The sequence below is a fragment of the Canis lupus genome, chromosome 36 (assembly GCF_011100685.1).
Source record: "Canis lupus familiaris isolate Mischka breed German Shepherd chromosome 36, alternate assembly UU_Cfam_GSD_1.0, whole genome shotgun sequence".
Classification (NCBI taxonomy): Eukaryota; Metazoa; Chordata; class Mammalia; order Carnivora; family Canidae; genus Canis; species Canis lupus.
In genome coordinates this window covers 12,252,003-13,165,297 of record NC_049257.1, presented here as the reverse complement: position 1 = coordinate 13,165,297, position 913,295 = coordinate 12,252,003, and the positions used below count along the sequence as shown (strand labels likewise).

Genomic DNA, 913,295 nt, shown 5'->3' with positions numbered 1-913,295 from the left:
CAGAGCCGATTCTTTTAGTGGTTTTGTCTTTTATTTACACTGTACAACTTGGGGACAAGACCTTCATCTTTACTGATATTATATGAATATATATCAAGCCCCTCAAATTATTTTAAAATGAAATTAGGCTGAAGGGACCAGAAGAACTGGTTACAGGTATGGACATGAGGGTCAAGTCCATTCAGAGACCACACACGAGGTCCTTGCAGAACTGCTGGAAGAGCACAAAGCTTGGATCAGAGCATCTAACCCACTGGTAGCAAAGAGGTGTCCGACCGGATACAGCCCACTTCGTAACAGGTTTCGTTTTAAGGTTAGGAGGGATACATTTTTTCCTAGTACTAAAGCCTGAAATGAAATTTCTCTAGGAAATTGAATTCAGAAACTTCAAAACTCTCAAAACAATCCTACCATACACACATAGTAAGTTTTGAACCCATAGCTTTTCTAGTACTTCCAGCAGATGCCCAGAAGTAGGTTATAGGATAGGAAGTGTCTGTCAGCAAGGAGCTGAGAGCCTGGGCCAAGCAGTTAGGGTAATGGGACAGTTGAAAGGCAGGAGTGCACTATATATCCTTTAGGCCATCCTCCACCACTGTTTCTCTTAAGCCAAGCTTTTGATTAAAGAGGACATGCAGCAATGCAGTGTTGCGATTCTGTCCACTGGCAAGAACCTAAACTTCACTGAACATATATTTGGTATTATCTATTTGGACAGATTCATATGCCTTGACCAATGGGTGGATTCACAACCTGTAAGTAAAATCTCTGTATCTAAATACATTAAAAAACTGTTCTGCATCCAGTGTGCTTCTATAGTGGTAAACAATATATTGTCCTTATGTGAACAAAATGGTTTTCTGTATTTGTGCCTGGGTGGCTCAGTTAGCTAAGCATCCAAATCTTGATCTCAGGTCAGGTCTTGATCTCAGGTCAGGTCTTGATCTCAGGGTCATGAGTTTAAGCCCCATGCTGGGCATGGAGCCTACTTAAAATTAAACAACTTTTAGAGACACCTATAAATTGTATGTGGTGAAATTTTACTTTTCTACAAAAAAAAAAAAGCATCCTTGTAAAGTTCCCTCTGTGTTCCATATCATGTGCTAGTGGTACACGTGGTGGATGGCCACCTCATCTTCATGTCTGAGCAGGGTGAGGTGGTAGTCCTTAGTGGAAGACCCAAGAATTCCCTTAAAAAAAAAATAGTCCTATGTACAATGATCGTAGCATGTAAAAATTTCACACTAGTATTTTTCAATCACACATTTCAATAATTCACCCATGGTCTATTTAGTTTTAAGCAGTATACCTCCTGGGTGAACCCTCCAAGTTAAATTACAGAATGGTGAATATGAGCCCATTCACATTGGAGGATTTCTGCCAAAAATTAGGATTTGCATTTGACAGTAAATGATCTTAGGTTGTCTTTTTTTCTTGGACGTATATTTGGTAAGAAGCTTTTGCTTAGTGAAGCCCATTTACATTGTGATAGTAAAATCATATGATCAATTTAAGAGAAAATTGTTCTCGATTCCCTAATAGCCGAGAACATGCTTCTAGCTCATCCAAACATGGCTTTATAAAGATTCCACTTAAAGGGAACTCAGATACACCTCGGTTTTTCTGAGGCACATATTTATTGTCAAATATGTTAGGCAATCCTAGCTAACAACTCTGACTCTCACCAGGATATTAAAGGGGAAGGTGTGCCATGGTGGGTGATACTAGAACATTCCCCCTCGGGGCCAGAATGTTCCAGCCTAGAACCACAGCAATGCTTTCCAGGGTTCTAAGATTCAAGAGGCTTATTACTAAGCCTAACAGCCATAAACAAGTCGCTTCGTAGTGATAATTTCCATTGTGTAGCTGCATGAGCTAAAAATTTGAATGTCATGAGTTTGATTATAAGCGAGTGGATTTTTGTTTTGTTTTTTAAGATTTGTACATGAGAGACACACAGAGAGAGGCAGAGACAGGTAGAGGGAGAAGCAGGTTCCTGTGGGGAGCCTGAGATGAGATTCCATCCCAGGACCATGACCTGAGCTAAAGGCAGATGCTTAACCACTGAGCCACCCAGGTGCCTGTGAGTATAATCTTTAAGCTGATGCAGTCTGCCTGGAGTTTGGGCTTGGGCTGTGCACTCTCAGGAATAATAACATTTTGGTGCAGACAGTGAGAACACATGTTGAAAGTGATGAAGTGGCTGACGTCCTCAGTATATCAGTTAACACCCAAACCACCACAAAAAAGGGAGTGGAGGCTGCACTCCACTGAAAAAGACAAGGCATAATAAATAGTCAAAAATATCTGTTTGCAAAATGTCCCAGGGGTTGACTCGGTGACATTTTGCAATGGGAAAAAATGCACGGTCAGAGGACAGCGATGTCCTTTTAGCTGCTGTCTTGTACATTGCCTACCAAACCTAGCCAGGGAGGTTGGGAATCTAAGAACAGCGAAGAAAAATTCACACAATTAGATTATCAGCCACTGTGCATCGTGTGCCAAACCAGCGGATGTGGTTTTTAATCGAGCATCCCCAGGTGAAAAAGCTAAGAGATACATAAAAATTGCTCCTACATGAGTTATAGCATACAAAACATCATTAGCTGAAGTTTATTGAGCCCATATAATTTAGCTCATAACTCATCAAAGGGCAGGGAATGTTATTAAAAGTTACAATCTTCTGCTATTGTTATTTGAATTTGCTACAGAATGATAAAGGGCAGTAATGGAACAATCATTCCTACAGTGTGTTTATCCCTCCTGTAGAAAACTGGCTTGAGAAGCCAAGACTTGTAATTTGTCACAGAGGAAGCTGGCCTATTGTCTACATAGAAATATTCAGTAAAATAGCAAGCACATAATCTGGGAGGAGGTGGAGGCTAGAGTGCTTCTTTACAAAACGGTCTAGACAGTACTCTGGGCCACGCTTCACCCTGATGAGCAATTTGCTACCGAACAATTCTGGCACCACTTACATGTTTTAAGTCACAAAGTTCAAAATGAACAGTGATCAGGGTAAGGATGCACACACTCAGATTTTCCACACACCTCAGTCTTTTTTCTCCTTTCTCCAAACTCTGTGGGATTCTGAAAAAGGAAACAAGAGCATCAGAACAAAGGGAGGAAGGAAGAAGAGGCACACTGAAATGCCAGCACTGTTCATGCATGTTATCAGGAAAGCCTGAATCCAGATCCAGGGCTATTTTCCTGTGCTCTAGAACACTGTATGAAGTGTGGCCACCTGTGTTATCCAGTCTGACTCACACAGATCTGTGGTGATGTTTATACGTACACGGAGTAACAAGGTAAGATCTAATCCTTACTGTGGGTTGTAGCCAGTAAGTTTGAAAGCCACTGCTTTAAGCCCTTTTGAATGTTTTTTTTATTAGCAAAGTGACTGCTTTTGGCTGCAAGGCCAAGCACTTTTCATCAACTCATTTAATCTTAAACAGCTCTGTTGGTTGGGTTTTAACGCCCCACGTTAAACATGAGAGAACTAAGCCTTGGAAGGCCGAAGGTGCCCAAGGTAGCACAGTAAGTGTCAACCATGAGGCAGGAACTTGAATGAAGGTAAACCTCGTTCTAAAGCCCACACTCACAATCATAGACGACCTCCCTATATGATATAGGACACATGTTACCACACGTTTTCTCTGGACCAGGTGCTCAACCAAAGACTTCCTACCTCACTTTGTTGAAGCCTCTCAACGCCTCTGGGAAATTGGTTTCATTATCTGCAGGTTATAGATGAGGAAATAGTGGTACAGAGATATGAAGTAACTTCTCCAAGGTAGGCCAGCCAGAGCATTTCCACGTTACCCGAGAGAGCTGCCCCTCTCAGGGCAAATCCAGATTTTGTGGGGCCTGAAATTAATACAGTTTGGAGTAGGAAACTGGGCACAAAGTTATTCCTGACAAGTTAGGTACTGAGTCTTGCAAGGGGCCCTGCCCCTTATTCCTGGTAACTCCGCCACTGAGTGACAAATGTTACACTTGCTTTTCATTTTGTGATTTGTATTACAACTTCTGTGTTCGTCAGTCTTTTGTGATGTGGCTTCCAAATCCAGGAAAGTAAGTAATTTTTCCAAGATCAAAGAATGAAAGAGTTGTTTGAGAAGGGATGGTTTCAGTCGGATTCCTTTAAGTGCCTTTAACAAAATAAAGGAATCCAAACAACAACAAAAATAAACCAATTACATTCCTTAGTAATAAAATATAAAACCAAAATAGCTTCTGCTCAGGCTTCGTTGCTGTCTGTGTGACCTCACCCAGGTTGTATTTCACTCTGTGACCCATTTTTACATTGAGGGGGATTAATTAGTTGATCATTAACTTGCTTCCAATGTGAACATTCTAGGGGCCTAATTGAGAGGAGGAATGAATAAAGCGGTTGCTACTTGGCTGTACTGGTCCATCCATTCAGCTGTAACAGTTGAGCTGTTGGTGAATTGGGTTTTAGAAATTCTAATCAGTTAATTAGGATCCTTTGTTCTAGCAAAGAGTTGTACAGGGAGAGTCAGGACCAACCTACTTGAAGTTAAAAAGATGGATATGTTCATTAGCTTGATGGTAGTGATTATTGCACAATCTATATGTATATTGGTTGTACACCAGGTTGTACACCTTAAAATATTTAAAATATTTCTGGGGCTACACCCTAACCACACAGTACTTCAACAGGAGCCATTCCACCAAGCTCGCTCTTTTCCCATAGAGCTCCTATTGGAGAGGCAGGAAGTGTGTCCAGGAAAGGAGAGGCAAGGAGGGAGACACCTGACCAACCATCCTACCCATTCACACTGCCATAGGTGGGTAAAAGCAGGCACAGCGTCCCTGTTGACTCAGAAATTACATATTCCTATCATTTCTAGCATTTCTGTTTTGTAAATAGTTAATAATTAAAACTATTAAAAATAGTTGACATTATTTTTTTTAATTTTTATTTATTTATGATAGTCACATAGAGAGAGAGAGAGGCAGAGACATAGGCAGAGGGAGAAGCAGGCTCCATGCACCGGGAGCCCGACGTGGGATTCGATCCCGGGTCTCCAGGATTGCGCCCTGGGCCAAAGGCAGGCGCTAAACCGCTGCGCCACCCAGGGATCCCAATAGTTGACATTATTAAAAATAGTAAACAGAGTAACTAACTTATTTTAAGTGCTTTTCATATGTATTACCTCTGAGTCTTATTACAACTATGCAAAGCAGGGATGCCTGTGTTCAAAATACAGATAAAGGAAATGAAGTTCAGAGTTCAAAAACTTATCCAAGATCAACAGCTAGTAAAAGGCAGTACTGGAATTTGAATCCACGTGTATCTGCCTGCTATGCCAATCGTCTCCCAGTTAAATCTGCATTTTCCCTATATTATACTGTTTTGTTTTTTTTTTATTGCCTTCTAACCAGCCAATAGGATATAAGCTTTTTACAGGAGTAGTTGTAAAGGAAACTTGGTAATGTCTGGTACAGACTCTTATTCAACATGTGTTGGAAAGTAAAATATAACTGGCAAGAAAAAAATATCCATTAGGAGACATACATTGTTAAAAACCAATGACTGCAATCAGACCAGCAAAGAAGCCAGACATAAAAATTGCAAATGGTAGTCACAGGATGATCAAGAAAAGGACAGTCTGGCAGGGTAGTAGCATTTTCAGCTGTTTCTGTGTTGGCAGCCTTTCAAACCCACACAACTACTAAATGCATTAGTATAACGAAGACTGTGATAACAGTACAGTCAGCTGTGTAAGATGAATTTAAAAGTGACAGATAAGTAGACTTGAAGTAGCAAATTGCTGAAAAGATCAGTTGAGAACCGTGAAACAGAATGATGCTTCAGTGTGGGTTAAAAGAGAAAGGGTTGACATGTCCATCACTAGAGTCACCTTGGGGATCAGTCAATTATTTCTTCCACTTCTCAGTACCAGCATGGCATAGAATAAGGTTCAGTAGTTGAACCTTACCTTGTTGAAGTATCACCTGGACAATGCTCACTTCCATAAAATTCGTCTTTGCCTCTAAATCCTTTCTGTTCTCATTTTGTATAGCTCTTTGCCCTCCATCAGGAAGATAGGAGACTTGTATGTTAAGCACTGATATAATGCTGGCCTCTATCTGGTAAACCCTGTACATTTCAGGAAGTAGGCTGGTGTTGCCTCTTAAAAAGAGTATCATCAAAGTCTGCTCCATTATTGCAAGGAGACTTAGCGATTGGTCATTGAGCTTCAGAATATTTTACAGCACAGCAATCTAGACAACCAAATCAATTAGACACTTAGAAAGCTGAACCATGGAAATAAGAGCCCTGTGACTATTCTATTAACAGCCATATTTGTAAGACTTAGAGAACTCGTGCAATAATTGAATGCTATAATTATACAATTCCCTCAAATTTAGACTTATTGAACATGTTTTTTAAAATCACAGGATTTCAGAGGTCAGTTGTTCTAATCTCCTGCAATCTTTCTTAGGACATAGGCTTCCTAACTCCTAGCCTTGTGTTTTTTTTTGTACTATGCATAGAAAGAAATTCCCTTACTATTAAAAAAGAAATATCATACAAATAGGAGAACAGTTTTTTGAGTGAGACCAATGTTTGTGCTTCTGAAGATTTTAATCTTAGAATATATTCAATGCAGATGATCCCAAAGATACCATCCAGAGAGACAATAGGTCAGGAATAACCATATTGAGTACACAGGAGGTATTTGATATGTAAACAATGTTTCATCAAATCACCTTGAAACCCTTAGCTGCAGAAAAATGATTATTTTTCTGACAATGACTGATCCAGGGAAGCTTATCTACTCCTGTGTTCTCTGCAGAAGACAGGTAAGGCTCCATATTCATTCTTTGTCCTTGAGTTTGCAATTGATGTCTATGAGGTGGCTGTATTTGGAAAGTCAACCTCAATCGAGCCCTCTGACCAAAGCCCATTCACAATGAGGAAGGAGAAAGAGGCACTCAACGATGAGGACTTTGTCTTCAAATACATTCTTAAAAGAGCACATTTTCTCCACCTAGCTCAAAACAAGAGGATAGAGGTGTAGTTTAATAATTTTTATAGCTTCTTATGTGAATATGGAACCTTATAATACCTTGTATTGGTCTTAAGAAAATACAAACAGTCCCTGGTCTCCAGAAAAAAAAAAGAAAGAAATCTTATGTACAGATTGAGTTCTTTCTCCTTTCCCAATGCTACCGTCTACCAAGACCTACTTGCTGTCCTGGGACTAGAGTTAGAGTGCTGAGGGTCTGGTCTCTAAGTTGTCTGGTTCCCCAGCACCTCCATGATCTCTTCTTTTCCTGTACTCAACTTCAACCACACCCAACTTCCTTGTTGCTCTTTTAACCAGCACGCACTGCTTTAGTTATTTCTTTGCAGACAGGCTTCTGCCAGTTCTCCTTGGCTGATTCCCTAATTAATGAGTCAACCAAGGGATCCCTGGGTGGCGCAGTGGTTTGGCGCCTGCCTTTGGCCCAGGGCGCGATCCTGGAGACCCGGGATCGAATCCCACGTCGGGCTCCCGGTGCATGGAGCCTGCTTCTCCCTCTGCCTGTGTCTCTGCCTCTCTCTCTCTCTCTCTCTCTGTGTGACTCTCATAAATAAATAAAAATTAAAAAAAAAAAAAAATGAGTCAACCAAGAAATCAAAAAAGGAAATCCAAAAACACATGGAGACAAATGAAAATGAAAATACAAAGTTCCAAAATCTTTGAGATGTAGCAAAAGTGGTTCTAAGAGGGATGTTTATAAGCCCTACCTCAAGAAGTAAAAAAAAAATTCAAACAACCTGGCCTTATACTGAAAGGAGCTAGAAAAAAAAAAAAAATCAAGAGAAACCAAAACCAGTGGAGGAAGGACATAGTAAAGATTAGAGCAGAAATAAACGACATAGAAACTAAAAAAATAGATAAGATCAATGAAACAACGAATTCGTTCTTTGAAAAGATCAACAAAACTAATACACCTTTAGCTGAACTCCTAGAGTGAGAGGACTCAAAATCAGAAATGAAAGAGAAGAAATAACTGACACCAGAGAAATACAAAGAATTATAAAAGAGTATTCTGAAAAATTACATGCCAACAAATTAGACAACCTAGAAGTGGGTTCATCCCTAGAAAATATAACCTACCAAAACTGAAGCAGGAAGAAATAGAACATTTGAATGGACCAATTTCCAGCAAGGAAATTGAATTAGTAATTTTAAAAACTCCCAGTAAAAGTCCAGGACCAAATGGCTTCACAGGTGAATTCTACCGAGCATTTTTTTAAATAAATTAATTTGTTTATTGGTGTTCAATTTACCAACATACAGAATAACACCCAGTGCTCATCCCGCAAGTGTCCCCCTCAGTGCCCGTCACCCATTCACCCCCACCCCCCGCCCTCCTCCCCTTCCACCACCCCTAGTTCGTTTCCCAGAGTTAGGAGTCTTTATGTTCTGTCTCCCTTTCTGATATTTCCCACACATTTCTTCTCCCTTCCCTTATATAAAAAAGAGTTAATACCCATTTTTCTCAGACTATTCTAAACAATCGAAGCAGAAGGAAAGCTTCCAAATTCATTCTCTGAGGACAGCATTACCCTGGTACCAAAACCAGATAAAGACTACAAAGAAAAAAAAGAGAGAGAGAGAGAGAGAGAGAGAGAGAGAGAACTACAGGCCACTATCTTTGATGAACATAAATGCAAAAATCCTCAACAAAATAGTAAACCAAACCAAAGCCTTAAAAAAAAAAAAAATCATTCACCACAATCAAGTTGAATTATTTCTGGGATGCAACAGTGATTCAGTTTTTGCAAATCAATCAGTGTGGTTCATCACATCAATGAAAGGATAAACCATATAATCATTTCAATAGATGCAGGAAAAGCTTTTGACAAAGTGCAACATATATTCATGACAAACACCCTGAAAAAATAGGTTTAGAGGGAACATATCTCAATATAATAAAGGCTATATGTGAAAAACCCACAGATAAAATCATACTCAATGATGAAAAACTGAAACCTTTTTCAGTTGTCCACTTTTTCAGAATGGCCACTCTTACCAGTTCTATAACATAGTACTGGGAGTCCTAGCCACAGTAATCAGGCAACAAAAAGAAATAAAAGGCATCCAAATTGGCAAGGAAGAAGTAAAACTTTAAATATTTGCAGATGCTATGATGTTATATTTTTAAATTTTTAAAAAAGATTTTACTTTATTTATTCATGAGAGACACAGAGACACAGGCAGAGGGAGAAGCAGCCTCCTGCAGGGAGCCCAATAAGGAACTCAATCCTGGCACCCCAGGATCACACCCTGAGTCATAGGCAGATGCTCAACCACTGAGCCACTCAGGCATCCCACTATGATGCTCTATTTAGAAAACCCTAAAGACTCCACCGAAATATTACTAGAACAGATAAGTGAATTCAGTAAAGTTACAGGATACAAAAACCAATATATAGAAATCCATTGCATTTCTATATACTAATAGAGTAGCAGAAAAAGAAATTATGAAAACAATCTTATTTACAACTGCACCAAAATAAAATACCTAGGAATAAACTTAACCTCTGGGAAATGAACTAGGGGTGGTGGAAGGGGAAGAGTGTGGGGGGTGGGGGTGACAGGGTGGCGGGCACTGAGGTGGGCACTTGACGGGATGAGCACTGGGTGTTCTTCTGTATGTTGGCAAATTGAACACCAATAAAAAATAAATTTATTATTTAAAAAAAGGAATAAACTTAACCAAAGGGGTAGAAGACTGGTATTCTGAAAACTATAAAACATTAATGAAAGAAATTGAAGATGACACAAATAAATGTAAAGACATTTCACGGTCATGGGTTAGGAGAACAAATATAGTTAAGATGACCATACTACCCAAAACAATCTACAGATTTAATGCAATATATGTCAAAATACCAGCAGCATTTTTCACAGAACTAGAACAAAAAAAAATCCTAAAGTTTGTATGGAACCATAAAAGACCCCAAATAGCCAAAGAAAGCTTAAGAAAAAAGAACAAAACTGGAGGTTTCACAATTCCAGACTTCAAGTTGTAGTACAAAGCTGTAATAATCAAAATAGTATGATAATAGCACAAAAATAGATCAATGGAGAATAGAGAGGTTATTTACAAATAAAAAATATTTAATTGACCATATAATCAAATAAGTATGATTATATGGTCAAATTATCTTTAACAAAGGAAGCAAGGATATGCAATGGGAAAAGTCTCTTCAATGAACAGTGTGGGGAAAACTGGACAGCTACAATGCAAAAGGATAAAATTGGACTTCTTACACCATACAAAAACAATGAACTCAAAATGGATTAAATACCTAAATGTGAGACCTGAAACCATAAAGATCCTAGAAGAGAGCACAGGAGTAATTTTTTTGACCTCAGCAGTGACAACATTTTTCTAAATGTTTCCTCAGGTGAGGGAAGCAAAAGCAAAAATAAACCATTGAGGTTACATCAAAATTAATAGTTTCTATACAGAAAAGGGAACAATCAACAAAGCAGTTTATTAGATGGGAGAAGACCTTTGCAATGGACAAATCCAATAAAGGGTTAGTAAAAATTTATAAAGAATTTATACAACACCCAAAAAATCCCCAAACAATCCAATTTAAAAATGGTTGAAGATATGAACAAACCTTTCTCCAAAGATGACATACAGATAGCCAACAGACATATGAAAAAGTTCTCAACATCATTCATCAGAGAAATGCAAATCACAACCACAAAGAGATATCACCTCATACCTGTCAGAATGGCCAAAATAAAAAACCAAGAAACCACAAGTGTTGGCAGGGAGCCCTCAAGCACTGTTGATGGGAATGGAAACCACTGTAGTCACTGTGGAAGACAGTCTGGAGGTTTGTCAAAAAAAAAAAAAAAAAAAAAAAGAATTACCTTATGAGCCAATGATTCTACTGGGTATTTACCCAAAGAAAATGAAAACACTCATTTGAAGATATACGTACCCCTATGTTTATAACAGCATTATTTACAATAGCCAAGATATGGAAGCAGCCCAAATACACATTGATTAGCGAATAATAAAGAAGATGTGGTATCTGTGTGTGTGTGTGCACGCATATATATATAATGAAATATTACTTAGTAAATATTACTCATAAAAATAATGAAATCTTGTCATTTGCAACAACATGGATAGATCTAGAGCATAACACAAAATGAAATAAGGCGGTCAGAGAAAGAAATACTGTATGATTTCACTCGTATGTGGGATTTAAGAAAACAAGTGCACAAGGAAAAAAGAATAGACAAATATAGAGAACAAGCTTATGGTTATGAGAGAGGGGGTAGGTGGAAAGATGGGTGAAATATGTGAGGAGTACACTTATGATAAACACTGAGCGATGTATCACACACACACACACACACACACACACACACACACACACACACACACACACACACACACGAGGGACCAGATAGAAAAGAGTAGGAGAGGTGGAGATGTGCCAAAAACAGGAACCCGGCCCCTGATGTGGAGTCCTCCTTCGGTAAGGAGAGTCTCATCTGCCCAGGTGCCCATTAACATCTGGCTTTGAAAATCAATGTGGCTTAACTCTGGGAGAGCCAGAGAGCTACAGGAAGCGAGACTCTGCTCTTAAAGCACCAGTGCCCTATATCACTCATACTGAGACCAAACACAGAGGAAGCAGTTTGAAAAGCACTTAAGTTCTACATGAGGGAGATCTATTGACTAACATTAGGGCATGTTCTGAAAGAGCAGAAGTTGGTTTTATCTGAGAATGGAAGTGCTGGCAGGTGCTAGCCTGACTGACAAAGGGCAGGCTATTTTCCTGCCCTTTGTCAACCAAGCTAGCACTTCTCAACCTGCCCTACAGACCCCCAAAGAAGTGCCTGTCTTGCCACACCTGGTGGGCAGACTCAGATGTGAGTGGCATCACCTCAAAGCAAATACCACCTGCCACATCGGTCAGGCAGCCCCAGTGGGGTTGGCAAGCTTCCAAAGTGACTCCAGTTCTTGGGAGAAGGGGAGCCAGCCTCACCCAGCAGCACCCCTGCAGTAGCTACAGCAGGACCTCTCAGCTATAGCTGAGATAGCTGCACTGGGAGCTAACTTCTCTGACCCACCAGCAAGCCCAAAGGAACTAAGAGCCAGGCCTCTCAGCCAACTGCTCTGGGGGCCGGCACTACCAACCACTACACCCAAGGAAGCCGTGATCAGTCATTGCAGGCAGCAAGCGTTGATGGCCATGCCTACCCATCAGCATACCCCCAGCAGCTACAGCTTTGCATCTCAGTAGGCCACACTGAGGTGCAAGCTCCACCCACTAGTATGCCTTTAGTAGTCACAACTGGTCATATAGCCCCACCCACCAGTGCACTGCAGCATACCTGTCCCAGTCGTAACAAAAGGGCCCATTGCAAAGGTGCCTGGATGGCTCAGTGGTTGAGCATCTGCCTTTGGCTCAGGGATCAAATTCCACATCAGACTCCCTGCAGGGAGCCTGCTTCTCCCTCTCCCTGGGTCTGCCTCTCTCTGTGTGTCTCATGAATAAATCTTAAAAAGGGAGGGCATGCAACTCACACAGGAAGCACCCTTAGACCACCTGAATCTGATGATCAGGAGGGATTATGCTACTGGGTCCCACAGGACACCTTCTTTGTAAGACCACTGCTTTCAAGACTAGGAATAGTAGCTTACCTACCCAATACATAGAAAAAAATAGAATCTGACAACATGAAAATACAGAGCCATATGTTCCAAATCAAACAAGAGAAAATCCCAGAAAAAAATTAAATGAAACAGAGCTAAGCAATCACCTTAAAAGAATTTAAAGCAATGGTCATCAAGATTCTCACCAGACTTGAGAAAAATGGATGAACTCAGGGAGAACTTGAAAAAAAAGATAGGAAATATAAAAAAAGAACCAAAGATGAAGAATACAATAAGTGAAATGAAAAATACACTATAGGGCATAAATAGCAGATTAGAAGAAAAGAGTCAGTGGTCTGGAAAGAGGATAGTGAAAAGCAACCAAGCTGAACAGCAAAAAGAAACAATTTTAAAAATAAGGATAGAAAAAAAAATAAGGATAGATTAAGGGACCACTAGGACAAAAAATGTACTAACATTCTATTATTTCTTCCAGAAGGAGAAAAGAGAGAAAGGGGCAGAAAACTTATTTGAAGAAATAACGCCTGAAAACTTTCCCAACCTGGACAAGAAAACAGACATCCAGGACAAGAAATCACAGAGAACCCCAAACCCAAGAAGATCCACACCAAGACACATAATAAAGTATCAGAAATTAAAGATAAGGTTAGAATCTTGAAAAGCAAATAGTTACATACAAAGGAAACCCTATAAACCCTATCAGCAGATTTTTGAACAGAAACTTTGCAGGCCAGAAGAGTAGAATATAATCAAAGTGCTGCAGAAAAAACCTACAACAAAGAATACTCTCCCTGATAAGGTTATCACTCAGGATTGAAAGAGATATAGAGTTTCCCAGACAAGCAGAAGTTATAGGAGTTCATCACCATTAAACTAGCCTCATAAAATTTAAGTGACTTCTTTAAGCAGAAAACGAAAGGCTGTAACAAGAAGTAAGGAAAATTATGGAAGAAAAATATTTCAGCTCTAAAAACAAACAGTAAAGGTAGTAGGTCAATCACTTACAAAGCTAGTATGAACATTAAAAGCCAAAAGTAGTAAAAATAAATTAAAAATTTAGTTAAAGCATACGCCAAATGAAAACATGTAAAATAGGAAACCATAAACATTAAATGTGGAGAGGGAAGAATAAAAATGTAATTATTTTTTTAAATTTTTTTTAAATTTATTATTTTTTAAAGATTTTATTTATTCATAAGAAACAGAGAGAGAAAGAGAGAGAGAGAGAGAGGCAGAGACACAGGCAGAGGGAGAAGCAGGCTCCATGCAGGGAGCCTGATGCAGGACTCGATCCCAGGACTGCAGGATCATGCCCTGAGCCAAAGGCAGGTGCTAAACTGCTGAGCCACCCAGGGATCCCCTAAAAATGTAATTCCTTTAGAATACATTTGAACTTAAGTAACCATCAACTTAATATAGACTGCTATATACATAGAATTTTACCTAGGAACATCATGGTGACCACAAAACAAAACCTATACTAGATACAGAAAAAAGAAAAAAAATCCAAGTATAACACTAAAGAAAGTCACCAATCACAAGGGCAAGAGAGCAAGAGACAAAAAGGAACAGAGAACTAGAAAACAAGTCACAATGGCAATAAGAACATACCTGTCAATAATTACTTTAAATCTAAATGGTCTAAATGCTCCAGTTAAAGACACAGGGTGACTGCATGAATAAACAAAAACCAAAACCATTTTCATGCTATTTACAAGGGAGTCACTTCAGACCTAAAGACACATGGGCGTAAACGAAAGAGATGGAAAAAAAAGACATTTCACAAAAATGGAAGCAAAAAACCCACTGGGGTAGCATTAAACAAAATAGACTTTAAAACAAAGACCGTGGGGGAGCCCCGGTGGCTCAGCAGTTTAGTGCCGCCTTCGGCCAGGGGTGTGATCCTGGAGACCGGGGATCGAGTCCCACATTGGGACAATGGATACATCATCCAGACAGAAAATCAATGAGGAAAGAGTGGCTTTAAATGACACATTAGACCACACAGGTTTAACAAATATATATTGAACATTCCATCTCAAAACAGCAGAACCCACATTCTTTTCAAGCGTACAAGGAATATTCTCCAAGACAGATCACATTAGGCCACGAAACAAGTCTCAGTACATTTAAGAAGATTGAAATGATTTCAAGCATCTTTTCTGGTCACACCAGTATAAAACTAGAAATCAATTACAAGAAGGAAACTGGAAAAAACACAGAAAAGTTAAATAACTTGCTACCAAATACCAATGGGTCAATAAAGAAATCAAAGAGGAAATAAAAAAGACCTCAAGACAAATAAAAATGGAAAAAATAGTTCAAAATCTTTGGGATGCAGTAAGAACAGTTCTATAAGAGAAATTTATTAACAATACAGGCTGACCTCAAGAAACAAGAAAACTCTCAAACAACCTAATCTTACCCCTAAAGGAATTAGATAAAAAGAATAAATAAAACCCAAAGTGGATAGGAGAAAGACATAATAAAGAGTAGAATGGAAATAAAATAGTTTCATTGATCTTTTCTACTTTATAGTCTCTAAGATCTTGTGTGAAAATAAAATTGTTAAACGTTTAGTCAGACTCATCAAGGGAAAAGGAGAAAGGACTCAAAATCAGAAATGAAAGGGGAGAAGTTACTACTGACACCACAAAAATGCAAAGAATTATAAGAGATTACTAAGAAAAATTATATGCCAGACAATTTATCAGAAATGGATAAATTCCTAGAAACATACAATCTTCCAAACTGAATCGAGAATAGAAAATCTGAACAGACTAATTATTAGTAACAACACTAAGTCATTCATCAAAAACCTCCCAGCATGGGACACCTGGGTGGCTCAACGATTGAGCATCTGCCTTCAGCTCAGGGCATGATTCCAGGGTCCTGGGATTAAGTCCCTCATCAGGCTCCCCCCAGGGAACCTGCTTCTCCCTCTGCCTATGTCTCTGCCTCTCTCTCTCTTTCTGTCTCTCATGAATAAATAAATAAGATCTTAAAAAAAAACTCCCAGCAAAAAGTCCAGGACCAGATGGCTTCACAGGTATATTAATCAAATATATAAAGAGCTAATACATATACTTATCAAACTGTTCCAAAACGTAGAAGAGGAAGGAAATCTTCCAAATTTTATGAAATTTGGAATTACCCAATTACCCTAATACTAAAATCACACAAGGACATCACAAAGAAAGCAAATACATATTAATATTCCAGATGAATACTATTAAATGCAACAATCCTCAACAAAATATTTGCAAACAAATTCAAAAATACCTTAAAAGAATCATTCACCACAATCAAGTGGGATTTTTTTCCCCAGGGAATCAAGGGTGGAACAACATCCACAAATCTGTCAACATAATACATCACATTAACAAATTGAAAGATAAATATCATATGAGCATCACAAGATATGCAGCAAAAGCACTTGATGAAGTATAACATCTATTTATGAAAATAACAGTCAACACAGTGGGTTTAAAGGATATATATCAAAACATAAGAAAGGCCATATATGACAAACACACAACTAACACATACCCAATGATAAAAAAATTTCCTGGCTTTTCTCTAAAACTAAGAATGAACAAGGATGTCCAATCTTGCCAGACTTTTCCAGCACTGGAAGTCCTGCCCACAGAAATCAGACAAGTAAGAGACAAAACCCACCTAAATTGGTAAGGAAAAAGTAAAACTTCACTATTTCCAGATGACATGATACTGTATGTAGAAAACCCTAAAATCCCATCAAAATCTTAGTTATTCCATCAAAATAACTATATTAAGGATAAATCCCAGGATACAGGATCCAAAATTAATATACAGAAACCTATTATGTTTCTATATATTAATAACAAACTAGAAGAGAACTTAAGAAAATCCCATTTACGAATGCATCAAAAATAATATCTAGGACCAAACTGAACCAAGATGCTGAAAGAACTATACTGTGAAAACTATAAAATACTGATGAAAGAAACTGAAGATGACGCAAATAAATGGAAAGATATATTATGCTCATGGATTGGAACCATTAATAGTGTTAATGACCATACTATCCGAAGCAATCTACAGATTCAATGGAATCTCTATCAAAATACCAATGATATTTTTCACAAAACGAGAACAAATTATCATAAAGTTTGTATAGAACCACAAAAGACCCCAAATGGCAGAAGCAATCTTAAGAAGAACAAAGTAGGAAGTGACACAATCCCAAACTTCAAACTACACACAAAGTTATAGTAATCAAAATAGTATGGTACTGGCACAAAAAAATAGACATGTAGATCAATGGAATAGAAGAGAGAACGTAGAAATAAACCCACACTTATTTGATCAATTTACAATAAAAAGACAAGAGTATACAATGGGGGCATAGATAGTCTCTTCAACAAATGGTGCTGGGATAGCTACATGCAAAAGAATGAAACTGGACCACTTTCTTACATCATACACAAAAATAAACTCCAAATGGATTAAAGAACTAAATGTAAGACCCCAGATCATAAAACTCCTTTTAAAAAAAATCATAACCAGCAAACTCCTGGACCTTTGCCCGGCAAAAGTTTTCCAGGTCAGTCTCCTCAAGCAAGGGCAGCAAAAGCTGGACAAACAGGCAAATAACTACTGGAACTACATGAAACCAAAAAGCTTTTTTGCATAATGAGGGACAAAACAACAAAGGCAACAAAACACAAAGGCAACCTACGAGTGGAAGAAAATGTTTGCAAATGATATATCCAAAAAATGGTAAATATCCAAAATATATTAAAAACTCTTACAACTCAATACCAAACACTCAAATTTAAAAATGGGCAGAGAACTGAATAGACATTTTCCCAAAGAAGACAGACGGATGACCAATAGATATATAAAAAGGTACTCAACATCACTAATCAGTGAAATGCAAATCAAAACCACAATATTACTTTGCAGCAGTCAGAATGGTTAGTATCAAAAAAAAAAAAAAAGAATGGTTAGTATCAAAAAGACAAAAAATAACATGTGTTAGCATTGATAAAGACAAAAGGGAACCCTTGTACAATATTGGTGGCAATATGAATTGGTACAGTAGATATAAAAAAACAGTATGGAGCTTCTTGAACAAATTAAAAATAGAAATACCAAAGGAACAAATATTTCCACATCTTAGTATTTACTTGAAGGAAACAAAAGCACTAATTCAAAAAGAGGATTAGAAGAATAAATATTGTGAAAATGTCTATGCTTCCCAGAGTAATTTACACATTCAATGCAATCCCTATCAAAATACCATGGACTTTCTTCACAGAGTTGGAACAAATAATCCTAAGATGTGTATGGAACCAGAGAAGACCTCAAATAACCAGAGGAAAGTTGAAAAAGAAAACCAAAGCTGGGGGCATCACAATGCTGACTTCAAGTTGTATTACAAAGCTGTGATCAAGACAACATGGTACTGGCACAAAAACAGACACATGGATCAATGGAACAGAACAGAGAAACCAGAAATGGACCCTCAACTCTATGGTCAACTCATCTTCAACAAAGCAGGAAAGAAGATCCAATGGAAAAAGGATAAGCTCTTCAATAAATGGTGTTGGGAAAATTGGACAGCCACACGCAGAAAAATGAAACTGGACTATTCTCTTACATCATACACACACACACACACACACACACACACACACACACACACAAACTCCGAATGGTTGAAAGGTTTAAATGTGAGACAAGAATCCATCAAAATCCTAGGGGAGAACACAGGCAACACCCTTTTTGAACTAGGCCACAGCAACTTCTTGCAAGACCCATCTATGAAGTCAAGGAAAACAAAAGAAAAAATTAACTATTGGCACTTCATCTAGATAAAAAGCTTCTGCACAGCAAAGGAAACAGTCAACAAAACTTAAACAACCTACTGAATGGGAGAAGATATTTGCAAGTGACATATCATATAGAGGGCTAGTATCCAAGATCTATAAAGAACTTGTCAAATTCAATATCCTAGAAACAAATAATCCAGTCAGGAAATGGGCAGAAAACATGAACAGACATTTCTCCAAAGAAGACATACACATGGCCAACAAGCACATAAGAAAATGCTCCGCGTCGCTTGGCATCAGGGAAATACAAATCAAAACCACAATGAGATATCACTTTACACCAGTGAGAATGGAGAAAATTAACAAGACAGGAAACAACAAATGTTGGCGAGGATGTAGAGAAGGGGAAACCTTCTTGCACTGTTGGTGGGAATGTGAACTGGTGCAGCCACTCTGGAAAACAGTGTGGAGGTTCCTCAAGAAGTTAAAAATAGAGCTACCCTACAACCCAGCAATTGCACTACTGGGTATTTACCCCAAAGATACAGATGTAGTGAAACAATGGGACACCTGCACCCCAATGTTCAGCGCAGCAATGTCCACAATAGCCAAACTGTGGAAGGAGCCACGATGTCCTTCAACAGATGATTGAAAAAAGAAGATGTGGTCTATATATACAATGGAATATTACTCAACCATCATAAAGGATGAATACCTACCATTTACATTGACGTGGATGGAACTGGAGGGTATTATGCTGAGTGAAATAAGTCAAACAGAGAAAGACAATTATCATATGGTTTCATTCATATGTGGAATATAAGAAATAGTGAAAGGGACCATAAGGGAAAGGGAGAAACTGAATGGCAAAAAATTAGAGAGGAGATAAACCATGATAGACTCCTAACTCTGGGAAACAAAGGGTTGTAGAAGGGGAGATGGGGGGCGGATATGGTAACTAGGTGACAGGCATTAAGGAGGGCACATGATGAGAGGAACACTGGGTGTTATACTATATGCTGGCAAATCGAATTTAAATAAAATTTAAAACCCCACTAATTCAAAAAGATATATGGAGCCTATGTTTATTGCAGCATTATTTACAACAGCCAAGATTTCAAGTCAACCTAAGAGTTCATCAATAGATGAATCAAGAAGGTATGATACACACAGGACTATTAATCGGCCATAAAAAATAACATCTTGCCATTTGCAGCCATATAGATGGACCTAGAGAGTTATCATGCTAGGTAAAATAAGTCAGACTAAGAAAGACAAATGCCATATGATTTCAGCTATATGTGGAATCTAAAAAAAAAAACAAAACATCCACGTTGAAGCAAATGGTGGGTATTTGTCATTTCTAATAGCTGAGTAATATTCCATTGTATACATAAACCACATCTTCTTTATCCATTCATCTTTCGTTGGACACCGAGGCTCCTTCCACAGTTTGGCTATCGTGGCCATTGCTGCTATAAACATTGGGGTGCAGGTGTCCCGGCATTTCACTGCAACTGTATCATTTGCTTCAACGTGGATGGAACTGGAGGGTATTATGCTCAGTGAAGTAAGTCAGTCGGAGAAGGACAAACATATGTTCTCATTCATTTGGGGAATATAAATAATAGTGAAAGGGAATAGAAGGGAAGGGAGAAGAAATGTGTGGGAAATATCAGAAAGGGAGACAGAACGTAAAGACTGCTAACTCTGGGAAACGAACTAGGGGTGGTAGAAGGGGAGGAGGGTGGGGAGTGGGAGTGAATGGGTGACGGGCACTGGGGGTTATTCTGTATGTTAGTAAATTGAACACCAATAAAAAATTAAAAAAAAAACAAACCAGAAACAGTCTCATAAATGCAAGAAGAAAATGGTGATTTCCAGGTGGAAGGGTGGTGAGAGTTTAGATGAAACAGGTGAAGGAGATAAGAGGTACAAACTTCCAGTTACAAAATAAAGAAGTCACAGAGATGAAATGTACAATATAATGTAATAAATATTTTAGTAACTTTTTATGGTGAATAGATGGTAACTGCACTTATGTAGGTGAGCACTGTGTAGTATTTAGAATTGTTGATCATGGTGTTGTACTCCTGAAACTAGTATACTATTGTATGCCAACTTACTTCAATAAAAGTAAAATAAACCAGTCTACTTGAAGAATAAAAAAACTTGTAACATTTTGAAATCCAAAAGTTCACTACAATTTTTTAAAAAAGAAATTAGTTTCAAAGAATAATAGGGAATCAGCTATTTGTTTTCAAAACTAGAAAATGAAGGAAAAATAAAATCAAGCATTTATTGTGCATCTTTTTTTAAATTTATTTTTATTTATTTATGAGAGAGAGAGAGAGAGGCAGAGACACAGGGAGAGGGAGAAGCAGGCTCCATGCTGGGAGCCCCACACGGGACTCGATCCCAGGACTCCAGGATCGTGCCCTGGGCCAAAGGCAGGCGCGAAACCGCTGAGCCACCCAGGGATCCCTTATTGTGCATCTCTTATATGAACTGTACTACTGGATAGCCAGTAGAGGAAGGGTCTCTTTATAAACCTATTCCAATAAATAAAAGAAAAAATTGCAACTTCAAATAAATTAGTGGATCTAGGGCATGTGTATCAATGGCTGCTGACATCTCAAAAAGAGAGACAACAGATATTATGTTTCCTTTGAGAAAACATAAAGCTGCCTACAGTCTTGCCAAAGAGATCAAATAGGAGTTTGATCAAGCCCTTGGATCTAGCTGACAATTTCAGGAAATATCAAGGACATGAAAATACATGGAGCCACACCAGGAATATGAAATCAGAAAAATCCAGACTGCATGAAACTTTGTATGTCACATGGCCTGAATTCCTCAACAGATAAGTTATCAGCAAATGAAAGGGATAGAAGAGGAGCCTATAATTTAAGAGCCATTTACTTTAATTATCAATTTTTTCTAAGAGGCAAAGCTAAAATACAAATGTTTAGGTTAGGTAAGTATGTCGGAACAATATTATTTTCAAAAATATATTAAAAATAAAACCTAGTGGTTTGAAAGGCAACTGGACTATAAAGAAAATCCATGTATTAACCCTAGAACATCCACCAAATGGGTGGGAAACTTCTGGAAATCTAACTAGGATGAGTGGTGCCAGTCAGCACCTTTTTTTTTTTTTTTTTTTTTTTAACATTCCCCCTCCATCTTGATAGTGCAGATGGGAGCAGAGTCCAAGCACTTCAGTTAGCCTGCTAGGGCCACTCCAGCAAGTCCCAGGCCTCTAGCCCACATCAGCTCCATCCAACCCAACCATTTTGCCAAGCATGGCATGCCCCAATAACTCCTGGCCCACACCTAATGCAACTCCAGTTGTCCTGCCAGTGGCTCCAGGGCAATGCACACTGGGACAACTCCAGCCCATACCTGCTTCAGTCCCAGCTATCCTCCCAAGATAACTCTGATGTGGCACAGCATGGCCCAAGAGCCCCTGTTCTTCACTGACCCAGCTTCCTAGCCATAGTAGCCAAGGTATGGCACACTGGGATCTCTACACCTGCTCCAGCCACCCTGCCAGTGTTGCCCTGAAGCAGTGCACCCTGGCCTGTGCTACAGCCATCCATCAAGGAGTCCCTGGCACAACACATACCGGGACACCCCAGCTGATGTACACCCTACTCCAAGTTGTCCCATTAAGGTGGTTCTGGTGCAATGCACACCAGAACCACTGGCCCACACATACTCCAGCCACAGCTATCCTGACAAATTGGCTGTGACACAACAAGTCCTGGGAACTCCATGACCTATACTCCTGTTACTCCAGTCAGCCTGCAAAAGCTGTCAATCACATGCAGTCTACACAGGATACACTACTACACAAGGCCACTCCTTCAAGATTGGGAGAGCTGGCTTTTCTGCCTAATTTATAGAAAAAAAAAAAAAAAAAACCACACACACACAAAGTCAAACAAACTGAGTAGACAGAGGAATATGTTCCAAGAGAAAAAAGAACAAGATAAAACCCCAGGGGGAAAAAGAAAACCCTAATGGAAATAAGTAATTTATCTGGTAAAGAGTTCAAAGTAAGAATCATAAAAATGTTTATCAAACTCAGGAGAAGAATGGAGAAGCACAGTTGAGAACTTCAACAAAGAGTTGAAAGAAAGAACCAATGAAGGGATGTAAGTTGATGCAGCCACTGTGGAAAATAGAACGGAAGTTTCTAAAAAAAATTAAAAATAGAAATACCATATGAGGGCAGCCCTGATGGCGCAGCAGTTTAGCGCTGCTTGCATCCCAGGGCGTGATCCTGGAGACCCTGGATCGAGTCCCACGTCGGGCTCTCTGTATGATGCCTGCTTCTCCTAACCTCTGCCTGTGTCTCTGCCTCTAAATAAATAAATAAAATCTTTTAAAAAAAGAAATACCATATGATCCAGTCATTCCATGACTGGGTATTTATCCCCCACCCCAAATGAAACACTAATTCAGAAAGATATTTGCATTCCTATGTTTATTGCAGCATTATTTGCAATAGCCAAGGAATGGAAGCAAACAGTGTTCACTGATAGATGAGTGAATAAAGAAAATGTGATACACACACACACACACACACTGAACTATTACTTGGCCATAAAAAAGAATGAGATCTCACCATTTACAACAATATGGGATGGACCTAAAGGGTATTAAGTTAAGTAAGTCAGACAGAGAAAGACAAATATGATTTCACTTAAATGCGCAATCTAAAAAAACCAAACTAATGAAAAGCAGAAACCCATAAATACAGAGAACTTATGGTTGCCAGAGGGGAGGGGTATAGGGGGATAGGAAACATGGATGAAAAGGAGTGGGAGGTACAGGCTTCCAGTTATGGAATGAACAAGTTATGGGAATCTGATAGGGCAGTTGTGAATATTTTCTCCCATACATTGCCTTTCAGTTCTGTTGCGGTTTCCTTTGCTGTGCAAAAGTTTTTTATCCTAATGATGTCCCAGTCATTCTTTTGCTTTGGTTTTCCTGGTTTTTGGAGTCATGTCTAGCAAGAAGTTGCTATGGCTGAGGTCTAAGAGGTTGCTGCCTATGATCTCTTCTAGCATTTTGCTGGATTCCTGTTGCAGAGTTAGGTCTTTTATCCATTTTGAGTTTATTTTTGTGTATGGTGTAAGAAAGTGATCCAGTTTCATTCTTCTGCATGTGGCTGTTCAATTTTTCCCAACACCATTTGTTGAAGAGGCTGTCTTTTTTCCGTTGGATCTTCTTTCCTACTTTGTCAAATATTAGTTGACCATAGAGTTGAGGATCTATTTCTGGGTTCTCTATTCTGTTCCATTGACCTTTGTGTTTTTGGCCAGTGCCATACGGTCTTGATCATTACAGCTTTGTAATACAGCTTGAAGTCTGGAATTGTGACATCTCTAGCTTTAGTTTTCTTTTTAAACACAGAATACACTTTCTGCTGTCCATGGAATGTTCTCTCCAGGGTAGATCATATGTTAGACTGTAAAGCTAGTCTCTATAAATCCAGAAAGACTGAAATCCTATCAAGCGGCTTTTCCAACCAAACAATATGAAACTAGAAACCAATTTTTTAAAAAACATAGAAAAACATGAACATGTGGAAACTACACATATATTTCTAAACAACCAATGGGTCAATGAAGAAATAAAAGAGAATTAAAAATATCTTAAGACAAATAAAAATGAAAACACAAAGAATATGTGATATACATATGTACAATGGAACATTATCCACCCATAAAAAAGAATAAAATCTTGCCATTTGCAACATGGATAGAGTTAGAGGACATAATGCTAAGGGAAATAAGTCAGAGAAATAAACACTGTATCATCTCACTCATATGTGGAATTTAAGAAACAAAATAAATGAGCAAAAGAAAAGAGACACAACCACAAAAACAGACTCTTAACTACAAAGAGCAAATGGATGGTTACTGGGGAAGAAGGGGGATGTGCGTTGAAGGATGCATAGAATAGGGGATTGGAATTAAACAGCACATTTATCATGAAGAAATGAAATAAAATAACAAAATAAGGAGAAAACTTGCACTTGCATTACTTACAACCAATGCAAATATTTTGACAAAAGAAGCATGAAGTCAAATTTTAATTAATTCAGAATATATTTAGAATTTCTTCAGATAGGGGCCCTTGGGTGGCTCAGTTGGTTAAGTGGCTGCCTTTGGTTCAAGTCACGGTCTCGGGATCCTACGATCCACCCCTGCATTGGGCTCCCTGCTCAGCAGGGAATCTGCTTTTCCCTCTCCCTATGTGCACACATACTCTCTCTTTCAAATAAATAAATATTAAATAAAATATTAAAGTTTTTCAGATAGAGAAATATTTATGCAGTTGATGGAATGATGAGGAGCTCTGCATAGCACAATTTCAAAAAAGTTTGAGAATTAAATGGAGATATGATCTATGCACAGTTTAACACATAATAAATGTAATTTATAAAAAAAGAAATATACTTGGCACTAATAAGTTTACTGGAGCCCCCAAATAAGCATGTATGTGTTATTTTTAAAAAAGAAAATTAAAGCACAAACTCCCAAAAATCAATGGGACATAGGAAAAGCAATGTATAAGAGGAAAGTGTATAATTAGATAGATCTAATTAAAGAATCATGAAAAATCCCAAGTAAACAATCTAACTTTACACCTAAAGGAACTAGAAGAAGAGCAAACAAAGCCCAAAGTTAAAAGAAGGAAATCATACAGATCCGATTGGAAATTAATATCATAGAGACTAAACAACAATAGAAAAGACCAACTCTTAGTAAAGATAAATGAAATTGAAAAATCTTTAGGTGGTGGGTTCATAAACAAAGAGCAAGGGCAGCCTGGGTGGCTCAGCAGTTTAGCGCTGCCTTCAGTCCAGGCATGATCCTGGAGTCCTGGGATCGAGTCCCACATCAGGCTCCCTGCGTGGAGCCTGCTTCTCCCTCTGCCTGTGTCTCTGCTTCTCTTTCTGTGTGTGTTTCTCATAAATAAATAAAATCTTTTTTAAAAATGCAGAGCAAAGGCCCAAATAAATAGAATCATAATGAAAGAAATCTTACAACTGATACCACAGAAATACCGAGAATCATTAAAGATTACCAAGAGCAATAACCTCTCAACAAATTGGATAGCCCAGAGGAAATGGAAGTCTTCGGAGGTGAATTCCACCAAACATTTAAAGAAGAGTTACTCCCTATGCTCAAATTACAATGGACAATGGACTCTTAATAATGTGAGGGTAAGGGGCACAAAGCCCTTATCTTTTGACACTCTAAAAACTTAACTACTAATAGTCTACTGTTGACTGGAAGCCTTACTGATACCATAAAGTCAACATGTATTTTGTATGTTATATGTATTATCTATTATATTCTTACAGTACTAGAGAAAAGAGAATATTAAAATCTTAAGGAAGAGAAAATACATTTACTGTACAATACAGTGCAAGGAAGCACCCCACACACCCTTATCCCCACATGGTTAGGAAAGCTGGATCCTGGAGTGACCTCCACTCCTTACTTCTCTATCCAGAGGAATGAGGCAGACTTCCTTGCAAGCAAAGTCTGGGGGAAAGGCAGAGAACAGGGGAAGGAAGAATGCCTTTGTCCATCTCTCTGGGTCACTGATTCCACCTGCCCTCCTTTCTGTGGCTCTAACAGTTTTTGCTTATGGAAATGCTGGCGAGCAGTGAGCAGCTAGTTCCCCAGCAGTATTAGCTCCCTGCGGAGAGGACTTTCAGCACCACTGACAGCACCCCTGTCCCTGTCCGCTCTGTGGCTCAGGCTCCTGCCTGGTGTTGTCTTGACCCCAGTGTTGTCTTGAACCTCTCACCTTGGGGGCAAGTTTCTCATTCTGTGGTCCTTGACCAGCGACTGGCCCTGACACTTTGGCAAAAATCCTCCTCAGAGCCAGTTTCCTTGCATCTTTCAGTTCAAGATCTCAATTAACCAAGCTTTGCACACCTGTGAGTACCCTGCTGTTCCAACCTTCCCCACATCTTTCTTCCTTAATAGGTCTAGTTATTCGGCAATTTCTATCTGTTCAATCATAATGTAAAACATGTGTTAAAAGCAAAAATCCACATGTAAGTGGATTAGTGCAGGTTAAACCCATGTTGTTCAAGGGTCAGCTATACTCCAAAAAATTGAAGAGGAAGGAATGCTTCTGAACTCATTTTTATACAGTGAACACTATACAGATGCTAAACTCAGACAGGGGCACACCACACAACAACAACAAAAAACAAAACAAAACAAAAAAATAAAAACAAAACTACAGGCCAATATCTCTGATAAACATAAAGGCAAAAATCTTTAGCAATATCAGCAAACTGGATTCACAGCACATAAAAGGATGATCAACTGGGATTTATCTCATGGATGCAAGGACAGTCTGACATCAGCAAATCAATCAAGATTCACCACATTAACACAATGAAGGTTAAAAACTCATGATCATCTCAATAGATGCAGAAAAAGTATATGAAAAAATTCAACATCCTTTTATGACAAACTCATCGGGTCAGTGCAACACTATTAACATAATAAAGTCCACTATGACAAACTCACAGCTAACATCAGACTCAGTGGTGAAAAGCTGCAAACTTTTCCTCTAAGATCAAGAACAAAACTGTACAAAGGAACAGTGCCTACTTTTGTGACTTTTATTCAAAACAATATTAGAAGTCCTAGCCAGACCAATTAAACAAGAAAAGACATCCAAATTGGAAAGGAAGAAGTAAAACACTTCCTGTTTACACAGGACATGATCCTACACATAAAAATCCCTAAGGAGGGATCCCTGGGTGGCGCAGCGGTTTGGCGCCTGCCTTTGGCCCAGGGCACGATCCTGAAGACCCAGGATCGAATCCCACATCAGGCTCCCGGTGCATGGAGCCTGCTTCTCCCTCTGCCTGTGTCTCTGCCTCTCTCTCTCTGTGTGACTATCATAAATAAATAAAAATTTATAAAAAAAAAAAAAATCCCTAAGGACTCCACCAAAATGCTGTTAGCATAAATGAATTCTGTATAGTTGCAAGATACAAAATTTACATACAGAAATAAGTTGCATTTCTATAAACTAATAATGAACGATTAGAAAGAAATTAAAACAATTCCATTTATAATTATATCAAAAAGAATAAAATATGTAAGGAAATGAAAGATCTACACTTTGAAATCTAGAAGACAAATAAATGGAAAAATATTACATTCTCATGGATTGAATTAATATCACAAAATCCACACTCAAAATCCACACTACCCAAAACAACCTACAAATTCAATGCAATCTCTGTCAAAACACCAATTTTTTTTTTTTTTTTTTTTTTTTTTTTTTTTTTTTTTTTTTTTTTTTTTTTTTTTTACACAAAACTGGAACAAATAATTTTTAAGTTTGTATGGAGCCACAAAAGACTCTGAATAGCCATAGGAATCTTGAAAAAAAAGGAAAGAGCTGGGGTATCACATTCCCTGATTTCAAAACTATATTACAAAGCTATAGTAATAAAAAGAACAGTATGGTACTGGTACAAAAACAGCCACATAGATGGATGGAAACTGGAAATAAACTCACACTTATTTGGTCAATTAATCTATAACAAAGGAGGCAAGAATATACAATGATGAAAACAGTCTTTTCAACCAATAGTGCTGGGAAAACTGGACAATTATATGCAACAGAATAAAACTGGACCATTATCTTACACCATATACACAAATAAATCCAAAATGGATTAAAGGCTCTGAATGTAAGACAAGCGATTAAACTCCTAGATGAAAACATAGGCAGTAAGCTATTTGACATTAGTCTTAGCAGGATTTTTTTTTTAACCAGTCCCCTCAGGCAAGGGCAATAAAAGTTAAAACAAATGAATTATATCAGTCTAAAAAGCTTTTGCACAGCAAAGGAAACCATCAACAAAACAAAAATGCAACCTATTGAATTGAGAGAAGATATTTGCAAATCCTACCAAAATAAGGGGTAATATCCAAATTACAAAGAGAACACATGCAACTCAAGAGCTAAAACACAAACAACCCAATTTTTAAAAAATGGGCAGAAAACTTAGACTTTTTTTTTTAGATTTTATTTATTTATTCATGAGAGACAGAGACAGAGAGAGGCAGAGACACAGGCAGAGGGAGAAGCAGGGTCCATGCCAGGAGCCCAATGTGGAGCTCAATCCCAGGACTCCAGGATCACACCCTGAGCGGAAGGCAGATGCTTAACCACTGAGCCACCCAGGCATCCCTTAAATAGACTTTTTATAAAAGATTTTGTTTATTTGACAGAGAGCACAAGCAGAGGGAGTAGCAGGCAGAGGGAGAGGGAGAAACTCCCCACTGAGCAGAGAGCCTGATGTGAAGCATCAATCCCAAGACCCTGGGATCATGACCTGAGCCAAAGGCAGATGCTTAACTGACTGAGCTACCAAGTCACCCCAAATCGACGTTTTTCAAAAAAAGACATACAAAGGCCAAGAGGCACATGAAAAGATGCTCGACATCACTAATCATCAGGAAAATGCAAATCAAAACCACAACGAGATATTTCCTCATTTCTGTGAGAATGGCTAGTATCAAAACAACAAAAATACCAAGTTTGAGTGAGGTTGTGGGAGAGAGGGAATGCTTATATCTTGGTGGGAATATAAATTAGTGTAGCCAGTATGGAAAACCATATGGAAGTTGAGGTTGGGCAAGATAAATAAAGGTGATTAAGAGGTACAAACTTCCATTTATAAAATAAGTAATTATGGGGTTGTAATAGACAGCTTAAGGAATATAGTCAATAACAATATAACTTCGTATGATGATAGTAACTAGACCTACTGTGGAGATTATTTTATAATGTATAAAAATATCTAATTACTGGGCAGCCCTGGTGGCTCAGCAGTTTAGCACCACCTTCAATCCAGGATGTGATCCTGGAGACCCAGGATTGAGTCCCACATTGGGCTCCCTGCATGGAGCCTGCTTCTCCCTCTGCCTGTGTCTCTGCCCCTCTCCCTCTCCCCCTCTCCCCCTCTCTCCCTCTCTCCCTCTCTCCCTCTGTCTCTCATGAATAAATAAATAAAATCTTTTTAAAAATATCTAATTACTAGGATAAGGAGATATTATGTCAATTATACTTTAATTTTAAAAACGAATTTGCAAATCAACCCATCTACCCACCACTCCTAATTTCCCTTACTCTGCTACTTTTTTCTTTTCCCAAAGCCGGTATCAACTTTCTAACACTTTATAAAATATACTTATGTCTGGTATGTAGTCTCTCATTCTGTTCCCCAGGGTTAGAGATCTTTGTTTTGTTTACGGATATATGTAAACTCCCAGCATAGTAATCACAATATTTTAGTGTCTTAGTAAATACCAGTTGAAGAATAAATGATTTCTTAAGGAAAAACATGTAAAAAGCTATGAAACAGCAGCAATAGTTCAGAAAAATCTGACCAAGAGACCTGCCTTCTGAAACTTTATTTTTCTTTTTTACTCAGCCTGAAATCTCACCAATTATGAGTTTGACTTAAGTGATGTCTTCTTTTAAAATGCGAATACTATAGTAGTGGTGCTAAGAACTCAGTTACTAATGCATTATTGTGAATTGATTTGAGTTCATCACTCCCTTTCAATCTCTAATGGAGAACAGCTTCCTGATGACACACAGAGAGGGTAGAGGAAGCTAGGACATTTTGGAACACAGACCACACTAGGGAGTGTGGAAATCCTGGGTTAGAGTCAGAGTAGGGTGGCTTACAGCACCATAGCTCAGCCTGAGGTATGGGAATGGCAATGCCACATTTACATAGTAATGCTTAGTTCTGTAATGATCTTTTCAAAATCCCTCCAAAAAAGCTTGTTTAGATCAATAACTGCCTCATTAAATTGATTACATCTGTTGGCCAAGTATAACCTAATTCCCAAAATGCCCATCAGAAACTTGTTTAAAGGAGTAAATGGGAACAGGGATGGGCTTTTGGTTTCCCAGATCTCTCAACGTGACTTTTGCCAGGAAACTGAAAGCGCTTATCAGATTTGCTTCATCTAGAAAGAATGGTTCTATGTTTCCCTTTGCAAGTCTCTACAGGCCAGTCAATCTGATGAACTATCCAGATTTCACCGCCCAACACTGTGACAGTTCCATGATTTATTGGCCACCATGAATAATGCCAGTATTACAACACACACAAACATCACTTTATAGCTATTTTATGATTGTTGGATTGTTGATGGTCAAGCTGTTTTCATCCCTTGGTGTCCAGAGATTTCAGACCCATTCAAAGACCTGAACCAAACAACTTTGGGATAATGATGAGATGCTGTGTAGGGTTGGCATGAGCAGTGGTTCATTGAAGAGCTCAGGCTTAAAAGTTTTTGGCCATTAAAGTTATTCATAATCTATATGGCAGCAGAAGCTTAATGATATCATTTTCCTCCTATCCTTCCTGGAACCCAAATGACTATCTGTAACATCATTTGAGGTGTGTGAGAAAACAAGGGAAAGAGAATAGGATGAGAGTGATTCCAAATAACCTCCTTCTCCATCTTAAGGTACAAGAAAAAGAACTAAGCCCAAAGTTAGCATAAGAGGAAAAAATAAAAGTTAGAGTAGAAATAAATGAAATAAAGAAATGTAATAAAAGATTGACCAAACTAAGGGCTGGTTCTTTGGAAACAAATATAAAATTGACACACACTTAGACTAACCATAGAAAAAAAATAGAGGAAACAAATCAATAAAATTATAAATGAAAAAGGGATGAAATAACAGACACCACAGAAATAAGGATCATAAGAGGGTACTATGCACAATTCCATGCCTACAAACTGGACAACCTAGTAAAAATGGAAAATACATAACCTATTAAGATTAGAACAGGAAGAAATAGAAAATTTGAAGACATCACTTACTAGTAATAAGACTAAATAATATAAAAAATCTCCCAGCAGGGGCACTTGGGTAGCTCAGTTGGTTAAGTGTCCAACACCTGATCTCAGCTCAGGTATTAATCTCAGGTTCATGAGTTCAAGCCCCACATTGCGCTTCACATGGGGCATGGACCCTACTTTTAAAAAAATCTCCCAGCAAAGAGAAGCCCAGAGTAGATGGCTTCACTAGTACATTTCCCCAAATATTTAATGAAAAAATTAACACCATCCTTCTCAAACTCTTTCAAAAAATCTTAGAGAAGGGAAGAGTCCTCAATCCACTTTACAAAGCCAGCATGATCCTGATACCAAACCCAGATAAGGATACTACTACAAAAGAAAATTAGAGGCCAATATCATTGATGAATATAGATGCAAAAATTCCCCCCAAAATACTAGGAAGCCAAATTTGGCAGCATATTTAAAGGATCATTTACCATGATTAAGTGGAATTTATCCCTGAGATGCAGGAATGGTTCAACATATGCAATATGCAAAAATCAATGTGATTCATCATATTAATAGAATGAAAGAACCATATAATCATCTCAATAGATGCAGAAAAAACATTTGACAAAATTCAACATTCATTCATGATAAAACACTTAACAAATTAAGCATAGAAGGAACATCTCAACATAATAATGGTCACATATGACAAGCCTGTAGCTAACGTCACACTCATTGATGCCAGTTTGAAAGCATTTTCTCTTAGATCAGGAATAAGAGAAGGGTGACTTCTCTCACCACTCCTATTCAACACTGTATTGTAAGTCCTAGCTTGCACGACAGGGAAAGGATTAAAAAAAGCATCAAAATTGAAAAGTAGTAAAATTGTTTTTGTGTGATGATGACATGATTTTATATGTAGAAAATCCTCAAGACTCAACCAAAAAACTGTTAGAACTAATCAATAAAATCAGTAATATTGCAGGATACAAAATTAAAATACAAAAGTCAAGAGTGTTTCTATAACAATAAATTTTCTGAAAAGAGGGGTACCTGGGTATCTCAGTCATTTAAGTGGCTGCCTTCAGCTCAGGTCACGATCCCAGGGTCCTGGGATCGAGCCCTGTATGGGACTCCCTGCCCTGTGAGGAGTCTGCTTGTCCCACTCCCTCTGCTGCTGACCCTGCTTGCGCGCGCGCACTCTCTCAAATAAATAAAATCTTTTAAAAATTTTCTGAAAAGGAAATAAAGAAATCAATTCCATTTACAATAGCATAAAAACAGTAAGATGCTTAGGAATAATTTTAACCAAGGAAGTGAAAGATCTCTACTTTGAAAACCACAAGATATTGATGAAAGAAATTGAAGATGATACAAATAACTGGAAACGTATGTTTACAAATAAGAGTATTATTAAGACACACCCAAAGCCATCTATAGAATCAATGCAACACTCAAGATTTAAATGGCATTTTTACAGAAATTGAAAAAATACACCTAAAGTTTATATGGAATTTTAGGAAAAGATTCTGAAAAGCTAAAGAAATTCTGAGAGAGAAGAACAAAGCAAGAGGCATCATAATTCTTTTTTCATGCTATACTGTAAAGCTATAGGAATTAAATCAGTATAGTATTAGCAAAACAAACAAACGACCCAAAACAGAAAGGCCAATGGAACAGAATTGAGAACCCAGAAATAAACCCTAGCATATAGGTCAACTAATATATGACAAAGGAGCCAAGAATACTCAATGGAGAAGACAATCTCTTTAATAAATGGTACTGAGAAAATTGGACATTCACATATAAAATAATGAAACTTGACTTACTGCTCACAAAAATTATCCACAACTGGGTTAAAAAGTTAAACATAAGACCAAAGTCATGAAATTCCTAGAAGAAAACAAAAGGAAAGAGCTCCCTGGGTTTTTAAAGTAATTTTTTGAAAATCACCCCTAAAGCCCAACCAGAAAAATAGAAAATTATTAAAGTGGGACTACATCAAACTACAAAGCTCTGTACAGCAAAAACAAAGTAAAAAGACAACATACAGAATGGGAAAACATATTTGCAAATCATATCTGATAAAGGGTTAATATCCAAAACACATAAAGAACTCATACACTAGATTACAAAAAATAATAATAAATTAGAAAATGGGCAAAGGGAGGTAGGATCAAGGTGGCAGAATAGGAAGATCCTGAGCTCACGTCCTTGTGTGAACATACCAAGGCCACAATTATACACAGAGCAATTCGAAGAATGACCTAAAGACTAGCAGAATAACTCTTCCACAGCTACAGATATATAGAAAAATCCATATGAAAAGAGTAAGGGGGTAAAGATTCCATCTTTCAGGACTCATACTACCCATGTGGTGACTCATGAATGGGAGAGATATCTCAGGTGTGGAGGTCCCTTCTAAGGAGTGATGATTTCAAGCCCCACATAAGGCACACCAGCTTTGGGGACCTACATCAGGAAGATAAGCCCCATAACATCTCGCTTTGAAAACTAGTAGTGCTTACCTCCACGAGAGCTGAAGGCCTATAGGAGACAGAGACTCCACTCTTGAGGAGCCTGACAAATTCACTCCTTCAGAGATCCAACACAGAGACATCAGTTTGGAATGCATCTAACCCATACATGAAAGAGATATATTGGATAATTTGACAGAATGTGCCAGAGGGGCAGAGATCTGTAGGAAATTTCTCTGGGAATGGAGATTCTGCTGGCTTCCATTTTTTAAACACTTCTTCTACTTGCTGGCCTGGCACTGGGGGGGGGGCACCATTTCTAACACCCTCCATCTACCTTGCTACCACCACTTGCCCCTCTCTGGCATTCCCCTGTGGACTATCCAGTCTAACACATCTGCCCCAGCAGGCACCTATCCAAAGCAGCTCCCACCCTCCTGTACCTGGCAGATGGCCTTGGTCTGGATTAAGGTCCTGCCATAGAAGCTCCTGCCTGAGGGTTATGCCAGCTTTGTCCACTAGCACACCTAGAATAGTGACAGCCAACCACACTCATGACTATCCTTGCCCACCAGTGCACCTGCAGCAGAGCCAGCTGGGCCTCTTAGCCAGCTGTACCAGGGGCCAGCTTCACACACCAATGTACCCACAATAGTCATGGTTGGGCAAAGAGCCAGCTAGGCTGGGGGCTGTCCCACCCACCAGCATACCTGCAGTAGTCATGGCCCAGTCACAACAGGATGGTGCACACAGTCCACATCTCGTACATCCCTGGAGTTCCTGGTCCCTTGACCAGGGGATATTGTGTTTCTGTGCTATGGGACACAATCTGTATAAGACTACTCCTTCAAGATTGGGAGATGTAGCTGATATACCTAATACATAGAAACAAATATAGAGATTCAGACACAATGAAAAGAGAAAGGAATATGTACCAAACAAAAGAATAAGACAAAACCTCAGTAAAAAACTCAATGAAGTAGGAATAAACAATTTACCTGATAAGAAGTTCAAAGTAATGGTCATAAAGATGATCACTGAAGAATGGATAAATGTAGTGAGATCCTCAATAAACAAATAGAAAATATGAAAAAGAACTAATCAGAGCAGAAGAATACAGTAACTGAAATGAAAAATACATCAGAAAGAATCAACAATAGATTAGAAAATACAGAAGAATGGGTCAGCAGTCTGGATACAGGGTCATGAAAATTACCCAAGCTGAGAAGCAAAAATAATAATAATTTTAAAAAATTTAAAGGGGTCTTTGGGAAAAAATTAAGCATATAAGCATTAGTAACATAAAGGTCCCAAAAGGAGAAAAGAGAGAGAAAGGAACAAGAAGCATATTTGAAGAAATAATAGCTGAAAACTTATCTAACCTGGGGAAGGAAACAGACACCCAGGTCCAGGAAGAACACAGAACTACAAACAAGAATTCCATGAGGTCCATACCAGGAGAATAAGTAAAATGTCAAAAATTAAAGATAAAAAGACAGAATATTAAGAGTAGCAAGAGAAAAGCAAATAGTCACATACAAGGGAACACTCATAAGGGTATCAGAGGATTCTTCAGCAGAAACTGCAGGCCTAGAGAGTGTGGCATGATATATTCAAAATGCTGAAAGGAAAAACATAAAACCCAGAACTATACCTAGCAAAATTAACATTCAGAATTGAAGAAAAGATAGTTTCCCAGACAAGTGGAAGTTAAAGGAGTTCATCACTAAACCAGTCTCATAAGAAATGCTAAAAGGATTTCTTTAAGCAAAAAATAGTCATTATGAGAAAAATAATTATGAAAGAAAAAATTTCACTTGTAAAAGTTATGGTAAAGGTAGCTGATCAACCATTTATAGAGCTAGTATAAAGGTTAAATTACAAAAGTAGTAAAAAATCAACTAACTCTACAATAATCAATTAAAAGGGACATAAAATAAAGAAATGTAAAATATGATGTCAAAAATATAAAATGTAAAATATATATATATATAAAATGTAGGATGGCAGAAGTAAAAATATAGTGCTTTTAGAATGTATTTGAACTTAAGCATCAACATAAAATAGTCTACTATATACATAGGATGTTAAATATGAACTGCATAGCAACCACAAACCAAATGTCTACAATATATGCATAAAACAAAAAATAGGAAAGAATTTAAACATAACACCAAAGGAAGTCATCATTTCACAAGGGTGGAGATCAAGAAGAGAAAGGAACAGAGAAGAGCTATAAACAGTAGAAAACAATTAACAAAATCACAGTAAGTATATACCTAAATAAATGTACATGGACTAGACATATTTGCTGCATATAAGAGACTCACTTTAGATCTAAAGAGACCTACAGACTGAAAGTGAAGAGATGGAAAAATATATCTTATGCAAATGGAAAGAAAAGCTGGGGTAGTAACATTAAACAAAATTTATTTTTATTTTTAAAAATATTTTATTTAATTTCAATTTGCCAACCTATAGTATAACACCCCATGCTCATCCCATCATGTAACAAAATGTATTTTAAAACAACACTGTAACAAGACACAAAGAAGGAATTATATAATGATAAAGGGATCAATCCAACAAGAGGCTATAACAACTGTAAATATCTATGCACCCCTTAAGAGCAGCTAAATACTTAAAGCAAATATTAACAGACACAAAAGGAGAAATTTATAGTACTAATAGCAGGAAATTATAATACTTTACTTATATCAATGCATATAGATAGATCATCTATATAGAAAACCAACAAGAAATTGGGACCTTAAATAACACATTAGACCAGGGGATCATTAAGATATATATAGAACATTCCATCTGAAAACAGCACAATGCACATTCTTTACAAATGCACATAGAACATTCTCCAGGACAGTTCACATGGTAGGTCATAAAATATGTTTTAATAAATTCAAGGAGAATGAACCCCTATCAAGCATCTTTTCCAACCCCACCTGTATGAAACTAGAATTACAAGAAAAAACAACAACAACAACAACAACCTGGAAAATAGCTCCCCCCCCCCCCCGCCAAAACATGTGGAAGCCAAACAGCATGCTGCTAAACAACGAATGGTCAATGAAGAAATCAAAGAGAAAATTTTTAAAAATACCTTGGGACAAGTGAAAATGGAAACTAACTTTCCAAAATGTATAGGATACAGCAAAAGTAGTTCTAGTTTCTAGTGATATAGGCCTGCTTCAAGAAATAAGAAAAATCTCAGGCAATCTAAAGGTATACCTAAAGGAACCAGAAAAAGCAGAACAAAGTACAAAGTTAGTACTGTGAAGGAAATAATAAAGATCAGAGCAGAAACAAATGAAATAGAGACTAAAACAACAATTAAAAAGATCAATAAAATCAAAAGCTGGTTCTTTGAAAGAAATAAATTAGATAAACCTTTAGCCAGACTCATCAAGAAAAAAAGGGAGGGGTTGGGGGCTCAAAATCAGAAAAGAAATGGGAAGTTACAACCAATACAATACAAGAGATTATGAGACAATTACGAAAAATTATATGGTAAAAAATTGGACAACCTAGAAGAAATAGGTAAATTCGTTTAAAAATACCATCTTCTAGACTGAATCATGAACAAACTGAAAATTTGAGCAGACATTAATGGGATTGAGTCAATGATCAAAAGTTTCTCAGCAAAAGTCCAGAGCCAGATGGCCTCAGAATCGAATTCTACCAAACATTTAAAAAAGAGTTTTTGGGACGCCTAGGTGGTGCAGTGGTTTAGCGCCTCCCTTCAGCCCAGGGCGTGATCCTGGAGTCCCGGGATCGAGTCCCACATCGGGCTCCCTGCATGGAGCCTGCTTCTCCCTCTGCCTGTGTCTCTGTCTCTCTGTCTCTCATGAATAAATAAAATCTTTAAAAAATAAGAGTTAATACCTATCCTTCCCTATTCCAAAAAATTGAAAAGGAAAAAATGCTTCCAAATTTTAGGAGGTCAGCATTATCCTGATACCAAAACCAGACAAAGACGCTACAAACAACAACAACAACAACAACAACAAAAAAAGGGAAAATTACAGGCCAATATCCCTGATGAACATACATAAACCAAAACCCAACAAAAAAATCCCCCCAAACCAAACTCATCAACAAGATTAGATTGCTTACTACCAGAGGCAAAGGGTGGAGAGAGAGAATTGGAAGGAGGTGGTCAAAAGCTACAAACCTCGGGGTAGAAGATAAAGAAGTACTAGGGACATAACATACATACAACATGATGAGTATAGCTAATGTTGCTGTATGATATGCAGGGAAATTAAGAGTAGATCCTAAGGGTGCTCATCACAAAGAAAATTTCTGTTCTTCTCTTTTTATTCTATCTAGAGGAGAGGATCATAAAAGCCTGTGCTGTAATCATTGCACGGTATATGTGAATCATCATGCTATACAATTTGAGCCTTATGCAGGGTGGGAGGTCCATTATTTTTCAGTAAAAGTGGAAAACAGCTGAAGGAATTAAAGAAAAGTAGTAGTGTATTTTTGGTGGGGGGACAAAGTGGTTCATATTAAAAATATTGAATTCACTGAGATGAATAACATAGGAAGATGATTTTTTTTAATAAAAAATGTTTACTCTTCATCTGAGATAGACTATTCATGATCAGGAAGGTTTGTCCAGCCACCCACCCCCACCCCATCTAGAAATGAAATTCTTTTGTGCATTCCTAGAGCTACCTTTCTACTCTCATTTAGCAAAGCACCTTCATCATTCATCCCTGCGAGCTTTAAAGAAAGGAAGACAAAGCAGATGAGGCAAGGTCTCAGTTTCCTTCACAAAATGAACCAAATGTTTTCTCTTCTGAAGCAAGAGCCCAATGAGTTGTCATTAGTTGGTAGCACTGATGTGGGGATTAGGCGACTTCGCATAGTCTCAAGCGTTTACAAAATGGGTTAATGTGAATGAACATTACATTTCTCTGTTGCCAAATGCCTTCAGGGATGTGAAAATGAATAGTCTGGGTGAAAACTGGGAAAATATCTAAGATAAATGCTTCTCTTTGATTGAACAGGGACAGGATGTAAGAGCCCTAATGTGCTATAGTTTGGAAGGGCTTCTGGAGAAGAGCCAGGTCTTTAAAAATTAAGTATATGTTCAGCTTTATGGTAAACTTTGTAAGTACTTATGCCACTGGGTATCACAGAAGGAAAGTTGAATTAGAAGGCCTAGTAAACAACACATGCGCAAAACAAAAAAACAAAAAAAAGAAAGAAAAAGATAAAGAGTAAAGTTTTCTCTTAATTTTTCTGACCCACAAAATGCCCTGGGTTCATCGGACTATTTCCTGAAGAATTTCTTTATTCCATACACTTTCCTTGATACTACTTACATGGTATAGCTGCTGTGCAATGGTTTTGTACTACTAAAAAGTCACAAAACCCAATCTATAATGAAAACCACAAAAGCCCACAACTCAGAAAGGAACCATATAGATTTCCACATATAGTAGTTTTTCTGAAAAGTGAACACATAAATAGCACATTTCTAAACTTTATCAAATGGTAAACTAACTGGATGATAGTGAAATGTTGCTTTTTAGTGAGTGCATTGAGCCTTTTGTCTTGGACAATCCTAAACAGGGAACTTCATTTCTATCTTATTCCTGCAATTGTAGCTTAGAAGTAGGCTTTTTTAAAAAAAATTTATTTATTCATGAGACACACACACACACACACACACACACACACACACACACACAGAGAGAGAGAGAGAGAGAGAGAGAGAGAGAGAGAGAGAGGCAGAGACACAGGCAGAGGGAGAAGCGGGCTCCATGCGGGGAGCCCGACGTGGGACTCAGTCCCGGGTCTCCAGGATCGCACCCTGGGCTGAAGGCGGCGCTAACTGCTGCGCAACCCGGGCTGCCTGAGGTTTATGTATCTACCCTAGTCAATATGTATATATATATTTTTGCTTATATTACAAAGTGTGTAGCCAGTAATTATTTTTAAAATGGCACCCAAACTGAGTGCCAAGAATCCCTGATGCTTAAAAAGAAACTAATATAGAGAACATTAGGAAATACAGAACATCTAGCCAGCCAGCCTCTCCATTTTACTAAAAAGAACATAGTACTCTGGATTTTTGGATTCGACTAAAAGAAGAGGAAAAGAGAAAATTCGAAACTGGACACGCTGCACTATTGACCTGCTTATCTGTTCAAGGTGTCCTGCTGGAATTCCACACGAACAGAAGCCAGACACCTGCTTTCTCGTCCACAACCTCAATTACCAACACAGAACTGGAGCAAACTTTGAATAGGGTATAGATTCTGTGCATAGTCAGCAATCACGTTTTTCTCGAGCACACTATGGGCTACCCTACACAAGCTGGCACCCAACAAAGATTTGTGCGGAAGAGAAGGAATGGAAAAAGCAGAGTGATTGTCAAACTAAGTTCTTTAAAAAAAAAAAAATCTGTCTTTTCCCCTCATTTCTTCACTCTTGAAAATAACGGATACATTATAATACCTGAAAGCTTAGACTCAGGAGAACATTCAGACTGAAGTAATACATTTGAGGAATGGGATGTTCCAGTCACACCTGTTTATGTTTGAAGAGGGCTGGGCCCAGCGAGATGAGGCTCACTGCCCACGTCCCACACAGCTGGGGAAGACAGGCCCAAGCCTAGAACTCAAGGAAGTTTACCCCCAGGCTCATGCTCTTCCCCCCCCTCCACCCCCCACCCCCACCGTGAAGCTGCCCAAGGCCAGGGTGGCTGTCTTAACTAGATGATTCCTCCCCTAGTGCTAGTGTCGCAATGACTTGCTGGCCTCCTGTAAATGCTAAGTCACCTGAGGCATTAGTAAAGGGAACACCTCAATTCTAAGATGTGTAGCCATACATCCTGTGAGCCCGGATTCTTCTAGAGTCTTCAACTGCCAGGCCGCTGAGTGGACCCAACTCGAACACTAGACCCTCATCAGTTTATGTTGGGCCTGCTTTTTTGTCGCGGATTACATGGTAAACTTTTTTTCTGCTTTTCCAGCTTCGCTGAAATATAGTTGGCAAATAAAAATTGTATATACTTAAGGTGTGCAGCTTCACGTTTTGATAGATGTATACACTGTGAAATAATCAACACAGCAAGTTTTTATGGTGGCTTATAATTTCAGAAGGTTCAACCCCAAAAAAGAAAATACCTTGTTAATTACCATTGATTCCAAGAGGACAGCGCTAAAGTAGCAAAAGAAAGAAACCGTTTACTAGGCACATTTTCATATGGAGAAAGTTTATTTTTTTCCTGTGGAAGCTCAGGTATGCCTATTTAGCATACTAGGTTTTTGAGGTGGCAGTTAATGTAGTAGCATGTGTCAGCCATTGTATGTGCGACAGAGAATGGAGCACATGTAAATGGGACCTTAAGGAAGTTTCTAATTCCAAGTCCAATAAATGGACTTCTAAGTCCATTTATGTATGGACTGGGATCCAGAGAAAAGGCAAAGCAATGCACCTAAGTCTAAATATGCATGACCGGTGGCAAAGTGATGTTCAGCTGTCTTTTTGGTATCCATGCAGCCAGTTGAACCATGTAGATATTTCACACAACTTAAAAAAAAAAAAAAAAAAAAACATGGAAGGTATCCATTTCCTCTAAAGCCTGTCACTTCTGGTCATTTTCATTTGCTGAGTGGGTAGGATTCTTTTTTATTTTGGGGGGGTGTAGGATTCTTAAGCAGCTTTACCTTCTGTATTAGTTTGGTAGGGTGGCCATAAACCACAAACTGGTAGCTTAAACAGAAGAAACCCATTTCCTCACAGTTCTGGAAGTCCTAGATTAAGGTGTCATCAGGGTGGGGGCCTTCTGAGGGCTACGGGCAATGTCTGTTCCATGCTGCTCTCCTAGCTGCTGGTGGCTCGCTGGCCATAGTTGCCATTCCTTGGCTGCTGCTCAACACTCCACTCTTCTTCGCAGCTTACAGCCATGTAAGGATATTCTGGTAGATGACACTTGAGTATTGACAATGAGGGCAGGTTCTGGGTGACATCCTTGTGAAAGCTACTTTCCTTCCATTTCCTGTACCCCTGCCCTCTCCTGGAACATGGACGTGGTTGTGAGCCAGCCTCCACCTACACAGGAGGGCAATCCTTTGGGCAGTGGTTCTCAGACTTTATACTTTCTTATACTTTCTTCTGTACATTCTTAAAAATTATGGAGGACTCCAAGGAGCTTTTATTTATGTGGGTCATATCTATTAATAATTATCATTTGAAATGAAAAGAGCCTTTAAAAATATTTCCAAACAATGAACCCATTACATGTTACCATAAAGAACATTTTTAAAGATAAAGTTAAAAGAACTCTCTGAAAAGTATTGCATTGTTCCATATTTTTGTAAAGCTCTTTAAAGTTTGACAATAGAAGACAGACTCTCAGGTCTGCTTTTGCATTTAATTTGTTGTAATATTACATACATGTCGTGTAACCTGTGGAATACTTCACTATAGCCTCATGACAAAATGAAAAAAAGACAAAACCACCTCAATATTCTCCTAAAAAATTATTTTAATCTTGTCAATTCTTGAAAGGGTCTCAGAGACTGCTTTAGAGGCCTCAGACCAGACATTGACAATGACTCACTAATGAGGACAAAAATGGAGGACTAGGGTCCCAGTGTGACCACATGGAACAGAGCCCTGTAATCCCACACACCCTAACCACCTACCCACATAGATCTTCGTGCAAAGGACAAATAAGTCTTCTATCTTAAGCCACTGTGCTTCCATCTCCAATGAAGCCAACACGCTATTAAGACAATCATTTGACTGGCAGGATTGTTTTCCTTAAAACAGAGTTAACAGTGAAGTGATATTTCTCGTACCAAGTGTGAACTAAAAGTGGGAAACAAACTGTAGACTCAGAGAGCCTCTACTTTCAAGATAAATGGGAGAAAGTGCATCTCCCTACAGAGCTTACAAAGATTTCCAGGTTTTCAGATCCAAAATGTGTCTGTTTTACTTTGACCCGCTTTGTTCACTTAGGACACTTGCTGGCCCCAGCAGGTAATGAGGCGGTAGAGAGCCAGTGGGAACTTTGTGGTAGGAAAGTGATCAGAACAATGCTTCAGGAACATCAATCTGAAGGTCCTGGGAAAAATGAACTGGAGAGGAGAGAGGCTAGCAATAGGAGAGCCAGGTGGCCCACTGAAGGCTACCATAAGATTCCAGGAGAATTAATGAGCAGTCTGGATTAGGTCCAGGGAGGAGGGTCGGAGGAAGGGGGTGCATTAAATGTATTCACGCCTGAACCTCGGTTACCTACACTGTACTGGTTATAGAGAACCATGGACCAGAGCACAGCCCGACTCTCCACCCAGACTATTCTTTATTACGACTTGTTTTCAGAACACTGCCTGCTGGTTTGCACCTGGCAGAAACATGAAGTGTCCCTCTAAGTCTTTTCCAAGGCTGCCCAAAGCTAGACCCCATAATTCATTCCCCAGAGCCTAATGACGCACTACGGCAACCCATTCCCCCATGTCAAGGAAATCTGAAGCAGAGAGCATGTCTGGCCACGTTTCACCTGTCAGCAGGTGGCAAAGAAAAAGTCGCTCCCTCCGGGCTGTCTGAGTTATAATCCCACCAAAACGTTTTGCTGACCAGTCCTGGGGAAGGAGCAAGGGGACCACCACCCTGGGGGGTGGCCCTTACCTGTATCCAGGATGGTTTTTATTTTTTTGTTTTGTTTTGTTTTTGTTTTTGTTTTCAGGATGGTTTTTAGAACTTATCCTACCTACTCTTTCCTGAAAGCTAGAATGAAATAGGAGAAAGGTTATGTGCCCAACAACAGCAAGAATAGCAACAGCCTACATACATAGATCGTTTATAAATGTGCCAGGTACACATTTCTGGTTTTGGGATACATTAGGTTGTTTAATTCCTATAACAATTTAAGACCGGTCTTAATATCATCCCGTGTTACCAATGAAGAAACAGAGGCACAGAATGTTGAATGACTTGCCAAGCTCATAGGTCTAATGACCTGAGAAGCTTGTATTCAAACCAGGTCGTCTGTCTCCAAAAGCCTGTAGCCTTAACCATATGTTGGTTTGCACACAGCAGCCCTCTTGAGAGCTTCCCTGGATATAATCTGGAACCAGCCCCCATATGCAAGAGGTCAGGGAGCAACCAAAGAGGCAGGCCACCCCAGGTTGGTAGGTAGCAGTTTTAATAAGCAAAGAGAGGGCAGCCCAGGTGGCTCAGCAGTTTAGCACCTGCCTTCAGCCCAGGGCCTGATCCTAAAGACCCACATCCGGCTCCCTGCATGGAGCCTGCTTCTCCCTCTGCCTGTGTCTGTCTGTCTGTCTGTCTCGCTCTCTCCTTCCCCCCGTGTGTGTGTGTCTCTCATGAATAAATAAATAAAATCTTAAAAAAAAATAATAAGCAAAGAAAACCTACAGAGAAGGCTTATCTTGGGAAGCCACAAAATGAAGGGCTCTCCACACCCGCCTGCTAAATCTTAGAAGTTACCTTAACTGGGATCAGTCAAGCATACCGTGCAGGTGTTTTTAACACCACGTCACTATCTCTAAGGTATGTCCTGGGAGCAGCCTCTGAGAACAGGAAAGGCAAGCCGAACGCACGTTCCAAGGACAGGGGAGGGAGAAGCACCTTTAGCTCACATGTCAACTGGAGGTCACGTCTTTGATGACCTCCAACACCGTAGCATTTTATCATCTCAAATACAGTGCCAAGGGCTCAAGCCTGAGTTGTGGAGGATGGCAGTTCCCAAGAATATGAGCAAAAGAGAAGGCAAGGAGGGCTTGATATTCAAAGCGCTTGATATCCAAGCAAACAGAACTGGAGGAAAAAGAAAATCAATTGGATTCGATCCATTGTGCCAAGGAGAGGACGGAATAAAAAACAAGTCTAGAGTGATGAGTCTGGAGCACTGGATAATCGGTTTGGAATCCAATCAAGAGCTTTCATTTATAACCTGCTGAAGAGCAGAGAGATGTGACCCTGGTTCTAGGTTACCACGGAGCTTCTAATCACACATCAGTCAAAGAAAAATTTGTCAGCGGGGCCAACGTCTTGGCGCATTCACAGTCCTACCTGCGTGTCTGAGGAAGCCGGCAAAGCCCTCTACTCTCTCGCCGTCAGGCGCTGACTGATGGCCAGGGTCCTGGAGTCTCCAGGTTTTATCAGTTGATAGGGTCGAATTTGGCACAGCTGGCCAAGGGCCATCCATGTGTTTTCCTTCTGGAATGACTGTGGGTTCCTATTTGCTGCATCCAAGGTTATGTCCTTTGTAATCAGGCCAGTTTTCTACTTCTTCTGAAAATACCAACTCAAATCTTACTATGCGATGCCTTTTCTCCTGCAATAGGCAGAGTGCCCTTCCTGGGGTTTTCATAGCACCTTGACCATAGATTTACTTATTAAACTGCTTTGTAATTGATTGTCTATATTTTTTCTTCCATCAGATTATGAGCCTAAGACCGGAACTGTGCCTCTTCCATCTTTGGGCCTCTGCACTGAGTAGAGTGGCCTGACACATGGCAGGCTCTATGGTTGATGAAGGAAAACAAAAGGATGGAAAGTGAAAAGAGGCAGAGAATGATGAGAGCACCTTTATAATATGGTTCAAGGTGTCCTGAGAATAACACTCCTATCGCCCCAGATCTCCTTTCTGGTGCTGCCTCCGTATGTGATGTTCTACCATAATCAAGGAGTTGGAAAAATGCAAATAGCTTTGGGAAAATAATTAATTCTTCATCAGCCCATAGCTATTAGTATGGGATGGGATGATTTTTAAGAAGGTGAGTTTCAGGGAAGAAAGAGCCTGGGGAAGATGAGGTTGTTGATGGGACCCACAACGGGTCATCCCAAGCAGAAAGGAAAAAGCCAGAGATATTGAGTGTCTCTGCTGGTAAAAGAGGGAAGGGTAAAGGTAGGGGGGTAGGGAGACTTCAGAAAAATGTCCTTACATAATTGTCCCCAGAACTAGTAGCCCAGAAGGGGAAAATATGATTATCCTGCATATCTCCTTGATGTATTTTGGAATCCTGGTGCTTATTTCAGTATCAAGCTTATGTGTAGATATCACAGTTATATCAACTAGTCTAATTTCTCTTGGCAACGTGGGACTCAATGAGCCAAACTGTTCAAGTATATAATTCAGTGCTTTCAAGGCCAAAGCAAATGCTGCATATTTAGCATTCTTTTTTTTTTTTTTTTTTTTTTTTCGGAATAAACTAACTGATCAAGCCACTGGATGAACCACATTTCCTTTTCACAGCCAATCCCACATAATGTGATGATGTTCCAGCCCCCCAATGGTAGTTTAATCTGGAATTGGTTGTGCTGATTTGGTGGCTTCTTAAGCATTTTAAGAGACCTCCATGACTGTATTAGACCCAGGAAAACAAGCCACGCTGAGCTGCTGTGAACTGTGGATGTGAGGCTCATTTCTGCGGGGACTCTAGTCGTCCTGCTCCTAACCACCAGCTCCCTTCCTCTGTCATTTGCTCCCCCCTGCCTACCTTCGGGGTCATTTACTCTTCTAAAGCCACCTGCTCCTCCTTGCCTTTGAGTCCCCAGGTGCCAGCTCTCTAAGACTTGACCTTGGGAACTGCCAACTCAGAGCTGGGATGCCTTTTCCCAGCTGCAGCAAAAGCCATTTCAAAAAGCAGGGAGAGAGCTGGGCTTCTCATATTTTCCTTGCTGGATGTGTTTGTGGCTGCAAAAACCAATTACGGAAGCTCAGCTGTAAGAAATGAAATGTATTTAGTCACAGGTAAAGTTCATGAACACGTTATTAGCTGCAGAATGTGTGTGGTGGCATCTTTTACAAATGAATGCATATCCTAGATCCTGCTCCTTTTACAAATAAGCCATCTCCAGAGCGATATTGATGGCAAAAACAGAAGCAAGTCTAATGGCCAGGCAGCCTCAAAGCTGCTCAGAATAACGAGCTATGGCACACAGCACTTTATCTTCATCAGATTTCCCCCCCTGCTTGTTTAAAGCATCTGAAATGCCCATATTCCTCTGGGATCAAAGAGGCTTGCAAGTCCTGCAGGACAAACTCTTCCCTCCACACTTTTTTGTTAACATTTGAGGCTGTTTCACCAAGAGAAATTGTTGCATAGAGAGAAGTCAGGAGGCAGATGAAGGCACATATGGATGGCATTTTGGCTCTACCAGCACCATTTTTGAGAATGACTATACCCTCCCTTCCAACTGGCCAAAAACCATTTGGGAAACAAAGGACAAACCAACAGATTTAGTTGGCCTGTTCCCACTACATAAGACCTTTGGTGAAAATGAATTTTTAATTGAGAGAGCAATTTGCGTTTGGTGGTTTGTGGTTCCATAGAGATCTGAAACCTGGAAGACCACCCAGTATCAGATGTTATTCTAGGTGAAAAGGGAAAGCTTTCTAGAACCACAGATCTGAAAAGACCCTGGAGAGGCCTTGAGAAGTCAGGCTTTCCAGGCTGTTGGTTTATTGTTCAAGCCATTAGATGAAAGGTATTTGTGTGATTCACTTGGATCTTTGATCCATGGACTCTGCTGTAGTTGGTTTGCCTCCCAACAGGAGGACTGACTTCCAGGCAAGGCACTGGCTTCCACTGCCAGCTCCCTTATCAATATTGCTGGCTGGGTGGCACCAGGTTAATCCTACAATATTTCCTAACTGCTTATAATGCTCCTTTGTTCTTTACTTTCCACTTGGAGCCACAAAGGGGTAAAAAAAAAAAGAGTCTGAAGGAGGTCTAAACTTGAAGAAAACAGAATTTGTTATGAAACCTTGCAAATGCTTTGAGATCTCTGTCCCTCTCAGCTCTTCTCCCTTTTGGCCAATGACCTAATTGCTTCCTTTACTGGGGGGGAAAGAAGTCCTCAGTGTCTGTTTTCTTGTTTTCCTCCTGGTTTTTTCAAAATTCCATCTCTGTATGAATCCTCTTCTCCTTTTTTTACGGTCTCAGATGGTGTCTTGCTTTCCCAGACTAATTAGCCAACCTGAATTCATAAACCCATACACTCCTCTTCTTCTCCTCAGTAACTGTTCTTTTACAGTTCCCCTTCCCCAAGCATCTTCAATTTTGATTTCTGCCTTGGCTCCCTTTCTCAGCTGCCTGCAGATAGGCACACACCTGTGCCTGGGAAGATTTCCTAAGCCACTCTGCTAATCTGCTTCTGCTTCTCCCTACCAAGACTCTTGGCCAAATGCCACCCAGTGTCTAGTAATAGGAACTCTAATAACAAGAAATGATAAATGACATTTGAGTGCCTACACTGTATCAATCGATTTACATACACTATCTTTTAGCCTCACAAAAACCCAATAAGGTGGCTATTGTTACCACAATTATCTCTGTTTTAAAGATGGGGAAATTGGGATGTCTGGGTGGTTCGGTGGCTGAGCGCCTCCCTTTGGCCCAGGGTGTGATCCTGGAGTCCCAGGATCGAGTCCCATATCGGGCTCCCTGCATGGAGCCTGCTTCTCCCTCTGCCTGTGTCTCTACCTCTCTCCTCTCTCTGTCTCTCATGAATAAATAAATAATATTTAAAAAATAAAATAAAGATGGGAAAATGGAGGCAGAAAGGAGTTAAGCAGCTTCCACAAGATCCCACAGTAAACTTAGAGCAGAGATAGGACTGAAATCTGGGGCGTCTGGTCTGCAGTCAGGCCTTGTTCTGCAGTCAGGCCTCCCAGCATTCTGGATCCATATGCAAGAAGTGCATGACCTCAAAAGAGAGGAGTCCACTGACATTATCAATTTTTCATATTCATCGACCTTTCTGAAGTATCTGATAGGGTTGATCTTTGGTACCCATCTTCCTTCTCATCATTAACCTCTCCTTTGGCTTCTTACAGCACCATACTCTCGTGGTTCTTATCCATTCTCTCTCATCACACTTTCTGTCTTCTTTGACAGCTGCATTTTCTTCTCTTAATGCATATGAGCGTGGCCTGAGTTTCAGTCACTGAGACGTGGCCTCTCTCAATATATAGTCTCTCATATCGTGCCTGATTCAGTTGTATCATCTGCCATTGAGCTTACTCCTACAGTTCCGGCCCCACTGTCTATCCTGGCTCCAGGCTTGCATCTCCAACTGCATGGTGAACTTTTTTTTCTAGATTACTTCACTTACACTTCAAATTCAGTATGAGTTAGTATACATGAATCATATCTTCCCCAGATTGCTAGAATATTGTTCTCCTCTGTCCTCCATCTCTGCTTTAGTTCAATGGTACTTGTCCAGTAAGCTAGCTTAAAATGTGAATGGCAAGCCTGAAGACTCCCTCATTGTCACCATTCAGCATGATCTAATCAAAATCAGTCTCTTTAGTTCTTTCCTGATTCTCAGAACTTTCTTCGCTATTCCACTCCCTGTCTACCGCCAGCACCTAAGTAGAGGCCCTTATTAGCTAATGCTTGGCCTATAGCGGAAGTCACTATCTGACCTTCTTGCCTCTCTTGCTGACCCCAATCTATATGGCTGGCTGCCAAAATATCATCAGTCTAAAACATTACTTCCATCACCATATTACCCTGCTCATAAATCTGAAGGAGCTTCCTATGAGCAAAACCCAAACTCATTAGCCTGGCATCTAATGCCCTCTCTAATCTGACCACAATTTATCTTTCCAGCTCTCTGTCCTCTAGTCCAGGTGGGCTCTTGCCCATACCTAAACATTTCAGCTCACTCTTGTGTCCACACCATTGCTCTCTGTGCGTGGGATAACACCCTCGTCTTCTCCACAGACTACTTACTTTTCAGGATCTAGCTTCAGTTCTCATTTCTTCAATCAATATGTTATGACCACATCCCCTAGATATGATCTCCTTCCTCTGAATTCTATAGTAATGATCATACCAACAATTCAGTACTTAGCATTTCCTGCCTATATTTTCATTTGATATGTATTTCCTCTTCAACTATATATATATATATATATACATATATATTTAAAAAATATATATATACATATTTAAACACACTGAGCAGTTGTTAAAGTCTGGGCACTATATTAGGTGTTTTAAAGTCGCCACATTGGGGCAGCACCAGTGGCACAGCGGTTTAGTGCCACCTGCAGCCCGGGGTGTGATCCTGGAGACCTGGGATCGAGTCCCATGTTGGGCTCCTTGCATGGAGCCTGCTTCTCCCTCTGCCTGTGTCTCTGCCTCTCTCTCTCTCTCTCTCTCTCTCTCTGTGCCTCTATGAATAAATAAATAAAATCTTAAAAAAAAATAAAGTCGCCACATTTTAACAACAGTCTTGAGAAGTAGGTATTTTATCTGTATTTTATAGATAAGGCAATTGAGTCTCTGAGAGGTTAATTGGCTAAGGATGTTGCTAACACAAATCCAAACAGAGATATTATCCAGGGAGCGTGACCCTAGGGCTTATTCTTTTTCTGCTGTTCCACATCATGTCCTTTCAACTGCTTGATGGCAACAATCCAATTTTATATCTCCCAGTCCACCCCCTGGTATCCACCACAACCCTTGAATCATAGCATTCAAAATATTGCTATTTGAAAGATGTGCTGCCAAAAAATAATAATTTCTTAACATAAAAAGACATTAATAAAATTTGTAGGAAAATTATAAAGTGGAAATTTTATTGTCATACTGCAAAGAATAAGTTACTGCAGGAATATGGGGGGGAACAAAATTTAATTAATTAATTAATTATTTATTTATTTCAATGTGGGACTTGAACTCACTACCCTGAGATCAAAAGTCAGATGTTTAACCTATTGAGGTACCCAGGAGTCTCCCCAGTTTTTTAAATTTAAATTTTATTTAGTTATATATAAATTCATTTATATAAATGCCCCCAAAAATATTTTAAAAATTTCAAAAGAGCACTGTCTGGGTTGGGTTTTAGGGAAACAGATTCTTAGAGATTTAAGAAAGCAAATCTACTGGGGAGAGCTCTGGTTGTCTACATCAGTGGGAGAATGAAGGAAACCAGGTTGCGCAGGGGAAAAAGCTGAACAGGGATGCAGAGAGCAGTGTTATCAGCTGAACAGCACATCAGCTTAGCTGAAAACACAATCTCATGACCATGAGGAGTCTTGGAGCTGAGGTCTTGTTTCAAATTTGTCCTGCCTTGAGGTAAGGGGGCCGGTGTTTATAACTCTCTCTCCCCACCAGTTTCATTAAAGCAGGCTGTCCAGACCAGCTGAGGCAATTTCCAGAATGGGACTCAACACTGCTGGCAGTTGGGGACATGAGAGCCTCTCCTATGAAGAAGAATCTGGTGGCACATCACAGCATCCACTACAGATACCAAGGATGGTAGATAGATGATAGATGGATAGATAGATAGATAGATAGATAGATAGATAGATAGATAGATAGATGATAGACCCATGTTCCCCAGGCACCAAGTTACCTCCTACAGAGGTAACCAATGTTAATCACTTCCTTTTGTATCTTTCAAGAGATGTTTCATAATATTTAAGCAAACACAGCTATTATTTTTTTAAATGATTTTATTTACTTGAGAGAGCGAGAGACAGTGAGAGAGATCATGAAAGGGGGGAGGTGGGTGCAGAGGGAGAAGGAGAAGCAGACTCCCCACTGAGCAGGGAGCCCAACCTGTGGCAGGATCTCGGGACCCTGGGATTATGACTTCAGCCAAAGGCTGACGCTTAACTGACTGAGCCACCCAGGTGCCCAACAAATAGGTAAAATTTTTCTCCTTTTTACAAAAACAAATGGTAGCATACTATATGGGTTATTCTGCTCTTGCTCTTTTCACTTAAAATACATTGGCTTTCATTTATGCCAGTTTTTAAAGGAAGCTTCTTCATTTTTTTAAGGCAGCATTTCATGTGGATGCATAATGATTTATTTAACCCATTTCCTACTGATAAATACATAGGTTGTTTCCAATCACTTGTTATTACAAACACGGCTGTAATGAATAACTTTGTATTTGTCTTACTTCATTCACTGGTGAGTATATAGGTACAATAAATTCCTAAAGGTAAGATTGCTGGTTCACAAGAGTTGTAGACCCTACAATTTTGATCCATCTGGCCAAACTGCCTTCCATGGAGTTTGGCACTGTATGAGAATGCCTATTTCCTCATACCCTCATCGACACAAAGCATTATCAAATTCCTTAACCTTTGCATATCTGATAGGCAAAACAATGGCATATCACCATAAGTTTGCATTTATTTAATTTTTATAGCATTTAGATGGCTCTTAGTATGTGCCAGATATTATCAGCATTTTACAAATATCATCATATAGAATATCATCACTTCCCTAAGAGGTAGGTTATACTATTCCCAATTTATTGATATGAAAACTGAGACACACTGAAGTTAGGTAATTGCACATGGTCATACAACCAGTAAGAGGTGGAACCAGAATTAGAAACACCATTAGAAATTTTGGCTCTAGAGTTCTTTTATTATGAGCGTGGTTGAGGAGCGTCTGGGTGGCTCAGTCGGTTAAGCATCCTACTCTTGATTTTGGCTCAGGTCATGATCTCAGAGACATGAGATCAAGTCCCAGGGTCGGGCACTGGGCATGGAGCTTGCTTAAGATTCTCTCTGTCCCTCACCCTTTGACTCTCCCCCACTACCATGCTCTCTTTCTGAAAAAAAACAAAAAAACAAAAAAGCAAAAAATAGTGAGGTTGAATATCTTGTCATATGCTTAATTTGGATTTTTTTTTCTGTGAATTCTCTATGTCTTTGTTCAGTCTTTTAAAAAAAAACAATGAATTCATTATTCATTCCCAAATATGTAAATTAATTAAATTAGTTAATTTATTAGTAATAAATTAGCTATTCACCCCCAAAATATGAAATACTGTAAAAAACACTATGATCAGATTGAATAAAAATATTTAATGGCTTAACAAAATATTTAAAATACAAGGATATTTTATATGCTTTATTAACTATATTCTGATAAAGCCAGTTACCATATAGATGGCGTAGTTTGATCCCCAAATCTACATACTCTCCCATATTTTGATACCTGTGTATCAATAGAATAAAGCTATGTAAGTACTGGAAGATGTGCATAAAATATTAACAGTCATTATCCCTACATGGTAGTATTGTCACTGGTTTTATTTTTCTATTTTTATTTTTTAAATATATTATTTATTTATTCATGAGAGATACAGAGAGAGAGGCAGAGACACAGGCAGAGGGAGAAGCAGGCTCCAGGCAGGGAGCCCGTTGTGGGACTCGATCCCGGGACTCCAGGATCAGGCCCTGGGCAGAAGGTGGCACTAAACTGCTGAGCCACCCGGGCTTCCCTTGTCACTGGTTTTAATTTTCTACTGTGTGCGTCTGTATATTTTCTTAAGTTTTAACATTAATACACATTATTTTTGTAAAGTCTGAAACTTGATTTTTTTTTTACCGAAAAATGAAATATGAAAAAAAAAGCCGACAGTCTAATTATTTGGCACCCAAATCCTGGCAGCAGTTATACAGCAGGCCTCCTCATTACCTGTCACACTCACCCAGCTTTCTGGCAGATTCTAGAAAATATATGGTTTTCCTTGAGTAGAGTCCTCCAGACTCTGGCAGCTGAAGGATCTCCGTCACTGTCCTGTCTTCTGGAGGCTTCTGTCTAATTGCCTGGAGCAGGGTGGGGTGGCTTATTCCCCTTCTAGGGTCCCCGTTTGCCATCAGGCCCAGGGTTGTAGCCTCATTTCCCCTATAGGTTTCTGCAGCTCCTCATTTCCAAGAATTCCTCACAGAATAGTTCTTAGGAGAACAGGATATTCTTTTTCTTCCCTGTTTTCCCCTCACTGGTCTTTGTCTACTTGAGAGACAGGAACATTTCTTTGACTAAAAACCTGTCAATTTTGCTTTTCAGCTCCTTCAAAGGGTAATTTTTTACCCATTAGTTTTTTTATGCGTGGATTTTAAGAGAATTCCTTTGAGTTTTTGTTGTCCTTTTACCAGTTGATGTGGAGACACAAGCTATCATTATAAAGCCTCTTAAGAAATTAAAACCATTTTTCTGAAACAATCTCTATAAACAAACCCCAAGACTTGTGTTTTGCATCTCAGGCAGGAATTCTCTTTGATTAAATACTTCATTTGTCAGCTTCTGAGGCTGAAGAGAAGTTTGCTGGTGTTTTGGTTATATTTCAAATTTTGGGAGGAGTGGCATGAAAGCGCTTGCAGTGTGCATTTTTTTTTTTTTGGTTTGATTTTTGCTTCAGTTTTGTGGTATTCTTTATTGATGATCCTACAGATGCGGCTATTTCCATAAAGGTTTGGGCAATTGTAGCACCACTAAAAGAAAAGAACTGTCTAAAAAAGAAACTAGACAAAACAAAATGCAATCCCTCAAACCATTAATTTCAACTTCTCTCAGTAATTTGGGGTTGAGGTGATATTCAGAGTCAAAGCCTATCATTTTGTTCTAAGTGTATTATGCTCCTTCCTCCTGTTAAGTTTCTATATCCAATTCCCCAGCGAGTTCTTAAAGCAAGTGCTGTATTGATTAGGTTTTTATACCAAGTCCACCACTAGTCTGAGATAAAGCTGACCTCGCTGATAAAACCGGATACTTCTTTTTGTTTCAGAACCAGGGTCAATCCTAGAAAAAAAATATCAAGCAGGCAGATTGTTATTTTCTTGTCTCCTCTTTTGGCCCTTGCTTGGGGTCCCCAGCAATAAATCTCAAACATCGTTTTGCCTTGGAAGACTCCTAAAGCAAACACTGCTGACAGGCTGCATTTTGTCTGGCAGAAATATTTTGTGAAGCCTGTATGTTTAATAATTGGTAAATGTCATACCTTTTGTGTGTGTAGTGAGAACGCTTGAAATCTACTCTCAGCAAATTTCAAATATACTATATATTGTTATTATCTATAGACACTATGCTACACAATTAGGTCTCTAGAACATATTCATCTTGAAACTGAAATGATCAATGTCACTATTTTTCACATTCTACCTCTGTTCCTAGGAGTGTCATCTTTTTCTTTCTTCTTCTTTCTTTCTTCTTTGTTTCTTTCTTTCTTTTTTTTTAAGATTCCATGTATAAATGAGACCATGCTGTGTTTGCCTTTCTAGGTCCAGCTTATTTCACTTAGAACCTGTCTTCCATGTTCATCTACATTGTTGAAAAGGACAGAATTTCCTTCTTTTTTTAGACGAAATAATAATCCATTGCGTATTTTCTTCATTTATCTGTTGAGGGACCCAGATTATTTCTGTATCTTGGTTTCTGGGAATAATGCTGCACTGAATAATGGGGGTGCAAATATTTCTTCAAGATAGCAATTTTATTTCTCTCAGATACACACCCACAGGTGGGATTGCTGGATTCAATTTTTAATATTCAATTTTTAATGTTTTGGGGAACCTCAATAATGTTTTCCGTAACTGCTACACAAATTTACATTTCCACCAAGAGTGCACACATGTTCCTTTTCTCCACACTCTTGTCAACACAAGTTATCTTTCAACTTTTTGATGATAGCTATCCTAACAGGTGTGATATGAAACCTCATTGTGGTTTTTATATGTATTTGCCTAATGATTAGTGATGTTGAGTGACTTTTTATAAACTGATTGACCATTTATAAGTCAATTTTGGAAAAATGTATATTCAAGTCCTTTGCCTATTTTTGAACCTGATTGTTTTTGTGCTATTGAGTTGTATGTTACTTACGTGTTTTGAATACTAACTCCTTATCAGATATATGATTTGCAAATATTTTCTCTGATTCCATAGGTTTCCATTCCATTCATTCATTATTTCCTTTGCTGATCAGAAACTTTTTAGTTTGATGTACCCCCACTTATTTATTTTTGCTTTTGTGGCCTGTGCTTTTGCTGCCAATCCCAAAAAACTATTGCAAGGCTAATGTCACGGAGCTTTTCCCCTATGTTTTGTTTTAGGATTTTTATGGTTTCAGGTAATTAAGTCTTTAATCCATTTTGAGTTGACTTTTGCATATGGTATAAGACAACGGTCCGGTTTCATTCTTTTGCATGTGACTATCCAGTTTTCCCAACACCATTTATTGAAGACACCTTTGGTGTATTTGTGGAGAATTCATCATATACACTTGGATTTATTTCTAGGCTATTTTGTTTCAATGGTATGTGTGGCTGTTTTTATGCCAGTACTATATTGTTCTGATTATTATAGTTTTGTAATATAATTTGAAGTTAGGAAGTGCCAGTACTATATTGTTCTGATTATTATAGTTTTGTAATATAATTTGAAGTTAGGAAGTGTAATGACTCTAGCTGTGTTCTTTCTCAAGATTGCTTTAGGTATTTGGGGTCTTTTGTGGTTCCTTGTGGATTTTAGGATTGTTTGTTCTGGTTTTTTAAATATTTTATTTATTTATTTATTTATTTATTTATTTATTTATTTATTTATTTATTTATTAAGAGAGAGTATGAGCAGGGGCGGTGGGAGGAGCAGAGAGGGAGGGGAAAAGAATATCAAGCAGACTCTACCTTGAGTGCAGAGCCTGACATGGGGCTCAATGTGGGGCTCCATCTCAGGTGCATGAGATCATGACCTGAGCCAAAACCAAGAGTTGGGTGCTCAATGGCTGAACCATCTAGATGCCCCAGTTTGTTCTGTTCCTGTGAAAAATATCACTGGAATTTTGACAGGGATTGCAATGAATATTTAGATCCCTTTGGGAAGAATGGACGTTTCAACAACTTAGTTCTTCCATTCCGTGAATGTGGGCTATCTTTCCATTTATTTGTGTCGTCTTCAATTTCTTTCATCAGTGTTTTATAGTTTTCAGTGTATAGATCTTTCATTTCCTTGGTCAAATTTATTCCTAAGTATTTTATTTTATTTTTTTGATCCTATTGTAAATGGGATTGTTTTCTTAACATATTTTTTGGATATTTCACTGCTACTGTAGCGAAATGTAACTGTTTTTGCATGTTGATTTTGTATCTTGCAACTTTATGGAATTCATTTATTAATAGTTTCATTTATTATTTATAAATAAATGTTACATTTATTAACATGTTTTAACAGGGTTTTTTTGGTAGATTCTTTAGAGAATGCTATATATAAGGTCATGCCACCTGCAAAAAGACAGTTTTATATCTTTCTTTTTTAAAGATTTTTATTTATTTATTTTAAGATTTATTTGTTTATTTATTCAGAGAGGGAGAGAGAGGGAGAGACACAGGCAGAGGGAGAAGCAGGCTCCCTGCAGGGAGCCCGACGTGGGACTCGATCCCAGGTCTCCAGCATCACACCCCAGGCTGCAGGCGGCACTAAACCGCTGTGCCACCGGGGCTGCCCTATATCTTCCTTTCTGAGAAGGATAAATTTTATTCCTTTATGTTGTCTAATAGCCCTGACTAGGACTTCTAGTACAATGTTGAATAGGAGTGGGTACACATGTCTTGTTTCTGATCTTGAAGGAAAAGCTTTTAACATTTCACCATTGAGTATGGTGTCAGATGTTGGCTTGTCATATATCATCATTATTTGAGGTCTCTTCTATATCCATTTCGTTGGAATTTTTTTTATCATGAAAGGATGTTGTATTTTGTTAAATGCTTTTACTGAATTTATTAAAATAATCATATGAGCTTTATCTTTTATTCTATTAAGGTGGTGTATCATATTTACTGAGTTGCATACATTGAACCATCGTTGCATCTTAAGAATAAATTCCACTTATCATGGTATATGATCCTTTTATTGTGCTGTTGAATTCAGTTTGCTGGTATTTTGCTAAGGATTTTTGCCTCTGTGTTCATCAAGGATATTGGCCTATAATTTTTTTTCTTACAGGGTCCCTGTCTGGCTTTAGTATCAGAGTAATGTTGGCCTTATAAAATGAGTTTGGAAGTGTCTCCCTCCTCTTAAATTTTTAAGAAGAGTTTAAACTAAATACTAAATAAATACTAAATACTAAAGGATTAGTATTAATTCTTCTTTAAATGTTTGATAGATTTCCCCATGAAATGATCTGGCCTAGAATTTTCTTTGTTGGGAGATTTTGATTACTAATTCAATCTTTTTACTTGTTATTAGTTTATAGTCCAAATTTGTGTTTCTTCATGATTCAGTCCTGTTTGGTTGGTATGTTTCTAGGAATTTATCCATCTCTTTTAGGTTTTCTAATATGTTGGAACTGTTCTAAGTACTGACTTATGATCTTAGTTTTTCTGTGGTATAGTTGTAATGTCTTCTGTTTTATTTCTGATTTTATTTGAGTCTTCTCTCCTTTTTTATGGTTAGTCTAGCTAAAGGTTTGTCAGTTTTATTTATCTTTTCAAAACTCAACTCTTAGTTTTATTGATATTTTCTATTGTCTTTCTAATCTTTATTTCATTTATTTCTCATTTTTGTTATTTCCTTCCTTCTACTTACTAACTTTGGGCTTAGATTGTTCTTATTTTTCTCCTAAAGGTGCCATGTTAGGTTGTTTGAGATCTTTCTTTTTTCTTATTTTAAGCATTTATCACTATAAACTTCTCTCTTAGAACTGCTTTTGCTGCATCTCTTAAGTTTCGGTACATTGTGTTTCCATTTTTGTTTGTCTCAAGATATTTTTAAATATCCCCTCCGATATCTTCTCTGACCCATTGGTTGTTTGGAAATGTATTGTTCAATATCCACATATTTGTGACTTTTCCATGTTTCTTCTTGTTATTGATTTCTAGTTTCATAGTATTGTGGTGGGAAAAGATATGTGATATGATTTCAATTGAGTTTCTTAACTTTGTAATGAGGCCTAATGTGTGTTCTATCCTGAAGAATATTCCATGTGCAGTTGAAAAAAACCTATATTCTGCTGCTGGTCTGCAGGGTATGTGCTAAGAAATCTGCTAGTAGTCTTATGAGGGATTCTCTTTTATATGATAAGCTTCTCCTCTCTCACTTTCAAATTCTTTGATTTTTTTTTAAAAAGGGGTTTTATTTATTTATTCATGAGAGACATACAGAGAGAGAGGCAGGGATATGGGCAGAGGGAGAGGCAGGTTTCCTGAGGGGAGCCCGATGTGGGACTTGATCCCAAGATACTGGGATCATGACCTGAGCTGAAGGTAGACATTCAACCACTGAGCCACCCAGGTACCCCTGTCTTTGATTTTTGACAGTGCTATTATAAGTATCGTGATGAAGTCTTTTGGTTTAACTTGATTGGAGACCTTTGAGCTTCACATACCTGGCTGTTGACATCTTTTCTCAGATCTTGGAAGTTCTTAGTCATTGTTTTGTTAAACAAGCTATCTTTCCCTCTCTGTCTCTCTTCTCCTTATGAGACTTCCATAATGTGACTATGGTTTGGTTTGATTGTCCTGGAAGTCATACAGGGTTTCTTCATTCCTTTTCATTCTTTTTCTTTTTTGCTCCCCCGACTAGATAATCTTAAATGACCTGTTTTAGAGCTCACTGATTCTTTCTTCTGCCTGACTGGGTTTCCTACTAAAGCTCTCAATTGTTTGTTTTTTGTTTTTTGTTTTTGTTTTTTTTAGTTCACTCATTGTATTCTCCAGCTCCAAAATTTCTATTTGGTTCTTTTTTTTTCTGTTTGTTGAACTTCTCATTTGTTCTTATATTGTTTTTCTGATTTTGTTACATTGTTTATCCATGTTCCTTTGTGGTTCTCTGAGCTTCTTTAGAATAATTATTTTGAATTCCTGGTTGGGAAATTCATAGATCTCCATTTTTTTTTTTGTGGTTACTGGAAGTTTACCTTTGGGTGGTGTCACATTTTTCTGATTCTTTGTAATCTCTGTAGACTTGCTTAGGAGTTGGCACATTTGAAGCAGCCGTCACCTTTTCTAGACTTTATAAGTGACATTGGTAAGGAAAGATCTTCATTTGTAAGTAGGGACATGCTGGAACATGCTATGGCCCTCTACTGGGGTGGGGTATCAAGTGTTGGGGCCTGTGGTTGGTCTGGATCTGCAGGGAAATGGTGGGTTGTTGGCTCAGCTGGCTCAGCTAGGATCCATGATATCAACAAATACAGTCCTTCTTGGCAAGAGCTGCAGGGTGTTCCCAGTGGATGCAAGAACTGTTGGGGTCCTCAGCAGCACCTCCAGGTTTCATGCCATGGAACCAGAGTTGGTGGTGCCAGTTGGTGGTAGCCAGAGCTGGTGGTGCATATAATGAACTGTGGGAGCCGGTTTCAGGTGCTTGTGGGGTGGCAGGGTGGCAACAGACACATGCACAGTAGCAAGGGCAGTGGCCAGTGGCAGGGACTGAAGCCAAGTATGGATGCAGCAGGGCCCTAGCCTGTTGTATACTCAAGCGGCTGCAAGCACTAACCATGTGTGCATGCATGGCAGTGAGGGCCAGTGATGGGAGTTGGGCTGGTTTTGGCATGCAGGTGGGAGGCTTCATTGTTTAGCTGCAGGCACCTGCGGCAGTACAGGCCAGTGACAAGAGTCTGGGCTGGCTCCAGCTACCAAAGGAGCTTCATGGTCCCAACCCGGCTTTGTGTACACACATAGTTGCAGAAGCCATGGCTAGTGTGGGTAGGGTTGCTGTGCTGGATCCTGTGCCTAGACTGTCCAGAGTGGTGTTGACTGGGGTGGAGAGCAAGGAGGAACTCAGGCAGCAAGAGTCTGCAAACACAAAAGGCTATGGGGCCTTCAGCAGTGAAAGCTGCAAGGAGTCTGCAGCAGCTGTGTTGATTGTTGGTTTCCTCAGCAGCAGAAGCTGTTGGGATCCTCTGTAGAGCAGTCTGCTGAGCTCTCTGACAGGATCCTCTGTGATGAAAGCTGGGAGTCACAGCATCCCTGAGTGCTGTTGGGAATCGCAGCAGTGAAGGCTGCGGGGTCCTTGGCAAAGCCAGCCACTTGGGGCTGTGGTCGCTCTCGCCAAGTGGTTGACATTGGTAGCTCCTGCTCTTCCTCTTTGTTCCTAGACATTTCTAGATGTCTCAGCTATGCCAATCTCCAGATGGGGTGAGACCGAAGCGGGTCCTTCCTTATAGTGCTTCAAATGCTGGGCAAGTGGTTGCTCACTCTACTTTTCTTTTCCCAGTGAGGGGAGTTCTGTCTTGGTGCTAAGCTGTGCCAGCCTAGAGGATGGGCAGATGCAGGCAAAATGACTTTTACCCCTTTTATGTGACAGTTGGAGGAACCAGGGTGGGGTCTCCTACTGTGCCACATCGGTGATGTCACTTGGGCTCACCTCTGTAGGGAGGGCGTGTGCTCTTACTCTATTTTACTACATCTCCACCACTCCTTATTGCATCATACTTTTTCCTTTTATGTCACTCATTTATGCAGCTTTCACCATTTTTGTAGGCATTTGAGTCTTTGTTTCCTTCCTTGAAGCAAAAAACTGATGAAGACTTAACTAAGGTGTGGTTCTTAAACTTTAACATGTATCAAAACCATCTGAAGAATCTGTAAAAGCGCGGGTGGCTGGGCTCCAGCCCCATTTTGTAGGTCTGAGGCAGGTCTGAGAATTTGCATTTCAATAAATTCTTAGATGATGCAGATACTGGGACCACACTTTGAGAACCACAGCTTTAAAGTGTTATTTCTCTGAGTGGTATCTATATCTTCATTCATTCCCTCATTCATTTGCGTGTTCAATATTTATTACAAAGTGCTTTGCTTTATATTGAAGATTCATTAGTGATCAAATATATATAGTTCTCATTTTGATAATCAGGCAAAATTTTTAAATTTTATTCACACTGTACACAGGTATATAATTACAGATGTGATAGTGCTGTGACGAGTATTCAGAATGGCTTCCTTAAGGAATGACAAGAAGCAATCTATAGAGGACAAGTAGGACTTGGCCAGACAGATTAGGGAGGAGAGAGGAGCTTTCTAGGTCATTGGAAGAGCATGTGTAAAGCCAGGCAAAGCCGCCTTGCAGATCTAAATGATAAACCTCTGATGGGGGTTTCAGAGACTGTGGGAAATATTTCAGTTTGGGATACTTCCCAGTCATCATTCCAAGGAACCAGGTGCCTATTCTGATGACTTCTGAGGCTGATTGTTTCCAAAACTGCAGAGTATGGAGCCAGGAGAGAGGGAGATGTCCATCCTGGCAATCTCACCTGTCAGCTCTAATGAAGTGGGCCGCATAAAGGAGCAGTGGCAAAAGTTATTTTGAAATCCTGTACTGGGGGGAAATCCCAGTGGCATGTTGGCAACTCATTCCAATTTCTCTCTATTCCAATTTCTGGGCCTGTGAGCATTGCTAGATAAAAAAAGTTAAAAAGATACCAACTGGAAGCTCAGATCATCAAAATTTCAGGCTCAGTCAGCTGTGCCTCTGCCTTGGCTAATCAGTCCTTTTATTCCTCATTGCATAAGCTGTCCATGCCACAGTTGTCCCTCATACCTCCAGGTCTTATCCCGGCCCACTTACCTGTGGCTGCTGACCTCCCACATCACCTGTGGATTCTCCTTCTGTGCCACCTGAAAGCATTTGGTTTTATTTCCTTGGCTTTATAATTCTTTCTTCTTATTCTCAGATGTCGAAATGTAAAAGCATTTGTTTTTGTTTGCCTTCTGTCTTTCCTTTTCTCTTTTTGCCAAAATCTACAAATAAGAATGCCTTCTATTTAAAAAAATATTTTCCTCTGTATTTCTTCTCAAATTTCTTCATTTTTTTCTATTTATACCATACACTTCATCTACAAATAAGAATATCTAAATCAGCTCTCCAAGCCTTTGTTTTCACTTTTTCCTTTGAGAAAGTGGAAGGTTTTCGATGTTGGCAACCACTGTTGTCAAAAGGCTGATTTGCTTTCTGCCTCTTCATTATTCCTCAAAGATTGTCTTACGTATTTGTTTTCTAATACAGCAGTAGCATGAAATGTTCTCTGAGGTTGCTTTTAGTTCTGAAATATTATAATTACAAGAAATTTGCTCCTCTTCCATATAAATTGTAATTGAATTCCCAGCTTTTAATAAATTAGTTTTGATTATTTTCATAGCATCATTAAAAAAAGAATATGCCTTTCACTCACATTTTATGGCTTCTCTCCTACCTTGCAAATTAATTGCATCAATGCTACTATACTAGCCAACTTCTTTTTATGTGACTTTATTTTGGACTCTTTTAAAAAATATATTTATTTATTCATGAGAGACACACACACACACACACAGAGGCAGAGACGCAGGCAGAGAGAAGCAGGCTCCATGCAGAGAGCCTGATGCGGGACTTGATCCTGGGACTCCAGGATCACGCCCTGGGCCGAAGGCAGGTGCTCAACTGCTGAGCCACCCAGGCATCCCTCTTTTGGACTCTTTAAGTGGGTACCTAATAATATGTCCTTTCCTAAATGTGTATCATACACACTGATTTTATTTATTTATTGATTGATTGATTGATTGATTTTTATTTAGAAAGATTTTATTTGAGAGAGACAGCATGTACACACAAATGGGGGGAAGGACGGGAGAGGGATAAGCAGACTCCCTGCTAAGCAGAGAGCCCCACGTGGTGCTCCATCCCAGGATCCCGAGATCATGACCTGAGCTGAAGACAGACACATAGCTGTAGCTGGCTGAGCCACCCAAGAGCCCCCACACTATTTTACATATTTAAATTTGGAGGTTATTTTGTTCCCATTTTTCTCAAAGTGGTGGAATCTTTATGCTATCTTTCTTGTATGCAGAAAGCCTAACCGAGTTTCAAATTACTTCCTTCTTACACATCTTTCGGGTATGTGCATGCATTTTGCAGATACAATCTTGTGCCCTTCCCAGTTCATACCTCTGCAATCTCTTTCCAATACAGATCTCTTGGATCTTCTGGTATCTGACTGATAATCCAAAACTTTACCCAGGAACAAATTCCCTAGATTCTTCTTTTCCTAATATACCATTTGGTGTAGATGCAAATCTGTCTCTAGTTTCCTTGTATTCAATAAACTTTTCTCTCTCTGGTCAGATATGACATTTGCCATTTTCTTTGTATTGAATAGCATTGGCAATTTTGAACTTCCTTACCCTGTTTGTAATATTTTTTCCAGTTTAGTTATTTTTATTTATTTGGCCAAGATTTCCTTTGACCTCACTCATTTCTTTTGGCTCCTTGGTTTCAACTTCAAGTTCTGAGGGTGCCCTTATTCCCTTCTCTTATATTTGAATTTCTTTTATAGTTTGTCTTATTATTTTCATTTACTGTGATATATTTCTCAATATTCTTGCCTTTTCTTCTCCCTCTGCCCAAGGATTTCAAGGATTGCCCAATAGCAAAGGTGTCATTATTCTCTGATAACTTATAATGCACTCATATAATTTTAAATTCTATTGCTGATAATTTTTATGTTGAACATGTTTTAATTCCTATTTCTTGAATTGCTCAAAACACACAAAAAATAAAGATCTTTGACACTTGTCTAGATAGGCTAAGGAATTTAGCAAATTTTAATTTCCCCTCATCTTTTTAAAAAAATACATTGTGGTGTTATAATACCTGACTTTCATTCAGATTATTTTCAAATCATTATTAACTTAGTAATGCATCTTAATTTTTATTTTTAAAATATGTGTTTAGTTATAACAATTATCTTACTTAATCCTTTGTTTAAATACTTTCAATGCTAACTGTTTGGATTTTTCCAGTCCTGAGTTCAATATTTGTATTCATCTCTAGATCAACTCAAATATATCTTTAACTTTATCAGAGAAATTCAGTCAAAATACCTAGGAATCTTGTATTGTTGATGATTTTTTCTAAGAAAGACAACTTGAATATGAATAGATTTTTGAAGGTAGACTTTTTCACCTTGAAAAGTCTGTTAAGTAGAAAGGGCACAGATGTTCACCGATGTGTTAACTCTATAGAGATCCATCAATATAATAAAATTTTATATTATTTTTTAAAAAAGAAAGAAATGAAAAGCTCTTCATACATAATGTGAAAAGATCTCCAAGTTATAACACTGATAAAATGAAAATGTCATGGTACATTCTATGTCCATGTTCACGATAGCACTATTCACAATAGCTAACAGGTGGAAGCAACCCAAGTATCCATCCCGGGATAAATGGATAAACAAAATGTGGCATATACATACAACAGAATATTATTCATCCTTAAAAGGAAGAAAATTCTGACATATTCTACAGCATGGATGAACCTTGAGGAACAGTATGCTAAATGAAATAAGCCAGTCACAAAGAAACAAATGTTGATTCTATTTAGTTAGAGTAGTCAAATTCATAGAAACAGAAAGTACAATGGTAGTTACTGGGGCCTAGAGGAAGGGGAAATGAGAAGTTGTTGTTTAATGGGTCCAGAGTTTCAGTTTTATAAGATGAAAAGTTCTGGAGAGTGGTTGCACAATAATGAGAATGCACCTAACACTATTAAACGATATACTTAGAAATTGGCAAAGATGGTAAATGTTATGTCATATGTTTTTACCACAATAAAGAAAATATGGTACAGATCATAGAACCTTTGAGGTTAAAAAAATGGGTCAGAAAATTTAGATACATTTGTAATTGTCTATGTACAAACAATATAGTATACATAGGAATGTGCCAATAGAGTTATAAGTGGGTAGAGGTTTGGAACAGACAGACGTGGGAATCAGCCTTAAGGGGGCTATTTTTCACTAGATATTTAAAAAAATCTTCTCTTTTTCAACCATGAGAATGCATTACAGATTCATTGAAAACAAACCAAACCAAAACAGTGAATAGGTAACATTGACATTTATGGTCCCCAAATCAATCTCCCACTTTTTAGTAGAAGAGCCTGTGTATCTGATGGAGAAGGAACCCCCCCCCCCACCTTGGAAGCCCCATTCTCAGTGTTCAAAATGTTTATTTTTACTGATAAAGCCTGTTTACTGGCTGTGGTATTTAGAATAATGGCAACCACTCCCCTCAAAGACATCCTCATCCTGATATCTGGAACCTGTGAATATGTTACTGTACATGGTAAAGGAGAATTAAGGTTACTAATCAGCTGACTTTAAGATAGGGAGATTATTATGGATTATCTGGTGGGTTCACCATTATCACAAAGGCTCTCAAAGGGGGAAGAGAAAGGCAGGAGAGGAAATTAGAGTGATGCAATGCAATGTCAGAAAGACTCTACCTACTGTTGCTGGCTTTGAAGAAGGAGGCAGGAGGCCATAGTCCAAGGATGCAGGGAGTCTCTAGAAGCTGGAAGAGGCAAAGAGACAAATGCTGAAGAAATGCAGATTTCCCAACACCTTGATTTTAGCCCAATGAGACCTGGGTAGAACTTCTGACCTACAGAACTGTGATGTAATAAATTTGTATTGTTTTATTCTGCTAAGTTTCTGATCATTTGTTACAGCACTAGTGGGATATAGTGATTATGGAGTGGGCTGAGGCAGCAACTGGGAACAAAATAATCAAACTTGAATAGTTTCTCTAAAAATCTCAGTATTTATTCATTTTCTGAATTAAATTTGAATAAAGATGGAAAAGAAAATACCCCATGGATATTGGCACATCATCATCTCTTTAATTAGGAAAGGACCAAAATCAGAATGATTCTTACTTTAAAAGTAACATATTTTTTATTTTCCTAATTGTGGGATCCCTCTTTTCCTTCAACCATCAAATTAAAAAAAAAAAAACCCGAAACTATCATTACTAATCAGAAAATAGAAAATACAAAAAAACCAAAAACCATTCTTGAAATTAAACACAAATCAAGACATGCCTATGCAGGGATTTTTTTCCCCCACAAATGTAGCTATTTTGGAATTTTTCCTTGGTGTCTGGCACAAAGCTTTAACTCCAAAAATGACCATATCAAGTAGGAATGATGAGTGTCCCCATTTCATAGATGATAATCTCGAGATTAAAATAGCTGAAATTTTTTTTTTCAAGCTAATCAGTCTGAATCTATGCCTGTTGACACAAAGGCCCATTTTCTTCAATCACCAAGGTTCCCTGCTCTCATGTTGTGCTTCCATTCCTCCTGGTTATCCTCAGGAGCCCTGCCCTTTATACATTCCTCTGTAGCCCTTGACCTCTCCCTAGGAAATATTCCTTATCCATAGACTTCATATTATCCTCTTCCCTCACACTCTGTCTTTCAAATAATTGAACCCTATTTTTCTAGTATCATCTCTGCTCTTTACTACTTTCATTGTAGATTTTAATATACTATTATACTTTTAGTGTCCGTGTGTGTATGTGTGTGCGTGTGCGTTATATGGCCTTTTTTAAGGCTAATTGTTTCAAATAATTCTGTGTTTGAGCTTCTTCTCTCTATCTAATCTCTTGATTCATAGAAACACATAAGAAAACATGAAGTACAGGCACACCTAGGACATATTGCAGATTTACTTCCATCCACTGCAATAAAGTGAATATTGCAATAAAGCAAGTCAAATAGATGTTTTGGCTTCCCAGGACGTATAAAAGTTATGTATATACTGTATTGTAGGCTATCTTCCTTTCATGATTTCTCTGTAGCATGTAATGTTGTTTGATAGCATTTTACCCATAGTAGAATTTCTTTCAAACTTAGAATCAATCCTCTCAAACCCTGACATTGCTTTATCAACTAAGTTTGTGTAATATTCTAAGTCCTTTGTTGCAATTTCTACAATCTTCGCAGCATCTTCACCAGGAGTAGATTCCATCTCAAGAAATCGCTCTCTTTGCTCATCCATAGGAAGCAAGTCCTCATCTGTTCAAGATTTATCATGACCTTGCAGCAATCCTGTCCATCCTCAGGCTATACTTCTAGTTCTCTTGCTATAACTACCACATCTGCAGTTATTTCCTTCACGGAAGTCTTGAATCTGTCAAAGTCATCCATGGGGGTTGGAATAAACTTCTTCCAAACTGTTGTCAATGTTGATATTTTTGACTGTTTCCTGTGAATCCTTCATACACTTCACGACATCTAGAATGGTAAAGTTTCCTAGAAGGGTTTTAATTTACTTTGCCCAGATCCATCAGAGGAATCACTATATATGGAAGCCACAGCTTATGAAATGTATTTCTCACATTATTATTTCTTACAAATAATAAAACTCAATAGTTGAATTAACTCCTTGACCCTTGGGCCGTAGAACGGATGTCATCTTAATAGGTATGAAAAGCACACTAATCTCATTGTCTTTCTCCTTTAAAGCTTGTGGATGACCAAGTACCTTGTCAGAGCAATAATATTTTGAAAGCATCTTCTTTTCTTAACAGTAGTTCTCAATTGTAGGCTTAAAATATTCAGTAAACCATGTTGTAAATGGATGCGCTGTCATCTAGGCTTTGTTATTCTAGCTGCAGAGCACAGGCAAAGTCGATTTAGCATAATTCTTAAGAGCCCTCAGATTCTCCAGCTGGTAAGTGAGCATTGGCTTTAATGTAATGTTACCAGGTGCTAACAAGAGAGTCAGCATATCCTTTGAAGCTTTGAATCCAGGCCTTGGCTTTCCCTCTCTAGTTATGGAAAGTCCTAGATGGCATCTTCTAACAGAAGGCTGTTTTGTCTACATTGAAAATCTGTTGTTTGGTGTAGCTAGTTTCTTTAATTATCTCAGCTGGATCTCCTGGAATACTTGCTGCTTCACATTGCAGTTATGTTATAGAGCTGGCTTCCTTCCTTAGACCTCATGAACCAACTCTTCTAGCTTCTAACTTTTCTTCTGCAGGTGGCCCACCTTTCTCAGCCTTGAGAGAATTGAAGAGAGTTAGGGCTTTGCTCTGGATTAGGCTTGGTTTATGGGATTGTGGTGGCTGGTTTGCTTCTCTATCCAAACCGCTAACACTTCTTCCATATCAGCAATAAGGCTGTTTCACTTTCTTATCATTCATGTGTTCACTGGAGTAGCCCTTTTAATTTCCTTCAAGAACTTTTCCTTTGCATTCACAACTCGGTATAAGAGGCTTAGCTTTGGGCCTGTGACTGCTTTCAACGCGCCTTCTTTACCAAGCGTAATCATTTCTAACTTTTGATTTAAAATGTGAGACACCGAACTTTTCCTTTCACTTGAACACTTAGAGGCCCCTGTAGGGTTATCAACTGGCCTAATTTCAATATTGCTGTGTTTTAGGGACCAGAGAAGCCTGAGGACAGGGAGAGAGACAGGGGACTTCCCAGTGCGTGGGGCACTCAGAACACACAAAACATCTAGCAATCAGATCGGCTGTCTTCTAAGGGTGTGGTTTGCAGTGCCTCCAAACCAATACAGCAGTAACACCACTGATCACACATCACCATACCAAATACAGTGATAATGGAAAAGCTTGAAAAATTGTGAGAATTACCAAAATGTGACACAGAGATACGAAGTGAGCAAATGCTGTTGGAAAAGTGGTGCCGTAGGGTTGACTTGATCTATACAGGGCCGCCACACACCTTCAATGTGTAAAACAAGGCAATATCTGCAAAGCACAGTAAAGCAAGGAAATTTCCACAAGTGCTTTCGAATTTTTTCTTTTGTTTTCTATGAAAGATTTCCCTTCCCTCCTTCAAATCCATGACACCTTTTCACTTCTTCTAGGTTTAAATTCTATGGAAGACCGCTCTGTCAGTGCAGCAGGTTGGGAAGGGTTGGCTCCCTGGCCTTCTAGAAGCATGGAGACTCTCTGGCAGACCTTGACTTGCAAGGACTATCCAGTGCCGACTCTGACAGATGTGATCTAACACAGCTCTCCTGGACCTACCAAGGGTCGTCTACTGCTTCCTCCTCTTCTCATTCATAGAAGACCACTCGTCCTTTCATATTAGAAGTTGTCTGAACATTTACTCTTGAATTTTCTCTGACAGTTCAAGTGGAAGCATGGCAAATACAGTCTCCAGAGTGCATTATGCCACGAAGCTTCCTGTTTCTACCCGATTGAAGCCTGATCACATGTGACAGTGTCATCTACCACAAGTCTACGTTTACCATGTTCTCATTGCACGATAGGGCATCTCTCCCTGTATGGGGAAAGAAGTGTCCCCAAGGATCCTATCGACGTGCACACACGTGTGCGCTGCTTCACTCTCCATAATAGGACTTACGTCCTTGAGGTCAGGAGCCACGCAGGACAAGAGGGGTGGGGAATAGTGTCTCTCACTCCCTCTGCTGCCCTCTCACCCTCCCGTACAGACCAGCCACTCTGTCTCACATGGTGAAGCCCCTCACCTGGGCTTTGTCTAGCAGAAAAACCTTTCAGTGTTGGATTGTTGATATTTGTTTCCAGTTTTCAGGGCTGCCACAATGCATTGTGACCTTTTATTGCTATTGCAGGGGGAAATGGGAAGGTGCCTCGGTGCCACCATCACGACCCCGAGGTTGGCACCACAGAGGTGTCTTTGCTGTTTGATGCTTCTGGTTTCTGTCCTCAGCTGGAGCCCTCGTCTTCATGGACCTCATTTCCATCCCAGGCTTCCTGCTCTATTTTCCTTTGCTTTCCTCTTCTTTACTTCTCTCCTTTTCTTTTTGAACCTCACCCACGCGATGTGCTCCCACAGCGCTGGAGACTGTGTGTTCCGTTAGGTAAATGCGTTCGGTCACTGCTTGTCCTCTTTAATTGCAAGCCTTTGAGGCTGGCGCTGCTTGCCCGTCCCCCGTTTGGGGCCTTGAGCACTTTGCTTATATATGGTCCCCCTTTCATCCTAAAGGCTGCACGTGATGCTCCTCCCAGGAGGCCCTGCTCAGCCTTTTCTCCATCCTACCATGCTTTTCCTGACTATAGCTTGTACTCAGATGATTTATTGAGCTTCATCTGTAATATGTCTTTGATTCCCTTCTACTCACTGAGAACCTTCTGTGTCCCTAAATGAAAAGCACTTGGCAGGCAGTTAACCTTATCTTCCTTTGCCACAGTTCTATTTCATGCTTGTATCAATGAAACCAACTCCTAAACTGTCTGCTATTTTTACTGAAACCATCCATATGTCACAATCTCTTCTTAACAAGTCATAGAATCATTGATCCTTAGGGTTGAAAAGGGCCTTAAAAGTAACTCTGTTATATATGATGACATGAGGATAGCATGACAGAAAATTAAAGTCATGATGTGAAACCATATACACAATGTGGCCTTTGTGTGTGTGTACATAGGTGTGCTGTGTGTGTGTCCTGGGAAGGTACATATCACAGTGTGAACAGGGTTATCTTTGGGTAGTAGGATTACCATTGCTTTTAATCTTTCTTACACTAACCCACATTTTCCAAATTTTCTTTATTCAGCAATGCTAGATGTGATGGGAAATACTAGAGAATTGCCTTAAAAATTCCAAGGGGAGGGATCCCTGGGTGGTGCAGCGGTTTGGCGCCTGCCTTTGGCCCAGGGCGCGATCCTGGAGACCCGGGATCGAATCCCACATCGGGCTCCTGGTGCATGGAGCCTGCTTCTCCCTCTGCCTGTGTCTCTGCCTCTCTCTCTCTCTGTGTGACTATCATAAAATAAATAAAAATTAAAAAAAAAATTCCAAGGGGAAAAATCTTCAGACTCAAATTCTATACTGATGCTATTAATCGTCAATAGTAAGCTACAATAGCAACATTTTAGAAATGAAAATACTAAAAAATTTAGCTTCGATTTGTCCTTTCTAGGAAGCTCAGTGAAAATGACTAATTACAAAACAAGGGAATAAGACAATGAAGAAGACGTGGATGTAGGAAACAAAACACCCCCCAAACCCCCCCACCCCAAATTTGAAGAAATTCCTAGGATAACAGACATTCTAACAGTCAGAGGAAGTAATCCCCTTAGAAAGGAACAGGCTGAGAGAGCTCTTTTGCCTTTAGGAGAAATAAAGAAGAAATTAGCTCTCACAGGTCCCTAGAGGTCAGTTTCAAAAGACGGCGGCGTTATCCACACATTCATTCACTCAATACCTATTTATTTAGCACCTATTAGTGCCATTGCTATGCTAAGTGCTGAGGACACAATGGTGAAGCAAAAAATCTTGTTTTTATGTAGCCATTAAGAAGACAAGGGCGGAGTGCCTGGTTGAGCCTCTGCCTTTGGCCCAGGTTGCGATCCAGGGGTCCCAGGATGGAGTCCCACATCAGGTGCCCGCAGGGAGCCTGCTTCTCCCTCTGCCTCTCTCCCTGTGTCTCTCATGAATAAATAAACAAAATCTTAAAAAAAAAAAAAAAAAGAAGAAGAAGAAGAAGAAGAAGAAGACGACAACGGCTACCATCTCCTTTAATTTCCCCCTCCAGCCCCACTTTATAAATGACATCTTTGCCCTTGTAAGTTAGGAAGCCAAGTCTGCAGCGTTTGCATACCTTGCTCCTGGCTGCCGATTAGCAAGTGCCAGGGCTGGGATTCAGATGTGGACTCGAAGCCTGCGCTTTCTTTGCTCAAAGCAGAGTTTTTTTCTTCAGGGGGAGAAAACGTCTTTGCCAAGAAACCTGCTTTCTTAGAATTGTATGCTTAGCAAAACTGGTGAGGAAAATAATCTTGAAAACTCTCCTGGCTGGCCATTTGGTGGATGATGTGTCTGGCTACACCCGCACCTGATGGTCTGTGACAACCCACTCTGTGCAGATGGACGCTGAGCAGATGATGCTGCAGCAGGCCTCCCGCCTCCCGGCCCGCAGCGCACTTCCCAAAGTGTCTGCTCAGCATAACTGCAAATTGAAAATAAACTTGTAAACCATTGTCAGTGATGTAGCTCAAAGACTTTATGTGCTGAAGTGTCTTTAAAGTTGTTTTTCATTACAGCCTGCCCTTTTTCGATGGGCAGGATTCATTTTCTCCTCTTTAAGTGTGCTCGGTGAGGGGAAAACGGATCTTGAAAGGGAGACTTGGGTCTGATTTCCTGGTGCCGTGTGTGAAATGCATCCTATTCTTGGGAGCTGGGACCATTTCTTTCTCTCCCCTCCCTGTCTCACAAAGCTTCTCCAAAAGTCTATCACGCTCAGGCAAGCTGCTCCAAGGTACTCAAACTCTGTGCTCACCAGGGGACAGTTGCTGGGACCCCACGGCCAGTGCCAAGGCAGGTTACGGAACCTAGGTTATGAGCCCCTAAGCCCTCCTCAGCTCTGGCTGACCCAGTGGTTTTAGGTTTTGACTCTGAAACCAGGACTTCCTGGGTTCTAATCCTAGCTCATCTCTAACTAGCTCTGGGACCTTAGATAAGCTACATAATCTCCCTGTGCTTTGGCTTTCTGTAGAGTAGGAAATATTATTAACAGTCTCTTCTTTTATAGGATTTTAACAGGAACTAAGTGAGGCATTCTGTGTATAGATTATATACATAAATATACTATATCAATGCCTGGCAAAAGGTGTGAGCGATTGGAAATTATTTCCTCCCCAAGGACTTCTTTTCACCATGCCTTCCTGTCCTTAAAATAATTTGCTCCCAGATCTCAACACAAGATCCCCTCCCAGAGGCCAGTATGATCTGTTTGCTTTTTGAATCCAGAATCAAGGACCTGTAATCAGTTTTCCTCCCCAGTCTGTTCTCCCTAGGTCAGATCCTGTGTCCGGTCAGGGGGTGGGAATTCCTGTCCCCTCTAAGTCCTTGGAGCCGGACTAAGACTCAAATTGACAAGAAGACAGAGTCACAGGAGAAAATAAGATGTAATCGCTTATGTATGAGGAATCCACACAGACATGGAATTTCTAAGGGCCATCAGGCAAATGAGGTATCTGTGTCATCCTGAGCCAAGGGAAAGGGGGTCGGAGTCTGGGACTTTAAGGAAAGGAACGCACTTCACAGGGTGCTAAGAGCAGGTGTTTGGCAATCGGACGTTTGCCCTGCGTCCCGATGGGCCACTCAGATCGAAGCATCCCTGCTAATAACCCTTCTGAGAAGGACACCCTCTTGATTCTTCTATGTGGTGAAGGCAGGAGCAAAGGTTTCCCTTGAGCCCGGAGGGTCTTGGCTGCCTGTGGCCCAGAATCATCTTCATGCCGAAGAGGCCCATCGTGGGGCGGCCTGGCCTGGGCTTCTCGAGTCTCTGCAGGGCAAGCAGGCAGAGAAACATCTGGTGGATGTTTGCAGGTGCCTCGCCTCAGGTAGGCTTCCTCTCCGGTCGTGCACATCCTTAGCCGCCTCTGGCCCACCCGAGCCTGGGTGCCTGCCCCTGTCTCCCCACGGCTACTCTCCCTCCAGCACTGTGCCTGCTGACTCCGAACACCCGTGTCAAGGAGTCCTGCAAGAACTGGTGACTTTCTCAAAGTCTGACACTCTTAAGAGGTGTGAAATGGCTAAACCAGGTTTCAAACAGGGAAATGCTTGCTCTGAACCCCAGAATATGTAACGAGGGCTCTGTACCAGCCGTAAAGGCTCTTCCATCTCCAGCCTCACCCCTCACCAACCTGCTCTGGGCGCCTCCAGGGCGAGCTCAGGACCCCGGGGCTTCCCCCACTGGTAAATGAGACGAGCCTCCCTCTGTCCTGCCTGCCGCGACCCTTCAAAGGCTCGGAGAACCAAAGCCAACGCAACGTGTGGAGGGAAAGAAAGCCTGCCCTTCCCGTAAAGATTGGCGCTCCCCCACCTGCACCCCGATGTTCGTAGCAGCAGTGTCCACAATAGCCAAACTGTGGAAGGAGCCTCGGTGTCCATCGACAGACGAATGGATAAAGAAGCTGTGGTCTATGTACACACTGGAATATTCCTTGGCCATCAGAAACGACAAATACCCACCATTTGCTTCGACGTGGATGGACCTGGAGGGTATGATGCTGAGTGAAGTAAGTCAGTCGGAGAAGGACAAACATTATATGGTCTCATTCATTTGGGGAATATAAAAAATAGTGAAAGGGATTAAAGGGGAAAGGAGAGAAAATGAGTGGGAAATATCAGAAAGGGAGACAGAACATGAGAGACTCCTAACTCTGGGAAACGAACTAGGGGTGGTGGAAGGGGAGGTGGGCGGGGCATGGGGGTGACTGGGTGACGGGCACTGAGGGGGGCACCTGATGGGATGAGCACTGGGTGTTATTCTGTATGTTGGCAAATTGAACACACTAGGCCCATCTGTATCTCCCGCCCCTTCTCCTTCCTCCCCTCCCCGCACCCACCCACCCTGGTGGCCCTTCCCTCCTTATCCCTCTCCAAGGCACAGAATACTCTGCTAAAAACTGGCAAAAGTAGGAGAATCACTGCATGCTGGAAGGTCAGTTCATGGCTGTGCCTCTTTTCACTTGTTTCTTCCTTTCTCCTGGCTTGAATACTCAATACCGCGACTCTCCATCAGTCACGAGGGGAGGCCCTGCCCCCTTGCTCCATGTCTCCTCTCTGTGCAGCTGCCCTGGTTGGCTGCCCCAGGGCCCACTGCTTCCAAGTAGACCTGGCCACCATCTGCTGTCCTCGTGATTTGCCTGCACTTGCTTCTCTCTCTTCATCGTGGTCGGTGTGCCCAGGGTCTCAGTCCAACTGTGCACGGGGTAGAGACTCAGCCCTTACTCTTTGTCTCTCTGCTTCTCCCTTGTGGCTACTGGGCTATGGCAGCTGCTGTAGTTGGGGCTTGGTTGCTTAAGCAACAGCACTTAGGAGCGCCCTGGGTGGCTCAGTCAGTTAAGTGTCTGCCTTCGGCCCAGGTCTTGACCCCAGGGTCCTGGGATGGAGCCCCTGGTCATGCTCCCTGCTTGGCCAAGACCCTACTTCTCCTCCCTCTGCTTGTGCTCTCTTTCTCTCTCTCTCTGTCAAATAAATAAATAAAATCTTTGAAAAAATACCCCACAGGATTTAGGAACAAATGTCCTTTAAAAATATTGTTCTGTTTCTTTTCTTCCTTTCTTTAGTTCGATTGTCAAATATACTTTTTACTGCTGTCTCTTTCTCCCTCCGGATCTGGTGGGTGTTTCTTAGTTGTATTTTGCATGAAGTCAATTGACGTTTATTAGCTTAGAACAAGGTTGCAATGAACCCCTTTAGTTTTTACTTCCTAGGACCCGTTCATGCTCCAGCTGAAGACAGTTACCCAGTTTATGTCTGGGAAGCTGCCCTTTCCCTATCCTCCATTCATGTTCTTTGGATTGAGCTCCCATCCTCTGGGGCAGGTGGCTCAGATCTGGGCAATCAGGGCACTGTTTTGTCCTGGCCACAGTGCTTGTTTCAGGGATCAGAAACCAATGATACCTTTTCTGGCACTGTTAAGGAATGTTCTTTTCCACTGGACTTGTGATGGGAGGATGTGATGTGGGACCTTCCTGCATCCATCTTCAGTCACAAGGGGACAGCCTGCCTGAAAACAGAGCTGGTATGCGGGGATGTGTTAAGCGATGGATGGAAAGATACCTGGAGAATAAGCTACACGGGACAAAGTATCCCCACAGCCAGCTCCACCCTTGAACTTTTCTTTTTTAAGATTAAAAAAAAAAATTCATGAGAGACACAGAGAGAGAGGCAGAGACATAGGCAGGGGGAGAAGCAGGCTCCCTGCAGGGAACCCCATGTGGGACTCGATCCTGGGATCCAAGGAAGGTAGACGCTCAACCGATGAGCCACCCAGGTGTCCCTGAACTTTTCATTTAAACCTAGTAAACTCTCTCTTTTTAACTCTCATTTGAATGAGATTGTCTCTCACTTAAAATGGGAAAATGTGCCTACTAAAGAGAAGGAGTTTAGTTCCAAGATCTCTCCTTCAGTTTGCCAGAGTTTCCGTCATTCAGAGTTGGGGCCCATACCCAGTTCTTCATAAAATGGTGTTATGATTTCTTCAGATATTGTTCCTTGTGCTTTTATCTTCCCTAGGGTATTGCTAATGAGGCAGAATTTGAGTGTTCCTCTTTAGATCCATATTTTCAGACCAGACTTTGGCCTCTTCAATTTAGGCCTGGGATCCATGTTGAGTTCATTTTTGTGTACAGTGTGGGGTAACAGTCTAAAATCATTTTTGGGACAGCCCTGGTGGCTCAGCGGTTTAGCCCCGCCTTCAGTCCAGGGTGTGATCCTGGAGACCCGGGATCGAGTCTCATGTCATGTTCCCTGCATGGAGCCTGCTTCTCCCTCTGCCTGTGCCTCTGCCTCTCCTGCCCGCCCCCCCCATGTCTCTCATGAATGGATAAATAAAATATTTTTAAAAATTAAAAAAAGATTAAAAAAAATAAAATCATTTTTGTTGCTTGAGAGTATCCTCCTGGGGCAGATCGTTTGTTTAAAAAGACTTTTCCTCCTATTGACTTGGCACTGATGTTGAATATTCATGGACCATAAATGTAAGGATTTTTGAACCTTCAGTTCCATTGGTATATGTTTCTATCCTTACACTAGTACCGCACCCATCATCTTGACTTGCTTTTTAGTAGGTTTGGGAATTGAATGATGTAAATTCTCTGGGTTTTTCCTTCACAATTATCTTGGCTACTCTGGGTTCTTTGCATTTCTGTATAAATCTTAGGATCAAATTGTCAGAAAAAAAAAGCCTGCTAGGATTTGGAATATTGAATTTTCTAATCCATGTACATGGAATGTCTTTCCATTTATTTAGATCATCTTTATCTCAGAAATTCATTGAAGTTCTCAGGGTATAGAACTTGCACTTCTTTTGTTAAATTTATTCCTAAGTATTTCATTCTTTCTGATACCGCTGTAAATGAATTGTTTTTAAAATTCTATTTTTGAATTGTTCCAACCTTATATCTTCTAAACTTATTAAGAGAAGACAAAAAATGTATATAGGTTGTTAGTGGTCTTCATTTCTTTCTGTAGAATCTCCTTAACATCTGGTGCCATTTCCTGTCATCCAGAAGGACTTTAGTATTCTTATAAGGCAGAACTGCTAGCAACATGTCTCAGTCTTTGTTTATCTAGACATGTTTTTATTTTGTCTTCATTTTTGAAGAATAGTTTTGCTGGACATAGATTTACTGACTTTTTCTTTTCTTTCTTTTTTTTTTTTTTTTTAATTTTGAATGTTACTGTAGTACTACCTTCTGGTCTCTACTGTTTCAGGTAAGAAGTCAGCCATTAATAACACAGCTACTCCAAGAACTCCCTGTTGAGGTTCTAGATCATCTCTGGTCACAGTAACCTCCCCAAGTAGAATTGCAACTTCAGGCTACTGGAGCTCCTGACTGCCTTGGCAGAGCTGCTGATGACCAATACTGCTACTTTATTGATAGCATAAGGAAACATAGGTTTTCACTTTCTGCTCCAAATCAAGTCCATTCCCTCCAGCAGTAAAGCTCTTCTTTTCATGGCTACCCTCGCCCTGGCAAAGTTAACTTACTGACTGAGCCTGGGGGAGGAGAGGAATGAATGGGAATCACCCCAGGCAACGAAGACTCCCTTGTGTTCTTAAATAGAGTTCTAGCAGCTTTTTAATGAATAAACATTACTCAATGAGTTGTTTGCCTTAAGTCCATTTCTAGAACCCTGAAATGGATGTTTATGAAAATTTGAGCCAGTTTTAGAGTTGTAATTTTGGGGAGAGGATTTGCCAACCTCTTCACTCTCCCATAAGCACTTGTTTGGTGATTTGAGCTGCTACAATAATATGTACTTATACATATATTCTTATCTTTTATTTTCTTTGATCATTTTTAAATCAATAGGAAATGCCTGTTGGTCAAAATCTTTCTGTTGTAATTGTGTAAAAGCTTTAAAAGTTTGGTAATTCTCTATAATCCACTCACCGTAACACTAACCATACTAAAGAGAAAATTGCCTGATTAATGATCCTTAACCTTCACCGGTAAGGTCCACTTTGGTAAGGGCTAGGTCTTCTTTGTTCATCAGCTATATTCCTAGGACCGAGTACAATCTGATGTATTACAAGGTACTTAGATTTATTTGTAAATATTTGCTAAGTAAACAAGTAAATTTCCCCTACTGTTCTTCATCTTATGTTGGTGACGTTGTGCTGAGGTAACAGGGAAGGGTCTAGAAAATGTAGAAGGCATTTTAACTAGAATTCTATAGCTAAATAATTAGTCACTGGGGTCTTCTTTGTTTAGGAAAGCACTGCTCTGCCCTCAAAATGAGTGATCATTTAGCTTATTTTGGTGAACCCTACACTTGTTTTTGAAGGCACTTAGCAGGTAGCCTTGGTTTTAGGAAGAAAATATAACAGCATGGGAAAATTAGGACTTGGAATTTTGATTTGCCTGTCAATAATTGGTTGAATGTCATCTCTGGAAATCCATTTCCTCATTTAAAGTGAGAAAACTGGACTATATTTTATTGGTTTGTGAACATGACTGAGCAGAAGAATCACCCATTAAAATTGTCCCAACTTTAGAATTTCCAGGGTTAAGGTGTGGTAACTTATTTTTAAAAGCTTCAATGATAAGGGTTTTTGTTTTGTTTTGTTTTTGTTTTTTGGTGTGTGTGTGTATGTGTGTGCTTGTAGTTACCTAAGCTGGCAAATGGATGGCATTTGAGAATCGCTGGATTCTCTGCAACTCTCTTCGGACTATGTACCCAGGGTGATCCCAAACCTCTGTAGGGAGGGGAAGTCTTTGAAGATGTAATTCACTCAGGCAGCAAAATAAAAGACAGGTTCTGGCTTGTTTTTATGGAGTCATACAAAAACTTTGGTTGCATGTGAAATGGGAATTGCATAAAGGGCGCTTGTATCTTTTTTGGCTACTTGACAATTGATATAGGTAGAGAACTGCTAATTATCTAATAAGCGAGGCTGGCAGGGTATTTTGATCACTTTTCCCTTTCTGAAACTGCAAGTGACTGTCTGCAACTATCTCTGTCATTTCTCATCCTTTAAGAAAGCAACCCTTCCCAGCATGAGTTTATTTTAAAATAAATTGAATAAGACTTTACAGGAAAAGGGGGTACATTGGGCCCTGTGCACAGGTCTCTTTTTCTTGACCTATTCCACAGTCTGTTTTCCTGGGAATAAAATGAAATAAACTTTGAGAAAAGTGTGGCAGGTAACTGCCTCGACTATTAATGTTTTTGCTCAAGCATAAGCATTTGATTCCTTTTTATCTGTAAGAAATAAAGAGCTACCTAGGTCCCTAGGAGGAAAGCTGAGATCAATGTGATGGTCTAAAATGCTGTGCTCTCTGTGTTGCTAGAAGAGAATGCTTTCTTTAGATGCCAAAACCCAGTATTTGCTGAATTAGATTTTCACCAGGCAAACCTAAGTGTGTGGTAGAATGACTGCTCCCAAAAGTACCAGAGATATGCTCTGTTTAGGGAAGTACACAGCCTGTATTTCCCTGTCCATGGATCCTAGTGAACTGGGTGCTTTTTCTAAAAGGTAGAAATTCTATCTTGAAAGAAGAAAATAATAAATAATTTTAATATACAATTTCCCAGTGATTTTGTCTTCTTGGAACAAAACCACTTTGTTTGACAGAAATGTTTGATCGTGGTAGTCATGTTGATTAAATTGTAATATGTGCCCTAGCAGAAATGTAATCTATCTACTAAAAATAATATATACAAAGAGAGGAACAACATATAAAATGTTTATAGCTTTACATAGTAAAAATAAGATTCAAGAAAGTATGGAAAATAGTTAATATGGAGAAAGAAACAGGAAAATTATTTGAAGGAAATATATAGAGTAACTGTATTAGAATAGTGGAATTTTTTTTCTTTTTCATACTTTCTGTAAGGTGGTTTAAAAAAATTAAAATATAATGATAGCTAATTAAAAATGAATGCTGGGGTGCCTGGGTGAATCAGTTGATTGGGTGTCCTACTCTCGGTTTTGGCTGAAGTCATCATCTCAGGGTCATGAGCTTGAGCCCTGCATCAGGTTCTGCACTCAGTGCAGTCTGAGATTCTTTCTCCCTTCCCTCTCCTTTTGCTTCTGCTTCTCTCCCTCTCTCTTAAGTAAATAAGTAAATAAATAAAAGCTTTAAAAAATGAGTGCTAATTGAATGAAGATCATCTAATGGTCTGAGCCCCTCTTCCACTCTGAGTTCCATCTCCTCACATACCCCTTCAATCAAAAACAACAACAACAACAACAAATGGAGGGAACAAGTGCTCATGTATGGGAAAAAGAGTTAGGGGGCTGAGTTATCTCAAACTGAATATGGGTCTGACTGTCCCAGGTTTAGGTTATTTAGGGGTGATGGACCACTAACCTACATCTAGACTATTGTACTAAGTATGAGAGCATCTATATTACAAAGGGTGTTGACCACTTATGCTGGCAAGAAGGAACGCTGACAAATGAATGCTGAAAACATTGCTCCATCTGCTCCCTCAATCTTGCACTTAAGTGGCCATCTATACCTAACCCAATCTCCACTGCCACTACGTTGAATACCCCCATTACCACCACGAACTCTGCATCAGAACCTTTCGGTTACATCTATATTCCACAGCAGCTGCTTTCTAATACTATTCTTCAGCCAAATGAACTTTCAAGGCATTTTTCTCTTCTGTCTTTGCTCACACCATTCTATCTGGTGTGTCTGCACTCTTCTTTTTCTTTTTAAGATTTTATTTATTTATTTATTCATGAGAGAGAGACACACACAGAGAGAGGCAGAGACACAGGCAGAGGGAGAAGCAGGCTCCATGCAGGGAGCCCGATGTGGGACTCGATCCCGGGTCTCCAGGATCGCGCCCCGGGCTGAAGGCGGCACCAAACCGCTGCGCCACTGGGGCTGCCCTGCACTCTTCTTTGATAAGCTTTTAGCCATCCTTCTTTATTTAGCTTAGATGTCACCTATTCTACAGCACTTACCACAAAGCTTCCACAGAGTGATGTGCTTTCTCAGCTACGCTTTCAATATATTCTTTTCATACCTCTGTTGCATTAATAATCACATTATATCATCAGGATTTACTTCCAATATTTCTTCCCTCTGTACCTACACACTCAACTCATCTGAGAGAGTAACCTTGCCTTATTAATTTTGGCATACCCCTACTTAGTAATTTTTGACACACATTGAATAACAATAAATATTTACTGAGTGAAAAAACAACCATTTATCAGTTACTATATGAATGAGTGAATGAATCAATGAGCTGTTAACAATCCTTTTCCAGAATAGAATAGGAACCTCTGCAAATCTGCTCCTCGATGAAAACAATGAGAATATTGGAAAAACTGTCAACTGTCACAATAAACTTTTGGAACTCTCTAAGTAAACTAAAGGTTTACAACAATCTGAGGGTTTATTTAAGAAATATGATTGGATCTTTATAGGAACAGTGAGGTTTGTGGGATTTTAATTTGCCAATTTCATCCACCTCTTCCTAACTCTGTAGTAGTATTGAAAAATGGCATCCCCACAACTATGGTAACTATGGAAACCAGCAGCTTACAAGCCACTGGAAGAGATGTGATGGAATACCCTCAATACCCCATTACCAAAGAATTGTCACTATTTAACCAGACAACTCACCGAGGGGCTCCATTTTCAGGGCTTGCCTTTATTGAACCTGACACAGTTCTCACTCTGTAAAAAGAGTCCTAGCCACAGAGCATTTGTCAAATACAATCAGTGGCAACTGTTTAACATTGCAGCTGCCTGAGACAATGTTACCAGTTGGGAATAATAAGACATGACCAAATTTTTATAATGAAAACCTGGAGATTGAGATATCCATAGGAGACTTTGAAAAGTTCTGGCATATTCCTGGAATTCTAAAGAGTCACACACATACCAGACTATGCACATACCCAGGAATGACCTAAGAAGGTCTGATGGTCATAATTCTGGCTAACTTGGAAGCTCTGTATATACAGGGAGTAAAGACTAGGGTGGAGTTGCAACTGCTTGTCAGAGCATTTAAAACATGCATGCTCCCACATCCCCCCTACACAGCCCCTCTACAAAGAATGGAAAACACATTGATTCAAGGCATTTAAAGACATCTCTATCCAGTTGCTAGCTGGTTGCTAACCTCACTGATTAGAGACTTCAGTGGCCACACATGATAAAGAATATAGATTTAATAAAGTCACTCCAGGAAAGCCAGTAAACAAACAGTTAACAACCACCATAAGAGACAGCAGTAATAATAGACCCTGGGGAGGGGACAGAAATTGAATATCTGGAATTCACAAATTGTATTATTTAAAATGTCCAGTTTTCAACATAAAAAGAACATGCAAAAAAACAGGAACCCATTTAGAGGAACAAAACAGTCAATAGAAACTGTCCCTAAGGAAGCCATGTTGAATTTACTAGATAAAGACTTTAAACTAGCTATGATAAATACATTAAAAAAACTAAAAGTAACTATATCTAAAAAAGGAAGCAAAAATATGGGAATAATGCTTCACCACATAGATAGTATTAATAGAGTAATTATGAATAAGAACCAAATAGAAATTGTTTTTAAGAGTACATGAAATATTTTCCAGGATAAGCAAAATACTTGGCTATTAAACACAAATGACATAAATTTAAAATAAATGAAATATTTCAAAGTATATTTGTCAACCACAATGCAGTTTAGTTGGAAACCAACAATAGAAAGATATTGAAAATCTTCAAATATTTGAAAATAAAATAATACTCTTTCAAATAATATAGGAGTCAAAGAAAAATCACGGAAGATGTTAAAAATATTTTGAACTAAATGAAAACAAAACCAAAACATATCAAAATTTATGCAATACACCTAATGCAGTGATTTAAGAAAAATATGTAACCCACAGAAGCCTATATTTGAAAAGAAGGAAGGTGTAAAATAAATAATCCAACCTTCACCAAAACAACAACAACAACAGACAACCAGCACCTTAAAAAGATAAAATGAAGCAAATAAACAAAACTAAACAATAAGCAGAAGGGTGGAAATAAACCAGACCAGGGTGGAAATCAATAAAATAGGGAAATAAAAGCAATAGGGGAAAAAAAAAATCAATGAAGCCAAACCTGGTTCTTTGTAAAGATCAATAAAATTGATAAGCCTTTATTTAGATTGAGAAAAAAAGAAGACACAAATTTCCAAAATCAAGAATAAAAGAAGGAACACCGCTATCAAGACTGCAGGAATTAAAAGGGATTGTAGGGAAGAATATGAAGAATTCAGGTAAATGTGGTATATCCATAAAATAGAGTGTTTATCCAAACACAAAAGAGTGAAGTTCTTGTATGTGCTACAACGTGGATGAACCTTGAAAGCATTACACTAAGCCAAAGAAGCGAAACACCAAAGGTAACATACTTTATAGTTGTATTTATGCAAAATGTCCAGAATAGGTAAATCCATAGAAATAGAAAACACAGCAGTAGTTTCCAGGGGCTGAAGGGACGAGAATGGAATGTGACTGCTGATGGATATGGGGCCTCTTTTTGGGGTGATGTAATGTTCTGAAATTCAATAGTATTGATCAACATACAACTATGAGAATATACTGAAGGCCCTAAATTGTACATTTTAAAAGAACCAACTTTATTGTACATGAATTATTTGTTAATAAAGAAAAAATATACATGGCTATAACAGAAAACTGATTAGGAAAATGATTTTCCCATACCTCTACGCCCCAAAAAAGATGCCCATGGTTTTCAATTTGCTTCTCTCGAGTTCATTTTCTGCACAGCACTCCAGATGGTTAAAACTTAACTCAAGCCATGTTATTGCCCTCCTCAAAACCCTTTGAAGGTTCTCCAAGTGTGATCTGTGGCCCACTTGGGATTCTTATTAACATTGTAGATTCCTAAACAGATTTCTTATTAAAAATACAGATTGCTAAAAGCTTATAATCTCTGTTAGAATCTTTATTTTTCAAAAGTCTTCTCTTTCAGTTTTCACACTTGGAAAAATTTAAGAACCACCAAATTTGATTTCAATCTAAACTAATTTGGCTTCCAGGGATTTGTATGATTCGGTTCTCCCTCCCATTCCAGAATTATCTCTAATTCCACCTCCAGCTCACCATTTTTCATCCACATCAGGTATCTTTCATTTCCTCGTATGGTTCATAGACAATTTATAAGCAAATGGCCATGGCTGTGTTCCAGTAAAACTTTATTTATAAAACAGGTGGTGGGTCCTATTTTGCTGACCTCTACTCTAATGAATAAAGATGTGATATTTCAAAAACAGGGCATAGAATAAATCACCTTCTGAAAAGTAGCCAAAAACTCAGTTTTAAATATTTGTATATTATTAGCTTGAAATTTGTCTCCTTTAATTAATTTAATTTAATATACACTCTGTAAGAGTAAAGATTGAGTTTACTTTGTTCAGTAGTATATTCCCTGCTCCTAGTGCAGTGCTCAGTATATATTTATTGAATTAATGAATGAGTTAAAGAACATATACTATCAGTACTGTTGTAAGAATTGGCTCTAAAATTATGAACAAGGGGAAACTAGAAAGTATAAGGGCAAGGATTTTTTGAATGTTTTGTTTATTGCTATTTTCCCAGTGATAAGAACGGTCATGGTACATAATAGGTGCTCAATCAAAATTTGTTAAATAAATGCAAAACTGACTGAATAAATGAATAAAGGTGGATGCAATCTTTGCCTTTATGGAACTCTGGGGGGAAATAGAGATAAATCAATGGATAATTACCATGAAGTTGGATGACCATCAGATTTAAAAAGACAGGGTACATTGAAAGCAAATAGAGTATAGCTCAGAGTTAGTGGAGAGGGGTGTCTAAGAAGGCTTTTAGAATGATGGTCTTCTGAGCTGAGGATGAAAGATTGGGAGCAATTATCCAGATGAAGAGGTGGAAAAATAGCAGAAGGAAGAGGGAAGAAGAGAGGCTCAAGCAGAGAGGATAACGTTAAAAAGCCCAGAGACAAGCGAGGGAATGTATGGAGTGTAGCCAGAGCACAGAGAAGTGAGAAATAATGCTTGAGAGGAAAACAGGTTCTGGTAAACTTATTTCTAAAGGTATTTAACCTTCATTCTGCAGCCATAGGGAACCTTTGGGTTGGGATGAAATAATACGATCAGATCTGTGTTACAAAGATTACATAAGAAGAAGCTTAAGGGAAAAAAGAAAGGATGAAGGGACAAAATGATAATTATTTTCTAATAGCTAAAGGAAATCCAGTGACCTATCCAGGAAGGGAATCGGTGGCTTAGGAATGAATGAGCTCCCTGTATCTGAAGTAAAGCAAAGTGGGATGAGTACTCATCTGAACTGAAATTTGTTGAATTAGGACATAGAAGCCTCTTCTGGCATTCTTAGATTTTATGATTTATGACCTTTATCCTATCAATCTTAAAGGATGAAATAAATTAAAAGAAAAATTAGAATAGGGGAAAATTAATTTTATTTTGAGATCTGTTTGAGACTTAGGAATTTTCCTTGAGATAACAGAAAATTTAGTTAATTTAGTTATTTATTAAGTGCTTACTGAGTACCTTCTTTGTCTGACTCTGTTTTGGGTGTTGAACATACAATATGGACACAGCAGACACCATCCCTGCCTTTATGGAGACCATGGTCTGGAAGGGGATGTAGATTAGAATCAAATAAGGCTAGTTCCCAGATTTCCAACTTGAACTAGAGCTAATAGGCCCAATTTTAGAGGTGGGAAAATTGGAAAGGACCAGATTTGGGGAGAAGATAAATAATGTCTGCAAAGTCTAAGGTTGGTAATCATTGTTTTGATCCATTCTAAAGGAGCTAATCTACTCTTTAAACATGAAAGGCAATGACCCAGGAAATCCTCTTCTTATAATAATAGATTGACAGTAGGTGGTATTTGTGACTTCAGCATTATATTTGGTGAAACTTCTATTTAGAGAGACTATATGGTCTAATCAAATGAATTTGTGAAGGATTTTGTATTTTGAGGAGCCCTACCACTCTCATACTATGGTTGTCCATACCTGCATGCTTTTTTTTTTGCATGCTTTTTTTGAGTTATGAAGGGGCAATAAAGAATATCAATCACTAGCATTTGACTTGAGTCTTGAAGGTTGAGTAAAATGGAGGTATAGGGTGGGGAAATCACCCCAGACCACGGAGTAGCTACCTTGATATAGGAGAGAAGACTTTATTTTTAATTTAAATTCAATTAGTCAATAGGGGAGAAGACTTTAAACAAGCCCTTGTTGAACATTTCTGTAAAGTTAAGTGACAGATGCCTTCACCCTAGTTGGGCAATTGCTGAATGGTCTGGAGATTTCAAACCATATCCAGTTGCCCATGCATAGCTGTGAATACAGACTGCATATGGCTGCTGATTCAGGATAGGGGGCTGGGACAGGTTTGCTAGCTTATAGCTTTTCAGCAAATTTTATTGCCCATGGTGCAATCTGCTTTTCTTAATTTCATAGAAATATAGTTTAACTCTAAATTATTAAAGCTATTTAGAGTTTTGTATAATTTTCCATTTGTTTGAAGAAATGAAAGTATCAGTGCATAATATAAGTGATACTTACTGGTTTTGGGTTGGGGTTGGGGCTCAAACACAATTTACATTGCAATAAGAATGGATTTAGTATTTGAGAGACTTAAATGTACAGAACTACATACCCATTAGTACGTTTCTTTTCTGGTTAATAGACACTAATCAATCATATTCTAATCCATTAGGTTTATTCATGAAAGAATAAAATGCTGATTCCATGGAGCAAAAATGCTGGCTTGGAGATCATGGGATCACAAGTTCTTCTATAGTGAACTAGTTCCCACTAAATCATCCAGGAATTAGAAATTCTAAGAAGCATATCTTGATTTTAAACAGCAAGGAAGATTGGGCTGTCAGGAATATTCAACAATCCACTCCTAAATGTGTAAACACTTGGTACTAACATTGTGTCTGATTTCTGGTTAGCCCTCAGGAAATACATACTGAATTAATAGTTGAATGAATGAATGAATGAATATGCCTCCATGGACTTCCATCAACATTCTACCATCTACCCAAGAGTAATAAAGCAAAATGATAGCTTTCTCAACTGAAATTGATCTTATAGTTTATTAGAAACCTAATGTGTATCTTTTAATTTTGCTTTTGAGTTTTATTTTAAGATTTTATTTATTTATTTATGAGAGACACACAGAGAAGCAGAGACATAGGCAGAGAGAGAAGCAGATTCCATGCAGGGAGCCTGATGTGGGACTCGATCCCAGGTCTCCAGGATCACACCCTGGGCCGAAGGCAGGTGCTCAACCACTGAGCCACCAAGGCTTCCCTTGAGTTTGATCTTAAAGCTAGTCTTTAAAGCGAGTTTGCCTTAGGTTGTGCCTGTCTTCCAATGTGGAGAGAAGAGTATCTAATGATCGCTTTTCCACTGAAAAGGTTTCACTTAATCCACGCCTGTGGAAATCCAAGCAAGTCCAACCTCTGGGATTTAGTTATAACACACCTGCAAAACTTAATGTAAAAGACTGTAGCATTTCTGGTCCAGGTATCAGAACCAACTGAGAATAATTATAAAGCTGAAGTAAGGAAAGGAAAAGAAACTAGCAAAAAAGGAACCTGATATATAAGAAAATGTGAATTGATAAATATCATCTTAGAAAAAAGCACAGAGGGGCAACCAGGGTGGCTCAGTGGTTTAGCGCCGCCTTCAGCCCAGGGCGTGATCCTGGAGACCCAGGATCGAAGCCCGTGTCAGGCTCCCTGCATGGAGCCTGCTTCTCCCTCTGCCTGTGTCTCTGCCTCTCTCTCTCTCTTTCTCTCATGAATAAATAAATACAATATTTAAAAAAAAAGAAAGAAAAAAGCACAGATTGACAACTGCCTCTGCGGACTCCCCCCGTTTGAAACTTCTCTACCTAGAAAAAAATTTGATGAAAAGTGGCTTGAAATCTCTGATACCTAGATACTTTTCACAATGGCAAAAGCAAAGTAACATTGGTCAACATAATCTGAAAACAGGTGTTTTCTTCATCTTCACCTCACTCTGAATTACTGTTTTCTGTTCTCTTACTTACTTTCCTTCCTTCCTGCTGCTCCTTGTTCACGGTCCGTTTCAGAAGTTCTTACTGTCTCTATTGCTGACTCTCTTCCTTTGTTACTGGAGTCATTTTCTCCTCCTTCCATTTGCCTTGAAAATAAAAAAAAGCATGTGCAAAGCCTTTGCAAAGTGCGCTCTGTGTTCTTATTGAAAAACATTTATTTCGTTTGTGGCTACATCTGATGTAGGTTACTTCTAGATTCAAAGTAGAGGTACAACCCTCCCTCAGGATCCTGTAGACAACCTTGCTCATGGCAGTTAGAAGCATTCCTGGATGAGGATTTCTGCCAGAAAAATCCAGTTCTCTTTGTTTTGCCATTTAATATTAAGTAATTCTGATAGGTGTCCTAAACTTATTATTATTTTTTTTACTTTTGCCTAGATTTTGAAATTGTTATATCCGCTATTTACACAGTCTTTGGGCGGCAAATTTGGATTCTGGATCTCTTTTGTTTTGTGCTGATTTTCCAGACTTGTTTGTTACTTCAAGCATGGACTGTCCATTTGGCCTTGGGTATATTGCTAATATGACCTTTAATGTGTATATACTTGAAAGCCAGAGTTTCCCCCTCTTTTGTTTTAAAAATTGTGAATGGTATGGAGAGCAGTAGGATATAATGGAAAAAGCATATGAACTCCAGTCAAAAGATCTGGGGACTGAATACTATCCTTCTGGTTATCAACTGACAATTTCTCCAGCTCCTATATTCCTCAACCTCAAAATGGTGCCAACAATATATGCTGGATTCCTCTATGGGAGGGACCCCCTAGTTTCTGGTATCATGCCAAAAAAGCTTCCTTTCTCTCACCCTGATCATCGTTTCTCCACAAGAGGTCAGATTACTAATCTGAATGGTCATATTCTATGATGATGATTAGTCACATTTATGCCTATGGGGGAGGGTCACTATTTGTGGACAGATGACATATGGGTTTCTCTCTCTGCTGCTTTCCTTCTGTTTCTCTTGTGTCCATGATCTGGTAGCAGTTCTGTAGCCTGCTCATGCATCCTTCCTCTCTCCTCTCTGTGGGCTATGCAGTCTTCCTACCTTAAGCTTGTGTGTGATTGGTGGAAAAGATGAAGCCATCTCTCTTTCACCAGGACCTAAACTAGGAGTTCCAACTTGTGTGTGTGTGTTTTTGTTTTGTTTTGTTTCTACAGCGAGAGCAAGCAAGCAAGCAAGTGAGAGCATGAGGTGGGAGGGGGGCAAAGAGAGGAGAGGGAGAAGCAGGCTCCCTGCTATTCAGGGAGTCTGATGTAGGCCTCGATTCCAGGATCCTGGGATCATGATCCCAGCCAAAGGCAGATCCTTAACTGACTAAGCCACCTAGGTGTCCTGAATGCCAACTTGATTTTAAGATAGAATCCTTTATTGGGCTAACAGGCACTGCGTCAGCAAAATAATAGTGTGATATTTTAAGTAGATTGTTCTGCCTCTCATTGTTTTTGTTTCTTGGGTGTGTATTGCTTCCTCTAGGACCTTAACCTTCTCCCATAAGGTCTTAGAGGAAATATATACGAGAAGGAAAAAGAAAGAGTTTTTAACCCAAGACGGCACTAGAAACTCAAACCTCACCTTAATCCTTCATACCTTTTAAGAAGTTTTTCTGAAGATTTAGAGGCGATATGTGAAAGCCTTTGGTATGGTCCATAATAGATGCTTAATGAATGCTAGTATCTCCATCGAGAATCTAGCCTTGAATCTCGATTCAAGAGTATCGGCGTGGTCTGAGAGCTTATCAGAAAATCAGAACCTTGGCTGTACCCTGAACTACTAATCAGCATTTTAACAAGATTCTCAGGTAATTACTAGGCACATTACAACCTGGGAAACATTGCTGTAGAGTGTATGTGTCCCTCATGCTGTTCCCTGTGCCCCCAGGCTCCTGTTTGCTCCCACAGCCGTGCTGCTTCCAGCTTGGATTGCCTGTAGGAACCGAGGAGCATATTGTTACAAATGGCATGCTTTCCAAGTTAACTCACATACTTCTGTCGATAAAGTTTGAAGAGAAACCTGTAGTTGTGAAGTTCTCTTTTCCTAAAGGAAATGTGGAGTAGCATATGTTGAAGAGACCAACAGATGCAGAAATAGAGCTTGTCTGAGTGTGGTTTGAGACCGGTGTGGAGACAAACCCCCCAGTGCAGAGAGGGCTTGCCTTTTTAATGAGCTAGCCAGTGATGGATGCCTCTCCAGAGGATCCTTTGCTTCCAAGAGGGGAAAAAAGTATAATTGAACTTATAGATTGTTCTTTCTACTTTACAGAAACGTAGTGTGTGAGCTCTGAAGAAGTTCTGTTAAAAGTTCCTCTTGAGCTGAGCTAGACTCAGAGAGAGGGGTTATAGATTTTTGACTTGCACCTTCTTACTACTATGCATTAGATTTGGATATTATCCAATCAATCAAGAATTTATTTTTAAATTCTGGAATTTTTACCTGTGTTTTCACATTAATTATTATTATTATTATTATTTTTTAACTATTTCCTTAAGCTTTTTTTTTTTTCTTTTGTCTTCTACTCTCTTCCTTTCCGGGTTTTTCCTTTTCTTTGTACTAAATTGTCAGAATAGGTTATCTGAAGAAACTTTTTCTAAACATTAAGCATTATATATGACGACTAGTAAGTGAAATGCAAATCATGTAAAATAGAAGTTTGGAAAGAGATCAGTGACTGCCAGGGACTGGAGAAAGGGGCTGATTATAAAGGGGCAGAAGAATTTGGGAGGTGATGGAACTGCTCTTTATCTGGATTATGGTGGCAGATCATCCCAAATGTATCATTTGTCAAAACTCATAGAACTGTACACTTAAAAGGGGTGAATGTTAAAGTGCTTAAATTATAACTCAAGCAAAGTGGTGGTGGTGGGGGTAGTTCTAATCTGAAAACAAATTGTAATAATTACACAGGTCAGGGTGATGGGGGTTGGGGTATATGTTCTTACTTTCAGAAGTAGCGGGCTGAGCTGGTTATAGACACATACTTTAGAGCCAGAGTGCCTGAGCTCACTCTGTAAGTCACACAATTCTCTGTTGCCTCAGTTTCCTAATCTGTCAATTGAGATAACAGTAACACTATCTCATGGGGCTACTGTTAGGATTTAACAACAGACCAGAGGAATGGACACTGAAAATTTAAGGCTTTGTAATGGGAGAAAGTCTCTGGTGTGTTCTTTTCCCTCACCTCTCTCTTGGTGAGGTTATCCTTGTCTCTGCTGAAAAATAGTCTTCATCACAAAACCCCCACACGTACCACTGTCCAGACTGCCATATCAAGCAGCCACTGCTGAGTAAACGCTCTGGAATAAACCTTAGAGAGAGAATAAATCACCTTTCACGTCATGCTCCCCCCAGGTGAGGACTGAGGTCATTGCAAGAGGCATAACAAATAGTCGACATAATGTACCAAACTAATAGATTCTATAAGGAAAACTAAATGGAAAATTTTTCTTGAGTGCGAGGCACCTCTGGCTGAAGAGACAGTGGAGCTGGTGTTATTATAGATGTAGTTGAATCAATAATACTTTTTCATTCATTTCTTTTTCATTTCACAAAAATGCCTATTTTAACCAGCAAAGAGGTAAGGAGATATTATCAAGGGCAATTTTTCATGCTCACATGGATTATATTCTGGGACACATCGTTCTTCTAAATAGCCCCATTTTTTTTTCTCTCAGAAATGTATTCAATTCTCTTCCAGCATTGTGAATTTATCTGGAAAGCTTTGACAATCAATTAAGTAAATGAGAAAATAGAATGCTTGTAATTATGATAATCAAGCTATATGAAACCCACCCTCTTAGGTCTAATACCCACACATCTTTAAGCAATATATTAATTAAGCTTTGGATAATTGTTACAATTAGAATCAAGTTTTTATAATTTTTTAAAATCACCCAGAGAGAAAAAGGAAATATTTAAAAATATATGCAGCTGTTGGTTTTTGACACAATTCATCATCATGACTACATTGTCATTCTCCTGGCTGCATGGGAACAATTCCAGTACTCTTTATTGATGTGACTTCTCACTTACAATTGGAGGAAATTTGTATGTAACACCTTTGTCAGATGTCTCTCTGTTTCTCTAAGTCAAAGGTTGAAAAATTTTTCCTGTTAAGGACCAAATGATAAATACTTCAAGCTTGTGGGCTAACAGGGAAAATTGAAGATATAGAAATGTACTGAAATAACAAGAAACAGATTTCCATGGTTTCTGTATTAATGAAATTAAAATATGATAAAATAAGCATATATATATATAGCAAGAAACAGATTTCTATAGTTTGTATTAATGAAATTAAAATATAATAAAATAATAAGTATATACATATATATGCAATACACATCCATTGAGAAGAGTAGAATTCTTACCGTGGGGAAAACATGTTGCTTAGTTGGGGTTCAATGTTAGTGTCTCCCCTCGTGGAATCTTCACAAATATTCATCCTGAAACCACCCTTAGCCTGTGGGCAGCAGGTTAGACGTGGTTTGCAGAAGGTAGTTTGCCCGCCCCCAGCAGCATTCTCGACTTTTGTGTGCCCGAGAATCACCTAACCACCAGCTTGTTGAAATATATTGGGAAGCCACACCCTCAAGTTTCTGGTAGGTTCCAAGAATTTGCATTTCTAACCAATTCCGACTCAGTGCTGATGCTTCTGGTCTAAGACTGTGCTTTTACAACATTGCTCGAGATGTTGGTCCTTCAAAAGAGTCACTCTGAATATAAATCTATAGGTTTTATGTTTTCATTGTTAACTCATGTATTTGAGCTCACCTATTGGACTTAACTTTTTGAACTCTGAGGTACAGCAGTAGTAAATCTGGTTAAATTTCCATTAAAAAGCGAAGACCTATTTAAGCTAATGCAGGGTTGATAACAGGAACTTTTGTCTCTTAAATAGCTATTAGTCCCTTGCTTACAAAGTCAGGCATCAGCAATCAGCATCTATTTGTCTGCCGTAAAGAATGCCTGAATAGCATTTTTCCAGTCTGAGCAAAGTTTTAAAATAGTATGCCAACATTCTAAAGGATATATATGGATGACTCATAAGAATGGCAGTTTTGCTTTGACCTTAATATGTCCTAATTCACCAAACGCATTATCAATATAATGCTCTCTGAATTGGAAGAAGTTGCCATGTTCAACCCATAGGATTTAAAACAGAGGCTTTCCTGAGGCTGCCAAGGGGCAAGGGAGATATCGGTTTCCTAAATCTTGGAGCAGCCCATGATCTACTGGACCAAACCATCCCTAAGTTGACTGTTAAGCTGCAGTGGGGCTCTCGGGATGAGCTCTGAACGATGTGAGCTCTAATCAATGTTGAGGTTGTGGAGAAGGTTAATGATAACAGGGCACTGGCTAATTTTAATGATCACATTTCACCAAAGAGATTTTTTTTTCATAAAAGAAGCAAACTGGAAAATATCTTCTCCTTCTGTTTATTTGTCCCAATGGTTTTTAAAAAATCAGCTTTATGGAACCATAATCTTCCTCGTGACAGATGGGCTTATACATTGGCATCGTGCTTTCAATCGACAGTTTACAATTCAAGAGGAAGGTGAAGAAACTGAATGTAAAGACATCTTCAGCATCTATTTGTCATTTTTCAGTTTTATAACATTGATACAAAAAATAGTATTCTGATTAGCAGCTTGATTGGCAACCCATGTAACCCTAAATAGTACTACAAACCTGGAGAGTGCACTTTTACAGACAATTACGTTTGGCGAAATAGTATGTACAATTCTGACAAATAAATACATAAATAAACAATCATTCATATATAACGATATACCTAAATGTCAATTATCATCAACAAGCGTTTCTAGTAAATTACTTCTTTCATTCACAAGTTACTTTGTTGCTTATAAAAACTATCCTCACCTTTACAGAAGAAATGACATAATCAATTCCCCCCACTAAACCCACATATTAGGAAAGGTAGAAAAGGAATCCCAGAAGCTTTATGTAAATGTTCCATTGTCTTTTGATAGAAGAGATTTTTGATTGAAAAACTTCTTTCTTAGCTTCTCTGTCAGGAGTTTGTTTCCCCTGTATCATCACACAAAGGGTTCTAGAATTTGATCCAAATCGAAAATGATCTTCATTTTTTGATTCTGGTTATTTAAAAATATGATATTATGTATTGAAACTGGCATTTGGTCCGATATAAGAAGACCCAAAGCCTTGCAAACTAGCCAGCAAAGATCAAACTTTTTTCCAAAAATAAATTTTAAAAAGAAATTCTAAGAATACAGACACTAATTATTGATACATTTTGTTATCCAATGCATAATGAACAAAACAGGTAGGGGGACAATCAGAAGGTTTTTATAAAAATTATCTGAACGACTCCTGGTACAATACTGTCTGAAACATTATTTTATATAAGAGAAATGAAAATACATTTAAAAATGGCTTAAATAATTGAAACCATAGTTTGGCCAGTGTCATAAAATTAAGAAAAGTAGAAAATTAGAGCTTTTTTCCTGATCACGTTACTTAAACTTTTTTTTTTTTTTGAACATTCAAAAAATGAAGGGCAAACATGCTTTTGGCTATTGAAACACTGGACAAATGGCTTTGCCTCACCAAGCTCCATGCAGAAGAAAATGTACATAACAAGCAGATTCTAACTATACGTACGGGGAGAAGGAAAAAAATGCCTTTAAAATATATACATATGGTCTTTGATGAATATTTACATGTTTGTCACATGGGCACTACCTACCATAAAAAAGTTAGGAAATAGTTCTTTAAGACATATGATTCTCCAATTTTTGCTCCTTTTAAAGATTAGGGCTCTATAATGTACACGCATACACACACACAAAACAATTCATAGATGTACATATGTGATGTTTATAATGTGCAATCCCTTGACACGAAGGTGGCTTGACTGAGTATCAGGTAAATGCAAGATGGTAGTTAGTATAAGACAGAGGCTTGATTCAGCTACGTGGTGGAATCGCGAACCAAGTACAGAGTCATGAGACTTTTCCAATGACTGGAACTCACAGCAGTTGAGGGTTGGGGGTGAGAGAGGGGCTCACCTTGTGTTGATCCATCTCTCCCCAGGCTACCTAATGCTGTTTTCCAATCAAACTCGGCAGTCCAGCTGACTGTTTGATGAAGATGTACTGAAGGACAGGAAGACCTGTCTCATATTGCATTCTTTTGGACTGGGGATAAGAGACCCAGTGTCGTCAAGAAATAGGCCATGACTTCCATTTGTTCATTTTGTTTACTTGTTTGCTATCAACTTCTAGGGGGAGCTTCTAAAAGTTAGATTGAAAGAGATTAAAAGTTATATTCTTTCAGTTGCAGGGCTGTCTTTGAATGAAAACAAACAAGTTTTTTAATGAGCAGAAGCTGTGCAGTGTGTGGGTTTGCTGAATGCCTATTCTTCTGATAGAGGGGGACTAGCTCTACCGGCCTCAAAGTTCTTATTGAGAATTCAGATCAATGTTTCCTGAGATCTAAGTTGATGGGATATTACACATTTTGCAAAGCATGTGATTCAATTATTGTAACTTACTTCCAACCAGAGGCTCCTCCCCGAGGAAAGGCAGCTGCCTTCACTTTCAGCACCCTGGGAAATCAAGGCAATGCACAGAAGTAAAAACTGATTCATTGAAACCGGAAGAAATGATAGAGAAATTGAAGCTTCTCCAAACACCTAAGATATCCAGGGAAAAAGTCAAAGTCTTAGGAGAATCGGATGCACGAATACTTTGTATTCGATCTTTATTTTGGCATAAATTATATTTAAGGTGATGTTACTACTACTGATGATCATGATTGTAATTAATTATTTTAGCATTTGTTATAACGCATGACATACTGCATTAGCACCTTGTAAACTAAGGATCTCAAAATACTTAGCAAATGCAATTTGCTCTCACAGCACCTGTGAGGTAGGTGTTTTTTCCATCTATTTTATAAATGAGAATACTGAAGCATAGCAAGGTTAAGATGCATGCCCACATGACCCAACAAGTGTGATGGTATCAAGAGAAACTGATTCCAAACTTCTCCACTCTTCCTTCCTGTGGACCTTAGTCACAGAGCTTCCAGAACACCTCCCAATAGCATTGCTGCTAGAGGTACTTGGATGTTTCAGATGTTACAATATTACTGTAGGGCTAAAGCACTCAATGACATTGGTATCCATTGAAAGATGATCTCACATGCTTTGCAAATACGTGGGAGGGGCATCTGATATGACTGCTAAGTTTGTCTATGTTAATTATAATGTATATGTAAATTTGCATCTTCTCCGTGTAATTTATTGTTTTTCTGCCCTCCTGACTTTTTTTCTACACATGTGCCTTCCTGAGCCAGAAACTGTAAAATGCACTTAGCAACACCCTATGGAGGGAAGCAGGTGAGATTACATTTGGCAAAATCTCCTTGGAGGCACCAGGTAATGTTTGTTCTGAAAGAACAACAACAACAACAACAAAAACCCCAAAAAACCCCTCTTGTTTATTTTGTTAAGTAGCATTTTATATACATTCCACCGGATGACCAGTTTTAATCCTTGGATGAGCAAGCAGAGTTGTCTTCCAAACATACAGAATATTTGATTTTCAAGTTTAAATTTCGATTTATTTAGCTGTAGCCTCCCTGCCAGGCCTAAGTTCATTTCTTGGTGGAACCGCAAATACTGTACACATTACATGGCAATAGATGTAAAAATTCAATGTAACAGCACACATAATATTAATAATCACATTGAGTGTGTCTTCCTGACTGTGCATTATTTCTGAAAAAGAGTTATTTACTTTTATTTTTGCAGAGATGATATGAAGACATTACTGTGAGTCTTGGTTTCCCAGAACCAGATTTTTATCTCAGATGCACAGTATGTAAATCCTAGCAGTTGTTAGGATGTTGCTTTTTGAGATAAATGCAGTGCCTCAGGACCTGAGCATGAAATCTGGCCCTTCTAACTCATGTATTGTTTCTATGACCAGAGCCTAACACTTAGAAATTGGTAATCCAAGAAAGAAACTAGGAGAGGGAAGAAAAAACTTTACAAAACCCCTACGCCAGTTCATTTCCCCTGGTGACACCAGTAAAATACCAACACACTAGGCCCCATTTCTTAAAAAAGAAAAGAAGTGTATTTACATCGGTAAAAATCCTAACATCTGAGATGTTTCTTGCTTGACATGTCATTCCAGATTCTGTGCATTTCTTCTGGAGAGATCTGATGCACGGTGATAACTCGGCGATACCTACACAAACTGTAGGCCATTTTCCAGTGATTGAAGCCACTGTTCTGGAAAGGATGTATGCCCAGTTTTCGAAGACAGAGTCCCACGTATACATCTTCAAGGTGAAGCAGCCTTGTATGGAGTGAGGTCTTATAGATGAGCTCAGCTACATCAGCTGAAAAGATATAGCCAGTCCCCGAACAGAACGGTGGGTAGTTACTGTCAGGGTACAAATCCCTGGGCATGTACCACTTGCTGCGGACGTCCCGGATCGGCCCTCCGTTGATGACATAGCCAGTAAAATACCTTCTTCTTGGCTTGGTGGAGGGTTTTAGTAGCTTATAAATCAGGTTGTCCATGTTGACAAAAATGTCACTGTCGGTTTTCATGACATACTTGGCTTTTGAACAAAAAGTGGCCACCCATCTCATTCCCATTAATGTTTTGAGGGTAAGGTTATGGTAGGAGTCGATGAAGTCCTCCACGATAATGTCGTGGAAGATCTGGCTCTCCTGCTCCACCATCTGATTCAGAACGGGATCGGCGTTCTTGCCCAGGAGGAAGAGCGTGGCTATCTTGATACCTTTGAAGTTGTTCTCGTCCCCCCACGTCTCTCGGATTGCCTGGCGGGCATCGAATTCTTTGTGGGTGGTGCTGATGAGGATAACCAGGAAAGGAATGCTTTTCTCACATTTGTTGGGCTCATTTATGAGGAATTCAAAAGAATGTGGGTTTATAGGTCGAGTTCTTATGTTGCCAAAGGTGAAGTTTTTCCTGGCAACTGTTAGGTGGCTGAATGGCTTGGAGCCAGTGTAGGAGGAAGTGGGACGAGTTATACTCAGATACCAGAGGGCGCTGGCCCAGCACACAACTGTCAAAACATATAGACAGGAGACCTTTGAAGCCATTGTCTTGAGAGCACGTCTATTCCAAATACCGAAGAATATGCCTTCTTGGCATTAGTTTGTTTTCATCTTGCAAAGGCAGCATATTACTGATAAATCTTAAAGTTCGATAAAGGAGTGTGAGTACGGGATTGTCCATGGGTCTTAGTGGCGGTCTGGCATCTCCGCATTCCCTCTACTTTCTTCCAAACCCGATGGAAGGTTCCATGTCTCATAAATCTTCCTCTAAACTCTGCAAAATCAATAAAGTACAGTTGTGATTCAGATTTATTTAGTCACCTTACATCCTCAAATAAACAATAAGGGTGTTAGAATTACCCACGATGACTAAAATCATAAATGTATTCATTCACTTCCACCACTACTGAAAACTTGCTGACACCGCCATCCTCCCTTTCCTCCCCTGGACAGAAGTGATTTATGTATATTTGTGCCAAATTAACAAGTCTTAGATTATAAACTCTGGAAGAACATGGAGTAAACTGAACATTGGTAATTAAAAAAGAGTTTCCCCTCTTCACAAAAGGACCTCTTTGCTGTAAAATACCTTCTGACACCACAGGCTTCTTTCAAGCACAGGGCCTCCTACCTCTTCTCCATGCTTCTAAGTCTGAGCGTTTGTTCGCTCGATTCTGATGAAGTCGGTTCTCAACATCCCTCTGCTTTCTCTAGCCCTGAATTTGAAAACGTGTGCATGCGCGCTGGAAAAATCTTCGCTCAAATGGTCTCTCTGGGCTCTGACTTACAAGTAATTCCGTACTTTTTCTCACTTTTTCTTAATTTTGGCTCTCACACATGTTAGTCCCTAATTCTTAGTTTCCTAGGAGGCCTCAGATGAAGAAGAGCCTTACCCTCGGGCATGGACACCAGCACCCAAGTGTCTTTTCAGACAGCTGGCAGCATTCATTTTGGAGGCGATCTAAATGGCATCGCTTTTTGTGGTTTTCAACAATTCATCCTGATGTTCCTTTGATGAAATTAAGCTCGCCCCTTTCAATTCTTTTAAAGTAAACTGCAGGAATATAGTAAGAGACACAATTGAGCTTGGGGCCACAGATCCAATGAAGATGGACAGAACCCTTTAATTGGTGTTCAAATTAAAAAGCTGTTCTCCAGAACTCTAATCCTTTCTAGGACTTGAGCCGCTCTCATGCCAGTAAAAAAATTTATGCCAGGGTACGACGTCCATTCATGTTAAAAATTGTCTCTTCCTCCCCAGTTAGAGCAAAATGCGGTAGCCCTGGAAGCCAGAGATAGTAGATAATGGGTAGCAACTTTAACAAAGTCTGCTTCAAAGAAAACTACGGGCTTGAACAGAGAGAGACTGTGTTGAAAAAACTTAACTGGGATTATAGATTGAATATCAGGCTTCCAAGCCAGATACTCATAATGAAATGAAGAGACATGATGGACAATAGCAGAGATAATACACATCCTCTTGTCAAAGCCAAGAGCTGACTGTGAATATATGATCCATATGAGACCAGCAATAACTCAGTGTGGTTACGGTCCTAACTAAATGAATATTAGAATGGCTTCAAGCAGCATGACTCTAGGCATAGCCAGGCCTTCATCCAATCCATAACTCAATAATAAGCTCCAGTATCCTTGGCTCCTGAAGGAAATGTCCGCTCTAAGGTGCAGCATGGCTGATAAAAGGGACGTGATGTGCAACAAGCTTTGAAACTTTAAATAGCAAGCGAAATGAAGTGAGAAGCCAGCCATAGAGTTCAGAAAAGGGTTTCTCAACTTGGGATATACAGACAGCGGCTCCATTTGAATGCCAAAGGGATGTGAGTGAGTCTCAAGATGGTATTAGAAACCAAATTCTCTCTGTCATTGTTCTAGATGCTTATAAGCCTATCGTTAACCATCACAGAACCTTTGTCACTTTTCATACTTTCCTGCTAAATTAGGAAAGTCATCTTGTTACTAAGCTGGTGTACCAAAAGTGGGGACTGGAAGAGGCACCTCTCAGGTTCTCTTCTCGAGACCCTACTCACATGCGTGCATGTGAAGTATTGGATAAATGGAAGTAGAGCCCGTACTCCTCCTCGTCTAGGAGGAAAGACTTCATGGAAACAAAACAGAGAGATGAAAAATTTCATCACAAGGCCACTGGAGTACACAGAAGATGAGAGCTGGTGGACAGGGCATGGGCGAAGCAGGTCGTGTGGGCTACACAGTGCAACTCCACAGAGTGCCATTCCTTTTTTTTTTTTAAATATTTTATTTATTTATTCATGAGAGACACACAGAGAGAAGCAGAGACACAGGCAGAAGGAGAAGCAGATTCCATGCAGGGAGCCCAGTGTTGGGACTCGATCCCGAGACCCCAGGATCAGGGGGCTCAACCGCTGAGCCACCCAGGTGCCCTGGAGTGCCCATTCCCTTAGACTGTGGTGGGAATCGTACTCCCCCATCCTACCCAGAGTGAAACAATGAGGCTGCCTTGGGGAAGGTGCCATGCAAAAGTTTTCTAAGCTGAACCTTCAAGGGCAAGTAAGAATGATCTGGATGAGAGCCAGACATTTGAGGCAGAGGGATCAGCATATGCGAAGACAGGAAATGAGAAGCACGTTGTGTGCCAGGACTACCAACAGTGGAGGAAGAGAAGAGGATGGGGTGCTGGGGAGGAGGGTGGTGATGGTGCAGTTTCCAGCTCTTGAGATAAGCTGGGGTGAGTGGTGCTTAGAAAGTGTTCTGAGCTGAATAGCTTGGCACCCATCTTTGCAATCCAAAGGGTGTTAAGGGAGGATTTCACCTTCACCAAATCCTGTCCACTGATTTTGGTGGCAATTTCTTTTTCATATTCAGGATTTCTTTCTCCCATAGTTCTATGCCCCAGAGGAATAAGTGAAAAATTGTTTTCTCTGATACCTTTCTGTGTGGTTTTCTGGGGGAAAGGACTCCATAGCAACAGGTATTGGGGGATTTAGAAAGAGCTAAACGAGGGAGAAATATAAGAGAAATAGGTGAGCACGTAAGTTTATGTATTCAGAAACACTTTTCATAGAAGAATGAGCATTCTCTCGTGGACAGCTTAACAAACCCGACACTTCTTCCGTTGTTATTACAGGTCTCACTTCAAAACGTGTGTAGTACGCCAGGCGCTGGTCCATGCGCTGTGCGCTCCAGGGCCTGCATTTTAGAGAGCTTCACCCCTTACGGTGTTACAGGAGGGGTACTGTCTCCATTTTACAGTTGAGAAGACGGAAAATCAAGAGATATTAAGTAGGATGCTCAGGATCACACAGCTAGGGAGTGAGTGACTAAGCGAGCCCTCATCTCGAGCTTCCCAAGGCCTGTGAGGACCGCACGGGAGGGCCCAGGGTGGCAGAGGAACACATGCTGCTACACTCCCTGCGAGCTGTACCTTTGTTGTCTTAGGTGTGTGTCCACTGCTGGAATTTTTGCCTGGTCCATTCTGGTTGGTTACCCACCGCAAGACACCAGTTCTGTGGGGCTCCCTGATCGTCAGAAAATGATGACCTGCAAAGAGCAGATTCAAGCTGGGAGCGGGGGAGAGCTGCAGCAGTTGAGGAGGTTCAGGGACACTTTGCAGTTCCCGGCCTCTGAAATCCTGAAACACGCACATGCACTCACACTCACACACACAATCACTCCTTCTACTGACTTTTTTTTTTTTTTTTCCAGACACGAGGACAAAAGTAAGCACGGTACTATTACATCTCGGTCACCAGTAAACACAAGGTATCACCAATAAAAACAGAAGATTTGAAATGGGAAAAAGAACCAGCCTAGAATCTGAAGCAAGGCCAAGGATAACGCGTAGCAATGGCAAGGGGCACCAAAAAACAGCCTTTGCGTGTACAACAGCACAGGTTTCTCAGGTGGCCAGACAAACACAAAAAGTTGCCTCTGGAACACAAAGAGCAATGTGAGCAAAGATGAGAGAGAACAGTGATGCTGCTTGTAACTCGAAAGCGTGATTTACGTATGCTGCTTGAAGTAGTCAGTGATGGGCCAGACATCCATGCTTTATTCCTTGAGTAATTCTATTTTTTTTAAAATTTTTTTTTATTTATTTATGATAGTCACAGAGAGAGAGAGAGAGAGAGAGAGAGAGAGAAAGGCAGAGACACAGGCAGAGGGAGAAGCAGGCTCCATGCACCGGGAGCCCAACATGGGACTCGATCCGGGGTCTCCTTGAGTAATTCTAACTTGCTGTGTGGCTTTCTGTGCCTCGGTAGCCTTAAGGATGAAATAAGGGGAAAAATAACATCTCTATTATCTCTGGCGACATTATAGGTATTAGTGATCATCACCAGCCCTCTGAGTTTCTGGGGGAAATGCTGCTGTACAGGCAGATAGTATGATGTAAAGAACAGGTTCTAATGGGGATGAGGGGTTTATGTCAGTTTATCAGTTCTTGATTTGGGGGTCCAGGGCACATAGGTCTATCGATTCTTCTAAATAGGATTGTGGTCAGTTTTTTGGTGTAGGGAATACACTACAGATTTCCTGCTAGAGAGTTCTGTTCTCTTTCTGGAAAACACAAAGGCAAAGGTCCACTAAAGAGCAAAGAAAATGTCAGCTGAAAAGTTCTAGGGAGGGAGCTGAATGTCACAAAGCAAAATCCTCTGGAGGGTTCTTTCCGTTTCATGAAATTTAAAAGAGTCCCATTTAACAGACTCGTTAATGTACTAAAATACAAAGTTGCTCACAGAGCATCTGTCATTCCTTTTAGTGGCCTGACTACAACCACAGACGCCTCCGATGACACATTCACTTGTCATCCATTAAATACAAATCCCTCCCAATAGAAATATTCCTCTCCTCCACTTGAAAGATTTCCTCCCCAGGGGCTTCCTGGATTGCAGATTACCTTGTTCACAGAACCCTTCAGTAGCTAGCTATCCACCTTCACCTTTCAGCAAGTTAATGGGGCAAAATTTTCAATTTAAGGAGCACAGGTTTCTCCCAGAAATCACATCGCACAATCTGGTATTTTGAGTCATTTATTTTTTAAAAGGCCCCTACATTTGCCCAAATTCTTTTCTCATATGTCTCAAAGTAAATCCAGCAGCAAGTGGGTAGAACCGTGTATAGTTTGGGTGTCAAGCTCATGTCCTTCTCCATCATGGCTCAGGCATGTACAAGTCAGTACTGGCTTCCTACGCTCCAGATGCCACTGGGTTGGCTTGGCAGTCATACGAGCTTTCCTCACCCATGGCCAAGGCTGCACAGGCCCCCTCTGCTCCCTGGGGTCACAAGGAATATAGTACCTCCAAGTTTTGATTGCTCTTGGATTTTCAAATCTACTTCATTTGTCCATCAGAGATGCCCTGAACGCCTGTGAGAGACACCAGGCACTGCTCTACAGTCTGGTAAGACAGATGGGGGCTTACTTTCTAGGAACTGTAGGCAGAAGATAAACGTACAATAAATGAATACAAAAATAGTTTCAGGTAGCGATAAGTGATGTATGCAAGTCGGGCAATGGGATAGAGGCTGAGTCAAGCGGGAAGGGAGCAACTGTAGATGAATTGGTCACTCTCCGAAGGGGTGACACTTAAGCCCTGTGATCTCCAGTCTAGTCATTGCATCTTTTACCAATGTTTTGGTTCTTTGCTTGCCTCCTTGGGATTAAAGCTTCATCAGGAGCATCTTTTGGTTTTTGATCTCTGCTCCTGTCTTGTCTTTGGGTAAATACCTACTAGTATAATTGCTGAATCGTAGGGTAAATCTATTTTTAACTTTTTAAAGAACCGCCATACTGTTCTCCAGAGTGGCTGCACTGGTTGGCATTCCCACCAACCATGCAAGAGGGTTCCCCTTCCTCCACATCCTCATCAATATCTGTTGTTCCTTGTATTGTTTCACAAATCTGAAGTCTGGAAGTCTGAGAAGATGTTGGCAGGGTGGTTCCTTCTAAGAGCTGTGCATGAGAATCTATCCCCTATTTTTCTACTTTTCTCCTAACTTCTGGTGATTTGCTGGCAATCTCTGGCACTCCTGGATTATAGATGCATCAATTAGATCTCTGGATTCATGTTTAGACAGCATTTTCCCTTCCCTGTGGGTATCTGCGTATCCAATATTCCCTTTTTATAAGGACAGAGTCAGATTAGATATGGGCTTACCCTAATGACTTCATTGCAATTTGATTACTTCTGTAAAGATCCTATTTCCAAAGAAGGTCCCATTGTGACGGATTGGGGGTTAGGACGTGAACATGTCTTTTGGGGGAGGAGGATACAATTTCATCCATAACATCTACTTTCCTGGATAGCAACAAAATGAAATACTTGGCTCCCCAATACTTCATTTCTTCACATTTTATTTTCTTGATTTGAGCAGGTTAAGTCTTGGATTTGGGGAAACCAGCTTTTAAAGGATGAAAAATGTGTAATTAGGATTCAAAGAAGAAAGAAACATGAATGTGTAAAAGGACACAAAGTATGGCTTATTTTTAGGATGAAAAAAAAACCTAGTTCATTTTTTTTTTTAGTAAGACCACATGAAGAACATGGCATAGTTTTATTTTTTAAAGATTTTATTTATTTATTCAGGAGAGACACACAGAGAGAGGTAAAGACGTAGGAAGAGGGAGAAGCAGGCTCCCCCTGGGAAGCCTGATAAGGGACTCGATCCCAGGACCTGGGGATCATGATCTTGCCTTTGCTCAACCACTGAACCACCCAGACATCAGGCGTGGCATAGGTTTAAACAGTCCTGTGCCTCTGCCACTTTCTCTTTCCTTTGAGATATCTCTCTCCACCCACACAAAATCGACCCTAACTATTTGGGAAAGTTGAGGTAGGAGGGTGGCAATTTTCCCAAAGATTGGGGTCAACAATTTGTGAGACACTAACTTGGTTTGAGAATAAGGACGATTCTCCAGTGTCACCTCAAAACTACCAGCATTCCTATTATCCAGAAACAATTCTGAATATTCAGAGACCATATGGCACTACAAAAGTGGTGTGAACGTTAAAATCCATGTAGTGACTTTATAACGTGGTACAAAAGACAGTTGAAAAAAAAGTAACCCAATCTTAACCAGTTGAGAGAGGAATAAAAGGAAGACAGAAATTCAGAAAAATAAAATAAAGAAAAGAGAAGGCAGGGAGAGAAAGGGCTAACCACTCATGTTTATGAAAAGCTCTTGTAATGGATGAGAAGCGCACTGTACAGCCCATCATGATATCGGGGAGGGGAAGAGAGATCCTGTCTGAAAAATGTTTTGATCTCAAATGACTTTCCTCAGAGCTGGTGTATGAGTGAAATCAAAGAATCTTCATTCTGTGGGGAAATACAAGAACTCAGACCGCAACAGAACTAATTGATAAACGAGCCCCAAAGGCCAGAGATTCTTCTCGGCTGCATTAATTTGGCAAATGGTTATCCTGATGCCCAACCTCCTCCCTTCCTCTCGCTCTTGTAATTATGCTCTAAATAAGCACAGGAGAGGAAGAAATAAAGCACTATTAACACTAGATAATGGTCCTTGAAGGAAGAATTTCATAAACCATTATGTTATACAGCTTGCTAACTTATTATCTCTCCGAATCACAGAGGGCTGGCTTTCTCTCCTGGCCTTTCTTTGAAGTGAGCTGCCGTGGCTGTGGAAGGCTTTGTGCCCCCAGAAGCTGAAATCCCTGAATGCTCATAGGAGTAAGCGTTCTGACTCCGCTGGCTCCGAAAGACAAAGAGCTAATTTGAGCCTTTAAAAAATTTAATTATGAATCCTTTCAGAGACCCCGTAATTGAACTCGCCCAACAGATCATTTGCAACACAGAAGTGGCGGAAAGCAAAAGGGGAATATTCATCATGATTGGGCAGTTGAAATCATTTCCCTCCCAAATCTGGAAGAGATGATTTGAACCTTTCTCCTTTTAGTTCAATACACCTTGAAATTTATTGAAAAGGTCTTTATAAATTCCTGCACTCAGAAGAATGGGGCCAACTTGAAAGAGGAGTGGGCAGGATGAGGATGTCTTTGTGTGGGCTTAGGGCTCTTGCTATTCTGAAAGCCACACTCTATTTCATTGCAGAAAAAGTGCACTTCAAATTAGCGGAGAAGATTATAGCTTTCTTCAAATCAATGTGTTGCCCTAGTTCTAGAATTCAGAGAATTTTTAAACATCGCTACAATCCTCTCAGGGAAAAATGAAAATGAGGATGTCTCATTATTTTAAATAAATGCTTGGCTTCCTTTGCAGTGATGGATATGGTGCCTTGACGGCCATATATGAGACACATTTTTAAAGATGGGCAGAGCTATCACTTATTTAATCATGGGAGCCTGGGAGCCTGGCGGTGTAGTCGGGCCGTGGGTAGGGCTTCTCTGCTGGGAAAGAAACGCCAGGATGTTTTATTACAGATGTGGAAGAGGATGAGAGGAAAGACATCCTACTCATAGAAACAGCAGCTGGGAGAACTTAAAAATGATGAGCTATGCGATACCAAAAAGAGTATTCATTTGGCCCATTATTTTGGGGAGGGGAAGCCGATATAAATGGATCTTATTAGAAATCAGGAAGATGTTGGTGGGTTGCCATCTAAAATTTACAGCATCTAAGGAGATATTTCTTAGCCCATCACAGAGAGGTGCTATTTTAGGTCATATTTCAAAGAATGATATTAGTACCATGAGGGAACTGATGACATCATATGGAAGAGAACTTGCAATTTTTATTTTTCCTTTCATTTCCTTTTCTAATGTCAATCCCCCTTTATACCATATCAATTTATCAATACATAATAGAAATAATTTTGTGTAGTTGCTGTCGATGGAAATTATCTCGTAGGCAATCTTACGGCACTGGAAGAGCTGGATAAAACTTTCAGCTGTTTAGTCATCTGCTCTGGACTCTGTGCATCCCTCTACCTTTGTTTCTCCATCTATAAAATGAGAATGACAGCATCTGGACATACTTTGCAGGGTCACTGGATAGATCAGCTAAGATACCGTGTTTGAAAATACCTTGTAGGTTATATACCGCTACATGAATGAAGAGTATTATCGTTATTAATATAAATATGTTTTCTTTTTTTTTTTTATGATAAGCACACAGTGAGAGAGAGAGAGAGGCAGAGACACAGGCAGAGGGAGAAGCAGGCTCCATGCACCGGGAGCCCGACGTGGGATTCGATCCTGGGTCTCCAGGATCGCGCCCTGGGCCAAAGGCAGGCGCTAAACCGCTGCGCCACCCAGGGATCCCTATCGTTATTAATATAAACACGATAAATAAAAGACAAATCTAGAGAGGATCACCTTTAAAATGTTTCGCAAGTACCAGTCAATACATCTTTTTTTAAAAATTTTATTTATTTATGAGACACAGAGAGAGAGAGAGGCAGAGACACAGGCAGAGGGAGAAGCAGGCTCCATGCAGGAAGCCCGATGTGGGACTCGATCCCGGGTCTCCAGGATCACACCCTGGGCTGAAGGCGGCGCTAAACCGCTGAGCCACTTGGGCTGCTCCACAAGTTAATACATCTTGACTGACTGGTACTAAAGCAGATTTCTTACTTGGCTGATACTCAAAAGGGGGGAAAAAAAAACTTGGCAGTTGACTGTTTTCATAAGAAGATTCAATTTCATTTTATAATGTGTATATTAAGAGGTCTTGCACTTCTGTGAGAAAGGGGTACACAAACTAGAGGAAATATTATGATTATTATCAACACTGATATGATGAAGAACTAGATTTTTTTCTAATATAACTTTAGAATATAAAAAAATCTACCAGGTTTAGATATCTCTCTGAGCAGCACTGACATAGCCATCATTAATGTTTTTTTTTTTTTTAAGACTTTTTAAATTTATTCATGAGAGACATAGAGAGAGAGGCAGAGACATAGGCAAAGGGAGAAGCAGACTCCCCACAGGGAGCCTGATGTAGGACTCGACCCCAGGACCCTCGGACCATGACCTGAGCCAAAGGCAGACGCTCAACCACTGAGCCATCCAGGTGTCCCTCACCATTAACATTCTGTGTACATACTAAGTCTGAACCGGCTATCCCATGATTATTTTTGAGATATTTAAGACAAAGCCAAGTCAAGATTTATCATTTTCCTTCATAGACTGGTCTAGGTTGTAACAGAACCTATCCGTAATATAATATTACATGGCATATGGTCATCTCATCACTTAGCCAAGAGACTTCTCAATTTCCACACTAGTATCAGCGTTGTGAATTGCTCTAGAAATGTACGCAAATGAAAGCCTGAGTGACAAGGAGTTTTGTTTGGCAGAGTAGCTTTATAACCACACCCTTTTGTTTCTGAAATCTGTGATCTTGCGTATAATTTTCTCAAATTAGTACCTACTGGCTGGTCAGGTGAAAAATACTGCCCTTGGTTGCCATTCCCATCCTCGGTCACCCATGTTGGCTCTTCACAGTCCTTACCTCATTCAATCCCCAGCATCGCTCCCCACAAGCTATTTACCAAACACTTGCTCAGTTTCACCACATCAGATACTATTTGGGGCTAGAGATTTACCCTCTTATACATCCCCCCCTTTTTTTTACAACTTCCTTTTTGCTTAAGATTCTTATTTCTCCAATGGTTAGAGGCCCAGGCTGCCACTGTTCATTCTCCTGGAGCCTTGAACTCTTCACCACAATGCACCCTACATAGCTCTTGAATCTGTTTGAGGCTACACTGGACTCCTCTCACTTGGATTCCACGGGCAGGGCTGAACGCCTCTGAGACTCCATTCTCGTTCCCGTCTCACTGCACCATTCCCTCTTCCCCACCGCATCAGCTCTCCGCAATCATCTGCCATCTTTATTCTTACTCCTGAGTCTTTACATTTTGTGGGGTAAGGTCTCATTGTCAAAGAGACTGAGACAACCTGGTCTCCTGGACAAAGCACAGGATTGACTGTCAACAGAAAAAGATGCAAGTGGTAGTACTGCCATGAAGGCTCTTTGGAAACACTTTCCTCCTCAAAAATTTCTCTTAGTTTCAAAATTGCATTAACTTTCACTGATCAGAAACTCCTCACCCCTCCATGATTCCTCAACCCACGTGACGGACGGCTCATCTCTGCAGTATCTGGCATTTCCAGTCTTTCCATTCCCATTGGCTCTCTTGTCTCTGGAAGGGCTTTGAAAAATGATGGGAATAACAGTAACAAAACCTCTTCACCCTGGCATCGTTTTCAATTATTGTCATATTTTTCTCTTTCATTTCATATCCTGAGCCCCTAAAGAAGGGCTCTCTCATGCTTTTCTCTATTTCCCCACCTAGTAACTCTTGCGATCTATCCACATGGAACATGACACCATTCTGAGTAAAGCTGTGAGACCTGCCCTGACACACTTAGGCACCCTCTTCTTCCAACTCTTGCCCAGGGTTCCTCCTCACTGCATCCTCATGTTTCTCTGCTCACATTTCTGGTGGTCTTTGAGGTTTCTTCTCGTCACCTCTCCTCTTCCTGCTCTTCTCATTTTCCACACTGGCACTCAGCCCTCCCTCCAGTCTCATTAGCATGGAGAACTAGCTCTCTTGCAAAAGGCTTCTGCTGTCAGCTTTCTAGCAGTGTTCACTGGAAAGGTGGGTCAGGGACCCATGAACTTGCCATCCTTTCCCATTTTCAGCACAGTTCTCTCTCAGGGTAAAAATGTAAGTTTATACCAAAGCAGAGGGATATTTGCTTTTTCTTTTCCCTGTAGAAAATAGACGTCAGAACACGTGTTTAAGTCCAAGTTCTTAAGCTGGAAAGTTTGAATCGGAGGCAAACCCTAACAGGTGTAGAGGACAGGTTTGCTAACGACAGCACAAGGTAAAAAATGATTTTGTGCTTTTGTTCACCTACACATACGAGAGTTCCACTCTTCTTTATGTTGGAGATGTTAGGCTGTTTCTGAAACTGTTAAAATGTTGTAAAGTCCCTTTCAAAGCATATTTTTACTTGGCCCATTAGAGATGAGTTTCCGTGAAATTCTGAGGCTACTTTTTACTTTTAAGACTGCATTTTAATAGTCATTTTTTTCCAGTAACTCCTAGACAGATGGTACAGGTGACTTTTTAAAGAGATATCAAGCTATTTGCTTTCCCTTTCCCTTATTATATTATTTGAAAACCATCAGACAGTTTGAGTTCTATAAAAGTAGAATTTAGGAAAGGTCTGTAAGTATAATTGGAAACAGGTCAGTTGTGGAAGGAAATAGACTTTTTGTTTTAAACACATAAGCCATAAAAATGTAAAACCATCAGAAAATAGAGGAAGAAAATCTTGTCATTATTCTCTATCATACGTCTACAGTCAAGAGTGTAGCTACTCCCATGATGAACCCCCACGTCTACAGCCTATGGACAAGGACATGAAAGGGGTCTTCAGAAGGTTCTTGGGGGGAAAAGATGGACTATAGGATGTGGGACTGAGGGGAGAGTAAATAAATTAATATTCTGGATTGCCTAAAAAAAAAAAAAAGTGCAACCGTTTTTATGACCGGATAGACTAGCATAGCATTTCATTTTTCAAATTTGTTAAATCAAGATTATGACATTAATTATTTTGAAATAATGTTTTAAACAATAGTTTCTATTTAATACTATTTGCTAGGACTATATAAAATGCCTTACAAATCACTATTTGTACATGTAATTTATATATTTAGAGGACACATCATTGCTTCTCTGCCTCTACTCACACTTAGGATGTTCTCTATAATTTATGTAGAATCTCAGTAACAATTATAAGAAATAGGCATCCTTGTTCCCATTTTATAAAAGAGGAAACTGAGGCCCAAAGAGTAAACAACTTACCCCTGTGTCACACAGCTAGCGAGTGATTCAATCTGGATGCAGTGATGCCAGGTGGCTTAGTTGGTTAAGCCTCTGGATCTTGATTTTGGCTCAGGTCATGATCTCAGGGTCCTGGGACTAAGCTGTGTCAGGCCTTATGCTCAGCAGGGAGTCTGCTTCTCTCTCTCTCCCTTTCCCTCTGTCCCTTCCCCAGCTCCCACATGTGATCTCTCTCTCTCTCTCTCTAAAATAAATCAAATAAATCTTAAAAAAAAAAAACCCAAACATGGATATGAACTGTAATGTGGTTCTATATGCCATATCATACATTTCACTTTTTACATCAGTCAGATTAAAACATTTTTTTTTCTCCTACTTCCAAGGAATAATGTGAACATAGGGAAAATGAACTCACAACTGCTGTGCATCTCACCATGGCTCAAGGGTCTTTCTGGCCCTGAGATCTTTAGTTCCACAATGTAAATATGTAGTTATTGTTTTTTAATGAGAACTTGAGAAAGGATGAAGGATTCAACTCCATTCATAAAGCTACTCCCTTCACAATATTCAGATGTCTAGAAAACCATACCAGTAATGATTCTTAAAGCTCAAACAATTCTAGGTCAAAAGGAAACAGTTGATCTTAAGGGATATTTTAACTCAGCTTTGAAGGTCAGATGAACTACTCATCTCTACCATAATAAAGCAGTCATTCTATCTTGGGCTGAGTATAAGACTTGGCATCTGAGGCTCTGGCACTTACTAGCTATGTGATTGGAGTCAAGTATAATTCTCCATTTAGGGAAGATTTGGTAGTTTAGCTATTTCAATCTATTTCTATTCCAATTCCCTTTTAGCTTTTCTTCCAGGAAAAGGGCCAGTTGTAAAAGAAGCTCAAGTCCAAAACTGAATTTCCCAGGTCCCTTTACAACTTGGATAAAGGCATATGACCTAGTTTCCACCAATCAGATGCCTCTGGGCAAGACACAGATGATGGACTGAGCCACATAAGATGGCAGCTGCTTTCCAGTGATTTGGACTGACTGGAAAACACATGGAGTGACAAAGGTGTCTGGTATTGCTCGAACAGCTGTGATAGAATTTTCATTCTCCAGATGTGACATCATAGGTGTGAGTAGAGGCAGTGGAAGCAATGCTGTGCCCCCTAAGACAGCTCCAACGAATTGTCAAGCACTGTTTGGGCTGCACTCTTACGGGCAAGCTACTCTGGTTGGTTAGTAACCACATGGGGGTCTTGCCTCCCAGAGATTCCACGAGCTACTTAATGCCTTTCCATAAATTTCTTTCTCTTTTGCCTGGTAAAATGGCTTCTGTTTTTGGTAATTAAAAACCCCAAACCATACTATTCTCTCTACTTCTTTAGGTATAAAATGAAACGATGATAATCTAATTTTCAGGTTGGTTGTGAGATACATATAAAGTGGCATATAAATTTGTTATTATAAATTGCTGGACATTTAAACATTGTTTGAGTGAACTACCTACCACCATAAAACGATGTGTCCCTGCTATATTCATCTTGGAAAATGCTATATAGCATTGCCCATGTAAGGAGCAGCCTTTTGAATGAGGATCACATTTGAAAACTCTATTTTCTCTCTCAAAGCTATCTAAAAATGTATGGCATGTGTCTCTTGGCTGGATGTCACATGGCCCTGTTGTTGTGATCTTGCTCAGGACAAGATGCCCTGGATGACAACTGAATATCTCTTTTAGGAAACTCTTGTGTACCTTTTTTCTAGGTGAATTCACTGAAAACCATGCAGCCTTCATTTAAAAATAGGCCACCATAAATACACTCTCAAAAATTGCTGAAAATTCATTTGCTTTTTTTGTGATGTGTTAATTTTACCTATATAATTACACATGGTATCATACAGGTGCCTACTCCTAAGTCTGAAGACATGCTGACAACTCATTATTCTCTGTTCTTTTTTTCTTTGGAAAGGAGGATTATTATTATTTTTTAAAATTTTCTTTATTTGAGAAAGAGGGAAAGAGAGACTGCACACATGCAGAATGGGGAGGAGCAGAGGGGAGAGACAGTCTCAAGCAGAACCCTGCAGAACATGAAGCCCGCAAGAGGGCTTGATCTCCTGATCCCAACATCACAGGCTAAGCCAAAACCAAGAGCCAGATGCCTAACTGACTGAGCCATCCAGGAGCCCCTGGGAGGGAGGATAACTGAGAACCAGTATGCTTTTGTTTGCATTTACTCATTCATTATATTCGACAATCCCATGATTAAAATTTATAAATGTTACAATAAATACACAAACTAAAATGCAAATTCACTACCTCTAAGGAGCTTAGAGTTATATTAACTATAATCTATGTGGAAAGAAATAAGGAACAAATAGAGTTACGGTACTATTACTGAAATAGTTCATTTTTGATGTAGATGACTGGGTTACCTTCATGTAAGAAACAAATTTTGACTTGGATCTCAAATTTTAAAAACCGAATAGATAAATCTCACTAGGAGAAAAATTGGTTGTGGGGAAGAGACATTCAATGGTAAGAGAAAAGCATCTGCAAAGAAACAAAGATGTTAAATTGATTTACTTGGGGAATAGGGAGCTGTTTGGTATGGCACAGTGTTGCATTAATGATAGAATGTAGTTGAAATTAAGTAGGTGGAGGTAGTCGTTGCTCATGAACTCATTTTTCTTTCTCCACCACACTTTCATCATTTCTTCACTTTCAAAATACTTTCATAACTTTACCACTGATCACAATTTGGGTTGATTGTTTATGTCCTATGGAAAGACCCCTCAATCACTAGGCTGGTTTCCTCATTGCTTTTAACTGTGTCTATTTGATAAACTGTAACCTATATAAGGACAAAGATTTTCCCTGACTTTATCACCATTTTTACTACTTTTATTATTATTTCTATCTTTATCACTATGTTTAAGTATAATAGCACGGTGCAGGAGATACTGTACTTGATAAACGAATAACTGTTTGAGTGAATAGTTTCCGGATAGATAGCCATCAACAGTTAACCTGTCATCCAATAAGATGGCATCAACAAGAGAACTTGTTGAGGGCTCTCGAGAGCTGAGATATCATAGATAAGTGGACTGTATTCCAAAGCAAGCATTTATGTGATGTGCTAGAAGGATACATCAAAAGGTGTTGTGTAGTCTGAGTGTAAATCTTCTCTCATGTCTGGCCATTTTTTTTTTACTATGCCATTCATGCCAAACCTCTGTCTCTGATTGAATTCCTGAACTCATGACTTTGTTGTAATGATTCTAGATTAAAAATAATTTTTCTGGATAAAAGATATATCTGTGAATGACAATAAACACACACACACAAACACACACGTGCAACTAGCCTGGCATTAATAAAAGAGAAATTCAGAAAACATAATAGAGAATCTGAACTTTTCTGGGGTGAATATTTTTAAAAATTTTCCACAAGTTGTCAACTGTCAAATCCTTGAATTACTCTTTCCTGAATGTCTTTCTGAACCAATTTTTTATAAATTATCTGGCTTGCTGTTATGGTGGGTCATTTGTGATTACATCCATCTTGTCCAGTTACAGCAGTAACATGTGTAAATTGGATCTCTAAGGAGTGATAAAGTGATGCAAATAGTGCTTTTCACCTTGGGTTACCATAGCCACAGTCATTATTTGCAATAGCAACTGTACTGTGTTCTTCTATGAAATCTCCTAACAAGATGCTTTACCTCATGTCAATTCCAAGCTACTGATAAGAGTTTAAACATCGAAAAGTTTGGAGCCAGCATAACTTCACTGCTAAAAATGCCCTTCCAGGAAATTACCTTCAGAGCTATTATTAGGTTGGTTTTTGTATGCTTTGAGATTCTTTACAGTGGCCATATGTTGCCAGATTCAACAGGCAAATATGCATTTTGGGGTAACAGGAATGGGGCAAAGAATAACCTCTAATAACCAAAGTATTTTCAAGGCATGAAGTGCAATGGTAAAAATGATCTCCTTGGTTCCTGGGTATGTGTCAGTCCCAGGAGACTATTAGAGAAGTGCCAATGCTTCTGGGTGCCTGGGGAGCTCTAGGGCACGGCTCCTGAAGCAATTGTCAGAAATCAGGATTATTATTTATCTTCCAGTTGGGTCTGAAAGCTAAACAAACAAGTAAAAGCCCAATAGGAGTAATGTATTCATGTGGTATGAAAGAGGTTTTTCTTTTTTTCTTTTTTTTTAAATTTTATTTATTTATTTATTTATGATAGTCAGAGAGAGAGAGAGAGAGAGAGAGGCAGAGACATAGGCAGAGGGAGAAGCAGGCTCCATGCACCGGGAGCCCGACGTGGGATTCGATCCTGGGTCTCCAGGATCACGCCCTGGGCCAAAGGCAGGCGCCAAACCGCTGCGCCACCCAGGGATCCCCGAAAGAGGTTTTTCAAAGTACTGCCTTGTCACCAGACTGTATTCCAATATACTTACTACTTTGGGTTGTGAGATGCTAATGGGCAGAAACACTGGGTTAAATGAAATTTTCACATTAATTTACTGCAGGACTGCTCAGAGCCTTTAATACGATCTATTCCTTTGAGAATCTCAAGACAGACATAAAATGGCTCACTAAACTTTGTTTATACTAAATGCTTTCTAGCAGCACAGTTCAAGATGCTGTGTGCTATCGGACAATTAAGACGCTCTGTGACTTCCCTTTTGGAATTGTAAATGACTGTCATCACATTATTGTTACTGCATTTTTTGTTTCTTAAAAAAGAGGTCTAAAGAAAGGCAGACTGGTCACAGCCTTTTGGTTACTTTATGGGGTGAGCATAATCCTATTAGAGTATCTATTTTTAAAGATTCTTGTAAGCCTAGTATCTTATAACTCTTAATTTTTCTAACTTTTCTCTTTCTAACACTGTATTTTAAGGCCATATTGCTTTTGAGAAAGCTTTTGTTTTACTTGGACAAAAAAGATACATACTCAACACCCTCCCCAAAAAAGGTACATACACAAGACAGAAAATTTAGGGGATCAAAATAAACAAGAAAAGAAAACCCACCCATAATTCTATCAACCAGATACAAGGACTGTTGACAAATAGATCTTTTCTTTATTCATATCTTATATTTTTAATTATAAACATAGGATCGTGTTGTAATGACCTTTTCATGCAGGTTTTTTTTTTTAGCATCATCAACAGCTTTGCATGCCATTACCTACCCTCACTTTGCTTTCAATTACTACTGTATTTCATTTATGTAAATCATCCCTCCACTGCCAGATATTTTAGTCTAACAGACTTCCTGTGTTTCCCAAATTTTTTTCTGTGAGCATTCTCAGAGACTCCAGGCATGTGAATATTAGAAGAGATGACAGTGTTCTCGGTTCCATAAGCCCTGTCCTAGAAACTTCACATGTCTCAATTGTGGTGTCAGGGAACAGAGGCGCCAACAATGATCTGCTGACTGGAGTCCCTGAAACCATACTCATAGTGCTGCTGATAGACATAACTTCCCAACCTGGCTCATTAATCTGTAACTACAACTTATTCCCAGGCTGCTAATATTTCAGAGGAACGATACAAGCAATCAAAACCTGCAATTTATGGGTCAAATCCACAGAACAGTTCTAAGTCAACCTTTCTGGCTCTTGGGATGAGAATAGTATAGCATCTGGGGGCTTTTCTGATGGCAGCACGAAACGGTTCCATGTTTTGTTTGAAGTCTTCCAGATTATTTATCCCGAGGCTCATTCTATAATGAATGCTCATATCACTTACACAATACACAGTATCGTCAGCACAATAAGGGCAGTTATTAAGAGGCCGAAATTAGCACAACCTGGTAGTCTGTTTGATGAGCCAACTCCAATCATGATTTGAGCTATCAAGTATTGAGAATACCTATCTGGAGATTGTTCATCAAAGTTCTTCTGGGCATCAGGTCAGGTATGACATGAGGGAGCCTGTTGGACTAGATTTCTCTGGTCTAAGGAGAGTTCCACACCATGTTGTAAGGATTGAGATCTTGATTGTCATTCATCCTAGTTGCCCTTACTGTGAAGCATCTTGAAGTAATATTTCATAGAAAGGAAGTCAAATTGGACTAGAAAAACTTTGGCTATCTCTATGTGTCAAATAATTGTGAAAAGCAAAACCAAAAAAAAAAAAAGATAAGAAAAGCAAAACCAAAACAAAACCAAAAACCAAGAGGCAATTGTATTTTAAAGGAAATATGGCATAATATGGAAACATATTATAGTCATTAAAATGACTTTAATCTATTAGCCTTCCATCTTTATTTATTGTGGTTTACCATATTTTCCCCTCTCTCTGAGATACGCTATTGGCAGCAAATCGAGAATCTCAAAATCTGTACTTACTGAAATGATTTGGATTTTTTTTTTCTTGTATTTTTGTCTGGGGCATTTTACTTTCCTAATTAGGAACATGGCTTCAGTGGCTACTGGCTAAAAAGCATCCAGGTATTGCTTCTCACCCCCAGTTAGGAAAAAGGGGGAGGCTGGAACAGGCCTTTGAGCCTCATTAGACGGCTGATACATTTCATTTGTACATTTTGCAGAAGCTGCTCAGACAAGTGTGGCAATGCCACTGTGGCCAGGTTTGCTAATTGGGGAATGTGAAAGAATATCCATATAATCTCAATATCTTTGGGGAATTTGCCAAATTGGAGGTTTAATCCCATTGTTTTTCTTATCCTAAAGGCACAGGAAGGCACTATCTCAAATTTCTGGTCTCCCTTCAGATACGAATGTGGCTCACAATGATCAGATGCCATATGTGAATGAACCACAAAAGCCAATCTTCCTTCTGATGGGTGAAGACCTAGAGCCTATCCATACTGAGTTATGAGACTGGATGGAGGAGATGGCTCCAGAGAGGCTTCCTAAAAAACCTTTAAATCTTTAAAAACCTTTTATTTTGGGACGCCTGGGTAGCTTAGCAGTTGAGCATCTGCCTTTGGCTCAGGTTGTGCTCCCAGGGTCCTGGGATCAAGTCCCACATCGGGCTCCCCTCAGGGAGCCTGCTTCTCCTTCTGCCTGTGTCTCTGCCTCTCTCTCTGTGCCTCTCATGAATAAATAAATAAAATCTTAAAATAAAATAAAAACATTGTTTTAAATATGAGAAATAGCAATGGATCAGGACAGAGGGCAGCTACACTTGTGGTGAGTACAGCATAATGTAGGAACTTGTTGAATCATGTGTTGTACACCTGAAATGAATGTAACACTGTGGAGCCACTTTTTAAAAACATGTTTTTTAAAAAAAGCTATTCGAGGTGGTTTTCAGTATTACACAGGTACGTTTATCAAGTTGTCATTCCAGTGAAATGTGTGACAGCACGTAAGGCAGCAGCAGTTTCTTTGCTTGCCTGAAAAGGATGTCAGTGTGTTGATAAGCACGATTGGTGTACAAATGTCGTCACAGCACCTTATAAGGACAATGTCTCCAGAGTGATTAGCCATTTGTAACCAAAGTAAAAGAACCAGTGGAATCCAAAGCTAGAACTTGGGTCTCTGATCTCAAAAAGAGACTTGTTATCTTCTGGAAAGAGAACACACTGTGCCTTTTAGACAAGCCAAGGTTAAGCTGGTCTTTTTCTCCACCTTCCTATGAGACATGTACACTAAGCAGACAATTATTCAGACAGGGCTGGCTATTTTCTAAAGAAAAATCTAGGCTTCGTTTGGGTACCATCGTTTTTGACTTCAAGTTTAGTTTTCTACTGGGGGCACGAATGTTTACACGGAAGACAGTGTCATGCACTCAGCCTTCATACAAAGGTACAAAGTGGAGGTTCCTTTTAGTCTGAGTCTATTTAAAGATCCTATGACCCACAAGAATACCATTGCCCTGACCCAGTTCTTTTTTATTTTTGAATTCTGACCTGGGTTAGAGTGCTTCTGAAATGGAGATCAATATACCATATTTTGTTCAGAAAAGTTCTCTTTTTAGTTAATAATTACCACAGAATTAACCCTTCACTGATACAGAAGTCCAACATTGAGCTTGATTTTGTTAAAAATTCTGATTTCATCCTTACTCCTTACAGGTTTTTTAAAAAGATTTTATTCATTTATTCATGAGACACAGAGACAGAGAAGCAGAGACACAGGCAGAGGGAGAAGCAGGCTCCATGCAGGGACCCAATGTGGGACTTAATCTGGGACACCAGGATCATGCCATGGGTGGAAGGCAGGTGCTGAACCGCTGAGCCATCATGATTAAAACTCATCCTTACAGTTTTAATTTCAATGTTGGAAGTAGTCTTAAGAATCATCTACCCCAGGGATCAATCACAGCATTTTGGATACAGATGTTTCTTAGGAGCTATAGGAAGAGACTTTTTAGAATTTCCCTTGGGAATTTGTACTAGGATCTGATCATATTCACTTAAAGATATCATTTTTCATGTACAGATCTGCTATTCCTATAATTTCAGCACATATCTTCCAGTGTTACCCTGGGACTTGGTGGGAGATGGTCAAATCAATTTCTTTTATAGTATTTACATGAAGACAGATCAGAACTTTCAGCTTTCCTTTCTCCATATTAAGACATGTCCTTTTCAAAAAAAAAAAAAAAAAAAGACATGTCCTTTTCAATGGTGGCACAAAAAAGTTTATATCCCACATAGTCATTCCATTTATTGTTCCAGTGTCACCTTTCAATGAGGAAATCAGAAAATAGCAACCTTTGGGTATGGTTTTTACCTGACTCATTGGTGCTGACACATCGTCAGGATCTTTCTGAATTTTGTTTAAAGAACTGAATTTCTCTGAGAGCCTCGATGTTTGATCTGCAAGGGTCATTGGTCCCTCTATTTTTGTTTCTGTTAAATTAATTTCCTAGTCTGGGAGTTTTGAGCTCATAACCTCTGCAAGGAGACACAGCCATCTGCCATGTAGCTTAGCCTCTGAGCTGTGGGGCTTAGAGGAAGCTATATTTCAAGGACAAGGAAGCCAAGGAAGGAAAGGGGGACATGCTTATTTTCAGTTTTCACGGACAACAGTGGGAGTGAATCTAAACTCTGGCAGGAGACTGCGTTAGGTGCCAAACTGCGACCGTCATTTGCATAATGTATAATCTAAGGTGTTGATTCATCTCTGATAGACGGGCATGTTTAGTGAGGGGAGGCAAAATTACACATCGCCCCTCTGCTGCCCCTTAAGAAACCAATCACATTCCTTCTCTCCATCAACTCAGCAGAGGCAGAGACCTTTCTGCTCCACTGAACTTGCTTCTTGTCTCTACTTAGCAAATTGACTGATGGCACTGGCTCTTCCCCTGCTGCCACCTCTGATGCTGCTAAGTGCAGCTGCTCCCCCCACTCTCACAAAGGAAAGAAACTGATGATGTCAATGGTGACTGGTTGGTTTGGGGTGTGTTTTTTTAACTTCATTTTTGTAAAATTGCATCCCATCCCTTGATAGGACATACCCTTTGAAGACTGTGGAGGATCATATAGCTTGCAGAGCAGTGTGCTATTAAAATTGAACCACGTTAATGTAATTGCAGAGTCACTTGATTTTAATATGCTGTTTCTTGAAGGTGGGTCTTTGGCACAGAATTTTGGTTTTAGAGACTGGACATATAACTGCATGTTTACGAGAAGCATCGAATGTCTTTTCCAACAAATGGATCCTGTCATTTTAATAAAATCCTTAACATTAAGTAGTTAGTGCAATTTTTTCTTCCACTCTTGGTCCTCCCAGAGAATGTACTAAGCAACACCATTCCTGTACAGTGGGCACAGCAGCAAAGTTAAGACAGTGTTGTAATTTCTATTTTAAAATACAGTGATCAGAAGGGAGACTCCCACAACTTTGACTTTTGCAATATTGTTTTTTTTAAAGATTTTATTTATTTGTTTGTTTATTTATTCACGAGAGACACAGAGGCAGAGACATAGGCAGAAGGAGAAGCAGGCTCCCTCCCCTTGGGGAGCCCGATGCAGAACTCGATCCCATGACCCTGGGATCACCACCTGAGCTAAAGGCAGATGCTCAACCACGGAGCCACCCAGGTGTCCCTGCAACATTGTCTTAGCTGATATTGTTTAGTACACTCTCTGGGAGGACCAAGGGTAGGACCTTTCTACATCCCTCTTACTATACACTTTTCTTTTCTTTTTAAAAAACGATTTATTTATTTTAGAAAGAGAGAGTGTGTATGCATGTGTGGTGGGGGTGGGGCAAAGGGTGAGAGTCTCATGCATTCTCCCTGCTGACCATGGAGCCTGAAGCTGGGGCCCAATCCCATGACTCTGTGGTCATGACCCGAGTCCAAATCAAGGGTTGGATGCCTAACCAGCTGAGACACCCAGGTGCCTCACCATGAACTTTTTCTAAACATTAACATGAATGTTTGTTATAAACATCTTCTGACAACATTCTTTCCAATTCTCAATCATCCTCCTTTTTAGCAATGAAGAAACTGGGGCCTATAGTACCTAAGAGATTTTTTCCCATTCTTTTTGGTCAAACCACATAAAATTTCCACCACCATGTAGCTTAAAAATAGTTGAACTCAGTTCTGCAGCTTCATATGGCTCAACCCAACAGCTACCGGGGAGATCCAGGATTCAGCTGAGTCAGCCAGGGTCAAAGGCAGCCTTCCCTCCACCAACTGTGATGCTGCCTTATTTGTTTATATTCTGTGTTGTTACGAGAACATAGCTTTGTATGCATTACATACTCAAAGTATGTGGCTAATAAATATCTACTGTTTGGCTTTTTTAAAAGTGGATTTAGGGGAAGCACCATAGAGCCATGTTTTGTAACCAGTTAGTATACTATTAGATCTCAGTTTTTATTGTTTAAATCTGGGTGGTTATAAAGGACTGTCAGGGGCAGCCCTGGTGGCACAGCTGTTTACCGCTGCCTGCAGCCTGGGGTGTGATCCTGGAGACCCAGGATCGAGTCCCACATCAGGCTTCCTGTATGGAGTCCGCTTCTCCCTCTGCCTGTGTCTCTGCCCCTCTCTGTCTCTATGAATAAATACAATCTTTAAAAAAAATAAAGGACTGTCAGATACTCTCTCTTGAATCATTAATTCCTGTACTCTCTACATATGGTACAAGTTTCCTAACATCCAAATAGTGTCCAAAGAGTGACGGGCTCTTCTCAGAACAGGTGAAATCTTGCATCTCTGAACTCTCTTTCTCCTGTGATTTCTCCTGCCAGCAAGGCTTAGCAATTTCACAGCTCTTATGAAATGACTGAGAAAGCATTTAGATAATTTGCCTTCAAAATATCCCTCCCCTTTCTTTCTCACTCTATTAACGTCTCCTTCCACACTTTAATCCCTTTCCCTACAGCACTTTATCTCTTCTAGAGATAATACTCTAATTTTCGGGCCACAGGTGTTTAGCTCAAATCCTTGTATTGACCATTTTAAGAACATATCTGCACATTTTGGAAGAACCCAGGTGTTTTTCATATTGGGTATGTCCAAAAGATATGAATTTTGAGAGCAAATCAATGACTGCACAATTTATAGTGTAATTACATAGTAATTACTCAATTTGCTGGTGAACACTGACTCTTCTCCATGGGTTTTAAACAGATGTCACAGCAGATGCACTTCATTTAAAGGAGAATTTCTATTAACTGCAGCAGTAGTTGGGCTTATTATTGTCAGTAGTGCTGAATTAAATTGGTAAGAGAGGGCACTGTTGAAAACTATTAGGGAATATGACTCAGGAGAAGGACAGGAATTGTTACACACGGGAGTCTTCCCATGAGTAAGTGTATCAAATATAGTGTCAGTCTTTCAAAGGATTGATGAATATTGGGCTTTAGGGTTATGTGACAGTTATTTATAGTAATAACTGAGTTTTGTACAGAATTTTCTAGTGTGCAAGCTTATTTCTACCCACGTTATCTCATTTGATTATCACTGGAATTCAGGATGTAGGTATGAGTGTCCTGAGGCTCAGAGGTCACCCAGATTCTTACGGGTGTGTGTGTAGTGGAGCCCAAACCCATGCCCGGGCTGCCTGGCTCCCAAGCCACTTCTCTTTTCATCACACCATGCTGCCTCTTCAAGCCAAGAGTCAGTGCAGTCAACAAATCAATTAGGTGGTGCATGTGTCTTTAATCAAATTGACGTCTTGATTTGTTAATTTAAAATCAAAGCAATCGAATCTCTTGTTTGTGAAAATAAAGGTTAAGAAGTGCTTGTTTACTTTTCCTTCAAACCCTTGGTTTTAGTGGTATATATTTTCAAACAGCTACAGTTTGAAAACAACTTTTTGTGCAACAAAGGAGACTGCTAGATGTGCACCAGCCTTTTCAACTAAAGCCAGGTATATCTAGGAAAATCACTACCGGCAGCATCTTCTTCAGATGTGTAGAACAACATGCCCATATTGATACGGACGGTATAAAACTATGGGTAAGTTGGAAATCAACGAATATACAAACTCCTCAGTTGAAAGAAATCTTGATAGCATTTCACCGAAGGTTGGGAATCACTTGCATATGTTTATGCTCTTCCTTTCTGACCAAAATGTTTATTTATTTGCTTTTAAGTGACTTGATCCCTACTCCACCCCATTCCAGTTTCATATATGTCCTCATCCAAATCCAGGCAGTGGTAGGTTTGGCCAAGGGCCTGCTTACTACTGACCCCGCTCCCTGCTCTGTAAAAAAAGCCTGGCCTTGGTGAGGCTTGTCATTCAGGGGGCTGCTCAAGAGGCAAGGGCTCCAGAGAATTTCCTTTGGCTTAGTCCTTGGCTGCATTTCCCTGGGGCAAGACTTCCAGGTGGTGATTGATGAGAACAACAGAGAGAAAGGATCTGGTTGTTTGTCAACATGATTCCCACTCAAATGCAGAGCTTGGCTGGAAAAATCATTTTCTCTCTCTCTCTCTCTCTCTCTCTATATATATATATATATATATACACACATAAATCATCAGCGCTCTCTAGAGATTTCTTTCCCATATCCTTACCTCCTCAAAGACTCTGCAGGCCCTAGCTAACCTGTAGCCCTTTCTCCTACCTTTCCCATTTTCTCACCTAAAGGAGCTGGCTGTCCTGCTGTGCTCTCTCCTTGCTCACCCCTCACACCACTCACCTCTTCCTTTCTCCTGCTTGGGATGTCTACCTCCCTTCGGAACACTAACCTTCCTACATCTTCTCTTTCTATTTCCTGTTCTCTCTTGCCTTCCTCCCTCAAGGCTGAGGATGGTCCTCCCAGACCCACTCAGTCAATGGATGAGTCTCAGCTGGGGGAGTGGTGGCCATGAGGCTAGTGGAGAAGGAAACAAAGGAGGAGGAAAGGCGCAAATGAGACTTGTGTAGAGTGGGGATCATGAAGGGGAGGTCAGAGGCCTCTGCAGCCTAAAAGTGAAACTAATCAAGTGGGGTAAGACTTGGTTCTTCCGTTCTGCTCCAACTTTATACATAACACTTTGTATATCTGTTACATTAGAAATCTAATATGAATGTGATATAAATAAATTAATATTAGAAATATCTTAATCAGCGCAGCCCAGGTGGCTCAGCGGTTTAGTGATGGCTTCAGCCCAGGGGCGGGATCCTGGAGTCCCGGGATCGAGTCCCACGTCGGGCTCCCTGCATGGAGCCTGCTCCCTCTGCCTGTGTCTCTGCCTCTCTCTCTGTGTCTCTCATGAATAAATTAAAAAATTTAAAAAAAAGAAATATTTTAATCAATGATATGAGAAATAATTTCTGCAAAATGTCTGATATAATGAGTGAACTATAGTAGAGATACTAGATAAAAGATGGTTATTATATTATTGTTTTTTAAGACCTAAAGTGACTCAAATAAATGAACTGGGTTCAAACCACGGAGCAAAATCTAGTTTTGATAAACACAGCACTATGTCCTTCGCAAAAGGTTCTCTACATTATAATATACAGATTGTGGTGGTCAGTTGTGAGGTATGTCACAGAAAATGTATAATAATAGTCACCAAGCGCTGAAATTTGTGTATGATTTTGGAGACAGGAGAGTACAAATGTAAAGACCTGGATTCCACTCATAGGCATGTATTAGTCTAGAAACATTCTGTAATCTCTATAGGTCGCTGTTTCCTAACCTGCAAAATGAAGATGCTCCAGAGAATCAACCATTCACAGTTGTTCTTCGCTCAAATGGGATCATATGTGCAAAGCTCATGGCACAGTGCTTATTTAGCACATAGTTGACACTCAGTAAGGGCTGTGCATTATTGGGTTTCAGTTTTAAAAATTAGAGATTTAAGTTTATCCTTGTAAAAATACTGATTTTGCTCACTTGCCCTCTGATTAACTTTCCTAAAAAAGAAAGAGTCAAGGCTCATAACCCATTGGGAATGTGTGACCCATGAGAAATTTATCTCTTATGTAGATTGTGACAAGAAAAATATTAGGAGTCACTACACTATGGAATATCAGAACAAAAGTATTAGAACCCACTAAAGTGGGTTTCTTACCAACTGTATGATCTCTGCTTATTTCTGGCCATTTCAAATGCCCATAGGCCATTTTTCCACAGGGTTACATTAATTGATTTATAAGTCCATTTATCATAAGCTAGACTTATTTCACTAGGGTATCAGGGATATTTTGTGCTTTTAGGAAAGGTACAAGAAGCCATTTGGGGGATCTCATGTAGATTTTTTCAGTGTAGAAAGATTTTTTGACCATATCATATTATAGGGCATTTTCTAAATAAATGCCTTATTACTTTATGGTTTATGCTAATTCATTTGACCAACATCTATAGAGTACCCCCTACTTTCCTGCTCTGTCCTAGGTGTCAGGGAGCCAAAGATGTGTTACACATGTCACAGCCTGGTGAGAGAGCATGGCGCCTTGCACACAGCTGAATAAATATTTGCTGAAGCGACTGGAAAATATGTCCTTACTTAATCAAACTCAGAGAGCTAAGAACAAGCTAGCCTAGGAGGAAAGGGAAGGGACAAGTACTCTGGATAGCCACATGTTTGCTGCCTGGAAAAGTCTTTATTGTGCTTTAAGATCTCTCTGTGCTATCTCTCCAGGGCTCAGTAGAATTTACTGAGAATACTTGTCCCCAAATCCCAGGACAGAGCACTGTGAGGTGGCCAACCCTACCCCCAACTCCTGCCCTTAGGACTTCTCTTTTTCACTCTTTTCAACCAAACATTGTATAATGTTCTGGTTTCCATCCTAGTCTGCTCAGTGGCTGAAGCACAGCTCGGGAAGGCCTTTGGTTATAGTGCATCCAAGGCCAGAAACAAACACAGCATCAGAAAAGCAAACTTGGGCAGCTGCCATGCAATGAAGGGAAACTGCCATTCTGTGGCCAGAGAGAGAGCAGGGGTGAGTGTCATTTGCAGAGAGCATGCCTGGCTCCCTGCTCCTCAGCCCTCCACTATGCACAGCTGGAACTACTTAGCTCCATCTTGTTCATTCCGTCTCAGCTCGGTGCCAGTCTAGGCCAGTCCACTTCCCTAAAGGCTCCTAAGGTCACAAGGCAAGTCAACTACAAAGTCTGCATTCAAACCCAGGCTATCTGACTCCCAGGTTCACACTGTAAACCACAATATAAGTTGTATTCCCAGCACCTAGTTCAGGGCCTGGGAAATAGTCACTCTGTCTGGTTTTCCTTTTTTTTTTTTTTTCAATATTATTCAGCTTTATTTATTTTATTTTTTTTAAATTTTTATTTATTTACGATAATCACACACAGAGAGACAGAGAGAGAGGCAGAGACATAGGCAGAGGGAGAAGCAGGCTCCATGCACTGGTAGCCCGATGTGGGATTCGATCCCAGGTCTCCAGAATCGTGCCCTGGGCCAAAGGCAGGCGCTAAACCACTGCGCCACCCAGGGATCCCTGGTTTTCCTTTTTACTTTAATGTTTTTGTGATGGTTAATTTTACAGGTCAACTTGGCTGGGCCCTGGTACCCAGATATGTGATCAAACATTATGCTGGCTGTTCCTGTGAGGGTGTTTTAGATGAGATTTACATTTATGCCAGTGGACTTTGGGGAAAGCAGATTTGTCTGTAATGTGGTGGGGGATGGGACGGGGTAGGGCTCCTCCAACTAGATGAAAGCCTGAATAGAACAAAAGGTGCATCTTCCCTGAGCAAGAGGGAGTTCTCCAGCAGACAATTTCAGACTTCATCTGCACTGCCTGCTACTTCTGGTTTTCCGGTAGAATGCCTGGGGATTCCAACTGTAATTCTTTCCTGGGCCTACATCCTGCTGGCCTCCCCTCTTAGATTTCAGACTCACCAAGCTTACACAGTCCTTAAAATAAAATCCTCTTATATATACACCTCTCTTTTCCTTTCAGTCTAAGTCCCCCCCACCTTTTTTTTTTGAGGAAGAGAAAGTGGTAGTGGGGGAAGGGCAAAGAGGGAGAGAGGGGATCTTAAGCAGACTCCACGCCCAGTGCAGAGCCCAATGTAGGGCCTAATTTCCCGACCCTGAGATCATGACCTGAGCAGAAATCAAGAGTCAGATGCTTAACCACTGAGGCACCCAGGTACCCCTTGCTTATTTTCTAAGCAAATTTTTCCTGCCCATGGCCTAAGGTGCTAGCCATATGCCAATAACTCTTAAATTTACACTCTAGCTCAGATATACTTATGAAACTCTGGACCCAAATATCCAACCATATACTTGGCATGTGTTCTTGGATTTCTGAGGAGCATCTGACTGTTGCATGTACAAAGGTAAATTCATCATCTTGCAATCCTGATCCTCTTTCAGGGTTGCCTATCTCTCTTCAATGTTTCCACAACCAGGTGAAAGACCTGGAGCCATTCTGAACAGTGCTCTCTTCTATATCTCACACCTAATCCATCACCAATTCCTGCCAGTGTCACTGCAGAAACTTTTCCTATCTTTACTTCCCTCCATCCCCACTACTACTGCCTGACCTCTCTGTGGGTATTCTTAGTTTGGTCCTACAGTCTTTCCAAGTAGTCCACATGTGCATTCTCTGTTTCCCTCCAATCTTTTTTTTTCTTCATAGCCACAGTGATCTTTCTAAAAGACATAGCTGATCATGTCATTCTATGCTACAACCTGTTTGAAACCATTTCAGTGACTTTCTACTGCACTTACGAAGAGAATCAGTTCTTAGATGACTACAAGGTGGTTCCCAAGGCTTAAATGATCTCATTCTGCAGTGTTTCCTCCTCGCTCTCTATATTCCTGCTACTCTTAGTCTTTTTCAAGTCTATTTTTTTAAAAGATTTTATTTATTTATTCATGAGAGACACACGGACACACACACACACAGAGAAAGAGAGAGAGAGCGAGAGAGGCAGAGACACAGGCAGAGGGAGAAGCAGGCTCCATGCAGGGAGCCCGACATGGGACTTGATCCCGGGTCTCCAGAATCATGCCCTGGGCTGAAGGCAGGCGCCAAACCACTGAGCCACCCAGGGATCCCTCTTTTTCAAGTCTTTAAAAATGCTTCCTCACATCACTGGTCCTTTGCACACACTGTTTGTATTTTTAAAAATGTGGAACATTATTCCCAGCCTATCAACTCTCAGGTTAGGAGTCATTGTGAAGAGAAATTGTGTTCCATATACCTTTCCCTCAGTCTGCTCAGATTTTTTGTTATATAATCTTATATTATTTACCTAAACCAATACAAATAATAATAGCTAAGATTTATTGAATGTTTATCAAGTTCAAGTGTCAAGCATCATGCTTGACATTTTATTTAAATATTATGTAATTAAAAAGTACAAAAACTGAGAAGCAAGTAATATTCTTCTTCTTTTCTAAAGATGAGGAACCTGAGAACCTGGGTGGGAAGCTGAGTGCTTCTTCAGTAGTGTGAAGACTTGGTGGGTACTTGGTCTCCCACTGGACTGTGTACTTGGAGTGAGATGAGGCCAGGTCTGTTATTGATCAGCACTGTGAGAAGACTGCATGGCATATAGAATGCATTTCATTCTACACTCTAGTTACCTATGAGATAATTTATGAAAGTCCTTACAGTTGCTTGCAAATGAGAAAATGGCATTCCCAATGGTAGAGATGTTTCAGAGTACCCTCCACTCTTCATTTTGTTGACCATCTGCTCCATTTCTAATAAGGCAGCTATTTAGTTTAATTTTTCTCACAGTGAAGGATGATTGTTTTTTGTCCCAGTCCTTCTAGGGCTTCTAAAACAGAGGGAGTCACACACACATAGACTCATGCTTACAAACATGCACACACTGTGTTAGGTAAGCCTATATAGTTGCTATAACAAATAAACACTAAATATCTGAGCCTTGTTGATAGTTATTTCTTATTTGTGTAACGACCTAATGGGGGTGTTCCCACTTGGCCAGATAGCTTTCCACCTGGTCATCTAGGAGCCTGGCTCCTCCCATCCTTGAGGACCCGAGACAGCATCAGGGGAGATTAAGCAGGGAGAAGGCACACCTACTTCCTTAAAATCCTGGTCCCTAAATGAAGCACATCATTTCCATTCATATTCCATGTGAGAAAGTCACCATGTGGTCATACCCAATTCTAAAGAAGAAAAGGAAATGCTGTATAGTTATATGCCCAGGAAGAAAAGAGAGAAAATATATCTGAGTGAGTCAGCAGCCATCTTCACCCTAGCTCCATCCCTATAATACAAAGCAGAAACATGCTTTAAGATTAGTACAAAGTGCCCTGGCAGATGGGAAGATGGGAGCTTAATATTAATATTAATTTTAATGGTGAATATCATAAAGACCAGTGGGGGAGAGGATTTTGAGTGGATCTTAAAGGAAAGGTAAGTCCTCAATAGAAAGAGATCCTAATGGTTTTAACTGAGACCAGTGCCAAAAATGGTGATGTCAGAGGCCAGGATAGAATGGGGGTATGAGAGAAATATATGCCTGTGCCTTGGTCTCTGTGTATATAACTCAGAATCAAGTAGAAATTATTTTTTAAAGATTATTTATTTATTTATTCATAGACAGAGAGAGAGAGAGAGGCAGAGACACAGGCAGAGGGAGAAGCAGGCTCCAAGCAGGGAGCCCGATGTGGGACTCGATCCCGGGTCTCCAGGATCACACCCCAGGCTGCAGGCGGTGCCAAACCGCTGCGCCACCAGGGCTGCCCAGAAATTATTTTAATAATCTCTTTTTCCTGGTTTTCCTCTACTCCTTCTATAAGTAATTAAATAACAAACAGAATTACCTCCCTCCACCATGAGGATCTTATCCCTAATGTGAAAATATGAAATAATTAGAGGGTGTGCTGTGTAAGAACTTTAATGTAACGGGAAACTTCTATTTTCAAGACTGTGCTAATTATACAGGATGAGGCTGAACAAAGGGAAGATGTACAATTAGCAGAGCACAACTTATTACAACCAGCTCCATTTAGAGGCTCTTCTGAATCTAGATACGTAATAATTGAAGAGTGATGCAGTATATATCTTTTAGAGCACAACTCTGGAGATCATAGAAATGCAAGGCTGGGCTACTTTAGATATGACTGTGGTGATGGTATAGGGACACTTTCACACTCTAGTCTAAGTAGCAGAGAGGAAAGAGAAGGGTCTTTGGAGGGGAAAGACTCCCACCCCTTCCTTGGTCTTCACTCATTGGCTGGATGATTGTAACCTTTCAAGGCTACTTTCTCATGTATGGGGATAATACTACATATGAAAACACTTAGCACTGAGCCTATTTTAACGACCCTGTTTTTATTTTAGATCCATCTCCCTTCCTTTCTCCTGCTTTTCTTTTTCTTAAACAGGATTTCATTCACCTCAATAAAAAATCCTTAAGACTTTAAGAACTGTACAAGAATGACTCTAATATCAGCTGGATGTATTTCCTCTAAATCTACCAAACTTCAATAAAGGCAGTTATAATATCTGGGGCTCTATCTGAGCAGTGTCAAGGATAAAGAAATACCTTAGTTGTCAAATCCCAGGAGGGCTGACTCAGCTCTTCTTTTCTTCCAAAGAAGATAAACTGCATCTCCGGCAATTTGCTTTTTGCTAAGGGGTTTTTGTTTTGTTTTCGAACAAGATCTTCAGTGCAAAAGACAATCTCTCATACATATACATTAAAGGAGCTATGATGAGTCCCATGAAAGTTTGGGCTTTTCCCTAGATTCTGTTGCCAGAATATTAGAAATTGATATGAAAAGCTGAGAGCTTAAAAATCACACAATATTACATATGATTCAATTGCAAAATGCCGTGGGCTTCCCATCCCAGGCCTCAGCTCAGCCATGAATGGCCTATACACTCAAGTGCATCTTCCAATTGACTGAAAAGATAGAGGCCTCAGCTCCTGAGAGGGCATTAGGATTGCATTATCATATCAATAGCCCACATGCAAAGTTCTTGATAAAAACGATCATAATCCAGAGGCAAGAGATAAACTATGAGAGTTTGATTTGTGTAAACAAATCAAAAGCATTTAAAGTCAGCTACTTAATCTATCTCCAAGCATTGCCAGGAATATAAATATCAGAACGGCTTTAGAGATACAACAGGCAAGAGTTGAGAGAGTAGAAGGAACTCTAAAGATTATTTGCTACTTCTTCCTGACTTACTCTAATCCACCCATATTGACCTTCTTTCAATTCTGTGAACTAGCCATGCTCAAAGCCTCTTGTCTTAAAGTCTCTATAAATCATCTTTCTGCCTCTTTAGAAATGCCTCTTGTAATAGTCAGGATTGTCCCTGTTAAGCTACGTTAACAAAAAGCTTCCATATCTCTGTGGCTTAAGACATTAAAGTTTGTTGTTTGCTCATGCTACATGCTTGCTCATGCTACATGCATGTCCAGTGTGGGCTGGCTGAGGTGGCTTTGTTCTCTGGGGTCACACAAGTCCCAGGTGAAGGGAGCCACCACATCTTGGATCACATCCCTGGTCAGAATGCCACAGGGACAGGGACAGGGAGCTAGAGTAACATTAATTAGATGCTCCAGCATGGAAGAGACACATACTGTTCCCATGCACAAGTGATTGGCCAGACCAAATCCCATGACCCCTGGAATCTCCTGGGGAATGAGGAAGTGCAATCATGTCACAGGCCTGGAAAGGGGAGGCACTGGGAGCAGCCCTCTCGCCTCCCACACCTGTCCTGACTACCTTCTAAAGCCAGGTCTAGCTCTTCACTGTCTGAGCATTCCTTTTATTTTTCCATAGTGCTTATCACAATTTGCAATTATATTATTTGCTAATTTCCTGCTATTGTTCTAATCTTTTTCTTCCATTGAACTATAAGGCTCCTCAGAGGAAGGACTGCAATGGCAGGCTCATTCGATGGAAGAGTTCCCCTACATGGTCACTCTGCCTAGTATATTGAAATACCAGATATATTTGTCTTGAGTTTGGGGAATCCTTATGGTGTTAATGTCACATCTCTTAGTCAGTATCCTTTTTGGCTGTGTGCTGGTGCCTCTCACTCTTTATCAGAGGATCCTCTCCCTGCATTAACAGCCGAGGCTAAGGCTAAGACAAACTCCGTATTCCTTCAAATGCTGTTATGAAGCGAACTGGAAAACTATCCATTAAAATCTCATAGAAATCCCCAAAGGTGGTAGACCCCAACACACCCAGTGCCAATTGCTGTAAGTTTTGTAAATAATGAAAAGAAGAAAGGAATTCAGTGAACTGGCATTTTGTTGAATTTGCTTTAGGCAGATGACTTTGCAGGGAATAAGCTTAAAGCTACCCCCCCACCCCCACTCACAGTATCTCATGGTCAAACTGAGGCTAGCATTTAGTCTGAAATCTAGTCTGAAATCTAGTCTGAAATTCAGGCAGTCTGAAATCATGCACAAGGAAACTGTAATTATCATCCCAAAGCACAGAGGTGATGGTGGAAGAGAGAAAAGTATGATTCAAGTCTCCTGGTGCCAGTGTGGGGCTTCTTTCCCTGAGTCACACTCCAGGAAGTCTGCAATCATTTCTATAGACTTATTAGCACTCTATTTAGGGCAACAAGCATGGAAAGGAATATTCTGAGTATTTGTCTTGAGTTTTATCACTTTAAATAAAAATATTTTAACGATTACTTGTTATTTTGGACACTTTTTATAACTATTCCATCATTTTCTATATAAAAAGACTATTATTTTCAAGTGAAATAAGAAATAATTGAAGCACAATTGCCTGTGGGACAAGGTTATTTCGGCAAAGAAGTTTCAAGAATCAATTAGCTATAGCCTTGGAGAAATGGATTTTTAAATAGGCATTGTCTCAGGTCACCTAAGGCATATATTTAGTTCCCCGTTTCGTCTTAAAAGAGGCCACCACTAAAATCAGTCAAAGGTTTTGTAGGCACTTGTAAATATGAATTTTTTTAAAAGGCCATTCTTTTTTTAGCTTTCATTTTTTTTTCTCCCAGATCATACAAGAACAGGGGTTACTTCATGGCTCATGGCAAGGGTAATCACATGGTAGAGCACATAAACAGAAACGAAAGCCCCAAACCACACTTTTCTCTCTCCTCATTAGTCCTTAGATGTTGATTTCTGCTTTTATAGAATTGCTGGTATTTTCCCCCAGGGATGGACTGCATAATTGAGCAATGCCTTCTCTTACCTGTTGGGCCAAGCCTGCTGTGGACCTCTTCTTAATGCAGGTGCAGGGCGCGAGGCATTGTCTCTGTTCGTCTGATTGCGGGGAGTTGTGCCAGGAGAAGCTGCTGCTTAGCAAACCGCAGGATCCTGTGTAGATAGCCCGAGGGGAGAAAACTTTAGAAACGATGGAGATTAATCAGCCTCTGAGAAATGCAAACCAAGTTCTCCCCCTTAAAAGCCAAAAGGCTTGTATGTAGGCTCTAAGTACAATACACAGAATGGTGTCTGGGTGAGCACTGAACACAGGTGGATCAAATGAGAAAAATATGAATAAATGAACAAAGGGAGGTTTAGAGCTGGTCCTAGGATGGCAGCCCAGACACCTACAAGCCCAGGCGAGTGGCACAGATGAGGGGCAGGCCAGGGGTGGGTCAACAGGGAATGGCGGGGCTGTGGAAGGGTTCGGGGCGGGGGGAAGGAGAAGGACTTCAGGGGGCCAGGGACTCAGCTACTTAGTGGCAGAGCTGTGGCTTGTGAGCTCAAGCACCTGACCTTTTGCCCACAACCTTTCACGCTCACGGTGACCCCTGAGACTGGCTGAATCTGAGCAGATCTTTAAATGACACACTGGAGGCCAGTTAGAAGCGGCCTCCAGTTGACTTGAGTCTTGGGTCTCAAGCTTTATACCAAGAGGCATAATTTTCTGTTCTCACTGTTCATGTCCTGGGATGAGGTCTGGGTAAAGCTGGGTGACTAAAATAGAATGGTCCCTCCTAGGAAATCATACTCTGATTGTAGGTGTGTTTGGGGTAGTGTTTAAGTGGTGTGGCCAGATGTGAAGAATGGCAGTGCTGGGGGTATGGGCAGAAGCATGAGGGGGTCCCCCCAATCCACCTGCTGGCTCCTGTTGCTGCTAAAAGGCTGCTCTGTCTATACAAGAGGCAATGTTGTGTGGCGGCTAAGCGTAGGGGATGGGCTGTAATACAGACTCAGCTGCTTACCGTGCCTTAAGCCCTCTAGGTCACATGTATAAAACAGTGATACCACTCCCTGAATCACAGAGGTGTACTGAGGTGTAAATGAATCAATACAGAGAAAATGCCTAGAGCGGTATTTGCACAAGGTAGGTGCTCAGTAAATGTTAGTACCTGTAACACATACCAACATTTCTTGAATGCCTAACATACACTAACTTGCCTACATTTATTATCCGTAAGCATCACCACAAGCCCCTTCATCTGATATTATTATCTTCATTTTAATAAAGAGTAAACCATGACCTTAAGAGACAGTCTCTGGTCTAACATCCCCCTGGTAGGTAGCGGAGCCAGTGTTTGGAACTAGGTCTAGCCATTTTTTTAACCCACCTCTCCAGTGCCTTGCCAGGTTCAACTGAAAATACTATGCAGATCTTTGAAGGGAAAGAAAGCCAGCTTTGGTCAAACACCAAAACCTTATCAAAGGAGTCCTAAAGCAACCAATCAAAAGCATTGGAATGCTTGATAAAATCTGCCTTATATAAAAACGTACTGTTTAGAATGGGAGTGTATCACGTGACTGGGAGTAAGACAGGAGAGTGTGTGGTCAATTTTTAGTGTGCATAAACTCTCATGCTTAACTTTATTTTTTTTTTAATTTTTATTTATTTATAATAGTCATACAGAGAGAGAGAGGCAGAGACATAGGCAGAGGGAGAAGCAGGCTCCATGCACCGGGAGCCCGACGTGGGATTCAATCCCAGGTCTCCAGGATCGCGCCCTGGGCCAAAGGCAGGCGCTAAACCGCTGCACCACCCAGGGTTCCCTCATGCTTAACTTTAAAATGCTATGCCCTTAACAGATGAATAGTGGTAAACCTGGGGGCACTTGGCTGGTTCAGTCAGTAGAGCATGAGACTCTTGATCTCAGGGTCATGAGTTTGAGCCCCACATTGGGGGTAGAAATTATATAAATAAAACATAAGAAAAATAGTGATATATCAAATTCCATGGAGGTAGCTCTTAGGAATTAAAACACATAGTGGGTATTGACATTGGGAAAATAACACCTGAAGATTTTACTTTAGCATCTTAAAAAAAATTCCTTATTTGTATAAAATGAATCTTTTTTTTTTTTAATAAAGACTTTATTTATTCACGAGAGACAGAGAGAGAGAGAGAGGCAGACACAGGCAGAGGGAGAAGCAGGCCCCATGCAGGGAGCCTGATATGGGACTAGATCCTGGGACTCCAGGATCACGCCCTGGCCCAAAGGCAGGCGCTAAACCGCTGAGCCACCCAGGGATCCCCCAAATGAATATTTTCTGTACAGAAAAAGAACGGAATAAAACATAAGTATTTACTGAAGTATATGAAGTGTTAATATGAAGCATCTTATGTAAAACATTACTGAAGAAAAGGAAGCAAGGAATAAAGGAAATGAGCAGTTACTGACGGCTAACATGAGCCAGATCCAATGCCAGGTAACTTTGTATACAATTTAGCATTTACTGAGTGAAAAATGACCAAACCAGGTCCAAAATAGGTGTGGAAAATGTATATATGGTCAACTCAATTTTCCATGGGCAGATATTTGCATTCATACATCTCAAAGCTTACTGGGATATAACTCTTTATCTTGACCACTTATTTAGTTTTTTTTTTTGGACATATACATAAAATATAAATATAATTAACTTTAGCCAAGCAAGGGCAGAGAGGGAAGCTGTCCATTCAACCAAAATATTAAATTATCATAGGTGCTAGGAAAATATAAATAGGAAACACGTAGATGCAAATAGGATGAATGTAACATTACCCTAAGGGATAAGATCTATTTTCAGCAATAATATAGAAAGTAGGAAAGTACTATACAAGGCAAGATGAAAAATATAAGCCACTTTCTTCCATCTGATTTCTAAAATATAATTTTAGTGTTTAAGTTTAGGCATAGCAACTTTACAGAATTTAAAAAGCATCCACATCCAAATGTTGGTTTTGGAATACAAAACAATATTTCAAAGTCAAATAGAAATGAATTTGTTCATTATCTACTCTTTTGGATAATTGCCATTATTGCTATTTCTCCTTGGGCAGATAATTGAAAATTGACTATATAAATTGTGTTTTTCTGGAGAAATTGCCTAGACTAAAAATTTGTCACTCACCTCTTAATCTAAGTTACAATTTTACCAGGCCTAAAAATATAGCTACGCTAGTACATTATTTTATTATATCTCATTAATATCTTCCCTTCTTTTTAGCTTTACATGGCAAAAAAGAATTCTGGGGATGCTTGGCTGGCTCAGTCGGTAGAGTGTGCAACTCTCAGTCTCTTGTTCTGTGGACAAGTTGTGAGTTCAAGCCCCAAAATGGGTGTGGAGCCTACTTAAAAAAAAAAAAAAAAAAAAAAAGAAAATTCTGTCCATGCCATTTTTGTCTGAAGAATCACATTTGCTTTGTATGTCTCCACATGAGAGTTAGCTAGCAAGTATTTTATGACAAAATAGGACAAAGTAGGTAGATACTATCTGGATATGAGGCTCTGTCTCCCCAGATTTGCTGCAGCCCTCTTTGCAGCAATGAAGAGATTTGCACAGTGAATCTCTAACGTCAACATCTGGCCACATGTGATCCTGGTTTGTGCGTGGTCTGTCTGTAACCAAGGACTTGAATAAAGACTGACAGAAGAAAGTTGCCTATTAACTTACCAAGGTAAGTTCTGTGAGTTGTTCGGAAACCAGCTGGAGGTAAGAGGTGATCTAATTAGTTAACGAATTTAGGAGTCAGAACAGGGTTCTCATTCTCTAAGTTTCAATGATCATGAACTTAATTTTCCATTTCTCTTCTCACAGGCTGGATTTCTGGGAAACAGACCTTGAGACTCTGAGATATCCGTGCAGGAAGTTTAATGGGGTGTGTTCTGGGGACTAACACCCGTGCCATGATGAGAAGGGAAGGAAGAAAGGGTGGGAGAGGTTGAGCTGTGATGCAGTCACGAGGAGGCCTGAGCCCACTGTGAGGCAGCGCTGGAGCAGGGATGGGTCCATGTGTGCCACCGCCAGCTTGGATACTGTAACTCCCGCAGGCTAGGTCTTCCCTATTCTACACAGAGTACTATTCTAATCCCAGGATTTCTAGCCCTGCTGCGTTGTCAGTGATCTTTTTTGTTGCCTTTCTGAAAGGGGCAATTGAGCTCCCTTAGAATCAGAACAAACCCTACGAGACACTATTCCCTGGTATGACCGCCAGAGCCTAAGTGACAGGGTTGTCAAAGGAGCAAGCACTGACAATGATCCAACATCTGGGATAAAATACTTAGAAAAAAAAAAAACAACTGAAATGATTTGGTTTAAAAGTACTTCCATTTCTTTATACGTAAACATGGTCATTCATGCTAATAAAGTAGAATGATAAAAACTGTGGCATGTCTTTGTTTAATGAAGTCATTAAATATTTCTGGAGGCAGTTCAGGATGTATACCATAAGGTGGGAAAAGATTTTAAGTGTATTAACCAAGCCACACGAAGAATTTCAATTAAAAGCATTCCAGCTTTTTTTTTTTTTTTTTTTTTTTGCATTCCAGCTTTTTAAAAATGGTTACTTTCTAGGAAAGATGAACTAAGCCAATTTCTTTTCGCAAATACCAACATCATTAGGAAACTCAGAGAGTAGTGTGAGAGACTTCACCATTGGCTGAGGTAGCAGAAAGTTTCAGGGGGACCATTCTGTACAAGGCTGCATATCTATTGAAGTTTTTTCTTCTTCTAGAGTCCTTTACCAGAAAAAGATAATAGGGAGACACAAGATTTGACAAGCAGAGACAGATTATACAGAAACTCTTCTCAGCTTTGCCCCTACATCCTACACTAAATCTTGGTGCTGCAGATTTTGCAAAACACCACTTAGACATCTGATTTAGGAAAGAACAATAGACTTCAAATGGAGGAGAACTTGTCATGATATTAGTGCATAAGGCTAGAATTTTGAAACTCAATAAGAAAAGTGTGGATGATTCAAAAATTCAGTGATTAAAAAGTGACTCAGTATCGACTATCTCTATTGCATCGTCTATCATGCTTCTGTAACAGGCATCAAAGCAGAGAGGAAGGGAGGTTTCCGAAAACCGTTCTTTCATGACATAAAATCACTGGGCACAAACTCCATCTTACACATCACAACTTAAGCACAGAGCCTTGTACCTGGTAGGAGCTCAGTCTCTCTCAATACCTTGATCTTAAAAAAAAAAAACAACCCACAAAAACCTTGATCTTAGATGAACTGATAAAATACAGCTACGGCTACACTGTGGATTCTAGAATCAGCTTCTTAATTCCTCTCCTGTAATACCTACTGTTTCACTCAACAAAACTACTTTGAGTATTTTCTATTATTATGGTATTCTACTAGGAGCTGGAAATACAAAAGAACTCATATCCTTCTTGAGAAAAATAAAAAAGTCAGATAACAAAGTATAGTAACAGAGATACTGAAGTATAGAAGATAGATGCTGAACAGTGTGTGTGGGTGTGTGTGTGCGCGCGTGTGCACGCATAGGCCTTGGTGTGTGATCAAATGCATTTTTCTCTTGAATGACGTGTTCAGAATACTGAAAATTAAGAGCAATAGCTCTACTAGTTCGGACTGAAAAATATGAATGCAATTAATGTTTCTGTTAATCAAACAGGGGATATTGTGAGGATAAAGGAATTTAGCACGGAGCCCCAAATTACATGGCCTGTTTTTTCTGATTTTAAGCTGAAATGCATGTGAGCCAGTCTTTTACCAGTTCAACAATATTTTTATTTTCCTTTTAAGAGCAATTCGCATACTAGGTCTTGGGTATTTAAAGAAGAATAAAGAAAATCCAAGTTTGTTTTCAAAGTCTTATTAAGTAAGAAATTCCAAAATTTGGCACACTATGAGCTTTTCAAAAGTTTGATATAACTTCATGATACTTTTCAGGAATCTCAAATGTCCTAGTGTATGTTTACTTTAAAAAGTTTAGCTGTATAGATGAGTTACTCCACAAATGATTCTGGTACAACATGAATTTACCTTTAAAAGAAGCAAACCGAGAAGAACAGAATAGATCCTTGTTTAAGTTTGGCTGTCAAACCTTTTAGCTACAGTTTTTTCTCTGCCTTTATGGATGCCAAAGCTGATTCTGAAAATTAAGACCATTCCAAAGTTTACCCGCAAAGAAATTCTGCACAGCTTGCATATTGACTGAGTCAACTACTGCCTTGCTGGATTTTTTCAGGTCATGCTCCACATATCTTGCAAATACTGTTATAATAAATCATGCCATGTAAGCTCATGGAATTTGAACATGATTGCTGGTTTTGAACATGACTGATTTGAACATGACTGCCTGCAGCCAGTTAGTTCCAGTGCGAATTGAATGTGACCCATCTGTGGGTAGTTGCTTTGCTTTTTTCTTCTTTTTCTAGAGGCATTTTATTCTAGATCAGTCTTTTTAGGAATGGATACAGCATCTGTCACTAGAGATAATGGGTGAAAGAATAGGCCAGTTTCTGCACAAATACATCACCACTATTAAAAAAAAAAAAACAGCAAACAAAACCAACAGTCTAAAATGCATGTTCTATAGACAATCAAAGCAGCAACAGCACCTCTTAATTCAAAGGGTAGCATCTTGACTTGACATGTAGGTGGAAAGTGATCTTCCTCCTGATTTAAGAGGTTCCCGACCATACCCAGGCACATGTAGTGCAGATGCCAGCAACCATATTGACCAGAGAGAGTCATGACAGAGAACCTATAGCAGCTTCTGCAGAGGGTGGGGACTTACAGAGAGGTCACTTTTGCTCTTAATGGGTCATCCTGAATGGAGATTTCTATATTCTAAGATCAGCAAGACTTGCTGAAGTTGTGGCATGGCAAGCAACAGGTCTAGGGTGGGAGGAGTCATTTTTTCTTCTGAAACATAAAGCTCTTCTCTTACCCTAGGTTTGATGGGTACTTAGATGTGCAAAAACAAAACAAAACCAAAAAACACAAAAACCCACACATCTGTTACTTCCAAATTGGGCACATTTTCCTCAGCAGACCTTCCAAAAGAATGAGGATTTAAACCCGCCCCTGTGAAAGTGTCCACACTTTGGCTAACTGGTAAAAGAGATCTGTTTAGAGATGTCAGGGAAACAGAACTCATGTTAAAAAACACAAGTCTTCTTATTTGGAAAACAAAAATAGGTGAAGCCTATAGATTAATGATCTCATAGAAGGACTAAATTTGAATGTCAGACACCTAAAAAATAGGAGAAATAGGAGAAAGCTTACAATTTTCACTACAACTATGCTACATGAATGCGGTTTTATTCTAGTACTTTGATTAATGCTAGTTTTTTTTTTAAGTTTTAATATCCATAATGCCCTGCTCCCTAAAGGTCCTGGAAGCCACCTACACCTCATGCCCTTGACAGCAATATCACCTGGGCTGCTTACTGTTGTTCTTTTGCCTTGAACTTTGATATTTAGGCAGCCCACTCTGTCACTGAGAACAGGGTGGGCGAGCTACACCCTCATGTTTTCTTCTTGTGTTACTGTTTTTGCCCAATTTTCTTTTCAAGGAGGAAGCTATACATTTTAACTGGACAGATAGAGGAAAAGAAACTATTTTTCTCCAAAGATAACAATCAACGACCTTTGGCAATATGTGCAGAGCTCTCTGGAATTCTATTTAAAAATTATCTGATAAACTGCCTTTGGATCTATGTGTTATTTTCTTTGTGTGGGGCAAGAAGTGGGACCTACTGAGCTTAGCAATTTTAGCTGGATGTTACTTAAACTGTAGGCAATAAACAAATATGTGCTGTGTAGTACACAGATAGCTGGAATGATCAATGTTACAGTTGAAAGTTACATGAAGAATCACCTGGTTCTCCCTGTATTCATTACACTTAGTGCAATAGTAGCTAGCCCCAAAGATACGGTACCTTATGTAGTCCATCTATTCCTTCCATTAAACACCTCTCAGGGTGGTTCCTAAAAACCAATCCGTTCATTTTTCTCTTTCAATGAAAACTAAAAAAGAAATTTTGAGAAAAGTCACAAATCACGGCAACTGTGCATGTACTCCTTGTAATACATTTCCCCTGGAAAAGAATGGTAGTAAGTACCAAAAGGACTTGTGAAATATGCCTTTAAGGCTTCATATGCTTTAAAGCAAAAAAGTTCTTTCACAGGCTAAATGCTTGCCTAGAACTGCCCACTACTCCAGGATCGTGACACATATGATGGAATGAGGGTGTAAACAGGTCACTCTGAGTGTACTTTTTTTCAGAAAAGGTATTCCTTGGGGGAGTTTTGGTTAAATGAACTGTATATGCTTTCATTTCTCAAGCTTTTGAGCAGGAAGCGAATGAAGCTAACTACACAGGTTTAACTCTGTGTAGTTAGCTACCTGCTAAAGGTCAAAGAGCTGAGTGAGCTGCCATAAAACCCCCCTCTCCTCACCTGGCCCCCACACTCCCTGGACAAGGTCCTGCCAGGGGCACAGACATCAGCTCATTGTCTTCTCTTCCTTACCTGGAAGACGCAGTACCTGAAATTATGCAGAATCAAACAACGTGTATTCCAAAACCAATAGAGCTAAGTACATTGTGAGGTCTCTAGGATGAGAAAACACCACATATGCCCACACTATATCCCCACCACAGCAACCGTTTTTATTTTTGTAAAGCAATTATCAACTTATGTATAAGTGATTACAGTATTTGAGATCCAAGATCCTTGGAAAATCTGATGTTGCAATCAAAACGTAATTGAGCTATTTTGGAATAGAAAGCCTATTTGCTCTTCAAAACACATAAATATCTAAAAATTAAGTGATGACCCATTTAGAACAGTGTTGCTTCACTGCAATCTTTTAAGGATTCGTTTTAAATGAACTTCCCTGCTTGATGGAGTTTCTATAGTCTGATGCTGTTAGTTCCCAACCTGAGGGGTGTGTGTGTGTGTGTGTGTGTGTGTGTGTGTGTGTGTGTAGGGGGTGGATGGACACGTGGGCAGCAATGATGAATTAATTTCCTCATGTGATCTGATCTGAAAATCCATCTGCACACCAATCATTGCAGCCTAAATAAATCATGTCTTGTACATGTATGTACTATTATTTTTTTCAAATGTGTACATATGACTCAGTGATGAGAAAAATGTGAGTTCATTTTAAAGTGTCGACTTCACTGTAGATTTTTGTTATTCCCATTTTTCAATCCGTGGATTATAAAGTCACAGCAATTACTTATGGGCAGTCACAACATTATAACTGTTAAGAAGTTCTTCTTGGGGGGAATCCCTGGGTGGCTCAGCAGTTGAGTGCCTGCCTTCGGCCCAGGGTGTGATCCTGGAGTCTGGGGATCGAGTCCCACATCAGGCTCCCTGCATGGAGCCTGCTTCTCCCTCTGCCTGTGTCTCTGTGTCTCTCATGAATAAATAAATCTTAAAAAAAAAAAAGAAGTTCTTCTTGGATTGGATGCACTGTAGTAATGTATTTCAAGAGTTGCTGATAAAATAGTTATAATAGGGACTTACTAGAGATAGCTAATATATGGGGATATGATAGATATAATTGAATTTCAACTATGAATGAGTCCCATTAGAAGAATCATTAAACCATTTGGTTATATTAAGTTTAAATGTTTAAACCTAACCCCCAAATCAAACAAGAAACAGTTAATAGCCATTACCTCTACGGACAGAAGTGGAATGGTGGGAGCAGACTGTGCAAAGGCAAAATTTACTCTATTCTCTATACCCCTAAATTGCTTCCATGGTTTACAACCGATATGGATTCAACTATTTATATATATTTTTTTAAAGATTTTATTTACTTATTCATAGAGACACAGAGAGAGAATGAGAGGCAGAGACACAGGCAGAGGGAGAAGCAGGCTCCACGCAGAGAGCCCGACGTGGGACTCGATCCATTGTCTCCAGGATCACACCCCGGGCTGCAGGCGGCCCCAAACCGCTGCGCCACCGGGGCTGCCCCAACTATTTATATTTTAAAAAAATATTAAAAACATCCACACATAATGAAATTAGCAGTCTCTTTGAAACCCAGTGAGGTGCTGGCTCCTGTGTGCCTCTCATACACCCATTCTTTTCCATTAGGCTCACGTTAGAAGACTGAGAATTTTTTCTCATTCTTCATCACTTGGGAGGCTTCTCCCAACTTGAGAGTCATGTTCATCAAGGTACTGGGCTGCACACTTTACACGAAGTCAGAGCTCACACTGAGGGCTACAGGGCAAGCTATGTCAACACATCCGCGTGTTTGGGGGCTACAGCACTACAGAAAATTCCCATCCAACGGTGTCTTATGGTCTATGGGTGCAGAGAGAAAAAGGATTATTGATGCTTGCCACCAAATGTGTTGGGATGCTCCTGGAAGAATTTATAAAATCTCACTTTGTTCTATACCAGGAGGGGACTACAACTGGCTATTCCATAGTGTCTTCTCATGATAACCCTATGAGAGCTGGTATTTGGTGTCAGGGACACATAAGGATCATGTGATATTTAATGCATGTACTCAAAAAGCTGTAGCAAATTCCATGCAACACTTGCTAATATGGCAAATTAATCTAAAATACTTTAAAGTCTGTCCAAAAAAATGCTGTCATGCTGAATTACCCCAGGTTAAGTATTGTCATGTTGTATTATGGCATGACATTCAGGTGGCTCATTGTAGCAAATAAAAACATTTATATCCTTTAGGGAGATTTCATGGAAAGCAGACTGTTATTTTTTTCTAAGAACTATAGTCCAATTTTAGAAATGCATATGTGAAATGGATAAAACATCACAAATATAAGATTTCAGTTTTTTTTTTTTTAATGCGTAAGCTAGACCTTTAAATTTTAAGTAGAGTCTTGGGGAAGTGAATTATTTAAATCTAAGGTTCACATTTTCTCTTCTGTCACCCACGTCTACAATGACTTTCCTTACTCATTCAAAGGGAGGACAAACAAGACGGGGTGATTTTCCTAATTGATGGCTTTTTTGATTTAGGACCAATATATACCAACTGGTTTTGTTTTCACTATTGTCCTTAAGACTTAATCAGAGCCTCAGGCCCTGATCTTTGTAGAAGAGTATTGAAAAACATATAATATAACATAGTACAATATTATATAGTATAATATAAATTATATATTATAGTTTTATTCTCTACTCTTTCCATTCTCTCCATAAGTCATATATATTTTAATATATAATATAATATTTTAATATTATAATATTATATTATATTTTAATATTATATTTTAATATATATTTTAATATATAAGTCATATATATTTTAAGATATATAATTACATACATAATATTATTACATCATTTTATATATATATAAAATATATATATTTATATATATATAAATATATATATATATATAATCATATAATCTAATCATGTGTTGCCAAGGAGCCAGCACACCAACTCCCTACTCATATGTTGGCTGTTTCACCTTTCTCCCTTTAAATTTCTGTTATATAGAAATAACTTGCAATGAATAAATGTGAGTGGCTCTTTTGAGTCAGCTTTTCACGTACGGTTTCTAAATTCAGGTCCAGGGCATGCCTCCTTCCTGCAGATGCTCTCTCTAGACTCCAACACTCACAGCTCGGTGAGCTGAGGGCCTCTAGATTAGGACATAAAAGGTGTGCACCCCAGTTCTTCCTGGTGTGTGAGGGCTCATCAGGCACAGGTCTCATTCACACAATTGCCCAAACCCATGCGCAAAGACCAGGATCAACAGATTCCTTTGGTTCCTCAACAGAAGCCACTCTTTTGTGAGGGTGAAAAGAAGAGTTATTTAAAGTTGTCTCCAGAGGGTTTTTCAATATTAAGGAATAATTCCAAAGTTTCAAAGATAAGGGTGAGGCAGGGAAGCTGAGTTGCAGATGATACTTTTAGCGTATTTATTGCTTTCATTTTACTTGGGACTTTTACTTGCATATTTATACATTTTGTTTTGCTTTTCCTCCATTGAGAAAGTTTAGGGGAAGAGTTTGAATGAGAGTGGGGTGACAGTGGGTTCTGGGGGAGGATGATACAGGTGGTAGTTTTCCCTTCCTAAACATTTGATTTAATGGTTAAAAAAACAAAGGCTCTAGAGGTTGTTTAATCATGGGATTCCAAACTTTAGAAGGCGCCACCTAAGGGGCCCCGTGTGGCTCAGTGTGTTAAGTGTCTGCCTTCAGCTCAGGTCATGATCTTAGGGTCCTGGGATCCAGCCTGTGTCTGGCTCCCTGCTCAGCTGGGAGTCTGCCTCTACCTCTCCCTCTATCTGAGCCCGCCCCACCTTGCTCATACTCTCAAATAAATAAACAAAATATTAAGAAAAAAAGAAGGCACCACACAAGAATGCTCACTGCTGACTATCCTTGGAGCTGCTTGCATGTCCCATATTTTTACTCCTGGGACCCCTTTCTCAATGACTTTATGTACATGAAATCAAATAATGGGAAAAATTAGTTGGACTGAAATAGAGCTAATAATGAAATGCTATCATTCCCTCAGCATGCTATTTTTATATTCATTCAACAAATGTCTAATGAGAATAGATATATGTCAGGCAGTATTCTTGGTACCTGGAATACATCAGTGCACAAAACAGATAAAAATCCCTCCTCTGGGGAAGCTTATTTTTTAGGGGGAGGATCTAAATGTATATATACTTTGTGTGTGCATGTATGTGTGTGTATACATACATATGTATGTATATAATTCATCAATAGAATTCATTTATTCATTTATTGAAATCAGAAATTTTATTAAAACTAGGAACCTTTGTCTGTGGGTCTTGTACACATCTCATATTTCATAAAGTAATTAGATTGCCCTTTAACATTTGCTTTAAACTTTCCCCCTCATTTCTTAATGAGAATACAATCTCTTCACAGCTTGACAAGAGCAAGCACCAGACACAAGGAATATAAAACCACAAAGAAGCATTTAGACTGTTCTAGAAAGCTAAAAGCAGGTTCAAAACTAAAAGCAGGTGTAGTGATTTGGTTTGAAACAATTTTTCAAACTCTCTCTTTACATCTGATGGACAATCATTTTTAGCAAAAGCTAGTGAAGTAAAAAAAACCCTCAAAATATTAATTTTTCTTGGGTTTCTGAAACTGACGGCTTGTTTTCAAGAGTTGATTTTGATACATTTCATCAACATTGAGACAAATGCTTGGATGTAGGCTTCTTTTAATCTGATAATGACCCATTCACAGATGAAACGACTGGAGTCAAGATGCAGTATCAAGCACCATATTTAGGAAATGGTATCTATGGCAACATAAATTAAAGTGTATTCATTGAAATCATAGGATTAGAAAGCACTTTGAAAAACGTCTTCACACAGGAAAGTCAATGAAGAGATGAAAACTCACTTGGCATTCAAAAATATTTATCGAAGCCCTACTATGGATCAGATATTGTATTATATATAGGAATGACTAAATCGTGGGTCATATTCTCAAGAAATCAAAGCTAACAACAGCAAAGTCAGAAATACGATGAACTAAGTATAACCCAGTATAACGTCATAATGATGGGATATTTGAGGGGATGTAAAAAAGTTGACAAAACTGTCCTCCATTTCATGGCCTCTCAAAAATGTTCCTTAAGTCTTCCCCCTACCTTGCTAGAGAAAAAACTTTATTTTTACTAATGCCTACTTAATGTCTAGTGTAACGCACCATGTTCATTTCTGTTTTACCCTGTTTTCATATCTAATTAGTATTTCCCTAATGAGGCCTTTCGTATGTTTTAAAATTTAAAAAATTGTTATGCTAAAGTAAGAATATTTTAATTGTTGAATTTACTCATATGCCATCTCTTTCCAATAAAGATTTCAGGGACAGGGATCCCTGGGTGGCGCAGCGGTTTGGCGCCTGCCTTTGGCCCAGGGCGCGATCCTGGAGACCCGGGATCGAATCCCACGTCGGGCTCCCAGTGCATGGGGCCTGCTTCTCCCTCTGCCTATGTCTCTGCCTCTCTCTCTCTCTCTCTCTCTCTGTGTGACTATCATAAATAAAAAAAAAAAAAAAGAAAAAAAAGAAAAAAAAAGAAAAAAAAGAAAAAAAAAGAAAAAAAAGATTTCAGGGACATAAAGCAGAAGATATAATTATAAGGCAAATACAAAAGAAATGGAAAAAGAGACCCAAGCTATAAACAACCATGAAGTAAACCATAAGAGTTATTGTTACTAAGAGCTGGAGATCTTTTTTAGATTTGTATTTGGCTTCCTGGCAGCCAGTGCAAAAATGAGCAATGTGTCAAGTTGGTTACATAAATTTTTTTTAACTATGAAAGTAATAAACATACCAGTTTATCAGGGGAGATATTATTATTATTATTTTTGACATTAAACTCTTTTACATGGAGAGTGCAGATTAAATGTATAATGGCACTATCCAAATGTTGAAACCTATCTCAAATGACCAGTTAAAATCAGGCTCTGCCTCTCTCTCTGTGTCTCTCATAAATAAATAAATAAAATCTTTAAAAAAAAAACAAAAACAAAACAAAAAACACTTTTTCACCCGGCAGTAGAGATATGTGCATGGTTGATGATTCAAGGGTAACTCTCTCTTAAAAAAAAAAAAAAAAAAAAAAACCAAAACCAAAAAACCAAAACCGAACAAACAACTTGTAAAACCTTGGAAACCTGGTTTTCTGTTTGTTTGTTTGTTTTTTTTTTTTTTTTTTTACTATTTTATTTACTTATTTGAGAGAGAGGACAAATGGGGGAAGAGGTAGAGAGACAAGCAAACTCAATGCCAGGCTCCATAGGGGCTCGGTCACAGGACCCTGAGATCATGACCTAAGCCTATGTCAGACACTTAACCAACTAAGCCACCCAGGTGCCCAAGAAAGCTGGTTTCCTATAATACTAACGGTGGATGGTGGATGGTGGATGGATGGTCTCCAAGCTTTGGAATTTAAGTCAACCAGTGGTAGGATTGCCAGTTTACTGTTAGAGGTGTGAAAACAAAGCAGCATAGATCTCTGCTTGTTCAGAATATGGGAGCACTGCATCCTAGCACAGAAATGAATGAAAAAAAATCAGGATTTTCCTTAGATACAGTATTGGACTGATTCTAAGTCTTGGATAAAAATCCCAAATACTACCATAGAAAAGAAAAGCATTTAATGGAGGAGTTATTTTTAAGGCAGATATAAAATAACCAATTATTTTTGTTAATTCAGGCAAATAAAAGGGCCATTCTCCCCACAGAGCAATGATGACTCTAAGCAGGACAGTCAACCCACAGGCAAAAGAGAATTGTTCCTGGCTTTTTATTTTCCCTAATTAAAATTTCAAAGGGTGTATTGGTGTTACAATGGTCTTAGAATATTCTTCCATATGTTTCTGTTCTAAAGCAATATATCGAATTGTTTCTACCTTTCCTTGTCATTTTGGATTTCTTTTAATGATTTTTTAAAATTAAATTTTTTATTCTGAGGCGACTACATACAGTTTTAACTTTTAATAATTTTTTAATTCCCTTAACTACGTATCGGCTATATAGGTTCTTGGGAAAATACAAATCATAGTGTGCCAATGGAATTTTAATCTAAATAATCAAAAAGCCAAAGAAAGGAAGGCTGAGTTTCATAGTAGAAACCTATCTGGGCTGTCCTGGTGCTCACGGAGACTGCCTGGTAACCAGGTTACGACTCCTCCTTAATCCCTTATTCTTTGTTCAGAACGCATTGTTTTCGATCAGAAAGTAAGTACTTGAGTACCTGAGGCTCTGAAATTTATTTTACATCAATCCATATATAATTTCAAAGGTGGAAAAGGAAAGCTATTTCTTTTTTATCTTGATATTGGTAATTGGAGATCTGTGTGACTGTTTACCTTCCATCTTCCATGGAGGCAGTGAGATTAAAGTGAGGTGAGAAATAGCTTAGTCTTTGATCATTTGACTTTATGGAATTGGGTGACCAGGATGAAAGTCACCCGTTTATCACATTAGTGCATTCCAACTTAAGCATTTTAAAAGCGGGGAATAAAAGGACTTGTTCAATAAGTAGCATGTTAGAAAAACAGGGACAATGAAGTTGATTTGACCTTTCAGTTACAACAAAGGGGTTTTACTCTTTTATGGATAAATTTTGAGGTGTAGGTAAATAACCAATACACAGCAAACAAAGCTTTCTGGTTTTTGTTTCTGTTTTTTGTTTTTGTCTGTTGGTTCATCTAGAGAAGGGTCAAAATCCTAACCTATTAATAAACTGGATGCCTGCTAAATGAGGGAATTTTCACCATCTAGTTTGTTTATTAAATGCTCCGGTTAATGTTACACAAAGTACAACAAAGGAGCTGGCACTCTTGCTACGCTTTTTTACGCAATGGTGATTCAACAGAAAGAATTTTATTCTTTTACATTATGAACTAAGGCAACGTGTTCCAGAGAGTGTGTTTCTTTATTAAAAACATCAACTTCAACCAGACTTATTTGAATAAGACATATATTCATTAGACTCACCGTAAGGTTTTAGTTTATTCAATGATAATAAAGCTGAAAAATAATTGAGTTGGACTAGTGTTAATCACAGGAGAACACATTTTTGTTTCAAACAACATTAGCAATATTTCTAAGCAGTTAGAGACAGAGCTCCAGAATGTAGAAGGACCCAGAAGACTGGGGCTATAAGCTGCAAAAAGTGTGTAATATCCCTGCTGAAGTCTCCATCCTCCTAAAATACCTAGAGAAATTAAAAATTTCTCCTTTTTGGAAAAAATCCCATTTGAACAGTGGGCTGGTTTTGAAGTAAAAAGTGTATCAGTTGACAGGTACAGTTTCAGGTCAAGGAGGGAATGAACAGATTGTATTTAAAAAGGGAGGAGTTCAGGGGATTTATATAAAGATACAGTCTATAGAGCCTGTGAAATCCTCCCATTTGAAAAAAGGGCGAGTGACTCTCCATTATTCACATGTTTGCTAAGCCCCTAGGGCTAGCTACCATGCAGGTCAAACATCGCATTGGGGGCTGAATTTTTCATTTCTGAAAACAAAAATGATGCAATATGTCTGTTTTATCCTCTGAGTCTGCAAAACATTGATCTCCCTCTCTCTCTCTCTTATTTGTATTTGGGAAATTCTACTTTGCACCTTGCTTTTACAGTTAGTCTGCCCCGACATGCCTTGCCTCCACAACTAGACTGGAAGAAAAGAAGCCAGATGAATCATCTTCCCTGTAGCAGACAAGGTTCATTCCTACCTGGTCCTCATTGTTTTCTGACTCTTCCTCAGAGACAGGATTTCGCTCTGGTCTGTACCCTTCTAGCGCTCCAGGAAGGGCAGACACCGGCCCCGGCTGAGTCATACTGACCTAAGCTGCTCAGTGGTGGCCTCGTTCCCTCTGTCAGTGATGGGGTTAGGCAGGGGCATTTGCCTCAGTTCTGGTCATGAGACTTGCCAGGAGGTCTGCTGAGGGTTTCTGGGAAACGTTCCTTCACTCTGAGAGAAAGGCATCTAGTGGTGTGTCCACGTGCCACGCTTGCACCTGCGAGCTAGCACTATATTGTGACTGTGAGCAGTAGAGGGGGAGTGGAGAGATGGAAGGAAAGGGAATCTGGATTTTTAAAAAAAAATTTAAAAAAATATTTTACTTATTTATTTCAGAGAGAGAGAGAAATTATGAGCAGGAGGAGGGACAGAGGGAGAAGGAAGCCCCCATTGAGGACACTGGGATCATGACCTGAGCCGAAGGCAGACTCACAGCCAACTGAGCCACCCAGGTATCCCAGGTGCCTTGATTCTGATGGACTTGGTTACTTGACCAGTCCTGGGCTTACCTGATGTACACACTTGTGGTTATTGGAGATAATAAATTCCCTGAAAGCACCTTAACTGATACATCTGTATCAGCTACACAAGTGGGTAGTCAGCTTCATTTCTTTCCCTTCCACATCTTCCAATTCTATGACTACCCATCATCTCTCTCTCTATCCATCTATCTATCTACCTGTCGATCATCTAAATTCTGTCCTCTCTTCGTTTTGTTCCTAAATATCTTTCTTGTGGGCTCTTACAATAATCTCTAATTGACCTCTCTGTCTGCAGCCTTGGTCTCTGGAAACACCCGGCAGACTGTCATCACTCTGATCTCTCTACAAGGGAAACTAAATCCCATTATTCTTCTACTTAAATTCTTCAATAGTGTCCCACTATTAGGAATAGTGACTACAAGTCCAAACTATTTTCATATTTACAAGATGTTCTATATTCTGGTTCTCGACAAGTTTTCTATTCATTTCAGGTACTGTGCAACTGGCTCCTACTCATCCTTCAAGACCTAGCTAAAAAGAAAGAAAGTCCCCTCTGAGCTATTGCCGACCCTTCTGCCCCTTTGTGGCATCTCAGTCTTTTACAGGTGATTTAACCAATACTTGTCTCACAGTATTCCTTGCATTTGTTTGCATGTCTGTCTTCTTCAGTAAACCACAAACTTCTTGAAGCCAGGGGCCATGTCTTATTTTTCTGAATCTCTAATGCTCAATACAGTGATTTGTGCATACTAGGTACTTAATAAGTATATTGTGATTGATTCTAGAAAGAGGCCTATGGTGCAAAGCTGGGAAATTTAAACTCAGAAGAGCTTAAGTTTCAGTACAAGAAATGTATATAGCGTCTCTGCTGTCTATACCTTGGGCTAATAATGACTATGTAACGATATGGGGGAGATCAATATTACAACCAGGATCCCATCAAAAAGATTAAATTATTTTTGTTGTTTTTCTTCCTTTTTTTTTTTTTTGATTTGCATTTGTTTTGGAAAATCATTCAGGAAGTAGTGATAAGTGGTCTCTCAGAAGTCATAAATTGCTAAATAATGATCAAAGTATGAATTGTTCAATAGTTCAATCCATAAAGAAGTAGTTACTGCCTGTCCATTGCATGCTAAATTTTTAAAAATATTTTTTCTTTTTAGGAGCATCTCAAATGACTGTCAATCTTTGTGAATTCTTTTGAGAAACACATAAATACAAGATCCAATGATCTAAAGGTCAAAAAATGTAATTTTTATCCTCATTTACAAGGAGAAAATATGATTTTGGTTAAGGGTGTATTCATATGTTCATAAAAATATGGCAGCCTTGATCCTTGCCCACTTTATGTGGAGATATTTTATGGCGTTTCCTGTAATTCACAAAATGGATTCCTTATAGGACCCTCTGGACACATGTGCTTTGCATTAGAGGTCTGATCAAATGATTATATTGACTGCAAAATCAAGTGGGGAAATATAATTCTACCAAAATTCCTTCATGTTCACCCTTCAGAGACAGTCTGTGTAAATCCAGACAAGCAGACATATTGAAGCCAGATTTTGGATTTATAAGACTGCTCTGAGTTTGAGATCTGCCAAATTGTGACTTGGAAAAGCCACTCAGCTTTTTGAGAGTCCCATTTCTTTTCCACATGTAAAAAATGACAGAACCACCTACATTAGGAATTTTTTTCAGTAAGATAAGAAATGAGAAAAAGGCACATAACCAGAGAAGATGAACTACTGGTTAAAGCATGGTCCCCAGAGCAAAGCTGCCTGGATGTGAATCCTACTACTCACTGGCTGTGTGCCCTTTGTTGAATTCCCTACCCTCTCTGTGCTTTCATTTTTTCCCACGTGTAAATGGGGATGACAATAATGTCTACCTATAGGGTTGTCACGAGGATTAAATGTGCTAATGTTTGTAAAACACTTAGAACACTGCCTGGCACCTAAGAAGTGCTAAGTGTTTAGCAGATACACAGTAATTTGTATTCATCTCCTGACACAGTTCTGGCAAATAAAAATCTTTGTATTTATACCATATCTACATAAAAGGGCAAGTAGAAGAAAAAAATGTAATAATGTAACTAGAAGAAGAGGGAGGCACCTTGTTTAAGACCTTAATTAGGTCAATATGAACAGTAATTTCAAAGCTTTGGCTGGGCATTTTTGTAGTTGAGGGAACAGCCATTAAAATTTTTAAAAAAAAATCACTATTTTAAATAATTCCTGATAGAACAAGGATTGGCATAATTAGGAAAAGGAGGAGCAAGAGGTTGATGGAAGAAGCTAACCAGGCTTTGTACAACAACATTGACATGAACCCCATTCTGAGGAGGGGTGGAAAAGATGGAATCTTTCAGGCAGAGAAATGCTTTGCTTTCTTTGTATTAATTTCAAAGTCCTACCTCTGAGTGCGTGCTTGGGAAGTATGCAGTTGTATGGATTACGGCTGTGCTGGGGATAGTAGTGAAGATGAGTGGTCCCACAGCTTCCTGTTCAAGATTCAGAATAGGAAAGCATGGTCCAGGCTTCCCAGGTGGAGAGATCTCTAAAGGAGCCCGACTCACAGTACTTATCCTGACCTAGCAGGCCAGTAGACAGAGACTATCCAAGTCTACTCTAATTGTCCTCACTGAGCTCCAGTGGAATGCTAGTCTAGACTGAACAACTCAGCCCTGGGAAAAGATTCCTTCAGAAAAAGGCACTAAAACCTCAAGTGGATAGAATTAGATTTCCCAAAAGTTGGGTTGAAATGTTCTTAGCAGATGTGCAAAGTAGTGGTAGGCAAACCTGAGTTCTGCAGAGCAAGACTGGGAACTTGAGTGTATCTTCAAGGGGATTGCAGTGAAAGGATTAATTTCTTCTGGAGCTTTTATTGTAATAGAGGATAGTCTGGTGAAGTATATTTTAAAGAAATCTCTGCCTCTTTTGTGATTTTCTTTACCTGCTGGTAAGCCACAGAGAAGTCTGAACTACTTCTTCATTCTTGCATGGTTGTGGTTATGTTGTGTAGAAAAAAAAGGAATAAGGTGAAGAAGTGGGCCTGTCCTGCCTTCACCATTCTGTTTGCCTTTGTGTAGATTTGATAACATCATTTCAAGGTGCCTGAGACTATAGTTTCCACACTGTAACCACTAGACACAGAACAACTGCCTATCCAAGGTAGAGCTGGGAGCTGTGGGAGGAGCAGGGGATATAAAGAAGCAATGGAGAGGGATGGAAAACTCTGGAGGCATCTATGACATTTCTCTTCCCCAACTTCTGATGTTGAGGTAATATATTTATTATTACCCAATAGTAAATATGGCAGTTTGCTTTGACAATACCCTTTCAATAATAATGGTCATTATAAACTCAACACCCAAAAACAAATAATCCAATTAAAAATATGGGCAGAAGACACAAATAGACATTTTTCTACAGAAGACATCCGGATGGACAACAGACACAAGGAAAGATACTCAACATCACTAATCATCAGGGAAATGCAAACCAAAACCACGCTGAGATATTGCTTCACACCTGTCAAAATGCCTGTAACAAAAAACACAAGAAATAACAAGTATTGGTGAGGATGTGAAGAAAAAGGAACCCTCACGCGCTGTTGATGGGAATGCAAGCTAGTGTAGCACTGTGGACAACAGTACGGATGTTCCTCAAAAAAGTAAAATAGAGTTATCATATAATCCAGTAATTTGACTACTGGGTATTTACCCAAATAATATGGAAACACTAATTTGAAAAGCTGTATGTACCCCTATGCTTATTGCAATATTACTTAACAATAGTCAAGATGTGGAAGCAGCCCAGTTGGGATATAGGAATATATAAAGGAGATGTCGTATATACACACACTGGAGTATTTATTACTCAGTCATAAAATAGAATGAAATCTTGCCATTTGCAATGACATGGATGGATCTAAAGGGTATAATGCTAAGTGAAATAAGTCAGAGAAAGACAAATATCATGATTTCACTCATTTGTGGAATTGAAGAAACAAAACAAACAAAGAGGAAAAGAGACAAAAAACCAGACACTTAAATATAGAGAACAAACTGGTGGTTGCCAGATGGGAGGTGAGTGGGGGGCATGGATGAGATAGGGAGGGGGATTAAGAGTACACTTGTGATGAGCACTCTGATGAGTAATGCATAGAATTGTTGAATCACTATATGGTACACAGAAACTAATATAACATTGTACGTTAACTATACTGGAATTAAAAAAATAATAATGATTATTGTTGTAATCATCATCATTATTATATTAGAATCTGTCATTATTGAGCTCTTATGTGCCAGGCATTGTGCTGAAGACTTTATTTACATTCTTTCATTAATCCTTAAAACAATCCTATAAAGCTGGGGCACCCAGGTGGCTCAGTGGTTGAACATCTGCCTTCAGCTCAGGTCATGACCTTGGGGTCCTGGGATCGAGTCCCACATCGAGCCCCCACAGGACTGACATGGTCTGTGTCAGAAGAGCCCTGATATCATTTCAAGTCATTTGTACACTTAGACTCTGGCACTGACAAGGAAGCATTTGACCCTCAGGAGGAAATATATACAATAATATGATATGAGCTGGACTGGGTAGGATGTTGTCATAAAATACTAATTTTTCTCACTTTATTTCCCCCAATCTGTTCTATTGGTTCTCCCTTTCCCTCCCTTGATCATTGTCTTGAGTTCTTCCTATAGACTTTCTCATCACTGTGAGGCACTAGGAGAGCTTCATTTCCAAGTTATTGGAAGATCAGGTGTCATCTAAATCAAAATTGCAAATGCTTATCCAATCTAAAGAAACTATTTTCCAGCTCAGGCCTGGCAGGTCATGGATGGCAGGGGTGGTGGCATGGCCTTTGGTTCACGGTGCTATCTTACTCTCCTCTCCTTGGCACCCTGCTCACTGTACTCCCCCTGGCTGCACAGGGGAGGGATGAGAGGAAGACAGCAAGGTCTCACCTGCATGGGGCTACTGGAAAACGGCATCAGTATTCTTTGCAGTGGCAGATGCCCAAATGCTGGCCCTGTGGCTCAGTGTCAAGTTGAGGATTTCTTCAAGTCTCTGCCTATCACCCCATTCCTCAACACCTGGACCTCCTAGTACAGCACTCTTTACTGATAGAGGTGATTCCCTCTCCAGTTGACTTCCTTTCAGTTCCTGATCTTTGGGCTAAGAAGGCTGCCCTGCTCTCAAAGAACCTCCTGGGAAAGATTCTTTAAAAATGGCTCTAGCTGGGATCCCCGGGTGGCTCAGAGGTTTAGTGCCACCTTCGGCCCAGGGTGTGATCATGGAGACCCGGGATCGAGTCCCACATTGGGCTCCCTGCATGGAACCTGCTTCTCCCTCTGCCTTTGTCTCTGCCTCTCTCTCTATGTGTCTCTCATGAACAAGTAAATAAAATCTTAAAAAACACTTACTTAAAAACATGGCTTTAGCTAAGCAGTATTTAGCAACATGCCATGTTCTGGAATAGGGATGGAGCAAGGGATCTCAGAATCAAGTTTTCTATACCTTGGCATGTTTTGCATGAAATATGATGGTACATGATTCCTAATGGGCTTTGAAGCCTCAGCAGAGACTCAAGACCAAAAAAAAAGTGTTATTGCAAGAGAAATATGACTAGATATATAGGACCAGGAAGTTTTCATTTGATTTAGCTGGTAGAAACTACCTCCTAGTTTTAGCGTTAAGGCAATTTTTCTCACCTTCTCTATTCACTTTGCTCACTGAGAAAATAAGGACCTTGTTTGTTGCATTAAATTTCAACAGAGCTATCATTTTTAGTACCTCCTCTATGTGTATTTCTTGATAGAAGCCTCACAGCAGCCCTGTATGCTGGGTGTTCTTCTATTCGCATGCCAGATGAGGACATGGGGGGCAGACGGCTGGCTGATGGTAACAGAATGGGGCAAACTGAGATTTCACTCCTTGCTCATTCCAAAACCTGTGCTTTTCTCAATATTCTTCATTGCATAGTCCCAGCTGAATTTAGGTAGCATGGTGATGATGGCCTTCTGACTGACCAAAATATGGACTGGCCAAGCCATAATTATGGCTCAATGATTTCTTAATTCTAGTTAATTAAAATGTAAAACCTGATTCTCAGCCTTACTTACACATTTGAATCATGCGGGGAGCTTAAAAAAAAAAAAAAAGATATGCCTGAGACTAATCCCCAACCATGAAAATAGAATCTCTGGGGCTGGAAATGGGCTTATATGTGTATTGTGCCCAAGCTCTCCAGGTGTTTCTAATTGTGGCCAGGGCTGAGAACCACCCATTTACACAAAGAGATAAGTGTATGTCTGGGTTGTAGGTGAGAATCATGGTCTTTAAGAAAGTAGACAGTAGGTTTGAAAAGGAAATATTAGTAGATACTTCTATATAATCAACAGGGAAGTTACAAAACAGTGCAAGCTTGATAGTTCAGTTATAAATACTCCATGTTCCTGTGGAATAGGAACTCTACAGTAATAGATGTGATGAAGAAATGAAGATACATTTGCTTTATCTATTAGTGCTTGCCACTTATTTCAAGTTACCATTTAATTTACTGAAATACATACAATCTGAGAGAAGACCAAAAACAGAGAAGGAAGATTTTTCTGGCGACAGTCTGAGATCATATTATTAAATAAGTCCTGAACAAGGTTAGGGAGAAGGCAGCCAACATAGAAAATGAGCAGGCGAGAGGCACCTGGGTGGCTCAGTGGGTTAAGCATCTGCCTTCAGCTCAGGCCATGATCCAGGGTCCTGGGATTGAGCCACCCATTGGGCTCCCTGCTCAGTGGAATGCCTGCTTCTCCCTCTGCCACTCTCCCTGTTCGTGCACTCTCTCTCTCTCTCTACCAAAACAAGAAATAAAATCTTAAAGAAAAAGAAAATGAGCAGGTTAACTACCAAAACACCATTCCTTTAAAGAGAATCAAATAATGCTGTGGAGCTTAATTACCATTTCCCCATTTATTACTATTCCATTTGATCCTTGTACATTCCCAGGAGGAAGTGATGCTATTACTCTTGTGTAACAGGTAAGGATCCTGAGATTCTGTGTATGAACAACTTACCCAAGGGCGGGGGGGCTTAAACCCAGGTTTCCTGGCTGCAAATTGTCCCTTTCCACTACTTCACACTGACGGGAATGATATGGATTCAACGAATCTTTCGTGATATCAAAGCCGATCCAAATTCACAGAGTGAGAGGCAGACCTGCCATTTGCATCTGTGTTGATTTAATAGCTATAGTGATTCAGAAAAGCTGACTAGTGAGAATGATTGGAAATGAGCAGTGGAAATTGCTTTCAATGTAGCACCCATGAATCAATGGTTCTTGCTGATTTGAACAGTTGGGGAAAGTTTACTGATATAAAATCGGAAAAGCAGTTGTAGAAAAGCCCTAAGGGTGAACAGTGCTTTGTCAACGTTCACAGAGGGCTTTTGACTTCTCATTTGATTTCATGAAGAGTGAGCTGAGTGAAAAAGAATACTGCTCCCTAAAGCAGAACACCCCAGCAAGAAGGAATTTGGGGTTTGGCCACCAAATTCATAAGGAAATCCTTACATGAATAATTCTAGATCCAAGCACTCCTGTTAAATGCTCAGCAAAGCATGACATTCAATTATTTTATGCATTTTGTTCCAATTAGCTACTTGATTTATTCCAGCAATAGAAAATAAGATATTTCTAATATGACCTAGACCAGTGCATTATGGTGTCCATCACTAAAAATTACACTGTTTATTTAGAATTCAGAATTCACATGCCTTCTTAACTGCAACACAACTTGAATGCAATGTATGTGACCTCTTTCTAGAAAACCTAAAATGGGTCTTGTCTACGGGGTTGCTGTGTCACTGTCACCTGAAATCTGAAAATAAGGGCTAGGGAGAGTAAAGGCTGCCCCTGGGATGACAAAAAGCCCTTTTTGTGATCTGCTTCTAAGCTGATTCTTTATATCAATCTATGCATCTGGCGGTTCGCTCTCTGTTCTATGCCCCACGATCCTGACCATCTTCCCATGAATTTCTCACTTGACCTTTTAGGTCAGATCTGGTCTTCTGACTCTGAATCCCCCTTCAGTTATGAAATTCTTAACTTTGACTTATATAATGACTATTTGAAATAGGGGACTATTACTGAAAGCAGAATTAGCACTTACTTTTAGGTAAGGCCAATTATATATTGTTTAAATGCATTGGCTTCTCTACAGCCACCAATTTATGTTGATCCTGTGATATAAGTCAGAAGTCCACATCTATGAATGGGCAGACTAATATACGTGGATGGTTTCAATGCTTTTTGAATAATGTCTTTAAATATTGTATTTTAAAACATGCTTACTGTTTTATGTTTTAAAAAAGCCAACTTTAAAATACCATAAAAATACAAAGTCCTCATTCACTCCGAGCACTAATTATAACAAAAGTGTGGTCTTTTCTGGTCTTATCATTGTACAGACATGGTTTTCATGTTGTCATAATAATATTTTGCCATATTATGCTTGGGATAGTGTGTGCTCTCCTTTTTAATATAGCACTGTTTTACAGAGGCTTTCTAAATATTTATATAGTCCAGATATCCACCATTTTTGCCATAGACTTTATCATATTAAAGTTCCAAAGTTTGTTTATCACACCCTAATTGTTGAGCATTTGGATTGTTTCCAGTTATGGTAGCTGTAAACATCTTTGCAGAAGAAGGCTTAAAAGATATTTTCTTTAGATAATACCCCAAGATGAGGATTCTAGCTCAAAGGGCACGATCATTTTATTTAGCTCTTGCAGTGCCAGAATGTGCTCTAAAAATAACATATTAATTAACAGTGCCACTGACAAGGTAAGAGGGCATCTCCATTCTTTTTTATCTTCATGAATGTTTATACTATCATGAAAAAAGTGACATGGCCTCAGATCCCTACCAAAAGAATAAAAAAGATTTTCTGCAGCCAAGTGCACCCACAGGACTCCTCAGAGGCACATAGGTTTCCTTGCGGTTGGCCATCAATCTGCTGACCACTCGGCCTCGTGCCCTTGTTGGGTTTTACCTGACCTGCTGGAATTCAGTACTCTGGGCACAGCCTGGGAACAGAAGCGGGAGCAATGGTTTGGAGTTTGTGAAGGAAACAAGCTAGATAAGGTGGCTTAGAATCCTCCCAGCTTCAAATCCCTCATGCCATCTATGTCCTACTCATTTACAGCTATCACTGCGGCTTCCTCCCCAGATCCACCTTCCTACTGTGGCCATTGCAAATTGTCATGCTTATTTCTGCTTTATGCAGTCATAAGCCCTGGCTTCTGCCAGAGGTTACTGGCCTAGAAAAACTGCTTTTAAATCTAATAATATGGGTGTTGTCCTCAAGACAAAGGAAGTTAATGACCACAGCAACTTTGCTGAATTCCACTTCACCTGACTACAGGACTTGGCATTTGAAACCAAGATTAGCTAGAAGGGCACATTGCCTCTTTGACCTCTATTCCTTCCTTGCCCAGAGTCGCTGGGGAGCCACGTGGACAGGATCAGAATTTCTTTCCCCTCTCCTCCACCCATGCTAAATAGTCACCTTGTTCTTCCTTATTATTTGCTCTTAAAGGCATCAGCCCTCTTGGACAGGAAAAAAACAAAAAAAACAAAAAAAAAAACAACCAACTAGCTTCATGATAAGAAAATGTGTGGAAAATGACTATACTTTTTTTTTTCTTTCAGATTCCAGAAAAATAACTGCTACTCTGCTGGTAGAAGCATCACATAGTGACTCAGAGTCAGGTGTTAGATGGAGGTGGGAAGGGAATATAATGGATCTTGCACCTCATTTGGCTCAAGGAGATAATAATTGCATGGACTCTCAGCTTTATCGTCTTCTCCCTCCCCATCATCAGTTGTAGTTGACACAGAGATAAACAGGAAAATGTTCCCTGATGGGCCATAAATATTGGGCAGTAGCTTTTTCCTCCATATACTCCTGTTGAGTCTGATAATTAAACCTCATTGAGAGGGGTATTACATTTTATTTTTGTACTCTCTTTAATCTTTCTAAATATTTTTCCTTTTCTTCCAAACTTTACTTGTTTGGTATGAGATTGAGGGCATAACAGAAAGCAGAAGTGGTCAGGTTAAAATTGTCTACCTTATTCCCCCATGAGTGCAGAACTGCAGTAGAAAGCCTACTTTCTTGTTCTCTGTTGACCCACCATAAACTAAACATCCCACCAGACTCTATACCCATACGGGAGAATTCTCCAGTAATCAGATGAATCATGCAGTCAGAAGGTATGTCTAGCATTTAACCTAAAATGTTGATTTCTATAACATATTCTTAATACTCTCTCTTTATTCTTACTATTACAATAACTTCATGGCAATATATTTTTTAAAGATTTTATTTATTTATTTATTTATTTATTTATTTATTTATTTATTCATTCATTCATTCATTCATTCATTCATGAGAGACACACAGAAGAGGCAGAGACATAGGCAGAGGCAGAGGGAGAAGCAGGCTCCATGCAGGAAGCCCGATACGGGACTTGAACCTGGGTCTCCAGGATCACACCCTGGGCCGAAGGCAGACGCTCGACCGCTGAGCCACCCAGACGTCCCACTTCATGGCAATATTAATATTGTTTTCAAAGGGACTTTGATAGATTATATAATTTTACTCATTCAGTTTATAGAAGGTTTCACAAACAGTTCCAGAATTTAAAAATTATATTTAGAAAAAAAAATACTTGCATACTTCTCTACTGAGAATCTTAAAGTACACGCTCTGTTAAAATCACGTGGCCTCTAGGAGTTGAGAAGGGCACATAATTCTTTTATTTATGGAGTAATTGAGATCACACACCACATTCATTTGGATAAGCAGATTTCTTCATTGTGTTGTTGTATTTAAAAGTCTAGAGCTGATCGTGTTTATTTTTTATTTTAAGTAGGCTCCTTGCCCAATGTGACCCTGAGCCCAAGAGTCGCATGCTCTACCAACTGAGCCATCCAGGTACCCCTAGAGTTGATCATGTTTAGAAAGGATTAGAAAAGGATGATTAGAAAGGATTTTTGTAAGGTGGTATATGTTCACTATTTTGCTGGAATATTCAGGGTTGTGCCCCGTCTTACCAGACAAATGCTGACATTTCTTGACGTTTACTTAGAAGATGCCATGACTTGCCTCCTGGCCCTTTTGCCGGGTCTTGGAGTTCCCCACATCTACACTCCTGGGCCTTTTAAATGAGCCATGCAGGATCCTTGGGTGGCTCAGCAGTTTAGCGCCTGCCTTTGGCTTAAGGCGTGATCCTGGAGACCCAGGATCGAGTCCCACATCGGGCTCCCTGCATGGAGCCTGCTTCTGCCTCTGCCTGTGTCTCTGCCTCTCTCTCTCTGTGTCTCTCATGAATGAATAAATAAAATCTTAAAAAAAAAAAAGAGCCATGCACATCTACCCAGACACATGTAGGGATGTCAAACAACATCACTAGGGGCATCACACTTCCTCTTCAGAATTTCTCCCAGCCACCTTCACTTGCTTGTTCTGCTGGTGCTCTCTCATTGTGCCAGCTTCTTACTCAAGCCTGGAATCTGGGTTCCTATTCTCCACCCAGGCCCAGCATCATGTGGAAGTAAATTAACACTGGAGCTTGAGCTGAAATCTTTTAGATTTTTAAGATACTTTGTATTTTCATCTTCTTTTTTGGTTCCTGAAGCTTTGTGCACAGATCTTAACTTTCAGGGGAATGACAGTGTGCCTTATTAAATGGAGTGTTGTACTCATCTGGGCAGACCTTAATTTGAAATAGAAACAAGAGACAAATCCCTAGCTTTAGGAAAGAGCTTTGTAAAGAAACTAAAAAGATTTTGCCAGAGGAGAGAGGGTGCCACTGAATCTTCCAGGAGGAGTCACTGCCTAAAACATTTTGAAAAATATTATTCTTTGCTTGATCCTTCAGATTGTCACACAGTCGTACTATTTCTTTAGCCCTAAATGTAACATTATAGAATCCTGAGCACCAGAAATACTAACACGGCCTTAGTAGGGCTTGTTTACATTCATTTATTACAGATGACTGACAAAGTTTCTTATGTTCATTTATTGAGGGCTCTTAAAAAAAAAAAAAAAACTTTTGTGTGTATAACTTTGTTTATTCTGAGACATTTTCTTCATTGACTATATGCTTGACCAGGTAGGCTCTGAGCTCATTCTGATATTGTATTCCTCTGATTCCAAATGTGTGTGTGTTTAATTTTTTAAATTAAGGTGAAATCCACATAACATAAAATTAACCGATTTGAAGCAAACTATTCAGTGGCACTTAGAACATGTAAGTGTGGGGGATCCCTGGGTGGCTCGGCGGTTTGGCCCAGGGCGCGATGCTGGAGTCCCGGGATCTAGTCCCGTGTCGGGCTCCCTGCGTGGAGGCTACTTCTCCCTCTGCCTGTGTCTCTGCCTCTCTCTCTCTCTCTCTCTATGTCTATCATGAATAAATAAATAAATCTTAAAAAAAAAACAAAAACATGTAAGTGTTGGGCAGACCCAGTGGCTCAGTGGTTTAGCGCCGCCTTCAGCCCAGGGTGTCATCCTGGAGACCTGGGATCGAGTCCCATGTCAGGCTCCCAGCATGGAGCCTGCTTCTCTCTCTCTCTCTCTCTCTGTATCTCTAGTAAATAAATAAAAAAATCTTAAAAAAAAAAAGAACATGTAAGTGTTGTGCACCACCAACCCTACTGACTTCCAAAATATTTTCATCACTCCAAGAGGAAACCTGGTACCCATTAGACAGTCATTCTCCATTTCACTTCCCTCCAGCCCAGAAACCAGCAATTGGCTTTCTGTTTCCATGGAATTACCTATTCTGGATATTACATATAAGTGGAATTCATACAAGATGTGACCATCTGTGTTTGGCTTCTCTCACTTAGCATAATGTTTCTGAGGCTCATCCACATTATAGCACGTGTCAGTACTTCATTTCCTCATGTGTTTTTACTAGCATAAGACTCTAATTCTTCTTTCCAGACATGACTTGCAAGAATAAATGCAAAGATAATAATCCAAAGGGTCATGTTTCATATTTAACTTCTAGAAAGAAGTACTATGGAATACATAGGTTTACCCAAGATTGGTAGGATGCTTCCCTCCATCACATGGCATCCCCATTTGTTGGGACATTCTTGGTGTTACTGAGAGAAATGAATAGCCTACAGACTGTTGGAGATCTTCGGCTTTGAAATTCTTTTATTTGAAAGAACCTCCTTTCATGGTCTTTAGCTCTGTGATTTACATATAAGAATAGACCAGCTTTTGTGGGTAATGTTGCTGCCTTTTGGTATATTCTGCTCATGACCATACAGCGATACCTCCTACAGTCACTCAGGCTGCCTGTCCAGTAGAGCTAACACCTGCACAGCTGAAATCAACTTAGAGTCTATCACTGAAACTTCAGCATGGATCACTTATCTGGTTTCAAAAAAAAAATGGCATTTTGGTAGTGTCAGGAAACAATTCCAGGGGACAACTGTGCTTCCAAAATACAGCAATCTAGTCAATGAGTAGGGCTTTGCCAACAAAGTATGCATCTGTGAGAGTATGTCGAAATGGGCTAACAAAAAGATGTAAAAGAGTCCCTAGAAGCTTTATGAGCTGAGTACTGTTGCTGGAACTGAATGCCTAGTTGGAAGTGCTTGGCAATGGACAGCTGTGTATAGATGTCATCATAATAGCTGCCTTCTTTTTGTTAGCGAGTTCTTAAATTTTAGTGGACCTTGCAGAATACAAAATGCTTTTCTTAGAGCATGATTACTACAGTTGATTGTTGAAAGCAGCACTCTTAACCTTTTCGATGCCAATATACACATGGGAAGTAATATTTCAGCAGCACACTGGGGACAATGATCAAAGCTGATCATGTGTGGAGATGACTGGACCAGAGATTCTGGACATTGTGGGCCCCACGAGCCACCCCTAGGGCCAAAATTCAGCATCTCAACACACCAGCTTGAAGACTCTAATCTAAAACATTGTGTGCAATGCAATATGGTCCATAAGTATTTGTCATTCAAGATTCTGTTAGTCACAGAAAATCTGTGTTTGCAAAAACTGCTTTGAAATCCTGATTCACTGTCTTGGGGTACTGTCTTGAATATGGTGGAGGTAACAGAGCAAACATAAAGAAAATAAATTCTTGTGTTGTTTTCTTGAACCTGTTTGAAACTTGCCTGAGATTTTTGAACCATGCAGCAAGATAGACCTTGGTAGTTAGCAATCAAATAATTTTCCTAACATTCACACTGTATTTTGATAGAAAGTTTTAAATGTTGAATGTTTTTAGGATATGTGATATTCAGAGAAAGGGACTACGTATGTGGTAAATCTTTTAATAGTTTCCCACAATTCTCTGAACAGATGGATAGGACTCTATCATCCAGTGATTACTCTGAAATTAATAACAGTTATGGGTTTGAGTGGCACTCTGAGAACAATACAATATGGGATGCTCCAGTTCTTACTGTTCTTTTTGATCGTTGTTTTCAAAACAGACATTCAGATTTGGCCTTGCCTGCTAAGCACTGAGCCACAGAGTCCCTGAAGGCCTGAAATGACCAGTGCCTACAAATTAGGGAGAGGTACTGGCAGCCCCTCAGAAACGCAAACCAAGAAGTTTATATCGCAACAGTCATTCTCAGTGTAGTACCTTTGATCAATAAACACCAAAGAGTGAAAAAAAATGCTTATTGATCAGAGCTAACTGCATCAGAAAAACAGGATATGACTATGGATGTATTTTATGCAAGGCAGAGCCTTCCGACAATAGAAAGAAAATGCACCTATATCATAGCAGATATCTTAAAGAAATCTGTTGATCTTAAAATATTTACCAGCCTGAAACATTTCCTCTACCTTCCTGATGAGAGCCTGCCATTCCCTTCTCATCAGGCAGGTCATTAAATTCAGATTATTTGCACATGGCAAGCAATTCTGAGTGGCTCCAAATGCCTTTCTTCTGCTATGTGGCTTGTTTCAAAAGCTTGAAAAAATGTGTAGATGGAGGGGACGGTGGAAGGATGGAGGGAGGAAGAGAAACATGAAGTGGACATGCTATCCAAACAGTTCACTATGTCTGACGTGAATAGATGAAAAAAGTGAATGAATGAAAAAGCATTTCTGCCTCATAAACTCCTCTTAATGCTTACTATGCCTGAAAGCCCAGAAAAGCGAATGTCAGATCTGGGGTGTGGACAGGGGTCTCCTAATTCTAAGGTCAGGGCCTTTCTTTTACTCCAGGTTAATTTCCATGGAGAGATGGTTGGGGGGAAAATGGTGTGGAGTGTTCCCACAAAACACTCCCTCATATGGTCTCCATCTCAGATTCCCTCAGCATTCACAGCGATGTTCACGTGACTGACATAAGTGCTCAAAGATGGGAGAGAGAGCAGCCAGGTTTGGAGGTGCCAAGAGTGAGCACAGGGGTCACAAAGGTCTCTGTGAAGGTCACAGAACGTCTTAGATGCTTGTGTCTGCATGTGTGTGCATGTGGGGGCACACTTGCATAATTATCTGTTTCTCTAGTTACCTAATAAATTTTCTGACACTCTTTTTGTACTCTGGTTTCTTTCATTTGATTACAGACCCCTGATGGGTAAAGACTCTGTTAATGGTCTCTCTTGGGTCTTTTGACAGAGCAAAAAGACTAGACTAGACTACTTACAGAGCTCTGTATGCGGCGAAAGCACATTTCCTATTATTGTCTGATTTACATAAAGACATTGCTGGTCATGCAAAGTAATTGGTTGTGTAGAAATTGGTAATACACGCAGTATTATTTCTTCACATATTTGTATACGGAGGCACCTGTTTAAGTTTCATGAGATCCCCATGAATAGCATTTAATTAAAAAATCCCAGTGTTACACAATCTCATTGCAGTATAGATAGCAAGAAATTTGGGAAATCTTCAAAATATGCTACTTAAAAATTCTTTTTGTTACAACATTGCTTTTACCAGAGTTAGAGATCACCCACTGGAGGAGAGGTCCTTCCTAAAAATTTATGAAATAATTCTACCTAATAGTATATCTTGCAGTCTTCCTTTGAATTTGGTTATCTTTCTACTTATGTATTTTGATAATTTTAGACTCCATGCCACTTGTTTATATAAAGCTGGGGTTTCATAAGCTAATTAAAATAATTGTTTTATGATTCATATGTTGCAAATTTACCATAGAAAATCCAGAAATTATAGAAAAGTGTAAGAAAGAAAGAAGTATCATCTATATAGTTCAGGGATATCCACTATGACTGTTTTGAGTGCTTTGCCCTACCGTCTGATTCCCATAAGCATAAGCACATACAATTTTTCTTTTTCTTCCTCTCTCAATCTGTGTGGGCATGTGTCTATATACTTTCAAAAATACATTGCAATTACACTCTTTAATAGTTTCTGTTTTTATATAACATTTTACCCTAAGCATTTCATAATTTTTTGTAAACACACCTTTTACTGTATAAAAATATGACATCATTTATATGCATTAAAATTTAATTTCATAATGTGCACATTTAACTAGCTTAAAATTTTTGTTTCCAATAACTAAATAATTTCCTTATTCACAAATGTTTGCATCTATATTTATCTTGCTTGTTATACACTTCTAGAACACAGAATATTGGGTAAAAAAGGCAGAAAGCCTTTTTAGAGAAGGTTAAATTACTACAAATTGTGCATGGGAATGATTATCCAAAGTAAACTCATCAGCATTAAACATTATCATTTAAAAATTAGTGCTTCTGCTCTGAGAGGCAAATGATAATATCCTATCGCTATTTTAATTTGCATTCCTTTGATTGTTAGTGAGTTTGATTTTTAATAAGTTTATTAATATAATTAAGAAAATCCAGTTCATTAGCTTAAGTTTTAAGAATAAACACAGGGAAGCTACAGAAGCCAATATCCAAAGGATAGTGGTCTCTCCAGGTTCATACAGAAAGATAAAGCTCTGAGGTGCCTGGGGGCTCGGTCAGTTAAGGGTCTGCCTCATGATTTCAGCTTAGATCATGATCTCAGGGTCATGGGGTTGAGACCTGCAGAGGGATCCCCACTCAGTGAGAAGTCTGCTTGAGAGTCTCTCTCTCCCTCTGTCTCTGCCCTTTCCCTTGCTTGCGCTTGCTCTCTCAATAAATAAATAAAATCTTAAAAAAAAAAGAAAGATAAAACTCTTAGAATGACAACAGAAAGGGAAAAATTGTTCTTCAATCTTACATGTTTTCAATAACATTCTCATTTTGATATGGGTCATAGATGCTTTCCCAGGTAAAGACATAAGAAAGGGAAGGGGCTTTGGCTCCTTAATCAATATTTATTCTGATGCTCACTAACAGTAAATACTCAAATGATGATTACTATAGAATTGGGTCATACAGTTAGTTTATTGTAACCCAGCATTCTTGAACCAAAGAGAAATTACCTTCTCAGTGACTATATCATCACCTGTTTAACAGCCAAAGGATACTTCAACAAATAAGTGAGCATTAGATTGAAAAAGATCCTATAAGTTTGGGCACAGAGAGTATTCTTTCAAATACTTTGAAAAACCGGGACATCATTTCAGTTGGAATATCTGAAGCATGGATCTTTGATTTGAGCACTCAGAATAACAAGCTATCAGTTTAATCTTTCAATTAATGCATTAGCAATATATCCAAGTATGGAGTTAGGCCTCCCCTTGTCTAGGTCAGAAGAATATTCTCCAGATTCGTAGATGACAGGAATGAATGACCCGTTAGCATTGGTTATGGTTGTTCCCATGCTGTTTTACTTAGGAGCTAGCTAACAAGTATGCAACACAGAGATGAGAAATCAAAATACATGTGATTGAATGTGGCTCCACTACCTTTTGGAATTCTGTCCAGAAACACAAGTATAGTACTTGGGCAGCCTATGTGGAGTAAGAAATCTGTCAAAAGAGCCTAGAATTATGTGCTCACTGACTTTTGCAACATTAGCCTGGGGAGAGTAAGCTAGAATTTATGGTCTGACCACTACCACATAGGCAATGTCTTGCTTTGCTACAGTTAATTTTTTTCCTTCTATTTTCACTTATCATTAGGCCAGCAGAAGGCCCCAAACCTAACATGCCTGCTACTTGTGACTTCTCTTCTTTTATGCATCTTTTATGAGGTGCTTTGTAGAGGTGATCTAGTTTATAGAAGACCATTTAGAAGTGCCAGTCATGGAGACAAATTCCTGAGCTATAAACATAACATTGTGAAAACAATAGGAAATTAGGGCAAAGGAAACTTGATGTTAATGTTTCCCTTAAAAAATAGTATACACAAACATATACATAGATGACAGGATATTTGTGTTTATACCTTGGAATATAATATATGCAGTGTTAAAAGTTGCTTCTAAATTACCCAGTTCTACAATTCATGCTCAGTATGCAAAACTATTGCTCTAAGAGCTAACAGATTGATTAATCAATTAATAATTAATCTTAAAAATATTTGAGTTAATATTTGCTGATAGACCCATTCATTCATTCATCAGCACAACAAACATTTACTGATTCTCTCCTCAAAGTAATACATTATGCCATGGTGAATAGATAGGTGAATAAGGTATTTTCTTTTTCCTAAGAAGCACATAGAGATTTTTGATGACAGTTATTTAGAGGTTCCAGATCTTCCCTGCCTAACGGGTTAAGAGAATATTTTCTTTTGGCTGGGGGGAAACTCCGCATTTAGGGAATTGGGAAACATTTGGGTAGCTCTATTAAATGATAATTACCTCTTGACAGGTATCCATAAAGTTTAATCAGTGTCGCTGCATATGTTTAGATGAGCTTGAAAAGAGGAACATACTTGGTATGTTATGCATTTGAAAGTGCTAAAATATTTAGGAGATTAATAAGGAAACATAAAACTGGAGTGACCTTTAATCTTGTAATTGGGAACTGAAATACATATGCACCTAATCAAAGGGCCCTGTGCTGCGTATCTAAAAGTCAGGAACATTACTGATTCATTGGGTTTCCAAAATAGAGACTGCATGTTTGAGAGAGCATTTCTACAAGCTATAGCCATGTAAGATAAGGTGATAATGTATAGCAAGCAGTTAAAAACAAGGCTTTCCAGGTACACAGGCTTGAGTTCAAATTCTGAGTCAGTCATTTATCAATAGTGTGACCTGGCACTGGATCTCACCTAAACTTGCAATTTCCTTGTTCATAAAATGAGGAGAATGATAACACTCACTTTACAGAGTTGTTATGAGAATTAAATTAGATAATGTATAGAAAGCCTTAGGGACACGGCCCGGAATTGAGCAAGTGCTTAATTAATCACAATATTGTCAGAAAAAAATATCAACATGATTTTCTTTTCAGGTCATGTCTCAAAATAACCAATTTAAGAGCACTTCAATATATTTCACTAGTCTGTGCTTCTCAACTATGTAATTTGGGAGGTTACTTTGTAGCTCACCAATGAAGCAACATGATTATGCAGTTTACCAACTAGTGTCTGGGATTAAACTTCTTTTGGTTCCCTCAGTCAGCCATTAATGGGCTAGTGTAAATAGAAATATCCTTTTGCTTCAATAAAAATTTAATAATAAAATGTAGCATAACTTGCATTTGGTAAGTTATTGGTAATGACCTGATAAGCAACCCATGAGCAGAACCATTTATCTCCAGTTTGTATTTAATTATTAGTTAGTGAATTGATGACCAGGTTCTGATTAAGATTGCCTTGCCAAATTCCAATATGTGTGAGAGGGGACTCCCACATGAACACTGAACTCTAGAATTATCCTTGGGCATACTCCCCATCCCAGTTTAGTCCCTTTTCATTCCCTCTACTGTGTGCAGGAGAAGAGTTCTAAGGAGAGAACCTGTAGAAAATGGCCACACAGAACCATGTTAGTCATCTTTGCTGACAAGTCAAGCACACACGAAAGAATATATTTAAACAGCAGATAGGGAGGCGATTGATTCACAGCATGTAGCAGTTTCAATTTTTCAGCACTGGAGTCGCCTGGCTGTTAAACACATGCATATTCAGGACTGGATGGAAAAAGTAAAAAGGGAGAAAATAACTCTTCAAGAGTTTCCAGTGTATGTCAGGTACTGTGAAGACACTTTCACATGGTGCCATACTTCATCTTCACACAAAATCTCAGAATGCATTATTAGCCCATATTTTTAAGTCAGGAAACCCTGCCCAAAGAACATAAGTAAAATGCCTGCCCCAGGTCATGGAGCCAGCAAGATGTGGAGCTGTAATGTGAATAAAGAGCTGACCACAAAGCCTATCCTTCTTGTACTATGCTACACTGAAGGAATCATTTCACTTTTCTGAGAAGATTGATCAGTTCTTAATAAGTGTTTATTGAACACCTAGCTGCTGCCATGGGTGGGGCTAGGGCAAGGCACCGTGATGTCACTGTGAGAAGCAGAGTTAGACTTCAAGGAGTTAATCATTTCTCTGATAGCTTAAATTTTCTATATCCATTTACAATACACAGAATTCACAGAGTACTTAATGGTCTCATTAAAAGGGGACACCAATGTAAAAAAAAAACTATAAACCTTTTAGGGGAAAATACAAAAGAAAAACTTTGTGACCTTGGTTTAGGCAAAAATTTCTTAGGTTTAGTACCAATAGCATGATCCATGAAAGAAAAAAGGTGATAAATTGGACTTTATCAATATATATAAATTGTGCTCTGAGAAAGACACTGCTAAAAGAATGAAAAGACCAGCTGCACTCAGGGAGAAATTATCTGCCAGCCACACATCTGAGAGATGACTTGTATCAAGAATATCTAAAAAACTCTTAAAATGCAACAGCAACCCAATTAAAAAATGAACAAAAGATCTGAATGGACATTTTGCCGAAGAGGATATACAAATGGCAGCTAAGTACATGAAAGGATACTCAATCTCATTAGTCTTTAAGAAAACGAAGATTAAACCCACAATGAGCTATTGCTATATACCTATTAGGATGGCTACAATAAACACTAAACAAAACAAAAATGCAGACAAAACAACTGGCAATACCAAGCGAAGAGGAGAATATAGACCCACTGGAACTTTCATGCACTGCTGGTGTAGATGCAAAATGTTAACAGCCACTCTGATTCATTTGGTAAGATGATCCAGAAATTCCACTTCTAGATATTTCAGATGAAGTAAAAGCCTGTATTTGCAAAAACAAAAAACAGAAAACACCAAAAAACCCCTAACCTTGAATATATCATTCATACCTGGTCAAATCTGGCAACAACCCAACGTCCCTCAGCTAAGGAATAAACAAATGGTGGCACATTTATATAATGAAATACTACTCAGCAATAAAAAAGGAATAAATAATTGACAAATGTGAGAATGCATATCAATACATATCATGTATAATGTATTTGGATGAATCTCAAATGCAATGTGCTAAGCAAAAGAAGACAGATTCAAAATGCTCTATGCTGTATAATTCCATTCATCTAGTATTCTGGAAATGAGAAAATTACAGAGACAGAGTAGTTCTGTTCTCTGTTAAGGATGGGCGGAGAGTTTAACTAAAAAGGGGGTAGCATAATGGATTTTTTTGGTGACTAGGATGATGGAACTATCCCACGTCTAAATTGTGGTGGTGGTTATAATGACTTTATATTTGCCTAAACCCAAAAAACCAGAAAGTGAATCTTAATTGTACATAAATGTTTAAAATATGAAAATGAAAATTCAGAATAACAACAAAAGAGGCACTGGGATTTAGGAAGTTCAGCAAAAGACTATCCTTGTCTACCTAGCCTTGTAGGAGAGTGGAAGGCACCTGGATTTGGCTGCACTCTTATTTCTTGCAGCAAACCACATCTTGTATGCTCCAGGATTTGTGAGGGCTAGAGTTACAGCTACAAGGTCTCAGAGGCCTCTGCCCTTACTGGGACTGGCCAGTAACTCCCCAGAGTTGCTGAACTGCCTGTTTATGGGCACCTGCTACCCCCAGCTAATTTGGTGCAGTTTCAAATACGTTTTTCTTTCTACTGCCACCTCACTCGTTAATGGTAGATTCAATGGAAAAAATTATTGTCTGAGTTAATCCTGTAAAAGAGAGAAAATAAGGCAATTCTGGAAGTATGTTATCTTTTTAAGATGACTAGCATTCTGTTAAGCAATAATTTCCTAAATGGAATAGCAAAGATAACAAGATTCTTTTTTTTTTAATTTTTATTTATTTATGATAGTCACACAGAGAGAGAGAGAGAGAGAGAGAGAGAGGCAGAGACATAGGCAGAGGGAGAAGCGGGCTCCATGCACCGGGAGCCCGATGTGGGATTCGATCCCGGGTCTCCAGGATCGCGCCCTGGGCCAAAGGCAGGCGCCAAACCGCTGCGCCACCCAGGGATCCCAGATAACAAGATTCTAATTTACAATTAAGACATTAGTAAAAACAAACAGGATTCTTCTAAGACACCTTGACTACTCTTAGAATCTTCCCACAGTTGCCACCAAGCACAGTCAAACTTTGCAATTTCCAAATGTCTCTCATGTACTTCAGGCAATGTTAAGTACATTTTAAAGTAGGGAAATTTCTGGGTGTCTGGTTGAGTTGTTGGTGACAACACCAAGAAAAGATGCCTTTATGAACTTTGTCAGAGGCAAATATCTACTTGACACACTGGGAATAACCTTTGTTTTTCCAACTGTCAGTCTGAATATCTAATATTTTAATTTATGTTCTGATATCTTTGAGAATAAATATGTTCCTGTCATCAAAATAGCTGCATCTACTCGGAGAGGAATTTGTAACTGCATCATTGTTCCCTATTGCCTAATCTGGAGTGCATATGCCATACGGGTGAGTGGTAATGTCACAAATAGTAAACGGGGAGGTCTTTTTGCCCATCATATCGCAGACTGCAATGATTTTATTTTCTTTATGAAAAAAAAAAAGAAAAAAAGAACTCTAGTTAGATGCAAATAAACCCAGTCCCACTGTTCAGAGTAGAGAAAGATTTTGGTTGTGGGGAAGCATGAAGTGAATATACGACTATGGTGTCTAGAAGTTTCTTCATATACTTATGAAGAAATGCCTTCCAAGTTAGAGCTGTAAAGATGTATCAACTTTTTTCACACAACTTTTTTCACACAATTCTCCTTTTGAGAAGATATTTTATAATGAAATTTACTTCATTACAGAAAAGTCTAACTACATCGTTTGCTTTTTTCCCCTCAACCTTGCAACTCAACAAATATTTGTGACTTTGCTACATGACTGAGGTTTCTAGAGAAAGTTTTATTTCCAAGCTTTTATCTTATTTCCTAGGAGTAATGAGTGGAAGCAACACTAGGAGAGTCATTCTTTGACGCTGGTTCCAACTTTGATTTCCCATTGATAGGTTTGTCAGACCCACTCACATGTACTTGCCTTCTCTTGATACAAATCAAGTAGGTAGAAAGAACTTTATTTTTGTAATTTTTTAAAATTTTATTTCTTTTTTGGTAGAAAGAATTTTAGAGCAGTAGGAACCTAAGGGGACCAAAACCACTTTGCATCTAGCCTGTGTGAGTGTGTATGTGTGTGTGTGTATGAGGGGGATGATTATTTAAAATATCTTGTAATGTTTAGGAGAATTCTACTCAATAATCATCTCACTGCCTGTTATTGGACAGAGGGGGCTAGCAAATGAGCTGGCACATAGGTAAAGGAAGTACGCTTTTACTTGGTTACAAAGGTGTTATTCACTTCTCAGGTAATATGTTAATAAATGGCAACAGAGTTTGAATGTTCCTAGAAGATCCTTAGCCAGATTATGAGGTATCAAAGAGGTATAAACTTATTATGGTGCTACAAGGCTTCAGTAAACAATACATTTTGGACTAGAGAATCAATGTCCATGATTCATTGGTTCTGTCTTCATTCAGAGAAGGAAAGGCATTTTCTAAGATACATTACCTGAGTTTAAATTTAGGGTTTAGGAACGCCTGGGTGGCTCAGTGGTTGAGCGTCTGCCTGCTTCTCCCTCTGCCTGTGCCCCTGCCTCTCTCTCTCTGTCTCTCATGAATAAATAAATAAATCTTTAAAATAAATAATAAATTAATTAATAAATTAATTAATGTAGGGTTTAAAGCACTTTTCTGCATATGTACCACCTAATCATATTTGGTATCCCATTACATAGCCATGAAAATGTATTTGCTCCTTATACAAGTGGTATTTTTTTACTTGATACAACAGTGAAGCCAAGTAAGAAAGCCATTTGGCTAATGGGCACATTCTAGTTATCAATTCAATCGTTTAGAAATAACAGCTATTCTGAATTACCTTGGATCAAGAACAAGAGATTTATTGATCATTTGTATTTTCCCTCTAGGAACATGTCTTACGTTCTAACCAACCTTGACAGAACTTACACCTATGGACTCCCACATCCTTCTGAACTCATAAATTTGCCATAGCTCCAAGCGGACCAAAAAGAGAGAACGTTCTCATTAAACTTTCTACTTGGGCTTCTGTTGCCTGTCAGTGTAACTGTTCATCTTCCACCCCACCCCCCTCCCCACAGCAGTGACTACACTCAGCCACCTCATAATTCCGTAATGAATCACGAATCATGAGGCCATCTAATTACAGACAGGAATCATGCTCACATTTTGCTGGATCTCCAGGGGGTGTTTTTAGGTACACATAGTCACAGTGATCAAAGGGTGATACGAAACTAAATCTGATGACCTCAGCACTGGATGGGATCCCAGTTCCTTTCAAAATGCCAGGGGGAAGGGTTTTCTGAAGTGGTTCAAGGTTCTGGCCTCCACATTATCTGGTGATGGTTCACTCAAAGGCAGGATACCCAAAGAGATCCCACACTTGCTTTCTCTGGCCTTTGTAGAGCATGGACTACTAAGCCTTCCTAATTCACCCCCAAGCGGTCAGTCTTGCACAGACCAAGATCCATTACTTATTTTACCTATTTTCATGTATCCATGTTTTAATAAATCTGGTGGTGAAGGAAACCAATATGAGGAGTCTTTCCTGATTTGTATTCATTATTCACTCTGTTATGTTTTGGGCCCTTTAGGTAATTTGGAACAAATCAGGAAATAATTATTTTTCTTTTTTTTTAATCAAAAAGTATGTTTATCTAGGAATAGAATTATAAAACTCATTAAATCCTCAAAATGTGTTCATTTTACATATTTATAAAAGTGTATTCAAGATGCATAAATAAAAATGAATGCTTCTTTTTTTTTGTATTTATGCCAACCTAAATTAGACATTTGTAAAACATTAACAAAGAACTATTTGGGGGCAGCCCTGGTGGTACAGCGGTTTGGCACCGCCTGTGGCCCGGGGTGTGATCCTAGAGATCCGGGATCGAGTCCCACGTCGGGCTTCCTGCATGGAGCCTGCTTCTCCCTCTGCCTGTGTCTCTGCCTCTCTCTCACTCTCTCTGAATAAATAAATAAATAAATCTTAAAAAAAAAAAAAAAAAAAAGAACTATTTGGGAGGACTACCCCAGTCACATCTTTGGGCTTCAGAAGGTATTGGCAATGCCTACACCTGAGTGTGGATGCCTTCCTCGGCTGTGCAGACAAGTATGCTTCTATAATTAGTCACTCTGTTTAGTGAAAAGTATGCACTATACTACATAATTGAAAGGGAGAAGCCAACTTGGAAGGACTGTAATCTATTTAGGGTTAATTTAGGAATATGATGATGGGACCTAATGCTAGTGAGGTTATTTGGAATTCAATGACTTGAGTAGACCAGGGTTTTGTAAAGGAAAGGGGCACTTATGTTTAATGCAGGCTACAACACCATTTGGAACTCCGAAGCCTAAAAAAAGAGAATGTTTTTATTGCAGCATACCTTGCTGTTGAAAACTGAGGTAACTGTGTATATAATAAATGCAGGTATCTCTTCTCATGCACTTAAAAATGGAGTTCTTTCATTCCTTATCTTTTAAACATAGAGTGATTCCATTTCCCAAAGCATCTCCTCTACTTCATGTAATTTACTTTTGGCTGAGTTTTATCCCAAACTATTGGTCCTATATGAGAACTCATCAGCACTAGGTTCATTGTCTTCAAGGCTATGTTTGTACTCCTGTTTTCCTTTGTTCCTCTTAAGACTATTTATTATTTTTCTTTAAGGGTTAGAGATGACTCCAGTGCCCAATAGTCTTTTATTTTTGAACACAAATACACTAGCTTCTATTTTCACACCTGAATAGTTTGCTAGAGTTCTCAGAATGACTCTGTTGGACATGGAGCTGGCTACTGAGAAGGAAAAACAAACCATAATTGGTCTCCTCTTTTGTCTCCACAGATGCTGTCCAGTGTATGCTTGGTTTAAAATATGCAGTTGTTATACACATTCCAAAGTGTTTATTTACTTTTTTTATTGACGACTTCATTAAATCAAAGGTGTTCCTTTATGGCCTTGTAATCCCTACTAAAAAAAAGCCAACTAAATATTGAAAGAAAACATTAGTTTCCCCAATCTTTATTCTTATGAATATATTCAGCATTTACTTTTATAGTTCAAGACAGAGTCTGCATAGTTATCCACTTACAGTATTTTCAGAGTACCTAATATCATTCTATATGCAACCTAGGTACTTGATAAGTGTTCATTGTTTTAAATGGTTTTAACCATAAACACAGCTTGATTATTATGAAACCTAGAGGTCACTTACAGAATATATATCAGTACTACTATGAAGAAAAAACGCATTTTATTAACAGATATAATTTTACTATATGGCTGATGAGTTTTGGGTTAATTCACCCTCTGGGCCAGAATGATAACAATTGTTTTAAAATCATAACTCTAACAGAGTTCTTTTTTGTGCTCTAAAGCAAGCATTTTTGGCAAAAGATTAGTTTTTACAGAAGAAAGAATTTTGCCTTTGGGATCATATTGGTTTTCTCACTATTTCAACCTTAACTTAGCTAAATTGAGCCACTTCTAAAATCCATCACATAAAATGTTCAACCTTAATTCTTCTCTAGCCTCTCAGGGAAAATTTGGTGGAGTTCTTTCTTCACAAAGACCCTGGACATATCCCAAACTCTACGTGTAAAGGGGTGTCAGCTCAATCAGCACATAAATAAATCATTAAGCAAGAAATAGTTGTCTTCTTAAATTTTACCTTTGCACTTCATTAGGCTTTCCTTGGTTCAGATTTCCTTTGTATTCACAAAACATTTTCTTTCTTTTAAAATGTCTTAAGACCGCCTACAGCATGTTTACCTGAATGGCAGGAGTAGTGGCCTGCTCCAGAGGAAGAAGACCCATTTTCTTTCTATCTATCTATATATCTTTTTTTTTTTTTTTTAATTTCTGAAGTTATCTTCTCAGCATTGTTATAGGGATGGGCACGTTTGCTCTCAAAAGAGAATTGCAACTGCAAAGGAATTAGAGTAGAGAAAAAAATAGTTCTCTTTTGAAATGCCATGTTCTTGGTCTAGCAATCTGAATTTTGTGAACTGATTAAGTACTGGTATTGTTTAAATAGATTCATATGAAAATATTTTTAAGTTTTATTTTCATTTCAATTAACTATCAAGTGCTATGTCATTGTGCTAAGAACTATAAGGAATAAAAGTAATCCATTTTGAATCCAAAATAACAGGTTGGAAAGTACTAGGTGGTGGTTATGAGGGTGTTCACTTTTTAAAAAGTCACTTGTTAAACAGTACATATGTATTCTATGTATCTTTCTCTGGGTACTTTTTTTTTTTTTTAACTAGAAAAAGCGAAAAGAGATGTTGGAATCTGATCATTTCCTTTTCAAATCTGGGCTTCCTCATCCTCAAAGTTCCCAATTGATTTAAATAATTGATTGTGTGCCTACTATCTGTTCCAGGCATTGCAGTGGGGAATCATCGCTGAACAAGAGGTAGATTGTTCAGAACGTGGATATTTAACAGATGTGAGAGTCTATAATATTTGACTCTGTCCTTAAATATGCATAGATTAAATGTCTTGGTTGACTGTATTTGTAGGAGTCAAGATTTTTTTTAACCTATGGAGATGTTGGGGATGAGAGAGATTCAATTTCTTATCTCTATTTCCAGTTGTTGAACTTCATTGCTTTGGAAAGATTGAACCTCTGAACAGAAAACCAGAAGGAGGCTTAGGAAAGAGCAGGAGTTTCATGTGCCCTGGCCAGTTACAAATCTATGAGGTCCTGGTCCACTGCCCTGGGTTAATGTATCAGAGCTCTCTTAAAAAAAAAAAAAAAAAAATTTTGAGGGGGGGGGGAAGGGATTGGGTGGGGGGTTGGAGGGACAGAAGGAGAGGGAGAGAGAATCTTCAAGCAGACTCCCTGCTGAGTGGAGCCAGATGCAGGGCTCTATCCCACCACCCTGAGATCACAATCCCAGCTGAAATGGAGAGTCCCACATTCAACTGAATGAACCATTCAGGTGTCCCCATATAAGAGCTTTTCCAAACAATCTCCACTCTTCTCACACTTCTGCTTCCCTCTAAACATCCAGTAAATAAATTTTTTTTAAAAAGCCTTGATTTAGAGTGTCACTGAACAATAGTCCAAGAATGAATAAAATAAAAATAATTACACACATAAAGAAAAGGACATGCTTTGAATCCACTGATTTGAAATACTTCTTCCTGGGGACACCAGTCTAACCTGTAATTGTATTTCTAACTTTTATAAATGGATTCTTTTTTCATGTGTGCCATTTCTCCAAGGATGGAGCATGGGGGTGGGGGATGGAGGTCTGGTAATGGCAGTGTTCTGAGGGAAATGATGCTTTGTGTTAATCCAACATCATCATCTGAAAATCTATCTTTTGCTGCAGAAGAAAAAAAAACTATCAAAATTCAAACTTGAATTTGTTTTGATTACTACAAAGAGGGTACTGATAACAGGCTAAACGATCCCGAGGTGACCATTATTTTGCCATTTCACACTATTTTCTATTACTTTTTCACTTGGAAAAGTTATCTAGAGTCTTGGAACAATGTTGCCAAGAAATGCCCTGCTGATGAGAGGCTGCTGGCAGAGAGCTGAAGGTCAAATAGGCCCACATAACACTGATTTATAAAGCCCTATGCTGCATTCCAGGTCCAAATATGCTGTATCCCAAGCACTGTCTCCAGGTGCACACAATGGTATACAGACTGAAAATATAAACACTGTAAACCCGAGTGTCAAAGACATGGATGACATCCTTTATCCCCTTTTTCTTCTCTTTGTAAAATGTTCAATTATTATCACATATTTCTTAAGCATCCTAATGCACCAATGATAGGAAATAAGAGCTATACTTATTAGGTCGCTTAAGAAACTGCTAGAAAAGCCAGAGGCATGCAAGTGTCAACTGCTATTCTTTAGATCAGCCTATGTCTTAATAAGTTCATAAGGTAAAATAAATCTGGTAATGAAAGATAATTTCCTTATGTCTGAAAGGAAGAGGATAAAAACTAGAAAAAGTTCACTGTTTCATTTGGTCTCAGAACGAAAAGGGTGACTGTGATGCTGTGGCCTGATTTTTAGCAGGTCCTTCTTGTCATTTTAATGCATGACACTGTCCTTGACTACCCACTTGCTCAGCATGTTGCAGGTAGTAAGTTGGCCTGATTATTACGGAGGACAATTGCTGCTGTGATATCTAGTTTCTTCATTCATCAGAGCAATTCACTTTCCCATACCCAGGGCCCTTATACTCTCAGTGACTCACAAAAGTGTCACTGTCATTGTCATTCCAGGCATGGTAATATTATAAATTGCGGCCTCTAGTAAAAAATTAGTTCTCTTCATTTAGTATGAAATGGGATCCTTTACTTTAATCAGAAAGTTAAACAAGTATAAAATTTTCCCCTTCTGGTCTAAAACAATCGCATAGCAGAAACAAATCTTTGTAGTTCTTACTTTTGTGTTTAATTCTTCATGTGAGGTAAACTAAATACGGCTGTATCCTTAAATGAACTCTCAAGTTCTTCTCTAATGACCTTCCTGGCTGTTAATTAGACTTTCAAACTAGTACCTTGGGTTGGACTCCAGTGATGATAGAAAAACTCGAGCTGAATAAATCCAAGAGCGCAGTCAGTCATGTATTTTTCATACTATGCTTTTCCCAGGAGCAGTTCAACTTAAGTAAACAAACCCTCGAAATGGTGTCTCAGTTATAATAACATCCTCACAGGCCTAGATGAACACAAAATCAATGCAAATCTATAGAAATTCTGCGCTCTCCCATTATAACGGGAGATGCATTTTGCAAGATAACAGAGTAGCTTATTACAGACAGGGCCGCAGATGTCCCTTTGCGCACTGGTGTGCCTCAGTTTCTCCCTGCATGGTTGTCTCCTGCTCCCTGTCAGGATGGAGAGAAAAGCTGCAGCAGCCCGGGACAGCACAGCAGGGTAAAGGTGCCCCCTGTACTCCTGGGCTGCAGCCATGGCCCTGCCAACTCGTTCTGAACAACTAGCTCCTGGCCACAGCTCCTCCGACCTCTACTTTCTCTTTTTTGTTTTCCATGGTACTTTAGGGATACATTCATTTTAATATTTAGCTTGCATTAGAAAATCTATGGCTATTCTTCAGTAAGATCTCTAAGTATGCCAGGCACTATGCCAGGTGATTTACGTATCATAACATCATGCAAGTAAAGAATTACTACACCCACCCTGCAGTTCTCCACAGAGCACCAGGCTGTGTGGTGCTGAGCCATATTCCAGGACATCTTTCCTCCCTTCTATACTCTCACTACAAAGTGGCACTTTAACAAACAAGGAAACCGAAGCCTGGGGAAGTTAAGGTTACTCAGCTAGCAACAAAGAGACAAACAAACAACCATTCAAGCTGGCATCTAAAGCCCATACTCTTAGCCACTGTCATATGCTGCGGCTCTTAGGGGCACACATTCTGTCTTTGGCTACTAGTCTGTGGGCACCGTGGGAATGGGGACAGTGATTCTAGGCAATCATGGTCTCTCTTGTGTTTTGCACAATGTTGGAATTTAGCAGTTACATTATATGCATATTCTTATCTTTATGAAGAATTTATCATCTGCTGTATGCCCAAAGCAAAAGCCCAACCCCCTCAGAATCAGTTGGCCATTTAGAAAACATTTTGGGGGGCTTATTCTTCTTTGTCAGAGAAAAGGTGCTGCGGGGTTTCTCTATTTCCAGACTAAAGCTTCTCTCTCTCCAGACTACCCAAAAACACACTATGCTGAGGGGGACAGGTTTTGTTGCAGGTAACGCACTCACCCTGGGCCACTGCTGACTGAGCCCGGCCATCAGCCAGGTTATGGCTCTGGGAGATAAATCAATGTGAGAGCCCCGTGGAGAGCCAGGAGTGGAGGCAACCAAGTCAGTGAGGAGGGTGGGGTCACTGGGTGGCCCACCAGAGTTGCTGGAGTGTCCCCATTGAGGACCAGGAAGGGCCAGGCTGCAGAATGCTGAGTCCACCTCCTGGACTTCCTTCCATCGAATCCCCATCACTGTCTGCGAGCCTGCTGCTGAGTCAGGGAGGAGGGGGGGCTGGTAAAAAAAAATGGTAAAAACACATTATCTCAATCTTTAAGGAACTATGATCTAATGAGGCAGATGCAGGTGATTATAACCCAAGACTAAATATGCCTTGATGGGCTGGACTCTATATCAAAGGACTCTCTAAAAGGGGCTCCTGGGACATTGTCACATGTTCTCGTTACAGGTCTATATGACAAAGCTGGGGATGGAGTGAAAGGAGAGGAAGAGAAAGACAGTGGAACATGGGAAGACTAAAAAAGCAAAAACCTATTATAATTCTATTCCCATTTGAGTTCACATATTTCAGTAATTGCCTACAGTGCTAAGAGAACCTAACCTTTTTCTTAATTTCATGTTTAATAAAAACTATCTCTTAGTATATCTTGAGTGAGTTCAGTGCTCCTTAGAGTGAGGGACAACTAGCAAATGAGTTATAGCACTGCATAACGAGGAGGGGCACTGTGCAATGTCTTCAGCCCTGAATTCACTCCTTTCCTTCATCCAAATCAGGAGCTGGCTTTATAATGTGCACCCTGGATGTCCCAGTGCTGGATCTGGCCCTCAGCTACAAAGTAAGTAGGAAATCAAATCAAATCAACCACAGGCTTCCCTTTGTATAGACAAGACCTGCATAAGAAGGGGACCTTCTCTCTTTTTCAGACTGTGGTCAGTCCAGACCTAAAATTACAATGGAGAAGGCCATATCCTTCCAGAAACTTAACTGGTCATTTTTTTCCCAGCCCATGACCAAGCTGCCTATACGATGGAGGTCACCGAAAGACAGCTATGAGCAATTGCATATCTTGCCCCTCTAGATTTCCAGGGTCATAAGGGTTGCAGAACTGGCCTATAGTGTGGTATTTTGTCTGGATAGGTAGACCGGATGCTATCACACATAGTCCATTACTACCCTGAACTAAATGGCCACAAAAACAAATTATGTCCCTGAACTTAATAACAGCTTATACTTCGTGAATGTTCATGGTGTGCCAGGCCCCTTGAAGGCATGTCTTCTTCTTTACCACTTCCTCTGAGGTAGTGGGTGATAATAACTATTATTAGTCCCATATTACAGATGAGGAGAGGGTTACTTGAGAAAACAAGTTACTTGTCCCAAACAACATGGTCAATAAGTGGTGAAGTGATGGGATTTGAACCCACTCATTTGGACTAGAGATGTTGCTCTATTTATTGCTTCAGTACACTGCTTCCCAGCATTAGAAAGAGTATTTTACTCTCTTTCAGAGAGAATGGAGTGAAACCAGAGTCCTTTCTATAGTAAGCGCCGGTAAACAGCTTGTTCTTTTGGCAGGTTTCTACCCAGGCCCCAAGATTTTCTTGGATATCTGTATCACGTCTTTCTCTTTCCACCTCTGGAATTCTCCTGCAGTGATTATGTGTTTTTGTCTCTGCAGAGGTTCTCTGGTTGAAACTCATTGACAGAGAGCAGTGATGTGAAATGACTTCCTCTGCTTTCCAAAGCTTAGCCATTCACTAGATCAGTCCTTAAGCAAAGCAATGCATATTTCAAATTCCATCCCCTGAGTAGCCACAGTCTGCAGTTTTAGCCTGCCGAGCCAAATTAATTAGAGATGAATATCATAATAGGACAGCATTGATCGTAGCATATCACTAAGAAGTGCTGGTCTGTGTTAATTAACATGATTTGCCATCAGCACTCAGTATATTTATATACAATCAGCATGGGCATTTGTCCACATAGACCAATACATTCTTCAGTAGAACTCACCTCAGAAATGCTCCATGTGTTCAAATGTTTGTCCTACCTCTGCCCAACACACACATTGGTGGCCTAATTGCCTCTATTTGGCTGTTTCAAAACATAAAGGTGCAACCTTTGGAAAATCTGAATATTTGATAGTGGAGAAGTAGAAATTGTTGATATAAATGTGAGAAGCATCCTGGGAGATGGACTAAGAAAAGATTCCTTGGCAAGTCCAGCCTGCCGATAGAAAGAATCTGAGTACTTCTCTTATGTTCATGTAGTTCTAATACTGATGCTACACTTGCCATTTCCATGAATAGAACTTTATTTAAAAAAAAAAAAAAAACAACTTAAATAGCCTCTTTTAAAAGGCAAATATCTCCTGAAAAGCTAGGGGTTTATAGGTCATTTATCTACTTCATCAAATTTGTCCAAATTTCTTTTCATTACATTTAATTCAGAAAAACTGAGTTTTGGGCTGCGACTTTTGGCTGGGGATGTCCGGGGAGGGTGGTGTGAATTTTGTAGCACTGGGTCATTCCCAAATGTAGGAAAGAGATACAATTCTTCCTTTCCTCCTCCTCCTCCTCCTCTTCCAGAGAGCTTCATGGGGGCATCTTCCCTCTGCAACTCAGTTGGGTGATAATCCAGACCCAGCTTCAGCTCTGCCATAGATTCAAGAACCTTCTGTGAACTGGCTTGAGCAGTTAACCAATGCATGTAACACGGTTTCTAGAGGAAACTGCTTTGAATGTTGAACGTCTAAGTTACAAACCAACCTTTGGAACAGAATCTATTTGAATTTGGGGACTCTCTGTGCCTGCCTCCAGGCTATATCTTCACCCTCCACCCCAGGACACACTCATCAGACACAGACTGTTCAAGCATGGCAATCAATGCATGTCAAAACAGAAGGCCTGAATGCAGTACATGGCTCCGCACACAAAGCCAAAATATCTGGATGAACTGTAGACTAAGTAAGCTATTCAGATGTTTTAAAATAATTAGTGGGGGAGACAACACATTTGTGTGATTGACGTTTTTACCTTTACATATATATATATATATGTAGTATTGAGTAGCCCCAGTCATTGTAACTGCAGTCTTGCTTGCTAAAATGTGCCTTTATTCCTGAGAAGCTGGGAGTGTTGAACTCAGTGGGTGTACTTAAGACTATAGGGGATTAGCTCTGTGTTGTCTTGTAAGATGTGGACTTGGTGTGGATCAGGTGAAGGGGAGCAAGGTGAGTGGCCTGGCTATATATATTCCTTTTTATCCTCTCCTTCCCTTTTGGCAATCTACTCTGGATCGGAGGCTTGATCTCTGCTCTGATTTCAGCTATTTTAATCTTCTTAACTTTCTGTCCTCTTTCTTATATGTGTCCCGTGAAATCTGATTCAAAAGCAGGATGTACTCTATCGCAGTTCTTCCCAAAATACTATCAGGGCCACAAGCATAGGAACACATTGGATATTTAATGTGAATGCTGATTCATAGGCCTTCTTAGCTCTTGTGACTCAAAGTTTCTGGAGACTACGTGCTGGGAATCTGCCTTTTAAAGAAACTGTCTAGGTGAGTATAGTGCAGACTTATGAGGATTGCTGCATTATAGCCTGTTCTGATTATTGTGGCTCACGAAACTTTCACTCTTCAATTTTATTAATCTATAGAATCTAGAAATCAAAGTGATGGTGGAAAAGGTATAAATTGAAATATCTAAGTGCTTCTGAAAATGGAATGTAAGCAAGTTAGGAGCTTGATAACCTTTCATCATAGATGAATCTATTGCTCTAGAATCTATTCTTAAGTATGTCGGGCATTTTTCTATCTGAAATCTGATTTCCATAGGAGATCAATAGGGGAATATTTACACTGCCAATATGGTAACCATTTATTATTTGATTTTTACAAAAACCTTGCCTCTAAGCACTTGGCATTCAAAACAAATCATTCCTTCATTAGCCATAATGATACTTTATTGCCTTTGTTCTGAAGTATTCATTTTATTTCCATTATCCCTATTGTATAAAGCAGGCACAAAACTAGCAAACACCAGTTTATCACAGTGGAAATTGAACAGAGAAGCTAAATAAATGCAATCTGAGGAGTTTCCCCTCAGATTAGCAACCAGAAGCGTTCATCTTCTCTAAGAGCCCCCAAATTAGTCTGTGGGGTGGCAGTTTGAGTTACGAATGTCTAGAATGTAGAGCTATAACTCTTCTAAAATCATTGATAAGCTTATTTATTTCTATTAAACCAATTACCAAGTGAGTTGTTTGGCATCAAAACAAACCACCCGATAAGTGAATTTTTTCCACATTTTCATGGGAAGGGTAGAGAGAAATGTAGAGACTGTGGGGACAGAGTACACTTTAGAACCTCTGGAAAATGCTGGCTCAGTGGAAACACAGGTACTTACTTCTAGGAATAAGAAAAGCTTCATGAAGGTGTTTTTAGCTTCTGAACTCAACTCACCAAGAAAATGGGAGGTTAAACAAGTTGCTTAAGGACCAGGAACCTCAAAGCTAGACTCAAATTTTACCCTGCATAGTCGGGTTTCACCTGTCAGTCAATGATTAGCAGTTTGTTACTGCTGGGGACTTGTTAGCAGTTGTATTCCTCTAGTCTGGATGTGTGTGAATGGCCTTTGCTACTATTTAGTTTTCCTGTTTTTTTTTTTTTTTTTTTTTTTTTTTAGTTAATTGAGTGCTGCTCCCACTCTTGTTTCAAACTCAAGTGTTCAGTTGGATTTAGGCTCTCAGTTTCCATGAAATGGCCCCTCTCTCCAATGCTCTGCATGCAGAAGGACCTTCATCGATGCTGGTGGACTGTCTAGCATATGGTTAGTTTCCAGAATCAGGCTTGGGTGCATAGGATGGCAGATATTCTAACATGGCTCCAGACCCCACTTTTCACATTATCCTGGATACAATTAGCGCTTGAGTCTAGCTATCTCATCTCTCCTGGCTCACTGAGGAAGCATCTCATTTATCTTATCTTAAAATTATCTTAAATTCAGCAACTCTATTGTCAAATTGTGGCTCTCTGAATGTGGTTGCCAAAAAGTCATGTGACTATGAGGTCAGTCTTACAATTTCCAATTATTGTGAGGTTCTGAAGTTTTTTTTTTTTTTTTCCTTTTTAGAGTTTTGTTCAAAAGATGTTAATTTCTTAGAACTGAAATGCACTTTCCTTTCAGGCAAACCTGACCTATAGAAGCTGCCAACTGAGAAACTACAAGGTGGCTGTTATTCTCCATCGGTGACAAAGCCTGCAGTTTATTAAAGGACAAACAGACAATCTTTTTCTGGAAATAAACCTACACAAATGGTATACAAAGTCACATGGGTCTCCCCATGACTATAAAAGCAATATACTTTATATTTACATTGCCTTCACACGATTAATATCAAGCATTCTTCTTTACTTTTATCTGTAAGTACACTTAAATTCTTGTCATAAAAAGTAGAAATGTTTTATGAGTGTTTAAATATACACATAAAGCTTAAAAGTATTACTCTTTTTATTTTAAAAAATTTTCTTCAATACAATAACTCATCTCAACTTGAAAGGTCTACCAAACATAATACCTATTATGCTGTTCTTTGTTTCCACTTTTCATCCTGAAAATGCTTCCATTTCCAAGTAAAATCCTCACTGCATCTTTTAAAATCTTTTTACAATGTAAAAAGTCTTCAAGTGTTAAAAAAAAAAAGGTAGACAATATGACTGTGAGCAGCTAAGACTCTCATGGAACAATGCAGTGTGAGGCAGAGGGTCTGTTTTCCCTCGGAGGTATAAAACAGACTTCATAAAGAAAGAGTCCATTTTTGGACCTTGTAGCTTTTGTCCAATGTAAGCATAATGCCTACAGTCCTAATTTGGTCAGTAGCTGTCTAGGTCCTGGGTTTGGACAACCCCCTTCTCCAGCCTCTGCAGTGCTTTCTGCAGACATTTACCTGATCTTAGATCAGAAACTTGGTCACACACTCTTGTGGTACCTTAATTAAATCTTGCAAAATACTCCAGGAATTCCGTTGCTGGGAAAGACTTGGGTATCTAAAGTAGCTGCCCAATCACGTAAATTTCAACTTTTCTAAATATCTCATCAAGCATTCTTTGCTCCTTCCCTTGCCTGCACCCCCACTGGCTGCCCCAACAGCCCCACTCCCACAACATGGATATCTTTGATCAGTCCCGACTGGTGCTTACCAAACAGTCCAATATACCTACTGGGATTGACTCTTTTCTCTGAACTGACTACTGCTGTCTACTAGGCTGGAGCACCATTATATTGATGACCCCTACTTTCTCAAGCTCTTGGGTGGATCTTTGTCTGAATTGGACATATTGGTAAGAACAGTATTTGATCTGAACTCCTCCCCTGGTCAGTTTCCCTCCCCTTCTCCCACTTCAGTGTACCCAACCCCACATTATTAATACCTGGGAAAACATACTCTGTCCAGGTCTCAGAGGGTCCTCTTTTGCCCTTTATTCAGGCACTTGTTGCCTGGGTCCCTACAAGCCTTGGCTAAGGGCTTGCCAATGTTAGGACACATTTTAAAGAACTTGTAAGTATCCAAGGGAACTCCGATACTTTCTCTGACTGGACAAGCAATGCAAATTTATGTGGTTGCTCATTCTGAAGTCATGTGCCAAAACACGATCCCCAGGGGGCTGGCACCCTATACCAGGCATTAGTAAATTACAGAACAAAGGTCCAGTAAATCCCATTCCCTGTTCTTGTGTGTGTGTGTGTTTGTGTGTGTGTATTTTAAGATTTATTTATTTACTTGAGAGAGAGAGAGAGAGAGAGAGAGAGAGAGAGAAACAGAGACAGTAGGAACAGGAGGGGCAGAGGGAGAGGGAGAGAAAATCCCAAGTAGACTCCAAACTCACTGCTGAGCCTAACATGGGGTTCCAGTCCAGAACCCTAGATTATGATCTGGGCTAAAACCAAGAGTTGGACACTTAACTGACTTTGACCCCCAGGTTCTCCCTCCTCCCTTTTTTGTAAATAAAGTTTTATTTGTACACAACCATGATCATTGCTTATTAATTTACATGATGTTTATACCTGTTTTCCTCCTATATCAGCAGAGTTGAGTAGTTGTGACAGAGACCGTATAGTTCACAAAGCCAAAAATATTTGCTATTTGACCTTTTATTAAAAAGAAATTGCTAACCTCCGCGTTAGGCTCATCCATTACCTCATCTCTGTGCTCAGATCCTAAACAGAGTCGTACTTGAGAGGCAAGTACTCATTACTCAGGAACCAACTTGGTTGAAGTCCACATTACTTTTCAACAAAAGGGATGGAACCTATTTTCAAATTAGTGACATCTGACAAAAAGCATTAGTATTTGTAGAGGACAAAAAGCCCTCACATAGCTAAACTCAAAGACTTCTAGAAGAAATTACTTTAAAAAATGCAGCATAGAGAGAGGCAAACTTGAGATTAATTATTAACAATTATTGCAGCCCAAGAGGAACTCAGAAATCCTGATCCCACTCCTTAGCTGGTGCTCTCTTTCCAGCTCATGTACTCTGACCACACCCTGCCGCTAGACAATTCATCCTCACTGTTATGGAAAGAGAATTAGCATTGATTTTCTCCCATTAAATAAAATATTACAAAGGCATGCTTATAAATGATTATATCACCAAGGCTTGCAAATAGACAAGATAAACATTTCTTTTTCTTGAGCTCATTTGCTAAATTGAACCTGATAGAGAGAAAGCAAAATTTCTCATGTAAATCAAATGACTAGATATGCTGACATTTCATTTCACAAAGGCAGTCTTTCTACAAGGTTACACATGTGACTACTCAAATTTAAAATGGCTGAAGGAAAGGGTTTTACACTCTATTGTGCTAAGTTGTAATTTTTTCCTCTGCACTGATTAAAATAAAGGAGTCGTCGTGTCAATGGGCAGAGCCCGTTTCATTGCTTTTACCGAATGCAAGGAGGTGTAAATACAAACTGTAAAGTAGAAGAGAAAGATCATGACTCACTGTCTGACAGCAAAGCTATTAAACATAATCAAAGACTCAGAGTGAACTCACGTTGCCTTTCAACACATTGCTAAAAAACCCTTTCTGCTGTAAAACTAGCATAAAATGTCACAATCCTGACACTGCTATTGGAGAAACTTGGTTTAAGGCATTTAAAACAACTTCAAGACTGCAAATGAAGGCGAGTTACTTACCAGAGGATAAGTCACACTGCATTTAGTCTGGACACAGGGCCCCTCAAGCTGTAATCAATAACTGTAAAAAGTTGATCTTTCAGGGCATTATAATCTGAAATTTTAGGACACGTATTGGTAATTAAAATATACAGTTTGTTGAATGAACTCAGGCTCACATATGCTCACAACAAGGTCAATATTTTCTTTTATTAAATACAAGGACAATGATTTATTCTCAGGAAGTCAGTTGGACCATGAGGGAAGGCACATGGTTCTATATTGAGAGGTGAAAATCCTGCGCATGGTGTAGGATTCCCAGATCTTGAACGAAAGGAACAGATGGGCAGGTAGATGGGACATGTAGGTGCAAGAGAACAGATATGACAATATACAAGTGCCCTGAGCACTACCTGAAAGAGCCTACTTATTTTCTGCTCATCTATCTTTAAAGGTATGTGTCCTCAAAATCTACTTGTTACAGTACATCAGTTTGTGAAAATGGCTATGAACGAAAGGGCTTTTATGAGTTCTGTAGGAAGCTTAAACATGACAATTTAAAAGCTGAAGCTAGGGGAACCCTGGGTGGTGCAGCGGTTTGGCGCCTGCCTTTGACCCAGGGCGCGATCCTGGAGACCCGGGATTGAGTCCCACGTCGGGCTCCTGGTGCATGGAGCCTGCTTCTCCCTCTGCCTGTGTCTCTGCCTCTCTCTCTCTCTCTCTCTCTCTGACTATCATAAATAAATAAAAATTTTTAAAAAATTTAAAAAAATAAAATAAGAGCTGAAGATAGTCTTCTAAGGCCAGCCTCTGGCCAGCCTTGCAAAAATATATGCAATTTAGCTCTGTCTGGTTTACCAGTATTTTATTCATGCTCTTTGGACTTAAGGCTCTGATGCACCTACTACTTTCACTTGACTCTCCATGTACACTCAGCATGGAGCCTGGAACACACTATTTACTTAATAAATGCATGTGGCCTGGAGGACTGCAAGAAATAATTTTCATCACTTTTTGTTAAGCAATGTGAAAACACAAAGACAGAGATATGACCTATCCAAGGAAGACTGGCTTTGGTTGTCAATATCCACTCAACCTCTGACCCAGTAACTCTGACCTCAAACCCTTCTCCTGCATACTCCATAAAAGTCACAAACACTAACATTTATTGTAGGGTCTGATGTGACCAACTTATTAGAGAATTCAGGCTTCATACTCTGACTTCAATACCTGCCTCTAGCTCCTTGTAATTTGTTGTCCATGAAGTTTCTCCTTCTGAAATTCTGGATTGTGTACTTCCACACAGTGGGTTCACTTTGAATCTTCCCTTAGCCTTGGTACCTTCTGCTACCTCAGCTCAGAAAGTCTCTGCTTTCAAATCTAATGCCTGGGCACCTCCTGACCACCAACCCTACTCTACTATGACAAGGACGGAATCTGTCCTGGAAGGAATAATCTCAGGAAGAACTTCAATAGATATTTTAATTTCTGTTTCCTTCCTTGAAGCCTTGTGGATCTTTGAGAATTTTTAGCAAAGGTAGGAGCAGAGACTCTTTTCTCAATGGTAAATACTCAAGAATTTTCTAGTTAGTGCTCATCCTAGTGGGTAACTGATGGCTTTTCTTAGGTGATCTGCATGAAAGGAACTATCACTTCCAACTGCCAACCTTTATAGCAATGGCTCAACAGGTCACTTATCATGAAGGGGTTTAGCATTATCTAGCACTCAGCATATACCATATTGTGCTTCATCTGTACTTTCGAAAGAGCTCACATCACTGCCTACCTTGTGTTATATTTATTGTTTTACTTCCTTCTTGCAGTACTTTGGTAGGTAACTTAGGCGGCTCTTTTGTTTTTCTTACTCATTGTATTCCCCAGAACATAAGCAATGAAATTTGTACAAATAAGGACACTAGAAACGCCTACTAAAAGTAAGAAGAGAAAATGGGAGCATATGCAAATATATGCCATTCTAGTTTGGTGAAATGAATATTTAACTATTGGATTGAAATGAGATTTTTGATTAGTTGTTGTGACTATTTTAATAGTCATTATCAGAATTACTTATGTGTTCTAAAATCCTATCGAGGCAAAAAATAACATCTACCCCCCCCTACATCTACCTACACTCTTTCACACTTTTGATCACCTACAAGTTAATTTCTGTTGATGCTTCCCACTTTCCATTAAATTTGTCTAATGTGATCCCAGATGAAATTATAGTTTCCTGCTCTAGGTTCTTAGGGTTTTCATGTGGATGTTTTTTCTTTATTTAAATATATTATACTTGGTAATAAGGATGGGCAAAATGGAAATTAGTTGAGTTTCTCTTAAGCCTCTTCAACCTTTAGGTGTTCCTTCTCTGCCTGTAATGGCCTTCTACTGCTCTTTGGATGTTCTATGACCTCATTTAGTCCCAAATCTCAAACTATGTCTCTCTAGTTCTCCTTACAAAATATGTTCTTAGTCTAGTTCTGCTGGAAAGTTTCCAATATATGAATTAGTCATATGATGTTAATGAATGATAGCAGCTTAAGGCATTTTTTTGGCCCAGAGGGATTTGCATTTTGATAAGGGGCAATGCCCTAACCCAAAGGATGAAATTACTAATGGTAGAACTTAAAGTTTTCAGAGATAGCATCAAGGGGTCAGAGAACCTTCCAACCCCTATCATATTGGCTGCCAGCTCTAACAGTGCAGAAGACTTCCACTCCCACAATGCAGTCCCCTTTTATCACCATGAATAATCAAGAAATTATATTCTATGTAAGTCCCAAGTGCTGACACTGGCAAATGCTGAACTTATTAAAAGGGAAAAATGTCAACACAGTGGTTCCAAATAAGTTTTGGACTTGGTGGGGAGAGGTGGGGGAAGAAAGGAAAACAAGAAGGGAAAGAGAAAGGCAAGAAAGGAGAAGGACTGTCAACAGTGAATGAAAGAAGTATCTCTTTTATCTGAATGTTACTATAATATATTACTAGATTTTTAACACACTTCTGAAATTAAATTGTAAGTATTAATCCAATTTTTATGAAATAAAAAGATTGATTTATAATCTGTGGGGAAAGGGAACTTAAAAGACACAATAGATTTGAGGGCCATTAAATGTAATGTGTTTAAATTTTAAAATGAATTTCATAACTGTAACTCTCTATCTTAAGCTAGTGTATAATAAGTAATACTAATTTTGACAAACAGGTGTCTCAAGGCTATTTACCCAATTGTTATTAATTGAAATGAATGACCAATTTGTCATTGCTAAGAGTGGTGGAAAAGGAATTTTGTAGTCACATATTTTTGAAGAAAGTAAGAAATGAATTTGCTCAATAGCAAGAGAATTCAGCTGTATTTGTTGAACACATGACTTTTTTATCTTTTTGGAAAACAAAAAATCACACACTTGCAGAACATGGTGCTGGCCTTATGTGAGCTCAAGCATACATACCCTCTTAATAGATGTGGGTAGAGTCAGGAAAGGACTTGAAAGATGAACCCATATCACAGATAGCAATGCAATGTGTTTTCAAATGTGTTACTGTGCTGACTTTTAAGTTTCCTTTTTTTAAAAAAAATAATTTTATTTAAATTCAATTTAATTAACACATACTGTATATTAGTTTCAGAGGTAGAATTTAGTGATTCATCAATTGCATACAACACCCAGTGCTCTTTACTTCAAGTGCCTGCCTTGATGCCCATCACCCAGTTACCCTCTTCCCCTCACTCACCTTCCCTTTAGCAAACCTCAGTTTGTTTCCTATAGTTAAGAGTCTCCTATGATTTGCCTCCCTCTCTGTTTTCATTTTATTTTTCCTTCCCTTCCTCTATGTTCATCCGTTTTGTTTCTTAAATTCCACATATAAGTGAAATCATATGGTATTTGTCTTTCTCTGACTGACTTGTTTTGCTTAGCACAACACCCTCTAGTTCCATCCACATCTTTGCAAAGGGCAAGATTTCATTCTTTTTGATGGCTGAGTAATACTTAAGTTTCTAAATTAAACCTTGAAACTTTATAAAGATGCCATTTTATTTATCTTTTAAAAAGAAAAATTAATGAAACAATTGGAAAGCTAGGAGTTACAAATTCTTCTAAAGTGAAAAATTTAGGTAATTGTGCAGCATTAGTTTTATAGAAATTCTAAAGCAAACAATAATAGTAATGGTTATTAATTTAGGTTACTTGGGAAAAATTAATCTATTTCCTGTATCTCTGAAATAGTTCTACCATTTCTTCTTCTTCTTTTTTTTTAAGATTTTAATTTTTCACTTGAGACAGAGAGATACAGAGAGGGAGAGAAAGAAAGAGAGAGAGACATCATGATCAGGAGGAGAGGCAGAGGGGGAAGGAGAAACGACTCCCTGCTGAGCTGGGAGCCTGATGCAGGGCTTGATCCCAGGTCCTGGAGATCACCACCTGAGCTAAAGGCAGACACTTAACCTTCTGAGGCAACCAGGCACTCCAGACTCTATCACTTCTTAAATTATCATTTGTGTTTCAATTTCCATCCATAAACAATTCATGAGATGCTGCAGATTAGATGCAGATGAAGACTTAGATCTGATATAATTATATATACACAAGAAGATGGAAATTATTAGAGAGAGTTTAAGAGACATGGAGAATAATATCAGAATATTAATCATATACATATACAATTGTAATTCAGAGATAATGGAGGTAATATGATAATCAAACTCTTTTTTGGTTGAAAAATTTTCAAAATTGATGAAAAACATTACTGCACATATAAAGGAAGCACACAATATGTCAAAAGAATAAATGTTTATAGATATATACCTAGACAGATCCAGTGAAACTGCAGAACATCAAAGATAAAGAGAAGGTCCTTAACATAGTCAGGAAGAGAAGACAAAACAACTATAAAGGATAAATATCTAACAGTAAGATTCTCAAAAATAATGGAACCCATAAGCCAAGAGAATAAAATCTTCAAAGTGCTGAGAAAAAGAATTTTCGATATAAGTATAAAAACCTCCTTTAAAAATGAGGATAAAGGGGATCCCTGGGTGGCTCAGTGGTTTAGCACCTGCCTTCGGCCCAGGGAGTGATCCTGGAGTCCCGGGATCGAGTCCCACATCGGGCTCCCTTCATGGAGCCTGCTTCCCCCTCTGCCTGTGTTTCTGCCTCTCTCTCTGTCTCTCATGAATAAATAAATAAAATCTTAAAAAAAAAGTGAGGATAAAATAGGCACATTTTCATTTAAAAACAAACAACAAAATAGAGTTTCTGATAATAGGTGATCATTAAGGGCATATTGAAGTTTTATACTCCTTAGAAGATGGCAAATGATCTCAAAGAGAGATTCAGAAATGCAAGGAGCAATGGTGAGAACAAACTGTTTAATAAGCAGATAAATCTAAATAAATAGTTTATATAAATAACCATAATCATCATTATGGTTAGCATACTGTTTAATATTAGACTTTACTAATATACTAATAAGTATGAATAAAGTATGAATGCCCTAAAATTTTTAGAACCACTAAAATAATATAAATAAAATAACTTCCAAACTAGTAGATGGAAAACAAATAAGAAAAAAAACCTAACTTTTAATTCAAAACGTAAAGGCTCAAAAGGAGAAGCAACAAAGAGGCACAGGAAAAGTGTAAAGTAAAATGCTAAAAAAAATTCAAGCATATTAGAACTACAATAAATGTAAATGATCTAAGATTGTTAATAAAAATGGAGATATTAGATTAAATATGAAAACAAAACTAGCCATGTTCAGCCTGTAAGAGGCATGCCCATAAGAAAACAGAATAAAAGGACGGAGAAGGCAGACCAGGTAAACATTAACCAAGAAAAGGCTTGGGAATATAAAATGTTCCTTAGGATAAAAAGCCATAGGAAATAGGAAGGGTTACTACATAATGATAAAAGGGTCAATGCACTACAGAGCTATCATAATAGTTGTAAACTTGTGTGTGCCTAATAAAATAACAAACAAAAATAAAAGGAAAACTAGAGCTGCAGTTCTAGTTAGTGTTACAGTATTAGAATTTACAAAGAGAAATCTCTCATTGTAACAAAAGATTTCAATGCAATCCTTTAAATTATTAATAGATAAAGCTGATAAGAAAATGAATATATAAAAGATTTGATAATACAATTTACAAGTTTTATTTATTTATGAAATCTTTATTTAAAAAATGTATTTAAATTAGTTAACATACAGTGTAATATTAGTTCCAGATGTACAATACAGTGATTCAACACTTCCATTCAACACCCAGAGACAAGTTTGATTGACTGAACTCTGTATACAACTAGTGATATTTCATTTTTATGAAGAAACATGGGATATTTATTTATTTATTTATTTATTTTAAGAGGGAGCAAGCAAGAATATGTGAGTGAGGCAGGGAGGTGCAGAGGGGAAGAGAGAAAGAATCTTAAGCAGGCTGCATCCCTATTGTGGAGCCCGATGAGGGGCTTGGTTACAATCCTGAGATCATGACCTGAGCCAAAATCTAGAGTTGGGCACTTAATGGACTGAGCCACCCAGGTGCACCAAGAAACACGGAGCATTTAAAAAATTCACACACTAGGCCATAAGGCAAGTCTCAATTTTGGAAACTCATGCACATGGAGTTCTTTTTTCTAACTACATGCACATGGACTTCTTTTTTCTAACTACAATTTAAATAAATTAGAAGATAATATAATCAAAAGAGTAATGAAAATCTCCATTTAGTTGAAAGTTAAGCACACACACAGGTGAATAACTAAAAAATCAAGACTTTTTAATGAAAATTAAAATATTTAGAAGGAATGATAATATTATACTGAAATAGTACTCAAGAAAACTTTGCAACCTTATCAAATAAAGAAGTTAGGAAAACAGAGTAAGTTCCAAAAGGCAGAATAACAAAGATGGGCTTTTAAAAATAAGGAAAATAAGAAACAGATTAAAATAGCTGGTCAACAAAGCCAAAGTTGTTTCTTTGAAAAACCATTAAAATAGACAAACTGGTGGCTAGATTTATTAAGAGAAAAAGAGAGAAGATGCAAATAAAAAATATTTGGAATATATATGAGGACATAACCATAGATGCATTGGAAACTTAAAAAATAATGCAAAGATACTTAGAGAAATTATGGCAATAACCTGGAAATTCAGACAAAACTGACAGGAAACATATTCTTCCTCAAACTGATTCAAAACATATAAAATTGCCAAAGCCATTTTGAAAAATAAAAATAAAACTGGAGGTATCATAATTCCAGACTTCAAGTTATATTACAAATCTGCAGTAACCAAAACAGTATGGTACTAGCACAAAAAGACACATAGATCAATTGAGTAGAATAAAAAAATCCAGAAATAAACCCACAACTGTAGAATCAATTACTCTTTGACAAAGGAGGCAAGAATATCCAATACGAAAAACATAGTCTCTTCAACTAATGGTACTGGAAAATTTGGGCAGCTACTATGCAAATGAATGAAACTGGACCCACTTCCTTACACTGTACACAAAAATAAATCCAAAATAGATTGAGGACATAAATATGAGACCTGAAACCATAAAAATACTAGAAGAGAGCACAGGTGGAAACTTCTTTGACATTGGCTAGAATAACTTTTTTCTAGATATGTCTCCTTAGGCAAGGGAAACAAAAGCAAAAATAAACAATTGGGAATACATCAAGATAAAAGCACAGAGAAAGAAACAACTAAGAAAAATAAAAGACAACTTACTAAATGGGAGAAGATACTTGCAAATGATACATCTGATAAAGGATTAGTGTCCTAAATATATAAAAAGTTATATGACTCAACACCCAAGAAACAAACAACCCAGTCATGAAATGGGCAGAAGACATGAACAGACACTTCTTCAAAGAAGACATACAGATGGCCAACAGACATATAGAAAGATGCTCAGCATCACTTACCATCAGGGAAATCTCATACCTGTCAGAATGGCTAAAATAAAAACACAAGAAACAATAGGTCTTGGCAAGGATGTAGAGAAAGAAGAATCCTCATGCACTGTTGGTGGGGATGCAAACTGGTGCAGCCCATGTGGAAAACAGTATGGAGTTTCCTCAAAAAGTTAAAAATAGAATTATGATCTAGCAATCGAACTCTGGGTATTTATTCCCAAAATACAAAAGCTCTAATTAAAAGGTATTCATGCACCCCTCTGTTTATTGCAGCATTATTTACAATAGCCAAACTACAGAAGCAGCTCAACCTTCCATTGATAGATGAATGGATAAAGAGGGTGTGGTGTATTTATACAGTGTTATATTATTCAGCCATAAAATAGAATAAAACCTTACCATTTACAGTGACATGGATGGAGCTAGAGAGTATAATGCTAAAGGAAGGAAGTCAGTCAAAGAAAGACAAATACCATATGATTTCACTCATATGTGGAATTTTTTTTTAAAGATTTTATTCATCCATTCATGAGACACACACACACACACACACACACACACACACACACACACACACAGGTGCAGAGACACAGGCAGAGGGAGAAGCAGGCTCCATGAAGGGAGCCCAACGTGAGACTCAATCCTGGGTCTCCAGGATCAGGCCCTGGGCCGAAGGCAGGGCTAAACTGCTGAGCCACGGGGGCTGCCCCCTCATATGTGGAATTTAAAAAACAAAACAAATAAGCAAAGGGAAACAAAAGAAGAGAGAGAGGGAGAGAAACAAGAAACAGACACTTACCTATAGAGACCAAATTGATGGTTATCAGAGGGGAGGTTGGTGGGGGAATAGGCTATCTAGGTGATGGGGATTAAGAATAGCACTTGTCATGATAAGCCCTAGGTTTTGTATGGAATTGTTGAATCACTATGTTGTACACCGGAAACTAATATAACACTGTATGTTAACTACACTGAAATTAATTAATTAACTAATTAATTAGTAAAGAGCACATGTGGGGGGAGAGGGGCAAAGGGAGGGGGAAAGAGAGAGAATCTTTTTTTTGGTATTTTTTTTTTTAATTGGAGTTCAATTTGCCAACATATAGCATAACATCCAGTACTCATCCCATCAAGTGTCCCCTTCAGTGCCCGTCATGCAGTCACCCCATTCCCTTGCCCACCTCCCTTTCCACTACCCCTTGTTCGTTTCCCAGAGTTAGGAGTGAGAGAGACAATCTTAAATAAGTTCCACACTCAGCTCCAGCCCAAGGTATAGCTCTATTTCATGACCCTGAGATTATGACCTGAGCCAAAATCAAGAGCTGGATGCTTAATTGACTGAGCCACCCAGAGGCCCCCAACTACACTGAAATTTTTTAAAAAAAAGGTGGCTCACAGAAACAGAAATATTAAGTAAGAACTGACAAAACAAAGACAGCCTACTGAATGGTAGATGTTTGTAAATGTACATCTGAAAAGGAGTTGATGTCCAAAATATATAAAAATGTATACAACTCAACCCTCAAATCCCCAAATAATTCCATTAAAAATGAGCAGAGAACTTAAATAGATATTTTTCAAAGGAAGTCATACTGATAGCAGACAAATACATGAAAATATGCTCAACATGGTCATTAGGGAAATACAAATAAAAACACAAAGAAATATTACTTTGCTTCTGTCAGAGTGGCTAGAATCAGAAAGAAAGAAATCATAAGTGTCGGCAAAGATGTGGAGAAAAAAGAACCCTCATGCACTGTTGATGGCAATGTAAATTGTTATAAACATTGTGAAAAACAGTGGAGGTTCCTTAAAAAGTTAAAACTATTAAAAAATTAAAAATTAAACCAGGTAATCCAGTAATTCCACTACTGATTATTTACTGAAAGAAAACAAAACACTTATTCAAAAAGATATATGCATCCCTATGTTTATTGCAGTATTATTTATAGCAGCCAAATTATGGAAGCAACACAAGGATCCATTGACAGAGGAATGGATAAAGAAGGTGTATCACACACACATACACACACACACACACACACACACACAGAGGAATGTTATTTAGCTATGAAAAAGAACGTGATCTTGTCATTTGTAACAACATGAATGGACCTAGAGGTATACGCTAATTGAAATAACTTAGAGAAAGACAAATATCATATGGTTTCACCTATCTGGTGAATCTGAAAAAGCAAAAGAAAACAAAAAACAGAAACAGACCCATAAATAGAGAGAATAAACTGATGGTTGCCAGAGGTGCATAGGGTGGGAAGATTGACAAAATAAATGGGTGAAAGGGAATGGTAGATACAGGCTTTCAGTTATGGAATGAATAAGGTGTGGGAATAAAAGGCACAGCATAGGGCATATAATCAATATTATAATAATAGCATTGTATGGTAACAGATGGTAGTACACTTGTGGTGAGCACAGCATAACATATAGACTTGTCAAGTCACTATGTTGTACATCTGAAACTAATATATGGAATATTGTATGTCAACTATTTTAATAAAAAATAAATAAAATATAGAAAATTAAAAATGTTTTATAGCTATGAAAATATTTCAATTGAAAAATGAGCAAAAGAACAGACAAGTCTTAAAAGAGACATAATCCCATATAAATATACTAAAAATGCTCAATTTCATTGGCAATCAGGGTGATACAGATTAACACTAAAATGCCAAACATTTTGTTGTTTCCTCGTTTTGCAGAAAGAAGTTTGACTCTACTAAATGCTATTGCTGCTCAATACTGGCCAGTGTTTAAATTGTTTTAGCAGCTTTAGGAAAAATATTGATACTATTTTATAAACTCGAACTTCAGAAACATAACTTTCAGCCATTCCTTTCCTAGGTATACCTGAGAAACTTTTGCTTATGTGCATCAGAAGGCACTGCTTGTAATAAAAGATCTGGAATGTCCATTAGCATAAGTATGGATAAATAAATTTGACATATTCACATTGGCATATTAGACAATGATGAAAATGAATGAACTATAGTTATAATAATGACTGCACACTGATATATCTAAAAATAATATTTGCATAAAAAGCAAGTAATGAAAACGATGTGTAGTATATAATTTTTATAAAGCTCAAAATCAAGGAAATCAAGCAATATATTGTTTAGGGATATAAACATGCTAAATATTTTTTCTTTATAAATGGCTAAAAGTAATAAACAAAATTCATTATAGTAGAGAATTTTGAGCAGGAAGTAAAAGGCAGGTGAGAGGTGAAGCAAAGTACACAGGTAATGGTATTAAGATTATTTTAATTATTTAAGTTGGGTGATAGTTTCATAGCTATTAATCAAATCATTATTCATAACAGATATTTCAAAGATTTTTTTTGAATGTTCAAATATTATATACTATAAAATCAAAACAGATTTATGTAATTTCTGTGGTCAACACTTACCTACCAAATAAAGTTCCAAGTAATTGGCATGACGTTCTAGATGCAACTTGTTTTTGCTATGTTCCGTCATCTTTCAGCAACGTCGATTTCTTTCCCTCACATATACTGCCACATATGCTGCTGCTTTACTGTCCTTTAATAGACGTACAATACATTTTCATACTCTTGTATCTTTTCTTAAACTGTTCCCTCAGCTCTCAATGCCTTCACTTTCTCCCTTGCTTAAACAAATCTTTCTCAGCTGTCAGGATCCAGCTCTTGCTCATCTCCCCAGTGAGGACTGACTGAAGAGTGTCCCTTCTCCCACCCATATTACCTGTACCTACATCGCAGTATAATCTGTATCCATCAGATAGGAAATAGCCAAGCTGTAATGGTAAAGCAACTGTCATACTACAATGGAAAAAAAGACTACATTTAAAGCAATCTTGGAGCAAGCAATTCATCAGAAAGTAAGAGTACGAAGGCCTGATTGAGTACAAGGGCAGGACAGATTGCTGCCAGGATGGGAGATGTGCAGAACAGCGTCAGTGGACTAAACTACCTATGTAGGGACATCTAGAGTCATTCAGAGTCATTACAGTCTGTTCTCGTAGCCACACCTGGCTGAGAGATGTCATCAGTTCCTCAGCAAAGACAAACCGGAGGTATATATGAGCTCTCCACTTCATAGCATGAACATTTTGTAGCATATGATTTTCTTTACCCCTTATGTACCTTCATATAGTTTCAGTAAGTTCCTAAGCTGCCTTTATACAGTAGCGAATTAAACACTCCCTATTGCCAACATTATTATAATTAGATAGCTTTACTCCATTATTGCAATCAAGATTTTGGTTCCTATCAGTCAAAGAGCAGCATTCTTTGGAAGCCTTATTTCTGTAAAGGGTGAGCTTCAAGCTACAACAAGGTTGTTTTAGTTAGGTGACTCATCAGTAGTCATTCAAGCACAGCATACCAGGTTTGGGGTCTGAAGAGAGTGGTCCCCCAGCAGGGACGAGTACTTTATCACTGCACTGACATTATTTAGAATTGACAGTGCAGGGCAATCATAAAAAGACTAATGTTTGGTCAATTGTATTATTCTTAAATTCCCTTTAAACAATGCACCCCCTTACTTGTCTGCATCTGTGATGGACCACTCCTACTGTGTCACTACTTCTTGCTATTTACTTTCTGTTTCTCCTACCAGATTGTAACTTCTTTGAGGGTATGAAAGAGATCTTAATTACCTTTGGATTGTAAAAACCTAGCATTTAATAGATTCTTAGCAGATGTTTGTCGAAGAATGGAATTTGACCTTGTTAGGATGTGCTTGGTGACAAGTACCCAAATACCCAACTTACACTGTTATTAACAATGAAGCAGATACAGTGACTCACGAGACAAACTTGGTTCGGTGACTCATCTACTTTGGGTCAAACACCCACTTTCTTTTTGCCTCTCCAGTCTACCTTCTGGAGTGTTAGATCACTCATACAGATACAAACTGGGTGCCAACAACTGCAGAGGCTACAGAAGTCCCCATCCACAACCGTGAGAAATAAAGAAGAGGAATTCCAGAAGCATCCTCACAAGAACAAGGAAGCTTCTATTCTCAGTCTTATTCTTCATTCTCACTCCTCTGGCCTGGGTCATGTTCTTAGTCCTCGATCAATGACTTCTAGAGCCAGGGGAGAACAGGGCTTCTCCCAGAGTTGGGAAGGAAAACCTGAATATTGTTCAGGTAAAGAGGGAAATGGAAATTGTGAAGCCATCACAGTGCCTGCCAAAAGAATAAAGTATAATTGGTTGTATAGTGGGTTGGAAGGCAGGTTTTGACTTGGAAAAAGGTTTCTGATATTGGGCACAACCTAAAAATGATTAAATGTATATCAACTATTTCTAAAAAAAATTATTGTTTACATGTTTGGTTATTTTACTAATGTTTTACTTTTTAGAGTATTTGCAGAGAGATGATCTTACCTGTACTGTGTTATTGCCATTCAGAGAAGTAACCAGGAAAGATATTTCTACTCTGGGCTCTTTTTGTTCCAATTTACTATGTGGGCTACTCCTGTAATGCATTTGAAAAGTAACTGAAAACCTAAGGTTATTCATTATTATGCTGTAATAATACTGTTTTACTTGCCACATTTGACTTTGATTATGAGTAAGTCCACAATAGTTTTATTTAGTATTGTTTTGCATCCAAGTCAAGAATGGCAGACAGGCCAAAGGCATTTCACCATAAGGTGTTTTCACTAGTGTTCAAGAGCAGCGTGTACTAACATTCCTGGAAAGAAACAGGCCAAAGAGCCCTGAAAATTTTATACTTATACATTATAATATATGCTTCACTTTTTGGCATGCAATTAGAGAAACTGTACGTACCATCCATCATTCCTGGTGCAAAAAGTGGACCTCTCAGAGAAGCTATTAAATGTGTTCCATTTACCCTAATCTGAGAAGTACCAGACACATTGCTTTATAAGTTTTCCCAATAGAATTGCTTTTAACATACTATAGATTATATTAAAAAAGGCTGTCTCACCACTCATTCATTACTTTACTTCACAAATTTTTTTTAAAGCATTTTATTTATTTATTCATGACAGACACAGAGAGAGGCGGAGACACAGGCAGAGGGAAAAGCAGGCTCCCTATGGGGAGCCCGATATGGGACTTGATCCCAAGACTCCAGGATCACACCCTGAGCCGAAGGCAGATGCTCAACCACTGAGCCACCCAGGTATTCTTATTTCACAAATATTTAATAAACTCTTACTTTGGGCTAATCGTTGCAGTGATGGGGAGCTTATAGCCTGTGATATGGAGGCTGATAATAAACACATAAATATATACTGTTAGGGGAGAAAATCACCATGGAGAAAATAAGGTAGGCTAGAATTAGAAAAAAAGGACAAACTGCTAAATACCTACAAAATATGTAGTTGAAGAAAATACAAATAAATTTCCCATACTTTTCTAAACATGAGAAATAAACCCATCTGGACCACAATCTTTCCAACTGCAGCTTACAGAAAGAGTTCTTAGTCTATCTCACTGTCTTCTCTCATGCTTTCCTTTTGTGGACCAAGAAAGCTAACACATCTTATGGATAGCTCTCTGATTTTTTATTTTAAAGGATTACTAAAATTTTCCATCACTACAAGCTCTCTTGTAAGTTATATCAGAGCTATATGTGAGTCATAAATTTAGAAATTACACTTGCTTAGGAAAAAAGTTAAAACAACAATTTAAAAATGTCTCCATTTGGTAAAGTACAATTTGGAATGATAGCTATTTTATCCTTCAACACACTTCCTCGATTGTTATAGCTTAGGCAGCAGAAAAGAAATAAATCCAACCAAGAGCAAGAAGGGCAGGACGAATGAAATCTGGACTGGAATTAGACATCATGAAACTGAAAATTAGGGCAGGCTGAGCTTAGGGAAATGGAATATTTCACATCTAACCATAAAGGAATGACTGCTTATAATACAGTCTTAAGAGTTATACATTTCAATCCCAGAGCTTTTGAGGGAAACCTGGAAAGACAGTGAATGTCCGAACACGGAAAATATCAAGGATACACGGAGTTCAAAGGCAAATGTTTCTTGATTTCAAATATAGACACAAGCTGGTCTCACAATGGAAAGTATATAAGCAACAAGCCATTCAGAAGGGTGATTTTGACTTTTCTCTGAAACTTCTAGCTACTCTGAAAGGCTAAGAAATCTCAAGGTATTATTTGAAATCTTTTATTTCAAAGGTTTGAATTATAACCCTGTCTGGAGAGGGATTCTAAACTGTTTTGTGTTTGTGTATCTGTACATGTGTTTCACATAGAAGATATTAGGGGTATTTGAGATCGAAAGAAGACAAAATATAAAAAGAACACCACTATAGTGACTTCTTCTTTAGGAAAATATCATTTGAGAAAACATAAAGATGAAATTGACTCTGGCTTCAGGATATTTGTTGAATGGGTTCTATCATTCTCATTGTATTCATCATTAAGACTGATTTTTTGGGCTTTTTTTCCCCCCCAACTAATCTCTATATCCAATGTGGGACTTGAATTCATGAGTCTGAGATCAAGAATTGCATACTCCACCAATTGAGCCAGCCAGACAACCCAAGACTGATTTGACTGAATTTTAAAAATGGATTTGATTTTATCAATTAATTTGAATTTTTCATTCATTAACTTATATCCATATATAGTTGTATTTAACCAAGAAAGATTCCCTATCAATTAGGAATGTTGCCTAACTTGTTGATATTATTAATAATCTCTAAAACTTGAATGGGATTTTGTTCTTTTCAAACATTTTCTTATGAGTTATCTGATTATTTCTTGCCCGAATTTTCTTTTATTTTTTATTGTGGTAAAAAAGCAAATAACATAAAATTTACCATCTTTGCCATTTTTAAGTGGATAGTTGAGTAGTTTCAAGTACATTCATATTTGTTGTGCAACAGATCTCTAGAACTTTTCATCTTGCAAAACTGAAACTCTATACCCATTGAATAATAACTCCCCCTCCCCTCCTACCTCCAGCCTCTGGCAACCACCATTCTACTTTATAAGACTTTGACGACTGTAGATGCTACATACAACTGGAATTATGTAATATTTGCCTTTTTTGTGACTGGTTTATTTCACTTAGTGTAATGTCCTCAAGTTTCATCCATGTTGTGGCATATGACAAGATTTTATTCTTTAAAAAAACTCTTAATAATAATGTATCATTGTATATATACCACATTTTGTTTTTCCATTCATCTGTCAGTGGACATTTAGGTTGCTTTCACCTCTTGGCTATTGTGAATAATTACATGGATTTTCTTACAACCCTGTCTATGTCATTTTAGAACTCAGATACAAGAGTTAAGAGCTGATGCTACTGTCATCATAAATTCTTCTCTCTAGTCTTCTCTTTCTACTGGAGGCTACTTGAGATGAGCAGAGGGAACACAGGATCTCAGGCTTGGGAAACTTAGCACATTGTTTGGGGGTTTGTAATCACGAAGACTTTATGTATCAATTCATGGGTTCTCCAGGCTGGAAAAGGCATCCAGTTTAATCAATCACCCTATATTTAAATTTCCTTTCCAAAAGTCCTGCCAAGTATTTTTCTGATCTATGCTACAAATTGCAATGATGGCGTAAGTCTAAGGCATAACTACTGCCATTAGATTGCCCTAGTAGAAAATTCTTCCTCAGGCTAGACTGACATGCAGTTTCCATAAGCTCTACCCAGCTATAGAGTGAGTGTTTGTGTCCCTCACCAAATTTATATGTTGAAACACTAATGATATGGTATTGGGAGGTGGGGTCACTGGGGGGTAATTAGGTCACAAGGATGAAGTCCCATGATGAAACTAGTGTCCTTATAAGAGGAAGAGAACTATTCCTCTATTACCTGTCACGTGAGGATACAAGGAGAATATGGCCAATAGCAAACCAAGAAGAATTACTTCACCAAATACCATTTCTGCTGGTGCCTTGATCTTGAACTTTCCAGCCCCCAGAACCACAGAAAATAAACGTTTGTTCTTTAAACCACCTGGTCTATGGTATCCTGTTATAGCTGCCTGAAACGACTGAGGCATACTTCTTGGATTATCATAGAATCACAGGATGTCAAGAAACTTTGGAAACGTCTCATCTCCTCTGGGCCCCTCCATTCACAGGCTTATTTCACTTCCTTCAGGACAAATCTTCAAATATCTGAACACAGGACCATACTTCTTCCATTCTCCTGGCTAAACATTCTTGGCTCCTAAGATCCTCTTTTAGCTGAAGTGGTTGTGGGCCTTTTGCCCTTCAAGTTGCTCTTTTCTGAGCACACATCAATTGATCTGTATTTCCTTTAAACTGTAAGACCCAGAAGTGAACAACACACAGCCCTTCCATGCTGACAATGATCTATTAATCAACACCTTTGAACATGATCATCTGACCAGCTATGAATTCAATGAATACTGATTAAGAGCTCAGACTCTGTAGCAGAAAAGACTTTCTAGTTAAGTGACACAGGAAAACTAATCTCATTAAGCCATGGTTTCCTCATCCATTTCATAGAGATTATATAGCACCAACTTCAATAACAGAATGTGAGCAAAGTTCCTAGTACAGTGCTTGGCACACAGTAAATAATTAATGTAAGTTCTTGTAAATCCATTTCCAACTATTCAAAACTGATATTGTGAGAGACAATGAGATATAAAGAGTTAAAGGGGAAAATAATTACTAGAATAATATTTTTAAAAATCTGCATTACTTAGGATAGTTAGCAAAGGAAAGGGTAAGCATAAAAAATTGCTTTAACCCTATAAAAGGGATTTATTACAATGAGTTAATTGGTTTCATTCAATTTGGAGCCATAACATCTGGAATTTATTCTAGCTGAGTGCATGCAATGCTTTGAATTTATTAATCCAGTTCATCAGCAATCTGCTAATTTTGCATGAGCGATACAGTTAACCGGATGTGCTGACCCTGCAATTTTAAGACTGTTTTCTCCTCTCACCAGTACTACCTTGAACTCCTAATGGATTCTGAAGAAGGGGTCCTATATGTACTGCAGTGGTGACAAGATGTTGGTGAACACTTTCTAGACATGCTGAATTACCTTTTGACAAAAACCTTTTACTATTTGGGCTATATTAGCATGCTATTCACATTTTAACTAAAACAATCTCTATTTTTCTTAAGTATGGCACTAAAATATATTTTTGAAGCTGAATTTCCATTTCAAATGTCTCTAGAGACGTGGTGATACAGTGAAGAGTATGTGGACTTGGAGTTGGCTGTGAGGAATCGGAAGTTAGTTGGCTATGGTTCAAATCCTGGAGCTTTTACCCACTAGCTCTGTGACTTGAACAAATTATTTTAACTTGCTACCCTTTCGGCTCTTATCAATAAAATGTAAGTAGGAATATAGCTACTTCAGAGAGTAGTAAATGAAATAATGTATATGAAATGCTTCTACAGTATAAGGTCTGTCTCAATAAATGCTCCTTCTTGCTATTCTTCTTCTTCATCATCATCATAATCTGGATTCATAGATTACATTATCGTTTGCTAGGTGACCATTGGCAAGGTACTCAACTCTCTGATGTCTCCATTTTCTTAACTTTTTAAAAAGGTATAGTTGTAAGTACTTCATAGGATTATTGTAAGATTAAATAAAGTAATATATCTAAAGCACTCGGGACAGAGTAGAGGCTCAATGAATTTTCCTGTATTATTTCTTTCCCCTTCTGTTCCCAATCCTTTCTTCATTCTTCACTAATATATATCTGTATCTACATTGATTTATATTGGTAGTAATATATTTAGGAGAGATGTATTTGTTTTCCTGCTTTTGCATAACTTGCTTTGAGCCAGGGGAAATGTTTCTCAAACATTATGCTACATATTACCAAATATAAGCAGTCTCTGCTCAGATGGCAAGGGCAGAAATAGATTGGAATTCATACTCTCATTGCTCTTGCTCCGTGGATGACCCATTGAGATGTTTAGCTGCTGTTGGGGCAAGAGGTCTCTAGACAGTCTATTGGAATTTCATCTGCCAAATGCTGGAGTTAGCAGAGACCAAGGAAATATATTAAAAAGGCATGGCTCCCAGAATTTACTGGCAAGTCCAAGGTAATAAAAAAGCAAAATTTGATATAACCAGGGGCTTTTCATACTATCATTTTTCACCTTTGCCACATCTTCTCTAGCTGACCTAAGCTATTTCTCAGTAAGGTCTTAGAAATCAGAAAGGGGATTTAATGCCTTGCTTGAGCACATTTTCGCTTGGCCCAGGCTGATTTATATTTAAGATTGTATTCTTTTCTCCAGGGATAGTTGGAATATTACTGGAGTGATTGTTTAAAAATATAAAAACCATGAGCAAACTCAGTTACTTGAAGAGAGAATGAGAAGATGATGGTGGCAGAGGCAGCAAGGGGAAAGAAATAAAATACTGAACATACTAAAAATGAGAAGGGACAGAAAAGTGGCAATTAGCAATGAGGTACCTGCAAACAGTTGAGAATTAAGCAAAGAAAAATGGATGGAAAAACACACGTGAAAGAAAAAAACTGGAAGAATCGAAGATGCAAAAACAATATGCTAAAAAGAAATCCACTGACTCTGAGTACATCTTTCTGTTTCTTCTTTATGTTATCTGCTTAACAGAAAATGAGTCCAGGAACTGGATTGTTAAAGAGAAGAAAATTTTAAAAGAAAAACTTTCATAATTCATTCTCACTTCTCGCGGATCCATGGTTGAGTATTTTTTAAGAGGGACCCTTGTGGCTGTTGGGACTGTCTGCTACAGCTTTAGTGCCTTCAGGAACAAATGGATCATTCTGCTGGTTTCCTGGCCCAGGACTCACATGGTGCATGGGACTCTCACTCATATAGTTCACTTTTTGATGCTGTCTGAATAGTCTCTGAAGTTTTCAACACATTCAGGCCATGTTGACAGCATCTGGAAAATTACTATTGCCTTAGAGCAATAATGGCCTGGAAATTGCTTTTAACTTGGTGTTACAGTAGCAGCCACAAGCAAAGAAACTTGTAAACTGGTAGGAAATGAGATCAAAGACCACGGCTACTTTTTTCTCCCTTTTATATCCTGGTTGGGTAGTAACTAATGATTGGATTGACTATATTTACTTCCTTAGTGATTGGCTCTAGAAAATATCATTGGGGAGTTAATTCTGCAGATCATTCCCTGGACTCATGTTTCTGAATCTTTGTAGCAAAATAATTTTTATAGACCCATAAAACAAGCCTCTCACATGTCAGCAAACCAGTGTGTGAAAGGTTGCCTGTGCACAAGGAGGAGAGGCATGTTGCTTAAGGACCTGAGCAGTCTGGCTCTTCTTTCTGATTCACTCTATCTTGAACTTCCACTGCCTGCTTCTTACTTCTCTGGACTTGTAAACTGAGTAATATTAGGTTAAACCAAGAAATGGCAAAACTCCTGGTGCTTTCAAGTGAATTTAGTCCAATAATGTCACCATGTCAATGGCCTTTGCCTAGCACATTGGGGATGACAAGGTCTCATGGATTCTAGCAATCACCACAGAAATTCTCAAAAACCATCAGAAACATGATGAAACACCCACATTTGTGGAAATCTGCGCCAAAGGTGAATGGCTCTGAAAACTAGTGAGTTTAACAGAAGAATGCTATTCCTGAATTCTCATACTGACTTTACCAGCAAACAGCTTTGCATTCTTGGCAAGTCATTTGAAATCTCTCTGCTAGATGTAAAATGGGGAGAATATGCCCTACCGGATTGTCACAGCAATCAAATGGTATCTGATTGGGATGGTTTTAGAAAGTTAGGAACTAGTTGCACCTGGGTGGCTCAGTGATTGAGCATCTGCCTTTGGCTCAGGTCGTGATCCTGGGGTTCTGGGATCGAGTCCCAGATCATGCTCCCCTCGGGGAGCCTGCTTCTCCCTCTGTCTATGTCTCTGCCTCTTTCTCTATTTCTTTCATGAATAAATAAATAAAATTTGAAAAAATTAGAAACTATTTCAACAAATAAGGCACCAAGAGGTAGGTCACTATGATGGTTTCCAGCATACTGGAGCCAAACTGCCTGGATGGGAAACACCCATGATGTCATCCATCTAACTGAATGTGCAGGTGCCCGTAGACTCCCCTCATGTGCCTGTCTCCGGAGATCCTGCTAATAAGAAAATCAGGTTCTCCTCCCACCCTACCAACAACTCTCCTAAAACTGCCCTCGCAGGCTTACAGATAAACCTCCTTATGGTGAGATCTAGCAGACTTTTAAGTACAGCTCTGCCACTTACCAGCTGTGTGATCTCCCTTTGCTTTTCTTTCTTCTGGTATAAAATGGAAATAAAATAGTTTCCAATACTGGTAAGTACATGCCATTATAAATTCATCCAAACCCACAGAAGGTGCAGTATCAAGAATGAACCTTGGATTTTTGGATTTCTAAATTATGTGCCAATGTAGGTTCACCAGTTGCAACAAATAAACCACTCTGGTGGGGAACGTGGACAGTGGGGGAGGGTTTGTTTGTGGGGGGATGAGGATGTCGGGGGCATATCTGTGTACTTTCTGCTCACTCTTGTTGTGAATCTAAACCTGTTTTTAAAAGAAAAGCCTATTTAAAACCAGTATCTATTCCATAAGGCATTATGAGGATTTAAAAGGGTAGCATAGCTAAGGAGCCTATACAATCCCCAACATCTAGTAAACATTCAAAAAGTGTTGGCTGCAGGACGCCTGGGTGGCTCGGTTGAGCGTCTGTCTTTGGCTCTGGTCATGAGCCCAGGGTCCTGGGATGGAGCTCTGTGCCTGGCTTCCTGCTCAGTGGGGAGTCTGCGTCTCCCTCTCCCTCTGTCCCTCCCCCTGCTCATGTGCTCTCTCTCTCTTTCTAACACATAAATAAAATCTTTAAAAAAAAGTGTTGATGCTGCCACAGCATAATTTTCATGAAACTCCCAGTGAATGTTCTTTGTTCCCTTTTTCCTTTCATTTCATTATCTTCAATGTAGGGCCATGACAGGTTATTGTTATGCCAGCAGAGTACCAATACTATACGTGTAAGAGCAATATCTTCCATTAAAGGACATTTTGTTTTGTTCACATGAAGTAACTAATTCAACTGACTCATTCCTTTCCCTTCTCTATCACTTTCCCCTAGTCTGTTCAGTTATGAGTGTCTCACCAAACTGACCATTAGTTCAGTCCTATGCAGAGACACTGCGACGTCCAATGGAAGCCACCATCCTGCTGAAGTTACAGCCACACCACTATCAGATTTAGCAGTAAACACCCCACTAGCTTACTTCCAGGTGAAGTTCAATCCTTGCCAGTAGTAGATCTTACTGTATGCTGGCTTCACTGCTGTGGAAAAGGCTCACTAGGACTTAATTCTGGCCATCTGCTAAAAGTTTAAAGCTGTAAGTATCTCCAGTGAGTACTGTGACTCCAAATAGGTTCAACTTCTAATTATCTCAGGGCTACTCACCACTTCTACTGATTGATTGACTGATTTTTACTGTGGTGCCCCAAAATGAGAAGATTTGACACAAAGTTTACCATAACATTTTATAATATCAATAAAGTTATCCACATGTCCAATTTAGAATTTTATGCCTCATAATATATTCTACTTTTTGTTACATTGGCTGTGTGGACTGCATTTACAGAAATGTTCAGATCAGAAAATGTCTCTACCAATTAAAAGCTTTTTGCAGTTGTCTTAGAACAATGGGATCAGGTTTGACTTGAGCTTACAGTTCTTGTTTTTGGACATATTCATATAGGAAAACATTATATAAGTTGCAATACTGTGTATAAAACACTGCCCTTCCAAGTGAAATTTTGCCAAGTAACTTTTGTGGGCTGATGAATGGGAAAAACAATATCCTGGGAGAAGACACTTGACAACTAGGGCAAAGGGGCCTAGAAACAAATCCACTTATGTGTAGAGAACCATCAAGCACTTCTGCTCTGACTCTGAGGCATCAGCCCATGATCCAGTCTATAAGCAGAAAAGAAAGTGGAACAGAACAAAAGAGGGGCCATTGAGATGGAGGCCTTCATTTTAAATCATGCTGTGGAAATGGGAGATGTCTGCAGTGAAATAGACTGGTTTCCATCATGCACAAGAGAGGGTGTCCTCAAATGGCCCTAGAAAAGAGTCAAACACACACTGGCAATGTGAAGAAGGAGGTATCAGGAGGAGACAGGATGGTAGTAATAGTGCAAAACAAAAGATGCTGGAGTTACAAGCTTACTTGAAACAGCAGCAACAATACCAGGCTTAAAAGTGAATTGTTCCAAGGCAGGACAGAAGGAAAGGGCCTGGTTAGCCTTGGACATTGGTGATCTTGGAGGCACAGGAGAGATGGAGGTTCTAAAAACTGCATGTGCAGAGAAATAAGAGTATGGCACACATAGTTGCTTTTCCACATATATTTCAGAAATAAGGGCAGCCCCGGTGGCTTAGCGGTTTAGCGCTGCCTTCAGCCCAGGGCGTGATCCTGGAGTCCTGGGATCGAGTCCCACATCAGGCTCCCTGCATGCAGCCTGCTTCTCCCTCTGCCTGTCTCTGTCTGTCTGTCTCTCTTTCTGTGTCTCTAATAAATAAATAGAATCTTAAAAAAAAAAAAAGAAATAATGAGCACTGGGTGATGTATGTAAGTGTTGAATCACTAGTACACCTGAAACTATTACACTGTATGCTAACCAACTAGAAATTAAATAAAAACTTTAGAAAAATAAAGTAAATGAAGCTGTGTGTAACCACAGTAGAACAATACTAGCCAATAATTATTGACAACTAGGCACCAAGTTTTTGATCATTTTACAGATGGAAAAACTGAATTCAGAGAGATTAAATATCTGCCTAATTTAATGCTGTTGGTCACTAGTGCAGCTAAAATTCAAACCTAAGGTTGATTACGGAACCAGACATCTTAATCCCTATGGTTTTGTGGTTAAGAATGTGCTCCATGGAGGGGTACCTGGGTAGCTCAGTGGTTGAGCATCTGCTTTTGGCTCAAGGTCATGATTCCAGGGTCCCACAGGGAGCTTGCAGCTCCATCTGCCTATATCTCTGCCTCTCTCTGTGCATCTCTCATGAATAAAAAAATAAAATCTTTTTTTTTTTTTAAAGAATGTGCTCAATGGAGACATTTTTCCTAGGTTCAAGTCTCTATTCCACTACTTATTAGCTTGAGTGACTTACATAATCCCTTACAACTGTTTCCTCATCTACAAAATGGGGATGATACTGCTTGATATGATTGTGTACTCCCTCCCCAAATTCATCTTTGAAGCCTAATCCCCAATATGATGGTATCTGGAGGGGGGGCCTCTGCAAAGTCATTAGATTTAGATTAGATCATTAGGTCAGAGCCCCAGTGATAGGATTAGTGTCCTTATAAGAAGTGGAAGAGACCTCTCTCTGCCATGTGAAAATACCGCTAGAAGCCACTTATCTGTGAACTAGGAAGAGGGTTCTCACCAGGAACCCATATTGGCACTCTGTTCTCAGACTTTCAGCCTCCAGAACTGTGAGAAATAATTTGTCTTAGCCACCCAGTCTACAGTACCACGTTATAGCATTCTGAGCTAAGACCCTAGTACTTTCTTTGTTGTGAGAATTAATTAACATAGTATTTGGAAAGCGCTGAGTATAGGGTAGGGCGCATTGTAAGGAGTCAATGAACATAAGCTATTAAAATCTTTAAAAGCACCAGCTACTTACTGCTTTTGTATGTATTGCTTTTATGTTAACAGGCATAAAATGACACATTTTGAGCAAAACCTACACTAGGAACACTACGAACATCTTTCTAGACACTGAGCTTTATTCTCCTACCTATAAAAGAATAACACATATTTGCTACCCATATTTTCTAGTGTGAAAACACACGGGCGGGCACTAGGTAGGCAGCACCATGTGATAGACAGGGCATGACATTTGGAGCCGAAAGGCCAGTTTCAATCACAACTCTGTTAGTAGCTGTGTAGCCTTTGACAAACTAGTCATATCTTCAAGTCTTAGTCTCTGCCTTGGAAAAAAGAGTTACAAATAATACCTCCCTCTCAGGAGATTATGGGTTTGAAAGTATTTTGTAAACTGTAAAGTACTGTACAAATATTAATTATTATGTTAACACAGTGTGAAGGTTTGAGAAAAGCAAGAAAACAACACATTACTGGTGAAGTTTGAAGGGCTTTCTAATTTAGGAATTGTTGCAGATACCCTTGAGAACTGAGACACACTGTACTAAATTTAGTTTAAAACAAACAAAAACTGAAATGTGATTCAACCTGGAAAAAATATAACTTCTGAATCTCTGAAACAGATTCACAGAAACCTAGAGAGCAGCACTGTGGCCGAGCGACCCAGTGGTTGTAGGAAGTCAGAAACCAGATTGGAGCTTTTACAATGTCATGCAGCATTTGAAAGGGCAGTTCTGTTTCAGGCGTTTATCAAGAGACAATGAGCTTCTTTCTTGCTTTTGGAGCTGGGACAACACTGGCCGAGCATCCTGGGCACTGCAGGTTAGCTATAAGGCCAGGTTGCCTCATCTACTACACACACACACACACACACACACACACACCCCGTGGGATTCTGACTAGGAAGGAGAAACAGATCTAATTGGAGAAGGAAGACTCAGGGAGGTCTTCACCACCTCCCACAGCATCACAGGCCAGTGCAATGTCCTTTAGCTCCTTTCATGGTTTCCCCACAGGGATTTTGTCCACTTCACTTTGTACACGATTCCTTTGGATCTGTTTGAATCTGATCTAAGTGTACAGAAAGCAGGTAGGAGAGAACACTGAGAACACATTAGATAGGATAGAGGGGTATGGTGATTGACTAAAATAAATCATAACATTTGGTAAGGCAACATGTTGAAGAAAAAAACCAGACTTCATTTATTAAAGATTTTTAAAGATTTAAAAAAAAAAAGCCTTAAATAATAGGCAGAGGGAGAAAATATATGGATCTGACAATTTTTACTCTCAGCAGAAGTTTCCATGGGTGGCCCTAGGGAGTTATGTCCCTGTACATGATTCTAGGCTATCACTTTCCTCTCATACTTAGCGATACAGTGACTGAGCCAGTGCCCTCCATTTTTCCACAGCTCTTCCCTAATTCCCTAACATCATTCTTATGTTCACTATTTCCACCTGCCATTTCACAACAGAGAATTGGTAGTGGTTAAGTATGTTAGAGTTTGCCTGCTGTTCAGTAGAAACCCTAGGGCATATTAAGAAGTAGACAATGTTAGCTTTCCTCCATCCTCCATTCATTATTCTTGTTACCTGTCATCACCTGCCCATTCAAGAAAGTCATCCCCTAGTGATTCTCAGGCAGCCATCTGAGTGGGCAAGACTGACCTTCACGGACACTCACTCATGGTCCAGGCCTTCCCTTTCAATCTCTCCTCTCCCACTGTCACCCCTGCCAAGTCCCCTTCCTTGGATCTTTCTAGTACATTAAAACTGATGGAAAAAAAAAAAAACAAAAAACTGATGGAACACATCGATAGATAGGTATATATATCATAACACATGATATACGTGATATATATTATACATAAACACACATAGGTATATATCATTACATGTATGATATATATGATATATGTATAACATATTACAACACACATATATGGTGATAATGACTGATAATGACTTAAAGAGCCCCTGATCAATTCATTCACACAAAGAATACACTAGAAAGTTAAAATAAGGGTGAAAAAGAAAAACAAATAAGAAATTGAGAAAAAAAAGGTATTTTCATTTGCATATAAGTCCAGGATTTCTTCTTAATTGCTATTAAGATACTTTCTGGAATAAATGTTAAATATCTGAACTCCATTTCAGTACCAGAATATTTATTGCAAACCTCAATTACAGAAATATCAGAAACAAACTAAGTGTTCAATAAGAAGGGCAGAATTGTAGACATTCACACAATAAAATAATGTGAAGCTACTGGAAATGATATTGTAAAAGAATATTTAATTATATGGAAATGCCACATCACCTTAAGTCTAAGTTATACATGGTTTGCTTTTTAATATTTCTGAAATCAGAAAGTCTCTCACAACCAATCTTTTTTTTTTTTAAAGATTTTATTTATTTATTCATGAGAGACACAGAGAGAGAGGCAGAGACACAGGCAGAGGGAGAAGCAGGCTCCATGCAGGGAACCCAGTGTGGGACCTGACCCCGGGACAGGGATCACGACCTGAACCAAAGGCAGATGCTCAACCACTGAGCCACCCAGGTGGCCCCTCTCACAACCAATCTTAAAACAATTACTAAGCAGATGAGTGAATTGTGACTTAATATGTTGCCTTCGTGTGCAAATGTAGCTGCACATAAAAGAAAGGTTTCTGTCCACTCATGTTACCTCTGAGTTATTTGTAATGGTAGGAACACATATGTCGAATTTTAACTTAAGTTTGTACCTCTAATTGTCTTTTAGTTGTCATTTTAATTGTCTTAAAATACATTTTGATATAGCTTTGACATGAAAAATATTGTGTATGCAGAAGATTGTATCTGTCACATGCCAGACAATGCAATTAACACACTAGAAATAGCCAAATCTCCAGGAATAGATTACAGGATTTTCAAAGCCAGGAGAAGCTAGTGTGACTGATTCATACATCATGAAAGACTCTCACCCAGACACCAACATATCAAAAGTTTCTGGCTGACTTTCAAGAGAAGCTGTTTAACTTGCATCCATTTTTAATATAATTAAGCAAAACCCCCCAAATTGAATCTAGCACTTCCCTCCTATCCTCCTCCCAAAAGCCTTGTGAAGCTTTTCTGGCCCTTTGATTTGCCTTAAGATTTTAAAATCAACCCCACAGGTGGGAAAATGTCAAAATAGAGATCTTGTGTTATGAGAAGTGACATGTCCTTAGGAAGCAATGCAGAACTGTTGATGGGCAGCATGGCAAGCAAAAGCTTATACGTATTGTAGACTGCAATTTCATTTTTTCCTTTTGGTAGGGTAATGTCTATAACTGTTATCCTATGCCTGTCCCACCACTTTATTTTGGAAATAGATAACTTTTTTTTTCTAGTTTCACAGATCTATAGGTGTTAAGAAAATGTGTCCCATGATGGAACATACCCAGACTTAGACATACTTGATTTATGTAATGAGATTTAGGGCTTCCAACCTAATGATATTTGGATGAGATTTTTGGCTTCAGTTGATACTGTAATAAGTTGAGATTTGGGAGGATGCTGGTAATGGGATGTATCATGCACATGGGATGGATGTGAATCTTTGGGAACCAGAAGATGGATTTGGCAGGGTGAAAAAAATGCCATTCCTCTCCAAAGATATGTTTTCTTTTGAATCCTCATAGCCTGTAAATATCTTATAGGGCAAACAACGTGATTAAAGGAAGGATCTTGAGAATAGACATTTACCCTAGATTATCTGAGTGGGTCCTAAAGTCTAAACATGAGTATGCTTATGAGGAAGAAGTAAAGGGCGTTTTGAGATAGGCGCACACTGTTGCAGTGGAGAAGGTGTTATGAAGATGGACACAGACACTGAAGTGATGTAACCACTACCCCAGGAGCATCTGCAGTGTCCATAAGCTAGAAGAGGCAATAAACAGTTTCAGCCTAGAGCCTCAGTAGAAAGAGCAGTCTTGACAAAATCTAGATTTTAGATTTCTGGCCTCTGGAACTGAGAGGTAATAAATTTCTGTTGTTTTAAGCAAGTTTGTGGTAATTTCAGCAGCCCCAGAAAACTGAAGCAGAAGACAGAGGCCTATAATAGTAAGATGTGGCATCATCATGACTGATAAACTACAAAAGGTTAAAAATACACTATAGCGGGGATCCCTGGGTGGCGCAGCGGTTTAGCGCCTGCCTTTGGCCCAGGGAGCGATCCTGGAGACCCGGGATCGAATCCCATGTCGGGCTCCCGGTGCATGAAGCCTGCTTCTCCCTCTGCCTGTGTCTCTGCCTCTCTCTCTCTCTCTCTCTCTCTCTCTCTCTCTGTGACTATCATAAATAAATAAAAATAAAAAAATACACTATAGCATAATACTATTTTAGCTGAAAAGCAGTAGCTATTAACAAATGAATAAAGAAATAAAGAGATGTATCTGGAAGTTAATATGTCTTAGTCTGCTTGGGCTGCCATAACAAAATACTATAGAATGGATGGGCTTCAACAGCAGAATTTTTTCTCTCTCACAGTTCTGAATGCTGAAAGTGCCAGCATGATTGAGGTGTGGTGAGAGCTCTCTTCCTGGCTTGCTGTCTTCTTAACTGTGTCTTCACAGTGTGTAGAGAGAAAGAGTCTGACCTTTCTTCCTCTTCTTACAAAGACATCCATCCCATTAGGAAGGCCTTACTAGGGCAGCCCAGGTGGCTCAGTGGTTTAGTGCCACCTTCAGCCCAGGGCCTGATCCTGGAGACTGGGGATCGAGTCCCACGTCAGGCTCCCTACAAGGAGCCTGCTTCTCCCTCTGCCTGTGTCTCTGCCTCTCTGTGTGTGGGTGTGTGTGTCTCTCATGAATAAATAAATTTTTTATTTTTAAAGGAAGGCCTAACTATCATGACCTCATCTAAACCTAATTATCTCCAAAAGGCCCTACCTCCTAAGACCATCACATTGGGAGTTAGAGCTTCAACACATGAATTTTGGGTGGGCACAAAACATTCAGTCTATAACACTACCTATAACATGGTATTTCTGGTAACTGTGAGTTTAGGTGATACTTAAACATATTCTTCTAAATATATTTAAGGGGATACAAATATTTAACCCATTGTTGGTATGAAAAGAACTCTTTCCCTTGGATTGATCATGTGGCCCATTTAGGGAAATATAATTCTCTCCAGCAAAGACCACAGGCAATTGTCTTAGAAAAAGACTTCATACCCCTAAAGAAGGGAAAACATTTTTTTTTCTATTGTTACGGATGACAATTCTGGTTTTGATAGCTTTTCAAATGTTTTCAGGTAGTCCAAGAATCATTAGTGATAAGAGAATAGGACTTTGACGGGAGCGACTAAAGGGATGGAAATACGAATAGAGAGGAAGGTTAAGGAAGAAGAGTAAAGGGAGAAGGAGCCCAGTAAGTGGTATGATAATGGTCATTGCCAGCGGACAGTGCTGAACCAGTGTGGTAAAAGTGTGGTCAGTGCTTATAAAGGGACACTGTTTTAGGTTCCCATGGGCATTTTGGGTCAGGCCTAAATACCAGACTACAAGATCTTTGAGTGGGTACTTTACCACAGGAGTGGGAACCATGCTCATTAGGTACTAAAAGTCCCTACTCCTCCAACCATCCAACAATCTTATGAAACTCCTAGGCACTTGAAGAGTAAAGGGGACCTTTGGGTACTAGGGTGATGAAGACAACCTCTGACTGCTATAGTTGGCGGTTAAAATGAAGTCCTCAGCCTGGGATAGAGGATGCCTCTTTTAACATTTTTTTTTAATAGTGAATATGCAATACTTTAAAAATAAGAAAAATGAATACAAAAAAGAAAAAAAAAGCCCTATAAATGAAGTAAAAGAAGACTCCATACATCTACGAAAAAACCATTTGTTTCATTTTAAAAGAAGAAGGAGGAAAACTGTTCAGTGGTATCATCTCATGGGTTAAAATACTAGCTGACTGGTCAAGTGAGCGCTTGGCTCACAGTTAGTTCTCTGAGCCTTGGGACTGTGGAATTAGAAGAAGCCGATGAAGAAATGAAGTTTAAAAATGAACTCTAAAAGTGTGAACAAAAGCTGATGGAGATAATCACATTGAGGTCTCAAAGGACAAAGCTGAAGTCCATCACTTGCAAAACTTTCCTTCATGGGGCTCTGTGGGGTTAATGGTATCTCGAAGCTCAAAAAAAGTCCAGATGTCTTGTGCTGGTCAATGAGCTTCTGGCCTGGAACAAACCACTCTGATTTAATTGCCTGTTACCTGGTACAGAGGAAGGGATTATTAGATGTTTATGATGACATGGCTTTGCACTTTCACTCATTCAGTTGGTTTGTAAAGAACATAAATTCTCCCTACCCTCAGTCAGGAGTGAGTGAGCATGTGACAAAGAAATGATAAAGTGCCTAAATCAAAGAGATATTAAAGGCCAGATGTCAAACGTTGCTTACATAAAAATAAAAATGAATTTAAGGATGCCTGAGGTTCTTTTAGATTCCATTCTGCAAGGTGTAAATGCGCTGAGTGCAGAGTCAGACAGACAAGGATGAAATTGCCTCTGCTACACACAATTTGTGCTAAACTGGATATGGTATTAACTTCTTTGAGTCCTTGATCTCTTGACTATAAATTGGGGGATAATGATACCTATCTCATGGGGGTGTTGTGAATGCTAATTATACAAAGTATCTAAAGTATTTAATCCAATGCCTTATATCAATCCAGTTACTATTGTTCTTTGATGTTATATCACCAATGTGAGCTTTGTCACACTACAAGTCTATAAGGGGGATGCTTTGGGGCAAGGCAGGTTTCCCAGTTATCCTTAAATCGTTCTTACTTCTTACTCTTAGAGTGAGTCTTGGTTACTGCCCCATCATGTACCTGGGCCAATGGAGTTCAAGGCAGGAGCAGACACAGATGGGCAGATTCCTGACAAATATAAGGCTAGAAAAAAGAGGGAGATGAACATGTATGGCATAGGACTGGCAATATTAACTTGCAGTGTAAGGTCTCCGGGTATAAAAAATATAGGCACTATGTCAATAAATAATCATAGCAAATCTCACAAAGAAGCTTGGTGTTCCACAAATACTTGGAAGCAGGGCAGATCTGAGCTGGCAAAGCAGGCCAAACAATGATGCCCTGAGATGAGCACTATGGATAGCTCCAAGGAAAGCCATTTCTTCTCTGAAAAGGAGGCAACTCAATTATTCAAACCATTTATATGAGGAAGCCAACATTTCTCTGCCTTAAAGAACCAAAATCTGTTAAGGCATATTTGATCCCCAACATCAGAGGAAATGTTTATCCATTCAGTATTTCTAAATAGAGGTCAGCAATAGCTAATATCTGGACAAAACTATTCAAAACTGGTTCTCCCTGTAGAGAAAAGGAGATCCGATGTGACCTTAATTGGTTTGACTAAGGTTGCTCAGCATTCTCAGAGATCCTAAACTAATTCATGGCTCTGTTAAGAAGGTCCTTGCCTCCCTTAACACTAATGCCATGTTGGAGTTTGGGTTAGTGGTGGGTCAACTGTAGAATGTTTCAACCATAAGAGGTCATAGGTGTGGGAAAGGGCTCCCAGGTGTATGTTCTAGGGCCATATTTATTCCAGTCCATTAGACAGTCTAGCCACACTACTGTTAAGAATCCATACAGGGGTAGATATAAATTCTGCTCTACTTCCTGTGTACCCCTGGGAATGTCTTTTGGTGCTTCCTGGTGTCTGTTTTCTTATCTGAAAGATAAAGAAATTGAACTATAATATCTTAGGGAAGATAAGAGGTTCCATTACAAAAGATAAAATAATTTTCGGTATTTGGCTTGAAATTATTAGTTCAGCGATTCAGGAATGCAAAAAATATTCCTGAGGAAAAAGAAAATAGCTGTAAAGGTATGTAGAATTGAGACTCAGGCAAGCACTCTAAGGCGGGTGCACACACACACACACACACACACACACACACACACACACTTAAGGAGATAAGGGAGTCAAAGAGCATGGTTGCAAAATACTATGGTGTCTTAGAACTTAGAATACTATGGTGGAGTAACCCCTCAGATCTTCTAAACCAGGAATTGGCAGAAATAAGGGTTTACTTTTTAGTTTTGAATTGATAGTTGTTCTCCAAGTTTTGAGGCCTCCAGATAACAGAATGCAGGGTTTATTATATTGTCCATAATGTCTGAAGGGCAGTGGCTCAGACTACAGGAGGCAGCTATGGGGTAAAATGACCCTTTTGGGGCATGGAGGCTTTGGATTATAGGAACCCCTCCAATAAAGCAGTGTTTTGCTGATGGGCGTTTATGTTTTCTCAGAAAAAGGAGTCTTATTGTCATTTCTGAATAATGATAGTGGGGCTCCAAGTTAGTTAGATAGATAGTTCTCCAAGTAATGGATGGAAGAAAGCCTTGCATTTTCTGGAACTGCGATTCTCAAAGTATTGTTCTTGGACCTCCATGTGTCTCTGCTACCATTTTTGGAGGCCTATAATATCCTTCCCTTTCCAACTACATATCCCCACAAAGCCTGATTTTCTTCTTATACTTCAACCAAAATGATGGATCACAGCAGTTTGACTATAAAAGTAGATATGAAAGCCCTGTAGTTGTCTGTTGGGCCAGACAGTAACAAGATTTGCAAAAATACAAACTGCCAGTGTTCTTAATAATTATGTTATTGTCTTTAAAAAACATTATTTTAAATACATAATTACTTCATTGCATCTTAAAATTAATTAAACAAAAATGTAAATCTCCCAGTTTTGATCTCTAATATGGCAAATACTGACAAAAATAACCCTATAATAAAAAAATTCTTTGGGAATCTTCAGTAATTCTTAAGAGTGCAAAGGGAAGAAAATATTTGACAACTACTGTTGCAGGGGCATCAGGATTCAAGTTTTTCTGAAGAGTCTTTTAAAGATTTTATTGATTTATTTGAAAGAAAGAGAGCACAAGCGGGGTGGACAGAGGAGAGCATACTCCCTGCTGAGCAGGGAGCCTGACATGGGGCTTGATCTTAATCCCAGGACCCCGAGATCACCCAGGTGCCCCCTGAATAGTCTTTTAATAATAGAGCAATACTGAGCAAAAACTTGGTTTCTGAGTTTGTATGAGATGTTATATTGTCTGGGAAATATAGAGGCTCCCCTAGGACATTTAGATGTTTACCTGGGTTGGATATGGCATGACACATGTGAGGTTGCCCCTTCATGGCTTTGAGTTTCTCCACTTTGTACTGGCTTTGAGCTTCATAGATAATACTAGTTGCCATTACGTTATTCACTTAAACTTCTGCTTCTAGAATACCCCAGTGATGAAAGAAAGTGTTCTGCAACCAGGTATAATTGAACTGACTGAAGAAAAAGTAAATATAAGTGCAAGGAAAATCTCTCTATTGATGTTGGTGAGAAATAATTCCATTTTAAAATATTATGTCTAGGGAACTGGTGGAAGTTTTATCACTTAGACAATATCACATGCAAAAGTATCTCTCAATATTTTAGGGTTTTATAGAAAACAGTAAACAATATTGCTAAGCTTTACCTTTGGAGCAAAAGGATTTATGACTGTGGGCAAACCTCAGTAAACTAGGCTAATTAAAATAAAGTCCAAACAAATTACATAAAAATACATTTAGAATGGAAATACTTTCAAATAAAGCACTAGAAGATGAAATTTTAATGTTTTGGAATATATGTCATATTCCCACCTAATATATAGTGAAATTTAAAAGCGATATATATATCATTGGATTTACTTTAAAGAAAGCAAAAGTACTGCTTTGTGTTTTTGAGCCAGTCATTTAGCCTCTAATTTTTTTTACATCTACTAAATAAGGAGAATGCATCAATAGTCACCAGCTGTAACATTCATTCATATGTAGGCCATAAACCAAGTAGGTGTCACAAGTGTATTTTACTCTCTAAGGTAGTATAACGTGTCATCTGCTATTTTATATTTTTTTGTTTCTTCTATACACTGTTTTTACTATAAAGTTCAAAAGCAAAGTTCATCAAAATCTTAGATCAATTATCATAAAACAGTGAATGGTGACTCAGTTCAGTGACACTCAAGGCCATCTTCATAGAAAATTATGAAATTTCAGGCAGGAGTAGAATTTTTACCCTTTAAGAATTTAGATATTTCAATAAGATAATTTTGGATTCACTTGATTATTGAGTATTATTTTTCCTTTATATGTTTTGCTGGTGGTGGGAGTGGGGTAGCAATCGAGGTGAAGGGAAGGAATAATCCTTGGGCCAGTTCAATGATTATTTTTTTGGTTCATTGAAATTTGTGTCAGGAATTTCAGTTTTCACTACCTCTGGGTTTTATCCAATTCTAAACAACCTTTTCCTAAGTTTATGATTCCCAAGGCAGTGGAATAAAAATCATATCAAAGACAACACTAATTCAAAGTCATCAGCTTATAGCTTGTCTACCATTTTAAGTAACCAATTATTATGTAAAACTCTGGCTTTAGTGGCATTAAGAATATGCAGAAGTCATGAACTCTGTATGATTATAAAAAACATGAATCTTCATTAAAGAACAGAAAGCTAATTAAAAGCTAATTAAAGGGAATGAGGATTTTTGCATATCTGATATTCTCTACTTATTCATACATCTAGAAAGTTGCAAACTGGTCAATGTCAGGTAAGACACTAAAGTCTTTCTTTTGGGGGTAATTTCAGCATCTTGACATTTGAGAAGAGGAGTCAACTGTTTATGTTACATAATCCACTCAAATAGGGAGGAGGAAGGAATACTCAGTCTATAATGTATATCATAGATACATTACCTTCAGAGTATCTGTGCAGGGAATTCTCTAACACAAGTGGAATTTATATTATAGTACATTCATACTATAGCCTACATCAAAGACTAAGATTACTATACAAAGATTCCAAGTAAACAAGTACTGGAACTACAATTAAGAATTTGAGAAGAGTAATTAGTGGACTCCTTTATCCTCTTTACACAAAATAGCTTTGTTTTTTAACAAAAGCAACAAAGAATACCAAAGCCAAGGGTAACATTCATGAAGAAGATAATCAAAATGAATGAAAAAGATAATATTTATCATTAAAGAAAGATCAGAGGCACATAAGCCTACCCCAAAAGAGGTCAGAAATTGAAAATAAAATAATACACTAATATGGCAAATGCCAGTCCCTGCCTGCTCTTCACTATAGGACTGGACTTCATCTGCCTGCAGGACCAGCCCTGCCCAGACTTAGAGCCATTGATTCATGCTTAATGGCCACTGTGTGTGTGGAGCTGAGTCTTGAGATGTGTCAGCCTAAGGTGGATCCCTGAGATTGTACCTTGATTTCCTTTTCTGTTCTGAGTAGTGATGTGTCAGCCTAAGGTGGATCCCTGAGATTGTACCTTGATTTCCTTTTCTGTTCCTTCCTGTTTTGAAAACTTGGTTTGAGCTCTGGCATTCTGCAAAACTATTCCATTTTCTCCTTTCTTCTCCATTTTAAGGTCTGATTCTTGTCCTACAAATTCCTAGTTGCTGCCTGGATTTTTGTTCCCATAAGCTGCTTGTTCAGAAAACACACACTGTTCTACTTCTTTTAAAGACATATCTGTTGTTCTCTGACAGAGAAAAACTTCTAATTCTTTTGGTGCTATTTTCTGCTTCTATCTTTGTCTGTCTACAAGAGGAATTTCTATAATGGAGGATGATCAAAGGCAGTACAGACCACGAGACAGACAAACTCTCCCTTTTCTGTATTGCTTTAGCTGCTCACAAATTGTTTGCCTATCCTTTGCTTTAACCGCATGCAGACCTGCTAAATTCTTTCCTGTTGTCTTTAGCTCCTCTTGCTCCAACTAGAGGCTATGATCAGATACCAAAACTTCCTGGTTGCATTAAATAAATTGTCTGTAACTGTGTATTTGCTCTAGCACATAAACTAAATTGTCTGTAACAGAGTGTATTTTCAATGATGAATAACACCTGCACAGCATTTTCTGGTTGAAATGAGAGAGAGGAGGAGAGGAAGAGAGGGAAAGACAGAGAGGATGCCCAACAATAACAATAGCAAAATAAAATAGAAAGTTAATCCTACAGGATAAGATGGCTTACGTGAACGCCTCAGTACATCCTCCAAGTGGATGATGTACCCTTTGCTCCTCTTCTCTAGGTAACTTCTAGAATAATATATTTATTCTCAGTGTATAAAGGGCAGGAACCTGCCATTCAGAAAGCCCTGTATATTTGGTCAAAGATTAATCAAACCAAAAGTTCAAGAATGGTAATAAGGAGGGTAGATGTGTAGCAGAAGAATTTTCTCTGGGAGAAAATTTAAATAATGCCACTCTTAATGCATTGTTTCCAAAACCAAAGTATGGTTTCAGCAGCATTGCTTATACTTACTGGATAAATGAGCAAGGAAGCAAATGAGTAAATGGGATGAATTTACCAAGAGAGCCAAGAGCCAAGAATTCTTAGGAATTCCATGTCCTGTTCGTGGAATTTTTTCTTGGTGACTATACAACTGTTTAGCAGGTTTTTGTTCTGAACTCTCCAAATGGGATTCACTTCATGGATGCTTTACAAGTTGAATGACCCTAATACTTTAATGGAAATGGTGTCTACTGATGGCAATTGAGTTTGGTGTCATTTATAGTCATCTGAATAGAAGTTGAGAACAATTTCCAGTGTCCAGATGTTTGGCATAATAATTGAACGTTTACCTTCCATTCAGATGTTTTAGTTGGTAAGTACATAACATTCCCTCTGCCAGCAAAGACCAAATAAGTGAGTAAATTAATAGAACAGTCAATATAAAACTACAAAAATAAACAAGAACAAACATAAAACCAATTTTACTACAAAAACCAATTCCTAAATAGCAAATGTTGAGATAAAACAAATACTATTTTTATCAAAATTATCTATCCTGCTACATCTCCAGAGTTTCATTACCAAGAAAACCTACTTTAAAAAGTCACATTTTAAGTACAAGATAGAAAAAGGAAATAGGGAGCTAGAACTTTAGACATGGGATAGCATTGCTATTTTTCATGCATGAGTTTCAATCATGCAGTTGTATTGATAAATGTACCTTTGGGCAAAAATCAAGCGGAGAAGTACAACTCATTTTGCCCAGGAGCAGTGGCTGCTTCTTCCCATTCACTAAGGAAATAATCACCAAGCCAGGGTTCTTAAGACTTTCTTATCATCTCTATCACCCAATACTCTGATAAAGACCCAAGCCTCTCAAACAAAGCAATGTTAAGTGAACAAATTTTTCTTCTGTAGGTAAGAGGTAGGGCCTAGGATTCTGTTATAACAGATGGTAATCACAGAAATGAATCCTATTTTCTATAGATTTGATAAGCCTATGGTAAATTATATAAACTTGAGTGCAAGAGAGGTACCTATAATCACTTAATGTTTATTATTACTGCTATAGCATATTAAGAACAAATTCACTGAATCTCCTTCTACATCAAACGTATTATAAAAGTAATAACCAAAGTAGCAAAGCTTATTTATATGTCATTTAAAAACATCTCAACACACACACGCACGCACGCATGCACACACACACACACACACACACACACAGGACAAGAAGACCTAGAGAATGACTAAAATCAAATAAATTATAGTCAGGTAGCCTGGGATAATTTCAAACTCTCTCTGAGTAGTAGGGCTTTGGTAGTCATATTGAAATGGCACTGTTTTACTTGGCTTTGGTTGCTCTAACTAATGGTACTATTTTTAAAGTTGTTTTGTGTTTTGATAATTAATCAACTACTAGGATGACACTGCATCATACGTTACATAATTTAGTTTATACAGTCATCTGGAGCTAGAATTCTTGTCTACATATTCTACATTTAAATTTCAGTGATTGCAAAAACTAACAAGGACATTCTAAAACAATGCTTGTTAAGAATACATTTGCCATAAGCAGAAAGATATGAACATATTTTTATCACACCTTTGTTCTGGAGTACAAAGAACATAATTAATTGTTTCATGAGTCATGAGGAAGAGAGGAAACTGGGGATTTATTACTTTTTTGTTATTGATGAACCACTGTGGATAAATCCTATTTAAGAACTGTTAATTCACATCTGACACAACTCTTGAAAGAAAAAGACACTTAAGTCTTGTTGAGGAAATCGTTTTTCCTTCCCTGACCTCTAGGATTTGGTCACAGCTTGATGTGTATCTTTGTTTTCTGCCCTCACCCACTTGTGTACTCTATAACCCAAACAAATCCATGTACTTTGCATTTATTTTGTGCCTGTGCCTTCATCAGTCTGTGTTTTCTGTTGAAAAGACCTCCCCACTACTGGACAAATTGATTTAAAAATTGCAATAGGCCATACAAGAAGGGGGAAACATAATTACTAGCTAACGTGTTAAAATGATCTCCCTAGTAATCGAAGAATGGATTTAAAACATGAATAAAATACCATTTCCCCTATTAAGTTTCAAAGAGACAAATTGATAGGTATCTCTTTGCTGATGAAGTTGAAGTGAATCTGGAACCCTCTTATATGGCTGGAGAAAGGATTATTTTACTTTGTAAAATAACTCAATATAGTATATTAAGAGTTATAAAAAATTTTTGGAAGCAGAGATCTGAAAATCCCACTTTTACAAATTTATTTTAAGGAAAGAAACCAGAGGAGCTGAAAAAAATCTTACTTGTGAAAGTGTCGACTTCAATATGTTTTGATATTGAAAAGAACTTGAATGTCAAATAATAGTGGAAATATTAATTAAATTATGGTAAAGCTATCTTATAGAATATTATGTTTACAATCCAAAAGTGATAATTATCAGGATGGTTATGGCAATAAAGAAAACTCTTTTGATAAGTAAGTTTAACAGTTTTTAAAAGCTATATATACAATATGAATATCAATATATAAAATATGTACACATATGCAAGCATGCTTGAAAGACATATAATGCAGATAATAGGTTTTTAAGGATGATGAAATTATGTGTTTTCTAGCACATTTTTCAAGCACTCTATAATATTCTCATGTCATTTTTTATAATAATTAGAATTTACTTTTAATTCCCAGTCCAAATAGACCTCTTCCAAAAAAACTTTTATAAAACCTTATTTACATCTATTTTTGGAATTTAGATATATTCTTTCATTATAATTATCAATTTCCTTGTATTAAGTTAATAAGCTGCACATTAATTTGGGCCTAGAGTTTGTAAATGTAAAAAACTCTAATAAAAAACATTACTAGTAACTACTGTGGTGAAAATTTGAGGATGTATATACTCATTTTATATTCTGCTTAGGAGGGACAATAATTGCTATGTGACATCTGCAAAATTCGTGAGGCCTCCTTCTTTTATGACTAATTATTATTTAATATTTTCATATGGATATACTCTTCAAAATGATCACTAATTTCACCTCTTGATATGGTTTTTTTTTTTCTAGCAACAGCAGAGAAATTATTTACTGCAGTTATTTAAACAAAGTTGACTTTGAACACAATATTTTCCTAAATCTCTGCTACTAAAGATGGGGTCACTCTCAACACAGAGCAACCCTTTTCCTAGAATTGAAGTGAAGACAAATCTGTCCCTAACTCATGCAACCTTAATGGCTCAAAGAAATGCATATGCATATGATCTGGTTGAACAGGATTTGGAAAACAAAAGTGAAAGGGTCTTGTTTCAATTCTGTTTTCCCAAGTAAGCACAGGTATCCAATTTGCTAGAAATGTAGTCTAATATGGCTAGTGAATTTGTACTCAGGCACCTTTATTTTTTTTCTCAGGCACCTTTAGATTAAAAAGAATTACATAAAATGTCTAAGTGCAATTTATCTCAGGTATGTAAGGCTGATTCAACATTTGAACAGCAATTAATGTAATCCACATCGACAGCCTAAAAAAGAAAAATCACATGGTCATATCAATAGATCTTATCTATTGGATAAAATCCAAAGCATTCATAATAAAAACTGGAAACTAGTAATAGAAGCAAACTTCTTCAGCTTGATAAAGAAAATATGCAAAAAAAAAAATCTACAGCTAATATCATACTTAATGGTGAGAAATTTGAAGGTTTTTCATGAAGATCAGATGCAAGACAAAAATGTCCCTCTCACCACTCCTGTTCAACATTGTACTGGAAGTTCTAGCTAATACAATAAGAGAAGAAAAAAAAAGTATACATATTTGAAAGGAAGAAATAAAATTATCTTTTTTGCAGATGACATTATTATCTATACAGAAAATCTGAAAGAATTAACAAAAAAATCCTAGAACTTACAAGTGATTATATCAAAATTGCAGGATGTGAGATTACCCTACAAAAATCAACTGCTTTCCTAATTACCAACAATGAACAAGTGGAATTTGAAATTAAAAACACTATACTGTTTACATGGGCACCATAAAAATAAAATCTTAGGTATAAATTTAACAAAATATGTACAAGACCTGTATGAGGAAACTATAATACTCTGATCAACAAAATCCAAGAACTAAATAAATGAAGACACACTCCATGTTCATAGATAGGAAGACAATACTGCCAAGATATCAGTTGTTCACAACTTGATCTATACATTCAGTGTAATCCCAAAGTTCCAGCAAGTTATTCTATGGGTACCAACAAAGTGATTCTAAAGATCCAAAAGAGACAATGCAATATAATATTGAAGAGAATGGATGCCTGACACTACTCAACTTCAAGGCTTACTCTAAAGCTACAGTGACCAAGGCAGTGTGATATTAACAGATGAATAGACAAATAGATCATGGAACAGAATTTTCTATTCTGTGAAGAAATAGACCCGCATAAATATTGTCAACTGATCTTTGACAATGTGCAAAAGCAATACATTGGAGCAATCCTTTCAACAACATGATGTTTGTCCTTTCAACAAATGATGCTTGAACAACTGGACATCCACATGCAAAAAAATAAAATGTATTGAGACACAGACCTCACATCCTTCACGAAAATGAACTTGAGATGGATCACAGACCTAAATCTAAAATGCAAAACTATAAAACCTCTAGAAGATAATCTAGGTGACCTTGGGTATGGTGATGACTATTTAGGTACAACATCAAAGGCATGATCCATGAAAGAAATAATTGATAAGCTGGATTTCAAGAACATTTAAAACTCCTGCTCTGCAAAAGATACTTTCAGAAGACTGAGAAGGCAAGCCATATAGACTGTGAGAAAATATCCCTCATCTGATAAGGGACCATTATCTAAAATATACAGAGAAACCTTAAAATTCAATAATAAGGACAAACATCCTGATTTTTTTAAAAAAATGGACCAAAGGCCTTAACAGAAACCTCACCAAGAAGATATATACATGGCAAATAAGAATATAAAAAGATGTTCTCATCATGTCATCAGGGAAAAGCAAATTAAAACAACAGCGAGATATATTACTCCACACTTATTAAGTGGCCAAAATCCAGAACACTGACAACACCAAATACTAGTGAGGATGTGGGGAACAACAGGAACTCTCAGTAATTGCAGATGGAAATGCAAAATGGCATAGCCGCTGTGGAAGACAGGCAGTTTCTTAAAAAACAAAACCTACTCTTAGCATACTATTTACCAGTTGCATTCCTTGGTATTTACCCAAAGGAGTTAAAAGTTATGTCCACACGGAAACCTGTATATGTATATTTATAGCAGCTATATTTATAACTGCCCAGACTTGGAAGCAACCAACATGTCCTTCAGCAGGTGAACGGATCAATAAACTCTAGTACATCCAGACAATGGGATATTACTCAGCACTGAAAGAAATGAGCTATCAAGCAATGAAAAGATATAGAGGAACCTTAAATGCATATTACTAAGTTGAAAGAAGCCAATCTGAAAAGGCTACATGTTGTATGATTCCAACTATAGGATAACTGAGAGGGCAAAACGATGGAGATGATGAAAAGATTCATAGCTGCCAATGGTTAGGGTAGGGTAGGGGTGAATAGAGGGAGCACAGAGGATTTTTAGGGTAGTGAAACTACTCTATGCTGCCATAATAATGGATATGTATCATTTATATTTGTTCAATCCCATAGCATGTACAACACCAACCATAATGTAAACTATGGACTTTGAGTGATTATGTGTCAATGTAGGTTTATCAGTTGTATAAAAAACCCCAAAGTACCACTCTGTTGGGGGACATTGATAATGAGGCAGATCTGTGCAGGTGCAGGGGTGGGAACTATGAGAAATCCCTGTACCTCCCCCTTAATTTTGCTATGAACCTAAAACTTATCTAAAAAAATTAAGTCAATTTTTAAAAAAAAGCAAAAAAGAAAACTCGTAAACTGAAGACTAAAGAAGCATTCTTTTAGAATGAGCCAAGCTGAGGTTCATGCTTCTCAGAGGAAGTGCTGGCAAAAATCCTGTGTTGTGCCTGCAGTCTGTGGTAGGACTGGTTGTTGTGAAATTCTGAATGTGAGGTGCTACTTGTAGGTAGGTGGATTCTTTGGATTCCACATCATTTTTATTCCCATTTCTTCATCTCATTTCTTAATTGCCTGTGTTGGTTTGTACTTTGGAAACATTTGGGAGGCATCATGGTTATTTACTTTTGCAGCATATTTGGAGGCTTTCTTTAAATTACACATTTTACACCTAGATCAAATCAAGGAGACGAATCCATGTTTGGGATCCTATTTCCTTGATCTCTTTCTGTTTGCCCACTACCCCATTATTAAAAGTTTGGATGAAAAGTTGGGAATTGAGGCACGATCGAAAGCCATAAATATTCTGAAAGGACTGTTTCTTAAAGGTTTAAAGGAAGGGAGAGGTAAAAGCCAAAAATATAAAAGTACACTGAATGTTGGGAAAAAGTTCTGTACAGAAGAGCTAATAGGTTTTACATTATATTTCTAACCAAATGTTGAAAGTTTTAAAGATTATTATTTTTATTAACAAGATTTAGGCTACTTATTTAGATCTGGTGGTGACACAATTTCTTGTCACTCAGAAATTGTTAGAAATTGTTAGGAGTTTAGGCTTAGGAAAAAATAGGAAGTAAATTCACTTCAGTCCTTAAATCAGAATACCATTTAGTGCTCCAAATCTCTTTCTCACACATTCTTATCTGTCTGTAAGCCTCTTTAGTGACTAAGAGGACTCTCATGTACCAGCTTTTTACCTGTACTGCCATTCATTCATTCATTCATTCATTCATTCATTCATGTATTCATTCTCTTGTAATTTACTGAACATTGATTGAATATCTCATACTGTAGGTGCTGGGATTACAATGATAAACCAAGCAGATATATAAAACCTAGAGATATCAAACGCTAAAATGGTAAGAAAACAGATATGTGGCAGAGTGGACTAGGGTCTTGTTTTGATTGGACAACTGGGGAAGGCAGTTTGAGATGACACATAAATGAAGATGTGATTGACAATAAGTAGAGAAGGGGGACCTTGGGAGAACATTCCAAATAGAAGCAACATAGTATAAGGGCTGTAACACAGGAATAAACTGGGGGTATTCGAGGAAGAGAATAAAGGCAAGAATGGCTGGAGCACAGGATTGGGTGGAAGATGGATGGGAAGTGAGTTTGATGAGGGAGATGGGGGCCAGGTCACATAGGGACTTGTAGGCAGTGTGAGGCATTTGGATATTATTCTATAGGCAGCAAGAAACGGTAGAGGGCTTCACATGTGGCCACCACAACCCGATGCTGCCATGCGGGGATGAGATGGAAGTAAGGAGAACAGCTTGGGGGGTTATTGCCTTAGCCCAAGTGACAGATGATGTTTTTGATTTGGGTGGCTGATCTCTGAAGAGGTGGGAAAAGGGTGTACGGACTTGCCTTGTGTTTTATTTTTTTAAAGGATTTTATTTACTTATTCATGAGAAACACACAGAGAGAGAAGAGGCAGAGACACAGGCAGAGGGAGAAGCAGGCTCCATGCAGGGAGCCCGATGTGGGACTTGATCCCAGGACTCCAAGATCATGCCCTGGGCCTAAGGCAGGCGCTAAACTGCTGAGCCACCCAGGATCCCCAATCAGCCGTGTGTTTTAAAGACACATTCATTAGGGCTTGCTGGTTGATTTGATGGGATGAGGGGTAAAGGAAGAGAAGATTCAAGAATGATCACATTAAATAGACTTTTAAAAAATCAGCAAAAATATTCCCAACTTAATGGGAAATAGCGAGCTGCACTTGAAGACGTCCCAGGCAAGTGATATCTGGACTGCATTAGGCATATGCATTTCGTTTCAGACATTAATGCCCCCGGAGGTTGGTCTGCTGTCTGCTGAGGACCCTACACATATAACACTTAGAGCTCTGCAACCAGTCCTGAGAGGCAGCTGCATAAGCTCCCAACAGAAACTCCCACAGCAGTTTCACCACCCGTGGGTAGCTTTGGTGCGCTGCTAGAAGTTAGGCTGCTTCCAATTTAAAATTTCTGTGCTAAAACCCTGCTGGGTCTATTCCAGGGATTTTGAATGTATAAGCTGTACACAATAAGTAAGTTACAGTAATAAAGATACTTGAGCTGTTTTTTATTGTTTCATACCTCTACTTAATTCCGGATTAAAAAAATTGTTTGATTTGGTTTAGTATTTATAGTCCTTCTGAAGTGACAGCAAGGCTAGTTCTTTTTGCTGGATTATTACGTCTAGCCTTTGCGCCTGGGACAAAACTATATATTTTCTTTAGAGGTACATAAACCCTAGTTGGAATGTTTCCCTTTATCCCAATAAGCATTTTTTTTCCCTTACAGAATCAACTCCCCGGAGTAGAAAATACATATAATCTATACTTATGCACATATACGTGTAACATATATTTGCCATTACTGAGCATATGGTCACACACTGCTTCGTGGTAAGTGATTTGGAGTATGATCTTATTTAATCCTCACAACGAGAAAGGGGTTTGTAGATTTATCCCATTTCACAAATGAGTTAATTGAACCTTGGCATGTGGTGGAACGAGGATTTCAGGCCAGTTCTGCTAAGACTCTTTGGCCCAGGCGCCTCCCTCTAAGGTGGGGTCCCCCCAGCTGTTCCCAGTTACATCCTGCTGTGCAGCTATCACTATGCCTTTTATGCTATTTGAGGCTTCAGTCCTTCTAAACTTTTCAAATTATTCATAACTCTGCCCCGCTAAAATTTTCTATCAAAACTGACTACCTCTCCTTAAACAAATATTAACACAATATTAGTATACACAAAACTCCAGTGACTTCTTGAGCCCTCTGGCACCAGTTAGAAGAGGGTGTATGTCCACCTGTGGCCTTTGGGAAAGGTTTCTTTCTCTCCCTAACCACCCGTCCTTCCCTCTCTTTCTCATCCAAAATTCAGCAGAAGTCCACAGGGCACAGAGCTCAGAATGTATTATCTGGTTATTAGTTTTTAATTTTCCCTGGAAAGTCTGAAGTGTTCTTGCAGACTCTGGGTTACATCTGGGCTTGTTATCCATCCTGCCTTTGGCACCACGCTGCTCTGGGCTGAGGCCAGCTCCTGGCAAGAACTTCCCCTTTTGTTTTTCAAGCACACATTACCAAGTACTTTGCCGTGTTGATTAGCAGCCTCCTAGCTTGGCTTGCTTTGTCCGCTTCTTGGTCTCTGGGTCACAGCAGGGCATGAGGTGATGAGGAGCAAAAAAACCCAGAAAGCATTTATCCTGAGATCCCCAGATCCCTGAATTCACAAGATTTCCTAATATCAGTTACGTACATATTTCTTTGATGCTCACACAACTGAATGTAGGAAAAAATATTATTTTAAAACAAAACAGTGAGCTTTGCTGCCTTCCAAGGGGGTAGAAGGAAGTAGTGGTACAGGTATCACTGCTGTTCGCAAGTCTGCATTACACTACTTTGCTTTTATGAAAGATCCACATGAGTACCTGCTTTTGGTAACTGAAAGAAATCCAAAGAGGATCTTTGCTTTTTTTTTTTTTTTTAAGGTGAAAAGTGAAAACAGCAGTCAGTGGTCAGGGGTCAGCATTTGTTTTGCAGAGAGTGGTTATAGAGTGAGTGTGCACCCTGAGCTGTGAGCAGTCCTTTCTGGGACCCACACTCAGCCTCTCAGCACTGAACCCCCACAGCTCTGAATTGTGTCTATGAGCACTCGTGCTTTATCTCAATGTATCTTATGCAGCTATTAGTGAGATGTGTCCTAAGGTATCAGAAAAGCCTAGAGAGGTTATTTTTTGGGTCTTGGAATGCTTACAAAATTTTTCCCCTATAAATTAATGCTAAACACTTTGCACTGTTTGGGCTCATCTCAAAGGTTTCTTTCTTTCTTTTTTTTTTTTTTTTAAGATTTTATTTATTTATTCATGAGAAACACTGAAAAAGAGAGGTAGAGACACAGGCAGAGAGAGAAGCAGGCTCCTGCATGGACAGCCTGATGTGGGACTTGGTCCCGGGACTCTGGGATCACACCCTGGGCCGAAGGCAGGCGCTAAACCACTGAGCCACCCAGGGATCCCCAATCTCAAAGGTTTCAAAGGCACACTGTACTTCTGGATAACAGGGGAAGCCTGGATTGTTTACATTACTCTGGAAAGAAACCTTTCTCTTTCCTTTCCTCTCATGGACATTGGTGAGGGAAGGAGAAATGAGAAATGGGGCACATCAATGAACTTTGTGTTTGTAATAGGAAGCCTGGAGTTGAGTTTGGGGTCAGAGGCTGGAGGGGGTCACCTCGTTCTGCTTGAAGCAATAAGATATCTTCTTTTGTTTTGCTCCAGAAGAGAGAGCTACGCCATGTGGGGAGGATGACCTGAGTCGGCTGAACTGACATTTGAAGAGAATGTTTTAGTAAAGTGTATCTTGAAATGTCTCCTGTGATGTGCCTCCCTTCTATTGCCTCACACTTTTAGTGAAATCTTTCTGCATGTTTCATTTTTTATCATATTTGGTTTGATTTGCTTTGCTCTTTTATGACAATCCGGGAAAGGATGGATGCTATATCTAAGTGAGATATGGTACAGAGCAGGGACACTACGTGTGGGATGGTGAGAAAACTTGACAAATTCATAAACTTGACAAATTTAGGAGTCATGGGAATATAAAAATAGAGGTGACTATGAACAATGTAAGCCATCCTCTCCTCCACCAGAATTCCTGACATGATTGAAAAGACTGTGAAGCCTTGACTAAACGTGATGTTTGAACCAACTGCACTTAGATCTCAATGGATGTGGTGCCTCAGCTGGTATCTCTAGAGGCCACTAACCAATGTAACAGTTACTTTAAAACTATAATGCAAATTTCATTGATTTTTGTCCATTCTTGTAGTAGCAGAGTAGTGCATCCCCCAAAGATGCCCACATCCTAACCCCTGGAATCTGTAAATATATTGGGTAACATAAGATGGCAAAAGAGATTTAAGGTTGCAGGTGCAATTAGGTTTGCTTATCAGTTGGCCTTAAAGTGGAGATTTTTCCTGGATTCTTTGGGTGGACTCAATGTAATAACAAGGGTCCTTAAATGTAGAAGAGGGGAACAGAAGCAAGGGGCAGGGTGATGCTCTGAGAGCAGAAATCCATATCATTTCTGGTTTTCAGGATGGAGAAAGGGAGGCATATGCCAAGCCTTTGCCTCCCTTTCTCTAGGAAGAGAGGAAGAGCCTCTTCTCTAGGAAGAGGCTCTGGGAATCCTCTAGAAGACGGAAAAGCCAGGAAATGTATTGTCCCCTGGAGTCTCCAGAAATGAACCCAGCCCTGCCAACATCTTGATTTTAGCTCAGTGACACTCCTGTTGGATTCTAACCTACAGAAAGGTGAGATAAATTTGTTATTTTCAGCCACTAAGTTTGTTATGGTAGCAAAAGTGTATCCGTATCAGTTATCTATTGCCAAATAATAAGCCACCTGAAAATGTAGTGACTTAAACAACAATAATCATTTATTTTGCCTGTGAATTGGCAATTTGGCCAGGGCTCAATAGGGCAGTTTGTCTCAGTTTTATACAACATCAACTTGGTACTTCTTTTGAGGGATGGAGAGTCTACTTTCAAGATGGCTCATGCCCATGGCTGAATAAGTATCAGCTGTTAGGTGGGAGTTTGCTAGGAGCTCAGCTGGGGCTGCGGGCTCTGGAACTCATTCCCTTCCCACACGTGTCTCCACATGGGCTGTTTGGGCTTCCTCACAGTGTGATGCAAGATCAAGCATCCCAAGAGAACAAGGGAGAAGAACAAGGTGGAAGTGCACGACACTTTCATGACTGTGACTGTGGGAAGTAACATCATTTCTCTCCTGCCACACTTATTTGCCTGCTCAGGCCCAACGGGAAGAGACACAGACTCAACTCTTGTCACAGAGGGCAAGTTTCTAGTAGTGCATGTGAGGCGGAAGACAATAGGGAAGCCATTTCTGAAAGACACGATGTGCAGGACTCACTTAGTGTGAAATCTCAGCCCTTGGTGCACTATCTCCCAAGATGATTTCTGGAAGATCACAGCACGTTTTCCATATATGTTTAAAATACGATTTGTATTTACTACCCGGTTTATTCGCCTTCTCTTGCTTCCAACCCTTGTTTCTTGGCATAGCTATGCCTTCTGGATAATGGGTGGTTTTTGTTATTCCCACTGCACTACTACTCTGGAGGAGCCAAATGCATATGTTAGGCTGTAACACCAGAGGGATGCCAGCTTCTGGTCTCTCTGCTTTGGTGTTCCAAATGGGACACTATTTTTTAAATATGCAAGTGGAGTGTAGCAAGTCAAGACCTAATTAAACTTGGAAATATATATGTTAGGCTTGTACTCACAACAACAGAATTACTATTCAGATAGCCTTTACTCAAAGTACACAATCCCACACATTCTTAGCTGATTGGCAATGACAAGGATTAAGGTCTGTTCTGTCTTCTTTGCTACAATATCTTTTTTTAAAGATTTTATTTATTCATGAGAGACACACAGAGAGAGGCAGAGACGCGAGCAGAGGGAGAAACAGGCTCCGTGCAGGGGGACTTGATCCCAGGACCCCGGGATCATGCCCTGAGCCAAAGGCAGATAGATGCTCAACTACTGAGCCACCCAGGTTCCCCTGCTACAATAGCTTTATTTCTATCTTTTCCTATTCAGAAGACTAAGCTTGGCTGAATTATAGGTAACATAGGTAAAATGACAACTGTTACAATTTCTATAATCTCTGCTTTTTTATAGCAAATAGTTTCCATATGGAGATCCTATTCTTTATAATTGCCCCCTTTCTTCTGGGCCATTTCCCTTTAGAAACAAAAGCTACAAAATTTTTGCCCCAATCCCAAGTGACTTCAGCCACCTGACTGTCAGAGATGAGTAATGAATGTGTCCTCTTGCCTATAGTTAGTGCTGTCTGATAGATATTTTGTAGTGAGGAAAGGGCTCCATATTTGAGATATATGGTAGCTACTAGTCACATGTGGCTATTAGGCATTTGAAATGTGACTAGTGTGACTGAGCAACTGAAAATTTCATTTATTTTATTTAAAGGTAAATAGCCACATGTGGTTAGAGTTACCATACCTGGCTAGTATGACTCTAAAAGATGGTATCCTACTGTGACTTCCAGGTCCTCAAGTTTCTGTAAGCTCCCTCACAGCTAAGGAAGAAGGTTTGAAGAAATCAGAGCCCCAGTAAGATTTGGGAGCATGTAAAGCTTTTACATATGGTTATAATTTTAAGTGAGAAGTTCAACTAGACTCTGGTTTTATCCGTCAATAGTTTTATTTTATAAGGTTAGCTTCATTTAGCAAAGACACAGTTATACCGATTATCTTGTGACCATGCATATAATGTCTACTTTTACTAGAAAGAGCATCCCGATTCTTCTCACAAAGCTCCTCAAATCTTGCTCTGACATTGGCAAAGTCTGCCTCAGGTTAGCATCACCTTTCTCCTAATTTTTCCAATAGCTTAGCAGAGTCCAAAAGAAGAGTTCTTCAGAGCTTAGAGTTGAGACAAATATTTATTTTGGATCAAGTATAGCTACCAATAAATTAACTACTGCAACCATAATGCTGCTTAACAAATAATTTTAAAAAAACTCAGTGGCTTACAGCACAAACAAGTATAGATAGGTTGGCTGGGTTCAGCTGGTCAAGGCTAATATAGCTGAGTTGCCTATAGGCTATAGGATAGGTTCAGGTCTGCTCTATGAATTTCAGGATATGTTCTCACAGAGATGTTAGAAGTTCAAGAGAAAAAGCCCAGCCTTGAGAGCACAAAGCTCAGATTACATAGGCTAATATCCCAACAGCCAAAAGCAAGTCACATAGCCAAGCCAAGAGTTAAAAGGTGGGAGGTTTACTCACCCCACTATGAGGCCATGGAGAATGTATGGATGTAAAACACTACTTATATGGGGGTGGAGAATTAAGACCATTAATTTAATTTACCACACTTATATTAGACTCAATCTCTCTTCCTCTTTCTCATTCTTGTTCTCTCTCCCCCTTCATACACACACATTTCTGTTAGTGATAACAAAATCAATGCTTTAAAAAAAAAAAACAAAACCCTTTTTATACCTGGAAAGGCAATGCTTTGGCTCCTGTCTTTTTTACTTCCATGTTGGGAAAGTTTTTTTAAATCACATTTTTATGGCAAATATATCAGCAAATTTAGTTATCTGGAAACTAGGTTCCTAATTGTGCCTATAATAACTTATTTGCTATTCTAAATGTGGTGTGATAGAAGAATTAGTCTCAGCGCATCAGTTCTGTTACCTTTTCTCTTTTTCTTAAAGCCTTTGGTGTTCATTTAGTTAAAAGCAAACCGACTAATTTAGCACCCAATCTCTTTAGAGCTATCCCACTTGGAGCTCTATAGTATCGGTCTAAAATAATTCCAGCTTAGTCTAAAACTTCAAAGTTTTTAGAAGCCAAATCTTTAATGTTAATGATATATTATTATTTTGAAAAATAGGTTAGAGAAACAAGATAGATAGAATGATATTATTTATATTAATAAATATTTGTGTTTTTATGTGCTTAAAAGAGATCAGAAAGACTTGGTTACCTCGGGGGAGAGGTAGTGACGTCTCATTTTCACTTTAAACTTTACATGCTATTGTATGTTAGATTTTTATTCAATAAGCAGGTATTATTTTTATGACAAAAAGTTGTTAAAAATAAAAATCATATCATTGTACTTTAAATATTTTGACAGGCTGTCACAGTTGGCAGGACAGAAAGAAATTTCCTATTTCTATTATTTACATGTTTCTAATTTTGAGTTATCTTTTCAGAGGAGGAGAGAAAGAGAGGTGGGTCATTTTAAGGGGTCAGTAAGATCCTTTCAGGGTTCAGTATTTTGTATTGTTCTAGTTCCAGTTTTCTTCAGTTTTTGATGTCTAAATATCTTACTCCAAAAAGATCTGTCCTTGTAGCCATCTCTAAGCACTGCAGAGCTCAGCTTCTCTTAAAGATAAATTACTTAAAGAGAAAGTGACCAAGAGTTTTTGTTTTCTTATGAAAGCTCTGTGGTCTCTGTAGCATCATCTTGTGTCATCTTAAAATGAATTGTAGCCAGGCAACAAATGTCATCTATTCTAACAGTAAAAGCTCCTTTTTGCATTGTTCAAACATTCCTGTTTTTACCTTAAAATAATCTTGATCCTTCAGTACCAACTCTCTAACAGAAACAAATACAAAACACAAATTTCCCAGGAGTAGGCTCTTCCTGGGTCACTTTAGCATGTGTCAAGATTTCATAAATCAAATTCATGGCCATTCAGGGAAGTTGGTCCCCCCACTCCTGCCATTTCTGGGTATCTAACGGTGTGGAGAATGGTCCAGCAGTTAGAGGAAACCCTTTGATATCCGAGTTTGAAACCTGGCTGTTTCCATTAGTACATTGCATAACCTCCGGCAAATCACAACTGCTTTATTATATATACTTCTTTTGTAGATTTTTCTATGTTATTACAGAATATATTTGTGATTGTGTAAAAAGGGGCAGAGAATTCCTTGTTTTTGACATGAAAATCCCTTTAAAACTGAAATTAGAAGGCTATAAATCATGTAACATTGTTTCAATTTTATTATAATGTACTTGAGGGAATGAATTTGATTTTCTAAAATATTTCAAAAGGAATAGCATCATTTTTCACTTTGCAGGGTTCTAGCTATATTGAATTACACATCACCACATAATGTTACCGAATTTTATTTTCATATTATATATTATCCCTCTGAAATCAATATCTGGAACATTTAATTCCTGTAAATGGGAATTTGCTTATTAAAAATGCATAGAATGTAAAACAAACTGATGACTATTTCATCTATATTGTACAATACCTTCCCCTGCCCTTCAACATATATGCACATTATTTTAATCACACTCTCCCAGAAATTGAAGATGGAGGAATATTGCTTCATTGAGTAGAACATTTCTCAGAAAAAATAATGCAGAGAAAACATACAATATTTGGTGGATAAAAGATTGGAACTGACTTAGGCTTAACAAGTGAAATCTTTTCTCTTCTGCCCTGATTGCTTTTTCACAGTTGCTAGGTGAGTGACCAAGAAAGATTGTGGGCTTTTGGCATGATGGGGTAGTCAGTGGGCTAATAAGCGTTCCTCAGGGAGCCACCAAGGGGGTGGCGAGGCGGGGGGGCTTCTGGGAAAAAAGAGGACTGAATTACACAGAGATTCTTAAAAGCCACTGCTATGGAATTCAGTTAAAAGAACTGCAGGTCTGAATGTTATGAATGTATAATGTTTATTCTGCAAAGGATTCTGAAAGGTCTCAACTCCTTTAAAATATAGTCATAACACAGGCTAGTAGCTGACATGCCACATTTTAGTGGACATAATTTGAAATGGATGAGAAATTATCACAGGTGTTGGGTCCAAATGCAGTGCAATAGTAAAGCACCAAAGCTCTCACAAAGGACTTGAGAGAGGCTTGAGGTGGTGTATTGATGCCTGCCAAATAGCATCTGTCCTTCAAATGCCTGGCTGAAACACTTTATGCCAAATTAAAAGTGTATCTGAATTTTAGTCAAAGAAAAAGATAGCCTTGTATACTGCCTGTTACCTGCAATGATCAGAACCCACAGATTTATATTCTAATTAATTTTTGATCCTGAACATCTGCTTTGGTAAAAAACGGAGGAACATAAAGAAGTCCTAAGATCTTAAAACTCTTTTCAGTCTAACAATGCTTAGGGGGAAAAATCAAGTTCAGGATATAACTTATTTTTATTGTTATGAAACCCAGCATCCATTACTCTTAGGAAACTTTATGACCATAATAGATATCTTCATAGAAAGCTGCTACTTTTCTTAAGATGTTGCTGGCGTTGACTAGTATATGCATCAGTGCCTAGCCTCTATTCATAGGCTATTGCACTGGAAGCCTTCAATTAGTTTCAACCACAGCAAGTGCCTAGTCGATTCCTGAGGAGCTCCTTCTTACTCACTGTCTCTGGAAGCCATACCTCTCATCCTCCCATGAGCAAAGGTGAGGTGTTAGTGCTTTAGCATTGCTACATCCATGCCCCACCAGCCCCTGAACACTTCTGAATTTCCACTGAGTCCCAGTCTTGTTAGAATTCACTGCAGTAGGGGACCTTGCCAACCAGTGTGACACTTAGTCACTCCTCTCCCTAATGGTGGTTCCCTGTCTTGTTTGCTTGTTGCCATCTATAAAATAAAGACAACAACAGTGCTTCTCTCATAAGGTTGCTGGGAATATTACATTTATATAAGTGCAAAGCACAAACTGTGGCACATGGTAAACATTCAAGAAGTTATTAATATGAAGGCAGGTGCTAGGATTTGATTCTAAGAAAAAACATTTTGTAGGATCACAGTGCTACACAGTATTTTGCTTCAGTTAGACCTGCTTTCCTGAATTCTGTTTTACCACTTCAGTCGCTGTGCCTTCTAAAATTTATCATCATCTCCAAAAAAAGATTATGTCAAAATGAGCAGTTAGACAACTGTGTGTGAGGTCAATTGTTTTGCAAGACATATGCAATCAAAAAGTTCTAAGTGTCTATTTACCAATAAAGAATGTTTTCACTGAAAAACAAACAGGTATATGGAACCCATGTGACTACAGGTGTCACACTTTCTTGGAGATACTTTCTTTGGAACTCCTCTTTATTCCTCCTGCTACCCCTGGGTGAACCCTTGGGATATCAGTGCTAACCTGGACCAGGCTTGGTTCCTGATTTAGCTGTAGATCACTATCCTTTTTGTCTCTTTACTAAGAATCCATCATGCTTTTTGAACACATGTGAGTTATGACAATGGACAAGTATTCTACTAATTTATTCCCTATGTTTCTCTTTGAATAGATAAATTTTTATGACCCAAATAAATTCTAGAAACTCATCCATTAAGAATTAGATGTTAAATCTTAGAAAAATGTGTATTCTTTTTCTAAGCACATCAGTTCCCAAAGTTGTTACTTCAAAGAGATCATATCTTTTACATGGGTAATAATAAAGATATATTTTTGAATGAAGAGCAGTTATTTTTTCTAGGTTATTTCTAGAGTGATGACAAACAGGAAAACAAAAAAATATAAATGATCAAAAAAATTAACCTTTCCCATATTAATTTTTATGCTGTCTAATGTATGATTTGATAAGATATTAGGTAGTAGTAACTATATTAAACTCAAATAAACATTTGTCTAAAATACACTGGCTCATAATCTTGCCTAAGGTAAGTGTACTGACTGTTCCCTAATATTTTATTGATTATCAAGATGCTATAGTGACCAAAAGTAACTTTTGTGAAATTCAATCTTACTCATAAAGATATAGGCATAGAGATTTTAGCGGATCAAATATGTTGTTGTAATGGTATATTTGAGGAATTTAATGTTTTGCAAAAGTTTCCATTTCACCTCTTTTAGTCATTTACTTTCCACCTAAAAACAGCTGGATCATATGCTGGTTAATTGTGGTTTTAGTTAATAGAATTTTTAAAAATTAGGAATAAAAACAAAAACAACAAAACATGTATATATTATGCCCATCCTGGCAACATCTTTAGTAAGGCAATATTATACAAGTGATGCTTACAGATTTATCCTTATACATATATGACTCTATTAAATATTTTTTTAATTGTGTGAAAAATAAAAAAAAATAAATTTATCTTAATACCATTATAAACACAGGAAATGTTTACATCTAAGAGGGGAAAAAAATCCAGATCTTTGTATCTTTGTAAATTCACAATAAGTCTATGGTATGGTATTTCTCTCATAACTGAAAATATTAGGGATTCCCTTTCCTCTTGGTGATTTTTTAAATATAAAATAGAACAATTTAAAAATTATTTTAAAGCAAAGAAGAGTTCTTTTTAAAAGGTTTCTTTACTCTCTCTTTATTTTCACTCTAAAAATTAAAGATGGATTCCCTTTGGTGTCAGAAATTCCACAAACTATCCTCAGATGATTTATTGTTTATTCAAAGATCATTGGAGAGAGATATAACCATACTGAATGGACCTAAATTCCTGCCTTAGACCATGTTATGGGCCTACATAGTCAAAATTACAAATGCCAAACCTCCAAAGGCCAAAAGATTTATTTAACATCAGTGTTTTCTTTGTTAGTTATTTTATTGTGAATAATCATCCTTTAACATTTACATTCCAAGAAGATTTTCTTGGAGTGGTTTACCCTTGAATGAACTTGTTAAATCTTGTCCTTCATACAGCTTTCAGAAGCTCTAAAAATAATAGCTGTTTTACTTTATCTTTTCTTCTTAATCAGGAATGATGATTTGGTGTGGGGGAAAAAAAGGCCAGTAGACTGGTAGGCAGTGAACTCAGTGGTTCAATTTCTGCCCTTGCCTGGATTGGGTAGGTCCCTTGGCTTTGAATTGTTGAAGTAATTTGTAAAGTGAGGGACTTAGAAGGACATAATCTCTAATGTCCCATTTTTTAAATATCTCTTTTTAATCTAAATCCATTTACACACTAATGGATTGCAGAAAAGGAAGCAGATGACCTTAAAATAAGTGCTTTAAAAATCATTTTCCATTTTTTCCTCACTAACTTTATTTCTCAGAGTGTTTTTGAACCTGAAAGCATAGCTTAATGAGCCATAAATAAAATTCAAGCCACAAAATTTCGAGTTGCTTATAAACAAAATATCCACAATGACCAAGATGTTTCAAAATACTTTCTTCATTTTCATAAAACTACTAATTTACAAAACCATATGGTTAAGTAATGTAACTAACTCCCTCTAAAACTGTGAAGCTAAGACCAGCTCAGAAGCTACAAAGCAGGAATAAACATGATCTTTTAAAAAATTCAGTTATGAAGTACAATCATGATAATACCAGCAAATAAATATATTTTCCATGCTCCATAATTTAAAAATTTTAAAGCTTTTCCCTAGAAGACAAAGCAAGACTTATGGCACAACTTAAGTGTTTCTGAAGTACATAGATTGATACAGATCAGTGACATATCAAATTTAAGTGGTAAAGTGGTGTCTTCCTAAGGACCACCAAGCTAACTTCCACTGGAGGGTGGGTGGGTTTGTTTGTTTTTCAGTGTCAATCTAATCAATGCCTTGACTTATCTCTTTCTTGAACCAGGCTCTTCTGGAAAAAATGTGGGGTACCTTGCCTCTCATATTCTATTATAACATCTGTAAATTCCTTGGTGGCAGGAATTTCATTTTAACTTGAATGCCAAAGAGAACCTTTGTTAACCAGACAAGGAGATCAAATTGGACTCAGTGAAAAACGCACTGTGAAAGATAGCAACTTGTTCTGTTATTGGGAAGAATCTGTCTGTGTAGGGGACTTAGTGCACTTCTCAAATAGGAAACCAGAGACAGTGGGTTACCTCACAGAGCAGGGACACAAATGTGATCGCCATGTAGCCATCACACTGAAGAGCGAACAACTGTCCCGGCCAGATGTGGAGCTCTGCTGCTAGGAGGAAACAGTCAGTCAGTCCCTCACAATTGCATTGCCATTCAAGGCACAGTGTGCTTCCCCCAGCTGACCAACTCCTTGTTTACTCATCTCTATCAATCCTTTGATCATGACTTTGATGATCATATTTAAACTTTGCAAACTGGTATTTAATTGTTATAACTAATTTCATAATATACTTATTTCCATTTAATATGTTCAATTCGATTTGGTCTAGGGCAATTCTCCAGTTTTTTAGAATCTCTCACACCTGAATCACTCAATTAAGGCAATATCTGTTATGAGAGCAATGCACAGAACACCATCGTCAGCAGCAACAGTTGCTCAATATTATGAAGCCCTTACTGTGCTCAAAACACCATGCCAAGTGATTTATGTGCCTTATCTCATTTAATCCCAGTGTATGAGGAATCCCTATACCTGATTTTATAGTTTTTATAAAACAGAGACCCAGAGATATAAGTAAATCCCCACAGTTAACTCAGATTAGGTAACCATCATTGCCAAGATTCCTCATCTCTTGATAAAAGAGATGGACAAGTTTTCCTGAAAGTGTTAATGTCTATAAATGCCTGTTATACAACATTGCTTTTACTTATGTTCCCATTCACATCACGATGTTGATGTTTCTCAGTATTAAATAAAAGCCTATAATGTGGATGATATTCTTATCTCTTGATCCTAGATTGTTCAACATTGACCTTGATTATAAAAGTCTGACCAATTATTTTATTATATGTGGGGTTGTACAATGCGGGGAAAATCTATAGAACAAAAATATTACATGGTTTCTGTTTTTAGTTGAAAAGACAAACAGTACATAGGAAACAATGGAAAATCTGTTTGACAACATGTTTGATCACTGTACGTGTGAAACCTAATGTAAAGACAAGAGATTCTCTGAAGGCTGAGACACTCAGCAAGTTTCACTGAAGGAAGTAATACAACATAATCACCATAGTAACTGTCATGTATTCAGCACCTACTACGTGTCAGATGCTGTGATGGTGGTGTTTTTTTTCATAATTGAAATATCTTTATATACAGTGAATTAGCATTACGGTAGGTATTTGGATATCACAGCTAAGGTAGGTATCTGGGATGCCCCAATCAAGGAGGTTCACTTAATCCAGTGAAGCCTATATCCTTGGTGTACTGACAGAAACACTGGTGACACAGCTTGAGGCTGTATTTCTGTATCAGACTGTGCAGGTTTGAGCAGATATGGCAAGAATGAAAACCCTGGCCAAATTTCCTTGGATGGCTCTAGTAGAGCTGCTGGTGACCCATCTTGCTCTCTTGGATGCAACGAGGCCAAAGGTGTGATATGTTTTTTATATGCACAGTCTTCTCACTAGCCTTGACAAGTAAATACCATTTTTCACATTTGCCAGTGAGACTAAGTAAGGTTAAATCATTTGTCTGAGGTCATATGATTAGTAAGAGGCAGAGCGGGCATTTGAATGTTGCTCTGTCCAACTCTAGAATATGCTAGGTTTTGAAATGTGTAAATAAAAGTGTGGGCAGAGACAATTTCTTATTCCTGATGTCCATTTTCTCCTTCTTTAGGAATAGAAACCTCAAATTGTAGTTGAGCATATGGATACCAGTTAAGTTCTACTTTCCTTTGTCTCTTTGCAACAAGATGTGGCTATGTATCTGTGGGGCATGAGCTAAGGGATGCGTGCAATTTCTTAAAAGAGTAAGTACACAACCTTCACTTCCCCTGCATCCTTTCCCCTGGTTAGAATGTGGACATGATGGTGGGAGCTAGGGAAGCTATCTTAAGCAATGAATGAAATCTGCATGTGGAGAATGGCTGGGAGGGAGAGAGGTTTCCAGCACCACCAGCATTGCAATATTGTCATTATGTAAGAAAGAAATAGCTTTTAAAAAAAATAAATCATATCATATCATACTTTAGTACTACAGGGCTCTGTATTTGAAAGAAGTCATCTAGTGGGCCAACCAAGGATATAAGGCAAAGCAGTGATGAACATAACTATGGGAAGAAAAATTAAAGCCAAAGGTGCATTTGATAAACAGAAGGAAATATTCTTTGACACATAAGGGGGTCAGGTTATGAAAGGATTTCCTTGGTGGGGCTGAAAATGTACATTTTAGGAAAAAGGAGCAATTGGATAGGCTTTGAGCAGGGCCTTGTATATTTATTAACCCATTAATACCTTTGTTCAGCAAATACATGTTGATTATAAATTCTTGTGATATAATAAAAACTTTTCTTAAAGATTAACCGTTGGTTAAATATAACCAATAATTAACTATTTGGGGGAATAACTAGTAATAGATAGCCAGAAAACAGGAATGAAAGGTAAGAGATTATTTAATAATCTAGATACAAATTATATCTAGTAGGAGGTGCTGATATACACGTTAGAAACTTTCACTGCAGAGTGAATTCAATTCAAGAATAAGAAAGAAGATGGCATATTATTGTAGTTTATAAGATAAGATGACTCTGACTTGGATAATCAGAGATCATATTCTAGAAGAAACAATGCTTAATTTGGGACCTACACAGTGATTAGAAGTAAATGAGATGAGGAGAGAAGAATGATATGGGAGAGAATGTTTTGAGCAGAGGTCATGAGATAGGTTGGCTCATTCTGAGAATGAAAGGAATTCAGTAGGGTCAGAATATAGAAAGTGTTGGGCAGAACTTGAAGAGCTTTCAGATGAAGTTCTCTAAATAAACTTAGAAAAAGAGAAACAGAGAATTAAGTTCCAACTTTTCAACAATAAAAATAGTTACTGATTAATAAGAGAGAGGAATAGATGGATGAGGTTGTATTAAAAAAACATATTAAAAAAACATACTGCCAATAGAATGTAGTGGAAATGTCACTGGAGGATTTTTAGATCTAATATCTTAGAAGGTCTTACTGCTTTCATTTTTTGTCATCTTAGAGGCCTACTCCACCATGGCTGATACCCTGATGGAAAAAAAGGTCAGATGAGGCTCCAAAGATGTGAGTAAGGCCAACTTGGATATTCCAGTCTCAGCCGAGATCCTAATGAATATAGCCATATAAGGAACACCAGCCAACATGACATAAAGCAAAACAAAAACAAAAACAAAAAGCCCCCACAAAACTTAGACCAGCTAATTATAGTATTGGGAGAAAGAATAAATTGCTGTTTTAAGCCTCTGTGTTTTGGGGTGGTTTGTTACACAGCAGTAGCTAACTGATACAGTAGAAGAAACTAAAATCCAGGAGAAGTGGAGACAAATCAGAATCATGTATCTTAAGGAGTCAGAGGAAAGACCATTTCAAGTAGAGACAATCTATAGTACTGAATACGGGAAAGAAATCAGACAGTATCTCACATTGGAAATTATAGGCATTCTCTGTGGTGTCAATTACTAAAGTCAAGTATCTGAACTTGTCATTACTGTAGTCAGTTTGTAAAAGGGGCATTTTCTTTTTTTCACCTACTGAATAAGCACTGCTGTGAGAATTCCTTTCTCCCAAATTATGATACTGTTTTTTTTTAAAAAAATATTTAATGTATTTATTCATGAGAGACACACAGAGAGGCAGAGGCATAGGCAGAGGGAGAAGCAGGCTCCCTGCTGGGAGCTTGATGAGGGACTCGATCCCAGGACCCTGGGATCCCAACCTGGGAGCCAAAGGCAGATGCTCAACCACGGAGCCACCCAGGCATCCCTATTATACTGTTTTCAAAAGAGAATATAGATAGAGCATCCTATAGCAGACAGTCCTTCTCCTTATTTGCTACTCTTTATAAAGCTAGATGAAGCCTACAGTTCTGTTGATTTCCTGGTTTATTCAAGGTTGCTCAAGTTCACTCATAGTCTTCCACTAGGGTCTTAAATAAGGGATAAGCCCAAGGGTCTGCGCCTTTTAAGTATCAGGTTTCTGCTTCCTATACTTACAGACTATCATGCTCATTAGCAGCTGGTGCAACATCTACTAATATCTTTTAGTTAGTTTGTTTGTTTCTATCTCCCACTGATTTTAAGTTGGTATTCAACTGGAGTCTGGCTCTTAAAAAAAAAAGCCTCTTGAAATGACTGAGATTAGATAAGCATTTATCCGTATTCTCTACAGGGTTTTGCACCAGGACCTTGGGCACTCTTGTGTTGTGAATTCTCATTTGGCTTTCCAACATCTCAATGCACCCACTGAGAGCCCCAGACAATTCCATCACGAGTTCAGCAACCCCTTATGTTGCTCTTGCTTCCCTAAGGGCTATAATTTCACTTATCGTGCTGCCAGTCTGCACCCTTGCAGACTTCCTTCCTCTTCTTGGCTCATCAAACTTGTTGGAAATTGGCCTGAATTGCATATCTAGGGAACCTGAAAGAAGAGCCCATTTCATCGGTTTTCTCTTGGATTACCCACAGACTATGATGTCTTTACAAAGTTAAAATAGCAAAGCACAATTATTAAACAAAGCAAAGCAAAACTACAACAACAACAATAAAACTAAGATATTTTCTTTTAGTATCATTTATCCATAGTTATGTTACCAACTAGATGACACTTGGTATTTGATTTTTATGATTTGGGGTAATTTTAAAACTCTTGAAAAGCTCTATTATTTAAAAATTTTTACTAATCAGACCTATATCCAAGCCCATTAAAGTGAAAATATCTAAGTGCAAAGAAAGACATAATATTTAAACTACAGGACACTTATAAAGCTTGTACCAACTACATTCATAATAAAAACACTTTGGTTCTCAAACCATCTTACTGGGAAGAAACAGAGGGGATTTTGCTCAGCTCCAAAATTTTAAAAAAATGAGTCTGTATGCTCTTTTTATTGTAGAGTAATACATAGTCATATATACTAATATTCTGAAAATTATGCCAAATGGATATGAATCGAGGTAGGCTCTAAGTACATGATTAAGTAAATTACCCCAAAGACCACAGAACAGAAAGGCTCACAGACCAAAATAAGATGCTTACATCACTCCAACCATTAAGTCATTGAAACACATAGCAAACAGAAAGAGGCAAAAGATTTAGCAGAAGTGGAAGTACAGCAGGAGGCTTCTGCCTGGATTCTGGGTTATATAACGTGATACACTATCTTTCTCTTGCTGCTGCTGCTGTGGTCATGAAGAGCTAGGTGATGCTTGAGCAAAAGAGCCTGGCAGATGGAAGGTGTCTATACCAACACACATGTGCTCTATAACAGAAGCAAGTAAACCTGGCCACAGTTAAAGGTTACCAATTAGCCTGATGAGCGGCAATCGGATTTATTTGTCAGAATGTATCACATTAAAAGGTGGCTAACTTAATGCATCTGAATGTTGAGTGCCCCATATACCTCTTGTACATTTACCATATGATGCATATTAGATACTTAGTACATACATGCTTTACTTACTTTATCCATAACCAATTTGTCTCATAGGTAACTAACATCTATATCCATATCCACATCTGCTTGTTTGTTCCCTTTCCCTAACACAGTTTCTGAATTTTGTCTATGCCTTATAAGACACTAAGTTATTCAGTATCTATGCTTAACCTATCCATCCCATTTCCTTGTCTTCCATAGCAGATTAAGTATTCTCAAATACAGGAAACACATACCACACAACATTTATTTAGCAAATATGTATTGAACACGTACTATGTACTAGGCAAAATTCAAGTGCTGGTGGTACAGCAGAGAACAAAATAAAAAATTCTGCTTGTTTAAGCAGAGAACAAAGAGACGACAACTTCTAATAAATTCTCAGTGCTCAAAACTTATTCATGGTGATACTGCAATATATATCTAAATTTTTTCTTGTAATGATCTTTATTTTGTTTGTATTAATTTTAACTGAATGTGGAAAAATACAAGTAAGTCGTTAGTTACATTGTGATCACCTTTGAAAACAAAGTGATTGACAGTTAAAATAAAATGTAACTTTTCAAAATGACCTGTAGGCAATATAGGAAAAGGTAAACTTGCAGATGGATGTGTAGCTGGGATTAGAAAAAAAGCCCCTCCCCCACATGGGAAGGATTAAATGGGCCATTCAGAGCCAGTTTAAATTCATTTTTTTAAAAAAGATTTTATTTATTCATTCATGAGAGACACACAGAGAGAGAGAGAGAGAGAGAGAGAGAGGCAGAGACACAGGCAGAGGGAGAAGCAGGCTCCATGCAGGGAGCCCGATGGGGGACTCGATCCCAGGTCTCCAGGATCATGCCCTGGACCGAAGGCAGATGCTAAACTGCTGAGCCACCCAGGGATCCCCCAGTTTAAATTCAATATACTTTGGAACAAAAGTGAAACTGATACAAATATAAGGGTAAGCTCTGATTAGCTCTAAGGAAGAAATAAAATGAAACAGCAACATGGTCTTAGACCACCACAAGGACTTTAAAATTTAGCAGTAATTACTTTAAATGATACTATAACAGAAAGTTATTTATTAGGAAGTTTAAATATCAGTTTTCTACATTCAGGTGTTCTGGTATTTTGTACTATTTTAAAGAACTGAAATTCTTATATTTTGGTTGGTATTGTTATTTCAGATCTTTAAAAAAAATCAGAAATCTGAATCATTTCTATCTTAAAATTCAACCAGTTTTAAAATGAGTAAAATTTTATATAAACAAGGTGCACCTGTTTAGAATGCATTCTTCCATACGTAAATAATTTCCAAAAGGAGAAGAACGATGAAAATTGACACAGCAAAGCTTCTACTGCACAAATAATTCTTGCTTTGGTTCAAAGACTTTCTGAAAAGTAGAATACCCATCTGTAAGTGATAAAACTAAAAGAAGATAAATTGGTAATATATTCTTTGAAACACAAATTGCAACTTTCACTCAATAAAAACATTTCAGCTCTTGGAGATAACAAAAAGATATTTAAAAAAGTCTTCAAAGGTATCAAATAAGGCACAGAATTGTTTGAAAATGAGAGTCAAAGGAAAATATTTGGAATTGGTTTATAATTATATCCTCATTTTCCCCAAAACCAAGGCTCAGAAAAACTTTTCTTGGAAGAGCTAAAAAATGTGTGCAAAAAAATATACTCAAAACTCACCTACCCAAAGAGGTAAAAGATCTATACTCTGAGAACTACAGAACACTTGTGAAAGAAATTGAAGGTAATACAAGGAAAGAGAAAAACATTCCATGCTCATAGATTGAAAGAACAGATATTGTTAAAATGTCTCTACTACCCAAAACAATCTACCCACCTAATGCAATCCTTATCAAAATGCTACCAGCATTTTTCACAGTGCTAGACAAACAATTGCAAAATTTATATGGAAGCACAAAAGATCCCGAATAGCCAAAGCAATCCTAAAAAGAAAAACAAAGCTGGAGGCACCACAATTCCAGACTTAAAGCTCTATAACAAAGTTGTAGTCATCAAGACGGTATGGTACTGGTACAAAAACAGACACATAGATCAATGCAACAGAATAGAAAACTCAGAAATGGAGCCTCAACTCTATGGTCCACTTATCTTTGACAAAGCAGGAAAGAATAGGCAATGAAAGAAAGACAGCCTTTTCAATAAATGGTGTTGGGAAAACTGGACAGCAACATACAGAAGAATGAAACTGGACTACTTCCTTAGACCATACACAAAAATAAATTCAAAATGTATTAAATACTTAAATGTGAAACAGGAAACATCAAAATCCTAGAGGAGAACACAGGCAGCCACCTCTTTGACCTTGGTCATATCAACTTCTTCCTAGACAGTGGCCAGAGGCAAAGGATACAAAAGCAAATGTAAACTATTCCGGACTTCATCAAGATAAAAAGCTCCTGCACAGTGAAGGAAACAATCAAGAAAACTAAAAGGCAGCTTATAGAATGGGAGAAGATATTTGCAAATGACATATCTGAAAAAGGGTTAGTATCCAAAATCTATAAACAATTTGTCAAACTCAACACTCAAGAACAAATAATCCAGTTAAGAAATGAGCAGAAGATATTAACATTTCTCCAAAGAAGACATCCATATGGCTAAGAGACACAAGAAAAGATGCTCAACATCACTCATCATCAGGGAAATAACAAATCAAACCATGATGAAATACCACCTCACACCTGTCAGAATGGCTAAAGTTAACAACACAAGAAAAAAACAGGTGTTGGCAAGGATGTGGAAAAGGGGGACCCTCATGCACTGTTGGTGGGAATGCCAACTGGTGCAGTCACTCTGGAAAACAGTATGGAGGTTCATCAAAATGTTAAAAATAGAACTACCCTTTGATCCAGCAATTGTACTACTAGGTATTTACCCAAAGGATACAAAAATACTGAATTGAAGGGGTACATGCATCGCAATGTTTATAGCATTATCAACAATAGCCAAATTACAGAAAGAGCCCAAAGTCAACTGATTGATAAATGGGTAAAGAAAATGTGGTATGTATACGCTATACTACACAATATCACATAGCCATCAAAAACATGGGTGAAGCTAGAATATGTTGTACTAAGCAAAATAAGACAGAGAAAGACAAATGCCACAGGATTTCACTCATATGTGGAATTTAAGAAACAAAACAAGAGGAACACAGGGGAAGGGAAAAAAAGAGAGGGAAGCAAACCGTAAAAGACTTAATTGTAGAGAACAAACTGAGGGTGATAGGGGGAGATGGTGAGGGGTGGGCTAAATGGGTGATGGTTATTAAGGTGGGAGACTTGCTCTGATGAGCCCTGGGTGTTATATGTAAGTGATAATCACTAAATTCTACCCCTGAAACAAACATTACACTATTAGTTACCTAACTAGAATGTAAATAAAAATTTGAAATAAAAGTCAACAATGACATCATTAATACTCTTTGTTTTTTAAGGATTTCACATTCTGAAAAATAAATATCTTACTTTCTTTTTAAAAATTATTGGTTGAACAATTCATTTTTACACTGTGGATAGTTTGTAATTTTTGAGCATTTTATTGTAATTACTTTTGCTTAGTAATTATTTTCACTGGAATGTTAATATATGCCTCCCATTCATATTTTGTGGTTAATTTTTATTTGATGTTTTATAATATTTATACATGTTCATATTTTAAGTGTACTAAATATATACTTCCACAGTTTTAAATTCTAAACACTTTTAAATGCAGTTTTGTCATTTTTCTCTTGTATCACATCATTGTGTATGAATCACTCAATTCCTAGTTAACAGTTTAGATATTTCCAAATCTCCAAATTTGAGGGTGGTACCAATACACAAACAGATAAATGCAGCTTTTGGGATGTTTGTATGAGAAGATGATCAAGAAGTTTAAATGTTCTAAAATTTTAATTTTCATTGGCTTATTACTAAACTTATGATCTTTCCTCACACCTGCTACACCATTAGCCCTTTCTATCCATTGATAGCACCCAGATGCTTCCAATTGTTGAGAACAAAACTCCTGGCTTTGTCCTTGATGAAAGCTTTCCTTCCCTCTTGCTATACAATCATCAGTAGCAAATCCTGTTGACTTTACCGTCAAAACATATTCAGGTATAGAGCACTTCTCATTAGCTTCTCTGCAGATGCCCTGGCCTAAGGTCTCCATCATATCATTCTGGATCACTCTGGTGTCCCTATAGCACTCAGGAACATCCTTTATTTAAGATTATTTATTTATTCATGAGAGAGACACAAAGAGAGGCAGAGACATAGGCAGAGGGAGAAGCAGTCTCCCTGCAGGGATCCTGATGTGGGACTTGATCACAGGACCCTGGAATCATGATCTGAACCAAAGGCAGACACATACCACTGGGCCACCCAGGTGTCCCCTCAGGAACATTCCTTTAAATTTCAGATCCAATCACATCACTCCTCTGCACCAGACCTTCCTAGAGCTCCCCATAGCTTTTGGAGTCCAGATGTCCTTACAAGGAGATCAGCCCTCACCCCTTGCTCAAGACCAAAGAGGAGAGGGAAAGTCTACTGGATTTACTCATATTTTTGTTTACCACGTAGTTTCTTCCTAATGCTCCAAACTTCCTCCTTCTATTGTTACCTTTCTGCTTAGAGAACCCCCTGTAAGCATTCTGTTTAAGTCAGGTCTGTTGGTGGCAAGTCTGCTCAGTTTTCCCTCATCTGAGAATGTCTTGGTTTCCTCTTCCTTCCTGAAGGATTTTTTTGCTGGATATGGGATTCTGAGTTCTGAGTTAATTTTTTTTTCAGTACTTTAAAAATGTACCACATACTTCTGGCTTCCATGGTTTCTATTAAGTCCCTGTCATTCAAATTGTTCCCCTCTTAAAAAGTAGGTATTTCTTGCCTTTTTTTTTTTGTCTTTATTTTTGAAAAGTTTGACTATGAAGGTTTTTAGTATAGGTTTCTCCTCTTTGGGGTTTACTCTTGCTATGTTTACGGGGTGTGTGTGTGTGTGTGTGTGTGTGTGTGTGTGTGTGTGTGTGTTTGTGTTTTGGTCAAATTTAGGAAACTTTTGGCCACTGTTTCTTCTAATACTTTTCAGTACTGCCCTCTTTCTCTTCTCCTTCCTAGATTCCAATGATATGGGTGTTAGATCTTTTGTATTAGTCCAACAGATCCCTGAGGACTAGTCATTTTTATTTTTCTTAGTCATTTTCCTCTAGGTTCAGAATGAGTAACTGCTATTGCTCCATTTTTTTGGCTTATTGATTTTTTTTCTCTTCTGCCTCCCCTATTTTTTCTAAGCCCATCTACTGAGGTTTTGAAATTTTAGTTATTCTACTTTTTCGTTCTAAAATAAACCGATTTTCCATTTGGTTTTTCTTTATATTTTCTATTTCTTTGCTGAGACTATTTTTTTTCCATTAGTTTTGTGTTCATAATTGCTTATTGAAGCAGTTTTGTGATGGCTGTGTTAAAACCTCCGGCAGAAAATTCTAACATTCTGTCAGATTTGTTTTGGCACCTATTGATTGTCTTTTAAAATTCAGTTTGATATCTCCTGGTCTGACAATGGTCCCTTGCTGGAGGCGCTTCTATTATGTCTTTTTTTTTCCATATAAGGGAATGAAGGTTCAGATGGGCCCCAAAACATACCTTTCAAAATAGGACTGGGAGCTGAAACTAGAATCCAAGTGTGTCTGATATCAAAGCCAGGCTCTTAAGCTCTCAAATTATAGACAAATATGTTTAGTGCAATTCTATTTTTATAAGAAAAAAATGTACAGCTAGATATGGATTTCTAGCATAGAGAAAATTTAAGAATAGACTTCAAAATTTTAGCTGGTATATTTAATGATTATAATATTTAAATGATTTCCATTTTTGTCTTTCTGTGTTTTAAATTATCTATAACCATCTCAATTTAATCACCTGTCCATTTTATGATTCTGAATGAAGTTCTGGATATCTTACATATTTGCTTAAATTAATTTAAAAATTGTGTTGTTCATGCTTTATTTCTCATGTGACTAGTCACAAATTATGTGCTCTAAAAGCAACTCATTTAAATGTTAAAATAAAAAAAATACTCTTTACTTTTAGACTCTTATTTGCAGGAAGTAGATTTTACACATTTTTGTTAAGGCAGAAAATTTGTTTTCTGTTTATTTTTCTCATATTCTTTAATATTAATTTTGTAGTTAAAGTTATTTAAAATTTAAATCAGATTATTTTCAAACCAGCACTTTTTGGTAGTGAAAATAATTAAATTCCATGATCTCTCCATTCTCTCATCCTCTTCTTTTTTTCCCTCTTCTACAGTCAGTATTTAAAGTAGCAACAAAAACCTTTGGAATGATAATATATTTTTGTCTAATAGACTTGAATGACATGGTATATTTTCACATCATGTTGCCATGACTACAAAACCCTTGAGCTCATCTTCATTTAAATATGTTCACTGTTAAATTAGAGATGTAGCTTAAGCAATTTGGGATACTCTATAATTTTTGTTTAAAACATTGGTTATATGGTAAGTCTTAAGTTCACTCTTGCAGTGAGAATAATGCTAGCATGTTGCTGCCTATAGAACACCTATTCTGTTTCATAATTCTTCCAACAGCAGTTAAAAAGAAAAGGCCAACACTTGTCTAGGAGAGATTTTCAAGTTCTGTCTAGGAATTTGCCACTCAGGTACAGAGCAAAATTTATGTATGTTGTGAAATAAATCAGAAAGCTTTTCCTAAATTCCAAGATGTCTGCACTGACATTGAGACTTCGCAAAAATACCCAGAAGCCCACACCAGAATTGCTGAAAAACCTTCAAATGACAACAAAGGTCTTTCCCTGACTGATTTAGAAGTGTTTGTCTAGATACAGCCTCCCTGAGCCCCTCACTGTGTGAAGGTGTGGCTGTTGCACATTGCAGGGACTCCACACTGACTTGCTAGTCAGGGGTGAACTTTGCAGAGAAAAGAAAGCAGTGGCCCTAAATGAAAAATAGTTATTAGTTAGCATCTGAAAATTTATATTTGGCTACCTCTTTTCCAGAAGCCTCACATATTAGAGAATGAAGATATGAATTTACTTTGTGTGAGTTTGTGTGTGTGTGTACGTGTGTGTGTGCACGTGTGCAGGCATGTCAGAATAAGCATGGTATCAGACAAGTACACAATTTTGCACACTCCAGATTGCTTAAGTACTATTTTTTAAAAAACCTGACTAGCTTTGAGGACTTTAATGTCATTCAAATACTTTTCTTTTGAAAACAAAACCAAAATCTTTAAATAAGTAATAGTATAACAAAGAGAAAAAAATTGGTTTGACCTTGATAACTCTTAGACTTGATCTTTAAAATGATACTTCTTTAAATTTTATGGAATTAAAATAGCAACAAATATATCTAGATTCTTCAAATGGCTACTCACAAATTCACATGAAATACTAAGAATTACTAAATTTTCTAATATCATATGTTATCCTCTATTAAAAATCTATTAGGATGAGGTTTTGCCTAGGCGAAAACCACAAGATCAAATTCTAAATAATTATAAATCTATAATTCCCCATATATAATTGTGGATAAATGTATTGGAAGGGATGACATTCGGCATATGTTTTTATTAGCAAACCTAATTCTGCATAAAGTATTAAGGGTTTTTATAAAACTGAGCTGTTCATAAATCCTAATGCACTGTCTAATCTTCCTACCTCCAGTTTCTTTCAAAATGGAATACTAAAAATAATTAACAAGTCAAAATAGAGAAAGAATCTAATAATCCAGAATTCTAATAATCTTTCACTTTGAATTCCAGGATCACAAACTGACAGTCACTACTTATTGCAAATGACCCCTGGTCTTATTTTGGTTTTCAGTAAAGCAAACCAATAACAAATAAATTAGAAGTGACCTTTTCGTTTAAGTGAAGCGGGTGGAGTAAAATATTTAACAGGTTTAAGAAAGCAAATAAAAGTGTGTGAACTTGGTTTAAATTTCCCTGAGACAGTCCTTGTCTGCTTAGCCTTTTCTTCTGAGGGGAAAAATCAGCCTAAAAGCAGTAGTTTGGGGTTACTGAGCATGTGACTACATTTCTTTGGAATTTTTCAGTGGTGTTCCACTGCACAGAATAAAATCCAAATTCTTTCTCTTGGCCCCCATCATTCTCTTTGACTCACATTCTACCTCTTATGCATCATTTTCTATTTTTTAACCATAGCAGCCTATTTCATCTTTCAAATATACTAAGCTTATTTCTGCCCCAGGGCCTTTGCATCTGCTTAGGATACTCTTCCTCAGGACTTCACAGCTCTTAATTCAAATGATACCTTTCAAGTCTTTCCTGAGCTTCACTGTGAAAGTAGTCCCCTCAAATGCTCTGAAGATTATTTTAATAGTTTATTTAATTATGTGTTTGTTTTATGTTCAGTCTATTGTTTTCTGTTTAGTCTAACTAGAATAATGGACAAGCTTCTTTTAGAACCATGCCTAGATCTGTGTCTGACACATATGATGTGCTCAATAATATTTACAGACTGAGTGGCCTTCAGGTTATTTCAAAGGTGGGGTCTGTGACAGTCTAATTTTGTCTAAGAACTATCATTTGCATTTTACAACTCACAAAAATGTCCATATACAATATCTCATTATATTCTTAGACCTTTATGCAATCTGAGGAAGTTAAGGTGAGGTGATATTGTCCTCCTTTCTACAGAGTAGGAAGTGGCCACCTTGTGATTCATATCCAGATTTCAGTGGTGTGGTTGATGCTGATATTGTGTCCTTCCCTGTCCTTCCTCCATTTTTCATGAGTCCCAGATGGCTGGGATGAAATGATGGGACTGCAATCATGCACCACAGCTGGCTGTCTGGACTCTGGTAGCCAGTCTCCCCACATTTGGCATCAGTCCTACCCGACCTGACCACTCAGCTATTGATATCACCAGTAGGCACAAAGTCACCTTTTCTTCCTTCCATATTAATTTTACTTCATATAGAGGAAAATAAACTCTATTTGCTTAAAAGCCACTGGGTCTTTATTAGTGTCACAAAACATCATTATGAAAACTTCTATTACACCCTAGGAGAACAATAGATGCTTATGTTGTAGAGGTATTTTCCCTGAAATATGAAGAGTTTCTTTTTGGACTCATGGAATCTTTGGGTTAGAAATTAGTTTTTGTAGGTGAGAAAATAAGTAGAAAGGCATAGTGATCTGTAAAAGATCACTTAGCTACTTAATAGTAGAACTAGGACTGAATGTAGATGGTTGACCTTCCAGTTTACACGATTAATGCCTCTTTGGAAATTAAATCAGTAGTTTTGCAGAGCTTGAAAGAATGAAAAACAAGGAAAACAAGAAAAAAAGTAAGTAATCTGTAGGCTGTGATGATACCCAGTGATTTATATTGAGTAAATACACGTAACATCGTTAATTTACTTGACAAATGTTTATTCCATGGCTATCTTATTGTAGGCTCTATTCTAGACACTAGGGGTATAATGAAGAATAGGAGAGCATTTCTCTCTTCAAGAGCTCATGGTCAAGTGGGGAGACTAGCCAATATTAAATGTGCAATTTTGATACACAGCGTTAGGTGCTACGATAAACACAAGCACTTGGGAACACAGACATGTGGCAGCTAATCCAGATGGTGGCAGCTAAGAAGAGTAGTTCCTGGAGTATACTGTTTCCAAACTAAGATCTAAAGGATGAGAAAGAAATATGTGTACAGAGAGGGAAAATGTTCCAGGCAGAGAGGGACACGCATGTCAATACAGATGCATTCCCATCCAAAATGACCAAAACACAAAAATAAAATAATCATTATCCGTATTCTTTTGTCATCTTTTGAACCACGGTTCTTTGTGAGGAATCACACATGGTACTCCAATACCTGGATTGCCTCGTATGTGTTTTTATCTAGACTATCACTGTATAAGACTCAACATCCTGACAAAGTGGGTTATAGTGAGACCCCACTGGCTGGAAGTGCAGAGGGGCAGGGCTTTATGAATTTTGAAGAAGGCCAGGTTCTCATTTATCTAAATCACTTGCACCTACCTCGGAAAATCTTTGGTGTCTACCTCCACTATGTAATTTAAAATGAACATATTAAGGTGGCATTGTGCCCGATAATATTAATATATTGTCACAAATGAGCAACACAGTTTTATCCATGGGCTGACTGCCTTAGGGCATTTAAGGATCTATGCCTTTGTAAACTGACAACCCTGAAAATTAAAATTGTTTTTCTTAAAATGTACATGTTTAGAACCATCTTGCCAATAATTATTAGGAGTCATAAATTAGAATTTCCTCCTCTAAGGATAATCAAAAGTAGATGTTAATCAAAACAAAAGCTGAATGCTTTCTTTTATTCTTTGACCACTGATGACTCATTTCAGATACCTGCCCAAATCTCACATGTTTCTGATTTTATCACATCAGGCAGAATGATTTTGAGTATACATTTGTTTCTTTCCTTCATTTAAAAGTAATTATGGAGAGCCATCCATTTCCTAAGCATTCTGCCAGATACTAGGAACACAGTTTGGTTCCTATCTGTAAAGAATTTATAACAATAGGAAGAGACTGGAGGGAGAGTAGAAGTAGAGGAGCTGCCAGCAAGGACACTAGGAAAGAAGGCATCTGGGGCGAGAACTACTGAATCAGAATCTTGGGAGGATCTGGCCTCAAGAATTTGCATTAAAGGAAAGAAACAAAAACCTCAGGTTATTCTCATACACATCCAAGTCTGAGAACTTTTGTTTTGGCAAGGGAAGGTCACTTAAGAGTTTTAGGCAAACAAGTAGGGTGAGAGGTTAAGTGTTTTAAGAGGTAGCTCTATGAAGCGGGGCAGGGCATTTTAATTTTGTAATGTAAATTGGACTAGTTTGATAATGTGGCATCAACTATGGGAGGAAGGGTGGGATAATATACAGAGGAGAAATAAATTTAGGACTTGAAGAATTACTTTTACATGTTATTTAACAATTTTAATTAGTTGAAAGTTTCATATTTTACTTATTTTGTCTTTTTTGCAAAAGCATATTCCATTTGATCAAAATGCCTTAGTTAAAATATCAAGTAATGAAGGTGATAATGAATTGGAGCGAGGCAAGCACAGAGACAGGGAGGGTGCAGTGACAGCTAAAGATAAAAAAGATGAAAACTACGGCAAGAGGAACAGGATGGGGAGAAGGGAGTTACATCACAACAAGGGAGAAATTAAAGGACTTGGTTTCCAGTTGGGTGGAAAAAACAAGAAGCAAATAGCTGTGACTTAAAAAAAATCATTATTTTGTAATTATTGGATATGGAACTGAGTCAATATGATTTACCTTAATGAGATCACTTTATGGAAGTGGTTCGATGGAAAATAGGCCAAAGAAAGTACAGCTTAGCATCATCCTTCACTGTTCTGAAAACAGCTGCACTGATGACAGTTTATGCATCATCTTTGGATTTAAGACTTGCTATTCGGCTTCGGGCCTCACCATGCTGTGCTGCAATGACGTCCTCATGCGCCCGCTTCTTGCACTGCGCTATGAGCACTTCATCAGTAGGATCCATGCTCTTCTACTGCTACCGTGACCCACACATAGTAGACCCTCTGAACTTGGTTTTAGAATACACAAACTGATTAGTTGTGGTGCTGATTGGAAGTAGCACTTTCTGGCTTAAAATAACTTCCAGTGAACCCATAGTAGGTGCCTCTAGTCTTCAGCAAGGCCACTTTGTCCTCTGGCACTACTCTTATCCTGGAGAATCCAAATGAAAGGTGTTGCATTCAGTCACACAGAGAGTTGGGATCCTGTGTGTCCTATCAGGGAATAGCTTGAGTCTGAGATCTCCTGTGTGAACCTTAGCAGATGGCTTTCCAGATGTTTTTCTTGGTTAACAGCTGCCATCGGTTTGACTTTGCAGAAATAACCGGGGTTTGTCCATAGTCTTTCAGATTAAAGTCTACAAAAATTTTGCGTGAAAGAGTGAAAGTACTGCTACTTGCGAACGTTACAATTATTTAATAGAAATTTTAAGAAGTGGAATTTTGAAAGCTTTAGATTTGCTTTCAACTTTAGTTGCTAACCTCCCCCAGTTCGTGACAATTCTAGAATGTTAGGGCTGAATAGGACCTGGAAGATGATTTACTCCAGTCCCTGCCTTAGAAATGAGAAAACTCAGACCCAAAAAAGCTGGGTGACATGCATAAAGCCTGTGGCTCACTGGCAAAGAGGTTTAGAATCCAGCTTTTGTGGTAGTTTGCTTAATGTATAAGGATTCTGTTTTAGGTTTATTTTGACTAAGTGCTTATTTTGCTCCCCCATTTATACCAATTGTCCATTTCTTCTTAAATTCCTTTTATTTCTTTGATGTCTCTCTTTATTTTCCCCATGATTTGTGGTTAATGAAGTTCAGTCAGATGGAGTAACCCTAATACAAACCACCAAATATTATTATTATTATTATTATTACTATTTTTCACCAAATATTATTTGTTATGTAGTAAACACCAAGTCTATTTCTATGTAAATCAATTATGTTCATGATATATAATGAAACAGAGAAAGAAAATTCTATGGTCCCATGAAAATGTCTATCCACTGGGTTTAATCTTGAGTTAGTGAAAAGCTCTGTAGTTACTGTTAAATATCAATGGTACCGTGCTAAATCTTTCACATATGAGGTAAGTAAGGTTACCCTCCCAATATACTTAATAAATTGATGCTCAGAAGTATTGAATAATTTGCACCACTAAATAAATAAGTTGCACCACTAAAAAGTCAACTGATAGTCTGGAACAACAGCCCCTTATTTGGAAATTCCTGAGCAGCGCATGAGCTGCCATGTGAATCTTATCTCAGCAGGTTAACAAAATTCAAGGAATAGTGAGAGGGTTGGGAGGTATCTCACAAAGAAGATGGTTTCACAGACTATTTGAGTCATTAAAACAGAGACAGAGAAAAAAAATTTGACTCAAAATCTCTGTTTTATCCAGCAGAAATTGCCAATGTAAAATACATTTTTGGGATGGTGGGAAAACTCTGCATTTGGTGGCTGCAGATTCACTCCTTGAAAGCCAAATGCTGTGGTCAGGGTTCATATTTCTACAGCACGCGGCCCTCTCCCCAGCTGTGTGCTTGCCACAGTGCCACTGTGTAGACCTCTTCTCATTTTCATTCCATTCCCTTCCTAACCTCATTTCTGGTTAAGCAGGCAGGGCTCTCTGCTTACGTCATAGCCTTCGTTGTTGTGTTTGATGCTTTCAGGTTAAACAACAGCAACAACCATGCCATTGTAAATTTTAAATTAATTACTTAGCTTTAGAATTTTTTTATAGGACTGAAAACATCCACAGAAGAAACAAAAAAGCACTTTATTTCTATATATTAGATCAGATTTCTGCAAATATGTGCAGCCTACTTTGCACTGTATTTCATTTGACTTTATGCATTTTATTTTACCAGAAGTATAATGAGAAATATTTCTTAATGCTTTCAGTTCATAGAAATAAGTAATTGCACACCAATAATCAGGGAAGATATGAGAACTGTCTCCAAGTCTGCGTTCTAGCTCTGCTCCGGACATTTTCTATGGCCTCGGTTTAGGTGAATCCCTTTAACTTCTCGAGCTATCTATTTCACTCACTAAAAAAACATGTGAATCATAAATACCTAGTTCTTTCAGAATCTTTGACGTTAGAGGATATTGGAAAAATATTTAAACTACATAAAAACATGTAGGATAAAAATGGAGTGAATAGGCTTCTATTCCCCTCCCCCTTTAAAAATAGCCTCATCCTGTGACCTGAATGCTTTGGAGACCTGGTTATTTAATTATTAAGCCATTAGAAAGGCTGCCTTCCCACCTGCTCCCATGCAACAGGCAAACCACCATCAGATTTTGATGTGTGCTTATGAGTGCGTGCAAAACACTATTCCCGCTACAACCCGACCTTCACTCCCCTGCCTCTCTCTCTCTCACTCTCTGTGTCTTGAAATCTTTACTTATGAATTTTAACACAAAATATCTGAACAGACTGACTTGTTGTGACTACTTTTTACCTTTCAATCTCCTTAACTGGAGAAACAGAAATACCTTCTTCCTGAGATTTTTACAATCTGGCGACTCTAGATCACTTATGCTTATCTATAAACCTGTTCCTTGCATCGAAAAAAGGCTTAGCTTTTTACATGCTATTTCTCATTCACAAAATATTTAGGTAAAACTAATCCTTCATTTAAAGAATTTATTGGGATGAATTACCAGAGTGAGAAAAGAAAGCAATTAGCATTTAGAAAATGCCAGGTCCAAGGTTTCACCAAGGAACAGAGAAAAAAAAAAGTAATTTAGACATTGATATGGTTTATTAAGTAGAAGGAACTCATATGTTTATGAATTAGCAGACAAATCTCAGCAAATACATTCTATCAGTAAAAGGAGACTAAAAAAGAAATATATGCTACTTGCCACAAGGGAAGTGATAAAGGATACTCAGTCTGATAGAAAGTTGAGATACTTTTAAAATACAGCCTCTTCCCTCAAAATAAATATGAAAGTTAAAAATAACTAACATTTACTGAGCATTCTGTATGAGCCACTCATTGAGTTAAGCATTTTAAAGATCTTGAGCTAAGGACAATTATAATCCAGTTTTATAGGTGAGAAAACGGGTGCTCAGAGATGATAGGGAACTTTGTTCAGTGTCATCCAGCTAGTAAAAGGCAGAGCCAGCAGGTGCTGGAGCCCAGGACCCATAGTTGGAACTACTGGAAGATCTGAAATCTCAAGATCTGTAAAATTCTTAAAGAATTCTACAAAGGTGGGGCACCTGGGTGGCTGAGTTGGTTAAGGGTCCAACTCTCAGTTTTGGCTTAGGTCATGATCTCAGAGTCCTGGGATCCAGCCCTGTGTTGGGCTCCATGCTGAGCATCCTCTTGAGATCCTCTCTCTCCTTCTTCTGCCCCTCCCACTCCCACTCTTTCTCTAAAATAAGTAAAATCTTAAAAAAAAAATCTACATAGGCCTCATTTAAGAAGACAGGTTGGGAAGAAGGAATGTAAATGAGTAAGTGGCTAAGTAAGAAGAATAAGTACAAAAAGGTTGGAAATGTTTAAAATGAAACTGATAAAAAAATTTAAAAATGAGTATTTGGAAAAATAAGAATTCAATTATTCCTATGAATATATACCCCTATAAATATATTTTTATGAATTCCTATGAGTGAAAGTGTTCAGTAGGCACAAACTTCTACTTATAAATAAGTCATGGGACTTTAATGTACAGCATGGTGACTATAGTTAACAATGCTATGCTGTATATTTGAAAATTGTTAAGAGAGTAGATCTTAAAAGTTCTCAATCATGAGAAAGAAAATTGTAACTAAATATGAAGGGTGTTAACCAGGTTTAACATCTATCCTGATCATTTCACAGTATATACGTATATTGAATCAGTACATTGTATACTTGAAACTAATATAATGCTACATGTCAGTTATATCTCAATAAAAAAGTTTTCAAAAAGATATAGAGATCCCCTCCCCCAAAAGAAACATACTGATTCCTTATTCTACTTAAAAAATTAAAAAAAAGGGGGATCCCTGGGTGGCGCAGCGGTTTGGCGCCTGCCTTTGGCCCAGGGCGCGATCCTGGAGACCCGGGATCGAATCCCACATCAGGCTCCCGGTGCATGGAGCCTGCTTCTCCCTCTGCCTGTGTCTCTGCCTCTCTCTCTCTCTCTGTGACTATCATAAATAAATAAAAATTTAAAAAAAAAAAACAAAAACAAAAAAAAAAAAAAAATTAAAAAAAATTTTTTTTAAGTAGTCTCCATGCCTAGCATGGAGCCAAAGCAGGGCTTGAACTCAAAACCCTGAGATGGAGAACTGAGCTGAGATAAAGACTTGGATGATTAATGGACTGGGCCACCCAGGTGCCCCAATTCCTTATTTTAGGAAAGGAAAAGAAAAAAACATTTAAGATAGCAACACAAAAACTACATATTACATGAAATACATTCCTTATTTAGTAAGGGTGTTTAATGTATTAACATAAAGTTTGTTCAGAAACAATTATAAATCTATTAATTGAGTTATTTAAATATTTTCACTTTCTACTACCATTTGAGCTGCATGCTACTGCACTGTGGTCTAACACTGTTAGTCTTATCCATTTATAAGAAAGTAATGAAAGCAGGGAAAAGAGAAATTGTTCTAGGAAGGCCAATAAACATTTCATGAATTTTTGCGTTAAAGTCTCTCACGTGGAAAAAAACCTCATTTTGATTCTTTCAACAGCATATTTTGAGGTTTATTGAATGCTAGGTATAAGAGGACAAAGTAAGATGTGACTGATGCTTCAGGGAGCTGCTGGCGTAGAAGACAGCAAATGTAAGAAAAATAAATAAGGTGTGGTAATCTGATCAAGCTGACTTCCTAAATTCTGACTGTGGTGTTTCCACTTCCTGGTCGCAAACAACCCTGGAAAAGTTGTCTAGTTCTTCGGAGGGGCCTCAGTTTTCTCATCTGTAAAATGGATGCATGATTACTCTCTCTATTATCAGGTTATAATGAGGAAGAGTTGTGTTAAAACAGGAAAGGGATCAGAAAAGCCCCTGGTACACTGCGAGCCATCAGCCAGTGTTAGCTGCCGTTAGGAAACCTGTGATGAGTGGCTGAACAGAGTGGGGTGGGGACACAGAGACTGGAGAGGCTGATTACCTCGCGGTGTGAAGGAAACATCTCAGATCATCTGATTGCGGTTATGAGCTGGGTGCCTGGACGCAGTGCCTGGCCCTTCCCTAGTTCTAACCCGAGCAGAACTGCTTTTCTGTCTTTCATACATTGTGTTTTCACCGAAGATTTTTATTTCAGGAGATGATCTGCTCCTTAAAAATATTTTGAATTTTATTTATTATTATTATTATTATTATTATTATTATTATTATTTTTAAATTATTTGAATTTTAACAACAAGATCCACTGAAGCTTCTGATCAAGGAAGAAATATGATTGGATCTGAATTTTGGAATAACTTTGGGAATACTTCTTTAGTTATTTAGCAAAGATTACATCGCACAACGTAACAGAAACTGTTCTAAACATTTTATAAATATTAATTGATGGAAGCTGGGGAGGAGGATACGAAAAAATCAGACAAGGGATTTCCCCCAAAACTCAGCACCTATAGTACCGAGAGCCCTCTTATATTCACCTTATAAACAAGCCCTTCACTATCAGTACTTTTTCTTCTTTTTCTTCATATAGTTGTGAGAACTTATAAAGAGTTTGGGGATAAAATTTTTTTCACTACTATGCATGTTGGACTTGTTAGGAATTATTCTGATAGACAGGAACTCACTATGGGCAGAGTTGAGGCTCTCCTAGGATTGGGGCGGGCCGGAGTGATGAATGATCACGTGCCATGATGAAAGCCAGGCATAGCTCTCCACACCACTGGTACCACTCATTGGCAGGGGGGTGGGGGTGGTGTTCTGGAAATCTTTGCAGATGCTTTTGGTTGCCATGAAAACGAGGTGCTGCTGGCATTTAGTGGGTGGAGGCCTACGGATGCTAGACATGCTGCGATGTACAGAGTAGTTGCTCATCCTCCAAGGCTTTCATATATGCAAGAAAGTAAAACACTTGAGTATAACTGCAGAAGCCTGTAACCTGACACTTTTACAAAAGGTAAAACACATAGTATTTTGGTATGGTTTTAATATATACTGAATTTATCAGGAATGGAACTACCGCATGTATGAAGGAGAGACTGTATCCTGTTCAGGTTTTTTTATTTGCCAGGAGTTGTTCACTGTTTTGGAAAATAACATCACAAAGCAGTAACACTGCTCTTGGCATTTGAGTTTCTGATCTACTCACCTGAACAGTCAGCCTTTGTAGCTGCCACATTCACCAGGAGCCCATGGTGGGTCTACCCCGGGGCAGATGCAAGTGTTTGATTACTTCATTATGTCACCTACTGAAGTTGTGCTTCAGGGCATTTATATATTTTTCCTTTAAATCTAGGGCATCGTATTTGTTTCTTTGAGATAGTCTGTGCAGATAGCTTATATTGAAATTTCTTTGAGGCAAATAAAGATGTCTCATAAAATATCTGCTATAAAAATGGAGCTTGGAGTATGACTGGGTTGAGAGTCAATGTGTCAAGGTAACACAAAAGCACTTCCAAACCACTCGGTTTCTCCTATTCTATAGTGGATAGGGAATCAATTTCATTTCTTGATTTGACTTTAACTTTTCCAAGCGGAGGCCACTTTTATTCACATGCTGTGGAAAGTGGAAGATGATAAAGCACTCCAAAACCAAGAAGACCCTTGTATGTGTGCCACGCTGGGCCCCAGCCATCAACGTGCAGGGGATTCAACTGGCAGGTCCACACCATGGTCCTGGGTAAGATTTTTGAGGTTATTGTTTATGTGTAATTTGGGAAAATACACTTCCAGCATCAGCTCCATGCTAGCTGCTTGTCTTGATATGCAGTGAGAAGTAATTCAGGAAGTGATACATTATAACTCGGGCTTTTTGTATTTGAGGCAAATGGTTCTTTATAATTTGTACAAAATATATTTTGTACACATACAATAACAAAAATGCAACTAGTCATTATATATCACATTTCCCAGCATGGAAAAATAGTCAAAATACACATTCTTCTAAAATACTGCTGTTCCTTAAAAAACAGAAATCTTGATTTTCCTCTCTGTTCTTTCATCTCTTTGGCCTAATATTTTCATCAACTTGTGCCAATTTATCAATAATGCACTTGTCAGCATATCATTTACATATGTCCAAAGCAACATGTTGTAGATTCTTTCGAGTCGACCTGAGTTTACATACTCTGAAAAAATTGAACTCACCATGGACTATTTGGTTACTTCATGTGCTAGTTATTACTTGAAAAAAGCTTCTCCAGAGACTGCATCAAAATATTTTTTAGTCCAGATGTGGCCCCATGCTCATTAATCATTTTATATTATAAGTACATTTTTAAGTATTAATCTTTTGCTTACACAAAATAAATTGAAACATTTATTAAATTTTTTTTGCAAAGAAAATAAAAGATGGTATCTATAATGGGATAGAAGGAAGGGAGAGGGAGAGAAAGAAACTATGCTTTCTACTCATTAACTTTCCACTCATAAACTAAGATAAATTCTTGCTTTATAACTCTAATGGGTATTTCTGAACAGCTTGTTGGCAGGCACCATCTTAACAAGTAGAAATATTTGATTCACAGTTCTAGAGGCCCTGAATATGAATGTAAATTTCTTTCCTCTTTTAACACCAATATTAGCTGTATCTAATATATACTAAATCCTGGTAATTGGTAGTTCACATAGATCCTGGGACCACTTATTGCTATTTACTGCAGCTGTATCTTTAATTAAAACAATAATTTCCATGAATAGATAGAACAGCAAAGCTTAATTCAGGACTAGTTAATACTGACTTCTAATTTACCTATTAGGATTAATCACGCAAAGCAAATGTTACAATAATCAGTCATTACTTTTTAATTTTTGTTCAGCAGTATAGTAAGGGGGACACATTTCTGATTATTCAGAGGTCCTTAGAAAGGGTTCACCCCAAAAGTCCTTCCCAGATAGCTAACTAGATCATAATATCTAATTATATCCTAATTATATTCTAAATATCTATCTAGATAATTCTGAAGTAGATAATTCTTGTAACTATTTAGAATTCTAATTAGACAATTTGGTATCTTGAAAAAATGTTAGACCCCAAGGATTTTTCTCTTGGTTTTATAAATTGGTATTTTCAAAATATTTATTCATTATGAGCAAGATAATATGCAAGGAGCTAATCTGGTTCAAGAGTATCCCTAAGTGCTGGGATTATTGGGAGTAAATGGGAAGGACTACAGAATGTTATCTGATTAACAGCAGTTACACTTTCTCAGGATCACAGAATCTACAAGTATTACTCTCATCTCCCATAAGAATTAGTATCAGTTCCTCTTACTTTAGGATCTAATTATTTTCTGCCTGTGATAGTACTTTTTCTATCTTTTAATTTTCTTTGTACCCCTCATTAAAATACAGTGCCTTATTTTACCATTTATGGGTCATAACAAGATAATTGAAAACCTACTTTTTCATTCATTTTCCTCTTGCCCTCTCATACTCTAAGCCATCACCTAGTCCATGAAGCATATTCTGAAGTCTTCCATTATAAAGGATCTTTTTCCCCTAGATGCTCCAGACATCCTCCCATGTCTCTTTACAGGAATCACCATATTCGATCTAGTTTTATAATTATGTATGTGTATTTCCCAACAGCTAACTGTTATGCTTCTGAGGGCCGGGCTACTTTTATTGCGTACCCTTAGTAGAACCCCCACCGACCAGACACCTCTACACATGCACACACACATATACATATACACACACTCCTAGCCCATTCTCAATAGTATCTATTTGTCTTTTGACAAAGCTTCCTGAGAAATTTTAGGTTAAAAATTTTCAGATGTATTATTTAGTTTGGAAAATTATAAAATATCAATTTCCATTATAAATTCATCAACAATATCAACACCATTTTTAGACTATTATATCCTCAGTAAGTTTTAGGACCTATAAATTAGAGTTTGAAATGTAAGCATGTGAGGACATACCAAAGAAAGTGTGACATTTGTATAGGCATGATTAGATGAGTAGATATCATTGGTTTCTTTATGTGCCAACAGCTTTCAAAATTCCACTGGGAACTTCAGGCACATCCACTCAGTGACATTTATGGCATGTGTTCTGATTGGTTGGTACCTAGGGCTTACTAGCTGTTAAGTATTTTGAACACTGCCACATATATATTGACTCTTGCTTCAGTGTCAAGTCACAGTGTCTCTTTTCCCACTCTGATGGCTGAGTGTATTACTGAGCAATACAGAGAAGAGACTAAGACTTAGTTTTCTCTGGAGGGCTAACTGAGTTAAAGCAGCTTACAGTGACTCCAACACCAAGTAAATTCATGAAAAGAACTCTCAGTTGAACAAATAGAACACGGAAAAGTATATGCTTGTAGAGAAGCTGAGCTTTGTGTAGTTCTGAGAAAATCAAAGTGGTGAGAATATGTTTGTTTGGGGGCTGTTACATTCTTCCATATATTTGACTGTCATTGTTTCAAGAATGTAGTTCCGAAATTTGTAAAATTTCTTTTGAAACACTGTATAAAAGTGAAAATGACATTTAATAATATAGAAGCCCTCCTTGAAATGTTACATTTATACCATTTTTATAAGGATACAGAAATGCACTCATAAACCTCCTTGGAATTTGCATTCTTCTTTAAATGGAGGGTTTTCAACAGAGAAACATGTAGAGAGTTTTAAAAATATGTCTTTTTGACATTATCCCAAGAATTTTTTGAAATATTTATTTCTTTCACAGAATAAACAACATATTTCTTTTTCTTTTGAAGGCATTGGAGATGTGTATAGTTTTATTCTAAAGTCATTATTAGAAAAAATCCTTAATACTTAAGAAATTATAAAGAAATGTGGAACACAATGTGGTAGTACAGTTTGTGTTAACTGACTGAACCACAGTGTGTCCCAGAGGTTTGGTCAAACATTATTGTGGTGTGTCCGTGAAGGTATTTTTGGAGGAAAATAGCATTTTAACCTGTAGACTGGATAAAGCAGATTGCCTCCCTAAAGTGAGAGGCCCTCTTCCAATCAGCTGAAGGTCTGAATAGATAAAAAAGGCCAACCCTCTCTCATCCCTCCCGGATGGCTTGAGCTGGGACACTGATCTTTTCCTGCTTTTGGATTATAATAATAAATTAGTTATCCTCTCATAGTGTGTTTTTCAGTAAATAAAATATTAAAAGTATTAAATTTTAGATTCATCCCTTTTTCCTCACCTGATTCAAGTGATAATAATCTAATCACTGGCATTCTCCACAAAAATTTATATCCACTTCAGAAACCCTTCGGAAACACGATGATTTAAAAACCATCTAATATATTTCATATTTCATAATGAGAAATTCTTTGAATTATAAATTATTCCTTCCCATGACTAACTGCTGTTTTGTAAGGTTATAAAGATTAAAAACAGACCACATCAAATATAATTTGAAACTCCATTCTTCAATAAAACTTGAGTCTCAAGAAATCTTGAGACCTCATGGTCTTTGAATTTATATTTTGAAAGTAATTTTGATTTTCATATTGATTACTTATTTTTGTAATATAGATTTCAGAATCATACATATATCAACAACTTTTACCAGGCTTTTGTGATATAGTAGGAGATTAAATGGTAAAAATATTTTCCTTCATTGAATTTTGTTTTTGTTCTCAGGAGGAGTGGAGAATGCAAACAAGAACAAAAAGAAATTAATATATTAGAAAGACACATGCTCTGGGGAAAAATCAAAAAAGAGGAGAGGGAGAAGGGAAGTGGGACGGAGAAGGGTATGAGACAGCAAGTTTAAATAGTCCGAGAAACCTCACTGAAAAAGTGACATTAAAGCAGACTTGAAGGAAATAAGGGAGTGATGCATGTAACATGCATGAATAGTCCGTGGGAAAGCACTGCAGGCAAAAAGCCAGCAGGTACAAAATGCCTAAGATAGATCTGGTGATTTCAGAACACTGAGGAGGCCAATGTAGCTGGAGTGGAGTGACCAAGGTGGAGAGGAAGAGAATATGAAACCAGAGAGATGGGACCTTGCAGACCATTCTATGGTCTTAGCTTTTACCCCAAAGTGCTTTGCACAGAGGATTTACATTTCATTATTTCAATGATAGTTAACAGGATTGCTCTATTATAGTGGAGAGAATAAACTTTAAGGGGTAATATGGAAGAAAGCAAGGAGACCAGTAAATGAACGATTGCAGTAATTCACATGAGAGAGGATGCTATTCCATGCTGGTGCCTGATTGTTGCAGGTGTTGACATACTTGGCTTTTCATACTATGGCATCAGGATCAGTACTTTTCTTTGGCAAATTCTTGGAGATTTATTTCTATATGTGCAAAATGAATGCAGTTTTTGTTTTGACATATTTTTAAGACAGTTATTTTATTTTTTATAAAGATTTTATTTATTTATTTATTTATTAATGAGAGACACACACAGAGAGAGAAGAGGCAGAGACACAGGCAGAGGGAGAAGCATGCTCCCTGCAGGGAGCCTGACATGGGACTCGATCCCAGGACTCCAGGATTGGGCCCTGGGCTGAAGGCGGTGCTAAACTGCTGAGCCACCCGGGCTGCCCAAGACAGTTGTTTTAAAAAGAAATCACAAGCAATCATGGCTGTGAGTACTGAATTCCTAAAGAATACTAAAGAATAAAGCCATTTATATACAAAAAGATGTACTTTTGGGGATGCACTTAGGTGACAAATATTTTCATGTGGATGGGAGCAAAACACTAATTAGGGTAGGAGTAATGTTATTATAATAACATTTTAATTTGAATTATACTACAGTTTGTTATTTTTCTTTGTCTTCATTCTTTATGAAAAACTTTTAATTTTTTACTGCCTCTTAAAAATATATATAGGATCAAAACAGTCTACAATGAATAACACTGAGTTGGTGTGCTTTTGGCTGTTTTATCACATATCTGAAAGTTTTGTTTTTTCCCCTCACAGAAATTGTGTGAGAGGGGGAGATGTCTTTGCCATCATCCTGCTTGTCTTAAAACCCACCCTTGACACTAAATTATCTTATAGTGTAGCTTCATGTTGCAATTTTGAATCTATAAGCTGAAAGCATCAGCTTTTCTGGTTTTATTTAATTCCTGGCTAGTTCAACCTTTGGTTTTACATTTGATCATTATAATTATATGGGTGTGAACCAATTCTGGAAATATCAGACCTTATCCTTCCAGGGTATCTCTAGCTTAAAAAAAGAGCACTGTAGAGCAATGGTTCTCAGCCAGGTCAATTCTGTGCCCCAGGGGTCCTTTGGCAATGTCAGGAGATATTTTTGATTGTTACTTTTGTAGAGAAGGTACTTCTAGCACCTAGTGGCTAAGAGTTCTGCTGAACATCTTACAGATCACTGGATAGCTCTTGTTGACATAGTCCCAAATGTCAGCAGCAGTGAGAAGGCTTGCTGGAGAAGAACAACTTAGAACCACTTGATCAAGGGGTGGATGGCATTCCAAGCAGACAAAACTCTCCGTCGGTTTGAAGAAATCAGACTGTACAACTTGGTCCTCCTGAGGCTAGAGAGAGTTAATGCGCCTCCACAAGAGGCTTTTCCATAGAGTAACTCAAGCAGCAGTTCAGCACCTGCCACAGTATATTATAGAGATTGTTTTGGGTTTAATGAAACACAAAGAGCTATAAAAGCATCTTCAATAAAATACCAGTGAGATTTTGCACATTGTAATTGAGGGATAAGAGGGTGACAACATTGCTTCCCTGACTTAAAGGAATATTTTCCCACTTTTTCAATTAATTTCTTTAGTAGCCTCAGTGATGATGGTAAATGTCCATTCTGCATTGAGAATTTAAGCTCCATTGCATGATGAAGAAAATCCAGAGATTACAGCCTACCCTCCATTCTTTTCCTTCCAGTTGATCAAACACACATCTGAAGGCTACAAATTGCATTAGCAGTGACAAACCATCAGGAACAATTCTTCAAAGGCTATTTATCAAATCTGTAAATGAATGGAGCAATCTAGGAAATTCTCCCTCATTATGTTATTTCATCAATGTTAGGTGTACATATTTTCACTTTTTAACCTTCCTGAAACAAAGTTTACCTGACGGTGCGAAGCGTTATGCAGTCACTGACTGTCAGCCAGGTAGCAGTCATGCATCAGTTATGTAAAAATCTTCTGGTAAGATAATGTCATCATCCGTGTATCCTTTATGTAATAAAATAAGGCTGAGTCCCTAGAAGTCTGTTAACAGAGGCATAGCCCACACCTTCTGGCCACAGGGAAAGTCACATGCACAGTAAAAAAGAGGATCCAGACTCTCACAAACTGTATTTTGAAAGATTCTTCATAGCTATTAATTCACAGTACCTTTATGAATTATTCTAGAAATAGTATGCAAGCAATTAGAATATTGAAAGCACTCTGGCTTCCGAGACCAGAAAAGCCAAATCACACTAATAGAATCTATTCTCAAGATACCTTTGGAATTGTAAAGAACGGCAAGTTTGTTCCTTCTACTGAATCTCACTTGAATGTATCTGAACTGTGTTAACATTGTTCTCTGACCTACTGGAGACAGGCCAGGTACCCTCCATGGTACCTACCATTACTCCCATAAAGTAGAGTACCACACAAGTAAGAGAGAAAACAAAACAACAATTAGACGCAGTTTCCTATAATAACTTCCAGGGTTTGCATCAAGAAGAGAAAGGTCTAAATGCTCAAGTAACAAAATCCACTTCTCAAACAAGCTGCATCAACTTCAAATTTCCCTGTGGAAGAGCACTACTATGTTTATGAAATGTCACTTGTCTTACAAATAAGAGGAGCTTCTACCTGGAGATGGGCCAATGATATGGAGGACAGTGGTATGCCAAGGGCTTTTTCCAAAAAACAACTTTCTTGGGAAAGACCAGACTCAGAGCAAGATAGACTTTCTGAAACTGGGATAAAAATTAGAATTGGGTACCTCTCACTTCTGGAATTGAGAAACCATCACTATTAGTCATTATTCAAAAGGAAGAGCAGCTGAGACTATGGTTCCAGGGTAGGACTGAATGTTTTCGTCCACTGTAGGAAGAAGGGAGGAGGTCATCTCTCTCTAAAGTGCCCAAAGACTTAGCTGAGGGTTATCAGCTCACTCATGTCTCCCTGTAAAAAAGCCCTTACATACACAATCTACATCAGACTATAGAAGTATTTTTCACCTGGAGTGGTTATAATGTTCTCTGCAGAAACGATCCTCTGCCTTTACCGTAGTCAGGAAGGAAAGCAAGAAGACGTAATTCCGGAACAAGTGCACTTTCCAGTATTTGCATCTGGCCCTACAACCCACTGAAAACATTATTTTGCTTTACATTCCTCCCCTTAGCCCCCTTGCACAATTGTGCAAATGTCTAAGGAACCAAAGTCTTCTAGACAGTGCTTAAGAAATAAGAAGTAAAATAAATGTTTCACAATTGGTACAAGAAAATTTCTAATATGCATAGTGTCAATTTTTAAAGTTTCCCATATGATTTATTTTGATAAAATTTCAATAGTTTTATCTAGTGTGATTTCAGTATTGAAATTTTTGTCTGACTCGTCACTTGCCAAAAGGGTTCTATTTACTTATCCATATTGAACTACCCTGTAGTACTTGCATTGCAACTTTGAGCCAAAGAACAACTGTTGACAATGGCCAAAAATTAAAATATTAAAAGAATAAATTATAAACAAAAAAGCACACAGAACTAGCCTAGGATACTTTTCTAATTAAAATTCTTATACCAGTTCCACAATATCAACCATTTAGATACACCTCTTGTCCCCATATCTGATTGGTTCTTTTGTTCTTCTAGATTGCAATCAAGTTCTAAATCATAGAATTATAGATTTTTCAAATTGCTTAGCAAGCAATTGAATAGTAGTGATAAAAATGAAATAAAATAAGAAAAGTGACAAGTGAGTCTTATATCTACAACTCTGGGAGAAAATTTGCGAAGTTTAAAAAATGAGTTGGAATTTGTTGCTCCTTAGCAACATTTTCCCAATATTATCATATATTCATAGAGTGGGTGGCCTTCCAGGATCATCTAGTTCAAACTTCCACCAGATACAGGAATCTACGTAGCATCCAGTAACAGCAGCCATTCAGATTTTATTTAAATACCTCAAGTGTCTATACCTCTCTGTGGTAACTTTGCTTCATATTTCACAGAAGCAAATAGCAGGCAGGAATGCCTTAACTTGAGAAGAGGAAATATAGTAGCCTATTCATACACTTAGCCAGTGATGTGCGGGTAAATGTTTAGCAAATGTTAGCCCATGAAAAATAAAACCCTTGATTTGTACCATGCACTGATTCTTCTCATATAAATACTAATGTCAGGTCCTGTGACAGTGGAGTTGCAAAGAGATGTGCATGATCTATTCTCCTTTCCTTTGTAACTTTGATGAGATTTTTGTGTAAAAGGCCAATCCCTCGACTTCAGTTCTATATCCAATTCTGTCTTACTTTCTCAAAACTTCATTTACAGCTAAACTTCTTTTCTCCTAAATCATCAATTTATTCATTCCTGGAGGAAAGTTACTATTAGCATCTAACATGGTGTGCATGATCAGAGCACTCTTTTTTTTTTTAATTCAATAGCACTTATTACTATTTGCTAGCTTTCCTTATATATTGTAAATTTTTAATTTTATTTATATTCTATCTCCCTCAATTGGAATGGAAGCCTTACAAGTTCAGGGTCTTTTTTTTTTTTTTTTTTTTTTTTTAAACTCTTGTCCACAAGCTTATCTCCAGAGCCTTAAATAGTTCTAGGCACATCATACAAATTCAACAAATAGTTACCAGTTTCTGGGAACAACACGAAACTTCACCGTATAGCTTTTGGGTTTTTGATAGCACTTACTGTTAGAAATTTCCTCTTTACATTGGTGGGGATGAGCTGTCTCCTAATTCTACCTGGCGATCCCAGATGTGCACTGATTTATATTAAGACAAGAGAATCAAGTTTGTGTGCAGGTGAAGGATAGTGTATACATGGATCATCAATATACTTTAATCAATTACTTGAGGAAATTATATCAGCTTGAAAGTAATAAAATACATGCTTACTTATTCCTACATGGTCATATAAAGTATACCACATTAATCGAAATTGCTGTTTATTGGTAAACGTCCTGACCACCAAGGTTAAGGAACGGTTCAAAAAACCTTGATAGTGTTCCTTGGTTATAACTCTTGATAAGTGAATTATAAGATATTTGTCCAAATTTAATGTATATTTTCACACTGCAGGTGATATTTAAATGATAAAAATTTTATATAAATTCTAAGCAGATGGACTTTCTTAAACATTTTCGTAGCAGATGACTACATAACTCATCAAGATGAACTCTGCTCCCTTCTTGCCGTGGGCACATGCTGGTTTGCATCTTTCAGCATTGATATTTGGCTCTCAGGCTGTTGGGCAGGCTTCCCCACCCTAGTCCACTCCTTACATATTAGTGACCTTCACGGTTTCTTCCCTGGGCTCTCTCTTTCTTTCTCTCTGCACACTCTTCCCTGTTGATCTCAGCCAGTCCTGAGATTTCAAAGATCAAAGCTGACAATTTCCCAGATTACTCTCCAGCCCAATGTCTGTCTTGAGCTTTGAAATATGCAGACTCCATTGTCCCACCCATCTTCATTTGAATATCCCAAACAGGTACCCAGCTGAACTACCTTCCTCCAATTATCCGTAAGCATGCTTCTATCTGCCAACTTTTCTCAAAGAATGAAACCACCCTCTATCCAGCTAAAAATAATTTTCTCCCATAACATAGACCTTTATCATACTCATTCTGAGTTACCTCTTAACTCATGAGAGGGTTAGCTCCATCCTCTTCACTGTGGAATCTCCACCACGCAGCTCTGTACCTAACCAAATACAGGTTCTCAGTAAGCATTTATTAAAGTCTATTTTTCTCTAGGATATTAGAGAAAAGATCTATGGACATTTGGGCTTCCATCCTTCTCTAAAATCCAGACACTATATTTATTAAAGAAGTGCCAGTTTTGAGTATTTATTAAGTGAATGTGGTCAAATTCTGTATAGATTATACACTATAATCAGTTTTCCCTTTGCTGCACCAACAATAAGCTTTAGGATGGCTAATCCAGTATAAGTCACAACTTTCAAATATGCCAGTTCAATGCCTGAATGCCTTGTCATTATTCTCATTTTTGATGCCTTTTTCTTTCCAATTACATGCTTGAAGCAGAACACATGAAGTACAATTCTTTTTCCTTAATATCATAGTGGTTTAAATTTAGACTCCTTAGAATTTTAAGGGGGAATGCATATAGAAGAGGATTGAAAAGTTGTTAATACTTCACAAGAAAATTCAACTCTTCTAAGTGCAATTCTAAAAGAAAATAAAACCAGACCCTGAAAATTTCTCTATTCAACAATGTGCTTTATACTTATATTTGTTGTGGTTACTTCTGCTCTTTGTCATAAGGTCTCCATGGATCCACTGTGTAATTAGAACTAAGGGCTGAACCATGGGCAAGACTTTTGAGTGATTAACTTCTCAAATTCAAACTGGGCTTCACTGTAACCTGGAGACGAAACCATTTGAAAGGAGAAATTATGGGGAGGAGGAAGAGTGGTGTTTGTCAGTCTGAAGATCTTTATTGTTTTAGAAAATCTAACTTTCTTCCCTCACATAAATCTAGAGGGGATGAGAATAGAGGACAACTGCAGGATTATCTAAGTCCACTAGAATGTCATTATGATATCTAAACTGACAGTGAAACTCACCGTCTGTGCTATCAGGGGGACAGGAGCTCCAGAATGGCTGCCCCAATGTAGGGAATCTTTCTAAAATGAGTAATATATTTATATGAATGAAAATGTTAATGGTGTGTGAGCATTTTCATTACTTTGCTGACATTTGATCAGATATTTAGAAGTCTTTTGAAGTGACTAACTCACAAACCTACATTGTCAATTTTCACAAGTAGTAGACAATATAAAATCAGTCTTAATAACAGCTTTGACAGGATTTAATAAAGCAGACAAAGAAAACTTGTAATTTGCACAGGCTAATTTACACATATGTATAACTGAGAAATGATTTTGGAAGATGTTAGCTTCCCATCTGTACCACGCAGAGAAAAAAAATGAAAAAAAAGATTTACCAACTGTCAATAAACAATTTTAAATGCATTCTCATGTTCCCATCCCAAAATAAAAATTTCAGTGCCCAAAATAAATTTTCTGAGCTCCCTTGCTAAGGTGGCATTTTATTTCCATGTGATTTTGTAATTTCTATACATGTGTCATAATATGTTGATTTTCAGGACCTCAATTATTATTTTTTAAGACTGAATAATCAAATTCAGTCAGGGGAGCTTGTGGTTGAGAAATAAGACAGTGATTTGGCCAGGTCAAATGCATGTGATATTTCTTCAGCTCTCCTTTTCTTCTGAATTTTTGAAATCTCACCTTCTTCCGTTGAGTTTATAATTTCTACATCCCTGAGTTATATTATGAAATCACAATGCACACTAACCTGCCTTAGGCTTGAATGTTGAAATTTCTAGATTACAGAGCTAAATATTCTTTGTTAGTCTTCTTGCTTGCTTTAGACTCTAACTTAAAAATATGTGTAGTCAATCACTTGGTAGCATTCACATAGGATTTGTGTATCTCATTGAGTATGGTAAGGTTTTTTAGGATTATGTAAATTTGAATAAGGTATTAGCATAAATTTTGGGGCAAGAAATATAGTTCCAGATATATATGTCAGAATATTGTTTCCAAGAAAAGGAACCAAGTTCCTTTGCCCTCCTTTGTTCATGGCATTTGTTCACCATTCTACTATAGAGGCCTTCTCTATCTTCCCCAGGCAATTAGAGGCACTAATTACTGATCTAGTGGGGTAGTTACTTCGGGTTGAAGGAATATGAAAGATGTCATTATAAGACCTGAGAGTGAAAAAATAACAAAGTAGTAAACTAAAAAAGAAAAAAAAAAGTTGGTCCAAGTAGAAGAGAGAAAATTCTGATGTAGACTTGCAGAGTAAATTTTTAGCTGCCACTTCATTCCTGGACTGGGAGAGGTGGGACATAGAAAGACTAGCAAAGATTTCATAGGATCAGACCTCAGAGTTCAGCTTGAACAGCCTGCCAACAGAGCAAAAGCTGGTAATAAGGAGATAGACGGTTTGTTCTCAGTTCTATCTGACGAAGTTAATACAGCTAGTATTGTTATCAATTATTTCTTAAATGCCATGTAGTCTACATGACTTATGAGTATTAATTCATTTAATCCTCACAAGAATCCTATAATAAGTACTATTATTAATTCCATTTTATGAAAAGGGAGGTGGAGGCACAAAATGTGAAATGTCCAAGATCACACAAGCAGTAAGTGCTGAAACCAGGATGAAAACCAGCCAACCTAACTCCAGAGACCATATTCTTGATTACCACTTACTGCCCATCCAAGTAATCACCCAGCAGAAGTGCTACCCAAGAACTTGCCCACCAACCCACAGACAAATGAGAAAGCGTTAAGTTGTATCTACCATCTGTAGATAATAGCTCCCATTTCAGTGGCCCAGAATAACCATTCATAAGCCTCCAAGAATGCATGGTGGGGAACTTGGATAGCTGGGGGGTGGGGAGGTTCGGGGTGGTGATCAACTGGGCAAGGAGCCACTAGATGGAGCCAGTGGAGGAACTCCCACAAGGACACAGAAGTGCAGCACACACATTTTGATTATGCAAATAGTTTTGATACTTTGATTCATGTAGTTTCAAGGACACTCAAGAATAGACCCCCAACACTGCATGTAAGCTCTGGGCAGCTACCGGGGACACCTATTAGGCTGAGCCTGTCGTGTCTCCCGTGAATCACCTGGTAGAGCACGTGAGACACTGGGGAGGGAAGCTGAGCCTGCTGACTTCTAAAGCCTTTGTATTTCAGAAGCTTGATAATTCTGTAATTCCAGAGAGATATTGCTGTTCTTTCTGTAGTTTCTATCTTTTAATGTTGGCAGCTCAAACAGGTTCTGGGATGCTGAAGTAAAGCTACTTATTAAAAAATAATTAACAGTGAGATCACCACGAGCGAGGCTGGGTTTTAACAAAAGAGCTCATGGAATTTTCAGAGTTTTAAAATTGCTATATGGGAGCCTGAAGACTAAAATTAGCAACAATGAATAGAAAATGAGGCACAATGGTTAATGTCCACATTGGCCACAATTGAGTAACTGTCTGCTGTTTTGAATCCTAATCTGTTTAGACATACTCATATTAAATACTTTTCAGGACATAAATATATACATAGTCACAGGGATTAAATGACTACATTTTATTTTTGAAGCATAGTAGTCTTCTTCATATGCATTTACTATTATCACCGCTTAATAATACATATAAACATTTTTTAAAGTCCCATTTACAGGCATTCTCTTCAATAAATAGAAAAGGTACTCTCAACAAAGCCTTAGCATGTACGGACACCCAGCTATTAATGAACATGGTGAGGTTTGCCATTTTCTACACACAGACACATACACAGGCATGTACATAGATACACATGTTCAGACACAGATACACACATAAACTACTTCGCATTTTTATGATCTGACTGTTCAAGTGAAAAATGTATGGAAATATGGCACAAAGTGATGGAAGAGAGGCATACGTAGTATTAAATTTCATCAAGTACCTACTATGCGTAAGAAGTATGACATCCCTGGGGACAAAGATGAATGAGATGCGGGACTGATTCCCAAGAGCTTCTAGTATGGAGGGGGCAGAGGTAGGAGATGTGAAGGAGACGGATAAATACAACCAATACGTGATAAGGGCATCATCAGGTATATTGCATTTAGGCACAAATAAGCCACTTAAAAGGCCTCTGTCATGAAGGCATCCGCATCCAACATGAGACTTTTAACAGCAAAAGACCTGTTGGAACTTAACAAGGAGTACCAAGGGATTCATTTGTGATGACTGAATACATGCTTCAAAATAAAAGTAGCTGCCACTTATTGAATGCCTACTTGATATTCATTTTCTCTAATTCTCACAATCTTGGAAGCTTGTTTTACAGGCAAAAATCTAAGCTTCAGAGGGGTTCAGTGACTTACACAATGTCACAGCAGGAGAGTGGCAAAGCTGGAATTCAACGCTAGGTCTAGCCACAATTTCACACCACTAAAGCAAGAACAAGCTTGTCCAGCCTTGGCTCTGCTCATGTTCTTTTCTGTAGCCAGGGCCACTCTTTTCCCAGGGTGTCTGTTCTGAGACCAGCTGCTTCCTCATTTCTGCATTTTGAGCTGTTGGTAGATTATCTTACACTTGGCTGTGGAGATTGTGTTGGGTAAAGACTGCATCAATGGCTTTACGGTTTTGCTTCTCCCCCAATATGCTCAGCAAAGTGTTGGCTTCCTACTTTCCTTGTTAACCCCTGGTGTGGCTCTTGTTGGTCTGGTTGATTCTGCAGCCTTCTGTCTATTGTGAGCATTCGGCATTCTCTGCTGGATCAGTGGTATTGGGCAGGCTGGGGCAAAGGGAAGGGATTTATTCTAGTCCCTTTGGCAAGAAGAATTGCTTCTTTGTTGAGGTTAGAGTTGCAAACAGATGCCCCTTTGTACAGTGTCATGATACTTCCTGGGTAACACTATTAAATGTTTCCTGGGCAGCAGAAGCTCTGGGGTCACTGCTGAATTACCATTTAACTTCCAGTGGTATGTGAGCCTCCAACTGTTTTGTTCAACTGCACTACTGCACTCTGCTCATGATAACAGTAGGATTCTCATGAACTGGATCTTTGACAAAAGGAATCATGACCTGAATCTTTGACAAAACAAGCCTGCTTTGTTCAAACTATGTACTTGAAGTACCACATAATATATGCATCATACATAGTAGGTGTTCAATAAATGCTTATTGAGTAATGAAGTTCGAGAAGCAGCTGGTGTTTGTGTTTGTGTATGTGTGTGTGTTTCAGGAGTGTTCCTCTTTCCCCTGGAAAAGCATAATAATAATCTATGCTGACTACCTAGACTAAGATAATTTAGGTGATCAGATTATAAGAGGTAATAGTTATATAGAGAAAGCAATAAAGATATCGGTTATATCCGAAGATATTTTGGGGTATGGGTAATACTATCCTAACTAAACATTGCCTCCTATCAGAGTGACTAATAATCACCAATAAAATGGCTATTTTATTCTTTCTTTCTCTCTTACACACACACACACACACACATCCTCTCAGCTATGTGAAAACATATAGAAAGCTGATACACAATTTCCAGGAGAAGCAACATGACAAGAGGATGGGAAAAACTGCATTTTGAGTTCCCTAGCAAAAGTTCACTGGATAAAGTGTTGAGTATTCTCCTCACTTAGAGCCTCAGGGCAATTTACCTTTCTAGAAAAAAACAAATCTAGAAAGGCTTTGAGAGGTCAAAGTTAACATGTTTTCCTTAGAAATTTTGTTTCAAAACATAGGAACATATAATTAAGGGCAATCTATTACATGGAAGGTGGAGACATTTTCTTGTCTCATTTAGTTAGTTTTGGTGAGGAAGCTGGCTTAACACTAGTTACCACATTTCCATTTGGATTTACTTTCAAAAGGGGAATATTTTTCGTCTCGCTTTCAGCTTTATTTAACCTCTGAAAATGGAAGGAAAAATAAAAGGTGATTAAAAAAGGTAAGAGACCCAAGAAACATGGAAACTACCAAATTGGCTTAAGGAGAAATAAAAAATCTTAACAGACCTATAACAAATACAGAGATTGAATCAGTAATCAAAAACTTCCCAAGAAAGAAAAGCCCAGGATCAGATGCCTTCACTGGTAAATACAAGGGGAATGTATAAATTAGCATGGTTTAAAGATGAGGGAGATTATTTCATATGGTAAAGGATTTATATTGTCTTCTAAGGAATGGGTAGGCATTGGTTACAGATGAGATGGTTAGAGGTATTACTTACAAGTAAGGAGCTAAATGAATTGGACATAGCAGGGAGGACAGATGAGACAGTGACAACTTTGTTAAGTGTAATAGTTTATGTTGTACAGGGAAAGAAATTAAGACTGGGTATATAGCTTAGGACCAACAAATGAAGTTCTTAAACGATGATGTGAAGAGTTGGACTATTACTCTAGATAGGATCTATTAGAGGATTGTGAACAAAGCTATATTAGAAAAGCAGATTTTTAGAAGATAAACTTAATTGTATTCACAATGAATAGAAAACATGGGAGAGCATAACAGAGAGATGACTGGTTGGGAGGTCTTTTTTTTTTAAGATTTTATTTATTTATTCATGAGAGACACACACAGAGAGAGGCAGAGACACAGGCAGAGGGAGAAGCCGACTCCATGTAAGGAGCTCGATGCAGGACTTGACCGGGGACTCCAGGATCACACCCTGGGGCAAAGGCAGGCGCTAAACTGCTGAGCTACCCAGGGATCCCCTGGTTGGAAGGTTTTGATGGTAATTCAGGCAAGATTATCATGGGGATAGGATGGTTGCACTGAGATTGAAAGAATGATTATATGGACATGGAAGCTTAGTGGCTAATAAGTATAAATGATGGATTCTAGCTGAAAAATTATTAGATGATTCCACAGTATATAACATGAAAAACTAGAAGGATGGTGTAAACACTGTCAAAAATGGAGTGATTTCGGGAAAAAGAACCAGATCTGGGACATGAACAATGAGTGCAACTGGACACTCAGAGTTTGAGATCCCAGGAGCATATCAGGGTGGAGATTTCCTGTAGGGCAAATATCCAGGACAAGATTTTAAGAGAGAATCCAGGCTTGCGAGTCATTGCTCGACCACTTCTAGTACTCTCCCCAAAGGTTTCAGAGAGCTGTAGATAAAGGACTTAAATGTATTTTAAGTCATTTAATAGAGGGACTTCTTTGCCTTCCCTGTTGTATTTTTGTGTTCCAACTAGAATGAAGACAAAGAGATGTGCGATGAGATGCTGAGGAGTGCACCCAGTGAGTAAGCTGCTGCTTCTCTTGAATGATCCTCTTTCTGGGCTTCCCTTCTTTTCTGTTCATGCTCAGCTCAGCTCAGTTCTAAGGACTTGGGGGAAGTCTTCTGTGTAAGATTGTGCTTGGTGCTGTGAGAAATATGACCATGTAGGAAATAAAAACTCAAATATATATAGTCTAGTTGAATTTTCAGGAAAATTTATGTGTAAATGTGTTTGTGATCCCCACTTGCCCCATTACTGAAGCTGTGTGGGGTGCCTTCATGTAGAACATTGCCACTTTCTCTCTGAGATGTACATTGAGTGTAGTTGAGAAGGTTCGTGTCCAATTGTAAGCTGGCTCATCTGGCAGAGGTCTTGAGAAAAATCTATTCTATTAAAGGCAGTTTTCCATGACATAAGGACACTGAGTGTCAAAAGCAACACAATAAGATCAACTAAACTAAGACAAATGAGCTGTACACTTATGCTTTCAAAGAGATTTCTAGAAAATTTCTCAAGACCCAGTGGCACAATAGCTTCTACTGAGTGAATCAAGACCAAAAAAATCAAATTTTTATATTAAGCTCTTATCAATGATGAAAAAACACCCCATTCAAATCTGTTAATAAAATTCACCACCTTTTCACAATTCACTGTCAGAAAAGTGTTATATTTGGCTAACAAATGATCACTGACCAGTGTAATGTTATTCCTTCCTTTCCTTATCATTTTTATTTCTTTGTCTTCCTACAAGGCTGAGTGGGTCCTCACTCACCCTCAGTGAATGAATAGCTTCGAGAACTGTGCCAATTCAGATTTGTTTGTTGAATACATTTTTATAAGTATCTGATTTTCCACTGCTATGGTTATAGGTTTAATTGGATCATGTGTTGGTAGGGGACATTGAACTGGGAAACAAAGCAAAAAAAAAAAAAAAACAAAACCCTAGAAAATAGGAACTCATGAAAAGGTAGCTTCAGTTGAGTCAGGAGCTATACTAGGGGGTTAGACAAACAGAAAGAGGTGGTCAGGGACAAGGAGCAGATGGAAGATAGTGTGTGGGGGGAAAAAGTAACAGTAAAATAGTTCTTTCTTGGTCCCCCCACCCTGGGGAAGAGCTCCTCTTTCAGAGCAAGAAAACTTAGATTCAGGCAAATGTGGCAGATACCTCAGATTCTGCTCATGAGAGACCAAAGAGTCTAAAGCAAGGATGCCTTCTGTTCTTTACCCAACCTGCCTGGTCCACTTAGAACTCCTTACTCCTTGCAGCCCTATGGTAACTCTTCTTGAGGTTGTAGTAGCTTCTCACAATATAACCTTTGAAATTTCATGCACTCTTTGTACCAAACCGTATCTTTTCATCAAGTCTCAGGTGACTTTCTGTAATAGGAAGAAGTCAAAAGAGATCATCTCTAAGCTTTCTTCCAACTTTAACATTCCGTGATTTCAGAGAAGAAACAGAAAACTCTTTGCTATGAAAGGAATCCAGGCAGATATAATTTACTCACAAGTCATTTCTGCATTTTCATTGATAGTTTTTGAAGCCATTCTCCTGACGGTAAATCACACAGATATTTCACAACTGCTATAAGCCCCCAATTATGAATTTTTGCTGGTAGTGGCCAAGAGTAGAACAAGTACAAACACTGCTAAAACCACTGAAGCATTATGAAACTTGTTGACAACTTAGTTCTCAGTGTAGCAGTGCCTGCTGTTGCTGATAATGTCCGCAGCATTCCCCTTCTGAGCTCATAATTTGATAGTTAAATACTATATCTTGTCTACATCACCCTGCTTCTCCAAAAAGCTGTTAGTGATTTTTTAGAGAAGAATGTATACAAAACATTGCTAAGAATTTTAAACATTATGTTTCATTATGGTAATTTCTTTCTTCCTTTTTCTTTTTTCCCTTCCCTTCCCTTTCTCCTTCCTTCCTTCCTTCCTTCCTTCCTTCCTTCCTTCCTTCCTTCCTTCCTTCCTTCCTTCTTAGTACTGCTAGAAAAGATCTAGAAGAACCATGAAAAGATAAATCAGGGAGATGAGCATTCAGCGGTCCTTTCTGCAGGCAGCCTTTGCTAAACAGCAATGGATGGCTGAGTCCAATTCAAGTCAGCCTCTTAAACCTTACTTGCTTCAATAGGAGTTTGCTTAACGATAATAAGAAGAGTGGATTATAACAGAAGATAAAGAAAGCCATTGGCCTGGTGCTCTCTGTCATTCTGTACTCAGAATAAATGGGAAACATATTGGAAAATATTCTGAAAGGGAAGTTTCGAACTTTCTTCAGCAAATACTGAGTTGCAATTAAGCACTTTAGGTGAACGTGGCTCTGAGTCTGAACATTGCTAAATCTTAGATAACAAAATAAATATGGTAAATTCTAGAAAGAAGGCTCCTGTGTGGAAGTGCAAGAGCAAATCTATTAGGAGTATATTAGTCAGAATAAAAGCCAGTGAAATGTTTTTTAAGATCAGCTCAATAGGTGATCCTCAAAGATTTCTTTTGGTTACTTGGGGTACAGGGTCTTCAGAGAATGATATAAGTCAAATTAATGGTGATACTCCTTTCAAGTCTAGAAAATAGTCTCTCCCTTTTATTTAACCAGATAAAAAAGGATTTTTGTTTTCTACCAAGAACTTGTTCTCTCATCTGAAACATGCAAATTAAACTCATTCATACACATTCTTATTTTAGATCTTTCTGACTTTTCACAGATTCACTCCAAAATTGCCATTCCAATGGCTGCCTATGGTGTCAAAACAAATAATCAACACAATAAAATATAATGTTAGTTAGATTCAAGGGGCTATAGTGTCACTCAATCTCATTTCCTGGACCAAATCTGAAGAGCCCCTGAGCTAAATGACCCAGACACTGTCCCCAGGTAGGAGGAGCAGGGGAGAGAAAATGGTAGCCATTTTTACATTGTTTTGTATGGTATTTATTGATTCAAGAAACAAATGCAAAATTCTGAATAAAATGACATCAAAACTTTAAAAAAATAAAAATAATTATTGCTAACAATTCTAAACACCACCTTCAGAACTGTGAACTCTGGACTCTGGTGGTTATTTTGTGCTCTTGTATCTTATTTTACACTTCAGTTTTAGGTTGTATTTTGTTCCTCTCTTCTCTTTTTCCCAGATAATCCTGCCCAATTTATAGTCATTGGCAGTGGATATACATGAAAGAAAGATGAAGGTAATGACAAGACAATTCAAAACAACTGCTTCAGTCTTCTAATTTACTTTGCACCAAGAGCTATAACCAGAAATAACTCCCCCTGCCCCCCCCGGCCCCGCTACTTTTATTCAACATAGTACTGGAAGTCCTAGCCACAGCACTCAGATAAGACAAAGAAATAAAAGGCATCCAGACTGGTAAGTAAGAAGTAAAACTTTCACTATCTGAAAATGACATAATACCCTATATATAGAGCCATAGATAACTTCTATGATAATACAGACCAGTCTACACATGGCACCTGAGGTTCGTAGTATGTAAATATGTTGCCAGTTATCCATACCTTATAAACTTGTAAGCAGATAAAGTTCATTTCATATGAACCTCATGAAAGGGAAAATGTGCTATATTTGGAAGAGTTAGGTATGAGTGGGGATCTCTTCCATTTAGCATAATGATGGTGGGGAACAGGCTTATGGCATATTTGTGTAAGACATGAGTAATTTGAAAAAAAAAAAAAGACATGAGTAATTTGGCATTGTTGCTTTTTTCTTCCTTTCTCTTTTTCTGTCAACAGTTGCCTAGGTCAGCATTCCAAATTCAGGTTTCAGTATGATCACTCCAATTCTCCATTGGCAACTTTAATTTCATACTTTTTTCTTTCCTTGCCTCTATTATTTTACAAGAGAAGGGAGCATGACATTGCAAGTCATATCCATGCACCTCCCTGGCCAGCAAGGCCATAGATGGGTAATGTTATAAACCATGGATATCATGGATTTTGATCTAATCCCAATTATATTACATACCACTTATAAATGTGATTAATGGCAGCCAAAATAGAGATAATATACCAATAATATTTGAATCATCAACAAAGAGTTGCAGATAAGGGATGCCTCGGTGGCTTAGTGGTTGAGCATCTGCCTTTGACTCAGGGCGCGATCCTAGGTCCAGGGATTGAGTCCCGCATTGGGCTCCCTGTGGGGAACCTGCTTCTCCCTCTCCCTCTCCCTCTGTCTCTCTCTCTCTGTGTGTCTCTCATGAATAAATAAAAATCTTTAAAAAAAGTAGCAGATAATCTCTGAATTTCATAATCTTAATGTAGATAAATCATTTCCCCTTAAATCTCAAAGATAGATTTAACGTACATTTGTTTCTATTTTCTTTGTAACTAAGAATTTTAGAAATGGTATATACACAAAACTTACTAGCTGAAGAATTATTTTCATATGACCTAATCCATTCCATGTTTTATAAGATGTATTTGAAATATACTGTAAGTAAATTGCAGCTCCAATCAAGTCTATAATGGAAGGGTTCTTATATCCTTATACATGACTATAGCCTTAGTCTTAAGTGGAGAAATAACGCAGGATGAGCTCTTTGACAGCACTCATTTGATTATTCACTTTTCACATTAATAGCATTCATTAATTTATGTGTTTTCATACTGATTTATTGCATGCCTAATGTGAGTGAATGTTTTAGGTGCTGAACGTATCACAGGAGCAAAAAATATGAAGCCCCTCTTCCTGTGGAGCTTCTATTCTTGGGGAAAGTGACAGATAACAACCACCACCACAACTGCAGTGACAAACAGCTCAACAAATCAATATATAATAAATACAAAGACAAATAAAACAGGGAGAGCCAGTACAATGTGATGAGTGCCATTTCAGATCAGGTGTCAAGAACAGCAGACACTTGAAAGAAGGTCTCAGGAAGGACAAGTTTGAGAGTCACTGAAAGAAGGTTTATCTTTTGCTGAGCTATATTTACACCACACTAATCTAACAAGACAATCAGAAAATAATATTACATCAACCATGTAGTCTAATAAACATAATCCAGCAAGTGATTTGTCCTCTGAATTCTTCAATCTTTAAACCAGCTTTTTTATGGTACATGAATACAAAATAAGATATAGCCTTAGGGGGGATCCCTGGGTGGCTCAGTGGTTCAGTACCTGCCTTTGGCCCAGGGCGTGATCCTGGAGTCCCGGGATCGAGTCCCGTGTCGGGCTCCCGGCATGGAGTCTGCTTCTCCCTCTGCCTGTGTCTCTGCCTCTCTCTCTCTCTCTCTCATGAATAAATAAATAAAACCTTTAAAAAAATATAGCCTTAGATTCACTAGTTCTCAGGGCAAAATAAAATCCATAGGTGGAGTCTCTGATGGTGAATCACCTTTGGTGATTATCACTCTTGTTTTATTCTAGAATTCTGGCAGTAAGTGATAAATCCAGGTAGTAGTTGGAAGCAGTGATTGCTGCTGAATTCTGTCTCCCTGAGTCTGCAGTGAGTAAGTAGCTGTCACATACCAGCAGGGATGTCAGCAAACTAGATGGTGCTCACAGCAATCATTCAACCAATAGAGATGTATTGAATGATTTGAACTTAAAAAAAAAATAAATCATTCTGCTGCTTTATTGAGAATGGACCCTCTGGAGAAAGAGTCAAAATTGGAAAAAAGAGGTGTGAAGGGAATCAGGAGTTCAAGTTGGAGATACCTGGTAGATATGTTGAGAGGACATTTGGATTGTGCATGCCTAGGGGTTAGGGACAAAGTCAGGGATGGTGATATGTCATAGTCAGGAGAGCAGAGAAGGCCTCTAAAACCATTGATTAGATATGATTACAATGGAGAGGGGTACACAGAAAAGAGAAGGAGGCCCAGTACCAAGCTCTAGAGCACTCCGATATTTGCAGATCTCACAAGGTCAAGGAACCAGCATAGAAAACCAAGGCTAGTCACAGTACAGGGAAACCAAGAGAATGTGATGTGTGGAAGGACAAACCAAAGGAAGAAAGTGTTTCAAAAAGAAGAGAATGCCTATTTGTGCTAAATACTGCTTCAAAAAAGACTAGTAATTGTAGAGACTAATAATTTAACAGTAATCATCATCATACAAAAAGCTAATGTGTTTGTACCCTTATTATCTGCCAAAAATTAAGAGTTCAGTGGATTTTCCCTTATAATCCTCACAATATCCCAGGCAATCCATCCTCACATGGATTATCTTATACAATCAAACAAGGTGGATACTGATATTGTCATAATTTTACAGATGAGGAAACTGTGAAACAATATTAATGATAAATTAATAATATTAATAAAATATTAATAACCTAATTCCTGATTAGGAATTGATTTAGGAAGATGGAGACTGTTGATAGTCCTAAACAGACTCGTTTTGGTAGAGCAATGTATGCTCTGGACTGACCGGGGTGGTTTGAAGAGCAAGTGGCAATGAAAAGTAGAGACAGTAGATACACACACACACATACAGCTGCTTGCCTAGCACCTAGAATATTCAGTAGTTGATGGCTATTATTAAAATAGTGCCGATAACATTTTATTGCAATTATTCTTTCAGACAGCTGTCTTTTCATTGAACTGTGAGCACTCTTTGAGGGTACACCTTGTATTTTTTATCTCTGTATTTCAGTCCTCACTCCAATCTCTCTAATTTGTTAAGTTCAATTAATGTTGATTAGGGTTAGGATAAGGAAAAAGTTAATGGAGGAAATTCATTTTGGAATGGCTTCATAGATAGGTAGAATTTGAATAGATAGAAAGGTCAAGTATAATATCACCAAAGATGCACAGACTATTGCTGAGTTCAATATATAACATTTTATGAAATATCAGTCAATAATTTGTCCAAAATGTTCATTTGTGGGATGATATAGGTCTATCTAGATCAGAGGTCCAAAGCTCAAAAGCCTACAGAGACCATGCTGCAATGGAAATGAGTAGACTGAGCCAGCTGTAAGCTTTGGAATAAGAAGATTGGGGCACACCGGAGGGAAGCCAGAAAGCTGGAATTCTTATATACAATCTTCTCCATTTTGTAATGCAGGCAACTAATTCAATTTTTTTGATAATACTGTTAAGTGTAAAAAAAGACATCTATGGGGTGCAAATGGTCCAAGGGGCACTAATTTATGACTTTTTGGTCTGGACAATGTCAATCCAGCTAGTCAAGAGTTGATTCTTGGGGGAGGGAGGGGAAATCGATCAAAGAGTAAAACGAGTGAAACCTTTTTGACATAATGTATCAGAATTTTATATAGCAGGATAGCTGCTAGTTTAAAAATAAAAGCTATAGGAGAAAAATATATATTCCAAGTCCTTCAATAAGAGTAGAAAAGAAAAGCACAGGCAACCTGCCACAATTAATATTTAAAGCAGATCTGCCTGAAAAATTGTGTGATCCAAGGAAAATCCAGATGCACGGGGATGGCTCTGAAGATCATTGTGTGGTATACAGTGTAGTATATCTTTCTTCCACTTTGGGTGAAGGCAGCATTCACAGAAGTGGAGGGTGTGAGGTCATCTTTATCTAAGGGAAAAATATCTTCTACAGTTAGGTAAATATTTTATAACTGCTTGGCACATCTCCTAGCATACTGCTTAGATCAAAAGAATGTATCTACAGAGATATGTGGAACATTATATTATATAAAACTATTGCCTGTACAGTGCTGACAAATAATATTCTAATCCATCATTTAGTCTTAAATGATTTTCTTTAGCAAATCAAATTACACTGTCTCCTAGGTAACCTCAAAAGAAGTTTTCTTTCATTCTCTTTTACACATCACACCATTTCTCCTAATGGGGTCTTAGGGGTTTGATATCAAGAGAGTGTGGAACTAAAGTGTTAAACGCAGGGACCAGCTAATTCTTCAATGATTTGGATGTCAACTAAATTACTTCTTTTGATCAACAAGGCAGCAGAGTGCTTTGTTGTCCGGATCTATAGAATGATGTATCATTTATACACAGATAGATCGAAGAAAGATTATGTAACCTAAATTTTTTTTAAATGCAGTATTGGATTTTTAGTGTATTGGTACATGACAATAGGTTAATAGGAAGCTGATTATCCATAATACTATGTATCCCTCTATCTAAATATACAGTAATTGTTTAATATATAGTTCCCAGATTGAATTGAGCCAATTACAGGACATGAGCAAATAAACATGGGATGTAAATTTACAGATTTTTTTAAATGAATAATCAATATTTGAAGAAGTTACCAAAAGAATAGGCTTTCTTTCTTTAATGCGTTTGTTTCAACTGAATAGTCTTTATACGTTTTTTACTTGAAAGTTAAAGATAAATTAGTTCATTAAGCCTCAAAGTTTAAATTAAAAATGAAAACTGATTACTAAAATACAGATCAATTCTCAAATCATAGATAAGGTATTAGATACCTAGTAAAATACTGTGAAAATAATAAACTTTGCAACGTGACATTTCTTAGAACTAATATTATATACAATGGCCCATCAAGGTTTACACTATGTAGCTTTGTATCTTATCTCTCCCAGAGAATTTATTATGTGATAGAAGACAGATGCATATGGACTTCTTATTTGGGTTCCTGTGAATGCTTCTTGAGTCTAATCATTTTTAAGCATATGTAAAACTTATGTTTTAATTAGAAATTTAAGCCTGCAAAATTATTAACTAAGCATACCCTTCTGCTCTCACCACAGTCAGGCCAATGGAATTAAAAAGCTCTAACTATAGAATGTGAGAATGGAGTTGTTATCAGGCCAGGAAATTGAAGGCCAAAAAGTAACTTGCGTTAAGTTTCTACAGGTAATCAATAGGGGGGTTGCAACTAGAATCTTAGATTGGTGTTCCTTTACCTTATTAACTTTCATAATTATTATTTTTTTTTAAATTTTTATTTATTTATGATAGTCACAGAGAGAGAGAGAGAGAGGCAGAGACACAGGCAGAGGGAGAAGCAGGCTCCATGCACCGGGAGCCCGACGTGGGATTCGATCCCGGGTCTCCAGGATCGCGCCCTGGGCCAAAGGCAGGCGCCAAACCGCTGCACCACCCAGGGATCCCTAACTTTCATAATTAAAAGAATGATATTCAAGAAACACCTGAGAACTATAAATAAGATTCTACTTTAATTTTTAAATTTGCTATGGACATTAGCCCAACCATTCTTTTTAATGAAGGCACAAAAATATAAAATAAAATAATAAAACTTAATAGATCCAGTAATAATTTCAAATTACAGATCAAAAAGCAAATGTTTAGGATCTTACATCACTATTATTTTGGAAGATGTGTAAATTATTCTACACTAAATTCTAACAACCATATTATGCCTTTGAGCCATGTAAGTATTTATCTCCTGCCTTTTTTCCTTCCCTCTTTGTCTTATGAGTCTTCAAACACAAATCTCGTTGCTTGGTACAGTGAAACATGAAACAAGACAGCTGCTGACTATGGAAAGCCAAAGAGCATGGCAGCTTGCTTTAAATAAGATCATTTAAAAATCAGTTTGCTTTAAGTTCATAAAATGTCATTTCATTAAAGTGTGTTTTCATTTATGAAATATGACTGCCATGCCAATGCTATTTTATTTGCAGTGAAGATATAAAAATGTCTCTTTATTATACAGCAGCACAAAACACATTTTATTTACATTTTGTTGAAATTTTTAGGAAATTCTAGATCCCCATGGTTAGTTTTTACATCAATTAAATAAAATCGTATGGGTTGCTCTATCCATGTATCCACTTCGACAGCATATCTACAGGCCTGGAATTTACAGATATACTATTCACTGCCCTTATTCTCTATCCAAAGAAGTATTATATAGTGTCCAGTGCATGATAAATACTTGTCACAGGTTGTTTAGGAAGCAGTCTGTCTGATTCTGACTTCCTTCTTGGTTAGTCTTGCTGCTAAGATTACTGGCCCAATGACCATGGGTAGAGATTGTAGAGAGGAAGGTATAGAGGAGGCATGCAGACCAGAAACAAATGAAAAGGTGGAGGGTCTGATTACTTTGTGCATCAGTACGGTGGTGGTAGTGGCTGGGACCATCAGGGTACTGGTGACAGAAGAATCCCTATAATGTTTCAGTCTCCTAAAAATTTTAGGCCCTTCTGGGCCACTCAAGCATTGTACACACCACAAACTAGAAAATGGAGATGCAACAGAAATCCTTCTTGATTCAATATGTGAGTAGATGTCTGAGGACGTTTCCCATGTAATTCCTGCAGGCAGGGGAAGAGTCCAAATGTGTAACAAGCTGGAATTGCTTGAGCACTAATCAAGGAGGGTGGGTGAGAACAGTCCCAGTGGCATACTTCTGAAGAGCCACCTTGCCACAGAGAATGTCTTCAATTTGGTATGAAGAGGGTCCCCTCTGCTTTCCGAGTGGGCTGGACTGAGCTTCTCCAATCTACTGCTCCAGAAGTGCCTGTTCCTTCCCTGTAACACTCCAAACAGACAGAAGAACTAGTGATGATGGAAGGTTAATACTGCCTTGAGAATCTTAATCCTTTCAGCTGCTGAAAAAGTTGTCTCAGTCCGCCTGTTACTTAATTCCATTCAATTTCTTTTTTGATCATTTTGGGAAAGGAAAGGTATGGGGTAGGAATATGTAAGCTCTGCTGACTCTAAACAAACTGATGTTCAACTGAAACAGCCAAGAAAATATACCTCAAAAGGACTTTTAAAAGTTGCATGTTAATAGTGAAAATGACCATCCAAACAATGCATATTTTTAAAGGCAATTTGTAGAGAATAAAGAGCAAGTATTTGGATATTTCTTCTATTCAGATAAATGGCAAGTTTGTACTGCCAACAGTTTTTCTTCTTTGGGCCTCTGCATCCTGATCCAACCTTCATTTTCTTTATGGTTAAGTCATTATTTCCAACTGGTACATTGCAAAGAAGCATTGTTTTCAGAAGATGGTACACAGACATACTCGAAGGAAGATTCTAATTCAGTGAAATACTATTTTGGTTAAATAGCTAAGAGTAATTACTTAAATTTTTTTGCCTGTGACTTTATTTAAATATTAAAAAATGTAGTTAAAACAATATGTGAATGTGGTAAAAATTCAAATGATATTAACAAAATAAAATGAAAAGTAAAATCTCCTTTCCTTTACCTCCAATTCTAGTTCTTTTCTGTAAAATAACTTATGAGGTTCAGCCTCTCATTTATTCTTCGAGAATTAGAAGAAAAAGAGGAAAGAGGGAAGGAAGGAAGGAAGGGAGAGAGGAAGAAAACAAGATACACTGGGATTATTCGTGCACTCCTTAGCATGTGGCTTTATTTGCTCTATAGTATACCTTGGAGCCCTTTCGCTATTTAGATAATTTTTAAAAAGTTTTTACTATGGGAATTTTATACAGAAGAGTATAAAAGTTTGATATAATAAGCACCAATATATCTCCATCAATTAAAATTGTTAACATATTGCCCAATTTGCTTATTTCATCTTTCAATCACCTATCTCTATTTCTTTGCTGAATCATTTCAAAGTAAACTGTAGATATCCTTACACTTCATTCCCAACTGCTTCCGGACTCATCACTTAAAATGAAGAATATTGGGCAGCCGGGGTGGCTCAGCGGTTTAGCACCGTCTTCAGCCTAGGGTTTGATCCTGGAGACCCGGGATCGAGTCCCACGACAGGCTCCCTGCATGGAGCCTGCATCTCCCTCTGCCTGTGTCTCTGCCTCTCTCTCTCTCTTTCTGTGTCTCTCATGAATAAATAAATAAATCTTTAAACATAAATAAAATAAAATAAATAAAATAAAATAATAAAAAAAGAATATTATCCTGTATGGCATTCTTGTACCAAACAAACTCAACAATAATTCTCACATATAATCCAAGATCCAGTGATTACTAAAATATCTCCAATTATTTCCCAAGTGCAATCACCAGATTTTTTTTTGGGGGGGGTGGACTTGTATTTAATTAAGAATCACATTTTGAATGTGGATGTCTAATCTTTTAAATCTCTTATAATCTAGAACAATGCCCTGCTCCACATTAAAAAAAGGTTGACTCTATGAAGAGATCAAAACTGGTTGTTTCCTCAGGGTGTTACTTGCTCCTCTACTCACTCATCCTCTTCATTAATTAATCAATATGCTTACATTTCACAAACTGCAATAAATGCATTTTATGCATTTAATCTCATTTAATCCATAAAACAACCTTAAGACATTAATAATACTACATCTATTTGATAAGAAAATGGGAGTTAGAGAGATTAACTCAATTCTCTAAGGTCACATAGCATTTGTGTTTTCTTCCCTTTCTTTATATGTGTCTCACATAGTTTAGTCTAGTACTATACCAAAAAGACTTAATTTTACATAGAAGAAAAAGAGGCCCAGAGAGACCAGTTGTATGATATGCCTAGTCATGTAATTATTTAGTACATAATTTTCAAATGTTAAAAGCATTTAATGAGCTGGTGTCACTAGGGAAGGTCAGCTGGATTCTCATAGGGTGGCATTACATTTGTAAATCTGCCAAGGTATAGAGCAGTGTTTACAAAGTGTGATATGCAAGGTAATTTCAGTCCGTGCATAAGTAATTTTTATATTTGCAGTTATTTATTTTTATGCATTTTAGAGAAATACTGTAACTAGTACACTGACCTCAAATATTTTTTAGCCTGAGGCTCAGTTAAAAACAAAGCTAAGTTAATTTAAAGTAAATGTAAAGAAAAATGTTAGGAAAATAATGGGACAGAAGGCATATAGTTAGGGGAAAAACATCATGATGATGGAGAGGAAGGTATACCTCCAAAGAGGAGGTATCTTTTAGGGTGAGGTCATATTAACCTAATTCATGTCTGAAACCAGAGTGTTAATGTATTAATTCATAGCGAGAAATAAAATAGTTGTGTATACTGAAATGCACATCCATCCACGTGACAAGTAAATTATCTGCCTGTAGGCAGAGCTCAAAATTAAAACAAGGAAAGTTATTTAAATGATTCTTAGGCTTAATAACTTCAGGTCAAATATGCCGAGTTTATTCTTCTTCAGAACGATGCTGGCCTTGACAAAGGGACCTTTACATTGAAGCTCCGCTGTTCAAAATTTCCTATCTCTTAGGTGTTACAAGATGACTGATTCTCTCTTCTGGATGATTAGATCTGTTCACATTTACTGGACAGCCATACCTGGGAGGATATTTTGCCTTTCCAAGGAATCAGTAAATCTCTCTGCTCTAATCCATCCCCTGTCGGATATACAAAGTAACTTAGAGGTTATACTTACTTCTCTTATGTCTAATTCATGGTAGGCTCCAAACACTAATAGCTGTTGCTAGCGGTCATGGCCTTGACTGCTGGCTTCTTGTCTCCTAACCCTGTGCATATTCTTCTATACTACTTAGCACTGAGTAATTTTCTCAGAATAACATTTCCCACACTAAAGAATCTGAAACCCACAAAATCCTTCATAGCAGGTCAGCATCTCACTCTGAACATACTTATAGTAATTAAAATATATCATAAGTAAAGTATAGGTTCTTACTGCATGTACTTAATACAGTGAAGATGGAAACATAGTAATTTGCTACCAAAGTTCCACAAAGCTTAAATAATTTGTTTCTGGCTATCTTTCCTTCTTCTACCTTTTGTTACATTTTCCTAATTCAGTGACAGAGGAAACAGGAAGATTTTGAGTGAATTCTTATCACTATTTATACTCAGTCAATGGATCTAAAAATGAAAGTTGTTAAATCTATTACCCAGTTTGTCCTTTATTTTTACCAGCCTAGGTAAGTGCTGCTGGCTTGAAACCTCGAGGCCAGGTACGTTCATCTTCAAAGGTTGGCCACATGTCCACCTACCTTCAGGGTAGGGATTAGAGACACATTTGGAGTTTGGATTGAATAGTACAGCAAGCCAAATTTCCAAAGAAGGAGAATAATTATAGAAGCAACTATCTCAAGTCTGTCCCCCAAAAGTTTTCCCTTACAGATTTAAATGAAGTTAAGGTGGAATCAATATGTGTATTGACATGCCAGGGGCTATCTCTGCTAAAAGAGTTTTGGTGTATTCTCTCCAACTCACGACTGGATATCATGTTAGGAAAATCATTTGGGATAAAAAGCCCAGTGCATACTGTTAAGAGAATAAAAAGCCATGCTGTGAAACTGGGAGAAAATATTTGTAAAACACATATACCATAAAAGACTACTCACCAGAATATGTATACAACTATCAAACCTCAATAATAAGAACACAATCATCCCGATTTTTAAAAAGTGGGAGGAGCAAATAAGTTAAACAGAAACCTCACCAAAGAATGGATGCAGATGGAAAATAAGCACATAAAAAGTTATTCAAAATTATTGGCCATTAGAGAAATACAAATTCAATTCACAAGATACCACCATACACCTATTAGAATCTCTCAATTAAAAATTTTGACCGCAGCAACTTCTGGCAAGGATTCAGAGCAACTAAGATTTTCCTGGATTGCTAGTGGTGGGAACACACAATAGTATATATAGCATGTCAATGGTTTGTAGTTTATTAGAAGTTGAGCATATACTTATCATATGACCCTGCTATTCCACTACTAGCTATTTAGCCAAGAGAAATGAAGATATATCTACACAAAACCTCTACATAAATGTTTACAGTGGCTTTATTCACCATTGCCCCAAACAGGAAATAATTCAAATGTCATTAACTAGGGAAGGGATAAACAAATTGTGGTATCTCCACACACCGGTATACCACTCAATAGTAAAAAGGATAAACTTGATATATGGAGCAACATAGATCAGTCTCAAGTACATTATGCTCGAATAAAGAAGCCAGACCCAAAAGGCTGCATATTATATGAAATTCCATTTTAATGGTCTTCTGGGAAAAGATAAAATGATAGGGAAAGAAATCAATTAGTGGTTGTCTGGACAGTGCAATGGAGGAAAGGAGGGGATTGATGATAAAAGACTAGGACAGAAATTTTTGGGGTGATGGAAATATTCCATATCTTGTCAAAACTCATAGAACTATAAAAGGGGAAAACAATATTGTATAAAGTATACATAAAAAACATGACAAATGCAAACACACAGAGATACATACACGCATCACAGATATATATATATACTTGCCTTATTGAGGCCTGAACCTTACTGACTCCAAACCACAACTAGATCAACAGCATCTATGTCATTTTTGGCCTGAGATTTTATTATTTTCTGGTCTATGGGAGGGCTACTGTTTAGTGTTAGGAAAGGAATTCGGAAAATGTCACTAATACTTTAGGTTCTTTTTCTTGCCAAATGGATGAAAACTGAGGATGTCCTATTAATTAAACGACTGTTTACTGAGGACCTACTACATTCTATGCTCTGCTTTAATGCTAGTTGGCAGAAGGAAACTGCAGACACAAACCTCTGCTTTCATTGGAAAAGATTTTTAGTTAGATTTTTAGTTATCATAAAATAGGTTATATGTCAGATGGTCATAGTTTTGATGGAGGAAATAGAAAAAGCAGAGAACAAGGGTAGAGAAAACCTGTGGTATGAAAGGTGGGTGGGTATTGTAAAGTTAACCATGAAGTCATTAAATATACATGTGCTCTGAATACTATGCTGGACACTGAAGATAAGGTGATGAGGAAAAGCAGACAAAGTCTTTGCCTTCCTGGATCATTCACCTAGGAGAGGAGCGATATTAACTAAATGCTGTATAAATGTGAAACATTCACTGCAATAATTGCTTTTGAAGAAAATTGAAAGGATTCTATAATTAAGTAAGTCTAGGGGATGTTATATACCATATGAAACCCTTTCCACCCCTCCCTTATTAATATATTAACGTATTAAGAAGCCCAAGAGTCTCCCTAGTGACTATAAATGTTTAATATATATATACCAAATGTATCTGTTTTGTGGAATAATTTGTCTATTAGCATCTCGCAGAATGCTCTATTGAAAGAGACACAGGAATAAATATTCATAGTATATTTTTTAAGTATTCGAACTTTCTTCATTAAATGGTTATTAATAGAAAGATAGAGGGTAAGCCAAAACCACCAAGGAGGAAAAAAGTAGTTTTGTTCACTATTTCCTATTTTTTTGGTCTCTGAATAAGAGAGTGAATCAGGAATGAAAAAGAACTGTGTGCTTTCTCCAGATCTATTTCTCATAAAATCTGCCTGTTTGGCAACATTTTCAGCTTCCAAATATAATATTCATACACCAAACTTCTTGACATAGAACTATAAGGAAATACTGACTTTTAGCTACCCATTTTGTTGTGGTGGCATATTGAGGGATGGAACAAATGAGTTAATATATTGATACTATCGAATGCAAATGTTCTTATTGTGAGATAAAGAAGATTTAAATACTTAATGAGGGAAAGCAGAAGAGATCCATGTGGGTTTGGATTAGAATTAGAGCTATGATTATGAATTTATAATCAAAAAAATTCTTGACATGGCTAGGGGCCACCATCACCCCCCCCAAAAAAGGGGGGTATTTACTAAAATATTTCTTATTCTACTCATGACCAGCTTTATATGTTTCTTTTCAAGTTACCTTCTTTTTTCTTTTTCCTAACCCCATTGCTGTAGTTTTAGCTGAGCTGAAAATTGTTCCCTTCAAAACAAAATTGTTTTGGAGTTTTCAGCAACCACTGCCTTGGCTTAGATTTTGAAATTTCTGAAGTGAAAAAAATTATAAAGGGGAAACTAGACCTTGATTTTTCTGTCATCTGGGTGGTTTCTAATTTATATGACCTGGCTTCAGACAGAAAGCAAATATTACAAATATCTCTGTACTCATTGATTTCTATAGCCTCACCTTAATTTGTCACACCCAGAGATAATTTTGAAGTCCATAGGCAGCCACTATATAAGACAGAGAAATTAAATGGGAGAAGAAAATAAAATAAGTTTCCAAAGATTAAAAGGCTGAAAATTAATTATAAGCAAAATGCAGAGAAGCTATAGTTTGGAGTGAATCATGTCATACGGTTAATTATAACACAAATTTAAAGCTTTCCTTTGACATAGAAAATAGATATTAGTGGATTTTTCCTTTTGAACATAAAAATACAAATTGGTATATGGGTTGGTTTAGTTTAATGTTTAATATCCAATTTCTTTCTCTGATATTTAGGCTTTTTGGGTTTTTATTTTACTGATCAAATAATCATGTTATATAACAGTTATTTGCTTTATAGTGCTCCACTAAATATGATGTTTGATTAAAAAAAGTTTTAACCTAGTGTATGATATTTAAAAGCACTTCAAATAAGGGAATAACAAAGCTGTTACAAAAGGAATAAACTGGTGAAGGCCAGAATGATTGTTTCCAAGTGGGCACTGCCTCAAAGGTTAGCCATCCTCTTTTCTTTTGTGTCCTTTAAAGTTGCCGACTGGTCTGTACTTAAAAAACAAAATACACGACTTGAATTTGAATTGTTTGAAAGGAAAAGATGGAAGGTTTCATACTTTTCTATTTTACTAGCACTTTAGTGTGCAGGACTCCAAACTTTTTCTGAAGTTCAAGGCACCTCCATGACAAGTTATTTGTAGAAAATAAAATAAAATTTATATTCCTCATGATGCATGCCTGAGATTTATTCTTCAATTAGGCTTAGCCCTCTATTCCTTATGGAATGAAATTTGGCCCAAGGGAACAGTAAATACTTAAAGTTGATAGAAAATCACTAGCTGGTTGATCAGCTGGGATTGACCAATCTTTAGACAGCTATTCAGTATTTTTTTAATGAAATAGGTAATTATAGGTTATTTCCTACTAATAAATACTAGATATTTCTCATGAACATTCTTCATAAGTAAACTAAAGCAAACAGGACTTTGCAAAAAAGAATGAATAAACTAAATAAACAGAAAAATACTTCTAAACCCCTAACTGAAAGAGAAAAACCCCTCCAAATCCCTTTTCCAACATGGCAAACTAAAGAGCTAACTCTGCTATTTAAAGCCATGTTTGAAAAGAGATTGGAAGTAAATAAACATATGGATTTAGTGAATGTAAATTCAAATGTTAGGGTTAGATGGACCTGGAGCCAAATTCCAGCTCTATTTCATAGTAGTTTGACCTTGAGCAAGGTACTCAAACTCCATTTTCTCACAAATAAAATGAAGATCACATCTACGTCATAAGATTGTTTTGAACATTGGATATAATAATACATAAGATGTTTAGCACAGTGCTGACACATGAGAGAATTGTTTTGATTTTCATTTTAATTATAACGACTATGATTGTTTGGTTGTAATTTCCTTTCTGGTTCTATACTGCACTTTCCTGAATTTCTTGGGAAAACCATAAGGAAGCATATTAAAGAAAGTTGAAGGTCCAGATATTACTTTTGAGGAATTCCAACATCAGTGTGAGTGGGAAGGTGGTAATGGTCAGAGGTCAAAGATTAGAATTTCATTAATAGGTCTTTCTAGAAGACCTAGGTAAAAGATCTTGTTGGTGAGCATACTTCTATCTTAGCCCACCTGTCAACCATCTCCCATTATTGTATCCACTTTAACATTTTATTGGTAGGCCTCACTATTCCTGGAAAACACTCTAGCCACTGTAGGCTCTTTGAGTTTGCTTAGACAAGTTTCTTTCTTTGGAATATTGTTGCCCCAGTTCATCACGACCTATCTAAATTATACGCTTATTTCAAGATTGAGGTCAAATGATCTTCCTCCCTCCACAAATACTTCCCAATACCATAGTACAGTATACATTTTTACTTCATTGGTGTTCATTTAGTATTTAATATCATGACTAAATCACTCCTACGAGTTATAGTTACCAGTATGCATGTCTTATCTTCCCTAAAACATTATGAGTTAGTAGATTCCTCTCCTATACCCAGTGAAAACTTCCTGTTACACAATAGTCACTTCTGGCATTCAATGATTGATGTTCAATTAATCAGAAATGATTGTATTTTCAAAGCAAATAGCTATATTGTTCCAGCAAGAGGAATGTTAATCATATATGTGAAAATATTTGGGAAGAATCAGAAGATATTATATTCTACTGTTTTATCTTGAATCAACTATTATAGTTCATACTCTATAGCTATATTTTGTGGGTGATACATTATTTTGTTTTGGATCAGCTTAACATTGATTGCCTAGGTTCTACCCATGGCCAGATGCCTTAGAATGTCACCAGGGCACCACTGTTTAATATAGCGCTCTTGTACATTTTAATGTTGAATATTAAGCTTTGCAAGGAAAAAACTCCTTTAATTCACTGAATTTAAGATGCTATCAATTGTAAGATGAGTTTCTTTTCAGAGATATTAAAATGTGCAAATATGTGCATCTTACAATGGATAAAGTGTGATACAATAAACTCCTTAATGGTGGTCCATATTAGGATGCTTTTGGTTGCAAGTTACACAATTCAAATCCAAATTAAGCAGAAATAATAATTAACTTCAGATAATGAAATTTCCTCTATAGGTGTGGTTAATTAAGTGGCTTTGAAGTGATATCACATACCCAGGTTCTTAACATAGTTCCTTAGGGCAATAGCTTTGGTCCTCTGCTTGAGCTGCAAGATAACTTACACATCTGGCACCACTGATACACTTAGGTCCACACGCACAGACATGTTGCTTTCCATATAGCGCTTTTTATCAGTGGGAAAACCTTTCTCAGAAGGTACCCTAGTAGCTTTCTCCTCATGGTTCTTTGGGCAGAGTTGAATCTCATGGCTTTTCCCACGTCAATCCCTGGCAGAGGGGATGAAATAACAATCATTGGCTAAAGTGGGTCAAGTTCCAAACCTCTGGTGCTGGTGATAGGATAGTCTTTCTTGAGAACATGGATGTGAGAAGAGCACATGTGTCACAATGAGCTGCTGCTAACAAGAACAAAGCAGGTATCTATTTGAGTAGGTGCCCATGGCAATCTATTTATGCCTCTGTTTATGTATATACTTCTTTTTTTTTTTTTAAAGATTTTTTTTTAAGTTTTATTTATTTATGATAGTCACAGAGAGAGAGAGAGAGAGAGAGGCAGAGACTCAGGCAGAGGGAGAAGCAGGCTCCATGCACCGGGAGCCTGATGTGGGATTCGATCCCGGGTCTCCAGGATCGCGCCCTGGGCCAAAGACAGGCGCCAAACCGCTGCGCCACCCAGGGATCCCTGTTTATGTATATACTTCTAAAGCCAATTATTTGCTAAAGTAATATTCTGGCTGGATTGTTTAATCATTATAACTGGAAGCTCTTAGATTCTATGTGAAATAAAAAGAAGTCTCTGGTTTGTAGCAGAATGGTTCATTGACAACTACTTTTTTCTCAGAAACCCTTCTAGTCAAGTAAATTAAATTCAAAAATTAACTAAATTGTTTGATAACTCATAAATATATAAGATATGGACACTCCATAAATGTCACAATTGTAGTGAGCATTCACTATTTTGCCCCAAATTCCAAACCTTCCACTGTGGAAAGAAAACCACCTTCAACTTGATAGTGAGGAGAGGTGGCTACCTTTTTGAGGCTCTCTAGATAATGATAAGGTAAAAAAATTGCTTTAATAGGCTGGTTACTATGAATATTACAATTTGAAGAAGATGACATTCCCTAATGGAGAATGATTTGATAGCTGTTAAATATATGCCAAAAGAATAAATTAATTAAGCCCATGCTAATTAAAAAATGGTATCAACCATAGTCTTATGAAATGGTCAGTATTGGTAACATTCTTTGAAGGATTTTTAATTGTATCCTATTTAAATACCAAGTTAAATATTTAGTTAAATATTAAGCATGCATCTGATTAATTTATAACCTAATAGCTATTATTATATAATGAGAAGTTCTTTGAGCAAATGGGCGGCAGAACCATAAGTATTTCTGGGCATCTAAAGAAGAGAAACTGACAAAGTTAAAAACAACAACCACCACCACCTTACCCTGGAATTTTACCTCCAGTCAGTCTTAGTCTCTCAAATTTGTCTCCTTATATCCATATCCACCAAAATCCCAGGACATGTTACCTTCCTTCATTTCCCACATTAGCCACTGAAATATTTCTTAATAGGGCTTCCTACTTCTACTCTTGTCCATTCTCTATACTCCATACTGCTGTCAGGGCAATCTTTTACACAGATCTAGTCAATTTTCAGTATTCATAGCAGTTAAGACCTATAACATTGCTGTAAACACCGAGTTAGCAAATACTGAACGACTGCTCGTAGAGGACATACAGGGTTTGGTTACTCTATGCCTCTGGTCACAATATTTTCTGTTAATTTATCAACACATAACCTTGTCTAATGTGTGTTTCTATTTCAAGACCTCTTATTTAATATACATTGCTAGCTTTTTAACACTAAACTTATGGCTACAGCAATATGACTCATGCCTGAATGAAACTTACCTAACACATGTATGTTCTCCATAGGCACATGACAACCTTAGGAATACTATGATTATATATAAATATATAATTGATAATTATGATAGGTACTAGAGATTAAATTAAAAACGCTAAGAGGGTGTTCAATGGTGAGGGAATAGGGAAAACCAAAGATCTTGTGAGAATCGTCAAAATGTAGGTGTGTGTTAAAAGCCACGGGAGAAGGTAGGTCCTAGATATGTAGGATAGAAAAAAATTAAAGCAAAAAAAAAATTCTCAGAAGTACCCAAGGGAAGATGTTGCTAGGCCTCTAGCAATTGGTTTGCTTTATTCTAATACCATCTTGTTCTAAAACTCTGTGCACACACAGCACATGGACAGGAAGAAAAAAAAAATTGATCTACTTATCTTTAAGCTGAATTTTCATTAATCCCAGTCTCTTTTTTAAATAGAAATATCCTTGGTATATAGTAATAATGAAGATAACATCTACAATGAACCAAGTTCAAAGCCAGCTCTTTACATGCAATATCTCATGTGGCAATGCTGTCTTTCGGTTTGGTATTTTGAGATAGTGTTAGGTGCTGTCCACATTGAATCATTCTACCATTTGGGTGAGGACTCTGGAGTTGAGAGGAGGTAAGTAATTTACTCCCAGCTTACATGGTCAGTAAAAGGTACAGCAGGGACAGGAATCCACCTCTTGCAAATACCACAACCCACAATCTTCAGTAATTGCCATAAATTATTAATCATCTGAAAATTGGGATGTGTGTGTGTACATGAGTGCTGAATTGCAGCTGTCAACATATCATCAAGAGTTATGAAATTGAGGTTTTAATAAAAGGTGTGACAGAGGAAGCATTTTTTAAAAAAATATTTATTTATTTATTTATGTATTTATTCAGAGAGAGAGAGAGAGAGAAGCAGAGACACAGGCAGAGGGAGAAGCAGGCTCCATGCAGGAAGCCCGACGTGGGACTCGATCCTGGGTCTCCAGGCGGCGCTAAACCGCTGCGCCACCGGGACTGCCCAGAGGAAGCACTTATTAAGCTATAGTTCAGTAGCTTTAAGTTAAAGGATTTAAACAAAATTGCAATGTTGAGAACTCGAAAATTAGTTCTAAAAGATATTATTATAAAAGTATTTTTAGAATGAGGACATCTACATAGACTGTTCCCCCCACCTCAACTATTCATGAAATTTTATTTTTCCTGATCTTAAACAATAAATATCTAATTTACATATAGGTACATTTCACTTGGCTCAGAATTTAGAGCCTACTCTATTTGAAATCATTGCTGGATCATTTACTGTAATGGAAAGGATAGCAAAAATTTTTTTCGACTGAAGCACTGTTGCATTTTAACATGAAAGATTTAAAAACAATTTTACTTATACATTTTTTAGTAGTAAAGGAAGGCAATTCTAAAACAACACTGGAGAAGTAGAAAATAAAAGAGGGACATTAGGACAGAAATTTTATCAGTTTGATCCTCACCTGCTAATGAATGAAAGGGGAAGAATTAGAAAATATCTTAATAGATTCAGTGCTTGGGATTGAATTACTAAAATTTCCAAACTAAGGTCTATAAGACATGTCTGTTCATCTGTCCCATCCATCCATCCATCCATCCATCCATCCATCCATCCATCCCTTCTAAACTCTATCCTGTGATTTGACTCTATGGAATTTGTGGAATTCTAATTGTTGTGCCATTGAAATTTCTACAAATAAAATTTCACACATTTCTTTTCTCATTTAATTCATTGTGACTTTTCCCGGAGTACTTTCACTTAAGCATGTATACTATCTAAAAATTTCAGTTGGTTTTCTGTTGGTATGTTATACTTTAAAACTATGAAGAGTGAAAGTTTGACTTCTTCCTTGACAATTTGGATGCCTTTTATTTGTTTTTGCTGCATGATTGCTGAGGCTAGAACTTCCAGGACTATGTTAAATAACAATGGTGAGAGTAGACATCCCTGTCTTGTTCCTGACTGTAGAGAAAAAGATCTCAGTTTCCCCCCACTGAGGATTCTATTAGCTGTGGGTTTTTCATATATGGCCTTTATGATGTTGAGATATGTTCCCTTTATTCTGTTTCTTGAGGGTTTGTATTAAGGATGGATGCTGTACTTTGTCAAATGCTTTTTCTGCATCTATTGAGAGGATCGTATGATTCTTATCCTTTCCTTTATTAATGTGGTGTATCACATTGAGTTGCAAATATGGAACTACTCTTGCAGCCCAGGAATAAATCCCACTTGATGGTGGTGCATGATTCTTTTAATGCACTGTTGGATTCAATTTGCTAGTATTTTGTTGAGAATTTTTGCATTCATGTTGACCAGGGATATTGGCCTGTTCTCTTTTCTCGTGGGGTCCTTGTTTGGTTTTGGGATCAAGGTAATGGTGGTCTTGTATTATGAGTTAGGTAATTTTCCTTCCATTTCTATTTTTTGAACAGTTTCAGAAGAATAAGTATTAAGCTCTTTAATGTTTGGTAGAATTCCCCTGGGAAGCCTTCTGTCCCTGGACTTCTGTTTGTTGGAATATTTTTGATTATATATTAAATTTCTTTGCTGGTTACTGGCCTGTTCAAGTTTTCTATTTCTTCCTGTTTCAGTTATGGTAGTTTATATGTTTCTAGGAATTTATCTATTTCTCCCAGATTGCCCAATTTCTTGGTATATCATTTTTCATAATATTCTCTTATCATTGTAGTTCTGTGGCATTGGTTGTGATCTCTCCTCTCTTGTTCATGATTTTATTTATTTGGGTCTCTTATTTCTTTTCTCTTTTTTTTAAGTCTGGCTAGGGGTTTACCAATTTTATTAATTATTTCAAAGAACCAACTCCTGGTTTCATTGATCTGTTCTACCATTTTGTTGTTATTGTTTCTGTATTATTTATTTCTGCTCTAATCTTTATTACTTCCCTTCTTATACTGGCTTTAGGCTTTCTTTGTTGTTCTTTTTCTAGCTCTTTTAGGTATAAAGTTAGACTGTGTTCTTGAACTTTTTCCTGTTTCTTGAGGTAGGCCTGTACTGTATACTTCCCTCCTATGACTCCTGTTGCTGCATCCCAAAGGTTTTGGACTGTTGTGTTTTCAGTGTCATTTTTTTCCATGTAATTTTTTTAGGGTTTCTTCTCTAATTTCCTGGTTGATCCATTTGTTCTTTAGTAGGACGTTCTTTAACCTCCATTTATTTGTGGTCTTCTCAAATTTTTTCTTGTGGCTGACCTCAAGTCTAATAGCATTATGGTCAGAAAATATGCATGGTATGAGCTCAATATTTTTGTACTTGTTGAGGCCTGATTTGTGACCCAGTTTGAGATCTATTCTGGAGAATAAAAAAGAATGTGCATTCTGCTGCTTTAGGATGAAATATTACAAATGTATCTGTTAAGTCTATCTGGTCCAGTGTGCCATTCAAAGTCATTGTTTACTTTGTTGATTTTCTGCTTAGATCTGTCCATTGCTAAAAATGGGGTGTTAAGTCTCCTACTATTATTGCATTATTATCAATGAGTTTCTTCATATTAGTTATTTATTTATTTGGGTAAATTTATTTGATAAATAAAGTTATTTGATATAATGCCCTTTTCAGCTCTTATTGGAATCTTCGGTTTAAAATCTAGTTTGTCTAATATACATAAAATCTAGTTTGTCTAATATACATATGGATACTCCATCTTTCTTTTGATGTCCATTATCATGATTCATTGTTCTCCATCCCGTTACTTCCCATCTGTGGGTGTCATTAGGTCTAAAATGAGTCTCTTATAGGCAGCATATAGATGGGTCTTGTTTATTTTATTCATTCTGACACCCTATGTCTTTTGATTGCTGCAGCTAATACATTTACATTCAGAGTGATTAGTGATAGATATGAATTTAGTGCCATTGGTATTACTTGTTAAGTTGTTGTTTCTGGAGATTTTCTCTATTCCTTTCTTGTCACTTTTGGTCTTTCTCTCTCACTCAAAAAGTCCCCATTAATATTTCTTGCAGGCTGTGTTAGTGGTCACAAATTCATTTAGTGGTTTTTGTTTGGGAAACTCTTTGTATCTCCTATTCTGAATGACAGCCTTGGTGGATACCGTATTCTTGGATGTATATTTTTGCCATTCACCATGTTGAATATATCATGCCACTCTCTTCTGGCCTGCCAAGTTTCTGTGGAAATATCTGTTGCTAACCTTGTCTTCCCTTGCAAGTTAGGAACTGCTTTTCTTTTTGCTGCTTTTAGGATTTTTCTTTATCTTAATATTTTGCAAATTTAACTACAATAGATCTTGGCATTGTCTTGCTTTTGTTGATTTTGATCGGCCTGTGCCTCCTGAACTTGGATGTCTGTTTCTTTCCCTAGATAAGTTTTCAGCATACTTTCCTCCAATAAACCTTCTGTCCCCTTTTCCCTCTCATCTTCTGAGACTCCTATGATACAAATGTTATTACACTTTATGGAGTCACTGAGTTTCCTAAGTCTGCATTTGTGATCCAATGTATTCTTTCCTCTCTTCTTTTCAGCTGCATTATTTTCCATAATTTTATATTTTATATCACTGAGTCATTCTTCTGCATCTTCCTTCCTTGTGGCCATTACATCCAGTTCATTTTCATCTCAGTTATAGTATTTTTAATTTTAGTTTGACTAGTTTTTAGGTGTTTTATCTCTACAGTAAAGGACTTCCTAGTGTCTTCTATGCTAGTCTCAAACCTAGCTAGTATTCTTACAACTGTTGCTTTAAATTTGGGATAAAAAAATACTAATATTACTTATATCTCTTTCAATTAGCTCCCTGGCTATGACCTTTTCTTCTTTCTTTTGGGATGAATTCCTCTGTCTTGGCATCTTGTCTAGGTTTCTGTCTTCTCTGTGTTAGGAAAGCCTGTTATGTTTCCTGTCTTGAGAGTAACGACTTTACAAAGAAGAGGTCATATACTGTCCAGGGACTGGCACTTCAGGAAGTGTCTCTGTTGTATGCTGTGTATACTCTGCGGCTGTGTTTTGGCTGCTCTTTCCCTCATGTCAGTCCTCGAAGAGTTTCTCCTCATCTGCATTGGGGAGTGTGTGGACCTAGGCCAGAGTGTGGTGAGTTTTAACTAGGTGTCCTCTGTTGTGCTTGTTAAGAGACCTGATGGTATATCCACCAGAGCTGAAGCTTTGCAGGACATTATGGTGAGTAGATGTGGTACAGGGGAAGGAGGTGCGGTGGGGAGGTTGTGCTGGTCTTTTGGGGGAGAGGCCACTGCTCTGACTCAGGCACACTTGCCCTAGAAAAACAGCACCTGTAGAGTGCAGGGGGGGTGGGGTATGGTGTAAGTGATTTAGGCCACCACTCTTGGCACTGTGCTGCTCAGTGAAGCCAGCTTATGCTGAGGGGTAGGGGACAGAAAAGGCACCAGCCCTCTTCCCCATCCTAGAGAGGGTAGTTCACACCAACTGCTGTCCAGGAAGCAGCAGGGCTACTGTCCAGGAAGTATCCCAGAAGGGCAAACAATCTCTCCTCATGTGTCTCAGGCTTCCCTCAGATTCCTGCCTTCACCAACTGTGTCTAGGCCATCTGCCCACCTGGCAGCACAGTGCACCTGTGTTCTATCCTAGGTGGCCTAGGATATTTATATTAAATACATTTATTTAATATTCATATTATATTAAATATATTTATATATGTTTATATTTATTGGACCTGGTGTAGTGTGTACTTATGTTGGTCCTCTGGGGAAGTGTCTTGCACTCTGGGACTGATGCAGATCTGTCCCAGAAGGGCAGTCATGCCAAAGCACAGGGCGGTGGATTTTGGAGTAAAGCACAACAAGGAGTCAGTGTCCAGGTTAGCTGCCCTTAACAGGTGTCTCTGCACCTATGCTGAAGGGCAGGGATGGTAATGGTGCCATTCACCTGGCTCTTTTGTTCTGAGAGACAATTCCACTTCTCCCAAATGTGCTCCAAGGAGGCGTAACCATTTCTCCCAATGTGTCCCAGAGTATCCTCAGATAGCACCATCTGCCTCAGGGCTGTCTGGCCTCCTTCTCCACAGGAGCAATGCAGTGACTTCAAGGACGCCATACCTGCTATGCCACAGACCTCTACAACTCCAGTCTTTGAGCCCCACTGCTTGTAAAAATTCACGAAAATTAGCCCCTCTCATTTTCCCAGTCAATATCTTTGGGGAAATGTTTTCCTTATGAGATCCCCTGTATACTCCTCTCTCTCTCTCACCTCTCTCTGTGACCAGGGCTCCCTCCTCTCTACAGCAATCCTTTTCTCCCCAAAATTACATCTCTGTACCTCTTCCTTTCCACAATATGGCCTCTTCTCTCCCTCTAGTTGTGCATTTTGTTCTCAGTCCTCAGACTGATTTTTTGAGCATTAGAATGCCTTTTGAGAGAAGAGGTAAGCCCAAGGTCCTCATACTATTTACCATCTTACCTGTGCTCTGCCATCCAGTCTGGTAGTACTTAAATGGGAGAGATTTCTTTTTCATTCTCTTTACTACTGATGGTGTGAGTAACATATGTAGGGAGGCAATGAATTTTTGTGTAATCAAGTATAGCCAAATTATTTTATAAATAATTTTATTAAGCATTTATTTGCTGGCATACTTAGGTTTTCCTCAGTGTACACTCACTTCATCTATAAACAATAATTTTGGCAATTTTGCCTCTTATTTGCCACTTACACATTTATCTATTATTGTTGTTTTATTTTATTTGCTAAAACTTTCAGAAAAATAATGAATGATAGTAGTGTTAGTGAGATCTTGGTCTTTGCCTCACCTTTAAAGAACATTATTCCAATATTTATTTGTTTCTCAGTTTCTGGTAGATTATAATTTCAAGAAAAAATACCTTTATTCTTAATTTACCAAGAAATGTATTGGGAACAAATGTTGATATTTTTATAATTATTTTAAAATATCCATAATGATGTAAATTCCTAGAAACATATAACCTACTGATACCAAATCAGGAAGCAACAGAAAATATGAACAGACCAATTAGTATTAGTGAAATTGAAGCAGTAATTAAAAAAAAAAAAAAAACTCCCCCAAAACAAAAGTCCAGGACGAGATAGCTTCAAAGGTGAATTCTATCAAACACTTAAAGAAGAGTTAGTACCTATATTTCAAACTATTTCAAAAAATACAAGTGGAAAGAAAACTTCCAAGTTTCTTCTATAAGGCCAGGTATTACCCTGATACCAAAACCAGATAAAATAAAAGAGGACTATAGGCCAATATTTCTCATGAATATAGATGCAAAAATCCTCAGCAAAATGTTAGCAAACTGAATCCAAAAATACATTAAAGAAAATATACACCACTATCAAGTTGGATTTATTACTGTAATGCAATGGTGGTTCAATATTTACAAAACAGTGTTATACATCACATCAATAAGAGAAAAGATAAAATCATATGATCATCTCATGAGATGCAGAAAAAAACATTGGTCCAAGTACAACATCAATTCATGATAAAAACCCTCTGCAGAGTAGGTCTAGAAGGAACATACTTCAACATATCAAAGGCCATATGTGAAACACCCAGAACCAACAACATACTCAATGGTGAAAAACTGAAAGCCTTATGCCTCAGGTCAGGAACAAGATAAGGATGTCAATTCTTACCACTTTTATTCAACATGGTACTGGAAGTCCTAGCCACAGCAATTAGACAACATAAAGAAATAGAAAGCATCCACTATTTGCAGGTAACATAATAGTATATACAGAAAACCCTGAAGACTTTGCTAAAAAACATCTAGAACTGATAAAAGAATTCAGTAAAGTCCTAGGATACAAAATCAAAATACAGAAACCTGTGGTATTTTATACACCAATAATAAAGGAGCAGAAAGTGAAATTAAGAAAATAATCCTATTTACAATTACACCTAAAACAGACACATAGATCAAAAGAACAGGAAACCCAAAAATAAACTCATAATTATATGGCCAGTTAATCTAAAAAAAAGGATAAATGAATATACAATGGAAAAAGATAGTCTCTTCCACATATGGTATTGGAAAAACTGGACAGCCAATATAAAAGAATGAAACTAGCCACTTCTTTTTAACCATACACAAAAATAAAATCAAAATGGATTAAAGACTTAAATATGAAATCAGAAACCATAAAAATCCTTTAAGAGAGCACAAGCAGTAATTTTTCTGACATTAGCCATAGCAACATTTTTCTAGATGTGTCTCTGGAGGCAGGGGGAATGAAAGCAAAAATAGACTATTGGAACTAGATCAAAATGAAAAGTTACTGCACAGTGAAGGAAAGACTCAACAAAGCTAAAAGGCTACCTAATGAATAGGAGAAGATATTTGCACATGACATATCTGATAAAGGGTTACTATCCAAAATACATAAAGAACTAATGCAACCTAACACCTAAAACCAAATAATCCAATTAAAAAATAGGCTGAAGACATGAACAGCCATTTCTCCAAAGAGGACCTATAGATGGCCAACAGATACATGAAAAGATGATCAAAAGTACTCATCATCATCAGGGAAATGGAAATCAAAACTAGACCTGACAGAATGGCTAAAATAAAAACTCAAGGAACAACGAGTGTTGGCGAGGATGTGAAGAAAGAACTGTCCTGCACTATTGATAGAAATGCAAACTGGTGGAACCACTGTGGGAAAAAGTACTTTGGTTTCAAAAAAAAATTAAAAATAGAACTACCCTATGATCCATTAATTGCACTACTGGATATTCACCTCCAAAATACAATAAAACACTAATTCAAAGGGATACATGCACCTCTGTGTTTACTGCTGCATTACTTACAACAAAACTATGAAAGTAACCCATTTCTATCCATAGATAAATGGATAAAGAAGGTGTGGCACAAATACACACACACACACACACACACACACACACAGAGGAATATTATTCAGCCATAAAAAGAATGATACCTTGCCATTTGCAACAACAAGGTTAGAGCTACAGAGTATAATGCTAAGGGAATGAAGTCAGTCAGAGAAAGACAAATACCATATGATCTCATTCATATGTGGAATTTAGGAACAAAATAAATTACCAAAGGAAAAAAGAGAGAAAGAGAAAGTGAGAGAGAAACCGAGAAACAGATGCTTAACTGTAGAGGACACACCAGAGGGGAGGTGGGGGGGGGGGCACTGGATGAAATAGGGGATGGGAATTAAAAAGTACACTTATCATGATGAAAATAAAATAAAATAAAATAATTTTTTAAAGTTGAACATGAAGAATATGAAAAACCACAAAAATTTAAATTGTCCTTGATGCTTAATTATTTTTAAATTCATGTAAGACTTTTTTACATAGTAAACAGTTTGAAAGACAAAAAGTATAGATAAGTTTTGCAATATCTTGACCTGTTTTTATCGTGCCTCCCACAAGTTAACATTACAAAAAATTAGTTAATTGCCAATTATTGGTTCTATCAAATCTGGGCTTCCTTTCCAACTTATCTGAAAAGACATCCTCAGAGGAAAAGAGTTTAAGAATGTTTGTAAAACATTTTTTCCTACAGAAGCAACATGTCTTCATTACTTTTAAAACTACAAATTAAAAAAAAGAGAAAGACAAAAGAAAAACAAAAGCTCAAATGCTCATAAACAGAAGATAATTACTAGTCAATATTTGCTATTTGTTTTTCACATATTTTCTTTCCTCTAATATGTGTATAAAATGCATTAAAACAGTTATAATTTAATATCCTGCTTTTAAAATAGGATTAAGAATAGGAGTTATGTAACAAGTACAGAAAAGAAGGTTCAGGGTTGTTTGTGTTGGAAATTCTTCATAAATTTTTCCATGATCCATTGTTAGAGTTTGGCATTATTATCAATACTGTTACTCCTTAATGCAAATAGGGTTTAAAAAATTTTCCCAGTGTATAATTCACACATAAGTATTACAAACTAACTGAAAAAATAGCAAAAATTATTTGTTTTAAAAGCCAATGGAAATGATAATTTTTTCCTATCAGACTTCAAGACCTAAAGACAAGCTGGACCACTTACCTTGTGCAAAGCAATAGAGCCCAGTGGATTCAGTGTTTTACTGGGAATTACAGCATACAGGATTATCAGAGAACTGATTAGATTGCATTGTGAAATTCTATGCCGATTCATAGTGCAAAAACATAGTGATAAGCTGTAGTAGGAAGCACACTTCACCACTACAAGGAAAAAAAAAAAAGGCCCCAATAATGTCTTTTAAAACCATTTGACTCCTGGTTTCAGGCAAAGATTTTAAAAGGTTAATGTCTCATTTATTGCAAACATATTACCATAGGGAAGAAAATATTGAATTTTTAGGTCCACTATTCATAAATTAACCGTTCAATGATAAAAGCTTCAAACTAGATCATTCAAAGAAATTGGTAATTTTCTTAACTGCCCTTTAACAATGAAAGATGGATTTGCATACAGCTTTAGAATGAAGTAAGTTAATTCTTTTGTTTATCCACAGGCTATCACTACCCCCCTAAGAAAGTCCCACTGTTAATGATTATATATAAAGACATTTTTATCAGCCTTCTCCCAGTAATGTCAGGAACTAAAGCAATTCATCAACAGGCCACTCGTTTCCTTTTTCAAATTAAACAATCTGTTAGATATTCTTTTCCATCAAAGAAGAAATATGATGGATTCTATTTCCTGGACTGTAAACGATTTTTGAGTCTTCTTGTCTGAAATGTTTCTGCTTAAACCTGACAAGGGGGAAAAAAACCTTTCATAAGGCAAAGTCATCCTTAAGGTTAGAGTAGATGTGCTGCAGGAGCACAAGTCCAATTTCCTACTGTGGCAATGGAATATGAGAGAGAAGTAGCAGATGGATATTAGATGCTCATTTTGGAAACCATGAGTTTCAGACATTAAAAGATTAGGCTTTACTAGGTAAAGAAAATTGCTTCATGGTAAACTGCACATCTGTGATGCTGTTGTTAACTCATTTCCACAAAGCTTTCTCTTATTTGACCAAGATGGAACTGTGTGACCCAAGGGCACTCCTCTATCTCTGAATTTGCCTGGTACACTGAAATTCTCACAGAACCCCCGCTTACTGAGCACTGCAGGACTACTCATTTCTTAGCTACAAGTCCCTGGCAATGTCTATTTACACCATAAATTATTTATATATATATATATATATGTATTTCTACAGAAACCAGCTATCTTGCCAGGGCCTTAATGCAAAAATGACTTTTCATGTGACTTTTCACCACTTTCATAAGTGAAACTCCAACATGCAGCCTGGATTTGGCCAGAAGGGGAATTCTGATAAAATGAAAGAAAATGATGAAGGGCCAGAAAGGACAGCTTGCTATAACTTAACAGGAATATGATATGTTATATCATAAAAAGCCCAGTTTTTTTTAAACAAACATATTTTGAGACATTGTACATATGCCTAGGATTACCCTATATAGGCAAGGCAATAGGTAAGTTCTTATATGGTAAATTATCTGTCATAAAAATCAGATGCTTGAGGTCTCAGTAGTAGGCTTCCTTTTTTTCACCAAATGAACCAGGAAGACAACTTCCTAAAAACTTTTGCTCTGTGGTTGGCACTACGACCCTCGATATCTTACAGTTCCCTTGGTTTGTGACACAGATTTTGATCCCTAGATTCTGTCTTGGAATTAGATACAGTTTCCTCTGGTCCTCTTCTTAGCCACAGATACTTGTTCCAAACACAGGAGTCTGCTCTGTTGCTTCTATTTTGAAGTCTGGCCTGGTTCAGCATTAAACTTGTTAGAGAGGCAAGCAATTTGGAGTGATTACCACTACCAGGTGTGGTTTTTATTTCCCACCTGAAAATCTTGTGGTTATCAATATTTCACTATGGCCTGGAAATTCCTCCTTTGGGCAGGGGAATTTGTCAGTCTCAGAGGGCTATGTATTGACACATTTGGACAGTGATAGTATACATTTTGGAGCTGGTACAAGCACACAATTTTGACTATGAAATGGAAACAGAAATCCTCAAAAAGATGAGATAGGCTTTCTATAAAGAACATGTATTTTCCAATGTACACAGGAGAAGGCTCATTACAGCCTATCACAAGGACAAGCCCATCGATTTTAAATACAGTTGAAATTCTAATTATCTATACTCTGCCTAATTGTAATGAACCATGCAATATGTCAACCTCTATATGGTTAAATCTTTCCATATAAACAAAATACATCCATAGAAATAGGATTAATAGGTTAGTCTTTCTCATATGTAACCCTTACTCTAAATCATGAGTTAACATTGAAAGATAGTATTGTCTCCTTATTTTTTTTGTCCTCTTTGAGTAGAACCTCTTCCTTTCAGAAAAATACAATATTGTCTATTAAAAATATATATTTTTTCCAAAAGTTTAGCATCCCCCCAGCTTATGAAATAGTTCTCACCTATCTTTAATTTGTCATTTCTCCTTTTCTTTTAACTTCACTATTTTGTTTGGCTGGTATTATCTATTTTTAACATTGTGTGTCAACTATATTCAAAAATTATCAAATCAATAAACATAAGAAGAACAGTGCATGAGACAATGATGGAAAATGAAGTACAGACAGATGTGCACTGGTGGCCTCTCAGAACATTCTCCCTATCTCTTACTAGAGAATAGTTGAAACTAAGCTATTTTCTTCTTGACTTGAACACGGAGTATATATTTGCCATTGGAAGTCATTTTATTTTTTATTTTTTAATTTTTTTGGAAGTCATTTTAAATCAAAGAAGAACCAGCCTCAGCATGAGTATAATACTCTGGATGGCAGAGCAGAGAGCCCAGAAAAAATCTAGGACCTAGGCCATTATTGAGCCCCTGGACCCACTGCATCTTCGCTCTGCTTCTTTATTGTTTAAATTGACTTAAGTTGCCTTTTCTGTTAATTGTCATCCAGAGGAACAAAACCAACACATTTTGATCTGTATATTACTAGCTGTAACAGTAAAAACTATCACTTTGGTAAAGATAGCCATCCAGTGGAAGCTAGGGCTTTACTTCCTTATAGTTTTCCTTTATTTTTTAAAAAGATTTTATTTATTTATTTACTCATGAGAGACACACAGAGAGAGGCAGAGGGAGACGCAAGCTCCCCATGGGGATCCCGATGTGGGACTCAATCCTAGGACCCCTATGACCTGAGCTAAAGGCAGATGCTCAACCACTGAGTCACCAAGGCATCCCTATAGTTTTCCTTTAAATCTAAGTCACAAAAAACACAAAAGAGAATAGATTATTATTGGTCTCTATGTCTAAACAGCTTAAATATCTAAAAATACTTCTATGATCATGATAATTGGTCAGCTTCTTGTTAGGTTGACAATAACAAACTAGGCAGTAGCCATTAAGTTATAAATATGTCACGGGTCCTTTTCTCAAGAAGCAACATCCTGGATGAGAATGGGCAACATATACATCAATAAGTATATATCTGTTGCTCTAATGAACTGCTCTAAGGTCTTTGGAAGCCAATCTCATCACAGAGTCTTTAAGGGGCTTTCACCAGGTACGTGAGACCAAATCCATGTAGACTAGAGATGATTATTTTATATTTATGAAAGAGATTCTGTAATAATGGTATTGATGTAAAAGGGGCAGTTTTTAATCTCAAGATTATGGTCCTTTAATTATTTTTAGAAGATTTATTTATTTATGAGAGAGAGAGAGAGAGAGAGAGAGGCAGAGACAAAACAGAGGGAGAAGCAGGCTCCATCCAGAGAGCCTGATGCGGAACTTGATCCTAGGACTCTGGGATCATACTCTGAGCCAAAGACAGACGCTCACCTGTGAGCCACTGAGGTGTCCCAATTATGGTCCTTTAAATCTACTTATATCATAGATATAGGCTGTGTTCATATTTAATATTCTTGGAGCCATTAGGACTATTTCAAATCCAGTATTCTGGGATGAAACCATTTCTTGTCTATCAATCTGAACACTGCTAAAACTCTTAAAGACTTTAAACTCTAAGATACTAATTTTCAGACCATTTACTTAAGATGCACCTTTATTCAACTAATTATCTTTCCTACTTACCTACCTTTTAATATGTAGGTATAATTATACATATACAAAAACTCCCTAATACAGGACTCTGCAGGGAATCAGAACATGTCATCCTCAAATATGCCACTCTGGCATATTGATTATTTTGAGCTCTTGGTGCTTGAAAAATAACAAATTTATGAAAGGCTCTCTGGGCTCTCTCTTTCTACCTGAAAGTAGGGTACAAATTTCCTATGAAGAATACACCCTCCCTGTACCAGGAAGAAAACAGTCTTATCACAAGAGAAGGAAGTTGACACCAAGAAGAAGCTGTACAGACAAACCTACTAAAATACCCTTATTTTCCATTATTTCCCCCATATATTTCCTATATAGAAATTTCTGTTCAATTTACTGCTCTAGCTCAAACTCCCTTTTCCACTGTCTTGTCACATCTCCACAACCTACTGTTCTTTGTTAAAATGGTATATAAACTCTCAAGCCTACTTGCTTCTTTGGGCATTCATTTCCTATACATGAAGGCTTCTATGTACATGTAAAAATGTTAACAAATACAACCTGCATGATTTTCTCCCGTCAGCCTGTCTTGTGCCAGTCTAAATAGTAGGCCCAGTCACAGAACCTAAAATGGCAAAGGAAAAAAAAATCTTCCCTCTACAATACCACTCATTCTAGCAAAACCATGGCTCTTTGTAAACCTAGAAGTTTCTCTTAAAAACTTGATGTTTCTATATTTCAAACCAAAACACTTGGAAAATTTATTTATGTAAATAAATTCATTCTGGTCATTTGAGATTTAATGTAGTCTTCTAAATATCAGATTTGATTACTTGTTTTCTGTTACATTTGATATTTTCCATCATGTCAATAGTATAAAGATTGGAAAGAACTTAAATATCTGATCAGCATCTCTTACAGTTTTATTTTCTATATTCCTTAATGCCAAGTGAATAGTTTAATAATAAAATTCACAGTAAACTCAAAATCAGAGTTAGACATGTTAAGAATCTGGAAGGGAATATGTTATATAACTATTGACAGATTAAACATACACATTAAAATAAAATTTAGATATCTAAGTTATTAAAACACTCTAATTTAAAGGCAGAAGTTCAACCTCAAATACAAATTTCAACCCTCTAAGGTAATTAAGCCACCTTATGACTCTAATGTCAAATTAATTTAAATCTCAACAAATTATAAATTATGCTATAGGCCAAATATGCCAGATACTATGAAAAAAACACAAAACTTGAAATGCCTCCCACACGGAAAAATAACTTCCCAAATATCTAGTTACAAAGCAACTTCCTCTCCTCTTAGTTATCCATTTACATTTGTTTAATTTTGATGGATGAAAAGCCAGTGTTGTTAACTTCTCTTTCTTTTGTCTCAGGTAGCAGGTAATCATAATATTAACAATTTATATGTTTTGCTACACCTTATTTAATTTACATGGGCAGTTAGACATATCAGCATGTTGAAATGCCTTCTTTTCATAATTTTGTCTATGGGAACACTGTTGCATAAATCGTCTGCACTAGAGGTAGCCATGGGTGAAATGGCCTTTCTTATTAAATGTCACAAGATTTAATGTCACAGTATAATTGGGATGGAAGGATAATTGCACTAAGCTCAACATGTCTTTTTCTGCTAACACATTATTAATCCACAGGAGTGTTAAAATATGTTTAATAAAGGCCTCATTCACATGGAAATTGTTGGCACTTGCTAAAAATTACACTATTTCATTGCTCAGCCCTAAGAATTTCTAGTGGAATTCACAGCAAGTTTGATTTTCAAGTGAAATTATAATGGGAATCCACACTAAAAAAAAAAAACCTTCAACATTTGTCCTTAAAGTATATTTTTCAAAGGATTAAAAATGGTCTTGTGCTTGAAGCACTAATGCAGTCTAGAATTACATTGGCAGTGCCATAGTTCATGTTTAACAAGTGCTTTGAAAGAAGATGTTTGGATCTGTTCTTAGGTTTATTTCTTTTTATCCTGCCTATACACATACACACACACACACACACACACACACACACATACACACACCTGAGCACACAGCTAAGTTACATTGCTAACTACTAGCTTCCTTTGAAGGAAGGCAGGGTCATATGACTGAGCTCTAAGGAGTACAGGCAGAAGCCATGAAAACCTGTTCCACAATTCTATATGGTCTATTCTATCCTACTTCCATGAAACAGAAGACCCAGGACAAGACTCCGAATCTGATGCTTGCTGAATATCCATACTGACTTATAAGCGAGAAAAAAAAATTATACTGTGACATTTCTGAGACTACAGGACTGAGTGCAATGCAGTTAGACCATCCTGACTTTCTTCTTTCTTTCCTTATTCTTTCTTTTTTAAAAAAGATTTTATTTATTGATTCATGACAGACACACACAGAGAGGTAGAGACACAGGCAGAGGGAGAGCAGGCTCCCCAAGAGGAGCCTGATGTGGGACTCGATCCCAGGACCCCAGGGTCAGCCCTGAGCCAAAGGCAGACGCTCAAGCACTGAGCCACCCAGGCATCACTCTTTCCTTATTCTTTCCTTTTGCCTTTTACAAAGGGTAAAACCTACCTACTGAAGAAAGAAAGAAAATCATCTTCTAATACTCCATGTTTTGTTATCATTCAGTCAACGACCTTAAGCTATTTTTTGGGCTTCACACTCTCAGTCATTAACCCAAGGATATATACTCAAGCATTTCATAAAGTCATAATCTCGAAGGCTTTTTATAAACAAACTCCTCCATCTCCATGCTTTCCTGTAGGATCTGTCCTCTCAATGCTACAGACTATATGAGAATTTTCATTGTTTTTAAAGGAACTTATGGTAAAAGATTCTGTGTTATTATTCTAATCTGGCATTTTCAATACCATTCTTGGTAAAATTTACTTGTAAAAAGTCTAACCGCCCATAAATGTCATTTTAACACATTTGTATTTATCTTACTTTCAATAGAGTATAATTCTTCCTATAAGTGAGAATACCCTGTTTCCCCCAATCTTTCCTTTTCTAGGCTAAACTAAATCACACTGGCCTTTTAATCTTTCCTTACAAATGAATCTCAAAATTTCAAGCAGTTCTAACTTTTTTATATTTCTTTTTCATAACCCACAGTCACATAATTGATCTGTTTGGTGGAAAAGTAAACTGAAGCAGAAAAGAAATCCATCCATCCAGCTGTTTATACAGACAAAACTACTTCTGATTGCATGTACTTTTTTTTTTTCAAATAGTTTTTATAGCCTAAAAGAACAGAATCTGAAATTGACATAATACTCAAGGAAAACTGTAATAAATGAGCTTAAGGGAATAATTTTTTACGGGTTTAAAGTGTTAGATGTCTATGCATATTTTACAGTACAACCCGTTTGGATTTAATTTAGTTGTAATAATAGTTATTTTCATTTCAGCTAGGCACATTCCCCACAGGTTTCTATCTATTAAATATATTTGATCAAGCTAGAACTGGACATGATTGAAAAACTTAGAGGCATATTTGCCCTAATCTATCTTTGTGACCATCCAAGTGGTAAGAACTCAACACACTCATTTATTTGTAAGAACCAGGAGAAGCAAAGTGAGCTAGTATAGAAAACAGTGCCATGGAAATTTTTAGACCATTTAATTAACATAGCTTTATAGGCTAAAAAAAAATCTTAATAATTTTAAGATAATAGGAATGGAGGAGGGAACTCAACCAACAGTTTAGGATCCGCTAATAGAGCAATATAACTTACCTAAAAAATGCATAAGCAATTGTTATTGCCATCCCTTTCTCTGTGGCTTATTGGAGCTTTAGAGACAGATAGACTAGGATCAAAATTCTACTTCCTTCCTTTATTAGCTCTGTAATTTAATATTTCTGATCAACAAATTTCTAATCTGAAAAACAGGATAATGATATTTAACCTCCTCTGTGGTTCTGAGATTTATATAAAATGCAAGGGATACAAGACTTAGCACAGTCCCTGGAATATAGTAGGTGGTTGTGGTGAATTACAGATGGCTATCCACCCCTCACTACTCCTTCGCTACACACTTGGCCATCCAACAACATCCTCTTCCCACCCTGAATGTGGGCCTTTTCTGAGACTTGCTTTGATCAAAAGAAGGCAGTCATAATGTTGCTATATAACTTTCAAAGCTGGGCTTCAAGAGATATGCAGCTTTCACTCTCATACTGGGGATGCTCCTACTTTGAACACAGCCACCAAGCCAGGAAAAGCTCAAGCCACAGACAAAAACCATGTAGAAAGACCCAAGGCACTTGAGTTGACAGCCTCATGTCCGCTAATGGTCAGTAAGTACTACACACCAACCATGTGAGTGAGCCATCTAGGATCCTCTAGGCCATTTGGACCTCCAGATAACTACAGCCCTGGGCGATACTACATAGAAAAGGATAATCACCCAGCTGTGCTTAGTCAACCCATAGACTCAAGAGATGGTAGTTTTACTTTCTTAAGCCACAAAATTCTAAATTAAGCCACTAAGTTCTTAAGTTTTGATAGTTTATTACATAGCAATAGATAGCCAACAGTGTGTACAATAAGCAATTGTTATTGTTTTTCTCCAATGATGAGGGAAAATAGCATATACTGGTATTTCTTTGCTCTACTTATAGACTTCGAGGTCAATATATTCTATATTGTCACTCAATATCAAAGCATTGGGGAAATAAAAAGTAGATGAATTGCCAAAAATTTTTTTTAAAAAGGAAAATTTCACTTATACAAGAGACCTCTAGAAGGACTACTGTTTTTGTTCCATTGTAGTCTTCACTGTAGTGTGAATCCTCTCATTTTATCACATACCTGTGAGTTCTTAAATGACTATAAATCATAGGACAGAGAATACGTTTGTCCTAAAGTCAGATATCACAGCCTATTTAAAGGGTGCAGCTCTCATAGACTCCCTCACTCACTGTTCTCTGCCTATGGCCTTCTAAGATTTACATTTTGTTTGCCTCCCTGCTCCTCGTCCCATCTACCTTTGTAGAGATTGCAGAGCCAGCATCTACTTTGCTTATCTGCTCCCATTTCTTACTTTTATAGACTTTCTGTATCTTCTTTATAGTTTTTAAACTTCTCCCTATGCTTACTATCTCTCTCCCTCCTGCACCCTTGACCTTGACTAGTTATCTCCCTACAGCTATTACATCTAATGGACACTACTTTTAGATTTCCAATCTTGGCCTTTCTTGTCCTACGCTGAATCATTATTGCTATGCCCAGTGAAGCACTAGACATGGTATTATCTTAATTGCAGGTATATAAATGCACAATGTCTTCTTTCCTCAGGATACAAATGAATGAAAATTATAGTAATCTACAAAACAAAATGGTTATGTGATTCTAGGTAAATTTCCTAATAGAGGTGATGGTATCAAAATATATAACTGCATATTCAGTGACAAGTCATATTCTTTGCTTTCAATATATAAGCAAGCTCCCAAATCCCTTGAAAGTTTCTACTTTCAGGGGTGCAAATTCTTGCCATCTTTGGTAGGTTTTGCCATCAAATATAACATGGGGGCAATAAAAAACATGGGGGCAACTGAGCAATTATTATGACATGATCAGTACATTAAAGTCATCCTGTTTTAAGGAGCCACCTTTCCTTTACCAAAAGAGGCTATGACTAATTTAGGAACAGAATATTTATTGTGTATCTGCAATGTGAAGAAAATGCTTATTGTAGATTATGATATAAGATTTTACTATGAATAATACATTTTGTTCAGGAACTTTCCTCTAAAACATAGTAATTATTTTAATTATTTCTTCTCTGGCAATTTTTCAATTGAAATTTTCTCATTGTGTTGTTTTAATTGAGAGAACTCAAGCCACAGAAATGTGAAATTATTCAAAATTGCAGCAGTTTTCATTCTATGTGGATTTGAAAAAAATTCTTTTAAAAACTTCATTTTGAAGAAATGTTTTATGTATTTACTCCTCAGCTATGTGTTTCTTGGCTGCCTTGATCTACCTCCATCTACATGGTGGCAGTACTTTGTATTTCATAAGAGTAGATATCCTAGTGAGGACAATTCATTCCGACTGCAAAGAAAACAGGGATTTGAGTTGAGATCCTGAAAGCCAAAAGTAAAGATTGCACTTAGAAACAACTGGCTATCAAATATGGACTTGAACAAGGAGGCAGAGAAAGCAATTCTAACAACTTGTTAGTAGCATGGATAGAAATATTTAGATGACTAGCATGTAAGGACCACAGGTATGGTGGGAGGGGCTTCCTAATGAGGTTCCTTTCATTTTTACCTTTGTGTAGTAATGTTTAATTTACAAAGAACTTTCATGTCCTTTATCTCATTCAGTTCTCACAACAAACACATGAGGGAGGCTGGCATTGTAATGTTTTTCCCTTTTTCACCTATGGGAAAGGAGGTTCCAAAAAGATCATAGATTTCCTAATATCATTAGTTTCCTTAGAAGGTAATCCAAGACAGCCAATAAGAGTTGTCGTTATCTGTGTCTTCTGACTGCTGGGCTCGGGTCCTTGACTGTATGATTCTGTGGCTCAAATTTTGAGATGCATAAAGTTGTAAGTAGTGATAGATAAAGCCTGGAAATCACATGAAAGATCATATCTGCCCGATGCTAAGGAAGAATTAGAATTGGTTAAGAGGATGTATGTTCAGTAAATACTTCTTTATTAAAATCTTTATGATGTATGCACTGAAAATTATACCTGTGTGGAATTCCTGTTTACTGTCATGAGAAAAGCTAAAGAAGCATTCTAAACAGGAAATCTGTGAATAGTATCATTTCATCTGATCATGCTAATTATTGACTACTGTGGTGACCTCACTCATGTGGGTGTGCTGCACAGCCAAACCAAAAGGATTCTTACTTAAGGAATATTATACAAGAGGTGCTGTTTACCTTATCTGACCTACTTTGTGGTGCTGCCACCTCTAAAAATACATTTTTTTAAACTCAAGATTTTGTGAAGGCAACAAAAAAATTAAGATGAACAAATATTACTATGGGCTGTGAATTTCAGTACAGGGTTAAATATAATTTGCATCTGCAACAAACTTTAGGTAACATGTCAATGGTTAGAATAAGATTTTTCTCTAGAAATTATGGAAACATTTAGCGAAATGTACTCAAAAGAAAAGATTTCTCATCAAGACTAGTACTAGTATTATACTCTTACCCTTGACCATTGATCTATTTTCTGCTTGTTAGGAGCCTAGATTGGTCTATAGTAGAAGGCTATTTCCTTTATCAAGGCCTGTAACACAAATGGCAGATCATCCGGAAATCCTTTGTTTTCCAGTTTGCATTTATTTGAAAATAGAGTCTTAGCCGTATTTCTAAAGTGGTTTTTCTTTCCATAAATATGCTTTACAAATTGCCCACGATTAGTTGTTGATGACCATGGAACTCTGCATTTGTGTGGCACTGCAGTTCTGTCTCTCTATATGCACTCTTTGCTGGGAGCTCATTTAGCTCTGAAAATGATAGCCATAGCCTCAGTAAGCTGCTGGTTCTCCAATCTGCCTGATATCTTTTACTTAGCTACTTCAGGGTCCGACGGCAGTGGAAGGACTTTGTTAGTTCCTGGCTATTTTCAAGAAAATCAAATAACTTTCAGATCAGTCTGCAATAAAATATAATCTGTCCTGAATGAAGATACTCTATGCCAATGTTTTCAAATTGTGGTTAGAGATCTACAGGTCCTAAAAACCAAATCAAATATGAATATGTGATTGAGATTTTTGTTTATAACTGGTAACTGAGTTTTGATGTAAGACATATTTTTAAATTTGGATCATGATTTTAAAAACTTTGAGGGCAGCCCCAGTGGCTCAGCGGTTTAACGCCACGTTCGGCCTAGGGTGTGATCCTGGAGACCCGGGATCAAGTCCCACATCAGGGTTCCTGCATGGAGCCTGCTTCTACCTGTGTCTGTGCCTCCCCCCGCTCTCTGTGTGTCTTATGAATAAATAAATTAAATCTTTAAAAATTAAAAAAATTAAAAAATAAAAACTTTGAAAAATTACTCTTCCTTGTTATTTATTTTTTTTTCTTCTTTGTTATTTAATGTGTAATAGTACATATCCAACTATTGGCTGATGTTTTAGATTTTTAACTGTTATGCTTTTCATGTTTGCTGTGGGGTCATATCTATATTGAAGTGAATTGCTGAAACAATTACATAAGCGCTGTGAAGAAAATTCTTTCATTTGGTGTCACTGATCAAAGACTTCTCAATATGGGATAGCCTGGTATGTGGGAACACAGGCTTCTGAGCTGGTTGGCCTTTGTTTCTAATCTGTTTCTATAGCTCCTTAGCTGCAGGCCTTGGGTAAGTCACTTAGTTTCTTTGAGCCTCAGTCCCCTCACCTGCAATATGGGAATATTCATCTCACATGGTTGTTTTAAGGATTAGAGAAATGCATTCAAAGCACCTAGTATAGTACCTGCACATAGAAAGTTCTCAGCATATAGATACTATAATTCTAGCAGTGGAAGGATGGTTTATAAGAAGTATTAAAGCAAGTTATGGAGATATTAGAGCAGTTTCAGGTTAAAGTAAATGTGACCATAGCGACTGATTTTAAAAATCTGAAATATTTAGGGGCGCCTGGGTTGCTCAATCGGTTAAGCGTTTGACTCTTGGTTTCAGCTCTGGTAGTGCTCGAACCCTCCTCAGGCTCTGCACTCAGCAGAGAGTACGCTTGGGATTTTCTCCCTCTGCGTCTCCTCCCACTTGCTTTTACTCTCTTTCTCTCTCTCTCTTAAATAAACAAACAATCTTTAAAAAATCTGAAATATGTAAAGAATCAATACTTTCATCTGGAATTGAAACAAAAACTAAGTAATCTTCTCTATGACCTGAGAGTAAACTATAAAGAAGGATCTAGTCATCTTTCACAGAGGTCAAAACAAGATAATCTGACAATAAGAGAATCTAGTTAGATACAAAAATTAATTTTATTAAAACACTTAAGAGTGGCTAAATAATCTAGCAATTGCAATCCCAGGTATATAAATACTCAAGGAAAATGGAAACAGAAGTTGATGCAAAAACTTGTATATGAGTGTTTATACCAGCATTATTTATAATAGTTGAAAGTGGAAACAATACCTTTAGAATGAATAAACAATGGGTTAGATAAACAAAATGCCATGTATCTGTATAAAAGAATATTATATAGCTATGAACAGAAATGAAATACTAAAACATGCTATCAATGAATCTAGATGAACCTTGAAAGTATTATGCTAGGTACAAGAAATCATTACAAAAGGCCATGTATTATATGATTCCATTTATATGAAATGTTCAGAATAGGCTAGTCAGTAGAGATAAAAAAATAGATTAGTGACTGCTTAGGGCCAGGGAGGCAGGGGGATTTGGGTAGTAATGAAAGGGTATAGGTATCTTTTTCAGATCATGAAAAGGGTTGAAATTTGATTATGGTAATAGTTGTACAACTCCATGAATATATTATAAACTACTGAATATCCTTTAAATGGGTGAGTTATATAATTTGTGAATTATATTTTAATAAAGTTGTAAAATAGTGGCTAAACATTGGGAAAGGCCATAATAGCTATGAAGCCATAATACTTAGGGGGTTGGGCTATCTCAGTAACATAGTGGCCATGGAGTTGTAAAGTGGGGTGGTAATGATTGATTCTGGAATGTTGCCATTGTGGGGGGTATTTCTTAATTTTTTGCAAACTTTATCCTACTTTGGTTTTGAAGATCATTTCAGTCTTGATCATACTGGTAGAATTTTCCTCCTTTAAGGATTTTTATTATTCTGAACTGGCTCTCTCAATACAGAGGAGAAATAAATAATGCATTGAGTAACACAAAAGTAGATTGGTAATGTATAACATCAAATGCTTGCAAAAGCATGCATCATATGGAGACACATTTCTGCTATATACAGATAAAAATGAGATAAATGTCCCATTTTTTTGCTTATTGCTGTCTTTTTCCATATCTATAATTAATGATCAACAACCAAGTGTTTAATACCCTGGATACAACTAACTTTCCCACAGAAATAACCTGTCAGAAATGGGGGGGAAAAAAAACACATGTGCAGTTGGTAGTGCATCAGAATTGTTTAATTCTGTGGCATAACAATTTTAGCCATAAAGCAGTATACATTGTGATAAAGGATCTGATGTTAGTCTACGTTTATCTAAAGTTAGGAATATATAAGATATAAAATAAAATGTTCTACTACAAACTGACACATAGTTTGGTGATACACAACAAAAATATTTAATTTGGGGATATTCTTATGACATGTGGGAAAAAACACCCACAAAATCACAGCTTTCTCCAACACATGCATCTCGAAAAATTGCCTGTCTCTTGCCACCTATGCAATGTGAAGTCTAATTTATAACAAAGCTTGTAATGGGCTCTTAAATGTGCTGTACAGATGGAGATTTTGATAATATCACTGGAAACCAAAAGCAGAAATGCGATCTGTCTGTTTTTTGGATTTGTTATCTTCATAAAATGGAATCTCATTATTTTTCATTTCTTTGATTATTTTATCTTCTATTATGGATGAGTTATACTCCAGACTCTAAAAGTCACACAAAACATAATGAAAAAGAATGAAATCCTATTCATCATAAAATATTATTAGTTATAATAATTTCTGAATCAGAGAGAACTGAATATTTTGCATCTAATAACTAGTATTGAGAGCAAATGCAGATACAGGCAACTTGGGGTAATAGTAAGAATTGTGAACTGAGGAATCTTAATTGTACCTGCTGTGCAGCTCACTCATCAAACCTCATTCTTCCCATTTGTAAAGAAAAGACCAGTTGGACCATATGACCTCTATCTGTATAACATTTTTTTAAGCTTTGGGAGTTTATGATTCTTTGATATGGCACTGAATAGTCTGAAAGGATGGCAGAGAAGAGAATTGTATATCTTTCTCTACTACATCTAAATTAAGCCACCTTTATAACAAATACAGTTTATCTGCTAAGAGTTTGAAGCAATTATGATTTTAAGCCAATAAAAATAAAAAAAAATTGAAGCCAGTTCAGATATTGTTACAAGGGTGTCTAATGTATATGTAATAAACACCTAAGCTAGTAAAGCAAACTCTACAATCCAGTAGACACACCATCTGAGAATGTGTTTAGGAAAAACAGTTAAGGGGCAGCCTGGGTGGCTCAGCAGCTTAGCGCCACCTTCAGTCCAGGGTGTGATCCTGGAGACCCGGGATTGAGTCCCATGTCAGGCTCCCTGCATGGAGCCTGCTTCTCCCTCTACCTATGTCTCTACCTCTCTCTCTCTTTCTCTTTCTCTTTCTCTGTGTCTCTCATGAATAAATAAATAAAATATTTTTTAAAAAAGGAAAAACAGTTGACTTTAGTTCTTCAGGGTAGACCGTTAATTATATTTGAGCCTGTATCTGATTTTTGGTACAAAATTTTTCCAAATATTGCTTTTGAATCACTTCTCGGCCTTTTGGCTAAGATCAAGTGGAAATATTGCTTTTAAAGCTTTTTTGGAGTAGAATTTTCTCTTCATTTTATGAGTACTGTTCTTTATTAGTGATAAAACCTCAATTCTGCATAACATCTGATATGTGAGGCAATTTACATTGAATCTTTTTGCCAATCATATTGGCTATGTCTCCTTAACTTTGAAGAACTAATAGTTTAATTTAGAAAATTTCTTGAGGTATTAAAACAAATAAATACATTCTATAATATGTAGTATGTAAATTCAAATACATATACACAAGAGTGTGTATATATGTATAATATATACGCATACATTTATATAGATATATATGCATATAAATATACATATATCTATATCTATGTCTCTATTTAGAGAGAGAGAGGAAGAACACACACAAAACCAGAATTGAGCATTTGAACATAAACTACATCAATTGATTTACATTAATTTATTTGGTTATTTCAGTTTGCCTCAAATTTTCAATAATGAAATAAATGTAATCTCAGTGTCAGTCTACATCCAAAATGAGAACTGTTAGAATTGGCTAGTTTGTGTTTGTGGCTTTCAGTAAGCAGGACTATCTTAGATGCTAAATCTTAACATTACCTATTCTCTCATGTAAATGTCAAGAAATCTGATGAGATTTAAGTTTCTGAAGGTAGTCTGGGGAATGCTATTTGTTTGTTTGTTTATTGTGAATGCTAACTATTTGGACAGAGGCAAAATCGTTCTTAATATTCAAAGATAGCATTATTTGACTTTCATTTTTATGTTTTTCCCCCCACAGCAGAAAAGTGACCTCAACATTTACCCATAAAATGGATGCCTAGATTTGGGACCAAGTTTTTCCCCTGAATGAAACTACAGAGCACTAGGGTTTTAGCTTCAATAATACCTCATTCTAGAACAGTAACAGACAATGCAAGGTAATGGCTTTACAAACCAGAGCTAATTCTGGTAAGACAGGTGATGTGTTAATATATGGAAATTTCACACCTCCTTCATTTCTCTAAGACAGAACCAGATCTTCCTCATTTGGTGGTACTATTTCACAGTGATTTTAAACCTTTTACCCATTTTGTCCCTAAGTGGCAGGGCATATTAGAGAACTAGAAGGATATTTTGTCTCATTAAAACATGGCAGTGGACACATATTACTAACATTAGTAGATGATACTCTGGTCACTAAATCTAGAGTTTAGCTTTGCCACTCACTACTTTCATGCACCTGGGTAAGTCCTATGTTTTCTAATTCTTACTTTTATTATCCTTAAAATAAGGGATTTCAATGGACTCTCAAGTGCCTTCCATAACCAACTTGACGTTTGACTTTCACAGCACACAAAATATTTCCACAAATCTTATGATATTTGTTTCACACAACTCTGTTGGTTATTTATGCCATTCCTATTTTATATATAATTACACTGAGGCCTCCCCACAAAAAACCTTGTAATAAATGTGTCATCCAAATTTCTTTTAAAATTATTCAACTGCTGAGGGCACTAATGTGGTCATCTTAATGTGTATTATTTAAGTGTATCATGGTTTTCTACAATAGTCCTGTTTTATATTTTCATATTATTTATCACAGGGGACAAAATTAAAGGGCAGAAAAATTAAGTGGATCTTAATATTACCAAAAATTCTATCATTTTTTGAAAGTTTACTAAGTGACATATACTATTGTGTTACACATTATTTTTAATTCTACTATCCTTCAAGTGTGTAGTAATATTATCTCTGTTTTGCAGATGAAAAAAAATGAGACTTGGAATGTAGGTACATATTAATAGTTGTATAACAAGTAAATGGTAGAGCCATTTGGAACTTAGATAACAGTTACTCCCAAAATGGCTTTCTCTCAACTATAGCACATAGCCTCTCTATCTCTTCTTTTTTCTTTAAATATTTATTTATTTTATTTGAGAGAGACAGAGAGATCAAATGGAGGGAAGGGCAGAGGGAGAGAGAGAGAGAGAGAGAAGCAGATGTACAGGGCTCGATCCCATGACTCAGATCATGACCTGAGCAGAAATCAACAATTGGATGCTCAACCGACTGAGCCACCCAGGTGCCCCTACCCTGCCTCTTTCTTTCAATAAAATGAACAAGTATGTAAAAATGCAAATATATATATATATATATATTATATATATATATATATATATATCCCAATGTTAAATCTAATAAGTATAGTTAAATAAGGCACTTAACATCCTAGGTACTCTCTGTTATAAGTGGCGTTCTCAGCAAATGACCTGTCATTCTCTGAGTTTAGGTTGTTCTCATTCCATTCCCCTCAATGGATGCTTAAGGCATTGCCCTAAAGTCTAAATACAATGAACACATTCACAAGATTATCTATGCTCTTTTAAGCTAAAAGGGAAAAATTTAATTTCCCTCCTCAAGAGACCAAACTGCAAGTGCACAAACTAATTAACCATCACCAACTGACGTATTTTACACTGCTGAGGGAGATCAGGGAGTCTTGCACAATTATGTCTTCTAGGAGGGCTCCTAGGACCATTTCTTTCTCCTACAAAACAACAGTATTAGAATGTAAGAAGATAAAGTCAGAAGAATTGAAAAGCCTAAATCACTCTGGAATGAATGAGAATAACCATTACATGAATATACCAACACAGAAATGGACAAAACAGCCTTCTTAATCTCTCTCAGTAGGTCTTTGATATTTTAAGACTGAGAAACTACTTTCATTTTTATTCTACCAAAATACATAAGCTTACATTTCAATTCACATAAGTATTAAATTGTGTGCTCGTTACATTTTGGTGGGATTAATGTTGGAAATTATCATTCTAAAATGATTAATCTCCTTCCCTTTCCCTCACCGTGAAGTTGTCAATGAAACATGTTGCCAGTGCTAACAAGTTTCCGTGGTGTTTTGAGTTTGGGACTCAGTGATTTCCCTGTTTATTTTTTAAAGGCAAAGCAGAATATTTTAATAAATTACACACACAGGTGGATGAAGACACAATTTTTCAAAATATTCTTGAGCAATCTGAAGGCCTCATTTGCCTGTGATTTAAGAGAATCATTTTTGCTTTTATAGTGTTTAAATCTAAGAAGAATAAAATGGCAAAATAGATTAAGAGAGCACATACGATGTAGGTAGGTGGTCTGGAGCAGACAGCTGTAAGTGTGACTTGTTCTTAGACAAGTTTACTCTACAATCTCTAGGGAGTTTTACAACCAGTTTTAGCTTCATAGTGTTGATCTTTCATTATCATCTCCATCATAACTTTTTCTTTGCCCCTCACATGTGGGCACCCTGTCCATCTGCCCACTATGGCCTTCTATCTTCCAACCTGCTGCATTCTCTCTTGAATGCCTGACTTCCAGCTCCACCATTAAAGTTCAGAGTAAGTAGCTGCCTACACCTTTGTCCATTACCCATGTTTTTCATGCAAATTTGTAAGGCTGAGCCATGAAAGCATAACAAGTTAAGTGGCAGCTTAAGAAAGTTTAAAAACAAACAAAAAATTAAAAAAAAAAAAGAAAGTTTAAGAACCACTAGGGAAAAAAACTGTCTTGATATGACAACAAATCAGGTTCTTATGATATACACGAAATCATAGTTTGGTTATGCTGTCTATCAGGAAACATATGCATTATTTTATTATATAGTCCTGTCATTTTAGTCTTCCAATTAGTCCAGAATATTATTTATAATGATCAAGTCCTGACTGAAAAGTAAATTATGGAAATATGCAATATATATCCAGTAAAAGCAAATAAATCTATGATTTATTGAGCACTATGTACCAAGGACTTGCTTTGCATCGACATGTCTAATGCTATCTGAGTGGGAAGTAGCAAAGTCTATGATGTTTGACATTTACACTCTATAGCCGCTGAAAGCAAAACCTTAATGTTTTCTTGCAGTTGTCCTGAAACAGGAGTGTTATGCCGTGGACTCCGCTGGGGGTACTTTATTTCAGCATCAGCTTTCTAAATATTAACATTTTAATTTCACATATATTTCTTCAAATAATGGGAGCACCATTTGGGTCATGTGGATTTTTAAAAATAGCTTGGTGTCAGGAAATTTGTAAAATTGTATTCATTGTAGTGACTAGTGAGTCACTTTAAATGGTCTAGAACAGTGGTTCTTAATCTATATAGTTACGAATTTCTTTGAGAATCTATTGAAAGCTTTTACTTATACTTTGAGGTCATTTCAAATGGGGTAAGATGGTTAGCAGTTATAAACACATAGGCAGTGGAGACGGAAAAGAAATACAAATGGGAAGAATAATGAAGTTTAGGGTTGATGCACAAAATGTGTACCTTACAGCCCTGTAGATTTGTTGGAGGTAGACTCAAGTTTTGTCGCTGAGCTGTTTATTAACCATAGCATTACGACTTTCAATGCTAATGAAATAAAAATAAAACCTCTCTACATTGTGCTATTAGAAAACTGTGTTTTATTGTATCTGTAATAAAAATTTTAAGTAGGTTACAATTATTTTTTCCCCAAAATAATATATAATTTTAATGCAATCTAATAAAAATCCCAGTGACTGATACTAGTGTCAAGACAGGAAGACAGATTAATGGAATGAAATAAAAGGTTAGAAAGAGATCCAATTATATCAGAATTGTGTGATAAAATTGGGATATTACGGTTGTGGGCAAAGTGTAGATTATTTAACAAATAGTACTAGGAAAAGTAGATAGTTATTTTAAAAATAAAAAAAATTTGATCCCTACCTTATACTTTGTAACAATATATTTCAGGTTAAATTTTGAAATAAAATCATAAAACAATTATAAGTAATGTGCACTTTTATTAAAACTTGGGGTAAGGAAGACTCTCCTAAGCATAACAGTGAAGACCAAAACCATAAAACACTGATAGAGGTCTAATTGCTTATAAATTTAAAACTTCTATATATCAAAAGCATAAAAAAATATTTAGAAATTCAGAAAATATTTAGAAAATATTTAGAAAACATGTATATATAGGGATTCATATATAGATGCATATAAATGGATATATATGTGTATGTGCATATATACATATATACACAGAGAGATTACAATTGAAAGTGAGCTTACAAATTAGTAAGAATAATTTGAATAGCATAATAGGGAAAAAATGGCATAAAGAAACAATTCTTCCCAAAAGAAATTCAAATGTCAATAAACACATGGAAACATTCAACTACCACAGTAATCCAATAAAGGTAAATAAAATACTGAGATGCCAATAAATCTGATAAAAATGGAAAAATAACAATGGCTGTAGCTATGGATCTTAGAAACTGGTGCTCTTACATGCTATTGTGGGAGTGCAAATTGGTTCAAAATTTCAAGACAGCAATTTGACAGTATATATAAAAAGCCTAAAATAGCATTTGTTCTAGGACATCTTTTAGCATTTAATACACATAATACTGGTCAATTATACAAATATATGTGGAGTCTATATTAGTATATTTTTTCTTTTGGTTTCATGTACATAAAGATTAATATTTGTTAGGAAAATTAAACAGGAAACATATATCATGATGTTATCAGTAGTGATTGTGGGTTTTTGAGATCTCAGGTAATTTAAATTAATTTTCTATTTGCGCGCCCATGTTTTGACTACAGTCTCCAATTTGGAAACAAGAGGCATATATCCCTGAGTACAGTCCTGAGATGGTTATTTTCAGAAGCACAGTGGGGTTCCTGAGCACATTTAATATGCGCAGCAAAGAGCAAAGTGTGTTTAAAGAGGTGCAATGACTTCATCAGGATCAGTGAGCAAATTCTCATCAGTGCCAGTCAATTTCTAGTCCTCAAATATTTAACAGCGCTCTACACTTCCATCTAATGAGGCTTTGTGATACAACACGGCAGCTATTCAGCTGACTCCACAATGGGACCTGAATTTTGTTTCCAAAGGACAGTCAAAGAATTAGTAGAGATTCCCTCTTCAATTACACTCACAAGGTCATAGACTTTTTTCTAAGAAAACATAAACACACCACAGTACTAGACTAGAGAATTTGCAAATGGATTAATTGGTGGTAAGCAGTTCAACATTAGTTACAGAAATTTAGGAGTAAATTTTGATAATATAATTTAAATAGTCTTGTGGAGAAAATACAAATTCAGTATGCAGTGAGAACAGACTTCATGTCCCATAGCTTCCAAAGTAAAGAAAATTTTGTCTTAATTAAGAAGAAGTCAACACTTCAGAAAATGCTTTAGATTCCGGAAGCATGTTGGAAGCTTTTCTACTGCACTATGTTAGGCCCAATAAACAAACAAGAGGCGGCATTAGGTAGATTTTAAACTTTAGGTCAGGAGCTCCTACACTTACTGTGTGATACCCTGTGTACACATTCTGTGTACTTCAATTATCTGATTCATAAAGCAATAATAATAATAGCAATTCCATATGGGTTCTACAAAGATGAAATTAGTAAATGAGCATATTTAACATGTAGCATCTAAAAACAAGCTCTGTTTTAAAAGGTTGTGACGGGGATCCCTGGGTGGCGCAGCGGTTTGGCGCCTGCCTTTGGCCCAGGGCGCGATCCTGGAGTCCCGGGATCGAGTCCCACATCAGGCTCCCGGCATGGAGCCCGCTTCTCCCTCTGCCTGTGTCTCTGCGCCTCTCTCTCTCTCTCTGTGACTATCATAAATAAAAAAATAAATAAATAAAATAAAAATAAAAGGTTGTGACAAATAAGTATCCCAAAAATAAACTATCAACGAAATGACAATATGTTTTATATATTTATTTTTTTAATAGATTATTTACTTATTCATTCATTCATTGATTCATTCATTGATTCATGAGAGACACAGGGAGAGAGGCAGAGACATAAGCAGAGAGAGAAGCAGGCTCCATGCAGGGAGCCTGATGTTGGACTTGATCCCAGGACCCCAGGATCACGCTCTGGGCCAAAGGCAGATGCTCAACTGTTTAGCCACCCAGGTATCCCGACAGTATGTTTTATAAACTATAAACCAAAACATTTTGAATATTTGATATGCTCTGACATGGCAAGCTTCCGAAGCAGGCAGGAAAACATTTTGAAAAAAAATAACATGGATAGAAACATAACAACTGGAGTTGCATAGCATATAATGTGGATTGATTAAGTGATAAAAATCTAATTGAATAATATGAGGTCAAGGCAGGAGTAGTAACTAAAACTTCTTAGAGAAGGTGGGGTTTAAAATACTCCCTAGAAAAAAAAAGTACGATTCATTTTGCTAGATAAAAGGTAGGGGTAGGAGATATTTAAAATTTGTAGCGGAAGCAAACCAAATTTTATTATCCAATTTCGTATGTGATTTCTTTTTCTGACTCTTTTTTGTCCTCTTCTGTGGGAATCCACTTGTAATATAATTTGTTTTTTGTTACTGAATAGGTAGATCCTGTGTTTTTCTTCTTTAAAAGAACTTTAGAAAAATTTCAAGCATATACAAAGTAGAAGGATCATATAATGAAATCCCAACTTCCTTAACTCAGCTTCAAACTGGTTGTCAATATTTTGACATTCTTATTCCATGTTATGGCTTAATTAGCATATAACTTTAAACATTAGGCTCTTTGTTATGACCAACTTTTATTTTTTAATATCTTTTTAAAAGATTATTTATTTATTTATTTATTCATGAGAGACACAGAGAGAGAGAGAAGCAGGCTCCATGCAGGGAGCCTGATGTGGGACTCGATCCCGGGACCCCAGGATCACGCCCTGGGCTGACGGCGGTGCTAAACCGCTAAGCCACCGGGGCTGCCCCTATGACCAACTTTTAATGTGTAGTTGAGGTAACTATAAAAATATGAATTTTTTCATTACTGTGCAGGATGCCCCAAAGGGGCCTTCTGGACTTTGTTCATCACTTCCTGGAATAAGGAAGGATTAAAGGATTTTGTTCAAAAGAAATAGTCTCCCATAAGTTGAATAACACTTTTAAGCAAACTTTTAAAAAACTGAATAATATAAGTACAGAAAACCGTGCAAATTGCAAGTATACAGCTGAACTGATGAATACTCCAAGTGAGTATGTGTGTGTAACTATCACCCACTTCAAGAAATAGTCTACAACTTGGGTACTTCCCTTGTGCTGTCCCAGGAATCATCTTCCCCAATTTTCACCTCTCACCACAGATTAGTTTTGTTTGTTTTTGAGTTCTTGCATACATATATTATGCATTTTTTTTTGTGCCTCCTCAATGTGAACAACGCTATGCTCAAGACAAACACCCATATTGGTTGTAGTATTACATATCCTTCTATGGTATGGATATACCAAAATTTATCTAGTCTATTTTTTTTTATTTTTATTTATTTATTTATTTATGATAGTCACAGAGAGAGAGAGAGAGAGAGAGAGAGGCAGAGACACAGGCAGAGGGAGAAGCAGGCTCCATGCACGGGGAGCCTGATGTGGGATTCGATCCCGGGTCTCCAGGATCGCGCCCTGGGCCAAAGGCAGGCGCCAAACCGCTGCGCCACCCAGGGATCCCTATCTAGTCTATTACTGATGGATATTTGAGTTGTTTCTACTTTTTAAAAATATTACATATAATGTTGTAATAACTTCTTACATCTGTCTTTTGGGATTATTCATTGCTATTGGGTAAAAATCTACAAGTAGAATTACCGGGTCACACTGATGAATATTCAGTTTTGGTAGATTTGGCAAAAATAGGTTTTCCAAAGCAGATAAACCAAGTATATTTCTTAAATTTTAGCCACAGTCTGGTAGTTGTCTCTAATTTGAACTTAATTTTCAATTACCCAAAAACCAAGGAAATAATGAGATGAGCATGTTTCTCTATGTTTACTAACCATTTGGATAGCCTCTTTTGTGAAGTGCTTAGTCAAACTGGTTGCCAATATTTAAAGGAGTTTTCTATTATTTTTGTTTAATTGATTTACAGGACCTACTAAGATATTTAGGACACGAATTCTCTGTCCATTCTGAATATGGGCCCTAAACTCCAATTTCAGTTTGCTTACAACCATGACAATACCAAGAGCTGAACTCAGCCTTTGAACTTAGTTATTGGCAAATTCCTCAGTGGAACAAGAGCTGAGGTCTCTCTTTCTTTTTCCCAGGAAGTTCTGACATCACTGCTACCCTTAATTCCAATTTTCATCCCTAGCCTTATTAAAGCGCCAGTTTACCACATTCTCCTTGGCCTCTCAGCCCATGTCACTTAAGCAATGGCAAACATTTTGGGTTGAAAGGCAGAATACAATTCCAAGTTCACTTGAATGCATTTCCTTTTTCTGCTGGATCTTACAAATCCCACTGGCTGTCTTGTTTGCTCTCCAATACCTCAGACAACTTGGTATTTAAAAAAAATCATTATTGTGCTATTGTAGCTCTTTTTAGAGAGATGGTTAGTTTGATACAAACTATTCTGTGATGTCTGGGAACTGACTCTAGATGTAGGACTCAGAATCTGGATTTGTTTTTTAAATTTAAGCAGAATTTTGCATGTGAAAATATTTGGCAAGGTTGGGGGTGGGGTTGCAGAAAATCCATGATTTTTAATCATTCTTAAAAACATGAGACTAAAAAATCTATTACTGCTGTAATTTCTAGGAGCCCAAAAGAGGCTTAAAAATGTTGTGGATATTTAAAGTAACTCATCCAGATCCTACAAATTTCATATATATGATCCATACTGTAGGGGTAGAAAACTTTCCTTTTATTAATTCTAGGTTCTTTGGCTAGTCTAATAATTAGACTGATTAAAGTGGATTAATAAGAGAAAAGCAAACACATGTTGTGTAGATGGCAGCCCCATAAGAATATGAAATGCAGAAATCAGCCAGATGATTGAGGCTTCTGTAACATCTTAAGCCAAGGAAAGGGGTGGGAGTCTGGGGAATCCAAAGAGAAGGAAGGCCATTCACAGGAGGGCAGAGGAGGGGTTTGGAAAACAAAACTGACATATTATACAGGTAAGTTTCTTAGGTAAAAAAGGTATCTCTAGTAAGAGTTTTCTTCCCAGGACAGGCCCTCTTTCCAGTGTAAATTTAGGCAGGTGGGTGGGGGGAGAGTGGTGGAGAAGTAGCGTTTTTCCTGAATGTGCTGAGTTATAAATACATTCAGATCAAAATAATCTTTATGCCAAAGAACCATATTTTGGGGTAGCAAACTCTATTCCCCTTCAATACTAAAAAAGTTCAGGGTATGCTGCCCTAAAATCTGCCACTCTGACATAAGGGTTATTTTGAGCTGGATGCAATTTCAAAGAACCCAACATACACCCAAAAATTACTGACCTCCCTCTGTCTACCAGGAACAACAGGATGATTCTTCATCACCAGAGGCAACCCTGGACTCAGACTACAGATGGCACCAGAATAATCAACGTAACAAAACTTATTAACTAGCTGTTATCTTCCATTAGTTTCCTCACATATTTACCTTTTCAGTTTACCATCCCTTAGAGTGGAAACCCCCTTTCCTTTGTCTCATCACTTTTCTAAAAAATGTATGGTTCTTTGCTCCTATACTATAAAAGCCCAAGTTCTAACCAGCCTTTGAGATACTCAGTACGGAGTTCTCCCACATACATCTGTGATACACGTGTTAACAGACTGTGCTTGTTTTTCTCTTGTTCATCTGTCTTTCATCACCTTATTCTGAAGCCCCAGCTACTGAACCTAAGAAAGTATAGGAATTTTTTCCTCCCCTAATTTTGGCAATTAGGTGAGATGCCTGGGACATCCCACTAACCCCAGAGGCTACAGTAAATCTTAGGACAACTGACCAAGCAAGTAAAAGGTAAGAATTCTTACCAAAAATAAGTTTTTCTGATTTGTTTGTAGGATCCAGGCAAGAAAGGATGGTAACATTTCTCCTTTCCAAATTAGGTTTAAAAGCAAAAAACCTTTGTGTAAACTACTTCTTTGGGGATGGGGCATTTTGGCCAATTGCTATTGATCTGTTTCCTTTCAGGTAGTCATAATTTTCCTTTGCCTTTATCTTTTGTGGCATTTGTCATAAGGAGACTCATAGGGTAAAACACAAGCATAAATCCCATAAGCCTATTGTTTGAACTGGCCTCACTGCCTGGTCAGTTTACAGTTCTCACCAGACCAGAGTTTGGACGACAAACTTTGCTGTGGGTAACCAATTAAAAAAAACAGATGAGATTCTTCTTCTGTCTTGTTTTATGTCTTGAGAATTTGGCTTGAATCCAGTGAAAGCATACTCTCCCTGATTCCTCTGCTTCCTGGGAGATATAGGTTCTTGGACCTGCATCTGCAGATGGCCATCTGTCAAGATGAGGACCTGAGATATGTCCCTACTGTCTGTGCAAGCTTTCAGGGGAATTTTTCCAAATAAGATGGTCTCAGCCCATAAGGACCTTTATCATCTTTTCCCTATGTTGCCTTGTCAGTGCTGGAAAAACCTCATGCCTCAATAGCCTACCAAGTATCATAGACTAATGGCCCAGTGACTGAGGCATCTCATTTTTGTGGGAGACCGAAGTTTTCTTACTATCTGGGGGTGAAGTCTGTTTTCTTTTATTATCTTTGGAAGTGACCTTTCTGGGCCATGGAGGCTGCATCGTTGGCACCCACTCTAGGGATACTTCTTGTATCCATGTGAGCATTTATTCTAAGCTTGGAAAGTTGCTTCTGGGTCTTTCCATAAAAAGGCTTTCTGGTTTGTGTTGCAATTAGAATAGGTATAACTTTGGTGATCCGATGTGTTGAAGGCTTGACAACAGACCTTTGGTTTGAAAAAAAAATATATTTGGAAAATATCTAAAAGGATTTTTAGAGAGCTCTCATCCTAAACAAACCTCTTATTGGTACCTATTGGAAGATCATACTAAACATAAAGGAAAAGAAAGAGAGGGAAGAAACAGGAGAGTTCATTTCCTGGCCCTTAACAAGATTAGAAAGTAGAGTTCAGATTTAGAACAAAAAATCGAGCATTGCAAAAGGCACCAAGGCAGTTGTGAGACAAGTAAGTACTGATAGCCAGGAAATAGCTTTAGTAAAGGTCCTGGGAATACACAGTAAACCTATGTTTACTGTCCCTTATTCTATAACCAGACTCAAACAACTTCAGGCCTTCTCATACAAAACTCTTGGCAAATATATTTTATATCTCCCACCACAAAGAATTCACTGGGCTGTCTACAGTTAAGGGAAAGAAAGACTTCAAAAACAATTGCCCTAGATTTTTGATAATAAGCAAATATGCCCCTGAACTCCTTTTTCTTATGACTTTTTGTTTAAAACATTACTAGTTTAATAAGACTCCATTCTCCTTATGACAGAACGCCATTGAAAACATTGGTTATATTACCAAGACTTTGACTGAAATTTCATATTTAAGAATGATGTTCATAGAATCAGATAGGAACAGACAGATTTAATAAAGTAAGATTTACTTTACAGAGCCAGTGCTTGCAGGGTCTCTTGAAAAAACTGGTCTCATACCTGACTTACAGGGTTCTCAGACTTACAGGTGAGTAAGAAAGATCACTTCCTAGCAGGCCCACGAATTTTAAATTTTTGGGGGACCTCAAGAAGAGAGAAATTTGCTGAATCTATATGTATTAAAGGAAACGTCTGATAGCTACTTCTTAGTTTGACTTCCCAGCCTCAAGAGGCTTTTAAAAGTCGAGTCTGAGATTCCCTAATAAAAGTTCCAGTCAAGGAAAATAGTGTGGAGGTTCCTCAAAAAATTAAAAATAGAACCACCCTATGATCCAGTAACCATATGACTGGGCATTTCCCAATACAAAAACACTAATTTGAAAGGATATATGCATCCCTATTTTTATAGCAGCATTATTTACAATAGCTAAATTATGGAAGCAGCCCAAGTGCCCATTGATGGATAAATGGCTAAAGAATAGTCAGTCATAAAAAAGAATAAAATCTTACCATTTGCAACAATATGGGTGGTTGGGAATGTAATGCTAACAGAAATAAATCAGTCAGAGAAAGACAAATACCATGCAATCTCATTCATGTGTGGAATTTAAGAAATAAAACAAATGAACAAAGGGGAAAAAATAGAGACAAACCTAGAAACAGATCCTTTACTATGGAGAACAAAAAGATCGTTACCAGAAGTGAGGTGGGTGGGGGGACAGGTGAAATACATGATGGGGATTAACGAGTACACCAGTGATGAGCATTGAGTAATGTATAGAACTGCTGAATCTAAACTAATGTAACATGGTATGTTAACTACACGTTAACATTAAAATTAACATTAAAAACCTAGTAAAATAATATTTATTTAAAAATTTTCCAGTAAAGCAAACTTAAAATAAAAAGAGCCTATATGGCCAATCACTAGTCTTGCTGCAATTTTTTTTAAATATTTTATTTATTTATTCATGAAAGACACAGAAAGAGAGGCAGAGACATAGGCAGAGGGAGAGGCAGGCTCCTTGAAGGGAGAACGATGTGAGACTTGACCCCGGGTCTCCAGGATCACGCCCTAAGCCAAAAGCAGATGCTCAACTGCTGAGCCACCCAGGCATCCCTCTTGCTGCACTTTTAAAAAAAAGACTTTATTTATTTATTTGAGGGAAAGAAAGAGAGAGAGACTATGAGTAAGGGGGAGGGTCAGAGAGAGAAGCAGACTCTCCGCTCACCGGGGAGCCCCATGTGGGGCTTGATCCCAGTACCGTAAGATCATGACCTGAGCTGAAAGTGGACACCTAACCCACCCCCTTGCTGCACTTTTGTAAATAACCAGGCTAAGTTTAATGAAACTAGGCTCACAGCATAAACAAAGTAGTCTTACTTTGGTTATCTTTTATAGAAATGGGGGTGAGGTGATTGTAGGGAAAAATTCTCTGATTCAATGGAAAATTATAACTTCTCCTTATGTATGTTTAGTATCTTTGAACTATTTTCATCTCTTTGTAAACTGGATCTTGCATCTTTCTGCATTTTGTCAGTGATTAAGGTTTCCCATTATCTCTCATCCTTTTGGTTTAGTGTCACTGAGAACTAAAACCTGAATGCCCAGATCCTTATCTAAAAAAGCCCTGAAAGCTGAAGCTGGATGCATCCATGGTCTGCTCTGAACAATAGCCGTGACTGTGACACTGATGTATATGCCATCAGAAGAGACACTCAAACTACAGAACAGGAAATTCATTGGATCCCCACTATTTGTTTTCACTTTATCATCTAAGAATGTTTCAAGACTTTCATCTAGAAATCTTGATTCCCCGACTTCTGGATTCAAAAACTGAGTTTAGAGTTTGTTCTAACCATTAAACTTTGTTTGTATTTTCTTTCCACAGAAATGCCCCCTCATTAAATGCTTGAATGCTCACATCCTATCAAGGCCTCATTTAAGTGGGTGCCCTCTTCTCATCTGTACCACTGCCTCCAGAAATGAGACACAATTCTTTATCTGGACTGACCTATTCCCAGGACTGATAGACTGTTCAGTAAGATATGGAGCAATGTACTTAGATTTGTTTTTTCTGCTTTTTCCAATCTTTATTTTTTGGCTCCTTTACAGATCTCTTATCATACAACTTTTAACTCAGATCTCCCTCCCTAGCCACCAACATGATTTTTATTTTTTTATTTTTTTTTTCAACATGATTTTTAATATACAAAACTTCTTAAATTTTCAAACGGGAGAGTGAAGGGGTTTGGAGTATGCTACCCTCAAAGTATGCCACTCTGACATAAGGGGTATTTTGAGCTAAAGGCAATAGAAAAGAAGCAGACACACATTCATTCACTCTCTCTCTCTCTCTCTCCCCCCCTCTCTCTTTCTTTCCTTCTCTACTAGAAAGGGAAGGGTGATTTTTAATCATGGGAGATAACTCTAGGCTTTTATCAACTCAGAGACAGCACTGAGTGGAATCTCCATAACAAACCTTACTAAAAAAACCCTTACCTTCCATTAGTTTCCCTATACATTTATCTTCCCACAGTTTGCCACCTCTAAGAGCTTAGACCCCTTTTCCTTTGTCTTGTCACTTCTTTAAAAATTTATTCTTTGTCTAGATATTATATAAACCACCCTATTGGGTTACTCATCCCTTAAGTCTTCCACTGCACGTATTAAAAAGATTCTGTTTTTCTCTTGTTAATCTTGTTTTTATCAGTCTAATTTCCAGAGATTTAGTTAGAGATTCTCACAGGGTAGAGGAAGAATTTCTTTCTCCCCTACAATTCCAAACATAATGTCTGAAGTATACTGACAGCAAGTTTTAAAACATTGAGAAATCCAAGATAACGTTCACACTCTGGAAAAATGAGCAGTAGTTTGAGGTACTGATATATAAGATGGATGTTGAAAATAGAGTAAGGTGAAAGATATAATATTTGTAAATACATATTGGTGCATTGCGATTTATCCTTTAGAAAATATTCTTTTATCCTTCTAACATGTCAGAGAAGGGGCAACTATTTGATGCTTTTAACAAAAATAATGACCTTGACAAACAAAAGAGAGCAGGGAAAGAGAGGAAAAGGAGGATGAAAATAAAAGAGAATAAATTTCTTAAATTTCTTTAATATATCAACAGGAATGCCTAATCATGAGAGTGACAGATCATAGAATTTCTTCCTTAATGTAGAGAAGATGTTCCATTTTCAAATACATCATGAAGCTTGGAGTCATATGATAGGAGGAGAAAATGGCATAGAGAAATAAAAGAAAAGCCTGCTCCTTGTCATTTAAGGGATAGTAAAAAAAAAAAAAAAAAAAAAAGTGGAAAAAACAGTAATAAAGATAAAGATGGTAGAGTGTCAGACTCCTGAGCCCAAATCTTGCTTCTTTAGCTGAAGCTGCAAGTGTGCTACAGATATTTAAGGCAACATTGAGAGAAGAAGGATTCTTGTCTGTCTCTCTCCCTGATGGCGCTCTGAGAAAAGCACATAGTGTGAAAGACATTCTTTCCAACGGGGAGCTGCTGCATTCCAGGGTGGGATGGCATGGCCAAGCATAGAGTATTCTCTAGCCTCAGTGCCCACATGGCAGGAATGCTGGTGGAAAACCTGTGGGCCACCTTGGTGAAAGTTCAACATGAATATTAGACAGGTTAGCCATCATCCCTGTGCCTTGATACAGACAAGAGAAGTTAGACCAAAGATGTAGGAGGTTCTCCAAGTTCTACAGGAGGTCCTTGTAGAATGCCCAGAGATGGGCCTGCATCGGTCATTTGTTTGTATCCTCCTTCCTGCCGGTACAAACCCAAGGATTAGCAGGGTGCCTGGAGAATCTCTCCTGGCCAGTGTACAAGATCCTCTAACCCTTCCATCTAGCCCATCTAACCCTTCCATCCTCTAGCCCAAACACCATCTAAGGAAGGGTCAAAGTAAGGAGAGAAAATGAGGAAGCTAATTTTTTTTTTTTTAAGCAGGTAAATCTAGAGAAATTAAATCATTGGCTCAGGCTGTGTTTGGACTAACTTTAGTATGTCTGTACTTTCTACTACTTAGTATGTGGAGGCTAGTGAAATAGATAAGAGCTGTTTTATAAAATAATGGCATTACATTTGCGTGGCACATCTGAATATACTGTGATACATTTGTGAGGCCACTGAAGTATTAACCACAAAGCCAGTTGCATAACATTTATTACTACTGCTAAATCATACCAAGTCTATAAATGTATGGTAGGCAATGGCACTCAGTTTTCAGAACCATTTCAAAATTTTTTGCTTTGGGGTAAGTTTGGAGAGAATAAAATCTCAATGTTGGCTAAAAAGAGAGAAATCTAGCTGGGTTTCAAAATAATTAAACTGGTCAACCAGCTCTAAGATATTAACAGCTGCTATTTTAATCACTAATGAGGTAGTCAGTTCCTATAATCCGGGAGATGGACCAAAAAAACATGGGCTTGGTTTTCCTCTCATTTTAAATCAGTTCACTGGAGAAGGGCTATCCTCTATCTTAGTGCTGTCACTCTGCAAGCTGCTGATAACCTGTGGCAGACAGGGAACACTACTGTATCACCGTGACACATATACACAGAGGAGGAAGCACATTGAGTTTAATGGTTATTAACAAAAACAAACACGATGCAGACCTAAGAAATTATTTCTGGGCACTCTAATTTGCAGGACTCACCTGACTCCTAACAGATAAATACATAAATAGGAAGGGTAACTACCTTCTGGATATATTTGGAGTGTGCTCCTCAAACATTTTACAAACTCCTTTATGGTTTTTCAAAAGCCTCTGTGTTCCTGAAAGTAACATTCTGATCTAATGGATGTGACGTTGGTCTTGCAGTACAGTTCTCTGTCATTACTTTTTTATTCATTATTTTCACTTGATATAACTGCATGAATGGCACAGGAGACTTGGCAGGGCTCGAATAATAAAATATCCAGTTCACAAGAACTACGCAATGTAATGATGTCTAAATGTATCTCCTTTTAAAGTAACAGACCGTCCAGCAGAGATATTTTCGTCTGTTTCAGTTGTATTCAAGGCAAGTTTATTTTCCAGTGGGTTAAAAATCTCAAGGAAGAATAAGGGAACAATTATAAATTGTTGACTAAGTTAATAATAAAATAGTCAGTTGGAGAAATATGATTCTAATGATTACTAGCAATTTATCCTAGCGTTTTCAAGGCATATTTTCTTTAAATATTTTGTATGTACCTCTACTACAGCAAATAATATATTATATTGAAATTACTCATTACACAGCTGTTTCTATAGGTAAATGTAGGCATGTTTTGGACAGGGACAGCTTTTACACTCTTATGATGATGCTGTCTGGCATTCAATCAACGCTATTGAATGATAACAAATGATATTTTACTCTGTTAGAATGGAAAACAGGGATCCCTGGGTGGCGCAGCGGTTTGGCGCCTGCCTTCGGCCTAGGGCGCGATCCTGGAGACCCGGGATCGAATCCCACATCGGGCTCCCAGTGCATGGAGCCTGCTTCTCCCTCTGCCTGTGTCTCTGCCTCTCTCTCTCTCTCTCTCTCTGTGACTATCATAAATAAATAAAAATTAAAAAAAAAAAAGAATGGAAAACAACGAAAGTGAATCAAATTGGAATACCACTGCATAATTTTAAGAGCTTATTCAGATAAAAAGTTTTGGGATAAATAGAATATAGTATTTCCTAGGCTTGAGCCTAGAATGGGATTAATGGAGAAGAGTACGGTTTATAAAACATGATTTAGAGGCCATTTTGATTTCCTCCCCATTTTTAAAATCAGATATCTCATAATAAAAACTGTAGTGAACATATCTACAGATCTTCCTCTGTACTCCCTTGCAGTTTCCTCCCTTATTTTGCCTCATCATTACAAAGCTAGAAGACTCCTGGAGAGGAAGACCTCTTACTCTACCTTCATCTAGGACTATTACTACATGCTCAAAAAAATACTACAGAAATTTGAAGGGAAAAATCCAATCTCTCCCCACCCAATTCCCTGGATATTAGGAAGCTTTTTTTTTTTTTTTTTTTTTTAACCAGCTGAAATGAAACTAAGGTAATTGAAAAGCAAGAAACTTTGCAAAAGCTTATTACTATAGTGATGTAGAGACAGGCCCAATAATGAGTACTTTGTGTTTCTACAGGATGGTTGGTAGGGAGGCTGCCCCAGTTCCAGTCTCCCTGAGAAGTCAGATACAATTTTGCACTGGGGCCGCACTGGTTTTCTTTTTGGGGTCCCAAAGCTAGGGAACAGCGTAAGGAAAGGTAAGAGTGGAATCCGGCCTTTGTTTGAAGACTGAGAGAAGGAAGAAGGACAGAACAGGTAAGCGCCCAGTTGGATAAGAGAACTAAGGGGATGGAGAACAAGTGGGTTTCTATAGGAATTAATGCAAAATATGTTTCTAAAAGCATTTTTGTTTCATCACCTAAAGAGATCACACATTTTAGTATCATACTTAATCTATGTAAAAGCAGAAACATATTTTAAAAGTTATCCTTTCATGAGCCCATCTGTGGCTTATCAGAGGACTTGCCTGACCACAGAAGTAGACGCGGGATGATACTGAGGAACTACATCAAACTATTTTAATTTTATTCAACACTATTTTTCCCCAAATTGTGAAGATGCTGCAAAAATGAGCAAAATTTATGAAGTACTAATCTGTTATGTGAGACAGCCTAAATTTAGTTTTAAAAATTGAACTTCACTATTTTTCAGTCACCTATATAAAGCCTAGGTACTTGAAAGAAAAAAGAATATACATTTAAAAAATCCTCTAGCCTCTGCCCTTCAGGAGTTGGTTTTCAACAATGTATTAGGTAAAGGCTAGGAACTTGAAAGGCAGAGATACAGCCCTCTAGGAGTGAGAGAGAGACAAAGAAAGCAACAATTATGATAAAATAGGATAAGCACTATGATAAAAGAAGCCCAAGGTATTGCAGCATCAAGGAAGAATGGCTTCCAATTCAGCTAAACTCCTTTTTTTTCTCAGCAATGTATCAAAATGCCAGTTACTACATCTTATATAAAAAGCTTCCTATTTTTGAGGATTTGAATGCAGAGGTTATTAATTCTCATTGAATGTCAGCAGCCCTTGAGGACATTTTGAAAATATAGCTATGTTCAGACTCTCAGGTGAGGCAGAAATCTAGAAATTTCTAGAAATTAATTGTTCTTGGGTGGAGACAGAGCATCAACACTTAAAGGAGAAAAAATAATCTGCCAACTGTTTTTGCTGTGCAGTTAAGGCTCAGAACCAGTTCCTTCTCCAGGTTTTCCTGATTATTATGCAAAATTTTAAAAGAGAATCATTGAGGGTTAGAGTTGCTTCCTATAAAATTTCATTTTAAGAGATGAACAGATTGAGGAGAGGGTCCTGAAACCAAAATTGGGGTCATGAGGTTAAACAAATTCAGGATAGGACATGTAACATTAACAGAGAAAGGCAACGTCATGCTGCAACTAAATTCATTCCCTGAAGACTTATTAGCAGGCAAAGAAAGTCAATGAGCAATGTAAAAAATGATTTAAGCCCTGCCACTGCCATTCTATCTGGGGGCACGCTCTGTCAAAGACTATTTAGTGCTTTGCCCTAGTGCCACAAACTTATCACCATCTGTTCCTTTTGTACGTTCCTCTCGTTCTGCTGAAAGGAAATGCTTCCCACTATATTATTAGGTTTCCTATTATACACATCCCATACTGTGGTTTGAATATCAGAGTTTTGCAAGTAAAAAGCAGCATATTTGCCCTCCAAATGTCCTCACAACTCCCAGGACTTGTTAATTTCCAGAGCATCACTGATTTTCAACTTCTGGGATTTCCCTGAAACATGTGGAAATGGGAGAAAAAGATTTTGCTGAAGCTCACAAGCATACCTACATTCTGACCCAGACTATTTTTGTTTCTTTACCTCTATCAGGACACCTGTTATGATTTTAAGAGAACTCTTATTAGAACATCTGTTTCAGTTGCTCTGCTCTCTGGAGAAAATACATTTATTAGAGAAGATATCTGTGCTTGATTTTCTTTTTTTTTAAGATTTTTAATTTATTTATTCATAGAGACACAGAGAGAGAATGAGAGGCAGAGACACAGGCAGAGGGAGAAGCAGGCTCCATGCAGGGAGCCTGACGTGGGACTTGATCCAGGGTCTCCAGGATCACGCCCTGAACTGCAGGCAGCGCTAAACCGCTGCACCACCGGGGCTGCCCCTGTGCTTGATTTTCAAAGTTGAATTTTTTCTCCCACAAAATGTTGCAAGGAAATTTTTGAGTATATTGATGCAAATGGGGAAAATCCTGGCCTCATACTTATTTAGACATCATTCTGGTGGCACTCTAAAATTCAATTTCTCCTTAGAGAAGTAACACTAACAGAGAGAACATAGGTCTGGGGAACCCACAGTGTGGGCACAACCTATTGCCAGCATTGCATTTTGTTTTGTCCTTGGATAAACTAGAATTTTTCATTAACCAAGCTTCCACATCTATAGTTGGGAAATTTTTCCTTTTATTCCACTGAGATGATTTCGGTGTCTTCTTGCCACAAAACTAGGCTAAATAATATTGGAATGGCCCCTTCCCTAACTCAGTGCTATGCTTTACAAGCATACAAGACTGATTGCTCACATGCCAATATGATGATGAGTACTCATAAACAGAGAAAAAAATGATAAAATGTATTCACTAACATTTCTGTTGCTTAAGGTTTATGATAGATAATAAATCTCTGAATAGAATTATGTGAGATAGAGAAAACACTTGACTGCTTCATTTATGCAGGGTTTTTATATACTCATTTTCAAAGGACAATGTGAAAAGTGAAGTGTCTAATAAGGTTACAGGGGCAGATTTTTTGTTGTTGTTGTTCACTAGGAAACATCTTGTTTGACTTCTCTTAACATTTTTCGGTAGATTACTATGGGGATTCTAAATTAATTTTACTAATTAAGAATGCTCTTGAATGAAGTAACCTTCACCCGCTGCTTGATATTTCTCTCAAAACATTTCAGGACCTGTAGGAAATTCATTTCAATGTGTCTAATCCCGGAAGCCATATTTCAAATGAAAAAACATCCCTACGTTACATACAAATCAGAAATATGATTGAACTAAAAGAGGTACAGGTGAGTCAAGAAAAGAAATATATTCATTATTAAAGGCATCACAAAGCATAGATTAAGTGATCAATTAATGCATATGGATTGATTAATTGAAAGCAATGCCTCATTGTTCCACCAATCTTAAACTTTAGCATATTATTCCATCACTTTATACAGATGTTGATGATCAGAATAACAATAAAGGTGTTTGTTTTAGTTGATTGATATACCATTATTAATCTAGTGTTATCTTTCCATTTTATAAATGAGATTCCTGACACACAAAGAAGGGACTTTTTTCAATGTAACTGAGATCCTGTTGGTATCAGTATTAGAATTTCAGTCCTTTGGTTGCAATTTTATTGTCTCCCTATCATACAGGACCTTCTATGTACCAAGCATTTACTAAATACTGTGGTGGGGTAAGTAAGGTGCAGAAGGTGGTGAAAGTATATCATAAAAAGACAAAGGAAGAGATTTCATGATTTGTCCCTTGAGGTTATTAAGATTTCATATTCACTGGTAGCAAAGAGCCATCAGTTTCACAAGCTGTTTTGTATGACCAAGTGGTTGCCTGTTCAAGAAGAGAGTACTGGGCAGCCCAGGTGGCTCAGCGGTTTAGCGCTGCCTTTGGCCCAGGCCTGATCCTGGAGACCTGGGATCAAGTCCCACATCTGGCTCCCTGCATGGAGCCTGCTTCTCCTTCTGCCTGTGTCTCTTCCTCTCTCTCTCTCTGTCTCTCGTGAATAAATAAATAAAATCTTTTTTTTTTTTTTTTTTAAAAAGAGAGTACTTAGTATATGTGGAGAGGAAGAGGAAAGGGGAGAGCAGACACTGACATGGTGTAAATCCCCACATACTTTAAGCCTGATGCTTCTGGGGACCAGGGATAATGATAGGAAAATCAAAAGTACGATTAGTTTGTTGTTGTTGCTCTCACCAGTAATTCCTCCTTATAAACTGTATGATTTAAGGATGGGTACCATTCATTATACAAGGACAGTAAGAGAATTTTTATTTATGGGGTTTAGGAATTTAGAGACAATTATATATAGTTGAAGGGGTAACTGAAAAACAAAGAGATACACAGATGTATTTCAAATATACCCTAGAAATTAAAAATGTGAACTCCTATTATTAAAATATTTGGGAAACCATTAGAGTCAAGTTATAATGATGATAATAATAATTAATTATTCCACTGGTTCACCCACCTTTGTTCTTTGCACATGGGAGATATAGATATAGATAATCTGCAATGAATGAGTTAATTGAGTAAACCTATAGGTTATAGATTATCTACGTAAAACTTCATTAAGAGATGATTTGGAGATAGGCATTGTTGGTTTCATAAAAATGTATTTCAAAAGGCTTTCCACAATATGTGCCATGATATTCTCATACACAAGATAGGGATGTGTGAGCAGAATGCTAATCTGGCTAAGCAGAGGCAAAGCTGGTTGAACTACTGTATAAAGAGTGTGAGATTAGTGGATCAGTTTCACCCTGGCAAGAAGACCTCTGTTGGTGTGCCAAAGAGCTCTGTACTCAGCCATGTCTTGCTGAACATTATTATGAATGACTTGTATGAAGATGTAAAGAAAATCCTGTCATATTTGCAGATATTATAGAGCTAAAATCTATAAAACAGCATTAGAGTCCTAAAGTAAATGGACAGGCTGGAATAAGGGGCTGAAACTAATAGGACTGGATTGGTGTTCCGGGAAAGTCCCTGTCTAGACTCAAGACAAAATTATAGAGTCAGCCTTTCACCATCTAATCCTGATGTAAAAGGAATAAAGTCAATAATAACAGTGACAATTTTTATTTTAGGCCTTCTAAGTGTTTCTCTGGTACATTTGATGCTTAAAATGGGGCTATGAAATAGTTATTATCATTCCCATTTTATAGATGAGAAAAATGAAAGCAAAGAAGTAAAGCTGCTTTCCGTGAGTCATAGAACTGGAAAGCAGAGAGGAGGTCAGGATGGAGAGCACAAGCCATCTAACTCAAGATACACTGTAAATTTACACAGAAATTCTGCCCTTAGGTTTCAAAAACCAAATACAGAAGCACAGGTTGCTAGAGGAGACATTGTTTAAAGGTCCCTAAGTGAAAGATTTCTGTGACAGGGTTCAACATGAGGTATCAGTGTTGCCAGAATGGTTAATGGTACCTCTAGCGGCATTTGTGGAGAAATTTATCTAGATCAAGAGAAATAACATTCTTGTTCTTCCATATGGTGTCATCCTGCTTCAAATTCATTCATCATCTAATTTTATGCTCTTCACACTTCCTGCATTTACATTGACACTGATAAAGGTACTCAACTCATTAATGAAGAGACAATAACGTAAAACAAAATACGGCACAACTTGAGCTCAATACACAAAATTTGAGAAAATTTGAGCAGTTATTCAATTAATCGAGTTGATGAAAATCGTAATCTAGATAAAGTGAAATTGAAGCTTGTGAACTGGTCCATTCATTTCTTTTTCAATCATATTAACATACAAGTACCACACTGTCATTTGGATCAACTGGATAATCTGGGATGACCTTCATGTTTCCCTAACAACCTGACCTTCTTTCCACATTCACTTCATTTGATCATATATAGTCCCTGTTTGTTTGTTTTTTTCTTTTTAGTTGAATGCTACTGGCTCAATTATTCAATTAAGGGGAACTGAACCTACATTTAGTTGGCTTCCAAATACTCTAGTTTTACTAGAGTAACAATTTTATCAGTTTTAGATTTGAATTTTAAATTCAGACTAGATTTTTAGATTCTCTGCAATCTACTTTTTAAAGATATTTTTTAAATGCTCAAATTGCCCTTGCAGACTTTTCATACAAAATTACGAGGTACATAGCTCATATTTTATGACATCAAACTTAAAATATGTATGCTTTCTCTAATATTCTGAAGATTGAGGGAAACTTCAATTCTGTAAACAAAATAATTTTAGAAGCTAATTTAAAAAAGATTCTGGAAGAAGAGTAAAATTGAAGGCTCAACCCTTTCAACAAGAAAGTTGTACTACAGTCTATTTTGCCACTCTTATATATCTTTATTTTTGTAAACTAATGACAAATTATTTATACAATAGGAAAAGAAAACTTAAATACAGTGTTAGATTACTCATAGTATGCACAGAAGCTTCCTCTCTTGAATCATGTCTCAAGTTGTTTACCTTCAGTCTTTGTTCCCTCCTGATAAGCCAACAGTCGTGTTCAGTACACATCTTGCAGATATTGGAACTAGTTATTTTTGAGGCCCATTCATTTATATAATGAACTTCAGAAACTATACATTAAGCAGAAAAATTAAGTACAATAGTCTATTTTTAATCATGAAGACAATACTAATTATAATTCTCCAGATAAACATACATAATTATAGTAATTACAATTCAACAATAACTCACTGGTACTTACTATTATAAACTCATAAACTATTATTCAGTACCCTATAAAATTCAAAATCTAATTGAAAGTGCTAGTTTAGCATAATTCCCACAAGCCATCATTCTTTAATATTCTGGAATGAATGAGGTTTTGGTTGAGCTATTAATTGATACTGACAAGCAATAACCACTGGAATGAAACTGCAATTATGAGTGGCAATTAATCACATTTGCTGTCATCTCTGGTGTCAAACAAAATTCAATAATATTCTAAATAGTTTTCAAAAGTTTATACCTTTTATGTTTCAATTTACTTAATGGAAACCAAAAGCAGTTTCTTGGGATAATCAAGTGATACCCAAATTGTATTTATGTAAAATATGAATATTACATTTTCTTAGTTTAAGAAGCTTTTGTTTTCCTTCTGAAATTATTTTCAGCATTAATCTGTGTTTTTGCACGCTAGGAAAATCTCCTTATGCTCCAACCTCTACCTGCATTATCCCAGCACATCTTTTTGACTCATAGATCACCTTTGGACATGGCCAAAATTGCACGTGTAGTGAAACTCCTGGGAGCAGGAACTTTAGTAGGCATCATTAAGAACTTGAGATCATTTGAGAGGGATCTTTTAGAAGCTTCAATTGATCAATGTCTCTTTGAATTGGGGAAAGGAGGTAGAAGGATTTAATTTCCTTTCCTTCATTTTTTTTTTTCTAATTAACACGGCAACTAGCAATGTTCTTTCTCTGACCTATAGCATTCATACACGGCATCATTTACCCCAACCTGTTCTGTTCAAAAGTCACTGGAGGGCTCCTTAGGCACTAATGCTGTGACCTTGGGATTGAAATATAGCAACGTATTTGTTCTAAACCAAGCAAGATCACCTATTAGATGACCACTTCAAGGACAATATTAGCAACAAAAGAGCCAATCCCAGATAAATGAAGCACTTTAGGCAAAGTGGAGGTTGTGACCTCAACAGGCAATATCTACCAGATATTTAAGCAGATACACAGGCTTACTTCAATATTCATGAATCCCAATTCTTGTTTGCTCAGTGAGACATGTCTACAAGGAAAAAGTCTTGTTTCGTTTTACATGCTTACAGTTTGTGGCAAGTTTAATGTACTGAGATAGTTAATCCTCAATAAACTAAGAAAAGAAATAAAGCATCTGTTCACTCTAAGCTCCAAATTTGAAAAATGTTTTCTGGAAGGGTCTTCCATAAAGCTGAAAATGCCAACAACTTAAAAATAAAAAAGGATTTATGTGCTATAATTAAAAACTTGAATAGACAGAGCAAAGTTACTTATTTAGAAATATTTCTAAATGCATAGCATTTATATATGTTTCAGGGAATGTTAGTAAAGTGAAGGGACTTACTAGCAAGCAGACACTTAGAGAAGAAAAGAACATTATACTAATTGCTGACACTAATAATGTAAATAGAATGACTTTCACTTTAATTATTCTGTTTTTTCCCTTTACTTCTGTTTCTGCTAATTGCATTTATGCTCATTATTGACTTACAATAACATAAAGAAGTAATGGTCAAGACTTAGATTTCATGCTGTTTGAAAGCTGCCTCAATATAACATGACCTTTTCTTCCTTGGTATTTACGGTTCTGACACAGCTATGTTCTGGCATCTTTTTGTTTGTTTCTTTCAAAAGTTATTTAAGTTCTACTCTGATTTTGGATTCGTTTCTTTCTCTTCCTTTTTCCTGCTGTTTTCATAATAGTAATTTTATAAAATTTCAAGTGTACAGAAAATTTCAAACTACTCAGTTAGCAGTTCAATTATTTTCAGTTGTCTAACATATGTCTTGACTAACTCATCTTGGTAGGTTTTCTACAAAAAACCTTGTTTAAGTTCAGATGTGCAGCAAGAATAGTACTGAAATTCTTATTGTTAATTAGAATCGCAATTTGCTCTTGATCCTTGAAAAGTTAGGGTTAAAAAAAAATCTTGTTCCATAGCTTGGAACTTTGGTATCTGAACTGAAGCCTAATCTAAGTACATGATCAAGGCCCATATGCTTCCAGAAGAAACTTTGCAGCACACATCTTTGTGTTAGGTGCTCTGGTTAAGATCCAAGTAAGATTTCTCTTCTTTCCCAGTTAAGCACCAATTATGTCTTTGTCTGACAGTTGCCCTTCAGTCAGAAACACAGAATTTTCACAACAGAATCTTCTATTTGCCCTCTCCAGGCCTATTAAATGCCTGCCAGCAAAAAGTGTTATTTAATAAATAGTGTTAAGGGAAATCCCGTTCCTATGTGATCTGAATTCCAGGCTTGTGTCAAGTTATATGACTGGAAAGGTGCACATCTGAATGATATGTGATTCTCCCACTATAGAATCACTGATACAGAATTATACTTTCATGTTACTGCAGAGCAATTACAAAGCAGATACAAGAAATATTATGCCAAGAATTCTTCTGTGCTTTCTGTTGAAGCTCCTATCTGCTATGTTGTTTAATGTCTCCTATAAAAGTCTCTTTTCCTCCTATGGTGAATTTCTTTTACACTGTGATACCTAGGAGAAATGAATCTCTTGAAGAAATAGAATGCTTCCTTTCACCGGAATGAGAATTATGTAACTTAACATTTTCTAAAATAGTTTTAAAAGAAAATTATTGTGGAGGATGTTATTATGTATGAAAAGTGAAAAAGTCTATGCCTGTGAATCTAAATTTGTTTAACAATTGAACCAAGATTCAAAAATTGAAGAGGTTTCTTTTTTAACTGTAGGATGTCCTCAAGACTTTGATTTGCTAATATGTACTCTGAGTCTCTAACAGGGAGATTTAACAGCCACATATCCCAGCTCACTGAAACATATAACCCTTGTTTTCAGAGCACGATTAAAATCTTTCCACATAATTAAAGAACTAAAGAAAAATCTAAATGAATGCCATTTAGATTTGAATGCCAGGATCACACTTTCTTGCATTCCTTTTGACCTAACTGCTAAGAAGCAGAAAGTTAAATACACCACTCAATCACAATATCCAAAACACCTCTTTAGTTAATATAATTCCTCCATCACATTAAAAATTATAACGTTCTTATTATTATCCACTACAAAATCTTAGAAGCAATAAAGTATAAATGCATGAAACTTTAACATTTATAGCATTATTGAAAACACTGTGAAAAACATGCATAGGGACAGTGGTTTTCAAAAATCAGTTTACTCATCATCACTGTTACTATCATTTCACTTTATTTAAAATATGAAACTTCAAGAATGATCCCTTTGTTCAAGTGATAGGGGGAGCTTCATACATCCTTGAGATGGCCTTGGATTATTAAAACCAAATAAAAATTCCATGCATAATAAAAGAGAACTCCTATATTTAAATCAAAGGGTTACATTCTTTGAACATTATTTAAAAAAATAATCAGGTATTATTGTCTATAGTCTTGCAGATTAATTCTAATTCTTATTTTTTTAAGTTATAAAATACGGTTTCCTAATCATCAAAGCCACTATCCTAATATCAATTTAATATTAGCCACACTCTTCAGTTTTAAAAAAAAAATCAGATTTTATTCAAGGAAGGGGACACCATTCCCCTTTAATTCAGGCTCTTTACAAGTACTATTTCAAATCTGTGTCCACATAAATCACCAAAGAGCTTGTTAAAAATGTAGATTCTATGGGTCATTTCCCAGAGACTCTGATCCAGAGTCCTGGAATCTTAATAGTTAACAAGTACCCCCAAGTGAGATGGTGGTTTATATTTTAAAAATTGCTTTTGAAGAGATTGTTGCCATGAGAGAGAAATTTTAGTTGTACTTAATTTCCTTCCCATTCCAAAAGGGCCTAGACACTAGTGTTACTTGGGAAAGGACTTAAAGTTCACTCAGTACTTCAGCATAGGAATGCCCACCCTTCCTTCTAACTGCCATTCCGTCCACACATAAGCAGTGCATTTTGTTCAGCCTGGACATGTGAGTTCTGGACCCAGCAATGTTGTTAACTAGTCATGTGGCCCAACCAGCATATCTCATAACTTTACTTCATGTCATTCAAATAGAAGACTGGATTACATCATTCCAAAAATCACAATCAGTTTCAAAGTTCTGGCAATCAGTAAACTTAGATTTTTCTTTTTTCTTTTCTTTCTATGTTATTTTTTCTAATCTGTAGGTTTTCAAAATGAGCTTTAAGGGTAGGTTTTATTACTGTTGTTTTGTTTTTGTTTTTGTTTTTTTCTGATAACCTGACTTGTCTTTTTCAGAATACCACACATTGTCTCCATTTTCTTTCAGAGATAAGACATAAAAAAACATAAAAAATTTGAGAGCATTGTGACTTCATCTGGAGCTCAGTATTACTCCTCTTGACCTCACTTGGTAAGTCCACTGGGCCAGACTAAAAGGTTTACAGTTCGAAGCAACAAACATAGCAACAACAACAAAGAATGTGATTGAAGGTATTGAGAGTTTCCCCCCTTTTTTCTTGAACTGGCAAAGTAACTGAATGTAGGTACTGCTTCATAGTTTGCAAAAGATGTAGACTGATACAACTACTGTGAAAGTGACACCAGCAAATAAGGTTGATTCTTCCTTTTTTAGGGTGAAATTTTAACACATGCTCTAGTTGGCCTCCAGTCAAGCCAGTGATCTCTGTTTATGTGGAACAGAAAAGTCCATAATGATCCTTTGTTTTAAGTGAGTTAAATAAAGCAACACTTTGTCTTCTATACCATCTTTGAAGAAAAAACAACAAGCATCCGTCACCTGTGGGATGAAGTGTTGCCCACAATCACCTTGATAATCAGTGTGGGGCTATGGCTAGAGCACAGGCTTCTCTGCTCCTGTGTTCTGTCCTCTAAACAAACAAAACAACAAAACAAAACAAAACACCCCAACAAACAAACAAAACAGGTGCCGCCCTGTGTCCTGACAAGTAATGGTTTGTTCTTGATATCCAAGATAAAATGTTTCTCTGTTTTACTAAAACTTTTAGACCTAAACAATTTAGGTATTAAATAATACATATAAAATCTAACATTTCAAGCAGGTATAATAACTTCCATTCTGTAGCCACATATTTTATTACTTTGCATTAAGATGACATGGTTTTAGGTGAGAAGGTAAAAATATCTGTAACTTCTTACTAGAAAAGGTGAAATTCTTGGCAACAAAGAATACTTGTTGATCAATATTTGTAATTCATAAAAGTATACAATATAAGGTGTTTAAAATGTCTTCAATCTGTCTCCAAACTCACTTCATAATTGACTTTGGTATACAAATAAAATTAGAAAAAAGGGAGAAAAAAGTCGTGTGTGTTATATAAAGAGCTAGCTTATATCACCACCGATTCTGGAAGTAGATATATAGCATTATTCTACAATTAGAGTTATCTGCAATTTTTAGCCAAATGGCTCATTTTAAGGGATGAGCTCTAGAATATGCAGAACTGAACCTTGGCCTAATCCAAGAGCAAATTTCCTCATTTCTCCCTAAGCGTCACCTGTAAAAGTGGCACACTATTACCTACAGAAACCTTATACCCAGTAAGGAGTAAATCAGTTTTGCCACAAGAGAACAATTATTCCTAAATGGCAGCCTGAAGAGAAGCATACCTATAATAACCATTCCTCACTGAAATTGCAGTATAGGAAAATGTCCCAAGTACGGGCATCATGGATTAGTGAAGATGAGGATGGCCAGTCTATTTACTGTTTCTGCAATGCTTTCATGATTATTCCCTCACTGTCTTACCTCTAGACTTTAAGAAAGCAGTGAGATTTTTGAGTTTAAATATTTTGATCACAATAAAACCATTTTTATTAAAATAAAAGTTTTAAAGACTGGAATTTATGAAAGATTCTAAAAAGACTTCGTTATGCTACTGTAATCTCCCCGTGGCATCCTTATATTACATTTTTAATATTTCCACTCGCATGCTTGACAATAATTGTTTCTAAAAAATTGTACTCCCCACAATTGTGCATTATAGATAGAAAAATTTAGAAGTAGAGCTTTTTCACATTAAAGAACTTTAAGTGCTTTATTCAGTTCTTATAAGAATGGTTAGCTTCTTCTATTCCACTGCCTCATTTGTGCTAAATTCTAAGCATTGTGATTAAACCATATTCTTTTTATCTAACCTCTGAGTAGGTGAGTCTTCCATAATTATTATTTAAAATATATTCTAGATTATGTTATTGAGCGCTTCCACATAGAGAGATTTTTCTTTTCATTACTTTTCCCTCAGATTACCAATGAAAATGTAAAAGCTGTATTATATTATGTTATGAAAAATGGTGATTTACAAATAATTGGTATTTGGCCTTGGTCCCTTCCACACTGTCCCTGGGAACCATGGAATAATCCTTGGTGATTCCATCCTGTTGAATTAGTTCATATTTGACTGATGTCAATAGCTAGAGAATGGCTCAACATGCATTCAAAGAGTCTGGTATTTCATTATCGTCACGGAGTCATTGTGCATGGTGGAATAATCAAAATCCATTCAGACTCAGATGATTATTCAATACACTTTCGAAGGATTCCTTTCTCCTTTCATCCTTTGTACATTTCCCAAGGAAATAGGATATATCAACACAGCATATGGTAAATGGAATCAGTCATAGCACCACATTGTATCTTCTATCATATGCTATTTCACAATATGACATGCTCAAGTTCTTTTCTGATGAACACTGTAACTCCTAATATAGATTTGGCAATAGCTCTTGCTTCTTCCCCTTTCATAGTCATCCCTGTCATTGCTATTAGCCTATTTTTATGTCTGAATAAAAGCCTGTGTTTCTTACTGAAATGCAGCTTTTTTATAACAGTGTATAAAAGTAAAATGTAAGCAAAAAGATGAAATAGCTCCAGATGTGGTAATTCAGTGACAAGTAGTTGAGCTATACACTGGTAAGAAAAAAAAAAATGCCCATAAAAGATTGGATTTTACTTTATCCTAGAAACACATAGTGGAAACAACGGGGACTTTGCAGTTCTTTCATGCCTTATGACTCACTGTGTGACCTGGGGGGATGTTAGTTCTGAAATTAGAAAGGTAAGAACACTCATTCCATGACACTGCAGTGAAATTTATGTAAGATCATGTGTGTAAAGTTCCCAAAGCACAGTGCCATGGCACAAAATGTAAGTGCGCTGCACTCAATAGCTTTCTTGTTCTTATGCCTTCTACACTTCCTAATGCTTCCTGAAGATTTCCCAGATAGATTGGATATAAAATGTGAATTTGAAAACTGAAGCCTACACATGTCTTTCATGTACTGTCATGGCATAGTTCAGTTAGTTGAAAGATAAGCCTGTCATACAAATAATCACTCAGCATGTTATGTTATTATCATGTCACCTATTTTAAGGTAGAAGATTCAGAAGATAGGCCTATGCTTCTTACCCTATGTTTCCTTGCCCTATACCATGCGTGTAATTATTTAATAAAAGTTATATGATGAGTTGCATATTTTGTGTGGTGACCAAATGACAGGACACGTAAAGAAGTATTATTAAAGAACACAAGAAATTAGCTCAGGGTATTAAAGGTACAAAATACCTTTCAAGTAAGTCAAAAGAAAATTTGATTCTCAGTATAGTTTTACATTTTGATGAGGAGAAAATAGAGGATAGATCTAAAGTAATCATCAAGCAAATAAATAAAATGTCTTCTATGAAAGATTTGCTGTGAGCTTCATGGATTAGCAATGAGAATCAAGTGTGAAATCTAACTTTCTAAAATATTACATATTCTCATTTCATACACTCATTTTCTTCACATCAGCCTTATAATCTAAGGGGAGAGAAAAGGACAAAACTAAAGGTATGTATGTCAAGGGGGCAGACCATAGGAATATTATTTGCATTATATTGGTTCCTGAAAGTACTGGTTTTACAATTCTTAGTGTTATCTTGATCTGTTATCTAATCATTTAACCCTTGGTTCATCCAGCCACTATGTCCTGAGCACGCCTTCAGTGAGCTGACACCAGGCCAGGTGCTTCTCTGTTTAAGGATATTGTCTTTCTTCTCAATCACTCTTACAGGTTTATTATGAACAGGGTGGCATGTTCCAATTATTTAACAACTTGTACCAAGTAGGAAATAACTATTTAGAAAGGATATTTCTTAAGCATTTACTACATATTAGGAATGATACTAAATGTCTATATACATTAGCGTCATGTATTCCCTTAACCAGCACAATGTAAGTACTACTCTTACTCCCATTTCAAACCGGAGAACACTGAGATTCAGAGACATCACTTGCTCAAAGTCATATATTTGCAGGTAGAAGGGCCAGAACTAGAATGTAGGCCAGTGACATAGATCCCACAGAAGAAAATCTGTACTCTGGTGAGTCATGGTACAGCTTTTGCCTCATGGATGCCCTTATTTTTTGACATTTTTCCTGCACAGTTGTTGACTAAATGTACCATATAATTATGCCTCTCATATCTGTCCTTTTACCTTCTTTTCAATCACTAGGAAAAGTGATTGCAAAATTTGTTTTCTGAATTTCAGAAAATTACATCAGCTTAAGTGTTCAGAAAAAATGCCTTGATGATTAAGAACTTCATATCCATAGTTATAGTTCCAAAATTATAAGTTTAAATTGGGCCTGAGGAAAAGATCTGCCATGGAATTAGAGCAATTTAGGGCCAAGAAAGATGGAAGTCCTTATCATTTTATAGATGAGGATGGAAAGCCCAGAGGATTCTTAATTGTTCCCAGGGCCCAGTGTTAGCAGAGCCAAGAGAGGAATGTAAACATAGGACTCTACATGTTTTCTTGGAGGTACAGAAATAAAAGCAAAAATGACCAGTAGTCAAGGGTTCCCTAAATCCAAGTTCTGCCACTAAATGGCTATGCTGTCTTTGGGTAGTCATTCATACTTTTTGGGTCTCAGTTTCCTAGGGTGAAAGAGCATCTTCTTATTTTTGCAATTTTAGTTTGTTTCAAACTGTAACATTTTATTATCCTGAGTTTCATTACATCATGATCAATTTGGTTATGTCAGACAGACATTATTACTATTCATTCGTGTTTCAGCCTACCACCATTCTACTTCCAAATGCAAATACTGCCCTCATTTGCTCTTTTGAGACAAAAAGATTTTATGCTAAGATTTAAGTTTTGTTTTGGATTTGGTTGTCCTTGAAGCCTTAAAAAATATCGACTAGAGTAGCTTAAGAATTCTTTTCTGTATAAGGATTAAATATCTTAATAATGATGATACAATAAATATTTGATGATATATTTTGGTCACATAATGAGGGATAAAATAATACAATCCTGAAGATGTTTAACAACACATTCAAGTACTGAAGCCCTGATTAAGACTGCTTTTAAATAACAAGGAATCTAGATAAAGGTGACCAGTGGAGAAATTCAAGGACTTAAAGCACATTTTAAAAACAGCAAAATGTGAATACCATATAACTAAAAAAGAAACTATCTTGCCTGGAAATCCAGGCCATTTTAATACTCTTTGTCATTTTAACTGGCTTTCTCCTAAAAAAATTATTTCAGGAAGGGCTCATTAGTGTCCTTATAGAAGACCAAAGCCAACTAGAATAAGGGGACCTGGAAACACATTCCAAACTTTACTAAAATGTAACTTTAATATAGAAGAATTTTATTTTACAGTTGGACTATTTATAATATTGGTTCCAGAGGGCAGCCCCCATGGCGCAGCGATTTAGCGTGCTTGCAGCCTGGGGTGTGATCCTGGAGACCCAGGATCGAGTCCCGTGTCAGGATCCCTGCATGGAGTCTGCTTCTTCCTCTGCCTGTGTCTCTGCCTCTCTCTCTCTCTGTCTGTCTCTACGAATAAATAAATAAAATCTTTAAAAAAATAAATAATATTGGTCCCATGGATGAAAGAGTATTAATAATAGTAATAACAACATACACTTAAATTGTGTATATTGTGTGACAAATACTGTTCTAATATATATATGTATATATATATGCATACACATTAAATTTCATGTTGTACATTTATTTTACTGTTTATCTGCTTTATAGTAGTCCTACTGAGTAGTTTACAAGTTTTAAAAAGATATTTTACTTTTATATTCTAAATAAGTAGTTTTATTTAATTTCATTAAAACTGATAAATGTAAGGTTGTACATTTCTGGGTTTCTTAATGTTTATATGAAAATATCTTTGCCTAAACGGTTGTGCTTGCTATGTACCATAGAATCTGGAAATGTCAGAACTAAAAAGGAAATTGGTAATCATGTATTTGAGGAGTCACCAGTACACATGAAACGAGCATTTTACAACTGAGATAATGCAGGGTCAAAGATGTGAAAGACTTCCAAGGTCATCCAATTAGCTAGGGGTAAAGTCAGATCTAGTTCTTTTTGCTTCCAGCACTAAGAACTTTCTACTACAAGCAAAATCCATGTAGCTACAAACTTAGTAGTAACTAGCAATAAAGATAAAGTTCTAAAAAAAAAAAAGAGCCTTTTTACTACAAGTTTTAAAACCCTAGGACATGATAGAAATGTTCCATAGTCTATTTAAAATACTGGGAAAAGAAGCACTTTCAAATAAAATAGTAAAGTTTTAATATAAGGACACAGCTTAGGGGGTTGAGAACCCCTCTCCAGTGTCCCTTCCAGTATATCCTCAAACCTGCACATAGGGGAGGCACAGAATTACTTCTCATATATCCAAGTCATGATATGTATCTCATATATCTGTCCAAGTCACCCCTGATCTTAGTAGGGCCACTGTTAGCTCATATGGTGCTTTGAGTAAATTTAGGAAAAATTTCTTCCTCTGGATGGTTAAATTAGAAAAAGATACCTCATATGGGTGATCTGTAGCCCCTCAGGCACAAGATGGCTTTGTGCCAAGAAAAATGTATCCTCTTCCAGGAGTGTGCAGGTGTCCCCAGAGCACACTGCTTAGAGAGTCAACCAATGGCTCTTCATCTCTCCCTGCTTTTATGGGATACAATACACAAACTACACAACTCTGTGTAGTGGTCTTGCTCTTGGACCTGCTGTCTGTCTCATGAATTCCCTTGGAGATTAAAATGAAATGTTGTGGTTGTAGAGCCCTCCACTGAATGCCTCTTATCACTTTGTCTTCTAAGTCTGAGAATGTGTTCCTCTACTTCTTGTTTAAAGGCAACATCTCCACCAATGCCTTCTATCTCATCTCCTTCTAACTCAATCAAACGACATTATTTTTTGGCTTATCTATTTTCACCTTTTTCTGTATCCTGACTCCTTTACCATTTATAATTATTCTAGGTAGCTGATCACTAAAACTCTCCTTTTCCTCCTGGGCACACACATAGACCACATTTCCCAGCCTTGCTTAAGGCGAGGTATGCTTTATGACTAAGATCTGGCAAATTGGCAGGTGGATGAAAACAAAGAAGCTGCATGTGGGCCTAGCCTACAACACTTCTCATACAATCGATCATGTTCTCCATTGTTTGTCAAGTAAAGACGATTCAGTAGTTCTGTGGGTTTTGGGAGATAGTATGGTCATTACACCAAAGAAACTTGGTCCCTAAATAACTGCAGTATGGACCACTCATGCCAACCCTCACCAGACTGTAACGGAAGTGAATACATTTTGGGGGGTTAAGTCACCGAGATTCGGCAGTTGTTTTTCATGGTAGGCCACTGAATTCCACTACAAAATGTACCACTTTCCATTTGTCAGGCTCTACTGAAGAATCAGACCATCACTACAGGCAGCTATCCTTTACGTGGTATAGGAAATTCAATGATACCATGCCTTCTCACTCTACTTTCAAAGACTTCAAGCCTTTAGGATAATGAAAAGTAACTTCAGCTTACCCAAACATGTGAGAACATCAGTAATTCCCACCCTTTCATGCTGATATTGTAAAACTAACTCAGCCTTTTGGGTTTGACATACCTTCTCCATGATTGAAAAAGGACACAGGGAATTTGGTTATTCTTAGTCATACTACTACAGGGTATTCTTGAAAGAAAAGTAAGTTTCCAGAGACCTCCTGCATTTTAGATCACAAAATCCAGTATGTACGCTTTAAACTCTATAAATTTCCCTCCAAGTACTCAGGCTCTCATTTAAATGATAATAAATGTCGTTAATCATTTTTTTGAAAATGTATGCATCATACAAAATTACCTCATTATCTGAGATGAACTTGCATATTCCTTTTGTTTTCTCCCACTCCCTTAGTGGATAGTAATGCAAAGAGATGACAAGGATGTTTACTTTTGAGATTAGAACCACCTGTTAAAATTAATTTCAAGTTGGTGGTAGGATTAGTAGGCTCAAAGCAAAGTAGAAAATGGAAGGAAATATTACTATTGATCATCAAAGACTAGAGTAGAAAATTAAGACCTGAAACCTTAAAAAAAATATTATGGTGAATATATCAAATTGCAAGGTAGGTCTAGCACAGTTGTTCACCAGAGTGAAGAATAAGAGCATAGAGTATTTTTGAAGTACTTTTTCCTTGGAATTACTTCTGTTTTAGAAAAACTTAACATAAACACTAAAAGGGAAAATGAAATTATGGGCTTTTAACAATATTTTTGAGGCTAAAATCAGGTTAAGAGAAGGAGGCAAATTTCCTAAGCTTTTTACATCATACAGATTCATATTCTCTGACTGTGTAAAATACTTGCTGTTTGATGCTTAGGTCAACTACAAGGTCCAGGAAAACATTTGGTCCCACAGACCACATGGTGCTGAGAAACAGAACCCCAGTGACAAAATGGCATCACGGGCAAGGAGAGAAGCTGGTTTCTGCCTTTCAGTGACAACCCCACACTAGGGGAGTGAAGTATGCTTGTTATGTATAGTTAAGTCACTTTTGCCACCATCCCAGGGATATAGTTGAGAGTACAACATAGCAAGGGAAAGGGTAATTATTTGCTAATTTGAAGGAATTATCTATTAGTGATTTTAGTGGCTAGCTGCTAACTGGCAGGGACACCACTTAAGTATGGTACTGCATTTTGGGCAGCAGGAAAACTGGTATGGACACCATTTAAGAGAAGAGCATAAAGTGATTTGTTAATTCAAGGCAGCAACATGCAGTGGAGAGTCTATGTTCTGAAGGCCGTGGTTGGTTCTAGTTCAATCTCTTTTAAGATGAGCATTCTAGGAAGGTTATTATGCTGGTTATGAACTCCTTTGATTCTGTTTCTTGTTTTGGAAAATAGGATACTAATACCTCCCTCACAACTTGGTGAGCTACACACACACACACACACACACACTGCTGGTTTTAACTATTATAAATAACTACATTGATAACAAACATCAATAATTCATTTAACATAGCTTTCTAAGTATTTACTGAGAGGCTTGTACATTTTCAGTACTGAGTTGGAAACTATAAGTGATTCTAAGAAGTGGTTGGACCTTAGTCTCAAGAAGATTACAACTGTTTGGGGAGTCAAGATATACTGATGAAGCAATAAATATTAATACACAATCATATGTTATTAAAAGGGAATGTGTTTTTTAGGTGATGAATAATAGAAAATGAGAGGTAGGCCTTGAACTTGGTGAAATATATTCCTGAACAGGAGAATATTAGTTATTAAATAGTTTAATAGTATAGTTTAATACTTATAGTTTATAGTTATTGAATATTAAATATTAGTTAAGAAGCAAAAGACAAAAAAAAAAAAGCATCCATTCAAGTTAAGTCCTTTGAGATTTACCTTAATTCTAGGAATTTAGTTGGATAGGTTTTGCTGCATATGACAGAAAACCAAAATTAGAGTGATTTAATTTCTGATTTAAGACAAAAAAAAATCTCCCTGTCTCTCTCTCCCCCACTTCCTCATCCCTTCCCCACACATCTGGAAAGACAATCCCAGGCTAGCATAGCATCATCTCAGAGTCAGACTTCAAGTTCTTTCTATCTTGATGCATCCCCTTGCATGGTACTGCATTTCAGGCAGCAGCAGGAAGGAGGGGAGGGTGGAGAAAGGCTCACTTCACCTCTTTTAAGAAGACATTCTGGGCAAAAAAAAAAAAAAAAAGATATTCTGGGCACCTGGGTGGTTCAGTCAGTTAAGCATCTGCTTTCGGTTCAGGTCATGATCCCGGCCCACAAGGGGCTCCCTGCTCAGTGGGGAGCCTGCTTCTTTCTCTCTCTGCAACTCCTCTTGCTTGTCCTTTCGCTCTTTCTCTCAAATAAATAAATAAAATCTTTGAGAAAGAAGAAAAAAAAAGACATTCTAGATATGAACTATATTTCCTTTCACTTCTCATTTTCAGAACTTATTCTTATGGCCATATTGAGACATAAGACTCTGGAAACTGGATTCTAAGCATTTATTAGAGAAAAAAGAAAGGGCATAGATGGTAGAGTGGGGAGTAGCAGGGAAAATGAACCTCTAGTAGGCTTGGTTTCTCTTTTCATTTTCCTCCTCTAGTCAGAAAACTAACACTCCTAGAAAAGAGTGGGCAGAAAGAGAGTAGAACTATATTCCCTTTCCAGCACTTTCACTAACTAGGTAAGGGTGGTGCCTCTCTCTCCACTTCCTTTCTCAGCTGAAAAATGAAAGTGAGGTCTTGTAACTGATCTGAAACTCTCTAGATCTATCATGGGTAAAATCAGACTGATGGAGCTGGAACTGGTGACTTTACAAATGAGGAAATGTTCAAGAGTTTAACACTTAAAAGATTAGATTAGGTTGCTGAACTAGAAAAAAGTTTATAGTCCCAGAGTCATGAAAGAAGGGGTTTCCTTCTGCAGTGATTTTGGTTCTGGTACAGAGAGCCAATGGAAATCCTCATTTAGAGGTTGCTGATTTGATGCTTCATGAGCCTCAGCAAGCACAAAATTTCATGCAGCAAAGTCTGCTGGATCTGATTCTTTTTGGCAGACAGCTGGAGGAAAGTGGGGAAAGAAGTTAGAGAACTTAATTCCTGTCAGATGTGGTCACTCACTACCACTGGGACTTTCAGCCAATCATCTAACATCTTTAGGTCTCAGTTTTACTAACAGCATCATTTTTGTAGATATCCCAACAAAATAATGTAAAGACCCAAAGATCTCTCACCTTCCTACTCAGTGATTTGACAAAGATGTTAATGTACAGATATACAAGTTAGGCTGCCTATGTAGAAAAAAAGGACCCAGGGATCCCTGGGTGGCGCAGCGGTTTGGCGCCTGCCTTTGGCCCAGGGCGCGATCCTGGAGACCCGGGATCGAATCCCACATCGGGCTCCCGGTGCATGGAGCCTGCTTCTCCCTCTGCCTGTGTCTCTGCCTCTCTCTCTCTCTCTCTCTCTCTGTGACTATCATAAATAAATAAAAAAAAAATTAAAAAAAAGATAAAACCAAAGAAAAAAAGGACCCCAAATAATCCGATGAAACACATGGCTGCTCTCCAAGTGGAAGGTTCCAGGAAAAGCAGGATGGCATCCAAGGTAGAGCAACTCTATATGGCACTGAGACCAGGGATGTGCAGCAGTGGTGGGATCGAGCCAGTATAGCTAAGAGCCCTGCTTTCTGAGCAAGTGAAGGATTATTTCCAGTAGCCTATGTGTCCAGCTTATGGAGGCTGAACAGCAGAATCCAGGATGTGATGCTGAATGCTGGAGAGCAGCTAGGGACCATGGGGGCGTGGGAGTGAGGGAAGGGGAAATGGAACATGAAGAATGAGGATACATCTTGACCTTGAAGAGGTTTGGCTCAATGCAGAAACAATGGTGAAAGGACATTTGTTTTCTAGTGCTAAGAATGCATCATGTTCCTCCAGGTTGGTGTTTTGAGAAGATGTTAAATGGTACCATAGGAGAAAATATGGGTGGCAAGAAAATTTAAGGTCAAAAAAATTATAGCAGTGTTATGGAGAGGGATATTCTATATTAAGCAAGAATCTATCACTGTACATGGCTGACACATCTGGATGCCAGAATTATATGAGAGCTGAATCAGAATTTCTTTTTCTATTTCCTATGAGTAGTGAAGGATAAACTTTAACCCAGAGAGGTCTGGCCATTGCTCTTTGCTTCTAGAAGGTGATCTCTAGGGCCCTGGAATATCCTGCCTAATAGGAGTGTCTTTGTTTGCCTGGGGACTTTGGTCACCAGTCTAGCAACATGATATGCGATGAGGCTTAGAAACCACCATATCGGGGAATCCCTGGGTGGCTCAGCAGTTTGGCACCTGCCTTTGGCCTGGGGCGCGATCCTGGGGTCCTGGGATCGAGTTCCGCATCGGGCTCCGGGCATGGAGCCTGCTTCTCCCTCCTCCTGTGTCTCTGCCTCTCTCTCTCTCTGTGTCTATCATAAATAAATCAATCTTGAAAAAAAAAAAAAAAGAAAAGAAGCCACCGTATCAGTTTTGACCTCTGGAGGAACTAGAAACTAAAGTTATTATCCCTAATTTCCAGGAGGGGGTAGAAACTAGAGGTCAGCCATGTGGGCAGTCTGTGATTGAGTCCCAACAGAAACTCCAGATACCAAAGGCTGCACTAAGCTTCCCTGGTTGGCAATACTCTTTGAGTTACTGAGTCTCAATGTTGAGTTGTTCATCATGGCTGGAAGAAGGCCATCCATTACTCCTCAGGAGAAGATAAGTGTTTTGTGTTTCAAGAAAGAAGAAGGAGCTTTGTGTTTCAACCCTGCCCTGGCTTTGCTATGTCTCTTCCTTTTGGTGGTTTTAACTTCTATCCTTTTACTACAATAATAAAACTAATTTTAACTGTAGCAATTTTTTGAGCTCTATAAGTCATTCGAGTGAATTATTGAACCCAGGGGAGTCCACAGGGATTCCAAACTTGTAGCCACCTGGTCTGGGTAAAGGGAGGGGGGCCCTGAAGATCTCTGAATTTACGACTGGTGTCTGAGATAAGGGCAGTCTTGTGGAGGGCTGTGCCCTCAGACTTGCTGTTTGCCAAACTCACTGCAGTTGGTGTCAGATGTCTTCTGTCAATTTGGCAGTCTGTGGCCTGTACCCTTAACTTTGAATTTGAATAAATCTGGATACCCCTCATCTAAAATCTCCTTCCCCTCTTGGGTCAGCTGGATCCTTCAGATTGACATTGGCCATTCAAAATCCATTGTCCTTCTCTTGTTATTTTTAAGGGTAGCCAATGTACTTATCTGGGCCAGGTACTGGATCAAATTTGGTCAAAGTCAATCATGACAATTTTGTGTTCTGCTCTCCCTTTAACATGAGTCTCCATGTGACCCAGTTCTGACTATTGGGCCCTAAAAAGATTTCTGCTGGGGGTGCTGGTATTCTGGGAAATTTTTTGCCTTCCTGATGAGAGAATGCATATAGCTTTTCTCCTGTTGCTGGTTTGTCTGCCTTGAATGTGACATAATGCCTAGCAGGTGGACCATAAGGCTATATAAACCTACAAGACTAGGAGAGTTAGATTGAGCCTGGAGCACTATTAATACGTTTGAGCCACTGCAGCTACCTATTTCAGGACTTCTGCTATATAAGAAAAATACACTCATACTTGTTTATAGCCTGTATGTATCTGCTTCTCTGTTGTTTGTAGCCAAATGCATTTATGATAGGTACAAAGAAAGAAGAAAGAGGTCAACCACCATGTTCAAAGTCATAGGTGTGCCAAGGCTCCCATGACTTCCATCCCAACACCTTCCTCCATACTCCTTTATGCCCTGTTTTGTCCTTATGAATCATAATGAGCTTAATTTCTACATACTATTCTATATAGTAAATGAAACAGCCTTCTAATTAGAGAAAGTTAAAGTCATATACAGCTCAATGTTCCATTATCAGACCCTTAAAACCATAAACTGAATGATCAATTTGCTTTTCTAATAATCTTTATTTTTTAAATATATCTTTTCCCCTTGACTTTCACCAACTCCCAATCTCAGTGTCCCAGTGATTTTGATATGTGGTGCATAATCATGTCGTAACCATTCATGTTAAAACTACTTTATTATAATCCCATCCATCAAAGCATTAATACTTCTAAAGAACTTCAAAAAGTTTATTGATATGATCTCAGCTGACTAAAAGCATCTATGTCACCCTTGTTCAAAATAAATTTATTTCTTGCTTGATTTAAAATAAACATTAAATTCAAAAAATAAATAAATAAATAAATAAAATAAAATAAAATAAACATTAAATTCACTGCTTTTCTAAGTAAATACTAAGTAGACTTCTTCGACCATGTTGTTTATTTACGAAAACCATCATCTGAGTTCTGGAGGATAATTCCCATAAAAAAAACCTCTCTGTTATTGACCAAGCTGAGAGCATAATTAGTATATATTTTCCCTCTAAAATGTCTGAACTGAATAATGACTAATAAATCAATCACTTCTGAGTCTCTCTAATCTCTTAATGTTTAATTAGGAAACATTAAGACTATTTCCAGTGAGAAAGTACATTTTCTACAAGACTTCTATGAGACTATTTCCAGTGAGAAAGTACATTTTCACAACAAGAACTTTATTTTTTTAAAAAGAGTTTATTTACTTATTTGAGAAATAGAGAGAGTGCACCAGCAAGGTAAGAGGCAGAGGAGGAAGCCCACTTCCCCATGAGCAGGGAAACCCACACAGGGCTTGATCCCAGGATCCTGAGATCATGATCTGAGCCAAAGGCAGAGGCTTAACTGACTGAACAATCCAGGCACTCCTGCACACACTGAGAACTTGAAGCTCCCCTTTCAAAATGTTTTACTCTGGAATATTTTTCTAAATGTATGGTGTGAAAATTACGACAGCATAGATGTGAAGAATGTCACTGTCAGTCTCAGAACCTACCTTTCTTTCCTTTCATCTTAGAAAACAAAAAGCCTTAGTATCAAATCATATATAGATCTCTAGAATAGTACAGGACTAAAAAGACTTTGCCTACCCTATATAATCCATGCATTTTAAAAAACAAGATACAAAAAGCAGAATTCCACTTTGCAGAGTTGATTTTCCATCAACATCCTGGTCACATCTTTAAGAATAAAGTACGTTTATACAAGTAGACCAGTGATTACTAGATTCATTTAAAATACTCTTCTATTCCTTTGTAAAAAGCATTCTGCTGAATTTATATCTCATCTTATGGCATAAAAACAAGTAAAGGCTTCTAAATCACTATATATAGTTTTGTCCATAAGGAAGAAACTATGCCAGTGCTTTTTCCTTCTTCCAAATATGGAGATATTCAGGTGGAAAAGATAGACCCTGACTTGCCCACATTTTAACAGAACAAGCGTACAGCAAAACCACCATCTGGGTTCCCCATCACAGTTATATGGTTCGTAGGATACCTCACAGCAGAATTACTTCTTAAGGCTTATTTTAAATCTTGAAACTTATCTTAGAAAATTGAATACAACTGAGTTAAATTGTTGAAAACGCAAAAAGAATAGAGATAAATTATGAAAGGGCAGATCCTTCCCTTTTTCTTTTATCAGAGTAGGTAGAAAAATTATCTCACATCATTTATACAGGATTATCAGTGAAATACATTTGTCTCACATTTTAAAGGGGTATAGAGGCAAATGTAAAGAGTTTCAATAAAAGCAGTATAAAACAGTTAACAGTTTGGGTTTAAACATTAGTTCAGAAGAACTTATAATTTTTAAAAGATTTTATTTATTTATTAATGAGAGACAGAAGAGAGAGAGAGAGAGAGAGGCAGAGACACAGGCAGAGAGAGAAGCAGGCTCCATGTAAGAAGCCTGACATGGGACTCGATCCTGGGTCTCTAGGATCAGGCCCTGGGCTGAAGATGGCGCTAAATCGCTGAGCCACCTGGGCTGCCCAAGAACTTATAATTTAAAATGAAAAATTTAATGTTTTTTTTTTTTTTCCCAAAATATCCCTCTAAGTTCAGTGTCATTTTGTTAATATTGCCATTAAGTAATGGAGCTCAAGTAGCTCCTTCGGGGACATCAGTCAGCAAACAGATTCAGGAACAAAAGCCTCATGTTGTGACCTCTAAACCCAATTCCATTTCCAGTAGATGATTTGTCTTTTGGGGTAATAGGTCATATTTGAGAGATTAACCACTATGGAAATTCAAAGCATAGGTTAATTAGGAATAACAAGCTACATAATTATGCCTTATGGAGCCACAACTAGAAGTATGGTAAGCTGGGAGACAGTCATGGAGGATGATATCATCATCACATGTAAAAGCCTCATAGGCCCTCAATAAATGTTCTGTAGGACTATTGCAGCGATTGTAGAAATATCTGTCCACAGGGATAGAAAGGAAGTAGAGAATTGAGGCAATTTCTGATTAGTTCAGGCTTTTCCAAACATCCAAACGGAAACATCTAGATTATGCTAAAAACACCTGAGTTACTTCAAAACTTTGTCTACTTCACTATCTGTAGATGGTTTAAATCCTTTGTGAGACACTGTAAAGTGCCTCTAAGAAAGAGGTATTTTATATTCCAACAGGGAAAAGGCCATCGACACTTTTACAAATTTGAGCTACCTAAAAAGTGTTTTTAATTTTCATTTGATAATTGCTTATATGTAACTTGGTTGCTATAAAATAAATTAGTATTTAGAGATTAGGAGGAGAATGGAATGAAAGAAAAGGGTTGAGTAAGCAGCAGCATCTTTAATCAAAATAAGTCAGAAAAGCTAAGAAGTCTATCCTCTTGATCATCTAATCAGTGTCAAATCGGAAAGGGCAATACAGCTTTTTTTCTACCTTAAAGGGAGGAGTGCAGGTAAGAATGCAAAATGAGTACCCTGTGTGAAAATCAAGGCCTTGGAATTTACTCTTTAGTAAAAAACACATGCATGAAGTCTCTCTAAAAAATAAGAATAACTTATTAAGTATAAAAAAATGCTACCATTTGGCAAGAACAAATAATTCTGTTTTAAAATAATTTCAGAATTTTACCCAAACAAAGCATAACTAATGCTTTTATTTGGGGTTATTTTAATGACTGATTTGCATGTGCCAAGACTGAAAAGTAATCATTTCAATGATTTTATATGAATATCCACTGTTACCATTCAGTTGGCAACCTTGTTTGAATGAGATCATGTCATAGTCTCAATCTCTCTGCCTCCTCTTTCGAAAGGTTTGAGAAGGAAAATAATTTAATTTTACAGAATTAGATGTAATGGGGAGTAAGAAAAATCTAAGAGCAGATTTAATGGTATGTTAGAAATGACGGACATGTGAGTTGAAACATACTTATCCCCCAAAGACAACCAAAAGCATAAGGACAATAAAGCAACCACAAAACCCAGATCGGTTAGTTTAACACCAGTTGGCATCTCTAAAATGCAATAGGAAGTCAGCATCTGATGTTCAGCATAATTTAAATTAAAAAGGCATGCTACCTAGTTTCAATACTTAAAAGAAAACTGATGAGGGACTCCTGGGTGGCTCAGTGGTTGAGTGTCGGCCTTCCCTTCGGCTCGGGGCATGATCCTGGAGATCCAGGATCAAGTGTGGCATCAGGATCCTTGTGGGGAGCCTGCTTCTCCCTCTGCCTGTGTCTCTGCTGCTCTCTGTGTGTCTCATGAATAAATAAATAAAATCTTTAAAAAAAAAAAAAAAAGAAAGAAAACCGATGAACATGAGGCTAAATACCAGAAAGAATGCTCAGGCACCAAATAAGTAGCCTAGAGCAGCACTTCTCAAACATTAACCTGCATATGAATCACCCAGAGATTTTGTTACAATATTGATTCTGACTCAATAGGTCTGAGGTGGGGCCTCAAATTTTTGTATCTCTAATAAGCATTCCAAGAAAGAAGTATGCTGCTGGTTTAGAAACCCTTGGAGTAGCAGGGCACTATTACATATAGTAGGAACAGGTACAGGTGCTTTTTGGGCTCATGAGTTGAAAAGCATTGAGGCAATCTGGGCAACTTCTGACCTAAACAGTTCTCTTTCTTACTGAAATCATCCTAGGGTGACTGGACCACCACTAAACAAATACAAAATCAGCAGGATTCTCTTGGAAGTGAAAAAGTTGACTAGTGTTCTACCAAACACAGGACTGGGGAAACGACCATTTTGTAATTGCTTTGGACTGATTTGTTTCAGTGGATTTAACTTGTTCCTAATAAATAAAGTCTGAGTCAGGGCAGCCCGGGTGGCAGGGTGGTTTAGCACCACCTTCAGCCCAGGGCCTGATCCTGGGGACCTGGGATCAAGTCCCACGTCGGGCTCCCTGCATGGAGCCTGCTTCTCCCTCTGCCTGTGTCTCTAACTCTCTCTCTGTGTAGATCTCTCATGAATAAATAAATAAAATCTTAAAAAAAAAAGTCTGAGTCATATTCAATATGCCCTTTCTCCTGTAAGGAAAAGAGTTGTTTTTTAACAGTTGGAAGAAGGGAAATTCATTATTAACTTAAGTATGATCCAAGGTTTGAAAAATGGAAAAGAATTAGAGGATTTCCAAAAAGTTGTTTGAATTTAATTTAAAATTGTATCTGGGGTGCCTGGGTGGCTCAGTCGGTTAAGTGTCCAACTTGGTTTCAGCTCAGGTCATGATCTCAGGATCCTGGGATTGAGCCCCATAGCAGGCTCCCTGCTCAGTGGGGAGTCTGCTCAGGATTCTCTCTCTCCCCCTTTGCTCCTCCCTCTGCTGTCCCTCTCTCATCTCTCTCTCTTTAAATTAAATATTTAAAGAAATAAAATTATATCTGATTTTCTATTTTTATTCATATTTTGTGTAAAACAAATCATATTATCTTTGTTTCCATTTACCTTGATCAACTCAGAAATAAAGGTGTAAAAAACAGAATGAAGGCTAGTTTTGGTTCACTATGAACAGAGTTATATAAGAAGAGAATGGGTACAGTTTTGGCAGTGATCTCACCATAATTCAATTTCTGCATGCTTATATGACCTACAGTTTACATTATAATGTCAAAGAATAATCAGCACTATCCTCCTGTCTTTACACAAAATATATCAGTACCATAGATCATATCAGATTGAGATTCAAAATACATTACTTTGTTTAAAGAGGGCAACCTATCCTTGCAAAGTAATGCGTTGTTGTGATTTATTTGGGATAATGAATAATTTTTGTCTAACTTTTGCTGGGTGTGTACCTGACTACTTGGGGACATTACTAATATCTGCATATATTTTTTTTTGTCCTTGGAGGACTTATTCATCTGCTTTGTATTGCAGCACAAAGATTTTTTTTTTCATTGATAAAGCTAACTTTGGTCTTGCCTAAATCTTTTTTAAATAGAAAAAGGAATGACTATATTCTACTTAAGCTCTTTTTAAGAATTCCAATCATGTTTGTACTATTGGGGAAAGAATAGAGGCTGCCATAATTTATGTGGACTTAAGGAGATTAACCTACTTTCGTTACTTTTATTGGACTGCTTTCATTTGTCATTAATTTTTAGCGTACTGCCTTTAACAATTAACAACAACAACAAAAAAAGACAAAAAAAAAAAAAAACCCACCCACACCTAAACAGTATATTTATCTTTTCACCATTTTTACTTTAACAATTATAAACTAAGTAAATTAGATCCGTTGCCTTTGGAATCTTTTTAACAATAATAAGGCAGTGAGTTGGAGTACAAGAAACATTTGTCACATAGATTTTGAGGTACATTTGGTCTGTTGAATAAACTAATTTTTCTTCTGTCTAATATCAATTTTGTTATCTATCAGTGCTCTAGAAGCAGGTATAGATTTTTCATGAAAGCTAAGAAAACTCGGTTAAGTATTTTTAAGAAGTTCCTGCTAAAAATCTCTTTAGTTTCATATTTAGTTCAGCAGTTTCTATGATTTACATAATGTTCTAAAATACTATTCGGGTTATACAAGGATGAACTGAAGTTATTTTCTTTTCTCATTTTTCATGTTGGTGAGCGTAGAAACCCAGTTTAGAAATAATCAAAGATGCCTTCTGTGAACAGTGTGGTAAGATCACTGCTCCATCCAGGGTGACTCAAGGGGAAGGTACTCAGTAATGTGTTAGTCTTAAGCAGTCAACTCTGCTACAGAGGAGCAAAAGAGCAAGACAGCACTTACAGACGCGAAAGCGGCGCCCTTCATGTATTCTCACCAATACTGCAGGTCTGATGTCCTCAACCATCCTACTATTTGCAAGACTGTAAAAACATACATATGTTTTTAAAATATATGTATTTATACATGTATATGCACAAAACATACATATATGTGGTTATACACACCTTAAAAACATCTAGGTATGTTTTCATATGCATACATATACCTGTGTGGTTTACTCAGCTATGCCAAATCTTTTTATTTATGTTTTTTTAAATCTTTTGTTTGTTAGCAATCCAGTATACAGATACAGCATAAATCTTTGTATATCTGAGTTTATATGACATGGAATCAGAGAATATTTGCAAAGGCAAGAAGCTGGGAGCATAGCTGACTTCAGAATAAGCATCCAGAAATTGAAAGAAAAATGTTTGGCAGGGGCTTCCAACTGCTAGAAATTGTGGATTTTGGATTACTTTGGACCTCAAATAGGTGCAGAAGCAGGGAAACAGTTTAGATAGGTGGCGAGAAGAGGTCAGAAAGGTCAGAAAGATCAGAATTTGCTGATACTTGGAAATGGGGTGGGGTGGGGGCCTGGAGAGGGAAGGAGGAATTTGCTGGACTGATGTTTTGGCTTCAATCACTCGCTGGATCATTGTTCCATTTACAGAAATGGGGGCAAGGGTAATTGAAGGAAGAATATACATAATTAACTACCATCTCTTTAGATTTTAAGTCTTTTTTTGGATTGGATCCCTTCCGACTATATCTTCATCAGTTCTCTCAGAGACAGATTGCATATATAGATACAATTTTTTCTCTATCTTGTTGGTCAGTAAGTCAGCCTTCAGTTCTTGCAACAGGGATCTGGGACTTTTTTCACTCTTTTAGAAATCTAAGTTTAGCAAGAAATAGGCAGGTCAAATTTACCTCCCAAAACATGGTGTCAGAGTGTTGAGGCAAAAGAGCAGCTAAAACTCTCATTTTTCCTGCAACTTGACTGGGCCACTTTCTACTTCCTCAGTCCTTGCATTAGGGTGGCAGGGAGGAAGGACCTGGGTGTATTGGTTCCTAAAGGACCCTTAACTCTTCTGGACTCTTCTGGGAACAAATATTGTATAAAAGGGACGAGAGATGTTTTGGTTTTTCTTGCACATCTTCCTTTCTCTTGTTCTTCCTCTCAACACAAAAACATATCCTTGTCTCTAACAGTATAATTGCTTTCTTGAGGACTGAGGCATTGGGAGGAAGGGAAGGGTGTTCAAATACATGGTGGAAGATTTTATAGAGCACTGATGAATAAGATTGTGTGTGTGTGTATTTATCTATCTATATAGATACACACAAATTACTTTAGGACATTAATTAATTACTTTAGGACAAAATGTTTTGCAGGATGCTTTATGAAAACCAGACTTTCTTTTGAAGATTTTATTTATTTATTTGAGAGAGAGAGCACACATGGGGCATGGCAGAGGTAGAGTAAGAGGGACAAGCAGACTCTGCACTGAGTGTGGAGCCCAGCTCAGGGCTCAATCCCAGGACCCTGAGATTATGACCTGAGCCAAAATCTAGAGTTGGATGCTTAACTGCCTAAGCCACCCATATTCCCCATAAATTATGTCATTTTAAATGACAAATACCTCAGTTGATGTGATGCCTTTTGAGAATTTTTTTTATTACTGGGGTGCCTGGATGGCTCAGTTGGTTACGCGCTGGACTCTTGGTATTGGCTCAGGTCATGATCTCATGGGTCATGAGATCAAGCCCATGTCTGGCTCCATACTCAGCAGGGAGTCTGCCTGAAAGATTCTCTCCTTCTGCCCCTCTCACACTAAATCAATCAATCCTTTTTTAAAAATAATATTATTATGTATGTCACTCTTTTTCTCTTCTCCCCTTTCCCTCCCTCCTTCCCTAATTTCATTCTTTCCTCTTATCTTTCTTCTTCTTTTTCTCCTCTTTTCCTCCTATACTTCCTTCCTTCCTTTCTTCCTTCCTTCTTTTCTAACATTTTAGAAAATATCTAATTGTAATACTGTTACACTGAACGAATTTTGTCGAGTGAGACACTTCTGAAACTAGACTTTAGACCTTGTACACTTTAATGGCAAAATATACTTTGACTCAAAATGGCTCTTATTATTCTATTCTGTATAATAATAAAGTTGTCTAAGAGAAATGACATAAACAGCATCTTTCTTTTAATATAAAGAAAAATTAACTAATCTAATTGCTGTAAAAACATAATTTATGCCAAAAATTTATTCCTGTGAAGTAACATAACATTGGTTATATTGGGGGGATGACAAGGGATGTATCTCCTTCAAATCCCTATGCCTTTTATTTTGTTTTTGCCTTCTTCCCAGACTAGACAAATTCAAAGGATAGAGCCACCTCTTTCTAGTAAAATATGCTAGCCCTAAATTAATTCAGTCAACTGACCAAACTCGATTTTTCCTGATTCCCCATCCCCTCCTCTATTGTCTTCCTGGAATTATATTGCAGGTTGCATGTCATAGCTTCGAAGACCAGATGGCCATGGTTTCCCCACAGTGGGCAGCTGCACTATGTAGGGTGGAGACTAGAGAACTCAAGGAAGCACCATTTTCATTACATTTCTAGAGATATAGAATTCAACTTGTGCAGCCATGCTCTGTGGCCTGAGAGCCAATAAATCCCTACCACAAATAGAAGTCTCCTCCAACACAAAATATATCTATAATTCTAATTTCCTGCAACACAAAATATATCTATAATTCTAATTTCCTGCTTTGATTCTTTACACCCTATAGCTACTTAATCTGGGAAAGTTGAGTCATCTTTTTTCCCCTTCTTCCTGTGTTTCCTTGATGATGTGTGTGATAGAACCTACAATAAAATAGCATGGTTTTGTGAAAGATCATGGTCCTTGGAGTCAGACTTGGGTTTGAATCTGGTTCTAACAACTGTAAGAGTTCTTTTTTTTTAAGACTTTATTTATTTATTCATGAGACACACAGAGTGAGAGAGAGAGAGGTAGAGACACAGGCAGAGGGAGAAAGAGGGAGAAGCAGGTTCCATGCAGGGAGCCTGACTTGGGACTTGATTCTCGGTCTCCAGGGTCACACCCTGGGCTGAAGGCAGCACTAAACTGCTGAGCCACCTGGGCTGCCCCAATTGCTAGCTTTATAGTCACAAGTATCTATGCTCCCTGAATTTCTTCTTTTGTAATATGAGGATAACAAAACTTTCTCCTCGGAACCACTGTATGTCTTAAGTGTATGCAGTGCTTAACACAGAATATCATAAATCCTTAGGAAATACTAATTTCCTGATTCCTCACATTTGCCAGTTTGGATTTGATTACTTAAATTGTGGGAGAATGAAGTACTAATAACACATCACAAATTACCCTCAAGATCACCCAATTTAACTGTAGCTGTGTAGAATTTAATTTTCTCTATGTGTTTGTGTCATAGGTGGCTTAACAAAGACACTGAGAGGGTCCTTAAGGTAGCTCATGAGTCAGCTCAATTACTACTTTGGGGTCTCTCTTTGAACCATTCCCTATAATATTCATTCCATTTATACCTTCTCAATTTAGAAAAAGATTTTTAATTTTACAATAGCTTATAAGTTTTTTTTAAATTAAAAACGCACACCTTCATAAATATTTCCAAATAATATATTTAACCACCTAAAAACAAGGCAAATCCTGAACAAATTCCTTTCTATTCTCTAATCCTCCAAAATTTCATTATCTTCACTTTTACACTCTCCCCAGAACATAATCTCTTTATTTTTAAAAAGAACACTAAACATAGGCATTTTATATATAAGCATAACATACATGTGAGTATAAATGCTATTTTAATTTTCCTATTTTTTATTTTCCTAAGTAAATGAATGGGAAATTTGTGTGTGTTTGTGTTTATAGGTGAGAACATAGTGAATTAAGAAAATATAGGAAGTGTGGACAAAGAAACAAACTTTACTTGATTTGAAACAACAGACAAAAAAAGATTTAACATATAAAATAAACCTAAGTAGATCAGTATTGCCTATAAATAAATGATTCATGATATTTTATTTAGAAAGGGTTTTAATACATCCTAAACAGGGGATATTTTTTAAGTGATTATCTAGCACTTGGCCTTAAACATTTCTTTACCATTTTGTGATGTAAGTTAAACTGTTAGCAGAAAAATGAAGTAGATCATGGACTAGTTAGTTTTGTTCTGACTGTAGAAACTGTTTACTAAAGAATGTAAATACTAGAGCCCAAATAGTAAATTAACATATTTTATGAAAAGGTCCCCAAAGAAGAAACACAAATGGCTAATAAACATGAGAAAGTGTTCAATATCAATAGTAAGCAAAAATATACAAATTAAAATAACAATGAAATTCAATCAGCAATTTAAAATAAAATTATGAGGAATGCATAAGAGCAAAACATTCACTTACTTGTAGGAAGTTAAGTTTTTATTTATTTAATTTTTTAAAACTTTTTTAAAGAAGGTAAGATTTTAGAACATTTGTTCCACATTCTTCTTTATAAAAAAATAATTCATCCCAAAAAGGTAATTCAAAAGTTTTGTGCAAAAAAGCATTAAACTGAATGTTAGAAGTAACCAAAATATTCACAATAAGTAAATGGCTAGGTAAATTTAACAAATGTTGATATATTATAAGATATTATGGTATGATTATGAAAATTAGACATTTGTAAGAAATGGACATAGCTTATAGTATTAATAAAAACTATGATACATAATTATAGAGTATAATTAATATTATACTCTCATTAGCATATTAAAATATACATAGAAGGAAGCTAGGAAGTGCAAAAATATTCGTAACAATCCTATCTAGATGGTACTTTACCTTTACCTTTGGGGGTGCTTTACCTTTTTTGGGGGGAATTTTTTTTTTACCTTTTTTTTTACAGCAACATATATTACTCTTATTTTAGTGCATTTTTTTTATTTATTGGGAAGTAAGCCATGCACTATTTGAAGAAAAAATAATTGCATTACATTTTCTATCTCGGAAATATGCCTTTGTGACTGGCTTCAATAATGCAGTCCCCAAAGAGCAGCCCTATTCTCACTGTTGGCTTAAATCTTCATATCTGATAGCAGATCATTTATTTGGTTTTTAACACATTATGGAAAAATAAAAATAAAATGACTGAATTATAACGAGGTTCTAACCTCTCCTTAATCTTTTTCAAGGTAACACAGAAAGTGACCATCAATTTCCAGACATGACCTTTCTTTCTGCTCTGACCCCCTTCATTTTCCCTGTCATCTCTATCCCAATTTACCCCCAAACATTTATGTTGAGTACCTCACAAGCCAAATAGAAGAGCTGTTATTTAAAGCTGTAACACAACATTGAGATCAACTATTTTTTTGATGTCCAAAACATTGGGATTATTATTTTAAAGTTAATGTTCATTTGCTATATGAACTTTTGGTGTTTGTGTTTTTAATAGGAGAAGGAAACACAGTATATAAAGCTGAACTACAAAAATAACTAAATGAATAAAAACAGATGTCATGATAAAAACCTTAAAGTACTTAAAATGGCTAAAAAATTCTTTCTTGTTCACATATGATTAATTCAACAACATTTGAGCATTAGCGTTTCCTACTATGTATGCCTACACTGAATATGCAGGCTAATCTGCTTAAGCATTTTGTATGCAGAATTAATTTTCTATTTTTCTAGGAGATCTTCCCCCAAAAAAGAGCTTAAACTTTTGTGATCAAATCTGATTTAACTTAAATAATAGATGTTCAATTGAAAGAATAATTAAATATTGGAAAAGGTTTCCCATCAAGGTTGTAAAACACTGGAAGAGCAGTAAGAATGAGACAAACATTCAATAAAGATGGACGGTTGCCTGAGTGCTATGCAGGCTAGAGGGTGGTAGCTGATTCAGATGAGCTTTTGGGTTTTCCTCCACCCTTGTTCTTACAATTTTAGGAGCTGTTTCATAGCCTCACTTAAAACTAACATCAAATAGCAAGGAAAATGGGTCAGTCTACTAAAAAATTAAGATTTTATTTGAGGAATTATTATAGCAGCATGTATATAATACATCTGTACAGAGGCCATTCATCCTTTCATCCTTTACTCTAGAAGATGTTTAGTAGGCCCATTTGGGTGCCAAGCACTGATCTAGGAGTTGGGAAATCACAGAACTCCTATGTCCTCACAAAATATATATTTTAGTGAAGAAAACATACAAAAAAAATAAACAAAAATTCATAATAACCAGGTACTGTTAATAAACAAAAATAAACCCAGACAAGAGACAGAGAAAGACATGAGCACCGCTGTAGTTAGCACTGTGTAGTAGAGAGGGGGCTGTACCTATGTCGAGGGGATATGTGCACAGAGACCTGTATAATATGTGAGGGAGCAAGCTATGCAAATATCTGAAGGAAGACAGTTTTAAGCACACAAAACAGTAAAATCAATGTCACAGAGACTAGATGGGCTTTCGTGGACAAGGGAGAGTGGAGGCAGAAGTGAAGAGGGACTAGATCAAAGAAACTGTCATGGGGCACAGCAAAGATTTCGGATAGCACAGACTCCACCCGAGAGCAAAGAGGAGGAGACTGCCATAATCTGTTCTGTGATTTAAAAGAATTGCTTTGATAAAAAAAAATATAAAAAAATAATAAAGAATTGCTTTGGCCACTATATGAAGCACAGACTTGGGAGTTTGTGAGGACACAGGGAGACTGTATGAGAGGCTACTGAAATAATCCAGGTGAGAAACAGTGGTGACTCATCCCAGAGTAGTAGCAACAAAATAGAAGGAGAAGTATTTGGATTCTAGATATATTTTAAGGTATAACCAAACAATTTATCAAAAGATCAGCTGAGAAAAAGGAAGTCAGGGAAGATTCCAAGTTCTGGCTTGAGCTACTAGAAGGATAGAGCTGCTACCAACTGAGATGGGGGCAGCTATTAGTGGTGCTCATTTGGAAGGAGGGAGATCCTTCCAAATGAATTGAGTTTTGAATCATGAACTGAGTTTAGGTCGTCTATTAGATGTCAAGGAAGCAAATGTGAAGGCTGTGGCTTCTGTAGATGTTTGAGTTAGAAGTATCAATTTGAGGGTTGTCAGTGTATAGATAGTATTTTAAGATATTTTAAGACAAGGAAATCACCTAGCAAGTAGCTGCAGATATAGATGGAACCAAAGGTCTACCCTTGATATGCCAGCATTTAGAGTTAGGGAGATGAGGGGGAAAAAAAAAAAAACAACCTGGTAATAAAAATAAAGAAGGAGCAGCTTGGGAAATAGGAGCAGATTGAACACTGCTCTATGATATGGGTTTCCTGGAGACCACTGGAGACATTGATTAAAGCAGTTTCAATGGAAGGTAGGAAAGAAAATCCAATTGAAATGGGATCAAGACATAAAGGCAGATAACAGGGAAGTAGACAACTCTTTGTAAGGGTTTTCCTGTAAAAGGAGTCAGAGAAGACAGAAGTACAGAAGTCAGGAGCACAAGACTGGAAACAGGAGACTTCATAGGAATCCTAGAACTTTATGTTTAGAAAACAAAAACAAAACATAACAAAAGATATTCCAACAATTACTGCCTTATGATGGAATAAATTTTCTCTTTTGTACTCTGCTTTTGTTCCACAGACCTGCATTAATGAAAGAAGAATTAACAACAAAAGAACTCCACAAAGTATGTAGTTCTATTTCATGTAGTTCATCTCATATAAGAGTATTTGGTCAAAGATATTTGATGTGTGAAAAAACTCAGGCACAGAGAGAGTAAGCGACTTGTCTACTGGCATACGACTATGAGCAGCAAGTAGAATTCCATGTAGTGGGGGGATCCCTGGGTGGCTCAGCAGTTTAGCACCTGCCTTCAGCCCAGGGCATGATCCTGGAGTCCTGGCATCAAGTCCTACATCAGGCTCCCTGCATGGAGCCTGCTTCTCCCTCTGCCTGTGTCTCTGCCTCTGTGTGTGTGTGTGTGTGTGTGTGTGTGTGTGTGTGTGTGTGTGTCTGTGTCTCTCATGAATAAATAAATAAAATCTTAAAAAAAAAAAAAAAGAATTCCATGTAGGTCGTCTGACTATAGTGTATACACTCTTGACAGAAATCAATGTTGTCTCTGAAAAAGAGTGAACCGGGTTCCTCCCCAGCTGATTATGGAGCGTGCCGTGAAAGACAGGAGCAGGGCAATGTGATAGTGGATGACAAGAAGGAGAAGAGGCACCCTTAGACTGTGGCCAGAGACTCCAGAGGCACAAAACAGATCTAAGGATAAAAAAGAGCCAAATACATAGGGGCTAAGGGTAAAGTTCTCCAGATAGAAGAAATGCAAATGCACAGCCCTAACACAGGAAAAAAAACCTGATGTCTTGGAGTAGAGTGAGGCTAGCTCCGGGAACTTGCAGAACAGTGATAGTGCAGTGAGGGTTGGAATGAATGGGGTTAGAGAGACGGGTAAGGGCTGGATCCTGTCTGGCCTCATGGACCACAGCAAGCAGCGTGTCTCATGTTCTAAGCACAACTGAAAGATCATGCTTACTTCTTGGTGCTGGCAGTGACAAAGCTCAAAGCCAAATGTCTGGCCCACCATTCCATGGTATATAGTATTTTACAACATGCTTTTTCTTTTTCTAACTTCCTACCTGACTTAATCTTATCTTTTATACTCATCCAGTTTCCTCTTCAACTTAAAAAAAGAACAATTTTTTGAATTCTTTTCTTTTTAAAAACAATTCTAGGAATAACTTACACACACACATCTTTAAAAATATTCTTTTTCTGGTTTGAGTGGGCAGACTTCAGGTTCTAAATTTGGTATTGCCACTACATATGCAGCTAATCCTGAAAGCCACTTGACCTTATAATGTCTAGATTTCTTCAATTATTAGATGAAAAACCACAACAAGGATAGGCAGGGGATAGGATGGGTGTTTGAATGAAAACTAGTTTTTAAATTTTATGCAAATGAACACTATTACAATTATTATTGTGTTATAAAGCATTATGGAATATGAGGTCAAATCAATTTTGTTTGGATGAATACACCTGTATTCATCCAAACAAAAGTTTGCAAATAAAGTTCTATTATTTACGGTTTTGTGAAAAGGAAGTCAATTAGTTTGCCAGTTGAACTCATCTGAATAAATGAATCTTTTTATTACTAAATGATAAAATATGATCTTCAGTTTTAGTTTGAAAAGTCATCAAAAATTTATCATTCTTTTTCTACTCTTATAAAGTGAAGGTGTAAATCAAAAAATGAAGACTTACATCAAATATAGCAAATATTTAATATCCTCAGTATGAAGAAAAAGGATTAAAATCAACCAAACACTGAAGCTCTTGTAGGAAAAAGTGATAAAATGTACACTAGACTTTTTCAAGATCATAACACTGAGAGTATTGTGAGATGGACACCTTTTAAAAACCATTAGTATGATTGCAAATCGAAATTTTTGAAGGAATAAAATCTTGTAGGCTGTATCAAAGGACATAAATCTTTCATACAGTTGACCACAGCAATTTCACACTTGGGAATTTCTCCCAAAGAAATCAGAAATAGAAAAGTAAAAAGAATGTGAATATCAAATCATAGGATATGATTAAATAAATTATGATAAATGCATAAGATGTGATAAAATTCAATGTAAAGGAAATATTTTAGAAGTATTCAAATGATCTTTGCTTACCATTGATTAGAAATTTTATAATATAATAAAGTACATCCAAATGTATATTCAAAAACAATTTTTGGAAAGGACTACAATAAAATATTAATAATGACTACCTGTAGGTGGTAGAAATATTGCTAACCGGTATTCTCTTTATTTTATTTTCTAAAATATTAATAAATACCATAAATTGTTGCCAAAATAACAAAGCTTATACCCTTCATGTAAAAAAGTAGGTATTTCCTTATTTTGTATTAACTACGTTTAAAAATCTATTATAGTTATGGAATGAAAACTGTGGAAGATATGTCTGTAATATGTATTAAGATACTTGTCGGGATCCCTGGGTGGCGCAGCGGTTTGGCGCCTGCCTTTGGCCCAGGGCGCGATCCTAGAGACTCGGGATCGAATCCCACGTCGGGCTCCTGGTGCTTGGAGCCTGCTTCTCCCTCTGCCTGTGTATGTCTCTGCCTCTCTCTCTCTCTCTCTCTCTCTCTCTCTCTGTGTGTGTGTGACTATCATAAATAAAAAATTAAAAAAAAAAGAAAAAAAAAAAGATACTTGTCAAACAAGAAATCTCCCACTGGTTCACCACAGCTTAGTCCTGTTATAATAAAAATTCAGTGCCATAACAGGCATAGGACCTGTGCTATAAAGTAGAGTAACTGCATTACGTGATTGAGGAGCAACTAATTTACAGAAGATGCTGTGGTTGGCCCTGAGAATTAAGTAATTATGTGTAGAAGAAAATTTTACAAATGAAGACTGTCAGATGTTTTCCCTGTAGAAATGAAACGATCTCGTTACATGCTTTGAGTTAGGTTGGTTATAACGTTGGTAGAAGGTTTCTTTAAAATAGCTTTGCAGTGATTTATACTCTTACTAGGATATATTCTGCTAGGAACAGAGTCAGTAAAAACCAAAATACAAATCAGCCCAATACCAGTTCTCACATACATAAGTGAAATTTTTGGACACATACATAAAAATACAAGATATGGGTATACAGAAGAAGTGATAACATCCTTTTATATTATTCAGTTTGAAAAAAAATAAGATAAGCTCAACCATTCAGAGGATTGTGCATAAATTTATCCCCTAAGTGGAAAAAAATAAGTTAAGAAAAAGATTTATACAGCAGGCCTACAAGATTGCTATATTCACCTTCACAAAACAAAAGCATTTGCATCGAGATATATATATATCCCAATAAGAAACTGGAAAAACATTTGAAACTCATATCATGGACCAAAGGCTGGCTAATTTCCTTAATGTAAAAAGTAATTACAAATGGATAAGAATTAGTAATAACTCAATTTTCAAATGCACAAAGAATATAACAGGCACTCAAAAGAAAAGCAAAATCAAAGGTTTCTTAAACATATGAAAAGATTTTCAATCTCATGGATAATATTAAAAATGCAAATTAGAACTACAGCAACAATTCTAGTTGGTAAATTTCCTTCTCATATGGATATAGGTTAATAATTTTGAAACTGCTTTAGATGTATACTGGGGTTGAACAAATAAGTAAACAGATGGTGGGTAGTGAGAGCCAGAATATTCACACTGTCAGAGGGAAGTAATAGATAAACAAGAAAGGAAGACTTGAACGAACCCTTCACTGCCAGATTAGAGCTGGAAACATGAACATAAATTCATGTTTAACTTCATAGTTGTACAGACAGATAAAGAAATAATCATAGATATATGAATATACATATATTACCTAATTTGGTCCACTCAGAGGACCTTGAAGCATTGATACGCCAATAACAACAAATATACTCTGTGACTAGATCTTCAGTTTTAGATAGTATCTTCTATTGAAGGAACCAAACTACCTGGAAAAATTATTGTTTCGAGGCTGGGACAAGGAAAATACAAGATGATCCCAGAGCATCTTGTATCAGAAAATAAGAATGTGCTCAAGAAACAAAAGATTGGGGCAATGTCAAACGGACCCAGGAGCCAAACTGAAAAAGCTCCCCATGGCTAAATCTGGAACAATTTGAGTTAAAAAGTAAATAATGTAGTGCTGGATTACATTCCAAAGTACGATTGGCCTAAAGTGTCATAGAGGACAACTTGGCAACATATGTCAACTGAAAATGCACCTACTAGTTTACTTAGGAATTCTAATAAGCTATACTTTGTACATGTGGGAAATGGCACATGCACATGAAAACTCACTGCAGCATTTTTGATAATATCCAATGTTTGCAAATATCCCACATATTAATCAACATGATCAAATATGTCTTTGGATAGTAATTACGTACTTTTAATGGAGTATGTTTTTCATCACAAGAGAGCAAAACTGGGAGTAAAAGAGACAAACCTGGGAAATATGATTAACTATGGAAAACAATTTGTGCATTTTGTTTGCCTTCTCAAAGAATCTTAACAGATTTTCAGACCTATCCTCCAAGAGGCTGAATATACTTAATGACCCTACTCTTCAGTAAAAGTACCAAAAGTTTGTCTCATAAACGTTAGATTGCTGTTTCCTTTCTAGAAATCTTGTGGTAGAAGTCACATTACAATCTGTCATTTTTGTGGTACAATGACCATGTTAATAACATTTAATATATCTCGGCCAACATTTTAACAATTTTACCTTTTAAAATCTTCATACATGTATCTCATGTGGATAATTTATCCATATTCAAAGATTTACAAAAATCTAATATTACTTTGTGGTTAGGATAGAGCTTTCTAAATAACTGTATGGTTTTGGTGCAATGAAATAAATATACCTGAATTACATGTTATTTAAAACATAAATTGGCCTAGAAATAAAGGAGGGAACGGAAAGCAGATTCTAGGAATTATATAAAATTCTAACAATTGATGATTTAATTTTTAAAATATTTTTATTTATTTATTCATGAGAGATCCAGAGAGAGGGGGTAGAGACACAGGCAGAGGGAGAAGCAGGCTCCATGTAGAAGCCCGATGCAGGACTCGATCCCAGGTCTCCAGGACCACACCCTGGGCTGAAGGCGGTGCTAAACCGCTGAGCCACCCGGGCTGCCCACAATTGATGATTTTAAAAGGTAACAGTAGATATGGTAAATAAGACCATGAGGAATTGGGTGCCCTTATATTCTGCTGGGGGCAGGATAAATTGGGGTAATTTAGAGGGGAGAGAAAAAATTTGATTTGTGAAAAAAGACTTGAAAATATTCAAACTGTTTACCCTACAACCTCAGTCTTAAGACTATCTAATGAACCAAAGTAGACTATTTCGTCTACATTGGCCAGATTTGTAGACAAAAATGTTCACTAAAGCGTAATTTCTAGTAATGAAAAATAAGAATCATAAATCCTAAGGTTTGGATACTAATTAAATTATAGTATATACCTAAGAGGAACTGAATAGTTATTAAAGTAGTGTATTTGAAGAACATCTGATAGAAAAATGGTGAGAAAAAAAAAACCACTCTGGGTTTGCATGTATATTTGATTCTATTTTTTCATACTGATACTCTTTTTTTGTATAAAAAGAAACAGTTGTGTTTATTGGGCTGAGATTATGAATACTTCATATACCCATTTTAACTGAAATTCTATATATTTTCCAAATCCCCTACAATGACCACATATTTCTGTTAAAGTAAAGCTAGAGAGTTTTAACTTAAAAATCAAATAATTGCAAGTTAATTTAATATATTCATAACAAGCCTAAAATGAGGTTAGGTTTTTCGATTTTATCATTAATACCCCCAACAGCTGGCTCATACACAGAAAGCATATGGCACATATAAAATATACTCACAATATCCATGTTGATTAGCTAAGATTTGCCATATCAGAAACAAACAGGATAAAATAACATTCACTATAAGTACTTATCTTACTATCCGTATCTAATGAAAATATAAATATTTTTCAAGTTGGTATTACTCAGTTTGATAGAAGATATACAGTAATTAAAGAAGAATTTTTAATAATTGTTCTAGCAGGGGATCATTTCTGAATTATTCTCTTCATTCTGGAGCTCTGATCTGTGTTCAGTATTTCCATTGATGCTAAGTGATTTCCAATAGTGTGGAGCTAAAGGAGAAATCAGCTGAGTCCGCACTCCACTGAAGTGTCCATTTAAATAATAATATATATCCTTATGTAAAATGATAATGCTATTGTCCAGTTAATAAGCTATGTGCTCTAAATTATTTTAAGTCTTACTATGTTTTTTTTTTTCTTTTTTAGCCCAAACTTGCTTTGCCATGAATCTTTTACAACTCATAACTTGTTCTCCTTTCATAAGAATTCCACTGGGGATCAAAATTCTGGCCTTTGAATAGCTTTTTTCCACATAAGACTAATTGCCTATATGGGAATCAAACCTGCAATTTTAATCTCATTAGCACCATATTCTAACCAATTTAGCTGATTCCTATTTACGTATTCAAAAACCAGCAAATGGAAAATTATTTTCTTAAGCTTAATGTAAATTCATACTACTCATTTTATCCTTTCCAGCAAAAGGCTTGTAATAATGAAAGATGCTGAATTTATTAGACCCTTTCACATGCAGTTTAGAGTCTTACAAGAAATAAAGGTACAAATTGATTTAAAGAATACTGAATGAGCAAAGAAAAATCTTTGGGAAATTAGAACAAAATGTGACAGAGATGAAGCAAGTAAGTACTGAGTATTGAATATTTGCTCTCTCTAAGAGGTAACAGTAAAGCAAATGATTGGTAATAGTTCAGCATTCAGGATGCCCATAGCAACCTGGGAACCGTTTTCATGTTTCATCTCTGTTTGAAAGATGGGTGTCTGTTATATTCAGATGAAAATCCAGAACAAAATCTCATGATTTGCAGTCCATCAGTCAATTTTTCACTTTCCACTTGTCAGCATTTCCTGGTGTGTCAACATGGTACTATGCACTTGAAGGAAAGAGTTAATGCCTGATTTGTCTTTTCTTACAGATGTAAACTTTCTCCCTGCCCTAGGAACTTATCTTTTCCTGCAAAGTCACTTAGGATCAAAGTTCTACTGAAGGGGGAGCACTTTGTATCCTCTGACCAGTAAGTCCAATAGCAAGGAGAGTTCCCAGATACTTGGATCAAATGAGATTATATTGGTATAATAAGATAGTTTTTATAGACTTGAGTGCCACACAATTGGAGGTATGGTTCATAAAATTAGAGATAACGATTTTCTCCTAAGATTGTTTGGGACTATGCAATAGACTAACATTTTGAAATGCCTGCATTGCTTATGTAAACCCAGCATCGAGGTATTTGTAGAATTATTCATAAATCTTTGTTAAGGAATGTAGAGTGGATAATGATGGTGAATGGCAGAAGCTTGTGTCCACTACAAAACTAGTTTAAAGTTTCATTTTTAGTTGCCTGGTGACTGTTGACTCTTTAGAGAAACTTCCAGTTCACCTTAATTAAATTAGATAATGTAATTCATGGGTTGTTTCTGGACCACTGCTCTTTGTACTATAACGGAAATCAATGAAAAAGTAAGAGGCTTACTTATAAAAAAGAAAATAAAAAGTGCATATAAAACTTCAGAAAAGCAGTTCTTGATTATATGGGCAGTATACTAACTGGCGAGAATTGGTTAACAGTAGAAATTACTTCAGTATAAAATCTGCAGTTTATTTAACTCTTTCTAGACTGATAACTGTTTTACTTTGAGAAGATTTTCTTATAACTCCTATGAACAAATAGTATCTCCGTTAGAAAATACAAAATCTTACTCTGTAGGTGACCTAGGGTTGCTGCTGCTAATCTGTTAGCTCTGAAAGGAAGTCACCTTCTGCATATTGTGTAATTTTATTTCTTTGTTATATGCCAGAAAAAAACATCAATAATAACATCTTAAAGTAGAAAGTGCTAACTTCATGTTTTAATAAAAAAAAAAAGAAAGAAAGAAAAAGAAAACCATTTGAGGAGAATATTCTTCTTTGTCTCCATTTTACAAAAACAATTATTCAATTATTTATCAAGCCCCTAATACATATTGGCTCCTGTCCTATTAGTGGTACACAGATTTTTAAAAATCTAAAACAATTTCTCCTTCAAAGTATTTATGATCTTGTAGCATAGACAGTCAATACATTTTATATGTATAAATACATTTGGGTGTGTCTGATGGGCTCAGTCAGAGAAGCATGCAACTCTTGATCTGGGTCCTGAGTTTAAGCCCCACATTAGGTGTAGAGATTACTAAAATAATAATAATAATAATAATAATAATAAAGAAACTTAAATAAACAAAGAAATAAATACATAGATGGCATCCAAGACAAGCAGGTAACCCATATGAGGAGTGGTCACAGGGTTGAAAAATGATATAAAGAGCAGGAGAAAGTTATAGACAAAGGAATGCTCAGAAACTATGATCAGTGTACCTGCAGTATAACTATACGTAGGCTTGATAAGACTGTGATAGAAAAATAATTTTGAAAAATAAAAGCAATAACAAAATAATAATAGATGAAGTTATATAGTTTCTCCTTCATGCCACGCACTGTTCTAAGCATTTTACATACGCTACCTCATTCAATGTCATCAATAATACCTTCTCATTAACAGTACTATTATTTCCAACATTTCACAAATGAGAAAACATAGGCCCACAGAGACAAAATGACTTGCCACACGTGAGCCAGCTACCTAATTACTGAACTGGAATTTAAGCCTACTCTGATGCTTTGGTCAGAATTCAAGATTAGAGTGGTAAGCATGGCCTTGGATAGCACAGTAAGGTTTGAAACTAGTTCTGAAGGTAATTGGAATCACTAAAAAATTTTAAGCAGAAAAATGTTTAAAAATCAGACTTATGTATTAGAGAAATTTCTCAGGCAGAAGTGTTGAGGATGACTTAAAAAGAAGCAAGACACCATCAGAGCAGTCATTAAGGAAGTTCTTGCATCAGTCCAAACAAGAAATAAGGGCCTGACAGAAGGCAGAAGTTTGACAACAAATGTCCCCTGATGATAGAAAAAGTTCTATTGGATTTTTTTTAGCATAAGAAATAGAATCTTCTAGCTCTGTCTAGAGTCAGAGGCAGTTATATAAGGTGGTCATAACAACCTAAGTAGGGAGAAAGGGAAAAACCATAAATGGGCAAATATGATTAAAATTAAAGGTAAATAGAAGTTAAAGTCCATTCTGCCTAAGTTTTGCTTCAGAATAGAAATTGCTAGAGTATATTAAATACCTACATAGGCAAGCCTGGAAAATTTATGTGGTTTGTCTTGTGACCTAAAAAAGTTGGTTTTTAAAAGTCACTTGTTTGATTAGAATATTCTTTAACCATATAATATAAATGTTACTTTATAATTAAAAAAAAAAAACAAACCTTGATTGCCCAGAAAGACTGAGAAGACTTGCTAGATAATTGTGTCCTAAAGAACATCCAAAATCCAAGCCAATTATATCATAAATTTTAGAATAAAATTTTTAGGCAATCTTGCTTTAATGACAGGTTTAATTTCCCTGGAAAAACAAAGTGATTGAAGGTTATAAGATCAAAAACAAAGCTAACAGAAATATTACACCCCAACGAACAATAATGGAAGTGGCTTCACATCCTGTAGAAAGATAAAACAATGAAGAGCTTCACATCATCCTTGAGACATTAATCTGTTTGCAGAGACACTTTTGAGCATTTTGGTTTATGCTTCACTATCAATCTGATTGCTCATCTGATGCTTAAGCAGTAGGACTGTGTTAGCCAACAGCATTCAGTGGCACATTGCTAAGAATTCTTTTGTAAACTCCAACATATGTGAGCACCTTCTCCATCTCAAGTGTGTTTCTTTTAGGATGCTTGATTGGCCTTACACATACTGAAGGAAATAATAACACCTGAAGTAGATATGTACATCAACTCTGGAGGCATCTAGCCAAAAATATATGTATCTTCTTACCTTCAGAGGAAAATTTCTCTTGTATCTTTAGATTTTCCAAGCTATATTAGGTTGGCTCAGACTGAAGACATTATTTTTGTCCTCAGTATTATTTTGATTGCTAAATGTAATACCATTAAAAGGGCTAACTTAAAATGCCTGAGTGAATGACAATATTAAAAATAGTAAATCAGTTACTAAATTATCAAAATATTCATGTTCGCTTTTAAAAATAAACTTTCGGTATATTTCAAGTTAAAAATACAAATCACAATGATGATAATGATAAGCAAGATGATGATAATTAAAACATTATAGCAGTTTACATTTATTAACCAGGCTACTAATTTACATTTCACCTTTTCTTCACCAAGGTGAAGAAACTACCTTATGGAGTAGATGTGATTATTATTCCCATGTTATGGATGAAAAGACCATGGCTTGGAAAGTTTCAGTAATTTTACCCACATGTCCAGGGAGGAGCTAGGGTTTAGCTGTTTTTTAAAAGTCTACATTATTAATTATTATTCTATATGGTCAACATTATTTGACATCAAATAAAAAATAGTACTAGATTAAACTTTACCACATAAAATAACAGATATTCTGCTTTCCAGTTATATTTATTATAGCTCAGCCTGAAATTTGCTCATTTATACTCAGCTCTATGAAGCTGGTGCTGGGACTCAGAACTTTATTTTTCCTTTGCCCCATGGCTTCCAATTAGATTCTTTCAATAGGACACATTAAAGAGAGATGGGAAGGCAGAAAGAAAAAAGAAAAACAGCCCTTGTTCCCATTTCCTACAGGGAGCTGTTACGGGCTGACAATCCTCTAATGTTCAAAAATAAATATTTTTTAAAACTGCCATGATTTTGCTCATTCAGTTACATTTATTTTTTTCTCTTGCAAAATCGTTGAACTGATATCCTTTTTAAAATGTGGTTAAAATCTCTTTTAAAAAATAGCTAATAAAGTAAATAGGAATTTTGAAATTTTTCTCAAAGTTTAAAATAAACCATGTATAGTAGGGAAGCACAGGTATATGAATTCATAGTAGCAACAGAATTAAGATGGAAGAAAAAACTGTACATTTGTAAGCTAACAATGCTTTTTTATTCTTTTTCCTAATAAAAATGAACTCTTCATGATAGACATTTCCAATATAGACAAAGATAAAAAAAAGATTATTATAATGAGCCTATCCATTAAATATAATCTAGCTTCAGCAAGTTTGTTAAGTTTGGTTCATCTAACACACTTCTTTTTATTTTACTAACTTTGCCTTTTTTCTGAAGCTTTTTTATCCCAGAAACCATGAAATTTCACTTGAGATCTTTCAATATGTATCTCTAAAAAAAAAAATCACTTTTTAAAACTACAGTAGCTCTAATAAAATTAATCATAATTTCTTAATGTTTTCTAATATCCAGTTCACGTTCAAGTTTCCAGTGTCTCAAGATGTCTCCTGCTGTTGATTTGTTCAAATCAAGACTCAAATACAGCCTATGCTTGCATTTGTAACTAACTGCTCCTCCATCCATTTCCTTCTTTCTGTACCAGGTGGTAGAAAGTACAATTTGAAATAGAAGCTGTGATAACAGGATTTCGGTTTTTCACCATTAAATGTGATGAAAAAACCAGGTCATTTATCCTTTAAATTTCCTGTTATTCTAAATACTGCTGATTACTTCTTCATGTGTCATTTAACTTGCTTCTGGATCTCCTAAATTTTCTGTGAACTGGTAGGTAGAGCTGAAGATTTGAATAGATTCCACTTTATTTATTTATTTTTAGCAAGAAAATGCTATAGATGGTCTGTGAATTCTTCCAAACATTTAAAGAAGAAATCATAGCAATTGTACTCAATTTTTCTCCATTGAATATAAGTACATTTAAAAATTAAATGTAAATATGTACATTTATATATAACATATACAGATTTATAGGAATACAGTTTCACATTTATATTATATCCATAAAATATTATTTGTGTTTATATAATAAGTATAAACCAAAGTGGGTTTATTCTAGGCATGCATTTTCTGTTTAACTTTTGAGAATTATGTAATGTATTTTACCACATTGATAGAATAAAGAAGAAAAACATGATTATCTCAATGAATACATAAAACTTTTGATAAAATTCAAAATTCATGATAACTCATAGAACATTAGGAATATGAAGAATAACCTATCAGCAATAAGATATCTAAAAAACAATCTATAACAAACATCATATTTAATAACTGAAATATTAAAATCTTTTCACCTAATAGGAATAAGAAAAAGATTCTTGCTGTCATAGCTTCTATTTCCAATTGCACTTTTAATTCAAACTGTGTCATCAGTTTAACAACTTGCCCTCTATCTTGCTTCTTTTATCTACATAGTACCCATCATTTCCTAACATATCTTACATTTATTTTTACATCTCCGTATTGTCAAAAAGTGAGCTTCGCAATGGAAAGGACTTTGTCCTTTGTGTTTAGTGCTGTATCTCTTTTCTATACCAAGATGGGTGCTTAGTAAGAAATGTATTTTGAGTGAGTAAAAGTAATAAGTTAAAAAGTGTTCACTTTATTACTATTCAAGTCCGTGTTATTAGTTGTCCTTATGTTTTTCATGTAATTCACCACTTCCCTCTTTTCAGGTAACTTTTTCCTCAATATATGATTTATGTTAGAAAATTTAGAAAGTACAGAAAAGTTGTAAAAGGAAAACCTATCACTCAGCAAAAATTATTTGCTAACATTTGGAAGACTGCTGATTAAAAAGAACTACGCAAAAATATATTTTTTGTCTATCTAAAATCATGTAAATTCTGAATCTATTGTACTTATTTTTATTTTCGATATACTTATTCATTATTTTAATGGGTGAATGAACATAGTATTTAACTATTTTCTATCATTTATTGTTTGTAATGTCTTCCTATTCAAATAACACTACAATATTCTTCTGCATTTCTATAATTATCCCACACAGCAAATTACTTAAACTGAATTTTCTGAATATTATTTATTTTTGCCTTCTCATGAAAGCCAATCACACTGTTAACAGAAAAAGAGTAGACCTTTAAATTTGAGATAATTTAAAATCCTGAAAACTAGCTGGTGTTTATCTTCACGGTTGATGTATAATAGTATACAATATCTAATGCTGAGCTACCTCCAACTAATACCAGGATATGGATTCTAGGCTAGACTTATATCCACTCCAATTCAATGTTCTATGCCATTTCAGGAAATGATTACCACTAAATAAATAAGACCAGCTAAACAATAGCAGACAATCTATGGGCTTGGCACAGAATTAAGAAACTTCATTATAATTCAAGTATAGCTTCCAAATTCTGAGAGTATTTTAACTTCTTCATGATTGGTAGCAATTAATCTGTTATGGGATTGTAGCCACTGCATATTAATCTAGGGAGCCAGAAAATCCTGGTGATGATGATACAGTAATTTTTTAGCTTGATGGTTATTGCTAAGTTTCTGTTCTTTTTTTTTTAAGATTATATTTATTTATTCATAAGAGACGGAGAAAGAGAGGCAGAGACACAGGCAGAGAGAGAAGCAGGCTCCATGCAGGGAGCCCGATATGGGACTGGATCCCCGGACCCAGGGACCATGCCCTGAGGCCAAGGCAGATGCTCAACTGCTGAGCCACCCAGACGTCCCTCTGTTCTTTTTCATTAACTCAGCAACATGTATTTATTGAACAACGAATATGGGAAAAGCACCTTGACTTCAAGGATTTAAAGATAAACTATCCCAGAATATAGGACAATTTACGTACAAAATTATGAAAACAAAGTGCATTTGAAATTTTAACACAAGGAAGGCAATCACAACCTTGTAAGTGTCACCAAACAGATGGGCATCCAGAATACAGAATGTTATTAGGGGATTTGTATGATTTCTAAAATTGGAATTCAGATAAAAAATTATCCTGGAGTGAAGTGTTTAGGGATATAAATACTTAGTAGGCTTTTTAAGAAGAGAAATTGGAGGAGAGGAGCTTTTCTTGGAAGTGAGATAACTTAGAGTACATTAGGGGAAAAGTAAATGAACTACTTTGGCCAAAGCATAGAATTTGTGTCGGGAAGTAGTGGGTGACATGCTGTAAATGTAGGTTGGAGATCACATTGACTATAAAGAGTTTTTAAAGCTAAGCTACTATATTTTGACATTATCACATAAAATACATCAGCTATTGGAAGCTTTAAAGAGTCTAACATAATAAAACTTAGCAGGAGGCTTTTTTACTTTTTTGCAGGTGTTCAAGAACCAGCAGTAGCCTGAGTGGCAGTCAAGTGAAGGGAAACCTCATGGCAGGTAGATACTTTGCAGATTTTGATTTGAAGTCTATAGCCCATGAATTTCTCACAAATAATCACCCATGAACACCCATCAGATCTATTCACTGCTTGTAAATACTTTTGTAATAGTTGAGTCAATCCATAAGGTTGGTAAGAAGAATTGTGAGGAAAAACTTAGAAAGTTTTAGTGCGCAGTATGTCAATAATCTTAACTTTAAAGTATCATAAAATAATCTATATGTTATAAAGTAGTAATTAAAATCCTATGCAATTACATTTATCTCCCTTAGTTTTGTCCAGTTCTGTCCAGGAAATACCTAATAAATATATACCTAGAACACGAAGGTTGCTTTACCTTTAGCTTTCTCCTGGAGATTCATGGCCTCTCTGACTATGTTAAGCCATGCTGTTATATACACTTGTCTCATCCTGTTCTTCTCTTTATGGTGTTTCTCAAAATGGCATCTATGGATAGATAGGTGATGTGTTGTTTAGTGTATATCTCCCCTACTAAATTGTAAGCCTTTACCACTTGTTCACTGCCTAACAACAACACAAAAAGACATTCAGTAAATGTTCCTTGAATGAATGAATAAACCACCTATGGTCCCCTGTCTTACGCATCAATAGTAAGAAGAATGGAATGTACAAGTGATATAAGACACGTTTATTTCACCAGGACACTTAAAACTTCAAAAGATTTAACACTTTAAGAGTTTAGAGAGGAAATGAGACTCTAGAGTCTTGCCATAAATGTCATATGTAATTCATTCATGTACTCGTCTCAAACCAACACTACTTTGAAGGCTAAATGCCAACAAATAAGCAAGCACTTCAAGGTAACGTCCAAGGTACATAATTACTGCAAGAGTTACACACTAGTGGCTCAACCTCATTGACATTCTTTTCCTGCTGCAAGATGAGTGAATTAATATTTCTAAGAGCTGTCTTTAGGGGCAAAAGTTTTCCAAATTTGGAAAACATCTAATTAATTTTATATTTACATTACAACTAGGATGAAGCTATAAACTATTCCATAAATGTCTAAAACCTTGGTTTTTGTCTTATAAGCAAAAGTATTAGTTTTTTTTTAATTTTCATTTATTGCTTTAAAGTTTGAACTTCAAGGTAAAATCAGGAAAATATTTTTAACACATTAAAAAGCTTGATTGAAAAAAACTGAAAACTTGACATTTGAAAACTAGAAACAGCTGCTATTGGCTGCCTTATGTATTAATTTTACTAAAACATAGTATAATTATAACTATAAAGTAATATTAATGTAAATATTTTTGAGTTAAAAATGTTATATTTGTTTTCATTTATTATTTAATAGACATATTATGAGAAAAAAATAGTTCAAAATATCCACTTTAAGATGTTTTCTAAAGCCCATTTTCTTCTTCTATGACATAGTACCTTAGAACATTAGTAGTTAAAAGGACAATAATTTTATAATCATTGCATTTTAATTTATTGAAATATATCATAAAGTTCTTTAAATGTCAATGGCTCTTTAAATGTCCATTTTTAAAAGATGTCCCATTACTCTACTTTAGGAATTAGCAGCAAATTCATGGAATAGTTCCATTATCCCAGATAGCACGATAGACCTACCAACAGTAAAGGATTGGGGTTCAAACAATCAACTATTATTAAAGATCTTAGAATTACCTCATTAGGATCAATCTCTTCCTACAAATCATTACTCAAAAGATTTTTCTTCTTCTTTTTTTTTAAATATTTTATTTATTTATTCATGAGATACACAGAGAGAGGGAGAGAGAGGCAGAGACACAGGCAAAGAAAGAAGCAGGCTCCATGCAGGGAGCCTGACGTGGGACTCGATCCAGGGTCTCCAGGATCACGCCCTGGGCTGAAGGCGGCGCCAAACAGCTGAGCCACCCAGGGATCCCTCAAAAGATCTTTCTACTCTTAATCCTGAAATAAGTTAGAATCAGCAAGTGAATTGAAAGTTCCAATAACATCATCCAAGGGATGTCAGCCATATTCATCTTTAAATCCATGTACTAGCAATGTATTAAAGAATTATTAATGCTCACAAAAATTAAGCTGTGGATAAACACTCTTCCATTTATAACAAGCACAATATGGGCATTTCCCTCCTTTTAAAAAGTTGTCTGGAGTCCTAGTGTGACACAGAACTTCTTAAATGCTTGCAGTTACTCTAGTGATGGATATAGTCAGATCCTCATCAGATATGGTGAAGTCAAGAGAAGATTCTATGGGTCATAAAACAAATAAAGAGCAAGAGAATTTTCTCCAAAGATCCCAACAATGGCACCCCTTGGGAATTTTTTCCAATTAGCTATCATTTAAAGTAGAGAAATAAAACTGGGGCACAGTGAAGCCATATTTTAGAAGTGCCACTGAAGAAGGTCAACATGCAATTTTCAGGTCATTATTTAACAAGCATTTTAACAATTTCTGAAGAACTGTTCTTGCCTTCTATTCTGTATAACTGATGGTTTGGTAATAAACCCATCAAATTCTCAATCTGTTAAATTAAGATTGACAGAGGCTGCAAAGGCCTTTGCAAAACTGTATCTTCTATCCTGAGAGTTCTTACAGGCTTTTAGCAGAACTACTGAATTGTTCCTGTGAGGCTATTGTGACATTAAGTGGATGTTTTCCTCAGAAAAATTCAGATGCAAGAAGGTGAAATGATATTTCCGAAGCAGCAAAAACCATCGCTAGTGTCAAACCATAAACTTAAAATATAATCAAGTATCTTCCTCTGTTCAGAACTCAAATTCTTCCCTCTGAGCTTGTTTCTGAGTTTGTATTTTGGACTCTCTCTCTTACACACACACAAACACACACACATTCTATCTCTTTCTGTCTCTCTGTCACTCCCTTTCTCTCCTCCTCTTACTCCCTCCCCACAATCCGCAAGATTTTACTTTAACTATTCTAGAAGGCAGATAAATGAATTTTACTTTAATTACTCTAGTAGAAGGCAGATAAATGAATATAACTAGGGTATCTCCAGGTTCTAATCCAGCCTTGCATTCTTACATGGTTCACTTATTTCTTCCACCCAAATGTTCTTTTGCAGCTCTTTGCTGCAGAAGGGAAAACATAATTTCTTTCATCTTTTAATGTAGAGCTTTGGAATGTTTTGATAAAACCTTATTTTCTCCTTACTCCTGTTAAAATAAAAAACAAATGAAGACCAACCTTGAAAATTCTTCGATAAGACAAAAACCAGTTAGTCATACAAGCAAAGCTTCATTTATCTTATTTCACAGGACTAACCTGATCTGGGGCATTTCTTGCTTATACACCTGGAAATCATAAGCAAAACTTGAACTGTTTCTCAAAGTTGGTATGAGGTTACCACTGACCAATTCTCTATTGTTTAAGAAAATTTTAATATTATAATTAACCAATTAATTGGTTTTAATATTATAACCAATCACTGTGAAGAATAAACAGTAGTGACTGCTTCCTCACTATATAAACTGCTCTATAACAATATATCCCTGAGCCTCATTCCTTATTTGGGTTGAGGGCTTCTGGTTTGCAAATACGTCTTTTTGGTGTATGTATGATAAACTTGTACGAATTACTATTTTATTATTAAAATAATACTATAAATACTATTTATCATATTATTTATTTTATTACTATGGTTCATTGGTTCTACTTTTGTTATTTCTCAACTTTTGACATTCCATGGCATCAGAAGTGGGATCCAGAGGAGACGCCCGAAGACTCCAAGGCCTGTAAGCAAACAGGTGCTGGTACCCCCCACAGAGCTCACTGAGCTCCTTGCTTTCTTGCCAAACCTGGAATTTGAGAATAAGTCTTTCTTGTATCCAAGCTCTGTTTTCCTTGCATTTTGGGCTTGTGAATAGCTTGTGCATTAAGCATCTTGTGCATAACTGTATTTTGTTTAGTGAAGCTTCTGGTCCCCTTCTGTTCAAAAGTGACTCCCTGTGTTTTGGAACAGTTGTTGGAAAACAGGACTCCTCGTAACTAAGATGTCTTAGGGAATCTAAAGGCAAAGATGGGTTTGACCTGGTCTATGGACCAGGATCTTGTGCCTTTTAAGAAAATGTATGATCTTCTGAAACTGTACTGGCCAAATTAGAGAAACTTTAACTTAGAAAGTCTACCTTCAGGGGCACCCTCAAAAGATTCCAAACCCCTTGGAGACAATGGAGTGCATTCTTTGATTGGTATTTAGAAGTCCTAACAGACCAGACTGCTCTGAAAATAGCTTTAAAAAGACCCTGGCAACATAGAAATGAAAAATCTTTAGTAAAAACTCTTTGGCCCTCTGAACAGGTAACTGTAGCTATGTCCATCTGATGTATGTTGTAAATATATGATATTTTTCTACCTCTGAATGATATTGCCAAAATTAATTTGTAAAGAGATCTATTTAGTTGGCATAAAGAAAAATAAGCACTTTTATAAATTAAGTATTCCTAAGACTCAGAATTATAGAAATTAACTCAAACATTTTTCAAGTTTTTTGTTTTTTAAATAAAGATTATATTTATTTATGAGAGACACAGAGAGACAGACAGAGAGAGACAGAGACAGAGACAGAGACAGAGAGGCAGAGACACAGGCAGAGGGAGAAGTAGGCTCCATGCAGGGAGCCTGATGTAGGACTTGATCCTGGTTCTCCAGGGTCACACCCGAGGCTGAAGGTGGCGCTAATACCAATATACCAATATACCAATAAAATTTTTATTTTTTTTAAGATTTTATTTATTTATTCATGAGAGACACACACACAGAGAGAGAGAGAGAGAGGCAGAGACACAGGCAGAGGGAGAAGTAGGCTCGTGAGGAGAGGCAAATGCGGAATTTGATCCCAGGACCCTGAGATCACGACCTGAGCCAAAGGCAGACACTCAACCACTGAGCCACCCAGACGTCCCCACTTTTGACTTTTTAATTTTTTTAGAGGGACAAAAGATACTTGGGCCTAATAATAAATAATGTTTTATGCCACACTGAAAAATTTACTATGAAGAAGAATCTATTTTTAGAAATTATGAAATATAAATTATAAATTTGTCAGTCCACAATTGCTCACTTCTCAGTGTTCACTAAGGATTCTAAGAGTTAATTTTATTTAATATATGTAATTAAAACTATTGAAAATAATAAGGGTGAAAGCAAATGACTGTATGTGAAAAGTGGGCTAGGTGAATTGGGGGTTAAGGAGAGATATGAAGGTCACAGAATTTCTTTGGTTTTTGTTTTTTTGTAAAGGAAAAAAAAATTAATTTTGTCCTAAAGTAATATAAATTGTTCTAGAATAAGAAAGGAAAAAGGAAAAAAGCTGGATGGATACAGAAAATTGTAGGTTTGTGAAAAAGAAATCTTTACAAAGAAATATACGTGTAGTCAAGCTAATACGGGAATGGATTCAAGTTAAAAAGGTAAAAAAGAAAAGAGGAGTTATAATATCAAAAGTATACTGGGACAAAATTATAATTTGCTTTTCTTTCTGTTATGATGACGAAGTTTATCTTAAATCATCAATCTGCTCTTGAGAAATTGTAAACAAAGATTTTTCTTTACCTTTAATGTAATCTGCCTAGGAAACAAAGCTTCTATGCCTTATGAAAATAATTTCCTGTGCTTCATGTTGCTTTATCAGGTCTTCGATTCCTTGAAGAAAAACATGGAGTCTTCTCCATTAAAAGAGCTAAGCTCTACAGTTGTACATTCTAGTTGTATCACTATGTAACTTTGTTTTTAACCTTTAACATCTTTTCATTTCACTCTGGTTGAATGGAAAACAATGTATTGTCTCACAAAGACCTTTGATCCTGTTTGATAAGTATTTTACATCTTTGGATGTTTAAAAAAAAATCTTTTTACATTTTAAACAAACTTTGTCAAATCAAATCTGAATGAAATAAAAAAGAAGTTTATTTAAACTTATTTGATATATTAAATTGGATGAAGGAATATTGTCAAATAATAAGTAATGTTTAACTCTCTTAGATCATATATATATAATTTAAGGGACGCCTGGGTGGCTCCATGGTTGAGCGTCTGCCATAAGCTCAGGGTGTGATCCCAGAGTCCAGGGATCAAGTCCCTTATTGGGCTCTCTGCATGGAGCTTCCTTCTCCTTCTCCCTATGTCTCAGCCTCTCTTTCTCTGTCTCTCATGAGTGAGTAAATAAGATCTTTAAAATAAAATAAAATAAGTAATTTAAAATTATTTGGAATTCTTTTAAAAATTTGGTTTTATGAGTTACAATTCTAGCTATTACCTTAAAATATTGTAAATCACAGAAAAAAAAACAAACTTACTGATCAATTGCATTATTTGTGTGTGTGTATGTGTATGTGTGTGTGTGTGTGTGTGTGAGAGAGAGAGAGAGAGAGAGAGCTCTCACTAGAGCTTTAACAACATAGTTCTTTAAAAGTCCCTTATCACTCACAATGAGTCATTGTTTTATTTCTCTGAATGCATTTACAATCAACTATTTGGCAAACCTGCTTCATCCTCAAGAATATTCACAGAAAAGACCCTAACAAGAACTCTAAATTACAGGTTTATGATAAGTTTAAGGTCATAACACCGAACAGGTTAAGAATTTCTAAAATTCTAATGAAAATCTATTTGATTCATAAAGTTTCTAACCCAAGATGGAGCAAGAATCATACAACATTGACAAAACTGATGAAAATGATTATAAATTTGATGACTTCATTTAAAGTATTGCTAGTTCTTTAATATTTTGTTTCCAGATTTCCAGATTGGTTAAGTATATTCTTTGCAACAAAGATTGAAACACATCTTTTTCTCCCTACCTGATTCCTCCAAAATTCAGAAACTCTTATTAATTATTCTTATTTTTCATGAGAGTAGATATAATTGCATAAGTTCATTCAATATGAATCTCTTTTCTTGTAACAGGACACAATTGGACAAATCCTTGGCTTGGCTTCCTAGCCTTGAGAGGCTTTTGAAATCTAATCTGAGATACCCTATGAAAAGTTCCAGCAAAGTACATTTAAAAGAACTATATGGTCAATTGCACTATTTTTGCTTCCCTTATGCAAATAGCCAGGCCAAGTTTATTGAAATCAGATGTAATTTACAAACAAGTTAGTCTTATTGTGGTTATCTTTGATAGATATTAGGGATAATTATAGAGAGAAAAATTATATTTTAGTAATATAATAGTATATTACTAAAATAGCATGGATATCATATTCTTGTGCTGTTAATGTTTCTTGAGGTTTTGTTTTCTACTTATAAACTGGACTGGATACTCAATTCTTTCAGTTCCCTCTAATATTTGGCTAGAATTTTTCACACTAACATTTCCAGTTTTCTCACATTCTTCTGATTTGGAATCACTATAAAACTAAAACTGTCTTTTTCTTGAAGCCACTCAAGCTAAAGCAGGACAACTTGATATAAACTTCTGAGAAACCACCATAAGGGCTGAGGTGTGGCCAACCTTCACGTCCGTTACTTTGTGGACACTCAGAAAGATCACCAGAGACGTTCACACCACAAACCAGGAAAATCTGTCTAGAAATAGACACAACTGGCTGTTTTCACAACAGGCTGCTCTCCAAACTCAGAAACTGTATTTATAAACTACTCAAACTATTGAGCTTTTTCCATAAAGACGCCTCTCATTAAATAACCTGTTTGCTCATCTCACATATAGGCCTAATTTAGGTGGAAGCTCACCTGGAACACCATCTCCTCAAATTAAGCATCTTTACCTTGTCCTAAGTAAGCATGAGGATGCTCACTAATACATTACCTTGTGCCCCAGCAAATAACTTTTAAAACATTATAACCCACTCGAGACATTTAATTGGTTAAACCTTATCTCATGAGATGCTGTCCTCTGGTGAATTTTTAAATCATTTGCTCTTTTTCCTCCTTATAGTCACCATTCAGACCTCTCTAGGTGCATTGTATCACCTTGAGGGTTTTAAATGCTTGTTGGTAGCCACTCCCTTGTCAAATGGTATCCATCAGGATCAGACAAATAGATCAAATCAACAATAACCACATAAATAATGAAGCAGGTCCTCAGGCACGATGAATGCAAACACAGAATGTGTGATTCTTCACTCTGATTACATCGATGGTAGGTAATAACAGAGAATAACGCTATACTACTTGATCATACTCTCAGCCTGCTGAGAGAATAACCAAAAGGGGGAATGGTTAAAAAGAAACAAACAATAACAACAACAACAAAAAAAAAAACAAAAAACAAACAGAGATCAATCTTGTCTTGAAGATTTCCTGAACAGACAAAACTAGTTAGTCATATAGGTACAGCTTCATTTAGCTTACTTCACAAGACTAACCTGACCTGGGTCATTTCTTCCTAATATTTCAGGAAATCATAAGTAAACCTTAAACTGTTTTTCAAAGTTGGTATGCGGTAACCACTGACCAATTCCCTATTGTTTAAGAAAATTCTATTATTATAACCAATCACTGTGAGGAATAAACAGTCCTCACTATATAAAGTGCTTTCTAACAATATTCCCCTGAGCCTCATGTCATGTTTTGGTTTGAGGGCTCCCAGTCTGCAGACTGTCTTTTTTGTATGTGCACAATAAACTCGTATTCATTATGACTTTAGAGATACATTGGTTTTACCTCTGTTATTTCTGAACTTTTGACACTCTGTTTCTATAAAGCTTTTATGTATTTGGAGATATTATAGGATTAAAAAACTATCCATTATAATAATTAAGAATTCTGTTATTGATGCAATTCCAATAATTCAAATAAAAAGCTTTAGGAAAACTTTTATTTCTAAGCAACCACTTACAGTGTTGCCAGATTTGCAGTCAAATATAGCAATTCAACTCTCTTCCTCTTAACAAAATATGCCATTTTTTTTCTTCAGTAAAGATTTCTTTTTACTGCTAAATCCTTGAGACTCGTAATACCAAATATACTAGATTACTATCTTATATTACTCTGACTGATGTTTTTCTCTTCCAAGAAATGAAACCAATGATGCTACCCTTTAAAAAATCATTTCTAGGACAATGCCTTCAAGGACAAAATGGTGATTTTATCACAGAATATAAAATCTAGATTTTAAGATTTTTCTCATGTGAAATATAATGATGGAAGCATCAAACAGTACATAAGAAGAGCAATATGCAACTAGTGTAGTTACAATTTTTCATTTGTTAACCAATTTAGCCAAATTAATTGTGGAGTTAAGAAAGAAAAAGGCAGGTTAATTAAAAGCAATGAGAATCTCATCATGTTGCAATTTTGGGAACTATATAATTCCTTTGCTATAAAATGCTAGCAAAAGCATATACAAAAATGCAACTATCGGGGATGCTGGGTGGCTCAGCAGTTGAGCGTCTACCTTCGGTTCAGGGTGTGATCCTGGGGTCCGGGATCGAGTCCCACATCGGGCTCCTTGCGGGAAGCCAGCTTCTACCTCTGCCTGTGTCTCTGCCTCTCTCTGTGTGTCTCTCATGAATAAATAAAATCTTTTTTTTTTAATGTCTTTATTTATTTATTTATTTATTTATTTATTTATTTATTTATTTATTTTTTTATGATAGTCACACAGAGAGAGAGAGAGAGAGGCAGAGACATAGGCAGAGGGAGAAGCAGGCTCCATGCACCAGGAGCCCGACATGGGATTCGATCCTAGGTCTCCAGGATCACGCCCTGGGCCAAAGGCAGGCACTAAACCGCTGCGCCAAATGCAACTACCAAATCAAGAAATGACCCATAAAATTTCTCAGGTCTTTCATACTGATCTAAGCAGGCTGATTTGTAATTATTTTCTTTTATTTTTAAAGATTTTATTTGAGAGAGAGAGAGAGAGAGAGAGAGAAACAAGCAGTAGGGAAGGCAAAAAGGGAGAGAAAGAGAGAGAAGCAGATTCCAGTGAGCAGGAAGCCTGGCATGGGGCTCCATCCAGGGATCAGAAATTATGACCTGAGCCGGAGGCAGATGCTTAACTGAGCCACTCATGCGCTCTGAGAGTTGGTGAATTTTTTAAATGGAGATGCAACCTTCCTTCCCTGTTTAAAATGTAAATACCCTTGGGACAAGTAAGACACTTAAATTCATATGATGTTATAAAAGACTGACAGTGGATCATTTTCTGAGCAGATTTTAATAGGTGCAAGATGATGGGAATCTGGAAGAAAAGAGGCAAGAAGAGAATAAGGGCAAAGGGATTGGCCTTAAATATAAATATGATCTTCAGAAGTTTCCTTAGTGTCAATCCCGAAATTCCAAATAACTTACACCACCTATCACATCAACTTGAACACACTTTCCGTGTTTTCCAGAGTAAAAGTCCATCTCTTTTCTTACATTAAGATGTTTCTCCATTCTTTAAATGGCTAATCTCCCACTGCTTTCAAAGCACTTTTTCTGAGAGGCTCACTACGTTACATAAAAAAATGTCTTAAAGAATGAATTCTAGGTCATAGCACAGGAAGCAGGAAGCATGGCTGCTTGTACCAGTTTTATAAATCCCTGACTTCTGTACATTTTTTATTAACATTCTAACATAAATGTATTGAATTATTACTTATTGCTGTATCTTACTGTTCATAATCTTTTTTTAAAAATTCCAATAAGGGAGCTATTGAAAAGGCTACCAAATATTGACAGGCTCCACTTTTAACCCTAGCATAAGCATATGTTTCTGTTGGCCTTTTAAAACCAGAACATCACTGCGTCCTAGAAAAAGACTTGATGCATTAATAAAATACAAGCTTTGGTGAAGACCTGAGGAAAACTACTTCAGGTCAGAGAATTTCCGCAAATTGAGCAATACTGCAACGTCTCCCCACCAAAGGATGTGGAGACTTCAATTCTCTAACATGTCAATACTGTGCCTAGTTATGAAATCAGAGCAGATGGGAAGAGCAAAGGGGAAGGGGAAATTGCATACGTCCTTAGTTGGAAGCCTAACACATTTCATTTTACTCTTTCTAACTTGTCAACACTTTCTACCAAAGATAGACTTCAGAACATTATTAAAATGTCTTTAATGGATTGCTGAAAATCAACTCTAGGCAACTACCAATTCTTTAACAGTACAGATTCCCCATTGTTCCTGGTATAGGAAAAATGACCAGTTAAGTGTTTTGTAATCCCGTGTTCTTAATGAACTGAGACTGCTCTCTCGGATCAATGGCCTTCATAACGCCAACACCCCTTCTCTCAATCCCATTGGGTTGTTTTTTGTTGTTGTTGTTCCTGCAGTCTGTATTCTCTGTAATCTTTTTGCACCATTCAGTACCTGGGCATCCCCTTTTCTTGGCCAAGCCCTCTTTCTACAACTCTAAGGACAGATTAGATACTGTTTGTTTTTGTTTTTTTTTTTCTGACTTCTATCTCCTTCATTTTCTCCCACAGACTTCAACTGCAGGCATGGCCCAAGGCTGACTCCCTAATTCACTCTTCTATTTCTTTTGTCCTTTTGAAATTCAACCCATTTTGGCCTGAGGCAGAACTGTAAAGGAAGAAGATCCTTCCTAGCAGCAGAATCCTTTTTTTTCAGTAGTTGGTGAGGGGTACATCTGAGCATCCTGCCTTGGGATAGATTTTAAATTCAAAATGTTTGGCTATTAGTGACACATCCCCACTTTAGGGTCTTTGCCCTTCCTTTTCCTTCCTCCTGAAAGGCTCTTCCCTCAGGGTACTGTCTCACTCCCACCTTCCTCAAACCTCTGCTCCTCAGAGGCTTCCCCTGACCATCCAATGTAACAGTGCAGACTCCTGCCCTTCCCTGCCTTACTCTGCTCAAAGTTTTCTTTTTCTGTAACATCTAAGATTTCCAATATATATAGTATATTATTTATTATATTTATTAGTTATTGCTTCTTATGTTTGTCTTCCTGACAGACATATGCTCCATTTTGTTCACTGATGTCCCAGTGGCCTCGAACAGTGATTGGCACTTAGTAGGTGATTAATCAGTATTACTCTAATTGAGTTGAAAAACTTTGCTGTTATCTGCCTTCTTTTTCTTTACACTGCCAACAGCCTAGTCCAGGTTTCTTCTCATGGTAATTAGCTAATTAGCATGCTAATTGTGTTTCCTGTTCTTCCTCTCTTTAATCCATCTTCTTTACTGTTGGCTGATTTTCTCCCTCAAAACTCACATTTATCCTCTCATTATCCTTCTCAGAATCCTTCACTGTAAGGCCAAGTAAAAATTCCTTAGTGTGAGACTTGATGCCCAGCTCAGTACCAGTCATGTCCAGCCTCACTCATGCCCTTTCCTCAGTGGACTCTAGTCAAGCTGCTATTAGCTTTTTTCTTTTAAGAAATAATTGTTGACCTCCTACTCATAGGTCCCATGTGGCATAAAATGAATTTACGGTCAGTTTAGGCAACATACGCTAGAAGGATAGAAGTTTAAACAATAGCATTTGTATTAAAGAAGAAATTAAGTCGACAGAAGAAAGACACTTGGCTGACTTGGGTGTATGAGGTCCCCGTCACTGAAATGACTCTCAACTGCACCTTTCATGTTCTGGGAAAGCAAACCATATCTATTGGTAAACATTCAACTTCATCTTACTCTGTGATTAATTCTCTGTCTTTTAACAGCCATAATCCCTTAAACATAAATAACAAAAATTTTGTCTTTGCACAAATATTCTGATGTGCCTTTCCTCACCTTAAGAAACACTGATTTATAGGCTTCACATGCCTTCCCATCCTGGAGTGCTGAAAAGCCTCTTCAAGCAGAGTCAGCCCTTGCCTCAAAACCAAGATCCAGCTTGGGAGGAAAAGCCTGAAAGGGCCCTGGGCCTCTGGGGAAAGGATGCAGAGATTGGATTGATGAAAGAGCTGGCATTCTCAAATGGGCCAACTGTGTTACTGACACCTCCAAGTGTCTCACAGTGTCATCACTCTGCATCTTAACATGAAGGTTGCTAAGATGATGACAGTTCTGCAGCATTTACTCTATCTCTGCCACCGACGCTTACGAGGTTCTTGTTCAAGAAGTCCTCCCATGTAATCCTCTTCATGTTATTCTTCCTCTTCTCTAAACTTCTACTTTATTTACTATGTTATATACATGAAACATTCTAGAATTTGACATTATTTTGACTTGCATTTTTTGGTCATACATTGATCACTGCAGAAATTCTTGAAGACATAATTGTCTTTCCCACAACAGTGGTCACCAACCTTTGCTAATCAATAAGGCCATCAATACAGTACTCAAAAAATTCAGAATCCAAAGCTAAACTCAGAACTGCAGAAATGTGACTACTTGTCCAGAATCTAAGGAATCCATGTTTTCAAAAAGTCCCCCATACAATTCTAATAATTGGCCAAGTGGGGGTATCACTGCTTTAGCTTTAGAGTTTACCTGAAGCTTACTAATAACATAATTTCAAAACACCTTTTTACTTAAAAATTATTTACTTTTTTGTTTTTTGATTTTTATTGTTGTTGTTATCTTGTCTTAGATATTTCTTTGAGGGAAGCATACCGCACTTCTACTCAACTAAAAGAAACATTTTTACAGTCCAGAGGTTTTTTTTGTTTTGTTTTCACTTATCAAGCCATGGCTTCATATAGGGAATGGATTCCAGCAGCTCAGGTTTCTTTCCATTGGTTCTTACAAAGTGTGCTTCTCTGGAGGGAGCAGGCTGGCACTTTAGTTGAACCCAAGTAAGTTTCTCCTTGGCTTCCTTCTTTTTCTAATCATTTTCCTTCTGATTACTCAGGAAGCTCTCTAGACAGAGGGCTTAATATGCTCAGTAGATATGTTAATTCTCTTGACAAAAATCTTGCCCTTAACTTGTTTGTTTACAATGCCAACAGCATGCAGTGTAACACTATAGACTCTTCGAGTCTTGTCATGGTAACATTTGTAGGGTATTCCTTTTTGAACAGTGCCATCCCCTTGATAACTAAAATATCACCTTTCCTTTTTTTTTTTTAAGATTTATTTATTTATTCATGAGAGACAGAGAGAGAGAGAGAGAGAGAGAGAGAGACAGAGAGAGAGAGAGAAAGAGACAGAGACATAGAGGGAGAAGCAGGCTCCCTGCTAGGAGACTGATGAGGAATTCCATCTGGGATCTCAGGATCACACCCTGAGCTGAAGCCAGATGCTCAACCACTGAGCAACCCAGGCGTCCCTATAATATCACCTTTCTTGCAGATTGGCATGTATACAGCCAAAGGAAGCAACCCTATGTTTCCTAAAAGACCTAGAGCATATATATCAGGTGTCTATCCTCTTCCCTTTGTATTGGTTATTTCAGTAAATTACTAGAAGATGGTGGGTCTGGCCAAAAGTAAAAAATTATTTATTTTAAATAATATTATTTAATAATATTTTAAATTATTATTTACCACTATTAAAAATAAAAATTCATGACCAAAGCATCTGATTCTAGATATCATTGGATTCTAGTATTTGATTTTGTGACTAACATATAATACCTAAGAAAATTTTAGAATTCAAAACACGTGAAATTTCACCACATATACAAACATATATTATGCATAAACAGTCATATCCTTTCTCATTTTTCTTTTTATATCACATATGTTAGATACTTTCTAAATAACATCATTCTTTAAAGCAGTGAAAATTATATTACATTGGGATAGTGATACTAATTAACTTAGTCACTTTTGTACTTCTTGGGTATTTATCATTTCCCCTATAATTACAGATATCATAACTCATATCTTTGAAATAAATAATTTGTTGAATATTGATGTAATTGTACTATATTTTATCTATTTAGAAAATATTTATTCTATTAACAAAATATGTATTTCATTCTTTCTAAAAATGTTCTAATCTCGGACATAGTTTTTGTGCTGGTGTCTCTGATTAGTTTGCTCTCTCATTTTCAGACTTGTAGGACAATCCTCCTTCAACCACACCAGTGTAAGGGGCCATGAAATTAATCTTGCTGGCACATTCTTTTGGTTCCTATATTTGGGCTGATCTCTCTACCACCCTCTTCTCAGGGGGTACTTTCTAACATCAACCACACAACAGGGAGGAAAATTGTAAATGGTACAGATCAGCATTCTTTAAAGCATAGCCCACAGGTCCTTGTAACAGAATAACCTGGAGTGCTTGTTAAGAGTGAAAAATCACTGATCCTTCAAATTACTCAGATACTGTGGTGTGGCGCCTAAGAGAATAAAATTTAAACAAAGACTCATGGTAATTTTTATGCATGCCAATGTTTAGAAAATCAAGTTTCCATGTACTACAATGTCAATGAATTTGCAATCTAGTTTTAAAATTGAGTCTAATTTAGGGGTGCCTGGGTGGCTCAGTCAGTGACGCATCTGCCTTGGGCTCAGGTCATGATCCCAGGGTCCTAAGGTGAGCCCTGCATCTGGCTCCCTGTTCAGTGGGGCTTTCTCTCCATCAGCCCCTCCCCCTGCTCATGCTCTCTCTCTCGGTCAGCTCTCTCTCAAATAAATAAAATCTTAAAAAAAAAAAAAGTTTAGTCCAATTTAAGGTACATCCTAGGGTTAAGATCCATTTTATTCTATTTCTCTATAAAATTTGTATATATATTTAATCTTTGTCACTAATACAACACAATTCTTCCCTTCTCCCCCAACCCTCCTCCACTAAAGTGTATTATTTTTAGAAAGTAAGAACATGTCTACTTTATCTGCACATTTCTGTCATCGTTAAGATTCTGCTTTGCACTTAGAAACTGCTCATGTATATTAGTCATTTAATTTTTTAAACAGATCCATGCTCTGTTTAATAGCTTACACTTGAACATTACACAAAATTACTTAGATGATTTAAAGATATCTTCCTCTTTTGTTAAATCATAATGCCTGCCTGTTGTCTTTAGGACTTCGTTAATAGATTTCTATAGTATTTGTTAGAAACACATCTATATAATACCATAATACATGTTCACTAAAATTCTACTAGATGTCAGGTGACAAAGACTCTGTCCTGGACCAAATCCCCTTCTCAACTAAGCTCTAATTTTGGTTTCTCTCTTTGGCCTGCTTAGTCCATTTTTAGCAAGAATACTGCTGAGTTCACTTAGTGAGACCCCTCGTCCCTTGGTATTTGATGATCCTTGATATTAGATCAAATTTATCCTCCATCCTCTATATCTTAGCCCCCTGGCCTGCCTTCAGTGAGAATCCTATGGTTCAGTCTAGTGAGAATTTCCCTTGCCTCAGCAATTTTCTATCCTCTAATCCTCACTCTAATCCTTGGCTCTAGATCCCTCCTTGTCCTGGTTATATTACGAATGGAGCCCCATCTCTGTCCCCTCTGCAAAACTCCACTCTCCTTACTTTAACAAGTATTGTGAAGATTATTCCTTTGACACAGGCATTGTGCTATGTTTTAAAGACAGAGTTATGGAAGGAGTAGTCCTTGTACTTGAGAAGGTCACCCTCCAGAATGGGAGTTTATCTCCTCAGATTTTTTTTTCTAAAGATTTTATTTATTTATTCATGAGAGACACAGAGAGAAAGAGAGGCACAGACACACGCAGAGAGAGAAGCAGGCTCCATGCAGGGAGCCTCACATGGGACCCGATCCCGAGTCTCCAGGACCAAACCCTGGGCTGAAGGCGGCGCCAAACCTCTGAGCCACCCGGGCTGCCCTTATCTCCTCAGATGTATTTACAAAGCCATATAATCAAATCTGAAGCATAAACATGCATCATGCCCACAGAAAAATTATTGTAACTTGGAAGGACAACGAGGAATTTCTTCCTATAGCTATATCTACATGGGGGGACTTAACGGAATGAAAAATCTAGGAATGCCTAATTTGAAATGGCTTACTCATGCCAGAAAGCTAGCTTTATATTAACATCAAGCACGGCCTGTTATAGTATCAGGATCTATAGAATACTCATACTTCATTTTTAGAAACAAAAATATCTTTGATTTACTCTGCATATTTTCATTTCAATGGTATATTATTAGAAAAGTCTTTGCCTATGATCTCCTTTAAGAAAAATAGAAAATAGTAGACATACACAGATACACAGATACACATAAATATACACTTGAGTGTACATACACTTTCATCTCATAAAAATACATTATCACAGTGGATGTTACCAGGGGAAAACCCATATTATTAATCATTTTCATCACCATATGAAAACACTAAATACTAAAGAAATTTCTAGGGGCTAAGTGTTCAGAATATTCTGGGCAGTCACAATCTCTCTTGTGATACATCATATTAAAAACCTAAGACAATGAGAAAACACTACTCATCTATTAGAATAACATTCAAACGTTGACAATACCAAATTCTGGTAAGGATGTAAGGCAACGAGAGCTCTTGTTCATTGGGAATGCAAAATGACACAGCCATTTTGAAGAGCAGTGTGGAGGTTTCTCACAAAATTAAAGGAACTCATACCAATATGATCCAGTAATCACACTCCTTGAAATATACCCAAATAAGTTGAAAACTTATGTCCATGCAGAAGTCTGCAGAGAACTATTTAGAGCAGCATTTTTTTCATAATTGTCAAACTTGGAGGAAACCAAGATGTCCTTCAATAAAAAATGGATAAACAAACTACGGTACATTCATACAATGGAATGCTATTCAGCAATAAAAGGAAATGAGCTATCTAGCCACAAAAAGACAAAGCTAAGTGAAACATTGCTAAGTGGAAAAAGCCAGTCTGAAATGGCTGTCTTCTGTATGATTGCCAATTACATGACAGTCTTGAAAAGTCAAAATTCTGGAGGTAGTAAAAGGATCAGAAGTTGCCAGGTTTTAGGGAGGGAAGGGAAGGACAAATAGGGAAAGTACATGAAATTTTGGGCGTGGTCAAAATATTCTGTATTTTCCATTTTATGTCCTATATAGTACTAGATGATACACTATATGATATAGCAACAATGGAAATACGTCATTATACATTTTTCAAAATCCAAAGAATGGACGATAAAAAGAGTAAATTCACACAAGTAATGAACTTTAATTCATAATAATGTACCTACCAATACTTGTTCATTAATTATAACAATGCACCATACTAATACAAGATGTTACTAATAGGGGGAATTATGTGCTTTGGGGAAGGATATGTAGGAATTCTCTATAGTTTCCAATTAATTTTTCTGTTAACCTAAAACTACTCTAAAAAAATTGTTAACTAAAAATTAAAAAACAAAACAAAACAAAAACAGCAAAGCCAAAGACACTAAAGGTTTTAAAAACAAACCAAACCAAATCAAGGCAAAAATCCTGGTAAGATAAGACAACTTCTAATATTGTGACTAAACAGTATTTTGTGCCGGTCTTTCATGGTGATAGAACTGGGCATCTCATCCCTGTTGTTACCACTTTATTCTTGAAATCATCATTATGTTGGTACCTGTGATAATATTGGAATAAGGCAAGAAGAAATACCAGAGAGTATCCATGTCCCATTAGCCTGAAACCCATAATTCTGCAATATTCAGTCTGAGTTTGAATCAGGCCCCCAATCTGTTGAACATTTGCGATTTTTTTTCTTTTTAAATAATAACAAAGACAGCTAACAACCTTACTCAACCTAAACCAAATACTGAAGTGAGACCTGAGCTATGCACATCTCAGACTCAGGGGAGCCCTCGTGACTATTAAGGCAGATTTTGTCAACTTCCCCAGAGCCCTAGGACAACAAGGCGCCTTGCCAGAATTGAAATGTACCTGTGGATTCTCTAGGGGAGAGATTCTTTATTATTGTACTAACAGAAAGGATGAAGAAACTATTTTAGGTTCAATTTTCTTGATATAAAGTCAGGGATATTGGTCAATCTTTATTTAGATCAAGTTAACTTCATATGAAAATTGGGGACCCAGAGTTTTGTTTTGTTTTGTTTTGTTTTGTTTTTTTTCTGTAAAAGAAACTCGTCTAAACCCAGATTCCAGTCATTGAGATGCAGACAAAGCTGGGGACACTTTAGTGTTTTCAAAAAGGATAGAGCTCCCCCAAATAATGGTTTACAGACGTACTGAGATTCAAACCCTTCGGCCCTGGAGCTGTTCTGGGTCTGGTCTGATGACCAGGGCCAGCGGTCTCTGGTAGTAAGCAGCCTCTGCCATCTCTCGCAGAAGTATTGTCCTTTTCTATGTGGGCATGATAAGAAAAAGGCTGAGAAGCACCTGACTAGAGAATCTCTGCTAATAATGTTTTAAATCAAAATTGTTAGATTGGTGTTTTGCAATTCCCATTGTTTCTACATGACATCCTATTTCGAACATAACGATGATACCTGCCCAAGGAATTTTTTCTGAACATGTTTCACACGAAAGGCTGTAAGGCACGAGCTACTACAAAGCTATAAACAAATTCAGAGCATCCTACTACTTCTGTGAATACCAACTCATTTCACCTCACAATTTCATTAATTTTCAAAGACAACAAAACCAAAAGTAGGAATCATCTCTTACCCTACAAGGAAAACTTCTGAACTTGTCTCAGGGTAAAGCGTCAGGGTCTTTACACACTCCCTCCACTCCGGGATTAAGCAGCTCTTGAAGTGTCTCTACCGGGTCTGAGGGGGAAGAAAAATACATTAAAAATAACCTTGGTACGCTTCAGCTAATATTAACATTCTTTTTCAAGTTCAGATTCTCTTTTTGCCACTTCATGAAATTGCCACATATCTTGCCTCAAGCCATCTTGTACAAACTAATCAGCATTTACAGAACACTTAACTTGAAGAAGGAATTCTCTTCCTCTCAAATCATTTATAATCTCCCCCTCATCCGGCTTTGAATGAATGGAGTCTTTCCTTGTTATAACATCATATTTACTACTTTTCATGATTATTTACTTCCTTTCCCTAGATCACGATTTTATTCCTTGATCTCGTTAGTAATAGCAAACGTTTCTGCAAAAGAAGTTGAAAATTGTTAGGCTTAGCTAGTCCTGTCTGAGGCTTTGCTAAAGCTGTTTCATTGCTCTACTCTGATGAAATAAACTAACACGTTTTGGTCCCTAATCTCCTATGCCTAATTTTTTTCTGACCTAAAGATCTCTACCAGAGCCCTAAGTACTGCATCACGTCTATAATACTGACCTGAGCCAGTGAAAAAGTGCTCTCTGCCAGTATGTTCTATAAGATAGCCTTCCCTCACCACAAAGTTTCAGGCATTCTTTTTTTTTTTTTTTTTTTTTTTTGGAATGAGCAAAGAAAATAAGCCGTCTCTGGCAGTTGATCATGGACTGCTCTAATTCGATGAATCCATTTTCTACAGGCTTCAGTTGGCAAGCCTCTTTCCACTGCCTGCAAACTGACTACAGTTCTTTGCAAACCTCCTTTGCAATTCTACTCAAACACCATCCTCTACGCCACAAAGAGCTATATGTTACTGAAAATACATTTTAAAGAAGACTTTTAGTGGAAATACCTAATTTTGGAGCTCTTTCTTAACCTCTCCCATTTATTACCCATACATATGTTTACCCATAGAACTGTCTCGAGGATAAGTGAAACCGATGGTGTAGTGCTGTGTAAAGCTCAGAGAAGTCAGGAAGACAGGCTGCATTCCCACCCCTAAAATATGCCTCTCTTGATCAGCTTGATTTGTCAATCTGTGTATAGAGGCCCACAGTTACAATAATATAAGTTTGATGGTACTTCTGAACTCTACTTCTAAGAATCTTATTCTGTATATCGTTGAAATTCTTTTTCAAAAAGATTTTATTTATTTATTGAGAGGGAGAGAGAGTGTGTGAAAGCATAAGCAGGGGTAGTGGCAGGCAGAGGGAGAGGGAGAAGCAGGCTCCACGCTGAGCAGGGAGTCGGACATGGGGCTCCATCCCAGGACCCTGGAATCATGACCTGAGCTGAAGGCAGATGCTTGACCTATTGAGCCACCCAGGCGCCCCTATCTTCGAAATTCTTAAAGAGCAAATGGTTAGAGAATGGGATAGGCAGGACAATAAATCCTCCAAGTAAGAGTCATACAGCAGCTTTTTAAAATAGCACAGCCCTTCCTTATTAATCTTATTATTACAGACAAAACAAGTGCATACTTTATTCAGTTATGGTTATATTTATATGAAGCTCCAGAAAAGGCAAAAAAGAGGTTATGATGATAATCAGAACAGTGTTGTGAGAGATTAACTGGAAAATGGTAGGAGAGCACTTTCTGGGATAATGGAAAAATTCTGTATTTCTTCTTAAGATTTTATTGGGGGGGGGGGCAAAGGGAGAGGGACAAGCAGTCTCTGCACTGAGTGCAGAGCCCAAAGTGGGGCTCGCTCTCACAACCCTGAGATCATGACCTGAGCCCAAACTGAGAGTCAACTGACTGAGCCACCCAGGGGCTTCAAAAATTCTGTATCTGGATTGAGATAGTTGCTTATGTAAGTAGAAACATTTGAAAAAACTCCATGGACCTGTGCCCATAAAATCTACATTTTACTATAAATTATATTATAAGTAAATACCTTAATAAAAAATAAAAAAAAAAGGGACTCAAAGAGATCTCTCAGTTTTGGAGTGATTTTCAGAGATCACCTACTTTGTAGGAAGGAGTCTTCACCTCCTTCCTGGCCAGTGAAAAGTAATTCTTCATTCTTTCATTTATGGATCTACTTAACAAAGATTTATTACACATAAATATATCCAGAGTTAGCACAATGGCAGCATGCTAGAAAAAATGATGGTTAGCAAAAGAGATACAGCCTCTATTGTGGAGCTTAGAGTCTGGTGGAGGAAAATAGACAATTAAAATGGACAAAGAGAAAGAGTTATGGCTGCAGCACTGAGAGAAGGTCCATGTTTTACGTAAGAACTTGCATCAAAACAGAATGAACTATTTTATGCTAAACCCCAAGCTAAGCTGAGCTGAAAATATTGGTGTTCACTCAGTCATTAAAAGCTGTTAGAGTAATCAGACTAAAGCAAACTAAATAATGTTTTTCTATTAAACCAAGCCTAAATATTCTCTAAATTGACTGAATCAAAACATCAAAATATTTTTCATGTCAAATTTCATTTGGACATTAAAGTCTTTTTTTAAAACTGAATTTAGGTCTTCCACACCCTACGGCAGCTTATACATACAGCTGTCCATGAGGACAACATGGTGTTAAATGACCCTCTTTCCCATGAGCAAATCCCAGCTGGGAAGACAGGTGCATCTACTTCTGGTGACTCTGCTGCCAAGGAGGGATTTGCAGGCTCTCCCAACAACAGCATTATGCATACTCACCATAAATCCAAGCTTGTGATAGGTACAGTATTCGATATACAAAGTATAACCACGAGCAAAGTATAACCATAAGCATTCCAACATAAAGTACTTTTAGGTAAATGCCACTTCCTTATCACCACCCCTGACCACACTTTTAAATGAAGTCCCTCTGTGGGAATCCAATTTTTTTAAAGATTTTATTTATTTATTCATGAGAGGCACAGAGAGAGAGAGAGCCAGAGACACAGGCAGAGGGAGAAGCAGGTTCCATGCAGGGAGCCCAATGGGACTCCAGGATCACGCCCTGGCCTGAAGGCAGGCGCTCAACTGCTGGGCACCCAGGCATCCCGACAATCAAATTTTTAAAGCATATGAAAATTTTCCTTTGTCTAACTAGTATAAAAAAATCATCTTGTTCCTTTTTATGGTTTTATTTTATTTTTTTTTTTTAGATTTTCTTTATTTATTCAGGAGAGACACAGAACGAAAGGCAGAGACATAGGCGGCAGACCGAGAAGCAGGCTCAAATGCAGGGATGTGGGACTCGATCCTGAAACTCCAGGATCACACCCTGAGCCTAAGGCAGGCACTCAACCGCTGAGCCACCCAGGCATCCCTATGGTTTTCTAACCTAGTCGTCCAAAATTCTTTCCAAAATGAGAGAAGTCATTTATAAAATCAAAAAGATGAAATAATATATTTTAAAAACAAATAAATGAAACATGAACCATATAATTATTGAATTTCCAAGCCTTCTAAAGAAGACTATTTTTGTTGTTTATTTGTGAAACTATCTAGAAGAAAACCAACATGATTTTTTAAAGATTGCTTTAAGAGGAAACATGCTAGAAATAGTATTTAAAAAATTAGCCTTCAAATGAGAAGTGTACTTTAAACCAAGACCATGATGGATAATGGATGATTTGTATTTAATTACACAGACATCCATAACCTCTTACTTCTACCATCTTTCCCAGGCTCTGACCAGTTTAGGGTTTCGGTTGCATTCTCCTGGCAGCACCAAGAATGGCCACTAAAATTCTAAAGTAACTGGAACTCTAATTAATTTTCTCAAACATGAGACCCATTCCATATATCCACAGAAAATATTGTCAGATTGTAGTTCAAACTGTCAAATGACACTTTTATTATTTTCTAACTCTGGTCAGTGACAAATTCAAAAGAAATCCTCTACTGGTAATTAGGAATTACAGTTCCTGTTTATGTAGTTTTAACATATTTAATATTTAAGGAATGTGTATATTTTGACAAAGTAATGCATTTTTTTAAATCCCATGTTTTATTTTTATCCCCCAACCAAATAGCTTGATGATTAGAATAGTTAACACAATGGAACACTTTCCTAGCATTTTACTTTAATTTTTCCTTCTCTAATTTTCACTCTACCAATCTCACTTTAGCTTGGTTGCTATTCTTTCTTTCTGCCAATGTAAATATCAGCTCCCTGTGTTCCCAGTTCCTTAGTCATTCTTTGATATTCACTGGTATTTTAAGAAATACTTTAAAGAAAGAAAGATGGTGTTGAGTTTGGGAGATTTGAGGAACCTTATATATATACTGGCACTTAAGATTTTCTCAATCTCAATCCATTAGATATATAATTGTGGTGCAAAATTCTAGATGATTTTTAAATGATTTTTTGTATTGTCACAGCCTCCTTCCTCATTAAGTCTCAAAGAGATGTCACAGCATGGCATTCTGTTTGTTGGCTTGTATCTGATAAGACAAGACTGTCATGTGTTCTTAGAGCAAATTTTAAACATCTCCAGACTCAATGGACTTATTAAATACTAAAATCTATATAATAACACTGAAATATTTTGAAAGAGGAAATAGAATCTTTGGAATTAGTGATTAGAACTGAATTATTCTAGCAGTTAAATTTTAGGAATTAGCTTTATTGTATATGCATACCTTAGACAAATTCAAAGGTATTTATTTAGCTGCTAGTATGTGCCAGTCAACATGCAAGTCACTATAGGTACGTGAATAAACATGGCCCTTCTACAGCAACTCACAGTTTAACGATGGTAAGAACACATAAACAGATAAAAAGATAATTTAATACCATTTGGCAAGCATTGTGACAAATGCATACACAGCCCTATGTAAAAAATGTAAGTTGGACACTCAGTTTCCCAGATGAAGTGGGAAGGACTAGGATGTGTTCCATAAATAGTGACTGAGATTCTAACTCTGGGGCAACATGTGTCATCGAAGTCCTTAAGATATTATCCTAATTATTATTACAGATCTCATTAAATATACATTTGGTTTTGCCCTGTTTTTCATCTAATAACTTTTTCTTTAATATTTAAAGTGCGATTAGTTCAGGGAGAATTTCCTCATTTCATAAAACACACACACCTATAGGCTTATTGTGATATTTAATGAAATATATAAAATACTTAATGCAGTACCTGGTATGTGGTAATTGTTCTCCCAGGAAGGAAGGAAGGAAGGAAGGAAGGAAGGAAGGAAGGAAGGAAGGAAGGAAGGAAGGAAGGAAGGAAAAGAAAAAAGAAATGAGAAGAAGAGAAAGAAAATTCAATCATTCTTATTGAAAAAAAATTGGCTTACCATTGTAACTCTGCCACTGGACAAAATTTTCACATATAAAAGATCTGGGGTTAGTTATCAGAATTTCTCATCCTTTAGAAGTCACTCCATTGATCCAAACAGATTGCTTGGTGTTTATATTTGAATGGAGAGCTACAAATACCTTTAAGACTAAGGGCTTGATGGGGCATTCATCTGTAGCTAGAAATCATTTCTCAAGAGGAATAGCTGAGCTGAGGAGATCTCTAAGATTTCCATAGAGATCCAAGGAGGTTCTATAGGGTCTGTATATTCTTCTTAATTATACTGGCTGGACAAATTGTTAAATGGACCAAAGGAAGACTTAGCATCTTTTATGGAAAGGAGACATTATCTAGCACACACTTCTTGGCTATCTGATTCTTTTGGCGGGCAATTTGAATTATTTTATAAAGCTGTAAATTATAGATTACTGAGAACAATTAAAATGATACTTATCCAAAGATGTGCAAATTCCATTTAGTGGAGGGAAAACTTCCCCCAAGGAGAAAAGGCCAGTTTTACATCTATTTGTAGATTCAACATTCCTGACTCAACTGTGTATATGTGGTATTTTGAATTCCCAATTGAGAGAGTTCATAACATCTTATTAATTTCCTCATTAATAATTGAATGAAAGAATCACCTTTCTGATACTTGTATAATAGTTTTGACTTCGCCCTTTTAAAAAATTATCCTTTAACAATTTTTTTATGTTTGTGTTTTTATTTCCCACAATAATTAAAGAAATAACCTAAGTGGTTTTTGGGTCTTCTAGACCTGTATTTTACAGTCACATATTCATATGAACCCAGTGTTCATGTTTGTAAATACATGGTACCAGGAATTATTAATAAAAACAGAGTTAGAGAAAAAGACAATGAAGATACTATCCCAAAAGAGTTTCCCCAAGCAAAATATTAGAAGAATATTAGAATATTTTACTGCACACCATATTGTCATACTAGATACAAGAACTTGTATGTAACAAGCCAATGCCATATTCACGTAGTGAACAAATATTTCATTTTAACCAAACATTTCCTGCTACATTAAAACCCAATATTGTGAAATTGAATTTTCTCATATTTGTAGATTTGTTTGTGTTTTATTTGTAATTATGTTTCATAAAAGATATAGGCATAAATACCTTATATTTAAGTAACAATTTAATAAAAATGATTTAATATCTGAGGCACAAAGAGAATATTTTTGTCCTTGTTTTTGCTTTTCCCTTAAAAAGACACTATATATTATGCAAGTTTAGGAAAAACTGACCTAAAATATTGTGGAAAATGTGTGTTTCAAATTTTGCATTTGTGGAAACATATTTTCTAAAAGATAAAGTTCTGGTGTCCTGAAATAGTTAATTTATTTAAATTTCATGATCATCTTTAATTCATCTGGATTTCCCATCAGATGATGTACTAAAAGAATAAAGAAGGCTTAAGAAAAATGTCATTGTTCAAAAACAAACCCAAAAAAACCCACCTAGTCCTTTGAAAGCTCCCTTGTATAGCTGCAAAATACCATTAATCTTTTCAGGATTTGATATATTATAAATTTCAGTTTAGAAACATTAGAAATTAGATAGACAATAGCCTATCTCATTAGACTATGAGATAATTTTACTAGTAAAGGACTGCAAAGAGAGATGAATTTATATTGTATCCAATTTTAAACCCAATAAGAAAGGAAATATATAAAATTTCCGTTGTTTAAATTTATATGAGTCATTTCCTAGTCTTCTAAAAACGAGCTGCATCTTGAGAAATGATAGGCATTAAGTGGGAAGTAAGTTTTAATTATTTAGAAAACACCTTTCTGCATATTATTTATTTAAAAGAGCCTTCTTTTTTAGAAATCAGTCTTAAAATTGTGTACTTGAGGCAACTCTTTTGGGGATCTAACAGTACTCTCTGCAGTGGTGAAGGAAATGCCAAATACAATTAACTCCACCACCAGAAAGAACAAGTGAAGATTCAGGTGTGGCTTTGAATACCTTGGAAAGGTAAGGTTTGGGAGGTTCTACACGGTGGGATGTAAGTTTGAAGATTTTTGATGTTACTTGGTGACTGAGAAATTCCCAGCGTTTAGTAGATTAGCATTTAGTAGAACATGCCCATTGTTTTTCATTTGTTTATCCCCAGTTCCTGGCATATAGTAGTAAGGAATTAGGACAGTTGTAAGAAAGGCAGGCACGGACAAGCTCCCCAACCCCCAAGAGGAAACCACCTTTAAAAGGATTCTACACCAGGCTGGAAGGAGCCCTTCACCCTTCCCATGAGAACAACTAGGTTGACCACAGTCTGTAGACAAAAACTTGATTGGGTGGCAGCTCACACCAAAGAGCCCATACAAAACCCCCTAGATTTAAATGCCAAATTGGCAACCCTCTTGGGTCCTCTCCCTCTTCCAGAGCTTTGTACTTTTGCTCAAAAACTTGGCTTTGCTGCCCACCACTCTGGTCTACCTCTTCATTCTTCAAAGCAGTGTAACCAAGAACTTTAGGCACTAAAGAAAAAGAAATTCTGAAAAAAAAAAAAAAAAGAAAAAAAAAAGAAAAAGAAATTCTGCAACAGTAGGCATTCCATATATGAATTGATGTTTATAGCTAGAAGTATTCAACCAAGACATCATGCTCATGGTCAAAGATTTTTATTTTTTTTTTATTTTTTTTTTATTTTTTTTTATTTATTTATGATAGTCACAGAGAGAGAGAGAGAGAGGCAGAGACACAGGCAGAGGGAGAAGCAGGCTCCATGCACCGGGAGCCCGACGTGGGATTCGATCCCGGGTCTCCAGGATCGCGCCCTGGGCCAAAGGCAGGCGCTAAACCACTGCGCCACCCAGGGATCCCGGTCAAAGATTTTTAAAAAGTTTGTGATGATATATGCTGCTCATAAACATTATATATATAATATGCATATATGTCATAATATGTGTATATATAAAACACACACTCATATATACATATATATGGCACATTTGTTGCTTTGTTTTTGTTTTACCTTATGGAGCTAGTACACATATCATTTTATTTCATTGTGACTATCCTTCTGTAGTAGGGTACTTTGCTATTTTTTTTAAATTTTTTTAATTTTTATTTATTTATGATAGTCACACAGAGAGAGAGAGAGAGGCAGAGACATAGGCAGAGGGAGAAGCAGGCTCCATGCACCGGGAGCCCGACGTGGGATTCGATCCCGGGTCTCCAGGATCGCGCCCTGGGCCAAAGGCAGGCGCCAAACCGCGGCGCCACCCAGGGATCCCGGTACTTTGCTATTAAACTAAGTGTTGATTTTTTTTCAATTTCTTTTAGTTCTATTTTTCTACTATATTTAAGTAGCAAAGAATACTTTCTCTATGCCTCAGGGTAGGGTTGATTCAGAGAGAACAAAGAATCACATTTTTGGCCTTTGAACTATTAATTTGACCTTTGTAAGTCAACAGTGCAGACAACAGACAACAGTCTTTAAAACCAAGGCTTTGAATTGCAAGTACCAGCAGCTTTAAGGAAAAAAAAAAATCCAAAAGCTTGGATTTAAATATCAAGAGTCAAATCCTAGAGGACTTGGAGGTAAGAGTTTAGGTCTTGGAAAGAGTAGGAAAAAAAATAAGTGATGCCATAGGAGCAATTTTTCTATAAAACAGAGAAGTGATACCAATAAAAATCCCTTTTGGACTAGAAAAGGAGAGATAGGGAAAGGAGAATAAGAAAATATAGCTGGCCTATTCCCTGAACCTATATTAGAATTGAAATTCTAGAGTTCGGTGACAAATATTTAGTGACTCTTGCACTGGTGACTCCCCCACATCTACTCTAGAAATTGAGAAAAAAACAAACTTGATAGTTACCCGTCACCAAACTAGTCAGCTGTAGTAGGTAGAAATGTCACCTAGGCAGATCTAGATAAAGAGGCGCCCTGGGACCCCTGGGTGGCTCAGTGAGTTAAGACTCTGACTCTTGGTTTTGGCTCATGCCATATGATCTCATGGGTCATGGAATCCTCACCCACTCCCCCACCCCCGTCCCCATCCCCGTCCCTCCCCATGTGGGCACTGTGCTCAGCACTCAACAAGGAATCTACTTAAAATATTCATGGATATTTTTTAATAAATAACTGAAAAATAAGCTAAACATTGCCAATACACATCTGGATAATAATAATAAATGCTAACATTATTGAGCGTTTAGTTGGTACTAAACGTTTGCCTGCACCACCTTATTTAATCCTCACCTATATAGTAGTATCATTATTCTTATTTAACAGAGTAGGTAATAGGAAATTGTGGCTTGTGGAGGGAAAAGATGATCTGCCCAAGGTCCCAGAGCTAGCAAGTAGCAGATCTGGGATTTAAAGATATACAATCTGAAATGCTGCAACACTGAATATTAACTTAAAAAGCTGTTTTTGAATATTGGAAGCAATTTTGGAAAGTTGGTTCCACATGACTTTTTGCTTTTATTTGTTGTTTACAGTTTTTATTTTAGTGCCCTCACTTAGCCATCATAGCATTGTAGATCTCAAGCAGGGACACTTTATGGATCATCTAGTTCAGTCACCTATAACAAATGATAGAATCGACTCATTCAAGGGCAGAAAGCAAACCAGTAACTCTTGCTTTAGGAAAACCTCTCTCTCTCTCCTCTTTTCCCTTGGATTTTTTTTTTACTCACCCATTTTAGTAATTGTCAAAAAGAGTTGCAAAGGTGAAGGGTAGTGTATTTAGGATCATAAAGGATTAGGACAATGAGATCAGTCAATGAAGGCTGAAGTTAGAACTGGTAAAGCAAACTCCTTTGCGTAAATACAGAACTACAGACAGTATCTAAAGCTATGCTTTTAAAGAGCTTGCTAAATCCATCCATCGTAAAGGAATTCTTTATAAAGGCATGCACCTCACTATCTCAGACCTCTAAGTTATTTTATTGCAAAGCAGACTTTCCTATTTTGAAGATCTATTTTGTATATACTCGATTTTAATGTTCTAGGCATAATACCCAAAATGTAAAAAAAATATCATTTCTGTTTGAAACAATAGACTTTCCATATGCCATTCACACACTGTTAGTATTTTCTAGTCTGTAATTCAAAATGTGTTTTTGTTGTTTACTTTTCAATCAGCTTACTGAAAAGGCATGGGTTTGGACAAATAGAGGTACTCAACACCGATGATTCAATGGACTGTGTATGAGGAGAAACAATATCTTTAAAACGTTGAATAGGGTTCACAACCATCTATTTTTTAAAACTATTAGACACCAAAGCACATTGACAAATGGGTCTAATAGTTTCTCTGCAGTGGTCATCACAGAAGAATTGGTAATGCACTCTATTATTTTGTTAGACATGCACTTCTGGTGACATTATAGTGCCCATAAAATGGTCTGATAACTTACAATCGGGATAAAACTAAAGTAATACATTATAGACTTCATAAAAATGTTTCTCTGGAACTTACTCTCACATTATTATAGGATCTCACTGCATCATCTTTCCTTTCTTCTGTCTAATCATCTCATTTCATTTTTCTTAAGATTCTTAAACTGCCCTTGCAACAATTTTTCATGTAAAGACTCAGGCACCATTATTGTATATGGTCAACATTGCATGGCCTGCAGCAACAAATGTGAAGGCCAAGGATGTCATTTTATCCTACACCTCTAGCTCTACTCGCTGACATGACTTTTTAAGCACCTTTAATTTATGTCCTTCTTTCCCTTTTTCCAAAAGGCTAACCCGTCAACCTCCTTCCCACGTATGAGGTTTAAATCATCCCAACATTTAAAAGCACATATGCTCATAAGTGGGAGAACTCTTAAACATAAAAAGCATTCGCCAGTGTCTTAGCTTTTGCTCCTCCTCTTGAGTTTTACATTAGGATTCTTTGATGAGTCCTAAAGCTTGAATAATTAATGAAAACATGGATGTGATCAAACAGTTTGAAAGTAATTGGCCAATCTGCTCCTTTTATCTTTTGCAGACAGAATTATTTACGGAACTACAATACTTACTTAAGAGAGGCTTTTTAAAAATCAGAAGAAAGTCTTTTTTTTTTTTTTCTTTTCTTCATGTTTGGCCATCTCCCTTTATCTTTTTTCTCTTTCTTTGTTGCTGCATCTTCCTTAATTTCCTTCTTTTTTCATGATTCCATTTCATCAATTAGCATTAAACATGGATTATAGATCATGAAATAAATTGCTCCATGTTGCTCCAAAAATTAAGGAAGCCATTATCTCAGTGAGAGTATACAATTTGGAATTTCAAAATTTTGTTTTGAGTGGGATATATATGTTTTTTAATGAGGGAGTAGATTTTTGCATAGAATGTTTTATTAAGATACTACAACCCTAAAAAGTCCACAGAACTTCAAAACTGTCCATATTATTCTCTCCTTAAAGGAAAACCCAAAAAGCTGTCAAAGTTTAACAAGACAAGAAGGACAGTGTTGTGCATCTTGCTTTTGTAAGCCTGCAGGTGCCAGAATTGAAATGTGACTTGAGGCCACAACCTTATGGGCAAGATATGATATTATCTGAACTCCAAACCATAAAAACAATACATTCTTATAACTGTGTCCACTGACATTAGAAAAATGCTCAATACTGACGCTGGCTGTGCCTAAGGTAAATACCTAGAGCTGCTAACTTGGATTCTAAACACTGGTCACATTAGAAGCAAACCAACTTCATAAATGTCAGTAGTCTTTCCGATTTATTTACTGTTAGGGTTGCTAGGGGTTAAATTGTGTTCACCCAGAATTCATCGGTTAAAATCTTAACTTCCAGCATTTCAGAATCTAATCCTACTGGGAAATAGGGTTGTTGTTGATATGATTTGTTAAGATGAGATTGCACTGGGGTAGGGTGGGCCCTTAATGCAAAATAATCAGTGACCTTATAAAATGGGAAAATTTGGACACAAACAAATAGAATACCATGTGAAGATGAAGGCAGAGATCAGGGTGATGCAGCAGAAGCCAAGGAACGAAGGATTGCCAGCCAACCCCCAAAAGCTGTAAGAGAGGCATGGAACAGATTCTTCTTCACAACCTTCCGAAGCAATCAACTCCACCAGCATCTTGATCTCTGCCTCCAGAACTGAGACAACAGATTTCTGTTATTGGAGCCATTTGATTTGTGGCTCAAACACTGCTACAGAAGCCTTAGCAAATTAATACAGTTGTTGAATAAGAAGATATATAAAATCTGATTGATATTTACAATGCATAACGTATATTTATTTGTGATTATGAGGAAATAAAATTTTCCATCATCCAGTAATTATATCTGAATTGGCAATTCAAAACTTTTAGAATCATTTTAGAATCACATTTATGTACTCCTTTGGAGAGCAAACCTCATAATGAATAATTTAGATTTTAACATCTGGGTCAAAATCACATCAAATTCTAGGTGTCTACCAAACAGTGATAACAAGAACCTACAATGTAGCTTCAAGAACTGATTAAAGTACTGTTGATGGCTATTTCAATTTGTGCCCCATATTTTGTAGCTGAGGTCGGCTAGGAGTAGATTCAGGTTTCATGCAGCCTACATCTCACACAACTTTGGGATCCCTAATTAAGAAAAGAAGACAGGATTACAAGTTAAAAATTAGATCATATAAAATGAGCCCATGTAAGTGACAAGCCCTGAAGCTTAGTCTTGATTAATTTCACCTGAAATCCACCTCTGCTGATAAGATAATGATAATAGAGCCCAGAAACAATACAACCAGTTTCACAGGGATGAAGTAATGCTTATATCAACACAATTTTGCTAGCTTGTAACCGTGAAATAGAAGTGGAAACTACAGGGAAGGATAGACCATGATGCTGGAAGATACTACAAACGTCCTACATAGATCAATCCAGTCTAATTTTAGGTCACCATTTCTCCACAGACAACTGTACTGTATAGATGATGAGTAAGACTGTCAATGAAAAGTCAGTTCAGGGATCCCTGGGTGGCGCAGCGGTTTGGCGCCTGCCTTTGGCCCAGGGCACGATCCTGGAGACCCGGGATCGAATCCCACATCGGGCTCCCGGTGCATGGAGCCTGCTTCTCCCAAAAAAAAAAAAAAGTCAGTTCAGTTAGCTGGCCACCTTGGCAGTCTAATGCTAACAATGAGTGAAAATAGCTATTGAAGTATGAACGAATTGGCTAATTAGAAAATTTTCTTATTCAAGTGGTGTAAAACACAGCTTCATATACCTATTATCTCCATCCTGTTACATTCCATTTCCCTCTGTACAATATTCAGTACCAAGCTTTTAGCTATGAGCTCAAGAACCTGTGCTATGGCATGTGTTTATGCCCATGTGCATTGTGGTTTTTCTTTCTGGTTATCTGCTCTGTCTTCCCAGTAAATGTCTTCTTACCTTTCTGCCTCCTATGTGGTTTAGCCCTAGCGCTGAAATCAAGAGTCGGACATTCAACCAACTGAGCCACCCAGGCGTAGCCCCCTTTCACTATCAATTCATTAGTGTTCCTTTTCTTTTTTCCCCCAAATCTCTGTATCTTTAACATATTATACTTATGTTTAAGTCTATTTCTGCCAAGGATTATAAATTTCTTAAATCAGGGACTCAGTGCTTAGCATAGTGATAGGCACATAATACATTTTCAGGTAATGTTTATAAGAAACTAAAATGAATACACATATTTTAAAAGATTTTATTTATCTATTCGAAAGAGAGAAAAAGAAGGAGAGGGAGAAGGAGACTCCCCACCGAGCAGGACCCCAATGTGGGACTTGATCCCATGACTCCAGGATCATGATCTGAGCTGAAGGTGGATGCTTAACTGACTGAGTCACTCAGGTGCCCCGAAAGTAAAATATCTACATATTACTCCCAATGTGTCTATTCCTTGGGGTCATGTTTCTTTACAACAGGATAACTGGAAATGAGGCATGCTATTTTTTAGAGTGACTGGCATATAATAGTTACTCAATAAATGCTAATTGACTAAAGGAATGAATTACAAGATTTGGGTTTCTGAATAATTAAACTGCAAATAGACATTTTGGTCCTAAGTAGAACTTATTGAAGATTTCTGAACACAGAATGTGCCTGACATAGATTTCTTAATTAACAGAAAATGACTTAACTATCCTTCATTTTTTTCACAAAAATTAGAAAGGACATTTAGACCTCCCTAACACATATATATAGCAATTTGCCACAAAGAATTCCAAACAAATGGAAATACTGACATCACTGCAGGTAGTTGCCATTTTTCACCATGTTTCACTTAATATTTGACAGCTCTGTTCCTTTGATGCTACCAGATAAAGACTACTTCAGTTACAAAAATGAAGAGTGAGGAAGAGCAAACAGTGGGCAGAGGGAAGAACAAGGCAAAAGGCTTTGAAATAGGAGGTGCTTGGAAAATTCAGGGAAGAGTAAGGATACTTAAATGTTTCACAGAAAATAGAGAAGGTTTGGTAGACTGGGATAGATCTGTGTAGGATCTTTCAGACTATGATAAAAGGTTTGAATTTTATCCTAAAGTTTAGTGGGAAGTCATTGAGGTTCAGCAGGGTGTGAGACAGCAAGCTGAATTCAGTGGACCCAAGGGATAAAGACTATAGTGAGATTAGATTTTATGGGAAACACTGGATTAGACCCATGAGTTGGAAGGGTGCTCAGTTGGGTTGGAAAGGTCCAATATACTTGGGGTCAAGAGTCTTTGGCAGAGATTACTGTTCGCTCATGTTAGTATCTTCCACCTCCAACTCTTACTCCACACCCTCCCAAATGCACACACTGATTAGCAGGACTGAGTAACCGAAAATATGTGTATGTATGAATTCTGACTTGAAGTCCTATGGCAGCATCTTATCAGCATCAACATATAAAGATTGCCTAATTTGTATATCCTATAAAATCTACAGCCAGATGTGCAGGAACAGCAGAGTCAAATACGCACTAATTATATTTATACAGTGAAAACATACTGAAACACACACTGAAACACTAAGCACTCTGAAATTAGGTGGCTAGGATATAGCCAATCATAGCAAGGAAACGAACAGCAAAACCACTAGGAGGACTAATTACAAAAACAAGTTCCCTACCATGGAGTTTAGTAACCCTGAGCTTTCATGGTCTTCTAGCACTCTCTCCTACTACAGTGGTTCATATAATCCAACTACTCTTCCAACCAACAGATGGCTGAAGGTTCTGGGGCTCTCTCTGAAAGCCCTCACACTGGTTATTAACCACAGGTGTGCCTAGCTAGCCACCATGAAACAAAGACCATTCATAGCTTTATGGTGACCAATGGACCATGTAAGGTACCTATCAAGGGTTTAAAATATTATGAACTTTTACTATCGCTTCAAATAGAGTATGTGTATATTAATAGCAACATTAATTCTAAATATACTAGGTAACACTACCCTGGAAAGCCTTTTGTAATACTGAATAATGCTGTAAGTGAGTTGGAAAGACTATCTCTTGTCAGCTTCCATGTGCCACCTTGAAACCAGTTCACCGTAGGTGTTAGACACTCTATGGTTTTGATAGTGATCTATCCAAACTCTGTATCAGCTGGATTTCCCCAAAGCTGATTAGTTTCTGATGGGGCTGCCAAAATCTCAGTTTCTACATCTGCTCTCTTAAATCGTCAACTCCAAAACCCATCTTTCATTTTCAATGGGAGTAATTTAGAAGATGAGGTTTGATATATTGATTTTTTTTTCCTTCCCAGCTAACTTTGAAGGGATAAAACTATTCCCTCTATGAAAGGATAATTTGTACATAGGAATATGTCTCCTACCAAATCTTAGTTCTATTTATGTGGCATAAATGAACCAAATGTCAATTTTCTTTTCCAAAATGCGCAGACATTTAATATGTGCTAATTAATTAGCAGGTCCTCTTCAGAAATAACAATTCCCACAGGCTTTTTCAGGAAAGAAACCTAAACAAGAAAGGGTCTCTCACTGTGTTTACCCAACATTCTGCTTATCTATTTTTAGCAGATTCTTCCTCACTTTTCCCTATTGGACAGGATCAAGGAACTGAAACTACATTATAATGAATCTCTTCAATCAGCCTGCTCTTTCCTCCCTATATAAAGGATAACAAAATATCAAGCTGCCAAAAGCCACAAAGCCTATTTTCTATGTAGAATAATGAGTCCTTAGGACAGAGGCTCTGAATGCTCCCTTACAATAGCTAAATGAAATTTATCAAGCTATATGGAAAAGTAGGTACATATTTTATTTTTAATTGTACATTTCCTCAATGCTTTTCAACATTCTTTAAATAGAATAAGCTCTTAAAAACTGGTCTACTATATCTCACAAAGTAAAACCAAAAGACAGGTGAATATAATCTTATGTAATATGGTAAAGACTTCCACATGGGCTGAATAGAACATGATACTGTATAGTCAGTAGTGCAGGAGTGGACTGCAGAAAAATTGTGGGTTGGGGGCAACCTCAACTCATAAAGTCCCTTCCCTCTCCTTGTTTACAACTGTGATTTAGATATCAGCATTTAAAAAAAAAAAAGAAAATGGAGTACTTAGTAACTTAATACTTACCACTATAATAAGTATTTAAAATCCAAATCTTTACAACATTTCAATAAATTGCACTGGATTTATGCATATATCTACATATTATTTACTATTAAAAATGAGGATGCTACGTCTAAAATCTATTTCTCAATAAAAGAAAAGGGAGAAAGAACACATTTAGACTATTTCTATTTAATATTTAATTGCTAGGATCCAGAAAAATGAGTTAACCAATTTTTACTATTTCTTGGATTAATCAGAAGAAAATGATCAGTGGGTCCATTCTCAGAAATGACTGACTACATCAGTGAATTTAGCAGACATTCTTGGTATTATGAAACTAATGGTATCAAATAAACTCCCTTTGGGAGAGAGCAGGAGTCAAATAGAGAGACACTGGGTTTGAAGTTGGAAGATGTACTGCTGAGCCCTTCATTCTGGAACTCATGAATATACATCAGGATTATGGTTCAGAGGAAAGCTACTGTGATGGGAGTTTATTTTTGCAAGTGGACAAAATGAACATTCAGAAAAAAAAATAACAATTTAATTCTTAAGAATCAACACTGTGGGAAGACAATCATTTGTTGCAAATCTCACAGAAATAATTTTATATAATTTGCTATTATTAATAAGGAAATAGAAAATACTTGACAGTTTGCATACGTTTTTGAGATATAAAAGGCTGGTCAATTTTTAATGCTAACAATAGTTTTTTCTTACATGCTATGAATTTTTAATGATTATACATATTAATTAAAATCATGTGTTATCTAAAAATATGAATGATAACTAGAAACTGCTTTCCAGTCTAGTTTGATGTTTCTAGAAAGACTACTACACTTTGATAGTATATTATCAAAGTCTCTTTACTCTATATAGATAATATTTTTAACTTTTTCTATTATACCATGATTACAAGTATCTATAGTGACTGAAGATGCGTTTTATTAGGATTTAGAATGTGTTCTTATCATGGACACATTTGTTCGGATGTACTGCTTCATGCTTAAATACATCTATGTACTGGTTTATATAAACTTAGTACAAAAGAAGAAAATCATTTTAACTCTAAACATGAAATCTCAAATTTCCATAGTTCAAATTTGGTTTGTTTTCCCAAGTTAATATTTATTTAATAAATACATACCAAATATGCAATACATATATACCCAATATATACCAAATATAAATGCACGTTAATATTTAATAAATATATACTAAATAAGTACATATGAAATATTCTGACACTTAAAATATTTTAGAAGCATCAACTTATATAATTCTCAAAACAATCCCCTAAGAGAGATAATATTATCTCCATTTCACAGATGAGAAACTGAAGCACAGAAAAGTAAGTCATGCAAAGTTACTTGGCTGGCACGTGGCAGGTTTGAGCTTTTACACTTTGGTAGGCTGGCTCCAGAGTCCACAATTGTAACTATGATACCATGCTACTTCTCAGATACCACTAAGTAGTTTGTCTTTCAGATTTGGCTTCTACAATTCTCTCAGTTGTAGAAGGAGTGTTTCTGGCTATTTTAGGAATAGCAGTACCACACTCATTCTACAACTAAGAGATATGGATCTCCTCACATCACCCTTTACCTCTTTCTTACAAACAGGTAATCATTATTCTGGTTTCTAACACCAGTGATTAGTTTAACTGTTCCTTAACTTTATGTATGGATTTGTCATATCTATCTACCTAACATCTATTTATTTGTATCTCTTGTTGCTCCAGTATCCTCTTCATTTTTATTCCTATTCCAATGCATGAATACATCCATTCCACTATGTGAACACATTAAAAAAAAAAAAAATCATACTGGGACACCTAGGTGGCTCAGTGGTTGAGCATCTGCTTTCGGCTCAGGGCATAATCCTGGGATCCCGGAATGAGTCCCACGTCAGGCTCCCTGCATGGAGCCTGCTTCTCCCTCTGCCTATGTCTCTGCCTCTCTCTGTGTTTCTCATGAATAAATAAATAAAATCTTTTTTAAAAAATTGGCTTCAGGGTCCAGAGATCTTGCTAAATTCACTTACTAATCTAATAATTTTTCTGTAGAATATTATGTTCTATTTTTATATATAACCCATGTCCCCTTTTTTCTAATCTTGATTCAAGATTCACATTGATTTCTTTTCACTTTATTCACTGGGCAGTTTCTGTAGTACAATATTAGATGGAAGCATTTATACTGCTATCCTTGCCTTGTTCTTGATCTTAAGGAATAAATATTAAACATCTAATTATTAAACATAATGTCAGAAATACTTTGTCAAACTGGGAAATCTCATTACTAGTTTCACAGTTTTATTTTTTAATTCTGAAGAAATGATGATTTTTATTAAATTCCTTTTCTGGGGATCCCTGGGTGGCTCAGCAGGTTTGGCACCTGCCTTTGGCCCAGGGCGTGATCCTGGAGTCCCGGGATCGAGTCCCACATCGGGCTCCCTGCATGGAGCCTGCTTCTCCCTCTGCCTGGGTCTCTGCCTCTCTCTCTCTGTGTCTCTCATGAATAAATAAGTAAAATATTTTTTTAAATCCTTTTCTGTATTTATTGAGATGAACATTTCTTCCTTTTATTTTGTAAATGTGCTAAGTTATATTGATTTAATTTTCAAATCTTGCATCATAGGAATAAACCCAACTTGATCAATTGTGTTATTCTTTTTATATATTATAGAATTTGGTTTGCTAGTTTTTTGACTAAGAGTTTTTGCATTTATGTTATAAGAAACAGTAGTCTGTAATTATCTTTTCTTTTAATGTCCCTGTTAGATTTGTTTTTGTTTTTGTTTTCCCTGTTAGATTTTAATTAGATTTGATTACAAAAGCATCTTATAGTCTATGCTTAAAAGCAATTTATGTTGACAATTATTTATCATAGGCCTAATAATACTATGTCCTTTAACTTATGAAAATCAGTAGTCTACAGAATCTTCCTAGATAGGCATCATTCCAGAAGGCTACGGTCTTTCACAATTCATTGCCCTTGAATCCTCCACTGAACAAGAAAAAGCATCACTACCTCTTCCTCTCGGGCCCCTTATATTTTATGTATCTTCTAAGCACTTATCACCAATTAACATATGTGTATTTGTTTAGATGTTTATTAAATGTCTTTTTGCCCACTGGACTTCAAAATGCATGAAGTACATCTTTTATTTTTCCCAATGCTATAAACAGTGTCTAGCACAAACCAGAAAACATATATTTGTTGAAAGAATGGAAACATCAGGGTAGCCCGGGTGGCTCAGCGGTTTAGTGCCACCTTCAGCCCAGGGTGTGATCCTGGAAGCCCAGGATCAGTCCCACATCAGGCTCCCTGCATGGAGCCTGCTTCTCCCTCTGCCTGTATCTCTGAGTCTTTCTCTGTGTGTGTGTCTCATGAATAAATAAATAAAATCTTAAAAAAAAATGGATACATACTATAATCTCTAGATTGTATATATATATATATGTATATATATACACTATATATATTTTTACATATAATTTTATATATTTTTAAATTTTATATATTTTTATATAATTATATATATATATATAAAATGTATCCAGTTTATACAATGTGTGCTAAATTAATTTTCTTGTTTTTCTTCTAGTTGTGGAAAATAAATATTTTTGACAAAAATACAAATGCTACACAACATGGCATTTTGAGTTAAAAGCCAATTTATTAATCTCCTCATTATCTTTATCTTGGAATGGCCTTCTGCCCCCATCCTTTACAAGAAACACAACCCTGTCAGTCATATGTCATCATGTCAAAACTCTGGCTGACAGGGCAAAACAAAGACTCAACAGCTAACAGCTTATAACATGGGGTTTATGAACATGCAGGAATAATAACAAAGAAATAGTCTTCTTTCGAGAATCTTCATGTGACATTTTTGGTCTTTACTATTTGCTCTGCTAGGTAATGTTAGAGCTCAACATGGTTGCTTAGGACTATGAGTTATCAAAAGCAATGTCTGCGAGAGGCCCTACACGAAGTAGTAAGCCAAGAGAATACCTGGGTTTGTGTATTTTTTCTTTTTATTATTTTTTCCAGAGAATAAAGCATAGTTGTAGGTTAGCTCAGATAAAGATACATTATATTGATGAGGTCTTGAGTGGGCCAGTGGGTTTTACTCCTTTCCTTGCCAAGCATGCTGCCCTTCCCTTCAATTCTGCCTCTCTGTCTCCAGAATGTGAATACTGTCTCTCCCTATTGGTCATTAGATTGGCTAACGGGAACTGTAAATGAATTTGCGTCCATCCAAAGGCCTACTGCCACAGCACAGTGGCATCATTTTTTTAATATAAAGGAACATGATAGTAGTTGATAATTACACAAATAAGGTGCATAGCTTGCTAAGACCAAGTTAACAGTATTTACAATTTTTTAAAAGCCATCCTACTTAAGATATTTATAAATAACATGCATGTCTTTAATATATGCTGCATATATCCATATATGATTATCAAACTTATTGTTTCTTTTCTTTGATATCTTAGCATCCATTTCTGTTCTTAAAAACAAAACAAAAACCCCACATTTCTTCGAATATATCAATGAAACTAGAGCCATAAACAACATTTCCTTTGAGGAATTCATTGAAGTATAAATCTTCCCTGATTTACAATGGGGTTATATCCTAACAAACCCTTTGGAAATATGAAATATTGTAAGCCAAAATGCATATTGCTAGCCTGGGAAGAAATCAAAATTCAAAGAACAGTTTCTACTGAATGTGTATTATTTTTGCACTATCATAATGTCAAAAAATTGTTACATCAAATCACATGAAGTTGGGGACCATCTGTATTTCAGTCTGACTCTAAGGGATGGGGTTGCATTTATAGGAAGGTAGGCTTTCTGAAGATCGCATGCTGAGGTGTGATTGAGAGCAACGTGTTTTCTTGCCTTGAAGCAAAACCTATGACTGACTTTAGAAGCAGCAGATGATATTTCTGCAGGCAATGTCATTGAGCTTTTTTTTTCACAAAGGTCATTCCGAGAAAGGCCCTTGGAGAGGGAAAGAAATAGCCTCAGCGAAAAGAGGGGGGGAAAAATCCAGTCACATCTTCACTCAATTGTCCTCTTTTCCTTTAGGTGATGTGAAGTTATGTTTTATCATTCACTGCTATTCTATTGTATGATTTAATCTAAATTCTTGGGGAATGTTTTAGATAATTAAAAATAATGTACATTTGTTTTTAAGAGTTCTTTTTGAAGTATACTTGAATAGACAGATCTTTGATCATGTTATGAACACTTTATGCCACATTAAAAACACACACAAACACAAAGTTCAATGGACTTATTTCCTCTCTTAAATACTTTCCTCTTTCTCAATACTTAATATTTCTTAAATTCTTTTCTCTTCACCTTCCAGAATGGAAAGAAAATCTTAGATTATACAAAGGACTAAAATATAATAGTTAGCAGGTACCTCCTAAATAATTATAAGAATATGTAGTCTGGAAAATATAAAGTATCTACCTATCTATGCTTAAAAGACTTTCTCTTTGAAAACCCATTTGTATACTTTAAAATAGTATCTTATTTATGTCAACACATAAAGGATTGAGCAAAATGACCACTATGCCAATTCAAATTTGAAAAATGTTCTTGGGATCACTTATGCTGTGAATAATATATGAATGAAAAGCAGAATGTTGACTTTATATCATTGTAAATCCAATTTATTTCACTTGGCACCTCATGTCTGTTAGATCATCTATTTCCTGCAATGATTCCCTGTGTCAATATTTCCATTCATATCCATGTCAGATATTTGGAAGTGGGTCTTAGGAAAAATTAGGCAGCTGAAGGTTGTTCAACTAGTAATCAAAAAAGCTGAGTTTCTAATTTAAGATTATCTGACTCCAGTTCTTACTGCTCACAGGCACTATCTCGTGTTGCCTTACTCTATACTGGATGAATTCTGATTCTGCTACACAGATAAGGACTGGACACTATCAGCACTCAAAAAATTATTTTTCCTAGAAAGAGATTGGATTATATTTTTCATCTTATTTGGAATGTCACAGAACTTTCAGATGATCCAATAAAATCTGTGGCAGGAAATGGCAAATTTAACTTCTTACAAGAAGAAATTACTCTAAATTATTCTTCTAAATAATATAAAGAAAAACGATGGGACATCTGGGTGGCACAGTTGGTTAAGCATCTGACTCTTGGTCTTGGCTCAGATTGTAAACTCAGGGTCATGAGATCAAACCCAGGGAAGGCTCTGTGCTCAGCGCAGAGTCTGCTTAGGACTCTCTCTCCATCTCCCCATGCCCCACCCCTGCCCAATAAATAAATCAATAAATATGTTTTTTTAAATGATATCTTCATTGAGGCCAAGAACTTGCATTTCTGTTGTCTTTATTTTCAAGTTATCTCCTTTAAGAGATAGCTGAAGCAGTGCAATAGTGCATTTAATGATTATCACTTGATCCTTTGGGATTTTCAAATAATTATTTTAATCTTTTAAAAAAATCACACAGGATTCTTGGTTTCAAGTATTAAGTTCCTTATATAAATCATTTATGTTTCAGAAAGCTTTTTTTTTTGTTTTTCTTAGAAATTATATTAAAGATTAAAATGGAATAATTACGTTTCTCAGACCTGAGTAAGGCAGAGTCTTAAAGAATGGCGCAACCCAAAGTTCAGCTTGTCATAGCTCTTGCTCAGGTCCTCTAGGTTAGGTCTTGACAAACACATAAACTGTAGTTCTGAAATGTTACATCCAATTTTACAAATGCTTTCTGTCTTCATAGTAAACTTTCAATGAATGACTATAAATTTCTTGTTTTTTACTTCCTAAGGAGCTCAAATCAAACTTATTCTATTCTCATACTTACTCATATATTTGGTCCACACTTGCCATCTTCATATCATTATTGGGTTATATTTAGAGAACTTCCAAAACTCTATATTCCATTTTTACATAATCTTAAGGGCACTGAAGTCCATCAGTATTAGAGTTTTTGTTGGTAGACTTTTGAAACGTTTAATCATTTCTATATCTGAGATGGTAGAGTAATGATTGTGGATGCAGATTTTCAACCCAAACTTCCTGGATGCTGGTCCTTAAACTATATGACCATGGGATAATTTTCTTTCTACTACCTAAAGAATTACATGAATAACCCATGTAAAATACTTGGAATGGTGCTAGTATTATTAAACACTAAATAATGATACTAATATATTATTAATATTATTGGTGGGAGCTGATTGTATAGACCCATGTGTAGAACCTTATACTTCTTTCTAATAAATTTTAAAAGGCACAGAATACTACTATGTTCCTGATGCTGGTAGAGGTTACAGAGGACAAAAAAAGTAAAAAATTTCGTTCTCGTGGATCTTAAAATTTAATGAAGGTAAGATGGTATTGAGAGAAAAATGGCTTTCTAATTCTGCCAGAAAGAAAATATGTATAATAGATACCGGAAAAAGAAAAACTAAATAAACTAGGGCAAGTCATTAGGAATGATTTTGCAAAGAAGATAGGACTTAAGTTGTGCCTTGAGGGAAAGGCTTATGATGTTTTCCAGCAGCTTAAGTGGAAATTAAATTTCATTCACAAATAAATTTGCATTCATTTTATTATTAATATGCTCAAAAAAACTCTGAGGACAAGTGCTACAGAAAAAACTTACATGGCAATTATCCTCTTGTCATATTTGAAATTTTGTTCCCTGATAAGGTTCTTCCTTTGATAACCTTTACATGAAATACTAGAGATAATATGTGGGTAGAATGGATTTAATTAGTATTTGTTTATTTTACATACTATATCATCATGAGCTTAAAGATTACTAAGAGAAAAGCCTATATTGAAGAAATCCTTAGAATGGTGAACATGATCCAGCCAACTGCACTTAAATTATTATTATTCCTGTCTCTGCACTGAAATTAATGACACAAAATTACACCAATCTTTGGATATCAGATGGTTTTCAACTCATTTCTTCCCTTCAGTGCCCAAATCCAATTCATCAGGTATATTAGTTTGAAGATGGATACAGTTGCCAATTTTTACAGAGAAAATAATTTGATTATGGAAAAGAGGAGTGGATGGAAATCAGATTTTCTTCTTTTAATACAGAAATTTAGGTAGTCCAGAGAAAGAATAAAGGCTTTGAAATGGCTTATTACATTTGCCATTTTCTCTCAACATTTTGAGTCAGCAGAAAGCATGGGGAATGATGGCCTAAACCCCGGCTTTCAAACTTTCTGACATGGTCTAATTGTGTGCTTGAGCTGGCTCATACCAGCTCATGAGAGCTGATTATTAACTTTTCAGCACTGTTGTTAAAGTTGGCCATTATTAAACATTACATTATAAACAATATCAAATACATGTTAAAAATAAAGGTAATAAATACTTGAAACTGAACAATTTCTAATTACTACATTTTACTATGTGCTCTTGAGGCTATTTATATATACCTTTATGATTGAAATATATCATAATGTTGTACACTGTACATCTTGTCCACATCTACCTTCAGTGGAGATGCACTGATAGCCTAACATCTGCTATAGGCAGGTGGTGCATATAATAATTACACTATGCAAACAGACAAACTGTAAACCAGAACACTTTGCCCCCAGACAGTCAGTTGTTAAATATCTTATATTACAACCTAGTAGCATACACATATTTATACATATACATATATATGTGAATCAAAATTTCACATTGCTGTACTCTACTTTCTACTATTTTATTCTATTAAATCTAATACATTAAAGGTGCACCTGGGTGGCTCAGTCAGTTAAGCACCCAACTCTTGATTTTGACTCAGGTCATGATCTCAGTGTCAGGATCTCAAGGTCGTGAGATGGAGCCCTGCATCGGGGTCCATGCTGCTTAAGATTCTCTCTCCCTCCCTCTTCCTCTTACTCTCCTCTCTCTCAATCGATTTAAAAAGAAAATACATCATGATTAAATAAAGTAACTTCTATAATTACCTATAAGGATCACAATCCAAAGCATGAAAAATAAACTAATCAAAATATAGAAAAATGTATCTCCCTTAAAATATACTCCAAGAGTTTTGGCTCAGGTCATAATCTCCTGGGTCATGGGACTGAGGCCTAAAACAGGCACTGCACTCAGAGGGTAGTCTGCTTAAAGATTCTCTCCCTTTGTGCCTCCTCATACTTGTGTTCTCTCTCTAAAATAATAAATAAACCTTTAAAAATATATATATACTCCAAGAAATGATATTTTATAACTTTAATAATAATAATGTACAACTTTTGAGAATTTTTCCGTATCAAATAAATATACTTTATATGCTTTGTGTGTGGTTGATTTTATGGCTAGATATATAATGCATTTCATATCTCTCCTATAATTAGCTATGTAGTTTGATGGCTTGACTTCAACTCTAGATATAGGCTCTGATTAGTCAAAAACAATGGTTCTCAAGTTTTAGTGTGCACACAATTTCCTAGAGGGATCAATAAAATACAGATTGCTTGGGCACTTCCTCAGAGCTTCTAATTCAGTTGATCAAGAATTAGCTCCTGGAAATTACGCTTCTAATAAATTCTCTGGTGCTACTGACGCTACTTGTTCAGGGACCATATTTTGAAAAGTACTGGATTAAGTTATTCTGGGTAACCACATTCCATTTGCCCAGTGATTCATTCAAGATGGGCAGTTTATACCGGGTCACTCCCCTGGTAACAAGTATTTGCTCAAGAAATAGGTGAATAATCGATATCAGACCAAAGACATGTCAGGGCAGATTTGATGATGGCTCCTGGGATAGCAACTTCAATTATGGACTAAATTTTGAAAGTCACTCTCTCTGCCTTTGATCTACTTAAAAAGGTGAAACAACTATAGTAGCCCACTTGTAAAGAGACTGATGATGAAACCAACACACAGAGAAGACAGAGCCACAGAAGAAAAGAGAAATGAATTGGCTTCCTGAACCACCTCTGAATTTTTTTCTGTTAATAGAGACCCCTCCAGAACTCTCAATATTGTTTAAGCTGGTTTGAGTTGAATTTTCTTTTCTTTACCATGAAAACCATCTTAATTAATATATCTATACCCTTGGTGAAGCAAAGTATTCGAAGACCCCTAAGAAGATACCTAAAATCATTATGCGTTTTATAATAACCTCTATGAACTGACCTATTGCTTTGGGATGCAAAACCCACATTTTGTCTTGCTGCCATTAAGGAAAAGTGTTCGATGCATTCCCATCAGGAACTTGCATTTTGCATTACAAACAAACAAAGTCAACTGGAATAACTGAAGACCCTTGAATAAAAGAAAACGTAAGTATTTTATACTCTAACAAACCAACTTAACCCTGAATTTTGCAATGTTGATTTCTTAAGATTTGTCCTGTCCTCTGCATTTACGATATTTGTTTGGGGGGAAAAAAATGCTTCCAGACTGGACATAAAATTGGAAATTCTGTGAGTTTTGTTTTCCATTGAGATATCTAATGGGGTTGTATTTGATGAGTCAGCTCTGCAGTCTGACTTTCTTCCAATGGTTTAGTATGAAAACGTCTTTCTTTGACAAAATGCGTTTGTCTCTTAGCCTTCTCTTTCATTAATTTCCATGTTTTTAGACCGGGGGTTAGCAAACTACAGCCCATAGCCCAAATAGTCTTCTTCCAATCCGGACCTTACCTTTTTACTTTCTTTATGATATATTTTGATGAACCATTTAAATATAGTCCTATTTATCTTTTTTTTTTTATCCTTTAATCATTAGTCTTGTGTTTCCTACTTAAGAAATCATTGCTTAGTCCATGGTCAGGAAGATTTTTTTTTTAAGATTTTATTTATTTATCAATGATAGACACACACAGAGAGAGAGAGAGAGAGAGAGAGAGAGAGAGAGAGAGGCAGAGACACAGGCAGAGGGAGAAGTAGGCTCCATGCAGGGAGCCTGATGCGGGATTTGATTCCGAGTCTCCAGGATCATGCCCCAGGCCAAAGGCAGGCGCTAAACCGCTGAGCCACCCAGGGATCCCCAGGAAGATTTTTAAATGTTTTCCTCTTCAAATCTTATTGTTTTACTTACTAGATATAGATCTGAAATGATCTGTAGTTCATTTATATGTACAGTATGAGTTAGGGGTCAGTTTGATTTCTCTTATATCCGGTTGACAATTTATTGAAAAGATCAGGTTTTTTTCTATTATACTGTATGATCCCTTTGCCATAAATCAGGTGATCATATATGTATTGGTTGGATCACATTTTAAGGGAACGGTTTAAGGATAATTCTATGATTCTATAGATATTTATTTAGATTATACCATTTACAGTGATCCATTAAAAATAAAGTACTGAATTTTGCCTTAAAATGATGGAGCAGGGCACCTGGGTGGCTCAGTCAGTTAAGCATCTGTATATGACTCAGGTCATGATCCCAGCATCCTGAGATCAAGCCTGCATCTGGATCCTTGCTCAGCGGGGAACCTGCTTCTGCCTCTCCCTCTGCCTACCATTCCCCCCCTGCTTGTGCTGTCTCTCTCTCTGTCAAATAAATAAATAAAATCATAAAAAGGATGATGGAGCAATGGCATTTTTATTTTGCTCTATCTTAAAACCTATCAAAATCAACATATATATTATATAAATAAAATAAAATAAAATAAGTTTGCTTCATCCTCCAAATGATATATTTTTCTAAATCTAGTGAAACTTGCCTTTAAATCTGGGAAAACACTGAAAGCTAACCTTGATTCAGTTAGAATTTTCCCTAAAGGTGAATGTCATCATTCTTAGAGGTCCAACATATGAGCATATTTTTTAATATGGGGAAACATAAGGCATAGGAAAACTGTGGAATGCCGCATACTTGGAAACCTGGAATGTCCCATACATGGAAACCCAGGTGGGTTTTAATTAAAATAAGTTTTGATTTGCAAATGTTGAACTTAGTTCATAAAATTCTTGCAAGTGGAGTCAATAAGTTGAAATAAAGCCTTGGTATTTTGAAACACGTTCTCCAAGGGAAGATTTCCCTGACTTCTTGAGGGGCTTTATTTGGTTTTAGGTATAGGGATGCACAACCAGCAGGCCCCTGTATATGTCGCTGGATCTCAGGGGTGGATGAAGCCTGAACATTGCCTAGAACATATCAGGCAATCAATGTATGTATGTTACAGCAATTGTTTATAGCTCAGTAAAAACTAACGTTTATTAACCTTGATTTTCTCATGTGAAAACCTGGTATTACAGTACCAACTGCCATCTCGCTTCAGAGGGATGCTCTGAGTAGCAAATGAGATAACAGATGGGACTTTTGTTTATTACTATAAAATCCTATTCAAAGGGGTTATTGTTTCTAACATTGCTTTCCTCTCTTAGCATATTCAGTTTTCCAGGAGAACAAGGTTGACACTTAAATAAGCAGATGATATTTACATGAAGCATAAGTCCAAACCACATCTCTCTGCTGTAACAACTATATTTGAGAAATTGGTTTCCGAACTTTTAAAGTGTTTTTCCTTCCATATAGCTCCTTAGATTCCTTTTTCTTTTGTTTTTTGGGGGGTGTTTTGTTTTGAAATGATGATGTTGATTTTAGGTCTCAGGGTTTATTAGCAGGTAATGGGAGGACCTGGGAAGGGCTGAAATGGAAATGGCTATCTGTGATAGTTAATTTTATGTGTCAACCTGAGTGGATCATGAGGTGCCCAAATATATTCCTGAACATTATTTCTGGGGGTTTCTGTGAGGCTATTTCTAGATGAGATTATTATTTCAACCTGGACTGAGTAAAGCAGATTGCCTTCCCTGATATAGGTGGGCATAATTCAATCCATTGAGAACTTGAATAGAAAAAAATAAATAAATAAAAGGTAGAGAAAGGGAGAATTCACTTTCTCAGCCTGACTGCTTGAGCTGTGCCATCAATCTTCTGTCCTGTGACTGGGACTTACAGCCTCTTCTCTCCTGTTTATCAGGTCTTCAGACATGCACTGAACCACTCCACCGACTTTCCTGGACCTTCTGCTTGAGATAGCAGATCATGAGACTCTTTAGCCTCCATAATCATCAAATGAGCCAATTTCTTAATATATATACCTTTACTATGCCAAAAACAACCAACGCAGCATACATATATAGAACGCTGGCCACTTTCCAGGCCACATTCAGACTTCACCTATACTCTCAGATGATCGATATATTTTAGTTTTGTTGATTTTGATGGACCTCAAGATAAGGTAACAAAATAGTGCACCTCGGTGGCTCAGTTGGCTGAGCAGGCTGAGTCCTCATTTCAGCTAAGGACATGACCTCAGGTCCTGTGATTGAGCCCCATGTCGGGCACCATGCTCAGTGGGGACTCTGCTTGAGGATTCTGTCTCTGCATCTTCCCTCACTCATGTGCTCTCCTTCTGTCAAGTAAATAAATACATCTTTAAAAAAAAAGAAGAAGAAGATAAGGGAGCAAAATAACAATGCCATCATTCCATCATCTGTGTATATTATTGGTTCTGTTCTCTGGAGAAACCTCATTAATACACGATCCATTCTGGGCTGTATTGCCAAATGCTATAGCTTCTCCAGAAAGTCAGGATGGATATCCCATGCCAAGCTAACATTCTACTTGCAGATCCTTGGCTTTGTAATTTACACACATACACACAAAATTCCTGTTACACATAATATTCCTGTTATTACTATATCTGATAGCTGTGGTTTACCTGCAGTTGTATGTCAAGAACATACAAATCACACAGACAGATACAAAAATCTTAGATAATTTTGGATAAGTACCTGGTGTGGGTAAGTAAAACTCTAACCATGTAAGATTCTAGTCTAGACTACTTTTTAAAAATCTGTGATTTGTATGCCAAACAAGTAGAAGCTGAAGCTCATTTAAAGTCAAGGTAAATTACAGCTGTTACTTAAACTGATACATCAGTCCTATCATTCTGACAGAGAGGAAAATTCAATTAGTCTGACAGAACTTCACAAAGAAATTCTGATTATTACCTCTTTCCTTTTACATGTCTTCAAAATGATATGTTGTTAAAACTTCCATTGAGTTTAATGGTAGTAAAAGTTTACCCTCTCCCAAAAAAGAATAATTCTTGGTCAACCATTTTCCCACTTAAAATAGAAAGTCAAACACTCCACTGGCACTTATCCAGTGTTTAGGTTAAAGTGCCTTTGTAAGAATGTGCCTTTGTACATATCATTTCAATTTTATGTTAAACACTTTTCCTAAATGACAGAAAAATATAGTACTGTTCTATGACCCTAAACCAAAATGTAGCCTTCTCAATCTATTTCAGCTTTGTCTTCAAATATTATAGCTTTTCCATCAACTTGGTGAAAATTAGCAGAATATACACATTGCATTTCATATGTTTATCTAATTGATTCTGTACAAAAGATTTGGAAATATAAAGTCAGCAGGGGTGTCCAACAGTTGGAAATAAGGCTTCCTCTCTAAAGAAGAAACCCAAAAAGAAGGAAATAGAAAACACCACCCTAAGTCATGAACTATGAAGTGAGCCATGGAGGTGATGTTGGAATGACTAAGAATTTTGGGAGCTGCAAAGATATGACTAAGTAAACAGAAATAAGCAAATAAAGTGAAATCTTTGTGGGAGATAATATTAAAAATATGTTTGAAAGAACGAAGGAAAATAACAGAGTTGGGACGGTCTACCTTAGTACGGAAACTGGGAGCTCAGAATGCAAGAATACAGTAATTGGAAAGGCCACCAAAGGTTCTATTTGTTCACCCCTCTCTCTCTCTCAAGTATATACATTCTCATGAGAGCTACCTAACTGACTTGATAAGGCTAGCTGCTCAGGTTATTTAACCCCTCCTTTGTGATTTCTACATTCCCCAGGTGAGCCACCAACTTCATGTTAGTTCCCTATGTAGACATTTCTTCAGGAAAGAGTGTGCTGATAAACTAATATTGGTATTTGATCTACTTGGCATTAAAATTCACAATATGTATCAGTGATCCTCAATGTGGTTTAATATTAGAATCACCTGGGGAATTTTAACTATGGATGTCAGTACCATGCCAGACCAATTAAATTAGAATTCCTTGGAATTGGGTTCAAACATTGACATTCTTTTCTTTTAGAGAGAGAAAGAACACAAGTGGAGTGTGGGGTGGGGCAGAGGGAGAGAGAGAATCTTAAGCAGACTCCACAGCCAGCATAGAGTCTAATGCAGGGCTTAATATCACAACCCTGAGATCATGACCTGAGCCAAAATTATCAGTCAGACACTTAACCACCTGAGCCACCCAGGTGTTCCCAAGTATTGACATTCTATATGTGAACCTCACAGCACTCAGAGTTAAGAACCAGAGCAATAATTAAACTGGCAATTTGTCTTACACATCAGTCTCTTATCTCTTTGGTTTTTGTGTGCTGTCTTTTCATGATCAAACTCTATGGACTGGAAAACTGAGATTCTGTATGTGCAAAGCTGAAGACCAGTCTCTAGACTTCTTGCTACTCAAAGAGTGGTTTTATGAATCAGCAGCATTGGCATTATCTGGGAGCTCTTCAAGAAATTCAGAATCTCAGGGAAGACCTAAAACTTATTGAATCATAATTTAGTTGACTTTTTCCTATTTAAGCTTGAGAAGCACTGTGCTTTAATGGTTCTTCAAAGTAGAATTCTTATACCTGTATATCTGAATAATGCCACAAATGTACATTTCTGAGCCCCACTCAGACTGAATACAGTAAGCTCTGACTCTGCAGCTAGGCAGCGTTCCACTGTGACTACTTTGTCACCTCTTTCTCTTTGATCATCAATATTTCAAATACTCCTGAGAGACACAGATAACCATGAGCATGAATTGTTTACAAAATATGAACCATTTAAAATTAATCACCTAGTCCAAAAATACTAGAAGAGTGGCAATTCTCTCTTTGATAAATCTATGCTGTTATTCAGCCACTTAGAAACCAGCATGGCAATAAAAGTAGTTGCTAAAAAGGAATAGGAAAAATATTTTTAAAAAATATTTTACATTTAAAAAAAATTTGTCATTGAGTTATGGTTATTCATGCAGCTGGCAGAGGCTCTATTTAGAAGAAAATAAACCATCCAGCATTCATGTGGAATTGGTCATTCTACCACGCATTCTGAATAATGTATGAAGGATCCAGGGAAGATTAATTTGAATGAAAGAATATTCTGAATAACTTTCACTTTTTAGCTCACTTCAAAATTGAAAACAATATTACTGCTAAATCATTCATTCGTTTTTGTTTACATTTTGAAGGTTGCATGGCTGGGAGTCTCTTCGAGGAAAAGGATGACATATTTTAGAAATTACCCGGTGCACATTCATTTTTCTTTCTTCTTTATTAGAGAACAAGTCCCTAAATGGTCATGTTTTTGTAGAGCAAGGGAATAACAGACCCTTCTATTATTTAAGGGAAACATTAAAGATAGAAACCACCTGGTTATCATATCAATAAGAGTCTCTGATCCTGACCCACAAAGTACGTCAGAAAGTAAAAGCTACTACTGGAGAATGATTCGAAAACAAGCTTTTCAGATATGATTGTCCCCAAAACACAACTGCTTGATAACAGAATAACTGTGTTTAAGATGGTATGCTATGACCATTTCCTAGTAGAATTCACACCTTAAATCATATCTTGAATGCTTGTTTATTTTACTAAATTATAAGATGCAGATATGAGAAGTCACTGCCATTATTGTTAGTAGTATCAAAAAAATCACATTGATTCTCTCCCCTTATACACCCTGGCAACCTCCTTTGTTTGAGTAGGAGGAAAGCATCTGACTGAATATTTTGATCTGGAATTCAGGAAGCAAAGGCAATGCAGCTGATATTCTTCCTGAGTATTTCTGCTTCTGAATGTGTTATCTTGGCAGATTTTCAACGTATCTCCTCAGTAAAAGTTAACAAATGTGAGAATGACAAGTCATAAATAACAAAATATCTTACTTCAACTATTTGCAAGTAAAATAATTTAGAAGACTATCAGAATCACAACTGTCCTAAATGATGATTCTGTAAACATTACACACCACCTTACATTAATATAAAGATATATATGCTTTTGATAATCAAGATATTCAAATCCAATAATTTGGGTTACTAAAACCAGAAGGGCGTCTGTATATTTGTTCTTTCCAATCTCCCCTGGAGTGTTAAAATATAAATGAAAGTAAGAACAAATCCAGTATACTAATGATTACCAAGGAAGACTGCCATCAAATCAATTCCCAAGAATTTCTGAAAGATAACATGTGCGACATAAGATTGGTGGAAAAACCATGCAACATTTAAGAAATCACAATACTATAAAAATGGAACTGTCAAAAAGTGAGTTTTTAAAGACCCTTATTATAAATACAAGATGAGGCAGGAGTTAGGGGCAGGAACTAGGAGCAGTGGACCCATTAATAGAAGTGCTGTACAAATAGGTTTAATTCCCCTGTGCTCAAAATTGCTGGCTTCAGAGTTTGATCCAGCCGAAAATGAAAGAACAGCCCTCTGCGTAAACAATATAACAATCTGCCACCAGAAATTTATATTCTGGGTGCTAGGAACAAAGTCAAAAGTGGAGTCATGCTCCAGGCAACTTTTGGATCTCTTCATGAACCTTGAAATTCAACTACATAGAGCATATCACACTAGAAGCTATTCGACCAAATACATCCCAATCCAAACCATGACAACCAGGGATCCTATAATCATAATATCCATGCACTATTCTTAGGCCATTAGAAATAAATAAACTAGACTTCATCCTTCATAATATCAATGATCAATCATATTCAATTAGAATTCTCAAAAATTAATCATGATCATTGTTTTTAAAGGATCAATAAGAAGGTTGAATAAAACTGGTTATGGCTAGAAGGGAAAGAATAGAAAAAAAGCAAAACAAAAAGTTTACGTTAGGGCTCTGGGAAGCTGAAACAGGAAATTCTGTCAGAATACAACGCAAAGGGAAAGGGAAAAAAAGAAAATTATAAAAGAAAAGCTATGAGATATGGATAATCGATTAAGATATCTAATAACTAGGCAACACTGTCAGGACCCCTCTCACGTCTGAGAGCTTTCCCTATCTTAATAAACTTCTATCCCTTTACACACACACACACACACAGATATCTAATAACTACAAAATGATCATTCCAGAAGGAGATAACAAAGATAATGGAGAACAAACAATCAGAAAAAATAAAGACTAATATTAAAAAAAGAAGAAAATATCTAGATGCAACAAAGTTAAATTAAGAACTGAATAAAAAAATCATTAAAACCATATAGAAATGAAAAAATATGTTCTTTCCATAAGGAAAAAAAATCATACTTTTAACCTAAAACATGAAATTTTAGAAGAAAACATAGAGCTGTATCTATAAGGTATGAGAAATGATGAAACAAATGTCAACTCTTATGATCAGTGCTTTGAATTCCTATTTATAGCCATACTGTAATTAAAACCTCAAAATATTATGATTCATAGGCTTTTAATAGTTTTTCTTGCTAATGTCTGTCAAAATAACAAAACAAAACAAAAATCCAAAAGATTGGGTAGCCTGGGTAGCTCAGCAGTTTAGTGTGATCCTGGGGACCCGGATCAAGTCCCACGTTGGGCTCCCTGCATGGAGCCTGCTTCTGCCTCTGTCTCTCTCTCTCTCATGAGTAAATTAAAAAAAAATATCTTTAAAGAAAAATCCAAGAGATAAGAGAAAGGTAAGCTAAGATAAAGTAAAATCTACATTTAATCCCAAATAATTATTTATATTGTAGCTATGAAATATACTGCTTTTATTAAAAAAGGATTCATAATGGGAAAAAAAGTAGACCATATTGCAACTAAAATTGTGAACAATTGCTACAAAATCTGAAAAGCTAATAGAGAAGAAAAGGAAATACATAAAGAATTTACTAAATGTATTTTCTCATTCACAGGAGAGGTTACTCATTAGATGTGTTCATTGATAACCAAATACATATTTAAATATGTCTATTAAAAACCTAAGGGTGGTTTTTACTACTAAATGAACTAGAATATGATGGTAGAAATAAGACATATCTGTAATTTTAAATATTAATTCGCATATTGGGGAAAGTGTGTATACGCCCAAATCGAACAATCTAAAACAAAATAACATAAATCTGAAAAGAAGGAAATGCAAAGTAACATATTAGGGAAATATTAATAGAAAAAAATCAGAGTTGGTAATATTGATATGAAAATTAGAATTGAAAGAAATTAAAGTGGTCTAAGATGACATAATTAACAAAAGCCTTTATACATCAAACAATACAGCTTTAAAGTATAGAAAGAAAAACTTGTTAGTGTAAAAGAAAATTGACAAAACAACAGTTATATTGAATTTCACACTAGTATCTCAGTTATCAGAATATAAAAGCAAAACCTATTTAGGATGTAAAGGATTTGAATAAGAAAATGAACAATGTTGATATATATGTATATGTATAATGCACATATTATATATAACATATATATAATGTGTACTATAAGGTACATGTATATTTGCGAATATATATAAAATGTGTATGGTATATTCAAAAGGCAGAATAAAAGGGCAAAATAAGACTTTATTTTTTCATGATTGCTTCTGAAAATTCACTCTTGGGGGCTAGGTCTTCCCTTGTCCTTGGACAAGGAATCAGGCAGATTCATCTCTCATTTGCTCAATTTTAGATACTACAAAGTCCTTCCGTGCGGATCTGCTTCAAGGAGAAAGAGGGGCATAGTGATTCCTACTCAGTTGCTCCACTTGAAGCTACTCTCTCTCTCTGCACCAATTCACTGTATTGCCAATACCCTTTGAAGTTTGAAAGGTGGTAGAGACTAATAAGCAGAGAATAGCTCCTAAACTAAAAGATTTGTAAGCTGGAGTCTGTTCTCTCTTAGCTTGGTATTTGTAATGTGCTGACTTGCACTTTTCAGTGTGCTTTGTGAATTCCATGAAGGATATGCATTGCTTGGAATGTCTTGCTGAAATTCTTTGATGCAGTTCTCAGGGTGCTGGTGATCTCTCCGACCCCATTACCACCACTGCACATTTTGGTTCTCAATAGTCTGAGCCCATCTGAGAAGATATCTTTTGGTATTTTACTAAAAGGTGTACTTTTAGGAATAATCCCAATAAGACAATGCCACACAACTCTCTCTGTGCATGTATCGACAGGAAACACGCAATTTTAATCAATCTTAGAGAAAGCAGTTATTCTTGAAATCACAGTCTTCTAGTGGGCTGCTGCAAGTGACTTCCATTTCTTGCCCTTTAGTTCTTTCAGGTATCTGAATGATCTCTTGACAACTCCTCTCAATCTACTTGAGTTTAGACAAGGAGCATCTCCCTCCCCATCATGCTGTATGTGGAGATATGCCATAGCATTTCAACAACTTTTTACAAAGACATTTTCTCTCCAATCTCTAATTTCCTTTCATCTTCTCTATCTTCTATTACAAATGGTCAATCAGCCAGGTAAGGCGTGTATAGGTAGTTTAGCAATTTACTTTAGAACATGGGAGAAATTGTCACTTGTTTTCTACCCTGCCATTTTGGCCTCACTACAAACCACCACTAACATCCCATTAAACAACCTGTTTCACAGTGAGTTGGCATTAGGGACAACAGGTCCACCCTTAATAGACTATAATTTTCCAATTTTCCAATGTCTATTATGAATCAGATATCAGCAATAAATATATGAATTTCTCTAGCTCAGGTCATGGAAATTGTTTTACATGAGAATCAAGGCAATCTGGGATTCAACTTGGCATACAATATCCTTAAAGAAGAAATAGCTAAGCATTCTGGGACTTCGCTGTGGCTGAGAAATGTGTGGCACTAGGAAAGTTTCCATTGCCTCCATCATTTCAAGTGTTAAGGAAGAAGGGCAAAAGCTACTTGAACAAATGGACCAGGCCTACTTCCAAACCCTACAATGTTACTTGGGTAATGAGTTCATAAACAAGATGTGGTTCTCTCGGTTCAAGATCAGAGGAGAGAATCGGCCTTAATCCACAAGTATCTCCCTGATTTTGAGAACATCATATGAGGACTTTGGATATCTGAATGGGGACATAAATTTTAAAACTAATCTAGACAGTGATTTTTCGCCTACAATTGCAAAAGTTAACAGATTCAAATGGAAAATTTGTGCTTACTGCTTCTAGCAGAATGCCCTACCCACGCAGGGAGCTTAACTTGAGGACAATTCAAATAGGAAGCACTGGAATTAGTATTCATAGACCTTTGTGCTTAACTAGGGAATATATACTTGCAATGGCTGAACACTTTATCTTTTAGGCCCGATTTATCCCACCCAAGATCAGAAGGCACAAACAAATGCTCACTTATCACTATATGAGCCAGTGATTCAGGGGAGGGTTCCCAGAACCCCTTGGTGTGTAAAGTCCTCCATCTAGTGGGAGTTCAGAATCCAGAAACTTCTAGTCCTCACTAAGAGAGACCCTCAATAAGAGATTAATGAAAATCGCTAAATATCCTGGGGATACATTCCCCAAGAGAAAAGAAGATACAGTGTTCCTCCATAATGCCACCAGAACCATGCCATTATTTCCTCCCATTTTTCATACTGGGAACATACCTCTGCTGTCTTTTATTTCTATATATCCAGAAACCATCATGCAGCTAACCTCAGGGACACGTTTCAGGAATACTTCCAACTAACAATGTAGTAGTTAGGATAGTTAGCCAATAGTACTGAAATAGTGTCTGCTCTTGAATTGGAGACTGCAAGGTAAAAGCAAGATGAATGATGACTAGAAGCCCCACTGTATCTCATATTAGAGTGTTGCAGATTTTACCTGTATGCGAAGTAAAAGATGACAGTGGATTACATTCATTAACCAAATATTTATTGGGTAAATGCACTGTTGGAGATATAACAATGTAGTTTGTATTCCGTGGAGGGAGGTATATAATAAGCAATTGTATTAAATAAATAACAAATAAATATGTAGATAACACATAAATATGCAGTGTTCTGGGCGGTGATTAAAAGCAAAGAGCAAAATTAAATCAGGATAGAAGGATGGGTAGGTGTTATTTTTATTTTTATTTTTATTTTGGCAAAGGAAGAACTCCTAAATAAGGACACATGTTAGTAGAGACCTATAAGTAATGACAGCACATCCTACACGTGTCTGGGGAAAGAAGAATGTAGCAGAGAGGGAGTGGCATAGGCAAATTCCTGGGGTTAGATTCTTCTTGGCAGGGTGAAGGAAGGGCAAGGCCAGTGTGAGTATAGCAATTAGCAAAAGGAGAAAAGAAGTAGAAGTCAGATAAGTCATTAGGGGCCACATGGTGTAAGTCATTGTAGGCCTTATTTGAGCACCTTGAATGTTATTTTGAGTCAGATGAAGGTTTTGAGCAGAGAAGTAAAATGACATGAGTTATTTTCAAAAGGATTATTCTGATCCTGTAGAATACAGAGGGTCAAATGTTGGGCAGGGAGATTAGTTAGGTATTATTGCAGGAGTCAAGTGGAATCATGACAGTGGCTTGGACTAAGCAAGCCCGTGTGTGTGTGTGTGTGTAAGGTGAAGATGGAAGAAGACAGAGACCAAAATGGAAAAATAAAGCAATTCATACCCATCAAACAGAGACTACCTATTCTTTTCCAAGTAATTATGAGACATTTATAAAAATAAATCATTTGGTAAGATAGCAATTCAAATGCAATCAATTCTAAAAAGTAGAATGGAAACAGGCAACATTCTTCAATCACAATGAAATTAAACTAAATATTAACCATGACAGACTAGACAACAAATCTAACCCACCGGAAATATTTTAAAGTCTCTGTATAACTTTTAGCTTATTACCTGACAGTCTTTATTAAACTAGGATCCATGTAGTGAGTCTTTTTGTGTGCCCAGGCAAAGAGTAAGAATACAACACTGCGAGGCTTATCTTTCTAAAATATATGTTTTATTACATTTTTTTCCTCCTGAGTCCAAGGCTTCTTATGATTTCTCCCCACAACCTATCTTTCAATATTTTAAAAATCTCACACTGAGGGTATATTATTTCTAAAGTAAAAGGGTAAAAACTACAGTTGGGAGTTCACACCAGAATATTCACCCTGGGAAGAAAATAACCCTTCAGAGCCAAAGCGAAGTGAGTGGAGTCAGAGGATCCTGAGCTCACTTAGGTGTCCATCCAATGGACACACTGAGGCAACAACTACATCTATCGCAATGACCTGAAAACTGGAAAAACAGATCTTCCACAGCTGGTCAAAGAGAAAAGGCCACATCAAAAGGGAGGAAGGGCAAAGATGTGGTCAGTAACCAAACCCCAGGTATAACCAACCACAAAGTGACGAAAGAAGATCAGACCCCACACAAGGCATCTCTGGGCCTGGGGACCTGCACTGGGAAGATAGAGCCTTATAATGTATGAAACCGAATCCTCACCCTTGAAGAGACAGCATGCTACATAACTTGGCTAAAGACACAGCACAGAAACAGCAATCTGTAAAGTACCTGGAGTATAAGGAGATTTATTTATGAATCTTAGATTGTAAGCTGCAAGGGCAGTGATCTGCAGGAAATTTCTCTGGGAACAAAAGTGTCCATGAGTACCATTTTTTTTGTCCTTCCCCAGCCAAATATTCAGAAGCTTGTGGGAGCTAGTTCTACTATGCTCCATCTACCCTGTTAAAATGGTGTTCCCTGCCCCAGCATTCCCCTGCATCTGCCCCTTTCAATCTACCTGCCAGGACAGACACCCTTCCAAAGTGGCTCCTGCCCAACCACACCCAGCAGGTAGCCCTAGACAGGACCAGCAGCCCTCCAAAAGGGGCCTGCCCTTAGGATGCCTGACAGGAGTCCTTGACAGGGAGGGAGATAACCTCACACACAGTGCACTGGCATATCTTGCAGCTAGGCCTCTTCACTTGATGCTCAGGGAACAAGCCCTGCCCTTGGGTGCACTTGTAGCTGTCACAAACACTAACTAGACAGCTAGGCGGAGTACTGGCCCCAACCACAAGCAAGCCTATGGTGGCTGCAGCCATGCCTTTCAATAGCGAACCCAAGCCAGTGCATCTAAGAAGGCAAAGGGGGTTACTACAGCCAGTTGGGCTAAAGGCCAGCCCCACTCACCAGTCTGCCTACAACAATGGGGCTCAGCCACAATGAGAGGGTGTATGCAGCCCACAGAGGGGACACATCTGGAGCGCCTGGTTCTGGTAATCAGGAGCATTACACTACAAGGCACAACAAAACCTCTTCTACTCAAGGTTAGTACTTTAAGACCAGGACAAATGGCTGACCTATCTAATACATAGAAAGAAACACAGAGAACTAGACAAAGGAATATGTCCCAAATGAAAGAATAAGACAAAAACGTACACATACAATCAAAATGAAATGGAGATAAGTAGTATACCTGATAAAGAGTTCAAAGTAATGGTCTTAAAGATACCCACTTGGCTTGAGAAGAGTAAATGAATTCAGTGATAACTTCAACCAAAAGACAGAAAATATAAAAATAACCAGTTGGAGCTGAAGAATACAGTAACTGAAATGAAAAATACACTAGAGGGAATCAGTAGAGGATTAGAGGATGCAGAAATATGGGTCAGTGATTTGGAAGACAGGGTAGTGGAATGCATCCAAGCTGAACAGCAATAAGAAAAAAAGAATTATAAAAAAGAGGGATGCCTGGGTGGCTCAGCGGTTGAGTGTCTGCCTTCCGCGCAGGGCGTGATCCTGGAGTGCCGGGATCGAGTCCCACATCGGGCTCCTTGTAGGGAGCCTGCTTCTCCCTCTGCCTATATCTCTGCCTCTCTCTCTGTGTCTCTGATAAATAAATAAACAAAATCTTAAAAAAAAAGAAGGATAGGATAAAGGAACTATGAAATATCAAGCATAGTAACACTTCACTATAGGGATCCCAGACAAAGATAGAAAGAAGGATGTAAGACTTATTTCAAGAAGTAATAGCTTAAAACTCCCCTAATCTGGGGAATGAAACAGACATCCAGGTCCAGGAAATACAAAGAGACCCAAACAAGATGAACCCAAGGAGGTCCAGAACAATAATAGAATAATAGTTAAAATTTCAATAATTAATAATAAAGAGATCATCTTAAAAGCATCAAGAGAAAACAGTCATATACAAGGAAAACACCAATGAAGCTATCTTGCAGGCTAAAAGGGAGTGGCATGATATAGCTGAAGCTAAAAGAGGAAAAAAATCCAAGAAACAAAAAACCTTGCAACCAAGAATATTCTTCCCACAAGGTTATAATTCAATTGAAGGAGAGCTACAGTTTTCATAGACAAACAAAAGTGAAAGGAGTTCATCATCATGAAACCAGCCTTATAACATTTGTTAAAAGGACTTCTTTAAGTGGGAAGAAAAGGCCATAACTAGAAGAAAATTATGAAAGGAAAAACTTCACTACTAAAAGTAAACTTATAGTAATGGTAGTAGAGTAGTCACTTATAAAGGCATTATGGAAGTTAAACATAAAAATAGTAACATCAATTATATCTATAAAATTAGTCAACAGATACATAAAATAAAAAGATGTTAAAAAAAGGACATCATATACATTAAACACAGAGGGGAACCAAAAATTTAGTGCTTTTAGAATGTGCTTGAACTTAAGTGGCCATCAACTTAATATAGACTGCTATACCCCAATGTTCATAGCAGCAATGTCCACAAAAGCCAAACTGTAGAAGGAGCCTCAATGTCCATCGACAGGCGAGTGAATAAAGAAGATATGGTGTATATATACAATGGAATATTACTCAGCCATTAGGACAAATATTCGCCATTTGCTTTGACCTGGGTGGAACTGGAGGGTATTATACTGAGTGAAGTAAGTCAATCAGAAAGGACAATAATTATATGGTTTCACTCATAGAGGGAATATAAAAAATAAGAAAGGGCTTATTGGAGAAAGGAGGGAAAATGAGTGGGAAAAATTAGAGAGGATGACAAAATATGAGAGACTCCTAATTCTGGGAAACAAACAAAGGGTAGTGGAAGGGGAGGCGGGCAGGGGGATGGGGTGACTGGGTGATGGGCACTGAGGAGGGCACTTGATGGGATGAGCACTGGGTGTTATACTATATGCTGGCAAATCTAACTTCAATAAAAATTTTTTTAATTAAAAAAAGAAATGCACTGTAAAAATTACAGACTGCTATACACATAGGTTGTTATGTATTACCCATGGTAACTATAAATAATAACTAAGATACACACAAAAAAAAAGAGAAAGGAATCCAAGCATAACATTGATGAGAGCCACCAAACCACAGGGAAGAGAGCAAGAAAAGAAGAAAGGAACAGAGGAGAACAAAAATAACCAGAAAACAGTTAATAAAATGGCAATTAAGTATTACAAAAATAACAAGAAAACAGTTAATAAAATGGCAATTAAGTATTACTTATCAATAATTACTTCAAAGGTAAATGGACTGCATGCTCCAAACAAAAGATATAAGGTAGCTGAATGGACAAAAACAATAAGAAAAATAGACCAATATGTATGCTCCCTATAAGAGACTTCAGACCTAAAGACACATATAGACTGGAAGGAAGGAAGAAAATATTCCATGCAAATGAAAGCAACAGAAACCAAACAAACCCCAAAAAAACAAAAACAAACAAAACAAAAAACACGCCACGATAAAAATACTTATATCAGACAAAAGAGACTTTAAAACGAAGACTGTAGCAAGAGACACAAGAAGGGCATATATACATGATAAAGGGATCAATCCAACAAGAGCATATAATAATTGCCAATATTTATACATCCAACACAGAAGCACCTAAATACTAATGCAAATATAAATAAAGGAGATATTGACAGTAATACAATAGTAGTAAGGCATTTTATCACCTCAGTTATATCAATGGTTAGGTTGTCCACACAGAAAATCAACAGGGAAACAATGGCTTTGAATGACACATTAGATCATATGGACTTAACAGATAGATACAGAACATTCCATCCCGGAATGGACAGAATGTACATTCTTTTCAAATGCACATAGAACAATCTCCTGGATGGGTTACATTAGGACAAAACAAGTCTCAGTAAATTTAAGAAGATTAAAATCATATCAAACATCTTTTCAGATCATAACAGTACAAAATTAGAAATCAATTACAAGAAAAAATTGGAAGAAACACAAATACATGGAGGTTAAACAACATGCTACTAAATAACCAATGGGTCAACAAAGAGGAAATCAGAACATATATGGAGACAAATGAAAATGGAAACACACTAATCCAAAATCTTTGGGATTAACAGTAAAAGCAGTTCTAAGAGGGAAGTTCATAGAGTTACAAGCCTAGCCCAAGATACAAGAAAAATCTCAAGTAAGCAGTCTAACCTTATGCCTAAACAAACTAGGAAAAGAATAAACAAAAATCAAAGTTTGAAGAAAAAAATAATAAAAATTAAAGATAAAAAAATAGACACTAAAAAAATAGAAAAAAAAATGAAGCCATGAGCTGATTATTTGAAAAAATAAATGAAATAGATAAGCATTTAGACAGATTCATTTAAAGATAGAGAGAGAAGCCTCAAATAAAATCAGGAATAAAGAAGTAGAAATGACAACTAACATCACAGAGATACAAAGAAGTATGAGAGGTTATTACAAAAAAATTATATGCCAACAAACTGGACAGCTTAGAAAAATTGATAAATTCCTAGAACACAATTTTCCAAAACTAAATTAGAAAGAAAATTCGAACAGACAAATTACTAGTAATAAAATGAATCAATAATCAAAAATCTCCCCACAAACAAAAGTTCAGGGCCAAATGGCTTCACATTAAATTCAACCATGCATTTTTTATTTATTTTTTAAGATTTTATTTATTTATTCATGAGAGACATTGAGAGAGAGAGAGAGAGAGAGAGAGAGAGAGGCAGAGACACAGGCAGAGGGAGAAGCAGGCTCCATGCAGGGAGCTCAACATGGGACTAGATCCTGGGTCTCCAGGGTCAGGCCCTGGGCTGAAGGTGGCGCTAAACCGCTGAGCCACCAGGGCTGCCCCCAACTACGCATTTTAAAAAGAGTTAAACTCTATTATTTTTAAACTATTCCAAAATAGGAGAGGAAGGAAAATTTCTAAATTCATTCTATGAGGCCAGCATTACCCTGACATCAGAACTAGACAAAGACGCTACAAAAAAAGAAAACTCATAGGCCAATGTCCCTGATAAACAGATGTAAAAATTATCAACAAAACACTGGCAAACCAAATTCAATAGTACATTAAAAGGATCATTCTTAACAATCAAGGGGGATTTATTCCAGGGACGCAAGGATGGCTTAATATTCACAAATCAAGGTGATAACATCATATTAGAAGAGAAAAGATAAAAATCATACAATCATCTAAATAGATGCAGAGAAAGCATTTGATAAAATACAACTCTGTTTAGGATACAACAAAGTGAGGTTAGAAGGTTCTATTATGTTAGAACTCCAACATAATAAAGGCCATACATAATAAACCCATAGCTAATATCATACTCAGTGGATATCCACTGTCACCATTTACATTCAACATAGTACTGGAAGTGTTAGCTCCAGCAATCAAACAAAAAAAGAAGGCATTTAAGTTGGTAAGGAAGAAGTCAGAGTTTCACTATTTGTAGATGACATGATAGTATTTATAGAAAACCCTAAAGACTCCATGAAAATTATTAGAACTAATAAATCAATTTGGTAAAATTGTAGTATACAAAATTAATACACAAAATCTGTTGTTTTCATACACTAATAACAGAGCAGTGGAAGAGAAATTAAGAAAAAAAAACTCATTTACAATTGTACCAAAAGAATAAAATATTTAGGAATAAGTTTAAGCAAGGAAGTGAAAAACCTATACTCTGAAAACCGTGAGAGTAAAGGAAGAAATTAAAGATGACACATACAAAAATGGAAAGATAGACTGTGCTCAAAGAATGGAATAATGTTAAATATTAAATTGTTAAATTGTCCATTATACCCAAAGCAATCGCTATCAGAATACCAATAGCGTTTTTCACAGAAGTATAACAAATAATCTTAAAATTTGTATAGTACCACAAGACTCCAACTAGCCAAAGAAGAGCAAAGCCAGAGTTATCAGAATCTCAGATTTCAAAGCATACAACAAAGTTATAGTAATCAAAACAGTATGATACTGGCACAAAAAGAGACACGTAAATCAACAGCTCAGGATAGAAAGTCCAGACATAAATCCATGTTTAAATGGCAATTAATACATGACAAAGGAAGCAAGAATATTCAATGAGGAAAAGATAATCTCTTCAACAAACAGTACTGTAAAAACTGGTCAGCTACATGGGAAAGAATAAAACTGGACCACTTTTTCCACCATAGGCAAATATAAACTCAAAATAGATTAGAGACCTAAATGTGAGACCATGAACTCTTCAAAGAAAACATAGGTGGTGATCCCTTAGACATCAGCCTTAGTATTACATTTAAGGATAGGTCTCCTTAAGGCAAGGGAAACAAAAGCAAAAATAAACTACTGGAATTACCCAAAACAAAAACCCCCACTTTTGCTGAATGACTTATTATTGAAAAAAATGTAGGATAAAGATAGGTATTCTAGGAAATGTTGAGTCCAGAATTTGGTCAGTAATAAACAACTAAATAAATCCTCTTCAGTATATTTGTACTTGTGATTAATATTAGGCAAAAGTTTTAAAAAATGCCTTTTAAAAAAGCATATATCTCTTAAAATTGCTTTCAGTCTCTTAAACTTTGCTTTTCTAATTATCCACTTTAAGCATTAAGGAGAAACGTGTTGACTATCTACTTCAAAAGAAAAACTCAGTTTTATATGGTTTTATTGAAATCATCTAGGATTACAGACTCAGACATTATGTATCTTTGATTTTAAGAATGAGTCATGACATTTTCATTCGACTTTGTAAGGCAAATTTGTAATTTTAAGGCTTAATCCTTTTTCATTCCCAGTTCTGTATCACAACATTTCCAGTTTGAGATTTTTTATTTTCATAGATTTTGTTGTTTGCTTACATTTTGTGCAAAGTACAAATGATAAATTTAGAATTTTAAAATCACAGTGTATTCTCTCCAACTCTACAGGATGGAGAAGTAACTATTTCCTCAACAAATAAATTATAAGGAAAAAAGAATGGGAAGAGACATTTACAAATTAAATTATACTTTAGAGACTAAGCCAAACAATTTCTGAATGTATTTAGGATCCTGATTTGAATAAACCAAAAGTAAATATATAAAATTGGGGAAGACTGATATACTGTTTGGCTATTAAATGATATTACAAAGGTATCTTTTTAGATATGGTAATGATTTATAGGTGTGATTTTGAAAAAGAGTGTACTTCTATTTTAGAGATATGTAAATGATGTATTTATGAACAAAGTGATACAATATCTTAGAATTGCTTCCAAAATTGGGGAAGGGGGGATGGGTAGATATACAAATGAAACCAGGTTAGCATGAGTTGATAAATGTTGATCATCAACTGGGGGATGGATGGGTACATATGGGTTTATTATACAAATTTGCCGACTTGTGTATATATTTGAAAATTTCCATAATGGAACAAGAAGAAAAAAAAGGCTAGCTATTGTTTACTCTTTTCTACAAATGTAGAAGACAGATCTGACTATACTGTTGCCTTGGCAAGAAAAGTGTTATTTATTCACTATTTCTTGCTGGAATGCTTGTTGGATTCTTTTTGCTTAAATTTCAATAGCTTTGCTATATCCATGTCTAGTCTTTTAAAACTAATTCTATAAATTTTGTTAACTATCAAATTATATCTTTAGCACTGAGATATCTTCTCTTATGTGTTTTAGTCCCATTTTTAATGTTCTGATTTCTTCAGCAATTCTATGCTGTTTTCCACATCACTCAACTTTCTTCTGCTCAAATTATTGTTTTTATTATTATTGTCCACATTCTGAGATCTATAACACTTGTCCAGTTGCCCGTTGTATAATTTCTGCTCTTAATTGGTTTTAAAACATTAAAAAATTCTCCTATAACTTCATAACCTACTCCCTTTCTATTACTGATCTCTCTCTTCAGACTTCTGCTTGCCTCTCAGATGGCTTCATTTTAATAATTTCTCTTCTCTTACCTTTTATTTCTCACCTAATAGAGGCAATGTTTTCTTTTGTCAAAGGGACAAAGCAAATAGAATCTGAAATTTCTTGCTGTATGTATAACATCTTTTTTCAAGAATATGGTTTTGGATGCTTATAGCAAGCAGCTTTATTCATGATTGGCATAACCTGGAATCAACCAAGAATGTTCTTCCATAGGTGACTGGATAAATAGACTGTGGTACAACCAGACAATAAAATATTATCCAGCTCTAAAAATAAGTAAGCTATCAAGTCAAGAAAATACATGGAAGAAATTTAAATGTATATTACTAAGTGAAAGAAGCCAATCTGAAAAGGCTACATACTATATGGTTCCAACTTTATGACATTCTGGAAGAAGCAAAACTAAGGAGACAGTAAAAGATCAGTGGTTGCCAGGAGATGCAGGGGTATGGGAGTGATGGATGGACATAACACAGAGGATTTTTAAGGCAGTGGAGATACTCTGTGCGATACCATGATGATGGATACATGCCACTCACTATAGATTTCTTCAAACCCACAGAAGGTACAATACTAAGAGTAAACCGTAATGTAAACTATAGTCTTTGGGTGATAATGACGTGTTATTGTAGGTTCACTGAATGTCACAAACGTACTACTCTGGTGATGAGTGTTGTTAATGGGGCAGACTATGCATGTATGGAGACAGGACTTATTTGGGAAATCTCTATGCTTTCTGTTCAATTTTGCTGCCTTAAAAAATAAAGTCTATTTATTTCATTTTTCTTCCTTCTGCATCTTGAACGCTTTGTGCTCAATTTTATTATAAAGTCTTTTCATAGGCCTCTCTTTGAATTTTCTTATTTTTCAAAGATGGCAAGGCCATCTATGTCTAATATTTCTCCACGGAAACAGGGCAGGGAATTCTTAGGCTTCCTCATTTTCCACTTGCATGCTGTTAGAGAAATTATTTTTTTTTCCAAGATTTTACTTATTTATTTGAGAGAGAGAGAGGGAGAGAGAGCAAGCTCATGCATGAGTAGGGGGAGGGGCAGAGGGAGAAAATCTCAAGTAAACTCTGTGTTGAGCACAGAACTAGACCCAGGGCTCAATCTCACAACCCTGAGATTATGACCTGAGCCAAAACCAAGGGTAAAATGTTCAACCGACAGAACCATCCGGGCACCCTGTAGAGAAGCTCCTTTAAAGCTCAAACTGGAGGGCATGCTGCTACTGTGTTAACATAGTGTGTAAGAAGAGGGGGGCCACTAAGGCTATGAGTGATCTCAGCAGGCTAACTTCATCTCTGCATGCTTTCTCTTCGGTTTTTAAAGAAGCCTTTAGGTCAGTAGCTAGATTTGTTGAGACCCAGCCTTCTTTCAGGTGCACCAACAGTCTTATTTTTCTGGACCAATCTTATTCACTTGTCAGTCAACAGAGCCTCCCACTTTTTATCAGGATACCACTATCCCCGATCAACAGGTCTTGAAACTGCGATTGAATTTCATCTTGGAAGTGACTGGAGGGTTCTGCTAATTTACTGCAGTCATCGTTACTGCAGCTTTTCCCTTCCTTTTATCTTTTTGAGTCCCTGGCTCCAGTGCCATTATGTCACATGGGATATGGGACCCCTGTGACACAATAGGGCCCTACATGGAGTTTGACTGGTCAGTTTCTCAGTTTACTTCTCCAAATCCAGGAAGGGTTATATCCTCCAGGATATCAACTGCATACTTCCTATGAGACAATCCTTTTTAGAGCTAGTGACTTACAAATAGATTAATTCATGCTCCACCCACACTGATTCTGGCAGAAAATATTTAAAGTTAGTGGTAGTTTTCTTTATTTCTTAGTTTCCAGTGTTGTTGCAGATTTCCCCCTATTTTGATATTTTCTAGATAGTTTTCTTAAAATATAAAGGGATACTTCTCCCCCTCCCCGCAAAATTCTCAAGCAATCATCTTTTCCAGAAAGAGTGGCCACATTTCAGATAATAATTTTAAGTGCTCTGAAAAAGCAGTGTTTTTTACTCATCTTTTCTTAATCTTTTCTTATCCTTGAAACTGCTTCTGACTGATTTCAATGCAAACATCTCTACCACAATAAATAGAAAGTTGCCACTGTATGTTTTTATTATGTCAAAGTAAGAGAAGTCTCAATAGACCACTACGCATGATGTTCAATTATTGTCAGAAAAGAATAACTTAAGAATTAGTATTCTAAAAGCAAAAAAACAAAAAACAAAACAAAAACAAAAAAAAAAAAACCCTCTGAGGAAGATGTCTTCTAACACTAAATTGTCTAGTAAACATAACATCTTTTGGAAGGTTAGCTCACTTAGCTACTCAGAGATGCATTTTTGCACCTTAATTAGTCTTGCTGAATTCATCAAGAATTTATATTACTTTAATATTAAAATTCTCATGAGTCTGTTAATGAAAATTTCCTGTTAGGTGATTGGTAACACTGCTTTGAAATTTTGCCAGGTCTAAAATTATCAGAGCAATGTTTCATGGAAAAAAATTTGAGGGTCTTTATTTTTCCACTTGTTTATGTCGTTTTCTGATGAACATATTTACCTCAACCATTTACTCTTTCACCTTCGTCTTTGTGAAGGTGAAATGATTATCTCTTCAACTACAACGTTTACCATTTTCAATTTCATTGTAGATAATTAATTTTTTTTTCATTTTCATGGTAGATGATTAATTATACTATCCACACAACTGACTATCAAAGCACATAGGTTTTCTCTAGGCAGTAGTATAAAGAACATGACAGTTTTCATGCCAAAGAATTCTCTGTTGTCCGAATATTATCAACATTGCAGTTGTAAGAAATAACTTGGAAGGTTGCCTAAAGGATAAGCAGTTCATTAATTCCTCCTAATATCATAAATTTTATCCTTGCATTAGTTAGACCATCAAAAAGCTGCACACTTATACTACATTCTCTTAGATCTTCATTGAAGTGCTTCCTCTGAACTACATTTTAGGGGTTTGCCATCACTTTGCTCCAAGGAAAACAGTATTAACAATAACAGGGATTATTTTGATGTTGACATTATTTTCCTTGAGACTGGTACTCCTACAATCTTCCCTTAGCAACTCTCTGCCTTTATCCAGTTGGCATCAACTCAATCCTTCCATATGTTCAGATAAAAAACTTAGGGGCCATCTCTGCCTCCTCTTTTCCTTTGATATTCCACATGTAATCCTTCATCACATTGTGTTGCCTCTACTCACACACAAAAAATCCAGATGATGACTAGTTTACATCATCTCCCCTGCCACCATCATGATGCAAGCTATGATAACTACTCACCTGGATAAACCCAAAAGCCTCCTGACAGAGAGTCAAATGACCTATTAAAATGTAAGTCAGACCACATCACATCTCTTCTCCAATTCTCCAGTAACGCCATCACATGGAGAAAGCAACAAGGCATTTACCAGGTTCTTCTCGGCCTGGCCCTCATTAACTCCCTGACCTCCTCTTCTGTTGCTCTCCTCATTCCTTTGCTTCAGACAAACTAGTCCCCTTATGAGTGCTTATAACACAACAGCCATTCTAACTTCAGGTCCAACAATACCTGTTAAGAAAAGATGAGTAAAGAACTAGTCAAACACAAACAGCCATTCTGCTCTCGTTGTCTGGCATGTCTTCCTTCACATATACTCATGCCTTTTCACTAACCCACTAGGAGAGGACTCTAACTTGCAACTTTATTTAAAACTGAGCCCATCCACACTTCCCTTTGGCACTGTTTACCCCCATTCCTACCTTACCCCTGCACTTATGGTCTCCTGTCATGCTGTGCATTTTACTTAAATATTTTGACCGTTGTCTGGCTCCTCCAAATTTACTTTGAACTCTCAGTAAGCAGGGATTTTGATCTGCTCTGTCCACTATTACATCCCCAGTGTCTAGAATGGTGCCTTACATATAGCAAGCATTCAATAAACATGTGTTGAATAAGTGATTATATAGAGAATAATGGCAATATTAGAAGCTAACATAAACTGCCTTTTCATATCAGCCAGGCAACATCTTTATAGGAATTATTTATGCTCACAATCTTATAAACTGGGTGCTGTTTTCCTCTATGGGAGGAAACTATGGCCTTCCAAAGGAAAAACTTAACTGAGGTCACATAAGTGGCAATGGAAGAGCTGAAATCCAAACCTACCCTCTTTCTCCTCTAAGTCTCAACTTTCTTAATCACAACATCAGACTTGCTTTCATCAGAAACACATATGACAACTGATGTGGATGTGCATGTGTGTGTGTAGAGGACACTGTTCACCATTTGAGAGAGTTTCTGTTATGTAGATCCATGGAAGAAATATCTCTAGGCCTCAGGAACAGACAAGCTATGTTGCTCTAGATACTCAGCTCTTTTTTCATCTTTTAGACACTGTGAAGTGTCTGTTTGTTTCCATTTGAGTTCTTGACTGGGAAACTCAGAAATTTTGAGCTAAGTTTTAGCATGCAATATTGGGTGCTAATCTTCATCTTGGCTTTCTACTACTTTCTAAAAGTCCCCATTCCAATTTCCCTTATTATATATTTTATCTTTCTCAGTGTATACCATTTGTATAAATTCCCCTAAATGCCCTTTGGAATGAGATGGCATGGAGAGAAATACATATATTTATAAATTAAATCAAAGAGTTGAGTTCTTACACCAAATTGCTTTGACCTCTTATACAACTGCCTATTCTTCTGTTTTCCTTTAGGGTTATGTTCTCAGCTTTATATCAGGTGAGATACTAAAAGGAACAGCCATGAAAGAAAAATAGCATGCACGTATTTCTTGCTTCTGTTTTCCAGATGCCTATCACCTTAAAAGAAGGCAAAGGACCTTACAGAAAAGGGATAAAGAAGGAAGAAGACTTCTGTGATTAAAGAAGGTAGGGAATGAGGAAACCAGAGAATGACCAATGTAAATAAGAGCAACAGAGATGCACTCTGCTTCTGACATTTTTGCAAACTTCAGTTCGTGGATCTACATATATGTAAGTTGCTTCACACTCCTTTTGGAACCAGGCACAGTCCACACTAACCAATCAACCCAAAAAAGAATGAATACAGAAACGAAGAAGAAAACATGCAAATAAAGTGATATAAATGAAAGATAAAAAATTCAGAGTTAGAAGAATATTATGGTCAAGATTTGAAGTATAATCCTTAAATGAGATTCAGATAATCGTTCTATTGAATATCCTGAAGGCTGAATTAAAATCTGTTCTATCAAATTTCTCTTTCCTGCAAGGTACATTCATTACACATCTTAATGCAGTTGTGAGGGATAACCAATAGTTTAATGTGAAGTACTTTATTAGTCTAAGTCCTTGGTAAATAGTTGTTACTATTATTAATTATGTATTTTCAGTTCTGTACTCTGAATTTGAAACATGATCTCCAGTCCTTACTTCCCTTTATTTCTTTTCTTTTCTTTTCTTTTTTTTTTCTTTTCTTTTCTTTTTGTTAACTTTAAAAACTGGTTAACAGCACATGAGGAACTAAATAATAATGATCACTTGATGTTCTCAGTTAATGTGCATTTTACCATTAACATCATCAAGAAAATATTGTTCACCTATATGGGTAGAACAAACATATTTTGCAAACGCATTATAGCCCTTTTTAGTGCCTTTCCAGCTCTACTTCCAGCATAATTCTGGGATGCTATGTCTGAAATCTGAACCACTTCTATTAAGCGGGAAGTAATTCCCTGAATGCAGGTTTACAGATAGAATCTGCTTTTCCCACTGGTTCTATCAGGATAGGCTGTCTTTGGTCCTTGTGCTCTTGTAGGGATGAGAGATTGGAAAATTTAATTACTATGGTACTGCCCACTTACTGGTGCCCATAATTCTCTTTAAAGAAAATTAATATCTACTGTCTTATACAATACTTCCAAAATATCCTAATGATTTTTAGTTTGTAAAAAAAACAAACAAACAAAAAAAAAAAACTGTTGGAATAAATACTCTCAGGCAGTTTACAGTGCCTTTTTAAAATTTAGTTTTCTTTAGATAAAGATTAATTAATGTTGTGTGAAGACTTTATAAAGACTTCCAACGTGCTTAAATTTTTAAGCCTAAACTCTTTTATTTATTTATAGAAACTCTAGAGGAGCTATTGCAGTGGAAAGTGGCATTTTTGTTTATAGTTTCCATGGTATGTGCCTTTTATAAATGTTAACATTTATAATGTCATATATTCTTTGAGATTCAAAAGAAAGTAAAAATTCACACTAAAAAAGAAAAAGCTAAATTCTTCAGGTTAAGGTCAATCTGTAACCTCTTAAAAATTTTTTTGATATAATTTTCAATTTTAAGAATTAGTTAAGAAAGCAGATTTGTAGAATCTAATCTCAATTAATTCCAACCCTATGTTCTTAGTCTAATGGGCTTTCAAGAACTTCTGCATCAATCTCCATCTTTCATCCAAACCTCTACCTGAACCTTCTTTGCATAAAAACACTAATGATTTATTTTGCACAGAATTTAGCTCATACTAGGGTCAGTTAATACTATTAAGCCATGGCACCATCTTTTTCACACTACTGCAGCTGAATACAGACGGGAGAAAATTGGAAAAAAGAGAAGTATTATGACATGAATAATCAATGGCCTGAAAGAGAAGAAACGTGAAATCAGACCAGAATAGAGGAATGAGCATTTTTCCCTTAACTTTATTGACTGGAGAGAAATTTAAGGATAACTTGTTGCAGTATTAGAGAGAAACAAGGCTGGCACTTCTGAGATTTACCTAAACTTAGCCACGTCCCTTTGATCTCAATGGCTTTATCTGGATAGTGACATAAAGGGTTGGACTACTTGACTGTTGACATTAATATTTTATGATTCCAAAATTAAAGGTGATCACGATGACTTGAGAAGTATAGAATTGGTTATCAGGGGAAAATTACTAGGGATCTGCTATTAGTGATATATTGTAGTTAGCAATACCATATTGTTTATTTGGAAGTTGCTAAGAGATAAGATCTTAAAAGTTCTCATCACACGCAAAAATGGTAACTATGTGAGGTGAGGAGTGCCTCAGCTAAATTTAATGTGGTAAACATTTTGCAACATACCCATATAGCAAATCATTATGTTGTATACCTTAAACTTATACATTGTTGTATGTCAGTTATATCAAAATAAAGGTGAGTGGAAATTATATTTTTTGCCAACTGCTCCTTGCACAAGGAGTTCATGATCTGTATGTTGTCCAACTGTTTTAATGGTAAATATAAGCTGGACTGAACTTTCTACCTCTTTTACCTTTTTATTGTGAAATATATTTAGAGAAGAGTACATAAAACCTTCACAGAGAGTTTAATCAATATTTATGAAGTGGGGTATAACAATCAATCAGGTCAAGAAACAACATCATTACATTCAGATGCCCTCCCCAGCCCATGCAGATTTTTCTAATCACTGCTCTTTCTTTCCTATCTAGGTAACCACTATCCTGACTTTATAACACTGATTTCCTTACCTTAGTCATGTTACTCCTACTTACTTTATCTCAACATAGTTTAGTTTTGCCTACCTTTGAGTTTTGTACAAATGGAATTGTATTTTGTGTTTCTTTGTGGTTTTCAGGATTTTTAATTTAAAAAATTTTTTGAGAGAAATAGAAGTGGGAGCAGAGAGACAGAATCTTAAGCAGACTTTGTGCTCAGTGCAGAGCCCACTGTGGGGCTCAATCGCAGGACCCTGAAATAATGACTTGAGCTGAAATCAGGAGTCAGACATATAACCAACTGAGCCATCCAGGCACCCCTTGATTTTCAGTTTTATTCAACATAATGGTTAGAAATTTGCACCATGGCAGATTTTTAATTTTAATTGTTGCATAGTATTCTATCATATGACTATACTACATTTTTTTTTATCCATTCCGCTAGTAAAGGACATTTAGGTTGAATCCATTTTGAGGATATATTAAAGAATAATACTATGAACATAATACATATTTATTACATAGCATATAACCATGCATTTCTCTAGGAGATATATAAATATCTCTAAGAGTGGAATACAGGGTCACAGGATACGCGTATCTTCAACTTAACTAGATAATGCTACCCCATCTTGTGAAGTGGCTTTGGCCAATTTACATAATTATCAGCAGTGCGTGAGCATCCCTGATGGTTTTGTCAACATATAATTGTGTAAATTCATCAAGTTACTTTATTATACTCATTCACTCATCCACCCATCATTCGTTCAACAATTTTCAAGATTTTCTATGTCTTAGTGTGCTAGGCACTGGGAACATGAAGATAAATACAAGAGACACTTTGTCCATTCTAAACTGAAATAATGATAAATCCAGAGTGCCCTTCAGGATTCCAATTTCCATCAACACTCAGTGGGTCAACAAACTATGAACATTATATTTCAGGAAAGATCCTACTGCAGAGGTAAAGGACTTATTGTATGTATCATCCTGGTTATGATTAGAGAGCATAGTCAATAGCACTTCCAGTTGCTTCACTTTTATTCTCTTGGTTTGATATGTGCATTTTATTTGAGGACTACTTTTCTTTCATGTCACAAGAAATTATTCCTATATTGTTGCTTTGGAGGTTATAGGTTACATGTCTTAACTTGACAAATTACTGATAGAATAAAGAAAAGGTGCCTCAAAGCAGCAACAAATGGTATATCATGCTTCATGTCAGAATAATATCTAATCAGTTCAGTTCTTAAATAGGAACTCTTATTTCATTTAAATTTAATGGACACACTTTTCTGAGTGCCTCTGTTTTTGCACATGCATCTACTATGCTCGTAATTACAAAATTAGTGCATTTAAATCATGTACAAAGTCACTGAATCATTATACGTTTGGTACTCAGATACAAATGTACAAATGTGCATTAATGCAGAACGAAAAGGAAGAAGAAGCTGAGAAAATCTGGCCTTGGATAGCACGTAAAAGAATGCAGCATAGCAATTCTCTTATTTCCACCCTAATTTGCCAGAGGAGTTAATTTTGGTGACCCAAGTCTGGCAGTGGTCCACACAGCATGCAATTGGAGAATTATAGGTCATCTGTGGACGTATGAAAAAGTGATTCTTCTCAAGTATATTACTGTATATTATTCTTAATCCTTTAAAAGTCATATGGATAAAAAATAAAAAAAATAAAAGTCATATGATTTGGAGATAAATGTTTCTTTTAAATAGGTGTGCTTCTCTTTCCTTTGGTGGGATTCATTTTTAAATATTCTTTGGTGGGTACTTAAACCTATGCAGAATCTCTTGATCATTTTATGCATCTTGTCACGATATTACTTCAAAAAATATGAAAAAAGTATGGATCACATACAAATTAACCATCAAAGCAGTTGTAGCCTTCACATATAGTTTAACATGCAAATGGCAACTGCCAACAGAATGTGTAAAGCTCACAGTTTTGGATTTGCACTCGATACAGGACACAAACAGCAGGGTTCTCTCTGCCATGGACAAATGAAGACTGCTGACTTTGTCAAATGCTTATCATCCAGAGCGGTTGCCAGTACTGTTTACAGTCACAAATACAAATTATTTACTATAGCATATTAAGTAATAGGGTAGATTTATAAGTAGCAGGAGAGGCTGATAAAACCACTGGCAAGATGTAGCTTGTAGAAGTAAACAAATTAACCAGAAGGAGCAGCTGGGGAAAGAAGTGCAGGCATATGTGTGTGCATTTGGTTAAAATGCAATGTTGATTTCAAAATGATGGGAAAAGAATCCTCTTCCTTCTCCTATGCTCACCCCAAGGCACAGAATCTAAACAGGATACTTTCAAATTTCATTGTCTGTCTGCTGCTGGAAATCAGGTGTAGTATATGTAAGTCGTCTATTATTGCTGTAAGTCTACAATCCTTCATAACAACCCCCATGGCTATAAAAGGGAATGGCTGTTACAAAAGTGTGTATTTTCATTGTCAGCTACAGAAAAATGAGCAAGGGATGAGAGAGCCCTAGGACTTACAGACTTGCCTCAATCTAAATATGGCTTGCTAACTATTTTTGCTTTATCATTTTGGAAATCACTACACACACGCGTAGAGAACACTTCTGAAAGTTTCAAGTTTAAAAAAAAAGGCTCTTTCTTGGGTTACATAATTTTAATTATGTCTTCCTTCTGGCATTTTAGCAGGTGGCATTTCAGTGATCAATGAAGCTCTGGCATCTGCGCTTCCTTGTATTTTATGCTAGTCCGCCAGTCCACTGATCTAGAATTACATTATTGTCACCATCATTTTTAGATGCCTGTAAAAACCAGGTCTTCTGGCACCTTTCCTCGTTTTTTAGCATGAGGGTTATCCCAAATTCTCTTATATTTTATTCTTAAGGAAGCATTTTTTTTTGTTCCAAAGTTATTTTTCTTTACCTCTTTGGCTCCTTTTATGACCCTTACATTTACATGGCAAGTGTAGGACGCAAGACAGACTGGACTAGACACGTCAAAACCAAAGACATATTACACACTTAATAAATTGAGGTTGAATGATTAGGGATGCCAAATGTGCCTGGGAATGTGGCATCTGGACATCTCAAATCACTCCCATCCTGCATAATGACACTTTGTATATGCCTTTGACTTTGGTGTAGTGCTTAAAGTGTCTCAAGTCTCCCACCTCATCTTATCTTCACAGTATTCTTGTGAGCTAGGCAGGAAAGGCATTCATTCAATCTTTATTGAGTATCTTTTTGTGCCAGGCGCTGTTCTTGGCACTCAGAATAGCAAAATAAGTAAATGATACTTCCCTGTTTAAAAGGAAGAGGGATATCATTCTAGAAGTTATCATCACCAGTCTGCAAATGTGGAAACGTAAGTTCTAAGAATTAATGATTAACTCCTAGTAAGATGTTGATTCCCAGGTTACTTCTAACACCTTTTTGGACTGGTGCTAATTACTGCAAAGAATGATGATGACAAACCCTGAACAGAAATATCCAGTTTGTTAATCTGAATAGAAGTTCTCAACTTGTGCTCGACAATATAAAATGTGGACTTTTAATAGGCTTTTTTCAAGGATTTCAAAATTTTAATTGCACTGGGAAGAAATACTTTTGTTATATGTATCAGATTTATTGCATAAAGTGGTCCTGCAGAGTTGTGAACAGAAAGCAAATAGAATCTTTTTCACTAAGTCCCCTTCAGACAATCACTATAACATTTTTCTTCCTTTCTTCTTCTTTTTAAAGTTGTTTTCTGGTATTTCAAGGATTAATCCAGTTTAATGTAATCATTCAGTTGAAAATTTTTCTTTCTCCCAGCTGAAGCCTGGAATCAACACCCCCAGATGAACAGGGGCTACAGCCAATTTCTTTCAAATCTTCACATCTGGCTCTTCTAGGCTTTTCTCCCATTCACAGTGCTGCCTCTTGGTTCATCAGGTTGGAGTGGGGAGACAAAGGAGAAACAAAAAAGAATAGAGATCTCACTTGACTGGTCTACGTATAACCTAATATTGGGGCCCTATGGATTTTGATGTACAAATCCTGGTTTGTTTGTTGTTTTCCCCTTCTGGGATGTTTCTGAGGGATGTGCAGATTCCTATTGTTAGAGGTCTTCTGGCTGCAATTCTCTGACATGGGCAAGTCTCTTCTGGATAATAATCCTGTGTCTTTCCTCAGTCCCGTTTTGCAGTAGTTTATCTCCCTCACATTAGTTCCAAGTAAATCATCTCATCCTCAAAGGTGATCAACCTCATGACTCTTGGATGGAGTCTACTTCAAGATGTCTTAAGCCTGGGTCCCTTCTGTGGAGTCCATATCAGGCTCATGTGAAAAATGCACCTTTGTCCTGCCCAAGCTCTGGAAGGAGAGGGCATTCCCAGAATGGTGTTCTTGGCTCTGCTCTCAAAGCTGAGCTGTCCTGTCCACCTCCAGCCACTGACCTTTTACACTTTTTATAGACATGAATCAGACACCCATAAACTCAGCCTCCGATGTCCATGAGACTTAAGTGAAGCATGCCCAAGGTCTCTCTGTAATTTTCCCTGATTTGGCATAAAGTGAAGGAGGAAGACCCCTTTTCCTCTTCACTGAAGATGGGAAATGCTACAATATCCTATCTAGCTTGTCTCTGTTGAAATTCTACTTATCACACTTTATCAACATGTAAGCCAAATGGAGGTTGTTCTTGGTTGGCTCTACCTGCCATTAACAAAGTACTACACATCAAGTAGCTTAAACAACAAGCTCTCCATCTCCCTCTCCCTCTCCCTCTCCCTCTCCTCCTCTCCCCTCCTCTCTCTCACTCTCTCTCTTTCTTTCTTTTTAGAGTAGGATCCACACCCAATGTGGGCCTTGAACTATAAAGACCATAAGATCAAGAGTCACATGGTCTATAACTGAGCCAGCCAGGCACCCCCAGATTTGGTTCTTAGTAAGGGCCTTCTAACTGGCTTGCAGATGGGCTGTCCCCTTGCTGTGTCCTCACATGAGGTCATGAAGTGGGGAGTGGGGGGCAGGAGGACAGAGATAGAAAAGAAGAAAGAGGGGAATCCCTGGGTGGCTTAGCGGTTTAGCGCCTGCCTTTGCCCAGGGCGTGATCCTGGAGTCCCAGGATAGAGTCCCACATCGGGCTCCTGGCATAGAGCCTGCTTCTTCCTCCTCCTGTGTCTCTGCCTCTCTCTCTCTCTCAATCCCTCTCTCTCTCTCTCTCTCTATCATGAATGAATGAATGAATGAATGAATAAATAAATCTTAAAAGAAAAGAAGAAAGAGAAAGAGAGCATACTCCTTGTGTCTCTTGGGTCACTAATCCCATCATGAGGGCTCCACCTTTATAATCTAATTACTGTCCAGAGGTTCCATCTCTCAAACCATCACACTGATGTTAGGGCTTCAATGTCTGAGTTTTGGAGGAACACAATTCAGTCCATAGCAGAGGTTGATGTGGCAACTCTTATCAAACTATCTTTTGGTCACTTAAATAACTGCATGTAAACTATAGGAACTTCATTAGGGGTGGGGGTATTTAGACTCATTTTTAAAAGTTTTGTGAATTCTTCCGATGTGCTGAGACAGGAAGAATAATATTTGAACACTCTTTTAAATATATGAATGCTTGAAAAACTAACCTCTTTATTTGTAGTTTGTCTTTTCTTTTAAATAGTAATATTTGTCTCCTGTTTGCATTTGCTTTATTGTTTTGTGTTCTCTAGCCTTTTCACATCTATAAAAACCATTTAGCTCTAGAATAAATGGCCTGTTCAATAAAACTTTTTGTGATGATGGAAAATTCTGCCCTGTGCAATATGGTAGCCAATATCTATCTTTGACTATAGAGCATATGCAATATGGCTAATGGCAATTAGAGATTTGAATTTCTAATTAAATTAAATTAAGTTAAAAAGTTAACTTTAAATTTAAATAGCCACATACATTTATAGTTAGGATCTACCATGTCAGATAGATAGTATAGAGCCAAATGACTAAAATTTTGATTTCTACTTTTTTTGCCTTGTATAGCAATATCCAGAATGACATCCCGCTTACAATGCATATTTTTCTACTCAGTAAATACTGAATGGCTCTGTTATTTCATCATTTCACATAGCCAAAATTAAAACTTAAATATATCTATTTGGTGATATTAGAAAAAGCCACTTACTTGCAATAATATTGCAATACAAAATGATGTCCCTTCCTATTTGCTACCACAACTACGTCTATGCCCTTCTCTACTTTATTCAATAAAGTAATTTTGGAAGGTAGGACTTAACATAGTGTGTATCCTTAATTCTTCAAAGAAGAAGCTTTAGAGCAATGACTACATATGATCTGAGAATGAATGCTTCTATAAAAAGGATAAAATGGTTCATAGGGTTTCCAAGGCCAATCATCAAGGAAAAGATGGATCAAGATGGCCATGCTAGGCATCAGTTAGTTTATATCTATTTCAAAACACACTAAGGATATAAAGGACATATTTAAGTCATGTAGTGCTCACTACTCTTCTGGAATTAATCCCTGTGTGCAATGAAATTTTCTGCTTTATGGATCTGTCCTTGTTTCTCACAACGTACAATGTCTTTATGCAAATAAAACCATACCACTTCTGATAACTGTACTTTATATTTAGCTAGATACTTCTGAGATTTACTAGGAACCACCATGTTACTTTTGGTTAATCTAGAAAATTTACAGTATTTCTGCATAGTTACCATTTGTTAGTTTGCTGAAACATCCAGTTTCTATCCATTGTTCACCCACTTAAGTAGAATATCATTGACATTGAACTTCAGTGGGTATGCCATGAGCATTCTCTAGGATTTTTCTGGGTACTAATTCTGTCATTTGAAACAATGGGTGGCACAGAAGTAATACTGATGCCAATGCATAGAAGTCATATGTGAATTCCGAATCATTTCTAAAACTCCAACAGCCTTTCATACTACTACAAAAACCTTCATTTGTTCTAGAACTTCACTTTGGAGTTATGCTCTAAGGGATAGAGGGAAAACAGATATCAATTTTCTGGGACTAATCCTATAAGAGACAACCCATGAAGCCGATATTTAATAGTCTTTTAAATCCTCAGAACAAATTCTAAAGGAAAAAATATGTTTTGCTTCTTGACACAAACTATTCTGATTATAATAGTGGTTTTAAGCACACTGTGGTAACTTCATATCATGTAGTATTATTGGAATCTGCTGGGAAATAACATTATTATCAGACTCATTGCCTTTGACACAATCAGGTCCACAGGACTGTTTCAGACTAAGGATGGTGAATAAAGTCAACAGCCACAGAAAATAGAAAATAGAAATACAATGTATATTTTCAGAGTTGAAGAGACTATCAGATACACCTTGGTGCATTAAAGCACTGTAACTCATGTATGATTTAAAATTCTTCATTCCTTGAATATGAATGATTATATGAATAAAAGCATTCTGTCCCAGCTTCTCCCTAAAGACTATCCCAGCTGTTTTATTTTGTATCAGTCTTTTACACTTTCCAGAATCTTACGGTACTTGTTGCTACTACCTGATTTGGCAATTTAATGTCTTCTAGTATCATCTCTCTTCCACAAACGGTGCCTATGGACAAAAGACATGTCTCAAACATGTTCTATATTTTTCATAGTACCTAGCATGATGCTAGAAATAGAAGGCATTAATAACTGTTTGTTTGTAAGTATAATGGCAACCATTTGGGGGAGGGAGAAACTAGATTTAAAGATTGTTATATTTTACTGGCAGTGATTAAGCACTAACACTTCATTTACTCAGTTAAGGTGACCTGTGCTTTAAATAAGTTTGCAATGGTCTTTTGGTGTGATCATATCTGAAGGCACAGTTGCTCCCTAAAGGTTAAGTCTGGGGCTTATTTATGATAAGTCCAGCATTTGATAAGACTATGAATCTCTTTTTCTTTTAGATATATTTTTCTGAGCTAGAGTCAAGTTGTTGTGTTTTTTTATTTTTTTCCATTTCATTGTTGTATCCCTAAACCAGAGGGTACAGAGTCTCTTTCCTAATTTTTTTCTGGAAAAGTAAGAAAATTGTTTAACACACAGAACCATCTTATTCCCATAGTGAAATACTAACAAAGGCAAACATAGCACCCAGGAGTTAGGTGGAATCTATGCTACTTATCAAAAAGCAAACACAGTACTCTCCAATGGAATAAGAGCTACCACAACAACTTCACCCCTCAGCCAAGCATCCTGCATCTGTTCACTCAGATGGGTAGAAAAGACAGAAGAAAAAAGAAAGAAAGAAATCTGAAAAATATTTCAGCTATAATCTTTGGAAAAATAACAGTTCTGTTTATGAGGAAGGTTGGGGAATCACTACAAAATACAAACTCTAATCCATAATCGCCTATATTGTCATTGGGGTCTATGGAAGCCCTGAAATACCATTTAAGGTAGTGGAAGATAATGGAAAATTTTCTATGGCACTGAGGCAATTGGCTTCTCCTCTGGTAAGTTCCTTTCAACACCACAGAAAAAAAACATTAGTTTTCCTATTTCATCCTTTTCCCATACTCATGTCTCACACCCCTACCTTTGCTCCCCTCAACGTATTGAGGATAACATTAGGCTTTGCAACAAGCCATTTTCCCAAGGTAAGTCATTGTTTTTTAACCCACACCCAAGAAGAGAAAGTGAAAGAAAGTAGGAGTAGTCAGAAACTTAATTCACAGACACCTGGAGATCTGAGTTTTCTGGAAGTGCTTAAGAAGCATGGGGACTGAGAGCTGTGTTCCACTATGGGAGTCAGTGGCACAATGGAAATAAATATAAGTGATTTCTAAAATTGCTTTCAATCAAAGCAGCATAAAGTGACCACGTGATGGAGGTTCAAAATGGAAATAAATCACATGCAAACTCTAAGTGAATATTAAACTATGTCCAAATCTGTCATTTTCAAGATCAAAGAAACTCTTAAATTGCCGAACACAATAGAACTTTTTCAACACACACAAAAAAATGGTGCTTAACATCATAAATGTGTCAGTTTACTGTTGAAATACATTGAACTAATTGTGCCATGAAATTCATATTGTACAATTTCTGGAACAAGATCTGCACAATGTTTACTATAGCATGCAAGTCACCACCATAATAGGAAGGCTATTTTTTTTTTAAATTTTATTTATTTATTCATGAAAGAGAGATAGAGAGAGAGGCAGAGACATAGGCAGAGGGAGAAGCAGGCTCCCCACTGATACGAGACTCGATCCCAGACTCCAGGCCCTGAACCAAAGGTAGACGCTCAACCACTGAGCCACCCAGGTGTCCCAGAAAACTGTCAACTTTAACAGAAAATGTTAGCATTTGTTTAAGTAATTAATACTTTCAACAACCACGATACTTTGTGATTTATTGGGCCTCATGAGTTAAATAAAATCCTGAAACTATTCACTTATGGACCAACCACTATTCCTGAGGTCACCTCTCAATGGTGGACCACTGAATCCTAGTGATACTCTAGGAAAACTCTTATAATACTACATAGTTTTTAAACTAATTCTTAAAAGAACACAAATCTTGACTTGGCAATTGACTATGTAAATTTATCCAAGTGACATAACTCTCATAAGTAGTTTCTAATCTATGAAAGAGGGGATAAAATACATCTATCTCACCGAGTTCATTATAAAATTAAATGAGATAATGCATTTAAGACATGTAATAAACACTAAGTGAACATGGATTTTCTCCTCATTTGAAAAGTACCAAATTTATATTTGCAAATGTCTGTTAAAAAATTAAAACAGAAGTTTGGAGTGTGCATATACCTCATATTCCTAACTCCTGTGGCTGCTAAGATTGTTACACAATATTTGTGAGAGCCTGATAAAAATGAAAGTATATTTGAATGAACCCATGACACTGTCTACTTATTAGTGGAATTAAAAGGGGTTGTTGATTAGTGGTTTTTAACAGTGATTACAGGGGCCATTACCCTAAGTTCATAAGAGTATGTGTTTATTTCAAATGTAATGAATCTTTAACATTAACTTATCTTTTTAAGATTTCAAAGTTCATATAAATGGTTTTTGTGGAAAAAGCCCACTTTACTTTTCTGCATTGAAATTGAAGATTTGGCATCTTTAATTTACTGCGGATCTTATAAAAAGTACTGAACCAAGAAGAGGACACATGGTTAATTATGTGTCACTTTAGAAGAAATGTAACATACAGTGAACAGAAATGACTTCCATAAAGTATACATTTTTACCTAATTGGTTACTTGCACCTTATAAATTAGAGCTAATTAGCAAAGAGATATTTTTGCATCTTCGAGTGGTTAGTTACGTTGTTTGGCCAGAATTACAGGGTCAAGTTCTAAGCTCAAGTCTTCTTGATTCAAACTTACTATTCATTTTATTGACTGTGCTCTCTTAAGAATTAGTAAGAAGAAATGAGTGGCATTCAAGGTTTTCATGAAAATTGGTAGTACAAATATTGACCCAAGATTGAGCAAAAAGAAATTGTCTTTATTGTCTATGTTACCTATTTGAAAAGGTTTTTCACTGAAAATGTGAATCTCTCCCTTTTTCTTTAGTTTCCTTATTTATTAATAAGTTTTATATTTAATCTATAGCATGAGATATTATGAAATTAATTTGTAGAGCCAATTTTAAAAAATTCGTGTTAATAAAAATATTTTAAGACATGTACAACAGGAATACTGACTGAGCAAAATAGATATTGACAATATACAATAAAAACAGAATGAATAACAACTTTATTATCTATCAATAAAAACTTTACTTATTCCAATTTTAAGTAGTGTTAACCAATTCCTAAAGTCAATGAGTTCTATGAAATGCAATAACCTATTAGGTAAATAAAGATAAAATTTTAAGATGGTGTTGCAAAATGAGAAACCAATGTTAAGTACAATGCTTAGGAATCAGTAGTAAGTTATTCTCATTCTTCTTTCATCGAAACTATTCCCTAACCTGAATGACTTCCATTAACCAGAACTTCGATTAGAAAGGAGGAGGTTGGCTGTTTCTTTCCTACTCTATCAGATTATCCATATAGGGATGCCTGGGTGGCTCAGCAGTTGAGGGTCTGCCTTTGGCTCAGGGCATGATCCCAGAGTCCCCAGGTCGACTCCAACATCGGGCTTCCTGCAGGGAGCCTGCTTCTCCCTCTACCTATGTCTCTGCCTCTCTCTGTGTGTGTCTCTCATGAATAAATAAAAAAAATCTTTCTAAAAAAGAATATTCATATAGATTTGTTTTTATTAAAAGAAACATAAAAAGTAAAACCATTTTAATATTTAATAATTTTTTTCTTCATTTCTTTGTTTCTTTTGAAACCATTTCCAAAGATTAAAATAACTTACTGTGCTTGGAATAGAGGCTGGTTAAAGAAATACAAAAGATTGATTGTTGAGACATTCCTGTTATAAGTTTTATACCTGAATGCTGTTCAATCATTCTCAGAACCACTTCCTGCTGGAAGTGTGCTGCAATAAATACCTGAATAAAAATGATCTTGGTAATGCACTAGAGCAGAGAAGTAAACTGAAGACCTAAAAGAAATATGTCTGCCATTTTTAAAAAGGACTAGAGAATAGATTTGTGGATATTAACATTTTTGATCATCAGCTACAATAAGAAATACACCTCACATCTTGATCCAACATGCACATACATCAAGATTAAATCACCAAACAATAATACTTTCCCTCAACTATTAAAGTGCTTATCTTATTAGAAGATATTGATATGTTAAATACAATAATAGGGGTAAATAAACTGAACATAGTTCTTAAATTTATGGCATCTACAATAATAAAGTTAGAATGCATAATTCTTAAACCAAAAAAAAAAAAAAATTCCAACAACTTGAGCTATTCTAAGAAAGCAAAAGTGAATCAAAATGAAACAAAATGATACATAAAATTAAAAATATGGATAAGAAAGCAGGGCTAAATCCTAATAAAACTACAATACAAGCACAGAACATGAAACAAAAGGGCATAGAAACTATGAAATTAATAGTATGGACAAAGATATATCAGGTAAATATGAGCCCAAAGAAACCTCCAGTAATACTAACACTTGGAAGCACAGAACTTAAGGCAAAAATAATAATAATAAAATAAAGAGTACAAAGAAAGATGTTATATACTTTATAAAATGAGCAATAAATGGACAAGATATATTCATCATATCCAACAACAAATACGTATCCAACAACAAATCTTCAATATATATAAAGGATTAACTGACAAAATAAGAGGAAGATAAATAAAAAATCTAGACTATTTTGTCATACTCCTCAGAAAATGTAGATTATACCAAAAAAATGCAGTTATGCAAAAAACCTCAACAGCAACAAAAAAAATCATTGCTAAGCTTGAGCCATCAGACATATATTGACATATATACTGACATATATATCAGACATATATATTGAGACTGTCTCTCAAATAAGAATACATAATCTGTTTAAGCACACGTAAAAACTTACAAAATTTGACATTTATTACGTCAAAAGAATGCCTCAGTAAATTTCAAAGCATCAACATAATGCTGATTATATTGTATAATTTTTTCTCATTCTCATTTATTTTTTTTAAAGATTTATTTATTTATTTATCATAGACAGAGAGAGAGAGAGAGGCAGAGACACAGGAGGAGGGAGAAGCAGGCTCCACGCCGGGAGCCCGACGTGGGACTTGATCCCGGGTCTTCAGGATCGCGCTCTGGGCCAAAGGCAGGCGCCAAACTGCTGAGCCACCCAGGGATCCCCTCATTCTCATTTATTTTCCCACTTCTATCCTTCCTTCCTTCTATTCCTCCCTTCCTCCCTCTCTCTGGCTCTGTCTTTAACTCCACTCTATCTGTAAGTTTCATTGTGGCACCACCTACATACAGAAAAGTGCAGAAAACTTAATTGTACACTCAATCAATGTTCACAGAACGAACAAATCAGTATAAACAGTATTACCAAAATCCAAAAAGCTCCTTTTTTTATACTCTTCTAGATGCTATCCCTCTTTAAAGGATAACCTGATTTCTAATAGTGAAATCATATAATATGTACTCTTTTTTGTAGGATGTCATTTGTTCATCATTATGCTGTGAGTTTCATCCAGTTAGTAGCTTTCTTATTTTCTCTTTTATTTTCTTTTCATATTTTTAAGGTATTCAAATATATTGCAATATATTTATGGACATTTGAATTCTAAAGATATTTCCAGTTCTAGAGCTTCCACAAAATAAATCTGTACATGTCTTCTAGTGAGGAAATGTACACATCTCTTTTGGTTCTATATAGGTTATAGGTATACGTATATTAAAGGTTATGGGAACACATATATTAAATTAGGTTATAAGGTATACATATATTAAACTTCAGTAAATAACACTAAACAGTTTTCCAAAATCATTGTATTGATTTACATTCTCATTTCCAATGTATGAGATTATTAATTGTTTTGCATCCTTGCCAACTTGATATGATTTTTCTCTTTTATAGTAGTCATTTGGTGAGTATGGTATTTTGTTACAAGTTCAATTTTTATTTCTTTTTTTTTTTAAAGATTTTATTTATTCATGAGAGAGAGAGAGAGAGAGAGAGAGAGAGAGAGAAGGCACAGACACAGGCAGAGGGAGAAGCAGGCTCCGTGCAGGGAGCCTGACGTGGGACTCGATCCCGGGTCTCCAGGATCAGGCCCTGGACCCAAGGTGGCGCTAAACTGCTGAGCCACCCGGGCTACCCTCAATTTTTATTTCTATAATGAAATTAAGTGTTTTCATATTTCTATTGATCATTTGGATATCCTCTTACAAAGTGCTCATTCAAGACTTTTGCTCATTTCTATATTTAATTGTCTATGTTTTGATTATTGATTTGTAGAAATTCTTTATATATTCTGGATTCAAGGTTTTTGCTAGATAAAAGTATTGTGAATATGTCCTCCAATTCTATGGATGGGTTTTTCCAGTAATTGATACTATTTGATGAACAGAAATTTGTAGTTAAAATGTGACTTTGTTAACTCTTCTTTATTTTTCTTCATTTTTTTTCTACATGGTCAGTGCTATTTGTGTGTGCTATTTAATTAATCTCTGCTAACACCATTTCATGAAAAGATCCCCTTATGAATTTTTTAGAAAACCTTACTATTTTGCCTTTCACATTATTTCTACAATCTGGATTTTTTTTAAGATTTTATTTATTTATTCATGTGAGACAGAGAGAGAGAGAGAGAGAGAGAGGCAGAGACACAGGCAGAGGGAGAAGCATGCTCCATGCAGGGAGCCCAATGTGGGACTCGATCCCAGGACTCCAGGATCAGACCCTGGGCCGAAGGTGGCGCTGAACCGCTGCGCCACTGGGACTGCCCCTCTAACTTGATTTTTAAAAAATATAGTCAATATACTTCTTTTTTAAAAATCAACCTTTTCTGAAATTAGGTCATAACTTTAAACATTCCCTTCAGTATTGAAGGTACTGCATAGTACCACCACTGTAAAATAACTTTAAAAAAATAGCTTAAACTTAGAAATGTTCTCATAGAATTCAATGTTCTTTAAACAATAAAGTGTACAGGACTAGAAATCAGGTGATCTTTCATCTACCAAAGTGGTCAAAATGGAAGCAAATCAGTTTTGGGACATCATTCTTCTTAGCCATAATGTGGATTTTGATCCAGGTCCCTCCCTATAGATCTTTCCTTCCAATTCTAACTGTTTTCTCTCCTATAATATCTTTATGCCATTTTGTTCATTTAAAGGCAAGAAATTGCACTGAGTACCCATTTTATTTTATTTTATTTTATTGTATTTAAAGATTTTATCCATTTATTCTTGACAGACACTGAGAGACACACACACACACAAGAGACACAGGCAGAGGGAGAAGCAGGCTCCATGCAGGTTGCCTGATGTGGGACTCGATCCCGGGTCTCCAGAATCACACCCTGGGCCAAAGGCATGCGCTAAACCGCTGAGCCACCCAGGAATCCCCCACTGACTCTTTAAAATAATTTCAATTATGTTAAAACTTAACAAAATAGGAGTATTTCCCCAAATAAAAACCATGTTACACAACAGCTGCTTTATTTTGCAATATTTCTTTCTACTCTTTTCCTTTCTTTCTACTTACTCATCCATACCTGTTTACATTCTTCATTTATTCAATCATAGTTTTTTTTTTTTTTAATTTTTATTTATTTATGATAGTCACAGAGAGAGAGAGGCAGAGACACAGGCAGAGGGAGAAGCAGGCTCCATGCCCCGGGAGCCTGATGTGGGATTCGATCCCGGGTCTCCAGGATCGCGCCCTGGGCCAAAGGCAGGCGCCAAACCGCTGCGCCACCCAGGGATCCCTCAATCATAGTTTTTTAATATGACTCCACTACTCGAGTCTTTAAAGTGTATAATTCACCACTGCTGTCTTGAGCTTCCCTGGATAATAGTCATATTTGTTTATTTCATGATCATTATGGGGAAGTTCAATTTAAATTACAGCCAAAAGCAAAATAAGATTCAAAATAAATAAGACTGAATCAAACCACACAATATATTTAATATCTTACTTTTCACATAAAAAGAGAAGGCATGGGGAATCTAATGATTAAGTAATACTATAGCTTCAAATATACATACATGCGAAAAAAAAATCCTTAGATAATGTAACGAAGACAGGTTCTCTTTATTTTGATCTCATCTTGCATTTAACATGAACCTGCAAATAATGTCCTTATAAGGAATAATACTTCCCACTTTTGACCCATTTTGACTTAATAATAACACCCCAGGAAACTAGACTCATTATAATTAAAAAATTATTACTATAATAAGAATAGTATTTGAAAAATAATTATTGCACTGTAATAGTTAAAATTAACAATCCTCAGAAATTCAATATTCTTTAAACATTCCTAATGTAATAAATTGGATATATAGGATTATGAATCGTCATTTTAAGTGATAGTAATTATTTAATAACGCTGTTATAGAATAAAATATTTGCTCCCAATACTACGTTAGTATAAAGCTACTTTATACTTTTAGATATTCAAATAACTGCATTTGTAAACTGCACCCATAAGAAATGTCTAGAGTTCTTATTCCATAAAAACTATTGTAGTAATATGATGCTTACATATCATGGCTAAAATGGCCAGTCATGAAATGCAGTCACACAAAGGGTCATCTTTCCTGTGTAAGGAGCACAAATGTGTCTTTAGGAATAGTGGGCACAAAATGATTAAAACACTGACATATTGACATTCGGGGTTTTTTCCCCTTTGCTCATAACAGCAAAAATGAGTTTGTAAATTACCTGTATATGTAACACACATGGTTTGAAAGCTGCTCTTTAGCTGCCACAACCCAGTGGAAATAAAAGGACAGCAATTAAACAAGCATCCTAATTATCATAAACTCTGAGGAATACATGAACAGAGTGCCAGGAGGCATTCATTCATTTTCATGCCAGAATGTGCTTTATTTAAGCATAGTGCAAATCACCAAAGCATTTGAAATCTATGCTAAGGTAAGACATTCTTGTTAATGGAGATGTCTTTAAGCAAACTACACTGAGTGAAGAATGACTGTGCCATCTAGCATCAATTTTCACTATGAAAAGAAGACTTATATTATAGTGAACATACTGACTGTGATGCATCTTCACAATTTCAAAATAATTAGTCAAGTTGGGCATATCAGCCAAAAAATACTAGGCAAACCAGTTGTATTACAGTGAAGAAACAAAACAATAAAACAGAACAACCTATTAATTAACTGAAATTTTCTCTAGTTTGATACTTGAATAATCACTAATCTCAAAGTAGTCTATTTTATTTTTGTCAACTCTGTGACAAAATACTTTCTTATATTGCTCTAAAACCTTTCATTTATATTCATCTGTCCTTGCTTGCCTCTTAAGACCAAGGGGGGAAAAAATCTAGTCACTTTTTATGAACAAACCTTAACATTTATATATTTATAAAATAAATTATATCTTCATGTTATATTCTCCTCTTCTCAAGGTAATAGTCAACCATTCCTCATCAACCTGGTTTCAGGTTCTTTTTGCATAGACTTGTCTCCCGTATGAGTATGTTCAGTTTGTCTACAATAGTGTGTGATATTCCAGTCAGGCCATTCTATAACAGGTTAAGCAGGGTTTCTACATGCTGGTTCTAGCTACTCTTCTAGCTGGCCATCATGAAATTATGTTGGCCACATCATAAGATTGATCACATCACTCTCTGGCCTCCTACTGATCAACCAAAGCCATAGTTGTGCAAATCACTGAGTCCTTTCTATTTTATTTTTTTAACATACTCTATTTAGCCACATCATGCATGCTTATTTAGAGTCAAATGTAATGAAGGGGTAGGAAGTCGTTCCATTATTCCATATTGTGCTTGTTAGAATATTTTTCATTTTAACTGAAATTCCTAATACCTTCAAAGTATCTTCCAAAATCTCATGCTATGGAAATGTGGCTAACTTTGGTGTAGAGGCCACTTTTAGGCAACAGGTTTGAACAGAGACCTGGGTAAGGTAAACAGTCCCACAGGAACCAACAGGTTGAATGTGAACAGGCCCTTTAGGCAATTCACCTCAAAATATCCCTAGGCCTACTTGACCAATGGTCTACTTTATAACCAGGTACATTTTTACCAAAAAAGGAAAATTCCATGTGTTCTCATACCTCTTCACTTCCCTCATTAACAGCAGCCCTCTGCCACTACCCCCAGGTGTTAGGAGTTTGTTGGACAGCTAGGTATCAGAGCCAGGGTCCCCAAAAAGAAAATATGGAGTCAGGTCAGCTAAAATAGAACACCACTAACATCCTGTTTTGCAGCTTAGACAGGAGCACACTAACATTCTGCTTTGCAGCCTTTGCAGAAAGGACTTCTGCAAAATGTCCTAAAATAATACAATTAACCACAAAGCATTTGTCCCCATCACCGGCAAGGAATAGTTAGAACATAAACCCCCAGATGTCAGCAAAAAAGACCAACAGCATGTGGACATTAACCTAATAATAGGTAGACAGACATGTGACCAAAGCCCTGATTGGCATGACTCAGCATACCCTGATTGCTGAAGATAGTTCCAACAAAAGAGTTCATAAAAACCCCTACACTTAGAAGCTCCAAGGGCAACCCTCTTAGGTCCCCCTCCTTTCCTGGGAACTTTATACTACTGCTCAATTGGCTTTGCTGCCCACCACTCTTCGTCTGGTCTACATCTTCATTCTTCCAAGTGGCGTTACCAAGAACTGCAGGCACTAAGGGGACAAAAATTCTGTTAACACTGGCAGACAGTCTCTCCTTTACTGTCCTGCTGGATGCTCCCTTGCAGCCTATTCAATAAACGTCTATTTCCTTTGTTCTGCCTTGGATGTCTTCTTTCATTACCTGCACTACCCCGTATTTGGATCTTCAGAAATCTGACTTTATGACCCCGATGTGTTGGCCAGCTTTAATATCATGACAACTTCCACTTTTCAAATGGGTCTGTCACATCCAGTGGCATAATGGCTAAGAACCAGATGGCCTCATTTTTAATTCAGGTTCCGCTGCTTATTAGTTGTGAGAAGTTAAACTTGATTTCTTATTTCTTCATATGTACAATGAAAATGATATTAATATCTGCCAATAGGTTTTTTTGTAAAGATTCATTTAATTAAAATATACAAGTCACTAAGAAACATTCTAGTTCATAGCAAGCCTTAGTGGGTGTTTACCTATTAATTTGCAACCCATTTGTCAGAATTGAGGCCAGAATAGTGGTTCAATTATGTATTTATCAAATAGTAGTTTTTCAGAAATTATTATGCTCATGAATCACCTTCCTTAAATGCATATTTCCAGGTTCCATCTGATTTGCTGCTTCTTTTGGCATTTTTTAAAAAGTAGGACATATAGTCACATAAGATAATCGAGACAAATATTTTTTGTTATACTTCTAAATTTTTAAGTTGGTAATTTTCTATTCATAAATATCAAATACAAGCATGGTTCTTTAGTACTTTTTCTAGAAATTAAAATTATTTTACCATATTAATGATAAAATTAATTAGTAGGCATTTTAACAATTCCTTCCATTTAGTTCCCCTAATGAAATTGCTTGTGTGTATTTTTATTCTTTAACTCCTAATTCTTACTCAAATTTATGCTGTCAGAATTTCTTAAAAGCCAGTTCATTCTTAACTTCCACTCAGAACTTTTTGCTTCCAAATTAGTGGCTTTCTCAAGCCATTTATTGCAACAACTCGTTCATTTCCATTTAGTTCACTGCTTTTTTTTTTTTTTTTTTTTGAAGATTTTATTTACTTATTCATGAGAGACACAGAGAGAGAGAGAGGCAGAGACACAGGCAGAGGGAGAAGCAGGCTCCATGTAGGGAGCCCAACATGGGACTCGATCCCGGGTCTCCAGGATCATGCCCTGGGCTGAAGGCGGCGCTAAACCACTGAGCCACCAGGCTGCCCTAGTTCATTGGTTTTAATGAGATTCTACTCCAGGTACAAAATTCAAGCCCAAATAATCTTCCTTCACAGAGTTTTCCAAAAGTCATTCAAATTCGTCCTCAATACTACATCCCAAGAAGTATTAACCCATGGAAAACACATCATTAAAATATAACTTTTTCCCTTCTCAGTTTTGGTTAAGGTGTAAAGGTCACAGGCGATGCCTGCTGGCAAAGAGAATTCTGAGTGTGATCATCAAGACTGCTGAAATTGAGAGTATTTATTTAAAGAGAACTGGGCAAGTAGTCCATCTTCTGAGGCAGAAGGGCCAAAGAGCTGTTATCCTCTAACCTCAAGCAAAAGCAACAGAGAATTCCAAGGAATCACTCAGAGAGTTTGACTTGCATACCCTGCAGTTCTGGGTGCAGTGGATAGTGAGAGGGTCATTGTTGAAAGAATCCTGCTAATGAAGGCAGACTGCCAAGTCAGGAGGACCCCAACGGTAAGATCTTGGATTGAAGCGGTAGTTCAGGAGAAGTCTAGCAAAGGAAGGGCAAGGCTCTCTCAAGGCAGTTGCAGTTCACAAAAGTCACCATGAGAGAGTCAATTTTACACATCTGCTAAATCAGAGAATACGTCATCCTTCCCTTGCTTTTTCCTAACTCCAGTTGGGCTAAAAACAGGTTATCCTGATGAGGAAAGAGGAACAAGGAAAAAATGGGAGACTAATTTTATTTTATTTTTTAAAGGATTTTACTTATTTATTCATTAGAGACACACAGAGAGAGGCAGAGACACAGGCAGGGGGAGAAGCAGGCTCCTCACAGGGAGCCTGATGTGGGACTCGATCCCAGGACCCAGGATCACACCCTGAGCCTAAGGCAGACACTCAACAACTGAGCCACCCAGGCGTCCCAGGAGACTAATTTTAAAGTTTAAAATTCTTTATACTATCTGTACCAAGTAATTTTGATTATTTAATCAAGACTTAGTAATTTAAAGTGACTCTTGGTTTGGCCTGGGTTTTTCCAGTGATGGGAACATATTGTCCCTCATCAAGCTGATTTAAGGGGACAGTGGAAGACAAAAATAATGGTAATTTCTAACTATATCCTATGAGACTTGCCTACTCAAACTGATTACATATGTATGCATGGGGGAAAAAAACTCTAAAAAAAATAGACTGAAGCAAAATAAAATTCTCACTCTATATTAGTCACTGGCAAGTCTGCTAGAAGTCCTAGCTATTGGATTGAGTATGAGAATTTCCTATTTAATTCAGGTCTATGGAAGTTTAGGTTGCACTTTCTGTTTCCTGACTGTGATGGCAATCTTTTGGGATAAATTTCCTACACAAAGCCAGATTTTCTAGTAGGATCCTCATCCAATTAAGCTATTGAAAATGTGCATCCTGTTCAGTTCAAGATGGCCAAATTACTACACAAACTTCCCTCCAGGCCTTTCCAAATCCCACTGAATTGACAGTGAAGTTGCATAAAGAGTATAAATCTACCAACAGTGAAGAAAATAGAATTGAAAGAGAGATCTTTAGTGAATGAGTTTATAACAAATTTCTGAAAATGGTGTATCTCCAGGGTCTAGTCAAGGTACAGGAACCTATAGGATGCTTTCCCTGATCCCATTTTAAAACCCTAATAGAGATTCAGTTGAAAAGTCAAATTAAAAGTGAATAGATATGTTGCTGATGGATAAAACATAATGGTAAAATTTATATCGAAATGTAAAAGGAGACAGTATACATGAACAAAATCTAGAAATAAAGACTTCATACAGGAGCTGAGACATCTCACTAAAAAGATTTAAAGAAAATGACAAAAGAAACAGAGGGGTAGAACCTCCAAAAATAACACAGCACTACAGAAAGTAAGTTGAAATAGCTTACCTACTTGTAAGCACAAAAGATGAGGCAAGTCCTGTTCTAATACATATTTATGAAATTTCACAACTCCAAGGAGAAAGAGAAAAATCCAAAACTTACAAAGACTAAAAATTAGATCTCCTCTAACAGAATAAAAATCATTTTGGTATCTGACTTCTGATGAGCACAAATAAATGTTAAATAATATTAGACTGACGTGTTCAATTTTAAGGGAAAATGATTTTAGATAGATAATCTTATGTCCAATAGAGTCATTAATCAAGGATAAACCACAGAGATACTTTCTGACATGCAATTATCAAACTTATTTCTTTACTTTTCACTTCTCTTCTGAGAAGCTAAATTGAACATATATTCTAGAAAAATGAGGTCTAAACAAGATAGTCTAAGGTATAAAATCCCAGAGACAAGTGTTTCTAAGTAATAACAGCTAAAAGAAGTCTCATAATGACAACTGTGAAGTATGCATAGAAAACAAATAATTCATTGTAGAACAGAAGATCAAGGATTATGGGAGGAAAGAGAATATATAGTATAATTGAAAAAATTTGTAGAATAAAAGACTACACTGCTTCTATGAACTAGCAAAAACAAAGGCAATAAAAAAATCTCAGGAAAAACTGAAAGCAAAACAATGAATGTTAAAATATGAAATAATTACATCACAATTTTAAACAATTGAAAGTAAAAGAAAATAGAATGAAGAGAGGAAAAAGGAATGAATATGAACCCATTTGGCCTTGATGCTAGAAATACGTACTTTAAGTATCATTACATTAGTCTCACTTTGCTTCCTTTATAACTTAGAGAAGAAGAAAAAAAAACCTAAAGTTTGTTTTATACAATTCATTTATACTTATGTTATAAATTAACAACTATTCTGACTTCTAAGAAACAGAAGGCAATTAATACATTCTAAGAAACACCAGATACTTGTCCTAAAGATAATTACTGATGAGGGGCTTTTAACTCAATTATTAGAATGTCCGTTCCTGCTGGCCCACGTGTTTCTAGAATTTCAGAGCACTGTGGCTTACTGGGTTCTGTAATGCACCTACTGAAACCATCTGCACAATTGTTATTCAGCTCATCTCAGTTAAATGAAAAGACTGACCTGTGATGGCTGTACAGAATGCAGTTTGCCACATCTAGAGTTGCTCAAACTTCTGGGAGCTATGACCCTATTGATTGATAACAGTCAGTAAATCTTAGTATATGAAGGTCTGTGTTGGCAGATGTCACCTTGACATTAGCTATACTGGCTTCAGAATAAAAATCCCTGAAGACAGAGCTCCAGTATGGAAATGCAACACCTATTATAGGACACAGGCTGTTGTAGATGAAAACTCAGTTTTCTTGTTTTGTAGCCACAACCATTGGTTTGACTCTCTATATGCCTAAGATATGCCTGAACAAGTAGGAGGAGAGATAAGTTAAATAAATGATTGAGGAAACAATATTCTGACCAGTTAGTTTAGTCAGACCTATAAGCTTAGTGAACATTTCTCTCATGAATATCCTTAGTGAGTATTCCTTGCTTGAGTGGTTAGCATTTAAAATGTATATTGAAGTTTATTTTTCATAACACTGTAAAGTGCAACAATTGCTTTGTTCTCCATTTCGTCACTCTTCCAAATCTATATAAAATACATGTAAGATTTATACCTGGCGTACATTAAACATTCAGTGAAGATTAGCTATTAACTATTATAATTTTTTATGAGTTAGAGAATAACAGAGAGAGATATAGAAATAAAGATTGAGATAGAGATAGAGCAATATAGCACTAGCAACAGAAGGAAGGAGGAGGAAGGGAGAGAGAAGAGAGACTGGAAAGGCAAAAATCAAATCGAATATATCACTCATTATCTAACAATTTATAACTGCTAAGCCTGGACTAACAGTGTGAAGATCTAAAACTTTTGGTCATTCCTTAGAACCAAATCATTCAACTGCATAACTACTACTAACCTGAACTGACTTTGATGGTCTCCTTAAAGATTGAACCATAAACGTTGAAATTAGTGAATAAAATACATTATTTAAAGTTATAAACCAGTGACTAGTTTTCAAACACAGAAGTAAATCACAATGTTCCCTGTTACTACTTTGTATGGCAATAAAGATTAATTACTCCACAAAACTCAAGGTGCAAGAGATATCATATCACTTTGATTTTGCACAAATCAAAGCTAGGGCTGAAGCCATAGAACTAATTTAACAGTAAGTCCAATATCTTCTTGCCTTCTTTCTTAGATTGTGAGATATGGAGATACAGAGATATGGAGCTGTATCCTAGTTGTATTTTACCTTTTTCTCTACGATTACACCACCTAGAAAATGGGGTAGAGGACATTCTGATCATTGATCTGCTGCTGTCTTTAAATGATGAAGATATTCTTGGATGGAATAAGTCTAAGTACTTTCCACCCATGGGAAACAAAATCTAGAATATGAGAACACTAAAGCATGCAGGGGAAAACTTTTCATTCTCTAGGTGATAAATCTAAAATGTCAAGAAAAGATAAGACAGCAAACATTTCTCAACTTGTTACATATGCAATATGAAATATTTGAGTAGATAATGATCATCACCACCCCAATTCTTTTCCATCCCCTTTTTTAAGTGTCCAAAAGTCCGTTTGATTTGAGTGCTGGTCAGTACAATTAGGGAGCCAGTAAGGATAGGATGTTTCAAGAAGTTTTCAAACTATATTAATGACATTTCAATACAGTGCCTTCTGAAATCAGAAGGGAAGGTTTTACCCTCACATCTTTAATAACTTGAGAATCATTTAAAAAGTTTTTCATATTTGCCCCCAGAAAATGTGCTCAGCATTTTAGATTCAACTTTGATTTGTGCTTTTAAGTAGTAAAAGGAAGGAAGGATAAAAGGAAGAAAAAAAGGACAGAAGAGAGGTAAGAGAGGAAAGCAAGGGATAGAAGGACAAAGTAGAAAAGAAGAAGGGAGAGAGGGAGGGAAAAAAGGAGGAAGAAAAAGAGATGAGTGAATGAAAGAAGGAACTTCAACAATCTAAAGGTGATTAATGATACAACAACCAGGGATGCCTGGGTGGCTCAGTGGGTGAGTCTCTGTCTGGCTTCAGCTCAGCTCATGATCCTGGGGTTCTGGGATTGAGCCCCACGTCAGGCTCCCCTTGGGGAGTCGGCTTCTCTCTCTGCCTATGCCTCTGCCTCTCAATCTGTGCCTCTCATGAATAAATAATCTTTTAAAAAATGATACAACAACCAGATTTCACCTAGCATTGTAATAAATACAAATCCTATTCTAAACACCATAATGCCTTTTAAAAAGGGTACGATTTCAAAGTCATTTTTGGAAGTCTTGGATTTGAAGACTTGGCAGATTCTGATTAAGATCGTTTTCATTCGGGGATCCCTGGGTGGCTCAGCAGTGCCTGCCTTTGACCCAGGGTGTGATCCTGGAGACCTGGAATCGAGTCCCGCGTCGGGCTCCCTGCATGGAGCCTGCTTCTCTCTCTGCCTGTGTCTCTGCCTCTCTTTCTCTCTCTCTCTCTCTGTGTCTATCATGGCTAAATAAATAAAATCTTAAAAAAAAAAAAGATTGTTTTCATTCAAAGTTTACTCTGGCTTCATACCATTAACAAATATGAAAACTCTTTATTTGAAAAAGTCCTATAAGATCATCATAATAATAATCATAAAGATGCTGTTGAGGACTTTGTTCACTGCATTGAAACGAGCCACTTTTATCAGGACCTAGTTGTATTTTACCTTTTTATCCATATATACTAAATCATGTAAGTAATGGTATCACTTTTTTTGCACTACTTTTTAGAAAGGTCACAGCCGTATCTGTGACCCTTATTGGGCAGGTCCTGGACTTCCTGTACACCCATGTTTTACACATCTCAGCAAGCTTGTTCTTGTGTCCTTATGCTTTGGCCCAAAGAAATAGTGTACTATTGCAAATACAATATCACTGAGAAAAAAGTTAACTTATATCACATATATAATTTAAAAATCACAAGTATGATTTATATAAAAGTTTGCTTTCACAAGGCTTAAAACTAAAAAAACATAAATATATATATGGTTATATGGTGAATATGTATACACACACACACACAAATGGCTTATATACATATACAATATATAGAACACATTACTCCCAGCCCAATATTGGCTTTTTGATTAAAAGGAAAGACTCTATCCAGAAACTGTTTCAACCTGGAGCAACTTGTTTTTTGGAAATTTTTAGGTAGTAAAGATTTTAGACTACTTAATGAAATAAATTCTTTGTTCCTCTAAAGACTCATTTCATTCCAACACATAGAGCACAGCAAAACAAAAAAAAAATGTGTTGGAGGGGATCCCTGGGTGGCTCAGCGGTTTAGCACCTGCCTTTGGCCCAGGGCGCGATCCTGGAGTCCCGGGATCGAGTCCCACATCGGGCTCCCTGCTTAGAGCTTGCTTCTCCCTCTGCCTCTGTCTCTGCTTCTCTCTCTCTCTCTCTCCTCTCTGTGTATTCTCATGAATAAATAAATAAAATCTTTAAAAAACATGTGTTGGAGAATAAAATTTATAATGATATACTGGCTTTTAGGATGACTAATCTTAAGATGAAGAAACTTCTGGATTCATAATAATCAACTCTGTTTCCATTCAACTGTTTTCCATGAGAAATTCAAATCAAATTATGCTAAATAGCAATTAGTTATAAACTCTTCAGAGGAATTATTTGGTTTTATTTCCAGTAAAAGCCAAGTCTTCATAAAAGCCATTAATTAGTGTATCTTTTGTCTCAGCAGGGAAACTAAGAATTGAAGCCCTTGAACTTCATTTAACCTTCAAAAGTCTCTGTGGGCTCAACTTGAAATGCTCTAGAGGAGTTGGGGTTGGCGACAGGAGAGAAAATATCCAGGAAAACCAAAATAAAAATGTTTTTTGATGCAGTTTTTTGGACACTAATGAAAACATCCCTGCTAAACTGTAAAATTCCTCTTCTTTATGACCCAGTAATGTGTGCAGCAAACATTCCTGACTGACTTCATGTTCAACTCCCACGCCCATTACAAAATTTTATTTTTTTATTTGAATTTTTTTGGGATCCCTGGGTGGCGCAGCGATTTGGCACCTGCCTTTGGCCCAGGGCGCGATCCTGGAGACCCGGGATCGAATCCCACATGGGGCTCCCGGGGCATGGAGCCTGCTTCTCTCTCTTCCTATGTCTCTGCCTCTCTCTCTCTCTCTGCTATCATAAATTAATAAATAAATAAATAAATAAATAAATAAATAAATAAATAAATAAATAAATTTTTTCAAGGAGTGTGAATTTAATGTTCAAGGAATCATCAGTTTTGTTCCAGAATCTGATATAAAGTAGTTTCACATGGACCCGCAGTATTAGACTCCTATTGCTACTATACGAAATTACTACACGGTAGCTTAAACAACATGAATTCATTATCTTTGAAATCTGGAGGTCAAAAGTCTGAAGTCAATTTCATGGGCTAAAATTCAGCTGTCAGCAGGGCTGCATTCTTTCTGGAGGCTCTAGGCAGGAGGAATTGGTTTCTTTGCTCTTCCCAGATTCTTATTACCACTTGTATTCCTTGGCTTGTAGCTACTTTCTACAGCTTCAAAACATATTCTCTGACTCCATCATCACCTCATTTTCTCCTCTAACTGTGACTCCTCCTATGCCTCTGTTATATGGACACTTGTGGTTATATCAGGCTGCCTAGATAATCTAGGATAATCTCTTAATCTCAAAATCCTTATCTTTATTACTTCCAAAAGTTCCTTTTGCCTTATAAAGTAACCATCACAAGTTTCAGGGACTAGGACATGGGTATATCTGACATCATTCAGTCCACTATAGCCCATCCTCTTGTCCCTAAAGATTCACATCTATGCACATGCAAAACACATTCACCCCATCCTAATATCCCCTGGAGTCTACACAAATTAACATCAACTCAAAGTAAAAAATCTCACCTAAATTCCATCAGGTCAAAAGTCCCAAATCTCATCATCTAAATAATCTAAATCAGTTATGGATGAGACTGGATATGAGCAATTCTGGGCCAAAATTCCTTTCTATCTGCAGACCTGTGAAATTAGAGAATAAGTAATCTCCTCCCAAAATAAAATAGTCAGTATAGGGTAATAGTTGTAGGCATTCCCATTCCAAAGGAAGAAGATGGAAGGAAGACAGGAATAATTGGTCCTAAGAAAAGTCAAATTCAACGGTAAACTCCATTAGGCTACAATGTCTAGGAGTAATTCTCTGTGGTTTACACTTCTGCTCTCTGGGATCTTACTCCACCCCTAAACCACCTCATTCCTAGTTTCCATGGTCAATAAATAGGTAGTATTTGGTGGAAAATATCTATTTTCAAAGTTAGAAGGAAAATATTTATTTTGCCTAGCGCTTAGTAATGAAATGCTGAAAATAATGATTTTTTTAAAAAATGCATAATGCACAAAAGTGTCCCCATATCACATTGCTCCTAGCAAAAAGACACTTCAAAGTATCCTCAAAATAAAGAGAGAGAGAGAGACTCTTGTTCAGTAGGGTTGCATTAAAGCTGTAGTATCAAAACATCAAGTACACATCTGGAGTAGCATGTAAAAAATTTCTGTTTCTACAGTTATCTATACTATTTCAGAAATACAGCAGGGCTGCCTACGTGACTCAATGGTGGAGCATCTGCCTTCCTCAGGTCGTGATCCCAGGGTCCTGGGATCGAGTCTTGCATTGGGTTCCTGCAGGGAGCCTGCTTTTCCCTCTGCCTATGTCTGTTCTTCTCTCTGTGTCTCTCATGAATGGGTAAATAAAATGTTTTTTTTTTTTTTAAATGAAAGAAAGAAATACAGCAGAGTACACCCTGCACAATGAGGTATTTCATTAGGGCAGTTCTGTTTCTGAACTAAATGCAGAGATTACTTTGGGATAATCTGGCTTCTGTAATAACAAATAAAATTTAGAACAGCCAAACCTCTTCTACATAAGACACTGAAAACAAAGTATATTTGACTTAAAACTATGAATTGTTAAATCAGTAGACAAACTAGTGAGTTCTAAATTCTTCCTGACCCCAAATTTTTGTTAGATACAACTTCAACGGAAATTTTTATAATTCAGAGTTAGATGGAAGATTCATTGTTAAAAGGTAAACACTAAGCTAACAATTTATTTTGCTATTTACTAACTTCACAGCTAAAATTGAATACGAAGAATGGCTTGTTTTAGAAAAGAATTCTAACTAGAACAAAGTCCATGATGTCTCTGGAATGTGAGCCATCTCTAACTCTAATTCAACAAGCTAGCTCCAATAATGGAGGGGGAAATTTAGCCATATGACATATACAGAGTAATGATTTATAAAAAGTAAATTATTCTACTGAAATATAATGATAAAGGACAATATAGTTCACTCTACATCCAATTTAGAATAAATTAGAATAAAGTCAGAAAAGTGGGTTAGGGCTCTAAAACATGAGGCATATTCTGGTCCAATTATTGCCTTAAACTTCTGCCCTTTTTAATGAAAATTAAGAGGTGATATGGGGGGGGATCCCTGGGTGGCTCAGTGGTTTGGTGTTTGCCTTTGGCCCAGGGTGTGATCCTGGAGTCCCCAGATCGAGTCCCCCATCAGGCTCCCTGCATGGAGCCTACTTCTCCCTCTGCCTGTGTCTCTGCCTCTCTCTCTCTCTCTCTCTGTGTGTCTCATGAATAAATAAATAAATAAATAAAAATCTTAAAAAAAAAAAAAAGGTGACATAGGTAGGCTTGCAGTTGAAAAATTTACCGTATTATGTGGAAAGATTTTGTTGAGATGACCTCAAAATTGTTACATTTTGAAAGCAGGGCATCTTTACTGAGATAGAATAATCCCTAATTTCAAAAAGAGAAATGTAGAAAGTTAAATCATTTTCATATCATGTATTTTTTTAAAATTCTTATACAGTAGCATTGTTTTTAAGAAAAGCAGTAAAAACTGTGCAGATTGACCTTTGGTTGTTTTGTTTTCTGCTACGTCTTCATTTCATAATATATTTCAGTCACGAGAGAAACATACGACAGATCCATGGTACCTTTAATGTCCTCCTCCAACTCCAGATCCCCACTCTTGGTACCCGTAATCTCCCTGCCCTTGAACATCCTGGGGTTGCCCAAATCTAAGTCTGTTTTAATAAACCTTGGTGCTTAGAACGTTTCTACTAGGTCACAGATATGAGTAAACAAACAAAACACACACACACAAAAATCACTAACAGAAATACTTATTAATGGTTCACTTTCAGCTCAGAAATGTATGGCTTTTTCAGAAGTGTTCCTTCTAAAAGAGTGTGTGTTATGATAGATCCATCAATATCATATAGATTAAAAATTGCTTCTGGCATGTCTGATTTTTGTTGAATTAAAAGAAAAAATAATATACTGAGTCAAATAAATATACTAAAATGTGGCCTGTTACCTCTAAGTTTTAATGGTCTTTTGTAGTATTTTATGTTACTTTCCCAAAGAAACCTAAAGCTTTCAAAGATAGGGTAGCTCCTTAAAAATAGTTATTGACCAAGTAATTTCAATTATATCCTACTTGATTTGAAAAATGATTCAACTTTAAAACAGCAATAACATATCTCAACATAATTAATATCTATAATGATTCTGTTCATTACGATCTTTCCTACCACAGATAATACTAAAGCCCTGACAATTGAAATTGTACTGTTTTTACCCAGAGTTATGGATCAAAATTGCCTGGAGCAATTCGAAATATAATGGTTTACACTCTTGTGCCCAGTGAGTTGACATTCTAAACAAGATAGCTGAAACAAGCAAGTCAGCAGGCTGAAAAGAAGTATACATCCTTTAATGAAAGCCCACCATATTTGGGGGATTTAGGCAGGGCAGAGGGAGTCTTGGCCTTTTTTCAGTTTCTTCCATATTCTCAACCCTTTTGTCCTTGAGAAAAAGCTTCCTAAATTAGATAGCTGTTAAAATTTTTCTAGAGCTAATTTGAAAGAAAAACTTGCTGAACAGAGAGAGATTTCTGGTCTAGTTTACTTGTAGGACCCAAGAGAAGAAGAGAAGAATAAGATCACAAGAAAATAACAACAGCAGTCGGCCTGGACAGTGCAAATGGCACAGAAGAGTATCACACGTGTGAAGCTGATGAAGAATATGGGGTTCTACAGAGACCAGCAAGTGGGATGATAAGGTTGTAGGATAGAGTCAATATTTAGTTACTTTTAAAATGTATGCACTTGCTAATCAGATTCATTCTCACCTTATTCAAAGTAGACTCGCAATTACAGTCACAGGATTCAACAGGTATTTACTGCAGGATTTCATTATCCTAGGCTCTGCTTTAGGAGCCAGATATCAAAAGTTGAGACAAAGTAGACAACATGCCTTTCTTATAGAAATTATAGTCCATGTACAGTAGGGTAGAAAGTAAATTTAAAAACTGAAATTGGGGCAGCCTGGGTGGCTCAGCAGTTTAGCGCCGCCTTCAGCTCAGGGCGTGATCCTGGAGACCCAAGGATCAACTCCCACATGGGGCTCTTTGCATAGAGCCTGCTTCTTCCTATGCCTGTATCTCTGCCTCTCTCTCTTTCTTTCTGTCTCTCTCTGTCTCATGAATAAATAAATAAAATATTTTTTAAAAACTGGAATTAAAAAAAATAAAAATAAAAAAATAAAAAAATAAAAAATAAAAAAAACTGGAATTGAAAGATGTAAGGGGGGATTAGACAATGAGCCTAAAAAATGTAATGGTAGTTGGGAGGACAATGCTCATGTCACTGATCCTCTAAAACAGGAGACTTTGAAAGCTTACGTTTGCCATAAAAAATCTGTTATATCAGGTTAATCCAGACTCAGCCTTAGCAAAATTACACCTACCTAATGAAAGCTATCATTAAAGCAACCAGCAGTGGGTGGAAGAGCATTCATTATTCTTTCATCAGTTATTCCCATGATTCACACAAGTGTTCTTCATCAACTGATTTATTAGGCCTAAAATCCAATATTATAAAGTAATTCTAAGTCTTATCAAAGCAGTGGAACTGTTATGTAAAAGTTTCTGAATATTAAGTGGGCTATAATAAAGAAATAAGAAACAAGTTCCAGGGAGCTCACAATGTTAAAAAATAATCATAATACAGTAAACATGGAAGTATAAATAAAATTGCCACATAAATGTACTGTTATCCAGTTCACTCACTCATCTGCATAATATTGCTGTATTCTGAGAAGACATAACTTCTATGATGCAGCAAAACTACCTAGCCATGCTGATGATAGTGGATAATAGGACAAAGAGTATAATCTCCGTCTCTAAGAGGCCATCAACCAGATTCCTTCACATTATATCCATATTCCTCCCCCTTTAATAATTTGAGGTGACAGAGGTGAGAAATTAGGCCTAAATGCACATTCTGTAGCATATTTCAGAATAAATATAGATCTGTTTCATTCTCCTTTATCTAGAGTCCTTTAAAATGAGAATAATGGTCAAGAGGCAACACAGTTTTAAAAATTAATAAAAAGACTTTGGACATCCTCTTTGTTAATGGTTGTTAGAGCAGGAGGGAAGATCAATGAATATGTTAAATTAAACATAAATAGATGAGCAAGTGGATTCTCAAACTCATTCATTTGGATATTTACTAAATGCTTTTACCACTTCAGAAACAGATTCTTTCCTCATAGAAATAATCGCATGGCTCACATCCTAGCAGGGAACACATTAAATACATAATTACAAGTGTCATGAATGACACTGAACAAGGATCTTAAATAGGAGATTTCTGCATGTTGTCCAGAACCTGCAAGGGAGGCAGAGGGATAGAGAGAAAGAGAGAGAGAGAGAGAGAGAGAACATAATCAGAATTTCCAGAAAAATACGGAGATAAAGAGAAGGTAGTCATATGTTTCATTTGAAAAAACTCCAAAGATGATGCATTTCAACTGAAAACCTCTGCTTGGAGCCTAGATCAAAGTCTGAGAGCTTTAAAGAGAGCCTTCTCCCAATTATATCTGGTGTCCCATCTCCATTAGCAAAGGGGGAAGTAAGAGAGGAAAGAAGTAAATTATTTTGGTAGGTGACAATGAGTTCATTTTATTGGTGTATCACTATTAGCAATTTCCAGAAGTGGCAAGATATGGATCATGTTCATTGGGAGCAATTTCTGTTCAGCTATTGACTCATTTCTTCTGTATCTCTCTAGCCTCCCAGACTTAAATCAACCATTTAGTCCAACCTGCACACCAGTCAAGCTCCAGTCTTAAGGATAAATCCAAGCTGAAGCAGCAGGTATTTGAACAGTCTTCCTCGTATCTTCTACTGGGGCTTGGAGGCTATTGGAGTACAGCAATGACTTAGTCCTAGGGTCCTACTTAACAGATACTATACCCATTTCCTAAACAATAGTTCAGTGTATATATCTGGGCTTCCGTCTTGATCCCTCAATATTACTGGTGTCCCCAACCAGGATCTCTTTCCTTGCAGTTGTTCTCTTGATAACTCACCTGGTCTTTGTCTTTTCCTAGGTAGCTGGAGTTGGCTTGCTTTTTACACCACTGAGGTCTATTAAGATTCTTTCGTAAAGAAGCAAATTTCCTACAACTACCATGCAACTCCAGTTGCATGTACAATCACCTAGACATTCCCATTTCTGGTTCTTATTCATGCATGAGATATTTATGTTGCCCTTTATTGTATCTTGAAGTCTTTGACCTCATTCAAGGTAGCATCAGCAAGCTGATTAATCCACATAATCTACAGCAGACACTCTTGATGGTGGTTCTTCTCATTTTAGGGTAGTTGCTTCCTACAGGCATGACTGTTATTCAAACTGACAGTGAAAAAATAAAATAGCACGAAGTCACTGAAAATCACCTGGGCCCCATCAGTGGTTGTTCATTGACTTTTTTCCCCTCTGCTTTTTGCTGAATAAAACTACTAAGGTCTATACATCTGAATTTGTTCTCTGACTTGCAAACAGAAGAATTAGAATGCTTAACAGACAAAATCTCAAATTCTTTGTACTCAGTGCTTATGTGCTAGGAAAAAATAATTTAAGACTTGTCTTCACCATCAAAAATATTCATGGGCACACCAGAATCACAGAATTAAGTCTATGACAAGATGTTCTTATATAATATATTGGCTCTCTCTGTAACCAGATTGTGATTCTTCCTGCCAGCCAAAAAGCTGATATATTCTTGGAAATGTCTCTTACAGAATTGTTTTTTTTTTTTCAAGATAATTTACACTCTAGGAAATTATTTTGTCCACAACAGAAACAGATGCATTCCCCCCTTAAGGGACAAGACCCCCGTCTTTCTCTTATATTTACAGACATCAAATTTGCCAAATGATAGTTTATGGTTTTATTAGAGAGATGGCTCTCTCTGTTTCTATGGGAAGTATTGCTATTGTATTCTTGTTATAGAACAGAAGTTCTCAAGGCTGGCTGCACATTAAATCACCTGCAGAGTTTTAAAAAAAATCTTTGTAATGCCTCTGCCATAACCGCTCCCTCCCAAGGACTTTGATTTAAATGACCTGGGAGGGGCCCAGGCAGTGGGCTTTTGTTTTTTTGTTTTTTGTTTTTTCAAAGCTCCCCAGGCAATTTTATTGTGCAGCCAAGAGTTGGGAACCATGGCTACAGAGTCAGTTTTTTTTTTTTTTTTTTTTTTTTTTTTTTTTTAGAATTTATTTATTTATTTATTTATTTATTTATTTTTTTTTTTATTGGTGTTCAATTTACTAACATACAGAATAACACCCAGTGCCCGTCACCCATTCACTCCCACCCCCCGCCCTCCTCCCCTTCCACCACCCCTAGTTCGTTTCCCAGAGTTAGCAGTCTTTATGTTCTGTCTCCCTTTCTGATATTTCCCACACATTTCTTCTCCCTTCCCTTATTTTCCCTTTCACTATTATTTATATTCCCCAAATGAATGAGAACATATAATGTTTGTCTCTGTCTTCTCTTGTTATTGAGCACTTGCTATTGAGTTACCTCGACAAAATATTGATCACTGATATTTTCACTTTCTAATTCTGGATATTACCTTCAAGTCTGTCTAGGATGGTCACAATAAACTTGAGTGGGGCCCCGAGGAGAGTCAACTGCAGTGTGACCATCCTTCTACTCCTAAATTCCGGGAGCCTTCCTAGAGATTTCCTTGGTCTCTCTTTGTCTAATGCTTTGGAACAGATGGGTTGTCTTAACCAAAATTTTGCTATTTTTATTTTGTTTGAGGATTTAAGAGAAGACTCTCCTCTCATATTGCACAAAAGTCTTAAGTGGCAATCTTAAATCCTACCAAGTATAGTTTATTGCACCTTTCTCAGTGAATTACTTAGCACCAAGTTCATTCTTCCTTTATTTTGTGATATCTATTTACCTCATCATCTTGCATCTCCTAATAAATGCAGGATTCAGTATTCTAATGCCTCAGAAGTTCTCCTCGATCTAAAATGTTCCCTTTCAAAAATTATATTCAATGCTGGTGACAGAAAAGCTATCTTTTTGCCCAAGGTCACCCACTATTCAAAATATTCAATATTTGTTTTATATTTTTATTCAAGTTTTGCTCTTTAGGAAATGCCATTAGTGATGTAATAGGTGGCATCCCATTAAGTTACATATGCTCCTTTCAAATATGCTTTAATGCTGTCATGAAATTAATTGAATTTTGAAAAACAATGCTCCGTATTCTGACAGCTGCAGAAAAAAATAAGGCATTATTAGCCTTTTGGGGAAGGGTTGGTAGTGGAGCTTTACACTACCCTTCTTTTTTTTCCTTTTACAAATAAAGTGTCTATAGTGCTATATGGCTTAGAGTTATTTAACCTAAATTAATGTATGTAAATTAACACATTCTATGATTTAACTAGTAAACAGGTGTATTTAAAAATGAAATGTGCAGGTTTAGTAGCAACTTAAATTGGATCAGTCTCTCCCTGAAAATTTTTAAGATAAGCCTAGTAGTTGCTAAAGTAAGGAGATCATATTGAGTTAAATGGCTTGGTTTTTTTCTACCATCATAATTTCCTTTTGTAATGCCTTTTAGTCTTTTTCTGACTAGAGGGAAAGAGACTCAACTAATTTCTACATTTTGCCGTTGAATGTATAGTAGAGAAAACCCCATGAGATTTCATATGATGAGATAACCTCTCGCCTCCTCTACAAAGCCCTATCCAGATCCAATTTTACAATTTTGAAGTTTCATTATAGTACTCTACTTAATTAATATAACATCTGATTTTATTAGATTTTTCCCAACAGACAAAATCAAATGGTTCCTTTAATGGGATAATAAAACTAATCTAATTTTACATGTATATTTCCATTTATTTTAGCAATCATAAGTCCAAGATTAGGAATGGCTTATTTTTGTCCAAAATATTAATGAGGATAACAGCAGCCCATATCTCTTAAGACTCTTTCCTACCAAAGGTAAATAAATGCAATAATAGAAAGTGCATTCGACTGGCAATGAGGATTCTCACATTCTAATCATAGTTTCCAAGGCAAGTTACCTCACTTCACTGGTCCTTAGTTTCCTTATCTGTGAAATGAGACGGTTATACTATCAGTGGTTATAACTATGAAGCCCCAGGGGAATCAAGGAAGTCACACAAGGCCCAGAGGAAGTGAAAGGCAGTTATGTGGCCCTCACTTCATCCAAGTGATCTCTTATATCTATTTTATAATCAGGACTACCTCTGTTAGGAAAGAAAAAAATTTCAGTTTCCAAAACTAGTTTGAAACACTATTAAAATAAAAATTGGCCAAAATCCTGTTTAATTCCCGAAGTAGAATACTTTATAATAGTATCTAAGCTCCTAGGTCATACGTCTAAGCTTTTGTACTAGAAATTTGAATTTACATGTTAGACAGTGATACAGTATTGGATTTTCATATAAGAGGATGAACAGTTAAGGCTGTGTAAGACTAGTAACATGGTTTGAGACCATCACCTCCTATTTATAATCCAGTATAAGTGCATTGAAATTACTCGAAAAGCTTCTGGAAAAAAAAATTCAATGTCTGGCAACATTGCAGGTGTACTGAGTTAGAATCTGAGAGAAATGGGAAATGTGTCATGATGTGTATTTGGAAACCTTTTCCCAAGTTATTTTGCTGCTCACCCTCAATTAAGAACCATTATTTGTACTGTTGTTTTATGTGTTTTCATTTCTTAGTTTTCTATTTGATTTCCTACCATAAAATTAATACTATCATTAGTAGTAATTTAATTAACTGGTTCTTGAAAGCAGAATTTTCAATTGATACTCTTTTAAAGAACTTTCTGCATAAAGAGTTAGCAGTACAATCTTACACAAACTGCCTGCCCAGGCAACCAGAAAGCTTTCAAAACCCAGCTGAACCTTATTAGCAACTTCTAAGGAACAACAGTGCAAGGTTTCTGCTGACGTAAAGATAACCGGACTTCCCACCGTGTACCTATTTCAATTCCAGTCTATGTCAATTAGCAGAAGTCACTAAGGGCTTAGAGTCTCCTTGCAGAGGACTAACTTGTTTCAACTTAGCAGGCCCATCCTACAAGACAAAATAAGAAAGGAGAAAACTAAGAAACTGAGTATTCATTTTACCTGGAATATGGTCCCCAAGAATATAAATGAACACTTATAAACAGTCCTCCTTCCAATCATTTCTGTGTCTGTGGGATGGTAAATTTGGGACATGGGCTCTTTTATTAAAGGTCATCTTCCATGAAATTTGAGCTCAAGCTGCAAAGTGCAATGTTGTTGCAGGCAACAAGTTGTTCCAAGCTTGTGCTAGTGGTGTCCACCAAGCAACTATTTTGATGAAAGAAAAAGCTGTGGTTTTGTGGTCTCATTTTCAATTTCAATTATGTTATTTCCTAGGATTGTGGCCTTTGCACTCTTCCACAACCTCTCTACCATGAGAAACGTGGAATTTGGGCACCATCTTAACATAGGAGTTGGAAATTGATAGGTATTAGAGAGGAAAGAACATCTGGGACAGTATGGGTGAACAGAGTAAAAGGTGCCTGCTCTTCAGGAGTATGACAGGTGAGTAGTGGTTTAAAGTTCTGGCTCTGAGACCTCAAGGATCCCAAGTTGGGATCCTGCTTCCTAGCTTTTAGTGAGCTTTCTCAATTCTCAATTTTCTCCTCCACGTCACCACCAAGCTTGACTGTGTTGATGATGAACTGAGTAGACTCTTGTTCTCAGCACAGTGCTTGGCATGTGGTAAGATGTTACTGCTGGTGGGAATGATGGTGATGATACTGAGAATATCAATATCAATGTTGATGGATCTAGAGGAAGACGAGGCTACAAAACTAAAAAGGAGACCAACCACCTCCTTTGAGGAACTTTTGGGCCAGATAAAGAAGACTGGGCTTTTGGTTCCCAGAAACTGGTGAGATGGAGGTTTTACATATGTGTGAGAGGCATGAGGCACAGATGATGGCTTGGATGAGAGGACAGAAAGGAAAGACCAGTTGCTTAGAGGAGTACTGACCAGAAGCTATGGCAAGACTGCAGGAAAGAGATGTGAGGGCTGGCCCTGAGCAGCAGGAGTGCTCCCTGTGAAAGTGATGATGGACACTTAAAGGAACATGTGACTGGCAGCACGTGGGAGGGAAGGGAGACAGAGCAGAAGTTTCTAGGTTGGGCAGCTGCCTAGGTAATGATTTCTGATAGGTAAATTAGGCCATATAGGAGTGTGTGTATGAGTGGGTGGGAGGCAAGAATGGGTTTCAAAAAATGAGTCTAGAATTTAAACGGCCCCAGCTTCCCACAGGATCCCCTGAGGCATCCCCATGAGAGAGCATACATGTTTACCACATGTTAGTTTATTCAAGGAAAACTGCAATGTGTCCATAAACAAGTTTATCAAGCACATATTATTCAGGGAGGAAGATGCTTTAAGTACTGTTCCCAAATCTTTAAGGATCCAGAAAAAAAAGATCATCAGACAGTACCATTTTATTAATACTGTGTGTCATGATGTTTTCAAACTATTCCAAATTCATTATCTAAGTCAAGCTCTGCCACATTCCATCCATTAAAGGGATCAGGTTTTGTTGCAACTACTTTAAAACTAAAATGGAAAGGTTTGTTGGAGTCCAAGTACTGGTTACCAAAGGAACTGGTGCTCTTTACGTTAATACATACTGTATCTATAGCCATAGCTATATATTTAACATATATGTAAGGTTGTATACATAAATATTTTGGGTTTTTTTTTAAGATTTTATTTATTTATTCATGAGATACAGAGAGAGAGGCAGATACAGAGGCAGAGGCAGAGGGAGAAGCAGGCTCCATGCAGGGAGCCCGATGTGGGACTCGATCCTGGGACTCCAGGATCATGCCCTGTGCCAAAGGCAGGTGCTAAACCGCTAAGCCACCCAGGTGTCGCAATATTTTGTATTTTAAATGTATAACAGTTACTTTAAAAAGCAGTGTAGTAATGTCATAATATATTCTAAAACACACAATAAAAACTTAGCCATAAAATGCAAAACTTTAATTATAAAACTTAAAACCTGAGAGAAGTTGCATTAGAAAATGTAGAGGAAAACTCTGCCAAAGTCAATGACTGAGGCTTTATACTGCAAAAGGCCATGAAGTGCTTAGCTCCCCAGTACTGAAGACACAACCAGCAGAAGAGAACTATGGACATTTATGCCACCAAGACAAAATATCTGGATACTCATTCATTTGTTCTGAAAAAAATTATTGTGCATTTACAATGTGTTTCATACTATATTATATGCTGGTGTTTCAGAGCTGAAAAATATGCTCCCTGATCCCAGTAGAGTGGAAGAGTCAGAAAAGTACATGAGAAATTATTATTGTAATACCATGCATTACATGTTATGATGGAGGAAATTCAGAGGAATGGTTCCTAATGTGGGCTCTGGAGTGAAGGCAGGCCCGCAGAGGAAGTGATCTGAGCCTGAAGGATGTGTAGGAATCAACCAGGATAAAAGCTGGGCAAGTATATTATTAAACAGTGGGACCTGTCAAAGCCTACTTCCCATTCTTTGGAGGCTTCCTACTTTCTGGACAGATCTCTGATTTGAACTCTCATATTGACTTACTTTGGAACGTCTTTCTTGAATAGCTGCTCCTTCTATGATTAGAAATTACTTAAAAGTAAACCATAGTTTCTCCTGTCCTCTGGTGGCAAACCTTGGTAAAGAGGTTACCAAATGAATTCTGGTCTAAATAAAGTCCTGCACATAGAATTACAAACTGCTAGAACTAGAAGGGAATTGAATCCAACCCTTTTAGTGTAATATATAAGGAATCTAGGAATTTAGAAGGTGTTTATAAATAAGGTATGGAGTATAGCACCTAAGATTGAGGTAGAAGCATCCTTCCTGATGACGTTATTAAAAGTCATATTTGGCATGCATGCAAACTCAGGCATGACTCACTACATATGCCCTCTCCACCTGCCACCCCCACTCTTCCTTCACTACACCTGCAAAGAAGGTTGGCTAGGTTTCCATATACTATATTCATCAAGTTTGATTTCTAGGTATGGCTGTTACTGTAGTTTCTTTAGCCTATTCTATTTCTAACAGGGATTGCTTTTAAAACTGCTGAGTTCCACTCTAAGGTAAAAACCCTGATTAACTCTTGAATGATCCTCATCGAGGAGTCCTTGATAAATATTTGAGGGGATGGGAGGGAAGGAAAAAAGAAAGAAGGAAAGGATACAGGGAAAGAGGAAGGAACGTATCTCAAATACAATTTTTAACCATAAGCAATATCTTTAATAAAAGAAAAAAGTAATGGAGAGTTAGTGGAGAGGTTAAGAAAGTGTTCATTAAAATTTTTTAGGGAAGAAAAAGAAGGGAGAAAAAACTCATGCAGAGGATAGAATGGAAATGAGAAGAGCCAAAGTTATGATTAGACCAATTCTAAATAATAGCAATGACGTTTTGTTTTGCCATGTGGGAGAAAAATATTTAATGGTGGAATCACTGACATTACCTAAGTGTGACAGCGTGATTTAGAAGCGACTTAGTAAGCTTGTAAATGGAGATAGGAGGAAATGACATCCTGCAACTAAAACAAATAGCCTCAATTTAAGCCCAATACCTTATTCCTGCCACTGTTGCTACAACTAGCCACCTTTGGCTCACACCATCAACCTCCAATAAAACACAGTTGGCAGCACTGGTTACTGAGGTAATAGGCTATGCCTAACATATTTGATCCAAATTTAAAAGGATCCTGCTGTCTACATCATCAGAGTAAGAAAGATAAATTGATCAAAATGTTAGGTAAATAAACCATTAAATGAGATGTTGGTTGCCAATTCTGCAGCCTCAACACCACAAAGGCTTTTACATGATCCTTAAAACAACAGTCCCTCTCTAGCTAACAGTGGGTGCCACCTGCTTCCTGTAGGTTCCTGCTGTATAACGCCTAATGTATGTTCATAAAGTTGGTAATAGTAAATCAGAATTTTCATGCTACAAATTCAGCACAGGCTCTGTAAGCTTCTCTCAAACCTGGGGTCAGAAGTGTAACACACCATGTGAGTATCAGCACATTGGTTCTCAGCTCTGGCCGCACATTACAATCACCAAAAACTTCCAAATAATACTGATATCCTTAGGCTCCTCACTCCATCGATTCTGGTCAGGGATGAAATGTGAGCACTGGTGTTTTTAAAGGCTCCAAAGTGATACTAACATGCAGCCAGCATTGAAAATCATTGGCTTAGATATTTCTAATAAATCAGAGTCCAATTTGGAAAAAAAATATGCCAAAACAAAAGCATTTAGAAGTCAACACTTGAGTGCTAAATTTGTCATTTTGCTTCCTCAAACCATGATTATATTAATCTCCTTTTATGAAGTATCTGTTCAAGTCTTTTACCCCTTTTTTTATTTGCCTGTTTGTTTCTTCTTGGTGATTTATAGGAATTATTTATATATTCTGGATACCAGTCAATCCTTTGATGTATGTATTGAGTTCTTTGTCTGATATACATATATTGAAAATATTTCTCTTCCAACCTGTGGCTTACATTTTCAATTTTTCCTTTCTGGTGTCTTTCAAGGAGCAGGTGAAGTCCAATTTATCAATTATGTTCTTATTTGGTTTGTGCTTTACATCCTATATATTCCAATGTTTTAAATACACTCTTCTATATTTTCTTCTAGAAGCTTCAAATTAGTCAGCTTTTAAATTTAGGTTTATCATCCATCTTGAATTAATTTTTGCAAATGATGTGTAGCAGAGTTGGGGCTTCTTTTCTCCCAATTTATAATTTATCCAATTGTTTAGAACTTTTTCTTGAAATGGATGTTCTTTTTTCAATGGAATTACCTTGGAACTTTGTTCAAATATTGAGTGGCCATATATACATAAGTCTATTTCTGGGTTCTACATTATAGTCCATTGATGTATTTGTCTAACCTTACGCTAATACCACTCTGTCTTAATTATCATACCTTTAAGTAAATCTTGCAATCAGGTAGTATAATCTATAACTTTCTTCTTCTGCAAAATTGTTTTGGCTAACCTAAGTCAGGTCATCAGTCTTTCCAAATAAACTTTAAACTTATAAATTTCTACAAAAAAAATCTGCTAAGATTATGACTCGGATTGTGTTGAATCTGTAACTTAACTTGGAAAGAAATGACATCTTAACGCTTTCCAGTCTGTTAATCCAAGGACATAATATATCTTTCTACTTATTTAGGTCTTCCTTAATTCCTTTAGTGATGTTCCATAACTTTTAGTTTATAACCTTTTCACATATTTTGCTAATTTTTTTTCTAAGTATTTTTTGCATTTATATTACTGTAAGCACCTTTTAAATCTTCTTCTTCTGGGGATCCCTGGTGGCTCAGCAGTTTAGCACCTGCCTTCGGCCTAGGGTGTGATCCTGGAGACCTGGGATCGAGTCCCACGTCTGGCTCCCTGTAGGGAGCCTGCTTCTGTCTCTGCCTTTCTCTCTCTCTCTCTCTCTATCTCTGTATCTCTCATGAATGAATAAATAAAATCTTAAAAATAAGTAAATAAATAAATTTTCATCTTCTAATTGTTTGATACATAGAAATACTGATTTTTGTCCATTTACTTATTAACCTGATCTCCCTAAATTAATTAAATTTAAAAGTTATTCTTTAGAGTCTAAGATATTCTAAGTAAATAATTATGGTTTTGTTACTTGTTTATTTCCAATTAGTAAGCCTTTTGTTATTGTTTCTTCCCTTATTTTATTGGCTTGAGCCTCCACAAAAATGTAGAAGTGGTAAAAGTGAGTTTCTTTGCTTTGTCCCCAATCTTAGGAAAATCATTTAAAATTTCACCATTTTATATGTTAGTTATAGGTTTTCACTGATTCCCTTTTGTAAGATTAAGGACACCTTTATCTATTCTGTTTTCTGGCAGTTTTTGTTTTTAAACCATAAGTGGGTACTGAATTCGGTAAAATGCTTTTAATCAATTTATTGAAATGATCATATATATTTTCTTTTTTATTCTACAAAGACAGTTAGCTATAGCAAGTTATTTTGAATGCTAAATTAGCTTTCCATTTCTAGGATAAATCCCACTTAGCCATAATGTTTTACTTTTTTATGTAATGTTGGATTCAATTTGCTAAGATTTTGTTAAGGGTTTTTCCATCTATGTGCATGAGGAATATTGGCTTATAATTTTCCTTTCTTTTAATGACTTGGTCATGGCTTGCTTTGAGACATACGCTGTCCTCATAAAAAAAAGGTGAAAGAAAAAAAAAAGGAAAAAAAATGGTGAAAGAATTTGTGTAAACTTGGTATTCTTTCTTTCTTTAAATGTGGAAGAGAGGGACGCCTGGGTGGCTCAGCAGTTGAGCATCTGCCTTAGGCTCAAGGTGTGATCCCAGGGCCCTGGGATCGAGTTTCACGTCTGGCTCCCTGCATGGAGCCTGCTTCTCCCTCTGCCTGTGTCTCTGCCTCTCTCTCTGTGTGTCTTTCATGAATAAATAAAATCTTTTTTAAAAATGTGGAAGAGAATTAAACAATGAAATTATCCAGACGTTGTAGGAATACTTTTTATCATAAAATTAATTTTCAATACATATAGTTTTATTTTTTCAACATTTTATCATATCTTTTAATCAGTTTTTATAGACTCAATTTTGAAAAAAATATTTCAAGTATAGTTACATCTAAAGGCTAGATTGTCAAATCCGTTTATGTTAGCAAATGTTTTAAAGTTTCTAATTTTCCAAAAATTTCCCCTCTGATTAGAAATTTTAGAACATGGCAAAAATATTTATTTCTTCTATTAGAGATTCAGAATTAAGCCAAAAGTACATGTAAAAGGCAATTATTTCTCTTCTTAAAATATGTGTAATTTAGCAATTCATAATTTCTATCCTCTTTTCAGTTTTCTAATTTATGAAATGAAGGAATTGGATTAAGTAATCTCTAAGAATTCACCCAGCTACACAGCCTATTAATTCCAAATTATGCTATTACTTTCTTCAGATAAGGCGTTAAATGTTTTACCTAAAGGTTGAATAAATTTAGCCTGTCAATAATCTTAATTAAATCTATTTTTGAGAGTTTCTAAATTATTTCAGAAGAACATTTTAGGTAATTTGGGACTTTATTATTATATGGGAGTAGAAAGTATTATCGATTTAATCACATTGCTATTAAAAGCCAAACAACATCATCAAGATCTAAATGTTGCCCTTTTAGAAATATATACTCTTTAGTACAAATATTTCTTTTAAATTCTGAAAAAAATTAAACATGTCTAACATAAAGACTAAAGAATTTTGCAATTTATTATGGTACCATTCAATAAATATTTCTGAGCACATACAATGTACAAAGCACAGAAGATGTAGCAGTGAACAAAAATATACAAAAAAAAAAAAACTCACAAAGCAAATATTCCTGTAATGTAAATGAGGAGAATGAGACCAGTGAATTAGTTCAGACATTCTTGATTCACAGAAATATTGCTAAGCCCTTTCCATTATCACCATGCCTCCTTTTTTATTTCTGCTTCTATTACATTACTGTAGACTCACTGATAAGGGTATTCAGCATACAGAATTGAAATTTTGTAACTTATGGTTGATGATACAATTTCATTAGAGCTTCATGAAATTGATTGATTAGGTAATTCTTTTACTTAAAATAATAATAAACACCACAGGGATAGAAGTTAACCCAAATACTCAGAATACGATCAATTATATCTACCTGTGTTTTCTACTCCCTAACTCCACTTCAATGCCCTGAACCAGAAGTAGCCAATCTTTAATTCCTCCAGTAAACTAATCTTCCCATCTTAGAAGCACCAAAACAGAGCCCGAGTGGGTGTATTCTCTACTGGAGGGCCAGCTCTATTTTCATTTTCTTCCCACAGGGCCTGGCTAGCACTGGGCTGGCACAGAGTGTGTTTCGTTAATGTTTGCTGAATGAAGCTATTACAGGAACTCATGGTTCTGTCATTCAGTCCCTGGAGACATCACCATCAGATATATGCCTCTGCAAGAAATATGCTTAACAAAATGAACAATCATGAGCACAGTCTCAGCAATTAAATGCATACAATCTTGGCCTTTTAAGAGACTGGAATCTAAACTAAAGTCCCATGTATATACAGTAATAAGGTGTTCTCATAATCATTGTAAAGTTTATTAAAACTTCATAATGAAAGCAATGGGAATGGACTAACATTTGTATAGCAATCAAAACTTTGGTTTTGTTTTTTTTTTTTTTAATAACATTAACCTGCTTCACATTTAATTACAGTTAACTTCAAATATTACTGCATCCATTATTTAAAAAAAAACAAAACAAAATAAAAAACAACATAAAACCCATAGAGGATTACCAAGTCTTACTAATGGAACTAAGTCTTCTGGTCTACTTCGTAAACTTGTACAATTTTAAAAAAAATATTTCGTATCTTCCAAAAATGAAGAAATAAATTTTAAAAACTGCTATGAAAGATATTTTTATCTGTGCTAAATTTCACTTTGCTCCAGTGTGATCCTAAGAAATTCTAAAATTTTATTTTTAATTATAACTACTATTATATTTAATATTACATATTCCTTTCCTAGTTAGCTACAGCACATACAATATTGAAACTAAAAGCATTTCTGTTCCAGACCTACAAAATCACCCTAGCCTCATTTCCTCCACTTAATATACTCTAATCTATGCTTGGGTGGCTAAAACAAAATTGAGTATTACTATCACTACCTTTGTAAAGTATATATATTTTTACTCAACTGTTTCACAGCTCAGTTGATTTGGTAGTGAACAGATATAAAATACTTTCCAATTCCTAGTTTACTCAATGTAATACCTCAAACTTTAATCCTGTTATCATTCAAAATAAAACATCGATGCTACCACTTTTTCCTAAAGGCATTTTCATCTTTCATACAACTAGTAAATACAAATATTGCAAACACTATCACTCCCGGGAACTTTTGATTTTGCTTTCCCCACTCTGTGGTTCAAAGTCACAGAATATAGACTCCTCACTTCCCCACTATTCTGAATATGGAACTAGTAAAAGGCAAGACCTCCAAAACATTAGCACCCCAGCACCATCCAAAATATCATCCTGGAAGTCCCACTGTGTGCAAAGCTAAAGACATACAAAAACAGTCTGCTCCCTCTCCCATTCTAAGATATCGAGTACACATTTGTACACAGACACACACGAGAAGATAGGAGTTTTATCCATCCAATACAAAAAATATCTTATTACTTTGAGTTAAAAAATTTTGTGATTTAAAAAAGTTAGGATAATTCCTTGTACATAATTGCCTTGCTAATTAAATTCTTCACTTTAAAAACTGCCTCTTTACATCCCATCTACTATGTGAAGAATACTGATGGAGTAAGGAGCACCTGAGTGGATCAGTGGGTTAAGCCTCTGACTGGTGATTTCAGCCCAGCCCAGGTATCGCATGGATTGTAGGATGGATGCCCTTGTGGGGCTCCACACTCAGCAAGGAGCCTGCTTGAGCATTCTCATGCTCTTACCCTCCCCACCTCAAATAAATAATCTCTCTCTCTTTTTTTTTAAAGACTACTGATGGGGTTGGGGAAAGCAATAAATAATGGGCATACTAAAATACTGCAACATTTTTCACTGGGGCTGAGGAGAGACCTGCATTCTTAAGATTCAAAACAGCAAGGATTTGCAGTGGGCCTAGCAATAGTGAAGCAAGACAGTGAGGATAACATTTATTTGAACATACGCAAGGTTAAATTTGGAGACTTAATTGTGAGTCATATAAAGTCTTAATTAACACTTCCTAATCAGATGTTTCAGGTAAACGTGATTCCTCTCAGCAAACTGCTTAAATAGTGAGCCACAGAAGTCCCAGACCTTTCCAGAACTGGAAAATGAGGATGGTCTGAACCAAGCGCGGCAAGTACGAGCTAGGAATTTTACTTTACTTCCATAATTTCTGCATAACCATGAAGTGATCAGAGCAGTCTCAGCTAATCCTGCCATCTCGGGAATAGGGGTAAAGCACATGGAAATCACGGTGTGGTGACAGTGGGATTCAAGGCTTCAACAATTTAAACACAACCCTCAGGATTTATTTATGTTTCACCACAAATAATGACTCAACAGACTTTTACTTTTCTTAATAGCTTCTGGACTTAAATTGCCTAACACTGTGAATCAAAGCAATAAGGAAAAAAGATTGGGCCAAAACTTCAAGACACCCAAGGATGAAACTAGTATGGACTTGAGCACTCTGGTCACACACTCCAGAAGACAATTTTTCCCTGAAATTAGTTTTTTTTCTTGGCTCCAGGTTAACTGCTTCCAGAATCTTCACATTTTCTGGTATAGATTACTTGAGATGAAGGTGTCATACTTTCTCATTCTTAGAAAAAAAAAAAAAAAGTGTTCCTGATAGCTCTTTGGTCCTCTTGCTTTTAGTCTGGCTGCTAAAGGAAGGAGCATTCACAGCAGTGCTACAGTTTAGTGTTAACTAGCAGATTTTTTTTTTCCTGCTCACAAGACTAGTAGAAGAATAAATGGCAAAATTCTTGCTTTTGCAGTCCTGTTAGATTTGATTTGCTATGCCTTGAAACACTCCAGAGATTCTTATTTATGATTTAAAGAATGACTAGACCACTGTAAAGGGATGTTAGCAAGGGAGACATTGCATTTGATAAATATCCCGTGAAGGAGGCTAGTTTTACTCAGGGGAGAGAAGGGTGGATTTTTACTCAGTTGGCAAATAAATGTTCAAATTCTTGATCAGACTCCTTCATGGCCAGTTTATATGTTTAACTGGAAAGAACTTCACTGCCTTTCCCACACATAAAGTTAATGACAATAATTGACATTTCAATTCTTAATAAAATTGCAAGTTCCTCTTGCTGAAGAGAGCCAAATACAATAACGAACAAACCTAGATCTCACCTCTACGATATCTATATTATTAGCTTATTCTTCAAAAATGTGTTCTCTATAAGCTGTAAGTGATTTCTCCAAAATAGCACAGTAATAGAAATGAGAAGCTATCTTCCTGGCTCTAAATCCAGTAAATGTTGAACACTCTCCCAAAGAAGATCCAAAACTAGCAATGGGTAATCCATCACATCCTCACTAAAAAATCTAATTGAAGGCAGATTACCAAACTGCTAAAAGGAAAAAAAAAATAGTTGAGATATATTACATTGGGATCCTTTTCAAATTACAGTGGATTTTTTTATCTGGCTTAGTTTAGGAAGTAAAGGATATTTCCCATTAACTAAGATTTATTTTTGTAAATAACTGATTTGGAAGTCTTTCAAAAATGTATACAATGTCTTTGTTTTTCTTAAGTAGAATATTCTAAACTCTATGTAATGTAATAGTCAGCTATATTGGTGGCTTCCAATGGACCACAACTCCCACATGTTATGCACTACATAGTCTCTTCCCTTGAGTCTGGACTAGCCCTGTGACTGATTTTAACCAACACAATGTGGCAAACATGAAACTGTCAGTTCTAGGCCTAAGACTTAAGAAGTCTGGCAGCTTCTGCTTTTGTGCTATACAGGAAGCCAGACACCTTATAAGAAGTCCAATTGTCTCGAGCCTCAAGGAGAGCCCAAGTTGAGGAGGTCTGAAGACCCTGGCTGACAGTCCCAAGCTGAGCTTCCAGCCAGTAGCCAAAAACAACCTGCTAGACATGAGTGAACCACCTAATAAGCGCTCTTCCTCAGCTGAGCTGAGCCAGCAGATATCCCACAGAACAGAGATGAGCTACCCCTAGTGTCATGCCTGAATTATAGACATATGAACAAATGATTGCTATTGTTCTAAGCCACTATGTTTTATGATAACAGACAACAAACACTGCAGTCAATCTTTTCTTAATGGCTCATGGTCATCATATTTTTTGAAGAGCACAACAAGCAGATATCAGAAGATCTGGATTCTTATTCTAGGTCTACTGCTTATGGTCTTGTGGCTTGGCTATTCATATTCTCAATTTCCACATGTATAATTCCTGACTATCCCACAGAATTATTGTACAAAATGAATGACAAACACATCACAGTGCTTTCAAAAATATTCTACACATCTGAATCTATTCGCTGTTAGCATGTTTAAGTCTCAATTCTAATTTTTTATTTATTATAATCTATGTAAAAGAGTTGGAGCCTATACAAAATTTTGGAACAAAAGAGGTAACAATTTTTTTTGCATCCATATACTTGATTTTGTATATGATTTCAAGTTGGTGAGCCAGAGTTGCCAGCAGTTTGTACACCTCCTAAACAAGGTGTTGCTCTACTTGTACACAGAACGGGCCGATTTTCACTTTAAAGAAGCAATTGTGAAGTATTTCAAAATTATTGGTATCTCAAAAATGTTTCTTGAACTTTAAAATGTGTCTTTGATAAGACGTTTCCCAATATCGTTCTCTGCAAGCAATTCCGCTCTTTCTTCGGATGCTTTCCAAAAGAAACATGAGAGTCTTACATATATGCAGCCTTTGGCCAATTACTTAATCATTCTGAGATTCAGTTTCATTCTACATAAATTGAGGATAACTGTTTCTTCCTTGCTGTTTTGTATAAGCACTTATTGTTAGAGGCACTACAAAGCCATTCAATAGATGGTAGTCAATAATTATTGTCACTATTATCACTCTAATTTCTTTTGTATGCCATATTAGAAGGTATGCCTCATTTTTATGATTTAGAGACTTTAGGGCAATCTTTTTTTTTTATAGCTCTCTTCTGAAGAAATAAAATAAAGCAAGAGATTCAAATGTGAAAAACAAGGCAGATTTTTTTTTCCTCCCTGAGAATTTGGCAAAAGGCATTTTATGTGTGTGTGTGTGCGCGCGCGCACATCTCATACTATGAATATGAGCTCCCTAAAGAAAGAGATACAATTTTCTTGTATCTTCTTTTCGGCATCTTGCAAACTAGGGGTGATTAAGAAAAATATCATTATGATAGCAGCAGCAGCGACAACAATAAGAACAGATATGCAAGAGCCTGTGCCTCTGATCCTTTCACAGTGCAGTAAGCTCTTCATATTTTAGTGAGAATAAATGAAACATAACGTGAAGTCTTATGCCTAGTTTTTGAAGCCAGATTTCCTGGCAGCTTTACCAAATGCTTCAAATTGAAAGGGCAAGAGGAACATAATTCTTTCTGATCTTTTCTCACTCTAAGACTGTTCTTAGACTTTAGTTCCTAATCTATGATGGGAGGTATACAGAGATGCTAGATGCCGGTCTCTGATTCCAACTCCTCAACTGTAATTCATTCTCTGAAGCCCCCGAAATTATCTGTAGTCAATGAAGTTCAAAGCTCCTCTGGAGTCTGTTACTGAGCTAATATCAAAGGCCAGATACAGTGTAATATTCATCAGAAAAGCTAATTCATATAGCTCACATTTCACTTTTTTGTTACATTTCAAGCATTTAGAGTCCAAAGAAAATTCTCCACCCACCAACGAGGCAGCTTTAAAAAGTACTCTAAGGCCATCTAGATTGTCCATCAAAGTAATACCCGGTGCTCCCAGAAATAACTGTGGGTTTTAAAAGGATCTGGTGCATCTTTTGATTTTGCCTCATGTAGCAATATACATGGTATATAAGGTGGATGCAACCAAGTAAAGAAAATGAAGATATGAGCTATGTCAACACCTACACTAAACATAAAGCACAACTGCTGTCCAAGGGTGTGTGTATAAAAAACAGTAAGAGAGCATCCAGCTATGAATGGTCTAGTCTTTAGACCCATGCAAACCATACCTCAGCATCCCTCCTAGTCACCTTGGTGAAAAAGTGCAGAATGGCACACGTGCCACAAATGGAGTTGGGTTGATGTGCCTTCAGTTTTCATAGCAGCCAAAATGATGGACTCACTCAATATTTATTCTTTTTTTTCACAAAACAATGGTGAGAATTTCTGCTATGTACCGGATACTAACATGTTGGGAGTGAGAAATGAAAATCCTGCCCACAAAAACTAAATAAATAAATAACTTGACAGTAATAAACGCATAGGACAGAGAGGAAAGGTTATGGAGAGAATGGGTGGGGTAAATGTACTTTAATTTCATTCCACAAACATTTATTTAGTTCTTCTTGTGAGGCAGGCAATCATATATCCCAGGAAAGAAATTAGATCACTCCTTGTAAAATAATAGAAAGTGGGATAAGGAATACATCCAACTTTAGATGGACTTAAGGTTTAGCAAGGTAAAGTGTGGGGCTTGAGGAGAGAGAAAGATAAGGAGCTGAAAACCTAAGAAATCATATGACCAATGGGGACTTTTTTGTGTGTGTGTGAAACTGAAGGAAAGGCCACCTTCTAACAGTAGAGAACTCTAAGACAGAGCTTGGGGGAAGAAAAGAAAATGAGACAAGTGTGAAAATCTTGAGTTACGAATGAGTAAAATCTGAGGGCTCAGGCAACAATGGGCAGGATACATTTCAGAGACGCGTCAAAAGTCATGGTGAATGCCATCTTCTTTGTGAGCAGGAACCATGATTTATTCATCTTGCTAGGATGAGTACACATTTTGAACTCTTCATTCAGTACCCCTTTTCAGTACACATTAACTATTTTATTGAAAAAAGAGTGAAAAGGAGAAGAAAGTGAAGAAAAAGAAAAGATATGGGGGATGCTCTCTGAAGGGTAAGATCAAGAGACAGGTAAGGAAGGCCCAGCAGAATGGGGAGGCTAGGCCTCCACAGGGAGAGACAATGCAAGGTGGAAGACAGGGTGGGGACTTGAAAACCGGGAGAGATAACAAATGAATAGGAGAAAGAGCAAATGAGGTAATGAACTGTTAAAGACCTTATACTCGAGATCTGCGTAGGGATGCTCATTTTAAAACAGGAAAGCTGGGAAATGGGAGAACAAAAGACACAGGATAATGAAGTGAAAACGAGAGGATGTCCTGGAGTTGCCAGACATCAACGTGTGCAGAAAGGCAGGTGTGGAGAAAGGCAGAAAAGCACAGAAAAAGAGGTGAAGATATAGATATATTTCATGGCACTAATTACATTCTATTCATATTCTTATATATCATACATCTTTCTCAATCAGTGCATGTCTAAAGATTTTTTAAAATCAAAACTGGAAAAATGGTTATTTGGAGGATTTATAATATGTAGCTTCAAAACAGTGGAATATGTATTTTTTATAAAAAATCCCTGCCACAGTGACAGGTAATTTTCTTAGAATCTAAAACTCTGATTTGGGATAGAGAAGGTTTTAGAATGAAAAACAAAGGAGGGAGAAAAACAAGGAAACAGGATAAGTGTTGATTGGTGCTGGTTGTCAGCTTGTTGACAAGAAGGAAACAGATGAATAGTCACCAAGAATGCTAAGCAGTAAAGGCTCTGACAAAGGAAAAGCAGAGAGTTTTTTTCTTTCGATTCGTCCTTTGGTATTTTTGTTCATGGATCACAGTCTGCAGTGTGTATAGAGGCACTACCACTGCCAGTACCTTGCTTAACACCTGACTTCCATCTCTGTTCCATTTGCATTGCACTGTATTCTGCTGTGCATTGTCAGTTTTTGCTGGATCACTTGATTCTTTCCTTAATGAAGATTTCTCTCTGTATCATTCAGGAGAGATGATTCATTGAGAATTTTCTCGCTCTTATGGTACAACTGGTCATAACTCCCCACCATAAGTGGCATCTTCATTTATGCAGATCAGTGGTTTTCAAGCTTAAATATGCATCAGATCTCCAAGCCCCATCTGCAATGTGTGATTCAGTAGATCTGAAGGGAGGTCCAGGATTTGCATTTCTATTAAGTTGCATGGTGATGCTGATGCTGCTGGCCCTGGGGCGCATTTGGGGAACCACTGGTGTAGATCCTTCCTACTAAAAAAGATTTTCTTGAAAGACTTACTCCTACGTCTAGAATGACAGCAAGTCAAAGTAAGGTCCTTTGATTAGCAGCAATGTTCTCTACTCATATGATTAATTGAAAAGAATGCTTAAAATACTGCTTTTAGTAGCAAAATAATGGCTTACTACACACCTATTTATATCTGGAAGAACATAACAGTTCCTAATTCTGTTCCTAAGTAGAGATTCTGTACATCAAAGTATGTAAAAACCAGCATTTTGCACTTCATATACACTTTCTTGTATGCAACCCTCTAAAATTCCAGTTGATTTTAGCTTAAAACGGAAAAGTGTATATAGTAGATATAAATCACTGAACGTTTTTAACTTTTATTTTCTGTTATCTATAATTATAAAAAAAGCAGATATACATGGAGAAGGTATAAACCTCATGGAAATTTGAAAGACAATTTTGAGTGCTTCTTTATGGCAGTACTTGATTATTATTATAACTCATTTCAAGATATAAGTCTCTATATTTTTTCCCTACTAAAATTTTAATATGAATACTACCACTTCTGATGCTTTCCAGTTGCGGTAAGGGTTGCTTTTTTTTTTTCCTCATGGAAATTAGCAAAGTAATGTTTGACAAGGCAAATGTTATAAAAGACAAAAGACAAAAGTTACAAACCAAAACATATTTTTCTCAAGATGGATGTAGTCGAACTGTTTGGGGGTAGGGAGTGTGGGGTGGGGGAATTGTATGTGTGCGAGTGGTATTCCTGGATGGGCAAAAAAGAAAGAAGTGCTAAATGTTCAAACTTAGGTTATATTTATCCCATTGTCCGTTATCAGGAGACACTGTTCATAATCAACAGCTTAGTTGTGCTCTATAGCCAGTACCGTGATGTTCTCAAAATGTAGTCTGTAGATCTTACGTATCAGAATCAGCCAGGATGTATGTAAACAACATATATGTAGACTGCATCAGGAATAGACATTTTAAAACTGCTAGAACTCTAAGTTTGTACCCTAAAATTTCAAATTACTTAACTTGTGGGTAATGGCAGAGAAGATTTATGGTAGGTATTGCAGAAGGGCGCAGCATGACACTAGTATTTTGTATTTTGGGAGGGTGTTAAATACAAATTCAAAAGATTGAGTTTTTGCCTTCACATATTCTAAAATCTGTCATACAGACCCAGGATACATTTAAAGGTGACACTAAAAGCATTAACAACAGAACTTTTTGAGCTACTTTATTTCATTTACGAGGATGTTGTTTTTAATAGATCTTTGCATATAAAGTATGAATTACAATTATATGACTGTTGCTAAAACAATCATTACTTTAGTTAATAAGAATTGTCCTGTCTAATTTACTAAAAATTAGCAACCCATATGAGAAAAATTCATTAAAATCCTGTCACATAATAGTATATAGTGTTAATGATTCAGGTACCATATCAAAATAAAGGTTTGTTAATGTATGATTTAGTGACTATAAGATTTGACAATTTCAAATTGAGCCTTTTGTAAAATTTTCAAGGTATTTAACTGAAAAGAAGTTTACCAACCTGCTCCACAAACTCAGCTAACTAAATTAAGATTAGCTTAGATTAGATTTTCTTAGCTTTATTTACAATTAGAAGACTCTAATGAAAAAATCTGCATATAATGTTTCCAAAACAAAACAAAATCCACCAAGCAGAATGTGCCTGAGCATTGTGCCAGCTTAATCCACCCATATGCCTCTAACAAACAATCTATAAAAATAAGTCCTAAACTTCAACACCATTCATTAAAATTACCCAGAACTCCTCCTTCCTCAATCCCTTTTTAAATTGTACTCACTCCTCAGACAGGCTTCTATCTCTAGGACTTTGGGTTTATGAACTTATCTTGGTTCCCCTGCCTTGACCTTGGTTTCTTTCTAAACTAATGGTTCAGGCTCAATTTCTGACCATCTTAGCCCTGGTTCCCAGCATTCATCTAAGTGATCAGTATAACTGTAGATTTTGCTCCATTTTTTGTAAACAACAACAACACAGTAATTTTAGTATCAAATAAGTGCAAGGGATGCCTGGGCGGCTCAGTGGTTTGGTGTCTGCCTTTGGCCCAAGGCAGGATCCTGGAGACTAGGAATTGAGTCCCACATCAGGCTCCCTTGCCTAGGGCCTACTTCTCTTTCTGCCTGTGCCTCCTCCTCTCTTTCTATGTCTCTCATGAATAAATAAATAAAGTCTTTTAAATAAATAAATAAATAAATAAATAAATAAATAAATAAATAAATAAATAAATAATTCTATTCAAAATCACCACATCTTGAAGATTTAGCCAAACTGAACCAAACAATTACTTATTTTATCATATATTTAAAATGCTCTTAGTTTGATACCTCATAAAGTCTGCAGATGTTAAAATTCTATCCCAGATTCAAATTAGTTAATAGTTTTACCTATCATTTATATTGCAGTTTAAAAAGATGAATGTGCAATGTTTTATTAAAAAGCTACGAACTGTGTCCAAACAGATATAAGGAAATGTTGAAATAGGTTCCATGTAGGAGAATGTATGGCTTTTATTTTCCAAATAGCAACTTCAATAAATTAAAGTGCTCAATATTGTACCAGCCAGGTGTCAGAAATGAATAGTGAACCTGTCAGCAGAAATGTTTTCAATTTCTTAAGCACCATCTTGGTCACTGACAGAATTGATTGGCTTTTTGACACAAAGTTGTAGTGGCAGAGATTAAAAAAAAGAAGAAAATTCTTCTTTAACAAACTACCGGAGTGACAAACTGTATCCAAATGTAATTCAATACACCCAGTGTTCTATTTTAGAGTGAAGCTAAGATAAATACCAGCACTATACTATTTTGGCACTTTAAATAATAATAATAATAATAATAATAATAATAATAATAGTAGTAGTAGTAGTAGTAATAGTAATAGTAATAATACTGATGTGAATCTCAAAAGAAATGTATGTTTAAAAATTAATTAAATGTGGGAAGCCTGGGTGGCTCAGTGGTTGAGTGTCTGCCTTTGGTTGAGTGTGATCCCAGGATCCAGAATCGAGTCCCATACCGGGCTCCTTGCGGGGGAGCCTGTTCCTCCCTCAGCCTGTGTCTCTCCCTCTCTCTCTCTCTCTGTGTCTCTCATGAATAAATAAATAAAATCTAAAAAAATTTTAATTAAATGTTTGGGATTTTTTTAGCCCACATATTTTTCTCCTGGATTTGGAACATTAATTAAACATTCTGTACCTATTCTACTTCAATTTCTTTTATCATAAAAGAAATGCAAGTTATTTGAATAGGTACAGAATGTTTAAGTCTCAAGATAAATCTAAAATAGTATTAAATATAAATATGGTTGTATATTTATTACAGTTTTTATATAACTTGTCTTCAAAGTTATAGAAAGCACTAGAAGAGTAATTCTGTATACACATATATTCACAGGTATATATTCATGATCATAATATGTATACATGCATACAACTTGAACTGGGAATATTACTTATGATACTCATGTTAAACATAAGGCTAATGATGTATCTACTTTGTTGTTTTCTATCTTTATGATTTCCTTACTTAGATTTAAATAATGAATCCAATTTAGAGTTATTTCTTGTGTGACTATAAGTGAACTGAAATCCCACTCTAATAATCCTTGCTCATACAAGTTATTTGGAAACTAGCAATAAGTTACAGTCTAAATATATGTATTTAGTGCATATACATGTCTGTAAATTTTATTAAATCCAACATTTAGCAATTACCTTAGAACCAAGGTTTAAGCCCAAATCTATTTAAAAAGTCTGAAATTCTAGACCATATTAAATAAATTATATTTTTTAGATTATCAAAAATTTCATTTTACAAAACGATCCAAACCCAGGTTTCTTTAAATTTAAAACTCCCAATAGTATGTAGTAGTTTACTATACCACTACCTATTCACAGTGTTGCAGACACAGGAATTTAAAATTAGAATAATGGAAGCAAGAAGTATAATTTAGCAATTATATTAATATACTTTTATCTACTAGGAAAAATAATACACCTATGCTACAACTTCAAGATGATACTTTTTAAAAATCAAATACAAAAAAAAAGTAAAATGTATCACTCTAATCTAAATCCTCATCCATCTTTCATTCTCCAAATTTTGGCCAAAGACATCTGTATGCACTGAGGGTCTATTTTATTTTCACCACTTGGCACAGTCAGTATAAAAACAAAGTAACAATAGGTACTGAGATATGTGCACAATATCTCCATTTCAGACACCACTGTTCATAATGTATTATAAATGAGGTATCGACCTTACCACTAAACCGAGAACAATTCCTACAGTGAGCAGGGGAGACGAGTTTAGGGTAGCAACCTTCTTGCTGCAGGAGATATAACCAATCTTGGGCTTCACACTCCACTAGTTTTGCTTAGTTTCTCATTTTTCCTCAGAAAACTTGATATACTCAGTTTCTATAAACATTACTGTGACACACCTGGAAACACTATACTGTATGAATCATTCTCAGTACTAGGGTTTGATCTCTTTCTTCCATATTGAAAACAAAAATACTCTCCCACTTACATCACCAAACTTGCATGTCTCAGTACATTTACCATGATTGATCCTTTTGGAAGAAAAGGGAAGCTGTGAATGTTTCTTTTTCTACATTTTATTACATTAAAAATGTCGATCTTGGGTATCTGGGGTCTAATACAAATATTCAAACATTGCACCCACTTTAAACTCAGTGGTTGAAAAAATCATTCAGTCTAAAAAGCACAACACACCAAAAAATCATCATTATAAGGAAAAAGTGTTCTGAAGTTCAGGAATGTAAAAAACAAGGACAGGGACTAGTTTTAATATTTTCTATGAAAGATAAATTCTAACCTAACAATGAGCAATAAATCTAGGAGTGTACATATAATGGCATCACGTCTTAACATCACACATAGCTCAGAAAGTAAAAGACTGGTATTTCCAGACAATATTCTCTATTTATTGACTCTATAAAGTTGTTAAATATAATACACAGGTATGCGTTTGGCAGTTACTCATCAAATTTGACTTTGTAAGCTATGATGACTCAGCTTCCCATAAAGGAGCACCTAGTCCATTCAGCCCTTACTTCCTCACCCATGTAATACAATCTTAATCAATCCAGTGTCTACTTTTAGATCATTTGTAATTTGCAAATTACTTGTAAGCTCCGGTAGCATTTAAAAGTCCTTGAGATAGTCACCTACAAGTTTAAACTGGAAATTCATCATCATCCTGAGACATATTTTGAAAACAGAGGAGGTAAACAAACACTTGTTTATCAACCACTTTCTATATAACAATTTCATCTATTCTCCTATATATTTTTTCATTTCATTTTTTTTCCTAAATCAAGTCCACTTAATTTTAAACTATTTTTTTTTATTTCAAACCCCCATAAACACAGCTTTTGTTGGGCCAGCACTGATGGATTTAGTAAGACTTTATGGAGAAGATAAGACTTGAGGTTAGCCACAGAGGATGCAAGGAAATAAGACACTTTAGAAAGAGGAAGAGAGAAAGGTATTGAATAAGCAAAAGCATGGCATGTTCTAGTGAACCAATTTGCTAGGAATCAGTGATTGGTATAATGTCCTAATGAAAGATAAAGATGAAAAACAAGGTTAGAATTAAAGTGGGCAGGCAGATAGTAAATGTGGTACAGGCAATTCAAGACAATTGAAGGATTGTGAAGCAGGGAATAACTTGCATGGAATATCATGATAAACTGAAGTATAAAGCCCTGTTGATGGGCTCTTAATAAACGGAATAGTAGGTTAGAAGGGTTTTAGCCTGAACAGTGCAAAGGAAATAGAGCAAAAAGGACAGACACGAAAGACTTAACAAAGGGGAAAAAAAAAAAAAAAAACTTAACAAAGGGAAAAACTACCATACTCTTATATTACTATGAGAGGGAAGAAAATAAGAAAATTTGGCAATAACTTGAATAGGCTTTAGCTATTTTAGAGAGAGGATGGCACTGTGGCTTGATGACAAGTTAGGAAAAGATGTATACAAAACTGAGAGTTACGACGCAACTTGGCAACTTGGACTTGGACAGGGCACTGTTGTGGAATGTGCCAAAGAGCTGACGTATAGGTCATGGGAGCTTCCTCATGACTTTTTGCATCCTGACACAGTATGCGAAGACAGCATCTCTCCAAAGCAAGGAAAATACTAGAAAACTGTATTTGTATCCATATTTCATGGCTTCATGCATTAAATTAACTCTGTAAGATTTCACCATTAGGTGATGTACTATATTTATGGTTATATCATCCTTTATTATCACAAGAAATAAAAGGAGGCTTGACATTCCATCACTCAAAACTGCAACCTAAATTTCTTTGCCAAACTTCTAGGAGGTGTCAGATATACAACAAACTACCTACCTATTAGGCAGGTATAGGCATTCCAATCGACTCAGCCAGGAACAATACAATAAGAAAACAGGGAATTGAAAAATCATGCAAGTCTCCTAAACTGATATATTTCAATATGATTTCAGAATTTAAAATACATTCTATACTGTAAATTATTTATTTGATGTACTCAGATTTTACAATGATAGAAGCTGCAGTAAGAAAAAAAAATTATCCTTCATGATGCTTATATTTGCTATTAGCTGAGCTGTATATATAAGTTGAATGGGTAAGATATCCTAAGACCTTAGAAAATACCTTACCGAGCAACATTTGAGCAATGGTACAAAAATAGCTGAACACGACCAAACAGCCATTTATCTACCTGAAAAAGTGATCACTGGAAAAAAACAGTATTAAGTTTCAACTTCAAGCAATATTTGAGAAAGCTGTGAAGCAATAAGTCACAGGTCAGCCAACTCGCAGAATGACTTGAGTTTCAGTAGATACTACTGAACGAATTATTGTCTCTACATTTGGAAGCTTTCTCAAGAATCTTGCACCTAAAATACACTACCTCAGGACCTTAGATCACCTCAAATTAAATTCTAAGAAATAACTGTTTCCTAGTCATCTCATATATAATCAGTTATCTTCCCCAATTGAGAGAGGAAAGAAAGGAGGAGGAACTACTTTTACATTTACTTTTATTATCATTTGAGTGAAATCCTAGCCCCATTTATTGTCATAGCTTGATCCAGAGTGAAAAACCAATGAAAATCTGACATACTTATGCTACTTGTATTACAGAGATACAATCTCTGTTATTTCTGGTCCCTCACTCTTAACATTTTCCCACAAGGCTTTTTTTTTTTTTTCAATCTCCATTATCAATAAACACTTGACACACCAAAATCCAATGGGTTTATTATTTACAGTATTATGCCCCATTATCAAATTATTATGACTGTTGTTATCCTAGGATTCATTATCCCAGAAAATGGGCGATGTCTGCTCAATAGTGGTTTTCCTTTTGAGACTGTTGGGTAATCCATCACTTTCAGACATTCTTTTGGACTCTACGCCAGTTTACTGAGTGTGACCACTAGTGTTTATCATTCCATTAGTCCTTCCTCTTTTTTGGAATGGTTTGTTCCTTTCCTGAATTATCTCACATACTCCCAGTCTACTTACACAGACAAACTCTAAAGACATGTCTATGCCAAATAGAGAAACAAATTACCCATATATTTCTTTAAAAATGATAATGTAGAGAAGCAAATAGCAATGGACATTTAAAATAACTCAAGAAGAACCTTCTTGTTTCATAGCATTGGGAGATTTTACCACTCACTTCTAGTCATAGCTAGTATTACGTAACCATATAAGTTTGTTAGCTGTATTAAAGGTGAATAGCAGATAGAGCAGTTGTTGTTTATGTCTTTGTACCTATGTAAGTGAATGTAAATAATACTTTTAAAGAATGGAAGGGGGCACGGAAAGTAAGGAAGAAAGCAAAGTGGGTCATTTCATATTCCGCAAAGTTTTCAGTACTCCTGACCACGATCTTACTTTTTTTCTTTTTTAAAGATTTTATTTGGGCAGCCCCGGTGGCTCAGCGGTTTAGAGCTGCCTTGAGCCCAGGGTGTGCTCCTGGAGACCCGGGATCAAGTCCCACATCAGGCTCCCTGCATGGAGCCTGCTTCTTCCTGTGTCTGTGCCTTTCTCTCTGTGTATGTGTCTCTCATGAATAAATAAAATCTTTTAAAAAAAGAGACTGTATTTATTTATTCATAGAGACAGACAGAGAGGCAGAGACACAAGCAGAGGGAAAAGCAGGCTCTCTACAGAGAGCCAGATGCGGGACTAGATCCCAGGATCTCAGGATCACAACCTGAGCCAAAGGTAGACCTCCCAGAGCCACCCAGGTGCCCCACCATCTTATTTTCTTTTACCAGCATGTCCCTCATTACATGTGCAAAATCCAGAAATATAAAAATATTCCTGAATCCTAAGTAAACGTTCCATCTTGACCATTCCTACACACATACTTGTGTACTTTAGTGGTTTTGCCACACCAATCACTTTTCACAAGGCCAAGCCCACATTCCAAGGCAAAATTACTTTTTATTATACATGCCATAAATAAGAATGAATGCAAAACCACAAAGGTTGATTTTTACTGTCACGAGATCTATTTCATTTTTGCTCTAGGAGAAACTACATAAACATCATATTTATCTATAACAACATGGAGAAATAACAGCCTCTACAAAACATCTCCAGTATGACAAGAAAACTTAAAAATGATATTGGTTCACTAAGTGGCCAGGCTACGCCCCAGGCTAAAATGTATGAATACAGACAAGGTTAAAAGTCCCACTCACGGGGATCCGTGGGTGGCTCAGTGGTTTGGCATCTGCCTTTAACCCAGGGAGTGATCCTGGAGTCCAGGGATCAAGTTCCACATTGGGCTCCCTGCATGGTGCCTGCTTGTGTCTCTGCCTCTCTCTCTCCTGTGTGTCTCTCATGAATAAACAAAATCTTAAAAAAAAATTCCACTCAGGAAAGAGATCAGTGCATGATTTGAGATCCTTGAAGAGAGACAACATACATACCAGGTTCAAGGGGTACAGTGCATATTTATGGCAAGAGAATACACAAGATCCAGCTCCTTGCAATACATTGATCCCCTCTGGCTGGCTTCACTCTGCAGCCGACGTGGGCAATGCAGCTGTATGTAAACCAATTCATGCTACAGCAGAAGAGCCCCAACCCTGACCCTGTGGGCCCTGAAACACAAAAAAGCTGGGGGCATGCCCAAGGTTGATAGCAGCATATATAGCTAGGCCATTCCAAGAAAAGTTTGCATGTGCCAGATACAGAGGAAACAGGGATGTGTGTACTGGCTGTGCTCTAAGCCTTTTGCATGCAGTGTGATTTGTGAGCTTGCCAGCATATCCTTTATTGAGCGCAAAGTTCTTCTTGGGAACACAGAAGAGGTGTCCAGCTGAGCTTGGATCCTTCCCACACTGATAAAAACCATTTTTGAAAAAGACTGCAAACAAGTATTATCATCAATTATAATACTAATATTTTATAAGCAATCCAGAGATTAAAAGTCCCTTTGCTTATATAATCACAGTTGATCTTCTCCACAACCCACAGAATAGGCTGGCCATGTTCAATAATCCTCATTTTCAAATGAAGAATAAACTGTAATTTAAAGAGGTTTAGGAATCTACCAAAAAGCCCACTGTAAATGAGTGGTGGAATTACTTAACATTATGATTCTGGTCAATTTGGCATGCATTTAATATCTTTTTCAACTACCATGTTTTACTAAAGGTTTAAAAGATTGGAAATGATAATGCTTTGCTATCTCTGTGAAAATGCTGATTAGTCTTTATTGGCAATTATAACTATGAAGATATATTTAAAGTTCTTTGAATTGATATCAGACCTTTTATAAAAAGGACTCTATGATTGGGGTTTTATTTTTATATTTAATTGATGGAATACACTGATCGGAATTACGGTTTAATTGTAAACTTCAGTTCTTAAATATTATTTATAGAGGGACATGAAAAGAGTTTTAAAGATAAACTGCTACAGATATGGATATGATCCATTAAAAAAATAACATAAGATGTTACAGGCTGATTCTTTATAGAACACTAAGTATATAGTTATCTATCCAACACTTATCACTTAGTATATTTCAATACCTATATCATGAACTGAAAACTTTGAATTATGACTAGTTCAACAAATATGTATGATGTGCCTACTAGAGGTAAAGCCCTCTACCCACTTACTACAGGGACACAAGGATTAATCAAGCATTGATCCCACATTCTTTCTTTTTAATTAAAAAATTTTTATTTAAATTAAATTAATTAACATATACTATATTTTAGTTTCAGAGGCAGAGTTTAATAATTCATCACTTGCATATAACACCCAATGATCATTACATAAACTGCCCTCCTTAATGCCCATCATCCAGTTACCCCATTCCCCTCCTCCCCTCCAGCAACCCTTAGTTTGTTTCCTATAGTTAAGAGTCTCCTGTGGTTTGTCTTCCTCTCTGATTCTATTTTGTTTCTTAAATTCCACATAACAGTAAAATCTTATGATAATTGTCCTTTTCTGACTTATTTTGCTTAGCATAATACCCTCTAGTTCCATTCATGTCATGCAAATGGTAAGATTTCGATTCTTTTGATAGCTGAGTAACATTACATAGTGTGTGTATATATATATGTATATATATATATATATATATACTTCTTTTTTTTCCATTTGATCTCACTTTCAAGGAGCTTTTACTAAATAATAATAAAGACGACATATATGTAATATGATTATATTATGACACAGAAAGAGCGATATCATTAAACCCTGTATAGAAAAATAATAGTAAGAGTTAGAAGGACAGCAATATTTTTTAGTAAGGGAATCTGGGAAGGCTTCCTGGAATGAGACTTTGAGAAAAATCTTTTACAATGAATGAAATGTGAACATACTGAGTAGGATGGAAATGCTTTATATCCTGGATGAATAAAAAATAATTTGTGAAGCCAGAAAGTGGAGTTCAGCCTACATATTAAAAAGAAGTGGTTTCATAGAAGGTAAGTTCAGAGCAGAAGGAAACAGTTCATAGAAGGCTTTGAATGATGAACAAAAAAGTTTGCATTTAGATAATTAATATGGTTAAGCATCTGAGGTTCTAGCCATTGCTTCAGTTTTCTGGCAAATCTTAAGTCCTAGGATCCTCATAATAAAATTTGTCTTGGGCAGTCCCAGTGGCTCAGCGGTTTAGCACCACCTTCAGCCCAGGGCCTGATCCTGGAGACCAGGGACCGAGTCCCACATCAGGCTCCCTGCATGGAGCCTGCTTCTCCCTCTGCCTGTGTCTCTGCCTCTCTCTCTCTCTCTGTCTCTCATGAATAAATAAATAAAATATTTTTAAAAAATAAATAAAATAAAATTTGTCTTATTGAATTCTATGTATGAAGATATTTAATGAAATTAAAGGTAGTAGTATCCATTAAAAGTATTTAAAAATATGGGGCATCTGGGTGGCTCAGTCAGCTGAAGCCAGCCACTTCAGCTGAAGTACCTGCCTTCAGCTCAGATCATGATCTTGGGATCCTGGGATAGAGCCCTGCGTCTGGCTCCCTGCTCAGTGGGGGTCTGCTTCTCCCTTTTCTTCCCCTACTTGTGCTTAATCTCTCTTCCTAACTCTTGCTCTGTCTCAAGTAAATAAATAAAACCTTTTGAAAATATGTAAAGAAATAAACTTATTACCAAAACATTGCCTCAGTATAACTTCACGTTTCATATAATTTGGAAAAAACAATACAAAAATTATTGAAAAAACATCAGGAAAAAAAAACAACTAAATGTATGTGTGAATGCCAATAGGACTTAAAACTTGTATTAAGTGTACTGGAGTGTTTGTCTTAAAAATAATTACTGTTTCTGGTAATAATAAGAGTTAATCTTGCCTGAATATTTATGTCAGGTGTTATACAAAATTTCGGTTTACATGTACTATCTTTGATCATCATTGAGCTCTGTCATTTGGGAATTGCTACTACTACTTATAGAAGATGAAACTGAGATTCAGAAATGGCCAAGATCACACAGTAAAATAAGGTTTGGACATGGGATGGTTACCCAGATCAGTCAATCAGCAAAGCTAGTAGTGGTGCATTTTTTTTTTTTTTTACCATCTTAAACACCAAACTAGTATCTCTAAAAGTAAACTTGATCTCTGAAGATATAATACATTTCGGTTTTCCAGATACTAACTCAATTTTTCTAGGATAAAAAATAAGGGAACTGTTTTCCTATTTTCTTCTTTTACTTCATCACAGAAATAAATGGTATTTTTAAGGAAAAGCAACAAGCCCAATGGATACTGAACCAAAGACAAGACAGAATGACTGATTCTGCAGGAATTCATTCTATTCACACATTTATATAAACTCTACTGGCACTAATACTAATGTTTAAAAATGTCAAGTCAATTTCAAGTATAATCAGTTCTCGTGAATCCCGGTCCCACAGAGCTTGAAGGGTGATACAGAACACATAAAATTTAATTTCCTATATATATTTTTTTTAAAAACTGCCTATGCACAACCTCAAATACAGAACTTAGAAACCGGTTGGGAAGATGACCTGATAATCAGAAGGATAACACTGGTGAGATTCCAGAGAGCTTTCTCCACCTCTTCTCTCTTGTGAGGACACAAGAGAAGGAGAGCTGTCCAGGAACCACTAGACACTGAATCTTCTAGCACCCTGACTTTGGATTTCCTAGCCTCCAGAATTTTGAGAAAGAAAATTTCTATTGTTAATTAGCCATTCAATCTATGTTATTTTTGTTTATAGCTGTTCAATGACTAAGACATTAGGACAAAAGACAGTCAGGATGGCTACACTGTCTAAATTGCAACTGGACGACCCCAAAGGACTCTGACTTATTCCTGGTTGTGATTTAAATATTCAAGACCTGGTTGTGATTTAAATATTCAAGACCTCCCTAAACCAGCAATTTCAATGCAAAAAATTGAATAACTATACTATTGTTTATAATATATTTTCTTACAACAGAGGAGATTTAGAATTTTATTTTAAGTAACTTAAAATTTCATTTCAAACAGTCCCAATGTTTAATGAAAGGTCTTTTGGTTAAACCATAGGGCACAATGGAAAATTTTTATTTTAAAAATTATATTACATTACTACTTTCTTATTAAAATTGATAACCACTTTATTATTGAAGTTAATGTAAATATTTCACTGAACTTAAACTTCATATTATAGCTTAATTTTTTCAGGTTTTTCCAAGTAAAATATTGAGGTTTTTATTCCTTTTCCACCCATACTTATTGTTCAAATATGATTTTGCAGGTAACCTCTAAAGTACTTTAATACATTTTTAACCTCTCATACATTCATTTTAATCAATTTTGATATGATATTTCTATGTCTTCCACTAAGGTTTCGCTAAAATGCTCATAGTTAATCTAGTAAGATTTGATTCTACTTAACAGGAAATAATAGTTCCACAGAAGAATGAAGCACTTACTAAGACCCAGAAGTCTTTCACTTAATATCAAAGCCTATTTTTTTTCTTTTTTAGATTTGTCATCCAGAGGATCAAAACATTTCTTTTCTTTTTCTATCAGCATGATACACCTAGATAGATTCACATCCCCAAGGAGAGTTTGTCAATTGTCATTGCATTCACCTACCCAAAGCCCCAAGTTTAATTTAATTTCAGAGTATGGTTGATTAGTATGAGAAGGAAGGAAAAAAGAGGTTGATTATAGGCACGTGATCAAAATAAAATACCAGTGCAATAAGATGCTAAATGAACTGAAATGATATATAATAGTTCCTCAATTATGCTGCTTTTCTTGTCCCTTCTCTTCATTTTAGAAGTGAAGATGATATTTTGGGGGAAGTGAGTAGATAAGTTTCTTTTTTCCCTCCAGCTTTATTGAAATATAATTGACACCTAATATTGTTTAAATCTAAAGTGTACAGCATGTTGATCTGATAAATTTTTAATTGCAAAATGATTACCAAACAAGGTTCTTTTGGAAATACAGGAGCAGACTGTGGCTTAAGACCTCATCTTATTTTTACAGGTTAAGTCCTTATATATTTCAATTACATCACAATTTCTACCTGTTACGTTATTTTAATTATTAATCATAGTCATCAATTGTAATTTATGTATTACTTTTCTAATGATTTTAAAATTTAAGAAAGAGGGAAATAACTGGTGGAGATGAGAAAATGACCACCCAAAAGCCATCCAATCTTCTCTCTCATCCCCTTCCTCTATTCGCAGGCAAGATTTAAACCTGTGATCCAGCTCTGGAAGTGGTATGTAATTAAAAATCATGGGGTATATGTGAGGGGGGGGCTTGGGCAGTTGTTTCCTAAAGTATATCCTCTTTTATCCTTTGCTATTTAGCTTCTGGCATCTTCCCCTTCTAATCCAACCTGAAAAAGAGAACTGAAACCTGAAGGCACAGAAGGCATCATGCAATCATAATGAAAAAGCCATACCATATACTTATAAGCCACACTTTTTTTCTCTTTCCTTTCATCACCAATAGAACATACTGGAATTAAATCAAAATTGGAGTTCCTGGGGATGCCTAGGGGGCTCAGCAGTTTAGCGCCTACCTTCCGCCCAGAGCGTGATTCTGCAGTCCTGGGATCAAGCCCCATGTCGGGCTCACTGCAGGGAGCCTGCTTCTCCCTCTGCCTATGTCTCTGCCTCTCTCTCTGTGTCTCTCATGAATAAATAAATAAATTTTTAAAAATTGGAGCTCCTGGTTAATGAATGTGATAACAATAGACAAACTTTCTTAGGATATATGAACCGTTAACATACACAGATGAAGAGCAGAGCACCATCCTAAGTAGTAGAAGGGAAAAACAAGATTTCTCGCCCTACCATCACAGAAATGGCTAACCAAGAGATGGAAGGAACGTGGTTCCCTCTAGTATCATTGAGCCATCATGCCAGTCCTAGAATGCTTAAAATGAGTTAATGTTTATTTAAGGCACCATTCACTGTTTTTCTAATGTTTGTAGCTATAGATATTCCCTTGGTGTTTCAAATTGCAAAATTCAGAAGAAAAAATATTCAAACTGTCAAATTATGTTTATTTACCATCGATTGTATCACTTGACTGCTCTATAATAAAAATCCTCCTAAGCTGAATTTCAACAAAGGAAGTCAATCACACGTTTTTAAAAACATGGATATATTAGATCCAAATCTATTTAATGTCATAAAGCAAGTTTGCTCTTTTGTTCCTTCCCTGAGTATTGATTTCATTTTTCACTTAACCTGCTTCACACTTAAAAGTTTTATGATTCAAACATTATCAGATACAAGATCTAAAAAATATAAAGCTACTTCTTACCACTACACAAGTTTCAAATTTATAATATTCATTGACATTCAATCCGGTAGGCAGGACAAAGAACTTCTTTCAATAAAGAAAAGATTAATAAATCCTGAATGCTACCTTGAGGTGACACACGTTTGGACCACTTTAAGAGTTCATTTGCTTTTGTCATTATTTCTCCTTTGAGAAAATTCTAAGAACTCAGAAGCATCATTTTTAAGATAATGAAAAAGAAAGCAGTAAAAGCAGGTGTTAAGTCCTATGATAATAGACACAGAAAATGGTGTCCCATGACCAGTCCAATCATTTATGGGCAGTAACATGCCAGGCTATGTACAGCTGGAAATGGAATTATAGTTAAAGAAATAGGAAACTCAGAAAGGGGATTACATGAGAAGAAAGCAAACAAACAAAATAAATAGAGAATGTGACATAAATTCATTTCTACCAGTAATTTACAAGTTTTTATTTTGATAAATTCCATCTCATATTGGGAAATACTAACTCCAAGACCTTTCTTCTCTTTTTAGACATTTTAAGATGTGTCTTTGTTGTTGTTGTTAATATCTGTTTCATTTCATTCACTTTAATTCTCATGGAGATTTAGATTTTATAAACCTTAACAATTCTTTATTACTTACAGCAATATCTTTCAGATGTCTTTAAAAACTCTTTTTTTTTGCCATTTTTGTCTATTACGTGTTTCTTTTTGTGGTCACTATCATGATTGTATTTTTAATTTCCATTTCCAGTAAATTTTGTTTGCATACTAGACATTGGATTTTTTTTTTTTTTTAAATGGTAGAGGCTCCAGCTGATGACATTTTCAACTAAAGAAGTTTTACTCTTTCTTCTGCTGGGCAGATGGTGTGGATGTAAGCTGATAATGCAGTTTAGGAGAGAATAATGTCAGGTGAGGAGGCTACTTTGGTAAGACCCAGGCTACTTCTGGTTTCCTTCGTTCTTACAGGATGGTCTTTCACGATGCTGCTTGGAAATCTTTGTGAATCTTTGTCCCTTCAGCACTAAAAGACTGCGAACATTTCACCTTTTTGTAAGACATCTATGACTTAGCTGTTTAGCTCCTGCCTTGCAACGCTTCAGATTTTGACAAATGTCTTGAGGGAGACTGCATGTGGTTTTGAGGTTCCTTAAGTCCCTGATTTTGTAACATCAGCCCTGCTCCATTGTTAAAAGCTGTGTGTGTGTGTGTGTGTGTGTGTGTGTGTGTGTGTGTGTGTTTCTGTCCTACAGCAGTGGTCTTCCTTCCAGATAACCCTCAGGATAAAGAGGTTGAGGAAGGAGATCATCAAAGCCAATTTGCCATTCCCTCAAGTGCTTTCAACTCTCACCTGCTATTCTCATGCACCTCTCCTTGCCTCCACCCTTGGTAAGTCTTTATTTCCCAAATATACGCAAATACAAGGAACTCATGCTAGTTTTACAAAGTTTTTGCCCAATGCCCCTCTAGCTCCAGAATTCAGTAAATGACAGAATTGGAAACTATACATGTGTTTTTGAGACTTCCCAAATTCCACTTTTGTTAGTCCAGCCCAATGAGGTGACAAAAAGTTCTGCTAGATTGTTGCTTTCTAGCAGTGACCTTCTGTCTGAGTCTCACCCATATTTGCAATTTGAAGCCTCCGTGTAGGTCCAGTAACTGCCCCCAGGGACCACTGCAGATCCACAACTCACTATTGAAAGGTTCTCCCTGTCTCTGATTTTATTCCTTTTGGTTCTCATTGCTTCTACTGCTATCTAATGCCCCAATATACATGTTTTTGTAATTAATTGGCTTCTCCATTTGTTTTAGTGAGTTTTGGCCTACTATAAATTATTTTATCCTTCTTGGAAATGGAAGTCTCCTGTTCTTTTGAATTTCCATTATGTAGTTGAAACTCTTATTTGCTTATAGAGTATTTTAAGACTAGCTAGACACACAGAGAATCCTCCACCCAGCTTAAGAAGTAAAGGTACCTCTTCCTAACTTAATAAATACTGCCAGTACAATAGAAGGTCCGTGTATATAATTCCTTCCCCAAAATATTCATCATAATGAATTTAATATTTATCCTTCTCATGCACATCTTCATGCCTTTTATTTACACTCACAACCACATCCACACACCATGAAGCCCCCACACATATGCATTCAAATGCATTAATTTACTTAGCACTTTTGTAAGTTTCTAAAGTTTACATAGTTGGTATCATACATTAATTTACCTTGTGCAATTTGCTTTTTAAAAAATTCAACATTCTTGGGCAGCCCGGGTGGCTCAGTGATTTAGCGCCGCCTTCGGCCCAGGGATTGATCCTGGAGACCCAGGATCCAGTCCCACGTCAGGCTTCCTGCATGGAGCCTGCTTCTCCCTCTGCCTGTGTCTCTGCCTCTGTGTGTGTGTGTGTCTCTCTCATAAATAAATAAATAAAAATCTTAAAAAAAATTCAACACTCTTATCTTGAAATTTAATAGTGTCGATTCAAGTAGTTTTTGCTATATGCTTTCACTGAACATTTGATTTTTTTTTTTTGCTTCTTTTGCCACTGATCAATACAGTTATGAAAATCTTTATGCAGTTCCTCCTTTCACACATGTGAAAATTTCTCTGGAGTTTATACCTAAAAGGACAATTGCTGGTCAGATGTTATGTACATCATCAAATTGTGCAAATTGCTAAGGTGAAAATATTAAACACCATTCACATTTTATAGGAGTTTCTGTTCTTCTACAACCTCACTAATACATTATTTGGCCTTTAGAGTTTTGCCAATGGTGGCATGAACAGGTATCTCATTTTCATTTTGCTATTTTTAAAATCCATATATTCTTATTTATTGAAGGAATTTTTTTGTATGCTCAATATTAGTGGTTTTTTATTATATGTATTGCAAAACCTTTTTTTAACCTGTGGTATTTTTTTTTTACTTTATTAGGTCTTTTAATGTACAGATATTTAAAACTTCAATGTATTAGCTTAAATGCTTGTTTTATATATTTGGGGTTTTATTTCACCTACAGTATCTGAAAAAGGTATGAAATAACTATCCAATTTTATTTTTTTTTCATATGTGTATTCAATGCATTCAGCACTCCATCACTGATTTGCAATGTTGCTTTATCAGCTACTAACTTTTCCAGGTATGCATGTGTTATTTTTTCAATGCCTATTCAAATCTATTCATAGTTGTTCTCATACATACGTTTATTTTCAAAATTTAGTTGCCTATTCATGGCATTTTTCCTCTTGCACAAATTTTTAGTAATAGCTTTCTTAATCTAGATAGGTAAGGTTCTGCTTTATAAGCAAAAAAATTGCCACAAAATTTTAGTGGCTTAAAAAAGTGTGCTTTCCTCCAACTGATGAATCAGGGATCTAGCCTACTTCATCTGTAAGTTCATGGCCATCTAAGTGGCTTCAAGGCCACCTAGATGCATATGATTTCCTCTCATGTTCCATTGACTAGTGCTAATCATCTGGCTAAGCGAACTGTGTGGAAAGTTGGGAAATGCAGAGGTGCAGTTTCTGCTATGTGCATAAACATTTATTGCAAGTCTATTATAATTTTAATTCCATTTCATCTATTCATAAATGCATAAATTTTAGGATAATTGATTTTATAAGTTAAAACTTTACTTACTTAGAGCAGTTTTAGGTATACACCAAAATTGAGGGAAAAGTATAGAGACTACCCATATACTCCCTTCCCCTACACATGCATAGTTTCCATAATGATAATTAAGACTATCAACATTCACTACCAGAGTTGTATTTTTGTTACAATTAATGAACCACATTGACATATCATAATCATCCAAAATCCAGAGTTTACATTATAGTTCACTCTTGGTGTTTGTTATACATTTTATGGTTTTACACAAATGTGTAACATATATTGATCATTATTATATTATATAGAATATTTTCACTGCTCTAAAAATCCTCTATATTCTATCAAGTGTAAGGTTTGTGTATTGTCTCACTTATTGACTATGGATGTCCAGTAGTTCCAATACCATTTGTTGAAAAGACTACATTTGCCCTATTGTGTTGCCTTTTTTGTTTGTTTGTTTTGGTTTGGTGTTTTGTTGTTGTTGTTTGGGTTTTGTTAGGTTTTTGTTTTGTTTTGTTTTTGTCAAAGATCATTTGACCATATTTCTGTAGGTTTATTTCTGGGCTTTCTAATTTTTTCCATTGACCTATTTGTCTACTCTTTTGCTAACACCACACTGTCTTGATTTTTGCCGCTTCATAGTAAATCTCAAAGTCAGGTAGTGTCAGTCCTCCAACTTTCTTCTTCTTTAATATTATATTGACTGTTCTAGATCTCTTTGCCTCTCCATACAAACTTTAGAATCAGTTGCTGATATTCACAAAATATCCTGCTGGTATTTTGATTGGAATTGCATTGAATCTATAGATTAATTTTGGTAGAACTGAATCTTTACGATATTGAGTTTTTCTATGCATGGACATAGAATATTTCTCTATTGGTTCTTCGATTTCATTCATGAGCATTTTGGAGGTTTCCCCAAATATGAAACTATTCCTCACTTATTTTGTTAGACTTATACCTTAGAATTTCATTTTAGGGATACTACTGTAAATGATAATGTGTTTTTAATTTCAAATTACACTTGCTCATTGCTGGTACACAGGAAAGCAACTGACTTTTGTATGTTAACCCTGTATTCTATCACCTTGCTATAATCATTTACTAGTTTCAGGAGTTTTTAGCCAATTATTTTGGATCTTTTATATAGGTGATTATGTTATCCACAAATACAATTTTATTTCTTCCTTGCCATCTGTGCACTTTTTGTTTCCTTTTCTTGTCTTATTGCATTAGCTAGAACTTTCAATATAATGTTGGAAAGGAGTGGTTAAAGGAAATATCTATTGTTGAATATTTATACTTATAAATGCAGTGTTATCCTCTAATTTATTTAGATTCTCTTTAGAAAACTTCCCACTTATAGAGAAGTGGAATTGACTACCCTGCTATAGAGCCATGTGAGAATAGGATGACTTAATTTTGCCCATTGGTGCATTCCCTCCACAAACTTTGATAGTCCATCTAATATCTGGCTGGCTCTGTGTGTCACGACCAAATACCAGGGTGACTAAAAGCCTGTTTACTCTAGCTTAACACTTTGGATGACTCCTATATATTTTCAGTTGTGATCTAAGAAATAACAGATTCTATCTGCTGTGTATAGCCATGTTGGCCTTATACATTTTTCCTAAAATGAAAAATCAAGTTCCTTCCTTCAAAAAATCAAGTTCCTTCCTTCAAAAATATCTTGAAAATTTGCAATTTTATCACCTTTCAGTTCATAATATTCAGTGTTTCTCTTATTCACAGAGGAAAATGCAACCAGAGTTGTTAGACCCATTGTCAGCTTAGATTTCAGAGTTTTTCCCATATGGCAGTGAAAAGAAGGCAGTATGCACTTGAGAAAGCCTCCTCTAATTGGTTTCTGGGAATCCAGAGAATTGGTCCAATGAGAATAATAACACTTATTATCTCTGATTAGTAGTAACATGAGAAAATAAATGCATATGAATGATTGTTTCTATTAACAGACTACTTTTCATGCTTTTTACATAGTAAGTGCTAAACAGCCATCAAATGGAAAGGTATATTTAGTTTTACATGGCTGTAAGTATGTAAAGTTCAGAATTTAAATACAGATATCCCATGCAGCAACTGTGCACTAACAAAATTGTTTCTAGGAATAAATGAGTCAAAGAGAGGACATCTGAAACTAAAGGAGGTACATTCTTTGTTATTTTTTAAATTGTTAGGATGACAGCAAATGAATACTCAAGTCTATTTCAGCAGCCTGAAAGAATTAATTATATACCCCAAATGCTAAAGTTATTGCTAGAAAATAAATTATACAGGAAACCCAGCTGGTCAGATGCTTCTTCACAAAGCATGTGTATTTTGGGAAAAGTTTTATTGTGGTGTGTGTGCATGTATGATGTGTGCCTATGTGGAGTGTGTGTGTGTCTGTTTGTGTATGCTTGAGGAGCGTAGTAAAGAAATGGATGATAGATGGATATTCTTTCTCCAGGATAATTTTATATACTTCAAACCTCACAGCATATTATCTATAGCCCCTGGTAAGCACCTGCATTATAGGAAGCCACAAAAGTGATATCCTTTGACTTTCCTTTGATGGAGTATATTTTTCAGTGAAAATTAAAGAACAAGTTCACCTCTAACTATAGTTTTGAACCAGCCCTCATGTAATACTAGTATTATTCAACATTCTGATCCTGCTCCAACCAGCCCTATCTTTTCTACATCCTAAATCCTACCCATGGAAAAGAGACAGGGAATTAAAGAGGGATGTAAACCTTGGAAAGTTAGAGAAGAGCTGTAGAAATTCTGTAGTTCCCATCTAGCCAAACTGGATGAGAAAGGGATTTCCAGGCAGATTCTATGCCCAGTCATGGCTACAAGCTGAGGTTACAATCAGCTGTGCCAAATACAGGACAAATTTCAAGATATGGACCCCTTGAGAGAAAGATTTAGAACTTTTAAAATTAATTGTAGGACTTTTATTGATTTAAGAAAAACTAAAATTGGGCAGCCTGGGTGGCTCAGCAGTTTAACGCCACCTTCAACCCAGGGCATGATCCTGGAGACCAGGGATCCAGTCCCATGTCAGGCTCCCTGCATGGAGCCTGTTTCTCCCTCTGCTTGTGTCTCTGCCTCTCTCTCTGTGTGTCTCTCATGAATAAATAAGTAAAAAAAATCTTAATAAAAAAAGAAAAAAAAAAACTAAAATTACTAAATAGCCTGACCCACCAGTTTAGAGACTTTATGGCAGACTGATAAAAAAAAAAATTAAAAAAAAAACAGGAATCACTAATAAGTATCTATATTTTAAAGGAGATAAAGAATAGACCTGGAAAAAAGAGACATCCGACTTTACTTCTATACCCATAAAAAAAGACTAGGACAAATACAACACCATGTACTTAGAAAAGAATAAAATGAAGAAAAATCATCATCTGCCTTGATAGACTAATCCAATCCACTTTTTTAAAAAAATATATTTTATTTATTTATTCATGAAAGACACAGAGATAGAGAGAGAGAGGCAGAGACACAGGCAGAGGGAGAAGCAGGCTCCATGCAGGGAGCCCGACATGGGACTCAATCCCGGGTCTCCAGGATCAGACCCTGGGCTGAAGGCGGCGCTAAACCACTGAGCCACCAGGCTGCCCAATCCAACCCACTCTTATGTAAGAATGCCCTAGTGGACCTCACACTGTGCTCACAGTACAGCAGCGGCTATACTTTCCAAAGATTAATCTGAATGCCAACTAATTACTTAGTATATCAACATCTTTATTGATGACCATTAGAGCAAGTGCCTTCCAGATGGTAAGCTTCTCTCTCTGGGCAAACCCTGAAAGACTCACCAAGAATGACCCCAATGCCTACCCTCTTAAAGGGTAGGGAAAATGTATATGATTTTTAAGGACTCCATTTCATGTTCACTTTAACAGTGGTCTTTGATGACCTAAAACAGTAGGATCCAGGTTGACATGTAAAAATTGACTTCAATCTGTGAGTCACTGTAGGCATTAAGGTTTAGAAATAGAGTAAACTTTACAGGGCACCTACCAACATGATATCAGCTAACAGGCCACTGTCCAGCAAATATAAATGAGGCAAAAACAAGCAATAATACACGCAAAATATTTGGGTTTGCCATTTGTTTTTTTTTTTAACAAAAGTTTTAAATTCTCTCCCAACAATATAGTCATCAATAAACTAACAAAGAAGTGATAATTTGTTACTATTGAGCTGAGCAACTCTGGCTAAAATCCCAAATTTCCCTAGGACCTCAATTTCTCATCTCTAAGTGAAGGTGTTAAATTATTAGGTGATCTCTAAAAATCAATGCAGCACAAAAACCTTATGGTTTTTGAAGGTAAACTGGAATTATATCCTTCCCATTATGCCTATCAAAATTGTAAGTAACTGTAGGCTAAGTGGAGAATGTCTCTCAGTAGTTATTTTTTAAGATGCTGAGCTGGAGAAGGTGGATAGTATAATAAAAGTGATTATCCTTATACAAATAAGACTGTTTGCTATATTAAATGAATAGATAGCCAAAAATATATCTGTGGTCATCAGAAAGACAGATAAACCAATTCACTTTTTAGAATAAAGTAAGCTGTGCTCCTTTTTTTTTTTTTTTCCTATTGAGAGGTTTTGGAGAAAACAGACCACAAACTAAGAGGTAAAGAGAAGTAACTTAGGCTTTTAAAGAGAATGGAGCTTCACCTAGAGATCCACATATGTGTACAAAGCCAGAAGTTACACCTAAAGTTGAAATATAAAAGAGGAAAGAAAGCTTGAATATCCTAGCAAGAGAGCAACAGTAGCAGAGCTTCAGCAGGAAATTGGAGAATTAAAGCCAGAACATGAATGAAAGACAAATACTTTAAAAATAAAGAAAATTACAGAATGCAATCATCTGGAGCTTAAGATAAAACAGACATAAGAAAATTATTTTGCCACAAAGAAGTAATTTCATATCTATAACATAGTTCTTAAGAGATGATTCCTGAGTTAGTCTGTGCAAATAAACTTTTGGTTATGCTACAGTATTCCCATTTTTTTTCTTGAGAGAGACGGAGAGCAAGCACAAGTTGGGGGTGAGGGGCAGAGGGAGAGCGAAAGAAAGAAGAATCTTAGGCAGTTTCCAAGCTCAGCCAAGAGCCCGACAGCGGGCTCGATCCCATGACCAGGAGATCATGACCTAGGCCAAAATCAAGAGTTGGACACTTAACCGACTGAGCCAACCAGGCGCCCCTAAAGTATTCCCAAATTGTTCAAATATCTCTATATTCACCTTCTTCACCATATTTCATCTCCTTTTGCAAATAAAATTTAAACATCCTCATAAAGAAAGATACCCTAAAATACTATCTTTTTCCGGAAGGAAGAGAAACTATACTATCATCTTTCACTTAAGGATTGCAAGCTTCTTTTTATTGCCCATTTCACTTTCCTATTCCATCCATAAGTATCTATGTAACAGTACAGAATGTTTCAGTGTTATTATATATAGTATCTATATAGCCCCAAACTTGGTTCAAAGCTGGCTTCAGAGGGAATGATAAACCTGAATGAATCAGCTCATGACCTCCTTTAAAACTAACTTCAGAAATGACTGCTTCATGCTTCATCAACTGTCTTTAACATAATGAATTATAAAGCATGGTTAAATCACCTTGCAGGGACTATTTAAAAGCGAATGGAGTCCCTTTACTTTCCAACTTATTATTCCTCTTTGAGGAAGATTAGGAGAAGATACCAGATGGTTAGTTGTCCATCTATACTAATCTTAAAGGCAGTCAAATGTCAAATGATCCGTACTATCATTAAGTTCTTTTGTGCATAGTGTGTAAGTCATTTTTGAGGGTCACTAGTAGACTAATCATAGTAAGTAGGTAAAAGAGTTGTTGAATTGCACTGTATTATATTTATTATCCAATATAAGTAGGGTCATACACTAAACTATATCCAATTATAATATAATAATTGATACTAATTGACATAAGTAATAGAATAAAAATAAGCACCTGAATAAAAGTTTTAGTAAGCTATTATCTGGAAAGTCAGAAAATGAGATAAAGTGCAATGCTCTCACACTGCAAAGATAAAAAAAAAAACAATAAAGCTCCTTAAACCTAAATAGCAAGATTTCTCAGTGCCACCAAACACAACTTTGAGAAAAGAGGTTGTTTTTAAGTTTTTAAAGTATGTTCTTACCGTTGCCATTCCCAGTAACTTCATAGTTTGAGCTAACCTAGTTAAGTTCTCTGAAATACTGCAATAACGTAAATCACTTCCCTTTGTACTAACTCTCATCTAGTGCTTTCTATAAGCCACCAACCAATTATTTTTCATAGCATTGTCCAGTTCCAAATCTTGAGTTGCATACACTGTTACCAATAGAATATACCTATAGGTCCAAAGCATTCCTTTGCAGGATCATTCTATGTAGGTAGAAAGAAATTCATAATCCAGTTTTAGTAAAGCCTCAATCACGAACTCGGTATCTGAACTTAAGGAAGGTATGTTAGGACAATCTAAGATTGATCTTCAGATTGTAAAATTCTGAATCTGTACAACACTTAGGTAGGAAGCAGTTGGAGATCTGAGGATTGCACTCATTCCTAAATAGAATTTTGACCAACTCTCCTGGTTCTAGCCCTGCTTTACACTTACTTCAAAAGGTACCTCTTAGCACCAAATAAAGCCTTTGGGAGATGTAGGAAGTAAGCTATGTGGTTTCTTGGCCCTCTGTGCAATTACCCCAGGATTTAACTTTTTTAATACTGCTAGGTTAGCTATCACCTGTCCATCCACATTTCAGTTTCCAAGATTATGTTGCTATTGTCTCCTCTTCTGTTTTCTGTCCTTGTGGGTTCATATTTTTTTAAAAGTTACCCTTATTATCACTTTAACAGAATTTCCAAAGAGTGAAATAAAATGCACATGTCCAATTTGACATCATTACTCAGGATCAAATTTTCTTAAACTTGTTTCAGAAAAGGTCTGCTGTGAGGGCTAATTTCAGCAGACCTGTAATTGGCCTGAGTTGGGTTACTAAAATAAGAAATGTACCTGCACAGCAATGACACCGGGTTAAGGCATGAAATGTACTGATTAATAGTGTTGCTTTATAACCACAGGTCCAAAGACTTTGGGGGAGGTTTGTAACAGCTTGTCAGCATTGTTTCTTGGTAATAGTGAGATTGATGATTTGCATTTGGTCCCCATGAGACCCTTACAGGGTCTGCTGTTGGGGCTGGTTATGTAACATAAATCTGTCTACATGACCAGCAGAGTCAACTGGACTAAGACTCCATCTGGGGTTCTTGGCTCTAAGGAATTTTGCGTACATCTCCGTGGTTCCTGATCTGTATGGTCTTTATTAAAGGACAATTGGAGCTGGCGCCTGCCTTTTCTTGAGCACCTGCCGGGAAACAGCCTTTGGATGTGATCTTTTCCTTAATTAAATAATGTTCCTATATTCCATCATTTTTTTCTGCAATAAACTGTAGACTGTATGCATTTTTATTTTGAATTCTGTGACTCTTCTTAAACAATCTACCACTATTTAACAGCCTACTGTTAGTGTAACAGGTAATCACATAATTTTACATTTTCACAGTATTGCTTCAGTAACTTCTGCACAACAAATTAGTATGTTATATTTACTAGGCAAAAATCATTCCTTTTGGCTTTAGGTCCTAATAAATAAAACAAAAGCCTTAGGTATGAGTAAATCAAAACATGCCATTAATTAATCCCAAGACAAACACAGACTTAAGAAACAAAAAAACAAATAAAAACCAGCACCAGGCAGCAAAACTAAGCACATTTTTGGTGCCATGTGGACAAGGTATAAATAATTGGTTACTCCTAATTATCATCCTAATACTCCATCATCTATTATGAAGTAATGTGCCTTGTACTGTGAACTTACTCTCACGAACTAAAGCAGTCAGAATATATAGAGAATTCCACAGATACAGATTTTCCATCAACATACCTGAAAATGTTTAACTGAACTGCTATTGTTAATGTCAGCAGTGAAGCTAATAGAAAGGAAAAGGAATCATAGGTGCAATAATTCTGGCCCATATTCATAGGAATTTCCAAACCTCCAATAATCATTTGAATTGCATTTTGAATCAAGGTTAGTGTTCACTCTAAGGCAGGATCCTAGTGCATTTCTAGCCAGAACAGTGTCACCAAATCTTGCACTTGCTGAATGAAACACTAATCAACCACAGTTACATATAAGTCATGGAAGCAATGAGCCACTGTGGATATTACTGGTGGCCAGGATTGCTTCTATCAAGCTCCCACTATCAACACTATATTGTTGACCATATTTCAAAAAGGAAATCAGGCAACTGAGCCAATGTTAAATTCTGGACATAAAGTATAACTTTGGAGCACTAGGTCTGAGATGTCACAGGCAAAGGACAAGTACAATTTTTCACATAAAACAAAAGAACCCTAGAGTTTTTGAACATCTACCAAATGTGAAGCACTGAACTAAGAGTTTTATACCCAAAACCTGAAGAGATGGGACGCCTGGGTGGCTCAGCGGTTGAGCATCTGCCTTTGGCCCAGGGCGTGGTCCCAAAGCCCCAGAATCAAGTCCCAGATTGGGCTCCCTGCACGAAGCCTGCTTCTCCCTCTGCCTCTCTCTGTGTGTCTCTCATGAATAAATAAAAATCTTTAAAAAAAAAAAAAACCTGATGAGAAAAATACAATTATTCCCATTTTATGGATGAAAAAACTGAGGCTCAGTTTTATGAATGAGAAAACATAGAGCTTAAGTAATGGGCTGATATTCCCAATGTTTGAAATGTCATAAGCAGAATCTGAACATGTGTGCATCACTATAATGGACTTTCTGCTGCATCACAGTATCTCCTAAAAAAGTTCTATTACTCTTCCATCCTGTATGTGCTCACAGTTAATATTCCCTCTGCATTTGCTAACTTTTATGTAGCTGTCTATCTTGCTCAGTTATTGAGTTTCTTAATAATCTGACATTTCAGCGAAGTAGCCATTCATTCGTTCATTTAATCATACATGCATTAAATAAACAGTTACTGAGTACCAACCTATCCAAAGTGACAGAAAAAAAATTCAGTTATATGTACATATAAGAATACAGAAACCTCAGGCAAGGGATTTTCCAGAATAAAAACCAATTTGCATTTAAGATATATTTTATCACCTAAAATGAATCTTTCACATATCCAACATACATGCCACACAGCATTTTAAACCTTATTTACTCACACTCTTAAATTTCTTTCCTTTGCTAAATCATGACCTTTATAACTTCAACTGATGAACAAATATTTCAAGCTACTAAACAGTGGGACTACCTGCCTGTCTGCTTTGCATGGCTGTGCTCTCACATAAAATATGCTTTTGTCTATACAACAATGGTTGTTTGAACAATCATAATAATGTTTTATTGCACTTTGCCTTTATTTTATAAAAAGTGATCAGAAAATAGAAAAGGAAGGCATTGTTTTAGAGATAATACAATTGAGGCAAAATGAAAATGGTTAGTCATGCCAAAAGTGATGAATCCTAAGCTGATTGGCTCTGTTTTCAATTGTGAGGGAAACCAGTACTATCCAAAATCATAGAAAAGAACTGCCAGACTGCTATCACTGAAGATTTTGTCTGAAAGCCTCCATTTACTGATAGACAAAATAAATAAGCATTTTAAATTATAAGCTTAAAAATAAAGATTCAGAAGCTCATCAGTAATGTGGATTCCAGAGAGTGCATTACAGTCCCATAGAACTACAGCTATACAGTTATTATAGGCTCCTCAACCAAGAAAAGAAAACTTGGAAGTTCACTTTTTTTTGACAAATTTTTCAAGGAGGTTGATAAGCCATTGTTGCCCCCATACCAACTCTTTTTGGCTTCCAGGCCCAATTCCAATGTGGAGGAGGGAGTTTTTCACACACACACACACACACACACAATACCAAGCAATTCTCAGATACCCTGTTGGTGTCCAAGAATTCAACCCACTTCTGACACTACTTACCATGAGGTAGCACCAGATTCTACAGGTTAAGGGCTCAGTCCTACAATGGACCCCCACCCCACCCCCATTTCAGACGCTAGTCACAAGCATCAGGCTGTTTCCTGTGCTTCTGACCCACTGGCTATATACATTAGAAGTTCCCGGGACGTCCTCCTTAGGTTCTTTTAATTTGTTAGAGTGGCTCACAAAACTCAAGGAAACATGTTTAGCTGTTTATTAAAGGATATGATAAAGGACATGAATCAACAGCCAGACAAAGAGGTACACAGAGCAAGATGTGAGGAAAGGGTGTGCCCCCTCCTCCCCCTGTGCCTTCCCCTGCACCTTCCTGCACCCCCTCTCTACTCCTCCTGCACCTCCACACGTTCATCAACCTGGAAGCTCTCTGAATTCAGTCCACTTGGGTTCTTATGGAGGCTTCATGCATAGTCATGATTGACCAAGTTAGTTATTGCCCACTGGAGGATCCAATCTCCCCCCTCTACCCTTCCTACAGGTAGCAGGTGGCACTGAAACTTCTAACCTTCTAGTCATATGGTTGGTCTTCCAAGCAACCAGTCTCCAACCTTAGGTGGAGTCCAAAAATTACCTTCCTTAGTAGTAAAACATCCATGTCATCTTTATAGCTCTGAAGCATTTTTCCGGAACTGTGGATGAAGACCAAATACATATCTATGTATATATCATTACATATCATTATATTGCAGCCATCGAAGTGAGAAGAAGCTCTTATTCCTTCCCTTGCAAAATCATCATTAAATACTTCTCAATATCCAGCTAACCTATCTGAGTTTTCCAAAATGCCATTCAAGTAAGCTGTGAAATTATCTAGGTAAGTTAGAGGAAAAATATTGCACATTCATGCATTTAGACAAGTAGTTTAGGTAAATTGTCCTTTTAGAGATAAATTTGTCTACATTTAGGGTATAATCCTGCTTTTAATTTTTTAAAAAGGTTATAGACCACACATCATAAAAATTATTTATGTAATAATTATAGATTTTATCTCTTTTTAACTTTCTGGGAATGAAATCTCATTTGTGAGATTCTACTGTTTTTCTTTCAGATATTCAACGATCAAATACATTTTCAGGAGTGTTTTTATTGGAAGGTAGGGGACAGCTTATATCAGGATAAAACCTTTAAAAATATGTTGGGGTTGGGGATCCCTGGATGGCTCAGTGGTTTAGCGCCTGCCTTCGGCCCAGAGCACAATCCTGGGATCATGGGATCGAGTCCCACATCGGGCTCCCTGAATGGAGCCTGCTTCTCCCTCTGCCTGTGCCTCTGCCTCTCTCTCTCTGTGTGCCTCTCATGAATGAATAAATAAAATCTTTAAAAATAAATAAGTAAAAAATAAAAATATGTTGGGGAAGAACTTTTCATAGAAATTAGTTATAATTTAGCAATAAGCATTTCTCCTTGTAGAAATTAGGCAATACATTTAACCATTAAATTAATGTTTATTTGTTCAAAATGACCAGATTCTAACTTTCTGGAAATATATGTCTTATTTCATATATGTAATAGACCAAGACAAAGTCTCACTTTTAGTACCTCACCAGAACAACTAGGACATTGGCTGGATTCTTAGAGCCATTCAAAAGTTAATATTTTAAAAATTAGATGCCCCTGCCTCAGAAATTGTTCATCTCTCAAATGAAATAGCCCTGTAATCTTTCCCTCTCAATATTAGTGCTCTTTTTTTTATTAAAAACCTTATAAATATTAGATAGCACATATCTTTGAACTTATTAAATATATTAAGTTATCCCCAGATAGCTAAATCTAATGGGATTTATTATAGGTCTTTGTTACACTGGAGCCTTTGAAAGACATGCCCAGTTTTTATGGAATGTTTTATGCAGCCATTTCTTTTTAAGAGCAAACATCTCAGGATACGGAGTGTATTTCTATACACTAGGGTGGAGAGAAAGATTAATTAGATTTAGATTTTTTTTAGTATAATACAAAAAAAATTTAATTTGAAATGATTCAATTTATTTTTTTAAAAAATAAGAAGGATAGTAGTATCAATTTCCTCGCTATTTTGTTCTAAAAGGGTGTTCCTTTTATTGTTTTCAAATCTATTACAATAAAATAGTTAATAGCTTTGCATGTCATTCCTCTCACAGAAAATGCAATCTTATAAAATGGCATGTTTTCATCCTTTAACAATGTAAATGCTTCCATAATAATATGGAAGGTGGAAAAAATCACCATTTCTCTAGAAGCACAAGGACACGATTTTAGTTTTTCCATTTTTGGTCTGCTATTTTTTCAACCTCCTGCCACCTAGTCAATATTAACATGTATATAAAAGCTGTGAAACTGTCTATTATATTATATAAAAAATGTAGCAGAGTAATGTATTTTAATTATTTTGAATACCATATTTTGAGTCAGATGCTCTAAGTAAGATATGGCAGAGAGAGAGAAGGAAGGAAGGAAGGAAGGAAGGAAGGAAGGAAGGAAGGAAGGAAGGAAGGAAGGAAGGAAGGAAGGAATTAAATATCCTGACACTTTGAGGTATTTATAGACCACACAGCCATGGGAAAGTGCCTGGTTATGAGGTAGATACTTAAATATTAACATAGTGAAAGAATGATTAAGCAAATTAAAATATTACTTCTGGGAACACCTGGGTGGCCCAGTGGTTGAGCATCTGCCTTCAGCTCAGGTCGTGATCCCCGGGTCCTGGGATCCACTTCCTCATCAGGCTCCCAGCAGGGAGCCTACTTCTCCTTCTGCCTGTGTCTCTAGCCTCTCTCTGTCTCTCATGAATAAATAAAATCTTTTTTCTAAATAAGTAAATAAATAAATCACTTCTGTCATTTGAAGAACTGAAAGTAGAATAGAACAGAAGCTACAAAAGAAACTGAGACTGAGGAACCAAATCCTGGGAAGAAAACCAGGATACTGTAATGTCTTAAATACCAAAGAAGAGTCTCAGTCAGGAAGGAGTGGCCAAAGGTATTGAATGATGCCAAGATTTCAAGCAAATGGACCAATTGCCCTTCATATTTAGCCCCTTGAATTTTAATGGTACCCACACTGAAAGGTCTTCTCAGGTGAGTGGTAACTACAAAAGCTGGACTATAATTGGTTGAGACATACGCAGGAATTGGGAAAATGTACTCAAGTTAACATTATCATATTGACACATTTATAAGTGGAGGGAGAAAGGGTAGCTGTTAAAATGGGACATAGGACATACCAGCACTTTGTTTCTGTTCTTGTTTTAAAGATAGAAAGAAAATCTTTAAACATACAATGAGAAGCATCAATAAAGAGGTAGGTAAGATTCCTGATAAAATATGAAGGAAAAATCTTGACAACAAAGTGGAAGGATACCTCTACCCTGACCTTGTTAAATGATCAATGATTTGGTGGAAATGCAGGTATCTCAGTAAATGTGGTGTCTGGATATTGAAAAGATCCTCTGTTCCCAACTTTGGTTTTCCCTGTGTATTGACAAGGAATGTTAAAGGTGAGAATGCTGGGGAGATAGGATTCAACGCTGTATAGGTAGATGATATAAGAGAAAAAATAAACATCATATATAGTAAATATTTAGCTTCATGATTTAATATAGCTAATATAATAGTTTGTATGCTAAAACCAATAACTTTATATATACTAGAATTTTTTCAAGGTGATTTTCAGAGTTCTTTTTCTCTTTTCTCTTCTCTTTTTATTTCTTCTCCTTCTTCTCCTTCTTCTTCTTCTAGTATTCTCCAAATCTAGCGTGGAGTATGACACAGGGCTAAAACTCATGACCCTGAGATTGAGGCCTGAGCTGAGATCAAGAGTAAGACACTTAACCAACTGAGTCACCCAGGCACTCTTGAGATTTTTTTCTATAATAGGTTTATAAGTACTAACTTTTTAGTATTTATTCACTTCACTTCAGTAATTATCCTTTCTTTGTTTTTTCTTTAACTTTATAAGTATTGTATATATAAATGGTGTTACCTAACATCATATGATGCTAGGTAAACATCATAGGTTTACCATCACAGAAAATCTCATATTTAAAAACTATGTATCAAAAACAGGGGATCCCTGGGTGGCTCAGCGGTTTAGCGCGTGCCTTTGGCCCAGGGCATGATCCTGGAGTCCCGGGATCCAGTCCCATGTCGGGCTCCCTGCATGGAGCCTGCTTCTCCCTCTGCCTGTGTCTCTGCCTCTCTCTCTCTCTCTCTCTATGTCTATCGTGAATAAATAAATAAAATCTTTAAAAAAATAAAATAAAATAAAAAACACTCCTGCTCCCCTTGCATGTGCGCTCTCTCTAATAAATAACGTCCTTAAAAAAATAAGAAGAAATACAGGTAGACGGTCAACAGATGCATGAAAAAGTGCTCAACATCGGGGCAGCCCGGGTGGCTCAGCGGTTTAGTGCCGCCTTCGGCCCAGGGCCTGATCCTGGAGACCTGGGATCGAGTCCCACATCAGGCTCCCCACATGGAGCCTGCTTCTCCCTCTGCCTGTGTCTCTGCCTCTCTCTGTGTGTGTCTCTCATAAATAAATAAATAAATAAATAAATAAATAAATAAATAAATAAATAAATAGAAAAAGTGCTCAACATCACTAATTATTAGGGAAATGCAAATCAAAACCATAATAAGATATTACCCCACACCTGTTAGCATGGCATCAAAAGATAAGAAACAAAAGTATTTGCAAGGAAGTGGGGGGAAAGGAACTCTTGTGCACTGTTGCACAAGGAATATAAATTGGTATAGTCACTATGGAAGTTCCTCAAAAAATTAAAAATAGAACTACCAAATGATCTAGTAATCTCACTTAGGTATATATCTAAAGGAAATGAAAACAGGATATCAAAGAGTAATCTTCACTCTCATGTTTACTGCATTATTTGTAATAGTCATGATATGGAACCAACTTATGTGCCTGTCAACAGATGAATGGATAAAGAAGATGTGGTATACACACACACACACACACACACACACACACACACATCTTATCCAGCCATGAGAAAGAAGAAAATCCTGTCATTTGCGATAATATGGATGGTCCCTGATGCCACTGTGCTAAATGAAATAAGTCAGAAAAAGACAAATAATGTTTGATATTACTTATACACAGAATCTAAAAAAAAGTAAATTCATAGAAACAGAAAGTAGAATGGTGGTTACCAGGGGCTGAGAGTATGGGCAATAGAAAGATGTTGCTCAAAGGGTACAAACCTCCAGTTAGAAGACGAATAAGTTCTGAGAAGCTAATGCACAGTATTTGATTATAGATAACAGTATTGTGCTCTATACTTGAAAGTTGCTGGAGAGAGACATAATGAAGGTTTTGGCTAACACTCTAGTGGTAATCATATCGCAATACGTAAGTATATCAAATCATAGATCATACACCTTAAAGTTACACAATGTTATACATCAATTATATTTCAAAAAACTTGGAAAGAAAAAAAATAAGAATGACCAAGTGAGTTAGAAGACAAGCCACAGACTGGGAGACAATATTGGCAAAAGACACATCTGATAAGGAACTGTTGTCCAAAATATTCAAAGAACTCTTTCAACTCCACAATAACAAACCACCTGATTAAAAAATGGGCCAAAGACCTTCACTGACACCCCACCAAAAAAGATATACAGATTCCAAATAAGTACATGAAGAGATTCTCCACATATATTTCATCAGGAAAATGCAAATTAAAACAAAGCTGGAATGCCATCATACTCTATTAAGAGTGGCCAAAATCCAGAACACTGGTACTAAATGTTGGTGAAGGTGTGGAGAAACAAAAACTCTCACTCATTGCTAGTGGAAATGCAAAATGCCACTCGGAAGCAGTTTGGTGGTATGTTTCAAAACTAAGCATATCTTACCATATGATCCAGCGATCACACTCCTTGGTATTTAACCAAAGTAGATGACAACTTATATCCATACAAGAGTCTGCACACAGATGTTTATCACAGTTCTATTCATAACTGCCAAATCTTGAAAGCAAGCCAAGATATCCTTCAGTGGGTGAATTAATAAACTGTGGTACAGCCAGACAATGGAATATTATTCAGTACTAAAAAGAAATGAGCTCTCGGGCAGCCCCGGTGGCCCAGCGGTTTGGCGCTGCCTGCAGCCTGGGGTGTGATCCTGGACACCCGGGATCGAGTCCCAGTCGGGCTCCCTGCATGGAGCCTGCTTCTCCCTTTGCCTGTGTCTCTGCCTCTCTCTCTCTATGAATAAATAAATAAAATCTTAAAAAAAAAGAAAAAGAAATGAGCTCTCAAGCTATGAAAAGGCACGGAGGAAACTTAAATGCATATCACTAAGTGAAAGAAGCCAATCTGATAAAGGTGACATACTGTATGATTTCAACTATACGCCATTCCAGAAAAGGGAATACTATAGAGACAATAAAAAGATCAGTGATTGTAGGAAGAAGGGTCATAAGAGATGAATAGGCAAAGCACAGAGGATGTGGGGGACAGTGAAAATATTCCATATAATATTAAAATGATGGCTATATATCATTATAAATTTATACAAAGATAAAATACCAAGAGTGGGCCATAATGTAAAGTATTGATTTTTGGATGATTATGATGTGTATGTTTATCCTTGGTTTGTATGTACCATTTTGGTGAATGATGTTGATAATGGAGAAGGCTATGCCTATGTGGAGAAAGGGGCAGGGGGTATGTGGGAAACCTATTTACCATTCTCTCAATTTTGTTTTACACCTAAAACTCCTCTAAAAACAAAGTATTTTTTAAAAAGTGACTTAATTTGGCTTGGTTAATTTTATTCTCCTATTTTAGCTTTTTCTCTATTTTTAATGCATACTAGCTCTTTGACTTGGGTTTTTCTTTTCAATCTTTTTAATGATTTCCTTTCTGCCCTGATTACCAAATTTCCTTTAAAAATGACTATTTTTCATTGCTTAGGATATTTGAGAGTAAGGGCTCTATTTTATTGTGATTCATGGATTTAAACTTGGATATCTTCCTTTTAACCTAAAAAGTGGGTACTAGATGAACATTTTTCTTCAAGAACCATTATACAGCTACAGGCATTGTAGCTTCTGAATTGCTTGATTCTCATTTATCCATTTAAATGTTTTCAATTGATCTTTTTAAAAACATATTGTTTTCTAAAAATATAGCTACATAATCTCAGTTTATAATCTATACAGGAAACATTACTTAAAATGCCTTGAAAATGTTTTTATGCTCATATGTATTGGATGAAGGCATTCTGAAGAGAGAAAAAAACAAAGAGATGATAGTGGAAAGTGGATTTCACTCTTTAACATGGGCATGGCAAAGTCCAGCTTTAGGATGAACCTGAAGGGCTACACCTAGAGCAACAGAGGCAGAGTCTTCAAAAATAACCGAGGGTGTTGATTGCATAAATAGGGAAACAGTCAAAAAATTCATAATACCAGAATGTTCTTCAGTCTCACTGTAACAGGCAAGTTTTATTATGTTTCTAAAAGAAAGCAAGCCAAAGGGTATAAACTTTCAGTTATAAGATAAATAAGGATCTAATGTAGAGCATGGTGACTCATAGTTAATAATACCATATTGTATACTTGAAACTTGCAAAGAGAACACATCTTAAGTGTTCTCACTGCATACACACCAAAAAAGGTATCAATGTGAGAATATAATGTGATAGATGTGTTAATTAACTTGATGGTGGTAATCATTTCACAATGTATACATATATTAAATCATCATGTTGTACATCCTTACAAAAGGGCAAGCAAGATAGAACACCACCATAGGACTCTACTAGATCCGGATTCAAATTGGAATTTGATCACTTCCAAGGTATGGAATATAAAGCATACAAGTAACCAAGTCACTTAACTACAGAGCCACACTGTTTTCATCTGAAAATGGAGCTAATGTATCTGCCACCCAGCTTGTTGGGATCAAATGGGTAACAGGACTGAGCACCCAGGAAACATCTGGTGGCATTGGTCATAATTACTACTCTAGCAGACTTTTGTGTATGATCAAGTAACTATACTTGATGAATTGCAAACATCATATGTACTATGACTTGTTATGCCCCTCTTTTAAGTGACAAGGAGATACATTTCTTTATTTGAACTAAAGAGAATGTGCTCTTTTTTTGTCCCTCATGTAAAAAAGTAATTAGGCCAGGGCCGTGTTATCCTTGTAAAAGAATTCTTAGAAAGTTCAACATATGACATAGAAATTCTCTATGCTTTCCAATTTTCTCATTACAGTGGCCACTGTTTCAAGAAATCTATTATTACTTGCATCTCTGCCACAGGTATTTGATAAGTGAAAACCATCTTGGTTTGGGTGCATCCGTGCATGAGTTCCATCTCCAGACGATTAGGTGAGAAGACACCACCCTAGGCTTCCTGGAAAGAAACCTCAGCCCTCAGGAAAGGAAGTTACAAAAGGGAAACTATAGTGAGGAAAACATGACAGGTTGAGATAGTCCCCATTACAGCTTAGAGGTGTTTGCATGCAGACCTGCCAACTGTAGAAATGAGATCAGGGTCTTGGAGACTCATGACAAGCTTCACCCCTCATGTGCTCAAAACAAACATCCTGAGCAAAAAAGAGTTCAACCTTCAGTTTGCCCTGGCTATTATTATTCCTTACAAAGAGTCCTAAAACCCATCACAAAGCAAGGTGATGGCATCTAATGTTGAATTCCTCATGCCAGTTTGACCCTTAGATGGGCCCCTCTGGAAGTCATCCTCCTTCACAGCTATAAATAGAAGTGGCTCAAGCTCCTCTGAGAGCAAAGGTGGCAGAGAAGGTGTTCTTGACATCAAGTGTACCCTGCAGGCTACAGACTAGACCCTCCGGGCTGCCCAGGGTCCCATGGTCCCATTTGCAGCTGTTTTCTGTGGCTGATTTTCGGCTTGTCAGAAAGACTTTCCTCAGCCTCTGTGCACACCGGAGTCTATCCGCCACGGCAGCTGAGCATGTCTCCCAGGGAGGCTGGCGGAAAGCCCAGGTTCCTCAGGGAATCCAGGAAGTTGGAGAAGGAATTTTTTTCCTCTCCTTAGACAGGAGTGCAGTTGGCTTGCATTTCTGAACCCAAATTGGATAATTAAGATCAACAAATGCTAAATTAAAGAATTATAAAATCTTACTGAACATTTAAAAAAGATAACATAACCTTTTAGAGAAAATAATTGCATAAATGCAAGCTGGATTTTTTTCCCCCCTTCCCAAACTTCAAATTTCTTAACAGGATAAGGGCCTAATTGGAGAGAAGAAACTGGTTACAAACTGGGCTCACTGATTTGTCCCGTTAAAAATAATAATAAGGAAATCTTATTTTATATCTAAATTTGCTTAGGAAATGAAACTTGAGTGAATGTCTGTTACTATTTGGGTTTCAGCATGACTTCTTTAAAATGTAAACATCAGAATATTAAAATTACAAAAGAATCAAACACATACAATAATTTTGGAATTGAATATAGTTAATCAACCAATTTTGAGTATATCTGCAAGATTTTATCAGGTTTTATTTAGCTTCCAGTAATGAGTTTTAAGTTTTCACATTGGAACTGAGTCTATTTGCAAGGTGAAAACTCATCTTCCAGAAATTCTGAAAGTTTTCCCATTTTTAAATGGAATAATCTCAGAATTTAGAAATCTGCAGTTTAGAAGAAATCCAATCATCTTCCTTATAACAAGTAGCAGCAACCATCTACATTCAAATCATAAGACATATTGATTTCTTTTACTATTATTGCTATGACAAAAGCTATCCTTAATTATCTGTTTTTTATTGTTTAAAGGGAATGTGCAAATATGCTGGATTGTAAATGTGAAATGTATATCCATCACAAATTGTGATGATGTTACTCAAGAAGAACATAATGCTTTCTTGTGGAAATGTAAATAAGAGGGCAGGTTTCCTTATCATAGTTTTATATAGTTCATCAGACCACATTGGTCTGGGTGCTCAAGGGGTTCACATCCTTTTAAATGTATCCTCAAGTCACTCCCAGCAACAATGTGACTGTACTGTGATGGAAGAGTTAAAGTACCCTGGCTTTTTCTTCTCTATGCCCGCAAGGAACTGGAGTTGAGTCCCATTAGCAAATGCTTTGGGACTTTACAGCTTGATTTGTCCACTCATTCGTCTGTTCAACTGCTATCCCGGGTAGCTGAGCTGATTATCCAGACTCTAACATCTCTGGAATGTTCATTTCTGTTTGGATCAATACTGGAATAGCCCACATATTTCAGTCTATCCTCTGACACAGACACATTATTTAGGTAACCTTCTAAATGCTTATGTTGCTTCACAGAGAAATAATTAGAGCTCTTCTCTTGTCTATTCCTCTCATCCTAAGATACCCACCACACTCAAATCCTTAGTGGCCTGGGGAAGTGGAATAGTTATATTATCAAGTCTCAGAGGAATGACATAAACTAGGAATTGGTAAAATAATCAAATAAGCAAAAAACTTGACCACTGTCTCCCTTCAGTACCTGTGTTATCATTTTTCCCTTATTAGTGTCCACAGAATTTTATGGAAGGTACTTAATGGTAGTTTGGATTCCCTCAGAATTAGACCCTGTGAGGAGAGTCTGAGTACTCGAATGTATCTGGGAGCTGATCTCAGTAAGCACCAATATGAAGTGCAGAAATGAGATAAAGATGGGTGGAGGCCAATAAAGGTATGTAGCTGAATAGGTTACTGCTTTAGCCAACTGTCTTGCTAGGGAACACTGGGAGACAATACAGAGTATTCCTCAGACTTTTCCTACCTGGCAAACAAGAAGCTGGGAACTTACCTCCAGCTTGAACATGTTATTCCCTGAGGATGCTCCTGGGGACAGTAGTCTCTGGGCATGCCCAACCTGCCCTGCCTGAGGTCTGAAAGCCCTCCTCTAGAGAAACCCAAGACTTGCAGTGATGGCATGTGTTAGTATGGCTAATGCTGAGTGCGTTATGGGCAGAAATAAAATAAAGGTGGGGGGAGGGGGGGATACCACTCTTCTTTACATAGCAAGTGTGATGTAAAATTATTTTAAGTTATACTTTAAAGGATTTAACAAGACTGCTTTTTATGTAATAATTGTTCTTCAATTGCCAATGATGGGCTAGACTAAAGCATTGTCTATGCAAGAATTCTATGGCAAAGGTTTTGCGAATCTAATGCCCATTCCCATTGAGGTTTTTTGCTATTCTTGTTATACATTTTTACACTTAGGTATGCATAAAGCATTCCTTACCATTTCCTCCCAGAAACAGAAAAGCTCTAAAGAGGCCGGTATGGAATCTTTTGTACCAAATACCCAAAGCTCTCCCACCCTCCCAACCATCTCTATCAGTTTTCAAATTCTTGGTAAAAGCAGAACTGTGCTAAAAATTCAGCAGGATTTTTTTTCTTTTTATTGGCAAGGCCTGGTTAAAAGTGAAAGAAAATCCTGGTCAATTGTTTTATATTTATTCCATGCTATTAGGAATTATGGACTAGGTATTGAAAAAACTATAAAAACTTGTAGTTTATTAATAGGCAAAAATAAATATATTGTTAAATATGATACAGCACATAGAAATGCTTCAAAACACACCCTATTTTATCTGGCCAAGTGAAGCATTTCCCTACCATACGGAAATAAAACTATCATTACATTTTCAAAAGATCTTCTCTCAGCATAAACCTTGGGAGTAAACAGAAAGGCTGTGAGGTCAGGTCTGCAAAGAGTTAATTCTGCTCAACTCACTGAGCTAAAATGGGATTATGTCTGGCAATGGAAGGATGGGGGGGTATTTTGAAATTTCATGGCAATTATAAAGTATTACATTAGTCTGAGGTTTCAAGTTACAACTATTTCATCCTCATAAAACTTTCCTGAGATAAGGTGGTGCTTCCTTCTAAATAGAAAATTTGGTGAGCACTGAAGATTTACCTGCCAGCCCTGAAAAAAAAAGAAACCAGAAGGTAGGTGATAATGAAGGTAGCTGCTATGTGCATTCTATCTCTGTTGCGGAAAAATCAAATATCATGTCATAGGCCACTGGGTAATGCACTCTCAAAGAATCCCATCTAAGACTGAAAAAGTTCAGTGTTTCTCACTGACATATTAACAGAACTTAACAAGCCTGTATAAAAAAAAATCCTCACTTCATTGTATCTAGATTGGCAACTATTCTAGGAGCCTTTGCACAGTAGGTGGATTTATACTTAGTCACTAGGATATTAAACAAGGACTTTTAAATAGGAGTTGACATGCAGCAAAAAAGCATGGTTTATTACTCTGAGGCTTATATGTTATTATGTAGAACAAGCTCTTCATCTTCAAAAGGTCAACTAATATTTCAATTAAGTTTCAAGATTCAATGGATATATCACTATTACCACTCAACAGAGTTCTTGCTAAATATGCATGATTTATTTTAATAATATTTAAGAGATATAATTTATTAAGTATTCTTGTTCTGGAGATATTTTGCAATCTAATGGACACACTGAACTGAGTCATGAAACAGCTAATTAGAAATAGGTAGTCAATATGTAACAACCCATTTATGTAAATTTAAGAGTTTTATTAGGCCATAAGATTATATATCACATAATTTATGCAAAACATCCTTATAACCTTTATTTATAAGAAATGGAAGATCCTGAATCTTAGAAGGCTTTAAAGTACAAAATAGAAGTATTACTTTGTCAATTCTACCTCAATTTAAAAATGAAATAAAAATTACAATGTAAAAAGACAAATATATCACTATTAGTAGTCCTGGATATTTTTCATACGATAAAATAAATCTGTAGTTTGATTCCACACAATTTGATAAAACCATGAATGACACATCAACTCCTGACACAAACTGTGTCTTTACTAGAAGAGCTAGTGAACATATGTGACCAGAGGAACACTTGTTAAAGAACACACTGGCAACATACCAATTAGCTTGTAATGTTCATACAAGTGAAAGTAAAATTGTATATGCTAGTCACAGTGACAGACTGAGTCTGGTGCTAGAAGGAAGCCAGGTTAAATTATTAGGGCACGGGCAGCCCAGGTGGCTCAGCGGTTTAGGACTGCCTTCAGTCCAGGGCCTGATCCTGGAGACCGGGGATGGAGTCCCAAGTCAGGCTCCCTGCATGGAGCCTGCTTCTCCCTCTGCCTGTGTCTCTGCCTCTCTCTCTGTGTCTCTAATGAATAAATAAATAAAATCCTTTAAAAAATATTATTAGGGCAAAGACACCATCTGAGCAATTTTCTCTCCCCTCCCAGGGACTCAAAGTCTTCAGCATCTAGGCCAATTTTTCCAAAACTTTTATTCTTCCACATTTTAAATCTTGAAACCAATGTCAAGCAGCATTTATACATACTGAGTAGGGAGTATTTTTAAAGGTTTACTGCTAAGCTCAGTTCAAAAGCGTATCAGGCTAATATTGTTGACAGCAATTTTTTTTGAAGGATTAAGACCCTCCAATCTCCCAACCAGCCATGCTCATAATAGGATATGATCTTACTGAGGATTTTAACCTAATGACAAAGCCACATTATTCTTAGTGGGTGCAGCATGAGAAGAGATACTCTCAACATACTTCAGGACTTAAAATATGCAATTAAAAGATACAAGGGCACTCTTATTTTGTCGAAGGGAAGCACTGGCAAAGAAAATCTAAGTGACTACAAGTGACCTGGGCTTTGACAAGTATGCAAAAAAAATATTTTTTGTTAAGTAGATTAACTTGCTCTGCATCCATCAAATATCAGTTATTTCAACGGTCACCTGATAATTACCAACAAATCAATTATTTTCTCAAAGGATGATTGAGGGAAATAACTCTAGAGATTTGTTTTCACAGAGAGACAAGCCCAAATTGGGAAATTCCATAGGACAGCATCCAAATGCTGGACTATACAGACAACTGTTCTCTCTCTCTCCCTGCCTTAACCAGGGCAACAAACAAATCGAATCCTTTGCATGGGAAGGGAACTTTATCTGACGTCTTACACTAGGGTTATCAAAAGACCAGAGTTCGTAGAGTCCTTTTGAACTGGGAGATCCAGCCTGGATTGAGACCCTAAAAATATCTTTAATCTTTCCAAATACAGATATCTATTTATGTTTAAAATAAAATCTTTATAGTAAATCATTTAATATGTTGATCACAGTCCAGAATAGTCTGTCAATTATTTGGGGAGGGTAATATTATTTAAATCATTGAGTCATTTACTGAAAGAAGGTGTGGAAATTGAGATAATGGACTTCAAAATCTGCCTTTCTCTATAAAAAGTAGAGAACAGGCAGACAAGAATACATAGCAACTTATTCTGAGGGGACAGTTAGTTTAGTCAGATCTCCATATAAATGGCAAAGTGACGGTATACTGGCTTTTCCATAAATGAGGAGGAAAATCAAGGACACAAGAAATCCAAAATATTGTAGCATTTAGCAAGTTAATTACAAGTTCATTATATTGTAACTTTGCTTAATGAAACTGAATATACTTTGAGGGAGTGAGGGAGAAAGACAAATTCTTTTTTTTCACCATATCATTATTTTTAATGTCCAACGTTTATAATATGAGGGCCAGAGCTTTCTCTCCAACTCCAGTTTATAAATTTTCGATCGGCTTGTGAGGCCAATAGGGATACTTCTTATCTAATTTGGTTTCTGGGAAGACTTCATTCAGGTCCTCAATGATCATCTGAACAAATGGAATCATGCTCTTCATCTTCTCCAGCTCTTTTTCATATTCTTCAATCCTGGCCTTTGAGAGAGACAAAAACTCAGCACAGCTTTTCACATCTTTTTCCTCAGCATCCACCTGGATAGTATATTTATCCTCTGGCACAGGAACCTTCAGGGCATTAAACTTCTCAAAGTCACCTACCAAGCCAGCCTTTGCCACACCAGCCTTGTAGCAAGCCCAGTCGATAGCAGGTAGTTTCTCAGGAAGAGTAGCCAACCTGTAGGTAAGCGTCTCATTCCAGGATTTCAGGGAGTTGGCAATGGCCTTCTGGTTTCGGGGTATGATCTCCCTGAAAGGTACCAGTCAATGTTTTTAGAGCAAATTTTCGCCTGGCCATCTTGAGATCCTTCACCGACCCCAGCAGCCCACAGTCCACAGCCAGAAGAAAGACAAATTCTATTTGACTGTCTATATGCCAGACAGAAGAAAACTACAACAGAACTGTAGTAATAGCTTAATGGCACATTTTTAGGTCTGTGCTTTGTAGTACTTTTAAACTAACCTGTGTATGCCTGTTATACAAATGAAGTCTTATGTTTTATTACAAAGAATTTTTCCAGCTTTATTGGGGTATAACTGACATATAACACTGTATAAATTTAAGGTAGAGCATGTTGATTTGATTCATGGGCATACCGCAAAACATGGTTACCACAATAAAACTAGTTAACACTTTTAATAGCTTATGTAGTCGCCTTGCGTAATGAGGAGTGAGAACATGTAAGATCAAGTCTCTTAGCATCTTTCAAGTATATAGTCCAGGATCGTTAACTTTAGTGGGCCTACATCTCCAGAACTTATTGATCATAGAACTGGATGTTTGCCCCTGTTATTTCACCTTTGCACAGATTTTCAAGTATGGGTTTTTTTTTTTCCTCAAAGAAAAAAAATATATATATATATTTTTTTAATTTAGTGGTATTGCAGGCTGCATCTGATAACTTAGATATCTTAGAACTGGTGGGCCTAGTATTTCTTTCCAACTTTTCATTTACGCATAATTTTAAAGCTACAAAAAATTTCTAAGCGTCAAAATACATAGAACATCCATATAATCTCTCCTTGATTCAATATTATTAACATTTTGCCCTTGCTTTACCATTCTATTTATAAAAACATATAATACATATAAATATCTGTATATAAATATTTTGTGTAACTTTTTATAAATATGACATATAATACAATTCTTCTCTGAACAATTTGAGAATAAGTTATACATAACACTACTCATAAAATCTTTAGTGTTTAGTTTCTAAGAATATTATCTTATATAACACAAGACAACTACCAATAAGTTAACATCATTCTAATACTACAATGACTGAATGTGTCCCTCCAAAATTCGTATCTTGAAATCCCAATCCCAATGTGATGTCATTTTGAGATGTGTTTTTTTGGGAAGTAATTAGGTCATGAGCCTTATGAACGGGATTAGTGTCCTTATAAGAAGAGTTCATAGAGCTTGCTAGCTCTTTCCATCATGTGAGGATACAATGAAAAGTCAGCAGCCTCCACCTTAGAAGAGGTGTCTCACCAGAACCGAACCACGATGGCAGAAATCTCAGACTTCTAGCCTCCAGAACTGGGAGAAGTAAATTTTTGTTGTTTATATGTCCCCCCTTCTCTGGTACTTTGTTATAACAGCCCAAATTGACTAAAACAAATATCCTTATCTAATCCTCCAACCAATACTCTATTTTATGAATTGAGACAATAATGCCACTTTCTTTTCAAACATTTATTTATTTGTGAGAGAGAGAGAGAGAGGGAGCGAGCGTGCAAGGTGAGGGGCAAAGGAAGAGGGAGAGAAATTCTCCAGCAGACTCCCTGCCAAGTGCAAAATCCGATGCAGGACTCGATCCCAGGACCCTGAGTCAAAATCAAGAGTCGGACACTTAACCAACTTATGTTTATGTCCCAATAATGTAACTTTTTGCCATGTTATTCTCTTTGGTACAGAATCTAATTTAGGATCATGCATAGCATTTAGTTGTCATGACTCTTTAGTCTCCTTTAATTTGGGACATTTCCAGATCCTTTGTATTTTATGACACGGACATATTTGAATAACATAGTCTTACTTTCCCTCTTTTAAATAGAATAATGTCATTAAGGTTTATCTATTGTTTCTCAATGATTAAAGTTATACATTCTGAACCATACTATTACATAAATGATACCGTCTCCTCAGAACATATCAACAGGTACATGATGACCATTGGCCCTTCACTGATAATGTTAATTTTGATGACTTGGTTAATGTGTATCTGGTTTGAATGTATACTGAATATTACATATGAAAAATTATTCACTAAAACATTTCAAGCCTAAGATGATATTTCCTTCAGAGAAGATTTTCACTTTCTTTTGCCAGACATTCAGGATGTTAGCCAGCATGAACCACCTTAATCTGATTTCAAAGTTTGTGGTTTTGCAGGCTACCCATGTAACATGCACGTGGACTGCAAGCTGATGCAAAGACAAGTTTGCTTCCAGCAACTTACTCCTAAGGTTCAGCTTTTTAAAAGTCCAGTCCCAAAGGAGGGATAGTTACTTAGTGAATCCCTCTATGGAGATTCTTGGATTCTGTCCAGTCCCACAAGATCACCAAGACCACAATTCAGTCTCTCAGATGTTTTTCTTTGGGATGATAAAAATATGTTCGAATGGTAGATGCCTCTCTCTCCCAGATTTCAGCACTGTAATCATTCTTGACCTTTGTTACTTTTAAGAAGGTTTTAATTTTCTTTTAAATTTCATGTAATTTTTGTTGGTGGTAGAAAGGGTGATTCAAATTAATGTGGAAGTTATGTTTAACAGAAAATGATCTGTCCATTGGTATCTAATGGCCAAGGGCAATTTTTGCATTTACCCAAATGATAATCAGGTTTGTTCTGTTCCCTTGGACTCTGTACTTCTCTTCTCACAAATATTAACCCAGAAATACAGAATGTCATCTTCCAAGAAATTCATAAATCTGAAGTTTATTCGAAGTAATTCAAATTAATGGATGTAATTTATTTGTATCCTCAACATCTTTTGTTAGGGTTGTGATCAGTCCTTGTATGTAGTTCCAGAGAAGAAATGTAGAGGCATGTGGGTCAGCGCTCTCTTCTCCTGATCACATTGATCCAGTCACATTACCCAAATTGTGACCTCTCCCAGAGTTATGCAAGAAGAGCTTCATCCATTTCTGGCATCTTTAATTTGGAGATTGCCAGCTGTGTGGTGAGGAGGTGGGAGTGTGAGGTGTGACAAGGAGAGAGATAAACTGCCTAAGAATGAAACCAAGCAGAAGCTAGCCATAATACAATGATTCAGGGTGATAGACTAGGTCCGTATCATTGGTTGAAACCTTTGATCTCGATAAAACTGAATTTACCCCTTGGGTCACTTAGTGATACAAACCAGTAAATTTTTCTAAGCTATTTTGAATTGGAATTCTGTCTCTTGCAACTCATCCAAACTGATTAAAATGTTCTAAATTTTAGGTACACAATAAAATTCTATGTATAGAGTACGTCTCCTCTCAGAACTTGCAGGTCCAGTGAGTAAAAGCCAAGTGAGGAGAAGAAGGCATATAAAATGATGAACTGTGTAGTAAAATCAAATCTAAATGGCAAATAAGTTGGAAATGCTAACAGCACATTTAATTTTCACATAGCCAAATCTTTTAGTATTTTTATTATTGATAAGTTGCCTTAGGAAAAATAAAATGCACCCTCATGATAAGTGTACAATACTGTTCCCTAATAAGTCCACAGCACCTTGGTTTCTGCCATTATCCTTATAGAACACGTAGAATCAACAGTGAGACATTAGTAAAGAAAATAATTTATATTCAGAAGTGCTTGCACATAGCTGAGGTGTTTCTATTACCTGTTTCCAAGACCACCATTCTCTCTCTCTATAGATGTCTGAAATAGTCTCGAAATAATTTTCTACCGGGCTTTTTTCCTATTGTCAACTCTACACCTGGCAGCCAGAAACACATCAACCCATATTCCCAGTCAAAACCTTCCAACTATTGATGCTTCAAACTCTATAATCCTGCCTACAGCCTACAGAAGGCTCATTCTCTTCACCTCTCCAATCTCACATCCTACCATTCTTTCCTCCTCATTCTTTCCAGTAGAACTAGGTTGACTGAAGTGTCTCTGACACACCAGGCTCATTGCTCCATAGCATCTGCCTGGAGGATTCTTCCCCAGACAGTAACATGGCAATGGTCCTTCCTTTAATTCAGGTCTCTGCTTCTGAAAAACCACATCTTCTGAAAAACCTTTCTTAATCACCCTACCTAAAACTTGCAGCCCATTCTTCCATCAGTGTCTATACTCTTCCTCTGCTTTTGTTTTTATTATTTTTTAAGATTTTATTTACTTATTGAGAGAGAGAGAGAGAGAGAGAGAACACAGCAAGCAAGGGGAGGAGCAAAGGGAGAAGCAGACTCTTGGCTGAGTGCAAGGAGCCCAAGGTGGTGCTTGGCAGGCCTTGGGGGTCTGGATCCCATGACTCTGAGATCATGACCTAAACCCATGACCTGAGCTTAAATCAAGAGTCAGAGACTTAACTGACTGAGCCACCAGGTGCTCCTGCTTTTGTTTTTTTCTTAGCACTCATACTACCTAATGTGCTGTTATATTACTTACATGTTTGTTGCCTCTCTCCTCCTTCTCCTGTCCTGCCCCCTATCCTAGTCATATTACCTCCCTCCCAACTAAAATGTAAATTCCATGAGAATAGAGTCTTTTATTCACTGCTGCATTCTCAGTCCTTAGAACCGTACCTAGCACATAATAGGGGCTAAAAGAATTATGGTTGAATATATAACTATAATGGAGGCTAAATATTTTTTAATTATTTTTTAAGCTAGGCAATAAATAAATAAGTATTCTTCAAGGAAGATATTGGCTCACCAGTGCAAATATAAGTTGCTCATTGAAATAATGCATCCTACTGAAAAAAATTAAATCATAAACAATGTTGCACATTGCTGAAAGGAAATAGTTTGCTTTTGATGTCTGCACAGAAAATCTTTTATATATTCTTGTTTACTGTTTCTGTGGTATGCACATGACATTTCAGTTAAAACTAATACTTATTACATGTGTATAATATCCAAATATTCATTAATCCACTAGTTATTAGTTCAGTTGAATTGCAGTTCATGCTTGTTTTGGACAACAGCATTTTCTGAAAAACAAAATGTGAGTAAAATATATAAAAAGGAAAAAGAATCTATAAGCCTTTTTCTAATTACGGTATACCTATTTGAAAATGAAAATATAACACTAACTTTGCTGTATATGTATTTTTCAAATTAAATTTTTCAAAATCGTCAACTTAAATTTTTTTACAAGTTATTGTTATGTTTTCACTCTTCATTGTTAATCAATTGGGCTCTTGGAATTATAATGTGACTTGAAGGCATAAAACAACATAGATATTGAGTATTTTCTAATTCACTAGATGACCAAGATTAGAAAGGACCCTAAATAATTTTTTGAAGAGGCAGGTCCATGTCACTATGAACACTAGAACATATAATTGTGCACATGACATATACTATATCTGCCACATGCAAAAAGTGGTTCATAAATACAAAGTAATACCCAAGAAGTGAGTATATAATTCTAAGGTACATAAACTCTAAGTTTCCATCTTTCTTAGGTTCATATATTATCTATTTCTTCATTCTGAGAAATTCTGAAATCTCACTATTTGAAAAGAAAGCAAAGCAAATGTAAGGAAAGAAAAACTGAGTAATAATGATTAATGCTGAATCTAACCTTTCTGTTCCGGAGCATCTAGTATCTAATATAGACCAAGTTACATTTAATAGTCTTCAGTCATAAGCTATGAGAAGTTAAGTTTCTTGAAATACAACGTTAATGTATGTAGTTTAAAAAAAAAAGTCATGATTGTGATTCATGGCCCCTTGGATGTTAAGCTGGGTCCTGCTGGGTAAATTACTTTTGCAACAGGTAAAGCTGCATATATAAATATGACAATGAATATGACATTAAAAGGGCTAGGGAACACAGCTAAGTATAAGTTCTCAGTTCAAATAGGAGTTAATCGGGATCCCTGGGTAGCGCAGCGGTTTAGCGCCTGCCTTTGGCCCAGGGCGCGATCCTGGACACCCGGGATCGAATCCCACATCGGGTTTCCGGTGCATGGAGCCTGCTTCTCCCTCTGCCTATGTCTCTGCCTGTCTCGCTCTCTCTCTGTGACTATCATAAATAAATTAAAAATTAAAAAAAAAAAACCAAATAGGAGTTAATCATTGAGTTTCTGAATACTGAAATCATTGCTTTAGATAATTTTGGATATTTTTCAGAATTTTATATACATGAAATATTTCATCATAAATATTTGTCAAGCCACTGATGGAATAATATAGTTTTCAAATCCTATCTCACATATAGGGGGAAATTAAGTAGAGGATGTCATTTTCCTATCACCAACTAAAAAAGGGAAATAAACTATCACCCTACAATGACGCTTAAAAAAAAAAACCCAAATACTAGTAATACACTCAACTCCTCACTCCCATTCTCACCCATCCCCCTCAAAAAAAAAAAGGTTTGGTTAGCAGCCAAATCTCTTAATTTCATTTTCAAACTGACTACTTCTCACTGGAGGATTTTTCAGATTTGATTTTAAAATATCCCTTACTTCATTTCCTCATTTTAAATTGAAATGTAAGATAATAAAACAGCATAGTAAACTATATGAGAAAGAACACGAATAAAACAGAAATTATAGCCAAAGTTGGAGGAAGATAGCATTGTCTTTCCATTTATTAGACTACCCTGGGCCTGTTCACTTGAAATCTCCTTTCTAGTGATAGATATAGATAGATACAGAGATGCATACATACATACATACACACATGCATATTTTATAAATTTCACCTCCTTTATTGAGTTTGTTCAGCAGAGGAGAAAAAGTTGAAAATTCAATCACTCTATGCTAAAAGCCAATAAACAAAAGTAGTAAAACTTTCTGAGGCTCCCATGTTGGATTCTTGCCTCCATCAAAAACTCACTTTTGAGTCTTAGAAATGTTACCTAACCTATATCTTGGTCTTAGTTTCAACATCTATAAAATGGAAATGTTAATGACATCTACTGCCTAAGGTTTTGCTAAGTATTAAAAGTCATATTATGCCCATAAAATGATTAACAATTCTGTAACTAACACATAGTAACACTCCCAAAATTATTTACTATTACTATTATTCTCAATGAAAAGCTCAATGAGACAGGAACTATTGTCCCTTTTACTAAAATGATATTTTGGGACTCCTGGGTGGCTCAGTGGTTGAACATCTGCCTTTACCTCAGTGTGTGGTCCCGGAGGTCGAGGATGGAGTCCCACATCGGGTTCCTCTAGAGGAGCCTGCTTCTCCTTATGTCTTTGCCTTTCTCTCTGTGTCTTTCATGAATAAATAAATAAAATCTTTTTAAAAAATAAGATAAAATAAAATGATATTTTAACTATATTTTCCTACTTTTTTATGTCACCCTTACTCCTAGTTACAGACTGGAAATTTAGTTCTAAATGTAATTTTATTTTTCTTTTTATAAATGTAATTTTAAATGAATATGTTTTTAGACCTTAAAAAGTTGTTGAAGGTTTTTTTAATAAAGATACTCACAACCTGAAGCTATCACCTGGTGTTGATGAGAAATTTAGAATAGCTGAAAGTAAAATCTCTGAGTTTAACTAGGAAAAGGGGAGGGAAGGGGTGATCTTGACAGTGATATAGCTAAAATCTATAGTGAAGGGTGGTTTCGGCACTTATAAGCAAATCCGAATGTATTCTTTAAAATTTGACCAAGTCTCAGATGGTAGTCCTGGCAGGTCATGGATGGAGCATTGTCAAAAGCAAGTCCTTTAGAAAGCATTTCCACCATGACTTCAAAATGTCCCATGACTCACTGGCCCACCATCTCAGAAAATAACATCTTTATTATGAAGAAATTCAAAATCAGTTACCCTGACAGGAAAGATAAGTAGATAGAACTGTAAAACAGTGCTTCAAACATGAGATGACACTCTTCTCCTTGCAGTCTCCTTGAAATTAACTGTGAGCTTAATACTTTGAAGATAATGTGATAATCAACTGGGCAAAGATAACAAGATAGTCTATGATATAAAATGCACTTCAATAAAGAGAGATAATGCCACCACATTCATTTTACAAAGAGCTAGTGGGGAAAAAAAACATACTTCACATTATCCCTTCCTACTTCACTTCAACTTAACAAATTAACTCATATGCAAAAAAAAGGGAGGCGGGATATTTTTCTCATATTTTAGTTATTTGCTTTTTCTTAAAGATATACAACTGTCATGGGCAATATTATCTAGTGCCCATCTATTCCACAGGGTATGCCTATATGTCTGATATATTTGTTATGTCATTAATTTTTCCTGCATATACTTTAATGAAGAATGTAGAATTTAATAAAGAATTAGGAGACAGTCTGATTTGGCTTACAGTGTTTGAGAAGGAGAAAGATTGGCATGATAGAATCTTGGTGAGCAGAGGGAAGAATGTTAGGAGATTAAGTCTAAGATGTAGGCAAAAGGCATGTTCAGGACTGTCCAAATTATCTGAATTTTTCTTCCAAAGAGAAAAAATATCTATCACAAAGAATGAGATTGAAAAGAAGTTCAGTGATTAAGGTATCTTTTGATATATAGAAGGGAGAAAGCACTTGTAAAGGAAACATGTATTGCACTGCACACTCCAGGATAAACTCACCTGTATATAAAAGATTAAAAATCTCACATCACTGAATAGTGGTAAAGAAGTTAGCCATCAAAAGCCATGATTTATATACAGTGCAAAACATCAAAGACAAAAGGGAAAAACTATGTTTTTCTTTTTTTTTTTCATTTAAAACGTAAAATATTCTAGAAAACGGGATAAAAAGGGAAAGACTACCTATTTTCCCACCATTTTATAACATTTATAATTTCAGTGTTGTTATGTGTAGGTCTTATATAGCTATAGAACTAGTATGTAATTTTGTACCATGTTTTCCCCAAGAAACATTATAGTATATGTATTTTTATTTTATTATAGTTCTCATATCTACTCTTAATTGTTGTATGTTATCCTCAACTGTACATGCCTAAATGTATTATTGGCCATTTGAGTTGCTTTTGATTTTATATTTTACATAATACATCCATCAACATCTTCAAACATAAGACCTTTTCCATGTTTTGTACTATTTCCTTAGGATAGATTCCCAGAAGGAATATTAATGGATCAGACAGTATGAATATTTTTGTAGTTTTTTCCCTATATGCTGCCAAATTGCTTTTCAAAAGGGCTGTGCCAATTTTAATTGCAACGAATGATTTCTGAAAGCACCAGATTCACTGCATCCTTGCCAACATGGGACATGATTATTTTTAATATTGTCATTTAGTAGATGAATAGCAAGTGCTCACATTGCTCATATAATTTATTAGTCTAGTAGGCCAGAGGATAGGAAAAGAGAATTTTTGAAATTAAGGAACAATTTGACAAAATCTCCCTATTTTAGTAGCTATCTTTGTGGTCAAGATGGTTAAGCAGATGCTGGAAGATCACCAAACAAGATTAGTTCACAATAAATTGCATACCTACAAAGCATGCCGATAGGGAAGTGTAAACCTGGGCAGGAGTCTCTAGGGAAAAGTCATGAATTGAAATCTTTGGTCCAGTCTAATTCAGCAGTATTAATCATGCAACTGAAGACAAGGAAAGCAAGATAATTAAATGAAAACAAATACACATACACTTTCAAAGGGAACAAACACACATATATCTGAATCCAGTGAGTCCATGCCTAGGACCTAACAGATTCTTGCACATGTGATATAAATGAGGAAACTCTTTATGTATCTACTTTGACAGTCATTCAAGGTTGTTGAGTTTAAAAGGTAGGAAGCAAAGTATGTATATAAAATGTCACCATTTGTATAAAAATTGAGAAAAGGAAAAAGCCTTTAAAAGGTTAGTGTTTGCATATGCTTGGCAATCCCTGAAAAGATACTAAGAAACAAATAAAAGAGGTTATCTATTTGGGGAGATGAGGACTAGGGGAGATAGAAATAGGGGAGAGAGAATTTTTACTGTGTATTTTTTGAACCATGTGTATATTATCCATTTGAAAATCCTATACATTATTCTAACAAAAGAAAATAATAACAACAGAATTGGCTCTAATCTACACCCTGGAATGGAACTAGCTATCAGATCGTACATTCCATGAACCACAAGAAGGCTATGGCTGTTAGAGGGAACCAATGATCAGCCAATTTTCTTTTTCCTTTTCTGTTCTTTCCCAGTTATTGTATTATTTATTAAAGTATAATTCATGAGATCATCAAACTCATTCTGTACAGAACTCAGTCAATATGCCAGAGTAAACTGCGACCCCAAAATGTATTATAATAATAACTTACTTATGCTTTTAGGAAAATTCCACTCATTGTTATCCCTAGACCCCTCTGTTCCTTAGCATGTATAATTTCTGAGCTGTAGGTATGAACCAAAAAGAAAAAAATTCAGACATTCGACTACATTTGCTTTCCGGTTTATATGGCATGGTTTTCTGTCCTATGATAATGAAATTTAACAGAATCTTGAATTGTACTTAATAAATAACTAGACCAGGCTATCATTTATCTTCTTTTTTTTTTTTTTTTGTAGTTTAAATGATTTTTTATAAATTTATTTTTTATTGGTGTTCAATTTGCCAAAATATAGAATAACAACACCCAGTGTTCATCCCATCAAGTGCCCCCCTCAGTGCCCGTCACCCAGTCATTTATCTTAAGATACACTAGCGCATATTACCTCAATTTAAGCATGAGTTAATGAGAATTAGCAAGGAAACTGATGGGATAGACACACATATCTATATATGTAATCATTTCTATTTTTTTTACTTCTTATGCCAATAAAAATTCTTCATTTGAACCATAAAATGCAAATACATTCCCAATACTATTATACTGAGATTAAGATTTGAAAAGCAAAGTCCAAAATGACTCCTGACTTTCAAAGTAGGAAACTTAGCTGAACCTTACTTACAATAATTTACAATGTGGAAAAAGGAATATTGTACAATGAGCTATTTTCCTTTCAAAATTAAGTGTATCAGTCCAATGTTTTACTTCTAACATAGTTGCCTGGAAGCCCAAAGCTACTATCATTTTTCTAATTATTCTTTTGTTTATTTTAGTATAGATTTTTGTGTGATTATTAAAGCAGTGCCTGCTCCTGGCAAAAACATATTTTTCTATGCTTAAAAGTAAAATTCCCATGATCCCAGTATCCCCCCCAAAACAAATGTTAATATCTTATTCAAGCTTTTTCATATATGTAAATGTCAGTTCTTCCTACATAATAAATTTTGCATTCTGTGGTTTTTCACTATTATTTCATCAACATTTTTCCAAAGTTACTACCAACCTTTCAAAATCATCATTCAATGGCATAAACCATAGTTTAATCATTCTTCTCTTTATGGGCCAAATAGATTATTTTTACCATCAATCTATTACAAATGGCATTTAAAGAACACTGTATTTCTGATTAACGACATGGCATTAATTCCTAGAAGTGGTATTACTAAAACAAAGGGAATATTTTTAAGGCTTTGATACATACACTGGAAATCTGTTGCTTTTCACCTGTCCAGTATCCTTTCTCCCTTCTACTGGTAACAATGCCTTGATTTTCCTTTGAATGTGTTCTTGATAGGACTCCCTAGTGATTCACTGACTAAACTGTAGGCATGAAATGTGAACTAGGTCATACTTCTCATTCCAGGAATTTCATTCTGGAGCAAAGTGACACACGGACAGGAAAGAACTGATGCTGATTCATCCCAGGGATGGTACCCGGGATTCCATCACCTTCTTCCATGACCTCTGTAGCTATTCCATTTCCTCTCCTTTTCTTTTGATTTTGTAAGCTACAAAATACCTTCCCTTGTTTTCGATCTTATTCCTTAAGTTAGTCACAGGTAATTTCTGTAGCATGTAACAAGAATTCTGTAAACACTAATGGATAGCCTTACCAGAAATTTAGGAGAATCTGCAGTTTACCTTCATCTTCATCATCTACATCAACTTTTTTTTTTTTTAAATGAATCAACCTTCTCTTGTAATCTTTCCTATTTTGATGAGCTAAAAAGTACGCCATTTAAAAAATGTGTTCCTTTTCTTTTTATCCTTAGTTAAAACTAGAGATGCTTATTTACCCTTATATATTTCTGGGTTTTGTAGATTATTTTTCCCATTTTCTACTGGTATACTTTTAAGTTTTTACTAGCCACTAACAATACCTATTGCTCCCTAATTATTGTTCAAGACACTGGGAAGAATGATGAATATAAACCTCTTTTTCAAGATGTTTTCAGGTATGAAGGGAATGGATATAAACTGGGAATCACATTTTGAGATAAGTCCACTAGCAGAAGAAAATACGGAAAGGTTTCTGTAACAGTGAATATGAAACTGCTATTAGCAGTTTCTGGTGAAAATATTTCCTTGATTTACTTTTGGCATTCCTGACTTAAAACGGTCAAATTTTATAAGGTCATATCTTCATATGTGTCCCATTATATTTGTGTTTATAAAGTATCTATTTTCGTCTAACTTGATTCAGAGTTTCTACTAACTCTTTGTTTCATCTGACATTTATTTTGGAATACATTATGAAATAGGGAGTGTATATTCTTGACAAATAATTACTCAGTTTCCCCAGCACCATATATTTTCCCACAGACTTGTAATTATTACATATTATACTTTATTCTCATATATCTTAGAGTTTGTGTCTAGGGTTCTCTCGCTTTCTTATTTGTCTATATATTCATATACTGTGTTAATTACTGACATTTTTAATATTTTTATTTGATAGCTCAACTTTATCTCAACGCTTTATTTATTTAAACAGTTTTTTGGCTGTTATAACCTATTTGCTATTCTATAGGAGCTTTAGAATCTCTAAATTTTGCAACACTCTCTTTGGATCTTAATTTGGATTGTCTAGATATGTGAAAGTCTATATATGTGTATGCATGTACGGAATGCTATCACCATTTTACCTGACACAGAAAACTAAAGTAGTGATGGGCTATGGAGGGAACTCACCAGCCCTCTGACTGGCATAGACAGATGTACAGTGGAATCTATTAGTTCATATACCCTATTCATAAAGCCTACCCACATAGCACTGTGTACATCTAGTGTAATTTTTCTCGTGTACTAGCATTTAAATTACAGCTTATTGTTTACAATCAAACTCTACCTCTGGCAATTGTTTCTGACTAAGTGCTAAGGGCCCTGAGGAAATCACCCACAAATGTTACTGTCCCACAAGGAATTGAATTGGCTCTGACGTCACCTCTATATGCCATGAAAATATTTCATTGTCCAAAACCAAACAAAATGCTAACTGCCATAACTCAAAACCAAGTACAGTTTTATAACTACATGATTTATACCATCTCTTCAGTTGTAAATTTGCATTTTAGGACAATGAAGTATCTCTTCCAACCACTGTGGGAGCTGTTTTCTGATGGAATCTAGCAGGAGGGTTTTCTTATTCTTTTTCTTCTTGAATCAGAAAAGTACTAGTTCTTTAAGGTCTCTTCACTATCCATACAGGTTCCTCTTTCTGCCTGCTTTTTGTGTTTTATATATTTACGTATTTTTTAAAGATTTGTTTATTCATGAGAGAGAGAGAGAGAGAGAGAGAGGCAGAGACATAGGCAGAGGGAGAAGCAGGCTCCCTGCAGGGAGCCCAATGCAGGACTCAATCCCAGGACCCCAGGATCACAACCTGAGCTGAAGGCACACACTCAACCACTGAGCCACCCAGGTGCCCCTGGGTTTTTGTTTTAATCTAACTTAAAGCAGTAGCTTTTAAGCTTAACAATTTTTTTCCTTACTATGGAATATTCAAAAATGAAAAAGCTTGCAAACAATTTGGTATTTCTTGGAGTCCCTAAAGCTCACCTATTGATCACTTTGAAGCCAACAGACCTTTGGAAATGAAAAAAAAGTCCTGTTAGAGACATAAATATTTAAAAGGAATTCAATAGACACAACAGCTGAATTGAGTACAAATATTTTACATGCAAACTTACCCCTAGCCCTATAAATCTTAGATGACATCTCTAAATGCATCCCAATTTATCATTTTCTTGATCCTAACATAATATTAATACAATTGCAGTATTATGTCAGATATTAAAATACTTAGATATACAAATTGGTAGATGTAGTCATTCTTCTTAACATTAATTACTATTTCACAAAATGTAGAGCTGTTTAATGGGCAACTGGCATGGAGTTAACTTACACACTTAGTAGTTGAAACACAGTGTTTCTAGATCTGGCTCTCCTTTCAACGGACTTTGGGCAATTATCAACTTCCTGGAGTAAAGTTCTTCCTTTCTCATAGGAGAGGTTGGGTTAATAACCTGGATTCTTCCCAGGTCTAAATATCTAATTCCTACTTAGCTCTCATCCAACATTTTCATAATCAGCCAGAGCTGACTTTTGTATGCAAGGTAGGATTACTACTGGTTGGTTTACTTGCTTTTTTAACACACTATTTCACTAAAGTCTTGAATTTTGAGCAGAACAAAGAAAAAAACAGGCAAAAAAGGTAAAGGCTTAAACTGGTAGTATATACATTTTTGAATCTAGATAAATAAAATATTGAGATAGTATTATTAGAAGACTTTTCCCCATCTCCTAAAGCTAGACTGTATAGCAGCAATCTTGAAGATTTTTCTTAAATGATGGAAATCCACTCAGAAATGACTGTTAGCCTTGTATTAGTACTAATATCTTGTTATAACAGAACTTGTGAATAAGTTGGCAGTAGTTCATTACGTAGTATGGCTTCTTGCGTATACAATTTCATCCTTCCTCTAATATGAAAATATTGTTCACAAACCAGTTTTTGAAAATAAGATTCCAGACTTTCTTCACATGAGGGTAAAAATAAAAATAACAAATCTTTGGAGCTGTAAGCTCAAGACCCTGAAGAAAACAATTACATGGAAAGCACTGAAAGTGAAACTGGACTTATAATTACACACTTTTATGCATAAAAGAACCTGGGAAAACATCACAAAGTTTTATCTGTAATTGGGCTTACTGGATAACCAAACTGATTTTGAATTAAAGACAAAGTTATTTTGAAATTTTTGAAATATTTCGGCATTTTTTCATTAGAGAGTCGGATCATGAATCTTTTTTCTGATGCATCAACTTTAGGGAAACTTTGACCTCAGATGCTAGGATTTTTGATCAACTTTCACAGATGTACATGAACATGTCACTCTCGATGTAGAAGAAGCAGAAGGTTTCTCATTAAAATTATGCTTTTGGATCTTTCCTTACTACTTCTAATTCACTCTTCTCCTTTAAATGAGGTTACGTAGATTTGACCTTGATAGTCACAAATGCCTTTTAAGATGTTGTTAATTTGAAACAAATTTGTTAAAGGATAATATTTCCCATTTTAGTTCCACTGGAAAAAAAAAAACGTTTGATTTTAAAGAATTTTTAAAAGGCAGATATTCTGTTATTTTATTGCTTAATCATCTTTGAATCCCTCTCTTACCTTCAACCCTTATCTTAGATAGTGCTGTTATTGTTCATATATATATTGCCTCAGGAGTGACACGTATTAGATTATCAACATGATTACTTTCCAGTTCTTAGATTAATTTGAGTATATTTGTGTGGGTGTGTGGATAGGTGTATATTTACTGGAAAGAAAATGAGATGCAAAGAGACCGGGCCATTGCATGGAGATTTAAAAAACAAAGGTCAGTAGGAGAGATAAATATTCTATACACTTTTCACTTACGTTTTTTGTTCATGATCTATTTCACCCCTATAGAATATAAGCTTCATGGGGGCAAGGGTCTTTGATTTAATCTCTGATATAGTCAAAACAACTAGACCAGTGTCTTTGCACATAGCAGGGACCCGCATAATTTGTTAAATTTTATGTGAATCAACCAGTATTATAATTAATTAGTAATGGATTATTTAGGCAGACGAGCTTTGCCTTATAAAGTATCTTCATCATTCAGGATAGGTGGCTGAACTTGTTTCTAATGCAGGGTGGTTGCATTCCTCTTGAGAGACTTTCCAGTAAAAGGGTGTATGTGCGACACAGAGAGATAAAGCAATGAATTTCTGACGTACTAACCTGGCTAAGGTTTCTCATTCTCCTAAATGTGCTAGTTTCCAATTAAAAACTGGCTTTGTCATTACTTAAATGAAAACAAATTACTATTAATAAAATTAAGTAAGCCTCACTATCTTACCTAATAACGTAGAAACTCTAATCATGACTATTTGACAAATTAAATGTTTATTTAATAAGGTCATAGTATTTTTGCACTGCTATTTATAGTAAACGTGATCTTTTTAAAAAAGTTATTCAGTGTTGAAATGAAAATCTGGCACAGGTCAAAAAGTGAATTTAGTGGCCTAGAGTCTTGACAAGTTGACATTTACTTGAGCTACTAAAATCCATGTAGAAAATATGGCAGTCTGAGCCCATGGGCTGCCCTGCAGCAAAACAAGTCAAAACTGAAGTGAAAAAAAAAAAAAAAAAAAAAAAAAAAAAACTGAAGTGAATTTGCAGAACTGGCAAAACTTGAATTGCTTGTGTGAACTAAGTGGCTAGCGCTATCTATTACCTCCTTTAAGCCTCTGCTCTTCCACCACCCACACACACACACACCCACACACACACACACACACACCCTGCATCATTTCTGCTTTTAGTCAAACACAGACCTTGCTGCTTTATCCTAATATTTATGTTCTTTGATGCATTTCTCTACATTTGATTATATTATGCCCTCACGGTTTTACAAATATATTTAATTATTTTTTTAAACCCTCCCCAAATAAAAGATCCACAGACTAAAAATACCCACACTCTCCTTAAAATGAGTACAAAAGCTCTGTTTCTGTCTAAAGACTTGTGGCTTTCCCCAGTACCTAACGCAGTGGCTTTACAAGATGTTACTTGACAGCAATGTGAAAAACCACTTTCTTAGCCAAGTGGTTAAAATCTTCTGTAAAAGTTCCAGTTTTGTTACCGATAACTTGATTTTAACTTAATTTTAAGATGATTCATAATTCATAGTCCTATTTCCTCCATACCAACCTATAAAGGAAAATGATTTCTACCAACTCGTAGCATTGCATAAACGGAACACAAAACTAAAATCAACTGCTTAACGTGTTTAGTAACCTTAATAAAATCCCAAAAGTTACAACGACTAAAATATAGCAATGTTTAAAAAAAAATATATCACCTGGCAACAGGTAAATTTTATATTGAAACATAACAATAGCAAGCTATGCTCTCTTTAATCATATCAGAAATCTGGACTTTTAAGCCACATGTGATGACTACTAGAGGGAAAAAAAAAATTTACAACCGATTTTCTACTAGTCCAACTGCACAGTATAAGCATTCGGCTGTATAAGAGCATTAAAAATTCCATTTACCCGTTCATGAATTAAGCGATGAAAAATGTGCAAGCATCGTCGGACACAAAACTAAATCACTGCTAGGTGGCAAGTTCTTCATCTGCCCCAGAATAATCTACATTGCGAAGCTGGGAGAAAATGGAGCTTTTACAATTAGAAACGTGAGAGATGCTGACATTTTGGACAGCTCCCTCCTGATTTTTTTTTTTTTTTTTTTTTTTTTTCCCCTTTCCCCCAACTGGCTTTCTGGACTAGGAGTCTCCGTTCCATTTCTCCTGCTTTCCCAAATCAGAAACGAGCCGGGCCCGCGCGGCTTCTGCGGTCTGGGGTTTCTCTGTCGTGCAGCGTGTGCGGGGGGAAGAGCGCACGGAGCCACCTCACAGCGAGAGGAAGGGCGCGGGGTCCGCGTTCCCCGGGGCCGGGCGGGCAGGCTGGGAGCGGCCCGGCCCCCGCTCCCCCGCTCGCCCGCGGCCCCTCCGGCCCGAGCGCGGCCCCTGCGAGGCCCCCCGGGGGCTCCGCCCGCGCCCGCAGCGCCCGCCGACACGAAGTTTGCGCGCCCGGGAGGCGGATGGAGACGCCGGCGGCGGGGCTCCGCAGGGGTGCGCGGCGCCGGTCCCCTCCCGGCGGCTTCACGCGGAAAATAATTGAACACAAAATAAAAGCAGCGTCGGCCCTGGAGGAAGCCGGGCACGTAACCCCGCCGCACTTTGCGCTCCGCGCGCCCCGGGTCGGTGGCCCGGACCGCAGCCCGACCAACTTTCCCGGAGCCCCGGGCCGCCCGCGCGGCCGCTGCGCTGCCGGGGGCGCCGCAGGCCGGGTGCGACCCCGGGGGCGGCGGGGGGCGGCGGGGGGCGGCGGGGGACCGCACCCGCACCCGCACGCGCGCCCCGCCCCCCGCCCCGCGCCCCGGCCCCTCTCCAGCCCCAAGTCTGCGCGCCCCAGAAGTGGAGCGAGCCTCCCAGCAGGAGCGACGGACTGGACGGAACGCCGCCCCTCGGCTCCCGCCCTCCCGCCGCCACTTCCCTCCTTCCTCAAGTCCCCGCGCGCGGCGGGACTTTGGGGAGCCCCGGGGCACGCGCCCGGCCCCCCGCGCGCCGGGAGCGCGGCGCCTCCTTCCCCTCGCGGCGGGAAAGTTGCGCCCGCGCGGCCCCCGGCGAGCCTCGGCGGACCTCCGGGGGCGCCTCCGCGGGGCTGCCCCGCCGGCCGCCCCGGCCCCCGCCCCCCCGCGGCCCCGCGCTCGCCTCTGCGCACACAATGCCGCCCCCGCCCCCGTCCCCGTCCCCGTCCCCGTCCCCGCGCCGGCAAAGTCCGGGGACCCGGGGGCCAACGCGCCGGCCGGAGCCGGGTCCCGAGCACCGCGGCCGGGGCGCCCCCCGCCGGCCCCGGGGGCGGACCTTACCCGCGGGACGCGCCGGCTCCCGCCGCTCAGCTGGCCCGCGGGCCACGGGGACGCCGCAGCCGGGGTCCCGGAGACGCTGCTGCTCCGCTGCCGCTGCCCGGATCCCCGGCGCCAGCATCACTTCTCCGCCGCCTCCGCCTCCCCGAGCTCCGCTCCCGGCCGCGCGCAGGACCCGCAGCCCCGGCGGCGCGGCGGGCTGGGCAGCAGCGGAGGCGGCGGCGCCCGCACGAGCTCGCCCGGCTGCACCGGCTCGAGCAGCCGCCGCGGCAGCCGGAGCCCCCGAGCCCGGCGGCGCTTCCCCGGCGAAGGCTCGGGCCTCGGAGACTGACGGCGCCCGGCAGCCAATCGGCGCGCCGCCCCGCGCGGCGGGGGAGGCCAATCAGGGCGCAAGGCCCAAGGCCCGCCTCCGCCCTCGCTCCGCGGGCTGGTTTCCGGGAGCGGCGGCGCTGCCGCGGGGTCTGGGCGGGGGGCGCGCGGGCGGGCGGGGGGCGGGGGAAGGACGCGCCCCGGGGCGAGGCCGCGTGCGGGACCCCGCGCCCCGGACCGCGCCCGCCCTGCCCTTCGGCGGCTCCGGGGCCTCGGCGCCTCGCGGGGCGCAGCCGGGAGGGGCGCCGACCCAGGGCGCGCGCAGGCCCGCCCCAAAGTTGCAGGTGCACGGCCCCCCCGGCTCTCCCACCTGCACCCCGCGCCGGGCGCGCTCCGGGAGCCACGGCTCCAGAAGCCACGCGGAAAGAGGCTTTAAGCAGGCCGTCTAGCTGCGCGGGGCGTCTTTTGCTTTTGCTTTTTTTCCCCCTTTTTCTTTGGAAAACCACTGCCGAGCGATCCGGTAGGTGTGTGTGTGTGTGTGTGTGTGTGTGTGTGTGTGTGTGTGAGCGACACAGACCTCGGGTAAGTGATGTCATGTACGTTCAGCCACGCAACAGAAAAAGAACACGGAGGAGGCAAACTTTGCGCATCACTCTCTGCACCCCCCACCCCCCCCCCCCCAAAGCTGGAAGGATCTGCCTTTGTGAAGCATTTCAGTGCCCTCCGTGCAAAAGCCTCAGAATGGTCCAGGGCCCTCAGCCTGTAAAGCTATGTTGCAGTTTAAAAGAAAAAAGAAAAGAAAAAAAAAGGGGGGGGGGGGGCTTAAGTTCTACAAGAAGACTTTAGTATGAGTGGGTCTTTCCCCAGGTGACCGGTTCTGTCCTCTGCTCTCTCACAAGGTTGATGTGAAGGTCAAAAACCAAGCGTGTGAATCGGCTACATGATTGACAAAATCGTTGGAATCAGTATGTATTAGCTATGCTGCTGCTGCTGCTGTTTCTAATTATATTTTAAGTGACCTTTTTTTTTTTTTTTTTTGGCAATAATCACTCCCTTTCTTCATCTACCTTCTTTTTAAGATAACTCAATGAGTCCTGTGGTCCCCAAAATAAACCCTGCCTAAATTTTATGAGCCCTGGAAGCAAAATTTCATTGCAGAGTAGAGTGGTGTATTGCCATCTCGTCGTAAACCAAAACGTGCGCACATCAGCACCATTCTTCCCAACTTTCCTGTGCCCCTTCCTCCCACCTTCAGTCATTTGACCAATCTAGTTTGGAGGCTAGACCATTTCTTCTTAAGGAACCAACTATGCCGAAAGAAGTAGTGATAAGTTTATTTTTTAGGCTAAAACCAGAAATATGTACCACATCACTTTGAATTTTTAATCAAGAGAAGGTTTTTAGTTGCCATTGTTTAGTATTTTTATGATTATTTGTTGTTTAGTATTTTTGCTGTTGTGTAATTTACAATCAATCCCTTCAACAACTACATGAGGTGATTAATAATGCAATGAAGTTTAACTTTGGTAGAAAAAGAAAAAAAAACAAATGTTTTATTTAAGCTTCATGGGGAAAAGAGTGGATATTTGAAAAAAGTAGAAATATTGGGATGACTGGGTGGCTTAGTGGTTGAGTGTCTGCCTTTGGCTCAGGGCGTAATCCTGGAGTCCCACACCAGGCTTCTTTCAGGGAGCCTGCTTCTCCCTCTGCCTATGTCTCTGCCTCTGTGTGTGTGTATGTATGTCTCTCCTGAATAAACAAATAAAATCTTAGAAATATTAAAAATTATTAAAATTGGAAATTGTAATGACAGTTTAGATCTCTGATAGAAGATAAGTTTAGGATTATCTTCCAGCAAAAGATTAATCTTGACTAAAGAATGTTAAATATGAAGATGTTACCAAACTCTAGAACATTGTATGCTACTTACAAACTCTGGGATGCGCATATACAAATATTTACATGATTTTTCTAGCCACTTCTCCATGCCCTGACAAGTATATTATATTTCAGGTATACTGTTTCTTCATGTTATCTTGTATTTTGCAATATAAATCCTGAAAATATAGAAGTTCTACATACCATATTCCTTAATAATTAAGATAATGAAATGACTCTCCAAAGAAGACGTACACATGGCCAACAAGCCTATGAAAAATTGCTCCACATCACTTGCCATCAGGGAAATACAAATCAAAACCACAATAAGATACTACTTTACACTGTTGAGATTGGCTAAAATTAACAAGACAAGAAACAACAAATGTTGGTGAGGATGTAGAGAAAGGGGAACCCTCTTGTACTGTTAGAGGAAATGCAAGTTGGTGCAGCCACTCTGGAAAACAGTGTGGAGGTTTTTCAAGAAGCTAAAAATAGAGCTATCCCATGACCCAGCAATTGCGCTACTGGGCATTTACCCTAAAGATACAGATGTATTGAAACATTGGGACACTTGCACCTCAATGTTCAGAGCAGCAATATCCACAATAGCCAAACTGAGGAAGGAACCACGATGACCTTTGACAGATGAATGGATAAAGAAGATGTGAGATATATATATATATATATATATATATATATATATATATATATATATATATATATGATTGATATCATATATATATATAATATATATATATAACCATATATATATATAATATATATATATAATATATATATATATAACCAATACATATATATATGATATATATATATATCTCACATCTTCTTATATATATGATTGATATCATATATATATATATATATATATATATATATACACACACACACAATAGAATATTACTCAGTCATCAGAAAGGACGAATACTTACCATTTGTTTCAATACGGATGGAACTGGAGGGTATTATGATGAGTGAAATAAGTCAATCGGAGAAAGACACTTATCGTATGGTTTCACCATATGTGGAATATAAAAAATAGTGAAAGGGACTATAAGGGAAAGGAGGGAAACCCAGTGAGAAAAAATTAGAGAGGAAAACAAACCATGAGAGACTCCTAACCCTGGGAAACAACCAAAGGGTTTTACAGAAGGGGAGGTAGGTGGGGGAATGGAGTAACTGAGTGACGGGGACTAAGGAGGACACTTGATGGAATGAGCACTAGATGTTACATGTTGGCAAATTGAATTTAAATAAAATATTTTAAAAATTATAATGAAATGACTATCTTACAGAAGCAAAAAAGTTAAAATGAACAGCATACATACAGATATAAAAGTAATATCTCATAACACTAGTGCTATAAATAAGCAGCTCTGAGCAAAACAGACCTGCACAATTAACAACCTACTACCATTGAAAACCATGAAATATTTCAAATGAATAAAGATGAAAAAATAAGGAAAACTTATTAAAGTAGCTAAAAGATTGATTGCATGCTGATGCCAGTTTATGTATTTCTATGAATTTCATGGGATGTATTGGTTAGAAAGTCTAGTGTTGGGCAGCCCGGGTGGCTCAGCGGTTTAGCGCCGCCTTCAGCCCAGGGCCTGATCCTGGAGACCTGGGATCGAGTCCTACGTCGGGCTCCCTGCATGGAGCCTGCTTCTCCCTCTGCCTGTGTCTCTGCCTCTCTCTCTCTCTCTCTCTGTCTTTAATGAATAAATAAAATCTTAAAAAAAAGTCTAGTGTTATTTAATTACATGACTATTTAATTAGCTAATTATGTTGAATTAAATGATGTTTCCTTTTGGGGGGGCCTGCTTACGTATATCAGTTTTTCTCCCCATAGTGGGAGAACTAACTCATCTTGTTAGTGGAGGAGGAGAAATTTGTTTGGGCACTCCTTAACTCAATAACTACTTGCCTAATTTTGGAAAATACATAAAATAATTTTATATTAATTGGTGCTAAAATCTATGTTTATCAATAATAGAAACTACTTCATTGGAGTGAGTTCTGACAAGAGTTAGATCTAGCATGCAGAAAACTGAATAAAAAGGAAAGAAATCAGTCTAGTTCCAGTTCTGATTATGACTGGGTGAGTGATTGCAAGTCACTTAAACTTCCCCAGCATTCCATATCTGTAAAATAGAGATTAACAACAAAATCAGACCTATAGCTGCTTTTCTAGATGTGAGGATTAATTTATAAGTGGAACTGCAAACCACAATGTAGCTTGTTGCAGAAAAGCCCTTCCCAAAGGTAAGGGCTTTTATCCTCTCTCCAATGGGACTGAGTTTGATTCTCATGATGGCCTGTTTGTCGTGGATATATGATACCTTTTTCTACAATAAACGTATTAAGTTCCAAAGAGGTTCTTTTACCAATTTTGTGATAAATTGACTATCAGGTACATTCATTTATTTGTTAATGTTGTCCAGCAGGAATGTTTTTCCCATGGTTCCTTCACTATGCCACTTCCAATATGGTTAGAAGTTTAAGACTGGCCACTTAATTTAAATGAAGGACAACCCATTTCATTTAATATTAGAGGTCAGTTGAGCCTGGGATAAAATCTATTTCCCCAAATAATATCATTAATTAGGTAACTTAAGCCACATAAAGCCTGTTTTCATATTTAAAATTCTAAAACATCTATAACAATAGATATTGCTCATGTTTATGTTAAAAGATTACTATTTAAGTCTTTGGTTTTAAAAGATTGAAGCAAAATTAAGATACAAAAACCACTAGAATGGAATTGAATTCTATTTAGCTCATCACAACTAGTATTTTGTTTTAAATATACTTTATACCAGGACCAGTGTCTTCACTCTCTCTCACATGCACACATGCATACATAAATGGAATAGTCACTCATCAAAAAAATAAAAAAATAAAAAAATAAAACAAACAAACAAACAAAAAAAGGAATAGTCACTCATCAAAATTTTATAGGGAACAAGACTCCAAACCAAGCAAATGTTCCCATTCCTAACCCAATACTCTTCTCACTGTATAATACCTTTCTCCTGAGATTTGAGAATTATCAATAGAGAGGGTGTCTTTGAAACTAAGAGAATGTAAAAAGATATTTGAGGATAAAATGTAGACAAAGCAGCAAGCGTAGAAGACCATTAATAATTATGAGAAAGTGTTTGTTTCGTTGTTATTGTTGCTGTTTTCGTTGGGAGTGATGGCAAAATTTAATCTGAAATCTAGGAAGATAATTAAAAGTAATTTGGTATCGTGGAATCCAAGAAAAGATAAATTTGCTAAACGAATGAAAGTTGAAGGATCCCTCGGTGGCTCAGTGGTTTGGTGCCTGCCTTGGCCCAGGGTGGGATCCTGGAGCCCCAGGATTGAGTCCCACATCGGGCTCCCGGCATGGAGCCTGCTTTTCCCTCTGCCTGAGTCTCTGACTCTCTCTCGCTCTCTCTTTCTTTTCTGTCTTTCATGAATAAATAAATAATTTTTTTTAAAAAAAGACTGAAAGTTGAATATATCAACCTAAGTACTGAAAACACATCATGGATTAATTGAAATCTTTGGTTTCTTTTAAAGGACAGTTCTGGCAGGGTGATTAGGATGAAAACCATTTGATCCACACAGAATGAGGAAAGGGTAGTTCCAGTGGGCATATTTCTAATATATTAGGAAAAATTATGTGATTTTAAGTTCAGTATTTTGAAATAGAGGTAGAGTCCATTTATACAAAAGGTTGTGTAAAGAAGTGTGATCGACAAAATCTTAAATTATTGAGCCTGTATTGTTGTTATTAAAATAATTTGCAAATATGCAGCCCTTTCGTGGGTACATATGTTGTAGAAATCAAACCATTACCAAAATTGAAGAAAAGATATTTAAATACCCTATAGATTCCATCTTCAGTTATTAGGATTTTAAAGTAAATTATTTGCCTGAATAAGAGAATCCAACCTCTTTTAATAATGAGTTTCCTTTCTCCCCTTTAGCCTTAATCATTAAAGAGCAGCTGTATATTACACTGGTCTATTATGCAATAGAAAAGTGGAAAGGAGACTGGTGTGTGTGTGTGTGTGTGTATTGGGGGAGGCAATGGCAGGTGGGTAGGAGAGGAGCAGTAGGAGCTGAGAAGAATAAAAAGGAGAGGAGGAATAGAGTTTTGAAGCATTTGCGTAGCACTTCTCCCTGGCTTCGTTAATCGATGCTTCTTTCAGAAGCCACTTAAAGCAGAGGATGGTAAAAAATTAATTTTAAAAAATTAATGGCTCCTACATTACCACAACACAATGCTATTTAGGTGCCTAGTATAGTGCAAGGAGCTCAATAAATGTTTGATCAAGGAAAAAATGAATGTATAAATGTTGCATGGGGATATTTTTAGGGAGAAAGGGAGGGGTTGCTGAAACAAACTGGTAACACTTAACATGGTTCTCGTAATTATGACTATTTTAAGTTTACACAAATGAAATCTTAACATGTCATTTTATTTTGCAGGATTTCCCAGGGCTTCTGGTCAGATTATACAATAGAATGTGTCCTCTCCTTACACTGAATCTTCATTTTCCCTTAGCATCCCAGTCCCTCCCCATCAGGCTTTTAACTAATTCTCCAGGTGTTTTAAGGTGATTAGGAAGTGTGGCTGGAGAAGGATCCTATCTGCTTGGGAGAAGAGTGCTAATAAAAGGTCAAAGCTGAGTTCCTAGGGACTGTGACTGCTGAAGCTAATAGCATGAATCATCATTAGCTCTTACTGATGCCAAGTCATGCAAGTCTGTGAAGTTCATACAGAAAGAGAAATTTCGATCAATAGGACTTTATGCTACCATGCAGCTTGATAATTACTTTCTAGAAATTAAGTTTGTAAAGCTTTTTTTCTTTCTTAAAAAATATTCTTCGTTCTGAAAGCCTGCCTTAGTCTTTGTAACTACAGTGCAAGATAAACCAAAGTGTCTTCCTTTAGCAACCTTTTTTTAAAATGTTGCATTACTATGGAGGTTGGCTGCATGCATACTTTATATTCAGTAACCTTTGGTGTGTATTTAACAGTGGGATAATATCTCATACCAGGATTGATATTTTAAATCCACTTCTCTGCGTGTCTGTCTACAATGCTAAGTCACAAGCATATTTCAATATTCTGTTTGCAGTCTGTTAGTATACTGGCTGTTGACCTGGTAATTCTAGGGGTAGGTAGGCTATGTTGTTATGTTGGTAAGTGAAGCGTGCAAACCATCCCCACTTCTGTTCTACTGTATGTTGATAACACAGAGACCCATGAGCACAATGGAACACCTTTGCATTCACTGGGAAAAATATAATACACTTGCACATCTCAGTGTCAAAGTCCTTATATAAAAATACCCAAGAAAAGGGCAGCCCAGGTGGTTCAGCGGTTTAGTGCTGCCTTCAGCCCAGGGTCTGATCCTGGAGACCTGGAATCGAGTCTCACGTCAGGCTCCCCGCATGGAGCCTGCTTCTCCCTCTGCCTGTGTCTCTGCCTCTCTCTCTGTGTCTTTCATGAATAAATAAATAAAATCTTTAAAAAAAATACCCAAGAAAATATTTTATGCCCTTACTATGTCAAGATATGTATATCTTTAAGGCTTTAAAATGAACCAGGGAGGTGAGAGCATGTTTATGAGCCTAACACCACAGAATGTAAGTTACTTTGCATTTACTTTGGGCGCAGTCATGCCCATTTGCCTTTAGCTACCAGCAGAAAAGACTTTATTTAACCTGTGATGAAAGAAAGGAAGTGGATGTAAATTTAAGTGATAGAAAAATCTAATTTCCTTATTAGCATTCATTTAATCATAAAGTGAAACTCTGCTTTTGCATTTCAAAACTTTCTTAAAATCTAGCTTACATAAATATTAGAAATCTTATAGTCTAGATTTTTATGTCCCAGTCTTACAATCCTTTCTAAAATACTTACAGCTCTATTCCTCTATAGATGATTTTTCTCAACCAAAGAACCTGAATCCTTAACAATTTATGTGAATGTCTCTGAATAAAAAACTCATTTAAAAAACATAATAATGGCTTCTATTTTTGTATCTTTCAGTGCTTTAACTGAGATTTTACGTGTATACTCTGTATTCAATTTTTTTCTTCATTACACTCACCAGTTAGACATATCTAGTACGTGACTTGAGGACTTCATTCTTAGAGAAGCAATTCTGATTATATATCAAGGACTTTTCAACTGAGACATTAATTATAAATATTTATACCCTGGACATTGCAAAACATGGCTGCACAGGGTAAGAGACTTCAGATTCCCAACGTGATATACATTTGTAACATCTCTTTTAGGCTTTAGGTACTCTAGAAATATGTTATATTAGATATACTGTTAATACATCTAAGAAAGATAGATGACAACATATTTTACTTTACTTGTATTTAACAATCTCCCCCTACTGCCTCCTGGGTGGTCAACTCTCATAAAGCCACTGACCTGTGATTTTTAAGTCTGTAGTGTAAATCTCCCTGAATAAATCCAGTGCTAAGCCACATGCCATCTTAAACCCTTCTAACAGCACCCAGGGTTACATCCTCTGGTCAAGTATGCTAAGGATACTGTAACAGGACAGCCCATTAGATGCTATATAAAGTCCCAAGCATTTGTAGCAACTTGGAAATCCCTTAACAGAACATTTAAGTCAAGTACTTTAATGTAACTGATTAGCGTCTTTTTAGTCTTTGAAAGAAATGTTAGGTCTGAGAATTAAACAGGAGACCCTGGAATCTAAAAGCAACAGATCGAATTTGAACAGGAAGATAATTTCCAACAGCTGGTATTGGCACTAGACCATAGATCCTTTTTGTTGGGCTTTAGCCTCTGGGGGGAAGAACATCATGATTTTCTGAAGAGTAATAGGATAATTGCATGAAACACAATTTTAGATCAGCTAAAAGAAGAAAAGAAAGACCAGAAAATGTGCAAGTATCATTCTTTGCTTGACTTTTAATGAGAAACTAATGAAAATTAACCATAAATTCATTAATCTGTTATATCTATATTCACTGGAAGGGAGTGGCTAGTATACAATGATATAAACACAAATAAGATACAGATTTTTATGGGGGTTTTTGGACATTAACTAAGTAACGGTGGTATGAGAAGACAAATGCTAGTTTTGGTTAACAAAGGAAAATGTATTTAACAAAAGCACAGTTTGGATCATTTTGGAAAACTAAACCACAAAACCTCATCCATCCCATGCATGCGTTCATTTATATCAAGTGGGTAATGGCAGGGAAGTTTAGAGAGTTTTGCTTTCTAAGAAATAGAATGAAGTAATTAAGAATGGGGAATTTTAGAGGCGCAACAACTAACAGAAAGTTGAAATTCTAGGTCTTATGGCATGTGTGACCTGGACACATTACTCATATCTTTGTGCCTTAGTTTCCTCACTTATGTAAAATAGGGATAATAGTAATATCTTATTCTTAGAGAGACTTTGAAATTTAAATGAGATAATAGATTCTGAGAGCTTAGTATCTGAAAGATAACTTATCAATATATATTACCTACGTAAATAATTGTCATTATTGTTAATCAGATCCCCAACATGATACATTTGTAACATCTTTTTTATTGTCAAACCAGCATTATTATTATAAAATTGTGGTGATTGACTTGCCTCAACTTCCAACCATTCTTTCAAAGATCGATCTAGTCTTACAGCTTTTGCTCATGCTTTTCCCATTAAAGCCCATATGTTTCTACATTGCATGTGAATTTCAGGAGCTATTTCAATTTCTTTCTTTTTTTTCTTCTGGGAAGTCTTTCCTAAAGTATTTGTTAGGATAGCTATCCTGCAACAGATAAACCTCAATATATCAAAAGTTTACTATAATAGAAATTTATTTCTTACTCATTCTCATTCTATTGGTATAAGGAAGAGGAGAAACAAAGGGATTTGCTCCACACAGTGCCTTTCATTTTCAACACATAGTTTTCAAAAGCTATCTATGATTCTGGGAGTCAACATGCAGATTAAAGTTGTAATATGAGGTAGGAAGGATTATTCAGGTGTAGCACCTGCCATTTCCATAAACATTTTATTGGCCAAAATTTAATGGCATAGCCATATCAATTGCAAGGGAGCCTGAGAAAGGCAATCTAACTATGTACCCAGAGGAAAAATAAATGCTTTTATTAAACAGTTCATCAGTTTCTCCCACAGGTTGCCCTTTTATAGTTTTACTCAAGCCTCACTATGATCAAAAAATAAACTAATTCCCAACCCGATACCATGTCTGGCTCAAAAGCAAGTTATATGTGTGCTGCATGTTCTTCTCATAAACTATCAACCAGAAGACTAGTTATCTACTGTCCCCAAACCCAGTGAACAATGGCACACTTAAAAACTACTTTAGAAATGAGAATAATGGGAGATACTGAGGGGACATTCTTTGACAGCAATCAAGGAAACTTTATTGTAGGTTTTGTGAAGGTCTACATATTACAATAGCTAAAATCCCCAAACCAACAGCTGGTGAGAATCTGGTATAACAGGAGCTCTCATTCATTACTGGTGGGAATATGGAATAGTTCAACTACTTTGGAAGACAGTTTGGTGAGTTTCTTACAAAGGTAAACATTGCTATGCTTTGTTAGATGATATTTGTAAACCACATCATCAATAGTTATGCTCATTGGTATCTACCCAACTATTTTGGAAAGTTATGCTCACACATGTTTAGGCCTACATACAAATGTTGATAGTAACTTTATTTATAATCACAAAAATTGAAAGCAACCAAGATGTCCTTCATAAGTGAATGAATAAGCAAACTACAGTAACCCATATAATGGAATATTATTTAGAGAGGAAGAGTAAAAGTAATGAGCTATCAAGATATACAAAGACACGGATGAATCTTTAATGCATAATGCCAAGGGAAAGAAGCCAGTCTTGAAAAGTTAAAAGTGTTATTTCATTTACATGATACCCTAGAAAAGACGAAATGGTGGAGATATTAAACAGACAGATAAGTACTTGCCAGAGGTACAAGGTGGGCGGTGCAGAATAAGTGAAGTGCAGGGAAATTTTAGGTTGGTGAAACTATTTTATGTGACATTACAATGGTGGATACATGACAGGATGATTATTAAAACTCATACAATTTTTTTAAGGTTTAATTTAAATTCCAGTTAGCTAATATACAGTGTAATATTAGTTTCAAATGTACAACATAGTGATTCAACACTAATCTAGTGCTCATCGCAAGTGCCCTCCTTACTCCCCATCACCTTTAAAAGGTGCTCCCATCTCCTATCCCCATACCTACCTACCCTCTGGTTACCATCAATTTGTTCTCTAAAAACTTGTAGAACTTTATAGCAGAAAGAGCAAAACTTAATATATTAAACTAGAAGGAAATAATTTAGGGGGGTGATGAATCCCAGAATGAAAGTTATATAAATATATACTTGGAAATAGCAATTACCTCTTGATTATGAAATTACATTGACTTTTAAAGAAAGTTATTTTAAAACATCAAAATGGGGGTAATGGGCACCATTATATAAATTCCAAATCTTGTTCAAGGCATTTCTTGGCTTATACAACTTCCACTACTCAAAATTCAGGCTTTCAGAGACTTCTTCCAACCTCATCATTACTAAAGTATAATGCCTTGAACACCTTCCTCACCAAGATCAACACTCTCAAAGTAAGTTTCCACAATTAGAGCCACTGCACACCTCTCTCACTTCTGTCTATGTCTTCAAAAAAATCACAAATCAGGAAATGGTGTTCTTCCTACAAGTTGTTCCTTCCAACTGTCACCACTTAAGGCCATCATCACTTAGCTACCAAGTAAATTCGTACCAGGCTCCTAGCTTGCTTTTGGTGCAGAGCAGCAAATAGCTGTGGCCAAGGTCATCCACGCTTTCCTTGGCACCGGAGCTGCTGGATGTCTCCCTGCTCTGATCCACCCAGACTGCCCCGCAGTTTGGACAGGAAGGATCCTCACTTCATTTTATTTTATTTTTTTTCTCAGCTTAGAGTATAGAATTCACTTTATTTCTCTTTTATTTTGCTCTTATCTCTTAAAAATGATGCCAATTTTTGGATTGTAATATTACAACACATCCCTATTCTACAAAGGGATTTATTGCTCCAGAATTGTTTGTCAAACACATCTTCAAGACCAAAATATTTTTGAGTAATTCTTTCATTTTTTATGAGTTTATTTTTAGAAAACTATCAAGAAAAAAAGATCTGCCTTACTGATGTACCTACATCCTTTTCTTTTGTTAGTTTTGTTTTGAAGTGATTATGAATACTACCATCAGGGTTTCTGTCAACAAAATCTAGAAAAGGAGATATGAAGGAGGTGCCAATTTTTTGGAATGTGAAAAGGGCAATCTATAGAATATTCCATTTTCTACTCTCCTAGCAAGCACTCAATGCTTTCACATCCTTTCATTTCCAAACATTTTTTTGGCAGATAAGTCTAGTACTATCACTGTCCTTAGGCTACAGCTGAAACTAGAAACCCACGATGGACTCTCTCTGGTTTCCATACATGTTTGCTTTGGTCATTCAGTATCTTAAAACCCTTTAAATGCTGACCCCTAACATTTGGGAGATTTAACATAGAAATTCCAATTTCTGGCTTATCTGTTTTTTAAAGAGGGTTGTCTGTCCACACTGTCCACATTCTCCAAAACAACAGTAGCCTTGTACTAAGAAGAAGCTGCCCCTTCTGATAAGCTAAGCACACTCCAGTTTGACACAGGGTTTGCTGCTCCCTTTTGCTAGTCATGGAAGGTGAATGTTAGTTAGTTACTACTCATTACTAAGCTTACATTTTCAAATCAGCCCTCATCATATTTAGAAGTCCTGCTTGATCTCACGGGCATTTGTGTTTGCTACCCCTGACTTTACATTTTCAGACCTATAGGAGGCAAGCAGCGTACCAAATCTATACCAAGTTTCTATGTCCTGTGTCTCCTAGGCTAGTCTGTGTTTCACTTGTAAATCCAAAATTTGAAAGGGATAGAAATGTGTTCAACTTCTGCAGTTTCATCTAAAATGAGCAATGTATTTAGGAAAAATATAATGATGGACCAACCACCTAAATTACCTTTTTTTTTCTGCAAAATGAGAAATGTCTGGTGAATCCGGGAATTTTTCTTTCTTTATTTTTTTTACTCACAAGGAAAAGTTATAGAGTAGTGGAAAAAATAATAAAAAAATTTATACTTAGAAAACAAGCAAGTGGTATTCACTAGCTGTGTATCTTTGGGCAAGTCACTAAACACACGTATGAACTTATCCATAAAATGCATACAATATCTTCCCTATCTCTCAAAGAATTCTTTCAAGGCTCAGGTAGGATTATGAGAGTGAACAGGCCTTAAAAACATGAAGCTCTTAATGTGAAGCATTGTTTTAAAATGAAAAACAGACTCTCAGATGTAAATGAATGAATGAAATTTAGGCATTTGTCTATTTTTTATTGCTTTTGACTGCATTAGGCAGAATAATGTCCTCCCTAGAGATAAACACGTTATCCTCAGCCCCTGTGACATGGCTAAAAGGACTTTGCACATGTGAGATGTTGAGATGGTGTGATTATCCTGGATTGCTATTATGCTGACCTACATGAGCCAAGGATTGTATGAGGCTTCTAAAAGCTGGAAAGGGCAAGGAAACAGATTCTATCCTAGAACCGCTAGAAGGAACTCTCTCCTGTAGATATCTTCATCTGGGGATTTCTGACCTCCAGAAATGTAAGAATATAAATTTGTCTTGTTTTAAGCCACTAAGTTTGCAGTTATTTATTAGACAAGCAATAGAAAACTAATGCATCTTCACAGTATTCGGAGTCTAAATATTTAAAATGAAAGGGAAGCATGTCACAAGCAATATCGTATTTCCTGTATTATATTATTTGGAAATTTGATTACTCTTGCTTTAATCCTGGTCCCACATGCCTTGGGCACATTTACCTCAGCACACTTGTTCTTTATCCGATTATCCTATTCCAATTTTCACAATCAACATCATGTTCCAGAGGCATTATTTTCCCTCTCCAGTATCTTATCTAACTCTCCTCTTCTTGGTATCTAAATATTTCCCCAAATATTGCTTCTTATTTTGTTAAGGTGAAACCAGAACAATAATCTCTGAAAGCTTTTGGGTTACTCACATTCTTTTTGACTTATGTTACTTGTTGAACATTTATTTCTATGGTTCTCTTCTATAAAGTTGTGGTTATTAGTTTGTCAGCATCAAACATTGTCTTAAATCCTGAGCTCAAAAATACTACATACAAAATTCAATCATTTATTTTGAAAACTAAATGCACTGTCATGCTCATGCACAATTCTGATGTTTTCAATTCATCAGTCTTCATATATTCTGTGTAAGCAATTTCAGCCATATCCATATCTATTTTGTGTGGATGAAACCCAAGTCAGTGCTTCTGGTCTTCTAGCCTTTAGCTGCTTATATTCTTATAACTGAGAATACAGACATGATAAAGACACATTTTCACAGCCTCAAGATGTTCGACAATTTGTAGTATTTCCAAACACAAAGGAAATAGAAAGTCTAGGCACCTGAGTCAGTCTAGGCTACTGAGAAGGATGTTTTCAAAATGACATATGATGATTGAATTGATCTTGAGAGTCACACATGAGATATGAGTTAATCTACAGAAAGGGTCTTCAGGGAGAAAAGACAGCAATAGGAAAAGAGAGATAGAGAATGAGGGAGAAGGAGCGAGATATGAAACAGGGAAACAATAATAGAGAACAAAATTAAGGATGATCATGAGATTGCTGAATTGAGTCTGTGGCCATCCCACTCATTTAACACATCACAATATGTAGACATACAAACATACACAAAAGGGCAATGTTTGTGGAGAACCTCAGCCTGCTGTATTTAAGGTCTTTGTGGAAGAGCAAAGAGCAAACAAATTAAAAACAAATAGCCAGAGCTCAAGAGGAAGGTCCAGATTCTAGAGCTAGGGACATAGCAATGGGATTATTCACATGAGGTGAATATATGGAATATATAATGACAGAAGGAAAGAGGGCTAAAAAGAAAAGTCTAAATTCCAAAGAAAGATACTGGTGAAGCTGCCATGGCAAATGCAAAGAATGAACCACTAGAGTTGGAAAAGAACCAGGAAAGATGTGTATCAGTGAAGCTAAGGTTGAAGATGGTTTCAAGGAGGGTGTAGTCAACAGTGTCAGATATTGCAGCAAATTGAAGTGAATTGAGCCAGCCCTCCTATTTCAGGGGCTATTTTTGAAGTAACCAGATCTGGGAAGAGTTTGAGGGTCCCCAATTGGGGGACCAGGTCAGTGACCTCTGGGTGAAGGAAAGGATCTCCAACACAAAACAGGAGGTAAAAACCACAAGACCATGAAAAGCACCAAGATCCCAAATACTGGAAACAATGAAAAACATTGTCACGTCCAGGAAGGTCAATAAAGGGTATGAAAATATAGTCATAGAGCCAGGAGGACAAAGAAAGGTACTCTTAGGACTTGGAGACAGAGCAGTATTGAAGTGTCAAGGATCAGAGACAGATTGAAAGTGGTCTTTAGGCTCCATAATGAAGATGTCACTAGTAAGAATTGAATGATTCCAGGTTATAGTTGGCTGAACCATCTATCAAAGATGAGAATCAACTGCAACTAAAAATTGTTTTCAGGAAGCTTCATTGTGAAAGAGAGGAGACACATTGGAGCTAATGGAGTATGCATAATTAGAAAGTGTGGTTTTGGGATCCCTGGGTGGCGCAGCGGTTTAGCGCCTGCCTTTGGCCCAGGGCGCGATCCTGAAGACTCGGAATCAAATCCCACGTCGGGCTCCCGGTGCATGGAGCCTGCTTCTCCCTCTGCCTATGTCTCTGCCCCCCGCCCCCGCTCTCTCTCTGTGTGACTATCATAAATAAATGAAAGAAAGAAAGAAAGAAAGAAAGAAAGAAAGAAAGAAAGAAAGAAAGAAAGAAAGAAAGAAAGAAAAAAAGATGTTTTCCTTGAAGACAGTAGTGTTCAGGATATGGAAAAACAGGTAGAAGCTCTGGGAAATAGGAAATATAATTATGGAGCAAGATCTCTGAAGAGGGGAGGCAAAAGGATGAAATCCAGAAGAGGGGAGGCAAGTTCAACAATAATTTAGTTTCTGAGATTTCTGATATTGGGGAAAAAAGAAAAAGAGTAACTTGTAGTTCCTGTATTTTGTCCACAATAATGATGAAATGAAGTAAAATTTAAGTGTAGTATGAAAGCCGTGTTGCACCATTTAGAGAAGTTTATGCACAACACATTTATGCCTATACATATAGTGCAACACATTTTTCAAAAGTCTAAGCTCATTTAGGATGACAGATCAACAGTTTATTTTTAAAATCAGCTTAGAAAAAGTCAACTCTATAATAAGGTGACACCTGAGTCTATTAATTATATATCCTATTTAGTGCATCATAAGTCACTTATTTATTTGATGAGGAAAAATAAACAGCTCCTCTTTCATAGGCAGAATTTGTTCCTTTGTGTTACCTAAATTCTTTCACCCTATTACTCAGTGGGTGCTAGTAATTTCATAACCAATAGAATTGAATTAACTTGTTAGTTAATATGTTTGAAGTGTAGTTCAACAATTAGAATTCAAATAGGCTTTAGAAAACACCTGTGTCTGATTAAACATCTAAGCCAGGTTTTCCTATAAATATAATTGCATTTCAACACTTGAAAGAAAAAATAATTTATCTATTTATATATTAACACTATCTATATTCTGCTCCACGCACCCAGGTTCTAAGGGACCACTTTCTTGTTCTCTTATCAAGAACAGAATATGAATCATCTTTTGACACAGAGGAAGGTCTGGATTGAAAGTAAAGATCACACCGGCCAAAGCATCCCTAGATTTTTGCATCCATAAGCTTAAATAGGCACCCAGTTTGAGTAAATGTGAGAAAAAAATAGGGAACACACAAAACAGAGAGAGAAAACTGTAGGGCTAAATTAACTTGTCTTAGATGGCCAGGTACCAAGAAGTATTTTTGCAAGAGGTGGGGGCAGAGCCATAGCATTTGGTGGCAACCGCAGTAACACGTTATGTGATCCATGGCTGTCATATACCACAGCCTGCCTCCCAAAATGTGGAGTTTCCCATAATCTTCTCCAGCAAAAAAGCAGAGGTCACAGCTAATACAAAGCAGTAGATACTGCTGATACCAAACCATTTGTGTTTGGATTTAGAATGCTTTTTTGCCCAGCACATTTATCTAAAAACACTAATGATCCACTTTTGGAAATTGTCCCTTTTCCCCTCAGAATCTGGAGCTAGAGCTAGAGCTTTGCCAATCCATTGGTAATCTGTAGTCTCACCATTTTTCTGCTTTCCACATTCTCGTAGATTTAGCAGCAATTCTCCAGTCTCTGGCGTGGCATCTTGAAAAACGTCCGCAAGTGACTCTGAGAATAGTAACCAAGTCAGTCGTATCCACAGAGCTCTCACCTAGGCTTTCAGCTTGTCCTAAATTCTCAAAGCTGAATCCTGTTATTGTAGCCTCTCGCCCACCTTGTGTCTCCCACCTGGGCAGCCTCCTTATCCTTCTATGGTTGAGGGCTGCTTTGAGCTCTCAGGTGTTGCATGGGTCTTCAAGGTTGATTGAAATCCACCAGCCTACATTCCTAAGTCCTGCGATGCAAAGTGCCTGCCTGCTTGGTCTCCACTTTGCCTGATGCTAACTCCTGAGTCTGAGTACTGCAGTACTTTTGGGAGTTCCTTGAGCTAATTGTTCAATCTCCCAGGTATTGCCTACAAGTTGGCTTTAACTTAGATTCATTAATACATATAAAAATATCTATGGAGACTTTCTAAATGAAAGGCTTAAGCCATACAAGTACAAATCTTAAAGAATAATATTTTTTAAAAAGAATAATATTAAATAAAAAGATACCAAAACCCAGATGTGGTTGGGTGCCTGAAAGTCTTGATTTTTTTAAAAAGATTATTTATTTATGAGAGACACACAGAGAGAGAGGCAGAGACATAGGCAGAGGGAGAAGCAGGCTCCATGCAGGGAGCCTGATGTGGGACTCAATCCTGGGTATCTAGGATCACACCCTGGGCTGAAGGCAGTGGTAAACCACTGAGCCACCTGGGCTGCCCTTGATTTTCTTAAGATTTATTTACTTATTTTGGAGAGACAGCGTGAGTGATACAATGGGTGGGGCAGAGGGAGAGAGAGAGAGAATCTCAAGCGGACTCCACACTGAGCCCCCAGGGCTCGATCTCACGACCGACAGTGCTATCATGACCCAAGCCAAAACCAAGAGTCGGACACTTAACTACCTAAGCCAGCTCCCCAGTTGGCCCAGGTCTGGATTTCCTTTTATCTCATTGTGGCAGAGGTTCAGTTATATGCATATTTTAATTTTCCTCCTGGGCCTCAGATTGGCTCCATTTCGCAGGCTCCTTTACAGGTAGGTGTGGCCATGCCACTAGTTCTGGACACTGAAGTAGAGGCGAAAGTGACACACCCCACTGACAGGCCCAGTCCACAGAAACCTCCCTCTTGTGAGCCTCATTCTCTTCTCCATCCCTGCCCACCAGTCAAGGGGATTCCAGGGCCTCAGAGGAACACAGAACCACCACTTGGAAGGACTGAATTTTTGAAGGAGTTTATGGAGCAGAGTCCTCACCAACCCACTATGGATTGTGATATAGCAGGAGTTAAAAATTTCTTGTCTTAAACTATTGAGATTTCAGGGTTTATCAGTTACACCTGAGGTTACTGACTGTTACCATTATATCTAAGGCCTTTCTTTGCTTCTAAGTTTTCAGTGCTAGAATCTAAACCAATCCATTTACTGATCCTCACTGATGGAGCACCAGTTCTGCTGTTAAGCCCTTTACTTTTTCTCCATCTCTTCATTATCACCTTCATTTAAATCAAAAACAAACAAACAAACAAAAAATATCCTTTAAGCTATTTCTCTGGGTAATTTTCTCCCTACTACTTGCCACATATCTCTACTTCTCAAATCTCCCAGATTAATTTAGGCACACTGATTTTTGGCCAGTGTCCCCATGGTGTCTCACAGCTTAGTGTGATCTGCCACTTTCTAAGTGGGTAACCATGGGAAAGTAGTTAAAGCCATTCAAGACGTAAGTTCTTGGGACGCCTGGGTGGCTCAGCGGTTGAGCATCTGCCTTTGGCTCAGGTACTGATCCTGGGGTCCCGGAATCGAGTTCTGCATCAGGCTCCCTGCACGGAGCCTGCTTCTCCCTCTACCTATGTCTCTGCCTCTCTCTCTCTCTCTGTCCCTCATGAATAAATAAATAATATTTAAGACATGAGTTCTTTACCTAGAGATGATGACATCTCAGAACTATGTTGTCAAACCAAATGAACATCAGTTACCTTGATTATAAAATCATGGTAGTAAGAGGCATTTCATATACTTTAATATGAGTAAGTATCAAATAGATATCAATATTTTGAAAACCTGAACTTTGGCAAAATACGGGCATTCTTTATAAGTTTTTCTTTCCTTCTTTTTTATCCCCTTGCCTTATATTCTTACCAATGTTTGGAGACAAAGGACTGAAGATGTTTCTGCAAAGTGCTGTCATTTGCTGCCCACAGGACCCTCTGACATTCACTCATTCCTTCATTTGTCAAGTATTCATCGAGTACCCATCAGTTACTCCCCTAAGGAAGACAGAAGCAGGACGCCAGAGCTAATGAAAATAAAAAGCTGGAAAAGCTGATGGGGGAGTAAGTGGCTACATACCCTGAGGGCAGGAGGGAGATGAAAGGGAGGACCTTGGGGGAAAACCTTCCGCTGGATCTTAGTTGAAGATTGCATTGAAAGCAGAAGCTGCCCCAATCCAGGGTATGCCATTTACACTCACAACTCTCTTCCTCCTGCCTTGGAATAAAAATATCAGTGGAAATTATTCTGTAAATGTGGCCATTATGTTTTACTTCTGCTGATATTGAAGTTCGTTCCTATTCCCCGAGGACACAGGGAAAGGTAGAAGGGAGGCAGTGGTCTGGGCAGGTTGGAGACGCCTGCCTGGAATTTAATATTTTCTGTAGGCAATCTCTTCATGGGTAATTGAAAGTGGGCTCTTTGAAATGCTAGTGATTTAATACTTTTCTTATGAATTAAAAAGTAGGCACATGCTCTGCCTTTATTCTTTATAAAGTAGCCATTTAAACATCTTCCAGTGTTGGAAGTATTTCTGGCTTCAATATTTCAGAACTTTGAAAATTAAAAGGTCTAGTATTTAGGGCAAATAGTCCTTGTCCTGTTTCACATAACCAGGGCTGAACCATTAAAGTCCTGACATTTCCTGGCACAGGCACAAATGCTGCCATGTTTTACAGCCACACGGAGAGTGAGGTAATCACTAGCAGCAGAGGCATTGATGTCTTTCTCTAAGTTATTCACAATCTTCAGGTCCCACATGTGCGGATTCCTACCTGACATCTCCTCTCTGCCACATTCAATTGCTTTTGTTAATTTCATCGATTTAAAAAAGAGCAGTTCTGCTTTCTGCTTGCCTTTAAGGTAGGCGGCCGGATTGATGTATTTCCTTCACTCCCATTCCCTGCGGTTGGTGACACTTTCAATAAATAATCTTATTTTTTTGTTCTCTACTTTGCACTATAAATGTCTTTGGAATGTACAGGCGTAGGCACCTGGCTGCACTCATGGTGTAATATATACGTGCACCTGTGTGTCCATGTACAAACATACATATACACGTAGATACACTCACACAGGAAAAATACAATGTGCACATACCTTATAAATATGTAACTTCGGTATGATATAAAAATTCATATAGTCAGGCACATTACTGGCTCATACTTATATGTACAGATGTGAACATTTCATGTACATATTTTTACAATCACAATGAAGTGTTGGGAAGCCAGAAGGATGTAGAAAAGCCATATTTGATGAGTCTTTTGGTCAATTAGGACTAGTATCAGTCCCTGTCTCCTCACTTAAAAGCTGGGAAACTTGGTAAACTCAGTCAAATAATTTAACTCCCTAAGGACAAACATTATATGGTCTCATTCATTTGGGGAATATAAAAAATAGTGAAAGGGAATAAAGGGGAAAGGAGAAAAAATGAGTGGGAAATATCAGAAAGGGAGACAGAACATGAGAGACTCCTAACTCTGGGAAACGAACTAGGGGTTGTGGAAGGGGAGGAGGGCGGGGCGTGGGGGTGACTGGGTGACAGGCACTGAGGGGGGCACTTGATGGGATGAGCACTGGGTGTTATTCTATATGTTGGCAAATTGAACACCAAGAAAAATAAATTTATAAAAAAAATAATAATCTGTATATTCTTCACCAGGGTTAATAAAATCTTACCTCTTATCATACCCCTGAGGTATTTGTAAGTATTAAATAAGATCAAGGACCACAGTGTTCATCCTTGCTGTGAGCTTGAAACGCAGAAAAAGAAGAATGTTACCTGCTACTGGTTTATATTATTTTTGTACAGACATGCATAGCCATTCTCTAATTAATGGTAATTGGTTCCCTGCCTGTCTATAATTTCTGGTTAATTAGTGGTTAATCCAGACCTCCGTGTTTTAAAAATTCTTGCTAAAAAATCTTCCCAAACCAGTGGACTCTACAGGTTTTCTAAGTTTATTAAAATGATCAACATGTTAAGTTTCTAAATATACCGAAATTGTTTTATGCACAAAATCTAATAAATTATGATTTTTTTCAGCCAAATCATGAGTAGAACCTTAATTAATAGATGTTTCATGTGGTCATAGGACATATACATGTCTATGCATGCACATAAATGTACATATACGCTGAAGATGTATGCATGTACATAGTACAATCATATACAATGATAAATGCAAAAGCATAAAGATAAACCAGAGAATAATAATTAAATGCATGATAGCAATATCATGATACTTTCATAGAGACTGCTTGGGTGGAGGATAGGATATGGGACTTCAAATAATAACTCCTTTTCATATCTTTGTGTTGTAATACTTGAACCTGTAATCTTGGGCAACTCAGTATCTACAAATCTTGCTTCTACCTACCCAACCTACATGTTCTATAAAAATGATTATATATTGTGTCATATATATGACATATTATATATATATATTATATAAAATTTAACTTCTAATACATGGGAAAATGTACATTTTAAGGCTAATAGAGACTTCATGTCTATGTATCTGTATGTGTGTACTTATATGAATGAATTTGTATAACTTTAGGTACTGGATTCATTTTCATAAACTTTAAGATAATAAACATGTTTTCTTGTAACATCTGCCTAACCCTATTTGTAACAAATGAAATCTACCCATGCAGCCATTGTTCTAGACTTCTACCCGGGGGTGTCACTGGCATCTAGACATGCAATTTGGGAGCATAACTACAGCTCTCTTGAAAGTAGTTTTTACATGTTATAAACATTGTCTGTTTGATACTTAGCATACACTCAAAAATCACTCCAGAAGATATCCTTATCAATTTTCACATGTGGTTCCATGTACAATGGCTCAAATTTTAGATTTGTACAGTGATTGACTCTTCAAATAAAATTTACCAAATGCCTACCATATCCTAAACTTTTTGCTAGGAATTGGAGAAATTTGGAAGATAGAATCAGATCGTTTCTATCTTTATAAAATTCCCAGTCAGTAGGCGGGGTGGTGTGGGATAGAGTGCCATGGGCACTGATCAAATAACTTAACAAAAACATGTACAATTGCAAATGTGTTATGTTTTAAGAAGAAAAGCTGAGAGAAATATTTAAGTAGTAAACATCAGCTGGACTTCGTGAAACATTTTAATTGTGAATGGATGAAAGAAATAAGGATATAAACTATGACTCTTCATTCTATGGTTTTAGTAACAGGATGGATAATGGTGTCTGAGATATGTACTACTAGAAGAGTACCAAGGTTGAGGTTGAAGGTGAGGAGCGAGTGATGCTCTGATTTTGATGTGTTGGATTTAAGATGCCATTAAAACATCCAAGCGAAACTATCAAGTAGGCAGTTATCTATATGATTCTAACATTTAGAGAACTCAGGGAAAGTGGCATACGTTTGGAGTCATTGGTATTATGAAGATAATTGAAGCCTTGGGCATGTATAAAATTACTAGGAATAGTATAGATGAGGAAATAAAAGAGATTAGCAAAACATTTTGAGAAACTGTAAATGGCTATAAGAAATTATGTAAATGGATGTGCATTTGTTCATACACTATATCAACAACAAAAAAAATCAATGCAGGTATTATGAATATCACAACTGGTAACATAAATGTTATCCATTTGATGATAAATATTTATCCAACTAATGTTATTAACTTATGACAAATATGTATTCAGAGTTGATGATTTTGATGACATTAAAATTGAACATGTTGGTTTGCTAAAATCAGCCTGAATAGCACTGAAAACTGCTGATATTAATGTTTTCATAATTTGGACATTAACTATTAAACACATACTCACGCACTAACATTCACACATACAAACATATGCACTTAGAGTATGAAATGTAGAAATTAAGACTTAAAGAGATCAGTTAATGAGCTAAGGCAGAGCATTTAATAATTTTTTTTCAGTATTTGTCCTTAGACATTGCCAGCATTAATTGTGTTTTATATATCATCTCAGTTACAAAGTCACTGAAATTTTTATTGAACAATAAATATTTTCGGTTAGATGAATTCAGGAAATAAAATAATTTGAAATTGGCTTTTTAATTAATTTGAGGAGATTTCTATATAGGCAAATAATGATAATATAGAAAGGTATGTTCAACAGAAATATCCTTTCACCAGTCTGTCCTTCTCCTAAAAGAAATGGTTTAATGGGGATGAAAGGAACATCATGATAATTAATAAATAAACATCTGCCGCCATCTTATAAAACTTGCAGTAAATTAGAGGGTGGACACAGTAGTAGTCATTACCAATTACTTCCTCTTTGAACCTTTTAAATCATCATTCATCAAAAACAGGTTAACTTAAAATGATAATGAGATGGATGGATCCAAGCACAGCTGGACACCTTCCCTTTGTTCCTGAAAAGAACCTGTGCTTGGTAAAGAACATGCTGGCAAGCTCACAAATCACGTTGCCTGCAAAAAGCTCAGAGCAAAACCAGTACATTCCTGTTTCCTCAGTATCTGGCACATGTAAACTTTTCTTGGAAATGCTTAGCTAAAGTGCGTAAATGGCTCTTAGGCACTCCCCCAGATTTCTGTATTTTAGATCTCACAAGATCAGGGTTAGTCCAACTACAGGACAAAGTGGGATGCCTGTGGCCATAATGTCCACTTTGGCTGTTGAATGGATCCACCAGCCTTGGAGAATTACAAAGGGCTGGATTTTGTGTACAGTGTCTTCTTGCTATAAGTAAACACTACACCACCAAAGCCTTCCAGCGCTCTCTCTCACTCTGATTCTTTGAAACAAGACTTGCTCTATTTGAAGGAGGCAGAAGTAATGGTATGCCAACATCTCTCTTTCTTTTCTTTTACTTCTGCCTTCACCATGAGGAGGACATGCTCAAAATAGCTTACTGGTCACAATACTATGGATGAAAAATAATCTAATACAGAGCTATTCTAGCTAATGTGACCCAAACAAGCACAGCCTAGAACAATTCTCCACAGACTTGCTGATGCTTGGGTGAGGCCAACCAAGACCACCAGGAACACCCAGTTGAGCTGGAGAGAGTTGTCTCCATTGTTTTTGAACAAAAGTGTGGATACTTACCCTTAATAGATAGGAACATGTCACTTCTATAGGCTCAGAAGGCTCAGAGGATTTTGAGGTTTCAACATTTTTGTTGAAACTTATTTCCACCACATTCTGGATCCCATTCTTTTCCAAACAAGTCCCTGACTCTGGCAAAAACTTTGATTTCCATGGGGCTCAGGTACTTTTACAATTAAATTACATTTAGCCTTTAATTGTTGATTCACACTTTCAACTTTTTTGTTAATTTTTTCCTAAAGTGATAGGGGTTAGCAATGGGCATTCAATTCAATGTCTCCTCCATGTCTCAAATATTTGATACATGGTACCAGCTACGCATTCGCCTCAACCATTATAGGCATCCTAGTTTACCACTGCTGAGAATTCTTACAATTGTACAGCCATCTTGTGCCCCTTATCAGCTGGCAGCAAATAGAGCAGCTCTAAAAGATCATCCCAGTGTCTACTTTCTTGGGCCACTCCCAGCATCAGGTTGTCCAGGTTGGCTTCTCAAAGATGTAAATTCTGAGACAGAGATTAATGTAGAGGATGTCTACCAGGGTGTGCTCTTGATTTCAAGGGAAAGGAAGGGACATAAACAAAGCTAGTTTGGACATAAGGAGAAGTTCAATGGTGACAGAGGCTCAGTGGAGGCCTCAGCCAACCCTACTGGGATATTTGACACTTTTAAGTGGAGTTTGCCTTTACTGATCACTTATTGAACACAGTCCATATGGGGGAAGTGGCTCTCTTCAGCTAAAGTGATCTTGGTAGGGGGCTGAAATTTGAGGGTTTTCTATGGGCAGCACTTCTGGTATTTGGGAAGTAACTCCTTATCCCTGAAGGAGGATCTTGATTGTGTATTATGGAGTCTTCAACCACATCATTACATTAAGTAAATTACAACTATAGCAAAATGAAGACAGTTTAGCTTTTAAACTGGACATTTGTCACCTATTTATTATTGTTCTGAAGTCTTCTAATTTAAGAGAATCCTTTGTGGCTATACATTTTCCTGAGTTGATTCCCTCTATAGACATAAGTATCAACTTTGATTAGTTTTGTTTGAATGCTTCTTTTTCTAGTCTGAGAGATTATATGGAAGATGCCATTATTTGTCCTTTTAAAAAAAAAGTCACTCTGCCAACAAATACCAAGGGCTCCATAATATTTGTTGAGTGGCTGTTGACTGGATGATGTCAGGCTTTCTATCTACTAGTTTACTTTGCAAAAAAAGATAGTATATCAAAACATAATGACCACATCGTAGACATTCTACTACCATTATTTTTCCTCTACCATTTGAATACCTAAAGTTTTAAAATTTCTTATGATATTTTAGGGGAAATATTTACAGCAAATGGACCTTGTTAAATAGATTGAATTAGCCTTTCCAAAGGACTCTATCAAAGCTGAGATTACGTTATTTTTATATTTATCTAAAAATATTTTTAGTCTTCTATTAGAGTTAATTTCCAGGGGATTGAGGCTCTGCACTCATCAGCACCTCTCATATGCTCTCAAAGCTCTTATTTTGAATCTGAGTATCATACCATAGCCTATTTCTGATCTCCATGTAAATTCGATTTTTCTAAAGTAAGATTTTACATTACTGTTAATACGTGCAGATTTCAAAACTTACATTAGATTTGGTTCTCAATAACATTTTCAGAGAGAGAAGGAGAGAGAAAAAAGTTTTGCATTTCTCTTTTTTTTTTAATTTTTATTTATTTATGATAGTCACACAGGGAGAGAGAGAGAGGCAGAGACATAGGCAGAGGGAGAAGCAGGCTCCATGCACCGGGACCCGGACGTGGGATTCGACCCCGGGTCTCCAGGATCGCGCCCTGGGCCAAAGGCAGGTGCCAAACCACTGCGCCACCCAGGGATCCCTGCATTTCTTTTTCACTTCAATATCTATGGTTATCTTTCTCTAAGTTCATTTTCTTGGCAACGGGAAAATTTTCTACCCCTCAATTGGATAGTACCAGTAGTCAGTAACTATCAAAACACAGTAGAGAAAGTATTCTTCTTCTATCTTCCAGTTCCTTAAAAAATTGATGTGCCTTTAGAAATTACTCTAGAGATGTTTATAGAAAATTGTTAGTTTGGGGAAAAATATGCCAGATGCACATGTTGCTTGCACATTAGGGAATGGGTGGTATGTTTGCATTCTGTAATTTTATTGCACTGTTGGAAAACTATTGTTCTAATCCAAAAAATGCGCTGCCCAGAGCCCCAAATCTGTCACAAGGATTGATTGTGTGGAAGCTGCAAAAGACAATTCAGCACAATTTTCTGGGGGATAAAACATTTTTACAAGATTCATTGGAAGGCCCAGTCTCAAATAAATAATGCAAAGCCCCTTACATGCCAAGCTCTGCCATGACACTGCCTCCTCTAGTAAAGCATTTGGTCTATCATGGGCCCATTTGGACCCAGGAAATTATCTTCCTGGAAATAATATATTTATAGCATAAATATAGATGGCACAGTTCTGTAATTAAATCCCAAGTGAAAAATAATTGAGAAATTGTTTCAGAATATTAACAAACATCTGTAAAAAAAAAAAAAACTGAAGGTAAAATGTGGTTTCTTGCTGTTATGGGCTGAATTTTGTTGTCCTAAAAGTAGTATTTTGACGTCTGAACCAGTATATCTTAGAACAACTATATTTGGAGATGGAGTCTTTAAAGAAGTAACTAAAATAAAAAGAGGTCACTAAGGTGAGCCCTAATCCAGTATGACTGGTATCCATTATAAGAGGAAGAACTCTGGACTCAGACCCATACAGAAGGAAGACCAGGTGCAGAGAGAAGCTGACCATTTAAAAGTCATGTAGCTGGGCTTCAGAAGAAACTGACCTGCCAACTTGATCTTGGACTTCTAGCCTCCATAATTATGAGAAAACAACTTTGTTTATGTTATGGCAGCCCTAATAAACTAGTAATGTAAGTCTTAGATCTATCTGGTTGAGAACATACTAGCAAGAATTTGTTATACTTTCTAAGGAGAAATAGTTTTCACCATTACATTGCATTTTCATACATAAAGTCAGTGGTCTGTGTTTATGTAGGAGAATAGGGGATCAGGCCTGTTTTCACATATGTATACTCCAAATTAATGTGAAGCCACTCGTTTATATTCAGATTATATTTTCCTCTCAGAATCATCAAATGTATTTGCAAGAAGGTAAAATCAGTAGAAATTCAGAAGACAGATTTTGCAAAGACTGTTTTGTAATAGAAAAACTTAACATCCATCAAATATGATTTAGAAAAACCTGACAAAACGTAGTAATAATATGACTTGTATATTTATTGATTACATATGGTAAGCAACAAAAATGCAATGTGCATAATTTATTTAAGTAACTTCTAAAATCTTTGTCATTCAGTTGATTTCTGAGAATGGACTCCACATTATCTTGAAGAAAAATTGATATTTTTCATTAAATGTTTATAAACATATTCCATGATAGTCTAGTATAGGTAATTATTTAAAAAACATAATAATCCTCCTATTTTTAATAATACAGAGCAATCAAGAAATGACAATTTTATATTTTCTAGTAATACTGTGGCTTTGATTTAGTTTTTTTTCTCCAAGATTATTAGCATGTAGGTGTGTGTTTGTGTAATGAGCTTGTGTGTTAAATACTTGCCCCTTAAAGACAGTTCCCAAATTATGGAAAACACATATACTTAAAATGTCAATATATTTGGAAAAAAAGTTACAGAAGTATTTTGATTTGTACCCCAGGTGATTTAATTTTATTTCAGCAGAAATTATAGAGAAGGTATAAGACATTGTGATACAGATCAGCAGTACAGAATCTTGCCAGTGATGTTATCCAACATGTTGAAAAACAGAGCGATATACTTAAGTGCCATTTGACTGGAAAACAGAGCCATATTTTTCATCTTTTCATTCCCTTCAGAATAAAAGTAGATTCAAACCGATTATGGAAAACATTGTATAGCTTAATACATGGAAAATCTGTTGTGATAGACATGAAATTTCTGAGCATCAAGTTTACAAGTTCAACAAAATGTTATCAAAATCTCTAGTCTTATTTTGGAACATCAATGTTTCTCAGTGCCCGAGTGTGGACTACAAGTGGCCCTCTAGGATGTTTTACTCAGTGTCACTGTAGCACCTGTTCCTCTTAATTTGCTCTTCCACAGTGAGTTGTTCAGACTGGACCTCCACTCCGGGAAATGAAGGTTTAGCTGCACATTCACTGCTCTGGGCATCAAAACTCATATTCCCATTACTGTGGGCTGTTCCTATTGCTTCACCATGCCAATGTTTGACATCCTTCCCCAATTCCCTTAAATACAAACATGGCATCGTTTTAATTTGATCTACAGAATCGATGAAGTCATGTTCGAAAATGTTCTCATTCTTTTTGGAAAAAGCAGCAATTTTCATGGTGTTGGAAAAGAAGAAGTGTAGATTTTTGTTATTTGCATGGTTTCTTTTGATGTTCAAGATATTTGTATCAGCAGAAGCTATAGACCTTTCCTCCTTTCCTCTTAACCCACCACGGAGGCCCGATTTGGGAGCAGACTGCAGGGTACTGCCAGCAGTGGCCCTGTCAGCCTGTTTACCGAGTGCCATAGCTAGTACATTCCTTGAATATGGCTTTTCAGATTCAAATATACCAAGTAACTCTGAAATTCTAGATGCATTTTCTAAACTTTCAATTTGATATTCACTTGCAGTGTAGTTTGCTTCACTTGACAGTGGTAATAGATTAGGAAATTCTAAAATAGATGTCTTCTGCCTGAAATTATTCAGACACGAGACGGCTACATAATTGTTATTATTATTCTTATTCAAATTCTCTTTACGATTTTCTGGCACCACCTCATCACCAGTGTTAGTAACCTGTAAAACTTCGCCACCATCAGGTTCATTAGTTTTTCCATTTTTCTCCTTCTCAGCACTCTGCACAACCACATTATTGTTGTCATTAAGATCCATTTCACTTTTCCTTTTATTCTTTGTATCTTCAGCCTCATTCAGCTTATCTTGCACATTCTTATTTCCCTCCTTCTTCTCATCTTTTCTTGCTTCGTACATTTCCATTTCTTTGGTTCCTGTAACATCCGCTTTCTGACATATATGGATGGACTGCAGATATGGCTGCAGGGAAGAAATGTTATCTTGTTCTTGTCCTTTATTTTCCAGAGTTTTAATGTGTTCTACTAGTGATTCACTTTTGAATTCAGCGGATGTAGCAACTGTTGTTTCTGGTGGCCATTTAGGTTTACTCATTTTGAGCTCTTCCTCAAGGAGGAAGGTTTTCTTAGGCATCTCTCTGGAAGGGGGCCAAATGATTTTTAATTTTCCCCTCTCCCTGAATTTTCTCAAATCATCTCTTTGCCCTCTACTGTTAACAACATCTAAATGTTTATTAGGATCTGCAAGTATGGTGGTGTTTTCTGCACTATTTTTACACATATTTGTTTTTTCGTTAGGAGTAAAGTCCACTGAGCTGCTTTGATTTTTGCAATTCCATTGATCTTTATGCTGTTTGTGTCCAAAACCTTCATCATAATTTCCTTTAGATTTGAAAAGTTGGCTAAAGTGAGGTTTACAATATATTTGTCCGTGAAGTGATGCATAATTTCCCAAACTGACAAAAAGAAAAAAAAAGAAAAAAATGTTTAACATTCCATATATATACTACAAATTCTTAGGGAATTAGGCTATTAATTATTTCAAGAATGAGTCAGAGATTCAGTGCAATTAACTTAACTGGCAATAGGGATATGCTTATTAATTGAACATTCTTGTTAGATAATAGTTATTGCTAATACCCCACATGATACATGTCTTATAGTATTTAGAATTTCATACTGTATGTCAAGTGTTGGTATGATAGGTATTTTAGTATAATGCATATGTAGTTATAGTGCAAAATGATAGGACTAAATCTTTGGTAACTGTGATTTATGTGAGGGGGCCCAGGATTTTCAAAAAATCCTGAATAGCACACACACACACAAATCAGCTATTTAAATTTCCTTGTTAAGTAGGTTTTGAATGAATTAGAAAGCTTGCCTATGCAATTGTTTATTTGGCCTCTTTGGGGATATTAACAAGTAGAGTGTCTGTTAAAATTAAAATTAAATTTAATCAAAGGCATCATTTTTTAATATCTGAATCTCTGCATACAAACAGATCCACCAATCACATAGCAAAACTTAAAACCCATGGATAAAATTTATAACAAAACTAAGAGACAAGGTATCCTCACCAACCCTCAAAACACAAGAAGGTAAGAACAAACCAACAGTTATAGTGGCATCTGTATGAGTGATAGCAGAAGGAGCAAGGAAGGTGTCTAATTGTCCAGAAAATATAAGACCACAGGATAGCCAGCCAGTATTTCCTGGAAAGTATCACATGTCAACCAGAGAATAATAGCTGAAATGGGGAAGGGTTTTACTGTCTCCATTAGCCAGTGACTGCAAGGGCCCTGTGGTAGGAAAGTCTGAAGAGAATAGAGAAGTCAAACTCTCAAAACTGAACAATCAAGATCCCTTTTTAGGACAAGACTTTATACTGACAAAAAAAAAAATGAGAGTGGTATCAAAATGTCATTGGATAATGATGACATCAATGAAAGAGAAGGTCTTGACTAACATGGGGGGAGAGGACTCAAGATAGGAAATCCAGAAATCAAGCCATTACAGTTTTTGGACAGTATATGAAAACTGGAAGAGGTAGCTCTGTGAAGTTTGGGAAAGCCAGTCTGAATTTTGCCTCCTTCTAAGATTTGGGAAAACTAATGCCTTACAAAAATAAGCAACAGAAAAGTACTGAGGCCAAATATTATATAAAGTCATTATAAGAAAAAAGAGTAAGGAGCACTTTTAATATCCCTATAGACAATGAAAACATGCTAGAGAAACATGCTCTTAACATCAGAATTTTAAATATGGGCTAAAAGACATTAAAACATGATAAAGAGACTTGAAAGAACAGCATGAATTGTAATTAGAAAATATCATAAAGGAGATGCTAGAAATCAGGAAAAAACAGAAGTAAAAGAAAAAATTGAGTAATAAAAACTAAACTAAAAGAAATATAAGAGTAAATAAACACACTAGAAAGTATGTTAGAAAAGAAATAAGGGAATGAAAATTTACAATCGGAAATGAAAAAGGAGAAGGATTTGAGAGAAAGACAAATATTAAAGCAAGGCACAAAATATCCATGTGCGGATAACAAGAGATCCTGAAGTAAAAAAGAAAGCAATGAAATTGGTTAAATACTAAAAAGCTGTAATTTAAGGAAACTTTCCTGATATAAAGAGGTAAGAAACTGCACGTTGAAAGAGCACACTAGGCAACTGACACTGTTGACCCACAATGACCAACATCAAGAACTATTTTGGTAAAATTTCTGGACTTTATTTTTATTTTTTATTTTTTTGGACTTTAAATAAAAAGAAAAAAATCCTTTGTGTTTATCTAAAAAGAAAATAAAAGAGAGCATATGATTGAGAAGGGAAAGAAAATTAGATTATTATCAGTCATTTCCAATACTTTGTGCCAAAGAAAACAGAATAATACATTTAAGATAGTTAATAAAAGAAAATGTAAGTCAAAGATTTTACTTTCAACAAAACAGACTCCATTATCAAGCTCATAGAATAGATGTTTCTGAGGGAGGTACTAGAAAATAAGCTTGCATAACCAGAAAGGCTACAGAAACATCAACACAAAGGTTGGTGGCAAGCATTCTATATACTGCTACCTATAAACTAAGATGAGATGAGGACAGTGTGGGAGATGATGTGACATGTAATGGCTGTGGACTATGACACCAAAGATATAGCACAATTTTTAAAAGGGGGTGTGGATGAGTGGGGAGCAAATGCCATTTTTTTAAGTTTTCATTATCAAATTAGGGGGCTGATAGTTTTGCTATTCTAAAACTGTTGTCCAAATGAATATGGGATATTTTAATTCTTATATCTCCTTTGTCTTTGAGAACTAGAAGTCCTGAAGTGAAGGTCCATATGGAGACAGACCTGGCATGGAGAAGAGGCAAAGGCAAGAGCAATGCAGTTCTCAATTCAATTTGGAACTATTCCTACAAATTCATGATATATTTTTTCTTTGTATATAAATATTTGCTAGCTCTTACCACTAATAAAGCCTCAAAATAGTGACCAACCCAGTAAAAAGAGAATTGAGGTTATAGTCTTGAAATGCCATTTCTCACATAAAGAAAGCAAATGACTGACCAGGTTCATGGGAACTAAATGCACCAAATGAGCATGGACCTTCTAGTCCCATCAGACAATGAGGAGACTATCAAAGATTACTTAGGTCTTGCCAAAAGGAATCAGGAGACAACCAGAAGAGGCCAAGACTAGAATAACTTGAACCTCAGTAGCGATAACAGCATCTGATTAAAACCAATCAAATAGGGAATTGCTGCGTGGCTCAGTGGTTTAGCGCCTGCCTTTGGCCCAGGGCATGATCCTGGAGACCAGGGATTGAGTCCCACGTCAGGCTCCCTGCATGGGGCCTACTTCTCCCTCTGCCTGTGTCTCTGCCTCTCTCTCAACTCTGTGTCTTTCATGAATAATAAATAAAATCTTAAAAAAAAAACCAATCAAATATATGTAAACCTATGAGTTTATTTTATTTTTTTACAGATTTATTTGTTTGTTTGTTTATTTATTTATGATAGAGAGAGAGAGAGAGAGAGAGAGAGGCAGAGACACAGGAGGAGGGAGAAGCGGGCTCCATGCCGGGAGCCCGATGTGTGACTCGATCCCGGGACTCCAGGATCGCGCCCTGGGCCAAAGGCAGGTGCTAAACTGCTGAGCCACTCAAGGATCCCCAACCTATGAGTTTATAATTCAAATATTTTATAACTGGTTACCTCTAGGCTATGATAAGGAACCATTTCATTACACTGTTATATAAATAAATGATACATTGGTGAAGCAAGTAAATAAAGGGAAAAAGCTATGCATTTATTTTTCCTTTCCTCCACCAACTGCACTACCAGGTAACCAAAGAGTAGATGAAGGGAAGCATCTTCTGTAAAAGTATTTGAACTAATAATGAAAAAGAAAAAAGAAAATGGGAATATCAACATTTTGCAAACATCAATGAATGGATATAGACATTAAGCTTCAATATCTGCTATGATCACAAAACCAGAGGCAGCCAGACACTATGTGCTTATTCTCTTCTTGCCAACATTCCCTATGTTCTTGCAAAAGGTATCAAATCTTAGTTTACACTAGTTTCTAGATTCAGCTGACAGTCGGAAATGCAGGGGAGAAAAGGAGTATGTGAACTGCACGACTAGTGTGCAATCAGCAAATCCAGACTGTGGAAAATTCTACACGTCAGATATCTTGGGCTCTTCACAAATAAATTGCAAGGAATGAAGGAAATGGACAGAAACTCTATAGATTTAAAAGAGATGTTAAAGTTGAAAAAACTGAGCAAAACTATAGTATCTAGGAGAGCATATTTGGATTTAAAAAAACTATAAAAATGCAAGGAAGCAATGATGAAAAAGAATGCTGTTTACTCAGAGAGAGAGATAACTGGAGTTTGGGCACACGGAAGGAGCTTCTGAAAGGGCTGGCAATGTTTATTTCTTGAACTTGGTACTGGTTACAAAGTGTTCACTTTATAATCATTCATTAAGCCATACAGTTGCTTTTTCATTTTTCTATAGTTGTGGCTTTTGGTACAATAATTTTTTAAAAATATCAGTTATTAAATATTTTCGAGTCCTTGCTAAACGTCAGGCTTTACTAGGTATTGACAGTCAAACATTAACACATTTCCTACAGCTGGAAAACAATTACATTAGACGGTGTTAAGTATGGGGCAAGCACAGGGGATGCTCTGGGAGCACACAGGAGGGACACCGGATCCATATGTGGGGCTTAACGCAGGTTTCTTCATAGACATGAAGTCTCAGTTGAGGTCTGAAGAATACTGGCACATTAGTCTGGTGGAGAGGCCTGGGGAAAACTCCTATAAGGAGCGGAAATGACACTTGGGACCAGTTAGATATGAGAAAGATAATGATTTTGTGCAACTGAAAGAAGTGAAGTCTTCATGAAAACTAACATGTAATGGGAGGAAGAAGTGTTGGGAAAGGAGCTGGGACAAGATTCTAAACTGTTAACTCATAGTAAGATGCTAATATGACTTTGATAGAGGAAACCATATGTTTCAAACAAGGAAATGACCTCAGATTTACATTTTAGAAATATCATTTTCAGTACATCATGGAACATGGCATTGGGGCAAGTTGTTGGTGGTGGTGATGGAGGTAAGAGGTGGTGGAAGCAGGGAGACTAACTTGATAGAAATACTATTGCATTAATGCAGATAGGACACTTGGAGGGTACCTGGTCTGTGGGGATGGAAAAAAGCATACAGTTCAAGAGGCTTTTATGGGACCTCCATTATAGGACTTGGTCATTGCTTGGGCATAGGGAATGAAGAAGAGGAAAGAGTCAAAGGTAACTTCATGTTCAGTCATTGAGCTAATGCTAATGTCTTTTATTGAGAGAGTATCATACAGATCATGAAGTCAAGGAAGGAATTTTGGTAGAGAGAAGATAATGGGGCATATTGAATTTGGTGTACTTATGAGAAATATAATTGGAGATAAATATTAATAATTGAGATATAAGCATCTGAAAGAGGACAGAACTGGGCTACTGAACAGATTTCAGAGTTATTCCCCATAGATAATGATTAAAGTCATGGGAGTGGATGCAATAAACCATATATATAAAGAATACAAACAGTGATAAAAATAAATGTCCATAACAGAATTCTAGGGAACATTTCAATGATGGACAGAGAAAGAATCACCCACATAGGAGTCTGAGAAGGAAGACCCAGAAGGTAGCAGGAAACCATTATACTCTGGTGTCATGGAAACCAAAGGAAAAAAATGTTGCAACAAGGGGTGTTTGACATTGTCTATCAAAGCCAGGAAAGATATAATCTGATACACACTAGATTTAGCAAAAATAATTACAATTTCAGCATCTCAGATTATAGCTACACCAAATGCCACACTCATTAAAATTCATTTGTAACTGTGTTGATATGGTGCTTCTGTTGCACTAGAGGGGGAGGGAAACAGTATATCTTACCTGACACTGACAATACTCTACAATTATTATGATTTTTACTTAGATGAAACACCCAAACCTAGGTAAACTCCAGCCCACCATCTGATTTTGTATGTGAAGTTTTATTGGAATACACTTGGGCCTCTCAGTTTACAGCCACACTTGTTTGTTTAGTTATCTGTGGATGCTTTTGCACTCAACTAGAAGCTGACTAGTGACAGAAACAGTATGGCTTATAAAGTTGAAAAGGTTTACTATCTGGCCCTTTACAGCAAAAGTTTACTGAATCCTGATCTAAAAATTTAGATTTTAGGGGTGCCTGGCTGGCTCGGTCTCTAGAGTATGCAGTTCTTGATCTCAGGTTTTTTTTTTTTTTTTCAGGGTTTTGAGTCTAAGTCCCACATTGGGCTTACTTTAAATAGGGTCAAAAATAGAATCTAGACTTTAGATAAAGTAAGAACTTAAAAAACCTGACTTGCATAGCACTTCTTGATTTTTCTTATCTCTGTGATCTCTAGGTTTGGACAAAAGGGAACTTTCTGGATTTGATCAGAAATCAGATTTCCTTTTGATATTTCAAAAGGAAAAAGGTCATGGCTATCCTGAGAAAAACATAACAGAACCTGACCACATCCCCTTTGATAGTTGTTTTAAACTCATGGCAACAAGATCTAGAAAAATCCATAGCTTCTTTTGTACATGTATGTGTATATGTACAATATCCTCCAATATTTGTGTCGCAGCCCACAAAACATTTTACCTCAGTTTACTGTTGCAGTGGTGGCATCGGAAGCAGGATTTATGAAAACTCTGCTTGTCTGCTACTAGGCACTCCATTGGATAAACAGTCTTTTGACAAAGTATACATATTTCCTTGTCTTGGGGTAGCAGCTTCTAAAAATGAAAATTCGCAGAAGTTAATATGATACTATCTTCAATCCCATTGTAAAACCCAAACAAACAACAGCATATAGACTGCTATGCAGTTAAGAAAAACCTCTAAGACTATTATCCTAATATTGCTTCTCTGGACATGAGCCTACCATCAGGTTTGAGGGTCTGGTACAATCAATATCCAACGTTTTCATTTTTTAAAGCATTCTGGAGAGATTTTTTTCAGAGTATCTACATACTTGTTAAAGCTGAGGATATTGTATTTATTTAAATATTTCCTTGATGACTTAGTGTTGACTCTGTGACATCGTTTCTTAATGTTAATACAGTGAGACTCCTGAATACATCCTGAGATGTTCAAGGCCATTTCTCCTCCGTCTAAATGGCTTTTTTGGACTCTCATGTTTGCCTTTTATACTTTTCCTACCTCTTCCCTTGCTTTAGAGTATCGATAACCACATGCTGCTGAGCTCAGGTGAACGCAGGCTCCTATAAATCACAGTAGTTATATTGCTAACCAGTGTTTAGATGGTGGTTCAAAGCTGACATAGAATTTTTACCTCATTATTTTGATCCTCACCACAATCCCACGAAACTAACAAATTAAGCTTTCATATTAGTTCTGTATAAAAGCATACATGCTCAGTGTTCTTTTTATAAATGAGTATGTATTTTAGGCCTCTGATGCTTGATTTGAACTACTAAGAGATCTCCTTTGTATTTTTTTGTTTGTTTTTGGTTCTAGTAGGACGCATATTTCTAATATAAATACTGGGTGGTTTTTGTTTCTGCATTTTCTGTATGCTTTTAGTTATCTTAACAGAAACTGAGCATTTGAAATTAATCAGACAGCTTTGCTTGATTATGCCAGAAGCAAGCACATTAACAAATCATATTAATCTGATAAACTAGATACATATGTTACAAATATGATAGAGGCAGAATTATTAGTTTCAGCAGTTTTTATTTTCGAGCTTGATATTTCTTTCAATCTGTTTATTTTTTTAAAATCTTTTTTTAAATTTATTTATGATAGTCACATAGAGAGAGAGAGAGAGAGGCAGAGACACAGGCAGAGGGAGAAGCAGGCTCCATACACCGGGAGCCTGACGTGGGATTTGATCCCGGATCTCCAGGATCGCGCCCTGGGCCAAAGGCAGGCGCCAAACCGCTGCGCCACCCAGGGATCCCCTCTTTCAATCTGTTTAGAAGGATGGACTATGCTAATGGTGCACATTAATTATGTCAAATCCTTTTATAATAAAGCCTCATTAATTATAAAAGGTAGGGAAATATAAAGAAATAAAATGTTCTCTGATGTTAAAAAATAAGTACTAAGTTTGTGTGTTTTGAATCTTCCTCCTTCTAAATATATAATCAGATTTTTAAAATATATTGTCCATGTTCACCTGTGAATGAGGCCAACCAAGCTATCATTTGGAGTTTAAGAAAGGTAAAATAAAATTAGTTTAAAGGAAAAAAAAAAAAAAACAACAACAACAGTGGCATTAGAGAATGCTAACTCCACCCAGGTTAATAACCATAATTAAATGTACAAATGGTCCAATTCCATACTCGTACTTGTGTCAAAGATATCAATCAATAAAAATCATTAAGGCACATATGAAGGGTGTAAATTGTTCCTTAGATCATTACCAGGCTGTATTGAATTCAAATGCGAATATAATTTAAGTCAGTTAAAAACACGTCAATAGTAGGTCAATAGATATTATCTAATGTTGTCTTGAGTAAGTGGATAAAACATGAACTTTTAATAAAAGTCTAAATAATGGGCATGCCACTTTTAATAAATACACAGTTATCATAACAATCATTAATACTATTACGATAACAGTTATTCTCTCTGCCACTTTACCCAAAGTCCTATTTACCTTGACAAATACGGGTCTCAATAGCCTATAGGAGGGCAGTTGTTATTTTCACACAGTGCAGGTGAGTCCTACGTTAGATGCTGTTGTAAAAAGAAAGCGGTGGGAGCAAGCGTCGCGGAGAGAGGGCCACCCTCGGCCTGGGAAGCTGTTAGCTTTGGGTTACTTTCAGACACTCCTTCAACCGCAAGTCGCCCCAGCTGGGCCCGCGGCCTCTAAGCGGGTTAGTCCGCACACCCTGCAAGCTCATTTACCGCGTCTCCATGCAGATGCCTCTGCGAGGTGGAAGGTGGCTCTGGTCTCGGTGGCCGGAGCATCTGAGGTCGCAAATCCCAGGCTTTGAAACACGTCTTCGCTCTCCTGCCACGCCTTCTGCAACTTGCTCCTGAGCTCTTTGGGAGAGTCGGCGAGATCCAAGCTGTGGCCCGCGAGCACGTCCTCATAGGTCGGAGGCGCGTGCTTGAAGTCCAGGCCGCATCCGGCGGCCCCGGGGCTGCGCGAGGCGGACGGCCCCGCGGACGGCCCCGCGGACGGCCCCACGGACGGCCCCACGGACGGCCCGCCCGCCTGCCGCTCGCGCGCCTCCGCCCCGGGGAGCTGCTCCCGTGGGGACCGCACCGCGGGGCCGCTCCCCCGCAGCTCCCGGGGGCCACCGCAGGAGAAGCCTGCAAAACTCGTATTTTCTAGGGACGTCCATCCAAATTCCTCCTTACAGAACGAGTGGCTTTCCTGAATATCGTGGTCGGCTTCTCCGTTTGTGTCAAGTCTCCCGCCGGACGCGGCCGCAAAGGCGGCGCCAGCCTCCCACTCCCGGAGCCACCCGTGCGCCTCCCGCCCGAGGTCACCCGGGGGCCGTCCGGCCGCCCGGCCCGCGCTCTGCGCCTCCGCCCGCCCCGGCCCCGCGTCCAGGTGGACGCAGGCGGCCCCTTCCTCCCCCCGCCTGACTTGCCCCTGGGCTCCCGCGGAGGCTCCTCCGAAGGCCACGCTGATGGGAATGGTGATGCTGGGCGCCGCGTCCCTGGCGCGGGTCTCTATCTTAATCTGGCGCCGGAGCGAGGCGGGAGAGGGGATGATCTCGGACCTGCGCTCTGCCCTGGCGGCCGGGGCTGCTGCCGGACACTGGGCGGCCCCTGCGGCTAACCTGGCGGTGGCGTCTCGGAGCTTGGCCAGCTGCTCCGAGCGACCCTCGGGGACCGGGGCCGGGGCCGGGGGTGGGGGCGGGGGCGCGGCGCTGGCTGCACCTGGCGCGGGGGGCTCGGCCGACCCGTGAGCCTTAGGGACACGGGGCAGCTGGTCCCCGGGGGGGCTGCGCGGGCGCCGGGCGCTGGACTCGATGGTTATGAAAGCCGGGGACCTTGGGCGTGTCTTCAGGGAGCCCGCGGGGCCCTGGCTGTGGTCTGCTGGGCCGTCGGGATGCGCGGGCACGTGGAGCTGAGCTGCGGGCACGTGGGGCTGAGCCGCGGGCAGGTGCGGCTGAGCTGCCGGCACGTGGGTCTGAGCTGCGGGCACGTGGAGCTGAGCTGCAGCCCCGTCTCCCCACGACGACGTCCCCTGAAGGCCCGGGGGTTGGCTCCCCTGCTCCTCCGCCCTGGAGGACACCATGGCCCCCTGGATGGTGCTCTCACAGGACACAAGCATACCCTCCACTTGAGTTTTAATTTGCGTTACTTCTTCCCTGATTTTTTCTAGATTGTTCTCCGCAGCAATGCAAACGCCACGCCGCCTCTTTTCTTCACTTAGGAGCCATCCTGGCATGACCTTTAACAGCGTCTGAAAGGCTTCAAGGCCACCTTTACCAGGCTCCGCCTCCAACTGTTGTACCCGAGACAAAATCTGTTGCAGTTCTTCACGTTTTCTCACGGATTCCAGTATATTGAGAGCACGTTTTCCATCATCCTGCTGGGATTCTTTCGCGGAGGAAAACAAAGACTTGTTGGCTGTGATCTCTTGCTTTGAATCTTTATTATGAGAAAAGACTTGTTTCTGTTGTATGCCCTTGACCTCAAGACCTTTTTCTTCTTGCAGATTATTAGACGGCTGAGGCGCTGTTATACGTTCCACTTGACTTTCAGAAGTCTGTGTTTGCTGGAAATTCCGCGTTTGTGAATCAAGCTGTACATCGGTGACCTTTTGCTTGACTACCTTCTGTGCTGATTTATTCAAATGTCCTTGTTTTCTTTCAGCTCTTAGTCTCTCTTCCTCTGGACCCATCGCTGCTGGTTCCTGATCTGTTCTTTCACTTCCTGGAGGCTTCCCACTCGCAGATTCTCTAAATTCTCTTTGCTTCTCGGGAACGATACGCAGTTTACTTCCCTGGCTTTTCCCTGGGGGGTCTGTAGGCAATGTTATTGTCACTCTTTTCTCCCTCTTGGGTAGGTGATAATATTTTTCAGCTGCCGATTGCTTATGACTATATTCGGTGCTCGTTTCAGTTTTCTCGGTTTTCTGGTGTTGTTCCTTGCTGATGGTTTGAACGTCACAGTCGGGTTGCTTTTTACAGCTTTCATACGTGCGGTCCGTTTCATTGCATTTGTGATCTGCAGTTGGAAGCTTGATCGTTTTGACTTTGAAACTTGGAGACACTGGTTTTCTTGGGGGCAAGTGCAGCTGCTCCTCCAGACCCCTGTGTTGTGTTTGCTGCGTACTGCATTCCTGGTGCTCCTGCTTAGCTTCGTGAGCTGATATAGATCTTAACACCTCCCGTGAGCTCCGTAAAACTTCCTTTTTCATCACAGCCTTGTCTTCTGAGGCTGCTGAAACATGTTGGAGCCCCTTGGCGGCGGCTGTCACTGGTCCTGTGGTAGAAAGCTGGTCATCAGTACACACTCCTGGCACTTGAGAATGCCTTTGAGGGTTTGGGTCTGGTTGAACCAAAGTGACCCCTGACTCCGTTCCAGGGAGGGGAGCCTCCTCCTTTGTTTTCTGCAGCACTGACCTGTTTTGATTTGGGCTTCCGGTTTTGACTGTGTTGTAGCAAGAACTCTCGTGTTTCTGTCTTTCGAGCTCTTCTCTTTGTTGTCTGTACTTTTCCTCAGCAATCATTAAAGGGGTCTTAAATTTTCTCATATAAGGTTTTGGACTTTGTGGTCCTGAACCTGCTGAGAATGAATGAGATTTCAGAAGAGGCGCCATTGTTTTTTCCCTGGGTAGTGAAGTTTCTGGAACTGTCTGTGAGAGAGACCTCATAGAGTCCATAGATAACTGTTTTCGTTCATCAAGACTTCTAGATGTGCTCTGTTTCACCTCTGTGTGTTCACTGCTAGCCGCCAGTACTACTCTTTTCTGATCCGTTGAGGGAGTAATTTTACATTCCACACCTGGCAGGAAATTTTCCAGTTCAACTTTTGGGGAACTGTGATTCTTTTTGTCTTCTCTCTGTTTGGGAAATTTGGGTTTGGGGAGTGTGGGAGGTGGCAAAAGTACTCCTGATTTGCCTTTCAGGACTTTAGCCTGAGAATGAGTCTGCTGCGAACTGAAGGCTTCTTCCTGGGAGTGCTGTATGAAGGTTCCGGTGTGCTTTCCTTGAACAGAGGAGGAAAGGAGATGTGCTGGTTTACGAGATGGAGTTGGAGGAGGAAGAGGTGTTGGAAACGCTGATAGACAATCTCTTTCAGACTTCTCATCTTCTGGTGGTGGAGGAAGAGGGAGGCCTGGGAAACTTTCAAATTCAGCCTTTATCATCTCTGGGGACAGTGATGGAGGAAAACCATTTTTTTCAGGCAGCATCATTAAAGGAGGTGGAGGAGGAAGAGGAAATTCAATTTCCGATGATGCATTAGAAGGTGGAGGAGGAGGTGGAGACGGAGGTGGAAGAGAGCACTCACTTTCCTCTACATTATTTTCAGGGTTACAGTTGGTTGAGTTCAAGGACATTTCCATTGCCATTTTTAAGTCTGCGGAAGTATTTGTCTTCATGAGAAAGTCCTGGCTCCTCAGATGAACGTCAGCCTGCTTTTTGTCAGTTGCTTTAAATTTACTGTGGTTTTTGGGGGAGACTTTCACTTCTGTTATATTTGCTATGTCTTGCTCCACAGGCAAAGTCGGTTGAGGGTTCATGTTCTTTTTCTTCATATCTTTATGAGAACATTGTATTTCTTGCTTTAACAAGGTTTGCTTCTGGAAGTCCTCTGAAACTTCATAAGTTTTCCCAACTGTCTTATTGACTGGCCCCTGGGTTGGAATGGGCCTAGGGCTTTGTGTATCTGTTGGTATTTTCAGGTTTGGGGTACTTCTAGGACTCTTTACAGAGAAAGACTCAGTCTTCTGGTGGTCATTCCTCACTTTGCAAGTTTGAGTCTGTTGCCTTCCCACTCTTTTATCGATAGATTGAGTAGAGTGAAAGACAGCATCCTTCTGTTCTCTCACAGTCTCTGATTCCTCAGTTTTTAGATATTCCTTAGCTGACACAGTTGAGGTCAACTGTCTGCTCATATGCTCATCACTACGATGCTGCTCTGTTGTGGTATCAATCCGGACACCCATTTTGTCCCCCGATTCCAACACATTTTTAATAGCGTTGTGGTGTGAATTAGATAGTCTTCTAAGGCTTTTCTCAAGGGCATCATTGTTTTGTTCACGATCTATGACAATCTTTACAGTGCCTTTGGGGGCCTTTGGAAGAGTGACTTCAGTTCTTTTTTCTATTAAGTTCCCGTGACAAGATTTGCCTGTGGTTTGATCTGCTCCCCCTTGCCACCTGGCCACTGGCTCAAATGGTCCTGGTCTTGGCTGAAGAACACTTTTTGTGTCCCTCTGGACAGCCAGCTGATGAATCATTTTCTGCTCTTCTGAAGATCCTCCCATCACACTTTTCACATCTTCTTTCATTACACCTTTTTTATCCACCTCTTTGAAAGCTCTCTGGGCTTCTTTCAGATTCCTTAATGATATTTCAAGGTCATCTCGGATAAGCTCCTTTTTCAGAATTTCTGTTCTTGTGCTTGCAGTCTTTTCAAGGCATTCAATAGCTTTCTCGATGTCACCGGGGATAGCATTGGGCTGTTTAGATTCTCTCCATTGGTGGCTTGATTCCCTAAGTGACTTGAGTGTGGTCAGCATGTCACCTTTTATAGTTTCTTCTGTTTTAGCCACTGTTTTCTGATTTATGGCCTGGCTGAGGGAATTTAGGGTTGATTGCAAATCACCTTTGATAATTTCTTCTTTGGGTGTCTTGCAAAATGTAGTTTGAGGCTCTGTCATAAAAACCTTAACTGTGTTCTGCACATCTCCTGGGATGATGTCAGCCTCATTAACAGTACGTCCCACCTGAGACTGCCTTTTCTTTAGTAAGAGTTTTGTGCCCTCCACATCGCCACCAATTATTTCTTCCTCTCCTTGTTTCCTAGCTGTCAGTGTTTCATTTGACCCTTCCTGGAGTTGTTTAAGATAATCCAAAGCTCCAGTCTCTATGCATGTTGTGAAAAACTGAACATTTCCCCTCTCAGAAGCATCGATTTTCGCCCTTTCGGATATCTTATTGTTCGATATGGAAGACAGCAAATTGTGAATGGTACGTTTTACGTCACCCCCTATTACTTCTTCACGCTTAATTGTGTCACCAGTGTTTTCATGAAGAAGACAATAGATAGTCATATTAACATCTCCTCTTTCATCTTCCTGAATTAAGATGCCTTTCTTTACAGACCTGTCCTCAGAGAACAGGTTTTTTATTGCTTGTTGGACATCACCACTCACTATTTCTTCTTTTTCAGCATGAAATTCTGTTGATCGGTTTAATAATTGAGTTTTGGTCAAATTAACGTTGCCCTTCTCTTCTTCACTAACCCAAATCTCCCTTCTTGTGCAGTCTCTTTTTGAAAGTAGGTTCATTATTATATTTCTGAGATCAACCCTGATAATTTCTTCTTTCTGTATCTCAGGAGATGCTTGATTCATTAACTTGTATTTTGCCATTCGAACATCCCCAACTTCACCAGCTTCAATGATGATTCCAGGAGCCTCAATGACTTTTTGAGAGTAGAGTTCTTCTAATGTTTCCTTAATGCTCTTGCCAATAATTTCTACCTTCTCTACTCTACTTTCATTGAATTCGTGAAGGGGTGTGGTTTCAAAGAGCCATGTAGTTGTCTTGACATCAGAAGGAGGGATTTCCTCCTTGATGACTTTTGTGGTGCTTTCGTCGGCTTCCCTAATAGAATCCAAAGTTTGATTTTCAAAAAGCCATACCGCCTGCTTAACATCACCTTTCTGCATATCTTCCTGGGTAACTGTTTTGATGTTTTCATATTCTGACCCTTCTCCTCTCAGCTCATCTATGGTGTGGGTTTCAAATAGCCAAGTGGATGTTTTAACGTTGCCCTTTTGTATTTCACTGACACTTACTGTTCTTACATAAGTATTCTTACCACTGTTTTCAGACTCAAAAAATTGTCTACCTGCCTTTACATCCCCACCTTGAATATAGTCCACAGTGAGCATAGCATCACGTGATTCTTCTGAAATCTGATCCAGTGGCTGGGTTTCAAATCTGTATCTGACAGAACTAACATCTCCCTTCTGAATGTCTTCTTGTGTGACAGATTTAATAACATATACAGTCTCTGACTGATTAATTGAGTCTAGTGGTTTTGTTTCAAAAAGCCACCTCGTTCCTCGTACATCTCCATGAATCACCTCTTCTTTTTTAACTGTTGTCACTTCATGATAATAGCCTTCTCGATCTTGAATTGCATAGAGTGGCTGGGTTTCAAAGAGCATTCTGTAGCTTTTTACATCACCCTTCATTACTTCTTCAGTAATTGTTTTCTTGGTGCTGATACAGTCAGATTCTTCTTTAATCTCATCTAAAGAAAAAGTCTCAAAAATAAAGCACCCCTTTCTTACATCCCCACCTTGTACGTCTGTCACTGTCTTAACTAATTCGTCACCTTCGTGGTTCTCTTTTATCATATCAATTGGTTGGTTTTCAAAAAGCCACCTACAATTTAAAACATTGCCTTTCTGAATATCTTCAGTCTTTAGGGCTTTGATCTTTTTCAAAACTTCCTCTGAACTGGAACTTATGGAATCTAAAGGTTGGTTTTCAAATTTATGCCGCATGCTGGAGACATCTCCAGCTTGGATATCCATTTCCACGGCCTTGATTTCTTTTCCTTCCTCTCCTTGTATGCTGTCCAAATTTTCTGTCTCAAAAAGAAAACATGCCGTACGAACATCCCCACCTTGGATCTCCTCCTGTTTTACAGTTTGCAATTTGGTGGTTGCTTCAGAGTCATCCTTTATGGTATCAAGTGGCTTAGTTTCAAAGAGCCAGGTACAGGCTTTGACATCTCCCTTGTGAATTTCTTCACTGCCAGTCATTAATGAAACTTTTTCATAAAGAGACTCCATTGGTTGGGTTTCAAAAAGCCACCTGCAAGTTTTGACATCCCCTTTAACAATATCTGTCACTTGTTCAGTTTTACTTTCTACTTCTTCCATATTACTAAAATATTTAATCGAATCAAGAGGTTGGGTTTCAAATAGCCATTTAGCAGATTTCACATTTCCGGTCTGTATTTCTTGAGCAGATATTCCTCTGATTATCTGGAATTTATGAATGCTTTCATCAAACTGGTCAATGGGCCTTGTTTCAAAAAGCCACCTACAACTTCTTACATCACCTCTTAGGATTTCTTCTTGCTGCACTGTCTTGACTTGATGATATTTTCCAAGGTGATCTTGAATGGCATAAAGTGGTGTTGTTTCAAAAAGTGATTTGTTTAACTCTACAGCCCCTCTTGTGACTCCTTCCACCTCTATTTTATGTGATGCATCAAACTTAATTAAATTGTTTGATTCAAAGATGTGTGTGAAATTCTTTACATTTCCTCTGTCAACTTCTTCAAGTTTCACTGTTCGTATGTACTCTTTTTTATCTTCTCTAATGTCTTCCAGAGGTTGGGTTTCGAAAATCCATTTTTGGTGTCTAACGTCTCCCTTTTCTTCCTCAGAGGCAGTGATTTTTTGAAGTTTTCCCACATCAGGACTATCTTTTAAAGCCTCTATCGGAAGTGTTTCAAATAGATGCTTAGTAGTTTGTACATCACCCCCTATTATCTCTTCAGATCTTAGAGGCTCTGTATCAGGAACATCTTTTAGAATGTCTAATGGCTGTGTTTCAAACATCCAACACTTTCTGGAGACATCTGTACCTATTATTGTTTCCTTTTCAATGATGACCTCTTCTGACTCTTCTTTGATTTTTTCCAAAGGTTGAGTTTCAAATAACCACTTTGCCCTACTCACCCCACCTTTGACATTTTCTTCCATAGATATTCCTCGGACAACTTTAATTTCTGTGATATCCTTGTTAATTGTGTCCAAGGGCTGTGTTTCAAACATCCAACGTGCTGTTCTCACATCTCCTTTTTCAACGTCTTCTCTGTGAACAGTTTTAATTTCTAGCATTTGACCTAAGCCATCTCTAATAACATATAATGGTTGAGTTTCAAAACATTTTATACTTCTCTTAACATTTCCCTTAATTTCTTTGAGCTCAGACCTGAGTTGTAGTAGGTGAACTTCATCCACTGAATGAAGCTGTCCAAGCTGATCCAGATGTTGAGTTTCAAACATATATCTCACAGTCTTGACATCCCCACCAGTTATGTCCTTTGTGGCAGTTACCATTGATTCTTCTTGATGCATTTTATTCATTGAGTCTAATGGCTTTGTCTCAAACATCCACCGGGCAGTGCGGACATCTCCTCTGGCTAGCTCAGGAATTTTCTCAGCATTTTCTTCAGTGCCAGAAGAATGATCCCCCAGAGTATCTATGGGCTGAGTTTCAAACATCCATGTGGTATATTTCACATCACCACCAGCAATAATTTCTTGACCAGCAATGCCCTTATTGATGTTATCTTCATCTGGAGAGCCATTGTTGATGGAATCTAAAGGCTGATTCTCAAAGATCCATCTCATGGACTGCACCTCCCCCTTCAGAATTTCATCCCACTCCAAGTGTTCTCTTTCTGAGTTCAGAGTTTTTTGAGAACTGTCATTTGTATTTTCAAAAACATACCGGGCTTGTTGCACATCTGCTGAAACTGAGCTCCCTGAGTTCACTTGGCTAGAGACAATTTCAGAAACCTCACTGATATAATCTTTTTCTAAGTTTTTTCTTAACTCAGGATGTATGTGTTTATATAAACGGTTTAATTCATACAGATTTCTTTGCTTAGAATATAATTCTTTCGGTACTAGTGGTATTCTAGGAGGGTTGGGGCATTCAGGGGACTGGGAAAATGCTGTCACATCTACTGGAGTTTGAAATATATCAGGTGGGGGAGGAGGAAATTCTTCTGTCTTTCCCATAGGAGTCGCATTAACTTGTACCAGAGTTGAGGAAGAGGCACCGTGGTCACTATGTTTTGTGCTTGATGTTTCCTTCCTCTGGCTGGTAGATGTGCAGGAAGTGGAAGAGGTACTCACAACTGATGATGGTTTTAAAGTCTCTTCAGATTCACTTATGATCTTTAAGGGAAAGAAAGTCAAAGCTTATAAAAACGGGTATAGTGGTGAAGACTTCCTAGGTACTGCCCCTCACCTGTCCACCTGCTATGACATCTCCTTTGGAAATAACAGATAATAGACTCCTTTGAGAGACCTATCTGGGAGCAATATTTAGTGTTTGTTACTGTCTTTCTTATAATTCATTGCGCTTTCAGCGTTATATTCCCCATTCAATACATCAACAGCTCAGTACTTTAACATTTTCACATAATCTTGATTGTTCTTCCTCCTTTACTTAATATGCTATGCTGAGTAATCTAGAGGGAAGCAATAAAAGTCTTAAAGTACTTTTGAGAGTTGTTTTGTTTTCCTTGGAATTTTAAGCAGAGTATCTGACATTTAAAATTGACTTTATTATTTTATCTAATGCTAGCTATTAAACTTTAGAGCACATATAATTTTTTCATTTTTTTCTTATGAGAAAAGTTCTAACTCCACTGCTTTTCTCATGTAGAATAATATCCTCCTTATGGAACAGAAAAGTACTGGCTCAGGATTTAGTTGGAAAACCACATCAAACATTCAATAATTTGAAAATGCTACGCATTTGTATCTGGCTTTTCACTTAAAATGTTTCTATGTAGAGAAATTGTCTTACTTTAATCTGCTTGGCTGGGGTCATCTCTTTGTCAGAATAAAGGACCTTTTCCTGGGCAGACTTTTCAAACTGCTCTTTTAAAAACTTAGCTGAAACCTTCGGGATTTCTTCATCCTCAGCTGTATCAATGACTGCAAACAGAAAAGAATACCAGGGATGTTATGTAACGAATAACCATGATGCTTGAGAAGGAAACTAATGCTATGGGAAACTTCTCACAATATATGTTAAATAAAAAGGTTCAAGGTACAAATGTATATATATGGCACTCTTTCATTATGTAAGTTAGTATATGTCAAGAAATATTGGAAGAACCGTGGGGAGTCATAGTGATGGGATTGTTGTTTAATTGTATATATTTCTCAAGTTTTCCACAAGCATGTTTTATTTTCATGCTTAGGAAAAATAAAAGTTATAAAACAAGAAAGGAACAGCACAAGAACAGAAAAGGAAGACCTACTTCCTTTAGGAAAACCAAAATAAAACCAAAATACAGATAGGGTCAAGTAATGATAGGGTCGCAATTGGCTTAAATCTCCTCTTTTAGCTCTTCAAGGCAACAAAGCTTCTCATTCCCCTCTTATAGTCAAGACAACCTGTATGGGTCTTATGCAAACTCTCACAGATTTGTCTGTAGTTTAATCTCATATCTTTAGGTTGAAAAAACTGTATATAGAAATGTTTAAATCTGTTATTAAAAGAAATACAATCTAGGAAACATTTCTGTTCTCAGAGAGCTTGTTAAACATTAAGTTTTATTCTAGGTCCCTACGGCAAAAAGCAATTCAGAGGTGGCTGGCGTATCACCTTCTAGGCTTTTAGGATGAATTCATAAGGCTGATGGGCAGTGAACTATTTTAGAAGCTTATTGCATCCATTACCACACACAGAACCTAATTATATATAGAAATACTACTCTGTCCCCTTTGGGACCATGAGTCACAGTTACTAAATTTACTTAGTGGGAGGGATTGTGCTTTGGAAGGCTTCCATTCAAACACAGATATATCAGCAGGAGAAAGGTATATTGGGGTCAAATAATAACAGATTCTCACCTGTTTCTTGAACATACTGATGGAACTGAGAAGCTTGGCTTCTTTCCTCAGTGTGTTTTTCAAGATGAGAGGCCTATGTTTTAAACAAACAGTTGTCTTTAAGAAGTCAGTTATTTTAGTATTATGCATATATTTTTCATTTCACAATGATTTTCATTCAAGACTCCAACAAACACTAAGAGATGCTAATTGAACTTCTATCCCTTATTTTAATGCATGGGCTCACGCTATAACAGAATATATATGAATTAACATCTAAAATGCACTCATATTTTTATGGTGCTCATCTTATTTTTCAAAGAACATCAGTTCCAAAGTGAGGAAATAGACACTGATATGTATTGATAGTAAACACATAAAGGACATTAAAAGCAATTGCTTATAATGAGGTCAGAATTTCCACACAGCTCTGTAAACTGTTTGGAAAGTATTGTCTTTTTAAGTAGTTACCATTTCTGTTCCAAGAACATCACTTTTGTGTGCTTTGGAAGCTTCTTGTTCAATTCTTTCCATTGCCTGGCTGCTTCTGGAAATGTCGACCTGACTGCTGTGGATTACCTCCTGAAAATAAATGAATGAAGAAATATACAATGTTTTAAGAAAAGTCTGAAAATTTTAACTGTTTTATTAATGCAATCTTAGTGACAGAGTCTTCTGAAAAAGGTTAAAGTTTCTCAGTGTATTAGTTTTCTTGGCCGCTATAACAAATTATCACAAACTTAGTGGCTTGTAACTGCACAAACTTAATAGTTTACAGTTCTGTACGTCAGAAACCCTGACTGGGGGTGTTGACAGGTATTAAAAGGTATGTATTCCTTTCTGCAGCCTCTAGGGGAGAATCTATTCCCTTGCCTTTTGCAATTCTAGAGACTGCCCATTTTCCTTGGCTCATGGCCCCACTCTTCTATCAAGCTGAAGTTTTCTCACACTGCCATCTCTGATTCTCTCTTCCAATTCCCTGTTCCATTTTTAAGGAAGCTTGTGATTACATTGGACCAATCTGGATAATCCAGGATTCCCTGTCAGAAGGTCAGCTGATTAGTAGCTATAATATTATTTGCAATCTTAATTCTCCTTTGCCATGTAACTTACATATTCACAGATTCTGGGAATTAGGACATAGATATCTTCAGGAGCTATTATTCAATCTATTACCCTTAGTAAGCTGCAATATGAGAAAGATGAACGTCAAAAGGAAAATGTAAGTCTTGATGAAAAAGAAATATATTTTGTTGTTTATAAGCCAACTTTTCATGTTATAGAAAGACATTCCAGTCTTCAAGTTGGCCACCTAGTTTGATGACACATCCAGAGTTCAAATGAAGACTATAGGGGAGCCTGGATGGCTCGTTGGTTGAGCATCTGCCTTCAGTTCAGGTCATGATCCCAGGGTCCTGGGATCAAGCTTCACAACCGGCTCATCATTCTGTGGGAAGCCTGCTTCTCCCTCTGCCTCCTTCTCCTTCTGCCTGCCACTCCCTCTGCCGGTGCTCTCTCTCTCTCCCCCTCTCTCAAATAAAATAAATAAAATCTTTAAAACAAAATCAAACCAAAACAAAACAAATGAAGACTATAACCATTAAGTATAACCAATATAAACAGACCATATTACGTTAGTGTGTATCTCTCTCTCTCCACACATGGGGCTACTTTTGATTTTGGTTAATTGATTTAGGTGACCCTGGCTGAACTGAATGCTTTGAAGACCCTGTTTATTTTGGTGATCCAGTCCTGCTCTTACTATAGGATGTGATCTGATACAAATATATGATTGATTGGTTGGTTGGTTGATATGATGAGTCAGTTGGCATATTACTAAAAATCTTAACATCAAAAACTGAGGATGTGAAGAGATTACTCTTTAAGAACACATGAATTTGAAGTCGTTTGAAGTTGGGAGTTCACTTTTATCTTGATATCTACTTGACCATCAAACACTATTTTTGAGATCTGATTTTTAAAAAATTTGTCTTTGTAGAGAATAGTCAGGTGAACAAAGATCCATTATTATTCATCAAATAGGAGCACTATTTCTGTTTTACAGAAAGTTAAATAGTTTGACTATTTAAGAGTTTGACTATTTTAAAGTTTAAAATTAATTGAGACCTTGACTTGTTTTTTTTTGTTTTTGTTTTTTTGCTAGTGGACTTGTAGTGTGTGGCTTTTTCCTCCTAAGGTTATTTGGTATACAGGGTAAAACTTCTGATTAACCAAGAGGCAGTAGACATCTACTTAGAGATAGATATACAGTATGGTCTGATCTTATACTTTTCTAAGAAGGAGAATTAAGAAGAAAAGTTGACATCTTCCTAAAAGTTCTACAGAGAATTGAAGGCAAAATGTATGTTTATACCTTAGAATGTAGATTATATTTTATTGGATGTATTAGTTACCCAGATATCCTTTTACAATGTATATGTATATCAAATCATCATGATGTATATTTTAAATATTTTATAATGTTAACTATACCTTAACCAAGCTGAAAAAAATGTAGATTGTATCTCATTAAACTGAAGACCAGTATAATCTTTTTCTCTGAAGCAGAATGGTTTTCTAGAATGAGTTAATAATCCAGATACATAAAATAATAGTTAATAAGATGCTTGACACACGATTTGTGCTAAGAAAAAGTTTACTTAATGAGTGGATGACTAAAATAGCAAACTTCCATTAAAAAATGATTTTCATTTGATCTTCTATTTGCCAGGGAAGGTCCTAGAAATGGGATGGAACAATGAGTGAGCCAGCCATGGACTTTACTTTCTCAGGAGGGAGTATAGAAAATAAATAATCCATATCCTTTCCTTTAAGTTCAAATAATCAAAATCTAATTTAATAGGAAGCGTTACATAATCAAGTTTTATTTGAGGATATCAGTAACATTAGGCTGTAGGGAACAATAACAATCACTGAAGACTACAAATAGAGAAAAGGCATGAGCACAAATAACAACTCTTTCCGTGATAACTGTTTACAACTGTGACAATTTTTCCATCTATAAAGATATGATGGAAATATTTTCTGATATGATACTTTCTTATGATACTGACTAAACAAACAATGAAAGAGCTAAGGACAGTTTGAACCTGATCCCACTTTACCAAGATCCTTATTGAAGGGTACCATGATCATTACCATGGAATCATATCTCTACTTAGAATTCCATGTGACAAGCTATGGTGCAGAGACATGCTTATTTGGCTCAGTTGGTGTTTTTAAATTTGGAACTAATTAATACCTACAAAAATCAAAATTCCTCCCTGCTTTTGTAACCTTGGAAGATTTGACCACACTGGGTTCATATTCCAACATGTGAGTTGCTTGCCGGAACAAAGTAGTGGCCAAACTTTTTAGTTGGGACACGTACTTTTCAGTCGATCACTGTTCCCATCATTCACAAATAAGTAACAAATAAGTGGACATGTTTAAAAAAACCTGCCTGGAACCTATAGAAATTTTGGTTTCTTATACATGCTGCTAACCATCAGGCTGAAAGAACAGAGTTAGTGATTTGAATCTGTATGTTCAGAAAGACAAATGCAAACATTGGGAGTAACAAACATTAAGTAAATGTATTTTTGACATATTTTGAAAGTTATCATTTTCTGGGCACACTATACTGAATATGTATCTACTTGAGTAAAAACAATCCATGCCTGTCAGATCTAAATATATTTTCTTGTAGGAGATGACACAGCATAAACAGTACGAGGGTACATAAATTTTGTTTAGAGTTGTAAGTTTCTACTTATGTGCTACTACTAAATAGAACTGTAATTGCTACATTAGTTTGGTATGTAAGTGTCAATACATCAATTTTACTGCCCCCAGGTTGCTGTAATTTATATAAAATCTGTCTTAAAATATGCCAAGATTTTATTTCTGTCATTATTGTGTTTCATATTTTGCAACTAGTTTTGTTTGGATTTTAAATCAGACTTTCATTCTTCTCAATTACTGGTGTCTACAAAGTATAGGGATAGGTAAAAGGATGGATCAGGATAATGCTTAGGAGAAATCAAATTATACGAATAAAATGTAATAAAGAATTCTGGCAAGAACACCATCCATGAATTCACTCAAAACAATTAATAAAATTGGTTCTTGAATATTAAATTCATATATAGCTCTGGCTGCAAGAGTCAAAATGCAGTTTCGTTCACAAGTTGTATCAACCAGGAGTCAGAAACAGGGACTTTGTACTAACTTTCTCCTCTATTAGGTATGTCATAATCTTGGGTAAGTCACTAACTCACACTTAAACTTTTTTTTTTTTTATCTCATTCATCCATTTATAAAAAGTAAAACAGATGATATGTGTGCTCTAATATTGGAATCTAAAGGAAAGGATGTGGCACGATTGAAAGTAATATGATGTTTGTATAGCTCTCACCAATCTGATGTCAGTGCATAAATTAGGCAATCTATCCTTGATATATACTTCTAAGGAGATTTCTCCAGCACAGCAAAGACTTCACATTCTACTTACCCAATTTGCCATTGTTATTATCATTATAGGAGAAGGCATTGTACATTTCTACCAAAAAAAATTCAAACTCATTCTAGCACAATGAGTAATGAAAGAATAGGACCAACTTTTTTTATGGTGACCCACTATTAGTGTGACTCTTAGAAGTATACCCAATAGGAAAAAATGTCATAAAACAGTAGAATAGTACATGATAACTGTTTCACTAGAGTGGAAAAACAGTTCATGCTCAATGCCAATAATTCAGCTGTTTTACCTATCACTAATCTCATTTTTAATAAAACTAGAAATAGTTATGATGTGTTAATGCTATTTGCTTCTTTGTCAAACAGACATAAATAATACCAAAAAATGTGCTATTTATGTTAGCAAAACTGTCAGCAGATTCAAAGTTTGAAAGAATAAACAGTTCTTTCTTTTAAGTGATGAACAATGATTTCTGGTTAATATATTGTGTTTCTCTAGATTTGGTTATATTCAAATTCAAACATGTTTGTTTTGCCATTGGTTTCTTTAAAACATTTAAAAAAATAATTTACAGTATAAAGTTTGATTTTCCTAGGGTTTAAACTTCAGGTTAAGGTTTTTTACATCACTATGGACTTTTGAAGTCATGGCTCAGAAGTTATTTTCTGTTTGAAACCTTTCCTGACTTTTCTATAGAAATTTACCTATACCTGCTTTTTTTGTTGTTGTTGTATTCCCATCCTGTCAGAACACATCTTTATTTAAACCTCTTTAACTGAACTCATGCATTCTCAAATCTCAGTGTTTAGCATCCTGGCAGATAGTTGATGACTCCTCCCCGCCACCCCACCCCCAGCCTTAAATATCAAGGAGTAAGTGCATGGGCAAATTTTTTCCAAGAGTGTGAAAATTTTGTGATTTTAAATCTAGTTTAAAAATTGAAATTCTAAAATGTTTCCACATAATCCTATGGTTTTATTTTTTAGTCTTTTAGCTAACAATCTTTGATACTGAACATTTCATAATTGGTCAGTGGAATTATTGAAGATAATGTGTATAACAATAATGTGTTGATCACTTTACAAAGTGTTTTCTGAAAGAGGCCTTTGACAACATTGCAAGGGGTCAGAACATCTATGGATGAATATGGGCAGTGCTGTGATGCTAGGAGTAATTGGCATCATCACAGGGAGGAGAAGGCTGAGCCAAGAAACCAAAAAATGCACAAAGACAACAAATATACACAAAGGGAAAAACACCTTTCAAAATAAAAAAATATATTTCCAATAGCCTTTCTATAAAAAGATCTACATGGTGCTGGGGCACCTGAGTGTCTCAGTTGATTAAGTGTCTGCCTTTAGCTCAAGTCATAATCCCAGGGTCCTGGGATGGAGCCCCAAGGCTGGCTCCCTACTCAATGGGAAATCTGCTTCTTCCTCTTCCCCTGCCCCTCCTCCCTGCTCATGCTCTTTCTCTATCTCAAGTAAATAAATAAAACCTTAAAAAAAGATCTTCATGGTGCTAAACAGACTAGTTTGTATTTTTTAAGTGAATTAGTATTCATTGAGTTGAAATTGAAGTGTTGTCAAGCATCATCTAGAAACAGCAGAATGCATTGAGCAGAATTACTATGACATGAAGAAATTAAATTGAGATATTTATGATGACAATGAAAGACAATACTTTATCCTAACTTTTAGTTTACACAAATAGGGAAAGATATCAAGGGAGAAAGGAATCAAGGCAATAACTCACTATACTCGGAAATGAAGCCTCCAATTTTATTCAGCTCAATAGTAAAGCTATGAGCACGTACTAGTTGGATTGTCGGATCCAAAGAGACTGATGATGCAAAACATTGAACAACATTTTAAAAGGCAAGGTAGTGACATTTTCCTTTGAAATCATTGCATCCCTAAACATGAGTGATCTTATATAGATTCACCTATGGATTTATTCAACCAACAGCTCCTGAATACCAACCATCTCAATCACATTGTGTTAGGCATGTCCCTGTTGTTTTAATAAAAGTTTCTATAATTATATCTCAGTCCACTTAAATGCCTAGCAATCATGTATCTATCCATCTGTCTATCTCTGTATCTGTGCAATATATAAAATTATATACATATATATTTAATGAAATAAAAAAGTTCAGCTTGAAATTCTCTTAAGGCAAGATTTGTAATAAATACAGATACATGAATTATGTAGCTTCACTACATAAATCTCTGGGAGAAGTATTATCATTCAATTAATTTCAACTTTTTTTCACTGAAAATAATTATGCTTTGGTCACATTTAGCTACAAAGAACAAAACTTATCTTTTCTAATAAAAAATATTTAATTTAAACGTGGAAATATTTTTTGCTTCAAAAAGGTTTTTGAATAAGAAACATCAGCTTTAGCTGCTAGAACTCTGACTGTCCTCATCTTTCCCCAAAATTTTATTTATAGAGCCATAACCCTGCGTCCAGAAATGCTGAAGATTCATAAAAAGAACATATAAAAGATGCACTCTCAACTGCGCCATCAAACATATTAGTTATATAAATAACAATATTTATTTGACAAACTAAAAAAGCAGGACATATAGAAACATTCAATTTGCAGTAAAGGATGCCTTCTAGAAGTTTTATGTAGATGCGTCTTAAAGATTGACATATGTATGCAATATTTCAATCCAACATAGACATAAAGCATCTTAAAACCAAAGTGGCATGGGGATATAAACAAACATAAAAGTATAATAAAAGAGGCTAAAACTTAGAGTCTCAAGGAACAGTGATATTATAAATAAAAGGCTTGCAAGAAGAATGAAAATATTTTAAAGAAAAAGAAAGCCAGAGGCTACATGTATCTTATGTTAATTAATGCAAACCAAAATAGAGAAACAGAAGAATCATACCTCTTCATTACCACCCTTCCCTCACCAATATCCACTAGATTTATAAGCCCTGCCAATTCTTTGTTTAATTATCTCTCAAGTCAATGCCCTCTTTACACTAAATTTCTGACCCATGTAAGCCCATATGTATTTAATCTATTTCAGTAGTCTCCTAACTTTTCTTCTTCCATCTAAACTTGACCCCCTTTATTTCAATACGGCCAGAAAAATCTTTCCTGCAGATCTATTCATCTTCCTCTGTTACGTTTCTACAGTGGCTCCTGATTGCCTTAGAATAAAATAACAGTTCTTTAACATATAGAACTTTCTTATTATCAGGGCTTTGCCTACATCTCCAGCTTCATGCCTCAGTTGTGCCTCACTATATTCACAAATATACTATTTTATCTTTTGTATAAGGTGTTCCTTTTGCCTAGAATGCAATTCTAAATTCATGAAAAATTATTTCAAATCTTAGCTCAGCATTCTCTGCTCTCATATGTCTTCCTTGACCATCTTTCATTCAGAGTAGTTTAGCACCAACTTGTGTCCCAACAAACCTCATTTATATTTTCTATCATAGAATAATTGTACTTTAATTATTTGTTTATGTCTATTTCTCTGATATAGTGATCTCCTTGAGGGCAAAATAACATACTCATTGAATTTTTGTGCCTGACATCTGGTGGGTGCTTGATGACTATCAGCTGAATAAAAAAAAATATAAGGCACAAACTCCAGTCATCCACTTGAGTTAGGATCACTTCTGCTCACTTTCTTTGGGCAAGTTACTCAGTCCTTCAATGTGTTCTTGTCTTATCCTCTCCCGCCCCCACAATAAAAAGGACTAACCAGGAAATAATAACAGTGTCTATCTCAGAAGGTTATTATGAGGAAGAAGTAAGTTAATATAAGTGAATACCTGGCTCATAAGTACTATATTAGTGTTTGCTATCTTTACTTAACAGATATTCAATGCACACTTACTTTGTGTCAACTATTCACACAGTAAACAAGGCCAGAAAAAAAAATAGATGGGATGAGAGTAGATTGACTATGGCTCTACGAATTTTACCATTGAAGTTTACCATGAATTTTTCATTATAGAACTAAGGCCAGAAACTAAAGAAGAACAAGTTCTAATACATACATTTTTTTTCCACCAGAGAATTAGTAGATTTGGGGGGGTTATTCAAAGAGAGAGAAGCAAAAAGGTGCCCGTGCATATTGTGTCTCTTCCAAATTGCTCTGGCTGCTTGCACATGGGAAGACTCTACAGAGGCATGGACAGAGAGTGGCTTTGTGATCATTTGTTTACTTTTTCTATGGTTCATCTTTCTTGAACTAATACCTAGTGAAGAGTCACTCCATAGTGATTTAATCTACAATTACGCATTTTCCCCCATACTCTTTCCTAAAAATCATGTTGTATGACTATCATTTAGAAAGTATATTAAGAATGTTAAGATTTGGGGCACCTGGGTGGCTCAGTCAGTTAAGCATCTGCCTTGGGCTCAGGTCATAATCCTAGCATCCTAGGATCAAACCCCTCATTGAGCCCTGCATGAATCCCTGCATCAGGCTGAGCAGGGAGCCTGCTTCTCCCTCTCCTCCCCTCTTGTACTCTCTCTTGCTATCTCTCTCTTTTTCAAATAAATAAAATCTTTGAAATAAAAAGAATGTTAAGATTTGTATATTACATATTTCTAAATTTAGTGACAATTCCCGGTTTCCAGCAGCAGTGTCTGAGTGATTTAAACAGGAAAGGTAATTTGTGAAAGAGACACTGGGCAACAGAGGTGGGGTGGAATTCATGGAATCTCCAGGATTCCAGAAAATAAAACTCAGAGGTTTTGTGGCCATTGACAGAGCTGAATAATGCTGCAGAACCATCTGGTGAATGCACCCATGCTGCTGACATTGAACACCAGACACATTCATTGCTGAAGCTATCAATACTATATAATGGATGTTGCTTCTAGAATAGTTATTTCTTGAAATTAGATGGTGCTAATCTCCTGACGTCAACCATAATTAAGATTAATTCCACAAAGGCCTTGCTTCTCATGTCATTTCATTATTTCTTTATGCAAAATCTGAGTTGGGGGGTGTCTGATTGGTATGATCTAGTTCATAGTTCTGGGTCTTAGATATCAGGGAGTCTTAGGAGAATAAGTATATGGTATTTGCAGCTTCTCTTAGTGGAAGCTGGTTCTCCCTCACTAGGCACAGGAGTTCCGAAGTATAGAAGCAGTTTCAAATGTCATAAAGAATAAAAAGTGCCCATTTACCTCTGCTAAAAAAGTATTATTCATGAACATGAGGTCTTCTTAACCAAATGGAAACCAGCTAAAAACATAAGTGAAGGTGTTTATTTTTGACAACAGATAACATAGTAGAAACCAATGTTCATGTCTTATAATGTAATTGATTCAGGCCTATTTCTTGGCAATATATATTCCACATGACATTGCAAGTACATGTAGAATGACTCTGAGACAGTACAATTTGCCTGCTAAGAGGTCAGAAAGAGTTCTTGCTATATAAGCCTCCCTCCTTCTTTCACTGTCCCTCTGAATCTCTATGGCCATGGGTCTTGTTCACTGGGAGGAATGACATTTTAAATCTTTATGTAAAACCCAAACAGAAGGAATAAGCACAGTAAAATAGATTTGGCTCTGATGCAAGCATTTTAGGGTTATTGGGGCAAACAAGGCAGTATAATTATCAATTATGGCTACAAATGAATTATCCTGATTACTCGGGTTTTCTTCAAAATAAGGAAAAATGGGGAAAAATAAAAGGGTAACTAGTTGCAGTTTCACTGGTGAATGTATCTACTAGCAACACGGGGAATGAAAAGAGATTGAAGTGGCAGACAGGAAGATTAGATTATGGCTGGAGTTTGTCATCAATTCAAGTGAGAAATCAGGTAAATAAGTCACAACTAAGTTCAGTCTCACTTAGAATCCTCATTTGTAATCTGCTGGAACAGAGAGTGGGGAAGCACTGAAGGAGACAGATATGAAGGGCTACCACAGACTGAGTATTTTACACATCAGGAAGTGTACCAGGCTGTTCACACTTGCATAATGTCTAATTTCTTTAAAACTCTACCATTCTTAAATTCTATATGTTGATTACACATAAAAGGGATGGAAGGAAGAATAATATGCAAGATTTTAAAAACATCAAACATATACCATGAATATATTTTAATAAGAATTCCATCACCCAGCTATTTTGAACTAATGTTTTTAACACCTAAAAGCAGTAAGTGATGTATTTAACGTGCACTTATTATGAGCTTAGAGTGTATTTAAAGTAGGGACGAGAGAAAAGGAGGGCCATATCCTCAATCAGTTAAATATGCTGAAGAATAGCACAATTCTGAAATGCTTTTAAAGAATCCAAAAATTAATCATGTGCAATAATTTGTATTGTGCATTATCCCTTAAAAAAACACTGGGTCTGTTGCTACAATATCCTTTTCACTACTATAGTAGGTAACTATACATTTTTCTTTCTTTTAGGGCTGGTGATTCAGTGAAACATCTTTTCTCTCAAGATAATATTGGTCATCAAGTGCAAAGTTTTGACAAATACAAAATACCAATGCCAGAAGTTCAAGGGGTCTCGAAATTGAAAAGAGGTTGTTCCTAAAAAGGACCAAGGACTATGTGCTTTAAGTACATGCTTAAATAGTTTCATTTTACATAAAAAATATCAACAGTTAATAAAAAAACGAGCCATTTAACTCCTACAGATTTATAGAAAAGAAATCTGATGAAATAAAATTAAAGGACATACTCTCTCATCTATAATGGATTCCCTCCCCATTGAGCTTATCAATGCCAGTGTACTGTAAAAGACAGAAACCTACCCGCTTACTGGAGGCTCATATCTGAAGATCAGGTTTGTTCTTTAAGGATGGATCAGAGCAGATGAGTTTCAAACAGGCATTGATAAAAAGGAATGATAGGTCTTTAAAACTTACTACAAGTTTAGTGGTCTATGAAATACTGAAAGATAAATATTTGATCACATATCTCAAGATTATATGAAGAGGGATTATACTGAACGCAAGGGCCAGACACAGAGCCCATGATTATTAAATGATTTAAACCTGCATTTTGTGTGAAAAGATATTGTCTGTCTCACCACTATTTTTATAGGAACAAGTTAACATATTTGCATTTAATTCTGATATAGAAAAAGTAGTTCTGTATGTATCCATAATTCTCTCATGCATAGTTTTTTTCACACTCTCTCCTCCCTGCAAATGATTCCTTCTTTTCTTTGTCTATCTTCTGTACCTTGACTTGATGGTATACTTTGTCATTATCATCATTTCCCCTTGTAATGAAAAAGGTCTAGAAAAATAAGGAGATGAAGGAAAAGGCGTTGAGGGAAAAAAAGGAAAATACATTTTTTGATCCTCCAAAAGAAAAAAAAAAAGACAATATAATTTGGGGTGAACTTTTGATATTTTTAGAATTATGGCACAAAATATTTCTGATAAAAGACTCACAAACTGAACCCCAGCCTAAAGTACTGACTTCATCAAATTTCCCCCAATGTCCCCAAAATGTTTCTGAACACCATATGATATGATGAGTTCTAGTATTCAATCTTTTTAATCTGTACTCTGAAGATAAAGAATGAATTTCAAATGCTATAGCAGGATGAGGTCTTTAGCACTCTTGGTATTTCCCCCAGGGTAAGGAAGATAGATTGAGCGCTTGGCTCCCCCTGTTGGTATCAATCTGGTGGCTGGGATACAATGTGCCCCACAAATGATGGGGTAGGATATGAAGTAGCCTCATCTGGTTCCTAAAGAGATGAATAATAACTTCCTTCTTACCATGGTAGATGACTCTGGGCAGAGACGGAGAAAGAATAAGCACAAGAAAAGGCTGTTAGAAGAAGATGTAACCTTATTCCATGTGCTATGGTCTTGAGATCTGCATAGAAGCTAGAAAAAATAAATTTCCCAAGCAATATCCCAGACAGGATCCCTTCAACAGCATGGCACTGAGGACAGAATGTTTTAATGTCTCTTCCTTTTCTCAGGCCTTGTATTTTCCCAGTTTTTCGGGGTGGAGGGTTATGATAATTTATTTGTAATTTTACAAAGTAATAAATTAAATGAACATGTAAAAGAATAAACAAATATGTCTCAATCTAATCATTTGCAACGACCCAAGAGGATGGGTTTATTTTGAGAAATAGCAGGCCCAGAAGAAGTAGAAAGAGATAATAATATCTTACGTCAAATGCTAAGAGAAAATACCCATTTTCATAAAACTAACTGTGGAAAAAACATTTTATAGCTTCTACTAAGTTCTACAAGCGTAATGATCCTGTAATGTTAAGGTTTCTTTTGTTATAATTTTCCTTGCTCCTCAAAAACTAGCAAAGTCTATGAACCTAAAATTCCTTAGCTTGCCATTCTAACAATTCAAAACTAAAGCAAATGTAGTATAACATATTGTTTCTATATTTAAGAATTCTATTGAGGGATCCCTGGGTGGCGCAGCAGTTTGGCGCCTGCCTTTGGCCCAGGGCGCGATCCTGGAGACCCGGGATCGAATCCCACATCGGCTCCCGGTGCATGGAGCCTGCTTCTCCCTCTGCCTGTGTCTCTGCCTCTCTCTCTCTGTGACTATCATAAATAAAAAAAAAACCCAAAAAACAACAACTTAAAAAGCTTTTAAAAAAATTCTATTGAGTATAATTATACAAAGAGCATATTTCTATTTTTAAACTAATATGAGACTTCAAATTGAAGGAGGGGCTACACAAATGCATTCTTTCTTCCAGCTTTCCCTCCTTGTCTACTACCTCCCATATAAGATGACATAAAATTCCATCATGTTAAAAATATCTGTGTTTTACATTTTCATCAACATCAGATGCTTTTGGGGATCACTGCTAACATGAAACTATGGGCCGTACTTTTGTGTATTGTAGGAAAGGGTCTAGGTGACACTCTCTCAACAACTCTGGGCCCTGAGATAAGAACAAACAATACCACTCCTTTTCCCCTAAAGCAATCCCAATTCATTTTACTTGAAAGTAGTGAAGGGTGTATCTGTAAGTGCACTTGTCTTCTGCAAATGAAATTGAAAATGGGTTCTATAAGAACAAATAGGTTTACAGAAACAGAACACCCACAATATCATTAAGAAGAAAAGCCGTGGTAGTGGTACTCCAATAATTGGGGTAAACATTGCTTCTACAAATTCTATTTTGGAGAATGAGTAAGATGAATCATAGAAAGAAAAGCAACTGATTCAGGATTTTTTGAAATCACTTGAATCTGTGCTTGCAACTCAGTCTTACTTATGGGTTTTTGTACTAACTACTGAGGTTCCAACAGCCTGAGAAATAGTGCCAGGGCACCCTTTCTATGATAACATTTCTAATCCCCGCCCCTCCCCCCCCAAGTCACCAGGCAGATTAGCTCATTTAGTTATTAAGAACAGAGTAAAGGAACCCAGGCTTAATGCACACACTGGATGGACTGCACACCTCACCAAGAAGACAGTTTCCACAAAGGACCAAGGCAAACATCTTGCCAACGTCTTCAGAGTGTGAGGTTAGAATGAGTTTCCCTTGATAATGATGCACTGCAGATTCTCACAGTGCTGCAGCAGGGGAGGGAGGAGTGAATCCCTCAATGTGCTCATATACCAAGAGTATCTGTGGAAAGAAGGTGAAATTGGAAGTTGCAAAGGGACCATGACTGAGACTTTATGGTCACACCTCAGCAGGCAGTTAGCAATTACCATCAACTTCATTTGGGAAGAGCCGACGTTGAGAGTCATAGTGTGTGGCTCCCAAATAATGCCATTGATGTCAGTAGATCACAGACCTTAGTGCTAATTTTACTTTGTGGGCAGACCTTATGTCTTAGGGAAAGAACACACGTTGGTTTCATTATGTAAAGAGCCAAATGGTTGGAGCAGGTTTGCTACATTATTTAATAAAGTTGATCAGGGATCCCTGGGTGGCGCAGCGGTTTGGCGCCTGCCTTTGGCCCAGGGCGCGATCCTGGAGACCCAGGATCGAATCCCACATCAGGCTCCCGGTGCATGGAGCCTGCTTCTCCCTCTGCCTATGTCTCTGCCTCTCTCTCTCTCTCTCTCTCTCTCTCTGTGACTATCATAAATAAAAAAAAATTAAAAAAAAAACTTATTAATAAAGTTGATCACTGACTGACATTTATTATATTCACCATGATGTCCTAAGCTCTTGCTTTGTCTGGTTTACACAGTCCCTGTTTTATTCTTTGGTTGCAAATGTAGTCATATCAAGAGAAATGCCAATAAAAACAGAAAGGCTTCGCTATCAGACTGCAGAAGAATGAAGTGGGTGGAGGAGAAGCCTCGGTGAGAAACTAAGAGGCAGATTAACTTAGTTAATCTGGAATGTTCATTGCTACACATCAGAATCACCCAGAGAGTTGAACCATTCCCTGATCCCTGCCCACACGCCAGAACAATTTAATCAGGACCCTCCTAGGCTGTCCAGGGAGGTCCAGGGTACTAACTTACATTTGAAGGTTCAACCTGAGGCCTAGTGACTCAGGTGACCCGAGTTCCCTCAGAGAATCCATGTCTCAGCCTAACAGGGAGACTGGGTTGATTCTAAATCCTTATCTCGTCAGAGAAGAGGTAGGAGGGGATGGACGAGTCAAGGGCACTGAAAAGATGTCCTCTTCAGGTTCCAGATGATGTAGAAACCAGTAGACAGAGGACTCACTGAAGACCCATGACCATTATATTTCTGTACCCCCAAACATGGATGCCTTGAATGGAAGCATGTAGTAGGGGTTTCATGAGGAGTGTGGGGTGCACGTCTAGATGAATCAGGCCAACGTGGGCCTTAAAGAAAGCAGGGTTTGTTGGGGCCTGAAGGAAAAGCCTTTCTTTCTTTTCTTTTCTTTCTTTCTTTCTTTCTTTCTTTCTTTCTTTCTTTCTTTCTTTCTTTCTTTCTTTCTTTCTTTCTTTCTCTTTCTTTCTTTCTCTCTCTCTCTCTCTCTGTCTTTCTCTCTCTCTCTTCCTTCCTTCCTTCCTTCCTTCCTTCTTTCCTTCCTTCCTTCCTGAGAAATACAAGTTCTTATGGAGTTCAATTTGTGTTTTCACTTTTGTTTTCATTGTAGTTGGTGCAAGTAGTACTAACTGCAGTTAATTTACCTTACAACTTGAGCAAGGACTTTTTAAAATGAAAAAAATTTTTTTTTCAAAATAGAATTCTTTTCAATTTGATTTCTCTAGAAAAAAAAGTACGGGCTTCCCCAAGACCTACAGAGCTATAGAAAGGTGGACATGGATAGGAAGAGAAGAGACACAGATGGAGATTCAGTTGATGGGCAGCTCACCTGTGGCAAGGCAGCTGGTGGCCAGGACACAGGTGTGGAAAGCAGTAATGAAACGGCCAAGTATGAACATACAGAGATAGTTTTGAATGCAAAAGCAGAAGTGAAAACGTCTGTTTATCAAGTGTGCATCTACAAACCCACAACTGGACCAAAGTTTGCATTTCTACTTCTCGCTGAATTGAAAAGGACACTGAGTTATTAGTGCAGAGCAAAGCTGGTTTGCTGTATGGCATCAGGAACTGGGATGTTTTGGCTAATAAATAATAACTCCAGGTAAGTGAACTCTGCTTAAACCAGCTTGTACAGGTCTGGCTGTTAGTGTGATACACACCTCAGTTGGTTGAGGCCATTGTTTTATTGTTTGCTTTATTTAGCTAACTCTTGGTCTTCTGATTCTGAGTCAGCATTCAAAAATTAATCTTATTGTGTTCTTCTCATTGCCAAAGTTCACTCAGCAATAGGCACTGAGACAGAGTTGTAGAAGGTAGTTTAAATGGTTTGGCCAGGGGGAAACGTATGCCCATTCACTGGCCTATCTGGAATATGGTCAGGATGATTCCCTGGCTGGTGTCAGGAAAAGAAATGGTTCTCTGGCAAAGAGGGGCCCTTATTTCTTAGTATTTGTGCATATTAGCATTGTATGTTGACAAAACACTTGATATATATTATTCAGACAATTGGAAGAATGTATTTTAACTTCATTGCATTGAAGCACAAACCAGAAAATGTCACAAGGAAGGTTCTACACCTTACACATGTTTTTCTCTCCTTTCCACACATCAGCTAAAATAAGCCGAGAAGCCACAGCACTTGTAGAGATGGAAAAAATCAACACGGCCTCAACTCTTTCTCTTTTCCTCATTTATTCAAGCAGCGTAGGCCTTTTTTCTCTCTTGCCGGATTCAATTCATATATTAATTATATTTTCCTCTCAGTACATCGTGTCACAATACTGTGAATAAAGCAGTCTTCAAAAGCAAATGCTATGTTACTCATTTGCTCCCACTTGAAAAACAGGCTTTTATTCATAACGGCATCCCAGGGCTGCAGCGTACCTGCGCAAAGGACCTTCTATACATATTCCTCTCTTTGGCTTTCCCAGAGGTCCCCCTCGTCTTGTCATTTTCTAGAGTCGTAGTTAAGCATTTTTTCTTCAAAAGGAGACCTGCTATTATAATGTTTTAAATATGCGCCAAAGTTACTGACTGCTCCAGAACAACAGATGCTAATTTAAACTAATCTTTAATTACTTAATGAGCTCCTAGGAAATGATTCTGTCTCCAAGGGCCAAAGAATTGGGGAAAAAAAATAAAGTTGAGGTGTGTGAGGTGTGAGGCATAGAACAGTGTTATCCTTCTTTGTCTTTTTACATATACATAAAATGTTTATGAATCATATTCTCCTTTGAGAATAATTACCACTTGATTATGCTCTCTTAGCTTTAGTGGCAATACTGCTGATGATAATAGCTGGTGTTTACTGAACACTTCTGTATATGCCAGGCATTTTAGTAAGAATTTTACATAGACCCTCTTATTTTATTCTTAAAACAGATCTGTTACTTCATCCTCATTTTACAGAGATGAGGTGGTTAACTCAAGAGTATTATAATTGGGGGGGGGGGGGGCTGCCTTCGGAGCCAGCAGGCCTAACCATCACTTCCTGTTTGAGTGAGGTTACTTTAAGGTGTAAGAGTCATTTAAAAGTAGTATTCAGATTAAAAGACAAAATGAGACACACTTTTGATCACAGCCTTATGCGTTAATAGAGATCTAGGTTCAGTTGGGGCTGCCAAAGAAATCTATGCCCTTGAAAAATTATATACACGGCAGAAAGCTAAAGGTAGGTTTAAAGCACTTACATGAGAAATGCTTTGCACTTGTGGACATTTCACTGATAAAAAAAATAGGTTTAGTCTGCTAGAAAATAATTATGGGTCACCTTTAAAGAGTCTGAAACACACAGATGTCAGATTATATCTGTCACAAGCTGTCAAAAATGTTTTCTATCAACCAAAAATTGTCTAGGGATTGTTTCAGATCCACATAATTTTACCCAGTGCTAATGTTTACATTAGGATTTTTGAAACAGCAGATATATGCAGAAGGATACATACTGTCTTGCAGCTTCCCCTTGGTCCACGTGAGAGGTGGCTGCAGGGAGCGAAGGTCAGGAATGCATCAGGCTCTTGACATGGATTCAGCGCAGCCATTTTCACATAAAAGCAATTACCTAAGCACTGTATTGCACTGATTACTTCCAAACTTTTTGGAGCTCCATCTACTCTTTTCCTACTTAAGCCACTTAGAAAACAAAAACAAAAACAACAAAAAGAAAAAACCCAAACCAAACCAAGCAACCCCAGAAAAGTATAGGCTTCCAGGACTTCAAAATTAATAAGTAAAGAGCTTCTCAGTACTGCATAAGCATGGGGGAAAGAAAGCAAAGATATTCATATGAGAAGATGAAAGTCAAGCCCTGAGTGTGAAAATATGGCACAGAAAGAAATGTCTTAGACTGCTAATGGGTCCAAGCCTTATTTTGGGAGTGAAGGGGAATGCTGTAAAATTAGATTGCAGTGACACTGCACGACTTTGTAAATCTACTACACAGCCATGGAATTGTCCACTTAAGATGGGCGATATTTATGGTATGCAAATTATATCTCAATAAAGGTGTTACAAGAAGAAAGAAGAAAAAGAAAGTCTTGAAAAAACAGAAACCGTAGAATAGGCAAGTGAAAATGAACTCAGAAAAGAGATGATGGCAGTTTCCCATCAATAACACATTTATTTTAATACCTTCTGCATGTACTTCAAGGCACCCTTTTAAGAATGCGGGAATAGATTAAATAAAGTTTCCCCAACACATTCTTTTAAGAAGCTGAACCCTTGCCCTGTGCCTCCCTCACACAAGGGCTCTGATGGTCCAGAGTGGCTCCTTTTTCTAATTTACATAAGGATGCTCCACAGGCTAGCAGTGATGCTAACAGGCAGAACCAGGAAGCATGACAAGTCTAGAATATATAAATAAGACATTATCTCAGAATTTAAGTGTCTGGCATAAATGAGAGTTCCTATATATTATATCTCCTTTTTTTTCTATTTTAGAACCTTTTTGAATAAAAGATAGTCTGATAAAATAGTCGGATCAATCAGCAGACAGAAGGGATCTTTAACCTGAGAGATAGCTTAATTTTCAAAACTTGTCTAGCCCTGTAGCTGATCTTCCAGACAAATGATTACCAGATAGCTAATTATCCTGAAACATCTGACTTCAGTATATTAGAAAAGAAACAGGCAGATTGAACTTAATTATTACACCTTACAAGATTATTACTAATTGTGACATTAAATATTGTCAGAAATCCAAAACAAATGTTCTTTCTTTTAACTCTAATTAAACTTGATTTTCAAATTAATATTAATTTTTATATGTTAACAAAATAAGGTTTTTTCTGGCCAGGGGCAGACTTAGCAGAGAAATAAGTCTCAAGTACTTTGAACAAGCAAAGACTGAAAACACCATCTGGGTGGACAACAGCTTAGGTAAGACAAAATTAACTTTCTGCCTCTACCTGTAAATGTCCTCAATCCCTGCTGATAAGAAAAGCAATTTTTAGAATGCATTTAATAGCTTGAAGATTTTGGGATCCCTGGGTGGCGCAGCGGTTTGGCGCCTGCCTTTGGCCCAGGGCGCGATCCTGGAGACCCGGGATCGAATCCCACGTCGGGCTCCCGGTGCATGGAGCCTGCTTCTCCTTCTGCCTATGTCTCTGCCTCTCTCTCTCTCTCTCTCTCTCTCTCTCTGTGTGACTATCATAAATAAATAAAAATTTAAAAAAAAATAGCTTGAAGATTTTAAGTGAGTATCTAAGATGTGATTTTTTCTGTTTTCCCCTTTATAACCAGATTTGACATGTATCTCAAATTTCTAATAAGGATTATAAATTAGTTATTTCATTTTCTAAGGTATGGATGACTTTTTTTCTTTCATCTTCCCCGAGACTTCAGCATGCAGTTTAGTAAAAGATATTTACTAGTTTATTCTAACATGTTTCCTTTATATATTATTTATAATACATGACATTATGACCTAGGTTTGGTCATTCCTCATGGAATTATTGGATATTATTAGCATGTCTAAAGGTAGATAATGAAACTGAAGTTCAGAGAGGTCACTAAAGGCCTGGAGTCCTGCAGATATTCAGACTTCTAGTGCATGGTTTTATTTATTACACTCACATGCATTAATATTTCATGTTCCAGAGTAGGGACTACAGCTTATAATAATAGATTATATTTGGAAGGAGCTTATAGCAAGTGCGTGTGTGTGTATAACATTCATATGTTGCTGCTGTTTGGTTTTACTTTTACCCAGTATTCATTTATTCTCCGTTGAAAACTGAATGCTGAGAACTTCCACTTAGGTCAACAGGTACAGAGGCTTCACCCAATCAGTGTCTCCCAGCTGAGAAATTAGTTCTAGGAAGAACATCAGTGTTCCATTTACAGCCAATTAGATGCAGTAAGGTTTGTTCCCGAAACTTCTGGGAAAAGGATCTCACTTTTTCTCTGCATCTTTTTTACTATGAGCTGGGGGAAACCTGGGTGAGAATGGGACCAGCCCAGAGGAAGTGAGGTAAAAAAAAAGAAAGAAATATGTTCAAGGTAATACTTGTATTTTTTTTATTTTTTTATTATTATTATTTTTTAAACACCACACTGTGTAGTGCTTACAATGCGCCAAGCACAGTCTCAAGCACTTTACAAATATAATTCATTTAATCCTCTTAACCTTATGAGGTGGGTACTATTATAATATTGACTTTATAATTGAGGAAACTGGGGCACAAATAGGTTAAGGAACTTGCCTAATGTCACACAACTAATAGATGAAGGAGTGGGGATTTGGACATAAGTGATCTGGCTCCAGTTTCTGTGCTCTTAGCTATTATGCTATGGCCATAAGTTGAGTCCTTACATTAACAGTAAGGAAATACATACTTAACAATGGATTCTCAAAGAAAAAAAAAAGAGAAAAAAAGAAGGAAAGGAAGGAAGAAAGAGAGAAAGAAAGAATCTGCCAATTTCTCTAGTATAAATATTCTCGATATGGTCGACTTTAAGCTATTAACATGACATTATCTGGTTTACAATATTCCTAAAAATTTAATAATCAGAGAGTTGGTACAAGCCAGATGCTCTAGTACACCACTGGAGCTGACACCAAATTTCCCTTCCACAAGACTGCATTTTTTGTGAATCTATAATGTTCCTTTTGGCTTAAGCCACTTTTGGTTGGGCTTTCCATCTCATGCAATATTAAGGAGTCCTAAACTGACTTCAAGTTTCATGGATAATGAACTGCCTTCATGGAAACTGCTCTTTGTCATATTAGACCCCTCATTATTAACCTCATGAGATGGGCAAATCCCTCATCAGTTGCCCCATCTTAATCAGAAATGGAGGGTTGAGGGGTATTGAATTCGGTCTGTGTGGCACTGACTACATAATTTGCCAGACCTAGTGCAAAATGAGAATGCTAGACCCAGGCCTCTTGTTGCAAAATTATTAAAAATTTCAAGATGAGGGATGCCCGGATGGCTCAGCAGTTGAACATCTGTCTTTGGCTCAGGGTATGATCCTGGGGTCCCGGGATCAAGTCCCACATCGGGCTTCCTGCATGGGGCCTGCTTCTCCCTCTGCCTGTCTTTGCCTCTCTCTCTCTGTCTTTCATGAATGAATAAATAAAATATATATATTTTTAAATTTCAAGATGATGACAGCAAAGCACAAGCCAAGTACCGTGCCCTTTCAGAATGGGGCCCTGAGTGACTACCCAGGGCCATGTGCCCTGAAGGTGACCCCGTGTCTGTGTCACTCAACTGGTAAGCGGCAGAGGCGCCCTCTGATCTTAGATCTACAAGTCCCAAAGCCCCATAGCCCTTACACTCTATTACAATGTTTTTCTGAAACATAAGCCATGTGTTCATACACACCTGTCTGTGTGGAATTTGCTACTTATTAATGATAACTAACTACATTTTGTATTGTTGACTAATTTCAAGTAAACACACAATTGACTCATTTAAAGACTCTTATGTTGCAACAGCTATATATTAAACCACAAGTATATCCAATCTTAATTACTTATTTACATTTTGTTTCCTTCAGGCAAAGTTAGAACAGATCTTACCATAAATTCATTGAGCTATTTATATTGCACAATTTTTACTTTTCAGACAAAGCCAGAAATGGAAAACAAATACTATTTCACATATCAGATTTTTAATCATTCTGATATACTTTCCCCATTTGTCCCCTATCCATATTATGCACACACAATTGCCTTAATTTTTAAAAATTAGGTAACTCCAAATATCCTAGGGATTCTTTTTAAAAACTGACCAAACAAAAAACCACCTTTTATCTTCCACAACCAAATTGTAAAAGTACCCCACTTACTCTCTTCCTCATGGAAATTCTTTTTCCTCATGGAAAACATGGACCTAAATACAGCTGTGTACAGTGCAATTACTATTTTTCAGAGTGCCGAGCTCAGTCTAATGGGTTTTATTACTGAGATTCTCACATTCAAAAATCATTATAACCCATGACAATATTTGGTGATATATGATAATGGAGGAATGAAATGGGGGGGAAATCTTTTATATAAGATAAAACACAGAAGTTGCATTATGCAATTTTATGCAACATCTGGGTTCTACTACTCAATTTTTGATGATTTTAAAGAAAACAGAAAACTCACCACAATGATCAGGTAAATAATGCTTCACAGTTAATCTATACAAACAACCAGCACAGAGGTTATCATGAATTATGACCTAGAAGCAGAGGCTCAATATAAATGTGGCTCTCAACATTTCTATTTACCTGTTGTCTAACCGAGGCTATTTAATTTTCATTTATGCTTGAAACATTAGAAGCTGAGAAGAAAGATATTCCAGCATGGTTCCCTAGAAATATGACAAAATGCTCCAAGTAATAAGTTAATCAATACATTGGTATGCTTTAAAGATGATTTTCTAAAGCATCTTAAAATAACAATATTTGTTAATGAGTAATGAAAATAAATGTACCACCAAATAGGGGGCTTTCTGAATTGGCACTGAAATGAGAACACTTACACCACACGTGATTTATCCATTACCTGCAGTAGCATTACCTGTTCAGATCTTTTCTCGTGCTGGTATTGGTACTGAGACAAGGTATTACAAGAAGAAGCAATTTTGTCCTTTTCAAGTTGTTTCTTCACTCTGGCCAAACCACCAGGCACTGTGCACATTCTGGATTCCTCCATTATCTAAGACAATTTAAGGAAAAGGAAAATTCAGCTTTATATCTGCTCAAGATGGGATTTACAAGCTATTATGCTTTACAGTTGACAATTATTGATGGGTGGTATATTAAAAATATGAACATATGCAATTATTTCAGTAGGCCCTTACAGAAAACCTTAATAAAAAATAATCTCTCCATGTTGTTTTCTCATTTATCAGTCTTTGATATAAAGTCAGGAGGAGCTTCAAAATATTGAGTTAATTCTTCTTATCTCAGATAGGTTTTGATATTTAGAGATTAGACCTGTAGAATCTATTTCACTAATAATACACACAGACTAGTAGAAATTAGAATAATGGACTCAATTTTAACCCACAGTAAGGTTGTCATTAAAATTCCAAATGTCTACATAAGCAACACATTATTAAGAAAGAATATTAAAAACATTTAACTCATTTCAAAATGTACTTGAATCACTAAAGATGAATAAAATAAGCCCCTCTTATATGAAAATGTCAGTATCAGTAATAGTAACAACTACTTAATACTAGAGCTGAGTGATTTCTATGTGTTTACATATATCTTGTCATTTGACGTTTCTCCATATTCTGTGAGATATGGACATTTATTCTCATTTTAAAATGAGGAAATTGAGGTTTGGGCAAGTAAGGCAAGTTATTAAGTTCTCATTGCTGGGGTGTGAGTAGGAGCTGGAATTTGAACCAGGATCTGTCTTCCTGATTGCTTCTGCCTTAATCACTAGTATGAAAGGACAAGCAAAGCAACAACTACTCCAGGGTTGGCAAACCCCAGGACTTAGATTAGAAGGTTTAAGGTTAGAAGCATTCTAGGCTATTGTTGGCATTTTGGAGAACAGAAAGCCTGATTCAATAGGCTTCATTTGGAGCAACTTGAAAAGCCCGAGGAGCCTGGTCAGATCTTATGCCCCTGTGGGAAGTGCAGTAACGTAAGGACTTTGGTTTTGATGATTCAACACTCTCCCCAGCCCAGCAGGCACTCAAGCCCAGATGGGATGACAACTCTCAAGCAAACAGGCCTCATGCCAACCAGCCCTCCTCCAGGAAGCTTCTAGGACCGCTTAAAACTGGGAAGAGATTCAGCAACCCTTCAAATCGCAGGAGGTCTCCTGAGGTCTGGCCCAGTCCTGACATAACCCTGAAGCCTTGAGACCTGAAGGTAACTGGATGACCGTGAGCCGAAGTTCCCCTATCATGGATAGGAAACTCCTGGGATCATGAAATCATTACCCAGCATATAGTTTCTCAAACAGATCCTAAAAATACAACTATGATCTTGGGGTTTCCCATATTCTAAAATACTGGAGAATGAATTAATACTCCAGATTATCTGAAGTACTAGCAAACTCAAGTGGCTGCTTTTCCAAATTCATAACCTTTCCACAATTCCATGCACTGTCCGATATTTAAAAGTATGAATATTTGCTTCATGAGAAGAAGGGATGAGAATGTACACTTATATGGTTTAGATATATATACTATCAAATCTTGCAACAAATTTCAAAAGGAAATCCTGGTCAGTTACTGCCATTTGATACGTGTTAAAGTCATGAGAAAGTGTGGCATCTATTTTGAAATTTAGGATAAAGAAGGGAAAGGGTGAATTAAGGCCACAAGATTTCTTGTACCCTCCCCTAACATTTAATGTACATAAATGGTGTTCCTCGATTGATCATATGTAGATAATATGTGAGTACTAAATTATGGAAATTAAGGCAATTATTAAGAAGCCTACTCTTTGTAACAACTATAAACAATGTCCAAATCACGTGCAAATTAATCTAGCAAGCCTCAGTAATTATGCCAATGACTAAATACTTTCCTAGTAAGTGCATTTTCACAAAAATATCAGTTCCTAGACCAAATATGTTGCCTCTCATCTACCAAGTGAACTAAAAAACCAAATATACCCAGTCCTTCCCTTTAGCATTGTGCTTTGGAATCAGACCATATGGCACATACAAAAATGCATATAGTTAATTATTTTTACCAGTACTGCTGCTATTACACCCTTATGGCTTTATGGCTGCACACCCACCGAAGTGAGGAAGTCCTCTGAGCTGTAGTTTCATGGTGGTGATAGAGTGTCTTTATTCAGCGCAGCTTGTAAATGGAGATTTACATATGTGGGATGGCAGGACTTGCTCAAGGAGCAGCCTGTGGTCATGAGCTGGAGTGATGTTTCCTTGCTCAGATGGAGGGCTCGTCTGTGACTTTGCCTTGTTTTGCCCCATGTGCTATACATTTCAACTAACCCATGTTATTGTAAATGACCATATAATGGGTTGCTTTGTGTTAAGCGTTTTTATATTTATCTTTATTTAATGTTTCTTATTCTTGGACTCAGAAATAAGATTTGGAATCTAATGGTATGCCCATAATAATTAAGTCATTTTATTTTTATTTTTATATTTTTTAAAGATTTTATTTATTTATTCATGAGAGACACATAGAGAGAGAGAGAGGCAGAGACACAGGCAGAGGGAGAAGCAGGCTCCATGCAGGGAGCGTGAAGTGGGACTCGATCCAGGGTCTCCAGGATCACGCCCTGGGCCGAAGGCGGTGCTAAACCGCTCAGCCACCCGGACTGCCCAAGTCATTTTATTAACAAGTTAATTTAAATACTTAACACAAGACCAACTTAATATTAAATTATTTTGATAATAAGGTAATTATATTACACAGTTATCTACTTTCATTATAAAGAACTGTCCTTGGGTCCTTGGGCATAGGAGAAATAACATAATTTGAGGAGTTGACCAAACAGTGATTCTTTTTTTTTTTTTTTTTCCAAACAGTGATTCTAATCCCCAGTTCTAACACTTAAAACCTTGAACTAGAGTTCAAGTTTCATTTCTTATTAAACTGAGAATAACACTATATTTTCCGCATATTCCTTGTGTTAAAAAAGATAAAGGAAATAAAATTGCCAGCACAATCTGGCATCTTAATTTACTGCTTAACAAATGTTACCTCCTCCTTTTCTAGGACGCTCCTGCAGACCACTGCCTTTCCATGGGCATGACTTTTATTTAGGTTCAACCAAATGCCATCCGGCTGAGGCTAGGACCAGGAAAAACTGATCTCAATGTGACTGAAATATAATGGATTCAATTTGGGGCCAAATCAGAGACCTCCAGATTTTACATGTAAAATACTGGGGTTATTTGTGTAAATAGAAATGTCGTCAAAGGCAGTTTCCATGATTTCATAATTGAATAGACATTTGATGCATCTGACCAGATAAGGCAGCAAGGCAGTTATTTTGCTTTTCTTTAGACATTAACCAGGATTTCTTGGAGATAATATATGTGCTCTTCCTCCCCTCCCACACAATATTAACTTAGGGCTAAACCAAATAATAAGGCATTTGTTGGGCCACAGATGCTTTCTTGTATGAGAGAGGAGGCAGCTGAATTCAGTAAAAAAGAGGACAGGAGTCCAGAGACCAGGAATTTAGCCTGGCTTTGTCAGTAATGCATGATCTTCTGTAAGTCACTTCCCCTCAGTTTGTTTTGCCTGCAAATGGGCAGGAGAAGAGAAAGATTACTAAATTCTTTATATGTAGGTTATCTTCATAATAGTGTTAACATTTTGTTTTTGTATTAAATAGTGGGGATAATTTAGTTTTCTTAGGGCCCAATTTAAATATTTTCTTTTTTAGCACATTATAAATAAAATTTTGTCATATGGGGATACCTGGGTGGCTCAGCGGTTAAGTCTGCCTTTGGCTCAGGTCATGATCTTGGGGTCCGGGGATCGAGTCCCACATTGGGCTCCTTACAAGGAGCCTGCTTCTCTCTCTGCCTGTGTCTCTGCCTCTCTTTCTCTATGTCTTTCATGAACAAATCAATGAAATCTTAAAAAAAAAAAATTGTCTTATGGTGTATTCTCCTACTGCCTGAAAAAGTCAAAGTGTTCCTAGATTTAAAAAACTGTTTACTAAATAACCCATCTCTTGCTCTGTACTTTCAAAATCTGTTTGTTTCCCCAAGAATCTTTTCTCCAATTTAAAACACTACTTTGTAGTAAAGTTCCTTAATGATCCAGCAGGGGGTGCTATCTAAGAAGACTGGCAGGAGGCGCTGAAGTGATACTATTTGTTTTGGAAGAGAGCTAGCTACTTCTGTGATTTCTGTACATTCATTCAAAATCCACGCTGCATCTAAAATGGATTTTAATGACTATGTAAAAACTTAAATGTCATTTGGAATTACAATATTGTTAATGAGTTTGGCACAGTCAGCCTTGTCTCTAAATAATTTGTAAAGAAGAATGTTAAGAGTAGCTATTTTAGAACACCACCCTTCTTGACTATTCTTTCCCTCTCTTTCTCTTTTGGTTAAATGAACAACTTTGCTAATTTGGAGATTATAATTATAAAAGAGTATCCTTATATTCCATTAAGCTATAAAGCTGCTACTAATAAAATGACTCATCAAACCCTGTGGATTGAAGGCCACAGATGATGGAACCCAACAAATTCTTTTGAATATGACTTTATTATGCTTTGGCTCTAAAAATTGGTGGTCCTACTGAATCCTGCTGTTTCCTATAATCATAATTGGTTTAGCAGAGTGCCTACATTGCTAATCTCCCTCATTTCTATGTTGATTAAGCTACTCCTAATGGATTTAGTGCATACAGAGAAATGAGAAAAGCAAAAAAAAAAAAAAAAAATTATACTGCCAGTGAATTTAAATGAACTATACATGAGACCAAAGAGGGCGGCATGCAGACCCACGTTATTAAAATCTGAAATTAATTCCCAACCTTCCTGAAGAGAATAGCTATAGGTTAAATGATAATGATGGCAATAATAACACATTTATACCCTGCCTTATGGCTTCCACGTAAATTGTCTCTTTGACTTCCCCCTAAGACCCTCTGTGGTAGATGGCTATTCCCATTTTTCAGTTAAGCAAACTGAAGCTCAGAGAGGGGTTCAGATAGTAGCCCAAGATCACACAGAGAATAAGTTGCAGTGCTGAAGCTTCAACTCACATCCTCTTTGATTCATGCTATGTCTGTGCTTTCTGTACTTTATCCCCCTGCCCAGTGTATTGCAATGGAAGGAGGGTGTGTGAAGGGCAGACCGAAAGCCCAGAACCACCAGGAGCAGCTTACATTGGCGGAGAAGCTGCGGCAGTCACCCCTGGAAACAGCTGCCTGGTACCTCGCCATCCGCTCCTTCAAGGACACCGCTTCCTGGAGGTCTGGCACGGCCTCGCTCTGTGCTGCACTGTCCTCTGCAAATCCGCTCGCAGGCTTATTAGGGCCAACAGTCACTGAAAACAAACGTAGCATGCTCAGATATGTGTTTCAGGCTTTGAAAAGAAAATAGCATCAGCTTATGAACAGTAAAGGCATTTTAAATATCTGCTCTCATAAAACAGACTGCAACATTTCACAGTACTGGGTTTTCAATGTCCCACAGTCACTCTCTTTTCTTCAAGCTTTCAAGCAAAGCTACAAAATGCCTATATAGGAGCATATGCTCATGTGAATGCCAGGCAAAAATACCGTCTCCACTCCTACTCCTATGATTTTTTTGATGAAAAATAGTTATTAAGAGCTCCATGATGTTAATAATGAACTTTCCTGAGGCACCGGGTGTTGACTTTAGGTTAAATGCTGTGAGAGCACTAACTCATTTACTTTTCTAACAACCTCATGAGGTAGGTGCTATTCTTTTCTGAAATTTATAGATAAGACCTTAGAGAGTCACAGTGGTTAGAAAACTTTCCCATGATCACACAATTAATTAGAGACAGATTTGATAGGTGGACTAAATCGTAAGCAAGTCTAAAAATTGCTCTTTGGTTCTCTCTCCACCTCTTAACACTCGAGGAGATAGGTGTAGCTAAAATAAATGATTGCCATGAGAATTATAGACTGTGGCTTTATTTCTTTATTCACAGAGACATGTGTTACATGAGAAAGAAATAATAGTAGCGTTAGAAAAAGCTTTGTCAGTCACCCATTTCAGATGGCCTGATATTTTCCCATTTAAGCCATCTACCTGACAAAAATACAGGGTAATAGGAATTACATGCTTGGAAACAGAGTGAAAGACTGACTGAATGATCACAGGATAACAGTTGTTAGAAACAGAAAGGTCTTAAAGATCATATAGTCTACCCTAATCTAGCCAGCTCCTTTTAGGCATATGGAAACATGCCTAAATGTTCCCTTATGTGAAAGGAAAACAAGGGTTCTCCATGGTTTAGTTCTCTTTAGACCAGAGCTGGTCTCAAAACCAGATTTCTTATTTGATCTAGTATTCTTTGCTATTATCACTTTGCCTGATGGTTTACTATTCACTCTTAAAGAACTCTAATTCCGAAATCATTGCAAGGGCTCTTTCTGGGACCAGTCAGTGTATGGTACATATCTACATAGAGATACATACATGCATACATGTATATTCATAGCTCATTCATACACCCTCTGCCTTTCACTTTAGGACTCGTAGTTTCTGGGACTCATAGAATAGGGCTCTTCCATGTATTTGTTATTTGGATTGGCTTGATTTAACCACTGTAAACCAAGGCCCTAACAATCTCAAGTGACAGATAACCAAGCTGTTTCCTTCCCTTTCCTCTTTTTCCTACCTCCTCCCCCAGCTCCCACATTGAACCATCATTTTCTATTTTTAGTTTTCTTATTAAATATTTTACTTATTTATTTATGAGAGACACACACAGAGAGGGGGAGACATAGGCAGAAGGAGAAGCAGGCTCCCTATGGGACCCCAGGATCATGACCTGAGCCAAAGGCAGATGCTCAACCAGTGAGCCACCCAGGTACCCTGATTTTTAGTTTCTTTTAAGCTTTATATATAAAATAGCAGATAAGAACAACTTTTGTGACCCAGAAAAAAATTAAAAATCATTTTTTGGCTCCCTGTGTATGTGGTTTTCCATAGGAACTTCTTATTCAAATAAACATTTTCACATATTTTGATTAAAATTGTATTTATTTTTCTTACTTAACATGCTCTCAAAAAACCCCACAAAATATACAGGAATACAAAGTTGTGATATATACATGCTATGATTGTACAACATTGACTTGTTCATAACAAGTGTCAGTTACTTTTGAAATTCACCTGTCATTCAAAACCTCATATCCATACAAAAGTACATTCCTCCAGTTGATTTTGATAAAAGACATTCTCACATACCACTGCAAGTCTTTCACATGATAAAGAAAATATATCTCTGCTTTACCCTGTGGGCTATCTATCTATACAGATGGATTCAGTTTCTATTCAATTGTACTATTACTTTTTTGTGAGTGATCACTACATAGATTTTATTGGACATGATTCTCTAAAGTTTCTCCACATTAAAATATAAATTTCATTTTGTATATTATTCATGAAAAGACGTCATTTTCTTATTTATCTTAACAGAAAGTCAGCAGTTTATTTTTGCTAAAATTGCAGTGGTATTTATTTTTAAAATATTTGATTTTTATCATTTTTCATCCTACTGGGAATTGCCCAAGACTAATGGTCAGGAAATCAATGTTTGGATTATTAAGAGATTTGGATTCTATCACCTTGTGGGCTTTCATTTTGGACAAAGAAAAGACATTATATTTTAATTTCTCTCTCCTTCCCATTAATAACTTTGCCTACACAGGTAGTCATAAAGTAGAAAACTTACCTTGAGTTAACAAGATGCGTCCATATTGGTTTCCTAGCCTTCTAAACCAATGTCAATCCATTGCTTCACCTGATAAACAAGGTGATGTTTCTTGCCCAGTGTACTATAAGGTGATGTATCTATCTGCTCCTACCTTGATGCTGATGACACCTGATATAACTTTTTAAGGTTGATAAGACAGCCTCCCCCTTCCTTAAGATTTATTTATTTAAGAGAGAGAATGGGGAGAGGCAGAGGAAGAGAGAGAATCTCGAGCAGACTCCATGCTGAGTGTGGAGTTTTACTTCGGACCTGATTTCATGACCCTGAGATCATGACCTGAGTCAAAACCAAGAGTCAGATGCTCAACCAACTGTGCCACCCAGGAAGGAAGGAAGTTCTAGAAAGCCCCTTTCTTAGGGATAGGTGGAGAAGGAGACAGGGACATTGGTCCCCTGACCTGGTCCTGTGCTATTTCAGAAGGCTTGACTGATACTGAGGTTGGAGAATAGTGGGAAATGAGTTTAGGTGACATAGAAGAACAAGTAAAGATGCTCTTGTCACAAAATACCTATGGAAAAATAGGGAAAATTTTGCATACCTGTAAGTATGGAAATCAGACTGTGAAAGAACATGCCATAAGTCTAAAGTGGTCTGTGAAAAAAGGAAAAATGAACTTTTCCAATTATCATTTCTGTTAGAAAACATTATAAATACTATTGCAAGATTTTGTACTAGAACTGATTTGTCTCTGGGGTTTAGGGACAAGTCATTGTGTAAGTAAGTAAATTAAAATCCAAAGAAGTTCAGTGAATACTCCCAAATCTCTAAAGTTAATGGCATAGCTGGACATAGACTCCATTGTACCCTAAATATAAAATGTTTTCTTTTGTTTTCTGATGAGAAAATAATTACTAATCCACCCAAAATATTCATTCTTTGCTTAACAGAAGAAATCCTATAAACCAGAAAGAACATGTAAGGAAGCATTTTGAAAGAAAATAAAACACTAAAAAATATAGTCTGTTATTATGAAAATGATTACATATTAAGGGTAAGAATATCTTTTAAAAGAAGAATTCTGGGGATCCCTGGGTGGCGCAGCGGTTTGGCGCCTGCCTTTGGCCCAGGGTGCGATCCTGGAGACCCGGGATCGAATCCCACGTCGGGCTCCCAGTGCATGGAGCCTGCTTCTCCCTCTGCCTATGTCTCTGCCTCTCTCTCTCTCTATGTGACTATCATAAATAAATAAAAATTAAAAAAAAAGATTTAAAAAAATAAAAGAAGAATTCTGAAGTTCTTAGGGAAAAGATTTATATTATTATTTTTTGTAATATACCACAGATAGCTCTAAATTATGTCTACTTCTATATACTTATGTTTGCATGTATATATATATATGATGTATATATTTCTATTTTCTTAAATCATGAGAGATTGTGTGACTACAGATCTACCCTCTTGAGTTCAAAATATCTTTTTTTCTGTAGTTTTTGAAAAGTAACTAAATCAATCAATAAAATTTGCCCAGTTATAAAACTCATTATGCCTTCCTGAATTTTACTTTTTATGGAGAGTCCATGTTTAAGGAATTTTTAAAAAGCAAAGTAGTACAATATATGATAGAATGCTCTTCTTTTCCTGACCAATTATTCACATGCCTGTAGTCAGTCACAGAAGGATTGCATGAATAGTCACCCTTCTGTGTTTCTGTGGAGTAAAATAATAGCTCTAAGAAGTCAGATATAGAAAACAATGAGGAATAGTCAATGTAATTAATGCACTCTGGGATTTTCTAATTTCACAACTTCTATTATCAAGGAAAGAATTCTTAGAAATATGCACAGATTAATATTAACAGACATTTCAAAAGAATTCATTATGAGCCATTCTTCTAACTAGCTGTTCAAGAAATTTTAAATTTGGAATTCAGTGGTTTATAAAAGGATATGTTCTTACAACATTGACAAATAACAAATCTATCTTCATTTCCTATTAAACAAATAATTGTCTAGAAATCTGAAGTAATAAATTATATATATGATCCTAAGGTCTTCATAGAGTAAGAATTTGGAAGTAAAGGTCACTGGTTTGATACCATAGTGCTGGGATCAGTGGGTTGCTCAAAAATACAGTTAGAGTTAGAAAAATGTCTATTCAGAAAAATACCCAGTGTGGCACAGTTCACAAAGTCAAATGCTCTGTAATGATCTTATTTATAAAGCAAGATTCCATCTCAACACATTTTCTAAATGTAAATATTTCTTACTTTCAAAATCTAGGAACTGTAGCAGAAGATAAAGTTTTATAGACAGGATGACCATCTAATAATATTATAATGGATGTAACTGGATGAAAGGTAGATATTAAACACCAGTGCTTCAAAACTGTCTTACATAAATACTACTTAAATTTTTGTGAATTTTTTTCTCTTTTGCCTATCCAATATGGATTATGTGGAAGTAATTAAAGTAAAAGGTATTTTGACCTCTGCATTTCATTGACAGACCACTTGCTAGTGTTGCAAACCTGATATCAGCTGTGTCTGATTTTACAACAGGCACCTGGCCGAGGTAAAAATCAGAGGAAAAGAAAGCTGTCAGAGATGAGAAAAGAACTAGGGGTATTAATGTTTATAGAAGAGTTAAAATACACACTGAAGGCAGTAAAGAGAATAATATATGCTGTGGAAGAGAACATCACTAACATCAACAGTAACGTGAAAGGAGATTTCAGAGAACAGAGCACAAAATCCAAACTGTAAGTTGATAGCATTGCAGTGAGAGGCTGGGTGGGGATGGGGAGAGGCAGAACAAATAAGATATATTAGAAGAAAAATTGCTGAAAATAAAATTTAGGCATAGATTTAAAATATTTACCATAATCTAGAAGTAAAATTAAAATTGAAACACCGATGTAGCAGTAAATCCTTGTAAAACTTGAATACAAGGAGAGAGAAAAATTCTGTAATTATCTAGATATATGAAGAGTTTCTGCAATGAGGAAACAAAATTCAGACATCCTTAGATGTCTTCTTTATAACACTGAATACTAAAAGGAATCAGAAAATTGGTTACTGGTTACTGGAGTTTTAGTTCTGTGAGCTACAGTCTGTATGAATCCAAGTTGGTACTTGTGTGAGAAGACGGTCCATGTAACAAAAGTCAGCTGAAAAGAAAACAAAGGGCCTTAACATATAATACCTAAGCAAGAAGGTAGAAATAAGATCAGATGTAGCAGTCATAAAAATAAACAGAGGTCAAACTCCACACTGAAAGACAAACAAATAAATCCAACCATATGCAACCCCCAAGAAATAAACCTAAAGCAAGACACAAAATTTAAAAAGAAAGCGTTGGGTAAAAATGTAATAGGCAAATATAAAATGAAGAAAAGTCATCATGGCTATATTCTTTTCCTGCAAATATCATTAAAGACAAAGTGTACTAAGTGAGATAGAGGGCCATCAGCAGTTGGAAGATACTAATCGACCAAGAAGCTGTAACACTGTAAGCCTCTACATGAGGATTAGCACAGTACAGAAACATAGAAACACCATCAACAACCAGAAAAAGGAGAACTTTATGGGAATCTAATTGCTGTGGGTGACATTCACATATCTCCCTCCATCTTTACCACATAAAATTTCAAAAGGAAATAATTCACATTATATAATAAAGACGGCTTCTTTAATATATTTCTTCATTATCATTAAACAACTCTTGGTTTATCTACAGCAAGAACATGACACGTTCACTCTGCTCCCGAGTTTTCAGTCTGGTTGGAAGGACAGGCACTTATAACCCAAGAGTTAATGGGTTTGCACCAGCTGGGTTGGGAGTCTACAGGGAGGATATAATCCACTCTGGTGTGTCACCAAGCAGGTGTCAGGAAAAGCATCCTGAGAAGTAGAACATCTGTACTGGAACATGAAGGAGGTGGCCACACGAGTTTGTGGAAGACCAATGGCATGAGACAGCAGCATTACCGATGAGTCATATTGGGAAGTTGGGTAATGATTTTGTGGAAAACATGCAACGGTTCCTCACCTCTTGGCATGTTACAGAGTATTAGATGGAGTAGAGAGCTCAATGTTTTTTAAAATGATGAAAAATCTTCAGAGAAGTAGAAAATTATTTCAGTTGGACTTTCTAAGCATAAAAAAGCATAAAGTAAAATATCTTCACAAGTAAAAATATAATAGCAAATATATATGAAGTGTTTTCTATGTGTCAGACATTAATCCATTTACTGCTCTCAACTACCCTATGAGGTAGAGACTATTTTTATTTTTTATCTCCATTTTACAGATAAGGAAATGGAGACACAGAAAGGTCACAAAACTTGCTCAAGGACAGGTGCCTGGTGAGGTTCTGAGCTGGAAGGGAAAGCCACACAGGCTGGCTCAGGTTCTGTGACTTTCAAAGTCTGTGCTGCTTCTCAAGGAATGCACATGTCCAAAACCCAAATAATCACTTCCCAGTAAATAGACAAAGGAAACTTCAAACAATAAAGAGATGCCTTTTTCTGTTGTGATCTGACTCATGTTGTATATACAATAAAAACATAAAAAATAGTCCTAGATAGCTAACTCAGCTATCTTATGACTCAAAAGAAATTCTAAGGTTTAATAGTAACTTGAAGTCTTGAGCAAATAAATGAGAATTTAATGATTTTTTTCTTTCAAATTTTCTAAAGTCAATCCAAGAAATCTTTATTTAGTCCCAACTAAGAGCCAGGCAGAAAGCTGGCATGCCATGCGGAAGCCCACAAAGCTGACGCAAACACAGATATCAGCTTCAAGCAGGCGAATGCACTTTCAGTGACACATCCATGGCCTTGCTATTGCATTTCGGATGCATTATAAAGAAGTAAACTGCTTAGTACTCAGGGAAATTGATTTAGAACTCAATTGGGCGAGTGATGGACTAAATTCCATCAAATCTAAATATATGATCTATAACCCAGTTCAGATCTGTGAACAGGATATCATACCGATGGACATAGCATTGGCTCACAGCCATTAGCATGAATAAGTTTTCTATAATTCTTAATATCTGCATATCCCTCAGCTAATAATAAAATTCATCTCTCTTAAACATTCAGAATGCTGCTGCCAAGTCAAATTTATAATCACATTTTAAAAAGGATTTTTATTTGTTTATTTTAGAGAGAGAGAGAGAGGGAGAGAGAGAGAAAGAGAGCAGGGGGAAGGACAGAGGGAGAAAGAGAGAGAGAATTTCAAGCAGGCTCCGTGCCGAGTGCAGAGCCAGATGAGGGGCTCAACCTCAGGACCCTGAGATCATGACCTGAGCCAAAATCAAGACTCAGACATTTAACCAACTGAGTCACTCAGGCACCTCAATTTGTAATCAATTTGAGTTTTATATATTTTGATTCATTTGAATATTATAAAACCAAGAAATAGATGGAAAATAAAATGAAAGAGTAAGTATATAGCACAATCTTACATTAATTTACAGTTCTTAAAAACAACAACAACAACAAAAAAACAGAGAGAGGAAGGGCAAAGAGTAAACTGAATGAAAGTGTATGCCATGACAGCACAAAAACTCTACTGTGGCATCCATCCAGCATATGGGCAGAATGAACCAGATTCAATCTTTTAACTTAACCTCCTTACAGTCTTATTCCCTCCAAATGCTCTATGTTGTTGTATGTACACTTGTCACTTTCCTCAAAATCCATTTGTTCATCTGATTACCATGCTTTATACCTTAACACAAATAGATCATCTTTCAGGCTAATAAAAAGAATTAGTTCTTGCCTCCTTACCAACTCTTCCCTAACCGGTACTCTCCCAGTTCATCAGATACTGGAAGAGATCTTGTATTTCTAGTTGCCTGTTAGAGGAAGAAGACAAAATTCAGCAATTTTGTAAGCAAAATATTGGTCCTCCAAAGATGTTTACATCCTTAGCCTCAGAATCCATGAATGCATTATTCTTGTTGGCAAAAGAGACTTTGTAGGTCTGATTAAGTTACTGGTTTTGAGGTAGGGAGATAATTCTGGATTATCCAGGTGGGTTCCACGTAGTAGTCTCAAGGATGTTCATAAATGAAAAAGAGAGGCAGGAGAGCCACAGTTGAAAGGAGAGATGAAGACAGAAGCAGAGATAGGGGTGACGGTGAGGGAGTGGGAGGGCAGTGCAGATCTATATTATTGGCTTTGAAAGTGGAGGAAAGGTCCCGCGAATTAATGAATGCAGGCAGCTTCTAGAGGCTGGAAAATGCAAGAAAGCAAGATTTACCCCTGGAACTTCTGGAAAGAGCTTGGCCCAGCCAGCACCTTGATTTTGGTCCAGTGAAACCCATTTTGGATTTTGGATCTACAGAACAGCAATATAACAAATTTGTGCCATTGTAAACTACTACTTTTATGGTAATTTGCTACAGCAGCAATAGGAAACAAATGCAAACATCTCATGTACACCTACATGCACTGCCCAAATCAGATATCACCACAGGGTGGATTCTTTCTAAATAATATTAGTTCCAGTTCTCCCAAATCACAGCAATTGATATATACAAAGCACCTTGTGATAGAAACATCCTTAAAGTTATTCCTTATGCTCCCCCCCCCCAGAAATATCCATCTTCTTATAGATAAGACTAGGTTTAAATGTCCATTTAGATTTTAATCTCTCTGGGTAAGAGACCTGCCATCTCTAATTGTAATGACATATTGTCATATAGACTCGTCCTGTTTTCTGCAGCTCCTATCACTTCACAAAAGTACTTCTTGTACTAAAGCAGTTATGAATGAATAGAATTTAGTCAGAAATTAGATAATTATCAGTATAGTAATATTTCCAGCTTGGGCATATTTGGAAATTTAATCATATTGCTATTAAATATTTTTAAATTAATTGTTCAGTTTAGTTAAAGAATTGCTCAGTTACAAAAATCAATAACTGAATAGAATGACTTAAATTTCTTTGAAATGGTCAAATAAATTAGAACCATTAAATGCCTATCGATGGTGCATATTTTTACAACATAAGTCTCTTGTTAGACATTCCCCTAGCATAATCAAATTTATATTGCATTATAACAAGGATAACTGTCTATTAATGAATATTGATTATGTGTTAAGCATTTTACGTATACTCTGATTCATCTACATTTACATCTAATTTTTACAGCAACCATATCTGATAGGTGGTATTTCCACTTAACTGATGAAGAAAGTGACACTCAAAAGATAAAATCATATAATAAGTGGCTGAGTCCAGAATTGAGTTCAGGTATTTCTGAGCTACTTATTCAACTCTATCTACACAGTCTCTTATGTGAATATTTTTAATTGAGATATAACATTCTATTAGAAAGAGCATTTTTAATTGAGGTTTATGAATCCTCCTTTCTGCTTCCTAAACATCTATAGACAAATCCTTTCTAAACATTTATTTTAGTGCATGTAGGCATATGTCAAAGGGAAACCAATAAAGTTGAATATCTGTGACTCTAATTGGCTCTTTTTACATCCTCATAAGCTTGAGTTTAGAATTAGAAATGAAAGCAAATTCTTCAATTATATTCCCTTGGTCACTTCAGAGATCAAACTGGAGACAGGTTTAGGTATCCATTCAAGCAAGTAGAGATAGGGACTTACTCTAAGGGAAGAGAAATGCAAAGCAAGGATCACTGCCCAAATTTTCTATTGATCTATTCCGCTCCAACATGGGAATTGGTATCGGGCTCTCATCACAGTATCCTCTTTGTTTAAATGTGCATCTGAGATATACAGTAAAGGTATTTGGTAAACTCTCTTCTTAAGGCTTTAGTCATGCATTCAATAAACATCCACTGTCCATCTACTGTGGGCCAAGCACAGTGCTCAAGGCTGGGCATGAATTATATTCAGCCCTACTCTACTTGAAGAGAGAAGAAAAAAAAAACCACCAGAGAGATCCTCAAGAAATACAGTATTCTAAGAAGTGGCCTTATCTCTAAAAACAGAAATACAACAGGTTGTATCATTTCAGCATGCTGACTTCTGAATAAAACAAGCTCCCAGATGGCTGGTCCTGCTAAGGAAGTTGGCTTGTCTGAAGATACACCAAATGCGGCCCTCCTAAGGAGGAGACTCTTGAGGAACTTGGTGGCATACACTCCATATCCCCACCCCCTACAAACCACATTTATTTATATCAAGATGGAATAAATTAAGATGGATCAAGCCAAATCCTATTTAGTGGGGTTACCTACCTAACCTACATTGCAGGTAACCTACCATGAGGCTCCATTTCCCTTCAGATTTCTCCCACTTAACCCAGGCAGTGAGTGAGTTGCTCTCTGGCAATGCTTTTATTTGTATGACGTTACTTTTTAGTGTATCCTTGAGTTTCTTGCCCCCCAGCCCTGCCCCAACTTCTGTCACTTTCCACCAAAAAGCAAGTCCCTCCAGCCCAGGGTAGAGCTAAGTTAATTTTGTAAACCTTTCTACTCTGGTCTCTGTCTTGGGCTCTTATCCATCAGGAGGCAGACCCACATGCAGATTAACCGCCCACTCTGGACCCAGAAAACCCACTATTTAACCTATTTCTGGCACTCATTTTTTACTTTAAGCAAATTGTTTAACCTTTCTAAGCCTCTTTCTTCTTCCCTGTATCATGAGCATGATAACAGAACCTGTGATTGCCTGAAGGGAATCTTATAAAAGTAGAGTTTACATAATATCTTGCACATAGTAACAATAAATACTCACTAGCTTCCACTCTATGTGTTATTATATCTCCTAAGTGTGGTCATGCAGATAACATGAACCAATACAAGTCAGAGGATAAGAAAGGTTATGAAATTTCTCAAGGCTTAAAGTTGTAAGTGAAAAGGATAGGGCTTGATTCTGATCCACCTAAACCTAAAGCCTTCTGTAAGGATATTTCATTCCTCCTTATAAATCAGATATCTACCACGTTTCCTGAAACAAGGAGAACACAATAAGTCATGAAGGAATGGATAACTACACGTTGAGAGTGAGGCAAAGAAGTTGGCATATCCTACTCATATGACTACAGAGATGAGGAAAAAATTACTAACTCAATGTATGTGATATTCAAAGTGCCAAGACTGAATATTGATGTATATTTGAATACTGATGAATCACCATCTTTTCACCAGTGAGCAATGAAGTTGTACTCTGAAAATGTAAAGTTCATAGAAATCACCCTGGTATATCACATGATAGGGACAGATTGATTCTATTTTCCCCCAAAAAACATTCCTCAGGGATCCCTGGGTGGCGCAGCGGTTTGGTGCCTGCCTTTGGCACAGGGCGCGATCCTGGAGACCCAGGATCGAATCCCACATCGGGCTCCCGGTGCATGGAGCCTGCTTCTCCCTCTGCCTGTGTCTCTGCCTCTCTCTCTGTGACTATCATAAATAAATAAAAATTAAAAAAAAAACATTCCTCATATTTCTCTCTCTTCTATGCAATGTAGGTAAAATCATGAAACTATCACTCAGTTATTTAACATTTTTCATTTCCTTATGCAGCCTCTGAGCAGTGGTCATGGTGCAGCAAACCTTGGTCTGGACCAGTCAGGTGGCAATGATGGGGTCACTCCCTACATCTCTGCTGCCCCGTGGCTGCCTACCACAGGGGCAAGGAGAGGGGTCCTAGATTTCCTCATTGGGATCCATTCCAGAGTTGCTCTGCTAGGTACCTATGCGTTGCTAAGTACTTCTCCTAAATACCTCCACCAAGTACCATTCTTTAAGTGTTAAATAACCCCTAAGAAGAACTGTCGCTATATTGATTTAGTTTGAATATAGATTTTCTTCCTCTTTGAGTATTCCTTCTATTTAAATTGAATCCCGTCCTTTCCTTCTCAGTCTCTATTCCAGAAAATCCCCAAATTTCACATCATTCTGCATTATTCCATGTCTCTGTGAGTTGCTACGTTTTTGATAAAACTTCTTTTCCTCACTCCTTATTTCCTCAAGTACTCCTTCTTTATTCCTACTGCTTTATTATTGCTTTTTCTTTGCCCAAACTCCCTATGACTGTTCCATTTCCAAATGTCCTTCATGCCTGGCTCAGCTACTACTGGGCAGTGCCTTTGTGACAAGAATGCCATCTTCTTTCTGTTGTCGATGTTTTGTTTCGTTTTGTTGGCTGGAACTTGAGAAATGGCAAGCAAATATAATCACTTCTCAACCACAGAGAGAGAGAGAGTCCTCAAACTCGGTCTGTGATTAGCAGCAAACGTTACCTTGGAAAGGCTGTGCAGGAACAGACTAGTTATTTTTTTTTTAATTTTTTTTAAATTTATTTATGATAGTCACAGAGAGAGAGAGAGGCAGAGACACAGGCAGAGGAAGAAGCAGGCTCCATGCACCGGGAGCCCGATGTGGGATTCGATCCCGGGTCTCCAGGATCGCGCCCTGGGCCAAAGGCAGGCGCCAAACCGCTGCGCCACCCAGGGATCCCAGGAACAGACTAGTTAAAACATCCACCAGCACCTCTAAAACCATCAGGACTTCCAGACTACACAAAAGTGACTTTATCCTGGGGTCAAAGCAATTTGTTGATAGATGGAGATGACTCATGCACACTAGCTTAGAGTCTGTCTTTCCTGAAAATGGTCTGCTTCTTTTTTTCTCTCAGAGGCTTTGTAAAAATTCATACAAAGCTAGTTCACGTGCCCTGAACTGTCCTGTTTAGTTCTGAGTATGCTGTTGGGCACTCAACAGGTCAAACATGAGCAACAGTAATATCATGGGAGATGATGACGTTTTCATAATCTGCAAATCTGCAGCTTCGAGAAACATCTCCCTGGTATACCCACCTTTAAGTTGTTTGCATGTAGGCAGAGGCAGGCAGTTTAATTACTTCCCAACTATTATTTTAAATCATTTCTGTGTCAGCTGCATTCTGGATCAGCCAGAGGTTTCTGGATCTGTTTTAAGGAATTCCCTATACTTTACCCTCTTTCCAACTTTCACCCCTCTCCTTAGGTTAGCATGTGACAAAGGATATTAAAAGAAAGTCCAAATCATAAAATTCTGACTCCAACTTAGGCAATTGATGCTGTGGCAGCTTTTCTCCTACTGATCACCCTTTTTCTTTGAGTAGTAAAATATATTTCAGCCTTTTGTCTTCCAGAAATTTGGTCTCTGAATCTATACAAACTCTTTTCAGTGACCTTAAGTCTTTGTCTAAAGTGCTTTTTCTGCCCAAGTCTGCAAACAACAGATCCTTTGATATGTTTTTTTTTCTTTTGAACTTAATGGGTGATAGGCTTGATCAAAGAAGGGAACCCACACTAATTCTACACTTTCTTTACTGAACATTATTTGGAAAACCTAAGCAATGGAGGGAAAAGAGAGAATGCTGAAATAACGTAACATATTGCTCACGACTCTTCTGGAAGTGAATTGACTCTTTCAGAGAATCACGTACTTAGAAAAATTCCACCTAAGAAAATGAACACTGTAAAAAAGATATGGTCTTTAATCATTGGATCTTGAGGAGGAAGACAAAAGGGCTAATGTTCAGTAGAGTGTTAAGAACCCATGTAGGATACCGTCTTTCTTACCAAAGCTATAGGTTCTTCTATTGTGCTCTAAAATGAAAGGTAATCGGCATCTTGTTCAAACATTTGTACTATCCCAGATGCTTTCTGGCTCCTGTCCCCATAATTGTAGGGACACTAGAAAATGCTCTATAGATTTTAAGAGTCTTTTAAATAGGGAAGAGGGGTGTTTATAAGTTAAAGTGTAATAATTTTAAAGTATCAAAACTCGGAATCAGTCAGGTTCTGGGTCATTCTCCCTCTCACCATTAAGGTGCCCTCCATGCCCTTTGCATATAAATGCAGACTGTAACTTCAAAAGAACAAGATGATGTCAGTTTCCTAATGATATGCCTGTACTAGGAACGGCCCAAAGAGTGGACGTAATTTAATAGTCTGCCCTGCTTAAGATACACATGAAGAACATAGTTAGTCAGTCTCATCATCCCTTAATTTATTTATACTTATTTATCTTTACAAATTTGGCACTGGCATTTGTTTCCTTTCTCTCAGATTCAAAACCTAGTCCTGTAAGTGTGCCATCAGTTTATGCTGCTTATTTCACTCCTGTTTTTTAAAGGGTGAAGTGTAAAAATCACCCTTTAAATGTTATTCAGATGAAAAACTTGCTCTTTCCACGCACATTAAGGCAGTGACATCTGTGAACAACAAAGAATTTAATTAAAACTTGCAAACAAAAGTTTTCCTAGACCAATGGTATTTAAACTCAAGTGTAAGATAAGGTGAGAGGAGGAAGGCTGAGGGGAGTGAAATGTAAAAAAGCAATTTAAAATTTAGAAATTGGGCTTCATTGTAAAATTCCACATGAAGCTTTAAAATAGAGTCACTTCCCCACACTATTCCTTTTAGGCACCAAAAGCCTTGGGCAGATGGACAAGTCATTTCAACTTAGTTTGGCCTGTTGCTGTATTAGGACAACTCACCTGGAAGGGGGAACTCAGACTGTAAAGTAAGCATCTCTTTGGTTGTCTTTAAATATTAGTTTTTAAATTTTAGACACAGAATGACAACTGCAGGTTATCACCCACTAGCGAGGAGCTCAGCATCTGTTTCCATCTTTTAATTCTTACGGTGGCCTACATGGGCGTACCTATCATGATTTCAGTCAGAGACTCTGTTAGCTTCATCGACTTACATACATTGTGAACATGGAAGGATGGGTACCACATGGTGGCCAGAAATGTTCCTTATGTGCTCTTCCTTTGGGGTAAGAGGAATATAAAGCATTTCTAAGGACGATGTTTGTGCTTTCTCTAACAAGGAGCAGTGGGATCTATCCTAACATTTTTGTAGAAGTGGCTATTAAATTTTTATTATTATCTGAAGCCAAAATTCTTAGATTTTAAAGAAGCAGATGGACAGTTGAGATGAAGACAACCAACTTCACAGGTATGTAGCATCTGACATCATGACCGATACACGGGAGACCATCAGTAAGCATTTACCAAATGAATTTGTCTTGAAATCACAGTGCACGATTCAATGCCCATCTTTCGATGGTTCCTATTGAGAGATTTTGTTGCTTTCTCTCTCCTACTTCTTTTTAAAGAGTAGAAAACAAGTTCCAAATTCTGCAACAGAAGTTATTTAAGCAGCCCGGAGATGTGAAAGTTGGGATTAAAGCTTCCAGGAGGGAGCAAAAATAAGCTTCTTGCCTGTGAACCTGTGAGTCTCCCACAATGAAATCCAGCTCATCACCAAAAATGCTCCGCAGGACACCGCATGAGCAAGTGAAAATGAGAACGGCACAAAAATGTTTGCTTGGGAAGTGAAACCAGTCAACTTCAGGCTTTCAGCCAAATTAAATTTCTGCCAGAAATTCTCCTGTTATTACATATCTGCAGAAAGCAATTAGTAAAGTATTGTAGCTAAAAAAATTCCAGATACATTCATGTCTCCATCACAGTTCAGTCCAGAAGAAAATAATAGCCTCCCCGCGCAGTGGGCCAAGCACAAGAGTATAGGCAGGACATGCAAACAAAAATGATATACACGCATTTTTCCTTGGAGGACCATCTAATGACAAGTAGTATCCCGTTTGTATTTTGAGAGCTAGGAGGAGGGCCTCAGTAGGTTTTCTGGGGGTCCCAGTGCACTTCTGAACTGGCAGCTTGCCAAGGAAAGCAGATGTGACAGCAAGCCCTAGGTCCCACTCAGCAGCAGCGCAGGGCCTGAGGAAAATGTCATAAACCTCACCAAGCCTGACACTTGCCATTACAGAAAGTATCTCAGAAGAAGGAGGAATTAAAAATGTTGATGCTTCGCAGCACTCTGCGTTGTTCTTTATAAAATCTCAAACCTGAGTACGGAGTTGGTGAGTAGCTTAGACCAGATCGAAGTAACACTCATCTATCATGACCAGTCTCCTGAAAAATTCCTGATGCCCAACCATGTGTCGTCTCCCGGGCTCCATCCCTAGTCTTCTGATTTTGTCTAACCATACATGCTCCATCAGCTCTCGGCTTCATCTCTATTATACCCAGTGCATACCTCTGGTGACTATTTTAGCCCAAATTTTACATTGCCAAGCCTTTTAAAATCCAACATAGCCTTTCTTAAAAAGTATTACCGACACACTTGTTCCCATTCTCATATTTTCCAGTTGTATCTTAGTGTAGAGAACATCTGGATTGTTAGGAATAATGGTGAATGTGATGAGAAGTTAGTATATATGTATTATATATTATTTATAGAGACAGGCAGCCTCGGATAGAAACAAAAATTGTAAGCAACAGGAAAATGTTGAATTGGTTTTTGGTGAGGTGAATTTAGCTCAAGAACGTGTGGACAAATGAAACGGGGGAGGGGGAGTCAAAGAAAGCTGTATTGTTGAAGCTGACAATGGGATTGTGGCTGAATGAGCATTAGGCCTAGCACGGTTCCTTTAAGCTATTCCTGAAGCCTGGAGTCAGGAGCCCTCAACTCCAGGCCTCCAACACTCCTGAATTGTTCTTGGCTTAGTTTGAAATGCACGCCCAAGTCCAGCACGGGCTCCAATCCTATCTTGTTTCTAGTCCTCCTTACTTTTGACCTTGCCATTTATTTTCCTGTTTATAGCTTAGCGTCATCCCTCAAATATGATGCATTGCACCATTCATTGGCTCATGATCTTTCACTCTTTTAGTTTTTAAAGATTTATTTATTTATTAAAGATAAAGAGAGAGAGAGAGCATGCATGAGTGGGAGGATCAGAGGGAGAGAGAATCTCAATCAGACTCCTCCCTGAGCAGGGAGCCCAACACAGGTCTCCATTTCACGACCCTGCGATCATGACCTAAGCTGAAATTGAGAGTTGGATGCTTAACCCACTGTTCCACCCAGGCACCCCAGTCTTTTGTTTTCTTTTCAGGTGTTGGATTCTTCTTTGCCTTTGCTGCTCAGATTCCCTTGATAAAGAGTCTGTTCCCTAAAGCCCCATCTTTTAGTGCCTCTCTCCTGCGTGAGTGTTCTCCTTCCATCTTCACTCAGACACTGCAAGTGGATCCAAGATCCAGAGCCATGAGGCAAACAAAAGCAGAGAGGTGGGTGGGCAGGATGTATTGAGGATGGGAAGATAATGCTGAGGGTCAAGATCAGTTTTAGCAGAAAATAAAGAAAACCATGGTCTATATTTCAAGAGTCTAAGAATTAAGTCAAGGTAATAACAAAGTCCAATAAGTGGCTGGGAGCAGCTCTATCAGAAAGGAGACGGTGTCATTAGGGCTGAAGGTAGTTGAAAAGTTTGATTTCTTGAAGTAATGTGATGTTGACATCGAGAATAACGGGAAGGTTATTAGTTTCAAGAGTAGGAATTATTATAACAGAAAGAAGGCACTTAATAGCTTTCTACAACTCCAGAGAGGACAGAAATTTAATTTGAGCTGAAAAGTGCATCTCTGCAAGGTAAGGATGCCTTTAACAACAGACCAATAACTCAGGTAGCTGATTTTCTCTCTTAAACAGTTTTTGGGGTGGTGGGTTTTTTTTGAATGTTCAGCATCTAGGAAAACTTGGTACTTTATTTTCTTATCTTGCTTTCTAGGAAAGAGATAATGGTTCATATGTTGTACTAGCCTCATGTATTACATAATAATAAGAATGACAGTAATAGCAAGAGCTAATGTGACATTACTTACCAGGTACTATTGTTTTAGTCATTTTATAAATATGAATTTATTTAATCCTCAGAACAAATCTATGAGAAAGATATTAATAGTACCTCCATTTTCAGATGAGGAAACAGACACAGAGATATTAAATAATTTACCTGAAGTCATCCAACTGGTAAGTGTAAGAGCCAAAATTCAAACCCAGGCAGTTTGTTCCAAAGTCTTTGTTCAACTTACTAGGGTTCACCTGAAAGTATTTTCTAATTTCCCAATAAAGTGTTATCTGGGGTTCATTTGGAACCTCTTCTGGCTCTGGGAGATGGTGTTTTGTGATTCTGGTAAACTGAGGGCACTGCATACAACTTAAGGATAATAATAGTTTTAGGGTTAAGGAATTTATTCCAGAGGTCTTTCATAGAAATGAGATTTAAAAAAAAAAAAGGAGGAGGAAAGACAAGGAGAGAGAACATTCTACATCATTTGAGAAATCTTGCTGATTTCACGAACTATCCAGATTGATTAAAATGTAAAGATGATATAAATAATGAAATTTTATACATCAGCTCCTAGAGCTTTAAAAATAAATCTATCCATGGGAGAGCAATCCTGCAGAAAATGTTTATGTTCATTATTATTATTGCTGTTGTTATAAAAATGTAGTTTGGCACTTTCTCAATACAAATGTTCACAAAATATTGTGTCAGGTTCTTCCCACAATGTTATCCAAAGAATAAAAAGAAAAGTCATTCTGGATGATATTGTGGTTACTGGTTTTTGTCTAAAGATCACTCTTTACTTGAACATCCAAAGGCACTTGGAGAGTGTAAAAGAAATGGAGGTGCAGCCCCAGTGGCCCAGCAGTTTAGCGCCGCCTTCAGCCCAGGGTGTGATCCTGGGGACCTGGGATTGAGTCCCATGTCCAGTTCCCTGCGTGGAGCCTGCTTCTCCCTCTGCCTGTGTCTCTGCCTCTGTGTGTGTGTGTGTCTGTCAAGAATAAATAAATAAAATCTTAAAAAAAAAAGAAATGGAAAACAATACAGAGGCACCAGTGACACCATATTTTACAGAAGATAATATACATATACAAATACATATATGTACATATATGTGTGTATGTATACATATACACATATATATGAGCATAATGGAATATAATGGAAAGAAATGGTAATAACATAATATGATGAATAGTCAAGAAGCTGGGATCAGTGGGTTGAAATGGTGAGGTAAATTAAAGAGGTGAACATTGAAGTCTGAGATGATTTACTGCTTCTATTTGAAGGTGGAGTATTAGAAACTATAAATAGTAGTTTTGAGTTGATAACCACAATAACTGGACTGGATCTTTCCAGGAAAAGAAAAAAAAAGGAATCGTAACTTAAATACAAACACCTGCCTTCCTTTCAAATTTCATTTCCCTAAGATTTTATAGAGTAAAAGTGGGGACCATTGTCCAGCTCTGGATGACAGATGGGTGATGCATCCTAAAATTATTCCCACTCCAGAATCAGTCAGTGACTGAAGTGGACATGCACTAATACAGTTCATTCCTAAAAAATATATGTTTTTGAGTCCTCTGGGACTCAGGGGGCTAGCATAGTCTCTACTGGAGAAGGTAGGGTGGTAATGAGATTCTGTGCCCACTCTGAACATCCTGGGATGGTTCTGAAGACAGGAGGGACTGAGCAAGCTGCTGCTTGCCAGCAGTTCTTCCTTTGGCCTCCCCGGCTTTAACCCCTGCGTTCCAATTGAAAACTTGCTGCTGGGCTTCACCCCTGCAGCAAAACAGCAGACTTCCACCCTATACAGCACTCAGGAAAATGGCTTGGGATACAACAGAAGCAGACACAGCAAATTTTAAATAGAGCTTCTAGCTGGAACTGACAACCTTTAATAACATGAATCAACTCACTTTTTTTGTCTCTTTCCCAGAAATATTCCAACTTAGCAATACAACACTTGTGTGGAGAGTCAAAAATTCTAACTTACAAAACATGCACATTAAAAGGTGATCCCTAGCTTTACAAAAAGATTTTTCATTGTTTCCCTGGACAGGGAATTATTTACTGTGTTACCTATGAACCTCAAATTATTTGACAAAAAGTCTTACTAGCTAGATAAGGTAAAGCTAAATTCTTGCTATGACAGTATTGACTAAAAACAAAGTTACCATCAACAACAGAGTAGTGATAAAGGCACCCATAAAGTTATAATGTAATTTAATGGGGAAATGTGACTCTACTTATCAAAATTTAATATAGTTAAAAAACCCTGTCACTTTATATTGTAAATTCTACCTACATTTTATTTCAATGCAATTAAGTTCCTATGGGTTAAATAATTAAGTTAAATGATATTTAAACATTAGTTTATATACAGTCCACATTTACTGGACTTTAAATGAAGAACACTGAGAACATGTTTGGAAACCATTTATAATGCTGGACTTTGCTTGTAAAATTAATGGTGATAGTTTTTTTTGTTTTCAATGTTAGTAACTACCAAGTTAATGCATTTAGAAATACACATGCTGATATATTCAGATTCTTTAGGAAGATGCTATTGGATCTTTTACAAACAGAGAAATTTCCCAGAATAAATTCTTTTAGTATCATATTTATTTTAAATCATGTGTATGCCTGGAGCAATTTGGCAATTAGTTACTTTTGAACAGTCAGATATATCTAAAGTGTTCAGTTCCCCAAGCAGCAGGATATATCCTGCATACAATTAGAAAAATGTAGAAGACAAATCTACTCAAAGGTCTGCCAAAAAGAGCAATGAAAAACCATGTGCCAATGAGAAGACCATGGGGGATGGGGAAAGAGCTCATCTAACACAGAAGATGAGCAAACTGGAATGCTTAGTAAAATTTAAAAAATAAAGCAATCATCATATTTTGAATTTTAACTGAATTGTATGTGGATATCTCCTTTTCCACATTTTTTTTTCACAATTTTAAGAGAATGGGAAATACAAAAGAAAAAGCAACAAAAACCTACTGCTGGAAAAAAAGGACTTTATCAAGGTGTACCTCAAAAATGTATGGCAAGTCATGGGAGTGGAATGGGATTGGGTTGAAGCTTTGTGGAATGACATATAGCATTGAAACACAAGTCAAGAGAGTTAGCTTCTAGTTCTCTGTGTTTAATAAGAGTTACTACTTAATGTTCCTTTGCCTCAGTGTTCTTATCTAGAACTTAAAACTGCCAAACTAAATAGTCACTGAGGTTCTTTGTGTTATCTGTGGAATAAATTCCTCTTATCCTTGGCAATATTTTAAGAAGTACAGTTACTCTACCAGGAATTTGGATTACCTACTGTATTGCTCACTGGCAGATAATTTTTATGCCATCATTTAGGCTCACAAAATGTCATTAAATATAGCCACAGCATCATCTGTTGTATCTAAACTAATGTGAATAATTTGTTGAATTTGCTGATTTTCAACATTTTTAAGAAAATAAAATCTTTGCTCTTTTTGTTGCCTAATTGTTATTGTCCTCTGGATTTTACTAATTTTACTGTACAAGTCAAATACACACAGGTTAGTTAAATTTGTAAGAGATGGAGTCCAATGATGAGGAAAGTAAATCGTATGAAAGTTTTACTCTGGAGTTCACAGGTAGCATTTCAAAGGAGAAGAGATTTTGTGAATATATATGATATAATAAAAAATAAATATTTGGTCTTTGTCCCTGGCTCCTGGCACACAGCTCCTATAACTCTCAGAATCTCTTGATTGGTAGTGTCTTTAGTATACTGATAAGATGATTGCTGGTCTCTTGTGCGGGTTGAGGGGGAATGGAAATGGCTTGAGGATGGGTGTTGACTGCCAGAAAAAAACAACTTAATGATTAAAGAGTTAGGACATTCAACCCACTTCCCACCTTTGAGAGGGGTGAAGGGCTAGAGGTTGAATCCAATAACCAATAGATAGTGATTTAGTCAATCATCCTCTGTAATGAAATCTTGATGAAAGCCCAAAACAAAAGGTTTGGTGAACTTCTAGGACAGTGAACACATTGATGGGCATGGAGCCGAGACAGAGTGTGGAGCTCTGTGCCACTCTCCATTCTCCCTTGTCCTATGCATCTCTTCTATTCAGCTGTACCTAAGTTAGTGGCTGAAATGGGGGCAATCTGTGGGGTCTGTTCTGACTCTGGGAATCAGAATAAAAATTGAATTAAATTGTATACGCAGTTGGTGTTGGAGAATTGGAGAATTGGTTGGTGCCAGAAAACACCACACATTTGTTGTCAGGAAACAACAACAACAATACAACATATCACACCATCATATAAAGATCATGAGTCTATATGGCATAAATCAGTGTTCTAAAAAAGTTTTCCGAATCAGAAAGAGCTGAAGTTACCCACCATTCTGTGAGGAATGAGCCTGTAATTTGAATGAGGAAGTGTCTGCTTCAGAAGCAAAACAAACAAACAAAAAACAAATTAGAATTTAATTAAATTTCAAACTGTAACTTGAATGCTCTCAAAATAGGAGATAGGAAGCAAATAAAAAGGACAATGTAATGTCAATTAAGTACTGTCCCCCAAAGATTGTTCAATCAAAAATGTTGGAATTACACTACCAGGCACTTATTAATTGTCTGCTCTGCTCTATAAATTACTGAATCTAGACATGACTCTTGCTATGAAACAGGTCTTATAAAACAGTCACTCAGTGGGGTACCTGGGTGGCTCAGTGGTTGAGCGTCTGCCTTGGGCTCAGGGTGTGATCCTGGGGTCCTGGGATCGAGTCCCACATCAGGCATGATCCTGGCATGGATCGAGTCCCTCATTGGGCTCCCCACAGGGAGCCTGCTTCTCCGTCTGCCTATGTCTCTGCCTCTCTCTGTGTGTCTCATGAATAAATAAATAAAATCTTAAAAAAAAAAAAAAAGGTCTCTCAGTGACCAGGGTTGTGTGTCTGTGTGTAGAAAAGACAGAGCAGAGAGGAAATAGTTCCCAGGATCAAGCTTAGTAGGAGAGTCCAACCCCAAATCCCCTCATCATAAGCAATATTTTACCAAAGGAATAAAAAGAATACTGACGTGTATTAGGTGTTCAATTGGTAAATGTGAGAGACAGAACAGGGATGCTGGCCGACTACTGACAGCCATCAATGGTAGACAACTACAAATGACCTCTGAACTCTGTGGGCTTTTTACCCAAAAATAAACCAGAGGAAAGGCAACCAACCCTCTCTTCCTCTATAATCACAGAAGACTTGAGGCCTGGGCTAACATTTTTACATGAACATCTTTTGAATTAAAGCCCTCTGCGATCATTAAAGAATGTCTACTTTTATTTTTCAAGTGGTTGAAGGAAGCTGTGTCTTAAAGATGCCCAACACCGGATGAAAGCAGAAACATTCACTCCAAACTCTGGACTACATTTTCCCCAAACAGCTGGCACTTTGCCATATTTGCAGACATCCGAAATGCTGACTCTAAAAAAATGGGACTAGTTGTTCATTTACATATTAATAGTAAGAAGGTAAAATATTCAAAGACTAGGCAGAGAGGTAGAGAAATATTTAAGCATAGAATTCAAGACTCCTTCATTCCTGATCCAATATTTTGCCACTGAATGGTAGTATCTTTAAAGCTCAAAACAGGTGCTCTTTCATATTAAAATTCATGGCTCTGAATGTAGCTGAGGTAAATATTTTACTCGTCCTTTGGCACTTGCACATGAAATTTTAAAATAATTTAAACAACCTACAGCTCGTCAGTGACCAAATGGAGCTCTGGTAAAAATAAATATCTTTCAGTTCAGCACCAGCTGGCTATATTTAAACCCTGTATTATGTAATCTTAAAGTGTCCTTGCTTTTAGTTGGTGTCTTAAGATATTCTGTTATAATGCCTGTCCCAAATTGCTTCAGTCTCTAACATCTAAACACTTAAGGCACAACAGGACCAAATTAAAGTGTTCACAGGCAATCGAAGACAGAAAAAAATCCATTTGAAACAGTATATAGGCCATGATACCTTTAAAGTAAAATCTCAGTCTTCTCTCTTTAAGTTTGTAGTTACTATAATTAGGACTGGCAGATCCAACTGGCAGTGCTTTTCTTAATTCTGCAAAACATCTAAGAACCTGATTCTTTAATCCTTACTCCAGTAATACTCCCAAAGGAGAGGAGACTGTGGCTGGGGCAAGATGTACAAAATCAAACTCAGGCTGGAGAAAGAATAATTCTCAATACATTCCTCTGAGCAAGCTGCAACAGTTGAAGATATTTTAAATTCTTCCCCCCTCCCCGAATTCAAAGTAACACAATTTATATTTTTTAGCAAATTCATTGTATATTTTATTAATTTATGGTCATAGATACACTAATTTTTTTAGTTTTCTTGTTTAGCTCTAGGTTGAAGTATAATTTTCACTCATGACTTTTTAGCTTTAAGTTTGATTCATTATTCTTCAACACTAAATATGAAACACTCTAACCTTTTGGCAGAGATTAATATATGAAGCCTTACACTTAATAAATAAAGTTGTGCTAAATATTGTCATAAAAACAAAATCTGACCAGATATTTTCTTTTATAACAATTGCAATTTGACCAATGGTCTTCATCAATCTCAAGCAATCAGTAAGAACATATCACAACCCAGGAAGTGGGTAGGTATCAATGACTATATCACACATACCTTTTGTAATAGTTAGACCAAACTCCAAGTTTGTGAAAATATCTTATATCTTTACAGTCCTTCACAGACGAGCTTCCTCCCTTGTTTTGTGGACAGCAAATTTCCCAGTCCCCTGAAAGCAATCGGGAAGTGGAGGCCGGCTCCACTGAAGGGTCTATCAAGCAAGTAGATGGGACGGCTGAATTTATTTTAGCCCTGCGTCTAAAGGATGCAACTTGGCACCTATTTTTAGGAACTGAGCTCTGTATAGGTGGGGCCTGAGTCAACTACTCTTTTCAGAAGTGTGTCTCTGAGGGCACTCTGCCTCATAGTGCCCTCAGTAATGTATGCATGGCTTTAACACATGTGCAGTCAATCAAACCCCTTTTTGCAGCCACAACCATCAAGCTAATTCTCAACTTCGAAACAAAGCCTAAACAATAGCACCGATAAGGAAAAGGAAGTATTAAAGGCTTTAAATCATTCCCATTTTTTAATAACTTCAATCTTTTAAGAATCAAAAATATGAAGATAAATCATGTGGAAGAAATTCTAAATGTATTCCGGTAGAATTCGGATCCTCAGGAAGAGGTAGCATTATTTTTACTTAGAACATGTTCTTAGGTATGGAACATGTTTCTGTGCTTTCTGAGGCTTCACATACAAGGCAAAACGCTATTGTAGTGTTGGTATAAGTAAAGAAAGTGCTCTTTGGTTAAGAAAGTGAGGAAAGAAGGGGTAAGAAGGAGTTCTAGCATAAATCATTTGGCATGGGGAAGAGCAGTCAGGGAAAGGAGTCACCTCACATGCTCCTGAGATAATAATATTAAATGTCCTTTGCTGCCACCCTACTTACTCAGCATGACCTGACCTGGAAGAAAGTAGAACTCACCAAGAATTGCTATTTAGCTCCACAATGCCAAGACCTAACACATCCTAAATAAATATAAAACCACCAGCTTCCCCTATGTTTCCTCTCCCCTCGTATTTTCCTTGTGTAGTGTTACGTATGTGTATACTAATGGCCTCACAGCAAATGCAAATAAAGAGGAAATTACCCTTTGACTGAAGGGAAACACTTGACATATGTATATACTGTTTATTTTGTACAGAATGTTTACAAGTGAGCTATCTCCCGTATCATTTACTAAGAAAGACCAGATATACCTTATAATTTTTCACGTACAATATTGATTTCTATTAAAAGTAGGCCAAGGAGTGATATCCCTGCTGATTAACTCCAAGAAAAGCCTTCTAAAATGGTGTTCGTGTATACTCTCCCCAAGATCTTGGAGGGCCAGGAGCCAGTCTAATCTCCTTATTTTAAAGTTGTGCTCTGCTTGTGTGGTAGCCACTAGCCACACGTGGCCATTTACATTTTAATTGATTCCAATTAAATAAAATTAAAAATCCAGTCCTCATTGTGGCATTTGAAGCCACATTTGAAGTACTCAATCACCATATGTGACTAGGGGTTATGCATCCGTACATATATAGCACTTTTCTATTATTACAGAAAATTCCAGAGACAATGCTGATTTAGACCACAGGATTTCAGCACAGCTTTCCTGGTAACTAAACTCTGTGACCTGGCAAGTTTCCTATGCTGTGAAAGCTTCACTTTACTCATCTGTGATTACACATGACTAAGTCTATCTACTTTAAATGGTTGCTGTGAAGATTAAATAAAATACTATGTATGGGCGCCTGGGAGGCTCAGTCCCTTAAGCATCTGCCTTCAGTTCTGGGTCTGGTAGTGATCTCAGGATTTTAGGATCCAGCCCCGCTCTGCAGGGAGCTGGCTTCTCCCTCTCCCTCTGCTGCTCTCTGTTGTTTGTGCTCATTTTTGCTCTTTCTCTATCTCAAATAAGTAAAATCTTAAAAAAAAAAAATATATATATATAATATTCATTTCAGTCTAAATGTAGGACAAAATATTTATTTAAAAATGATTATTGTTGGATTACTTTGCTATATATTTAAAATGGCACTAGGTCAAAAATAAAATAAAACAAGATAAAATAAAAATATAAAATGGCACTAGATCTAAAATCACAATAGTTCGACTGCAGTTGAGGAGACGGCTCTTACAATGTGTATGCAGTCAGCTTCACGCTCACTTTTGCATACAGATGCTAATGATGCTTATGGTGGTTTTATTCTTCCCATATATTATTAATTACTCAAAGACATAACTGATAGCTTCATTTTTTCTTCTTATTCAAAACAGCCTGCTTTCTCATCTCATTGCACTGTGTGTTAGATTTCTTCAACTGGTTCTTTAATTTTACTTAGGTTAACCTTTCTTCAAACCTCCTGTTGTTACCCTTTTAGGAAAGAAATATATTTGATTTAAATACATATAGATAAATAAAATCGTATTTTCATATTTTTCTCATTACACATTTTCCGATGCTTATAATCATCAAAAACTTCAATGATTATACATTGTTAAGAGGAAAAAAAATGGATAGGAAAAGAAAACTTGGTGAAACATCATAATATAGTTGGTAACGGATTAAGAGCAATAAGCGTCAGGATATATGCGCTATAGTAGCTTGCATGAATTAATTAACTTAAAATAAAGCAAAAACTTGTAGTTATAGAATTAATTAGCTATCATACAATTTGGTTTACTCATTTTAGTCCTGAAGACAATGAAAATATCAGCACTTAGATTCTTTCCATTTATTATTTTAGTTGTTTCAGACACTGATTTTCATTCTTCATTTGAAAACAATCTAATAAATTGTTATAAAATTACTATGAAAGTAAGATGGATGGATAGGTGGGTAGGTGGATGGATAAATGGGTAAATGGATTATGAGATAGATATATAGGTAGATATATAGATGATAGACAGGTAGAAAGATTTATAAGGTGATTCCTTGTATCAAAAATCTTAGAAAGTTGAAGTGGAAAATTTTGCTCTCCCCCCAATACACAAATATATGTTAAATTATCTTCACAGTGACTGGTACCTATTAAAACCTGTATTGTACTCAACTGAAACCTATGTAAATAAGACTGTTGCTTCTGGTGAAATGAGTAGCTAGCATCAAACCAATGTTCCCACTGAAAGCAATTTAAAAAGCTGGATCAATTACAAATATATATATATATATATATATATTTGATATATATCAATTATATATATAATATCATCAGGGATCAATAAAGGCAAAAACTTTCCAAATGTGAGCTGAGGATCTGAGGTGACACTGGAAGTTATTTGTTGATTCTGGGTGTAGCCAGATGCCGAGAATCCATGCTGAGCCCAGGAAGAGCACTGCTGCAGGGGAACAGGAAAACACAACTTTTGACAATTTCACTGGACTAGAATGACAAGATTGGAGAGTAGTGGGACTTCAAATTCAGTTTCCTTTCCAAGATATTTGCTAAGTTCCAACATTTCACAGGATAGCAGGTATAATCATAAGCCCAAACACAGGAAAAAAAAATGGAATAACCCACATGTTCATGATACTTAGGAAATAAGATCTACTAGGGAACAAGACAGTTCAAAGTCCTCAAGGGAAAGGAGAAATGACTAAAATAATCTGCAATAACTGCTTTGTCCCTGGAGGTGCTTAATAGTGTGGAATTAGCTAGAGGCAGAATGAGGATCCTGTCACCACCCTGGAAGATGGGAGACAGATGAAACAGCAAAGATTTTGGAACTCGATCAGGCTTGGGGTGATAAAATTGGTGGCTTGAGTAAACTCAAATGCAGCCAGTCTCCCACCTCAAGACATTTATCAAATTCTGAAGCTTCACAGGGTGTGAGGCTAAATATCCAAGCTGAAGACTTCTGAAAGGTAGAACAAAAATAGCATCTGACAGATTCTCAATAAAACCCTAAATTAAGGTAGTCAGCCTCTTCCCCCTTCTACTCTATCTGCCTCACAGAGGAAAGGCTGAACCTCTCTGCTGAAAATAATATCATCTGGGAATTTTTCATCTTTGTTTTTGGAAATACAATGCCTGATTTTCCATTTAAAAAAATGTCACTAGTAACTGAGAGCGAAAAAAAAAAAACAAACAGGGAAAGGAAGCAGATGTTGTATATATTTGAGCTTGCAGATAAGAACTTTAAAATAATAATGACTGATACATTTCAGAAAATAAAGGAAATAACATACAGAGTATATGAAGAGATGGGCAATTTTATAATAAAATTCCAAAGATACTGAAATGGACATTCTGGAATTGAACAATACAATTATTAGACATTAAGAACTCAATGGAAAGTTTTGAAGTCCCACTATTCTCCAATCTTGTCATTCCAGTCCAGTGCAATTGCCAAAAGTTGTCAATGGAGACAGCAAAGGACAAGATTGGTAATCTGGAATATGGGTTGGTAAGGAATAGAAAGATTTGATTTGGATATTTTATATTGAATATCAAAAGTGCTCACTAGATTTTCTGCAGCAATATAAGATTGCTGGATCATACAGCCACAGTCCATAAAAATCTAAGTATTTTTTGCATATGTTACTGAAAATCTACATCAACAGTTTCTTATATTTGTTTAGTTGATGCCTACGTGAAGGGCAGTAGTGCCCGCCCACCCCTCCCCCCTTATTTTGGCTTGCTTCGGCCATCCCTTAGAGTTGCCCATCTTCACAGTATGCGTCTTATCTAAGTCTGTGATAAAGGATATTGAATAGAATGGAGCCAATAATATACATAAAGTCGGACCGACTACTCCTAAAGACCTCCCCCTGAGGGAAAACTCATACATGAGTTTAGGTCTACTCACAGGTCTGCATTTCTAGGTGTTCTTGATAACCTGAAATAAGACATATCTGGTTAAGGGATTTCAAAATTCTATGTGCTTCTTTACTAGGTCATCAGTCATCTTGAATTTGTTCCCTTTCTGCTTTTGCTGGCACTACCATTTGTGGCTGAAAGCCTATTCTTGACACAAAAGATAAGAAATCATCTAGGAATTCATTTGGTTCACTTTGTTTTCTTGTTCATTAATATTAAGGCTTTCCAAGAAAATGAATGAATCTTTTTACTTTAATTTTCCCTTAACAATAACATCTATACTTTATAAAGGAACTCTGCCAGGGGTTTAAGTAGGTGAGTTACATTTGGTTTCTTTATTATCACAGTAACCGCAACATGGTGTAATCCCCATTTCATATGCGGAAGTTGAGGATGATTACAGTAGATTGGCTCTGGCAAGGCCTTTATTGTGCGTAGTAACAAAGTGAGAGACGAGCGGACACTCTAGAGATGAGAAGAATGGATAAGTGAGGGCTTTAAAGTTGGGACAACTATACTTCAGCCATCTGACATGTGATCCCTGGACCAATGGGGTCAATCTAACATCTTTTGAAGAACAAAAGTTCTAGAATTTTTAGAATGAAAGAAATTGAATATATAAATACTCAAATTCTACATTATTGTCTAAGCCTACCAGTTAGGGTTGAGCAATCTGCTTCGGACACTGCTGGTGGCATGAACCATTCAGCTGTCATGAAAACAGAATTAGAGTATTAGTAACTGAATTGTAGTTGAATTTAATTGTATTTTTCACCTGTTCTAGTGTAATTCTATTAAAACTATGTCATTCTATTAAGGACACATGAATGAGGCCTTCAGGCATATATGACTCATATTTAAATCATATCTCAAAGTCTTTTGTAGGGTGATCATGTGATTTAGCACACAAACTGGGTGCTTTTGAGAGTGAAAGGAGCACTATTAATAATCAGGCTAGTACAACAGCACAATCTGGGACAGTCCAGGGAAAATAGGGATTTGGAATCATCCTACAATAAACCAAATGTGGACTATCTTGATTCACCATTGATGTCTACATGCAGGGACATTTCTAGTGACCTGGCTTCCAGCATAAAAAAGAAAAAAGTAAAAAAAAAAAAGTAAAAAAAAAAAAAAAAAAAAGAAAAAAAAAAAAGAAAAAAGTTCTTTCCAAGGTACTTCAGTGTGTGGATAACTCCTATCTTTTAAACATAATTTGGGTTAAACTTGTCCATTATAACAGAGACTGGAGTGAATTAAAGAGTTCCAGGGAATCTATAAAATTTGTTTTTTTTAAAAAAGATAAGTTATAGGGAACTAACTGGTAAAAAAAATTTGACAGAGTACTAGACATTCCTGACAGACTTCTTATTGAATTTTAATTAAAATAAGAGTAAGAAAATAAGTAAATGAGAAAAAGCAGTGCAAAATAGCATGAATTGCTAATAATCGGAGAGAATTTGTGTGTTTTATATTTGTCTAAGAGAGAAAATGAACACAAAGAAGAAAATGAGGAAGAGAGAGGAAAGAAGAGGAGAAAGGGGAGGAAGAGAAAAACATGCTGAAGTTTTTACAGAATTTCCAATGGTGGTTATCACTGTGACCAAACATGAATCTCTTTTGGATGACACACTGTGTAGAGCACCCTCTGAATCAGAAGGGAACACATAGCTTTCCCAGATAACAGAAAAAGACTTTGACTCATGTTGCTATGATCAAAACTATAAGGTCTTCCCTCAGTACCATGTGAGATACCTTCCGGACCAAGCCAAGCTATAGTCCTAACTCATCTCCACTCCTACCCCTCTCAGTATGTACCTAGCCATGCACCACATCTCTCAGAACAGAAGGAAGAGGATGAAGTGGGCCTTTAGGTTCTTAAGGAAGCACTTTAGAGACGTATGGTGGAAAGCTGTACAACTTTTTATTTTTTATTTTATTTTATTTTATTTTAATTTTTATTTATTTATGATAGTCACAGAGAGAGAGAGAGAGAGAGAGAGAGAGAGAGAGAGAGAGAAGCAGAGACATAGGCAGAGGGAGAAGCAGGCTCCATGCACCGGGAACCCGATGTGGGATTCGATCCTGGGTCTCCAGGATCGTGCCCTGGGCCAAAGGCAGGCGCTAAACCGCTGCGCCACCCAGGGATCCCTGTACAACTTTTTAATGCTTTGTACTGTACAAATGATAGCTTACACATTTTACCTGAAAACCTACGTCAATCCTGTAAGGTATGAGGTAGAAGTTTCAAGCTCTACTCAGCAAATTTGGATAGGGCCAAAAATTAAAGACTTCAGATGTAGTTCAGAAGAAAAAAGTAAAAAAAAAAAAATGGGAGAAATTATAAGAGCCAAGTGTTCAGTGATGGTAAAAAAAAAAAAAAAGAAAAAAAAAAGGAAGAAAAAAGAAAAAAGTGCCTGTCCTATCTGAAAGAAATGCCACGCTTACATCAATGACAACACAATGCAAGTTAAGTAAATAAGTCAAGATATCATAAAGAGGCACTGCTGGAGGATGGTAAGGGGCACTGATTTGAGGCAAACTGATAACATAGCCTTTAAAATTATTTCATTTTTGAAGAAGCTGAAAAATCTACATGTAATATTCTTGATGAGTTCAAAAAGATTCAGGAAGAGAAGCTTCTACAAAACTGTTAGAGGTGTTATTCAAGAGAGAATAGGATGAAATAATGGGAAAAAAGAAGGCTAAAACGGGTTGTAAGAAAATGCAAAATATAAGAGAAAGGTTAAAATAGAATTTGAGATAGTAAAGAGCACTTATGAAAAATATTAATTCAGCGTATTGAATTTATTCAATATGGAGAAAAACTTGAGAAATTTTTCCATAATGCAGGAACAAATCAAAACATAAAAGCGATGGCCTGGATAATGATGGATATGAAGGACTGAGATATGATCAAAGAAACAACTGTTTCAAAGGAAGAAAGGGAACGAGAGCAAGGACATATACAATTAAACTTAAAAGAAAAAGTTTTCAAGCTGAAGAAGGATCTGAGAGGATAAAACCAAAGGTGCATCATGACACCTGGATATGCTCTTATAAATTTTTGAATTTTAAAGATAAAAAATAAATAATAAAAAAGACAAGCTGGTCTCAAGGTTCTTCAAAGACATTATATACTGTGATAGAGTAGAATATTGCTTATAAGGCATTTTTGTTTTGTTTGTTTTTATGATGGACATAAATTAGAATGAAGATTTCTCTTTATAGACAAGATTCTGTTATTTATGTATGAAGAATTAAAGGCATATTTTTCAATATATAAAAAAAATTCTCAGATAAAGAAAATGATTATTATAGCCACTCTGGGAAAGAAACTAAGATGTGTATCTACAAGCCTTTTGCATGCGAGTGCAAAAGATGATTCAAAATTAAGAATAGAAGAATAGAAAAATTTTTGGATAAAAATGCTTATTGAGTGCCTGGGTGGCTCAGTAGGTTAAGTGTCTTCTTCAGCTTGGTTATGTTCCCTGGGTCCTGAGATTGAGTCCAGCATCGGGCTCCCCACTCAGCAGCAGGTCTGCTTCTTCCTCTGCCTTTCTGTCCTGCTTGTGAGCTTCTCTCTCTCTCTCTCTCTCTCTGTCATGCTCTCAGATAAATAAAACTTTAAAAAAATGCTTATCATTTGAATTAAAAACCAAATATTATAATAAACCAATTATTTATAATCATATAATATAAATATATAATATTTAATGTATAATATATAAAATATTAATATAAATATATAATATAATTATCAGTTACAAAACTGAATGTAAATGTAAAAACACTTTAAAAATGTATTTGGAAAAGAATATATTTTAGATATTCATGACATTTATCTTATCTCAATAATGCAGTAATTCAGGGCTCTAATCACAACCTAAAATAGATTCTGTAAATGTCGAAAGTGAAGAAAAGCAAGGAAAATAAAATGAGTTAATTTTTTTGGAGTTTAATGAACTTAAACATTCATACATTCATTCATTGAGTGAATAAGTCATCAAATATTTATGGAGCACCTGTATGTCAAGTTCTGTGCTAGATATAGTGTTAATAATATAAAAAAAATTCCATGGGACCAAGTAAATATACAAATATATATAAAGTGGGATCAGTTTATGACGGAGAAGAAATCAGTGGTACAGGAAGGGTAAACACTTTAATTTGAGTAGTCAGGGTAAGCACCTGAAGGTGTTGCCCAAATTTAAAATTTCATTAGAAGAATAAATACAAAAAAAAAAAAAAAAAGAATGAGGCAGAAAAATTTGATAAACCAATATGGCATACTAGCTTTAACAAAAATTATAATTTACAAAGTTACGTTAATTCAAGTGTGGCGAAATTAGCATTGAAATCACCATTCCTTTTAGCAGAATAAAAATAATCATTCTGAATTAAACTACAGTGCTTAGTAAATGTAAAAAAAAAAAAAAAATGGATGTTATTTCCCAGAGTTTGGAAACTCAATTAAATAATTGTGTAAAAAAAAATATTTCAAAAGTTTACCTTACACTTCAAAACATATTCTAAGCAAATAAAATACTTAAGTGTAAGTGCAATAAATAACAATAAGAAATAGATGTGCTTTTTTTTTCAAAGTTATATATAGTCAACATTTCACACATTTCACAACATTTCGGATAAGAGTATGCATAAAATAAAAACTTTCTCCTAGCCCGGACACACAATGCTTTTTCATATGCAAAGGAGACTGCTGTTAAATTTTTCACGTATCTCGAAATGTTCTCTGTATATAACTGCATACATATGTGTTTATTTGTGCATAAAACACATGTATACATATATGTCTCTATATAAAACCACACTTTTCATTTTTATACAAAAGGGAAAATTATATACCCAATCATCCACATTTGCTTTTTGTTTTTACTGAAGAATGATGCAAATCCATTTCCATCACCAAAGCAAATAAAGTTATTCACCATAATTAAACATTTAAAAATCTTAGTTATTTACCATTTCAATAACTGAAGAAACATACTTGAAAATATTCAATACCCACTCTGACTAAAAACTTGCAATTAAGAATAAAAGGAAACTTTAAACTTCACAAACAGCATGTGCAGAAAATCCTCTAGGTAATAGCACATTTCATGATAAAAGTGAATACTTTATATTTATTAAGAATGAGATGGGGGCACCTGGCTGGCTCAGTCGGTAGGGCATGTGGCTCTTGGTAACGGGGTCATGAGTTCAACCCTTACACTGGGTGTACAGCTTACTTAAAAAAAAAAAGAAAGCCAAAGATGTCTCCTCTTGCCCCTTTATTTAAATGGCATCATACTGGAGAGTCCTGCCAGTATAATAGGACAAGAAAAGAAATATGAGACATAATGAGAAAGGAAGAAGTACAACTATCAGTATTCACAGACAACAAGAGTATATATTTGAAAAACTCCAAAAAATTACTATACCTAGTAGAAGCACAAATACCACCACACATCTACTAGAATATAGAATATACCACAACACATTGAGTAGAAAACCATTTTTAAAAAACGAATATTTCTATATGCTTACATGTGTGTACAAGCACAGAGAGAAAAAAAAACTAGGAGGAAATACCCCTGTTTCTAAGTAGGAATATCAATAATTTTTAAATTTTCTTTAAATTTTCTATCTCAATAGAAAATCATACTGGATTTATAACAATAACAAAACAATAAACCCCGTTTAATTTTTTTCAAATAAGAAACATGTTGTCATTTGTCATCAGACAACATGTTTCTATATGTAGATGAACTTTTCACAGCCAGATATCTTTTATGTCTTATTTTTTGTTGTTTATATTCATAAGAAACAACAAGGTTGTTTATAGAATCATTAATAATCTCCTCGCCCCCAAACCTACACATGTTATTCTACTATTTTCTAGCATTTTATAGGTTGGAGAAATACTCTGGACAGCTTAGCTTTTGTTGTTTTGTATATGACTGATTTTCTTTCCAAGATGCTTGTATATTTTTATTCTTTATCCTAGATCTTTAAGATTTTTTTAACGGAAGAAGTAACTCAATATTATACAATAATAACAACAGTAGCCTACAAATGAACATTACGTATATGCCAATTAAATTCCAACACATTTCAAACATCCTCCAATATATTCCTAAGAAATATATTAAAAAAGTCCACCTTTTTGTTTTTTGGTTGTTTTTGTTTATTTTGGAATGAAGAAGCAGAGATACAGGGAGGTTAAATATTTTTCCCAACCCACTTTCCTGAACTCCAACAGTCAGAAATTAGATCCAAGCAATCTGGTGCCAAATTCAATGCTTTCAATTGCCAGGTTGTAAGGTTTACTCTTTATAGCAAAACATTTACTCTCGAAATTCCTCATCTTTTAGAAATAATTACATAAAATATGTTTTTAAATGACTTCACCCATGACATAAAAATAAAATAGGCATCCCTATAGTGCAGTTGTTATCAATAAATGATGTGATACAATTCATCTCAATGTTCTTGATAGACCAGTGTGCCATTTATCATTCTATTCCTCTAAGCTGCAGATCCACCCTCTGTGGCTCTGCTTGGGATCCTGGAACATTTCTCCCTTGCCAGCTGGCAAGATGGTAAGTTTCATCAGTGGAGGACCCTGGAGGGATCCTGAAGGAGAAACTGTGGTTGGTTTCTGCTCATCATCTCTACTGGCAGGCTCCTGTAGAGCTCTGTGGCCAGCAGCACATGGCACCTCTCCATGGGACCTCTCTCTGCACCCTAGAAGCTGATTTCCCAGCCAGTTTCTCAGTGTAGAGTCTCAGTGAATTTTTTTGTCTGCTATTCCTTAGTCTTCTTTATCCCTTTGTACCCAATCTCCTGTTACTCCCATTTCCTGTTACAGCTAATGATTCTTTAAACTTTCCCTTTTCGAGTTACTGTATGTTTCTTGTCTCCTCATTGAATTCTTACTGAAAAAAAAAAACCCTTAAGTACTACAAAATATAAGTAGCTTTTTTCGGTTGAGTATCATGTATATGTATTCGTGATCATCTCCAAACCTCCAAAATTTCCAAGTTTCAGTAATCTCATTTATACACTAGAAGTAATACAACATATCTTAAAGGATAGAAGTAGATAAACACAAATGTTTATAAAAATACTTGACATATTGTGAAAACGAAATAGAAATGTAGTTATTATGACTTCATAGTAAGCTCTGTTAGGGTGGGTCATTTCTATCCTATTCCTGGGTACCCACTGCCTTTCACAGGGCTTGGTACACTGTGGGTGCTCACTAAATGTTTTGATGAGCATATGTATAAACACATGTTTATACATATGGAGTCTATTTTACTCCATTTCATGTTTGTTAAGTCTATTTGAACTGAATTTCAAAAATGTCACATAAACAAGTCAAGTGCTTTCAACTTTGCAAAAGGTAAATAATATATCACAAAGATATATCTAATATTCTTCAAATATATCCCCGAATCTTCTGGAATCTTGCCTCAAACATATTTGTTGTTATAAACAAGGACAGAAAATCTGCAACAAACCATGTTATCAAAGAGACTAAAACTTTGGTGCACTATTTAATTAGCTATTTTCAGGTACATTTTGTGAGGTTATTTATTCTTTGTCACCTGATAAGATACATATAATTGATTATAATTCTCCTTTTGTGTTCTGTAAGTGCAAAGGTTCTGATGGCAAACTTTATATTATGGCATAATTTGAATACTGCTTAAAGCATTTATTAAGTGGATAAATAACTTCATAATTGATGCCCTTTATTTTCAGGGAGAAGAGAAATGACTTTCATAAATTGTTTTGCACTCTCAATAGTCTCTCCTACAACATTTTCACCAAAAAAGCCTAGACAGATATCAAACTAAAATATGCCATTATGGCCAAGAGGAAGTTGTACAATTTTTCCTTCTTGCATCAGTACATGGGCTTGTATACACATCTACTATTTGTTCCTCCTATTGCAAGATTTTTTTTCTTAATGATCTCCAGCAGCTTTGTCAAGGAAATTTCATTGTTTTTGTTTTTTCCCTAAGAGTGTAGAATTAGTAACACTTTACAAGCTGCTTTGATTGTAGGGGGGAAAGGAAGGCCAGGATTCTGGATTCCAAAAACTTTTTCTAAAAGTAATTAAAAAATGCTTATTTTTAGTGGACTTCCCTGGTGTGTGTGTGTGTGTGTGTGTGTGTGTGTGTGTGTGCGTGTGGTGTTTCTAAAAAGAAAGGGGACAAAGGAAAACCTCTGAGCCATTATATGTGTGTATTTATACAGTGTAATAAATGTATAGACATTTTCCTTTTGCTTCAGATAAATGAAGAACAATATCTGTATAAAGTAGATACTGACTTTGTGACATAACAGCATTGCAGTGAGTGTAGGATCAAATGGTATCCCAAGCAAGAATAGTAGGATCTAATGCTATCCCAAGCAAGAATAATGAATTAAGCCAAAAATATGTCCAAAGCACATATTTGCCTAATGAAATATATAGTAGGATATATAAATGAATGAATGAAGTTGAGTTTTTGAGGCACAGATTTAGCAATACATTACTAGAAACATTGGGCTCTCTCATGAATTGACCACTTTTTTTCAAGAATGTCATAAACTGCTTTGTGTGTCTATTAAGAACGTTTGTTTCCATTCTTCACTGCACTTAGTGTTTTTTGTTATTGTAAATAACAAAGCTTAGTAAACATTTCTAAGTAACATTTGATTTGTTTATATCGAGAATTGACAGAATGTATAAGAATGGCCTATCATGGGCATTTTTCACTGTGAACTGAAAAAAATAAGCAAGAAGAAATAAAACTCTAAACAAAAATCCAGTGGGTCATGGAAGACAGAAATCAGAACAGCTGGTGGCATTTTCTTTGAAGCTTTAACTGAGCACTGTCTGTTTCCTCATCTGTTTTTATTGACTAACTAAATAGCTAGTCATGCTTTGCTTCAACTATCATTTTAGATTGATAGGTCAGTTTCTCTTACTCTTCTAGTCTCATTTAAAAAAACCCAATAATATTCTATTGACACGTCATAAAAATGTGGATATTGGCAGCTCTATCTGACACAAAGTTTTTTCAGAGCTCATCATTTAAGTTGATGTATTAGAAGCACAATCCATAGCTGATCACCTCACCCCAAAATGGGAAATCACATAATCACACAAACAACATTCTTTGCCTGTCTGCTAGGCGCTGAGTATGCAAGTACAACTTGTCTTGCGCTTGATGAACTTACAGTTGTTTATTGATTCAAAGAACTTGGAAAAAAAATCTTACAGAGAGACTTTAAAATAGTTCACTCTGATTATAAATATATCTTTTATAGGTTTTATAGAGTGCACTTTCCCTAGCTGGCAAACAAAACCTGTGTTTTAAATTTCTACTAAAACTAGTGCCACTTTGAGTGCTATGCAGCATACTTCTCATGTAATATTCCAAGTAATACCCACAACATGTCCAAGAGATACCATTATTAACTTTATTATCTTAAAGTAATATCTTAAAACTAAAGCCAAGAGTAGTTAAGTAACTTACCTAAGACTGCACAATTTTTATGTGCCAAATACAGGATTTTTAAGCTGGACTTGCCTATCACCAAAGTATATATTTCATCAATTTTATCACATGAGTCTGTATATGAAAGAGCACACTCTCACAAATTACAGCTATATTCAATGATTCTCAGCATTTCAAAACTATTAAGTAATGTATTTTGGATCTGTATTCCACAAAGGGCACATATTTTTTTAATTGGAGTTCAATTTGCCAACATATAGCATAACACCCAGTGCTCATCCCATCAGGTGCCCCTCTCAGTGCCCGTCACCCAGTCACCCCCAGCCCCCGCCCACCTCCCTTTCCACCACCACTTTTTCTTTTCCCAGAGTTAGGAGTCTCTCATGTTCTGTCTCCCTTTCTGATATTTCCCACTTATTTTCTTTCCTTTCCCTTTTATTCCCTTTCACTATTTTTTATATTCCCCAAATGAATGAGACCATATGTTTGTCTTTCTCCGACTGACTTATTTCACTCAGCATAATACCCTCCAGTTCCATCCACGTTGAAGCAAATGGTGGGTATTTGTAGTTTCTAATGGCTGAGTAATATTACAAAGGGCACATATTGATACGTAATTGTGAATAATACAGACAAAGAAATCATAACAACGTGTAGAACAAGTAACACCATCACAGGGACATATGTAGAGACTGACTCTGCATTCGAAGGAGGGGCTGCATTTGAGGGAGCATCAAAAGGAGACATCTGGGATCATTTTATCTGTCACTCTAATGCCAGTGGCTCAGAACACCAACTTCCCTTTAAGCCATCTAGCAGTTTCTGTTTCGTAGAATCCTGTACTTCTCAAAGTGATTACATAGGGGCACATCAAAGAGGTGAACAATTTTCCACAGACTCATGTCTCTTATTGAAATAGCTATTCACATATCTAGAGGTAAGGTTTCTCTTAGACTGTCTTTGCAGGCCTGATTAATGATAGTTTGACTCGTCTTCTTGCACTTCAAGTCCAAGATATTTTGGGTATAGAAGACATATCAAACCTATTGTTGTGAGGAAGTAAACAATTATAAATACAAAAATGAAGAGTGTAAAAGACATACGCAATAATACCAGCTGGCCTGCCACAGAAAGAAGTGTCAGGCACAGGAGCTCACTTCAGGAATTGCTGTAAATTGATTTACAAATACGGCAACAGGAAAAGAGAATTGATACCACTTCTACAATCACCTGACAGCCTACTAACACATAAACAATTCAGAAAATATCTTGCCAGATTCAAGAGCTAATTCTATTGAAATCCAGTTAGAAATTGAATTTTAAATTACGTTTAAATGATTCCTTTGTCCTTAATACTCTTATAGCCGCTCAGGGCATCCAGTTTTCTTCCTTTCTTCCCACAGTTCATAATTGTCTATTTTGCTATGGGATTATATATTTACTATCTACGTTCTCCACCGGAATGAAAGTCCCATTTGGGAAGGAAACATATTTTTATTCACCAGGGTATAGCTGGTGCCTGGTTTCCAGGGTTACCCTATGAATTTGTTGCTTGAATAAATGAATATTAATTTTATAGATATATTAGCATTTATCTCAATTTTTTGTGCACATGTCCCTCATCTCCTAAAGAGGAGCTCCTTGAGAGCAAGACTATAATCTTAACTTGTATTTGTGTCTTCTAGGTCTAGCCTAAAGAGATACTCAACCAGTTAGTGCTAAGTGAATTAATCCTACCCAGATGTTGCAATATCGCTTCACTGACATAAACAACCCAACATAAAACTTCCTCAAATGACTATACTGGAGAGAGGAAAGATCCCAGGATTTACTTCAGAATAGTGTTCCCTATTGCTGTCCAAAGAAAGTTTTCGTTGATTTGAATTTTTACAGTACTTTTCTGTATTTATGTGTCATATATTAGTTATTTCCATGCTGACTGGCCTGTACCCAAAACTTGAAACTTTGATCCCACTCCAGTCCAACTCCAGCCTCTCTCCAGACACAGGCTAGATATTGGTACAGATGAGAATTCAGTGGTATTTCCCTTAGCAAACAAATATCCAAGACAATACACTTTAGCATATTAGACCAGAGTGCAAGAAATCACTCAGGAAGTTTCTTAAAATGCACTGCTATTCAGAGAGTCTAAATCAATGAGAGTAAGCTACATTTGCTCTAAACTGTTAAGTTGCACAAAGAAATCTGAATGTTAATAAACATGCTAGGAGGGTGATTTGAGAACCTCTGGGCCAGATCATAAGACTTGAGAGTTTAAAGAGGATGTTTTATGCATCCTTGCATTGCCAGGGCCTATGCCTGACACATAATTGGTGTTTATATCCTTCCTTAAAATGTAGATGTCTATGCCCCCTAGAGAATATGTTTTTTTTTTCATGATATATTTTCTTTTGTTAAACTTCTGCCCTGGAATTCAGTTCCTATTATTTCTTCTCCTATGCTTTGGCTTGACCTCAATAGAAATTCAACCTCTTGGCTTATATTTAATGAGAACCTTCTTTATGGCATTAGCAACCCAATATCACTTAAGATATCTGAATTGTTTAATAGCCAGTTGAAACACAAAAAACTTAGACAAAGTCCTATAGCCACTGGGACCCATCCAAATTTCCTAGTGATAAATAAATAAATATTGAATTAACTCCTTTACAAACTAGTAAAAGAATCTAGGTTTTGTTCTTCAGATAATGCAATGTTCATAAATTAAGCTGTATTCAAAAATATTTTTTCAAGTTATATGATTTTATATTACCTCTCCTAAAATACTTTGTTCACTACTATTTTTAAAATTGCAAATCTGTAAAAATCTTCCATAACGTTGAACAGAAATTGAAATAATGGTCTCTAAAAATATGTGCAAACAACAAAAGGCCAGTTTCACCATCCAAATGACCATGATGTTTTTTGTTGATGTTGCTATTATAAAATTTAAACTTAACTTTTTTACAGCTTTTTACAGTTCTTAAGCACATAGGTATGGAGCCTATAAACATTTTACTATAGTACTACAGAAATTTTAGTATCTTTTAAAAAAGATTTTATTTATTTATTCATGAAAGACACAGAGAGAGAGAGATAGAGACACAGGCAGAGGGAAAGCAGGCTCCATGTGGGGAGACCGATGGGAGACTCGATCCTGGGACTCCAGGATCACACCCTGAGCCAAAGGCAGATGCTCAACTGCTGAGCCACCGAGGCATCCGAAAATTTTAGTATCTTAACTTCACTTAATCAGAAAGTTGCAACACGCTTAGAGATTTTTCTATTTTAAAATTTGTCAGTAATACATGAACAATGCTTTCTTGCTATAAAATCTAATAGCATAACAACCTAATGATACATCTTAGAAAGCTTTCTATGTCAGTATCAAGTGAACTATCCCATTTATCTCAATCCTATGTAATATTCTGTGGTACAGATGAACCATAATTTATTTAATAATTCCCCTATTGATAGGCATATAAGTTGTATCCAATAATTTTTTATAAAATCAATACTATAATAAATATCCTCCACCATTGATGGTTGTACTCATGCGTAGGGTTTATTTTACATCAATAGATAAAAGTTAACATGGAATTTTTTGGTTTATATTTTGAATTTTATTTAACACTATGAAGTTGTCTCTCTAAGAGATCATACCATTTCTGTACTGCAACATATGAGAGGGTCTATTTCTTTATATATCCTACAAATGCAAATTGTTACACAACTTTTGTTTCATTTTGATGAAAAATATTCTTATATTAATTTTATTTTCTCATTTATTTGTAATGCTCTTTACATTTTCATATGCTTATTACCCATTTATAGTTTTGCTTTGGTTCACACACTTTTCTCCAATTTTATTTTATTTTATTTATTTATTTTTTTTTTAATTTTTATTTATTTACTATAGTCACAGAGAGAGAGAGAGAGGCAGAGACACAGGCAGAGGGAGAAGCAGGCTCCATGCACCGGGAGCCCGACGTGGGATTCGATCCCGGGTCTCCAGGATCGTGCCCTGGGCCAAAGGCAGGCGCTAAACCGCTGCGCCACCCAGGGATCCCTTTTCTCCAATTTTAAATTTGATTATCTCTTCTTTGTATATGCTTCCTACATATTCTGGACATTGACATTTTGTTGGTTATATTTGCTACAGTATTTTCTTTCTTTTTTTTAATAAGTTAATATATTCTTCATAGAACAGAAGTTTAGTATTTTTGTGATATCAATCTCATATTTTCTCTTTCTGGTTTCTGTTTTTAGTGTTTCTTATGAATTCCTTTCCCTCTCTGAAAGCTTAATGAAGACAACTTCTACATTTTTCTAATATTTATTAGAGTTTTGAGTTTTATGTCTGGCACTTTAAAACATCTGGAAGAGATTGTGTGTATAATAAAACACAGGATTTATTTATTTATTTATTTATTCATTTTTACAGACAATTATCCAAGTACTAGTTTACTGCTAGTCTATCCATTTTCAACTAACTTGAATGCTAAGTGTTTGGCAAAATAAATTCCACAGGATACAGAGTTCCCTTCTGGAATCTCTAATTCATATCTGATGTCTATATAGGTACAGTCCTGCCTTATTATACTTATTGGCTCCTGCGTAGCCTTATTTCCTATCTATATTGTGATTTTTGATTGTGAACTCATGTTCATTGGAACTTTATGTTCGGGATTTTATCGAGGCCCCAATTGAAGGTACATTCCTCCAGAGAGGATTCAGATTTTGCTTCTAAGCCATTTACCAAATTAGATCCATTACAAATTAATATTAAAATTCCTAGTTTCCTGTCTGTAACATAAATAAAAGTAATGGGCTACATGTTCTGATACCATTTCCCATAGTGCAGTATGTCAGCCTTAGGAAAAGAGAATGAAGATATTCAAGCAATGAGTCAAAAGCACTGTGAATTAATGGTATAAAATAGGTTTGGAAGTAGTGTATCAAATTCTTCCCTGATGTTTATGAAAAGTAATGGTCCTACCCAGTCACTGGAGAATGATTACATATCCCCTAATAAATCTGGAACTATCTAGAATGTTAAATGCTAAAATATTAGTCCAAATAAACTATTAAACAGAGTTTGGCAAGAAAGGATTTTTAAAAAAACAGATGGAACAACTAGTTCTTTGTCTTATGCAATACAAAGCCTGCAATATTCTTTAAGACCTTCTGAGACCCTCTGGCTGGGACTTTGTGTTCTCTTCTAATTGAGGCCTCATATATTATTTCATCAGTTTGATGTTGCAAATAAAGAATCCTAACTGTGACATGCAGAATTTATTCATAGAACATGATTTTAGCCCCATCCCCATATTTATAGATGTGGAAAAAGAGTCAAATATAGAAACATGTAGCTCTTCCCAAAGAGAAAGTTTCATGTGCTATTATTATTTGTGTTTCACGTTTATTATTAATAAGTTATTCTTAAAATTCATATATATATATATATATGACACTATATATTTTAAAGGGCATGTGAAGCCACATTAACAGGAATAAGAAGTTATGATTATATGTTAAATATTTATAATTAATTTTGATTTCAAGTAAATAAGGTATTTCTAATAAAAATAGACCTGCCCTATGACCCAGCAATTGCATTGTTGGCGATTTACCCCAAAGATACAGATGCAATGAAATGCCGGGACACCTGCACCCCGATGTTTATAGCAGCAATGGCCACGATAGCCAAACTGTGAAAGGAGCCTCGGTGTCCATCGAAAGATGAATGGATGAAGAAGATGTGGCTTATTATACAATGGAATATTACTCAGCTATTAGAAATGACAAATACCTACCATTTGCTTCAACGTGGATGGAACTGGAGGGTATTATGCTGAGTGAAGTAAGTCAGTCGGAGAAGGACAAACATTATATGTTCTCATTCATTTGGGGAATATAAATAATAGTGAAAGGGAATATAAGGGAAGGGAGAAGAAATGTGTGGGAAATATCAGAAAGGGAGACAGAACGTAAAGACTGTTAACTCTGGGAAACGAACTAGGGGTGGTGGAAGGGGAGGAGGGCGGGGGGTGGGAGTGAATGGGTGACGGGCACTGGGGGTTATTCTGTATGTTGGTAAATTGAACACCAATAAAAAATAAATTAAAAAAATAAACAAATAAAATAGCAAAAAAAAAAAAACTAATAAATGTCCATAAAATTTGAGCAGAGAAAATGCAGATTTTTAATGAAAGTATTTTGCTCAAAATCTGAAAATATAATTACATTATAAAATTCATATACTTTGAAAAATGGATTTAAAAAAATAATTGTTAATCAGTGAATATGCTTGGTCGCTCCCACCCCCCTTCCCATTTCTGGGGATATCTAGAATTTAGGATTGCCCTAGAATGTTAGTTTTCTATCATGGTGAAAAACAGTCAAATACTCCACTCCTTCAATTTTGTAAATATTTAAAAAAACATGTCAATGAACATTTTAATCACCTCTGAAAGCACAAAAGTCAAGTGTTCCCTTTTCATTTAAACCTGACATCCTTTTTAATCTAGAAGCTGAGTGTAATTAACCTGAATTGTTTTACTCCCAACTTAGAATCTAGAGCTTTCTCTTGCCCAACCTCATGGGGATAAAAAGACATTTATTGAATTGGTAAAGTTCAAACATATAAAAACATCCTTATTTCCTCCTAGATTCCTTACTTTCAATGCTCCTTCATGATTTTGCTAGATCTACCTGGAACTTTCACCCTTCCTGTCAGTAAACATTTGCTGAATTTATGGATATTGCTACTACTTCCTCTCTGTTTTTATTTCTGATACCAAAAAATAGTTCTTTAATAACTGGATTCTAGCTACTTCTCAAAAGCTTCATAGAACTACTTTATTGTTTTTTCCACTCTCTCTCACTTTTTTCCCCTCCATTCCTATTTCTGTCTCCCTTTGTCTCTTTCTCTTCTTCCCCGTATCTCCTCTCTCCCCCTCACTGTTGCTTCTTTTCTTCTTTCCTTCTTCCCTTTCGTTAAAAATAATTGCCTCAAAGTAATGCATTCTCTTAGTCATGTGCTAATACTTAGTGAGTTTTTTGTCTTTAAACCCAACTAGGATTGCCTCACCAACACCTGTCACCAAACTTGTCCAGTATGGACCTACTGCATTCATAAACCTCTAACGTTGCCTTTATTTTGGAACACTGATGGTCATATGAGCGGTGCCAACCTGGATAAACACATTGAATCATAAACTCAGTTTAAGATGTGGAGTTCTTGTGTTTCACCTTTGTGCTAACATTCTAATTTCAAACCTATTAGGTAATTCTCAAGTCCCTTTCCCTCGAGTAACCAATTCCTTGTTTGGCTTCCATGTATGGACTCCATGACTTCTGCCAGCCCCATGAGTCTGCCTGGACTCCTTGCTTCCTATCTGGATCTGTCCTTTGGAGGCCACAAATACACCAAATGTGCATTTGTATTTGCATTTCGCTTTGCACTGGCAACAGCAGTAAGGTATAAGCATTTTATTGATGTGTATCTTTCCTCTGCTTTAAGTAACTGCACAGACTAGCCATATAGTTTTTCCAATCATGGGAAAGATCACTCAGGGAGGATTCTGCTCCAAATCTTCCTGAATATATTTATCTTGAGCACATCAAAAACATAATTTTGTATGCTTTTAAGAAGGAAGGAAAAGAGAAAATAGTTTATTCAAGTCTTAGCTTAAATGTCACCTTTTTGTTGTGGCTGATCATAACCATTTTTTTTCAGACACAAATTTTAATATTTAGTTTAACATTGCTTTTAGTACGATGCTGACACCAGCTGTGTGGAAAGGGTTCTGGAGAGATGTTCATAGCAGCACACACCTGCGGCTCTTCTTTGGTTCTGGAGGCTCCAGGGTGGTCAACATTGCTTTGTCAAAGCCATTCTTTAGGCCTTATCATGTGAATGCAGAACACTCCACATACTTGACCACCTTCAGGTCACTGGTCAGCTTTTCAGCAGTCTCTGGAGTGATAGACTTCTGTTTGTTCTTGGCGAGTTCCTCAATAGTAGAGGGGTCATCTCGGAGATCAATTTGGGTCCCAACAAGCAAGAAAGGAGCTTTGGACAGTGGTGAGTTATCTCAGGCACCCACTTTTCCTTCACATTTTCAAATGAGAATGGAGAGACGCTGAAAAACAGACTAGAAACACATCTGTTTGTGGACAATTCAGTGGTTGTAATCTGTCATAATCCTCTTGCCCTGCAGTATCAAAAAGTCCAAGGGTGTATGGTTCTCCACCAATCATAGTCATGGCTGCATACTTGTCACAGTCAGTACATACTCAGATGGAAATTTGTTTGTTGAGTAGGATATCAGGAGACATGTTTTACCAATGGCACCATCGCCCACAACGAACTTGATTGTCTGCATTGCTGAAACAGTTTTGTATCCACTTTAAATATTTCAAATTCGATGATGACCTCAGCTTCTCCACCGGGGCGCTGGAAGCACTCTGATCATAACCATTTTAATAAAAAAATGAAAACCTCTATCATGTTCCATCCCCTCTATCATAGTCTAAAATGAAAACCTCTATCATGTTCCATCCCCTCTATCATAGTTCCATATCATATCATAGTCTATCAAATAAGTCATAGAACTTATTACCTCTATCATGTTCCATCCCCTCTATCATAGTTCCATATCATATCATAGTCTATCATAATAAGTCATAGAACTTATTACCTTCTGGTGTGTAATTTACTTCTACAGCATTTTTATTGTATATGCTTATGTTATAATACAGGCTGCACAAGAGCCGGGTCTTTCTTTTGTTTCTTTTCTCTTTTTTGTCTGTTTTATTCATTGCTGTCCCCAAGCACTTAGACTAGTGCCTGGCAGATTTAGGCCCTCAATAAATATTTACTGATTGAATGAATAAGTGGATAAGTGAAAATACCACATCAAAAATGTTCTCTAGGAATAGATACACATTCTGACTCTATAATCAGAATATTTAAAGATAGCAGTTCTTTCCAGTTGTAAGGAGATAAAATGAATGAATGAGTTTCAAGAGGGATATTTATATTTGTTGTTCTCTTTCTTTGATGCCATCATGTTTTAAAATTAAGTATGACCATACACAAGCTCAAAATGAGTTCCTGGGATTTTGATTATTAATCACTGGAAATTTTCCAGCATTCCAAGGTGCTGATTTATTGCCTCCATGTGAGAGACCTCATGAATAGACCTTTCATTACAATTTCCTCAGAATAGCAAACTCCCAGCTGCCCCTTCCAGTAGAGACCATGATTTAACTCTGGAATTTGTTTTGACTCACTGACTATAAAAGCACTGAAAGGAACATGTGGGAATCATTGAAAAACTGCAGGTAAAACCCACTTTAAGAAAAAGAGGGGGAAATGGCCCATCTGAGTAAACAGATGGAACATACCAAATACTTATATGACAAAAAGGATTCTTCATTTTGTACAGGGTGTTATCTTAGGATTATTTTAAGTTCTGCTTCCCTGACATTTTTACTAATGATGACATTTTTACTAATGAAAAGTCTCTTATGTGAATTAAAATAACATGTCTGTTTTATAGGAGATTGTCTGGGGCATGAAATAAGGTATGGATGGATAAGGAAACAAGTCTGGAGGCAGAAGCCTGTGTTAGGAGTCTTGAGTCCATCATGGTGTTTGTCCAGAGACTAGGTTTAAAGCTTTGTCTGAGTCTCATTAGACAGAACAAGCCAGTCAGAGCAGAACAAATGGTGCTGATGGCCTTCACTGGAGTTGCTCTGTGACTAAATGTCTGATTTATTTATGTTTCCAAACGGAAGCCCTTTTTTATTAAAGGAATAGTTGTTAATTTTAAGGTATCCTGTATTGCACTTCACTTAACTTAGTTGACTTTAGGTATTTAGAAAATGGTTTGCTTCCTGACCTGAGAGGATTCATTTTCCCAAGAAAATAAAGCCCTAGAAAAGATGTTATGGAAAAATGCATAGCCTCACAGGAGATATTTCTGTTCTAATGATAAAAACATTGTTTTTCAGTATACTGAAAAGGGAACATAGGTAAAATTTCTATTTTCTTTATTTTAGCATTAGGAAATACTACAGAGAGGAGACCGTCACTAGCTCTTGAAGGCAATCTTTTTAATATATGGATTGCTATTGATTTATTTTACAAACATGGATTATTTTTACATTTATCCACATACATTTTAATTAAGGTAAATTTGCAGAGAAAGGATAACATAAAATGAACAAGTAGCATCTGAGTCCCTTCCTATGAGAAGGGTAGGTAAATTCTTTGGAGAAATGGCATCTTTTAAGACTAGACTGTCCAAAACAATGACTATTTATACTTAAATTAATTAGGATTCAACAACATCAACATGTTGCTTGGTCACACTAGCCATTTTCTTTTCTTTTTTTTTTTTTTTTTAAGATTTTATTTATTCATGAGAGAGAGAGAGAGAGAGAGAGGCAAAGACACAGGCAGAGGTAGAAGCAGGCTCCATGCAAGGAGTCTGACATGGGACTTGATCCCGGGTCTCCAGAATCAGGCCCTGGGCTGAAGGCAGGCACTAAACCGGTGAGCCACCCAGGCTGCCCATACTAGCCATTTTCTAAGTGCCTAATAACCACCAGTGTGTTAGTGGTTAGTGGTTAGCACAATGGACAGCAGACTTATGGAGCACTTCTATCATACAGAAAGCTTTTCTCTGAAATGTCTCTAAAATGATTTTAAATGAACAAATAAGATACATAAACAACAATAACTCACACGCAAATACATATATTGCACATACATCAATATTCCAGAAACACTGATGACTGAAAGTATCCCACCACTTAAAGAGTAGTAGAAGATTAAAAAAAGAAAAATCAGAATCCTCAGTTTGATTTGTAAAATCTGTCAGAGAAGATGAATGGCCATTATAACAATAAAGAATGAATCTGCTTTAATGGAGCAGAATAAAAAGAGAAATACAGCAGGTAATTTCTAAGGTTTATTACAAAAGCCTTGAAAGAGCGACGTTGGATGTATATTTTATCTGTTAGCATTTTACATGTTGATGACTTAGAAGATTAATATTAAAATTATGGTTTAGGGACTACAAGTGAAAAGCAGGTAATTGTCATATTTAAACATTTAAACTTGATGAACATTACCCAGTCACCTGTGCTACTTGAAGCATCCTTTGATCCAGAATTTTTCTGCAGAAAAAATAAATGTTTTACTCTACATACAGGTAGATCAAACTGAAGTAGATCAAACCATGTAAATCAGTATCTAAGACTCCCAATGTTCACTCTCCAACTTACTGGTTTTAAAATATCTAAAGGAAATTTCACATATAAGATTTTATATCACTGTGGTACAGTTAATCAAGTCACTTATATGAGTTTGTTTTTTTCTCTTGTATCTATTGCATCACCCAGACTTGTCAAATTATGGATTTGTCATGCTTGACATTTAATTTCAAATGAGCCAAGTCTTCCTAGAATCATTGGAACAGCTAACAATTAGACTACATCCCAAAGAAAATGTGAAAGGAATGCACCAACATGCAGATGAAGGACTATGATTTATTCAGCACAAATACATCAGTAAAGAAAGCAGAGCAAACCTAATAAAGGGTGGTGAAAGCAATTAAACACACCCTGAGAGTAGATGGATCATCAAGCATAGAGAGAAGTCTGGGGGGACCCCAGTGCTTTTCTGTGCAGCACTTGAGAATAAGGCGCAGGCACTAATCCAACAGCCATTGCTATTCTCGAGTCCTGAGATGTATCCTCTGATCGATCTGCATTGATTTTACTAAATTCTAAGAATACAGGTCATTAGGTAGCTACATTGTAATGATCTATTGAAGTTTCTCTCTAAGATTCTACTGTTTATGAAAGAGCTATAAATTAATACTGCCTTCAAGTATGAAACTCTCAAGGCTACTTAAGATGTTTAGTCTGTGAGCCACCACAGTTACTCACATAATCCTACACCCTGACATCTTTGTTACCACATTTTATTCAGACACACAGGTTTATCTTCTTGGAATAAATTCTCTTTGCAGCAGAGTAGTAACATCAATGTACTCTTTAGTTGTGTAGGTTTTGTGAAGCTCATACAAAGCCTGTCAAAACTAACTATAACTATTAAAAGGGCTCATCCTTTTCCTACCTACGATAGAAATTTGGGGCACCATAGAAGAGTTGAAAGGATCCCATAATGAAGGAAGTTCCTTTCTTTTACAAGCAGTGACATAGAAATTACAGTTCTTGTGCATTGTACAGATAAAAGTTAGCTTCCATGTTCACCCCCCAGCGCAGTTTACCCACTCTGTGTTTTCCAGTTTAATTCTTGATATCTTCAGTATATCTGGAAATTTAAAACTGAGGTCACTCTTAAATTTAAGTCATATCCTGATATTCAAATAAAGAGGCTTTTGAAAATGTTTGTGTGGGAACCTAAAAAAGCACAAGAGAGAAGTGAGGAAGGACAAGCGAAAGTGTTTATCTCATGTAACATTGGTCAGTTTGCCAACCTCATCTTTGCCTCCCTATGCAAAGATCTCTGCAGGCCAGCATCATCTGAACATAAATCATTCCTAAAGCTTTCCCTTTTGGCCTCGCTAATCTTATTCTATTGCATTCAGCCAAGTGCTCATAAAGTTGAATCATAAGCCCGAAATATGTGGGGGTAAATTCCTCAAGGCTGATAAGTAATCATATGAGGATATCAATTGGTTATACACAAATGAACTGAAAATGAAAACTAGAAATTGAGATCCCAAATTACCTGTCTTTAGAAATCCATGTCCATCCAGTTCATTAGCAAACTCCCCTTTATTCTTTCCACACCTACCTCTCACTCCAAATTATAATACTTAGTCAACTGGAATCAGAATGGGCTGGATTATATATAAATAATTCAGAAGTGTGTAAAGTTTCTCAAACTATAATGAGCACATGAATTATCTGAGGATCTTGTTAAAATGCAGATTCTGGTTTGATAGGACTGGTTGGGCCTAAAGTTCTGCATTTCTAATATGCCTCCAGGTGATGTTGATACTCTGAGTCACAGATGACACTTTGGTGGTTTTTTAAAAAATATTTTGTTCATTTATTTATTTGAGAGAGAAAGAGAGAGAATGAGCTGGGGGGAAAGGCAGAGACAGAAGGAGAAGCAGGCTCCCCAAGCTGGGCTTAACCCCATCCTGGGATCATGACCTGAGCCAAAGGTAGTCATTCAACCAACTGAGCCACCCAGGTACTCCCACACATGGCACATTGAGTAGCAAAGTTTTAAAGTAGAGCATTATTGGCTTTCCCAAATTATGAACTGCCGGCTATATTCCACACTGTTCATCTTGACTGGCAACTTGACAGTTTGGTATATACTCAAATGACATCCTAAAAATTGTACTAATTATGGCCTTTAACAAATATCACAAATACTATAATATGCATTATTGGGCTAAAATGAAAAAAACAAAATGTGACTAATCAGAAATGATAAATGATATCTGTATTTTCCAATAAATTATTTATATTTTGCACTTCTGTCATAGTTGAAAATTATATTAATAGTGCAATTTCTAACATATGAGCTATTAACTTTTTGATGACATTTGTAAAACATTAATCAAATTTATGAGGTTTTCTCCTAAATTATGACACTCTCATGTCACTTTTTATTCCAAATTCATTAAGCACATTTAGTTTAATTGTCTGAAAAAAGAGATGCTGAAGGCATTTTTAATTTTTAAAAAAATTTTTCCATTGACAGTTACTTATATTTTATCCTTTTATTTTCCCACAAGGAAACAAATATATTTCCTTTTTTTTCACAAAAGGAAAAGTCAGATGATGGTCAAATGCATTGTTCAAAGAGCCTAATACTGAAAGTGCTTATTGTACTAGTTTAGAATCAATTAAAATATATTTTGTTTAGTTTTAAAACTTAAAGTAAATATAATAGAGATAGAAGTATTTAAATATACCTCTATTTTTCCTAAATTGTGCTTCTTGAGCCATATTTTCTCATTTTTTTCTTCTTAATGTTTAAAACAAAACTTAAATATTTTCTTATTAACCACTAATGTACAATATATGATCCTAGGAAATCACATCAAAATATTGTGCCAACCTTCAGAGATGTGGCTGTGACCAGTTTCAGGTGACATCTTGTCAAAAGATGTTTCCTCGCCTTTCTTGTCTGAATCATGCACAGAATCATCGAACTGGCTCCCAGGGTGACTCTTAAATGTTGGTGAACATAAACTTCTCCCAATTTCTACTTCCTGTTAAAAGACATTAAAGGGATGCATGTTACAAGCTATCAGTGGGAAACAGATGTGGTTTTCAGGGGGTTTAGAAGGCAGGAATGAAAGAGAAGGGGGGATTCCTATGAGTGATGTTTTCCAATATGCTTCGGGTAAAATTTTGATAACTTAGCCAAGAATTGCAAACACATATCTGACACTTAGTTTACTTTTCTGCCACTAGTTCCACTTCTGGATTAGCTTTTCTTTCATGTGGGTTTTTTTGCTCTCATAAAAGAAAGAAAGTGGAAATAAGGGTCACAATACAATGTAATATATGTTAATAGATGCAACTTCCTAAGACATGAGAAATGTCCATGAGGGACTTCAAAAAAGTAGCAATATATTGACATTATATGCTTAAGACAGAAGGAAATGAGGTTTTTTTTTTTTTTAATGCCATGCTCATCTTGTAATGATAATCTTAGTAAATACAGAGCTCCCAAATTACACACCCATTCGCACTATATAGTAAGTATAGTTTGGCAATTCATAAAGATTGTGAAATTACTCCTTTGAAATAATGATTTAAATAATGATAAAAGTTTCCCAAAGGAAAAAAAAGGATAAAGGGAATTTCAAATAAAGGGAGTCTAGTGCTCCTTATTTTATAGATTAAGTAATAGAATCTAATATAACAAATCATGTCAATCAGACTAATCATTTTAAATAAAAATTATAAAATGCTAGTAAATGAGTTAAGATAGCTTAAAAAGCAAAAGTATATATTTTTTTAAAAATCAAGTAGTATATTGAAAATTAATAGCTACTCATAAATTTTAGATTTTTGTATATTAAGTTATATTTTCTAAGCAACAGTAATTCAAACAATGATGTAATTAATTGCTCTTCACTTTCATTACATTATAATCATGTAATGAATTGCTCTTCATGTCATTGCTCTGGAATGAACGAGTTCAGTTTGAGAGACAGCTAAAAACTCAAACATTTCTTAGAATAGATACACTTTCTATGTCAATGATAGGATGAAAGGCAAAGCTTTTGGAAAAATAACCTTTTAGCATGCTTATGTTTTCTAATTTTCACATCCATTTAAATATATATTTTCATATATATATATATAAATACACAATTAGAAAATAGTGGTATGCATTTAATCATCTCATCTTCAAATACCCTACAAATACATTATGTATACTATCTTCATTACTGTGAACCTGAACTGGAACTAAAAACATTTACAGGAGAAAAACAGAGGAAAAGGAGTTCCCATTTTTTCAGGGCACTGACCTTAACATTTGTGCTTGGAACTATTATAAAGAACCCAAATGTTCATAACAATAGTGATGTTGATGTTGTTGAGACACAGTTTAAGACATGCCTGGCATGTGGGTATGAGTTTCTTAGCTGGTGAACATGCAGAGTCCTCACCTCAGTTCATTCTGGTATCCTCTCCCACTGTCAAGTAAAGTGATTTCTATGAAATGGATGCAGTATTCATTTGCTCTTGTTTCAGCAATTTAACCCAACTCCTAGCATCAGCAAAAATAAAATGAGATAAATAAAGAGAAAATGAAGATGCCTGAAAAGTCGTGATTCCTGCTCAGAAATTTTTCGTTTTGACAAAGGGCGGAATGCTAAATATGGTCCATGGACTCGACTGATGACATGGAAAGATCACCTCTCTGTTTCATATAGAAACATGGTAATGTGATTTAGTAAAATCGTTCAAGCAAATATCTCAGCCAGTGATGACACTAACTTATGCTATATTGGTGTTCTCAACTTCAAACTCACAAATACCAAGAGTACATCATATACTGAGGTGGTAAAAGACTTCACAGTCAACATATGAATGCAGTAGATCTGCTTCCAAGCCTTGACCTCCTTCAGATCCAAGTCATTCTGTGGCAAGTTCCTTAGAATAAATACTTTAAGTCAGTGGGAGGGAGGGGTTTTTTTATAGGGACATAAAAGATCTTAGATAAGGTTGAACTGAGCTGTCTCTAATCACAGCAGCGATCTGCTTTAATCTCTTTTAATCTGTTTTATGCACTGTTTCCATAAAAGATTTACTTTAAGTAAGAATCTACAGGCTTAAACAAATGCACAAAATACCAGTGTGGAGGGAAAATATGCAGCACTTGAAGATGAGAAACTTGGATTCAAGCCCTCCTTTCACTATTTATGAAGATGTGTGGCCTTATTTTGGTTCCTTGATGTATCTAAGACTAAGTTTTCTCTGATGCTATATAAAGAGATTTAGTCACTAAATATCTAACATTTAACAACCGACCATTTGTGGTACAATTTTATTTGAAATAAAATTTAAAAAAATAAAAAGTTGTATTCATCTTTTGTAGTTTCCATTCTAGTAAGTGAGGCAGTAATACAGAACATAAATCAATGTAAATATGCAACTATGTACAGATCAGAAAAGAGACATATAAATGCTGAGTGTCTAAAATGGGGGTACTAATCTACTGAGAAAGGTCATGCGAAACTCCCCTGGGGAAAAGATCTGCAGGCGATATTTGAAGGAGAAATGGGGCTTAACTAAGTGAAGAGCTTTTCAGGTGGAGTGAACACGTGCAAATGTCCTGGGCTGTGAGGAAGCTCAGTGGATAGAACTGAGATTGAAGCAAGGAGCCTGAGAGAGAATAAGATGCTGGATGGTTTGCAAGGGTAGGTAGAGGCTAGAATATGATCAGGAGGGCCATATTAACTATTGTGGTCCTAATCAAATGGGAAATTATTGAAGAATTTTAAGCAAGTGTGTGTTTGTGTGTGCACAATCACACGCACACAGGACATAATCAAGTCTGCAGTGTGAAAAGCTCAGTGTACCTCCAGAATAGGTTTTTTTCAACATTGGCATCGTTGATATGTTGAACTAAATAACTCTTTTTTATGGGGGACTATTCTATGCATTGTAGAATATTTAATAGTATTTCTTGTTTCTACTCACTAGATGCCAGTAGCACTAACCCCTGCAGTCATGACTATCAAAAGTGTGTTCAGATATTGTCAAATCTTATGCAGGAAGCAAAATCACCCCTGTTTGAGGGCCACAGTTCTAGGGTAGGATAGACCGGAGGAAAGTCAAAATATACATGGGAAGATTAGTGCTCCAGGCAAGCAATGTCCATCTTGGACAGAGTGGTGATGGAGATAGAGAGAAGTGAATTATGTTGAAAGTTATGATGCAAAACTGACAAGATTAGCTAACAGACTGAGTCTGAGGAGAGAGAATTTCATTTTTCTTTCTGGCAAATACAACGAAAGGGATTGTAGTAAACAATGTCAAAGCACCAGAGGAAGGCTGGTTTGGGACACAAGGCAGATCAAGAGTTGGGCATCAAGATGTCCAAACAGCATCTGGATGTGTAGCCCTGAAGCTTAGAGGAGAGGTCCTAACAGAACAAGCAATTTGACTCTCTGTCTCTTCGTGGTAATGAAAACAAAGGATGTGATGAATTTGCTTTGAGAGTGATAAAAAACAAGTCCAGAACCAATCCCTGAAAAATACTGACTTTAATTTTATGGTAGAAAAGCAAAAGGAGACAAGAAGAAAGAAGAAAATCAGAAGGAAAGGATATCCTTTCCTGAGAGGGGCAAGGAGAGAAACCCAAAGCATAGATGGACATATAACCCAAAGATAGAGAACATAAGGCATTTCCATTGTCACTGAGGGGAAGGAAAGTGCCATTAATGTGGATATAGATAATCTGTATGTTTGGTAGCCTCAAGATAAGTACACCCAATCTGACATTATCTGTTTTCTCTGATAGGATGTGAGATCTAATGAAAGTGGGAAGAATATTTGAAAGGAGTAAAGGAGTGCCTGGGTGGCTCAGTAGGTTAAATGTGTCTACCTTCAGTTCAGGTCATGATTCTGGGGTCCTGATATTGAGCCCTGAGTTGGGCTCCCTGCTCAGGGTGGAATCTGCTTCTCCCTCTGCCACCCTTCCTGCTCTTGCTCTCTCTTGCTCTCTCTCAAATAAATAAATAAATAAAATCTTTTCTTAAAAAAAGAGAAGAATAAGAAAGTTTAATTTCATTGCTGTGGAGAATGGGGAAGTGAGATGAGCAGACAAAGATGACCACGGCTAATGCAGCACTGGGAACCCATTTAGGGTTGGTGATATTAAATTTACAGGGCTACACATAGATCCTGTTGAGTGACTTTGAAAAATCTCCACAGTTCTACTTCAGGTGATGAAAAAGTAGAAAACTGACTTCAGCCAGGTAGAGGTTTTATGAGGAAAAAAGAAAAAGAAAATATGTGTTGTAGGGCAGGCTAAGGTCATGTGGAAGGGCAGGCACAAGAGAATGTAGGTTACTGTTAAGACAATTAAGAGAGTGACGGGAATGATACACCATGGAATGTATGATGGATTAAAAGGGAAGTGAGTAAAGAAAGGGTGGATTGGAATACAGAAAAAAAGATCAACAGACTGGAATCTTAGTGAATTTAAAGACTGTTTGTACTGTGAATACTTGGCAGAGCAAATTGGAAAGAGAGGAGACCACGATGTCTGCTTTAGTGATTTGAAAAGTAGAACAGCTACATCGACAAGGATCTGGTGTGACCACTAAAATGAAAGCAGAAGGGGTAGAGGAGAAAGTCACCAAATAGGAGAAAAGCTAAAAACTCAGAGGCTATGCTGGTGTCTCAGGATAATGGAAGGTCCTGGAAGGCAGAGAAAGACCGTTAAGTGTCAACACTTTTGGTAAACAAGAGAAACTTAGCCAAAATGTAATAAATAATGTGAGGAAGGGAGCATGGGAGTACACATGACTGGCATGAGCCTCATATGAGTCAGGTTTTTAACAGGAGAGTGGGAGAGAAATGCCTAGAAAGAACAGAGGTTTCAAATTACAAGATGATTCAGGGATGGTGGTGTTTTCAGGGATAGCCATGTTTTTTTTAGGGCATGAAGGTAAAGGAAACATTTAGGAGAATTTGAGGGTACTGAGGAGATTGTTGATTATAAAGAAGTAATACCAGAAGCACTGGTGGAAGCTCTGGCATAAATAATATCTAAATAAATAAAATCTCTCTTTAACGCCTATAACCTTTTCTAGCTTTAAGACACCTTGAAACCAGGAAAATATGGAAAACTTAAGCTTAAAAGAGAAGAGATAATTTTCCTTTGTTATTTATGTACATTTATATCTTTAATATAATGTGTAGTCATACTCTTAGAAGATAAATTATATATTTTTCTATAATATGAGAATGGAAAAACCTTTAATCGTGAACTAACATTTACTTCACAGGAGATCATGGAGCTGTGAAGGATCATCTAAAATGCTCAGAACATTTTACCAGGCATCTCAAAATAAAATGGTTTGCCTTATTACCTTCTATTTTTTTCATCTTGGTATGGATCCATAGGTTGAAGAGGTCACTGAGGAGGGAGGGGATGAAAGATGAGCATAGACTAATAAAATGAAACTGTTTGGACTTGTCTGTACTTAAAATGCTGAGCTAGCTCATGTATATTCCCAGATTCGGTGGGTTCTTGCCTTTAGAGATATAAAAATGTTGAAATAGGCAAATGTAGGTAGTTTTATGACTACATAAAGAGAAAGGGAAAATACCAAAATACAAGATACAAGAAAAGAGATCTCTTCATAATGAATTCTGTTGCATTTAGGGAAAAGGAGGACCTCAGTCATGGCTTGAACAATGCATGAATGAACAAGAAGATTGTTTCATATTCCCTTCTTCCCAGCCCCTTTCCTAGAAGACTTTACTTCTTCCCTCTTTGTACTAAAAGTATCCCTTTCTTCATAATCCAGTGCAGTGTAGCCTCTTCTGTGAAGCTCTTTCAATCATTTCATTCTATACTCATCTTTTGTTTATTCAAAAATTTTTTTTAACATTTAATATGTCTCGAGCACTGTCCTAGGCACTGTGAATACAAAGATAAGGTGCAGGTTGGGTCCTCAAGAAGCTCATAGTCTAGTGGAAGAGAAAGATACACCAATTGAGCCTTATAGTACAAAAATGAATGTGTATAAAAAGGAAACATAGGCATCCTGAACATACAGAAGGAGGATTTCTGGGTCAGAGAAAGCTTCCTGAGAAGGTTATACCAGAGCTGAATCATGGACTAGAGTTGAACTCCATTCTCTAGTAACAGGAAACTTTGAACGTGAGTTAAATAGGGGTGACAAGATTAGATTTGTACTTTAGATAAGTATATTTGTCAGCTACATGAAAAATATATACTAATAGGATAAGATGGCAACATTATACAGAATAAGTATAGTAAGGAATTTATTAAAATTTCCAACTAAGAGACAGAATAAGCCCACAACTGAATACTAAGAAGGGGAGGAGAGAGAGAGAGCACATTAAAAACCATGTGAGGATAAATAATTCTGTAGGATAAAATAAATAATTTGTAGGATAGAGTACTGTGTAAGAGTAGAAGAAGTCTAGCATAACTAACTCTTTGATGGTTCTATGAAATTAATAAAACAAGATGAATCTGTTCCTCAAAACAATTAGTGCCCCAGAGACATGAAGGCCAATTTCAGGCTCCCTTCTGGACCCATCACAGGTGATCTAGGAGGGATCCTGGGACATCAAGCATATGCCACACTCTCAGTTTTGAGGCAGTACTACTCTGGATGGAAGCCACAGAGGGAGTCTCACAAACATATCCTCTGTTCCTCCCAACACATATATCACACATGAAAGTGGAACTTTCTCATGGAAACATTGATAAGGAACAACAGAGTTATCTTGGTTTAAAAATGATGCCTGGGTTTCATTGTTGAGGGTCTGGCAGTGAATGAAGCTTTTGACATGTTGCATATGAGTTTTCTATGAGACATCGAGATGAAGATACCCAGGAGGCAGTTAGATTTCTCAAAAGAGAAGTCTGTGCTAGAGTGAAAGATTTAGGACTCATTAGCAATAAGGTGATAGTTACAATAGTAAAAGTCTATTAAATTACCCAATTAGAGCATGTAAAATAAGTGCAGAGAGCTGAAAAAGGAGCTCAGTGGCATTCGGGGGACAGGCAAAGGAAAAGTATCTGGGGAGGCAAGAAAGGAAGAATAATCAGAAGTAAGGCCACTTTCCCACACAGTGCCTCTGCGTGAATTAGTAGAAAGATGCCTCTTCCTCGAGACACTTTACTCCATCTGTCAGAAAGTTGTCACAATACACTGATCTTGTTAGATCAGAACATGTTACTGCCACCTGCTGACAGACTGTTCTAGTAGATATGCCACTGTGCCTTATTTTTGAGGTGTACCTGTTTCTTGGATGTGTGACCTTGAGTAGCTTACAGTCTGCTCATCTATATATGTACACTCTTCAAGGAAGAGTAAAAGCCATGAACACCAAGCAAGTAGGGCATTTTAATTAAATGCAGCAGGAAGTTTAGAGAAAAATAATCAATGGACAATATCCTCTGGTTTGGGCAGTTATGAGGTGACCTAGGTAAAAACCATAGAAGGAAGACTTGTAGTAGTTGGTTTAGAAAGACTGATAATGAACAGAGGCAATGGTATAAATTCCTATCCTAATCCTTTTGAATTTTAATAATAACAGCAAAACAATAATAGCTAATGTATTGAATACCCATTTCATATTAGACACTGTTTTAAAAAGCACTTGGCATGTGTTACACTCATGTGATGGTCATTTCAACTCTATGAGAAGGTCCTATTATCCCCATTCTAAAGCTGATGAATGAAACTCAGGCTTATAGAAGGGGATGGACAAGGGCACAGAGGTGAGGGTGATACAGAGATGTGTAGGCAGTGGGGAGAAGATCAGTGCTTTGATCCTCAATGGTCTTTCTCGTCTCTTAAGAAATCTCTTAATGAGTTAGGTGAGAAAAGGCACTAAAATTCCATCAGAAAAATGAACACAACTACTGTTTACCCTAGTTCACAGAACTGTTATAGGAATTGCTGTAAATCAACAACAGTAGTCCTCATGCACATGTTCATGTGCAATGTAACTCTCTTCTCCCCTGTCAAAAGTTAGCCTATTTCTTTACGTCTTTGAGTCAGGGTAGTCCTTGTGGAAACTTTCCCCAATAAAAGCAGCAGGTGTGCTGACAACTGACTACCATGGAGTAAAAGCCCTAGAGAATGAGATGAGATGAGATGAGATGAGATGAGATGAGAAGAGAGAGAGCAAGCAGCACATGCTGATATGTAAATGAAGAATCTTTGCAACTTCGAGCCAAGTCTCTTGGACTGCTCCTTTTCAGAAACAATCACTGTGCTTTGAAAAGCTCAAGCTACTTGGAGAGATCATTTGTGGGTGCTCCATTCAATAGCCCCAGTTGATTCCCAGGTGAAAGGAGCATTAAGTACCTGCAGTGTGTGTGAGCCACCTTGGCTGTTTAGTCCTGTAGAGCCTTCTGATAACTATGACCCCAGCCCATGTTAGATAGAAACTGCATGAAAGGTTCCCGGTAAGAACTGCCCAATTGAGTCAAGTCAACCCACACAAACAGGAGAAATACAAATAAATTGTATTAGGTCACCAAATTTTGAGAGTGGTTTGTTATACAGTAATAAATAGTAAGAAAATACTATCCTTACATGCTATATATCCTATTGTTCAGCTTCTGTGGCCCTCATTTTTCTACTCAGACATAAGAAAATGGAGAAAAAATACTCTTTGAAGAAATCATAAAGGCTGACCTTTATTTTTTTTTAAGATTTATTTCTTTATTTAAGACAGAGAGAGAGAGAGAGAGCGCGAAAGAGAGCATAGGGGGAGGAGGAGAGGGAGCAGACTCTCTGCTGTGTGCAGAGCCAACCTCAGGGGCTCAATCCCAGGACTCTGAGATCATGACCTGAGCTGAAATCAAAAGTTCGCCACTTAACCGACTGAGCCACCCCAGGTGCCCCAAGGCAGGCATTTCTTGAATGTTATTGTGGCAAGTGCTCTGCTCTACATACATCCTTTTTATTTAATATATCTAAAAATACCATGAGGCAGTTACCTCTATTTTGCAGTGAAGAACCTAAGGTTAGAGAGCTTAAGTAACTTGCCCAAGGCCACACAGTAGAAAATGATAACCCTAGTTCTCAGATGCTGGCCTGACTCGTAAGTCGATATTTTTCATTACCATATCAGCCAGTCTTGCTAGTATAATTTATTTATTTATCTAGTGTAATTTGTCCTGGAAACTGAAGTGATGACAGGCCAAATATCAGTTCCTTAACAGCTATAAGCGTGTCCTCCTCCTCATACCTCTCAGCATTATGCCTTATACACAATGGGCATTTAAGAAATGTTGAGCTGAATCTTCAAAATCTCATATTTTACATTTGAATGGCATCCAGGAACAGAAGCAAAGGAAATAGGCAAATACAATAATTGGACAGGGAGATCATGATTGTCACAACATGATCACTCTCTAAGCACATGCCCCCCAAGAACAGTCAAAAGAAACCATGTGGCTTGCTCCCTCATTTTAACCACACTTGATAAAGAATTTTGATGTTGGAGTTATCAGCTGGGTTTACTGGCCTGCCTGATTTCCCATTAACTTCTCAATAACTTGGCATTTAGAACCTTTTATCCTGGCTCCCACTGGTGTGAGGGACCATACTCTGGCTGTTCTCAAAGAGCGCCTGGTGTTTCCTGAATCATCTTTGCACTTTCGCCTCCTCCTGTGCTCCTATGTGCCTGTCTAAAGAGCACTCTCCATTGACCCCACTTGCCATATTTTTCTACAGAAATGACCACCGTCTTTTCATATGAAGTTCAAGTGCCACTTGCTTTAGGAAGCCTTCCCCTAATGCCGCAGCTAAAAGTAAACAATCCCTCCCATGTCAAAACTCCTCAAGCATTTGCAGTCTCCTCAGTGCCTTTTACCCATTCTGGTTTGTATGCTAGTCATTTTTGACACACCTTGTTTTTCCCATTACACTGTCAGCTCATTAAGGACATGCTTTATTCATCTTTATAACCCACATGGAATTTAACACATTGCTTTCCTTGAACACGGCAGATACTTACTAAACGTTCGTTGAATGGACTCAGATAACTTGGATTTTATATTCACATAAAGCGCTCAGAAGAAAATACAATCTAAAAATGTCCAAAGATGGAGAAGATATGTTTCATAGAGTGAAAGGGGCAGACATAAAGAAAATAGGCTAACTCCCTTGGGTAGAGAGGGAAAACAAAATTTATGCATGACAAACCAAATCTTTACTGCCAATACTTTTAAATATCCCTTCAGATAGAACTAAGCACCTGAAATGCAAAATAACTTTACCATAATTTTTAAAGCTTTAAACAAACAAAAATTCATGATATATAATAGAAGCTAAAATTGTTGTCTATAAATGAGAAAATATGCATTTTTCTAAAGCATTATAAAACAATTTCTCTTCTTTAAAAAAATGGTTCATCAGTTCTCATGATATTTCTATTACTCCTACTGATTCGGCTGCACCCTTACTGGATGAACTTAACAAAACAATAATCAAAGTAGTTGCACATGCATATGAATGCATATTTATCCCACCATGTCTATTCTGCATTGGTTTTAAGGCTCATATGTGATATAAGGTATTCAGGCCCTAGATTCTGAGACAAAGCCACAGGCAAAGGTACCCTAGCTATTTTATAACCTTCTGATCAAAGTGAGATACGGTCTTACAGTGCTGAATTTTTCAAATATATTCCCACTGTGACTGGGCCTGCATTCTAGTCAACTTTATTAAATTTTGACAGATTTTTAGGTCCTCGGGTGAAATGTACAAGATCTATCTGGCCCTTGACAAGACGGCACAATTTAAGGCACAAAGCCCCATAGAATTTCCTGGCATAACGACCTAAAGCAAAAAACTATAAATGCGTAAATAGCATTGACCGTCAAGGTCATTCTATGTTCTATTTTGTGTTACACTTAATTTCTTGTCATTTAATTCTAGATTCACCACTTAAGGCCATTCTTAAACTTGATTTTGTTTCCAGAATAATGTAAAGACATCCTGAGTTTTATCATTCTGGCATATTATCCCTAAACCTGAGATGTGCACTAAAATTCCATTCCCAACACCCCCGCCCCTTCATTCTGCAGAACTCCTAAAATGGATGCCACAGGCCTCAGGAACAAGGCTATGTCTCCTCTTCTTTTACCTTTCCCTCTTAGGGAAGGGGATTAGGGATGGAGAAGGCATGCATTATGAAATGTTCTAAAAATAAAAGACAGTTTCTTGAATTTCTGTAGATTATCTAGTGTGATGCACCAATCAATCCTTACCATATTGTCAAAGAATTTGATAGATATATTATCTTAAAAAGAGTCTTTAGCTCACAAATGCAGCTAGTGGGCAGCTGCAGACTCAGGAGAACTCAGCCACAGGGACCTCTGATCTCCACTGAGGCAGAATCAGGTGTTTTCAGATGATGCTCTCTGTTTTGCCTGTGCCAGAGGGGCCAGTGAGCCTGGACGTCCAGGCCAACACTGTCACACAAACATCACTTCTGGGGCTGGAACAATGTCACTAGTAACTGTGGGTAATCCCTCAACCTTTCGGATTCCTGTTATGGTATTTCTCTGCAGAATGAGCCTGTTCGTCCTCGCTTCTAGAATGTGCAGATGGGTTAAAACAATAAAGCACATGTCACCTGTGAAACCTTGTATTGTGCCTTATATGGTTAGATGTCATTTTCTCTATTTTCCATGTGGAGGATATTAAATGCAGAGGTGTTATAATTATAGTCCTGGCTCATATCCCAATTTTGGTTAGGTCTAAAATGATAACTTATATGTCCTAACTTTTTAAAGAAAATATTCTGCATATGTGCATGCATCATTATTTAATATTCTCAGAAGAAGAACTCTTCAGGGGATGGAAAAGCTGATTCAAGTCATGTGTGTATGTTCCCTAATTTCTTTAGATTAATTGATCTCAGTTAGAAGCTGGGCATGTACTGATCATTTTTCTATTTGCTCCTGACCTAACAGAAAGAATGCTGCAGAACTGAAAGAGGTATGTTTCCAAGTTCAATAAAGTTTCCCATGTACAAAAATAAAACAAGTTGCTATTTGAACTTTGAGTGGCCAAGCATATCATTATGTTCTTTTGTTTTTCACTTTTTCAGAGACCATGTTCATCTGACTTGCCAGAGAAAGCCTGTGCCATTTTATGCTCTGGGAGAACTGAACACAAATTCCCCATGAGATGCAGATTTTTACTGCTATGTGCCCTTATTTTCATGCTGGCATCGCATTTAGGCAGTTAATTTTCCATATAAAGCAGAAATAATGCCTTCTTTCCCTTCTCAGTCAAGAATAAAATTCTGCAACTTGCCCTACTCACTCCCATTTTCTTAAATAGGGCCCTAAAGTATTTTATTATTATCTTTATTAGTTGGAGACTATATCCAGGCTTGAAATAATTCTAATGAAAAGAAAACTTCTATTAAAATATTCTAACTAGTTTCAATTGACCATATTACTGGCAATGGAAAAAATCCCTAATGGCTAAACCTTTTAAAGCTAATCTGCTTTAACACATTTTAAAACTGATGTGCCATTTGAGATATAGGTGTTAGCATGCAAAGTGTTTTCTTTTCCTATCTTACATTCGTTATTTCATTTTCCCTTAACTTTTTGAAAATGAGATAACCTAATGATATTCCCTAGAGTTGCATGAATGAGTTAAAAACAAATTTCTGTATTCAAACTATCATACTAAAGATATGCAAAAGAATAAAGCGAAAAAGGTATATTTGTTTGGATGGTGATCTAACAATTCTCACATTGAATCAACTATGTTTACCTGAGGAGAGCAAAATTCTTGACAGGTGGAAGATTCACATAATAGTGCCGAATTCCTGAGTTGGGTGACATTTTGGAAAATGTCTGGAAGTTAATCAGACCTGGGTTTACATCCCAAGTTCACCACTTTCCAACTTGAGAAAATTACTTCATTTCTCTAAGCTTCCATTTCTTCATCTGTAAAACTCTGACAATATTACTCACTTTGGAGTGATACTAAATATGGCATTTGGTAGAGTAGGCATTCAACACCTGGTGGCCACTCCATAGATTTTTCAATACAAAATTGTAACAATCATCCATGAAATGCTAAGAAAGAAATTAAGTCTTCCAAATTCAAAGAGATACCAAAGAGAATTCTTGAGGAGTATATTTGATTTCTGGCTGTGAACTCTCTTCTAGACACTAAATTGAATATCCAAGAAAAATGTGATATTTGTAAGGTATAAATATTTAGACTCATGAACTAATCCTGCCTTGTTGAGATTTTGTTAAGAAAAGAGCCTGAGACACATGCTTTTAGGAAACTTTTGGCTTTCCCTGTTTTATAGAAGACAGAGTCTTCTAATTATCAAAAAAAAAAAATAGATGGGTTCTTGTCTTCTTTCATCTCTCATTATGAGCAATGGGAACTTAAACATATCATATACTCCCTTTAACTCTTTTTCTTTACTAAAATGAGGGCAATGATAATCATTACCTGCTGCAGTAATAATGAGAATAATTACTTAAAAACAATGCTTATAAAACGCCTTACTTGCCTTGGAGGCAGTGTACTCTCATACAAAGTTAGAATTGTATCGAATCAAGGCATAGAGATTTTGAGACTCATGAAGGTATTGTGCACTCTAACATAGTTATTCGCTGTTCTTAGGAAACATAACACTCAACACCATAGAGGAACAGATGGCAGAGAAAGCTTTCTGAAGTCCTTCCCTCCTTGGGGACTGCGCTCTCTGCTAGAAATAACAATGTGGAGCTCAAGAAAGCCAGATATGGCCCCTGAGAGAAAGGGTTCATGGAGTGGCACTGAAGAAGTGCAGAAAGGACCTCATCTTCTCTAAAGCTTTTCCTGAGAGAATTCCTGTTTCTGCATTACTGGACTACAGATGGTCACAAAATGTCAAGGGAAATCAGCCCCACAGCGACTGAGGTAAATCCTTTTAAAGGCTCAGTAGAAAGTGAAAAGCACACTAGCACTCAGTGATTTCTCATTTCCTAGAAACTCATTTTATAAATCCCCATGAACAACACAACAAGCTATTTTAAATATAGTAACACAGAAGGGGAGGCTGTAAGTGGATTATCCATATCACATCTTTATGATGCTGAAAGGGAACACAGTGCTCTTATAGGCCAATTAGATCAGCACTTTGCATGCGTGACAGACTGATGTTTAACATTTACAGCAATGTGGGAGAGAAGCAGAAACAAAATCGTCCTATAAATAAACTACTGAACTTTAGCATGTGCCATATTAAGAAATTTTCAATCTTCTTAACTCTGAACCTGTGTGCTTTGAATTATAATGATTTCTGTAGACTTTGCAACAGTTGTGGGCATCATAACCATAATATATTTTGTTCATTCAGCAAATGTTATTGAGCACCTAACAAACGCCAGAACTTTGTCAAATATTCAGATTTTACAGAGATAAATAGTTAAGGGCTTGTCCTTCAAGAGCTCCCACTCTGGCAGAAGCACCTATAGGCTGGCACAATGGTTCTCAGACACAGTGAGTCATAAGTGTTGAACTCTGCAAGTGGGCCACATATACTCCCTCTTCATTTTGTTTCATGGTGATCCCCTTAGTATTTTATTCTTGTTTTTTGGCATTTCAAAGCATCATCTTAATTAAGAACGAGTGCAAGTCCAAAGACTGCAGTAGAAAACCATGAGTTTTACTTAGGAAAAAGCATCATTGTTATGACTACCATCTATCATGTGCATTTAGAAATTAGGCCATGGAGACTACTTAGTCTCACATCAAGAGTTGAAACAGTCATTTATCAGTGGGTTGTTGCTTTCAAAACTGGCTCTTATTTAAGAAATTACATTTGCTGGGTGCCTGGCTGGCTAAGTCAATAGAGAATGTGACTCTTAATCTCAGGGTCATGAGTTCAAGCCCCACATTGGGCATGTAGCCTACTATAAAGAAATTGGGGTGCCTGGGTGGCTCAGTGGTTGAGTGTCTGCTTTGGTTCAGGTTGTGATCCTGGTGTTCTAGGATCAAGTCCCATGTCAGGCTCTTGCAGGAAGCCTGCGTTTCCCTTTGCCTATGTCTCTGCCTCTCTCTGTGTCTCTCATGAATAAATAAAATCTTTTAAAAAATTAAAATTTAATTTCTGGGAGCCTTGGGTGGCTCAGCAGTTGAGCATCTGCCTTTGGCTCCGGGCCTGATCCTGGGGACCCGGGATCGGGTCCCACATCGGGCTCCCTGCGTGGAACTTGCTTCTCCTCCCCTGCCTGTGTCTCTGCCTCTCTCTCTCTGTGTCTCTAATGAATAAATAAATAAAATCTTTTAAAAAATTTATTAAAAAATTAATTTCTTAACAAAAAAGAAAAAAAAAGAAGTCACATTTGTAAATGGAGAACGCCTAAAAAGCTAAGTTAAACAGCTAAATTTAACAACTAATATTCTATGAAGCCCTTTAAATTTATCCTAATGTTTTCTTTCTGTCCATGCACATAGGAAATAACAAAGAAAACTGACTATATTTAACCCAATTAAAATTTTGCTCCATTTCAAAGAAATTATAATTGCTTCTGAGTTGAAGTAAAACAGTCATGATTTTTTTCTTCCCTATCTATGAACTTGCATCAAGTCCACCCTTGCTCCTTCTCTATAGAACAAGACCTGTCATCCTTTTCTCTAAGGCTGATTCTCTCATTTATACCCCTATTTGCGCACCTTCTGCCACTGTTCATATTTGGCTTTTGTTGGGACCCTACGCTATACGAATTAAATCAGAATCCCTCGGTATGGGACCAGGGTTTAAATACTTTTTAAAACTTTTCCAGGAGATTGTAGTGTGCAGCCAAAGTGAGAACACTGTCCTCTTATTATTTTGGGCATCTTGCTCTATAGTTGTCCAGCATTTCTATTGTATCTTGTCAGAAATATTATCTAGAAGGCAAAATCAGTGTGGAATGTATTTAATCCACTTCATATATTTACTACTCATCAAAAGTCTAAAGACAAAGATTTAGAAAAGACACATCTCAATGTGTATATTTTTGTTGGATAGAGATGCAAATAATTTCTGGCTAGTAGAACTGATAACCCCAGTGATTTATGGTTTGTTAGACATAAACAAGTTTTACATCTCACCTAGTAATCTTATCTTAACTATTTTTGTTGTATTGCTTATAAATATCTTAGTGTTTGGAGGTGCAGGAACAGGTCATAATATCTCATTGCTGCCTTCATTAATTAATGAGTTATATAAAAATCTTTGACTTTATGTTTTCATTTATCTGTTATGATTTTATCTTTATGAAAATTATATTTCAAATACTTATAACTTCTCTCCATTTTTTAGATCCTTCCCAAAGAACATTCCACAATGCCAATATTGATCTAATGTTAAAAATTAAGTAATAAAACGAACTCTTAAAAAGGAAGAACTCCCTATCTTACTTCTCCTCTGCAAAAGCCCTTGAAAGGATTGTCTACTGTCACTACCTCCCCTTCATTACTTCTCACTTGCACCTCAATTCACCCCAATTCAGCCTCTGCTTCTACTGATTTATTGTATTGATCTTGCTGTGGTGTCAATCTCATCAGTATCCTCCTTGCTGTTTAAATCAATGGACACATCTCAGTCTTTAACTCACTTAACACTCTGGGATCTTTCCTCCTGTTGAAATTATCTTCCTCCCTAGGATTTTCTGACATTTTACTCTTGATTTTTCTCCTACCTCTCTGGCCATTCTGATTTCTTTCTCATTCTGTCATAGTTCTCTTCTCTCTAAGTATATAGATAATCTCATCTTCATGATTTCCATCTATACAATCTACCCAACCTACCCAAAATATATAATTTTCTTAACTCTGTAATTACTAAGAAAATTGAATATGTAGCCTAAAAATCCTCCTAAAGAAACATCTAGGGGATCCCTGGGTGGCTCAGCAGTTTAGCGTGGCCTTCAGCCCAGGGTGTGACCCTGGAGACCCAGGATCGAGTCTTGACAGGCTCCCTGCATGGAGCCTGCTTCTCCCTCCGCCTGTGTCTCTGCCACTTTCTCTCTGTGTCTCTCATGAATGAATAAATAAAATCTTAAAACAAAGAGGGAGCACTTCCTTAACTTGACAAAAAGCATCTATGAAAAACACTAACATGACGCTTAATGGTGAACAAAGCAGTGATGTCTATTCTTACCGGTCTGATTCAAGATAATATGGTACCAGATAATATAGTACTAGAGGTTATAGCCAATACCAATGACAAATAAAGGAAATATAAGCATACACCCTGGAAAGGAAAAAAATAACACTGTTCCTATTTGCAGATGACATTGTTGTCTACTTTAGAAAATACCAATTTACACACCAAAACAACTCCCTAGAATTAAAAAGTGAGTTCAGCAAAGTCACAGGATATAAAACACACACACACACACACACACACACACACACACAAACACTGTATTTCTTTCTTTCCTTCTTTTTTAAGATTTTAGTTATTTATTCATGAGAGATACAGTGAGAGAGAGAGAGAGAAAGAGAGAGAGGCCCGATGTGGGGTTCTATCCCGGGACTCCAGGATCACGCCCTGAGCCAAAGGCAGATGCTTAACTGCTGAGCCACCCAGGAGTCCCACTGAATTTCTTTATACTAGCAATGAACACTTGGACAGTGAAATTAAAAAAAAGAATATAATTTATAATTGTTCAAAATGAAATATTTAGGTTCAAGATGTTCAAAAATGAAATATTTAGGTGTAAATATAACAAACCATGTACAAGACTTAGATACTAAAAAGTACAAAACACTGATGAAAGAACTAAAAGAAGATCTAAATAAATGGAGAGACATATTGTGTTCAGGATTTAGAAGACAGCCAAGATGCCAATTCTGCTTAAATTAATAGACAGGTTTAACAAATTCCTATAAAAACAAGAGCTATGTTTTGGTAGATACAGTCAAGTTTATTCCAAAATAGAGAAATCAAAGAAACTGGAATGGCTAAAACAATTTTGTAAAAAAAAATAAATAAAGGAGAGGAATCGACCTTATTTTAAGAATTATTATATAGCTATAGTAATCAAGACAGGTAGGCACATAGATTTATGAAACAGAGTATACAACTTAAAAAAAAGCCCATAAAAATAAGCCCACCAATTTTTGACAAAGGTACAAAAGCAATTCAATGGAGGAAGCATAGCTTTTAGCTTTTTCAACAATTACTGGATCTGAACATCAATAGGCAAAACAACAACAACAACAACAACAACAAATGAACAAGTGATGAAAAACCTCAAGGTGTCTAAACCCTACAGCTTACACAGAAATTAAATAAAAATGAATCATGCACTTAAGTGCAAAATGTACGAACTACAAAACACTTAGAATATAAACATAGAGGAAATTCCTTAGGATCTAGAATTAGGTGAAGAGTTCTTAGAGTTGACACAAAATAATGAACCACAAAATAAAATTGATAAGTTAGACTGCATTAACATTAAAAATTTTGCTCAGCTAGAGACCTTGTGGAGAGGGTAAAAAGATAACAGACTGGGAGAAAGTATTTGCAAATCACATATCAAGTGGCTGGTATAAAGACCTCTTAAATTCAACAGAAAAAAAAAAAAACCACCCAAAATTCAGTGAGAAAATGGGTAAAAGTCACAAAGAGATATTTCACCTCAGAAAATATACAGATGGTAATAAGCACATGAAAAAATGTTCATTATTAGCCATCAGGGAAATATAAACTAAAACTCAGTAATTATCAAACACTCTCTCAGAATGGCTAAAAAAAATGGTATTAATTCCAAAAGGGCAGGCAAGGCTGTAGAGAAACTGGATCATTTATACATTGTTAGTGGGAATGTATAATGGTGCAGCCATTTTCATAAGCATTTGGCAGTTTTTTAAAAAAACCTATGCGTGAAACTACCATACAATCCAACATGTGTACTTTTGAGTATTTATCCTAAAAAAATTAAAATTTCTGTTTATGTAAGAATCTGTACATGCATGTTCATAGCGCCTGTCATTTGTAATAGCCCATAACTATAATTAACACACATCCTTAACTTGTGAATGGTTAAACAAACAGGTGGATCCATACCATGTAATACTTTTCAGCCATAAAAAGAGACATATATTCAACAACTTGGATGGATCACCAGAAAGTTATGCTGAATGAAAAAAAGCCAATTGTAGAAGGTTAAAAACTGCATGACTCCTCTATAAACATTCCTGAAATGAGAAGATTATAGAAATGGAGAACAGATACGTGTTAATCAAGGATTGAGGAGGTAAAAGTAGGTGTAACTGTGAAAGAAAAAAGGACAGATCTATGCGGTGAAGGTGACATTCTGTATCTTGTATCAATATGAATACCCTGGTGTGATATCGTACTAGAGTTTTTGCAAGATGTCATTGTTGGGGGAAACACAGTAAAGGGTGCACAGGATCTCTATTACTTCTTACAACTGTGTGTAAACCTACAATTTTCTCAAAATGAAGCTTAATGAAAAATGAATTTACTAACTCATTTGGTAATTAGTTATTAATTAAATGTATATTTTTACGAAGAGTCTGGTTTGCTTCCTCTCTTTTCCCTTTGCTCATTTTATTTCTTAAATTCCACATATGGGTGAAATCATATGGTATTTGTCTTTCTCTGACTTATTTCATGTAGCATAATACTTTCTAGTTTCATTCATGTTGTTGATACATATATATCTATATATCACCTCTTCTTTTTCCCTTCATCAGTTAGTGTACACTTGAGTTGTTTCTGTAATTTGGCTATTGGAGATAATGCTGCTATAAACATCAGGGTGCATGCATCTCTTCGAATTAGTGGTTATGTGTTCTTGGTGTAAATACCTAGTAATGCAATTGCTGGATCATAGAGTAGTTCTATTTTTAACTGTTTGAGGAATCTATACGCTGTTTTCCAGAGTGACTGCACCAGTTTGCATTCCCACCAACAGTGAAATGGGGGTTCCTTTTCTCTACTTCCTCGCCAAAACCTGTTGTGTCTTCTGTTGTTGATTTTAGCCATTCTGACGGGTGTGAGATGATATCTCATTGTCATTTTGATTTGTGTTTCCCTGATGATGAGCAATGTTGAGTGTCTTTTCATGTCTGTTAGCCATCTGGATGTCTTTTTCGGAAAAATTGTCTGTTCATGTCTCCTGCTCCTTTTTAATTGGATTAATCATTTTGGGGGGCGTGGAGTTTCATAAGTTTCTTATATAGTTTGAATACTAGCTTCTTACCAGATATGTCAGGTGTAATTATCTTTGCCCTTTCTGTAGGTTGCCTTTTAGTTTTCTTGATAATTTCATTCACAGCACAGAAAGTTTTAATTTTGATGTAGCCCCAATAGTTTATTTTTGGGCTTTTCTTTTTCTTGTCTCAGGAGACATACCTAGAAAGAAGTTGCTATGGCCCAGGTCAAAGATGTTACTGCCTGTGTTCCCTCTAGGATTTTAATGGTTTTCTGCCTCACATTTAGTTCTTTAACCCACTTTGAATTTATTTTTATGGTTGGTATGAGAAAGTGGTCCAGTTTCATTTTTTTGAATGCTGCTGTCCAGTTTTCCCAGCACCATTTGTTGAAGAGACTGTCTTTTCCGCATTTTCTCCTGCTTTGTTAAATGACCATATAGTTATGGATTCCTTTCTGCATTTTCTGTTCTGTCCTATTGATCTATGCACCTGTACCATACTGTCTTGATCACTACAGCTTTGTAATATAACTTGTAATCCAGAAGTGTGATGCCTCCAACTTTGCTTTTTCTTTTTCGGGGCTGTTTTGCCTATTCTGGTATTCTTTTATTAATGTGGTGTATCACATTGATTGATTTGCAAATTGAACCACTCTTGCATCCCAGGAGCAAATCTCACTTGATCACGGTAAATGATTCTTTTCATGTATTCCTGGATTCAGTTTGCTGGTATTTTTTCAGAAGGTTTGCATCCATGATCATCAGAGATATCGGCCTGTCATTCAAGTCTTTATCAGGTTTTGGTATCAGGGTAATGCTGGTTTTCCTTCCATTTATGTTTTTTTGGAATAGTTTGGGAAGCATCGGTATCAGCTCTTCTTCAAATGTTTGGTAGAATTCGCCTGCAAAGCCATCTGGCCCTGGCCTTTTGTGTGTGTTGGGAGTTTTTTGATTACTGACTGCTGATTTCCAGTCTATTCAAGTTTTCTATTTGTTCCTGTTTCAATTTTTGTAGCTTATATGTTTGTAGGAATTGATCCATTTCTTTTAGGTTGTCCAATTTCTTGATGTGTAGTTTTTCATAATATTCTTTTATGATTGTATTTCTGTGGTGTTGGTTGTTATGCCTCTTCTCTCATTTGTGATTTTATTTACTTTGGGTCTTTTCTCTTTTCTTTTTGATAAGTCTGGCTAGAAGTTTATCAATTTTATTATTTTTTTCAAAGAATCAGCTCCTGGTTTTATTGATCTGTTCTATTGATTTTTTTTTTAGCTCTTGTATCACTTATTTCTGCCCTAATCTTTATTAATTCCTTCCTTCTGATGGCTTTACGCTTCTTTGTTTCTTGTTTTTTTTCTACCTCCCTAAGGTGTAAGGTTAGGTTGTGTTTTTGAGATTTTTCTTGCTTCTTGAGGTATGCCTGTATTACTATCTACTTCCCTCTTAGGACTGCTTTTGCTGCATCCCAAAGGTTTGGGACCAGTTATGTTCTTATTTTCATTTCTTTCCATGTATTTTTTAATTTCTTCTTTGATTTCCTGGTTGACCCACTCACTGTTTAGTGGCATGTTGTTTAATCTCCATGCATTTGTGGTCTTTCTGCATTAACTATAGAGAACAAACTGATTGTTACCAGAAGGGAGGTAGATGGTGAGGGGAAGGGAGACCAGTAAAATAGGTGACAGGGATTAAAGAATGCAATTGCTGGGATGAGTATGGGGTGTTTTGTGAAAGTGCTGATTCACTATATTGTACACCTGAAACTAATATTACACTGTATGTTAATTAACTGGAATTTAGATAAAAACTTAAAAAACAAAGAAGAAAACATAACAATATGAAAAATTTGAAATAACACAAGTATGGATCATGTATTACTCATCAAATATATTTTGCTAATTAAAATAGTTTAATTTTTAAAGATGTAGGTTTAGCTATTCAAATCTATTAATTCAATACTTCATAGATCAATATAGCAAAAAATATTTGTTGAGGAACTTGGTTTTACATTTAGTAAACATTTATATTGGTGATTTCATCATTTGGAGTAGCGGTTTGTGAGCTAAGGGTAGGAGCAGAATACGGATAATTGAATATTATAAAGAGGTAATGTGAGTGACCAAGAAAGCCATTTGAAAGTAGCTGTGATGATATAAATCCATCATAACTATGGTTGAGTCAACTGACTTAAGTCATACATATACCTAACACTACTAGTGATAGTAAAAACTCAATTTAAAGTAGGAAGAAATAAAATAAGCAACACTAAAATAAAACTACAAAAACACAATATTTAACCAGCAGTTACTTATTTGGAAACTGCAATTATTAAGAACTCAGAAAGGCACATAAAAACAAATATTTCTAGGAAGCCAAGAAATGTCACTAAGTTCAAACAATAAAGTACAAGCATTTGATTCAGTTCATTACTTTATTCATTTAATTTTACTTCAGAAAAAAATTTCAAATAGCTTGGTTATTTGATGTGTTAGAAGTGGAAAATTAGAATCTGTGAAAGTATATAAATGTAAATTGAGAACACTCTGCAAGCTTAGTGGCTCTATGGGGGGAAGGTATCAAATTGTTATGTAGAGTTGGTAAAAGTGTGAAGGCGAACTTGTAATTTTTATTCTATATGCGCTGGTACTTTTTTTAACTTTTTGCCAGTGTGGTTTTTTCCCACTAATTTTAAAATGAATAAAGTGGAAAATAAAAATGAAACCTAAAAAATACTTATAAGTTCTATTGCAAAAAGTAAGATGATTATTCCAATCAGGTAAAAATACTAAAACCTTTCATGAGAAAATCCATGAGAATAAAAGACAAAAACTTCTTGTTAAGAATTAATCATAGGAGAGGGTCAGTTCATGTGAGCTGGTGTGCTGGTAGCTTAGATTTTGTTCTCAAGCAAAATCCAAATGAATACTTTGTAAGAGAAATTCTAAAGGAGCCCTAACAATAACTATAACATTCAAGGTTTCACTAGGAGTGTCAGCTGAATCCCTTTTCCAACAAGAGGAATACAGATTAGGGCAGAAAAACAACAATTTGTGCTGGTAATAATGCAGTTGCTTTATCAAGTCTAGTGATAAGAGTAGCTATATTTAAAATTAGCTATATCTTGGCCTTGGCATTTATTTATTTTTCTATAAAGCTTCTCATAAGCATGAGTTTTTATATGGCTGGGCAAGGACACAGCTCATGTTTGACACCATTTAGTTAAAAGTGTTTTCTGACAAATGAATTTCTGTATTTCCTTAGGTATAACTACTTTATGAAAGGTTTCTGTAGAACCAAAATATAAAGAGTAATCTGTTTTTCTACTCTGTAATAACATCTGGTCAAATAACAGCTTTCTTGTAGCCCAGAGCATTCTGTAATATTGGCTAAGTCTGTTTTCTGGCTTTGGGCAACATAAATTCCTGGAAGCAACAGTGACTTTCTAAATCTCAAGATTTGTTGGAAAAGCCTGTTTGGGTAAGAAATATAGAAAGATTTTATTGTGCAAATCCAGAAGAGGCCAATACCACAGAGCAACAGCAAAGAAAAAAGAAAAGCTAAAGCAAGTTTTGTCTGTGATAGACCATTATCCTCTTCAGAGAGCATAGCTAATGATTTTCAATTTGGAAAAGAAAAAAAAGCCAATTCTCCCAAGTACTGTGCCAGAATAAGATACAATTCTTTCTTTGAAAGTAATAATAATAAAAAGTTAATCTGGTAGACTGCAGTAGGCAAAATCCAATGGGCTTTATTCTTTTTATTTATAGGAATTAATCTTTTGTCTGACAGGCCAGTTATTATATATATATATATATATATATATATATATATATACACAAGAGGTAAAGAATAAGACCTGAATCTCAAAGGGAAAAATTATTCACTTGGAAACCAAATAGTGGTAGAAACAAAATCTACTTAAACAAAGTCTACTATATCCTGTAGAGAGACAAGAATTCAAGGTGGGAGGAATGTGACACTGTACATGAAGTTCAAATGCAGAGGGGGTATGTAATAAAAACTGAGTTGATGGTCTCTTAGGGTTTCTGATCTTGCCAAAGATGGATTTTTTAAAATGGGGATTAAAGGAGAGTATATATTACAAATTTTTCTATCTAAAGAATTGATATTGTCACCATTTTAAATGCTAGATTTATTTTTTGAGATATTTTATTTATTTACTCATGAAAGTCACAGAGAGAGGCAGAGACATAGGTGGAGAGAGAGCCTGATGAGGAACTTGATCCTAGGACCCCAGGATTATACCCTAAACTAAAGCCAGACACTCAACCACTGAGCCACCTAGGCATCCCTTAAATGCTAGATTTATAATGAAACTCTTATAGTAATATATCTAGGTTAATGATAGAGTAAGTGTAGTTTTCACACATAGCACGTTTTCAAGCTTTAACTATAATTCTTAGTTGTCTTGAAGCTAATTGCTTCTTTATAATGTTTATTTGCATGTTAAGTTGTTTATATGCATACCAGTGTGCATACTTTTGCAGTTATTTCTGACAGAAAGTGGTTCCCACATAGTCATGTTAAGGTTGTAAAGATGGCCAATGAAAAAGAATGAGCTCAAGCTCAAAGGATTCTTTTCTTTAGGGTTCTGATTATTTCATTCCATCATCCACATTTTGTAGTGCCCCTCCATGTCTCACTGCTCTGTTTCCACATTCTCCAGCTTGCTCCCTGTGAATTGGTGTCCTCAATAATCCAATCAAGTAGTTATTAACCAAGGTTAAACAAGCTCTCCATTACTTCCCTACTTGAGCAATTAAACCCTTCAGCTGAGATCACTAATGAGTACTAGGGCAACCTGGACACAGACTGTGAAATTCATCTTGACCAGATAAGCACTCATTTTTTACTTCCAGAAATGCTGATGCCATCTCCTCTATTCATGTCCTAGAAACACATCAACTCCTCTACTTCCCAGTCTTCTCCCCAACAATAACCCAAGTTTAAAAAGATGCACATTATGGAGGTTTAATAAACAGTTTTTGGATGGATGGATGTATGGATGGATGAATGAATGTGTTATATTTTATATAATCATATTTTGAGAACTCTTCAGTTGTGTCATTAATTTTTTTTGGTTGAAATTACCTTGAGTACTTCAATAACAAATTTTGAAAAAGTGTATGAGTAAAAGGTAAGTCTTTCTTCTACCACAGAGCTCAGAAACTACTCTCAAATACTTTTCTACTCATAGACAATGCATATAAAAGTATGTATATATGTACTCAAATAATTTTGCTATATTTTGCAAATAAGATTACACTCTTCACACAGTCCTGTATTTTAATTTTTATTTAACAATACATCTTGTAAATTATTTTTTTATTTATTCATGAGAGACAGAGAAAGAGAGAGAGACAGAGAGAGAGAGAGAGGCAGAGACACAGACAGAGGAGAAGCAGGCCCCATGCAGGGAGCCCAACGTGGGACTCAAGCCTGGGACTCCAGGATTATGCCCTGGGCCGAAGGCAGGTGCCAAACCACTGAGCCACCCAGGATCCCCTCTTGTAAATTATTTATATCATCACATATAGACCCTCTTCATTTTTTCACAACTAGATAGTATTGCAATGTATGAAATACATAATAGTTTTAAATTGTATATGTACCATAACTTATTTTTCTTGCAAGGAATGAGGAGATGTATTAAAACATGATGCTATCCAGGACATGGGAGGAGGGAATTACTAATGATGGAAGGAGTAAGGGGAGGGTAGAAGTCTGAAGATCAAAGTAACACACACAGACCTGACAAGAGGGAGCTCTTTGATTTCACACAACCAGTATTTCCTGAGTGATTATTGCAGGCAAGATGCTGACTTGCTTTTAATCTAGAAAGACAAATGACAGTTCGGCACAACATATGCTCAGTCCCAGGTGAGTGATTATAGACTGTAATTGCTAAAGGAGTCTGCTGAAAATATTAACACTACATGTAGCTTTCTTCTGAAGCCAAGGGAAAGTACCATAGTTTTTAGTGGTCTGTGTCCATGGGGGACAGTTTGGGCTACTAAGTGGGAGAGGATCTTCTCAGGATAATAATCTAGACAGGCTAGCATGTCACATATGGTTCAATAATTTCCATGCAACTATTACATTTTTTATCATTCATATAAATTCTGAACTTTAGAGATTTTATGTACCTTGATAAAATAGGAAATTTGAAAAAATTCTAAAGAAGTGAATGTTCCCAAAGAACTTTATACCAGTTAACCATCCTAGCCATAGCCAGATGTCTTTGTACAATATTTCATAATTTATATGTTTGTAAACACATATCTGATTTTGCAATTTTTTTTCTATTTGACATGTGGTATAGTGGGAAAATCATAGTTTGAGGGATCAGATAAGCCTGGGTTCATATCTCAATTCAACTATTCGCTGGTTGAATCATATCTGTGAAGATTCTCCTGATCTCAGTTCTCAATATTGTTGTGAAGAGTAAATGAGGTCATCTGTACAAGAATCTTGTTGAGTTAAAAACATAAAACACGGGTGTTATGCTAAATGTTGGCAAATTGAACTCCAATAAAAATTTAAAAAAAAATAAAAAAAACATAATGGCGCCTGCCTTTGGCCCAGGGCACAATCCTGAAGACCCAGGATCGAATCCCACGTCGGGCTCCCGGTGCATGGAGCCTGCTTCTCCCTCTGCCTGTGTCTCTGCCTCTCTCTCTCTCTCTGTGACTATCATAAATAAATAAAAATTTATAAAAAAAAAAAAAACATAAAACACACATATGCATTGATAGATATATATCAATGCATGTAAATTTATATATGCAATTATAAAATATATTTTACATAAATTATTTATATTTCATTAGTATTGTTTAATATATTATTTTATAATATGGCATCACAAGCTAATATAACTAATTTTATATATATTACATCATTATTTCCAAGAGTTTAAATCAAAAAACTGTGATACAAGTTAAAGCTAGTATACTATAGAATAAGGAATTAATTTTCACTTTTAGAACTACTTGCACAAATATCTTCTGCTCTAACATCCATTGTACAATCATGTTATTATGAGATTAATAAAACATTTAATTCTGGTTACTTTTCCAGGCAATATGTATATCAGATTTTGAAAAAACTTGCTGTTATAGTCTTTTTATACTTCAATTAAAATTCACTATTCTTCAGTAAAATTCACTATTCTTCACTTTCCAGATAAGTATCTGGCTTGTAATTTGCTTAAGTCACTCTCTACAATTCACAAGTAATCATCAACATAATAATCATTTTATAACTATGTTTTTTCTTACAGCCAATCCCTGGATAAACCACAATGGGACCAAGGCATTGGCATATTTAATTGTGTAATCTGTACATGATGTAGTCAAGAAGCCCAAAAAGTTATTAAAGATAATTGGCAAGAATTATTATAGTGTCCAAGAAATGCTGCTCTATTGGGAATGATTTTTAGATTCAACATAGAAACTAAATTCAGAATGCAATCCAGGGACAGATCACAGTCAACTGCAATGCCACATAGGGAAAAATACCTTTCCTCAAAAAGTATATTATTTGGCAGAATGTCTTTTATAAACTGTTTTGGTTTTAGTGTTACTATTGTGCAGTTCTTTGTGATTAAGATTAGAATGTGCTTGAGACATAAGAGTGCAATAATAAGGTCTTTCTTCAAGCATAAAAATACTACTTGCAGATGGAGAGATTAAGAAAACTCTGCTATTGTTATTGAAACCCATGATACTAAAAAGTAAGCATATAATATTATAGGATATGAACCATGTGGTACTCAAGAAAAAAGAATGTACAAACAAAATGTGGTAATGAAGAGCATAACATGCAGAAGAGGCCATCACTGAGATGCTCTAATCCAGAATTTACTTTCAATGATGGTAGACTAGCTGAAAAGCTGGGCAAATATTTAAAAGTTTTTGAAGGCATTGGAAAGCTTTAAAAGTAGTGTAGATATATAGAGCTAAGATCCAAGAAAAGGGAACCCAGAAAGATGAGCCATATATTTGAGGCTTCTTGTCTCCTAGAGTTAGCTGCTGCTGATACTATGAAAGGTGGTAGAGAGACAAAGAAGTTGAGCAGGGCTTCAGGCAAACTGTGGAGGCCACAATAACAAGTAATGTGGGTTTGGATTTCCTCAAGGAGGGATGATTTAGTAAATGTTCCAGGCTTTGAGATTGAATCTTGAAGTACTAGAAGCTAAAAGGAAGGATAAACTGACAATTGACTAACACTAAAAAGGAAAAATAATCTGTTTCAAATTATCTCAATCTCTAATTGGGTCGTGATGATCTGGGATGTCTAATATCCATAGTAGCCTTCTGGATATAATTATTAATTGTTTCTGGAAAAAAACCTTCAATAATCATAGTCTACAAGTTTTCATATACCATGTCTACACTGTCATAAATAACCAGGAACATGAGAATATAAAGTCAGAACACCAAAAGAGCAACAGACAATAGAAACAGCAGAAAACTTAAAGTTATCAGATACAGTTACCATGGTTTAACATGTTCAAGGAACAAAAAGACAATTTGAAGAATTTCAAGAGAAAATAAATATTTTTAAAAAGAGCCTAATGGAAATTCTAGAAGAAGAAAAAATACAATACCTAACTTAAAAATTTTAATATAATAGTTTAAGTGATATGAGTTATTAGAGTTGAAGAGGGAATTAGTGGATAATAAATCAGAAAAAATATGCATTGAAATAGAAATAGAAGCAAGGAAACAAAATATAGGGTCCTAAATGAAAAGAACATGCAACCAAGAATACTTTATCCAGCAAGGCTCTCATTCAAAATGGAAGGAGAGATAAAGAGCTTCCAAGACAGGCAGCAACTAAAAGAATATGTGACCTCCAAACCAGCTCTGCAAGAAATTTTAAGGGGGCCTCTTAAAATTCCCCTTTAAGAAGAAGTTCAGTGGAACAGTCCACAAAAACAAAGACTGAATAGATATCATGATGACACTAAACTCATATCTCTCAATAGTAACTCTGAATGTGAACGGGCTTAATGACCCCATCAAAAGGCGCAGGGTTTCAGACTGGATAAAAAAGCAGGACCCATCTATTTGCTGTCTACAAGAGACTCATTTTAGACAGAAGGACACCTACAGCCTGAAAATAAAAGGTTGGAGAACCATTTACCATTCGAATGGTCCTCAAAAGAAAGCAGGGGTAGCCATCCTTATATCAGATAAACTAAAATTTACCCCAAAGACTGTAGTGAGAGATGAAGAGGGACACTATATCATACTTAAAGGATCTATTCAACAAGAGGACTTAACAATCCTCAATATATATGCTCCGAATGTGGGAGCTGCCAAATATATAAATCAATTATTAACCAAAGTGAAGAAATACTTAGATAATAATACACTTATACTTGGTGACTTCAATCTAGCTCTTTCTATACTTGATAGGTCTTCTAAGCAAAACATCTCCAAAGAAACGAGAGCTTTAAATGATACACTGGACCAGATGGATTTCACAGATATCTACAGAACTTTACATCCAAACTCAACTGAATACACATTCTTCTCAAGCGCACATGGAACTTTCTCCAGAATAGACCACATATTGGGTCACAAATCGGGTCTGAACCGATACCAAAAGATTGGGATTGTCCCCTGCATATTCTCGGACCATAATGCCTTGAAATTAGAACTAAATCACAACAAGAAGTTTGGAAGGACCTCAAACACATGGAGGTTAAGGACCATCCTGCTAAAAGATAAAAGGGTCAACCAGGAAATTAAGGAAGAATTAAAAAGATTCATGGAAACTAATGAGAATGAAGATACAACCGTTCAAAATCTTTGGGATGCAGCAAAAGCAGTCCTAAGGGGGAAATACATCGCAATACAAGCATCCATTCAAAAACTGGAAAGAACTCAAATACAAAAGCTAACCTTACACATAAAGGAGCTAGAGAAAAAACAGCAAATAGATCCTACACCCAAGAGAAGAAGGGAGCTAATAAAGATTCGAGCAGAACTCAACGAAATCGAGACCAGAAGAACTGTGGAACAGATCAACAGAACCAGGAGTTGGTTCTTTGAAAGAATTAATAAGATAGACAAACCATTAGCCAGCCTTATTAAAAAGAAGAGAGAGAAGACTCAAATTAATAAAATCATGAATGAGAAAGGAGAGATCACTACCAACACCAAGGAAATACAAACGATTTTAAAAACATATTATGAACAGCTATACGCCAATAAATTAGGCAATCTAGAAGAAATGGACGCATTCCTGGAAAGCCACAAACTACCAAAACTGGAACAGGAAGAAATAGAAAACCTGAACAGGCCAATAACCAGGGAGGAAATTGAAGCAGTCATCAAAAACCTCCCAAGACACAAGAGTCCAGGGCCAGATGGCTTCCCAGGAGAATTTTATCAAACGTTTAAAGAAGAAATCATACCTATTCTCCTAAAGCTGTCTGGAAAGATAGAAAGAGATGGAGTACTTCCAAATTCGTTCTATGAAGCCAGCATCACCTTAATTCCAAAGCCAGACAAAGACCCCGCCAAAAAGGAGAATTACAGACCAATATCCCTGATGAACATGGATGCAAAAATTCTCAACAAGATACTGGCCAATAGGATCCAACAGTACATTAAGAAAATTATTCACCATGACCAAGTAGGATTTATCCCTGGGACACAAGGCTGGTTCAACACCCGTAAAACAATCAATGTGATTCATCATATCAGCAAGAGAAAAACCAAGAACCATATGATCCTCTCATTGGATGCAGAGAAAGCATTTGACAAAATACAGCATCCATTCCTGATCAAAACTCTTCAGAGTGTAGGGATAGAGGGAACATTCCTCGACATCTTAAAAGCCATCTATGAAAAGCCCACAGCAAATATCATTCTCAATGGGGAAGCACTGGGAGCCTTTCCCCTAAGATCAGGAACAAGACAGGGATGTCCACTCTCACCACTGCTATTCAACATAGTACTGGAAGTCCTAGCCTCAGCAATCAGACAACAAAAAGACATTAAAGGCATTCAAATTGGCAAAGAAGAAGTCAAACTCTCCCTCTTCGCCGATGACATGATACTCTACATAGAAAACCCAAAAGTCTCCACCCCAAGATTGCTAGAACTCATACAGCAATTCGGTAGCGTGGCAGGATACAAAATCAATGCCCAGAAGTCAGGGGCATTTCTATACACTAACAATGAGACTGAAGAAAGAGAAATTAAGGAGTCAATCCCATTTACAATTGCACCCAAAAGCATAAGATACCTAGGAATAAACCTCACCAAAGATGTAAAGGATCTATACCCTCAAAACTATAGAACACTTCTGAAAGAAATTGAGGAAGACACAAAGAGATGGAAAAATATTCCATGCTCATGGATTGGCAGAATTAATATTGTGAAAATGTCAATGTTACCCAGGGCAATATACACGTTTAATGCAATCCCTATCAAAATACCATGGACTTTCTTCAGAGAGTTAGAACAAATTATTTTAAGATTTGTGTGGAATCAGAAAAGACCCCGAATAGCCAGGGGAATTTTAAAAAAGAAAACCATATCTGGGGGCATCACAATGCCAGATTTCAGGTTGTACTACAAAGCTGTGGTCATCAAGACAGTGTGGTACTGGCACAAAAACAGACGCATAGATCAGTGGAACAGAATAGAGAATCCAGAAGTGGACCCTGAACTTTATGGGCAACTAATATTCGATAAAGGAGGAAAGACTATCCATTGGAAGAAAGACAGTCTCTTCAATAAATGGTGCTGGGAAAATTGGACATCCACATGCAGAAGAATGAAACTAGACCACTCTCTTTCACCATACACAAAGATAAACTCAAAATGGATGAAAGATCTAAATGTGAGACAAGATTCCATCAAAATCCTAGAGAAGAACACAGGCAACACCCTTTTTGAACTCGGCCATAGTAACTTCTTGCAAGATACATCCACGAAGGCAAAAGAAACAAAAGCAAAAATGAACTATTGGGACTTCATCAAGATAAGAAGCTTTTGCACAGCAAAGGATACAGTCAACAAAACTCAAAGACAACCTACAGAATGGGAGAAGATATTTGCAAATGACATATCAGATAAAGGGCTAGTTTCCAAGATCTATAAAGAACTTCTTAAACTCAACACCAAAGAAACAAACAATCCAATCATGAAATGGGCAAAAGACATGAACAGAAATCTCACAGAAGAAGACATAGACATGGCCAACATGCACATGAGAAAATGCTCTGCATCACTTGCCATCAGGGAAATACAAATCAAAACCACAATGAGATACCACCTCACACCAGTGAGAATGGGAAAAATTAACAAGGCAGGAAACAACAAATGTTGGAGAGGATGTGGAGAAAAGGGAACCCTCTTACACTGTTGGTGGGAATGTGAACTGGTGCAGCCACTGTGGAAAACTGTGTGGAGGTTCCTCAAACAGTTAAAAATATACCTGCCCTACGACCCAGCAATTGCACTATTGGGGATTTACCCCAAAGATACAAATGCAATGAAACGCTGGGACACCTGCACCCCGATGTTTCTAGCAGCAATGGCCACGATAGCCAAACTGTGGAAGGAGCCTCGGTGTCCAACGAAAGATGAATGGATAAAGAAGATGTGGTTTATGTATACAATGGAATATTACTCAGCTATTAGAAATGACAAATACCCACCATTTGCTTCAACGTGGATGGAACTGGAGGGTATTATGCTGAGTGAAGTAAGTCAGTCGGAGAAGGACAAACATTATATGTTCTCATTCATTTGGGGAATATAAATAATAGTGAAAGGGAAAATAAGGGAAGGGAGAAGAAATGTGTGGGAAATATCAGAAAGGGAGACAGAACATAAAGACTGCTAACTCTGGGAAACGAACTAGGGGTGGTAGAAGGGGAGGAGGGCGGGGGGTGGGAGTGAATGGGTGACGGGCACTGGGTGTTATTCTGTATGTTAGTAAATTGAACACCAATAAAAAAAAAAAAAAAAAAAAAAAAAAAAAGGAAACAAAATATAGATAAGAACATATGAGATATAGAGGATACTTTGAAAAGGTCTATTATAAGTAGGTGGAGTCTCAGAAAGGGATGGAAGAAGGAAGCAAAGCTTAAAGACATACTTGACTAAAAATTTCCCCAACTGAAAAGATATCAAATTACAGGTATAAACATTTCCATGAAGCCAAGAATTATAAGGAAAATGAGTCTAAGGAAACATCATAAAAAGATGACTAAAAGTCAAAGACAAAGAAGAAGCATTCTGGATCACATTCAAAGAGCAGCAATAAGATTGTTAACTTTTCATGAGGAACCATAGCAGCCATCCAGCAATGAAATGCTATCTAGTGTCACAGCCATTTTATCTCAGCGTACTGAAGATATCATGTCTTATCCAGCAAAATATCACTTTAATATGATGGTGAAATAAAGACATTTTCAAACAAATAGAAATTGAGAGTATATATCCTCACCAGCCACTGATCAAACAAAATACCATAACATGTTTTTTAGACAGATGGTAAGTGATCCCTGATAGAAGTTTGAAGATACAGAAAGCAATATTTGAAAAAAAATATTGGAGTGATATTAATTGCTTAAAATAAAATATAGTGTGTTATAGAGTTAGATACATCTAGAATCCATATCATAACAGCATATTAATTGCAAATGGAGCAAATGAAGTTAATGTATTCTAAAATGTTTGCATTGTTTGAGAAGGAGGGTAACTACTAATTCATATTACATTTAGACAAGAATATTCATTATATAGTCAGGAGAGCTAATCTCAAAGTGTTACCCACAGGTTGAAGGAGCACCCAAGACCTTTCAGTGGGTCTATAAAGACAATATTATTTTTATAAAAAATATTTTTATAACAAGATGTTATTTGCGATTTTTACTCAGCTGGCATTCGATTTGATTGTGTAGAAACCATGATGAGTAAAATTGATGGCTTCCTAGCCCATATCAAGGCAGTAATGTCAAACTGTACTAGTCTTTATTGTACTTTTCTATCCTAGGGGTCAGCTTTTTTTTTTTTCCTGCAAAGGTCAAGATAGGAAATGTTTTAGACTTTCTGGGCCATGCAGTCTCTGTCTTGATTGCTAAACACTGCAGTTAAAGAGCAAAATCCTCAGTAGATGATTTGCAAATAAATGGGCATGGCTGTATTCCCATAAGAAATTATTTTTTTTTAAAAGTATCTGGGTTAGGTTTGACCTATGGACTATAGTTTACTGACCTCTGTTCTATGACACATTTGTGGTAAAAGCAACACACACACATATTTATTTAAGAATGTCCCTTCTTGAAGCAGTAGAAATTACTGATTTTGTTAAAGCTTGACATTTGAGTATGCATATTTTTAGTATTCTTTGTGGCATAATGGGAAGTAAGCATAAAACATTTTGCCTACAGCTAAAGTAGGATGATTGTCTGGAGGAAAAGTACTTAGGTGATTATATCGTTTGCGAGATGAACTAATTGCTTCTTCTGGAATACCATTGCTACTTGAAAAAACAATTAATGGATGAGCTACAGCTATTTAGATTTAGAAATTTGATAGACTAGCCAATGAGACATAAAGGGATGTCTTATAATGGGTTTTTGGGAAAAATTCTTTGCTATCAAAAAAGACCCCCTAATGGTTGCTCTTCCTCCACTGGACATTATCCTGTCTGCATGTGATGCCCAGAACTGTGATAACCATTTTGTAAGGTAAAAAGTGGCTTACCTGAAGACAAAGCCAATCGCATCCTAAGTGACATACTGCTAATATACTGAGTTGATAGGATCGCAGTACAAGGGTTACTACTTGACTTCTATCAGGTCATTAATTTATCCATTTATTTACCAAGCATATATTGAATGCTAATTATATACTAGGCACAGAGGAAAATGGCAGAGTCCCTCAACTCCTAGAAATTCTAATACAAAGGACAGAGAACAAACTTGTAAGTAGATATATGAGGAGAATTCAGAGTGCTATGGAAGTGTGACCTAGTTTGGGATGAAGGGAATGCATTTCTGAGGGAATGTATACTGTAAACTAAACCTGAATGAGGAGCAAGAGTTGATTAGGATAAAGGATAGGAAAAGGTTTCCTTTCTGGAAACCAACACACTTAAATTATGAAAGAGCAGGGAACACATGCTAGGAAGTTAAGGAAAGCTTATATGCCTTTAGCAAAAAGAACAGGAGGCAGTCATGGAGGCTGAAGAAGTGATTGGTCACCCTACAATCCTGGAATATTATGGACTGAATTAGAGATTTTTATCTTTATCCCAAAAGATAGACAGATTTATTGATGGTTTAAAGCTGGATCTTGACATGGTTCAATTAGAATTTTAAAAAGATCTTTCTGGAGAAGAGCTGAGATGGTAGTCTAGTAGAAGGGACTCTTTGAGTGGAAAGGAAAGACCAAAGGTGACAAAGACAAGAAAGAAAGGGAGAAAATGCCTGGAGAAAATGCCCAGAGACAATACCAAAACAAGTAATATAATGGCACTAAATACATACCTATCAATAATTACTCTGAATGTAAATGGACTAAATGCTTCATTTAAAAGACATAGGGTGTCAGAATAGATTAAGAAAACAAGACCCATCTATGCGCTATCTACAAAAGACTCACTTTAGACCTAAAGACACCTGCAGGTTAGAAGTGAGGGGATGGAGAAATATTTATCATGCTAATGGACATCAAAAGAAACCTGGAATAGCATGCTTATATTGGACAAACTAGACTTGAAACCAAAGACTGTAACAAGAAGTGAAGAAGGACATTATATCATAATAAATAGGACAATCCAACAAGAAGAGCTAACAATTGTAAATATTTATGTATCCAACACAGGAGTACTCATATGTACATATAAAACAATTAATAATAAACATAAAGGAACTCATTGATAATAATACAAGAATAGTAGAAGACTATCCTTATTCTATTTAAACACTCCACTTGCCTCTATGAAAAGATCTTTTTTTTTTCTTCTTCGATTTCATTTATTTATTCATGAGAGACACAAAGGGAGAGAGAGGCAGAGACACAGGCAGAGGGAGAAGCAGGCTCCATGCAGGGAGCCTGATGTGGGACTCGATCCCAGGACCCCAGGATCAGCTCTGGGCCAAAGGCAGGTGCTAAACCACTGAGCCACCCAGGGATCCCTATGGACAGATCTTGTAAACAGAAAATCAACAAGGAAACAATCACTTTGTTCTTTTTTTTAAATTTATTTTTTATTGGTGTTCAATTTACCAATATACAGAATAACCCCCAGTGCCCGTCACCCATTCACTCCCACCCCCCGCCCTCCTCCCCTTCTACCACCCCTAGTTCGTTTCCCAGAGTTAGCAGTCTTCATGTTCTGTCTCCCTTTCTGATATTTCCCACACATTTCTTCTCCCTTCCCTTATATTCCCTTTCACTAGAATTCTCGCCTGCCACTTTGAATGACAAAGTGGATCAGATGGACCTGATAGATATATTCAGAAAAGTCCATCTAAAGCAGTAGAAAATACATTCTTTTCAAGTACACAAGGGACACCAGAATAGATCACATACTAGGTAAAAAATCAGACCTCAACATGTACAAAAAGATGGAGATCAATCCATGCATATCTTCTCCCCACAACACTGTGAAGCTTAAAGTCAACCACAAGAAAAATTAAGAAAGACCACATATACATGGAGGTTAAACAACATGCTACTAAACAATTAATGGGTCAACCAGGAAATCAAAGAAGAAATTAAAAAATACATGGAAAGATGAAAATGAGAACACAACTGGTCTCAAACCTTTGGGATGCAGCAAAAGCAGTCCTCAGAGGGAAGCAATACAGGCTTACCTCAAGAAGCAAGAAAAATCTCAAATATACAACCTAAACTTACACCTTAAGGAGCTAGAAAAAGAACAAGAAACAAAGAAGCCTAAAGCCATCAGAAGGAAGGAATTAATAAAGATTAGGGCAGAAATAAGTGATACAAGAGCTAAAAAAAAATCAATAGAACAGATCAATAAAACCAGGAGCTGATTCTTTGAAAAAAATAATAAAATTGATAAACTTCTAGCCAGACTTATCAAAAAGAAAAGACCCAAAGTAAATAAAATCACAAATGAGAGAGGAGGCATAACAACCAACACCACAGAAATACAAACAATCATAAAAGAATATTATGAAAAACTACACATCAAGAAATTGGACAACCTTGAAGAACTAGACAATTCCTACAATCATATAAACTACAAAAACTTGGGACACCAGGGTGGCTCAGCAGTTGAACATCTGCCTTCGGCTCAGGGTGTAATCCCGGGATTGAGTCCCACATCAGGCTCCTCACAGGGAGCCTGCTTCTCCCTCTGTGTCTCTGCCTCTCTCTCTGCGTCTTTCATGAATGAATGAATAAATAAATAAAGTCTTTAAAAAAATAAACTACAAAAACTGAAACAGGAACAAATAGAAAACTTGAATAGACTGGAAATCAGCAGTCAGTAATCAAAAAACTCCCAACACACACAAAAGGCCAGGGCCAGATGGCTTTGCAGGCGAATTCTACCAAACATTTGAAGAAGAGCTGATACCGATGCTTCCCAAACTATTCCAAAAAACATAAATGGAAAGAAAACCAGCATTACCCTGATACCAAAACCTGATAAAGACTTGAATGACAGGCCGATATCTCTGATGATCATGGATGCAAACCTTCTGAAAAAATACCAGCAAACTGAATCCAGGAATACATGAAAAGAATCATTCACCGTGATCAAGTGAGATTTGCTCCTGGGATGCAAGAGTGGCTCAATTTGCAAATCAATCAATGTGATACACCACATTAATAAAAGAATACCAGAATAGGCAAAACAGCCCCGAAAAAGAAAAAGCAAAGTTGGAGGCATCACACTTCTAGATTTCAAGTTATATTACAAAGCTGTAGTGATCAAGACAGTATGGTACAGGTGCATAGATCAATAGGACAGAACAGAAAATGCAGAAAGTAATCCATAATTATATGGTTAATTAACCTTTGACAAAGCAGGAAAGAATTTGGAAAAGACAGTCTCTTCAACAAATGGTGCTGGGAAAACTGGACAGCAACATCCAACCCTAACCCTAAACCTAACCATAACACAGACCCTAATTTCATCCCTCTAGAGAAATCTCTGAACGAGAGTACAATAAGCATATATCCTCATCCTAGCCCTAACACTAACCCTACCCTTACTCTGGCCCTAAGCCAAACCCTAACACTACATGTGAGGGGAAAAAAAATGACTTGGTATAGCTGAGTGAAGTAAGTCAGTCGGAGAAGGACAAACATTATATGTTCTCATTCATTTGGGGAATATAAATAATAGTGAAAGGGAATAAAAGGGAAGGGAGAAGAAATGTGTGGGAAATATCAGAAAGGGAGACAGAACGTAAAGACTGCTAATGCTGGGAAACGAACTAGGGGTGGTAGAAGGGGAGGAGGGCGGGGGGTGGGAGTGAATGGGTGACGGGCACTGGGGGTTATTCTGTATGTTAGTAAATTGAACACCAATAAAAAATTAAAAAAAATGACTTGGTATAAATATGCAATGGAATATCACCCAGCCATAAAAATGAATGAAATCCTACCATTTGCAAAGACTTCAGGGAGCTAGAGAGTATATTCTAAGTGAAATAAGTTAGTCAGAGAAAGACTATGATTTTACTCATATGTGGAATTTAAGAAACAAAACAAATGAGCAAATGGAAAATAAGAGAGAGGCAAACCAGGAAAAGTCTTGACTATAGAGAACACAATGACAGTTACCAGAGCAGAGGTAGGTGGGGGGATGGATTAAATAGGTGATAAGGATTAAGGAGTGCACCTGTGATGATGAGTGTTGGATGTTGTAAGGAAGTATTATATCACTGTATCACACACAAGAATCTAATATTACACTATATGTTAACTAAGTGGAATTAAAATAAAAACTTTAAAATGAAGATATTTCAGGCCATAGTGTGGAAAATGGATCTGAGCCTGAATCCAGGACCTCAGTAAAAAGGCAGGAGAGAGATAAAATGCTTCACTAGCGCAATGGTAGTGGTGTTGAAACATGGAAATGTAACCTAGGTTACATTTCAGTGAATGGGTGAATGTGAGGTTTAAGCAAACACCCAAAGGATGCCTAAGAGATGGGTGCATTAAAGAATAGAAGGAATTTTGACAGACTTTCTTTTTTTCAGGGTTGAGGCAGGGAGAGAGCATATGTAAAATGTTGTAGCACAGGTCCCAGATCAAAATTTATATAATTTTTGCTAATTTCCCACTTTGTCTGATAGTTCTATATATCCCAGATTTTGCCCATCTAAACTTCCTATTATTTCCAAAGGAAAATTTTAAGATCTCTATTGCCAGAATGTAATAGTGCCCAATGAAATATTTTCACATGATTTACATAATTTTATAAACTCTTATGTGATTATATTTAATTGGTTAAGATACATGGTTCAATTGGTATAACTGCATGATTCCACTACTCCAATTTTTTTTTTTAGACTTTTATTTACTCATTCATGAGAGACACAGAGAGAGACACAGAGACACAGGCAGAAGGAGAAGCAGACTCCCTGCAGGGAACTTGATGTAGGAGTTGATTCCGGGACCCCATGATCACTCCCTGAGCTGAAGGCAGACACTCAACCACTGAGCCATCCAGGTGTCTCTACTCCTAAATATTCTTTCTCACAGAAGACACCAAACTTGAAATCCTCTGAGTATTTTTTAAAAATTTAAAAGGAAAGCATATGCCAAAGACAATTATACATTTTTGTGTGCTTGTTCTACCAAGTCTTGAATCGCTTTATTCCAGTCATAATAGACTGGAATATTTAAATAATTTTTGACTTTTAACTCGGTAGTTAGAGGTTTATCACTAAATTTATCCCTGAAACTAATATTATGTTATATTAACTAACTGGAATTTAAGTAAAATTTTGAAGAAAAAAAAAAGAGGCAAAACTTCATTTTAGATAAATAATGAAAGATAACACACAGATTTTCAGAAATTGAAAACACTTTATGTAAGAATAGTCTTCAGTTCATCTATTTTCATAATAAAAGATAATTTCTTATGGAAAGTAACCATGTAATATATATTTTGATTCCTTCTAGTGGGAAGGAATGAAGATTCTTTGGCTCCTTTGGAAGCTATAACAGTATGAAATGATCTATGTAGTTATTTCATTTAGAAATACATCTGTCAATTTAAAAAGTAGGCTTAAGAGAATTCCTCCATGATTTCTTGGTCAAATCACTTCATTTTATTATTTTTTAAAAGATTTTATTTACTTCAGAGAGAGAGAGAGACAGAGTGGGGAGGAGGCAGAGGGAGAAGGAGATTCCCTGCTGAGCAGAGAGCCTGACAGGGCTGGACCCCAGGACTCTGAGAGCTGAAGGCAGACACTTAACCGACTGAGCCACCCAGGCACCTTTTTTTTATTTTTTAGAAGAGGAATTAGATTGAATCAGAAAGTTATTACATACTGTTTTTCCAAAACCTTCAAAGTTTTCATATCTAATATTTTGGAAAATATAAGGTATTTCCTTAGTGCAATCTTAAACATCACATTTATTAAACTTCTGTATAAATTTGGCTAACAAAACAAACAAAACAAAACTGTGATCATGGAAATGCTATATTTCTCTCCAGAAATGGTTCTTTTCATGTAAGAAAAGGTTTCTTTGGAATCCAAATTTACAGACAGAAATGCTCTTATTCCAGAACTCGGAAGCACAAACTAATATTCACAGAGTAAAATAATTCGTGAGTTATTCAGTCAAAAATATATACTTGTTTTCAAACTCCTCAAATGAGATTGGGATATTTCCATTTCTCTTCCTTCTATCTCTTTGCTCTATTTCATCCTCTAGAGAGTGAGTGGGACTGACTTTACTTCTGGGCATTCCTTATCATAATAAGGCTTTCACCCTTCATCATCATGCATTACCGCACATGTTATCTCATTGGTTTCTTGCCCTTTGGACTCTCGGCATCAATTTCTGCTACCTCTCCTTCAAGGTCCATAACCACAGTAGCTACCATAGCAGTATCAGCAAATGTCCCAGGTCTCTGAATCTTAAGTGTCCTGTTTTATCTCTGGAATTTTGCTTTGTTTGAGGATTTATTCTGAAATTTCTTGCTATCTGATCAGTTCTTTGAAGGGCTCATAGAAAAATTCTTACTTTCGTCTTCCTGCATCTTTATTTCCGAGTTAGTCTAAATAACCAGGGTAATCATCACAGCAAACAATACCACAGTTCAAAGTCAAATCATTTTTTTGATTTTTTTTTTAATGCTACTCCTTGGGTCCAAGTCACTATTTTATCTTGTCTGAATTATTGGAATACCTCCTAACTGGTCACTGTTTTTATTGTTCTTAGACACCAATAGTCTACCTTCAATAGCTCAACCAAAATAATCTTGCAAAAACCTGAAACAGAGTGTTAGGTTTCTGCTCAAAATCTTCCACAGCTTCCCATTTCACTCTGGGTAGCAGCCAGACCCTTAAAAGCAGCCTATAGGTCTTTCTCTGACATTCTTAACAGGCCCTGGCGTTGGGGTCTTACTCCCTTGCTATTCTGGGTGGCTGAACCCCTGTTTCCCTGGGTTTCCATATAGCTTACTTCTCTATGTATTTCAGATACATATTCAGATGTATTTCAGTGGCTTGGCTGCTCTATCTAAAATCACAGTCTACCCCTCACCTCTGCAGTTGTGTCCTTACTATTCATTATTCTTTTTCTCTAGCACTTAGGGCATAATCTCTATGTATTTATTTATGTTCTCTCACCTGAAAATCAGCTGTGAAATGGAGAAAATTTTGCTTTTTTTCTTTTAACTTTTCCATCTTCAGTTTCTAAACTAGCACCTGATACATAATTGCACCCAATAATTATTTTTGGAATAAATGATCCATTATAGACACCAATAAATCATGACAATTAGTGTAATATGAGAGAAGTATACTTTTCCATTAAAATGATTGTAATACCAGTTTTTAAGTGTAATCTGATAGAGCTCACCTAACTGTTCACTGTCACAAGGCTCTCTCTCCTTCATTAAATAAATATATAATTTTTTTCTTTCTTTTCTCTCCCCCCAATAATGCAGAAAAACAACACAAAAACAAATAAATAATCATAGTAGTTGTTACCTTAACATGGAAAAATACTTTCTTGGTATCTCTTCCCTGCAAAATGAATACACCTGTATATCTAATGCCTATGAACACAGTGAATCCTCCATTTCAAAAATGATTTTCGCAATTTGAACATGTAATCAATTCCCCTAGACTGAAGCCTAACACATTTACTGTGAAAAGGCAAAGAGAGAATATTTCTAAGGCTTACAAACTATAATTAAGGAAGAAGATACTGTCCTTGTTTTTCTTTAATAAAATTCCCTCCCTCTCCAGTCTGCACTCATTTTCCTGTGTATCAACTGTCTGTCTTTTATTTCTTGATTCATTTTTTTCAAGTTCATTTTTCCTCTTCTATGGGCTTCCTCTTACATATAATAGACAATGTTTTCTGAACATTCATCATGTATTTTATAACAGTTTACTCACTTCCCTCTGTTGTTTTATTTTAACTTCAACAGTAACTGAAAGGCTTTCAGCTTGAAGTGTCAGCATTAAAATAAAAGATTGAGTATCCTCTAAGACAGAAATTGTCTGGATGTCATATAAATCGCTTCTAAATTTCTCTGGCAATGTTACCTTAACTTTCACCTATCATTTGAATACCTAATAATTTAAGATCATTTACATTTCAGAAAAATAGAAGCTAGAGAAGTGAGCCACCATTTTCTATCATAATTAGTACACATCTATCGCTCACTCTCATGATACCATCCTCCGTGCATGATGAAGGTTATACTCCAAGAACCCACTTTCCCTTCAAAGGGAACTCCAATAAAGAAGTGCCTGTTCTGCAGGATTGGAGAAGGAAGCACTCATTAGACCTTGGTGAAAGACAAGTCTTACTAAAAGAGAAAAGAGGATTCTTAAATCTCTTCTAAAATATTGGCTCTGGATGTAAATGATGTACAAAAAAATGGACAGAGAAAATAAAACCCAGAGACACCAAAAAGCAAACTTTTAACAATCTAATAAAATTGTCTCTTGTTAAGAAATGGTAATACCTCAATGGAGCAGCTGTGAAACTGTTAAAAATGATGTGCCTCCATGAGAGTTAAGTGTCATTCCAGATGTGGGGGAAAGGGCTAGATTGTAAAAAGCAAATAACTCTCCAAACCTTTTCTTGATATTGTTTGCCCAGGTTTAGAAGTCTACTAAATAGGCAATAGTTGTTTTTTCATGCCACATTTAAAACCACTCTTTCCTTCCTCCCTCCACCGTCTGCCCTTCCGTCCTTTCTTTCTTCTCACCTCTGTTCTGCTTCTGCTCCTTCCTTCTCTTACCAAAAAAAAAAAAAAAAAAAAAAAAAAAAAAAAAAAAAAAGATACAGTACCATTAGGGACCAGACAGGGTTCTAAGTACTACAGAGACAAAAATGATTAACAGGATTTATACTGAGAAAACAAACAAACCAGCACACATACAAGTACACATTGTAGATGTGAAACTGGGAACAAACGTGAAGATAAGTCATCCAATCCTCATTTTACAGATGATGATTTTGACCTTCTTAGAAGTAGATGTCGGGGATCATTTTTCTAATTAAATGGTGAAAACATGGTGCTAGAAAGTTGGATTTCTGATGCCTGGTCCAGTTCATTTTCTCTTAAAGAATGTTGACTTTTAGGGAGAACAAATAGTCAAGTGAAAGTTTAAAGTAAAGAAAAAAATTAAATGCTAAGCTGAACTATACTATTAAAAATTTAAACTTGCTGGGGTGTCTGGGTGGCTCAGTTGGTTAACTGTCTGACTTCAGCACAGGTCATGATCTAAGGGTCCTGGAATGGAGTCCCACATTGGGCTCCCTGCTCAACAGAGAGTCTGCTTCTCCCTCTCCCTCTGCCCCTCCCTCCCACTCATGTGTTCTCTCTCTGCCTCTGAAATAAATAAAATCTTAAAAACAAAGAAACCTTAAACTTGCTTTGACATTCAAAGATGAAGTTATAAATCAAAGATGTTTACTATTTAAGTCTGTATATATTTTTCATGCTTAACATCAAGGGCACTATTTAGTTTCAGAAATAATAAATGGAAAACTGGCCCTAGTAATTAGGGTCACATATACAGGACAGTATTCCATAGTTATGAGAACAGAGAGCTTTTGACTGATACATTCAAGGAAACTCTTTAAATTTAATTTATCAATTTGTTCTTTACTCAAGCCTCTAATTTTACCAGTAGGTTTAGACAGGTAGACATTTGCTACAAAAGAAGAATTGAATCTTAATGAATACATTAAATAAATAATGAATGTGATGACACTTACATCTGGTTGCCAGGCAGGCCTTGAAGGCTCAATGCGAAGACTGAAATGAAGTTAAGTGGCAGATCTTGTAAAGTTGGTTGAAAGGACACAGTAGATTATTGGACATACCACTAACCTACTGCAGGATTCTCTTACAAAGCAAGAACATGGATCCTATACAGATAAAAATTTACTTGTTTAATAATGTTTTCACTATATAATAAAGGACAAATTAAATAGTTTTTTATATTACAAAGGAATTTATTCACATTTTAAAAAATGCATATCTTTCGGGCATTTAAGTACTGCTTTACTATTTGTTAGAGCAAATATTGGACATAAAAAACCTTAAAGATCAAAGGTCAACTTTCACAGATAACTGAAGATGATTCATAGAAAAAGATAAGCCAATTTCAGATGAAAATTTAAAGTTGAGACATTCAACTAATGACCATTTGATGTGTGTTTAAATGAATTGTTTGTAATGATCTTCAATTCCTCTTTAAAATCATTATTTTCGCTTACTGAATGAGTCATAATTTTTGAAATTTTAAGAATCTTTTTACTTTTTGTTAACCAATAGAATAAGACTAAACTGGAAAATGCACAATGCTTTAAAAATCCATATTTAAAATTATGCATAAAAATACAATTATGCTGTGAAATGTTGTAAATACACTCTATGCATAGTATGTAGCCCTCTGTGTGTTGTGACTTAGGAGGCTAGGGAAGATTCTTTAAAGCTCTCAAAAAATTTCTTATCTACTTTGTAGGATAGAAAAATTTAACTTGAACATAATATTTTTATATAAAAAATGATGTTTACAATGTAAATATTGATTATAAAGGTGACTCAATAATAAATCAGATTAGTGTTTAAGTCTGATAAATACTCATTTGAGGGAAGCTTTCAATTTGGGAGAACATATAGTTCAAATGAAGTATATTTATTGAGTGTCTGGCACTTTACTTGGGTTGAGGATATAGAATAATACATAATGTCTATATTTACTGAATAGTAGGACATAGAAATTGTCAAATTAAAGAAGTATAATCAGTGCTATGACAAAGAGAATCAGAGTACAAGAGTATCCTACAGCAGAGTGATCTGACCTAGACTGAAAAACAAAGCCCACCTTATGTAAAGAAAAAGTAGAATCCAGCTGGCAGAGAGTGGGGGAAAGAGCAGTCCAGTCAAGGATTACATGTTTATTAATTTAACGTGTTCAATTTTTTTCCTCAAATTATGTAAAACATATGAAATCACTTTTTTCTATGTACATTTTCCCATAAAATAACACATATATGAACAATCACTTGAGAGATAAAGTATAAGTTTCTATAAATAGGAACAATTATGTATGTATGTATATTATGTATTTATACATACACAGAAACACTCCTACCATACAAATATGCACACAGATCTGTACATATGTCTATATATGTATATATATCTCCACATATATCCATATTACAGATTTAAAAATATTTACCCTATTGTGCTGCTATATTAAATAACCATTATTTTAAATACTGTACTCTATGTGTGGGATCTAATAGTTCACTGCTAAGTTCATGTTAATTACTTCTGAGTATAATACCTCACATATTTATAAGCACAGTCTCTGATCGAATGTGATATTGGTAGTGACTGCATTTATTCCTTGTCTGGGCTCTTGATTCTCCACCTGTGTACCTATACCCTGAGATGGCTGATGCTCTGTTTTCTCATGGAAGATATGCCACACTTATCAGATACTGATACCAGTAATGTGCCACATTCTCAGGAGATCCCCTATATGAAGGCCTGCTGGCTTTCAGCAGACATAAAGTTAATAACACTCTCTCTTCTTATTTCTCTCTTTTTTTCCCTTATTATTTCTCATGTTGTGCTGCCTTAAATAGTTTAATAGCTTTTTTTTCTTGCAGATAAGAACAGGTGAGAAAATGAGCCAGAAGATAAATTTGTGACAGACCCCACCCTATATTTAGAATTCCCTTTATTCTAAATAAACACACACACACACACACCTTAGGCTTCTCTTGAAATTCTTGTATCTGTGACATATTATTTCTCATGATGGACACCTTTTGGTGGAGATAGTTTTTCAGGAAAATGTTTCTATTTTATTATTTTATTAATTCATAAAATTTTTTAGACAAAATGTTGCCCTTCACATTGGTTTAATAGCCAAAATTCATTTATATTCTGTTAATCCAATCCTGGTTAATACTTGGAATCATATTTGTTCATACTACATTATTTTAATTTGACTCCTTCCCTAATAAGTCACTATTGGTGACTTTCTATATCATGACAGAGAACTAATAACCCATATGTTAAGTGAATGGGTTTTGGACAAATTCAGACAAAATTTGGTAAAAACCCTCATCCTGGCACTTGTTAGATGTTTGATATTGGACAAACTAGTTGCTTTTTTCAAGCCTCAGTTACAAAATGAGTGTGATAGAGGTACTCATCTCATGATTTTGCTGTGAATTTTAAATGAGATATAATCCGAACAAATGCTCAATGCAATGATGTCAACATAGCAAATTTCCAAGAAGCAACAGTTATGCTATTGCATATTGTTGTTTCTTTAAGATATTTTCCTCCTTCTGAATCAATTTAACAAAAGGGCATCAAGATGAACTTGTTCTTTAAAGAAAAATGCCCAATCATGGTATGGATAAAGTAACTTTCTGTGAACCTAGTTTGCTCCAATTTAAGTCTTTAAATGTCTTAATGGCAGACTTTCCACCAGCAGATATGTTGTCTGCCCCTATAATAAAAACTCATAAAAGAAAAGAGCAGATAAAATGATGATAAGGAAAGCTATTTTTATTGAATGATATGACCTGGGGTCCTATGGACATTTTAAAGAACAATGTATCTGAATTTAAACTACAACTATATTCAGTCATTAAATTCAGAATATGTCAAAGATAAAGATTTCAATTTCACTAGCCTGTTCAGTTACTAAAATTCATTTAGATATCAGATTTTCTGTTTATGTGGTTCTATGTGGCTAACCTGAAGGTCAGTGAGCTAAAAATGTGATGCCTTTACCAGGAAAAAAAAAAACCCAACTAATAAAAGAATTATCTGAAAGTGAACTTTCCTAGATTAGGAGGTCATCAAAAGAAAGGCCAAAGGGTGTCAAAGCACTAAATAAAGGCTACTCTACTAAGATCATCAAATATTTATTGAGTTCCTGCTATGTGTAAAGCTCTGAGCTGTAAGACACCAGGATAATCCAAATACAAGCAAGACTCCGTCTGTAACTTCAAGGAGCATATAACTATGGAGAGGAGTTAAGTAGATATGACTTCTATAGGCAAAGATTCAGAGAAGTTAGACTAATGAATTCCAGTCAACAATATTGAGAGATTATATGGAGTATTCAGCAAGTTAGGACTGAATCATTACATAGATTACATACATACTGCATACACATAGTAGATATATAGAGATATAATACAGGTTGAGGTCAGATTGCAGAAGGCTAAGCTAATATCAGTAAGGTACCACATTCTCAGGAATTTTTTTCTTAAATATTTCTTTTTAAAAAATATTTCTTAAATATTAAATCTTAAATTTCTTTGTTCCCAAAGAGATAGTGTAGCTCATGGCAGGGCAGCACTCCTTCCTAGAAAAGCTAGGAAAGCCAAATAAAATACAGACATCATCTATTTGAAGTGGAGAATCACAGAAGCAGTGAAAAATAGAGGGCTAAGATGACAAAGAGGGAACCAACTAGAGAACCCCATCCTAGGTATGCCAATTCTGGGAATGAGCAGGAAACTGAAAATCCAGATTGAAGTTTGGTGGGAATTCTTGGGGAAGGCCACTGTGGGGTGGAGGGTTGGGAGTGGACACCAGAGGCTTGGGAGGCTTCAAGCATAGCGCCATTTTTGACCTCAGGATATTTTCCAAATATTGAGATGCATAGGGTAGGAGATTAAAAATTTGAACAAGAAGCCTCAGGAAAGCTGAATGAAAATGTTAGAATTCTGACAAGATGGCGATTAGAGGTAGGACACAGTAAAGGGATTTGCAGATTATACCATGTTCTTAATCAAAAATGCTGAAGGGCCATGGTTACAGCTGTGGTAGAGAGAACATTATCAGGCTTTTGACCACCTTCAATGCAGGACTGTCCCTGCTTATATTATGGTGATCAATCACCATTCTAAGTGCCAGCCAGAAGGAAGGCTGTATTATGGAAGATAAGACTCTCTAGAGCAAGGCAATAAAATAATATTTTATAACAGTATTTAATGCCAAAATGTTTTACAAACAATTGCTAAATATTAATTACAACTTATACATAAGAAGGATAAGGAATTCTTTTCATATATATATATTCAAGATTAAAATTTTAAAATATCTATGTAAGGTATTATGGATATTGGTAGAAGACCATGGTTGAAAAGTTACATTATTCAATCTATTGAAGGTAACAGTTATGTATTACATGAATGTGCAGTTATGGACTTCTGAACATTATTATTTACTTACTAGTCTATAATGATTTTGGATAGTCCTCTATACAAGTATATTATAACAACATGCATACTATTATTTGGCTGACTTTGTACCAAAGCATGATAAAAGAGACACTGTTTTCTCAGTACTGTTCTGAAGTCACATGAGGTATTAACAAGCAAGTTTCCAACACATTACTTACTATTGTGCAGTTAAAAATTTGTTTACAAAATATGATTTGCTGCCTCAATATATATTACACAGAAGTTTTTTCAGATATATTTTTCTAAGAAAGAATAACAAAAAACCCTCTTATTTTGTTCAACCCTACTTTTTAAAAGACTTTATTTATTTATTAATGAGAGACATACACAGATAGGCAGAGGGAGAAGGAAGCTCCTTGCAGGGAGTCTGATGCAGGACTTGATCCCAAGATCACACCCTGCGCTGAAGGCAGAAGCTCAACCACTCAGCCACCGGGTGTCCCTGCTCAACCCTACTTTTACCTTTGACCTTGATCTAGACTGTCTTCCTAAAAAAAAAAAAAAAAAAATCTAATCCTGATAGTAATCTATTACTTAACTGCCACCTCATTTCTTCCCTCTCCTTTAACTCTATTCTCAGAAGGATGTTTATACCTGTACCACTGGCATCCTATTTCCTAGTTTGTAGTTTTCATCTCCTAAAGTCCAGCCTTTTAAGACTTTACAGCATTGAGCTAGTGCCAATCACCATGGGGTTGGCACACTGTGGCCACTGAGACAAATCTGCTATGGGCAGTTTTTATACATCCCACAAGCTAAAGTGATTTTCATTTGTAAAAGGTTGTTACCAAAAATAAAGGAAAGAAAAAGAAAAAAATATGAGACAGAGGCTGTATATGGCCTTCATAACCTAAAATAATTGCTACCCCTTTCTCTGGAGCTTCTACAATTATTTATACATACTGTTTGTCACTCAATTAAATAAAATTATTCTTGTAAAATAAAGGACCACATGACTGAAAGCCAATAGAGAAAATATGCATTTGGAATAGATATAAAGATGATTCAGATACTGATTTTAGCTGACAGAGATTTTAAAATTACTATGATTAATATGGTGAAGTCAGAGAAAAAGGTGGAAACATAGAAAGTGAGCTGGAGATTTTCATCAGAGAGAAAGTATAATGGAAATTCTGCAGATGAAAATCTCCATCAAGAAAATTGTTGGGGGGGATCCCTGGGTGGCGCAACAGTTTGGCGCCTGCCTTTGGCCCAGGGTGCGATCCTGGAGACCCGGGATCGAATCCCACATCGGGCTCCCGGTGCATGGAGCCTGCTTCTCCCTCTGCTTGTGTCTCTGCCTCTCTCTCTCTCACTGTGTGCCTATCATAAATAAAAAAAAATTAAAAAAAAAAAGAAAATTGTTGGTAAGTGACATATTAAAGAAGGATTAGTAAAGTGTAATACAGGATATTAGAAAATATGCTTATGGAGTCATAAAGAGAAAAAAGGAAAAATGTAGAAAAGTGTCTAAGACACATAGAGTAGAATTATTATAATTAAAATAACTTGAATTGGAGTCTCCTACTGAGTAAAGAGAATTAGCAGAAGCAAACTTCAAGAAAGAATAGCTGAGAATTTTTCAAAACTTAGGAAAGGAGTGGAGCACTAGAGAACACAAAAAAGAGAGTTCCAGCAATGTGCAGAAAGAGTCTCTCAAGGCTTTGGCTGAGTTATGATATGTATATGAATAGAGAAAACTAAAAACCACATAAGGCTTGAGAAAAAGCCCTTGTAAAAGAATAGGACAATGTCCAGACATTAAAATAGCATTTGTAAATATCTTCATAGTGTCAAAATAATTATTATACATATATCTGTATTTTTAAGAAGGTACAGAAAAACATGAGCATAAGAAAGAGAAAAAGGAAGAAAAACTGGAAATATTGAGTATAAAAATACAACATATAAAATTAAAAATACACTGATTGGGATTAACAGAAAACTAATCATTGTGGAATAAAAGATCAGTGAACTTGAAGTCATAGTAATAGAAAATGCTGAAAACAAAGCATGGAGGAAAAAAAAAGACAAAAATTACACAAACAGGCCATCAAAGAACCAAGAGATACTATCAAGTGATCAAAGATACATGTTAACTGAAGTTTCAGGAAACAACATAGAGAAGGGAGGCAAAACATATGAAGAAATAATAACTGAGAAATGTCCAAACTTGTGAAACTAATTAATTAGTTAATTAACTTTTTATTTTAGAGAGAGAGAAAGGAGAAGGAGCAGAAGGAGAGAGAGAATCTTAAGCAGACTCCATACCCCATGCACAATTCCCAAGTGGGGCTTTATCTCATCACCTTGAAATCATGACCTGAATCAAAATTAAGTCAGAGACTTAAACAACTGAACCACCCAAGGCTCCCCTAAATTTGTGAAATTGATTATTCCATAGATTCAGTTCAAGAAATTCAGTGACTCCTAGCAAAATAAAGATAATAAAACTACCTTAAAGTATATCTTAATCAAATTGCTTAAAACTTAAGTTAATTAAGAAAAAAAAAGCAGAGGTAAAAAGACACATTATATAGAGACCAAAAACAAGAATTATCACAGATTTTTCATTAGAAATTATGCATGTGAAAGGCAAATGGAAGGACATCGTTAATATACTGAAAGAAAACATAATACACACACACACAACTGTTAACCTTGAATTCCTTAGTCAGTGAAAAATTTTTTCAGAAATAAAGAAAAATAAAGATTTAGGATCCAAACAAAAGCCAAGAAAATGTATCCCTGTAGACATGCATGACAAAATTATTAGAGAAAGTTCTTTGGATGGGAAAAAAATAACACATAGAAATTTGAATATACACAAAGAAATAAACTGAGTCAGAAATGGTAAACATGTAGGTAAACATTAAAAAAATTTTTTCCTTTGAATTATTATTTTAAAGATTTTATTTATTTAGTCAAGAGACACAGAGAGAGAAAGAGAAAGAGAGAGAGAGAGAGAGAGAGAGAGAGGCAGAGGCAGGTAGAGGGAGAAGTGGGCTCCCTGCAGGGAGACGGATGGGGGACTCGATCCCTGGACTCTGGGATCATGCTCTGAGCCGAAGGCAGGTGCTCATCCACTGAGTCATTCAGGTATCCCTCCTTTATTTTATTTTTTAAAAGTTAATTTATATGACACTGGATATGGCACTGATTTCTGGGATATGACACCAAAAGCACAGGCAACAAACGAAGCACAGATAAACTGAGCTACATCAGAATAAAAACTCCTATGCATCAAAGGACACAATCAACAGAGTGAAAAGATAATTCAGAGAATGAGAGAAAACATTTTGAAGCCACATATCTGACAAGGGATTAATATCCAGTATGTTCAGAGAACTGCTAAAACTCAACAACAAAAAGATAAACAACCTAATTAAAACATGAGCAAAATACTTCTTTCAATATAAAAATGGCTAATGTGGAAAAATGTTCAACATCACTAATCATTAGGGGAATCTAAATCAAAATCACAATGAGATATCAATTTACACCCATTAGATTGGCTAATATAAAACAACAACAATAAAATTATAAATTTTGGCAAGGATGTGAAGAAACTGGAACACTTGTGCACTGTTGGTAGAAAGGTAAAATGGTGTGGCTGCTATGGAAAACAGTATATTGATTCCTTAACACTTAAAAAAATATAATTACCATTAAATCTAGCAAATCCTCACTTGGTTATATACTTCCCAGAAGTTAAAGGTGTCTAATAGATATTTGTACACTTAGGTTCATAACAGTGTCACTGAGTATAGTCAAAAGGTGGAAGCAACCCAAATGACTATTAACAGGCAAATGGGTAAACAAAATGTGGTATATGCATTACTCAGCCTCAAATGGACAGGAGATTCTGACAAATGCTATAACATAGATAACTCTTGAGAACCTCATGCTAAGCAAAATACGCCAGTCAAAGAAAGACAAATACTGTGTGATTGCACTTATATGAGATACCTAGAGTAGTCAAATTCATGGAGATAGAAAGTAGAATGGTGATTGCTGGGACTGGGGGAAGAATTAGGGGATTTGTTGTTTAATGGGTACAGAGTTTTAGTTTTGCAAGATGAAAATGTTCTGGAGATTGGTTGCATAATAACATAAATACACTTAATACTATTAAGCTGTATACTTAAAAATGCCTAAGAAGATAAAATTTACGTTATGTGCATTATAGCACAATTAAAAATAAAATTAATGAAGGTGGTAAGAGTGATGGTATTTAAGGGTACAAATTAATATTGAGTAGCAAATAAGCCACACAGATCTAATGCACAGTATAATATAGACAATAATATTGTGCAATAATTATATAATGTGATATATATCACTATATCAGAAATCCTATTAGAATATATAAATCAAAGTAACAAGCTGCACACATTAAACTTACACAATGTTATACATCAAATTTATTCAATAAAAATTTGTAAAAATTAAAAGATCATTTACTGTTCAAAACAATAATAGTAATGTTTTTGGAGTTTCGATTATGCACAGAAGTAATATGCATAACAATCACACAGAGGACAGGAGGAACAGAATAGATGTATATTGCTATAAGATTCTTATGCAACATATAATGTGGTATAACTATTTGAATGAAAAGTGTGATAAGTTGGAGAGATATATTGTAACTTCTAGAGCAGCCACCATAAAACAAAGTTAGCAAACATGGAACTAAAAAAAAATCTTTTAAAAAAGCAAGGGGAAAGGAAAAAAAAAGAGCAAATAGGAAAAATGGAAATAAATAGGCTGATCATATATTTAAATATTTAAATTTAATCAAATCAATAATTATACCAAATATAATTGTCTAGATATTGTATTTAAAAGATAAAATGTCAGGAGTGCCTCAGTGGTACAGTTGGTTGGGCGACGGATTCGTTTAGTTGGTGATCTCAGGGTCCTGAGATCGATCCCCATGTTGGGGCTCTGTGCTCAGCAAAGAGACTGCTTGAGATTCTCTCTTCCTCTCTCTTCCCTTCCCCTTTACTCTTTCTTTCTGTTTCAAACAAATGAATGAGCAAACAAATCTTTAAAAGGTAAAAAGTCAATTGAATTCAAAAAGCAAGACTAGAGATACACTATCTACAATAAGCCCACTTAAAATAGATACATAGATTAAAAGTAGAATAATGGTTAAATATAAACTTAGAAAATACAAATTTTAAAATAGCTGAAGTGGTACATGACTGATATATTAATATAAGTCAAAGTCAGTTTTAAAATAAGGAGTATTATTAGGAATAAAGTGAAACATTTCATAATTAAAAGGGTGTCAATTTGTCAAGACAATGATCTTAAATGTGTATATGCCTTTTAATGGAGTTGCTAGATATATGAAATAAAAACAGACCTGAAAGAAGAAACAGATAAATAATATCACATTCACACACACACACACACACACACCCCACAGGTATATTGTGAGGTTCAACATATGTTTTCCTATAACTGATTGAACAAGTACAAAGAAAATCAGTAAGAATACAAATACTTGGATAACAATCCATTTCACCAAATTGACATTTATAGTCAGAGGAGTACATATTCTTTTCAATTGTATATACAACTTCTCCAAAGATATACTATATCATAGATCATTAACCAGGTTTCAATATACATATGGATTGAAATTATATAAAACATACCCTCTGAACAAAAATGAAACTGGAGATCAATAACAAAACTATTTTTTGAAAATACTCAAGTATTTAGGAATTAATAAGCTTTTAAATAAAAAAATTCACAAGAAGAATTCGAAAATACTTTGAAGATGGTAATAAAAATCTTTAAAGGATATTGCCAAAGAAGTGCTTGGAGGGAAACTTAGAGTAAATAACAGTTATATCATAAAAAAAGAAAGGTCTCAAATCAATATTTGAAGCTTCTACCTAGAAACTAGAAACTTATATAAAATACCTATAAATTTTCATTTTAAGCGAAATGACAAAATAATGAAGAACAAAAATTAATAAAATGAAAACCAGAAAATCAATAAAAATCAATAAATCCTAAAGCTGGCTCTTTAAAAAGATCAATAAAGTTGATAGGTTGATAGTCCAGATTGATGAAGAAAAAAAGAGGAAAGACACCAATTATAAATATCAGAATGAAAGGGGGATATCACTCTTTTAGGCCCTAAAAGCATTACACAGGAATTTTATGAGCAGCCTTAGCCCCACAAACTCAACAAGTTAGATAAAATGTGCAGTTCAATGATGAAATGTCAGCTACTACCAGACTCACCCAAGAGGAAAGATAACCTGAATAACCTTATACCTATTAAAGATATAGACACCATAGTAAAAACTTTTCCACAGAGAAAACCTGAGGCCCAGGTATCTTCACTAGCAAGTTCCATCAAACATTTGAGGCAGAAATATCAATTTTACACAATTTTCTCCAGAAATAGAAGAGAAGGCAATAATCTCTAACTCATTTTATGATAGCTATATTACCTGTTATCAAAACCAGACAATAACAAAGCAAGAATACTATAATACAATGGCCTTCATGAACAGGAAAACAAATACATAAAACTCTTTTTTAAAAATTTTAATTTTTTTTTACAAATAAATAACACTCCTTAACAAAATAGAAAAATAATAATACAAGGTGACTAGCAGGTTTATTACAGTGATGCTAAGTTGATTTAACAGCGTGGTGTGCTGTTGTATGCATAACAACGGGCTCTAGAGGGAGGGAAAAAGAAAAACCAGTTTGCACCATTTGTCAATTTCCCTGGTGTAACTTACTGTGGTCAATTTTCTTCTAACTATTGCTGTTTATCTCACTGAATGCAGAATTCAAAGAGAGGTGCACAATCAGCATACCACTGTTTTAACATTTAAAAATGAATTCAAATAATTTATTAACAGACTATAAAATCTTAAAAACATACAGAGATTTCTTTAAAAACTGAGTATATTAGTTTCTTAGGGCTGTCAGAACAAATTACCACAAACGTGGATGGTTTAAAACAACAAAGATGTGTTGTTTCACAGTTCTGTAAGCTAGAAATCCAAAATCAAGTTGTTGGTAGGGCATACTTTCTCTGGAGCCTCTAAGGGAAACTTTTCTTTGTCCTTTGCTACCTTTTGGACATTGCTAACAATCCATGGTTTGTCTCTGCTTCCACCTTTAATGGCATTCCTTGCATCTGTCTCTGTCTTTTCTTATAAGGACAATAATCATATTGGATTAGGGCCCATGTATACGCAGTATAAACTCATCTTAACTTGATTATATCTGCAAAGACCCTATTTGCAAATGATGTCACATCCACACATTTTGGGGGTTACAATTTCAACAGATCTTTTGGGGGACACAACTCAATCCATAATACTGAGCCAACATGGGCAGGTGGTATCTACACAAAACCTCCCACTAACATCACTTACACAAATGCTTTCACTCTAAGATTTTAAAAATAGGTAGTTTTCTGGTCACACCACTTTTATTCAATATTATACTGGAGGTTCAAACTTGTGCAATAAGGCAAAATAAAGCGATGAAGGAAATACAGATTAGAAAAAAATAATAAAATTTTGTTTATTTACAGATAACCTGATTGTCCATGTAGAAAATTTTAAGTTGTTATAAATTAGCTACTAAAGCTAATTTATAAATTTAATATTGTCACAAGTATGATCAGTATACAAAAGTCAATTTTATTTCTATATACTGGCAACAAAGGATTGGAACTTGACATGAAAGAATTTAATTTTCAATTATATAAAACATTAAATAATTGGGGATAAATTTAATAGTATATGTTCATTATTGTATGTTTTAAACTGCAACCAATTGCTGATAAAGAACACCATAATAAGTGGAGAGAAGGCATGAACATAGATGAGAAGGCTTAGCATAGTTCAGATGTAAATTCTTCACAAAGTGATCTAAAAATTTAATGTAATTCCAACCAAGATTCTTTCATGTTTTTTTCTAAAATATATGAAATTGGAGAGAATCTGAATATCAAGACAAATTTGAAAAAGAAGAAAAATAAATTTTGAAGGACTTATACTGATTTTAAGAATTACTAGAACTCTAAAGCAATTAAGATAATGTTAAATTATTTCCCTGATGATGAAATCAAAACCACGACAAGATACCACCTCACACCTTTCAGAATGGCTAAAATCAACAACACAAGAAATAACAGGTGTTAATGAGGATGTGGAGAAAGGGGAACCTTCTTGTGCTCTTGGTGGGAATGAAAACTGGTGTAGCCACTCTGGAAAAGAATGTGGAGGTTCCTCAAAAAAGTCAAAAATAGAATTATCCTATGATCCAGCAATTGTACCTGTAGGTATTTACCCAAAGGATACAAAAATACAAATTCAAAGAGGTATATGTTCCGTGATGTTGATAGCAGCATTATCAACAGTAGCTGAACTATAGAAAGAGCCCAAATGTCCACTTACTGAAATGAATGGATGAAGAAGATGTGGTATATATACACACACTGGAATATTATTCATTTATCAAAAAGAATGAAATATTGCCATTTTCAATGATGTGGATAGAGCTAGAGTGTATTATGCTAAGCAAAACAAGTCAGTCAGAAAAAGACAAATACCATATGGTTTCACTCAGATGCAGAATTTAAGAAACAAAACAGATGAACATATGGGAGGTGGGAGAAAAGAGAGAGGGAAACAAACCATAAAAGACTCTTAATGATAGAGAACAAACTGAGGGGTGATGGAGGGAGGTGGATGGGAGATGGGCTAAATGGGTGACGGTATTGAGGAGGTATTGTTATGATGAGCACTGGTTGTTGTATGTAAGCAATGAATCACTGAATTCTGCTCCTGAAACCAATATTGTACTGTATGGTAACTAATTAGAGTTTAAATTAAAAATTTTTAAAGAGTTTTAAATTAGTGTGATGATATATAGATCAATGAAAAGAGAATAGATTCCATAATAGACCCACACATATCAATGATTTTTTAAAAGTTCCAAGGAATTAGTTGGGGAATTTCAACAAATGGTCCTTGGTCAATTGGATATTTATATGCAAAGAATGAAAGTCAATCCTTCCTTTACGCTCTATATACCAAAAATATTTCAAATGAATCATAAACACAAAAGCTAAAAGAGTAAAACTTATAGGAGGAAAGTTATGGGGGGAAATACTTTCCCTATTTGTAGGTTAGTTGTCAGTGGGAAGGAAATATTTACAGAAAGAATTTGCTTTAGATGTAGGATACAGAGGCATGAACATAGTACTCCCACTAAATTGCCATACTAAGGACACGTAATGGGGATTTTAGTCTTATTTTCTGATGGATGGATGTTGCCTTTTCTTCTTTTTTCCTTTATACCTTATACCCCACCTCATAAATGTTCCATATATATGAAATTACATAGCATTTCTAGTTTCCTCCCCCCAGTCATATTTTTGTTTTCACATATCTATTACTGCGTAACAAGTCATCCAAAAACTTAGTTGTTTATAAAACAAGCACCTATTTACTCAAATTTTTGCATTTTTGAAAGAATTTTGTATATCTGATTGTCTCAGCTTCATGTGACATTGGCTGGGACTGCTAATGTGGGCCTATTCATTCAGCTGGCACTCAGCTGAGATAGAAATATTCGAGATGCCCACCCATTCTTCAGGGCTTCTATCTGTGTATTCTCTTATGATTTGACACCCACAGCAGTATGCTAATAAATGCTTCCCACGTGGCAATCAGGTTAGCTGTTGTAAACTTCTGTGTGTATCATGCTTGCTGATGGCGTATTGACAAAAGCAAGTCACATAGGCAAGGCCAGATTCAGTGTTGGAGAAGAATATACTAGATGTGTATTTAGGAGATGCATTTCATTGGGGGTCTCAAATATAACAATCTGTCATACAAGTAGGAGCTGAGAATAGACAGCTCTCTTTTATCAGACTTCCACTGCTAGTACTGGTTATTTTATTTGGGTTTTGAGAATGTGGAGAGAAATTTCCCTGAAAATCTCTCCAAAAGTTGATTCTGCTAATCTTATTGTTCTTTCTTGTATTATAATTTTTCTAACGTGATTGTTTCCTTTGCAGAGATATTTTCTAAGCCTCTTGTGAGCAGTTTTCACTACAAGTCAACCTAAACTTAATTATAGCTAAATCTTCTAATGAGATCTACCAACTTTTAAGCTTACAATTATTTTTCTTTTTTGTGAATAATTTATTGTTACTTTCCCCCACCCCAAAAAAATCTTTTCTACCCAAAGAACTGGGATTTTGGTTGTAAGTAGCCACACAGTCTCTGTCCACTATGGATGGTGAAGAGATGATTCTTATTGGTTCCATCTTTGAATCTTTTCTATTAAACTGTCAACTTCTCCCATTCTCAATATACTCACGAGTTTTACCTTCCAATATTCTTACCTTTCTGTATCTCACATTCACTCCAGAGGCTTGTTTACATGACTTGCTTTGGTCAAGGAGGTATTAACAACCATGATTCAAGCAGAAGTATATTTATTTTCACACATTGGGAGTTATCCTCTTGGAATGTTCCCTCATGGAACTCACCAGCCATGCTACAAAGGCTATTCTGTTGGAGAAAGGTCACATTGAGTGGCCCTGGTGGACGAGATCTCATGTCAAGGGGACTTCATGTCAAGGAGAACCAAGACACGCCAGCAGGATATCCTGCTGAATGCAGCCATGTGTTTGTTTCTTGCCTGGGCCATTTGGATCAGAAGATCTGACCAGTCAACCCCAGAATCACAAGAAATAACAAATCACTGTTTTAAGCCACTAAATTTTGGGATGTTTTGTTATGCGGCAATAAATAACTGAAACATGCACAAAGGAAACCCTATCCTTAGGCAGTTTGGACTACTCATGTTTCCCATAAGTTTTCATTCCACTCTTGTTTTTACTTCTTTCTAGAATGTGCCTATTGAAACCCTATACATCCATCAAGATGTTGAGATATTAAGTATTGAACAAAGTGATAAAGGTATCCTGTGTTTCTAATACATTTTAGCTTATGTTTCTTTACTTCTCACCAAGCAGAAAATCCCCCAGGATTTATGGTTGTCTCTATTTTCATTAACCATCTGGAGCTATAATACTGTATCATTATTTTAAACCCAAGCAACTGAAAACTGTCAACATACTAAGAAAACTGCTATTGTGGTTGACTAAAGCTGTTTAGGAGTTCATTTTCTTCTTCAGCTATCTGGCTCCTATAATAAGTGGAAAATGGACCTAATGATAATGTTACAGCAATCATTTTTTGAATGCTTGCTGCACTATGTTAAGACCTATGTAATCCAAGTGCCTCAAATCTCAGCATTCTGTGCTTCCTGAAGGTGGTCATCATCTAAAAGCTACCATACTATTCTCCTGTTCTGGCTCCACTTATTTATGTCTCTGCTCACAAATCTACCTGGTGAAATCTCATAGTGTTATTTCTCATCATAAAAATTGCAATCCATACTAAGATTACAGTCTCTTTATATCTCCAAAGGTTGGGACTCCTTGGATTGAGATGCAAGAGGGTGGTTGAGAAAAATAGCATCCTAAACAATTTTTTCCCATGCTTATTATTTGGGTCCTGAAACAAGTCAGCTTGTACAGGGGGTCTCATAGATGATAAAGGTAATTATGACAATAATAATTAGATATTTTTAGATCACTGGCTGATCACTTTACTTTTTAAAAATCTAGGGATCCCTGGGTGGCGCAGCGGTTTAGCGCCTGCCTTTGGCCCAGGGCGCGATCCTGGAGACCCAGGATCAGATCCCACGTCGGGCTCCCAGTGCATGGAGCCTGCTTCTCTCTCTGCCTGTGTCTCTGCCTCTCTTTGTCTCTCTCTATCTCTCTGTGTGACTATCATAAATAAATAAAATTAAAAAAAAATCTACAGTGTCCTTTAATGCACCCAGCATCCCCATGAACTATCATCACCAGTTCACAGACAGGAATGAAGACTTATAAAGGCTAAAATGCCAAAAATTAAACAAGTTTCCAAGAAATTACATCAGTTTTTGTCTGTCGCTCCTCTAATCATAGAAGCACAAATTCAGTTCAAGGAGCTTGACGGATGTCCTATTCCATTCCATTTGCACACCCAGGTCTGACTGCCATCAGGCACTTTCAACCCATCCCCAATTCCATCTCCTCAATTTTGTAACCAAAGATCCCTTATAAAAGAATAAAAACAAATATGGAGGAAAGCAGGATGTGGAGGAGTTACCTAACCTGTGTATTCAACTTAGCCCAAAATGGACACCTGCACTGTCTTGCTACTTTAAACTAACAAATAGAGCATATATGATTGTTAGCCTTGTTCCTATTTGATAGTTGAAGAAACTAACACTCAGTAATGTTAAGCAATGTGCCCACGCTCATGAAAGTATCATGTGGTTATGAGTAGAGTAATTAGAAGTGGAGACTGAGCTCATGTTTGTCATAATGTCTCTTGGAGAAGGCCTTAGGGAAAGGGAAATATAAAGAAAACAGTTTACATAAACTGAGGATTTCCAATATTTATTCTAGGTAAAATTTCACATTTCTTGCTATTTAAACAGAAGGACTTTCAATAACTAGAGTTATGTGTTGAGACTTTCAACATAGAGAGAGATACCATGCAGAAATGACAAGAAAGCACTTAAATCAATCAGCAGAAATGTATCCATAAAAGAAAAAGTAATTTCACATTTATGTTCCAATATTGATTTTATAATTTCAAACCTCTAGCAGGAAATGAGAGGAATACCTTCTTATTTTCCCTCAGTGACTGAGAATCTCAACCCAGCAACAAATGCTGTATGTGCTCAGTTTCCTCAGTAAGTGCCACCCTAGCTGCTGTTTACTTTTCATATGAAAATACTTCTATTCCATGTGAGGTTTATGCTTTAGGGACAACTGGCTTGCTTTTTATTATATACTTATTAAGGAACATCTTAACTTTTTAAAATGAAAATTAATGAGGAAGGAAATAAATTAAGATGAAGTAGCCCCAGAGGGGGCTGGCACTTAAAAGGTATTTACTGAACCTGGTATATTTATAAACAAAGGCCTGTGGTATACTACCTAATTATGAAATTAGGTTTTATTTAAGTTTGCAAATGTTTATACATTAATGCATTTCATATAAAATTGAATCCTAGAACACACAGTTCAAGGTAGCAGATAAAATTTTATTCTATTCCTTTAAAAATACATAAATGAAGAAGAAGATGGTACCAACCTATTCTGAGATCAGGTTGTAATTTTCAGATTATATCACTTAACCCCTTTTTAAAATTTTTATTAAAAGCATTCTTTACTTCCCCAATATATTCTTTCATATATAAGGCTAATATTGTTCTGTTCATTTACTTGGGTTTCTTACAATTGAGTGAAGGAAGCATATTCAGAGATGAGGCTACATTATCATTTCATTGTTTTGGCCAGGAGGGATACAATGGTCTGAATGGTTGTGTCCCTCCCAAATTTCATCAGTTGGAATCCTAACTCCCATTGTGATGGTACTTTGAGAAGTGGTCAGATCATGAAAATTGAGCCACACTGAAATGGATTAATGCTCCTATAAATAGGACCCAGAGCATTTTCTTGGCCTCTTTCTACCTTGTGAGAATATGATGAGAAGTTGGCAATTTGAAACCAGAGGTTTCTCAATAGAACTTGAGATTGCTGGCACCCTGTTTTCGGACTTCTACCCCCAGAAATGTGTGAAGTAAATTTCTCTTGCTCATAAGCTACCTAGATTATGGTCCATTGTTATTGCACCCCAAACTAAGACAAAGCATATGTTTTAGAATCATTGATGAGAAAGGCTTTTATTTCTGATAATCTCCAGCAAATAACACTTAAATTCTCTCATATTTATTCCTCTAGCATAGAATTTGTAGATTATAATTGTATTAGATGAAGTGATCCACACCATATCCTTGATGAAAAATACCTACTTGTAAGGAATTGCCTCCTTCATTAACCTAAACACACAAAACTTCAATGTTTTACTTTGAGAAGGATAATCGCTCGCTGGTGAGGAGCAGTTAGATTGAATTACTCCGTATCTGTTCTTGAATCTTATTTTCTCTACCCTTACTTAGACCACTTAGTCTTCAGATGTAAACTGCCATATATATATATATGTTATATATATAACAATTATTATTCAAGCATGGATACAGAATCTTTCTGTTGTTCTTAGCATGGTATAAAAAGGAAAGAATTTTTGATATTTTTACAAAATAATAAGGTACAATATAAAAAGAACATGAAAATAGAAAGTATCTAAAAAAAAAAAAAAAAAAAGAAAGTATCTGAAACTTATATGGGTTTCTGATTCTACCGTAACTAGTATGCCTTCAGTTTACAGCAGATGCACGAGTCAGTCTAGTTAAGCTCAGACATTAAAAGAACTCTGTGGCTAACTCAGATCGAAATTCTGATCCATAGACTTGTGACCTAAATAAATAGTTGTTTTAAGAACCAACAATTGCAATTTTTTTATGTAACAAAAACTAATGTATCATGTTTCAAAATAATCTATTTCAATTCAGAAGGTAAATTCAAGTGTCAATATCATCTTTTAGGTTCTGTGAGCACATGGATGAGAGACAGAGGCAGACAGACACACACACACACACACAGAGGAGCAAAGGCAGAGACGGAGACAAAATTGAAGAGAATTTTCATTTTCAGTTGAGCCTGGAAAATCACATACATTATCTTGCCAGTAAAGGTTAATTCAAGTATGGTAAATCAACAGTAAGATAAAACACGATCCTCATCACTACTGACTTGAGAACACATGTTATCACTAGAGAGTTGGTTTTATTATCTTAAAACTATTTTCGGTAAAGCATTAAGCAAAGATATTAAATGCCTTCTATCAAAGAAAAGATCATTAATGATCAAAAACTGCAAAGCATCTATTGTAGTTGGTGTGAAAAATCAACTGTTGAAAATAGAGGTGTAATAAGGATATTTCTGTTCATTTTGCATTTTTTAGTTGAAATTGTGATAAAAACTACACTAGTAAATTTTTAAGGCAATCAATACAAAATATTATGTTGGCCATCTGGTCAGATATCTAGAGGTCATCATACCTTTACCATTACATGTTTAATGACCCTATTATTATACAGAATTAGAGTAAAATATGATAAATTATCAAAATTTGTATGAAATACTACTACCTAATAAAACAAGAAAATATTTAGGTACAAAACTTTTTTTTTCTTTCTCACTTTGCATAGAACAGTGGGATTTATATCTGAATTTAACACTTGGTTTTCTGATTTATAGAAGGCATCATCCTACTTTTTATACTCATGTCATCATTGGCTCTGTGCATGATGCTTACATAGAAAGATTAATAAAACAATCTACATTGGGCCCTGTTCTCTCAAAGATTGGATTCTTAAAAAAATATCAACAAGGAAAAACCCAAATGTTAAATGATACAATTGAAACATAATTGGACATTCTATTTTGTCAAATGAAGAAAAAATAAGCTTATACCAAACATACAATATGTATATACATATGTGAACACACACACACATAAAAACAAATAATACACATGTAAATACAGGCATGCAAGTGCCACCAGTGTTTTTAATCTTTTAATGTGCTCCATATCATATTGGAGACATGGATTTCCTTGCTTATATCTATAGGGTAAAAGGCATGTTTTGGAAAAAAATTAGAAAATAAAACACAGAATTCATGAATTTGCATGAAAAAATAGTGATAATATAAACACAACAATGACTGATGGAGACAAGAGATAGATGAATGTGTGACAGAGCATGCCCCTAGAGTAGAAATATCATGAGCAGCATCTTTCTGAGCCACTGAAAAATTACCCTCCCTGGCCAGGGTGTTCCACACAAGATCTCAATGTTTAAATATAAGGACCAATGCATTAACAGAAGAAAGGTTGGTCTGATTTTTAGACACTAGAAAAACATGGAATTTAATAAATGAGCATTAAAAGGAGAAACTTTTTAAACATAAAATCAATTAATTAACATGTAGTATATTATTACATCCAGACATAAAGTTTAGTGAGTCATCAGTTGTATATAACACTCAGTGCTCATTACATCAAGAGCCCTCCTTAATGCCCATTACCCAGTTACCCCATCCTTTCCCACCTCCCCTCCAGCAACCTTCAGTTTGTTTCCTATAGTTAAGAGTCTCTTATGGTTTGTCTCCCTCTCTGATTTCATCTTATTTTTCCTTCCCTATGTTTATCTGATTTGTTTCTTAAATTCCACATATGAGTGAAATCGTTTCTTTCTCTGACTTATTTCACTTAGCATAATACCCTCTTTCCATCTATGTTGGTGCAAATGGCAAGGTTTTATCTTTTTTTGATCCTTTTTGATGGCTGATAATGGTTTTATCCTTTTGTACAGCTGATAGTGGAATATATAAATATATATCATCACATCTTCTTTATCCATTCATTTGTCAATGGACATCTGGGCACTTTCAATGTTTTGGCTATTGTAGACACTGCTGCTATAAACATTGGGGTACATGTGCCTCTTTGAATCACTATGTTTGTATCTTTTGGCTTATTACTTAGTAGTGCAATTATTGGGTCACAGGGTAGTTCTATTTTTAAATTTTTGAGTAACCTCCATACTGTTTTCCAGAGTGGCTGCACTAGTTTGCATTCCCACCAATAATGTAAGAGGGTTCCCCTTTCTTTGGCTCCTCATCAACATCCATTTTTTTCCTGAGTTGTTAATTTTAGCCATTCTGACTGGCATTGGTGTCCTCATTGTGATTTTGATTTGTATTTCCCTGATGCCTACTGATGTTCAGCATTTTTTTATGTTTCTGCTGGCCATTTGTATGTCCACTTTGGAGAAATGTCTGTTTGTGTCCTCAGTCCATTTCTTGACTGGATTATTTGTTCCTTGGATGTTGAGTTTGATAAGTTCTTCATAAATTTTGGATACTAGTCCTTTATCTGAATAGAAATTTGCAAATATCTTCTCCTGTTCTATAGGGAGACTTTTAGTTTTGTCCCAATTTTTGGTACTGGTTGAGACCTGATTTGTGACCTACTATGTGATCTATTCTGGAGAATGTTCCATGTGCAGTTGAGAAGAATGTGTGTACTGTTGGTTTAGGATGAAATTCTCTGAATATATCTGTGAAATCCACCTGGTTCAGTGTGTCATTCAGAGCTCTTGCTTTCTTGTTGGTCTTCTACTTAGATGATCTGTCCATTACTGTGAGTGCAGTGTTAATGTCCTCTAATATTATTGTACTATCATCAATAGGTTTCTTTACTTTTGTTATTAATTGATTTATATAATTGGCTGCTCCCAAGTTAGAGGCATATTTACAATTGTTAGATCTTCTTATTGAGAGACTCTTTTATTGTGATATAGTGTAGTTCTTCATCTCTTATTACAGTATTTGGTTTAAAACCTAGTTTGTATGATATGCGGATTGTTACTCCAGCTTTCTTTTGATGTCCATTAGTACGATAAATGGTTCTCTATCCTCTCATTTTCAATCTGGAGGTTTCTTTGAGTCTAATATGAGTCTCTCATAGACAGCATTTTGATGGGTCTCAATTTTTTATCCAATCTGATACCTTGTGTCTTTTGATTGGAGCATTTATTCCATTTACATTCAGAGTCATTATTAAAATATATGAATTTAGTGCCATTGTCTTACTTGTAAAGTTTCTGTAGATTGTTTCTATTCCTTTTTGGCCTGTTTCTTTTGAGCTCTCTCTTTGCTCAAAGGATCCCCTTTAATATTTCTTGCAGGGCCAGTTTAGTGTTCATGAATTCTTACAGTTCTTGTTTGTCTTGGTAATTCTTTATCTCTGAATGACAGCCTATCTTTGAATGTCATTCGATTCTGAATGACAGCCCTGCTGGATAAAGAGTTCTTGGCTGCATATTTTTCCTATTTAGCACATTGAATATATTATGCCAGTCCTTTCTGGCCTGCCAGGTTTCTGTGGACAGGTCTATTGCCAGCCTTATGTTTATACCTTTTAGGATAAGGACCTCTTGTCCCAAGCTGCTTTCAGGATTTTCTCTTTAATCTGTGAAATTTGCAAGCTTCACTATTATAAGTTGAGGTGTTGGGCCTATTTTTATTGATTTTGGGGGGGTTCTCTGTGCCTTCCTAGACTTGAATTCATGTTTCCTTCCCTATATTAAAAAGTTTTCAGCTATAATTTGTTCGAATGATCCCTCTCCATCTCTCTCTCTTTCCTCTCCTTTTCTGGGGCATCTATTATTTGACAATTATTTCACTTTATAGTATTGCTGATTTCTTGAATTCTCCCTTCATGATCCAGTAGTTGTTTTTCTCTCTCTTTGCTCAACCTCCTTATTCTCCATCATTTTGTCTTTTATATCACTGACTCTTTTGCTTCATTTATTCTGGCAGTTGGAGCCTCCATTTTTTACTGCATCTCAGTAATAGTATTTTAAATTTCAGCCTGGATTTTAGTTCTTTTATTTCTATAGTAAAGGATTCTCTACTATCTTCTATAATTTTTTTCAAGTCCACCTAGTATCTTTATAATTGTTTTGAATCCTAGTTCCAACATCTTACTTATATCCATATTGATTAAATCCTGCCAGGAAGTAGTACTGCCTCTTTTCTTCTTTCTCTTACCAGTATCCTGAAAAGAGTAAATGAAAGAAAGAGAAAAGACAAAAAATAGCAATAACAACACGAGAAAAATACAAACAAAACAAATCAGAAGAAAACAGGAAAAAAATAAGAAAAAGCTAAACAAGAAATAAAACAGAACAAAACAATAAAGGAGACCCTGGATGTATTTCGGTTTGTTTGTTAAAAGAAACTAGATCCCAAAATAGGAAAGAAATATTTGATACAAAGGAAATATATACACTAAAGTAAAATAAAATGCACTGAAAAGAAACCAAAAATTAAAAATATATATAACATATATAAAAATTAAAAAATTATTTAAAAAGAATTGATAAAATAAGAAAATGGCTGAAAAACAAACAATTGAAAGACTAATGAATAATTTAAAAACCCATCAGTGCTATGTACTATTTCCCTCAAGAGCTGAAATTTTGCAGATCTCTAAGATGGGTAAACTTGGTGTTAGCCAGTTGTTCCTGTTGGCCTTCTGAGGGAGGGGCCTGTTGCACTGAGTGTCAGGTGTCTCTGTGGGGACAGAATTGCACCCCCCCTTCCCAGGGGGCGGGGCTCAGTGTAATCAGCTCCAGATTGCTGTGTGTTTTCAGCACCAATGAGGGGGATGAAAATGGAGACACTCCTATCTCTAGCCCTGGAGCTGAAAGCTCATGCACCCCACTCTTCAGTGTGCCCTCAAAGAAAAGCAGTCACTCTTGTTTCCCTGGTTTCTGTCCTAACTCTGTGACCGTGTGTTTTTTATCTCAGGCATGCAAATCTATTTCCAGTCTCCAAACTTTAGGGACTCCTGTGGCGCAGACTGCTGCCATTCCTGGGGGTGGGGTGTCTCTCCACAGTTCTGCTTGCTGGGCCCTTGTTCCAAGTGTGGTTGCCCAACTGTGCGGTAGTTCGGGTTAATGGCAACACCGAGCAGAATGCTGGCCCTAGACTCACTGCTTTCAGCTGGCTTCCCCTCTCCTGTGCTGGAAATCATGCCACACTCAGGCATCCCTGTTCCGTCGGGGACCCTGGGGATCCTGAGAGGACACTGTCCCACCTCGGAGTCCACTGTGCTTTGCCATCTGAGCGCCTTTAAGCCAGGGGCATCCCCAACTGTAGCAGACTTCTAAAGGTTCAACTCTGTCCTCTGCTGCTTAGGATTTCCAGTAGCCTGTGTAAAAGCTCCCTCTCCTCTGCAGTTCATCTTCCAACATATGCTTCCAGATTCATGTCTGGGCATCTCCTACCTTGCAAAAAGTGGTCGCTTTTCTATTTGTAGAACTGCAGCAATTCTTTTCTCAGATCTCCCATTGATTTCACAGGTGTTGCAAATGATTTGATACTATTTAGCTGAATTCCAGGACCAGATAAAATTATGGTCTTCTACTCCTCTGCCATCTTAATTCCTCATCAAGGAGAAATTGTATATTAGGTGTTTTAAGAAGACAAGCTCCACCCAATATTTCATCTCAGGTAATCAGGTTACTTGGGTGTCAGAGGAGAAATAATGATTTTGTCTTTTGGGCCTCACAAAACAATGAATCTAATGTTTCCACTATCTTAAAATGGCATTTGATTAGAGTATTTGGTTCTATAGTGATATATGTGTCTTCTTTGAATTTGTCCCAATTTATTCTAACTTCCTTTCAGCCCTACTATCTGTAAATAAATGAGTATCATTTTACAAATTAAAAAGGACTACTAGATAGATTTATGGAAGAAAATCATTAGGTATTTTATGCCAAATTTGATCTTGTAGACTAAGTGGTTCAAATTAGCACTTCTGTATTATGAATAGAATCAGATGTTGAGTGAACCACTTTTATTATGCTGTGAATTAATGGTATAAAAGCTATCTTCATTCCTACCCTATCATGGGCATCGCCCTATTAAGACAAAGCAATGTATTAAATAAAATGAAACTTCATAAACTGATAGATTTTAATTGTATTAGAGTTTAGATATCATCTCTCCTTTGCTTAAAAATTGTCCATGTAAATTTCTACATAATAACAGCTTAATATAAAAGAAACTAAATATTGGTAATTTTGTTGTAAAATATAAACAGCAGTTACTTTGGGCTTCAATTTTCTTATTCATATAAAAGAAAAAAAAAAGCATTTACTCTCCAAGGTTATTTTGAGGTTGAAATGTTAGTACATTGTGCTATAATTTCTTTTTCTACTAGAATGTAATATCCTTGAGGGTAGGATTTATGTCTTATCTTTTTTCTGAAATGTATTTATATTGTTAGCTTATGGCAGTCATTCTAGTTTTCATTTCTCAGCAATAAAATAACAAACCCAAAGTTTTTGTCTTAAAGAGATAATAAAATAGATGAAATCACATTCATAATAAGTACTATGAAGTCAAATTCACAGTAAGAAGATGCAATGGCAGCTTTTCAAGAAATGGATGCTCACTTGATCAAATGTAATGTCACCATTTGCTTACTAATGGCAAGTTCAGTTACAGAACGACTATATAATTTATTTAATGATTCATACAGTCGTCACTGAGAATTTCTTCAAAGGTTCTTGACAAAGCTTCTTATGTAGGCCATCATTATGTGCATTAAACTATTTTATTCTGAAGTGCTTTGGCCAAATAGGTAGAAATAGACCATAATATAACATGCCCATAATAATACAACACCATGATTTATCCACATATTAACATTTTGCTGAATCTTCTTAAGGTTTTAAAAATAGGTATGTTGTCTTAAAATGGAAACATTAAAAAATGTTAAGTAAAAGAAGAAAATTATTAAAGGATATGTAAACTAAAAACTTAAAAAAAACAATAAAATAGTTGATGATGTTTAATTGATCTAACCATGCATTTGTTTATGTGTTGAAAATCATTGTTTTTTTTTTTCCAGTGGCCACTATGTTCAAGTTACTTTTATAAGTACTGTAAACAATGAAAAACATATAATCCACAGTGTCTGTTACTAAAAATTTTATAATAAATGAAGGTAGGTGACACATACACTATTAATGGCAAGGCAATTTAGAAAAACAAATATGTGCTTAAAGACCCAAGTGTCTTACAGTGTCAGGATCTGATGGATTGTTTCTAGCTTAGTAGTGTGAGATCAGAAGGCTTCATGAAATTCTCACACTACCTGGAAGAAGAGATGATATTTTGGTTGGTATTTAAATATCTGGAAAGTGCACATATGAGGATGAAGGGCAATGACTCTAAGAGAAGAAGGCCGTAGGTGTTTTCCATGAACAGAGAGGAGTGGGGTTTAGTTGGTACTGGGAGTGCCTGAAGAGGAACTATGGGAATTTAGGAAAACCTAAGAACTTTGTGTATGTATTACGAAAGTTTAAATTCTTGGATGGAATGTTTAAATTCACTACAGTAGACACTAGAGCATCATTTCAGTGGTGCTGCGCATCTCTTTTAGGCCTCCTCCCCGCTGTCCGACAAGGCAGCCAGAGCAATTATACAAGAAATGTGCTGGCAGATGCTCAATATTTACAGTGTCAGTCTTGAACTTTTACACTTTGCCCACTTACATCTGCTTGTTGTGATTTTCTTCTTTTTCTATTTCACCTTCTCCTTAACCCTTATGGTTCCACTAATATCTGATTTTACCAGATTCTAACCTTTGGTTCAATTCTCTTAGTTTTCCAAAAGTTTTCTCTTTGGTGATAAGATCTCTCTGGTGATAAGATCTTTGAGAAACAGGACTTCTTTTCCCTTAGATTGTTCTCTCTAGCACTCCCTACTTGGTAATAGCAGGTCCGGTGTATATCTTTCATTCTAATAACCCTATGCCAAAGTGGCATTTCATTTACCTCATTTTGTCTTATGGTGACTTTCCCGGTATACAATCCCTTGTCATACTCTAGATTCACTTGGATAATGAATTTGGTTTCATTTGGATAATGAGATAGATAAACAATGAAACTATATTTATACTACTTACATCTCCCAAATGTGTGTTAATTAGAGCTCCTGTTTTCACAGATTTCAAATGACCATCATATAAATCTGCAACAACCAAGTAGTCTGGAGAGATTTGCAGATTTAGACTGAATCACTGCTGAAGTCCTACCTATATCACTGGAGTATTCTTGCCCATATGCAACAGCTGAAAGGTAACTCGTACTTCAAAACAATAGCTCGGGTTTGTGGCAATTACTCCATCATTAGTCATGTTAGGAGCAATAAAAAAACAAAAAAAGCCAAAAATCTAGCAAATTGGCAACCAGCTTTGAAAGTGAAAGAAAACTATTCTGCATACATAAGACAGATGCTGTTTAAATTTCAAGTAGTGAAGTGGAAAAAAAAAGGTTCCATATAACCATAATGTGTGGCACCTCAGCTAGTATCCAAAACTCATTCCTGAAATAGTTTCTTCCAAATCAAAGCCCGAGGGAATGTGAATCTTAAATCCTTCATCTTGTAAATAGCAGCCATAGCTGAGAGAAAACAAAGACTACTGTGTTCATCATGGACTCCTGGCCGGAAACTTTCTACCACATAATTTCCATCACCACTTTTACTTTATCTCGTACTATCATTTTTTTCATTTATCTTCTAATTCTGGTTTTTCTCTTTCTTTAAAAAGAATTGATACTTGAAAAGAATTAGTGTTTTCCAAAATGTGTCCAGCAAAAATACCAGATATAAAAGCAAAAGCTAATTCAAACATTCTATTTTTTTATTGTGGGTGTGAAAAGATAACTCCTGTGCTAAATATTTTCAATAGATGGACACAGAAGATACACATTTAGGATTCGGAAAGGGTTTTAACAGATTGAGAACTGAGGAAAGAGTGAGTTGAACCGTGCATTTCTTAATTATGTGATTTTTCTGTGTAAAGTCTCCATTATTTGTAAAATATATCCGTGAAATACATAGGAATGATGGTTTTCATTTGTTAGTAAACAAAATACAGGCAAAAAATTTAAAACAAAAACAAGTTGAAAAATCAAGAGACACTTCAATTTCTGGCCAAAATGGCAAAGTTTGCACCAGGCCAATAATGACATTGAGAACAACTAACCAACACCAGTAAAAAATAAGTCGGTTTGAAGACATCTTAGAGTCACAGATCAAAAGAGCCAGAAATAGAGAAAATAAAATGAGAGAGAGAGAGAGAGAGAGAGAGACAAAGTGTGTATGTGTGTGTGTGTGTGTGTGTGTGTGTGTGTGTTTAGAAAGTAACTCACTAACATAAGCCCAAAGCTTTGCATACTAATTTTCCCTTCCACACATTTGCCTACTTTTTGTTTAGGACAGAAAGCTAAGAAGCTGGACAGAGGGAAGCAGCTAAGCAGAGGCTGAGAGACCTGCAGGGTTTCAGCAATCTCACAATACTGGGGAGGATAAAAACCAGAATTCAGACATACGAAAACAGCCAGAATTTCATGCAAGGTCATGGAGAAAAAGAATAGGCACACAGAAATAAGAATCTTCCAGTTTGCTCCTCAATATAGAAACGTGGGATATAATCTGGAGTACAGAAAATACAAATAAATTTCAGAAAAAAGTCAGACATATCAGTTACAGTAAATATGTATGTGACTCTTATAATTAGGCCATCTAGAGAGGTGAGAAGGTATGGATTAGAAAAAAGATTTGAGGAGAAATTGGTAAGAATTTCACCAAGATTAAACACACACACACACACACACACACACACACACACATAAAACCAAAAAGAAGAAATCTAGACCCTCAAAACTGGTATTAATCAAAGAAAACCATACCTACGAGTATCAGAGTAAAAATACTTAAAAACAAAGGCAAAGGTCCAAAATAAACTAGAAAAAAGAAAAGACAAGTTAATTATAAAGGATCATCATTAGGTTTATTAGTGATCTCTCAACAGAACGATGGAAACTAGATGGCAATGAAATAGTATCTTTACTCAGTGATTAGAGAAAGTAATTGCCACTCTAAATTTAATATACGGAGAAAATATTATTCAATACTAAAAGCAACTGAAAAATATCTCCAGACACACTCCCTTTCTCCTACCCAAACCCTAAGAATTTGTCACCACCAGTTAACACCAAAAGTGATACTAAGAATCCTTCAGGAAGAAGAAAGACTATTGTAGACAGAAATATGAGAATGTAGGCAAATAGAAAGAGAATTAAAAAAAGTGTCTGAGGGGAAAAAAAGAATGTTAAATGATTACATCAATAAAAAAGTGACTTGTGAGGTTTGAAATTTCAGAAAGGGAGACAGAACATGAAAGACTCCTAACTCTGGGAAACGAACTAGGGATGGTGGAAGGGGAGGTGGGCAGGGGGTGGGGGTGACTGGGTGACGGGCACTAAGGTGGGTACTTGACGGGATGAGCACTGGGTGTTATTCTATATGTTGGCAAATTGAACATCAATAAAAAATAAATTTATAAAAAAATACTAAAAATAAAATAAAATAGAATCAGAGGGGAGAGGGGGGACTTTCCAAAATATTTTATTACTACTAAATATATACTTTTTATATTTGAACAGCATTTTAAAAAGCAATTTCAGATGACATATTCACTCTATAAAGATCAAATCTTGCCTTGAAAAAAAATACATGTTAAAAACATATTAAAAATAATAAATAAAAATGAATAAAATAAAATAAAAATATTCATTTATAAAAATAAATGAATAAAAGTTTATTCCAGAAATTAAATGGTGACTTAGCATTCAAATAATAATCAATGAGATTGATTAAATTCATAATTTAAAAAGGAAAATTTTATGATAAAATGCTAACCTCTGGAGCATCCTAGTGGTTCAGTTGGTTAGGCAGCCAATTCTTGATTTCAGTTCAGGTCAAGATCTCAGGATCATGAGATCAAGCCCCACTTGGGGCTCTGCACTGGGGATGGAGCCTGCTTAAGATTCTCTTTTTCTCTCTCCCTCTGCCCCTCCCCGTCCTAAAAAAAATTCACTTTCCATTTAATAATAAAAAGTCTTAACAAGATTGAATGACCAAGTACTTACTTATGATTAGTAAGTGATAAGGACTTATGATTACTTAGTAAAAACCTATAGCAAACATCACACTTAATGGTGAAATATTTAAAGCCTTCTTCTTGAGATCAAGAATGAGACAAGAATGCCAGTTATTACTGCCCTACAATGCTGTACTAGAGGTTTTGGTCAGTGCTTTAGGCAAGAAAAAATGTGTGAGGATGGAATAGAAAAACTAATTTTTCACAGACAACATAATTGTATGTACAAAAAAATTTTTAATCTGTAGATTAATTAGAATTTAGCAAGTGTCTTGGATATGCAAAATATACCCCTCAAATCATAGTACATAATAGCAATTTCCAAAAAAAATTACAAAAAGAAATTTAAATAAATATCATTTACAATAACATTAAAATGTTAAATACCGGGCAGCCCGGGTGGAGACCAGGGATCAAGTCCCACATCGGGATCCCTGCATGGAGCCTGCTTCTCCCTCTGCCTGTGCCTGTGCCTCTCTCTCTCTGATCTCTCATGAATAAATAAATAAAATCTTTAAAAAAATGTTAAATACCTAGCAATAATTCTAGTAAAAGATGTGGAAGATGGAGAAAACTGTTAGATTTTATTACAAAAAATTAAAGGCCCAAATGAAAGAGGATATATACCACGTTCATAATATGGAAGATTCAATATTATAAAGATGTATATTCTCACCAAATTGATTTAGATTGAATGCAATAACCAAAAACACTCTCAGGAGCACGCGTGTGTGTATAAGATGGAGAGAGATAGAGAAGATATTTGTCTTTTATTATAATCACTATGTATTTAGGTATTTTGTTACACCACAATAGATAACTAACATGGCAATCTAATTCAAATTTTACCACCTAATATTTGTGTGAATCTGGGTAAATCATGTAAATTCTCTGATCCTTCATTATCTATAAAATGAGTTATCTCAAGTTTTCTTCAGATCTAAAATCATTGTGAGTTTTAGATAAATGTTTCAAATTTATGAGGAATTATTCAGCTGAATTTATGGTCCCTATGTATTATTGAGACATTTTTCTCTCTAAGCTTTTGCTTTTTAAACATCTTAAAATGAATGCCTTTGTAGGCAGGTAGGTCATATAAGAAATTACTCTGTTTCAGTACTTATTTGTGTGCTTTTTATTGTCTTAATTCTGTCTTCAGAATTAAGGTCATTAGTGTTTCAAATTTTCTATATTCAAAGTAATATAGACTAAAGCAAGGTCATCAGTGTTTCAAATGTTCTATATTCAAAGTAAATATACTGCACAGCATAGTGTCCTCACTGAAATAATTCAAGGATTTATTTTCTAAGATGATGTATTTACTATAATGATCAAGGTTTTCATTTGTTTATTCTATGCCCCAGACACTTTGGGTTACAAAAAAAATTCCATTTCTGGAACTTGTATTTAATCAGAGCTCAAGACCTGCTAATTTTATAATTTAAAAAGGGTAAATTAGTGTCTTCCATAAAATTTTAACATTCACAGTCATAACATTAAGCAATATTATAAATCTATCATTATGATAAAATAAAATTTTATTTTTTATTTTTTAGAGAGAGTTTGAGTGGGGAAGGGCAGAGGAAGAGGGAGAGAGAATTTGAAGCAGGCTCCACCACCCAACGCTGGGCTCCCTGTCACCACCCTGAGATCATGACCTGAGCCAAAATCAAAGAGTCTGTTGCTTAACTGACTGTGCTATCCAGGTGCCAGTAAAATATTAAGGTAGGTTTCATTTGGTACATAGGGATAGAAAAGTTAAACTAACCTTAAACAACTATTAAACAAAAGAATTCTTTGAGTCAGGATGAATTTTTAAGTTTGTATTTATGAATTCCTATAAATTCACTCTGCCTCATTGCCTTCATTACTGCAACTTGTAGGAGTAATCATATTCACAATAGTTCAAATGTGCTTTTGCATCCCCATAGACTTATCAAAATAAATGTCTGGCAAATCAGAGCTAACATTACTCATAAGCAAGTGGTGATTTGCCACCGTCAGCTCTGTTTTGTAGTTAATGTTTAAAATTTTGTTGAATTATTTTCCAGTTGTACTAGTTTATTTAATTCTATTGATATTTTAGGTAGATGTAGATATCATCAGAAAAGAGTTTTTCATTCCTTTCTAATTTTTAGCCTTCAGATTTACTCTACTTTGTAATAATATTGATTTAAATCTGTAATATTATGTTAAATAGCAGTTGAAGTAGATGTCCTTATTTTCTCCTGTTACAGGGATTTTATTTAATATTTTTTCATTAAGTACTGAGTTTCTTCATTAATTATAAAATTTCTTCGTGTTCAGTTTGCTGACTTAAAAATACTAAATAGGTGTTGAACATTATACAATGCCTTTAAAAATGCATTGAGATGATCATATGATTATCTCCTTTCAGTGTATATCATTGTTATATATAGCAATCCATTTATAGAACAAACACACTTTATCATATCATTAACTTACTAATAATTATTTGATTGTTACTATTGTTACTATTACAGAAGGTGCTGTAGTTAGCAATGATGTATATATCTTTTTTTTTTTTTTTTTTGGCTTATGTGTGAGAGTTTTTGGTGCATATATACCTGACGTGAAATTGTTCAGTTATAAGTTATGAGCTTCTTCAAACTGCATATACAGTATCAAATTATTCTCCAATATGTTGCTAAAACTTAAAATAGCCAAACATATAAATAAGAATATAATGCAAATGTTTATACTTTTTTTGTAGCTCCCATTACCTGCAAGGAAAGGCACAAATAATCAGTGTGATGTTGCCCAAGATAGTTTTCCCTCATGTACGAACCTTGGTTTTCACCATCTCTACTCCTCCCCTTTGTCACATTCTCCCCATACCACATTTTTTGTCTCTTCTTTCATATTACTTTGTTAGAATCCCCTTACTGCAACCATCTAGCCATAGGAATGAAAAGTTATCTTTAGCTCCCTCTAGACAGATTTGTTCTTTTCTCTACAATTTACTCTTGATCTTGCTTCACAATTATTTGCTTCCTTGACCTTGTTTCCTCTTATACCTGAATTCTGAGGTTCCATATCTTTTTAATGTGTTTTCCTAGCAATGACTTGCGATGTTGGCATAGAGCAAATACTGTTGAATAAATGAGCAGATAACTGAATAAATGAATGGAGAGGGAGAGAAAAATTAGAGGGCTTTCTAAACAAGGACAGTAAAACCACTGAGACAAATGTATTTTTATCACAAAGGCGGGACTTGCCAAAGTTAAATTTGTTTTTGCTCTTTAGAATTGTCTTTATTTTGTGACAAGCCCTTCTTCTGTTGAATGTAGGTGCACTTGGGTGTGCATGTATCTTCCATATTGAGTTTTTGTCAAGATCAAATTGAATAATATAGCGAGTGTTTCTTGGATAAGTATCACATAAAAGTTATTCAAGGAATTAATATTTTTGTACTGAAAATAAATTTTGTTAGGAAAATTTGGTGTGTTCAACTATTTTGATCCCATTATGAATATAAATTTGATTGAATATGCCGGTACTTTTTTTTTTTGGTTTTGTTTTGTTTTTTAGTGATTTGACTAAAATGAGTAGCTCCACATAGATTTATTCTGTGCCTATACATAACCACACACACAATTCTTAAATCCTTATCAATGCTTTAATATTCTGGGTTTTACAACCAGACTGGTCAAAGCTTCCAAGGTCATGAGGATCGTGCCACTAATAATTATCTCTAAATCAATGAGATTACATTTCAGGTTATTAGTATGAATATAATGAAGACACTTATTTTAAAACATTATATAATACACATTAGCATTTATTACTCTAGGCTTACTATTTGTACAATGGAAAATGAAAGAAAAGCAAGAAAGGGATTTTTCCCATTAACTTTATAATCTATTCCAATAACAGTTAAAAAATAAAAACTAAGATTGCTCTGAATAGAATTTCTTGGTCAAGAGCTTAATCTTAAGATATAGGATACTGTTACATCCATTATTCATGGACTTTAATGGTCATTTAATGAACTATAATCTGTATGGATACTAATTGGAACAAGATGAAAATAAAGTATGTTATAAAAAGTTTGTACTTACATGTAAGATTTATATTAAAATCTTGACTATGAGATTTTAGAGCTGCTTTGAAAAGTTCTTCAAGCACTGAAAACTACTGTGGGGTCATGAATATATTAGATGTGAATACATTATTAACATTTCATTTTTATCCTATATTTTGGACCTTCTGTAAGTTTCAAAATTGAAAAGGAAATAAAACGATTAAACAAAATAAGTCCAGGCAGCCTGGTGGGTCAGCGGTTTGGCGTCTGCCTTCAGCTCAGGGCCTGATCTTGGAGACACAGGATCAAGTCCCACATTGGGGTCCCTGCATGGAGCCCGCTTCTCCCTCTGCCTGTGTTTCTGCCTCTCTTTCTCTGTGTCTCTCATGAATGAATAAATAAAATCTTAAAAAAAACCCCAAAAAGACAAAAAAAAGCCCAAAATAAGTAAAAATATAATTAAGAAAGTTGATACCAGGGGATACCTGGGTGGCTCAGCGGTTTAGTAACTGCCTTCAGCCCAGGGTGTGATCCTGGAGTCCCAGGATTGCGTCCCACATCAGGTTCCCTACATGGAGCCTGTTTCTCCCTCTGCCAATGTCTCTAATGAATAAACAAATAAAATCTTTAAAAGTAAAAAAAAAGGTTGATACCAATTTTACAGATTTTTTAAATATAACTAATGAATCATTCTTATAATGACAATTTTTAAAAGAAAATTGTCCAGCAAATTTTAGGAATCACCAATAAAAAAAGGGATAGGGAGCTTGAAAGTAATATTCCAAAAGTGAGAGCTTTAATGAAGTTCAATATTATTACTAACAAATTTTCAACTACCATAATATAATAAAAATAATATACTTGGGAGCAGAGATATCAGAATATAATTAGTAAATAGTTATATCACCATAGAACTTTCCTGCAAAAATCATTGAAGTCATTGACTAAAGAACTACATTGCAAATAGAATGATATAGCTTAACATTCAAACGTTTTTGCAGTAAGATGATTTATTCAAACAAGATCTTGTAAATAATCACACTATAAAACATACATAAAACACATGGCTTCTCTGGAATGATAAGTGTCAAAATAATTTTATGTGAGAATCATCTAGGAAGTTTTGAAAGCATGTAAAGCACAGTTGCTCACAGACAATTAAAAATAATGGGGGGTGGGGATCCCTGGGTGGCGCAGCGGTTTGGCGCCTGCCTTTGGCCCAGGGCGCGATCCTGGAGACCCGGGATCGAATCCCACATCAGGCTCCCGGTGCATGGAGCCTACTTCTCCCTCTGCCTGTGTCTCTGCCTCTCTCTCTCTCTCTCTGTGACTATCATAAATAAATTAAAAAAAAAATAATGGGGGGTACTTTGGGGGCGCTGGCTCAGCACAGTCTGCTTGAGATTCTCTCTCATCCTCTTTTTCTGCCCCTCCCCCGGTTCGCTCTCACTTTCTCTCTTTCTTCTTTCAAATAAATAAATAAAATCTTTAAAAAAAATAATAATCCTTCTAAGTGATTCTAACATGTAGCTGGGGTGAGAACCAGAGTTCTGGAAGAATTAGGGGGTGATTTGGAGACACATTCACTTAGACCACCCCTGTCAATATAAGAATCCAAGAAATAGACTTTGAAGACCACTGGAATAGTAGATTGGTTATACTTAACAATAAAAAATAAATTAAAAAATAAATTTATTATTAAAAAATAAAATAATAAAATAAAATAAAATAAAAATAAATTATATTTATTATATTTTATAACTTTATAAATATAAATATTTATAATAAAATATTATACCATTTTATAAATATCTTATAAATAAATACATGTTACTTAGTCCTTTGAGCAGAAGAGGGTGTGATGAATATTGAATATATCAGGCAGAGATAAAACAGTAATTATGAAATAGTAAAGAATCTACCAGATATTGAGAAAAATTCCTTCATTTGAAGAAGTTAAGAAGAGATAAAGCCATCAATGAATTTACAATTTGTATTGTCTAGCGTGAGACACCTTGGAATTACACATTGCCGAGTTGCCTTGAGTCCTACTCTCAAAAATCATAATTATAAAGAACTTTCCAGTTAGAATACATATACACAATTTATATAAGATGCAGTATTATATATATTATATAACATATTGAATGTATAGTAATATATATAATACACTTAATACACCTATATATACACATATGTAAGTTCATTTTAAAAAGAGTAAATAACAATCTATCGCTTTTGATAAGGGCAATGTGCTAATAGGTTATTATGCATCTTTCATTTATTATTTAAATATTATGTTTAAATATTATTGAATATAATATGTTAAATATTATATAAACATATTTTTAGCTATTATTTAAGTAACTAAAAGCTTTGTTAATGAACTTTTTGCCTGATAGATGAAATAGAAATGAAGATTTAGTACTAATTTTTAGGATCACATTCTTTCATCTTAATGAGATGAAAGAGACATCTTTTCACTTTTAATTTTGGCTGAATACAATCTATGTGAAAATTGAAACAAATCCTATAATATAGATGGCAATAATTTCATCAGTGGACACACATTGATTATGCTTCAAAGAATGAGTGATATTAGTATCTATTCCCTAAAAGCTAATAATGAATTTTTAGTGAACCACCCATGTGTTTTTAATACTAGAAAATAAAAATACCAGCGTAAAAAAAAAATCATCTCACTACAAATAGAAACACTTAGCTTGGCCATACAAATGACTGCTATAAAATGTATCTAATTTTTATGTATTAATAAAAATGTGATATTTTTCTCAGATGGGGAAGTGTAATAACTTTAGGAATTCATAACCCCTGAAGTATATAACTCATTTCCTGATATTTTTGCCAAATGTCTTATTAATAAAAATTTAAGGTTATGGAAATCTTTTTAAAATTAAATTTGCTTTAATCAATAGAAAAAATCTTCTGACTACATTGCCACTTCTCAGTAAAAAAAAAAAAAAAAAGAAAGAGAGAAAGAAAAGAAAGAAAAAGAATGCAAACACTGCAAATCTGAGTTTAATTCAAGACTGAAGGTCTTAACCCTGGCTGGCTAATTGGGCATGTTTGACATTTGCTTTATTGCCTTGTTCTTTTTCACTTTGAATTTCTTCTTTAATGAAGACAAAATTCTTGACAACCACACTGCCCTAGAGATTAGATTTGTAGCAAAGAGGTCAAGTTCCTCTATATTTATATTTCTCCTAAATTCTCATTCTTTTTAATAACATTATCCATTCCTTACCCTCTCCGTGGTAACTTATGTCACCTGCTAACCTTTGTCATTCCTGGTATTATTATTGGCGTCACTCTTTCTTGTAATCAGAGTGTATATTTTGTTATTAGTTTAAAATATAACCTCTTTTTAATAGGTTGCCTCTCAGATGTTGATAACAGCAGGGACTGAATGGTGCCTTGAGGAGTTATCTACTTCTTAAATAACTTCAAAGTTTTAAGTCTAAACCATCTCAGGGAGTTGAAAATATTTCATTGTTTACAGAGAGATTTTAGGGTTTCCTTGGTACTTTGTCTTCATCACTGTGGTATTCAGGTTTTTCAACATCTAACCTAAGTAGACCTCCTTTGGTCTCTTGTGCATGCATTTATTCATTCAGCAAATACTTGTTTAGCATTTACCACATCCTAAGAACTGTGCTTGACTGTAAGAATGCAAAGATTAAAAAAGAAAAAAAAATCCCTACCTGCCAGGTGCTCATATTAAAGATCAAAGCAAGCAGACTTTGGTGTACACTGGGGTCCCAGGGGATGTATGAAAGTTTTGCATGTTATAAAGAAACAGAGAAAGGGAAGGGAAGTGAGAAGCAAAATTTCCCCAGTGGAAATAAACACTAAGCCAAATTTTGAATTATTGGTAAATGTCAGCAAGTGGTGGGGAATGTGCTTCATATCTCTGATGGGCAGGAAAATACACTGTTCACGTCTCCTACTGCAGGGATCATAGCTGACTGACAGCCCCAGCTGGACTCATGACTCTATTTACATAGAAGCCATACTTTTCTTGGCCTCCTCAAAGCTCAAAACTGAGAGTCGTGGGGAACTTGTTCAGTCCTATTTGGGGGGCATGTGTGTTTCTTCTAATGAATGACTTTGGCTCCACATCTTTTGGCCCAATGAAGCCTTCTTAGAATTGTGCCAAAGACAGAATATTCATTACAAGTCTTTCTTTCCTCTCTCTCTCTCTCTCTCTCTCTCATTCTCTCTCTCCAAGGCAGACTTCTTACCATGTACTGAATGGTTTCTCTCTCATTTCTTCCTTCCCTTTAATCTTTCATATTTGTTACCCTCAAATGATTTCTTTCATAACTAATCCTGTTCTGGAGACTGCCTAGAAAATCTGAACGAACATAGGTGGTCCTGAGAGTGGTCCAAGGAAAGTGGGGTTTGAGGACTGGCTCACCTGTTGCTTGGTAAATGAAGAGAACACCATCCTGAGTGATATTTGGATATGGTTAACCCTTGGTAAATGTGGTGGTCTAACTGAGATGATTTCACCTAAAGGTAACCTGGGAAAATGTCCTGGTACAGGGGAAGCCCCATGAAGGTGGAAAGATTCAAACATTTAAAAAATATGGAAGCAACAATTCCTCCTTCCTGAGAGTTGGCTGGTTGTTGCTACACTGCATTGACTTCTTGCAAAGGGATAATGAGAAACTGAGGAATGTTAGCAAGCAGTAACAAATTACATTAAGGGCTAGAGGTTCTCTTTGGTAGGTTACAAAGAGTGTTTTGTCTTCTGAAGTAGAACAGTGGACCCAGCTGGGGCAATAACTCATGACTTGATATTTAGATTCATAGAGTTCCATAGATGTCCAAATGTTCAAACAAGGCAGGTCCTTTATGCTGAATTCACAGCTCTGGTTAGGATGGGCTGGGGGCAGCTGGATTAATGAATGCCCCTGAGGATGCTGGCAGTGAAGAATCCCTGAACTATCCCAGTTTGCAAGGGAGGCTCACCTCTTCTTTGTAAGGGGTAGGGCTTCTGCTGTGCTAGAAGATGCTATAAAGACTTACCCCTTTCAAGACAGCAAGTACATCCTTCAGGAGCTGTACCCATTTCCTCCCTGGGCTACCATGTGGATGACTAGAGCTAAATCCTAATATCATCTAGGTGAAGGAATACATATGGGAGGAAAGATAGAACACACTGAAGGAAATATGAGCATTAGCTAGCACTGGGATTGAATTTTGAACACATCTCATCAATGGGGTGAGATGTAAGGTTAAGTAATCAAGAACTTATTCACTTGGGGGCAGTTTCAAGGGGGCAGAGGATTTAACACCTTGGTGTTACTCTAGGGGATGATGCAAATTTTCTGCTTGGGTGGCTGTTACAGGCCAGAAGAAGTAATTCCCCATGCCGAGCAAAGTAGCAATTCCTGAGTTGCGCTGGCAAATGGTAGAGGAATGAGCAGAAGTAAGGGACTTGAGCATATACTCAAATAAATATATTGTATAAGGCCAGAAGACCCACCAGGGGATTAGGTTCTACAGGAAGGCCCAGAGAACACAGCATGTACCAGGACCATGAGAGTGCACTGGAGAGAGAGAATGCACCAGAATCATTAGGGAACTTAGTGGTGACTTTTCTCTGTAGGCCAGGGATGATGCTAGGAAAGGCAGTCACAGCCTGTTGACCATGTGGTTTGCCAGCCTGTTGGAACCACCACCACCTAATAGGCTGGCAACCCAAAGTCATGCTTCCTCTGTCTTACTCCCAGCCAGTGACTGACTATGATACGGGTGCCAGTGCACTTTCCTTTGGGAGGGTCATGGACTCCTTTAGTGGTAAGTTTGGTTCAAGGACTCCCCATTAGCTTGGCTGAAACCTGCTTTAACTATGTTGCAGGCTGGGAATCTTGCTCATTTGTCCTTCCCTACTGCTCTCCTTTAACAGATGCCAGACCGGAATGCCCACCTTGCCTACTATATCTGCTTCCTCCCCTTCATTCATCACAGGCATTTCCTCCAATAAACATCCTCTCATATAATTCTACCTGGAGAGCTGCTTCTTAGAGGAATAAAGAAGCAAAAGCACAACTTGTTTGAATCAATCAATGTTTTCTCTGACTGTAACACTGGGTAAAAATGGAAATGTAGGAGAGTATGAATTTTAAAGAGATGTGGCAAAATGGTGGAAAGTGGCTGAATTATGATATATTTTTTTTGTCTTGCCACACTGCAGTGTTCTGTCTTTGTTTAGGGGACTAGGGAGCCATCAAAGGGGAATGCTGGATAAGATTTGTATTTTATTAGATTCACTCAGCTTTGTCAAGAAAGGAACATAAGGTGTACTTGATTTAGCAAAGAGGATAGAGTACATCTAGTAAAACTGACTGTTGGAATGGAGAGTAATGGATGACGTTAAAAGAGATTATGTGATAATCAACAAAGGCTGGTTTGATTGATTACAGACTGAGTATGATAAAGAGGAAATTGACAAGGATAAATTATAGATTCACTTGAACAAAGGGTAGGGAAGATAGTGAACACAGAGTCTTGGAATAGAACAGAAAAGGCACCAGATATCATGAGTTTGGGTGCAAAGGGAAAACATAAGTAGTGTTACCTGTTGGATATATGGGTTGAAGGTCAGGAGAGAGAAATCAGTAGGACAAAGATATAGTAAATGTTAACATATATAATAAACTTTCTCAAAATGGTTAAGATTGCTAGGGTGGCTATCCAGAATAAAAAAAGAAGATTGCTGAGAAATGGAACAAGTTATATAATCATTTCCACTTATACACACACACACACACGCAATATGACTGACACTAGAATATTGAAGACAGCTCAAACTAGGGGGAAATGGCATCCTCCACTAATTTATATGGGCTGACTAGCAATAATATGTACTTAAAAATTGCTACAAAGATTTTCACACTATGTCTAGTAAACTACACAATTGTGGATATCAATCGAAAGGAAAAGAGAAGATTATTCAGATTTGAATCTACATTGAATTTAGTTTATGAGGTGGTGTCTGGTTCCTTATGACCAACTTAAGTATGGACTCAGGGGGTTTCTGTGAAAGAATTCCTTTCCACAGGAAAAGAGGCCAGCTGTGTTGTGCCTAAACCTGTATGAATGTTTTAATCTTCAAAGGAGACTCATGGATGCACAATTATGGTTGAATTGGACAATCTACACAAGTAGGTGAGATTAGGTGGCAATAAATATGCTCTATTGCTGCCGTGTTAAAGAGCAGGAGGTTTAGAGTGATGTCTAAGTCCAGCTCCACTACTTATTAGCCATGTAACACTGAGCAAATGATTTAACCTCTATAAGTCTCTGTTTTTCTAACTACAAGAGAGGACTAACCATTTGGCACAGAAAATGGCACACCATAAATAGCTAAAGAATGTTAGTTATTATTGTTACTATTACATCATTCAGTCTGATCAACATTTCATGGGTCCGTTTCTTCTGAAGATATTTCCTCTCTTTGGCTCTGGGAAATTAATTTGTATAATGTCCTTCTCTTTGTTTCACTATGTGCTTTTTGACCTTCTGTTGGTCTGATGTTCTATTGGATTGCTCTGTGTCTCATATTTCCTTTTATATTTTCTATCTTGTTGATTTTTTGCTCTTTGCTCTGAAAGATTCTATCACATTTTATCCTCCAATCCTTTCACAGATTTTTAAAATATGTAATCATATTTCAATGTCTAAGAGCTTTATTTTTCTGTAATCTTTGCTTTTTATAGAATCATATTCCTGTTATATGGAAGCAATAATTTCTTGATTTTTCTCTGGTGTTCTGTCTAGATTTTTTTGTATCTAGCTAGCTAGCTTGCTAGCTATTGACACAGTCCTTGAAACATCTGTTTCTTCTCAGTTTGGATGGTCTTTCATTTATTTTGGCCTTATTTAAATCTACTGGTTTTCGTCAGATATCTGGTGATCCTTGACTATCCCTTTTGTTTTTGCTAGCATGCATAGGTCTTCCTTTTCCCTAAAAGGAGAAGCCTGAATGAACTAGGAGTGGATAAGAAATAGTAAATCAATTTAAAAAGAGAGGATGAAAAGAGTTATTGTTTCTATATAAATCTCAACAACAGATAGTTACTAAAAATCATTACTGCTGAATTAATTGTAAGCAAGGTAATGATAAAACTGCTTAAATGCTGAACTTCTAGACTGATTTGCATTGTTTATTTCACAAGTGTCTTAAGTTCTCCTACTCCCTTAAGAAAACTGATACTAGCTATTTCATCAATATCTCACAGTATGGTAGGGTAAGATTAGTAAGTGTAACTCACCTTGTACCTAAGTGAAAAGATTGTGTCAAAATGTACATTTATAAGTTTAAAGCTAAAGTGAAATATGTAAGATATCCAGGTATCATTTCTGGAGTTTCTGATTATAAGTGATTTTTTGTTCTACTGACTAAATACAAATAGTATCACATTAGGAGAGTGTACTAAGTGGCAGACAGATTGTCTTTTAACAAATATAAAGAGGAATAATGTTGTAGTTACTATATTTATGTATATTTTCACAAATGTACTCTTTATATTATTTTAGGGTTTCCTGTATAATCAATTTATTTAGTATAATTTTTTTAATATGAGGAAGATACATTTTTTAAATATTTATCTGCTATACAAAGAGAAATCCACTAACCAGAACTATTATCATCACCTGGAAGCTTGTTAGAAATGTAGACTTTAAGCCCCTCCCAGACCTACTGAATAAGAATCTGCATTTTAACAAGGTCCCCCAGGTGATTCTTACACTCATTAAAGTCTTCACCAGCAGATAGGAAAGAGGATCAAGTTGTGAGTCATTATTCCTCATTCCAGAACTGGTTATTCCTTTTGATATGTATTATGTTGAAAACCATACTTCAAAATCTTGGAAGCTTTGGTATGACATATTCATAAAAAAAAGTTAAGGGAAGAACAATGGGCAGCATTTCATTTCATATATTTGCATGAAAACTCATGTACTTGGGAACAGACATGCACTGGAAAACTAGTGAAAATAAAGGCAAAGAGAAAATAACTAGCTTGGTCATATTAGAAATGACAATATTGAATCAGTGAGAAGATATACTAATGGTGGATATTTTAACTAGGCAGACAGTTTCTGGATGATTCAGTATAAAAGCAGGAGGGCTGATAAATCTTTCACTTTAATTGATGGGAATGTCGATTTTACCACTGAGAAGGAAGAACAAGTGACAAGAAATTTTACTACTGTTGATCTAATTTTCACCATAATGGAAAAGCCAACTGATGAATTGGAAATAATAGGATGTTGGAGAAGCAGTTAGCTCTTTTGGTCTGTGATAACAAGGGAAATCAAGGCATAGCCAGACTGACAGGCTAGATTAGGGGAAGTAAATTTAAAAAAAAAAAAATTGACAGAATGTTGGATATGATCCCTTAGCCTGAGTCTCTAAAAGAAATGTGGTCAGAAGAGAAGCATTCCATAAAGAATTCACTTACAATTCCAATGAAGAAAAAAGAGAAATGTAGCTGAAAGAACCACTGGAGCTGAATGGTAAGCTTCACAAGGATATAGACAGACTTGAGAAAATATGAGGAATAAACACATGGATTATTTATTTCAGAATAATGACAGGCAAGTTCAAATCTAGAAAGACTTAGGCCAATAGGTGTAGACTATATTGTGGAGATTTTGGTATAATCTTCTTAGCCACGAGGAGGAAACCAGATTACTCAAATCTTATTTTCTCTTTGCATTTGTATTATAATGATTTGCTCACATTTGTCTCCCTCACTAAACTGAGGACTGAAACCTAGTCTGATTCATTTTATATTACCAAAATACAGTAGGAAGTAAAAGCTCATTAAAGTAGAAACTTATTCAACTCTGTTAAATAGATGAAAAGAAGAATAAACATTGGTAACGGAGAATTACAACAACTGCTATTATAAAAGAGAAGTTATCTTAAAATATTATTATATGTATTTAAAAAGCTGTGATGATGATGACCAAATAATCTTTTCATAATTTTGTAAAATTCTAAATTAGGCAAAAAGGAGTTTCCCCTGAACTCAGAGAGGAGGAACAGTAAGCACAGTACCCTGGTCGTCTTATATTTGAATGGTGTTACTTGGACACAGTTAAAATATCAGAATATGCCAAGGTACATTACTAAACATGTACTTCTTTAATTTCATGTTGGTTATGCTTAGTTTTCAGTTTTCACAATCATATATGTAAACAACTTATTGCTTATTTGTGTGATGTAAATAAAATTCACATTATGCATAAATTCCAACCCTGTTCCCTTCCATAGCTACCCACTTCTCAGAGTTTCTTCTGTAACCATTCATAGGTTCTCAAAATATTGCTACACAAATATGAATCTACATTTTTATTCATTTCCTCTTTTTTTTTATACAAATAGGAACATAGTATATACAATTAGTAAACATAATCACTTCCAACTTCTGTTTGGGTAATCTGTCCACATACCTACATAAAGAGATTTCTGTTTCTACTTTTTTTTTCTTTTACAGAGAGAGAGAGAACATGAACATGGGGAAAGGGTGTAGTGGAGAGGAAGAGAGAGAGAGGGAGGGAGAGAATCTTAAGCAGGCTCTACAATTCAGCACAGAGCCCTATGCAGGGCTCAATCTCACAACCTTGAGATCATGATCTGAGCTGAAATCAAGAGTCTGACATTTAACTGTCTAAGCCACACAAGGGGGCCCTGCACTTTTTATTATGAAAACTTTCAAAACAAACATAGGTATGAAGAGTAATATAAATGAATATCAGCACTAATCATCAATATTCTGCTACTCTTGCTTCATCTATTCCTCATTTCTATTTTTTTCTTGGAGTATTTTATTTTATTTTAAAGATTTTATTTATTTATTTATTCATGAGAGAGAGAGAGAGAGAGAGAGAGAGAGAGGCAGACACACAGGCAGAGGGAGAAGCAGGCTCCATGCAGGGAGCCTGATGTGTGGGACTTGATCCGGGGACTCCAGGATCACGCTCTGGGCTGAAGGCAGGTGCTAAACCACTGAGCCACCCAGGAACCACTTGGGTGTATTTTTAAATGGATCTCACTTACTTCATTTCATCAATTAATATTTTGGTATATATCTCTAACAGATAAAGGTATTTATTTGCATAACCACAATGCCACTATCATACTCAGCTAAATCAATAATAGCTTATTTATATAACCAAAAACTCAGATTGTGTTCAAGTCATTCCCCATCTTTGCTCAAAATCTATTTTGACAATTAGTTTATTTGAATCACTATTCAAATAAGTCTGTAGATTGCATTTGGTTGATATGTCTCAAAGTCTCTCTTAATCTATAACATTTCTTTCTCCTTTTTCCTCTCTGACCTCCCTACCCCCCTGTTTTTTTTTTAATTGAAGGATCATTGTCTTATAGAATTTTCCATATTCAGATGTGATTGCCTGTAACCTCCTGGTATTTAACATGGTCCTTTTCCCACTCTATTTCCTGTAAAGGAATAGTTAGAACTGGAGGCTTTATTTACTAAGTGCTTTATTAGATTCAAGTGTAATTATTTACAAGCATCCTTCATAAGTGATTCTATCTTCTTGATGCATCTCAGCAGGATGCATGTATCATGGGATAGTTACACTTGGAGTAATTAATCAGCATGTTTAGGTGGTATTAGCCTGGTTCATTCAGTATAAAATTCCCCTTCAAGTCTTCCTTAATGCTGTGAGCAGTCATTGATGATTGTTGCCTAGATCTATTATCTCATACTGAATTGCTAAATGATAATTTAATAATTCTATCATCCTTCTTTTGTTAGTTTGCTCTAATTTTTGATAAAGAACTTTTACACCAACTTTTGGGGGACTGTGAAATATCTACAGGAAAGACAGGATATTGATCATATTTTTGGAATAATAAATTGGTTTTCCAGCATCCTAATAGTGACTGATGGGATATTTTTTTTATCATTTTGAACTCATAAATTTTAATATATTTAATATATTTTAATTTGTGTAATCATAATTCCTTTGAAACTTTAATTGCCCTGTATTTCATCATTCAATTGCATTGCTTTTTTTAAACTGATGCATACTACTCTGTTACATGGATACACCATAATTTATTTAACTAATCCTCTATTGCTGGGCATCTAGGTTATTTCTGATCTTTTGCTATAACATAATACTGTAATAAATAACCATATATAAGTTGTTTCACACATGTATGAATATATATTAAGGATAAATTTCCCAAAGTGGAATTATACACATTTAAAATTTTGTACCAGAAGCCCTAGTCATAGCAGTCAGACAACAAAAAGAAATAAAGGACATCCAAATTGGTAAGGAAGAAGTAAAAGTTCTGTTGTTTGCAGATGACATGATACTGTATAGAGAAAATCTGGAAAACTCCACTAAAAGAACTATTAAAATTGATAAACAAATTTAGTGAAGTCACAGAATACAAAATCAATTTGAAAAAAAATATTGTAATGAAGCAGCAGGAAAAATTAAGAAAATAATCCTATTTATAATTGCAGTAAAAATAATAAGATACCTAGGAATAAATCTAAACAAGGAGGTGAAAACTATAAAACACTGATGAAAGCTGAAGATGACACAAGACATGGAAAGACATTCCATTCTCATGGATTGGAAGAACAAATATTATTAAAATGTCTATACTAGCCAAAGCAATCTACAAACTCAATGCAATGCCTATCAAAATACCATCAACCTTTTCCACAGAGTTAGAACAAAAAATTGGAACAGAAAAGAACCCTAATAGTCAGAGGAATGTTGTAAAGAAAACCAAAGCTGGTGGCATCACAATTCTGGACTCCAAGCTCTATTGTAAAGCTGTGATCACGACAGCATGGTACCAGCACAAAATAGTCACATAGATCAGTGGAACAGAATACAGAACCCAGATATGGATCCTCAACTCTATGGTCAACTAATTTTCAAAAAAGCATGAAAGAATATCCAATGGATAAAAAGTCAGTCTCTTCAACAAATCATGCTGGGAAAATTGGACAGCTACATGCAGAAGAATGAAACTGGACCATTTTCTTACACCATACACAAAGATAAATTCAAAATGGATATAAGATCTAAATGTGAGACAGGAACCCATCAAAATCCTAGGGAAGAACACAGGCAGCAATCCCTTCATCCTTGGCCACGCAACTTCTTGATACACATCTCCAAAGGCAAGAGAAACAAAAGCAAAAATGAACAATTGGGACTTCATCAAGTTAAAAAGCTCTACACAGCAAAGGAAAGAAACAACCAACAAAATAAAAAGCAAGCTATGGAATGGGAGATGATATTTACAAATGACATATCAGATAAAGGTCTAGTATCCAAGATCTATAAAGAACTCATCAAACTCAACACCCAAAAATACAAATAATCCAATCAAGAAGTGGGCAGAAGACATGAACAGACATCCCTCCAGAGAAGTCATACAAATGGCCAATAGACACATGAAAAAGTGCTCCACATCACTTGGCATCAGGGAAATACAAATCAAAACCACAATGAGATACCACCTCACACCAGTCAGAATGGCTAAAATGAACAAGTCAGGAAACAACAAATGTTGGTGCAGATGCAGAGAAAGGGGAATCCTCTTATACTGGTGGTGGGAATGTACAGCCATTTTGGAAAATTACTCAACCATAATAAAGAATGAAATCTTGCCATTTGCAATGACATGGATGGAGAAAGTATATAATGCTAAGTGAAACAAGTCAGAGAAAGACAAATACCATATGATTTCACTTATATGTGGAATTTAAGAAACAAAACAAACCAGCAAAGGGAAAAAAAAGAGAGAAAGAGAGACAAACCAAGAAGTAGACTTGTAACTATAGAGAACAAACTGATGGCTACCAGAGGGGACATGGACAGGGAGATGGATAAAATAGTTGATATGGATTAAGGAGTGCATCTGTTGTGATGAGCACTGAGTGATGTAGGGAACTGTTGAATCCCTTTATTGTACACCTGAAAAAATATAATCCTGTATGTTTTTATTGGAATAAAAAAATAAAAATAAAATTTTGTTAAACATTGTCCAGTATAGGGGTTGTACAGACTTGAAGTTCTGTGAACAATTCATGAGAATGCATGTTTTCTTGTAGCTGAGCCAAGAGACTACATTATCAAACTTTAGGTGTTCCTCTCTACCTCTAATTCAATAGGTAAAACTAGTTATCAAAATATAATATACAAATTCAATCTTCCTGAGTCAGTTTGAGCATTTTTTCTATAGGTTTGACTTAATTGAAAATACTTGTATTTCCTTTTCTGTGAATGAGGTATTTATATACTTTGTTCATTTTTTAATATTATTTTATTTTATAAATCTCTAGGTACCTCTCAAAAATAAAAAAGATAATCTCTTGATATCTGTTGACATTTTAAAAATTATATTTGATTTTTCTTAGGTGTTTTACGAAATGTAATTTTTTTGTTTTCATCTAGTTGATTTTATGGCTTCTGAATTTTTAATTATGAAGATTTTTCTATTTCACGTTTATAAAGGAATTCTTCGTATTTTCTCCTAGAATTTTTATGATTTTTTAAACATTTAAGTTGTCTATTTGCTTGGAATTCATCCTGTGTATTGTATGAGGTAAGGGTTTGATTTACATTTTTGAAGATAGCTATGTAGATGTCCAAATAGTATTTCCTAAATAGTTCATTTTCTCCTCATAAATTTATTTTCACAGTAGGTTCCTGGATATTTTGGCACTTATTTCTATGCTTTTAGTCAGTTCTATTTTCTTGTTTGTCTAATCATTCACAACCACTACACTGAAGAGTTTTTGTGGCCACCATAATATTTTAATATGTGTAGAACAAACCTTTTAACTCGCCTTTTTTTTTACTTTCATGGATTTTTTTGTTTTATTTTTTATTTTTTATTTTTTTTAAAAAATTTTTATTTATTTATGATAGTCACAGAGAGAGAGAGAAAGAGGCAAAGACATAGGCAGAGGGAGAAGCAGGCTCCATGCACCGGGAACCCGATGTGGGACTCGATCCCGGGTCTCCAGGATCGCGCCCTGGGCCAAAAGCAGGCGCCATACCGCTGCGCCACCCAGGGATCCCTCTTTATTTTTTAAATAACTTTAGAATCAGCTTATTTAGCTACAAAAGAGTTAGTGTTTTACAGTAACTGGGTTAATCTTTAAATTACCTTAATAAACTGATATTTTTTTTACCACGTGCAGTCTTCCTTTCCAAAGTGCAATGTAGGTCATTCCTTTTCAAATGTTCTTTTGAAATGTTTAAAATTCTTCATATAATACATGTATAGTGTTAGGTATTCCTAGACATCCTACCTTGTTTCTATTGTAAAAGATATTTTTTTCTATTATATTTTTTACTTGGATGTGGCATGTCTATCACAATATTTATATTAATTTTGGACCATGTTACCTTATCAAGTTATTATATTTTTTTGCTCTTTCTTTACATTTACATCTTTACATGAGTTAGGTTTTCTTATGTACGTTAGGGTAGCAGAGACAGTCTAGTCTTCCTGCTTTGTTTCTTTTTACAACCCAGTGGATCTTCTCCTCTGCTGCCACCTAGAGAACTTCCTGAATATACTACTTTTCTGGGTGATTATTTAGGTATTGCCACCTCCTCAAAACCAAACTTGGTTCACAGAGGCTTCTGTTGCCTTACTAACTCATTACCACATTTGTGTACCAGTGTTCAAAACATAAAATGCATAAAGTATATTTTTCGTGCTTCACCTTCCTTTTTTTTTTTTTTTTTTTAGGAAAAGTACTTTTGCTGAGATGGACTGCTCCTAGGCTATCTCATCATTCTCCATGGCTCTCCATTTTTTCCCCATGGGACTTCTGCTTACTGTTCACTGATGTTGGCAGTTTTTACATGTATTTTGGAGGCTTTAATTACATGCGTCTTCCACTTTTATCCAACATGAAAATTAAGGCTTTATTTTTTAAAAAATTTTTCTTAAAAAAATAAAAAAAATTTTTCTTGTTGCATTTCGATATTTCCAAGAAAAAGAGAAAGTATTAACTAATGCCACAATTTTATAGGAGAATTCTACCAAATGCCACTATCAACCTCTCTCAGAAATTGTGAAATGAGGATAAAGAGAAAAAAAGATGAGATAGTCTGTCACAAATTTTAAAGGGTCTGAGATTTGACCTACGCACAAACTGGTAAGTTAGCCTGCCATAGGGTCATGCATGGTGCCAGAAGACATGAATTTCCTGGGGTCAGAGACCAAAAAAAAAAAAAAAAAAAAAAGCTTATTACAGCAAAAGATGTATACATATGCATGTTTACATCAATTTCTTGAGCCTCATTTCCAACAAGGGTGATGCACAAAGGCCTACATGGATACCTGTGCACACAGTAAGTTATGTTACACAAGAGGAACTCTAAGAAATTCACTACCTTATTACACCAGTAAGTACACATGCTCTTTGTCCCAGAAGACATTACACCTCATCCTTAAAAGTTGTTTGCTGAAAACACAATCCTAAGATATTACCCAAGTAAAAGCATTAGGACCCTACATTCTTACACTCCCAGCTTTAGCAAGATGTGTAGGAGAGATCCAGGGAGGAGGGTATCTCAACATCGTCATTTTGATATTCAAAACATAGAGGAAGCAAATTTTGTTAAAAGCCAAAAAAATGTAAACAATGCCATCCTAGGTAGAGTTATATATTGTAATATTAAAATATATTTTGTGAGCACTCAAAAAAAAAAAAAAACCAAACAGACTACTGAAGAAATAAGTTCACGAAGATAAACTATATTGAGTTTCCTCTCAGAAAAAGTTTTATTTTTTGCAGAGCAAAGAAATTTGGCAGACATAATACATTTGAATTTTAGAAGATTTCCTTATGGAAAATTGAACAGTATATAATGGCAGATTTTACCTAATTTTTTTATATTTTTTTTATTTATGATAGTCACACACAGAGAGAGAGAGAGGCAGAGACACAGGCAGAGGGAGAAGCAGGCTCCATGCACCGGGAGCCCGATGTGGGATTTGATCCCGGGTCTCCAGGATCACGCCCTGGGCCAAAGGCAGGCGCTAAACCACTGTGCCACCCAGGGATCCCAGATTTTACCTAATTTAATGAGAGTAAGATTATTATAACAAGTGATATTTAATTCAACAATTTAACCCTGGAGGGAGGTTGATTGTGAGCATACCTGTGACCAACAAAAATTGATTCTTCTTTTAGTTACATTATAAGTAGTATCTAAAATGGAATAGTTGAAATACTGTTGTATTATGACACTATTTTATGACTTTATTATAAATTCATACTATCATGTCTCACTTATTATAGTTTTTGAGAGTCACATGAAGCATAGAACCATAGAGATTGGTTTAGTATTTTCATATGAAAAGCTCTTGAAGGAACTAAGCTTAGTTTCCATCAAAAATAAAACAGACAATAAAGAGAATTTTAGGTCTATTTTGGAAGAAAAAATTAAGGTTGTTCTATTTGGTCACTAAGGGTTGAGACTGGGTCTACAGGTAAAAGATAATGAGCTGACAAGTTTGAATTCAACATAAAGAAAAAAAATCTAGAACATGTCCAATGATGGAATGGCATTTCAGATAAAGTAAATTCAATCCAAGGATGGCTCCTGGCTCTGTGGGTTCTTAAGTTTTTGCAATTTGGGGGCCATCTTAAAAAAAAAAAACAAGCAGGAACACACAACTGGAACATAACATAGCTACAGAAGTAATCATTTATTCAGAATGAGAAAATATCGGACAAAGTACACATTTCCAAAAGATGTCAAGTATCACAAACATCATAAAATTCAAAAAGTTACCTAATATTTTAATTAGTTAAGTGTCTGATATACCTCTATAAAATTCCCTACACTCTATATTTTTGACTATGTATTCTCCCCATCTTTTTTTGGATAATACTGTTTAGAAAGATAACAGTTCTTCCTCTGGCAAGGTTGGCTAATTTATCTGAAAACTATAATTTAGAAATGTTTCTTTCAGCTTCATATCTCAGTCATTGTAATGCTATATTATTTTCCAACTCAGATTTCTGAGTCTGTGACTATAGCACTTCTAATTCCATATGAGCTCCTAGTCTTTAGCACAGTTTCCAGGTGGATCTTTAACTTAGGTTTAAAAAAAAAAAATCAACCTTTTTAGATGTAATTAGATGCTTCTAGTAACACATAAATTATTGCCAACATCTTTGAAGACTCAAAATATCCACAAATTAAAGAAAGTGTTATTTTTAATAAAACATTGCTGTTCATTTTAAGTAACATTGTTTTAGGTCATTTTCCTTTGGTGTATTATATCTAATTACTTTAATTCTGTAATCCATAGAAGTCTTATTTATTGTTTCTATAGATTATCATGCTAGTTTTCTAGATTAGTGAAAGATGAACAGCTTTAAAGAAAACATGTCACAGAAGAATAAAAAAGATTAGAATATGAGAAGGATGAGAAAGGTAAAGCATATAAGACAAATCCTTATGGTGGCCAGAATATTATTCAAAGAAGGAAAAGTATTACAAACAGAAAGAAATTTACTGATGAGTTAGAATTTTAACAGTGCTTTCAATTCACCCAAAGAATTTTTAATCCAGCAACTGACAGAAAAACTATGTATTTTTTTCTGGGATGCTTGGTCTCCTCTGCACCCAAAGGAATGTACATATTCAGCTCAGCTCTGGCTGTGAATAACACAGTTATCATTTTCCACCTTAGAAGGGGCTGTCTTGTGCACCAGCTAGCTCAACACCCCATGGTAATAGCATGTAGTATTGCTTAAAAGCAGAAATGATATACATGCTTTCCACAAAAGAATTCTCCTCATTTGTAAGTGACAAGGGTCTTTTAAAAAAATAGTGCAGTTCATATACAAGATTTTAGTTTACTTTTCCCACTTGGGCAATTCCAGAATTTCTTCCCTCCTTTTTCTCAAATCATTTGGATCTTCTATACCTCCTGTTCTTTTTTTCATGGAATTGTGTGTTCCTTTACCATCTACACCATCCTTGATGACTCCCAGGGGAAAAAATATTGACAGCTTCTAATATCACATACAGTTTATGGAAACCAAATGTAGCAAGCTTCTCAGCATTTTTATTTCCAGATATCTTACAACTCTCCAGAATGTTTTTCTGTGACTTTTTAACACAACATCATCCCGATGGATTGACTCATTCATTCATTCATTCATACAAAAGTAACATCGAACATCTAAAACATACCAAGCACAGCATTATGGTTCTGGAATACAGTGAGAAATAAAATTAACACAGTACCTAGCCTCGTGAATTTTACATTCTTAAGGAAACAGATGGGATGGGCAGAATTGTGCCTCCTATACCCAAATTCATACATTGAAACCCTAATTTCCAGGACTTCAGAACATTACTATATTTGGAGATAGGGGCCATTAAAGGGGTGATGAAGTTAAAATGAACCCATGAGGGTGCACTAATACAATCTGACTGGGTGTCCTTAAAAGAAGAGAAAATTTGGCTGCATAGAGAGACACTAAGATTGTGTACACACAAAGGAAAGACCATGTGAAATTACAGTGAGAAGGTGACCATCTGCAAGCCAAGGAGAGGGCCCCAGAATAAACCAAACTTGCCAGTATCTTGATCTTGGACTTCCAGCTGCCAGAAGTATGAGAAAATAAGTTTGTTTTTTAACCCCCGCTTCCAGTGCTATTTTGTTATGATAGCCATAGAAAACCGATGAATCCAACCTTAAATCATCACAAAAATACTTTAAAGTTACAATTGAGACAAGAGTTATGGTTCTGATGTGGCATGCACAAGACTAAATAGATTTGGAACAATACTACCACTCTCGTACATACACTAAACTCAAAGCTAGAGGGGTGTCAAGAATTTTAAAGCTGATTCTAGTCTTGGCTCAGCAAATAGTAGTGTAATTGGTCAGTTCTTTCAAGAAGGTCATTTTTCCTGGCATTATATAATACCCGGCCAGTACTTTCCAGATACCCCTCTTTGTCTTTTTCTCCTCTATCGAAGAATTTAATTCATTGCACCCTATGCTAAGTTCTGGATAAACTGATGGCAGCTACATAATTTCTCCTACTGAGTAATTCCTGTAACTAGAGATTACTTATGGGGTCAGTCATTCTACAACCTTCTCTTTGAATAATGCTCAAATCTTTATAATTGTTCTAGAAATGCATAATTATTCTAAATGATTCTCAGTTGTTCTAAATAATTCTCAACATTTTCATCACCCAGTAATTCACCAGGTGACCTTAATTTCTTTGCATCTCAGTTTCCTCATCTGTGCATAATAGACTTGAGAACTACAGTACTATCTCAAATGTTCACTCCAGCTGGATCATTGCAGGACTTCCCCTGGTAGTGACTGCAGTGACCAAGGAGATAGAAGATAGGACCTTGCCCCAGGCTAATTTACTATGAAGAGAAATGCTAACAACAACAACAACAAAAAATCACTCTTGTTTCTTCTAAAAAGTAGGAAGAGTAGAAAAACGGAAAGAGCTCCAAAATTGGTTCAAAGCTGTTATCTTGAAATGTATCATACCAAAAGAGTTATAATAAAAATATTTATTCCCATGGTACTTTATTTTTATTTTAAAGTATTTTGGTTGCTTTCTTTTTGAATTTATCATTTCTTGCCAATAGATACTTAGACTGTCTGCTATATAGGAATCCTATAGATGTCCGGCAAGATAACAAGAGTCACTTCAATTCACTTGAGAAACACACTGGTACATTGTATCGGATGTTACTTATAAATGGAGATTACACATGGAGAGCTAATGTCAGCATCTTCAATTCTCCTATATTGGTGAGAATCTATACATTTTATTCTGGATAATGAACATTTTTCTTTTATAATTTGCACTGTATTTCTATCAAGCCTGAGGCCTAATATCTTGCCATTACAAATTTTTTAGCTACATTTACATGCAGAAAATCAAATTCACTAATAGAATGTCTTGAAAATAGCAGTTATTTAAAATTTATTGACTTTTTTTGAAATCAAATGGCTCTGCCACTATTACTGTGATGAACTCAGGAAAGGTACTAAACTTCTCTTGCCCTCAGATTCCACATCTCTACATCTCATAGGGCTAAATGAAAATCAATGGCCACATGTACATAAATGCAGCCCCAAAAGATGGCTGCGATATAATAAGCAATTAATAAATGATGGGAGCCTCTGCCTTTTTACATGGCTCATAATATCCTTATGGAGAAAAGATTTGGTTTTCCTTATAATGCTTCACAAATCAAAACGTCCCATGGACTTTTAACTTTTTTTACATAACCTTTGAAATGGAAAGATTTAACAGCTTTATTAGAATAAAGAACATAGAGATTATTTCATGCCCTGACAAGAAAATCATAACTAAACACCTTCCAACAACAAAAAGGGACATCTTAATTTAGGCACTTCTACAACAGTAATCAAATGTTTTGCAATTTATTTGATTTCAGTTTTCAATTTAAATGAAGGTGTTATAACAGAAACACAATTTATTAAGACAAAGTCCAAAAAAGTGCTAAAATATATTTTTGTATTTTTTACTTTCAATCATAGTATCAACTGGAGTTATTTGTTTAAATATAAGTTCATTATTTTATTTACCACCTAAAAACCTCCAACAGGTTTCCATTGCCTTGAGGATATAACATTTAGAAATTCTCTTAAAGTCCTTTGTCTGATGTCATTCTACGCCATTTTCTTTGGGAGTAAACTCTTCAAGTACTCCAAAATATTCATTTAATAGATACCCAACCATACCCAACAACATCCTAGTCCCAAGTTTTTTGTATTTCTTCATCCTTCATTAAATTGAGCTTCTGCTGTCTATATCTGAAATACCTCTCACTGCCTCTCTCCACACAGATAAAGGATAAAGTGTATTGTGCACTTTATAAATCAGTTCAAATGCCACCTCTCCTTTGAAGTTTCCTGACTGCCCCACCCCACCCCTTGAAAACCACTTTTTAGTTGCCTCTGTACTTCCCAGTGTTATTCCTTTAGCACTTTTCAGTTATCTCTTTACAGACCTTAATTCATCATTCTGTACTTAGGTTTTTAATATTTCTATATTCTATCTTAATGAAGGGAATTCTTAAAGGGAAATGATGTTTTTTCATCATTTCTATCTATCCTAGTCCTCCCCAAGGGTTTGTTGGCTGAATAGATGAGATTCATTTGTGTTTAAAGTTCACCTGCAACCAATGAATATTACATCTTTTTTTTTTTCATTTTTAAATTATATCTCTATTTTCTTCTCTTTCTAATGTAGACGTGTTTTTTGTCTCTTGGTATTTCTACTTTAAAACTATTTGTTTATTTTATGAATTATTCAATAGGAGAAAGATAATAAATAGTGGTTTTGAGAAATATGCAAATATGACTAGTGACTTTTCTTTTTTAAGTTTCATAAACTACCAGTTAATATGCCATAAGCATTTGACAATCCAAGCATCAAATGGGAAGCACATGTCTTGAAATACATTAACACCACATTTATTACATTTGAATATTTAAAGGGCTGTTCACCAGATAAAGATACCAGTATCATATTGTTTTGCTCACATAATCCATTAATTAATTTTTGATTCATTCAACAAATATTTAGTGAAATTACTATATGCAAGACATTAGATCTGATGTTCAGGGAAATATTTTTTACTCTCAAAGAATTTAAATTCTAGGAAGATATGGCATGCATATAAATAAGCCATTGATAAATGACATGAAGAATAATGAAATACACTAAAAGTTCAAAGTGAGGAAAGATAATTTCCTTTTAGAAATAGAGAAGAAAATTTTTGTATATATGCTGCGAAGCAAGCACAAGAAGAAAAGTTTTGAATTGTACCTTAAGACATTAATAGTGTCTGGACATGTGATCATAGATAATTATCTATCTTTCAACCTTCCGACATTTGTCTGTTTTAAATTCTAGGTGGAGAAAAGTGCATAGATGTTTAAAAACTACCATAACCACTTTAGATGTACTTAAATCACAGTAAGAATAACATTATGACTGACATGAGGATGGTAATAACTATATGTATACCAAATATTGAGTCAAAGCCTAACTATGTCTAAAGATTATTATGACTAGATTTTTAACAGATTTATCTAGGCTTATGACTGACTCTCCAGCTGAGGCTATTCAGTTATTTTTTTCTGGATATTTTACATAACTGGAATCTGAAAAAATCTCAGGAAAATAATGGCATATAGCCATCTAATTATATTTGGGCCACATTCAACCTGAAAATAGTCATGTAAATCTTTTAGGAATTATTTGTATTTGCTCTCTAAAAAATCATGTCATTTTGCAAATAATTAGTCTTACTTTAGTGAGGAAGTAATAATTTTTCAAATAATATTGTATTTCAAGTAAAAAAAAGTATTTAAAATATTTTGAATTAAATAATATTTTTTACTATGTCTGGTTGACATAGAAGATGAAGAAAAGAAGAATGTCAATTAAAATGTTGCATAACATTTTAGGAATACCAAAGGGAATGGACATATTCTCCATTGATCTCTCATTTAGGGTTCTTTTAGCTAGTATTATATTCAGGAAATTATAAACTTTCAAGAAGATGATGATTCCCACAAACATAATAAACCAAAGCAGAACAAACATATAGATTTCTGAAAATAAAAAAAATATGTTTCTATACTAGGGACACTTAGAAATCCCAGGTTTTGCAGGACACATTTCATTTCCGTTTTAAATAGTTGACTAATAGCAGGCTATTTGAAATAGAAAAAAATTTTATTGGTAAAATTTTCATTGATAATAATAACTAGGTTACCACCAGATTGTGGCATTATTCCCAATACCATAAATTTTTGTAGTTTTATAGTTGATATTATACAAATAATGTTAATTCTAAATTCAGAGCATAAGATTTACTGTATGTAGAAATGGTGAAAAAAAGATATATTGAGAATATTGTTTATTATAAAGATAACTGTATTGAAACAAGGTAATTGCTTATCAAATATGATCCCTAACCCTTAGCCCAGTTGCTAGAATTTTTCTGAATCAGTAAAGTTTCTTTTCATTGTGTCCTTCTAGATATTACTCAGAAAAGTGAGATATGGGTGTGCATTCATGGGGGACACAGGTTATAACATTTATGGAGGAAATGTGGAGTTGACATTGTTATTGATGATATTCTTTTGGCATTTTGTAGTGCTTTGTGTAGGAGTTATTTACCCAATAGGAACAGAAAGCAAAGTGTAGGGTACCTGTAAAACTAATTCATCTACCCCACTAAAATATTTTTTTAATTCACACGTAATTTTAAGAAAATATTGAATTAATCACTACAGAAAACAATTAGAACTTGTCTAGATTTTCTTATACCCATTTCATTCTTTACTACTACTGCTTTTTGAATAAAATATAGGACTGAGATCATAATTTTTTGAGTGCTAGACTATCAAAGACAATTGGAATTATGTCAAAGGACACAATAATCAATATGAAGATGTTCCCAATGTCCAACTTTGAGACAATTGTAACTTAATTCAAGAAAGTAACTACAAATAATTGAAGCATATATGTGTTTAAATTCACAAGTCTTTAATGTACTAAAATCCAAAAAAATAGAAACTAACAAAAAAGCAGCTGGTGAACTTATTAGTTAGTTGTTGCCACAAAAATACTGCATAAAAACCACACACAAACTTAATGGAATAAAATAATAATTATTTATTCTTTTTTGCATATATGAGGCTGGAGAGGTTAATTGATCTAGGTTAGGTTTAGCTGGGCTTAGTTCCAAGTTGCAGGTTTGATTAGAGTTTTTACATCTTTCTCAGCCTCCATGGGTGGGTAGGTTTCTTTAGAGCATGTTCTTCTCATGGTTAATACATGCAAAAAAGAAAGTGCAACCACACAAATGTATTTCATGCCTTTGCTTGTTTCATATTTGCTAATATCCCATTGGCCAAAAGAAACCACATAGTTGGATTCAAAGTCAAGGGGTCATAAAATATTTTTTGCTTTGATTGGGAGAATCTGCAAAGTCACAAGCAAAAAGCATGAGGAAAAAAACCAAAGGCCAATAAAAAATTAGGGCCAGTAATTATATCTATTATACTGAAAATTTCAGGATGCTAAGAAAATAACTTTTTTTGGAAAAAATAGTAAATAAAGAGAATGAACCAAATCTATTCAGCTTTCTTATAGAAACTATACCTCTGGGTAAACAGATAGCTGAGGGGATGGGTCTCGTTATACTCAATTTTCAGCCCCTTAAGAATTCATAAATCTAAATATCTGTGGTCATTAACATAAGAAAAAAGAGATATATGTTACTCTTCTCAGAAGAAAAAATAGCACTTATGAAATGGCCATAAAACAAATAAGCAAATAAACAAAAAAATCAAACTCGATTAACCAAACTTTAGACCCAATTACTAATTCGAAGGACATTGAGGAATCAGAAGAACTTAGGGATACAACTGCAAAAGATGCAGCTAGGGAAACTGAAGGAAAACTGTCTACGTTTCTTCAACAGATAATTTTTAAAAGAGAGTAAAAGTGTCTTATGAAACCCACTAATAATCAAAACATGGGGACTTTTTCTCATCTTTAATTAATAGGAAACTGAAATTGATATTTCTCTAACACGTTCCCTAATATTTCCCAGCAAATATTATTTTTAGCTTTCCATAACTGAAATACTTTCATATTTATGACAGGAAACCCAGTGGGCAACTTAAGTTTTAAACACTATTATCAGGGTTGGGTTTTTTGTAAGCACACATTTCAGATGGGAATTAATTACCCCCAGACATTTGTCTACTTTATACCAAACATTCTACTTTTGGTTAATGTAAAATCATTTACAGCTCTACTTGAAATCTCTATACAACAAGTATTTTTTCTTAAAATTAATTTCCTTCCAGCTACCAGGAAGAAAATAATAATTTTAAGAACAGTACTAAATTCTAAGAAAATTGTCACCTTTCCATATAGAATCACACCAGAATGACTTGAAATGTCTTGAATTTTCAGTTGCCTATGGTTGGAAAATAAAAATACCGTTACAACAAAATGATCTCTTACACAAGTTTATAAAATGGGGTGGAGGGATGGGGTAACTGGGTGATAGACATTAAGGAGGGCATGTGATGTAATGAGCACTAGGTATTATATAAGACTGATGAATCACTGAACTCTACCTCTGAAACTAATAATACATTAATTAATTGAATTTAAATTAAAAAATAAAAATGAATACTGCATCTGAAACAAATGATATAGTATATGTTGACTGATTGAATTTATTTATTTATTTTTTAAATATTTATTTATTTATTCATGAGAGAGAGAGGCAGAGACATAGGCAGGGAGAGAAGCAGGCTCCTTGCAGGGAGCCTGATGTGGGACTCAATCCCTGGACCCAGGATTACGCCCTGAGCCAAAGGCAGACACTCTACCGCTGAGCCACCCAGGCATCCTGGCTGATTGAATTTAAATTAAATTTTAAAAATGCTTTGTGTTTCCATATAAGACTGCAGATTTTAATTGACTGGGGTAACAGTCTAAAATACTAGATTAGATAGAAATAGAAGTAGCCCTTGAATGAACTGTAAAGGTATATAAAAATGTATAATCAGAAGGTCTTCCAACATTAAATTTACAAGTAGAATTATATATAAGAACTTGCATATACATTGTCTATACATTGGCAATGGTGTCTGCTTTTGGCCACATTAAAAGAAACCAGTAGCTAAACACAGCCAATAACAGGCTTTCATTCTTCATTTTCCTTTTTTCAAATATCTTCTTCATTTCTTAAATTACAAAATCTTAGAGTATATAATTTTACTTTTGTGACTTATTTTATTTATTCTGGTCAGTTCTTTTTTTTTTTTAATAATTAGCTTTTGCTCTGCTTATTATATTTTTGTTTCTATTTTCTAGATTTTTTTGGGAAAAAAGTTTGTTTTTATTCCAGCCATTATTTAAACTTCATTTTTTTCTGCAAATATTTATATATAAATATATACGTTATATGTAATTATTTCTCTTTCTTCCTCAGAAATAGCTACATTCCATCTCTTTTTATCTGAAAATAAATTAGTATCCATCTTCCCCCTTGCTTCCCAAATTTTTCTTTTTATATATGATGTGTTTAAAATTATTTTATCATTTTGCATTGTGTTGACCACACCTTGAGTATGTTTGAAGCTACATTTATGATAATTAGTAAGGTAACTCTGTAATTCCACTTAATATAAGTGTCAATATGGACATCACTGCTTTACGTTATCAATCTCCTGCTAGGCTAGAAAAGTTCCTAAGTAGTTTCTCCACTAAGGGTGCAAAGTTGTAGTTTCTAGATATGCTTGTACTTCAAAATATATTTCTGCTGTCTTGACAACTTGGCTGGGTATAAAAATCTTGGGTCTTAAATTATTCACCCCAAAGCATTTTACATTTTCTCTTCTAGTATATGTTTCAGAGAATTCTGAGACCACTTGATTTTTCTTAAGTTAGCCTATTTTTATATCTGCCTGAATGATGGAGAGGCCTTGGTGATTTGGGCACTAACTTCTCACATGCTTCCTTTTCAGACAGAATTCCACCTTTTATGAGTCTTAGTAGAAGAAAAGCATCATTCTCTCCTTGTGGAAGCTGTACATCCATATCTTTCCTCTCTTCTTAAAAAGTGAAATTCCTGCCTTTTTACCAAGTCTGGTTCTGCAGCATTTTTTCAAGTTCTACAAACTGCATGATAGAATTTAAAAACGCTTTTCTCTCAGTTAGCTGGAGAGAATTTCTTTTGTATACAACTAAGAGACTAACACATTGAGAACTTTTTCCTTTCCATATATTTGTTGTTGTTGAATATAAATATAACATGTATATATGTGTATGTGTAAATTTATACATATATGAAAACATTTATTTAATTTTTGTTTTCAGATACCTCATCCTAAATTGAGGAGATTGTTAAAGGTTATAGCCATATTACAGAAATAGGGCACTGCCTCCCTCTACTCGGGTTCAAACTGGTTTAGAGATGTCTTAGCATTCAACACTCAAAGATACTTGCTAGTTCTGAGATCTAGCTTTCTTTTTTTTTAAATTTTTATTTATTTATGGTAGTCACACACAGAGAGAGAGAGAGAGAGGCAGAGACATAGGCAGAGGGAGAAGCAGGCTCCATGCACCGGGAGCCCGACGTGGGATTCGATCCCGGGTCTCCAGGATCGCGCCCTGGGCCAAAGGCAGGCGCCAAACCGCTGCGCCACCCAGGGATCCCACAAATACTGTATTCAGTATTAATTTCTGTGATTATCATTGGTATCTGGCCAACTGGAATTTTTTTTTTTGGAATTTTTTAATCAAGGAGTCAATTGAATTATAAAAAACGTAATATAACAACAACAACAAAATTTTTCCTGTTTCAGGGAAAAATCCATTCTAAAGCATTATAATGGCCACTAGTTTCCCTGCTTATTAGTATTTTCTGGTTTCTGATTCTGCTGTCCTGTGACTAAAAAAATTTACAGTAACAAAAATTATTTAAATTGGGCTTTCTCAGCAAGCCTCATGAATCACTCTTCACCCTAACTCTAGATATTGCAGGGGAGCAAATTTTGCCACTGCAAGATATGTCTCTTTAGCACACTGATTATTGTAAGCTGGATTTTTTAAAAAAAAACTGCAGACATAAGAAAAGCTCTGAAAACCAATAGAAGAGACATTTTGTAGGAGACATTTACATGTATAAGGGAAATAGCCATTTGTTAGACTGTCTCCCTTAGTGCCAGGAGGAGAGGAATGACTCTAAATCTCCAGAAGCGGTTATTAGTGGAGGGGCATGGACTTAAATCTACATAACAACCTTACCCTTGTTTCCTGCACTTTCCTGGTAACCTCTCATAACTGACTCCCTGTGCCAACATCTTTTGTTTTTAGCTGGAAATGGTAACATTATAGCTTACTTTATTTCAGTGAATTACTCTGTTTTCCTGGGTCTCTCCCATGTATACAACAGGTATACATGTTATCAAACTTTGACTTTTTTTCTATTAATCCATCTCATATCAATTTAATTCTGAGACCAAGAAGAAGAGTTTTGAAGGGTAGTGAAACATTTTTCCTCCCCAATACTATTAATATTTTAAGTTCAGTGCTCTATAGAGGGTTGATGATTTCACTGATATACTTTTATTATAACAGTGGTCTAATAGGTGATTTTTTTTAATAGGTGATTTTTAAATTGACCATATACTTCTATAATCTAATGTAATCTACCATATAGTAAAAAGAAATGCCTGAAATTTGGGAATATTTATATGACTGTCTTCCGTAGTATCGAGGGGAACTTGAATTTCCCCCTATATGTATGGTGAGGGAACAGAGGACTAGCTAAGGACAAAGCACATTGACAAGTCCTTGAAACAGGGAGAGTGACGTTCCTCCACAGACTCAACTGCCTCAAAGTTCATACTTTGCTAAGGGCAGAGGGCAATCTTAGCTTGACCCCCAGGAGCCTGTAAGTCTACTTTAACATATAAAAATTCCTTTAGAAATTTCTTTTATCTCTAAACTCCCAAGATACATGTTGGGAATCATCCTCCAAGCACATGGCCCACTGGTACACATCTGAAGGGTCTCATGACTCAGGTTTTATTAGACGATAATAAGTGACCTTTTTCCCAACTAACGCTAGCCCCCTCAAGGTCCTGGAAACCTTGCTTCAAAAATTCCTTAGAGAGTACTCTATCTTCAAACCCCTCCCAACTTCCAGGTATATAATCAGCCACCCCTCACAGGCCCAGGGCAGCAGCTCTTCCTGCCCATGGGTCTTGTCCCTGTGCTTTAATTAAACCACCATTTTGCACCAAAGATGTCTCAAGAATTCTTTCTTGGTTGTCGGCTCCAGACCTCACCTATATTCCAAAACTTCATCTGTACATGTTCTGGATTAGTTATGTTGTAATTGTGAAGGTAGGGGTGGGGAGAGTTGCATTTTGAAAGTAGTACATATTCACAAACCACACTAAGATTTTTTCAATGTTTAAAACTTACAATTAAATATTTTCAAAACACTTTTCTGTGTCCAACTCCTTCCAATTCCATAAAGCATATGACTTTGCCTGAGGAAGCATATATAGCACTTGAGTGGGACTCATATATATTTAGAGTTGCTACTGCAAACTTGTTATGTCCAGAGTTTAGCAAAAGAATTCATAGGTTTTTACTTTGAGTCTGTAATGAAAAGTAGTCATGTTTTGTGTGTGTATGTGTATATGTGCATGTATAGGTTTTGTTAAGTACTTTTCATACTACGACAAGTTAAATATATAATTTAAAATCTAGAACAGATGCCTATTTTTTCAAAAATTCACTGAAATGTAAGAATCTTTAAATCAATTTTGAATAAAAAATTTAGAGATTTTAAAGTTTGTCTTCTAAAAATTAACTATCTTCATACTTTAACTTTTAAGTTAATTTTATAGGACAGAGTTTAGAGTCACATGCACTTGATGTGTAAGATGAAGGAATTACAAGTAATGCATTAAGGCATTTATGACATTCACAATGACACACATTTTCCCTCTCCCTATTTCTCAAGTTGAAACTCTTTTATGTGACCCAACAGAAATAAAACTCTAACTCAAAAAGTCTTCCAGTAACTTCTGGTAACTGAACTTCATACAGAAATTCATGTTGTGCAAGTCATGCATTTTTGGAAAGTTACCTCAAAATGTCATTTCTGAGTAATTTACATTTATGAAGGGACAAGGACTGAAAAAGAAATTCATTAAATGAAACCTACTCCCTATCTGAATGAGATATTGAACCAGATTGTCTTAGCAACTAACCTACTTCCTGATTTAGACTTTTGTGTGTAGTTTTTTAGACTCCATGAGTTATTAATTTGCTCTCAAGGAATAAGTTCACACCAGAACATATTACATATTTATAAGCTGAGGATCTTTAAGTTAATAAAAATTTTTTTAATGCCTATAAGGTGCAAGACACAGTTCAAAGACTGATGCAAGAAATAAGATAAAGAATGTAGTAAAAAAAATAGGCATTTCAGAAAACTAGAAATTATTCAAAATCCTGTGAAAATAATTCTCATATTCTTAAGACCTATCAGTGCTGAATATATTACAATCATCACCAAAGATGTAGAGATGATCCTATATTTTGGGTAAGCAGACATCCTCCTTCTTAGTGGAAACAAAGCAAAGCAAACTTTCCTTTATTCATTTTTCTGTCATATCTAGGAGTTTTCAGTTTAGATCTGTTTTTATTTAAATTTAGTTAAATTTTTATTTAAGGCCTTTCTATTAAGGTATAAATGTTATTTAGAACAAACAGATATTATTTTTTCTTGAAGTAATTTAATTAGCCTTTTGGGAATGAGAAAAGGCAAAGGTAATTCTCAAATGCAGATGGAGACCAGAATTGCAGACTGAATGAGTTCCTAAATTTGAGAGGTGAGTCTGTGTGTGTGTGTGTATGTGTGTGCACGTGCCTTTCTGTGAATTGATGGTAAGAGGGGGTACCAAAATAAGAATACCAATGCATCTTTTGGCTTAAGCTGACTATAATCTTATTGCATTACACTAGATACCTGGAATTGTGAAATATGCTAAAAATCTATTTCCTAAGATAAATTTTAGAATATTGCTTAGATTGACAAATTTTATAAGTTTGTAACCTTGGCTTGGTTTACTCTCTCTAGAATTTGAATCATTTTCTGTCTTTTCTTTCTTCTTTAAAGTTATGGCTTTTATAAAGCAGAATAGATTTTAACTTTTTCAGTTGTATTGAGGTATAATTGACAAGAAAGTATATTTCAAATATACAATGTGATTATTTGATATATGTATACATTGTGAAGTGATTACCACAGTTAATCTTACTAACATATCCATCTTCTTTTCTCCTAGGTCATTTACACATTCACTTATTTCTCTTCAAGTAATTTCTGCATTTCTACTATGTACCAGGCACTTTCCTAGGAATGGAGATATGGAAATAATAAGATTTAGCTCTTGAATAAGACTCAAGGAGCTTACAACTTAGTGGGGGAGCCTGAGACATAAAGTAATTATATATCATTGTGACTGATCCCTTAATCATACTGTTCAAGGGGTAATAAAAAATGTAGTGGTGGGAAGGGGTGGAGAAAAGGGGACATAACAAGGAGATTAGTTATTAGAAGGTGATGAGTAAAAGTAAAGTTGAATCGAGTTAAGCTGGTGAAGACGGGAAAGTAAACCTCAGGAAGTTAGAAGCATTACATTCTTTTTTTTTTAAGATTTTATTTATTTATTCATGAGAGACACACAGAGAGAGAGAGATGCAGAGACACAGGCAGAGGAAGAAGCAGACTCCATCCAGGAAGCCCGATGTGGGACTCATTCCCAGGACTCCAGGATCATGCCCTGGGCTGAAGGCAAGTACTAAACCACTGAGCCACCCAGGGATCCCCAAAGCACTAAGTTATGAGATAGGAAATAGCATTTGATGGCTTGGCATGAGGACTAAAGCAATTTCCTTCAAGGAACAGCCAAGGGCAAAGAATTTTCCTAAATTCTCAATCACCTACAAATTTCATATCAGCCTAAAAGGTCAGTTATGTGGTATACTTGCTAAGAAACTTATATTTGAAAATCACTTAACAAAACTGTTCTATGGTAACTGTTTTTATCACCTTTAAAAAAAAATCTCCAAATTATAAGGGATGGAGAAACTAATCTTGTGCTAATTTTACAATCAACTCAGAAGAGACTTTCTCATTCTTTTAAAGGTTAACAGCAATAGAAGAAATATTATCAAGAATCTGGTAGATGTGACAAATTTCACAGAAAAAGATTTTTATTGATCATGCATCTTTAAAGCTACATCACAATTGATTATCAATTCTAATTGATTCTGGCCAACATTTCTTGAAAATATATCCAGCAATTTTGAGAGGCAGCACTTATGATAAAGCATCACTTAGAGCACTGATGTTTTTGTCTTAAAAATTAAATAAAACTCAACCAACAAGCCATATATCAAATGGTCATTTCTAACATTGTGCATAGAGTAGCCATTTCCTAGAATCAATCAATCGAGTTTTGTTTTTAAAAAATCAAAGCACGCATCTTGTCATTTGTAAATTTTTATTTCGTAATATTTATAGACTTAGAAAAAAGTTGCAAATATAGTACAAAATTCCTGTAAACCAGTTTCAACCAGTTTACTCTGATGACAGTATCGTTTATATGACTGAAACCAGGAAATTAACAGTGATGCACCAGTAACCAATCTACAGATCTTACTCAGATTTTAACAGTTTTCTCATTAAGGCTCTTTTTCTTGTCCAGGATCCAATCTAGCATCCCACATTGTACTTAGTAGTTACGTCGCTGTGTTTCCTCCAATCTGTGACAGTTCCTCAATCTTTCCGTGTCTTTTGGGACTTAGTACTTTTGAAGAATATTGGCAGTTATCTTGTAGTATGTCCCTCAGGTTGGTTTGTGTGATATGTTCTCATTATTAGATTGAATTATATGTATTATTGGCAGGAATACAGCAGAGGCTTTGTGGTGTCCTTTTCAGTGTACCATAGCAGGAAGCATATGATGTCCATGTCTCATTCTACTGATAAGTTATTCTCTTTCATTTTGCAGTTAAAGAGTGTCTTATGAGAAGATGCTTTGAGACTAAGCAAAACACAGTATTTTTCATCATACTTTTGTTTACCAGCCCTAGAATCCATCGATTTTTTTTGCCTGCCACAATTGTGAAGTTTATCTAATGGTTGTTTTATATTTCTACCATGCTTTCTATATAAATCAATTGGAATTATACTGTATGGAAGCATGTATTCCTTCCCATTTTTATATTCAGTTACTTATATTAATATGAACTCATACACGGATATTTGGTTTGTTATATTGGCTATAACTTGTTAATATTGGTACTTATTTTGTTGTTCATGTTGCCTTCTATTTGGTCATTGGGAACTCCTTCAGATAAAACCCTATATCCTTTATAGATTCCTCCATCCTTTTTTGAGTACTTCCTTACTTTCTGGCACATCAAAATGTTCCAAGAACATGTATTTTTCCCTTCCCAATCCTTGAAACGAGCCATTTCTACAAGATGCCCTGATTCCTTTAATTGGATAATGAGTTTTAGAAATCAAGATCTGGGTGCTAGTAAAAATGTATACTTTTGAAAAGTTTTATAAAGATTCATTATATTTAAAGTTTATTATATTATTCACTGATAATGTTGCCATTATTCCGGAATGCTATGGATAACCTAACCTTAATGAGCACATAATTAATACCATTTTCTTAATATCTATCCCAGGTTATCTCATTGTGTAAATAGATGTTGGCAATCCTAGACTTCTATGCAGAGATATCCTGTGGGTGGTTGTCAGTGGTTGCCAAGCTGCTTGCTATTTTCTTGGTTTTCCTATTAAAGTTTAGACAATCTTTATCTTGTTGTCATCTACCTTCCCTGAGGCTTTCAAATCAAGATTGGTCTATCTTTGGGTCTTTTTTCTTAACTTTCTCCATACCAAGTCCAACCTCTTAAGCAGACATTGTATTTCTGCTGTCTCCTGACTACTCAGAACTAACACAGAGGTGTGTCAGGTTAGCTTATCTTGCCTTGCAGGGGTCTCTATTAAAATATCTTTTTTCTTCTCTCTGCCCCAGTTAAAACTCCTGAACCCTCAGAATTGCTGATAGAGGCTAGATGTTGAGTGGAAAGTAATGGATTTAAACATGGAAAGTAATGAATAGTAAACGTGGTTGTCCTAGGATGAATATCACTGACATTTACCCTCCATTCAGATTTTCAAGTTTTATTTGATGTCTAAATGATACTGTTAACTCAGTGAATTCCAAGGTTAGTAATACAGCAAAGTAAAACATTTGGGAATTATGGAATATATTTGGACAATATAATTCCTATAAAATCCTCAAAATGCATAAAACTATCTCTAGATAATCTTACTTATTTTTCAACATGTGAAAAGAAAGGTCAAAATCAATAGAACATATTTATGGTGTACAGCCTCTGGCATAACCTCATTTATCTAAATGTGTGCATTATGATACCATTTCACTGTACAAAAAAGTTAAAGTAATGAAATACAAAGAATTACACTTTGACATGTACCTGCCAATCCTGGATAAGTGACTGACAACAAAATGAATATCATGTAATATGTGAATATTTCATATTGAATGTTTCAGTTGAAATGAACACTGATATTTTATGCACACTTGAAAGAACTACAAATATCTTATGAAAGTCCTCTATCAGGTAGCAACATCAGTGACATAGGCATTTTGAGATACTGGCTATGTTGATCAAGGTCTGACAACACTAGGAGAAGATTTTCAAAACCATGGAGACTATTAGAATGCCTCATTTGGGAGGAATCTCAAAGCATTCCTTTGGCCATTCCAAAGTGAATGATTAAAAAAAAAACAAACCACCTAGTAAATGTAAACATATGAAATGTGAAATTGTGTCCCTTAGTCTCAAATACAGATACAGACATTGCCAATAAAGCTGGATGGCATGTAGGTCATGCATGAGTTCTTGCCCTGGTGCAGCCTGGTGCTTTGCCCCTCTCCTCCTGCCCTTATAGGAGTGATGGGTATGGTTTCCCAGCTCCACCAAAGCTCTACTCTGCCAATCTTGGTCATATTTTTTCTCCTTCCACAGGACTAGATCATTTGATCTTAGAAATATGATGCTTCTCTTGGGTGGGGACTGAACCCTGAAGAGTATTATCACTGTTGTTTTCAGAGCTGAGTGATCAGAAATTCCTAACATCACTTTGCATTTAGACTAATACTAACATTAATTGTTTGAAAGATTCTGAAGTAAAGGTATTAAAGTAATTATGCAATTTAAAAAAGTACTCATAAATAAAATATTTTGGCAGTGCTAGCTAGTAAGTGAAAAACAACTAAATGAGCAGATACACATGGTACAGGTTCTTGTAACTATATAGATTTATTATTTCTTATCTCTCTCTCTCTTTTTGACCTGCCTGTTAGCTGGGGTCACTTAGCTGTGTTTGTAATTGGTTTAATTGCTATTCTAATTGATTTCCATTTTAAATGAAGACAAAAGGGGAAAATAATTATAGCATGTGTTTAGTATTAATCCAACCAGTATGAAGGACCAAATTTTGTGCAAAATGTGAAAATAAAGAATTATATAATATATTGAACAATAGGAGTTCTGAAGGGTACATGGCACATATGCAAATAATTACAACTTGATAAGCAGTAAAGAATAAGTGAAATTATGAGAGCACTAGGATTGTGAGGTTACATAGGGCAAGTAAGTAGAACTGATTTCAAAGAGAAAGTGAAGTTTGAGTTGAGTCTGAATAGCTCGCTAGTACATGAGTGATTGGCCTCAGCTTAATTCTCTCACCTCAATGTCATAATTCTTGTTTGAGTTGCAGAAACTCAACTCTGATATATTTCATGAAACAATTTTATTCAATACTTTACATGGATCTTTGACATGTGTCTTCATAATCATAGAACATTTTACTTTGTTTAAAACAGAATTCCCTCATACATCAACCTCAGTATCCTCTGCATTGTTTCAAATACAGTGAATTTAAAAAATATGTTACTGATGCTCAAATACAAAAAAAAAATCTTTAGGATAACATCTGTGAAATGGAAATTTTTTTCTGTCAATTTGTATTTGTGATCCCTATATTTTAACTTATAGTATCGGACCATACTTTAATAAGATGGCTGTAGAGGAAAGTGCAGAAATGGGGCTATGTTTGTTAACTTCTTTTTGGAAGAGAGATGATAATATTTATTGAAATAACAACTCGTAGAGAAGAGGATAGGGACTTCTTCATCTGATCATAATTAATACTAGCATAGCCATCTGCCATATGCAATTATAAATGTGTACAAAATATATAATCAATACAATAAATTATTGGCTTTCTACAGTATGTGGTATCATGCTGCACTATCTGTAAAAAGAAAATTTATGAGTTGAGCTCCCTATGTCCATCCTGGCTCTTTGTCTTGGGACAATATACAAGATTCTCCACAAAGAAGAGAGAATTTGGAGTGAATCTCATCAAATTTAGGGAGACTGGTACACACTTTGGTATTCCCACAGAAAAAGCATTAAAGTCAAAAGTACAGAAATTCAAAGGGACCAGCTACCAACTGACTACCAGCTAGAATAAAAATTGACAGTCTTCAGAAAAAGACAACAGAATTAAGTCTTACAGTACACTAAATGTCTAATTATATAAATTATTAGATATACAATAAATGGATAAATAAGAAATACATACATACATATCTAATGATGGCCTGAATGTTGGATTTAACTGACAAAAAATTTAAAGCGACTACTGAAAGTATGATCAAGTTCTTAAAGTGAAGTAAAGTCTTAATGAATGACAAGAAGAGGAATTTCAGAATAGAAATGAAATCTATAAAAACAACTAACGGTAAATTTTTGAACAGAAAATTACAACAAATGATATAAAATTTTTTCCAGATAGTTTTAAAACTCACGGTGGAAATAGAAGAAAAGGTTAGTAAACTTAGATCAGTAGAATTATCTAATCTGAAAAAATGAGAGAAAAAAATTGAAATAAAAAATAAATAACTATGGGCAAATAGCTCTGATTGAATCAAACTCCCCAAAGATAACAAATATAGGCTCCGGATGAATACAAATACAAAACAAAACAAATTAACAATAACACCACCAACAAACCCAACTGACGGCTCTAGAGAGTGACTCAAAACAGACAGAAACTTGAGGTAAGTTGGCACTTAGCAGAAGGAATAGAAACCTGGGTTAGTTTCACATTTTAATGGCTGCTAGTGAGACTGAAAATACTAATCTGTGCTGTGCAGGAAGAATAAAACTCTGATGGAAAATTTACAGTTTTGTTGTCTTGCAAACTATAGGTTAGCCACTGGAAAGGGAAAAGAAAGATGATATATAGCTGTTGGAATTACCAGAATTTTTATTTTTGTTTTTTTGAGAGAGAAAGCATACTAAGGGTGGGGAAGGAGAGGACAGAAAGAAAGGGAAAGGGAGAGAGAATCTTAGGCAGACTGCATGCTCTGTGCAGAGCCCCACGTGGGCCTTGATCTCAAGACATTAAGATCATGACCTGAGCTGAAGTCAAGAGTGGAATTCTTAACTGAGTGAGCCATCCAAGTACCCAGGAATTAGCAAAGATTTTAAAGCAGCTATTTTAATTGTGTCCAAAAACTAAAAGGAAATAATTTTGTAAATACTGAAATGATAGTATACACAAACTAAAATCTTGAGGGAGGAATGAAGAGTCCCAGAAATGGTACACATGTGGGGAGATAAGTATATATACATATATATATACTTCTCTTTATATATATATACTTCTCTTAATTTCCTTACAAAGAAAATTACTGTTTAAAAATTTTTAAAAAGAGTAACACTGTAAGATGGGGACTATGACATGTAGAAACGAAGAGTGAAACAACAATAGCACAAAGAAGGGGAGGTCATATGTGCAGTTTACGCTATTATAAACTTCTTATATTTATGAAGTGTGACGTGCTGTGGGAAGTGGAAGGTAGTGTGATATTAATTTTAGCTTGATGATTTTAAGTTTTCATCAGTTAGGGCTACTATAACAGAGTGCCACAAACAGGATGGTTTACAAAACAGAAATTTATTTATTACATTTCTGGAAGCTGGAAATCTGAGATCAGGGTGAGAGCATGGTTGGGTTCTGGTAAGAACTGTTTTCTGGGTTGCAGACTGGAAATTTCTTGTATCCTCATCTGGCAGAAAGAGCTAGCTATAGCTCTCCAGCCTCTTTCTTCTAAGGGCACTAATCCTATTCATGAAGTCTCATGCTTATGACATAATTACCTCCCAAAGACCCCCCAACCTCTAAATACCTTCACACCGGGATTAGAATTTCAATATATGAGTTTGAGGTGGGGGAGCAAACATTCAGTCCATTGTAAACATTCAGTCCATTGTAAAGTCCATTTTATACTCCAGCAAACACTAAAAACATATTTTAAAGAACTATAGCTAAAAGTTTGTTGAGAAAAAAACTAATAATAGAAAATGTTTATTATTACCCTCCACCAAAGAGGCATCAAAGGAGCAAACAATTAAGTAGGATACAGAATACATAAATTTAGGCCAATAACACAGAATGTGAGAGTGGATGAAATGCCAAACAGCTGGAGAAGTTGGCCGTGGATAAAACAGGCTTGTCTTTGTATCCTTTGAAACAATAACTGTAACAAGGAGATAAGAACAATGATAGCACTGGGACACCGATTTGTCTTATGTGATGGAAACCATATCATTATTGCAAATAGGAACCCAGTGGGATTGGAAGGTACTTATATACTTAGATGAAGTGAGATCATTTTTAACCCAAACAGTTGTAAATGGGAGATCAAAACAAAAGTGGTATTTACATAACGATCTAGGAAAATCTCTTTCATACTTAGCGATGTCCTCATCATTGTAAAGTGGAGCTTTCAAAACAACAACTGGGTTATATCAGAAGATCAAGAAAATATTGCTTCTCTCAGGACAGGTTAAGGAATGCAAGATGCCTGCTAAAGAGAAAACAATAGATCCCTTAACTGCCTATACTATTTGAGGAGCTATATAACGAAACGATTAACCCCTTTTCCTTCATTTCTAAGAGAACTGAATATAAATTACTAGGCTTATATTGTGGCAAGAGACTTCATTTAGCCATTAGAATGTTTTTCTTCGAGTTTCCATTCCAAATTATTGAAGATGACTACCAAAGAATATCTGTGTTGGAGTATTTAAGGCTCTGTCTACAATAATCATGGAAGGATACTTCTGCATATACATTGAAATGCATAGATATTAAGTGTATAATTCACAGGTTCTAATAAAAACACAGCCCAATGCAACCACCAGTTATGACTTAGGACATCTCTTACATTTCTATCACTCTAGAAAACTCATTATTTTTTAAAAAATTATTTTTTTACTTATGAGAGAGAGAGAGAAAGAGAGAGAGAGAGAGAGAGGCAGAGACAGGAGGAGGGAGAAGCAGGCTCCATGCCAGGAGCCTGACGCTGGACTCGATCCCGGGACTCCAGGATCACGCCCTGGGCCGAAGGCAGGTGCTAAACCGCTGAGCCACCCATGGATCCCCTAGAAAACTCATTCTTAAAATCTATTCTTATCCCACAAGGCAACAACAACAGTTCTGATTTCTATCACCATAGCTTTATTTTGCCTTTCCTTAAATTTCATAAGAAAGAGTGTGCATTCTTTGTTATCTTCTGTGGTTTAGGGTAAGAATTATATGGTTTATTCATGTTGCTGTATGCATTAATACTTTCTTTTTATTGCTGGTAGCATTCAATTATATGGATGTACCACCAATTGCTTATCCATTCTCTTTTTGATGCATATTTGGGTTATTCCCAGTCTGGGACTCTTCAATGAAGCTTCCATTAACCTCCCAACGGTCATAGATTTTTATTTATCTTGTGTAAATACCTGGGAGTGAAATTCCTGTTTCATAGTGAAAAAAAAAAAAGGTTAACTTTGTGTATGTCAGCGATTAAGTAGCTGTATCTCCAGCAACATTTAGTATTATCGATCATATTAATTTTAGTTATTCTAGTAAGTACATAGTGGCATCTCAATATTCTGGTATCTCATAGTTTTAATTTGGACTTCCCTGATTAATAATGGTGAACGTATTTTTGTAAGTATGTGTTCAGATCTTAGACAAATTCTTAATGAGTTATTTTTGCTTAAATTATTGATTTATACAAGTCCTTTTTATATTCTCTAGTCCTAGGTCAGCTTCATGAATTTGAGTCTGTTGTTTGACTTCTATCTCACCTACACCAATGCAGAGGAAAAAAAGAAAAACCTGGACTTAATCAAAATTAAGAACTGCTTTTCTGGGGCACCTGGGTGGCTCAGTGGTTGAGCATCTGCCTTCAGCTCACATCACGTCATGATCCCGGGGTCCTGGGATCAAGACCACATCGGGCTCCCCTCAGGAAGTCTGTTTCTCCCTCTATGTCTCTGCCTCGCTCTCTGTGTCTCTCATGAATGAATGAATGAATGAATAAATAAATAAATAAATAAATAAATAAAAAATCTTTAAAAAAAGAAAAACCTGCTGCTTTTCAAAAGGCAAAGGAAAAAAAAAAGCAAGTCACTGAGGAAAAACTCGGCAAGTCACTTATTTAAGAAAAAGTTTGTATCAAGAATATGTGAAGAACTCTCAAAGTTCAATAAGAAAACAACTTAATTTTAAAATGGGCAAATGACTTGAACAAATATTTTGCCAAAGAAAATATACAAATGGCAAAGGAGCACATGAAAAGATGCTCAACATCTTTAATCATCTGGGAAATTTGACACAATGTAATACTACTACCACCTATTAGAATGTCAAAGATTAAAAAGACTGACCATACCAAGTGTTGGCAAGGCTGTGGAGGAAGTGGGATGCTCATAAACCGCTGGTGCGAATGTAAATTAGACATATTTAAAGTTTTATTTATGGAAGGGTTAACACAAATAGAATCCTATGTATATAATAGATATGAAGGATTCATATTTTCTTGTACTTTTGAATCAGTTCGGGTAAGTTAGGTATTAAAGAATTTGTCATTTTATCAAAATTATCAAATTTATTGATAAAATATTTCTTACGAAATACTGTTACTGTCCTTTCAGCCTTTCAATATCATCAGATCTGTAATAATGTGTTCTGTCATTCTTGATATTGTGTATTCTCTCCTTTTTTTCCCCTCGATCAATTGTGTTGTTTCATCAAATTTATTAATATTTTCAAAAAAGTACTTTTTTGCTTAACTTTGTTTGCATGTTTTCTCTTTCATTGGTATTTGTCTTAGTTGTAGAATTTCCTACCTGCTACTCACTTTTGTTTTAAATTGTTCGTTATTCTAGGTTTTTGGTGGTACATTAATTTACTTTCAATGTTTCTTCTCTTTTAACATAAAAGTTTAAAGCCTATTGTTCCCTCAAAAGCTATATTATTTACATCTCACAACTTTTCATATGTATGTTTCTGTTTTCATTCAGGTTGAAAAAATATTTGATTGTCTCTTGTGAAAATAGAAATTTTCTATTTGGCATTTTAAATTGCATTGTTTACTAACTTAAATCACAGAACATGTTCTAGTGGATTTCAGTTTTAAACATTATTTATATTTACGTTTGCCTCCCTATATGGTCTATCGTAGAGAACATACCACACACACTCCTTAAGAATATTTATCCTGTGCATGGTGCCTTGTTCCACAAACATCAATTAGGGTAAGTTGTTCAGCAGTGTTTAATCTTCTTAAGCCCTAATTTTTTTTTTCTAGTTTTTCATCAGTTTCAGAGAAAAATGTGTTAAAATCTGTGAGCATTGTGAATCTATTTCTTCTTTTAAGTCTGTCAGTCTCTCCTTGACATTTTAGGTACATAGATATTTATGATTATTATGACTTACTCAGGTATTGACCGTTCATCATTATGAACCATACTTTTGATTTCTGGAAACACTTCTTGTCTTGAAGCTCTGTCTGATAGTAATATAATTATACCAACTGTCTTGTGTCTAGTGTTTGCATGGTGAACCTTTTTAGTACTTTTACTTTCAACCTATGTTTTCTATTTTAAGATATGATTCAGTTGGACAGTATGTTGTTGGTGCTTGCTTTTTTATTTATCTAATTTGACTTCCTGCTTTTTTTGGAATGCTTAACCCATTTACACTTGATGTTATTATTGATATATTTGGATGTGGGTGTACCATATTTGCAATATTTTTGTATTTGTCTAATCTGTTCTTCCTTTGTTAGTCCTATACTGCTTTATTTTGATCTAATCAAATTTTAAACAGTATGTTTTAATTCTTTTTAGCTTTACCTCTTTAACTATTTTACGTTCTATTTAGCAACAGTGCTGCTGTTTACAGTATTTATCCTTATCTCAGTCTATCCAGGGTTAGGTTACCATTGTACCACTTTGTATAAAATATAGGAAGCTTGCTCCACATAATTCCACATATATATATATGAATAAACATATATATATATATGTTTTTTAAACCCTGCACTATAAGATTTTATTTTTGCTTTTATTATTTTTTTAAGAAAAAGAAAAATTAAGCGTCCTGCATTTAATCCACATATCATTTCTAATGTTTTTCTTTCCTCTCTCTAGAGCAGAGTTTCTTCTTGGCATCATTTTTCTTCATCCTGAAGGATTTTCTTTATTATTTCTTCAGTAGGAGTCTTCCACAAATACTGTCCTCGAAACCTCAAACCAGTAGGATGGCAGAGTTTTTCTTGCAGCTGGCCAACCTGTGCTGAGCAGACCGGGGAGTGATCTCAGGGTAAAAGCCATATAAATGCAGAGTGCATCCAGCACATATTCTTTTTCTCAGTGGAAAAATATCTTCCAGTTTCTGCCTACATTTGTTGCTCTGAGTGTCCTTTACATAGTTGTCTTTCATAATTTATCCTAAGTTCATAAGTCTTATCTGGGATAGATTTGTCTGCTCTGAAGCCCTCCGCCATCACTGACGCTAGTACTCCCTCATTTGCTCAATTTTAAAATTCAGTTTTATAATATGACGAGCATCTGTGTTACAAATAACCATTACCTATAAATATATCCAAAACGTAGTGGATAATTAATGGAATCAACTCTCTGTACACAAAAATGCATTTTTGAGAATATTTATTACAAGATGAACATGCAGTTACAATTCATCTTTGGTTAAATGCTCATGGATTATAGGACAACTCATTTTATCTCTCTCAGCCTTTGTTTCTTTTCTATAAGGGGTTTCGACAAAATGATTTCATGTCTGACAAGCTAGGTATAAAGGTTAGACATGCTGTCGTATTTTCATCCTGTCCATGGAAAATAACTGGGAGAATGAAGGTTTGTCTTCAATGGCATGAATGACCTAGGGCACCACTTCCTATGCTTTAATGGAAAGTTCTTAGAATGCAGATTTTGTTCAGTTTTCTCAGGTGGGGACTGAGACTCTGCAGTGCTCTGAGGGGTCCATATGATATTGAAACTACTGCGTGTGGAACACACCTCAGTGAGAATCTGCAGTAGAGAGTAGCACTGCATAGATTTTGGATCTTTTATCCAGAGATTCCTGGGTGTGCATCCTGCCTTGTGACTGCCGCATTGCTATGTGACTTTGGACAAATAAATGTACTATCTCAGCTTTATATACTCAAAATATCAAATAATTACACCTACTTGGCAAAACTGTTGCCGCACTTATATCTTCAATGTTTGTAAAGTACTTGGAATAAAGCCTAAAGTTAAATACACACACACACACACACACACACACAACACTAACAGAAGCTCTTGCTAGTTGAACAGAAGATCTTGTTATGCTTAGAGAAAATATATTTCCCAAGATTTTCTAATAAGGAAACAGCACACTTCCATATAAGCAGTTCCTTCTTACTTAATACTTCTTTCTTAAAATACTCTATTCCTATTCCCTGTCAAATTCAAAAATCATGTCTCTCTTTTCTAAAAAAAAATTTTCATTTGCCAAACTATGAAAAACTTACCGAAAAGGAAAATGGCCTACAAAATGCAAGTGATATGAAACAATTAAGCCAGATTCAGTCAGTCCTTTAAAGTATTCACTAGAAAAAGGTAAGTTAAAGTAAAACAAGAAGTTGCGAAAAGCCCTTTTGGAACATGAAACGTGCTTTCAAAATTCACATCATGTCAGACAAGTCGATGTTAAATTTAGGAAGCATTATTAAGGTATCTGGAACATGAAATATTTGATTTACAAAAATTGCCACTCTTCTTCTGACAAGCCAGCTTTTATCCCTCCCCCTTATCACTAGCTACACTTTAAGTCTGGATGACAATAAAGTAGAATAAAGATTAAAACAGTCCCCTGGAGACAGCTGTTCTTATGCTTCCCACTCACAATAAGGGTGCCAGATCTGGATACGCAAAAAGCTCTTTTGACTGTATAAATTCTTTATATTCTCTGTCAGGAATACCTGTTTGCTTTAATAGTTAAAGTTCAAGATGCCTTCACTTTACTACAATCTCTATTTTTTATTCAAAGGGATATTTTATGGGTGGGACCTGCAGAATGTGAACTACGGTTTAATGCACACTATCCAGTTTCCCACGAAAATGCATTGTTTTCCTCTTTATTCCTAAATAGTATATTTTCCTCAGCAAAATGTGATCCAGTAACAGGTATAGATCCTTATTAGTTTAAGCCAGTCAGTAACTGGTTGCTGCTTCTCCATTGACATCAGTGAGCTGCTCATTATTCAGATGCTTATGGAAATCATTTACCAGACATGTACTTGAGAAAAGAAGTGTTGTATAAGTCGGTTTGAGTGGCTATAACAAATTATGAGAAACTGGGAGGCTTCAACAGCCAACATTTATTTCTCACAGTTGGGGAGGTTGGGAGGTCCAAGGTTCTGGCAGATTCAGTGTCTGTTTAGTGCCTTCTTCCTCATTTGGAGACAATCTTCTTGCTATAATCTCACATGGCAGAGACAGAAACTCTTCCTCTTCTTTTGAGATCACTAATCCCATCAATGGGGCTCTAGCCCTCCTGACTTGATCTAAAACCAATCCCCTGTTAAGAGTCCCACCTGCTTCCAAATACCATCATTGCACAGGGGCCTAGGGTGTTAACATGTGAATGTAGGTAAATACCTTCAGTCCATAGCAAGTGTCCACTTTACATCCATTTTTATTATGTATTTTTCTGTTACTTGTATTTAGAAGTGGCGAAATACTAAGCTAATTATGGACACTCCTTTGTACAGAAGCAATGCCCTTCACCCAAGTTGTTAACTATTTTTGCAATACTATGTATATATACCATTTTGTTTAAATACTGCTTCTCTTAGAGTCTGATAATTAAAAATGATTTTCCTAAGGATAGCTGAGATAGCTACGAAAGATTTTTCATTAAGTTTTCTAAACACAGTCCTATATTCACTCTTGCAGGTCAACATCTGATTTTGCAGAATGACTTAGAAAAGCCATTGCAAAATGGCCATTTTGAAAAAATAAAAAAGTCATACTATTAACATAGTCTTATACATTTTAAAGGGACTAATTATGTCCAGCAAGTAAAAGTTAAATCACAAGCTTGTGTAAGAAAGTGGGTGACTAGGAAGTCTAAGATATCAGAAATAATGAATGTCTTAATGAAACAAAATATTTGCATTTTAAAAATCTCCCCAAATTAATATCAGAGCCCAATAAATTGCTTAAATTTACACCTTTAAATTAAATTATCTTTATCTCCTAGAAGCAACTGGATTTTTCATATCAGTTTCATTTATTCAACAAACACTTAGTGAGTGCCTACAATGAATCAGGCAGTATATTATGTTCTAAAAAACAATTAGCAATATCACCCACAGTTCCTGCCCTGGTATAGCATATATTCCAGGACGAAACAGAGACTGATTGAAACTATAAAACAAAGTAATATTACAATTGTATTAAATGCTAAGAGGTAGAGATTTACTATTAAGAGAACATGTGATAATGGAAAAATAATCTCAACAGAATGTACTCCCCTTATGTTCCCTTTTAGTTCCTTGCTCACTCAGGCTATTGAATTTAGATGGCCATGGCATTGCCCCAACACTTATATTAAATGATCTATCTTCTCCCTAGAAACTGAGATGACACTTTACCATATACTTGTATATGTATTTGGTTCCATTTCCAGACTTTGTACGCAGTTTCATTTCTCCATTCATGAACTATTTTAATTAGTAAGGCCTTATGTTTTAGTATTATATTTATTTTAAAAATAAACTTCAGAATCAGTTTTGTAATCTATCAAAGGAAAGCACTATTGATATTTTTATTGAGATCGCTTTTACATGTTAGCTTAAAAGAACTGACATCTTCCCCAAATTAAATATTCCTGTCTAAGATCGTGATATGTCTTTTCATTTATTCATGTCTTCTATCAGGTTCCTCAGGTGAGCTTTCATTTACTGAGACTATAATCATCGTATTATAAGCCAATAAAGTCTAGAAGTGAGAATAGTTCACCACGTTATTTCAGAAAAAAAGTGACTAGAGGATGAAATACTACCCCCACCTGTCATATTATTACTCTGTCAATTACCAACATTTAACTGAGTTCAACTAGAAAAGAGACAACAACAACAACAAAAACCCCAAAATGCAACAAGAAGTTTTCTTGCCATGAAATGACATTTTAGACATATGTAACGATCAGGCAAAATTACAGTGATTTCCTTACACAAGGAAGAAGTAAAGGAAAATAAATGCATCTTATCACAAGATCTTAAAACATAAACCTAGTCATTTTAGATTATTCATGTCTCCCCCATAAGGACCTTTTCAGACCCTAAAGACATTTATCAAAAAGTAACAGTGAACAACCTATAAGTATGTATATATACAGTATGCAAAGAATTTTATGTAAAATATAGACGTTTTTCATAACATAAGTTTCTAAAATCTGCCATTTACAGTACTCCTGTAATATTCAGGTTCATGTTATCCATGAACATTTCACATTATCTCAGTAGACAGTGTCCCTTTCTATTGCCTAGAACCAGAAATGAAAAGTTAAAATGATCCAAATGCTAATAGTTCATGAAACTGACCTACAGGGTTTTTTTAGGTCTCTTACTTTTAATTCTCTGTCCTGAATGTGTACAAATGTTTCTTGGAAGAGGTTTTAAGAGTACAGGGAGAGTTGCTGCTTATTTAAACAATTTTAATGAAGGACTAACCTTTTACATTTAACATTTGTTCCCTTCATTTGCTTTCTGGCAGCAGTTCATACTTTCTCTTTTTTCTCCCAAAGGACATAGCATAATGAACATACACGAGATTATTTAAATGAATGGTTTTAATGAGTTCTTTGAATAGATTCTTTAAAAAGCAAGCATAAAATTGCTTTCCCAGTTGGGATACTTTAAAATATTTTTAGAAAATTCATATATAAAGCCTTAAAATTCTAACCATTTTTAAAGAAATAATAATTGAAAGGGTTTTTTTTTCCTAATGTGATTTATTTTCACTCATACTGCAGAAGACATTACAAAACCCAGTAGGATTTTGAATTATTTTAATGGATTATCACATTTCATATTAATAAATAGTAACTTGTTAAATTTAAAGGCTGCAGCTTTTTTATACTACTTTCATGCATGGAAATATGTGAACTCTGCAGTTGGTCAATATTGGCTAGATATAAGTAAGTTTACTTTATATAGTGAACATTGTGCTGTGCTGCGCCTTTAACCCCTTTGAATTTTTGCTCAAGTTGTCAGAGTCTTAAGTTTGGATGAAATTGATCCCATCCCCTAGCCACTGTGATTGTTTCAGATTGGCATATACCTCATTTGTTCTCATCAAAGTGATGTTCAAACTTCTGCTCAATGATTTTATTCAATCCAGGAATTAAATGGGAATGAGAAAAAGAATAGGTCCAGGAACTTCTGGAAACTTAAGCCACCATGAGCATTAAGGATAAAGCAGACACATGGAGCAGGGTGTAGTTGAGAGATTACAGAATCAAAGTTTGATAAAGCTCTTCCTGACACTGGCTGTGGCCTCAAACTTTTCTGTTGTGTGAGGAAATAAATTCTCTTTACTATTTAAGATCCCCTGCAATTAAGAATATGGAAACCAAGAGTGACATAAACTGCCTTTGGCAAGTATCATTGCCTTAATTTTGAAACCATTTATCCATTTGAAAGCATAAATTATTTGATTGCCTCTGCTTGGATTCAAACTATTCAGATAGCTTAGACCCTTAAAGCTGACATCTAAAAAATTAAACTACCTTGTTAATAACTATTCATTTGGGGAATATAAATAATAGTGAAAGGGAATATAAGGGAAGGGAGAAGAAATGTGTGGGAAATATCAGAAAGGGAGATAGAACATAAAGACTCCTAACTCTGGGAAACGAACTAGGGGTGGTGGAAGGGGAGGAGGGCAGGGGGTGGAGGTGAATGGGTGGCGGGCACTGAGGGGGGCACCTGACGGGATGAGCACTGGGTGTTATTCTGTATGTTGGTAAATTGAACACCAATAAAAAATAAATTTATTAAAAAAAAGAAAAAAATAACTAAAAGTCATATGTTGATCAGTCTTACGTTATTATTGTAACACCTTGTGTGTTCTGTTTCTGTCAAAAATATTCATACATGCTATTGTACTAGCTTCTGTAAAAAAAATTAGAAAATAATAAAATCAAATTTCTCATCACTAGTGTTATATACACATACTTGGAAAGTAGAGAATATCTAATATAAAATAATATGGTGACAAAATAGTTTCCAGATTATTTCTTCTTCTGTAAAAAGACTTTATGACATGACTGGTTAAGTTTCCTTCCTGCTTTAATGTCCTGATTCTATGGCAAATGAAGTATGAGGGGCTTGAAGGGAAGTGCTTGAGGCATGCACCACAAAGAGATCATCAGGAAAGCTGGAATCCTCTTGTCCTTTATAAACTGGTCATCGTTTTTCTAATTTATATTCTTAAAGAACAGATGCAGTGCCTGATTTTTATTTCTATATATTTTTCACAAAATATTCTATGATGATAATATTTAATATTTTGTGATTAGATATTCTTTATTAAGTGTCTTTACATATTCAATTATATGCATAAAAACACTGATTTGATGTTAAAGACTTTAAAAACTTAGAATCTCAAAGGTTCAGAACTGGAAAGATTTTCTCATATCGGGAGAAGTCTTCCAGCATGTTTTCCATGTTGTGCCTCTTTGGGAATTTCTTTGTTAGTGAAAGATTCGTTAGTCCCTAAGAAGCTCATTCTACTTCCATATAGTTCTTATAGTTAGTACCTCCATTTACATATTTAGTTAATATGTATTTCTTGGAATTCTAGAAACTCATTTAACATACAGTAGCTAAATATATTCTTTTTAAAAGATTTTTATTTATTTATATGAGAGCAAGAGAGAGAGTGCATGTGCAGGGGGAGGGACAGAAGGAAAGGATGAAGCAGACACCCCACAGAGCAGGGAGCCAGACTTGGGACTTCATCGCAGGAGTCTGGAATCATTACCCGAGCTGAAGGCAGATGGCTAACCAACTCAGCCACCTAGGCACCCAACAAATATATTCTTCTGGAAAAATATGCTATACTTATTATCAGATTGTGCTTATTTCTGTCAGACTTTCTTAAAACACATAATCATTTATATAAAGTGCAATGGCTTATGACCAAATAAGAATTTCAGCAGTATAGAAATAGTGACTTAAAAATCACCACTGTCATTTTTTTTAAATCATGTAAATAAAATTCTTTTCTACTTCCTATTATAGTTATATGGGGCATGATTAAATGGTAAAACTATTATTTTAGTCACAATCCCAGTAAGAATATTTAATATGGTCATTAGTAGAAAATTGCATGCTTAAACATGTTATGTGTGAGAATAAGACTTCTGCTCTCCTTGCATAGGATAAAGGGGTCTCTCTTTGCCATCTATTTCTTCATATCAGCTTTCTGATCATGTAGTACCCAATGTGCTAAAGGAAGCAATAAAAGTATTCCTTCAGTATTCTTTCAGAGAAGCCTCAACTACTTAGTGCTGAAAAACAGGATCAATATCTAAATCAATATGATTTATATGTCATTTGTGCTTTATGGGCTTTACATGTAACAACCGGTTCATCAAAGCTGCTTTGAATTAATTTCATATAATTCAAGAAACATTAGTTCCCCAACTAAAGGAGACTTCAAATTTGTGAAAGTGTTGTGTTCTTCCTTAACTCGGGGAAAGTTTGACTCTTAAGTGTGGGTCTGTCTTGTATGAAAAACTTGCTACAGGGTTTCTGCAAATGCTTTATTATTTTTTTAATGGTTTCTTAACTAGTGTGATGAAATGAGTTTTTTCTTTTTTTCCCCACTACCCTATTTATCAAGCTCCTGTAACTTAATAAGGCAAAGCAATGGAAAGTGACATTTTGTTTAACTCAAAGCTGGAAAGTAGAGAGACATATAGTACATATAGTACATATATAGACATATAGTACATATAGTAATATATTGACTATAAATAAGGTTTCTCAAACTTTGGATTATATACAAATCGCATGAGGACTTTAGTACATTTGAGATGGCCCTAAGATTCTAACAGGATTGTAGGTATTGCTTACACTGCCAGTACAAACACCATCCATTACAATATATGCTAATTAGAATATACACAAACTATAGCTTGACTTTGTTTGCAATTGCTCTTATTGTCTATAATTTACTCTGATATCAGAACATTATGAGAGCCTTTACTCTCTTCTATCACCTACCTTCATGATCTCAAGCTATAGATCTGTCTCTTTATAGTAGCAGAATTAGATGGAGCAAATAAAGACCATTAACCCATTTAAAATGTTGGCTAAAAGTGGAGTGGAACTATGAAATGGAGGAAAAACAAAGGATTAAAAGTACCAAAAAGTCAGATGTGGGGAGGGGGAAGAAAGAAAGTAAAAAGGGTATACGTATTGGCAGAGGTCCCTATGGAACAACATGACCTTATCGTCTGATCTCTGAGTGTATGACCAAATCTAAGGTCAAGGATACACCCCTGAACCTCTGCTATGCTCTACAAAGTATAATATAGGGCTTGTAAGTAAAGGACTGGATGAATAAATCTCACTGTTAGAAGGATATTTCTCTTATAAAATGTGCCTTATCTCCCTTAAGTACCATACTCCTGTGGTTATGCCAGTTTTAAAATGTACTTCAGCAAAAATACTCAAATCTGCAAATACCAAATATTAATAAATCAGAGATCTCAAATCCATTCATCTGTGATGCTATTAAGCTGTTTGTATAGAATTCAAAATAATGTAATTTCTGGGGACACAGTAGCATTTTATACAAATCTATCATTGTTGAGTATCTATGAAGCCTTGTATATCCCTTTATCTTTACTGTTGATATTTTATAGAAATTTTAACCTATTCATTTATGCCTGTGTGAAATTATATGGGTAAATAAACTACTGGAATATAAGTGAGAGATATTTAATGATAAGCAAGAATCAGACATATTCTGCTATAATCACTGTGCAATGATAAGCTAGATTATAATGGAATACTGTAAGTATATAATATAGAATACTATTCTTGCTAGATTGGTAGATAGATGGATAGATAGATCTATATATATACCATCAATATTTGGTGAATGACTGACCCACTTCCTGACCTGCAACACCAACATCAACATAGTAAATATATAGACACAGATATTTAGAAAGATCTAGATCTATCTATATTTATCTACCCATATCCATATTAATACCTATCTACTATCTATCTGTCTATCTATCTGCCTATCTATCTATCTATCAAAAGTGATGTTGGTGATACAGGTGAGGAGATATTTTACTAAATATTACTGACTCTGTCTTCTAAGCACATGTTAGAATTGCCTCTTATATATGACTGGTTGAGTCATATGACTGAGCTGTAAGTAGAAGTGATATTCATCAACTTTGAGTTATAGTACTTAGTGACTTATGTAGGATTCTCTCTCCTGTTCCTTCCCTCTGATGGTGAACTGACAATGATCAGGCTGGTTTCTGCTCTGAAAGACCATGTCTCTTAAGGGCTACAATGAGCAGAACCTCCCAAGTGACCAAGGGTAGATACATAGCATGAGTGTGAGCATGAACAAAACCCAAACGTTCTGCTTACAAGTCCTGTTTGTTGCTGTGACATAATTAAGTCTAACCTGCATGATTCTTTTTTTTTTAAAGATTTTTTTTTTTACTTATTCATTTATGACAGACATAGAGAGAGAGAGAGAGAGAGAGAGGCAGGCAGAGAGAGAAACAGGCTCCATGCCAGGAGCCCAACGTGGGACTCGATCCCAGGACTCCAGGATAGCACCCTGGGCCAAAGGCAGGTGCCAAACCGCTGAGCCACCCAGGGATCCCCTAACCTGCATGATTTAGGTGGGCAAGATGTGGATCAGTAAAGGCTATTCAATGTCATTGAGGTCATAATGACTACCTGAGGCAAACTTAACTCAAAATATTGTTCAACATTCCTGAAATGTATATAAAAGTTAAATATATACATACAAACACAGCTAAATCAGAGGCGACCAAAGTATTCACTTTGTCCAATCGGTTCATGAAGATGGACATGTGAGAAACAGACTGATATTTCTAAAGCCACAAGTATGTAGCCACTTAGGTACAAATGGTAAAAGGAGATCAAGACCAAATTTCTTGTCAATTGACTTGTCAATGTGTTTTAGCAGGTGTTACTTTTTTATTAAAAGTCATTTAAAATTTTCAGGGCACCTAGGTAGTTGAGTCAGTCAGTCAAGTCTGACTCTTGATTTTGGCTCAGATCATGATCTCAGGGTCCTGAGATAGAGCCCTGTGATCAGGCTTCACACTCAGCGGGGAGTCTGTGTCTCTCCCTCTCCTCCTGCCCCTCCCCTTCCATGCTTTCTCTCTTTCTCTCTATAAAATAAATAAATCAATATTTTAAAAAAAACAGTCATTTAAAAATCTTTTATTTGTGGTAATCAAATTAAAAATATTTTAAGGTGATAGCATTGATATCACATATTCATATTTGAATTTATAGAACTGACATGTATTTAAAGAAAAGTATAGTTTAGATGGCCTTATCATTATATCAAACACAATTTCGACTTTTTAACTTTCACTGATTGTAATATCTTTCTATATTACTTTATGAGAAACACAATTCGCTTATACATTAACAGAATGACAATATGGTCAATGCGATTAAATATTTGGAATAGTTAAAAATAAATAAATAAATAAATAAATAAATAAATAAATAAATAAATAAAATTTGGAATAGTTAACATTATCATTTTAAATGATATTGATCTAAAGCAGCTGTGTAGTAACAAATTCAAGCTCCAATTAATTTTTATACATATGTGTAGAGACAGCATATCTGTAGAATCAAATTATAATGCCTAACACAATGACCACTCTTACTCTAACCTATTTATGTCCTCTAACAAGAATATATCAGTTATCTTTACTTCCTTTCCTTCAGTTTCCATATCCCCTTCTTCTGCAAGTCCTGTCAGATCTACTTTAAAAACATATTCTGACTCCAACCACTTCTCGTCATCTCTTCACCTGGACGATTATAACTGCCTCCTAACATTGTTGCTTCCATTTTCCTTAGATTAGCCATAATCATCATAAACTTCCTCTGCCTAAAAGTTCTCAGGGACTTTCCACTTTTTAAAAGATAAAGTAAAAAATCCTTACCATTGATTATAAAATCCTACATGATGTAGATCTTGCTTACCTCTCTGACTTCTTTTTTGTTCCTTAAGTATTCTCCTTTGCTATGCTTTAGCTTGGCTGGCCTTCCTTCCAGCAGGTTCATAAAACCATCCCACATCTGCCTTAGTTCTTTGTGATAACTTTTTTCTCTACTTGAAATTCTCTTAACCAAAATCTGCATTGATGACTCATTTATCTTTGAGACATCTGTTCGAATATTTCATCCTTAGACATGCCATGTCTGATCATCCCTTGAAAAACTTTCTTTCCTCTCCCATACCTTTATTCTTCCTTAATGCAAATACATTTTTTATTCCTGTCATTAACGTTTGTTGCTACCTATTTAAAATTATCTTATTTACCCATTTTAGTCTACCATTCCTTGAATATATAACTCTATGGAAATGAAAGCCTTGTCATTTGTCAATCTCCTGCAGCTTGAATGAATGAATGAATGAATAAGAGGACGAATGGAAAAAATGTTGAAATGAACTATAAATAGCCAAAGAGGTATTCAGTGCCAGTTTGGTGCTCTGTTGCTTATAAATTATTCAACAATTTTATTTATCCTTTTTCTTTACATTTTTATTTTTGAACATTTGGCTTTATATTAGAATATTAAGATGTGAGAAAGAAAATTGGCCTGACTGGCTCTGAGACAGGAATTTGGAGATTGTTTTAATTTACAACTCCTTCTAAAAAATAACAAATATTCTTGATAAAATGAGCAAAATTTAGTGGAATTTATTCAGATTAACAATCCTACTTAGGAGCCAAGAATATACAATATTAAAGAGTCTCTTCCATAAATGATGCTAGGAAAACTGGAGAGCTGGATTGAAAAGAGTGAAACTGGAACACTTTCTTATATCACACACAAAAATAATTTCAAAATGGATTGAAGACCTACATGTGAGGCTGAAACCATAATATTCCTAAAAGAAAACATAGGGAGTAATCTCTTGAACACTGGTCTTAGCAACATAATTATGGATATGTCAAGGGAAACGAAAGCAAAAGCAAACCTTTAGGACTATATCAAATTAAAAACCTTTTGCCCAGCAAAGAAATCATCCACAAAACAAAAAGTTAACCTATCGAATGAGAGAAGATATTTGCAAATGATATATCTGATAAAGGGTTAATATCCAAGTATATAAAGAACTTAATATCAAAAAACCGCAAAAAATCTGATTAAGATGGGCAGAGGACCTGAATAGACATTCTTCTAAAGGAGACATCCAGGTGGCCAACAGACACAAGAAAAGATGCTCGACATCACTCATAATCAGGGAAATGCAAATCAAAACCACAATGAGATATCACCTCACACCTATCAGATTGGCTAATATTAAAAAGACAAGAAATAACATGTTGGCAAGGATGTAGAGAAAAAGGAACCCTCATGCATTGTTAGTGGGAATGTAAAATGGTGCAGCCACTGTGGAAAGCAGTATAGAGGATCCTCAAAAAATTAAAGATAGAAATACCATATGATACAACAATTCTACTTTGGATATTTACCTGAAGAAAATGAAAACACTAATTCAAAAAGATCTATAGATCTTTATAGATCTATAGATCATCTCTATATTTATTGAAGCATTTATTTATATTAATTAAAATATGGAAGCAACTGCAAGTATCCATCAATAGATGAATAGTTAAGAAGACATGCAATATATATGATATATGCAAAAGCTGTACCATATACAGGATATGCAAAATATATATATAATGGACTATTACTTAGCCATAAAAAAGAATGAGATTTTGCCATTTGTGACATGGGTAACCTAGTGCTAAGTGAAATAAGTCTGACAGAGAAAGACAAATATATACAATTTTACTTATATGTGAAATCTAAAAAACAAAGCAAAGCAAACCAACTAAACAAACAGAAACAGATTCATTAATACAGAGAATAACCTGGTGGTTCCAGAGGGGAGGGGGACAGAGGAATGACAAAATAGGTGAAGGGGATTAACAGGTACAAACTTCCAGTTATAAAATAAGTCACAGAAATAAAAAGTACAGAATAGGGAATACAGTCAATAAAATTTTAAAAATGCTGTATGGTAACAGATGGTGACTACACCTACTATGATGAGCACTGAGTAATGTATAGAATTGTTGAATCACTAAGTTGTACACCTGAAACTAACATAACACTGCATGTCAACTATATTCCAATAAAAATAATAAATAGGAGGCTCTTAAAAATTCCATTTAGTAAGTTAGAGTAACTCCCCTTTCCATAAATTACTGACCTTGGATCATCCCTGTGACAAATTAATTAACTTTAACAAAGTGTGCCTTTATTGTATCACCATTTCTCTTTATATAGCCCAAGAAAAATCTTTGCATTGCTTCTTCCAAGATTGTTTTTGCTTTTGAAGCAAGTCTGGAGTAAATTTTGAACATGATTATAATCGTTTGCTTTAAGAACTTCCTGTTACAGATTTATGAGGTATTGTTGCTGACTCTCCAAATAATTTAGATTTAATACTAAAAATAAACAGTCCTAATGAGGTAAATTTTCCCTGAGCATATCCTAAAGCAATACAATGTTACTCTTCTGTAAGCTTTTGTATGGACTACACACTGCTCTATAGATAACAGTATCTGTGGTTTTGCTCATGCAGTTCCCTAGCCCTAGATGGATTTGCCATCCCACTTTTGCATGCTTAGAACATCTTTAATGTCAAAGGCACAGTCCAAGATCTATGTATTCAAGAAATCTCCTTTGGATCTTCTAGAAATCTTTGATTTTCAACAATGGCAATTCATGCTGTTTGGATGACTTATGGAAATATGTGAATATTTGAACTTTTTAAGTCTTTGAAAGATTAGTGGGTGACAGGAGCTAGGGATACTAAACATACTATTCTTCCCAAGATTCTGATAGCATTCCCATAAAGAAACTGAAAAAAAAAATTCATCCTTTTTAAAACTCCTCTTACCCTTCACTGGTAAGACCCGCTTTTAGCCTCCAGTTACCCTTTAGGTACATATTCCAATCCTATACTAAAGATTCCTTGACTGACTTCTGGATTTTTCCCTGATTCATCCTTATTTTCCCCACCAGGCAAGTGCTCAATGAATGTCTTCTTTTGAAAAAGTAGATGATCGTATGTATTTTAATGTGTTCCATTAGCCACAGTACATTCACATTAATTAACGAATCCAAAAACAGTAAAATTAATGGTAGAAATTTCAGGAATGCTGATCTGGAGTTCTGCTCCACGGAAGAAAAGCAGAGAAGATATTTTGAGGGAGATGGGGAAGAAGATGCCCATCTGGTGCACTATAAATAGAAACTTTTCTAGGTAGGTTCAATATCTCTTTCCAATAACTTACTTCTGAAGCTTGTACAGTAAAATTATCATAATTATTGCTGACAAAATAGGGGGGAGAAAAGAAACATATTTGATCGAGATTATTGCTACATTTTCTTAGTGCATACATTTCATTTCATTTCTTTGTTTTCTAAAAAGAATACAAAATAAATAAACAGATATATTAGCTGTTTGAAGGCTAATTCAGCTCTCATGTTATTCCTGATTTTTTTCTCTTTTTTAAGTATATGATTATGCAAACTTGGATTTATTAAGACAATTTAAAGCAACCCCATGGCCCTGAAATGTACTGGACATCAATTCAGAAGTCTTCAAGTAATATTCTGAGGATTTAATTTGATGCCATCCTAGTGAATTTAGATGAAGCATGTTTCAGTGCTCTCTGCAATATCTCCTTTTGATGCTGGGCAGGTCACTTTCTGTCCAAGGGAAGAAACATTCTAAATGATAATTAATACACAATAACACCAGCATTGTTTATAATGGCTCTGATCCTGTCCCACAGAAGCGAGGGTTAACTTTGCTCTCTGCAAAATATTCTACTCTTATCTGCAAGTTTGCTGGCAAATCCATGTGATACCATACAGAGCCCCAGAGAGGGAGACTGAGCGGGGCACTTTATATTAACAGCACTCTTCATATTCATGTTATGCTAATTAAGCCAGCAGAGCAATCTGATGCAATGATGGTACTTAAGCTGAGCTTTCTAATAGCAATACTATGCCTCAAAGGGCACAAGTCAGTGTCCTGCCAATGAGTTTAATCCATGCTTGGAAAAGTAAAAGGTCAGGCTACAATGTGCCAGTAAGTGCTTCGAAGTAGGAAGCTTGAATGAAACCCAATTCTAGTCTCTCTAATAAAGTCCTTATAAAAGCCCCTGACTTTACTTTCATTATCAAGTCTTTTGCAAATATTAAATATGCTCATGTCTGCTTCCATTGGGATAAATATTGATCCCAATTTCTCCAATTTATAAGTGTGTACAAACTGCCTCAGTCTCAAAGTAAGCTATAGTCCCATACTAAGTGTATCCCCAATAAAACATGCTGTTTTTAACCTGAGATTCATGAAGATGTCTCAAGCAAATCCTTATAAACTTGCCCTCTTCAGAAATTCTAAACATCTCTTTGCAAAATCCCTTGCATTTGTGAAAACAGCCAGTAACATGGTCATCAAAGCAGAGGGTTGCAAAAGTGGGTCCAAGCTGATCTTGGTGGGAGACCCAGGATCCTTAATTTTAAAACATTTATGTGCACTTGTCATAAATCCAGCTTTTCTCACTAAATGATACATTGCTAGCTACTTGCTCTGTGGGCACTAGATGAGCCAACAAATTTTGTTGTTGGCCTTTTCTATTCGTTTTTTGTTGTTGTTGTTGTTGTTGTTTCTTTTCTCTTGTCATTCAACTAACATATCTGCTTTCCACCAACAGCTGAATTTTCCAATGTTGCCGTTTCCTTAAAAACAGCCCCATTTTTAGTGCAATGTACTCACCACATATAGATATTCTGCAGAACAAAATGGATTTTTTTTGTGTGTTAATAACCTCATTTTTTAAATAGTAAGTCTAGCAACACCGAAACATTCTCAAATTACAGACCGTGAGACATGAAACTGGCAGGGTAAAAATAAATGAAGCGCGATTATAATTGTGATTTAAAATTATTTTTAATTTACTCAATTATGCTTTCCTATTTTCCTAAGCCTCAGCTACAATTCATCTCCATTTCCTTAAAGCGACTGTGTTTATCAGTTCCACTAGGTCAGTCTCATGTTTAATAGACCTTGCTTGGAATCACAGAGATGCTCCTGGAACTGCATCCTGTGAAATAGAAGATGTTTAACCCTGGAGCCTCATTGTCTTCAATGCAATAATTTGTGGGCAAACTATCAAAAGCACCATAAGGGTGTCAAAGTCCAACCTCAAGAAATGAACAGCAGGGAAATGAGCCCTCCTGCACTGAAACTTCAGGGCAGTCAGGAAGATTTCTGTATCCAAAAGCATAACTAATCATCATAAATGGTCTTTAAAAAACTGCCAGCGTTTCTCTCTAACTTGTTGCCTATGCACTGTTTTCCTTGCTTTTCGATTTTCCATCCAGAATGAAGGAAATATTTCATCACGTTTCCTTTCCCCTGCATTTCTAAAACCAGACACATACTGTAAGTATACAGCTTCTGAGAAGCAATTAGAGTTAATGGGATTAAAAATCTAATCACACTACTGCTCTTGGCTTGTATCTGCAGAGTAAAGCTTAGCATTGCAAATGCACAAAAATGAATTATTACACTAGTCCATAGAAGGTCTCCATAGCCCTTGCTTTATCAGGCTCTCTCCAGGGGCAACTTTCATGGTGTGATTTATTTCTTACAACAGGGACATTTGCACTTTCTTGCTTTTAAATTGCTTTTGATATACGTTAAAGACAATGGTGAGAAAAGACACCAGGGTGGTACAAACAGCACTAAAATACATTAAAAAATTAGCAGGAGTCCAGAGTGAAGACAATCACCACGGAGACTCCCCTCTTTCTTTCAGGAAGGTTTCTACTTTAAGAAGTTGAAAGAATCAGAGATGTTCCTGATAAAGCATTATGGAAAGTGGAACAGTCACTGTATAAAGGCAGAGGGGCCTGTGCTGGAGTCCTCCTGACCTTCTGTGACAAAGAGGGGATTGGAATAGGTGTCCTCTAAAATCCTTTTTGCCATTGAAATTTCATGAGCATTTGATGTGAATGAAATGCTGGTAATAGATTTATCGTGAAGATAATTTAATTTTTAAGATACCAGAACAAGAAGAGAAAGACATGACAGGAAGCAATTACACCATGGAAAGATGGGGAAAGATGGATGGCTTATTCTTGATACTCTTCTGTCCAATAAAATACAATACTAATGATAATGATAATAGTAATAATAACTCTAACATATATTGAACACTTCCAACTCCATGGCCCTATCCTGAGCATTTTCTATATATTCTCATTTAATTTCACAACTCTATGAGGCAGCTCCTATTATTATTATTATTATTATTATTATTATTATTATTATTATTTATTTTCTGGCACAGAGAGAAATTAAGGCATAAGACTGTTTAGTAATTCAACAAGGTGACACAATGCAGTGCTAGGGCCAAGACTGGAATATAGGCAATATGGCCCCGGATTCCAGCTGTTAACTGCCATGTATAAGTTAGAATATTTGCTTGAAAATCACCAGTCTGATTTTGTTCTTATGCAGAGAATTCTCAAACGCCTTTCAAAAAGTTAAAATTCTATTCGCAAAGAAAAATAAAACCTGTCCTCACTTTCTCTTTCTATTAAATCTGAGTGCTTTCCTTGTGCCATTGAGTCTGCTTATATATATATATATATATATATATATATATATATATATACACATATATATACATTTATATATAATATATACAATTCCTCAAGGATTTTTAATTACCGCCCCCCGCAACTGTCTGGCATGCATCTAGCCAACTTACTCATAGTCAGTGGGTCTTGTCTGTCAGTATATTCCTGGGGAACACCCAGAGAGCAAACTGAAATTTTTTATTATTTTAATCCAAGAAGAACACAATTTGCAAAGTCTCCCATATTTTAAGGGCAAATATAAACCACTCTTAGATTCCAAGACTGCCAATCATATTGGATTCTTAAGATTTTCCCTCTTCATTAGTTTGCAATTATCCTCAACTATCATCAACACTCAGCAAGTAGCTAGCAATCACATCCAGAGAAGGATGTATCACAGGAAGTTCCTAACACAGTTTCAAAAGGAAATCAGCTGTATGTAATACAGAATATTTATTGTAGTCATATCTTATGTGAAGTTAGATTATAAAGCCAATGATTAATGTGAAGATCAGCTAAACAAAAAATTGTTCCAAAAGAGAACCTAAATCACTCATACGGGTTTGTCTACGTGGTTTGTTTAAACAGAGCTGTCTTTTGATAGGGCCTGTATATTTAGTGTTTCCTCCATGCAGGACTAGACCACAATTCTTGTGCTGAGCAGAAGATTCAATACTTCACTTATACATACAGTGAAAAAAAAAAAAAAAGTCATACCCAACCTCACATCCTTGCAAAACCGTGTATAGATTTGCAAGCACAAAATATACATTTTATGCAGCAATCATGAAATTCATAGAAACAAAGATAATTGTTAGTGTTAAGCCCTAGGTTAGTCCATCTATTGAATCATAAATGTAAATTCATGTGTATTTGTCCAGGGACATAGTATAAAATGAAACTTTTCAGGTTCTAGCAAATAAAACAACAATATAAAATGAAATAAAATGATATTTTTTATCTTGGATGTTGATGTTTGAAGAAAATTATCTTAACCAAAGGACAAAGAAAAGGTAGACATAAATTTTGGGAGGAACATTTTTCTACATTTTTCCCTTGTTCAATTTTAATAAAGAATAACTTTTCCAAAATGATAATTTTATTAAGAACATAAAATGTTAATATCCTTTGAATACCATTAAGGAAAATCTCCAAATAAAGGGAAAAATCAACAATAAATATGGTACTCAACAAAACGAAAATATGTGTGATTGATGATACCTATCTTGGATCAAATATTATACAATACTCCAGCACAAAGCTTTTAAAGACAGGTATTATTGTATAAAAGTCTTATAATAAAGTGAAATTACAAAATGATTAATGCGTAAATATCATTAGTTACCTATTCAGTTCTATTCTAACCTTTGTTCAATTAAAAGAACTCTAATTTCTAAAGAGTAATAATACAACTAGATTCAAAATAAACATTTGCTAGACTGCTGTGCAACCAGAGCTAGTTATGTGATACATTTCTGGCCATTGTGATGAAAGAGGAAGTCAACAGGAGGATCTTATAGGAGTAAAGATCCTATACTTTTAAAATGTATACTTTTAAAAAGGGATGGAATCTATCTGTATTTTTTCTGTGCTTGGTCTTTCCATTTCTTCCTGCAGCGTCATTCTACACATAGAGCAGCCATCCTGAAACCATGAAACAATGTCTAAGAACAAAATCTACCTGGTAAGAATAGCTAACTAAAGAGAAGGAGCCTGGGTTCCTGATAGCTATTTACCTGGACTTCTATTTTTATGTGAAAACAAAACAAAGAAAAACAAAACAAAACAAAAAAAAAAACTAGTATGTTTAAATCACTCTTTCTCAGGTTTTCTAGGGATTTGTTACTTGGATCTGAATGCAATCTACAACTTTTATATATATCAGTATAATTAAAATCATGTTTTGCCTTTTAAGAAAATGAAGGCAGAATGAGGGAAAGACCAATTGACGTCACCATGCAAGAATTAGGACTGAAGAAGGAAGGAAAAAAAGAAGGAAAAGAGGAAGGAGAAAGACGGTAGGGAGGGAGGAAGGTGAACATTAGAGAGACTATAAGAATGCCTTATGAATGTGCTGTAGTAGAAAGAAGCCATGTGTGATTCAGAATAAGGGTCTTTTGAGAAGGTAATGGACCAGAAGCAGTGACCCTGAGTCCTCATCTCAGAATCTATTGGCTTAAGAACTGATGGAACATTCTACTTCCTTTCCTAAGGCAAGGCTAGACTTACAAAGTCCAAAAGTGACAATTGCAATTTCTTGTTGCTACTTTAATTTGATCAAATCCAAAAATTCAGACATGTTTATATGCCTGATCATCATAGGAACATCCAATAAGATGACATCTCCAAGAAATCTTCTAGATTCCTGTTAATATGGTATTGAATCTTCTCTTGAGGTAGCAATAGCATTAATCCAGGCTCTGCAAGTGGCAATCTGATATACACTGTACATTTGCCATTGAAAGTATCCAATAAAAAAATGTTAGCTCCTATAAAATCATGCATGTGTTACTTGACATAGCTCTATCAATATCTGTAATCATAATAATGTCTATGAAAATACTTAAATAATTTTAAAATTGATTTGACATTATCCATATCTATACAATATAACTGAGGTAGTCATAATGAAATCAGAGCCTTTCTTAATCATTTATTACCACAATCTACACTGACTGTGAAGATAGTGGAGAGTATAAAATTACAGCCCTTTATAACAATTGCTGAAACACTGCTATTGTCCAAAATTCAAGTTTTATTTGAAATGAGACTTTAGAATCAAATTCATGGATAGTCTGAATAAAAAACACAGAGTAAAGTTGAATATAAATGGTTCTTTCTTATTTTAAAATATGACAAACTGACCAAATGCTACAGCAGAAAACTAAACCTTTAGAAGACTAATGATTTATTAGTTAAGAATTCATGTGGGAATATTAATATTAATCACCAAAGAGAATTGGTGTTCATGGTGATAGAAAGCTATTTTCTGGATGTGGAGAGGTGTGAAATCTGTATAATTCTAGACATATTTGTCCTAATTGCAAAAATCCCAGAAGAATGGACTTTCTTATGTCTCTGTGAGGTATTCCTTAAATCTATTGCTTAATGAAGTTAAGTACTGGCGTGTAAAAACCTCAGCACTTCAGATAGTACCTAAATTAAAATGTGTTATAATGTGAATTTTATAAATTTTAACATGAGTGACCATTAACAGTATAAAGAGGTTCAGTATGAAAGAAAGATAAGAGTTTTAAAAATATAAGGGATTGGCAGGAAATGGAGACTTTATAAATTGGTTTAGTGGTGTCTTCTTGTATAACAATGAATTACAAACTGCAAATAATATTTAACTATTTTTAAAAATTACGTTTCCATAAAACTAGGTCTGGAGGCCCATATCCTAGACACTCAGAAACAGCTTAGGTTCAAAACTTCATTTTTCCAAGTTAGGGAATAAAATAAACTAGAAAGTTTAACTTCTCAAATTAGCCCATCGATACCCAAAACATGTCTCAATTCAAGTTCTAGAGAACATAATGAACATTTCTGTGTTATGGGAGACATCATTTCATAAAACCACTTTTTTTTTTAAATGAGACTCAAGTTTCTCTCCTACACCTCTCCTCCCAACCCCCCCACCCCTTTCTCTCTCTCTCTCTCTGAAGAAGCAGAAAGATAAAGGACAGCCTGGGGCTTGAAACACTCTGAGGGCTCAGGTAGGAAAGGAGGAGAGGTGACCTCTCCTTACTGCAATCCCCCAGGCCTGGGAATCATGTGCTGGGATGATTCAGCTACAGCCTCTCAGCTGCTGCAGCTTCCAAAAATACAGTTGGGGTGAGAATCTTTTACAAGTAACAATCCTTAGTAATGATCTCAATGACAATGGCAGTGCCTTACATCTTTCTATTTTTTCATTTAATCCTTCCAACAATCTGAGAGGGTGGAAAGCATTAACTCCATCTTAAAAATAATAGCTAAACTTGATGTGTGTGCTATTTTATCCACATATATAGTTGCCCACATTTTCTCCCATTCTTATATGAGCATGACATTCCTCTTATCAAGAGGCCAAGTCTATTATGCTTTCCCCCAGTGACTTGCATTTACCAGCTGAATGCAACAGAAGTGAAGCTATGCCAATTTAGCCTCAGTCCTGCTCTTAGTCTCTCGGAACGCAGTTGTCATGTTGTTTGGAAGTCCAGGATACCTTGCAAGAGAGAGGTCATGTGGAAAAGTAGGATAAGATATCCATGAGGGAGGGGCAGTAGGGGAAAGAATCAGACGAGCCATCTGACCGACAGTACCAATTACCACAGACGTATGAGAGGACGTCTGGGACCTTCCAGCACAGCTCATCAGCAGCTGAATACAGCTGCATGAGTGATCCCAGGTGACATATGTGGAGTATAAGAACAGCCCAGCCAACTTCAGAATCAGGAAAAATGCTAAATTGTTGTTTTGTGCCATTAAATTTTGGGGGCAGTTTTGTTATGCAGCAATAGAAAACTGATAAGTGTGCTTACACTTTTGAAGGTTCCTTAATCACCTCATTTAATCCACACAATCCAATTTGGTAGACAATGTTAATGTCCTCATGTGATGGATGAGGAAACTGAAGTCCCTAAAGATAAAGTGGCTTTCCTAATGTCTTGCTGCCAAGTGGTGGAACCTGAGTACAAAGCATGATTTTATGATCAATCCCTGCCTCTTATGTGAGAATAGTGAGGCTCAGGGAAGTGAAGCAGCTCACAGTGGGATCAGGTGTCAAGTCTGCCTAGGGCAAAGAATGTGGTCTTTTGGGGTGTGACAAGCAGTTCAGTGTTGCTGCAGCTTAGAATTCATGGGCAAAATTTGCAGATGAGAATAGAAAAGTAGGTTGGAGCTACACTGAAAGGCCCATTCATCATACTTTAACGTCTGCTCCAATGACTCGTAAACCCTAGTCAATAATAGAATTTTGCCTAATCCATGACAAATGACAAAAAAACACAAAAGCGTAACATATTCATATGTGACATGTTATTTTAACCCCTTCAAAAGGACTCTCCCTTCATTTATAACAATGTCCTTTCTAGTTAAAAAAATACACTTTCTTTTGTGAAATAATGGAGAAAACAGAGCTGTACTTGTTTTCTTAATGTTACTACTTGGCAAAAATGTGTGTGTGTGTGTGTGTGTGTGTGGTTGGTTTTTTGTTGTTGTTTTGTTTTGTTTTGTTTTTTTTTTTTTTTGTTTTGTTTTGTTTTTTTCTGCCCTGTGAAATCTAAAAATCTAGAAGCCACAACTACAGAACTACAGACAGGGAGCTTTGGAAGATAACACGATAATTTTGTTAAAGAATCAAACGTAATTAATTAGGACATTGTAAATGCTTAAATATGTAGATGTTTTGCTTAAAACTGTGTAGTAATAATCATTCACAGTTGGTAGTTATCTTCCATTCTGGACTCTTTCCTTTGTTGTTATATTCCTGTTTATTCATGCCTCTTTGGAATGTGTTTGGAACCAAAGAAAGGAGAGACAAAAAAAAAAAATCTAAGCACCGTTTTTAGCTCTTCCTAGCATCCCTGGTTATACCAAGAGTACTGCTGAGTGTATACAATTAATTGCTCATTTATTGATGAAATGACTTTTTAAAGAGGGAGTTTTGTATTATCTATACATTTTGATAATTATTAATATCTCTGGCCTTGAACATGATTGGACAGCTTCCACTGTATACAACAGAAAGATAAAATATTACGGCTCTAAAGTGCTTTAGGAAATCATTCCAAACTGAACTAAACAAAAAGAATGGTGGCAACAAGCTTTTATTTTAGCACTCAGTTTTAATTTATGAAATTCAATGATGGGCAGTAATTTAGAGAAATTGCTTGTAGTGTAAAGCATGCTTTTTCTATCTTCAAATCAGTTGAAAAAATATTTTAATACAATTTAGATTTCATTCTACAAAAGCTCCCTGTAATTATGCTTCCACTAATTAAGGCTTTTATAGTTTGGGTTTAATTCAGCCTTCAACCTATTTTTCCATCTTTTTTTTTTTTTTTATCTGTGAGCTGTCAAAAGTAACAACTGTACTCTCATTTTTCCTTGTATAAAAGTCAGAAACTACTCCCAAGACCTCACCACAATTAAATACACAAATGGAAAGGCAGATATTATAATGGGAAGCAAATTAGTTTTTGCCTCCGTGACAACAAGTACTTGAGATTCTATGAAGATTCTTCAAATAGCAAAACAACCAGGGAGGGCACTTTAGTTGCTGAATAAACAAATACTACATGCAGATATTCTAATCAAGAACATTGCCAAATACTACCTTTAGCATTTGGCTTGCAGTTCTAATTTAAATTCTTCAATGTGGAGGGACTTCAATGTTAAGGGACTGCTAGCCACCAGCTTTGTAAACTATTTGTAGGTAATTGACCATTGTTTGTGCTGATGACATATCCTTTTTTATCCAAATGTGAAGTCTCTTGTTCAGTTTCTACTTCTTAAATGACATAAAGTTGGAAAAGATGAGTAAAATGGAAATGTAAAGAAAAGCATGAATTTGATACTGAGCCATCCAGATTCTTAAAGTACACATCTCAGAAGAAGTAATTTTATAGTTCTAAGGTCAGTGAAGAAACTATAGAAATGTCATTGGTATAAACACAATGTATAACACATTTTATATGAAATTTAAGAAGATACACATATGCCAGACTTATACCATCCTTGATTGATGACCTGGTCCTAGAATCATGAATATGCATCTTCTTTTTGTAGCAATATTAGTCGTACTTGCTGATCGATTGTCTAACATGAACACAATTACAAATAAATTTAACCAACTGGAAACAGGGTTCATAAAATTTAACAGCATAAAGTGCAACACGGTATTGACATAGAGATATAAAACCAACGTAATGAAAGAATGTCTTGAACGAAGTGAGGGAAAACAACAACAGCAGCAACAACAACAACAACAAAATAAAGCAAAATTCCCCAAAGTTATAAAATGCTGAAGTCCATTTCGTAGCAGCAATGCAAAAGAACAAAATGAAGCCACCCTTGAATAGTCAATCATGACCAGTTCATTATTTGCCCCATGTAAGTTTCCTTTAATGCCTTTAACACTATAAGGTACATTTCATAATTATTTTCCTCATTTTAAGGATTAGGGGAAAAAAGGCATAGAGAATTTAAGTTGCTTAAGTACACAGAGCAAGTAGGAGGAGATAGATTTTGAACCAAAGCACTTTGCTCCAAAGCCTGTAATCTCAAAACACTATAATCTGTAAAATAATAATGCATTTCAAAATTGGAAGTAAGGCAAACTGATAAGTATTTGATTTGTTAATATCATGCTAGAGAACTTGTTAATAAACCTGTTTAATGCTCATTAACTCTCTTGGAGGATGTAATTATATTTTACTAACAAGGGTCCAGGTGTTTCACCTGCCTTTGCCGTTAGAAGTTAATCCAAAAACAAAACAAAACAAAAACCGATTAGGTATGATTTTAGAGTTGGAGGATTAGTAGGAGAGATAACTCCAAAAATTTTCATTTTATCCCTTAGCAGGATAACAACCGGTTTTGTATTTAACAATCTTACATTGGTATTTCTTTCCTTACCGACTAACCAAAACTATGCTTTTCAAACACTCTTGGAACCAACTCTCTTGCCTTGTTGTTGGTGTCCTAATTAATTAGATGAATCTCTCACATGTGGTCATATCTACTTTTCTTTTTAAATATTTTTTTCCAACTTTCTCTTGGCAGATTAGAGTATGGAAAGTTTGAAATAAAGAGGCATCATGGTGTAGTAGTAGAAGTGTACAGATATTGGAATTAGAAAAACTTTGGAACAAGTGCTGATAAGGCAAACATGTAACCCCTCTAGGCCTCAATATCATTATCTATGAAATGAGGGTAATAATTCTTAGCACATAAGAATTGTTGAAAGGATTATAAAGAATAACATACCTGAGGTAACAAAACTGCAGTTAGCCCATTCTCTCTAAAATTTTTAGCTCTTTTCCCCTCATGTTTTACAGCTGAGATAGATGAAACTTATAACTGTCCTGCCATCACAGGACAGTCTTTTTTTTTATATAAATATTTTATTTACTTATTCATGAGAGGCACAGAGAGAGAGGGAGGGACACAGGCAGGAAGAGAAGCAGGCTTCCTCCAAGGAGCCTGATGCGGAACTCCACCCCAGATCCCAGGATCACGCACACCCTGAGCCAGAGGCAGACACTCAACAGCTGAGCCACTCAGGCATCCCCACATGATAGTCTTTCAAACAACACATTTAAATAAGCATGTGTTGGGGGAGTGGGGACAGATTTGAAAAATGTAAAAATATAGAAAAGTAACCAAAATGAACATAAATGTCAAAGTTAAAAAATATGATAAAAATTAAAACATTTTTTTCTTTTTGAAAATAAGATTCTGTTTTTCAGTATATGAAGAAGTTTCATACCAAAGAACTATATTATATATTTTACATTTGAAGAAGTACTTAAATAAGGAAGTTCATATTCCAAAATTGTCTTCCAAAGGATTGGTTTTAAAGTATTGTGTGCCAAACACTGTTTTAGACTTTGACAAAAGCAAATGATTTTTTCCCCTAGAAAATTCATAAATGCTGCCCACAAATCCCAGGCTAAGAGCCCTTGTTTTGAAGGAACTATAAAAAATGAGGTGATAATCATTGCCAAAAGTCAGAAATGCTCTAGATGTCACCTATTTTATAATTAAAATTAAGATGATATTGGCATTTGACATTTTCCTTTGAAATATATCCATTGCTTTATCTGTATCTATTTAATGATAGATTCTTGTTTTAATAAAGAATATAGAAATGGGCCAATGGAAGCAAGGCATCTAGCACACCTTTCAGTGTTGTTACTAGGTTCTATGGGGATGCTGTGCTTTCATTGTTTTTGAGCTATGTTACAACTTTATAAGTTTGAGATAAGTGATAGCACTAAAAATGAATTTTCCCATAGATACAAATTGTATTTAGTGGAAACTGGTAATTATTCTTTGACTATTGACCTATTTTGCAGTTTTGCATGTGTTTGTAAATTAAGTACTTTCTATCTAACAACATGTGGTACAGGGAAGGGAGAAGAAATGTGTGGGAAATATCATAAAGGGAGACAGAACATAAAGACTCCTAACTCTGGGAAACGAACTAGGGGTGGTGGAAGGGGTGGAGGGCGGAGGTGGGGGTGAATGGGTGACGGGCACTGAGGGGGGCACTTGACGTGGTGAGCACTGGGTGTTATTCTGTATGTTGGCAAATTGAACACCAATACAAAATAAATTTATTATAAAAAAAGGAAACATCAAAAAAATTAAATAAATAAATTCTTCTTTGCACTAGCTGTAACATTTTACTGATTCGTTCTTCAATTAATGAATTAAAGAAAATCTTTGGCACATATTTCTTTTATATTTGTATGAAAAATCATGATTTTCACCCTTTCTGGAAAGTCATTCCTCAGGTATCAATCTATATCCATAAATATTTATGAGTTTGTATATTTATAAAAACTTCTCAGATCTTTGGGTAAAGTGATGTTTTATGAAGAGGAGCCAAATATACCCTGTCACTTCACATATCACTGCTCTCTATCTGGTTGTATTCATAACTCTGTTGAGGTGTAGAAGCCTAAGTCAAAATAGCAGCCATCCAGGCTACCCATAAAAACTTCTCCAATCAGAGCAATAAAGCATTGCAGTGAAAGGAAAAGGAGATTCCCACTGTCTAGGGGAACTATGGAAAAAGATAATCAAATAGATGATTTGTCTGGTTAGTAGCTTAAGGACAAAATGCTCTTAGAACTAAGTCCAAGTCCTTGTTTCCAGTATCAGTCTTTCCTGGAACAGTGCAGACCATTCTAAGTTTAACCACAATAATCAAGAAACTTGTTCAAGGTCTTCCATTAAAAAAAAAAACACACAAATATATTTAATAGTTCTAGGAATCAAATCATCATTTTTATATTACCCTGTGAGCAAACACTGGATGAGGAGTTTCTCAATTGCAGAAGATTTGACAGAAATCTTAGCAAAGATAACCAAAGTTTAAAGAGCTACATGTATTTTAAGGTGACATGGACCAAGGTGGCTAATGAAATTCACTGGGTGGTGACAACATTCACTTTCTTTCTGACCCTTTGGGTGCTCTGGCTCTCCAAGAGTTATATTTAGCGGAGTGGTGCCATGCTAAGTCAGAGGCTCTAGACCTTCTAACTTTTGGAGAACTTAGTCCTTTTTATACCAAACCTACTAAAATCCCCCTGAATATAAGTTGAGTTACAGCTATCTTTCCAATATGTTACTTTTATAAACATTTAATTAGATATTTACATATTTTGACTTTATTTTTTCCCAGCCTTTTTTTCCCTAACCTCTTAGGACTTTTCACCAACCTTAAAAAGCTCATAGATCCTAAATCATGTTAACTAAAATAACTAATTCTTAAAAGGTTCTTTAATGGATTTGGAAACCCATGTAAGACACAGAGTCCTATTATTATGCTTTCTTAGGGATGACAACATTCACTGAATAAAAACAGAGCAAAACCACTTACCTTTTGCAAGTGGAAGCTAGAGGGGGATTGTGGCGCTGTTTTGCTTTTGTCTGTACAATTCTCCTGCCTTGGGTACTTTGCTTTACTCCAAATTATGGAAGTGAGTGGATGACCCAGGTCCAAACAATTTTTTACCACCAGGGGTCAGTAATCTAAGCCTGCTGGAGATTAGGGTCTTTGCCAATATAAGTGGGAGAGGATATAATCAATATAATGACAGAAGCAGAAACAGGCACAGTTGACTACAAGAACCATGGGAGTCCTGCTGTTAAGTCTTTCTTTGGTGGCAGCTCCCACAATATTTCCCAGGGTCTACCTCAGGACCCAGCAGCATTTGAGTCATCCTAGTCTGATGACTCAGTACATGTTTTTTGCAACCCAGTGGTATGGGATCAAATCCCAGCTCTGCTGCTTATTAGCTGCTGTGCCCTTCTCCCATTCACTAATGTCTCTATGGCTTGATTTCTTCAACACTAAAATGATAGTGATGATGATGATGATGACGATGATAGCAATAGCTAGGTCACAGAGGTTTTTGTGAAACTCAAATGAGTTAAAGCACTTAGAATCATGTTTAGCATATACTGAATAAGTGTTAATTGTGTTTTTTAATTGGATTGCTTTTTTGGTATTGAGCTGTATAACCTCTTTATATACTTTGGATATTAACCTCTTATTAAATATATCATTTGCAAACATCTTCCCCCATTTAGTAGATTGTCTCTTTGTTTTGTTGATGGTTTCCTTGCTTTCTATCTGATGTAGCCCCAATAGTTTATTTTTGCTTTTGTTTCCCTCACTTTAGGAGACATATTTAGTGCTAATACTGTTCTTGATCCCAGTTATATAAACAAATAAACTGTTTTTTTCTTAAGCTACTTTGAGTCAGGTTGCTGTAACTTGCAATTGATATAGCCATGATTATTAAAGGCACCTCTTGGTCCCTCGTCTTCTATTACACGGATATTAACTCCCACAGCCTCTCTTTAAAAAGCATCTGTTTCTGAGGAGAAATGCAACATAGTGAGTAGCCCAGATTTCAGAATGGCTAAGGTGCTGTCATCTCTTGTCACTGGCCCAGCCATGAAGTATTTTTTTAAGATTCCTAATGACCACCTCAAATTAACTTCTCCAAGGTAACTTTTAGATAGGAGATAACAACTATTTACTTTGGAGATTTGACCAAATACACACAAAAAATCATAATTGTTTTCTATATATTGAAGGAAGTATATATGAACTAATGATAGTTTTAAAAAATACATATACCTTAAATAAAATAATCATTAACAATACACAAGAGAGAAAATTAAAACATACCGAAATCAATAAACTGAAAGATTCAAGCAAAGAAAATTTAAGGATTAAAATGTGGTTTAAAAAAATTAGTAAATTTCATGCCAACCTTAATTGTACCAATTATTCATTTTTTTGGTTGGAAAAAAATTCAGAGGCTCAAAGAGAAAAGGATGCCATTATCCATATTTCACTTCTCATTATTTGCCATTTTACCCAATTATATGCATCAAGGCATTTGGTGTCTAAGGATTCCTGCTCAGGAATATTTCTAAACTGGATATAATTGAACTGGACATGAAATCAAGTCCCGTATGGAAAATGAATCTGTACTCTAGAGACAAATCACCTTGATTAAAAAAAACCCAGGCTAAAGATCACATCAGGGACCCAGCTCATCTCTTGGAGTATCAGAGGAAAGAGTAAAAAGAGAGACTAAAAGGGAAGACTTTCAAAAATTCTAATTTGAATTTCTTTCATATAGGACATTCAGCATTTTGATAGGCCTGGAGAGGGCAAGTCATATGCCTACCACCAGCCAGTCACTGTGACAACCAAGCTCTTTTTTTTTGGCTAGACTGAGTCACCTGCCCCACTCCAGAAGTAGGGTGGTACTCTATACACCTTTACATGAACTGAAATAGAAGGATGTTGTTTGCTATAAGAAGTCAAATATACATAGGACAGATGGTCACATGATGAAGAAAACCTCTGAAGGCCCACTATTGCAAAGAATCAATATTTTTGCCTGATCCTAAGAAGGCAGTAATATTTCCAAGTAGGCTCTAAAGTGAGACCAAAAGAGTCCTCTGATCAGAGCAGGGACAGAATAAAGATAGAGCAGAACCATTTCATGACAGTCCCCAAAAGTGTTTCACCTTTGGGTGCTCTTTTAAATTTTTACATATTGAGTTACTACATTTAAAATTAAAAATAAATTATCTATCATTTATATTATATTTCCCTTTTTTTAAAAGATTTTATTATTTATTCACGAGAGACACACACACAGAGAGAGAGAGAGAGAGAGAGAGAGAGAGGCAGAGACACAGGCAGAGGGAGAAGCAGGCTCCATGCAGGAAGCCTGATGTGGGACTCGATCCCAGGACCCTAGGATAAGGCCTGGAGCCAAAGGCAGATGTTCAACTGCTGAGCCACCTAGGCATCCCCTTTCTTTTACTTTTTAAAATAAATTAGGAAAAAAATGATATAAATACATATGAATTACCTTATTAGTCCTATGGTAAAGATCTGTAGTTGGTATGTGTTTGTGATTTTTCTACTGTGAATTCTGAAGAAAAAAATGTTTTCTTTCTGAATAGCTAACAATGTTTCTTGTAGAATTATTTCAATTAAAATATTTCATTGTTCTGATACCCATTTATGTGTATTTTATTATGTTGAATTCACATTTAATAAAAGCATGATTTAATTCACCTTTCCTTAGATATTATTCTGAATGATTCACATATATTTTGATGTTTTTCCTTACTAACACAAGAGTCACTATTTGAAAATTTCAATTTACTTGGTAATATTTTGATGTTGTTAATTATTTTTAACACTATGTCAGCAATATGATTGATGCTGTAGAGCTTTAACATTCAAAACAGCCCCTCTTGAAGGCATTTATTTTGCATTTTAAAAATACCTGACACTGATATACATATATATCAGTGAGAATATATATATATTCTCTTCTAAAGAGAAAAATTCTGAAAAGTAGGTTTTCAATGAAAAGACTTATCTTGAAAATAATAATTTTAACACTTCCTGTCTCCTCTTAGGAATTGTTTACCAATACCAGTTTATGAAATATGCATAATCACAATGGTCTTTAAATAATACATGGAATTTGATGCTTGTGGCTATATTGCACAATATTTTTATGGAAAGAGCATGATGAACAATCTTGGACGTGGCAGCTTATTTGAGTTCTGGCTCTACCACTTACTAGGTGCATGTCCTTGGACTGACTATAATTGCAAAGGGCCTCATTTTGCTTATATATAAAATGGAAAGAATAATACTAGGCAAGACATTTTAATACCTAACTGAAGGTTTTCATAAAAATAAAGTGAGACAATATCTGTGAAAGCATGCTGTATATCTTTAAGGTCTATACAAATTGAAGGCTATATTGTTGCAGGCATCTTTGCAGGACTCCTAAAGTTATGTTTGCTGTAGAATTCCAAAATGCAACAGGGTCAATGGCTTTTTAAAGCCTGAACTGGGTCATGATGGCTTCATGTAAAATGGAAGTGGCAGCAAGAGGAATCTGGCTTTGCCACCTTCATGGGGCTTTCTGGCAACTTCGGAAACTTTGCTAGGGCATGGGTACTTCTAAGAGTTTTGTAGCAACATTGGTTGCCTCATTTACTGGTACAGTTACAGCGAGTTAAGGAAGGTAGTGGGCCCTGACTTTTGAAGAGAATAATTATTTTCTTTCTGGAAAATTTCAGAATTGACTGGAAGGAACTTGAAGGGTTAGAAATTCACAGAGAAAATTGAGAGTACAACCAGAGAAATATATTTTATTGCTGTTCCTTTATTATATCATTATCATAAAACTAGTGTCCTATAATTAGTGGTATCCTAGAAAGACTTGTATCAACAGGGGATCATATTTGGCAACATTCTCTACTCAAATAAAATATATAATTATTCTGACATAACCTAAGTGTGTTTTTATGATTTTCTCTTTTATAGAATATTTGTTCTGTTGATAATTTCTTTTTCAGATATTTTTTAGTTTGGGATGCAAGATCTACATGTAGAAAAGTTTTGAAAAGATAGGCATAAAGAATAATATAAAAATCTCTGAAAAAGTGCTGTTGTTAGTATTTTTTAAAGATTTATTTATTTATGAGAGACAGAGAAAGGCAGAGATACAGGCAGAGGGAGAAGCAGGCTCTCCACAGGGAGCCTGATGCAGGATTCAACCCAAGGACCCTGAGATCACAACCTGAGCCAAAGGCAGATGCTCAACCACTGAGCCACCCAGGTGCTCCGATTGTTAGCATTATTATACTATTATTTTTAATCCATCTATGTAGTAATCTATTTCTGTTATTTATCTATTAATCCATTGGTTTATTAACCAATTTTGCATAGCTAAAAATATATTTTAGATATAATTTTTGATGCTGCACTTCCTTCTTATAATATTATATAATCACATTTCCCCACATCATAGACTCATTTCCTGAAAAAAAAAAAATAGCTGCTGCTACCACCAAATAGATATTTCTTAACATTTCACTTACATCAATAGATAGATCAGCCAGACAGATCAAGAAGGAAATATCAGCCTTAAATGACACATCAGACCAGATGGACTTAGCATGTATTTATAGTATATTCCATCTAAAACCAAGACAACACACATTCTTCTTAAGTACACCTGGAATATTTTCTGATATAGATCATATGTTAGGTCACAAAACAAGTCTTAATAAATGTGAGAGGAATAAAGTCATATGAAGCATCTATATTACCACAAAGGTATGAAGCTATAAATTAATTATATGAATAAAACTGAGATTAAACAACAGGTCACTAAACAAGTAATGAGTAAAAGAATAAATTAAAAGAGAAATAAAAAGGACACTGGGGTGGATCAGTGGTTGAGTGGCTGCCTTTGGCTTGGGTTGTGATCTCAGGGTCCTAGGATTGAGTCCTGCATCAGGCTCCCTACAGGGAGCCTGCTCTTCCCTCCGCTTATGTCTCTGCCTCTCTCTCTGTGTCTCATGAAAAAATAAATAAATATTTAAAAAGAGAGAGAAAAAGAAAAAAATATCTTGAGATAAATGACAATGGGAAAGCAACATAACAAAATTTTTTTTTTTTTTTTTTTTTTTTTTTTTTTTTTTTTCATAACAAAATTTATAGCAGGTAGCAAAAGTAGTTCTAAGAGGGAAGTTCATAGCTAAAAATGCCTACCTCAAGAAACAAGAGAAGTCTCAAACTAACTTAAAACCTCAAAGTATAGAAAAATAAGAACAAATGAAGCCTGAAGATAGTAGAAAGAAATATTAGAGCAGGAATAAATGAAATAGGGGCCAAAACGACAACAGAATTCACCAGTGAAGCAGTCTGGTCCTGGATTTTTGTTTGTTGGGAGAAAAAACAGACTTTAATGGAATGTAACATAGTCACGGGAATGAAATCTTTCATTTTTGCTATACTCTACTGATTAGAAGCAAAGCACAAGTCCTGCCCTTACTCAAGGGCTTGACTATTAGAAGGCAGAGACTACTGAGAATCATCTTAAGATGGTTTCCCACCCTTCTGTGATTTTCATAATTTCTACAGCAAACATGTATTATGTTTATAATAAGAAAAAAATAAAAATTTCCATTTTTAACAAAGGGACCATATTTTTAAAATGACATTGAAACAACTGAATATGATAATGAAATTCTAAAAAATACCATTCACAAATATCTCCAGAAATACAAAGAAAAGGACCATTCAAAGATGAAAAATTCAATAACTAAAATTAAAAATACACTTAAAAAAATACACAAAGTAATCGATGGTAGAATGAGAAGCAGAAGAATGAACCAGTGACCTGAAGGGCAGAGTAATGGAAAGTAATAAAGCTGAACAGGAGAGAGGAAAAAGAATAATGAAAAATAAACATAGATTAAGGGACCCAAAAATACCATCAAGCATATTAACATTAACATTATAGGGAGGTACATAGAGTCCCCAAGAAAATCAACCCAAGGAGTTCCATGACAAGATGCATCTAAATTAAAATGGCAAAAAGTAGTGGTAGAGACTTTTAAAGGCAGTAAAAGAAAACATGATACAAGGGAAATCCCTTAGGACTATCATCTGATTTTTCAACATAAATTTGCAGGCCAAAAGGAAGTAGTATAATATATTAAAAGCACTGAAAGAAAAAAACAGAAAAACCAAAACCACGGGCAACCAAGAATACTCTAACCAGCAAGGCTATTATTCAGAATGGGAGAGATCAAGTTTCACAGACAAACAAAAGGTAAAGGAATTCATCACCACTAAACCAGCCCTACAAGAAATGTTAAAGGGGATTCTTTGAGTGGAAAGATAAGATCATAAGCAGGAGTAAGAAAAGTTGGAAGCACAAAAGTAGTAAAATTAATTACATCTATAAAAATCATTTAAGGGATTCACAAAATAAAAGGTTGTAAAGTATAACACCATATGCCTAAAATATGGTGGGTGTGGGAGGAGAAGAGTAAAAATTTAATGCTTTTAGAATGGGTTCAAACTTAAGCAACCATCAACTTAATATAGACTGCTATACGCATAAGATGTTAGGTATAAACATAATGGTAACTACAAATAAAAACAGGCATAGGCAAAAAATAAATGAAGAGGAATCCAAGTATATCACTAAAGAAAGCCAGCAAAGCAGGAGAGAGGAGAGCAAGGGATGAAAGAACAGAGTAGAACTATAGAAACAACTACAAAACAAGTAACAAATGGCAATAAGTACGTATCTATTTAAAAATTTGTAAACTTTACTGTACATAGCTTAAAAATCCACATATAATTATTCTGAATGTAAATGGACTAAACACTCCAATCAAAAGACATCATGTGACAACATGGATAAAAAAGCAAGACCTATCTACATGTTGCCTGTAAGAGACTCATTCCACATGAAGATTGAAAGGGAAGGAAGGGAAAGCATTTATCATGAAAATGGACATGAATAGAAAGGTGGGGTATTGATGCTTGTATCAAACATAATAAAATTTAAACCAAAGACTGTAACAAGAGACAAAGGACACTAAAGAATCATAAAGGGGAAAATCCAACAAGAAGATAAAACAATTTTAAGTATTTATGCATCCAACATGGGAGCATCCAAATACATAAAGCAGTTAATAACAAACATAAAGGAATTAATAGGCAGCAATACAATAATAGTAGGGTACTTTAATATCCCATTTATATCAGTAGATAGATCATCCAAACAAAAAAGCAATAAGGAAATATTGTCATGTGAATGACACACTGAATTAAATGTATCTGATATATTCAGAACACTCCATCCTAAAATGATGGAATACACATTCTTTTCAAGTGCACATGGAAATTTCTCCAGAATAAATCACATTTTAGGCCACAAAAGAAGTCTCAAGCAGTTGGTTAAGCACCTGCCTTTGGCTCAGGTTATGATGTCAGGGTCCTGGGATCCAGCCCTGCATCGGGGTCGCTGCTCAGTGGGGAGTCTGCTTCTCCTTCTCTCTCTATTCTTCCCCACTGCTCATGGTCTCTCTCTCTTTCTCAAATAAATAAATAAATAAAATCTTTAAAAAAAAAGAAGTTTCAACAACTTCAAAAAGACTGTAGTCATACAATACATCTTTTCTGACCACAATGCAATGAAACTAGAAATCAACCACAAGTAAAAATCTGGAAAGAGCACAAAAACATGGAGGTTAAATAACATGATACTAAACAGTGAATGAGGGATGCCTGGGTGACTCAGTCAGTTAAGCGTCTGCCTTTGGCTCAGGTCACGATCTCAGGGTTCTGGGATTGAGCCCCACACAAGGCACCCTGCTCAGCAGAGTGTCAATTTCTCTTTTTCTCTCCCTCTGCCCCTCCCCACCACTCATTCACTCTGTCTCTCAAATTAAAAAATAAATAATGAATGAGTCAACTAAGAAATTTGAAGAAGAAATAAAAAACATGGAGAAACGAAAAAGAAAATACAATAATCCAAAATAGCAACAAAAGCAGTTCTAAGAGCAAAGTTCATAGCAATCCAAGCCTACCTCAAGAAGCAAGAAAAATCTCAAAAAAAGCAATTTAATCTTACACTTAAACAAGTTAGAAAAAGGATAATTAAAACCTAAAACCAGTAGAAGGAAGGAAATAATAAACATTACAGCAGAAATAAACAAAATGGAAACAAATAAACAGCAAATAGATCAGTAAAACAAGGAGCTGGTTCTTTGAAAAGATCAACAAAATTGATAAACCTTTAGGCAGACTCATAAAAAAAAAGAAAAAGAGAGAGAGAAACAGAGAGAGGATGTAAATAAATAAAATCCGAAATGAAAGCAGAGAGGGGCACCTGGATGGCTCAGTTGGTTGAGCATCTGACTCTTGGTTTTGGCTCAAGTCATGATCTCAAGGTCATGAGGTCAAGCCCCCCACCTCAGGCTTCTCGGGAATTCTGCTTGAGATTCTCTCTCCCTCTGCCCATCCCTCCAAATGTGCTTGTACTCCTGTGCACCCTCTCTCTTGCTCTTTCTCTCAAATAAATAAATAGATCTTAAAAAAAGAAAAAAAAATGAAAGTGGAGAAATAACTAACATGATAGAAGATGTTAAGAGAATATTATGAAAAGTTAAATGCCAACAAACTGGACAACCTAAAATAAATGGATAAATTCCCAGAAACATTAACCTTCCAAAACTGAATCAAAAAGAAATGGAAAACTTGAACAGACTGATTATCAGAAATGATATTAAATTAGTTATCAAAAAACTCCCAATAAACAAAGGTCCAAGCCCAGAAAGCTTCACAGGTGAATTTTCTCAAACATTTAAAGAAGAGATAATACCTACTATTCTGAAACTATTATAAACATAAGAGGAAGGAAAGCTTCCAAATTCATTCTGATTCCAGCATTAAGAGATGAACAGACATTTCTCTAAAGAAGATGCACAAATGGGCAATAAACACATGAAAAGATGTTCAACGTCACTAATGGGCAGGGAAATGCAAATCAAAACCACAATGAAATATTACTTCACACCTGCTAGCATAGCTAAAATAAAAAACACAAGAACTACAAGTATTGGTGAGGATGTGGAGAAAAAGGAACCCTCTGGCACTGTTGGTGATAATGCAAATTGATGCAGCCATTCTGGGAAGCTAATATAAAGGTTTCTCAAAAAATAAAAATTGTATTACTATATGATCCAGTAATTCCACTTCCAAGTATTTATCCAAAGAATACAAAAACACTAATTTGAAAAGAATTATGGACCCATCCTTATTGCAGTATTATTTACAATAGCCAAATTATTGAAGCAACCAAAGTGTCCATCAATGGATAAAGAAGATATGGTATATTTATACTATAGAATAATAGTCAGCCATTAAAACAGAATGGAATCTTGCCATTTGCAAAAACATGGATGAATCCACAGGGTATAGTAAAATAAGTCAGAGAAAAGCAAATACCATTGATTTCACTCATATATGGAATTTAAGAAATTAAACAAACAATGAAAAAAAGAGACAAACCAAAAAACAGACTCTTAACAATAGTTACTAGAGAGGAGATGGGGGGTGGAGAATGTATGAAATAGGTGAAGGGGATTAAGAATACACTTATTGTGATGAGCACTGAGGAGTGTATAGAATTGTTGAATCATTATATTGTATACTTGAAACTAATACAACACTGTACATTAATTATACTGGAATTAAAATGTAAAAATAAAATAAGGGAACCTGTAGCTCAGTCAACTGAGTGTCTGATTCCTGGTTTTGGCTCAGGTTATAATCTCATGAGTCATAGGATCAAACCCCATGTCAGGCTCTGCACTGGGTGGGCAGTCTGCTTGAAGATTCTCTCTCTCTACCCCTACCTCCCCACTCTGTCTAATGGATAAATCTTTGAAAAAAATAAAATAAATAGTAAATGAATAACTAAAGATGTTTTATGTTAGACAATTGAAAGATTCAATATTTTAGATACCAATTGCCCCTAAATTTATAGTTTTAATGTATATTAATTAAGACCCCAGAAAGGGTGTATGTATAAGATCTCAGAAAAGGTGTATCTGTAAGTTAATAAAATGTAAGTTATAAACTTAAATGCACACACAAAAATAATAGTATAGCCAAGATAATTTTGAAGAAGATGAATTTGGTTGAGGAAGTTTATCAATTTCTAATATTTATTATAAATCTACAATATGATGTTAGTGTGATGTTGGTGTATAGATAAACAAATATACAATAAGAATTGGAATAGTGATTCCAAAAATTGATCCACATATAGAGGATAACTTTATTTTTAACCACTGTGCTACAATACTTTAGTGTGTGTTAGGGTCAGAATGGCTCTTTCAAGCAATGACTCTATAACAAATAGATATCCATATGGAAAAAAAAAGTCTTGACCTCTAACTCAAACCATAAACAAAAAATTAATTCAAATTGAACCATGGATCTAAAAGTGAAAATAAGGGGATCTCTGGGTAGCTCAGTGGTTTGGTGCCTGACTTTGGCCCAGGGCATGGTCCTGGAGCCGCGGGATCAAGTCCCACATTGGGCTCTCTGCATGGAGCCTGCTTCTCCCTCTGCCTGTCTCTGTCTCTCTCTCTCTCTCTCTTTCTCTCTCTGTCTCTCATGAATAAATAAAATCTTTAAAAAAATAAAAGTGAAAATAATAAAGCTTCTAGAAGAAAATATATCATCATAATATTAGAGTAGTCAAATATTTCTGAAACAGAAAAGTAAGCATTTACAGATTAACCTTCATTAAAATAAAGCCCTTCTGATGAGCAAAAGTCATCATTAAGAATGCAAATATGCAAGACACAGAGAAATGGTAATCTGACAAATGACTTGTCTAGCATACATTAAAAAAATCCTACACAGCAAGAAAAATACAAAAATACAATTTAAAATGATAGCAAGAAGACATTAAGCCACCAATATATAAAATATCTATATGGCGGATAAACATTGAAAAGTTGGTCAACATCAATAGTCACCAGGGAACTGCAAATAAAACCATAATTAGAGCACTGTATATCCACAGGAAGGATTAACACTAAAATAACTGACAGACATAAATAATGGCAAGGATATTAAATAACTAAACTCTCATGCGTTGATAGTGGAAATGTAAATTAGTCCAATTACTTAGGAGAACTATTTGGTTAAATCTATTAAAGATAAATATAAGCCAGCAATTGTGCCAGCAGTTCCATTCCTCTCCAAGAGAAACAAAGCGTATATCTACTCAAATTCATGTGTAAAAATATTCATAGCAGTTTTATTCAAAACTTAATAGTCAAAAAGTAAAAACAACTCATATGTACACCAGCAGAAGACTGAATAAACAAACTGCACAATACTTCTACAACTCAGCAATAAAAACATACAAACTACTATTATACACAGCAGCATGGGCAAAGCTCAGAAAAATTTTGTTGAGGGAAAAATGTCAGACACAAACGAATACATATTGTGTGATCCCATTTATATGAAGTTCAATAACATGGAAATCTAATCTATTTAGATAGAAATCAGAATAGTTATTAACCCTGAGGAGAGTGTTATTGGCTGCTAAGGAGCATAAGGGAAACTCCTGAGGTGAAATCTTGGTCTGAGAGATGCTTAAACGGGTGAATGGAAACATACATGTGTAAAAATCAACCAAGAGGTATACCTGAAATTTGTAAACTTTACTGTACATAGCTTAACTGTGTAAAGATAAGAGGCACACACACCAATGGTAAAACCTTGTCCATTTATGTCTGTCTCCAAATCTCACAGCATTACAATAAGTACCAGGATCTTCGCTTAGTCTTCATATTAGTATTTAATCTCATTTGACCTGAGTTACCCCTATTTCTTTTTTCAAAGTCATCTTTTTCAACATTCTACTAGTTTCTGAACTTCTAGTTAGTGGATATTTAATCAAACCCAGACCAGTAAACTCACTGAGTTTATGACATGGTACTATGATTTGCCTTTCCCTTCTTCGCAAAGAAACATTGCACCATATTTTGACCCTGGCTGCGTCCTATCACCCAAATCCATTCTGGCTTCTAGGACTAGGAATCATCTTGTCCATTCCTTCTACTTAACCCCCAAAATTGAGGTCTTAGAACACAGGCAACCAGTACAAAGTAACACAGCTATCTACTCTTAAATCCACAACTCATTCCAACTTGCCTCTTTTTGAAAGGAAGGTTCCGAGATAATTCAACTTTATTTATAATGTCTGGAGTGGAGGGAAAGAGAGCCACAGTAGTATAAGAAAAGCAGAAGAACTTCTACAGAAATTTTGGAGGATCATCATTTTAGAGTTATGGAAACCGACATCTGGAAGTTAAAATGAATTGCTAATATCATCAGTAAGTCTTATTAGTGTTCGTCAAAAAGTATTCAGATACTATTTTTCCATGTTTCTAATTCAAATGGATTTATACAAATAACAAAAACAATAGGTTAAAAAAGGTTATCTTCATGGAATCAAGTATCTTTATTTCAAAATGATTTCAATATTGGCATGTATCAACCATTAAACTACCCCTGCAACAATTTATTGCACACCCATTATGTACCTTCCATGAACTTACTGAAATACATGCTATAAATAGAGATCCAAGACATCTACAATTTACTTTCATTCTCAGGAGTAATATAATATTCACAAGGTCAATAAAAGGAAAAGCTCTTTTGTGATCAATACCCTGTTTCAGGAGGGTTGCTTATTATGTGTAAGGAAGGAAGGGAATCTGGCCAGCTAAACACCAGATTCAGGACTAGTGGGTAAATGGCATGTTTGATGTTGTGGTCAGAAGATTTCTCATACTTCTGAAATATGCCCTATGAGAAATTGATGGATGCCATTATGCATCAAGTTAAAAATAGGTGGAAGCACCTTATATTAATCATAATCTTGATCTTACCCATATTGCTGATATCATCCAGATCTAGAAAATATCCATTAGCAACATACACAAAATAGAATCTATGATGCCAGCTTGGAAACAATGTTCTGAAGAATAAGGAACGTGGATCTGAAGAAAAATACATATTGGTGATTCTCAATCTTATCTATACATTGTCATCATTTGGGTATTGTTAAATTATAATATTCTCAATAATAATATCCCAACAACTAATTATTCTAATTTAATTGAGCTTGAAGACTAGATATTCCTATATATTTAAAATTTTTCAGAGAGCCTACCTAGGTGGTACAGTTGTTTAAGGTCCAACTCTTGGTTTTAGCCTAAGTTGTGATCTCAGGGTTGAACCCCACTTTGCTCAGCACGAAGTCTGCTTAAGACTTTCTCTCCCTCTCTCTCTGCCCCTTCCTTCTGCTCGCTCTTAAATAAATAAATAAATAAATAAATAAATCTTTAAAATTTTCCTATACTACCACTGAGAATCATTTATTCATGTGAAAATAATGAATACAGATTTTTAAATAACTAAGGAAATCATCTGAAGTAAGAGACCAAATATAAGAGAAGAAACAATGAGGCAGCCCAAGTGGCTCAGTGGTTTAGTGCCACGCCCGCGGCGTGATCTTGGAGACCCAGAATCGAGTCCATGTTGGGCTCCCTGCATGGAGCCTGCTTCTTCCTCTGCCTGTGTCTCTGCCCCCTGCCCCCCGTATCTCTGACTCTCGTGAATAAATAAATAAAAATCTTAAAAAAAAAGAAGAAACAGCGAAGTATGTCTTCCAACATGCTCAAGTACACCATTTCTTTCTAGAAATCAGTATGAATGCAAGACATTACATAACAAAGATATGATGATAAATTCTGATTTAAAAAATGACAACTATAGAATAAAACAGTGAAGAACACCCAAAAGAGCACTGGTTTTAAGGAAGAAGTAGCCAGAAATATTATTCAATAGTATTTCAACAATAATGTTATTACCATAAGCTAATAATACTATTATAGTAAAATGCTAGAGAGACACGGTCACTATCATACTCCAATAATAACACAATCTCCAATAATGGACACCTGCCAATCAAAAAGAGAAGCAAATAGGGGCTAATTGAAGTTTTTGACTATTTCTTTTTTTTTTTTTGACTAGTTCTTCAAATGTACCTTAGAAAGTCAAATTTAAATTTCTAAGATAATCTTTGCATGCCAGAATTCTTATCAATGTAACTGGAAGCAGTGTATTTGAGGATAGCAAATAATCAGGAAAAGATCTGCAAAATGCTATATTACTAAGGACAATAGCTCTCACTTCTCAAGCAGGTATATTCCAGTGGAAAATACGTCTTATCTGATCCACTTATAGACATAAAGAGCAGTAGTTCTCAAATGTTAGCAGACATCAGAATCAGCTGGAGGGTTTATTAAAACAGATTGCTGGGATGCCTGGGTGGCTCAGCGGTTGAGCATCTGCCTTTGGCCCAGGGCTTGATTCCGGGGTCCCTGGATCAAGTCCCACATCGGGCTCCCTGCATGGAGCCTGCTTTTCCCTCTGCCTGTGTCTCTGCCTCTCTCTCTCTCTCTGTGTCTCTCATGAATAAATAAATAAAATCTAAAAAAAAAAAAAAAGAAAAAAAAAGAAAAACAGATTGCTTCCCCAGAGTTCCTGATCTAGGAGATTACGGATAGGGTCCCCCCACTTTGCATTTCTAATAAGTACCTACATGATGCTGAAATTGCTGATTGGGGTATTACTCTTTGAGAATCACTGATACAGAGTATTTACAATGGCCTGATGAATATTTCTAGTATTTGAGAACTGGAACAACTTTCTTCACTGTCTGTTACACTGAATAACTTCCACTATACTAGCTCCACAATTCTAAGGAACTTGTGGTAAGATAATAAAATAGCCCATGGTTGATGCCCCTTTGGACATTCACTTCATGCTGACCATCCAGTGAAGCCCTCCTTCATGAATAGACCTACTGAGCATAACCATATTTGGCTGGAAGATGAGAGGTGAGTAATGTTTACTAGCATTCTATTTTATCAGCTGTTTCCATTTCTCATGCAAGTAGGATAAATGAGTTAAACACTTTTGAGAAGCAGAGTCTTCAAAAGGTCTTTTGATTCTATGAGGGAACTGGGACCAAGGGCATCCAAACTTTTAAATGATGGAAGGGATCTTAAGTTAACTTCTCTCAGTGGTTTTCCCTTCTCTGGGATTGGCTCCACATTAGAGGAATGGATTCCTGATAGTCCTGCTAGTATTGGACTCTCCCCCTCACCATATTTTAAATACAGTGGATATATTTAACCAAAGCCAGACCAAGGATGTTCCCTAGATTTTTAAGTGAAACTATGAATCAGTATTTCTTGGCGGAAGATGTTGTAAAATATAAAACTCAGCTGCTGAGTAAAGGAGGCTGTGTTTCCCAGCATGATGATCATGATGAATGGGATAGATGTCATATTCACCAGCATGTGGTGGAAGAAGGTTCACACTGATAAAGAATTGAACTGACATTACCAGAGAAGAAAAAAATATGGATAGAAAAAGGAGAGAAAATGAGAGAGAAGGAGACCTGGCAAAGTTCAGTGAGCTCTTTAGAGTAGTTTATAATGTTCAACTGTATATTTTGCCATTGTATTAGTGTAACATTTCTCCATGTACCAAATTTGCTTGCTTGTTTTTTTTTTTTTTTTTTTTTGGCTAGTTGTTATTAACTGCATTTAATTTGAGAGACTCTTGTTATGAGCTTATAAGTCAAGAGGATGCTGCTTGAAAAAAGAAAGCCATTGTAGTTAAAACTCTTAAGGACAGTGAGAAGAAGAAAGGTAACAGAAAGAGGATAAATGGAGTAGCAGATGTGTATTCCTATTTCCTCCAACTAGGATTACTGCTGTGGGTGAGGGTAAGATATGTGAGAGAAGACCCAAGGGCAGAAGGCCCTTTCTCGATCCATATTTAAAGGCATCTAAGAATAATTTTGTATAGTGTATTGTGTACCAACTTGTTGCCTATCAAACAAGTTAAGGAGCATAACAGTATGGGCAGTGACAGGAGGGTTTTAGCTAGAACTCCTAAACTTCCCTTAGTTCCAATGGGATACAGATATTTAGTTGAAAGCCCGTGAAATTACCCATTGTACCTACTGAAATGAGAAACACATGACCGTTTCCTAGATATTGGGGTTCTGGCTCTAGAGTCTCAACAAAAGAGACTCAGGTATCTGTAATCAATACAATCTGAGGGATAAAGTGGACTCAAGAAGAGAGATATGGCTATTGCTTCCCTTGAGCATTATTTCGGCCAACAGTATGTAGTGCAAAGTGACGAAACACAGTATATGGCATCAGAGGCCAGTAGGCCACACTTCAATTAGAGAAAATGGGGCTGTTTTCCTGGAGAACAGAGAAGCAGGCACAATAAATTGTTCCTCTCCCTCTAGAGTAGACACGATCTTGAAAAAAAGTTGAGAAAGGAACTGAAGAATTAAGAAATGAGAACACAGAGAATTTTATTCTCCAGAGAGACACTGCTTATATTATTAAAGCAGGTGAGGTTTTAACAAATAGATCTAAAATTAACTTGTCTCATCCTCAGCCTACCACCCTCCCCAATAACCAGTAGATAGGGATTTGGGATAAAGATTACATCAGTTCTAGAGACTTAAAGGAGATACATTTTTCTCTGCACATGTGAATGTAAAGTGACCAGAAATCTAACCATTGTTGTTTTGTCCCTAACTAATTTGATGGTTTATGATAAGTTTCAAATGCTCTTTATTATTGTTTAATTTAAATCATAGATTGTTACAATAATCCAATTAATCCTTTTGTGTAAGGCTCGGTCTCTTCTGGATAAGATGCTCGATTTCATTAGCTCCTTCTCTTTTTCACTTTGATAATATTAAGTGTACAGGGAAGGATGCATCTCACAAAATCTCCTGTCAGAGCAGAATCCTTAGGCACAATATTCCTTGGCTACTCTGGTCACTGGGCCAGATCCCCTGACCATCTGAGATTGGTGTAATCCAAATCTATGTCCTTCTTAAGAGTTCAGTGGTCCTTATAGTTGATGACACTTGAGTTTGGCTCCCTATACCTCCCTCCATGACTTCATGCCACCTTCTCTCCATATTTTTGTAACCTATCTTTGAATATCAGAAGGCAGATTTTTAAAAAGCTGTTTTTTAAAGCTCTTGAAAATTTCTACTTTCCTCAATAGCGAAATGAAAGCTAGGGTTCAACTAGTGAAAAGATAATATATTAGAAAAGATAAAAATAAAAAGGACATGTGTGGTTTAAAATGTAATTTTTATTTTATTATTATGGTAGGTGGAATAATGGACCCCAAATCCATGTGCTAATCCTTAGAACCCGTGAATATGTTAGAGTACATGGCAGAGGGAAATCAAGGTTGCAGGTGGAATTAAGGTTGCTAATCAGATGAAGATAGACTATCCTGGGTAACCTGGGCTGTCTCAATGTAATCAAGAGTTCTTAAAAGTGGAAAGGTGGACAGAAGAGGAGGTCCGAATGATGTTATATGAAAGAGGCTCAACCTACTATTGCTAGCTTTAAAGATGAAGGAAAGGGCCATAAGTTCAGGAATATGGGCTGCCTCTAGAGGCCGAAAATGGCAAAGAAACTTCCTTAGAGGAGCCAATAAGAAATGTAGCCCTGCGAACACTTTGGTTTTTGTCCCAATAGGAATCATGTAGGACTTCTGACCTCTAGAACTGTGATATAGTAATTTCTTATTGTTTAAGCCACCAATTTTTAAGGTAATTTGTTAGAGTAGCAATAGGAAACTAATACCACTATTGAAATTGGGAATTGGCTTGATAAACCTAAAGTGATGCTCATCTTCAACATCAGTTGCCGCTGCTTTCCCCAACTACTACTACTCTGATCATTTCCATAATTATTAATTGTAAGCCTTAGATTTAAGTTCTTTAGCAGTGAAGAGAAACACAAAAACTAAAATATTAGTTTTCCGATTTGAAAATAACTATAGAAAAATAATACAGTTGGAGCACATTTCAAACTAATGGTAAATATGAATCTTTTAAAGTTATATTCTCAACTCAGTGACCCATGTTCTCTTTGCCTCCCATTACCAGGAACAACTGAGAGCTAACTATTTAAAATAAACAATATTTCCAAGGTTTTGAGCTATTGCTGACTGTATTATGTCTGGTGCACTCTGCCTGCTGGGTCAGTGGACAGCTGCTGTTTTATTTATTTGTAGACTCCTGGGCTACATTTTAAGCATGAAAAACACTGTATAAGGCTGATGTTTCTACTGTTCTGTAGTCTGTCCACTGAGTAAATTCTTAGACAATGAGATTGTATTTCTTTGTCAGGAAGTAAACATTCACGATAATTCATGTCAGGAGAAAATTCTGCACAAAGCTTGAATAGTAAAATGATGCCATCTGAAAATGTGACTCTGTTCTGTCAAATGCAACACTAGTGTTAATGTAGATTTAGAAGACAAAGAGTTGCCACTAAGTAAGAGGATTTTGTCATGTAAGGCAGATAGATCTGGATATATATTATAAAAGCAAAGATTATTACAATTGGCCTCTTGCTCCTTCTGAATGCCACAATAAAATAGACACTAGTGCTCAAAGACTCTTTTTAATAACAATTATGAAAATGATAGCTGGCAGCAGATTAGAATGGTAGTTCTTTTAAATCAAGACAGATAGCCTTCGACATTTTAGGTAGGAATGGATGCATAGATTATTGTTCTGGCCAGATTTCAAAAAATGATAGATTATTTACAGTTGTCACAATAATGGAGAAAGGTAGGTAGGATAGGACAGGAAAAATATTTTATGAAGAAACTTGAGAATTGTTTGTCAATATGAAATGAGTGAATACATCACCCCTCCAAATAAATGGGATAATAGAAGAGTGCTTCAGAAAACCAAATAAGCTCAGGCAATTATCCTTCAAATCTAATATATATAATTGTCAAAGGCACAGGATTGCTTCAAAATGGATTGGTTTATTCAACAAACATCAACTGCATGCTTGCCCTGTGCCTTTCACCCTGCTAGACACTAGAGACACCAAGATAAATGTTGACATGGTCTTTAACCATGAGAAAGCTGGGGGAGGTATTAGACATATGCATAAATATTTTTGGTATGAACATGAGGATATGTATTTATTTAAAGATGTAGGGGATCCCTGGGTGGCTCAGCAGTTTAGCGCCTGCCTTTGGCCCAGGGTGTGATCCTGGAGACCCCGGATCGAGTCCCGCATCGGGCTCCCGGCATGGAGCCTGCTTCTCCCTCTGCCTGTGTCTCTGCCTCTCTCTCTCTCTCTCTCTCTCTCTCTCTGTCTATCATGAATAAATAAATAAAATCTTTAAAAAAAATAAAAATAGTTGTAGAAAGTGAGTTGAGCTGGTTATTGTGCTCAGAGGATCTATTAAATCCTAATTGATGAGAAATTAAAATTATCCCATAAACTAAAAAGCAACATAAATTTAGTGTCTTTTCTTAAAAATATTTTATTTATTCATGAGAGACAGAAAGATAGAGAGGCAGAGACATAGGCAGAGGGAGAAGCAGGCTTCCTGCAGGAGCCCAATGTAGGACTCAATCCCAGGACCCCAGGATCACACCCTGAGTGAAGGCAGATGCTCATGCACTGAGCCATCCAGTTGTCCCTGGTATCCTTTTTGATCACAGTTCCCAGAATATACCAAGCAATGGAAAAGATATTCCTGAATGCATGTCTGGTCATCTGGTAATTACAGAAGCTTAAAGAATGTGTAATCTAAAGGAGTCAAATTCTAACTTGGAAAGAGAATTAAAAAAAAAAAAAAGAATTAAATGGCTCAGTGAAAACTGTATAAACCTTTTATACTAAAGTATTAAATGCCTAATATCAAGTCATCCCTCAGATGTTTCACAGAACAATACTGAATGTAGGCTGACAGCTGTCTAACTGCAGCGTTAACAAGATTTTTGATAAATATAGCTACTACCTATTATATGTGAAAGTATAACCTATAATCCTTTTAATATAGTGAAAAATACACATAGTAGAGCAGGTCTAACAGGTATTGACAAGTAGAAAAGAGGAGAGAAAAGCCTACATGCTATTATAGTTGTAACAATACTTAATATTAAAAAGCAGACTGTAAGCTTCATTTTCTGATCAAGAGACAAAATCTAAACTCTGTTTTTGCCTTTGCTTTAGGGATGCAATAAATCAACATTTAAATGTTAGCTCTATGGAATTCTCAATAATTTCTCAATTTAAATGGTTCATTTAAATCTTGCCGTGAACGTATTACCCCACCACTCTTGAACTTGGCACCATAAATCACAATTTAGATCAAAAGTGATCTATAGATTCAGTGAGATCTCTATCAAAATTTCAACATCATTTTTAATAAAAATAAAAAAATAGAATTTGTATGGAACCTCAAAAGGCCTCAAATAACCAAAGCAATTTTGAGAAAGAAGAACAAAACTGGAGGCATCACAGTTCTTGATTTTAAACTATATTACAAAGTCATAGTAATCAAAATAGTATGGTACTGCCATAAAAAAAGAATAGAAAACCTCAAAATAATCCCATGTACACATAGTCAATTAATTTTTGACAAAGAACCAAGAATATACATTGAGGAAAGAAGAGTCTCTTCAATAAGCAGTGTTGGGAAAATTGGATTGTGATGTGCAAAAGAATGAAACTGGACCCTTCTCTTACACAGAAATCAACTCAAAAGGGATTAAAAGCTTGAACTTGAGGCCTGAAACCGTAAAACACCTTGAAGAAAATCTGGGGAGTAAGCTCCTTGACATAGGTTTTGCAGTGATATTTTGGATTTGGCATCAAAAGCAAAGCAAACAAAAGCAAAAGTAAACAAGTGGGACCACATCAAACTAAAAAGTTTCTGCTCAGCAAAGGAAACCGTCAACACAATGAAAAGACAATCCACTGCATGGGAGAAAATATTTGCAAACCACAAATCTGAACAGGGTTAATATCTAAAATATACAAGGAACTCACACAACTCAGTAGCAAAAAAAAAACAACTCAATTAAAAACATAGGCAAAGGAACTTGAATAGATATCTTTCCGAAGAAGGCATGCAAATGGCCTACAAACACATGAAAAGTGCTCAACATCACTAATCATGAGAAATCATCAGAAAAATGCAAATCAAAACCACAATGAAACATAACCTTAAAAAAAAAAAAAGAAATATCACCTTACATCTGACAGGATGGGTATTATCAAAAAGACAAGACAACCAGTGCTGGCAAGGATGTGGAAGAGAGGGAACTGTTTGTTATATGTTGGTGGAAATGTAAACTAGTGCAACTACTATGGACAACAGGATTGAGGTTCCTCTGGAAGTTAAAAATAGAATTACCATATGATCCAGCAATCTCCATTCTGGAGATTCTCATATATACCCAAAGGAAGTAAAACCATTACTTGGAAAAAGTATCTGTACTACCATGTTCATTAATTGCACCTTTTTCACAATGGCCAAGGTATGGAAACAATCTAAGTGTCCACCAATGGATAATGAAACAAGAAAATATGGCATGTAAAATTATTCACCTTTAAAGGAAGGAAATTCTGTTACCTGTGTTGAGGGCATTTATGCTAAGTGAAATATGCCAGACAAATACAAATATTCCATGATATCACTTAGAAGTAGAATCTTAAAAAAAAAACCCCACACCTTATAGATATAGTATAAAGTGGTTGTGAGGGGCTAGGCTTGGAGAAAATAGGTTGAGAATAGTACAAGTGTATAAGCTTTCAGTTCTAAAATGAATAAGGTCTAAGGATCTAACATTTGACATGGTGACTGTAGTTGAAAACAGGGTATTATATAATTGAAATCTGCTGAGCGTAGAATGTAAATATTGCCTCACATACACAAAGGGTAAATATGTGACGTGATGGATGTGTTAATTAACTTGATGGGAGGAATCCTTTCACAATATACACATATATCAAATGAAGTTGTATACTTCAAGTATTTTAAAGTTTTGTTTATCGGTAAAGCTGGAAAAATTATCTCACAGCTGGATGCTGAGAAAGAGTTGGGTATGTGTGGGCTGGTTGGGGTGGGTTGGAAGAAAGGTTATGTTCTGTTACTTGGCATCTTACAAAAAGGGTTCAAGCAGCAGAAACACTTAGGAAGTCTCTTATCCTTCAATGCTGGTCCTTAATCTGCATGTAAGGATAGAGAAGACAATTGTCATGGGAAGGAAGAGGCTGTGTGCAAGCATAATCAGTCAAAAACACAAACAAAAACTAGTATACATATGCTTATGAGTGGAGTTTTAATTGAAAAATAATTTTTTTTTCACAAAGAGTAGCAGTAAAAAAAGACAGAAATGACACAACTGGTGCCTATCTATGTAAATAAAGCTGCTACTAGGCCTTGGTTTGAAGCCTAGCCAGAAAAAGCAAAGCCTCAAAAGGGATATATTATGTCAGCACCACAGGGTGCTAACAGTTCTGAAAAGTATGAACTACACACAAAAAAGATAATAAAAAATGCTGGATGGAACCCACAGTTGTCAAATCCTCTACCTTTCTAACCCAAGTGTTTACTACAACACTTGGACAAAAAACAGTTAATGATATTTGTCTCTGTCATTGTTGCCGACACTCCCAAGTGGGTCTACTAATGTATTCCTGATATTTCTAACAACAACAAAGCATAAAACCACAAAACAACAATTTTTAAAACATCTGCAAAGAAAGATACTCAAATGTGTTGGCTGACCTATCCAACACAGACTCCTTAATTAATGACCACCCTTTTTTGGAGGGAGGGATGTTTCAGAGCATCTGTCTTTCCTTATTCAGATCATGCCCTTGTCATGCGTAGGTTTAGCCCTGACTCCTCCTAAGTCACTCAGGAATATCTCAACCTCACCTCCTACTGCTAAGTTGTGTCCTGAGCCCTCAAGATTAGACTCAGCCTGTCATTTCCCACAGTAACAAATGGAGAATATTCTATGTTGCTTCAAAGGGCAAAACCTTACTGAAAAATTGCGGATGGACTCAGGAGACACATTCTCCTCAACATGAGGATTAACCTTCTAAGTAAGAGAGCCATTTGACAATAGAAAGAACTGGTTTACAGAAGCATGAACTCTTTGAAACTGGAAGTATTTAAAGGAAAGCTAGGCTGCCATCAGTCTGAGATATAATACAGATTTCAACCTTGGGAGGGAATTTGACTCAATAGCATCCGAGGGCAGTTTTATCCTTTAAGATTCTTATCATTCTACGTCAGTCACTTTAATTACCATATTTTTATGGAAACGGATTGTCTCTGGTTTTTAATGATTAGCTATTTTGGAACCACATTTCCTAGTTAAAAGGCAGTATAATCTTCTCATGCTGGGAGAAGACTTTTTAGTAATGTTCATATTGGAATTGGAATAATTTCTTTGGAAGAATGTATGCTTTTTAATTTCTACATTTGGAAAAGCATCTCTCAGTAGAAAATGATGAATGAGAAAGATCTCATTAGATATATTCTATTGAGGCATTTCTGAGCAATATGCCAAAAAACTCCAGGGAGAACTTTGGCAAAATATGTTGCTATGGAGAAGGTGTTTATAGTAAACTGATTTTAACTTTGCACTTACTTTTACCTTTCAAGCATTTAAAGCCATTTGGTATAGATTTATTTCTGCTTATACAGCATCTGTACTCTAGCTACCACTTCTAAGTTATTATTAGTGGCATTACAAGAAAATAGGATCTGTGCTTTCTGTCTTCATTTCCATCCCATTATTCTCTTAGAAATGATAGGAATGTTACCTACATTTTTTTTTCATTTAGCAGCAAAGAAACTCAGATGCTGAACATCCTTGGAGGCCAAAACTTTGGCTTTATTCACCGATGAAGAATAAGAAAGAAAATAAGATGATTCAACACAACTATATCTATGAATGTTTCACTTTGAGTATTGGAAATCATTTTACTTAGGTATATATATTATTAACCTCGTTTCCTTTCCCAAAAAACACATACACAAAAACAAAACCCAGAAAGAAAGTAGCTGGTTTCCTAGTTGGTTTATTATTATTATTTTTTTTTAATTTATTTTTTATTGGTGTTCAATTTACTAACATGGGTGACGGGTCCTAGTTGGTTTATTTATGGTGTATGTGGTAGGAGCAGCATATATTTATTATTTATTCCGAGTCTTGCATCTGTTGAGTTTATCTACTTCTGTTTTATGCAGAAATCCTCAAATATCATTGAAAAGGGAAATTTGGACAATAGCATGAGATAAAGCTTTTTACTAGCCAGAAAAATCTTTCAACTCCATGGTGGCCTATACAAAAGGGATCTGAAACCTGAGAGCCTTTATAAGCTCACCACTGCACTTTTAATGCAGGGCTGCCCCAAGATGCACAATGTAGTTTTAGATTTTCTCTATGGCTGAAATATTTTATAATTTAAAAAGAGTAGGTAGTAACTGATTACTACTTAACATTTTCTAGAGTAGAAAAAACAGGTCAAATGACAATCCCAGTACATTATGAAAGAGCTTCCTGAGCTGGCAGTGGTGGTGCGTTGGGTCTACACCCTACCATGAGTCTATGCAACATAGAGATAAAAGCACCTTCTAGCTGCGTATTCACTAATAATGCACCAAAAAATGGAATAACTATGAATCATCAGGCAGTTTACCCTTTGGGAAGCTGATAGACACAGCTTGATGTCAAAGTAACATCATACTTCAGACCTAGAGAAGCTGGCACGTGGCCAATGACAAAATTGCTTAGGCTGGAATAACCATATGCAAAGGACAGAGGACATTAGGTTATCAAATCCCTGCCATCAAATGAGCAGAAGGAACACAACTACAAGCAGTGTAGGCTAAAAAAATCACTATAAGGTTATCTTGAAGCTGAGTCCTAAGGATGGAATGCTAATGCATATATATGACCTGGATGACAGACAGTGAAAGAGTCAGCTCATTTTAACAGGAATTTTTCATCCACCTATTTCTAAGGTACTTAATGAAAACCCATCCTGTGCTTAGCACTCTGGTAAAAACCATGGAGAGGGAAAGAAAAGAAAGACCAATGAACCTAGCTATAGGCCTAAAGGGGCGCAAGATAGCACCACTGGACAAATGTCTGCATGAAATCAAGAGCCGGAAGGAAGTCAATTTTTTAAAAATTTTTCATTGAGTAAGAAAATCCAACAAACAAACTTGAGAAGCTTCTTTTGGGTCATATGCAGGCTTACAACTAGTCCCAAAAGCATGCTCAGTATTCATGGCAAATAAATCACTGTAAGCAGATTCATGTTGCATTACCCTCTCCATCCCTTGGCACTGCAGCCTGGATAAGTTCCAACAATACAGTCTCTGAGCATTTAGGAGCAAAATGAAAAAGAAGGTTACACATCCTCCACCTGAGGCATGACTATGAAGTGGGAAAGCAGAGATTAAGACGGGAACAATAGGAAGAACTCTAGAACAATTAGAATCTACTAGGAGCTTTTCAGACGGAGAGGTTGGAATGCCACAGAGTAGCCCCTAGAGCACACTGCCCAACAGAATTTTCTCCCATGATGGAAATGCTTTGTATCATGCTGTCTAACACAGTAACTGCTAGCCAGATATAGCTATTAAGAACTTTAAATAGGGCTAGTGTGACAAAGAAAATGCATTTTTAATTTAACTGTAATTAATTAAGATGTAATCTAAAGTGACCACATGTAGCTAGTGACTGTAATAGACAATGCAATATTGTCAAATAGAATGTATATACATAACATATATAAGTATATGATACGGTACACAAGTCCACAGCTGTGGGAATTAGAAGAGCTGTGACTATGTTGCTGAGATCAAGCCTCTACAAAAGGAGTTTACTCTAGATGGACTAAGACACTACAAAGGAAGGTCTTTGCGTTCCAGGACCTAATTCTAACATGTGTGCATGTGGATTTTTTTTTTTGGACACCAGTTGGGTATCCTGTAATTCAACTCAATTCTCACACTATCTACCTAGAGATAGCATCAGATCCCATAGGTTAAGGGTTCAATCTATAAGAATGTCCCCCCTGCCCCCTGACCCCCCACCCCCATTTCAGATGCCAATCACTGAAGAGCAGAGTTCAAATACATCTCAGTAAAAACACAATTGCTGTTTGCTGTTCCTGTTTCTATAAATCTTTTTAGAGACAATGATATCACAACTTTTCAATTTTACTTTTGAACGTGAAATATTTTTAAAGGCCGCTGTGTGTGTGTGTGTGTGTGCATGAGAGAGAGAGACAGACAGACAGACAGACAGAGAGACAGAGAGACAGAGAATATCTGTAGAACTCCTGGCTTTTGTTTTTGCTTTTATTTTGTACAGCTTGAATTTCCTTTCCTATGAGAATTTCAAAAATATTTCAAGACACAAGGAAAAAATTTGCTCCTAACATTTAAAAATAAAGGTAAGTGAAAAAGAGATTAGATCTTAAATTATGAGATCATCTTGATCAGAAATAGAAATATTTTATATCATCTTTATCATTAATAAAAAACTCTGACATCTAATCAAAGCTGAAATCAGAACATTTTGATTAATTTAAATTGTGCTCCTGACATGTTTTCACAAACAAGGGGAAGGGGAAGAGAACTGCATGTATTATGATGCATTACCATGCTTTAGAGCAATTTGTCTGATAGCATCCAATAAATGACTTACATTGACATAAAACAAGTTAGTACACTATTAAGTACCATAAATCATCATATTTGGTAGTTGGTATAGATGAGAAACATTAATGGAGCTTGAATTTGTTTCAGGTGTTTGAAACTCATTGCATTCACTCTCCACTACACATTAAACAGACAAAGAAATATCTTTCCAAATAAGAAAATGCATTAACTATTTGGTTTCCATGGGTGCTAAGCAGGTGCTAAAATAAGGGTAGATTTCCATCTCTAAAAGTTGGTTTATCTCCAAAAACAGAGTATCATGCTACAAAATCCTGAATTTCAACTCTGACAAAAGTTTCCAGGCTTCTAAGTTCAGATGAAAGGCTTTGTCTGAGAAATAATAAAGGGCAATTATATTAAAGAAGTTATTACTACATCAATCCCGAGGCTTGATTCACAGTGAGAAAGACCAGAAAGGAGAGCCTATGGAGTTAAGGAAGCCAAAAGGTCTAGTCCAAAATAGAAGGAACCCCTCCCCCCCACACAGAAAATTTCCTAAGCAATTGGAAAATCCATCAAAAGACAATATCCTCTGAAAAGGATTTTCATCCTTTTTGGAGGGGCTCATTTTGGAGAGCATTTTGAAGGGGCTCATAATGTATTATAGAGATTGAAGCTTGCTGTCAAATCAGCACCAAAAGAGCAATAGATAACTATAGGTCCTGGAATTTGAGTTCAAGACAAGAGATAATTTGAGTTCCTTGAACTTGAGGCAATGACTTGGAAGGAATGTAAGTCAAGATAAAACCAAGGCACGTGATGTGATGAGCATTGGGTGTTACGCGCAACTGATAAATTATTGAACACTACATCTGAAAAGAATGATGTATTATATGTTGGCTAATTGAACTTAAACAACATTTTTTTAAAAAAAAGATAGAACTAAGGGTCCAAACAACAACTTTGACTACATTAAAAACAAGACAAAGAACTCTACCCCTGAAAATGTAGTGAAACTCAGTGAGTGGAAATATGATATAAATTTAATACAGATCTAACTATAAGGCTGCCCATATACTCAACTTCTGACTACTGATTAGGCTTCTTAAATTTTCCTTGTTAGGAAAACAATTACCTGCAGAAATCCTGAGATTATAGGCAGAGAGAAATGGCTGAAGCATTCAAGGTTTTAGAAGTATAGATCTGTGAAGCCAAGAATTACATTCTATAAGGGGATATAAGAATAATAATCTGTAAGGTTCGGAGAAATCCAAGCAAAAGAGACAGTGGTCCTCCACTCCACAGTGCTAAGGCTTCAACAATGATCAAAACAGTTATTTAACATTTTATTTTGAAATAACTTTAGACCTACTGAAATGTTGCAATACTACAGGGAATCCCATATACCAATCATTCAGCTTTCTCTAATGTTAATATCTTAAACATAGAACAATTTTGAAACCAGGAAATAATCAGACCTTATTAGAATTTTACCTACTTTCCCACTAACCTTCTTTGGTGGTCCAAGTTTCAATGGACGAGCTTATCTTCACTTTTGTGATGTCTGTTAGGTCACCTCCAATCTGTGGTAGTGTCTCAGTATTTTTCCAACAAGGCCTTACACTTTTGAAGAGACATGGCCAGCTGTTTTATAGGATGCTCTCTACATGCATTTATCTGATGTTTTTTCATTATTAAATTGAGATTACATAATTTTGATGAAGACACCACAGGGGTGATGCTTTGCCTTTCACAGTATATCACAACAGGAGGTACATGATATCAAGATGTCATATTACTGGTAACATCTAACTTTGATCTCTTAGTTAAGTTGGTTTCTTCTAGGTTTTTCCACAGTAAGTGGAAATTTTTCTCTTAGGGTATTGCCAAAGGAATTTCTACATTGGATAGCCTTTGGATTGCTGGTAGACTTTCAGTGACTGGGACATCATCTCCATGGCCTTTGGTGGGGTCAAAAGCTCTGAACAAAGTCCCAAATTCTCCCTACTTAATCAACCTTCTCAATGCATTTTATCAACTTCTTTTATTTATTTTCCCATTTAGTGTATCCTTATGGTGAGAGGATTGTCCAAAAGAACCTGGTCAAGTATGAAAATCAGCAATGGGAGAACAGGGAATGGCAAAAAGAGTCATACATGGGACTCCTTGAATTAATTCAGCCAGTAAGTAGAAATGTTGGATAAATATCTGGGGAAGATAGGATGGGCAAAAAAAGTGGGTTCACAATAGAAGCAGCAGGGCTGGCAGCAATATTCCCCTAACACTAGGGTGAAAACTCTCATCCATCATCCAAGTAAAATGTCAAAGAATGCCAATCCATGACCTGACAGTAGGTTTCCCAGATGAAGGTGAGTCAATATTGTTTATCATTCTGTGGTTACTGGCACCCTATTCTTTAACAATGTCATATTGTGACTGCATATATCACTATGAGACATGAATGAACTGAGAGGGCAGTTTCTTCTGGAAGTCTTTAAGGCCATGCAAATGTGTTCAGTTGGGAATTTTACCAGCAGATCACAGAGCTGTTTCATTTTTGTTTTGCTTTTTATCCCAGCTAACATAAAGTACTGGACAACAGGCAGTAAAATAATAAACATACAAATCGATGAAAAGAACCAGCAAAGAGCACTAATATTTAAAACGAAAAGAAATTACACCTCCAAGAAAAAAACTGGATAAAATGAAACACCACCATCCTTGTGGTGGCTTTGAAGTTTGTTCTGTATGTGTGTGTGAATATAAATACAATAAACACTTTTATAACATGTAAGCCTCATCTCTCTTGGATTTGGATTTGGAGTCCCTAAATGCCAGTGACTTTTTTTATTAACTGGAAAGGACAATGAAGGTGGCAATGTATCTCTGTTTAGGGTTTTAAAAAAGCTTTGGAAACTATGATTTAACAGATTATAGTCCTTTGTCTCATCATCTCAAAATGGGGTTATAACTCATGTTGGAAAGTTTCATTAGCATTTGCTCCACTGAATATTCAATGAAGCCCTGCTACGTGAGGTCTGTGTAAAAGACTAAGGTGTTGTCAGATGTGAAATAAAAACTTACTTGCCCCAAGCACCTTTCCATTTTTACAAACCATAGAGTGTAATCCTCTGCCTTGGTAGGTGAGAAAACAGAAGTCACTGAGATTAAATATTTTCCCCAAAGGCATCATACTAAGTTACAGAAGTGATACCAGAGAATACGAAATAAAAGAAATACCCATTTCATACCCATTTGGTGCTACAATGGTACAATTTCTTAAATTTTATTTGGTGCTATCCCTTAAACATCTCTTCTCCTTCAGGTGTTATATAACTTTATCCTCACAAAAATCTTGTGCTGTATTAATTTCCTCATTTTATAGATGTGAAAATTAAGGATTAATGAGGTGAAATAACTCACTCAAGTTTATATGATGAAGTAGCTGAGCCAAGGCTTTCAACTGATGCTTTGTCACCAAATATTATGTTCTTATATCCTATGCAGAAATTAAAATTATGATTCCATATATTCCTCTAATAAAAAAAGTAATGATCTTTCTCATTAAACTATTTACTTCAGTTCTACAAAAAAAACCTACTTGCCCATTTTTCAGGCAAAGAAAAAGTATGTTATTCCTTCAAAGACCTTTAAAATTTTTCCCACAGGGAAAAAATATTTAGCTATTTTTTTAGTTTGGTGGACAGATTTTTCAGTAATAACTTCCAAGACTGTAATAATCTCTGTCCTATTCAATGCTTTTACAAAATACATCATGCTTAACAGAAATTATCTCAGGAACACTGATGAGAGAGGAGGGCAGAAGATGGAGAGTCAGAAGGCTGTGACAGGTAACTGCCTGAAAAGAAACTCCTGCTCTGAGATTAGAGATAAATTAATCCCATAGTCCCCACATGTCTGGGTTTAGGGAGCAAATGAAACTTTAAGCATCCAGTAGAGTGATTTTGTAGTAGAAGCCAACTGCAATCATGATTCATCTGTACTTTTAAAGGTCTGATTTTATGCAGAACTGAAAGTAGGAAACGACAAACTGGTCATTAAATGAAAAACCAGAGGCTTTGATTATTGGAGGGAATGAAAATAACAGATTTTGGAAACTATACCATATTTAATTATTTATATCCTGCTTAATCATTGATGCATATGTAGGCCCATACTCTCTTAGCCATGTGTCTTCATATTCTCATCCAAGCTTTCAATTATATAACAGATTGAACCAATGTATTATGAGACAGCACAACTAAAATACAATGATTGTGTTTCTTTCTTTCTTTCTTTCTTTCTTTCTTTCTTTCTTTCTTTCTTTCTTTCTTTCTTTCCTTTTTTTTTTTTTAATTGAGTCCAGCTCATGTATGAATGGTCTTTGTCAACCTGATGGCTTAAGTAAAAGAAATAGTCTCTCTTTGGGCATTAGGTAAATCCAACCTGATGGCACAAGTGAGTGCGGTTTTTGAGAAAGATCACAACTGTGCATTAAAAACACAGGTGGGTCATTTAAATAACTACTGTGAAAATCAGATCCTTTACCATTTGGAGTCTAAAGATATGAATAGAAAGAGGCAAAATTAGTTAATTGAATCAAGAAACACCTGATTCACTGTGAGATCATAGTAAGGGCTGAAGTGATCCTTCAAGGGATCCTTTAAGTGGTCTCACTGTCCCAGTTCTGTGAGCAGCAACTGTGAGCTTGAAAGAAAGGAGGAACTTAGACCATCTTGTTCCACTCCAAGTTAGTCTAAATGCTGCTCCGATTCAGAACTGACTGGGTGGAGTTCAACTGATTTTATTTAAAAATTGCACATACATTCCACATAAACTAGCCGTAGAAGTAATATGAATCAAAACAAGTGTGTCCCACAAACTTTTGAATGTATTTGTTCCTTTATAATATTCTCTCTCTTTCTCTATCTCCTTTTTTTGGTCAAACTCCCTCTCCTTCTGATAAATTCACTCTTTTAGGGTACTTGTGTGTTCCTATCAAATACAGATCATCCCAAACCAAGAATTAGTGATGTTCCTGATTACTTAACATTACAAGCATTCATCTTATCAACTGCAAATAGAAGGAAGTCAAAGATCTGATCTTGAAATATGGGGTTATGTTCATCAGGGAAGAACAGCAGAAAAGTCTAAAATCACATATTACCCAATCATTTTTTTAACAATGTTTGAATAGCCTATAAAATAACTGTAGCAGTTTCCTAATAGTTCTATAACAAATTACCACCAATTTAGTGGCTTAAAATAACACAGATTAATTATCTTATAGTTCTGAAGATCAAAGTCTGAAATCAGTTTCACTGCACTAAAGTTGAGGTGTCTGTAGGGCTACAATCTTAACAGATGCTCTAGAGGAGACCTGGTTTCCTGGCCTTTTCCAGTGTAGAGGCTGCCTACCCTGCTTGAGTTGTGGCCCTGCATCCCTTCCACCTCTCTTCTGATATTATAACTCCTTCTCTGACTTTCACTCTGACTTTCCTGTCTCCCTCTTATAAAGACCCCATTTTCATGTGGGATAATTCAGAAAAATCTTTGCATCCCAAGTTCCTCAACTTAATCACGTTTTTCAAAGTCCCTTTTGCCATATCAGGTAAAACATTCACAGGTTCTGGGGATTAAGAGACGTGGACATCTTTAGGAGGCCAGTATTCTGGCTTGAACAATAACTATCATCGATCTAGTGGATAAGCCTAAGAGAGTTTTGTCTACAGATAGTTGTTAACATGGATCATTTTCTGTTAGACTCTCCTCCTGATGTTTGCATTAATGAGTGACATATTAAAACATTCTGATTCTTGAAAGTATTTAAATAAACTTGCCAGTGGTAGATTGTGTGCAAGTGCCTACAATTCTTTCTCTCCTTATATTCATTTACCTTTGCAGTGTGAGGTTGTAGTTCCCCCCATCAAGTCTATTTTAGCACATTATTAATCTGGTTTATTTTGTGACTATTTTGACAAACAGAATATAGAGAAGTGAGGTGTAAGTTCTGAGCATAGGCCTTAGAGGCCTTATGCAATTTTACTTTCTTTTTTGAAACTCCTATGGCATGTACATAAATCTGGACAACCTACTGAAGGAGAGACTACGTGTGGCAGCACTAAGTTGTCCCAGCTCTGTAGACATCCTAGAAGAGTCAGAGTCCAGATGACTTGGCAGCTGACTATAGATGCAGGAGTGAAACCAGATTAAGCTTCCCAGCTCACCAGAGACTTGTAAGCCATAATAAGTGCTTACTGTTTAAAGCTGCTAATGTTGGGATAGTTTGTTACGTGTAAATGCTAACTGATACATTGCCTTATATAATAATTTATTTCTTAGTGTTGTAAGTGGGTATGCCATTCTTTTCAAAATTTATGATCTTAAAATTCTTATGGTTCTTTGAAAATCTTTTAAAATCATGTTCTATATCATTTATTTGGGATAATGCCTGTGTGAATTTATGTCTACGTGAATTACAGTCTGTCTCATGAGCATAAAAACCTTCAGTTTAAAAAATCATTCTAAGTTACTTTTCCAGAGTGTTTTAGAAATAATTACAAAAGATTATGTCTCTTATTAATTTTCTACTGAAAAAATATTGGGATAAATTGTTTTTTTTTAAAAGCTCTGGAATACACTGAATATTA

At 36.6% G+C, this 913,295-nt stretch overlaps 2 protein-coding genes, 3 long non-coding RNA genes and 2 pseudogenes across 9 annotated transcripts; 3 read left to right on the top strand and 4 right to left on the bottom strand.

Annotated features, from left to right (window-relative positions):
- Positions 1 to 93,911: 93,911 nt before the first annotated feature.
- Positions 93,912 to 597,785, bottom strand: B3GALT1 (beta-1,3-galactosyltransferase 1). 3 transcript variants are annotated; one of them, XM_038584724.1, is made up of 4 exons: positions 597,678 to 597,785; positions 426,703 to 426,806; positions 133,871 to 133,995; positions 93,912 to 98,847 (listed from the first exon to the last, which is right to left on the bottom strand). In XM_038584724.1, the coding sequence occupies exon 4, from the start codon at positions 98,616 to 98,618 to the stop codon at positions 97,638 to 97,640; it is 981 nt and encodes a 326-aa protein (XP_038440652.1). In that variant the 5' UTR covers positions 98,619 to 98,847; positions 133,871 to 133,995; positions 426,703 to 426,806; positions 597,678 to 597,785; the 3' UTR covers positions 93,912 to 97,637. The 3 variants fall into 3 exon arrangements, with proteins under 3 accessions (XP_038440652.1, XP_038440654.1, XP_038440655.1); XM_038584726.1 differs by lacking the exons at positions 426,703 to 426,806; positions 597,678 to 597,785 and adding an exon at positions 151,091 to 151,180; XM_038584727.1 differs by lacking the exons at positions 133,871 to 133,995; positions 426,703 to 426,806; positions 597,678 to 597,785 and adding an exon at positions 99,467 to 99,614.
- On the top strand, positions 283,092 to 294,577 carry LOC119867823. Its single transcript, XR_005384658.1, has 4 exons — positions 283,092 to 283,216; positions 289,548 to 289,597; positions 292,716 to 292,951; positions 294,246 to 294,577. It is a non-coding gene; the product is annotated as an uncharacterized LOC119867823 (long non-coding RNA).
- LOC111094218 lies at positions 368,372 to 413,083 on the top strand. 2 transcript variants are annotated; one of them, XR_005384657.1, is made up of 6 exons: positions 368,372 to 368,467; positions 393,029 to 393,074; positions 400,005 to 400,103; positions 407,228 to 407,286; positions 410,980 to 411,019; positions 412,918 to 413,083. It is a non-coding gene; the product is annotated as an uncharacterized LOC111094218 (long non-coding RNA). The 2 variants fall into 2 exon arrangements; XR_005384656.1 differs by lacking the exon at positions 412,918 to 413,083 and having other exon boundaries at positions 410,980 to 411,567.
- LOC119867822 lies at positions 578,554 to 579,050 on the bottom strand (annotated as a pseudogene).
- A 538-nt stretch (positions 597,786 to 598,323) lies between the features above and the next one.
- On the top strand, positions 598,324 to 618,289 carry LOC119867793. The gene is made up of 3 exons (XR_005384488.1): positions 598,324 to 598,503; positions 598,883 to 598,948; positions 617,464 to 618,289. It is a non-coding gene; the product is annotated as an uncharacterized LOC119867793 (long non-coding RNA).
- An 8,106-nt stretch (positions 618,290 to 626,395) lies between these two features.
- XIRP2 (xin actin binding repeat containing 2) lies at positions 626,396 to 700,978 on the bottom strand. Of its 2 annotated transcripts, XM_038584722.1 has the most exons (9): positions 700,796 to 700,978; positions 675,957 to 676,117; positions 670,676 to 670,813; positions 648,205 to 648,315; positions 647,755 to 647,827; positions 646,700 to 646,830; positions 636,840 to 646,062; positions 634,563 to 634,696; positions 628,158 to 628,297 (listed from the first exon to the last, which is right to left on the bottom strand). In XM_038584722.1, the coding sequence occupies exons 2-8, from the start codon at positions 676,011 to 676,013 to the stop codon at positions 634,602 to 634,604; spliced, it is 9,828 nt and encodes a 3,275-aa protein (XP_038440650.1). In that variant the 5' UTR covers positions 676,014 to 676,117; positions 700,796 to 700,978; the 3' UTR covers positions 628,158 to 628,297; positions 634,563 to 634,601. The 2 variants fall into 2 exon arrangements, with proteins under 2 accessions (XP_038440651.1, XP_038440650.1); XM_038584723.1 differs by lacking the exons at positions 636,840 to 646,062; positions 700,796 to 700,978 and having other exon boundaries at positions 626,396 to 628,297; positions 675,957 to 676,113.
- A 21,910-nt stretch (positions 700,979 to 722,888) lies between these two features.
- On the bottom strand, positions 722,889 to 723,455 carry LOC100684942 (annotated as a pseudogene).
- Between the last annotated feature and the right edge of the window lie 189,840 nt (positions 723,456 to 913,295).

What these genes read in the sequence shown, in the direction of transcription:
- B3GALT1 (XM_038584724.1), bottom strand. Translation starts at nt 98,618, where the DNA reads ATGGCTTCAAAGGTCTCCTGTCTATATGTTTTGACAGTTGTGTGCTGG.
- XIRP2 (XM_038584722.1), bottom strand. Translation starts at nt 676,013, where the DNA reads ATGGCGAGGTACCAGGCAGCTGTTTCCAGGGGTGACTGCCGCAGCTTC. An exon ending in TCAGTATGTTCAAGAAACAG is followed by an intron (nt 646,831 to 647,754) that starts GTGAGAATCTGT and finishes TTCTGTTTGCAG; the next exon opens with TCATTGATACAGCTGAGGAT. An exon ending in CCCCAGCCAAGCAGATTAAA is followed by an intron (nt 646,063 to 646,699) that starts GTAAGACAATTT and finishes TTTCCCTTAAAG; the next exon opens with ATCATAAGTGAATCTGAAGA.